Genomic DNA, 1,153,433 nt, shown 5'->3' on the forward strand with positions numbered 1-1,153,433 from the left:
GTATCTCTTCCAGTGATTCCCACAGAATCTGTGGCAGCGGGTCCAGGACCTCTTAGGGTATCATAAGATTCAACCCCAAACATCCTCTTGAGAGGTGGAACCCACAGAACCTTGCAGACAATGTGGATGAATCACATTAGGTCAAGGCAGGTGGCAATCAAGGTGAGACTTCTGCACCCCACTTCTAAACCCTCACTAACTCTTTCCAAAGAAATTTCAAAACTATTAGTTCATCTGAATTAGGTTGTTCAAAAAGGATAATTATTGCAGCCACCTCAAGCTTCATTGTTTACTATTTTGTGTGGGCCATGCCAGAAGGAATGGACTGTTGTCTGAGATTTGATCTCATGAAATTTTTTATGCTCTCCAGCTTGATAAGTTTCCCCTCTGATTCCCTAGCTGCTAAAAGCCACCAGCTTCAACTATCACTCCCTTATTGCCTTAACTATATCATCCCGGATACCAGCAACTTCTTTGGCTTTAATATCTGCATCTGCTTGGATGTTTTCAGAGCGCACTGGAAAAAAAAAGAAATAAGAGGAAGAGGGTGGAGGTGAAAATAATGATGATATTAATGGCTGCTATTCATTATTCCCAGTCATTGAAATGATCAATTTTCTCATCTGCAAAATGATTAAGGCAATAGTATGTACCCTGCATAGGGCTGTTGTAGGGCTAAATGAGGTAGTACATATAAAGCACAAGCACCCCTGACTGATATAGGGTAAGATCCCTAAAGTATTAGATAGCATAACTTTATAGGTACTTTATTAATATTTTATACAAGATTATCAGTATTACACTGTTATTACGTTCTTTTTCTTAGAGCTTTATTAAGGTAAATTTATTGTATAAAACTGCATTAACCTAAACTTTAAAACTTGATGAGTTATAATATGTTTCTTTATACACCATGAAAACATCCTAAAGAAGATAATATTTTCTCATACCCCATTGTAATACATGCCTTGTGTCACCACGGCCCAGCACAAACAGTATCGTTTTATTTTTTTTTTAACTTTTTATCTTATATTGGAGTATAGTTGATTAACAATGTTGTGATAGATTCAGGTGTACAGCAAAGTGATTCAGTTATACATATACATGTATCTATTATTTTTCCAAGTCTTTTCCCATTTAGGTTGTTACATAATATTGAGCAGAGTTCCCTGTGCTATACAGTAGGTCCTTGTTGGTTATTCATTTTAAATATAGCAGTGTGTACATGTCAATCCCAAACTTCCTAACTGTTCCTTCCCCCCACCCTTCCCCCAGTAACCATAAGTTCGTTCTCTAAGTCTGTGAGTCGGTTTCTGTTTTGTAAGTAAGTTCATTTGTATCATTTTTTTTGATTCCACATATAAGCAATATCATATGATATTTGTCTTTGTCTGACTTACTTCACTGGGTATGATAATCTCTAGGTCCATCCATGTTGCTGTAAATGGCATTATTTCATTCTTTTTAATGGCTGAGTAATATTCCATTGCATATATGTGCCACATCTTCTTTATCCATTCATCTGTCAGTGGACATTTAGGTTGCTTCCATGTCTTAGCTATTGTGAACAGTGCTGCAATGAACATTAGGATGCAGGTATCCTTTCAGACCATGTTTTTCTCCAGATATATGCCCAGGAGTGGGATTGCAGGATAATATGGTAGCTCTATTTTTAGTTTTTTAAGGAACCTCCATACTGTTCTCCATAGTGGCTGTATCAATTTACATTCCCACCAACAGTGTAGGAAGGTTCCCTTTTCTCCACACTCTCTCCAGCATTTATTGTTTGTGGATTTTGGATGATGGCCATTTTGACTGGTGTAAGGTGATATCTCATTGTAGTTTTGATTTGTATTTCTCTAATAATTTGTGATGTTGAACATCTTTTCATGGGCCTCTTGACCATCTGTATGTCTTGTTTGGAGAAACGTCTATTTAGGTCTTCTGCCCATTTTTTGATTGGTTTTTTTGTTTTGATGATATTAAGCTGCAAGAGCTGTTTGTAAGTTTTGGTGACTAATCCCTTGTCAGTCACATCATTTGCAAATATTTTCTCTCAATCTGTGGGTTGTTTTTTCATTTTGTTTATGGTTTCCATTGCTGTGCAAAAACTTTTGAGTTTAATTAGGTCCCATTTGTTTATTTTTGTTTTTATTTCCATTACTCTGGGAGACGAATCAAAAAAGATATTGCTGTGATTTATGTCAGAGAGTGTTCTGCCTATGTTTTTCTCTAAGAGTTTTCTAGTGTCTGGTCTCACATTTAGGTCTTTAATCCATTTTGAGCTTATTTTTGTGTATGGTGTTAAAGAATATTCTAATTTCATTCTTTTACATGTAGCTGTCTAGTTTTCCCGGCACCGTTTGTTGAAGAGGCTCTCTTTCCACCATTGTATAGTCTTGCCTCACACTGTCATTATGTTCGGTTTTTTTTAAGTTTTTTTTTTTATTGGAGTATAATTGCTTTACAATGTTGTGTTACTTTCTGCTGTACAATAAAGTGAATCAGCTATATGTATACATATATCCCCCCACCTTGGACCTCCCACCCCCCATCCCACCCATCTAGGTCATCACAGAGCACCAAGCTGAGCTCCCTGAGCTAAACAGCATGTTCCCACTAGCTATCTATTTTACCCATGGTAGTGTATTTACGTCAAACCTAATCTCCCAATTCATCCCACCCTCCCCTTCCCCCTCTGTGTCCACACGTCCGTTCTCTACATCTGCGTCTCTATTCCTGCCTTGCAAATAGGTTCATCTGTACCATTTTTCTAGATTCCACATATATGCATTAATATACAATATTTGTTTTTCTCTTTCTGACTTACTTCACTCTGTATGACAGACTCTAGGTCCATCCACATCTCTACAAATGACCCAATTTCATTCTTTTTTATGGCTGAGTAATATTCCATTGTATATATGTACCACATCTTCTTTATCCATTCGTCTGTCGATGGGCATTTAGGTTGTTTCCATGTCCTGGCTATTGTAAATAGTGCTGCAATGAACATTGGGATACGTGTGACTTTTTGAATTATGGTTTTCTCAGGGTATATGCCCAGTGGTGGGATTGTTGGGTCATATGATAGTTCTATTTTTAGTTTTTTAAGGAACCTCCGGTCAGAATGGCCATCATCAAAAGAATCTACAAACAATAAATGCTGTCATTATGTTCTGATGTGGCTGTTTGGCGCCCTCATTTCTAGGCTGTGCTTGGTAACCCTACAATGGGGCTGAAGGAATTGACCACAGCACAATCCTTGGATATGGAGGATGGGGCAAAAATATGTAGAGGGACTGTTTTGTCCATTTCACAGATAAGGAAGCTGAGGCACTGACTGGTAAGCTAAGGGAACAATGAGACAACAGAGTGTGCTGCCCTGTACTACATGAGGAGCCACTCTTGCTGTGACCATGGTGGTAGAAGACTTGTGTCATCATTGGCCCTGATTCTGAGAGAGACTAGACCCAGCTGATGTTTCCCCTCACTGCATCCCTCCATGGCTGAGCATGCGCTGGAAGGACCGGGAAGCTCTGAACACTCACCCTCTCCTCTGCTGCCCTAAATGCAGCCCCACTTTTTGGAGTCCCTCCTGCTGCTTCCTGGCCAGATTCTTCCTCCTCCTTCTAAACCCTGCTTTTGAGCCAGATTGTCTGCCAAGTTACAGGACTTGGGAACCACTGCTTCTAGGACTGAGTGGGAGGGCCTGAAGGGTGTGAGGAAAGACTCCTGAGAGGGGAGGGCTTGGTTAGCCCCCGAGGCCCCGAGAAATGGACAGCGCCTGATGACAGTGCCTCCAAACTGCAAGCAAGCCCTCAAGGCAAGCAGGGCCCTCAAGATGTCATTTCATCTTCTGAGGTGTTGGGTGCAGTGGTTTAACTATGGAGGGGACAGAAATCAGTGGCCGTGGAAGTGAGATCTGATGATCCCAATGTTAGGGATGACAGCAGAGAGTAAGTGTGAGGGGAGCTCCAGAGTCACCTCCAAATGAGGTTAGGATACTTCCTCCCTAGGACTGTCTATTTATGTCATTTAATAGTAAACCACTTAAAATGAAAGCATCTATGGGAGTATTTTCAGAAAAGGAATGAAAAGGTAGCATAGGAGCTTGTATTCCCCTTCAGACACACACACACACACACACACACACACACACACACACACACTTGCAGATCCTTCCAGACATGTTTACCCAGGCTTTGGATTTAGTAGACCAACCGCTGTAACTAAGAAAATGACCTCGATTCCAAGGACTGAGGAGGAAGGAAGGAAAGCTACTCAGGATGAAGGATGTCACCTATCATTTCTTTCCTCTCTTGGCTCCTCAAACGTCACCATGTTCCTGTTTTGCTTTGGTGTCAAACCAAGTTGTGACAACAGCTGCTCTGACATCCTAGATGCCAGCCCCTGGTGACATGGCTGACCAGGGACACAGCCAGGACTGAGACAAGGGGCTGGAGGAGTCCTTTCCCTTGGGACTGCAGTTAGTTAGCTGGAGGATTTGCTGGGTTGAATCTCAGAGCAGCCTGAGCGGCAGGGTACGTGTGGGTCCATCCAAGGAGAACAGATCAGCAATGGAGCAAGAGAATCAGTCTGCGTCTAAATGGGACCCTTAGAGCCTGAGAGAAAAATGCCTTCTTCTTCTCTGACGAGCACTGCCAGATAGATATGGCTGGGGCTGTGCTGGGGCTCATAACAGGTACAGGGGGGCATAGGCAGGAACATCTGAGCTCTGGTCCGCACCTGGGGAAGTCAAGGCTCCCCAGGTTTGTTTCAGGTAGGTCTGCTGCTTTCAGGAAATTCAAGCCAGACAGGCGTTTATCCAGTCCGCACGCTGTTCTGACGTTCCTCAACGCCCCGTATCAGTAATAATAGCCAAGGAGAAGGAGATAAACTTTTAAAGAAGATAGAGCAGGAGAGGAAATAGAAGTAGAAGGAAAACCAAGAAAACTGTCCGTCATGCCACAGGGTAGAAGAGAGCAGAGGTCTTCCCTGGAGGGAAGGGGGGGACGTTGACTTTTACTGGAAAGCCATTGTGTGCCTGATATTTTCCGTTAGTTATCTACTGATATCTGAGGGGCCCGAGGGCTCAAGGGGGTGGAATTGCAAAGGAAGGGAAAGCCTCTGTGTAGACCCAGAAAGAGGAAAGCTCTAAGACACAAGCAGGAGCCAGTGAGTCATCATGATTAGCTGAAATTAATGAAGATGGGACTAGACATGTAGTTAAGACCTTTGCTATCCAAGCAGAAAAGGAAATAAACTTCCATGACATCATCCTCAACACCCCTACGCTAGGCTGCCTGCAGATAGGCTGTCATTTCCCTCCATCATGTATCCAGGCTGCTCCAATCCCCAGGGAGCACCTGGACCAAGATGTGGGCTCTCTGGGAGCCCTCACGGAAGGCTCTCTTTCTAATCCTCAGCCCAGCCATTAGGCTCTGACAGGCATGAACACAAAGCAAGTTTGAGAAGTGTTTATCCTAGGATCAGGGAGCCACATTCCCCTTGTAGCTCTCACTTCTCCTTTGCCATATCAGAGAGATTGTGCTTTTATAGCCTGGAGGGTATTTATGACACCTCTGTGAGTTGATTAGGCTCAGCTGGTTCTATTTTACCTTTCAAAAGTTACATGGAGCCCTTTGTGTGATTTTTTTTTTTTTTTTTAATCCTTCAACCAGGAGACAAAGTGAACTGGAGAAAAAATGTGATCCTGGAAAAAAATCAAAGGATGTTCTCCAATTTGTGAAATGCCTTTCCTTTTGTGATTCAGTGAGCCCTGGGGGATGTCTCTTTATGGCATCTCACTTCCAAAGAATGAGGAAGGGGCTACAGGAGGAAACAGGGATGAAGGACTTGACTTGTACCCAAGCCCATAAAAAGGCTGAAGGAAAGAATAGCTTCCACCAGAAACATAGACATCTTGCCTCCCCGACCCTGCACTGGAGAGCTTGGAAAGTTCTCTTCAATGTGTCCGCATCAAAGCCTGGCTCGCCAGGTCCCTGATTTATCTAGGGGGATTGGCAGGATTAGTGGCCTGATTTGGGAAAGTTCACCTCTTTAAAGGTGCTATAGACACAGTGGAAGACATTTCAAGGATTATTGAGTCAAGGAATAATGCTAATAATAATAATAATAATAGTGTAGTGGCAATTGCAGTAATAACTGTAAGTAATCATTATTTGTTCTGCACCTGGCAATCTGATAAGCCATCATCTTATGTAACCCTCACAACGATATTACGACATAGGTTAGCATTACGTTTACTGTCTTGGCAGGAAAACTGAAAATCTGAGAAATCAGGTAGCTTGTTTAAGATCATCTTTTTTGTAATTAGCAAAGCCAGAACTGGAAACCAAGCCAGGTAAGTTCTGAACAAGAGGCTTCAAGCACCATACTGTACTGCTGCTGGGTAATTAATACCACCAATAAGTGAGATACGCAAAGCCTGTTGTAAACTGTAAAGCTCTCACCAGGGCAGAATGTTGGTGCTGATGCTGTGAGGTACGTTGATGCCTGCTTGCCAGCTGCATGCTGGACTCCTCTGGCTGTGCCTATGGCTAAACATTCTAGGAAAACATGCTGTGTCCTTTTGGCCTCTGGAACTGTTCCAGGTCCTGCCTCTCACCCTTCACTTTGAACTCACTTTCTCCTCAGCCCCCATCCTGCTGCATCTGAGGCCAGACTCTCTCTTTATCTAGCCTCCTTCTGATGGGTGACCCTGCTTGGCTGGCCTTGAATGGCTTCTGTTTGGCTCCCCCTGAAGGCAGTGTTCTCAGGATGGACACCTCTGCCCCAGGCCTCAGCCCATCTCCTGCCCGAGGCTTCTAGCCTCACCAGCCTCCCCTCACACCGTAACTCCCAAGTGCATCCTCCATGTACCTGATTGCATCATGGTCTCCCTGTCTGCATCTATGCGTGTGGTCCCTTCTCCGCATGAAACACTCTCTCTGGAATATTCTACCTTCTCTTGACTTAATTTCAATTTCTTTTTGGTCTCAGCATCTGAAGCTGTGAGCTGAGTTGCTGGCCCTGCATGAGATCCCACAGTGCCCTGCGTTCACCCATACTGTCCACTTGTCAGATTCCATCATGTCACAGCCTGACAATAAAGGAGCGATTGGAGCCCTCCTTGCAGGCGGGGTCCAGGTCTCAGTGACCCAAGTCTTAGCATAGGCCTGGCACACAGCGGGTACTCACTTGATGATTGTTTAATGAATGAACAAATGGTAAAAAACATGAATTCCGCACTCTGCATCAAGCCCAAGACCCTAGATTCCCTACTTAACTGTATTGTCAATCAGCCGAGAACCACACACCCTCCCTTATCTGGAGTCCTCACCAGAGGACAAGGGGAGGCTCCAAGACAGGGCAGCCTCCTGCTGGCAGGCAGCCTGCTGCAGTCCGTAAAACAAAAACGTCCAAGTGTATGGTCTACAACGAGAGGCTTTTTCTTTAACTTTTAATCTTGAAATAATTATAAAGCTACAGGAAGTTGCAAAGAATGTATAGGAAAGTCCTCTTTGTTCAAAGTCTTCCAGTGAAACTCCTGTTGCCCTTCTTGCTCACTCCAGGTCATCACTGGCCTGCTCCAGCTCTCTCACATACTTACGTAACTGCTCCTTAATGGCCCGAGTCTGACTTAAATCTTCTTCTAATACTGAGACCTGCTTGTAGCTCTGTGCATACTGATGCTCCAGTTTCTCCTTTAGTGCTTCCACTTCGTACTTCAGTCTTTGGTTATCAGCTTGCAAGTCTCTATTTCTTTGTTCAGCCTGTACTGTGCTTCCAACTCTGCTTCTAATTCTCTGCTTCCTTCCTGGAATTCAGCTAGCTCATCCCGAGCTTCCGGGAAGCTTTGTTTATACTTCAAGGAAAGTTCCTTCCAGTAAGCAGTTTCCTCCTTTAAACTTGAAAACTCTGGTATATCTTCACCATCCATGATCAAGAAAGCCTCCAATGTGGCAAAAGCGCATGTCCCCCCTCTGCTCCACCGACGTCTCGCTCCGCTGGCCTGGCCAGGCCCGCGCAGCTGCTCAGCTCCGCCCCGCCTCCGCAGCCTTGAACTCCGCTCCGCGCATCTCCGCGCCCCGCTCCACGCACCTCCGCGCCCTGCTCCTCCCCGACCCTCAGGGGCTGCGTGGGTGTCCGAGGCCGTTCTGTGACGCACGGAGGCGGGGTTCTGTCACTATTTTTTATCTCAACCATTGTAATAAGTGTGTAGTGGTATCGAATTATGGTTTTAATTTGCATTTCCCTAATGCCTAATGATTTTGAACATAATGTCATGTACTTATTTGCCATCTGTATATCCTCTTCAGTGAAGTGTCCATCCATGTCTTCTGCCCATTTTCTAACTGGGTTTTTTTTTAACTGTTGAATTTCGAGATTTCTTTATATGTTCTAGGAACTAGTCTTTTGTCAGATATATTGTTGACAAATATTTTCTCCCAGTCTTTAACTTGTCTTTTCATCCATCGTCATGGGGTCTTTCATTGAACAAATTTTTAAATTTTTGATGATGTACAGTTTATCAATTTTTCCTTTTATGGCTCGTGGTTTTAGTGCCAAGTCTAAAAACTCTTCACCTGGCCCTAGGTCCAGAAGATTTTCTCCTAAGTTTTTTTCCTAAAAATTTAATAGTTTTATCTTCTATATTTAAGTCCACAATTCACTTTGGGTTAATTTACATAAAAGGTATGAGGTTTAGGCTGAGATGCATTTTTTTGCTGATGGATGTACAATGACACCAGCACTAGTTATGGAAAAGGCTATTTTTCTACTACTGAATTGCTTTGGCATCTTTGTTAAAAATCAGTTGGGCTTATTCGTGTGGTTATTTCTGCACTCTCTATTCTGTCCCATTGATCTCTGTGTCTGTTCCTCCACCAGTATCACACTCTCTTGGTTACTGAGCTATTCTTCCATTAAAGTTTTTTTTTTTTTTTTCAAGAATGTTGTTGTTCTTATGGGGCCTGTACCTTTCCATATAAGTTTTAGAATAAAATTCTCTATGCCTACAAAAATACTGTTGGGATTCTGTTGGGAATTACAGTAAACTTAAACCTCAGTGTGGAGTAGGGCTTTTATTTTGCTGCATTTCCCTCCAGGTCCTATTATCCATCCTTCAGAGGTTAGTTGCTGGGGCACAGTGTGAGCAGGAGTAAAACCTGTTCTCCCCCTTGAGGCTGTTCTGCTACTACTTCGTTCTGAGCTGGGAGTGGGCTGGCCACGGTAGCCCTGGATCCCAAAGGCAGCACCAACTCCTGCCTGTAACCTGTTCACAGAATCTCCCTGGCCCAGCTACAGGCCGCCTGTGAGTGACCTGCCTCTGGAGTGGTATTGCCTCATCTCTACCTTATCACTCATAATCCTAGGTGAGGTGGGGTCTAAGCCCATTTCATCCCTTGCTCCTCTTGGCAAGAGTAAAACTTCTGACCCCTAAGTATGGTGTAGAATCAACAAAGGCACCAGCTTTAAATGGGTCACTAGAGCTCAGACAGTGAGTAAATCTGTGGCCACCATGACACAGTGACATTGAAAGGGCCCTTCTCTCCATTTTCTTGTCATGATGTTAGTTTTTCCCATTCCTGTGTGAGCCTGGAGAACAAAATTAGTCAGGTAATACTGGGCTGTGAGATGATAACAAATTAACTCCTAAATGTCCCTGGCTTAACTCAATGAGTATTTCTTTGTTGCTTCCAGAAAGTTGCATGTGAATCTGGTGGCCTCCTTTTCTATGGAGCGAAACCATCTGGAAATGTGATTTTGAAGCTTACCAAGCAGGAAAGAGAGAGCTGGAAAGTGAAGTTGAGACTTTATACTACCTCAGCTCAGAGATGATGCACAGCACTCTTGCTGTGGTTCATTGGCCAGATCTAGTCAAATGGCCCCAAACTAACCTCAAGAGTCAGGGAAATAAAATTGCTGTGAATGCTACACATCAATAACAATGAAGACTGAGATTCCTTTCACCTGGAGGTAAAATTGAGTTTGATTTAAAAGAAATGAAGTCATCTGACAGTTCCCGTGCACACATTTTGGGGGTGATGTTTTACCCACACCATGTGCTATAGACTGAGCTGCTTTAAGCTGATGCATGTGAATGATGCAGCTTGAGTCTGTTTCATGCATGTATCCACACAACATTCCCTTCTCCGCTTTGTCTTCTCTAAAATACTCCAGAGAGGGAACAACAGCCAAACGAAGGATTAGCCCCACATAAAAGTCAGGTTTCAGGTGCTGTCCTCTAGGAGGTGTAAATATCATATTCTAAGACAACTAGGCTGCTGTCTGCTCTACTTCATTACCAAATGCAACTGGTGTCCGTGGACCAGAATCTGAACTGCTGTACATGAAATTCAGTTGCTGGATTATGGCACAATAAATTAATATTTCTTCAAAAGCCTTAACATGTTCATTTAAGGGCATGCCTGTGTCTTTAAAGAGCTGGGTAGAGTCACAGCAATCTCAGGTGACTATTTAGGCAGCGTTGTTGTTTTCATTATCATTGGAGTTGCTTTCACCTAGTTTTCCTGGGGATGATTGTTTGGGCAAATACGGAAAGACTGAGGAGAGAAATGAAACTTGTATACGCGAGGCCTCCCTTGGTTAGAGCTCAGAGGATGACAATCCACCTACACAAATGAAGTGCCCATTGTCTGGGCTGGTGGAGGTGTTGCATTCCAGAAGCAGAGATTGGTGAGCTGGACAAACTCTAAGTTATTTCCAAATACCATTTCCAGTTTCTCTTAAATATCATTTGTTTGGAACATATCTGTTTTTCTTCCTTTCCTTGAACTTGTTTTTCAGTATTAATATCCCTCAGTGTCCAACACAAAGTTTCTAGCTTTGACAATTGCCATTTTGACAGCTGAGGGAGGAGGGAAACAGGGAGCTCTGCTAGGCACTCCTGACTCTCCCTGTCATGACAAACTCTCCGCAGATGGGTTTACTTACAGGTACAGCATCTGAGTGGCCCTAAGTTACATGCCTGAAATAAAAATGTGGTTAGTAATGAAGTGTGACTGAGTTTATCTGAGGGTCAGCTCTGCACCTGACATGAGGGGAGGAGGGGTTTGCCCCCCTCCACTCAAACCTCCAGGGACCTAGGCCAGCAAGGGGCAGTGTCCTAGAACTTAACACGACAAATGTCTCTGCCACAGGCCAGCTCTGAAGTTGTTGGATCTTCAGTGCCTGGCTCTCAAAGCCAAGTAGTCACATCACGAGGAATCAGAGTTTGTGAACTTTTCATCCAGATTTCAGTATGCATCAGCCATTGCCAGTTTACCTATAGTGCTTCTGAAATAGGTGGTGGTGGAGGTGGGGTGTGTGTGTGTGTGTATGTGCGTATGCATGTATATACATACATGTGTATATGTATGTTTATGCATATGCACATATGCATCTTTCATGTGTATGCATAAATGCATGCATGTACACATATGTGTGCACGTGAAATATGTGTATATTCATATGTGAGTATGTATACATATGTATATATACATACAGTGTGTGTGTATTTAACACAAATCAAATGCTTGGTTAGAGTATTTATTTGTTTCCTTTATGTTTCAAGTCCGGAAAGAGCATGTTTCCAATCCTGTGTGCAGAAGGGCTCTGTGGAACTTATGAACATATAAATCTGAGGCAAGTGAGTCTGATTGACGAAGCATATTGGCCTTGTGATCAATTCCTTTTGTGATCAGTTCCTTTTGACCCCCAAGGGCACCACATTCCACCAGTGAAATAGAAACTCCGTGGAGTTCTGTCATGTCCCTGGAGACAATGCCCACATCCCCACTCTGAAGGAGGCCGCCCAGTACAACAGGAACGAGGATGCCTTTTTTGGAGATCTGGAAATCGTTACTAAGCTTACATCGATTCTGTTCTCCTCTACAACTAAAAGATCAGTAGGAAAACCATAGAAGGTAATCTCTGGATGTATTCTCTTTGGAGCTCAAGATCCAGCGAAGCTCCTAGGGTGGGATTTGAATAATCACACCCAACTGTAGGATGAGGCAGCCCTGGAAGTAATTGGGAACTCTGGGACTGTGTGGGGTTGAAGGGGCAGATGAGTCTCACAGCGTTCTTCCAATCTTAGGTTTCCTGAGACAAATAAACTATTTTTCTTTGAATTACCTAGGCATAGTTGGTATTTGCAATTGCAAGGGTCTGAGCCCCATTATTTGTGCAATTTGGCCTGGAAATAGAGACCTCAGCACTTCTAGGGTCAGCTGTATGTGAGCGCTGCGGCTCTGCATACCTCATTTCTTCCTGGCCTTCATAAATTTCACTGCTGTCAGCTCAGGTTTTATTGGTGGGAGCTAACCCAGGCAGTGGCCAGGAAGAGCAGAGTAAGCCAAACTGTCCATTCAAATTTATTTAGCATCTAATACTGAGAAGTAAAGAAACTGAGAGAAAGGGGGAAGGAAGATGAGATGCTCTGGTGGAAACCTGCTAAACATTGAAAGCATTTGGCAGGAGAACCTCAAATAAATCACCAGTGGTCTGAAACTCACAGGGAGACACTTTGGTCCCTGGAAACCTTGGTGGGGGTGAGATGTAAGGTAGAGAAGCAAGTCAGTTCTCAGGGAACGTGGTGAAAGCACAAGTATCCTCAGTGTCCTTAGACAAACCTCCGTTCCCTGCACTGCTCAAGTTAGTAATCCGCAAATCTCTCATCTGCAAACTTGCTCCTGCACTGCAGAGTTAGAGGGGGTCACATAAGGTACCACTGCTGGCTCCCATGGACCGGGGCAGATGCTCCACAACCCTACTGCTGGCCATGCTGCCTCCAGGACCAGCCAGTTCTAGAATCATTCTCCCTGAGTGCAGTGCACCCACTGAATCCAGAGACACATCAGCTGTATGAGTAGGTTAGATGATTTCCACTTCTCCCGAAGCACAGATAACCATACTGCCTTGCACTTAACTACAGGGATAGTAACAGTAATAACACTAACTAATATTTATTGAATTCTGTATGTTCCTCCCTACATAACTGAATATAATTCACTTTATTAAATACTCATTAAAAACTCTGATTTTCTAGAATCTATCCTTGAGGGTCTAAACAGATTGGGAGGTCTTTATCTCCAGTATACAGTAGAGCTGACCCTGTGTTAGAGTTGTTTAATGAAGAAGTGAACACTAGCTAGTTTTCCAACAAAAAACAGCAGGACACCATATTTACTAGCAGTCATATTTAGAAAATAAAAATAAACAAGTGAAATTAATGTTACTATATTTTATTTGGCCCAATGTCTAAAATATTATCATTTCAACACATAATCAATATAGAATTATCAACAGATACTTTACATTCTTTTTTCCATATTTTACACTGCATTTACACTTATCTCAATTTAGACTAGTCACATTTCAAGGGTGAGTAGCCTTTTACGCTTTACAAGGATAATTACACTGGGAGTAGTATTCTAGATGGACAGTTTTATTTTTTCTTTTACTACACAAAAAATGTCATTTCATTGTATTTTGGCTTCTCTGGTTTCTGACAAGAAATCTGCTAGTATATATATTGTTGGTCCTATGGATATAATTTTTTCCTCCCATCTGGTAATTTTAGGATTTCTCTTTTTACCTGGTTATAACAATCTGATTATAAAATCTGTGATTTGATTATCATATGTCTTGATGTGATTTTCCCTGTGTTTCTCGTTAGTTAGGGTTCACTGATTTTATTGGACCACTGGGTTTATAGTTTTCATCAAATCTGTAAAATGTTCTGTCATTTATGTTTTCAAATATTTTTCTGTTCCTCCTTCTAAATCCTTCCCTTATTCAAATTACCCATATTAGACCATTTCATATTGTACCATGGCTCACTTAATCTCTTTTATTAACAGTCTTTATATCCTCTGTGTGCTTACATTTGTATTTTTTATGTTGCTTTGTCTTCAGATCTACTTATCCTTTATTTTGCAGTGTCAAATATGCAACTCTTCCTACCCAGTGAAATTTTCATTTCAAATATTGCATTTTTCATGCTTAGAATTTCCAGTTTGTTCTTTTTTATATCTCCCATATCTCACACCATGATCACATTTTCTTTAAACCCTTGAGCATACTGAGCATATTTATAATACTTGCTTTAATGCCCTTACCTGCTAATTCCATCATCTCTGTTATCATTTCTCAATGATGACATATATTGATTAATTTTTCTTCTAATGATGAGCTTTATTTTTCTGTTTCTACACATGTATAGTAATTTTCAACATGTATAGTAATTTTTAATTGGGTGTCAGACATTGTGAATTTTGTTTTTTAGTTCTCCAGATTTTCTTGTATTTCTTTAATGAGTGTCCACTTTTTTCTGTAAGGCTGTTAAACTACTTATAGAGTAGCTCAACCCCTTCATGTCTTCTTTTTCAAGCTTTTCTAGGTTGGGGCTTGCGGAACTTAGTTTACTCAAGGAATTCTTTAGTCCCATTTCTAGGAGTTGACACTTCTGAGATCTCTATTAAATGACCCATCTATTCAACAAGATCTTTCCACTCCGGGTAGTGAAAAATGGGGAGATTTCCAAGACCTGTGCAAGCTGTAAGGAATTGTTTATCTTACAAGTTCCCTATAGTTATTCCTTTCTGGCAGTTGTTTTTTTGCCTGGACTCATAAAGTTTTGCCATACACACATTTAGATTGGTATTCAGCCAAAGACTCAACACAGCCTTCTAGAGTTCTTTCACTGTGTAACTCCTTATTTTACGGTACTTTGTTCAACAAATTCTAGCTGGCTTAGTCTTCCTGAACTCAAGAGACAACTAACCTCTGTCTGAGTTTTTCCTTCCTATGCTGTTGTCTAGAACTTACTTCCAGCCAGAAGGCCGGGGGGATCATCGGGCTTATCTCCTTTTTTTTTCTCTTTTCTCAGACGTCATAGTCTGGCACTGCCTATTGTCCAGTGTCTCAAAGCAGATGCCTTATATATTTTGCCCAGTTTTCTAGTTTTTTAAAATGGCATAATTAAAGTCACTTCTTCATGGTTGAATGCAGCAGTAGTTCTCTTTAACTCAACCCCCCCTTTTAAACGTCTACCGATATCAGTTAAATTATTATTTTGATATGATGATTAAAATGTTATTATACACATTAAAATAAGTATATTTAGTAAAATAATGTCATAATTATTAAAACTATGAATTGGTATTGAATAACAATTGCTATCATCTTGAGGCTCACTAGGGACATAAATACCGTATTTTAGGAAATTCTATATAAAAATTTTTAAGTTTTTAAAACAAAGTCAGCATTTTATATAATAGCAGGGCCTAAATCAAGGATGAGATGACCCCTGAGTCATTTACTTGAGGGAAAAAACGTTTAAGACCAAGAACCAAGAGAAGTGGAAGATAGGATCTGGCCTTTCGTATTTTCATCAAGGTAAAGATTAAGGTCTTCTGAATCTGTTCCCTATTTTTATTAGATGAGTTAGGCCAGGTACTAGGGCGTAAACCAAGACACAGGGTCTGCTATTCCAGGCTTTTGGGATTAGAGGGTAGACCTGTCCTGTGACAGCAAGTGGTATAAACATAAACAGTATCTAATAGAACAATCCTGGACTTTCTGAGAGTTCCAAGAGGAACTTCTGTATTCCTCATGTGATGTGTTCTGTATTCCTCATGTGATGTGTATGTATTCCTTGGGTTTGCCCTTAGTATTTTGGAAAGACTTTTGAATAAATCAGCCTACCTTAGCTATTTTTAGAGGTTCCAAGGTCTAAGCTTGTTCATAAGTGAAAAGATAACATTGGGCCAGCTTCAGGCATAAGAAAGGATCCCAATGATCAGGTGAGGTTAAGAGCTATGATTGGGACTATGCAATCACTTATCCTTACCCACTTGAGATATTCCTTGTCTAGCAAGACTTGAAGGGGCTGAGTTAAATTATGAAGCAAGACTTTCCTGTTATTAAGCTTGCATTTGTGTTCTTACAGTGACTTGAGTCTCTTGAATACTCAGATATGAGTTTGTAAGAACAGCATCAAAATGGGGGGAGGGTGTTGGGGTGAAATGTAATGATTAAATGAAGGGACAAAACCTATCATCCTAATGAAGAAAGGTTTTAGAGCTAGAAGAAATATGTGAGTTCAACCCCTCATTCATTTCTTTAATCTTCACAACAAAATCCCTCCTAAATATTTCAAGCATAGGGGAGGTGGAGTGATAAACTAGTCACAATGTTGTGTAATTTACTAATATTCCTCCCTGAACCTGTTTACAAATAATGCATAGTTCACTGTGTTCCTTTGAGTTTTAAAGGAGTAAATAAAATAGTGTATGGGTTATAGAAGGTATCCAAAATGTTAATTACCTTTTTTCTTCCTGTCCAATGACAGGAAACTCTCTGCTCTCTGAGGGAATATCCTTTGTTTTTGGATATGGTGTTAGTCTCCTGTTGCTGTCATAACAAATTACTACAAATTGAGGGGCTTAGACAGTATAAATTTATTATTTTATAGTTCTGTAGATCAGAACTATCTTATAGTTCTGTAGGTCAGATCAGATCTCTCTGACCCACTCTTCTGCCTCTCTCTTCCACTTTTAAGGATTCATTTTATTAGATTGGGCCCAACCAGACAATGCCGGATAATCTTCCGATCTCAAGGTCCATAATCTTAATCTTATCTTTGAAGTCCCTTTTTCCGTGTAAGGTAACATACACAGGTTCTAGGGATTAGGTGTGAACATCCTTGGGAGGGGTATTATTCTGCTTACCTGAGATACCTCTCTGAGAGTTTCATCTACTGATATTACTTGGATTTCTTATAATTCATTTTGTTGCAAAGCAATGTTTTAAAAGCAAGGGTAGTATCCAACACCATCTATTTTGCAACCTGTCAGTTCTTCACTACATTATCAATGTCCCTCTTGAAGTAATAAATTTTATTTTCAGAAATGGGCTACATAATGGATGATGATAACTGCTGTTTATTGTGCTTTCTATTATGTGTCATGCATATGACAAGCATCATGAATGTTTATATGTAACACACATAATCTAATTCAATCTTCATGATATCCCCATAATTATCATTTTATGGATGAGGGTGCATCTTAAATATTTAATAAATGATCACTATTATTATGATGATTGCTATTATTACTATTATTCATTATTTCAAATGAAATCTTAGAAAACAAGGGTTTTTTTATAGATTTATTTTATTTATTTATGCATTTATGTTTTGGCTGTGTTGGGTCTTCCGTTGCTGTGCACGGGCTTTCTCTAGTTGCCTAGAACGGGGGCTACTCTTCATTGCGGTGTGACGGCTTCTCATTGCGGTGGCTTCTCTTGTTGCGGAACACAGGCTCTAGGCGCACAGGCTTCAGTAGTTGTGGCACACGGGCTTCAGTAGTTGTGGCTCGCGGGCTCTAGAGCGCAGGCTCAGTAGTTGTGGAGCACGGGCTTAGTTGCTCCGCGGCATGTGGGATCTTCCCGGACCAGGACTCGAACCTGTGTCCCCTGCATTGGCAGGCAGATTCTTAACCACTGCACCACCAGGGAAGCCCCAAAACAAGTTATTTTTAATAACAGTAAATTCTAAGTAGCACCATCAATTCACAGTTTTGTCTTCCTAATTTATAAAACAGTAATGGTCACAGAAGTCCTCAAATCTTCCAGTAAATAGGTAAATTTCTCAAAGTTATACAGGCCTGCACTCTTATTTTACAGACATTAGAGCCTTTAGTCTGTTTCTTTCAGAGTTCTAAATCATTCTGTCTGATGTCCTACTCTTTGGACCTTCACCTTTACTTTGAGATTTCCTGAGTCCATCTCTCAAGCTGCCTCTTTTGCTCCAGTAACCTCACCTGAATACCCCTTAGTTGTACATATCACAGGATTATCTCTCTTTTTATCTAACAGATAATAATCATTAGCTTTTTGCTGCGTGAAAATGACTTGAACCCTCTGCTTAGGTAATGCTTGACTTCCCTTCAAATTTCATACAATAAAACATTCCAGATCTGCCTGCCATTTCATTTTACATCTTAGTGAGAGCTTTTTTTGGCTTGTGGAGACTTTGGCTTACAGCTCAAGAAGTAGAGAAAATTTTTTTTAAGTTTAATTTAAATAATATTTTCCCACCACTTAAGACAGCATTATTCAAAGTAGAGATGTACTGTAGAAAGGAATTTTCTTATTACAATGGGAGAGTAGTTGACATATATCAAAGATATTCCAAATCCACAGACAATTAGAAAATGCTGGAGCCATTGGAGCAAAAATCTCCACATCTTCCACAGGCCCAGTGGTCAAGTGAAGAGTGTCAGGAGGTACAGCCCAGAGCACGTTTACTCATTTCTCTTTTCCCTAAAGCTTTCACCAGATACCTCATCTATTACAAACTGACCTTTTCAGGCCAGAAATCTCAGTCACAGTGTCCTCCTTCAAAGGGGGCTTATGACCCAATAGCTGCCAAACTCAGTTCTTGAGCTGGAAGTGTTCTCATAAGAAAGCCCTCAGGTGGTGGGTAGTGTGGGAAATGACAAATACAGGCAGTCGGATAGTTTTTGAGCTATTTGTGTGGTTCCTAAGGTACTACAAATGTATAAGAATAGTTCAGCTTTAACTTTTATAATAATTCTTTAAAATAGACAAGATATGGTTTGAGCCACCCTAGGAATGACCACAGTGACCCCCAGACTTGGTACCTTAATTACAGCGATATTACCTCTTAGTCTGGACATCTGAGGACCCCACAGGGCATTGGGCAGGGAGAGTCATTTTCACCTCATTATTTCTGAGCCACATTTACAGATGGCTTAAATTGTCGTAACTTTGGGACATTGATAATGTTCAAGATCTGAGTAGACTTGCTGTTTTGTGTACAAGATGGAAGATTAACTTATCCTTGTATAAGGGCAAAATTTTTCAACAGAGTATGTGAAGAATATGTTTTTCCTCCATTAAAAGGAAAAAAAAGAGATCTGCCCCAAGCAACAACTTACAGGAAGTCTGCTGATGAAGGAAGGATACACAAAACTAGAGTGGATGAGACTCTGCTGGCCACCCTATCAGAGGCAGACAAGGTTGCCAACTATAGGAGAAGAGTCTGGGCCCAAGGAAGCCACAATCACACTTACAGCTGCTTAGTGGAAAGTCAGGGAGATGGAGAGAGTCCTGGAGCACCAGGCTGATGAAGCCAAGGCTCTTGCTGTCCTCACATAAGAAAGCTCCCTGGCCCACCCCAAGCTATGTTGGCAGTCTCCTCTTGAAGTTATTTGCCCAGATCCCTATGACGCTTTCTTCCAGTAACCAAATATAAAGATCTAGTCTTGGTTTTTATTGCCTGGAAGATGGCTTTTCTGAGCCTCCCATCATGCAAATATTGTTACTCTTGATGGTGTTCTACAGGCCACTGAGGTTCTATTTTTTTTTTTTATATTCTCTTTTCTTTCTACTCCACACACTTGATAATCTCTATTGACCTATCTTCTAGCTTATTAATTTTTTGTTTTCAGTTCAAATCTGCTTTTAAGCCCCTCTAGTGATTTTTTTTCAGTTATAATATTGTTCAACTCCAGAATTTCTATCTAGTTTTTTAAAATAATTTCTGTATTTTTACTGATATCCTGTATTTGGTGAGATGTTATTGTCATACTTTTCTTTAGTTCTTTAGATATGGTTTCCTTTAATTCTTTGGAAACATTTATAATACCTGATTTTAAATCTTTTTCAACTAAGTCTATGAGGGACATTTTCGATTGGCTGCCTTTTTTATTACTGAGTGTATGATATATTTACCTGTTTCTTTGCATATCTTATAACTTTTTTGTTCTTGAAAACTGGATATTTTAGATATCATGTTCTAACAATTCTGGCACCAGATAGTTCCACCCACCCCCCAACATTTGCTGTTGTGGCTGGTTTGTTGCTGGTTTTTTTTTATTGTTGTTATTATTTTTTCTTGTTGCTGCTTATTTATTTAGTGAATTTCCTGAACCAATTCTGTATTTCCTTCGATGTATAGCCTCTGAATTTTCAAGTATATTTTTCTTTTAAGTTTTTGTTTTTATTTTTAAGTCTGCCTTCTTAGAAATCATACCTGGGTCAGTATAATTTAGTGGTCAGCCAATGATTGGTCAAAAGTTTATTATTCTTTAAATGCCTTCCTTTCTACCCTTTGTCAAGGCTATCTGTGTAAGAAAGCATATCTTAAAACTTCAGGCAGTTTACAAGACAACCTTAGCTTCCACGTCCACTTGAGCAAGGTCTCAAGGTCAACCAGAGATGACTGCCTCTTGCCTTCTCCTTTCCCTGGTCTTTCCTAGTCAGGCACACAGCCTTATGCATATGCATCGTCTTATATATCCTCAGGAATATGTTGGAGCTTTTCAAAGTTCCATGTGGTTGTCTTGTTCTCCAGCATTATCTCTTAAATTCCCAGCCTGGCTCTAGTTTACCCCAAATGAGATCACAGCCTTAGGCAGCTGAGATATTGAAAGCAGTTTACTATTGTTCAATTAGGGGAGTAGGTTCCCTTCATCTCCCTTAGCTAACCTCTGAGTCGAACTGCTTAACCCCACACTCTGAAAATAGAGATTTTCCAAGGAACTGCAAGTTTGGGATAAATCTTAACTGTTCTTTGTGGATGGTCCATTTAGTGGACCTCGAGAGACTGTCAGATCTTTCCATTGTTGGCAAAGCTGCCAGCTTTGGTTCTCATATCACTGAGCAAGGCAGGAAGAGGGGATAAAACGTCACAAGTTAAAGTTAAAATGTCACAGACCCTGCTGCTTTACCCAGGTTCAGTTGTGACCACATTGTCTTACCAAAGTACAGTAGTTTCCAGTTGGTACAGTTGGAAATACAGTTTGGGGCTCCATTTATGGTTTTAGTTAAGTGCCAGAGTTCTGAAATGGTTGATTTTAGTTGTTTTGCTTATATTTTTAGAGGGAGAATGAGTTCACCTAGACCCTCAATTCACCATTCAGGAAGCTGAGACCTCAATCTACTTTTTAAAAGAAAGACATTTTTAGCCCATAATAGGAATTCACTTTTTTAAATTAATTAACTGATTGATATTTATAATAAAAATTTTAATTAAATAAAATTTTAGAAAGTGAAATTCATGCCATAACAAAAGTAAGAAAATAACACTATCAACAAACCTAGATTAAAGGAAAGAGATTTTTCTTTCTTTTTTCAAAATAACACTGTGAACTTCAGGATGATTGGCTTTTTGATTAGCCGCTGAAAGTCAATGATATTTGAATGATATTTAGTTTGGAAGAATAAGACACCCTGGAGAACAGACTTTTTGAATGACAAAGACTCTCTCCTTGACTAAACTTAAGTCAGGTTCCTATGAGTCTTCTTTCTGATTAGGTCTTTACCTTGGGCTCTGTTCTTGGCCCTCTTATTCCAGTTTCAGCAAGAATACTGCTTAATCAGTTTAGTGAAAATCCCTCAGCCTTGATATCATATCACCCTGGCCTGCCTAAAATCCTGTTAAGTCAGTTTGGCAAAGAATTACCTACCTCTTAGTAATTCCATCCATGGACACTGCCCCCACCTTTCTCCTTGGCTATAAATCCCCACTTTTCCTTATTGTATTCATAGTTGAGTCTGATCTCTCTCTCCTACTACAAAACCCCATCATTGTAGCCGCCTTAAATAAAGTCTTTCTTGCCATCTTTAACGATTGCCATGATAAATTTTTTCTTTAACAGGAACAGTCTGAAGAGTTATATACATCAGGCAATAGCTGTACATGACTACTTTATAGCTGTTTCTGCAAGAAAAATTTGTTCCTTCCCCTGGCCACCTCTTATTCTGCCAATGCCTCATAAAATACAGACATGAAACATAAATATCCCCAACCATTAGGCAGTGATTCAGCAGAATATGGAAGATAATTAAACTGCACTTTGCCATCTCTGCCTTGACTCCAACAATTGTTCACATGTAGAGAACCACTTATGCCTAGCACCACAAGCCACTTTCCCTTCCTAAATCCCTCATGGACTACCAATGGCAATGAAAATGTACAGTGCAAAAGACATTTTCAAAACAGATGAACTTCAAATTAGGTATTGGTGTGCCTGTAAGTGGTATGAAAATGAAATTATCCAGAAAGAAATTTGTACCTTTAGAGAACTCCAGAATGTATAATAAATTCTATGCATTGGCAAACTTCAATGCAAGGTTTTTGGAAAGAGTATATTTAGGAACATCAAAACTACTGGGCTGCTTGGCTTAGAATTCTTGAGGACTGCTTTAATGATGACCCAAGCACTCCCCATTCCTGAAGACAATTTAACATACAACTCAACTCTACGTGTGAAAAGCTTTCCCTCTCCTCCTCCAGCCAAACTCTTGTGAAGGAATATGGAAATAGCCCAGCATGTCTCCTTAGGGGCAAAAGGAAAACATTTGTAAATGTTTTTTCCACCACCCAAGTCATCTGAGACTCTCACTGGGGCTGCTTATAAGGAAAAAAACAAGAGAACGATTATTCTGTCCAAGGCTAAGACAGGAACACATCAAAATGGGTGCCTTCTCTCTAATTCACTCCTGGAAATATTAACTTTATGAAATATGCTGTCAGATATTTATTCCACTAATAAAATATAGATGAGGCTGTGTTGTCATAAAGAACTCCACCATCCTCCTTCCTTAATACACATATGCATACATACTCATGTGTGTGCACACACACATACACACAGACAGATTAAACATGACAGATGTATTGGTTAGTTTTCCCCAAAACTGTGATGTGATATGGGGATCAGGAAGATGGTGTGGCTATTTCTTATTGAATATTAAGATATAAAAAGAAGCTGTGGCATGTCCTTGGACAAGAAAATAAAGAATCTTTCTTTATTTGTTAAATATTTAGAGCGTGTCCAGTGTGTAACTGACAATGTGAGGTTACAAAGGTACAGCGCTTCCCTTTCAGGAGCTTGTTACTTTAATTGGGATAGAGAGACATGGAAGGAAAATCTGTTAAACATCCAGCTAATTGGAACTCAAAAGCCAACATCTCAAGGCCATAAGAAAGCTGCAAAACATGAAGAGGTTTGTCAGATGTTCTGTTCCTCCTCTTGCCATAATCAATTCTGAACCTGACGCTAGCATCCTCCTACTGGCCACCTTCCCTGACCACCAGGTAGACTCTCCTTCTTTCCAAGGGTGGCTTTACCAGTAGAGCAAACCTTTTCACCTTCCTGCTCCATCTCTGGGTAAATGAGGACCGATATTTTGAGTTGTCTCTTTGTACTCAGATGAAGCTATGTACCTGGCCAGAGAGGCAAGAATTTTCTATGTATCAGTCTCCTTGCATGAGGATCAAACAATTTAGGGAGTATTGCTCTAGACAATTAAGTCCCAGTTTGGCAGTTCTAAAATGGTGAGAAAGAGATGGGGTTCAACAACAGAGACTTGAATTTCTCTGGGACTTTATTTTTGGTCCATCAAGACCCTGTATAAAAAATTTCCTCTGCCTGCTTTGGATAAAGTCAACTCAAAGTGTATCTACTCCAGAAAGGCTTGACTTACCCTCACAGAGAGAATTAACAGTCCTTCTGTGATCCCGTCACAACCATTATGAGATTACATCATAACATGTTATTACATGCATTGCCTTATATAATTTGTTATCCACTAAATTATAATTCCCTCAAAAGTAGGTATTTGTGTCCTATTAGGATCAGCATAATAATAAAAACAATGATAAGCTTATTTTTATTGAGTTCTTACTATGTATCTTCATGGTGAATTACATGTATTATGGTATAGTATACCTTCTAAGGATGGTTGCAATATTGTCAGCCATCCTATACTCACTTTTGCTGTGTGCTGTAGCCACTATCCCATCTAATTAACCTAATCTAATTAACCTCCTATTCAATCTGAACTGGTCTTGGTGACTCACTTGTAACCAACTTATTGAAGGGGAATGGATGCTGCATCTCTTCTGGGGCTGGCACTGAAGAAGACTTACAACTTCAGTCTTGGTCTCTTTGAATACTCTCTATTGAGACACCTCCTCTTGAAATCTAACTCCCATTCAGTGGGAAGCCCAAGCCACATGGAAATTCCAAATGCAAACACTTTAGTAGACAGTTGCATATGAGCCCCTTACCCCTTTGAGTGATCCAAGAGTAGGTGCCAGTCTTGAGAGCAAAGACACCTTCAGATTTTTCCAGCCTCAGGCATTTGAGTCTCCCTGAGACATTGCACACTGTGCTTTATCTGAATTCCTAACCCACATTTCCAGAAAGCATAATGAATGATATTCATTTCATGTTACTAGGTTTAGAATGGGTTTGTTACAAAGTAATAGATGACCAAACCCTTTACTGTGCTATGAAGGCAGGCACTATTACCATCCCTAATACAGACACAAATAAATTGAGACTCTAAAAGGTTGGTGAAAATAATGATGACCAAAAAACATTGATTGAGCCCTTCTATGTGTCAGGAACTTTCTGTAGATCGCATTTAACCCACATAAAACTCTATGAGGTAAGTGATTTTTTTTAAGATCATACTTTAAATATGAGGGAATTGATGCTGAAAGAGATTAAGTAACTGCCCCAAGGATACACAGTGGGCCATGAGAAGATCAGGATTTGAACCCAAAGAGTCCTTTCCGGAGACTGAGGGCTTTAACCATTATACCAAAAATATATGCACCAATTAATTAGACAAATAAAATAGTTGATGAGTAATACAGCATGAGCAACAGCATATGTCTGACTTCATTAGCAGTATGTGGTATGGTGATTGACACGTAAGAGAAAGGTGTTAATAAATCTGGACCTGGACATTGTAAACAGACAGAGAAACAAGAAGCTGATGACTGAAATTGTGACATTAGATAACAGATCTAATATAAAAATGGTATTCTTGAGGAAGAAAAAAATGAACAACAGAAACAAAATAACAAAAAAGAGCAAAGGGCATGACTGTGAATACAAAAAGAAAGTCAAAAACAGAATCACCATTCTTTTTTAACTGAAAAGTAGAACTATCTCCTAGGCACAATTGAATTGATAAAAAGCAAAATTTTGCATATAAGATTAAATTTAAAAATCTCACTTGTATCCAGGAATTAACATAGGTTACTGTAAAGGAACGATGATAACAACAAAAGCCACAGAATCCTCAGACTGTTTCACTACAACAGCAAATTGCAGAAAACAATAGAGTTAGAAATACTGTACTTTGAGGAGAAAATATTTTAACTGACAATGCAATACATAGCCAAGCTGTTATTCATGTATAAGAATGACCTAAATATATTTTCAAATATATAATGATTCAGAAACATACAACCCATTTGAAGATGAGTCAGGAGTCAAAATAAAGAAATCAAGCCAATGTAAAGCCAGTTAAGCAAAAATTTACCTAAACAGTTTTCCAAAATCAGCTTTATAAAACTGATCAGTAGCAATCATACTTTCAAAAGCACAAATGTAAAAGATACTATTTAATATACAAACAGTAATTTAATGATAATAACTTGGAGTCAAAATACTAGATTGTAATAACAAATAGAGGGAGTGGAACACTGGCGTATCACATAGTAGTAAAGAAAAAAGACCCTACAATCAAATCGAACGTTATGGGTTCAAGTTGCGGTTCCACCATTAAAATTTACGTAACTCCTCTGAGTCTCGGTTCCCCAATTTATAAACGGGTGGATAAAGCCATCACTTGTGGCAAAATATTGGAAGAAGAATTCAATTAGATAATTTACATAAATGTCTTAGAATATAGTAAGTACTAAATTAAGACCAGCTATTGTAGTTGGGTTTTAAATTTCTATTAAAACTCATATTTGAAAAGGATCTTGAGATTTTATTAATGGATACTGCTTGGTTTCCTCCAGATTTGCTCTAACTCCATTGGGAAGTTACATTTGAGAAGCATTTGTGATTCTCAAGTTCTTTAAGCATAAACTACATATTTTTTCCATCTAGATTTCCTCTAAAGCTGCTATGAAAACTTATATTTGAGATGTAGCTGACTTTTTATTCATGGGTACTCTTTGGATGCATTTAGATTTGCTCTAACTCTGTGAAAGTGACATTGAGGAGTAGGTCCGTATATTTTATTTATGGATGTAGCTTGACTACCCTAAGATTTTCTGTAGCTCCCTATGAAAACATATTTAGGAAGTATCTCATGGATACTGCTGTGCTCATCTGGATGTACTCTAACTCTCATTGGAAGTTACATTTGAGAATCACATGTGAGTTTGCCTTACATTAACAGTTTTTTTAAATCTAGATTTTTAACTCTCTGCAAAAAAAAAAAAAAAAAAAAAAAACACATTAGAGAAGTATCTGAGTTTTATTTCTGGGTATAGCTTGACTCTATCTAGATTTGCACAGTCAGAGAAATTGAAATCCAAACCTGGAATTTCTGGTCCTTAGGAAGTTATGTTTGTCAAAGTAGAAAAGTAGAATATATTTTATTTAGTAGTTTATTTGCTTGATATATAACTTCTCAATCTTTAGATTTATGATAGGTGAGGTTCCATTTGTATTCTCGCCCTGGACTCCACAAATATTAGGGTATGGCAAAGAAGCTGGATGAAAGGAAGAGAAGAGAGGTACAGGAAAGTGGAGGGACTCGAATGTCCTTATCTTAGAGAGTCTCGGTTATTAATGGGGGAAACAGGGATGGATTTTTGTATTTAAACCATTTGTACTAATAAAAATAATGGGCACTGGAATGGATCTCACTAATATTAGTAGGCTTGGAGGAGGAAGTTTGAGTAATTGGATATGGTTCAAATGAGCAAAATCCTTATTTATAACAGCAGGAAGTTAATTAATATTGTTAAATTGATTAAATAAAGATATAACAGTATGATGCACATTATTTAGAAAAATAAAAGAAAGTTTTAGAAGATCTAAAAGTAAACACTTAAAAGTTGTCTTTTATGAGTGGTGTCAGGGGCAGAGGGGAGTGAAATAGGGACCTGTTGTTCTTCATTATAACACAGTATATTTGATTTTTTTAAATCATGTGCATGTATCATTACCCAACACTATCCACCAAAATAGTCTTTCAGATTGATTTAAGTATTAAAACTAAAGTATTAAACGCTAGAAGAATATGTTGAATATTGATCTTATCTCAGAATGGGAAAGACTCTCTAAATGTGAAATCAAAAATCACAAGGGAAGAAATAAAGATGGAATTTGACCAATAAACTGGAAATCTACATAATAAAAATGCAAACAATACATCAAGAAACAATGATGACACAAAGTATTATTAACATAGAAAGATTATAAAATTCAATGAAATGCTAGAATCTTAGTAGATAAATGAGTAAAGAACATGAACAATGAAATTCACAAAAAGAAAAAGCACTGTAAACAAAAAAGTAGAAGTGAAAACTGCAACATACCCTTTCTCATATCAAGTTGTCTGAGATTTTAGACAAAAAGTTAAGATCAGGAATTTAAATTAATATGACTTTTTTTACAATGCAAATTGTCATCGTATATTATGAGCTTTAAAAATGTTCACCTCCTAACTCAGTAATACTGTTTTTAGAAATTTTTCATAAGAAAGATCATCATTGAACACATATTTATATGTAAGTGTGTTATTTACTATATAATTTATAATAGTGAAAGAGTATCAACTTAAATGTTAAATAGTAATGGAATAAGTAATGAATTCTATGGTAGACTATTATATGAAATTACAAGATAATTAAATGGCCCTTAAACATCATATTTTCGATAAAAGATGAATTATTTAAAAAGTAAGGCATAAAATAGCATATAGAATATGGTACCAACAAAACACGCAAAGCCAATACATTTTACAAAAGATTATGATTACAGGAGATTTTTATATTCTTTTCATTTTAGTCTACATTTTCCAATACAGGCATATATTGATTTTATGATCAGAACCAAAAAGCACTTAACAAAAATAAGACAGAAACATATTTTGGGGTGAACTATCTACTACTTACCAAACAGTTAACGAAAGCATAAGTATGTTCAAAATTTTACAGTTACATATGTATAATAAACACAAAAGAAGATACTATGAATCTAGTGTAAACTATTTACTTTCCCTAAAATATTAGCAAAGCCCTTAGGTAAGGAGATCCCAGGTAGCATCTGAATTTGGGTCTTTTCCCAAGTCCGCCTCCTATGGTAGATCATTTCTCGTTCAGATTATGATCCACCCTGGTGCATGAGGAATCATAAAAAACTGGTCACTTCTTTGAACCAGAGCTGTAGACCCAGTTAAGAAAACTTCAGATTGCCATTGTGCAAACCTACAATTCTCAAAATAAATACACTACATTCTTCAACCACAAATATATATGGGAAGAAAAGCATCTTTTAATGGAAGAAGAATTCTCCCAGGGACAGAAGTGTATTACTTAAGAATAAAATTTGGTGGACGTATTCGATTATGAAAATGAGTCACCGGTCATTTATTCATTTATTTTCTATGCTGGAGATTGAGCAAGTTCTTGGTTATAAAGGAGCAAACCAAAACGATGCAAGCCCTGCTTTAAAGAAGAGTCTACTTTGAGAGATAAACATTAAGAAACAAACTATAATTGCCTATTTTGGGGAATTGCGTGAAATCCCTGGATGGCTTCATTTGAATATGGTTCAAGGCAGAGAGATCAGACTGATTACTGTTCTCTGGAATAAGCATATCTCTTTGGAGTCAAAGGCAACCAAACTATGGACACAGAGACAGAGGTCTTAGGAGGTCAGGCATGGTACTTAAGGCCACCTGCATGGTGGGAGACAGGGCCCAGGGGGAAGAGACAACCACTTAAAGTTTCTCAGGGATGGAAATGTCTAGGACTTTTAAGAAACAAGGAGGTTTACCCTTCAAGTCTAAGCTGTTTAGTGTACTTTTCTCAGATGTAACCCTTCACACACAGCCTTCAGGTGGCAGCACTTTGGAGAATAAAGGGATCAGAATAACATCCAATGAAGCAAGATCACATGAAAAGAGAACAGAAGCTTGGAACTCAGGGTCATTTGTGAGAGGGAAAGTTGAGCAGCCCTGAATACTCAGCCTAGAGAAGTTGGAAGAGGCACATAAATGGTTGTGTGTGGCCGGGGTTGGGGGTGAATTTGACCAGTCAGTAGGAGACACAAATAGACTGAGGCATCCATGAAATGTAGCATGTTTATACAAAGCTAGAGACACCCGCCCTTTTTACTTTCAGCCAGGGACCTCCTCCATGCCTCCCTTGGCATGGTCTTAGACTACTACTCACTCTTGGCATCTATAAAGTCTGCATTTCAGTTCCTTCCATTATGTCATGGTAATAGGTGGGCTTATGTGGTCACTTTCCAGACTATTTTGGAGTTAGGCTGATCCTTCTGTGTTTCACTTGCTTTCCTTTAGAAGAGATCCTATGGTTTCATTATCTTTTACATGTGTCTACTTGTTTCTAAAATACTGTGAGATACAAGTGAACTTGCATTTTATATTAATTTTTCTCTGTATGCACCTTTCATTAACTCAATATTAACATTTTAATGCTTTTAGTTTCTCATTAAAGGTAATACATTTTGGATCTCAATATTTTTCTCATGTTATAACTCTGTGCTTCTCATTTACTCTGAATTGCTTCCCTCCTTGTTCCTTTGACTTTTTTTCTTCTAATTGTGTGTATTCAACATGAGATGGTGAAGGAGGGGGCTTTCAGACCACTTTCCAACTTTCCAAATATCTTACAGTTTTCTCTTTCTAATTTAGTCTGTTATTCCATAAGGTACGCTATTTTAGTTTACTGACTTTCTACATCCTTATCTTACCAACCAACCTAATACTTTTTCCTCGTTCAAGACAATTGATTTCCCTGTTGCACAATACTCTCCAATACTCATTAATGAATGTTATCAATTCCTCTCAACATTGTCTGTTTAACATTCTTCCCCAGTCACTGCTATGGTTTCTCAGCTTTTACTACATTTTCCTAACCTTTTCATGTACCTTTCTAATTAAAAATTTTTATTTAAAAAAACTCTGGGGTCCACACCCACTTCCAAACAGGATGGAGTAAGAGGAACTAGATTTAGCCTTCACATTAAAACAAATTTTTTAAAAAGACAAATTATGTGAACTAACAATGTTTAGACACTGGACAACAGGCATCCTAGGGGAAAAGCTCTGAGTCTGTAATTGCTCCAGATTGCCAAATGATTTAAAGATGCTAGAGGTTTAAAGCTGCAATGGGGGAAGGAAAAACCCAGGAGGAGCATGGCAGTCTCCATGAGCTTAGGAGACAGAGCCGGGAGCTCCGGCTGACCAAGGCAACTAGAGTTTGCAGGGAAGAGTGCTTCACAGAGAGGGTCCCAGAGATCTGCAGACGGACGCTCAAGTCTCTAGCTAAGTATGATCAGTCCATGTGTATGAAAATGATGAGACCAGAGCTAAAACCATCCAGAGGAACAGGTAGAAAAACCTCCAGTTCTCACACAGGACCCAGAATAATACATGTTCTCACTAGTCAAAGTAGAAAAACCATGTAATGCATGGGGCGTTGGGTAGAATACTCAGAAGTAATGGGGCAAAATTAGCTCTAAAGACCAACCAACTTAACGAAACTTAAAGCAAATCTCTAAAGGATCAAACTGCTTCCACATAACTTAACTGCATTCCAGAACAAAGCTCAAGAATAATTTTAACGCACTTCTTATTTTAAAAGAATTATAGATTCACATGCAGTTGTAAAAAATAAGACAGAGAGTCTGTGTACCCTTTATCCAGTTTCCCCTGCTGGTAACATGTGGCAAAACTATAGCACAAAATGACAACGAGAATATTGACCTTGATAAAATCTACTAATCTTATTCAGATTTCCCCAGTTTTACCCATATTCATTTCTGTGTGTGTATGTATTGAGTTCTGTGCAATTTTGTCATAAGTGTAGGTTTGTGTACCCATGACAGTTTACATATAAAGTAGTTACATCTCCACAAGGATCCCCTTGTGTCCTTTTTCATAAGCACACCAGTCTCCCTTCTGCACTCTCCCTTCCCATCCCTAACTTCTGACAACCACTAATTTGTTCTCCATTTCTATAATTTTGTCATTTCAAAATGTTATATGAGTAGAATCATACAGTATGTAACCATTGGGACTGGAATTTCTATTCAGCATAATTTTCTGGAGATGCATCCAAGTTGTAGCATGTATCCACAGCTTGTGTGCATCTGTGTGTGTGTGTGTGTGTGTGTGCACGCATGTTTGGGTTTTTTCCTTTAACTGACAAGCCATGTTGAGTGGTGTTGGACCACGGCTTTTCCCCTCAATTCATAGCGCTGCTGCTCTGTGTGTATTTTCTGTGTGTGTATTTGCTAATTTTTATTAATTCTAGTTTTTCATTAAATAAATTTGACTTTCTTTTCCGAAATTCAAGTTTTTCCTCACTTTGGGGGGGTACCTTTTTAAAAGTTAGTGTCATTTGATATGCATAATCATTTATGGTAAAGTTTATACATATGTATTCAATATATATTTCTTTTCCCCATTAAACAGTTAGTTCATTATAACTATTTTAAATTTAGCTATTTTGTGAAGACATGAGTTCCAGAAAGGAAAGGTAACATTTGAAGACTTATCTGAAGCTATTTAAAACAGCTGAATGGATAAAGAAGATGTGGCACATATATATGATGGAATATTACTCAGGCATAAAAAGAAACGAAACTTGAGTTATTTGTAGTGAGGTGGATGGACCTAGAGAATGTCATACAGAGTGAAGTAAGTCAGAAAGAGAAAAACAAATACCGTATGCTAACACGTATATATGGAATCTAAAAAAAAAAAAAAAAATGTTCTGATGAACCTAGGGGCAGGACAGGAATAAAGACACAGACGTAGATAATGGACCTGAGGACACGGGGAGGGGGAAGGGTAAGCTGGGACGAAGTGAGAGAGTGGCATGGACATATATACACTACCAAATGTAAAATAGCTAGCTAGTGGGAAGCAGCCGCATAGCACAGGGAGATCAGCTCGGTGCTTCGTGTCCACCTAGAGGGGTGGGATAGGGAGGGTGGGAGGGAGATGCAAGAGGGAGGAGATATGGGGATATATGCATATGTATAGCTGATTCACTTTGTTATAAAGCAGAAACTAAGACACCATTGTAAAGCGATTATACTCCAATAAAGATGATAAAAAAAAAACAACCGCAAAAAACAGCTGTAAGATGGTTTCCCTCTCTTTCTCTCTCTTTTTCTCCAGTTGAGTCATACCTTCAAACCTTTTCTTTGAAAGGTTGGGGAGTACTAATTCTTTTAAATACTAAGAAAAAAATCAGGCTCTTTTTTTTTTTTTTTCAAATATCTTGGACAAATCACATATGTTTAAAATTTGTTCTTGTGTTTATTGGTTTTGCAAAAGAAGGCATCATCTTACACAGTATTCGTAATCAAAAGCAAATCATTTGTTTTTTTTAAAAAAAGGAAGTTTGCAAGAAAAATGCCTTTGGTCTTTCTCATTGTTCTTTCTTGCTGTTGAGTAGTAGTCTATGGTACGGATATACCAATGTGTTTAAGTTCTCACTCACTGAAAGGCATCTGGGTTTCCAGATGTCAGTTTCCAGATTTGAGCTATTATGAACGAAGCTGCTATGAACTTTCCTATAGAGATTTTTTGTGAGAATGTAAATTTTTATTTCCCTGGGAGAAAAACCCAAGAGACAATTTCTGCTGAGTCATATGGTGATTGCATTTAATTTTCTAAGAAATGGACAAACTGTATTCCAAAACCATTTCACATCCCTAGCAGCAATGTTAGAGTGAGGCAGATTCTCCTTATCCTTGCCAGCTTTTGGTATCGTTACCACTTTTATTTTAGCCATTCTATAGGTGATATCTCACTGTGGTTTTAATTGGCATATCCCTTATGGCCAAATATGCTGAACCTCTTTTCATATGCTTGTTTTCTACATAAATATGATTATACAGTGAAATCCATTTTTCTGATCGTATTCATTGATTTTTTTACTGTTTAATTTGAGAATTCTTTATATATTCTAGATAATAATCTGTTGGGTATGTAGTTAGCAAGTATTTTCTCTCATTCTATAGCTTGCCTTTTCATCTTATATGAGTTTTTGCAGAGCAGAAGTTTTTAACTTTGATAAGGTCCTATTTTCAATTTTTTCTTTCAAGGATTGTGCTTCTGATGTCAGGTCTAGTAACGCCCTATCCCAAAATTCCAAAGATTTTCTCCTATATCTAACTCAGTTTCATAGTTTTGCATTTTACATTTAAGCTTATGGTCTGTTTTGAGTTAATTATTGTAAAAGATGTGAGGTTTAGGTCAAAGTTCATTTTCTTTTCCTATGAATATTCAATTATTTCAGCACCCTTTATTGAAAAAGTTATCCTTCCTGCATTGAATTGCTTTTTAATCTTTATCAAAAATCAGTTGGGCATATTTATGTGGGCCTTTTTCTGGGTATCTGTATTTTGTCCTGTTGATCTATGTGTCTATTCCTCTGCCAATGTAATTGTCTTGATTACTGAAGCTACTACACAGGAAGCCTTAATGTCAGGTTGACTAATTTCTCCACTTTATTATTCTTTTAAAAGTGTTTTAACTACCCCACACCTTTGCCTTACCACATAAATTTTAGAATTAGTTTATCAATATCTACAAAATAGCTTGCTGTATTTTGATGGGGAACTTTGATCTATAAATCAATTTGGGAAGGAGTGACATCTTAACAATATTGAATTTTTCAGTCCATGAACCTGGAATAAGTCTCCATTTATTTAGATCTTTTTAAAAAGTTTTTTAGTGTTTTGTAGTTTTCTGTACATAGATTCTGTTCAATTTTTTTTAGATTTATACCTCAGTGCTACAATTTTGTACTATTGTATTGAATTTTTTAAAAATTCAAATTCCAATTGCTTGTTGTTAGTAGAGAGCTTTTATCATAAATGATTGTGGGATTTTGTTAAATGATTTTCCTGAGTTAATTACTATATTCGTATAATTTTTTCCTTAGGCTGCTGATGCGGAGGATTATAGTGAATGAACTTTGAATGTTGAACCAGCTTTGTATACCTAGAATAAATCCCACTTGTTTGTGGTATTTACAGTTTTTATGCACTGTTGTGTTCAGTATGCTCATGTGTTGAAGATTTTTGCATTTATGTTCATGAGAGATATTCCCCTATAGTTTCATATCTTTCAATATCTTAAGTTCTTTTAGGATTATGGTAAGACTCATAGAATTAGTTAGGAAAGGCTCATTCTGATTATATTTTCTGGAAGAAATTGTAGAGAATTGGAAACCGTCAAGTACTGGTGCTTTTGGAGGGGAAGGTTTTTATGATTAATATAATTTATTTAATAGATTCAGGGATATTCAAGTTACCTATTTCCCCTTCAGTGAGTTTTGGTAGTTAGTGTCTTTTTAAGGAATCAGTCCATTTCATCTAAGTTATGAAATTTGTGGGCATAGAATTATTTATAGTGTTCCTTTATTATTCTTTTAATGTCTATGGGATCAGAGGTGATGACCACTTTTCATTTTTAAAACTGCCAATTTGTAACTTCTCTCTTTTTTCTTTGTTAGCCTGCCTAGAGATCTATTGATTTGCTTGATCTTTTGAGAAACAGCATTTGGTTTTGTAATTTTCTTTATTGTTTTCCTGTTTTCAAGTTCACTGATTTCCTATGTAAATTTTATTTTCTTTCTTCTGCTTGCTTTAAACTTAAATTGCTCATCTTTTCCAGTTTCCTAAGATGGAAGATTAGGTTATTGATTTTAGATTTTTCTTCATTTCTATTATATGCTTTTAATACGATAAATTTCCCCTAAGAATTTCTTTAGCTGCATCCCACAAATTTTGATAAGTTGTATTTCATTTTCATTTCATTCAAAATATGTTTCAATTTCTCTTAAGACTTTTTCTTTTACCCATCTGTTATTTAGAAAGATACAGTTTAATTTCCAAATATTGGGGGCTTTTCCAGCTATCTTTCTGTTATTGATTTCTAGTTTAATTCCATTGTGACCTGAGTACATACTTCGTATGATTTCTATTTTTAAAACATTTTAAGGTGTATTTTATGGCCTTCAATGTGGTATGTTTTGGTAAATATTCTATTCAATATGTGAGCTTAAGAAGATTATGCATTCTGCCATTGCTGGATGGATTCTATAAATAAGTAGATCAAGTTGATTTATAGTGCTTTTTAGGTCAACTATATCCTTACTGATTTTCTGCCTACTTGATGTATCACTATTGAAAGGAATGTTGTTAGTCTCCAAATATATAGTGGATTTGTCTACTTCTCCTTCCAGTTCTATCAGTTTTTGCCTCCTAGTTTTACATTCTGTTGATAGATGCATACACATTAAGGACTGTTACATCTTCTTAGACAATTGGCCCCTTCGTTATTATGTAATGTCCCTTGTCTTTCATAATTTGCCTTTTTATGAAGTCTGCTTTATCTGAAATTAATATAGATATTCCATAGTTCCTTTGAGTAGTTTTTCCATGGTATATTTTTCTCTATCCCTTACTTTTAACCTGTCTCTTCATGTTTAAAGTGGGTTTCCTTTACCAGGGGTCCCCAACCCCCGGGCCGCAGACCGGTACCGGTCCGGGTCCGCGACTTGTTAGGAACCGGGCGTCACAGCAGGAGGTGAGCGGCGGCCGAGAGAGCAAAGCTTCATCTGCGGTTCCCCATCGCTCCCATTACAGCCGGCATCATCCCCCCGCCCCCAACATGGAAAAATTGTCTTCTGCGAAACCGGTCCCTGGTGCCAAAAAGGTTGGAGACCACTGCTTTAGACAATAAATATTTGGGTCTTGTTTTTTCATCCACTCTGACATTCTGTTTTTTAATTTCTGCACTTAGAACATTACATTTGATATGATATCAAAATATTTGGATTAATATCAACAAATTGTATAACTGTTTTCTGTTCATAATATTTGGTTCTTAGTTTTTTCCCCAATTTTTTCTGCCTACTCTGGTTTTAGTTGAGCATCTTCAGTGATTCTATTTTATCTCCACTCAGTGTATGAATTATACTTCTATTTTTTTTTATTTTCACAATCACCATGGAGTTTCTGATATTTATTTTTAACTAATTTAAGTTTACCTTCAGATTATACTCTTCTGCTCCCTGTGTAGTGCAAGTAACTTAGAATATTTCCAATTTTGGCATTATGGCATTGCTAGCATTCATTAGTCATTGCTAGGGGCTGGGGGAAAGTGGGCATGAGGAGTGACTGTTAATGGATATGGTGTATTCAAATATTTGTAATTAGATAGTGGTGATGGTTGCACAACCTTGTGAATATACTAAAAACTACTGAATTGTACATTTTAAAAGGTTACCTTTTGTAATATGTAAATTATATTTCAATAAAGCTGTTGTTAAAAAGTCTTACTGTATGATTCCATTTATGTAATATTTTGAAATGGAGAACAAAGTAATGGTTGCAAGATGTTATGGTGGGGAAAGAGCAAAGGAGCATCAAGTGGGTGTGTTTATAAAAAGCCACAAGAAGTGTCCTTGTGATGATGGAACTGTCCAGGGTCTTGACTGTGATACCCAAAATTACACATGTGATATAATTTTATATAACTAAATAGACACACATACACACACAGACAATTGCAAGTAAAGCTGGAGAAATTTGAATAAGCTCAGTGGGTTGTGTCAATGTCAATAACCTGGTTGTTATGTTGTACTATAATTTTGCAAGTGGTTGCCATTGGGGAAACAGTTTAAAGATTACATGAAATCTCTATTATTTCTAACTGCATTTGAATTTACAATTATCTCAAAATAAAATTTTAATTACAAAAGGTATAGAGCAACCAAGATATCCTTCTATAAATAAACTGTGGTATATCCAGAATATGGGATATTACTTAGCACTAGAAAGAATTGAACTACCAAGCCACAAAAAGACATGGAGGAAACTTAAAGGCATATTCCTAAGTGAAAGAAGCCAATATGAAAAGCCTACATAGTGTACAATTCTAGCTATATGACATTCTGGAAAAAGGTAAAACTATGGAGGTAGTGAAAAGATCAGTGGTTCCCAGGGGCTCAGTGGGGAGAGAGAGATAAAATATGTAGAAGACAGAGCATTTTTAGAGCAGTGAAACTATACCGCATGATACTAGAAGGGTGGAAACCTGTCTTTGGACACTTGTCAAAATCCATAGAATGTACAATACCAAGAGTAAACGCTAATGTAAAATACGGACTTTGGTTGATAATGATGTGTCAATGTTGGCTCATCAGTTATAATAAGTGTATCACTCTGGTGCAGGACACTGATGGTAAGGGAGGCTGTTGTCTGTGTGTTGAAGGGAGGGGGGAATCTATGTGACAACTCTCTGTATTCTGTATTTTCTGTTCAATTTTTCTGTGAACCTAAAACTGCTTTAAAAAACAAAGTCTATTAATTTTTTTAAAAAGAGTATAGAGGGCAAAGCTTGCTTTCTTTCTTTTTTAAACGAGAACTATCACAACAGAAGCTAACTTACTCATCCTTAACTCAATTTACTGAATTAACCAATGCTTCTCATTCTCTTTGTAAACACATTGACTGATCTATATTAACGCCATATATATATATGGCAGTGCAGAAAACTTGGGACTAGCAAACTATTCTTCAGCCTAAATACATATTTCTGCACATTCTAAAATTGCTTATATCACTTACATCTGTTATTATGCTATAATTAAATATCATGAAACTTATGTATCAGTATGAAGAGAGAGCTGCTGAATATAATAAAGATAAGCTGGATATTTTGTAAGAACCCCATAACGTAATTCAAAAACTGTCCTCAAATTGAGAATGAAGAAAAGATTGCAAAGTCCTGGAATTTTTTCATTTAAAAAAGTCTATCGAAATTCTGCACTTGGATTGTTTTGCAAAAGTTCTACTTTAAATAACTGCAAATAATTATAGATATGGTTTATGTAACAAAGGTAAGACACAACCTGGCCCCTTCACGTGTTTGAAGTTGAAATAAATGTGTTCTACTAACCAGTTCTAGTCACGCTAACTATGTACTTGATACTCTCTATACAGTCCAGATATATGGAAATTGTGCTGAATGTGGATGCACCACATCCACAGTGGATGGATTTAGAAATCTGTCAAACTTGTATAGAGCCATTGCTGAGAGAATCTAAAAAATGTCATATAAACTTCGGGTAATTTACAATCTATAAATTATAGACCATTTTAGTGTAGGGGCCCCAAGAGAAAAGAGGGCATCAAACAGGCCTTAAAATCATCGTGGGATAGGTCCTATGGAATTTAACCCCACCTCCAGCACACAATTTAAAGAGTTAGCAGACATTTGGTGCTGACAAATATGTCCAGAAGACATTTGGACATTCATGTTTCAGAGCCATGGAAAAATGATCCATTGTTTTTTTTCAATGTGTTTTCCAGGGACTATTGGCACTTCATGTGCAACAGCAGGGTATGTTTTTAATGAGCCTGTAGAAAACAGCACTCATATCCAAACATGGGGCCAATGGTATATTTGTCATGCAACTTGGCCTTGCAGTTGGAGTTGAAAGCTGCTGCTGTCAAAGGAAATGTTTAGATGACTCAGCCAAGAAGGTGGTTTATTGGTTTTGGCAGCAGACAACAGGTGAATATTTCATGGAGGAGAGAGGTTTTATACAGTCTGAGAGAGATTGTTTATACAATCTGCCCAGCCATGGCCATGGTTATTTAGATTGATGAATTGGACAATATTTCATTTCTCATGAGCCTGATGACTTCTGTTGACAGGTTGATTTTGCCACTATTTGCTTAACATGATTGGAGTAAAGTTCTCACTTCGCCAATATACTCTCCAGCTCCCCTGAGGAGCAACATCTAGGGTCTGCGGCATCTGTATTAGACAAGCATCTCTAGTTCTGTGCCAGTTTGGCAGAAGCCTGCAGAAAACTCCTGCTGCACCTTTCTTTTTAATGAGCTGGGAAGGCTAAATGGCTGCAGAAACTCTGGCTATAAAGTGCATTTTGTCACAGGAGCTTGGCTGTGTGTGTGTGAATATATTACAGCCTGGTGAATGCCCACTCTCTAGGGATGCTGGACATACTCTATATGTACAATAAGGAGGCCCTCGTCCACTCTGACCGGAGAGACAGGTGGATCTGCGTGACATGTTTACAATTACAGTATGCAAAACACACTCACCCACACAAACACAAAAACAAATCAATGGATTTGTCTGAGAAGCCACATGGTACATTAAAAAGGTATTTCTATACAACACGGACCATCCGGATTCTGCTATCAGTATTTACTAGTGCTGTGACTTTGAATGTCTCCCCTTCTTAGGGAAACCTGTTTTCAGCCTGATAACATTAAGGGATTTGGAGAGTTGGCCTCTAAGCTATAACTGAGGTCTGACAACTATGATAAATTCTTTAAAATTTGAAGCAAATTTCTCTTATCACAGAAAAACATAAGATCATCATAAGAAAAACAAGTTTTTAGTGGAGAAGGATCTAGTGAAATATCAGAAGACAGGAGGTATTTGTACAGACATAAGGCTGAGGAACAGAGTTTCCCCCTTCTTTACTGGCCATAACCCAAGGGCACATCAGTGAAACTTGCTGAGGCTCAGTGTCTGCATCAGGGAAATTGGAGCCACACACCTGCCTTGCCTTGACATGAGGAGATAACGAAGATTATGAGTGAGGACACGCTCTGATAAAGAGAAAATACTGAACGTGTACTTTTTTTCATATTGTTTTTAAGTTTATTGGCATTCTCAAGAACAATTCTCCTCTTTAGTTTTTAAAATTAACTTTCTTTTTCTTTTCCTTTTATTTTTTTATTTTATTTTTTACCCTTTTGTAATTAATTTTTATTGGAGTAAGGTTGCTTTACAATGTTGTGTTAGCCTCCACTGCACAACAAAATGAATCAGCCATACACATACAGATATCCCTCCCTTTTGGACTTCCCTCCCATTTAGGTTACCACAGCGCACTAGGTGAGTTCCCTGTGCTACACAGCATGTTCCCATCAGTTGTCCATTTTATACATAGTATCAATAATTGAACATGTGTTCTTTGTAGCATCAAAAGAGTTTGTTCAATTCAGCCCATGGCGATTCTGCATACCAGTTTCCATCTTTACTGGGACCATCATGTAGAAAAATAGTCATTCTAATAATAATAACAGTACTTCTAACAGCTCCGTTTATTGTCTTCAAGGTGCTAAGCACCGTGCCAAGCATTTAAATGCATTATCTCATTTAATCCTCACAACTCGGCAAAGACTGTGTCATCAACCACATTTTACATTTGAGGTACTTAAGGTTTAAGGCAGTAAAATACATGTGTAAGGTCCCACAGCTGACTAGGGTGAGAGCCTTAACTCCAGCACAGCTCTTTACAAAGAGATAAAGCTGCTCATAACCTCTGTGTTGAAAAAAATTACTCAAGAGTAAGAAAAGTTCCAGATTCTTGAATCCAACTTCTTGATAGCTTTTAATACCATTTTATAGCACATCCCATTACCTCCACGGCCTCTCTCCCAGATGCCTCTAAGCAATGACCTACCTGGGAAGGGATGTGAACAGGTGGTATGAGGCAGGATAGCATTGACCTACCTTACTCTCTCATTTTTTTTCCACAACAACCTATGACATAAAATGGGTACAATTTCTAATCCTAGTTTTAGAGATGGAAAAGCTCAGGCTCAGAAAGTTTTCTTTTGATATCTCATCGCTCCTTCTTTCCTAAACAGAGTCATCTCCTGCCAATTTCTGTTGGAATAGTTTTATTTTGAAAGTTTGGAATAATACTAAGTCATCTAATGGACCCCTGCTGACTCTTTTGCCCCACTGATCTCACTGTTATCATTTCCATTGACCCTTTCAAGGGAGAAAGTGCATTTTTTTAAGTGAACCAGACTGGTTTAGTCATTTCCACTATTCATTTTCAGATTAGCTTAGTCATTTCTGTTATTCATTTTCCATCCTACAGCTCTATACTTTTTTCTGAACTTTTGCTGTAAATTTCACCCCTGAGGACGGTTTTCTAGTTGGTCAAGATGTGAGGATGTAACTGCTTCTCTTCCTTAGACACTGGTCAGCCCCACTCCCTCTCCCTGCCTGCTGAGGGTCATCTGGCCCCGCTCCTGCTGCCCGAGTGACTCAGCCTAGACATGAATGCCTCCCCACCATGTACTCTGTACCATGAGTGATACCATATATTATGTTCTATATGCAACACTACTGTATACCATACACATGCATATGTAGAAGACTGAATTAACATGAAATGAACAATATTTTCAGTCATAACAATGCTTTATGTATAGGTGTATTCATATATACATGTACGCATGTATTATATCATGGCCATCACAATTTTGTATGTATCCACATAGGTCTTGCTCACAGGTAAGTCTTGAACCACTGATCTGGGTCTTGGCTGAATGCCTGTGACCACCCCGGAACACAAGAGTATGGGAGGCCTGTGAGGTGCTGCTGGGAGGCCGTCTTCTTCTTTCCTCCTTGCCTCCCTGCCTCCCTGCCTCCCTGGAGAGGCTGTCATGAGACTGTTTCTCATCTCCTCCTAAGTTCTGATGAAGTAAGAAGACTTCAGGCTCCCCGCTCAGGATACGGCAGCAGAATATAAAGCCCCCGAGCTACAGTTGGCTCCTCAGCAAAGGGTGTCCTATCACTCAAGCTACAGTCATTTGGCCACTTTTGTTTGGGTGTTACCCTGGGAAAGAGCCACAGGGAGCTGGCACCTTTGGCTACTCTTCCTTCTGCTGTTAGTGTAAATAAAAAACTGTCTTTACCTGAAAATGATTCATTGTCCCTTTACCAGTTGAATCCGTCAGGCCTTACTTAGCCTTTGCCTTATGCTTGACAACGTGTGTGTGTTGTGTGTGCATGGATGTGTGTACATGTGTGGGCATGTGTGTGTGTGCATGTCCATGTGTGCATGTGAGTGTGTGTTTTAAATTAAAAAGAGACAATGTCACACCTCATCCTTCTCCATGCCCAGTCCTTGTTCATAAAACTATTCTTTTCACCTTTTCTGGTTTTAGTTTATCTCTTCATAAATTTTAAAACATGAAAATATTTCCATTCCTTGTTTTTCAACGCTAAGCTACAGTTCACAATGAATGTGATGACTCAGCTCTCTTAACACACGCTTCCTACCTCTGCTCCCATGAGCCTTTTCCAGACTGCACTGTTTATTTATCAAATACTTATGTAGTCCTTACTACTGCCAGGCACTCTCTAAGTGCTTTATAAATACTAATGTATTCCATCTTCATAACAACTTTGAGGTAGACACTATTGCTAATTATATTTTATAGATGAGAAAGGAAAGGTGCAAAGAGTTTAACTCATTTAATCAAGGTAATAAAGCAATTAGTGCCAGAGCTGGGATTTGAACTTGGCTAGATGACACCAGAATTTGGACTTGAAAACACTCATCTATGTTGCCTGTCTTTGTTGGTCTATCAGGTTTTTCATTTAAATGACATATGTGTATTTCTATTGCTTGTTCTGGGTTTCCTTCATGAAAGATGAAAATAGTAGTCTCTCTTTCTCTCTCATTTCTATTTTCTAACTTCTGTCAGTTTTATTTTTATGTTGTCAAGTTTTTAACAGTCTCGGTCTGTTTTGTAAGCATAATAATGTTTTCCATAGTTTGTTTATGGTTGAATTCCAAAGTTTAAAAGTTAAATAATGATATTTACATTGCTATTACTAAAAATATTGTTCATTTCATGGTAAAGTGTCTGCTAGAATTATCTCTCTGTATGGTCTCATGATATGATCCCTGGACAACACATTTTCATAGCAGTGAGATAAAATATACTTGGTTTTCATCAATGGCTTAAAATATGGCACATCTGACTTTGTTTCACATTTGGGCCACAGTTTTCAAGCTTTCTGTTTTTCTTGGAGTTTCTAATTGTCTTCCTTGTTTTTCCTTTGTAAGAAGAATAATATGCCTTTAACATATCTTCAAGTTCATCCAAATCCTCAATTATAATGTCTATGGCATTAAATACTCTATTTTTCCTCCAGAGAGATCCTTTCTGGAGTTTTCTGATTTGCTGCTACAATCTCAAAGGCTGCTCTCTTGGTAAGCTGCAGAGGTGTCCTCCCAAGAATTTTATTTACTACATCTCTGGGTCTCCAGCCTGTTCTCAAGATCCCATTTCTGTCTTTGCTTCTTTGTTTCTGGTTACCTATTTTGTTGGAGTATATCCTCAAGCAACATTAGCCACCAACTGTATCCTCAGTTATCTCTGTAATTGACTATTATTCAGATGTTTTCTCTGTCTCATACGTTTTGTTTCATATTATCTGCCTTTTTATCTTTTTTCCACTACGTCTTGAAATTCACTTTATCTTCCATCATCTTTTTTTTGCATTTAAAAAAAATTTTTATTTTGAGATCTTTGTAGATTCACATACAGTAATAAGAAATAATACAAAGATCCTGTGTATACTTTACCCAGTTTCTCCCAATGATAATATCTTGCATAATTATAGTACAATAACATAATCAGGAAATTGACATTAATAGAATCTATCGACCATGTAAATATTTCACCAGCTTGATATGCACTCATTTGTTTATGTGTGTAAGCACTAGTTCTACTCAGTTTTACTGCATGTGCTGATTTATATGACCACCACCACAGCCAAGACAAAGAACAGTTTCATTACAAGATCCTTGGTTCTATCCTTTATAGCCACAGATACCTTCTTTCCCCTCCCCACTCAGCACCTAACAACCACTAATCTGTTCTCCATCACTATAATTTTCAATATAGCATTTCAAGAAATAATACAGTACTTAAAAACGTTATTTAAAGAGGACTATACAGTATGTAACCTATGATGGCCTTTTGTTTCACTTAAGATCCATCCAAATTGTGTAGATCAAGAGTCTTTTTTTTTATTGCTTTTTATCCCATGGTATGGATGAACCGCAGTTTGCTTAATTATTCATCCATGGAAGGACATTTGGTTACTTCCAATGTGGTCTGTTACTAACAAAGTTTCTAAGAATATTCATGAACAGATTTTTGTATGTTTCCATTTCTTTGGGATAAATGCCTAAAAAGAAATTGCTAGGTCATGCAATAAGTGAATTTTTCACTTTTGTTATAAACATCTGTATTCTTCTCTAGAGTGACTATATCATTTTATATCCCCACCAGCAATGTATGAGTGATCTGGTTTTCCCACATCCTTGCCAGCATTTGGTGTTGGTACTTTTTTATTTTACCCATTCTAATTGGTGTATAGTGATATCTCATTGTGATTTTAATATACATTTCCCTAGTGGCTAATGATTTAAACATCATTTCATGCTTTTATTTGCCATCTGTATATTTTTTTGCAGTAAAATATTTATGTCTTTTGCCCATTTTCTAATTTGATTTTTTTCATTTTTTACTGGTAAGTTTTTGAGTTCTTTATATATTCTAGATACAAGTCTTTGTTGTATATGTGGTTTGACAATACATTCTGCCAATTTTCAACTTGTTTTTTCAACCTCTTAACAGAGTCACAGACCAAGAGATGAGCTCTAGTTTATCAATTTTTCCTTTTATGGATCATGCCTAGTCTAAGAATTCCTCACCTAGCCCTACAATCATTCACCCAAGGAAGGAAGGACATTTGGACAGTTTCCAGTTTGGGGCTACTACTAATAAAGCATTATTAAAACATTGTACATGTAAATATGTGATGCATTTTGAGTTAATTTCTGTATAAGGTATGAGGTTTAGACCAAGGTAAAGTTTATTTCATTTTTTTGCTTATGGATTCCCAATTGTTCTCACACTATTCATTCATTTATTGAAAAGACTTTTCTTCCTTCATTGAATTGACATTTTTTTAATAGATCTTTATTGGAGTATAATTGCTTCACAATACTGTTTTAGTTTCTGTTGTACAACAAAGTGAATCAGCCATATGCATACATATGTCCCCATATCCCCTCCCTCTTGAGCCCACCCCTCTATGTCATCGCAAAGCACCGAGCTGATCTCCCTGTGTTATGCTGTTGCTTCCCACTAGCTATCTATTTTACATTCAGTAGTGTATATATGTCAATGCTACTCTCACTTTGCCCCAGCTTCCCCCTCCCACCCCATGTCCTCAAGTCCATTCTCTATGTCTACATCTTTATTCCTGCCCTGCAAATGGGTTCATCAGTACCATCTTTTTTTTTTAGATTCCATATATATGCATTAGCATATGGTATTTGTTTTTCTCTTTCTGACTTACTTCACTCTCTATGACAGACTCTAGGTCCATCCACCTTACTACAAATAACTCAGTTTCGTTTCTTTTTATGGCTGAGTAATATTCCGTTGTATATACGTGCCACATCTTCTTTATCCATTCATCTGTTGATGAACATTTAGGTTGGTTCCATGTCCTGGCTGTTGTAAATAGTGCTGCAGTGAACATTGTGCTACATGTCTCTTTTTGAATTATGGTTTTCTCAGGGTATATGCCCAGTAGTGGGATTGCTAGGTCATATGGTAGTTCTATTTTTAGTTTTTTAAGGAACCTCCATGCTGTTTTCCATAGTGGTTGTATCAATTTACATTCCCACCAACAGTGCAGGAGGGTTCCCTTTTCACTACACCCTTTCCAGCATTTATTTCTTCCAGATTTTTTGATAATGGCCATTCTGACTGGTGTGAGGTGATGCCTCACTGTAGTTTTGATTTGCATTTCTCTAATAATGAGTGATGTTGAGCATCTTTTCATGTGCCTCTTAGCCATCTGTATGTCTTCTTTGGTGAAATGTCTATTTAGGTCTTCCACCCATTTTTAAACTGGATTGTTTGTTTTTTTGATATTGAGCTCCATGAGCTGTTTGTATATTTTGGAGATTAATCCTTTGTCTGTTGTTTCATTTGCAAATATTTTCCCCATTCTGAGTGTTGTCTTTTTGTCTTGTTTATGGTTTCCTTTGCTGTGCAAAAGCTTTTAAGTTTAATTAAGTCCCATTTGTTTATTTTTGTTTTTATCTCCGTTACTCTAGGGGGTGGGTCAAAAAAGATCTTGCTGTGGTTTATGTCAAAGAGTATTTTTCCTATGTTTTCCTCTAAGAGTTTTATAGTGTCTGGTCTTACATTTAAGTCTTTAATCCATTTTGAGTTTATTTTTGTGTATGGTGTTAGGTAGTGTTCTAATTTCATTCTTTTACATGTAGCTGTCCAGTTTTCCCAGCACCACTTACTGAAGAGGCTATCTTTTCTCCATTGCATGTTCTTGCCTCCTTGGTCGTAAATTAGGTGCCCATATGTGCATGGGTTTATCTCTGGGTATTCTATCCTGTACCATTGATCTATATTTCTGTTTTTGTGCCAGTACTGTACTGTCTTCATTACTGTGGCTTTGTGGTATAGTTTGAAGTTGGGGAGCCTGATTCCTCCAACTCCGTTTTTCTTTCTCAATATTGCTTTGGCCATTCTGGGTCTTCTGTGTTTCCATACGAATTGTAAATTTTTTGTTCTAATTCTGTGAAGAATGCCATTGGTAGTTTGATAGGGATTGCACTGAATCTGTAGATTGCTTTGGGTAGTATAGTCATTTTCACAATATTGATTCTTCCAATCAAAGAACATGGTATATTTCTCCATCTGTTTATGTCATCTTTGATTTCTTTTATTAGTGTTTTATAGTTTTCTGAGTACAAGTCTTTCGCCTCCTTAGGCAGGTTTATTCCTAGGTATTTTATTCTTTTTGTTGCAAAAGTAAATGGGAGTGTTTCCTTAATTTCTCTTTCTGATTTTTCATTGTTGGTGTATAGGAATGCTAGAGATTTCTGTGCATTAATTTTGTATCCTGCAACCTTACCAAATTCATTGATTAGTTCTAGTAGTTTTCTGTGGCATCTTTAGGATTTTCCATGTATAGTATCATGTCATCAGCAAACAGTAACAGTTTTACTTCTTCTTTTCCAATTTGTATTCCTTTTATTTCCTTTTCTTCTCTGATTGCAGTGGCTAGGACTTCCAAAACTATGTTGAATAAGAGTGGGGAGAGTGAACATCCTTGTTTTGTTCCTGATCTTACTGGAAATGCTTTCAGTTTTTCACCGTTGACTGTGATGCTTGCTGTGGGTTTGTCATATGTGGCCTTTATTATATTGAGGTAGGTTCCTTCTATGCCCATTTTCTGGAGAGTTTTTATCATAAGTGGGTGTTGAATTTTGTCAAAAGCTTTTTCTGCATCTATTGAGATGATCATATGGTTTTTATTCTTCAATTTGTTAATATGGTGTATCACACTGATTGATTTGTGTATACTGAAGAATCCTTGCATCCCTGGGATAAATCCCACTTGATCATGGCGTATGATCCTTTTAATGTGCTGTTGGATTCTGTTTGCTAGTATTTTGTTGAGGATTTTTGCATCTATATTCATCAGTGATATTGGCCTGTAGTTTTCGTTTTTCGTGATATCTTTTACTGGTTTGGGTATCAGGGTGATGGTGGCTTTGTAGAATGAATTTGGGAGTGTTTCTCCCTCTGCAATTTTTGGAAGAGTTTAAGAAGGATCAGTGTTAGCTCTTCTCTAAATGTCTGATAGAATTCGCCTGTGAAGCCAGCTGGTCCTGGACGTTTGTTTGTTGGAAGATTTTTAATTACAGTTTCAATTTCATTACTTGTGATAGGTCTGTTTATATTTTCTAATTCTTCCTGGTTCAGTCTTGGAAAATTGTACCTTTCCAAGAATTTGTCCATTTCTTCGTGGTTCTCCATTTTATTGGCATATAGTTGTTTGCAGTAGTCTCTTATAATCCTTTGTATTTCTGCAGTGTCAGTTGTGATTTATCCTTTTTCATTTCTAATTTTATTGATTTACATCCTCTCCCTTTCTTTCTTGATGAGTCTGGCTAAGGGTTTATCAATTTTTTTTATCTTCTCAAAGAACCAGCTTTTAGTTTTATTGATCTTTGGTATTGTTTTCTTCCTTTCTATTTCATTTATTTCTGCTCTGATCTTTATGATTTCTTTCCTTCTACTGATTTTGTGTTCTCTTTGTTCTTCTTTCTCTAGTTGTTTTAACTGTAGGGTTAGATTGTTTATTTGAGATTTTTCTTGTTTCTTGAGGTGACATTGAATTACTATAAACCTCCTTCTTAGAACTGCTTTTGCTGCATCCCATAGGTTTTGGATCATCATGTTTTTGTTTGCATTTGTCTCTAGGTATTTTTTTATTTCCACTCTGATTTCTTCAATGATCTCTTGGTTATTTAGTAACGTATTGTTTAGCCTCCATGTGTTTGTGTTTTTTATAGTTTTTTTCCTGTAATTGATTTCCAACCTCATAGCGTTGTGGTCAGAAAAGATGCTTGATACGATTTCAATTTTCTTAAATTTTCTGAGGCTTGATTTGTGACCCAAGATGTGATCTATCCTGGAGAATGTTCCATGTGCACTTGAGAAGAAAGTGTATTCTGACACTTTTGGGTGGAATGTCCTATAAATATCAATTAAATCTATCTGGTCTATTGTGTCATTTAAAGCTTGTGTTTCCTTATTTATTTTCTGTTTGGATGATCTGTCCATTGGTGTAAGTGGGGTGTTATAGTCCCCTACTATTATTGTGTTACTGTCAATTTCTCCTTTCATGGTTGTTAGCACTTGCCTTATGTATTGAGGTGCTCCTATCTTGGGTGCATAAACATTTATAATTGTTATATATTCTTCCTCGATTGATCCCTTGATCATTATGCAGTGTCCTTCCTTGTCTCTTGTAACTTTCTTTATTTTAAAGTCTATTTTATCTGATATGAGTATTGCTACTCCAGCTTTCTTTTGATTTCCATTTACATGGAATATCTTTTTCCATCCCTTCACTTTCAGTCTGTATGTGTCCCTAGGTCTGAAGTGGGTCTCTTGTAGACAGCATATAGATGGGTCTTGGTTTTGTATCCATTCAACAAGCCTGTGTCTTTTGGTTGGGACATTTAATCCATTTACATTCAAGATTATTATCAATATGTATGTTCCTATTACCATTTTCTTAACTGTTTTGGGTTTGCTTTTGTGGGTCTTTTTCTTCTCTTGTGTTTCCCACCTAGAGAAGTTTCTTTAGCATTTGTTGTAAAGCTGGTTTGGTGGTGCTGAATTCCCTTAGCTTTTGCTCGTCTGAAAAGCTTTTGATTTCTCCGTCGAATCTGAATGAGATCTTTGCTGGTTAGAGTAATCTTTGTTGTAGGTTTTTCTCTTTCATCACTTTAAGTATATCCTGCTACTCCCTTCTGGCCTGCAGAGTTTCTGGTGAAAAATCAGCTGATAATCTTATGGGGATTCCCTTGTATGTTATTTGTTGTTCTTCCCTTGCTGCTTTTAATATTTTTTCTTTGAATTTAATTTTTATTAGTTTGATTAATATGTGTCTTGGTGTGTTTTTCCTAGGGTTGATCGTGTATGGGACTCTCTGTGCTTCCTGGACTTGGGTGACTCTTTCCTTTCCCATGTTAGGGAAGTTTTCGACTATAATCTGTTGAAATATTCTCTCAGACTCTTTCTTTACCTCTTCCTCTTCTGGGACCCCTATAATTCGAATGTTGGTGCATTTAGTGTTGTCCCAGAAGTCTCTGAGATTGTCTTCAATTTTTTTCATTCTTTTTTCTTTATTCGGCTCCTCTGCCTTTATTTCCACCATTTTGTCTTCCAGCTCACTTATCCGTTCTTCTGCCTCAGTTATTCTGTAATTGATTCCTTCTAGTGTATTATTCATTTCAGTTATTGTGCTGTTAATCTGTTTGTTTGTTCTTTAGTTCTTCTAGATCTTTGTTAAACATTTCTTGTAGTTTCTCAATCCGTGCCTCCATTCTATTTCCAAGATTCTGGATCATCCTTACTATCATTGCTCTGAATTCTTTTTCGGTAGATTGCCTATTTCCTCTTCATTTATTTGGTCTTGTAGGTTTTTACCTTGCTCCTTCATCTGTGACATATGTTTTTGCCATCTCATTTTTTAATTTTTTTTTATGAGTGGGATTGTGTTCTTGTCTTACTTGTTGTTTGGCCTGAGGCTTCCAAACACTGGAGTTTTTAGGCTGTTGGGTAGAGCTGGGTCTTGGTGCTGAGATGAGGACTTCCGTGAGACCTCACTCTGATGAATATTCCCTGGGGTCTGAAGTTCTCCGTTAGTCCAGTGGTTTGGACATGGAGCTCCCACTGCAGTATCTTCACCCAACCACCAGCTGGTGAACCAAGATCCCCCAAGCCACGTGGGGTGGCAAAAAAAAAAAAAAAAGACAATAACAAAGTAAAAAATAAAATTAGACTAGGAAACTAACAGTTATGTTAGAAAGACTATAAAAATAAAAATATAGATGAATCAACAACTGGGAGGTACATCAGTACGAAAATAGTAAAAAAGAGTAGGGAAAAGAAAAAAAAGGCAGGGAAAGGCCTTGGCTGTGAAGGGCGGGGCCTAAGCAAGGGCGAGGTTTGGGTGGTGAGTGGAGCCAATGCTTAGGACCCACAGGGCTGGAAAAGGCCCTGGGGGCTGTGGGGGGTGGGGCTTACACTCAAGGAACAGAAGGGGCCCAGGCGTGCCCCCCACCCCTGGTCTCAGAGGGCGGGGCACCTCACCTGGGAGCCCAGCAGGCTTGCTGTGCTCAAGTGGGCAGGGCAAATGCCCTCCTCTCCTCTCCTACTCCTCTGGTCCCGGAGGGACCCTCCCGCCTGCCTTTCCTGATCTCCCGGCTTCTCCCTTATGCCCCCAAGGACCCACATGGCCTGGAGGGGAACGTGAGGGACAGGGGACTGGCCTGGGAGCTTGCAGGCTCCTCGTGCCCGAGTGAGCAGGACAAACGCTCTCCGCCCCCTCTCCCGCTCCTCCCGGAGGGTCCCTCCTGCCTGCCTCTCCTGATCTACTGGGCCTCCTGTCTGGGCTCCGCTTCTCCTCCCCACTCAGTCCCCCCACATCCTACCAGTTAACTTGGGGGTTCCTCCCATCTCCTTGGGTGTCAGGGTTCCCCACCAGTGGCAGGCAGGTGTCTGGTTGTGGGGAGATGCTAACTTGGCATTTTCCCACACTGCCATCTTGACTCCGCCCTCCGAATTGCCTTTTCACATTGGTAAGAAGTCAGATGGGCATATTTGTGTGGGTCTATTTGTGGGCTTTCTATTCTGCTCTATTCTATTCCACTGATCTATTTCAGAGAGTGTGTCCTCAATCATGATCTTCGTTAGTCCCTCATATCAAGGTGAAGCAGGTGTCTTGGTTTCAATTGCACTGATGTAGTCACTGAGGCTCAGAAGGTTCTGGTGATGTGCCCTTGCCATTTAGCCAGTAAAGAAGGGATAGTCTGTTCTCATGCTTATCCCATGCTCATTCTGCAGTCCGCAAATGCCTACTGTCCTCTGCAGTTTCACTAAATCCTCCCTTTAATAATGAGGCAACACCTTCAAGCCCATTTTACAAGCCCAGCATTACCCTGATACCAAAACCAGACAAGGATTCTACAAGGAAAGACAGTTCCAGGTCAATATCCCTGATGTACATAGACGCAAAAATCCTCATCAAAATACTAGCAAACTGAATTCCACAGCACGTTGAAAAGATCATACACAAGTATGATCATATGCAAGTATGGCTCAACATAACACAAATCAATAAATATGATATACCACATTAATGGAATGAAGGATAGAAATCATACAATAATCTTAATAGATTCAGAAAAAAAATGGCAAAATTCAGTATCCTTTCATGATAAAAACTCTCAACAATTTCGGTATAGAAAGAATCAGAAACAAGACAAGGATGCCCAGTGTCATACTATATGATCTCACTTGTATGTGGAATCTAAAGAAGTCAAACCCCGTAGAACCAGAGTACAATGGTGGTTGCCAGGACTGGGGCCAGTGGGGTGATGGTGGCCAGGAAGGGGAGATGTTGGTCAAAGGGTACAAACTTCCAGTTATAAGATGAATAAGTTCTGGAGATCTAATGTACAGCCTGGTGATTATAGTTAATAGGGCTGTGCTGTATACTTAAAATTTGTTAAGAGAACAGATCTTAAGTGTTCCCACCAACACAAAAAAGTAACTATGTGAGGTGATAGATGTGTTAATTAAGTTGAAAATGGTCATTGTTTCACAACGTGTATGTAAATCAAATCATCACACTGTATACCTTTATAAAATCACGTCGTGTAACCTAAGTGCATACAAATGTATTTGTCAATCATACCTCAGTAAAGCTGAGGGAAAAATAATGAACTCATGACATCGAAACTAGAACAGAAGAAACCAACCAGGAGACAAGGATGGGATCGCACAGTTGACTTTGAATGCAAAACCACACGTGATTTCATAAGTTTGCTACATGGAGTTTGAGCGGCAGCAGCCACACATTTCTCAGCCTAATTGCTGGTTACTCATTGTTCCAAAACACAGCCAGATATTTTGACTGCATCGGGATCTCAGCATCCCCATTTTAATGAATCTGATATCCAGGCTGCTGTTGCAAACAGACGCCTGTCAGTAAACGCTTTGGAGGGGCCAAGGCACGGTGTGTTCAGCCCAAGACCTTTCCTCAAGTTCCCGTGGAGAAGCTCTGGAATCTGGGGAACTGTTTCATTGAGCATGGGGTACTATGTGGACAAGCCAGCATGAACCACAGCTATTTTAGCAGTGATCAGTACTGGCTATGCAGACAGCTGGAAGGAAGAGATCCTCTGGCTGTGATTTATTTTCTGCTGTATCTCCCTTGATATATTCTAAAAACAAAACATAAACTATTTTCACTGCAGGGAAGGACAGCAAACACATGAGAGCATTTTCTTTTTCATTGCTCAATTCCAGTGGTAGTTGGTTTAAATCATGTTTTTCCATTGATTAATGTTATTTTCTGTTTGGAAGTATTGGCCTTTGTTCTCTTGATTAAATAGAAAACATGAAATTTGAACAATTCTTAAAGTAGCTTTGAAATTATTTTGTTAATAGACACAGAATCTAAAACCAAGACACTTACTGTCAAGAAATGAAGCCTTGTGTTTTACCTGAACTAGAAATGGAAAAACTACTAGTGGTTTACAGACTGTTTTAATCTAGACATTAGCCAGTGTTCTCTGGCTTTTCTACACTTTTAAGTTTCTTGAAGCAGGACATGTAAAATGAATGCTAGTCACATATTACGCATTCTAATCTTGGAATGTTTGTAAATTTGTGCAAAATGAATGCATTACATATTTATTTTTGCAATCTGAAAAGGGCTAAAATATATGAACTGTTTAATGTTAGTTTAGTTAAGAATGATGTAGGTATTACAATTCAGAAATTCCTGCAAGATTTTCTTGAATTACCTGGCAGTTCCTGATTCACACCATGGGGCCAGATGATCTCAAGCTGGGCAGGGCGGTGAACCCATCCCACTGTCATTAACAGCCAACCATGAAGTGTGGCTCCCTACGACTACCAAACTCTAGACCTGGATTTCACATGCCACTTTGAAATTGCCTTTGCGTCTAATTTTACCATGAGAGATATAGTCCAGATTTTCAGTTCTGAAATAACCTTCCTTGTAGATTTACAAAGAACATTGCCATGAAACTGAACTCTAATGAAATGTCCTCCTTAGGGGCCAGTCTTTCTTTGGGAAATGTCCACTGAAAAGATGCGCTCAGAGGAATTCAGACATCATTCCATCTCTGGATCCTGTCCAACTAGCACACAGGCCCATTTGGCACTGGTCGTACCCCAGCTTTCCCACAGACTCTGGAAGGGCTCCAGGAGCTCATTTAGGCTCTGCCTCTACATATGGATCCAAGCACCAGAAAGGAATCATGGAGGAGACCAGTCTCGGGCACCAGAGTTGCAGAAGAGGCCTGGAGAATACGTAAAGGACACATGTTAGCCGTGGTGGTTTACACAGTAATCTGGGAAGCCAGACCTGAGGCAGGGACCACATTCTGGACCCCAAGGAAGGCAGAGCCAGATATTCAGCAGTGGCTCTCAGGTGCTGGTATTCAAGGACACCCAAGCAGCCAGAGCACCCCACAAACTGAACATGATCGCCAGAGAAAATGAGAAATATAATATGTGCATCTATGTGCACATAACAGAAAAGAGACTTATAGAAAGAGGGTAGGATTTTTCTTCAAGAGCCAGTGAGATGATGGATGGAAGGCTACCTGACACCAGTCCACGGTAATGATCTTTAGCAAGTCTCTTACAACCTCCGTGCCTCAATTTCCCCATCTGTACAAAGAGGGCTCTGGAGGAAGCAGTCCCTTAGGTAACTTCTAGTCCTTTCATTTATTTGGACTTAATAACATTGGGAGAGAGTCACTTTTCCAATGGCCATTTCAATTACAAATCCTCAGCAATTCATAGATCACCATAAGTAGAAATGATATAAGCGGTACAGATGTATATCCAAAATGGATATTCACTTTCCTTTCGAAGAAGGTAAATTATAGCTCTCAAGCCTTTTCTGTCTGTGGGGCATGACCTTCTTTCGCAAAATATTAACAATCACAAAATATAGGTTAAAAGATGAGAACGCAATACAATACAGTTCATAACTGAAAAACATACAGTTACTACCTAATCAATTTAAAAAGTTGAATATCACAGAAAATGAACAAAAGTTTTGAACAGGGAAGTAACTAAAGATGCAAATAGTCAATTAACAAATAAATATTTTATTTTAATAGCTGTCATGTAAATGCTAATTCATAAAATGGTATATCCTTATGTTGTCAGTGAAGTGAATCAGCCAAATACAGGTAGAACTGTAAATTAGTTCTGTTTTCAATTTTCAGAGAGAAATTAGGCAATATAAAGCAAGAACTTTAAATGTAGTAAGTCCTTTGAATCAGAAATTCTGCTCCTCAAAATACATTCTGAAGAAATAATCGGAAGTGTCCATAAAATGTATGTAGTAATGTTCATTGAAGCACTGTTTACAATAATAAAATTAAAAACAGTTTAAATCATTAAGTTTATTTTAACACATCCAAATGCTGTCATTAAAATTTTTGATTTGAAAACACTTAATAATATTGAAAATGCTACAACATAAAATGAAAACAGAAGGATATATAGCATGATTCCAATTCTGTGATTACAGTTGGCCCTCTGTATCCATGGGAGATAGGTTCCAGGACCCCTGAGGATACCAAAATCCACAGATGCTCAAGTCCCTTATGGTATAAAATAGCATAGTACAGTCAGCCCTCCTTATTCACGGGTTTCGGGGTAGGGAGGGTCAACTATATAAAAATAGAGTAATGTGTAGTTTCATTTTGTTTTACTGTACTCTGTTTTCCAAATATGCATTACTTTTATCATCATAAAAATAAATATTATTTTAAAATAAATCAACATGGAAAAATTCTTTGGTAACATCTACTCCATCTTAACAAGCCCTATTCTATGATTGAGCAATTCCACTCCTAGGCATATACAACAATGCCTACATATGTTCACCAAATTTTATATCTTAGACAACATTCATAGCAGCACTATTTATAATACCACAGAGCTGGAAGCTGTCCAAATGGCCATTAGCAATAGAACAAGCTGATAAATAGTGGTATATTCCCACAAGAGAGTACCATAACCAATAAGAATGAATGATGCACAACTACACACAATGATGCAGATGAACCTCACAAATATCATGTGGAATGAAATGAAAGAAACCAGACATAAAAAACATATACTTTATGATTCCATTTATATAAAGTACAAAAAATGGCCAAATTAACTAAGCTGTTGGTTACTCAAGGGAGGTGTTCGGGGAAAGAGAGTGAAATGGTTTCTGGGGTGCTGCCATGTTCAGTATCTCCATCTGAGGGTATGCAGTCCCTGAAAATCCATCCAGACATACATCTCTGTGCCCTTGTCTGTGTATCTATTATACTTCAATAAAAGGTTTAAATATAGATTAATGAAATATTCAACTAATAGGATGGAGGAAGTGGGAAAGATGGGAGGGAGAAGAAAGGAGCAAGATAAGCGCAAACCTGGGTGCCCAAGATAAGAATACCTTTTCCAAGTGAAGGAGAGAGAGGTTAGGGAAAGGACGTGGGAAGGAGGAGGAGGAGCTGACCCAGCGTGGTCCTGCAGTTTGCACAAGAGCCTCGGTGAATGGTCGTGACCTCTCAGCCACACTCCTCCTAAACTCACACCACTTCATTGACACTCGTTTTACCCTAGCCATTCCCTTGATCTGGAGGACTTGTTTTCTTAAATCTGTCCTTGGCTCACTCCATTCAACTTACTCAAAGTGTTCAAGTAGCACCTTCGCCAAAGGGCCACTCGCTGACCACTTTTTTAAAGTAAATAACATCCCTCCAACCACACACTCATCCCCTAGTCCCTACTCCTGTGTTATTTGACTTCATAAGACTTATTGCTATGTGTAATTAAATTGTATACACACACACAGTAAAGGAGATATATAGATAGATGTTGATATATAGGTTTAGGTATAGATACAGATATTTGTTTGTGCCACCAAAATGTAAGCTTTTCAGGGGCAGGCACTTTACCTTATCCCATTTTTCTCTCCCTAATGCCTTAAATAGTTTCCAAAATATCAAACTGCTCAGTAAATACATGTCGAAGGGATATTTTTCCCTTTGGCCACACAATGCGGCCACACTTTCGTAGGTGCCAATGTCATGTAAATGGAAATACCCTTTCCTGGTGACTGCTCTCTGTGCTTTGCTCTCCGTGGGAGCCCAACAGGATTCTGAGCATAGGGTGAGGCCACAGTTGCAGCTTCCCAGGATAATTGGAAACAGACACAGCAACTGCACACACTGAAGTTAAGAAAGTGGTTGTTTGGAGAATGGTGGAGCCCTAAGTGCTTTTGTATTTTTGTTGAGCAATCTGAGCTGCTGGGCACATTTCATGCAAAGGGTCAGCATCATACTTTTCGAGAACTCCACTTGAGAAATAGTAGATGAACAGAGGTCAAGACAATTTGAGTCCATATGGACCTCTCTAGTACAGGGGATTGGTGTAAAATGTGTTCTCATGGGCTGTGTGTAGTCAAGATTCAAAAATTCCCAGAGTGTTTGGTTCACATGTGATTTCCTTATTTCTGTATTGAATTACAATAACTTGAAGGCAGAATCTGAGGTTCTCATTACGGCTAGGGGAGCTCAACTGGCCTGTCGCAGTTCTGGGAGATAAAAATTTACCTATATGTTGACTTGTGACTCAAGTAACTACCTCATTTGACGTTTATCACAATTCATTGAGTTGGACAGGGCAGACTTTCTAAGTGTTCCCTTATGCCGATGTGGGAGCTGAAGTTCAGAAGCGGTGGCTCATTTGCTTAGTGTCATCCCTGTTAGGACAGTTGCCCCATGTGGCCAGATACGCTTATTAGGTCATCACATGTTGAGATCAGAGGACTAGTAGATGGTGCAATTGGACCTCAAATCTTTCCATTTTAAGAAAACAATAAAATCCTTAATATTTAGCATGGTTTTCCTTTTCTTGTCTATTCTTTCCTTCCATTGCATAATCTGGTCCCTAGACTTTGTGTATTTATATTTTGAGAGTTCCTACAGTTCCCTGAGTCTGGATCATTTTAAAACAAGACAAAACAGGACTGAAAAGAGCAGACAGAGAAACTCGCTTTTCAGTAAAATCTCAGCCTTATTCTTAGTAAGTATATCTGGTTGCCATTTATTTTCAGGGCTTTGCCAAATAGCTACATGGCTAATAGCCCTGAGCTAGCTTCCCAAAGCACTTAAAAATTTCACTAGGTGCCATGAACTTGGGGAGTGTTTGACTTCATAATATGCGCCTGGGTTCCTCAACTGTGTCTATAGAGACTCTTTTAACATTTTCATAATCAATTTACTTAAAAGGTCAATTCTTTCCTTTTGTCTTGTTTGACTAACGAATGTTCGAACTGTGCAAACAGGCAGAGTATTCTCTATATGTTCCTGTTAAAAAGGCACCATAGGGGGCTTCCCTGGTGACACAGTGGTTGACAATCTGCCTGCCAATGCAGGGGACACGGGTTCGAGCCCCGGTCTGGGAAGATCCCACATGCCGCGGAGCAACTAGGCCCGTGAGCCACAATTACTGAGCCAGCGCGTCTGGAGCCTGTGCTCCGCAACAAGAGAGGCCGCGATAGTGAGAGGCCCGCGCACCGCGATGAAGAGTGGCCCCCGCTTGCCACAACTAGAGAAAGCCCTCGCACAGAAACGAAGACCCAACACAGCCATAAATAGATAAATAAAATTTAAAAAACAAAAAAACAAAAAACGGCACCATAAACCCCTTTTAGTTCATCCTGTGCCTTGTGTTATTCTTTGACTGCTCCAGGCCTGCCCAGCTCTAGGCTGATCCGATCTGTGGCTGATCCGATCTGTAGCTCATCTGTGGGCCCATCAAGCTCTGAGATTTCAAAAACCCCAGTGAGTTGGTAGGCTCCTTTTTTTTCCCGCGCAGCATGTGCGATCTTAGTTCACTGACCAGGGATTGAACCCGTGCCCCCTGCAGTGGAAGCGTGGAGTCCCAACCACTTGACCGCCAGGGAATTCCCAGTAGGCTCCTTGACATTGGCAGGAAGACACTGAATTTGATCTGCTGTCTTGAGCCCTATATCTGCTGCCTTTAAAAGCCTCTGCTTCTATGTTGTGCAGACCTCACCTAAGGCCTGTTGGCCCAGCTCTTATGCTTTGGTTTCCAGATTAGAGTCAAATTCCCCCAGTGATATTAGAACTCTCTCAAGGTGCCTTTCCAATGCTGGCCTTCTCTATATCCTGGGCTCAGTTCCCTCCACTGTGGGTCAGGTTATGAAAATATAACTGTACCACGAGTCCATGGCCTATGTCCAGAGATTCTGCTGCTGTAGCTTTCACACTCATTATTTAGAGCTCCTGAGACACCAACACCACTCTGGACCATCATGACCTCTTCAAAATTGTGATATGAGCTATTGGATATTTCCCTTATGGGTAGGAGACAGACCCACAGCCAGAAATGTCCTCTTAACTCCAGATATATTTACTCCAGCTTGCTCCTCAAGCCAAGCAGGCCTCGTGGGTGAACCTATATCTGTCATAGCAACTGCACCCTCCCCCATTCTTCTGCTGCCTGTGGAGCTTTATCTATCATAAAGCACCATGCCAAACGCACCTCTTTCAGGATGCTGCTGGATTCTCTGGCTGCTCTGACACTTTATAATCTTTGAGTGGCAACTTTTTTTTTTTTAATTTTAATTTTTGGCTGCGTTGGGTCTTTGTTGCTGTGCGTGGGCTTTCTCTAGTTGCAGGGAGTCGGGGCTACTCTTCGTTGCTGTGCGCAAGCTTCTCATTGCGGTGGCTTCTCTTGTTGCGGAGCACAGGCTCTAGGTGTGCGGGCTTCAGTAGTTGTGCACGTGGGCTCAGTAGTTGTGGCACACAAGCTTAGCTGCTCCACGGGATGTGGGATCTTCCCGGACCAGGCATCGAACCTGTGTCCCCTGCATTGACAGGCCAATTCTTAACCACTGTGCCACCAGGGAAGTCCCTGAGTGGCAACTTTATCCTCCTTATATAGTCACTCATTCATACCATTTGCATAATCATCTTACTTAAGAATAAGGACACTTGTTTATCCAGTGATGCCCTTTGTTTGTCTTATCATGGCTATTTCTAATTAATGCACTGATACTTTGGCCTGACCCATCTTCCAGTGAAAAGCAATTAGAGGACACGGGGTTAGTGTAGAAAAGTCCTCACCCTGATTAAAAGAGGTGGTTTGAAAGTTTCAGGGTGTCTTAGTGCAGCTGCCATAACAAATACTATAGATCATGTGTTTATACAACAGAAATTTATTTCTCAGAGTTCTGGAAGCTAAGAACTCCAAGACCAAAGTACTGACAGATCCGGAATCTGGTGAGAGCCTGCTTCCCGGTTTGCAGGTGGCCATCTTCTCATTGTGTCCTCACATGGTTGGGAGCAGAGAGAGAGATCCCATGTTTCCTCCTCTTTTTATAAGGGCATTAATCTCATTTATGAGGACTACACCCTCAGGATCTAATTGTCTCCCAAAGACCTGACTTCAATACCATCACTTTGGTGATTAGGCTTCAACATATGAATTTCGGGGGTATGGGGGTGAGGACATCCAGTCTATAGCACATGACTTCCAGGCACTTGGATGTACCTCTGGGGTGTCACTATGTCCTGGAAAACCACATGGTGGGAAGACTGCCCATCAAGCCATGTGGTCAGGGTGACTTGGGTAACTGAGTGCAGAAAGCATTTAGCACAGGCCTTACTCTGCATTCTATGCCTCACTGGGTCCTGCGAATACAGAAACATATTCCATGTGGTCTCACAGTTACTATAGGACACATAAATGACTCTCACTGTGATACTGTATGTGCAAAAATAGAGAAACTGGGGATATATTTGAGGCAGAGAGAGAGAAGGAGCATTTAGTCCAGTCTGGAAGTCTGAGAATACTTTCTGGAAGAAGTGACACCAGAAGTGAGTTTTCCCAGGATGATTAAAAGTTAAACAGAAAGAAAAGTGAGAGAGGCACTGTGAAAAGAAACGTTTCCAACTTGTTATGGGTTGAATTGTGTTACCCAAAAAAAGATCTGTTGGAGTCCTAACCTAGTACCTCAGAATGTGAGTGTATTCGGAGATCAGATCTTTACAGAAGTAAAATGAAGTCATTAGGCTGGGCCCTAAGCAGATATGCCTAGTGTTCTTATAATAAGAAGAACTTTGGACACAGAGAGCCATAGGGAGAAAGCCATGTGAACATAAAAATAGCCATCTACTAGTCAAGGAGAGGGTCCTGAAACAGATTCTCCGAAACAGCTCTCAGAAGGAAGCAACCCTGCCCGCAGTTGGATTTCAGAGTTCCAGCCTCTAGAGCTGTGAGACACTATATTTCTGCTGTTTCAGCCACTCAGTTTGTGGTATCCAGCAAACTAATTCACAGTGTGAGCCATTTGGGGTGACCATAAAAAGTCAGGTACCCAATCCTAGATCCCACCAGACTGGCTGGGTCCTGTTTGCCCATCTCATGCCCGTCAGCTTGTTCCCTGGACAGGCTATGCTGCTCTCCAGCCCCACCTTGCTTTGTCTGAGTCTGAAGAATTTGTGGACACCCACTCACCAGAGTCAGCATTCAATCATCCCTAATTGGTAATAATTTCCTTATTACCATCTTTGTCATCTACTCACATAAACAGCAGCAGTACAGTGAAAAGCACTTAGCACCTTGTACACAATATTCTGATGAAGAATGTTCAGCTTTTAAGCTTATGCCCTGAGGCCAGATCCTATTCTTGAGAAAGAGGAGGAATTCAGGTTGTTGGATTTCAGTATCCATGGATTTTGGCCCACTAATCTGATCTTTTATTATCTTTAGAAAGCTGGAAATGAATAAACAAACGCATATCTGTTCCTACTTAGAGCTGGATGGTTGGTGTCTACAAAACAGCCTATCAGCAATCCTTCCTTTACTCTGAGGTACTTAGGCAGCAGTGAGGCATTTCTCCATCATTAAATCAAACTGCCTGATTCTTCCCGCTGGGTCTGCAGGCCACAACAATAGGGGCTTCGAAGGGGAACTGCTCCTTTGCCCTAATTCTATGCTGGATCTGTCTCTACTGTGCACATCCACAATCCATCAACAGGGGACACAGTCTGTTGATGAAAAAGGTAGGCTGAATGGATGCCACTCGTTTAAGTAAGTGCAATAATGGGAGTGTCCATTGTGACCCTGTGTGCTTCAACCAGCATAGCCCATCCTCAAACTGAGATGCCCGTGGTCTTTCGTGACGAGAAGATACCTCTGACGGGTGATGTGCCCTTTGTTTTCCCGGCCGCCTGCACTGACTCACCCAGGCTGGCCCAGTTATTTCATGTTCCTGACCTTAACACTTCTTACCCTTCTTTTTCTGTCCTGGCCCCACTGTTTCATTTGGCTGCTGATGTAGGTCTTTCCAGTTCAGTCCCAAAACCTCAGAAACCTCTGCCTTTTCTGCTCTGCCACCTAGAATGGGACCCCAGCTCAGATGGTAGCACCAGCCCACTTTGGCCATGCCTTTCTCTAGGTAGGGGTTGACGAGCTGGCCATTCCCCCATGTTCCTAGGCACATCCCATTACTAAGGAAATGTGATTCGACCAGTAATTCTCTTTCTTTTTTTTTTTGGCAACAAATTTTATACATCTTTTGAGCAGCTGTTTTTTTAACTTGCTCTTTAAAAATTACTTTTCCAATGAGACAAGTAATATAGGAACACGCTTATGTGATACATCTCCACACCTGAATACAATCCTCCATTGATGATTTATCATGCATATATGTGAATTTTCAGCCATGTTGTCCATTAGGGAATCACTAGTCACATGTAGCTTTTTAAATGTAAATGATTTTAAATTAAATAAAATTTGAAATTCAGCTCCTTATTCATAATTGCCACATTTTACACACTCAAAGCCACATGTGGCTAGAGGCTGCCATATTAGACAGTACAGATTATAAGACATTTCTATCATCAGAAAGTTCTATTGGACAGCACTGATCTATAGAAATGTTCATCTCTGTGCTTATGTGATGTGTGCCTGTTTTTGTTTTGCATAAATTTACCACGTGGCACATATTGTGTTGTAACTTTTTTGTCACTAAATAATGTGTCTTGCAGATCTTTTAATGCCACTGCATGTATATCTCCCATGTCATTTTAGCACCTGCCATTTCTATATTGATGGAGTATAGATTGTTCCATTTTGATTTTATTTTATGTTTGCAATTACAAATGATGTTACAATTAACATCCCTGCACATCCCTGTACCTGCCTGCTCATGAATCCAAGTGATTATTTTCCTAGGAGAGTTAACAAGAATTTCTAAGAAGTAGAATTTCTAAGTCAAAGCGTATGTCCATTTTTAGTTACTACAGTTACTAAAAATTGCCCTTTAAAGCAGCTATATCAATGTGCAGTCCCATTAAACCTGTTACCTTGTTATCACCAATTTTATCGAACTTTGAAAATTTCACCATGCTCATGGTTTTAAATGATATCATTGCTGTTTTAAATGGACACTTCCGGATAAGAAATTGACTATCAGTCAATACAAATTACTGACAATTAGTATTTCCTTTACTGTGAACAGCCACTTCAAATATTTTGATGATTTTTCGATTTGTGTTTGTCTTTTATTGAATAAAGGAGGTCTTCATATATTTAGGATATTGGTCTTATATCTATTACATATGTTATTAATATTTACTTATAATTTTTTTTAATTTTTAAAGTAATGTCTATACTTTTTTAACCTTTTAAAAATGTTTTTGATTTTACAGTTTTAAATGTTGCTGTCATCATATTCGTTAGTCTTTATGAGTTTAGTATGCATTTCTTATTTTAGGTCTTTTCTACTCCTAAATCATAAACATCCTCTCTCCTAGATTATTTTTAGCTTTTAAAATTACTATTGTTGTTTAATTCTGTAACCCATCTGGAACTCATTTTTATGAATGTGAAGTATTCATGAACTAATGTGAAGTAGAGAACTAACCTTTTTTTACATTTATAGCTAAAAGTTCCCACACGACTGTATTAGATAGCCCATTTCTCTCCATTGATTTTAAATATTATTATTATCTTATATCAAGTACCCACATATATGTGAAAATGCCTATACTTTATTCTTTAATATGTCTGTCTATTCTTGCACATTGTTTTACATTCCTTTTCTTTAAATTAAATTAGACAATAAGGAAAATGGTTACTTATTTTCCTTTTTCAAATTGTCTTGGACATACGAATCAGAATTAGAATTTCACATTGCATAAAAAACATCATAATATTCTAATGAGTATTGAGTTGAAATGATAGATTTCTTAAGAAGGCATTGATATATTTATAGTATTGAGTTTTTCTTTCAGTGAAATTGGTTTATCTCTTCATGTATTTAGCTTTATTTATGTGCAATTAAATTTTTATTTATAAAGAATTTTATTCATAAAGATCTGGTATTTCTTGCTAGAGCTATTCCTAACTGTTGTATAGGTTTTGTTGTTATTGGAGATTAATTAAATTTATATGATATGTTTGTTAATTGGTTACTACAGACGTATTGAAATACCACTAATGTATGTTTTTTTCTATTAGATAGTGACCATAAGTGGTCATTAGGACTGATGGCAAGTGTGGTGCCCACAGATTTTACCCATTGGTTCTAAACCATCGTATTCTAACTTGGAGCATGCTACCTTAACGTGGTCATTGTTTTACGGTAAATATTACATTTTGAATGTGCCCCATTCTCACAATGAACTGTGTCCAGATTGATGTCTCACCTGTTTCTAAGGATTATTTCTCTCCTTGCTGTGGAAGTGGTTTCTGCAGCATGTGGCATGTGAAAGGACCCACTTCACTGTAAGGGGGGTTGCTTATCTGAAGTGATGTTGTATGGAATCCCATGTAGGTGGATCTAACACTCTTAAGCCTCAGATAGTGATGATGACCAAGACCCTGAAGGCAGAAAAAACAAACCAATACCCCGGATACATGTCAATCATGGTCAGGATGATGCTTTGCCCCTACCAGGGTAGGGAGGCCTGATGTAATCAACTTGCCACCATGTGACATCAAGGTCTTCTCAATGGAGGTCACTGGTGCCACATTGCGTGTTCAGTGTTAGTCTGTTAGTGGCAGCTTGACATTAGCTAGATCAGCCCTGGTAAGTAGGAGCCCATGCTTTTGAGCAAGCCCATTCTTCCAGAACCTCCATCATTGTTGTCATAGCAACTCTGCTCATGTACCCATTGTGCCAGCACTAGGGTTGCCAAAGATGTAAGCTGTCTCATCTCACCTGGCTGAGTCATTCTCACTACTTGGCTGTTTGTGCTTTTTCTATTGTGAGTGCTCTCAGTGGCCATTCACATGTGATACAAAAGTCTTCACACTTTCCTTTTCCATCGTTCCATCCACATGCATGTTCCTCACACCTTCTCATTTTCTATCTTTCAAGCTTTCTCCATCCAGGCCGTTGACCAACAAGCCAAGAAACTTGAAATGCTCATGAATTTACATTTATCCTTGCCTAGGATGATTTCTCTTTCTGCGCATAACGTGCAACAAGGTATACTGCCCCAAACTCTGCCCATTTTTTTTTTTTTCCCAAACTCTGCCCATTTTGACGTTTTCCCTCGCCATTGTCTTTCAGGACTACTCTGAGTGGGGCTGTAATGCAGCAGCAGTTCATTTTGGGTTTCAACAAACACAGCCAAGCCTGCCCCTCTGTGAACCAGCTTTTCTTCTTTCTCTGTTAGCAAGTCATAAGTGACCACCCCTCCAAGCAGCCATGCGTGTGAGCTGAGAGAGCGGCACAGCACACAAGTCGTAGATGACGTGGAGGTCTGGGCCCTCTGCTCATGCTGCCAACGTGTGCTCTCTGCCTCTACCCACGACCCTACCACCAGGGATGGAGTCCTCATTGCCAGCCACCCCAGTGAAAGATCCAGCTTCCAAATCGCACTGGAGGGTCTCATTCCTACGACCACTCACAGTATCAACAGTATCAGGTCAGATTCCCAGGACACAGACTCTGAGATGAGATCCACATGCAAAATATTCATTGGGAAGGGCTCTCAGGAGATACACCTGCAATAAAGTGAAGAAAGCAGGAATGTGGGAAGGAGAGGCTGAAAGTCAGTGTAGGTGCAACTGAGGGCCTATCCTTCCTTGTGGGCACTCCAGAGCTGAGATGGCCCTTCAGAGCTCTCCCAAAGGTAGGCAAGGCAACCAGGCCTTTGAAACTCCACAGTGGCCAAGCATTAGCCCTGGTCTGCCTCTCTGGGAGGGCAAAGGCTATTCCCAGTGAGAAAATGCAACCTAGGCTCCTGGAACATCAGTGGGAAAACCAACGGGACCCAAGTAAGTTCTGTACATTAGTTAATAATATTATACCAGACAGCCCTCCACATCCGCAGGTTCCACATTAAAAATAATAATGATAATATTATTACTATACCAGAGTTAGTTTCTTAGCTTTGCTAAATGCTCTATGGTTATGTAGGATGTTAACATAGGGGAAACTGGGTAAAGAGTAAAGAAACTATACAATTTTGCAACTCTTCTGTATGTCTAAAATTATTTCAACATAAAAAATGGTGATAAAGATAAGTTGAAAGGAGAAATGAATAAGTGAGAGAAAGGGGTAATGGATTTACATGCACTATTAGAGAAGATATAAAAGGAAATGTCTTCTCCAAGAAACATAAGGAATGACAGGTGCCAAGGTAGTAAATAATGCAGTCATCAAAGATATTAATAAAGTAGTTTTAGTGTTTCAAGTATGCTTGAAGCCAATATTTTATTGGATTGTGAAATGAAAGGAGTTAAAGAAACGTAGATTTTGTTTGGGGGGAACTGTATCTATAAGGGAAGAAGAGAAGTGACGAGTTAAATGAAATATTGTGCATAGTCTTAAATGAGTTACATAATACAGTGTAAGTGTGGGATATGATGAATAAGCTCACTGGTGGATATAAAGGACACAATTTTAACATTTGTCTTTAAAATTCATTTTCAATTCAAATGTTTTTTGGGGGAATTTCCTCATGTGATGTATCTCTTATAATGGAATGGAAATCAAAAGGAAATTGGGATTTCCTCTACATAAATTTGATAAGAACATTCTATACTTAATCTGTGTTTTCTGAAAGTTCTCCGATTAAGCTACTTGGCTTCAAGCATCCTTGAAACACTAAAACTACTTTATTAATATCTTTGATGACTGCATTATTTACTACCTTGGCACCTGTCGTTCCTTATGTTTCTTGGAGAAGACATTTCCTTTTATATCTTCTCTAATAGTGCATGTAAATCCATTACCCCTTTCTCTCATTTATTCATTTCTCCTTTCAACTTATCTTTATCACCATTTTTTACGTTGAAATAATTTTAGACATACAGAAGAGTTGCAAAATTGTATAGTTTCTTTACTCTTTACCCAGTTTCCCCTATGTTAACATCCTACATAACCATAGAGCATTTAGCAAGAGTTACAATAATAGCTAACCTTTATTGAGCACTTGCTATGTGTCAGCACTGTGCTAAATACATTAACTGCATTATTTGAGAGAAATTAAGGAGGTTGCAGAATGAAAGAGACAGGGCAGAATAAATAATAACCTCAGGACCGGCTGACTTTATAAAGAGAACAGGCATCTCTGTAGCCTCTCAAATGAGTGGGAGATTAGAATAAGAACTCCATTAGAAAGCACAAATCACATCTAGTAACAAGAGACCTTCTTAAGACCCATGTCCTCTGGAAGGCTGATTTATTTTCATTTATTAAATGCAGGTTTCCCTTCTGGAGAGGCTGTTCAGGGAGTCTGTACACATGGGATCTGTTTTTCTCTGCACCTATTACACATAATACCTTAGGAAAGCAGCCAAATTTTCTGATATGGGAGGGTATATATAAGACGGTGTGCCTAAATTCCAAGTTAGGTGGTGCATTTGAAATTCACTCTGAGGGGCTCTGGGTGCATTTCTAAAAACCCAGTCAGCCTTCAGAGCAGCAAAAACCAGGGCACAAGGGGAAAACGGTGCACAAGGGTGAGTCTCAGAGTGAATTTTTTCAATATAGCTAATGTATCTCTTGAGCGATACTAGGTAAACCAGTGACTTGGGATATATAAGTCTGGAATTATATTCCCATCTTGTTCTGTTCCTTCAAAATAGAAGAAGCTTCCAACTCTTGGAAAGAGTAGGATAAAGAAGCAATTTTCATACAACCTATATCACATTGCTGCTGTCTAATAGGCTGAGAAAAGTGAGAAGGGGTCCCTCTTCTTTGGAGGCAGGACATTTCAAAAGAACCACTGACCTGCCTTGGATTAAAGGCAAACTGAAAGACAATTACATGCTGTGAGTTTAGGAATCCAAAAAGGAAATACATTAGAAGAAGCGCGATTCCATAGCAAACAGAGGGATAGCTTTTACATAAGTATTGGCAAACAGAGCACATGGGAGACCAGCCTGAACCCAAGGAATCACACCTGGTTCCATCTCACCTGTACTAGATTTCTATGGCTGCCATAAGAAATTGCCACAAACAACACAAATTTGTCATCTTATGGTTCTGTAGGTTCGAAGTCTGACATGGGTCTCACTGGGCTAAAATCAAGGTGTCATCAGGGCTGCATTCTTTCTGGAGGCTCTAAGGGAAGATCTATTTCCTTGCTTGGATCCATTTTCCAGGTTCCAGAGGATGCCCTTGGCTAGTGGCCCTTTCCTCCATCTTCAAAGCTTGTAATGTTTCACTTTTGACCCTTTCCCCCTGACCCTGCTCCTATCATCACATCTTTTTCTCTGACCACAGCCAGGAGGTTCTCCAATTTTAGGATTCCTGTGATGACATCGGGCCCACCTAGGTAATCCAAATCATCTTCCCATCTCAAGATCCTTATCACATCTGTGAAGTCCGTTTTGCCATGAAGATAATATATTTACAGGTTCCAAAAATTAGGACAGGGACACCTTTGAGGGCATTATTCTGCCCACCACATCACCCAATGTGATATATCATAAGAAGTTCATGATGGGAATGAAAAGTGAGATAATTACATCTTAAAACAAATAACTATGTGCCTTGGTTTTATTTACACATGAACTAAAGATGTCCGTTGATTGGTCAGGATTCACGCAATGTATCCCTAAGGCAGTATATTATCTCGATCCATCTGTCTGGGGAGGGATATACTGGGTTTCTCCTGCAAAAGGACCACTCTTGGAAAGTAGGAGGTGTAAGGCTGCAGCAGGAAGATGCACTGGGTCCCGGAAAGCAGGAGTCAGGGAATGGCAGGCCTGGCTCCCTGCAGGGGCTGATAGGCAGGCAAGCTGCGGAGATGCCCAGGGCTGAGACAAAGGGCTCGGAGCCCCCGGGGAGGGGCAAAATGATGGTGAACAGCCCTGTGAGTGAGGAGCCCCTCCCACTCACACTCCTTCTTTCCCAACCTCTGCCCGGTCTAGGTGGCTCCCAGCTCTGATAACCCCAGCTTTTTACCCCATCCTTTCTCCGGAGAGTCATCTTTCCCCAGACTCTCACGCTCTCTCCCTAGACTACTGGGACGAGAGGGAAATTTTGTTACTTTCCTGAGATCTGGGCAAACACGGGCCCAATTGTAGCTTATATTTCTCTCTTGAAAAAAAACAGTCCAGGTCTACTGGCCCCAAAATGCACATTTCAAACATGATTAGAACTCTTTTTTTCCAAAGTAACTCCTTTTACCGTAAATTACAGATAACTTGATATTCCATCCCTAAAGACTTTAGTATGAATCTGTAAACACCTTCTGTAAGCATTTTTCTACTAAGCCAAATCCATATTTCCCACTTAACAGAATTAATAATGACTCATTCATACCAACAAATACCCAGACCAAATTCATATTTCCTTATTGTCCAAAAATATTTTTGGTGGGTTTGTCTCCACTAGGTTTCAATCCACGGCTGCACGTTGTGATGCACCTTGAATAAAAGACCAGAATTTGTGCAGAATCTGGTTCACATAGCACTAGGCTTCCTGGAGCTACTCTTTGGAATTTCTCAGAGACTGGGCTTTAATCCCTTACAACACTAAAGTTCTCAAATTTGGGACCTGAGTCTTTTTCAAAAAACAATACAGCAATGATATGGTCCTAGTGGGTTGAGCACTGACTGACAGTCAATTCTGAACATTTCCATTAACTCCTTTTCAAATCCTCCCACAGCATTGAACGTTGTGAGCAGCCACCCCACTCTCTAGCGGCAAATGTTCCATCTGAAGTTCTTCTACACCTCACCTAAAAACTCAAGTTGTCTTTGCTTATGAGGGAAGTGGGGGCATCTTGAGGAGTCTTGAGTACTTTGGGTAACTTTAGAAGTACCAGCCAGCGTAAGATCCTGGACCAGCTCATGGCACATTAGAGAAGAAGGTAGAAGATGGGGAGGCTGATGGACTTCAGGACAAGTTTGTTCCAGGGTCCAGGGCTCTGAAGGATCGGAAGTAGCAACTTCCTCTGAGGTACTCTGATGTGAGGGTAATTTGACATGCCCATTGCAAACAGAACATGCCCACATTGTTTTTTGTTAAACTCTTTTCTACAAGCTGTTCTCCCCAAAAAAGAGGAATTCTGGGCTAACCTGAGGAGTCACTTTGCAAGAGATAAGCTTTCTGGGTGGGAGCCAAGGCTGCTGAGAACATGCCAAACCTTACTGCTTGGTTGAGCGGTTTCTTAGTTATGGTGGCCAGCTGGCTGCTAAGAGGAAAGCCAGGAACCATTTTGCCCGTCAGATACTACTCAACTGAGCTAGACCACAGAAAGGGTGATCCTGTATTGACATCTTCCACCAAAACTGCCTCCAAAGAATGGATTATGTTCAGAGTCTGCAAACATGTCTGAGGCTGGTGTTTCTGGGCCTTTGGGTAATTCTTTCCATGCCCAGATCTGATTAATCTGACACAGTGGTAAACATGGTGGGAGGTTCGTTACAGGGAGACAAAGAGATCAGATCATGAGGATGGGCAAGTGAGTTCAGCATCAGGGAAGAGCCCAGAACACCCACGGATAGTGTCTTCAGAGCTCCAGGCTCCTCATAGGTGAGAGACACAGGGGAATTATGACAAGAAGGGCCACAAATCACAAGGAGGCACCAGAGTAGGATGCAGGGAGTATATTAGAATAAAGCAGCTGACTGGGAAGGTGAGGCCAGACCCATCTTTCCTGGTTCATCCCTGCTAAATTTCATTAGCGCCTTAGGTATGGTGCACAGAAGGAAGAGGAACCGGAACCACTAGAGGGCGAGGCAGCAGCTTGGAAAGGAAAGATCATGGGCTGGGAATCAGGAGTTGGGGCAATCTGGGTCCCTCCCACCTCTGGCCAAGGGCCTTGGGTGCAGGCCATTGACTCTCCTAAACTCTAACTTTAGAAGAATACGATTTGTCTGCCTACCCCACGGGCATGCTATAAGCATCAATCAGCTCCCCGGGGCTATGATGGCCACACTGCAAATCTAAGTCCTCACAATGGGATGCAGTTCCAAAGAGATTGGGGAACATCCCAGATTTCTTTCTTGGCCTTATTCTAGTCTGTGCCTACACTCCAAGTGTACACATGCAGCCACACATACATACCATTTGTACACAATTTACCTATGTTTCCCTTCAGCATGCACTAAGTTTGACTACCTCAATGGATTTTTGTAAAAGTGAAAAACACAAACATTTTGTCTAGTTGTGTGGTTGCAAAATCAATACGTATAACTGTAGGTGGAAAGATAAGGGAGATGTTTTACAAAGTAAGAGTGTAGTCAGAAGTAAATTCTTTGGGCATGCAAAATGAAAAGAAAAAATAGTGCCAAAAATTTATTCTAATTGAATACTTGTAGCTCATTTCCAACTGGCAAAAGATACTACAAATAAAGAGATGAGAGATAAAGCATGACTCTTCATTGGAATTAGATGTCACCCACAAAATCTGTTTCTTATATACTCACAAGCTATGATTAAGATCGCCCCTTTTCTTGACATTTGGAAATTAATTGTCTACACATATGAAGGCTTGAAATGCTTATCATTTGAATTAGTAAAGTTTTTCCGTTTCAGAAGTCTCCACTGCTGCTTCATGTCAGGCTTTGAACTGAAAGTTTCCTCTGAGTGCCAATTAAGACCAAAGAGACAATATTTTCAATGGCTATATTAACAAAAATTTAAATGAAGTTACCTTAAGATAGTCCTAAACCTTGCCAGTTGTAGTATAAATTGGTATAATCTTTCTGGAAAGTAACCTGAAATATCCATCAAGAGCCTTAAACTCTCTATTTCTTTTTAGTGTATTAATTCTACTTCTAGGAACCTAGAAGCTTGGACAAATACACACGAATAATACTTTACATATCCATGTGATTCAATATTCGCCGGCTTTCATTAAAATTATGAATTAGGTCTATATATATTTTTTAATTAATTAATTTATTTATTTATTTTTGGCTGTGTTGGGTCTTCATTTCTGTGCGAGGGCTTTCTCTAATTGCGGCAAGTGGGGGCCACTCTTCATCGCAGTGCGCGGGCCTCTCACTATCGTGGCCTCTCTTGTTGCAGAGCACAGGCTCCAGACGCGCAGGCTCAGTAGTTGTGGCTCACGGGCCTAGTTGCTCCGCGGCATGTGGGATCTTCCCAGACCAGGGCTCGAACCCGTGTCCCCTGCATTGGCAGGCAGATTCTCAACCACTGCACCACCAGGGAAGCCCTCGGATTAGGTCTATATTTATTCAAAGAGAATGATGCCTGTGATATTTTGATGTGAGAGAAGAACAATTTTTAAAAACCTGCAAATGCTGAACTCCTTATGCTATAGGTATATGTGTGAGTTTGTGTTTGTAAGTACATCTCATTCATATGTATAAGTACAATGGAAGCAAACTGGAAATAAACAAAATCCCACAAATGTGTGTACTAAACTTGTAGATAACTCCACTTATTTGGATGGTTTCAATTATTTGAGATCTCAGAGTATTTATTACATTTATAATCAGAAATAATAAACCTACTTTCATTTTGAATGCACTCATGGTTGAAAATTTAGAAAACAAATAAGAATTACAAAACTAAAAATCACCACCGTAGTCCCCAAATAGAGATATCATCTATGTATATTTTCTATTTTTCATTCCAGATTTAGATGGATTCAAAATAAATGTGAATGTACATTTATTTTGTAGAGAGAGATACACAAATGGGAATATATAATACTTGAATTCGAATCTTTATTTTAATTGATACATAATAGTTCATCAAACTGATGTGACTGCCATTATTTGTGCAAAGATTCTCTTATTGTTAAATGTTTAACTTGTTTGCAAATATTTTGCTACTACGATAACACAGTGATGGAATCTTTGCACGTGGCTCCTTGCACAGTCTCTGGTTAATACTTTTGGATAAAGTAATAGAAAAAAATCGATGAGCTGAAGTGCATGTACATTTAATTTTATGTATCTATATGTATATACATTTGTATATATAAATAATCATATGTAATATATAATCATATATAAATAAATGATTGATGAACTGAAGTGCAGACACACTTAAATTTCATAATCACCAGTTATTTTTCAGAAGTTTATGTCAGTTTATGGCCCCATGTATAACATGCTGAGAATAACAATGATAATTATAGTAAGATCAGTTAATGTGCCAGGGACTCTTCTAAGCATTTTGCATGCTGAATCTTTTATTCTGCCAAGAGCCCTCTGAGGCATTATTAATCCCATTATACAGATGATGAGGCTGAGGCACAGAGAGGGTAAGTGACAGCCAGCAACTAGATTTCAAACCCAGGTGGATATGCTCGTATCAATGCCCTGACCACTCTGCTCTAAGACCTGACACAGTATGGATGTTACCCTTTCTCCTCCTTCCGTCCTCACTGTTATTAACAATCTCTGTCGTCTTTTTGGACTTGACCAGTAAACAATATTCTATTATTTTCATTTATTTTATTATAAAATGTATTTTTATATCCCCATTGGCCACTTATACATGTCCTTTGCACATTATTTTTCTTATTAGGATCAAATAGATCTTATTTTCCTATTAAAGTAGCATCTCTGTAGATTAGAAGTAATAATACACTGTGTTTCTTGTTTGTTGTATTTTTTCTCTTGGTTTGTTCTTTGTCCTTAAACTGCATGTATGGTAGACCGCCTTTTACAGAAATTTCACTTTTTCTGTGCAGTCATATTTATCATTCTTTTCATTTGTGGTTTCTGCTCAGATAATAATCTGTATATATTTTATTCTATACACTTTTGATTCTAATATGTTTTTAGAAACAGTTATTTTAATCTACCTGAAACGTAAGTGTAAGGTGTGAGGTAAGAATCTTATTTTTCCCCAAGTGGCAAAGTAGTAATCCCAACTATCATCTTATAAATAGAAGAAATAAATTTTCTTGTAAAATGAATAATGACAAAAGCCAGAGGGATGTGAGAAGCCAACACTGGGGAGAAATTGTAAGGAAATGGTTTCTTCTTTAAAATCCAAACCCCATGCTCCTAACCGTTCAAGGAAGACACGCTCCAGAATAAGAAGTCTTGCTGATGACACCGATCAGAAATTGCCCCTCTGCATCCTGAAACTTTCTTCTCCTTTGATCCTTCATCCAATTCCCAGTGCAATCCTCAGCCACTCACCCCCCACTGCAGATGGGACATCCCTTTAATTTTTTTGATAGCAGACCCTTTCCTTTGTTGGTTTGTACCGTGGATTTGAGTAGCATTTTTTGCTGAGAATTTTAATTAAAGACCAGAAGAGAAATTGTGGGCAACATAAAATAGCACACTTCTAAGAGGTGAGCCTCTCCTCTGATCTTGCTCATTCCTATGAGAAGGCCTGGTGCCCTGGTAGGTGGCCCTCTGGCCTGGGGAACTAGCCCACATCTGCTCTCATAGCCACAGTTTAACACTTGGCCTAGTCCCTGAGGCTGCTTTCCTGCCCCCCTGCTTTGTCCCTCACTATACATATTCAAAAGACCAGGAGGTGGCTCTTGTGTATGTGGCTCACCTTAGCAGAGCCTGGAGAACCAGCTGGGCTCTGCATGGAGGAGACGCTGCACTTCCCATAGGTGGAAGCCAGCCAGCAGCTGGGGCCCATGGTCACTGCCTGGTCCTCTCCTTGGCGGCATTACATTCCACATTTATTTCCAACTTGAACTTCTCTTCATTTCCCACATTCTTTGCACATTTGTTTCATATAATTTTCCCCTTTTTGACCCATTTCTATTCAAACTTTACAGCTTATTTTGTCTTATTCCATTATCTCTAGCAATTCTGGACTCTTTATCATAGTTTGTGGGTACCCAGGAATACCTCATTAAGTGATCTAGAATGTATAGGCATTTTTAGAACTAAGCCCCGGTGTCCTAGGAAAACAGTTTCTCTTAAAAAAGGAATACGGCAAACACAAACTCTTTTCAGTTAAATATCTTTTTTATACCAGGCATTTTAAATATTATTTCAAGGGAACTCCCTGGCGGTCCAGTGGTTAAGACTCCAAGCTTTCACTGCCAAGGGCCTGGGTTTGATCGCTGGTCGGGGAACTAAGACCCCACAAGCTGCATGATGTGGCCAATAAATAAATAAATAAATATTATTTCATTTAATGATCATACTATTTCTCTAAGGTAGGTATTATTCCCATTTTACACATGATGAATCTGAGTTCAGAGAGGTTAGGTAACTCGTCCAAGATCACTCAGCTTATAATTGGTGGCATAAGGATGCAAACCAGTTATGACTTTCTTTAAAGCCAATGTTCTTCCCACTATGTTGCCTCCTTGAGTCTCAACTATGGGAACTTGTCTAGATTTCATTTATGATGAAGAAGGGAAAGGTCTTGAGAAACATTAGCTGTTGATGAGGTAGCATGAAGTCTCATCCCCTTTTCCTTAATGAGCAGTTTATTCTTTCAGTTTATTGGGCCATTTATGGTTGTTTCATGTCTTCAGAGATTCAGCGAGAGGTTTAAACCACCTCAATTTGAATTTTAAACACAGGACTGTGTTTGAGTCCAATCCACTTAAGGGGGATTGACAAGTAGGGAAGACTGATCCCTGCCCCAGAGATCAGTAGAAGCAGTAGAAGGGCGCCTTCCTCGAGGGGTACAGTTCAGAGTGGATTAACTCGGACATCAGAGGACCAGGCTCCAGTCCAGACCTTGCTATAAGTAACCCCTGTAAATCCCAGGCTCCCTGAGCCTCAATATCCCTCTCTGTAAAATGGAGAGGGCTTGACCATCTAGAGGATGACAAGTAGGTTTTAATTCCCATGCTCAAGGGAAGGAGTCTGTGATAATGACAGAAGTCCCCCTGATTTGGGCACAGAAGACTAGAGTGCAAGCATCTTCCATTTCCTAGATCAGGAAACCACTAAGATCCCTGTAAGTTATGATGTTTGTGGCAACATAAATCTGCCCCTTTGGCCTTGTCTAAATTCAACAGCCTCATAAATGTAAGTCCACCTGGACCATCATGGATCTAGGGCATCATGGGACATGAAAACAGAGAGAGTGCTGAGCTGGTCCTCAGAGGGGAGGTGCAGGAAAGTTAAAGGGAGAAATGCCTTCACACCCCCTTCGCACGGTGGAGCCGGGTTGGAGCAATGGTGCAGTATTTGAAGCTAAGAACACACGTGTCTCAGGAATGTCAATTTTCTTCAGTGGTTTAAAAAAAAAAAAATGTAAAGCCTTGGGCTTTCACATTAAAACAAACAGATCTTACAGAGTAGAATAAAACATATTTACATGATTTTTTAAAAATAGGGCAAGAAACTTCAAGGAAATTTAGTGCTTGCCCAACCTGCTCTGCTCCCAAGGGCCTACATGACCTGCCTCTTTTCTATTAGTTTTCCGTGGAAAACTTGGAAAGCACCAGTAGGAAGAGTACCAGGAAAGTGATGACCAAATATTCAATAGGGAAAGGCAAAACCGATGGAGGCCCCAGGAGCTTGTCTCTACTGGGGAACAGCCCCACTTGGCACTAAGAGCCAAGCTGTGACCTCAGCAAGCTCTAGAGAAAAGCCCAGGCCCCCACTGGGGCCTGTGGGACAGAGCATGAACGCTGTTGAACAGTGTCCCTGAAATGGAGCCATTGTTCTGATGGGAAAGGCAGAACTTTTGTCTCTCTCCTGCATAAACTCATGGCTATTCATTAGCTACAGCCCCCATCTTCCAAATGGCCCTCAGGTCAATATATCCACTTGCCACGTATTTACCGAGTATCTACTATGCACCAAGCATGATGTAAATTCAATAATCCATTTAATATCCTACTAGTATTTCAAACCCATGACTGCCTTGAGCCTGGTCTTCCTTTGTATGCCCATCTTAGTAAATGCCACCATCATCACCCCGTGATCTAAGCCAAAGGCGGGGCATCATTCTCTTTCTCCCTCCTCTAAGTCCTGTCCATTTTAGGACCAACTCAGAACCTAGACAGAAAGAGCACTTGAGTTGTCTCCTCTCTGTGTTTTTGGAGCTAAGACTCAGTCAGTCACAGCATCTGCTTCATTCTGAAAGCACAAACCTCTGATACTTTCCCATGGGCTTGGCAAGCAAGTCATCCTTCTCCCAATTTGCCCCAGTGCCAACAAGGCTGAGTTCCTGGGGGCAGCAGCAGTCGAGTTCTCTAGGTGGAGCAGGTATGGCTGCAGGGGTCACATCAAACCAGTTCTGGGTGTGATTTTGGCAGCTATCCTGCCTAGTGTTTAGCTTCCCTCGTGCTTGATCATTGTCTAAACACTGTTGCGTGGTCTTCCTAGGGGTGCTCTGAATTATCCAGCAGCCTTTCCACAATCCCTTTTCTTGATGTAATCAGCCAGGGTCAGTTTCTGTTGCATGCAAACAAGGATTTTGCCCAAACGAGTATCAGGGTTCTGAGTATCACTTCCTGGTGAAAAGAGGGAGGGGACAGAACCACAGGTGACTCCTGGGATGTGGTCTTAGCAGTAAGGACAAAGACAAACAAGGCACAGGCCAGGACTCTGCAGCCAGACAGGAAAACGTGAAATCTAGACAAATGTTCACAGTGATGCCAGAGGGGAGGAATCTGACCTGAGCTGAGTCCCCAGAAGTCCTGTGGAATTAGAATGAGAAATAAGTGACCATAGCAGTGAATGGGTAGGCAGAAGCACTGGACCAAGGAGATGAGAACAGAGGCAGGGCAGCCCAAAGCATCCTAGATGCTCCTGGGTCAAAACCATGGGATCGGAAACTAGTGGGGCTCCCATCGCATCCTTAGTTCCCTTTGACTTCCTTGGTTCCTCCATGTCTGGATTCACCCTCCTTTGTTCCTGAGATCTCCATGAGTCCCGAGCCTCTGAATTGTCCACACACAGACTCAATCTCTCCCCAACCTGGTATACTGTTAGCCCTGCTTATGTGGTCATTTCAGTAATGTCAGTCTCTCCCACTGGACTCTCCCATTGGACTGCAAGAGGGAAGAAACCATGTCTATGTTGATTCACCACCATATCCCCAGGGCAAGCCAACAGTAGGCTACTTGTTATTATTGTCTAAGAGAGGGAAAGTCAATAGTTACAATAATAATTAATAATAAAATTAATATAATTATGAATAATAATAAAATAATATAATTAGTAATAATTGATGTAGTCTTAATATTCTATCCTCACAAGTCAGTGAGGTAGTCATTATTGCCCCTGTCTCACAGTTGAGAAATCTCACACAGATAAAGTGATGCCATTGGCCCACATATGAACTTGACCCAGGTCTATCCTCACTCATGTTCTACAGTCTCCTGCCAGCCCTTGCCCTCAGATGTAACACAATGAAAGGGGCCCAGGACTTGTATTAGGTACCACTCCTTTCTACCCATTTGACTTTGGTGGCAGTCATTCTCCCTCTTATGTTCTAATGCATGGCCTAGGAAGTTAGGCTGAAACAGGGGGTGAGTCTGGTGGCAGGTGCTGTCCACAGGCGTCTTTTGTTTGGCCAACATATTGTTTTAGTTGAATTTGAATGCCCTTGGGCAAGGAAGAGCTCTAAAATTTTTAAGCTGCTCACCCGATTCTACCCTCCATTTTAAATTGTCAGGACCCAGTTCAAGCCTTAATGTCATGTGCTTGGAGTCTGTAAGCCTTTGAACCTTGAACTCCTGGACCAATGGCCTCTACACCCTAATTACACACTACTCCATTGACATTTTTGTCCCTTTCTGCCCCCCACATTTCTTGATGAATCCAGAGTCTGCCTCACGTCCAACAAGAAGCCAATGTTACAGGACTGCTGTCTTCTCATCTTGTCAGTATATCTAAGGGTTATTTTGAATATTTTTAGGATAAGCACTCAAGATGTGAGACCCTTAGGAAAAACAAAAAAAGACATCTACAAAAATACCTCGTATTTTTCAGAGGGATTCAAACCATATGTTTCTGCTTCTCTTACTGATTCTTTTACAAGTAAACCATTAAAATGCACTCCTCTAAGAGCTGTTTGATGTCCCAAGAGCTCCCAAACATTTTACAAGCTGTTTTTCTTAGAACCAAAGGATACATTCAACCTACCTAAAAGATGTGGAAGGCACCCAAATCTGAAGGATTCTTTCACAGCCTTTGAATTGGATGCAATAAATTGCCTGCCTCTAACTCTCCATGATGGATGAAATTTGTAACTGTCCTTGTGAAACCACTCATTTGGTTTCTGGGAGCATTAGAAAGAATGTCCGTGGAGGGAGCCAAGACCTTAGGAAAATTGTGATGTTTGTAAAGGCGGCTTCTCTGATGCCGGGTGACTTTGTCTCAGCTGGAAGTTGCTGTGGAGCAGCAAACAACTGAAGGCCAATGTTCATAACCGGCTCATCTCCAGGACCTCCCTCTCGTATTTGCTTTCAAAGTTTTGTTTGACAAACAAGTGACGTTTCTTTTTTTGTTCTAACCAACAGATGATAATCATCTCACCGCCCGCAGTGGATCTGAGTCCAGCAGAAAGCAAAGTCCTGTTACATCTTCATCAGCCTGTCCTATCTTGTTGAGACTCAGTTCATAACTTTCCCTTGGCTCGTGAAAAGAACCTTATTATTATCCCATCTCCACTTTCTGGGGCTTTTAACAGACATGTTTCCCTCTCAAGGTATTAATTTTTATTCTGACTAAAAAAATGCAATAGTAACTTAAACATCTCACTTTGTCCAGAAGTTTAGACTTTGAAAATTCCCCATGAATTCTCTTTTTTTCATATATTTTATTGAAGTGTAATTGATACATAACATTTTATTGGTTTCAGGTGCACAACGTAATGATTCGATATTTGTATTTATTGCGAAATGATCACCACAGTAAGTCTAGTTAACATCTGTCACCACACATGGTTACAAATTTTTTCTCTTGTGATAAGAACTTTTAAGACCTACTCTTTTAGTAACTTTCAAATATGCAGCACAGTATTATTAAATGTAGTCCCCGCGCTGGACAAGACATCCCTATGACTTATTTGTTTTATAACAGGAACCCTTGAATTCTCTTACTAAGTCTTACATATTATTCTTACAATAGCTCTGGGACAACCTTCTCAGCATCCCGTCATCCAGAGAAGATAAGTGATGCTCCAGGGGAAAATAAGGGCAAAGAGGAGACTCAGGTTCCTTGGTTAAAAATTACTGCACCTCTACTTTGGGGTCTTTAAGCACAAAATACTTAATGGAGCTCCACAGTGAAATGACCCTATGAATATCTGTGATTGAATCGGTAAATGAATGAGCGAATTTCTAGCACTGAGGAAGCCACGGTGGGGTGAGGGCTACCTGAGAGGTGGGCATCTAACTAGCCTAATTTTAAGGTTAGCCCAAGGGGGGAATTAGCCTTTCCGGTGAGTTGATGAGAACCTATAAGACTGAAGGGATACAAGTAAGGCTGAGCAGGTTCATTCTACTTTAAGAAAATACAAACTAGTCAAATTAAGAGACTTCTGGGACTGGTTAATTGTGTACAGCAAAAAATAGCCTTGGGCACCTGGTTCTTTTCACGGTGGAAGAGCTGTTTAGACAAAAGCCAGCGCTTGGCCATCATTACTGGTTATCCAATACTTTGCAAAAGGCCTCGATGTTTGTAGTGCCAGGGTGATTTAATGTGAAATATAGCTTCGGTCATGCTTTGGTACAGATGACAAAGAACACGGGTGCTCTTTCTGGCTCCAGCCACACTCCCACCCTCCTCCACGTCCAGAGCACAGAAAGAGGGTGACTTAGTGAACTGGGAAGTTCCAGATCCTTGAAGATCCAGGAATGTGTCCTTCTGAGCCCAGTGACAAACATTCACACAGAGCAGCACTGAGACCTTTTATAAAAGTTCCACCAGCTTCAGCTTCAGCTTAATATTCATTCATCCAGTCTAATGTCTCTTGACAAAGAAGGAGAAGCATTGCAGGAGGTGAGGAGTCCTGCTTTCTGTCTGTCATCCATCAAAATCGCCCTCTTCACCTCCAGCTACAGGCTCATACTTTCCTTGAAATTCTTATGCAAAATGTCACTTTAAAAAAAAAAAAAATGGAAAGGACTTGTTGACATCCTTAACCTGGTGATCACTGCCTCAGATTATCAGAAGTTCGATACTGCCCGAGCCACCCCACATCGTGGTCGGCATCTCACGGAAGGGAGTCTCAGAAGCTCTTTCTCTGTCCACGGCCTCAGCCCTGAGTTCCCAGCCTCCTTCATCTGGTACCAGGCTTTCATCCAGTTCTCTTACTCTCATACCATCCAGCCTTATCACAGTTTTCTTGTGAAGGACTCAGTTCTACCTTCTTACCTAACACCCTCCCAATACACACACACACACACACACACACACACACACACACACACACACACACACACACAGGCTTCTCTGGATCCATCCTTTGTGTATGTCCATAAATATCCATAATGTATTATTATGGTGATGCTTGTTGCTCAGAGAAGGCTCTTGCTAGTTCCTCTGGGCATCAGATGCAAACCTTGGCCAAGGCATCTTTCTCCCAGGTGGTACTCCTGCGTGTGGGTCCCCAGGCGATGGCTGGTCCCTAAACATCCCAAGCATTGCGTGTTACTCACAAACACAGGTTTCGGAACCTGAGAAGCTTGTGTCCCAGTCATGCCGGCACTGCATCGTGCCTATGAGAATTGAACAACTTCTCAGTCCTCTGCCCCAACTTTGGTTTAAATCAAAGACAACTTACTTATTCAAAGTGTTGTTGACAAAGATTAAATGAAGTTATCCTTGCCAGGACCTGACATTTTTGTCCTGCCTTTTTCCTTCTGTGCAGTCTCAGCCCCCTGTACCCTCAGTCACTGCGGCACTGCTCAGGGGCAGCCCTTTGTGGTTTCTCTTCTCGCTCTGTGGTCTTGTCCTGAGTGATGCCATCCAGCCCCACAGCATCGCTTCCCACCCACAATCAGGTGATGCACAGATGTGTACCTCCAGTCAGGCCCCTTCTCTGAGCTCTGGATGTGGATATCGCATCATCACCTTGATGTCTCTTCCTAGGTGACCCAGGAACTGTCAAATCAACATTTCCATGAAGGCAGCTGCCCCGACTCCTGCCAGTCAGTGTTCTCTCTCTCCGTGAATGTCAGCACCACCCACCCACCTCTGCGAGGCACAGCCCTCCTCCCATCACCTGCTTTGCCCACTGCCTCTCCACACACAGCCATCACCAACGATTGTCACCTACCTGCAATAGCAATGGGGTTCTTGGTGCTATAAAGTAGCGTCCATCTCCCTACACTTTTATCGATTTATTGATTTGCTTCATCCACTCATTCTTTTGATAAATATTTATCGAGTGCCTACTAGTACACTGTTGATTTTTTGTCACCTTGATTTTTAGTAGTTTTAAACACTTAATTGAAACATAGATTATATTTAGATAGCATCTCCTAGTCTCCAAAGGGCTTTCTCATTTCTCATAACAACACAGTGGAGTAGGAAAACAGAGATCAATAGACCCATTTTTCATATGAGCCAGCAGAATCCAACTTACTCAGGGATACCCCACAAATTCCCATCGGGGATAGGATGGAACCTAGATGGCAGGTCTCACATTCACTGTACTTTCAACTTCACTCTGCTCCCTCCACCAACTCACCAGGTGGCAAAGTTAATTGATTCTCCCTCAGAACCTTGGCCAGTGGTTCTCAAGTTTGGCAGACATCAGAATCACGGAGGTCTTTTAAAGTGCAGAGTGTTGGGCCTGCCTGCAGAATTTCTGACCCAGCAGGTCTAGGGTGAGCCTGAGAATCCACATTTCTAACAAGTTCCCAATGAGCCTGATGCTGCTGGTCTAGGGACCACACCTTGAAAACCACTGATGTGGGCTAATCCTTTCACCTGTGCTCTTACCCCCATTTCTTTTTACCTCCTTGGAGGAGAACCTTGACCCTACTTATGTTTTCTCCCTTGATGCCCCTTTGAGCAGAGACAGCTACCTTCCATATAAGGTATAAGGACCATCATTTGTGTCCTTGACATTGACAAGAAGGTATACAATGGTGCCCACACGGAGGCTGCTTAGTTCTCAAGCTTCTGTCAGCTGACTAAAGAGATTTGTCATGTGGGTGCTTTTCAAACTCCACTGTTAGAATCTCACTACCTCTCAGAATTGTTCAAAATATGGCTGAGGAAAGTAAAGTTTATGGAGAATTTAGAGACTCTTGTCCATCCTTTCCTCCAGATACCCCCAAAGACTAATTCCTGGATTGAGCCAAACCAGCTGAGAGCTCCCACCTGGCCCCATGGTATGTCCTCCTCTGCACAAGGCCTTGAGAGACACTGGTTTAGTGACCTGCGCATTGGGCTGGGCCACCACGCACACCTGGGACCCTACAGGAAACGGCCTCTGAGAGCACACTGTGAGCTGCTGTGAGTGGCAGCCTCATCGCTGGTACCAGGAGGAAAGTCTCTCCCGATTTGTACCCAGCATCATCGTGCTTTCCCTGAACAGATGGCTTGGCTTTGCCTCATGGACACTGCAGCTCTTAGAACTAGTTGTGATTGTCTCTTCTCTTTGGCCACTAGGGGACTTGACACCAGCTCTTTGACCCTCCTTGGAGGTCTCTGGGCCACCCACCTGTCTATTTCCACCTTGTTTCATTATCATACTTATTTGGAATGTGTGGGGGTTTTTTTTATATATATAAATTTATTTTATTTATTTTATTTTTGGCTGCATCGGGTCTTCTGTGTGGGGTTTTGTTATGTTATATGACAGCATTTGACCCTTCCTGAAGCATGACAGGTACTGGAAGACAGGTGGAACTGTGGACAGACAGCTGAATATGCAGAGAGATGAAGGCACTGGAAGGCTCACTGCTGGTCAGTGGCAGACACTCTCCCCCCACCAGGCCAGATGCAGCTCTGCACAGAGACGATGAGAGCAAATGTCTAGACAGCCTAGAGGGCAGACCGTCTGATTTTGTTTCAGAACTTCAAGATGTCCTGTTGGAAGGGGCTTTCAAATGTTACAGACACCAGATATGCCATTTTTTTCTTGCTAAATTAGCTTAAGAAACTAATGAATTCATAAATAAACCCAAAACTGGCTCTGAGCTTTGTGAACTAATATCTTCTGATAGCATTGTAATTGGTACAATCTTTTCCCGGAGAAATTTTCCAAAATATATTAAAGTAAATACAAAGGTTTGTACTGTCCTTAATATCTAACATAAATATGAAAAAAAATACTCATATGTTGTTCATCATAGCAGTGTTTCTCATTACATGATGAAAAGGCTAATAATGACACAGGCGATATGAAATATTAGGGAGTAATCAAGTATTGATCAACAAAACTATAGAGCAACATGAAAAATATAATTTAATATTAAGTAAAATCAAAGACATAAAACTAATTGTTGGACATAAGAACAATTATGATAAGAAATATTCCTGGAAGAAATGATGACAGTGTATATGGTAATGAGATTTAAAATGATAGTTTCATCTTGCCTCTATTTTCCAAAACATTTTATTATGTGGTCATATTATTTCACTTTAGTAAAGTACATTAAATAAAATTTTAAGTGTTACCACTGATAGTAGAAACTCAAGTTGTTCAAGAGCATATACAGGCAGCCCACAGGCCTTGGCTCAGGGCACATGCAGAGATGCCAGAGACGGACAGAAGTAAACAAAAGCACAAACCATGGCTCTTGTATGGGCAGTGGCTGCCAGGCCCACAGGAGGGTCAGGGGAAATGAATGCCCATTGTGCCAGAATCTCCAAGTGTCCGTGGGTCAAATTCCACACACAAGCTGTTGGTCCAAAGCCTTTATTGTCAGACCATAACCTCGTAGAATACTTGGCCCCGCCCACTAGCCTGTGGTCTAGACACTTGCTGGCTGGACTTTTCCACTGAACACAGAAACCAGCCCACAAATGCAGCTGAATCACATATTTGAATGTGGAGCAGAATTTGTCTCATTTCGGGTGGCTTTGATTTTCCGAATCTTGGGAAGATAAATATGACTGAATAAGAAGCATCATCTGTGTGATGGTCACAGAGAGTCGTTAAACAGCCATCCTAGCCTTCAGAACCACGTCCAGGGCGTGGGCAGTGGGCTGGGGCCTCCTCTTTCCCTCTTAGCTCTCCTTCTGCAAGTGATACTTTGAGACCAAGTGATCCTGGGAAGACCATACATTACACGGAACATGGACATCTTTAGGTTCTCAATGACATTCATGGACTCCTCCCTTTGAATATTTTCTCCTACTTCTCACCAGTGGGGTAGCCTCTGATATGTTCTGTTTTAAAGGGAAGCTCTCTGATCCGTGGAAAACTCAAAGTTGTGAATTGGCTCTCCTCGACCATCCTGAGTGGGCTGGATGCTGCAGAATCTCCTGGACCCAGGAAAATCCATTGATGTAAAGCAAATCAGAGAGCCAAGAGCAAATCAAGACGCCACGTCTGATGAGCATCATCGGCTTGGGAGCTCTAGGAAGCCCAAGTCAAAGATGAACTCCTAGCAACAGCTGCATTTTCCAAGAGGAACCCCCTCCGCTGAAATGAGAGAACAGTTGGAAACTCAGTCAGTCAATATGGGCCTGGTACTGACCTGAGAAGGAATGGAGAGAATATATTCACCATGACTTTCTTAGCCACATCCAGGCTCCATGAGCCTATTTCACTCAGTGTTTACTCAGGTCCTTTGCAACCAGAGGTTAATGCTCTGAGTTAGGGATTCTGAAAGCAAAATATCACAAGCTTTTGCCATCTCATTCTCATCCTTCCTATGCTCCTCAGAGCTCCATCCCCAGAAGTCAGGCATCAGCAACCCACATTGCCAGTAAAGCGGTTAATGCTTAAACCAGGTCAAAGGATGGATATTGTCCCTGATTTTAAAGACCTGCAGGATTCGGCCTTACATCCTGCCTGCATGCCCCCAGGTCCCTACATCCCCACCCAAACCATGCAGCTCTTAATGAGAAATCTCTGGGCAGGGGAACTCTATTTGTGTTTTAACTCTCAGTTTTCATGAGGGAAAGTGACTTTCCCCATTGTCCCTAGTGAAGTCACCCAAACCCTCTTGCCTTTTTTCTAAATTCCATCTTTCCAGCATCTTCATCATCCCTGGGACCATTCCCAAGAAGGCCTCTGGCTTCTCTAAATCTCTCCTAAAAGCCTTCCTTTTGTACCAAATGAAAGCAAGCTGACACATTCCTTGGACCCAGAAGTCTCTAGCTTTGCGTGGACTGCAATTTTTCAAGAATAAAAAAAAAAAACATGTCTTTGAGGAATGAGTCAGCGGCATTAAAGTAACTCCCTGTGCAGGGGATTGTCTCCACAGGCTTGATACCTCGGCCCTGCTCTAGACATTTCCCATACTGGGGAAAGGTCTGAAATGTTAATGCCTTGGGACCCTGCCACAGTTTACAAAAAGCACCTTCACCTTCAAAAGCTTCTGTGTTAAGCAGAGGTGATTAAAACCAGGTCCTTGCCAAGGGCGTTCTTTCACAGTTCTGAACAAGTAAGGAAAAGCAGAGATGATTATCTGGCCAGCTCAGCAGAGATTTGCTCCTTTCTGTAAAAAAACACATGCTGACAAAACAACAGCTGTAGATTTACAATTTGTCTGTTTTGATCACCTTTCAGCACAGGAAAACCTGGCTTGTATACTCCATTAGAGGGGCTGCTGTGGGGATTGTCATGGGAGACAAGGCCCGGCCTGGGACCCGGACCAGAGGTCAAGCTCGGTTATCACCTGGAGCATCACCGTTGAGATTCATCTGGAATGTCCCAGCACCCCCGGGGCAGAAAGGCCCTCTATTCTCTGTGTTCCTGAAATCCTGTGATTGACTCTTCGGCAACTTATTGTGAGGTGTGTGGTGATGTGTGTATCTGTCCACCTCATCCAATAGCTCATGAGTTCCTTGTATTTCAGTGGGAGGCCATTAAGCCTTTCCTGACTTGTTAAGGGCTTCTCCCTGGAACACCAGGAAAGCTTCTCTTTCTTTTAAAGAGACATAAAATGGGAAGAATCGGTACCTTCATTTTCATCCAGACAAAGCAGTGCTCATCCAGGCTACTGACAAGACAGTCTAAGGCAGACCTCAAAGATGTTGCGGGTTCATTTCCAGAAAACAACAATAAAGCAAATATCACAATAAAACAAATCACAAGAATTTTTTGGTGCCTCAGTAACATAAAGTTATGTTTATACTATACTGTAGTCTATTAAGTGTGCAATAGGATTATGTCTTTTAAAAAGTGTATGTACCTCAGTTAAAATATACTTTATTGTTAAAACAATCATCTGAGCCCTTAGCAAGTCGTAATCTTCTTGCAATAGTAACATCAACGATCACTGGTCACAGATCACCAAAACAAGTATAATAATAATGAAAAAGTTTGAAATATTGCGAGAATTACCAAAATGTGACAGAGACACGAAGTGAGCAAATGCTATTGGAAAAAATGGTGCCGATAGACTTGTTTGACACAGGTTGTCACAAACCTTCAATTTGTAAAAAACCTTAATATGTGGGAAGCGCAGTAAAGCAAAAAAGCACAGTAAAACGAGGTCTGCCTCTAATTGTAAGACAGATCCAAAGGCACTTCTCTTTATAGGCAGAGTTCAACTAAAAAAGTCCCAGTTCATGGATACGGAAGATGCACGAACGCCAGAGAGGTGAGAGGATGCTCTCGCCCAGCACATTTGGCCATTCGGTAGCACCCACCCTCTTTCCCAGAGAGGCCTTAGGAAAGGATGCTCTCCACCATATTAGAAATCCAAACCACGTAATTTAAAACAATGAGGTGCTACTTGCAATCCATAAAATTAACAAAGTTTTTAAAAATAATAACAATTTTCATAAGGCCAAGTTCTAAGGGATACTCTCTTGTACTACTTTGTGTGCGTGTGATGGGAGGGGGTGAGGTGTATTGATACACATTTTCCAAAAATCAGAATATATTCAAGGATCTTAGTCAGAGGTATAAACAAAGATTTGTGTTTTACCATGTCCACTGAAGCTTTGTTTTAAAACAAGAAATTGAAAACAAACAGCTGTGCAATAAATGTGGTGATGTATTAGTATAAGCTAAGCTCTGCAGAATTAACAAGGAAATGTTGAAATTTCAATGGCTGGACACAACAAAGGTTTATTTCTTACTCGAAGACTGATGTATGTTGAGCATCTCCAGGCAGCTTTCCCCCAAGCAGAGACCCTTGGATCCGGGCTGCTTCCATCTGCCATCTGCCATCTGCCATCCACTGTCACTGAGGAGGGGACAGAAAGCCTGGAGAGCGTACTTTGAATGGCTGCATGGTGTTCCCTCATCCGAACATGCGTTGTTTCACTAAAGCCATTTGTGGCAGAGTCATGTCATGGGTTCTCCACAACACTTCCTCTCCCTGAGCATTTGGGAAATGTGTGTTGCCAGATCTCCTCCGCAGTTTGATTGGACCAACAGGTTGAATTCTGGGCAATGGGATGTGGGCAGAAGTGAGGATGGCACTTTGTGCCTGGGACAGCACTCCAGGTTTATCTGTCTTTGGCCAGTTGTACCTTGAATTTCACGTTTTTAAAATGAGTTTCTTCTTGCTCACCAAACTCTCGGAGTCATTTTTTGCTCCTCTGTTTCACACCCACAGAATCCCTCGGCATAGGCTCTCACGTTTATTTCCAAAATACCTCCAGCATCTGACCACTTGTCATCACCTCGACCCTGGTCCAGACACCACCACCTCTGCCTGGATCTCTGCAGTAGCTTCCCCTGCCCCTGGCCCCCTACACTCTAACTCCACACAGCGACCAGAGTGAACTCGTTAAAACGAAAAGCTGGTTATGTCACTCCTCATTCAAAAGCCTTCAATGGCTCCTCATTAGACGCAGAATGAGAGTCAAAGTCATTACAGTTCCTTTTTTTAATTGAAGTATGGTTTTGTACAATATTATATAAGTTACAGGTGTACAACATACTGATTCACAATTTTTAAAGGTTATATTCTATTTATAGTTATTATAAAATATTGGCTATATTCCCTGTGCTGTACAATATATCCTCCTAGCTCATTAAAGTTTCTGATAAGGTCTTCGTGGCTAGCCTGCCCCTGCCTCTCCACCCCGAGCCCCTGTCCCATTATCTCTTCCTCACTTCCTACCACTCTGCTTCTTGCCCACTTTGCACCACTCACAATGGTCTCCTCCTGACATCCCAGGAGTGCTCCCAGCACGGGGAGGTGATGCTTGCTGCATGCCCTGCCAGGGACACTCTCTGCCCAGCTCGCCATAGGACTTCCTCCTCACTTCCTTCAGTGCTTTGTTTAAATGCCACCTTCACCATGAGGACTTCTCTGAGCCAACTGCTTAAAATTGCACATCTCCCTCCATGTCTCCTTTCCCTGACTTAATTTTCTACATAACACATATCACCACTTGAACATTTTACATTTTCCTCATTTTTTCTTTATACTATGTCTCCCCAAATGAGAATGAAGGCTTCATGAGGAAAGGAGTTTGGTCTGTGTTGTTCACTGCTGTATTTCCAAACCAAAGGGGAGAGAAGGAAGGGGTAAGGGGAAGAAATAAGTACATTTTCCACACAGGGTGCTTAATCACTGAATGAGGACACATAAAATGGTTCAAAGGATAAAGTTCTGGTCATGGACAAAGCACAGTATGAGACAGCTCAGAGGAGGAGAATCAGGCAGAGGGAAAATGGCATTTTTCTTGATGTGAAACTTGCCTTGTTTACATCCCTCCATATTAGCATCCCACTCACAGCTCTGTGACCAGCCACATAGCACCAAAAGGCCAGTGAGTTACTGGGTGTGGAGAAAAGCCCTTGGGCTGGGGGCCAGGAGACCCTGGGTCAGTCATAGCCGTGCTTTGGGTCTGAGATTTTCCTACTGTGAAATTAGAGGGCCGATACTGTAAAACGTTAAGAGTCTAAAATTCTTCAGGAACTGGATTTTATATGTATAAGTGAGATATTTCTATTTGGAAAATGGACTTCACAGAGATTCAGCAGATTCACTGCATTAAAGCACATTCTGATAGCACTCTCTTGTGTATTAGCATACAACAGAAAAAAGATCACCACGTCAGACCAGCAGGGCAGAACTTAAGAACCCTTGGTTGAGTCCGGGATACTTTTCCATATGATTTCTTAGGTAATCTTGGATTGCTGACAACAAATTCTCGAGGGGAACATCGGGGCACAGAAAGAGTAAGCAAGTGTTCAGAGTTAGAAGGGGTACACACCCAGTTAATACTCAACTCTCTGCATCCTGACCTAACTTGAGTGAATATTGGACTTGAGAGGCATAGCATTTGGGGGAGGTCATGCTGCTTCAGAAAAAAACTTAAAAATGCCACAAGTCTTTGCTTTTCTTCACCAACTGTGGCCTAAACACAAGGGTCCTTTAGAAGACAACAAGAATGACAGACAAGTGCCAGGTGGAAACAATTAACCCAATGTCCTATCAGCCCAGGTGGCTCCAGGCCCAGACACTCCATCTCCATCCACCAAACTATTATGATGGATAAAGAAGGCCAGTCCCAAAAAGACAGACATTTGAGATTCTTTGAGATTCTAGGTCATGCCCTCATGTCACCTTTTAAAAAGAACCAGCTTGAGGCCAGAGGGCCTTCTTTGAAATTGTGTTCCCTGTCCAAAGTGGACTCTCCAGGCTCCTGTTGGGCTGTGACCAGTGGATGCATTTAATATGGAACAAAAGCAGATGATGGTGGTGTGAGGTTTTAGTGCTGCCATTGCCTTAAATGATAGGAATTGTCATCATGCCCAGAGAAGACAGCTATATTGAGATATCCCTAGAGTCAACATGGGCCACTTCCTCTGCTTCCGGCCTCCACAACTTAGCTTTCCAATGTCCGTTCAGAGAGGCATAAGAATGTGGGCCTGCTCCAAGGAACTGATTGAGAAGCCACAGCCTCTGTGTTTCTAGATGAAAACTGCCCCAGGATCTCAAAATACTCAGAGGAGCAACAGAACTCTGCACTTACTAGCTGTGGAACCCACAAGATAAGAAGCCACTTTGAGTGCAATGGAGATGCATAATAGAATATCCAAGTTAGAGAGACCAGGGCACCCGGAAGAGAAATAAAATTTTACCTGACTAGATCAACAAACTAAGGAAAGAAAAAAAATCATGACTAAGTACAAAAGTTGTAAACAAAATGGAAGAAATGAATAGCTCAGTATCTATATTTGAAATCAATGTGAATGGGCTGAATCCAAATGTAAAGACATTCAGATAGTATAAAGTTAAAATTGAGCCATAAACCATCTAGAAAAAACCTAAACATTAAAAACAAAATAATTGAGGACTTCCAGTTCTACAATGATGGAGTAAATATATTTATTCCTATTCCTCCTGCTAAAAAGCTGGACATTATAAAACAAACATAAGAAGGCTGAAAAGCAGAGAGAAAAAGGCAGACTGGCTAGGGACTTCAGAACCCAAACCATGATATGGTGGTGAGTTCCTTGGGTTTTCTTTTGGATTCACATATTTTAGACTGGGTGCTAGAGAAGACAGCAAGCTGGAAATGCCAATAGGTACAGAAACAAGGGCCCACCAATCCTATTTTTTTTTATAGCCAAAGGACCAGAATTGGGGTAGCATCACAAGACAGAAAAGTTTTTGACAATTACAATTTTACTCCAGCCAGACACCACAGAAAAAACTGCAGCCCCACCTTCCTCCCCACCAGCACAGACAAACACTTCTGCTCTCATTGGGGTGTAATAAGGCTGCCCCCAAACCCCGCCAGCCTTCCTCAAGATGGTGGCAAAGTAAACTAAGTAGGGAGCCTGGAATTCCATCCTCGCTAAACAATAATGAGCTCCTTCCCACTCCCCAGAGTCAGTGGACACCACGTCAGAGCCTGGACTTTAATGCCCACCCAGCAGTAATGGGGCAGCCTTCCCACTCACGGCTGGGCCGGAGCCAGAGGATGCCTGCAAAAACACAAGATTTGATGAATATCCAGAGTCTTGTAACATAATAGCTGAAGTGTCTAGGATTCAATTACATATACAGTTAAATATATATATACCTGCGTGTGTGTGTGTGTGTGTATATATATATATATATATATATATACATGCTTAAATATATACGAGAAAGTTGGTTCTATAATATTAACTGTGATTATCTTAAATAGTGGGAATTCAGGTGATGCTCACTTCTTCATAGAAAACAGAACAGGATCACTTTCTCGTTGTTCCTGTGTCCTCTGGGCAGTCGTTCCCATGAAGTGATGCCAGCAGTTGTCCCACAGGCCCTTGGGAGGGCAGGGGTTCGCTCTAGGGACAGGTGAACACACTTCTCTGTCAGGGCCACTTGAACAACACTGAACTTGACACTGAGAATTGTCCCTGAGAAATGACGTGTTTTATTTTCCTTCACTGGGGGCCATGCCAGCTGCATTCACGCTGCACTTGCTAAATACCTCGAAGGCAGGCTGGGGCTGCAGCCAAGTCAGGAAAATGGCTGGCTGGGTGCCAGTCTCCCCAGGGATATTCTTGGAACCTCTGGCTGAATCCTCAGAACCTGGTATCCCCTGTGGCCCAGACCAGGCAGGCAAGACTCCCCTCCCAACCGCTGTACCAGAACAGGCCAGGGGTTATGCAGAGGCAGAGAGAAAGAAGCCAGGGATGAGGTGGCTGAGATCCATCCTTTTTAACATTAAAAGAAAATCCAATTGTTTTTCTGCAGGCCCTGAAGAAATGGAAAAAAACCCAGAGGCCTTTACTGACACAATTAATACTTTACTTAAAAGTTGATAATCAAGCCAATGTTTCTACATCAAACCAAGCTCGATGAAATGCAAATAGCCTACAAAGAATCTACTGATTCTTTTGAGAGACCATAGTCAACCTAGTAAGCAGACTGGTTGCACAGCAGAAATGGAACCACCCTGGAAGGGAAATGGGGACTTGGAATGTGCTGGCAGAGGACTGGGGGTCAGTTTCCTGGAGCCATAAACCACCAGGGCAATCAGAATCAGCCAGCCCCTCAGTAATCAGGAACTGGACCATCACATAGGGCAAAAATAAGACAGCACCTTTAAGGGAATATCCACCTAAAAGCCTGCATCCTGTGTTAGTATGGTGGCGATTATTCTTCAAGGGGTGTGTATGAGTGTGTGTGTGTATGCACTATTTGTGTATGCATATAATTTTTGTGACTCATTTTTTTCACTTAATAGATTTTGATCATCCTGCCTTCTGCATAGATATAGATTAACTCATCCTGCTTCAACTGCCAAGTGAATTAGGAGTTCATTGCAGGGCTGAGTCATTGGGTTGGAGTTTCCTGGTTTATGGTGTAGGCCAGAGTCAGCCGAGGTTCCCCGTGCCCCTGTCCACTGGGGCTCAGAGCCTACAGGCTCTGAGCCTCCTCCTCCACACACAGGCTGAGCAAAAGGAAGCTCGGCAGGCCATTAGCAGGGTCCCCAAAGTCTTTCCCTCTGACCCTGCTTTCTGCATGATCCCCAGCACTCCCAGCCCTGATGCTCTAAGTTGAGTGAATTACAGGCTCTCTGCAGAAGCCCATCCCTTCCCCCTCAGATATGAATCCTAAATATCTGGATATCGCTGGCTCCAATGCCATCAGCCTCCTATCCTCCAAAACTTCCTTGATGTCTCAGGACCATTTATGGTATCATTTTCAGTCTTCCAACTGCTTTGTAGACATTTTTCAATTTCTCCATTTCCAAGATAAACACAGGGACCCAACTTACTAATGTGAAACTGGAAAATGTGCATTCTCAAAGCACCATGGGAAGACAGAAGAGCTTGTTCAAGGGCTCAGACCCATGGAAGAGCATGATGTAGCCAGAGAATCTTAAGAATGTGGGTAGTGGAAAGAACAAAGGACAGTGGGAACGTTCATTCAATAAGCATTTACAGAGCGCCAGGTTTCTGCAAAGTGGCAGGGGACGAAGTGAAAGGGACAGCCAGGGGCCAGAAGGTATAGGACTTTGCGAGATCCACGTGACATTTCTTCTGTGGTGTTAGGGTCTTCTGGAGTTACCGTTGTCACATGATGGTCAATGTCCCTAACCAGACCCTGTAGCACCACTGGGAGCAGGTGTCATGCTGGTCCAGCTTCATAGAGCAGGAGGGGCAGCCACAGAGGTGAAGCCCTTGGCCAGAAGAAAGCTCAAATAGTGCGAAGTTCCACTAAAACCCAATTTTTTTAACTTTTTAATTTTTTTAAATTTTTTCTTCCAGTTTTATTGAGGTATGATTGACACACAGCACAGGATGGGTTTAAGGTGTACAGCAGAATGATTTGACTTACATACATCATGAAAAGATCACAATACATTTAGTGAACATCTATCATCTCCTATAGATACAAAAGAAAAGAAAAAGAAAAATATATATTTTCCTTGTGATGAGAACTCTTATGATTTGCTCTCTTAACAGCTCTCATATATAACATACGACAGTATTAATTATATTAATCATGTTGTATATTATATCCCTAGTATTTATTTATCTTATAACTAGAAGTTTGTACCTTTTGACCACCTTTGTCATTATACAAAGATATTACATTATTATTGATTGTAATCCCCACACTGTACCTTTCATCCCTGGGACTCATCAGTAAAACTCAATTTTTAAATAAAGTTATGGGATCAGAAATCCAAACAGTGAGCACTTAAGAGCAAGGATATATAAAACAAGAAAGTGCTGCACTCGGCACTTTTTTGGATGGGTGAGAGTTATGGCCATTGTGCTTTTAGTGCCTGGGAAGGGTTACAAAGAGCCGGGGGAAGGGGATTTTCCCATATGCTCTTTCAAACACACACACACACACATTTTAACACTCTTGATTTTTTAGATGTTCCAAAATTTTAAACAAGTGAGTTACTTGGATGGAGACGTGGAGTGTGCCAGTTTTCACCAGCAACCAAAAGAACCAAAAGTATGAACATGTGAGGCAGCTTCAGGACACAAACCAGGAGTCTGACCCTTGGTGGAAAGAGTGGGTCCCCCTCAGAGCCAGACACTGGGATGACAGGCATGTGAAGAAGGGTTCCCACATAGGAGCCTTGCTTCACTAATTGGACAGAACACCTGGATATGGGATTGTGAATATCCACCCTTCCTGGTGCTCCCAGACAGATCCTTCCATGTACGAGTCCAGTGCCCAGCTGTGGGGAGAGGAAGCTCTGGAAAGTCAGGAGAGCATTCTTGTTTCCCATTTAGGCTGGTCTTTGGGACATGAGGGGTGGGAGTCAGATCTAGAGGGACATGTCCTACTTTACAGTGAGTTTTAGAAGGAGCTTTCTCCAAAAGAGGGTGAGGATGGCCAGGGTTAGAGACCAAGGTCCCTGGAAGGGAAAACAAAAGGTAAATCTGGAGGCAGGTCTTGGTGGTTGCTGTGATAAGTCCCCTTGCTTCATCTTCAGACCATTCCTATTGTCCCTTGCCTTCCCCGGTTGACCACTTGACAAGCTTCCATGTGACTCTGGCCTGGCCTGAGACCTACTGATTCACAGAGATCCCCAACTGGAGAAAATGCACAGGAGTAGGAGACCTAGTCAAAGGGAAGACCAGGTCAGGGATTCGCTTTTATTTTAGTTTAAACCACAGACAAGGAAAATCAGAACTTTCTCTTATTCAGGGTCCCCCATCCACAGGCTCTTCTCTTCCAGTAAAAAAAGCTGAGCTGGGAGATATTTCAGGATTCCACAGTCATGTCTTTCACCAACACACAATTCATTCTTGTCTTGGAAATGATCAAAGGAAACCTGCTTACAAACAACACTGCCATATGACCAGAACCAGGAGAAAGATTGGGGAAGAGGTGTTCTCATGCTCAGGGGCTGCTTCGCCATGCTTGGAGGGCATTTGCAGAAGAATGAACAATAGAAATATGTATTTGTCATTCATTCATCTATTTATTCTTCAATCAATAGCTATTTTCTGAGCATGTTGGGCACTGAGGGCAAGGGGGAAAGACAACAATTAATTCATTTAACAAATATATATTGAGTACCTATTGCACATAATAATTGCGTAAATATTGTGTGTCATCACTTGGACTCCAATCACACAAGGGGACTGTCTATGTTCCAGGGAGTAAAGGTGCACCTGTATTTGTTAGGTTATGTCTATACCCCAACTTTGGTGGACCTCATGCAGGTTTAGCCAACGATCATTCCTCTAAGGTTGATAAGGTTATGATGCTATGGAATAAAAAAGCAACTGCTGTGTTGTAATGGCTAGGACAGATTTGACAAGACAGGAACTTCCTGCTACAGGGAGCAAATGATGTGTCACCTTCAACAAATGGAGAAAATGCTGTAATCTGTTCAATTACCAAAGCACAGCTCCACTTATGATGTAATTTGGAAGTCTAGGTCTACTGAGTCTTATGCTCTTTATGGATTTATGCCTGCCAAAGAGATGATTTTCAACTTGAAATGTGATCAGTGTTTGACTTTGGACCTGGCATTCTAATGTAGCTTATTTAGTCCTCATGGCCATATATTAATGCTAGCTAGATTTAGAAATCTGAGGGACAAATGGAATCATGGGATACTTTTAAATGCAACCCTATTTCTAAACCAGTAACCTCTGATCCTACATATTTTGCTTGGTGCCCAGGTTGGGAGCACGTTTTTACTGCCATGCATGCTCCCAGCTTGTGCGTTAATAATGGGTACAAGTTTGGTATTATACCAGCCCTGTCCTGGCAACCATTTTTGGATGGACTATTTCCAGCGAAAACAATAGCTTACCAAGCAGTTTTAAGGGAAGTGCCCAGTTAGGAACATAAATTCACAATGGTTGATAGATCCTCAGCTTTAAGGAAAAAACTAATCATCAGTTCCAAGCTGCCTGAGAAGAAACCACTCCAGAATAAGAAATCACAACCAGGAAATGATAAGCCATTATCAAAAGCAGTCCTTGAAAAATCAAAGGAAATACGAGACTAAGAAAGCTGCAAAGCAGGAAATGACAAGAACCAAGATATGGCACCTACCCCTGCCCCACAGAGCACACCAAAGAACACTGTATCTCGGTTAACATCTGGAGACCGTGAGACAGATGAAAAATTCAAGATCCTAAAGAAGACCTGAAAGCAACTAAACCTTGAAAGAGCAAGCAGCAACTGAAACATGGCTAGGAAAACAATGACTTGGAGAAAATTTAAAAAGATACCACCCTTCTCCAGGTAGATTTGGAATTGGTTATGTTAAAGATTCAGAGAAGGTAAGTTTTAGCATAAATCAGTGGAAACACAACCTGTGTATTAAACCCTGTAGAGCACTCTGAAGGTCACCTGGCCACCATATACTCATACTTACTGCTCATCTATAATGCACCCATTTATCTAAGATTTGGCATATATGTGAAATTAGTTAATAATGTCCACTAAATTGACTTTTCCTACCTCTCAATACATGTTATAGAAAAGAGACATGTGTCATATTTTAGATTCCACATATAAGTGATATCATACGGTATTTGTCTTTCTCTTTCTGACTTATTTCACTTAGTATGATAATCTCTAGGTCCATCCATGTTGCTGCAAATGGCACTATTTCATTCTTTTTTAGGGATGAGTAATATTCCATTGTATATATATATGGCATATATATATATATATACACACACACACACACACACACACACACACACATTCATCTGTCAATGTACATTTAGGTTTTCTCCATGTCTTGCCTATTGAAAATGGTGCTACTATGAACACTGGGGTGCAAGTATCTTTTCAAATTACAGTTTTGTCTGGATATATGCCCAGGAGTGGGATTGCTGTGCTCATATGGCAATTGTACTTTCAATTTTTTGAGGAACCTCCATATGGTTTTCCATAGTAGCTGCACCATTTTACATTCCCACCAACAGAGTTGGAAGGTTCCCTTTTCTCCATACCCTCTCCAGCATTTGTTATCTGTAGACTTTTTAATCATGGCCATTCTGACCTAGCACAGGGAAATATATTCAATATCCTGTGATAAACCACAATGAAGAAGAATGTATATATATGTATAACTGAATCACTTTGCTGTACAACAGAAATTAACACATTATAAATCAACTATACTTGAATAAAATAAATTTTAAAAAAGAATTATAAAATACAAAAAAAATTAAATTAAATAAACCTTTGAGAAAATGCAAAAGAAGAAAAAAGAAAAGAGACGTGAATTTCTTAGCTAAGCGCAAGAAATTGAAAGTCAAGTATCATTGTTATTCAGTATGATTTACCATCTATGGATAAAGGCGTTTTAAATTTAAATAAATGTAACCCATTAGATTGGTTAAAAGTAGTGCAAAACAAGCAAGGTGAACTAAAGTTTGTTTCTCTAACTTTAGAATGAATATTAGTTTTCTCCTGAACTTGTTGATCAGCATAAACTCAATAGAGTAATTTTGAAGAAAACTGAATTGCTTTATAGTTCACTTCCTTCAAGAATCTTTAAAGTTTTCATTTTTAAACCAAGACTCAGGCTTTGCTCTATCCAGTGAGGAGCCTGAATATATGTGTAGGTGTCATTTCTCCTCACAAAAAGGAATTGAGGCAATCTTTTTGTGGCCTGGAATGGTCAGAGATGGCAGTGGACACAAAATTCTGGTGTGCGGGAACCCCCCCCCCTCATTTATTTGTGCGTATGTACTTTGTGCCTCCCATGAGCTAAGCTTTGTCTAAACATAGTCGAGATATAATAAAAAGTCCCGTGTGGAGACTGTCAGGAAAGACATTAATAATATATGTTAAAGTTTCTAGCAGGTAAAAGAACTTAAAAGAACTAAGAAACAAACACAAAAAAATGAGAACATGGAGAAAAGAATACAATGTGGCAAGAAAGGGACCTCCAGAGAAACTGCTTTGAGAAACCAGAGGGAGGGCTCACCTCAGCTCCTGACGGGGAATGACACCTGCGGAGGAAGCCAAGGAAGTCACGTTTCCTCCAGCTCCAAATTCATGGTGGTCTGGACACCGAGATGCTCTGCAGAAACAGGGCTCCGTGAAGCACCCAGCAGAGGCAGGTGTTGGCTGAAGTTTCTGGGGAGGGTACTGTCTACCCTTAGAGTGGTAGGTCTTCCCTGGTTTTTCTCCATTTTCCGTTTTTATCTTGAATGCAAATTTGAGTTGTTTGCACTGTTGCAGGACACAGGATTCATTTTTTAAACTGTATGTAGCTGTTCCTACCACCCATGCTGTAACTCATTTGGAGAACTATGCTTCTTCCCTGTGTGGGTGACATGATGCTGTCCTCAAACTTTATAACGTGGAAAGCAAGCTGTGATGGGGGGGTGTGTTCCTGCTGTCGTGCTCTTTATTGCTGCATTGATGATGACCAGGGAAACAGGATGCTGATGCCACAGGACACCTTCAGACTGAGGTCACTGGGAAGTAAATGGTTACTTAGAGCAACAGCTGCTTGGAGAGGTGGGAATCTCTCCCGAAGGGAAAAGGCGATTCTCCTGGATGAAATAAAGGCTCTCAAGGCAAAATTTCTTGCCATTGCCCAAGGAGGGATAATAGAAATAAAGGGCTTAATTTCCTTCCTGTATATCTTAGTATAAGCCACCCAAGCCAGCTATGGCCCTGGTTTCCCAGCACAGAACCTCTGATGAGGTGAGCCAGACACCACATGAAAAGCAAAGGGCAGCATCTACTGAAGGGAAACAGACCTTCCCTCCAGACCTAGAGAAAGTGTTAGAATTCCTCCTTGCACTGCTGTAGCCCTATGACCCACATCCTTTCCTTAATTCTTTGGCAGGAGAAACTGCAGGAAAAGCCTTCACTTCCCTCAGCTCCTGGAAAACCATTTGGAGTCTGGTTCCTGTCATCCCTGCAGCAGGGTCCTTTCCCTGGGAGAACCTGATTAAGTAACGTGACCAAGAGATTTATTCTCAGGCTTGAAACCAAAGATAAAGGAAGGGCCTGGGAAAGCAAAGGAGAAATAAGAATCACGTTGAACTTCACAGGTTCCATTTGTGGTTTGGGAGGGGGATGGGGGAGGGAAAAAGAGAAAAGAAAGATGTTTCTGCCTTTGCTTCTGCTCTACTCCAGCTAGGAAAGCATACAGTGGTCCATCCTGCCCGACTCCTCATGTTGCCCAGTTGGTGGAGGTGTGGTGACCCAGGTAGCACATCTGTCATTCATACTGTCTCAGAATCAACATCATACGATCTCAGGCCTCAGGGAATCTGCTCTCTATCCATTCTATAATCAGAAGCTGTCATTTTGGTCACATACAGTTTATTGAGCCCTTTCACATTTGTTCACTCAAATCAGTTAACTGAGAGACAACGTGGGCAAAGCACTGTGGGAGACTCTGGGCTCTAATAGTGAACAAGACAGGAATGGCTGTGTCCTCAGGGAGCTCCTGGCCTAGTGGGGAGACAGGCATGAAAAAAGGTCATAAGTCAATGATAGTGAAGTAATTGTATGTTGTGATAAACGTTGTGAAGAAAACAAATAGAAGCTAAGATGCAATATATGTTAAATATTGTATAAATGCAAATGGGTGCAATTCCTAAATTAAAAGGCAGAAGGGGAAATGGGAGTGAGGGCATTAAGCCCTGGATACAGGGTCATGTTTGGAGGGGATGAAAATGTTTTGGAACTGGCCGTCTGTGCATGGAAGAACTTATATATTGAATAGTTTAGTGTATGTTGGTGGAATGGGCCACCAACAATATTAGTGACCTTCAAACGCCAGGACGTGTAGTTCTTTCCTCTGAGTGGTTCAGTTGTTCCAGAAAAAGACCCTACAATCTCCCATGTTGGAGATGGAAGACTAAGGATGTCTCTAAATCAGTTAGCAACTAACTTAATTTTCCTTTTTCTCACCCAATTTTCTTATTTGCCTGTCTCCAAATACAGAGTCTCTTTGTTCCAGTTTCTTTAGCAAAAGAAATCTCAAGTGTCCTCTTTGGGTGACAGAGGTGGCTATATAAATTGTGGCACCAAGTACAAAATGAAAATGTGAGTCCCCTTGTTCAAAAAGCTGGAAAAAAATGTTGTTAAAAGTTCTTAAATATAAAGCTTTTCCCTTGTTCCATGATCTGAACTGTCCTAAAATCATTTAGAATTATGGGTTCAAGTTTTTATTAGTTGTCATTAATTATTTTAAAAATTAATACTTATTTAGAATTAATAATTAACTATTTCTTTGGCTGACCACTACTCCCTATATTCCAAGTCTTCTTCAATTTAACATGGCAACAGTTTTGAAGATATTGCTCTATTGCTTTCAGAAATCCTCTCTTGCTTTTGAGAAATATAATTCCAATCTGATTCTTTTTCCTTTATAGAGAAATTACAATCTCTATTATTTTGCTTTATTAGACTTTAGGACATTCTTTTTCTGAAACGTCATCACGATGTGTACATGTGGCTTGTTTGTCACATTTGTCCTACCTAACACCCAGTGGTCTGTGTGGATTTGAGGACTTATGTCTTCATTTCTGAAAATTTTGTCTTCTGTTATTTATTCCTCCCTTCAGTTCTGTTTTGTTATTTTTTTCCCCTTGCCAATTGAATTAGGCAGAATTTGGAACAATATGATAAGCCCTCTCTGTCTCACTATGCTCCTTTAATACTTTCCATTTTCTTATCTTTGGGGCTATATTTTGGAAGAATTCTTTGTTGACATCCTCCAGCTTACAAATTCAGTTTTCAGCTACATTAATTCTGCTCTTTAACCCACTTTTTTATTTCTTTGACCTTACTTTCTTTTCTCCAGATGTCTAAGAGTTTTGAATTAATTTATTTAGAAAATACTCTCATTTTTGCATTATTATATCATTTGATAACATTAATTATACTTATTCTAAAGAATTACACTTATTCTAAATTATTCTTGTTTTGATGCTTTAAACTTTGCTTCCTGAAGCAATATCTTTTTCATGTAATTTGTAATTTCACTGTAGTTTCAAAGTAATTTGACATGTCCTTCTGATGATGTTGATTTTCTTCCAGTGTTTGGAGGTTCTTGGTTGTGTGAACATCTTTGCATTTGTTTCCTTGACTGTGGAATAGATGGACATATATAACTTCTGAGTTAGGTTTGCCAGATAGATAGATATAGATATATATAGAGAAAGATATAGATGTAGATATGATATAGATAGATAGATATTGAATGAATGGCATCAGTCTTCCCAGGAAGGCAGTCTATTCTGGTATTTAAATATTCAATATTTCATGTATTTTGGGTAGTGGACTAACAGCAATGCCAATTACTAACTCTCTGACTTTGAGTAAATTATGTGTCTTCTCTGCTACTCAACTTTCTAATCAGAAAAATGGGTACAGCATAAGAATTAGGTGAGGATTTAGTGTAACCTTGCAAATCTGTACACTAGTGCCTGGCATATAGTAAACAGTAACACAAATGTTAACTGCTGTTTTAGTTGGTTCAAATCAGAACCCAGGAGTGGAGAAACTGACACCCAAAGAAATGAGTCACTTATGGTAGAACTGGTAATGTGATGATGGATGAAATATTTTGGTGAACAGGAAATGCCCAGTGCCTTGCTCACTGTCCCCTCATTGAAACCTGCCACTCTACCTATGTCTCTTATCCTGAAATGTCAGGTGGGAGTAGCCCCGAGGAACACCATGCAGCCCCAGGCCCGGCAGGAGGAGAATCTGTAATCATTGGGTGTTGCAGCTTTCTGCTGAGAACGGGAACCCACAGCGTCCCTTGGGGTTTCCATCCTCCAGGCCCATCTGTGTTTTTATTTTGATTTCCACTGGTAGATTTGAGGACAGCTGAGCATCTTCTTTCCTCCCAAGAACTGAGCAAGGCAAACTGTAGCCAAAATCAGCAGCTGTTGGCTTGCTTAATAGGGAAAATATCCCCCAGAGCTACCAAGGATACATGATAGAAGGGGATTGAAGAAGCTTGAGGTTCTTTTCCCAAGACATAAAGCAAATTTTAGTACAAAAAAATCGCAATGCTCACTTCTACATGGGGACCTCTATGTGTTTTTCCAGAGGCACTGTCCAACCATTTGCAGTGGGCTGCACTGGTCCGTAAATACATCCCCAGTTGTTTCTGCTTGTCTGTTCTTTCTGCATGGCCCCAAAGCTCCTTGGAGCTGAATTCCCAGGACATCCTGCTTTCAGGAGAAGCCCCGTACCCAGCCAGGAGTTCATCCCTTTCTAGACTAGCCATCAGTCTTGCCCTCCAGGTCTAAAATCAACCTGTGAGTACAGACTTGGTGCCAATTTGTGGGCATTGGGTTTGCCCAAGTGTGGAGAAGGAGACACAGTGCTGAGAAGATGGGCTGGTGACTTTGGATGTTAATTAATGCTACCCGATAGCAGCCAGCTCCTCAGTTACAGTCTTGGCAAATGAGGAACCAAACCGGGGCAGGGTAAGCCATCCCCCGCCCGCCGGCCTCAGGTTCCAGTCCTGCTCTCTCCCCCGTGTTTAGGGCCCCACCCTAGAGTATTTAATTAAGCCAAATCGCCACCCCCGCCAGCACCACCCCGCTGCCTGGACATCCCCCTCCAGCTGAGCTGCCAAGAGGCAGGCTGACTGCGGGGCGGGAGCAGACTTCCAGCTCTCTGAGCGCTGGAAGGAGCGAATGAGTCCAGCTGGGACCTCTTCTCCTTAAGTGCTTCCAGCCCAGCCAGTCTGGACAGAGCAGATCTGCAAACAGGAGTGAATACGGGTCAGAAGGGAAGGGACAGCCTCTGGAGCTGGGGCCAAGGCTGGAACATTGCCCTTCTAGACCAGCTTTTACCCGAGACTAGCCTGGCAGCAAATCAAGAACGAGATCCTGAATCGGGACTCTGGACGGAGCATCAGAGCTGAGCCACACACCAGATCAGGCCAGCCTGACATATCGCTGCTCTGGCTGGATTCTGCTCGCCAGAGGCCAGCTTGTTCCCAGCCCACTATTGTGGGACTGTCCTTCCTGCTATAACCTCAACCCCATTCCCGGAATTAGGTCTTATGCAGGTCTATCTCCTCTTAGGGAAGGGCTTTCCCTGACGATGGTCCGGGCTTTGCGTGGTGCCAGTGACTACTTCAGGATTGCAACTATCAATCAATACAATCAATATAATATCAATATAAAATTATATTAAGCTATAAGTTTACAAATGTAAGCAAAGAAAAAGTATAGATTAATTGGAAAGAATGAGATCCAACCTCAGGATTCCCTTGGAACTTGATTTTCTTAGTAAGTTTTACATCAGTTTCCCTTTATTTCTGCTTTTCTCTTTCCTATAACAAATAGAATCCGTATATTTCGGGCATGGGAAAGGATTCTTATCCCTGAGTGTCCACGTGAAAAGGCCGTAAGTACTTACAATGCTGTGGTGTGAGTGTCAGCCCCAAAGCCCTGCTCAGTGACACCAAACTAGTTTGCCAGTTTCCTGATGAATCTCTCATTAGTATAGGTGGACAAGGGCCAACTCAAACCCAGTGGCCCAAGCACCCTTTAACTGGATGGGGGCAGGGCAAACGATTCCACTGGACTTAGGTAAACCCTGGAGCTGCTTCCTACGGCACCAGCCGAACTTTTAACCTTCTGAGAAAGACGGCACCTGAGATGTTCATGGGAATGGGCTTCACAGACAGGGAAGAACACCAGGAAAGAGAAAGCCCCGCACAGCATGTCTATAGCCCAGCCCCCGACTCAGAGCTCCAGCGCTTGCCTTTCATCCTCAGGCCAACCCAATGTGGGTCACCCTCACCCTTGTCTTCAGGGCACGAATGGGACTGTCTAGTCGGGATTGGAGCCTTCCCTTCAGATGTTAGGAGTGCAGGAGCGGCTGCAGGTGAAACTCCAGGCCTGGTTCATCAGCTTGAGAATGAAAGCTGAACAAACATCCCCTGCCGGCCATGGCCAGGCCCAGCACCCTCCATGAGCACAGCGTGGTTTTGCTGCCCTCCTTCCGTGCCTCAGAGCCATCGGTGAGGCGCCATAGCCTCTCACTCCTAAACTGCAGAATTACTCATGCTCAGAGGTGAGAGCCCCAGTGTGTACCCACCAAGCTCCTGGAAAAAGGGAGCCAGCCTTGGCTCGGGCACCCAGGGTGACATGGTGACTGCTTTCCCACATGGCTGCCCCTGGGGTTGCTAAAACAGAATGAAATGAAATCTGTCCCCTGCAACTTCTACCTACAGATCAAAGTTCTACCCTATGGTGACTACACAGAACCAGTTTGTTTTCTCTACCACATTGTAGTTCTTTAAACATCTGGAGACAGTCATCGTTTGTCTCTCAAGTCTTCTCTTTTTTTCAGATTAGACAGTGCTCTTGGATTACACAGTTTTTTCACACTTCTCTATACAACATGGTTTCTGATTCCTCAAGATGTTAGGCATCTCCTAATATTTATTTTCAAGGTTCTTCCTGTAATGCAATAGACAGTTAAAATACGAAGTTCCAGACCAAGTAGCCAGCACAGAGGACAGCAGAACTCTCTCTTTCTCTGATCCACACTTCATTTCTCCACTAATGCAGTCCAGACTTGCCTTCTTAGCAACGTGATGTTGGCTCCCAATGAAGCTGTAAGACACCCAAACTCCAAAACATTCACTACCTGCTATTTACCCAGTTAACTTCTGAATGAAAAATATTTTATGTTATCACTGTTAATTTTGTCTCTACAATTAACACAAATTTAACTCCTAGTCATGGGTCTCCTGAAGGCATTGGAAGACCCTCCTAAAGAAAAGTGTCATGGTGGGTCCAGGCATCTTGCCTAAGATGGGAGAATATACAAGAAGGCAAAGCATCAACATGGCCCAGCTCACCAGATAAGGCCTCACTTATTCCTAGTAAAACGGAGCAGAGAAGACCCCAAAGCATTGAAATGTGGAGATGAGGCAACAGGAAGCCAGTCGGCTCCAGAGAGGATGGGAAGGGGTGTGAGGGACTCTGGAGGTAAGGGGCAGCCCCGGATGCCTGGGCACTTGGAAGCCAAATGGGAGCCAGTGGGTCTCTGGCCCTGGAGGAGGGGCCTGGGTGACACAGGCCTCCTTCCCCAGCTCCATCCACAGTAGCTAAGACAAAGTCTTCACTCTAGCTTAGCTACTTCTAGAAGAAAGATTGGTAAGGAGATTGAATGTACACCTCACAAAGGACCCGATTTACTACTCCTAAAAGAAATGTCGAACCTTTTTCATCTTGATAATATCCAGACTCCCAGAGGGACATCCATTCATTTCAATGAAAGACAACAACATCTTCTCTGCTCTGGAACTACAAGCCACAGTCTGCAGGAAGCAACTCCACTTAGGAAAGCGGCACCAAGAAAACACTCCCTGCAAAGACAAAGGACGCATTAAATTGATCCCTTACAAACACATCTCAACTGCAGTGAACTGTCAAAAAGAAAGGCAATGTGTTGGATTTTCTTTCATCACATAAAGGAAGTCCTTAAAGTGGAGCACTGGGATTTTACTAGCCAGTGCATCAGCAGCAAGGAACACAAGGTAACCTTGACCTCCTGCAGGATTCTGCAGATTTCAAAGTATCTGTGCAGATGAGTGGGGTCAGCTGTGACCAAGTGGTTCTATAGTTAAACCATCCATGGATTAGATTGTTGCTAGTCTAAGGTTCATTGTAGGCAACTTCAAAGTGGTAATAACAATTGGGAGGTCTTGCGTACCATACGGCCCATGGTCCCAGGAGATGTGTGGAGGCTCTCGCGTGAGCAGTCTTCATCTCGTGTTGGCCCAAAGGCATGGTATTTGGCAGATATTTTACCCCATTTCTGGTTTGCAGTTGTGGCAATTTGTTGTTTCATTAAAGTTGCTCATTTTCGCTCCTTTCCCTTTTTAGATTTTGTTGTTATTTCAGTAGTATTCAAAGCATCTTGAAACCACAAATTTGTGTCTTGAGATTAATTATTATTTAATTAACAGGAAAATTCACAGTGCACTTTATATTAAACAGACGTATACTAACTAAAAATAAACAGCCTTAATAAAAGGTAGAACTTCCAAAACATTCTGAGAGGAAAAAGAAAAAAAAGAAAAAACAGCCAAAATTTAAGAAATGTTGCAAAATTTGAGAAGAGAGTAAAACAACAATAATAGCTGAGAGAGCATTTACTCCAGGCCAAGTGCTATTCTAAACACTTTATAAATATTAAATCATTTGAATTTTCAGAGTTCCATGAGTTATGAGTTTTAAAGAAGACAAACCTTAGACTTAGAAACAGTAAGTGATTTTCTCATGGTGGCTCTTCTAGTAGCTTTAAGAAATGGAATTTGGGGACTTCCCTGGCGGCACAGTGGTTAAGAATCCGCCTGCCAATGAAGGGGACACGGGTTCGAGCCCTGGTCCAGGAAGATCCCACATGCCATGGAGCGACTAAGCCCGTGTGCCACAACTACTGAGCCTGCGCTCTAGAGCCCACGAGCCACAACTACTGAGCCCACGTGCCACAACTACTGAAGCCCGAGCACCTAGAGCCCGTGCTCTGCAACAAGAGAAGCCACCACAATGAGAAAGCCCGCACGCTGCAACGAAGAGTAGCCCCCGCTCACGGCAACTAGAGAAAGCCTACGCACAGCAATGAAGACCCAACGCAGCCATAAATAAATAAATAAATAAATTTATTTAAAAGAGAGATAGAATTTGAACCCAAGAGCCCATACCCTTAACTACTATACTCTACTGCTTTCCCCTTGATACAGTCTATTAAATACAAGTCATAAAATTAGATTGTATAAATAAGACCAAAGGTATAACTGGTTATAATGACTATTTTTGGGTAGATCTTCTCCCTCAGCTCCGGTCAGTGATAGCCACCCTGTGGCTGAGCTACTAACAGAAAACTCCCCCTATCTGCCCCTTCTGGAGGAAGCATCTGTGCTGAGATCTGAGTTCAAGGAAAACTGAACGCTCCTTCCTAAGGGAAGAAGGGAGGGAATGTACAAGGATGGACAAGGACCCAGGCCTACATCTCCAGGAGACCAGGACCTCAGAGGAAAGAGGAAACTGGCCAAACTTTGACCATTAGGGAGAAGGGAAGAAAAAAGAAAGAGAAAACTTTCCTGTATTGGAATATCCAGTTTTTTTTTTTAATGTGAATTAAAAAAAAAAAAAAGTGGCTCAAATGACCTATCCCCTCCCAAAGGCAGCACAAAGGTAAATATAAAGTTGACTGTCTTATTTTAACTGCTGTGTAGCAAATTTAAAACTTTATAAATCACAGAATGTCAGAGGTAAAAAAATGGTAAAGGCCATCAGCTGCGCCCCTTCATTTGACACCTGAAGCCTGAGTGGGAGAGAAGGCCTGACCCACGAAGGTGAGCAGCAAGCTCAAACAGCACACAGAGCTGCTTGTACAAACACGGCACCCTCTCCTTTCCCGGCAGAGCCATGTCCGCCCGTGCGTGGGCAGGGGCAGAGCCCCCTGAGTCCGTGTGGCCGTCCCCTCCAGGGTCTGTGCATTGCGGGAGCAATAATCCCAGCAGTCCACAAGTCTGACAGGCCATGGCTTTCTGACCAGGGTCCCAGGGGTCCAGGGAAAGCTCCCAGGAAGCGGCACAAGATCAGATGAAGCAAGTGGGAAATCAAAGGGAGCCCCACCCTGATGAGATGGTGTCAGCTCAGACTTGGGGGTCCTCCAGGCATGGGGAGCAGAGGAGCATGATACCATCCCCCATCCGAGCTCAGGCCCTCTCCCTGCTGCTTGGCTCAGGTGCAGCCTCTCTGTCACTGGTCTAATGATCCTTTTACAAAGAGAATAGACCCTTCTAGGTGTGGTTGAATGAATTTCCAATCCCATCACTTACCAGCCTGGACAAGTCACTTCATCCATGTGAACTTCCATTTCTCATCTCAGTCAACAAATGAGATTATTACTAAATGAGCAATTATTTGATAGCAGGTCTTGCTGAAATACTGATTGTACAACACGAAACAATGTTCCTTTGCAACTATAGTACATCTTACATGTATGTAAAATGTATCTCGATTAAATGTGTGTTACTATTCAAAGGTGTGGAAATAACCTACGTTGTTGGCAGTGGGTCTGGGTAGGGAAGACAGATTAGAACAATGAATGGAAATCAGAGCTTAGGTTCCATAATCACACCAACAAAAGCCACTGTCTTCCCGGAAGAAGAGAGGGCTGGCTGCCGTGACCTTGGTGCCTCCAGTGCTATGATTCTGGGTGAGTGTGGGATTCCCGTCTCTAACCCTTGAGCTCCCCCCGCTGCTCCACAGCCTTGCAGACAACACCAAGGGGAGTTCGGGGCTCAGTGAATATCTGTTCTTTCTCTGTTCATTGTCTTCACAGGAAGGTTGGAGCTACTTTTAGCTGTGATGCCTTTTCCTCTATGAGCTGAATGCTAAGAGATGGAGTCCAGCTAGATAAATAAACCAAGTCCCTCGGCAGAGACCCTTGCCGTCTTCCAGGGCCAAGAGAAGCTTCCCATCAATAGACAGCCGTGCTGGGCAGCTGAGGGGCCTCCTCACGTTTCAGGGTTTGGAGGAGGAGAGCCATGGGGAACAAAGGATGCTCAGCCTGTAACTATCCCAGATCATCATTCCTCACTGTGCTAAAACCACATGAGGCCTGGGGATTCTTTTTTGCAGAGGAGAAGCATTTGTTCAGGGCTGGCTGGATCCTGGAAAACAGTGGAGGGGGAGGCAGAGGACCCATACTGAAACCCTAGGAGGTTCTCAGGAGAGGCCACAGGGAGGCCAACACCTGGCTCTGTTCTTAATATGCATACAGAGCCATGGGGACCAGACAGGCCTGTCTCTGAGAAGGGTGATGGCTCAGCAGAGGAGGCAACACAGAGTTTCTCTCAGCTCCAGCCGTCTGCTGCAGGAGAGGAGCTGTGAAGGGAAGGGTCAAGGTGATACTTTGAAATAGAGTGATGGCCAAATGCCTTTGCCAGATGCCTATGTCATTGTCTGCTAAGCCTACGCAGACAGGTGGCAGAACAGCCATTTAATGAGTTGCCACCCAGGTTCTTGCTGTGGTCTGTAAAGTGGACATGCCCTCCATCCAGGGCCAGGCCTGATGCTGCTGAGCCAGGGACCTGCTGGGAAGGAAGAAATCTCCAGGCTGTGTGAGGATCAAGAGAAACCAAAATATCAGTCTCGCTGCCCCCAGATCCCTGAAATATTAGGAGGAAGGAGCAGAGGAAGGAAGGATGTGTGGCAGGAACAATGAGAGTAGCATACAAACCTCTTGCACGTGTGTCACTGCGCTCACATTTCCATCCTGGCTCACTGCGCTTCAGCCGCAGAGCCCGTCTTTCAAAATTTCTGATAAGCCAAACTCCTGCCTTCCCCACATCTTCAAGCCAGACCAGCTCCAAGTTCACACACAGTCTGTGCTTCCCACCCCTGTGGTTATTTCACATCCATCCCTCCCACCAGCTGTTTCATGCATGAAGACAGAGACAGTGATGCAGTCTTCACTAGCACAGCGCCTGGGTCATGGGAGCCCCCAGGAGATACTGGCTGAATGGATTAATCTAAACCAGTGGTCCCCAACCCCCGGGCCACAGACTGGTACGGGTCTGCGGCCTGCTAGGAACCGGGTGGCACAGCTGGAGGTGATTGGCGGGCAAGTGAGCAAAGCTTCATCTGCCGCTCGCCATGACTCCCCATCGCTTGCGTTACTGCCTGAACCATGCCCACTCACCCACGCCCCACGCCCCCCAGCCCCATCCATAGAAAAATTGTCGTCGACAGAACTGGTCCCTGGTACCAAAAATGTTGGGGACCGCTGATCTAAACAATCATCATCTACGACAAGCATAGCATTCCCACTTTAGGACAAATAAACTGAGGCTCTGATTTTTTTTTTCCCTCTAATCCTAATCCTAAGAACTAGGAGTTGGTCCCAGAACTTCTAAATCTCTTTCACATGCTACATTCTCAAAGTTAAGTCATATCTTAAGTTGGGAAGAACTGCCTTCACCATTTTTTTAAATTTTTAAAATTTTTTTAAAGTGAAGTATAGTTGATGTACAATATTATATGTTATAGGTGTACAATATAGTGATTCACAATTTTTATACTCCATTTGTAGTTATAAAACATTGGCTATATTCCCTGTGTTGTATGATATATCCTTATAACTTGTTTTATACATAACAGTTTTTACCTCTTAATCCCCTGTCCCTATATTGCCCTTCCCCACTTTCCTGTCCCCACTGGTAACCACTAGTTTGTTCTCTTTATCTGTGAGTCTGTTTCCTTTTTGTCATATTTACTAGTTTGTTTTATTTTTTAGATTCCACGTGCAAGTGGTATCATACAGTATTTGTCTTTCTCAGGTTGACTTGTTTCACATAGCACAATACTGTCCAGTCCATCCATGTTGTAGCAAATGGCAAAATTTAATATTTTTACGGCTGAGTAGTATTCCATTGTGTGTGTGTGTGTGTGTGTGCATCACATCTTCTTTATCCATTCATCTGTTGATGGACACTTAGATTGCTTCCATATCTTGGCAGTTGTAAAGGAAGGGCTGTTGGTCAATTCACTGAAAATCAATTTGCCAGAAGCCAATTTATAATACACATCAGATGAATATCTTAAACATGGTGAAGCAGGCTGTTGCAGCTGCTTTGCTGATAGAAGGAGAGGCAGGGGCAGAAGCCTTGGTCAAGGCAGTGCCAGTTACAGGGTCAGGACATAGATCCACAAAGGGGGCATGATGGTAAACTGCATTTAAGGGAAAGCCCACCCACTCATATATAAAATGATGTGTGCAAATGCAGAAGGACTAAACCTTGCAACAAAATCCACAATAAATCAGGGAGCAGGTCCTTCTGTAATTTGGAATTTGGTCACTTGATTCTCAAGGAACTAGCCATTGGCAAAATGTATTTCAGTGAACTGTTCTGCTTCTCACAAAAAGGCCCTAAGAGAGATCTATACCCTTGGCTACCAGAGCATTCACTTTGGTCACCTACCCAGGTGTAGGGAATTTAAAGAAAACTGAACTTACTCAACTCTCCACAGTTCCCTTTCCTCACCTCACAGCTCAGCTCCTTTGAACAGAAGGCTGATGTCATTTCCATAGTATGTTCCAATCCTTTTTCCTGTCTCTTTCCATCTTCACTAAAATGTCCTTTCTTTGGGTTTCTTTCTCTCTCATTCTCTTGCTCTCATCCTCACTCTCCTGCTCGTTCTTGCTCTTTCTTCCTATAAACAACGATATAAATTACCACTTAGCGTGAGCTACATAGTGTATTCTTGGTCTTTATGGAGACAGCATGCTCCATAATGGATCACCTTTGTGGAAAAGTGCAATCCCTGTAATTAGGAGCACTTTGATGGAGAACTCAAGCTCTATAACTCAGGAGGATCATAAGCATTTCTGCTCTGGTGAAGTTCAGTTTAATGCAAAAGAAACATGTGTTTCCTGTCCCTTATTCTAAATCGACTGAGCCACTTGTCTAATTTAAACACTCTATAAATTACCTACATCCTCCAAAGATAAGGATGAGGTCGATGTACTTGATATATGCTTTTTCATATGGCTTGAATCCATCACTGTCTTCCACAAGGCCCCTTAGCTTTATCCTGAGTGGACAGAGGCCCCATAACTCTCTGATCTACTCCATTTTCTCTAACACCCCTTAGGATTCTTGTTCAGATAATTTGGCCAAAGAATTATGGTTGACTTTCAGAAGGCATGGATTGAAGGCTAACCTAGTGCTGCATCCCTCACTCTCCTATGTTTTATTAGCACAACCATCAAATTCTCTCCAATTTCTATTCTCACTCTGTCCATTACTATAAGAGACTTGATGAGGGAAATGTCAAGGAAGGTAGATTGGGTATGAGTGCTTGTGGCAAGCAAGTATGCATCATTTTTGGCTAATTTAGCACACTGAATTTGGGGGGGAAAAAAAACTCTTGTTCCAAACATTCAGTTTCTCTGATATCTGAGCATTCAAGAAAAGTTAAAACCTCTCTTTGGACTTTAGCATCTCCAGCTGCAGTTCCCCTTAACTTCTCAAATCTTGTTAGGGAAATTGTAGTCTAACTATCAATTAGACTCCCTTTCATTATAAATCAATAAGCATTTATTTCATTTTAGTTTTTGTTTTCAAAAGCTGATCTTTGTTCTCATGCCCATCCATTACATAACATATTAAAAGGATATACAAACTGAAAGGGAAATAAGAGCTCAGTGAATGCAAGCCCCTTATTTTATAAATAGGCTGAAAACAGGCAAGGGGTGGCAACTGAGATATAAATAGAACTAAAATTATTGAATATTTGTTCCTTTTCTAGGTGTTAGAAAATATAACAAAATTACAAATAAGACAAGCCTATAATCACTGCTACTACGTGGCATTGCACAGAAGTTTCAGCTAATGCAGTAAGGAAGAAAAATAAAAATGTAATTTTGGAAATGAGAGAAAAAATCCTGTCTTCAGGTTCTCAGTTTGTTAAGAGCACTTTTCTCTGAGGTAAAGGAGAAGAAGCACTTCATCCATAGGTCACATTTAATGCTGGACTCATTGGCTTTACCTAGATGGGTGTGTGGGCTCTACCTTTGATGTTTACTCTCCTGGACTTGGACATCTCTTGTCATTGCACATTGGTAACTATTTGCAGACTGAAAGGATTATATACCAAGAATAACAAGAGAAACAACTAAATATTAAAACCATAATAGAATTCAGTGCAGTGGGTGATTAATAATAAGAACATCATACAGAAATCAAGACCTCTTTAATTAAAAAAATAGAAAAATTATTTTTAAAAATTGCACAAGCCCATGAGATTCCTAAATATTACTAGTAAGAAATGCATATGGCACATATAAATAAAACAACCATACATTACTGAAGGCTATAAAAGACTGGATCAATGAAAGACAAATCATCTTTGTTTCTAGGTGAGAATGTTGCACACTGTAAAATCTTAAGTTCAGTCAAATCAATTAGTAGATGCAAAACACTCAAATCAAGATTCCCACAGGATGTTTTATGAAACTCAACAAGCTAAAATTCTTCTAGCATAGAAAACATATAAGTATAAACAATAAAACTTTAAGAATAGTTACGAAGAAAGACTTGCCGTCCGTCCCAGGTTTCCAAATGTATTTTGAAACAATATTGATGGAAGAATTGTTAATTAATTAATGGAGAATAAAAACACTAGAAATGGATACATAAATAGTATATGACAAAAATAGTATATCAAAACAGTGGGGAAAAGGATGCATTATGATAAATAAGTAAACAAAAAAACAAAATTCTATACAACCAACAACCAATTTGAAGAAAAAAATAAAGTGAATTCCCTCTTTGACACTATATGCAAATGTGAATTCTAGCTTCAATAAGAGATAAACATAAAACTGTCAATGGGATAAAAGTGTATATATAGGAGATTATTTTTTATAAATTTTGATGGAAAAATCTTAACAAGGTACATACTCAAGGCGTCATAAAGAAAAATCATAAAAGATTTTGTTACATAAAATTTAAAATTTCTGTATGGCAAAAGGTATCATAAACAAAGATACCATAAACAAAAGGCAAGTGACAGAGTTACAGTCAGGGAGAAGTATTTGCAACACTATTAACAATGTCCGATAATGACTTCCAGAATATATATGGAATTCCTATTAAAAAAAAGAAAAACATAAACATATGAAAGATTCAGTACCTGAGTAAATTTTAATACAAATAATGATGTGGCGGGAGAAGCCTAGAGAAGAATTAGATTACCATTGAGACAAAGAAACATCCACGCATTTGAGGAAAATTGATGTCTTTAGTATTGTGTTCCCATTCAAGGATATGATCAATCTCTCCATTTATTCAGGTCTTACTTTCCCTTTCAGAGTTTTATCATTTCCAGGTCACTCTCCTGATCCTGAGTCTTCTATTGCCCTAATAATAATACATTCTGTTTTATATCACATTAAATAAGGAGTAAATAAGAACTCTAGTAAAGGTTCAAGCAACATTCTCTGAAAATGGTGGAAGGACATAAAAATCATGTACAAGGGATTATTGAAATTGGTCTTTAAAGAGCAAGACGGCTTTTCCATACATGACGTATAAACAAATGTGGAGATAAAGGAGTTGATGATGATTGATGCGTGAAGGAACCAGCTTGGGTCCTGTTACAGAAGATGCAGAGACCTGTACAGCAGAGGATGGGCCAGAGCTAAGAGTGCTTTCAGCATACACAACCTCTCTCCTTCTTTTCAGTTCCCTCCACCCTAAGACCAGAGCCCTTGGGTTTCTCCTTTTTTCACTCCCTCCTGCTACCCGCAGGTTGACAACTCAGAACTCTGGGTCTCTTGACTGGAATAAAAAGCCTTGAACCAAAATGCCCTGTGAAGGAAAGCACATTTCTGCCTTGTCTGTCTTCAGGTCTCATTGGCTTTACCTAGTTGGGTGTGTGGGCTCTACCTTTGATGTTTACTCTCCTGGACTTGCACATCTCTTGTCATTGCACGTTGGTAACTAAATTCTGTTTCTTCCACTTCGCTCTGATATTGCTTTGGACTCCACCAGCTAATTCGCCAGCCTTTCCATTGTTTTCCTGGCTGTCCCATCTAGTGTTGCTTTAAATATCTTGTTCAGGTCTTTCCAGCTGTGTGTACAGATGCTGCCTCTACAGGTGAGTATTAACACTGTTGTCCTCCAGAAACAGATATGGTTGGACCTTCAAGTCCAGGTACATCAATTCTATTTAAACCTATCATTAGCTCGATGAAACTAAACTCCCTCAGAGTCCAGCATTAAATGTGACCTATGGATGAAGTGCTTCTTCTCCTTTACCTCAGAGAAAAGTGCTCTTAACAAACTGAGAACCTGAAGACAGCTAAATATCAGCCCAGCAGTCCATGTCTGCAGACACATAACAGAGTAACTACAATGGCATAACCAGTAGCTAAGCCACCTTTAAATAAAGAGGCTCATCTTGAACGTACCACACCCCTCTGATTCCCAGGAGGTAGGTTGTGACCAGCATATGAAAATGAAAATTGCATTTCCAGGAATTGGGGCAATCCAGGGATCCCTCAGTGGAAGGTGGGACATTTCAGAGAAATGAGTAGGCACCCCACTCAGCTTCTATTTTAACTTCTCATGTACCTGTCTGGAAAACAGAGTTTGGAAAGTTAAAAGCAGCTTTCTTCAACTCTCTAGCAGGTAGGGGTCTGGGTCATTTAGTTTCTGCCAATCAGATGAGTTTTCACAAAAATTTAATTTGGAATAGAATTAAGGAAATTCTGTAAATGGACAAAATACACCAGTTTAAAGACTGAGATTGGCAGAGTACATTTTAAAAAAAACATGAGTCAAATATATATGGTCTATGAGAAATTCACTTCAAATAATATAACAATACAGACAGATTGAAAGTAAAAGAATGGAAAATATTTATCATGCAAATATTAGTTAAAGAAAGCAGGAGCAACTATATTAATAGCAGATAAAGTAGATTTTTCAGAGCAAAACTAATTACCAGAGACAGAAAGAGACATTATTTAATGATAAAAAAGTTGATCTACTAAGAAGACACAGTAATGCTAAGCATGCCAAATAACGGAGTTGCAAAATATGTAAACTAAAATATGACAGAACGGAAAGGAGAAATAGACAAATCAGTAATTATAACTGGAAACTTCAAAACTCATCTCAAAAATGATAAAATAAGACAGAAAATGGGCAAGGACACCATAAACTAATAGGAACTAACTGACATTTATACAACATTGACTCAACAGCAGAATACACATTCTTTTCAAGTGCCCACAGAACATATGCCAAGGTGGATACTATCTTAAGCTTTACAGCTGGACTCAACAATTTAAAAGAATTAAAGTCATAGAGAGTGTATTCTCTGACCGCAATAAAATCAAACTAGCAATCAATGACAGAAGGTTACCAAGGAAATCTCCAAACACTCAGAAACTAAACAGCACACTTCTAAATAATCATATAAGTCAAAGAGCACATCTCAGTGGGGATCAAAAATACACTGAACTAAATGAAAACAAACATATAACATCAAAATTTGTGTGACACAGCTGAAAACAGTGCTGAGAGGGAAACATAGCACTAAATGCATGTGAGGGAGCTTAAAAAGAAAAGAGAAAAACTCTCAGTAGCTTAAGCTCCCTCACCCCCTTAAGAACCTGGAAAAAGAAGAGCAAAATAAATCCAAAGCAAGTTTCTGGAAATAATAAAGATAAGAGTAGAAATCAGTGACATTGAAAACAGAAAATCAATGGGGAAATCAATGAAACAAAGAGCATTGGAAAGATCGATAAAATTGACAAACCTCTAGCTAAGTGGACAAATTAGAGAGAGAAGACACAAATTTCCAATATCAGGAATGTAACAGGGGATATTACTATAGATCCTTCAGAAATTGAGAGGGTGATAAAGGAATACTATGAACAACTCAACACACATAAATTTGGAAACTTAGATTAAATGGACCAATTCCTTGAAAAGGACAAATTATCACAGCTTAGCCAATATAAATAAATAGTTTGACTAGCCCATAACTGTTAAGGAAATTAATTCGTAATTTAAAAATCCCCCAGAAGAAATCGCCAGGCCCACATGGTATCACTGGAGAATTCTGCCAAATGTTTAACTCCATAAGGAGTTGAATTAATCCATTAAGGGCTGAAACCTGGAACAATGAAGACTAATGTTCACATAGAAACTTGCTTACAATGCAACTAGAGATTATCATACTAAGTGAAGTAAGTCAGAAAGGGAAAGACAAATACCATATGATATCACTTACATGTAGAATCTAAAATATCACACAAATGAACCTATCTATGAAACAGAAACAGAATCACAGACATAGAGAACAGACTGGTGATTGCTAAGGGGGAGGGGGTTGGGGGAGGGATGAAGTGAGAGGTTGGGGTTAGCAGATGTAAGTTTTTATATAAAGACTGGATAAACACCAAGGTCCCACTATATAGCACAGAAAACTATATTCAGTATCCTATGATAAACCATAATGGAAAAGAGTATTAAAAAAGAATGTATATTTATGTATAACTTAATCACTTTGCTGTACAGCAGTAATTAACATGACATTGTAGATCAACTATACTTCAATTTAAAACAAACTTGCTCACAAATATTTACAGCACCTTTGTTCATAACAGTTAGAAACTGAAACAACGCAGATGTCCTTCAGCAGGTAAATGGTTAAATAAATTAGGTATATCCATACCATGGAATACTACTCAGTAATAAAAGAAACTATTGATACACACAAAAACCTGGAAGAATCTCCAGAGAATTAAGGGGAGTGAAAAATGCCAATACAAAAGATAACATACTTATGATTCCATATATATAACATTCTTATGATGAAAAAAATTATAGATATAAAGAACAGAATAGTGGTTTCCAGGGGTAAAAGAGGGGTGGGGGCAGGAGGAATTGGCCATGATTATTAAAGGACAACACGAGGCATCCTTGTAGTGATGGAAATGCTGTGTCTTGACTGCAACAATGTCAGTATCCTGGGTGTGATATTGTACTATAGATTTATGGTATGGATGTACACAATTTGTTTATCCACTGGAGAAAACTGAGTAATGTGCACACTGTATATTATTCCTTACAATTTCATGTGAACCTACAATTATCTCAGAATAAAAAGTTTAATTTAAAAAAAGGAAAATTATTACCTGCAGGCAAATGGAAACAGACAAAATGAATTAATGAATAAATGAAAGCTCTGTTAATTCTTTTCACTACAAGTTGTCTTGCACGAACTCCTCAGAGTCTGTCCCAAATAGAGACTTTTAACTCTAACTAAATAATCTGCTCCCTGTCCTAAAGATGGAATCAAGGTGGAGTTATTACCATCCAACTCAATAAACTGCACATTTCATCCAATTCACCTCTTCCTTTGCCAAGGTTCCATCAGTTTGCTTTCTCATAAATTCTACGCCAGTTTAAGGCCTGAAGCAAGGAGGCTTTAGACATACTTATTTCACTATTATCACTAAAATAATCTAATTCAACTCACAAAACTTAATTGGAAACAAGATTGATTGTTTGCAAATATTTGTTGAAAACCTCTACTGTTATATTATTGCCAAAATGAAAATGGGTCTAGAGACTGCCATACAGAGTGAAGTCAGAAAGAGAAAAACAAATATCGTATATTATCGCATATATGTGGAACCTAGAAAAATGGTACAGATGAACCGGTTTGCAGGGCAGAAATAGAGACACAGATGTAGAGAACAAACGTACGGACACCAAGGGGGGAAGTGGCAGGGGGGGGTGGTGGTGGGATGAATTGGGAGATTGGGATTGACATCTATACACTAATATGTATAAAATGGATAACTAATAAGAACCTGCTGTATAAAAAAATAAATAAAATTAAATTTTAAAAAAAAATGAAAATGGGAAGGAACAGTCTCTCAACGGCTCATTTTCCAAACCTAAACTCAATAAGAACCCCTTTTGCTTTCACTTACTTCTAATACCTTGATTCAGGTTTTAGACAAACTGTATGTGTGCCCCGTACACAGCATATAGGAAAATGAGTCCCCTCCCCGACCCCCTGCTAATGACAAGGTTTACTATTGTGAGCCAGGAGTGACCTTCAGAAACAGCTACCCTGTGGGCTAATTATGCTTAGAAAGTGGAATAAAACATTAGCTAGGCTGAGGGTCACTGTTGCTCTTGGCAGACATTCCACACCGTTCCATTCAATGAATCGGTGGCCTCCATTACATCTATTTAGGGTCCATTTTGTAGTCCATATAACCTGTCAGTCTCAGAGAGATGCAAAATCAGAAATCCTACTAGGGCTAGCCAGCTGATGAAACCAATGCTTAAAACCCCAGACTGATACCATACCGTCTATGCTCTGTAGATCTAAAGCCTTCATCCGCAACCAAGTACTTTTCCAGATACTTGAGTTAAAGTTCTTTCCCCAGGAACCATCTTTAATCCATCCAGTGGCCCCCTAATGGCTTACTTCCATCCAGAGGTAGGACAGCTCTCCATTTGGAAATGAAGCCCTCAAACTTTATAATTTCCGTAACAGAAAATTAGACCAGGCTGAGCCCACTGTGTCCTGGGTCAATAAGAACTAGACGTAGCAGGTACTAGAGTGCCGACCCTCCCAGGTGATAGGATGCTGTCCTAAGTCTTAGCATCACATGCTCTCTTTGGTACCCCACCCAGCGGTTGCTTTGCTCCCAATCACCACCGAATATGTCCAGTCTCTGTGACTGGGTTTCTGCTCTGTCTCTAATTTTGTAGTTGAGTTCCCATTTGGCTGTGGCCCAAATTTTTCTAGCTGTCCAGGCCTCATTTTTTTCAAGGGCTGAAACCTGATTCCTTTACCTCCCAGCTACTGACAACTCAAGATGTTATCACTCACCTGACTTTGAGTTTTGCCAGTTCTCAAAGATTCAAGCTCATGTTTCCAGAATGCCATGAAACAGAAAGTCTTGATTTTTCTGCACTCACATAACCAGATCCATCCCGAAAAGGAGAGAGTAATCCTGATTCAGACTCATCTTGGACAATTCTGCACAGCTGGGATAGTCGATTCAATCTAATTCAGTGACAATGTCTTGAGTTCTCACATATGTCTGGCACTTTTCCAGTTGTCGGAATTATAAAGATTAATATGACACAGCTCCTGCCCTCCTGAAGCTTGCTGCTGATTGGGTAAACACACATATAAACCCACATCTTTAATCTCATATGGTAAATAATTTGATATGTTATGAATTTGTGGATCATTGAGAGTAGGGCATGGATCCTCCCAGAGGAAGAGGGGAGAAGGTGTGGACAGAGGAGAAGAGACATAACAGGGGCAAAAAAGGGAGAAAGAGATTCCCCAACATGAAAAAACGCACATCAGGCAAAATTATGTAAGCAGCAGGCTTGCACTAACCCACTTGGGGCACCCCAGGAAGGAGGCCCTCACAGCCTGTGTGGCAGCCTCAGGGAGACTGGGTTCTCAGCCTCAGCAAAGAGCCCCCCACCCAGGCCTGGCATGGAAGCGCAGTACTGTCTGCCTGCAGGGAGGCAGATAAGAGCCCAAGTGGACTTGAACAAGGAATGAATCAAAGTGCACGTGATGAAAAAGAGTCCTCCCAGATGCTCTATTGGAAGTAAGGCCTCCACAAGCCTTCACAGAATTTTGGCGTGGGTGGAATAAACCCCAGAGGTCAGATGATGGATTTTTCTGCCAGCCCTAGCAGAAGTGTGGTTCAAAACTGATTATAATTGATTTTATAAAAATAAAGCACTATGACCATTGAGTGTGTGTGTGTGTGAAAGATAAACACTCTCTACAGTGATGAGCACAGAGTCCAGAAGAAATACAGAGGCGGGCACATGACATAGATGTGGAGTCCAGTGAAATCTTCATGGAGAAGTCAAAGGGTAAACTGAGTCTTGAGAGTGGGTTAGAGGTTATCGGGTAGAGAGGGAACACAAAGGAGATCCAGGTAAGATGAACCATGTGGAGGGTGGGGACTGGAGTAAAAGCTCAGCAGAGGGACACCAGCAGATTTGCCTCTGGGCCCAGGCCTACAGCCCTCTTAGGCTTGGCCTGCTGCTGTTCTCTGGTTTCTGTTTGCAAATAGCCCCCGATATTTTGCACTTGTTTGTGGGGCCCACTCTGGCCCTCTGTCTCCTCTTCAGGAACTACCCCAGAACCACAGCCAAAAGAGCATCTCTTTTACTTTGTCATTAATACAGCATTCATAATCTTTCCTCACAGCTGGGATGATAGAACATTCAAACTGAAGGTGGCTTAGCAATAACTTAGTCCAAAGTTGTCCTTGTGCAGATGGGGAGAGTGAAGGCCAGAGAAGGGAAATGGCCTACCACTTGTCACACATCTAGATAGGGGTGGAGCTGAAATCTGCATCCAGGTCCCTTAATGGCTAATCCTGGTCTACCAGGTTAGCAGCTATTTGCATGACTTGTTCACCTTGTTCTATGTGGATGGGTCCCCAGGTGCCTCTCAGCGTTGTGTGGTATGCTCGCCGCACTACACCACTGAAAGGTCTATGGGCTTACTGTGGCGGCTTCTTTCAGGGATCCATGCCTGCCATGTTGGGAGTTCACGATGGTGTAGAGAAATGGCTGGAAATGGCACCAGAGCTCTCCCACCTCAGGCGATGACAGTGGATGCCCAGTGTCAGGGGAAGAGAACCATGTCTTCTTCAGCAACAGAAATTAGCTGGCCAGAGAGAGGAATCAGAGGTGACCCTGCTGTTTCCCTTCTTATTCTGACACCACTTCTCACACCCACTTTGCCCATCCTCTGCCCTCCAATTCTCTGCTGCCGCCACCTAGGGGCCATGAGATGGGAAAAGCATGTGAAGAATATAAGCCGAGGACAGAAAATGCGGCTCTTGTCACTGAAGAAGCAGCGCAGGCTGAGTGAGGCCCTTTATACCCCCCTCATGGACAAAGCCAGTGGCCATCAAGCCCTGGACACCAGGTCCCATCCCCAGGTGGCATCCATCACAACGGTACAACGGTTGACTGAAAACCCATCTTTAGAAAGGCACTTTTCCTTGAAAGGGAACTTGAGAGGCTCAGATGCTTGGAAAGTAATGAAAACCTTCTTGATGGAGAAGCTGATTAAAAGGAGAAGAGAGACACATGAGCCACGTGGAGGTGTCCAGTCCCGGGGCCCAGGCCAGGCAGAAGCCCTCAGCCAAGGGTGACTGCCGGCTGAGCTGGAGAAGCCAGCTGGAGGACAGCTGGGGGCAGTTCCTTGCATTTGGGCTAGAGGCACTCTGGGAAGCCTTCAAAGGAACAAGTAAGAAGTGGGCTAGGCAGGACATGGCCAACTGGAGAGTTTCAGAAATGGGCCTCTCGGATACTCCCCAACTCAGATCTTTATGCACTGAACTAGTTTCATGCCAGAGTTACCCAAACAGAGATGCTAGGCTATGCTACCATCTCTAGATGGTTACGATTCCCTGTTCCATCTAGTGTGTAGATTCACCTGGAAGGGGGAGTAAAATTTAGGAAGCAGAGTAGGGCTATGGGGGGACGCCTGGTCCTCATGGTGCTGTCACACCCTGTGTCATACCCATGGTCTCTTCAGGGGTGAAAGGGACTTGGAAAGTGAGTGGCATTGAAGCCTGTCCACAAATCCACAAATTCTTTGACACTCCTCTTGCCAAAAAGTGGAGTCTATTCTCCCTCCCCCCTGAATATGGGCCAGTCTTAGTGACTAACTCCTAACAAATTGAATGCACCGGAAGTAACTTGAAAGGCTAAATCAGAAAAGGTGATATATATCTTCCACCTCACTCCTTCTCCCTCTCTCTCTCTCTTTCCCTCTCTCTCTCCCTCCCCCTCTCCCTCTCTCTCTCTGACGCTCTCCCTCTCCCTCTCCCCCTTCTCTAAGGATGCTGGCCACCCTCTTGTTAGGAAGCCAAGCAGCCACGTGGAAAAGCCACAGGTGGGTGTGAGCAAGTGAGCCATCCAACAGCTGGCAGGCGTGGGCTGTGCAGTCGCCCCCGATGGTGCTCAGTGGAGCAGATAGGAGCTGAGCCCCCCGAGTCAGGGCCAAATTGCAGATTCATGAGCAAATGAAATGTTGTTGCTGGAAGCTACTAAGTTTGGGGGTGCTTCATCACACATCAGTAGAGAACCGGACCAGAAGGCTTCTTGTTCCAACGTCTCATTGCTATATTTGGAAACTGAAGCCCTGGGGGGCAATGCTTGGTCAAGGTTGCTCCGAGATGAGATAGAGCTGCCGCTCAGACTCCGGCTTTCCGCCTCCCCCGCCAATGCCGTGTCCTCTGCCCCACATGAGGATTTGTGGTCTGTGTTTGCTGCCTGAGCGGTCCCAGGAGAAGTGAGAGATGGGAGCAGGGAAGCATCTTCATCCCACCAGGTGGCCACACCTGAGCAGCCACACCTGAGCAGCCTGTGCCTTCTCCTACAGATGGAAGACGGTGGGCTGGGCCCAGCTCCCTGCTACCCAGGCTCCTGGGAATGGGACCTCCTTGCAAGACAGCTGGTCCTGTTTGCATAAAGCGCCCTGGGTGCCCACCAGAGGCTGGGGAGGCAAAGGTAGCGCCTTCTACCAGGTGTCGGCACACTGGGAGGCAAGCTCACACAGAGGCGGGGAGCGTGAAGCCGTCCTGCTTCTGTGTATCCACGTATGGTCATTAAGCACACATTCAGCCCCATTACTCCAACTCTGCACCCTGTGTCAGCGCCTTCCCCAGCCAGCCATGGCTCCTCCACAAGTGCTCACCACACGTGAACATGGGGTACGAGGGCCTCAGCCGCCCAGCCTTTTCCCTGGAGCGCGTACAGAGCGAAGGCAGTGGGGGAAGAAGCGCCTACAGGTAGAATCCTCTTCTGCAGCGCAAAGGGCTCCGGGGTCTCCCGTCAGGGGCTGCACTGGGATGAGGCAGCATCACGCTTCCCCAGTCCCTCCCTCAGCTGGGGATCCCAGTTCATAGGGCTGGACGGGCTCACTGGCTCCCCACGGCTCCAGTAAGACCCTGAGGCCAGAGGCACTGGAGGTCAGTGTGGTCTGTGGGCATTAGGCACTCTTCACAGAGAGCAGAGGCTGCCGAGGCTGCCCAGGCTGCAGGGGGTGAGGGTACTGCCTGGCCCTCCGGGGGGCTGGCATTCCGGGTAATAATTAAGTCAAGGTGGGACCTTCCCAAGGAGCTGTCTCCCCACAAGAAAGTGTACAGTCACCAAGTGGTGAGGGGCGGCCTCGTGGGGGTAGGGGCGGGGAGTCCAAGAGCTGGACTTGGCCAGTGCAGGCTCCTTGCTCTAGGCCTCTCCGAGAGCCCATCCCCGGGCCCAGTGGGAGGAGCCGTGGGCGAGCCCAGCCTTCCCTAGGTGCGCCCTGCGGCCTGGGGCTCTGGACTCCCCCGGGAGGCCCCCTAACCCTCTGCTACATGCTCACTGGCTCTAGGAATTTGCTGCTGCTTAGAGCAGGGGATAAAGAGCAAACCCTCTTTCCAGCATTTTGACACTTGCCATGGTTTAGCGCGTCTGGGTGGCCAGCTGGTTGGGCTTACAGGGCTGCCAGGGCGTGGGGCATCCTCCCTCATCCAGCTCAAATGCCCCGTTCTTCATGAAATCATTTTTCTTTTATTCTTCTTTGACACATCACATGAGCTTAAACTTATGTCATCATAATGAAAGGCAGGGAGTTCCAGGCCGAGGGACCTGTACTGACTATTTCCTGCATGGCCCCTGTCATTCACCCAGCATTTTTTCCTAGGTCTCCGGGACTCCCAACAGCCCACAGGGTGTTAGAGATCTGAGACCCTGCTGGCAGATAAAGAAATCCAGGCCAGAAAAGAAGGGAGATTAAGTCCCACACCAAACTGAATGTCTTATCCATTCAAACCGATGACTCCAAAATTATATTTTACCAGAATTGGTATAGCCCACCTGGAGAATTAAAGAATAAAGGTGGTTTTCCCCATGTCTGTCTGCCTCTCCCTCTCTCCACCTCTATCTTCAATTCCAAAAGCTGTAACCAAAAGCACAGCACACCTCTTCAAGGTCTACCTTCCCTCTGATGTGGATCCTACAAAAAAGCCAAGATCACACAGGCAAGAAGCTTTAGTGAAGGAGGAGAGAGTGGATCCTGGTGGTCCCACGTGCTCACCTGCTGGGGGAATAGCTTTCCTGCCTCACTCACAGCATCCTTCCAGAAAAGACAGGAGAGGGAACAGGGCCACTTGCAGCCACCTGCCCTGAATGGGAAGGGGAGACCGGAAACCCTGTAGTCAGGGCCTGGGGGTACAGAACGCAGGAACAAGCTGCCCAGCTCTCCATCCATGGAGCCAAGCTTCTCCCAGGGGGGTCTGAGGGAAGGAAGGAGGAGGGAGAGAGAGAGAGGGAGACGGAACCCCCAGGGCTGCAGCTGCTGCCACAATGGAGCCATTGAAGCTAATAGGAAGCTTCCCCGCCCCTATGGAAGATTGTAGGGGCGGGGAAGAAGAGCACAGAGGGAGGGGGCCGCCAGGAGAGCCCCACATGAGAGGGTCTGACGTCCAAGGAGCTGGAAGGAAGGAACTGCACTCTGGGGGAAGGGGCCTCCTGACCTTTAAGTCTGCCCTCAGTGCCACAAAGGCGGGCAGGCTGGACTGCAAACCGTCGCCTGGGCTCGGGCTCAGGCCTTCATCTCATTATCTGCCCTGCCCCCGGAGGCATCAAATGCCCATTGTTCTCAGATTCCCCACCCTGCTGCCTTTCACATCCTTGGCTGAAACATGTGTTGTAGGCACGGTGACGGTGGAAGAGGGACTGAATGGAGACCTCCACTCCCTGTCCCCCTCCTCTACTGTCCCTCACCTCCGCAGACCCCTTCTTCTTTATTTATTTTTTTAAATATTTTTTGAAACTTTTAAAAAATATTTATTTGGTTGTGTCGGGTCTTAGTTGCGTCAGGCAGGCTCCTTAGTTGTGGCATGTGAACTCTTAGTTGCGGCATGCATGTGGGATCTAGTTCCCGGACCAGGGATCGAACCCAGGCCCCCTGCATTGGGACTGCGGAGTCTTAACCACTGCACCACCAGGGAAGTACCCCCTTCATCTTTAGAGCCCCAGTTCTTCAATGCCCATGGGGGCTGGAGACAGGGTTCCTCTCCTCTCCTCCCTGGAGCAAGCCTGCAGCCCCTAGGAGGTACCTGGTCCACTTCTGAGCGTTGCTGTGAGGCCAGCATGTGGTTCCCTTGAGTTCACACTAGGCTCCGCATCTAATTTGCTGCATGACTCAGGCAAGTCCTCTCGCCCTCGGACCCTGCAGGTCTATCTTCTGTACACTGAGCAGCTTGGAATGGATGATCCCAGGATGAGCATTCACTTCTTTTAGTCGATTACTAGCAGTTGGTTGAACAGAACCTCTGGCAGGAGCAGGTTTGCGTTTTTGATGTCCTAAACATCCCTCAAATCTGTCCACTCCTTCCATCTTCACCCTCACCACCTTATTCCCAGCTGCCCTCCTCCCTGCCTGGACCACCACAATATTCTCCAGGCCTCCTGTCCTGACCTCCTCCAATTCATTTACTTAAAAAAATTAAATTAAAAAAAAAAAGCAAACCTGATTATATCACTCACCGCCCCCCCCACCCCACCCCTGCTAAAATCCCTTTCAAAATTTCCCATTATCTTGGGCTTCCCTGGTGGCACAGTGGTTGAGAATCTGCCTGCCAATGCAGGGGACAGGGGTTCGAGCCCTGGTCTGGGAAGATCCCACATGCTGCGGAGCAACTAGGCCCGTGAGCCATAACTACTGAGCCTGCGCGTCTGGAGCCTGTGCTCCGCAACAAGATAGGCCGCGATAGTGAGAGGCCCGCGCACCGCGATGAAGAGTGGCCCCCACTTGCCGCAACTAGAGAAAGCCCTCGCACAGAAACGAAGACCCAACACAGCAAAAATAAATAAATAAATAAATAAATAAATAAAAAGCCCATTTGTCTGCCTTCCTGTTCTCTTTAAAAAAAAAAAAAAAAAAAAAAATTCCCCATTATTTTTAAGCTAAAGACCCAAATGCTTCCCAGGGCTCAGGGAGCCTTGCACGATATAGTACCACCTCTCAGCCTTCTAATTACCTTCTTCACTTTCCTGCTTCCCTTCAGACAATAAGGTTCCCAAGGTCAGGGGCCATGCCTGGTTTTGTTCTTTAAACTATTTCTGGCTTGTGACTTCATCTCAAGTTGAACCAGTAGTATTAAATGAGTGAGCGAGTGAATGAATAAATGAGTACATGCTCAGAGGAGGCAATTGTCTTTACCTCTGAGAGGTAAAGAGACAGCTCCCCCTGCCCCAGGCAAGCCCTGTTAGTCTGATGCCTGAAGTTCCATCAAAAGCTGGACTAGATCCTTCCCAGGGCCCTTCCAACTCTACAGAGTCTGTGTTTCAAAAGGTTTGATGTATGTTTATAAGACATACACGACCCACCCATGCTGGCAAAGGCTTCCTTTTATTGAGCAGCCGCAATGTGAAAAGCATCTTATGTTTGGGGTGGACCCTGGATGAGTCTGTGCTCCAGCTGAGATGTGTGGGATTCGGCAATGGCCCTGCTCAGTCGGTCATTGCCATGATCTGCACCACCAGGAGCCTCCTGAGAAACACTGGAGCTATCTGTCTTTCAACCTTGAGATAACTACTTTACAAGGGGACACAGGTCCCCCGGGGAAAGAGAGTCAAAGAAGTTGTTCAAGCCAAGAACACAGTCAGCAGCACAGATGCCCTGGAGGGCTCAGCAATGCTTCCATATCTACAGGGTGGGGGTCTGCAAGAGGCCTCCTTCCTTGAGCCCACACCCGCCGTAGGCATCACCAGGCAGCCACAGATCTTTCCTGGCCTCGTGGGAGAGCAGTCCTGTGGCCAAACATCCAGGGCCACTGTCAGATTGGCCAAGGCCATGGGGACTCTGCTGGCACCAGCTCTGGGCTAGGGAGACGGGCTGAGGCTGAAGATTCAAAGTCACAGTCAGAAGAACCCACTCTTGAAGGGAGAGAGAACGGTGGAGTCGGAAGAGGTGAGGACACGTTTCCTGAGCACTGCATCTGTGGAAGGAGGTATCTTTATATATAGGAATCCATCTCCTCCTCTTCCTGACCCACAGAGCAGACAGCATGATTCTCCCCACCTTGAGGATAGGAGGCCCAGAGGGACAGACAGTCTCTGAAGCCAAGCTGTCTCTTTCTGCTGCTTCCTGGCCCTTAGTAAACATCCTCCCAAAGAATAACCTCATGAGCCAGGGGAGCTGGTCTCTTCTGGAAGCTGTGTGGTCTCGGGCAACCATTTCTCCCCTCTGAGATCCATTTCCCATCTCCTCTGTGAGATGGGCAGGGCTTCCCTTCCCCGGGGTTGCTGCAGAGATTAATTGAGCCTCACACAAGGCTTGCACACAGCATGTTACCAAGACACGTCCATTCTCCTCCGCTCCCTTCCCTTCTGGGCACCATTTACCCCTTTACAAACAGGGCCCTTAGACTAGATGCTCTGCTGGACCCTTTGGATTCTGCTGTTCACGTGTCTGTAAGAAAGACCCTGGGTCTGGCCAGGACCGCTTGTGGAAACGGAGCCTGACATGGGTCTTTGTGGACACAGAGGAGTCTTTATTCTGGAGGACTCTTGATTCCTCACTCTGACTAAGCCCATTGGTGCATGGAGGGTGGAGGGTGGGACGGGGAGGGGGAGGGTGATAAAAAGAAAGGTCTTAAGGAATGCTGGGGAAGGAAGAGAAGCCAAATGTCTGGATTGTGTGACCCCAGGCTGCAGCGCTAGAATGATTCTCAAAACATTCTCCTTTATGAGGAAGTTGGAATGTGAGTCACACTCCACGCGCTCCCCCAAGGGTTGCTTTGCTGAGAAAGACTGCAAATTGTTCAGCTAATTAGCCAGCATTCTGAGCTAAACCTCAGCCCAGAGCAGGCCTCCAGCACAGGGCACCCCCAGGACGGATCTGCGGGGGCTACTGCCCCCTGTCGTCAGGAGAGTGAGCTACGTGGGAAGGGGGGTGCCCAGGGTAAGGAAGGGAGGTCCCCAGTGTTTCAACTGCTGCCAGGAGATCATGGATAAAGGAGCAAGTGGCCCAGCATTGTGCAGTTTACAAAGAACCTTCCGTCCACAATGGCTGGATTCTTAAAACAATCCTGTGAATCCAACAGATCAAGGTTGTACTATATTTGCTTTGCGTATAAAGACACTGAGGCTTAAACAGTGCATGCAATTTGCAAGGCTGCAGAGTAGGGGTGGGGAGGAGCCAAGGCAGGCTGGCAGCTACCGGGCGGTGCCATCCCCACTCCACCACATTGCCTGCTGGGGACATTATTATCTGTGCATTAGAGGTTATGGGTAGATTGCGGGGATTCTTCATGAGGCTTTTACAAAGCTATCATCCGTCTAAGGTAGCTTATAAACACATCCCTGGAAAAAATGGGGAGAGCCAGATGAGCTGTGGGGTAGAGATCATTGCACTGAACTCGCACCATTGTCTGCAGGGAGATGGCTGCAGCCCACTTCCCAAAGGGGTTGGCCAGCCATGACAAACACGACTGTGCACTAGAGCCTTTAGGAGAATCAGTCACTACGCTCAGGTCATCCCCCCAATACATTTCAGATTATCTGCATATATTATTGGAACACAAGAAAATAAAATAATCAGTGTTCAGTTTTTTGAACTCCTAAGCTAGGTCTCAAAACTCACATATTAGACAGTAGTGAAAAAGGCAAAACTGTTGATTTATAAGAGCCAAGTCATGGTAAGACAAATTGGGTCTCTAAAGGGGACTCCTCACCCTCTGGGAAGCAGGGATAACTTTCTTCCCATACAACAGATTAGAGAGAAAAAAAGAGGTGGGCCTAGATCTGGGGAGAACAGATGGGCAGCAGCCCTTGGCCTAGAAGGAAGGAGGTTGGGGCCTGGGGGACCAAAAAGAGAGAAAGTCACAAAGTGTCACTATTGAAAGAACCTTCCATCCAGCACCAGGGAGCCACTGACTGGATGGTAACCTTCTGAGTGGCCTGCACATCCCCTGGGTTGAAAAGCTAAATGAGCTGTTGCTTTCACTGCTGACAAGTGAGGTCCACCCAGAGGCAGGGGTCCCCATGCTGCACACAGAAATGATTCCCACCAACCCATGGGGGTTTTGCAGCTCCTCACCCAGACTGTTTCATCTACTGAGCATCTTTTCCAACTTTCACAAGTCCCTTGGGACAGAGGCTGCCATCCCTGACACCCAGAGGAACAGACGTGGGATACAATGGGAAGCCCCCAGCCTCTGAACTTGGTGGGACTGGAGAGCGGTGACCTTCATCCCTGCCACTTTACAATAACATTTTATCCACTCCACGGCAGAGTGGAAGTAGAGATGGTTGGATCCCAGTTTGATCATCTGTAAAACGAAATTCAGGGATCAGACCATGTCATGTTCAGCTTGCGTTGTCCAGTACCTGCTACATGCACACTCCGAGGAGAACTGCCTGCCCACTGCCCTTCTAGGGGTCGGGGGCCTCATTCAGACCACAGGAACTCAAGTCCCAGTCCCAGTACTGGCTAGACTTTAGGCAACAGGAGGCACAGAGGTCTGACTAGCGAGAACTTACCAACCTGAGCTCTCTGAGCTCTCCCGTCCCTGTGGCTGGGATGGAGAGGCGGGGATGGGCTGCCCTGTATTCTTATGGGTCACATCATCTCAGATGCCCTTGGCAACATTCTGAAATAAGGTTATAAATTCAGGCTAAATAGATCTTTCCTCAGAACAGGAGCCCTGAGAATAAAAGATAACAGAGTTTTCTCTTAACTGGGAGAAAACTATCAAGGTGCCTATACATACATGGGCTGGGTTATCCTCAGAAAAGGAAACATTAAAGGAGAACTAGAATTGGGGAGTCCAGGGCAGGTGATGCTGGGGAGCCCTCTCCCACCTCACCCTGGCAGTCCCTGTGTGATGGGACACATGTCACCCCAACCTACTCTTCCCTTCCCTACTGTGGGACCCCTGCCGGGTCAGGACAGGCCGACCAGGGCTGGAGCCTGGGATAGAAGGAAAGAAGAAAGGGAGCAGATGCTCCTCCTGATGGCTGGACTTCCACTCCCGCTTCTGAGCAGGCAGGCCCAGTGCAGAGATGGCAAGATGGCCAGAGGACTGCAGAAAGGGACGTCGGAAAGAAGAGGCTATTGAACACGCTGAGTTCCTCTTCTAATGCCTTGGGGGGCCTATCACCTCCATAAGAAGAGCAGCGCCCTACGTTATAGGGCACTCAGGCTTCTCACGGTGCCCTAGAAAAGTGACACACACCCCGCCAGGCGCTGGGTGGGGAATCACAGAGTGTAGAGTGAGCCGACATGGGCGGCCTGCAAGGATGCCAAGCCTGCTTAATGCTCACACCTGCTCCTTCACTTACCCTCAGCACACCCCTGAGAAACAGGTTTTCAGATAAGGAAGCAAAGGCTTGGAGCCAGGAGCCAGGCCTAACACACGGACAATTCAGGAAGACACATTTAAGCTCATTCAGAGGAAAAGTCGTTCAAGTTAGAAATGAGATTCTGTGATTCCAGGTGCCTGTGTCTCTGACACTCTGTGTGTGTGTTGGGGGTGGGGAGGGGGAAGGGGGGCGTGCGCACACGTGATTACTAAATGCCAGTAAAATCACAAAACACAGAGGCTTCATTTCTAAACTTATTCCCTCAGGGTCAATGTTGCCTCCATTAAAATGATAAAGGACAAATGAATACACAGAAATAACTGGTTTTGTCAGGCAGATATCCAGTGTGTTTGCATTTTTAGCTTCCAGCCTTTGCCAGAGGTGGTGCTTGCCTTTTCCGGAGTGTATAGACACGCGTGCGCACACATACACTCACACTCACACACACGCAGCGCTTAGGGCCCTGTACTGGGCTACGTCTGGCGCTGTCTTAGGCACGTTCTTCCCCACAGAACAGCCCTGCCCTCTCTGCAGGCTGATTGTCTTTTATGATCAATGAATGGTTCGAAGGCCCACAAATTCCGCAGATGGGCCTTTGAAGAGCACTGCCCTTAAGACGATTCTAGAGCATGCGGATGAGAAAGCGCACAGATGCATCTGCGGGGGAGCATGGTGCCCGACTCATTCTCCAGAGCCAGGTTACTGGGGCACCAGCCATCCGACTCACCAGCTGTGTGACCTGAGGTGGGTGTCTTAGCCTCTCTGAACCTCGGTTTCTTCATTTGTCACTGGAGATAATAACAGCACCTGCTTCCTAGAGTTGGTGTGGGGGTTAAATGATCCTAACAGAACAGGGTTCAGAACAGCGTCTTTCCCACGGGAACTCCAGACCTTCCTCCTGCAGGCTCAGACCCCCAGGACCTCCGAGCCAGCGGAGGGTTTAGATCTTCCTTCCCACCAGCAGCCACACTCCAGATGGAGTCTGGAGCCTTTAGTTGTCTGGGCCTTTAGTTTCTGTGTAGTTGTGCCCCTGGGAGCTGGTTCCTTTTTAGTTTTTTGAGTGAAATCTCCCTGTTGGGCCTGTGAACATTGCCTTTGGACCCCTGCCCATCTGGCTCAGCCGTGACTCCACATCTGCCCTGTTCAGGGGTCCATCCCATCCCCACCCTTGTTCAGGGGCTGTTTCTCCAAGACAGATACTCCCAGAATTGCATTGCTACCATGTCCCAAGCTAGGAGTACAAATCCCGTTCAGAGGCTCCTGTGGCCCCATGCCACCCGCCAGATGCAAAAAGAAGTAAGCCAGAGCAACCTCCTGAAACAGTTCAGGAACTAAGCAAACTACACCATTTGAACTCCATGGACAGAGTTTTAGAAACAGTGGCCCATGGAGAAAGGCAAATTCTCATTGGGCCAAAAAGGGGGAAATAATCCTGCCCACTCCACATGCCCCATGCACGTGGCCCATTTGAACGTGTTGAAGACTCACAAGAACTTGATAGGCTGTGGGAGTTGAATGGCCCCGCAGGATGTGCTCTGGGCCTCACCCTGGTGGTCCTGGCCACAGAGCTAGTCAGCTCGGCACGTGTGGTTGTCATTCCCGGTGACAGCCTAAAACTACTGCCTATTTCTGAGCCTATTTCTGTTCTGCTTTTAAAATCCATTAATGGTTTTCAACTTTTTTTTCAATATATAATAACATAAACATTACTAACAATAATAATAATAATAACCAGAAATCATTGAAACCTACATGCCCAGCGCTGTGCTAAGAACTTTACTTATGTCACCTTGTCTGATGTTTGATGACACACATTAAGCAGGTAGTATTGTCACCCCACTTTCCAGAGGAGGAAGCTGAGATCTGGAGAGAGGTACACAGCCAGTTAGTGACAGGGGACACAAGCCCAGTTCCTCCTCCAAAACTGATTTTTCTGGATTGTCGATTGTCAGCAGCATCTCCTTGTCTCTGCTACACTGTCCTCTGCTTCTCAGGGATACACCTGGAGCCACAGAATCACTGTCCCACTGGGTCCAGGTTAGCTTCAGTTGGTAAGCACGGGCACTGGGATCTGGTGCGGAAGTGGAGAAAACTCGTCCTGCAGCTGCTCATGGGTGGTGCTCTCTCTGCCTCCCAGGGCTTCTCCTGAGAATCGTCCTCTGGGTGCTGCAGGTAGGTGACACCCACAGGCAGGCAGCTCTCAGGTTTGCAGGTGTCCTGACAACACCTGCTTTGGGACTGCAGGCCCCAGGGTCCCCTCCCTATCTGTTCCGGAAGCCCCAAGGAAGTCTTCCCAACCTTCACTCCCCCAGTCTCTCCCACGGTTCAAAAAGCCCCCAGTTGCCCATAGTAAATCTCTCTCTACTCAAAATACCTAGAGTGATTTTGCTTCCCTGCAAAACCCTGAGCAAAGGCCCTCAGCAGAAGCTCACAGGGTCCCAGGCACTGCCGGCTGGAGGGGCCGTCCACGGCTCCTCCCTGCACACCCTCTGCAGGAACTGTCTGCTCACCCCAGGCTCCTCCCTGCCCCTCACCCTGCGCGTCCCACCTGCAGGCTTAGAGCTCATGTCTCCAGCAAGTCTTTCCTGACCCCAGGACCCAGGAAGGCCTCCTGGCTCCATGCCCCTTTCACCCTTTGCATCCATCCTCCTGCTTGATGTCAAGCTCTATAAACACAGCGACGGTGTCTGTTTTGCACACCACTGTACCAGCATGGGGTCTATAAATACATTTGCATTAATGAGTAAATAAATAAACGTTGAAGGTCTTTGAGGTCATGATGCCATGGGTATGAGGAAAGAGAACATAATGTCTCTCAAATATGTTGTTTTATTAAGAATGCGTATTGGCACTGGCTCTGAGCTGGGTGAGCTCCAGGGGGTAAAAGGTGAACCCAGCAGGAGCCCAGATCCAGGAGGGGCGAACATGCGTGTCTGGGAGTCTGGTGGTCTCTGTGCAGCTGCATTCTGTTAAGGTTTCTAGTGACTTCTGCTTCCCTTTGTCCCTCTAGGGTCTGCATTTGTGCCTGGAGAAAAGTGACAGGAAGGCGTCCACTCCCAGATGTCAGAAAGGCTGCCTCTGCATTCAGCAGATGGCCTGTTGAAGTTCCAGAACTTTCAACAAGAGGAACTGATTGATATCAGTTCCTTGAACAGTCTACATAAAGAATGAGTTTATGGCACTTAACCATTTTTATATATTTCATCAAGGTCTAGTAAAGCAAACCTTTTTAAAATAAGGGCAGTAACTATCCCACCTTGTCATCACTGTGAGGGTGGAGAGCACGGAGCCAGAGAACCACTAGTCAGCCACGCCCACTTGAAGCTGTAACCAGACTTTAGCTCGTGAAAGCCTGTAAACATGTTTTTAAAACCCATACCATTTTGTATAAGTTACGCTGGAGAGTGAAGGGAAATCCAGCTTTTCCACACCATGTGTCCTCTGTGGTTGGCCTCATGCAGCTGCCTCTCAGCTCAGACCCCGTTGCCCATGGTCTGTAACCTGCTGCCCTCAGTGCAGTGGTTCTGAGGCTTCGTCTCAGCCTACCATCCAAGAAGCAAAGTCATGAGGCAATAAAGCTTAAAGCTAAGAAATCACCAGGAGAGGACAGAAAAGCAGTGAGAGGATAGGAGCCAAGAAAAAGTGAAAGAAGCCACAGGGGAAACAAAGCCACTGCGTATCTCCAAACCATACTGGACCTCTGCTACCCTCTAGTGGACACTGGCCATACCACAACCTCTGCTGAGGGAGCCCAGAAGCTGACAGCCGCCTGAAGCTGGGCTCCACTCAGACACTGCCGCTTTCTAGTTGGTGACCTTGGGAAGTCACTTAAAACCGCCCTGAAGAAGTTTTCTCATCTGTAAAGTGGGGGTAAAATAGGCCTTACCTGTAAGATTGTTAAGAGGTTTAAATGCCCAAGATGGGGTAAAAGGGACCAGATTTATCCTCCAATCTGAAACTTAGTTTTTAAGACAAAGCCCATAGACTGGAAGGATGGTGATCCCTGAGAGTTGGCAAACAGATGATTCCTATCATTGCCCACCTCACTGCCCAGAGAGTTTCCAGGCCACAGCACAGAGAGGGGACCCTGGACAGCTCACAGACTCCATGAGTTGAGAAGACAAAGCTGAGAGTCCAAAGAAACCAAGACAGATACAGAGTTCCTGAGGGAAGAGGGAACTGCATAGAGAGGCAACTCCAAAAAACTGCAAAGTATCCAGCAGAGTACTGATCGGCACAAGTGTACCAGAGCCTGGGAAAGAACCGCCTGACAGGATGAGAGAGAAGAAGATCCAGCATCCACACAGAACCAGAATAGTGTACCTTCCCACCAGCCAGGCTGGAAACCTCACAAACCATGAGGCATTAGGTTCAGGAGTGGGAAACAAGTACCCCTACAGTAAACGCAGCTCCAATTCCCCCTAAGAAAGTTTAAAGGCATGACTTGACAGGATCTAACTGTTTCTAAGTAACTTAACTGTGTCCCAGACAAAGTTCAAAAATGCATACAGGGAAACAAAAATATCTTGCACACAACAAGAAAAAAGTAACAATGTCTGGCATCCAGTAAAAAATGACCACACATGCAAAGAGGCAGGGAAAATGACTCATACTAGGAAGAAAACTCTATCAGTGGATTGAGTGCCAAAACATAACATATCAAAATTGATGGGTTGTGGACAAAGAAATACTTGGAGGGAAATTTATAGCACTAAAATAGGTTAGAAAAGAAGAAAGTCTCAAATCTATGATCTCAGCTTCCACCTTTTAAAAAAAAATAGAAAGGAAGAGCAAATTGAACTCAAAGTAAGCAGATGAAAGGAAAAAATAAAGATCAGGGCATAAATCAGTGGAATAGAAAACAGAAAACAAGAGAAAAATATCAATGAAATTAAAAGCTGTAGGGGTTGTTTTTGGGGTTTTTTGCTGTTGTTGTTTGTTGGGTTTTTTGGGGGTTTTTTTTGGAAAATCATAAAATTGATAAACCTCTAGTCAGATTGATGACCAAAAAAAGAGAAAAGATCCAAATTACTAATATCAGGAATGGGAGTTATGACATAATTGTAGACTCAACAGATGTTAAAAATAAAATAAGAGAATATTGTGAAAATCCTGAGGCCCATATATTCAACAAGTTAGATAAAATGAGCAAATTCCTTGAAAGACATTATCCATGCTCACTCAGGAGTAAAGAGATAACCTGAAAGAGCCTTGTATCTATTTTTTTAACTGAATTTTTACTTCAAAATCTTCTCACAAAGAAAACTCCAGGTCCAGATGGCTTTATTACCAAATATTTGAGGAAAAAAACTAATACCAATTCTATATAAACTCTTCCAGAAAATTGTAAAGGAGGAAATACTTCTCAGCCCATTCTAAGAAGCCAGCATTATCCAGATAACAAACCCAGACACAGACATTACAAGAAAACTACAGACCGATGATATCCCTATGAACATGAAAGAAAAAAAAAAAAATAATTTTTTAAGCCAAACAAAACTTTAGCAACTGAAATCTAGCAACATAAAAATATAATCCATCGTGACCAAGTGAGGTATATTCCAGGAATGCAAGGTTAGTTTATGATTTGAAAAATCAATCAATGTAATTCACCATATTTATAAATTTAATAAAGAAAAACCATATAAGCATCGCAATAGACATAGTAAAAAATTTTCAAAAATCCAACTTCCATTCCTCATAATAACTCTAAGAAAACCAGAAATAGAAGGAATTTCCTCAATCTGGTAGAGGACCTCTATGATAAACCTACCGTTCATATTACAGTTAGTGGTAGAAGGCTAAATGTTTCCCCCTAAGATCAAGATCAAAACAAGGATGTCCATTCTTACAACTTCTACTCAACATTCTTCTGGAGGTTCTAGTAAATCCAACAGGGCAAGGGAAAGAAATAAAAGGCAGAAAAAGGCATCACATTACAATAAATCCAGGATTAACCAGAGAACAGTTACCTAGAACTCCCAGTTGACAGTACTACCTTTCTAGTTTACCTCCACTGTTAGAAGTAACAGCTGAAATAATAATAGCTCCCACTCACTGAATGCCTACCTTGAGCCTGACATAAATTGGTGCTTTCGATATGCTACCTACAAGCTTTATTAACGCCACGAAAGGAAAAAAAACTTAGTAACCGTGTTCCACTGATGAGGAAAATGTGACTCACACATGTTAAGTGACAGTGGGGATTCCAATTCAGATCCATCTGGTTTTAAACTGTTCACAGAAAGCTAGAATTTTTTTCCATGAAGAAGCTTCCAAGGAATGACCCAAATCAAATGGTTTCTGCCAAATCTACCTACAAAAGTTGAAGCTCCTAGTTAATATTTTAAATCTTGGATCGCTATTAAATTTCATGCCTGTACTAACTCCTGCCTAATAAAATAGCTGTCTGGAGTCTTGTACCGACGAAGATTGTGCAGCCAAGTTTGCGCTAAGTGAGAAAGATTGCAGACTGGATTCTAACGTTGTTTGTAGTTGTTGGAATTCTCCAGAGAAATAGAGCCAATAGATGGACAGAGAAAAAGAGAGAAAGAGAGATACGGAGAGGAGGGAAGGAAAAGGGGAAGGGGAGGGGAGAGGAGGGGAAGGGAGAAGAGATTTTTAAGGAATTGGTTCACATGATTGTGGGTGCCGTCAAGTTTGAAATTCACAGGGCAGGCTGGCAGAAAAATTCTGGCAGGAGTTGATACTGCAGTCTTGAGTTCCACGGCAGTCCAGAGGCAGAATTCATTTCTCCCCAGGGGACCTCAGTCTTTTCTCGTAAACCCTTCAACTGATTGGATGAGGCCCACCCACATTATAAAGAGTAGTCTGATTTACCCAAAGTCTACTGATTTAAATCTAAAAAGGACCTGCACAGCAACACCTAGACTAGTTTTTGACCAAACAACTAAGCACCATGGCTCAGCCAAGTTGACACATAAAAGTAACTATCACACAGTCATAGATCAGAAAGACAGTGCTCTGTAGAGCAGTGGGTCTCAAACTTTAGCATGTTTGGGAATCCCCTGGAGGGCTTGTGAAAACACAGACCCAGTAACTCTTCCACCCAAGTTTTACATATCTTGAATCAGTTCGGACAGACATTCAGTCAGTGCTGTTGGAGGGGAAATGAACTGCTCTGTAAGGTAGGAAGTTCCCCATGAACAGGGGGAGATTCAAGCTGGAGGACCCTTGGTGGGAATTTCATAGAGAGGATTCAGGGAGCAGCTAGGACACTTCCTCTCCTCTCACACTGTGAAGTTCTATGAATCCCTGAATTCCAGCCCAAATTCCTGGGATGAAGCTTAAAAGGAAGAAACAAACTTTAAAGAAATAGAAGAAGGTGCCAGAGTTAATATAATTATTATGGATAGCCCTTATAAAAATCACACAAATTGTGCTCATGCATCTTTCATGCAGAAATCCAAAACCAGGTCATTAAAGCAGATTCGGGGTCTCAGTAAGTTAATGAATAAACAAACAAACAAAAGTCTACGCCTTCAGCAAAACTGTTCCAACTTGCATTAATCTGGAACTGAATGTCACATTTAATTCTGCTAAGGTTTGGCAGGGCCCCAGGCAGGGAATTGTTTGCATTCCATCAAGAAAAGCTGCTTTGGGTGCTAAGGAACCAGTAGTCTTAGTGGGGCCTGACTAGGGTGGCTAGAAGGTAGTGTTCCTCTTGGTGGGCTTATGCAGCATGAGTGAGTTAAGGATCACTAGCCTGAATCCCAAAGGTAGCTCCCTAACCTCACTCTCAGCCTGGCCCAGCTCACCCCTCAGCCAGTGTTACTGCTAGAAACACCAACAGCTTGTGCAGCAAAACGAAACTACATGTATTCCCCGTGCAGCTGTGATTCCCGTTGTACCATGCATGACCCAAAGATCAACTCTAAGGCTCAGTTCCTGCTTTCTGAGATTTAGTGGACACAGCCTTAAACTTGGAGCCAGAAGACCTGAGTTTAAGACCGGGCTCTGCCCTTGGAGGACTCTGTGATTTGGACAAGTCAAATCATCCCTCTGAACCTTTGTTTCCTCATGGGTACATAGGGCTGAAATTCCTGTCCCTGTGTGCCCCACAGAAGGTTTTTGCAAGGGGTTATTAAGATGCAACTCCTCACATGTGGTCCAAAGAAAGTTTTGGACCCAACTTGCCTGGGTTTTGCAATATATGTCACAAAGATAAAAATATGGCATAAAGTGTTCATAACCTTTCCTGTATTTCACTTTTATTGGCAGCGTGAATGGGAGCAGGATCCTGAATCGTTTATGTGTTCAGCCAGGGGACCAGCACGGTAGCTGTGGAGGTGGAAAGTGGTTGTGAAAGGAGGGTGGGCCCGAGATTTTAGGAGAGACCAGAAGAGGGACTGTGGTTTGTGAGAGGGGCTGAGGGAGAAACCGTGATGGCAAGGACCGCAATGAAACACTCCTGAAGATTTTGTGAGACCTTATGCTGTGTTTTGTGTTTCCCATATGCTAGCCCTCCAAAAGGCTTCAAGTCTTCTGTTACTCTGAAATGCTTTTGGAGTTGAAACTGCGTTTCTTTTGATTCATCACAGTGCTAAGACTGGACCTTCACAACAAGGCAAGCAGGCCCAGATAATTTTTGGTTATACGTACTTAAAATCAATGCATTTTAGGATGAAGGCTAGGGTCCCTATATACGTGCATGTAGGCATAATAATAATAATAGTAATAATAATTTCTGACATTTCTCATATCTATCATTTCCAAAACATTCTTGTATGTTGGATACAATGCATTCTATGTGTTCTGCAAAGCAGAGACTTTGTTCCCCCCTCAGAGCTGGATGTTGTACACAGAAGTCACTTTTCCTAAGGGGAGTAACTGTAAGAATTCCATGTCCTAGAGAACAGATTGTGGTTGCCAAGGGGGAGGGGGGGTGAAGGAGGGATGGATTGGGAGTTTGGGATTAGCAGATGCAAACTATTATATATAAGATGGATAAACAGCAAGGTCCTACTGTATAGCACAGAGAACTATATTCAGTATCCTTTGATAAACCATATTGGAAAAGAATATGAAAAAGAATATATATATATATATATATAACTGAACCTCTTTACTGTATAGCAGAAATTAACACAACATTGTAAATTGACTATACTTCAATAAAACTTAAAAAAAAAATAGAAGGAATTCCATGTCCAATTAGAGCAAGTAAGGGAAGCTGTGAGATGTTTGATTGATGGGAACATGCTGGCTCCTCCTGCTTATGTGAGACAAGGATGAACTCTAACTTCAGATCTGGCACCGTGGTCCTGTTTTTGCAGTGACATGTTCCCATCTAGACATAAATGTCTGTTTATACATAGACATAGACAAGTACATTTCAGTTAACTAGATCCACCCGGTCTTGCTAGCAGAGAGTGGTTTTGTCTCTTATGAACTCTGCTCTTCCAGCCTCCAGGGATGATGAGTAAATGTCAATTAATAAAAAGGACAGCACTAAGAAAAACGGTGGGCTTCACCTACGTTCCTAGACTGTTAGATGAAAACAAAGGCCGAGATCAGATTAGCCGCATCTTCACAATGAGGTGAATGAATTGGGGAAGAGGAGCGTTTTGGATAACGACAGCTCTTATCCTGCCTTAGAGATAAGGCCTGGGCCCACCGTGGTCCCCAGCCATGTCTGGGGCTCTATAACTGGGATCTAGCCCCCCATCTCTCTCCCAGTTCTGCAGGGAATGAAGTTCCTCTTTTACCTAAAGGTGATTTTCCACTTTCCCATACATGTTTACGTATGATGCATCCAGATCTCAGCTCTAGGCCTGGCTCCATCCACATCAGCCCAATTTGTCTACAGGTGGCCCTTTAGTTTCTCAATGTGCCTTGAGTGAGCACAACATTGGTGCCGGGGTTTGTAAAAGCAATATGGTTACAGGAAGAGGAGAGAAGAAAAGATTTGGGGCGTGAGATGGGGTGAAAAATCAGCAGCGCAGTCTGCAGGGTGTGGACCTTTAAAATGCGGAGGAAAGTCTCGGTCCCTGCTGATGGGCCAGGAAGAAGACCAGAAGCAGTGGAGGACGGGCCAAGGCCTTGGCCTAGGAATGAAACTTAAAATTGCACCTGTGTGAAAGTGGCCTGTCCTCCCGCCCGGCCAGGATGGCGCTTGAAACGCACCCACTGTTTGTGGCCAGTTCTTCTCACTCCCTTAAAGTAAGCAGATATAAAAAACAAGAGCAGGAGAATCAGCCAGGCAGAACTTACTCCACATACTGGGGGGACCCATGGACAAAATGTGAGCGATCATAAAATACAAGCGATGACCTCTGTGTCTGTGGCGATGCTGCCACAGTACGGGCTGGTGGAACACACAGCACCGCAGGGTCAGAGACAACCTCCAGCCCCCAGGCCAGCAGGATCCCTCTGTGCCCCCCACCCCACCAATGTGGGGTCCTAGCTCCACCCACTGCAGTTCATGGTCATCTTCCGAGTGCAAAGGCTTTGCTCAAATTGCCACCCCAGTGAGTGTATGACCATGAGGGTCACTACTCCTGGCTCTAGTCCCCAGAGCTGCAGCTCTCCTTCCTGCGTGGAGCGGAGACCCCAGGAGAAATGTCCCTCACCAGCTGTGGAATTGACGATGCTCTGTGTCACCAAGTCCAGTTTCATTTTTACATTCACACATGTAAAGTTGGGCCTTGGGTAGGATCTTTCCAAAAGGAAGAAAGCATACAATTCTCTGATTAATCAGAGCCATAGTCAAATCAAAGAATTCACCGAAGCCACACTGAGGCCTGAATTATCAATTGTGAGAGACAGGTCTTCTATCCAACCATATCAAACAAAGTAACTGGGTAACGTTCAAATGCTTATTTATTTGTAGGGCTGGGCCAAGACCGAGAAAATATTTAAGTGAAAATTCAGAATCATCTGAACTTGGCATTTCCGATGGATCTAAGGGCTCGCTTATGTTCAATCCACTGACTCCTAATTAGGAAAGGAGCAGAGAATTCCAAAGAACAAGGTCCCTTGTCTTTCAGAATGGTTATAGGACTTCCAGATGGCATATTGAAAGGTATGACAATGGAGGCAAGCCTGGGGGGTGGGATAAAACAGGTGCTTGAAAGCCAAAATGAGATGCCACACAGCACGGTTTGAGTTAATAGCGGCAGCGGAAAACAAAACAACCTCTTGTGACCGCCCTGGGTTGAGAAAACAGCCAGGTCATGGGACCCATTCCTGCAGGCCCTGGAGCAATCAACGGCTGGGCAACGTGCTGAAACCTGGGAGGGAGCAGCCTGGTGACACTGAAAGGCCAGCTTGGGGGAGGTAAGGACGCCCCCACCACTTCCTTGCTGCACACCCACCTGCAGAGAAGGGGTTTCTGAGAAGGAGCCGGGCGCACCTGGGCCAGGGAGGGGACGGCTGCCTCGATGCAGTGCACCGCTGCCCAGCACAAACGCCCCCTTAACCGTGAAGCTGAGCTCTCCACCTCCTGCCTCTGCCTCCCTGAGCCTCAGATCCGGGTCAGCAGCGTTCAGAGGCTGCACACGTAGTGTGGAGGAAAGCACAGTGCTGGCGGGAGCAGACGCCCCTGCGCCCAGCCCCCAGTGGTGCTGCTGTCTAGCTGTGGGTGTTGAGGAAGGCTCTCGAGCTCTCTGGGTCTGCTCGTCCTCACCTGTGAGGAGGTTCGGGGATGCCCACCTTGCAGAGGACCGAGAACAATGTAGGGCTCAACAGACTTAGCTCTTTGCATCCTGTCCTGTCCACGGTTGCTCTCGAATCTCTTGGCTGGTCTCGGGGTCCCTGCCACCCTGTGGGCGCTGAGGACAGGCCTGTGACTCACTCCTCCTGCTCCCCTTGTGCCCAGTGTGGCTCTGGGTGGGTGTCCTTAGAGAATCTCTTCTTATCCACACCCGAGGCCTCAAATCCCCCACCCAGTGCTCCAGAGGCCCCTCCCTGCAGCTCAAAGAATTTCCCCTGGGGCCACCTCCCACCCTCTGCTTCAAACCTCCTGATGCCTGGCCAGGCTTCCTGGGTTCTAGCCACTGCCTCAAATTTCAGAGCTCATCTTTTCTCCACTCTACTCCCTTCTTTCCTTCCTTTCACATTAATCTTTTTGCCTTCTTTGTCTCCTCTCTCTCCCTCCTTCCTATGCTTCCTTCCTCCCTCCCTCTCTCTCCCTGCCTCACTTCTTCCAGTTGATGAATGGTTTGCACGGCCCTCTGAGCTTTGATTTCATTTTACTCCCGAAGACACTGCCCATCACCTCATTCCCTTACTTCCAAATCCTTCACTCAGGGCCCTGGGAAGTCATGTCCTCAGCCAGGCTCTGCTCCCTCCCCCAGACACTATCTGAAAGTTGGCAACTGTAGTGGACATTTGATTTGCAAAAGTAAAGTCAGGGGAGGTGGGTTTGTTCTCTCCAGTGAGACCCTGGACATCTATCTGCCTGCTCCAGGCCTGGCCTACCAGCCCTCCCTTCCAACCCCTGGACAAACTTGCATCCTTCTAATGTATCCTCTTCTGTTTAAGTTACTAGAATAGGTCCTTGTTGCTTCCAACCAAAGAACTCTCGCTGCATGAGTGAAGAGGGCAAGACACCCAGGCAAGAGGGAGCAGGGAATACAGGCCACAGGGGACCCTATCTGAGGCCATTTCAGTCATCGAGGTGAGGAATGATTAGTGCCTAAGCTGAGGCAGGAGCAGTGAGTGTGCTGAGAAGGGGATGGATCAAAGGGCTATTAAGAAGGCAAGGAAAGAATTGGGTGTGGAGGATGAGCCCACCCCCAGGCTCCTGGTCAGGGTGTTAGATGGAAGGTGGGGCTCGTGCAAAGGGAGCATGTGTGAAATGTGAAAGCCTCACCAAATACTTGCTCTGGCCTCCAAGTCCTTGTGGATCCAACTCTTTCTCTCCCCCAGATTGCAGATTTAAAGCCAAGGCCAGGAAAGCCTTGTTAAAAGCAGGTTTGCTCTGATTCCTGGCTCCAGGAACTAGAAGGGCTCATTGCTGGGCCAGGGATGTTCCCTTCCTAGGCTGTCTGCCTGCGGCTGGAAGACTTCTCCGTGTCTGGGGGACTACGCAGTTCCCAGGCCCGCGCGTGGCAAAGGGGCTCTGGGAAGACACAGAACATGTGTCAAAACAGACGGCACATGTTCCTTCAGCCACTGGAAAACAGAGCCATGGACAGACCAAGAGGAAGCTGCCGACGCTGGAGGTGTGTAAAAGGTGGGCTTGAACACGGTCACCCTGGAACAGTCTTGTTCCGTGTGTCCCATCCCCTTTTCAGAGCTTCAGCAAAAACCCGAGAAAATAAAGACGCATGATTCAGGGTGAGCCTGAGCTTCCTCCACAAGAACAACTGGGAAGTGGTCCTTGGGTGATCAGGGACCAGCCTAAAAATGAGCTGACAACGGATTCTGGAATACTGAGGCCGGGAAGACCCAAATCATGTCATCGTCTGGACAATGAGGATAAGTGAGACTCTGAACCAGGGGGAGGGCAGCATTTACAACACTGGGCTGCTGTACAGACAGATCACATGGCAGATGCCCATTCGCTTGACCTCTGACCTTGGAGAGCTCCCTTTGCCTTTCCCAGGTTCAGTCTTCTCTCCTTGGGGTTGTGGATGTGTAAAGCATTGACAGAGTCCTGACACATGGTAAATGCTCAATAGATTGGAGCTTTTATTTTCCTAAGACATCACTCTCTCTTTCTTTCCTTTCTCTCTAAAGGCAAGGCATTGCCCCACAACCTGCATCCCGCACAGCAGCGAAAGTCCAAGGAGATGGCATTCTCCTCCCACCCCTGCCAGTGACCAGCTGGACTTAAGCAAGTGTTTCACCTCTCCAGAACTGAGCTTCTCCTCTCCTAACGAATGGTGAAAAGGGATGATGTACGGGGCCACTTCCTGCAAAAACGCACGGAACTGAAAGTTCTGCATTGCATGGTTCTCCACAGTATGTGCTCACGTAGCTGTGTAGTCTCAAGGCATCAGGAGTTCCCCAGTGTCTTTCATGAACAGGTAATGGGAAGGGTTGTCTTCACAGCTTAGTGTCAGTACCCAGATATCCTCATGATAAAGTCAGCTTCAGAGTCTAAACTGCAATGTACTCCAGGTTCAACAACTCAGTATGAGAGAAGAAGTCTTAGACACTCTGGGAAAACATCACTTCTGAAAAAGATAAAACTAGCAAATAGTCCCAACAACGTTAATGGATATTTTTATTATGTATAAATAATAATGAGAGACAAAAATCTTATCCCTCTTTTCCCATTATTAGCATTTTAAAATGCACAAAACTTAATAAAACTCATAAAATGTCCCTAAATACGACTCCATTGCCATTTAGTCTTGTTCACTGATGACATTTCTATTTCCATTAAAGTATTCTTATAAGACTTCTTCTCCATGTCATCTCTGTCAACTCACAGTTGGCAATTTATGTTGTCTGCTTCCCCTCCTTATCTCTGTGACACATGCTGGAATTCAGTCTTGGTAAGTGTCTGTCCTGAGAAGCTTGATAAATTGTATCTGGCAAATCCCTGGAGATGTCTGCTCACGTCATGATTCTGCTGTTTTAACCCAAGCATCAGCACATTCACATGGCTCAGAGGAGGGCTCTCGTCACTCTTCAGTTCTAACACCCGCAGGTCCCACTGCTTAAAGGGCAACCTAGTACTATGTGCCCAAAGAAAACAGAGGGGCAGTGGGAGGGGGCAGCTAAGAGTCAGCCTGCATGGTTTTTACTGAGGTCACATACATCGTTCCAACACCAGGTCTCTGATTCATTGATACTAACTGAGGGTCCAACAGTTCAATTCAATTCTGACACTAACTACCCAGAGCCGATGCAGATCCCACAGGTTAAGGGCTCAGTCCCACAAGCCTGTCCCCACTTTAGATACCAGTTGCAAACGAAGTCCCCAGACCTGCCCTTCTGCCTGGCTGACTACAAATTCAGGGCTCCCATGACCCCCTCAGGTTTATAATTTGCTAGAAAGAGTCAACTCTACTTACAAGTACAATTTTATGATGTATGATGGATTAAATCATGGCCATTGGTGATTGAAGTCAATCCCCAGACCCTCTACCCTACTCAAAGGTCAGGAGGTGAAGCTGAAAGTTGTAACCTTCTAATCAAGTGGTTGGTTCCCCTGGCAACCAACCCCCATCCTGAAGCTCTGTAGGGGCTGCCAAGAATCAACTCATTAGCATAAATCCTGGTGTGGTCAACTCATTAGCATAAATTCTGGTGTGGTCAACTCATTAGCATAAATTCTGGTGTGGTCGAAAGGGGCTTGTTATGAATAATAAAAAACGCTCAGGAAATTCCTAAGGTTTTAGGAGCTCTGTGTCGGGAACCAGGGACAAAGATCAAAAGTCTATTTTTGATTATACCACACAGCCAGAGCCGGGCTGGAATGCCAGAGGTGCCAGGTATCACCTGGCTGACTGGACAAGGTACCCACTCTCTATGAGCATTGGGTTCCTGGTCTGTAAACAAGATATCCTCAAACCTGAAGGTAGGGTAGGCTGTGAGCATCAGGAGGATAGTGTGAAAATGCCAAACAAGTGTGAGTTAAAACTCTCCATGATGACATTCTATTTCACATCTGGCTAAAATCAGACCCAGCCAGAGTTCTCCACCACAACTGTAAGTGTAGATTGCCACTAAAGAGAATTGTTTGTTAGTTTCTATAAAGGTAAACATACATCTACCCTATGACTCAGCAATTCCACTCATAGGTATTTACCACAAGAAATAAATACCTGTGTCTACAAAAGAGAACTGTACTTGAATGTTCATAGCAACTTTCTTCATAATAGTCAGTTAAAACCTGGAAATAACAGATGAATGGGTAAATGAATTATGGTATAATAAAAACAGATATAAAAACCCAAATGGAAGAATCTTAAATTTTTAAGAAGCCAGACACAAAGGATACATACCTTATGATTCCATTTATATTAAATCTAGAATAGTCAAAACTAATCTTTAACACACAAAAGTAAGAACACAGTGGTTGGGTGGTTGATTGGCGGGGGGTACAGGGAGCTCGCTTGGAGATTGAAAATGTTCTAGCCTTTGTTTTGAGTGGTAGTTACGTAGATATATATGATTATCAAAATTCTCCAAACTGAAAGATTAAAATCTTCCATGGTACTGTATATTGGTTGTGCCTCAATTTTTAAAAACCTTTTAAAGCTCTCTCCTTGAGGATCATGGACCTAGGAACTGAATGGAGATCTGTCTCTCGGTGGGCAGAGGGGGCCCTGGGCTATAAAGGACAAAGCGGGGTCCGTGTCTAATTCTACAACCCAACCCTCAATTCATTGCCAGGGACTTGCTAAGGAAGGGTTCCTATGCAGTCGTGGACATCTAAACTTGCCTACAGAGGCAGTGTCTATGAAATGCATTCCCTGAATCAGGATTCTTGCCTGCCTCCCCCAGTTCTGAGCTCCCACACCAGAAACTCCTGGGACATAAAAAGGAATGTCATTCATCGCTGCATCCCCAGTACCTAGCTGGGGGCAGGCACACCACAGGCGCTCTATAAATTCTTAACTATACTAAATTGCTAAATACCAAGGTCGGCTATGGATGACTCAGAAAAGCCAATCTTTGGCACCAAAGTATCCAGTTTGTCAACATGCATTGACTATATTAACCATATAACTATACAATTTCTACAAATCAACAGTGGTAGGGGTGGGATAGCTTTCTCCTCATGCCACACACCAAAGAGACAACAAATGCAGCCCCTCACTCAGAAGCTGTGTTCTAAGGGAAGCAGAGAGATGGCGCATTGATGTTCTCGTTCTCCTCTCTCTCTCTCTCTCTCTCTCTGTGAGAACTTCTGGCGTGCTGCCATGCTGATCAGAACAATCATATAAGCATTTGGTGAAGTGGTTTATTAGGGGGTAAAAAGCCACATGAGGTCTTTCTCCACTCACCTCACTTCTGCTTTCTGCAACTTTCTTTTGCACTGAAGTGTGGGGAAGAGATAGAAGTAGAGGTTACAACTCCTGCTTCCGACCCATTGATCCCAGGATAAAGTCTCCCACCAACAAGTCCCTTAGGTAGGTCAGAGTTGAGGGTACCTGCACCATTCCCAGCATCACCATGGAAACATCTCCACCTCTGGGAAATAATGAAAATTGCTGGTATAGAGTGAACTAGATTTAAAAAACAAGACAGAGTTAGCGTTGAGAGAGGCGTGATAAAGGGATCATTTTAATTAGGAAGTAAGAGGTCATACCACCCACAGGGGTTATGGGGATGTACGTAGGCACCATTTACAAATCTAATATTGAAGTTGAGCTCAGCAGTTTGGAGTACCTATTAACCGCATTCCCGTGAGATTCACCTACCTGGTGTACATACATTGAATTTTGCTACAAATAAGGGCTCTCGTCCTGCACGGCTGTTGTTAAACATTTACCAGCCAGCATGCTATTGTCCCAGAGCCCTGTGTACCTGCAGGAACTGTTGACCTTTACACTGGAAAGTGGTATGGTTTAGCCCATATCTCTGAACGACCCCCTGGCTGTAGTGTGGCATCTGGAGTGGCAAGTGGAGGGGTGAGAGGCAGGGAGGTCAGCTGGCAGTCGATGGCACACATCAGAGGATAAGCAGGCAGCCCTGGAGTCGGCCACAGACACAGGGATGATAAAGAGGAGGCAGATGAGGGCAACACCAGGAAGTGGGAACAGCAGGGCTTCTGCTGACCTGGGAAGGGCTGAAGGAAAACTAGAAGCAAAGTCTGCTCTGAGGTTCTGAATCTGAGTGATGGGTAGATAGTGATGTCATAGAAGGAGATTAAACTGGGGACCAGGATCGAGAAAAGATGAGTCTCTTTGAGCCGTTTTGAAATCAAAGTAATGGGTCGTACCCCGTGACCCTGAACATAGGGTGTCAGCCAAGCAGAGATTGGAGGAAAGGTGTCCGTGTCCTTCGCTAACAGATCATCTCCCCTGCTCAGCATGTTTTCACCTTGTTTTATGATCTGAGCGTCAGAGCTGGAAGAATGTTTGTGACCCTCAGACCCTCTCACCTCATTGAGCAGATGAGATCATTAGGAGGTAAGCAGACCCCAAACCTGTCACTCCCAGGCCAGCTCCACAACCCTGACACACCCCAAAACCAGGGCTGGGACAGGGGTCTGTTAGCGGCAGCACTTGCCCTGTCAGCAGGGGGCAACTTGATCTGCCATCAGCTTTGACAGGACAGGCCCTTGTGCTGGACACAGGGGTGAAAGTGAGGGTAAAGCGTCAGCCCCAGGGAGCTCCAAGGGTAGGGAGGAAGCACCAAGGGAGAAGAAAGCCACTGCGAGGGGCCCGAAGGTTAGCCTGGAGCCAGCTTTCACCTCCTGCCCAAATGTGCCCAAGCTCTGGCTCTCAGCCACCCTGAGAGGGACAGGGCGAGCTTCCACTCAGGCCCAGGACCGAGATGCAGAAAAATCTGGGTCCAGCGGGAGCAAAGTAAGAGAAGAGGCCACATCTGTCCAGGTACCGAGGTGTGCTGGGTCAGGGTCAAGGCAGGGCGAGGCAGCAGGCTAGGAAGAATCCAGCCACTCAGAAATGGGTGACTCCAAGGGGGAGGCCCTGCAGCCACCAAAAGAGTGCCAGTGCTGAGGGGGCGGCTCTCCTGAGGCCATTTATCCTGGTTTGGAGCATGAAAGGCTTCATATTTATGGGGTCCCCACTCGCCCATCCAGGCCGAATACAGGGTGGCAGAGCCAAAAGGAAGACAGTGTCTGCCCCCTACCAGCTCAAAGAGTATAGTTTGCGTCTTCATTTGTTATAAACGTCTCTTGTGTGCCAGGCACTGTTCCAGGCACTGGAGTACTGGGGTGAGGGACCCCACAAAGTCCCTGCCCTGAGAGGATGCATATGTTAGTGGAGGGGAGACAAACAGTAAGCAGGCATACAAATGAGAATATGTATGTATGTGTTAGGGAGAAACTAAAGGAGAATAACAGACCCTGGACAAATTCCTTGCGCCCTCTTTACTCACCCATAAAATGGGACTGATGTCCCCCCAACAGGACCGTGGTGAAGCACAGGTGGGACGTGATGGAGTCCACCCCAACCCTGGAGGGAGGGTGAGTGAGGCAAATTCAACCACTGGCACTTTTGCCCTTTTTATTGTGGTCAATACACATAAAATTTACCATTTTAAACATTTTTAAGTGGCATTTAGTACATTCACAATGTTATGCAACCATCACCACCATCCAATCCATCCCCAGAACTTTTTCATCATCCCAACAGAAACTATACCCACTAAACAACAACTCCACACTCCTCCTGCCCCCAGCCCCTGGCAACGTCTATTTTACTCTCTGTCTCTATGAATTTGCCTGTTCTAGGACCTCGTAAAAGTGGAATCATACAGAATTTGTCCTTTCGTGTCTAACATTTCACTTAGCTTCACCTACAAGAGGAATCACTGGATCTTACAGTACTTCTGTGTTTAGCTTTCTGAGGGACTGCTGTTTTCCAAAATGACTCCCACCAGCAGAGCACAAGGGTTCCAATTTCTCCACATCCTGGCCACACCTATTATTCTCCTTTTTTTTAGTAATAGCCATTCAAGTGGGTGTGAAGCAGTCTTTTGCTCTCTTTTATATAATCACAATAATTATTGTCAGGATGTTTCCTGCGTATATGTTCATGACATGCCTGCATTGCTCTGTGCACTATTCATTTATAGTACACATTTTTGTCCAGGGTTGTATACACCAGCCTCCGCACTCTGTACCTTATGGGCAATTTAAGGCATTGTCAAAGGTACTCCCAAATGTATAACTGTCTCTATGCTTCTTTCCATGGAAACAGAAGCGTCAGGGGACTGGCAGCCTGTACAGAGAGCTTGGTATTGTGTCACTTTCAGACCTAGGATGTTACAAGCCAGTCCTAGCCCTCTCCTCCCCCGTCACCCTGCCACTCCTGTGCATGCTAAACCCTGTGCCCAGGAGGAAGGCAAGGCCAAGGGCAACTCACCCAGGCTTCACACTCGTATTATGAGCCATTGCTCTTTTTCAAAACAGCTGGAACCAATGTGAGTGGGTAAAGAACACGGGAAATATAGAGCCTTTAAAGAGTCCCTGGCCAGACTCACCTGGTCCCCCAGATCTGATCCTCTGTGATCCTCAAGCTCAAACAATAAATAACACAGGTCCTGGAGCAGGACACACTCACAGGTGTAATTTATATCTCAAAATCCAAGCAAGCTCCAAAGAGCAGCCAAGGTTACAGATATAAATCCCAGCTCATTCACGCGCTGACGTTCCATGGTCTGAAAAAAAAAGCAAGAAGATGCTTGCCTGGGTAAGAGTTACACACAGCGAGGTCTTGAACTCCCAGGGAGGAGCACTTCCCGGCACTTCAGCGAAAGCTAGGCAGAGATTGGGGGAAAGACGTCCGTGTCCTTGGCTACAGGTCGTCTTCCCACTCAGCAAGATTTCACCTCATTTCACAGTCTCAGGGTATCAGAGCCAGGGGGATGTTGATGATCCTTGGACTTCTCACCTCATCATACAGATGAGATCATCGAGGTCCAAGGTTTCCATGCAGTAAGCAGCCCCAAGCCTGTCACCCCCAGGCCAGCCCCTTGACCCCGACACGCCCACCAACATCTATTAAGGGCGGCACCTATCCTTCCTCAAATGGGAGACTTTGAGATCATTGTTGACAAATCGGTTTTGTTTGTTTTTTTTTAACTGACATTTGAGTCCCAGCTGATTCTTTTAGCAAGAACAAAACATTGACATGCCAATGGGTGGGTTCAGACATGAGACCCCCTTCAGTGCAAATATAAAATACATCATTATGTATTATGTATTTCATAATGATGTATTTCATATGGCAGGCTCAAAAGGAGAAAAGCCAAACACTGATCATAAAGCGACTAGAAACTGAAACTCTTCCTGTGAGGCAGGAGAAACTTCCTTGGAAGGAGACAGGGCCAGCTTCCTAGAAGCACACACACACACCCCAAGCTCGTGGGACCGGAGAGATGGAGTGACCCCACTGGGGAGGCCCACAGCCGTCCTGAGTAGCAGCTACACCTCTGCTCCATGAGTCCCCTGTGTTTGGGGATCTCTCCCAGGTCTCATATTGGAGAGCCTTTCTTCTGCTACACGTTTCCTTGCTGGACAAAAATAAGAGCCAGTTTAACAGAGACAAAGGAATATTCACTGAGCACTGCCATGTGCCCAGGCTGGGCCGGGAGCTTCACGCCTTGAAATTAAAAGGTGAGACCCCCCCCAACCCCATAGATGGAGGGTGGAGCTGAACCTCAGACCACACACTGCCAGCAGAAACAGCCCCGTGCCCATTAGACCCCGGCCTCCAACCCTGTCTGAGTTCTAACACCTACAAGGCCCAGGCTGATCTCCTCAGGAACTGGTTTAGGGCACTGAGGCAGCCTGCTGTTTGCTGTTGTTGTTTCCCAGTTGATTCTGATGTGCAGTCAGGATTGAGAGCCACTGTTAGACCAGAGGTTCTCAACATCACCAGCACAATAAAGTTACCTGAGGAGCTTTAAAAAAGGGTACTGAGCCTGAGTCCACCCCCCCCCATCACCCCCATCCCCCCACAGGCGTTCTGCTTGAATTGGCCTGAGGTGCGGCCCGGGCATTAAGATGTGTAAAAGCTCCCCAAGTTGATTCCTCTGTGCAGTCAAGAATAAGACCCAACGTCTTAGGTGACACTTAGGGAAAGAGAGTCTGGATTTCTCAGAAAAGCCCAAGGACCCCATCCTCTGGGTGCTTAACCCCATAGGGCTCTGCCCACCTCATTGTCCAGGGTCAAAATCTCTGGTTTCACCTGCTCCTCAAACACCCTCCCACACAGAGAACCCTGCAGCCGGTGCTGCAGAGCTCGGGTTGGCCTGTGTCCTGCACTGGAACCGCCTCTGAGGCTCTTCTCCTGCATCCTGACTTTCCTCATCCCTGTGTGAACTGTGAGACCAGCTGGCTCCCCAGAAGACCCTGCCAGAGGCCTTTCAGTTCCTTCTGGCAGATTTTCTGGGTTATGTTACCTTTGCAAAGTATTAGCAGCCTGACTTCTGAGGAAATCAAGTTCCCAGTCTTCCGGGGAGGCCCCAGTGACTGGGAAGCACTGGCAGCCTAAGAAACCTAAGCACAACGCAGAGACGGTCCAGCCCAAGAGCACAGCGAGGCAGGGAAGGATGGCTGATCTGGAGCCGGGGGTCTCATCAGAGTCACCCGCAGGGCTTGTTAAACCCCAGATTGCTGGGCCCCACCCCGAGAGTTTCTAATTCAGTCGGGTGGCAGGGTTGGGGTGGTGGGGGGCAGGATTTGCATCTCTAACAGGTGATGCTGTGCTGCTGGTCCGGAGAGCATCCTTTGAGAAACACTGGTCCATGGGCTGCAGCTTTCTACCTTTCTCGCAATTGCAGTTTTCCTCTAAGGATTCTCTGAAAGGCTAAATAAAATGCCCCAACTTCTTGTGCTTTGGTTCCCCTCCCCAATCTTCTGTAGAAGTCAGAGTATGCAGTGGAAGGATGGACAGTGTAGCAGGCAGAGTAATGTTCCCCCACAATGCCCATGTCCTAATCCCTGGGACCTGTGAGTGTTATGTTACATAGAAAAAGGGAAGTAAGGTTGCAGATGGCATTTAGTTGCTAATGATCTGACCTTAAGTTAGGGATACTAGCCAGAGCTATCCAGGTACACCCAGTGCAATAGCAGTGGAGCCATTTTCCCATCTGGGAGAGAAATGAGACAAAAGAAGAAGAGATTCAAAGGTGAGAGGGACTGGACCACATTTGACAGCTTCGAAGATGGAGAAAGGGGGCCAGAAACTAAGGAATGTGAGTGCCTTCTAGAAGCTGGGAACAACCCTCAGCTGACAGCCAGCAAGGAAATGGGGCTGTCAGTCCTACAGCCACAAGGAACTGAGCTCTGCCAACAGCCTGAATGAGCAAGGAAACAGATCTTCCCACAGAGCCCCCAGAAAGGAACCCAGCCCTGACAACACTTTGATTTTAGCACAGTGAGACCTGTATGGGGCTTCTGACCTCCAATACTATGAGGTAATAAATATGTGTCATTTTAAGACACTAAATGTGTGGGAATTTATTACAACAGCAATAGGAAATTTTTACAGAAGGGATGGAAACAATAACTGGAACTAACACTTATCGCATGTGATTTAGTTATGACAATGGCTCCCACTGGGTTCAGTAAGGAGAACCATGTACCTGGGTTCCCCACATGTACTCAATAATTGGGCTCCCATTGCAGCCTCAGAACTTTGTGGTTTTACATCCCTGTGTGCTGCTTCTGTCCAGTGTGTGTGCCCTGGTGCAGTCTTCTCTGCCTCAAAGTTTCCAGAACCCCATTCCAAGGTAGTCTTTTGGACCAGGTAAAACAGGTGGGAATTATACAGGTAGAAACTGTAGGTGGAAGGAACAGAGGGGTGAGGTATCACAGGAAAAGCAAACAGAGGAAAAGTGAGGCTAGCTTTTAAAGTTGAGAACAGATAGGTAAGGAGCTGACAAAGGAAGCGGTCAGAATGTGGGACCTGATCCCAAGTGGAAGAATATGTTGGCATCCCCACTGCCCTAATGCAGCCTCTCCCTGCAAACCTCCAGTGATGGGACCTCGCCATGCTCAAGACAGCTCGGCTCACCATTACGCAGCTCACAGTGTGACAATTGATGGAAACTTCCCAGCAAGGAAAAAGAGATGTGGGTCTAGTGTGGTGAGGCACATGGTGAATGTCATCACTGAGATGAGGAAAGGGCCTGACGCCACCCACGTTCCTTCCCAGCCAGGGACAGAGCCCCCTGTAACCAAGCAAGGAGTTTCCTGTCCCTTGGTCTCTACATGGGCTACAACCATGACTGATGTGGGCCCAGCAAGTCTCACACACGTGCTTCAATAGCTGTGGATGGCATGCGGCTGGCGTCGTCTGGGGCACTTTGTCCTCTCCATCACTGAAACCTCCACATCTGTGGCTTCAAGTGCTTCCTGGAAGCCACTTCTAAGGAGCCTCCCTGGATGGGCTCAGCCCTGTAGTTTCTCTCCCATAGCACTAACTTCATGCAGCTTTTATACAATAGTTTGTAACTACATACAACTTCATTCTCTCTGTACCACCTAGCAGGGGGCCTTCCATATATAGGCATTCTATATATTTTTGTTGGCAGGTGCACAATTCCAGTATATTTTTAGCCTAAAAAATCAATTATTTAGCAGCATGCATGTTATAATCCTGTTGTGGTAATATGTTTTTCCATATATGCACAACTATATAACTTGAAGGATTTTCTCTAATATATTAGCATCTGGAGGGAGGTACTTCCTTAATTTTTATCCTTGTTTCTTTTTTCAAGATACACTTTTATTTTTGTCTAAGTAATAAAAAAGTAACCAAGCTTAATATGTCAAGGAATAATCAGTGTCTTAATAAAGCAACAATAACAAACAACTATTTGTTTCTCTAATTCCTCTCCCCAGTTCCACTCCCCAAAGACAAATGTCAACTCTTCTGGCAAATTCTTCTGATATTCACTTTCATATATTTGGTAATATTCATGTTGCAATTTTTGACTGATCAGCTGTAGGCATGAACTTGTGACATCCTCCTCACTACCTCTCCTCCCATCTTCCTAAAATATAATCATTCTGGATACTTGTTTTCTTCATTTCTGAGAAACTCTCTTGTGCTACATCTTCAGTACTTTTTTTCCCCTTGCTCTGTCTGTCTGGAACTCCTATAGGTCAGTAGATGAACCTCAGCCTTTCCCTTCTATTTCTCTTTCTTTGTCTTTTGTTCTGCTTGATTTTAGCTTCCAACCGTTCTATCATTTTTGTTTTGTTTGCTTTATTTTGTTTGGGTTCTGTTTGTTTTTCTTTTCAAAAGTTTTGTGCTCTGGTTATTTTTTCATTGTGTTCTGTCCTTGTTTTATAGATGTAACATATTCCCATGTATCTCTCAAGATGGTAATAAGAGGGTTTATTAGTTTTAAGTTTTCTATGCTTCCTACATTGCCTGCACCTTCTCTCTGAGCCCTCTTTTTCTGTTTGTTTTAGGCCCTCTCTGTCACGTTGGCACCTTCCTCAAATATCTCATGGCCCTGCGCTGTCTTTATACCTAGGACAAGGTACTGCAACAGTAATTGGACGTGTTCTGTGGAGATTTCAAGGACTTGTGGGTTTCACCAGAAGGTCATTAGAATTTTGGTTCCTCATAAGTTAGGGCCCAGGTCTTCCCTGGGGCTATTCATACTCTCCAGAAAGAGTCCTCCAGCTGCCTGCCTGGGGATATAGGTCTGCCTGCTGCTATTCTAGAGTCGGGGAGGAGAAAAAGTCTGAAGAGCCCACAATTCAGCACAAGTCTGACTTTAATCCTTGTCTCCTGTCCTCTGCTTTGCCTAGCTTTCCAAGGCCTGACACACTGCTACCATTCAGTTCATCTGGAGAATAAGCCTCTGGTCTCCATTGGCTGTGGAAGCAGGAGAAGGGCAGGGCAGAGAGGAGGGATGGGGGTCCCCAGATGATGTGGGTGCATTGGGTCTTCGTTGTTGCGCGCGGGCTTTCTCTGGTTGCGGCGAGAGGGGGCTACTCCTCTTTGCGGTGTGCGGGCTTCTCACTGAGGCAGCTTCTCTTGTTGCAGAGCACGGTCTCTAGGTGCGCAGGCTCAGTAGTTGTGGCTCGTAGGCTCTAGAGCGCAGGCTCAGTAGTTGCGGTGCACGGGCTTAGTTGCTCCGCGGCATGTGGGATCTTTCCGGACCAGAGCTCGAACCCGTGTCCGTTGCATTGGCAGGCGAATTCTTAACCACTGCGCCACCAGGGAAGTCCCTATTTACTGACTTTCAACTATCCACTCATTTTTAGCCCCACGCCTGACCCTTGCTCTTTAGTTCTTGGTGTCCTTGGGTGCTGCGCCCCTCAGGGATTTGCAGGGTGAAACGCACACTGCTGACAGGAAAAACCTACTGCAGGCAAGTAGCTCGAAACTTCCCATGTTCTGAAAACTCAGTGGCCATGCCTCCATCCTTCACTTGAACCCTCCTCTCTGCTCTTACCTTGTGTCCTTGGAGTGAACACTTTTTAAAATTCTCACGCCGCACTTTGATGGGGGTGGGGGGGAGCCAAATGTCTACCACTAAATAGCCACATTCACCTGGAAGCCCCTGTGTTTTCAAAAATAAACTCTTTTTTAGTTATATCAGAAAATATATATTTTTGGTATGTGGATGACCAATTGGGTGATGTTGGGTGACTGAACAGAAACAAATGAATAAAACATGATTTAGTACTTATGGGAAGTTACAAATGACTTTGGTTGACTTACGAACAGAATTCTCATTTTTCCTGACAGAGCCTTGAACATCTTTTTATAATTTAAACCACAAAATCAAAATGTTCAGAGACACAATCATTAAAAGCACTGACACGGAACGGAAATTGTAGCTTCCCCCTCCTAATTTCACTCCAGCACTTCCATTTCAGGGTGGGTGTGGTTTTCTGGGAGCGCACAACCAGGACCCTGATGAAGGAGCCTGTGTTCTTTCTCCTGAGCCTCCCCTGTGGCTCTGATTGATGAGGAAAACCCATTCCTCACAGCAACAGCAGAGGGAGACCCTGTCCGAAGCGACTCTACACCTTTGACTAAAATATTGTTTCCGCTGCACATTGGGGCCCACTCCCGGGAACACTGGGCATTTAACCTCCTAAATGCTACAAACCTGGAGTGGTATTTAGTCTCACTGTGTCCCCTGGGAGGACTGATGTCAGAGACCAATTTTCAGAAATCTGTAATCATCAAGAAGGCCAAGCCCATGGAATGTTTAAAACCTTCCACAGCCGCACCCCATAAATCTGTGTCTTGACAGATGGTCCCAGAAGCCCAAGCTGCACCGGCAGGGCCATCTGACCACGTCTGATGAGGCTTACTCAGCAAAGCAGGTGGTGCCTGTGTCAGACCCCCACCAGGAATAGCAATCCCTCACACTGTCAGTCCTCTCTTTCAAGATGTCTTCATTGAAATGGACTTCAGGCTATAAAGACCTCAGCCTCAGTGACTCAGAAGGATCTGAAGAGTCCAACTGCTTCATTATAAACACAGAAAAACCAACACTCAGGAAGCATGACCTAACCAAGCTCACACTGATCTTAGAGGCAAGTTGGAATTCACCCCCAGGTAACCTGGCCTGAAGACCACTGTACCATCCCTCTGCCAGAACCAGGGTGTCAAAATGACAGCTGCCAAAGCCCTTATCTGAGCTGCAGCGGGGACAGACCCATGCAGCTTGGGTAGCCCCTCTCCACCCCATTTCAGAGCAGATATCTCACCCAACCCTGCACAGGCAACGCCTGGTGGACTCTGGGCAGCTCTATCTCCCTGGGAGCTCAAGACTTGCAAGAAAATCATTAACACAACCCTGCACACAAGCTGTGCACAGATTCTGGGTACCCCCCCTGCACTGTAAGGGAGCAAACACAGATTGCACCAAACTCAGAGAAGGAGGGAGAGATGAGGGGCAAAGATGAGTTTACCTGAAATGTATCAACTGCACACCCTCACACTGTTGGGTATGTGGCTTTGCCTACTTCCTGCTTTTTTGGCTAGATTGATCCTAAAGAACTAAAATATAAATAAAGGATCCCCTTGAACAAGTGTCCTTCATTCATTCAAGCATCTACCATCCCTGAGTCCACAGATCTTGTCAGCTGGTGGGAGAGGGCAGCACTAAGAATTAGGGAATAATTCAAGCACAATGTGACCGGTCCTGGGGGCCTGGGAGGAGAAGTAATTGACTGTGGAGATCAAAAACAATTCAAGGAGGTGCTACTCACCTGGACTTTCAATGATGAGTGTAATGGTGATGAGGAGGAGAGACTATTGCAAAAGAAAACAAGATATTACAGAGAGAACAACATGAGGAAAGGCAGCGTGAGTGTGCCTGGTGGGGCTGAGGCTGAGACCCCAGACAGTCTGGAGAAAGAGAAGAAGCGAGGGGGCAAAGATTGGAGAAATGGCGTGGGGCAGCTTACAGAAGGCCTGGGATCCTGGACTGAGGAGTTCAGAATTTATTCTTTAGGCAGTGGGAAATCTCTGAAGGTATTAAGCAAAGTTGTAAATTTTGAAGATCTGCAATCTCCACCAACAATTCAGGCATAGGATGGAGGCTGGAAGACCAGGCTGTGGCCGTTAGCTGAGCAAGAAATAATGAGGTCTAAGCTCAAAGAGGACTAGGAGCAACAGACAAGAGGAGGCAGATGAGGAGCAATTATAGTGCAGAATTAGAAGAACTGGGGAAAGAGGGAAACTGATTTTGATGTGTTTAGCTTTGGTGACTAGACTAATAATGAGGCTAGTATCCAGGATGTAAAACTCAGGAAAAAGGAAAAGAATGAAGTGGAAATACTAAGTTCAACTTGGGACATAATGAGTTTGATGTATAGTTGACCAAAATACAGGTGGAAATTTAGCTCCACAGCTAAGGAAAGGAGGCTTGGGCCAGAGGGCCTCCCTGGGAATTATTCTCATTCTGGTAACACTCAAGCCAGGCAATTAGAGAGAGTGGAGAGTGGATGAGAGAAAAGAGGGTTCCAAAGCATGTATTAGTTAACTCTTGATGAGTAACAGATTACCCTAAAACTTAGCAACTTGAAACAACAAGCTCAGCTGGGGACGGGGGGGCGGTGTGTGTCTGGCTCAGGATCCTCATAAGGTTATAGCCAAGCTGTCAGCCGGGGCCCGACATCTGAAGGTTCAACTGGGGCAGGGGGTCTGCTTTCAAGCTCACTCACATTGCTGCTGTTGGCAGGAGGTATCATTTCCCCAATATGTGGCTTCTCAGTAGGGCTCCTCAAGACATGGCAACTGGCTTCCCCTGAGATAGAGAAAGTGGCCAAGGTAATGTCTCTTATAACCTAACATCAGGCTGACATACTACCACGTCTTCCATATTCAGTCACACAGACCAACCCTCCCAATGCAGGAGAACACCACACAAAGGTGTGAATACCAGGAGCGGAGATCACTGGAACCATTTGGAGGCTGCCAACCACAGATCACCACCAGGGAAACAGCAAAGAAAGAGGACTCAGTAAAGGACACATAGGAAAAGGAAAGAACGCAAGCCCTAATGCACGTAGGATGATTGCCAAAGGATAACGTCATAGGGGGGTTGTCCAGAAGGAAGGAAGAGTTAACAGTGGCAAATGCTAAAAAAATCCAAGAGGTGGAGTTGAATGAGCACAACAATTAGGCCACTGGGTCTGGTGGTCAGCTGCCAGGCCAGCATAGTTGCAGTGACATGTACCCGGGTAGAAGCCACATTTTAGTAGGTGAACAACTGAACAGAAAACAAAACGGAAGGGAGTGGTAAATTTAGAGCACTTTCAAAAGTCTAGGTGGTGAAGGGAGGAAAGACTGCATGTGGCTTGCAGGGGACAGCAGTGTCTTGCAGGATAGCTTTGCTCTTAGCTGTAGATGAGTACATGGGAAAGGTGGAGGCAAAAGTGGAAGACATGGGTCCAAGGGCTCAGGAGACATACAAGGACAACGATTGAAAGCACAAGTGTGAGGACTAACCCTGGTGCCTCCATCGGAAGGAAAGGACAAGTGAGGGGGAGGATGCAGTTAAGAGGAATGCAAGGGGTTTTGGGGGTACAGGTCTGAGGGTCTATTTTCTTCCGCAGACACTGAAATGAGGGGTGAGGTGACAGGGCATCTGAAGAGGTCAAAGGCTTAGACCAGATCCCGGGATTTGTCTCCAGTGCCAGGCACTTGCTTGAGTTATGCCCGTGAGCTTCCTACTATTTTGCTGAAGCTTCCTCACCCCCAACAGATGAAGATTCGTATACACCCACATTTCGTCTTTTCCTGACTTATGCTCCCCAGAGCCATCCCAAGCATCTGGAATTTTTTTGCTGCTATTAATTGTGCACAATTTTTGGCTATCCCACATAGTGAGGAGTATCTGTGAAGTATCCACTTATAGCAATACACAGAAGCTCTAGACAAGACCCAAGGAGAGCTGCAGCCCACCACTGGAAGCATTCATTCCCATGGACCACCATTGGGAGAACAAGGTGGAGAGCTTCACCAAGCCCACCTCTGCCTCCTGGGATCCAGGAGCAGTGAGGAAATCAACACCAAGCCTCCACCCAAAGCCTTTCTGAATGATCTGCCCAAGGGTACTGGGATGGTGTCCTCTCTTGGGGCAGCTTTGTGACAGAGGCAACTGTAAAACCAGAGGGGGCAATAGAGGGGGCCAAGCTGAGACCACTGGACTCAAAATCTCCTCATTTCTGTTCTGTGTGAGCTTGAGCAAATGCAGTTAACCAAACATGACTCAGTTTCCTCGCCTGTAAAATGCGAATAATAATAAGAATAGGGTTGTGTATATAGCATTTAGCACAGCACCTAGCTATGACAATCGTCACTGACATCATCACTGGTTTTCACAGCCCTGGAGTCAGGGCTTGGATTATTGTAAGTTTCTTGAGTCAACCTACCTTCCTATGGCTGCAACACACAGGGGCTCTGGTTGTTGTAGCATGAAACAAAACAATATAGTAAGTAAAGCTCTGGATGAGCCCTGTCATCTCAATGAACAGCTACTCCTTTTACCCTGGTTCTCTATGATGTTGAGGCCAGGCTGTGCCCCAGTTTGGGGTGTCGTTGGTTCAGTGGGTGGAATCCTGCACGGGGGGGCCACAGTGCAGTCAGTTTGTTCACTTACGTATTAGCTCCCATTTACTGGCATCTGCTCCGGACAGGTACTTTTGACATGGCACTTCTGACCCAGTAAGACAGCTAGTAGACCCATTTTACAGATAAGGAAGTTGAGACTAAAAGAGAGTAAGGAACGTCCCAGGCCACACAGCTGTTAATGGCAGAAGTGAGTTTGGAATCCATCCCCGCCAATCACCACACTGCTTCTCTTCCCTGGCTGGGCATCCAGGGCCCACAGGCAGGTGAGCGAAAGAGGAACCAGGCAACGTAGGAAACCCCAGCTCTCTTCCTTTGAATTCTAGGTGGCATCCCTGGCACATCTCACAGTTCTTGTCTGGATTCTTTAAGGAATCATAATCATCTAGAATCACAGACCTCCGGGTCTGAATCATCCAATCAGTGCTTGAGAACTGCCCATCATGTCACCTCCCCCCACCAAGTATTCTCGTGGGCTCCAAGGAGCTTATTACCTCCTGCAACAGTTCATCCTACCAATGGGGGAATGATGGCTAGAACACTTTCCCCTACTTGGAGCTAAAGGCTTCCCCCCATAACTTCCAGCCACTAGTGCAAGCTTGCACTCCGCAGGATGCAATAACAATTGAAACAATGCTTTCTATGTATGAGATCCAGGTCACACCATTGTCTGGAGCAGTGGGGTCTCTAGCACTTTGCTTCTTAGGCCTCTGTAATCTGAGACTCCCTTTTTGTTATTCAGAGTACTTTTCCACACTCTTTATGCAGGTTCCTCAGCCCTGCACAGTGCTCGGTCCTTCCTTCTGTCCTGTCCCCTTCTCGGCCTTTCACAAGCTGCCTGGGCAGTCCCCCAATTTCCCCAGGAAACGCCCCTTCTCTTTTTCCTCTGGACCCATTTGCGACTGCAAGGTCAGACTTGGATGTCTGGGAGCTTCTCTGCCTTCTCAGCCAGCTTCTATTTTAAGGTCTCTGGCCCCTGGCTCCTGGCAATATTTTCTCTGAATTCTGAGAGGTCTAATCGGGCCCAGCCAGATTTCTCCTTTCCCCGTGGAGCTTCACAGATCACTGAATCGTAGTAAGAGGGGTCATAAACTCTGCCAGAGTCTTCTTTGCAGTTTCTTGAAAAAGGGCCCTCTCTGGGGTTCCTCCACATTTTACCCTTATGACAGGCCCTACACCCCCTCCTCTTCCATCCCTCTTAGGGTGCAACCCCGGTGAAGCAAGGGGACCCTCAGGGATGGAAGAACATTCCTAATGCTCAGCCCCCATAGTTCTCAGTCTCTCCCAACCTAAGCCCAGTGCACAAAAAAAGAGCTTCCCAAGAAAAAGGCCGTGGAGAGAAATGGAACCTACGTCAACCGGCTTACCAGCAAGGAACAGGTGAATTTAGCCAGCTCCGTAAGGACATCCGGTGTCCAGTACTGCTGGTTATGCCCTTCACCTCATCCCCTCAACACCAGATAGCGGGCCACCCCGACACAGGCATATCCAAAGGGAGAGAGTGCAGCCCGTCCTCGGGCTGCGCGTTAAAAGTCAGGGACGCTTTCCCAGCAACGCAGCAGTACCTGCCCCTTCCAGGCTCTTTGACCCGAATTGGGTTACATGCTTATTCCTAAACCAAAGTTGCTAGGAAGGGGAGGCTGTAACCAGGACCAGTGGGCTGAACAGACCCCGCCAACGAAGGCCTGGAAGGACACCATGTCTCCTGAGCACGGAGGGGCCAGGTTTACGGCATAGTCAGCTGCTGTCAGCAAGGAAGAAGCCAGGCGTGCTGTGGGGCACAGGCTGCTGACCCCCGCCCCCAGCGCCTCCACCTGTGCAATTCAGCCTGTGCCACAGAGACTCAGGTACCAGCACTGGGGGAGAGGTGAGTGTCAAGACCTGTCGAAATTGGGACGTTTGGAGTTGATGAACATAGTCTGCTATTAAACTCAGTCAGCCAACCAAAGAAATAAACGCATACGTCAAATCATACATTTTTAAACTTGATCTTAAAGATCACATGAACACAGAAGTTCTTAAACTCATGCAAAGCAGGAAAATTAGTAGTCTTTATGGAACGCTATGAAATCTTGATCAAATTAATCAATCAAATTGATTAATCAAATCAATCAGCAAAGAATATTTATTATATGAGGGCTTACGCATGCTCAGCAAAGAAAAAAGCAAAACGGACTATGCCTGAGTTTTCTATTATTAGAATTTAGTTTGGAATTTTTTTCTCCTACCTTGGTTGTTTTTGATGTCTACCCCATATGGGCAGAGGCATAAAAAGTTCCAGAAAAATGCCTGGGAGGAACACTAAAACTTGATATAATTCAATCCCTTGTGTCAGTTAGTAAAGTAAGAATTAGTAAAAGCCCACCATTGTCCAATTTTAGAGGATAGGCTTCTTGGAGCAGCTCTCAGAACATGCTTTGAGAACCACCAATCCAGCCAAATCCGCTCATTTGTTTTCTGCAAAAGTTACTAAGGCTCACTCATATCTTTGGGTTTCCCCAAGGTCACCTAGTTAATTATTGACATAGCAACTCACCTCCCAAAGATTATAGTAATTTCCCACATCACATGTCAGGGATGCATGTCAGGGATAAAGAAAGGTCCGTGTGTGGCATGGGCCTGAGCTAAGCATGTCTGGTCAGAGTCCAAATCTGCCACAGACTTGGAAGCTTTCTAATCCACCTAAGTACAGCAGAATAGAGGCTTGGAACTCATTTCAAAAGTTGTTTCTGCTGGTGATTTAAAGACACATCCCTCTCTCCCATACACACACGAACACAAACCTGCATGTACACCGTCACCTCCAGACACTGACTCTCAGACCCTGAAGGCTTCAGGTCCAGATGTGACTTTCTCTGCGCCTTTCTGCTACCCAGTAGGGCACGGCCTGGGCTGGCTCCTTGGCTGGCTCTCCCCTCCCAGCCAGAAACAGTTAATTGCCAGCTCCACGCTGCCTCCAGCCCAGCCCTAATCGGCCTGATCTCAGGCAGCCACGCTGGGGCCGCAGCAGCTCCAGACCAGGCCCTGGCTGCGTGGAGCAGTGGGGACATTCTTCCAAGGTAATGATTAAGCTGAGCACCTGGCAAGCTGGGAAAGTGAGCCCTATTCACACCTCGGCCAGGCTGAGGTGACCTGGACTGGTTTGGGAAGGCAGGGTTCCAGGGTGCAAGAGCCCGGAGCTGGTAGCTACAGCCTCCCGCTGCACACAGGCCACCTGGAGCATCTCGGGCCAGAGCTTCTGCTGTCTGCCTTTCTGGGACCCTGCACCATGAAACTGCAGGTGTTCTGGACGGGGCTGGAATACACCTGTCGGCTCCTGGGCATCACCACTGCTGCAGGTAGGACCCCGCCCCCCCAGCTTCGGTCCTCTGGGTACTGGGCACAGCAGACAGGACTGCCCAAGGGGTGGGAACCGGCCAGCGAGGGATGGGAAGAAACACCTGGCCACATATTCGTCACTTTCTTTCCCCAAACCCCAGAAACACTGCTCTTCAAGGCAGCAGCAGGTGCAGTGGGGTGAGCCTGGGGCTGGGATCCAGGGGCCTGGTACAGAATCTCTGCTTGGCAACCCACCATCCCTGTGACCTTGGGAACCCTCAGCATCGTCATCTGTGAAATGAGTTGAAAGGGTCTGCCCCACCTCCTTGGGGGCTGTTGTGAGGTGGAGGTGGGAGCTGAAGGTGAAGGTGTAAAGGACTGGGCAAATGTAAGAATCGGTTGCCTCACTGGACAGTCAATGGTCACTGGAGTGCATCTTGGAGAGATGGTCACTGGAGTGCATCTTGGAGTGCCTTCATGGAGAGAGAATTCCCAGCACACGGGGCAGGCTGAGCTAGAGAGCTGGACACAGAGATCCCAGGCTTCCCTTAGAACACCGTGGGTTTGTGGGGATAAATGGTTCCCCGTGCTGGGCTGCTCTTCCTCACCCAGCCTGATCTGGGGGCTGCTCGACGTGCCGGGAAGACAGGTGGTTACAGTAGTACCTGCATAGCTGTGACCCTGAGCTCTGCCTGCGAACTTCCCCAGCTCGGACCCGGACCCTAGCCCCGTGCCCCCCACGTGGCCAGGATCTGTGCTGGGAAGGTGAGCAGGCAGCATTCGGAGCCTTGGCTCTGGCCCCCACTGTCCCCTGGGGACAAGGAAGAGACACCCACTGCTGATCAAGTCCTTGCCCACCATTACACACAATCTTACGAATGGGTCTTGGAAAATGGGAAATGGCTCCCAGCTCAGACCCAAACAGTGCTGGTTCCTACTCCAGCCCTGTCGCTCACCGATGTGTGACATTGGGCGAGCCACCTGGGCCCTCTGGGATCACGCTTTCTAATCTTTATGATAGAGATAACTGAGCCTGCTAGCCAGGTGTTTTGGAGGGTCTAGAATGCATGAACTGAGCATAGCTAAGTAGAACTGAGGATGTAAACCTTTTGGGAGAAGCCCCAGGACATATTTCAGAGCTCAGTGGGGATCTGTGTCATTCCCTGGGTTCAGGGCCAGCTTCACTGCTATGCTGGCCAGTGGGCTCTTCTAGCAATTAGCCCTGACTTGGCACAGGGAGGCCTGCTGTCGATGGTCTAATCCCACCCCTCCAGTTACAAGAAGGAGCACCTAAGTTCAAATAGGGGCAGTGACCTTGCCCAAGGTCATGTTACAGGTCAGAGGGATAGCCGGCCTGGAACCCTGATGGCTCGATTTTTGAAAAGGCCAGGACTCTGCCCAAAGAGCTCCTTCTTCCCAGGAAGAAGAAAGCAGGGCAGGAAGCCCCACCCAGTGGGCACCAGGAAGGGTCTGGAATTGCTCTGCTGAGGGCCCTGAGTAAGTGAATGAGTAGGGGATCCAGGTCCAGCCTCCATCAGAACCACCTTGTCACCTACATGAGCTCCAAGGCCCCTAAATGCCCATCCTGGGGAAGGGAAGTTAACCCTCAGTAGGGTTTCTGTGTCTGGGGTTTGAGTCCTCATCTACCACTGTTGATCTTGACTACACCCTGCCCTCCTCTACGCCTTGGTTTCTAAATATGTAAAACGCACCCCTTTCATCTGTCAGAAATCACAGTGACACTTCCCCCTGCCACGCTCTGCCCGGAGGGGAGACCTGGCTCCTGTCGGGAAGCTGTTTTAAGAGGTATATAAACTTTTAATGGATTAGCTACAGACAGTTTAAAAGTCCGATTTATCTCAGCCAATGGAAGGGTCTACAGCCACACACACACACACACACACACACACACGCTACACACACAAACTTCTCCTCTGAACTACAGCCCTCATCTCTGTGCAGAGGGCCACTGTTAATGCAGAGGACAGTCCTCTCCCTTGGTTTTGATATAGGATCCAGGCTAAATATAGGCCACTATTTTGCCTTCTAATGGCCAGGCTTTCCAATAATTGTGTTTGGGCTTTCTCGAGTGCTGGGAGCAGGTGGGAAGCTAGAAAGAGGGGCTTTAGTCATCTTGGGAAAATCTCGAGTTTCTTTCAGCATCACTGAACTGCTGGCCTATTTCCAATGTGTAAGATTTGCAAATTCCTTATTCTCTTAAGCCTCTTTTTTGTTGAAATCCTCTGTTAAGAAGTCCAGACCTCATTTATAGGAGCATTGCTGCTAGAGAGGAAATGAGACTTGAGACAGAGGCTGTCACTTTGCAGAAACTCTGGGAGACCTAAGGCAGCCCTGGTCTGCCTGTGGGGAGTGTGGGTTCCCTAGAAACTAGGAAAAGCGTGTGACCCAAGGTCACCCAGAGTGTCACCTGCAGGGACCAGGCAGCTCCTGATCCAGCAGCCCCTCCCTGGTTTCCCTTTCCCTCTGCAGATGGATCTGAGGCTGTCAGCAGCTCTAAAGGCACCAGGACCTGGGGACATGCACCAGGATGGCAAGGCCCAGTGGCTGTGGCCGAAGCACAGCTCACCTCTTCCTCCCCATTCAGCCCCTTTAAATGAAGCTTCATTAGGATGTCCAGTGGTCCCAGGGGTCATTGCTGTCCCACCCCCATGACCAGCCCCACACCATGAGTGGGCACAGACAGAGCATTGCCACCGCCCAAGAAGGGTAAACAGGCCTTGCAGATTGCCCTCAGGCAGAAGTGTTTTGAAAATTAGAAAATGAGGCAATTCTCTCCCTTTGAAGTCATAAGCTTTCCAGGTCATCACAGACCCACTTCTCCTTATTTGACTTACACTTGGCTGGTGTCATTCATTTGTATCCCCTGCCTGGCCATGGAAGGCACTGGGTGTCCCTCTGTTGCTGAGATGTGGCACCAGGAGCCACCCAAAGAAAAGACACAACCGGGGAACTGCACACGGGCTGGGAGCACTCCACACCTGCCAGTAAAGATGCCAGATCCCTACGTGCCCATCCCTCCGGCAGGTTCTCACTGTGTCCACCTGAAGACAGGGTCATGACATCCGAGTCAGAGACTCAGGCCCCAGGGGAGGCTCAACCCTGTGTTTCATTCTCATTAACTGTCAGGAGGGGGGGACCTGGGAAAATGGGTTTCAACTGAGATGGGAGCTCTGAGGCCCAGGGCGCACCTCCTCCATAAAATGAGAAAGGGGCCTGTCCAGCGAGGTTGGTCCCCATCCTGTGCTTGGAAGGCAGGATTGGCTTCCCTTTGCACCTCCGCTGTCCTCCTTATCCCCCAGAGTGAATCCCCATGGACTTCCTCCCCAGTCCTCAGCCCCTGCCCCAAGCCTGCAGAGAGAGAGTGGGAAGAGCTCCCTGTGTCAGGGTAGATGGTACACCTTGAAGGCCCTCCAGATCTGGGTTGGGGTGCGGAGGGAGGTGAGGAGATTCATTTCCCTAGGCCTTGACCCTGGAGAGAAAGCCCTCTCCTCACAGCTGTGTCCTTGCACAAGGACAGGCCTGGGCTTCCCGCAAAGAGGAACTGATGAGGAAATGTCTCTGGGCCCTGTGGGGAGGCCTCTCAACTTTCCTCAGAGCAAAACTCACTCAAGCTTCTCCGTCCTAACCCTCGGGGGCCTTTTTTTCACTCTTCCAGCCTCTGCTCTTGATGTACCAGCTGCTCATGAACATGATTACCTGAGTATCTATCGTGACCCTAGCTCAGTGCTACATGTTTTAAATGTAGCATTTCGTTTCATCCTCATAACTACCCTTTGAAGCACCATCACACTCATCCTCATCCCCATTGCACTTGGGGGGGAACTGAGGGCTGGTTGGTGAAGTATGTGGTTCGAAGTCTCACACTCAGGAAGCAAAGAGGCAAGATTTCCATCGATGACTACCTACTCCTGAGACCCTACTCTTCATCAGCATGCCTTCCGCCTAAATCAGGCCAAAGGACATGTCTTTCTATGTCTTGGCGAAACGATGGGATGCAGAGTGCAAGACACACAGAGGGTACCAAAGAGGCTGGCTGAGGCCACCCTATCAGTCTAGTGCCCCCACCATCGGTCAGTCCTGACCATGCACAGCCTCAGGCAGGTGAGGTCATGGTGAGAGCGGACACAGTTACACTGAAGCAAAGGAAGGATTGACCAGACACTTCCTAAATCTAAAGACACTGATATTCTTTTTATCTGCAGTATTATATGATTTTTTTTATTGAATGAAATTTCTTTAAATTCTAGAGTGCTTTACAACTTTCAAAGGTCTCACACACATGATTTCATATAATCCCATAATAACCCTTTTTTTTTTTCTTTTCCCCGACTCCTATATTGCCCTTCTCCCCTTCCATCTCCCCACTGGTAACCACTAGTTTGTTCTCTAAATCTGTAAAGTCACCGATATTTGATCCAACTGTTCATTCTCTGTCTTTGAATGATTGCCAAGTATGCTTTGACTGGTACCACCATGACCATCTCCAGCCAAACCCACACCTGGACCTCATCTGGGGACAGACAAATCTGCACAAATTTCCAGAAAGAATTATCGCAGTAGGACCTTCCATGTATGGGTCCAGAGGTACATGACTGACAACATGCTGTAAAGCCATTATGTTGCTGCAGCCCTACCAGTGCCTGTGAGGGCCGAGCGCTGAGCTAAATCCCATTTTACAAATGAGGAAACCGAGGCTCAGAATGTTTAGGTAGCTTGGGAGAAGTTACACAGCCAGTAAACAGCAGATCTGGTGCTGGAGCCCCAGTCTGCCCACTCACAGGGCAGTGATGCAGTGGAACATCTGGGGGCTGTCGGCACACAGCTCCCAAGAGAAGGGCACCACTCAGCCAACGAGGACAGGAGCCGAGCTTGAGACAAAGCCATTTTAAGCAAGTCCTGCTTGTCACAAATCAATTACTTTCGATCAACCTGGGATCACTTAAGAGTTTTGCTTTGTTCCAGGTTTTTGACCCATTAACCTCTTCTCTACATAAAGGACAGAGCCACATTCCCGACAGCCCCATTCCTTGCCACATTCCATTCAAATGGAGACTTGGCTTATTAATATAGTCTAGGATAAAAGAAGCATTTAAACCCAGATGTTCTGATTATTTTTTAAAGAGTACAGCAAATGCATAGTTTGACTTTAGCCCTATTCAAAGCCTTCAAAAGAAAAAAAACTAATGCTTCTGAGGCAATCATCTTGGGCCCTCCATGCTAATTTCCACCCTTCTTAAATGTATATCTCAGTGTCCACCTCCTGCCATCTAAGGAAGCTTCATGCACTCCAACACGTCCACAGGTGGATTTATTACCAGGCAAGAACATATTGTTTTCAGATCCTGTAAGTGGATGTTGCCTGTTTTCCAGTCCGATTGTCCCAATGAGCAAATGAAATATCCCCACCTTAGTTCCATCCTCTTACCACTGGAAGATAATATAATTTAGTTCAAGCATTTCTTTCTTTACTTATTTGTGCCTGTGTCCTCCTTCTTAGATTTAGAACAAAAAATCTGGATCTCCACCTAGGATTCATTTATCTGACAAACATTGGCTGAGTCCCCACTTTGTGCAATGTAGACACATAGATTAGGATGGTATGACCTCTAACCTAGAGAAGCGCATGAGCTGACCAGGGAGACAATCTAGTAAATACATATTCCAGTGCCAAACACTGCAGCCTAGTGTTTGAGAGGGTGAATTTGCGTCCTTCTCTACCACTTAGTAGATGTGTGACCTTAGGCATGTCAGCTAATCACTTTAAATGTCAGTTTTCTCATCTATGAAATGGGAATAACAAGTGCATCTATGCTCTGGGAATGTGAGCATTCAGTGAAACAATGACTAAAGCAGCAAACTTCATGGCACATAGATTCTCACTCAGCGCTGGTTAATTTTAGAGGAACGTGCAGGACACAGGGACGGCACAGTGTGAGTAATGAAATCTTCTTGCAGGATGGAAAAAGAAGAAAGATCAGAGGAAAGGAACAAGCTAACATATGACCCTGGAGGCTGGAAGGGGAGGAAGGAGCTAGACTGTGAAAGGTCTTACACTGAGTAACATTTTTCTTCACATTTTGCGCTTGGGTCATTAAGATCATCCCACAGCACATTGGTTATTTCTACATCACGTGTAGTGATGAAACCAGAAGAAAGATGGTAACCTCATTTTATTTTTCATGGGCTGACAGTTCTTTTAAGATTTTTCTTTAGCTCTGTGCAACCATCTGACGAGGCCTGTTATCAAAAAGGAATGTAGTCAGAAACAAATGGCTGATGCTGGGGAGATGGAGCCCTCCTGGGGCTTTCCCCTGAGCCTTCCTAGCTTGCCATAGGCCGGGTAAAGGTCAGATAAAGAAACATGTAGAGACATGGTTGGACCTAGAGACTGTCATACAGAGTGAAGTAAGTCAGAAAGAGAAAAACAAATACCATATATTAATGCATGTATGTGGAATCTGAAAAAATGGGTATAGACGGTCTTATTTACAAAGCAGAAATAGAGACATAGACGTGGAGAACAAACGTATGGATACCAAGGGGGAAAAGGGGAGGGGGTGGGAAGAATTGGAAGATTGGGATTGACATATATACACTCTTGATACTATGTATAAAATAGATTGCTAATGAGAACCTACTGTATAGCACAGGGAACTCTACTCAGTGCTCTGTGGTGACCTAAATAAGAAGGAAATCCAAAAAAGAGGGCATATATGTATACGTATAGCTGATTCACTTTGCTGTGCAGTATACACTAACACAGTATTTTAAAGCAACTATACTCCAATAAAAAAAAAGAAAGAAAGAAACATGGTATGTGCAGAGAGAACATGTGCAGAGAGAACATTTGGAGGCATGGTCATTATTTTCTAGTGCCGGGAAAGCTGCCATGTGGAAGAGTGAGCAGATGCATTCTCTTTAAATGCAAGAAAGAATAAGAATCAAATTCTTCAGCCAAATACTTTGACCTGAAATCAAGACCTAGAAGAAATTTCCCCTGTGGGTCTCTACAAGAAGGATGCTATTCTGCCTGAGGGTCAATGTCCTCAATAGCATCAGCAAAGGTCTGTAGAGTCCCTCCATGTAAACGATGTCATCAGCAAAAGGTGGTGTATTGGCCCAGATGGTTTCATAACCTTGAATTTTATAACCTTGAAGGAAGAAATAATATCTATGCTACACATCCTTTCCAGAAATTTGAAAAGGAGGGAGTACTTCTCAAGTCATTCTATGAACTATCATTATAGCGATACCAAAACTGGAAAAAGGCATCATGAGAAAAGAAAACTATAGACTAATACCCCTCATCAACATAAATGTAAAAATTCTAAAAGTTCTGACAAATCAAATTAAAATATATAAAAAATATAATATACATAACCAAGTACAGTTTATCCCAGAAATGTAAGGTTGCTTTAACGTTCGAAAATCAATTTATGTAATTGACCATATTAACAAACTAAAAAAGAAAAGCTATATTATTATCTAAATAGATACAGTGTTTCCCTGAGAGTGGATGGAAGCGTTGGAAGGTAGGATTACAAGGATACAAGGAAAATTTTGGGGTGATTAATATGTTCACTATCTTGATTGGAGTGATGGTTTCCCTGGTATACACATGTCAATACTTACCAAATTGCAAATTTTAAATATGTGCAGTTTGTTGCATGTCAATTATACCTCAATAAAGCTGTTTTTAATAGTGGATGTGTCAGTTATCTATTGCCAGAATAATGCTGTGTAACAACGGCAAAACCTTAGTGGCATAGAGCAATAAGCTTTTATCATTCACACATCTGGGCGAGTAGGTTAGGCAGCTCTGCTAACGTAGGCTGGGTGTACTCACCTATCTGAAGGTCAGACAGCTGTTGGTTTGTCTAGACTGGCCTTGGCTCGGATGATAAGGTCCCTTGTGCTCCAGCAGGCTGGCCTGGCCATGTGCCCATGATAATGGCAGAGGCACGAGAAAGCAGGTCCAGTTCACAAGCCTGTTTCCCATCTGTGCTTGCCTGGTACCTGATAACATCCTGTTGTCCAAAGCAAGTCACATTGCTGAGCCCAGATTCAAGGGAAGGGGAAACAGACTTCTCTTCAGTGCAAGGGACTGCAAAGTCATATAACAAAGGGTGTGGATACCAAGGGGGTGAAGGCTTGCAGGGGCATCACTGCAATCTACTACAGGCCCTTTGGCCAATCTACAAGGCCAAACAAAATAGTCCTCTTTGATGGTCTACTATAGTCGATAGTAGAGAATCCAGTAGAGAATGAGGACTCTCTCACCTTCAGGAAATTCTCCCTAAGCAGGCTTGTGAGTGGGTTGGAGGGCACTGAGGGCCACCCTATACTCTAAAATCTCTTCTAACTGAATATCTAGAATTTTCTTCTATAAAATCTTGGCCTTTCCTCATAGTATCTCTGAACCCTGGCTCATAGGTGTCACCTGAATGGCTCTCAACACACTGGTAAACTTCCCTGCCAGGCTTAAAATCTGCCACAACTTCTCCTGAGTTAAGAAACCTGCAGCTACTACTTTATTGTCTCATTGGATTCTTAGCAACCAGTTCCAACATCTCTGTGTTCTTAGAAATGGTGCAAACCTAGCCTTCACGTCTACAGTCAGCTGTGACCCGTTTTGAACCATCCCCAGCCATTGTCATCAGATCACTGTGTCCCTACCTGAGATGTCCCTACAGACACTAAGACCAGTAGGAGATATGCCATAGCTGAGGATGAAGAAGAGCAATAAATACGACATGGGGAGTTATGAGGTGCCCTTAGCAGCAGTGAATATGACATTCTCACCCAGCTCCCCAGGCATCCAGGGCCAAGACCACTGCCTGGCATGGAAAGCCAGTTAGTGTGGCCTCTAGTGACCTCTGTGAAGTGTCCTATGTTGCCACCAGGGCACTGCACTGAATGCAAGACAGGTGTCAAAACTCAACCCAGTGACGGAGTCAGAACAGATAAGCTACAGCCAACCATGACATCAGCCCTGAGGCAAAGGTAGCACGAGGCCAGAAGCCTTGGAGATAGCCCCTTAGCCATTAGTACCACAGACAGGCCCCATCCTCAGGAGCACATGGGCCCTTAGCAGGCTGCACAGAGGGGCTTAACACATGAGATGTACAGGTAGCTGGGGCTTTGGGCCACTTACATCAATCAGGCCTGCAGAAGGGACCCGAGACCGGAAAATCAATGAGCAACATCAATACATAGAGAAGAGCTCTTGAGCCACAATAAAAACATGTATTAATGGAAGGAAAGGATAAGAATAAACCCTCGCCTTCCCCTGAGACTACTGATGGGAACAACCTGCCTCTCCTAATAATTCCATTAGCCATCATCTACATTTGCACAACTCTCTATAATTTACTAAGCCTGAGGCTCATAGTCAGTTATGCATGTTTTATCATCCCCATTTTTCTGGAATAGGAAGCAAGCAAGGGAGTTATCGTTTGCTTGAGGAGCCAGGACTCTGCTTTTCTGATCAAGCCGCACGTTCTCTGTCACAGCACTGCATGCCCATAGCTTTCATCGACCCACACTCTGGACCAGAGCCTCAGGATGCCCGGAAAGATGCTCCGGTGTGTGCCTGGCCCAGGCCTGCATCACAGGTCCAGAATCTCTGATCCCTGCTAAGTCTGAACTATAACAAACAGCTCAGGAAGGCAACTCAGAAGAAAGCCCTGGCCTCTGGGAGAAGAAAATACTGTGCTGTGGATGGACTCAGCCCAGACAGGAGGGAAAGAAACTAGAGGCCAGGAAATGAGATGCAGAGGCCAGGCTTGTCCACAGATGCTGGTTCTAACCAGACGCCAGGAAAGATGCCTCCCTGGAGACTGTGAGGGGAAGTGAGATGGAGGGGTGGGCCGGACTGTGCCAGTGTGGGCTTGTAATATGATTCTGTTGGGTTGGGATGAGGGGCAACAGGATCCTAAGGGACAAACAACAGGGAGGGATGGAAGGAGTCTAAGGCCCCCCAGTGGGGGTGTAAAAGTAGCACAGGTGGCTCCGCCCAGCACGCGCACCCCCTGTGGCGCAAAGAACAATGCAGCCCAGGATCAAGGCTCTTCTGGGGCAATTCTTTCTTATGGAGAAGTTGTTATAATGAAGCCCTGATTCTGGGGACATGTATGGCATTTGTCCCCCATCTCCATTCTCAAACTCAGCTCCTCTGTCCCCGTGCCCAGCTCAGGGCAAGGGCCACAGCATCATTTGTTGGGGTGAGTGGCTGATGTAGGTTGGCCCATTTTGCTCAGAGCTAGAGCCCTGTGAAACCACATAAGACGAGATGGAAGCACAGTCTAGGAATAGCTGTCAGGAGACACCACGGAGCCTGGGCAGGCAACTACGGGCAGAAGCTGGGTCGAGGCCACAAGCAGACAGACGGATGAGGGGGACAGGAGGAAGGACTTCACTTTGGCCAGCATTGCCTCAACCTCACATGGTCGGCCTCTGAGAACATGAGCCCCAGAACTGGGAGGATCCAGCGGGGGACCCTTTGGCCCCAGTGTCAAAGGGACTTATGGCCTCCCTTGAGAATCCCCTACGGATCTCCTGGCCTGAGGGGTCATGCTTCTGACTTCACCACCTTGCTCTCCTCCCCCTACCAAAGGGCATATCTCTGTCCCTGGGTTTGCAGAATCCAGCATGTTTACTGTTGGTTGAGAGCTTTTGGAAGAGTGACCCCACTTTTCTTGATGCAAAATGGGCTACCTGGAGGCTGGGAAAGCTGCCCAGGCCAGAGGTAGAGGGAGGAAGGAGCTTGTGTGTATGGGCCACGTGACATCTGTGAGCACAAAGCCCCGTTTTTCAGACCTGTTTTTTTCTCCAGTCCAAGCAACAACTCTAGGAGATACAACGAATTCTCCCCATTCCACAGATGGTAAACCCAGCTCAGATGAGTTAAGTACTTATCCACCGTTACCCACACAGAACTGGGAATTCAACCCAGCTCTCTCTTTTCCCTATTGTTAGTCTCATTTTTTAACTGCAAACTGCCTCTAGAGTGTTCCTGAAATGCCCCTTTGACTATTGACCCTCTGTTTCCATCAAAAGACATCAAAATACCGCTCCATATGCCAAAGGGGTGCAAATCAGGGAAAGGGACTGAGTTCCCAAGACCCCTTCCTGCCATCTGCTGGTCATCGCCAGAAGCCCATGCAAATCTACAAAGATTACAAGGTGAATGAAGGTCCTGCCTCACCCCAGAAGTGAACAATCACAAGCATCAGCCTTGAGCAGAAGACCCTTTCCCCAGGCCCTGGGTGGGAAGACACTTCCCCGGGCTGGACTGGATTCTTGTACAAAAAATCGGTGATTTCACTGAGCACCGGTGATGTGCTTGGCATTAATTAACTTACTGAATCCTCAGAGAGATTGGCTCAGCTATTAACTGGCAAATGGGAGACCGAAATGCAGGACCTGACCTAGGCATCCATGATTGGTTTGTTTGTTTCTTTGTTTTACTTATACTCCCTGTGCCTCAGTTTCCTCTTCTGTACAGTGAGGGTAACAGTACTTTCACATAGGACTGTTGTGATGATTAAATAAGTTAATAAATGCTTAGTGCTGAGAACAGGACAGGAGACACAGTGAAAACTAAATACATGAATATTTGCCTGCATAACACACATACACACACACACACACACACACACACACACACACACAGGTCGACAGTGGAAACCAGGAAATGGCCCATCGCCTGGAGCCAGAAGGCTCAAGTTTGGTCTATCGGTCCTTTGCTTTCTAGATGTGTCCTTGGGAGAACTACACAAGGGCACTGAGCCTCATTTCTGTCCCTATGAAATGGGGAGTATAGAACTCCCTGTGCTGTGGGGCTGCTGTGAGGAACCAGGACACGTGTGACCGTTGTGTATCAGCCACTGAGTGCCTACAGGTAACATTAACACTGCAGAGGGGAGTGAGGTTGTGTGGCATCCCTGACTCCTCACCTGGGACAAGCCAGCAAGTGGCTAGGACCTGGAGAGGACAGAGGCACAGTGTCCTCCACTGCCCTGGCCCGTAACCACAGAGAGCAGTGGAATCCCCATCACTAAGAATACACAGGCACCCCCTTCCTCGATGGAAGAGCTCTGTCCCCTTCTCCCCGAAGTACTTCCACATCCCCCCACAAAGGGAGGGGAGGGGGTGCTGGCGCCTAAGTGAACGGCTCCACCTTGCATTTCAGAAGACAGCATTTCCGCAGTGGACAAAGGGCTCCAGTCACCTGGGCATGGGTGCTTACGCAGCGAATCCGCCAGGGAAAAGAGGAGGCATCAGGCCCAGGGAAGCAGTCCCCGCGTGGCAGAGATGAAGGGCCACACACGGGCAGCCGAGAACAGAAGCTCAGCCCCACCATCTCCGACTCCCTGGGAGGGAGACGAGCTGAAGTCACTGTTCAGCAAATACCAGAGTGGGTCGTCAGAGCCCAGAGAGAGAAGTGTAGGGTGCGTGGGCTGTAATCAGTTAGGGCCAGAAAGAGGTCTGATGGGTGGGTCACCACGGCGGGAGGAACATCTGCATGCTGCCTGTGGAACGTTTCCATCAGCGGGTGGATGGGTCAGGGCTGCGGCTGGTTGAGTGAAGCCGTGAGAGTGAGGGGACAGCCAGGACCCAGCAAGTCCACAAACGTGGGTCCAAGATGGATTTACTCATACAAATGGAAGGTCAGGTATTTGAGCACAGACACCAACTGCCAAGAAGAGACAGGAGGAGAGATGAGGCTGAGCCGCATCTCATGTCCCAGCAAAACCCCAGGGGCTTAATCAGCACTGGGTCCAAAGTGATGAGCCAGGAGTGCATGATGCAGCCACCAAGCCAGCAAGTGAAAACGAGGGCACGGAAACAGCAAGAACAGTGATCTGGGCGAGGGAACAGAGGTGGGGGCAGGTCCCATGGCCAAGCTCTAGGGCCCAGAAACACAGCCCACATGGGCCTACAGGATGGTGAGGGCCCTTGAAGCCACTCCATGTGGAGGACACCTGTGGAGCCCAGGGCTTGGTGGCCTGTCAGTGTGGGCTGTTTCAGGGGCACTGAGGGGGTGGCAGCATGACCAATGTGGACAGAGAAGGACAGGCATCTGCTCTGGGGAGACTGGATTAAAAGGCCTCTGGGGTGCTGCATGAAACCCCTCTGGTTTCCAGAGACCAATCCAGAAGGCTCCTTGCTCTCTTGCACCTTCCCAGCCACAGCTCCCTGTGTCACATGGAGAGGAGCCTACCCTGGTTCCCAGTCCCCAGGAGAGGGCTCACTCCATGCCCAAGGAGCCCGCACAAGGCAGCGCCGTGGCTGGAGCACCTGGGCCCACTCTTCCCTCCTCTTCTTCTCCCCTTAGTGTTGATCGGCGTGGGCACTGAGACCTTCCTCCAGGGACAGTTTAAAAGCCTGGCTTTCTACCTGCTGTGAGTATGTGCGCACGTGCCCTCCCTGCCTGTATGTTCTGTTCCAGCTCACCCCAAGTCCATCTGCTGAGACTCACCCACAGCATCCCCCCATCCCACACGAGCTCCATTCTGTCCCAAAGGTGAAAGGAGTAGAGGGGGCTTCTGGAATATCCCCTTGTTGGGAAGGACTTTCGCCAGATCATCCCATAAATCAACCAATTAGCATCCCATCCATCCATCCACCCACCCATCCATCCATACATCTATCCATCCATCCGTCTCTTCAATCATGTCTTTATTCAGAAAACAATAACCAAGCTCTTCTTTTAGTGATTGGGGAATCAGTTCAAAGGACTATCTATTTGAGCTCCTCTACATGCCAAGCACAGTTAAATGTTTTATTTACCTTATGTCCTTTACCTTTGACAGCATTACAGAAGAAGTGCATATAGTCCGTTTTGCAGATAAAAAAAAAAAAAAAAATTCAGAGGGAGTAAGCAGCTCAGCCCACATCACCAAGCCCATGAACAGCAGGGCCCAGATTCATCCACCTGGGTTCCTTCAGTTTCTCAGCCTCTGTCCTTTCTCCTCTGCCAGCTGCCTCTACAGACACCCCCTAGTGGGAAAAAGATCGCTGTGTGGTGGTATCCCAGAGGGGTGAGGAGAGCCTGGGGTCCCTGCGGGCTCTACAACCCAGCTTCTCAGCAGCTCCATCCTAAGGGAGCCTCGGCCTGCCTGCAGGGTCACCAGGCTGCATCCTCTGCCCCCCACCTCCTCCCCTCCATACCCACCCACATCACGGTGGCCTGGTCTATGTCCTAAGGAGCCCTCCTGCCTCAGGGAGCCTCTTCGGTTTGCTACGTGGATCACACCCACCATCCACAACCCCGTTCCACCCTTCTGGCCCATCTCCACACTGCCACAACTTTACCCACCTAGAAACCTGGTCCCTCTGTCCACCTTCAAGAGCCTCCAGCCCACACTCCTTTGCCATCTTCTGGCCTCCACCTTATTTCTTGTCACTCAACTTACACCCCAGGAGCTTCTGACTTTTTCTCAAACTCACCCACATCACCTCCCCTCTAAGCCGTTGCTCCATCCTGTAGAGCACACGAGTGCCTTCCCAGCCACTCCTGCATTCCCAAAGCCTGTCATTCCTCCCTGCATTTCACCCTGGGAAGCCTCCCCGAGCCTGGAGCCCCTGCTGGCTGGAAGTGGCTTCTCCTTGCTCCGAAGGCCCTCCACATCTTACTGAGCCTGTGCCTGGCCGCGGTGCACTGTCTGTCTGGAATCCAGAAGCAGAGCGGGCCTTCCTCCTCTCCACATGGTTGCCTAGTTCACCCACAAACATCCACTTCGGGTAAGAGGTGGAGGGTATTATCCTACGGAACAGTCCAGATCCATGGCTGGTTAATGCAGACTGTTTTCTACCCAGAACCCTGCCTCTTCCTGACTGCTCCGTCCCTGTCCTGAGGGGACACTGTGCCCGTCTGGTCACTCTGTGGTCCAGTCCTAGAAGATGTTCCTTCCACCCTCAAGACCCCTGCCCCTTACTGTAAACTACTCTGTGTTCTCCACCCGTGCCCTGCTCTCACCCCTTGGGATGGGCACCCATTGCCCACCCGGCCCATCCCTCCTGCCACTCACACCCCACTCACTCCTCAAGGGACACCCAAAGGCCCAAATGTCCCTCCCTCCTCTTTTCACTCCTTCTTCCACTCATCCTCCTCGCATACTCACAATCTCCCCCGCCCCTGCAGATCTCAGGGTCCTGCCACTGTGTTCTCTCCGTCTACTGGAGCATCTCCCCATAAGACTGTCACTTCCTGCTCTGTGTCCCCAGGGCCAAGCAGGGGCCATGGCCACGAGTAGGTACCAGTAGGAGCTGAACTGTCATTGATTTTCTCCGGGCTTTTCTCCACTTCTCTACCCCTGCTGCCTCCTGTCTTCCTCCTTCCAAAGAGGCCCCTCAGCGCCTTCCTCACACTTACCCACAAACGGTGGTTGAAGGGTCCACATGGGCAGCACGGAGCCCTGGGCAGAGGCCTTCGTGTGTAGGATGTTGCTACAAGGGCAGGGGTCTCTGCTTGGATTCACTGCCTCGTCTGAGTGGCCCAGCATCCCTGGCCTCAAGAGGCACAGCCTCTGTAGCACCAGTTGGGAAGTCTGAATGAGCCACTCTATTCCCAAAGCCTCCGTTTCCCCCTCTGCTCCAGGACATAGAAAAAGGCAATGTCACTTGTTTATCAAGGCACATGCTCTGGTGTGCTTGGTAGGCATACAGGCTCTGCAGTCTGAGTGCTGTGTTCGAATCTTGCCCCACTACTGATCAGCTATGTGACCATAAGCAAGGGGCTTGACCTTCCTGTGCCTCAGTTTCCCCAGCTGTAAACTGAGGGTAATCACAGTGATTTAACAAAAATCATTAAATGAATTGGTATTTGTAAAGCCCTTAGAAATGTATGCCATGAATTCATTATGTAAATTCATTATTACCATTTGAAAGCTGAGGAGTAAGAGCCAGGCAGATACTGGGAGGCACAGAGAAAGTGGGAGAAGGTAGAGATTAAGTACTAAATGGTCAGAGGGAGAAAGAGAGAAATAACTAACATTGTCAAACGGACAAGAGAAGAAAGGGGGAGACCTCCAAGAGGCACTAGCCTGTGCAAAGGCCATGTGGCACCTAACAACTTCACGTAGGGCTTTCAAAGGCATGCTAAGAAATTTCATTTCTGTAGGCCAGTGAGACCCTCCAATAAAAAATGTAAGCTCCCCTCCAAAGATTCTGATATATACAGTCTGGGGCTGGCCCAGGAATCTCCAGGAGATTCTGATTGGAGGATCCCCGGACACACTTGAAGCAGAGGAGCCTCTGAAGCAGTCTGGAAGGGGAGGAATATCAGATTCAGAAGGAGCCCTCGGGCAGCTTGGTGGAGATAGATTGGAGGAACAGGAGGCCAGGAGGTGAGGGTCAGGGAGTCAAGGAAGCCAAAAGGGGAAGCTGGTATAAGGATTCAGGGGGCAGTGTCCAACTCAGGCAATACAGGTGAGACCAGAAAGAATGGGAGTGATTCTCAGGCTGTCTAAGGAACACAGTCAGCCCCTGCTGGAGACTGTTTGGATGATGAGAAGGCAAGGGATCAGGAAGGGATCCAGCTTTAAGGCTCAGACAACCAGCAGTCGGTGTCAGCCCTGGCGACACTGGGTAGAAGGATGTGCCTGCCAGTGTCCAAGCAACAGTGTAGGGGTCAAGGTCGTCTCCCCTGCTGGCCTGCAGCTCCCTCATCTATCGCTGGGCCCCGGCCTCCACCCCTACCCACCACCACCGAGGCCCAGCCCAACCCAGCACAGGCCCTGGCGTCCAGGCAGCTTCTGGTTCATGTTGACTGGGTGACAAGATTAGGTCAAGAAACTCCTGGTCAGTTGTTCAGCTATACACAGAGGCCCAGGAGGCCAAGGCGCTGTGAGAAGACAGCCGAGGAAAGTGAAGGGAGGGTCAGAGGGTACCCGCCCTCCCTCACCTGCCTCCGCCACAGGTTTACAGGAGCCGCCGTCTCCGTGAGCGAAGGGGCCTACTTCGTGGCTCAGCTGCTGGCCATCTGCTTCCAGTAAGTAGCCTCCAGAGCGGCCCCACTCCCACCCCCAGTCCCAGACACTCCCAGATGCCTCCACCCGTGAGACCACGACCCGTAGATGTTCTGCTCCCAAAGCAGCCACGGACGGGTTCCCTCCCGACCCTGCCGGGTTCCTTCCCGACCCTGCCGCGAGCCCCAGCCTGGACATGGGCTCAGGCTCGTGGAGCTCAATGGTCCCCTTTTCCCTTCTCCCAACCAGGGAGTGGACTGACACATCCATTCAGGGCTTGACCCCACCCAGAGTCCCCCGACAGAGTCCATCCCCATCCTCTGGAAACAGCCAGTCACTGTACCCCCTGTCTGAGTCATCTACCACGGGGCGAGTACCTCACGGAAAGCCAGCTTTGAGCGGGCAGAGCTGGGTTTGAGAACTGACTCTGCCTCCTGCTGGGACCCAGGGACAAGTTAGGGCCCGCCTCCATGCCCATTTGTGAGTCAGGAATGCAGATTTTGCAGGATCTTAGGAGGCCACATGGTCACAGAGGCCTATACCTCTGCCCAGTCATGCTCCCTTCATGGAAGCTGTCATCAGGGTGGCCAAGGACTGACCCCTGGCCGCAGTTCTCAGAATCTAGACAGTTGGGTCTCTAGGTGGTCAGCAAAAGAGCCAGGCTTCAAATCCAGCTGTCCTGGCATCGTGCAAGGCCACTGGCTGCCTCCCAGTGTTACCAGCCCTGAGGCAGCAGGCCTCCCCCATTTCTGCTGAATGTCACTGCTAAAGGACCCTTGTAACTTCTCAGGGCAGGGGAGGGAGGTGCCCCTGGCCTGAAGGGGCATTTTACCGTCTCTGGAGTCCCTCCACTCGCAGCCAGGGTTTGTTACAAAATAATGACCACCAGGGGGCACCAATGAGCCATGGCCGCAGAATGTGGGGGGAGGGCCATGCTCTGGTCCAACATGTCATCCGCCTGCCCACACCACTCCCCCAAAGCCAGACTGGGCAGGAGGCGGTGTGCAGAGCCCTGCTCCAAGCCAATTCAGAGGATGAAGGAGATGGACCTAAAGGCAAACACTTTCCTCCTTTGCAACCTGGAGACAGCTCCCCTAAGGAAACCTGCTCAGCATCAGGCCTCTGCCAGGCCCACGTGTGGTCCTTGCATGCCAGTTAACAGAGAAGCCCCCTTGGCCCAATGCCATCTCATGCCTAGCCAAGGCTCCTTTGAGTAGGGTGCAGCTGGATTCCAGCCCTCTCACCCATGTGGCCAGGCCCTTTGTGCAGTGCACAACCCTTACAACTGTCCCAGCCAGGTGTCTCCTATACTGCACACTTTCTGCACTGCACTGTGGACTTCCCAGTGTGCCTCTGAGTCTCCTACTCTTCTTCCCACTGCATTGGCAGCATCCTGAGAGCATTTACCTTCCTCCCCCCTGGGCCAAACAGGCATGTCTGAGCTGCATTTCACAAAAAGTGCTGGAGACCCTCTGGAGAGGCTCAGGCAAGGCCCCTAACTGTGGAACCCACAGTGAGGACTTCAGCCCCTGCGGGTGTTCAACCAGAGGCCACCGCAGGGAACATGGCCGTAATAGGACCCAATCCCAGACTCTGATGGCTTTATATATTGCTGGGGCTTTTCTGGGTCGCTGCCTACTCCCTGCCAATCCTGGACTTCCTCCCCCCAGGTGTCAGCCAGGGTCCCTGGCCTACAGAGCAAGGGAGAAGGCCCACTGGCTAGGCTGCTTCCAGAGGTTCCTGGCCTACATGCTGCTCTCTGTGGCCTGCTTCCTCCACCCTGTCCTGGTCTGGCACGTGACCATCCCAGGTAGGAGCTCCAGGAGGTAGTGGAGGCAGGCAGCCTGCACTGCAGGTAGGCTCTGAGCAGAAGGGGCTGCATCCCGCTCTCATGGACCTGCAGTGACGCTGGCTCCAGGGCCCCACTAGCCCCTCTGCCCTTTCTAGCATAGATCATAGGGATGAGGAACTGATCAAGTGGCAGGAAAGTCCCAAGAAGTGCATCTTTCCTATAGGTGTCCAGAGGCTACACCCACAGAAGCGAACTGACCTTTTCTCCAATGCTTGTGTGTGGTCTGAGCTTTCAGAGGGAGCAAGATAGTCACTTCTCCATCCAAACCCTTCTGTGCCTCCTTAGCACCTACCCATTCAAGTCCAAACTCCTCAGCCTGGTTTGAAAGGCACACCAAATGGGATCCCCAAAGACCCTTGCAACTCCATCTTCTTCTCCCACTCCATTCACCCTGCTAGTCAGCCCAGGTTCTGATCTCAGAAGCCAGCACTTGATGCTTCCACCTCCTGGGTTTTGACAATGATTTGTTCTGCTAGGACCCTTCTCCCTCCTCCTTAGCTGTGAAAGCTGTCCCCCTCCTCACAACCCATCTAAAAATGCCAGGAAGCTGACTGCCCTTGGAGATGAGGTGGAAAGGTGGAGCCTCCTCTTCCTTCCTGCTGTTTCTCTTAAAGTGCCTGTCGTAGTCTCTCAGGGACACTCCGTGCAGCCTTCACTGGACTCCTGAGCAGGACTCAGCACTGCCAAGGCCACAGCGAGCCACGGCCTCCCACTCCTTAGAGAGCGTGAGATGCATGGGAGGCCCTGGCCCTGGCAGGCGGGACAGCCACCTTCACCCCTTCCTCTGGACAGGGTGGGGATCCCAGCAGGAGACAGAGGGGCCTCTGGCCTGGGGGCTGCATGAGGGGCCAGGAGGGGAGCCAACACTGTGCCAGCTGCACCCAGAGGGATTTGCAATTTCCTCCATGTTTATAGGGCAGGGGGCAGTAAAGCAGGATCTCCCCACTCCTGGGAATGGAAGGAAGCCCAGTCCAGCAGTTGGGCCCAGTATCCAACATAGAGTCCAGGTCTGTCGTAGGCATTGCAGGTCCAGCCCCAACAAGCCGTCCCTGAGAGGGAGGCTGAGCGTGGCGATGGGAGGACAGGCGGGCAGCACCAGGATCTGCTGTCAGCAAGAAGGGGGCCTGGGGCACAGGGTCTCCTGGCTAACTGTCAGGGTGAGGGCCCCAGCACAGCACTGGCCCCACTGACATCCCCCGGCCAGGCATCAGGCCTGCCACACGGGTCTGATGTGGGTCTGTGAGGACAAGTCAGGCGTGAGGGCTGGAGCACTGGGGGCCTGAGTGTGGCCACACAGGCGTGCCACAGTGGCCCTTTGGGACGGTGGGCGTGGACAGCCTCTGGCTTTTCTCCAGGACATGTCCAGCGTCCTGACCTCCCAGATCTCTTCCAGGCTCTATGCTCATCATCACTGGCCTGGCCTACTTCCTGCTGAGCAAGCGGAAAAAGAGCAAAGCTGCCGCAGAGGTGCTGCCCCCCCCAGAGCAGTACACGGACCCCTCTGGCAGCGCCGTGAGTACCACCGGCTCTGGGGACACCGAGCAAACGTACACCTTCCATGGGGCCCTCAAGGAGGGGCCTGGCTCCCTCTTCATCCACATGAAGAGCGTCCTGAAAGGGACCAGGAAGCCCAACGCCCTCCAGCACCCAGACGCCCTGACGGAGCTGACTCTGGAGCCAGCTGACCCACTGGCCAAGAAGAAGCAGGTGCACTTTGATGACAGTATGGTCAGAATGATCCCAGACCTGGCAGAAGACCTGGACGATGGGGACGGCGAGCCAGAGGAGACCACCTCTGACACCACCCCCATCATCCCTCCCCCCGAGGCCCCACTCTTCCTATCTTCCCTCACGGGCACCAGCCTCTTCTGAGCTGCTTGTTCCAGGCTGGGGGATGCTCAGCAAGGGGTCTGTATAGATAGACAGCCCTGCCTGGAATTTCCTGATGTCCAGGGGCCCTCCAGGGAGCTCGGGGTCTTCACAGGTCTGTTCTTCAACGGGTGACCAGACATCCCCATGGTATCTGGGCCTCTGGGACCATCGAGTGACATGACAGGTCCCGCGGAGACCTTGAGGGTGGCTCAAACGAAGCTCGCACTGCCTCGAACCCTCACTAGTTTCTCTCTCCCAGACATGGAGCGGAGAAATCCTTGTGCTTTCCCCGAAGGAGACCATCATTCCCACTTCACACAAGACTGCGTCAGTCCAGAAGCCCTGGGGCTTCTCTTGCTCCTGACACAGGACCCCGCACTCAGCAAGGACTCACGGCCCATCTCATCTCTGATGTAACATTTCAGCTCTGAAAGGCCAGGGATGCGTTGGCAGCTTACACATCTCAGAGGCAGGTGTAGACTACAGCTATGGGTCCTGAACTCCAACCGAGATGGTTCAGGACAGGGAGCAGGGAGAAAAGGCAAGGCTGCGAGCCCTCAGGATGGGAGCAGCGCCGAGCAGTGGGCCGAATTCTCTGTGCGCTCTGGGGCTGGCGCTGGGCAGCAGGAGTCACAGAGCGACTTGAGACAATGCGGCTCTGTGCTCACTGCAGGGAGAGCCAGGCCAGATGAGAAATATTCATTCCAGAAGCATCGCTGAGGGCTCCCTACATCCTCACTACATGGGCTCTCAAGATTCCAAGTAGATGATGTAGACTGAAAGAGACTGAAATCTGACAGTCCTCAGCCATGAATGCCAACACACAAGACAAGGCGCCTGCTGTATGCAGGGACCACAGAGGCGGTGCCCTGGAGACTCACACAGTACGGAGACATTGCTCTGCCCTGCTTGGTGACTGTTGGGAGAATAGGTGAGAAATGTATATTTGTTGAAAATGGGAGAGAAGGAAGGAAGAGCGGGAAAAGAAGGAAGACAGGAAAGTGGGCAGGCAGCAGGCTAGGTCTCTGCCACAGGGCCACGGAAGTGACAGTTAACCCAGAATGAACAAAGAAAGATGAATCAGATACTCAGTTAAGGATTTGCAATATGTATTTCTACAAAGTGTTCTGTGGTCCATAGGATTGTTACAAGGCAGAGCAGACACATTATTCTTCATAGGCAATCTTAATTAATGAGAAATTATAATGCTTCTTCATTCGTGCGTGTGAGCAAACACCAGGGTTCTGTAGAGCAAAACTTAGAGCACATGCTTTAAGGTCTAGATTAGAAACGTGTGCTCATTCTTGTACACGTTTCAACATTCCTTACAAGTTATTTTGCAAATGTATGGAAATAGCCAACCAGAAGCTAGTATCAGTTTGGTGCCTAAATGCAGCAGGTATCCCAAACAAGCAGACCTCTCCCTGCAATAACCCAGTTCTTCTGTAAAACCAAGTGAGAAAAGACATTCTCACAAGCCTTCAGAGGTGGAAGCAATAGCGTTGTTTCTTTAGCTGCCACCGAGGAAGAAGTTCAGGATCTGAGAGTCACAGCTGGGGGAGAATGAGTAATATGGAACATGGGTCTGGGTTGGCAGGGATGGCCCCTGATTCCAAATGGGCCAGGTGTCCCAGGCTGGCCTGCTGTGCACGGAAGGAGTCCCAAGTGGGGAGGAGCCAGGGTCCCCACCTGTCATGTGGAGAGGAGGATACGATGGGCACAGACACCCTCGTGGCACAGGTCTCTGGGGAACCCGACGGTCCTGCCCCATTCTCAGCCCAAGTCAGCAGAGCTGGATGGGTGAGTAGGCTGCAAGAAGCAAACTGGGAAGCATAATGTCCGAGCTTTCAGACCCCATTTAATAAACATCTCTGTTATAGCATCGTGTGGGATGTGTCTTAGAGGTAAGGTGGGCATTGGGAGTTCTGGGTGATATGCGTGTGATTCTGAGACATCTAGGCTTCCTGGTGGCTGCCATCAGTTAAGGGAGTCTGCTGGGTATGTTGCGTTAGAGGCTGAGGCGATTATGAACTTACCTAGGTTAACAAAGTAAAGCTCTTCCACCCTCTTATTGCTGACCCCACACCCACCCCCGAAAAAAAGGTTTGGGTGAGATCATTCAATAGACCAGAGCCCTCATCTCTGTCAGTGGACCAGGCAAGAAACGTGGCACCTTCCTCAAAAGCAGGCGACTACCACATGTCTCCATTTGATTCTCAGCCCAAGACGCTATAACCACATCCTTAGCTACTGCTATCCCTGCAAATGTGTAATGACACCCATCCTTGCTGAGAAACAGAGACTAGAAGGGCTGACCTTGTTGTAGCCCGCCTTCCTTTTTCAGCAGAAGGCAGAGCAGATGTTGCGTAGACGTACAACAGAGCTATTGGAAGTAGAGCCCTGGGCTGGGGATCGTTAAATCTGCCCTTAACACGTCGATTGACCTGGGCCAAGCCCCATCACTTCTCTGGTTTCAGTTTCCCCTAGTAAGTGGGAGTAACAGCACTTCTCTCAGGATGGGTGCAATGAGTCCTCCAAGAAAGACGGGGAAAGTGCTTTTCAGATTACAAATCACCCAAGTCGGTGTGAGTGCATGTTCCTATTACTGTGGGGACCTCTCAGTGAGGAAGCCCCAAAGTAAGGAAACACAGAAAACATCACCAAGGCTTGTCTCCAGGGCAAGGCCAATGCAGGTCTCAAATCCAGATTCCAGGGTTTGAGCCTGGAAAGGGTGTAGATACCACCCTCCAGCTTAGAGAGCCATAGTGGACCCCCAATCACGAGGAGCCATGCCCTGGGGGGTCACCCAGTGTTCCAATCTCTCTCCCACCAGTCCTAAAGGAATTTTTTAGTTTTTAAAATAACTTGATTGAGATATAATTCAAGTACCATAAAATTCACCAAAGTGTATAATTGAATGTCCTTTATTATGTTTATGATCGACCTCACCACAATCTAAGATCACAACATTTTCATCACCCCTAAGAAAAGCCTGTTACCCATTAGCAATTATTCCCCACCCCAACCCACTCCTATGCTAAGCAACCACTAATCTACTTTCTGTCTTTATAGATTTTCCTATTCTGGACATTTCATGTCAATCGAATCCTGTATTGTAATATGTGGTCTTTTGTGACTTGCTTTATTCACTTAGCATAATGTTCTCAAGGTTCACCCATGTTGTAACATGTATCTTTATTTTATTCCTTTTCATGGCTGTATAATAGTCAATTATATGGTTATACTACTTGTGTTTATCCATTCATCTGTTGATGGACGTTTGGGTTGTTTCCATTTTGTGCCTATTATGAATAATGCTGCTATGAACATTTTCATGTACAAGTTTTTGGGTGGACATATATATTCATTTCCCTGATATATACTTAGGGGTTGAATTGCTTGGTCAAGTGGTAAATCAGTGTTTAACTTCTTGAGAAACTGCCAAACTGTTTTCCAAAGGGGCTGCACCATTTTACCTTACCATCAACAGTGTATGAGGGTACTGATTTCTTCACATCTTCACCAACATTTGTTATTGTCTGACTTTTTTATTATAGTCATTCATTAATTATGGTTTTGATATGCATTTCCCTAATGACTAATGGTTTTGGGCAACCTTTCATGTAATTATTGACCATTTATATATCTTCTTTGAGAAATGTCCATTCAAATGCTTTGCCCTTTTAAAAAAATTGGGTTATTTGCCCTTTTATTTTGAATTGTAAGGGTTTTTAACATATTCTGGATACTAGACTTTTACCAGTTACATTATTTGCAAATATTTTCTCCCATTCTATGGGTTGCCTCTTCACTTTCTTGATAGAGTCCTTTGAAGCCTTTTATTTCTCTTTCTTGCCTGATTTCCCTACCTACCACCACCAGTACAACACTGAATAGAACAAGAGCAGATATCCTTATCTTGTTCCTGATTCTTGGGGAAAGCTTTCTTTCACCATTGAATATGATGTTACCTAGGTTTTTTGTAGATGTCCTCATGAGGTTGAGGAAGTTTCTTTCTATTTCCACATTGTTGAGTGATTTTATCACGAAAGGTTATTGGATTTGTCAAATGCTTGGGGCAAAACTGTAATGTAAAGTGAACGCTGGAGGGAGAGGGAGCCCCCATGTTATTAGCCATCCCTGCCCAGAGTGGAGTGCCTGGAATAATTTCCAAGAGATAGAGCTGAGAGGGAATAAGGGAATGGGTAGTGGTTCAAATGCCATATACCCTCCCTGTTCTCACCAAGATTTAGTAGATTTTCTTGAATGAATTTTTCTCCGTTTGCTATATGCCCTTAGGACAATTTCCAGAGATTTTAAATAATTGATACTTTTAATTTCCTCCAGTTAGATAGTTGGTTTGTAGGGAGAGTGTCCCCCGAGCTCCTTGCACTGCCAATCCAGAAGTCTTGCTCCTAATTTTTTGTGCCATGACCGTGAAGAAATGGGATGCATTGATGAGAACTTTGACCATCAAGTGCACAAGACGTAGGCTGGAGCCCTAGATCTGCTTTTCACCAGCTATGCGGCCAGAGCTCATGTAACCCTTCTGAGCCTCCACTTCTCCATTTGTAAAAAGGAAATAATAAAAGTACCTACCTCCAAGAATTGACTGAGAGTTAAATATTATGATATAAGTGAAGTAAAGCACCTGGTTGCTGGCAGGGACTCAGTAAACATCAGCTCCCTGGCCCTCCTGGTCCTTGAATGCTCCTTTTTTGGAATGCGGTTGCCTACAGCCATTCTGGAATCTTTTGCCAGCTGCTTTCTGCAGGCTGCATGTTATTGTCTCGAAGTCCCACCTACCCTTTCAGCTCAGCCTGGAGCCAAAACCTTGCCAATGGTATATATGTCCTGGGAACAAACTTGAGCCTCTTTTCCTGGTGTTCTACCCCATTCCACACCTCACTGATCTCTCAAAGGAAACATACTATTTGATATAACCAAATGGGAGAACCTCTTGCACCATCCCCTGCCTGCACAAAATTTCAAGCTTTCTCTGCAAACTGGTCAGTCATCCAGCCTGCATCTTCCCCTCAAAACCCTGGGATCAGCTGGAGATTAGAGCTGCTGTCCTGTCGATGGAAAGCCAGCTATTTGGCCACCTGGAGAGGGCAGGAAAGACTACTGCTCTTGGGAGACAAAGAGGGACTGTCCCCATTGGCTGGATAGGGGCTGCCCCCATGAGATCTGCCTGGCTGGTTATTTTATCATTGTCTGGAGAAGAAGGAAAAACTGGTAAGTCAAGACCTTTGCACAGGAGAGAAGTGGAATTCAGAGAAGCCAAGTTTCATTTCAGTGGAACATTATGCTGTGAGTTTCACATTATGATAAGGGTGAAGACACTTTATAAAAAGAAGCTTCCAGGAGGCCAGGAGAATGGTCCCACTGGGCTCTGCTGAGATTTGGGGCCTTGGGTCAGTCCTCATATGTAATGTGAGAGAAAGAGGTCATCTCTAAGGGTCCTGCCAGCTCCAAGCCTCAGGGATGCCCAGCTGGGCACATTAACAGGGAGTACGTGCCCAGACTTCAGAGCAGGTCAAAGGAAAATCCAATATTGAGTCTAAAGATAGGCTGTGTGGTTTTTGTTTTTGTTTTTTCTTAACAGCATGATCATCCGGGAAATTTGTACAACCTCTTAAGACAGAGATCTGGGGCAGCTGGGAGCATTAGAACTGCGGGAGTGCACTGACGTATACTGGGGCAGGTGCAAGAGCCCATCCAACGAAATGTTTACCACCTAATGGATATTGAAAGCCTTTGTGAGTCTCAAATCAAATTCCTCTTTGAAGAGAAGATGACAAGTAAATAGGCAATGCCTGTGATGATTCATTTGTCCCTAAACAGCTGCTTCTGTCTGAGGCTGCGCATGGTACAGAGTGGGGGTGAGGGGGCCAGAAGCCCACTATCGCTTCAGTATCCAGTTTCCAGGAAACTCGGTGAGATGTTTGCAGCTCCCAATCACGGGTTCCTCTTTCCAAAGTGGAACACATCTCTTTTCGATCAGCAGCACCAGTATAAACTTAGAGAATAGGTTGCTAGGGTCAGAGTCCATTTAACTCAACAAATATTCATTAAGCTCTTCCTGGTGGGCCAGGCACTATGCAAGGTGCTGGGCTAAAGGGGTGAGTCGAGCTTACTGTCTGACCCCATAGATGGAAGTGTGGCCGACATGAGGCAGATATAAGCGTTACGATGAAATTGCAGACAATGTGCCACGAGAGATGAATTCAGAGGGAGACCTAGGAAAGTAGATTTGTGTTGAGCTTCAAAAGAAGGACTAGAATATTACCAGGTATGTAATTGTCTATCCTGGGACAAGGGAAGCATGGCAAAGTCCATCAGAATCTGAAGCCAGTCGATACGTTCTCCATACATAACAAAGAAGATTTTTGTGCAGTACAAAAAGCGTAAGGCAGAGAGCCCTATCAACAACAAAGACAATAACAACGTACAGAAGCGAGACCTGAGTGTGTGCGGCGCATTCAGTGCTTTGCAGGTGCATCTCCTCTAATCCTCACAGCCTATGAAGCAGGGTCTTTTACAATTACATGTCGCAAATGGGAAATCATAGCATGGAGAATTTAGTAACTTGCACACTGGCTCACAGCTAAAAAGCCATAGAGCCAGTATTCATTCCAGACTCCGGAGCCGAAATTCTTTATTTTTTAATTTTTTTTCATTTTTATTTTTGGCTGTGTTGGGTCTTCATTGCTGCACTCAGGCTTTCTCTACTTGCGGCGAGCAGGGGGTACTCTTCGATGCAGTGCACGGGCTTCTCATTGCGGTGGCTTCTCTTGTTGAGGAGCACAGGCTCTAGGCACGCGGGCTTCAGTAGTTGCGGCACGCGGGCTCAGTAGTTGTGGCTCATGGGCTCTGGAGCACAGGCTCAGTAGTTGTGACGCACGGGCTTAGCTGCTCCGTGGCATGTGGGATCTTCCCGGACCAGGGAACGGACCTGTGTCCCCTGCATTGGCAGGGGGTTTCTTAACCACTGTGCCACCAGGGAAGTCCCCGGAACCGAAATTCTTAATGCCATCAGGAGAACAAAGTCTTAGATTGGCCACAGACCTCATCAGCCCATAGCCTTGACCACGTCCCTTCCCCTGGGCCTCTCTCCCTTGTGTTTTGAAAGAGAAGGGTGTTGACCAAATGACCCTAAGGTGCTTGACATCTAAATCATCTGAGACTGATTTTTCTCAGGGGTGGATGGAGAGGAGGAAAGGAACAGGGAGGGAGAAAGAAAATTTAGGGAGCTAGCTTAGGTGGGACAAGGCAGAAAACCAGCTCCGCACTGAGGCTGTGACTGTGTTTATTCCCTTTTTCACCCTGTGTTTGCATGCCCAGGAGCAGTTTCTATTCTGAGCATTAAACCCTCCCACCCCAACACAGAGAGAGCCTGAGCAGTGCCTGACTCCTGCCCCCGGCTCCGTCCGTGCCGTGCGGCTCACCCTGCCAGAGGCCTGGCGCCTTTGGGGTTTTCCCTGGTGGCTGATGGGCCTGAGCCAAGCCTGGGAGCTGCGCCAAGCCCCGCCACGCGGCCCGCCTCCACGCCCAGGACAAAACCCCCGGCCGCAGCAGGGTCTCCCCTGCCATGCAGGTGAGAAGTGGCAAAGTAAACATCTCTTTGACACCTCGGGAGACAGCATCAACACCAGGCTACCCTCTGGTTTCCCTCCAGAGGCCCGGGGGTCCTGCGGCTCCTGCGTGCTGTGCTCCAGTCCCTGGGGCTTATAAAAAAGGGCAGCAGAGAGAGACCAGCCAGCACAATCCGCCAAAGTCCTCTTGCTCCCCTGAGCCCAGAGCCCCCTGGCTAAGGCACCCCCCCCAGCTGGTGGGAGGTCTTTCTGGCCTCAGGACCCCACGGCCGCTCTTCATTTCTCCACGGACCTTTTCAGTTCCCATTTCTCTGGCTTGGGCAGCTCCTGTGCTCACAGCCAGGCCACTTTTCTCGAGCCAGGGTGCTCTCCCAGTTACTCAGAGCCCCCACCCCACCTACTTGGTGCTCACCAGAGGCCAGTGCTCTCCTGAACTTCTCTCCGTCTGTTGTCCTCCCCCTCCCCCTTCAGACCTGGCTCACTCATCACAAGGCAGTGACTTTGCCTCCTGGAATGGGCTGGCCTTGTCTGCTGGGGCTTTGCAGTCAGGGCAGGCATTGCCGGACTTCTTCCCAGGGGCACTGTTGATCCCTTGCTTGCTGGTAGAGCCTGGATTTTCACAGCTGATCTATCTTCCTCCCCTCGGCCAGTCAAGAGCTTCACCCTGCCAGCCACAAGGGTCCATCCTCTGCAGGGTACCCCTACCCCACTGCCGGACAGCAAGAAGTGAGAGGGGGATGGCCCAGTACCTTCTGGAAAAGGTTTCCTTGCTATTAAAATGACCCTGACTGGATGACACCCTTCCTCTCCTTCAATTGAAGGTCATGACTGCTGAGAAATATAGGAACCATTTGCAAACATGAGGGGGAACTTAACCAATATGCTGAAGATGAGTGCAGAGATGGAAAGAACTTGGGTCCTTGAAAATGTCTTCGAGACACTGACTTAACCAACCACAGAACTACCCATTTTGGGGGCTTTTTACTGTGTGAGATAATAAAATCCCCTTTGTTTGAGTTTTTTATTCCTCACAGATGAAAGCATCCCATGTTAGAGTGTAACTTACCCACACCCTTTGCCAGGTTTTGCATAGAGAAAATGTCCTATATCAACTCCAACTCTTTCTTTACCCGTGGACCAAATCAGGCCCTCTGCCTGCTTTGGTAAATAAAGTTTTACTGGAACACAGCCATGCCATTCATTTACAGATTTGTCTATGGCTGCTTCTGCTTGAGTAGTACCAAGAGAGACAGCATAGACTACAAATAAGAAAATATTTACTATCTGGCCAAGTCCTAATTTACACTCAGTAGGCCAACAGAGAAGCCAAAGTTCCTCAAAAATGGTCACAGATTATATATAGGTACATGAAAACATGAAATCCCTAGGAAAGGAGGCACTGTCACATCCTAAAGTGTCTCAAATGCCAAACATCAGGCCACAACCTGCCACAGAGTCTGTCCCGAGAAGGACATGAGGGGATACAAGCTGTTGGTCAAACTCACGGGTTGTGATGGTTAATTTTCTGCATCCGCTTGGCTAAGCCATGGTGCCCAACTGTCTGGTCAAACTCAAGCCTAGATGTTGCTGTGAAGGTATTTTTTTTTACATGGGATTAACATTTAAATCAGGAGACTTTGAGTTAAGCAGATTTCCCTCCATAATGTGAGTGGGTCTCATCCAATCTTAAGGCCTTACGGGAGCCTTAAGAGCAAAGACTGAGGTTTCCTGAGGAAGAAACAATTCTGCTTCAAGACTGCAACATAGAAACCCTGACGGAGTTTCCAGCCTGCTGGTCTGCAGCTTTCAGACTCAAGCCTGCTACATCAACTCTCACCTGAATCTCCAGCCAGCTGGCCTTTCCAAAAGATTTTGGACCTGTCAGGCCCCACGTTTACATGAGCCAATTCCTTTAAATCAATCAATCAATCAGTCATCGATCAATCAATCAATCAATAAATCTCTCATCTCTACCTATCGTGATAAGGTATATAATAAATATAATATAATGTAATATAATATAATATAATAATATAACATAATATATATTTCCTATTGGTCTGTTTCTCTTAAGAACCCTATTACACTGGTCATTCTAATTCTGTCCCAGCTGTAAGGCTGACATCTTAATTATTACAATGAGAGAGAGTTTTCAAAGTGAAGATCCAGAAATGATTCCCAATGGACACAAAATTTAAGAATTTTAGTAATTATATGGCGCCATCCTTTCTTAAACACCCAGGACCTTAGTTTATAGTTACACATTTGGGGAAGGAAACTTGGGAATGGACAGCCTCTGTCACACCAGGGGCTAAACAGAGGTGGCTTTGATGGCAGGTTCAGAGGTAAGGTCAACTCAGCTGAAACATCTTTTTAAACCCAGGGTTTACAGGTCAAGTCTGGCCAGCTTGCCCCTTCCCCACTGGGGATGTTTTACATTCCTCAGGAAGCTGCATGCTTAGAAGAAGAGGTAGAGGAGGCCGCTCTTCCCTCCAGGACACAGTAGCAGCCACATTCTCTAGCTGGTGAGTCTCCCCAAAGTGCCTGAGGAAGATCATTTTGAAATTCACAGCCCAGGAGCTGCACAAACGGCCCTTGTTTGTCAGATGCTCTGTGCTCTCTCAAGATTCCTTTCTTTTCCATCTAGAAGGTCTCCACTTCCTTTGGCTGCTTAATATCCTGGCTTGAGGGAAGGTCTTAACACTTCTTAGTTCTCAGCCTTGAGTATCAGTCAGTATCTTGCTATTCATAGAAATTCTGGCTCCTAAGCAACACCAGACTCTGTGTGGAGGGAAAGCCTTACTGAAGACATTCTCCTTTGAGAAGCCTTGTCCTGTAAATCCTCCTGCCCTTGTACTGTTTCATGACCAGCCGCTGTGTCCAGTAAATAGTCTTGCTCTTTGCTAAATGAATCAAAATATTAAAAAAACATAAAGTCGTTTTCTACTATTAAAATCATAGTTACAATGAAAATGCAGTTTGCTCAGGAAATTTTGCATTGCCAGTTATTTTCATCTTATTTTTAAGACGTTATTAACTCATGGCCATTACAATATCCATTCATAATAATCGACTTTCTAGCAACCCCACGTTGTCAGCATCCTCCAGGGGCATAGCCACATAGAAGGTGGAAGAACATATGAAATGCAGGTGAGTGGGGAGGTGACACAGGTCTGGGGGAGGCGCATGAAGGCAGGGAAAATCCAAGGAAGTGGAGAGATGTCCTTTCCCTAGCCTTCTGATTTGTACTGTTGGATGAACCAAAAAAAAAGTATGTATGTCCAGTGTCAGGAAGATAGGGAGGGGGGGTGTGTAGAGAAAGAGCTTTGACTTATCAACAAACCAGATCTGTTTATGTTCTCTGTCTGTAGATGTTCATGCCATCCTTGCCCTCACATATTTTTTTTGAGCAGATCTGGGGCCAATTTACATCCTCTTCTCTGGACCAAGTGGAGAAGGGACTTGAGATAAGCTGTTATTTTTCCCCAGAAGGAAGTTTCAACAGCAGTCTTTAGCTATATCACCTTTTAAAGCAAACTCTCTTCCTCCTAGGAAGGCCAGTGCCTAAGCACTTATTAGTTCTGCAGAATGGGATACAAAAGGTTTTCCAAAGCATAACTTAAAGGACAAACAATATGTTAAGTGTGTGTGTGTGTGTGTGTGTGTGTGTGTGTGTGTGTGCACGCGTGCACACAGGCGCATATGCATGCCCATTTAAGGAGAAGGCACTTATATGGCATATATCATTGAAATTTATGTCCATTTGGAGAATAAATTCTCATTCCCAGCCTACCTCTGGAATGGGTTGCAGAATTCCATATATTAACCTGAAGTTATTATATTTATGCTAACAAATGGAGTTAATGAAAACCATTTCACATAGGAAAGAAAGGTAGATGGTATGCAAATAATTTGAGAAATCATCTGAAAACTGATGGCAAATCCTGCTGCATGTTAAGATCATGCAATGGGATGACCTCACTACTCAAGGATTCCACCAAAACAAATGGTGCAAGAAGCATTCTGTAAGTGGCCTCTTCCTCCTGATGGGTTTAATAAAACAGAGCCCATTAAAGATAAAGAAAAGCTGCTTGGTTTAAATTGGATCTTACAGATCTCAATCAAATACAATCATCCAATTGTTTTCTAAAGAATATACATTCAGAATCTGCAGACTTTTTGAAAAATTGCTTTAAAAACTCACTTGTTCAGAATCTTATGTTGGAGAGAGTAAAGGGGAAAAATCATACAAAGTCATCCATAAAAGACCTTAAGCAATTAACCAGTAATTTTAATTCAAACTCCCCTTTACTGTTTTAAGGGAATGGCCTTGAAAATAATCTTCATTATTAATATTATTTATGTTAAAATACATAAGCCTATTTTTCCTTCAAGACACAGAGAAATCTAAATTGCATCTCAACAACATGTGATTATACTGAGTCATTTTCACGACTTGCCTCTCAAAGCACCAGAGGGAAGAAGGCAATTTCTCAGTCTTCTTGGAACGGTGCCCTAGTGCCAAGAAGCTTCAAGCAAAAGCTGAGCAGAGCACCCTGCCCCAGGGGCAGCCTTACCTGATGTAAGAAGTCACATGTGTTTGATCAGACGCAGGCTCCTTTCCGCTTCCACACTTACAAATCAAATATAAGTTTATTCTCTGTGGCTCTTTCTTAGCTAAAAATGTTGGATCATGAGTGCTCCCATTTGGCTTTTTATGGATCTTACAAGTCAGTCTGGACTGTTCACAAAATAATAACTTTTCTAAAGACTTTCTGATGCAGGAATGCTATAAAAAATGAGACTGCCCAAGATAACAGGATAATGCTCTATTCCCTTAATGGACTCCCAAAGGCTCCCTTTATTGGGGCGATGCCCTGGGGGAAGTAGTCTTGCAGAAAATTCTGTGGCCCCAGCTTCCCTGAGGCCCGATCTTCCCATAGAGGTAGATATTGTTCTACTCTCATTCTCTGGTGGTACAAACATGACCACCAGGGCCACCAGGGGGCAAACCCAGATTCTATGTCCCCTTGGATGGGGTAATGAGCCTCCCTAAGTCTGTTTTCTTACCTGAATCTTGCAGAAAGAAAAAAAAAAATCAGTCCTACGCCAAATGTTGATTAAACACCTTGACATTCCAGGCAGAGTCAATATCTAAGGAAATAGATATAATCTCCTTCCGTCAAGGAGCTCATGATAAAAGAAATGAAATACAGTGTGCCAGAAAATAGTATGCATGGGCCAGGGATGGGCATTTTAGATAGTGGGCCAGGGAAGACCTCAAAGAAAAGCAATTTGTGTGTAAAACCTGAAGGAGATGAAGGAGTGAGTCCATGCAGATGTTTGAGGGGAAAGCTTTCCAGGCTGGGGCAATAGCATGTGCAAAGGTCGTGAGGTGGGAGTGGGCCTGGTATGTGGGAAGAAGAGTGTGGTCAGAACAAAGAGAGGGAGGGGAAGTGGGAGAAGATGAGGTCAGAGAGGCAATAAAAGGGGCAAGATCATCTAGGAGCAAGATCATCTAGGGAAAGTGAAAGTTAGCAAACCATAGCCCATGGGACACATGTGGCCTATCCTGTTTTGTTAATAGTTTTATTGCAACCTCAGCCATGCCTTTTGATTTGCTTGTTATCTGTGGACGCTTTCGAACCACAACAGCAGAGCTAAGTAGGTGCAGCACAGAGCACTTAACCCACAAAGCCTAAAATATTTACTATCTGGCCCTTTACAGAAAAGACTTAACCAACCTCTGGCTTAAACCAATAGTGGTTTATTTTTCTCCATGGCAGGAAATCTAGAGTAGGCAGTGAAGGCATTATGCAGCAACTCCATGATGTTAATAAAGACTCAGACTTCTTTTATCTTTGTGCTCCCCTAGCTTTAGTATGTGGACATGTTGTATCATAACCTCAAAATGGCTGCCAATGCTCCAGACATTACGCATTATCCACATTTGAGACAGAAAGGCAGGGAAAGGGGGTATCTATCTGATCCTTCTATAAGGAAAGCAAAAGTTGTCTTCACTCTCCCCCCAGCACACTTTTCCCTATCTCTTGGCCCAGAATTGGGTCATGTGACCACTTATAGCTTCAAAGGAAGCTGAGAAAGCCATGAAAAAGATTGTCAAGACTGACTTAGACACTAGCTTTCAACCTTTTTTGACTGTGGCCCACAGTGAGAAACACATTTCATATCACAGCCTAATACACATAAATGAAACATAGTGCAAACAAAAGTTTCATAAGACACAACTTACGTTTACTATGTGTGCTATACACTGATATTTTCTATTTTTTTAAAATACTAGTCAAATCACCTACTAACTTAATTTCATGATACACTGTTGGGTTGTAAGTACAGTATGAAAAATACAAGTTGTCATGATCCTTCACCAGGGAGTGGCACATTGCTGCTCCAAACAAGTTGCTCACTCTTGCTCTCTCCCTCTCTGTCTCTCTGTCTCTCTCTCAACTTTTTTTTTTTTAAGTATTGTTGATTCACAATGTTGTGTTAGTTTCTGGTGTACAGCAAAGTGATTCAGTTATATATAAATATATATATTCTTTCTCATATTCTTTTCCATTATGGTTTATCACAGGATATTGAATATAGTTCCCTGTGCTATACAATAGGACCTTGTTGTTTATCCATTCTATATATAATAGTTTACATCTGCTAATCCCAAACTCCTAGTCCATCCCTCCCCTATGCCCCCTCCCTCCCCCTTGGCAGCCACAAGTCTGTTCTCTATGTCTGTGAGTCTGTTTCTGTTTCGTAGATAAGTTCATTTGTGTCATATTTTAGATTCCACATGTCAGTGATATCATATGGTATTTGTCTTTCTCTTTCTGACTTACATCACTTAGTATGATAATCTCTAGGTCCATCCATGTAGCTACAAATGGTATTATTTCATTCTTCTTTAATGGCTGAGTAATATTCCATTGTATATATTTACCACATCTTCTTTATCCATTCATCTGCTGATGGACATTTAGGTTGTTTCCATGTCTTGGCTATTGTAAATAGTGCTGCTATGAACATTGGGTTCATGTATCTTTTCGAATTCAAGTTTTCTCCAAATTACTGGATAACAAGGCAACTATTTTTAGTTTTTTGAGGAACCTCCATACTGTTCTCCATAGTGGCTGCAGCAACTTTCCTTTCTTTTCCTTTCCTTTCCTTCCTTTCTCTCTTTCTTTTTGCCAAAGAAGGGAATGGGTACTGGGTTGGCAACTAACCGTATACACAACACCCACCATAAGTGAGCTGCGGGTCAAATACAGTTCCATTGAATACTGAAGGAAAAGGTGATTCTCCTTCTGAAGGTACTTGACGATGGACACTCGTGGTCCATGTGAAATGCGGGTAGTAACACCCAACTCCCCAGGAATGTTGAGGGAATTGTGTGGGATCCCTGCTGCAAAGCACCTAGCGGAGTGCCTGACACACAGTGGGAGTGCAGGACACATCAGGTTGCTCCCTCAAAGCCAATCATCACTCCAGGCTAGTCCTGGCCCTGATGATAACATCAGCTTGACCCACACGCTCAAGTGCTGGAGGGCACCAGGGAAATTGTATCTTACCTATGGGTGCTATGTTTACTTATCCTATTGGGCATGAATGAATGCTCAGAGGTTGAGGGCTATGTTGAATTTTACTTACTGTTAAAAAAAACAAACAAAAAACTTTTTGAAGCACCCAATTTTTGTCCTCAGCTTTGAGGATCAGACCTTTGGGCTATGCAGGAGTGGAGGTCCCCAACCACTGGGATGCCCTGAGCTGGCAGAGGATGGGCCACTCTTCACGAATTCATGTAAAGGCAGAGCTGAAAGATCCCTACCTGGCCTGGTCCTCTTTAGCTCCCTCATTTTTACAGGTAGGGAAACTGAGGCCAGAGCGATTGCAACATGGCAAGGTCATGCAGGAAGTAGATGGTAGAGACCAATCTCTTTACCCCAAATCCAGCAGCCCTAACAACAACGATTAGCACAGCCTCTCTCAAGTGGGGTCCAGGGGCTCAAAGACTCAAATCCCAGGCTAATTTTTGCCTATGTGGGCACCTGCATTTTTCTAAAAGGTCCATATCTGATTCTAAAATGACCATGTGACTCTAAAAAGATTAGGAACCACAGATTGAACGAAAGTAAAATGATTCATGTTGGGGGAGGGAAGGGGAAGTCCCGAGGTCAGTACTGGGATAGTGACATAAAACAAATTGCAATTGTTTCCATCAACCCCTTCCCCTTCCCTGCCACCCCACACCCCAGAATCACTGAACTGTTCTGGGTTCCCCAAAAGGCCTGTGCTCTTCTGTCCCCTCTGCCTCTGCACAGGCAAATCCTCGTCCAGCAGGAGGTAACCGGCAGAGGAGTTTATCTCCTCTTAATCATCAGAGGATCTGATTTCTTTGTTTTTTTTTACAAATGAGATTTTATTTTATTATTTATTTATTTCCTATTTATTTATTTATTTTTGGCTGCATTGGGTCTTTGTTGCTGTGCGTGGCCTTTCTCTAGTTGCGGCGAGCGGGGGCTACTCCTCGTTGTGGTGTGCGGGCTTCTCATTGCAGTGGCTTCTCTTGTTGCCGCGCACGGGTTCTAGGGTGTGTGGGCTTCATAGCTGTAGCACGCGGGCTCAGTAGTTGTGGCGCACGGGCTCAGTTGCTCCGCCGCATGTGGGATCTTCCCCGACCAGGGATCGAACCCGTGTCCCCTGCATTGGCAGGCAGATTCTTAACCACTGCGCCACCAGGGAAGTCCAGGGTCTGGCTTCTTAAATACAGTGGAGCTCTGAGAGGCCACAGCAAGCAAACAGCCGGACTGCACACAGATGGCCCTTGAGCAAAAACTAACATCGCTCAGGTTCTACTGATAACCTCCTCTTTCGTGACAGGCACACTAGTAATTGCGGGGCCCGCACAGCGACCTTTGTTGGAAACCCAAGGGTGTCCTTTCCCCCAAGGTCCCTGGCCTTGGTCTGCATACCGGACCCTCCCGACCGAGTCGGGGCTGCTTCCTCCGCGAGTCTCCAGGCGCCCTCTGTGTAGTCCGGGGACACCCCGCAAAGCAGACGCCCCAACCCTTCCCCGAGGCCCCTCAGACACCGCCTGGAGCGGACCCTCCCCGCGGTGCCCGGGGCTGGGCGGGCCGCACAAGGTGACGTGATGCCATTGGCCGGCGCGGGGCGAGGGGCGGGGAGGGGCGGGCCTGACGCTCCAAGCCCCGGAGCAGTAGGCGCTGCGGATGCGTCTCCGGTGACTGCGAGGGCAAGGCACGAGCAGCGGCTTCTGGACAGCGCGATGAGTGGACGGTGAGTGATGCACGGGCGAGAGAGTTCGGGGCGTCCACGGAGCGCCGACCTCCGCCCACCGCCCGAGTCCAAGACCTTCCCCAGCCAGGGGCTCCGGAGTCTGGACACTGGTGCCCTTGGCTGCCGCGTGCAAAGTCCCCTCCCTCTGCCAGCCTGGCGTATTGCGGGCCTCGGGCCCACGGCTGAGAGTGAGCACTGCGCCAGGCACCTCCTCCAAGGAGAAGGCACTTTAGAAGCTAAAACCTGAGCCCAGCAGGTGTGTGCGCGGCAGCAGGCTACATCTTTGCCCACCTTGTCTCTCATCTTGGCCAATATCCTAGAAGCATTGATCTTAGAATTGGGGGGAGAGGCTCGAAGTGCCTCTGGCACAATTCTCAGATTTCATGGATGGAAGACCATGAACACCAAGATAATAGCAGAAGCAGGGCCTCACAATTGCTATTTATAGAGGATTTGCCTTGTTCCCAGACCTGTGCTAAGAGCTTTAGCACAATATTTCAGATGAGAAAACTGAGGCTTTAAGTGTTATGGAATTGTCCAGTTTTACCCAGATGAGTCAGTGGTGGAGTCAGGATTTTAACCCAGGGCTTGTTGTGCCAGGGCTCATTCATTTCACCCACTTACTTCAGAGCTCACCCTGCCAGCCACTCTGCTTGCCCCCGTGCTCCTGACTGTGTCCTGCACTTCCCACTCCAGACAGATGCCTTTTTTTTAATTCATCTGGCACAGGCCTGGGGGAGTGAGGGCCTTCTCTCACACCAGGATCAGTGCCAGGCCAGTGCCAGTGTTTTCTTGAAATACTGAAAAGAGAGCTGTGAGTAATCCCACTTCACAGAGGAATTAAATAGGGTCACAACAGGTGAGGGCTGGGATTCTGGAATTTTAGCCCAAGCAGGTTGGACTCTAAAGCCATGTACTTGCACTTGCAGGAAGGATCCTCACTGGCTTCTCTCTAGTTTAACTGCTCACGGCACAATCAAGATTTGTTGCCAGAAGCCATGAGTAAATATTAACTACAACTAAAATGCCGATCTGCCTGCCCCCCCCCCGCCCCGCTCCCCTGAGTAATTCCTGAGTTTCTGCCAGCAGGGTGGGAGGTGCTGGGGGGGCAGCCAGGGGGGGTACTGGGGAGGGAGAGGAGAGGAAGGGGAAGGGAGAGAAGAGAAGATGAATGCCTTAAACCTAGGTCAAAAAATTGCTGGCTAAGAAGTTGTAATGGGGTGTGTTTCAACACTGTCGGTACGTTTTCATTAGTTTTTGTCATTATTCCCTCTGTGTGTAGTGCCTGTGGTTCGAGACTTTACAGGGAAAGTGAGATTGAGGCCACAGATTAAAGTGTCAGTGTGAAAGCCGGGAGGTGGGACCATATTTCCACCATGAGACTCCAGCAAGTGGCCTGGAGGTCGAGAACAGAGTGAAGTCCAGGGTCCCCCCGGGTGAGGGTCAGCTGGACAATGACCCATAACAACAGAACGTGAACAGAACTCAGGCGTGTGTTATAGCTCAGGTCCTGTAAATGCAAAGGCTCAAAGGGGAGACTCTGATTACCAGAAAGCACTCTGGACTTGACCCTGGTTTTGAGAGTGAACTCAGCCAGATGTTGTGGCTCACAGACGCTCCTGCTGAGGACTGTCATCCTCTCTGAGTCCCAGGTTCCCATCTCCAGAGCCTCACTGTCTCTCTGGAGACCCTGACTCCCACTGTGACCTCTACTGGGAACTTCTGTTTATCATGGGTGAACCCCATACAGGCCCATCTTACCTGTTTCCTCATTCACCTTCACAGCAGTTAGTGATTCAGCTAATGAGGAACCTGAGGTTCAGAGAGGGAAAGGGACTTGCCTAAGGTCACACAGCTAAAGAATCTCAGAGCAGAGCTTTAAACCCAGATCCTTGCAAAGGCTGGTGGTTATTCTCTCACAGAGTGCACTGAAGAAAATATTTTCAAATTGTTTTAAAGTAAATCAAAATCAAATAGGAAGTGGCTGCACTTCCCGAAGCTTCTGCAGTTTTGTCACTCTTGTTAAAGGGGAACTTGCAGTTTGCTCAGTCTCCTTTTCTGGCTGTCTGACCTCCTTCCCCAGGATGCACTGCTTAGAGAGATTTGGAACCGCCTTCCTTTGCCTTGCCTGACCTTGGGGGGGTGGAGTTGAGTGTGTCATACAGCCCCATAGCCAAAGAGCTAGGAATAGACCTAAAGACACTCTGGTCCAGCTGCCAGGACAATCCTGGCTAAACTGAAGCCCGAGAGATGTCACAACATGTTGAAGTCACGTGCCAAGCTGATACCCCAGCGAAGCTCATACCCAGACTTCTCTCTAGTATGCCCCTTTGCCTCCTCTCCCTTGATGTGACACATTTCAGCAGAAGTTCTTAACCTGGGACCTGCAGATCCAGGAGCACATGAGCAGGGGCTTACTGATCCTCCTGCAATGGTGTGCAAATTCAGTGTGTGTATGTGTGCACACTCATGCACACATGGGCATTTTTCTGGAGACAGTGTGTTAAGCTTTCAAGAGACTCCAGAGGACTCCATGACCCAGAATATTCTGAGCCGAACCGTGTCTCACAGGAAACCATCTCCAGCAGCTGCATGCAGCACACAGGTCTGGTGCAGTGGGTAGCACGGGCTGGGGGCATGGGAGGACGTGGGGGACGAGGAGGGGCAGCCATTTTGAGCACCCAGTGCAGCCCTGCAGCAGCTGGCACTTGGCACTCGGAGGGCCTGCACCTCTGGCTCCAGGTCATTGGGATATTAACCAGTCGTCATTCTGAGTACCTGTTTGGCCCAAAAAGCATAGCTGAGAGGATTCCTTTTTTCCTAGATCTCTTCTTCCATAGGCAAGAGCTAAGCTCAGTCTGGGGAGGGAGAATCCCGCGGGGCCGGGGAATATGTATGTAAGGGGGAGCCATAGGATTGGAAATGCTTTCTTGCCCCAGGGTGCCAGGCCTCGAAAGCAAGGGCAGAAGCCAGAGACCTGGCTGCAGGGGTCTGGGTGCAGCACCGCCTCTAGGTGGCGACTGTCAGAAAGCTGTGAGGAGGGCCAACCTGCCTGGATGCAGAGGGCCGGGCTCTTCAGAGGAAGAGCAATGGTGTCAGGGAGCCTGGTGCTGGGATAGGCTCAGGGGGAGTGTTGGTGGAAGCCCAGGACCTCGGGGGTGGGGAGGATACAGTCAAGGTGAGCTGGGGTCAGGGGGTAGACCGAGGGGAAGGCGGCGAGTGGAGGTGCTGGGTGGCTCTGCAGCTGCCGTTCCTGCTCTCCCTCGACTCCAACTGGACTGTGCACAACATCCCCCTGGGCTTCCAGCCACCAGGGCTGGGGCAGGGAGGGTGTGGCCACGCCCAGGGGGTGAAGGCAGAGGAGAGAGGAAGGGCAAGGACAGCAGTGTGGAAGGGGATGGAAGCTGCAGCTGCTGCGTCCCTGCCCGCCATCCGCATCCCAACAGCTGGCTTTCTCGGCACAAATACATTGCCAAGGGGTGGCCTGTGTCTGGCCAGACCCCCTCTCAGAGGCAGCTGGTACCAGCAGGCACTACAGCTTCTTCCCTGGCCAACCTCCTGCCATTTGCCGGTTAACAGGTGCTAGCTAGGGAGGGCCCATTTAAAGGTTCATTGTTTTCTGCGCCACCTTCCTGCTGGCCCTGGCTGGCATTTGAAAGTTGCAGCCACGGGCTGCAGAGCAGGAGACTCAGGCTTCACAGGAATGCATGGCAGTGTCACCGGCACCTGCCCTTTCCCTAGGAACCTCCTACCTCCTTCTGGTCTGAGCAGCCTGGGCTGAGAGGCTCCCAGCTGTGCCCCACATGCTCCGTCCTCTTTCTTTGACTCGCCATGTCACGATCTTTACATATTTGATTTTAATCCTGCCTAAAGAAGAACTTCAGAGTCATAATTTTATAAGATGTTAGAACAGAGGTTACCAAGCACTCAGATTTCACAGACATCCTTAGAACATTTTAATTTGGATGCCGATACATTTTCCATTTTGCCAAGTTAGAACAACAACGACCATCTATCACTGCCACTATTTTATGAAAGAGAGGGCATCGTAGGACTAAAAAGTAGGCAGCACATCGTCTTGAAATAAAAGGCTTTCGAATGCAGTGGATTTAGCTTCATGAAAAGGCCACTGCGTTAGCTTTCTTTTTCTGCTTCTGCCGTTAGCCAGTAGGAAGTGGGCTGTAGTGATGGCCTGAGGAGCCGCAGAGCTGCCTTCTCCCATAATAACCAGCTCCATGACCCCAAAAGAGGCAAGATGGGCCGCAGCTTTAAAGGCTTCATTGTCCTTTGTCCCAAACCAAAGGCCAGGGACAATAGTGAGGGCAGGCAGCGGGCCCACTGTCCTCAGCAGCCCCTCCTCACGGCTGGCAGAGCAGCTGCTGAAGTGGAAAGCGAAAACAATCCACTGCCTGTTCGCTGGGACAGGTAACCATGGCTGGCTTGCTGCCCTGGGGCCCCTCCTCCGGGGGACAGGGAGCCCTGGCGCAGCCTGAGTCCTCGGGTTGGGGACAGAGCCTCCTCCAGCCAGGGGAGCAAGTGTGGAGGCCTGAGCTCTGTGCCCTGGGGCCTGGGGGAGGGGAGCAGGCTGGGACAAGGAAGGCCGGACTCTCCAGAGCCACAGGGCTTGGCCTGCCCAGCTGCACCTGTCACTTTGTGCTTTGCAGCCTGCGCCTGGGTGGTGGGTCAGCCCATCCTCTCCCCGACTCCTGCTTCAACCAAAGCAGCCCCACTTTAATCCGTTTGTGTGTTAAGCTTCTCCTAGGGCTTTATTTAAAGATAAGATTGTCCTTTTTTAAAAGGTAGAAAAACACTCCACTGAAGATCATTAAGTCCTGCCCAATGTGTGAGGACAGTGAGTGTTTAAGGGGCAGTTTTAGGAACACGCTCCAAATGGAGAGAAATCTCAGTTGGCTTTCTTCCTGGGGTGTGTGTGCCCGCTGTCCCTCAAAGCTCTCTCATTCAGGTTATCCCTAGGATGCCTCTTAGGTACACATGCAGCTCACTTGAGAACCGGACAAGACACTGGGAGTATCAAAATCAATGAAAACCGCCTCAACCAGTTGGGTAAAGGAGGCACAAATGCAGTGATGGCATTTGGAGAGGAATTCTGAGAGTGACCCCAGAGCTCAGGTCTGGAACACAAGGAGATGGAGGTGTTGCCGAGTTGGGGTGGGGGGATGGGACACGTGAGAACCAGAGACCACGAGACTGGCTTCGGGCCACACACATGATGGATGTCAGAGGACACAGCAGTATGTGGTTCTCTCAAAGAAGAGATTGTTTTTCTATAGAGCAGTTTCCCCCCCTGTAAGGCTCAGACCCCGCCCGGCAATTTGAAAGAGCCCTTGTTCGTTGCCTCCCCCCAGCCTTGCTCACTTATCTCCTTCCCTCACCTGGGATGGTGTACCCCATTCTCTGTCCCTGCCACATAAGCTGTTTACCCTACGAGCCACCTTCTCCTTTCACTTTGCTCTCTGCAATTCAGGACCCTTCTGCACTTTCCTTCTGATTCCCTCTGAGCTGTCTCCCCCAGCTGATGTCACCCAACTCCAGCTGGAGACACTCGGCTCGTTGGTCGTGTCCTTTAAATAAGCAGGCTCTTGAGGGTAAAGCATTCCAGAAGGCCATTGTGGGGAGCATCTCCTGTGTTACTCAGCACAGTATTATCCAGAGCCCTAGGCAAAGCCGCGGATGGGGCGCCCCGCCACGCACCTCACCTTCAACCAGAGCAGCCCCTTTAATCTGATTTGCATAACTGTTGCATTTGAACAAAGAGTTCTACAGTTGAGAAAATTTCTAACTCATTGGAGATCAATATTCTCATTGTACAGATGGGAAAATCAAGGCCCAGAGAGGAAAAAGCATGCAACTGAAGCTACACGGGTCTTTAGCAGCTCCCAGCCCAAAGCACTTTAAGAAACATCTTCTATTAATAACTAATCACTGCTTGATATAGAGAATTCCACTTGTAAGTGTCCCTACTAAATAGAGCAAAATGGGCATATTCCCCACATGCTTTGGGAGAAAGACAGTGTTATAAATGGAGTCATGTCATGCGCCAGCAGTTATACACACACACACACACACACACACATATACATACATATATATATTCATTTTAACTTTATTATTTACTGAATTAGTCAGGATAGCCTAGGTTATGCTGCAGTAACAAATCCCTGAAACACAGCAGAGGTTTATTTCTCTTTCCCAGTCCATATTCGTTGTGGATTGGCAGAGGCGTCCGGTCCGCAGAAGCACTTTGGGTCCCAGGCTGACCATCAGGAAGCTGTACTTACTGGGACATGTGGCTTTCTGGGTCACCATGACAGGGAACAGGAGAGCCGCAGGGTCATGCACTGGCTCAGATGCACTGGCCTGGGAGTGACAACAACACTTCTGTTTGCAGAGCTAGTCACGTGGCCCCATAGCTGCAGGGGGCTGGGGAACGGGAGCTATCACGTGGTCATTCCAGGGGCAGTAATTGTCTCTACCACAGTCACCCAACTTTAAACAGTAAAATGTAGCCCACAAAAATCCAGATTTCTGGCTTCTCGTGAAACACCAGAAGATCTGCCCCTCTGGAAGAGGAATGTGTCCCCAAGTCCCCTGACCAGTGTCCCTCAGCGGAGTCACTTCCCTGGCCCCTGGAGACTTTTGCATGATTTGTTCCAGCTGTGTATGCACAACTCTGGAAAGTTGGCTTTGGGGGACCCCATGAGGCTTTCTGTATTCGTCCAATGATTTAACAGCCATTTGCGGACGTCCTGCAGCGTCCCAGGCTTGCACTCCATGCTGGAAACAAGTGGTGAGGCAGAAAAGCAACATCCCAGGCACACCACCCTCCTCCTCTCCTGGGAGAGTCAAAACAAGAGGCCGGCCCTACAGGGGAGAGCTGGGAGCAGGAGCTAGGCCAGAGAGAAGCTGTTGCTGCTGGAGAAGGGTCTGCTCCGGCGCGGGCTTCCTGGCGAGCTACGGTTAGGCTACAGGACGAGGATGGCGCTGGGTTCTGAGCAGAGAATGGCTGTAAAAGCCCAAAGGGGAGGAAAAGCATAGAACCCATTAGGGGAACCGTGAGCAGCTCAGGAAGGCTGGAGCTCAGAGCAGGCAGTGGGGAGGAGTGGAAGAGAAGCTGGCTACAGAGCAAGGCGAGAGAAAAAACCATCTCGTTATTTCTGGGTAAATCCAGCCCTTCCCATTATGTGCCTGCTTAAAGCAAGACAGTTGTGTCATGGACCCACAGAAACAGTGTTGACTGAGAAACCCAGCCTGCCCGGAGCTGAAGCCAGCTTCTGCATCAGAAGCATTTGAGGAAGGATCCAGAGAGCGAGCCTGGCAGATCACTTTTTCCACAGGGTATCTGAGGTGCTGAGGAACCGAAACCCTATTTTGAAATAGGCCAAGAAGAAGGCAGCTGGAGGTCCCCAGGTCCAGGCCCCCACGGTGCCAATGCCCTGTGCCCTACAGAGGTAGGGTTGGCTGCTGGCCACAGCTGGGGGCCTGCCCTCTCTGCAGGCCACAGTTTGCCTCACTGTAGACTCAGGCAGAGGGGAGGAATTTAGGGGATGATTCTGATGTCACTGGGAAGCCCACCTCTCTCAAACCATTCCCCTTCTCTACGCCAGCCGTGTGTCCCCTGCCTCCAGAATCAAATGCTCATTCAGGGCTGATGTGGCCAGAAGAATGTGGCTGGCACATCTTGTTTGTGGGTGGATCAAGCCAGCAGGGAAGAGTGTGCTGGGCTAGTCAGAGTCAGCGCCCCTCTGCAGCGATGGGCTCTGCTCTGAGGTCACCAATACCACAGCAGTTGGACCTGACCTTGACCACCTCCCGCCCACCCCCAGTAGCACTGGCACACACACAGGTCAGGAAGACGCGATTGAGCCAGGTTTGTGTGAACAGATGTTGGGGTTTTTTGTGAAGGAGCCAAGCAAGCTCCATGGTGTGAAAGACACACTGTGTGCCCTGTCGTTGCCACCTCCCAGGGTAACTAAACCCCTCAGATTCCTAGCTGCAAGTTGGGAGAAGGGGGGTAGAGGCAGGGTCAAAGTTAGAGTATGCATGTGTGTGTGAAGCTGTGGCTCAGTGCCCGACACATAGGGGCCTTGATAAGAGAGTGCTCGGCCAGAATAATGCAGAGACAGAGAGAAGTAAGAATCTGTACGGAGGATGCCAACAGGATAGAGAAAGCTCTAGTGGATTTACCCTCCGTGAAAGAAACCCAGGAGGGCTTGGGAAGCTCCACAAACTTTTCCAGGTTATGAATGAGAAGAGATAGAGACAGTTTCATGGGTGAGTCCATGAACAATCCTATAGGATAGTGGTTACTCCATTGTACAGATGAGAAAATGAAGGGTCTGGGGGTTTAAGTTACTGTCCGATATCAGTATAGAGAAGGGGCTAAGAGACCAGCATCTGGAGTCTAGATGCTTGTGTTCGGTGACTTTGCCATTTACTCACTGGGAATCTTGGGCCAAGTACTTAACTTCTATCCCTGTTTTCTCATCTGTGAAATGGGAATAGGATGGTACTTACCTCATAATGGTGTTGTAAGGAATAAATAAGATAATTCATAGAATATGCTCAACAGTCTCCAGCATGTAGTGAACATGGTACCGATTAGCCCGTCACTAGGAGAGCTAGTCCAGGTGTGCTGACTCCAAAGGCAGTGATGGGGGGACCACCTCAGGCTCCATGGAAACGGAGGAGAAAGGCCAGGGGTGACTTAGAGGTTTGAGGGAGCAGTCAAGGTAGAAACCATCATTCAGGGTGTCCATCAAGAAAAAAAGCATATAATCTGAAATATTGAGGAGATTCATCTGATTCCTAGGGATCATGAAGAGGTTTTGGGAAGGGGGCTGATAGGGCAGTTCTGACCTTGCCCTGCCTGGGCTGACACATGTGAGTGTGGGGTCCCATGAAGTCCTCTAGGTCTGGCCCTGTACCTGGGGGCGGGGGTGGGGTGGGAGTGAGGTAGGGGTCGGGGCGTGGGGACGTGAGAGGGTGGGGAGGTGGGAGGTGAGGCAGAAGCTCCGGCTTCTGCACCAAGGCTCCGGCGCCACACTGGCCATCACTCCTGCCAGCTTAGGTGTCTGTGGGCCCTCCTTTGTCTACCAGCAGGTAACTTCCGAGTCTGCAGACAACAGCAAAAGATGAAGGAAGATTGTCCACCCAGTTCTCACGTGCCCATCAGCGACAGCAAGTCCATTCTGAAGTAAGCCATTGTGAGCAAAGAGGGGTCTCCATGCCTACCTTCCCCCAGTGGCCACTCCCCTGCCATGCGCAGCCTGTGGGTGAAGGAATTCTGGGCGCTTTTTGTAGACACCATGATGTGCCTGCCCCAGGGACAGTGATGAGAGCACTTCTCTTTGAAGCCTTTCTCTTTGGAGATCAAGGATCAAGGCATGAGTTTGACCCCCGCCTCCTTGGGCAGACAAAAGCAGGAAAGTGTGACAGTGCCTGCTGTGAATCTGCAGAGATGGCATTTAATTTATATAAAAACTAGAGCAATACTAACATCTTATTGCATTAAACAGTTCAGGAAAAAAAAAACCCTCAAAACTAGTTTTGAGTTTTTATTGAAAAAGTATATTTTTCTCAGCTTATTTTTATTTATTTTATTTTGTTTATGATGAGACTTCTGGTCTCATCATAAAAAAACTGTTTGGGATACTTTTCCAAGTTCACTGCTGAACTAAAGAAAAGTGTATTTTTTCATTTTATCTTGCTTTTCAAGTCCTGAGTCCAAGTATTTTCTAAATTTGGGCGGCTCCTATCTGCCATCCTGAAGACAAACCAAGCCTCCTTGAAATGGACTAGCTTTTACTGAGGACCTGCCCCCTGGGGTCCTCCTACTAAAGACCCTGAGAAAACAGACAATACTCCCACACCATCATTTTCCTTATTTAGATCTGATAATAAGAACAATGTAACAATATTAAATATTATTTTGAAAAAAGTCATAATAACAACCATACATGATTAATTAAGATATGTTATACATGTACATATCCTAACAATTTTATATTCAGCGTTTGCACACTTATAAGCACAGTGAACATGCAGTATTGAATCCTGCATTGTTAATGCCATTAAGTTGTAAATGGGTTCCCTTGTCAGTTACCATCACCCCACATCACACAGGGCTGCACAACAGAGCACCAGAGCGTGTTTTTCTCATCCAGGCCCTGGGTTGCTCGAGTGTGGGTGAAAGCATTACCTGAGGGGTTCAAGACCATCTCTGTCCAGTAGGGGAGCCACCAGCTGCATGTGGCTGCTGAGCACGGGACCTGTGGCTGGAGAGATGTAGTGAATATAAAAGATGCTCCAGCTAGCGAACATTTCTTACAAAATAAAATAATGAGCCAGAATCTCATTAATAATTTTTACATAGATTTCACGTTGACAGAATATTTTAGATACACTGGATTCAATAAAATGTGTTATTAAAACTAATTTCCCCTATTTTATTTTCCTTGGTAATATAGCTACTAGAAGATTTAAAATGATGTGTGTAGCTTGCATTGCATGTCTATTGAACTGCACTGCCCTGCAGAGCCCAGCTTGGGTACAGGGAACTGTCCTCATTTTCTCTCTGCCACACCTCAGCCAAGGCACAAGCTGTGGCTTTCCCTTTCTTCTGGGGAGACAGCATTTGGACAGAGTAGCCATCCTAGGGCCTTCAGGATCTTACTCTCAGGGTTGTCACCTTCATCCCTTGATCACACATCCAGGAAGTCAGGATGGGGAAGAGGCATCCTGGTGGTACCTTCATAGCAGCCACCCCAGACCCTTGTAAGAAGTAATATGGGGAGAAAAAGCAAGCCTTTAAAATGCCAGTTATCCAAGCCCAAGTGACTTATTCTCAGAAGGTGACTCAGAAGTGAGGCACAGGGAGATTGTCAGGAACTCTTATCTATAATAGTGAAATTGTGCAAACACCCTAGAAGTACAGCAACGTGACCTGGGCCCCTCTGTAAGTTTTGCTTCCTTCACAGCCCCACCCTGGGCTTTCCAGGAGCACTGATCTGCGAAACTCCCTAGAAGACTAAAGGGTGTGTGTCTGATGGCAAAGTCTAGTCTCTCAATGGATTATATGTTGTTGGCAAAACGTGTACATTATGCCCATTTTACAAATGAGGAAACTGAGCCCAGCGAAGCCAAATGCCTTATCCAAGGCCCCACCACATTCCAAGAGCATATATGTGTCTTTACCTTTTTAGGTCGGAGCTCTTAAGCCTGCTGAAAACCTACAACTGCTACCATGAGGGCAGAAGCTTTCAGCTGAGACACAGAGAGGTAAGGCCCATTTCTCTTCTTTTTCATAGGGTCACCATTTATCCTGGCTTGCCAAAAATAGTCCTGCTTTATACCTGTTAATCAAGGGTAGTTCTTAAGACCCTTTCCTTCACTCTGAGTGTCCAGTTTGGATAATAAATTGTAAGGTCACCCATCCCCTGAGTTGGGGACCAGGTTATCTCCTTTGAGATCCCTGCAAGGGGTACTGAGGGTCGGACCATCCCGTGAGAATGCAGAGCCGATGGAAATCCCCTTGTGGGCCTTCTCCTTCCACCTGGGACTTCTATCTTCGTGAAGGCCGGGACATGGGAGTCTGAAATCTTTGAGACCGCACGGTCCAGTCCTTCCCCTGCTCATCCCACGGCACAGATGAGGAACTCAGCACAAGGCCCTGGCTTGCCCAGGTTCACGGGGCAACGCAGGAGTGAAAGCAGAGTCTCTGTGCTTGTCAACCAAGAGGAAAGCCTTGCGATAGAGGAGAGCTCCCCAGAAGATGCTTACAGGGCCAGGAAGGTCCGCTGCACATGAGAGGCAGGGTGGGTGTGGGGAGTGGAGGACATTGGAAATCACAGGTCAGATCAAACCCAGGGCAGCTGTGCAGGGATGTGGGCTTGGTACACCCAGACCCTTCCTGATTTTTCAAAGGAAGCTAGATATCTGGAATTTCATGTGGAGTTCCCAAACCTCGAAGCACTGTGTGGCCTAAACAAAACAAGCCAAATACGAGCACGTGGGCACCAGCTGGACTCCAGGGAGTGGCCAGCAGGGCCCAGGCTCGGGGCCTCTGCTCACCGGGCAGATCAAGTGAAGGCCTGGTCTTGCCACCCACCATCCAGATCTTCCAGATCTTTCACATGGGAACCCTGGTCGGGATATTGGGGCATTTGAAAAGCCGAAATGGGGTGTCTTATCGTGATCGTGATTAGGCTTTATTTTGGGAGGTTTCCACGGTTGAGATCGGGTTGACTCTTGGATTTTCTCTAGCCCATCAGCGTCTGGCAAGGGCCAGTGGCCTCTGAGTTCCCCTTCTGTTGTTGAACATGGGAACGGACAGTTCAAGCCCTGGCAACCCACAGAGACCTCATGCAGGTGGAAGCCACTCTGCTCACTAATCTCGCTTCCATTAGTTCTTCAAACAACCACACATCCCCTTCTGTAATTACTAGAACAGAGGGTGAGCCCCGAGGTTCAGGCAGCTCTGGGCAGCAGGGGGATCACCAGTCAGTGGCAGGGAGGTGACCTCCATCAGCCAGGCCAGGCCAGTGTCACACAGTTCAGGAGCCTGGACGGGAGGGAGGCTGCTGGCTCCTGGCTCAGGCAGTGCTAGGCTGCCTGTGACAACCTGGAATGACACAGACCTCACACTCTGCCTCCCCTTGATCCACCCACCCTGCGTGGGGGCTTGGGACCAGCCCTGACAACTTGCTCCCCACCCCTCAGAATTTCTGCATGCTTCTTTGCTCGCGCTCCTCTGCAGAGCAGCCTCTGACACCTGTCTCAGCAGCTCGCCCTGGCCCAGCTCCTTACTGCTGCCCACAGGGCTCTGATCCTAGCATCCTGCTGTCTCTGCTTTCGCTGTCTCTTACTTGAGTGATAAGCCCCTAGACCTGGGCCAAGTGCCCTCCTAGTCCTGCATGCCCTCAGCTAGGCATGGTGCGGTATCTGTGCATAGGTGTTAGATAACTAGCCAGCAGATGCAGGCCTGGAGCAAGTTGGGATGAGTCCTGAGCCCTAGCGTGCTGGGCAGTTTTGATCTGTGCTGCTAAGTGAGGAGTTGGGCTCACTTCGGTTCTTGTGCTGAAGGCATGGGGTGGGGTCTTCTGACTGGACCCTGTTCCTCAGCTCTGGGCCATTCAGGGATTGCTCTAAGATCATGATGGTTCTCAACATGTGGTCCCCACACCAGCAGCTTCCGCATCACCGGGGAACTGGTTAGAACTGCAAATTCTTATCACCCTTCTTCCCGCAGGCCTGCTGAATCAGAAACTCTTCACCCTCCCAGCTGTGTTTTGACAAGTCCCCCAGGGGATTCTGATGAAGGCCAAGTCTGAGAACAGCTAGTCTAAGAGCTTGACATTGGCACTTGGGATTCCCCAAAACAATCCCCTCTGTAGGAACAGCCGAGTGGAGAGAGGGACTGGGAAGCCCCAAACCTGTTTGTGTGATGGGACAGTCCACATGGAGGAGTATAGGACCCTGCGGTGGGGAAGAGGTGCTCCTGCTGGCCCCAAAGGCAGGAACTTAGCATCCCACGGGCAGGGATTTTCATATTCCTAACCCTAAAGAAGTTGTAAGGGTCTGACCTGATCTCATTGGAGCCGGAAAGTACCTTTCAGGAACCTTCTGCAGCTTTAACAGCCAAGGTGTGCCGGCCTGAGGGAGTGTGTGTCTTTGGGAGGTGACCGCCACCATAGAGACAGGCTACCGGCTTGGGAGTCGGGAGTTCTAATGCTGAAATGCATGACTGGTTCCTGGGGCACCACGTCTCTGGGTGACTCACCCACCACCCAGCATCCGGGGCTCTGCAGTTCCTCAGGTTGCTGACCTGGGACCTTCTGGGCCTCAGAGACTCATAGCTCCTAGAACTTGCTGCGGGCCACCTGAGACTGGGCTCTCCCAGCACTGCAGGGCAGGGCAGACAAGAGGAGCTTTGCCTCTATTGTATTTATTGTAGTACAAGAGCTTTGTGAGGGAGGAGTGACCATTTTCCAAACAAAGAAACTGAGACTCTTAGAGTCTCTGGCCCAAGATGACTCTGAAGGAAGTCAAAGATTCTGGCGTGGCTCCAAGGCCTGAGCAGAGAAGTGTGTAATACAGCGATACCATCGCCAGCATTAAGCTCTGGAGGTCTGTGGAGGTCTTGATTGAGTATGACTCACCAGGCCTCAGGGACTCGGAAAGCGGTTCGTCACCCCTGATCCCCAAGCTCGATCCCCAAGCTAAGCGTGGGGAGCTCAGCATCGGGTATGCCCTCCCAGCGCCGCAAGGGGCTCTGCAAGAGACCCCCCACCCAACTTGTTGTCTCTGGGCCTGCCCCGGAGCAACCTCAGCCTGGCTGCTACAGTTTGGGGCACTTCCTTGCCCATTGTCTCATCTGGGGCCCACAGAACTCGGAGAGATGAAATGTGTCACTGGCAGGGGCCACACCCTGGGGCAGGCATTTCCCTGTGAACTTTCCCCCAGCTTCTACAGAACTAGGAACAAAGGATTCCCGCTCAGGGGGCCAAAGCACTAGCTTCCTTCATTGTAAACCTTGCCTTTGGGATGATTTTGCTTGTTTTACAATGAAGAGTGTGATCAACTGGGAGCAATTGTGCCTTTTGAAGATAGCAAAGCATTTTAACCAGGCTGGTTGGTGCCTCTAGAGAATAATGGACCACCCCAGAAATGCCAGTGGGCAAATATATCACTGCTGACTGTGTGAGCTAGAGGCAGTAAGGCCCTGGTGTCCTGGTGTGTGGTGTGTGGCCGCTGCCAAAGCCAGCCTCCCACCCCGCCCCGCGCTCAGCTCTGAGTAGGCGCAAAGCTCCCCCTGGTGGCCTGAGCGCACACTACACCCAGTGTAGGACCTCAGCCCCTGGCCCGCTGCACGAGTGCAAGAAAGGGAAGGACCTTCCCTCCGCCAGGGGTCCCCTTCCCTCTTATAATGATCCCCCTTCTTCTAAGGCCTGAAGGCAGGAATGACAGGGTTGACAGACCACCGGTTCCTGGTGAGTGCTAGGCCCATGGATGTATTCCCTGGGGGTTCCTGAGTGCTTTCCAGTCTCTCTCTCCAGGCGGGAGGGGCATTTGTGTCCCTTCCCTGTCTCAGTGGTGGGTGGGAGGAGAATGAGACTGCTCCATAGGGCCCCACCACGAGGACTTTCTGTTCGGCTGTTCTGTCCTCAGGAGCTTGGGACTTGCCAGAAGCCCCTTCCCCCAGCCCTTTATTCATCCTTTTTTTTTTTTTTTTTTGGCACCTTCTGAAGGTGCCATTAGCTTCTTTTACGTCGGGGGTATTAGCAGAGGAGCCCAGAGCCCAGGAATCTCCTTGGCCCTATCTGATCTCCCCAAATGCAGCAGTGTGATTTCTGAGCTTGGGGGGATTAGCCAGCGTCATCCTAGTTGCACACCGCTTTGCTATGAGGCTGGCCCAGTAAGCCTGACCCATCCAGTCACCAGCCAGGCACTCGTTCAGCAGGTCAGCCCTCCTCACCACCTCCTTAGGACGTTCTGGCCAAAGCCTGCCCCACACATATTTGCTGGAGAAAGTCAGGGACCCTGAGGTTTGAGTCAACCAGAGACACAGCGGTTGTGACAGTTGGAAAATTTGTATACAGTGCTTGTAACTCCATCTCCAAGTTCATTTGTACCGTTTCCCCAACCACTGTAGGGTATGAAGGACAGGCGTTGCTGTCCCCATTTTACAGATCAGGAAACTAAGTAAACTGCTTGTCTGAAACTTCTTCTTTTAAATTCATGGTTTACATTTTGCCTCCCTACAAAATACACATAGAAGAGGACAGATAAATATTGTAAATGTCCAAAGCAATTTTTAAAATATTTTAAAATCAGAAAGAAAGGGAAAAGGGGGGAAGGGAGGGATGGAGGGAAGGAGGGAGAGAGAGAAAAGGAAGGCAAAGTAGTTTGCTAGTCCACAGGGCAAGGAGGTGGAGGAAACTGAACCTGGCCATGAGCTTGCCCATGGCCCCAGCTCCATCCTCCTCCTCTCCTCTGTCCCTCCCACGCTGACCAGGGCAGCCAGCTCTGACTTGGCCCAAGAGAACAGGGCAATGGGTCTTAAGCCTGTCTCTTTTGAGTTCTCTGATGCCTCACCTGTCTCTCTGAGGAAAGCAATCTGCCCCCTCCCCTATCCCTCACCCTCACCTCCTTGCTTGCCAGATGCCTCTGGGAACTGGGATTTGCCAGGATGTAGGGACCCAGGGCTGTGGGGGACCCATGGACATGTGGAGTGAGGCCCTGGCCCCTGAACTTGCCCAACAGCAGGGCACCTGGACAACACCCTGCACTTTGCCCCACGGATAAGTGGCCCCTGGGTGGAGGCAGGTAAGGGTGGGGATGGGCGGGGACAGGGCCACCTGGTCCAGTCGTTTGGTGCCCTGCAGGCTGCGCTGTTGCAGGTTCTGTCTTGGCCGTCAGCGTGGGGAAAACGCTCTCCACGACACAACAGGACCTGTGAGGTGGAGCCACTGAGGTACCCGCGGGTGGCCCAGTGACAAGTCCCCCGAAACACAGCAGGTGCATTTCCTGAGACCCCCTGTTTGCTCATGGGCCTCTTGCGGGGAGCAGGGGTGTGGGGAGCCAAGAGGCTGACTTGCGAGTGCCCAGGGCCTGGCTCTGAAACCACCGGGGCTTCGGCCTTTGCTTCTCCTCTCCCCCCACCTACTCATTTCCCCACCTGTGAGGCAACCACGTAAACAACAGCTACTCCATGTGTGGGCTTGTAACACGCGCCCCAGGGTGTGTGCGGGTTTTAGCCCATTTACTCATCAGCACAACCTAGGAGGCAGGTCCCATTAAGTACCCCCATTTTACCCGTGAGAAAACCAAGGAAGAGATGTTAAAATAACTTGCCCGAGGTGATCAGCCAGTTAGGAGCAGTGCAAACGGGATGTCTATCGATTGCCACAGCATGTGAGATAGGCTCTTATTCGGAGCAGGGGTCTCACTATGAGTTGCCAAAGCAGGGAGCCTCTGCAGAGAGGCACTTCCCTCCCAGAGACTTGCCAGGGGGGAGGGAGAGGGTGGAGAGGTGACGCAGACCTGTATGTTATTTGCAGAAGTCTTTATTGGGGAGCGGTCAGAGTTCATGGATCACGGGGAGGTGCAAATAGAGAGTTCTAAGGACGCTGCTGGGACGGGGGCTTGTTGGGGAAACTGCATCCTGGCCAGCTTGCCCAGAAGTCTGGGAGCACTGGTGCCAGTCCCTCTGCAGTCTCAGCAGAGAGTGCCCTGGAGCCCTGACATTACTCAGCCTCCCTCTGGGGGCCCCCCGGGCCTTGCCACTGTCCGTCTGTCTGCATGAAGCCCAGGGGTCAGCAGAGGATCCAGTCCTCCTTGGCATGTCCCTCCCACTTGGCCAATTTTCCTGAGACTCCCCAAAGAGCCAGTCCAGGGGGTCCACAGTGCTGGCCCCGGGCAGTGTGGGCTGCTGGCCACTGAAGCGGGTGGTGATGTCCTCTAGGGAACCAGGGGTGCAGCTCTTCTCACGGGAACGGGCTGGCCGGTGGGGTCTCCTGGGTCGGACCCTGGCTGCAGCCTCATCCGGCACTGAGGTGGGCTGCGCCAGCTGACAGATGGACTTCACGTAGTCATCCAGGCTAGGGGAGGCGGGGGGGTCCTCTCCAGGCCCACCGGGCAGCATCTCCTCCAAGGTCTCCCGAATTGTGGGCAGGTGGGCCACAGAAAGCAAAAGCCGGGACCTCATGGCTGCCGGCCACAAGGAAGCAGCAACCTGTTGGTTGACAGAGGACTGGGGTGAGGGACTAGTGTGCCATCCTGACACCCTTCCTGTGTCCCCTCCCCACCTGAGGCTGCCTGGGTGAATCACATGCCTGAGAGCAGTTTAAAGTCTGCAGATCCAAGACCAGGCTCGAACTCCTGGGCTCTTCCTGCTAACATTACTTAAGATCCTATCATTACTGTTGTTCAAGAACCCGTACAAATCAGAGAACCCAGCCTCACGGACTGGAGTCAGGGGAAACCTGGGTTTAAAACCAAACTTAGCAGTTCCTAACACGGAGTCCTTTGGCACAGTCACCTCTCCAAGCTTCCACTTACTCATCCATAAAATGGGGTTAAAAATACACCTCTCAAGGGCGTTGGGAAAAACTTGTGGAATGACACTTCATGGGAAATTCCATTATGAATATAAAGCCCTCCGCAGCTGTTGTTACAGCAGTTAGCTGCATCCTGGTCTCTAACCCGCAGTGAGGCTGTGCGCGTCCCAGGCTGAGAACTGCTTCAAAGATACCCAACGCCTTTTTGTTTTACCGCAAACCAGAGGGCAGTTGCTCTCTCTTACCTGTAGCTGAGGAGGTCTGGGGGTAGCAGGGGAGCTGGATGAGCAAGGAAGTCCACAGAAAGCCCCCAGGAAGCTCAGGGCAGAGGGATCGGGGTCCAGCAGTTGGAGCCCTGTGTCCGGCGTCAGATTGCTGGGAGGAGGGCGACGAGGAAGATGTGCTATGGCCTCTGTACGATGTGCCACTGTCCAGAGTGGAATCCTCCCTGAGCTGTCTGGCGAACCTCAGGGCCTGGCAGCTGCTTTTATACCTTTCCACCAGCAATCAATTACTGTTACACGGGCCAAAAATAGCAGTTCTCAGGAAGGCTCTCAGAGGAAAACAGCTTGGCGGGCGGGGCCTGGCCCAGCTGCCAGCTTGGAGCAAGCGTTTGCGCCTGTAGGACATTCTGGGAATGTTTACTCTGCAGGGCAGGGGTGGGGTGGCCACTGGGAGAGGCAGGGGGCTCCACTGGGCTCCAACAAGCAGCCCTAGGGTCTGCCACCTCCGCCTAGAAGTGTTCCCCACTACACCTTACACTAGTACCCTGCAACCCCAGGACACTCTGGCCCGGTGCTAGCTCTTGTAGAGCCCTGGGCCTGCACTTGTGAGGGACCCTGCCAGACACAGCGATGCAGGGCTCAGCCTGGAGGCGGCTAAGGCCAGGCTCCCTGGGCCTGCTGGGAGTTGGGATGTGCCCACCTTCTTCTGGGACCAGGGGCAGCCTGCAGGGTCCTGGTCTTGCTGCTTCCCAGATGTGGTGCTTTCAAATGATAATTGGTTTATTTCTTTGTTCCCCAGGTATCTAATTAGTACTCCTGTGCATCAGTGACTGTTCTAGGTACAGAGAACGTAAGCAGTGAACAAATCATTGTGTCCTAGAGCTTAGCTGTTAGTGAGGGAAAGAATTAAGTACTCAGTGGATGGGTGCTGTGATGTTGGGTACTGATTACAGCTGCAAAGAAAAGGCCAGCTGCACTGTGGTCGAGGGGTCAGGAGGGTCCTCTCTAAGAGGGGACATTGAGCAGAGAGCTGAACAAATGAGGATCGTGTGTTCCCAGTGGAGGGGCAGCATGTGCAAAGCCACTGTGACAAGAGTCTGCTGGGCAGGGGACAGCCAGGGGCCCATATGACTGGCCCAGGTGGGGAGAAGTCACTGGGTTTGGCATGGACACTGGGTTTCCCTCCGAAGGGGATGGACAGACACTGCAGGATTTGAACAAGGGTGCAAGAGTCTGGCTTCTGCTTTGAAGGATTGACTTTACCGCTGTGTGTGGGCTGAAGGGCAGCTAACAGGGAGACCGAGGAGCATCTGGCCAGTGTTGGGAGGCCACTGCTAGTGTCCAGGGGTGAGTGTGTCAGCACAGGAGGCAGCTGAGGGAGAGGCAGGTGACCCTGGGAAAGCTCTTGTAGAGAGCCAGCACCATACCCTTCTCAGACCTCACGTCATCCACCTAGCCGTGGGCCCACCTGGAAGGTACCTGTCTTGTTCCCACAGGCAGGGGATGGAAAGCAAGTCACTGAGACAGAAGCTCAGGTCGGAAGTCTGATTGTTGGACAGACCCTAGATGCCGAGGCAAGCGGGAGGAGCTGGCAGTCCCAAGTTCATGCATTCTGGCTAGAGTATTTCTCATGGGCCAAGGCATGGGGCCAACCCGTGATCAGGATGCCAGTTAAACATAGCAATTCCCACCTCGATGGCTCTTCCATCTGGATGCTTCTGTAGAGCCTTTGTCTGTTTCTCTGGCTCTCTTTGAATTCATTAGCAATTAGCAAATAAGCCAGTAGGCTGAACTGAGGAGGGAAGTGTTGACTGGGATAGAATTAGGGGGCCCAGGTTGATTTCCCAACTTGTAGAAAGTCCAGGCCCCGGGACCTATGTTCTCGTCCTGTTACTTCCCCACCTACGTGGTGAGGGCTGCCCTGGAGGTCCCTCTTCTCTACTTTGGGCTTCTCTGATTTGATCAGAGAAAGCTGCAGGCTGACAGGGCCTCCCCTCCATTCTGATAGGGCCAGGCTGGGGGGCAGTAGAGCAGTGGTAGGGGGCTCAAATTGGGCGCACCCATGCTGCTTGTGCAGGGACACCAGGCCTGAGTCACATCAGGCCAGCTGGTTCCCAGCATAGCTTAACCCTGACCTCAGAGGCAGCAGCTCTGCCTCAGCCCCTCGCTTCCCCAGAGCAAGTCCCCCTGCCTCCTTCTTCATGGCAAGGTCCCCAGAGCCTTCATACAGCAACTTGGGAGGTCTGGCCTCAGTATGTCCAGCCTTGCTGCCCCTGCCTCAGCGGTGCCCCCAGAGCATCTAAGGGTCTGGGGCTGGGTCTGCTTCATCTCCTCCACCCAGAGTCCATCGTGGGGCTGGTGTCCATGAATAAACATGTCCATGAATGAACACACCGAGATGTGTTCCTGGTGGGGCAGAGGCTCTCTCCAGCGACCTGTCAACATCTGACAGAGGCATCTGAAGCTAAGTCTGAAAACAAAGACTTGAACCCCACTTTGGGTTTTCTTACTATCCCCACGGGACCTTTAGCTCCAGTGGATCAATCTAGTCTTTCCTTTACAGTTACATATCTGTTACATATTACATACATACAGTTACATATCTTTAGTTACATATCTGTGCCTGGGTAGCATCAGTGGTTATCAAAAATAGCTCTGGGTTTTTTTGTTGTTGTTGTTTGTTTTCTTTTTTAGCAAATAGTGCAAGGCCATTCCAGAAAGCTATGTGTATTTTTGATAAACTTGAACAGAGGAGAAATATTTTCTCTGTGTATGGCAGGGTGTTTTAAATTATCACTAACTAACCATGAAATCGACACTGCAGGACACCTCTGTAAGCACAGCCAGGGATATGACATTTTCCAGAAGGTCCCTCTTCTCACAGGGCTTTTGATGTCAGCAAGGAGAAAGAAATGGCATTTGTGGATCTAAAATGGTGCTTGAGATGGCTTTGGGAGAATGACGATTTAAGTTCATTGCCAAAAGACCAGTATCAAAGCAGATTAGGAGCACATAGCTGGGAAGACCTAGACTCTGTGGAAGTGTGAAGCTGAGAAGGTTTCTGGCAGGTGCTGTGAGGGTGCAGACAAAGCAGCCTGGCCAGGCACACATGTGGGAGTGATGAGGCTGGACACAGGGAGCCTGGAGGTGGTAGCGCTTATACAGGAGCCGGAAATAGGTCAGAGGAACAGAATCAAGGACCTGAGGGGAGCAAGTGGGAGCTGGCTGAGGGTGCCTCTGGAGGACTCTGTCGATTAGGACCTCAGGGTTGGTGGCAGGGGAGTGGCCATGCCATCTGCAGACCTTGGGAAATGAAGGCTGGTCGGGGACGCGGGCTGGAAGCTGTTGTAGATATTCCGAGCGTGTGTGCCAGTGGTGGGACGTGGGACTGTCCATATCCCAGGTGGTGAGGAAAGCAAGACTGGCCCTCAGGAAAGAAGGCAGCTTGGAAATCTGGGGGTGGGTTCAGGCCACTAATGGGAACAGTGTGGGGACTGTCCTAGTCCACCTCTGCTCTCGTGGGCATGGGATCCAGTGCCCTCGGCACATGCCCAGGAGGGCCAGCTGACCGTGGGTCCCCTGCCCAGGTGCAGCAGTGGGTGGAGAGGTGCCCTGTGTTGCACTGGTGTCTGCACAGCCGCGCTTCCCTGGAACGTGTTTCCTTGCCGCTCTGTGGACGTGCCTGCCAGACAGCGGCCGCGTTCCTGTGGGACACCTGACTCAGCCGCCCTGTCCCAGACCCTGCACCCGGGCGGTGGAAGGGCACGCCTCAGGCTTCCTCTCGGCCCCGGGCCGCGTGCCTTGGAGCACATAGAAGTTCGTGGGCCTTCCCCCAAAGGAGGACAGGATGCCAGGGAGGAGAGGGCGTGTCTGGGGAGGCCTGAGTGCACGGTGAGTCCCGTGGGCAGGGGCTGAGTCCTGAGCGGGGGTGGGGAGGGTGGGCAGTGACCCCTGAGTGCGGCTGCTCTGGGGGAAGAGGCTGACCCGTGTGGATCCCCACAGGAAGAAGGGGCTCTGATCATCGAGGGGCTCCTCAACATCTCCTGGGGACTGAGGCGGCCCATCCGGCTCCAGATACAGGATGACAGGGAGCGCATGCACCTCTCCTCCGCCTCCTGGGCACCAGGACGCCCGTGAGTACCAGGCTGGGTGGGGCGGGGCCAGGTGGTCTCCGTGACACCTGTTCAACCCGAAAGTATCGTTTGGGGTGTCGGGGGCGGGGGAAGTTGATCTCAGCCTAGCTCCATTCCCATTTGGGGCAGGAGCATGGCAGGATAACCCAACCTCATCCCTGTCACCCCGTGACGGCCTCAGCCCATGACCTCACCTGCCAACCTGCAGCCTCACCCCCAGGTGGCCCTTCTCCATGACAACCAAGTCACCTCCCTCTTGGAGAATGTTCCAGGCTCCCCTCACCTCTGGCTGTGCTTCTCAAACTTTCTTTGTCTGTAAGAGAGAGAGGGCTCTAGGTGGGGGGCTTCCAACGCCCTCTGCAAGCTAAGCATCTCAGCATCTCCTGTTCTATGTTAAAAACGCACACAAGTTTAGCCTCCTACTGCTCTGCTTTTATTTCAATATCAGAATTTATTTTTATAAATTTATCAGAATTTAATATCAGATTTATTTAAATATCAGAAGAATGTTTCGATCAGGATGAAATGGTTTTCTACCTGCCTTATCGTTTTAATGGACGTTTGCCTCTTCCCACCCCACCCCGTAGACAGGCAGTTTGCTGCTGCGTTTTGCTTGCTTCTGCACGTAATAAATCCCTCTAAGAGTCAGAAATTCAAAACATTTTCCCCTTCAGAAATTTAAGTAAAGTTGCTTCTCTGAGAGCCCTTAACACATTGACGCCCCTGGGGCGTCCCCAGGTATCCCTGGTCACTCATAGCAGATTTTGAGCCGCACAGACTTAGAGCTTCGAGTTTGGATGGGCTCCTTAGAAAGGAGGGTAGAAGTGGTCCCACGAGCAGTCTCGGACAAGGGCCCTCAGAGGCCTCTCAGCACTGGGCTGGACGCTCTGTCTGCTCCTCGCAGGCTCCTGCTTACTGTGTGGCTACTTCCCATCACGCCCATTCCTTCTCCAGCCCAGCACCAGCCACCCTGGCTTGGAGACCACCCTGCTCAGAGGCCTGGAGGTTGGCCCCCTCGAGGTTGCTGCTGCCCGACCCCCGCAGGCCTGAGGGCAGCCCAGAGACCCCCCTCGGCATGTGGCCGCAGATGCCAGCTGCCTCAGCCCAGCACCCAGCAGCGCCTGGGCACTGTGTGTGTCCCTGTGTCCAGGCAACGGCGCCCAGCACAGGACACCGGGTCTTCAGGACAGACTCCGTCTCCTTCCAGCAGACACTGGGGCGATCCTTTGCTTTTCTTTTAATCTTTTACGTTGACTTAATATGAAATCCTGGCCTCAGTTCTGCCTGCCCTGATTCTTGCCTGTGTCCTGTCCACAAAGGCAGCCAGCCTCTTCTCTTTGACCTGAGCTACTTTTCTCTGCCTGCAGCCCTCTGAGCACCACGACTGTCTCTTTTCAGAAAGGAGCCACCTCTTCAGGATGGCAGAGTCACTGCCCAGGAACCAAGCGCTCAGGCCGGACCCAGGGAGGAGAGTTCCAGAGACAGCTCAGGTCAGTGGGGCCTCGAGCTGCCCAGGACCCTGTCCTGCTCATCTGGGGTGGGAAGGAAGGGAGGGGTTGGCTCATGACCACCGTCTCTGAATACCAGCTTTGTGGAGTAGCAAAGAATGGCTTGTTTCCCTTCAGGAGCAGCCCCTGCTAAATCCCTCCTCAACCCGGGAGAGGCTTTCTTATCGACTCCTCACCTAGGGAAAAGGAATCAGAGGCTTGCAGAGGTGATGTAGTTTGCCTGAGTCCCTGCAACGTGCACCCTTATAGAAAGGCGAGAACACCAGCAGAGGGTGCGGCTCCCTCCTGGCCTTGCAGGCATCTGGGACCTCTTCCCCACACTCCGGGATCCGTACCTGTGTGTCTGTCCTCTCTGCGCCCTCCCCTTGCACTCAGTGAAGGGCTTGTCCCAGAGGACAGGGCTGGGGCTGTCAAAGTCCTGCTCTGGATCCCTGGAGACGGAGGCCCAGAGGCTTATGGCCATGCGGCATGGTGACACAGGTTATCCTGTCTGGGGGTCACCTTCCCGTCTGCAAAGTGGGCATCACCCAGGCTGGACCCCAGCCTCCGTCACAGGGACAGTGGTCACATCGCCGTCTGCTGCAGCCCAGTGCTACAGGGAGCCACGCTCCACGCTCCAGACCACCACGGGAGCGGTTCCGTCACCACCGCCCTCACCCCAGCCTGACCCCCTCATCCACTTCTCACCACAGAGCCCATGGAGGAGGACGAGGAGACCCCACAGCTTATGCGGACCAAGAGCGATGCAGCCTGTGTGATCCAGAGGCGGCCCAGGTGCCGCGCCCCCGGTGAGGCCCAGAGGATCCGGCGACATCGGTTCTCTATCAACGGGCACTTTTACAACCACAAGGTGATGTCCCAGCCTGGCCTCTCTCCCGGGCCCTGAGGCTGAGGCCACAGGGAACAGCCCCAAGCACGGGTGTAACCACTGGGCCTTCTGTAGGCCGGGCTCCGTGGTGGTCATGCCGGAATTCACCTTCACCATGGCCCTGTGTGCAGATGTGGTCATGCCCCTGTCCTGATGGAGAAACAGGCTCAGGAGGAGAACTATCTTGCCCAAAGTCACATCAAAATATCATTCCACTTCATGGCCCCAAAGCCTGTATTTTTTCCATCACACACTCACTGTCAATTCATTCTCAAAAGTTGCATGGATATTTGGAAAGTGATGCCAAATTCACTTTTAATAAGGCAATTTTCTATGAGGTTTCCACCCAAGCTCAGTTGATATGGGAACGTCATGTCCCCTACTGTCATTTTCACTTGGTAGATTAAGGCAACTAGGTTGAGGTGTGCCCAGGAGCACGTGTGTCTGTGTCCCAGAGAACCCACACTGCTCCTGATTCCCAGCACTTAGCCTTTTGTCCAAGTATGTATTGTACTGACCTCAGGAAAAAGAGCTCCTTCCCCAGATGACCTCATTCCGTAAACAAACCAAACTGTAAAAGGAGAAGTTGATTGTTACTATAAATGGCACTAGTGGCAGGTTGGGTGAGGCCCTAGATGGTGAGTGTCCTGGTAACACAGCCACATCCTGCAGCACTGGGAAATTGGAAGCCAAGGTTTTTAGGTTAAGCAGCTGCCTTCTTGATAGGTGATGACTCATGGGAGGGGGAGGGGAGCCTGGGCAAAGGGAGGTCTCAGGGTCAGATCTGAAGAACAGTCCCCCAGGTGAGGTCTGCTGGGAGCCATTCAAGCCACTCTTGGGGTGCCCTGCACTTCGGGATGAAGCATTCAGCAAGGCAGGCTGAAAGGACCCTGCTTCACCATCAGGACCTCCCTCCACTCCCTGCTAGGTTTGCAGGGACCCCTTTACTAAATCCAGGAAAACCCAGGACTATTTGAGAGTAGTTTCCTGAGAGAGGGAGGGGGAGGCAGGGCTGAAGTTAAACAGAGATTAAGAATGTCTAGATTAGCCAAAGAACCCACCATCTGACTTGGGTATTCTTTAAATCTTGTTCCAAAGAGGTTTTGTCCTTAAAGTGTCAAGTACCGTTTGCTAGTATTTGAATATATATTGATATGCTATTTTAAGGGATTACTCAAAAATTTAGAAAGACTATTTGCATGGGTTTAGGCTCTTTCTAGTTCTACATTCCTAAAAAGGAGCTTTTTGCTCCATGACTCAAGGTACCAAATAGCGGGGTTTATCTTCAGTACATTCACCTCTACTCTAAGGGAGTCATCTCTAAGAGGTGTGTTGGGCACATTAAATCTTACGTTAGTCATTGCAAATGTCACAGGGACACGGAGATGTCTGAGCACTCTATAGCCTTTGAAATGAACAAATGAACAGTGAGGGCTTTCATCACAGCCTTTCATGTCCATTGGAGCCATCCTGCCAAGAAGGGCTTCTTAGCCAGCCAGCCAAACACTCGATACACTACCCATTCAGGCCCCAGTAAGGGCAGATTTTCCCCCAGTCACAGATTTACCTGTGCCGAAATGTAGACCCATTCTTCCAGGCAAATTGAGTACCTTCCAGGACAGGAACTAGTGTCTTAGGCATGTTGGACAGTTGATTCACATCTCCTGGATGAGTAAGGGCCTCCCTCTTTTTCGCCCTGCCCTACATGCATTCAGAATCAGTGTCCCTAGAAATCAGGCAACAAAGTACTTGAGTCACAGGCAACAATTAAAAAAAAAAAAAAAAATTCCTAGAATTAACTTCCTGGGGTTGTTATTTCAGGTTTTATTTCTTAGAACTGTACACTATTGCTTCACTCAATTATTTTCCAAAAGTGTTCTTATTCACAATAATGTTGGCTTGATTTCCAGACTGGGTAAAACTTAGTACTTGTTTTCACTGCTTTGCCCTGGCCTGTTAGATTCAAATGTGTTCTATGAGGGGAAAACCATTGTGGTTAGAGATGGGAAAACAGCCACGGGACCCTCGTTCCTACTTGGAGTTGGTTGGTATCTTCTTGAGAAAAGACTTCAGGCAGAAGAAACATTAACAATTTCTTATTGACATGACCTTTCTTCTCCTAGAAATAGCCTGACTTCTGTACTCCATATTTCTTAGAAACTGAAAACCTAGGCTGGCTTTATGTATCACCCGTAGTCATTCTACATTTCAGCTGTGCAGAAGGCAGGTCCAAGTCTGAGTCTGGCTCTGGTACTCGGTGACCAGCTGCGGACACTGAACAAGTCCCTCACGCACCCCGAGCCCCTACTGGGAAAAGCAGAGCTAGGGCCATACAGGAGGAATGTGTGAATTGGAATTTGGAAAGCAAGGAGGAGCTTACCCACACAGAAGTCGGACACGCAGGGAGGTCCCTGTGGCACAGTGGTGAAGCATGGGGTTTGGGGCAGCTCTGCCCTTTCTAGATGGGTGATGCTGACAAGCCACTTAACCTGTCCAAGCTTCCATGCCTTTCCTAAGAAAAGGGGACTGGTGACAGGTACTTCTAAGGGCTGTTGTGAGAATTAAATCAAAGATTATATATAAAGTGTTTAGCAGGTTTACTACCTAGCTAGTGATCACTGAGGACTTAATAGCCTCAGGCAATGCCCTGGTTGACTTTCATGGATGGTGTCTCATAAACAAAGGCAAGATACCTGTGAGAATGTCACGGGCCCCCATAACTGTACAGAAGCCATGTGGCTAGAGCACAGGGTACTTGGGAGGGAACCATGTATCACATGTGCATAACATGAGAGGAGCCACGGATGGCACTGTCTAGGCTGTGGGACATGCTGTAAGACTACTTCTCAAAGTGTACCCTACAGATAGCATCACGGGGCATTTTCTTCAAATGCAGATTTTGATCCAGGAGTCTGGACTGGGGGGGCCTGAGACTGTATGCTGACACAGCTGGTCCAGAACACACTTTGAGTTGCAGAATTTCTGAAAGGTTTTTCCTCTGGCCAACAGTGTGGGTAATGGATTGGAAGGGCAGAGACTGGAAGGGGAGAGTTGAGAAGCTGATGCAGTATGAACAGAGGGCCTCACCTCAGGCACCGCTGGGAGAATGGAGAGGAGTGGACAGATTTGAGAATGTTCAGCCTTAGGATCAGCAGACACTTGGTGATTTGATCGATAGAGTGAAGGAGAGACTGGTTCCCCCAACCCCTTGTGAGTTACTTCTACGGCCCTGGTTCCTGGAATCCAGAGCGCTGGACCTTATAGCTTTGTAGGCATCTTTCTTAGAGGCCTCTGTAAGATGTGGGTTGTTACAGCTTCCCTGCGCGTGCCCAGATGTGGGCACAGCTTGTGTGTGGACCTTTGCGGATGGATAGACGCAGGTGTTCCCGAAGCCCAGGTTCACCTGCTGCTGCGGCCTGCTCAGCACCATCTGGCCGACAGTATGCCCAGACCCTGCGTGATGTCAGCCCCGTGTCCCCTCTGGACTTGCCCTGAACTGCCTCCCCCTTCCCGTACAGACCTCCGTGTTTACTCCCGCCTATGGGTCCATGACCAACGTGAGAGTCAACAGCACCATGACCACCCTGCAGGTGCTCACCCTGCTGCTGAACAAGTTCCGAGTAAGTCTGCCCACAGACAGCCCTGCCCCAGTTGCTGGTGGTTTGCTGTTTCGTTGGGGGCGGGGGCTGGGGAAAGCCATGGCTCCTGGCTAGAAGGATGACCAAGGTTTCCTCAGCTGAGCTGGCATCTCTGGGAATTTAAGCAGAGAGAGGGGAGGGTCCCTGGGGATTTGTGTGTGTGGCACTGAGGATGTGGTTACCACCAGGGGTCCCTTTCTGTCTCTCCTGTCTGGAAGAGCCGTGATCTGACTTCCTGTTACTACCTGTGCAGGTGGAAAATGGTCCCAGTGAGTTTGCACTCTACATCATTCACGAGTCTGGGGGTAAGTGTCTGCCTTTGCTTCCCGATCATAAAAACAAGAGTCCCTGTCCATTTGGCAAGCTCACCAGCTGTGCTCCTTCTCTGAGGGCTGGGCTGGCTTGTGCAGCGGGCATGGGGCAGGTGCCCTCCTGGCCTTGGGACATGCTTTGCCCCCACCACGAGCACCCCTCCCAGGCCCAAATCCAGGCACATTGTCATCCCTTTCAGAATCCCACCAAAACCACATGGTAAGCCGACCTCTCCAGTAGGTTCAGCAGGGAGTGGGGAGGAATGTGCATCTGGGTCTTCAAGATGGATCAGTGGGGAGTTCTCGCCCACTGAGAACTGCTGTTGCAGAACTTGTACTGCATGGCCCTACGTCCAGTGCTGCACAGCCCAGGTCTGATAACTGAGCAGGCCTGGCCTCCCCAAGTCCACTTCCCCATCCCCCGCTCCTTCAGCCACTGTTCCTCTCTGAGCTGGGCCTTCACCGAAGGACATGATCACACATCATCAGGGCAATGTCCATCACACAACACCTGGCAGTGTTGCCAGGCGCCCTGGACATCTGTCTTCCATTACGTTCCTGTCCTGGAACAAAGAGACGCAGAGATGCCATGAATTTTGACCACCACCTTCCTTTTCAGAGAGGACAAAATTAAAAGACTCTGAGTACCCGCTGATTTCCAGAATCCTGCACGGGCCCTGTGAGAAGATCGCCAGGATATTCCTGATGGAAGCTGACTTGGGCGAGGAAGTCCCCCACGATGTGAGTGAGGGCTGAGGCTCGGGGAGGCCTGCTCCTGAGTTAGGGGCTGGGGGGACAGCATGGTGGACTCCCAAGGGCTCTTAAGGTGACCTTGGGCAGAGCCCTCTTGGGCGATGCTTCCAGGGCCCCCATGGCCATTCTGAAGGACCAGTACAGTATTGGTTTCAGCCCTTCTTCTTCCTGCCAGCCACCACCAGATGTATCAGCTGGCTCAGGGGAGATAAGAAGTTGGGTCTTAGAAAACCATGGCCTGGCCTTTCCCCCTCAGACAGATAGACTCTTTTCCTTCATTGGAGCGTGTTTTGTTGTCATTGCATTAAAGACCCACAACAAGGGCTCCTTAACTAGGGCCTAACTAGGGCTTATGGAAGGGACCCTATGGAGGTCTGTGTCTCAGGACAGCCTGAGTCCTGGCTGGGCAATGGGCACATTTCCAAACTCCCTGCACAGAAAAGGCCTATAGGGTGTGGACCCCAAGGAGAAGGCCCAGTGACCCTGTATCCCTTGAGCCATTCACAGACTAGTGTAGTTTCACTCCATTGTTAAAAACAATGGCATTCCCACCGTCTCCACCCCACCCCCAGAGAACACCCAGTGTGACTCCACTCACTATTGAATGCTCTTCCTAAAATTCAGCTTAATCTTTCCTCCCAGGGATCACAGTTGCCTTTGAGGTAAGAATGGGCTCCATCCTCCCGTCCTGGTACATACAGAGCAGTGTTGGGGGTGGGAGGAAAGCAGGACAGCCTCTTCCTTGGATTTAAGACCTTGCTGAATCGGCCGCTATGGAAGCCACGAGGAAAAGAAAACACACTTTTGGCTTCTAATTTAAAACACATTAAAATGTTCTTGGATTTTCTAGGTCGCTCAGTACATTAAGTTTGAAATGCCGGTGCTGGACAGTTTTGTTGAAAAATTAAAAGAAGAGGAGGAAAGAGAAATAATCAAACTGACCATGAAGTAAGCAGCACTTAAAAGAGCCAGTCGTGGGTACTGAACGTCAGGGCAAGTCTGCAGGGCACAGCACCCAGGCCCGGGGCTGGGAGACCTCTCTCCTCCAGGTGCGCCAGGTGTCCTCACGCAGCTCGGGGACACCTGCTAACCCTGGCTCCCCAGCACCGCCCTCTGGCCCCTTGCTCAACAGTGACACCAAGCTGGGGTGACAGCCTGCCAAAATAGGGGGATGCAGCCCAGACCACTCATCTAGCCTTGGCAATCTCACCAGCACAGGACAGGCACAAGCTGCTGAAAAATGCCCAGGAGAGTCAGGCAGGAGCACGGGTGGGCCCTGGACCAGGGTTGTGTGTTCTGCTGGTGACATTGCTCTGGAGGAGCAACCGAGATGGGGCCTGCTTGTGCACCTTCAGCCTCGTCTGGGCCTTTCACGCTAGCCGGAATTCTAGGCCTGCCCCAAAGCAGCAGTTATTGGAACTGCCTGCACCAGCTGATGTTTGCAGGTGCAGGGGACCAGTTCAATGGAAAGGTGAGCAGGTGTTACCTGCTGGCCCCTGGGGAAGCTACATCAGGGCCCGGCTGTGTGAGGTCAGCCAGGTTGCACATCCCAATGATCTGTCTCTCCCTCTGCAGAGGAAGCTCGGTCTCAGAGTCCCTCTTAGGTAGGGAAGGAGAGAGGCTGCTGTGAGGGCCTGCGGTCAGGGGACTGGTTCCGATTCTGGCATCTGGCTGAATGATTCTTAGAAAGCCTTCTATGTGTGCACTCAGGGCCCATTCAGGCAGTCAGCAGAGACCTCGACCAGAGGAAACAGTCTACATGCAGTCAGCAGTGTCACCGTGGCTAGAAAGGACTTGAGGGTCACCTGGTCAGCCTGTTCAATGTACAGAGAGGAAACAGTGGCCTAAGATAAGGAAGGAGGCAGCACCACGTGACTGCAGAGCCGGGGCTTGAACGCAGGCTTCCTGATCCCTACTTTGCCGCCCTGTATACTCCAGCACACTCCTGTCTGTACTGGAGAATCTTTTTTTTTTTTTTTTAACATCTTTATTGGAGTATAATTGCTTTACAGTGGTGTGTTAGTTTCTGCTTTATAACAAAGTGAATCAGCTATACATATACATATATCCCCATATCCTGTACTGGAGAATCTTTGGAATAGAAAGATCATTCTGCTTTGAAGCTTGACAGGGTCTGCAGCCCTGTTTGACTGCTCCTCGAAGCCAGTGGTCTTGTGGGACGTGGGCCTCGTTTTTCCCTCTCCTGGCAGAGGAGAGATAGTGGCCACTAATCAGCCGGTCAGGAGCCATGGGTCTCCGGGCCCAGCATCTGTGTGCTCCCTTGCTCCCCCCCTCCCTGTCCCCTCCAGTATCAGTGAGTCCTCTTGGCTGTGTCTCCCTCCAGGTTCCAAGCCCTGCGTCTGACGATGCTACAGCGCCTGGAGCAGCTGGTGGAGGCCAAGTAGCCCACCAGCACCTGCCTCTTCCGAAGCCCCCAGCAGCCAGCGCACTCTGAGCACTGGTGGCCGGGCCCTGATTGTCACACAGATTGGTCACACTGGCTGAGGAATCCGGCACCCGCGTTTCCACCTGTCCACCTGCCCAGGTAGCATGAGTCCCATGTCCCTGGCTCTTGGCTCCAAGGTGAGCACTCACGGTACCCAGACCTAAGCCTGAGGAGCCAGGAACTTGCTGGGTGGGGTCTGCGTGTGAGACTGGCCTGGGCCGTGAGCAGCCCTGAAGCTGTGACATGGGCCACTTATGTAGCTGGATAGCATGGCCAGTCCTGTTCACTCCACACCTCTCCTGCTCAGGAGAGCAGAACATGACCTTGTTTCTAGGGCGTGGGCTCCTGCTCTCCCAGTGCCCAGCCCAGAACCACAAGCCCTTATCCTCATCTAACACGTGAACCACTAGACCCCCGGCTGCCCTCGTCTCATGCTGCCACTCAGAAACTCCGCTGGGTAAAGCAAGGGCTGCCAGCGGGTGTGCGATGTGCGATGCTCCCAGCCATCACCTCACCATGGCGTCCCTGGCCCTCAAGCCTCTGATGTCACTCCATGAGCCTCACATAGCCCCGTGCCCCGGCAGCAGAGGTCAGACTGGGAGTAAGACCTCCAGCAGCCCATCTTCTCCCTGCAACACTCACTCTGAGCTTCCTCAGCAAGACCTGAAGGGATTCTTATAAGGAGCTCGCTGCAAGAAACATGTCAATTTGATCACATTGAGGAGGTGACCCGCGTGGCATTGAAAGGATGCTGCCAGGGTGCGTGCGGGTCCAGGAGCTGTCCAGGGACTGCCGGCAGTGGCTTGGGAAGGCCGCGCTCTGCCCCGTTGCTGCTCTCCTCGGACACCTGTGTGCCTCCTGCCCTCTCTGGGTGTGCATTCCTCCCCTCTCAATACTTCCCATCAAAGGGCCACCAAGGGAAAAATGTCTGTTTGAGGAGAAAGGGCTTTGAATTCCCTGGGGCCAGATACAGAACAATTTGGGTTTGTCAGCTGATGGAAAACTTCTGGAATGAACAAGAAGGCATTTGCAAAAATTATGTAACAGTTTACATTGGTCACGTGAGGTGTCTGTCGAAAACAGAGCAAACTGGAGACCACATTCTCCCACTGGGGCCCATGGATAGTGGATTTAAAGGGAAAAACTATAAAGTCTCCCAAATATAGAAATTCAGTATGAGGGAGATTCCCTCGGTGCCTTGTGCAGCGCCCATAAAGAACAGAGCCTGGGAGCAGCCGTGCCAATAGAACCCACTGTTCAGGCTGAACTTCACAACAGGATTGCCCCAACCTGGCGCCATCTGCACAGAGGCAGGCGCAGAGATGCCCAGGGGAGGTCCGCTGTAGTTTCTGCTGTCTCTGCTCGCCTTTGGCAGCACAGTTTCCTGGGTACTCAATAAAGGTGTGCTGTATTGAACTGAAGGAGTTAGGTCCAAGCTTTTTTTTTTTGCTTGTGTGTGTCCACCCTGACCCTCTGCTCTAACCTCTGACACTCCTGTCCCACAGTACGCATGGCCAAGTTTGGCAGAAGAGCCAAAGCTGAGCCACAGCCCACGGCTCATGACACTGACACGACTCCTTCCTTTCCGTGCACATTCTTGGGGCTGGTGTGGGGCCTGAGGACAGAGGCAGCTGCAGGGCACAGAGGAGTCATTGGTGGGGGTCTGTGGACAGCCTGGACAACAATCACAAGGGTCACCCCGAATCGCAGAGTCCCAGCGTCAGGAGGACCTCGGGATCTTGCAGGGCTGGGGGCGGGGCACGGTGACGGGGTCTAGGGGAGGGTAGAGAACGACTCAAACAGGGCTCCTCAGTAAAACAGTGAAATAGCTCCCAGACCGTATTTATAAGATCAGGTCAAGGACAACTGTTGTCCATTGTTCAGCAGTAATTGAGGGACCACCTTGTGCCAGACCTGTGCTCAGCCCTAGAGGGACAAAGACAGAGCCATGCTGTGCCCTGTGTTCAGGGGTCTCAGACAAGACCTGGGAGAAGCAGGCCACACACCCTGGATGGTCAGGGGACCAGCAGGGCAGAGAGATGGTGAAGGTCCCTGGAAGGAGGCCCAAGGCTGAGCCCGACTTGCCTAAGAGAGTGTGTGTGACATTCTAGCCTGAAGAGGCCTGCTAGCCCTGGAGCAGACAGGGCTTGGCACATGGGAAGCCATCAGATGAAGAAACCCTCTGTAAACGTCCCCAGTTTTGCTTTTGGGGTTTTTTGTTTTGTTTTGTTTTGTTTTCTTTCAGTTGTTACAACATTACTTCATTTAAGGCCTGTCTTGATACATGTCACTTGTAAAATAGAATTATCAAAACTAACTTCTGAATAACATAGCTAAGAAATCACTAACAAGTTGTACAAAAAAAGGGAAAATGTACAGACATACCTCAGAGATGTTGCAGGGTTGGTTCCAGGCCACTGCAATAAAGCAAATATCACCATAAAGTGAGTCACACAAATTGGTTTCCCAGTGCATATAAAAGTTACATTTATGCCCTACTATAGTCTATTAAGTGTACAATAGCATTATGTCTAAAAAAACAATGTACGTACCTTAATTTTAAAATACTTTATTGCTAAAAAATGCTAACAATCATCTGAGCCAAGTCGTAATCTTTTTGCAATAGTAACATCAAAGATTATTGATCATAGATCACCATAACAAATATAATAATAATGAAAGGCTTGAAAATTGTGATGTCAACTGAAAAAAAAACACACAACCTAAAATTTGTGAGTTATGTTCTATTTGGGGACCTTACTGAGAACTATATCCCATGAGACAGCCTGTCAGACAGCTCTGAGGAACTGTTCCAACGAGGTAAGGGAGGAACCAAGATATGCAGGAGTTTTTGCTTAAAAAAAAAAAAAAAAAAAAAAGCCAAACATGTAGTTGAACACCGAAAGATGACTACTGATCACAAAAAGCAGAAGTCTCACGTTAATGATTTTAGTGCCTTTTGGTGTATGGGAAGATGCAAGAGTCTGGGTTCATTAAAATTATTCCTTAGATACGCATCTTAACTATCTAGGGCCAGTATCCTGTTTTTCTCCATCCTAAATTGCCCTCAGGGTGCACCCCTTGGAGCGACTGCAGTGGCTGATGTCTTGATAGCACCAACATTTCTTGTTTACTGAAATGGCTGGCTACATTTTTTTTGTCCACAGTGAGAATTAGCAAAATGTGACACAGAGACACAAAGTGAGCAAAGGTTATGGGGAAAATGGCACCAATAGATTTATTCAATGCAGGGTTGCCACAAACCTTCAATTAAAAAAAAAAATGCAATACCTGTGAAGCACTATAAAGCAAAGCACAATAAAACAAGGTATGCCTGTGCACTTCTGCAATCATCTGAGGGGTTACAAAACTTTTTATCAACACTACTTGCTTTTCAGAGGCAATTTGAAAAGCTGCTAATTCAGCTCACCCTGACACCACAATTTCAGACTTTCTCTGTTTGGCTCTGCGGTTTCCTGATGGTTTGTATGGGAGTTCCATATGCCTCTCTCCACAGAGCTTAGATTATTTGTCATATGTTGCTTAACTCACTGGTATCGCAGGTAGTAAATGTATCCAAAGATAAAGTGAAGATTCCTGTGATGAGTGTCCTCTCTTAAAACAGGACGGTCTTCCCAGGTCAGGCCTCCAGAACCAGGGAAAATAATAAACACAGGATAAAATCAACATGACTGCAAAAGAAGATCTGAACTCAGGAAAAACAGGGTGATTTGCCCAGAGCAAATTACCAGAAGGAATCAAAAAACAGCTTGTTTTTCCCATGGTGATAACCATATGCTACCTGCTTAGAATATTTACCAGAAAATGGATTAAAGACCTTCCCACTGTTAAAATAAAGCCGTTCGTTCACCCAGGATACATCTGGCCCCTCAGTCCTAGGGAAACAAAGCACGAGGCTTATCCTGTTGGATCAGGTGATCTGTGGAGAAGCTGGCAATACACAATGTGCCCATGTGGGCAGGATACAGGTGCCCTGCAGCTGCAAAGCAGCAGTGGGATATTTTTGTCAGGTGCCCTGCTGGGCAGCAGCCTCCCTGCCCCTCAGTCCCTCAGCCATGATCGGGCAGGAAAGGCAGTCAGACTCAAGCCTTTCCAAATGTAAAAACAGCAAGTGCACGTGCTGTATTTAGCCCCCAAGATCTGTGATTGTCTGGGAGAAAGCCAGCTGCTGACCTGCCCTTGGACTTCCAGCATTCGGGTGGGGCTCTGCTCCCTCCTGGCTGGACTTTTAACAGAGATGTTTTCTGCAAACTCAGGAATGGGAATTCCCAGAGTTTCCTTTCCCAGAGAACCCAAAGGAAACAGAAAGCAAAGTCTCAGGCTTGGTGGACAGAACCCTTGTTCAGGGGCCCTTCATGGGAGATAGACCGCTCCTTACTGCACTTGGCCCTTGGGCCACACACGTGACCGGCTTCTTTTGCATTGTTGCCAAATGCAGACCCAAGGCAGCAGTGCTCCCTGTTGAGACAGTGCTTTTTGGTGTGCGTCTCTGTCTGTCTGCAAGGGAGTGGGGTGCAAGGGACAAAGCCATAGTAAAAGGAAGCTGTCTTGCCAAGACTGTTCTCAGCCCAGAAGCCTCTTCTTCCTAGAATAAGCCCTTCAAATACAACTGGGCTCAGGGACACACTGGACCCCACTGCGAGCCGTTTCCCAGAGGAGCCCCAGCCATTAAAGGATCTGGCCTCTCTTGACCCAGTTCTCCCAGAAAGATGTGCTATTACGAGAACACAGGCTATCTTTGCTACCCTGACTGTACCTCCCTCCTTTTCCCTCCCCCCTTTCAGCTTTCTGTTTTGTAAATATCAAGTGTGACCAATTTCAATAATTTAATTTGTTTAAAAATAATCTGGAATTCTATTTGAGAGATACTGCTAGGTAGAGGTTAAGAGCATAGGCTCTGGACCCAAACTGTCTGCCACCTGTGGCCTTAGGCAAGTTACTTGCCTCCATTTTCTCATCTGTAATATGAGGATTATAACAATTCCTATCTCTTAAGATTGTGAAAGGTATATTAGCTTTGCTGTAGTAACAAATAACAACAAAAATAGTGGCTACAACAAGAGTGTTTACTTCTCTGGCCTGTTACATGTGACTGCAGGTGGCTCCAAGTGGGCTTACGTGGCTCTGCTCCACATGCCTTTCATCCTGGGCTGAAGGCTGAAGGAGCAGCCCCTACGTGGGACGTATTATTCTTGAGGCAGAGGGGAAGAACAGAGTGGTGGCAGAAACACAGTGACCCAAAGCTTCTTCTGGGATGGGCTATACTTTGTGTCCACACACACGCAGTTAGCCAATGCTACTCACATGTAAAGTCAACATCAGTGGGATGGGCTATCGTTAACTAGAAGACAATGAAAGTCACACAGGATTAGGCAGGGATGTTAAATCCAAGAAGGGTAGAGCAAATGCTCAAGAGCAGACATACCACAGGAATATTGAATGAGGCACTGCCACTGCTTCAAACAGTGCCTAGAACATAATAAGCACTCAGTAAGTGTTGGCTATTATTATACTAACGAATAAACTGAGGGCATAAAACCCTGCCTGTTTTCTCTCCCTCTCTTTTTTCCTTTTACCCTTTATTCTTCCTCCCCTCCCCACCCCATAACCTTTTCTATCTCTTGCCCCTCTCCATCCTTACCTCCTACTCTGTCCACTCTTGGCCACCCATAGCCCTGTATTTCCTGACTTTTGTCTCTCTCCTTTTTAAATTTCATCTTTCTTTACCCAATTCCCTACTTCTCTAACCTACACATCTCTGGGCCTCTGTAGCTGGCCCATTTGTTTTTAGGTACAGGCAAAAGGGATAATCCACCTTTACGTGGGACATGAAGTTAGTTTTAACTAGTAACTCTCTTACTAATAAAATTTTTTGAATAAATTTTTATTATTTTAATGTACATAGAGCAAACAGTTCCATCAGGTCATTTTTGTTCTTGAAACTTTTCCTAAACTATCTTTGACCATTGTCCCCTACCCCTACCCCCTCCGGCCACCAGCATCAACCACTTATAACAACTTAATAATAAAATAACAATGCCTCATATTTCTTATGTGTTAGGCACTGTGCTAAGTGCCTTACATTATCTTATTTAATCTTTACAACAGTCCAGCTATCATCTAGATAACTGAGCTGACATTCCCCGTCCAGGCCTTAGTCAGTTTCACGCTTTGCCATCTGCAGAGCAGAAAGCTCCAGCTTGATATCTGAACCTCTGATCTAGTCTGGCCTGTGCCATCAACTCGCTGTGTACTTCAGGCAAGTTTCCCTCTCAGCCTTATTTTACTGCTCTTTAAGATGGATACGAGGATCCCTGCTTTGCAAGGCTATAAAGATGAATGACCAGAGAATAGATGTAAAAGCACTTTGTAAAGAAGCATCTTATAAATTCATTCATTCAACAAATACTTGCTGAGTGTCTGCTACCTTCTGAGCACTGTTCTTAGCACTACAGAGATAACAAAGAACAAGAGACAGATCATGATAGCTTTGTGTGCCACTGTGAGGCCACGAGCTTTTGCTCTAATAACACAGGAAGCCTTTGGAGGATTTTGAACAAAATGAATGACATGATCTGACTTGGGTTTTAAGAAGATCACTCTGGGGCTGTGAGTAGACGTAGGGAGACCAGTGAGGAAGCCAATGCAATAATCCAGACAGGAGATAACAGCAGCTTGGTGGAGCTTATAGCAGTGGAGGTGTTGATAGTGGCTCAATTCTGGATATATTTTGAAGATCGAGCCAACAGAATTATAGATGGCTTGGATTTGGGTTTGGGGTGAAAAAAGAAACAATGACATCAAGATTTTTGACCTGAGCAATTGGAAAGTTGGAATTGCCAACTGTCGGGATGAAGACTGATGAAGGAACAGGTTAGGTGAATATCAGAAGTTCATCTCGGGGTATGTTAGGTTCGGGATGTCCATCACACATGCAAATGGCACTGAGTTATATAAATTATAAGTTATAACTGGATATAGAAGTCTAGAGTTCAGTAATATTTGCGCCCCAAGGTTGGACTGGAGTTACCGGTTAGGAAGTCTTCAGCACCTACAGATGGTATCTGAAGCCATTAGACTGAAGGAGTTCTGCAGGCAAACGAGGGCCCCAGAGAGAAGAGAGGAGATCGGGTGACCCAGCACAGGTTAGGCTGGCGGAGGAGGAGGTTGGCTGTAAGAAATGAGAACCAGGAGAGATCATTACTAAAGAGAAACAAGGGGGTGTGTTGAAAATCACGAGACTTTGGAGCCAAAAAGACCCATTCCAATTCTTGGCCATCCACTTATACACTGTCTAAACTCGAGCAAACTTCTACTCTAAGCCTTGGTTTCCTTACCTGTAAAATGAGTATGATCGTTCCCATTTTGTAAGGGCTTTTTGGTATAATCAAATAAGGTGACTCATGAAAAATATCAGGAACAGTTTAGGCTCTCCAAAAGTACCTCTATATAATTAATAATTAAACAATATTTGTAGAAAGAATGAAGTCTCGGGGTGGGACAGGCTGGTGTTGCGTTTCAAAAGCCGCGACACACAGGCTGCTGCTCGTCGGCCCTGTGGGTGGCTCCGAGCCATCTCAAAGGGAGAAGACCACAGGTCCTGTGGTCCTGGGGGCCACAGGACGCCTTCCAGGGGTAGGAGAGGAAAACAAAACGACAGGAAGAAACGAAAAGTCGCTTTTTTCCGCTGGGCCCGTGAGCATAGAGGGTCACTCCGCCAGGATCCTAGAGCGACCGCGCGGCGGAGGCGAACGGCTCGGCCTGCACTTCCGGCGGCGCGAAGGGAGCGGGGCGAGCGAGCGAGCGAGGGCGGCGGCGGGCTGGCGCGGTGAGTGGGCCGGGGCCTCAGGAGCGCGAGCTGGCCGCAGTGGGGCGGTGCCGACCGGGCAACGGGTTGCTGGGCGCGGCTTCGGGCCTCAACTCCCGGCTGCCGCGAGGGCTCTGCGCTGGCTGGCGCCGGGGGCGGAGGGAGCGGGGCGGGCCCGGCCTGCGAGGAGTGGTAGCCGGAGGCCTCGGGAGAGCGGAGGCTTTAACGGAAGCCCGGGCGAGTTGAGGCCAGAGGAGGACAGGCCCGGGATCGTGAGCCGCATTCCTCACGCTCTCCATCAGGCGCGTGTCAGGATAAAACAGATTGAACCAAGCGCTTGGGTAGCACAGGGCCGTTCTGAGCGACTTACAGACTCATTTAAACTTCTAACACCATGATAATGTAGTGGCTTTATTGTCATCCCCATTTTATGGACGAGAAAGCAGGCACATTCCAGTGAGGCGTATTCGCATGGCCAACAGCTCCATTCACTCAAGTTTCCCTTAATACCCGCACTTGCTGTGAAATGAGGCTGAGCACCAGTCGGAGCGCTGGACTTGGCGTTGCAAGTTGGGGCTGCAGTCAGTTCTGCCACTAAGAATACATGCTCTGGGGTCAGGCTGCTAGGGGGTGGGAACCTGGCCGAAGTACACCTGCCTTTCCTTAGAAGTGGAAGTAAAATGAAGATAAGCCCATAAACCTGCTCTGAGAATTAAATAAGATAGCACAGTGACTGGCACCCAGGCTGCCTGTTGGTATGATTTCCTCATCTGTAGTGTTCTAGGTGGTTTAGATAGTCTCTGAGTTTCCTACTAGAACTGACTTCTATAGTGTTGAAAAATAAATGTGGGGTTTTTTTCAGTGTATAATTACCATTATAGCTATTTTTGAACACCAACATCATGTACCTGACATACCTCCTTGTAATAGATGTTCTATAAATATTTACTAAAGTTAAGAAATGAGGAGTGCTCTCTCTAATTTTGTGTTGTATGCAGTTTGCTCTTCCTGATACTTAACTTAATTGCAGCAGATATACTTAAATACACGAAGTCTCAGCACTATCAGGCCTGGAGTCTCAATTATACAATAAGATGATGGAAAGGCAAGAACAATGATGTAATTTTTGTTTGCAGTTATTTGCTTTGTAAGTTTGTGTGCAGAGACCCAGGGTAATTATTCCCGTTTTAAAGTCTACTTGCTGACAATAAGATGTGGAAATTAGTTCCAATAATTGTATTACCTTTGCAGTCCAAGGTTTTCCCACATTGTCACCTATTTGGACTTTTTGCTTCTTTGTTTGTGGCCATTATTTTAAGTAACCTTATAAGTAATTAAATGAAGTTAATTTATTTGAAATTTTGAATTTTTGTAGCATTTAGGTATTTTTAAAATTCCATCCTATTTTTACATGTAAACTTACTTTCTTCTCCTCCTCTTCTTGTGTTTTACCTACCACCTTTTATTCTGTTTCATTACACTATCAAGTAAAAGTTCTTTTGAAATTTTTCTTTCTCAAAAAAAAAAATTCCTCGTTTCAAGTTTTCAAAGAATTGTCCTCTTTCTTGGATCATTGGAATCTAGAGGAAATAATTATGAAATATCTCTTCATTGACATTTTCCTCATCCAGTATTTATTGAATAGATTCACAGAAATTTTCCACTCCTTATAGAGTAGTTCTTATATTCAAAACAACTTATGCTACAAAGTTAGAACTCAGTTGCTCTCTAAAGCTGTGAAAGTAGAATGGCTAAACAAACAAGGATAAACAGAAATATTTAACAAAGTAGTATGATTTGTCATTTCTTTCTAATTTGGACACCTTAATGAGTCACCCATGAGTATAAGTTTAACATGGGAGTAAATATTAAAATATAATGATAATCTGTTACCCAAATTTTGATTGTCTTTTGGAGTTCTTTTATTCCCATTAACATGTTACATTGTCTCCACTTTTTAATCTCTTTTGTTATTGTCCAACAAAAATTTAGATTTCATATTATCACTTTTTTTTTTTTTTTTTTGTCCTGTCCCAACAGACAAAAACTCCAAAGGTAAATTTGGTTATATTCATTAAGTTTGGACTCTGGAATTATTAGAATTATTTTGCAAGTATTTTTTGCCAGAATTGTCTTTGTTTTCATATATATTGAATACATTTAAAAAAAATTTTTATTGGAGTATAGTTGCTTTACAATGTTGTTAGTTTCTACCGTACAGCAAATACATATATACATATGTATATATACATATACAGCAAATATATATATATATACATATATCCCCTCTTTTTTGGATTTCCTTCCCATTTAGATCACCACAGAGCACTGAGTAGAGTTCCTTGTGCTATACAGTAGTTTCTCATTAGTTATGTATTTTATACATAGTATCAGTAGTGTATATATGTCAGTCCCGATCTCCCAGTTCATCCCACCCACCCCCCCTTTCCCCCTTGTATTCATGTTTGTTCTCTCTCTATGTCTGTGTCTCTGTTTCTGCTTTGTAAATAAGATCGTCTATACCAATTTTTTCAGATTCCATATATATGCCTTAATATACGATATTTAATTTAAAAATGATGCAGTTTTGATGGGCTGAAGAGGTATTAAAGTTGAATAATTAACAAATCATCTATAATTTGTTTTTTATTTTTTTCTTCTACACATAGAAAATTCTGAGCTGTGTAGCTCTAGGAAGTGAAACATTCATTCAGAAGAAGAGTGTAGACTCTTAAGAATACATTTGGCTCTTCACCATGCGGTTAGGAAAACCTAAGGGAGGTATATCTCGGAGCTCAAGCCAAGGAAAAGTCTATGAGAACCAGCGCAAAACAGGCCGGCAGCGGCAGAGATGGGGAATGACTGTTCGCTTTGAATCAAGCTTGAGTAGACTGAGAAGAAGCTTGGATGAGAAGCCTTATAAATGTGTCGAATGTGAAAAGAGTTTCAGTCAGAGCTCAACACTTTTTCAACACCAGAAGATCCATACTGGAAAGAAATCCCATAAATGTGCTGATTGTGGAAAAAGTTTCTTTCAGAGTTCTAATCTCATTCAGCATCGACGGATCCATACTGGGGAAAAGCCCTACAAATGTGATGAGTGTGGAGAAAGGTTTAAACAGAGCTCAAATCTCATTCAGCACCAGAGGATTCATACTGGAGAAAAACCCTATCAGTGTGATGAATGTGGCCGATGTTTCAGCCAGAGTTCCCACCTCATTCAACATCAGAGAACCCACACAGGGGAGAAACCCTACCAGTGCAGTGAATGTGGCAAATGCTTCAGCCAGAGCTCTCATCTTAGGCAGCACATGAAGGTGCACAAAGAAGAGAAGCCTCGTAAAACCCGGGGCAAAAATATTAGGGCAAAAACTCACTTAGTATCATCTTGGAAAGCTGGTAAAGGAAGGAAGTCAGTGGCTGGTCTCCGCTAAGTAAAGGGCACTGCATCAGCCCTCTTTTAAAAAATAAAAAGCATTTCTTTTAGAACTGGAGATATTTTTTAATAGTGCATTTAAATACTGTATCCTCTCCTAGCATGGAGACATTGGGAGTTTAATGACATTGGGCTGAGAGAAATTACATTGAGTCCAGCCTTCCTTATTTTTTATGTAACCTGGAGTACAAAGAATTGAAAATGTGTTTTGAGAGAATATAAGCTCCTTGATCTCGTTCGAAATTGCTTCTTGAATCATTTTGACAAAACAGTCATGTTTTGATGACACGTGTAGAAGTGTAGTTCCAATGACTACTCAGTTTCAGGAATTTCTGTGGAAGGAATACTTAAAAGGGAGAAGAAATTAATTCCATTAGTTTTGGAGTTCTGTAGTAGATGAGATTTTATGTTTGTAAAGTTTTGTAGTGTATTAGCCATTGGTTTGTAAGTATGACTCAAGATTCAACATATTAAAATGAATTCATGTTCACAAATGTTTAATCCACAAGGTGCATCACTCTATGTTAGCTTTCCTTTGTTTCTTTCCTGCTTCTTATGGATAATTATTAATTAAAGGAGTAGAATTTCCCTGTTTTTCACTAAATTCTTAGTAAGTGATACTCTAGAAGCCAAAGAGAGAACTGAATTAGACCGCAGGTCTCCTATTCCTGCTAATACTATCCTTTGTGATGGTGTTACACCGTGTCACTTGTTTTCCAGAAATTAGAATGGATTTATGTTAGTCCATCCCCATGGCTTTGACTTCTGGCATTCTCTTGTGCTCTGACAAACTGAGCTAGCCTTTTAGATCTATGTGAATAAATAATTAAACCAAAATTATTTTTCCAAAACCATCTCAACTTGCAAATTAAAAATCTACAATTAACTTGCCTCCCCGCCTTCCCCTTTGAGAGCTTTATATAACCCTGATTATCTTAAATGTTTGCCTATAGCAAAGTGAGGTTTTTAAAAAGTCAAGTGTTGGTGCATTGTAGCTCCTTTGAAATCTAAGTTTAACTTTTTCTGAGTTATATGAATTATTTACAAAACTAAACAAACAAATTTCTTATCTTTCATCAGAACAATGCCGAGTACAAAACATTTTGATTAGCCTTCAGCTTAGGTTTTAATTTCTATTGAATGCTAACATTCTTCTGATTTTTTTTTTTTTGTATCTTTCAAATCATAACAGTTTCTGCTGTACTCATAATGACAGTTATCCATAAAAAAATTTTTTTAATGGAGTATTTTGGATACTACTACCTTCTGTTTATTTTTCTCTTGGGAAATTGTTTTGATGTTGTAGGCAACATCTAAAATCACAGCCTTTGGAAGAATCACTTATTTTTCCTGTCTTTGATTGTCTCAAACTTGAACTTTGCCTCCCTCATGGCCTTGTATTTGAGTGCAGAGTCATAGAAGATGGCTTTGTTGACAGAAGTTTCATCCAATAGGATATCCACAAAGTGTTTTGTCAGTACAGGCATGCCTTGGAGTACCACAATAAAGCAAATATCATGATGAAGTGAGTCACTTGAATTTTCTGATTTCCCAGTACATATAGAAGTTATGTTTAACTGTACTGTAGTCCATTAACTGCAATAGCATTATGTCTAAAGAACAATGTAATACCTTAATTAAAAATACTTTATTGCTAAAAAATGCTAACCATCATCTGAGCCTTCAGTGAGTCATAGCAGTAACGTCAAAGATCACTGATCACAGATCATGTAACAAATATAACAATAATGAAAATGTTTGAAATATTGCAAGAATTGCCAAAATATGGCACAGAAAAATGAAGTGAACAAGTGCTGTTGGAAAAATGGCACCAATAGACTCGTTTGATGCAGGGTTGACACAAACCTTCAATTTGTTTTTTAAAAAAAAGCAGTAAAGCAAAGCACAATAAAACAAGGTATGCCTTATGAAGTGATCACAGTTACCTTTTACAAAAGACATTGTTTAGATTTTACTGATCGACTTATTATGTCTTCAGAGGCAGAGAAGCTATTGAATCAAATCTGAAATTGTCAGTGGCAAAAGTATTACTCCCACAAATTTAAAGGTGAGTTCAATTTTATTTTGACTGAGTCAATACTCCTGAGAGAAAGGGATGCCTATAAAGGGCAAGAACCATCTAATAAGTTCCTAAGGGAAATGTAAGTATTTGTATGATTTTTTTTGGCAGGTAGTGGGAGTACATCTTCAAAATAGAAATGCATAGCCACAAACAGTATTTATTCCCCATGTTAGGGAAGTAAAGTGCTGTCATTCTGTTGAGAAAATAAATATTTGTTGAATACTGGCCATGTGTAAAAGACTGGTAGAAAAGGTAATTTTTTTTTTTTAGGGTAATACTAAAAATACAGGTCATGAATATACAGTATGACTGCCATTCAAATTGGGAGAATTTACATCTGGTACAGGGAAGAAGGAAGGGATCTTGAAAGGGATGACATTTACATTAGGTTAGGGAATAGAAACCCAAAAGTCTGTAGAGGCCAGGTAGCTAATGTAAATGAAGTGAGAAGAGCTGAGTGCTGTAAACTGAAGTGCATATGCCCATCTAAAAGGATAACCCTGACTCAGTTTTAGCCAGTTAATGCCATGCAGAGATTCTGGACCAGATATGCCAGGTCTTTTGATTTTTCAAGAGAAACAGATTTTAAAGTTCACAACACTTCTTACCAGTTTGCCACACCTGAACTGTGTTTTGAAGGCTCTGTGTGTGACTGTGTCTGTGTTGGAGGAGAGGGTGGCAGAGGGAGAGAGCCTGGTATGGTGAGAGGCAGAGGTACATGATGGAGCGGAAGCTGCATAGCACAGAAGAATCTGCTCAGAGAACAGCAAGTGGCTGCTTTAGTGACAGTCCAGTTTCATCTAAGAGTTGTGAGAGATAAGGCTGGGATGGGCCTCCAGGAGAGCCTTAAATATCAATCTTAAGAGTGAAATGGTTTAATAAGATGGGATGCATGAAGGTTTTTGGAGCACAGGTTAGAAGCTAATGGATGATCCAATGAGAAATAATAGCCAGCCAGAAGAAAAATCTCCCAGAAGAGACCCACCTGGCTCACTGGACCTACAGGCTTCACTTCCTGCCTTGGGGCACAAGTTACCTTTCATTCCCTGCCCCACACTTAATGACATCAACTCCAAATTGCTCTGTACCTTTGCTTATTCTGCTTTGACTAGTATCTATTCTGAGAGGCCTCCAGAAAGTAGGCTTTGAACCTTCCTTAGATGTTCTTCCTTTAAGTGAATTGTAATGATCCATGTTTCAATCTCTTTCTCATTCTCCCTCTCACCTACTAGACAGTGAACTCCTGGCTTATAGTAGTCATTCAATTGAAAGTTTTAATGAAGAAAGGCCAAGAAGGAAGTACAGAAAGAAGGTTAGAGAAAGAGGTAAGAAGTTAGTTCTGGAAAGTTTCCAGGTTGGCTGTCAGCTTCCATGGCAACCTAGCTAGAGTCCCACCTAGAACTTCACTCTCCCTGTCTGCCATCCCTCTCCCTCTTCTTCAGTCTTCTGTATTCTTTGGAAAGTCCTTGCTCATTGCATAATTCATTCTTCAGCCTTGCACATAGCACACACTTATATTTGTTGAATGAATTAATTAAATAGGTAGTGAAAGGACAAATGTATAAAATACCATCAAACTCTAAGCAATCAGATTCTCATGGTCTGAAGGAACCTGGGAAGGCCACTTACCTCATCCTCCTCTAAATTGGATGATTATTTTGTAATGACCAGATTCTTCTGTTATGCTCTTTGAAGTATAAAATACACATAGAATCTATATGGTTTTAGAAAACTAATGTCATTTTCAACTTTTAAGTCACCCAAAACTGTGTTTTTCCCCTTAAAACCATATCTGGAACATTTTTAGGACTTGGTAGACTTTAAAACAGACTTTTTTATATATATCAGTTTTGTGACCAAGCAATTCCAGATCCTCCAAAAGTCAGTGAAGTTTTTGGGAAGAGATGTGAAGTTGGTAACTTGGAGAGACTCTTTTCTATATGATTTGAAAGGTAGACACTTGGGTCACAGAGACCACTTGGTGTCCCTGAGAGTCAAGAGTACTCTTGTAATAGTCCAAGTTGAAAGAAATGTTTAAAGCAGGGCTATGGAGTAGGGAGTGCAGGGAGGAGAGAAGTAAGAGATACTGTGGTAACAGTGGACAGGCCTGGAGACACATCAGATTTGAGGTGCAAGCAAGAGAGGAAACAAGATGATGGAGGTTTCCAGCCTAGGTGACTAGGAGGTTTGGGGGAGAAGATGATTAATTTGCTTTAGGAAGTGCTGATCTTGAGATGCTTGGAGTATCTGGGTGAAAAATATAATGGGAGATTGAATATCTGTGTCTGAAGTGTAGAAGATATTGAAGAAGGAACTCAATATTTGTGCCACTCTTTGCCAGATGCTTTATATACATTAGATGTATACTAGTCTGCTTGGGCTGCCATAACAAGATATCTGACTTAGTGGCTTAACCAGCAGATGTTTATTTTCTCACAGTTCTGGAGACCAGAAGCCCATGTTCAAGGTTCCAACAGAGATGGTTTCCAGTGAGGAATATCTTCCTACTTTCCAGACATCTGCCTTCTCACTGTGTCCTCACTTGGCCTTTCCTCACTCCATGCACTGGAGCAGAGAGAGAGATTTCATTCTCTAGTGTCTCTTAAAAGGATACCAGTCTAGTCCTATTAGATTAGGACCCCACCCTTATGACCTCATTTAACCTGAATTCCATCCTTAAAGGCCCTATCTACCAATACAGTCACACTGGGGGTTAGGGCTTTCCCATATGACTTTGGGGAGGAAACAATTCAGACCCCAATAGATATTTCCTATTATAAACAGAGAATTCCAGTAATTTACTCAAGGTTAAACAGGAACAAAAGATCCATGTCCTTTTGAATGTCTCTACTTAAAATCTTGTTACCACATCCTAGACCATGTGAGATGAATCCACTTTTATGGCTATCAGAAACAAAAGTAACAACCCCATCCTCTTTGACCTCAGAGAGAGAGGAGACTTGCAGAATAGGGACAATAAGAATGAGTGTTGACTCTACACACAGCCTTCAGCTCTCCTGACTCCCTGGCTGAGTCTACCTTGGTTGCATAGATTCCCATAAGTCTGGATTTATTTGTACCTTAAGAACCAAAGGATCATGAGAAGACAGGGAAACACACAGCAGACGAAGAAGCAAGGTAAAAACCCACCAGACCAAACAAATGAAGAGGAAATAGGCAGTCTACCAGAAAAAGAATTCAGAGTAATGATAGTAAAGATGATCCAAAATCTTGGAAATAGAATGGAGAAAATACAAGAAACATTTAACAGGGACCTAGAGAACTGAAGAGCAAACAAACAATGATGAAAAACATAATAAATGAAATTAAAAATTCTCTATAAGGAATCAATAGCAGAATAACTGAGACAGAAGAACGGATAAGTGACCTGGATAAAATAGTGGAAATAACTACTGCAGAGCAGAATAAAGAAAAAAGAATGAAAAGAATTGAGGACAGTCTCAGAGACCTCTGGAACAACATTAAACGCACCAACATTCAAATTATAGGGGTCCCAGAAGAAGAAGAGAAAAAGAAAGGGACTAGGACTTACCTGGTGACACAGTGGTTAAGAATCCGCCTGCCAACACAGGGAACACGGGTTCGAGCGCTGGTCCAGGAAGATCCCACATGCCGCGGAGCAACTAAGCCCATGCACCACAACTACTGAGCCTGTGCTCTAGAGCCCGCGAGCCACAACTACTGAGCCTGAGTGCCACAACTACTGAAGCCCATGTGCCTAGAGCCCGTGCTCCACAACAAGAGAAGCCACTGCAATGAGAAGCCCGTGTGCAATGAAGAGTAGCCCCCACTCGCCGCAACTAGAGAAAGACCCACTCGCAGCAACTAAAAGCCAATGCAGCCAAAAATAAATAAATAAAATAAATTTTTAAAATTAAAAAATAATAGAAAGGGACTGAGAAAATATTTGAAGAGATTATAGTTGAAAAATTCCCTAATATGGGAAAGGAAATAGCTAATCAAGTCCAGGAAGCGCAGGGAGTCCCATACAGGATAAATCCAAGGAAAAACATGCCAAGACACGTATTAATCAAACTATAAAAAAATTAAATACAAAGGAAAAATATTAAAAGCAGCAAGGGAAAAACAACAAATAATATACAAGGGAATCCCCATAAGGTAAACAGCTGATCTTTCAGCAGAAACTCTGAAAGCCAGAAGGGAGTGACAGGACACATTTAAAGTGATAAATGGGAAAAACCTACAAACAAGATTACTCTACCCAGCAAGGAACTCATTCAGATTCGACAGAGAAATTAAAACCTTTACAGACAAGCAAAAGCTAAGAGAATTCAGCACCACCAAACGAGCTTTACAACAAATGCTAAAGGAACTTCTCTAGGCAGGAAAAACAAGAGAAGGAAAAGACCCACAATAACAAACACAAAACAATTAAGAAAATGGTAATAGAAACATACATATCGATAACTACCTTAAATGTAAATGGATTAAATGCTCCAACCAAAAGACATAGACTGGCTGAATGGATACAAAAACAAGACCCATATATATGCTGTCTACAAGTGAACCAGTTCAGACCTAGGGACACATACAGACTGAAAGTGAGGGGATGGAAAAAGATATTCCATGCAAATGGAAATCAAAAGAAAGCTGGAGTAGCAATTCTCATATAAGACAAAATAGACTTTAAAATAAAGACTATTACAAGAGACAAAGAAGGACACTGCATAATGATCAAGGGATCAATCCAAGAAGAAGATATAACAATTGTAAATATTTATGCACCCCACATAGGAGCACCCCAATACATAAGGCAAATGCTAACAGCCATAAAAGGGGAAATCGACAGTAACACAATCATAGTAGTGGACATTAACACCCCACTTTCACCAATGGACAGATCATCCAAAATGAAAATAAATAAGGAAACACCAGCTTTACATGATACATTAAACAAGATGGACTTAATTGATATTTATAGGACATTCCATCCAAAAACAACAGAATACACTTTCTTCTCAAGTGCTCACAGAATGTTCTCCAGGATAGATCATATCTTGGGTCACAATTCAAGCCTTGGTAAATTTAAGAAAATTGAAATCATATCAGGTATCTTTTCCGACCACAACACTATGAGACTAGATATCAGTTACAGGAAAAAATCTGTAAGAAATACAAACACATGGAGGCTAAACAATACACTACTACTTACTACACTACTACACTACTTAATAACCAAGAGATCACTGAAGAAATCAAAGAGGAAATCAAAAATACCTAGAAACAAATGACAAAACATGATGACCCAAAACCTATGGGTTGCAGCAAAAGCAGTTCTAAGAGGGAAGTTTATAGCAACACAATCCCACCTCAAGAAACAAAAAACATCTCAAATAAACAACCTAATCTCACACCTAAAGCAATCAGAGAAAGAAAAACAAAAAAACCCCAAAGTTAGCAGAAGGAAAGAAATCATAAAGATCAGATCAGAAATAAATGAAAAAGAAATGAAGGAAACAATAGCAAAGATCAATAAAACTAAAAGGTGGTTCTTTGAGAAGATAAACAAAATTGATAAACCATTAGCCAGACTCATCAAGGAACAAAGGGAGATGACTCAATAGAATTAGAAATGAAAAAGGAGAAGTAACAACTGACACTGCAGAAATACAAAGGATCATGAGAGATTACTACAAGCAACTATATGCCAATAAAATGGACAACCTGGAGGAAATGGACAAATTCTTAAAAAAGCACAACCTTCCGAGACTGAACCAGGAAGAAATAGAAAATATAAACAGACCAATCACGAGCACTGAAATTGAGACTGTGATGAAAAATCTTCCAACAAACAAAAGCCCAGGACCAGATGGCTTCACAGGCGAATTCTATCAAACATTTAGAGACGAGCTAACACCTATCCTTCTTAAACTCTTCCAAAATAGAGCAGAGGGAGGAACACTCCCAAACTCATTCTACGAAGCCACCATCACCCTGATACCAAAACCAGCCAAAGATGTCACAAGAAAGAAAATTACAAGCCAATATCACTGAGGAACATAGATGCAAAAATCCTCAACAAAATACTAGCAAACAGAATCCAACAGCACATTAAAAGGATCATACACCATGATCAAGTGGGGTTTATCCCAGGAATGCAAGGATTCTTCAGTATACCCAAATCAATCAATGTGATACACCATATTCACAAATTGAAGGAGAAAAACCATATGATCATCTCAATAGATGCAGAAAAAGCTTTTGACAAAATTCAACACCCATTTATGATAAAAAAAACTCTCCAGAAAGTAGGCGTAGAGGGAACTTACCTCAACATAATAAAGGCCATATATGACAAACCCACAGCCAACAGCATTCTCAATGGTGAAAAACTGAAACCATTTCCTCTAAGATCAGGAACAAGATAAGGTAGCCCACTCTCACCACTATTATTCAACATAGTTTTGGAAGTTTTAGCCACAGCAATCAGAGAAGAAAAAGAAATAAGAGGAATCCAAATCAGAAAAGAAGAAGTAAAGCTGTCACTGTTTGCAGATGACATGATACTATACATAGAGAATCCTAAAGATGCTACCAGAAAACTACTAGAGCTAATCAATGAATCTGGTAAAGTAGCAGGATACAAAATTAATGCACAGAAATCTCTTGCATTCCTATACAATAATGATGAAAAATCTGAAAGTGAAATTAAGAAAACACTCCCATTTACCATTGCAACAAAAAGAATAAAATACCTAGGAATAAACCTACCTAAGGAGACAAAAGACCTGTATGCAGAAAATTATAAGACACTGATGAAAGAAACTAAAGATGATACACATAGATGGAGAGATATACCACGTTCTTGGATTGGAAGAATCAACATTGTGAAAATGACTCTACTACCCAAAGCAATCTACAGATTCAATGCAATCCCTATCAAACTACCCCTGGCATTTTTCACAGAACTAGAACAAAAAATTTCACAATTTGTATGGAAACACAAAAGACCCCGAATAGCCAAAGCAATCTTGAGAACGAAAAATGGAGCTGGAGGAATCAGGCTCCCTGACTTCAGACTATACTACAAAGCTACAGTAATCAAGACAGTATGGTACTGGCACAAAAACAGAAATATAGATCAATGGAACAGGATAGAAAGCCCAGAGATAAGCCCACGCACATATGGTCACCTTATCTTTGATAAAGGAGGCAAGCATATACAGTGGAGAAAAGACAGCCTCTTCAATAAGTGGTGCTGGGAAAATTGGACAGGTACATGTAAAAGTATGAAATTAGAACACTCCCTAACACCATACACAAAAATAAACTCAAAATGGATTAAAGACCTAAGTGTAAGGCCAGACACTATCAAACTCTTAGAGGAAAACATAGGCAGAACACTGTATGACATAAGTCACAGCAAGATCCTTTTTGACCCAGGTCCTAGAGAAATGGAAATAAAAACACAAATAAACAAATGGGACCTAATGAAACTTAAAAGCTTTTGCACAGCAAAGGAAACCATAAACAAGACCAAAAGACAACCCTCAGAATGGGAGAAAATATTTGCAAATGAAGCAACGGACAAAGGATTAATCTCCAAGATTTACAAGCAGCTCATGCAGCTCAATAACAAAAAAACAAACAACCCAATCCAAAAATGGGCAGAAGACCTAAATAGACATTTCTCCAAAGAAGAGATACAGATTGCCAACAGACACATGAAAGAATGCTCAACATCATTAATCATTAGAGAAATGCAAATCAAAACTACAATGAGGTATCACCTCACACCGGTCAGAATGGCCATCATCAAAAAATCTAGAAACAATAAATGCTGGAGAGGGTGTGGAGAAAAGGGAACACTCTTGCACTGTTGGTGGGAATGTAAATTGATACAGCCACTATGGAGAACAGTATGGAGGTTCCTTAAAAAACTAAAAATAGAACTACCATATGACCCAGCAATCCCACTACTGGGCATATACCCTGAGAAAACCATAATTCAGAAAGAGTCATGTACCAAAATATTCATTGCAGCTCTGTTTACAATAGCCAGGACATGGAAGCAACCTAGGTGTCCATCATCGGATGAATGGATAAAGAAGATGTGGCACATATATACAATGGAATATTACTCAGCCATAAAAAGAAATGAAATGGAGGTGTTTGTAATGAGGTGGATGGAGTTAGAGTCTGTCATACAGAGTGAAGTAAGTCAGAAAGAGAAAAACAAATACAGTATGCTAACACATATATATGGAATCTAAGGGGAAAAAAAAAAAAAAAAAAAAAGAGGTCATGAAGAACCTAGTGGCAAGATGGGAATAAAGACACAGACCTACTAGAGAATGGACTTGAGGATATGGGGAGGGGGAGGGGTGAGATGTGACAGGGTGAGAGAGTGTCATGGACATATATACACTACCAAATGTAAAATAGATAACTAGTGGGAAGCAGCCGCATAGCACAGGGAGATCAGCTCGGTGCTTTGAGACCACCTAGAGGGGTGGGATAGGGAGGGTGGGAGGGAGGGAGATGCAAGAGGGAAGAGATATGGCAACATATGTATATGTGTAACTGATTCACTTTGTTGTAAAGCAGAAGCTAGCACACCATTGTAAAGCAATTATACTTCAATAAAGATGTTTTAAAAAAAAAAAAAAAAAAAAAAAAGGAGGCAAGCATATACAGTGGAGAAAAGACAGCCTCTTCAATAAGTGGTGCTGGGAAAACCGGATAGCTACATGTAGAAGAATGAAATTAGAACACTCCCTAACACTATACACAAAAATAAACTCAAAATGGATTAAATACCTAAATGTAAGGCCAGACACTATCAAACTCTTAGAGGAAAACATAGGCAGAACACCCTATGACATAAATCACAGCAAGATCCTTTTTGACCCAGCTCCTAGAGAAATGGAAATAAAAGCAAAAATAAACAAATGGAACCTAATGAAACTTAAAAGCTTTTGCACAGCAAAGGAAACCATAAACAAGACCAAAAGACAACCCTCAGAATGGGAGAAAATATTTGCAAATGAAGCAACTGACAAAGCATTAATCTACAAAATTTACAAGCAGCTCATGCAGCTAAATAACAAAAAAACAAACAACCCAATCCAGAAATGGGCAGAAGACCTAAATAGACATTTCTCCAAAGAAGATATGCAGATTGCCAACAAACACATGAAAGAATGCTCAACATCATTAATCATTAGAGAAATGCAAATCAAAACTACAATGAGATATCATCTCACACCGGTCAGAATGGCCATCATCAAAAAATCTAGAAACAATAAATGCTGGAGAGGGTGTGGAGAAAAGGGAACCCTCTTGCACTGTTGGTGGGAATGTAAATTGATACAGCCACTATGGAGAACAGTATGGAGGTTCCTTAAAAAACTAAAAATAGAACTACCATACGACACAGCAATCCCACTACTGGGCATATACCCTGAGAAACCATAATTCAAAAAGAGTCATGTACCAAAATGTTCATTGCAGCTCTTTTTACAATAGCCAGGACATGGAAGCAACCTAAGTGTCCATCGACAGATGAATGGATAAAGAAGATGTGGCACATATATACAATGGAATATTACTCAGCCATAAAAAGAAACGAAATTGAGTTATTTGTAGTGAGGTGGATGGACCTAGAGTCTGTCATACAGAGTGAAGTAAGTCAGAAAGAGAAAAACAAATACCGTATGCTAACACATATATATGGAATCTAAGAAAAAAAAAATGGTCATGAAGAACCTAGGGGCAAGATGGGAATAAAGACACAGACCTACTAGAGAATGGACTTGAGGATATGGGGAGGGGGAAGGATAAGCTGTGACAAAGTGAGAGAGTGGCATGGACATATATACACTACCAAACGTAAAATAGATAGCTAGTGGGAAGCAGCCGCATAACACAGGGAGATCAGCTCGGTGCTTTGTGTCCACCTAGAGGGGTGGGATAGGGAGGGTGGGAGGGAGGGAGACGCAAGAGGGAAGAGATATGGGAACATATGTATATGTATAACTGATTCACTTTGTTATAAAGCAGAAACTAACACACCATTGTAAAGCAATTATACTCCAATAAAGATGTTAAAAAATAAAAAAATTTAAAAAAGAATCATTGATATCACATGACAAGTGAATTACATGCTCTATTTTATTTCATTCTCACCAGTACGTGAACAGGTAGATCCTATCTTCTTTTTACACAGAGTGAAAATAAAGTTCACAAAGGGTAACTAACTTTCCAAAGATAACCGATTTCTCAGGGATTAGAACTCAGTATTGAGCTAGTATTGAAGTCATGTCCTTCTGATTGAATAACCAGCTAACTGGACTACTTTGCTATCTATGTAGCCACCTTCTTGGATAGTTAAGTATCTTGATCTCGTGCTCCTCTAAAGCCTTTGTGCTCGCTGTGATGTCTTTATTGTAGGTTAAGACCCACAGATGATGCTGCTGTGGAAAGAGATGTTGATGGAAATGAGGGATGAGACAACTGTCCAAGAATTCACCTTGGAGAGGTGTCCTACTGACCAGTACCTGGGAAAGGTCCTCTTCCTGGTGCACGTGCTGGCATACCTGGCATCCATTGCAGGCAATGACCTCATAGTCACCATCACTTGTTTTGACTCCTGGCTCCAGACACCTATGTACTTTTTCCTCAGCATTTTCTCCTTCTTTCAGTGTTGTTTCACAAGTGCTGTTATTCGTAAATTGTTGGTCATCTTTCTTTTAGGCAAACAATTTCTTTTGCTGCCTGTCTCACACAAGCCTTTGTGTTAGTATTTCTGGGAGCAGCAGGTTTCGTCCTCATAGTAGTGATATCTCTGGACCGATACTTGGCCATTTGCAAGCCTCTGCATTACCCGATCTTCACAAACCTGAAGACTTGTTTCCTCCTGTTCACAGCCTGCTGTGCTTTGGGCTTCACTCTCATTTCTGGTTTGGTGGTAAATGTGTCCCACTTATCCTTCTGTGGCCCCCGTGTCATCCCTCACTTCTTCTGTGACCTCGGTCCCCTGGTCCATCTCTCCTGTTCTGACACCAGATCAGTTGAAATGTTGATCTTCGACCTTGCTTTGTTTGTCATTTTGACATCCCTTATTATAACCATCATTGCATACAGCAACATAAAGTAGTCACAATCATGGGACTCCCGTCAGCCAAGGAGCGACAGAAAGCTTTCTCCACCTGTTCCTCTCACCTCATTGTTCTCTCTCTGATGTACGTCAGCTGTGTCTTTATATATGTGAAACCAACGCAAGTGAACAGGCTGGATTCCAGTAAGGAGGCTGGCCCTGTGAACACAGTGGTGACCCTGATGCTGAACCCTGTCATTTACACTCTACGGAACAAGCAGGTCCACCAGGCTCTGAGAAAGATAATGTGCAGAATGAAAATATCAAGATAAAAAAATCAAATGGTCTTGGAGTGGATAGCTTCAGAAAACCATTTGTCTTCATTTCAGACAATGTAGTAGTCCACATAGTTGTAGTGGAAAGTCTGTGGCAGACCTCACTTGATCTCTGTTTGCTCATCCCCAGCAATGAAAGATCTCTGTTTTCTCAAGGCCACTTTTCACCTTGGTGAACATAAATATCTTCTCCCTAAATATTCCACATACTGATGACATTTCATTTTAATTGCGAAATCCCTTACTAAATTTTCATTCTTCCCTCTGATTTAAACCACGTCTTAAAATTTCTGAAATTTAGTAATTTATGCTCTTTATTTTACTGCCATTTGGCCATAAACATTATTCAACAGAATTAGCAACTATTTACCAAAAGGCATTTGTATAATTAAAATGATAGAAGATTGTGGTTATGAAGGAAATGATGGAAACAGTACCAGTGCTCAGGTCTATATGTCCTTCATGCCTACCTCAAAGAAATAATGGTTATAGAACCCTTCATATTGGGATATATATGGTTTGCATCTGATGTGCTCTTAATTGCTGTTTTTGGATAGCTTAGCTACACATGTATGAATCACTTCCATGCTGAAAGAAATAGAACTGTTTTAGCTTTCATACCATCCTCTAAGGAGAGGGAATAACCACACCATCCCACAGCTGACAAATGCTCCCATTTTCTAAATAATTTATTCCAGCTCCAAGCCCTCAGTTGCATAATGCATACTTATGATTCGTTCTTATCCTAAAACTGTTACTATAGAATGTGTGTGTTCACCAGTGAAAAGGAGCACTTATTCCACATTTGTATGATTTCTTCCAAAGACTCAAGACAATGGAATCTAAGTTATTTGCTTATCGATCTAATTTATATTACTAATGAAAATAATTTAAACATTTTTTATGGTAGACTTGTGTTGTCAACTACAAGGTTGTGTTCTGACTGCTAACCTATTTTAAAACCTACAAGGTTATCTTCCGACTGATAACCTATTTTAAAACCAACATTTCCGGTATTTCAATCCTCATCCATTGTGTGCTTTTAGCTCTTACTTCCAGGATAGAAATGTGTCTCTTTCATCTTCAGAGGAAATACCTCTAGAAGAGTAACACCATTTTTCTTTTCTTTTGTTTGCTTTTTAACCCAAACTCTGAGATTAGACAATCACAAGTAAATTTTATGAAGTATGTTCTACACCATGATTGAATCATACTTGGCCTTGAAGGTCACATTACAAAGTTCAGATTTCATCTTATTGACAATGAAGAAGTATTAAACATGCTCTAAAAAAAATCACAGCTGTGTTCTGATTAGTTACATAGTATAATTCATAGCTGTGGATGTTGTATGAAAAAGAAATGGGAAAAACCAAGATCAAAGTAGGAAAGTGGATACAGAGACTGTTGCAGAAATCGGGAGAACGAGAATGATGGCTTAGGGAAGTGGCAGTGAAAGTGGAATACAAAGGGACCAGTAGTAAACTCTGAAACATTTTGCATTGGAAGCCCTAAGTTCCAAGTTTGGTGCTGCCTTCAACTAACTGGTCAACTTCCCAAAATACTTGTCACCTTATGCCACCGCAATGAGAAGCCCGCGCACAGCAATGAAGAGTAGCCCTCGCTCACCGCAACTAGAGAAAGCCTGAGAGCAGCAGCAAAGACCCAACTCAGCCAAAACTAAATAAATAAATAAATAAATAAATTTATTAAAAATACACATCAACCCAAAAGTCTCCTACCACCTCATTGTGAAGATTCTATTTTATCTCCTTGTTGGCTTCGTAGCTATTATTCTTTGATTATCATTTCAGTGATTGCTTTAGGGTTTATACATACATCTTTAACTTATCATTGTCTACAGTCAAGTGATATTTTACCACTTCACATGTAATATAAGAAACTTGTAATAGTATACTTCCATTTCTACCCCTCGGCCTTTATGTTATTGCTAACATACATTTTCCTTGTACATATGTTATAAACCTCACAGTTCATTGTTACAATTTTTGTTGAAAGAGTCAATTATCTCTCAAAGAAATTTAAATAATTTTTAGAATATCTTATATACCTACCCATGTAGTTACTACTTCTGGTGATTTTCATGTCTTTTTCTAGATCCACATTTCCATCTGGTATAATTTCCTTCTCTTAGAAAGACTAACTTAACCAATTATTCTGCAGATTTGCTGGTGACCATCTTTTGTATGACTTCATTTTCAAAAGATAATTTCATAGGTATAGAATTCTAGGTTGGCATATTTTTATTCACAGTCCTTTAAAAGTATTGTGCCATTGTGATCTCATTTACTTATTTCCAAAGAGAAATCTATGTTATCTTCATCTTTGTTCCCTGTATACAACTGTTTTTTCTCATCTGGCTGTTTTTAAGATTTTCTCTTTTACAATGGTTTTGAGCAATTTGATTATTATGTGCCTCAGTGTAGTTTTTTTCATGTCTCTAGTGCTTGGGTTTTGCTGAGATTTTTGGGTCTGTTTTCATGGAATTTGGAAAATTTTGGCAATTATTTCTTTAAAACTTTTTTGTCATCCCTCTTTCACACATACACTTCTCCTTCAGAAATCTGACTATATGCATGCTGGATTGCTTGAAGTTATCCCATACTTCACTGGTGCTGTTTTCAATTTAAATGAATTACTTTTGTGTGTGTTTTATTTTTTAAATTTTCTATAATTATATCTTCAAATTTGCTAATCTGTTGTCCGCAATGTCCAATATGCTATTCATTCCATCCAATAAAGTTTTCATCTGAGACATGTTTTGACTCAAAGAAGGTACACTTTGCTTTTAAAAGCCCCCTTATTGAGGTATGATTGACATACAAAAAGCTGTGCATACGGGACTTCCCTGGTGGCACAGTGGTTAAGAATCTGCCTGCCAATGCAGGGGACATGGGTTGGAGCCCTGGTCCGGGAAGATCCCACTTGCCGCGGAGCAATTAAGCTCATGTGCCACAACTACTGACCCTGCGCTCTAGAGCCTGCAAGTCACAACTACTGAAGCCTGCTCTCCACAACTACTGAAGCCTGCATGCCTAGAGCCCATGCTCCGCAGCAAGAGAAGCCACCACAACGAGAAGCCCGCACACCACAACAAAGAGTAGCCCCCACTCGCCGCAACTAAAGAAAGCCCATGCGCAGCAATGAAGACCCTACGCAGCCAAAAATAAATTTAAAAAAAAAAGCTGTGCATACTTAATGTATACAATTGATGAGACTGGAGATAGGTATGCACTCATGAAACCATCATCACAATCAAGGCCATAAATCTATACATCACCTCCAAAAGTTTCTTCCAACCCCTTTATTTTTGTTTTCTTTTGTGGTTAAGAACATTTAATATAAGATCTGCCCTCTTATCAAAATTTTAACTACACAATACAATACCATAGCAATAGGCCCTATGTTGTACAGTATATCTCCAGAACTTATTCATCTTGCAGTACTGAAATTTGTATATTTTGACACCTCCCCCTTTCTGGCTTCCCTCAGTGCCTCTTAACCATTATTCTACTCTCTGTCCTATGAGTTTGGATATCTTTTTTATTTTTTTATAAATGATACCTCTATGCATATATATATATTTTTTTAAGATTTATTTATTATTTATTTATTTTATTTTATTTATTTTTGGCTGCGTCGGCTCTTAGTTGCAGCACGTGGGATCTTCATTGAGGCATGTGGGATCTTTCGTTATGGCGCGTGGTCTCTTTGTTGCGGTGCGCAGGCTTCTCTCTGGTTGCGGTGTGTGGGTTTTCTCTTCTCTAGTTGTGGTGCGCAGGCTCCAGAGCGCATGGGCTCTGTAGTTTTGCGGCATGAGGACTCTAGTTGAGGCACACGAGCTCAGTAGTTGTGGCGCATGGGCTTAGTTGCCCCGCAGCATGTGGGACCTTAGTTCCCTGACCAGGGATTGAACCCGCGTCCCCTGCATTGCAAGGCAGGTTCTTTACCACTGAACCACCAGGGAAGTCCCCAAGGTTGGGTATTTTAGATTCCTCATAAAAAATGAGATCATGTAGTATTTGTCTTTCTGGGTCTAGCTTGTTTTACTTAGTACAGTGTCCTCTAGGTCCACCCATGTTGTCACATATTTCAGGGTTTCCTTCTTTTTTAAGGTTCAATAATATTCTATTGATGTATATACCACATGTTTTTATCCATTCATCCATCGATGGACACTTAAATTGTTTCTATATCTTGGCTGTTATGAATAATGTTGCAAAGAACCTGGAAGTGTAAATATCTGTTCAATATCTGGATTTCAGTTTCTTGAATACATACCCAGAAGTGGGATTTTTGGATCATATGGTAGTTCTATTTTTAATTTTTTAACAAACTTCCATACTATTTTCCACACTGGCTGCACCAGTTTACATCCCCATCAAAAGTGTACAACGGTTCTCTTTTCTCCACATCTTCACCAACACTTCTTGTCCTTTGATTTTTTGATAATAGATATCCTAACAGGTGTGAGATGATATCTCATTGTGGTTTTGATTTGCATTTCCCTGATGATTAATGATGTTGAACAGGTATGAGTGGCTCAGGTATTCTGTCTCTGTTAATTAAGTGGCAGACAGCATTGCACCAATTCAGTAGTTCTGACAAAAGTTAGTAGAATCTAAATCTTGTGTCCTCTGTTGAGGCTAGTGTAACATTTTCCAAAAACTTTCAAAAAGATTGCTCTTCCAGGCCCATTGGTCAGGTTAGGCAGGAGCTACAGCAGGCTGGCCGCTTATCAACAACGTCCCTTGTTGTCACAACCATGGACAGTACCATGACAAGCTATAATATACTCTGACAGTTAGGAGCTTATGCTGTGAATTCTTGGAGCTTCCTTTCAAATCTTATCTCCACCACCCACTCATTGTGTGACTTGGCCATGTTACCTAGCCTCTTACAGCATTGCTGGAAAACTAGAGACAAATTGTCGCAGTACTTAGTCCCAGACCTGACATACAGAAACTCTCATATTAGCTGGCTGCAGTTGTCATAGTGGCAGAAACGGCATAGCAGCAACCATGAATCTTCCAAATGTGAGACAGGCCATCTCAGGTTGGCTGTAGTTCAGTGGTTCTCATCCAGAAGCAATTTTGTTCCCTCCCCCCTCACCTGCCAAGGAGATTTGGCAACATCTGAAGACATTCTTGGTTGTCTTAAACTGGTGTTGTCTTACTGGCATCTAGTTGGTAGAGGCCAGGGATGCTGCTAAATATCCTACAATGCACAGGACAACCCTCACAACAATGATCCAGCCCAAATGTCAATAGTGTTGAGGTAGACAAACCTGAAGAAACATGAAACCAGTCTAAAACATAACCATACAACTACCATATTGTCTTGGACCAAAGGACAGGAATGTGGCTAAGACTGAAGCTCATGAAGCAGCCTCCACAGAGAGGGAGCAGGATGCACCACAGGGAAATATCTTAGCTCCATCAGCCAGACACTTCACTGTATGGTTGCTGGTGCTGGTAGACCAGTCTGGTTCCTACCACTTGCAGGAGGTCTGCTTGTGTCAGGGAAGCCAAAATGGTAAGGGCTCATGGTTGGGGAATCATTCGAAGGAAGGATGTGCTTTCCTTAACTGATACTTATTATCAAAGACAAAAAGCAGAGAAATAGAAGTGAAAGTTCTATCAGTTCCTCTCTATGGCTCTTCAAAGAATTGATAATGTGAAGTCATAGAAAAGTGCTGCCTGCTGAATGCACGCAAGGTCATGAGTCTGTCTGCAGCAAATCACAAGGACTAATTTTAAAAGATAACATTACGGGAAAGCAAGAGCTGCTTCTCTGTCTCAGCTAAGGGAGGCACATTTGTGCCAGTTCCCACAAAAAAAACCAAAGTCTCAGTTTCCAGGTCAGTTTAAGGAAAAGAATGCATTTGTTCTGGGAAGGCAAACTCCAAGCAAGGCAACACTCAGCAGGGAGGGATGCTCTACCTGGACCAAAAGGGCTACAGAGAGAGGACCAGCTGCTTAGATAGAGTTCAGATGGATAAGATGAACAGAGCCCAAGACAGGGGACTCAACTGAACAGGAAAGAGAAGAAGTGATCTGAAAAAAAATGGACCTGATTGAATTTGAAGAGCAGGAAAAAGAAAAAGAACATTGGGTCTGAAAGAAGATGGGCTTTGGGAGCTGGGAGAGAATCTAGGACTAAGGAAAGGTTTATGATCCATCTCTGTCAGGGAACTCCCTTTTTTGGCCTTTCCTGAGTAGGCATGGTGTCACTCAGGAGCCTGAGGCTTCCTGAGATTAACGGGATCTACTTTAAATCAGTGGCCACCGACTGATTTCTCATTTACCCATCCCAGTTGATTCTCCTCACTAGGTCATTTTTACAGTCAAATCCACAGCTGTCCCAGCGGCCCCTTTCTGTGTGGTCACATGCTATTTAGCCCCCACTTCCCCTTTCCAGTTAACCACTGCAAACATCACTCTGAGCCAGGCAGGGGTGAGGAGCTGTGACATCTCAGCTTCCTTGGCTGCTCCTGTCCTCAGTGATCACTCACCAATAGCAACATCTTAAACCTGCATAGCACTTGATATCATTGTCTTCAGTTCTCTCATTCAGTCTTGGCTGCATCTCTAGGTTGATTTATTGTCCTCATTTTTCTTTTTTTTTTTTGGCTGCGTTGGGTCTTCGTTGCTGGGCGCGGGCTTTCTCTAGTTGCGGTGAGCGGGGGCTACTCTCCGTTGCGGTGCGCAGGCTTCTCATTGCGGTGGCTTCTCTTGTTGCAGAGCATGGGCTCTAGGCGCGCGGGCTTCAGTAGTTGTGGCTCGCGGGCTTCAGTAGTTGTGGCTCGCGGGCTGTACAGCGCAGGCTCAGTAGTTGCGGCACACGGGCTTAGTTGCTCCGCGGCATGTGGGATCTTCCCGGACCAGGGCTTGAACCCGTGTCCCCTGCATTGGCAGGCGGATTCTTATCCACTGTGCCACCAAGGAAGCCCCTATTGTCCTCATTATACTTAGAAAGAAACTAGAGCTCAAATGGATTGAGTGCTCTGAAAGAGCCTGAATATGAACCCATATCTTCTTCCCCCCAGCTCAGGGCTCTTTCCACATTACACACATCTCTGTGCATCCACAGCACCATTATACCACACCCTGTAATGCAGCCCCCTTCATGCCCTTTCTTTTTATATTCACCAGCATGGGTACTAGGGTCTTCTTAATTGGGTTATCAGTTTTCTAAGGATACAAATCAAGTCTCATATTTCTGCTTTGTCAAATGAGTAATGCTCCGTTAAACACTCGATACTTGTCTAAGTATTTTATTTTTTAATCCATTACAAAATATAGAAAATATAAAATTATAAGAAACCAAGATGAATAACACAACATATGTTCTTCATGGCATGTTGAAAACCTATTAGTGATCAGGGACTTCTCTGGTGGTCCAGTGGTTAAGAATCCGCCTTCCAATGCAGGGGATGTGGGTTCCATCCCTGGTCAGGGAACTAAGATCCCACATGCCATGGGGCAACTAAGCTCATGCGCCACAACTAGAGAGAAGCCTGCTCGCCACAACAAAGAGCCTGAGTGACGCAACAAAAGATTCCATGTGCCACAACTAAGACCCGACACAGCTAAAAATAAATAAATTAATAAATACTTTTAAAAAAGAAAGAAAATCTATTAGTGATCATACTGAGTCATTAGCGGTAGTTTTCAAAGCCCTATTCATTGCATAGTCTCTGAGACCATTGAGGACTTCAACATGTTTTTTTGTGTGTCAGAATCCCATTAGAAGAGATCAGATTTGGTTTCTACCAACCTATGTGCCAATGCCACAGTCAGCCTATGGTTCATGAAATTCTTGAATTTCATGCCCCAAATCATTCTGCTTCTGATGAATGACAATGAGAATACTGGATGAAGAGCCATCCAGTTAAAAGGGATGAACAACTCATCCCTTTTAAATCAATATCAAATTGTACTCTCAGCTTCCATCTACAATAGCAAACAATATGTTTTTCTTCAATCCCAAAGATTCAGTTATACACTCACAACTTGCTTCTGTCATTTTTAATCGGTCATAATAAAGAGAATCAATTTTTTAGTCCAGTTAAACATGGAGGATTTGTCCACCCAGTTGTATTCTGAAACAATGGGAAGGTAGCATTGCCTTCTTGCAATGCTGTGTAACTTTTAGAGCTAAATCATCGCAGTTGATTTGAGAACAAAGTAAAGGAAGAGTGAGAAATCGCAGGCATTTTTCTAAATGCATAGTCCAGATTTTTTTTTTTTTTTTTTTGCGAGGGCTTTCTCTAGTTGTGGCAAGTGGGGGCCACTCTTCATCACGGTGCGCGGGCCTCTCACTATCGCGGCCTCTCTTGTTGCGGAGCACAGGCTCCAGAGGCGCAGGCTCAGTAGTTGTGGCTCATGGGCCTAGTCGCTCCGCGGCATGTGGGATCCTCCCAGACCAGGGCTCGAACCCATGTCCCCCGCATCGGCAGGCAGACTCTCAACCACTGCGCCACCAGGGAAGCCCTAGCCCAGTTTTTAAAGTTGAAATTTCTACATTCAAAACAAAGTAGTGATTGCATATGTCATACTCATCAAACTGTATGCATTAAATATGTGCAATTTTTATATATCAATTATACCTCAATAAAGCTGCTAAAACAAAGTGATGATCCTATACATTTCACCTTGAGAGTTACTGAGAAGAAAAGGGAAAAACAGAAACAACAGTTTTCATTAGAATAAGAAACTATTTTTGAAGTCTAATTGGCTCCAGAGGAAACACTTGGGGTAAGATAGTAGGAGTAGAAGATTTCTTTGGGGCCAGTGGTCACCTTTAAGAAATTCTTCAGATCTCCAGGTTGACACTGTCAGAATCAAGTTGAATTGTACCACATCTAGCTGGTGTCTGAGAATTGTTTGGTGGTGTGGGAAACCCTCCCACACATCAGAATTGGTGACCAGAATCCTAAGGCCCAAAAGACAAGAATGAGGTAGCCATATGATGAGTGGGGCAGAGGAGCTTTTAAGAATGAGTGACTGGGGGGCAGAAGAGGAACCAAGATGGCGGAGTAGAAGGACGTGCTCTCACTCCCTCTTGCGAGAACACCAGAATCACAACTAGCTGCTGGGCAATCATCGACAGGAAGACACTGGAACTCATCAAAAAAGATACCCCACATCCAAAGACAAAGGAGAAGCCATAATGAGACGGTAGGGGGGCGCAATCGTAGTAAAATCAAATCCCGTAACTGCTGGGTGGGTGACTCACAGACTGGAGAACACTTATACCACAGAAGTCCACCCACTGGAGTGAAGGTTCTGAGTCCCACGTCAGGCTTCCCAACCTGGGGGTCGAGCAATGGGAGGAGGAATTCCTAGAGAATCAGACTTTGAAGCCCAGTGGGATTTGATTGCAGGACTTCAACAGGACTGGGGGAAACAGAGACTCCACTCTTGGAGGGCACACACAAAGTAGTGTGTGCATCGGGACCCAGGGGAAGGAGCAGTGACCCCAGGGGAGACTGAACCAGACCTACCTGCTAGTGTTGGAGGGTCTCCTGTAGAGGAGTGGGGTGGCTGTGGCTCACCATGGGAACAAGGACACTGGCAGCAGAAGTTCTGGGAAGTACTCCTTGGTGTGAGCCCTCCCAGAGTCTGCCATTAGCCCCACCAAAGAGCCCAGGTAGGCTCCAGTGTTGGGTTGCCTCAGGCCAAACAACCAACAGGGAGGGAACCCAGCCCCACCCATCAGCAGTCAAGCGGTTTAAAGTTTTACTGAGCTCTGCCCACCAGAGCAACAGTCAGCTCTACCCACCACCACTCCCTCCCATCAGGAAACTTGCACAAGCCTCTTAGATAGCCTCATCCACCAGAGGGCAGACAGCAGAAGCAAGAAGTACAATCCTGCATCCTGTGGAACAAAAACCACATTCACAGAAAGATAGACAAGATGAAAAGGCAGAGGGCTATGTACCAGATGAAGGAACAAGATAAAACCCCAGAAAAACAACTAAGTGAAGTGGAGATAGGCAACCTTCCAGAAAAAGAATTCAGAATAATGATAGTGAAGATGATCCAGGACCTCGGAAAAAGAATGGAGGCAAAGATCGAGAAGATGCAAGAAATGCTTAACAAAGACCTAGAAGAATTAAAGAACAAACAAACAGAGATGAACAATACAATAACTGAAATGAAAACTACACTAGAAAGAATCAATAGCAGAATAACTGAGGCAGAATAACGGATAAGTGACCTGGAAGACAGAATGGTGGAATTCACTGCTGCAGAACAGAATAAAGAAAAACGAATGAAAAGGAATGAAGACAGCCTAAGAGACCTCTGGGACAACATTAAATGCAACAACATTCGCATTATAGGGGTCCCAGAAGGAGAAGAGAGAGAGGAAGGACCAGAGAAAATATTTGAAGAGATTATAGTGGAAAACTTCCCTAACATGGGAAAGGAAATAGCCACCCAAGTCCAGGAAGCGCAGTGAGTCCCATACAGGATAAACCCAAGGAGAAACACGCCGAGACACATAGTAATCAAATTGGCAAAAATTAAAGACAAAGAAAAATTATTGAAAGCAGCAAGGGAGAAACGACAAATAACATACAAGGGAACTCCCATAAGGTTAACAGCTGATTTCTCAGCAGAAACTCTACAAGCCAGAAGGGAGTGGCATGATATACTTAAAGTGATGAAAGGGAAGAACCTACAACCAAGATTACTCTACCCGGCAAGGATCTCATTCATACTCAATGGAGAAATCAAAAGCTTTACGGACAAGCAAAAGCTAAGAGAATTCAGCACCACCAAACCAGCTCTACAACAAATGCTAAAGGAACTTCTCTAAGTGGGAAACACAAGAGAAGAAAAGGACCTACAAAAACAAACCCAAAACAATTAAGAAAATGGTCATAGGAACCTACATATCAATAATTACCTTAAACGTGAATGGATTAAATGCAGCAACCAAAAGACACAGGCTTGCTGAATGGATACAAGACCCATATATATGCTATCTAAAAGAGACCCATTTCAGACCTAGGGACACATACAGACTGAAAGTGAGGGGATGGAAAAAGATATTCCATGCAAATGGAAATCAAAAGAACGCTGGAGTAGCTATACTCATATCAGATAAAATAGACTTTAAAATAAAGAATGTTACAAGAGACAAGGAAGGACACTACATAATGATCAAGGGATCAATCTAAGAAGAAGATATAACAATTATAAATATATATGCACCCAACATAGGAGCACCTCAATACATAAGGCAACTGCTAACAGCTATAAAAGAGGAAATCGACAGTAACACAATAATAGTGGGGGACTTTAACACCTCACTTACACCAATGGACAGATCATCCAAAATGAAAATAAATAAGGAAACAGAAGCTTTAAATGACACAATAGACCACATAGATTTAATTGATATTTATAGGACATTCCATCCAAAAACAGCACATTACACTTTCTTCTCAAGTGCGCATGGAACATTCTCCAGGATAGATCACATCTTGGGTCATAAATCAAGCCTCAGTAAATTTAAGAAAATTGAAATCATATCAAGCATCTTTTTTGACCACAACACTATGAGATTAGAAATGAATTACAGGGGAAAAAAGTAAAAAACACAAACACATGGAGACTAAACAATACATTACTAAATAACCAAGAGATCACTGAAGAAATCAAAGAGGAAATCAAAATATACCTAGAGACAAATGACAATGAAAACATGATGATCCAAAACCTATGGGATGCAGCAAAAGCAGTTCTAAGAGGGAAGTTTATAGCTATACAAGCCTACCTCAAGAAACAAGAAAAATCTCCAGTAAACAATCTAATCTTACACCTAAAGGAACTAGAGAAAGAAGAACAAACAAAACCCAAAGTTAGCAGAAGGAAAGAAATCATAAAGATCAGAGTAGAAATAAAGGAAATAGAAACAAAGAAAACAATAGCAAAGATCAATAAAACTAAAACCTGGTTCTTTGAGAAGATAAACAAAATTGATAAACCATTAGCCAGACTCATCAAGAAAAAGAAGGAGAGGACTCAAATCAATAAAATTAGAAATGAAAAAGGAGAAGTTACAACAGACACCGCAGAAATACAAAGCATCCTAAGAGACTACTACAAGCAACTCTATGCCAATAAAATGGACAACCTGGAAGAAATGGACAAATTCTTAGAAAGGTATAACCTTCCAAGACTGAACCAGGAAGAAACAGAAAATATGAAAGACCAATCACAAGTAATGAAATTGAAACTGTGATTAAAAATCTTCCAACAAACAAAAGTCCAGGACCAGATGGCTTCACAGGTGCATTCTATCAAACATTTAGAGAAGAGCTAACACTCATCCTTCTCAAACTCTTCCAAAAAATTGCAGAGGAAGGAGCACTCCCAAACTCATTCTATGAGGCCACCATCACCCTGATACCAAAACCAGACAAAGATACTACAAAAAAAGAAAATTACAGACCAATATCACTGATGAATATAGATGCAAAAATCCTCAACAAAATACTAGCAAACAGAATCCAACAACACATTAAAAGGATCATACACGATGATCAAGTGGGATTTATCCCAGGGATGCAAGGATTCTTCAATATATGCAAATCAATCAGTGATACACCATATTAACAAATTGAAGAATAAAAACCATATGATCATCTCAATAGATGCAGAAAAAGCTTTTGACAAAATTCAATACCCATTTATAATAAAAACTCTCCAGAAAGTGGGCATAGAGGGTACCTACCTCAACATAATAAAGGCCATATATGACAAACCCACAGCAAACATCATTCTCAATGGTGAAAAACTGAAAGCATTTTCTCTAAGATCAGGAACGTGACAAGGATGTCCACTCTAACCACTATTATTCAACATAGTTTTGGAAGTCCTAGCCACGGCAATCAGAGAAGAAAAAGAAATAAAATGGATACAAATTGGAAAGAAGAAGTAAAACTGTCACTGTTTGCAGATGACATGATACTATACATAGAGAATCCTAAAAATGCCACCAGAAAACTACTAGAGCTAATCAATGAATTTGGTAAAGTTGCAGGATACAAAATTAATGCACAGAAATCTCTTGCATTCCTATACACTAATGATGAAAAATCTGAAAGAGAAATTATGGAAACACTCCCATTTACCATTGCAACAAAAAGAATAAAATACCTAGGAATAAACCTACCTAGGGAGACAAAAGACCTGTATGCAGAAAACTATAAGACACTGATGAAAGAAATTAAAGACGATACCAACAGATGGAGAGATATACCATGTTCTTGGATTGGAAGAATCAATATTGTGAAAATGACTATACTACCCAAAGCAATCTACAGATACAATGCAATCCCTATCAAATTACCAATGGCATTTTTTACAGAACTAGAACAAATCATCGTAAAATTTGTATGGAGACACAAAAGACCCCGAATAGCCAAAGCAGTCTTGAGGGAAAAATACGGAGCTGGAGGAATCAGACTCCCTGACTTCAGACTATACTACAAAGCTACAGTAATCAAGACAATATGGTACTGGCACAAAAACAGAAACATAGATTAATGGAACAAGATAGAAAGCCCAGAGATAAACCCACGCACCTATGGTCAACTAATCTATGACAAAGGAGGCAAACATATACAATGGAGAAAAGACAGTCTCTTCAATAAGTGGTGCTGGGAAAACCGGATAGCTACATGTAGAAGAATGAAATTAGAACACTCCCTAACACCATACACAAAAATAAACTCAAAATGGATTCAAGACCTAAATGTAAGCTCGGACATTATAAAACTCTTAGAGGAAAACATAGGAAGAACACTCTTTGACATAAATCACAGCAAGATCTTTTTTGATCCACCTCCTAGAGTAATGGAAATAAAAACAAAAATAAACAAATGGGACCTAATGAAACTTCAAAGCTTTTGCACAGCAAAGGAAACCATAAACAAGACGAAAAGACAACCCTCAGAATGGGAGAAAATATTTGCAAACGAATCAACGGACAAAGGATTAATCTCCAAAATATATAAACAGCTCATTCAGCTCAATATTAAAGAAACAAACACCCCAATCCAAAAATGGGCAGAAGACCTAAATAGACATTTCTCCAAAGAAGACATACAGATGGCCAAGAAGCACATGAAAAGCTGCTCAACATCACTAATTATTAGAGAAATGCAAGTCGAAACTACAATGAGGTATCCCCTCACACCAGTTAGAATGGGCATCATCAGAAAATCTACAAACAACAAATGCTGGAGAGGGTGCGGAGACAAGGGAACCCACTTACACTGTTGGTGGGAATGTAAATTGATACAGCTACTATGGAGGACAGTATGGAGGTTCCTTAAAAAACTAAAAATAGAATTACCATATGATCCAGCAATCCCACTACTGGGCATATACCCACAGAAAATCATAATTCAAAAATACACATGCACCCCAATGTTCATTGCAGCACTATTTACAATAGCCAGGTCATGGAAGCAACCTAAATGCCCATCGACAGACGAATGGATAAAGAAGTTGTTGTGCATATATACAATGGAATATTACTCAGCCATAAAAAGGAACGAAATTGAGTCATTTGTTGAGATGTCGATGGATCTAGAGACTCTCATACAGAGTGAAGTAAGTCAGAAAGAGAAAAACAAATATCGTATATTAATGCATGTATGTGGAACCTAGAAAAATGGTACAGATGAACTGGTTTTCAGGGCAGAAGTTGAGAAACAGATGTAGAGAACAAACGTATGGACACCAAGGGGGGAAAACCACGGTGGGGTGGGGATGGTGATGAATTGGGTGATTGGGATTGACATGTATACCCTGATGTGTATAAAATTGATGACTAATAAGAACCTGCAGTATAAATAAACAAACAAACTAACAAAAAAACCAACTAATACTAAACTTTCTTTGGTTTATTTGTATGGAAATATGTTAATATAAATGTTTCAGACATCACATGAAATTTCTAAAAATCTTATATGTTCTGGTATAATGTTATATGTCATAATTCTAGTTATTACTTTAAAATGTATATCTCAGAAATAACTAAATTTCCTTTTCAATTGCATTATTATGAACTTTCATCAAATCTTTAACCGTGGTCATTTTTAAGTCTTTTGTCATTTACAGACAGTTCTGGGTGTACTCTGATGCTTTTGCAAATATGTTCCTATAAAAGGGTTTCATCTTCAAGGATTTCATGGAAAAGACTCTGACAAGTACACGTTTCTGGTAACTGACTATACTGCTGAACTGAATGAATAAGCATTTTCAGAAGTCTAATGGAAAACTGATGAATTCATAAAAGTGCTAACAAAAGATCAAGATAAAAAAACAATTAATTACATGGGACTGAGTGAACTGATGAGGATGATTATAATTTTTGTGACTTTCTGTTTGAATAAAAAAAAAAACAGTGGAGATTTTGGTGGTAAGCAATTAAGGCCATTTCCAACTGGCAGGTTTATGAGAGCAACAGTCTAAACCATAAACCAACTAGAAGTGTATAACAGAAACCAAGTAAGGAGACAGTTAAGAAGAGGCTTCCTAGGTTAAAACAAAATTCAAAGACAGGTTTCAAAGACTACTCCTGTAAAGGGTCCAAATTTATTTAGATCAGACTGTGGAGCAATTTATGTCCCAGGGTACTGTCAAAAACAAACAGAGCAATTAATCAGTAATTAGCAGAGGTTAATAGTGGAGTGTGATGCCAAAAGAGACAGAAAATTTAACAGGTCAGAGAAAGAGACAGTCAAAGCATAGCTAAAAACCTTGTCATCCCAGCTTCAGAATACATGTGCCCAAGGCTGTGCCCCTGAGGACATCAGAGTCCCCAACATTGCAAGTGAAATAGACTTCACTATACGTTCTAGTCAATTCAACCAAGTCAATAAAAAATAAACAATCAAATGACAACAACATGGGGGGGTGCGGAAATGAGTATCCAGAATTGCATAACAAACAAACAAACAAACATTATCTAAAACATCCAATTCTGAACATGAAGAGAAACAGTAAGGTGTCGCCCAAACAGAAGAAAAAAGGCAAGCAACAGAAACTGCCTTTGAAAGAGTCCAGATGTAAGACATAGTGTTAGGGGAACCACTGATTGAAACCGCCCATCCTGGCCAGGCACCATAGTAACCACTTGCATGAGTTATCTTAAACAGGAGGTCCTGGTAAGGAATGCGGAACTAACAAGCTACCACCAACCAGAAGAATTCGGGAAAGGTCAAAAAGAGAGGGGAGACTCCAGTCCATTTGTCCTAACAACCTCCCAGAATCTTTCTTGCTGGAATCCATCTTGGCTGAGTGATGCACGTGCCACCAGGAAGAACCATGAGTCACAGTGATTGGCCAGAGACAACCCGGAAACTAACCCAATTACCATAAAACCTGAAACTGCAAGCCACGTGGCAGAACAGATGTCCTGGTTTCCCTTACCCTGCTGCTGTCTGCCTGGGCGCCCCTTCCCAATAGTCTCTTGCTTTGTCAGCACGTGTGTATCCTTGAACAATTCATTTCCAAGTGTTAGACAAGAGCCTACTCTTGGGCCCTGGAAGGGGTCCCCCTTCCTGCAATAATAGCATAAAACTGTCAACCAAGATCTTACATCCATTTAACTTGGTATAGGAAGTGCTAGCCAAAGTAATTAGGCAAAGAAAAGATAGAAGGCATCCAAATTAGAAAAGAAGAAGTAAAATTATCTTTCATCACAGATGACATGATCTTATGTGTAGAAAACCCTAAAGATTCTACACCCCCCCCCCAAAAAAACTGTTAGAAAAAAACAAATGAATTCAGCAAAGTTGCAGGATACAAAATCAACACACAAAAATCTGTTGCATGTCTATATAATAATGAACAACCTGAAAAGGAAATTAAGAAAGCAATTCCATTTACAATAGCATCAAAAAGAATAAAATACTTTGAAATAAAATTAACCAAGTAGATAAAAGAATTGTACACAGAAAACTATAAAACATTGTTAAAAATAGTTAGAGACACAAATAAATGAAAGAAACATCTCATGTTAATGAGTGGAAGACTTAACCTTGTTAAGATGTCAATGTTACCCAAAACAATGTACAGATTCAATCCAATTCCGACCAAAATCCCAACAATTTTTTTTTTTCAGAAACAAAAAGTCCATCCTAAAATTCATATGGAATAGCAAGGGACCTTGAATTGCCAAATAATCTCAAAAAAGAAAAACAAAGCTGGAAACATCACAATTCCTGATTTTAAAATTTATTACAAAGTAATCAAAGCAGTGTGGTACTGGAATAAGTTGAACACTTATACCACATACAAAAATTAACTCAAAATGGATCAAAGACACATAGAAAACAAACTTATAGTTACCAAAGTGTCAGGGGTGGGGAGGGATAAATTGGGAGTATGGGATTAACAAATGCACACTGCCATATATAAAATAAACAATAAGGATTTACTGTATAGCACAGGGAACATTCAATATCTTGTAATAAACTATAAAGGCAAAGAATCCAAAAAAAGAATATAGATATATATATATATGTATAATCAAATCACTTTGCTGTATACCTGAAACTAACACAATATTGCAAATCAACTATACTTCAATTTTTTTTAATGAAAAAAATGGATCAAAGACCAAAACTCAAGACCTAAAACTATAAAACTCCTATAAGAAAACAGGGGGAAATCTTCATGACCTTGGATTTGACAAATGATTTATTGAATATAACAACAAAAGCATAGGCAACAAAATTAAAACTAAAGTGGACTTCACCAAAATTCAAAATTTTGTGTATCAAAGAATGCTTTCAACATAGTGAAAAGACAACTCATGAAATGAGGGAATTATTTACAGATCATATATATGATAAGGGATTAATATCCAGATTATATAAAGAACTCCTACAACTTAACAACAAAAAATTTAACAATGTGATTCAAAATTGAGCAAAGGACTTAAATGGAAATTTCTCCCAAGAAGACATACAGATGGCCAATAAGCACATGAAAAGATGTTTAACATCACTAATCGCTAGGAAAATGCAAATTAAAACCACAATGAAATGTAACTTTTCACCTATTAGAAAGACTATTATCAAAACAACATTAAAAAAACAGGGTTGGTGAGGATCTGGAGAAATCAGAACCCTGTGCACTGCTGGTATAAATGTAAAAAGCTGCAGCAACTGTGGAAAACAGTGGTGAGTCCTCAAAAAAAGTTAAACATAGAATTACCACATGATCCAGCAACTCCACTTCTGGGTATATTTCCCAAAAAACTGAAAGCAGGGATTTTAACAGATATTTTACACCAATGTTCATAGTAGCATCATTCACAATAGCAAAAAGTAAAAACAACCCAAATGTTTATCAGTAGTGAATGGATAAACAAAATGTGGTAAAATTGAATATTGTTCAGCCTTAAAAAAAAGGAATGAACTGACTCATGCCACAAAGCGTTAGACATGTTAGACATTATGCTGAGTGAAGTAAGCCAGGCACAAAAGGACAAATATTGTATGATTCACATATATGAGGTATTTAAAGTACCTCAAGTTCATAAAGACAGAACATAAATTGGTGATTGCCAGGGGCTGTGGATAGGGGGGAACAGAGAGTTACTGTTTCATAGGTACAGAGTTTCCATTTAGTAAGTTGAAAAAGTTCTGGAGAGGCATGCAAAACATTATGAATGTACTTAAAGCCACTGACTGTACGCCTAAAAATTACATAAATGGTAGTAAATTTTATGTTATATATGTTTTACCACAGTAAAGAAAAACTTTTGTAAAATATAATTTCTAGAAAAATAAATGAAATTTTAAAAACGATAAATTTATTTTATGTATTTTTACCACAATAATAAAAAGGATTGTATATCCAGCAAAACTACCTTTCAAAGATGAAGATGAAATAAAGACATTCTCAGACAGAATTCATTGGTAGCAGGCTAACCTTAAAAGAAACACTAAAAGAAGTTTTTTAGGATGAAGCAAGTGACATCAGACAATAATTTGAACCCACCCAGAAAAACAAAGAGAACTAGTGAATGTAGTTATATAGGTAATTATAAAATACAGTACAATTCAGTACAAGTGTATATTTTTTCCTTTCTTCTCTTAACTGATTTAAAAGACACATGTATTAAATCAGGAACAAGACAAGGATGCCTGCTTTCACCACTTAGATTCAGCCTTGTGCTAGAGGTTCTGGCCAAGGCAGTTAGGCAAGAAAAAAGAATAAAAGGCATTCAGAAAGGTGAATAAGAAGTAAAATGTCACTAATCTCTCATACATGATCTTGCATAGAAGGAATATGCACACACTCACATGCAAAACCATTAGAATCAGTAAACAAGTTCAGCAAGTTTGCAGAATATGAAATTAATATACATCAATCAAATGTTTTTCTATACACTAGCAATGAACAATCTGAAAATAAAATTTAAAAAACAATTCCAATCACAGTGATACCAAAAAGAATAACATACCCAGGAATAAATTTAACCAACAAGGTAAAAGATCAGCACACTGAAAACTATAGGATAATGATGAAAGAACTCGAAGACACAAAAAAAATGGAAAGATACTCCATGTTCTTGGATTAAAAGAATTAATATTGTGAAGATGTCCATACTTCACAAAATAATGTACAGATTCAATGCAATCCAACGTCTATAGATGCAATGCAATCAATCTATAAAAATTCCAAGAGGATTTTTCACAGAAATCTAAAAAACAATCCTAAAATTCATATGGAACCATGAATAGCCAAAGCAATCTTGAGAAAGAAGAGCAAAGATGGAGGCATCACACTTTTGGATGTCAAATTATATTACAAAGTTATAGTAATCAAAACAGTATGGTACTGGCATAAAAACAGATGCATAGACCAACGGAACAAAAAGAGAGTTCAGAAATAAACCCACATATATATGGTCAACTAACCTATGAAAAGGGTGCAAAGAATACACAATGGGGAAAGAATATTCTCTTCAATAAATTATGTTGGGAAACTGGATAGCAAAAGAATGAAATCAGATCCTTATCTTACACCATATGCAAAATCAACTCAAAATGGATAAAAAACTTAAATGTAAGACCTGAAGCCACAAAACTCCTAGAAGAAAACATAGGGGAAAAGCTCCCTAACATTGGTCTTGGCAATGATTTGTGGATGACACCAAGAGCACAGGCCAACATAGGTAAAAATAAAGTAGGACTACATCAAACTAAAAAGCTTCTGCACAGCAAAGGAAACAATTAACAAAATGAAATGACAACCTACTGGATGGGAGAAAACATTTGCAAACCATATATCTGATAAGGGGTTAACCTCCAAACTATACAAGGAAAAAGGAACTCATACAACTCAACAGCAAAAAAAAAAAAAAATTCAATTTGAAAACAGGCAAAGGTCTGAATAGACATTTTTCCAAAGAAGGTGAGCAAATGGCCAACGGGTACATGAAAAGGTGCTCAACATCACTAATGATCAGAGAAATGCAAATCAAAACCACAGTGAGATACCACCTCACACCTGTTAGGATTATTAACAAAAAGACAAGAGATAACAAGCATTGGTCAGGATGTGGAGTAAAGGGAACTCTTGTACATTGCTGGTATGTAAATTGGTGTAGCAACTATGGAAAACAGTATGGAGGTTCCTCAAAAAATTAAAAATAGAACTACCATATGATCCAGCAATCCCACCTCTGTGCATATATCCAAAGGAAATGAAATCAGGATCTTGAAGAGATATCTGCACTCCGATGTTCATTGAAGCATTGTTCACAATAGCAAGATATGGAAACAACCTAAGTTTTGATGAATGAATGAAGAAAATGTGATATATATGTGATGTATATATGTATACATATGTATGTGTATATATGTATATGTGTGTGTGTGTGTACACACACACACACACACACACACACACACACACACACAGTGGAATACTATTCAGCCATAAAAAAGGAAATCCTGCCAGTTGTGACAACATGGATGAACCTGGAGGACATCACGCTAAGTAAAATAAGCCAGACATAGAAAGCAAATACTGTACAATCTCACTTCTATGTGGAATCTGAAAAAGTTAAACTCAAAGCCAGAGGGTAGAGCAGTGGTTACCAGGGGCAGAGGTAGGGAAAATCAGGACAGGTTGGTCAAAGGGTACAAACTTTCAGTTACAAGATGAATAAGTTCTGGGCATCTAATGTACAGCATGGTGACTATAGTTAATAATACTGTTTTGTATACTTGAAATTTGCTAATAGAGTAGATCTTAAGTGTTCTTGCCAAGCCAAAAAAAAAAAAAAAAAAATGGTAACTATGTGAAGTGATGGATGTGTTAACTTGCTTGATGGTGGTAAGCATGTCACAATGTATTTATACATCAAAACCTGATGTTGCACACCTCAAATATATGCCATTTTTATTTGTCAGTTATACCCTAATAAAGTTGCAGAGATCAAAAAACATATACATATATACAGCTTTCCTTCAAAAAAAAGTACAAAATATTCAGGAATAAATTTAACAAAATAAAGTGCAATGAAAACTACAAAACTATTAAAATAAATTAGAAAAGATTTAGATAAATTGAATTATATCCAGTTCCTTGTTTAGAGGACTAAATATTGTTAAGATAACAATATTCCCCAAGTTGATCTACAACTTCAGTGCAATCCCTATCAAAATCCCAGCTTGCTTTTATTTTTTGCAGAAATTGACAAGTTGAGCCTATAATTTATATGAAAACGCAATAACACAAAATAGCCAAAACATTCTTGAAAAATAAAGGACAAGGGCAGATTCACACTTCCCAATTCAAAACTTACTATAAAGTTACAGTAATCAAGACAGTGTGGCACTGACAAAAGATACACATATTGGTCAATGGAATAAAATAGAAAGTCCAGAAATAAACCCTTACATTTATGGTGAATTCACTTTTTGCCAAGATGCCAAGACAATTCAGTGGAGAACGAATCTTCTTTTTAACAAATGGTTTCAGGACAACTGGATATTCATATGCAAAAGAATGGATTTGGATCCCCATATCACACCATACATAAAAATTAGCAAAATGGATCATAGGTCTAAATGAAGACTCAAATGACAAATTTCTTAGAAGAAAACATAGGAGTAAAATTTTGTGACTTTAGCATAGGCAACAGTCTCTTAGATATGGTACTAAAATCACAAGCAACAAAAGAAAAAAATATATATATATATAGGGCTTGCTCAAAATTAAAAACTTTTGTGCTTCAAATATAACCATAAAAAAGTGAAAAGACAACCCACCAAAGCAACAAAATATCCAGCCCCTTATCAGGAAGTATGAAGACATACAACTCAATAATGAAAAGATAAATAAGCTAATTTTTTTAATGGGTCAAAGATCTGAATATACATTTCTCAAAAGAAGATATATTATCGGCCAATAGCATGAGATAAGATACTCAACATCATTAGCCATTAGAAAAGTGCAAATCAAAACCACAATGAGATACCCCTTCACAAAGAGTATAATGTGTTGGCGAGGATATGGATAAAATGGAATCATATATTGCTGATGAAAATGTAAAATGGTACAGCCACTTTGGAAAACAATATGACATTTCCTCAAAATGCTAAAAACAGAGAGTTACCATATGATCCAGCAATTCCCCTCCTAGTTATCTCCCCAAGAGAACTGAAAATATATGCATACACAAAAGTTTATACATGAATATTCATAACATCATTTTTCATTATAGCCCCAACTCAAACTTCCATCATCTGATGAATGGATAAACACAATGTGGTGTATCCATAAAATTGATTATTATTCAGCAACAAAAAGGAATAAAGTACTGATACTTGCTGCAATATGGATGAATCTGGGGGGGCAAAAATGATACTAAGTGAAAGAAGTCAGTCACAGAATGGCACATATTGTATGATTCCACTCGTATGAAATGTCCAGAATAGGCAAATCTATAAAGCAGAAAATAGGTGTGTTTACCCTGACTGGAAAGATGAGGAGGGCAATGGGAAGTGACTACTAATGGAATGATGAAAATATTCTGAAATTGATTGTGGTGATGGTCTCAGAACTCTCTGAATACTGCTAAACACCACTGACTTGTATGCTTTAAATGAGTGAATTGTATGGCATGCTAATTACATCTCAATAAAGCTGTAAAAAAGAAAGAGGGAAGGAAGGGAGAGAGGGAGGGAGGGAGGGAGGAAGGGAGGAAAGAAAGAATGAAAAGCATGCAATGATGGACTTTAAGGCAGTAGATGATCCCACCTATGTTAAAGAGAAATAATTCTAGCTAGAGAATTGGGGAACAGGTTGGGGGATGGGAGTTAGACTAGAGGTAAAGGGATTAGGTAGGAAGCAGTCACTACAATCCATACAGGAGGTGTTGAAAGCCTGAGCCAGGGCAGAGCAGTGAGGACAAGTTGGAGATATTTTGGAAACTATCCCAAGGTGGCAAAGTTTCTATGAAACAAACATTCCATGTTCTGCATGAGAGTAAATGGCATGAGTATAAATTAACTCAGTGCTTGGGGAAGTAGCTTAATAACATGTTAAAAAGGTCTTAAAATGTTCATATGCTTTGGCCCATTTCTAAGTCCCTATATTAAGAAAAAATTTTTAATGTTTTAAGCACAAAATATGTACTATAGCATTATTTATGAGGGAAAGCAACCTAAATGCCCAATAATAGTGGAATAATTAAGGAAATGGTGGTATATCCATACAACTAAATATTACACAGTCAATGAAATACTTAAAACGTGAAATTACATAGGAAAATATATGTTATAATATTAAGGAAAATGGAAATAAAACAGGAAATTGCACTTACAATGTGCTCTTAATGTAAAAATGTCTAATGTAATTAGTAAATGTTTACTAACTGTTTTTTCTGCATATTGTTATGAGTTTTGTGTATCAAACTTTTCTTTATTTTCTACAAAGATAGTCCATTACTTTCATCAAAAAATATATTGTATTTCCTTTTTTTAGCAAAACAATAGCCCTATTATTCTTAGATTTGAAGGACAATTCCATAGCCATCCTTCACGCCTTCTCCAGGGTTTCCTGGAACATATATTTTGCCTGGCAGGGGTTGGATCCCACTTTTGTGCTATCTTCATCCACCCTATCTCAGCTGTGGCCAGAGTCTTTCATGTCCTACAATTTGATTCCCAGAGAATCCCTCTGGTGTTTGACCTTTGATAAATAAAGCCAGTCCCACTGAAATCTGCCCTCATCTCCCACCTGTAGAAAATGGCAGGTACTCACTCTCTCTCTGTCCAGAGTGGTGGTCCTGCCAGGCAGAGGAGAAAGCGGGACTTGCCACCAGATGGAGCCCAGACTCCCAGATGGGGAGACTGCCTTGAGCCTGCCCTTTTGCCCGTCCCCAAAAGTGAGTGTGCAGAACAGGTGACTTGATGTACCCACCACCTCACGTGGAATGAACTTATTTTTAAATTTAGTTCAACTCATTACTGAATGTGTACCACAGTCAGACCCAGTTCTGAAGCTGGGTACAGAGGACGTGTAGGGGAATACAGAAGACTTCTGAGATCAGGTCACAGCAGTTGGAAAGCTTACCACCCGCAGGAAGCTTCCTTCTAGTGTCCAAAGCCTTTTACTACCATCCCTTCCAAGCCTCGCCCATCATCAGTTAGAAAGCCGATAAAAAATTTTTTAATAAATTAAAATATTAATTAATTAATAAGTAAATGATAGCCAACCAATTACTCTGCCAGGCAGCGGGTTTTCCAAGTACCACCTCTAACTCATGGAACATCCTTGCTGTGGAGTCCACATCTTCTTCCCTAGGACTTCCAGCCATGGGTCCATTCCCAGAAGCCATCTCCAAACAAGTCTACCCCCTTTCCCATCACACGCCCAGCCTCCCTGCCCTCGAGTCCTGCAACCCCTCGCCTCCGAGCGCACCAACCTCCTCCAGACAACCCCTTAGGTGTCCAGATTCGGGTTTTCTTATCCTGGCCTCCCTCTCTCTGGCTGCCCTGCCTCCCACTACACACTGACAATCTCCAGGCCTGAGCGTGGCTGGCACCTGACTCACCTCAGTGCCCACCTGCACCCGGCGCAGAGTGACATTCAGCCAAGCCTGTGGAAGAAGCCAATGCCCACGGAAGTCTCTGCGCTCCACAGTACCAGCTCAGGTGTCACCCCTCCAAAAGCTTTCCTGACTCCCCAGGTGGGCTCCTCTTCCCGCTGTAGACTCCCAGAGCACCCCTGCTCTCAGTAATCACAGCATGGCTAAGTGCCCCAGTCGCACGGCCTCCCTGTAACCCCGGGGACTTGGTGAGAGCAGGGACTGTGTCTGGTTTTCTAGGCGTCCCTGGAGTCCAACCCTAATGCCTCACAAGGGCCTGGCAGTGAGGGAAGCCGAGGCAAGAGGGAAGGGTGAAGAGTGAAAACAATGAATGGGAAACTGAGTCAGAGAATGAATAGAGGGAGGGAGGAGGGGATAGCAGCTGAGGTGGCCCCAGTCCCCTGACTGCCAAAACAGAGGCCAAGTGGAGGGGGTGAGGTGCAGGGACGGGTGCGCTTACCGAGTCCGAGGCGGGTCTGGCGAGGTCAGAGCCCCGGGAGGGCGGGGCCGGGGGCAGGGCGGGCAGGAGGGGGAGGGGGGCGACAGGGGCCCCGGACGCTCAGAGGCCGGAAGCTGCCGCGCGGGGTGGGTGAGGCGCGGAGGCCCGCGGACCGGCGCGCCGAGGCTCCCAGTGCTCGCTGCGCCCGCGCCCCGCGGCGCTCGCTGCGCGCCACCATGCCCTCCTACACCGTCACCGTGGCCACCGGCAGCCAGTGGTTCGCGGGCACCGACGACTACATCTACCTCACCCTCGTGGGCTCCGCGGGCTGCAGCGAGAAGCACCTGCTGGACAAGCCCTTCTACAACGACTTCGAGCGCGGCGCGGTGAGGACGCGCGGCCCTGACGCGCTGGGGTGGCCAGGACAGGGTGCGGACGTCGGGGCGGCCGGGACCCAAGTTCGGGGGCGAGGGGCTCTGAGAAGCCACTTAACTGGGCAAGCGCTGTGACCACCATTACTTGTGCCCCACTTCCTAGGGCTCCACAGATGGCACCTCGGCTGTGGGGAGAACGCGCAGGGCTGGGGGTCCAGAGGCCTGAGTTCCATCCGGGCCTGACCACTAGCTCACTCTGCCCCCTCTCTGGGCCTCAGTTTCCCCAAATGTAAAGTACAAGGGTTGGCTTCAGGCTGGTCTAGGAGTCCGAGCCGGTGGCCCAGAGTGGCACTAGCTTATGTCTCCACACCTGGGCAGCTCCCATTCTCAGGACAGGTCCCCCAGAGGAATGCAGAGGGAAGGAACCAGAGACCCAGGCCAGGAGAAGCCTTTTGCAAACCTGGAGGTCGTCGCTGGCTCCCAGCAGAGTGTACACCAGGGAACACTTCCACCCAGAGTGTGAGGGCTCAGAAGAGGAAGAGAGAGGAGGGCTTCCCCTCTCCCCTCCTCACCAGAGACCCTGGAGCCTGGGAGTTCAGGGAGCAAAGGGAGCCCGTGTTGACTGCACGTCTAGTCTGTGGGGCCAGGCGCTGTGTGAGGATTCATTCAGAAGTGGGCTCCCCATGCTGACCTGGCCGTGAATTCCAGCCTGTAGCTTTCTCTGTGAGCACAGCAGGTGGCGATCCTCGCCAAGTGTTTGGTGTGATGTGCCCAATCCACTGGGCTTATTAAGTGCTCATTACTTAAGTGCTAATGAAGCGACTATTGTGACAGCTCCAACACAGTACAGGTGCCCAGGAAATATCTGTTCCCTTCTGCCACCCCCAGCTTCTGAACTGGACCAAAAAGACTTAGATTTCACAAAGCTGTCTTTTTATCTCTTCATTATTTGGTTGAACCACAAGGAATTGCTCATAGTTGACTATTTTTGACAAATAAAACTGGCAATTTCATATGGTTCAACCAAATACTTCTTGGATAATATTCATGAAGCGTGTTTTAGGTCTGCAGAGCCTAAAGTAAGCAAATAATAGTCCACTCCTTTTCCAGATTCCAAACTCAAAGTGAGCTTGATTCCTACCCAGGAGCCTCAGAACCTCGCTATAAGCCCATCTGACACTTAGCCAAGTTCGTCATATTAAAGTGGCTAGAATACCCTTCTAGAAGAGTTAGGTGTTGAGTATAAGAACTACCTCCTATTGTTTGGTTTCCCCAACCAGGGAACTGGCCCAGAGGATGATGGTGCAGGAGGGCTAATGAGTCATCCATTTGGGATAATGACACCCTCGGCCATTCTGAAGCACCGTCAGAAATAATTATTTCCATTATTTCATGGATTCCCCCAACACTTATGGGAGGAGAACAGGTTACAGACTTCTCTGCCTTTATAAGTGGTCCGCGGTGGGTCCATTCTCCACACACGACACCCATCAGTGTGCAGCATGAGCAGCCGGGTGTGCCTTCTCAGAGGGGAGGTACGGGGGTGTGACCATAAAAGGGTCGTTGGAAGAGGGGTGAAAGCATCCCTCTGTTCATTATTTCCCCACCCTGAGAATTCATTCAAATGACATTATGATTAAACACTTCAGTGAGAGTCCCAGCAGCAAATTTCAGGAGAGATTTGCATGTCACATTTCCATTGTGGTGAGAGGGGGCAGGTCAGGAGGGGCACTGCAGGGGAATCGCTGGCTCCAAAAGGGTCTTTGAAAAAAATCATCTTTTGAGAAAGTTCCTGCTGATGCAAAGTTACTCCACACTTGGTCTTGCACAGCCCAGAGCTACTTTCTCAATCTGCAGCCAATGTCTCTTAAGGACAATCCGTCCCATGTGGGTAAAGGTGGAGAAATCTTAGAGGAAATACTTGCAGAGAAGATAAGGCTAACCCATTTTACCCGAGAAGTGTTACAATCATTATAGCTAATAACAGTTACAGTAACAACAGTAAAGACTTTTTCTGGGCAACCAATTCAGTCATTTCCAGGTCATTGGCAGGTCAATACCGCATTCCCCCATGCAAAATTCAGTCCTATAATGGATGGGACTGATTTTTTTCTCAATAAATTGAGTCACAAAACCCTGGTTATTCTCATCAGAGTTCTGCCAAGTGATTCAGGACAGGACTGGGAATTGGAGTCCTTCGCAGGTGAGATTGTCCTGTCAACCGTCACGCCATCTGCTGGGAAGGCCCAGGCGGTGGACCCACATAGCCCAGAGACTAGCCCAAATTTAGCAAACTGATTTGTTTCTTTGACTCTGTCGATTTAAAGTAATTCAAGTCCCAATGGGATAACTTTCACAGATCCGAAGATTTCTGGGAAATCTTACCTGACCCTTTTTCATTCCCTGGCAGCACTTTTAGGAAAGCGAAAGGCAGTAGGGTGATGCTTAGTATATCATCCTTGAATGTACTCAGTACGTGTGAACAAGTCATACAACTATACTTCTTAAATATTTTCAGTGAATATTCTTACAATATATTCATGAAGAATGTATTCTAGAATACCGCCTTCTCAGAAATGATAATATAGAACTGAAGAGTAAATATTTCCTTCTGACCCTCAATCTCTCTATCCCCCCACCTTCCCTCTCTGTCCCATCTCTTCCCTACATTCTGCCTCTTCTTCCTCCTTCTCTTCCTTCCTCTGCTCCCTATTCCCCACAATTCCCCATGTCCCTCGTTTCTCTCTTCTTTTCTGCTCCAATTTCTCCCTTCTGCTGTCTCCTAGATTCCCCCAGCTCCCCCATTCTTTGCTCTCCCTAACCACTGCCCCTTTTCTCCCTCTCTCTGCCCCAGCCTCTCCCTTGTCCACCCCTTAATCATCTCCCTTGTCTCTGCTCCACAGCCCCCTCCTCTCCCCTCCCACCACCCACCAGCCCCTCACTAGCCCCCTCCAAGACAGGCAGTCCAGGCTGGACCACATCATGACTCTTCTCTGTCCTTGCTCTAGCAGGGATCTGGGGCAGAAACAAATGAAACCTTTCTTTAAATGCTGATATAAATATCAAGCAAAAAACTGGCCAGCTAACAATTTGCTGAAATATTCAAAAGCCTTAAAGTTGTGTATCCAATAGAGGATTGAGAACAACGGGTGAAATCAGCAAACTGGCCCTTCTGAGAAAGGACGCTGGTGAATATCACGTTTCCCAGGCTCCATGTCTCTTTCCAGTGTCTGACCACTGCACCCACCACCTCTGCCCCAAGAACTCCATGCTCCAGCCTCCTCCCCTCACATGCGAATTCCCCGCCTCCTTTCTCTACATTCAAAATGCCCTGCCCATTCCCCTTCTTCTCCACTCAACTCACCTCTGAAATCTTACCAACTCCCAAGAGCTGCCTCAAATGCCATCTTGTAGGAAGCTTTTCCTTGTCCTCCACCCCACCCCACATTGCCCCTTCATACTCCAGGGAGGGCTTGAACCAGGGCTCAAAGCCAGGTCACCTGGCTCCCAGGCCAAGGCTTTTCCCATGATGTGGCCATGGGAAACAGTGAGAGGAACCCAGGTTGGGCCATCACACAGGTGTGGGTTCTAATCGTGGGGCCACCAGTTACTCACTAGCATGGTAGCTGCCTGACCTCTCTGAGCCTCAGTTTCCAACTGTAAAATGAGATAATCATCCACTCGGCCATGCACACGTACTGTATTTATTGAGGGCCTGTTATGCACCGTGTCATCCACTGTTGATACTGTACACTGTGCAGAATGGACATGTGATATTAACGTGTCAAGGCAAATTAGTCAACAGACACAGTATCCACCCAGCATACTGGCCCAGGGAGAGGAGGAAGGAAGGTCGTCACACCCTGTAGCTCTTTGTATCTTCCTAAGACCTGACTTTGCTGTTTGACACACAGGACCCTGAGATCTTCCTGGAGTCCCCTCTCTATCCCCTGTGACTCTCCAGCAGTGGCTCCCTTGGATGCCAGTGTCAATGTCACCAGACTTTGTCCCTGAGACTGCCTGAGTTCGGTGGGACTGAACTCGGGCCCTGGTTCACCTCCTGTAGCACCGGGCCTGAAGCCAGGGCCAGCCAGAGACAAGCCAGACTGGCAGTCCTCTCCCATTGCAAGACCCTGTCAGATGGCCTACTGAGTCCCTATAGGTCTGTCCAGTGATTTCATCTGGGTGAAACTCCAGGGCCCTCTGCCAGGTGCCTGTGGGTCCTTGGGAAAGGGTGACCTGGAGGGCCCATTCTCCTGTGACTGCACCACAGGTGTGCCCAGGGTGACCCTGCTCTCCCTTCTCTCAGAGAAACTACTCCGTCTCTTCCTTATCAATCCCCACCCGCAGCTGGACATCTGGCCCTCCCTCTGAGAATCGCCCTGGAGAGGCTCCCTGGGCCCCATCTCCCTTCCCTCTGTGATCCAAGGCTCCTCCCTCCCATGAGAGTCGTCCACCTCAGATGCTTATGGCGCCTGTTACTTGAGATGGCCATCCTCTCCCCCTTCACCTCAGCCTTCCTGGCATCAACCTCCCAGACACCTGCAGCCTCCTCTAGCCCCTCGGAGCCACAGGAAAGCCACGTCCCCTGGAGCAGCCACCGCGAGCCTGGGCCCAGGCCTCAACACACGCTGACTTCCCTTTGCTCGGCCTGAACTGCCAGCAACAAAAATGCCTCCAGTTCTCACTCGGCCTCAAGGCCCCTTCTCCATCCTCACAGGAACTCCCTTCAGGTTTTGAGCTAAGTTGTTTCTGCTCATGGGCTCAATTTCTTCCTCCCATCTCTACTTCTGGCTACTCAATGTGGCACATGTAGTCAAGCATGGACCTCAGCGCAGGGGCCCGTGCTAGCTCAGAGCCGCTCGCAGGCAGTGTGGGACTTGCTGACCCCCCAGGAGTCAAGGAGGGAGGACCAGGTGGTTCCGATACACACAGCAGCTGGTGGCCTGTGCCTCTGGAGAAAGGAGGCCACTCAGGCATCATGTCATTTAGGTTTCTCAATGGTCCTGCAAGCTAAGCGTGATCTCCCCTTGATAGATGAAGAAACATAGCCTCAGAGAGTGAAACAGTTTGCCCTGGCCCCTGGTCAGTTACTTTGGAGCTGGGATGTGAACTCAAGGCCCCTGAGGCTTTCTGAGCTGCCCTGACACTCAGGCTCACCTCGCCCTCTGCCCCTCACTGCCCTCCCTCCGGTCCTCGGTGGGAATCTCTGTCTTGACCCCGCAGGAGGGCCACGGTCTCTGCAGATCCTCGTGGCAGGTGGGACTTGGAATGGGGTGGGCCCTGCAAACGTCCAGTCTTAAGCCACCAGCCCCCACTCTGCTTCTCCAGGTGGACGTTGGGCCCCTTGTTCCATCAAAACCTTCCTGCCCTGGCCCACTGATGCCTCAGCTCAGGGGCCTCCCTTCTCTCCCCACCCCTGGGAAGCCACCCAACAAGAGCTGTGTCCTTCTTTTCCTCTCCCTCCTCCCAGCTCCTCAGGTCATCCAGCCCCTCACTGGGACTCCTCTCCCAACTCTATCCGGGGCCTGCCGCCTTCTCCCCATGGATCGGCGCCCTCTGGTACAGACAGGCCCCTCTGCCTGAGGTCCCACAGGCCCTGGGGGTCAATGCTCTCTGTGACCTCACCTGTGGCCCCTGGTATCCCATAAGACACACTGTGGGGCAGGAGGGTTCTTTCACCTGCAGGATGGGCATCTGGCAGGACAGATGTGCTGGCACACCTGTTAGAGACCCAGGACACAGGCTGGCTCCTCTGTCCCCAGAAACTGTTTCTAACTGAGGACCCAGGCCCAGACCACAGGGCACTAGGAAGAGACTTCCCTTTCTGACCACAAGCATCTGGCATCTGAGGCAGCCAGGACATGCAAGCTACTCACTGTGCTCAGAGCCAAGGGGTTTGCTGAAAGTGTTCAACTTCCCACTCCCTTTAAGAAGTCCTCCCAGGGGTCTCCTGGCATTTGGAGGGAGAAGGATGGAAATGGGGATGCGTGGGGTCATGTGCGAGATGAACACCCTTCCCCTCCACTTACTTCACCATCACACTGAGAACTCTAAGCCTGCCACCAAGGAAAAAGTTCAAGGATGGGTGAAATCTGGCTTAGAAAGTGCCTCAGAGGGCATTGAGTCTGGGGCTCCCCAAACCTACTGGTCTTTGGAACGCCTGATGCAATGCTTGAGCCCCCATCCTTCCCTCCCATCTGCCATCCAGAGCTGCACATACGCAGATCACGCAGCAGCCATGGAGGGGCTGCCCTGCACTGCCCCTGTGCCAGCCCGTCTCCTGGGGTCAGGAACCTGGCAGCAGCCTGGGGAGCAGTGCTGCACATGGCCTGAGGTAGCAAGGCCAGCCTCAATCTACCACTGTGCCTTGGATATAGTGGAAACTGCTTATCTGATTTTCTTGGCATCACTGTGGCTCAGTGAACTGCAGAGGCCCCAGGACAGCTTGAATCTGTGTGACTTCACTTTTATCTGAGCCTCCCCATTTGCACTCAGTTATTTGCCCCACTGAGAATGAGAGAGATATGGAAAGGCCTGGATTGCAATTCCAGCTCTGCCAATTAGTAGTAGAAGTGGGGCTTACTGAACCTCACTGTCTTCATCTGAGACACAGGTCATAACTCCCCACTCCTCCCAAAGTTGTTGTGGGATCTATAGCAACGTCAGCAAGCCCTTTGCAAGCTGTAAAGGGCTGCCCCTGTGTGCGAGGGCCAGTTTGTCCCATCTAGCCCTGTAAGGTAGCAGGGCCAGCAGCCTTGCTGCCCTTGTGAGTGGGGGCAGCTGCAGAGGCCCTCACTGAGCCTGGCCTGGCACTGGGCTGTGCGCAGACAGCAGAATGTCTCTCTCTGAGCAGCGCCATCCCTTGCTCACTAGACTTCCATCTCCTAAGGGTAGAGCTGGGGAATTGGCCGTCTCTGTCACCCAGGGCGCAGCAGAGCCGTGCCAAGGGCAGGCATTTGGCAGACATCTCAGCTAAATGAATTGAGGGTGATTCAAAGGCTCAGGAGCTCCCAGATGGTCTTACTTGCCTTTTCTCCTTCTCAGGTTGATTCTTACAATGTGATAGTTGATGACGAACTGGGCGACGTCCAGCTGATCAGAATCGAGAAGCGCAAGTACTGGTTCCATGATGACTGGTACCTGAAGTACATCACGCTGAAGACGCCCTGCGGGGATTACATTGAGTTCCCCTGCTACCGCTGGATCTCAGGCGAGAGCGAGATTGTCCTGAGAGATGGACGAGGTGAGCGGCTCAGGCCCCTTCCACTCCCTGGGCTTCCTGGGAATGAAAGAGTTTGCAGGCACTCCTTCCTCGAAGAACTGTATCCATGGGAATAATAACCATGCTCTCCGTGGTTGAGCACCTGCTTCGTGCCTCGATGCACCTGTAGGAGGTGTGACCTTCCTCCAGGTACTAACAAGCCCCAGGTTCAGAGGGGGAAGTGACAGGCCCCAGGCTCCATCCAGCCATGTCCCCTCTCTGCTATAAAGTCCTTCAGGAGAAGATTATGACCCCCTTTTTGCCAGAGGTAACTGGGGTCCCTAATAACACATACCCCTGGGATGTGCCCCTGGATGGGCAGTTCTTCAGCTGAGTTCTCAGCTCTCCTCTCTGTGAGGTCACAGCAGGGCTTGGGCTCCAAGGACCCCATGCAGGCCAGGAAAAGGAAGGGGTTGACCAGGAGTGCCTGAGTGCCAGCTCAGAGGAACCGTGGGCAGGCCTGGTGTTCGACGGTCAGCAGTCATTAAACTTGAAGTCCCACTTTTTGCTGAAAGAGAAAAGAACCCAAAATATGCCCTCTTAAGCAAGACCCTCAAATGTGCAAACCCCAATCTGGCACTTCCTCGGGAGGCCATTCTTGGTAAGAGACACGCAGCTGGCCTGGTTGGAGGAGGAGGAGAGAGGAGCAGATGGCGGGGGTCAGCTAAGACCTCTTTCCCTCTGAATGACGCCCCCCTTGCACACCAGCCTCTTAGCGTGTGTGAGTCAAATCCATGCCTTGGCAAAATCCTGCCGTACCTTAGTCATGACCCTTCAGCTTGCTCACTCTCGAAACCTGAAATGATCTAGTGCATCCACTAGAATAATGAGGGGGGGGACAGCTGCTTCTTCCAGTGCCACCGTTTAACACCTCCGAGCTGACAACACATTTCCTATCACTAGTTCATTTGCTCTTCACAGAACTTTAGCAGGGTAGGTAAGATGAGAATGATTAGTACCCCCTCTATTTTAGCTAAGAAAACCAAGACACAGGAGGAAAAGTTCTTCTCTACCTGGTGTTCTTAAAACTATCAGGCCACATCCCATTGCTTCTAACGTGGAATTTAACTTAAGAAACAAAATTCCAAGATTATTTCTGAACTAAATGATTGGAGCAGGAAGGATTTTTATCCCCTGTCTTCATGGCAGGGAAGAAGATCACAGAAGTCACTCTGTCTTACGGTGGCCAGCATGGGAAAGGTTGCAGACAGGGCACTTCTCTTTTACCAGGATTGTAGAAACACGAGCTCCACATCTCCCTCCTGCCCCCCTCCTACCCACGGTCTCGGTTGTGTAGTCTTTCTTCCCATGGACCCCGAATCTCTTTCCAACAAAAAAGCATATGGCACCTTCCAGTTGCGATATTTAGAAGGTGTAGGCCAGTGTGCAGGGCCATTAGAACTCCTAGTGCTGGTGGGGTGGGGGGAGGGAAAGAATGCGAGAATAATCCAAAAGAGAAGTGTCCTGGAGCCAGAGCTGCCTTGGGAGGAGCTCTGGTCCTCAGTAGAGATGCAGACAGCCTGGGGAGACACTACAGAGAGAGGCTGGGGAAGAAGTGTCCTCTCTTCACTGTCCCGTACCCTCCAGTCTCTGGTCAGGGTCCCCAGTGGCTGAACCGAACGTGAAGCCCATTGATGCGTTGATCAGGGACCTTCAGGGACAGAACAGGTGAAGGGTGGATCTGGAGGGGCACATGGAAGCCACCCAGTATGTTCCACTTATCAGTTGCTGTGTAGCACTCTTAGTGGCTTTAAACAGCCATTTCATTTTGCTCATGATCTTAGGGGTCAGGAATCTGGGAAAGGCTCAGCTGCGTGGTCCCTCTGTGAGCCATGGGGCATCCGCTGAGAGGGGAAGGGCTAGAGGATTCGCTTCTAAGATGGCTCTCCTCTCGCGTGCTTCAGGGCTCCGTGGTCTCTCCCTCTCCACATGGCATCTCATTTTTAAGGCTTCCCCGTAGAGCCTGGGCTTCTCACAGCTTGGTGATCTCAGGGTAGTTGCATTTCTTTTTGTGGTGGCTGGCTTCCGAAAGCAAGAGACAGAAAGTGGAAGCTGCCAGTTTCTTCAAGCCTGGCCCTGGAAACTGGCACAGTGTAACTTGTACCACATTCTATTGGTCCAAGCAGTCACAGAGCCCGCCCAGACTCAAGGGGAACATAGACCTACTCTCAGTGGAAGGAATGTTAAAGAATTTGTGGCCATCTTTGGTCCACCACATGGCACGACAACCAACCCTTTGGGCAACCTGGAAATGAGGGGGCCCAGCCCACAAGCGATTCACTCACTCACCACATAGAAACCTCTGGAATCTAATATTTCACCACTGCACCTGGGGTGACCATAGAAGTCAGAGGGTTGTCTCTGTGGTGACTGACATTTTTGTAAAATACAATAAAAATTAACTACTAGAAAAATGAAATAAAAAACAAACCAAAGCCATTCGAAATACAAGCCCTGTTTTTATTATCAGAAGTATTTTAGCAAGTTACTCTAAGTTTGTAAACCTGTACACTCAACCTCTGTTCTTACCTCATTGCAGACCAGCACCCAACAGTTCTGAGCCTCACAGAGCTCTCTGGCCCATTGCACCTCTGCCTGAGGCAGCTCCAGTCCCAGGCTTGGAACTGGGGCCCAAAGAGGAAGATCAGTGGGTCACTGTGGTCCCAGGGATTCCAAGCATCTATGTGAAAGACTCGTATCAGTCTTTTGGAATCTGTCCCCCTGAACTCTGCTGTAGTCAGTCCAGGCTTTGTCACCTGCCACGTTCCCAGAAGTTTTGTTAGTCAGTGGGGCCAGGAAAAAGGATGCTATATGCCATTTGAAACTTGGTAGGTTGCAATTTTACACGTTCTCTGACTTATTCATACATTAAAGCTAAAGAGATACAACTCCTCAGAGCAAGGTGCCTGAGAAATAGGCAGGTTCTTTAAGGTGGATAAGAGATGATGAATGTACCAATGACAGCTGTTGTTACATTTAATACTCACCTTGCCTTCAGTGGCCTCGAGCCTCCCCACTGATTTACAAAAATGTCAGTCTGTGATGGAATGGAAGTTTTAAAAACCCGGCTCTTCACCACAGAGAACTGGAGAAGCTCTTCACTGCAGAGGCCCCCTTTCCAGGAGATGCTCTGGAATCCTGCCAGTCGGGGTTCTATTGACTGTGTTCGCTGGTTTTACCTTAAATAATAGTGTAAAGGGTAATCTTGATCTGACCTCTCCTGCTCTAAAGGCCCTGAGAAGTGTGACCAACCATGCCCTTAGCCACCTGCCCACTCCTGAAATGAAAGATGAGACACCTTTGAAGTCTGGCTTAGAGGGAGGAAGAGGACACTCAGGTCCATGATAATTATAAGGACAACAGTGATAACCATGGTTCCCATTTACTGGGCATTTACTGGTCCTAAGCACTTATGGAGTGATTTGCTGCAGTCTCTCACTAAATCCCCACCATGGCCCTAGAAATAAGCGTTAATTATCTCCATTTTACATGGGAAGAAGCTAAGGCAACTTGCTCAAGGTCACACAGCTTTAAGTGGCACAGCCTTAGTCCAAACCCAAACCCAAGAACATCTCTTCTGAAGCCCACACTCTAGGACATGACAGGCTGTCTTAGAATAAGCTCCATTCTCATTCCTCTGTGTAGCCACCACAGGAAACTGGACAGTGTCAGCGTCTGTATATTGAATCTTAAGTCACACATTTCTCCAGGAAGCAACCAACTGGACTTAGAAACACAAGAGCCATGAGTCCCTACTATTCTCTCAGGCAACATGGAAACCCGCAGTGGCTGCCATTTCTGCTCTGCATGAGAAATGCAGGAGTGAACTGCTCTGAAGTGGTTTGAAGAGATCCACCAAAGATCACAAAATGCCTTTCCTCTGAAGTGGAAAGGCAGCTCTGCACCAGGGGCCCCAGGATTCTTGGCAAAGGCAGTGTCCTGGGAGCCCCCAGGTGGAAATCCACAGGCAAGCCAGAGATGGGCACACTGTGCCTGCCAGAGAATCATTGCATTGGTCTGCCTTCCTGTAATTCACGATGAGAACCAAGCCTGGCTCATGTATCTGGATGTGATTCTCAGAACCCCGAGGTTCAGAGCCCCCAGGCTTGCTGAGTGAGCAGACAGGAGGAGGAGAAACTGGATTTGTCTTTTATAAAGAGAGTTAGCTAACAGCATGGGATTTGAGTCTTGTGTTGAAAATCCACTAATTAGGTTGTGACCTTTGCTATAAAATGAGGGGGTGTTCTGAGGCTTAAATGAGACAATACACATAAAGCACTTGGCTCAGGAAGGGTGTCTGAGGGAAACCTGAATACTGGATGTTGTTAATGTGCTTCCCTAGGCTCTTCTCACACATGTCCTTTTCTCACAGCGAAGTTGGCCTGTGATGACCAAATTCACATTCTCAAGCAGCACAGACGTAAAGAACTGGAAACACGGCAAAAACAGTATCGGTGAGTTATGACATCAGACCAAATGGCTTGGGGTCATGGTGTCTTCTATCTCGGGGGCATAACCCTGCCCACAGTTTATGGCCCATCATTGCTGGTACGTGATGACCAAGGGAGCAGATCCCTTCAGTGCTCCTCAGTACCCAAGCTCCACCTTACCACCACTCCAGGCAGAGGTGGTGAAAGAGTTATGAAAAACTTGGGATCAACCGTATTGGCATTTAGGAGGAATGGGACAGTAAAGGCTTGAATTCATCTTGATGTTCTCCCACTCCCATTGTAGGAATTACCCTTCTCTTTTTATGTCTTCTTATAATAATTCAGTTATAAATGTGATACATAATCTACAAGAAAATTGACAAATCTTTAGCTAACAGACTAAGAAAAAAGAGAAGACTCAATTTATTAAAATTAGAAATAAGAGAGGGAACATCAATACCAACCTCACAGAAATTAAAATGAATGAAAGGGAATAGTATGAACAATTGTATACCAACCAATTAAATAACTTAGATGAAAAGGACAAATTCCTTAGACAGAAACTGCCAATGCTGACTCAAGAACAAATCAAATGAATAGACTGATCACAAGAAAAGAGAGTGAATACTAATTTTAAATTAATTTTAAAACTTCCTACTAAGTAGTTTTAAAGTAACTTTAAAACTTCCTACAAAGAAAAACCCAGGCCCATATGGCTTCACTGGTGAATTCTAGCAAACATTTAAAAAATTAATACCAACCCTGCATAAACTCTTCCAAAAAATAGAAAAGGAGAGAACTTGTCTCAGCTCATTGTATGAGACCAGTATTATACCAAAACCAGACATCATGAGAAAACTACACATCAATATCTTTTATGAATATAGATACAAATATTTTCAACAAAATACCAGCAAACAAAATCCAGCAGCACATAAAAGACATTACACAATATGAAGAGGTGGAATTTATTCCAAGTATGCAAGGTTGGTTTAACATCCAAAAATCAATTAATGTAATACACCATGTGAATAAAGAACAAAAAAAATACATGGTCAAAAAAAAATACATGATCATCTTAATAGACACACAAGAAAGCATTTGACAAAATTTTTTAAAAACACTCAAAAAATAGAAACTGAAGGGAACTTCCTCAACCTGATAAAGTGCATCTACAAAAAATTCACAGTTAACATCATACTTAACGAGAAAAGACTGCATGCTTTCCTCCTAAGATCCAGGAACAAGATAAGTATGTCAGCTTTGCCACTTCTACTCGACATTGTACTGGAGGTTCTAGCCAGGGCAATTAAGCAAGAAGGAAGAAAAAACATCCGTATTGGAGAACAATAAGTAAAACCATTGCTATTCACAGAGGACATGGCCTTGTATATAGAAAATCCTAAGGAATTCACCAAAAAATCATTGAAACTAAAAACAAGCAATATTGCAGCATACAAGACCAATATACAAAATTCAATTGTTTTCTATTTGCGAGCAATCAATAATTTAAAATGAAAATAAGAAAACAATTCCATTTACAATAACATCAAAAGGAATAAAATATTTATGAATAAATTTAACAAAAGAAGTTTAAGACTTACACAATGAAAACTACAAAATACTGTTGAAATTAATTAAAGAAGAGCTAAATAAGATGAAAGACATCTCATGTTCATGGACCAAAGGACTTATATTGTTTAAATGGCAATACTCCCCAAAGCAATGTACAAATTCAACACAATCGCTATCAAAATCCCTGCTGACTTTTTTGCAGAAATTGACAAGCTGATTCTAAAATTCATATGGAAATGCAAGGAACCCAGAATAGTCAAAACAATCTTGAAAAAAAAGAAAACAAAGTTGGAGATTCACATTTCTCAATATCCCAAGTACTACACCACTGCAATAATCAAGACAATGTAGTATTCGCCTAAGGGTAGACATATAGATCAATGAAATAGAATTGAGAGTCCAGAAATAAACCCTTACACTTATGGTCAGTTAGTTTTCAACAGAGGCAACAAGACCATTCAATGGGGAAAGAAGTCTTTTCCACAAATGGTGTTGGGACAACTGAATAGCCACATGCAAAAGAATGAAGTTGAACCCTTACCTCACACCACATACATAAATTAACTTAAAATGGATCAAACACCTAAATGTAAGAGCTAAAACTATAAAACTTTGAAGAAAACATGGGTAAATCTTCATGACCCTGAATTTGGCAAAGGATTTTTATATATGACCATGAAAGCATAAGCAACAAAAGAAACACAAATAAGTCGATGTCATCAAATTTTAAAACTTCTATGCTTCAAGGACACCACCAAGAAGGTGAAAGAACAACCCACAGAATGGGATAAAATATTTGCAAATCGTGTATCTGATAAGGGACTTGGATCCAGTACATAAAGAACTCTTACAACTTAATGATAAAAGATAAATAATCCAATTTAAAAATGGGCAAGGACCTGAATTGATATTTTTCCAAGGGAGATATACAAATGATCCATAAGCACATGAAAAGATGCTTGACATCATTATTCATCATGGAAATGCAGATCAACACCACAGTGAGATACCACTTCACACTCACGAGGATGGCTAGAATCAAAAAGTCAAATAATAACAACGTGAGGATGTGGAGAAGTCAGAACCCTCATACACTGCTGGTGGGAATGTAAAATGGAACAGCTGCTTTGGAAAACAGTCTGATAGTTCCTCAATCCATTAAACACAGAGTAACCATATGATCCAGAAATTCCATACCTAGGCATATACCCAAGAGAAATGAAAACATATGTTCACACAAATATACCTGTGCATGAATATTTATAGCATCATTATCCATAATAGCCAAAAGGTGAATACAACCCAAATGTTCATGAACTGATGAATGTCAGTGGGATATCTATATAATGGAATATATTTTGGCCATAAAGAGGAATGAATAAACACTTCTCCAGAGGAAATATATAAATGGCCAATAAGCACATGCAAAGATGCTCAAAACCATTAGTCATCAAGAAAATGCAAATTGAAAGCACAATGAGATACCACTTCACACACACTAGGATGGCTGGAATTAAAAAGACAGATAATAACAAGTGCTGTGAAGCATGTGGAAAAACTGGAGCCCTCATATATTGCTGGTGCAATGTAAAATGATGCAGCCACTTTGGAAAACAGTTTAGCACTTCTACCTCTAGGTACTTACACAAAACTAATGAAATCATATTTCTACACACACAAAAAAACTTATACACAAATATTTATAATAACACTATTCATAATACCCCCAAAGTAGAAACAACCTAAATTCTGTTCATTGATGAATGGATAAATAAAATGCTGCATATCCATGCAATGGAATATTATTTGGCATTGAACTATGGATACATGCTAAACTATAGATGAACCTCAAAAACATTATAATAAATGAAAAGGTCATATACAAAAGGCTGCATGTTGTATGATTCTATTTATATGAAATGTCCAGAGGAGGCAAGTCTATGGACACACATTAGTAGATTAGTGGTTGCCTAGAGCTGAAAGTTGGGGGTGGGACATGGGGAATGACCATTAAGGGGTACAAAGTTTCTTTTGGGGTGAACATATTCCAAAATTAGATTATGGTGATGGTTGCTCAACTCTGTAAATATGCTACAAACCTTGTAATTGGATACTTTTAAGGGATGAATTTTATTGTATGTAAATTATATCTCAAGATAACTGTTTTTAAAAATAATACATGAGCAAGAGTGCACATCTGGAAAGTGGTGGTCAGTGGGCTGTATCCAGCCTATAAATGTGTTTAATGGGTCATTGTGGAATTCTGAGTAAACAGGGCTCTTATTCTCTAGGTTTCCCCAGTCCAACACCAGTCTATCATCTATATCAAGGCTTCTTTCATTTCCTACTTTGGCCCCTGGAGACATTTGAGTTTGAGACTCCTTCCAAGGGAAGGAACAGTCAGCATGGTTAACTGGGCAGGGGCGGGGGTGGGGGGGTGCTTTTGGAGAGTGATGACTGTTACACTTTTCACATATTCCTCTATAGTTCAAATTCTTACAAGGAATATGTAACATGTCAGGTTTTTTTTTTTTTTTTTCCTCAATCCAGTAAAGCAAGAGAAGGGGAATAATGTAGAAGCAGAATAATGTAGAAGCAGTAAAAATACCTGTAATCCATCCATTTTCACCTTTATTTCTTTGGGATTATATTGTATATATGACTTGACAGCCTCCTTTTTTTCCCTTAGAAGTATAGCAGAATCATTTCCCCATATTTTAAAAATCTCATCACAAACATTATTCTAGTTTTTATATAATATTTCATTGTATGGATGCACCATACTTTACTTAAACACCAACCTGACTGGACATGTAGGAGGTTTTTAATTTTTTATTCTTATAAACAATGTGAAAATCTTTTCTTTTTGTGTGTATTATTAAGTATTTCCTCAGGATAGATACCCAGAAATGAAATTACTAAGTCAAATAGTAGAAGTTATTAGTATATATAGACAAATTTCTCTTCAAAAATCTTTAACCATTTTTCATGATCAGTGTGTAGATACCTATTTCACTAATACTTGCTGTAGCTGGGTGGTATCTTCTATTTTTTTAACTTTTCTAATTTGTAAAAACATCTCTTTTCTCTTAGCTCCTTATTCTTTCCCCCTTTCATGGACCCACTGCTGTCCAGTGGTTGAGAAATCCCCACTGAGACCACTGATTGCCCCAGTCTCAAAATTATCTTTAGCTCTATCCCCCTTTCCTTCAAAAATTTACATTTCCATGAAACAGAATGGAAGATGAGAAACAGGGCCATACACACATGGATACTTGATATATTACAGAGGCTCCGACAATGAGTAGTGTGGGACTATTAGGAATCCATACAGAACAGAGAGAGAAAAGTGGAGGAAGAGAAAAAGGAGAAGAAATTGGACTCTACATCATATCATTCAGAAAACTCATTTTAGAGTTGAATAGACTTAAATGTTAAAGGCAAAACTATAAAACTTTTAAACTATAGAAGATTCTTCTTCATGACCTCAAGGAAAAAAGATTTTTCAAACAAGACTCAAAATGCACTAACCATAGAGGAAAAGAATAAACTCACCTATCTCAAAGTGAGGAACTTCAGTTCACTGCAAGACACCACAAAGAGAGTGAGGAGAAAGTTCACAGAGTGATGGACAAGAATTATTATTTATCATGTACCAAGGACCCCTACAAATCTACAAGAAGAGCATTGTCAATTCAGTAGAAAAATGGACACTGCAGTCACTGCACAAAATATAAGCAACAAGTATACGAAAAGGTGCTCAACCTCATTTGTAATCAGAGGAATCAAAAGTAAGATCACAGTGAGCTACTGCTACTACTGCTGCGCGCGCACACACACACACACACACACACACACACACACACACGGGCAAAACTGAAACAACTTGACAATACCCAAGTGTTAAAGAATGTATGAAGGGATGGGAAGGCTCATACACTGCTGACAGGGATATAAATTGAAACAACCTCTGTAGAACACAGTTTTGCAATATTTGGTGAAATTGAAGCTACATTATAATCTTTGACTCACAAATTCTACTCCTGGATCTGAATCCAGGTGTGCAGGTGCACCTGGATACATGTACACAGATGGTCACAACAGTATTATTTATGAGAGCCAAAAAAATGGAAACCACCCAATGTCCATCAGCAGTAGAACAAATAAATAAATTGTGATAACTCTACCCTGCAAGGAAGAGCAGTGAACTGTTGGTACCCACAGCAACATGAACAAACCTCACTAACACAGTGCTAAAGAATAGAAACCAGACACATGTCTGGCCAATCCATGAGGTTTGAAATTATATTGCTTAGGGAAAGTTGTGTAGCAGTGGAACAATAAACAATAGCAGGAAATGATTATCACAAAATCAAGGTGATCGGGGAGGTTGAGTGGGCAATGGGTGTTGAGGCTACTAGCAATGTTCTGATTCTTGATCTGGATGTTGCTTATACAGATGTTTTGTGCATTTTTCTGCATATGTGAGTGTGTGTGTGCATATATACACATACATACATATATATTCTTTTCCAAAATAAAATTTTTTAATGAAATTTTTGATTTTTAGTACCAGGTATGGAAGAATAATCTACTAATACAGTGCATAATGTTAAGGGTCTATGAATTTGCAATTTGTTGTAGAATATTTGTGAGTAAGCCTCTCAGCTCAGGCACCATATGATGTGTTTTGAGACTTTTGTACTTGGTGCAGTGCACAAGGCATTATCCAAGAGCTATGCACCGCCCATTCCCATCCTAAAGGGTTGGTGTTCATGTGGCCCTTCCACAGCTTCCCTCCCCACTTCAACCACCCAGGGAAAGCCCCTACAGTGGGCACTCCATGTGCTTCTGGCCTTGTGGAAGGAGGGAGTCCTAGACTGTGGTGAGTTAAACAGTTTCCAGAGAATCAGGCTAGTTTGTGTCCTGTTAAGAGAATGGACAGCAAATCTTATCAGTTCCACACTAATTCAGACTAAGATGTTAATGACTGATAAATCAGTCTTACAGGCCTTTTGTCTTAACCCAGTATTTTCCGAAGTGTGCACTGGAGCAACTGGTCCCAAAACTTTCTCCCCAGAAGAGGGTCCCATGGTAAAAAAAGTTTGGGAGGGGGCTTCCCTGGTGGCGCAGTGGTTGAGAATCTGCCTGCCAATGCAGGGGATGCGGGTTCGAGCCCTGGTCTGGGAAGATCCCACGTGCCGCGGGGTGGCTGGGCCCGTGAGCCACAATTGCTGAGCCTGCGCGTCTGGAGCCTGTGCTCCGCAACAAGAGAGGCCGCGATAGTGAGAGGCCCGCGCACCGCGATGAAGAGTGGCCCCCGCTTGCCGCAACTAGAGAAAGCCCTCGCACAGAAACGAAGACCCAACACAGCCATGAATAGATAAATAAATAATTTTTTAGAAAAAGAACATATATTACTATAAAAAAAAAAGTTTGGGAAACTGTGTATCACATCCCCCTTCTATAGGTTCACGATGCACATAAGCATTGAGGATTCTGAGAAGTTCTGGGGTAATGGACCCTGGTTAATTTTATTTTTAACCCAGTGTGTCCCAAGAGAATTTGACGTATGACTCTTAACATCGTGCAGAACGATTGCTCCGTGCAGCACCCTTTGAGAAACACCCCTTCCCCAGGGAGAGGTGGATTCATTGGTGTGTTGGTTTTACAGAGATGGGGCTTTGGCAGGGTCTAGGGAATGGGGAAGAAGGTTTTCTGGTGAGATAGTCTGCCCCTTTCTTAGATCTAATCATCATTGTTTCTTCCTCCTTCTACTCATCTGTCCTTTTCAGACCTCCTCCTCTGCTTCCTTTCAGGAAACACTGCACTTTGCACCGTCTGCATATTCTCACAGTTCCTCTTTCATATGAACTCACAGGCTTCCAGATTAGAGTTTGGAAGTAAAGTAACAACTAAGAATAATCTCCAGTATGTCAAAAGCTGGCAAGTCACTCAATCAGCCAGGCAGGGACATGGAGAATCCCGCACAGGTCATAACCCAGCATCCATGTTCTCTCACTATGACTGCATATACCTGCATGGTACACACACACACACAAACACACACACACACACAGCAGAATGTGTTTTCATCTACATCATTTAATCTAATCATTCTGTGACTTGCTTTTTTTCCAGTGGTCATTCTGTTTTAAAGAGCAGCCAGTTGACACAGATAGGTGTCGTCCATTCATTTTAGCTTCTGTGTAGTGCACCACCATGTAAGTAAACCACTGTGTTCACCCACTCCCCTGCTGGTGGACGTGTGGGTGGTCCTTAATTTCTGGCTGCTGCAAGCCACACTACAATAAGCTTCCACATATGTCTTGTCTCCTGGTGCTCTCTTGAATGAGTTATTCTAGAGAACATCCCTGGGAGTGGACACCAAAGTTTGCAGACCACGTGTTAAGTTTTCTAAATATTGCCGACTGTTTTCCAAAGGGATTCTGCCAATTTTCACCCTAAGAGCTGTTCCTGAGTTGCTGTTTCCCTACATCACTGACCCACTTTGCACTTTGAGACATTTTCATTCTTGTCAATCTAATGTGTGTGCAATAGTATCTCATTGTTTCCCTTGTCCTTAAGTTGCCACATATTTCTTGCTTTATGCGAAGGTACCATAACTTATTCAACCATTCTCCTATTGATGGACATTCAGCTTGTTTTCCATTTGTATATTGATTTGGTTTTGGTGCCTGATGAACATAGATGCAAAAATCCTCAACAAAATACTAGCAAACAGAATCCAACAGCACATGAAAAGGATCACACACCATCAAGTGGGGTTTATCCCAGGAATGCAAGGATTCTTCAGTATATGCAAATCAATCAGTGTGATAAACCATATTAACAAACTGAAGGAGAAAAACCATATGATCATCTCAATAGATGCAGAAAAAGCTTTTGACAAAATTCAACACCCATTTATGATAAAAACCTCCAGAAAGTAGACATAGAGGGAACTTACCTCAACATAATAAAGGCCGTATATGACAAACCCACAGCCAACATCATTCTCAATGGTGAAAAACTGAAACCATCTCCACTAAGATCAGGAACAAGACAAGGTTGCCCACTCTCACCACTATTATTCAACATAGTTTTGGAAGTTTTAGCCACAGCAATCACAGAAGAAAAAGAAATAAAAGGAATCCAAATAAGAAAAGAAGAAGTAAAACTGTCACTATTTGCAGATGACGTGATACTATACATAGAGAATCCTAAAGATGCTACCAGAAAACTACTAGAGCTAATCAATGAATCTGGTAAAGTAGCAGGATACAAAATTAATGCACAGAAATCTCTTGCATTCCTATACACTAATGATGAAAAATCTGAAAGAGAAATTAAGGAAACACTCCCATTTACCACTGCAACAAAAAGAATAAAATATGTAGGAATAAACCTACCTAGGGAGACAAAAGACCTGTATGCAGAAAACTATAAGACACTGATGAAAGAAATTAAAGATGATACAAACAGATGGAGAGATATACCATGTTCTTGGATTGGATGAATCAACATTGTGAAAATGACTCTACTACCCAAAGCAATCTACATATTCAATGTAATCCCTATCAAACTATCAATGGCATTTTTCACAGAACTAGAACAAAAAATTTCACAATTTGTATGGAAACACAAAAGACCCCAAATAGCTAAAGCAATCTTGAGAAAGAAAAATGGAGCTGGAGGAATCAGGCTCCCTGACTTTAGACTATATTACAAAGCTACAGTAATCAAGACAGTATGGTACTGGCACAGAAACAGAAATATAGATCAATGGAACAGGATAGAAAGCTCAGAGTTAAACCCACGCACATATGGTCACCTTATCTTTGATAAAGGAGGCAAGAATATACAATGGAGAAAAGACAGCCTCTTCAATAAGTGATGCTGGGAAAACTGGGCAGCTACATGTAAAAGAATGAAATTAGAACACTCCCTAACACTATACACAGAAATAAACTCAAAATGGATTAAAGACCTAAATGTAAGGCCAGACACTATAAAACTCGTAGAGGAAAACATAGGCAGAACACTGTATGACATAAATCACAGCAAGATCCTTTTTGACCCACCTCCCAGAGAAATGGAAATAAAAACAAAAATAAACAAATGGGACCTATGAAACTTAAAAGCTTTTGCACAGCAAGGGAAACCATAAACAAGACAAAAAGACAATCTTCAGAATGGGAGAAAATATTTGCAAACGAAACAACTGACAAAGGATTAATCTGCAAAATATACAAGCAGCTCATGCAGCTCAATATCAAAAAAACAAACAACCCAATCCAAAAATGGGCAGAAGACCTAAATAGACATTTCTCCAAAGAAGATATACAGATTGCCAACAAACACATGAAAGAATGCTCAACATATTAATCACTAGAGAAATGCAAATCAAAACTACAATGAGATATCACCTCACACCGGTCAGAATGGGCATCATCAAAAAATCTAGAAACAATAAATGCTGGAGAGGGTGTGGAGAAAAGGGAACACTCTTCCACTGTTGGTGGGAATGTAAATTGATACAGCCACTATGGAGAACAGTATTGAGGTTCCTTAAAAAACTAAAAATAGAACTACCGTACGACCCAGCAATCCCACTACTGGGCATATACCCTGAGAAAACCATAATTCAAAAAGAGTCATGTACCACAATGTTCATTGCAGCTCTATTTACAATAGCCAGGACATGGAAGCAACCTAAGTGTCCATCGACAGATGAATGGATAAAGAAGATGTGGCACATATATACAATGGAATATTACTCAGCCATAAAAAGAAACGAAATTGAGTTATTTGTAGTGAGGTGGATGGACCTAGAGTCTGTCATACAGAGTGAAGTAAGTCAGAAAGAGAAAAACAAATACCGTTTGCTGACACATATATATGGAATCAAAAAAAAAAAAGTGGTCATGAAGAACCTAGGGGCAGGACGGGAATAAAGATGCAGACCTACTAGAGAATGGACTTGAGGACACAGGGAAGGGGAAGGGTAAGCTGGGACAAAGTGAGAGAGCGGCATGGACATATATACACTACCAAATGTAAAATAGATAGCTAGTGGGAAGCAGCCGCATAACACAGGGAGATCAGCTCGGTGCTTTGTGTCCACCTAGAGGGGTGGGATAGGGAGGGTGGGAGGGAGACGCAAGAGGGAGGGGATATGGGGGTATATGTATATGTATAACTGATTCACTTTGTTACAGAGCAGAAACTAACGCACCATTGTAAAACAATTATACTCCAATAAAGATGTTAAAAAAAAAAATGACCAAATTCCCTTCCCAAAACTTTACAGTAATTTTCAATCCCACCAATAGTATGTAAAAATATACTATTACCCATACGTTCACTAATACCTGATAACATCAATCTTTTAAATTTTTAACAATCCAGGAATTCTTAAGTAAGAGTCGTTGCTGTCTTAATCTGCATACCCCTGACCAATGATGACTTTAGCCTCTGCATTGCCTATTTATGTGCTTTATTTTTCTGTGGGTTTATTATTAATCTAAAGCAGCCCTTTATATATTAAGATTGTATCCCTTTGTTATATGTATAGTGTGTATCATTTGTCTTCAGTTGTTTTTGTCACAGGTTTTAGCTTTTTACTTTCTTAATATATATATTCTTTTTCTTTGTAACTTTTGGGTTTCCTGCTTTGCTTAAGAAGGCCCTCTCCACCCCAGTGTTACATAAATTCTCATATTTTTGTCTAATATTTTTATAATTTTATTTTTAACTTTAGGCTTTTAATTCATCGGCTATGTATTTTTATACATGATGTGAAGTGGGGGTCAAATGTCCCTGGTATCATTTATTACATAATGTTTCTTCCTGCTGCTTTGGGATGACACCCACAGCACATGGAGCTGGCGTGGTGACCCCATGCACGGGCTCTGCAGCCGGTGTTGGGCTCAGCTCCCACTTAACTGCCACACTCTGTGTCCTGTGAAAGTTGTGTAATCTCTTTGTGCCTCAGTTCCCCCATCTGTAAAATGGGGGAAATAATAGTACCACTTCTTAGGGTTTTTGGAAAGAATTAAATAGGTTACACCATGAAAACACATAGACTAGTATTTGACACATAAAAAGCACTGGATAAATATTAGCTAGTTTTGTATTATATTCACGTATTTTCTTGGGTCTGTTTTTCTACTCCATGGCCCAGTGCCATCTTTTGGTTATCAGAACTTTCTAATAAATGTGAATAGGCGTTATGTTATCTTACTGTTCTTTTTAAAGTTTTTCATGATGAGAATCGCTTTGAATTACACGTGTGTCCTGTAGTGGCATTTTGATAATGTTGCATCTTTCCACCCATTTAGATCTTGTGTGATGTCCTTCAATAGAATTTCTACTTTTTCTTCATGAAGTTCTTTCACCTTTCTGGTCACTTTATACCAAGGGAAACTATAGCTTTTGCCATTCTAAGTAGGGTGTTTTTCCATTTGCCAATGACTATTGCTGGGATAAAGATAATTACTCATTATTTAATATTTACTTTGTATTGACACCTTACTAAATTATTTTATTGTCTCTATTTTTAAGTGAGTCTTTTTAATTGCCCAGTTATTTGATCATATTATGTAAATGATGATACTTTTGTCTCTTAGTTTACATTATTACATCACTGATAATTTTTTCTTATTGCCAAAACAAAGTAACAGTAGCAAGGATGACCATCCTTTCTGGGTCTTGATTTTTGAGAAAATGCCTTTGATATTTTTATTTGTTCAATATATTTGCTATTGTTTTCTAATAAACACTCTTTACTATATTTAGGAACTTCTTGGTTCATTCTCATGTCATTTTTGTTTGGCTGAACTTGTTCAATTAATATATGAAAGGGTGGGTAATATATGCAGGTAATACAATGTCTGAGTCCATACTTGATATAAGAGGCTTAAATGATTACCTAAAAAAAGTCTGTAAACACCTTACACTATCTCCCCATTTTCAGTATAGCAAATGAGAAACCTAATGATAGTTTGGTTATTTTCCTTTTCCCAGAAGCTTGTGAGTTTGTGGAAGCATCTCTCCTCTCTCTCTTTCCCTTTCTCCCTCCCCGCTCCGTCTCTACATCATTCTCCTCTTTGACATTTTACAATTTAATCAGTATACATCTAGGAATGTCTTTTTTTTTCTTTCTTTTTTTTTCTGCCTAGGATTTACTCAGAAAATTGAGGTCCCTTCAGCTTAAGGAAGTTTTTCTCCTATTTCTTTGGTTTTTACTTCTCCCTGTCTCTCCTCTGGAACTCTCTCTGCACATCAAATCTTCTGTATCTGGTTTTCATGTCTCCTATGTTTTCTTCCATGACTTCCACTTCTTTGTGTATTTGTGTTACATTTCCTTCCATTTGTCACAGAGCAGTGTCTGGCACATAACAGGCACTCAATAATTAGTTATTGAATGAAGAGATTTTGTCTTCCAGGAGACCAGTCAGATCTCACAGTGACTATTACTCATTTTTTCCATTTTTCTATGGAATGTTCAATTCCGAAATCATGTTTTGTGGTTGCAGAAAGTCTTTTTAGATTCTAATTGCATCTCCTTAAGAATTCTCTCTCTCTTTTTAAAATTAAATGTCTTTTCTGCTGCTTCCTTCCTTCCTTCTGCCTGGTTGTTCAATTTGGTTTTCCCAATGGAGTATGACTTTTTTCTTTGTCTATTTATCTGTGGGTATGAAGGCCTTTGGCCCCTGTGCAGATTGGCCTGTCAGTCCTCTCAGGCAACAGTGCCTGCAGTGGAAGGAACATAGGTGTTGGTTTCAGGTGCCAGTAGTAAACTAGCTGGCAAACTGTGCCGTCTCCATGCAGTGAGAGGCCATTGTCTCCTGACCTCCTGAGGTGGGGCACTTTGGAGTCTGGGGGTCAGCAGGAAGGTGGGGTCTTGAGGAAATGTGCTCCAAGTAAACTCTACCCTTAAGAAGACACGAATGCATTTGCTGGCCCATCTCTCCTCATTGGGTTCAGTGCTTCCATACTGAAAAAATCCAGCTCCACTCAGCTCTTCAAATTAATTAGAGCCCTACTTCCCAGTGGCTAGGAGAAGATGGTCAGGAATATTTAAATTGATTTGACCAACAGTAATTAAGTAATCGACAGTTAATACCAGTGGGGCTACCAGATGAGTGCCTCAATTTTACACATGTATTGGAGATACCTTAAATCATTTTCTAAAACAAAGGGGGAAAAAAATCAATAAATTAGTTGATGTTTGTGCATTCATCCACATTTTTACCCTGGTTAATGTTAATCCAGCATTGGTGTTAATACAGACAACAAAGATAGAAGGTTTTTTTAATGTCTAGGAAAAGAGAACGTTGTTAGTAAACCAACAGCAAGAAATGTAGGTTCTATACAACAGAAAACGCTTTTCAAAATGCATTTTGAGTGATCATAAGAGTGATCATATCCAGTTCCTGTTCACCTCTAATGATACTAATGAGAGGCTTACTGGGCTAACAGGATACCTCAAAAAACATTGTGGAAATTTTGTGACAGTAAAAGTACAAGATGATATTAAAGGGCCTTAAGACTTTAAAAAAAAAATTATTAGAGTATAGTTGATTTACAATGTTGTGTTAGTTTCAGGTGTACAGCAAAGTGAATCAGTTATACATATACATATATCCACTCCTTTTTTTTTTAGATTCTTTTCCCAAATAGGCCAGTACAGAGTACTGAGTAGAGTTCCCTGTGCTATACAGCAGGTTCTTATTAGTTATATATTTTGTATATAATAGTGTGTATATGTCGATCCCAATCTCCCAACTTATCCCTCCACCCCATCCCCTGGTAACCATAAGTTTGTTTTCTACATCCGTGACTCTACTTCTGTTTGTAAATAAGTTCATTTGTACCCTTTTTTTAGATTCCACATATAAGTGCTATCATATGATATTTGTCTTTCTGTGTCTGACTTATTTCACTCAGTATGACAATCTCTAGGTCCATCCATGTTGCTGCAAATGGCACTATTTTGTTCTTTTTATGGCTGAGTAATATTCCATTGTATATATGGACCACATCTTCTTTATCCATTCCTCTGTTGTTGGACATTTAGGTTGCTTCCATGTCCTAAGACTTTTTAATGACCTAAACTCTCAGTGTTTTACTTCCCTCTTATAAGAGAGATTAGATTAAAAAGGAATACAAATGGAAAAGCTGAAATCCCAGAATGTAAATTTTGGTTTTTAAACAAATGTAAGATCATTTAAATAAATAAAAGATCATTCTCCCCACCCTAAAAGAAACTAACAGATTTTTGGTTTGGTTTGGTTTGGTTTGTTTTTTCAATAAACAAAAAGAAAAGTAAAATTTAAAAAAACAAACAAAAAACAAACTTAAATGCCCAATGCTACAGGATAAATTTTAAGGACACCAGGCTCTAAAAATTTTGGCGGGATAGAGTGCATGGCCTGTCTTTGAGGGGAGCTGTTTTGATTATAACAATCTCTGAACCTGCTATTGGCATCAGTCTGTGCCTGGAGGTCCTCACCCAACCTCCCTGCTGACTCGTGCCCTCTTTGGGAAGGTATGACGGCTGTCCCCTTTCCCTCAACCACCACACACAATACAGGGGTGTTGACCAAGCTGGTGGGATGTTGGATGTCTAGGTCAAGTGTGATGGGGCAGCCTCAACCACTTCCACCTCCAGTGACCAGCAAGGCAGCTCTGTGCTGGGGAGACATTGCCCTTGAATGTCACCTCAAATAAATGAGGTCTTCTGATGCTCTCTGTACACACTGGTATGCACCTACCATTCACCACCCCTCTGCTGTAAGCCCAGCTTCAGGTTTAGGGAACCTCAGGCTTCCCACTGTGAGACTCAGGGCACAGCAACATGGGGGGCCACCAGACCCTGGGAGGCATCCCAGTACCTCGCCAGGCACACGCTCAGCTAAAACATGGTGAACTTATGGGCACATCCTCAGACCACACAGACAGCCTTCAGCCTGAGGGGCCAGCCCAAAAGCCAGACATTTAACCCAGTTTTCTTCTCCTTCCTTTTCACGCTCAGATGGATGGAGTGGAACCCTGGCTTCCCCTTGAGCATCGATGCCAAAAGCCACAAGGATTTACCCCGAGATATCCAGTTCGATAGTGAGAAGGGAGTAGACTTTGTTCTGAACTACTCCAAAGCGTAAGTGTTCAAGAACTCGAGGATGCTGGGCAGCCCTCCAGCGGCTGGGGCCGGAGATGGGACCCTCACTCCTCCCCTTATGGTGGCCTTGGGCTGGGGGATCAGCTCAGCCGAGCAACTCTTCCCAAATCGTTTGATTATATCTCGGCAATAGCATGGATCCTTAATGCCCAATCAAATCACAGGGAAACCTGTATCTAAACAAATTACAGACTGTAGGACTCCAGACACCAAACAGCTGTTTGCAGCCCAGAGTGGAGGTCTTTACTTGGAGTGCCCCATCCCCATCCACAGCTCATCTCCCCTTGGGCCAGTTCAAGGGTAGACCGTGTCCAGGCTGTCACCCAGCTGGCAGGGCACTGCAGTAATAATGACCAACATGCCTGTGCTGATCACTTACATGCATCCCCGTTCGTCTTTCACTACAACCCCACGAGGCAGGCACAGATCTTATCCCCATTCTGCAGTTGAGGAATATGTGGAATAAGGAAGTACAGTACTTTGCCCAGCAGCCCCTGCTAATAAACAGCAGAGATCCGAGTTCTGTGCTCCTTCTTGGCGGCTGAATTATTACACGGTTTTCAAAGACTCCCTGGGTGCTCATTACCAACATGGAGCCCCAGCCCTACCTCAGGGCTAGTGGAGGGGCGTTTGAATCTGTACTCTCATACTTTAGGGAATTCTCACAATCATGCAAATTTGGAAAACCCTAAATCTGTGGTCATGCAACCTGACCAAGCCTTGGACGGCCCTGAGGAGCTTCAGCACCTCCCGGTGCCCGGCACCCCCTACCGCCAGGGAGAGAGTCTCCCAGGGTGGGCCCTGACCTTGGGTTGGCATAACCAGGAAGCAGACAGGTAGAGAAGCACTAACCCAGTTAGCTTCTGCGGCAGCATTTGCTTAGTTGCATAGCTGCTCCACTCAAGAAGTTGCCTCATTTGGTCGAACTTCTGTAAAGAAAGGGTGGGAGGCCACACCCTCAGGCCTTCCTCTTTGGGGCATTTGAGAAAAACCCTACACACACACACACACACACACACACACACACGCACACACACACACACAGCCTCACAATCAGACTCCGCAGGGAATCCCCTCACATCACAGAGACCGGGATGCATTTGTCTCCCTGAGGCTGCATCTCCATGGGAGGGAGGAAGTAATAAGGGCCTGACACTTAATAAGCCTCTACTAAGTGCCAGGCTGTAGGTGTGGGTGCTTTCTATATAGAATCGTCTGTTTTAACCTTCAAGCAACCCCGGGAAATAGGTACTGTTTTTAACCATCTCCAGGTAAGTAAACTGAGGCTCTGCCAGGTCCAGGTCAAGGAATTTGCCTAAGGTCATTTTGGCAGGAATTGGCAAAACCAGGATTTGAATCCAGGTCTATTGGGGTTCAAAACTGGGGATTTTTTTCCCTGCTACTATTGAGATCAAATGGAGAGTAAAATTAAAGCCAAACCACTAGATTAGTAATGCAGCAGTACCCAACATCTGGCTCCCTGGAAACATCAGGGCAATCACATGTCTCATTTCCTACCCAGGGGTTGGCATTATTGAGTCAAAGGCATGTGGCTTTAGGAGAGCAGAGCCCAGACCAGGATGATACAAGAAGGACAGAAGACCCTTGTAAAAGGGGCAGTTTGGAGAGAAAACGATAATGATAGAGAGGCAGCAAGGTCAGAGGAGATGATACTGCTTTGGGGAGTAGTGCCACCTCTGCTTAGTAATGGTGGGGGAATGGATGGATGGATGGATGGATGGATGGTTGGTGAGTGGAGGGATGGATAGTGGATGGTGGATGGAGGGATGGTGGAGTGAAAGCCAGGCTGTGCCTTTCTTATGTCTGCTCAGTGTTCCTTAGGTCATTGTCATCTTTTATCTCAGGATCCCAGCACAGCAGCTGCCACAGGATAGGTGCTCAGTAAACCCTGTCAAAATGAATTGAGTGTGGCCTTTGTGGCCACCTCACAGGCCCTCACTTCACACACACACACACACATACACACACAATCACACACTTACCTTTTCCTTCTCATGTATCCCCATCATGGCCAACAGCATCCTAGATCAGTGGTTCTCAGTCCTGACTGTGCATTTAATATTAAGACTCCATGCCACCTCACCCCAGCCAGGCTGTTAAGCCAGCATTTGCAGCACAGGCATGAGTATATTTTAAAAACTCCTTGGGGGATTCTAGTGTGCAACCAGGATTGAAACCACTGGCCTTGATGCCTCCCTTGGCCTCATCCTCCATCCAGGTGAATGTGGGATCATGTCCATCCCCTGGGTCTCAGTGTGCATGTCCTCCTTTCCCAGCTCCGCCATGTCTCCCTGGAATGTTCAGGAACATTCTTCTACCTGCTTCCCCAGGCTCCATCCCACACAGAAATTGGAAGGTCATTCTCAAGTGCATGTATAGTTTGTTGGAGGCTCCTTCTACAAAGCAAATATAATTCTTTGACTCCCCTACCTAAAATCCTTCAGTGATTACCCCAACTACAGGGGTCTCTGCCCAGCCTTCTCTCTTGCCCCCAGATGCACAGGACACCCCAGCCATGTGTGTCCAGAACTGGGGGTCTTCGTGTCCTCTTGTCTTTGCCTCGCTGTTTTCTCTGCCTCAAATGCCCTTTTTCCCTTCTTTGCCTGGCCAAGTCCAACTCATCATTTTTCAGGACTGGAGTGAGGTGCCCCTTCTCCCAGAAGCTCCTAGAAGCCCCAGGTCTGAGGGAGGCTTCCTCCCCTGTGCTCCCCAGTACGGGCCACACAGGCCACCATCTCTCCAGCAATACCATAGCCCATCTTTCTCCACATCTTCCATGTTACTTGGCCCCTTGAGCTGCAAACTATTTGGCAGGACCAGAGCAAAGAAATCCTGAGATGGACCCTCAGCCCCACCTGGCACAGCCCAGCTGGGGTGGTCAGCTGAGCACCAGCTCTGTTGGCACAGTGAACCAAGGACCGTGAGGTCCTAAGAAGGAGAGAAGAGACACAGCCTCTGCATTTGAGGAGGATGCAGCCCGAGTCAAGGGGACTGGGCCTCAGGGAAGCAGTTCAGAGGGACCCCACCCCGGGAGATGAGGGATTCATGGGAGAGGGCTCTGGGCCAGTGGAAGGTGAGCCTAAGGAAGCTGGTGAACTTCTCTGAGCCTTGGTGTCTTCATCTAAAAAATGAGACCATAGCTCCCACTCCAGGCTGTTGTGAGAATATTAAGGAAGCACATATGTCAACCCTGCACAGAGAAGGTTCTCCCTAAAGACAGCATTAGTCTTCATTCATTCCTAGTAATGAGGTCAGGCCAGCCAGGACCCACTTCTTCATCATCACCTGCTGAGCACCTGCTCCCTCAGATCGACCCCTGCCCTCAAGGGTTCATAGAGGGATCCTTCCTCTGTTTGGTGTTATCTCATTATGGGGTCCAGGAAGGCTTCACAGCAGAAGGACACCTAGCCTGGCCTTGCAGCTAACCAGACAGTTGGGGGCCTGGAGAAGCAAGACAAGGGTGCTCTGGTAGAGGGAGCATCACGTGTAAAGGTTGGGTGTGGCTGGGTCTACTCACAGGACCAAGTGGGTTGTGAAATTTCATGGTGTCATCAAAGGAGGAGCAGCTTCTTTGTTTAATCACCACTCACCGTTTGCAGCCTGGAGCTTTGATTGCAGGAGGTTGGCGGGACTGGTAAGGGAATGTTCTCTTCAAAGGAAATTGAGAAAGAGAGCTTCCTTCCCAGTAGAGGAGAACAGTGCAGAAATGTGAGTGAGTTCGGGAGAGGTGACCAGACCAGGGTGCTTGGGTCCTCACCACCGGACATTTCTCATCAGATGAGATCAGGTGGGGGCAGCTCCTTGGAGGGGCATCCTTCTCCTTGGGGTCTGGATTTGCAGTGTTGGATGAGACACAGGGAGAGGTGAGGGAAATCAGAGCCACATTGCAGAAGCTTGACCTGGCAGCCTTTGAGAGTCAGATGAACGAGTCCAGCAGTGGGGAAGAACAAAGACAGGGAACGGGAGAGTAGGGAGGACTTCGGGATGTGGTATGGATGCCCCGGGATCCAGTTGAAATTCAGGTCAAAATGGGGAGAGGCCGAGGGGAGAACCCAAGGCACCCTTGACATTGTGCATCTGGCTTATAGGCAGAGTGGGGTGGTCATCAGAAAGGAAAGCTGGACAAGACGTGGTGAGGAGCAAGATGAGTCCAGTCTGGGGGCATGTTGATGTTCAGAGCCCTGTCCGGCCTCCGACGGTGAGGCCAAGGGTAGAGTGGGATGGGTAGGCCCGGGGCTAAGCAGAGAGGCTTCAGGGAGCACTGAGGCCAAGCAAGGTTGGGAGCCCTGCAAGGGACGGGGGAGAGGGGGTCGAGGGCCAGATAGAGGCTTTGTTGGGGGACAGGGAGAAGAGTGTGGTCTGAAGGCAGTAACTCTTCCCACCCCTGCTCCAGCGCCACAGACCAGTCACCCACTGCTTGCATGAGGTCAGACAAAATTACGTGTACAGTAGCTCTTTGAAAGGAGCTGGTGGTATAGAGAAGGAAAGAGCAGATGAAGAGCGGGAAGCTAGAGAGAAAAGATGGGCTTCCTTGCCCATGGTGAGGGCTGGGGCGAGGCCCTCTGAGGCTGGGTGAGAGCAAGAGAGGGAGAGATGATGGCACGGGAGCAGGGACGCTGAGGGAGCTTGTTCTCTTGACTTTGGAAACCGAAGCCAAGAGTTTGGTGGGAAGAAGTCCCCACACCCTCCTACTGCCACCCCAGCTCAGAAACAAGTTGACTCCACATCACCAAAGCACTCAGAAAATAGGATTCTCCCCTTTAACTTCACGAATGCTACCCAAATCCTTGGATCTTCTTGGTAATTTTCAAAGTCATCTCCTCCTTGTTCTAACCGATCCCTGTATGTCTGTCTATCAACCCTATTTACCCATACTGAATTCTGTTATAGAATCAGAGATGTGTCCCATTGGAAAATAAATTTGTTGGGGAAAATGTAGGGGAAAAAAATTCCCACCTAAAAGTTAGACAGACCTGGAAATTTTTACTTATATTTGCTAAAGTAGCAGTTTTTTGTTAAAAATGGATCATAAAATAAAGGTATAAGTTAACACAAATCATAAAGTAATGTTTCCTTTAAAAAGGGTTTGTTTTATAGTTAAATTAATTTGGAAAACATTGCAACCTCTCCAGCAATGGTTCTCAAGTTATAGCTTGCATCAGAATCCCCTGGAGGGCCTGTTAGAATCTGGACATAGAGACCCACCCCTAGAGCTTCTGATTAGGGAAGGCTGAGGTGGGGCCTGAGAATCTGCATTTCTATTGACGTCCTGGGGGTGCTGATGCTGCTGGCCCACCAACCACACTCGGGGTAGCAAGGTTATACTTTGCTTTCCTGGGGGAAAAAACCTATTAATCTACTAAAAGTATAGCAACAAGTATCAACTCATCTCTAATTACCCTTTAAAAGCAAAAGGTCACCTTATTTAGAGCCTGGAGAGCAGCGATTGTTTCAGACTCTAGCTGCGCCATCTTGGGAGAGTTATTTAAGTTTTTTGACCCGTTTCCTTCCTATAAAATGAGGCTGGTGCTGCCTAACTGCTAGAATTGTTATGAGATTTAAACGAACTCATGTAGGCAGTGCCGCTGCGGTGAGGTCTAGCACACTGTAGGCCTAGTATCTAGTATCTCTATTCTGGATGCTTGGGAGGACTTTGTCCTCATTCCTGAGCCCAAGGAAGGAGACTGGCCAGGGAGCTGCCTTCTCAGGCTCTGTCACTGCCTGTTTGCTGGCTCTTCTGGGCTTCTTCCATCCCCACGGGAGCTGGCCCAGAGGAGGCTACCTGCTGCTTGTCCTTTGACAAATGCAAATTGAGCTCCTGGGGGGTGGGGGCCTGAGATGAATCAAAAGTGGTCCCTTGGTCCCAGCTCCAAGAAGCTCACAGTCTAGTGGAGACCAAGCTATGGACAGCTCATCACGATAGTATGTGGTAGATATTCCTTTGGAAAAGAGCACTGGGAAAACTTGAGGCAGGGAGGAAGCTCTGAGGAGGCAGCATCAGAAAAAAGCTTTCTAAGAGAGAAGCCCAACCTGGGTCTTGAAGGATGCATAGGAGTTCACCACGCTGATTGGAGGAGTGGAGGGGATGTCTTTCAGGGCAGTGAGAACTCCATGATCCAGGAGGACCAGAGTGGGGGCCTGTGTAGGGAAGTGGGGCTGAAGCTGCCAATGCAGAGAATTGGGCAAGGATCGCAGCCTTTACTGGGGTGGGGGGGCAGTGCAGGACCATAGGGGTTTGAAGCAGGGATGAAGTCCATGGGGGTCAGCATTTTAGTGTCAAGGAAAAAGGGGTTGGTTGTCAGATGCTTCAGAGAGATCAGGGGAGTTTAGAGCTGACTCTTTAGATACAGCCACTAGGATGTGACACACAGTGCCCTGGGTGAGAGCACTTAAGGAGGGCAGAGAGGAGAGGAAGTAAAGAGGAGCCAGATGCAAAGATTCTTAGGTGAACTGAGTGTGAAGGAAGAAAGGGATGAGTGAATTAAGCAGAAGGACCCCAGGCGGGAGAGGGCAAAGTTCTGTGCTGTAGCCTGGATCATGAACTTGTCCACTGGTCCCTCCAGAACACCAAGGCTTAAGGCTGCAGACGTTAATATTAACAGTAAGTGATAATCATGGTACTAGTCGCTAATATTTGTTGAACTCATTTTACAAACCAATGCTTTCCATATATCATGTCAGCCCTGTGAGGCAGGGACAATTACTGTACCCATTTCATGGATGAGGAAACTGAGGCACAGAAGGTTAGGGATTTGCCCAAGGCCATATGGCTGGGAAGAGATGGAGCTGGGATCTTCGGCCAGGCCCTTAACACTCTGCGCTGACCTGCATCCATCTCAGCTGCCCTCTCTGGCCTTGCATATGGACTCCCAGCCCCACCCAGGATTCTTGTGTCCAGATCCCAGCACAGGAGCTGGTGGCTCCTAGACCCCTTGGTCCAGCCCCCTAGTGGTCTGACAGGGAAACGGCACCCACCCTGTGCGTGGTGGCCCTTCTGCACTGAAGGTCCCTGATCCAACCCAGACCCAGGCCAGCATTTACTGTGGAAAACTGAAACTCAGAGATGAGATCATCAGAGGCCTTCCACCTGGAACCTCCACCTTGGGACAGTTCCGTTTCCGCACCACTTCTGGGTAACTGGCGAGTTTCCTCCAAGTCACCTGCTCCACCTGGAACAAGGCGGGCCCTCCTCAGTAAGCTTTGCCCCGCACCCCAAAGAGCAAAACCATGAACTGGGAAATGGAGAAGCTGTTAGAAGAAGGAAAGGGGCAGGGGAAGCAGAGGAAACAGGAGCTCCCGCCTCTGCCAGTACAGGGCCAACAGCGGGTGCCCAGCCCAGGCCAGCAAGCGGCTCAGTATGCACTCCCGTCTGGCTGTGTCTTTACCCCGTTCTGTTGTTACCTGGCTGTGCCATTACCTGACCATGTTGTTACCTGGCTGTGTGACCTCAAATGAGCTAGGTGCCCTCGCTGGCCACAGGTTCCTCTTTGTGTAATAACAGATTTTCAAAGTCCCTAATATCCGGTTGTCTATAAGTATGTAGCAATATTTTGCCTCTAGATGACTTTCACATATTTTCTTCTTAACTCCACTTCTTCCTGGATCTGTGGCTTCCTCTGAGTACTACCACACCCCACCCTGTGTTCGGTGCCAACCTTCTGTTTTGAGGTCAAAGAGACCCAGCCGGGGAGACCGTGACCCACATGGGACTGACTCACTCCCAGTTCCCCACAAGATGCCCTGGGGTTCAGGACCTCTTTCCCAGGCACTGTCTGGTGCTGGGCCACCCTCAGGGCTGTGAGGATTGTAAAGGCCTGGGAAGGCCCCTCTTCTCCAAGAAATAAGTCCTTTTCCACACTCAGACATCAGAGGTCATTAAAGGTCTGGTCCTCCACCTTAGCAAGGATTTCTGTCCCAGGACACTCAGCTAACAAGGGAGGTGGAGGAGGAGGGCTGGGGTGCTGGGTGAGGAAAGAGGTAGCATGGCTGGTAGAAGCTTAGCTGGGAGCGCTCCCGGAGGCCAGCCTAGCAGTGGTAAGGCCGCAACAAGCATGTGTGTAAAACAAGTGTGTGTGTAAAAGCTCCTCCTTCCCCATGAGGGGCTGGGATAAAAGTAATGATGACACCGGACAGGATGATGCCAGCGTTCTTCTCCAGCTCTGAGGCGCTGAGCACCTACTGTGTGCAGCCCCCACGGCCCAGGCTGTGCTCCAGCACCTTCCAGGCCTCACAGCATCTCAATAACCCGCAAGCAGCTGGTTCCTCCAACTCACAGAGGGCATTCACCTCCTGGACCCTCTCTCGAGCAGTGTGGGCTACCAGGTCCCCAGGCAGCCAGTACTAAGGAGAGAAGCATTTGCTAAATTGAGGCAGGGGAGTCTTCAGGCAGGTGTGTCATTTTCTGCATCAGGTGCCTTTCCCATGCCTGGCAGGGCCAGGAGGAGCCCCAGCATCTCCCGCTTGTCTGCTGAGTCCCCGTCTTTGGTCACTAGGACTTGCTGCCCTCATGCGTGCTCACAGGGGCTCCCCTGCGATGCTGTACAGAGCCCTCTGTCCCCACCAGCCAGCTTCACTCTGGACAAAACACCCAAACCGCAGTCCTTTGGTTCTGCTGAGACAGGGAAGGCGTGAGGAGGCTTCGGGATTCCCAAACCTTCCTGTGACACGCTCAGCCCCCAGCCAGCCCACTGCCCCAGGAGTAAATGCAAGGAGGGTGCTGGGCCCTCACCATTAGGGCTGCTTCCTGGGGGAGGCACCCTTGGGTGGGGGGAGGTGGGCAGCCCACTGGAGGAGCACCGGCAAGGTCCTCCGCCCCAAGCCCCTGACTACCCCTCTCAGTCAATGACAAGGCTGCCTGAGCCCTCCAGTACCTGGAGCCTGGGCCTCACGGAGCAATGCAGACCCGCCCTTGCCCTCCTGGTGCTTAGGCAGCAGTCAGGTTTTCACATAAATGGGTTTGTACTTAATCTGCTATCAGCGCTGCAGAGGTAACATCACAAGGCCCAGCCTGGTGTGGGGAAGGGGTGGCTTCGTGAGATCGAAGGAGGAGTGGGGTTCACTAGACAAGCCCTCCAGATACACTCACCCCATATGCTCAGGAGGAGAAGAAAGAGGGGCACAGGGCATTCCAGAGGGAGGGAACCACGCATGCCAAGGCCTCCAAGTGAGGACATAAAAGAGATGGAGCCAGTGGGGAGGCCTGAACCCTGGAGGACTGGGCAGCGGGCACTGACGGTAGGGAGGAAACAGGGTGACTGCTCATCACTCTCAGCTCTGTGTGAGCCAGAGAGGAAAACTGAGGCAGAGGCTGTCATGATGAGCACTGGCCAGAATACCCACACCTCCATCCTGTGCCTTGCTTGGGTTATGTAGGAAAGCCTGGGAAGCCTCTTCCCGCCTTTTCCACCTTTCCCAGACCCATCCCACACCCACCTACTCCAGGAAGTCCCCAGGGTTGCTCAGGCCACTCAGCTCTCACTCCTTACTGCCTGCAGCCTGCATTTTGAATTTAGCAAGTTTCTGTCCTGGGTTACTTTGCTTCCCTGTGTAATGAATATTGGGAAACTGTGTCCTCCTCAGCACCAGGCAAAGAGCCAAGGTTAGGCAGAAAGTAAATGAGGGTTAAATTCCACTAAACTGCTTATCCCCCCAAATCCAGGAGACTCGGGAGAGCAGCTACATAGGAGATAATGGCGCTCTGTCCCTGGAAGCTTGCATCAATTGGGGGCAGCAAAAAGTTTGATGAATGAATGAATGAAGGCACAGACCAGAGCCCGTGTGAATAGGAAGAGAGCACTGTAGACTGTTGTCGATGGCAGGCGACTGGTCTCTTTCTTAGGGGAAATGCAGAAGGAAGAGCATGGGCACGGGTGCCATTTTCTGTCCTGGTTTCCACAAGGCCAATCAGCTGCCCCCTTGGAGCTGCCCTGGGTTCAAGCCCCCTAGAGGCCCCACGAGACCAAGGTGCGAAGGGGCTTGGCGGGGGGCAGGTGAGGCCAGAGTGTGCAAGGGCGCCGCTGTGTCTCGGTCTGCAGGATGGAGAACCTGTTCATCAACCGCTTCATGCACATGTTCCAGTCTTCCTGGAGCAACTTCGCTGACTTCGAGAAAATCTTCGTCAGGATCAGCAACACTATTTCTGGTGAGTGTGCTTTTGGGGGCTCTCATGGGTGCTGGGGAGCCTTGCCTGGGCGTGGGAAAGGGCTGCTCCACCCACTCCAGCACAAGGCCTCGCTGTCCCCCGGGCCAGCACCGCCTGCACCCACACAGTACGCTCCACTGGGGATCAGCCTCATGGCCAGAGGTTCCTCCTCCTTGGATGTCCAGTGTTGAGCACCCTCAACCTCATTTCACCATCAAAAGTCTGATAAGTATCAACACTTTTTCTTTAAATAAATCAATCATTTATGATGCTTCTGAACAGAGAAAAGGCAGGAGTTCGCTTGTTTTTTAAGCATTTACATGAAAGCAACGGTGGGTTCCTTTGGACTAGGATGTGTTTGGTAGAGCAGTAGCATCCTAACTGCCAGGGATGGCACAGGAAGGACCACACAGCCACAGAAAGATTAGGAGACATTAAGGAAACAAGCAAGGGGGAAAACTGCCTTCACAAACGCCTCCCCAGGATGCCCCCCGCGCCCCTCCTTCTCCCTCATCCCAGGGCCCCTGCTTCCTGGACACAGGGACCTGGGTTCTTTTTTTTTTTTTCTTTTTCTATAGGTACAGTGTGTACAGCAGACCTCTAGAATGTACTCATCTTGCTTAACTGAAACTTCACGCCACGGATTAGTAACTCCCCACAAGCCCTCCCTAGCAGCCACCGCACTGTGCTGCTCTTTGATTCTACTGAGCTTGACTAATACAGGTGCTTCGTATAAGTGGGACCATGCAGCACCTGTCCTTCTGTGACTGGCTTATTTCACTTAGCATCATGTCCTCCAGGTTCACCCATGCTGTCACATATTGTGAATGTCCTTCTTTTTCAAGGCTGAATAGTATTCCATTGTATGTATACACCACATTTTCTTTATTCATCCCTCTGTAGATGAGCATTTAGGTGGTTTCCACATCTTGGCTGTTATGAATTGTGCTGCAATGAACATGGGGATGTAGATATCTTTTCAAGATCCTGATTTCAATCCTTTGGGATAAATACCCAGAAGTGGGATTGCTGGATCATGTGGCAGTTCTATTTTTAACTTTTTGAGGAAACCCCACACTGTTTTCCATAGCAGCTGTGCATCCTGAATTCCCACCAACTGTGCACAAGGGCTCCAACTTCTCCATGGCCTCACCAACACTTGTCTTTTTTTTTTTTTAATAATAGAATCCTGACAGGTGTGAGGTGGTATCTCATTGTGGTTTTGATTTGCATTTCACTGTGACTAGTGATGTTGAGCATTTTTTCCTATACCTGCTGGCCATCTGTATGTCTTCTTCAGAGAAATGTCTGTTCAAAGCCTTTGTCCATTTTTTCATCGGGTTATTGGTGTTTTTGCTGTTGAGTTGTAGGAGTTCCTTATATATTTTGAAGATTAAACTTTTGTCAGATATATGGTTTGCACATATTTGCTCCTATTCTGTAGGTTGTCTTTTCACTCTGTTGATTGTTTCCTTTGCTGTGCAGAAAGCTTTTTAGTTTGATGCAATCCCATTTGTCTATTTTTGTTTTTGTGCTTGAGAAAGGGGTTCCCAGGAACCTTCTGAGCCACTAAGGGCCAGCTCAGGGAGGATAGGGTGGTGCCATGGCCTGACCTAGTGGTCAAGCAGTTGGGCGTGGTGGGCTGTCCAGTGAGTGCCTGGGAGAGGGGACCCGGCAAGGACTCTGGCCCTCCGCTAGCATCAGGAAGACCTCAGCCCGGCTCAGAACTCAGGCTGAGCTGCAATTCTCTCCTCCACAGAGCAGGTTATGAATCACTGGCAAGAAGACTTAATGTTTGGCTACCAGTTCCTGAACGGCTGCAACCCTGTGTTGATCCAGCGCTGCACGAAGCTGCCAGCGAATCTCCCGGTTACCACAGAGATGGTGGAGTGCAGCCTGGAGCGGCAGCTCACCTTGGAGCAGGAGGTTGAGGTAGAACCTGGGTGGCTGGAGACGGTGGCCCCAGGCCAGAGGCTCAGCTCAGATGGCCAGGTCATACTCTGTTGGGCAGAAACCACTTCTTGCCGGCCATTGCTCGCTGGCCCCCAGGCTGCTACCTCCAGGCTCATCTGTCTGGCTGATGGCAAGATCGGCTGCCCTCAGTGAAGTGACCTCTTCCTTTTCCTGAGCATTTATGAAAACTGTCTTGTCCAGCATAGGTGGAGGAATTGAGAGTGATATTTCTCCGTGATGCTCAGGTCTTAGAGCATAATATCAATATTTTCAATGTCAATATCATAATTAAAAGAGCTCCCTCTAACTAAGGGCCTGTTGTGGGCCAGGCATTGTGAGAGATGCTTTACACACAGGACCATCAATTGTTACCCACCTTGCAAAGGTGAAGAAACTGGAGACAAAAGCAAGCCTTGCATCAAAAAAAAAAAAAAGAGAAAACTGATGGAACTTTTGACTTCCTAATTAGAAGTGTTGGTCTTCTGCTTCTGTCCTCACCCTCTCCCCAGCCCTTCTCCTGGCCCTTGTCTGCAGGGTCAGCCCTCTCCAGTTCCAAGACTAATGTAGTCTTGAGACAGAAAGGGGTTCAAACCTCCTCCTCTGGTGGGACTCGGTGTCAGCCGCCTTCCATGCCAGGAGCTTGAGGCTCTGGGAACTGCCCTTAGTCTCCCATCAGTTGGCCCATTCCCACTAGAGCCAGGATGACCAGGCCTCCTGCCACCTGCCCCAGGTGTCTATGCGGCCTTCTGCTGTTTCCAGTCACCCTGTCTTGCTTGCTCAGCTCACCATGGGGCCCCAGAAAGAGAGCGATGGTCAGTGCCATCTGTGGACAGACCTCCCAGCCCTCACACCCTGCCCACCTGACTCTGGAGGGACACCTGCCCAGCTGAAGTCCCCAGGCAGGGCTCCTGCCCCACCTGGTCACGTGGACAGGTGACAACCTGTCCCCACGTAGACAGGCACACACATCAGTGCTCCCCTGTAGATTTAATTGCTGGACGTAGTAACATTGATTCAGTGCTGTTGGTTTCAAACTTCAAATCAGAGAATCACTGAACCTTAAAAGCCAGAGAATCCTAGAACTGGAAGGGAGTGAGCAGCCGTCTGTGCATCCAGCCACCCTGGCAGGGGGACAGCCTCCACTCAGGAGTCCTTGCCACCACAATGGTCGTCTTTCCTTTGAGTTATGGTCTTGATGCTCAGCTGTGGTTTTGGTGGTGAAGCAATAATCCAATAGCCACCATTGACTGGAGTCTTACACACACACCACCCATCTCTTTTTTTTTTTTTTTGGTTGTGTTGGGTCTTCGTTTCTGTGCAAGGGCTTTCTCTAGTTGTGGCAAGCGGGGGCCACTCTTCATCGCGGTGTGCGGGCCTCTATCGTGGCCTCTCTTGTTGCGGAGCACAGGCTCCAGACGCGCAGGCTCAGTAGTTGTGGCTCACGGGCCCAGTTGCTCTGCCGCATGTGGGATCTTCCCAGACCAGGGCTCGAACCCGTGTCCCCTGCATTAGCAGGCAGATTCTCAACCACTGCGCCACCAGGGAAGCCCCCACCTATCTCTTACACATACATCGCTCCATCCCCTACAATATGGTTCTTAATTCCCACAGTCATTTCTGCTACTTCTCTTTGGCAGCATCTTATGATCTACATTAAGTTTGTGGCTTACTAAAACTCCTAAGTTTTTTTTTTTAATCTTTACCTATGCAATTATTTTTTTGCAACATGAATAGAGAAAGTCTACCCCTGTTGTTTTTGAGTCATCGTCACAACTCTTCAAGAGTGTTTTAGTTCTTAGACTTTATATTAGGATTTTGTAGTTTCAAGTCACAAAAATCATAAGAAATGCATTGGTTGAGGCAACAGCAAGAAGCAAAGCGAGGGGACTTCCCTGGTGGCACAGTGGATAAGACAATATGCTCCCAGTGCAGGGGGCCCGGGTTCGATCCCTGGTCAGGGAACTAGATCCCACATGCATGTCGTAACTAAGAGTTCACATGCCGCAACTAAGGAGCCCGCGTGCCGCAACTAAGACCTGGTGCAACCAAATAAGTAAATATTTTTTTAAAAAAGAAGCAGCAAAGCGACTAGCTCAGGCATAGCTGGGTCCAAGGTTCAGATAATCCACTGGCATCATTTCTCCATTTCTCAACTCTCTGCCTCTGTTGGATTTTATTTCTTAGGAATGTGTCCTTCTGTGGAGGTAAAGATGACCACCAACAGCTTCAGACTTACCTTCCACCATTTTAGCAAACATTACCCAATCCCAGAAAGAAAGTCCCTGTTTCCCAACACTTCCAGCAAGTGTCATGGGTCCAGCTTGAGTTGTGAGATAATTCCCTGAACCAATCGCTATGGCCAGGAGAATGGACTATGTTGACCAAAAGGAGAGGACAGGAATACCAGACAAGCAAGACCACCAACATCTTCTGCAGAACCTAGAATATCAGAACTGAGAGATAGGGTTGGCGCTCTCACTTTCCAGAAGGATGAAACTGAGGCCCAGAGAGAGGAGGTGTCCTGGAATAACAGAGAAATGCCCCATAGGCAGACCCAAATCCCAGGCCCCCTGGTTCCCAGGGCCTCCCTTTAGCGTTTCATTCATCAAGTTAAACAACCTGGGTCCGCTCAAGATTTGATTGGCAGCCCTTCCTTCTGCACAGTGGTCACTGATGGCCACATCCGCTCTGAAAGGCCATTTGTCCAGCCCATCACAGAAGCCCAGCCAACCCTGTGACCCACCGGGCCGAATGTCTCCAACTTCTGGCCAAGGTGTCCCAAGGGGCCATCACTTGCTCTCCTGGAAGCAGCCTCTCCCCACTTCCCTCTGCCCTGGCTGGCCGAGGGCACCATCCCCTCCTTCCCCAACCCCGTCCCACTCCTGCCCTGAATGCATCTCGAACAGACTGCTCGGAGCTCATCACTGGTGTCAGACAACTGCCAGGGTCCTCTGCATCCGAAAAAAGGAGGAAGATGATGGCCAGGCTTTGAGCTTCTCTAGTGCCTTGGTCCCCTCAAGCGCTTGCGCAGTGGCCACCGCGCGCCCTCTGTAGGCAGAGTCGTGGACGTACAACTGACTTGAGCACCTGTTGACCAGTCTCCACCGTACTGTAGACCCGACACCCTTCCCCAGCCGGACCGCAACCCCTGCCTCCATTTCTAGCTTAAAACACAGAAGACTTTAGAAAAAGCGCCCCTTGTCCTCCACCCGAACTCTTCCAGCTCTGGCCTGCGAAAGGAGCCCTGCGGCCCTCAGCTTAAGCTCCCTCTAGGGGACTCAAGTGTAGTCTGGGATGGGTGGCTTTCTACCTTCCCCAAATCCCAGGTGCATATTTGTTTTATATTGAAGTATGATATCCACGGAAAAGGGCACGAATCAGGAGTGGCAGCAAGCTCAATGAATTTGCACTTTACCCCGCTGTGCCACCAGCCTCAGACCAGGACACAGAGCACACACAACCCTTGCAGACTCCCCCCTGCCCTTGTAGACCTCCTCACCCTTGAAAACCCACCTCTAAAGACCTCCTCCAGCCCTGACGACCCCCTCCTGACGCGGTGGACGCCTGCTTTTGTAGACCCCACCCCTCAGAGCCTCCCACCTGCGAACCTGCCCCCTTTCCGTCTCTCCTCCCAAGGGTGACCCTGGTCCTGACTCTGACACTGAGTTTACCCAGCTTTGAAATCTCTGTAAGTGGAGTCCTGCAGCATCACTCTTGGCATTTGACTTCTCTCATCTATTTCATCTAAACTCTGTCTTCTTTCTTCTTCTTAAACTGTGTCACTCCGGGTGATCTTTCAACATCCTTCACGAGAGTCAGGCAGACTTCGGGTACAGCAAGTGCAGAAGAGCCACTGCCATTCCTTCACCTTACTGAGCCCACCGCAACCTGTGAAAACTGATGTCAGTCAGCCTTTGAGTTAGAGGACCAAGAACTTTATAAAATTCTGAACTCCAGTGAGTCGCCAGGGCAGCCAGAGCCCCCTTTCCCTCCCTCTGCGCCTGATTGCTGGGTCCATCTCAGGCTGCAACTGATTTGGATGTATTTCCTCTTGCCTCCTACAGCTAGGGAACATCTTCATCGTGGACTTTAAGCTGTTGGATGGCATCGATGTCAACAAAACAGACCCCTGCACTCTGCAGTTTCTGGCTGCGCCCATCTGCTTGCTGTACAAGAATCTGGCCAACAAGATTGTCCCCATTGCCATCCAGGTAGGCTGAGGGGACCTGTTCTCTTCCCGGGCAGCTCTACCCTCAGCAGTCAGGGCTCAGGGAGGATTTCCTGGGTGGCACCACCAAAGCTCTAGGAGGAGAAGGCAGCTCTGCCTTGAGTCTCCTGCTGAAGGCTTTGCCAGGTAGACAGGAAAAACAGGAACTTAGGGCTTCCTGCCAGTCCTGGAGAGGGCTGACCACAATGGGCAGAAAGGGCTCCACTCCCCAAGATACCCTTGAGAACTTCCTGGCTCTGAGGAGGACCTGCCTTGGGATAGCATACTGGGCTCCCCACCCCAGCGTCCTGACCAGCCCCAAATCAAAACGCCAGCAGAGCCCAGGCAAGTGAAGCTGTGAGATGAGCTGGAAGCTGAGGCTGCCAAGGGGGGACCATGGGGTTCAGGAGGTGTGCCAGTCCTGAGGTGCTCCCTTCATGTGCCCCGGGGTTCTTGTCTCCACCAAAGACGATGGAGAAGGAGAGGGGAGCAGTTTGGGGGAGAGGCAGGCAGGGACAGAGCTTCATCTCTCCCCATTCCTGGCTGCGTCTGCTTTCTCAAGGCACCAGGCCACTGCAACACTGTGGGAGCTGGTATGCAGACAGCAGGAAACCACACCCAGGCCAGGATGAGGTGTGGGTCCATGAACGGGGGAGGTTGCACAGGGGGCCCCAAGGGGAAGGCAGACAAGCACTCAGCAAACAGTACTTTGAGTCAGCCGTGAACCGGGCATTGGGTGCCGTGGGCATAATAGCAGCTAGTTTTTCCAGATGTTAACCACCAAGGCTATCGCAAGGGTTTGCCTACACAGTCCACAATCCCTTGCCTTGGATTCTGAAATCTAAAAAATTCTAAAGCTCTTAGATTTATCAAAAATTTGTAGCAAATTCATTGGCAGCAAAGCTTGCTCTGAACCAATAGGAGAGGCTATTTAAGAGGCTTTCTCTCACGTAGTATGAAATGCATATGTTTCACTGCAGAAATACTAACATATTTGAGTGTAAAATATTGTGTTGCCCCAGACCCAGGGACGGCGAGAGAGGTGTCACATAATGAAATGTACACACTGCTAAAATCCTAAAAATTCCGAATTCTGAAACATTTGGCCATCAGGGTTTCAGACCAGGACCTACCTTTTCTTATGTAATTGTCACTACAACCCTCTGAGTAGGCAGGCACTAGTGCTACCGATCATTTTAAGCAGATAAGGAAACCAAGGCACAGGGGTAGTCAGCGGCAGAGCTGAGGTTCAAGCCAGGCCGTCTGGCTCCAAAGTTCATGCCTCACCAGTCTCCCAGTCTCTGGGGCACCTCTCCTCCAAAGGAGTTCCCAGCCTGTTATCTGAAAGAAGCCCTATTCTTCAGAAACTGATGCAAAAGGTAAAGGGACAAGTGATGGAGAAGTAAGCAGAGCTAGGAGCCCTGTTCACCACTGGCAGGCACCTCTGAAGCAGCCTGTCCTCCAGAGACCTTTTATGTCCAGACCATGGACTATTACGCCACCTTTACAACCAATAAATTAGATCTATCCCAGCTGACCTGGAGGGGGTTCCACAATGAGTTAACAGCAGAAAGCAAGATACAGGGTAGAGATTATACGATCTCATCTATGTCAACTGAATGCAAGGAAAGGGCCCACCATAGATGTGACCAGATACTCTTGTGGGCATGGGGAGTCGCAGAAGGACACAGGTCACCAGGTTGGGAACATTGGGATGGAACTGGCTGGGGCACAGGTGAGCAAAAGAAAGAAGCAACAGACTTGATTATAATGCTAATCAATGTATGGAAAATTGCACAAATATGCATATATGCAAAGAGGCTGGATTATGAAATGTTTTCTTTCTTTCTTGTGCTCTTCTGTAATGATTGGAATTTTTTACGGTAAGTATATAATCTTTCCTAATCAGAAACAAAAGACTACATCCTTATCACCACCGCTCCCAAAATTTAAACACAAAACACCAAGCGTTCTGGAGTTCCACAGCATCACTAACAGCCTGGAGGGGAGTGGGGAGGGTGGGAAGAATGGGTGGGAGGGAAGGCCCAAATCGGAGCGACCTGCAAGGCTGGTGTAAGAGTTCCGGATGATAGCAAGTGAGGGTCTGGACTAAGCAGTGAGAGCGGAGAGAAAGGCCAGAGGCACTGCCAAGGAGTAGGCAGAGCACTGGGTCCCTTCCCAGCTCAGCTGTTTACCAGTGTGTGACTTGGGAGAGCTGCTAAACCACTCTGAGCCTCAGTTTCCCCCTATGTAAAATGGGAATGTCAAGGAATACCTGCTTTGCAGGGCCACGGTGAGGGATAAATGAGATAGTACAAGTATAGCCCCTAGCATGCAGCAGGTTTCCTTGGCCACAGAGCACACACCAGAGCGTAGTAGGCATCCTACCTGCTCTGCCAGCAGAGTCAGGTGTGGGTGGGGCCGCGCAGTCAGAGCAAAATAGCGAAGCACTGGGAGGGGCGGGGCAGTGGGTGGGGAAGGGGAGGGGCAGGGCAATAAGAGGGGAGTGACAGGGGGTGGGGCAGGACAGCAGTACGAGGGGCGAGACTGAGTGGGGCAGCAGGGGAGGGGCTGGGGGAGGGGCCAGGGGAGAGGTGGGGCAGTGGGGAGCCTGAGAGCTGGGACTGTTAAAAGGGGCTGGAGTGTTGTTCTGTGAGAACATGGTTTCAGAGTTCGCAGACCTCCTAATTTTCCAAGAAAACCTATTAATCCAGATTTTTATGTGAAATTACTGATATTTAAAGGTTGACAACTAATTGCATTCACAAACAAACAACCAAAAATATCGTGAAGGTCAAACTCTGCTCTCCTTGCACTGCTCTGTCCTGGGTGAGCAGGCCCGGGGCGGGCTGTCTAGAGCCGCTCTGTCCAGCGAGGGAGCCCCTGGCCACCCACGGCGCTAGAGCCCTTGAGATGTGGTTAGCCCCTACCAAGGCGTTCTGGAAGTGCAAAATACACACCTGATTTCGAAGACTTAGAACGAGGAAAAAATAGAATTTTTATTATTTACATGTTGAAATGACATTTTAGAGAGATTGGGTAGAATAAAATTGTATTATTAACATAAAGTTCACCCGTTTGTTTTTATTTTTATTACTGTGGCTGTAACTGAGCAGGACCCTAAGGAGCCTTCCCACGACAGCCCCCCCGCCCCCCCATGTCCTCTGCCTCAAAAAACTGTACATGAGTTTACGAACAATTAACATAGAGATAATGAGAAGGGTCCTGGCGGACGCCTCCCAGCTGTCTCTGCTCTAGGTGAGCACTAGGGGGCGCTGCGGCAGTGCGCGGTGAGGGGCCCCCGGCGGCCGCGTGGGTGCGGGAGCGGCTCGTTCAGCAGCTCCGGGTCTGGCTCTCAGCCTGCGTCCGCCGCGTCCCGGGGAGATCGGAAGCCGAGAGCGCGGGCGCTGCGCTGCTGCTCTGCGGCTCGAGGCTCCGGCTCGAGCTCGTGCTGGAAGGGGCGCAGCTTCTCCTCACAGTGCTTCTTGTGGGCGCACCAGTCCTTCCGCGGGCACTGGGAGCCACAGTAGCGAGCCGGCTGGCAGCGGCCCCTGATGTTGAACTCCCGGAGCTGCTTCTCGGTCATCGCGCAGGGAGGGGAACGGCGCTCGTAGCAGGTGCAGGGAGTCTCCTCCTCTTGCACCACGTCCCCGTTGGTGTTATAGTACCGGGTTACATTCAGGACGGGGAACTGCTCCGCTATGGGGTACGTGGGAAGCTACTGAATTGCAAGCCAATATGAGCTTTGCTCCCTTGCTCGAGGTCTCTGACTTTGGGCCACCCACCCCACGGTACCGGCTGCAGGTTGTCCAGGCGACTGTCCACAGTGACAACATTGAGATGCATCACCTGAAACGGGGAGCGATGCCCCAGCCCCACCTCTCCATCGCTCCCACGGCAGTTCAGGAAGGAGCCTTCCTGACCCTTTTGCTCGGTTTTTGTCAAGGGCATATACAAGTATCTTAACACCATTTCCATCCGCGTCTACTTCCATCCAGGCCTCAAAGGAGTAGCCCTCCACCAGCAAGGATGTTCTGCTCATCTATCTGTGTGTACTTGGTCCTCATCTGACTGCCTCTGCTCCTCTCTCCCAACAAAAACTCCCACCGCTGGTGATGGGAACAAGGTTCCCATTCAGGTTAAGGTCTGTGGCTGGTGCAGCTGCGCAGCTGGCTCCTTTCCAGAGATTGTGCTGAAGGAAAGTGCAGCATTTATTGCAGGGCCCCAAGCAAGGAGTCCAGGCAGCTAGTGGTCAAAGGGCCCCAAACTCCCCAATGGCTTTCAGGGAAAGGTTTTTAAAGACAGGGTGAGAGAGGGGGTTTGTGGGATGTGTGATCAGCTCATGAACATTCTTCTGATTGGTTGGTGGTGAGGTAATCGGGAGTCAGCATCAGCCTTCTGGTTCCAACTGGTCTGGGGTCTGTGTGCTTGTGGGCAGCATACAGTTAATTTCTTCCACCTGCTGGGGGTTTCAGTATCTGCAAAACAGCTCAAAGTGTATGGCTCAGAAAATTATCTATAGCCCTTGAGGAGGAACTAAAGGTCCTTGACTTTGTTTTAATGGCTAAAGTATATTATTTTATCTTGCTTGACTGTTTTCCTTTATTTCTGCATTTTCTCACTTCTCTGATTAAATTTATTCTTTGGAACTCAGGGAAGGCCTAGGAGGCTAAAGTTTTTCTATAGACAAGAGGCAGGCGGAGGACATGGAGGGGATCTGTCCTGGAAAGACCCCCCATAGGGTCCTGCTTGGTTACAGGGCTACCTGAAAATTTTAAATTCCACATGTGGCTTGCATTATATTTCTGTTGGACCTCATCTCTGTTTTTGAGGGAGAGACAGGAAAATTACCTTCCAAAATAGTTAGCATGACCTTGAGGACCCAAATTGGTCTGGCTCCTCCACATCTCAGGCAGCTCTCCTCCTGGGTCACCCTGTTCCCTCCACACTGCTCCCAGCAAGAGTCTAACACCCGGCCCAGCCCCCAGTTCCTATGACGGCTCCTCCACTCTCCTCCTCTGTTCTGGACAATTCACTCTTATCCCACGTGTCCACCCCTCCCAGGCTCTGTGTCCTCCTCAGAAAGAGGGGTCATGACAGCAACTACCTTGCAGGCTCACATGACATCGGGCTGTCAGGTGCCGAGGCTGCACCGGGCGCTAGGGGAGAGCCCCAGGAATGCCAAGGGCTGTTGTCATGGACAAAGCTAGGGACCAGGGGCTTGGGCAGGAAGGGCTGGATAATGCGGATATGTCAGGGCCAGATTACGGAGTTTGGCGACCTTATTTTCTGGCACGAAGAGGTGACTGAGTGTTTTTAAAGACAGGATTGACCTGACGTGATTTACATTTTAGAAAAAAAAATCACCCCTGCCCCAGTGTGGAGTTGAAACGGGAAAGGGAAAGACAAGCCAGCCTCTACTAAGGAGGCACCTGGCCGCAGGGCTGGGCTCAAGGGACAGTGACTTGGGACACTGCATCATGCGGGCCCTAGAGCCCCAGGAACTGGAGTTGCTAATCTAGGGCAAGAAGGGAATTCAGGAGCACCAAGACAGAGCCTGGGGAACAGCAGCATTTAAGGGGAGAGCAGAGGAAAGGAAAGTTGGGAGACCAAAAAGCAGCAGCAGAGAAGCAGGTGGAACCAGGAGGGAGGAGCGGAGATGGGGAACGGGTGGAAGACCACAGCCTTCACACATGACAGTGCTCGCTCCTTGCTGATGCCTTCATGCTCTTTGATTCACTTCTCCTAATAACTGTGAGGTGAGTAAACACTGTGCCCTTGTTACTGATGGTGAAGCCAGAGCTCAGAAAGGCTGAATTGCCCAGGGTCCCACAGGTAGTAAGTGATGCAGCTGGGATGGGAAGCACGAACTCTAGGCCTCTGCTCTCCTCCACGATCCTCTCATGATTCAAAAGTCACTGTTTAAGAAATTTGGATTCTCCTGGAATTTCCTGAGAGGCCAGGCTCTTCTGCAGCTACAGTCTGGAGCGAAATACTGCAGTGCATTCTCTTTCTCCAATGTATCAGCTCAACCAGGTCCCAGGAGATGAGAACCCCATTTTTCTCCCTTCGGATGCAAAGTATGACTGGCTTCTGGCCAAAATCTGGGTGCGTTCCAGTGACTTCCACATCCACCAGACCATCACCCACCTTCTGCGCACACATCTAGTGTCTGAGGTTTTTGGCATCGCAATGTACCGCCAGCTGCCTGCTGTGCACCCCATTTTCAAGGTACAGCAAGCTGCTGCCTTACCTGGTGGGAGAGGGTATCCAGATATGGGGGGTGGGGGACAGAAGGGAGGGAGGAGGGATACTGACATCCCCACAGGACTGTGGCTGGGAGTGGCCATAAGAGACCCCTGGAGAGATGCTGGGGAGGTGGGTAAGTACCCCCAAGGAAGGAAGCAGCTCTGAGCCTGCTGGTTCCTGAGGACACAGGGCGGGGGCTTGACTCCAGCTTGGGCTCGCCTTGGGTGGGGCGGGCAGATTTTGAAGAGGCAAATGAGTTCAGTGTGACCCTGTCTGATCCCAGGTGGCAGCCCCCACTGTCACTGCCCTTCTCTGTTCCCAGATCCTACCGGCACTGACTGCTGGGGTGACTGCAGGCTCAGGTTACCTCTATGTGCCTCCGTTTCCCCATCTGTAGAACAGTTCAGATAGTATGCCTGCCTCCTAGGATTACTGTCAGGGTTAAAACAGTTGACAGATTCGGAGAGCTTCAAACAGTGCCTAGCACACAGTTATGCTCTGTGTAAGTGTTGACTGTTATCATTTTTATCACGACCATTATGCATTAGCGCATTAGAGCGGCACCCATCCCCCAGGCCGCTGGCAGCTGCTCTGCAGTGAAGGTCAGCATGTCAGCTTCACTCCCTCCCTGAGGCCTGTAGCATCGCCCCTCCACGGAGGACCCCCGAGGAGGCACAGACCTGCTCAGGAGCCCCCGACCGGCCTTCTCTGAGGTCTCCTCCTGCCCCTCCACCCAGCTTCTGGTGGCACACGTGCGGTTCACCATCGCCATCAACACCAAGGCCCGGGAGCAGCTCATCTGCGAGTACGGCCTCTTTGACAAGGTGGGTGCCTCCCGCCCGCCTCGGTTCCCGGAAGAGCCTGGCCCGGCAGCACCTACTTCTCAGAGCCTCGGCGGCCTCCACTCCGACTGGAGGTCCAGATTCCTCTCGGGAGACCAGCACCCTAGGCACCGAGGTGGAGGCCTGGGGAGGGTGGGAGGCTGGAGGCGCTCCGAGTGAAGCCTCCCAGGTTCCCTGGCCCGCGTCCACCCCTCCCACCCTGCCACATCCAAGCACTACCCGCTCTTCCTCCTCACCGCGGTCTCCCCGTCACCTCCTCCCTCCCCTCTCCATCCTCCTGCCTCCCAGCACCTGCTCCCCACCTCTTACGCACTGGGGACCTGCATCTCCCCTCCCACTCTGCCGCCCATCATTCTGAGCACAGCTTCCCACACTCTGCCCTTGCAGCCCGTCAGTGCTCCCAGCCTACTCGCCCCGTCAGCAGGGGCTCGGGTCCCCCCCCCGCCCATCACATCCTCTCAGGCAGCACCCCACCCCTGTTTTGACCCCCCAGGAGGCTTACCGAGCCTGGACCCTCCCGGCAGCCCTACCTCAAACTTTCCTCCTTTCTCATCTCCCATTAGTGAGCGGGCCAGACGATCACTAGGGTTGAATCACCATTTGGGTGGAAAATGACAAAACCCATCTCAGACCAGCTGCAGCTGAAAAGGAACTGTATCATCTCACACACCTGGACATATTCGGGTTCGGGAGCCACAGCTCCTAGCTCCGTGTTTTGCTGGGCAACACTGGCCTGTGGCCTCCACCTCAGCACCAGGTGCTGGGCCCAGAGCCCCCAAGCAACCCCTGCCCACCAGCATGCCTCATATGCAGGGACCAGGGACTCGAATAATGTCCCCAGGGTACAAGCCACTGGCTGGAACTCTTCCACTCTTTAAACTGTGTGGGCCTCACTCTCTCAGACGGGGTCCACAGACAGCCTTCCCCCTGTGGGAGAGGGAACAGGACCTCATCACCGTGAGCTCCAAGCTCATGTTCCCACACAGTGACATCATCTTCCATCCAAATAGAAAGTATGGGGGAGCAACTCTATTGGTCCTGCTTGGGTCAAACGCCTACAGTGGACCAGTGTCTGGCCCCCAGCACCCAAGCCCTCCTTTGAAGATTCTGTGCCCTGAGCACTCAGCCACCATGTGTGTGTGCCTGCATCTCAGCAGCCGGTGCGTCTATCCAGCCCTCACCTTGGCACACAAGATGCTCTCAACAGAGTGGTGAGGGTCCTGGGGGCTGGTATCTGCCCCCGTCTTGTGCCCAAAGATCAGGTCCCTGAGAGCAGTGCTCGGGCTCTGGGCAGCCCGTGCTCAGAACGAGGGCAGGCCTGGCCCGAGGGCTGCTCCAGCCCGGGCTCCACCCTGCCAGCTATCCCTGCTGCCCTGCTTGGGATGGGAGCTCGCCCCTCCCTCCTGTAGCTGCCCCCAGTCTCTGCACTTCAGCCCCTCACATCTTGATCGGGCAGAGGCTCCTCCCCATAACCTCTCACTGGGCTGCCCTTGGCATTCTCCGAGTCAGACGTCCCTCCCACCCACCTCATGGGACCTAGGTTAGCCCTCAGCAGGCCTGGTCATCCCCCTGCCCTTTCACGGTTTCTCATGCTGAGCTTTGGGTCTGGAAGGCTGGAGAGGGGGAACCAGCCTCGGCTCACGGCGCTCTCTCCCCTCCTGCTCAAGGCCAACGCCACAGGGGGCGGTGGGCACGTGCAGTTGGTGCAGAAGTCCATGGAGGACCTGACCTACAGCTCCCTGTGCTTCCCTGAGGCCATCAAGGCCCGGGGCATGGACAACACGGAAGACATTCCCTACTACTTCTACCGGGACGACGGGCTCCTGGTGTGGGAGGCCATCAGGGCGTGAGTGCTGTGGCTGTGGGACCTGCTCTGGGCAGCAGGAGCGGAGGTCCTGCAGGAGGAGTGGGCGTGGGCACTGAGGGACCCGGCCAGGGGGCTGGGCAGCTGGCAAAGTGGGCCAGGGCCTGGCTCCATCGTCAGGGCAGGGATGGGGGCACGAGGGTATGCCGGGGCGGGGCGGGGGTGGAGGAGCATGTGACGTGAGTCTGGACATTAAAGAGTGACAGCGTCACCGATGGGGGCTCTGCCCGGGGGCCCAGGGATACAGCTCTGCAGACCCTGGCGGGATCACCCACTCCTAGCTGGGCCTCTCCTCCCGAGCCAGGTTCACAGCCGAGGTGGTGGACATCTACTACGGGAGCGACCAGGTGGTGGAGGAGGACCAGGAGCTGCAGGACTTCGTGAAGGACGTTTACGTGTACGGCATGCGGGGCAAGAAGGCCTCAGGTAGGGACGTCCCCCCGCGCCACCCCCAGCCCTCTCTTCTGCTCTTCCCTGACTTTCTTTGGGCAATGCTGGCCTGTGGCCTCCACCTTAGCACCTGGCACTGGGGCCAGAGCCCCTAGGGGACCCCTATCCACCAGTATGCCTCAGCGGGACATCTCAGGGCCTTTCTGTGTCTCCTGAGAGCCCAGGTCAGAAACAACAGGAACACTGGGCCAAGCGGCTGTCCCCTCCCAGTGAGTCTTGCCCACGCCCGGGCCCTCCAGCACTGGTGTGTGGGAACCCAGGAAGCAGTATGGGTGGAGGCGTGTGTCTGCCAGTCGGGGGTCCCTCCCCAGGGATGGGGTCTCAGCCAGCCCGTGGCTCTGCCTTAGGCTTCCCCAAGTCCATCAAGACCAAGGAGAAGCTGTCCGAGTACCTGACTGTGGTGATCTTCACGGCCTCAGCCCAGCACGCGGCAGTGAACTTCGGCCAGGTGGGCAAGGGCAGGGCGAGCCATCTGGGCGGGAGGTGGCCAAGACCACCTTGACTGCTTCTGAGGGCCCCTGGGCGGACCGCCCCACTTCCTCGTCTTCCAGACAGACGGGGGCAGACGAAGCCCCGGGCAGCCCCGGGGCCAGGAATCTGGTGTTCCTGGTGCGGTTTGGTTCCGTGCTAAGCACTGGGCGCCAGCCCGAGGGAGGGGCCTGCCCTGGCCTTGCTGGAGCGGGAGGAGGGGGCTCGGGAGGAGGTGCAGGAGACGAAGGTGGGCGGAGGCGGCGCCGCAGAGGTGCCCACGCGAGTCGGTGGCCGTCCCCGCAGTACGACTGGTGCTCCTGGATCCCCAATGCCCCCCCCACCATGCGAGCCCCACCGCCAACGGTCAAGGGTGTGGTCACCATCGAGCAGATCGTGGACATGCTGCCCGACCGTGGCCGCTCCTGCTGGCATCTGGGCGCAGTGTGGGCGCTGAGCCAGTTCCAGGACAATGAGGTGAGACCGGAGGCCTTCTCGCCCCTTCCGGGAGTCAGAAGGTTTAACCCACTCCTCAACCCCAGGGTTTTGTGATTTAGGGCTCAGACTGGACCCCTGCTGGCCAGGAATCCTGACTTGCAAGGCTGGAGGGGCCCACGAAGCCCTGAGGCCCAAGCCTGGCTGGAGCTCAGGGTGGGTGGGGCAGGAAAGCAGGGGGACACTGGGACACTCCCCACAAGGGCACCCCCCACCCCCGCCACTGACGAAGCTCTGTCATGTGGGTTTCTCCCCGGCACCCCAGCGGTGGGGCTGAGAGTTTCCTGGGTATCTTCTGAGACATTCCCACGCATGTACAACTTACTGAAGCTAATCCCAAAGCCGGCTCTCGGTAGACACAGCCCCACGGTATCGGCTCATGGCTGCTCAGAATGACGGCCCAGTTGAACCAGCCCCAGACCCGCAGGCATTCGTTGGCATCTGAGTTGCTTTGGGACCTTTGCTAATGTCGTGGTCCCTCGCTAACATCTGCATGTATGGGTCTTGGCACGTGTGTCCATAGAACCAGTACGTTCCTTGTAGAGGAGTTTCTTGGTCAAAGAATGTTAAGACTGAATTGCCCTCCACAAACTAAAATCTAAAACCCCATCAATAGCACGGGATATTTCTCCCACCTTTACCAGCCCTGGGTATGAAACTTTCCAATTTTAACAATCCCATAGTTTGTTTCTAAAAGATATGCCTAGTTTTAATTTGCAGACATCTGTGTGGGTGTGCAAATGGGCATACCACCCCCAACAGAGCCTGGCTGTGGCCGTCCTGGGCTGGAGAGAAGGCCTGTGCTGGCCCCTGTGGCCCTGCTGCCCCGAGTTCAGGCGGGAAGGCGGGAGTGCCGCTTGGGACCAGGCCACATGCCCACCACAGCCAGGACTAACCCCCGCCTCCACGTCCGCCTGCACCTTTACACGTCCTTATAGCCACCCTGCGGCAGGGCACTGACCTGTAAGGTCCCAGCGCAGGAGCATTCTCGGGGCGCTCTCAGCAGGTGGCAGGAGGTGGAGATGGGGGGATGAGCACACGCCTTGCCTCCCGAAGGATGGTCTCTGGGGGTGGGACAAGGCCTGTCAGTTTACATCGCCTCATCGCAGATTAACGTGTCTCTGTCGTGTCTGGGTCCTCAGCTGTTCCTGGGCATGTACCCGGAGGAGCATTTTATCGAGACGCCTGTAAAGGAGGCCATGGCCCGATTCCGTAAGAACCTTGACGCCATTGTCAGCGTGATCGCTGAGCGCAATAAGAACAAGAAGCTGCCGTATTACTACTTGTCCCCAGACCGGATTCCCAACAGCGTGGCCATCTGAGTGGCCGCCTGAGCCCGTCTCACTCTGGGACGGCCAGCTGCTCAAGGCTGGGCTCGGCACCCAGACTCCATCCTGCCCAGGAGGGCAGGCTCCCAGGGCGGCTGCAGGGCGGGCCTTTGGATTCCTGGGAATTTGCCCGCAGGCCCCAGGCTCCTGGCTTCAAACCAAAGGCTCCCCAGGTTAGACCATGACATAGCTAAGCTTCGGTGCATTTTCCTGTTCGTTCCTCAGTCTCTAGTGAATCCCATACTTTGATCAAAGTGTGTAAACATTGCAGGGACCTTTCCTACACAGAGTAGGACTGTGTAGCTTCCTGCCCACCACCCAGCTCAGCGCTTCTGCAGCAGGAAAGCCCCACAGAGCAGCATAACTGATGGATGTTTGCTCTTGTTGGGGACACGGGATGATGATTTTCTGTTCTGTTTATGCTTAGTTCAATTTCTTGCATACAGTAGGTGCCCAAATAAATTCTTGTTGAATGCATTAAGAATTGGTTTTCATAAAAATAAAGGAGTTCATTTAAAACAGGTCTCCTTCTACATGCTACGTTCCAATCACCCCAAAGAGCTCAATCCCCTCCCCCACCCAAAAAAGCCGTAATCATTGTGATCCCATCTAGGCAAAAGCCTCCCCGCAACCCTCAGTCTGGAGAAAAGGTGCTTTTCTCTCTTCTTTGCCCAGAAACTCCTACTCTTCCTTCAGAACACATCCCAGATCTCATCCCCTCTGGGGAGACACCCTAGTTGCCCAGGCAGAGCTCGTCTCTCCCCCAGGGCTTTGTTCAAACCTCTTCTGTCCTCCCATGTGGTCTCGCCCTTGGAACTAGAGCCCTTGGAGGATAGGGAACCCGCCGTATTTATTTCTGTGCCCTAATGGTGGCCTAGGGCTGGCATAAGTCACCACCCTGCTGCTCCCGTATTCTCCTCCTGGCTAGGCACCTAACCTACAGACTCCAGGCATCGTCTTGAGAGCTGGGGGCTGTTTTCTCCTATGGCAGAGGAAGCAACATGACTTTTTTAAAAATGCATTTTCTTTCCTCAGGCCCAAGAAGCAGAGCCAGCCCTGAGCTTGGGGATGACAATCCACTGTCTCCTCCTACACACATACCCAGCCCCAGCCCCCAGCCCTTGGCTTCAGAATTGGGTCACTGGGATCCACAGGGTTTCAGGAAAGTGTATACCTGATGTGCTAGGCCAGCCACCCCGGCCATCTGGTCAGCTCTATTTTAGCCCAGGGGTCATCCTCCCCCCACCAGCCTGACACCCCAAGTAGTGAGGAGCAGTGAGCGTGTCCTTAGGGTCCCTGGGCCCAAAGTACCCTCTTACCTCCATGTGCACTGGTACAGCCTGGGGGAAGGAGCATTGGGTGGACCTTTTTTTTTTTTTTTACTTTATTGAAGTAGAGTTGATTTACAAGTTCTGTGCATGTCTGTTGTACAGCAAAATGATTCCGTTATACATATATATATATATACATATATATATAAATTCTTTTTCATATTCTTTTCCATTATGGTTTATTATAGGATATTGAGTATAGCTCCCTGTGCTATACAGTAGGACCTTGCTGTTTATCCATTCCATATATAATGGTTGGCATCTGCTAATCCCAAACTCGCAATCCATCCCTCCCCTGCCCCCCACCCTTGGCAACCACAAGTCCATTCTCTACGTCTCTGAGTCTGTTTCTGTTTCATAGATAAGTTCGTGTCATTTTTTAGATTCCACATATACGTGATATCATATGGTATTTGTCTTTCTCTTTCTGACTTACTTCGCTTAGTGTGATAATCTCTAAGTCCATCCATGTTGCTGCAAATAGCAAGATTTCATTATTTTTTATGGCTGAGTAATATTGCATTATATATATATATATATGTATGTATGTATGTATATATATACACACATACACACACACACACACATCTATGCTGTGAACATAGGGATGCATGTATGTATCTTTTCACATTAGAGGTTTTTTTTGTTTGTTGTTTTTTTTTTAATTTATTTTTGGCTGCACTGGGTCTTTGTTGCTGCGCGCAGGCTTTCTCTAGTTGCGGCGAGCGGGGGCTATTCTTCGTTGCAGTGCGCGGGCGTCTCATTGCGGTGGCTTCTCTTGTTGCAGAGCACGGGCTCTAGGCACGCGGGCTTCAGCAGTTGTGGCTCGCGGGCTCTAGAGCACAGGCTCAGTAGTTGTGGCGCACGGGCTTAGTTGCGCCGCGGCATGTGGGATCTTCCTGGACCAGGGCTCAAACCTGTGTCCCCTGCATTGGCAGGCGGATTCTTATCCACTGCACCACCAGGGAAGCCCCACATTAGAGTTTTGTCTGGGTATATGCCCAGGAGTGGGATTGCTGGATCATATGGCAACTCTGTTTTTAGTTTTTTGAGGAAATTCCACACTGTTTTCCATAGTGGCTGCACCAATTTACATTCCTGGGTGGACCCTTTAAAAAGGGAAATGTGGGGACTCATCAGCACTGCCTTGACCTCTAAAGCTCCCCTTGAAGGGGCTTGGCGGGGAGTGTCAGCCCCAGTCCACAGATGAGGAAACTGAAGCTCAGCAAAGATCAGGAACCCTTGAGAGGCCGCCAGCTGGAGGGGAGCTGGGCCTTCCAGGCCAAGCCAGTGGTCTGCTGTGATGCCTCTGGGTGATCTCGCACCAGAGTACCTTTCATCTCCAACATTTTAAGAATTTACAAGTGTTTCTGAAGCAGTGAAGCCTTTGCCAGCAGGCCTCTTGGGGGCAGGACTCCAACAGACAGAAGTCGGTCAGGTAGCTGCTAATTCAACCCAGCGGGCAGCCCTGCTCCCAGGAGCTCCACGTCCTCCCTCGCTTCCTCCACCATAAATGGTGGGATGAGCCCAGAAAGCCCAACTCTGTCTGTTGGGCCTGGGCCTCCACAGGGTGGAATCAGATGGGGTGGGGGAATTGGAAATTGGCTGCATTTCTTCCCAGACACCCCAGAAACTGGCTGAGATCTGGAGGGTGGGGTGGGAGGAGAGCCCTGAGTCAGAGAGGTCTCCGTGACTCAGAGCAATGCCCTCCCTGGGCCTCAGTTTCCCCGCTATACATGGGGGTCAGACTGGAGCACCTGTTCTTAGTGTTGGGTGAGGGATGTTCCTGTGGAGGGGAAGCACAGACCACTTTGAAAATCGGATAAAAGCTATGGGCGTCCCCCCAGGAGTGTGACACGGGCACTTATACAATCCTCAGGGAACCACACACCTCCTATGGCTGAGGAAAGAGCCCCGGGACCAGGGTTCCCAGGTGACTGGATTTTATGGGACAGAAAAGTTCTGCAAGAAAACTCTGGAGGGACATTTGTGTTACCAAGTTTTTGTTGGTATGAACCAACCAATCCACAAAAAGCACCCCCGCCAAGTGCTACCAGCTACTCTCATCACTGCTTCATAACAGGGCATTTTAACAACAGAAAAGCAGGAGAATAAGGATAACAGACTACTCTTTCTCGCAACAACCTGCGTTGCCTTTTCCCATCCCCCCTGGTCCCCCTGCAGACTGTGCCACGGCGGTGCCGGGAAGCACAGCCGGGCCAGCTCCCCTCTGCTGAGTGCCTGGCGCTGTGTGCCTCCAGTGAAAGGGTGGAAGCTGGACAAGGGGACCAAAGTGGAGCCCAGCTTGGCTCCCTGGACCTCCAGACACCCACCTAATGCGGAGGGGACGCTGAGATCGTGCCTGCAGAGCCTGGACTCCGCTCCCCTCACTTCAGCTCCGAGGGAGGCAGCCTGGCGAGGCAGGGCCGACGCGGCTCCTCTGACGGCCAAGGGGCTGGGCCTGCCAGCCCAGAGGAACTCTCGGCTCAGGACAGCCGGCTCATCCGTCTCCCTCTTTCCCCCCTGAATTACCCTTCTCAGCTCTTTCCTGACCCGGCAACACAGACGTGCAGCAGGACTCCTGGTCACTGTTGCACTTTTGAGGCTGGGAGAAAAGACAGGCCCTAGAGAGGGTTGTCTACGCCTCTCACACCACGTGGGCTGTGCAGCAACAACTCTAGGGGGCGCTGATCACACGGGCCAAGGGTTGGCAAACTTTTTCTGTAAAGGGGCATGTAAATATTGTAGGCTTTGCAGGCCATACGATCTGCCATTGCAGCAGGAAATAAGCTGAATACAGCGTCAATGAAGGGGCAAGGCTGTACATCTACAAGTGCATTTACGAAACAGGAGGCTGGTCTGCGAGCAGTGGTGGGCCACCCCCCGAGCTAGAGGATTCAAACTGCCCCTAGCGGTGTGCCATCAGTGGCCCCAACCCATCATTTTGTGGCTGGTGTCAAAGGGCAGAGAGGCCTGGGGGTGGCACTGTGTCAAGCCTGCCGGCAACAAGACCTTATTGGGCGTCCCTTCAGCCAAACGCAAATTCATCGGGTCCCCAAAGCTAGAGGCTCCTCACGGGGCAGTCCCCACCTCGCATTCTTACAGAAGGTTCCTCTTTCAGCTCCATGCTCCTCGCCACTCCCTCCAACTGACGCTTGAGCTCAAGTGAGCTCTGGGGGGAGGTCTGGGGCACACGCTGGCCCTGTCCCTCCCGCAAGCCCACACCTGAGCAGATTCAGCTGCTCTGCGGCCACCTCTTCCTCTAGGAGCCTCAACAGCTCCACTCAGTTCTGGGGACCTCTTCTCCCAAGTCAGGCAAGGACACGTGGCAAAGCACCCTCCTGCTTATTAGCTCCCCAGTCTCCCTGCACTCGTGGACGGACTCTCCCAGCTCACCAAGGACAGTATGCTGGGGCGACCTTGGCCTCCCTCCTTTCACCTGGTGTACAAAGGTGAAGCCAGGTGCCCGCCCTCGGCACTCCCAGACCCGGGAGTGGCTTGCAGTCCCGAGACTGGAGGATCGACGGCACTGTCATTACTCAGGGAAGCCCCGCCAGGAGCCAGGAGATGCAGCCAGGCTAAGCTATCGCCAGCAGCCCTGTCGGCCCTGCCCCGTTCCCTCACTCAGCTGGGCTGTGCTTCAGTATATGTTTCAGCAGATAAGGCTAGTTAAGCAATGTACCGTTCCAATGGTCGTGCTGCCATACACACCCTGAACTTGAGTCTGGCTTCTCTCAAGTTGAGAGAACTTGAGTGTGGTGAGTCCAAGTTGTTTGAGCCTGGATGTCTGAGACAAGCACACCTGTGAGAACGACTTCAGCTTTCACTCCCACGCCCACACATCCTCCAGAACCCACTCCTTCCCACTGCCAGTTACTGAGGGATCCCTCCTCCCTTACAGGGACAGACCAAATCTGCACGCGAGTCCGCCTGATTTACTTTCCTGATGTGCAAGCCAGAGGAACCCGGAAAGGGGACCAGACCACTGGAGTGCTTGCCAATGTTCCCAGCCTCCTTGCAGGAAAACATTTTCATGGCAAAACTCCTTTTTAAAGAAAAGCTTTATTGCTGCAATTAGATACTCCCGTGTATAGTACAACCACCCCCCCAATACAGAGAATTATTCAAGCAGTAATACTGAAGAACAGTGAACATACACAAAGGGATACAAAACTAGACATTTAGATAACTCGAAATTCTCTAAGTTAAGAAAAAGTTCAAATGTGAAGTGCCTTTTAGAAACTACACCACACATGCCAGTGTAAATTTGGTCTTTATTAACAATCAACCTCCTACAAACACTGCATCTAAATAGGTGATGAGTTGCACAATTACTTCCAAAACAAAGACAAATGCTTTTACTTCCCTATGTTTCAGTCTTTCCTTGGACTAGAGATGGAAGCTGCATATTTCAAATCAGATCCAAGAGGGAAAGTATCTCAAATGCGTATTTGCATTAGGCCAAATCCACACTGTCGTGAATCTTTACACCCTGCCGTGCCCAGTCCTCCTCCAGCTCTGCAGCCGACCACCAGGCAGCACAGGCAGCTCGAACCCGTGCAGGCCTTAGCTGAGGCTCTTGAACGGGCCCAACTGCCTGGGTCCGTATGTCTGTAGCCAGGTAGGGCACACCCGCAGGTTTTGAAACTGGACCCATAAGATTGAAAAGAGTGGATGGAAGCAAAAAAGGAAGTGACATTAGGGGCCTGTGGTAGGAAGAGGTCTTTCACGATTTTCAGGAAAATCTTAAAATATACCCAAGCACAAAAGCCCTTCAGCTGAACTATAATTTGAGGGGAAACAGAGGCCAAATCAGAGATGGCTGGCTGGCGACACCCCTGAGGCTGCTTCCCTCTCCCCCTTGCCTGGCCTACAAATATCAGCCCCCCTGGCCCTGAGACCTGCAAGCTCATTCCCCGTTTCTATATAGTTCAGCCAAGTGTCATCTTCTCACTAAAGCCAGGTGCAAAATGATGAGGAAATGGGGAATAATTAAGCCCCCTGACACAGACTAAAGGAATGCCTGGCAGATCCACAGCTCCCACTAGGTGGCAGCACAGCCCAACCTTGGCAGGGCTTCGCACTCACCGTTAGTCCCTTGGGGAAGAGATTAGCCCTGGGACTCAGTAGGGGGGCAGAGGTGCTCAACAGAACCTGCGAGGAAAGAGAAAGGCAACCGGGTAGCTGTGTGCCACCCCAGGAGAGAAAAGAAGGACATGGGGCTGACTGTCCACAGGCAGAGACTTTTAGGAGCTTGGCTGGAGGTGACGAGATGGTGTTTAGGCCCTTCCTAAGAAGAAGTGACAGGGCTTCCCGCGAGAGTCTGGTTGGGCATGGGGGCAACACAACAGTCATGGTTATAAAGGCACCTCCACCATAGAGGGTGCCAGGCACACTGGGTGGGCTGCCCTGGGGCTGCGCCACCTAAGCACACTCTCCTCTCTACAGAAAATCTCAGTGCTTTTCAAGTCCAGCATAAGGGGTTCCACCGGGGGGAAAGGGAAAGATTCCCACTTAAAAATCTATCCCAGTCTTCCCTTGACCACTCATCTGCCATTAGAGGGACAAGGGGCCTTGCTCAGGCAGTTCCTAAGGGGCACAGGCAGGGCTGACCTGGGATTCTCCTGAGTGGACAGTCTGTAGCTGCTTGGTGTCCCCAGGCTGAGAAAGGGTGTAAGGTAATTGCACTTTGGGGCACAGTGAGCACAGGCACGGGCTGGATGTGCCCTGGGAGACAGAGAGGGCCGGCTGACCTATTTCCAGGGATGGGCTACAACTGGACAGCAGCTGCCAGCCCAGAGACTCCATGGCAGGGCAAAGCCCTCCTCCAGAGCTTAAAGATCCTTCAGCCTCCTCCTGGCTTTCAAAACAAACCATGGGGCTTCTACTCTGAAATGGAAAGCAATCATCTTCTGTTTGCTTCCTCCTCTTAACAGCTGGATGAAGCAACTAAGGCTCGGAGGATGGCGGGCAGGACCCCCAGGCATCTCACCCCAGATGCTCATCTGCAGAGCTTCCTGGAGAGTAAGTATCCGGGCATACCTAACTTACACCGCAGACCCCCCTGGCCTATTTTCCTGGAGTTGACTCTTATTTGCCTGGCATGATGAAACTGGTCTTTAGAAACAGAATTTTAAGCAGACCTTTTTAAAAGGACAAAGGCCATTTGATGGTAGTAATTTTGGTTTTGTTTTATGAAAAATGGTACAGGAGATAATCCCTGATGACAGAATGGACTGATAGCAGGGCCAGGGGCCCCTAAAGGATCCTCTCTGTTCAGTCCAGTTAAGGCGACAAATGGGCAGGGGAGTGGCTGGGATCAGGGACACGGTGGACCAGGGCAGTTTGCTGCTCACTCCTGGCCCTCACCCCAGAGCCAGCCCATCTGCCTCTCTGCCCTGGGCAGTGACCCACAGAATGTGCCAGGAGCAGGGGCTGGCTGAGTGGCAGGCACCCAGGAGCACCTGCAGTGTGCACGCCCCAGACCAGGGCCATGCAATGCCTACTCCATCAGTGTGAAGCCAGCACAAACTGGAGAGGTTTGTCTTTAAAGGAATAGTTTTTAAATATTCAGTTTTGTTCTAATTACTCACTTCTTTTCATTTAGATCTCATGAACCCTTCTTCCAGGCTGACCAAAAAAAAAGAAACATTCAGGGCAGCCCTATGTCATGAAGACTTGTCATAAAACAGGCTCAAAACCACAGGAATTACGCTCGAATTGCCATTTAGCATCCATTAATTCCCATAAGGTGTTACGAAAAAGCCTCAGACCTGTTTGTCCTGCTTTAGAGTCACAAGTCCCTTTTATGGACACAGAGTAGATGTCACGTTTCTTAGCATATATAAGGCAAAAAGGGTTTTAGATCTATTATAATGTGAAAGAGATAATCAGGGTCATGAAGGGAAGGTTTCTAAATGAGACGTCCTTTTAAATGTCAATCCCATGGGACACACATATTACAAAATACAGATTCTCTTTTTGTAAAGTGCTTTGCTTTGCTTAGTGAATCACTCACCACCACGCACAGAGCACCACGGCCCGTCTGCTCAGGAACTGTCAGTGGCGGCCTCCCCGCGCTCTGCTTGGTGAGGGGGAAGCCTCTCCTCATGGCTAGATGTTCCCAACACTCCACTCCAGAGGGTCCGTGAGGGGACCTGCCAACTGGAAGAGGCGCATCAGGGCCCAGGCGCTACCAGCTCCTGCTCTAACCTCAGGTTTGGCATCTTATTCTCTCATTCTGCTCAAGACTACAGGCCAGAACCCAGCCAGCGCCCCATCATGGTGTTACGGGCTCTTCTCTTCCTGTAGACACGCTGGCGGAAGCAGAACCCAGCCGTGCACAGCTGACGTGAGGGTTTTCCAGGAGAGTCACTAAGGAGGGTTTAGAAAAAGAGAAGCCATTAAAAATAGTCACCTGCCCAGTCTATGCTATTAAAGGACATAAGAAAATGTACACAATTGGCAGTAAACAATTTCCTTCAGCTGTTCGCAGATGTCCAGGAGAACTACACACCCTCCACATCATCAGATGTGAACGATCTCTGCTCCAGTGTCTTCAGGTTCTGTGCAACAAGAAGAGTTTGTGTCGGAATGACAGATTCCACGTCCATCTTTATTTTCAAAGTTGGGCTCTGTTAGTGTAGATTTTTCAAAAATATTCTTTTTGCTTGTTTCTGGACAGTTTTGGACATAGATTACTCTGTTATAAGCCTTGAGTCTCTTCCATAATTGTACATACACTTTGCACTGAACGTACATAAAAAGAAGTCCACCAGTAAAGCCGATGGCCACAACCACCAATTTAGTCCAAAAGGGCCACTCTAGGATTCCTGGAAGGGAAAAAACCCGGTTAGCCTATCAGCCGACCTTATTTAAGATGTGAAGTAAATAAAACACAATTTCTGAACTTCCCATAACCATGGATTCTTAACTCATCGAATCTTGCTTCGCTGGAGGAGGAGTGGAAGAGCATGTCCACTGCCTTTTATCCTGCTCTTCCAGGGGGCATTCGTGGAGATTCTCTCTCTCCATGATTTGATCTCTCCTGACTGGGTTTTCAAAACTACCACCACAGCAAAAGAAACATCCAAAAAGGATGCGTGGTGCCTCATAATTGATGCCTCCTTCCAGAAGCCCAGACATTTGAGGTCTGACTTGAAAATCAACCTGGAATCACATCCCAATCCTAAGACCCACTGTGCCATCCAGGATCTCCTGGGTGCACCTTTCGTTCTGAGCACATACCTGTTGCCTGCCCCTGCTTGATCTCCTCAGCAGTGCGGTCGATGAGCACGTACAAGGACCATACCACACAGGTGATGGCGATGATGTGGAACGTCACGGAGCACATGATCTTCCTGCGCTCGCTGGCTGTCATCTGCAGCTTCTCCCACTGGAAAGACAACACGCAGAGCGTGAGACTCAGGCTCATGGGCGTAAAGCGCTACGATGGGGTGAGAGCTTTGTTGATGGTTAAGACTGGCTTCCCTCCTCCCTCCCCCTTTCCCAAGCTAGATGAATTTCCCCAAACACCCAGAGTTGCTCCCTTTAAACCATGTGGCATCAACCAGGTACCAGGCACTGGTATTCTGTCCACATCCAACTCTCTAGGCAATGAAGAGAAGCTGGGACCAAGATGAGCTATGAACCACCACCAGCAATCCCCTGGCTGCTTATTCTGGCAAAGCAGGCATTCAGTGGCTTTGATACAAGACTTTATGGTTTTGGTCCTGATGAAAACAGCACATTGGCCCAAGACCCAGGTGGCACACTTTAAGTTTCCGTGACTTGCTGACTGGCATGAGTGAGGGGAAGAAGGGGGTTGATGACACCACAACACACTAGCAGATGGGTCACACTGTGTCGTGAAGGTGATGGTGGAGGGCGCTCACTCTTTGGTCCTCTGCTACATTGGCAGCAACACTGTGAAATCGATGCTAAGAGTTCCTGGTACAAGCAGTCTGTCCCATCTCCTCTAGGAGCTCATTAATTTACTCCAAATAGCCAGATTTTCTTTTTCATTTACTGGTTTCCGAATCAGAAGAAAACACATAGAAGTAGAGAAAAAGAACAAGTGTAAACACTGCATATCCTCTGCCAGTCCTACTCACAACCTTTCCAGGCGGTTCTATGCAGGATAAGCTGAAAGTAGAGCCTTCATGGACTATCTATATTGGTCAAAGTGCCATAAGACTCACTTGAGCGATCGGCATAGAGTAGGTACCCAAAAAACAATAAGGCTTTTATGGGACAAAACATTTTTTAAGTAGTTTGTGCCTGCCTTCCCTAACATCCAGATTTCTTTCTGCTATGGTGTGACACAGTATCTTCATCTGGCTTCCCTCCTAAAATGTCCCCCTGATTTTCTAAGACACATTCAGTTCTCCCCTGAAATGCTCACCCTACCTTTGCGGTGGATGCTTTTCTCCAGAGACAATCTGACCTCTCCAGAGTCCTTTCACTTCCCCTCTAAATCCTACTGATCTTTCAAGAACTGCTTCAACACCAAACATTCTATGATGCTACCACCACTCTGCTTCCCCAGAGCTCCGACCCACAATGAATACTTCCTTCTGTGAATATCTGATACGAGCCATCACCATAGAAGTTAGCACTGAATTGGCATGTTGGTGCTGTTACCTGATTATGTAATTCCCCTTGCAATTTATGAGTTTTGAGATAAGAACAAACCTTTTATTCTTCCAAACAAAACCTCTCCATACTCTGGGCACACAGACACATTGAACGGCCAGTGTTTACACAGGTGGGGAGCACCGGATGAGGCTCCTTTCAGAGGAAGCAAGGACACGGGACCTGAAGAGAGCTGTGTGGCATGTAATGCCTGTGGTTCCTTTCTTTTCCCATCTGCCCCCACTTCCCATCTAGCAAACACTTGTCACAGGTATATAGAAATAAATTTACCATGTTATGCTGTTCTTTGTGCTGGGGAGAGATACTAATCTCCACTATATGGACCTAATTAGAGGCAAAGCATGAAGAGTTAATACATACAAAGTTTAATGCTGACTAAGATGTCACAAAACAGTCTGTGGTCAAGGGCCAAATGACTGATACAGACAAGCAGGCAGACTTAGTTTTAAGGAAAAAGAAAACGTCATATGACTGAATGGACAGAAAGAGCTTCTTCCTGAGAGGAGGGGCTTGGAAATCAGTACTAGAAACATGAATGTACACACCAGCCCCCACTTCTTAAAGGAGTGAACACAAGCCAACTGTGGCTCCACCCAGTCCCAGGTGCTGACCCTTCTGGGTGCTCATCTCAGTGAAGCTAAAGTACTTCCGAGGGTGGCCTCGCACATACTTTTCTCAGAGGCTTCAGCTTGGTCTCCATGATGAACTCGTACTTGCACAGCTCACAGCAGCGTGTGTCGGAGCTCTTGATCCACTGCTGCAGGCAGGTTTGGTGCACAAAGTGGAGGCTCCCTGTGCAGTGGCAGGGTGTGATCAGAGGGCTCTCGTCATCCCCTTCACAGTGACAGATCCTGCGGCGGAAGGAAAGCCAGTCATTACAAGGAGGGCCACACAACAGGGAAGACGACGCTTCAGTGGAAGGTCAGTCCCCCCAAGGAAAACGTTCAGAAACAAACATCACAAAATGACTATAAGCACGAAAACATACAAACACAAATGAAAACAATTACTACAAACTAAAAATTTCTAGCTTACCGCACCAACATGGAAAGTCTGGATGGCATTTGGCATCAGAGAGGAAAAAATGATATAAGAAATGACAAAGCAGTCATTTTGGGTAAGACTTAAGAACTTCACTAAAAGATGAATTTAAGGCAACATGGAAACATCTTCCAGAACTTATGTGACGTTAAAATAATTAGAGGTAAAACTTCTGTGTAAAACAAAACCAGCACTCTACCTTTCAAAAATACCAGTGACTTGAAAAGATGATGAACTTTGCTTGCTAGCTATAATCACTGACCTCATCTTCACACACCACAACTACATATTTCTGTCCTCTCTCAGAGAGTAAACAGAGAAACCACAGTGCTTCTCCTGGACCTGAAAAACCATTATAAGATGCTGCAATTTCATTTCTTTTTTCAGGACCACTCATAGCAATAAGTGAGAAATTTAAATCATTCATTATTTCTAAGGGTGCATGCAACAGGACGTAGCTACTAACCTCAAGGAACTTAACAGACTTTTGAGAAACAGAAAGGTCTTTTCCAGCAGCTGGAGAGCAGGTAGGGACTCCTGGTCTGAAAGGAACTGGGCTCTGGCCCAGGCCAGGCTCTCAGCTGTTTGTTTCTGTGAGAGGGGTTTCTGATCCAATTGTTAAAAGAAATGATAAGAGCTGATCCTGAGGAGGGGCCACTGGGGAAAGGTTAGAATGGGGAAGGCCTAAGAGTAGCGGCAAAAGTGAATTCTGAAAGCTTTTGGAGGCCTGACAAGGATGCTGCACCTGGGAAGATAAAAGTGGAGTCAGGACCTGGGCAGAAGTGGCTGCATCCAAGTTAAAAGGAAGGAAGGAAGGAGCTGCTGAAGAGCAGCCCTTCCCCATGCACATCGTGTTGCAGGTGGAGCGATGGGTAAAAATGAGGTCGAGAGGGGAAGCCAATGCTTAACATCTAGACCATCAAGCTGGAAGACTGGAGATACTATTTTCTTTCTTCCACTTTCCTTATGCAAAAGCTACTTATTTTTAGTTGAGAAGAGTCAGCTTGGCCTTTAATATGTGTAGCTTCTTCCTCTTTTATCATTTATGAAACTACCTTGGGACCCATGTCATAAAAATGGGTTTTTCAAATGATACCAATAATCTATTTTGGAGAAAACTATTGATCTGTAATTGTGTACAACTGCCTATTCATTTTCCTGAAACTTCACATATTAAAGCAAGATGAGGCCATGGAGGTGTGGGGAGCAGAGAGGGTCAGAATGGTGGTTCTTGGCAAACCAACCTGCAGGCATCCCCTGATGTGGACACAGGACAGATGGGGGGGCCCTTTTCAGAGAGAGGGGAAGGATCATCCAGGTCACTGTCCTTTTCCACCGAGCAGATGGGCGCCCGCAGGACCCTGCTCTTCGGTTTTGTGGATGTGCTGTCCTCAAAGACGTCATCATCTCCCGTTTCGTCGGAGCAGAAGCCCGCGCTCCCGGCCGGCCCGCTGGAGGACTTCGCGGGGTGCGGGCCGGCAGCGCAGCTCTCCAGCTCGTGGAGCCAGTGCAGGCTGCTGGTGCTCAAGCCGTGTGACAGCGAGGACAGGTACCGGAGCAGCCGCCGGCTTCTGGACACGGCCTTGCCATCTGCCTTCTCGTCCAGAAGCAGGATGTGCATGCCCCCCTTGCCGGCTCCCGCCTCTGAGGCCGCTGAACGATTGGCGGAAAGGGATGAAACGCAAGAATGTTTGCAACTGCCAAGAGGTTTGTGATTCAGTGTTCTTTTTTCTTTCTGGTGGAACCTGTTAATACTGAGACACGGGTCTTGAGGGAGTATCAGTTTCCCTTCAGAGCAAGTTCTCTCCGCAGAGTCAAAACTTTCCAAAGCATCCTGGGCCTTCTCACCCACATCATTCAGGGATTTTGAGAACTTTAGTGTTCTTCTGGCTTTGGTATTCTTAGCAGGCTTCAAGGCCTGGACCCACTCTGAGCCATGGGAATTTCTCTTTGATGCCTGCACTGTGCCTTGACAGACAACTGTCACAGTGAGCCCTTGTGTCAGAGAACTCTGGCAGGGAGGAGCTTTCAAGACAACAGCAGACTGCACGGGACTGTGGTGACAACACTCAGAAAACACTGCACTGGAACTGCACGCAGAGAACAGTGGAATAAAAGCACAGAAAGTAAAAACAATTTTAAAAGAGAATAGACATCAAAGTGAAGAAATGAGACTTGCGCGGTACCTGGTGAGCAAACAGCACGTAAAACCAGGTTGATTGTTTAGAGCAGAGGCATATGGAGAATCAAGAACCTGCAGACATGAACGCTCATTCCTGAGATGCACATGAACCACCGTAGCGTGTGAAGCAGAGCATTACCTGCAGATGTCCTGATTGGAGGGCGTGACAGAAGTGCGAGAGAAGGCGGACACTGGAGCGGATGCCACTGAAGAGCCCCCAGCCTGCAACAACACACCTCCAGTCAGTTTTCAGGAAAAGCCAGGGGACTGCAAACACCACTTCCTTGTGAATGGCAATGGGTGTGCCGTTGCCCATCGCTCAGTGAATAGCACGTATTAGGTCCCTACAAGCCAAGGTAAGAACAAACCAAGCAGCACTCTTTTTTTCTCAGATGAAGGTACAAGTGTAGCCAAGAAATATTTGAGACTCTGGAACAGCACCATCAACCTCCTGTATATTCAGTGGTCATTTATCTTCTAAGCATCTAAACTTAATTAGTTCATACATAAGTCAAGAAACCAAGCACCGTAAGGTACACGCAAATGCAAAAGAAACATGAAGCACCTTCCCTGCCAGCCTTGCTTCTCCCACCCAGCACTCTTTAACCTGGTACCTGGGATCATCCTCGTCAAGGCTGGCAGAATGTGAGAGCCACTCCTCCCTCAACCCCTGGCAGTTGGTCCACGAACCCTCACTACCCTGCCAACGCTCTTTATACAAAGGGGAGACTACCTGAGCACAGGGCCACCAACCCAGAGCTCAACCCCAGGCCCAGGAGGGGGCTGAGCACAGAATGCTCCCGAGTCCTAATCTTGGGATTGTGTATTGAGAAAATTATCAAGAACATGTAAATGTGGAAGAAAGTATAGCAAGAGGTCATGAGATAGAGCAGGGGCTCTGAGGGGTCGTGAACAAGCCAAAATTAGAGAGAAGTCTGGGAGGGTGAGGAAGTACCACGGTGGGAAGAGAAGTGGAGGAGAGAAATAGGATCAGGGAGCACAGCTGGGCTGAGGATGCATGACCATCACTAGAGGGTCCCCCAGCCTCCCACTCCAGCCTCTGTGGGGCCCTTGCCAGGCCTCATCAAGACTGACTCCTGAGATTCCACGGCCCTCACAGCACCCTGTGTGTTCTTCCCCGCTTAGGACAGTTATCCTGAGGGACAACTCAAGGGCCACGGGAAGACAGTACTGTGAGTCTGTCATCAAGAGCAAGCTGACATCTCCTCCCTACCCTCCCCAGGCCCACTCCAGTGGCCCTCAGCCCTGCTTCTTGATTCTGGAGAGCCCATCTGGCCACTATTCCCCGGCTAAGGCCTAGCGCCCACTCTTGCTCAGTGCCAACCCCAGGATGTACTCTCATCCTGGCGCTCCAGCTGTGGGACCACGGACTTGCATCAGCCACCAGGACAGCACTCCCCACCTTGCCTCTCCAGCGAATACATCAGCCTGGGAAGAGCCAGACAGAACTGGCACTCTGACTGAGGTGTCCACTGGACAGCTACTCCTGCTCCCCAGCACGGGGATGATACATCATTTTAAACCCAGCTCAACCTAAAGAAACTTGATCCAAGAAGTTACATGGTATCATGCTACATGTATATGCTAAAATTATGCAGCATTACTCAATGAGCACATCTTCTGAGTCACCAAAGAATCCACATTTACTTTCTAAGTGAATGTGCGTGTGAACGTTGGGTATATTCTCCATAAAAGCATTGCTGGTCAGAGTTCTTAAGACTCTAAAGTTTATTTGGAGCCACGAAAATGACATCCCTCCAATAACCTTGCACTACTTGGTCACGATTCCTTCTAAAACAAATTGTGTGTGTGTGTGGGGGGGCGGCGGTCTCAATATTATGCTGCTACGCTCCCACTGCACGAGCTACCCACCCTCCTCTGCTTTCTCCTGTGCCCTCCTCCAGGGCAGCCATCACGGGCTCCTCTGTCTATTCTCCTGAGATGAGCACACAGGGCCTTTACTGTTACTCGCTGCACAGAGGCAGGCTGAGGAGAGCCACACTAATGTCCCCAGCTCCTACAGTCAGCCTGGTCTCTGATGTTCAGCCCTAGCCCCACTCTGAGATGGGGAGCCTTCTTGAACTTCTTGCTCCCTTCTTTAACTTGTGAGGGTGACCAGCAGCTCTGTTCAGCATCCATAGGCAAGGCCACAAGCTGGTCATGGTGTAGAAAAGTGAGCGTCGTCACCATGCCTCCCCAAGTAGACCTGGGAGGAAGGGAGGACAGGAATGTAGGTTCACATCCTTGTCCCTCACTGCTAAGAGGTCAGCTCTCCTTCCTCTTGGTTGCTGGGTCAAGCTTAGTCGCTCGGACTGAGGTACAGAAGGAAGCGCCCTCCCCACGTGAGGAAGGGAAAAGTACACTGCTCACCAAGAAGACAGGGGCAATACCTAGTTATCTCCCTCCCTGTTACATTCTAAGGACAGGAGCCTCTTGAAACCACACGTACTTTCCTGTATTCTGAAGGGAAGGCAAACCCTGTGAAAGGAAAGTGAGGTCTTATCTGGAGAATGAGGCCCTCCCAGGATCAGTGTCTTTGAAATGAGGCAGGTCTCAGATGGGAAGCTGAAACCAAGACAAAATGGCCTCTCACTCCTGTTCTGAACCTCAAGTAATTCATGTGAAAACGGGAAGTCCGGGGTGACGATCACATTATCACACATCCATGATGGCAAGGCTCAGTGGTAGGAGGGAAGAGCCTCGGAGCAGAACAAAACCTGCATCGAGGAAGCAGCCGGACTATCCACACACTTGACATCTGCAATCCCTTCCCCATGAGTTTCCCGGCTCAGGTGTGTCACGGGGACTCACACAGAGTCGTGTCTGCACTTGCAGCAGACTGGCAGGCCTGCGGGACAGCGGCAGCCCCGAGCCCCTGCTCTGTTTGGGAAACAGGAACAGCCTCGGCATCCTCTATCTGTGCTCCTGCCCTCACTTCATCCTCTCTGGTCCCACAAAGAACATCACGAGACACTTTCAGCAGGTAATATCCAAGCCTCGACAAGCCTCCCAATAACAGAGAAGAAGTCTCCCTTCTTCTTAGATGATGAGGTTACAAGGAAAATTTTTAAATCTACTTACTGTTGTTTTACATACATACAAACCAACAAATGCCTTATCCTGGCTCCTTCTCCTTAAGAGCGAGAAAATGAGCAAGATTCATGGGGCCATCACAGCCCCCGTAGAGGTCCCTTCTGTCACCAGGTAAAGAGGAGCACATGTTGAGAGTTCAGGACCAGTCCTCGCACAGAATGATTATCAAAGCACAGCGACAGCAACTTTAAAGAGCTTAACTTGTTGCTGGTATCAGGCTGAGTAAAATCTATCAACCTACCAAGGAGGATTTAAAAGACTGGCCTGATCAACAATGGTGACGACAAAATGAAGCCAAGAGCTTCAAACACAGTTCCAGGGTCCAACCAGGGAGGTCAAGGTAAGTCAAGGGGCTGGCAGTCCCCTCTCAGAGGCTCGGGCCAACAGCTCCCCAGCTCCTCCTGAGAGCAGGGGGCAGGGTGACATTCGGGAGGCCATGCTGGCTCAAGGGAAAAGGAGACTCTGTGCCCCCCGCACAAAGCCGGAGAACACCCTCTCCCCTCCACGAGGATCAGACCACACAGGACTCCAGTTACTGATAAAAGGTGTAAATGTTCATAACGAGAAAATTCATGTGTTGAGAAAACTTAAGCCCTCTGTTCCTGAAGTTCTTTGTTGGTTCTCAAACAAGAGACTTTCCGGTCATGAAAAAGAATGTAGAGCAATCTCACTACAAAAAAATTTTCGTAAAAATCCCCTCTTTTTAAGATGTTGTAATCAATTATGCCAAAACAAACCTCTGGATTCTGTCTAGGCCTAAATCCCAGTTGCTTTTATTTCTTAGGAATGACAAGTTTGTTTTGCTGTCCTCAAGTCACTTAATGGTTGCCTTTCCTATCAACCCACTGTTTTAAATGATTTTATCAAGACTGCCAAAAACATATAAGGAATAGAAAACTTTCCATATATCCCTGGTAGAAGCTGGCATGCTCCCACCTCTGTTTCCCTTTAAGAGAACTTACTGCCATTGGGAGGCCTGTCATAACAGACTCACCATGCAGAGTTCTCAGTCAGCCCGTGGCAGGAACTTACCAATTTGACACTGGAGGGGACTTCCTCCCTGCAGGACACCAGCTGTACCTTCCGTAACCCTACCCTTCCCCGCTTGCTTTTTGCTTCACTTCCTTCCCTTGCTCCTTCCACTACGTTACTTTCCAACCTCCCTCTCAGCCACTTCCTCCTCCTCCTCTATTGCAAAACCCCACTGGGCCCTTTTTCATTTACCAGCAAAGCTACATTTAAAACATTTTGCTCCCTAACAAAAGTGAATCAGCCCATCTGATCTTCATCAACAGGTATGGGGCCACAAGAAATGGTCTGGTTGGGCTTGTTTGCTTTTAAGCCAGAAGGAACTTGAGGAAGGACTAGAGAAGGAGGGCAAGATGCAAAGAGGGCTCGTGTTTACAACGGACCTCAAATTAGATTTATCAAATCAATGACTTAATCAAAAAATGGGAAAGGAAATACAGATGGCTCTTAAAACATCAGAAGATGCTTGCCTCTCTCACAACAAGAAATACAAATTAAAGCTCCAATGAGAAATACCATCATCATCAACAACAAAAAGAGTTTAAAAAAAATCAAATACCCATGTTGGCACAAGTATGGGGTAACAAGCATGCTTACACATTGCTGGTGGGGAAGCAACCTGGTAAACCTCCCTCCTAACATGGCAATTTCGCTGAGAATTACAAATGCACGTGCACTTTGTCCCAGCAACTCTCCTTTTAGGAATTCATCCTCACACATATGCAGGAAGAGGTTTGTACAAAACTGTTTGTGGGAGCAAACGGGTGGCATAACCTCATTGCCCGTGGGCTCGTATCTGATTGAGTTAATACTGGTACAACGATAGAAAGGAAGGTGGGCAATCATTAAAAGAAGGGAAAGCTCATTATGTGCAGTAAGGGGTATATGGAGGGAGCAGGCAGAGACGAGAGCCACACCACGCACGCTGGCACGTGCAGACTATCTGTCAATGGCTCCCAATAGTGGTTTCTGTGAAACACGGAAGGAGAGCAGGGACCCCGGGCAGGAGGGACACCGACTTTTCATGAAGACCCTTTCAACCTTATACCACTTAACCGTGAACAGGTATTTCCTAAACACAAATTTATTTTTAAAGTAACATGCGACTGAAAGTCTAAGAAGTACAATAAAACTGCACAACCAACTGTAATGATTTTCCAATTCTGGAAAAACTGGTAAAGAAATTGATTTCATGGGTCATGACCTACGTTTTTAACAATGAAATAAAACAGATGTCAAAGTGCATCTGACATGATGATTAAGTCTTTGGGGGAATTTTTTCTTTCAGTTGTGTGTGTCAATGAACTGAGTTTCAATGTAAAAACTATTTCTTACAAAGGATCATGGTCAACATAATTTGAAAGTCATTGCACTACTGCATTTCTACCAAAAAAACATACCAAACAAACAAAAACATCAAAATAAGTAAAAGAAAAAGAAGATGGCTAAATCAAGAAAGCATGTTAGGGACTTCCCTGGTGGTCCAGTGGTTAAGACTTCTCCTCCAATGCAGGGGTTGAGGGTTCGATCCCTGGTCAGGGAGCTAAGATTCCACATGCCTCGCCGCCAAAAAAAAAAACCAGAACATAAAACAGAAGCAATATTGTAACAAATTCAATAAAGACTTTAAAAATAGTCCACATCAAAAAAAAAATCTTTAAAAAAAAATCATGTTACATTGTCAGCACAGAGATTTTGAAAGTGAAGGGCTCTGACAGCTATCAAGAGAGAGGTTTTTCCTCTACAAAGATGGCATTTGCCACCTGTATTAGATTTTTATTACTATGTTAACAAATTACCACAAACTTAGTGACTCAAAACCACAAATGTATCATGCGACAGACAGAGTGATAGGACCCTCTGCTCAGGGTCTCCCTTCTTTGTGGAGGCTCTGGGGAAGAATGCACTTCCACGTTCATTCAGGTTGCTGGCAGAAGGCAGTTCCTAGCAGGTTTAGGACTGAGGACCTGTTTACTTGCTGGTTGTCAGCCAGGGGCTGCCTGCACTCCCCATCCATCCCTCCCCATCTTCAAGCCCACTCTTGCTTCCAATCTCTGCCACCAGCCAGAGAAAGCTCTCTGCCTTTAAGAGCTCATGTGATTCCATTAATACAATGATCTCGTCAGCAATGTCTCATCATAGTGACAGGCTCTGGGCATCAGGGTGGGACATCTTTGGGGGGCCATTTAGAAATTCTGCTTACCAGACCACCTTACCTTTACTTTCTGCTCAGGAGGTTACTAAATGCTACCGCGCTCCTGCCCCCAAACCAAGAGAGAGTGATTGGGTCCTTACTGCTGCTCAGCAGGCCTGACTTCATATAATAAAGCCAAATAGAGTCTCACTTGGTGTTTAGACACTGCAATGTACAGACTGAGACTGCGTTTCAGCAAACCTTCTGCTTAGCGCAGAATTTCCTCTGTGAAAAGAAATGCTTCATTAAGAGAGATTCCGATTTCTAAAAATAAACACCCAGTTGTATTCAACTTCCAAAATGATCTACAATTAAAGGGGAGAGGCCAGTTCTGTGGCTGCTCTGATACACACATGTTGACTCCTGATGAAGGGCTGGGCCAAGAACGAGCTTTCACAATAGCAAGTAATTGAAACTGACTGCTAAAAAGGTCAATATAAAATACGTACAATACAGAATTCATGGAGGAGAGTGTACAATAAAAACCACTGAATTCTAAAATGATTTCCATTATAAAGGACTCTCAGCTTTGTCTAGCGAGTAGCACTAACACTGAATTCTTTTCTTCCGTGCCCTTTTAGAGAGAGTTGGAATTACGTGAATAATAATATGTCCCCAGCATAATGAGGGGCATATGTCATAGCACTGCTACAGGGAAGACAACAGCTGAAGGGACTTTCTCATGGCTCATCTTACAATGCAGGTCTTTAAGCTACTGTTGGGAATCTTGCAAACATAACTTGTTTTCAATAAATTACACTGAAGACAATGATTTCTGAGCAAAGATGGCTTCACATTCCCAGAAACTATAAGTGTAACCATATAAAGGCCCCCAAACCACCAGAAATACCATGGTGAAAGGGCTGGGTTTCTGAGTTATTTAGTACTCAAAAGGACCCTTTACTACTACAGACTTCCTTTAAATATTTAACTTTTTTTAAATAAATTTTTTAAAATAAATTTATTTATTTTATTTATTTATTTTTTGGTTGCGTTGGGTCTTCGTTGCTGCGTGCGGGCTTTCTCTACTTGGGGCGAGCGGGGGCTACTCGTCATTGCGATGTGCAGGCTTCTCATTGCGGTGGCTTCTCTTGTTGAGAAGCACGGGCTCTAGGTGCACAGGCTCAGTAGTTGTGGCGCACAGGCTTAGCTGCTCTGCGGCATGTGGGATCTTCAAGGACCAGGGCTCGAACCCATGTCCTTTGCATTGACAGGCAGATTCTTAACTACTGCGCCACCAGGGAAGTCCCTAAATATTTAACTTTTCAAATATAACTGAAATGCATTTTTATTTCCAATCATTCTTTGAGAAAATTCTGAGGTGGTAGCAAAAGCACTGGTTTTTGACTCCAAAGTCCTCAGTCTGTGTGTGTTCCAGGGTCACTCCACTAAGCACACCACCTCCCAAGAGCACACCACTTGGAGCAGGAATTTAATCATTTAAAAATCAGGTCAATAATCCACAGGGCTGCTATGAGGATCAAATAAAATCAGAGATGCAGAAATGTGACACACACCATTCCTGGAATGTCTCCACTGCGAAGAAGGCTTCCAGGTGGACTCCTACTGCTTGATGGTCTGCAGAGTAAACTTGCAGGTATATTTGTGATGAAATGCCCCCATTCCAACAGAGGCAACCACTGCCCACTCACTGGCATGAGAAAAGTTTCTGCCCAGGCTACTCACCTGGCGGGTGAACCTTTGGCCTGGGAGAATGCGACTGACAAGGAACACGGGAGACGAGAAAGATGACCCCCAACTTAATGTTAAGGCTCTTCCTCTAAATCCAAATGTGTTAGGTGACAAATGAAATCAGTAATCTCTTTAAGCACACGCCCTCCCCGACCCACAATCTAAAAGAATATTCAGAGACCTGCTTGAAACCCCTTTGCTGGCCCCAACGCCCCAAGCCCAGCCTCCCTCTCTGCTCTGCGACTCGGCATTGGTCACCGAGCACTCCACACCCTCTTGCTCCTCCTGGGGATGCTCCCACACCCCACCCAACACAACTGGCCCTTCCTCAGGTTTCTCCTCAAAAAGGGCTTTTCACCCCTATTATTCATTGTCCTTGTACCCTGGTTCATTTCTTTCCTGGCACTTGTCAAGGTTTATAAAAAGATGTTACTGGAACAATATGTTCACCAAGAAGCTGCTACTGTTCAGCCTTGCACAGTGCCTAGCACACAGGAGGTGTTCAATGAACACTTGTTGAATAAATAAAACAAGGACACTCTGGAGTAACTGTGTCTCTTTTAATATGTCTAAAACAGAGGTTCTCAAACTTGTTGGTCTCAGGACCCTTTAACACGCTAAAAAAACGAAGGAGGCCCCCAAAGAGCCTCATTCTTATGTTTATGTGGGTTACATCAACCACATATTAGAAATTTTTAAAACACAAGACCACCAGCACACATTCCATTAGTGTCAGAGAGAAGATGCCATCTTGCATGCCACTCAGACTCTGGAAATTCCACTGTACACCTGTGAGAGAATGAGAGTAATAAAAGCAAATAATGTCTTTGTATTATTATGAAACAGGTTTTAACCTTCTCCCTCTCCCTGCCAGGAGATCCAGAAGCAAACTGAAAACTGCTGGTCTAGAGTTTCAGCCAAAAATTAAACTGTAACCAGTCAGAAGGTTAAAAAAAAAAAAAAAGAAAATATGGTCAGTCAATCTTTATAAAAGGGGAGCCAAATAGCAAGACACTGACCATGGAGCTCCATCAGGACCCAAAGTGAAGCTATGTGGTGTTCATGACACACGTAAAGCAGGCTGTTACCACTTGATGCCATTCAACTCCACCAATTCATTCTCCTTGTTTCTACTGCATGAAAATAAGTATCTTGTCTTTGGGATAGTTGTTTTCTTCAGTATAAATTAAGAAAGGCACATTTGCCTTATACTTAACCCACAGGTCTGAGTAACCTAAGTCTGTCACTGGTTAACTGTATTCAGAAACAGAGAGAAGCAGGCCTTAGTCTTGACAATCACACCAAGGTGTGTGGCCAGCAAGCCACCATCCTAAGGCTGTATTTACATCTGACATGTGACATTCTGCTGTATCTCATTCCTACCTAATGGCAACATTAACTAGAAAATATTCAAGAGCTGTAGGAGAGTCAATGCTCAAATTCATTGAGATTTGCTTGCCAAACAACAGAACAGCAATAATTTTAAGTGCTCATTTAACATGTCCAATCTGACTTCTACCCAGGAATACTTGATTAACCAGAGGCAGGCACATAATGTTCATGGTATCTGAATAAAATTATGCAGAGCTCTAAAATATTCTGCCAGGTACCAGTCTTCAGCAACTGCTGGAGCTTAGTGAACTTGCTTGGCTGCAGGGAGGAGGGCACCCATGCTCCAAGCTTCATGATGGACGTCTAGCTTGCCACTGCCATCACCCTGTGGGAAGCGCTGCCAATCATGAACTTGTTCAAGAAATTGTGTCACCTGGACCAAATCCAATTCCCCGGGTTGAATAAGAATGCTTCCCTCAGGGTAAACTAACGCCATGTCTGTGTGCTGCCCTTTCCCGCACATAAGCCTCCCTTGAGAGGTATCAGCAGAGGCTCAAGAAAGCCCACCCCCCTCAGTGAACCTGGCCTAGGCCAATTCCTTGTATCTTAAAAAATTCCATTTGGACAGAGTGAGTTCAAGCCGCCTCAGGGAACTCTAACCTTCCTCTAAAGGGTTTTAGGTCAAAGCACAGTGGTCCTCACTGGAATGGTCCCAACCAACACAGCCCCAGGGTTTACAGGTACCTTGCAACTGGTTGGCCATGACAGCCATCACTCCCAGTGACCAAGGCTGCAAATACCTGCCTTTCATCTTTACCTAAAGAACTGGATTTCCCAAGAAGGTGACAAACCAGTTTTCTACTACAGTTTAACCCCATTCTGGCCAGCTCCTTTTTACCTTTTATGTCCTGCTTTAAGTATCCCCTCCTCAGCCATACCTTCCCCAAGCAGCCCTTTTAACTTCGGTTCCTCATAATTCTGTACCTTAGCCCCTTTTCTTTCACCTTCATAATAATTCTGTCTGCAGGTATTTTATGGCACTCTGCTTATTCCTCTCTTCTCTGTTTAGTTCAGCATTCAAAGCATAACGTCTTGCACACAGTTAAGTGTTGGACAAAATCTGAACTCACGCAATACTCCTAAACGCTGCACTGGGCCTCCTTGTATACGTTACAGCTGAGGATACTTTATGCCGAGTGATGAGACAGCTTGCAGGTGGTGGGCAGTGGTGGTACAACACCCCTGGACAGGGCGTCACGTCATCTCACTCTAACATGGCAGGCCTTCCAGGAGCAGCCTCCGTGATCACCCAAGTCCCCCGAAGGCTGTGTCAGTATCTCGCTGCATTCCCCCCACCAGCCCGTGCTCCAGGTCACCCTGGGAGTGAAGGCCACCTGTCAGCCAGAGGCTGAACATCTCTCCTACAGCAGAGACCCTACCTCTACCCCTTCCCCTCTCTGCACCACACAGCCTCCCAAATCCCCTTGTCTGTCAGAGCTCTAGTTCACAAAGGGCAGAATCAGGACCAGTGGTGGGTGATAGAATAAGAGTTTAGGCGACACCTCGAAAGAACATTTTGTACTAGTTTTTTAACAGAAGCATAATGCAGACTGCAGGTGACTGACTTATGTGAGCACAAACTAGCCTGAAATCCAGCTAGAGGCTGAGTTGGCAGGAAAAGTCTCTTGACAAGACAGCAGAGATCTCAGGTAGCATAAACCATGTCCATGGTCTGACCTTTCTTTGTATCTTCCATCTCAAGGGTATGAAGCATCTGCTTAAGTATGTTTGCTACACTGAAGATACATATCTTGGCCTAAAAGTAGCCTCAAACAACAGGCTCATTTTATAAATACAAGAAAGAACTGGACTGTCCGCACCGCGGCGAGGGCGAGAGGACCAGTTCCCGGCGGGGTCCAGCGCAGCGCGGACCAGCCGCCCGGCGCGGACGTAAGAGGCCCTAACTGTCTGGAAAACTACAGGAGAATAAAACCTTAAGATGAGAGGGAGGGGCAAGATGGCGGAAGAGTAAGACGCGGAGATCACCTTCCTCCCCACAGATACATGAGAAATACATCTACACGTGGAACTGCTCCTACAGAACACCCACTGAACGCTGGCAGAAGACGTCAGACCTCCCAAAAGGCAAGAAAATCCCCACGTACTTGGCCGTGTGGATGAAAGGCTCTTGGTGCTCCAGCCAGGCATCAGGGCTGTGCCTCTGAGGTGGGAGAGCCAACTTCAGGACACTGGTCCACAAGAGACCTCCCAGCTCCACGTAATACCAAACGGCGAAAATCTCTCAGAGATCTCCATCTCAACATCAAGACCCAGCTTCACTCAACGACCAGCAAGCTACAGTGCTGGACACCCTATGCCAAACAACTAGCAAGACAGGAACACAGCCCCATCCATTAACAGAGAGGCTGCCTAAAATCATAATAAGGCCACAGACACCCCAAAACACACCACCAGACGTGGACGAGCCCACCAGAAAGACAAGATCCAGCCTCATCCACCAGAATACAGGCACTAGTTCCCTCCACCAGGAAACCTACACAACCCACTGAACCAACCTTAGCCACTGGGGACAGATACCAAAAACAACGGGAACTACGAACCTGCAGCCTGTGAAAAGGAGACCCCAAACACAGTAAGATAAGCAAAATGAGAAGACAGAAAAACACACAGCAGATGAAGGAGCAGGGTCAAAACACACCAGACCTAACAAATGAAGAGGAAATAGGTAGTCTACAGGAAAAAGAATTCAGAATAATGATAGTAAGGATGATCCAAAATCTTGGAAATAGAATAGACAAAATGCAAGAAACATTTAACAAGGACGTAGAAGAACTAAAGAGGAACCAAGCAATGATGAAAAGCACAATAAATGAAATTAAAAATACTCTAGATGGGATCAATAGCAGAATAACTGAGGCAGAAGAACGGATAAGTGACCTGGAAGATAAAATGGTGGAAATAACTACTGCAGACCAGAATAAAGAAAAAAGAATGAAAAGAACTGAGGACAGTCTCAGAGACCTCTGGGACAACATTAAACGCACCAACATTCGAATTATAGGGGTCCCAGAAGAAGAAGAGAAAAAGAAAGGGACTGAGAAAATATTTGAAGAGATTATAGTTGAAAACTTCCCTAATATGGGAAAGGAAATAGTTAATCAAGTCCTGGAAGCACAGAGAGTCCCATACAGGATAAATCCAAGGAGAAACACACCAAGACACATATTAATCAAACTATCAAAAATTAAATATAAAGAAAACATATTAAAAGCAGCAAGGGAAAAACAACAAATAACACACAAGGGCATCCCCATAAGGTTAACAGCTGATCTTTCAGCAGAAACTCTGCAAGCCAGAAGGGAGTGGCAGGATATACTTAAAGTGATGAAGGAGAAAAACCTACAACCAAGATTACTCTACCCAGCAAGGATCTCATTCAGATTTGATGGAGAAATTAAAACCTTTACAGACAAGCAAAAGCTGAGAGAGTTCAGCACCACCAAACCAGCTTTACAACAAATGCTAAAGGAACTTCTCTAGGCAAGAAACACAAGAGAAGGAAAACACCTACAATAACAAACCCAAAACATTTAAGAAAATGGGAGTAGGAACATACGTATCGATAATTACCTTAAATGTAAATGGATTAAATGCTCCCACCAAAAGACACAGACTGGCTGAATGGATACAAAAACAAGACCCATATATATGCTGTCTACAAGAGACCCACTTCAGACCTAGGGACACATACAGACTGAAAGTGAGGGGATGGAAAAAGATATTCCATGCAAATGGAAATCAAAAGAAAGCTGGAGTAGCAATTCTCATATCAGACAAAATAGACTTTAAAATAAAGACTATTACAAGAGACAAAGAAGGACACTATATAATGATCAAGGGATCGATCCAGGAGGAAGGTATAACAATTGTAAATATTTATGCACCCAACATAGGAGCACCTCAATACATAAGGCAAATACTAACAGCCATAAAAGGGGAAATCGACAGTAACACAATCATAGTAGGGGACTTTAACACCCCACTTTCACCAATGGACAGATCATCCAAAATGAAAATAAATAAGGAAACACAAGCTTTAAATGATACATTAAACAAGATGGACTTAATTGATATTTATAGGACATTCCACCCAAAAACAACAGAATACACATTTTTCTCAAGTGCTCATGGAACATTCTCCAGGATAGATCATATCTTGGGTCACAAATCAAGCCTTGGTAAATTTTAAAAAATTGAAATCGTATCAAGTATCTTTTCCGACCACAACGCTATGAGACTAGATATCAATTACAGGAAAAGATCTGTAAAAAATACAAACACATGGAGGCTACACAATACACTACTTAATAACGAAGTGATCACTGAAGAAATCAAAGGGGAAATCAAAAAATACCTAGAAACAAATGACAATGGAGACACGACGATCCAAAACCTATGGGATGCAGCAAAAGCAGTTCTAAGAGGGAAGTTTATAGCAATACAAGCCTACATCAAGAAACAGGAAACATCTCGAATAAACAACCTAACCTTGCACCTAAAGCAATTAGAGAAAGAAGAACAAAAAAACCCCAAAGCTAGCAGAAGGAAAGAAATCATAAAGATCAGATCAGAAATAAATGAAAAAGAAATGAAGGAAACAATAGCAAAAATCAATGAAACTAAAAGCTGGTTCTTTGAGAAGATAAACAAAATTGATAAACCATTAGCCAGACTCATCAAGAGAAAAAGGGAGAAGACTCAAATTAATAGAATTAGAAATGAAAAAGGAGAAGTAACCACTGACACTGCAGAAATACAAACGATCATGAGAGATTACTACAAGCAACTCTATGCCAATAAAATGGACAACCTGGAAGAAATGGACAGATTCTTAGAAATGCACAACCTGCCAAGACTGAACCAGGAAGAAATAGAAAATATGAACAGACCAATCACAAGCACTGAAATTGAAACTGTGATTAAAAATCTTCCAACACACAAAAGCCCAGGACCAGATGGCTTCACAGGCGAATTCTATCAAACATTTAGAGAACAGCTAACACCTATCCTTCTCAAACTCTTCCAAAATATTGCAGAGGGAGGAACACTCCCCAACTCATTCTACGAGGCCACCATCACCCTGATACCAAAACCAGACAAAGATGTCACAAAGAAAGAAAACTACAGGCCAATATCACTGATGAACATAGATGCAAAAATCCTCAACAAAATACTAGCAAACAGAATCCAACAGCACATTAAAAGGATTATACACCATGATCAAGTGGGGTTTATCCCAGGAATGCAAGGATTCTTCAATATACGCAAATCAATCAACGTGATACATCATATTAACAAATTGAAGGAGAAAAACCATATGATCATCTCAATAGATGCAGAGAAAGCTTTCGACAAAATTCAACACCCATTTATGATAAAAGCCCTGCAGAAAGTAGGCATAGAGGGAACTTTCCTCAACATAATAAAGGCCGTATATGACAAACCCACAGCCAACATTGTCCTCAATGGTGAAAAACTGAAACCATTTCCTCTAAGATCAGGAACAAGACAAGGTTGCCCACTCTCACCACTATTATTCAACATAGTTTTGGAAGTGTTAGCCACAGCAATCAGAGAAGAAAAAGAAATAAAAGGAATCCAAATCGGAAAAGAAGAAGTAAAGCTGTCACTGTTTGCAGATGACATGATACTATACATAGAGAATCCAAAAGATGCTACCAGAAAACTACTAGAGCTAATCAATGAATTTGGTAAAGTAGCAGGATACAAAATTAATGCACAGAAATCTCTTGCATTCCTGTATACTAATGATGAAAAATCTGAAAGTGAAATTAAGAAAACACTCCCATTTACCATTGCAACAAAAAGAATAAAATATCTAGGAATAAACCTACCTAAGGAGACAAAAGACCTGTATGCAGAAAATTATAGGACACTGATGAAAGAAATTAAAGATGATACAAATAGATGGAGAGATATACCATGTTCTTGGATTGGAAGAATAAACATTGTGAAAATGACTCTGCTACCCAAAGCAATCTACAGATTCAATGCAATCCCTATCAAACTACCCCTGGCATTTTTCACAGAACTAGAACAAAAAATTTCACAATTTGTATGGAAACACAAAAGACCCCGAATAGCCAAAGCAATCTTGAGAACGAAAAATGGAGCTGGACGAATCAGGCTCCCTGACTTCAGACTATATTACAAAGCTACAGTAATCAAGACAGTTTGGTACTGGCACAAAAACAGAAATATAGATCAATGGAACAGGATAGAAAGCCCAGAGATAAGCCCACGCACATATGGTCACCTTATCTTTGATAAAGGAGGCAAGCATATACAGTGGAGAAAAGACAACCTCTTCAATAAGTGGTGCTGGGAAAATTGGACAGGTACATGTAAAAGTATGAAATTAGAACACTCCCTGACACCATACACAAAAATAAACTCAAAATGGATTAAAGACCTAAGTGTAAGGCCAGACACTATCAAACTCTTAGAGGAAAACATAGGCAGAACACTCTATGACATAAATCACAGCAAGATCCTTTTTGACCCAGGTCCTAGAGAAATGGAAATAAAAACACAAATAAACAAATGGGACCTAATGAAACTTAAAAGCTTTTGCACAGCAAAGGAAACCATAAACAAGACCAAAAGACAACCCTCAGAATGGGAGAAAATATTTGCAAATGAAGCAACTGACAAAGGATTAATCTCCAAGATTTACAAGCAGCTCATGCAGCTCAATAACAAAAAAACAAACAACCCAATCCAAAAATGGGCAGAAGACCTAAATAGACATTTCTCCAAAGAAGATATACAGATTGCCAACAGACACATGAAAGAATGCTCAACATCATTAATCATTAGAGAAATGCAAATCAAAACTACAATGAGGTATCATCTCACACCAGTCAGAATGGCCATCATCAAAAAATCTAGCAACAATAAATGCTGGAGAGGGTGTGGAGAAAAGGGAACACTCTTGCACTGTTGGTGGGAATGTAAATTGATACAGCCACTATGGAGAACAGTATGGAGGTTCCTTAAAAAACTAAAAATAGAACTACCATACGACCCAGCAATTCCACTACTGGGCATATACCCTGAGAAAACCATAATTCAGAAAGAGTCATGTACCAAAATATTCATTGCAGCTCTGTTTACAATAGCCAGGACATGGAAGCAACCTAGGTGTCCATCATCGGATGAATGGATAAAGAAGATGTGGCACATATATACAATGGAATATTACTCAGCCATAAAAAGAAATGAAATGGAGGTGTTTGTAATGAGGTGGATGGAGTTAGAGTCTGTCATACAGAGTGAAGTAAGTCAGAAAGAGAAAAAGAAATACAGTATGCTAACACATATATATGGAATCTAAGGAAAAAAAAAAAGGTCATGAAGAACCTAGTGGCAAGATGGGAATAAAGACACAGACCTACTAGAGAATGGACTTGAGGATATGGGGAGGGGGAGGGGTGAGATGTGATAGGGTGAGAGAGTGTCATGGACATATATACACTACCAAATGTAAAATAGATAGCTAGTGGGAAGCAGCCGCATAGCACAGGGAGATCAGCTCGGTGCTTTGTGACCACCTAGAGGGGTGGAATAGGGAGGGTGGGAGGGAGGGAGATGCAAGAGGGAAGAGATATGGGAACATATGTATATGTATAACTGATTCACTTTGTTATAAAGCAGAAGCTAACACACCATTGTAAAGCAATTATACTTCAATAAAGATGTTTAAAAAAAAAAAAAAACAGATGAGATGTTTCAGGAAAAAAAAAAAAAAAAAAAAGAAAGAACTGCATTCTCAAAAACAAGTTACCTTGCACAGCAGTCCTGCCCTCTGTTCTGCAGCCCCATTTAACTGGTTCGTGCCTAACATACTTAAAGAGGCTTACATTTTACAACAAAATTTCATGCTGAGGGGATCATTGGGAAGTGAGTGGTGTGAGCACACAAGACTCCCCACTCCTGAGGTTTTCTTTTGATCCCAGTTAAGTGTGCAGGAACTCCTGCTGTGGAAATGCAAGAGACCCAAATCTTCTTTCTGCTCTGTGGCAGAAAGCTTTGAGGCTTTCACAGTACCCCTGTTTCTAAGAGTGTGAAAGTGTGGAGCTAAAACTTCTTTTTCAGAAAATTCCAACCCTGCCTACAGGAAAGCTCCATGTCAGCGGCCTTGTTTGTTTTGCTCATCATTTTATGCCAGCACCTAGAGCTCAGTGCCTGGCACAGAGAACACACAATAAAAATGTGTGCAAGAAGGAAAAAAGGAAAAAAGCCAGAGTTTTGATTAGATTTCTTAATTTTCACCCCCAGGTGATATTTATCTTAAAGCATATACAGGCATACTTCGGAGATATTGTGAGTTCAGTTCCAGAGCATTGTAATAAAGCAAGTATTGCAATAAAGCCAGTCACACAAATTTTCTGGTTTCCCAGTGCACATAAAAGTTATGTTTACACTATACTGTACTCTATTAACTTTGAAGCAACATTATAACTAAAAGAAAAAAGTACATACCTTAATTTAAAAATACTGTTAAAAAATGCTGATCATCATCTGAGCCTTCAGCAAGTCATAGTAGTACCATCAAAGATCACTGATCACAGATCACCATAACAAATATAATAATACTAATGAAAAAGTTTGAAATATTTAGTGAATTACCCAAACATGACACAGAGACAAGAAGTGAGCAAATGCTGTTGGAAAAATGGCGCCGATAGACTTGCTCAATGCAAGGTTGCCACAAACCTTCAGTTTGTAAAAAGCGTAATATTTGTGGTTAAGAATCCGCCTGCCAATGCAGGGGACACGGGTTCAAGCCCTGGTCCCGGAAGATCCCACATGCCGCGGAGCAGCTGGGCCCGTGAGCCACAATTACTGAGCCTGCGCGTCTGGAGCCTGTGCTCCGCAACAAGAGAGGCCGCGATAGTGAGAGGCCCACGCACTGCGATGAAGAGTGGCCCCCACTTGCCACAACTGGAGAAAGCCCTCGCATAGCAACGAAGACCGAACACAGCCATAAATAAATAAAAATTAAAAAAAAAAAAAAAAAAAAAGCGTAATATTTGAAAAGTGCAATAAAGTGAAATGCAATAAAACGAAGTCTGCCTATGGTTCTGTCTTTGATCAGTAATGACATAATAATAGCTACCATCAAGGACTATCCTGACCCAATCAACCTAAGATCACCAGGGTTCAACCAAGTTTGACAAGAGTCAGTTTACTGACTCACTGCAATGAGGAAGCTGTCCCATGGCTCCTTGCAAACATTATCCCTAAGTCTCACAGCGAGCCTGAAGGTTGTATAATTACCCTAATCTTACTCATCAAGAAATTAAAGTTCAGAGGAGTATCCTTCCCCAAAGTCACAGGGCTAGAAACCCTTGTCCACCTAACCCTCTAACACCCTCACAGAGCAACTCAGAAGGCCCATGCCCCAGGCCTGTGACAAGCCCATCAAACATTCCTCTAGACATTGTAAGCCATGAGTTCACAAACTTTTTTAACTATAGGAGGAAACTTTCCTTCAAACAAAATCTTACTAAAACCATAAACAAACAAGAAACATATATTTGAGGCACAGGATAACATCCTTCAGAACTGCTCTTAGCCATTGGAGCAAGGCAATGAGTGCTACTGTGTGCTTTTAAAATGTTTAATTCAACTTAACCAGACAGGCCATTTAGATCTATGCCTTCTTACTTTTCTCTATGCTTATACGTTGGACAGCTCCTTCAAAAAGTGGCAGGGCAAAACTGGCCATTTTACTCAGACAGTAATGATCTACCACTACACAGTTCTATAGCTCCAGCATTCCTGGCTGAAGGAACAGCAAAAGAAAAGAAAAGAAAAGGAGGTTGGAACAGCAGAGAGTATTTGGTGAAAGGTATTTACATGAGGTGGCTGAAGCTACCCCCCCACTGGTCTGGGGGAAGGTCAGGTCAGCAATGAACCAAGAAGCACTCTGTAAATGGCCGTTAGGCACACTAAGCACTGTGGACTTTTCTTTTCATGCAAAATTCAGTGGCAGAATGACATTAGATCATAAGTATGCCTAAGAACAGATTGATTAATGTCTTAAAGGATTTTCTACATTCTACTTTTAAGTCAAAAGTATACTATAGAGTGATATGAATAAAAAACATTTGGCATACAATGTCACTGTTTATTTTAGAGAAATTAAGAGGCCTGAGACAGCAGGATAGGTTTTGCCACACTATTCAGATCTTCCTGTCAGGATCTGACACAGGCATGGAGAGAAAATCCATCTTTGCAAGGAACCTTCATAGACACACCTGTATGGACAAGGGGTTGGCTAGAGCCCGTGTCTAGGCTGAGAGATGAGCAGTGCATGGGAGCAAGCTCACGGCATGGGAGACACCGTCTGCTGGCTCCGGGGTCACCCCTAGCATCTGATGTGCTCCTGGCAGGCTACTCAAGTGACTACCCCACAGGTGTATCAGGTGCTGCTGGCTGCCGATTCACCCCTCTGCCCTCCTTTTCCTAGCCACATTCCAGCTGGCGGGGGTCTGGTGATCCAGTTCTGGCCAGTGAGATGTAAGCAGAAGTCAGGCAGCTGAGGGACGCTTCTGGGAAAGCTTTTGCCTTCCTGTTGAAAAGGGTCACTCTAAGCTGACAGACCACAGCCAGGGTGCCTGGAGGTCCAGCTCCCACCTTGAGATCAAACATGAGGATGACAATATGCCAAGGAAGGTGGCACAAAGAAAGCGGAAGGAGCCTAGGTCCCCGGCAACACCTGTGAGCACTGCGTCAGCCCTGAACCATCCACCTCCAGACATCTTGTCATCAGAACAACAGAAATCTATAGTTATTTAAGTCAGTAGAGTTGGTTTTTTATTACTATCAGGCAAATGCATTCCTAATTGAGGTGACAGATTCTCTGGTGACTCTCTTGAGATTTCTTTTACCTGAAAGTAAACGATTTCTACTGGAAGAAATGGGGTTTTCTCCTATTAGTCACTCCCCCCAACACACACTCAGAATTGCCTCACTAGAAAAATATAAGTGCTATATACCTCACATGGTCCCAGAGTGGATTGAAATAATGAACTGATAACTTTATGTCTTTAAAAGAGAAGAGTGTAAACACATGCCAGGTATAAGAATATAAAAACCCCAAGCTACAAAAATAACATATTTCAGTGGCACTCTACCTTAGAAATGTTACTTGAATGACTCATGGAATGTCCCAAAGTCTTCTCATGCTGCAAGAAAACCAAACAGGTGTTAAGTATCAAGCTTTGATTAAAATGGGCGAACTAAAAAAAAAAAAAATGGGCGAACTAGTAATTGAACTTAACAATCCTACTAACAAATCATTCCCTCAACTAGAATTTGCTGTGCACAAACTCTTATGCACCAGGCCAGCTATGAGATACTGGAGAATTTGGCAAAGATGAATAAAACAATAGTCCTTGCCCTAAAGGAATTTATTAATAAGGAAAGAACAGGAATTTGGAACTAACTGTAAAAATAAGACAGCAGTAATAAGTATCTTAAGAAGCATTCAAGTGGAGGTTCAGAAGCAAGAAGCTGCGTGTTGTTGTATACCATGTGGTCCACGCAATGAGGAGCTGCTATAAGATGTGGAAGGGTAAAGCAGGACAGATGACCCCACCCAGGCTGTCTGGCTGCAAAGTGTTGGGTACTCTGCAGGGATACTGCACAGCTCACACCTACTCCCTCAAGCCTGTTTGTCCTCCTGGATTAGAGAAATCTGAGAGTCCTGCTAGCCTCCTCCTTCTCACACTCCTCCACCTTCAAATCACAAAGTCTTAAAAACAAATTCTTCCTCCCTAATGTCTCTCAATCTCAAATCCCATCTCCATTTCTACTGTCAATGCCTTCGTTTATGTTCTCTTCATTTCTTCTTGTAATTCTACCTGTTCTTTCTGCTTTTAAATTGACCTCCCTGATACACAACTGTTATAGACTGAATTGTTAACCCCCCACCCCCAATTTATTCCTTGAAGTCCTAACTCCCATTACTCACAATGTGACTACATTTGGAGGTGGGAGTCTTTAACATTGTAACTATGATACAATGAGGCCATTAAGCTGGGCCCTAATCCAATATGAATGGTGTCCTTAGAAGAAGAGGAAATTAGGACACAGATATACACAGACAGAAGATGCAGGGAGAAGATGGCCATCTATCTACACATAAAGGAAAAGGGTCCACAGGAAAAACCAAACCTGCTGACACCTTGTTCTTGGACTTGTAGCCTCTAGAACTGTGAGAAAATAAATTCCTGTTGTTTAAACCACCCAGTCTGTGGTACTTCGTTATGGTAGCCCTAGCAAACGAATACAATAATATTCCACACTATAAACTTCTAAAAAAAGCAAATGTTCCAAATGTAAATCTGATTTTTAAAAATAATAAAGTAACCTTCCCTGAATCCACTCAGCCTTGCTCTAAATCAAATGAGTTAAATAAAAAACTATTACAAATGGAAGAGATGATCTTAACGTGTATTTTTTAAATTATCTATTCTCTTTTCAGTTCACATGCCATGCAATAACCATGGTGAAGATCAGAGAAGGCTGAGATGTAGGTAAAATTCTTTGATCAGAAGGAAGTACAAAGGAGCTGGTGGATCATTTAAAAACTCCTTTGAGGAAGAGCTGATTCCACTCCACCAAGGCTCTCCTTAAAGAAAGCTGGCCACCAAGAAAATTTTGACTTTCTCCTTCCCCTTAATCCACCAAATCACAGACTGCCTTGACTTCTGTACACTTGGCTCCTGAACACTTGATATGACTAAAATGATGATGAAGTGTTTCAAGATCTCCCAAGCAGCCTGCAGTCAGCACGTGTTTTGGCAATGTTGTCTTCTTTGTCTTTATAGCAATGTGTTTGTGTAATTTTGGGAATAATTTTATTAAATTCTCCCTTACTTTATAAATCTGAGCAGGAATAGAAGTTCAAGTCTCTTAAATGTAATACAATACAGACAGTGCTATTAAGTGTTTAATCTCACAGAATGTTTCTTGGTCTTAAGCTCGTCAATTAGATAGTTATAAAGGAAAAGAAAAAATTATATAAAGTGTGCTCAAGGTGTTGGCAATATATCACCAAAATCTACCTCTCTGGGAAATGAGTCCCTCTGTCCACAGAAAAGGTAAATTTACAATCATTCAAGTTTCATTCATGAGTCAAGAACGTACTAGGGACAAACATACGGCACTGCTGTAAATCCGACTTAAAGGCTCATCTGCTGGCGATTTACTACTAAATTTTAATTTAGTCTACTAAATTAAAACAAAGATACCATATGCTTTGGATTATTTGTACAGAAAACCAATTACAACCACTATCAAATTACCTGCTACCTTACAAGAAATGGCCAGTTTAACACCGTCTGGAAATCTACAGAAAAGTTCTGAGCAGCAATAATTCATGTCCTAGACCTTCTGACATTCATTATTCCGTAAAGAATGGTACTGAGGTAGGGAGAAGCCTAGCTGTTAAGCTAGGTAACATTATAAATCCAGACTGAGATCTAAAAGTTGCTCTTTACTTTAGGAACTTGAGAAATAAATTTAATGATGTAAAGCCTTTATTCTGTCTTCCTTGTTAGAACAATTCAATATTTTACATGGTAAAATCAAACAGCCAGCCCCAGAAGATACAGACGTTTTAAAGCCTGAAAGCTGTCAATATTTGGCATTGCTTCTCCACTACTTGGTAGGAAATTAACAATTCAGTTTCAAAAGATCATATTTTTGGGTTTTTTTTTCCTTAAACACTGTTACAATTATTTGGACTTACTGAAAGGAAGCAAATCCCAGGACTCATTCAAGTCAGTTTCTCATTCATTCCATACTTATTTACTATGCAACTGCCATATACAAACAACTGTATCAGTCACAGAATACTGACAAAAATAAATCTAACTCCTAGGCCTGTGCCATTGTTAACATTACCACAGAAGTGCCTTGAAATAGTGTTTCAATGAGGAATGTACATCTAGGGAAAAGGTGACGAATGACATAAAAAAAGCACATACGTAAATTATATCAGGTAGAGTGGGTGACACCATTCTCTCCTACAGTCAGAATGTCAAGTTTCTGAATGAGAAGAAGGAAAGTTTGCCAAACATCAATGTTGAGAACTGGAATGAGGCATAACAAAGAGAAAAAGAGTTCCAATCCAGTTCAAGCTGAAACTAAGCTTCAATGCCTAAGTGATAAAAACCCTGGCAAATTATCTTCACACAGTCTCTAATACGTTCCATCACTGCTCAGTGGGTCCCACCATCCTGCAACCCTGGGAGAGACGAGAGCCTCACTGTACCCTCCTTCCTCAGAGCGGGCATGGAGATGTCACACTGCTATACCACACACCTCCCTGTCTGGCTCTCATCTCCACATCTCTTTATGGACTCTTTTTGTCTACATTAAACAAGAAGCCTCCTCAGAACACAGCTCCACGTCCTCTTCTCACTTGTTGTCTCCCTTAGACCAGTTCTTCTGAAACTTTGTGCACTTGAATTACTTAGGGATCTTGCTAAAATGCAGATTGTTAGGTCTGAGGTAGGCTGAGATTCTGTGTTTCTAATAAGCTCCCAGGTGACTCCCATGCTGCTGGTCCCCAGGCCACACTTTAAGATGCAAGTCTGATTCTAAATCCCAGGCAAGAATAATCCATAAAGGCTATGACTCATTTTTTATAAAGCAAATCATGACTATTGAAAAGGTAAATTTCTGTGTAAAAGATGGCAGTGAGCTCACAATTGAGTTAATACAAATAAGTCAGTCAGGGAACAGACTGATAAATAGACTGGAAAAAACTGAGTCAAGGTGTGAGAAAGGAAAGTTTTGTTAATGTAAGAAGTTACCAAATCACAAAGATAAAGAGAAGCTCTGTTGAAAAATATGGGACATTTCACAATTTAATCAGTCCTGTCAATGATTTTGCAAGTCCATATGTGACTCCAATAAAATGTACCCTGCAGGTAGAGCCAAGATGCAGAGCCTACTGAGACCAAACATGCCCTGTAACAAGCCAAGAATTAACAAGAAGACAATGAGGTGAGGTGTCTAAGCAAGTTTTGGGGACTCTGTATAAAGTAGTCAAACAAAAGAACTTCATGTGGGAGTTTCCCTGAAACTCTGAACATGAGCAGTCATTACACACACACACACACACACCCCCAACTTATGTGTAACAGACATGGGTAACTGTCTACCCAATATCTATCACCACCAACAGAACTCCAACTTTATTCTGAGCAGCAACAGACCCAACCAAAAGTTCTCACTTTCTCACACTATTTTGCAATGAAGGGTAAATATGTAAGAAAGTTCTCTCTAAAGATATTACCCTTGAGGGTTTCTGGGAAAACATTTTCCTCTCCTGAAACTGCTATTCCTTTCTCCAGCATTCCTCCTGCCCTCAGCCACCCTGGAATATATATGCCATGCCAGGAGGTACAGCAGTACCTTTGGTCTCAGGACTCCTTCACAACATAAAAAATTACCGAGGACTCCAAAAACCTTTTGTTTATGTGGGTTATATCTATTGATATTTACCATATTAGAAATTAAAATGGACAATTTAAAAAATATGAATCTCTTAATTCATTTAGAATTAACAATAATAAACCAAATTAAAATAAATAACATTTCTATGAAAAACAACTATTTTTCCAAACAAACAACTAAAGTGAGCAGAGTAGCATGTTTTTACATTTTTATGAATCTTGTTATTGTCTAATTAATAGAAGACAGCTGGATTCTCATATCTGCTTGTGCATTCAATCTCCTCTGATATGCTGTTTTGACTGAAGTAAATGAAGACTATTTGGCTTTATACAGTTACGTAGTTAGAGAAGGAATATGTATTTTAATAACCATGAAACAACTGTGGATATTATTCTCTGTACTACACAAAAACTCAACAGTTACCTGGCATTTAGACTCTGAAATAATATTAATGAACTTTTAATACTCCATTAAAATCAACTGCCCCATCTTTCTTTGAAACAATCTCTTAACCATGCATGACTTTATAACATCACACCTTGGCCATTTAGAGACTATTGGCTCACTGAATTATGCAAATCTCCAAGATTGACACATTTTATTATGCAATATCAAAAAACCCCACACTCATTAATATGACCATCAATTGCATCAGAAGAATCTTTAATTACTGAAAAGCTACTAAGCTCACAGTGGTGGATACAAGTTTTCTGAAATTCTAATTTTTGCTTACAAACCTCAATTTTGGCAACAAAAACTGCTGCTTGCTTTCCTTAAAGTGAAAGACTGGCTCATTCATTCAATTTAGAGAAAATGTTTGCCAAATATCCAAGTCAAAATAACTATAGTTTGACTGTCATTCTTTCAAGTAAAAATTATATTCCATTAAAAAAAAACTAGTTCAGGCAGCAACTCAATCATACAAGTGCTTTGCTCTGCACTTTGGTATGCAGTAGAAATGATTTATACCAGAGATGCAAAGAAGGAATAACACATGACCTCTAATGAGGAGAATAGTCAATTAAAACTGGTACACATGTTAGAATCAGCAGAAAAGGACATCAAAATACTATCATAACTGTTTTCCAAATGTTCAAAAAGTTAAAGAGATTTAAGATATAAAAAACAATCAAATCAAAACTTCCAAAGATAAGCAAACACCGAAAAAGCTATACAAAGACATATAGTCATTAACACCATAGATAAAACAAAAAGGAATTCTTAAAAAGCATTTGATAGCAGGAAAAAGAGAAGAAAGAGGGAGTGGGGTAAGAATACATGATTTCTCTCTGTATCATTTCTTACAACTATTTATGAATGTACAGTTATAATATAAAAGTTTAGCTATATACACATACATGTATATGTATTTATGTGTGTGTGTGTGTGGTGTACAGTTTAAACACCCTAATTAAAAGGCAGAGATTTTCAGACTGAATAAAAAAGCAAGACATAACTACATGCTGCCTACAAGAAAAACACTGTAAATATGTAAATACAAACAGGTTAAAAATAAAGGATGGGACACCAATAACAAGATGACACTAATAACAAGATGATAGAGGTGCTGAGATCTGATGGAGACTTTAAGCAGCCATTATAAATATACTCAAATGAGCAATCACAACACTCTTGAAATAAAATGGACTCAGTAGCAGAGAGATGACAGAATAAAAGAATCAAGAACTTGATAGAAAAAGTATTCAATTTAATCAACAGAGAGGAAAAAAGATTTTTTAAAAAATATGAACAGATCTCAGGGATCTGTGAAGCAAAACAGTCTAACAGTCCTATCACTAGAATCCAAAAAGTAAAGAAGAATGAGTACAGTGCTGAAAAATATTTGTTGAAATACTTGCTAAAATTTTCCCAAGTTTGGAGAAAGACATACACCTACAGATTAAAGAAGCTGAATGAACTCCAAAAAGGATAAACTAAAAGAAATCCATGCCCATGATATCATAATCAAATTGCTCAATTTGGAAAATAAAGTACAAGAAAATCTCAAGTTTAATATTTTATTTTTCTGCAAGAGGGGAATATTAGACAGTCCTAATATTTGCTTTCAACTAGACAACTTTGCCCTGATTTTCCCAGCCTAGCCCTTCAGTAGGATTGGTTCCCACTCCCAGCTCTAGGAGTGGGTACTGACTGGCTTAAAACAATCACTGTTGACAAGAGATTGCCTATCTATCACCACTTAAATTCATTTGGTCAATTCCCACATTAGGGTCTGTTACTTGCAACTCTCCAGGTCCTGGTGCCAAATTCTGTTACAGTTAAGTTGCTATCCATTTATTTGTTTCTAATCAATGGCATAGGCTGGTAACTAATGCCAGTCTTTTGGTCTAGCCACTGTCTGAGCTAGGAGGGAATTTCTGTTTCCTAGCAACATTCTGCCCCTATTCCTTGCCACAGTGAATGGTTGAAGGCCAGGATAACATTAATTCCTTTAGGACAGTCAGAGCCATCTCTTAGAGCTATCCTATTCAAACCACATGATTCTATTTTATTCAAATATCCTGGGTGGGAAAACTGGGATCTACTTGGAAGGGAGAGAACTTTGGCTCTCTACTATATTTGCCTTGATTTGTTTATCTCTGATAAATTATTTTCCATTGGGAATTTGGTTTTATGGTCTCATCATCTTTATAACCTCTGTATTTCTATAAATGGGTTAATGGGTAAGACTATAGATAATCTGATTTGTTAGTTTTTTCTGTTTGTCTATTTGTCTGTTCAGAGCTCAAGTCAATTAAGAACTCATAGCCACAGGAAAGAAAACAGCTCTTTGATACAGACCAATGAATTTTGTAATTTTATGTTTACTCTTGACCCATGGCTGAAATTTTTGAATTGTAGCTATAAGCTTTGTGTCTGCATGCCTATGTGTCTGTAATTCAGAAAGGTCTTTAACTTTCATTGTGTGAAGGTGTAATAATTTTCTACCTAGGGATGGTATTAAATTAGATTATAAATCTTATTAGATTATAAAATCTCTCATATTAAGGGAATCTAGAACCAGAAGTTGACTTATATAGGTAAGTACTTGTATAAACAGAGTATTCCTAAAATTCCTAGAAAGTAGGGAAGGTGGAATTCTAATACTTTCAGTGTGCTAGATTATAAAAACATCCCTACAGAAACTAATTCAGAAATGTCTTAAGAAATCAGATTAACATAATTTAGGCAAATTTTTGGCAAATGAGACTGGCTTAATATTTATAGTTTAATAAACATAGCTATGTCTTTTCTGATTTATCAGTGTTAAGTATAAGCATAGATTTTTATTCTATCTGGGTATTTTTCCTAAACTTATAAGTTTTCTGATTGAAAAAACTATCATTACCTCTACCTAATGTTTAAGATTATGAAAAATGTAAATCTGTGTTTAACCAAATCCAATCATTATTCTGATGAACTTATATTTGGATGCCTAGAATATTTATAAGTGAGAATACTGAAACATTTATTAGTAAGCATAATTTTAAATTTACATACTTTTGCTTCATATTTCTATGTGCTACAAAGAGACTGCATCTTTGAATCTGTTAATCTGTTAAACATGTTCAATTTTTGCCTCTACAAGACTTGTATAAGAATATGTGTAGCTATAAAAAGTTGTATTAATGCTAGATGTTAGCCCTGCTACTCTGCTAAAATGATGGTGTGTGATAGCTCACAATTACCCACCCTCTAGTTTCCTCTGTGTAACAGAAGTTACTTTGGTTAAAAGTTGAAACTAACACATGTGAATGAGACCACTAGAAGCAATGGTGAACAAGAGGTACAACTTTATGTGTTCAGTAATGAGATGGGTTTTTGGTTTATTAAGGGGAAGAAATAGTTTTGTTCTAAAATAAAAGGGCTGGTTATTCCAGAATAAGAAAGACCTGTGAAGAACAAAACAAGAAAGTTGTAGAAGGTTTGAGGAAAGGGAATTTTATTTGCCCTAGCCCAAGCTGGCTCATTCTTGATGGGTTAATTAATGAGATTTCATAAAAGAGCTTGTAATTCCTTTAGTATCAAATATTATGCTGATGCAAAACTAGAATTTTATTTTAACTGTTAAAATTACAAATTTTCTTGATAATTGGTCTTCTCTCAGTAAGAGGTTATTCTTTAACCTCTTTATTCTCAGTAGAGTTATTCTTTACCTTCTCTACAATATCCCTAGGTAACAGACTCTGTGTTTTATCAGATTAATTTTCTGTGCTTTTTATGTTAACTTTATTATGTCCTTGATTTAAGTAGAAAACAAAGGTTCCTCACTTACGAAAGAGTTAAATTCTTTACAATAATGTTACTTTCTATGCTTATTTTTCAAATGTTTATTGTCACTTTAAAATGAGTAGTCACTGGGCTTCCCTGGTGGTGCAGTGGTTAAGAATCCACCTGCCAATGCAGGGGACGTGGGTTCGAGCCCTGGTCCAGGAAGATCCCACATGCCGCGGAGCAACTAAGCCCATGAGCCACAACTACTGAGCCTGTGCTCTAGAGCCCTTGAGCCACACCTATTGAGCCCGCGAGCCACAACTACTGAAGCCTGCATGCCTAGAGCCCGTGCTCAGCAACAAGAGAAGCCACCTTAATGAAAGGCCTGCACACCGCAAGGAAAAGTAGCCCTTGCTCGCCGCAACCAAAAAAAAAAAAAGAAAGCCCACGCGTAGCAACGAAGACCCAACACAGCCAAAAATAAATTTATAAAAAAAAAAAAAGCTAGAGTAAATATTAAAATGAGTAGTCATTGTTTCTCAGGTACCCATGATCCAATTTCTCTTTTAAATGTTCAAATCTCCTGAAAACTTTTGGCTTCTTGTCTTCACAAAATCAAATCCTAAATGTAAAATAAAACGAAATCAAAATTTCATGATATCTTTTGCTCCTAAGCCTGTCTTTGAGATTTCCCAGGGGGGCCCTGAAAAATCACAAAGGTTTATCTTTTCATCCTATAAAAGGAAAGGTACTGAGACTAGGTTTTCTTGATTTGTTACTATTGATGAACTGCATGGGAAGAGTTATGAAATGAGAAGAGATCTGTCCGTACTGCGCTGTCATGATACATTTCTATTTATCAGAGTCCTGATGCTGCTCTGTACTCTGTAGTTGTTATCAGACATGATTTCTGTTATTGTTTTAAAATGTTAACGTGGTCACTACTTTACTTTTAATATTTGAATCTAGCATCTTCTAGGCCAATGGTTTTCAGTTGGGGATTCCCATCACCTACTATGGAGTTTCATTAATATACAGAAAGTTTAGGAAATATTTCAGACTTACTGAATCTCTTTACTTGACAGTCCTGATATATTTGTGTTGTATTCATGGTCATTAATGTCTAAGGATTATTATATCTCAAGATTTTTTTCTCTGTAAAGTTTATGCTCATTCATTTTTTTATAAATCAGATGTACTGTTCATTGCATTCCTTAAATATAGAGTTTATTATGTTTATAATTATTTTGTCTAAAATTTGGAGGGGACTGACTTAATTATCTTGTTTTGCATGCCGAAGAAATAGCCAAATTTCCCTGCCAGTTACATGTTTCTTGACATAAACTCTCTCATAAGACAATTCATTTTTAAAATTATCACTAATAGAGTAAGCACAGCCATTTTAAGTCTTTTGCCATCTACAGATATTTTCTGTTTGTTTATTTTAGTCTGATGTTTCCCTGAAAGCTCTTGCAATCAGCTACAGGCTAGAGGGCTGTGTCAGAGGCCCATGGAAAAGGACTATGCCAGGTACTTTTGGGTACAGGCTTCTGATGGCATCATTTAAACAACTCTGAGACCATACCAGTGAACTAAGTCATGATTTCCAGAACTCTTAGCAAGATTCAGTGCAATAAGAACTAATCTAACAAGGTTAAATGAATTGATGAGGGAATATTGTTAGTTTTGTTTTAAACATTCTTGATACTGTTTGAATGTTCTATTTCCTAAATATATAAGGAAGTCCTTTCTCTTTCCTTTAACTCACAATAATTTAGTAGACTCTGCTTTCATAAACTGAAATGAAACCCCTGTCAATGATATCTTATTCTCCCTGCCTGAGCCCTCCAGAATTCATAACTCTTATTGCATATTCTTATCTTCATAGCAATAGTTACCTGCATAGGTTCAATAAGAATCTGTCCTCTTTCTTACTAGGACATAATTGGAAACTCTGATTTTGCAGCTAAGCTCACATTTAAGGATGGTGCTCATTCAATCAGATATGACCAGGCACATTTAAGGAACTCAGATTGTGTTTTTCAGAGCCCTTCTTGGGAAAACTGGCTTAAAGGTTCCCAGCCTTACAGACAAGTAAGGAAAGCCACTTCCTGGCAGGCCTAGGAAACAAAGTATTTGGGGGACCTCAAGAAATTAGGAAAATTTATAGGTACTATAAGTGAAATTTGATAGCAAGTTCTTGGTTTGGCTTCCTAATGTTAGGACCACAAATAATGAGGCTTTAAAAAATCCACTCTGATATTCCTTAGAAAAACTTCCAGCAAAGCAACTTAAGAAGGCCCATAAGGGAAATTAACACTCTTGTTGTCCCTATATAAATAATCAGGCCAAATCTAATAGGATCTTAATTTTGATCAAGAATAATTTTTCTATGAGATTTTTTATCAAAAGAGGGGAGACTATAGGGGGAAAATGTTGAGTTTCAATGGAAAACTATGAGCTATGTGCAATTCCTTGTACAATGTAGGTACTTAATAAGTAAGTGATGTCCTATTTGAGAGTGACTTTTGACTTCCACCCCCCTCCCATGGAAAAATCAGTTTTGTCTCCATTTGCAGTTCTCAATATTTCCTTTACATAAATTGGTGCTCTTTTGACTTTTCCTTTGAACTGGTTAAACATCTGCTAGTTCTTTCATATCACATGAGTATAATAAATTCCTTAATATTTGTTCATGAGAATCATGATTTTACCTTTTCCTGAAAAAATATTTTTCTGGTTGTAAGCTCATTTTTTTTGTTTTTTCTTGTGGTAAAACACACAGAAAACTTACCATTTCAACCATTTTAAAGTGCACAATTCAGTGACATTAGTATACTTAAAATGTTCAGCAACCATCATCCCTCTCTAGTTCCAGAACATTTTCACTACCCTAAAACAAAACCCCATTCCCCTCTTCCAAGTCCCTAGCAACCACTCATCTGTTTTCTATCTCTGTCTTTCATACAAATGGAGTCAGACAAAATGTGGCCTTTTGTGTCTGGTTTCTTTCACTTAACATGTTTTCAAGGTTTGCTGATGCTGCAGTATGTATTAATACTTCATTCCTTTTCACGGCTAAATAACATTCTATTGTATGGATTTACCACATTTTGCTTATCCCTTTGAGATGGGAAAGAGAGAGATACCTCTCTGTCTCCACACACGTAACGTTTTATTAAGGCAACCCAAGCAGACTAATATAGTTGGTAAAAAGGACTCAGAAAAATTATGCAACAATCTACATCTATCTCAAAAATAAAAGCAAAACCCAGATAGTTTTAAGGAGTAACAAAAATAGAACAAAACATCATTTTATAAAAAAGTTCAAATTTGAAATAAAATTTAGGGCACATTTAGCCATTACAATTTTAACTCAGGAAAAAAAATACATCACAAAAGGGTGAAAAGTCTACAATTTATAAAACTGTATTTCAACAAATAGACTAAGACAATTTATTTAAAGTAATGCAAGATGCACTAATAGTTGTCTTCAGTAAAATAATACAGTCCAAATTTATAATACTGTGATTATCTGTTTCATTTTTCTAAGCTTTAATGTGGCAATAATAAAGTAACAAGCAACTAAAAAATTTGAGATGGTCAAGCGTAAAACCATAACAGCTAACCATTTGTTCTTGGGCCATGCATCTATGTTCTCTGGATTTCAGTTTTGTCCTTTATAAAGTGGGCTTGTGTGGGAGCGGGGAGGAGAGAGAAGTTAACAGAGATGACCCCTTTTGGTTCCACTGAGTTCTCAAATGTGATATTATCTATGGGGAATATGTTGCCCTGCTTAGTTCCACTCAGCTCCAAACATACTGCAGTCTTAAACTTACCCTAGAAGTTATGAATAAATGGGTTTATAGTTTTAAAAGCCTTCTGATATAGAATGATAAATGCTTTTTAAAATGTTACATGTAACATGGCATGATTAGAATGATAATATCCCTAGTAAGGTATTGATGAATACACTCTTTTCCAAATACATTTTCCATTAAGTAATTTTCATTTTTTGAACATGAAATAAAGTTACACCAAAAAATGAAAGGTCTTTGTATTCACTGTTGATTTTTTAAAAACCTTAATTATACAGACAGTAAAATGAATGGATTTTAATTTCTGCCACTTTAAAACTCTTTATATATCCAAGAAATACATAATTCCTTGAAGTTACCTGAAAAATCTTTACCAATACAATTCAGAATACATTTGTTGTAAAAGTTTTCAAATAAACTGTAACACTGTCAATACTATAACCTTTGTAGGAAGACTGTTTTCTTTAGTACAGAACATTCTCATTCAGGGAACACATTTATTAACCACCTACTATGTGCCCAGTACTGTTCTAGGCCCTTGGGAATGATGAGTGAACAAAACAAAGATCCCTTTCTCTTGTGGAGCTTAAGAAAATGATGCAGAAGGAGACTGTTGATTTTCACTGGTTGTCTCAGAGCTCAGAGTGTATGTGTTCAAGGGATGTTTGTTTACTTAAGAGTTTCAAAACTATAAATGGTATTTCATGATGAAATATGTATATCCAATTTGGCCCAGATTCCTTGAGGCTCTTTTCATCTTTACTACTTTTGTCCCTCCAGCTCAAGAGCAACTCATAGCCTCAGCAAAGTTAACAGAGAGAGCATCCATACAAAATAAGACAGACATGCAAATGGCAACATTAGAAAGTCCCTGCCAAATGAAATTACATGTCTGGCTTACTGAGAAAGAAGAGTGCGCGTGCGCGCGTACACACGCACGCGTGCGCGCACACACACAGTAAATAATACCAACAAATAGAACAAAGACCCTTTGTTACTGTTCCATCTGTTATGCATTTTCCATCTTATGAGAAGCTAAAAGATCTTCCCAAAATGAATGCTCCAGCAGAAAGAACCAAGGTGCCTTTCCTCTAGAAAATACAACGGAGCCTGCAGCTGTGCTCATGCAAATTATAAACTAAGTTGTCTTTCTCATGATTTTCCAAAGTCATAATTCCATGATTTTAAATTATATGACCAATATTATGTCAATAAAAAAGACATTTTTTACACCAAGAGTAGGAGATATCATTAAAACATATGCTATAATTTATAGACTTAAATGTTTATTTGGCGCAAGAATACTTTTCACAATTTCAAGGAACGGTTTTGTTAGAAACAAAGTACACCCTTGAAAATGGAAATAAACTGCTAAGCTTCTCTGGCTGGCAACCTCACTAGTGAGGCACCCTTGAGCAACTCCAGTTCTATGCAGATTTGTTCCATAAGGCCTAATGGCATCCCTAAGATCCATGAGAAATCCAGCCACGCTAACAGGGCACTTCTCCTACCTGAAGCTTCATTTTCTGGCAAGAAGCATCAGGGAGTCCTCAGTGCAGCTCTCCCCCAGCAGCATGTTCCTTGGTTCTGCCTGCAATGCACAGCAGCTGCTGCCCTACAGCAGCCAGCAGAAGCACATCGTCGCTGCTGCCGGACTTGTAAGGGCTTGCTAGAGCCCTTAGCATACCACTCCTGTGATCAAACTGGACTAACTACTTCCTCCAGCTGATTTCCTAGGAACTAGGTAGTGAATGAATAATTCATGACAAGTCCATTCCAGCAACCAATTTCTGCTCTATGATCTACTCCCCACAGCAATTTACAATGTAAAGATTCTAAACCATACTTGGTGACATGCAAGGAATGAAAGTTCAGTTTTCTAGTCAACTAAAGTAAACATTAGTGGATTTGTTTGCTCTTCTTTCATGCTAACCTATCACCCAGACTTACTTGAGAGACTTTTTTTTTTAATGTAGAAAATGTCAATGATTAACCATAAATGTCCAACAGAACAAAAAAAATTTTTTTCTCCATAGAACCTGTCCTACAAAGTGGGTTCTGGCTATAGGAAAAGCAGCTTGCCCTGAGATCAGCAGGTCAGTATTTACATTTAGCAAAAGACCAGGTCCTGCAAAGCATAGAAAATCATCATGTGGTGGGGGAAGGGAGCTTTTAGTATCACTGCCAGGAAACAAATTGCTTCAAAGGGGAATTTTCCTGGTATCTCAGGCTATAAATAAATCTTTCATCTCATTGGTATTCTTCTAGGAAGAACATGAACATTCATTTTCGCCATTTGTCAATGCTTACACATTTCCAAATGAGTGCTGTCTAAAGTGGTCAATTCTCTGCAACCAAAAACCTAATTCCAAGAGGAACTTGAACAAAAAACTGAAGGCCCATACTTCTAGCTCAGCTCCGCCTCCAGGAAGCCCAATACCACACCTATCATTTTCACTTGTTTCAATCTTTCTTTTTCTTCTGCACTCACTGAATATCTCAAGATTGTGCTCTGTCAGTAAGTTAATTTTTCAGCCATGACTATTCTGTTCCTAGCTGCTTCTAATTTGTTTATTCTGCAAATTGGTTCTCTATGAGTCTCCTTGGCCCCATGTTTTCCCCTTTCCACCTCATTCTGTTATTTTATTATTATCATCATTTCTGAGCCAATGTTCTATGAAACTCAGGTTCTTAATAGCTCATGCAGGACTCTCTTCTGTTTTGAAGGGAAATTATTATTCCTTCCAGAACAGACTGCATCTTTTTTCTGCAGGCACTGTGCCTTTCTCTCCACCTTGCTGTGAGTGCAGAGGCCTGGCCGTGTCTTCTCATTGGCTCAGGATGTTCTGTGGAGCACTTCTGTCGGTGTTACTGTGTAGTTTAGGGGAACCTTTCCCCTCCCAGCCACATCCTCAGCTGGTGCTGCATTCTAGCAGCTTTGTGCAGGTGTGTTGGGGGGAAGGGAGGTTCAGGAGTGTGATAAAAGGAAAAGGGATCCAGCTCAACAGGGGCTAGGGTTACAAGCAGCCTAACTCTGCTCTCTTCTCCCAGGGATATATTCTTCTCCTCCCTAACATTCTGTAATTCCCTCAATCCTTGTGATATTTCATTTCCATCAGAAAGAGTCAGCCCAGGTTGTTCCTTTGTAACCATTCCATTTCCTTCAAATCCTGCCTATCCAATGAACACCCCTACCTAGCCCATGAAAGAGATAAGGGAGACCTGTCATCCCGGGTTCCCTATGTGCCGCTTCTTCCACTTACTGTTCACCAGAGACTCCCTTTATCAAGGTTGCCTTCTGTCAGGTGTTCTGCTAACTCCCAGTTTACTGATGAAGATAATCAGCTCCAGGGTTTACTGTCATTCTGCCTTTCTTCTCTACTTCTTTCTCAGCCGGGACATACCAAAATAACGATCTCTAGTATGCTTTTCTTTGTCACATGAGAGAAACATTCAGGGAAGGGATTCCAGTCACCTGGAATTCCCAGTGCTCCTACAGCACAGCACTGCCTGTACTCACCCACTCTCCTGCCACACCCATTAAGGATTTTGCAGTATTTGCTCACTATCCTTTTCTCTCATAGAGCCTCTGCATAGTGAGAGGTGAAGAACGACTCTGAGCCAAACCCTCTGAATTCTTGAAAACTTTCATTTCTCTTACTGACCATCAGCTGTGTTCTTTGAATTTGCTGTTGGTATATGTCTGCTAACTTTTATCCATTTGCTGTTCATATCTTCAGGTCTAAAAGGATGGATATTTTGAAATTTGGCTTCACTCTGCCATCTTAAAACAGAAATCACACTACTCACAAGAAAAGAAAGACATCTCATATGGCCGCATAAAAAATAGTTCTAACTCAAAAACCTCATGGCATAACAGACATCAAAAGAGTAGCATTAAAACTAAATGACTAGTGGGAATACTGCTGGTTGCCTCCCCTTCTTCCTCCTCAACAGAGCCCCAATTCTCTTCAGTATCCCTCTCTCCCCAGAGTTACTATGCATCTCAGGATGCTCACCTCACCCTCTTTTCCTGGAGTAGGTTGACTGGCAAGAGCCCACTTCTGGCTCATGAGGTGAGATCTGCTGGAGGCATCTGGGAAATTACCTTCTCACCCTTAGAGAGAGCAACAAGCTTCTCTTCCTCACATGCACAAGGTCATGCACAGCCAGGAATGCTGACAACTATCTACAATCTCAGTGGAAATCTGCCTTGAGATGAAGTAAACCCCATGAATGGTAGAGCAGACAGACAGAAAGAACCCGGGTCTTTGAACAGGCCTCTGATATGCTGGATCAACCACCTCTGAAGCCCATCCTGCCCTTTTACACAGACCTCCTTTTATATGAGCTGGTAAAGCTTTTCATTGTTTAATCCAGGTTGGGTTGGTTGTTCTGTTACTTGCAGCTGAAAGCATCCCAACTGATGGCATTTGGACTATCTAGTTAAAATATTAAATGCTTTTATGTTAGCATGTGTGTTTTTAAAGTTAACATAGAATTTCAGAGCCTGTGCCAACTGCCTACAATGGAGAAAAGACAGTCTCTTCAATAAGTGGTGCTGGGAAAACTGGACAACTACATGTAAAAGAATGAAATTAGAACACTCCCTAACACCATACACAAAAATAAACTCAAAATGGATTAGAGACCTAAATGTAAGACTGGACACTATAAAACTCTTAGAGGAAAACATAGGAAGAACACTCTTTGACATAAATCACAGCAAGATTTTTTTTTGATCCACCTCCTAGAGTAATAGAAATAAAAACAAAAATAAACAAATGGGACCTAATGAAACTTAAAAGCTCTTGCAAAGCAAAGGAAACTACAAACAAGACGAAAAGACAACCCTCAGAATGGGAGAAAATATTTGCAAACGAATCAACAGACAAAGGATTAATCTCCAAAATATATAAACAGCTCATTCAGCTCAATATTAAAAAAACAAACAACCCAATCCAAAAATGGGCAGAAGACCTAAATAGACATTTCTCCAAAGAGGACATACAGATGGCCAAGAAGCACATGAAAAGTTGCTCAACATCACCGATTATTAGAGAAATGCAAATCAAAACTACAATGAGGTATCCCCTCACACCAGTTAGAACGGGCATCATCAGAAAATCTACAAACAACAAATGCTGGAGAGGGTGTGGAGAAAAGGGAACCCTCTTGCACTGTTGGTGGGAATGTAAATTGATACAGCCACTATGGAGAACAGTATGGAGGTTCCTTAAAAAACTAAAAATAGAATTACCATATGACCCAGCAATCCCACTACTGGGCATATACCTAGAGAAAACCATAATTCAAAAAGACACATGCACCCCAATGTTCATTGCTGTGCTATTTACAATAGCCAGGTCATGGAAGCAACCTAAATGCCCATCGACAGACGAATGGATAAAGAAGTTGTGGTACATATATACAATGGAATATTACTCAGCCATAAAAAGGAATGAAATTGGGTCATTTGTAGATACGTGGATGACTCTAGAGATTGTCATACAGAGTGAAGTAAGTCAGAAAGAGAAAAACAAATATCGTATATTAACACATATATGTGGAACCTGGAAAAATGGTACAGGTGAACCGGTTTGCAGGGCAGAAATAGAGACAAAGATGTACCGAACAAACGTATGGATACCAAGGGGGGAAGCAGTGGGAGGTGGGGGTGGTGGTGGGATGAACTGGGAGATTGGGATTGACAATGTATACACTGATGTGTATAAAATGGATGACTAATAAGAACTTGCTGTATTTAAAAAAAAAAAAAAAAGAAACCTTCTGTGACCCAAGATTCTAAAGATATTGCCTATATTTTCTTCAAGCAGTTTGAAAGTTTTGGTTTTTTACATTTGGAGCTTTCTTTAATCTATCTGAAATTTGCTTTTGTGTTTTGTGTGAAGTAGGGATCTTAATTTTCTGTATGGAAAGTGAGTTGTTCCAACCTTATTTATTAACTCATCCATCCTTTCACCCCTGATTTAAATATCACTTCTGTTATAAATATCTTTTAAAGGCAAAAAATAAATGTATCCTGATTACCGTAAGGCTCATGGTTTGGCCTGAGGTGTCTATGGGAATATCGGACTTCAGGAACAAATTAAAAGGAGGGCAAACTGTTTCTCACAATGAACAAGGCACACCAGAGACACCAATTTTCCCTAGAGTATCAGTCAGTTGGCGGCAGAATTATGAATCCTTAGCACTTAACCAGGTTATCAAAACTCCTTCTTATGTATTGTGCACATGTACAATTCTACCCTGTGTTTTAGAGCCTTCTTGTACTCCCTACTCCAAGAATGATAATATGTATGTAGTCATCCCTCGGTATCCATGGGGGGCGGGGGTGGTTCCAGGACCCCCACAGATACCAAAATCCACAGATGCTCAAGTTCCTTATATAAAACGCGTTAGCATATAGTCTACGCACATCTTCCCATATACCTAAAATCATCTCTAGATTACTTATAATACCCAGTACAATGTAAGTGCTATGTAAATAGTTGCAACAAATTCAAGTTCCGCTTTTGGGAACCTTCCGGAATTTTTTTCTCGAATATTTTTGATCCGAAGCTGCTTGAATTAGCAGATGTGGAACCTATGGATATGGAGGACAGAGTGTATATTGTAAAAAGAGAACTTCTGGAAGAAGGGCCTGTAACTGTTATAAGAAACTAAAACTTTACAAGGGAAGATTTTGGAACATAGTGTCATTCACATTTTCCTGTATTTTCCATGTCCTCCATAGTAGGCTAAGGCTTAGATGAACACATTTTAAATATATAAAACAGGCAAGGGTTTTCAACATTTTCCCCATGACAAACCATCAAAGAAGCGCAAGGAATTGTCGGGTAATACATTAATTCTATGTGATAAACTAATTCTTCAATTTTACGATAATCACCACCTTGGGCATCAGTCTACTGTTTCTCATATATTTTAAACTATAACGTAAAATTTTTGGGGCTTCCCTGGTGGCGCAGTGGTTAAGCATCCACCTGCCAATGCAGGGGACAGGGGTTCGAGCCCTGGTCCGGGAAGATCCCACATGCCGCGGAGCAACTAAGCCCGTGCGCCACAGCTACTGAGCCTGTGCTCTAGAGCCTGCGAGCCACAACTACTGAGCCTCCAAGCCACAACTACTGGAGCCCGTGCGCCTAGAGCCTGTGCTCCGCAACAAGAGAAGCCACCGCAATGAAAAGCCCGCGCACCGCAACAAAGAGTAGCCCCCGCTCACCGCAACTAGAGAAAGGCCGCGCACAGCAACGAAGACCCAACACGGCCAAAAATAACAAAATAAATAAATAAATGAATAAATTAAATCTATTAAAAAAAATTTTTTTTTGAGTTATCATTTTGTTTGTTCTTATTGTCTCTCAACTACTGTCATCTATTCCTTGACTCATATCCTCTTTTCAAATACCTCTCTGCCCTGAGTTTAAAATTCCCACTGACAGAACCATCCTTGAAGACCTTAAAACCTACATGTGTACAGGTAAAGGTATTTCTCCGAAGAGTAGCCTCCCTGGCATTTAATACAACAGTGATGGACTCACACATATTCTAAGTGTCTCAGAAAGAATTCTGATTCCTTTTGGGTGTATGAGGTGAAAGCCTTGATTATGGAGGGCCAAGCTTTCTTAAGAATTCTGAAATAGGGCAAGGCAATGGTTGTCAGGTAAGTCCTTCCAATTTTCATTAAAACTCTGCATCAAAGTTGGGACTGTGCCAGAGTACTTTTGATTCTATGATCATAGTGCCACATGAAATGCAGAAAAGAGAGACCCAAGTGAGACAGAAGATAGAGTCTGCACTTGATGACGTGTCTACTTTCCCCACTACTGACATTTCAACCAAGACCTTCAAACTCTTAAGACAGCTGCAATGACATATCCCTAAAGAAGCAGGAGGAAAGTATCAATAACCCTGGCTGCAGCCAACACCCATTCATGGATGGGTGAATTCTCTGCCATTGCTCTGAAGACCCTTGACCTGATAAACTCCTGTTTCCCAGAATCTTGAAACTTGCTCCCTCAAATGTTGCCCAATACTCTGGATGAGATATCCAGTTTGCTCTGACCTTTACTATAAGCTTATCTGGGCATTTCAGGAGGACTGGACTTCCTCAGCTACTAACAGGTTGCCTAAGGGAACACCCTGTGAGAACCTTTCCACATTATCTCATTAATAATGCCAGTCCTGGCCTGGCCTGCTGATCCCAGCTCAGCCGCAAACCATGCCCTCAGACACTGGTATAGTTTTCTACCTAGAGCCCCCTTCTTCCTTATATGCCACATTCAAGAGCATTCTTGAAGCTATCATTATCATATCACTGCTCTAGACGACAATGCTTCTAATTAAAACGACTTAGCGTTCAAACCACTGAACTTGTCAGAGACCTCGGGACTGTGCCAGTTTTATAACAGAAGCATTGAGAATTCCACAGCTGTGGAACACTAACAGATATACTGGCAGGAAGTTTATGCAAGAAAATATTTACCAGATTTTTCCAACTACCATCTTATACTTTTTTGACCTGCAGTTAAAATGAAAATATAAATATTTGCATAAAAATTACAATTATCATTCACGAAAGATTGAGAATATTTTCATTCAAACATGGATCGCACAATCCTATAAGCTACAAGGGAGTTCTGTTGATGAAGAAAATATCATCCCTACCAGTAAGGAATTGATAGTCTATTATGGGATAGAAACAGGTAAACCAACCACTAGGTAAAAACTACATGGTAGAATTTTTTAAGTGCCACATCAGAGATAGAGATGCTAGCTTCTTTTTCTCTTTTTTACATATCCACCCACTACCACCCATCCATGGAGGAAGAGAATGGAGAATGGAAAGGAAGAATGGAGTCCCTATTGGACATATACATTAGAGAGAGAGTTTACAAATACATTATGTGGACCTACTTAAATATAGGAAAAACACAGTTTCACAATAATAACATTTTTAAACATTTAAGCAATCCTTGAACACCTGACACAGTACACTGTATATTTATCTAAATTATAGCAGATTAAGTTCCCTCAATGCTGGAAAAATCAATGCTGAAGTAGTGTTGGTCAGGATAAAAAGTACGAATGAAGATATGTGTGGTTTGGGCAAAGCAAAGTCAGACTTAAGATTCAGAAAAGGACTAGGGTCCAAATTAGGTGTCAAGTAGGATTCAGGCCTGGGCCAATCACCAGGCTTCCAGGGGAACTCAATCATGTGCTTTTGTTATGATCTAAAAACTTATGTAGGCTATGAATTCCATTCTACCACACAAGAGAGGATATGGAGCAAATACCAAGGTGAAATTCCTAAAAAACTACTGTAATTACTACACTGCTAAAAACAAATCAGTCTGGCAGCAAGAATATAATTTCATTTTTTATTAACAGGTGGTAGAAAATATAAAATATTTTATAAGGATTAAGTGTAACTGGAATAAATATTTCATAATATGATTCAATAAAAGAGGTATTACCTGCTTTGTTGAATGACATACATTTTATTGGAAAGAGATCAAAAAATTTTTTTATCCTCATATTTTACCTGGAATATCTTGAAAAACTGTATAGTCCAAGAAAATATTCCAGTCACATTGAAAACTGGCTTCACTAACAAGTTTTGCTTCAGCTGTCCTAATGTGCATTACTCTATGACTAATGACCCATCCTAGCAACTAAGAACTGAGAATAGCTAAAAAAATCAGCTTATTGTTAAATAAGCTACATTTTTTTTAAAATGCCATTTTTGTCACTTGAAGCTTACTTTGCTTTGCTCTCAAAGGTTTCTCCCTTAAAAGCTCTTCACTGCAGAACGGCATTTTGGGGGATGGAAGAGGTGAAGTCACTTTCATCAATCTATATCGATAATGTATCTGAGTTCATAACATGTAATCATAGGCCAACATACCCTACTTCTGAAGCATCAGAAATACAGTTTGTATAAGACAAGAAAAGATAAACTAACCAGGCAGGTATACAGTGATTTGATTATTTATTAAAAGGAGAATTCCCAAAACCAGTAATTCCAATTGTCCCTTTGATGGCCTGAGATTTTTATTTCCTAGGACAATGCTACAGAGTAAAATTAAGGGGTATGTCTTTCTTCTTCCGAGTAGAAGAGGAGATGCAGGTGGAAAACTCAAAGGAGTAGTTTTAGGCTCAAGTATATGTGGAAAGAGAGGATCTGAAAACAAATCCCCTTCAGCCCACCCATGCTTGTGTGCCCTTTGGGAAGTCTGCACACGCCTCCCAGCCTTGGACACACCAGTTTGAACACTCTTCTTTAACATATCACAGAAGAAAGGTCAACAAGAGACAGAGTGAGCCACACATCTGAGAACACCTAAAGTACAGATATTTGACAGCATGAAAACCTAAACAAAGGAAGTAAATCTCCTAAAATACAACACAGAGAAAACCTAATCTAGTCACAGGTTCCATTTTGAATATTCTGCTAATGTGATGGATGAGAAACATCAATGATTCGCAATAACCACAATTTAAAAACAGAACTCTTTATTTCAACAACTGGGCATAAATATCAACCAATGATTGCATAATCCTAAAGTATCATAAAAAGTTTGGAATCAGATTTTAAAATAGCTGAATACCTACGAAGCATCTCATTAAATAATTCATCCACTGGCCTTTTGTCTATCATTGTTTACTGTTTATCATTGTTTACTGCAACCCTGGCTTTATCTCATGTTAGAAAATGGCATATTTTTTTATTTCCCAAAATTTTTATTTTGAAAATTTAAAAATCTACAGAAAATTTGTAAGAACAGTATAATGAATACCTTATATCCTTCAACAAGATGCATCAACTGTTATAAAATTTGCCACATTTGCTTTCTTCCTCTCTTTCTCTGATACACACACACACACATTTTTTTTTCTTTTCCTTGTTATTTTTCTTTTTCTGGCTGAACCATTTGAAAGTAAGTTGCAGACATTATACATGTTACCCCTACATATTTCTGAATGCATGTTCTAAGAACAAGAACATTCTCCTATATAACCACAGTGCCATTTTCACATCTAAGAAATTTAGCCATAATTCTATAATTCTCATTTAATATATAGACAATATTCAGATTTCCCAGTTGTCTCAAAAAAGACAGTTTATAGCTGCCTATTTTTCCTAGCAGGTTCCATCAAGGTTTACATATTATATTTGGTTGTTATGTCTCTTTAGTTTCTTTAAATCTAAAGTAGTCCCTCCACAATTTTTCTGTTTTTCATAATAAATAATTTTTTAAAGTAAGGGGCTGAAAGTTCAAATTTTCCTCAAAAAACTCTCAGTATTACCTTGAACTTAATGGAATAATTCTTTCAAAGGCAGTTTCAAAGTTCACTTGGTAAAAGATTCTAGTCTCTATACCTGTGAGTTAGATTTGGGATGACAACTGCCATCAGTGGGTTGGGTATGGGAGGGCCACTGAGACCCAGAAAAGAGAATGGTGACACTCACTGAGTGACCACAAGAACCGTGCTGGTAAGCAGAGGCTCACAAAGCTAATTTGAAGAGAAATTTGATATTTCTCTTCAAATATCCTTTGCTCTCAGGGAACAGATATTGATGAACCTTAGGGAACAGTATGAATAACCTGAGCGTGTCTTTCACAGTTTGGATGGTGACTCTGCTTATAAATGCTAATTACACAGCTAGTAATACACAAGGATTATACCTTAATCAGCCTAAGCCTAATTCAAAAACCAAAGCCCTGAGGCCAAAGATATTATTAGGACTTTCTTGTAACTGCAACCACTACTATTCATTCACATATAACCTGATGCTGTGAATCCAAAAGTAGCCTCCTGATATTTATTTATTTTTAATTAATTTTTATTGAAGTATAGTTGCTTTACAATGTTGTGTCAGTTTCTACTGTACAGCAAAATGAATCAGCTATACATATACATATATCCCCTCTTTTTTGGATTTCCTTCCCATTTAGGTCACCACAGTGCACTAAGTAGAATTCCCTGTGCAATACAGTATGTTCTCATTAGTTATCTATTTCATACATAGTATCAACAGTGTATGTGTGTCAATCCCTGTCTCCCAATTCCTCTCACCACCACCCCCCCGACCCCACTCCCCCGACCACATCTCCTGATGTTTAAAAAAGACAGGCTTCTGAAATGTGGTATATTGAGTTCATAAGCAAACACAAAAAATGCACAAACACAGCACAAGGACAACTGAATGAAAGGGGTGCTATTTTATCGCCTATGCAAAAGTGACATGGAAGAAAGATATAACATTTTCTGAAATACAGCAAGCACCAAAGGTACCTATCAGCACGGGGTGTCTGTGAGACAGTGACTCGACATGGTGGCTCTGCTTCCACGGTGTCCTATTACACACCCTTACTCCTCCTCAGGCTATTCATTCCAACTGAAAATTTTACCTATTCCTAGGGCATCCTTTACTGTGTATATGTCACCAACTCTAAAATTTCTACCTCCAGCTTCGACAGATTTTCCTATAGATATTCAGACACAACTGAATTCTGGCTATTTCCAGCTGGACCCCCCACAAGTACCTCATACTTGCACATCTGCCACCAAACTCACCATCTTTCCCCTAAACTGCCACCTTGCCTCTGTCAAAGTGAATGATGTCAACCTTTAGTCTAGGCCAGACCTCACCTACCCGACCACCACAATCCCTCAGCCACCAGCACTGTCGTTGTTCCTACCTCCTGCTCATCTCCTTGCGATCTGCTCACTTCTCTCATCCCCAGCACCACCTCCTTAGTTCAGACCATCATCACCCAGCCTATTCCAATAGCTTTCTAACTCCCCTCACCAAACTGCACAGTCACCTAACTAAAACAGCTTCAACTGTGTAACTCCAGCTCTACACCTGCACTGACATCTCAGCGCCCTCAGCACCAACGTGGCCACTCCTGACTCATCTCGCTGCCCCCAGCGGCACATTTCAAGTTCCACCAGCATAGTGAGTTTTTCTCAGTACCTCAAACATGCCATGTGTTCTTCTCTTCCCTAGGAGTTTTGGCCTTGTACCTTTCTCTCTGCCCTGAACACTGTTCACCTCTATCTTCATCTAACTCTTACTTCTTAAGGACTCACCTTTGACATCTCTTCTTCCAGAAAACCTTCCCTGTCACCACAAGACTGAATCAGGGGCACTTCTCTGGACTATGGCACTTAGCACACTGAACTGTGTACTGTCGTCTTCTCCTCCAGCAGTGCCCAGAGCAGGAAGAGACAGGCTGAAGCACGGAGACCAGTATGTCAGCTGCTGCACCAGTAGAAATGGTGAGGTCCTGGACTACAGCTGCGGCGTGGGGACTTACAGAAGCACATGCTTCGGAGAGATTTAGGCAGCGCAGAGGGTGTCTCTGTGTTAACGCCACATTTATGCTCAATGCGTGACATGGCACCCACCGTGTAATGGGTGCTTAATACATACTTGTTTGAAGAATGAATAAATTAATGAAGACACAAGATTTAGACATAGGAAGCAAACAGAAGAACACCTGAAACGGGCTCAGTATAGACTTACTAAGTGCTTCAAGAATGCAGACACAAAGGGAGTGGAGCTGGGTGAGGTTCATTAAGAGGGACATGTGGCTTGAAAGATAGTGGCTGGCTGAGTGGCATGCAAAGAGCAAGTGAGTTAAGAGCATGGATGTGGAGGCTGGTCTGAATACCAATTCCACCACGGGCCAACTGCCAATGAGGGAACCTTGGGCAACTCATCCCGTTTTTCTGTGCCTCACCTATAAAAGGAGAGTGACAATGACAGTACCTACTTCATAGTGCTCATATGAGGATCAAATGAATTAATATTTGTAAAGCCCTGAGAAGAACAGTGCCTTGCACAGAATAAACATGATATAAGTATATGCTATGTTAAATTAAACAAATCCTTAGCGGTAGCTTCACCTATTTAGATGCTGTAAAAATGGCCATATGTGAAGGGAATAATTAATTAGTGGGCAACTGCACACCTCCACTTATTAGAGGATGACGTATCAAGCATATTTACTGCAAACTATGAAGAATTTTCACATCTAGAGTTTTAGGTAATATTTACAACAGAATTGTTTTTATACATAAGCACACAATTCATAGTACACTGGGGAAACTAAGGGAAAGAAACTTGAATTGTATGTTCACAGAGATAAATGAAAAATAAAAAACATAATGCAAACACAGGAAATTATGGAAAAAATGTATGAAATAAAAACATGTAGACATTAAACTCTCTCAATGGCAGGTCTAGACTCGGCTGAGGAGCGCGTTAGTGAATAGAAACAGAACACTGAAGAAATCAACCCAGAGTGCAGTGCACAGACACAGACAGGACGCATGGCAGAAGACACAGTGACCTTTATTCCCAGAAAGAGAATGAAGAGAATGGGGGAGAGGCAATATGTGAGGAAATAATGGGTGGAAAATTTTCAAAAGTGAAGAAAGGCCTGGGTTCTCAGATTCAAAAATTGAAAAAGCACACCTACGTCCCAAGCAAAAATGAGATAAACAAAAGCAATATCTAGTCACATCACAGATCAAAAAAGTTCCCATTACAATACACTGGGGAGGCTGCCATCAGAGCAATCACTGCATTCTGTGACATGGCTCTTTCCTGTCTCCCTGCTGGATTACAGGCTCCTTCAGGGCAGGATTCTTTCCAGTATGTAATATAGTGTTAATACCTGCTTGATGTATAAGTGAGTGAAAGAATAAATGTGTGGAGTATATTTATAGTCGTGTGAAAGAATTTTTAAGGAGGAAACAGAATAACACAGGAAAAATATACAAATTTAAGTGTCCATGGGCAGGGCATTTCTCTTTGGACCTGTTTCTCCATTTGTGTAAAATAAAGGAGTCATCTCCATGATGTCAAATATAAAAGTCACTAACAACTATTATAGGATGCTATGGCTATAATATTATTTTTTGAAACCTCTGCATTTAAAAACCAATTTGGGTGGCTCTCTTATTTTCAACAGGCTTACTGACGGAAAATCTGAAAAATTATCTGCCTCCCAGTTATTTAATTCATAGGACAGCTGTAAGAGAATAGTGGCAACAAACCATAATCACTGAGTCCTGCAGTGGTACCAAGACAAACATATTCATGTGCCATTTTCACTCGATTTATACACAACACACTGAAGCCAACTGCCAGCGCTTCACTCCCATATATCCAAACTAGACTCCTCGTTTGACTTACGTGATATGGACTCTTACCTAGCAAACTCTCCCCAAACCAACATCACAGAGGTCAGCTACAGTCAACATGCACATCCTTCCATTTTCATACCCTAAATAAGTAAACAGCAAATCGTTACCAGTCCAAGACTTATGTGAGAATCGGCTGGGAAAGGTAAGCTGCTAATATATAAAATAGCCAGAACCAAAACTGCTGGCTTTTGACTAAGAATATTTAAAATGGCAGGACCTTAAAGTTGTATATAATTTTATCTACATTTAAGCTTCAAAATCTATGTGTGCACAAGAAAATGTAACAGTTCAAACTGACCAACTTGTATTTCATGTTTGATAATAGCACACTCTTTTTTTATCATTAGAAAAACAACTAATCTTATTTCTTCATTCTCAAAGAAAACAAGCCTTACAAGGTAGAAAACAACGATTTAGAAAAGAATTACTCATATTTGGTTCTTAAACTGCAAGCACACTGTAACTTCCTGTGTGTACTTGAGCAAACTAGAGTAGCTCCCAGCACGTTACAGTGACAGATTTGATAACCGGACAGGGAAAACATACTTGGAAGCAGGTTTGAAAAAACCACTCCAGGGACCAAGAAAAGGTAAAAAGATGACAAAAGAAATCCTTATTTCTAGGTATGAGATTAGTCTCATGGAGCTCTTGCAGGTAAAGCACACAGATGATTCAAGAAGCCATACAAATGATCTCATGGAGGGTGATGCCCAATCAAAGGCAATAATTTGGGACAGGTATATTTTAAAGATGTATATTCATCTCTTCATTTAAGCATACTTCCAGGAAGAAACTAGGCATGGTCTAAAAGAGAGCAACCAGAATGTTGAGAGACTGAACTTTGTAATACATGAAACAATGGATTTTTATGCCACAGAATGTAAGACTGCCAGTTACTAGAAGAAAAAAAGTAGGTCTGTCAATAAGAGAAAGCTACAGAGAGTTAGTTCTTATACTGGATCTCAAATCTCTAGTAACCCCAAAAAGTACAGACTGCCTTTGGAAGTGGTGGGTCAGTACCATGAGAGATGCCCTAAAGGGGCCAAGAACAAGCGAGCCATGATGACCCAGAGAAGTTCAAGCATTAAAATGGGGGTTAGGCTAGATGGCGCTAGAGATTCCGAGACGTTAAAACACAGATTGTTTTCTCCAGGTTCCTTATATTAGGTTTGTATGATTTAAAGGGTAATAATTTATCTAGTAGGGAAAAGAGAATAATTATTAAGAGGTAAAAGTATGGTGATTATGCCTCAAAATACTGTTATCACTTGAACAATTGTGAAGCCATCTTTTAGATGTCAGGTAAAGACAAGTACAGTATTGGCTGCCAACATTCATATCTTTTCATAGCAAATATAAGTGTGTTCAGGTGATCATCATCCTGATGCTACACGGTAAAATCCCTTGTTGACCTCATAAGCAAGATGGTGAGCCCAACAGGGCCAGAAACGGAACTGTTTATAAATACATAAAAGAAAATACCACTTTCATTTCCTATGGAGTGTACTGTTTACATGTAAGCTAATCACTGAATTACCTTTTTGTTTTTTATCCTCTTCGAGAGATACTGTGATGTGGACCAAATCTTTCAGTTTCTATACCAATTTCATTTTAAAGGGGTATAGGGCAGAAAGTTTAAAAATGTATTTCCTGGACAACCTTGCAATTTGGGTTCCAGACATAATTAGGTTGCGCTAATCCAATTAATCCATAATTAGGTTGTACTCACACTCAAAGCCTTGATTTGGAGATGGGACATAGGGAGAAAAGCAGAGGACAGAGCATCCACTTCGCTTGTCGAGATCATGGCACAAATGATGTGGTTCTAGAGCCAGCAGCTTCTTCTTAATTCAGCAAAGTCTGTAGCAGCAGCGGTAGCTTTCAAACCACGGTAAAGACAGTGACTTTTTTTTCACCAGAAGTATCAACAGCAACTTTCTGATTTGTCAGCTCCTGATCTCAACAGAGTAGTCCAGGGGTGCTGGGACTTAGCTGTTCCTGGAAACCCAGTGAAGGCCTACTCCTCTAGCCCTTCAAATACTTTGTAGGCATCTACTTCCCTATATTAAACCCCTCTCCTTAAACTAATTAAAAATCATGCCGTTGCTTACAGTGGACCTGGAGCCCTGTTAATAACAGGGTAAAATGGACACTGTTCTGAGATGGAAAGTAATTTACAAATACTATCAAATGAAATGTGTATTTCTAAACACCTATTTGATGGCCAGATACAAAACTGTCTTTTAGACTTTTAAAAATACATGTTAATAATCTTACATAGTGCACAGAAGCACATTTCCAAATAGGCCTAGGGATAAGAAAAGACATCAAATAATGGTGTAAGGGGACAGAAGAATAAGAAAAACACAGACTTTTTTTTTAATGGTGAAATTATTTGTATGAAAAAGAAAAGAGAACTGGGAAAGAAATTTTTAAAAATCTTAAGATAATCAGATGGAAATATATTCAAGATACTACAACTATGCTAACTTTTTTTAAATTAAAAAAAAATACTACAAAGATACCCATCACTTGGTATCTTAAGTCAGTTTTATTTCAAAATAAATTTTTAGAAGTTCAGTTTGGATCTTATGATCAAAAAGTTGAATAGAGACATGGAAGATATAAGAAAGGATCCAAACTGAAGTTGTAGAGATTAAAACTATACCATGTCTGAGATGAAAAACACACTAAGTGGAGTTAACGACAGATCAGACACTGAAAAACAAAAGATTAATGAACTTAAAAACATAGCAATTAGAATTATCCAAAATAAAACACAGAAAGAAAAATAAATTAAAAACATAATATCAGAAAACTTCAAGCCAGTTAATTTGTGTAATAGAGTCCCCAAATAAGGGAGAGGACAGAAAAAATATCTGAAAAATATTTCAAATTCAATGAAAATTGTAAACCCACGGATCCCACAAAGCTCAACAAACCCCAGACGTAAGAAATGAAGAAAACAAAAAAGAAGAAGCAAAAAAAGAAAGCTGAAGGAAGTCATTACCAGCCAACTCACAATAGAAGAAACATTAAAGAAAGTCCTTCACATGGAAGGAAAATGACAGATGGAAATACAGCTCTACTCAAAGAGATGAAGAACACCAGAAACGGTAGTTACATTATATAAGTGTAAACAGATATTTTTCTTATTATTTTAATCTCCTTAAAAATAAAAGTGTTTAAAAATAACATCATATTTAGGGTTTATAACATATATATAATAAAACATATGACAACAGTAGCATAAAGACTGGGGTGTAGGGGGGAAGGAATGAAAGTAAGGTTCTTATAGTATTTTTGAAGTAGTAAAGTATCACTTGAAGGTAGACTGTGACAACTTAAAGATATATAATATAAACCCTAAAAAAATAAAATAAATAAAATTTTAAAACACTGAAATAAAGTTTCAGCTTATAAACCAACAAAGAAGAAAATTAAATCTTAAAAAACACTCAATGTTTTGAAGAGCAGAAAAGGAATGAAAAGGAAAACAAAGAACAGATAGGATGAACAGAAAACAAACAGGAAGACTTAACCTAACCATATCCATAATCTCATTAGATATAAATGGTCTAAACATCCAGATAAAGAGAGAGATTGTCAGACTGGATAAAAACACTCAACCGTATATGTTGCTTACATGAAAAGCACTTTAACTAAAGACACAAATAGGTTAAAAGTAGAAAGATGGAAAAGGTGATACCATACTAATACTAATCAAAAGAAAGCTGTAGTGCCTGTATTATCACATTATTGACCAGAGATGTATTAATACGTCTTTTGTTACCCAAACCTTATTGACAGGAGACGAATCAATATCACTTACATAACAAATCGCCAGCTGCAGGCGTTAGTTTCTGCAAAAATCCCCCAGTCAATAATGAGTTATTATCAAAGTAGAATTCAGAGCAAAAAATATCATTACCAGGGATAAAGATAATTATTTCTTAATAATAAGGGGGTTAATTTATCAAGAAGACCAAACAATCCTAAATGTTTATGCACCTAATAACAGAGCATCAACTCCATGTAGCAAAATTGGTATAACTCCAAGGAGAAATAGACAAATCCACAATTATAGTCAGCAATTTAATTACCACGCTTTCTAATAACAGAACAACTAGACTGTGAGGGTTTAGCAGACTTGAAAACCATTGTCAATCAACTTGATGTGACTGACATTTATAGAACACTCCATCCAACAACAGTGGAATACACATTCTTCTAAAGTGTACACAGAACATTTACCAAAAGAGACCATATTCTGGACCATGAAACAAGTCTTGGTAAATTTAAAAGGATTTAAGTTATTCAAAATATGTTTTCAGACCAAAATGGAATTAAATTAGAAATAAATAAAAGTAAGATCTCTGGAAAGTCCAGAAATTTTGGAAATTAAATAACACACTTAAAAATAACCCATGGATCTAAGAAGAAATGAAAAGGGAGACTAGAAAGTATTTCGAACTGAATGAAAATGAAACTCAACACAGCAGAATTTGTGGAATGCCATGAAAGCAGAACTTGGGAAATTTATAATCACTAAATCCTGTGATAGAAAATAAGAAAGATAAATAAATAACCTTGACTTCTACCTTAAAAAGCTAGAAAAAGAGGAGCAAATTAAACTCAAAGGAAGCAGAGGAAAGGAAATATCAGAGCAGAAATGAAACAAATAGAAAACAGAATGACAATAGAGAAAATCTATGAAACCAAAAGAATTCTTTGAGAAGATCAATAAAATTGATAAACATCTGGCTAGATCAGGAAAAAAATAGTGAAGACGCAAGTTACCAGTATCAAAACTGAACAAAACTCTCAGCAAACTAGAAACAGAAGGGAACCTCCTCAACATGTTGAAGAGTATCTACAAAACACATAGAGCTAATATCATACTTAGTGTTGAAAGAATGAATGCTTTCCCCCTAAGGTCACAAACACAAGGATGTCTGCTCTCACCACTTCTATTCAGTATAGTACTGGAGGTTTTCACTAGAGCAAGAAAGAGGGAGGGAGGCATCCAAATAGAAAAGGGCAGCATAAAACTATCTTCATTTACAGATGACATGACTGCCTATGCAGAAAATTCAATGGACTCTACAAAAAAGCTACTAGTGACTTTGGCAAAATTGCAAGATACAAGATCAATAAATAAAAATCAATTTTATTTCTCTGTACTAGCAATGAACAAGAGGAAATTAAAATTTAAAAACAATATCATTTACAACAGCATCAAAAATAAAAAGTACTTAGGGATAAATCAGACAAAAGGTGTGTAAAGACCTATACACTAAAATCTATAAAACACTGCTGAGAGAAATTAAATCAGACTTAAAGAGGAGACATACCTTGTTCATGGGTCAAGATTCAATACTGTTAAAATGTCAGTTCTCCCCCAAACTGAACTACAGATTCAACAATCTGAACAAAAATCCCAGTAGACAATTTTTTTTTTTGAAATTGACAATCTGATTCTTAAATTCATGTGGACATGCAAAAAACCTAAAATAGGCAAAACAAGTTTGCCAAAGTCTGATTTTCAAGACTCATTATAAAGCTAGAATGTACATGACAGTGGGGTATTAATGTAAAGATGGGCAATGGAACCCATGTAAAGTAATGTAAAGTCGATCAATGGAACAGAAGACAGACTCCAAAAATAAGCACACACCTATATGAGCAACAGATTTAAGGTAATGCAGTAAAGACAATCTATTAACAAATGTTACTGGCACAACTGGATATTCATATAACAAAAAATGACACTGGATATGTATTTCACACAATCTATAAAAATTAATTCAAAATAGATCATAGATGTTCATGTAAAACCAAGATTGTAAAACTTCTAGAAAAAAAAATAGAAGATATTATTTGCAACCTTGGGTTAGGCCAAGATTTCTTAACAGAATGCCAAAAGTACAATGCATACAAGAAAAAAATGGATAAATTTGACTTCAAAATTAAAAACTTTTCATCTTTAAAAGACACCAGCAGGAGCATGAAAAGACAATCCAAACCTTTGGAGTAAACACTTGTAAAGCATATATCTGATAAAGGACTTGTGTCTAGACTATACAGGGAATGCTCAAAACTCAACAATAATAAAACAAATTGGTGTTTTTTTTTAAATGGACAAAAGATTTGAACAGACGGTCCAACACACAAAAAAGACATATAGACGATAAATAAGCACATGAAAAGATGCTCAATGTCATTACTCATGAGGGAAATGCAAATTAAAACCACAATGAGATACTAGTATAACCTATTAGATGGCTAAAATTAAAAAGACTGCCCATACCAAGGGTTGGTGGAGATATAGAAGAATTGGAATTCTCATACTCCTGGTAGGAATGTAAAACAGTATCACTTTGGAAAACAGTTTGGCAGTTTCTATCTTAAAAAGCTGAACATACATATAGTCCCACTTCTAGGTATTTACCCAAGGGAAAGGAAATGTATGTCCATACAAGGGCTTGTATGAATGTGACATACAAGGCTTGTTGCTGTGTGAACACAGCAACCTTATCTGTAACAGCCAAAAACTGTAAACAATCCAAATGTCCATCAACAGGAGAATGGATAAACAAATTGTGTAGGTCCATACAATGGGTACTACTCAGCAAGAAAAGGAACAAACTATTGATACACACAACATGGATGAATTGCAAAAGAACTAAGCTATGAAAAAAGCTAGACAAAAAAGAGTACTTAATATATGTACATCCATCTTTATAAAACTCTAGAAAATGCAAACCAATCTATAGTGAAAGAAAACAGAGCAATGATTCCTTGAGGAAAGGGTTGGAAAGGGGTGGGAGGGAGGGATTACAAGGGACATGAGGAAACTTTTGGGAGTGATGGATATGTTCACAATCTTGCTTGTGGAGATAGTTCCATGTGTATATATATATATTTCACAACTTATCCAACTGTATACTTTACATATGTATTGTTTACTGTATGTCAATTATTCCTTAATAAAGCTATTTAAAAACAAACCAAAACATAATAAAAAAAAAATCTCGAAAAACGTAAAGAGATGTATCAAACCACAAAACAGGATAACTCCAGATAAGAAATTAATCAAAATGCAATCAGATGGCAACAGATCAATTAAGAACCTTCTTGGACAGAGAAAGAAGCAAAAATCAGCAGTGTTGAGTCAGCAAAATAGGGCAATTTGGAAAAGGTCAATTCCAAAGGACCACAGTACAGAACTAAGGGGAATGAATCTGAGAATACACAATAGCCAAGAGAATATGGAAATTTAACCTCTAGCAGCAATCCTTGAGAGAATCAGAGTTTGGAGTTCATGATTAAAGGTAGAAGAAAAGGTTTCAGAATTGAAAGAAGATTCAAAGGCTCAAAAATCCCCCACAAGAACCAAAGAAAGCCATCAAGAACAGCAAGACTTAACCAAATAACTCCTCACACTATAAGAAGAAAGTATTCTGCAAAAAGCTATAAAAAATATGTTTCTTTTGAAAGAATGCAAACAACTACAACATCAGGTTTCTAAATGCAGACCGGAGTGTAATGGCAATGGAGCAATACTTACAAAACGCGAAGAAAAAAAATATTCAAGAAACGTTTACCCAGTTCATAAGTAACAGCAGAAGAAATCCTTTTATGGATTGCAAAACATTCCTCTCACCTCCACAGTAGTCCCCATATCATTAAAACTGAACTCATTCATTTATTCATCAAGTGTTCTGACTACCGTGTAAAAGTCATTAACTCTTAGAATTGTAGATACGGGCTCGGGCAATGGGTGCTACAGAGAGAATCTCACATCTGATAAACATAGGTAAAACTGTGTCCACGTTAACAGTTACATTATTTGATTCTGTGTAAACTGCGATGTTCCTCTCTTCTCACAAGATTCAGAAGGAATAAAATTGTTATTGATGTAATGGACTGTCTCAGGTTGCCAGCTTTCAGGTTCTGAGAACAGTGGATGATGGGATGGAAGGAAGGGGTGCCTTTGCATAGCTTCTCTTTCCCTCCTCTCCTCCTCTCCCAAGCACAAGAGGATCAGAAATTGTACAAAAGGATTTTGTTTTGAACTCATTGCACCTGGGAAACTGGATAAAGGAAAAAAGGCTTCACTGGACAAAAATTTACCTTCCAAACCCATCCTGATACCACATTTCAGACTCTAGAAACCTACAACAATCATTTTTCAGAGGCTGTGCCAGCTGCTGCCAAAGCTCTTCTGGGGCTCTTCAAGCTCCTGTCTCAGTGGCTCTTCCACTACCTGCCACCTCACCTTGGCACCATGATTCCCAGAACTGTCACACTTGCCATCATGTATTCAAACTATTCCCCATATGAAGGTGGGGCAGGATGGTTCTTCTTCCCAATACCAATCAAAATCCCAATTCCATGAAACAGCTGGTTAATGCTACTTATTTAAACCTTAAAAATGGCATCAAATAGATCATATCATTCAATAAGTATTTACTGAATACCCACCTACAACAAATCTGTAAGAGGGTTTTATACAAAAGAGATCTCTCTTCCTTGCTAAAATGTTGGACATCTTCCTTTATCTATTCCAAACAAATATGTATAGCCTCCTCATATATATACCAAGAAATTCCCGCCATCTGATACCCAAACTCGACACTGCAATGAATAAGGAACTAACAGCCTCAACTTAATACAGGCAAGCACCCTAGACCAAGGAAATGTTCTACTTAGTGGTATTTAAAAATCCATTTGGGCTAAGAAGGATTATAAGAAAAGACTATTAATTTAACTGAACCTTAAATGAAGACTAACAAATGAAAATTGATAGAACATGGGAAAGATATTTAGGGATATTTTCCCGTCCCCAGCATGTTGTAAAAAAACTAAAATACTGAAAATATGACATTCTGAAACCACCTACCCCACCACTACCCCTAGTCGGACAATGCTGGCCACACTTCTAAGAGCTCAGCAAAATGGAAAGGGTGCAGACTGACAACACAAGCAATGAAAAAAAAACCCACAAACTAAGACTACAGAGACCTTTTCAATTCACCTGGCACCTTTTCATTTTCTATAGTCCATGTACTTTAAGAAATACGATAGATTCTTTCTTTATTCTATACGTAATAATGGAAAGAATGGTGTTCCATCAACTATAATGATTCAACTTCACACAAGACATCAGTTCTTGTTATAACAAGGATTCTTTAGAGTCTTGGGCAAAGATTAAGTTTAACTATAAAATAGGAATGCTCTAAGAACTAAGGAGCAAATGTTTGTAAAGCACACTGTAAAGGCAAGAAGACAGCAGGGGTCATCTCTGATTCCTCCCTGTCCCTCCCCACATTCAATCATCAAGCCCACTGGATTAATAATGTAAATCTCTATCCCCACTACGCCTATCCTAGACAAAGTCACCATCAACTTTTCCCTAGGCCAGATATCAGCAAACTACAGCCTACAGGCGAAATCTGACTTGTCTCCTGTTTTTGTAAATAAAGTTTTATTGGAACACAGTCATGTCCATTCATTTATATATTGTCTTTGACCATTTTCATGCTACAATGGCAGAGTTGAAGAGATGTGACTGTCTGACCCACAATGTCTAAAATATTCATTATCTGGCCTTTTACAGAATAAGTTTGTCAAACCTGGCCTAAGTAGGCTATTAAATAATTCTCTGACTGGTCTCCCTGCCACCCATTCAATTCATCCTCCAAATTGCAGGCTGGATGAAAGATTTAAAAACACAAATCTGATCATTCATTCTTTTGCAAAAGTAATCGAAACTCCTTAAGGTAACTTCTATAACTTTTCCAACCTCCTATCTTGCCACTACCCATTCAACCTCTATATTCCAGTTATTCTATTTTAATATCTTCAAATCCACCTTGCTCTAACCTTTGGCCTTTCAGCATGTCCCAGGAACACTCTTTCTCCTAGCTAACTCCAGGTTCGGGGTCTCCATGTAAATGTCATTTTTTCAAGGAAGCCATTCCTGGTCCCTTGGGCTGGGATTAGGTGGTCCTGAACTTCCTTCACCACTGACCTTATTAGATTCTAATGCATATTTAATTGTCAGGCCCAATCAAAAGCCATATGAGAGCAGAGGTAGACTCTGATGTTAACTATGACACCCTTTCAGCAGGCATATGTTTTTGCTCAAATAAATTCATCCTTTGCATCATATTCTGAGAATCCAAAGAACTTTTTCTCAGTGATTTAGCAGAAATATTTAACCAATGAAGATAAATAAGTCATGATATAATCATGGCAGAATAAGTTGATTACAAAATCTGAAAACCTAGAAACCTACAAAAAGACAACTTCTTCTGAGCAAAACTGTTCACACCATGTGCTTTTTAAATTTATTATTAGAGAAAACTTGATCGTAAGAGCTTATTCTAGACTGTATTTAATGAAAAGAACAAAAATAATGAAACTAAGAAGGGTATTCCCCCAGTACCTGCTCTTCCCTCTCCTTTTCTTTGGTTTTACTTCTGTAGACTCTAGCAGAGGTGGCATCCTGGGATGGAATGGCAGAGATCTGATGCAGTGGCATGCTCATCCCAGCCTCCTGTGTGGTCTTCCTCTTTACGGAAGAAAGTCTCCAGTGGTAGAGTCATTTTGGGCCATGGACTTCAAGCTGAGAGAGAGAAAGGAAGACAAGACATAACTGAGCTAAAACACTTTAAAAATGTCCAACAGTGAGATTAGCATTTTATATTTATATTCATATTTAGTTAAATAAGTTACAATGTCTAACATAAATACTTCGTCTTCAAAAATGATAGAAGATGAATGCCTATGGCGAGAACTGTAACATTTTTCTCATGTAATAAGATGGGAGCACCTGAAAGAGGCTGGTGTAACAGGTACACGGGAGCACCTGAAAGAGGCTGGTGTAACAGGTACATGCATAATCAGATATTAATTTTCCAATGGCTACTTAGGTTTTAAACATAGCAGTGTCATCCTTTATTTTAAGAATATTTTTGAAGTTACACATTTTTTTTTGAACAGCATTCATCCTGATATAAGTAGTGATCCTTCCTTAAGATCGCTGCCCTTGAGTCCATATAATGGTAATATTAAAAGTTAAAGAAGTCTGAAATAAGTTTAAGATATCTATGATCCATGCTTAACCTTCTAAAAGTCTAGACTCTCTAAACCAGTTTATTGGCAAACTTTTCCCGTAAAGAGCCAGAAGTAAATATTTTATACATTGTGGGCCATATTTGTTTCAACTACTCAATTTTGCCAATGTAACAAGAAAGTAGGCACAATGAGTTTGTAAATGAATAAGAATGGTTATGTTCCAATAAAACTTTACTTACAAAAATAGGTGGCAGACTAGATTTGGCCCACAGGCCTGGAGTTTCCTAATCCTGCTCTAAGAATATTCCAGGGAAGATGAGGGTCATCACAGACATTCCTGGGACCATAAAAGGCTGCCCTTAGGTAAACTAATAGTGTCCGAATAAGCTATATTCATGATTCCAGGCAGCCCTTACTTTTTTTCTGGTTTTCTCCTACATTCCTCCAAAGTACCTAGTAATTGAATTGTGTGTTCTCTATCTCCCTGCCCCCACTGAGATCTATCAAACTCTGTATACAACCAATTAAATATAAATTACCCAAACTATCCATAATGTTTAACAAGGTAACATTTCACGCTGTTTGAATTTTAACAAAGGATGGAAGCCTTAATCCAAAAGAATGAATCTCTAATTTGGGGATTTTCGTTTATTAAGCATGTATTGGAGGTGGGGCAGTAGACAAGGAGGGTGAACAACAGGGCCTGACAACCCTAAGTACACATCTGTCGAGCAGCCATTTGTTCCACCTCTCCCCTAACTGTGCTCTGGACCAAAGATAGGTGTTTGTGTGGCTGATCCCACCTCTGACAGTGTTACTAACCACACCGAAGAGCAACAGGACTCACAAAACCAACTTCTTCCACAGGACTCTGATCAACAAACAACAGGAAGGAACAAGAAACCGGAAAGGATCAACACACAGGAGAAAATAAGCTAAAAGAATATCCTGTTTTTAAAAAGTCTAGTTTTATAATAGTTGGGTGATCACTCATAAGCAATAAAACAGGAAAACAAGAGTAGGTAATATTAGTATCTAGATATTATATCCAATAATAAATAAAATGTTAATGTCTAGATATTATATATCACCTACTCTATTTCAAGCATTTGATGAGGCTGACGCAAGATGGAACACTGTACCCAAACAAATGGTCTGAATATATGTGTTTACATTACATAAGACAAGAGGCACTCACTTACTGCTGCGTTGTCTTACACTCTCTGGAAGATCACAAGAGTCAGTAGTGAGCCATTTTTCATCACTAATGCATTAAAGTCCTCTGTCAGAGATGACAAACTCCATGTGGCCTCTTAGAATACTTAGTCAAACTAACCATGCCTAGAGCCCCACCACATAGCATGCCAATAGCTGCCTTTGGTGCTTCTGGTATAATCATCATTATTACATCACTGGTACTTGACCATGACAAGCCTGGAGAAGACTATTTATGCCATAGAAACACAAATGTGAGAGGGTTTTAAATTTTATCGCAAAGTTTTGAAGGACCTCCCTCATTACAGCCATGTAAGCTACTCTTCGGATATGCACCCCTATCTCTAGGTACTAGACCTGAAAGTTTGCCTGAAGCAATCCCTCTCCTATGTCAGACATATTTAGGATAAAAATGATAATTTAAAAAACCAAACTACAAAACAAACCATACCACTTTGTATGTGAAGGTTCATATGAAAATCATAAAGCAGGTATTACTCATACTAGTTTCTTCACATAATTTCCAAATATCATTTTCTATCAATTCAAGTCATGTTTAATTAAGAGCAATAGTTAAACCTCTGCACTATGCCTGACAATCAGGCAGGAGGACTTCAATTCCACTAATGCTACTTTGCAAAATACAACACACTTAATATGAACATCCATATCTAGAAGAACTGGACAGACAAAACTGGTTGTTTAAGAGTATGGAAATGAATATAACATGTTCATGGATCAGAAGCCTTACTATTATTAAGATGGCAATTCTCCCAAAATTGATCTACAGATAAAGCAATCCCTATCAAAAACCTTCTGACTTCTTTGCAGAAATTGGAGAAGCTGATCCTAAAATTCATATGGACCCAGAACACCCAAAACAATCTTGAAAAAGAACAAAGTTGGAGAACTCATACTTCCTGATTTAAAAACTTACTACAAAGGAATGGTAAGAAAACTGGGTTCAAGATGGTGGCATCGGAAGATCCTAAACTCACCTCCTCCCACAGACACAACAAATATACAGCTACACAGGGAACAAGTCCTTCTGAAAAGAACCTGAGAACTGCCAGAACACCTGCTCCACAACAAAGGATACAAGGGCCTCATCGAGACGGGTAGGAAAGGCATGCTCTCACCAAAAACCCCACTCCCAATATGGTGACCCACAATCGAGAGAAATCTTAATAAAATCAATCAACAAATCAAGCAATAGACAAACAAACAAATAAATGGAGCTTCTTCCCGAAGAGTAAGGGGTTTATACCCACACCAGGCACCACAACCTTTGGGTCTTGCAACAGAAAGAAGAGCCCCCAAAACGTCTGGCTTTGCAAACCAACAGCGCTTATGTTCAGGAGTAATTCAGGATGGCAGGGAATGAAGACTCTGCTCTTAAATAGCATGTGTAAAGAACCACTTGCCCCAGGACCCAGCGCAAAGAGCAGCAGTTTGTAAAGAGCTTAGACCATCTGTGAGGGAAATTCACTTAGTAATATTACAGCATCTGCTAAAGGGGCAGAAGTCTGCTGGGACTCTCCAGGGATGGAATGCTGACAGATGGCATTTTTACAGGCTCCCTCTACCTTGCTGGCACTGGCAGGCACCATTTTTGCCCTCTCATTCTAACCTGCTAAAAGCAGTGTGTGAACAGCCCTGCTCAAGCCACAGCACCAAGAGACGCAGCTCTTGAGCAGCCACACACTTCCATTCCACTCGCACAACCCCACCAAAGCCAACAGACATTCACAGCCCGCACAGGGGACATCCATTGAGCGCCAGGCCCAGGCTGACAGGAGGACTGTGTTTCTGGACCCCATAGACAGAAACAAGCGGAAAGAGAGTTCAAGAGACAACGAAGAACTAGGGCAAGGTTAAACAATAAGGTTCACTTCCCGCATAGAGCCATCCCTTCAAGACAGGGTAAGATAGCTGCTTCACATGATACACAGAAACACAGAGAGTCAAGCAAAACGAAGAAATGGAGGAACACGTTCTAAATGAAGGAACGAGATAAAACCCCAGAAAAAAAACCTTAATGAAATGGAGATAAGTCATTTACTTGATAAAGAGTTCAAAGTAATGGTCATAAAATGCTCACTGAACTTGGGAGAACAAGGGAGGAAGACAGTGAGAAATTCCACAAAGAGATAGAAAATATAAGAAAGTTCCAAACAGGACTCACAGAGCTGAAGAATACAACAACTGAACTGAAAAACACACTAGTGGGAATCAACAGCAGACTAAGTGATACAGAAGAACAGATGAGTGACCTGGAAGACAGGGTAGTGGAAATCTCCAAACAGAACTGCAAAAAGAAAAAAAGAATTTTTAAAAATGAGGATAGGGCTTCCCTGGTGGCGCAGTGGTTGAGAATCTGCCTGCCAATGCAGGGGACACGGGTTCGAGCCCTGGTCTGGGAAGATCCCACATGCCGCAGAACAGCTGGGCCCGTGAGCCACAATTACTGAGCCTGCGCGTCTGGAGCCTGTGCTCCGCAACAAGAGAGGCCACGATAGTGAGAGGCCCGCGCACCGCGATGAAGAGTGGCCCCCGCTTGCCACAACTAGAGAAAGCCCTCGCACAGAAACAAAGACCCAACACAGCCATAAATTAATTAGTTAATTAATTAATTAATTTTTAAAAAATGAGGATAGTTTAAGGGACCCGTAGGACAACAGCGAATGCTCTAACATCCGCATTATATGGGTCCCAGAGGAAAAGGGACAGAAAACATCTTTGAGGAAATAATGACTAAAAACTTCCCTAACCTGGGGAAGGAAACAGACATTCAGGTCCAAGAAGCAAAGAGTGTCCCAAACAAGATAAACCCAAGAGATCCACACCAAGACAGATTATAATTAAAATGTCGAAAGTTAAAGAGAGAATCTTAAAAGCAGCAAGAGAAAAATAACTAGTTATGTACAAGGGAACCCTCATAAGACTATCAGCTGATTTTTCAGCAGAAACTTTGCTGAAAAGAAATGAAATACGGGTACATGCTACAACATGGATAAAACTTGAAAACAGAAAATGAAAGAAGGACCACATATTGTATGATTTTGTGTGAAATGTCCAGAGTAGGTAAATCTATAGAGACAAAAAGTTGATTAGTGATTGCCAAGGGCTGGGGTGGGGATTGGGGGGAGGGGGGCAGTGATGGCTAAAAGGGTTTCTTTTTAGGGCAATGAATATATTCTAAAATTTATTATGGTGATGGCTACATAACTCTTAAGTATACTAAAAGCCATAGAATTGTACCCTTTAATAAGTGGATGGTAATGGATGTGAATTATATCTCAATAAAGCTGTTTTAAAAATATGAAAATAATTAATATGGATTAAGATAGATAAATTTTTATTTTTCCTTTGTGCTATCCCTAATGTAATTTATCTGATGACATGGAGATGGCCATTGTTAGCCTATCATTCTTCCGGTTTTAAGAAAGGTAACATGAAGTATATAAAATTGGCAATCAGAAACCTAAGTTCAAGTCATGACTCTATGAAATACTAACTACGTGATGCTGGGCAAACTGATGAATTTCAAAGGCTCTGTTTCTTCATCTGTAAAACAGAAAGGTAATAATCTCTACTCAGTTCACAGGGTTATTGTGAAGCCAAATAAGATTATGTCCACGTACACAAATATCAGGGTTCTTAGCATCAGCACATTTTCCAGCCTGCTTTTTCAAGCATCTGCAACGATGCCTCTCACTGCTTCACAAAGGCCAGTTTGTTGGCTTTGTCTTTCCAGTACTATTTTCTGTCCTTCTCTACCTCAGTCTGACACAAGATATATACAACTGGGACCTCAAATCCTTTCTGACGTTTACTTAGGACCTCTAGCAGCATGACTTTGCTAGAGGGGATGCAAGGCTGACAATGCTATCCCTCTAAGGGGAGAGGTAGGAAGGCCCTATCCAGAAGACCATCCCAGTAGCTTAACAATCAAGCTGTTCTATGTGCTTTCCAGATGGTCAAGATAAGCAAAGGATTCTGCCCATCCCAACAATGCTTGGGACAAATACAGACGACAAAGAGGCAGCCAGGAGAAGACACAAGATGCCAGTGGCAGCCCCCCCTGAGAGACGGTCACCCCGGGTCTACATGCCTCCCTGCACACAGGGTACCAGGCTCCAGCAGCGCCCTCCTCCTCCCCATTGTGAGCTGTTGAATCGCAGTATCCTGACTGGCACTCTAAATAAACAACTTTAAGTTAAGCCTGTTTTTATCAGAAGAACATTTCACATAGGAAATGAGAAGCCTATGAACAGCAGCTAGCAGACAGAAAAAGAAAAAAAGCAGTACGAGTGAGGAGACCAGCTGTAATACACAGCACTGAATGACCAAGGCCAGACCTAGAACAGTGAACTTGGAGGGAGAAGAGAGACCATTTGAAAAGGAGGACTGACATAATCTGGGGAGGGATCTAAACCGTCCCCTGGTTTCTAGCTATGCAATCACAAGACCAGAATGCAGAGAGGACTGCGAGATGCAGGAGGGGTTGGCCATGGGCACACTGAGCTTGATATGCCTGTGGGAAACCCAACATAAGTACACAGTGCACACTGGGAGTCACCAGCATACTGTGACACCTGAATACACAGGAAAAGAATCTGGTTTCCAAGAAAAACCTGCAGATCATAAGAGATTACTACAAGCAACTCTATGCTAATAAAATGGACAACCTGGAAGAAATGGACAGATTCTTAGAAATGCACAACCTGCCGAGACTGAACCAGGAAGAAATAGAAAATATGAACAGACCAATCACAAGCACTGAAATTGAAACTGTGATTAAAAATCTTCCAACACACAAAAGCCCAGGACCAGATGGCTTCACAGGCGAATTCTATCAAACATTTAGAGAAGAGCTAACACCTATCCTTCTCAAACTCTTCCAAAATATTGCAGAGGGAGGAACACTCCCCAACTCATTCTACGAGGCCACCATCACCCTGATACCAAAACCAGGCAAAGATGTCACAAAGAAAGAAAACTACAGGCCAATATCACTGATGAACATAGATGCAAAAATCCTCAACAAAGTACTAGCAAACAGAATCCAACAGCACATTAAAAGGATCATACACCATGATCAAGTGGGGTTTATTCCAGGAATGCAAGGATTCTTCAATATACGCAAATCAATCAACGTGATACATCATATTAACAAATTGAAGGAGAAAAACCATATGATCATCTCAATAGATGCAGAGAAAGCTTTCGACAAAATTCAACACCCATTTATGATAAAAGCCCTGCAGAAAGTAGGCATAGAGGGAACTTTCCTCAACATAATAAAGGCCGTATATGACAAACCCACAGCCAACATTGTCCTCAATGGTGAAAAACTGAAACCATTTCCACTAAGATCAGGAACAAGACAAGGTTGCCCACTCTCACCACTATTATTCAACATAGTTTTGGAAGTGTTAGCCACAGCAATCAGAGACGAAAAAGAAATAAAAGGAATCCAAATCGGAAAAGAAGAAGTAAAGCTGTCACTGTTTGCAGATGACATGATACTATACATAGAGAATCCAAAAGATGCTACCAGAAAACTACTAGAGCTAATCAATGAATTTGGTAAAGTAGCAGGATACAAAATTAATGCACAGAAATCTCTTGCATTCCTGTATACTAATGATGAAAAATCTGAAAGTGAAATTAAGAAAACACTCCCGTTTACCATTGCAACAAAAAGAATAAAATACCTAGGAATAAACCTACCTAAGGAGACAAAAGACCTGTATGCAGAAAATTATAGGACACTGATGAAAGAAATTAAAGATGATACAAATAGATGGAGAGATATACCATGTTCTTGGATTGGAAGAATCAACATTGTGAAAATGACTCTGCTACCCAAAGCAATCTACAGATTCAATGCAATCCCTATCAAACTACCACTGGCATTTTTCACAGAACTAGAACAAAAAATTTCACAATTTGTATGGAAACACAAAAGACCCCGAATAGCCAAAGCAATCTTGAGAACGAAAAATGGAGCTGGAGGAATCAGGCTCCCTGACTTCAGACTATATTACAAAGCTACAGTAATCAAGACAGTTTGGTACTGGCACAAAAACAGAAATATAGATCAATGGAACAGGATAGAAAGCCCAGAGATAAGCCCACGCACATATGGTCACCTTGTCTTTGATAAAGGAGGCAAGCATATACAGTGGAGAAAAGACAGCCTCTTCAATAAGTGGTGCTGGGAAAATTGGACAGGTACATGTAAAAGTATGAAATTAGAACACTCCCTAACACCATACACAAAAATAAACTCAAAATGGATTAAAGACCTAAGTGTAAGGCCAGACACTATCAAACTCTTAGAGGAAAACATAGGCAGAACACTGTATGACATAAGTCACAGCAAGATCCTTTTTGACCCAGGTCCTAGAGAAATGGAAATAAAAACACAAATAAACAAATGGGACCTAATGAAACTTAAAAGCTTTTGCACAGCAAAGGAAACCATAAACAAGACCAAAAGACAACCCTCAGAATGGGAGAAAATATTTGCAAATGAAGCAATGGACAAAGGATTAATCTCCAAGATTTACAAGCAGCTCATGCAGCTCAATAACAAAAAAACAAACAACCCAATCCAAAAATGGGCAGAAGACCTAAATAGACATTTCTCCAAAGAAGAGATACAGATTGCCAACAGACACATGAAAGAATGCTCAACATCATTAATCATTAGAGAAATGCAAATCAAAACTACAATGAGGTATCATCTCACACCGGTCAGAATGGCCATCATCAAAAAATCTAGAAACAATAAATGCTGGAGAGGGTGTGGAGAAAAGGGAACACTCTTGCACTGTTGGTGGGAATGTAAATTGATACAGCCACTATGGAGAACAGTATGGAGGTTCCTTAAAAAACTAAAAATAGAACTACCATATGACCCAGCAATCCCACTACTGGGCATATACCCTGAGAAAACCATAATTCAGAAAGAGTCATGTACCAAAATATTCATTGCAGCTCTGTTTACAATAGCCAGGACATGGAAGCAACCTAGGTGTCCATCATCGGATGAATGGATAAAGAAGATGTGGCACATATATACAATGGAATATTACTCAGCCATAAAAAGAAATGAAATGGAGTTGTTTGTAATGAGGTGGATGGAGTTAGAGTCTGTCATACAGAGTGAAGTAAGTCAGAAAGAGAAAAACAAATACAGTATGCTAACACATATATATGGAATCTAAGGGGGAAAAAAAAAAAAAAAAAAAAAGAGGTCATGAAGAACCTAGTGGCAAGATGGGAATAAAGACACAGACCTACTAGAGAATGGACTTGAGGATATGGGGAGGGGGAGGGGTGAGATGTGACAGGGTGAGAGAGTGTCATGGACATATATACACTACCAAATGTAAAATAGATAACTAGTGGGAAGCAGCCGCATAGCACAGGGAGATCAGCTCGGTGCTTTGTGACCACCTAGAGGGGTGGGATAGGGAGGGTGGGAGGGAGGGAGATGCAAGAGGGAAGAGATATGGCAACATATGTATATGTGTAACTGATTCACTTTGTTGTAAAGCAGAAGCTAGCACACCATTGTAAAGCAATTATACTTCAATAAAGATGTTTAAAAAAAAAAAAAAAGAAAAGAAAAACCTGCAGAATCAAGCATTTATGTCATTAGATGCTATAATCAAATGATAAAACCTAACACCAATACAGGATTTTAAAACCTTTTAGGAAAAAGCAAAGGAAAATCCCTATCATATTAAAAAAAAAAAACCTATCTCAACCAAAACTTACCATTATACTCACAGAGCAAAACTCTTAGAGGCATTCTATTTAAATTAGAAAGCAAAATAAGCATATTACTGATGACATTATTTAATACATAGATACTAGGAGATTCATAAAAAATGTTAACAGCAGTTTAATGATGTGGCGATACAAATGACTTTTCATTTCTCTATTTCCTAAACTTTTAGTAACAATACTTTTATAGTTTAAATATATATTTTTAAAGAGTTAAAGTTAAAAGTTCAAGTCATTCCACATAGGTCGGTAACAGTCAGAATTTTATGTTATCAATGAATACATGTACAACCATAAAAGGGCTCATTTTCTGTGAGGAATACATTTCTGAAGACCTCACAGAAATCAAGCTTAATTTTCCTACAGGAATAAAATAGGAGGATGCATTCTCAGGACACTGATGTCTTCAACCACTATAGTGTTTGTTTTATGCTCCTTTTAAATTTTTTTCAGGAATTCCTCTAATATTTTTGCAGAGTGCTTTTCCTTAAAAAACAGCATACTGTATCATGGGAATAGTTTGCCTTTCTTCATGGTGTTTTATTACATCTGACTTTCATTCCAAAGTGACTGATTTTGGAGACTTCATTATTTCATATTTTATGCATAGTAAGCCTTATTAATTATTTCCATGTCACACTACTTCCAGTTTGCATACTTCCCACAAAATGCAACTGCAATGGGATGGCCTTTACACATCCATAGAAATGGAGGCCAAGAACATGCAGTGCTAGGAATATAGCGTTATAACATGGCAGACAAGGGGAAGTTAGTACTTGCCCACGGTCAATAAATCTGAGCATCTGCCCAGCATTAAGAAGACTATCTGTTGTTTACACTGCTTTTTCCAGTGTATGTCTGTCCCTGTTGCTATGGCAAAAACATATCTGTAGCAAGACCATCATCTTTCACAAAACTCAGAAAAGAATAATAAACATGGGCTATTAGCAAATGGTTTTTTCTTTTAATGATGGTTATAAAAGAAACCTCTTGTTCCAAAATAGTGAAAAAGCCTTCTTTCCAGCAGAGGAGAATAGACTGTTCTCTCTTAACAACAGATTTCCTGTGTGAAGGAAGCCCCTGTGGATCTGACCATGAGATCAGGCACTTTTGCTGTTTAAATGATATTTATTGTAAAAGTCCCTCAATTTCCTACCACCAATCATATAAACTTGTCCACTGCCCCCAACCCTTTCAGGAATTAAATAAATTGTATTATGCAGTTCAAAGGAAGAGGCGGCCTCAGCTCTGGGAGTGTACCTGGGCTCTTTGCCATTCTCCTCACCTGACTACTCAGGGGCCTCACTCTTATCAGCCACCCTCCTACCCCATATTTTCACCCCATCCTTTCTAAAGGCTCCTTCACATCAACAAAGGAATAGAATCAGTTTTCCAAGAAAATGCATAGAATAAGTAGTCTATGTCACTAGTTGCTATAAAAAATTATAAAAGTTCACACTGATACAGAATTTCAACGTGCATTATGGTTCTCCCATATTTAAAAACAAAAGTAAATTTTGATTTGCATTTCTCTAATGATTAGTGATGTTGAGCATCCTTTCATGTGTTTGTTGGCAATCTGTATCTCTTCTTTGGAGAAATGTCTCTTTAGGTCTTCTGCCCATTTTTGGATTGGGTTGTTTGTTTTTTTGATATTGAGCTGTGTGAGCTGCTTGTATATTTTGGAGATTAATCCTTTGTCAGTTGCTTCGTTTGCAAATATTTTCTCCCATTCTGAGGGTTGTCTTTTCGTCTTGTTTATGGTTTCCTTTGCTGTGCAAAAGCTTTTAACTTTCATTAGGTCCCATTTGCTTATTTTTGTTTTTATTTCCATTTCTCTAGGAGGTGGGTCAAAAAGGATCTTGCTGTGATTTATGTCATAGAGTGTCCTGCCTATGTTTTCCTCTACGAGTTTTATAGTGTCTGGCCTTACATTTAGGTCTTTAATCCATTTGGAGTTTATTTTTGTGTATGGTGTTAGAGAGTGTTCTAATTTCATTCTTTTACATGTAGCTGTCCAGTTTTCCCAGCACCACTTATTGAAGAGGCTGTCTTTACTGTATATTATTGCCTCCTTTATCAAAGATAAGGTGATCATATGTGCGTGGGTTTATCTCTGGGCCTTCTATCCTGTTCCATTGATCTATATTTCTGTTTTTGTGCCAGTACCATACTGTCTTGATTACAACCCTCAGAATGGGAGAAAATATTTGCAAATGAAGCAACTGACAAAGGATTAATCTCCAAAATATACAAGCAGCTCATGCAGCTCAATATCAAAAAAACAAACAACCCAATCCAAAAATGGGCAGAAGACCTAAACAGACATTTCTCCAAAGAAGAGATACAGATTGCCAACAAACACATGAAAGGATGCTCAACATCACTAATCATTAGAGAAATGCAAATCAAAACGACAATGAGGTATCACCTCACACCAGTCAGAATGGCCACCATCAAAAAATCTACAAACAATAAATGCTGGAGAGGGTGTGGAGAAAAGGGAAGCCTCTTGCACTGTTGGTGGGAATGTAAATTGATACAGCCACTATGGAGAACAGTATGGAGGTTCCTTAAAAAACTAAAAATAGAACTACCATAAGACCCAGCAATCCCACTACTGGGCATATACCCTGAGAAAACCATAATTCAAAAAGAGTCATGTACCACAGTGTTCACTGCAGCTCTATTTACAATAGCCAGGACATGGAACCAACCTAAATGTCCATCGACAGATGAATGGATAAAGAAGAGGTGGCACATGTATACAGTGGAATATTACTCAGCCATAAAAAGAAACGAAATTGAGTTATTTGTAGTGAGGTGGATGGACCTAGACTCTGTCGTACAGACTGAAGTAAGTCAGAAAGAAAAAAACAAATACCATATGCTAACACATATATATGGAATCTAGAAACAAAAAATGGCTCTGAAGAACCTAGGGGCAGGACAGGAATAAAGACGCAGACATAGGGAATGGACTTGAGGACACGGGGAGGGGGATGGGTAAGCTGGGACGAAGTGAGAGAGTAGCACTGACATATATACATTACCAAATGTAAAACAGCTAGTGGAAAGCAGCCGCATAGCACAGGGAGATCAGCTGGGTGCTTTGTGACCACCTAGAGGGGTGGGGTAGGGAGGGTGGGTGCAAGACGCAAGAGGGAGGGGATATGGGCATACATGTATACATATAGCTGATTCACTTTGTTATACAGCAGCAACTAACACAACAATGTAAAGCAATTATACTCCAATAAAGATGTTAAAAAAAAAAAGTAAAAATGCTTTCAATGCTCCTATTCTCTTTCCCTCTATAACCAAACTTTCTAAATTATATCTACAATGCTCTTCACTTTCTTGCTTCCACAACTCAGTTCAATGCAATCCAACCTCTGCTCCCCCATTCCACAAACTGTTCTTGGCCTTTCTCATTTACTGATCAAACTTAGGAGAAGAGCTCCAAATGAAAAAAGCGAAGTAATACATACATACATACACACACACATACATACAAAAAGAAAAAAACCTAGGGGAGATAAAGATAACTTTCTAAAGTTTAAAAAAATCCTTTTAAACAAGTCAATCAACATCCTCTTAGATGTACAGCCAGAAAATAAATTTCCCATGCACCCTTCTAAAGGAAATTCTTGGAAGATGTACTCTATCAAAATAAAGGACTAAATCAAGGAAGAGAAAAACACAGAATACACAAAACAGTCATTATAAGTTAGGAGAGGCACAAAGTGCAAGTTCCAGGATTGTACCTGCACAGCAGGCCTAAAGACTACGGGTACAAAGTGGAGCAGACGTATGGAACACTTCCAGGGGCAGGTCTCCAGAATACAAGAAGTCTCAACAGGGAAGATGGAGTGACAGATAATATCATGGACACCTTAGAAGAATTAAGGATAAGTATAATAACGATCATACAAGTAAAAACATAAAGTAACAACAACAAAACTATAGTAAAAAGAAAATGTAATCATTTGGCTCTAAAATGAACAATATTTCAATATTGATAATGGTGTAAACATTTTAATGATATAAACAACTTCGTGTAAACAACTTCGTGACATAACCAAATCTGGAGGATGAAGAGAAGAGAGATGGGGTATAAAAGAAAGTCAAGAGATAATGTCTAATATTTGTAAGTCAAGAAACAGTATAAGCATATCATCTGAAAACATGGAGGCAACAATCAGAAGATACAACTATGGCATACACATAGCTGCCTCTGTGGAACAGGACAAGGGCTGTAAAGGAGTGGAGCAAAGGACTACTGGTTTTCATTACAGGACTTTGGGTACTACCATCTCCTACCCACAGTTCTAAAATTCAGAAAAATACCAAAACAAAGCAAAACAAAACCCTAGCTTTTCTTTACTTATGTTTAATATTAAGACCTAATCTTATACAAACTCTCTGGGGGCCAAAACCTGACCTGAACTGACAGGAAGCTATTTATAGTCTCTACTTATGCAACTCAGCATAAATATTATGCTTCAATGAAGAAATATTAATGTGTTTTACAGGTATTACCCCAAGAAGAGTACTCACTAATAAATACTATATACATAGACTACCTTTCTAAAATCTGAAAATTTCTGAAGTCTAAAATATTTCTGACCTAAGAATTTTAGATGAGAAAGTTTGGGCCTCCATTTCACTTTTCAAAAAGCTATGTGCATTTATTACTTTTTTCATTTTCAAAATATTTAGAATAAATAAATGGAGAGAAAGTATAAAGAGAAAACAGGCAGGAGACTCATGTGACCTTAAATGGAGCAATACCTATACAACATATTTTCCAAATGTGGCATTATACCTGGGTCACTATTTAGGTGCTGAATAAGGAAATTCCCTCTCTCATCGAAAATTTTAAAGAGAAAGAGAGGAAAAAGAAACAGAAAACTTCATTTGATTCATCATTCAACTCCTGGGATAACCGCATCTATCCTGCTTTTCTAGAGCAAGACAGAGCTCTTCTTCCATACCCTCGAGCTCTTCTACACTCACCTTCAACATTTCTTTACCTTCCACGCACGTTTCATCTCATTGCAATCTGGCTTCAGCATAGTAAGGTTAACAGCACTCTCCATGGCTGTTAAGCCTAAAGGACATTTTCTGGGCCCATGTAATTTGACTTGAAATACTTACTCATTTGCACAACAGTAAATATTAGGATTCCTCAAAGCTCCAGTTTACCCTCCCCCTTTCTCATTCTGTGTTCCCTTTTCCTGAGTTATTTAATCCACATCTTTGGCTTCAATGACCATTTTGCTCGAAATTGGTCATTGGTCATTTTGCGCATTTTACTCGAAAATACTGATAAATCAGACTTGATCAAATTTAAGACTTTTGCGCTTTTAAAAGGCACCATTAAGAAAACTGAAAAGATGGACTGGGAAAAAAAATGTGACAATCATCTATCTGATAAAAGACTTGTATCCATAATATCTAAAGAACTCCTACAACTCAAGAAGACAACCTAATTTAAAGATGGGCAAAAGTTTTTAATAGCCATTTCACCAAAGGAGATAAATGAATAGCTAGTAAGCTCATGAAATGATCTGCAAATTAAAACCACAATGAGATAATACTATATCCCCCCTAGAAGAGCTATAATCAAAGAGACAGTCAATATCACCTATAGGATGTAGAGAAACTGGAGCCCTCATATACTGCCCTTGAGAATGTGAAGTGGTATAGAAACCTTGGAAAACAGTTTGGCAGTTTCTTAGTAAGTCAAGCATAAACTTATCATACAACCCAGCAATTCCACTCCTGGGAACTGACTCAAGACACATAAAGACATATGTCCTCTGTGGACATATTGTATATGAATGTTCACAGCAGCATTATTCATAATAGCCAAAAACTGGAAACGTTCCAAATGTCCATCGACAGATATACAGACAAAATGTGGCATCTCCACACAATGGAATACTATTTAGCAATTAAAAAGAACAAACCAATGATAAATGTTACAACATGGATGAACCTCAAAAACATTATGTAACATGAAAGAAGTCAGACACAAAAGACTACAAACTGTATGATTCTATTTTTATGATGTTTCTTGAAAAGGCAAATTCATAGGGACAGAAAGCAGATCAGTGGGTTGGGGCAGGAATAGGCATCAACTGCAAACATGCACGAGGGAACTTTTGGGGGCAATCAAATGGATGCACAACTCTAAATTTACTAACCTCACTGAGTGTGTACTTACAATGAGTGAATTACACTGTATCTAAATTATTCCTCAAGATGCTCATTTTACACAGCCTAAGAGGCCCTATGTGGTTTGACCCCTATTTATCTGTCCAACCCCATTTTGTACCACCCTCTCCCACTACAGTCTAGCAACAGTGGCCTTCTTTCAGTCTCCTAAGACTTTGCAGCTCCTTCTACCACAGGGCCTTCATGTATGCTGTTCCCTGCCTACAATGCTCTTCCTGCCCCTCATGATCTAATTAACATCTGACCATCCTCAGGAAATCCCACATTTACTGGTCTTTACAGCATCAATGAAGAACCTCTACTTCATTAACAATTATCACAATTGGAATTTTACACTTATTGAATTCTTTAATTAATGACATTCTCCCTTACTGGGCAGTAAGCTCCCTAAAGGCAGAGATCCTATCTCATTTTGCTCACCCTGTATCAGCACTCTCTAACCCAATGCAATCACATAAAATCCATTCAGTAAATACTGACTGAACCAATCTTTCTCAGACAGGAGCCAAAACTAGCTGGGAATTTCACTTGTAACTCAAACTATAACCAATACTGTTCACTGTCTCAAATGCTGATTAAGTAGCATAGTGGAAATTTAGACGACACAAACAAAAATTCGGTATTTTTCATCCCTTTACAATTCATCTCAATTGGGAAGAAACAACTGATCTTTAAATATCTGCAGCAGATTGACCACATCAGACTAAGTCCAAAATTGTAATGGAATTCAAAATGCGATCCAAGTATTTTTAAGAATAATTCTAAAAGGCCACAATTACAAGTTGTTAAGAATTGCTGATAAAAGCTCTTTTAAGACAGAGGAAAACTTAAGCTTCATAAGTTACAGATAAGTAACTTCAATCTTTGAGTCAAAAATCCAATGAAGAAAACAAAAAAATCCAATGAAGAACAGGTAGCAAGTTACTAAGGGCATATCTACAGAGTCAAAGAAGGGCATAAAACATGCTATCACACTTAACGGTATCTCCTCAAAGCCTTTACCCTTCACTCAACCAGGGAAGAAAGCTCTCTCACAAGCAACTCACATCTGGCCACTGTCTTGCCCTCACTAGACCAATAGGTAGCAAGGCACAAACCTTAAAGTATCAAACTTACCCTACTCCCACTCTTTACTGAAATTAAGACCAAAATTAAAGTTCAGAGATCTGAGAATTTTAGGGAAGATGGTAGAGTAATACCACAAGGTCTCCATATGCCACCCACTAAAAAACAGTCTGAGACAAAGCTTTGTTTGACTTGGTCTGTTAACACTATGAGCTTCAAGAACAATGAGCTTATTAAAAAAATATCAAAATGAATTTAAAAATTTAAATGCAACAGAATAAAGCAGTAACTAGCAGAATATATGTGTGCAATTACCAAAAGTGAAGAAAAAAATCATAAAATACACAAACATATCCCAAAGACTAAACAAATTTACTCAGAAACAGAAAAAAGATTTTGTTAGTTTTAAAATCCCCTAGGATACTTCAGAGTATGACTAGAGGTAATAAAGTGTAAGATCAATGTTACATAAAAAATAACAAATAAGCAATGCTGAGGATAACTAGAAAATGAAATCCAAAGTATAAACAGTTTAAAAATGATAAAGCAAGAGAAACAAACTGAGAAGTACAGAAATACTACCTTTGAATAGTAATGCTGGAGGAAAAACACAACAGATGAAAGCACCTGAAAATCATAAGTGTTTTACATGCATTATCTCATTTGATTCTCACAGCAGTACCAGAGGGTAGAGAAATTGTCTTATCTCCAATTCACACATGGCTTAGAGAAGTTAAGCAACTTGCCCAAGGTTTCTTAGCCATATTTCACTAAATATAGTAGCCTGTGGTTACTTACAAGGTGAATCTAAAATATGTAGGTTTTTTATTTTTCATCTCACTGTAGCACAGCTGTTGGAAAGAAAAAGATAAATCCTGGTGTGTTGCTTGCTGGCTTTGTTATGGTAAAGAAGGGTTATTATGATCACCATGGATAGAAACAATAACACGGAATCCACATTTGAAGTATTAAATAGAAACATGCTTTCTGCTGCAATTTTGTCTACATGGAGGGACATTTGACCAAAGTAATGGGTATACATGCTAAAAATTAGACAAAAATAATAATTTTAGATATTTCAAGGCAGTAAGATGTGCCTGAAATAGCTGGGTCCAATTTATAACAAATATTTAACTTTATCATTTCGAGTTGACTTGCAAATTTATATCACAAGCCACAGAAAAATATTGCATTTTAAAATTATAGTCCATATTCTTAAACTATATGTTATAAATTACATATATAATAACATAACCTTAAACTATTATAACTATATAAAACTAAAGCTGTATCTTTAAACTACTCCAGTAGATTATTCAAGGTAATTTTCTAACATGCAACCTCAAAGGCTGGAGCCAAGAAGAGAGACAGAGTGGACGCCAGGTATGTCCAACAATGCTGCCCAGTGGGAGAATGGGCCACTAAGGAAAACTGAGGGAGCCTGGTGCTGGAAGTCCTAAGCCAAATGTAAGTGCTTGGCCGGGAGAGAGGAGAGTGCTGCAGACTGAAGGCCGCTGTGTGCAACTGAGAATCTCAAGGAGCAGAGTAAGAGAGGGGTAGGCCAAGGCTGATGGCGAGTGAGTGAGAAGATAACGTGGGGCAGGCGGGACTCAGCTCCAGACACTGTGCGCCATCTGTGACTTCTCCAGTGACTCAGGGAGACCTCAGCAGAACCACTCCACTATCTGTGTGAATTAGGTGAACCAGGGATGATTACAAGGAAAAGGGCCTATGATGTCTGATTCTTCCAGAAGATTCTGAACCTGAAGAAAGTTAAGGAGGAATACTCACGGGCATTCTTCAGGACAAATACAAGAATACTGAAAACACTAGTAGCTAACAAACAAAAGGAAAAGAGGAGATTTGTTGGGGTTCTTTCAGCATTTCACTTCTGAGAAAGGGAAGTGCAAGTCTGACGGACTTAAGAGATGGAAAATACCTTCAATGAAGTACAGAACTAGTCTACTTCCTCCAGTTCCTCACGTGCCCTTTAATGCTTGTCTTGCAGAGAAAAATGATCTTTACAGATGAGGAAAGGGGGATGGAGGAAAAGTCAAGGCTGCAGCAGCCCAGACCACCCCCCTGGGCATTCACCACACCATAATGGAGTGACCTGCTCACATTTTTGCCTCCTTCACTGGACTGTGGGATCCCTGAGGGTTCAGTAATGAAGCCAGAATTAGAATTACAGGGATAAATTCCTGCCATTAGTCACAGGATGTTTCTGTTTGCCACTGCTGGGTAACAAACTACCCCAAACTTTGCTGCTTAAGCAGCAACAATTTCCTATTTCTCACAATTCCATGAGTTGACTGGGCAGCTCTTCTGCTGCTCTTACCTGACTTACTCGTGCTGCTGCATTGGGCCCAGGTCAGCTGGGGATTGGGCTCAGTGAGGAAGGCTGGGCCTCCCTTTCCACGTGGCCTTCCTCACAGCCTTCTTCACATAATGGAAGCAGCATGCCAAGAGAGCTGGCCCACTACACATGGTGCTTCTGCCTGCATCGTGTCTGCTGATGCCCCACTAGCCAGTTCAAGCCACATGGCAAAGCCCAGTACTGAGGGTGTGGAAACAGACTCTACCATTTGATGGGAGAAACAAGCAGACCCACACTGCAAAGGGGCAGAGGCATGGGGAGGTGGTTCACTGGGGGCTACTGTGTACCAATTTACCACAAATTGTTTTTGCTATTTTTCTCTCTGATAATAATTATTTTTATTGGTAGAATTTTTTATTATAAAGTGTTTTTACACCTATTACATCTAAAAATAAATTATGTTCTTTTTTTAAATAAATTTATTATCTATTTATTTATTTTTGGCTGCGTTGGGTCTTCATTGCTGCGCGTAGGCTTTCTCTAGTTGCGGTGAGCAGGGTCTACTCTTTGTTGCGGTGCGCGGGCTTCTCATTGTGGAGGCTTCTCTTGTTGGAGAGCATGGGCTCTGGGCGGGCGGGCTTCAGTAGTTGTGGCACACAGGCTCAGTAGTTGTGGCTCACGGGCTCTAGAGTGCAGGTTCAGTAGTTGTGGCACACGGGCTTAGTCACTCCATGGCATGTGGGACCTTCCCGGACCAGGGCTCGAACTTGTGTCTCCTGCACTGGCAGGCGGATTCTCAACCACTGCGCCACCAGGGAAGTCCCAATTATGTTCTTTAATTTGAAATGTGGATGGAAAAGTTACTGGGCTATATTTCTACTTCAAAATAATGGATCCAAAAATATTTCAAGGCTTAAAGACTAGAATTACTACTGGCAGCAATTCACATCATTTGAAGATCTCATGTTTCTTCACAAACATATGAAACATATAGATCTTTTGAAGCAAATTCATTAAATTGACAGAAGAAAGAATTCTGACCATATTTTATAACAGAAAAACCTAAGGCAGCTATATTTTATTTGAAATATTTCCTGAAAAAAGAATTCTCATCACATCACACTATATAACGTAGCATACAATGCTGGTGGTACAGACAGCCCTGCACCAGCCAGCTGTCATCCCAGGCTGGAGCAAGCATCTTCTCTACTTAATGCAGTAAAATAGAGAAACCAGAGCAGGGCTTGCCTCACCATCCAAGAAGTATCTGTCCAGCCAGGACAAATCTTCCCGAAGACCCCTGCCCATGCCACGGTCAACTCTACCCTTGTTCATTCTGATCCACCCTCTTGGGATGCTGTTCACACTCTGCACACCAGGGCAAAAACTCCCTGGCCTTCAGAGCACATCTCAAAGCTTATCTCCTCTGCAAGCAAAGAAACACCAAAACAAGCTCCCCCACCCCTACCTTACTACCCACAACACGTACCCAATATTCTTTACAGTTTGACGTTTAATTATACACAAAACGGTCCTTCAGTATATGTGCTGGCTAATTTTATGTGTCAACTTGAACAGGCCACAGTACCCAGATATTTGGTCAAACATTATTCTACAGGTGTCTGTGAAGGTATATTTTTAGATATGATTAACATTTAAATCAGCAGACTTTGTGTAAAGGAGATTACCCTCCATAATGTGGGTAGGCCTCATCTAATCATCTGAAGGCCTTAACAAAACAAACATACAAACAACAAAAAAAACCTTGACCTCCCCTGGAAGAAGAGGGTGTCTGCCAGCAGACCTGTGGTCTCAAACTCCAGATTCAACTCTTCTCTGGGTCCCCAGCCTGCCAGCCTACCCTGCAGGTTTTGGACTTGGCAACCTCTACAATCGCATGAGCCAACTTCTTAAAATCAATCAATAAAAATCTCTATCCATCTATCTGTGTATATACTATTCCTTCTGTTTCTTTGGAGAACACTAACACAAAATACTATCTAGTTATAGATTATTCCCTACAGTGTATAAAGCTTGGCCTACTTAAAAGGCTGAATTCTCTCTGGACCATTACATATTTCTTTAGCATTCCTTATAGTGTTCTGGATTATCATATATTTCTTTAGTATTCCCTACAATGTTCTTTATAGAGCAGGGGTGAAATATTTCTAAAACGTTAACTGGTGTTTTTTTTTTTATAATTAATTAATTTATTTATTAATTTATTTATTTTTGGCTGCACTGGGTCTTCGTTGCTGCGCGCAGGCCTTCTCTGGTTGCGGCGCGTGGGCTTCTCGTTGCAGTGGCTTCTCTTGTTGCAGAGCACGGGCTCTAGGCGCACGGGCTTCAGTAGTTGTGGCACGTGGGCTCAGTAGTTGTGGCTCACGGGCTCTAGAGCACAGGCTCAGTAGTTGTGGCCCACAGGCTTAGCTGCTCCGCAGCATGTGGGGTCTTCCGGGACCAGGGATCGAATCTGTGTCCCCTGCATTGGCAGGCAGATTCTTAACCACTGCGCCACCAGGGAAGCCCTAACTGGTGTTTCTTTATGATTAAACCTTGAATCCTTCCAGTTTCCTAACCTTTCGGCCCCAATTACTGTGATTTGCATGGTAATGCATAACAACCCATAAGTTGAAAGAAAGAAAGCCACATTGGCCCCAGAGCCAAGTCTGCAGAACAAGGCAGAATCAGAAAGTCCAGCTTTGATCCTTGCCCCCTCCGTTCTATGCCTCTCTCTCCCACACTCCATTTAAAATATATAAGCAAGTGTGTGTGCACGAATGCACACATGTACACATTTGCTTCTGTCTCCCAACACCATCTTAGATGAGTGGCAGCACACTGTATATGATTTTCTTTCCTTGCTTTTTACTCTTCCTGTTGCTTCCTGGAGATCATTCACCCCAAGTATATAGAGACATTCTTTATGCCTTTTTGCAGCTATATCATATTCCACTGTGTGAATGTGCTGTAGTTTATTCAACCAGTCCCATATTAACAGACATTTTGGTTGTCTTTAGTCTCTTGTTATTACAAATCGTACTGTATCTAATACCTGGTATGTATGTTGTTGTTTTTTTTTAATTTTGCCACCCTATAGGGGGATTTCAATTTTAAGTAGAATAACTTGCATTCAGGAAGCATTCAGATGCAAAATTACTGCTGCTGATGGATTATTCTGCTAGTAGTGGGGAATTCAGGAGACCAGTATTTTGACCAAGGTTTGGAGTCTTTTCTTTGAGTATGGGTCCACTGATTGGAGTTCTAGATCATTGTTTTTGTATTAGCTATATCCATACAGTAACTTCTGTATTTTCTAGTTTCAATTTCTTTAAAGTAGATTGAGACTTCGGAAACTTTTGAAGCAATCTGAGCACAGAATTATAGTCTTCTAGAGTGTTTTTTCCTGGTCTTTTGTAATTGTTTTACTTATAACCAATTTGTCAAAAATTTTCAAGGAAAATAATATGCCTTTATGAAAAATTTCCAAAGTATTCAATTATTTTTTATGGAAATAGTAACTTCTTATTTTTGTAGCCACATTTTCGCTCATTTGTGATTAGTTTACATAGTGTTAAATTAAATTATACAATTGCAATAACAAGTACAGCTGACATAAACAGGTTTGGGTATGTTAAAAGAAAATTTTCCACAGACAATTTACTGATCTATTAGGCTTTCATTCAATGATTCACAAATTGGGCAGCACCCTGTCTATCAGAAAGGAGCTCCGGTGAACTAAGCGAGAGATTTTTATAAACCAAAGTGAGCAGGAACAAGGAAGCTATACTGGGCATTTGCTAATTGATTAAAGCAGGTTACTTTCTTTATGTGGAGCAAAGGGAAGCCTTGGAGCCAGGTAGGGTAACTTGTGTTGAGCAGGAAATGCTGCTTGGTTGACCTAGGCCTTCCTTTTCTGGGAGAGTCAAGTGCAGAAATTTAGTGAAGTTTTGGTTTCCTGACATGAGGTTTAGCATGAGCGACTCCATCTTGGGCCTAATCTGGTTACTTTAACAGGTATAAACAGATTTTTGATATGCTCATAACTCAGCTGGTGGGAGCAGACATGTACATATTGCTGAGAGTAGCTTACTAAATGTGACCATTCTGTATGTTCTGAGTATTAGCTAATATATTTTAGGAAGGGAATGGATAGCATCAGTCCTCTTCTAAAATTTCCTGTTTCCCTGTAGGGGCCTGGTATTTATAGGTGCTCAGAAAACATTAGATGAGCTATTTCAGTGTCTGCAGGTCATGCTGGCTTTCTTATCCGTATGAAAACAGATGCCTGTCCATTTCTTTGGTTCAGATATGTTATGTGTCTTCTCAAAGAGAAGGGATTTATAATGAGGTAAAAACCTCTGAAAAGCGATAGTTAACTTTAAAAACAAATAACTGTTTCCTGATTTACACTTATATCACTTTTAAACTAGGTCTTGGGTTACTATTTTGATGACTGACTGAAACATGTTTTTCTAACTATAGTTTTTGTCACTGGAAAGTGCTATCTAGAGGGAGAAAACTAAAAAGAATAGGTTTCAGGATCACAGAACAAACAGTAAACCTAAGATTTTTACATTCTACCACCTGTGTGCAAATTAATATAATATTAAAATTGAAATCCCCCTATAGGGTGGCAAAATTTAAAAAAAAATACAGACATACCAGGTATTAAATACAGTACTATCTGTAATAGCAAGAGACTAAAGACAACCAAAATGTCTATTAATATGGGACTGGTTGAATAAACTACAGCACATTCACACAGTGGAATATGATATAGCTGCAAAAAGGCATAAAGAATGTCTCTATATACTTGTGGTGAGTGATCTCCAGGAAACAGCAGGAAGAGTAAAAAGCAAGGAAAGAAAATCATATACAGTGTGCTGCCATTCGTCTAAGATGGTGTTGGGAGGCAGAAACAAATGTGTACATGTGTGCATTCATGTACACATACTTGCTTATATATTTTAAATGGAGTGTGGGAGAGAAAGGCATAGAACGGAGGGGGCAAGGATCAAAGCTAGACTTTCTGATTCTGCCTTGTTCTGCAGACTTGGCTCTGGGACCATCTACGTGTTTTCCATAATTATTAAAAACAACAACAAAATCAAAAAAAATTTTAATCCCTGAAATTCAAAAGCGAATGAAACAAAGCTAAATATTTATTGAATTGCTGGTATAACCAAGCAAAAAGGAATTATTCCAAATAATTTAAAACACAATTTCACAGTACATCCTTAGAAGAAACCATCCTAAGAATAAAAAGAATGGGAGAAAATGTTTTAGAATTCTTAAACGGTTTTCAGTAATCATATTGTTAATATAATACTGATAAATAAGTACCATTACTTATTATCAATAAGTATCAATATTATTATGGACCAAGATTTTCAGCAAATATGAAATCAAATAAGTTCAGTAGAATCCTCTATTTCTAAATTTAAGTTTGAAAAATCAGTATGAAACTCATAAAGTATTTTCTCTTAAAAGAAGCAACAACTGACCTGTGGTATCCAAACTGCGGTCTCTAAATACAACTTCCCATTAAAAGGAACCACAGCTCATTGAAGAAAGGGCTTATTCCAGAGCTACAGCTGGAAATAAACAAGCTGAGCATGGACATCTTGTCACACCAGGAAGCAAGAAGCTATCAAAGGCATTCATATCAAAAAGACCCAGGAGCCAACCTGAAGGTGCTCTCACTGGCCAAAGAAGGGACAACTTGATCATCCATAAAAAAACAACTTGAGGGACTTCCCTGGTGGTGCAGTGGTTGAGAATCTGCCTGCCAATGCAGGGGACACGGGTTTGAGCCCTGGTCCGGGAAGATCCCACATGCCGCGGAGCAACTAAGCCCACACACCACAACTACTGAGCCTGCGCTCTCGAGCCCGTGTGCCACAACTTCTGAAGCCTGCGCGCCTAGAGCCCAAGCTCTGCAACAAGAGAAGCCACGCAATGAAAAAAAATAACCCACGCACCGCAATGACGAGTAGCCCCCGCTCACCGCAATTAGAGAAAGCCCGCGCGCAGCAACTAAGACCCAACAATGAAGACCCAATGCAGCCAAAAATAAATAAATAACTTTATTAAAAAAAATTTTTGATTATTAAAAAATAATCAAATGTGTAAAATTCATGTGTTCCTAATGATATTTTTAAAAATAAAGAAATAAAATCATTTGACCATCTTTGGAGATATTAAGCACCTTCCAAGAGTTATAAACAAAGGAAAAGAATCAGTCATTTAACCTGTTTTCCCTGTATGAACTGTACCTCCAGGCAACCAAATAGTTGATAAAGAGAAACTTCTCTATGGAAGTAAACTAAAAGCTAATAAATGAAGAGGGAATGATGAAACTAGAACAGCAACATCTTGCAAACCCCAATTAAATAATGCAAATTATAAGTGGCCACTAATATCACAAAGAAAAAACAACAATCAGACATTATGTGCTGTTGGAAACCACTGTCCATGAAACATTCTTGCAAAAAAGAAAAAAAGAACTTAAACCTCTAAAACTAACAGTGGGGTAGGAGCATAAACATGTTAAATGACACCACTGGGATGCATTCAGCAAAGTTCACAGTATGGGCAGTTCTACAAGATAAATGACAAGATTTACTCAGCAGACACATTTCAAGAACAAAGAAAATAAATAAGAAGGAGAAGCTATAGATTAAAAGATAATTTTAAGAAAACACATCAACTGAATGTAATGTATGGATGGACTATGATCAGATCCTGATTCAAACAAATCAACTGAAAAAAAAAGTATGAAATAACTTTGGAGTGATAGCAGTTCTGTGGTCAATTCTAAGAAAACAGCCCTTATCTTTCAGTGAAAGTACTGAAATATTTAGATAAAATTATATGATAACTAGAATTTGCTTGAAATATGCAGTGGGAGAAGGAATACAAGGAAACAAAAGAGGCTGTGAGTGGATGCCAGCTGGGGGATGGACAAACAGTAGCTCATCGTATTATTCCTCTACTTTTGTATATAACTGAAATTTTCCATAATTAGGTTTTGGAAATTTGATGAATGTATGTCTATATGCTTTAAGTTACTGATAAAATGTTCATGGTATGCATAACTTTCCCCTTCTACAGTTCTTTCAGCATAAGTGGCAATACTTGTACTCTTTCACCTGTCTCTCCTCTGGGGCACAGGCCCCTTACTTCTCTGAATTATAAACTAAAAGCACAGAGCCTGCTACATAGGAGCTGCTCAATAAATGTTAAATGAATAAATTTCAGTTTGCTGTACATCTCCTCTGCTCTAGTAAACCCTCCAATAACTCTAATCTGTTCATTCAAGTTGTGGTAAAGGATGAGAAAATAGAACCAAGTACAAATAAATAAGGTAAAAAAATCCAAAACCCTGCCCTTAACCTTTTAAATCTATATCCCACAAAAGATGCTCATTCTTTTTTTTATTGTACTAAAAAACATGCAACAAAATTTATCAAATTAGCCATTTTTAGATGTACAGTTCAGTAGTGTTAAATATATTCACATTGTTGGGAAAAGATCTCCAGAGCGTTTTCAATTTGTGAAACTGAAACTCTATACCCATTAAACAAAAAATGCAGTAAATTCACCAAACTTACTGTAGTAATCATTTCACGATGTATGTAGGTCAATCATTTTGCTGTACACCTTAAACTTATACAGTGCTGTATGTCAATCATATCTCAATAAAACTGTAAGAAAAAAATAAGTCAATAGCAAATAAAAGATGCTTATTCTTAACACTTCCTACCCATTGCCTATTTTATCCTATATGTGTCTCTAGCTACCACAACAGTTTTAAAGTATAATTCTTTTCACAATAAACTTTATGGATCACCAGCACAATAACAGCAGATTAAAAAAAAAAAAGTCTTTAAAGGAAATGAGAGAGGTCAGAAGTATGACTATAAACAGAAGATCCATATGAACCTCTGTGCAGAGGACAGGGCTGGAATGTGGCTTCACAGTCACTCTGAATGGGAGTGAGGGGCCAGAAGAGGCAGGCCCACAGCTAAAGGAAGTCAAATGAGGCAGCACCAACTATGGAAGCAGTAGTCCTTTTGTGGCTGCATTCATTAGAGGCTTACCACTCCTCTGGCTGCCCCATAATAATGATGGCAAGACCGCTGGTAAGTACACAGTGCCAATCTAACAGATGCCTTAGATCAGGTAGTTAGGAAAGCACTGTGCCAAGCCTCATTCCACAGACTTTTAGTTAAATATGCCAATTCAGGCCTACAAAATAGTAATGATAATAATAATAATAATAATAATAATAATAATAATAATGACTTAGCTATAAATCTAGTAACAATGACCATAGTATAAGTGTTTAACAAATAAGCGAAAGTATCACTGATACTTTTCTGCCTGTTACTATAGTTTCAATTAACTTTGGTGGTTTTATTTTAGAAAGATGAACCCTGAGTAAATCACTACTTTTTAAAATCACTTACATACAACATTATTCTTCCTAAGCATGACTCCCAGCTGAGCCTTCACTGGGTCCACTCCAGGAAAGAAAGATAAGAGAGATTTTGCACATGACTGGGGTTATGGGCAGGGTCAGTCCTGCTAAAGGCCAGTTTACAAAAAAGTCTGGGAACTCTCAAGAAGGTGGGGGGACAGGGGGCAGGGCACGATTCATTCTAAAGCAACAGCCTGAGTTTAATCCAAAGAAAGCCATAGAGCATGAGAACACAATGTGGCTTGGAGAACATGGTATCTGTCATTCACACTACACTGCATAAAACAAGGGAGTTGTAAATAGAGTTAAAGACACTTCTCAAAAAGACTCTGTAGAACAATAAAAGTTCAAGGATTTGGAAAGACAGGAAGCCAGCTGTTAGTCACAAAACTGAGAGTGGCATGGGTGATAATGACACTGTAGAACTCCTGCAAAAGGCTGAGGAATTGACAACACTGGATAGCTCCAGAAGGACTGAGGAGTGAAGGTAAAGTTAGAAACAGGAGGATAACAGATAAGCCAATCAAGAAATTACTAGAACCCCTTTCCCCTCACAAGACCAGGTGAATAAAATGTGCCTGTAATGAGTACTTAAGTACTGGTACTCTGAAAAGTGGATAATGTTATCCAGGACAAAAGTGCACCCTACTTCCTGGCAGAATTCATATTCAAATGGCTTCATGAGGAAACCATCTTCAATTGAGGTCCTCTGGACTCTCACAGATTAAATCTGAAAAAAAAAAAAAACAAAGCTCACGATCAAAATTTACCATATACCTGAAGAAATATATCTCTAAGAGTGACAATCAGCAGAAATAACCAATAACAGAAACAATATTTGAAGAGATAAGAGCTGAGAATTTTCAAAAATGGACAAAAAATTTGGATCAAGATTCAAGAAACACAATATATACCAACTAGTATAAACAAAAAGAACTGAACACCTATATGCATTGTAGTAAACTGCAAAATAAAGCCAAAGAAAAGATTTCAAAACAGCCAGAGAGAAAAAGGACAGATTACAATTAGATTTGACTAGAGAATTCTCACCAGTAACAACAAAAGCCAGAAGACAGTAGAATATTATCTTCAAAATACAGAGAAAATGTAGCTGTCATCTAGTATTGTATGTCCAGCAAAACTATACTTCAAGAATGAAGATGAAATAAAGAATAAAAAGTAGCATAGAGAGTTCATTGCCAGCATTCTTTCAATAAAGACACTCTGAAAAACTATGTCACAGAAAAGTAAAAAAAAAAAAAAAAAAAAAAAATCTCAAAAAGGAGATCCGAGATGACAGAAGGAATGATATACAAGTATTGGTAAACATGGAAGTAAATAAATGTAAACAAACAATTCTCATGCTAAAAATAATATTAGTTTGCAATTTGTGGGTTTAAACAAGAAAAAAATTGAAATCTGAAAAACCAAAATGTTTAAGTGAGGGAGGAGTGGTCACTAGAGTTAAAATATTTTTAAGCCATTTGTATTTCTTGGAGGGCAATTAAGATATTGATAACTTTCAGTTTTGTTAACTTAAAAGTCTATGGTATATGACCCAGCAATCCCACTACTGGGCATATACCCAGAGAAAACCATAATTCAAAAAGACACATGCACCCCAATATTCACTGCAGCACTATTTACAATAGCCAGGTCATGGAAGCAACCTAAATACCCATCGACAGACAAATGGATAAAGAAGATGTGGTACTTATATACAACGGAATATTACTCAGCCATAAAAAGGAACAAAATTGGATCATTTGTAGAGACGTGGATGGACCTAGAGACTGTCATACAGAGTGAAGAAAGTCAGAAAGAGAAAAACAAATATCGTATATTAATGCATATATGTGGAATCTAGAAAAATGGTACAGATGAACCAGTGTGCAAGGCAGAAATAGAGACAGATATAGAGAACAAACGTATGAACACCAAGGGGGGAAAGCGGGGGGTGGGGGGTGGTGGGATGAATTGGGAGATTGGGATTGACATCTATACACTAATATGTATAAAACAGAAAACTAATAAGAACCTGCTGTATAAAAAAAAAAAAACTCACTAAAATTTTAAAAAAATAAATTAAAAAAAAAAGTCTATGGTAGTATCTCAAGAATAAACCATGAAAAAACTCTCAAATTAATACAGAGGGAAAGCATCATAAGAAAAAAATAACTGCAAAAACCTTATTTTTTTTTAAAGGAGAACAAACAAGAAAAGAGAAAAAAGGGGCACAGAAAAGTACAAACAGAAAATACAAAGAAAATGAACAGGCATCACTGCAAATACATCAATAATCATAATATACATAAATTAATTAAAATTGCCAATTAAAAGACAGATTATAAGATTTTATGAAATATAAACAGCTCCAGTTATATACTGCTTAAGACATACGCAATGAATAATAACACAAAAAGTTGAAAGTGAAAGGATTAAAAATATTAAGTATTAATCAAAAGAAAACAGGAATAGCTCTAATAATAAATAGGCCTATTTCATCTGTTACCCACTGTGAGAGGAAGTTGAGAAAACATGGTCTTAATGAATGGAAATCTCAGTTGAGAAATGAAAATTATGAAACAGAACTAAACAGAAATCCTAGAACTGAAAAGAATGAAAACTTAACGGATGAGCTTAACAGTAGATTGGAGATGATGAAAGAGTTAGAGAACTGGAAAACAGACCAATATAAATTATCCAAGCTGAAAAATAGAGGAAAAAAAAAAGACTGTAGAAGAATGAACACACTCTCACAAACCTGTGAGATAATACCAAGAAGTGTAACATATATATAATTGGAGATATAGATGGGGAAGAGAGTGAAATTGGAGCAAAAAAGTATTTGAAGGTACAATAGCCAAAAACCTCCCAAATCTGATGAAAAACACTGACTTATAAATCCAAGAAACTCAGTGAACCATAAGTAGGATCAATATAAACAGAACTTCACCTGAGCATCGTAAACTGCTGAAAACCAAAAATGAAGAGAAAAATCTTGAAAGCACCTAGAAAGAAATAATAACAATGACAACAATAACAGTAACAACAACATGAATGACCACTTTCTGTCAGAAAAAAGCCAAAAAGCAATGAAATGACATCTATAATGCTGAAAGAATTCCATATGCAGCAAAAATATCCTCCAAAAATTAAGCAAAATAAAGATGTCCAGATAAACAAAAACTAAGGAAATTCATTCCCAGCAAATGACACCCGATAAAAACTAGAATCTACAAAAAGAAATGAAGGGTACCAGAGATGGAAAATATGTGGGTAAAAGAAGAACTATCTTTCATTTTCTCCTCAATTTCTTTAGAAGGTGCTGGCTGTTTAATGCAGGAAGTGTAACACTAGGGTACAATGTAGGGTTATGTAAAATATATGAAAACAATAGCACAATGAACGTGACAGGAATGGAATTATATTGTTGCAAGGTGCTTCTTTTTTAAAAGAATCGGTAAAATATTAACTCTGAGAGTAGGAAAGACTGGAATAAGTTAAGGATGCATGCTGCAATTGCAAATGCAACCACTAAAAAAAAGTTATTAAATGGAACACGAAAAAAGTCAATAGAGTAAGGGAATAAAAGAGAAACAGATAAAGAAAAAAAGAAAGATCTAAACCCAACTACAGCCAGTTCTCAATGTGCACAGTTATGTCCTATAACATTGCCACGAACATGGAATTAGGGAATACAGAACCATTGCTCCTAGGGGAAATACAAGGTTAGGTTCCTGGGAGCCTCTGGTCACAACACTTTAGTCAACCATCAATACATAACGTTGTTTTATGTTTGTTTCTGTTTAAAGACACCTTATTTAGCAAATATATTTTGTCTATCCATTAACATTGAACTCATGACCAACAGCACTTTAACTCCTGCCTGAAGGAGGCTTATCTAATAACATGCCTATTTTCTCTGTAAGGCACATTACAGCCTTCTTTACTTAGGAACACTAGATAGCACCTCAGCACTATGCTTATGGGTAGTTTTAAACAGTGATATAATCCACAAAAAAGTACAAAAGTGTGAAAAACATGGCACTGAATAGATCACAAAAAGGACACATGTTTACAGTATGAGAAATCAAACGAGAAGGCAGAGTTTGACTTTTCAACCTCAGTTGGGAGCCTGCAGACTAGATGACTCAAAAATCTCACTGTTCTGTGCATGTCCATGAATGACCTTAAGAGCACTGTGAGCACTGATATTAGGATCAGAATTAAGTTTTAGTGAGTAGGCAAATTTGCAGATATATAATCCATGAATAATGAGAATCAACTGTGTATCAGTAAGTATTCAATATACTACATATAAAGGGACTAAACATTCCAATTAAAAAGTAGAGATTGTCAGAATGGGGAAAAAGAAAAACAAAAAACACAAAAACCAAGACCCAACCATACCCTACAAGAGATACACTTTGAATATAAAGACACAGGTCTAAAGTAAAGAGAATAGAAAAAGAGAAACACAACTTTCCACAACTGACACAAGCTGAAATTTTAAAAACCTGAATAGCCATATATCTATTAAACAAATTGAACTGGTTAGTATACCCTTCTGGGAAAAGAAAACTCAAAGCTCAGATGGTTTCACTGGTGAATTCTATCAAACAATAAGGAAGAGAACAATTCCCAGCTCATTTTAGATGCTCTGCATAAACCTATAAACAAAATCAAAAAAAAATTACAAAAAACTACAAATCATGACCATAGTTCATGTACTGAGATGAAAACATCCTTGGCGAACTAATGGAAAAATTGGCAACTTAAAAAAGAGTAATATATCATGACCAAGTGGGGTTTATCCCAGGAATATAAAGTTGGATTAACATCTCAAAGTCAGTGTCATGTAACATAATAACAGATGCAACAAAAGCACTTGCCAAAAATCAACATCCATTCTGAGTTTAAAAAATAAAAACCCTCAGCACACTAGAAACAGAGAAATTTCCTCAATCATATAAATCTACAGCAAATAACACACTTAATAGTGAAATCCTGAGGCCTTCCCCACTTGATTGGCAGCAAGACAAGAATGCCCACTCTTACCACTTGTATTCAACAACTGGACAGAAGGTCCTAGCCAGTGTAATATGGCAAGGAAAAGAAACATAAGGCCTAAAAATTGGAAAGGAAGGTATAAAACTGTTTCTTTTCACAGAGTACATAATTACTAACATATAAATTTCTAGGAAATCTAAATTAGTCTAGCCAGATTAATCTAAGTCAATTTAGCAAGGCTGCAGGATGCAAGGTCATTTCACAAAATCCAAATGTATTTCTACATAACAGCAACAAAATGAAAATGAAATTTTAAAAATTTATCTTAATGTCAAAAAGAAGATTAATTATGAATAATCTTAGCAAAAGACATGCATGTCTCATATACTGAAACCTACAAAACACTGCTGAGAGAAATTAAATATCTAACTGCACGGAGACATACACCTTGTTTGTAATTTGGAAAATTCACTACTATAAAGATGTTGATTCTGCCCAAATGAGAATTCCATTCATATTTCTACCAGATGTTTTTGTAGAAATTGGCCATTTGATTCTAAAACATATAGGAAAATGCGAAGGATCTAAAACAGCCAAAACAATTTTCAAAAAGAATAAGTTGAAGGACTTACACTTCAAGACTTATTATAAAGCCACCGTAATCATCAAAGTATGGTCCTGGCCTAAGGACAGACAAATATATCAGAACAGAGAGTCCAGGAATAGACTCACACTTACATGGTCAACCGACTTTCAAAAGAGGCACCAAAGCAATTCAATAGGGAATGGAAATCCTTTTCAACAAACAGTGCTGCAGCAACTAGATATCCATGTAGAAAAAAAGATAAACTTTAACCCCTAATCTAACATCATGAACAAAAAATAATTTGAGATGGATCATAGATCTTTTTTTAAATTTTTTGATGCATTTATTTTGAAGAACAGTCTTCTGACTTCAAAACAGAAAAAGTTCCATGCTCTGAATTTTATTTTTAATATGTTATTTTTCCAAGCCAGTTTCAAAGCAGCAAATTTTCATGAGACAGTAAACTTCAAAAGTTTTAGTTCAGTACACACATCTATTTTTTCCTTCCAGTCTTATTGAGGTATAATTAACATACAGCACTGTGTAAGTTTAAGGTGTACAACATAATGATTTGACTTACATACATCATGAAATGCTGACCACAATAAGTTTAGTGACCATCCACCATCTCACACAGATACAACATTAAAGAAATAGAAAAATATATTTTTCCCGTGTGATGAGACGCTTAGGATTTACTCTTAACAACTTTCATATATAACACAGAGGAGTGTTAATTGTATTTATCATGTTGTACATCACATCCCTAGTACTTATTTATCTTATACATGAGTGTTTGTACCTTTTGACTATCTTCATCCAATTTCCTCCCGCCCCCGCCTCCAATAACAACAAATCTCATCTCTTTTTCTATGAGTTTGCTTGTTTTTGAAGTATATTTGACCTACAATCCTATGTTGGTTCCTGGTACCCAACATAGTGATTCAATATTTCTATACATTTCAAAATGATCACCATGATAAGTGTAGTTGTCATCTGTCACCACACAAAGATATTATATAATTATTGATTATATTCCCCACACTGTATATTTCATACCTGTGAGTCATTTATTTCGCAATTGAAAGTTTGTACCTCTTAATTTTAACCTAAAAGCCAAAACTATAAAACTCCTAGAAATAAACATAGGAGAATATCTTTACACCCTGTGTGTAAGCAAGATGCAAAAGCACATGACAAAATTCAACATAAGGAGGGACACCAGAATGTCTCCCCGTGGTGTTGGATTAACATTGGTACAAAATCACAGTTTTTAATATATATAAGTAAAAAATGCAGATATATCTGTGCATGTGTGTCTACACACACACACAAACATATCCTAGCTCTGTCCACAGAAAGGGAGTAGAAGTAATGACACGCTAGTTGTACCCAACATGCACCCAGATCTTGTTCCCCACTGACAGGAACAAGGCTCCCTGGAGAAAAGCTGATTTGAGGGCTGAGGCACATAAAATGAGCCCAGAGCACCTTGTTGCACCAGAAAGCAAAAAAATGTTCAAAGAATTGTGGAGACATATAAAAAGGAGACAGAAGCCAGCTTGAAAGGGTTCACACTGACTAAGTCTGGGACAATTATCAAAATAATTAGAGTAATGAATCATAGGCCACTAAATAAGAACAGATCTATGAATAATTCAAATAAATAATTAAATAAATAAACGGGGGTGGAGCTCTTCTTTACAGCAGAACACCAACTAATAAATACAGAAGGAAGTATGAAGTTGGAAAATCATCACTGGATGCTAAAACGTGTGGGTGAATATTCGATGAGGAATAGGATATTTATATAGTGTTAATAGTTATTAACTTCAAAGGGAAAATCTGTATCTTGGCAGTAGAGAAATCTGGCAAATAGCAACTTCTCCAAGTGTCCAAAGTTATCACCAATACTGGAACAAACTAACGTCAGGTGGCTCCAAACTGTCTTGCACTGAGAACAATAAAAATCACTTTTGTGTTATTCCGTCTACAATGTATAACCTGACTCTAACCATGAGGAAACTTCAGATAAATGCAAACTGAGGGACATTCTAGGAAAAAAAAACCCAAAAAACTGGTCTACAGTCTTCAAAAATGTCAGTATCAAGAATGACAAAGACAGGTTGAGGAAATATTCCAAATCAAAAGAGACTAAATAAACGTGACAACCAAATTCAGCATGATTCTGGATTCGACACTGGACAGAGAAAACACAAGAGCAATAAAGGACATTATAGGGACAACTGTTGAAAAGGCAATATGAACTGTGAGTTAGATAACAGTACTGTATTAATTATTAAATTTTACTATGCTCATATAACAGAATGCCCCAGGTCTTAGGATATACACAACTTAGACTCAAATGAATCAGAAAAAAATGCATTTATATATGCATAAAGAGAGAGTGATAAAGCTAATGGGTTAAATTTATAACAATTGGTGAATCTTAGTAAAGGATATATGGTAACTCTTTGTACTCTTATGCTCTTTCTCTAAATTTGAAATCATATCAAAATTAAAAGTCACACATAAAGCGAAAGACATAATCGTAAAATTGGAACAGTGTTTTGCCAAACACGACAGAAAAGGTCACTTCCTTCAACATATAAATAAATTTTATAAAGGAATCAGAAGAAAAGCAGTAACACCCCAAAAGATTAATGGGAAAACAACATGTACAGCCAATTCGCAAAAGAGGCTAATGTACTTTTAAAGGAAAAAGAAAAACAGTAACAACAAAAAATCAACTTCATTAATAATTTAAACAGGCAAAGGAAGATAACAATGAGATGTCTTCCACCTGTTAAGTCAGTTATTTTCTTTTTTAAAACACTCAACATTGGCAAGAATGCCCTAAAATGGCCACTCAACACCCTGCTAGTGGGAATGTTAATTAGAAACTTTCAGCAATGCAGTTCAGCAATATAAGCCAAGAGCCTTAAAAATATCCACACCACTTCACCCAGTTCATGACACTGTCCTAAAGAAATCATCTGAACTGTGGATTCAAATGTATGCCCAAAGTTACTCATCAAAGGATATTTACAGTAGCAAAGTTCTTTAAAATAAGCTATATGTTAAGCAACAGGGAAACGGTTAAATAAATTGGGATATAACCATAAAATGCAACATGCAGTCCTTAAGAGTTGCTAAAAATGGAAAATGTCATGCAATAAATGTTAAGAGAATAAAACGTATAAAAACGGGCATTCAGGATGACCTTGATTAGATAAAAAACAATCAGTAAAGCCCAGAAAAAAGTACTAATAATGAAAATTGATTGTCTGAAAACGAATAAAACAAGGACTGTGAACACCTGTTCCAGTCTCGAGTTTATCTATGAGATCTCTCCTTGCCCACCCCTCACCACCTGCCCCCACCCAAGACAGAGCCACCATTCCTTACATGGTGGTATCATTTGCAATTACCTTGTCTCGCTCCCTCAGCACTCTGAGCATTTCTTGAGGTCGTGGCACCATCCCCAGATGCACTCATTAAACATCTGATGCTTCATATTTACAAATTCTTCCACCTCATTTCGTACATGTAAAAAAATTATTGACTCTAGCTATTAAAGTCACCTCAAAAATGAAATCTAAATTGAATAAGGAAGTTCACCAAGATGCAGTTTCTCTTTTCTTTGCTTCTTTCAAATAAAAACATTGAGGAGAAAAGAGCTTTCTTTAGAAACCCCAAACTCCCAAGGCAGGCTTCAGACAACATGAAGACATCACATACCTGATTAGTGTTGTGTGCTAGGACCACCGGTGTCACTGTCAGCTCAGTTTCATGTCAAAGAACATTTGTTTTTAAGTCTAATCATTAGCTGCCACCAAAAAACACACCCATCTGCATGTTGCAGTGCTCAGCCACTACCCAGGGCCACACCTGACTCCAGCTCTGCCCTATTCCCCACTGATTCCACCTTCCACTTGGCAACTTTCCACCTAATTACCTGAGTAGAGCACAGTTAGGAGGAAGAGGCTGTGACCAAGGCTGGCAACATGGAGAAACCAGATGGGAGTAGGATGGCCACAACTGTGGCAGGGGGCTGGCTGAGAGGCATTCGTAAGTCAGTGGTTTTCAACCGGGGTGATTTTGCCCCCCAGGGGACTTTTGGCAATGTCTTAGAGGTATTTCTCGTTGCCAGAACTGTCGGGAGGCTACTGGCATCTAGTGTGAAGAGGCCAAGAAAGCTGCTAAACATTCTAAAATGCACCAGACAGCCCCCACGACAAACTACCCACACCCAAATGTCAGCAGCACTGTGGACCAGGACACAGAGTGCGTAAAGGAGACCTGAGATATTTTAGGAAATGTAAACACACACACACACACACACACACACACACACACACACACACACACAAAACCTCCTCAACCAGATACTAAGGCAGGGTGAGATAGTTGTTCCTTTGGACCAAAATTCTACCGCAGGAGCTGGGAACAAGAACATTATAATTTAATAAAAGTAATAAGAATACCTTTTTCTCCCCAAGGGCTTGCTCTGCCACATATCATATTTTTCTTCAAAGACTGCCTCACAGCAGAAACTGTAAGAAGATAATACTATCAAAATTGCCCAGACTGGTAAACATCTCCAGAGAAGTTGGCAATGCACCCACATAGTTGATGACAAATTTAGCTGCATATCTCAAGGACCTAAGAACCCAAACTCACAGTTCCCAGCTTAGCTTAAAAGAAAAGTGGCAAGCATTCAAATACCGTATGCTAACACATATATATGGAATCTAAAAAAAAAAAAAAAAAAAAAAAAAAATGGTTCTGAAGAACCTAGGGGGAGAACAGGAATAAAGACGCAGACGTAGAGATTGGACTTGAGGACACGGGGAGGGGGAAGGGTAAGCTGGGACAAAGTGAGAGAGTGGCATGGACATATACACTACCAAATGTAAAATAGATAGCTAGTGGGAAGCAGCCGCATAGCACAGGGAGATCAGCTCGGTGCTCTGTGACCACCTAGAGGGGCGGGATAGGGAGGGTGGGAGGGAGACGCCAAGAGGAAGAGATATGGGGATACACGTATATGTATAGCTGATTCACTTTGTTATACAGCAGAAACTAACACAACATTGTAAAGCAATTATACTCCAATAAAGACGTTAAAAAAAATCAAAGATCATTCAAAAAGAAGAAAATAATAGTGCTCCTTTCCCCACATGAATCATCAAAAACTACATAAGACTTAAGAGAAGCAACACTTTCAAAACTGAGAACAAAAAGTACTCAGTCTGCACTTCAACCAAAAAAAAATTGCAAATAAAAAGGAATTTATTATATGAACTGTCATTATTATAATTCAGTTAAAGTTAGTGACCTCTGTGCCACATTATAATATGTTTTTTCTTGATTATTTTAACAACTTTATCATGTCATGATTTCTACCCATGGGAGGCCAGAAAGTTAGAGAAGTCATCCAGCACCATCCTTGGCTGAGATTTAAATAACCTCGACCTGACTCTGATATATCATTTGCCAGTCTGACCTTGACTTTTGTCCTTTCAGTGTTAGGAAGCACCCAGCACTTAAGGTGGCCCATTTCGATGTTGGACAGGAGTACCTGTTAAACATGGGTCCATTAGGCTGAGACAAGAGCGCCACCCTTCCATCCACAGGCATTAGTTTTGCCCTCAATTAGGATTGCATGAAACAAACTTAATTATTCTCAATATATCAGCACCTAAACGTTTCTGTAAAATTATCCTGCCCTCCCCACAGGAATCCTTTTTCTTCTCCTGGTTGTAAAATGTGCTCTCCTCATGAACTGTGTTATAACTAGCTCAATTATGATTCAGTGAGACAAAAAACCAGAATGGAAGAAACAGAAGGAATCTTAAAGATCAACCAGTTCAAACTCAACCCTACTTTTATAAATGAGTAAAATAAGGCAGAAAGGGATGAAGCAAGGCTGCTTGGCAAAAGTCAAGCAGCTATTCAGGAAAGCTGGGAGTGGAACTCAGGTTTCCTAACTCTTAAGTCTAATCTCTTAAGTCTAATATCAAGTTGTATTAGATGCTGTTACTAACAGAATTGAGATTTTTTAAAGTTTTATGATAAAATAGAAAAATATTTTCAGTTTTAGTAAGTTAAAAACAACTCACATCATCACAATCACTTTATGAAGTAGTGTAACTGTGATCATCCACACTTTATGGATGAAGAAACCCAGGCCTAAGGTCATCAGTAAGCACTGAAGCTGGCTCCAGAGCCATATCCTTAACGGCTATACAATCTGGGTAAGCACTAGAACATTCCTAACACTATCACAACTGAATTAACAAACTTAAGACTTTCAGTGATTCTTTAAATTTGTAATGTTTTGATATAATCTAATATAAAGATATCCTTCCTGAGAACATATTTAAATTAATTTTTAACAAATCAAGTTAAATTTAAAGATTTACAGTATGTAGCCTCCTGGCATAAAATAAAAGGTCATTTAAACTTAAAAATTAGGTTACAGTATTAAAGTATCATCTTCTACATCAACTACCCTAAAGAAATTCACCAAGAAGCAAATTAATCTTTCTGGGAGCAACACAGAAGGAACTCATTATGGCTTGGAGCTTTTTGAGAAACCTTAGCCAAGCAAAGCTTCATGCTCTCAATTATTTCCAAAGGCTCTTCCACATAAGATTGTGTGCCATGAACAATACAAGCACTGAGTAAATAACATATTCAATCTGCCTAATTCATACAAATGAAATAAAATATTAAGAAGTAATAAAGGTGTGGACTGAATACTTAGGTTTAGTTCCTCTTCCACCAAGACTCTATTATGATAATAAAAGGATCTTTTAAAAAGAAGAAGCTTTGGGCTTCCCTGGTGGCGCAGTGGTTGAGAATCTGCCTGCCAATGCAGGGGACAAGGGTTCGAGCCCTGGTCTGGGAAGATCCCACATGCCGCGGAGCATCTAGGCCCATGAGCCACAACTACTGAGCCTGTGCGTCTGGAGCCTGTGCTCCGCAACAAGAGAGGCCGCTATAGTGAGAGGCCCGTGCACCGCGATGAAGAGTGGCCCCACTTGCCGCAACTAGAGAAAGCCCTCGCACAGAAACGAAGACCCAACACAGCCATAAATAAATAAATAAAATTTTTAAAAAATAAGCAAAAATTAAAAAAAAAAAAAAGAAGAAGCTTACACTTCTGGGAAGTTAATGTACTTTTCCCTATTTTTCCACTAAGGACAAATAAAAACTCTGAACATTATATGTAAAACAAATACAAGACTCTGAAAGGCAGAAAGAAGGAGGCAGACCAGCTAGGGACCTCAGGATTCAAGGAATGACATGGTGTTCAATTTCCTGGGTTTTCTTTTTGCCTCATATAATCCAAACTTGGAGCTGAAGAACTGGCAAATCCAGAAACACCAAGAAGTATAAACAAACAAACAAAAAAGCCCCAAGAAAAGCCTGCTCTTTCTAATAACCAAAGGAGTAGGAAAGGGTCAGCCTAGAAAGACAAAAAAAAAAAAAAAAAAAAGTAGACAACAATCACCCTACTCCAGCCAAATACCACAGAAAAAAAAACCTGTGGCCACACCCCTACCCATGCCAGCAAAGACCAAGGGTAGACTAGACATCTTCTCTCACCAAGATGTAACAAAGCATCCCAACATCCCCATCAGGACGGTATCAAAGGAGGCTGAGTAGGTAGCTGGGTCTTTCATCCCCACCACTGCTGTGTCTTGGTTAAAAAAAAAAAAAAAGTCTCAGCAAAGAAATAAAGAGGCAAAGGTATAAAGAAGAGCCAAAAGGAAATTTCAGAACTGAAAAATACAATTACCAAAATACAAAAACCAAGAGATGGGCTCAGCGGAATGGTGGGGACAGAAAGAAAACAGTGAACCAGAAGACAGACCAATAGAAACTACCCAATCTGAAGGTCAAAGAGAAAAATAAACTGAAAAAGAAAAATGAACAGAGCCTCAGGCACCTGTGGGTCTATAACTAAAGATTTAACATTCATGTCATCGGAGAGAGCTGAGCTGAAAAAGTACTTGAAATAATGGCTGAAGATGCCCAAATTTGGCAAAAGATATATTTACAGACTCAAGATTCTGAGCAAACCTCAAACAGGATAAACTCAAAGAAATCCTCAGCAAGATATGGAACAGTCAAACTTTTGAAAACTAAAGAAAAACATATATATCTTGAAAGCAGTGAGAGAGAAATAACACCTTACCTACAGGGGAAACATCATTTAAATGGCAGCAAATATTTCATGAAAAATCAGGGAGGCCATAAGGAAAGACACAACACCTTTCAAGGACTGAAAGAAAAGAACTGTCAACTCGGAACCCTATATCCAAAAAAAAAAATCCTTCAAAAAGGAAGGGGAAATCAAGATATTTGAGATAAAAGTAAACTAAGAGACTGTGTCACCAGCAGATGTACCCCCAAAAGATGAAACGGCTACAGGAAGTTCTCTAAACAGAAAAAAGAATCCTTAAAATATTAGCAAACAGAATTCAGCAAATATAAAAAGAATTATAAACCATGACCAAGTGAGGCTTATTCCAAGGATATAAGATTTTTTTTTCAATTTTTGAAAATTAATAAGGCGGAGGGATAAATTGGGAGATTGGGACTGACATATACACACTATAATATATAAAATAAATAACTAATAAGGACCTACTGTATATCACAGGGAACTCTACTCAGTACTCTGTAATGACCTATATGGACAAAGAATCTAAAAAAGAGTAGATATATGTATATGTATAACTGATTCACTTTGCTGTACAGCAGAAAGTAACACAACATTGTAAATCAACTATACTCCAATAAAATTTTTTTTAAAAAAGGAAAGTAATCAATGTAATCTACTATGTTAAGAGGCTAATGAATAAAATCATATGATTCCAATGAACAAAGAAAAAGCATATGACAGAATTCAACACCCATTCATGATTTAAGAAAAAAAACTCTCAGAAAAATAGGAATAAAAAAGAACATCCTTAACTTGAAAAACAGCACCTACAAAAAAAACCCCTACACCTAATATTATACTTAATGATAAGAAAACAATTGCTTTGCCCCTAAGACTGGGAAAAAGGCAACTCTTATATATAACATAGTGCTGGAAGTTCTAGCCAATGCAGTAAGGCAAGAAAAGAAACAAAAGGCATGCAGCTTAGAAAGAAATAAAACTGTACCTATTTTCAGATGACACAGAAAGTCCCAAGGAATCTACAAAAAAAACTCACAGAATAAGTGAATTCAGCAAAGTTGTAGTATACAAGATAAACATACAAAAATTAGTCGTACTTCTAATACTAACAATGAAAACAAGGACACGGAAATTTAAAATACAACACCATTTACAATCATGAAAATATATGGCATACTTAGGTGTAAACGTGACAAAGATCTTTTATGCTGAAAACTATAAAATGCTGATGAAAGAAATTAGAGCATAAACTAATAAATAAATTAAGATGCATACCTGTGTTCATGGACTGGAAGACTCAACAAAGTAAAAATGTCTATTATTCCCTAATTAATACACAAGCTTAACAAGATTCTTGTCAAAATCTTTTAAAGACTTTTGTAGACATAGACAAGATTATTTTTAAATGCATATGGAAAAAGAAAAGCTAAAACACTCCTGAAGGAGAAGAGAATGGGAGGAATCAGTCTGATTTCAAGACTTATTATAGAGCTATGATCAAGACTGCGTGATACTGGCAGAGAGACAGACATATAATTCAATGGAACAGAACAGAGAACCCATGAATAGACCCACACAAATATGCCCAAATGATTTTTAATTAAGCAATTCAGTGAAGGACAGAGAACTTTTTAACAAATGGTGCCAGAGCAATAAGGGGAAAAAAATGAACCTCAAATGAAGTTTCAACACCTTACACAAAAATTAACTCAAAATAGTTCATGAACTTAAATGTATAACCTAAAAGCTTTTAGGGGAGAAAAAGCATTAAAAAAAAAAAAACTTTAGGATTTAGAGTTAGACAGAGTTCTTAAACTTGACACCAAAGGCTTGATTCCCAATTGGAAAAATTTATAAATTGAACTTCATAAATATAAAAAACTTTTGTTCTTCAAAGGGTGAAAAGATCAGCCACAGACTGGGAGAAAATATTTGCAAACCACATATATGACAAAGGACTAGTATCTAAAATATATAAAGAACTCTCAGAAGTCAACAACAACAAAAATCCAATTAGTAAATGGGCAAAAGACATGAAGAGACTTTTGCTGAGAGAATATACAAGTGGCAAATAAACACATGAAAATATGTTCAACCTTACTAGCCATTAGGGAAATGCAAATTAAAATCACAATGAAGTTATCACTACATACCTACTAGAATCACTAAAATTAAAAATGGTGCCAACACCAAAATGTGGGCAAGGATAAGGAGAAATTGAACCATCCTTTCCATATTGGTAGGAATGTAAAATGGTACTCTGGAAAACACTTGGGCAATTTCCTAAAACATACCATGTGAATATCATACGGCCCAGCAACTCCAGGAGTTTTATAACCAGAGAAACGAAGTAATATGGTTACAGGAAAACCTGCACACAAATGTTTGTAATAGCTTTATTCAACTAGATGTCCTTCGGCAGGTGAGTGATTAAACAAATTATGGTACATTCATACCACAGAATACTACTCAGCAATAAAAAAGGAATAAAAAAAGAACTATTTGGACATGAAACAACAATGATGAATCTCCAGAGAATTATGCTGAGTGAGAAAAGCCAATCCAAAAAGATCACATAATGTATAATTCCATTTATATAATATCCTTGAAAAGACAAAATTATAGAAATGGAAGAACAGATTAGTGGTTGCCAGGGGTTAAGAAGGCAGTGGGAGCAGGGAGAAGTGGGGGTAGTTATAAAAGAACAACATGAGGGGGGAACTTCCCTGGTGGCGCAATGGTTAAGAATCTGCCTGCCAATGCAGGGGGGACACGGGTTTGAGCCCTGGCCCAGGAAGATCCCACATGCCGCGGAGCAACTAAGCCCGTGCGCCACAACTACCGAGCCTGTGCTCTGGAGCCCATGAGCCACAACTACTGAGCCTGCGTGCCACAACTACTGAAGCCTGCACGCCTAGAGCCCTTGCTCTGCAACAAGAGAAGCCACTGCAATGAGAAGCCTGTGCACCGCAACGAAGAGTAGCTCCCACTCGCCACAACTAGAGGAAGCCCGCGCGCAGCAACAAAGACCCAACGCAGCCCAAAATTAATTAATTAATTACTTAATTAATTATTTTTAAAAAAGAACGACATGAGGGATCCTTGTGGTGACAGACATATTCTGCATCTTAACTATAAAGATGTCAATATCCTAGTTGTGATATTGTACTAAAATTTTGCAAGCTGTTAACTTTGGGGAAAACTGTATAAAGGTTAAATGGGATCCCTCTACATTATTTCTTACAACTGCATATGAACCTACAGTTATCTCAAAATGAAAAGTTAAATTAAAAAAAAAGGAAAGAAAAAAAGACATAAATCACAAGGCCACAAATGAGGGGAGATGGCACCCAAGCAGACAAAAAAGATTTCAACTGTTTTTTAAAGACAGAAAATATGGGACTACTAATTAATTTAGCAAAGTGGAGAAAGCCACAATAAAAGTATGTGAAATAATAAAGATACAAAATGAGCTAATTTGCCTATAGGATGCCAAAGAACTCAGGTCTCAGGTTTTGAGTAGTAGTAAAATACTGGCTAAAAATAGAGAGAAAATTCTACAAATAAAACAACTGGTTCCTTGGCCACCTCTCCAACAGAAACCGCTACCAGAAGTGGGATGCTATCATAACAAAAACCTGAACAAGTTGCATTTTCCTTAGTCACCACTCTGTAGGCAATGAGGAATTTCATATCAGAGAAGGAAAAGATGATGATCCACCTTATGCAGTAGAAAAATGGTTACAAAACCTGTTGATGGCTGTAACTCAGAAGGCAAATCACACACATGATGACTTTAAAACTGTATGGGGAAAAACTGGAAAATGAAACTTTACAGTGTAGGCTGGTTACTATGGGCTGTTTCTAGCAAAAATCAAAAATTTATTTGGTTATTGGTACTCTGAATTGACTGGAAGCAAATGGATTAAGAGTCTGCTAAGTTTCTGTAGGAAATGTAACAGCAGAAAAACAACAGGCCCAGATTTAGAATGTCTGTTCAAGACTTAAAAACAACCTCTGGGAGTCCAACCTTCTACAAACAGGCAAACTGCATGATACCCAGGACAGCATGCTTCCAGCATCAATTCTGGACATAGGGTGTGGGCAAACAAAATAATGGAAAAAGAAGAACCCTAAGGATGGTCCCTGGAGCCATGGAGAAAAAAGGATGTGTTTCTCCCAGGGAACAAAATCAGAGTCCAATCAAGAAACATCCTTCCCTTCCAGGGAAGAGAACTTTCCTTTATATCTGTCCATAAACATTAAAGAACTGCTACAGAAGAGTAACTACTGTGTGTCTATGCTTCACCTTCCAAATGCTACTGTTTACTAGTCATGTTGTGCCCTTATTATAATATTTTGGGGAGGAGGGTAATAAATAATGTGTTTTCTTAATTCATTTGAACAAGAAAGGCTTATCAGGACCTGATAAGATAGCCAGGCATCACTCAGAGATCCTGTACAGGCATACCTCATTTTACTGCTCTTCATTTTACTGGGACTTCGCAGATATTGCATTTTTTACGAATTAAAGGTTTGTGGCAACCCTGCATCGAGCAAGTCTATCAGCGCCATTTTTCCAACAGCATTTGCTCACTCTGTGTCCTCTGTGTCTCTGTGTCACACTTTGGTAATTCTTAAAATAGTTCAAACTTTTTCACTATTCTTGTATTTTTATGGTGATCTGTGATCAGTGTAATCTCTGATGTTACTATTTTAATTGTTTTAGATGCCATGAACCATGCCCATGTGAGATGGCAAACTTAATCAATAAAAGTTGTGTGTGTTCTGACTGCTCTACAAACCAGCTGTTCCCGTCTCTTGCCCTCTCTTCAAGCCTCCCTATTCCCTGAGACACACAATATTGAAATTAGGCCAGTTAATAATCCTCAAGAGAAAGGATGGTTTAAATGAAACGAAGAGTCCTCTCACTTTAAATCAAAAGCTAGAAATGATTAAGCTTAAGGAGGAAGGCATGTTGAAAGCCAAGACTGGCTGAAAGCTAGGCCTCTTGCACCAAACAGTTAGCCAAGTTATGAACGCAAAGGAGAAGTTCTTGAAGAAAATTTAAAATGCCGCTCCAGTGAACACATGAATGATAAGAAAGTGAAATATCCTTATTGCTGATATGGAGAAAGTTTTAGTGGTCTAGATAGAAGATCAAACCAGTCACAACATTTCCTTAAGCCAAAGCCTAATCCAGAGAAAGGCCCTAACTCTCTTCAATTTGATAAAGGCTGAGAAAGATCAGGAAGCTGTAGAAGAAAAGTCTGAATCTAGCAGAGGCTGGTTCATGAGGTTTAAGGAAAGAAGGTGTCTCCGTAACATCAAAGTGCAAGAGGAAGCAGCAAGTGCTGATGTAGAAGCTGCAGCAAGTTATCCAAAAGATCTAGCTAAAATGATTAATGAGGTTGTTATACTAAACAACAGACTTTCAATGAAGACGAAACTGTGTTATATTGGAAGAAGATGCCATCCAGGACTTCCATAGCTAGAGAGAAGTCAATGCCTGGTTTCAAAACTTCAAAGGACAGGCTCACTCTCTTATTAGGGACTAATGCAGCTGGTGACTTTAAGTTGAAGCCAATGGTCATTTACGAAATTCCTAGGGTCCCTAAGAATTATGCTAAGTCTACTCTGCCTGAACTCTATAAATGGACCAACAAAGCCTGGGTGACAGCACATCTTTTCACAACATGTTACTAAATATTTTAAGCCCACTGTTGAGACCCAATGCCCAGAAAAAAGGATTCCTTTCAAAATATTACTGCTCACTGAAAATGCACTTGGTTACCCAAGAGCACTGAGTGAGATACACAATGAGATTATTGTATGGTTGTTTTCATGACCATTAACACATCCATTCTGCAGCTCATGGATCAAGGAGTAATTTTGACTTTCAAGTCTTATTATTTAAGAAATACATCTCAGAAGGCTATAGCCGCCATAGACAGTGATTCCTCTGATACATCTGGGCAAAACTGAAAACCTTCTGGAAAGGATCTCATCATTCTAGATATCACTAAGAACATTCATGATTCATGGGAAGAGTTCCAAATATCAAAATTAAGTGGAGTTTGGAAGTTGATTCCAACCCTCATGGATGAGTTCTTAAGGGGTTCAAGACTTCAGTGGAAGAAGTAACTGCAGACGTGGTGGAAACAGCAAAAGAACAAGAATTAGAAGTAGAGCCTGAAGATGTGATTGAATTGCTGCAATCTCATGATAAAACTTTAATGGATGAGTTGCTTTTACGGATGAGCAAAGAAAGTGGTTTCTTGAGATGCAATCTACTCCTGATGAAGATGCTGTTGAAGACTGCTGAAATGACAACAAAGGATTTAAAATGTTACATACACTTAGTTGATAAAGCAGTCGCAAGGTTTGAGAGGACTGACTCCAATTTTGAAAGAAGTTCTACTGTGCATGAAATTTATCAAACTGCCCTGCATGCTACAGAGAAATGGCTCATGGAAGGAAGAGTCAATCAATACAGTAAACTTCACTGCTGGCTTATTTTAAGAAATTCCAACAGCCACCCCAACCTTCACCCCACCCTGAACAGTTAGCAGCCATCAACATCAAGGCAAGACCCTCCATCAGGAAAAAGATGAGGACTGACTGAGGGCTCAAATGATGATAAGCACATTTTAACGATCGAGTATTTTTAAATTAAGGTATGTACATTGTCTTTTTTAGACACAGTGCTATTGCACACTTAACAGATTACAGTATAGCATAAACATAACTTTTATGTGCACTGGGAAACCAAAAAAAATTGTGACTTGCTTTATCTCAATATTTGCTTTATTGTGTTGGTCTAGAACTGAACCCACAATATCTCCAAGGTATGCCTGTACTTTAAACTGAAGGCAATGACTGGCTGTACAGGGGGTTAGCATGCCCTACATGTGGGAGGGAGAATGAGACAGTCTGGGGACCAGAATGGCCAACTGAAGCAGAGTCAATGCTACTTATCCACTACACTGGTCCCTGTTCCTGGGCAAATTAGAAGAATACATTTTCCAGCCTCCCTTGCAATTATGTTTGAGGTAACGTGACTGATTCCTGACCAATATAATATGGTGAGAGTAATGTTAGCCACTTCCAGGCCTGGCCTTTAAAACCATTCATTGAGATCCTCCAGCTCTTCCACTGCCATCTTGGAAGCCAGATGGCATAGCTACAGATGGAGGAGTTACATCCAACTTGTGTTAGACTTTGCATGACAAAAATATTTTGTTGTTGCTATTGCGCTGTTGCCATAGCATAGCACAGTCCAGTGCTTTCAAAATTTTTTGTGCATATAAATCATCTTGTTCTGAGGCACACCTGGGATGTGGCCTGAGATTCTACATCTCTAACAAGCACCAAGATGATACCAACGTGAACAGTCTATGGAATACACCTTGAAAAGCAAGACTAATACACAGGAGGAGAACAGATGACTCTCTGGAGAAACCGAACGGCCCAGAGAAAAGGTCTCCCGTAGGAACTGAGCAGCAAGACTAGAGAATTCAGGATCGCATTCACAGTGAATCAAAAACTACATGTAAACAATATTGTCAACTATTTTCAATCCAACAAAGTGTATGCTTTGTAGAACTGAGAAGATGGATTCCCCTGCCCTTTCCTGCATCTTCCCACCTTTCTTTTTTTTTTTATTATTATTATTTATTTATTTATTTATTTTCCTGGCTGTGTTGGGTCTTCGTTTCTGTGTGAGGGCTTCCTCTAGCTGCGGCAAGCGGGGGCCACTCTTCATCGCGGTCCCACCTTTCTTTAAGCCTGTCTTCCTAACCCCACCTTAACCCCCATGACCTGGATTAAATACCACCCCCTCCAGGAAGTTCTGACATTCAATCTGACGACCAGATGGGCACTAATCCTCCTCTCAATTTCCGTAGCACTTGTATCACTTCAAGGCCCTCATCACATTATCCCTGGATTGCATGTGATTTAACTCCTCTATCAGAATAAGCACCTGAAGAAGTACAACACTGATCACATCAGCCTGGCTCAAAGGCGGCACTCAGGTTTTTTGTTGTTATTGACTGTTAAATGAATACATGAATTAGAAAATTCAGGGATTTCAGAGTGAGTTGAGCAAACAAACTAAGTCAGGCCTAATTTTTTTAAAAAATCCTCAGAAATGAAGAATTAAAAATTACACTCCCTGAAAAAAATTTCAACATTGAAAATCTTCAAAATACAGTAAAGACAAAATTGATAAATAGTTAAAACTAAATGTTTATAGTGCATACACTATACACTGGTCATTTCCATACTCACAGGTGGCCAAAGCAAAAGGCCTAAGATCTTCCTGTAGGATTATTTACCATCAGAACAGTCCACTGCTTTAGAAAATGTCTTGAGTCAATCAGATAACTAAAGAATAAGTAGGACTGTAAAGTACCTTTTCTAGAAAAAAAAATAGTATATGCCATTTCTTGACTCAAATTTGGTACTTTTAAGAAATTTTGGCAACTTTTTTTTCTTTCAGTTATTTAAATTGTTTACCACCAAGAGTATAAACCTAAACATTATGTGATTACAGCAAAAAAGGAACTGCTACATGGTCGGGGGAGGGGGGGGGCGGGAGGGACCAAAGTGAAACAGAGCTGTTCTTCAAGAACTAGACACTGCTACTGATAACAAACAAAGGGTCTTGACTGGTTTAACCAACTCACTCCCGTCTATGCATCTGTAATATCTTCCTGGAACTAATTTAAAGAAGACAAAAATGTTGGAGCTAGGGTTGCCAGATTTAGCAAATAAAAATACAGTCGGCCCAGTTAAATTTCGGATAAACAATGACTTTTTAGTAAAGCATGCCCTATGCAATATTTATACTAAAAACTTATTCACTGTTTACTAAAATTCAAATTTAACTGGGTGTCCTGTATTTTATCTGGCAACCCTAAGGGAAGCCAAAATCAATCCAATTTCCTCACTTTGTAGCAGAAACTGTGACCCCAAGAAGGGAAGTGACTTGCCTAAACCTAAACCAAAGATCAAGGAAGTCGGTTTGCTTTCAAAAGAGAAAACATACTCCACTAGGTCACGTTGGGCTCCACTCATGGTCCACTCGACCTCTGATTTTCACACACCTCACAGAAGCACCAAGCAGACAAGCTGTCAAAGGATATGGTTTTCCTCTTTCGATATCAAACTGTGAGTTCTAGTAAACTTACCAACTCTAGTCTTCAAAAACAACAAATGAGGAAACTATGTATTTCTCTTAACTTAAAAAAAAAAAAATCCTCCAGATAATCTTTTTGCCTACACACCATCACCTCAGATTCTGTTTATGTTCACGCACTACATAAAACAGGACCGCCTTTTCTCCCAAACCTAGTTCTCTCAGTGGTATGGGAGCCGGGGAGCGGGGAGGAAGACAGCATAGCAGATAAAGATTCTGATTTTGACAAATTCGGCTTCCAAACAACGTTTTAAGAAAAAAGGTTCCGTTGCACTTTTAAAGCCTGGGGGGGAGAAAAAAGTAACATAAACCATTATGACTTTCTCTAAGTTTTCTATTAAAAACTTCACCCTAGTGAACAAGAATCCAAATAGTGTCAGGTGAAAAACTCAAACAGAAACTCACCAATTAAAAGACAAAATATCTACCTATGCTTTCCCTCTGGCAGCTTCCAATGTATACAGGCCTCTCTCGAGATCACACACGTCGGAAGGGTAAGATCCTCAGAAATCACCTAGTCCATCCTTTCATTTTACAGATGTGGAAACTCAGGCCAAGGGGAGGGCTGACTTGCCCAAGGTCTCACAGCCCGTCGGGGGCAGGACTTCAACTGGGACTCCACGCTGGCAGCCCCGGGCCCTCAGCGCCCGATGGCTCCTGCGGCCCCCGGCTCGGCCCGGCCCAAGGGCAGCCTCGAAAACCGGGGCGGAAGAGCCCACGGCCCGGGGTCGCTGCCGCCTTTCGGCCGGCTAGGCGCCTGGGCCCCGGCCCAGGGCGGTGCGAGGCCCGGGCCTCGACGGCCGCCCCCGACCCGCCCACCTGTCGCGGACCGCACAACGGGCAGCCACACCCCCTGCCGGGGCCGGGGGCTCGGCCGGCCTCGACGGCGGCCAGCAGCGGCGGCTCCGCGCGGCGCGGGGTACGCCAGACCCGAGGCCGCAGGAGTTACCTCAGGTGGGCGCTGAGCTCGCGGCGGGGAAACCCCCGCCCGCCTCGGGCATGCCGGAGACGCGGACGCGGCAGGGCTGCAGCTCGGCCACCCCTAAGCCTGTTTACAACCCTCCGCGGGAGGACGCCGACTGGTCTGTCACGTGACGCACACGTCACGTGCTCGACCGGGGTGGGGCAGAGGCGTTGCCCAGCGACGACGGCGCTCTGGGGGCGGGCGTCGGCGTCGGCGCGGTCTTTCTGCTCTCCCACCGCATGGGCAGCTGTGCAGAGTCGACAGCCGGCGCGCCCTGATCAACCCGGGCGAGGAAGAGGAAAGATCCACCACCGGCTTCGTCCTTTAGTGACCCCTGAGCCTAACCGCATGTATCATTCTTGTTTTGGAAGGGGGAGGGAATTCGGTCCGGCATTATGATGTTGAACTTGAAAAGAAAAACGGAAAATACTTCTTTACCCAAAGCTAGAAAACAAAGGGAGAGCAAAGGAATAAGCAATAATGGTTTGATTTGCCTTAACGAACACTTTTGTTTACTTTTGCTCCCTAATGTGAATGAAGGTCCACAGCCTACCATCCCCCCATCATAGAAAGGCTGTGAAGAGGGCTTATGGGACTTCCAATTTTTATTTTAAATTATATTTTATTATCATTTCCATGACTAGTCTTTGTATATGTAAATACAAACATATCTAAGTAAATATTTGATTTGGCATTAAGCTTTTGTCCACATCAAACTTTCCTGGTTATAGCTCTGTCACTTTGTTTGTAGTGACTACTTCTACCAAGTGTAGTTTTCCTATATCAAACTTTGCAGAAGTAAAGTCTCAGCCACTGACAATTTCTCCCATAATATTCATTATAAGCTGTGTAATAAATAATTTGTATTATTTCTTACTAAATTCATGAGTGAATTGGGAGCAAATACCCGCAAATATGCCAGTTGTTATGTTGTCCTGGTGTGATCTATTGGGTAATCACATTCCACCATACATTTCCGATCACTTTGCTTACTTAGCTATCTATGAGCACATTGACAGGGTCAAAACAGTGGACTCAAAATATCCTCCAGGTCAACAGGGCAAGGTCAAATATCCTCTTCATTTCTATAACACACCTAGAATGCAGCACTACAAAGAGTACAAAATATAGTGATGGATCTTCGGCAATATTCATCTTTTGCTATGGAAAATAGGTTACAAGGCCAGTTGCCACAACCTGGTTGACCTTTTCTGCTGCCTCTGACAACAGATGTTCCACGAAGGCAGGAACAGTATCCTCCATTGGTATTCCTTATCTGGGAAGCAAAGAAAGTTGGCTGATCCATGCATGTGGAATCCTGCCATCCTTCGGTAGGAAGTGGCAAAGAACTTTTGTAGATCCAGAAGGATCTGTGGGTTAGGCTGTACTCTGGAGGCAATGCTAGGGTGAGCCAGGACTCACTGGAATTCTGGGGAGACATATAGAGATAAAAATTGATTGGTCAGTGGATTAAAAGCCACAGTATTGGATGAGCTCACACAAAGCACTAACTTTGATACCTTCTGACCTCAACCCAGAATACAAAATACATTTTCCATACCGACCAAATACATGTATTGATCAATATATAACTTAAAAGTTTCAAGAAGCAAATTTACCTTCCCTTTCTCTTCCACTTTATTCTGTTCAGTTTTATAAAACTTCTGCTCCCAACTCAATTGATTTTTTTAACTGAATACTGGTTCTGTCCTACAGTTTGAAAATCACCGAAAGTCGCTGACTGAGGACATTAATTGCACAATTGATGGGGAATAAAAGAGAGATCCAAAGGCTAGTCATATGGAGATTAGACTTTAGAGATTAGAAGATAAGCAAAGGAAACTTAGGAGCAGCCAGAGATAAGAGGAGAAACAAAACAGAGGAGTCCTAAAGACGAAAGGAAGAAAATGTTTCAAGGAGAAGAAAATGCATGTGTCATTGGTCCTGAGAAGTTGAGTAAAATGAAAATTGACCTTTGGATTTGGCAGTTTACAGATCATTGAGAGCTTGAGAACAGAGCAATTAAGACAAAGTGGTGGGGATACAAGCTTGATTTTTTTAATTTATTTTTTTCAAGCTTGATTTTAGAGATAGTAAATGGTGACAGCAAGTAGATGTATTTCTTTTTGCTGTAAAGAGGAGCAGGGGAATGGGACAACAGCAGGTAAGAGATGTGGGCGTTAAGGTTCTCTGTTTAAATATTTATACGCTAATAGAAATGGTCCAGTGATAAGGAAAGATGGATGCAGAAGAGAGTGACAGTCGTATAAAGAAAATCCTCAGGTAGGCTGGAGGGATCGTCTGTAGATAGGTGAACAAGGGTTGCGAGCAGGCAGATACAGATAGCTTGGTAGACTTGTTTGACGCAGGTGGAATTCCTTTTCCAATTATTCATAGTTTAATAAAATAAGCTGAGAGTGAGGAGGGGGAGAGATGTTGCTGGTGGTTTGGGGGGGGTGAAAATCATCCAGGAGAGTACGACATCCCAGCCCAGTTCCGGCCCCAGCCCGTTGATTCCCCACATGGACGACTGCTATACCTTTCTGTTTCCTGACTTCCATCCTGCCTCCTACAGTCTTTTTTCTACGCGATCACCAGCATGATTTTTCAAAACTTAAATCCCATTATAGAAACCCCCAATATTTTCCCAGTTCAGAATAAAGTCCAAAGTTCTTGCCTGCAAAGTCCTCCATGACATAGCCCTTTATTTCCTATCATCTCCCTCACTTGCTTTGCTCCAGCCACCAGGCTTCTCTGCTATTTCTTCATTATGTCAGGCAAAGAACACTTTCCCCCATTTCTTCACTGCCTTTGTGACCTTACTTAAATGTTAACTTTCTCATAGTGGCTGTATTTGACCACCCTTTTTAAAACAACGCTCATATCTGTCACCCTACTCTGCTTGGTTTTTGTTTTAGCACTTATTACTAGCTGTGGCAGAGACATTTACAGATCATGAAATATCCATTCCCCACCCCCATAACTCTCGCAGTTAGGTAGGGCCACATGCCCAGCTCTGACCAATGGGCTGTGAGCAGAAGGGTGCTTCTACACTTCTGGCAAGAGCATATTGGAGCCACCATGCAACCCTCCAGCTCTCTCTTCCCCTGCTGCAGCAGTCTCAGAGACCACAGGTGGCACTGGCAAACCACACAACAGAAACAGACTGAATCACTGAGTTACCTTATCAGGCAGTTGCCCTGAAAAGTTGCCTGGCTCACTGAATTTTGCAAGGGTGAAGAATAAACTTCGTGTTAAACCACTGAGCTTTGGGGGTTAATGTGTTACCACATTGTAACATAACATCTGTTATAGTGTGAATTATGTCTCTTTAAAATTTATATGTTTAAGTCCTAAGTCCCAGTACCTCGGAATGTGACTGTACTCAAGATAGGCCCTTTAAAAAGGTAGTTAAGGTAAAATAAGGTCATTCAGGTGGGCCCTAATCCATTATGACCAGTGTCCTCATAAGAAGAGATTAGGACACAGATGCCCATAGAGGGAAGATCATGTGAAGACACAGGGAGAAGGCAGCTCTCTGCAAGCCAAGGAGAGAGGCCTCAGAGGAAACCAACCTGCCAACTCCTTGATCTCAGACTTCTAGCTTCTAGAACTGTGAGAAAATAAACTTGTTTAAGCCACCCAGTCTATGGTACTTTGTTATGGCAGCCCTAGTAAACGAATACATCCTAACACCAATACTCCTTCTGGCATATTTATTTTTATTGTTTCCCTTCTCTAGAATATAAGCACATAATGAAAGCAGGGATATTTAGTTCAACACTATGTCCACAGCATTTAGAATAGTGCCTGACACCTAATAGATGCTCAATTAATACTTATCGAATGACTGAATACTGTTATTTAAATGAAATTTTTTCCAAGAAAATCTCTGGGGCTTTACTCATTTTGCTAACTTTCCATAATATTTTTTAGATTCTTCTGAATTAAACTTCCCTTTTCATTTCTAATTTTACTAATTTACTTTTCTTTCTTAAGGTAATGTTGATATAAATTTGGCTGAAATATTGTGGAATAAGTGCAATTTTATTCAATTTCCAGTATTCACTTTCTTTTCTTTTCCTGATTTCCGTTTTCTCTTTTCCTTTGGTTCTCCGAGTTCTTTTCCCAAGTTTTAGATTATAGTTTTTCTCTTTCTTTGTAACATAGACATTTCTACCTTATTTCTGGAATAAAGAATATAGCACTATTTTCTGGTAAGTTACAGCTTTGACTGTGTTGTGCAAATTTTAATAAGTACTATTAAAAAAGTTAAATAAAGTTGAAAGTTGGTGTATAAAATAATACTTTCTAGGATTTTTAAATATGTGTGAAGAATTTTTTAGTTTTCCATTATTGTTAAACACTAATGACAGCATTTTACAACAGAATACTTCTAAGAATGTACTGTTTAAAATGTCTACTTTTTATATTTTACATGGATTTTCTTGCCCCCAAGGGAATCAAATACTTGAGAAAACATATATTCTCTATTTGTCCCATTTTATTGTCTACAAAAATGTTAAATTCATCTTGTTTTTCACTGTTGACTTGTCCTGTTATATCCACAATGGATGTTAAGGCACATACTAGCTAGTCTAGTCCACTTCTTTTTGCACATTTTTTTTAAGTTTTTTTAATAAACTATTTTTTAGAATAGTTTGATTTACATAAAATTTTCAAAAGAGTTCCCATATATCCCACACCCAATTTCCCCTGTTAATACTTTATATTAGTATGGTATATTAAAGTCTATGCTTGATTCAGATTTCCTTTGTTTTTCTTTTCTTTTTTTAAATTTTTGGCCCCAGTGTGTGGCATGTGGGATTTTAGTTCCCCAACCAGGGATCAAATCCGCGCCCCCTGCATCGGAAGGCGAAGTCTTAACCACTAGACTGCCAGGGAAGTCCCAGGGGCTGTGGGTTTTTGACAGGAAGATCACAGAGGTAAAGTGCCATTCTCACTACATCTAATCAAGGGTTCATTCTATCAACATGATGCATCATTGTTGATGTTTGACCTTGATCACCTGGCTGACGTAGTGTTTGTCAGGTTTCTCCATTGTAAAGTCACTCTTTTTTCCCCCTTTCCATACTATACGCATTGGAAGGAAGTCACTAAGCACAGTTCACTGTTACAGAATGGGGAGTTAATACCCACCTCCTTGAGGGAGGACTATCTACAGAATTCTTCTGAATGGGAGATCTGTCTCTTAATCATTTTAACATTTATTGTTTATGTAAGTATAGACTCATGGATACTTGTACTTTGAATTATAATCCAATACTACTTTATTTTATTGCTCAAAGTGTTCCAGGTTTGGCTACTGGGAGCTCTTTCAGTTGACTACTGTGTCCCTTTGACATACCCCATCATTATTGTAGGTTTTTGGTGTGGGCTTTCTTTTTTCAGCACTCCCTTTCTTTCTGGCACTACAAGAAGTCATATATTTCCTGTCCCAGTCCTAGAATCAGCCATTTCTCTAAGGAAGTATGGTATTGTCCTTTATGGTATTAGAAACCAAGATCTGGGTGCTAGGTGTACTCATTGCTACTAGGATGTTATTGCTTCTAGGCCCTCTCAGCTGACACAGCAATGAAAGATATCCATACAATTAAATTTTTTTTTTTTTTTGGCCACACCACAGAGCATGTGGCATCTTAGTTCCCCGACCAGAGATCAAACCCGCGCCCCCTGCAGTGCAAGCACGCAGTCTTAACCACTGGACAGCCAGGGAAGTCCCGAATTAAATATTATTAAGCAATAAGAAGAAATGAGCTAAAAGTAAAAAAGTAAACTAAAATTTGCCTGTATCTTTCTACTTCAGGTATTTCCTCTACAGCAAGGTGTTGGACTTTATTTTTTGATCTTACCTGTAACTTTTTCTTTTTATGACTTAAGCCTATTAGCACTCCCTCCATCCTTTATGAACTTTTCTTCCCTTAATGTCTTTGTTTTAAATGTCTACTTTTAGTATTTCTATTGGTAAACATTGGTTTTTGAAAAATAAGACTGAATATGTTTATGTATTAAGGATGTGATTATAACAAAGAAATACTATATAGACTAAAATCTCGACCTTATTCTTTTTTCTTTTTCTTTGTATATAATAAAATGTTTGATTCTCTTCTTGAGCAGATTGGATATAAGCTTTTGGGCTTATCTAGTGTCCCTGAATTCTTTTCATTAGGATTTTGTCCTTTATATTTTGCTTCTACCCCCAACAAACCTTAAATTCTCATCCCTTTTGGAATCTAATCATTCTTTTGTAACAGAAACTGTAGGTAACTGACCCAGTCTCCATTTCCAGCCTCTTTCTTCCTTGCTTGAAACTGCTATAATGGAAAAGCTAAAACCTTGATCTCCCAGCTGCCCTTAAAATAGTGTTCTGGTCAATTACATATAGGATAAAGTCTCTGATCAGGGCATCCCTTCCTGAATAAAGAGGTAAAGCCCAACTAGGAAAAAAGTCTTTATGAGAATTTTTTTTTTTTCTTTTCTTTTCTCCTAGGTCTCTCCCTCGTCGTTAACCCCTTTTCCTAGCTAATTATCACTTGTTACTCTTTGAGAGGTTTCAACTTAAAGAGTACTGGACTAGATCAGATGCTTCTGTTGCATATTTGCATATGTCCACATTTTTTCCTTTATAATATTTATTAAAATTATAATTAAATAATGACATGGTTAGTTGTTTAAAGTCTGTCTGTATTGCAATGTAAACTCCACCTGTCAAGTTCACCTATATTCCAAACAACTAATTATAATTACTTGCACGTGGGAGGCACTCAATAACTATTTGAATGAAGGAGTTTCCAAAAGAGGATTACCTGACGAAGCACAATCACCAAGCACACGTAAATTAAGCAATACTTCCACTTTTATCCTTGGCCCCTACCCACACTAAGCAGTCACATTCTTCATAGACATGTACAAAATCATCAAGTATTTGAAAAAGATCAGTAACCCAAAAGAAAGAGATTAACACTGCGAAATAATCCAAGAAAATGAATTGAAAAAATTCAACTAAAAACAAAAGTTTCAGTTTCCAGAAATAAAGCTGACTAGGTTATTTGAGCCACTCCTCCGGCTGAAACTGCTGGACAAAAATTTTAAATGTATATATAATTTTTTTTAATTTATTTATTTATTTATGGCTGTGTTGGGTCTTCGTTTCTGTGCGAGGGCTTTCTCCAGTTGCGGCAAGTGGGGGCCACTCTTCATCGCGGTGCGCGGGCCTCTCACCATCGCGGCCTCTCCTGTTGCGGAGCACAGGCTCCAGACGTGCAGGCTCAGTAATTGTGGCTCACGGGCCTAGCCGCTCCGTGGCATGCGGGATCCTCCCAGACCAGGGCTCGAACCCGCGTCCCCTGTATTGGCAGGCAGACTCTCAACCACTGCGCCACCAGGGAAGCCCAAATGTATATATTCTTAAAGAATCAAAGAACTGGCAAGATTCTCGAGAATCACTGGGCTAAAATCTAAGTGAAAGCATGCATCCAAAGAGGTAGGCAGAGCACTGAAATCCTGTCTATACTAAGTGTATATGCCAAACCATGACTCACAGGGCCAGGGAGACAGAAGTCAAGGCTCAATATCATTCAAGGGAGACTGTCTCCCCTCCAAAGCTGGGATTGGACTCCACCCCTCACCCCTAAAGCTGCAAAGAAAGGTAACTTGGAGCTGGTAGGGAGGCTGGCTGAGACGAGCAGGAACATGTGAGAAGTAAACAAAAACCAATCACTGGAATGACTAGAGATAGTAAGTACTGGTAAGGATGTGAAACAGAGGACTCTCAAACTGCTATGAGTAGAGATAAGCTGGTAAAATCCACTTTGGAAAATTCATTGATATCATCTAATAGGTTGAACGAACACTAATCATCCATGATCCAGCAATTCTGCTGTTAGGTGTAGACTCAAAAGAAATGTGTATACATGTGCTCCAGAAGACATGTGCACAAATGTTCACAGCAGCATTGTATATAATACTCAAGGCTAGAAACAACCCAAATGTGCATCAGCGGTAAATGGAAACATAAATTGTGGCACAGTCATATTGAAGAATACTTCGATAAAAATTAAGTACAACTACATGCGACACAAATAAGTCTCATAATCAACACTGAATGAAAAAAGCCAGATAAAGAATACATGCCATACAATTCCACTAGGTAAAGGTTTTTGTTTTTGTAAAGCAAAACTGCAGGGATACATGCTTAGACGGTAAAACCATTAAAAAATGCAAGAAAATGACTATCACAGCATGGAAGGATGGTGGTAGTGATTGGGAAAGGGTAGGAGGCAGGAATGAGTTCTGGGGTACTGGCAATGTTTGTTATTTCTTAACGTGGGCAATAGTTACACAGAGGTTTGCTTCCTTCAGGAAGTAACGATGGAGTTGGCATCTGAATAAAGTGGGTGTTACCAAGGGAAAACAGGCTGGGAAAACTAAAAGTTAGTGTGGGCAAATCCCAGAAAGCATGGATAAACAGTACAATATGAGGCTGGAGAAGTAGATGGGGGCCAGACCACAGGAGCCTTACTAGTAAGAAGGGTTAAGGATTTGGGTCTTTATTCTAAGAACACAAGAAGTCACTGATACATTGCGAGCATCAATGTGCTCAATTTTTTGGTTCTGCAAGCACACTACAGTTAAGAGTAGACAATGGGTTATGAAGGACATAGAACTAATTTAAGAAGCCCAGTTAGGAAGCTATTGCAATAGCTCAAGTGAAAGCTATGGTAACATGGACTAGGGTAACTGCAGAGGAGTGAGTGAACTTGAAATAACTACTGTAACTAAAAATAACTAATCATTTTGGACTAAATATGTGTCTCCTACAAATTCATATGTTGAAGCCCTAACCCCCAGTGTGGCTGTATTTGGAGTAAGGAAGTAATTAAGATTAAATGAGGCCATTAGAGAGAGGCCCTGATCCCATGGTATTAATGTCTTTGTAAGAAGAGACATCAAAGTTCCGTGTGTGCACACTGAGGAAAGACCATGTAAGGACAGAGAGAGATCAGCTCTCTGAAAGCCAGGAAGAGAGATCTTACCAGAAATCCACCCTGCTGGATCCCTTGATCTGGGACTTCTAGCCTCCAGAACTGTGAGAAAATTAATTTCTGTTGTTTAATTTCTGTTCTCACAGTTTTCTCTGTTTAAGCCACCCAGTCTGTGGTATTTTGTGTTATGGCGGCATGAGCAGACTAACGCACTAAAAAATTGGGAAGTACAGTCTTGATGTAATGTGTTATCATGCTAAATTCCTTACCTGTAATAATGGGGTATCAAAAAATAATGTCTATGTTGGCTACTGTTATGACGGTAACTACCAGAAAAACTAAAATAGAAATTATTAAAAGAGATTGGGGGAGGTATACGGTGACAGTTTTACTTTCATTTTTCATCCTTATATAGTTTTTCTAAAACTATGTAATTTACTTTCATCAATCACTTTGAAAGTTTAACATAATTTTCAAAGAAAAATGAGAACATCATACCTTCTTTCCTAAATTTCAGTCATTCGCGTCAACTTTTATGATTTTTGTTGTATGTACCCTTGCTTGGCAACTTTCAATCAGTTTTTTTTAACCTATATCAATTTATTTTATTTTCAACTTAAGTTACTTAGAGTTACATTTTTTTCTGATACAATATATAATTATTAAAAAATGTTCATCCATGTATCACTTAAAATCATCTCATGTTCCAGGAGTGGTATAGGGGTCATAATTTGGAAAACACTGCTACATACAGAACTGAATTATCTATCATGATGGCATAAAACCATATGAAACATATATCAGAAAATTAATTCCTGTCTTCTTTTTTATAATTAAATACCTCCACAAGTTACAACACTGATAAAATTTTAAAACATCTTAGTACTTAAAATTCCCATATTAGAATAATTAAAATTCACTAAACTTGAAAATATTTCATGTAGGTAAAAGTTAAAATTTTTCAGACTTTTAGTGTTGCTAAAACCAAATGCTTACTGTTTAAAAAAATCCAGAAACTAGATTTTATTATATAAAGTTAGTTTAGTTATATAAAACAACATAAATGCCTTCGTTTTTTGTCATGGTAAGCTGTCCAATAAAATTAATTCATTTAACTAATGTTTAACCAGTGCCTATATGCAAGGCATTCTGCTAATTACTAGCAATGCAAGGATAGATCTGAAGTCTCTAAAAATTATGATCACTTCCCCGTAAGAATTTAAGGCATAAAGAAATGCCTCCCAGGGGATATATGTATGTGTATAGCTGATTCCCTTTGTTATACAGCAGAAACTAACACACCATTGTAAAGCAATTACACTCCAATAAAGATGTTTTAAAAAAAGATATATATAATTTCTTGAATTAAACTGGTTTATTTCTCAGTGACTTAGAAATTAGAAAAAAAAGACTCAACTTTGACCAAAATCTTTGGTAAACTTAAAACAAGACATTTCTACATGGTCTTGGTTTATAAAGCATAGTGCACTAAGCATATACCAAACATGTCCTAAGCATCCATATTTATCTATAGAATAAATATGTCTTGGCCCATTTTTCAGCAGCCTATCCATGTAATAGAGTAAAAGCTGAACTGCTCAACACAGATGGAAATATTTTTCATTAGCCTATATAGCCCCCCTTAAAAAGTATGCTATCAACCCCTAATTGCATCACTACTCCACTAATTTCTCACCTTCCCCTTTTGTAAATGTATTTCCTTCTTGCTCTGAAGGAGCATGCCTTCAGAGAGATGAAGGCATCTTTCTCCACTCAACATTTAATCTCTTATAGGAAGCAGAGGAAGGGTAACGGAACTCTTCATTTCATTCAGCCTTGCATGGAGGAAGAGGCCCTGTGGCCCTGTGGAGCACCTAAATTAGCCTTCTGGTACCAGTGCAGATCCCACTTGGGTTGGACTAGAGTTCCAGAGTCTACTTGGGTTGCCTGCCAGCTATTTACCAGGGTTCAGCATCAGATTCAACTAAGCTTCCATAAAGCAAGTGGCCTCCCAAAAGCTGGAATGGTATATTAGCTACATCTGGGGAGCAGGGCCCTTACACCTTAAAAGTGTTCTTTTATACTGACAGTCATTTTTTCCAAGTAGAATAAATTACTGATTTATTTAATTAAACGGTTTTAAAGTATTTATAAAAGAAAAATTATTGTAAATAATCAAAATCATAATGAAATTGAATATTTATTTGAATTTCTCCTGGTAATAGCACTCAACATAAGAAAAACAAACCAAGCTGTGAGATTTTGTTTTCAGTATAGCCATTTTTCAAAAAGTGAAAAGTTGGGTTCTGTATTTAATGGCAACAAGTGGGACATCATCTATTTTAAAACTACCATTCAAAAAGTAGTATTTTAAGAAATATATACTATGATTAACATGATGTGTTTTATAGAATGGATACATATCTGAATGCCAGTCTGAATATAGAAGAAATATATGTGTTAAAACCACACTGGAAAACCAAATGTTCTCTTTTTACAAAAAGCTTGAAATAAAAAGGAACTTGCCAGTAAACTCAATAAACTTTCACGTATGGGATATTTGTTTTAAATCCCCACCCACCCCACCCCCACAAAAAAAATTGTAGATTTGAGTAGAGCCATTACATGAAGGCTCATTTCTGTACAACATGGAAGCTGGTTACATAGTCAATGTTAACTTCCTAAAGTGCATCTTTTGAAGACTTGTCTAGTAAAACTGCAGTATCAAATATAAAATACTTAACACATGACATGCAATAACAAAGCTAAATCATTATAAAGTTTTTAAAACTACTTTTAAAACTTTTGATTCACCAAAGAATAAAGATGTCAAATACAGTAGCATTCTCGTTCTCCAACAGTAGGCATTGTATGCTTTTGTTATTCGGCAAATCTTTTGGAGTCGAACAAAAATAATGCAGTCTAAACAATATTTCTTCTGTCATTGTAATACGATTCCTCGGGCAGAACAGTTAGGTGCAGAGCAAGAGTTAGATTTTTGGAAGTTTTGGTGCATTAACCACAGGATTTGCCTCCTGTAAGTATCTCCTCCCTGCACTCTTGTAATCATAGGTGCAGCTGTGAGTTTCTGCATAGCGATGAGATGCACAGAAGTTGTTTCCACATCTAAAGCACAAAAAAAGTTTATGTGAATAGTCACATTTCTACAAGAACCTCATCTCTTTGGGAGATCAAAGCTTGATTTCAGGTAGTCCAGCAGGAGCCCTTTAGTTCTCTTTAGAATTGCAGGGCTGACATTTCCCTTCTACTCATAAACAAGCACAAGCACCCCAAAAAAAGAACCGGTTAATTGTCTATGAATATGAGACTTTATACTAAAGAATCTCTTCTGGAGTGAAACAGGCTGTTGACCTCTAGGAAGTAGTAAAACTGCAAAAAGCAATAAAGCAATAAATATATCTCACTTCCTCTTATATCTAGTAAACCTGGGAGAACTCTGAATTTCTGAGAAATTCAGTCTCATAAGAAAATTAAATTATGTAAAACCTAACTATGCCATGAAAGGATTTTAAAGTACTTCTAGCAACAAGATAAGCTGTTTCCATTTGAACAGAATACACTCTAAAAAGCAGCAGCTTTGTTTAATGCCTGGCCTCAACCTAAGGGCAGACACCATCCTTGGAGCATATTAGCAATGCTAATGAAAGAAATAATTATGGGTAGGAATTAATTATTTTTATAAACATATTATTCATCTGTTTTGAAAAGTGTACCATATAATCATAATTTATAGTACATTAATGTTAAATTTAGTCCTTTTTTGTTTAATTTAAAATAGAATCGGGAATTCCCTGGTGGTCCAGTGGTTAGGACTCCACGCTTCCACTGCAGGGGGCAAGGGTTCAATCCCTGGTTGGGGAATTAAGATCCTGCATCCTGCATGCCACTCAGAGCGGCCAAATAAATAAATAAAATAAAACAGAATCTTGGAGGAGGGGTTCTTCCAAGCTACAGTCAAAGAGAAACCAAGTATATCTATCATAAGACAAAGAAAGTACACTTCCATTGGTTTGTATATCCTACTTTAAAGGGCAGGGGAGGATCTCATGACTTTGGAAACACATAAGCTATCTACTTGCTCTTTACTTCAGCCAATAAGGAGTTCAGCTGGGTCTGCTATTTGAACATCATCTTAATGATGTTATGAATAGGCAATTTAAAGAACATTTTGTATTGTATCCCCACACTGGGTCACCACAAAGAAAGCATCTCAGCTTTTCAGCTAGCCAACCTGCCTGCATTCGTAGCTAGTAGCCAGTCCAGTTTTCTTTCCACAAAGAAAACAATGCTTTGTTGTTTTCTTCTTTGTTTGAATAGGGGCTTTCACGGGTGGGAGGTGATGAGTACATTCTCCTGTAGGAGAAAGCACACCTTGATTAATACAGACATAAAATTCTAGATGTGAAATACTATTAAAACATTAAACACATTCCTGCCACAGCAAACCTCTAAGCCATAAAAAATTAATTAGTGCTTTTTTCTTATATCTAAAATTATTTACAGAGTTGCAAGTAAAGATGCACTAGAACTGTTATATTTTTTAAGATGTGGTAGATTTCTACTGACTAAGACATATTTTTAGGACTTATATTTTTTACATACCAACACCTTTCTAATTATTTCTGAGGACACTCAGTATATTTAAAGTATACTGAACTTTGGCAGAGAATCAAGAAGAAGATCTGGTTCAAAATCATATTTATGAGGCTTCTGAGGAACAATGTAATACGTATTACAATCACCCTGTTCTTTCACACCAAGAAGGAGCACAAGAATATCATGAAACTGGTCTTTTAGACCTAATTATACCATAGAAACTAAATTCATCAAACCACGAGCAAGTTATTTATTCTTTCAAAACTTCAATTTGTTCATTTTTAAGATAACAGGACATGTATTTTTCTCCCTAAGTTTCTAAGTGTTTAAAGGTCAACTCAGTTCTCACATACAAAAGCATTCTGAAAATTTTAAATGTTATATTTATATAAAATATCATATTATCAATAGTGACTCACAGGGTACACTGCTCGATTTCACAGTGCTACTACCTTTTCAGAAAATATTTACTAAATTCTGGGCTATTGTAACAACTTGATTTTTTACCTTAAAAATAAGAGCACACCTGCTATTATATGAGAAAGAATTAAATCAATTTCTTTAAATACTAAGTGAAATGCTTTTAGAACTGAGCAGAATTCCAACAAACCCCACTCATAAGCAGAGAGACTCAATGTCACTATCCATACTTGTTACACTAACAGTGTAAGTACACAGTGCGTGGTGGCACCCAAAAGCCAAGAAACAAGAGGCAAACAAAGAAAGCAAAAACAAAGGGAAGAAGTGAGAAGAAAAATGGTAGAGTGTCAATAGAGATGATACCTATTTTTACTACTGAAAAAGGTTTGAGAGGTCTGGGCTTAATGTTTATCTGGCAGCTAAAAGTCTCTGAAAATCCTTCAAGGGTTTGAAAAGTTGGAATTACAATTAATTGGCACTATGCCTTTTGCCATGACCCAAACTGGGTGCTGGATATACAAGCCCAGTAAAATTAAGTATGCTTTATTACTAGTCTAAAATACAGTCCCAGATCTTGCCCAAAACTGGAAAAAAAAATTGCCTAAAACTGGAAACTGACTTATGACTCCTAATGGTGGCCAGGCACCAACTCAAGTTAATAAGCACTTTCTTCTTCAAGTGCACTTAGAGTTATCAAGAACATTTCACAAAGGTGACGGGATACTTTCCTCTTCTTAAATAATAAAAATAAGACAAGGATTTGCACAGGACACAGAGGAAAGGCATATACTACCAGATATCCTCTGAAGCTCATCTAATTGCAATTATCTTTGAAATTCATGCTTAGGATATTCTTCCTTAAACAACAGTAGAAAAAAAATCTGTTGACGAAAATTTAGTCCAGTGTAGTCATATTTCCATGTTTTTCTTTGCTTGGGGGTGCTTAATGCAATGTTTCCCAAGCTTTTTTTTTATTCAAGAACTCCTGTGAATGTGCAGAAACAGAGAACATAGTAGTGACCGAAATAAGGTGGCACAGAAACATAACCGCAGTCTTCTCCTATGAGAATGGTTTCCATATATCCTTCTACCAACCAGAGAAAAAAAAAATTATTAGTCATATACTCCATGCTAGGAACTAGCCCTAATATATAGGTTCCCTACTACCAACAGGAAAAATTCAACTTCTATGGATTGACATTCAAGGTCTTACATGTCCAATATGATACCTTTCTAACTTTCCAGAGTCATTTTCTGTCATTTGCCACATCATACCCACCCTGAATGATGTGCCAGACCCATTCACATGTGCAATCTTTTCTTCTAAAATGCTCCAGTAACCTTGTCAACCTAGTAAAACTCTACTCATCCTGTAAGGAGATACCATCAATCATCAACTCCTCTCTGAAGCCTTCTCTCAAATGTGTAATGAACATATGAATAAAGAAAAAGTCAATAAAATAATGCCAACGCGAAGAGTTGCTTTTCAGAACGAGAGTAAAGATATTTGGATTAACTCACTTGTTTGGCATTTCCTAAATATTGGTCTAATTGGTCTAATTAGACCAATATTTAGGAAATATGGTCTAATATTTGATCTAACACAATAATCTATAAAAATTCACCCAACAGAATAAGGCAGCAAATGAAGTATTAAACAGTGTTCAAGATGCAAGTTTGGTAATCATCTGCCTAAAAATGATAACTAAAGCTATGAAGATGGATAAGATTTCCAAGGGAGACCCTACAGTGAAAAGCAAAGAGGACCAGTGGAGGAACTCGATTAAGTCAATTAAACAAAACTTATGCCAAAACTTTCACAGACTCTTCTAGGTAATTCAGAATGATACAGTTTTTAATGAAAGAAAACAGCAGCAAGTTACATAGCTCTAGTTTGGAGAATCATCACTGCAGGTAGCAGCTGATGACTTGACCTAAATGAAATCAATCAAAAGAGTATACACCCGGGGACAAGCAGAGGGACGGGTAAAACAAGTTAAAAAGAAAACTGAGGCTTAAAAAAACCAAAAACAAACAAAACCAAAAATCTACAAAAATGTAATAGCCCAGAATAAAAAAAGAAATAAAAAGGGAGAAAGAATGGAAAAGAAAAAAAAAAAACTATTTCAAGAAGAAGGCCATAACAATCAAGTAAGATAAGGATACAGAAGTATCCACTGGATTTGAAATTGTGGAGATCTTTGGTGACCTCAGCAATGGCAGTTTCAGAGGAGCAGCGAGAAGAGAAGAAAGCACTGTAGGCTGAATTAGAGTTGAGAGAGATGGGACAAGTACAACACAAACTTCCAAGAGGCTGAGCTGTGGGTTAGGACTGGACAGATTTAAATAGGTGTCAAAGAAAAATAATTATAACATTAAAAGTAGATACATTACAATAATCAAAACAGTGTGGTACTGGCATAAAGACAGACATACAGATCAATGGTATACAATAAAGAACCCAGAAATAAACCCTCACATATATAATCAAATGATTTTGACAAGGGCGCCAAGACCATTCGATGGGGAAAAGGACAGCCTTTTTAACAAATGGTGCCTCGAAAACTGGATATCCACATGGAAAAGAATAACGTTGGACCCTTACATTACACCATATATAAACATTAATTCAAATGTATGAAAGACCTAATGTAAGACCTAAAACTATAAAACTCCTAAAATAAAATATACGGGAAAAGCTTCATGTCACTGGATATGGCAACAATTTATATTGAACACAACACCAGACACAGGCAACAAAGGAAAAAATAGATTGAACTTCATGAAAATTAAAAACTATTGTGCATCAAGATATTATCAGCAAAGTAAAAAGGCAACCTACAGAATGGGATAAAATATTTGCGAATCATATATATGGAATTAACATCCAGAATATATAGAGTCACCTAAAACTCAACAACAAAAAACAATCAAATTCAAAAATGGGCAAGCAATTTGAACACACAGTTCTCCAAAGAAGATATGCAAATGGTTAAGCACATTAAGAGATACTCAACTTCACTAATCAACAGGGAAATGCAAATCAAAACCACAATAAGATACTACCTCACACCTGTTAGGATGCCCACTATCAAACAAAACAAAACAGAAAATACCAAGTATTGGTGAGAATGTAGAAAAACTGGAAACCTTGTACACTGCTGGTGGGAATGTGACATGGTACAGCTACTACGGAAAACAGTATGGCAGTTCCTCAAAAAATTAAAAATAGAATTACCATATGAACCAGCAATTCCACTTCTGGATATATACCCAAAAGAACTGCAATCAGAGTCTCAAAGAGATATTTGTATACTCGTGTCTGTAATAACATTATTCACAACAGGTAAAATGTGGAAGCAACACAAGTCTCCATCCATAGATACAGAGGTAAGCAGAATGTTGTATATACATACAATGGAATATTATTCAGCTTTAAAAAGTATGGGAATTTTGACACATGCTACAACATAGATGAACCTTGAGAACACTATGCTAAGTAAGCCAGGCATGAAAAGACAAACACTGAATGATTTCACTTATATGAGGTACTTAGAGTAGTTAAAATTATAGAGACAGAAAATAGAACAGTGGTTGCCAGGGCCTGGGGAGAGGGAGGAATGAGGAGTTAATGTTTAATGGATACAGAGTTTCTGTTTTTCAAGATGAAAAGAGTTCTGGAGATGTATGGTGGTGTTGGTTGGCCAAAAATGTTAATTACTTAATGTCATTCAATTGTACACTTAAAAATGGTTGAGATAGTAAATTTTGTTTTGTAGGTTTTATCACAATAAAAAAATTTAAAAGTGGATATATTAAGACTTTAGAACCTTGGGCCTTATACAGTAGTGGACACAAACCCTAGGTATCTCTTTAAAGATATGAAAGTAACATGGCAACCATAATATATAATGTATTCTTTAGAACTTTGGGGCTACAAAGGTGGTACATCTTTGGTAGAGTTTCCATCTCTAGTCTGGGTATTAAAACACAAAAAATGATGATAGTAATGGCTTCTTAGGAAATAATGGCTGCCCAGTGCACCTTTAAGGTGTTATTGGTAGAAGTGAGTGCTAAGAATATAGTCATTTCTGCTACTATGCCTTGGAAAGGGCTAGTCAAAGAGACTGTCCCTTTCTTTCATCCAGAAAAAAACAGTTCATCAAATGGAGCTCTTACTACTGTCCTTGATATTGGACCATGACTTTTAGAAACACCTTTCTAGGGTATTTCCTCAAAACCCATCCAGCACCCAGCATGGCTCTAGAGTGGCCAGGGACTGGGAGGGTTGTGAACGACATGTTAATTTTTCATGCATCTTATCTTTTCTCATAGACCATATCTTTTCCCAGACAACAGAGACCTCAATTTCAATTTTTGTTTGATTCTTCAAATATGTCCTACAGTCAGTTCTCATAATCATTTTCTTAACTGGAACAAAGTTTAGGGAAAGTTTACTCTGTACATACCACAGAGAATGTTCTCATTTCTCTTTGAAAATTCAAATTCATAGTATGCATAATGCTATGATTATTAGCCTTATATTGTTTTCAAAATTATCTGTTGCTTACCTACTCTTTTCCCTGCTGCTGTATTATTTCCATTCATTCCAATACCACGGGCAGACTACAATTAAAACACAAAACATCTATAGAGGTGAGTTAATGGAAAATAGAAGGAAAGATCACCAAACATGAAATAATTATATTTTATTATAAAAATGCTGCTGAGCTTTCATTTAAAATTATTTAATCTATTTTTAATTAAATTAACTTGGAACCTGATTGTCACATCCATCAATATTGTACTTACTCTTTATCTATAAGAAAGTAAAATTCGATGGCTCAAAAGAAGTTCTTATTGAGGAAAAACATTAATAAAAATATTTAGTATTTAAAAATACATGATAAACTGTTTACACAAAGCTACTTTCAAATTACAGTTCTCAATTTAGGACTAAAACATTATTTAAAATTCAACTGTCAAAAAAATTTTCTACAAACTAGATAAACATTTTAAGAGAAAGTTATGAAAAGAATTCAACCTTAGGCCTCTTTATTTAATGTGTAAACAAAAAACAAACTATATGTTGAATCACTACACGGATAACTAGTAGAACATATTGAAAGGCAAATACTTACCAAAAAAAATTCTGTAGGTTCTAACTGAGGAGAACTTTTCCTAAGGCTTTCTTCCTGAAAATGCTGGAGGTTTGTAAACAGCCCAATTCCAGAGGTTCGAAGCCTGCCTGCCCCACGTGTGCTCTGCAAGCTGTCTCTGCTTGCGCTCCGGGCCAGTGAAGCAAGAAAACCTATGTTATTTACCCAACCAACAGGCTCTTTGGTAGCCTTGTTAGCCATTTCTGTGATATCCCGAGCCTCAACTTTAGAAATAATATCAGATCTTTTCCCAGGTGAATCGACTTTAACAGCTCGAAAGCGAGTAGTCCTAGAGAAAGAAGAATCAGTTATATTTCGAACGTCCAGCGACCGAAGCACATTTTGTGAGGCAGAAGACTGAAGGTTCCCAGACTCAAAACATTTGGACTGTCTCTGTGGTTTCACCAGAGAGTTATGTAGTGACATTGGTGCAGAACAGTGAAGAGGTGATAAGAGTCTATTCTTGTGAGCACTTAATTCACGGTGGTCGAAAACTGCAGCTTCTACTGATTCACCACTCAACACTTTTGCAACATGTTTAAGATGCTGCTCTGTAGCTTTCAACCCTTTATCACCATTAGTGAGTGAGGATTCTGGATTTACCTTCCGTGTGCCTTCTAAGCCACTGCTCTGTTCATCAGCATTTCCTTCGGTAAAGGAAGCAAACGAACCCACTTCAGGTAGAAGCGATTCTTCAGTTACACACTCTTCTGAAGTTGGAAATAAAACAGTGTCATCCTCATTATTAGATGACAAATTTCCTGAAAAGTTTTTTGTCCGCCTAGGTAGGGATGATCCAAGATGGAGAATAGAATCAGCAAGCTCTCTGTCATTTTCAAACTCCATAGGGGGTATCTGAGGTGGTAGTTTGAAGCCACTATTGGAATGAGACTGTGTGTTACTCTCCCAGTTATCGTCTTCCTTAAGAAAATCACTAGCGATAGATGATATGGATCTATCAGCAGGGGGCAGAGCTGCCAAACTTGAAATGGCATTGCTGGCCGAGTCAGGCAGATATGTGTTCCCAGGAGAAGGTAAACAAGACTGCCCAATGTGGGGGAGAACCCTTAACAATCTGTGGCGAGCAGCTGCCGTGGAACTACTGGAAGGTCGAGGAACTACAGGTGGACGAGGTTTTACCTTGACAGCTTTCTTAGGCTAAAAGAAAAGAGTCAATATATAATTCTTTACACGGTCATTTTCTCTGCCCATTAACAAAAATTAATGAAGGAAGAAAAGGTTACTTCTGTAACATACTGGCATTTGGATTACCTCAATCTAAAATGTTTAAAAAGATTAAAATCTTAAGCTTATGATTGAGAAGAATTTTGCTATCTTCCTTCATTGAGTATAATTTTCTGAGAATGTTATAGAAAAATAATTTTATTTTTCATCACTATTAATTATTTGTCAGAGTTTTGCAGAGAAGAAAACTGATTATATTAGGTATGACATTGCTGACCTATTTATATCCCCAACAACTTTTCCTAGTAAGATGAGTAAAGTATTTGGCTAGGTAGCTATTGCAAAAAAGAGTTAACAGACCTAAACTGCTATCCTCGAAAAGATCTGCTTGCAAGGCTGGCCCTTGGCTGGCTTCTAGGAACTTGTATTTCAAGAAGTAGTAGTATTTCCTGCTACCATAACGGATAAGAGTGGCTCATTGGGCCTAAACTGTTTGTGCAAGCAATATGGTTTATGCTGAACATCAACTTTCCTTCTGGGAGTCTGGAATTTTGGTACATGCTAGGCAGAGGGTGCCTTCATGAAAAGCTCCTAATAAAACCCCTGGGCAAAGAATCTTTAATGACCTTCCCTGGTAGACAACATTCCACATGCGCTGACAACTCACTGACAGAGTAATTAGTCATATCTTATGATACTTCACTGGGAAAGCCTGTGCTTGGTTTCCTCTGGACTTCACCCCATGCACCTTTTCCCTTTGCTGATTTTGCTTTGTACGCTCTTTTTGCTATAATAAATCTTACCTATGAATAAAACTATAAGCTAATCCTGTGAGTCCTTCAAGCAAATCATCAAACCTAGGAGTGCTCTAGGAGTCCCCAATATAGTAGATTTTAATAAAAGCATCACAACAATTTATGGTGTATGGTTAAAATTGAAAATTAAAGATATGAAGCCTTAGCGCTTATCTTTAAGATATGAACTGATATGTGCATGACAAAAGGAAGGAATACCTGATGATATACCAAATCTCCCAACCTAGAAATATAAGAAAATCTAGATAATTCAGCAGACAGCAGTTGAGGCAAGAACTAGAGGGGAGCTAAAAATCCAAAGAAAGAAGAAACTTGGAAAGATATGAACCAAACATTTCATGTCTAGCCAAACTGTCCTTTAAGTGTTATGGCTAAAGAAAAAGTTTTAAACATCCAAACACTCAGAAAATACTGTATTTACAAGCTTTTCCTGAGAAATTTATTAGAGATGAGCTTCTTCTAACCAAAAAGCATGGGTAAACTTCAGTAAGAAGACTGATAGTAAGCATGTAATATATTTAATTAAAGACCTAAAACTAAGAGTGGGGACAAGGTTAGAAAAATGATTTGTAAATGTTATACTATCTTAAAAAGCAGAAATAATGCAAATATTAAAAATGGAAGAAGATGAGAGAAAGTAAAATAAGTTCATTGATTATAACTTAATAAGTAGGAGTCAAAAGATATCTTTTAAAAATAAAAGAGAAGACAATTAAGTATGGAAAAGGCAGAATAAGGACATGATAAAAGATATTACTATAAAGTTAAACAATAGAACAAAAAATAAAAGCCTTCTGAAGTACCAAAAAGTACACACTCAACACACTCACATACCCATACACACACAAAACAAACCATAAAGAAACTGTAAATATAACAAAATAATAAGATATTAAGGACCAAATATAGGGACTTCCCTTGTGGCTCAGTGGTTAAGAATCTGCCTGCCAATGCAGGGGACACAGGTTCGAGCCCTGGCCCGGGAAGATCCCACATGCCTCAGAGCAGCTAAGCCCATGAGCCACAACTACTGAGCCTGTGCTCTACAGCCCACATGCCACAACTACTGAGCCCACGTGCCACAACTACTGAAGCCCACCCACCTACAGCCCGTGCTCCACAACAAGAGAAGCCACCGCAATGAGAAGCCTGCGCACCGCAACGAAGGGTAGCACCCACTTGCCGCAACTAGAGAAAGCCCACACGCAGCAACGAAGACCCGACACAGCCATAAGTAAATAAATAAATAAATAAATTTATTTTTTAAAAAAAGACCAAATATAAAAGTCATACCAGTAAATGTGAATGTGATTAAGTGGTATATTTTTTAAAATTTCAAATTGGTTCACAAAGCAAAAAACAACTCTATGCTGTACATAAAAGGTCTTCCCAAAACAAAGTAAATCAAAAGTTAATAAAAAAAGACATGGGAAAGAGTACACAAAGCAAATTAAAACAATAAGATATCAAGGGTTATGGGCCTGATATCAGGCAAGGAAAATTCAAGCTGAAGGTCAGAGATGAAATATTTTATAACATCTAGAATTAGCAGTATAATGAAAATACAACAGTTATTAATATTTATGCACTAAATCACACAGCCGCCTTCTTAAAGCAAAAACTATGGGAGATGAAAAGAAAAATACACAGAAACCCACTAATAATTACAGACTTTCACGTATCACTATTTTCATTCTAAGAGAGAGCAAGCTGACAAAAAAATAAGGAAATAGAGGACGATTTAATAACGTCAAATCTTACAGACAGCTATCAAACTTTTACCCTGATAACAGAGAATGAGCCATTTTCTTAAGTATACACAGGACAGTCATAAAGAGTGATATAATAATAAATAATCAAATTCTATTAAGCAGATATGGAAATAAAATTCTCTGATTTCTATGCAATAAAAAGAGAAATTTTAAAAAATTAAAAAGGCTCTCTCGCCAGGATTTTTTCAAACTCAAACTACTCTTGGATAAAAAGGGAACTATCAACTAAAAATGCAAAATTTCTTTTAAAAATTAATGAAAATACTACAAATTGACATTAAGTTCTCCCTGATGAGCTGATCTGAAAAGAATATGTCATCTACATAATATCCTGCCAAAAATGTTTGACCTGCATCTAATCATGATGAAACAATAAGACAAACTCAAACTGAGGATATTCTACAAAACTGGCCTACACTTCAAAAGTATCTGACATGAATGTCCAAAAAAGGCTAAGAAATAGTTCTGTATAAAAGCAGACCAAGAAAACATTACAACTAAATACAACAATGCATGATTCTTGATTGGATCCCAGATTGAAAACAGAAAGAAAAATCAAAATAAAACAAAATGCTATCAAATACATTATTGAGACATGGAGAAATGTGAATATGGACGAAGTAATGTGTATCAATGATAAATTATGTGTGTGATAACTATATTGTGGTTATGTAGGAGAAGGCTCTGTGCTTAGGAGTTATATACTGAATTAAATATTTAGGGGGAAATGTTACGATATCTGCAACTAACTCCCAAATGGATCAGGTAAAAGAAATAGGGAAAGAAAACAAATGTGGAAAAATGCTAACTGGTGAATCTAGGTAAAATTTTCATGGTTGTTCACGGGTATAACATTTCTGAAGGACTGAACATTTTTCAAAGTAAAAAAAGGTAAAATAAGTGTCAGACAAAATCTAAGAGACTTAATTGCCAGGAGCCCTAAATGAAAAGAAACACTAAAAGATTCAGATGGGAGGAAAATAATCTTTAAATGAAGCAAGTAATTGCAGGCAAGAATAAAGAGCAACAGAAAAGGTAAATATGTGGGTAAATATCAATAATATTAGCAAATATAAAACAAGTTGAGGGGCTCAAAATATATGTAAAATTAAAATGCATGACAACGACACAAAAGGTGTTTGGATGTATAAATGGAGTTAGTGTTCTAAGATTCTGGCATTAAAAGCAAAGTGGTAAAAATCATTTTTATTAGACTATAAGTAGTCAAGAATGTACAAATAATCTCTAGAGTAACCACTTGACAAAGCTAGTAGAATAGTAAATAGCTAACAAAGTAGTAGAGGATAAAAACTGAATAACAAAAAATAGACTAATCTAAAAAAGGACAAAAAAGGAGAGAAAAAAACATAAAACAGGTGGTTAAATAGAAAATAAATAGTAAGATGACAAAAATCCACATGTATCAGTAATTATACTAAATGTAATAGATGAAAATCTTAAGCTTGTCAGTTTAGATTAAAAAATAATAAAACTAACCATGTACTGACTACAAGAGACAATTCTTAAATATAGGAACATAGAGTGAAAGTAACAGAGTGGAAAGATATATAATAGAAACATAAACCAAAATAAAGCTAGCTCACCTACACTAATAACAAAGTAGCTTATACTAATAAGACAAGTGCATTACAAGACATAAAGAAAAACATTTTTATAATGATAATAAATAATAATTTTTATAATAATATAAACTACAAGAAAGATATCACAATTCCTTGGATATCATAAAATCTGTACTAGATCATTTGATCTAGTTTGACAGAGTTTCAAAATACATAAAGCAAAAATAAACATCTTAAAAGGAGAAACACACAAATCCACTACCAGAAAGGGAGATTTTTAACACACTTCTCTCAAAAACTGATGGAAAACAGACACACACAAAAATTAGAAGACCAGAACAACACAAATAACTTAACTAATTGATATATACAGAACACTATATATATGGACAGATTACACAGTCTCTCCAAGTGCGTAAGTGGCATTTATTAATATGCTTAGTCACAAATCAAACCTCAACTAATTTCAAAGGCTTGAAATCATTTAGAGTATGTTCCCTGACCACAGTGATATTAAACTACAAATCAGTAATAAAAAGGTACATAATGGGACTTCCCTGGTGGCACAGTGGTTAAGAATCTGCCTGCCGGGCTTCCCTGGTGGCGCAGTTGTTGAGAATCTGCCTGCCAATGCAGGGGACACGGGTTCGAGCCCTGGTCTGGGAAGATCCCACATGCCGCGGAGCGACTAGGCCCATGAGCCACAATTGCTGAGCCTGCGTGTCTGGAGCCTGTGCTCTGCAACAAGAGAGGCCGCGATAGTAAGAGGCCCGCGCACCGTGATGAAGAGTGGCCCCCGCTTGCCGCAACTAGAGAAAGCCCTTGCACAGAAACGAAGACCCAACACAGCCATAAATAAATAAATAAATAAAATTTTAAAAATAAATAAATAAAGCAAATAATTAAAAAAAAAAAAAGAATCTGCCTGTCAATGCAGGGGACACAGGTTCAAGCCCTGGTCTGGGAAGATCCCACATGCCGCGGAACAACTAAGCCCATGCGCCACAACTACTGAGCCTGTGCTCTAGAGCCCGAGAGCCACAACTACCGAGCCCACGTGCCACAACTACTGAAGCCCACACGTCTAGAGCCCGTGCTCTGCAACAAGAGAAGCCACGGCAATGAGAAGCCCACGTGCCGCAACGAAGAGTAACCCCTGCTCGCCGCAACTAGAGAAAGCCTGCAGGCAGCAATGAAGACCGAACGCAGCCAAAAATAAATAAATAAATAAATAAATAAATTTATATCTTAAAAAAAGGTACATAATATTCCACGTTTGTAAACTAAGAGGTTCGCTTCTAAGTAAGCCATGAGTCACACTGATATAAAGATTTAATGTAATCCCTGTGAAAATCCCAATAGCATTTTTGCAGAAATAGAATAATCCATCCTAAAATTCGTAAGTGATCTCAAGGGACCCCAAATAGTCAAAATAATATTGACACATAAGAACAAAGTTGCAGGTCTCACACTTCCTGATTTCAAAACTTATTACAAAGCTAAAACTTATTGCAAAGCTTATTACAAAGCTGTTGGTGTGGTACTGTCTTTATGTCAGTACCACACTAATCAAAATAGTGTGGTACTGACATAAAGACAAACATATTGACCAATGGACTACAACAGAGAGCCCAGAAATAAACCCTCACATATATGGTCAAATGACTTTCAAGAAGATGCCAAGACCACTCAATGGGGAAAGAACAATTTCTTCAACAAATGGAGTTGGGAAAATTGGGTATCTTCATACAAAAGAACGAAGTTGGACCCTTACCTTGCACCATATACAAAAATTAACTTAAAAATGTATCAAAGACCTAAAACTATAAAATTCTTAGAAGAAAACAGGAGGAAAAGCTTCATGACATTGGATTTGGCAATGGTTTCTTGGATATGACATCAAAAGCATGGGCAACAAAAGAGAAAACAGATAAACTGGACTACATCAAAAGTTAAAGCTTCTAAAAAAAAAAAAAAAAATTTAAAGCTTCTGTGTATCAAAGGATACTACCATCAGAGTAAAAAGGCAACACACAGAATAAAAGAAAATATTTGCAAATCATATATATCATAAAGGGCTAATATCCAGAATATATAAAGAATTCTTAAACCTCAACAACAAAAACAATAACCTGATTCAAAAATGGGCAAAACACTTGAATAGATATTTCTCCAAAGAAGATATACAAATGGCCAACTAGAAAATGAAAAGATGCTCAACATCACTAATTATTAGGAAACTACAGCTACAAACCAACTACAACCAACTACAACTAAATCAAAACTACAACTACGACCTCATGTCCATTAGGATGACTACTATTAAAAAAAAAATGTATTGGTGAGGATATGAATAAATTGGAAGTTATGGAAAACAGTATGGCAGTTCCCCCAAAAATTAAAAATAGAATTACCATATGATCTTAAAATTCTGGGTAAATTTACGAAAGAATTTAAAGTGGGGTCTCAAAGAGATATTGCATACCCTTGTTCATAACAGCATTATTCACAATAGCTAAAAGGTGTAAATGTAAGCAACACATGTCTCCATTGACAGATGCATGGTTAAGTAAAATGTTGTATATACATATTTACTCAACCTTAAAAAGTATTGAAATTGTGACATAAGCTACAACATGGATGAACTTTGAGGACATTGCTAAGTGAAGTAAGTCACAAAAAGACAAATACTGTAGGATTTCACTCATGTGAGGTTCAAGAAAGTCAAATTCATAGAAAACGGAGAGTAGAATTGTGGTTGCCAGGGGCTGGGGGTGTAGAGAAATAGGGAGTTGTTTAATGAGTATAGAGTTTCCATTTGCAAGATGAAGAAGTCTGGAGATTGGTTGCTCAACAGTGTGAATGTACTTAACACTACTGAACTGTATGTACACTTAAAAATTAAGATGGTAAATTTTGTTATATTTATTTTACTATAATTAAAAAATTTTGTAATGTTAATTATAGAATCTAGGTGGTGGATAAACAGGTGTTCACTGTAAAATTCTTTCAACCTTGCTGTATGTTGGAAAAGAAAGGAAAATTAAAGACCAATTTCTCTGATGAACAAAAATCCTAAATAAAATATTAGGAAATTTAATCTAAAGACATAAAAAGGAAAATTCACCACAACCGAGAGTGGTTCATTCTAAGACTGATTTCATATTTAAAAAAAATAAATTCACCACATTATCAGAATAATTTTATTCAGTGTAAAATACTTTTTAATTTCCCTTTGGATTTCTTCTTTGACCCATCAGTTACTTAGAAGTGTGTTATTTCCAAAATATTAGATTTTCCAGATCTCTTTGTTGACTCCTAATTTTATCCATTGTAATAAGAGAGCATTTTTTTTTCACACACACACACACACTGTATTTTATTTTTACAAGAGATAAATAAACTGACACCAAGCATTGTAAATGGATGACCACAACAAAAGCAACAATGATTGCAATTACCAAACACGAAACACACTCATACTATGAAGAGAGCATTTTTTGTATGATTTGAATCTTTTAAAATTTATTGGGACTTGTTTGATAGCATACAATACAGTTTATCTTAGTAAATGCTCTGGGTGCACTTAGTAAATGCTCTGGGTGCAAAAAGAATGTGTATTCTCCTGTTAGGTGGAGCTTTCTTTAAACGTCAATAGGGACAAATAGGTTTACAGTTGATCGAGTTATATTAGAAATCTAATATAACTATGAATTTATCTATTTCTCTTTATAGCTTTTGCTTCATGCATTTTGATGTTCTGTTATTAGGTACATAAACATTTAAGATTGTGGGGAAAGAATTTTATTTTTAATAGAGTTAGGTCAACTGTACTCCATCTGGAAAAAACTTGTCTTCATCCTACTTTACATTATATACGTTTTTTAAAGTTGTGAGGTTTTTTTTTTTTTTTTCAGATGGATTGTAAATCTAAATGAGAAAGGAAAAATCATACAGCTTTTGGATAAAAAACACAGGAGCATGTCTTCAAAACCCTGTGGTAGGAAAAAACTTCATTAAATTTTATAAAAACTAGTAATCATAAAAGGAAAACTGTTAAGTTAAAATACATTAAAATAAAGAATATTTATTCATTAAAAAAATAAGAAAGTGAAATAGCAGCTGTTAGAATATCTATAAATCATGTATCTGTCAAAGAACTTGTATCCATAGTATATAAAAATTCCTTCAAATCAGTAAGCAAAAGGCAGACAACCCAATTTAAAAAATAAGCAAAATATTTGAACAAGCACTTGACAAAAGTCAGTATCTTAAAAAAAAAACGGATGTATTTAAACAGTGTGATTCACATGATATAAAGACTGTTGGTACAAAAGTCAATATCTTAATGGCAAATAAGCATATGAAAAGCTTAACATTATTCTCCATCAGAGAAATGTAAATTAAAACCACTACACATCCGCCAGAATGGATAAAATAAAAAAGACTCACAATGTCAAGTGTTGGTGAGGATGTGACACAAACGGGAACTCTCCTGTTTCTGATGGGAGTGTAAACTGGTTCAGACACTTCACAAAACTGTTTAGCAAAACAACTAAAGCTACACAGATACCTACCCTATGGCTCTACAAGTCTATTCCTAGCTATATGCCCCAAAGAAAAGAGTGCATGGGTCCACCAAAGTCATGTATAAGAATGTTCAAAGCAGCTTTGTTGATGAAAGCCAAAAACTAGAAACAACCTAAATGTCAAAAGAAGAAGGAAGAAACAAAGTACAGGCATACCTCATTTTATTGCACTTTGCAGATAACCGCGTTTTTTACAAATTGAAAGTTTGTTGCAACCCTGTGTTGAGCAAGTCTATATTGATGCCATTTTTCCAACAGCATTTGCTCACTTTGGGTCTCTGGGTCACATTTTGGTAATTCTTGCAATACTTCAGCCTTTTTCATTATTATTATATTTGCTATGGTGATCCGTGATCAGTGATCTTTGATGTTACTACTACAACTCACGGAAGGCTCATATTATGGTTAACATTTTTTAGCAATAAAGTATTTTTAATTAAGGTATGTACATTGTTTTTTAGACATAATGCTATTGCACACTTAACGGACTACAGTATAGTGTAAACATAAATTTTATATGCACTGGGAAACCAAAAAAATTCGTGTGACTCACTTTATTGTGATATTCGCTTTACTGTGGTGGTCTGGAACCGAATCTGCAATATCTCCGAGGTATGCCTGTATAGTCATACAATGGATTAGTACACAGTAGTAAAAGAGAATGAAATGATACATGCAACAACATGGATGAACTGCAAAAGTATTATGCTGAGCAAAAGAAACCAGACCAAAAAAAGGTGTATTATATATAATTTATACAAAGTTCAAGAACAGTAAAAACTAATTCATGGTGACACATGTAAGAATAGTAGTTATTTCTGGGAGTAGGAAAAGGCAGGTATTGATGGGAAAGGTTACAAGGAAATCTGGAGAGAAATTTTAATTTTGAGTTATACCTATTTTAATTTGAGTTATACCTACATGACTGTATAGAAATGTAAAAATTCATCAAGTTCTATTAAAGACTTGTGAATTTTATTTTATGTACATATTACATTTCAATAAAGAAAAAGTTATTAATGGAGTGAAAAGCAAAATATAGAGTGGTGATACATATACATGACAAAAAACTTATATCCAGAATATTAAAGATCTCCAAAAAAATCAATAAGCAAAACACATACAACCCAATTTTAAAAATGGGCCAAAGATCTGAACAGGCATTTTATAAAAAAGGATATCCAAATACCCAATAAATACATGAAAGGTGCTCAACTTCATTGATCAGAGAAATGCAAATTCAAACCATAATGTAGGGCTTCCCTGGTGGCGCAGTGGTTAAGAATCTGCCTGCCAACGCAGGGGACATGGGTTGGAGCCCTGGTCCAGGAAGATCCCACATGCCGCAGAGCAACTAAGCCCGTGTGCCACAACTACTGAGCCTGTGCTCTAGAGCCCATGAGCCACAACTACTGAGCCCACGTACCACAACTACTGAAGCCCGCACGCCTAGAGCCTGAGCTCCACAAGAGAAGCCATGCAACGAGAAGCCCGCACACCTCAACAACGAGTAGCCCCCGCTCGCCGCAACTAGAGAAAGCCCGCGTGCAACAACGAAGACCCAACACAGCCAAAAATAAATAAATTTATTTATTTATTTATTTAAAAAAAACCAAAACATAATGTAATGCCACTACACACCAACCAGAACGACAAAAATAAAAAAGGAACATAACAAATACTGGTAAGAATGCATGAAAATTGCAACTCTCATTCACTATAGGACAGAATTCATTCAATTACTTTGGAAAACTGACAGTATCTAGTAAAGCTTAACATTCCTTATCAACATCCAGGTAGTGGAGATATCCATAATAAGTAAATATTAACAGCATTTTAAAAAGTAACTATTGCAAAATTAAGGTTAGGCTATCTTTTATTATCCTTCTTAGCTCTAGAACTATGAAATTTTTTAAAATCATGAATTATTTTGAGTGCAGTATTATCACATTAAATACATTGCTGGCCTAAAAAAATCAATTCACCACATTTAATATCTCAATAAATAACTGAGGCCAGAAACTTGAAATGAATAATAGTTTATAAATCTTTTTTTTTCCACAATTACCAACAGACTCAATGCTGTGAGCCCTGCAAGGATATACTAGAGAAAGACCTGGCCAAGCTTCACCTTTTTGCTGAGATTCATGTTCTCCATCTTAGCCTTCAGCAGTTTCATCTTATTCATAGTTATTGAATTTTCAATTATCTGTTGCCCAGAAGGAGAAGGCTCAATTTCCTCATCTTCATCAGTATGCAAATTATACACAGAACCACCACTGCAAAGAAAATAATAATTACTAATGAAATGCACCTTATACCTGCCCAATGACTAAAAATATTTTAAATGCAATACAAACTATAGATGTTGCTAATGATAAAACGATAAATCCATCTTGTCAATGTAAATTCAAGGCAAATGTATTTCAAAAATATATTTCTTATGAGAAAAAAAGTAAATGGGGATAAATATCATGATCTAGAATTACTGAAAATCTAGTACAGCTGAGCTTTTCTGAAGTCAGTTTACCATAAGTGAAGATCTTTTATGTTTGGAAATGTAACCAGACAGAATAGCACAGATTTTAAAATGAAAAAGGACACCTTGGTCAAGTCATGACACAAATTATTAAACATATAAAACATTCCAATTACTGATCAATCACAATAACATTTATTCATAACTTAACATATTTATTATCTGGAGCCCCTTCTCTTTGACTACAGAATGCCACAATATAATGCCATAATATAATGGCACTATCACACTATCCTCATATTTATTCTTATATGTCTGTCTTTCCCCCTTATTCCCCCATATGTAAGCAAGTTGAAAGCAGATATTAATATTAGGCTTGGGACTTCTCTGATGGCTCAGTGGTTAAGAATCCGCCTGCCAATGCAGGGGACACAGGTTCGATCCCTGATCTGGGAAGATCCCACATGCTGCGGGGCAGCTAAGCCTGTGCGCCACAACTACTGAGCCTGTGTGCCACAACTACTGAAGCCCGTGCGCCTAGAGCCCGTGCTCCACAAGAGAAGCCACCGCAATGAGAAGCCTGCGCACCGCAGTGAAGAGTAGCCCCTGCTCACCACAACTAGAGAAAGCTCGCAGGCAGCAATGAAGACCTAACGCAGCCAAAAATAAATTTAAAAAAATATATATTAGGCTTTGCTCATCTTCCTAGTCTTAGCACCCGGCACAATGCTTGGCACACATTTAACAAACGTTTGCTGAACTGAACGCAAACATAATTAAAATTTCATTCAGCTTTTTCAGTAATGGGAAAATTAAAATGGTACACAAGGTCAGCATATTTGAAGAATGACTGAAATTTTAAATTGAGCATAAGAAGCATGTGCACTAGTCACCGTGCCCAATTTACTGTATCTATGCTAAAGTAGTATGAGAATTAATAAGACTTCCTGTTCTATATGGTTGTAAGAAATGGAAACAATTTAAGACAACCTTAATAGGGCATATTCCATAACACTTCTGAAGGACATACTACCACCACACAAAGGTAAAGCAGAGAGTGGACAGCCCCATTCCTAAACTTTACATGGTGAAACTGGTGACATTCTGAAATCATGGGTTAATTACATTGCACAGCAGCCACAGGTATCAGGAGGAAGAATGGCGGAAATTGGTCTCCATAGCCAATTCAGTCCCTAGTGTTTGACTCGTGACTATCATTTCGATCTATTATAGATGCCTAGTATAATATGAAAATTGACACAATGGACACAACACTAAATTGACACTGCTACCATTTACTGAATGCCTACTCTGCCAGGCACTTTCCGCATTATTATTTCTAATCCTCACAAAAACTACATAAGATGATATTATATCCCATTTTATGAGGAACCTGCAGTTGAGAGAGGTTAAATGATTTTGTTCAAGACCAGAGAGCTAGTAAATGGTGCACCTAAGATTCAAATCCTCTGTCTGGTTCCAAAGTCTATTCTTGATACTACTTCCTATTGCTTCCCCAGGCACCAAACAATAGACCTTACTGCGTCATACTTATGTGTCCAAATTAAGTAACAGAATTTATAGTATGTGAAGGCTCTCATCTTGAACTTAACTATACCTGAAAAGGAAGGTTGAGGTGAAGATTTTTGCCAGTTCACCCTTGGAGTTGGAAGGAATGACTCAAGTATATTCTATTCTTGGTCACCTTATAATACTTTAACTTCAACTACTTCTCTGTTATGTCCCGTGGCATTTTAAATTTATCCATATTGAATACTAAAAGAGGTTTCTGACTCAACCTTCCTGTCATAAAAAACCGGTCCTTTACTATTTTCCCACAGAGACCTGTGTGTGTGTGTGTGTGTGTGTGTGTGTGTGTGTGTGTGTGTGTGTGTGTGTATTTGTACGTTAAAAAGTACAATCATGATAAATATTTCATGGGCTGCATTTTAGAGGATAAAAAAACATTTTTAAATTCACCTAATTTGGGGACTTCCCTGGTGGCACAGTGGTTAAGACTCTGTGCTCCCAATGCAGGGGGCCCAGGTTCAATCCCTGGTCAGGGAACTAAATCCCACATGCATGCCACAACTAAGAGTTCGCATGCCGCAACTAAGAGTTCGCATGCCGCAACTAAGACTCAGTGCAACCAAATAAATAAATAAATAAACATTAAAAAATATATATATGTTTAAAAAAAATTCACCTAATTTTTTCAAAATACCACATTATTGTGTTTCCTCTCACAAAGCATAGATCAGTTAGAAGCCAATCCCAATTTTTTTCTAAATGGAAAAATGTAACTAGACCAGGATAACACAGTAATTTATAAACTTAATCCAAGAATATCTTTCTTTATTTTTAAACATTCTAAATATTTTCTTTAATGCTATATTTAACTTTTTCTACATCTTTTAACCTAATAATAGGATTAAAGAATAAGAGATGGGCAAATGTAATATTTATTCCAACAAGAATATTATTCACCCTGAAGCCAACTCCTTATGTGACTTTCACAGATAAGTTACCATTTAATTAAGTGTTGCAATGCCTCCTTTTATTTCTTCCCACTTAAAAAAGCAGTAAGGTAGCACAATTAACTAAAAAGATTTGAGACTAAAAATGATGACTGGTACTAGATTTTGTATCAGAATGAATCAAATAATTCTGTTTCTTCTTAGAGCAAGAGTCAGCAAACTATGAACAAGGTCAAATTCAGTCCACCACTTTTTTTTTTCTTAATAAATTTATTTATTTTATTTATTTATTTTTGGCTGCGTAGGGTCTTTGTTGCTGCGCACAGGCTTTCTCTAGTTGCAGCGAGCGGGGGCTACTCTTCATTGTGGTGCGCGGGCTTCTCATTGCGGTGGCTTCTCTTGTTGTGGAGCATGGGCTCTGGGCGTGCATGCTTCAGTAGTTGTGGCTCGCGGACTCAGTAGTTGTGGCTCGCGGGCTCTAGAGCGCAGTCTCAGTAGTTGTGGCACACGGGCTTAGTTGCTCCACAGCATGTGGCACCTACCCGGACCAGGGCTCGAACCCGTGTCCCCTGCATTGGCAGGCGGGTTCTTAACCACTGTACCACCAGGGAAGCCCCCACCACTTATTTCTGATTGGCCCACAAGCTAAGAATGGTTTTTACACTTTTAGATAGTCGAAAAAATCAAAATAATAATATTTCATAATGTGAAAATTATGTGAAATTCACATTTGTGTCCAATAAAGTTTTGCTGGAACACAGCCACACTCACTTGATCACATATTGCATGCACTGCATACTGCTCTTACGCTACAACGGCAGAGTTGAATAGATGCAGAAGAAATTGTATGCTGCTCTCTCATTGCTTTGTACTGTGGTTTAGCACACTATAAATCACAGTGGCACAGTCATAATCAACAACACTTTGACTGCCATGTGTATCACTGTACAATGACATTTTATTACCAGTACATACCCAACATGTCAAAATGAAGAGAAGAGTGGACTTCAAATGCTGCAGTTTTAAGACACAGTAGAGAGTGGATCATTTTGCTATCAACTAAATAGCAAAATATGGTGTTTATTATACAATGACACCATAGCTATGCTAAAGAAAAACAACATATTTGGACATTATCAGACTAAGGACTCATCACAACATTCCCAACTTGCAGGAAAGCAATGGTCAGAAAAAGCAGAAAATTTTAAATGGAATATCTCATCACAGTATAATTTCTTCACAAAAATAAATGAAAATGAGAGTGCAACCAAAAGAAGTTTCCGAGTGGCTTATTTACTAGCCAAACAAGGAAATGTTTACCAATTGTGAATTAATTAAGCCATATTTGATCACAGCAGTTGAAAAAATGTATCCAAAGAAAATAAACTTGTTTAAAGACCACGTCTTTGGCAAGAACAATTTCTAGAAGAGTTGAAAACACTGGAAGCAACATCAATAGTTAATTAAAAAATCAGGCAAATGATTTGGAGTCATTTTCCTTGGCTTTTGATGAGTCAAGATAAGCTAGATACTATTCAGTTGTTTTTGCTTATTCAGGGTATCAAAACCAAATTTGAAGTGACTGAAGAACTAGCCCCCATGTATTGTCTGCATGAAACAACTACATTTAAGAATATTTTCAAAGAAGTTGCTAAAACACTAACAGTACAACTTGAAGTAAAATCTACAAGTGATGGAGCAAAAATATATGTGGAACAGAAAAAAAAAGCTTTTTTGGACAAATTTACAAAGCTAATGAAATGTAAGGTGTTTAAAACCTATGGTTACTCATTGTGTTATTCATCAGCAGGTAATCCTGCAGTAAATATTTCAATCTATCATGTATTACTGAACTAACAGTGTCAATGGTAGACTTCATTTGTCTCATGGACTTAACTATTAGTTCAATGGCTTGGCAGTAGCAGCTTTATTGTGATTTTTTTCAGCTCAGGGCTGACACTGAATTTTTCTGAATGAGAAGAACCACTCCCAACCGCTAATATCCAATGCAGAATGTCTTTGGAAATTAGTTTTTGCTGTGTACTTGATAATGTTCCTTAGTGAATTCCACCTAAAATTACAAGGCAAAACAGTACTTACATGAGAAACTTACACTGCAGTAATGTCATACTGACAACTAGCATTACTTGGAATCACATGTAATATCATGCTTTCAAAAGTTAAAAACAAAGCGAAATCTCCATTCCCACACAAATTTGCAGCAGACATACTTTCCAAACTGAAATTACACTCCCAGCAGCGTTTTCATACCTCACTGCAAGTTAAAGGAAATCTGTGTATTTCAAAATCTATTTAAATGTGCAATTGAGAAGCTCCACCTATGTTCAATTGGAAGTGACTGATCTGCAACATAATGAAATGCTAAAGGCAAACAGCAAGGGAAGACTAACAGAATTCTATAAATGCCTTCCAAGTGATGAATATGTTCAATTAAAATCATATGCTCATGGACTGCTATCATTATCTGGCAAGTACCTATCTGTGTGAAATGAAATTTTCAAAGATAAAGTGCATAAAATCTCATTCCAGATCAATATTAACAAATGAACTTTTACAACTGATTCTGCAAATTTGATAGGCAACACTAGCTTTCAACCCCTTAACTAAACTATTACTCCCACACAAAAGAATTCCATTCTTCTCGTCAGTAGACCTGAATTACACACACACGCGCGCGCACACACACACACACACACACACTATTCTTATATTTTGAATTTTGTCTGTAAAAATTTTGTGAAAATTTGTTTTCTCTTGTTATATAAGTACTTACATGGTATCCTTAGTTTTATCTCTTGGCCTGGAAACCCTAAAATAGTTACTATCTGGCCCTTTACAGAAAAAGTTTGCTGTGCTCTATTGTGGAGTGAGAAAGCCTCTCCTAGAATAGGCAAGACAAGGTATGACCAGAAAAGGTTTTCTGCTCTGCTTCCTCATCCACCCTATCCCTTCTCCAATTCTGGTAAGTGAATAGAGAGGAAAAGAAAAATAAAAAATATCTTAAGAGGAACAATAATAATACAATTTTAACTGAAATACGTAACAACATTTGGATTATGTCTTAAACACAAATAGAAGTTGACTGGGGAAAAACTGGGGTAAAAGGACTAAATGATGTTTTAAGCAAAGGAAAAAAGATGTACAAAAACATGGCATAATTAAAAGACCTGTAAAAATGATGATAACAGGTTTTGAAGGGCCTTCCATGCTAAGCTACGGAGCTTAGATTTTCTCCTTGAGGAAAGGAGAGCCAAAAGAGGATTTCCTAAGGAAGAAAACCAAAACAACAGCTAGCTAGCACATGGAGAGACTGGTATAAAGAAATTCTACTCATGGTCTAAGTGAGAGACCCTGGATTAAAGCTGCAGCCCTCACTGGTCCCTCTTCTCTACTTTTAGCCCATATGTTTAAGGCATGTTAGCAATGTTAACCAGAGCCTGACACGTAGAGTCAACAGTCAACGCCCATTTGTCACATCTGCTCTCTGGCCCCAAAGAATGAGTGTAATCTCTCTTCCACATAACACTCTGAGGTGAGGCAGAATCCTAAAGGAATCCCCAGGATTCCCAATTCCTGGTGCTCACTCCCTGTATACTCTCCTAGCCTTGAGTTTGGGCATGACCTATGATTTGCTTCTATCCAACAGAATATGGCAAAAGTAAAGGGATTTTCAGATGTAATTTAGGCCCCAAATCAGTTGATTTTGAGTTAATCAAAAGAGAACTGAGGGAAGCTTCTACCCAATAGCCAGTAAAAGAACCAGGGCCCTCAGTCATATGACTGTCAGGAAATGAATTACACCAGCAAAGTGAATAAGCTTAAAAGTAGATTCTCTTCCCCAGTCAAGCCTCCAGGTAAGAGTACAACTTTGCCAACACCTTGACTGCAGCTTTGTGGGAACCTGAGCAGAGCACCTGGCTAAACCGTGCCAAGACTCCCAACGCATAGAAACTGATTTCCAGACCACAAGTTACTTTTTGTATGAACGGTATTGCAACTAGGTTTTTATGCTGTGGAATTAAATTTAGTTACCCGTAATACCTTTCCTTCCTTTGTCTGCCTGTCCTACTCCTCTTTTAAGGTCACTTTTTCTCAGAGGTTGTCCCTAACTCCCCGCCTTTCAGGCAAAATGAAGGCCTTCTTATCTGCTTTTCCAGAGATGTTGATGTCTTTTTATAACAACTGCCAAAATTATATTATAGATACTATTTATAGCAGACTGCATGCTCCATGAAGGGAGGGAATATAATCTTTATAACCTAGTGCCTAGTGTAAAGACTGACTATAAAAGTTCAGTAAATTTTTAGTAAATGTGTTAAAGTGAAAGGAGGTAAAGAATCATAGTAAGGCAGAGTGCACAGAAACTTGAAGGTTACCTTGTCCAATAGAACTAAGTGTTCTATTGCCTAGCTAAGTACCTTTAAGTTGTTTCCTTCTGATTTTAGAATATAACAACTCCTCTTCCTCTTTTCTTTTAAGGATTATATGTTTTGTTATTTTTTATTTATTTATTTATTTATTTGTGGGGGGCCTCACTGTGCAGCTTGTGGGATCTTAGTTCCTCGACCAAGGCATTGCCAAGGGACTGAATCCAGGCCCTTGGCAGTGAGAGTGCAGAGTCCTAACCACTGGACCGCCAGGGAATTTCCCCTCCTCCTTTTATACAGTAGGAAAACAAGACTAGAGAAGTAAAGAGATTTATCCATCTTTAAGCAGCAGAGTTAAACTTTGGAAAAAAAGAGCAACTTTAGGCTTAACCCTTTCTATTATGCCACGGTTGTATAATAACACACTATTATAACAAGACTATAATCTAGTAGGCATTTTAGACTTTCATAAAGTGACAGAAATAAATATTTTTTACGAAAAATCCTACTCCATAAAGAAATTTCAGTTTTAGAAATTACATATCAATCATACGAAGGACAATTTCAGAATTATATAATTGAGGTGGAATGGGGGAAAAGGGGAGAATGAATAAAATTTAGTTAGTCTTGTGAATATAATAAGATTATTTTGACAACACAAGGTAAACATAAGGTTTATGGGTGTATCATACAATGTTCTCCTTTTCTAAGCGAGACATGCAAATGAAAACCTATTTACCTTAAAGATTCAGATAATGGTGTTAAAGTGCCATCTCCCCTGTCTACTACACGAAAGAAATTCAATTGATCTCCTTCTCGGTATACCAGAAATGTAACTTGTTTGTTGCAGGAGGTCTTCTCCCAGACCTCATCTCGACTGGAATCCATGTACTCAGCCATCTCCCTAAGTGGATCTTCCATAGGAACTACAAATGGAAAAAATTGATAAACAAGCTTTCAATTTATATCAAGTTTAATGCATCTTGGTACACTGTCAGGATATAAGGTGCTGAATTTGAACAACAATCCTATGCATACAATACATATATATTACATTCTTCAAATAAGTTTCTGGTCTTTTTATAGTTAATACAGCATTTTCTATGTTGTATTAATATGAAAGAAATGAAATGATTATGTTGTTATGTACAAAGACAGGGTTTAACCAAATACATGAGGTTTTTCCTGTGTCACTGGAGAGTATATTTGTTGATTGTATGACATAATGATCTATAACTATTTTCACTTTACACCTTCCACTCCCTATATTTTCCAATATTGGTTCCAACAATCAATAATTAAAAAGCAATGTAAATTCCACTTACTTTAGATTAAAAAAACAAACACACACACAATTGGGGAACATATGTTAGAAATTAGAAGTGAATCCCTTTTTTTCTTTCTGGTTTTATATAAAGGCTGATTCTTCTTAGAATTGTTTCTTGACGTGAAGATAGGCAATTAAAAGTACACAGCAACCCAGAACACAAGGGGGGTCCCTTAGTGTGTTAAAACTGCTATGTGTGTAATGATCAGCATGTTGTTTCTTGAAAGCATCCTCCCAGGACCCCACCTGTCCTGGTATGTATCTATGTGTCTAGTCAGAGCACGTGGCTCTAGTGGCCTGGCGCTCTCGTCAGGGTTGAATGACACTGCGCAGCCATCACTTCAACCCACTCTCATCCACAGCAGCCACAGACAGATTCTGCTCCTGTGGTGGGGACAAGCCTCAAGAGACTACTAGCTCACAGCCTGAATATTCTAAACACCCCTGAACCTCAGATCAGGGAGTCTAAGCAATGGCTGAGGGAAAAAAAGTTCGCTCCCAAAGACGTTTTCATGTCAAGCTGCAGAAACATTTGTTCTTTCTTAAAAGAGGCAACAATTTCTCAAACTCTATAACTTTCATTCAAGTAGCTTATTTATTAACAGAATAACAGTGCTGAACTGTTATCTGAACCTGTCAAAGTTACAGCAATAATAAATATTAAACTCTGAAAGTAATGAGGTAAAAACACTGAAGATGTTCCCATATCCTAAATTCAATTCCACTACTACTAAAACACAAAAACTTCAGAAACATAATAAGATTTACCTTGTTTTACAAAAATAGTTGGATGTTTTGATAGACTCTTTCGTAGGTACAAGATGTGTAAATATTAAAGGACATTTTTAAAACAGGTTCTTGCCATTTTAAGTTTATGCTATATTTTCCACATTACATTAATAAGAAACAAAAACTATGCTACCACCATTACTAAAACCACATGAAAGTCTTGTTTAAACCAAGAGAGTGTGCCTTACTTAGGGAGGCACTGGCATTGAATATGTGTATGCACCTATGTGTATGTATGCACACCCCTTTTCATAATAGAAAAATCATTTAGATTTCATCAGGTGTAAAACATTATGTATATAGTTTAGGATAAAATTTAATTTTAGAAAGGAAAGCTTTTTTTTTTTTTTCTTTTTGGCCACGCCACACAGCTTGCGGGATCTTAGTTCCCTGGCCAGGGATGGAACTTGTGCCTGCTGCAGTCAAAGTGCAGAGTCCTAAACACTGGACCACCAGGGAATTCCCAGGAAAGTATTTTCCATGTTGTTTTGATAATGGTTAATTCAAAAACAATTTTAAAAGCTAAATATTACTGGAGTTCACACAATAAAGATATTTTCTAAACCATAATTTTCAAGTAAGACCAAATACTGGGTTGGCCAAAAAGTTCGTTCGGATTTTTCTGTGAAACGGACTTCTTGGCCAACCCAATAGCTAAAAAATAAGGTTTCTGAAATACATTATGGAGAATTTCTAGATCTGGGTACAGTTTTTCTTTTTCACAAAGTTTTCAGTGGTGTAAGGTAGACAACAGCTACACTTTCATTTTAAAAGTTGATACAATAAAGGCAAAATTATTAAGAACTTAGTCTAAAATATTAAAAAAGACAAGTTCTAGGTACTGATTCTTCAATTTACAAACAAGGCACAGGAAGTTGTAGGGAAAAAAGTATTACAGAGCTTCAACTACCAAAGGGTAATGATGCCTTCCACTTTCATTTTGTTTTAAGTTAAAAAAATACATGTATTTTTAACTCAGAATCTGTGGTACTTATCCTCACAAACATACTTTTTAGTCCTAGTAAGAAAAGTAGTTGCCTGATAAAACATTCTGTTTAAAGACAATACTATACACAAATAACAAACTTTGAAAAATATAATACAATGGAATTCATGTCATTAAATTCGCATCTTATAACAGCTCAGTAAACACATTAGGGTTCTTCTACTACCCTCAGAATGGCTACTATAAACATCATTTAATGTTACGTGGGACAATTTCATAGGTCCAACTAATAGAAAGTCCCTGATATTATGAATCTAGTTAATCAGCTCTAACATTATTATCTTTGTTTTCTTCTAACTTATCCAAAACAGTTCAACAGCCAAAGTAACATATCTCACAAAATCCTCTTGAAATAGCTAGGAAATAGATGGTGATAACCCTATTTTCTAATCAAAATTATGAAGCATGGAGATGAAATCTGACTTGTGGAAGAAATATAAGCCATGAGTGGAATCAGTACTCAACATTCAATTTTCTGGTTAGTGAAGGATCAAACAAATACAAAGGCCTTCCCCCAAACGAGGCCCACAGAGCAGGACTACTCTGAGAAATCTAAGCATGCCTCTACTTTGTGGGGATCCATCTGATATATCTGAATCAGGGACAAACGTGAACACTCCCGGTTCTTCCCATGTTTAGAACTTTCTTGTTAATCCAGTCTCTGCTCACATCATCATCTCCAAGGGCTCTTCCAAAATTGTCCTCCTACTACCCTACTTCCACAGACACTGTCATGCTACCGTAGTCCCTCCATAGCACTTACAGCTGCTTGAAGTAACATCAGTTCTTCACATGTTTATTGTGGGCACTGCGATGAAGCAGGAACTTCTTCTCCCATGAGATACTGCACTGAACATCTAGTAAATGTTCAAAATGTGTTTGCTGAATGTCTCTCTCAGAGACCACCCACATTCTGAAAAAAGGCTTCAACAGGACTATGATAATGTCTATAAAACCCAAATGCATCACAAACCAGGCTAAGAGGTATCTTTGGAATTTCCTACAACAATCATTACTCCAGGAGTTGAAGACTCAGTGGATTAAAAAAGCAACAAGACCAGTAAAATAAACCTAAACACAATGATAACAACGTAATATTTGTACTATGCCATCCCACTGCCCTTCCCTATACTGGTGAGGTTTATATTTAAATCTCTTTGGACTGAATAAGGAATCATGAGATTTTCTGGAATATGAGCTCCTGCCTCTCATTTAGCCTTTAAAAAACAATGCTGAGGGCTTCCCTGGTGGCGCAGTGGTTGAGAATCTGCCTGCCAATGCAGGGGACACGGGTGCGAGCCCTGGTCTGGGAAGATCCCACATGCCGCGGAGCAACTGGGCCCGTGAGCCACAATTACTGAGCCTGCGCTTCTGGAGCCTGTGCTCCGCAACAAGAGAGGCCGCGATAATGAGAGGCCCGCGCACCGCGATGAAGAGTGGCCCCCACTTGCCGCAACTAGAGAAAGCCCTCGCACAGAAACGAAGACCCAACACAGCCATAAATAAATAAATAAATAAATAAATAATAAAAATTTAAACTGTAGTTCATTCATTAAAAAAAAAACAAAAAAACAATGCTGAAGGACCTACTATATAGCACAGGGAACTATACTCAATATTTTGTAATAACCTATAAGGGAAAAGAATCTGAAATAAATATATATATTCATATATATGTATAACTGAATCACTTTGCTGTAAACCTGAAACTAACACAACATTGTAAATCAACTATACTTCAATAAAAATAGAATAAATTTTTAAAAAATAAAATAAAAAAAGAACAATGCTGGGAGAAACAATGAGGTTCTTCTAAGACCTAATAGCAGAAAGAGAACCTGAATAAAACCTGAGGCTATAAAAACATCACCTGGCTTGAAGATTATTATTGTCAAATTGCTTTAATATACATAATTTTAACATATGCCTACCTCTTCTAGTATTTATAGGTCCACCACGCATAGCCAAAACCAGCTTCAAGGTACAACCTTCTGAAATGCTGTGGATAATTAACACAAAAATAAACCACAATCATCAAAATACATTCAGTGTTAAATATACACATAATTAGGTGCTGGTTTATCATAGTGCCTACTCTCTAAAAGATAAAAAAAAAGATATAGCAATGTGCATAAATATAAAATGTTAACTTATTTACTTGCATAAATAATGAAAACATGAAGAAGTTCTCATAAGCCTTAAATATGACATGAATAAAAGTATGAAAAAGACCTCTGTGGTTTAGCCTCTTCATTTCACATGTCAGGCCCTAAGAAGAAAAGAAGCTTGTTCAAGACCCAAAGTGCTAGAAATATCAGATCTATTTAATAAAATAAAACAATAGAAAAATAACAAATCTACAAGATCTCCCAACTCCCAGTGTGCTCCCAGCTATTCCACATGGCCTCTGACCCTTTTTTTTTAAGGCAAGAATGAAGAATTATGTGAGAGAAGGGAGAAAGACAAAAAAAGGTCAGATGGTGTATCTACAATCACTGATGCACACAGTGTCACTTAGTATCGCATTTGGAGGGCCTAAGAAAAATGAAAGACTTGGTGAAGAGCAATACTCTATTACCCAGTACTCTTGTGAAAATGGAAAGAAAAGGAAGGTAGCCAGATGGGAATGAGTCAATATTCAAAGAAAGGAGCAAAGAAGGCAAGATAAGAAGAGGAAGTCTAAAAAGGCAGGGGTAAATAGCTTGGCGTGAATAATGAAAAGGTAAAACAAAGAATCAGAGGACAAAGATCGGGTAGCATGGGTACTGAGCCAATACATCTTAAAGTTCAGGATTTACACTAAAATCTAGGGATAAAAACTATTCAGAAGAAGAAGAGACATGATTCAAGGATTCAGAAGAAAAACACTGGTATATGGAGTCATAATTCTGAGCGCCTATAAGATATCTGATATGCAGTTACACTCACTTGTAATCATTCAAGCAATAATCATCTTCAAGTTCCATGTTATTCCAAATTAAGTGCTGCTGACAGATGGGAATACCTTAGGGGAAGGTTATAAAAAAACTGGTTAAAAATTCAGTAGTATCTTGGAAAGAGTATGATACAAATCAATTTTATCAAAGAAATAATAATAAACACAATTCTAAATTGAATGCTAGATGTTTAAACTGTACAGAATCGTAGGTAAAAGGCGGGGCTAAAAGTAGATATGATCCAATCCACTCACTAGCAAAGAACAGTGTGTTTCAGTAACTCTCTGGCCTTGAAACAAAGTATAAAATTAGGAAGCCCTTTAAAAAGATACCTTGAAATGAGCCCTGAAGAGTTTAAGATCTAACATCTAGAAGACAGTTCTCAATACTGCAAAGTACAGCCTTCATTCAGTTATATTCAGCATTAAAAGTGTATTATGAGTGGAGGGTGAGCAAAATGGGTGAAAGGGGTTAAAAATGTACAAACTCCCAGCTATAAAATAAGCAAGTCATGGGGATATAATGTACAACATGGAGACTATAGTTAATAATATTGTGTTGTATATCTGAAAGTTGCTAAAAGAGTAGATCTGAAAAGTTTTCATCATAAGAAAACAAAATTTTGTAACTATGTATGGTGATGGATGTTAACTATTAACTAGACTTACTGCATTGATCATTTTGCAATACAGTAGTCCCTTGGTATCCGAGGGGTATTGGTTCCAGGTCCCCTGCAAATACCAAAATCCACGGATGCTCAAGTACCTTATACAAAATGACATAGTATTTATTTGCACATAACCTACACTCATCCTCCTGTATACTTTAAATCATCTCTAGATTACTTGTAATACTTAATACAAAGTAAACACTATGTAAATAGTTGCCAGCATGATGCAAATTCAAGTTTTGCTTTTTGGAACTTTCTGGATTTTTTTTCCCCAATAATTTCGATCTACAGTTGGTTAAATCCTCAGATGCAGAATCAGAGGATACATAGGGCCAACTTTATATACAAATATCAAATCATTATGTTGTACCCCAGAACTAATATGTCAATTATATCTAAATTTAAAAATATATGGAACATTTAATTTAGCTTATTTGCCCCTAAGATTTTGTATTCTAAAAGTCTGTTCCCAGAATAACATGTCCACAGGGAATAATGATTGTTTATATGTGAGTTTATTTAGTGATTCAGATAGCATCTTTCATATTCTTCCAAATGGAAAGGTCAATAATCCTCAAACAGGGCACAGAATGTAATTTCCCATAAAACATTAATATATTAGAAAATTCCTCCCACCCTAATGTTTGAATGTGATTATAGTCCATAACTGCATATTGACATACTTTTTTGCAGAGTCTGAACACTAATTAAAGAATAATTCAATCTTTAAAAAAAAGTATATTATGGGCAATTTTCAATGCTGAAAATTATGGTCTACAAGACAGTTTCTTTGCACTTCTGTGACGTTAAAGGAATGTTAAGGCAGATTCCATACTCCAGCATAAACTTTTTTTTTTTTTGCAAACTGCACATTTGAATGCCCAAAGACTACTAGCCAGAGAGTGAGCATTATCTACTCAATAGAACATTTAATGGCTACAGATACTGATGTTGATGAATATCTTTTTCAAATATCTCACATACTGCCTTCTCAAATTACTTTTGCTTGTGATACTATAAAATAAGTTGACTAGAATAATAGCAGTAAGTGCTATATGTGTTAGTGTTTATTATTATAAGCCAGGCACGGTTATAAATGCTTGACCTGTATTACCATAATTTAACTGCAACAACAATAATCTTGTGAAGCAGGCATCACCATTATGCTTATTTCACAGATGATAAAACTGAAGCACTGAGAGATTAAGTGACACCCAGAGAGTATGTATGTGGATTAGAAATGTAAAGCCCCAGCAGGCTAACTCCAGAGACTGCACTCAACCTTTATGCTAATCAGCCTCTAGAAAATCAGACTCCATAAAGCAAAAGTAGCTGTCTAGGTGTATGTTTAAGTAGTGTTGCCTGTTAGTAGACCTGAATGTCTACTAAACGTTCACCAAATGTTCCAAAAGATCATCATGGAATACAGCCCACATGGGCTGAGGAGGTGGATATACATATATCTCCCAAATGGGAACAGTTCACTTTTTTTGCTTCCAGTTATAAAAGAATACCAGTAAGGAAAGGCTTTTAACCTAGAAATTATTTCACATTAAAAGTATTTTAATATTAAAAAATTTTTAATATTGCTCTGGTCATATTTTCAATCAAAATTACAGGATTTCACCAGGATAACTAAATAAAGCAATTTGGGTAGGTTAATACCATTATTTACATTCAACCAACATTGTACACTATTATTGCATTAAAAAAAAAAACTTTAGAACTGGATTAAAGACAACATAACAACACTGCTTAGATTAACTCCTGTAATCACTTTTAATAGACTTAGCTATCAGTTAGCAGGCTAAAGGTTGATAGGCAAAACAGGGTGGCAAGAATCATCCAAGACTGAGCTGTGGTTCTGATGGCCACCTGAGTTGCTGGATGACCTTGAGGAAGTCATCACCTCTGTGAGCCTTAGCATCCTCACTTGCACAATAAAAAAGACTAGGGTTCTTTCTACTATGAATACTTTTGGAATCTCAAATATACAAAGCAAGTCAACTTTCCTTTAAGATAGGGTTGCCAGATTTAGCAAATAGAAATCTGGTAACCCTATTTAAGGGTGGTCCTTTGCCTTTAAACCTCAATGCTAATTTCTTACAACTACATCCAGAAAAATTAATTCCTATTAAACAAACATGTCTTCCCAAAGGACATATTACGTATATATAGATTTTTCTATTCAGTGTTTTTAAAACTTTTTACAAATTCAAATATTTATTATAAAAATAACGACTTATGAAAAAAGACAACACAGAAATATACAAAAGAAAATTAAAATTACATGTAATCCTAAGTCCAGTAAAATCTATTTTCAATATTTGGGGTACATTTTCTTTAAAAACTTATTTTTTTAATAAAATGGGAACATACTTTGAGCTGTTTTATAAACTGTTTTCACTTAATATATTGTATACATCTTTCACATCAATAAATGAAAATATACATTGTATGCAATGACTGAACAGTGCTCCAATATATGTTTCTGTCATAATTTATTTACCCAGTCCCCTACTAAGATATATTTTCAGCTATTTTTTTTACCAACTTTTTACTATTACAAAAAAGGCGTGTTAAGTGATATATGAGTGTACGTGTATTTGCGAATATACGTGTGTGTGTGTGTGTGTGTGTGTGTGTTGTCTGTGTATCTTAGTCTGCCTGGGCTGCCATAACAAAAACACCACAGACTGGGTGGCTTAAACAACAGAAATTTATTTTTTCACAGTTCTGGAGGCTGGGAAGTCCAAGATCAAAGCACCAGTTTCATTTTGAGACCTCTTCTCTTAGCTTATAGGTGGCCAACATTTTCCTGTGTGCTCACATCATTTTTTCTTTATGAGTGTGCTCAGAAAAAAGAAGAATTCCCGGGTGTCTCTTCTTCAAAGGGCACTTACAACCTCATCTAACCCTAATAATGACTCAAACATGTTTCCTGTGTCGTTTGTAGAATTTTCATACAGATACATGTATGTTTGAGACCATGTTCATATCTACATTTAGAAAATAAAACAGAATCAATAGGACTTATGGATAATTAAAGACAATGGTGGGCCATAGTTCCCATCTCCCAATATTTCCTCCAAAACAATACAGAACAATAAGAAGGGAAATGAATCTACACAGAAACTATGCCCTCAGCCCTCATAACTTGAAGATAGAGAATGTCTAAACTTCAAAATAACTGGAAATAAAAAGGGGCAATTGCTCTATCCTAGTGTGGGAAATCTCATGCTCCTCCCCCTGCAGGGCTGATCAAGAAAAACTTTGGAGAAGTTTGGAGAGGGAAGGTAGTTCAGTATACAAGTTCAATATAAAACCGTCACAAGGAAGAAGGCAATTCTAAGTCTCAAAAGTCTACAAAAAGGACTCAGACCAGAATACTGACTACAAGTAATGGACTTTAAAGCCAAGCAATCTGAAGGAACTTCTGCAGGAAGCAAAAAGCAAAAGAGGAAGAGCATCCGTAGTAATTAAGTGTTAAGTGGGAAAAGGAACAAGGGGTAAAAACTTAAGAGTCCTGCAAGACAAAAGATAACCACAAAATTGGAGGAGTCACGACTGCCCCACTCCCCACCATCACCACAAAACAGACATAAAACAGATGTGAAAATATCTGGACATTACTAAACTGGCATAGCACAATTAAACAGAATCTGTAAAACACCCGAACACCACAAAAATCAACAGGAGAAAAAAAATAACAAACCCATAGAGAGTTAATAGTAAAAATTTAAAAACAGAATTCCACACCTATCAACCAAGGCAAATTTTACCCAGAAAAATAACCATGAAGCAAAAGAAAACTATAAGGTCACACCCTAAACAGAGTTAAACATACTCAAGCATTTGAAGTATTCAACAGTCTGAATCAGAAATTCAAAAATTAAGAACAGAAAATGTCCAAAAAGGTGGGGGGGGGATGAAAAAGACTGCTGACTGAACTCAGAAAAGAAATGGAGGAAAAAGACAAAATTACCACAAAAATAAAGAATAAACTGCAAGATACCAAGAGATAATATACTCAACCACATACTCAGTAAAGGACAAGCCAGGAAAACAAGCAAGAGTATGAAAATGACATAAAGAAAGAAGTAAGAAGGGTTAGAGTGAAAGTAGCAGAAATGGAAGACAGGCCAAGAATAATATTAATATTATCAAAGCCCCTAAAAAATAAAATAGTGGAACAGAACTAATACTTAGAAATATAATCCTGGAAAACTTCCAGAAATCGAAGACCTGAATCTATACATTGAAAGGACCCGCTAGGTACCTGGGAAAATTAACCCAGAACTATTGTGCCCAAGACATATCTGAGTAATAAAACTATTTTATTTCAATGACAAAGATAAAATCCCCAACAGTTACCTGAAAAAAAAAATCAAATAACTTATAAGGCAAAATAATTAGACCAGGCTCAACAACAAGAAAACAAATAATCTGATTTTTAAATGTCTTTTGAATAGACATTTCTCCAAAGAAGACATACAGATGGCCAATAAGCATATGAAAAGATGGTCAACATCACTAATCATCAGGGAAATGCAAATCAAAACCACCATAAGATACCACAACCAAGAGGTTGTCCACTATCAAACTCAGAAAATAACAAGTGTTGGTGAGGATGTAGAGCAACTGGAACGCTGTGCCCTATTGGTGGGAATATAAAACTGTGCAGCCACAATGGAAAACAGCATGAAGTCTCCTCAAAACATTAAAAATAGAATTACCATATGATCCAGTAATTCTACTTCTGGGTATTTATTCAAAAGAAATCAGGATCTGGAAGAGATATTTGCATGTTCATGTTCATTACAGCTTTATTCATAATAGCCAAGAAATGGAAGTAACCTAAAATATTTATTGACAGATGAATGGATAAAGAAAATGTGTCATAAACATATAATGGAGTATTATTCAACCTTAAAAAAGAAGGAAATCCTGCCACATGCTACAACATGAATGAACCTTGAAGACACTATGCTAAGTGAAATAAACCAGAAAAGGAGAGAAGGTGGCGATCCTGATTACCAAAGTAGAATTCACAACCCAAAGCATCAAATGTGACAATGAGGGATATTTTTTAATGTTAAAGTTCATAATGAAGATGTAACACTTATGGATATTCTTATGTATCAAATAACACAAGTAACCACCTTTACAAAACAAAAACTATAGAAGATGCAGAGGGACATAAAGAAAAACACAATAATAAGAGACGTTAATATACCTTTTAGTACAAGACAGATCAAGCATGAAAAAACACATAAAGAGATAGGCCAACTGAACAAAATAATCAGTGAGACATGTTTATTGTTCCTAGATGATAATAATACACATACTCAAGAGTCCACGGCACATACACAAAAACTGATCATATATTAGGTCAAAAAGAAAACGATGCTTTCCATAAAATGGAAATATTACAAACAGCACTCTTTGCAATGCAATAACACTAAAGACTACTAAAAAAAACAAAAAAAATAAAGGCAATTAATAAATCAAAATCCTAGTTTTTAAAAAACGTTTGCAAAGTAGACAAACTACAAGCTAAATGTATTAAAAGGAAAAAAAGGGAAGGGAATCACAAATATACAAAAATAAGAAATAGCAAGGGGATAACTTCCTAGGGAACAATAGATTAACAAAATTGATGCCATGAAAGTTAGAAAGCTTGAACAGATCAATTTCCGTAGAAGAACCAGAGAATGCTGTTCAGGAATCCCCCACCACACACACACACACAATAAAAAGCACCAAGCCAAACGGATTTACAGGAATTTATGAAACCTTTGAAGACAAAATAAACCCTATGATCTACATATTTTTCCACAGCACTGAAAAGGAATAAAAACATCCTAATTTCTTAAAATAAATGAAAATATCCTAATTTCTTTTAAGAAGTAAGGATGGGACTTCCCTGGTGGCGCAGTGGTTAAGAATCTGCCTGCCAATGCAGGGGACACGGGTTCGAGCCCTGGTCCGGGAAGATCCCACATGCCGCAGAGCAACTAAGCCCATGCGCCACAACTACTGAGCCTGCGCTCTAGAGCCCGCGTGCCACAACTACTGAAGCCCGCAAACCTAGAGCCCATGCTCCACAACAAGAGAAGCCACCGCAATGAGAAGCCCACGCACCGCAACGAAGAGCAGCCCCCGCTCGCCACAACTAGAGAAATCCTGCGCACAGCAACGAAGACCCAATGCAGCCAAAAACAAGTAAATAAATTTTTAAAAAAAAGGATAGCATCAATTCCTAAACCTAATAAAGATATTACAAAAAATGAAAACTACAGACCAATATCATTCACTCAAACTGATATAAAAATCTAAATACAGGCAAACAGAATCCTCTAGTACACCAAGAAAAGAATTTGCTGTAACCAAGTGGGATGTATTCCAGGATTGTAGATTGGTTCAATACTAAGAAATCTATTATTAGTAGTATTATTATCCAACACATTAACAGTTCTAAGGAAAAAAAAAATCTCCATAGGTGCTAAGAAAATCTTTGACAAAATTCAACATCCATTCATGATATTTAAAAAGTCTCAAGAAAATAGGAATTGAGAGATATTCTCTTAGCATGTTAAAATACTACTAGGCTTAAAGACAGTATCTTATTTTATGAGGAAATACTAGAAACATTATCCAGTAAGATCAGGAACAAGGCAAGATGTCCACCAACTCTGCCACTATTTGACATAGTAAGAGAGGTATTAGTCAATTTAATTAGACAAGAGAAATCAATTAAAGGCCAAAGAATGGTTAAAGAAGTAGTGAAACTATCTCTATTGCAGATGATATGACAAATATACCTGAAAAACCCTGGAGAATTTATGAGAAGACCAAAAGAAAGACAATTTAGTAAAATAGCAGTATATAAAATTAACATACAAATATCCATAGCCTTCAAATAAGCAAGCAATAAACCATTATAGGATACACCAGTAGAGAAAAATTCATTTATAATAACAATAAATATTTAAATATTATTAACTACTGTACTTAGAAATATACCTAACAAGAAACGTGCAAACCTCTACAAAGAAAATTTTAAAACACTCCTAAAAGATGTAAAAGTGGATGAACAAAACCAAAAAACAACTCTGTTTTTGGATAGAATAGAATGATTCAACATTATAAGATGTTTGTTCTACTTATGTTAATTTATAAATTTAATGCCATCACTCTAAAAATACTAATCTTTTTAAAAGAGTGAGACAAGGCAATAAGGTTAAATCAAATATGCAAAAATAGCTAGAAAAACACCAAAAAAGAGAATTGATGAGTACTAACTAGCCCTACCAGACATGAAAAACATACTATTAAAGCCTCTATAATTAAAAGTGTGATACTGACATATAAGAAGTCCAGAAATAGACAGATGATAGAGGTGGGATCTCAAACTACTGAGCCAAAAATGGACTTTAAAAATAAACAGTGCAGGAATAAATGGGTAGTCACTTGGGAAAAGTAAAATTAGATTCATACCTAGTGCCATACATAAGAACAAACTCCAAATGGATTAAAGATCTAAACGTGAAAAAATGACGCTAAGTACTAAAAGAAAACATGGATGAATTCATCTTTAACTCTGGTGCAAAAAATGGCTTATTCTAACTATGACTCAAAATGCAGAGACAATAAAATTGATAAATTTCCTTTTTTAAAAAAATATTTTACATGGGAAAAAAATCTTAATTGCATAAGAAAGAAACCACTATGGACAAAGTCAAAAGACAACCCACAGGTCAGGAGAAAATACGTGTAACATATACCAGAGACAAAAGACTAATATCCCTAACATATAATGACCTCTTAAAAATTGAGACAAAGACCAAAAACCCAATAGAAAAATAAGCAAAGACATGAACAAGCATTCCAAAAGAAAGATGGAAAAATAGCCCTTAAACAAATGAATAAAATGTTCCAATTCACTCATAATAAAATAGCAAATTAAAACAACACATTAGGACTTCCCTGGTGGCACAGTGGTTAAGAATCCGCCTGCCAATGCAGGGGACACGGGTTCAGTCCCTGGTCCGGGACGATCCCACGTGCTGCAGAGCAACTAAGCCCGTGCACCACAACTACTGAGCCTGTGCTCTAAAGTCCGCGAGCCACAACTACTGAGCCACGTGCCACAATTACTGAAGTCCTTGCTCCTAGAGCCCGTGCTCCGCAACAAGAGAAGCCACCGCAATGAGAAGCCCTCACACCGCACGGAAGAGTAGCCCCTGCTCGCCGCAGCTAGAGAAAGCCCATGCACAGCAACGAAGACCCAATGCACCCAAATAAATAAATACATTTAAAAAAACAACATATTACATTGGCAAAAATTTTAAAGTATTACAACACTTTTGTTGGGAGGTCATGGGTGTACATATGTTGCAGTGGGAATACAAACTGGTTCAACCATCTGAAGTGAAATTTGATGGTACCTAACAAAACTACATATGCACTTAAACCTTTTGGCCCAGCAATAACAATTTTAGTACTCTACCTTGAAGATATGCCTACAACATACAAAAATATATATGCACAAGGTTATCCACTGTTGCACCATGTAAATATGCAAAATACTGGAAACAACCTAAGTGCCATATACAAAAAAGTGGTTGAATAAACTATGATATATTTTTTTTCACACAATGGAATACTATAAAAATGAAAAGAAAAAAATATGAAAACTGCATGAGAAAGTTCTCTATGAACTGATTTAGAGTGACATCCAGGATATATTATTAAGTATAAAAAGCAAAATACAAAAGACTATAGTATGCTACTACTCAAGTTAGAAAGAAGAGGATATATGAAAATATACATGTATCTGCCCACTTGTGCAAAATAAAAACAGGGAGGATAAATCAGAAACTAATGAGGGCTTCCCTGGTGGTGCAGTGGTTAAGAATCCACCTGCCAATGCAGGGGACACGGGTTCGAGCCCTGGTCTGGGAAGATCCCACATGCCATGGAGCAAATAAACCCGTGGGCCACAATTACTGAGCCTGAGCTTTAGAGCCAGCAAGCCACAACTACTGAGCCCATGTGCCACAACCACTGAAGCCCGTGTGCCTAGAGCCTGTGCTCTGCAACAAAGAGAAGCCACCACAATGAGAAGCCTGAGCACCGCAACGAAGAGTAGTCCCCACTTGCCGCAACTAGAGAAAGCCCACGCGCAGCAACGAAGACCCAACGCAGCCAAAAATACATAAATAAAAATAAATTTAGTAAAAAAAAAAAAAAAAAGAAACTAATGAGATTGGTTACCCAACAGGGGATGGGTTGGATGGTGTAGAAAGAATGTGGGAAAGGGAACAAGTAGTAGGAATGAAGGGTAGCAACTTCTAAAATTTTTATATAGCTCTGACACTGGGAATCACGTTGATGTTTCACATCAACTCACCCCCACTACCACCAAATAAACAATTAAAATCATTCAGGATGTGGGGAAACTTCAAAACAGAATATAAAGACTAACACATGAATATAATTATATTACAAATGAAGGTGTGGGGAAGAAAAAACTAGGTAACTTTAGAAAACAGTATTTTGCCTATATGATAGGCAAAGAACAAAAAGAAATGCACACAAATATTATACTCTAGTTAGTAAATTTGTTTCTTAGAGATCCATGGGTTAGTGATTCTAAATTAATTTATGTATATAGTTTATGTATATGTATAAGTTTGAGCAAATAAGTAGATGTGCTATGGATAATGTGAACTAAGTTTCTCACTGTGCAAGAAAATGGGAAAATAGGGAAAGGAAAAGGCTAAAATGAGCACTGTGATGATAAATTGGAATTGGAGATATCTGTATGAATTCATGGTTTTTAACATATATCAATTTAGATAGATACAGAAGTGTGGGTATATGAGTGTAAATACACATATTCCCTATCTCTGCCCATTATGAGGCCTAGAAGCAATGATACCCCAATAGCAAGGAGTACACTTAGCACCTGGATCTTGGTTTCTAAATACCACGGCAATAAAAGTAACCTTAGAGAAACAGCTGATGTGAACACTGTGGCAGGGAAAGTACAAGATGAACCTGGAATATCTTGTGGTGCCAGGGAAGGCAAGAATATGCCTAAAAAATGATGGTGGCATTTCAAAAGGAAATATGAACCAATTTGAAGATACTCCTGATAGTCAAATTTGGGACAATCTCAGCAATACAATAACAATAGTAATAGATTATAACCCATAGAATAAATATTCATGAGTCCATTCTGATATAAATAATTCGGAAAAGGGATAATGAGAAATAAATGACAGCACTTCCTTATAGTAAAATGCCAATAAATGCAGACAGAATATAAAAGAAACAGAAAAATCATCATTAGTCAAATACTATGGTAACAACTGTCACTGACAAGCCTATCAACGGGTGCTAAAATTACTGACCAAAATAATAAGAAAAAATAGGATGTTTGCATAGTGTCAAGGTAGCTCCTCACATCACAAGATATTAATTACAAAGATAAAAATAGTAACTTTACAGTGTAGAAATCTGGCTGATACCAACTTAGTCATGCAGTCAAAGTCACCAATTAATTCCATTTGCTAAATCCAATGGCCAATTCTCAATTATTTTCCTACGCAGTCTATCGAGCATCTGATCACTTCCTTCTCCTGGAAAACATTTTATTCACAAGATGACTAACACATTCTCTTGGTTTTGTTATTACCTCTTTGGCCACTACCTCTAAACCTCCTTGGCTGGTCAGTCTCAACTTCCTGGCCTCTTAATTTTGGAGTACCCTTGGATCTCTTCTCTCCAAACCTGCTTCTGCTCCAGAAGTACCCATCACAATTAACAGCAACTCCATTCATCCAAGTTGCTCAGGTCAAATACCAAGGAGTTACCCCCAACACCTCTCTTTCTCTCACACCCTACCATTCAATCTGTCAGCAAGTCTTGCTGGCTCTATGACATCCAAACAGCCAAATAGAAATATTTATCTTTCCAACTACCATTCTATAGTCCAACACAGCACATTTCTCACCTGTGTTTGTGCAACAGCCTCTACCTCTGCTTCCCCTTTCTCTCTCTGACTATCCTCAGCACACCAGCAAGAATGACTCTCTTAAAATATAGTCAAAACTTCTGATCTCCAGGCAAGCATGTAAGGAGCTTGGAAGTCACCACTGAATCCTAACAAGTAAAACCTGAACAAACTAAAAAGTCAACAACTCTTCTTGAATCCATCAAAGAGATGAGGTCACAGGGCAAATCACTACCCACAATATTGGAGAGACAGACAAGTGAATATAGAAAATCACAACAAACCAGAGCAGAAACCTCTACCTGGAACCAGTGGGTAGGAAAACCTAACCTATAATTGACGAACTACAGGAGTCTCAGTATGGACAAATCTGAGAGCTAAAAATTCCAGGGAACCTACTCATAGGGCCTCCCACACACACTTTGTGAATTTTACCTCCAGGAGCTTGACCAGTTCTCACAGTGAATATCAGAGAAAAACCCCCTAGTGCTTCCAGCAGAGGGAGGGGGGAAGTAATGAGTTTGAAATATACCAAAGCATTCTGTTCTTAACAAGGCCTGCCCTCAAGAGAAACTATTTTACCAGCACCTAGTCTGCTGGGGTTTTATCAGAGCCTAACTCACCTGAGGGAAAGGAAATATCTAAGTCCAATCCACTCTAGCCACATGAGGGAAGGGAAATACTCAACTCCAGCTAATTCTAGCATTCCACATGGAGGAAGGGTAATATGCAATACTTAACTTCAGCTCTCTCCAGCCATCCTGTGCTACCTAAGAGTAAGGAAAGGGGAGGGAAAGGATGAGAAGCACTGGTGAAGTTCTCAGACCAGGGACACAGGCTCAATAGAAGACTGAGACCTCACCTAATTTTCAGACTGTAGAAAGCTTCCCCATCCTCCACCTTACTCTACACCTCACCACCACATTACTAAAGGCCTAGTAACAGCAGTTCCTTTTACCAAGTACATCATGTCTGGCTATCAAGAAAGAATAACAAGGCATACTACGAGGCAAAAAACAGTTTGAAGAGACAGAGCAAGCATCAGAACCAGACTCATATAGGGCAGCAAAGTTGGAATTACCAGACCAGGAATGTAAAACAACTCATCTATGATTAGTCGATTAATATGCTAAGGGCTCTAATGGATAAAGGAGACAGCATGCAAAAACAGATGGGCAATGTAAGCAGAGAGATAGAATTCTAAGAAAGAAGTAAAAGGAAATGCTAGAGAGATCAATAATACTGTAACAGAAAGGAAGAATGCCTTTAGTGGGCTCATTAGTAGACTGAACACAGCTAAGAAAAGAATCTCTGAGCTTGAGTATAATAAAGGAATACTATGAACAATCCTATGCCCACAAATTTGATAATCTAGATGAAATGAACCAATTCCTTAAAGACACAATCTGCCAAAACTCACACAAGAAACAGACAATCTGAATAGGGCTTTATCTATTAAAGAAATTGAATCAATAATTTATAACCTTCCAAAACAAAAAGCACTGCGGCCAAATTGTTTCACTGGTGAATTCTACCAAATATTTAAGAAAGAAATTACACCAATTTGCTATAATTGCTTCCTGAAGACAGAAGCAGAGGAATACTTCCTAACTCAGTCTGTGAGGCCAACATTACCCTAATACCAAAACCAGACAAAGACACTACAAGAAAACTACAGACCAATATGTTTCATGAACATAGATGAAAAAATTCTCAATAAAGTATTAGCAAATCAAATCCAACAACATGAATAAAAAGAATTATACACCATGACCAAGTTAGATTTATCCCAAGTATGCAAGGCAATGTAGTCCGTCACGTCATCAGGTTAAAAAAGAAAAATCACATGATCACATCAATAGATGCAAAAAAAGCATTTGACAAAATCCAACAGTCATTCTTCATAAAAGTTCCCAGCAAATTAGGAATAGAGGGGAACTTCCTCAATTTGACCAAAAAAAAAACAAAAACAAAAACCCTACATACTTAATTGTTTGAAATTCAAAGATTTCCTGCTAAGATCAGTAACAAGGCAAGGATGTCTCCCCTCACCACTGCTTTTGAATATTGTACTGGAAGTCCTAGCTAATGCAATAAAACAAGAAAAGGAAAAGTATACAGATTGGGAAGGAAGTTATAAAACTGTCCTTGTTTGCATATGACATGATTGTCTATGTAGAAAAATCCAAAAAGAGTCAACAAAAAAACTCCTGGAACTGATAAGCAATTAGATTATAACAAGGTGGCAGGATACCAGATTAATATACTAAAGACTATCACTTTTTTATATACCAGCAATGATCAAGTGGAATTTGAAATTAAAAACACATTATCATTTATGTTAGCACCAAATATAATTTTAAAACTTAGGTATGAATCTAATAAGTATGTATAAGAGCTATATGAGGAAAACTATAAAATAGTAATGAAAGATATTAAATAATAACCAAAGAAGTAGAGAGAGATTCCACATTCATGGACTGGAAGACTCAATACTGTCAAGATGTCAGTTCTTCCCATCTTGATCTGTAGATACAACACAATCCCATCAAGATCTTAGCATGTTATTTTGTGGCTATCAATAAACTTATTGTAAAGTTTATATGGAAAGGCAAAAGACCCAGAATAGTCAATCCAACACTGAAGAACAGAGTTCGAAGACTGACACTATGCAACTTCAAGACTTACTATAAAGTTACAGCAATCAAGACGGCATGGTAATAATGAAAGAATAAACAAATATAATCAATAGAATAGAGAGCCCAGAAATACACCCACAAAAACATAGTCAAGTGATCTTTGACAAGGGAGTGAAGGCAATATAATGGAGCAAAGATAGTCTTTTCCACAAATAGTGCTGGAACAACTGGACATCCACATGCAAAAAAAATAAAAAATAAAAAAATAATCTAGACACAGACCTTATATCCTTCACAGAAATAAACTCAAAATGAATCAGAGTCCTAAATGTAAAATGCAAAACTATAAAACTCCTAGATGATAACAAGCAGAAAAACCTAGATGACCTTGGGTATGGTGATGACTTTTTAGATACAACACCAAAAGCATGATCCATGAAAGAAATAATCGATAAGCTAGACTTCATTAAAATTAAACACTACTGCTCTGCAAAAGACAATGTCAAGAGAATGAGAAGACAAGCCACAGACTGGGAGAAAACAAACAACAATAAGAAAACAAACAACTTAAAATTTAAAAATGGGTTAAAGACCTGAACAGACACTTTACCCAAGAATATATACAGATAACAAGTAAGCATTTGAAAAGATGTTCAACATCATATGTCATTAGTGAAATGCAAATTAAAATGACAATGAAATACCACTACACACCTATTAGAATGGCCAAAATCCAGAACACTGACATCATCAAATGCTGGCAAGGATGTACAGCAATAGGAACCCTCATTCAACGCTGGTGGGAATGCAAAATGGTACAGTCACCTTCGCAGTTTTGTACAAAACTAAACATACTCTTACCATACAATCCAGCAATCACACTCCTTGGTATTTTCCTAAAAGAGCTGAAAACTTATGCCCACACAAAAACCTGCACATGGATGTTTATAGCATCTTTATTTATAATCGCTGAAACTTGAAGCAACCAAGATGTCCTTCAGTAGATGAATGGGTAATTAAACTGGGGTACATGAAGACAATGGGAGTGTTATAAAGATCTAAGCAGTGTTCAGTGTTATAAAGAAATAAACTATCAAGCCATTAGAAGGCATGGAGGAAACATAAATGCATATTTTTAACGGGAAGAAGCCAATCTGAAAAGGCTACATACTCTATGATTCCAGCTATATGACATTCTGCAAAATACAAAACTATGGAATAGACAGTAAAAAGAATATGGCTTCCAGGGGTTGAGAAGAGGGAGGAATGAATAGGGACAGCACAGAGAACTTTTAGGGCAATGAAATTATCTTCTACAGTACTATAATGGTGACTATATCATTATGTAAACTATGTAATGTAAACTATGGACTTTAGGCGAAAATGGTATGTCAATGTAGGTTCATCAATTATAACAAAAGCATCACTCTAGTGTGAGATGTTGATAGTGGGAGAGGTTGTACAAGGGAGGGTGGAGGGCATGCCGCATACAGGAAATCTCTAGTTTTTCTTCAGTTTTATTGTGAACTGAAAATTGCTCTAACAAAATTCATTAATTTTTAAAATGCTTATCTAAAAGAAAGAAATTGAGAAAACCAATAAACTGAACATTATTTCCATTCCTGGTTTCTTATTAAACTGAATACATATATTTCTACTCAACATTGCCAATTTCCACTTTAATTCTTAAGGTTAACATTATGTGGTAAGTACATGTAGTACATACATACTGTCAAAACAAAGATGTTAAAGTACTTTTGAAAACACTGTAGGAATGTAGTCACTTCAGAAAATGCAGGAGGGAGGGGCAAGATGGCGGAAGAGTAAGACGCGGAGATCACCTTCCTCCCCACAGATACATGAGAAATACATCTACACGTGGAACTGCTCCTACAGAACACCCACTGAACGCTGGCAGAAGACGTCAGACCTCCCAAAAGGCAAGAAAATCCCCACGTACTTGGGTAGGGCAAAAGAAAAAAGAAAAAACAGAGACAAAAGAATAGGGACGGGACCTGCACCAGTGGGAGGGAGCTGTGAAGGAGGAAAGGTTTCCACACACTAGGAAGCCCCTTCGTGGGCAGAGACTGCGGGTAGCAGAGGGGGGAAGCTTCGGAGCCACGGAGGAGAGCGCAGCCACATTGGTGCGGAGGGCAAAGCGGAGATTCCCGCACAGAGGAGCGGTGCCGACCAGCACTCACCAGCCCGAGAGGCTTGTCTGCTCAGCCGCCGGGGCGGGCGGGGCCTGGGAGCTGGGGCTCGGGCTTCGGTGCTAGCCGGGAGGGAGTCCGGGAAAAAGACTGCAGCTGCCAAAGAGGCAAGAGAATTTTTCTTGCCTCTTTCTTTCGCAGCGCGCAAGGAGAGGGGATTCAGAGCGCCGCCTAAACGAGCTCCAGAGACGGGCGCGAGCCGCGGCTATCAGCGCGGATCCCACAGCAACAGGGACGCAGAGGGAAAAACGGAGAGATTCCCGCACAGAGGCTCGGCGCCGAGCAGCACTCACCAGCCCGAGAGGCTTGTCTGCTCACCCGCCGGGGCGGGCGGGGGCTGGGAGCTGAGGCGCGGGCTTCGGTCGGATCCCAGGGAGAGGACTGGGGTTGGCTGCGTGAACACAGCCTGAAGGGTCTAGCGCACCACAACTAGCCGGGAGGGTGCACGAGAAAAAGTCTGCAGCTGCCGAAGAGGCAGGAGACTTTTTCTTGCCTCTTTGTTTCGCGGCGTGCAAGGAGTAGGGGATTCAGAGCGCCACTTAAACGAACTCCAGAGACGGGCGCGAGCCGCGGCTATCAGCGCGGACCCCAGAGACGGGCATGAGACGCTAAGGCTGCTGCTGCCGCCACCAAACAGCCTGTGGGCGAGCACAGGTCATTCTCCACACCGCCCCTCCCGGGAGCCTGTGCAGCCCGCCACGGCCAGGCTCCCGTAATCCGGGGACAACTTCCCCGGGAGAGCGCACGGCGCGCCTCAGGCTGCTGCAACGTCACGCCGGCTTCTGCCGCCGCAGGCTCGCCCCGCCTCCTCCGTACCGCTCCCTCCCCCCGGCCTGACTGAGCCAGAGCCCCCGAAGCAGCTGCTCCTTTAACCCCGTTCTGTCTGGGCGGGGAACAGACGCCCTCAGGGGACCTACATGCAGAGGCGGGTCCAAATCCAAAGCTGAACCCCGGGAGCTGTACGAACAAAGAAGAGAAAGGGAAATCTCTCCCAGCAGCCTCAGAAGCAGCGGATTAAAGCTCCACAAACAACTTGATGTGCCTGCATCTGTTGAATACCTGAATAGACAACGAATCATCCCAAATTTAGGAGATGGACTTTGGGAGCAGGATATATTAACTTTTCCCCTTTTCCTTTTTTTTGTGAGTGTAGATGTGTATGCTTCTGGGTGAGATTTTGTCTGTATAGCTTTGCTCTCACCGTTAGTCCTAGGGTTAGGTCCGTCCGTTTTTTTTTTTTTTTTTTTTTTTTTGGCTTAAAAATTTTTTTTTCCCTAATAAATGTTTTCTTAATAATTTTTTCCTTATTTTCTATTTTTAAAAAAATTTTTAATAAGTTTTTTCATATTTTTTATTTTAAAAAATTAAAAAATTTTTTTTCTTAATAAATTTTTTCTAAATAATTTTTTTCTTATTTTTAGTATAAAAAATTAATAAATCTATTTTTAAAAATTAAAAAAAATTTTTTTTCTTAATAAATTTTTTCTAAATAATTTTTTTCTTATTTTTAGTATAAAAAATTAATAAATCTATTTTTAAAAATTAAAAAAAATTTTTTTTTCTTAATAAATTTACTCTTAATAATTTTTTTTCTTATTTTTTATTATAATTGCTTTATTTTATTTTATTTTATCCTCTTTTTTTCTTTCTTTCCATTTTTTCTCCCTTTTATTCTGAGCCATGTGGATGAAAGGCTCTTGGTGCTCCAGCCAGGCATCAGGGCTGTGCCTCTGAGGTGGGAGAGCCAACTTCAGGACACTGGTCCACAAGAGACCTCCCAGCTCCACGTAATACCAAACGGCGAAAATCTCTCACAGATCTCCATCTCAACATCAAGACCCAGCTTCACTCAACGACCAGCAAGCTACAGTGCTGGACACCCTATGCCAAACAACTAGCAAGAGAGGAACACAGCCCCATCCATTAACAGAGAGGCTGCCTAAAATCATAATAAGGCCACAGACACCCCAAAACACACCACCAGACGTGGACGAACCCACCAGAAAGACAACATCCAGCCTCATCCACCAGAACACAGGCACTAGTTCCCTCCACCAGGAAACCTACAGAACCCACTGAACCAACCTTAGCCACTGGGGACAGATACCAAAAACAACGGGAACTACGAACCTGCAGCCTGTGAAAAGGAGACCCCAAACACAGTAAGATAAGCAAAATGAGAAGACAGAAAAACACACAGCAGATGAAGGAGCAGGGTCAAAACACACCAGACCTAACAAATGAAGAGGAAATAGGTAGTCTACCTGAAAAAGAATTCAGAATAATGATAGTAAGGATGATCCAAAGTCTTGGAAATAGAATAGACAAAATGCAAGAAACATTTAACAAGGACGTAGAAGAACTAAAGAGGAACCAAGAAACGATGACAAGCACAATAAATGAAATTAAAAATACTCTAGATGGGATCAATAGCAGAATAACTGAGGCAGAAGAACGGATAAGTGACCTGGAAGATAAAATGGTGGAAATAACTACTGCAGACCAGAATAAAGAAAAAAGAATGAAAAGAACTGAGGACAGTCTCAGAGACCTCTGGGACAACATTAAACGCACCAACATTCGAATTATAGGGGTCCCAGAAGAAGAAGAGAAAAAGAAAGGGACTGAGAAAATATTTGAAGAGATTATAGTTGAAAACTTCCCTAATATGGGAAAGGAAATAGTTAATCAAGTCCTGGAAGCACAGAGAGTCCCATACAGGATAAATCCAAGGAGAAACACACCAAGACACATATTAATCAAACTATCAAAAATTAAATATAAAGAAAACATATTAAAAGCAGCAAGGGAAAAACAACAGATAACACACAAGGGCATCCCCATAAGGTTAACAGCTGATCTTTCAGCAGAAACGCTGCAAGCCAGAAGGGAGTGGCAGGATATACTTAAAGTGATGAAGGAGAAAAACCTACAACCAAGATTACTCTACCCAGCAAGGATCTCATTCAGATTTGATGGAGAAATTAAAACCTTTACAGACAAGCAAAAGCTGAGAGAGTTCAGCACCACCAAACCAGCTTTACAACAAATGCTAAAGGAACTTCTCTAGGCAAGAAACACAAGAGAAGGAAAACACCTACAATAACAAACCCAAAACATTTAAGAAAATGGGAATAGGAACATACATATCGATAATTACCTTAAATGTAAATGGATTAAATGCTCCCACCAAAAGACACAGACTGGCTGAATGGATACAAAAACAAGACCCATATATATGCTGTCTACAAGAGACCCACTTCAGACCTAGAGACACATACAGACTGAAAGTGAGGGGATGGAAAAAGATACTCCATGCAAATGGAAATCAAAAGAAAGCTGGAGTAGCAATTCTCATATCAGACAAAATAGACTTTAAAATAAAGACAATTACAAGAGACAAAGACGGACACTATATAATGATCAAGGGATCGATCCAAGAGGAAGGTATAACAATTGTAAATATTTATGCACCCAACATAGGAGCACCTCAATACATAAGGCAAATACTAACAGCCATCAAAGGGGAAATCGACAGTAACACAATCATAGTAGGGGACTTTAACACCCCACTTTCACCAATGGACAGATCATCCAAAATGAAAATAAATAAGGAAACACAAGCTTTAAATGATACATTAAACAAGATGGACTTAATTGATATTTATAGGACATTCCACCCAAAAACAACAGAATACACATTTTTCTCAAGTGCTCATGGAACATTCTCCAGGATAGATCATATCTTGGGTCACAAATCAAGCCTTGGTAAATTTAAGAAAATTGAAATCGTATCAAGTATCTTTTCCGACCACAACGCTATGAGACTAGATATCAATTACAGGAAAAGATCTGTAAAAAATACAAACACATGGAGGCTACACAATACACTACTTAATAACGAAGTGATCACTGAAGAAATCAAAGGGGAAATCAAAAAATACCTAGAAACAAATGACAATGGAGACACGACGATCCAAAACCTATGGGATGCAGCAAAAGCAGTTCTAAGAGGGAAGTTTATAGCAATACAAGCCTACATCAAGAAACAGGAAACATCTCGAATAAACAACCTAACCTTGCACCTAAAGCAATTAGAGAAAGAAGAACAAAAAAACCCCAAAGCTAGCAGAAGGAAAGAAATCATAAAGATCAGATCAGAAATAAATGAAAAAGAAATGAAGGAAACAATAGCAAAAATCAATGAAACTAAAAGCTGGTTCTTTGAGAAGATAAACAAAATTGATAAACCATTAGCCAGACTCATCAAGAGAAAAAAGGAGAAGACTCAAATTAATAGAATTAGAAATGAAAAAGGAGAAGTAACCACTGACACTGCAGAAATACAAACGATCATAAGAGATTACTACAAGCAACTCTATGCTAATAAAATGGACAACCTGGAAGAAATGGACAGATTCTTAGAAATGCACAACCTGCCGAGACTGAACCAGGAAGAAATAGAAAATATGAACAGACCAATCACAAGCACTGAAATTGAAACTGTGATTAAAAATCTTCCAACACACAAAAGCCCAGGACCAGATGGCTTCACAGGCGAATTCTATCAAACATTTAGAGAAGAGCTAACACCTATCCTTCTCAAACTCTTCCAAAATATTGCAGAGGGAGGAACACTCCCCAACTCATTCTACGAGGCCACCATCACCCTCATACCAAAACCAGGCAAAGATGTCACAAAGAAAGAAAACTACAGGCCAATATCACTGATGAACATAGATGCAAAAATCCTCAACAAAGTACTAGCAAACAGAATCCAACAGCACATTAAAAGGATCATACACCATGATCAAGTGGGGTTTATTCCAGGAATGCAAGGATTCTTCAATATACGCAAATCAATCAACGTGATACATCATATTAACAAATTGAAGGAGAAAAACCATATGATCATCTCAATAGATGCAGAGAAAGCTTTCGACAAAATTCAACACCCATTTATGATAAAAGTCCTGCAGAAAGTAGGCATAGAGGGAACTTTCCTCAACATAATAAAGGCCGTATATGACAAACCCACAGCCAACATTGTCCTCAATGGTGAAAAACTGAAACCATTTCCACTAAGATCAGGAACAAGACAAGGTTGCCCACTCTCACCACTATTATTCAACATAGTTTTGGAAGTGTTAGCCACAGCAATCAGAGAAGAAAAAGAAATCAAAGGAATCCAAATCGGAAAAGAAGAAGTAAAGCTGTCACTGTTTGCAGATGACATGATACTATACATAGAGAATCCAAAAGATGCTACCAGAAAACTACTAGAGCTAATCAATGAATTTGGTAAAGTAGCAGGATACAAAATTAATGCACAGAAATCTCTTGCATTCCTGTATACTAATGATGAAAAATCTGAAAGTGAAATTAAGAAAACACTCCCGTTTACCATTGCAACAAAAAGAATAAAATACCTAGGAATAAACCTACCTAAGGAGACAAAAGACCTGTATGCAGAAAATTATAGGACACTGATGAAAGAAATTAAAGATGATACAAATAGATGGAGAGATATACCATGTTCTTGGATTGGAAGAATAAACATTGTGAAAATGACTCTGCTACCCAAAGCAATCTACAGATTCAATGCAATCCCTATCAAACTACCACTGGCATTTTTCACAGAACTAGAACAAAAAATTTCACAATTTGTATGGAAACACAAAAGACCCCGAATAGCCAAAGCAATCTTGAGAACGAAAAATGGAGCTGGAGGAATCAGGCTCCCTGACTTCAGACTATATTACAAAGCTACAGTAATCAAGACAGTTTGGTACTGGCACAAAAACAGAAATATAGATCAATGGAACAGGATAGAAAGCCCAGAGATAAGCCCACGCACATATGGTCACCTTATCTTTGATAAAGGAGGCAAGCATATACAGTGGAGAAAAGACAGCCTCTTCAATAAGTGGTGCTGGGAAAATTGGACAGGTACATGTAAAAGTATGAAATTAGAACACTCCCTAACACCATACACAAAAATAAACTCAAAATGGATTAAAGACCTAAGTGTAAGGCCAGACACTATCAAACTCTTAGAGGAAAACATAGGCAGAACACTGTATGACATAAGTCACAGCAAGATCCTTTTTGACCCAGGTCCTAGAGAAATGGAAATAAAAACACAAATAAACAAATGGGACCTAATGAAACTTAAAAGCTTTTGCACAGCAAAGGAAACCATAAACAAGACCAAAAGACAACCCTCAGAATGGGAGAAAATATTTGCAAATGAAGCAACGGACAAAGGATTAATCTCCAAGATTTACAAGCAGCTCATGCAGCTCAATAACAAAAAAACAAACAACCCAATCCAAAAATGGGCAGAAGACCTAAATAGACATTTCTCCAAAGAAGAGATACAGATTGCCAACAGACACATGAAAGAATGCTCAACATCATTAATCATTAGAGAAATGCAAATCAAAACTACAATGAGGTATCATCTCACACCGGTCAGAATGGCCATCATCAAAAAATCTAGAAACAATAAATGCTGGAGAGGGTGTGGAGAAAAGGGAACACTCTTGCACTGTTGGTGGGAATGTAAATTGATACAGCCACTATGGAGAACAGTATGGAGGTTCCTTAAAAAACTAAAAATAGAACTACCATATGACCCAGCAATCCCACTACTGGGCATATACCCTGAGAAAACCATAATTCAGAAAGAGTCATGTACCAAAATATTCATTGCAGCTCTGTTTACAATAGCCAGGACATGGAAGCAACCTAGGTGTCCATCATCGGATGAATGGATAAAGAAGATGTGGCACATATATACAATGGAATATTACTCAGCCATAAAAAGAAATGAAATGGAGGTGTTTGTAATGAGGTGGATGGAGTTAGAGTCTGTCATACAGAGTGAAGTAAGTCAGAAAGAGAAAAACAAATACAGTATGCTAACACATATATATGGAATCTAAGGGAAAAAAAAAAAAAAAAAAAAAGAGGTCATGAAGAACCTAGTGGCAAGATGGGAATAAAGACACAGACCTACTAGAGAATGGACTTGAGGATATGGGGATGGGGAGGGGTGAGATGTGACAGGGTGAGAGAGTGTCATGGACATATATACACTACCAAATGTAAAATAGATAACTAGTGGGAAGCAGCCGCATAGCACAGGGAGATCAGCTCGGTGCTTTGTGACCACCTAGAGGGGTGGGATAGGGAGGGTGGGAGGGAGGGAGATGCAAGAGGGAAGAGATATGGCAACATATGTATATGTGTAACTGATTCACTTTGTTGTAAAGCAGAAGCTAGCACACCATTGTAAAGCAATTATACTTCAATAAAGATGTTTAAAAAAAAAAAAAAAAAAAAAAAAAGAAAATGCAAAAAGTAATGGTAGAAAGAGCTTTATGAGAATGAACTAGAGAAGGAATGGCATATACAAAGAGATTACATATTTTAATGTCTCAAATAGAAAAATAATCTATACTAGTTGACCATATTTCAGTTAGATATAGTTAAGAACTATTAAACATCACTCTGGATTTCCTTCACTCAAATATTTGAATGCCTATTCTATGTCAGACATTAGTCTCTGGGCTAAAAATACACTGGTGAATAAGAAAAAAGACCATGACCTCATGAAGCTTAGATTTTACTTAAAAATAATACTAATAATAAATCCAACCATTCATCCATACATTCACCTATAATATAATGCCAGGTTATTCAATGTAATGAAAACCAATACAGCAGGGTAAAGATAAAGAGTGACTGGCACAGGTAGGAGTGGGAAGTATATTTTTAATAAGAGTGGTTAAGAAAGGCATGAGGAAATGACATGTGAGAATTTTTTTTTTTTTTGGCCATGCCACACAGCTTGTGGGATCTTTAGTTCCCTGACCAGGGATTGAACCCAGGCCCTCTGCAGTAACAGTATACAGTCCTAACCACCAGACCACCAGGGAATTCCCTTTGAGAATTTTAATAAAGTGAGATAATGAACAATAACTGTATCTGGAGGAGGAGAAACCTTCAAGCAGGAAGATGCTGGTCTTATTGAAGAAAGAGTAAAAAGGTGGTGTGCCTCAAGTAGAATTACTAAAATGGAAAGTAATAAAAGACGGTTAAAGATACATGTAGGAAAAACTTTAAATGCAACAGTAGTGCATTTGGATTTTACTTTGATTGTGATGGGAAGCCACTGGAAGGTTTTGAACAGGGGACTGACAAACAGAGACAAAGAGAGAATCTTGAAAGCAGCAAGAGAAGAGTTAGTTATCAAACAAAGGCATGGTCAATAAGATTAACAGCTGATTCCTAATCGGAACCATGGAAGACAGAAGGCAAAAAGATGACATATTCAAAGTGCCAAAAGAAAAAAAAAACCTATCAACCAATAATTCTATATATAATGAAATTATCCTTCAAAAATGGGGAAGAATTAAGACAATTCAGACAAACAAAAATTGAAAGAGTTTGTCACTAGCAGCCTGTCATACAAAAAATGTTAAAAGGAGTTCTTCAGGCTACAATGAAAGAACACTAGAGACTACTTTGAATCCACACAAAGAAATAAAGAACATTGGTAAAAAAAAAACTACATAGGTAAATACAAAAGACAATATTAATGTATTTATAATTTATAGCTATAAACACCTACATTAAAAAAGAAGAAAGATCTCAAATCAATAATTTAAACTTCCACCTTAAGAAACTAAAACAGAACACCAAACTAAACTCAAAGCAAGGAGGAGAAAGAAATAATAAAGTAGAGCTAAACAAAATAAACAATAGAGAAAACTAAGGAAATCAGTCATTTCAAAAAAGTAACAAAATTGACAAAACTTTAGCTAGACTAAGAAAAAGGAGACTCAAATCACAAAAATCAGGAATGAAAGTGGAAACATTGCTACTGACCTTACAAAAATTAAACAAGCTGCATGAAATGGAAAAATTCCTAGAAACTCACAAACTATGAAAACTAAATCAAGAAGAAACAGAATATCTGAATAAACCTAAAAAAGTAGAGATTGAGTCAGTAATCAAAAAACATCCAACAAAAAGAGCTCAGGACCAGACATTAATGCTAAATTCTGCCAGACATTTAATTTAAAGCATTGGTCCCCAACCTTTTTGGCACCAGGGATGGGTTTCACGGAAGACAGTCCTTCCACGGACAGGGGACGGTGGGGGGGATGGTTCAGGTGGTAATGCGAGCAATGGGGAGCAGCAGATGAAGCTTTGTTCGCTCACTCACCTGCTGCTCACCTCTTGCTGTGCGGCCCGGTTCCTAACAGGCCACCGGTATCAGTGTGCAGCCCGGGGGTTGGGGACCCCTGATTTAAAGGATTAACATAATCTTTCACAAACTCTTACAAAAAGTAAAAGAGGACAGAAAACTTACCAACTCCTTCTATCAGGGCAGTATTACTGGGTTATTAACACCAGACAAAGATATTGCAAGAAAATAAAACTACAGACTAATATCCCTTGTGAAGATAGTTGCAAATATCCTCAACAAAATACTAGCAAACAGAATCTAGCTGCACATCAGAAGGATTATGTACCACGAACAAGTGGGATTCATTCCAGGAGTGCACAAAAACCACATGATCATCTCAATAGATACAGAAAGTGCATGTGACAAAATCCAATTCTTTCATGAGGAAACATTGAACAAACAGGAATTGAAGGAAATTTCCTCAAGCTGGTATACAGTGTCTATAAAACAACCATCAGTAACCACCATATTTAACAGTAAAAGGATGAAAGCTGTCCCCCTAAGATCAGAAATAAGACACGGATGTTCACTTTCACCATTTCTATTTAACATTTTACTGACGGTTCTAGTCAGGACAATTAGGCAAGAAACAAAAATAAAAAGTATTGAGATTGGAAAGGAAGAAGTAAAACTATATTCACAGATGACATGATCTAAGAACATGGAAAACCCTATAGAATCCACCAAAAAAACCCAATCTCAAAACCAAAAATCAAAACAATGAGCTGCACAAATTCAGTCCAGGACTGCAAGAAGTGAGGCATGAGGACACTGATACCAAATCTAGACAAAGATATCACAAAAAAGTAAATTACAAGTCAATATCACTGATGAACATAGATACAAAAATCCTCAACAAAATATTAGCAAACTGAATTCAACAATACATTACAAAGATCACACACCATGATCAACAAGTGGGATTTATTCCAGGGATGTAAGGATGGTTCAACACCCACAAATCAATGTGATACACCGCATTAACAAATTTAAGAATAAAAATCATATGATCATCTCAATAGATGCAGAAGAAGCTTTTGACGAAATTCAATATCCATTTATGACAAAAACTCTAAACAAAGTGGATACTGAGGGAACCTACCTCAACATAATAACGACTGTATATGACAAGCTCAGATATAACATCATACTCAATGATGAAAGGATGAATGCATTTCCTCCAAGATCAGGAACAACACAAGAATGCCAAGACTCACCACTTTTACTCAACATAGTTTTGGAAGTCCCAGCCACAGCAATCAGACAAGAAAAAGAAATAAAAAGAATCCAAATTGTAAATGAAGAAGTAAAATTGTCTGTTTACAAATGACATGACACCATACATAGAAAATCCTAAGGACACCACCAAAAAAACTACTAGAACTCATCAATGAATTCGGTAAAGTTGCAGGATACAAAATTAATATATGGAAATCTGTTGTACTTCTATACACTAACAACAAACGATCAGGAAGCGAAATTAAGAATATTACATCTATAATCACATCAAAAAGAATAAAATATCTGGGAATAAATCTAACTAAGGGGGTAAAAGACCAGTATCAGAAAACTATAAGACACTGATTAAAGAAACTGAAGACAACACAAACAAATGGAAAGATACACCAGGCTCATAGATTGGAAGAATATATATACTGTTAAAATGACCAGACTACCCAAGACAATCTACAGATTCATATATGTTACACACGAAAGCTATTAAGAGAGTAAATCCTAAGAGTTCTCTTCACAAGGAAAACAATTTTTCCCTCTTTCTTTAATTTTGCATTTATATGAGATGATTTTCTCTAAACTTACTGTGGTTATCATTTCGTGGTACATATAAGTCAAATCATTATGCTGTATACCTTAAACATACAGTGCTGTATGTCAATTATATCTCAATAAAAATGGGGAGAGAGGAGGGAAAGACAGTAGAAAAGATCAGTGAAAGAGCTGAGTTTTTTTGAAAAGATAAACAAAATATACAAACCTTTAGCCAGATTCACCAAAAAGAAGAGAGAGGACTCAAATAAATAAAATGAAAATGAAAAGGAGACATTGCAAATGAAAAGGCAACCTACAAGATGGGAGAAAATATTTGCAAATCATAAATCTGATAAAGGGTAAATATCAAAAATATATAAAGAACTCATATAACTCAAAATAAAAAAATTTTATTTAAACATGGGTAAAGGATCTGAATAGACATTTTTTCTAAGAGGACATATGAATGCCAACAGGTACATGAAAAGGTGCTTGACAGCACTAATCCTTAGGGAAATGCAAATCAAAACCACAATGAGAATTCACCTCACACCTGTTAGAATGGCTATCATCAAAAAGACAACAAATAACAAGTGTTGGCAAGGATGTGGAAAAATGGGAAATCTTGTACACTGTTGGTGGGAATATAAATTGGTTCAGCCACTACGGAAAACAGTATGAAGGTGCCTCAAAAAATTAAAAATAGAACTATCATATGATCCAGCAATTCCACTTCTGGGTATTCATCAGAAGCGAATGAAACTACTATCTCAAAAGGATATCTGCACCCCCATGTTCACTTTATTTACACTAGCCAACACACGGAAACAACCTAAGTGTCCACTGACAGATGAATGGATAAAGAAACCGTGGTGTGTATATATACAATGGAATGCTGTTCAGCCATAAAAGAAGGAAACGTGCTATTTGTGACAACATGGATGGACCTTGAGGGCATTACGCTAGGTGAAGTAAATCAGAGACAAACAAATATTGTATGATATCATTTATTTGAATTTAAAAAACTCATAGGCACAGAGAACAGACTGGTGTTTGCCAGAGGCAGGGTGTAGGGGTTGTGCAAAATGGGTGAAAGTGGTCAAAAGGTACAAGCTTCCACTTATAAGATAAATAAATCCTAGCAATATTACGTACAGCTTGGTGGGTATAGTTAATACTGCACTGTATGTTTGAAAGTTGCTAAGAGAGTAGATCTTAAAAATTCTCATCTGCAGAAAAAAATTATAACTATGTGTGGTGATGGATATTAACTAAAATTATTGTGGTAATCATCTCGGGATACACATATAATCTTTATGTTGTACACATAAAATTAATAAAATATTGTAGGTCAATTATGTCTCAAAAATAATTTTTAAATGACAGCAAAATCATAAGCAACAAATGAAAAAAAAATCTAAGTTGGATTTCAAGAAAATTTAAAACTTCTGAGCATGAAAGGACCCCATCAAGAAAGTGAAAGGATAACCCACAGAAGCAAATGTGGTATGTCTTTTCATAATCCTGATGAGAGTCTAGCATTTCAAATAAAGAACTATTATAACAATACAATTAAAAAAATACATAATCCACTTAAAAATGGGCAAAGGATTTGGACAGACATTTCTCCAAAAATGATGGCCCATAAGCGCACACATAATGCTCAGTATCTTTAGTCACTAGGGAAGTACGAATCAAAATCATGAGATATCAATTTCCCACCTACTAGGATAGTTATAATAAAAAAAAAAAATTTGGAAAATAACAGGCATTGGTAAAAATGTGATGAGAATGGAACTCTTATACACTGCTGGTGACAATGTAAAATGGTGCACCCACTGTGAAAAAGTTCAGCAGTGCTTCAACTTGTTAAATACACAGTCACCATAGGATCCAGCAATTCCATTCTTCAGTATATACCCAAGTGAACTGAAAACATATGTTCAAACAAAAACTTGTACATAAACATTCATCACAGCATTATTCATAATAGTCAAAAAGTAGAAACCAGCTAAATATCCATTGGCTGATAAATGGTTAAATAAATGTATATGCGTTACAATGGAGTATTATTGAGACCTTAAAGGAATGAAGTACATACTACAACTTGAATGCACCTTGAAAACATTATGCTAAGTGAAAGAAACCACATATTGCGTGATTCTGTTTACATGAAATGTCCTGAATAGGCAAATCCAGAGACAGAAAAATCAGTACATGCCAGGGAAAGGTGGGTAGAAATAAATTTGTAACTACAAGGTTACTTTTTTTGGGGACAGAAATTTTCTGGAATTAGATAGTGGTGATTAATACACAACACTGTGAATATACTAAAAAGCACTGTACTGTATACTTTAAAATGGTGAATTTTATATTATGTAAATTTTATCCCAATTTTTTAAATGTAAAAAAAAGTGAAGTATGATGTTTCAGACATACAAAGGCAGAAAAATTCATCACTAGCAGACCCACACTACAACAAATGTTGAAGTCCTTCAAAAAAAACAAAAACAACAACAATAAAAAAGACAAGTCCTTCAGGAAAAAGAAAAATGATACCAAATGAAAATCTGGATCTATGTAAAGGAATGGAGAGCATAAAAAATGGTAACTATACAAAGAAGTAGTTTTTAATGTTGTTTAAGCATTTTTTAAAGATAATTGACTGTTCAAGCAAAAATAACAATATATTGTGGGGTTCACAACATATGTAAAAGAAAATGCATGACAATAATAGTATAAAGGCCAAGAGGGGAGAAATGAAAAGTACAATATTGTAGGGTTCCTATAAGATATGCAAAGTGGTATATCACTTGAAGATAGAGAATGGTGAGTTAAAGATGTATATTACAGACCACTAAAGCAACAGCTAAAATACCAGGATAAAGAGTTATAATCGATAAGCCAACAAAAGAGAACAAAATGGAATCATACCAAATACTCAATTAATCCAAAACAAATATGGAAAAGAGGAAAAAGTGAACAAAGAACAGATGCAACAAATAGAAGACAAATAATAATATGATGAACTAAAACCTAATCACATCTACAGTCATCCTAAATAAAATGGTCTAAAAACTGCAAGTTAAGAGGCAGACAGAGATTGGATTAACAAAAAAATAAAAATAAAAAGCAAGACTCGATTATATGCTGTCTGCAAGAAATAGGCACCTTAAATATAAAGATATAAATAGATAAAAAGTAAAAGGATGGAAAAACATATCTTATGCTGACCACTAGTCAAAAAAAATCTGGAGTGATGATATTAATATCAGATAAAGTAGATTTCAGGGCAAAAATTATTACCAAGGATAACGAATGTCATTTCATAATGATGAAGAGGTCAGTGAAGTCAAGAGGACATAAAATCCTAAAAATGTATGCACCTAATAACAGAGCTTCAAAGAACATGACATAAAGGCTGACAGAATTGGAAGGAGAAAAAGATAAATCCACAATTATAGTTGGAGATTCCAATACTCCTCTCCCAACAGTTGACAGAATAAGTAAATAATCAAAAAGAACATATAGAACACTATCACAGAAATTGCCCTGACATTTATAGAACATGCCACACATCAATAACAGGATGCACATTCTTCTCAAGTGCATAGGTAACATTTACCAAGACAGACAATGTTCTGGACCATAAAACTAGTTCCTAAATTTTAAAAGAATCAATTTTAAATTGATTTAAATTTAAATTTAAATTAAATTTAGAATTAAATTATAAGCCAATATCAGAAAGATTTCTAGAAATTCCCCAAATTTTTAGAAACTAAACAACATATTTCTAAATAATCCATGGATCAAAAAAGGCATCAAAAGGAAAATTAGAAAATAATTTGAACTTAATGAAAATGAAAATACAACATATCAAAATGTATGGAATACCAATAAGACAGTACTTAGGAGGAAACTTAAAGCACTACCTACCAATATTTCATAAGAAGAAATGGATTGGATCAATAACCTTAGTCTCAAGAAATTAGAAAAAGAGTAAATTAAACCCAAAGTAAGCCAAAACATTGTTAATAAAAATCAAAACAAAAATAAATGAAATGGAAAACAGAAAAATAGGAGAGAAAAATCAATGAAAACAAAATCTGATTCTTTAAGAAATTCATTAAATTAATAAAGACTGATTTTTTAAAATAATAATGCAAATTACCAGTACTAGGAATGAAAGGGGTGACATCATTACAGATTCCACAGATATTGAAAGAATAAAAGAATATTATGAACTTTATGCCAATAAAATTCAACAAACAGATCAACAAAATCCTTAAAAGATACAAGCTACCCAAGCTCACTCAGGAAGAAAAAGATAACCTGAACAGTCCTATATTTATTAAAGAGATAGCTTCACAGTTGAGGATATAACACCAATTGTACTCTCTATCTAAAAATTGCAAAGGAAGGAATAGTCCCAGTTCATTCAATGAGGACACTATTGCCCTGATACCAAAACTAAAGAAGACATTACAAAATAAAATCAGTATTCCTTCATAAACAAAGATACAAATATTCTAACACAGTTTTAACAAACAAAATTCAATAATATATTAAAAAGATAAAACAACAGGAACAAGTAAAGTGAATTCCAGGAATGCTGGTTTAATATTTTAAAAATCAATGTAATTGGGACTTCCCTGGTGGTCCAGCGGTTGAAACTCCGTGCTTCCAACGCAGGGGGTGCGGGTTCGATCCCTGGTCAGGGAACTAGGATCTCACCTGCCGCGTAGCGTGGCAAAAAAAAAGCACCAATGTAACTGAACCTTTACAGGAAAATATAGAAGAAATTTTCTGTGACCTCAGATTGACAAAGATTTCACTGACAAAGATATGACACCCATATCCATTTTTTAAAAATTTGACAAATTGGACTTCAGACAAATTAACATTTTCACTTCAAAAGGTACTGTTAAGAGAATAAAAAGAAAAGCCACAGTCTGGGAGAAAATCTCAGCAAAATGTGTATCTGATTAAAAACCTGTATTCAGAATAAATAATTCTCAAAACAACAAGAAAACAACCAGATTTGTTAAATGGGTAAAAGAACTGAATAGACACTTTAACAAAGAATATATAAGGATGGCAAACAAGTTCATGAAGATGCTCAATATCACTAGTCATTAGGGAAATGCAAATTAAAACCACAATGAGGTATCACTACATACCTATTAGAATGACTAAAAAAGACTGACCATACCAAGTGTTGAGAAGGATACAGAGAAAAAACAATCTTTATGCTTCTCCTCAGCTGCATCCTCTTCCCTCCACCCAGGGGTAATCATCATTCTGAATTTGATATGAATTATCCCTCTGCTTTTTGTTAGTGCTTTACTTCAATGTGGTATTGTTTCTTTGTTCCTTTTTGACCTTTATATAAGTGGATCATAGTATATGTATTCATCTATGTTTTGCTTTTTTTATTCACCATTGTTTTTAATTTATCCATGTCGTGTATGAAGCTACTATTACATTAGTTTTCCCTGTTGTCAACTATTTCATAGAATTTGATTCCACTATATGACACATATATTTACATATACCACAACTTATCCATTCTAGTGTAGTCATTTGAGTTGTTGCTAGATTTTTGAAATTATCAGCAAGACTACTATGAACATCCCTCTACATGACTTGTTAACATGTTTCACTTTGCAATGTATTTTACATAACAACTTTATTAATACAGAAACATCAGCTTTCTTCAGGTTAGTATTTTCCTGGTATATCTTTTTCAATTCTTCTGCTTTCAACATTTTGAGGTCCTTACATTTTAGATTAGGTCTCTTGCAAACAGCATTTCATATGTATTTTTTTTAACCAGTCTGTCAATGGTGGCTTTTCAATTAGAGAGTTTTATCCACTTTACATTTGGGGGATTACTGACATATTTCAATTCATTTTTACTATCTTATTTTGTGCTTTCTAATTGTTCTCCTTTAACTATTTGCCTCCTTTATGTATTAATTCAGACAGATGGGAAAGGGTGAGGCACTTCTGTCATTTGGAATTTACATAATTCTATTTCTAATCTCTAGTGATGAATTTAGAAATTTAAATGATCAAGTCTAAAGCTAATCACATCTTTATCCTCCTCATGAACAATGCTGAGAGCCTTACCACTCCCATTATGAACAACTCCACCTTGATTTACATGTCACTGTTACCAGAATTTTTTCAAACCTTCATATATCATTGTTTTATTAAGTAAATGTTTATTTAGATTAACCCACAAATGTGCCATTCCATCTTGCATCATCAACTTCCTTTATGGATCATTTGCCTTCTAAGATATATACTTCAGAAGTTCCTTTGGCAAGAGTTTGTTGTTAGGAAATTCATGTTTTGTTTTTTTCTGCAAATGTCTTTATTTCATCCTCATCCTTGAAAGTTAAATTCAATTCTAGGTAGAGATTGTTATATCTCTCAGCACTGTGAAGATAATATTCCACTGTCTTCTGGTTTCTATTACTGTTGCTGAAAAGTCTATTATCATGCCCAGATCCTGGTTTTTAACACCATACTCCAAAAAAGGAACCAGAGCTCCTTGGAGAAATGGCTGGCTCTAAGACAAGGCAGGAAATATACAAGATGATCCTAGAGCATCTTGTAGTACCAGAAAGTAGGTGGGAAAACAAAACAAATCAAAAACATGGTGGTTGTGGGGTTTGGGGAACAAAGATTTATCTCTGAGCCAACTTCCCACTGTGCTTAGGTACACTTGAACTTGTAATATTAATAATTCAACTCATCAATTTTTTTCTTCCTGTTTCTTCTACACCACACATGAATTTTTAAAGCGCCCCAGGCTGCTATAAGATTCAAAGACAACTGTACGTATAAATACCAGGTTTACCATAAATATTCTATTTACTCCAACCACCTGCAATTAAATTCGTGATAATAAAATGAAATTTTTTAAATTCCCTTAAGTATGGAAATAAAAGTATACTTCTAAAAAATTCAGAAGTCAAAGAAGACATAAGGAAACGTAATAAAAATTTTTAAAACACTAGGACTTTCAAAACATAGTAACAAGAAAACAAACAACTTAATTTTTTTAAATGGGCAAAGATTGAATAGAAACTTCACCAAAGAAGACATAAATCATAGGCAAATAAAAATACCCTCAAAATCATTAGGGAGATGCAAATTAAAACCACAATGAGATATCACCAATACCTATTAAAATGGCAAAAAAGAAACAAAAACAAAAACAACTCAAACAATACCATGTTCTGATGATACAGAGGAACTAGAACTTTTAGACATTACTCACAGGAATACAAAAGGGTACAGCCACTCTGGAAGAGTTTGGAGTTCTGTATTAAATTTAAAAACACTTACTACACAACTCAGCAATTCCACTCCTAGGTATTGACCCAGGTGAAATGAAAACTAATGCACCCATAAAAAACTGCACATGAAAGTTAAAATGGCTTTATTCAAAATCACCAAAAATTGAAGTGTCCCTCAACTTGGGAATGAATAAGTGTAGTATAGCCATACAATGGAAAACTACTCAACCATAAACAGAATGAACTATTGATATATGGAACAATATGAATAAATCTCAAATGCATGTGTATTACATATAAGCAAAAGGAAGCTCAATAAAGCTGGGGAAAAAAGAAGTAAAGGGATGGAAAAAGATATGCCTTTGATGGGCTCACTCATCAGCAGACTGGGTATGGCAAGGAAAGAATCAGTGAACTGAAAGAAATGTCAACAGGAACTTCTCAAATCAAAACGTAAAGAGAAAAAAGAATTTTAAAAAAAACGGAACATCAAAGAACTATGGAAATTTTTCAAAAGGTGTAACTGGAATACTAGAAGAAAGAGAAAATTGGAACAGAAGAAATAGTTTAAGTAATAATGACCCAGAATTTTCCAAAATTAATGAGATACACCAAAGCACAGATTGGGAAGCTCAGAGAACACCAAATAGGATAAAAATTTTAAAATCTACACCTAGGCATGTTATATCAAACTGCAGAAAAGCAAAGACAAAGAGAAAATCTTCAAAGAAGACAGAGGAAAAACCATATGTATAATAATTACAGGAACCTTCTTATCCAAAATCCTATAAGCAAGAGGAGAGTGGAGTAAAATATTTAAAGTGTTGAAAGAAAAAGACCACCAACCTAGAATTCTGTACCCTATGACATTATCCTTCAAAAGTGAAGGAGAAATAGTTTCTCAGATAAACAAAATTTGAGATAATTTGTTGCTAGTACAACTGCCTTGCAAAGAAATGAAGTTCTTCAGAGAAAAGGAAAATGATATAGATCTACATAAAGAAAGACAGAGGATTAAAGAAGGAACAAAGAATAAGGGCAATGAGTAGAAAATAGAAATAAATATGGTAGTTATTAATTCAACTATATCAGTAATCATTTTAAACATCAATTGCTTCAATAAACCAATTAAAAGACAGAGATTGTCAGAGTGGATCAAAAAACAAGACCCAACTATATGTTGTCTATAAGAAATCCACATAAAGATATATATAGATTAAAAGTAGAGGGATATATATATGTCCATGCCACTCTCTCACTTTGTCCCAGCTTACCCTTCCCCCTCCCCGTGTCCTCAAGTCTATTCTCTAGTAGGTCTGCGCCTTTATTCCCATCCTGTCCCTAGGTTCTTCACGACCTTTTTTTTTTTTTTTTGGATTCCATATATATGTGTTAGCATACAGTATTTGTTTTTCTCTTTCTGACTTACTTCACTCTGTATGACAGACTCTAGGTCCATCCACCTCACTACAAATAACTCAATTTCGTTTCTTTTTATGGCTGAGTAATATTCCATTGTATATATGTGCCACATCGGACATATATATACTACCAAATGTAAAACCGATAGCTAGTGGGAAGCAGCCGCATAGCACAGGGAGATCAGCTCGGTGCTTTGTGACCACCTAGAGGGGTGGGATAGGGAGGGTGGGAGGGAGGGAGACGCAAGAGGGAAGAGATATGGGGATATATGTATATGTATAGCTGATTCACTTTGTTATAAAGCAGAAACTAACACACTAATGTAAAGCAATTATACTGCAATAAAGATGTTAAAAAAATAAAATAAAATAAAATAAAATAAATAAATAGTAATATAGCTGGATATAAAAAAAAAAAGTACAGGGATGGATACAATTTTATTTGTCAATTATACCTCAATAAAGCTGGGGGGAAAAGAAGTAAAGGGATGGAAAAAGATATATTATGCTAACGCTAATCAAAAAAAAAAAGCTAGAGTAGCTATATTAATTGCAGACAGAACAGGCTACAGAGCAAGGAAAAATATCCGAGATAAAGAGGGGCATTACATAGTGATAAAGGGGTCAGTTCTCCAAGATGACATAATCCTTAATATGTATGGACACAATCAGCTATCAAAACTTATCAATTGTATTACAATAAGTAAGACAGTATAATTTTGGCATAGGGGGACACATCAGGTGATTAAGAGTTGTGTGCATATAAAAATGTAATACATGACAGTTATGAAATTACTTTAGTGAGAAAAGACTAGACTAATTCAATAAGTGGTATTTAGATAGCCAATTATTTATAAAGTGAAAAAAATGGATCCCTAGTTGATACTGTATCAGGCAAAGTAAAGTAGGTTATATTGAACTTACCCCAAACCATCCCCAAAACATCAATGGCTTAAGACAAAGATTTATTTTTTGCTCAAGTTACATGTCTACTGCATGTCAGGAGGGCTCTGCTCACTATAGTCGCTCAGGGACTCAGGCTGATGGAGACTTCCATTCATAGCTCACTGGCCAGAACTATTAACATGGTCCCACCTACTCATAAAGTTGGCCAGGGAAACAATCCTATCCCATATACGGAAGAGAAATCTTTATTAGGGAGCGGTAATGCCAATGATTTGATGGCAAGTCCAGGGAATCCACTGCCCACGGCAATAAAAAACCAGCTGACAATAATCCCTTACATTTCTTGGCACATTTTTTCTTTCCAAATCCCTATCCTCTGAGTACCATGTACTCTTCTTTGCAGACCACTACTCTAGGTAATGATAAGCTCCAAAGAATTTTCCTTCTCTGGAAACTCAAGAGAACTAAATTACATCTCCTCCCAAGGGCATAGCTCTTATATCCTTTGGTACATATTGCACTATCTCCACAGACTAACCATTTTCCCCTGATAAAGAGTACAGATGCTCTGCTAAATGCTTTTCATTGAATTCATTTAATACTGAGGACAACTCTGAACTAGGTACTATTATTAGTCCCATTTTAAATTAGCACAACTGAGGTAAAGAGAGGCCAAGTAATTTACTCAGTTGGTAATCTGAAATCAGGCAGTCTGGCTTCAGTTGCTCTTGTCCCTTCAAGGCCCATTTAAAGTCCCCTTGTAGGTACTACAGCCTCATCATTCCTAATCCAGCACATTCTTCAACCCTTTCTCTGCAGTCCCCTCCATCTACCCTCCTATCTCCTACTATGCTCTAGTTCCCAGCTTCCCAAAAGTTGCCCAAAAGGAAAAGCAGTCTGGCAGAGCAACCATTTCCCTGAAAGATTAAACTGAACAGTGTCACCTCTGCCTTCCTATCTTACCTACTCCATATCCTTTTATCTTGGAGAGTCTTACCCACCATGTTATCCTCAAATGTCATCCTGGGTAGAAATAGAAATATCACCTAGAAAAGGATTAAAATTAATTTTACATGAAGGATGCCCTCTTAAAGCCTCCTGAAGAACAGAGTGACTATCCCTGCCCACGGGCTGCAAGAAGTTACAAAAGTTTAGAGAACAGGAGGGAAAGAAGGGGTGAGGGCTAGAAGGATGGGGAATGGGAACAGGAATTAAGATCTATTGACCACTAGTGGTAAGTGCTATGGACTGAACTGTATCCCACCAAAATTTATATCTTGAAGTCCTAACCCTCAAAGTGATGGTATTCGGAGATGGGGCCTTTGGGAGATAATTAGGTTTAGATGAGGTCATGAGGGTGAGGCCCTTATGGTTGGATCCAAGCCCTTATAAGAAGAGATGCCCATGTGAGGACACAGTGAAAACAAACCTGTCTACAAGTCAGGAAGAAAGCCTCACCAGAACCTGATCATGCTGGTACCATGATCTCAGAGTTTCAGCCTCTGGAACTGTGAGAAAATAAATTTCTGTTGTTTAAGCCTCCCAGTCTATGGTATTTTGTTGTGACAGCCCAAGCAGACAAAGACTGTAGAGATTTTACATATTACCTCATTTAATCTCCCAATAAGTATATTCGTTTTATAAATGTCTAAACTAGGTTTCAACTGTCTAATAACTACAAAGTCATTGCTTTTACCCTATGTCTCCTCCTACAGAGGACAAGTAGCCTATATCTTGGCTCTGGTCCAACTCTGTCAGTAAATATTTCCCTTGGATGAGTCCCTAATCTTTCCTAAGCCCAAATCTACTCTTCTGCCATTAAGAGAACTAAACAGGATGCCCTCTAGAGTGCTTCTGCTGCACAGAGATTATTCAAAATGCATGAAAGCAGGAAAAAAATGCAGAGATTACTTAGAACACAAGAGGGTTTTTTTAAAATCTTACCGCTCCTAAAAAGATATCATTACACCATCATATAAATAAAAAAGCAGGAAAAGTCAAAATAAACTATTCTGACTCTGTATCTCACCAAATCATTTGGGGATAGAAAAGCTTCATGTGCCATTAATGGGTGTATTGATGTGGTCATCGGACTGAGCTGGTCACTAACTTCAACAGAACTTAGTTACTAGAGGAATATCAAATATTCAGAAGCTCAGATACTAGGATCCTTGACTTTACAAAGATAAAAAATTCCAATCCTCCTCATCCTTCTAAAATTCTGAACTTAAACTGAGATGGAGGGCATGTTAGTTTCTACCTTTATATTACAAGCAAGTTCCAGCTGGCTCAAAAAGCAAAGATCCATTTAGTGTTATATGGAAAATTTTCTAGTCTTTACTGGATTTTAACAACTATAAATGGCAAATACCACTTATTTCAGAAACCTGCCAAGTACAAAGAAAAAGACTAATTTTAACACAAAGTAATTTATAACACTTTTCACAAATACACCAACCATAAAAGAGACATTATACAATATTCAGTATCCCTGCTATACTGAGGAAACTTCAAATCTATGTAAATGTAAACCAAAAACTCTTCTCAGAAAATCTCCACATTAAAAAAAGAAAAAGTATCCACAAAGCACTCTAAAAAAGTAAACAGGGTCAATAAAAGGGAATTCAATTATCACTGTAAGGTAGTTATTGCAGAATCTTCACATCATAATAACCTGTTGAAAAACTATTTTAAAATATTATTTCACACCATTAACATAATGCCAGGGATTTGCTTTGATTCAAAAGAATCTGGTAGAAAGGGAACAGAGTGGGGGAAATGCAGGAATGGAAAAAAGACAGTTCATGAATTGATAACTGTTGAAGCTGAGTAGGGCATATATAAGGATTCATTCTCCATTTCTTTCTAATTCCATGTATGTTTGACATTTCTCCATAAGAAAAGCTAAAAAGTTATTATACACTCTTGAAGAACAAATTTAATCCTACAAAACAAGAAAGACTAGTACCTTCCAATCTTCGAATTTTTGCTTTCACAGAAATAACAGCTTCAAAGCGTGAAACTCTCAGCTCAAAACATGTTCCAGTCAGTGTTTCAATGAAGAGCTCCATGGTATCATAGAAAGGAAGTCTGTAGTAAAATGGTCCCGCGTTATCTTCATTGAAGAATGGAGGATCTTTTCTGTTATCCATTACTTTGACTTTTCTAATTCCTCTGGAATATGTTGTAGGCAACTGTATTCCAGTTCTAACCAAATCAGCTTTGAACATTGGTAATATATATCGTTGTTCATGTTTTGAGTTTTGTACCTAAAAAACAAGAATAATGTTTTTTTAACAAGCCTATGTGAAAGTCTCATTCCTCCACAAAGATTTTCTCAACTCTGGCCCATATCAGCCTTCCAGAGAGCCCGGAATTCATTTTAGTGCTTACTATGCCTAATCCTGAACTTTACACAATTGTCTTTGAACTCACTCTCCCAATTAGAGCGTAAGATTATTAAGAACAGGTATATTTGCTACACTTTATCTTACTAGAGCTCAGCAGTTACTTACACTACATGCTCAACAAATATGTTTTGTTGTTAATGATATTTGAACCAATGAACTCCACATGTAGGTATATATTTGCAAGACTTTGAATAAGTTATGCACATCCTTTCCTAAAACACATAAGTTACATTTTATAACCCATACAAAGTATAATGTTATAGCCATTGTACATCTGAATCACACTGAATAAAAGGAATAGTAACCATCTTAAAAGTAGGATTCACTAAATAATCAATAAGCATTTGGGTTTCCAGAGGTTATCCACCAGTATAGCACTGAGATGAGGTTAATACTGGTAACAGACATTAGACATAATCTCTACACACAAACATACAATGGCTAATGAATATGAGAGGCAAACACAACCAACAGAAATACTAAAATAAATTACAAGTGTATAATTAGGAGAATAGGAATAATCGAATTGATAAATTGCTATTAATCAGTGAAAACTTTGAAAAGGCGTGGTGGGGGGCTTGAACTTAAACTAAAAGGACAAATGATACATATTCTTTCTGGAGAAGTAGGTAAATCTTTTCAATACCTTTATGGCGATATAATTTATATATCATAAAATTCACCCATTTAAAGCCTAAAATTTACTGGGGTTTAGTATGGTTACAAAATTGTACAACCATCACCATAATCATTTTTAGAACATTTTCATCAACCCTAAAAGGAACCTCTTATTCTTTAGACACACTTCTAAATTCTGTCTCTCTCAGCCCTAGGCAATCACTAATCTACTTTCTGTCTTTATAATTTTGCCTATTCTGGACATTTCACATAAATAGAATAATATAATATGTAAACTTTTGTGACCTGCTTCTTTCACTTAGCATAATGTTTTCAAAGTTCATCCATGTTCTAGGATGTATCAGTATTTCATTCTTTTTTATTTCTGAATAATAGTCCATTATAAGGATGTACCACATGTTAACTTATCCAGCCATCAGTTGATGGGCATTCTGGGTTGTTTCCAATTTTTGCCTATTATGAATAATGCTATGAGAACACTCAATTACAAGTCTGTGATACACATGTTTTCCTTTCTCTTCCATATATATCTAGAAGTGGAACTGATGGGTTGTGTGGTAACCCTGTGTTTAGCAATTTGTGGGACTACCAAACTGTTTTCAAAAGTGGTCTGAACCATTTTACATTCCCACCAACAATGAACAAGGGTTTGGATTTCTTCACATCCTTGCCAATACATTTTATTGTCTTTTGATTAAAGTCATCATAGTGTGTATGAAGTAGTGTCTCACTGTGGTTGTGATTTGCCTTAATGACTAATGATGTTAAGAATCTTTTTACGTGCTTAGTACCCATTTGCACATATTCTTTACAGAAATGTCTATTCAGAAAGTCCATTCAGATCCTGTCCATTGAGTTATTTTTGTCTAACACTTTCCAGATACAAGCTGTTTAACGGATATATGATTCACAAATATTTTCTCCAATTTTGTGGGTTGTCTTTTAACTTTCTTGATAGTTTCCTTTAAAGCACAAAAGTTTTTAATTTTAATGAAGCCCTATCTGACTATTTTTCTTCTGTTGCTTATACTTTGGGTATCATATTTTAAAAGCTTTGCCTAATGCAAGGCAATAACAATTGACCAGTACATATTTTTCTAAGAATTGTATAGTGTAGCCCTTACATTTAGGTCTATAGTCTATTTTGAATTTATTTTTGTGGTTGTTGTACAATAGGTGTACAGCTCTATTCTTTTGCAGACAAATAACCACTTGTCTCAGCACCATTTGTTAGAAAGACTATTCTAAATCCACTGAATTGTCTTAGCACCCTTGTTGAAAACCAGCTGACCACAACCTCAATTCTGTTCCATTGATCTACATGTCTATCCTTATGCCAGTAGCACACTGTCTTTGTAGCTTCGTAGTAAGTTTTGAGATCAGGAAGTGTGAGTCTTCTAACTTGTTCTTCTCTTTCAAGATCGTTGGCTATGCTGGGTCCTTTGAATTCCCATAGGAATTATAGGATCAGCTTGTGTATTTTGCAGAAACACCAGTTGGGATTTTGATAAGGACTGTGTTCGGTCTACAGATTAATTTGGATAGTATTACCATCTTGACAATATTAAGTCTTATAATCCATCAACATGCAATATCTTTCAGTTTATTTATAACTTCTTTAATTGCTTTCAACAATGTTTTATAGTTTTCAGATTATACGTTTTGTATTTTAAAAACGTATTTCTAAGAATTTTGTTCTTTTTGATGTCACTATCAATGAAATTGTTCTTAGTTTCATTGTCAGATTGCTCATTGCTAGTGTATAAAAATACAATTGATTTTAATATACTGGTCTTGTTCACTGCAACCTTGCTGAACTCAGTAGTTCTAGTATTTTTCTAAGTGGATTCCTTAGGATTTTCTCCATACAAGATAATGTCAACTACAAACAGAAATTTTAACTTCTTCCTTTCCAATCTAGATGATCTTTATTTCCTTTTCTTACCTAATTGCCCTGCCTGGAATCTCCAATACAGGTTGAAAAGCAGTGGTGAGAGCAAACATTCTTGTCTTTTTCCTGTTGTAGGGAAAATCATTCAGCCTTTCACCATGAGGTATGATTTTAGCTGTGGGGTTTTCATAGGTAATCTTTATCAGATGGAGAACGTTCCCTTCTATTCCTACTTTGTTTACGTGTCAGTTGTCTTTTTTAAATCACAGTGTTAGATTTTGTCAAATACTTTTCTTTAGTGTCTCAGATGATCGTGTGGTTTTTGTCTCCTATTCTATTAATATGGTGTATTACATTGACTGCTTTTTGATATATTGAACCAACCTTGCATCACTGGGATAAATCCATTTGTATATGGTCTGTAATCATTTATATATGTTACTAGATTTAGTTTGTTAGTATTTTTTGAAGATTTTTGTGTCTATATCCGTAAAAGTTATTGATCTAGTTTTCTTTCTATGTTTTTGTCTGGTTTGATATCAAGGTAATACTGCCCTCATAAAATAAGTTGAGAAGTATTCCCTAAAGGTAGATAGACTCTTGAATGTATTTCAGAATGGGTAAAGCCTCAGAGTGGGGGAAGAATATCTGTAAGACTAGGTGAACAGAATGTGAACACTAGGGCAGTGCAGGAATGAAGAAGAAAAATGGATGATAAATTTTTTACTTTTTTTTGCCAAAGGATATATCACTGAAGTCACTGCAATTTTCATAACAATGTGATTAAGGAGAAGTTATTTTTTAAAACTTGTGGTTTGATTAATAACCTACATCTCCATTCTATAGACATGATTTTCACAGGCATCTAAAATCTGGATACTAGGGACTTTCCTGGTGGTCCAGTGGTTAAGAATCCGCCTTCCAGGAGACTTCCCTGGTGGCGTAGTGGTTAAGAATCCACCTGCCAATGCAGGGGACATGGGTTTGAGCCCTGGTCCGGGAAGATCCCACATGCTGTGGAGCAACTAAGCCCGTGCACCACAACTACTGAGCCTGCGCTCTAGAGCCCATGAGCCACAACTACTGAGCCCACGTGCCACAACTACTGAAGCCCACATGCCTAGAGCCCGTGCTCCACAGCAAGAGAAGCCACCAGAGTGAGAAGCCTGTGCACCGCAAGGAAGGGTAGCCCCCACTCGCCGCAACTAGAGAAAGCCTGCGCACAGCAACAAAGACCCAACGCGGCCAAAAATAAATAAATAAATAAATAAATAAATTTATTAAAAAAAAAAAAAGAATCCGCCTTCCAATGCAGGGGACACCGGTTTAATCCCTGGTCGGGGAACTAAGATCCCACATACCACGGGGCAACTAAGCCCACATGCTCTAGAGCCCGCGTGCCACAACTAGAGAGCCCATGTGCCGCAACTACTGAGCCCACACACTCTGGAGCCCACACGCCACAACTAGAGAGAAGCCTACACGCCACAACAAAGAGCTCATGTGCCACAACCAAGACCTGATGCAGCCACATAAATAAATAAATAAACATTTAAAAAAAAATAAAAATAGGTACTTGCCTGGTGGTCCAGTGGTAAAGAATCTGCCTTACAAAGCAGGGGACGTGGGTTCGATCCCTGGTCAGGGAACTAAGATCCCACATGCCATGGGGCAACTAAGCCGGCACACCACAACTACTGAGCTCACGCACCTCAACTACAGCCCACGTGCCGCAAACTACAGAGCCTACGTACCCTGGAGCCTGCACGCCACAACTGGAGAAGAGAAAACCTGCATGCCACAACTAGAGAGAAGCCCGTGCACCACAACAAAAGATCCCACATGCCTCAACGAAGATCCCAAGTGCCACAACTAAGACCCGATGCAGCCAAAAATAAACAAAATAAATAAATAATAAATAAATCTTTAAAATAAATAAAAATCAAGTAAAATCTGGATACAAGACAGACACCTGAAATCCAATACGTCCAAAACTAATCATCTTTCCTACAAACCTCCTTCTTTTCCTACAGTCTCCATCTTGGTAAAGGGTACCACCATTAACCTAGTCACTTAAGCCAGAAAGCTAGGAATCATTTTAGATTTTTCCTCCAGCCTCAAGGTATCTAGAAGTGACCAATCCTAACAGTACAACTTAACATTTCTATAATCTGTGACCTTCTCCAGCCACACTGATTAGGACTTAGTTCAGGTCTTCATTAGCTCTTAACTGAGCAACTTTGATAGCCTAGCTATAATCCTTGACTCCTGCCCTTCACTCTTCTGATCCATTCTCTAGGATGTCAACAGTTATCTTTTTTAAAAAAAGAAAGTTTAATAAAAACTGGATTAGGGTATCACATCATATAGTTCAGAAATTACTTTACTCTTAATTATCTATAGATAATAGGGGGAAAGGTCACTCAAAGTTCTAAAATTTTTTAATATTTGACTTTAGAATGCACTGTGGTGAAACCATCAATTCGGACTAAATGAGGGAAATGAATCTAAGTTAGCCTAAAGCCTGAATTTTTTTTCCTTTTAAATAAACTATTATTTAGAGCAGTTTTAAGTTCGCCGCAAAATTAGGCAGATGTACAGAGAGTTCCCACACACTCCCTGCCCTAACACATGCACAGCCTCTCCCACCATCAACAACCTACACCAGAGTGGTATATTTGTTACAACAGATGAACCTACATTGACACATCATTATCACTCAAAGGCCATAGTTCACATTAGGGTTCATTCTTGGTGTTGCAAATTCTATTGATTTCCACAAATGTATAGTAATGTACCCATCATTATAGTATCACACAGAATAGTTTATGAGTAAAGCCACTATAAACATCCATGTGCAGGTTTTTGTGTGGACGTATAAGTTTTCAACTTACCGGGGTAAACACCAATGAGTACAACCGCTAGATCTTACAGTAAGAGTATGTTTAGTTTTGTAAGAAACTGCCAAAGTGTCTTCAAAAGTGGTTGTTCTATATTGCATTCCCACCAGCAATGAATAAGAGCTCCTACTGCTCCACATCCTCACCAGCATTTGATGTTGCCAGTGTTCTGGATTTTGGCCATTCTAATAGGCATATAATAGTATCTCACTGTTTTAATTTGCATTTCCCTAATGACATATGATGTGGAGCACAGTTATCTTTTTAAAATGTAGAACTGATCATGTTATTTCTTAGCTCAAGGCCTCACAATGGCTTCCCACTGTCTACAGAATTCAGACTCCTTAGAAAGGCTCCTAAGATCATGCATCTCACCTTCCAGCCCTATTTTATTTATACACATACCTCATCCCATCCTGCAATATATCTGGTACTTCTATCCTCTAATCATTTGTAACTGCGGCTTCAGAAAACATTGGTCTCTATATCGTTGCTCCTGCTTTCCTCTACTCACCGCCATTCCCACACTTGGCTACCTGACAAGCACCTATGATCTTTCAAGACTCAAGTCGAATAGAAACTATTCCACAAAGCCGTTTACAGTTCCTCCCCTTCACACCCTGACCTCCATCATATATGGCACCCATTACAATCAATTTCATTTTTTACATGACTTTCTTATCCTACTAAATTGTAAGCTCCTTAAGGGAAGGACAACTGATTTACCACCCCATCACCTAGCACAGTGTTTTGTACATATTGGTACTCATTAAAGGTTTGTTCAATGAAAGAGTAAATAAATATTCATCCTCTCAACTGATTTTTAGAGCAAACCTGTAATATAGGTAAGGTATTATCCCTGCTTTAGACATGAAGAAGTGTTTGGTTATGCTACAAAAGTTTGTTTGGAGACATGTTGGTTTCCCATAGGAATCATTACTCACTCCAAACTAACTCCACCAATGTTTACGCAACTCATAACGTACAGAGATTTCTGCTACGGTGAATTTTTATAACTCAATATAGTTAATAATATTAATTATATTAATTACATTGAGTTATAAAAATTCACCGTAGCTCAATATATAAAACTAATATATAAAATTCATCAATTAACTAGGGAGTATATTTAATATAATTAAGCATAATGAATATAATTAATTAAATAGGGAACCTGAATTGCATTGTGCAGACTGCTAATGTTCCTGAAGATATGGCACCACAGGAAGAAAAGCTATTGCTGGCAGCACAGCTTCTTTGAGTGCTGTTATACTTTTTATCAAAATAATGAGTAATAAATATAATAACACAAAGTAATATGCTAATAATACTGCTGGTGAATTAGAACAAAAAATTTTACAGTTCGTATGGAAACACAAAAGACTCCGAATAGCCAAAGCAATGTTGAGAAAGGAAAATGAGGTTGGAGGAATCAGGCTCCTTGACTTCAAACTATACTACAAAGCTACAGTAATCAAGACAGTATGGTACTGGCACAAAAACAGAAATATAGATCAATGGTACAGGATAGAATGCCGAGAGATAAACCCACTCACGTATGGTCACCAAATTCACGACAAAGGAGGTAAGAACATACAATGGAGAAAAGACAGCCTCTTTAATAAGTGGTGCTGGGAAAACTGGACAGCTACATGTAAAAGAATGAAATTAGAACACCACCTAACACCATACACAAAAATAAACTCCAAATGGATTAGAGACCTAAATGTAAGACCAGACACTATAAAACTCTTAGAGGAAAACATAGGAAAAATACTCTTTGACATAAACCACAGCAAGATCTTTTTTGACCCACCTCCTAGAGTAAAGGAAATAAAAACAAACAAATGGGACTTAATTAAACTTAAAAGCTTTTGCACAGCAAAGGAAACCATAAACAAGACAAAAAGACAACCCTCAGAATGAGAGAAAATATTTGCAAATGAAACAACAGACAAAGAATTAATCTCCAAAATATACAAACAACTCATGGAGCTCAATATCAAAAAAACAAACAATCCAATTAAAAGATGGGCAGAAGACCTAAATAGACATTTCACCAAGGAAGACATACAGATGGCCAAGAGGCACATGAAAAGATGCTCAATGTCACTAATTATTAGAGAAACACAAATCAAAACTACAATGACCTCATGCTGGTCAGAATGGCCATCATCAAAAAATCTAGAAACAATAAATGCTAGAAAGGGTGTGGTGAAAAGGGAACCCTCCCGCACTGTTGGTGTGTATCCCGCATAGTGGTTGTATACAACCATTATGGAAAACAGTATGGAGCTTCCTTAAAAAACTAAAAATAGAACTACCATATGACCCAGCAATCCCACTACTGGGCATATACCCCGAGAAAACCATAATTCAAAAAGAGACATGTACCACAATGTTCACTGCAGCACTATTTACAATAGCCAGGACATGGAACCAACCTAAATGTCCATCAACAGATGAATGGATAAAGAAGATGTGGCACATATACAACGGAATATTATTCAGCCATAAAAGAAAAGTGAAATTGAGTTATTTGTAGTGAGGTGGATGGACTTAGAGTCTGTCATACAGAGTGAAGTAAATCAGAAAGAGAAAAACAAATACCGTATGCTAACACATATATATGGAATCTAAAAAAAAAAATAAATTGGTACTGATGAACCTAGTTGCAGGGCAGAAATAAAGATGTAGACATAGAGCATGGACTTGAGGACATGGGGTGGGAGGGGGAAGCTGGGGTGAAGTGAGAGTAGCATCAACATATATACACTACCGAATGTAAAATAGCTAGTGGGAAGCAGCAGCATAGCACAGGGATATCAGCTCGGTGCTTTGCAATGACCTAGAGGGGTGGGATAGGGAGGGTGGGAGGGAGGCTCAAGAGGGAGGGGATGTGGGGACATAATGTATGCATATGGCTGATTCACTTTGGTGTACAGCAGAAACTAACAAAGTATTGTGAAGCAATTATACTCCGATAAAGATCTATTAAATAATAATAATAATAATGCTGGTGACAGTGGTAAAAGACCATTACTTTCAAGTAAAAGCCAAATAAATGGCTGTATTGCTCAGGCTGTGTCTCTTATATCCTTAATACATTGACATGCCTGTAGGAATAATGACTGAACCTAACCCCTTTTCCTACCTCACTGAAAATGACTGCTTTTATAATACAATTTTGGGTAATATGTGGATTCTTAAGAACATACTTATCATCCTATATCAAATAAGAATGTACTACAGAATTATCAGTGTCTGTTCCCCCAAAGCCAAGAGCACTCCTATCTACATAGTAAAAGATCTAGCAACAGACGTCAGGGGTCAGGAATGCCGAATTGAATATTACAGAAATAAAGCCATGGGTGACCAGTGCCTATCCAAGGAATTTAGAGACATAAGATATAAAGATCATTTTTTCACCACAGTAGTCTTCCACAGCAATACCCCGAATATAATAAACAAATGGTGGGAGAAGGTAAAATAAAGACAGATTTGGAAGTCCTTCACCTGCAACAAGAATGTACAGAGTAATTATGGGCTAAAAGAAAACTAGCAACCTAGAACAGCACTAATTGTACTGGAACACCACCACAAATTTAGGCCCTCATCAATGGAGTAATTTCCAAAATCCAAAAAGCAGCAAGATTGGTAACCAAATTCAAAACTGAAATATGTGCCTCTAGGAAATAATTATACTTCTCCTCAGCAGTAGAAATCACTGTAACAGAGGGCAAAGCAAGTCTAGGAAATCTAGTTAAGCCAGACTGGAGGACTAGATGATAGCAGAGGGGCAAACGGAAGCTCCAGTAGGCCAAAGACATAGCCAGTACTAAGGGCGGGGTCCATGGACACCTTTTTTTTTTTTTTTTTAAACATATCACTTTACACTTGGATGAACTCACTGATGTGGCAAGTCTGAATCAGCCCTGGGCATTTTTTTTTTTAAATAAATTTATTTATTTTATTTTATTTATTTTTGGCTGTGTTCGGTCTTCGTTGCTGCGTGCGGGTTTTTCTCTAGTTGCGGAAAGCTGGGACTACTCTTCGTTGTGGTGCGCGGGCTTCTCATTGCGGTGGCTTCTCTTGTTGCGGAGCATGGGCTCTAGGCACACAGGCTTCAGTAGTTGTGGCTCACGGGCTCTAGAGTGCAGGCTCAGTAGCTGTGGCGCACAGGCTTAGTTGCCCCACGGCATGTGGGATCTTCCTGGACCAGGGCTTGAACCCGTGTCCCCTGCATTGGCAGGCAGATTCTTAACCACTGCGCCACCAAGGAAGCCCCATGGACACCTTCTGAAAGTTGTGTTAGAGCATGCTTGACTGAGCAGATTATGGAACCCTATGATGTTGGTAAATGAGGAGCAATGGAGACTCAAAAACAGGATGGAAAATGATACAAGGACAGCTAAAAAATAGAAGAGGAAGAGGAAAGAAGAAGGCAGAGAAAAAAGTACGTCCAGAATTTTTACCAATAATTTAAAAACCATGCTTAGCTATTAAGAGTAATGGAGTCAAAAGAATGAAAAGAATTGAGAACAGTCTCAGAGACCTCTGGGACAACATTAAACGCACCAACATTCGAATTATAGGGGTCCCAGAAGAAGAAGAGAAAAAGAAAGGGACTGAGAATATATTTGAAGAGATTATAGTTGAAAACTTCCCTAATATGGGAAAGGAATAGTCAATCAAGTCCAGGAAGCACAGAGAGTCCCATACAGGATAAATCCAAGGAGAAACACACGAAGACACATATTAATCAAACTATCAAAAATTAAAGACAAAGAACAAATATTAAAAGCAGCAAGGGAAAAACAACAAATAATATACAAGGGAATCCCCATAAGGTTAACAGCTGATCTTTCAGCAGAAACTCTGCAAGCCAGAAGGGAGTAGCAGGACATATTTAAAGTGATGAAAGGGAAAAACCTACAACCAAGATTACTCTACCCACCAAGGATCTCATTCAGATCCGACAGAGAAATTAAAACCTTTTCAGACAAGCAAAAGCTAAGAGAATTCAGCACCACCAAACCAGCTTTACAACAAATGCTAAAGGAACTTCTCTAGGAAGGAAACACAAGAGAAGGAAAAGACCCACAATAACAAACCCAAAACAATTAAGAAAATGGTAATAGTAACATCATATCGATAATTACCTTAAATGTAAATGGATTAAATGCTCCAACCAAAAGACATAGACTGGCTGAATGGATACAAAAACAAGACCCGTATATATGCTGTCTACAAGTGACCCACTTCAGACCTAGGGACACATACAGACTGAAAGTGAGGGGATGGAAAAAGATATTCCATGCAAATGGAAATCAAAAGAAAGCTGGAGTAACAATTCTCATATCAGACAAAATAGACTTTAAAATAAAGACTATTACAAGAGACAAAGAAGGACACTGCATAATGATCAAGGGATCAATCCAAGAAGAAGATATAACAATTGTAAATATTTATGCACCCAACATAGGAGCACCTCAATACGTAAGGCAAATGCCAACAGCCATAAAAGGGGAAATCGACAGTAACACAATCATAGTAGGGGACTTTAACACCCCACTTTCACCAGTGGACAGATCAACCAAAATGAAAATAAATAAGGAAACACAAGCTTTAAATGCTACATTATACAAGATAGACTTAATTGATATTTATAGGACATTCCATCCAAAAACAACAGATTACACTTTCTTCTCAAGTGCTCACGGAACATTCTCCAGAAAAGACTCATATCTTGGGTCACAAATCAAGCCTTGGTAAATTTAAGAAAATTGAAATCGTATCAAGTATCTTTTCTGACCACAATGCTATAAGACTAGATATCTACTACAGGAAAAAAAACTGTAAAAAATACAAACACATGGAGGCTAAACAATACACTATTAAATAACCAAGAGATCACTGAAGAACACCACACACAAAAATAAACTCAAAATGGATTAAAGACCTAAATGTAAGACTAGACACTATAAAACTCTTAGAGGAAAACATAGGCAGAACACTCTATGACATAAATCACAGCAAGATCCTTTTTGACCCACCTCCTAGAGTAAAGGAAATAAAAACAAACAAATGGGACTTAATTAAACTTAAAAGCTTTTGCACAGCAAAGGAAAACATAAACAAGACGAAAAGACAACCCTCAGAATAGGAGAAAATATTTGCAAATGAAGCAACAGACAAAGGATTAATCTCCAAAATTTACAAGCAGCTCATGCAGCTCAATATAAAAAAAAAAAAAACCCAATCCAAAAATGGGCAGAAGACCTAAGTAGACATTTCTCCAAAGAAGATATACAGATAGCCAACAAACACATGAAAGGATGCTCAACATCAATAATCATTAGAGAAATGCAAATCAAAACTCCAATGAGGTATTACCTCACACCAGTCAGAATGGCCACCATCAAAAAATCTACAAACAATAAATGCTGGAGAGGGTGTGGAGAAAAGGGAAGCCTCTTGCACTGTTGGTGGGAATGTAAATTGATACAGCCACTATGGAGAACAGTATGGAGGTTCCTTAAAAAACTAAAAATAGAACTCCCATACAACCCAGCAATCCCACTACTGGGCATATACCCTGAGAAAACCATAATTCAAAAAGAGTCATGTACCACAATGTTCATTGCAGCTCTATTTACAATAGCCAGGACATGGAAGCAACCTAAGTGTCCATCAAGAGATGAATGGATAAAGGAGATGTGGCACATATATGCAATGGAATATTACTCAGCCATAAAAAGAAACGATATTGAGTTATCTGCTGTGAGGTGCATGGACCTAGAGACTGTCATACAGAGTAAGTCAGAAAGAAAAACAAATACTGTATGTTAAACATATATATGGAATTAAAAAAAAAAAGTTCTGAAGAACCTAGGGGCAGGACAGGAATAAAGACGCATACGTAGAGAATGGACTTGAGGACACGGAGAGGGGGAAGGGGAAGCTGGGACGAAGTGAGAGAGTGTCATGGACATATATACACTACCAAATGTAAAAGAGATAGCTAGTGGGGAAGCAGCCGCATAGCACAGGGAGATCAGCTCGGTGCTTTGTGACCACCTAGAGGGGTTGGGATAGGGAGGGTGGGAGGGAGACGCAAGAGGGAGGGGATATGGGGATATATGTATAGCTGATTCACTTTGTTATAAAGCAGAAACTAACGCACGATTGTAAAGCAATTATACTCCAATAAAGATGTTAAAAAAAAAAAGATCATGGGAAAAAAAAGAGTAATGGCATCAAAAAACGTTTCTAAATCAATTTCCAAAACATTTCTCTCCTTCCTTCTGAAAAAGTTCTTAAAACACAACCATCAAAGATGAAAGGGAAGTTAAAGACACGTAATGCGATAACAGTGCTGAATAACTAATTTCAGTAACTCGGAATCAGCTTTATCCTCTGTTCTAAAGAACAGCCAATTCCCTGGAATCAGAGCATTTCTTTTAAATTCTTCCTCCGACATAAAGGGAGCCAGCATGTTATGCAGTCCTTAAAAATACCGACTCTTAATGAACCGTTTTTACTAAAGCCTGGAAATATACCTAAGTTTTAAATACAAGCTTCAGAATTATATCCACCACATCATGTACCCTAAACTCTGAAAACAATTTCCTAGCGAGACTGTGAAATCCTTCGGAGCCAACGCCTCCTCCAGCCTTCAGTGTTAGACACTTGAAGAGAACGGAGTCACCTGCGCAGCCCGTGCTCCTCCAGGATAAACTCCGGCTACCCAGACGCACGGGCCAGATCAGAAGGGCAGCGGTCAGGCTCCGCGTCAGAATCCGCGACTCGGAGGGCAGCACCTGTCGGGCGGGGCGGGGCACCCCGCGTCGCGCTCGCGGAGGGACGGAAAGTGGAGGCTGTCTCCTCCGCGAAGGCGGCCCGCCGCGCCGGTATCGGGGCAGCGGCGGCGACGGAGGGGGCGCGGCCAGGAGGCCAGCGACGGCAGCGCGGCCCGGCTCAGCGGCCCGCGGCCCTGGGCGCCCTCCCCATCCGGCCCGCTTGCCCTCACCGGCTCTCGTCCACTCCCTCGCCCGCCGGCAGGCCCGTAAGGAGGTGCGGTCCACTCCCTGCCGCGGCAGGCACCGAAGAGCAACGCTCAGTGGTCGCCGCGCCCCCGCCCCTTTGTGACACCGCGTACCAATCGCTTGCCGGTGCTCGCGTCGCCCTCCAATCAGCGGTGGCGGGGGCGGGACCTGTCCGCCGGACGCCTGCGGTTGCTCGGGAGCTGGGGCTTCTTTTGCGTTCGGTGGTGGTTGGTGGTTAGGAGAGGCCCGGATGTTAATCCTGTATTACTAACAGTGGCCTGCTGACTAGGGCCGAAGCGGGCAGGCTGGAGACCAGTCGCACAGGCTTCTGGGAACGGTGGGGTTGGCCTGTGGCCGAAGGAGAGTATAGACAGCACCCTCCCTGAGACCAACCTAAGGCGCTCTTAGAGGTGCCCGACGTGCTGGGGGGATAGTCCCCGTCGATGGCCTTTCCAGAGCCTGTGCACTTCTAGTGCGGTCCAGGCCGGCCTGCCTTAAACAAATCACTCTTCCTGCGCTTTACTGACCCCTAACGTTTCTGGTCTCACATACCTCATCTGAAACATGGGGACATTGCCATGCCTGGTTGAAAGCAAGGGCGAAAGCAAACAAGCTCTGTAGATCTTATCCATTTATTCCTCATCCAATTTACTGAGAATTGTAGAGTTGAAATTGAGTGGGTACCTTGGGTTGTCAAATCGCAGCGTCGGCTATGCCCAGCCACCCTTTTTTTTTTTCTTCTCCAGCTCTAATTCCCAAGCTGTTGAGCTCAGGCGCACACTATAACAGACAACACAAACCTTCCAGCCTGACATGGGCCCCCACTGCTTCTTTTTATCTTCATTTCCTGTAGGTATTCTAAATCCAAGGCTTACGGATTTTCCAGCCCTCCTCGCCTATTTTACTAGGTGGATTACTCAACTGACAATGAACAGTAATCTCCCTCTCACTGCAGCTTCACTTAACATCTTGTGACTCGGAGGAACCAGTCTAAAATGAACCCCAATGCCTAATCTCCATTGCCTGTCCTTTCTTACTCTCCTCTGAGACCCCACCCACCAAATTATCTCCATAATTCAACAAACCATTGAGTATACACTGAGGTATATGATAAGGGACTGTGCTTTCACTCATCTTCAGGCTCTCTTGCCACTGGTTCCTTCTTAAACTCTAATACTGAGTTGACTGGAGCCCCGTGAGGACAGAGATATGATTATTATCTTTGTATACTAAATTCTTAAATGAGTGCCTGTGATGAAATGAATCTTACTGAAGCAAAACCTTAGTTTCTAAAACCTGCCACCCCTCTCAGTCAGGGAGAACTGAAAGAAGGAGCTTTGGAGTCAGGTGGATGAGCTTAAAGCCTTGGGTTCCAACACTGGAAGCTCTGCTACCTTGGCCAGTTCATTCATTCTCACCATCATCATCTACCATGTTTCAAGTGCTTCAAGTGCCAGATAGTTAACAAGGATCTTTGCATATTCTGTCCCATCACTAATCCTGCAAGGTGGGTACTGAAACCCCTACTTGACAAAGAAGGAAACAGAAGCTAAGAAAGGTAAAACAATTTGCCTATACTCAAACAGCTCTAAGTGGCAGATTTAAATCTAGGTCTCAATAAAAAAATCCAAACTTGTTCCACTAGTCCACTCTGCTTCCAGATTTTAGCCTCATCTGTGAAATGAGGACAACACCTATCTGGTAAGTTAAGGAGACTGACATGAAAAGTGCCTACCATCGGTCCAGTGAGTGTTAAGTTCCCTCCCCCTTTCAACCCTCTCAAAATAGCAATTTGCCTATTTTCTAACTCTATTGTCTCCTGAATTCCCTGGAATCATTCCTAATGATGGGTCAGCAGATTTGATCATTCCAAAAGAAAAACATGTTTAACAAATGCTTACTGAGTCAGATCACACATTGGGCTCAGACTCAGAACAGGAAACTGTACACAAGTAACCGAAGGAACAGAAGGAAGATGCACTAAAGGGATAGGGAAAAGGAATAGGCAGCTAGTATGTACCCTCTTCTGCTGTTGGGTCATTCTCACAGCAGAGCTGGAAAAACAGTTGATGTGTGAGAGCTATACAAAATCTCTGACTATGAGCAATTCCCAATTCAACCTTAAAAGTAACCAAGGAAGAAGTTACTGGCTTCAGAATTGGTGAAGCCAACTGGGTCTACTTACAAGATTGTGCCATGGTTACAGACTGAATACTCATGAGCAAGATGGCACAGCACAGGAAAACAGACTAGAAGGGCGGGGGGTGAGGTGGGGGTTGGTCAGCCATCCACAATGGACAACACAGTTGTAGAACATTCCCATCAGTGCAGAGTTCTATGAAACACTGGTGCTCTAGAAGCTGACATTTCCATCCTCAGCACTTCTTCCTACCATTATCTGGGTTCATTCTGCCTCTTTCAAAAAATAATGCAAAGCTCCAAGGAATGGAAATGGATGCCTTGGAGCAAGGGTCAGCAAATTGTTTCTGTAAAGGGCCACAAAGAAAATATCTTAGACTCTGTAGGCCATCCAGTCTCTGACACAACTACTCAACTCTGGCATTGGAGGTAGGGTGAAAACCGCCATAGACAATACATAAATGAATGGGTATGGTTCTTTCCAATAAAACTTTATTTACAAAAACAGACAGTAGAGGACTACAGTTTGCCAAACCTTGCTTTAGTGGACCTATAGAGGCATCTTCAGAATTCAGTGGAATGAGAGAAAACCTCCTCTCCTATTACAAAGACTCATGAAGTATATAATCTCTCATCCTCTTCCTCTATCAAGTGCCCTGGTTCTGGCTAAGTTAGGGCTCCCATACATGTAGGGAAGACTCCTGGTCATCTGTCTGGCATTTGCTACCTCTGGGAGTCCCTGCCCACCCATGAAAGGCACAAATAGGTTTCTTTTCTAATGACCCTAAACCATGGCCCCACCAAGGCTAATCAAAATATGGTTAAAAAAGCAAAAACAATAACAAAACAGTGAAACATTTATTTCTGTTTGGCAGTATTAAGCATGATTAAAACCAGTACAGAAAAATACTAAGTACACTGGGTAAGAAGTGAGCTAGCTGTTTCAGTATATGCTTTTTATAATTCAGTTAAGACAGTGAGCACAGAAGACAGCATCATTAACTCAAGGATGTAGCTGAAGGATACCCTGTACACTCTACTGGCCTCCAAAGGCGTTCAAGGGATCATCAAATATGTTGGACACCTTCTGTTCAGATCTTGATTCAGGCACTGTCTGTGAAGATCGACTTTTTGGTTTGGTTGTCTTAGCCTGGATACCAGAGGAGAAGATATCATCTTTAAAAAGGAAAAAAAGAAAAAAAAAAAAAAGAGTTGCTGAAAAGGCAAGAAAATGGGTGCTTTTAAGACATATCTACACAAACAACCAAAGACTCAAGTCTGATAACAGTATGGGATACCAAAAAACGCTAAGATAGAGCCAAGCCTCTTAGATTCTGGTCCTGGCTCTGCTACTAAGTTTTTTTATTATTATTATTATTTTTTTTTTTTTTTAATGTGGATGAATTTTTATTTATTTATTTATTTTTGGCTCTGTTGGGTCTTCGTTTCTGTGCGAGGGCTTTCTCTAGTTGCGGCAAGCGGGGGCCACTCTTCATCGCGGTGCACGGGCCTCTCACTATCGCGGCCTCTCGTTGCGGAGCACAGGCTCCAGACGTGCAGGCTCAGTAGTTGTGGTTCACGGGCCTAGTTGCTCCGCGGCATATGGGATCTTCCCAGACCAGGGCTCGAACCCGTGTCCCCTGCATTGGCAGGCAGATTCTCAACCACTGCGCCACCAGGGAAGCCCCTGCTACTAAGTTTTATGATCATATACAAGTCACATTTTCTCTCTGCACATAATTTTCTCAGCTACAAAGCTGTGTGTGTGCACATGCAGGAGAGGAAAAGTGGAAAGATAACTGAATCTCCAATCCAGCCCCTGACTTTACCATCTATGCATTATACTTATTTCTACATTCTTTTCCCACTGGATTTTAAAAGGAAAAGGCACTAAAAATAAGCAAAGGGAAATCCAACACAGGTCACCCTCTTTCAGAATAAATGCATCTGTTTGCAGCACCTAAATGCTAAGCGTGTAAGTCTTTATGACTACATTTGTGTTTAATGTTTCACTGACTCTAATGCTCCATGACTCATTTTACTCAGTAATGATAGTAACCCAGTAATGTTACTGCTAGGATTCTATTCTACTGAGATTTTAGCATGTGTACATAAAGATATGTATGTACAAATGTTAAAGATTATGGCATCATTTGTAACAGAGAAAATGGAGAAACAATCTAGATCACTCTCAATAGGCTAATGGCTAAATATAAAGCAACAGTACACAACTACTAAAAACAAGGAAGTAGATCTCTATGTACTGACATGGGAAAACACTGAAAAAATAAGTATACATTTATATGTATACAAACCTATATTACTGTCACCATGTCTGAAAGGGGACACACCAAACTCTCAATAATAGTTACCTCTAGGGCTAGCTTTTTACTTTTTACATTTTACAAATAGTATTAATCTATTATAACATGTATTACTTTTTTTGTAATAAAGTCTCTTCTGTACCTTGTAGTGGGAAGCAGGTAGAGACAGAGCACACTTGCTTGGGGAGTCGAAAAAGTGTGGCTTTGCAGTACCAGCTTTCTCCCAGTTAACCCCAAGGTCCAGACTGGGAGAGAGGAGGTGGGGGAGTAGGAAGTGTATATGGCCTCAGCCCGAGTCCTATGCACTAACACAGGACATATCAGAAGCCCTACATTTCGGGTTACGGGGCATTTGGCTTGCCCATTAATAAAGTAGACATTATACTATGGAGAGAAAATGAACATGTTTACAAACACAGAAGATCTCTGGTGAGAGGTAAAGTCTGAGTTACAGCCTGCTTTCCTATACAGTCCTGCTCTCCTCCTGCACTGCCCCTCCATTCTCCGAACCACTAACGCTCACTCTCCAGCTAGAACTGCATCACACCCGAGGCAGCCACCTCAGCCTACTTCAGCATGTGGGGTAGTTTCTGATCCTCCTTTCATGACATCAGTGTTCAGATTTGTCATAGATGATTGGCAGGGGGCACACTAAGAAAAAAGCTAAATTATACTTGAAAGTCAAACTCTGGGCTCCTTCAAACTCCTTGATATCCATCATAACAAAACATTGTTTCACCAAAATGACTAGGCCATTTACTTATCCACCCTCAGTCTATCTCAGGAGTATAATGCAAGTCAAAGGAAACCCACTGGGGAACATTTTCCAGGAAAGGGTCAAGACAAAGGTAGCAGGAGAAATATCAAGTCGCTGAACAGTAATGACTCTCTCTGTCATGTATAGAAAACTAAACTTACCCATATCATCGTCAAATATAGACTTAGCTTCCACTTTCTTTTTGGACTTTTCTTTTGGTTTTACAGTTAGGTCAGCAAAGATATCAATGTTATCATCAAACAAGTTGGAGTCAAATGTTCTTTCCTTCTCTCTTGTTTTTTGTGAGGCTTTCATTGCTTCTGTAGCAAATATATCATCCTTGTAAGCCAAAAAACAAGCAAAACAATTTTAAATCAAGTTTTTACTTTACTACATACACTAATTTCAACAAGTTGTAGAAATGCAAACTGCCACAGGGTTCTGGAACAGCCATGCGAGCTGCCCCTCTATCTGGAATGTGCTACTCCAGAGCTCCGCCTGGCATGGTCCTTCTCTTTCTCCTAGTCCCAGCTAAAACTCGAGCCGTACAGAGAGCCCTTCTCTACCAGTCCTACCTGAAGGAGCACCTCCCACCCTAACCCATCGCTCTGCCCCACTGCCCTGGGTTGTTTTCTTTAAGGCCCTTAACATTACCTGAAAACGTTATTTATATGCGGCTCTGTCTATATCCAATTCCCCTCCCTGAGAGCTCTGGGGAGCAGAGCACTGGTCCTAGTTCACCTTGTGCTTCCACTTCCCAGATGCTCAATAAACATCTGCCCGGAGAGTGTCACTGAAGGCCTTACCGCCTGCGTTAAATCATCAGCTCCAGCCAGGGCCTGTTTCCCCAAGAACCAGAGGTTAAACACTCAAGCTGTAGAGATGCTACTTTATCTATGCTGACTGCAGCAATAGCCAGATAAAAACTATAAAAATCAAGACTTGCATCAATGGTTATGGCCAGAAACAAAAGAGAAAACCACTTCTGAATAAGTTTCAGAGTTATTAATAAGAGAACCTAATTATAATTACTAAGCAAGTAGATACAGGGCAGCAACCAAACAGGTTTAATGCAATCTATGGCTCAAATGACCCAATCACGTATTTTCCTTAACAAAGAACCCCGCACAAAAATGTATTGTTATGTCCTATTACCTACCTCAAAAATATCTTGTGCTTTTGAGATAACATCCTGCTGACTGTTGGATTTTGACTCATTCTTCTTGCCTTTCTGGTCTGTAAAGAGATCGTCCTCATCTTCCAGGAGAGGGAAAGGATTTGTTTTCTTTGCTGGTTTTGGTTTAACAGACTGAAAGAGATCATCATCACTGCCTGCCTCACTGAGAGCAGGAAACATGGGGCTTTTTTCTTTACTTCCCCCTGCCGGGTTGGCCAGGCTGTCTGCTGCCTTCACCTTGGCTTTTCTTCTCCCCGTGGACTGAGATGCAATGCCCTTGGAAAAGATATCTCCAGAATCAAACAGGTCATCCTCAAGAGGTTGACCCAGAGATTTCACAAAGGGGTTTCTGTCTGTCCCAAGCACAGGACCACCTGCCCAAGTTGGAATGGCAGCTGCCACGGCCTCCTCAGAGCTGTCTTCTCCACCAGCTGCCCTGGGCTGTGGCTGATGACCATCTGGTGAAATGATGCCATCTGCCAATTGTGCAACAAATCCCCTGGGGATACTCATGTCCTCAGCCTCACTGGACTCCTGGGCAGCCAACCGCCGAGCTGCGCGTGTCTGTGGTCTGCGCTTCCCTCTCACTTTGATCCGGGTCTGCAATGGCAAAAACCACATGCTGACCTGATGGTTTTTTAAAAGGTGCTCAAAACTAACATAGCAAATCATCAGCAACTCAAGATACTGTTAGGCTGTCAGGTTCCCCTCAATCGAGATATTATCTAAGACAGAAGAGGTTATTTCTTAAAGATTTCTAAAGGCGTTTAAGAGCTCCTAGTACTCTAAGACTCATTCTTAATCCTTCAGTGTCCCCCATTTTTGAGTCTTTTGAGGGCAATTTCTGTTCAATTTGATACAAAAGGCTTCATCTGCCACTGGAAGCCACACTGCCCTGTGTCCCACAGTGCTCCCTGGACCCTTCCTTCTCTGCCCTAAGTTTAAATGTGGGTATCTTTCAAAATGAGAAAGAATCAGGGGGATTCTGGCAATTAACTTTACTGGGGGCTAGCCTAAAATCAGGCTCCAGAAACAGGGAGATAAGATGATAAAGACAGAAAGGTAATCTCAGATGCTCTTTTCTTCAAGTCAACAAACACTAAATCCAAATTTTAAATATCTCACGTAAAAAAATGTGGCTTAGGAATCAGAACTTTCAATATAACCTCAAAATATGAGTCACTTATTAGCAATAATGCAGTATTTGTAATATTTTCCAATGTATACCATCAAGTAGTTTTAAGAAGGCACAAGCTACTTTGGGCAAAGTACTTAACTGTACTTTGGGCAAAGTACTTAACTGTACTTTGGGCAAGGTACTTAACCGTACCTTTGCCTATGTTGAGGAAATTTCACGAATTATTTCAGGAACAATTTAAACTTAACAACAACAAAATAAGCTAACAGAAAAAAAAGAAAGGAGGGATGTTTTATTTTTCATAAGTAAAACAGGTTTGGAAACACTTGAAATGAATGTATTTGCAAGGTCATCCTCGGTACTGTTGATTACTCAGATAACAGCTAAGATTTTTTTAGAGAAGGAAGACTGGATAGAAGAGAACCAATTAAAATAAAAGTAAAACCTCAAAGAGTTCATGGTCCATCCAGCACAAGTCCACAGTCCTATGGAACAGTGTGACAGGACCGTAATTGCCACGGGATCTCAGAGAGGGAGCCCAGGACAGGGGCAGGAGGGGAAATGTCACAGAAACTGTGAAGTTTGTGCAGAGCTGTCGATGAGGAAGAGCATTCCTGACAGAGGAAGCGGCACGAGCTGATGGCAGCAGCACGCTGGGGCATGTGTGTTTGGGGAATGGTTCCTGGTGACTGGACTTAGGCTGACAGTGTGGGGTGACTGGTGGGAAAGCTGGAAGCTTCGGTTAGCACAGACTGTAAATGGCTTTAATACCAAACCAAGGAGCTTGAACGTCCTCCTTTGAGCAGTAAGGAGACGGCAGAGGAAGCAAACAGTAAGGACATGATCTGCTCAGTGTTTAGAAGGCCTCCGGGTGGCAGCCAGGAGCTAGTGAGCTAGCTACTGGGCAGAATGTAAATGTAACAAAGGCAGGCAGTGGAAGAGTGGACACAGAACTAGGGAGGTGGAAGGAGAGCGGAGAGGCTCAAGGAAAGATGAGGCGCCTCCTTCAAATGAGGAATCGGGGTCAGCCTATCGTGTGCAACTGATGAACTCGGAAGAAACATACAAACTGTTCTGGTTTTTAAAAAAGCAGGCAAGCAAGCAAAGGTGGTTTCATCACCTTGTTCGCACTGTGTAAGGTGTCTGCCTGAGCTGGAAGGTCAAAACTCACGCCGGCCTCCCCACTCCCGGGAAGAGTGGGCACACTTTCCAGACTGTGGATTCTCCCAGGTTCAGACGAAGGAACACCCAATTCTGGCAAAACAGACTTCATTCCAGAGATCTGGGGAGCCGCTGTAGGCAGCAAGGCTGCTGGGTTAATTGCTAAATTTGCCTAAAGAAGAAAAATGAAACTTACTCTGTATGTTTTTTTAAACACAACAGTCTACTCTTATTACTGTGACACATGACGAAAGACTCGGTGTACGTAATATATAATACGAGAGAAGAAAGAGAAAGGCAGGGAAGTCTCCTAATGTAGTCTTAGAATTAAAACAGAGGGCTATACCCCTGTGCCCACCACAGGACCAAAGAAGAGATGTTACAGACGCAGCACACAGGAAGCAACAACCAGAGGGTGGGGAAGAGATGAGAAAACGCCTGGCAACAGCTGACGAAAGGAAAACCCAAGAAAGTTTACAGATGCCACAAGGCAGGCAATGAAGGTTCCAGATACGTTATAATTACTTGAATTTTCCAGATCCGAGGGGATGGCTCTTTGGTTTTAAATGGAGCGGGACCTGGTGAGTCCTGTGTGAAATTACATTCAGTTAAGAATCCATTGGGGAAATAGAAAAGTGTCTCTTGGATTACACATATGCCTGAAAATAAATCTGTGATGGAACAAAGCTATTGGTTTCTATAATTCTATAATGGGAAAGGCATTCAAATCTCTCCTGGGGCCTCAAAACATTTCACTAACGTTACTTCATTTGTGCTTCCTTATCCGTTGTGTAAGTGGAAGGCTGTAAGACCACACATGGAGGAAAGGGAGACAAAGATCATGAATAAGATTCATAAGAATTATTGTGTATCAGAGCCCCAAAACTGGACCAGCTGGAAACATTACCATGCTGGTTACCTCACACAGCAAATATTACAGAGCACACAGAAATTCACCCAAGCCTAATGCACTAGTTCTAGAAGCAAAAGAAGCTGAGACTTGAGTCGCTGGAGATGTGTGAGTCCTAGTGCCTCATTTTCACAGCTCAGAACACTGAGGCCTCAGTGAGACATCCGGGAACAGCTGTAAGCCAGGACCAGAACTCACTGTCTAGCCCTCCTCTGCCCTCAGGAGGAGCGCCACAGAGAAGACGGCTGAGGATGGAGGCCTAATAGCAATGATCTCAGAAGACATAACACAGAGAGGGAATCAAGAAAGTGGATATAATTCATATTTAATTCTAATGGAACCCTACTCCCAGGTAGCCCAAAGGGAGAAATGGAGTTCTAGTGGGAAGATCTTCATCCTGCCTTAACTCTATCTTGGAATCAAATTTGCAGGTACTCCAAAAGTAATAATGATAAGTATAGATTCATGGAACCAGTGTGGAGTGAGGAGAGGAGAAATGAGCAGGGGTTAAAAAAAAAAGTAAACAAAGGGAGGTAGTCCTAGTTGCTATTTCCTCCTTAATTAAGAGAACTCTGAATGACCCCGGGTCTGCATGATGCAATTAAACTATACTACAATGCAAACAAGAGCTGAAAGTCCTTAAAGAGATCAGTTCTAACCTGAGGTGTTTCCGATTTCCATATGCCTTTTTCTTTGAGACCTGGAGTGGATTCAGGATGTTTCTGGTTCTTGAAAGAGGAAACAGAGTGGTCTTTTTTCACTACCTTCTTCTTTTCTGGGATCTTCAAAAGCAAAGAATACCCAAAGTCTGTCAAGTATCTTAGAAATTTTAAGGAAAAGTCATAATGCAAAAAGAGAAAATAGCTTCTGACTTTTAAAAGTCATTTCACAAATGAGGGTTGAACAAACAAATTTAAAGGCAGCATTTCAGAAATAGAGTTCTAAAGACCAGGCGTCCTCTCAGTGATAAAGAGAAAATAGAGAGTACTTAAAAATCTACTGGGGAAGGGAGGGAAATGACACACATGGCCTAACACTCAGATTTATAGCTTTGCACCTGAAAGGCATGAATATTTTGTCACCATAACATATGTACTGGTCTTTCAATGAACAACTTAAAAATCAAACAGATTTGTAATACGGTAAGGGAGCCTGGGTTAGTTAATGGTTTAACGTTAGGAAACATAAGATGGAGACAACCTGAACACCGTCATGAGCACATTATTTGCTGTTCATTTACTAGTGAGCATTTTCCTTAGTCACATAAGGGGACATTCATTTCCTTTCCCAGAAGCCTTCCCACACACCGCAGTATTGAGAACAAAAGTCTGATACCAAAGGATGCGACTTGGCAGAGCTGAAAAGATCATCATCTTCATCATCCCCAAACAGGCTCCCAACACTTGGCTCTAACAACTAGAATAGAAAAAACTTAAATTCAATATCCAAAACAAAAACAATTTACAAAGAGAGTCAGGTGAGCTACAGAGACAATATTTAACATACTAACAAAGCTATGACATGGAGAACCATTTGGAACTGACCCTGGTTTTCTTGGTGCCGGAGAAAAGGTCAACGTCTGGGTCATTGTCCTTCTGAAGCTTGCGACTAAAAAGGAGCTCTTCATCCTGAAAGACACCTGTGCTCTTGGGGCGGGCATTAGGATCAGGACTCTAGGAAAAAGAGGGAAGTTCATGTATTTTATAGACTCCTAGGGCTTTACCTCAAGGAAATAATATACAGCTACAAAGATGAAACAACAAAGATATTCCTTGTGGCTCTGTTTACAGTGGCTAAAGGTTGGACACAGCCTGAGTGCCCATCAGAAGCGGAATGACACAGTCACATAATGGAATACTTTGGAGATACTAAAAACAGTGGAGAATATATTTACAAAAACAGGTAACATATACATAATCTGGAAAGATCATCTTTCAACCTTTGTGTAGTATCTGAATCTGAACTGTTTATTTAAAAAACAATCCTTAGTTCCATACTGAGAAACATTTTAGGGGTGAAAACACATAAAGTTAAACAAGTTCTCTCCATCTCATGCCCAAAGGGAAGAATGAGACAGCAGCTGACTTAATACCAGAAACTACACAGAGTGGTCAAGCACGTATCCCTAACTTCTATGTACCAGCTTCTTAGGCCAAAGAGCTGGCACAGGTGTGATCAGCCAACCTTCCCCTGTGCCCAACCACCTTCCACCCCACTACCTTCAGATTCCAAACAAGTTCTTTCTGTTTGCTAGGGTATCTGACATTTGAAAGTTACTATCACATTACTTGGTTTGACACTATAATGCCCCAGACTTGACATTCTAAAATTCTTCCCTTTCTTTAGTATCACAACCACAGACAGAAACAAACAAAAAAACTCACTTCTGACAAAATGTGTCACATTAAAAATTAACTAATAATTATTATTGATTACACATAAAAATTAGTGTAACATAGCAACTAAGGTTCAAAGTTTTACAACCGTGAAAATCATATATACAAAATCCAACACAGTAAGAAACTGGAAGAAAATACAGCAAATTATTCATATTCACTGTGTGTAGCTCTCATTTATAAACGGGGCTATCCTACTGGTATAATAAGAAAATTCATAAAACATTTGTTGTAAATATCAACATGGACTATATCCTCAGTTTGATTTACAAAAAATTATTGGCAATCTATGGCCCATCGCCTGTTTTCTCTTTTTGTAATACTTCTATTGAGATAAAATTCACCTATTTAAAGTGTGTAATTCAATGGTTTATAATATACTCACAGAGCTGTGCAAATACCACCACAATCTAAATTTAGAACATTCTCATCATCCCATAAAGAACCTCCAAACCTACTAGCAGTCACTCTCCATTCCTGTCCACCCCTTTCCCCAGACCCAGGCAACCACTGATCTACTTTCTATCTCTATGGATTTGCCTATTCAAGACATTTCAAATAAATGAATTCATACATAATGTGTTTGTCACTAGCTTCTTTCATTCAGCATGTTTTCAAGGTTCATCTATGTTGTACTATGTATCAGTAATTCACTCTTTTTATTGCCAAATAATATTCCATTGTATGGCTAAAACACATTGTGCTTATTCATTCATCAGCTGATAGACATTTGAGTTGTTTCCATCTTTTGGCTATTATAAATAATACCTGTTGGGAACATTACATTCAAGTTTTTGTGTGAACTTATGTTTTAATTTCTCTTGGTTATATACCTAGGAGTGGAATTGCTAGGTCATGTGGTAACTCTTAATTTAAGAATCTGAGGAAGCACCAAGTTGATTTCTGAAGTGGCAGCACCATTTTACATTTCTAACAGCAGTGAATGAGGGCTCCAGTTTCTCTACATCCTCACCGACACTTGGCCATTATCAAAAAAGTCAACAAGTGATGGTAAGAATGTGAAGAAGCTGGAACCCTCCATTCTTCAGCAACTCACATCACAGGACTGACACTGTGAAATGAGATTCTTTTATCCTTCTAAAGATTTGAAACTTTACAGCTTTTTGCTCACCTTTCCTACTTCTTTCTTCAGAGCTTGGAAGCTGTTTTGATCTTCTGTTTTATCCTCTTCCTCATCAAATAAGCTAAGAACAGTTTTGGTTCTAGTTTTAGTTCCTCTGTCCAATGGGGATGATGCAGAAAACAAATCAGAATGCTTGGCTGCTTCCTGAGTAGATACATTCAGAGATCCTTCCTGAAAATGGAAATAGTAAGGAAAAAAAATGAGTAACACCTGGAAACAAAAATTCTATTGTGGGGCCTCCCAAGCTCCTCATTAATTCAGTAACTGTCACACCTGCATGTTTCAGGGCATGACAGCTAATCACACCTACTCCCAGCTAACAAAACACTGAGGCCAATTCTTGATCGGCCACTCCAATGGAGAGTCTAGTACAGATAATTCATAATCAAAGATGATTTTTTCCCATCAGTTTAAAGCCTATATTTATAACTCCTTCCAACCAAGATACATATATATCAGCTATCACCCTGAGCCACATAGGTTGCTCATGAGCTATAAATAACTTCGAAGTCACAGGTATGACACAAATGCCAATCACTGGAAATGGATCATATATTTCCTAGTATTTAACTAACACATAACTCCAAGGGAGAGGCCTAATTGACAGAATTGGACACAACTTGTAGAAGGCTTATACTGTATTATGCAATTAGAAGAATCTCTAAAATAATCATAAAATGCAGCGTTTATTCATTCAACAAGCACCACCTTTCAGGCAAGATACCATTGACTGTAAGAATCACTGTTCCTGTATGAACTGCCAAGAAAAAAAAAAACAACTCCCAATTAAACATGCCATCGATTGTGAGGTGCATCCTAATTTCAAAGTGGTTAAACTATAAAGGAAATATATACTTCTTTAAAGAAAATATGTAATTTTGAAAGTGCCTACTATGTGCGAGGTAATAAGCTAAGCACCACAGATGCAATGGAGAGCAAAACGAACATGGCCCCAATCCTCAAAAAGCTTATCCTCAAGCAAGGGAGACAGCAGTACAACAAGCAGCTAGAGTTCAAGGGGAAAATGGGCTACAGCAACACAGAAAAGGTCCACGTCGACAGGAAGAGAATGTCACACAGTGATTCAGGTATAGGTAAAATGTTTGCATCACTGTAGCCCCAAGAAGCCTCGACAGGAAAAGTATATGCAATATTCTTCACATAGGCCCTAGAAGAGAGAGTAAACCTAGATAGCTGAACACACACAAGTACGAGAGTACGAGAAAAGTTAGAAAAAAAGAAAAAGTAGACAGAGACTGAATGAACTGCTGATTCCCAGATGCAGCCAGCAGCCTTATCCACAGGCCTCCTGCAGGAGAGGACAGCCCGCCCAGGAGAAGAAAGCTAATGCTTTAGAAGAAAGCCAAATTTCACTTCACTCTGTAATTCACAGCCAACATCAACTAAGTGTAAAAGATTGGTAAACTAAAATCTTCTTAAAGCTGTCATTGTAATTTAAGTACAGGTGGGATTAGAAGAGAGCAACGGGAAACAGACTACGGAGAAGAGAGCCGGTCAGAAAGAACAGACGTGCAGAGAGAAAACCGAAAGGAAAAATGAGATGAGACAGAGAAAGGCAAAATGGACACTGACACAATGACCATAATAATGTAAAACGGGAAAAATGCACATCATTGTGTGCGCACATATGCCTAGAAAAGAGACGGAGAGGCAAGAGCAATGTTGAAGGTCTCCCTGAATGGCAGGATCACAGATTTTCTTCTTCATACTTTTCAGTGTTTTCAAAATTTTCAACAAACGAGCCGTTTGTTTTCTGTGGTAGAAAAATGTAAGGGTATGTGTGTGCGTGTGTGGGTTTTACAAGAACACGTGAGAGACAAAAATAGCAGATTATACAAGAAAAAAAAAAGTCCACCTTTCCTGACTCCTCAGCCACGCTAGTTCTCCCAAATTCTGACGACTCCTTGGCGCTCTCAGCCTTCTTAGCCACCGGTTTCACTCCCAACCGTGCCTCCTTCTCTTCTTCATCACTGAACAGCAGAGGTGGTACGTCAGGGACAGTCTCTTTTCTCTATCAGAAGAAGAATAAATGACATCCTCAAAAACAAACAAACAAAACGTGTGCCTGACGAGCATGGCAATGTACAGAACAAGCCAGAAGCACAGTCCTCTTTAAGGCATTAGCTAAAATTTGGGGTCGGGAGAGACAGGACAGGACAGCGAAGGGGGCACAGACAGGGAGAAGCAATACCACCACTACCTCAGACTTGCAGACAGTTTCTGCCACCACAAGGTCTGCACCTGTCTCCCCGCATCTGTTAACTCCTTGTGTGCGCCATGGCTTAGATCCTAACCTCTGCCACCCAATCATTAGTCTCGCCTCTCTGCCTCCCTCCCCTTACCTTTCAGCTGTATGACATCATCCAGAGCTGTCTTGCTAAAATAAAACACCCACCACATTACTTCATCTCCCACCCCAAACCTGCGCTGTGTGCATTAAGCAAATGCTAAACATGACAATCAACTGGCCCCTCTTTATGACCCTCATCCATCTGCACCTCATCAATCCTCACTATTCCTTAAACCTATTGTAAATTTCCACACTTCCATGCTTGATCTGCACTGTTTGGAGAAACAAATCCTCCTCATCTTTCAAGCAAGGCCCAGCTCAGATGTCACCCACGAAGGTTTTCCTGTTCTCTTCTGTAAGTATCAGGTGCTTCGCTGATAAGAATATTTATGTCTATACCCAGCCCTTACTGTATTTCCCTCCTAATTTACATTAATAGCTATCGTACATCTCTTTGTCCACTCATTTGAAAGGATCATGCAGTATATTTCCACAGCCAGTCACGGTGTTTTATATGAAGCAGGTGCTCAGCACAAGTTTGTGAGCACTTTGCCCCATCTCTCATCTGTTCCTTACCTGGGAGGCAGGGATTTCAGAGATTAGGAAACTGAGGTCACATGACTTGCCCAGAGTTATTGGCATCCTTGAGGCAAGTGACTTATCAAAAATGCTTGAAAGAAAAGCAGTAACTCTATCCTACTAACTAGACTAGATGATATGAGGAAGTAAGCTTTGAAGCAGTATCTAAATCGAGTTAGGTAGACAAGTTTGGGAAACTAATAAAGAAGAACATGACTGACTATGATAGAAAAAACTACAAATAAATAAGAAGAATAAGGTAAGCAAATTTTTAGTTATTGTTAGAAAGCGGTCCTTAAAGTGCATCATCATTAGAACTTGAAATAAAAGACTGGAAACCCACAAAAGAGTTTCAGAAGAAATAAAGCGAAACCAAAGTGATCAAAGGAAAAAATTTTTGTGGGATGTGCTGGACTCACTGAAAACTATATGTAATGTCGATGCAAGTGGATCAAGGTAAAAAACGAGACTGATGTACGGTGGACCAAATTCTCCCTTCATATAACTATGGTCCTTAAACCAAGGAAAATGCCAACCAAACTACTGATTTTAAATCTTCCTAAAGATAAGCTGACTCTTCATCTTCATTCTGAAATTAATTTTCTTGATGGGTTTACAGTTGAGTTGCATTTAACTTACTTTAAAATATTCTAGGATCTCTAAACAAAAAATATATTTTATATGTTGCCTAAAGGCGATCAAATTTCACAAATGGTAAAACTCAGGTGTGCAGGCTGTTCTGCTACTTAAGATGCATATCTTTGACCTTTTGTCTTATTTAACAATCATAATTACTACAGTTTCAAAGAAGTTTTACATTTCCAGAACCTTCAAAATTCATTAGATTACTGCTCATTTATCCAGGGTAGAAGTTATAAGTTACAAGAAAAGCCACTCAGATCTTCTGACTCTCTTAACCATGAAGCCACTTCAGGGAGATGCAAGTACAGGTAATTCAAAGAAAAGCTTATGAGCACTCAGAAGCAGCGGCAATGCTGCAAGCTTTTACTACAAGCTGTGCACTTAATGGGACTGTGGTGAGGAAAGAGTCCCTAAATCAGTAACTGGCATGGGCCTGGCCTGGGAATAGGACAAGTTAACACCTTTACTGGGTCTGAAAATATGAAGAATATTTCCAGAAAAAAGAGACAACAACTTCCTCTGGAATATTTCGGGACAGGATGAGTCACCAAGAGTGCATGGCGAGTGAAGGTGGAAAAGCTGAGCCTACTTTGAATGAAATTACAGGTGGCGTGGTAGGTTCAGCTACAGGCTCAGCTTGATAAAGGGATGACAGGACTGGGTGGTCTTTGAGAAGATAACTTGGGCAGCGGCAAGGAGAGATGAAGAGAAGGAGCATTCACAGGCCAGTTAAGAAATTATCTCAATAGTCAAGGCTAAAGATGACAAGGCTGTAGGGACGGGAAGAATCATTCCTAACAAACTAGCAGGAAACAGTGATGACTACCCCATCAAAGGAGAAATATTCACACATGTCCTGGTGTAGTTATTCAGTGGAATACTATATAGTGATCAAAAACAAAAACAAAAACAAGATGGAGTTTATGGAAATGAAAAACATGCTGCAGGATTTAAAAAAAAAAAGATGCATAAAACTGTAAAACATGATCTCATTTAAACGAAAAAAAGACAAGAATGCCTAGAAACAGGCATGAAAAAAGCACTGACAACACACTGTTACCAATGATTACACTAGGGAGGAGTATGGAATGGGGACCTTGTATTCTCTACGCATGTTTTTTCGTTTTTATTTGTTTTTTACCTTGACTACCTTTTTTTGCTTGCTTTCTTTTTTTGGGCGTGGGGGGCCGCACCGTGCAGTTTGCAGGATCTTAGTTCCCCGACCAGGGATTGAACCCGGGGTCATGGCAATGAAATCACCAAGTCCTAACCACTGGACTGCCAAGGAACTCCCTCTACGCATGTTTTAACCCTTTTTTAAGAAGGCATCCACTTATTACTATATAATTTAAAATAAACTTTAAACAAAAAATATTTAGGAGATATGGAAGAAGAGCCAGGTACGGGTCTCTAGAAAAGAGGAAGTTCTAGGCTCATTTACTGCCATTTCCCTCCTTCACTGTACCCCCTAGGGTACAATGGCCCTCGGGATGTGCAGGCATCGGGGACTGCACATGGTCACCCATGACCACAGTGGGAAGGGGAGAGTCTTCCTCATCAGCAAGGGTGGAGGAGCTGCCTTTTTAGATTCTGTGGCTGCTCCCACATGGGGGGAATCTCGAGGGGTACATCCCTCCTTCCCTGTCTTACATGTCTTTCTGTCTCTAACACGTGCCAATTAGAGTGGTCTGAAGTTGGGGTTGAAGGCCCTCAACAGCAGGCTGTGACTTTGCTTGATTCTTGGCCTTTGAGGCTAACCCAGCTCAGGTGCTGGAGACCCCCCAAGGAGGTCTCCATGGGGTCTAGCCTGAGAAGTTCTAAATTTTCCTTTGGGGCTGATGGAAATTGCCAGTTGGCAATAAAATGCTGCTTGGCCTCACTTTGTTCTGTGTGCACACACTTACATATACCCACATAGAGAACGTGTTGGGGAGGGATGAATGACAGGCCAAAGACAGGATTCCAGTATCCCTAGGTTCCCAGGACAAATATTATCATAATTCCACCTTCCTCTCATTTCTTAATACTCCTTTTGATATAAAAAACATGAAGACTTGCTAAATCTTTTAGCTTAGGCGATCATGGTTAGTGATGCCATTTAAATGTAATCGCTGGAAGGCTATTTAGACTAGATAGGCACTGATGGATTTTTTTTTTCTCATCACATACTTTTAATTTTTTTAAAAAACTTTGTCATAAAAAACACATTTACTATCTTAACCATTTATAAGTATAGAGTTCAGTAGTAGTAAGTATATCCACGTTATTGTACAACCAATCTCCAGAATTTTTTCATCTTGCAAAACTGAAACTCTGTACCCATTAAACAACTCTCCATCCCCCAGCACCCCCCTCAGCCCCTGGTGATCACAGTTCTACTGTTTCTATGAATTTGACTACCCTAGGTACCTCGTGTAAGTAGAATCATACAGTATTTGTCTTTTTGTTGCTGGCTTATTTCACTCAGCATTATGTCCTCAGGCTTCATCCATGTCGTAGCCTGTGTCAGAACTTCCTTCCTTTTTACTGATTCACTATTAATATAAACCAGGACCAAAGCGTTAGTACTGGAAACTTGCTCCTGTAAGGAATAACCTGTACATTAACTGGCCTGGTCTAATGTTAGCAGAATTCCATGCCACCGGGGCTAAGCCCGGCAGTTCCTCCAGGAGTGCAACAGCGCTGTCCCCTGCTCTCCCCTGAGACTCAGACACCTACAACTGACACTGAAGGGGCTGCGTGATATGGAATCCTTTTCTCCAGGCTTTGCACGTGTGCTTCATCTGTAAAATACCACTAACCAGAAGATGTCTATCTAAAACCAGGCAAACGAGTTTTTCCATAAGACTCAGTCTCCAAGGTCAGGTTTTAGGACCTGATTGAGGGAGGCATCAGTATTCATGTAACATCACCTCAGGGTTACTTCCTGGGCCTAAGAGGTTAAGAATACCGTTGTCGCAGGAGGAGCAGATGCGGGAGGAGAGCCAAACAGAGAGCTTCCACTGTCACCATCGTCTTCAAACAGGAGAGATGCTCTCTGGGTCTTCTTTTGGCTATACAAACAAATAAAGAGTCAAATTAAAGGCAAATGTGATTTACAAAATACAGTATTCTTTCTAGGCCACACTGACAGGAACCCACCTACCACCAAAACGCCCGAGTCATCCATTGACCTTACACAGTTGCAGCAAGAAAAACCTTTGAAGTAGGTGCAATTTGTGTCTAGCAAGTCATCACCCGCTGTCTGGCATTCTTGTGTAAAAGCGCGGGGCCCTCCTCATCTTGTCCCTTTGTCAGTTACTTTTGGCTCAAGGTAGGTGCACTAGTTGTTGGCTTTGCCAACGCACACAACACGCTTAGCATTCACAAACGTAGCATTCTCTCTCACCATTTCCTATGGCAGAGGAAGAACCAGGGAGCACCAGTGCCTATTTCCAGAGTGGTCAGGAAGGCAGCTGTCAAGAGATCGCAGGGCCAGAACCTGGTTCAGGCTGTGACCTATGGCCTGGTGCCACCTCAGCCACTTAACCATGTCTTTCCAAGCGCCTCTGTGGGCTTCTGTGCCTTCCCTTCAAACCCTAAACCCATCCCATTCTATCCCCTCCACACAAAGTCTCTAAGAAGCTGGGAAAGCTCATCTTCACTGTTCACCACAGCAATATTCACCCATCTCTACTCCATGTTGGGCAACCACAGCTGAAATCGAGCCACAGCTCTCCTCACCACCTTCCTCTCACCTGTCTTCACCTACCTCCTCACCTAGGCTTCCACACCAGCCCCTAGGGGCAGTCAATAAATGTCTGCCAGAATAAATACTGATCAGGACCTTTTAAGGAACAGAATCATAAAAGTAAAGAAACACAGGGAGGCCTAGCACTGGACGTGGGCAGTCCCAAATAGAAAGTGTTCTAATTACGGAAGGGTCATGTTCTAGTTTCTATACTATGTGATAAGGAACCACCCAACTAGCAGCATACTAGAGAATTATCAAAGTAATGAAAACTCCAAATTCAATGTTAGCTAGATAAAAATAATACTAGTCATTTCAGTATCCATCTACTTACACTAAAAATAATTAGCATATATACCCATAAGTATATGTATCATAATCTTTTCTCTAAGTTTAATTATTAACAAAGCACAATATAAGGTTATTCATTAGTTTAACATTGGATGTCTGCCTACATCGTAAAATTGCCTAAGGATCACTGACTAGGGAACACAACTAACCAAATAGTTGAGTATACTTACACTGGACACTTACACTAAAGGACAGTAAAAAATTAGGTCTACACCCTGAAGAAATTATAAAAACAAAGAGCCATACACAGTCAGGTAAAATCTAATATGCCTTTAAGGATATACACTGATAAAAATGTACACAAATTATAACCAAAATATATGACTACTAAGTGATGATCACAAAATATGACAAAAATAACTACATCAGATGCCTAAAAAGCAAAAACCTTATTAAGCTGCTACAGCAGAAGAAAAATCTTATGCATGATTTTCTGAACAATTTCTAAAAATCAAAACCAAAACCAAGCAATCCACAGAAAATAATCTGATGCCAGATTCTGAAGTTCTAAGCTAGAGAAAAGCTAGTTAGCTTTCTGGACATAGTTACAATAGATAATGACAGTGAGTCCTTAACCTTGGATCTCATTTCACACCCTCGGCACCTGCTGGTTAAATGTGGACATCCCGTGGAGAGCTGTCCTCAGAAGAAAAATATGCAGCTCAGTGAACTGGAGTATTTCTCATTATAAATAATGGGGTAATAAGTATTTTGATTTATTAAAAGGGACAGATGTCAAAACACATTAAGATGTCTATAGAGTTTATGCCCTACACCAGGACACTTTTGAGAGCGAAAGGGAACATTATTAATCACCAGGCTGAAATGACAGGCACAAAGCAGGCCTCTCCAGGCAAGCAAGGATGTTTGAGTGCCCTGCTTACAAGGCACTATTTTGCAACTTTGTTAGGGTCACAAAGCTTCTGTTTCTTTTTTTAGAATGGGTTTGAGTTACAATTTACATACCATAAGATTTACCCTTTAAGTAGTGTACAATTCAGTGACTGTTAGTATATTCACAGAGTTGTGCAACTATCACCATAATCTAAGTTCACAATATTTCCATCAACCTAAAGTGAAAGCCCATACCTGTTCACAGTCACTGCCAATTCTCCTTTCCCCTCAGCCCCAGACAAACACTCATCTACTTTCTGTCTCTATGGATTTATCTCTTCCGGACATTACACACAAATAGAATCATACATGTGGTCTTCTGTGACTGGCTTCTCTCAATTACCACAATATTTTCAGGGTTCATCTGTATTGAAGCATGTATCAGTACTTTATTCCTTCTAATTGCTGAATAAGAGTCCATTGTGTGGATATAACACATTTTGTTTATCCGTTCTACAGTGGATGAACTTTTGAGTTCTTTCCGCTTTTTGGCTATTAAGAATAACGCTATGATAAACATTCACGTCCAAGTTTTTGGGTGGACATTTCTCTTACGCATATTCCTAAAAACTGAAATCGAGTCTTGTGGCAACTCCATGTTTAACTTTTCATGGAACTGCTAGGCTGCGTTCCCAAGTGGCTGCACCATTTTACGTTCCCACCAGCAATGTGTGAGGGCTCCAATTCCTCCGCATCCTCTCCTGCACTTGCTGTTGTCTGTAAAAGATTTTTTTGAGAATCTGATGAAAGCTAGCATTGCTGAAAGCTAGATATTGTGTGTAATTGGTACTGGGACCTACACATGAAACATGTTTCCTGATCTCTAGACCTGTGACCATATGTGTGTGGTGGGGGCAAAGGGAGGGGCTGCACACGTAAACAGGTAACTTCTATACAGTGTAGAAAATGCTCAAGTGAAACAGAGCTGGGGGTGGGGGGTTAAAGATGGAGCCATTTTTGCTTTAGTCTCTAACCCTATTTCTTATCTTTCTCAGCTGTTTGGGTTAAGGAAGGCTTCTCAAAAGAGAGGGCTTAAACTGAGTCTTAAAAGAAGCTGGTCAGGGGCTTCCCTGGTGGTGCAGTGGTTAGGAATCCACCTGCCAATGCAGGGGACACGGGTTCGAGCCCTGGTCCAGGAAGATCCCACATGCTGTGGAGCAACTAAGCCCCATGTGCCACAACTACTGAGCCTGCGCTCTAGAGCCTGCGAGCCACAACTACTGAGCCCGTGCGCCACAACCACTGAAGCCCACACGCCTACAGCCCGTGCTCCACCACACGAGAAGCCACTGCAATGAGAAGCCCGCGCACCGCAACAAAGAGTAGCCCCTGCTCGCCGCAGCTAGAGAAAGCCCGGACGCAGCAACAAAGACCCAATGCAGCCAAAAATAATAATAATAATAAATAAATAAAATGCACAACATTTAAAAAAAAAAAAAAAGAAGAAGCTGGCCAGGGAAGAAAGGAAGGAGAGAGTCCCAGGAGAGAGAGAGAGAGCGAGCAACAAAAATAAAGGAATGAAATGTTATTTCCCCTACACTCATGACGGTAAATTACATTTGCGTGCTTACAATGTACCAGCTATTGTGCTAAGCATTTCATATTTGGATTTCATTTAATCCTCTCAATGATCCTATGAGAGAAGCACTATTATCATTTTTGTTTAACAGATGAGAAAACTCAGGCTCAGAGAGGTTAGGTAACTTGTCCAAGGCTATTCAGAGAGCAACTGGCAGGGCCAGAATTTAGTATCAGGTATTGGGATTCCAGAGCTTACATTCTTAACCAGAGGCCCAAGATACACCCAGGGGTGAAGTCATGGAGCCCAAAGTAGAAATGGTGACATTTGACGAGATCATAGTATTCAGAGACAGAAATATGAGACATTTTTGAATCTATCAATTCAGTATTAAAGCTAAACCACACCAATGCATAGGGTTTACATGTCCAATCAATTGGCTCTTTATGTTACTACCATTCAGTTAAATTTCAAAGTAATCATTTAAGGATCTCAAGAGAAAAAGAAAAAAATACATGTATTTTCAAGGGAGTTATTCTGAATTCACAGCTAATGTGCAGCATATTACAATACCAACCACAGCCCACGCTCACTCTACATCAGGGGTCCCCACCCCCGGGCCGCAGACTGGTACCAGTCCTGGGCCTGTTAGGAACCAGGCCGCACAGGAGGAGGTGAGCGGCAGGCGAGCAGGCGAAGCTACGTCTGCTGCTCCCCATCGCTCGCATTACTGCCTGAACCATGCCGCCCCAACCCGGTCCATGGAAAAACTGTCTTCCACAAAACCGGTCCCTGGTGCCAAAAAGGTTGGGGACCACTGCTCTACATAACCTGCCACCCTTTAGTCCAAGCACTAACGTGCAGGAGCACCTAAGACCAGCTAGGGGTTACCAGCAACTGGTGTGATACAGCACAGCTCTGCAGAGAACCATCTTACTAAACAGGATGTTTCTCAATGCTGAGCAGATTTCTATCCAAATGACAAACTTAAGAAACTTGGACAAAACTTTACATTCTTTAGGGTATCCCAGGGAAAAAACAAAAAAGACAACAAACTGTACTTAAACCCCTAACAAACTAAGAAAAATAGTATTTTAAGGTTAAAAAAAAAAAAAAGATAAGTAGAAGAAATTAGGTAAGGATCCATGAAGAAAAACATTTCCCAGTACCAGGGGAGAATAACTTGCAAGTGAAAATCAAAGACATTCTCGTTTATATGATTACCAGGCGATGAATGATCGGCATGTCACCCCCAGCAGCTGACATCTTGCACATCAAATACCTTCACCTATTACCACGGACACTGATGAAATGACTTCTTACAATGATTGTCTCACCTGTCCTTAGCAATAGCAAACAGATCATCCTCATTGTCCTCCTGAAAGAGGCCGGTCTTTTTCACGGCCTTAATCTCCTGGTCTTGGGTGGTCCCAGAGTCCCTAAGTTCTCCTTTAGACTTGTCAGATGCTGAGTTGGTCTGTGAGTCAGTAATAGTCCACTGGTCCTTAAAAGATAAAATATATGTTAAAATCCTCTGGCCATTTAGATTAAGAAACCTGAGGAGTAAAATAAAATTCACATTTGTTAACCTAACTTGTATTTAAACTAAGTGTATCACTTTCGAGGAAAGCTTATGTCCAAGGCTTTTCATTGAACTCAAATCTAGACAGCTGGGTTCTTTGACCTCACAGACCTTATGGTGTTTCCCTCCATCACTACCTGCCACAGTGTTTCTCTCTCTATGGTCCTGTTCTGTGTTAGGACAAGGGAACTTCTCTACTTTAGAGATCAAAATTAGTTATACAGGGGAATGAGAAGATACAGGAATGTTTAAAAATAAAGAAAGTCAAGAACTCTCAACTTTGGAGGAAAATGATATTTGAATTTAAAAATTTAAAAATCCCAAAGCAAGGTGGGAAAAAAAATGTATAAAAAGCTCATGTAATGTAAACAAGACACAATGAAAGCTGCTAGTGACCCTTTTACCAGAAAATTCTGAATCTGGCTTTTAGAAAGCATTTAAGGAAACCCCACCTGGCTATGCTCACCCCTTCAAATCAAGGATCTCCTGAGCACTTGCTAAGTGGTCCTGGAGTCTAGAGCTTTGTAAATCAAAGTGGGTTCCACAAGCAGCAGCTTCTGTTATACAGAATTTCTACCCCACTTTCTGAATCAGAACCTGCATTTGTCACAGTATGTCCAGGTGATTTCTTCACACATTATAGTTTGAGAAGTGCTCCCCTAGAGCAGGGGTGCTCAACAGCGAGCACATGCTAGAATCCCCAAAAGAGCCTTAGAAACCTCCAGTAACAGGCCATACCCCAAATCAATTAATTCAGAACCTCCAGTGGTGGAAGCCGGTATCAGTACTCTCTAAAGTTCTCCAAGTGATCCCACTGGGCAGTCAAAGCCAAGTCACTGTTCTAGAACCCTGGTTATCTTTACTCTGCAAGTACTTTTGCTCCCTGCTTTAGCTAATATTTTTATTTTCCCTGAACCACAGTAATATTACAGAAGAAAAAATTCAACTGATGGTTGGCCATCACTATAGGGAGAACAACCCACTAAGACTGCTAGAAAGAAAAAAAAAGGAAAATCCATTATAAATTCACAGATTTGAGTAGAAAAAGCAAATTATGTTATGTCATTTTAAGTTGCTTTCAATTAAAAAAAAAATGAACACATCTATAATTTATCTGCCTACATCATACCCTCATAACTTACCTACAATGTTAAAATAGAGTATTATAAAATAGGAAGATTTTTAACACTCACAGTTTTTAGTATCATTATATTTAGTCTTTTTCTGTACAGCTAAATCTGAACAGCTGCTAAACTGTATTCTCAATTGGCTCTGCTAATATATATCTGGATAGCAAATGGAAACATCGTTAAGACTCTTATAAAAAAGGAATTAAACGAGCATAGACCACTCCTATCTTGTCTAGCTACCGATTAACGAAACACAGCAATCATTTAACAAAGTAAAGTGCTGGGAAAACTGGACAGCTATATGTAAAAGAATGAAATTAGAACACTCCCTAACACCATACACAAAAATAAACTCCAAATGGATTAAAGACCTAAATGTAAGACTAGACACTATAAAACTCTTAGAGGAAAACATAGGCAGAACACTCTATGACATAAATCACAGCAAGATCCTTTTTGACCCACCTTCTAGAGAAATGGAAATAAAAATAAAAATAAACAAATGGGACCTAATGAAACTTAAAAGCTTTTGCACAGCAAAGGAAACCATAAACAAGATGAAAAGACAACCCTCAGAATGGGAGAAAATATTTGCAAACGAAGCAACTGACAAAGGATTAATCTCCAAAATATACAAGCAGCTCATGCAGCTCAATATTAAAAAAACAAACAACCCAATCCAAAAATGGGCAGAAGACCTAAATAGACATTTCTCCAAAGAAGATATACAGATTGCCAACAAACACATGAAAGGATGCTCAACATCATTAATCACTAGAGAAATGCAAATCAAAACTCCAATGAGGTATCACCTCACACCAGTCAGAATGGCCATCATCAAAAAATCTACAAATAATAAATGCTGGAGAGGGTGTGGAGAAAAGGCAACCCTCTTGCACTGTTGATGGGAATGTATATTGATATAGCCACTATGGAGAACAGTATGGAGGTTCCTTAAAAAAAAAAAAAAATAGAACTACCATATGACCCAGCAATCTCACTACTGGGCATATACCCTGAGAAAACCATAATTCAAAAAGAGTCATGTACCACAATGTTCACTGCAGCTCTATTTACAATAGCCAGGACATGGAAGCAACCTAAGTGTCCATCGACAGATGAATGGATAAAGAAGATGTGGCACATATATACAATGGAATATTACTCAGCCATAAAAAGGAACGAAATTGAGTTATTTGCTGTGAGGTAGATGGACCTAGAGACTGTCATACAGAGTGAAGTAAGTCAGAAAGAGAAAAACAAATACCGTATGCTAACACATATATATGGAATCTAAAAAAAAAAAAAAAAAAAAATATTGGTTCTGAAGAACCTAGGGGCAGGACAGGAATAAAGACGCAGATGTAGAGAATGGACTTGAGGACATGGGGAGGGGGAAGGGTAAGCTGGGATGAAGTGAGAGAGTGGCATGGATATATATACACTACCAAATGTAAAATAGATAGCTAGTGGGAAGCAGCCACATGGCACAGGGAGATCAGCTCGGTGCTTTGTGTCCACCTAGAAGGGTGGGAGGGTAGGAGGGAGACGCAAGAGGGAGGGGATATATGTATACATACAGCTGATTCACTTTGTTGTACAGTAGAAACTAACACACCATCGTAAAGCAATTATACTCCAATAATGATGTTAAAAAAAAAAGTAAAATAAGGCCTAACTCATTTGAATTAGCATATATTATAATTTGAGGGTGATACTTATTTTATTCCTAAGCATTTTGAAAAGATTAATCTTTAAGTTAATATACTACAATAAATATCTTTCTTCAAGAATAGAAAGACAGTCTTGTGAACATAGTCTTTGGTGACCGAATTTCACTAGATCTAAACAGGCAGAAAAAGAAAAGGTTTAGGACAGCTGTAACTCTTAAATCCATCAAACCATCTCCTACTCTTCTCTAGAAAATAACTTTCAACCTACCTCCTCATCACTGCTGAACAATAAGGCAGATGCTTTCTTTTTGGAAAGCTCAGAGGGCTTTGTTTTCTCTTGGCTCTGAGTTAGTAGAGATGATGACTGCTTCTTAGCAGCTGTAGCCCCAAAAAGATTATCCTACAAAAACAAATGGCAGAAGAGTACGACAACTTTGAACACATAAAACAAAAAACTGAAGACATTCTCTCATGTCAAATTAGTAGAGAATAAGTCTCCAGTCAAGTGAAGAATATATATAACACCTTTTGGGGGAAAAAAAATCACACAATGCTAGTAAATGCCACTTCTCACTTATGTATAAATCCTACAACAACGGCCTACAATCTTCTCTAACTATATTCATCCACAGAAGGGAAACAGATACCATAAAATTCAAAGGCGGAACACCTGGGAGGAAGCAGGAAGGGGAGTAATGTGAGGACAAAGTCATAGAAATAGGAGGGAACCTGGCCCCGCCCAGTCCTCCTGTGAGCCGCTATGCTCATTAGGGAGGGTCCAGAGCCTGCAATTGGCCTGAGAGCAGTACAGCCCCCTGCGGCAGCCAGCAGCCTGCATCTTTCTTTCTATGAATTAGAAACCAGACCAATGCATAAAGAGAAAGATACAGGGAGCTTTCTCTACTCTTTCACATTTATGAAAGACACAAACCTGGGACAGAGGGAAGGAATGACTTGTGTTTCTGATTAATTTCAAAGGGACAATACAAACTTAAGAAATAATTTACTAAATAAAATCACTGGCCTAGTAAGAGCTGATTCTTATAGGTTCAACGGCATTCCCAAAGTACCTATTAAGGTACTTTTATGTAGGTAAAGGGAACAAAACCACAGAACTTGGCCCGAGCCCAAGTTAGACAGAAAAACACTCTTAACAACATACTACAGCAGGTGAACAGTCCTGAAGTGTAAAGACTGGATAAAGGGAGTCTTTAAGGAAAGTGTGGGAAGGTAGGAAAGGCCGTGAGACTAATGAACTGGCACTCACTGGGGATATGAATGACAGAGCTAACATTTACTACACACTTACTATGTGCCAGGCACTGTGCCAATGGCTGTGCATTAGCTGTTTTAGCTGTCACAACGACCCTATATACTATTAAGCCAGATGAGATTCAGAAAGGTTAAGTTACTTGCCCAAGGTCCCTGATTTGCATGTGGTGGAGCTAGGATATGAACACAGGGCTCTGATGCCAAAGCGCATGAGCTCAGCCACCGCACAATACTGCATAAGAGCAAAGGTTTGGTTTGTCTTCCCTCTCATTTCTTTCTCCCACTTTGCTCTCATCCAGCGTGGGAAAGAGAAGCAAGGTGAGGACATGGTTGCCTTCTCCCCTCCACTCCCACTTTACCCAAGACGTTCTTGTAGATCATTGGGTTCCACCCCCTAAAAAGTATTTCTTGAAGGAAGATTTAAAAAGTGAAACCTACAAAGCCTTGCATAGAGCTGGGTCAAGAAATCTAAGGCCCTGCCCATTGTGCAGTTAAGAGAACTTAAGAAAGGAGTCACTGAAATAAAAACTGAAATGTTTTTGTTATATAAGCCTCAGAAAGCTTGACTGCTCCCCTATCACCTTGTTCTACTGTATGAGCCTCTGGTTATAAAGCTACATCAGCAACGGTTTTCTACTAATGGAAAACTTGATTATCTTGTGTTGCAGTAACAATGTTTACCTCTTCATCTTCATCATCGAAAAGCAGGACCGAGGTGGGGAGTTTGCTAGGCAGGAGAGATGCATCTTTCGACTTACTCACACTTTGAGAAGAAAACAAATCCTGTTGGATCAAGATTAAAGTTCCTGGTTAATAAAATATACCAGTTTTTAAAGTATCAGATATAAAACAATGAAGTTTATGACATGATAGCTGCTGTGCATCCAGGTCTCTTTGTCGGAGAGGGAAGCTCGCTGCCACAGTCCTCGAGGAACACTCGTCAGTCCATCCTCACTGTGTGCAGGTGAGAAGGAAGAGACCCACATGTAACTCCACGTGGCCTCACTGGAACCCAGAGGTTTTGATACTCTCACCTGGATGATTAGGGCAGGGGAAATTTTTCCAATCAATTTCCTACCACGCTTAAAAAAATAACTTCCTTTTTCTGTCCAGAGAATCAGAGAGATTAAACAGATTTAATAATGGAAATAGAAGCTAGATTAACAAATTACTGGATCTACGACTCTGCTTTATTTAGTTATATCCTCTTTCCTATAATAAGAGTATAATATGATTTCTTTTAAATAAACACAAATTCAATTTTAACTTTAAAATGTTTGGCCTTCTTGAACGGCAGCTAGGAAATGTTGCAAATTAGAAAAAGATCTGGTAGATTCTGAAGAAATTTCCAAAATGTTATCAAATGTCAGCCTATAATGCAAAGAAAGATCTGCGAACTGAGTTGCATGAATCAGAAACACGAAATAGGATAACTATTCCCTCAGGATGAGAAACTTCAATACACAAGAGACAGGCAAATAGGACAAGAACGTAGTTTCTAAGACCTCTCTGGATAATTTTTTTTTTATCATGGAATCAATGTCTCCTCAAATACAGAGCTAATGACTTCATTAACTGAGAAGAGCTCCACTCAGCCCAGTGGTTTTTGCCTAGGCCCCATGGAGTCCCCATGGGTCTGTTTGGGTAGAAGGGGCCACACAGGGGGAGTCCCAGGCTTCCCATGCCTTTCCTGCATTTTAAGCATTGGCAACATTTCACTTAAAGAAAGGGCTGTGTTAAAAAAAAAAGAAAAAAAAAAAGTAGTAGTAAACCAAAACAAAGAACAAAAACAAATTTCAACATCATTGTTTTGGACCCTTGACTAATATCTTCCTTGGTGTTAGGGAAAAAAAAAGGCTTTCCATTACCTTAAACACCTCCCCAAAATGATTCCACAAGGTAAGCTTTAGCTCCACACTTGAGATATAAAGGGAGGAGTAAATAATCAATCCTTTTGGTCCAAAGCTCTTCCTAGACTGCATTGTTTTACTTCTCCTTGCCTAAAAACCTCGACAATATCCAATAAAAACAATCTGTGATGATACACATGGGACAAAGCCTGTGGTAGTGGATTTAAACCTGTCTGTAAATTCATTTACACTCCTACCATCAGGAAGTGGAGTTGGTGTCCCCTGCCCTTGAACTTGGGCAGGCCTCTGTACTGCCTCAACCAACAGAATGTGGCAGAAGTGACAACGCTGACTTCTGAGGCTAGGTTACAAAAAACAGTACAGACATACCTCATTTTATGGTGCTTTGCTTTACTGTGCTTCACAGATATTGCATTTTCCACATATTCAAAGTTTGTGGCAACCCTGTCTCAAGCAAGTCTGTCAACAACATTTTTCCTACAGCATTTGCTCACTTTGTTTCTCTGTCAAATTTTGGTAATTCTTGCAATATTTCAAACCCTCCACCGGCAAAGATTATGACTTGCTGAAGGCTCAGATGATGGTTAGCATTTTTTAGCAATAAAATATTTTTAAATTAAGGTACGTGCATTTTTTTTTAGACATAATGCTATTGCACACTTAATATAGACTACAGTATAGTACAAACGTAACTTTTATATGCACTGGGAAACCAAAAAATTCATGTGACTCACTTTACTGAGATATTCGTTTTATTATGGTGTCTGGAACCAAACCCGCAGTATCTCCCAGGTACACCTGTACAGCCTCTGTGCAGCTCTCTTGGGAATCTCACTTTGAAGCCTTGAGGCAACACCCTAAGAAGTCCAGCTTCCCTGAAGCTGCCATGCTGGGAGACCACACAGAGACAGAGAGGGACCTCCCAAGAGCCGCAGCTGTTCAAGTCTTTCCCACCCAGGCACCAGACACATGAGTGAGATGACTCTCAGCCTGGCCACCTTCAGACTGGAACCACATGAGAGACCCTAAGTGAAAAATGCCTGGCTGAGCCCAGTCAACTTCTACAACCACAAGAGGTAATAAAACTTATTGGTGTTTTAAGCCACAAAGTTTGGGAGTGATTTGTTTCATAGTAATAAATAATCAGAACACCTTTAGAGTCACTGAAATTGCTCACATTTGGTTTTTTCACTTAGTCAACAACTCCCTGACAGCTTACCAAATACCAAAGCACTAGTCTAGGTGTTAAGGACACAAGCAGGAAACACACCATCCTGCCCTCATGGAGCTTACTCTAGCTGGGACATAGACAGTGAACAAGCAGACATGAAGTGTCACATGGCAATACATACTGTGGGGACAATAAAACAGAAGAGGGGCTAAGGAGCACAGTGTGATGTGTGCTGGCGGGCTTGCTATTGTGCAAAGGGCTGTTGCAGGAGACCTCGCAGGGAACTGGAAAAAGTGAGGAAGTGGGCTATCCGATTCTGGGAAGAGCACTCCCAGAGGGGCAAAAGCCAGCCCAAAGATCTCAAAATGCCTCTGCGCATGATGATGAAGAAGCAGGGAGTGTAGGACAAGACCAGAGTGTGAGGCCCCATCATGCTCTACTTATGTGTCAGGAGTTTGGCTTAACTGGACTTTGCTTAATTCCTATCTTCTGCACACTGGCCACCAATGAAATATAAGCCTCAAGGTTTTATTTCCATCAACAGTGATCACTCTGCCTCCAAAGAGTTGTATGCTCATCCTGGCTACAAGTGCAAAATAACCACAAGAGCTTAACCCAGAGTTCGTAATTTCTTGAAATTACATATAAATTTCTGCCATGCTCCCATCTTTCTCTGTGAAGGGGATTGATTACTGCCCATTACACATTCTCAGATAGGTCTCTGATCCCTTAAAAGCCTGGCCTAAAGTTAGCTCTAAAAGGATCAAGGCCTGTGGAAGTCAGAAAAAGCAGTAACGCTTCTGAGAGTTGTCCCTGCTTCACTGGAAAGGTGCTTCTAGGCAGGGCCCTGGAGGACTGAGGCTGTCTGCAAAGCAGTGCCAGCCGACAAACTGTTAACAGTCTATGCCCACTGTTTAGTGAGACTACTGAAAGAGGAAGCAGTGTGTTGATTTCTGTTCTCGTACAAGCACCTCATTACATTATGGATCAATTAATAGCCTAAAATATGAGTATCCTGAATTTTCCTCCCAGGAGATTCACTGGATTCAAACCCAACAGTGAAAAGTATTGTATACATGTTGCTTTCTCAAGACCATGTGTTCTCAAAACATTATTTTCAAAGAAAGAACTAAAGTACTTAATAAGCCTTATACCTCTACTGAGAACACCCTGAATCAGAAATACTTTCCAATGTCATATCCATGAACTATTTCCCAGAACTAAGAAAAAGAATGAATTCCTTACCTCAGAGTCATCCTCATCTGAAAATAAACCTTTGTGAGTTTTTGTTTCTGACAAGGGCTTGAGATTTTTGCTGGAAGGGAGGGTAACCTTTGTTGGGAAAAAAAAAAAAAATTGAGAGTTAACAAGCCAGACACCTGAAAATGAGGGTTCATTCACTCATTCATTCAAAAGATGTCCTGAATCTCTGCTAGGATAAGGTCCCAGGCCATGCAGCAGGGGAATAAAAACATATGGACCTTGGACATATATCAAGTGCATATAAAGAATTAATGCAAAAAGAGAGGTACCATGAAAAAGAATTTAAAAATTGGTATATGTTAGGAATGAAGGAAGAAACAGTCCTTGTAAAGTAAATTTCTCAGGACAGACAGGACCTGGACATGGGAGATGGTACAAGCAAGAACATTCCAGGCAGAGGGAACTGTGAGAAAAGAGAAAAACAAGATAAAGCAGAGGGCACATCTGGGGGATCAGGGTAGGACAGACTGCCTACCTCATACAGTGCACAAGTGGGACATGTACCTAAGCTGGAACCTAAGGTGGGCATCCTAGGAGCCTGCTGGGTTCTGAATGCTGGCACCTAGGTGGTCAGAGGCAGAGAGGGTCAGGGTTTCAAGCTGTGCAGGATAGCAAGGGAAGGGACAGCAGCCAGAAGAGCTTAAAGAGTGATGGAGATGCAGCCTATTGGCCAAATACAGGTCAATTTGAATTACGATGTTAACTGATCATAACATGCCGAATAGCGAATCTATGATCCTATAGTGATACTAAAAAGGCAGGAAAGAAGGAGAGAAAGCTCTTCTGTTCAGAAGAATGCCAGCTAATTAACATAGAAGAAATGGTAGAAGTAGAACCACATTCTTTTGTTTTCCCCGCCACCAAACATGATAATTGGTTCAGGAAAAGATCACCAGTGGATGTTAAGACCACCGAGGAAGGCAAAATGCAACAACTGCTGAATCTAGGTGCTAGTTATTTGGGTGTTTGTTGTATTCTTTCAACTCTCTGTACGTTTGACGTTTGCTATACACTTGAAAGGAACAATACTTCCCTCTGGGTTCCAGTGAATTAACAAGATGCCCCAAATCTACACTCCCATGTTTAGTCTTCCCTCCTGCTCACCTTTTTTTCTGCTCTTGCTTTATTTTCATCTGTCTGACTTACAGTAGCCTCTGGCAAAGCTGCCGCTTTTTCTTTGAACAGATCTCCTTCCTCATCATCAAAGATACTGGCAGTGGATTTGACTTTGTCTTTAGAAAGAGACCACAGCATAAAATTACACGGAGGTCAAAAATCCCACCACGAAATTCACAGATTAAATATTCTTCTCTCCCAAAGAATAAATAGAAAAAGTATGCTATTGCTTGATTAGTTACAAAGAAATATTAAGTGGATAGATTGGAATTTTTCAAAGAACACAACAGCTACTCCAATGAAATGCAGGACAGACAGTTTAACCATCTGGCTTACACCCTTATCCAAGCAGCAGTACCTTATGCTTAGAGTAGTTTGGACTGGCATAAAGGGTAAAAAGAGACCTACAGAAAGAAAGATCATTTAAGAGTCAACCGCTCTAGGAATCTGAGAAGTGACAGTTGGCTCCTGCTTTTAAAAAGTTAAACTGGGACTTCCCTGGTGGTCCAGTGGTAAAGAATCCGCCTTACAATGCAGGGGACGCGGGTTCAATCCCTGGTCAGGGAACTAAGATCCTACGTGCCGCAGGGCAACTAAGCCTGAGCGCCACAACTATTGAGCTCACGCACTTCAACAAGAGAGCCGCAAATCACAGAGCCAACGCGCCCTGGAGCCCATGCGCCACAACTACAGAGCCCACATGCCCTGGAGCCTGCGTGCCACAACTAGAGAAGAGAAAACCTGCACGCCACAACTAGAGAGAAGCCCACACGCCGCAACAAAAGATCCCGCATGCCTCAACGAAGATCCCACGTGCTGCAACTAAGACCCAACCCAGCCAAAAATAAATAATAAATAAATAAATAATAAAAATAAATAATAAATCTTTTTTTAAAATTAAAAAAAAAAGTCAAACTATACAGAGTCATATAAAAGCAAAAATTGAAACCTCCCACATAATCCCACCTGCCCACCCAAACAAGGTCAGCAGGAAGTTTGACATACATGCTTCTAATTTCCACAAAAGATATACTAACATGTTAACTCCAGTTATTCACAAATATAGCTATAAATGATAACACAATTTGAAGAATGTGTCTTATGATTTGCATTTTTCACTCAATGTACCTAGGGTATCTCTTCCCATATCAACACACATAAAACTCATTCTTTCTCACAGCTTCACAAAATTCCACTGAATGGAAGGACCATAATTTACCCTACTGATGAATATTTGGGGGGGATTCCAACCTTTCGCTACCACAAGCATTGCTGCTCTGAATGAGGTGTGTGTCACTGAAATAGGGCACTGACTCACGAATGTCCCAGGAGAACAGCAGCTGTCAAGGAAAGCGGCACCGACTTACTTGTGATTTCAAATCAGTTAATCCCACCAAGTGAGAGCCCTTCCAAGCCATGAGAGGCACTTACTCCCTTTATTCACTGTCATTTCAGTCGGCCTAGATGTGAGCGTAGTATGTGTCCAGTTTGCACTCTTTCTAAAACCAGGCTATTACTTCCCTCGCATTTCTGCTGCTGTCCTCACTTTCACACCTACTGCTGGAAAGGGAGCTAAGTCCAGAGACCCTGCTTCTCGATGCTTCCTGGTCCACGTAGTCCTTCGGAGAAAAAGCCCTTTGTTGCTCAAGTTGCTGGAAGTTGTGTGCACCTCAGTGGTCTACCCTTCTTTTCTAGAAAGACAACCAATAAACCCAATCCTTAGCTACTCCAAGTGCAACCCATGGACAAGCAATCTCTGCCCACCAGAGAGCCTGTCAGAAATGCAGAATCGCAGGCCCCACCCTAAACCCAGTGAATCGGAATCTGCATTTTGACAAGGGTCCTGGGAGAGACATCTGCTCATTAAATAACAACTGATTCAGAGGAATGACTTCATGAACAAGCCGGCTGAAATCTGAGGGGAGAAGAAAGGAGAGTGTCGAAGTGGCCAAGGAGCTAAAAAGCCTGTTACAGCAGGGAAAGTCAAGGTCACCTGGGCTTTCTGGCACAGAGCGGAGAAGCTGGGAACTGAACAGCCAGCACGAACGTTCTGCTCACGCTCATGTATTTTCCTAAGGACTCTGGAAGAAAGTGTGATTAAAACTTTCTCTCTAACTGAAAAGGTCAAAACTAGCATCTTGGGCAGATATTAGAGGGGAACAGATTTCTCTCTAAACAAGAAAGATAATCCTAGTAATTAGTTTCCAAAGCAGGAAAAATTGGTCCATAAAATCCAGACCTCCAAGGCACCATAACTATCTAAGTAGAGATGAGACAACTCTGACAGGAATGCTTGAGGAGGGATTCTGGCACTGCAAAGAGATAAGGAACTAGATGAACTTCATGCCTTTTTAGGTCAACATTTTTTTTTCTTTTCTTTGTCTGCACCACACGGCTTGTAGGATCTCAGTTCCCTGACCAGGGATTGAACCCGGACCACAGCAATGAAAGCCTGGAATCCCAACCACTAGATCACCAGGGAACTCCCCTAGGTCAACATTCTTTATTTGGTTAAATTCCCAGAAACAGAGGATGGAGCAGTACCTGTCTTGGGAGGTTTGTTACGGGATGCTGCAAAAAAGTCATCATCATTGTCGTCATCATCGAAGAGGCCAGCAGGCGCCGGGAGGTACGAGCTTTTCCCTGGAGTGGGCTGCTCGGGCTTCTGGGCCTCCTTCAGTGACGGAGCACAGGTGGCACCAAACACATCAGTGTCCCCTGTGGGTGGAGGGACAGGACAAACCAGCTGTGAACCAGGGTGGGTGCACTTCCTGACTTTACAGGAGGGGGAAAAAAAAACAGTACCACCACCAAGAACTTGTAGTTTCAGTTCATCCACAAAACACATTAACAGGATCCAACAACCTCCATCCTTTACTGATACAGAATGTCCCACAATGCAGAATAAACTGATCACTCAGACAGAAAAAAGTCCAAGGCCACTGATTTCTAAGGGAATATGAGCTAACACAGGTTAAGTGAGCTCTCATTCTTCGATGCCCACTGAAGTTCTTCATACTCTCCTCCCCAGTCAGTCCTTTGAAGATGACCATCTTAAAAATGACAAAACAACAGTTATATAGTTTTTAAAAACAAACTCTAAGTTATGATACCTAAAAATACAGAAACAGCTCCTGCTGGGATTTTCTTTCCAGGTTTGGAGGATGAAGACGCTAAAATGAGAAACAAAGAGATAACATTTCAACAGAGAAAACAACTTTCCTTGTTAAATGCACCTTCCTAAAATATGTGCAATACAATACACAGCTAATAGGAGAATTTTAAAACTAATTTTTCCTAAAAACAAATATCATATATTAACGCACATATGTGGAATCTAGAAAAATGGTACAGATGAACCCGTTTGCAAGGCAGAAATAGACACACAGACATAGAGAACAAATGTATGGACACCAAGGGGGGGAAAGACAGGAGTGGGATGAATTAGGAGATTGGGACTGACGTATATACACTAATATGCATAAAATAGATAACTAATGAGGACCTACTGTATAGCACAGGGAACTCCACTTCACTGTACAGTAGAAACTAACACAACACTGTAAAACAACTATACCCCAATTAAAAAAAAATTTTTTTTAACTAATTTTTCCTAAAAGAGCCATTTTAAAATTCCTTAGTATCGTCTTCTCTACCAATGTCATGACTTTTTTTTTTTGGTATTAAATCAATCTAGGCTGTGACTCCCATGGAAGAGCACTGACTCTGGGCAGGCTATAACACTGGGGTTGGCTGGGGAGGCCAAGGAAGATGTAGAGCACAAATGGGGGAGGCAGGGACAGAGCAAGCAGGGCTCAACAGTTCCAACTCCATCCAGTCCAGTTTGATGAGAATAACCAAGTAAAAAAGAACAGCAATGGGCTTCCCTGGTGGCGCAGTGGTTAAGACGCCGCCTCCCAATGCAGGGGACACGGGTTTGAGCCCTGGTCCGGGAAAATCCCACATGCCGTGGAGCAACTAAGCCCATGTGCCACAACTACTGAGCCTGCAAGCCACCACTACTGAAGCCCACGTGCCTACAGCCTGTGCTCCGCAACAAGAGAAGCCATCGCAATGAGAAGCCTGTGCACCACAACGAAGAGTAGCCCCCGCTAGCCGCAACTAGAGAAAGCCCGCGCGCAGCAACGAAGACCCAACGCAGCCATAAATAAATAAATAAATAAATAAAATCTATATAAAAAAAAAAAAGAACAGCAAAATATCAGAGCTGTCAGTGACAGAAATGAAGACAAAAACAGGAAAGCAAGAAACTAGGCAAGTCACAGATGCCAAAAAGTGGAGTGCAGGAACCTCAAGACCATCAGGTCAGCCAGCATCATAAGTCTAAAATCTGACAACTTGTGGCCTGGGGAGACCAAGTTGCTTAAAATAACTCATTCCCAATTCCCAAGAACTATCACAGACCTAGTGGAATAAAATTTTTAAGTTTTTAAATAGCTTATGGATGCTTTTTAAAAATTCCACAAATTATTCTAATGCACACTGGGCTGAGGAATTACTCATCTCCAACTTATGTGCAGAATTTCAGAAATGTTTCTTTGAACTAAACTTGATTAAATTAAAATATCCTCAACACTGCTAGAGTGTTTTTGCTGGTTGACTGTGAATTCTCTAAGAAAGAGACAAAATTGTGATGTGGGTTTACAGATGGTACTTTTTGTTTTTTCCAAGAAATGAATTAGTGCAAATGAACAGCTTTTAACTAGATCAAGGCGAACACAACAGCTTCCTGCCTAACAGAGAAACAAGGTTTGGGAACAACTTCAGGGGTTCCATCTCCTGACAGGAAGTAACCAGTTCTGGAAATCTGTGCATGAAGAAGCACAGGCAGCATCAATCCACGCTCACCTTCATTAACAGAGGCTCGAGCTCCCCGATCCTGAGGGGCATCCATGAAGAGGTCACTCTGCTTATAATAAAGTATACAACACAGTTCAAAATAGCAGAGGAAAATGGAGCTGCAGTAAAGATTTCTAAAGAAAAGTGTCTTGTAAAATTTAAAGCTACATATTTACTGTCCTGTCAGAAAATCAGTTCCAAAGTGAAGACTATGACAAAATCAGACCCTGAAATAATTTAGGTCTGCCCAGGAATTAAATACAAACATGGAAAAAGACAAGACAAGGTAAGAAACAATCACTTAACCAAGTAAATTTTCCACTATTAACACTCTCACATCCTCTCCCTATTTAACAAAGGGCATCAGGATACAGTATTTCCTCATTTTGTGATTCTTAGTTCAAAATCTCCTAAAATATGAAAGTAGAAGCAACTTCCAACTAAGAAGCCATCCTTTCCTTACTAAAGGAACTAACTGTATTTCTTCCTTGTGGACACGTGACACAGCTATGGAGAGCTTCGCTATTCCCGCTGACTCACCTCCTCATCCTCATCATCAAAAAGTCCCTTCCCTCCGCTGAACAGGCCACCTCTAGAACCAAATGGTGAGAAGTCTTCATCTGTCAGCTTGGGGGGTGCAAATAAGTTATCTTCTTCATCTAGCAAACAGAAACAAATGTTTTGCAGGGAGAATTAAAGATGGGTTTAGAACCCCAGTTCTGGGGATTAACCTTTATAACACCTCCAAAACTGGCATAGAGTTTATCTAACCATATGTAACAAGGACTACTTGAATGCTGGCAGTCTCAGGACCTTCAGACAAAAACTCATTAAACAGTTCACTGAATCCCTTAAAACGCTCTTTGGTTTCCCACTCTCAAGTCTGTAAATGTCTGGGGCAAGGTAAACTCTGCAGGCAATTACTTTCATCTAAATTTCTTCTGAAGCAAGTCTATGCTTCAATTGCCATTCAAGACCTATTCCACCAGAATCTGAGGGACAGAAAGGTAGACTGAAGAGAGAGCTGCAGATTGACACAGTCCCAGGTGGAAACATAATGGACATTACCACTGAATATTAAAGGGTCTGATATAATATTTCTTATTGAAAACAAATGCTAGAGCTCCCTAGTTTCTAAACGTCTACAGAAGTCTAGAAAGACAGCTAATGATCCCTATAAAATCTAGTAATTCAAATCTTTAAAGCATTTTAACTCCACACTCACTTCTCCCCACACCCCAAAAGCATGCTCTCAAATGCTTTCAAAAAGTGTACAGAGACAGACCTCATTTGTCAGCACTTAAAGAGGCACTTCTACAGATCACATAAGCAATATTCCCATTCCCGAGTCAAGAGCCTCCTAAAACAATAGAATTGAGGGGAAAGGCTTACCATCTGAGGGAGTTTTCCTTTCCTTCTTCTCTTTCAATGTCTTCCGAGGTTTTGTTTCCCCTGGGGATAAGGCTTGAAGAATATTTCACAGTTTGAACAATACTCAGTCCACCCTTAGTATTTACCTACTGATTCTTCACACACATCTGCCATCCTCACAACTCCTAAGAGCAAGACATTCAACTTTGTATCTCAGCTCCACCTGAGCACCCCTCTCAGTGCCTTACCCAGAGCAGACACTCAAAAGTGCCTCTTTTTAAGGCAGAAAGCTTCAGCTACCATACCAGGGTCACGTGCATAACAGGACTGCACTTGCTGAAAGACTTCTTCTGACATCTTTCCACTCTGTTAAATCACTAGAATATAGTGTATGGTACATTTTTATCTAGTCAAAATAAAATATAGGAGTAAATATTAAGCCAAGGATTCTTCATCTGGGGCCCATGGTTCTCTGTGGTACCCATTAATCCCATGAAACTGCATATATAGATGCACATATGTGCATTTTTTGGGAGATGGGCTGGGGGTGGGGGTCCACAGTGTTCAGTTATCAAAGAGTCTATAAGCCAAAAAAGATAAGAACTACAATTTAAGCCTCTTGCGCCTTAGTAATTAAACAAGGAAATCTACACTCAGTGAAGCCCAGCAGAGGGTCCTACACTTCCCCACTGCCCCTTTAGCTCATCTCGGTGGCAGTGACATACCTGTTTGCTCCTCTTCCATCCGGCTTGCAGCATCCCCTTTGATCCGAGCTGCCAGCTCATCAGCAAATGATGTAGGTCTACTTTCTTTCTACAGGCAGAGAAGACCAAAAGAATCACCTTTTTGTAACATTTTTTGTAACAAACTAGTACAGTTTACTTTTGGACACCTAACAAAAGTATGTAAACAATGGCAAAGAAATTGAACTGATGGGAAAATAAGGTTTAACTAAATAAATGTAAACACATGCACCCTATACAGATCACCTGAGAAAGAAGACTCAGTGCTCCTTCAAAGGGAGATGTCTTTATTTCCTTATTTTTTTATACTTCACTTTAATACATGGTAGTTTTCTTATCTAGATCTAGATAAGAAAACTACCATGAAGTGCTTGGGTGGGGGGGAGTATTAGGATCTTAAAACTCTGAAACTGAATATATTTTGAATGATCTAACTTGTAAAATCTTAACATTTGGAGAAGAAAGTGGTACTTGTAAGGCAACTTGGGATGCTCAACCATTATTTCCAAAAGTGTACATGAAATTACAAATATGATGCAAAATGAGACGGTTACAAATATAAATGACAATAAAAGGAATGAGTACTAGGTACCATTTCTAAAACCTTGCCAAGCGATAGCAACTATAGTCTTTCTTACAGGTCTGGAATTCTCTTCAATGTCCTCAATATCTTCCTCCTCCTTCTCAGAGTCAGCGAAAATGTCACAACCATCATCCTCCTCTTCTTCATCACTCATTTGTGCAGTGTGCTAAGAGTATAAACCACCAGATTAAAACTATTAGATACAGTCATCAAGCTGAAAAAGAGATACTGCCACTTTAGACTTCTCCTTCAAATTGGGAACAACAAATAATGCACCAAAAGTTATGAAGCAGTAAATGTGCTAGAACAAATAACACACAAGATTTATTTTCAGTGCAATAGCAAAAGACTGAAATAATAAAAATGTGTACCACTAGAGAAATAAATAAGCTAAATAAGTATAGTCTTATCTTAATAAAAATACTAATAGTTAAAAGGAATAAGCTGTAACAATTGGAGAGACATCCAAGGCCAATCAAGTGCCAAAACAGTGAATGATAAACCCAGAATGATATCCTGACCACTCCCTGACACATACACTACACCATTTCTATGAACACAGACATATTTGTGAAAGCAAGGAACAACACTTGGAATATGCACTCCCAGATGATAACACCAGTTACTTCTGGAGACTGTGAGGCGATGAGGATTGGATGACTCAAACTTAGTCTTATGTGTTAAGTTCTAACTTTTTAGAAAGGCAGCCACTGGTATGTAAAAATTGTATAATTAAAAAAAAATTTTTTTGGGCTTCCCTGGTGGTGCAGTGGTTGAGAATCCGCCTGCCAATACAGGGGACACGGGTTCGAGCCCTGGTCTGGGAAGATCCCACATGCCGCAGAGCAACTGGGCCCGTGAGCCACAATTACTGAGCCTGCGCGTCTGGAGCCTGTGCTCCGCAACAAGAGAGGCCGCGATAGTGAGAGGTCCGCGCACCGCGATGAAGAGTGGCCCCCGCTCGCCGCAACTAGAGAAAGCCCTGGCACAGAAACGAAGACCCAACACAGCCAAAAATAAATAAATTAATTAATTAATTAAAATAAAAAAAAAAATTTTTTTTAACATGGAAATCAATAAACTGCGCCAGGCACTATGCTAAAAGCACTTTTTAAACTAATTTAATCCTTAGAACTCTGAGGTTAGCAGTGGCACACACAGCAAATCTATCTTTAACAATACAAACAAATGGTTCCACCAATGCTTTTAATCACCATACTGTATTATTTGAAAAACTGTCCAGGGACTTCCCTGGTGGTCCAGTGGGTAACACTCCACGCTCCCAATGCAGGGGACCCAGGTTCAATCCCTAATCAGGGAACTAGATCCCACATGCATGCTGCAACTAAGAAGCCCGCATGCCGCAACTAAACATGCTGCAACGAAGATCCTGTGTGCTGCAACTAAGACCTGGTGCAACCAAAATTAATTAATTAATTAATTTTTAAAAAACTGTCTGAATTTACAGATCTTAATAGTAAATTCCATAGAAATAAATACACTGTACAGAAGGATTATTAAAATTATAAAGATGAGCCACATTCGTGAATACAACTGAAAAAAATACAAGTAACAACCAAAAAGTGCTAAATCTTTCATTTGATAATTGGAAATTTTTGTGAAAAAATATTTCCAAATTAGGAAAGTGAAATGCAAATTGGGATCATCTCAATATACCACTGTACATATACTATGGTAGCAAAAATCATAATCCCAGGGCTGATGAGATTCTGGGAAAATCATTATACATGATCTGTTAATCTGAATGTCCATTAGACAGTAGTATCAAGTAACTCTACACCACCTAATTCCTAAGGAAAGAGTTCACAGAAGGAAAGGATTTTTATGTATGAAAACACTGAATGCAGCATTATGTCAAAAATTAAAATTTAAAAATAAACTATTTCCCATACACATTTAAAGACTACAACAGTATTACATATGTATGTTAAAAAAAATATAGAAGTTTACAAAGCAAATTACAAAGACTATTTAAAATGTCAAGGAAACACTTGTGACATGTTAATATAAAATAACAGAAAATAAACTATGCATGTTATGAAAAGAATATGTCCTTAGAAGGATATACAAAAATTAAGACAACAGTGCTAAGATAGTAGGATAATAAGATTTCCATTTTTGGAGTGTTCCTTAGCCTTACTGCTATATTGTCTCAAATTTTAAAACAGGAAAGGTGTGTTCATGTGAAAAATTCAGTTTGGGTAATCAGGCCTTGTTTTATAGGCTCCGTTTCTCAATTTCGTTTCTTATTTCTTTGTTGTCTAAGAAAAATGAAGATAAAATATAAAGCAAATGAGAAAAAATATACAAGAGGGTAGTTAGCCTAAAAACATGAAACATTTGAAGGAAACATGAATAGTTGTAAACATGAATAAATCCTTACTTTCCCGTAAGTCATTCAAAAGTAATTTTAGTATAGATTTAGTATAAATGCTATGCTTCAATTAAAATTTAAGTCACTTCAACATATGCATCTTACCCGGTTTTGATCATTGTCACTATGATTGGCAAAATCTTCATCTGACTCCTTTAGGAGGAAAAAAAAAAAGGCTTTTTTGTTAACACAGGCTTTACTTGGAAGCACAGAAATGACCTCGGGTCTAAGTCTCTGGGGTAGCCAACACTGGGTCTCTCTGTACCGACTACTGGTCACCTGACGTATCAAGGTGCAGATAAGGTGGAGAGTTGGCAATGTCGCCAAGGACTATTCCAGTTAACATGTCATTTTTGTGATTCATTTAAACCTCTCTATTTGTTCATACTGATCTGCCCTATCATCTCTAACCTTTGGATTTAAAGTAAGAGTTGCACATTTAATTAACTAAATTATCAAAAGTTGGTTTGCATTATTTTACATTTTGGACTACATTTTCTACTTTCCCTCTAAGTAGGATAACTACTTCATCAGGCCCAAGAAGGGAACATGAGTATTTAATATGAGCAATGAGGTAAAGAGTTGCTTCAATGGCTAAAAGCAAAGGATTTAGCTAAAGACAATCAGTTATACAGCAAGGTTATTTTAGAAAAGTTTATTTCCTACTATTAGGTTTTTTTGTTGGGAGGGCTGGAGGGAGGAGGACAGGAAACGGAGACTGTGGAAACAGAGGAGAAGAGAGGAGCACACATACAAAGCTGTCTCCGTTTATAAATCAACATTCAGGGACTATCCTTCAAAGGGTTTCTGCCCTTTGCAATAACGAGTATTCCATTTAAAGGAACAACCCCAGATACAACAGTGGCCAAGGCCCACAGACCCTGAGACCGTAGAGCAGGGAGTCAGATCATGCTCTGTGGGTATGAAGATGCCAGAGGCAGCAGCAAAGCTAACATGTAAGTGGATGCTTTCAGCATCCTTCTGGTCTAGAAAGTCTTTATAGTAAAAGAAAGTTTTAAATGTGGACTTTTTCCCTGGAATTACTCAAAGATAGAACTTACTCAAAGACTGTATCTCAAGCAGAGATTCCACCAAAATATCTAAGCTGCCGCCCTCAAAATATATTGGCAAGAAGAGAATTTGGTGGGGAGGTGGGAGGGTAATGGTAAAAGAGATTAAAGCAGTTTTCCTTGGTTTTTGTATACAAGACAAAAAGGAACTCCCACCCCAAGGGGAAAAACTTCAGAATATGGCTTCTGTCACTATTAAAAGATTTATGTAAACAAACTGCTAATTCACAAATATGTTATTTATTTAGCCCACTAAACACACCCTAAGTTTCCTGCTCACCATGACCTGGACACACCAGAAAGCCCTTACCTCTTCTTCATTCTCTTCTTCACTGTCCGCAATACTACCACGATCGCTGCCTACTGAACCTTCTGGTGAGAAGAAAGATGAAGGTTATCGCCAATATTCATAAGAAAAGATCCTGAGTTCCTTTTCAAGATCACAAACCACCATACATCAGTATCTAAAGATTTTGATAAAACCATCTATACCCATTAACTGAAATTAAAAGTATCTTCACTATAGTGAGGAATGGAACATTTACATAGCCTCAAAGTATCACCCCACAAGATACTTATTAGTTACAAAAAATATATATTAGTTACAAAGAAAAAAACTGGTTTGCACTCCTGGAAGATGTTGAGGTTGTAAAAAGCAAAAAAAGGCTGAGAAATGGTATCAGACTGAAAGAAGACTAGAGAGATTTGACAACTAAATGCAGTGAGTGGACTGGATTCTGAACCAGAGAAAAAGAGAGACTGTAAAGAACATTATTGGGACAACTGGCAAAATTTGAATATGACTGAGGATTAGCTAGTACTACATCCAGTTAAAATTTCCTCACTTTGATAATTATACTTTTTGTTGCTGTTGTCAGAGAACAGTCAATTGGTGACTTTATTTCATATAAAAGTTACATCGAAAGAAGAGGTTGAAAAGTCAAGTATATTTGATTTGTACATACTTGCCAAGTCTCACAGGATTCAACCACTTTGATAATTTTTCTATTAATAAACAGGATAGACATATAAAAAGCCTCACATCAAAGCCCAATAGACATGTCCAACCAAGATGACATGTGCAACTGAATATGCAGAATATGCAGCTATAAGAGAAAGTTCTTATTCTTAGAAAACACACACAGAAATACAGTTGTCCCTCGAGGGATTGGTTCCAGGACCCCCTTTCCCCAACACACACACACACACACACACACACACACAGATACCAAGATGGCGTAGTCTGCATATAACCTACACACACACCTTCCCACATCCTTCTCCTGTATACAGCCTTAAATCATCTACAGATTACTTATAATACCTCATACAATGTAAATGATACATAAATAGTTGTAAATACAATGTAAATAAATGCTGTGTAAATAGCTGTCTGTGCGTGGCAAATTTAAGTTTTGCTTTTGGGACTTTCTGGAATTTTTTATTCCCAAATATTTTCAATCCAGGTTGGTTGAATACATAGATGCAAAAACCCATGGATACAGACTGCCAACCATACGGAGAAGTAAGAGGGCATGACGTCTGCATGATGTCTCCCAAACAGGTTCAGAAAAATATATTATGTATATATAGAGAGAATGATAAAACAAATGCGGTGAAATGTTCACAAATGGTAAACCTAGGTAAACAGTATGTGGGAGCTCTCTCTACTAGTCTTACAACTTTAATGTAAAGTTTGAAATTATTTTTAAATAAAAAGTTAAGATATAAATGTTAAAAGCAACAAAAATACTTGGTGCAAAAGAGTACCTTCACTAGATAGCTCTCCAAGACCTACATCTTCCTGCTCCATGAATAGCTTTGACCCAATTAAATAAGGTAAAGGACGGTCAATGTATAGATCCTGTAAACAATGAAAGGGAATAAGCCATTAAATATTTAGGTTGAAAATAAAATTAGGTATTCCATTTGACATCTTGTTCCATCTGACTACCGCCCAAAAGTTACATAATGAAAGTGGAGACTAAGAAACACAGCAGGATTTTTTTTTTTTTAAATCACTGATCAAAAAAAAGTTAAATCCTAGGTAAAGATGGCAAAGTAAAGCTGAATCACATAGAATCTCCCTTCTCAAGTGCCTTATTAACAAAAATGGCAAAGGCTTGCAAAAAGTTTACTAGCAGTAACCAAACAAGGAAAGGGGCACAACTTCATAGTAATATGTCCAAAAGGAGGAGGACCAAGGAAAGAAACCGGAAATTCTGGCAACCTTTGATGATGGTAACCTATCTGCCTCCCCTAAAATTCAACTCTGGTGAGCAAAAACCAACCAATCAATCAATCTCAAGATCCAAGTCCTAAATTTAGAGAAGCACACTGAGGAAATAACCCAAATGGTTTTATGACAGGTGGGTAGGGGGACGTGTGTACAAACAGGACACAAGTAAGGCACAAAGGAAGGGAATGGAGGAGGACTCCACACTTCATCAGGGCAGAGAAGCAGGAACACAGAACATAAAGCATGGGCTAGATGAAAAGAAACAGAGTGGCAATTGGGCGAATATTTACAGCCAACATAATTAACTAAAGGGATGTTCCCAATGGACTGATGAGAACCTACCCAGCAGAAAAAAATTACCCAAAGAAGAGAATAATAATATGCCCCAGAGGTTCACACTGCAGAATTTAGAGAAGTGAAATTGGTAAAATAAGACCAGATGATAAAACAACAAAACAAAATGAAGGATACTGTCTACAGAATAGTACATGTTGGAGATCCTTCCACTGCAGGCCATCACACACATCAAAAATTTAGAGTTAAGAAAGCACTCCAAAAGAAGAAGTAAAGGGCTTTTCTGGTGGCACAGTGGCTGAGAATCCGCCTGCCAATGCAGGGGACACAGGTTTGAGCCCTGATCTGGGAAGATCCCACATGCCACAAAGCAACTAAGCCCATGTGCCACAACTACTGAGCCTGTGCTCTAGAGCCCGCGAGCCACAACTACTGAGCCTGCATGCCACAACTACTGAAGCCCACATGCCTAGACCCTGTGCTCCACAACAAGAGAAGCCACCACAATGGGAAGCCCGCACACCGCAACGAAGAGTAGCCCCCGCTCGCCACAATTAGAGAAAGCCCGTGCGCAGCAACAAAGACCCAACACAGCCAAAAATAAATAAATAAAATTAATTAATTAAAAAAAAAGAAAACTGTCACTGTTTGCAGATGACATGATACTATACATAGATAATCCTAAAGATGCCACCAGAAAACTACTAGAGCTATCAATGAATTTGGTAAAGTTGCAGGATACAAAATTAATGCACAGAAATCTCTTGCATTCTATACACTAACAAAGAAAGATCAGAAAGAGAAATTAAGGAAACAATCCCATTCACCATGGCAACAAAAAGAATAAAATACGTAGGAATAAACGTACCTAAGGAGGTAAAAGACCTGAAAAAAAAAAAAATAGAAAAGAAAGCACTCCACCCTGGGGCAACCTCCCATCTTCACAGTGAGGCATGGCCCTTTGGCCTTAATATCTCCTCCCTGTAGAAAAGAACCTGGGTGCAGGGAAGAACAATTCTGATGCTTCACCAATGACAGAAAGCTTGGGAAGGTTAGTGTAAAAGATACAACAGCAACCAATTTAGTGCAAAGAAATGGAAGTGCTAATTGAGCTAATTGTTCACTGGCTTAGGAGGCTTGTTTCCAAAGTCCTCCTGTAACACAGAAAGTGGTGTGTGACTTGGAAGTGGCAAGTGTGGCCCAGGCAACACATTTCCCAGGGTATGCTGCTGACTTCCAAATCCCTATGGTGAAAAAGCAAGCCGGCAAGCATATCACGGTTAAAGGATCAGCCCCAACTTGGCGCTATAAGCTCAAATCGGAAGAGAAATGTGCAGTGAAATGAAGGACTAGAAGAGACTGGTTTTGCAGCATGTTTCAATTCACAAGGCACTTATGTGTCACAAGGACTCTCAAAATCAGTAAGGCAACCCCCTGTGTTTACTACTGAGCCTGAGAGAAAGTAACAGTAAAGCAATAAACATCTGCTAATAGTTTCTTCGTGAACACTCATAGATAGCAGCTTTATTCATATTGGCCAAAATCTGGGAACAATCCACACGTCTTTCAACACTTTGGAGGTTCCCTCTTAGTGCAAGCTGCAGAATGTCAGGTTCCCAACAATCCCTACCTCTCATGAGCCTCCTCATCCTTCAAAACCCAATTCAAATCTCATCTTCACCCTAATTTCCCCAGCTAGAAGTCAGAGCACTTATGATGGTGACTCTTGTAAAGCCTCCTCTCTCGCACCATCTGGTACTGCTGTAATAAGCATCCTGAGAGTAGGAATCATGTCCTGCACCTTTGTACTCCCCCAACTTGGCATGCTAGTACCTAGTAAGTGCTCAGTCGATGCTTGTGTACAGCAACTCTTTCTGATCGATGGAGTCAGTATGAGACTGCTAAGTGACATCCTCACTTCCTAGAAGTGAAGTCCATGTCTTACCAATTCTGTGCTCAAGTAAAGTACCCAAAACACAACAGGTATGACAATAAATATTTCAACTGAATGTCTTTACCTTTGGCTCAAGGATCAATTCCACCCGCTCATTAGCATCATCTTCTTCAGAGTCTGAGTTTCCTGCTTTTATATCTAGTTGCTCAAATGCACTGTCCAACACTTGTAAACCGTAGTTCACAGCCTCCTGAACTTTAGGAATCAGATCTACTTCTTTCTGTTCCCGGGTCTTTTCCTAGGAAAAAATACTGTTCAGTAAGATCTCCAGTATATCGATACCACCCTAATAAAACACTGGGAATGTTTGCTAAAGCCTAGACTCATGCTCCAAAAAAAACCCCAAATTTTAATTAAAAATGTTAAATTCTTAACAATTTAAAATGTTAAACAATTAAAAACGTTAAAAGTCAGATTCTGCTGAATGCCTCAACACAGACTTTGGAGTGGTAAATCCCAAGTTTGTCTATGCGTTGAACACACATCGAACTACGTAAGGTCCTGGAGCTCCGGGTTCATCATCTACAAAAACAAAAGCACAACTATGGTGTGATGGTTCAGCTTTTATAGGCTATGTAAAAGAATCTTAATAATGAATGGCAAATCACAAGACATCCAGGGGCACTTCACCTCCCTGCTACTGGAGGAACGAAGGGCCTAGACTTTTAGCTTTGCCATGGCTGTATCCCACTAACCTTGCTTAATGATCCTTTGGACAATTTTAGGAGTTAAGACTTAGAAGAAAATACCCCAGCCAGAGATGTCATTTTTCAATTACAGTTAAAAAAAAATAACTGGACAATTACGATTATTCTATGAACTTGTTTCAAACCAAGAGAGGGTCAGTTTCATCTCTAATCTATCCTGTACATCACCCTAGAACAATGCCCCCGACCCAGACAAAACTCTGTACACATCACCAACCTGCTGAAAATATTCCACAGGTCTCCACTTCCTATAACAGCAGCTCTCATACACTCAACTGTGTCATCAGTTTTAAGAAATATTGCAAAATATATTTAGTGTCATTTCCCTTCCTCACAAATATTCTAGAAGTTGATACATAATTACAGAAGGAACCAAACCATACAGTGTTGTTTTGACAGCCAAAGGGGAAAACCTGAAGAGTATTTTATACTACCTCAAGTGTGGAAGTCTTTCTAATTTAGCTTTTTTGTTTTGGCTGCATCTTTTCTGCACTCTGGTATGCTTGATTCTGAGTTAAATAGCTAACATTATACTAAGTGTGCGAAAACATGCCTGTGAAATAAATATATAATGGATGTTTTACAAATAATTCACTAAATAGCTATCACCTTAAAATTGAACCCTGACTTGGTATAACCAGCTACTATAGCACTTAAATGGTTAGCAAATCCCTGAGTACTATTAAAAATAAAGATTAAAAAAAAATTTTTTTAAGGCTAGAAATAGGCAGAACTGTAGCTGGTTTCTGATATCCTTTCTTAGTCTAACGTCTTCATATGTTACAAGCAATATGGCTTTCATCTTACTTTCATTTTTAAACTGGTAGGAATAAGAATCAAAGCAGTCATGAAAGGAGAGGGAAGCACAATCTTCAAAGAACTCACAAACTACAGCCCAGCATGGCCTACTTTTTTTATAGCCCTCAAGGTAAGAAAGGTTTTTACATTTTTAACGGAGGAGGGGGAAGGGGAGGAGGAAGAGAAGAAAAAGAAGCGAAGAGACATAGGTCAATGCGGCCAGCAAACAAAATATTTATTATCTGGTCCTTTACAGAAAATCTCTGCATACCTCTGCTCTATCCTTAAGCCAGAATTCAGGAACTTAATCTATACATTTCTTAACACACTAAATTTCACAAACTAAAGAGTTCAATTGTTGGGCTGTCAGGAGCAGCTTTTCCCATTTCCCCCAGTGTCCATCTCCCTGCCCACAATCCCTCCACCAGCCACATCACAAATCTCCACCACTTTTCTTCTCGAAAGGAGCCCAACAGAAGAGTGATTTAACGCAAGTACCTGTTCTGGTTTTTCTGCCTCAGGCTTGAGCACCGGCTCCTCCACTTCTTCATCATATACACGCTAAATACGGAAGCAAATTCAGTTTGGAATGGTCAAAACAGCATTTGGAATCAATCACAATGTAAGAATTCAATACACAATTTTAAAAAGACAAAGATGGGGAAGGAATGATTATTCAACAAATGGCTGAGGCCGCTGGTCAAGGGCAAAAAGCAAAGAACAGTAGTCAACTCTCCCAAAATTAAGTTTAAAAAAAAAGACACAAATGACTAGGAAACATGAGGAAAAAAACTTCAATCTCATTGTTGACCACAGTCACAAAAACAATAAGAAATTGGTGTTCACGCTTTCTTGTTTAATCTAATACTTAATGCTGACAGAGCAATGATACAGGTACTCAAATGTAAGGCTATGAGAATACCAAGTGGTAGAACCTACCTACTAGGTAACAAGAGCTTTAACATTTTGCACGGTGGAAACGGTAAAGGTAAGTTATTTTAATCCTGTTGCTTAAAATGGTTGCTAAATTTTTATTATCCCATTTATAAGAAAATAGATAGGCCAAGCCCACCAATGATTTGCCAGAAGGCCAGGCATGGGACTGACCCATACAGCTGGAGCAGGCAGCCTCTCTTTTCCAAAATAGATCTATCACTCTGGCAACTCATTGTAATTTCCTTTTTTAACTATACATTGTTGTTTAAATTTCCAAAGTAAAACATTCTCATTATAAATAGTGCAATGATGAAAATGTTCTGGAATTAGATATTGGTGATGGTTACAAAACTTTGTGGATACACTAATACCTATTGACTTGTACACTTTTTAAAAGGGTGAACTTTATGGTATGTGAATTATAAGTCAATTAAAAATTAAAAAGTCAATATAAAGATATAAGTGAAAGAGATGTGTTTAAAAATTGTTCCATCCTTACCTCCAACCAAACCCTCAGAATAACCAATTTAAGCTTGGTGTGTGCTCCTCTATGTTTCCCACATAGAAACATACACAAATATATACAGACATATGCACATATTCAGAGTTCTCCCACTCTTCCTGCTTTTAAATAAAAATGCACTTATACTATACACATTCCTCTGCCCCACTTTTTCACTTGATATTCACATAAACCACTTTCTAGGTCAATGCAAATAGATTTGATTCAATCTTTTTTATATCTGCACAATATTCTATGGTATGAACTTGACTATAATTAATTCAATAATTCTCTGTTAGGGAACATTAAGAAGATTTCCAGTTTTTGCTGTTGTAAATAAACTGCTGTAAACATATGCACACATACTAAATTCTTAGGCCCTGGATCTTTTATTTCTATAGGCTTCCCAAAAATAGGATTGCCAAGTCACAGGACAAAACTGTTTTTTAGACCTAATAGCTACCTCCAGATTTCTGGCCACAAATGTGGAGCGACTCACACTGTCCCCACAACACATTCAAGTGCCTACTTCCCAGACTTCTGCCAGCAGTGGGACCATGTTACCCACCTTTTAAAAATATCTGCCAATCTGACTGGACAATGTTATTTTTAAACATTCGTATCTTCTAACCCAAGAATTCTACTTCTTGAAATTTAGTTCCAAGAAAAATAAATACAAACAATAAGATGCTCATGGCATCAGATTTATAGTGCAAAGTCACAAACACCAAATCTGTAATTCTATGCAATTCCAATCAAAGTGCTAATAGAATTTTCTGGGGAATTTAGCAAGATAATACTCAAATTCACAGAGGAAAGAAAAAAGCCAAGGATAACCATGACAATTCTGAATAAAAAGAAGTCACAGGGATTTGCCCTATTAGGACTTAATAGAAAATCTCTGGTATTTAAGATTGTGATACTGACTACGGCAGATAAACATAATAAAAGACAGAGGCAAGAGACAGACCCACAATTACATGTAAACCTGATTTTATATTCACAAAAACACACATTCATACATATAAGTCACTGAGGAAAGGAACTACACAATAGGGCTTCCCTGATGGCGCAGTGGTTAAGAATCCACCTGCCAGTGCAGGGGACACGGGCTCGAGCCCTGGTCCGGGAAGATCCCACATGCCACGGAACAACTAAGCCCGGGTGCAACAACTACTGAGTCTGCGCTCTAGAGCCCACCAGCCACAACTAGTGAAGCCCGCGTGCCTAGAGCCCGTGCTCCGCAACAAGAGAAGCCACCACAATGAAAAGCCCGCGCACCACAAGGAAGAGCAGCCCCCGCTCGCCGCAACTAGAGAAAACCCATGTGCAGCAACGAAGACCCAACGCAGCCAAAAGATAAATTAATTAATTAATTTTTTTAAAAAAAGAACTACACAGTAAAAGTTACTCATATGGAAATGAACCAAATGAGATCCCTATCTCATATTACATATACCTGCACCGACATACATCCACACAGATATACTCTCCAGGTAAGAAGAGTAAAAAGGCAGAGATACAACAGAGCCCACACCCAAAATATTTAGAGTTAAGGAAAAAAATGGGAGTTGGTCCTTTTAAGCAAATATGGCAAAATATTAAAATCTGTTAATGCAAGGTAGTGTATATTGTTAGCATTTGTGGTTATTATCTGTTCTTTTCTAGACACATGAAATATTTTATTTAAAAAAATTGATATCGGGAGATTGTTAAATGATAGGCACATAATGAAATAAAAACAATAAAAATTAAGTTCACAAAATCTTACAGATGTGTTAAAATGTTTATAAAATAATACACTAACATTAAGAAAAATGCAGGCTGCCAATATATAGAAAAGGTTAAAGTTATACACATACATATATACTCTTAGAAAGAAATATGCCAAAATGTTCAGTGGCTGGTTAATTTGGGGTGGTGGAATTATAGCTGATTTCTGTAGTTTTAATTTTTTCACACTTTAATACTTTTTATATATGCCAATCTTTCCTACAGTGAGTGTTCATTACTTTTATAACAAGAAAGGAAAACACTTAAAGCCCAATGTCTGCAAGGAAAATGGACTTGGAATATACATGTCAAAATGTTAAGAGGCTCTCCTTTAGCATCTGAAATTTCAGATGCTTCTTCTTTTTCCATACTTAAAAAAAAAATTGTTCTATAAAGGCCAGAAATTTGGGGAGTAATTTTCAAAGGCAGGAAGAAATAAAGTAAATAAATCTTAAAATGGAGACTTTAAGACAAGGCAGCTACCAAGGTCACGTCAGACTTTAAATAGCAAGACCATTTAACCTAAAAGGTTGAGCTTCATGCTGAGGTCTCAACAGCACTAACACCCTGCTTTTTCTACTGCCTGTCATTAAAAACTACCTCACAAGAGATCAGCAGCCTGTGGAAAGCCAAACATGACATCTAAGAAACCAACCAGCAAATACATAAAACCCATGGGATCTTTCGAGGGTGGCCAGGACCACACATCTCAAGTACTCAGTACACAGCAGGAAATCAATGCTAACTTCCTTCACCCTTACCAGTTTCACCCAACTCACAGCTTCATGGGTTTTTTGATCATTTCAAAATCAGGTAGCCATTCCCAGAACTGTTAAATATCTTTGATATTTCCCCTCAAAGCATCTTTTCCTCATTTGGGGAGATGAGGTAAGAGGTGAAGGTGGGGAATTAGGGAAAACGCTGATGAGGGGCTGAGATTTCTTAACATGTTATAAACAGCCCTGGTCCTTCTCACTTTTGTGATCTCTCATTAATTCATTCAAATATTCACTGAGTCCTTATATATCAGGCTCATGCTGAGCCCAAGGAATACAACATTTAGCAAAAATATGGGGTTTGATTTAGTAGGGGAGTTCAACACATCAAATCATATCAATAAATGTAAAATTACAATCATGGGAAGTGCTACTAAAGAAATCATTAACTAGGTCACTTAATGTTTCAGGACAAAATTCCTATATTAACAGATTAATGAAGCTTCAAGAATTGTACTCCCTCCGGATAACACACTGATGCACTGGTCACTGTTAATCAGCATTTCTCCTCCTTCAGAGTCCCCTCTTGAGCCTTTACTAAAGGCACTAATTTCTCTTGCCCTGGAAAGTCCTGATTGCTCTTCAGTTTCACTAACTGTAATGCAGTTTGCAATCTACTAGCTGCCTCTAGGTCAATTACTAAAACCCAGAAACCTATGACTGTGGGTATCTTTCCAATAAACTACCATGAAACCAAATGGCACCGTCATTTAAGCCAGAATTGTAATACATGAGTACTGGCCTGGGTTTGAAGAAAACACATGCAAAGTCAAATCACTGCCAAATGTATTATCAGCAGGTAGTTTATTTCAGAGTTTTATTAAGCATTAGCCATACTCAACATCATCATGCTCTACCACAAATGGAAAAACACGTAACACGTGGCATTATAGGGAGGTCTGGGAAGCAGTTTGATTTGGCAGTGGCAACAGGCACATCTAAAGGGGAATTTGGCTGCAGAATGGAAGGGGAAGAGGCATAAGGACTAAGGGGATGGAGAGATGGATGGAAAGTAGGGAATCCAAGAAGTGAATAGAAATAAAGAACTATTACCAAAAAATAATCAACAAAAACAAAAAACAAACAAACAAACCACCCACAAAAACTAGATTATGGGAAACTCAGAAGCTAAGAAAACTTGGCCAGAAAAGAAGAGCTAGAGAAAAGAAAAAGACCTGAAGATTATGATTCAGAAAAAGAAGCTTATGATGCCCCTCACCCCACAAGTATCAGTCGGGTACCAATCCAGTACCAATGTGGTTACAGGCACATCAGGTACAAAAGAAGCCTCCCAATTCTATTCCTTGCCCAGTCTAGGGCTGCAACACTGACTGCAGAGAAGAGCTAAGCACCTGATCCAGCAAGAAAGGTACAGAATGAGAGCAACAGGTATATTCAAAAGGACACGGAATTCAGCATGATGAAAAAGTGATGGGGCTGCATACACCAGTAAAGTAGAGATGAGAGTCCTGTAAACTGCCTCTTCCAATGGGAAAGATGCTCAGGACCAATCATGGACATTCTGTGTAGACAACCAGAAAATGACTACAGAGTTGACTAGAATATTTGTTACATTTTAAACCTACTGGTAAAGAGATATTTAAGACCTTTATTAAGATCTTTATTTTACACACAGCTTCCCAAAAAGCCTAGTAGTGGCATTTCAACCTGAACTACTAAAAATGTACAAACATGCTGCATAAGATACCTGCATGACAATATTCAGTCTCTTCTTAACAATCCTAAATCTTGGGCTTTGTATAATCTTGCAATTTTTGAAATCTTTTTTTATTACTTTGCATCTAACAATCTCAGGAGATAGCCTACTTTACTAATTCTCTTTTCACAGATTAATTAACACTGATACTCAGAAAGTTAGCCGCCCTATGAGAAATACAGAACAGCTTAACTAAGCTTCCTCTCCATCCTCTGTTAACAATCTCCCCTACAGTCATTGGGCTCCAGCCACACTTGCTTCCTTTTTATTCTGGAATTACACTATTATGGAAGATTGTGATCTTCTCTAAGGAGGGGCTCTGTCTAATTTATCTACGTATTCCTAGAACCTAGCACCTAGAAATTCGATAAATATATGGACAAAATAGCACTTGGGTTAAAGCTCAATAATCTGTTTAGAGCTTATTCTATGGCATAGGTTCAGCCATCATAACAAAATGTTAGTTGAGAATATTCCAAGTAGACACACACATGCCTTTAATGTAACTTATCAGGACATAATGGATACAATCAATAACCTGATGGTGTCCAGAGGATCAGACCAGGTGTATGGCTTTCCTTACACAGCATGCTCATAACAAAACTTGTTGGAGTGCCATGCAATTCAGCAGTCTACACCAAAACTAAAAATCAATGAAAACACTGGAATATGAGCAAGTTTTATTGTTAGGTTTTTGCAAAGGCTTGAAAAAAAATAAACTTTACTAATAAAAAGGGGGGGGGGCATCAATCACCAAGAACTACTACTTCACCAAAATTTAAGAGAACCTAATAATGGGTCGCTTAGTATCACAGTGACTCTTGCTCCTTCTAACAGTATTATTTTTTTATAAGTCTGATGTAACTAAGTAACTCACGTTCTCAATGAACTGGGTATTAGACAGCATAAGGAAGTCATTGAAGACATTATGTAGTCGACAATCTGTGGCTTTAGTTTCCCGAATTAGTCCATCCACTTGTTTCTTGATTTCATGGGTCCTAGAGATAGTCTGTTGTGAGAATTCCTGTAGAAACTGTAGTAACTATTTAAAAAACAAACATACAGTAGTATCAATATTATATGCACCTATTCTGCGTGTCAAAACAGAAAAGAACCCATTTCCTTTCGCCTGTGTGTGTGTGCGCCCATGTGCTGGAATGTAAAAGGGATGCTGCTTTTGACAGTACCAAGACCAAGTAGCATCAAAAACCATTAAGAAAGCTCATCAAAACAGTGGCAATGAGTCAATGGATACTTGCTATCTCGTTTCTGGAGGAATTTAAAAGTCCTGTTTGGTTGTCATTCTACAGGGATCAGAGACAAAGGGAAAAATATCAAATCACTACTCTTACCCAAAAATCCTATTCAAATGTAACTTTGGAATCACAGTTCTGAGCTTATTGGGCCCCCGGCCTAAAGAGTCCCACTCAAGGATATCCATATACTGGTTTGTCTACCGCTTCACTCAGTCCAGGTCCCAACATGGAAATAGCCTAACTAGTGCCACGTAAGCCTGCGAGGTGGCGGAAGCCCATCCCCATCAGGGTGGAGTTGGGCGCCTGGCTAGAAAACCCAAGCAAGGAAGGGCCGCAGTCCGAGTGGGAGCACTGAGAGGGCTGAGGTCAACCAGCCCGCCTCCGCCCAAGTGCCTGGGGACTACCACCCGGGAGTTTTCGAGGGCGAGAAGGGACGTTATTAAGCCAATGAGAGGCAACAGGATCGACTGGGTGGAGGGGGACTGGGGGCTCCCGTCGTCCCGCTCGCAGGCCGCGCATCATCCCAGAAGGCCCGCCCTCCCCTCCGGTCCCTGGGGCCCGCCTCTCACGCCGGCGTCGGCTGCCAGCGACCAGCTCTGGCTGCTCCTGCGGATCTCCTCCACCGACCAGGGCCGCTCCCACACGGGCTCGGACACCGGCGGTCGCTCTTGGTCGGGGGTGGTCCCGTTCATCTGCAGCGGGAAGGACGAGAAGAGGGGCTGAGCTCTGGGGAGGCGGCGGTCAGGGCCAAACCCTAACCCGAACCTCCGCCCTCACCATCCTGGCTGTGCAGTTCGGTGGGCTCAGGGAGCCGCAGGACCACACCCGCTGAGCCCCGAAAGTCTCCGGAAGCTAGCCGTGCGGCCCTGGCACGTGACCGGCCTCACGTGACCAGAGAGCAGGTGACCTGCTCCTCATGTGACCGGATGCGGGGCGCTGCGGAAGGAGGTCGGGCTGCTCTCTGAGGTACGCGAGTTAGAAGAGCCGTGCAGGCCCACGGGTGGACTTACAGATTATCATACTAAGTGAAGTAAGTCAGAAGGAGAACGGCAAATATCATATGATATCACATATGTTGAATGTAAAGTATGACACAAATGAACTATCTGTGAAACAGACTAACAGATACAGAGAACAGACTTGTGGTTGCCAAGGGGAAGGGAGGGTGGGGGAGGGATGGATTGGGAGTTTGGGGTTAGCAGATGCAAACTATTACATATAGAATGGATAAATAAGGTCCTACTGTATAGTACAGGGAAATATATTCAATATCCTGTGGTAAGTCATAATGGAAAAGAATATGAAAAAAAGTTTATATATGTATAACTGAGTCACTTTGCTACACAGAAGAAATTAAAACAATGTTGTAAATCAACTATACTTAAATAAAATAAATTTTAAAAAAATTATTTCACTAAAAAAAAAAAGAGAGCAAGGGTGCAGACACCAGGGGGCGCTGAAGGGGTGGGTCGGCCGGGTTGCGCTTCAGCTGGAGGGCGCAGGTGGCGGCGCGTGGTTAGTCCCGGAAGCACGCAGGCAGCCAGGTGTGTTTAGAGAGAGGAGCCAAAAGGAGGTGTGGGAGAACAAGCCTAGGGGCTTTAAACATCCGGCGATGTGGGCGGAGGAAGAGCTCGCCGCTGCTCCTCTTCCTTGCTGCGTCTCCTCTGCCTTTCTGGGGGTCCGCCCAGATTTACTGGAGATTGATGTATCTGGCTGTCATCGTACTTTTAACGACATGCTCGGTTTCAGCTCACTGTGTAGGGCCTCCTTAAACATCCTTTACTCCCTCTGCATTGCTCTCAGACTCAAGTCCAAATTTCTCATATGACAGGCAAAAGCCATTTATAATCTGATCCCTGCATGTGAATCCATCCTCAACTTTCCCAGCTTCCCACGAGCGCGCAGTGATCTACCTCTTCCACCTCACACTTCCTTGAAGGCCCCTCTGCAGAGTTCTTCTTCTGCCAGACCAACTTGCTTTTTAAAATGAAGATTCCAATTTCTTTCCATTCCTGTGTGCCCAAGTTATTTAATCCCTGTGAGTTTTCCTCAGTGAAAGGAAGTTGCATGTCTTGCAGGGATGTGGTGTTAAATGTGATAATATTTGTAAAATAGCACGGTGCCTGTCATACTGTGAGCATTGAACATAGATCCTGCCACTTCCCCTATGCCCTTTGTTTATCAAACTCTTGGACTTTGTTTTGTTTTTGCTTCTGTCTCTTTACTGAAGACTTCCCTGGTTATCCCAAGGATAGTTTTAAGTGCCCCCCCCCCTCAGTTATTTTCTACATGCTTGTACAAATATTCATCATAGAGTATCACATTATATTATAGTTTATTTATAATGTCTCCTCTTTAATAACAATACCTAACATTTATGAAGTGCTCAGCATTTACCACTTTATACATATTAATTCATTTAATTCTCACAATGACTCTGTGAGGCGGGTAGTCTTATGCTCATTTTATAGTTGAGGAAACTGAGGCACAGGGAGGATAAGTAACTTACTCAGGGTTAGACAGCCAGTAAAGGAGCAGAGCCAGGAACCCACACCATTAGCCATTATGTTACTCTATAGCTAGTAGTTTCCTGAAGGAACTTCATTTTTAAATTGCAATCTACCAACCTCCTGGCCATTCCCCTACATTCATTTAAAATATTTTTAAATAAAACCACTTAAGAACTTGGTTGGTAAAACTGAGGTGAGCCAGTTACCAAACTTACATCTTATATAACATCATCATGGTCAACTTCAGTGGCCATGTGGATGACCCTGGCCTCAATGTGCCTTAATAACCTTAATCTACATTCCAATTCTCAAAGTCCGTGGATTACCCACACCCTGGACCTTAGCAGCTGAAACTTTCTGACTTTTAAATCTGGACTGCAATAGAGCAGCCGCTTAAACTTCCAAGTCTCTCTCTTATTCCCTGGTCTGTTCTCAACTAACCCAAGCCTCAGTCTCTCAGTGCCCCTCCTCCCCATTTCGCCCTCTTAGCTTCATTTCCTTGCTTGTCCTGCCTGCAGCCCATGATATTAGCCTTCAACTTCGCTTGACAGCCCTTTAATATCCCCACCTTATGTTTCTGACACATGGTCTCTGCTAACTCCTAGCTTTGAATCAGTCCAACTATGCCCTTTCTCCTTTCCTACACCTAGGTTACTCAAGGAAATCACTGCGATTTCATATTCTGCAAACTTAGCTGGCCCCTCAGCACTGACTGGCAGTCCTTTTACTTACACTTGCTCCATGTACTCATCCTTGATTAGATCCCTTCCATAACTTTACCATGTGGTTCAAACTATCCATCCTATTTGCCTCTGCCAGAGAAAACAGACTTCTTCTCACCTCAACTTAAAATGTTTCTATGTCTACACCTTCTGTATCTCATACAGTTCTTTCTTTGCACACAGCAGAATTTGACTGGCAAACTCAAACAAACCAGAATTTGTGGGAAAGGTATTGCAAAGCTCACAGAACTTAAGGAAAGCCAAGCAGACACTGGTCTTGGGAAGAGCATAAAACAGAGGAACCTAGGGCAGTCTCCTCTGAGCCCCTGCCACTAGAAGGACTCAGTTCCAGTCATTTCTCTTCTTGGTTTTCTCCTCTGAATTTCACATTCCTGAGATAAATAGAATCTCATTAGCTTCCCTTGGGTCATATTCCCACTCCCCTAATTGGCTTTTCTACCAAGACCACATAGAATGGACAGAAGTGGTCCCCAAACAAAAAGTTGGGACTGTTACCAAAAGCAGGGAGAAGGGATGCTAGGTAAACAAAAACAGCAGGCTACATGCTGCCTCCGCTCCTTTCTTTCAGTCTCTGGAAAAGTCATCCCTCCTTTTGCCCAAGGCCAGTGACCACTGTGTTCTTGAGTGAGCCTTTCCTGCTTCTCCTGGGATGGTGCTGTTTTGAACTCCCCTTCCTGTGTGTTCAGTCTTGCTCTCTTTACTAGTATTCCTTCAGATGTTTTTGAGTCATGCTTTGTGTTGAATTTGTTCATGTTAAAGAGATCTTGCACTGCGATAACCATGACTGAGAATTCAGATAAATCTACCTGTCATACTGGTCATTCTCTTGCTATACTTCCATGATTAAAACTGTCAACCAGTGAAAATCCTAGAGGAGTTTCCTGCCATGGTATTTGTGAAGTCAACTGTATCAGGGGAGATCCCAGGCCTAGAGCCTTAATCTGAGCTTCTCTGAGCTTAATCTGAGTTTCTGTGCCCAGGTGTCTGCCAGGGATCTTGTTAAAAAGCAGATTCTAAATGAATAGGTCTGAGATGGGGCCTGAGACACTGCATTTCTGACAAGCTCCCAGGTAATGCCCAGGCTCCTGAAATTAAAGAATGTTGGGATAAAGAGCCAGGCTAAGTGGCTAAGTGTTCCCTGGTGAGCAGTGCAGCTCCATGGTGCCAACCTTGACAGCCAGTGTGTCTCTGTGTCATATGGAAAATGACTAAGAAAGAGCTGTCATAGTGGAGAGAGGCCAGGACTTGCTTCTGGAGGCCCCCATGGAGGCAGGGAACTGGGCCCCACAAATTATGTTGTGGATCCTTGGTGGCAGCGGGGTGTATTGGGGCCAAGCTCCTTGGGTGGTAATGGAAGAAAAGTGCTTAGGCTTAGAAACTGAAGTAGCCCTCTCTTGGACTGTTGGCTTTAGGGAGGCTCAGACTCAGCAGGACTCCCCACAGTTTCCTTGCAACATCCTGGTCTAATGGACCACAGGGGAGAAGATGAGGGGTCTGCCCAGACATTGTCCCAGGCACCTAGCCAATCCTAGCTCAGGGAACCAAGCATTAATGATGATTATACACCAGCTACTTCCAGATTCTAATCAATGAAGTAACCAATCAACCACTGCATTAGGAACTTCAAAGGAGAGAAAGAAATAGAAAGATAGAAGGAACCACTGGTACAATACAATTGGCAATACTATAGGAATTCAATATTGTAAATTCCAAATGGGTCCTGCAGATTATAACTTACTACTGGGGTTTCAGAGTATGGAGAAAGTTCTGAGGGCCGTGGGGGTCAGAGAGGAAGAGAGGAAACACACTGGACTTTGCAGTGTGGAATTTGGAGAACCAGAAAGAATTGTTGTTTTTGATGTTGTCCTAAGTATTTTACTTCTACAACAACATCATTATAGAAGAGCTCTAATTAAATATTTCCAGGTTGCCAAATGGAAAGATTCATAAGCAGTTGGTTTGAAATAAGGGAGAAATTTAAAATAGCAAAATGCATAAGCCTGAGACTAATCAGTGACATAAAGAGTTGTTCTGGCTGTGTTTCCAACTTCTCATTGCCAAAGAGGAGAAGGTTCCTCCTTTTCTTGATGTTACACATTAGAGCTCAGAAAGTGGATAGCTCAAGGGAGGTCACAAAAAAGCTTTAATAGTCTAGAAGCTGTAGGGTTCATTGTGTCCCTCAAACCTTACCTGAAGTATAATTTTTCCAGCGTACTTACATAAAAGACGACTTTCCAGCACGCACGCGCGCGCGCGCGCGCACACACACACACACACACACACACACACAGCTTCACTTAGCGGGGTGCTGGTAACCTGCTTATTCAAGAGTGGGTGCTACCATCCTTAGTCCACAGCTGGGTATGGCAGCCCCCTTTCCTTCCTTAAGATTCCAGCATCTGGGGAGTACTGTGGGGTAGAAGGGAGGGAGAAGAGAGGTCATAAATCCTGTTGTGCAAGTGTTGGTAAACCACTTGTGCCTACTCAGCCCGTTCCCTGAATGCCTAGATAGCCTAGGTTAGCAAATCTGCCATTTGTGCAAAGGCAAGCACATCCAGAGGAAAAAAAAAAAACTGTAATCAAACTCATTCAACAAATAATACACAAATATTTCTTTGAAAGTAAAATCAGACTTTACAAAGAAGACTAAAGCCCTTGCATCTACCCCACCCCAAGCTCTCCCCACAAGCCAACACACACCACTCACTCCACTATTCATCTCATCTCATCCACTCAGAGGCGATCTTAGCTCTGAGTCTGATGTTTAAGCCTTCAGAGCTTTTTCTAGGTGTTTATGTACATATGTCTGTCTGTTTATCTATCTACACACACAGTATTTATTTATGTGGTTTTACACATATAAACTAATTCTGTACCTTTCATTCTGTGTATTTTTAAATATTCACAATATGCCTGTCCATATTATCACAAATGAATCAAAATTATTCTTTTTAATGACTGCAAAGTATTCTGCAGTATGAACATGCTATGGCTTATTTAGTTGTTCTCCCACTTCTGGGAGACATTTAGGTTCTTTCCAATATCTCACTGTTACAAGCCATGCTGCTAGAATATCCTTGACTATACTTCCTTGCACCTGTATGCAAATGTTTTGGTTTTAATAGAGATGATAAATTGTTCTCCAGATTGTGCCAATATACACTCCCAATGGTGGGCTATGAGGGTAACTGCTTGCCCAACTTCCTAACTAACACGTGCTATTATCAAAATTAAAAGTATTTGCCAATCTGGTCAGTAAAGATGGCATCTCAATGCCATATATTTGTATTTCCTTGATAACTGGTGAGATTGAACATCTTTTCTTAAGCTTATTGGCAATTTTAATTTTCCTCGAATGGTGTTTTCACATGAATCTCCCATTTTTTATTCACTTAAATCTTTTTTCCTATTATAGTCAATCATTTGTTTGGATTTAACCGTATTACCTTACTTTGTGTTTTCTATTTCCTATGGTCTCTTTGTTTCTTTTTTCTCCCCATTCCTGATTTCTGTTGGGTTGATTGAATTTTCTTTGTTCCATTTCTTTTCCTCTGTTGGTGTGAAATTTATACATTCCATTGCTTTTTTTCTAATGGTTACTCTTAATTTTTTATACCCACACATAAAGTTATACTTGCCTAACAAAATCTAAAGGTAATCAATATGTATATACTCTTCCTAAACAGGACAAGACATCTTCACTTTCTTCTGCTGTTTCCCTTCTCCCCAACTCCCCTGTTCATATCATCCAGAATTCTAATTCTAAATTGTTTTAAACATTTTTTGCAATTAATACTAATTTAGTGTTAAACTATAGGATTGACTGAATTGTGTAAGAATACTTGGCTAAGATTACTTTTTTTCATAGTGCTTTTTCCTCTGGATTCCTTCAATCTTTTTTGTATGTAGGCGTACATCTTAAGTAGTTCTTTCAGTGAGAATCTGTTGGTGCTAAACATTCTTAAATGCTGAATTCTTAAAATATTCCTTCGTTTTGCCTGTGCTTTAAAGTGATACTGTAGCTGAGTGTAGAATTCTAAAATGACAGTTATTTTCCAACAGCTCATTGAAGATATCGCCTCATTGTCTTCTTGGATATAGTGTTGCTAATGAAATTTACAATGAAAATCTGATCCTTATTTCTTTAAAGTTAAACTATCTGCTATGGTAACTTTTAGCATTTTTTTCTTTATTTTGATATTCTGAAATTTCTTAGCTTTCTTCACTTCTGGGGAATGCTTAGCCATTGATTAAATACTACTTCCTCCGTTCTCTCTATATTCTCCCTCTGGAATTCCTAAATGAAAGGTAAAATGTCCTTATCCATTCTTTATGTCTCTAAACTTTCTCATCTTCTTTTTTTCTTTGTTCTATTCTGTAAGACCCCGTAAACTTAATCCCCAGCTTGCTAATTCACACAGTGTGTCTGTTCTGTTATTCAGACTATCTTTTGAGGTTTTCCTTTTCAACAATTTGGGCTTTAATTTTCAAGATTTCTAATTGGTTCTTTTTCATAATTCTTTGGTTTTATTTTGCTTTATGTTGCAGAAGATACTAAATGAATTTGTTTTAATTGATCTATTGATCACGTATAAGATCTTCCATTTGCTCAGTTTGTTATCTATCTTTCATGGCAGTGGCATTCCTCGGACACTAGCACTTCTTGATTGTACACTAATTTTCTGGTTTAGAATTCTCCCACCTGATTCAGGATTCAGCAGAATTCCTATGTGGGTGTAAACTTAGGTTACCTGGGGGCTTGGCTTCTCCCATGGTTTCATATCAATTTCTTTCTTTGGGGGGCCACATTGTTTGTTTCTGTACTCTCAAGCAATCCCCCTTCATGATTTCAAGCCCCGGCATGAAGTCAACAATTTATTTCTTATATCTGTTGTATAGTTTATAAGGATACAGCATGGAGGGGAGTAACTTTCAGACTTTTTATTGCATAATCTTAAATCCCTAAATTACACTTTTTAAAAAATCTCAGCAAAAGTCTTGTTCTTTACTTAGGAGAGTAGAAAATATCAGACACAGACTCAAAGTAGGTTTGTGTGTGTGTGTGCACGCATGCACATGCTATGACATTTGAACTTGTTTTTACCATGTATTGCAATAATGTTTTAGTGTCAGTGCACTAAAGAATTCAATTTAACTTAAATATGTAAGTCAACCTGGAATCTCCTGTTTAGAAAAAAAAGGAGGGTTAATATCTGTAGGAGGACCTTAAAGGAGTAGCTGACAAATAATTCTAAATCTCATGATAATCTGCTTGTTGTTTTGTTTGTTTGTTTGTTTATAAATTTATTTTTTTATTTTTGGCTGCATTGGGTCTTTATTGCTGCATGCGGGCTTTCTCTAGTTGTGGCAAGTGGGGACTACTCTCCATTGCGGTGCGCGGGCTTCTCATTGTGGTGGCTTCTCGTTGCAGAGCACAGGCGCTAGACAAGCGGGCTTCAGTAGTTGTGGCACGTGGGCTCAGTAGTTGCGGCTCGCGGGCTCTAGAGCGCAGGCTCAGTCGTTGTGGTGCACGGGCTTAGTTGCTCTGCAGCTTGTGGGATATTCCTGGGCCAGGGATCGAACCCGTGTCCCCTGCATTGGCAGCCAGATTCTTAACCACTGCGCCACCAGGGAAGCCCAATCTGCTTGTTTTTTGATTTGCATATTGTTGCTCAGTCCAACCTAAAATAAAATTCACAGAGCTGGTTCAGATATCTCCCTCCTTGTCTCTCATTACAATCTGCAACAAGAATGGGGACTTTCTCCGCTGAGGCTTAGGTTTAACACTTAAACCACCAGGCAGGTGCCAGTGGGAAATATCCTCTCTGCCTTGGGTATAAATCTTGAGTCCTCTGGCAAAAGGCCACAGGATGATAATGTGATGCTTCGAAAAGAGATGCACTTCCTTTGTAACTGGGACTGACTCTGCAGTTTTCTTCAAAGAAATTTTTCTTTATTGAATGTAAGAAAAGACTTCAGGGATTTTTCTTTGCTGAATGTAAGAAATAGAGGTCATTTTATGAATGTCTGTGCTTCTAAGGTTTGGAAAGGAGTCTTTTAAAAAAATTGTTTGAGATATAATCGACATATTAGTTTCAGGTGTACAACATAATTATTTGATATTCATGTATATTGCAAAATGGATCGCCACAGTAGGTCAACGTAACACCCATCACCACACATAGTTACAAATTTTTTCCTTGTGATGAGAACTTTTAAGATTACTCTCCTGGCAACCTTCAAATATAAAATAAGTATTATTAATTATAGTCACCATGCTGTAAATTACATCCCCATGACTTACTTATTTTATAACTGGAAGTCTGTACCTTTTGACCTCCTTCACCCATTTCTCACACCCCCCACCCTCCGCCTGTGGTAACCACCAATCTGTTCTCTGTATGTCCGAGTTCATTTTGAGGAGGAGGGTTGTTTGCTTGCTTGGTTTTGTCTTTGATTTTATATTCCACATTTAATTGACATCATATGATATTTGTCTTTCTGGAGAGGAAGCTTTATAACCTATTCTGACCCTATGGAGATAAAAACATCTGTGTTTCTACCTTTTTTTGTTGTCTCTTGCTTCCTTTTATCTCTTTCTTGATTTGTGAATACTATGCCATCTTTATCTTCTTTTTCTTGTCTTCTCCTTTGCCATCCGGGCCCAAATTCTCATCTCTTTGGCCTTTGCTTCTTCTCATTTACTGACCATATGTGAACCAGAAAAATAATTATAAAGATGATTTGTTGTTTTAGCTAATATAAATGTATTATCCCTGTTCTCATTGCCAAGCCAATGAGTAAGAATTTTTACCATTCCTTCGCTGAAAAAAAAAAACCAAAAAACAAAAACACTCTGCCAGAACTAACAGAATTATTATTATTTTTTGGGGGGGATTATAATATACCTACAGAAAAGAGCACCTGTTGTAGCTATACAGCTCAGCTAATTTTCACATAGCTATACAGCTCAGCTAATTTTCACAAATGGAACGAAGCTATATAACCAGTACTTAGATCAAGAAACAGAACATTACAAACACCCCAGGAGCCCCACTTCTGTCCCCATCCAGCTCTACCCAGACTTCTAATAGCATAGATTAATCCTAGCTATTTTTGTGCTTTATGTCAGTGGAATGAAATGTCCTAGTTTCAGTTCCCTTAGGAGCTGACCTTGCAACAAGGACTTTAGAGCAGGTAGTTTATTGGGGAGGTAGAGTGAACACTGGGCAGGGAGTGAGGAAACAGAGAATGGAAGGCAGCAGCCAATAAAGGACGTATTAAGAATCAAGCTGTCCCAGTGAGTGACTGGAGCCTTCTCCCGCAGGGAGCCTTTGGAAGGCACCGCCAAACACACTCCTCAGAATTCTCTCTCTCTGGGGGGGAGGGGGGGAGGGAGCTGGTATATTCATATAGCCAATTATTATTTGTCCCTCTAATGCCTTTTCCTGCCCCAGCATCCCACCTAACAGCTCACATTGCATTCGGTTGTTGTGTCTCTTTAGTCTCCTTTAATCTGGTATGGTTCCTTAGTCTTGTTGTTTTTTTAAAATTTTCCTTTCATGACCTTGATACTTTTGGAAAGTACTGGCCAGTCATTTTGTAGAATGTCCCCATTCTACAAAATTTAGGTTTGTCTGCATTACTCCTCATTTTAAGGTAAAGAAACTGAGGCACAGAGAGGGTAAATAACTTGCTCAAGGTCACACAGCTCACAAATCATAGAGCCAGTACTTGAATCCAGACAATCTGGCTCCAGGGTGCTGGTTCTTTTTTTTTTTTTTTTTTTTTTTTAATTATTTATTTATTTATTTATTTATTTGTGGCTGTGTTGGGTCTTTGTTTCTGTGCGAGGGCTTTCTCTAGTTGCGGCAAGTGGGGGCCACTCTTCATCGCGGTGCGCGGGCCTCTCACTATCACGGCCTCTCTTGTTGCAGAGCACAGGCTCCAGACGTGCAGGCTCAGTAATTGTGGCTCACGGGCCTAGTTGCTCCGTGGCATGTGGGATCTTCCCAGACCAGGACTCGAACCCGTGTCCCCTGCATTGGCAGGCAGATTCTCAACCACTGCGTCACCAGGGAAGCCCCAGGGTGCTGGTTCTTAACAACTAAGCAATGGTGAATTCTTAAGACTATTTAACTGAACTATTTTATGTTACAAAGTGATAATACTGTTCTTATCTGGAAAAAAAAATTATCATTTTTGCATATGTTAGAAAATTAATAAGTATCGATAAAGCAATGAGTATTTAAGAACCGCAACAGTGCACAATTGTGTACTAAGTACTCAGAGTACAGAGTAATCATGAGGTTAGCACTGGACTGCAGTAAACCACCATCTAATAAATGATTGTGTGATCTAAATTCACAATATAGTGTGATTCGTGATGCTACAAAATTTGTTTTAGAAGTAATGCTTAATATATCCTAATAACTCACTATTTTAATAAAAATACAACATGCTTTGTGTAAAAATAAAAACTACATGTAAAAACTTCACTTATGGAGAGAACAAATTTTTTGTGCCTCAGTTTTCTCATCTGAAAAAAGGACAATAATCCCTATTTCACAGGGTTATGTACAATTAACGAGATAATACATGCAGAGCACTTAGAAATGCTTGGCACATAGAAAACACTCAAGAAGAATGTGTGTCCTTAACATAATAAAGGTCATACATGAAAAACCCACAGCTAAAATCATACTCAATGATGAAACACTGAAAGCTTTCCCCCAAGATCAGGAACAAGACAAGGATGTCCACTCTTGCCACTTCTGTTCATCATAGTAATAGAAGTTCTAGACAGAGTAATTAGGCAATAAAAAGAAATAAAAGGCATCCAAAATGGAAAGGAATATGTAAAACTATCTCTGCAGATGACATGATCTTATATATAGTGATGGGGTTCTGGATACACTACCCCAAAATATGGCACTGTGGCATATGGAAGCTGAAGGATTTTGAGAAAACAGCAGAAGCAAAGTCACTCAGACCTTTACCCCCTCGCCCTTCTCCCCTGAAACAGATCATAAAACTCTCAAATTTGCCCTTCCTATACCTGGAGAAAAGAGTATCATGATCTCTGAAGACCAAAGGATGCCAAGAAGAATCCTAACAAAGAGGCCTTGCTAAGTTTCCTCCAGTTTACTACAATTACCTCATATACCTTAAACTATCCTTTTCCTCCATGACTGTCCACACTTGATTAAACCTAGTATAAATATACTCAAGTCTAACTGTTTCTTTGGGTATTTATTTCCTTCTAAAGTCTCCTGTATCACATAAAACTTATACTAAATGAATTTATATATGCTTTTCTCCTGTTAATCTGTTTTTGTTAGTTTAATTCAAACCCAGCAAGGAACCCCAAGAGGGCTGAGGAAAAACTTTTTCCTTCTCTAAAGTAGAAAACCCTAAGGATTGTACAGAATAACTGTTACAGTTATTAAGCAAATTTAGCAAAGTGGCAGGATAGAAAATGAACACACATAAGTCAGTTGCATTTCTATATACTAACAATGAGCAATACAAAAGGAATTAAGAAAACAATGCAGGGGCTTCCCTGGTGGCGCAGTGGTTAAGAATGCGCCTGCCAATGCAGGGGACACAGGTTCGAGCCCCAGGAAAATCCCACATGCCGCAGAGCAACTAAGCCGGTGTGCCACAACTACTGAGCCTGAGCTCTAGAGCCCACAAGCCACAACTACTGAGCCCACGTGCCACAACTACTGAAGCCTGCGCACCTAGAGCCCATGCTCCTCAACAAAAGAAGCCACGACAATGAGAAACCCATGCACCGCAACGAAGAGTAGCCCCCGCTCACTGCAACTAGAGAAAGCCTGTGCACAGCAACGAAGACCCAACACAGCCAAAAATAAATAAATAAATAAATTGTTTTAAAAAAGAAAGAAAACAATGCAATTTACAATAATATCAAATAGAATAAAATACTTCAAAATAAATTTCATTAAAGTCTTGTACATGAAAAAACAAAAGACTTGTACACTAAAAACTACACAAAATTGTTGAAAGAAATTATGGAAGACATAGGTAAATGGAAACGTATTCTATGTACATGGATCGGAAGACTTAATATTGCTAAGATAACAATACTACCCAAAGAAATCTACAGACTCAAAGCAATTCCTATCAAAATTGCAATGACTTTTTGTAGAAATAGAAAAACCCATCCTAAGATTCATATGGAATCTCAAGGGACACCACAAAGGCAAAACAATCTTGAAAAAGAAGAACAAAGTTAGAGGACTCATACCTGTTGATTTCAAAACTTACTACAAATCTACAGTAATCAAAATAGCATGGTATTGGCATAAGGACAGAGGTATAGACCAATAGAATAGAATAGAGAGCCCAGAAATGAACCCTCACATATATGGTCAACTGATTTTTAACAAGGGTGTCAAAACCATTCAATGAGGAAAGAAGAGTCTTTTGGTATTGGGAAAACTGCCATTTGGTATTAGGAAAACTGAATACATGCAAAAGAATGAAGTTGAACCCTTACTTTACACCATATACAAAAAATAACTCAAGGGACTTCCCTGGCAGTCCAGTGGTTAAGACTCCACGCTTCCACTGTCCGGTGCGCGGGTTTGATCCCTGGTCAGGGAACCAGGATTCTACACGGTGTGGCCAAAAAAGAAAAAAACTCAAAATGGACCAAAGACTTAAACGTATGACCATGGCTCCTTCCCTGCCATAGTTCTGTTTCTTTAGAAAAGGCTTCTGAGGGCTTCCCTGGTGGCGCAGTGGTTAGGAATCCCCCTGCCAATGCAAGGGACGGGTTCGAGCCCTGGTCCAGGAAGATCCCACATGCGGCAGAGCAGCTAAGCCCGTGTGCCACAACTACTGAGCCTGTGCTCTAGAGCCTGCAAGTCACAACTACTGAGCCCGTGAGCTTAGAGCTGGTGCTGCACAACAAGAGAAGCCACCACAATGAGAAGCCCGCGCACCGCAATGAAGAGTAGCCCCCGCTCGCCACAACCCGCGTGCAGCAACGAAGACCCAACGCAGCCAAAAATAAATAAATTTAAAAAAAAAAAAGAAAAGACTTCTGTTGGGAGCCCTCTCTCATGGATACAGCTCTCCCCAGATTCTGGTAACAGTTCCCACCCCTTACTCAAGCCTAGGGGTGAGAAAGCCGCCCTGTTATTGGCAGTCTCTGGGAACATCACCTCCTGCAACCCACCTGCACCTTTGTAAACAGTCTCCTTGCTAAATGTTACACCTTGAGAGTGCAGTCCTTTTCGCAGCAGGAGTCTGACTGATACATCAGGGGGAGAAAAAGCGAAGAGGGCATGCTGACATGAGAAAAGGAAACAGCCTCTCTTATGTGCCAGATACTGTTAGTTTTGTATTTTATCTAATGTTGTCTTCACAACAAACTTGTGATGAAGATTCTATCATCTCTATTTTCTGAGAGATTAAATAATTTCTGGATCCCCCAAATAGTGAATAGAGTTGGGATTTAAACCCAGGTCTTCCTAAAAACAAAACCCATATTCTTTCCCCTGTAAGAATTGAAGGTGTTATGCAAGATTCACTTCTATCTGTGCTGCAAAATTGTTATACGTTACATCAATTAGTATCTGCCATGTAAAGTTCCACATGAGAAATTTATTTTATACATTTTAATTAAAAACTTTAAAAATTTTTTGTTATTTAAAAATTTTAGAAATCCAGAAGGGAAAACGTATCTCTGTTAAGAATCTGGAATGCTTCTCTCTTTCTGAGAAGAACTATGTAACTTGCTTTGTTTTTTTACCTCCCTGGAAACCAGGAATCTCCTGCCCAAGTTCTGATTGTATCCCTTTCACTCCCATGAATTCTTCTGTCTTATTTCCTTATTGTAATTTGCCCTTTCTATTTAACTAGCTTAATTGTATGACCCTTGTTTAAGCTTTGTTTAGAATTCCTTTGGGAAAAAGTATGAAACTAATTATATATTTCACTTAGCTTTGCCCAGTTTTTAGTTGAAGACCCTGGCCTAACATCTTAAGGATGGCACTAAGAGGATCAAAATTGGATGTAGACCACTGCCGGGCCTGAGCCAGTAGCAGGATAACCTGCCCTATAGCAGGAAATCAGTAGAGCTGTCTTTCTTTACAAAGAAACTCTTCCCATTGTTAACATGAACTTCAACTACAGTGAACTGATGATTAATTAAGGAAGAACCAATGTGTACATGCCATGATTTAAATCTAAAATATAGACATCCAATACACCTAAAGAATTTCCATCTTCTTTCATTAAATCCTGTATGCCCAAAGTATTACATGGCTAACTTGCCACTCAGATAAGAAATTCCAAGAAGTCCCAAAGCTAATACTGTGATGACAAGATTGGGAAGATGCCAGCAGTTACATGTCACCATCCAGATAGGTTATAGCTACAAGATAATGGAGTTCGTTCATGGGAAATGCAAGTACAAATTCCTCTTTCTAATGAGTCAGTTTCTTTCAGCAATGCCAGTCCATTCCTTGAATTCAAAGCCCTGTGTAAATTTCTAGCACCCAAATTTCTCAGAATCTGCTGTCTTAAAACACCACGTTTTTCTTTCAAGTGGTGTGTGTGTGTGTGTATGTGTGGTCTGTAATTGAAAGTTGACTGACCCTAACAGCAAAAAGTAGAAACTGCTAGCCTGCACAGGAAGAATTCCCCACAGTTACAGATGAATTCAAGGGTGGGCTGAAGGGATGTGGAACAGGCATTGACAGCATCTGCCACAGCAACATTTAAGAAAATGTTGTTGAGCAGGGACCCCCCTCCCAACCCCCGTAAAGGAAGAACTTGCTGCCCAGCTGCAGGGAGTGTGGTCAGTGGAAGGCCTCTAACTGTCTTGGTCTTTCAGGGTGACCTTGGGTCACCCCAGGTTGCTGCCTTCCTGGGGCAGCCTCATCCAGCAACAAGGTGAAGCAGAATCTAAAGCCTGACCATTCTGGTCTGAAGTGGACACTCTGATGGGCACTAGTTGCTCTGGGGTGCCCCCAGGTAGGCTGAGGCTTTGCAGCCTCTGCCCCGTTTGCTTTCTGCCCATTCCCTTCACAGGTGCTGAACTCTAATAAATATCACACACCTGAAACTCCACCTAAGTGGCTGCTTTTGGAGAACTTAACTCTCGACAGAGCCCATCATATACCTCTCCCTATCTTTATACAGAGCACAAGGAAGGCCATCTTTTCCCCAGAAAGACCTTCCTGCCCACAGTCACTTGTCTTCTCCAAGACCAGGCACTTGGCTAAATCACATTGTAAGTTAGCAGGTACCACTGGTCTTTGGTTTATTCCAGTCATAGATTCAGTCATTAGCCCTGATGCTCCTCAGTGGTCATGGGCCAGCCCCTCAATGCATTACCTGCACAACCATTAAGAAGTTATCCCACCTAGAAATACCCCAGAATGTCCTCTCTCCTGGAAACCTGGTGCTCTACAGGGCAGGTATCCCAGGCACCTCTGTAATAATTACACTGTTCTCCAGTTATGGATGGAAACCTAGCTCCAGTTCAAGAATGTACCTGGTATTCGTTGCTGACAGAGATCCCATGGGGCACAAGGCATGGAATATAAACACAGTCATGCTTTTCTGGTCCTGCTGACTCAGGACCAGAGTGAGGTTGACATGACGTATTTGAATGACTGGTACAGATCCTAACACATTGTGGGCACTCCACTAAGGGTAGCTATTATGACCCTGGTAGTTACTGTTACCAGGATACCTTCTTAGCAACCATCATCTTTTAAGGTCTTCAGCAACTAAGAGAATATCAGAATATTGGGTTCACAAAAGCTTGGGAAGTTTCACTGGCCTCATTATGACCACCAGCTTCATGGTGAAGCAGAAGCAGGTCATAGAAATGAACGTTCATGATATAAGAATACCTCCTTCCATATCTTAACATCTTTCTCAGTCTTACTTAGGCCACTTTCAGCATCCTGACTGCACACATCCCATAAATAAGCAGTTTTGGGGACTTCCCTGGTGGCGCAGTGGTTAAGACTCCGCACTCCCAATGTAGGGGGCCTGGGTTCAATCCCTGGTCAGGGAACTAGATCCCACATGCATGCCACAACCAAGAGTTCACATGCCACAACTAAGGAGCCCGTGAACTGCAACTAAGACCCGGTGCAACCAAATAAATATTAAAAAAAAAAAAGCAGTTGGGACTGTTATCAATAGAGACAGAAAAAGGAGCATTTGATGTTTTCTTCTTGGCTCTTCTCTTCATCCTGGGGATACTGGTCATTTCGTGGTTTTCAGAACTTGCCAGTTAGTTTTCTAACAGTTTCCCGAGGCTCCAAGAGTTTAAGACTTCACGTGAGTTTTTTTTTTAAATGCCGCTTAAATCCACATGCCTTTTCCCTGACTTTGAATACAGCTAAAACAAGTTATTCGCATTATATACATCCTGCATAGGCAAGCTGAAGAACCACAGCTGTAATTATTTTTTAATTGAAGTACAGCCGTAATTACTTAAGGAGACTAAACCAAAGAACAGGCAGTATTGCCCCAAGGCACAAGGGGATGGTAGGCAAAGAGAAGAGGATGTTGCCTAAGGTGGGGGTCAGTAAGGAATTTTATGAGAACAAAGGGCCCAGGCTCAACCAAACAGGTGGCTTATAAATGCTCCCCACCCTAAACACTGTGAACCCTTAGAGAATTGGAGAACAAGGACACAGATAAGGCCTGGCAGGAGACAGCAGACTTCTGACACTTAGGAGGCCCAGTGTTGCATGTGTCCATTCCATTTTAGTGTCTACTTTTTAAAACATGTTCACCAGTACCTGATTCCTATTTTTGCTAAGTGTTCCCCATCTGACAAAGCAATAGATATCAAGTGGACCAAATGTATGCTAGTATTCCTTTTATCCCTTCCAAGTTTTTTTTTTAAATAAATTTATTTTATTTATTTATTTATTTATTTATTTGGCTGTGTTGGGTCTTCGTTTCTGTGCGAGGGCTTTCTCTAGTTGCGGCGAGCAGGGGCCACTCTTCATCGCGGTGCGCGGGCCTCTCACTGTCGCGTCCTCTCTTGTTGCGGAGCACAGGCTCCAGATGCGCAGGCTCAGTAGTTGTGGCTCACGGGCCCAGTTGCTCCGTGGCATGTGCGATCTTCCCAGACCAGGGCTCGAACCCGTGTCCCCTGCATTGGCAGGCAGATTCTCAACCACTGTGCCACCAGGGAAGCCCCCAAGTTTTTTTTTAAATTTTGAAAAATATCAAATATATATCATCTAGATTCACTAGTTGTTAATATTTTGCCACAGTTACTTTGTGTCTCTGTCTCTATTTTTCAGAAGCAATTTGATTCAGGTATCATGTCACTTTATCCCCAAATACTTCCATTTAGGGACTTCCCTGGTGGCGCAGTAGTTAAGAATCGCCTGCCAATGCAGTGGACATGGGTTCGATCCCTGGACCAGGAAGATCCCACATGCCGCAGAGCAACTAAGCCCGTGGGCCACAACTACTGAGCCTGCACTCTAGAGCCCATGAGCCACAACATCTGAAGCTCTTGTGCCTAGAGCCCATGCTCTGCAACAAGAGAAGCCACCACAATGAGAAGCCTGCGCGCAGCAACAAAGACCCAACACAGCCAAAATTAATAAATAAATAAATTTAACAAAAAAAACTTCCATTTATATCATCTCCCAAGAACAAGAATATTCTGCTACATAACCATAATTATCACAATCAGGAAATTTAATATTGATACAGTACTGTTACTTAACATTGTCCATATTCAGAATTGCCCAATTGTCCCACTAACATTCTTTATAGTGATTTTTCCCTAATCTTGGATACAGTCAAGGATCACACATCGCATTTATGTGTCTTGATTCCTGATAGTAATTTGCTTGGCTTCCAACTTGAGAACTGAACCATATATATTGCCTGATGACAACTGCATCTCATATTTGCTACAATTCCCCTTTTCCACGTGAGTCTCTGTGATCAGTCCTGACCGTGCATCTTCAAGCCAGACCCGTCACCCTGCTTTGTACTTCACCACATTCCCACTCATAGCCAATCAAACAAAGCCCCAAATTGCCCAGGATCCTCTGTAGCTGTTCCTTGGGACTTTGCTCACTTCATGCCCGGCCTGCACCAGTTCCACAATTGCATCAGCTACCAATCATGAGTTGTATCTCTGAGTTGGGGACCAGTTTTAAGGCCCTTAATCTTAGTGTGATACTTGGTTTCCTTGTTTTGGGCCACTGGCAAAAGACTTTGACTCAGATTCCCTGCTCTGATTTTTCCCTCATTTTGTCATTCCAAATACTAAGTTAAACCATATTAAGTTGAAACTGATATTTTTGTAGGTCAAAGACAAGTATTTCATATGGTTCAACATAAAAAATTACCCTTGAGTGACTCAAACGCCTAGGGACCCAAAAGCTGGCACAAGCCTACTTGGCCAGCACTGCAGCAAGGCTGATTCCCAACTTAGTATACAATCTGTTTCAACTTTGCTTGCCCAAATATCTGATTATTTTATTATACTCTCTTTTTACCTCTGGTAAGTCCCTTCTTGTTCTTTTTTCAGAATTATTTGAGCTACTGTTGCTTGTTTCTTTTCCCAAATGAACATTAGAATCATTTAGTACCAAAAATATCCTGTAGATATTTTAGAAATAGATTTATAGATCAACTTAGGAAGAATTGACATCTTCATGATTTTGAATGTTCCTATACAAGAACAGAACATGCCTTTCCATTTATTCAAGTTGTCTTTTTATTCCTTGGTAGAATTAATTCTTAATAAAAACTTTATTGAGATATAATTCAAATACCACAAAATTTACCATTTTAAACTGTACAATTCACTGGTTTTTAGCATATTCAGTGTTGTCCAACTATCACCACAATCAATTTCAGAAATATTTAGAATTTTGGAACCCTCAAAGACAAACCCCATACCCCTTAGTTATCATTCCTCTGTCCTCCATTCTCCCACCCCCTAGCAACCACTAACCTATTTTCTGTCTCTATGATTTTGCTTATTTTAGATATTTTGTATAAATGGAATCATACAATATATGGTCTTTTGTGACTGGCTTCTTTCAATGAGCATGTTTTGAAGGTTCAGCCTCATTACATGGATCAGTAATCCATTCCGTTTTATTGCCTGACTATATTTTATTGAATGCATATGCCACATCTTCTTTTCCATTCAACAGTTGATGGACATTGGAGTTGTTTCTGCTTTTTGACTATCGAGAATAATGCTGCTATGAACATTTGTGTAGAAGTATTTGTTTGAGTACCTATTTTCAATTCTTTTGGGTATGTACCTAGGAGTGGAATTGCTGAGTCATATAACAATTCTATATTTAACATTTGAGGAACTGCTAAACTATTTTCCAAAGCAGCTACACCATTTTACTTTCAAACTAGCAATGCATGAGGGTTCCAGTTTTTCCACATTCTTATCAACACGTGTTATTGTCTATCTTTTTGATTTAGCCATCCTAGTATCTCATTGTGGTTTTGATTTGCATTTAATGTTGACTATTGACTATTGATGTTGAGCGTATTTTCATGTGCTTATTGGCCAGTTGCATGTCTTCTTTGAAATGTTGGTTTAAGTTATTTGCTCATTTTTAACTGTTATTTGAATTTTTACTGCTCAGTTGTTGGAGTTCTTCATATATCCTGGATACAAGTCCCTTAACAGATAGATAATGCGCAAATATTTTCTCCTATTCTATGGGCTTTTTTTTTTTTTTTTTTGGCCATGCCCTGCAGCATGTGGGATCTTAGTTCCCCAACCAGGGATCGGTCCCACGCAGAGTCTTAACCACTGGACCACTAGGGAAGTCCCACCATGGGCTGTCTTTTCACTTTCTTGATGGTATCATTTGAAACACAAAATTTTTCATTTTGATGAAGTCCAATTTGGCTATTTTTTCTTTTGCCTCTTGTGCTCTTAGTATCGTATCTAAGAGGCTTTGCCGAAACCAAGGCCACAGAAATTTACTCCTATGGTTTCTTCCGAGAGTTTTATAGTTTTACTTCTTACATTTAGACCTGTGATCCATTTTGGGTTAATTTTTGTGTATGGTGTGATGTAGGTTTTTATTTCTTTCCTTTGCATATGACTATCCAGTTGTCCCAATATTACTTATTGAAAAGACTATTATTTCCCTATTGAATTGTCTTGGCACCCTTGTGGAAAATCAACTGACGATAAATCCAAGAGTCCATTTCTGGATTCTCAATTCTTTTCTATTGATCTATACAACAATCCTTATGCCAGTAGCACACTGTCTTGATTACCTTAGCTTTGTAATAAGTTTCAAAATATGTGGTCTTTTGGACTGGCTTTTTTCACTTAGCATAATGTTTTCATAGTTCATCCATGTTTAACGTGTATCAACACTTCATGCTTTTTATTGCTGAATAATATTTCATTGTATGGATATACCACATTTTGTTTATCCATTCATGGACATATGGGCTGTTTCCACCTTTTGGCTCTTGCGAGAAATGCTGCTATAAACATTCAGGTACAAGTATGTATTTGGTACCTGCTTTTAATTCTCTTGGACATGTACCTAGGAGTGGAATTGCTAGGTTAAATGATAACTCTATGTTTAGATTTTTAAGGAAAAACCTAAACATCCTCATCTTTGGCAACACTTGCTGTTATCTGTCTTTTTGATTATTGCTGTCTTGGTGTGAAATGGTGTCTCAGAGACTTTGACTTCCCTAATGAAAATGATGTTGAGCATCTTTTCAAGTGCTTATTGACCATTAAGAAGACACTTTTTAAAACTTTTTATTTTGACATAGTTTCACATTTACAGAAAAGTCATAGAATAGCTCAAAAAAGTCATGATAACCCTTCACACAGATTCACCCCAGCTATTAATATTTCATCCCATTTGTGTCATCATTTCTTCTCTCTGTCTCTTTCTACACACACACACACAAACACACACACACTTTTTTTTAGTAATCTGAGAGTAATTTGCATATCATGCCCCTTTATCCATGAATGCTTATGTGAATTTTATGAGAACAAGGACCTTTTTATTAAATATAACCTCAGTACATTTATCAAAATCAAGAAACTTAACATTGACAAAATAATGTTACCTAATCCACAGTCCATATTTGAAATTTAGCAATTGTCCCAATATTCCAGATTCAAGTCCAGGATCAAAGATTGCATTTTGTTGTCATATTTCTTCAGTTGCCTTTAATCTGAAACAGCTCCTCACCCTTTCTTCATTTTTTCATGGCCTTGGTATTTTTGAAGACTATGGGCCAGTTATTTTGTAGAATAGGTTTGTCTGATGTTTCCTTGTGATTAGCTTACGTTATGCATTTTTGGCAGGAACTCCAAAATGTCCTAGGGCATGGTAGCAGGAAGCTCATTTTTACCCCATCATTGGCAATTAACTTTGGTTACTTGGTTAGAGTGGTATCACTTAGTCTGCACTGAAAGTTACTCTTTTTTCCTTTTGTAATTAATAAGCAATTTTGAGATGGTATAATATTTTGTCTTTCATTAAACTTCCATTCACTGGTTTCAGCATCCTGTGTCTTTTTAAAAAATCAGTTGTGAGGTAGAATTTACATACAATAAAAATTTACCTATTTTAAATGTCTAATTGGATGAGTTTTGACAAATGTGTAGAGTCATGCAGCCACCAGCATAATACAAATTTACAGCATTTCCATTACTCCAAAAAGGCCGAAAGGGAGCCCTTCTTAATTATGTGGGACAACAGACATAAACCTAGACATATCCTATGCTAATCTTAAGGAACTTTGAATTTCTTTCTGAACCAGGCCTGGTCTTCAAGATAATTGTCTTGGTAGGAACACGAAACAGAAGCCAGTGTTGAGGGCCAAAGCAGAACAATGACCCCTTTGTTCAAGGTGGCACCCGCCTCTTCCCTGACTCAATGCGTGGGAGGCCTCCAGGCAACAGGACTTACACAGCTGGAAAACCCATCTGGAAATGTTGCCAAAAGTATTCCTCTGCACACTCAGAGTTCTGCTTGTCCTCAATGCAGGGCTCTTGCAGGCCCAATGGCCTCTCATAGGGCATGGGGCACTTTTAGATATGCACCCTCACCACTCCAGGAGCCCAGGAGACGGAGCAGCTTGTGCTGCACCCCACTGCTGTCACCATGTGCCACACTGTGGGGATGTTTCAAGACCTCACTGGTTCTCCCTGGGCCCCATGAGAAGTGAGCACAGCTCTCCCTTCCCACTCCAGGACCCTCCCACTTATTTGGGGCCTCTGCTGCCTATGCCCTTTCCTCTGCCGCCCACCGTAGGTGGGGTAATGAGTAGGACACAGAAGTCCCATTCAAGGACCCATATTCCATTACTTTTTGGAGTAATGGAAATGCTGTAAATTTGTAGTTGTGCGCCACAACTACTGAACCTGCGCTCTAGAGCCCGTGAGCCACAACTACTGAGCCCACGAGCCACAACTGCTGAGCCCACACACCACAATTACTGAAGCCCACGTGCCTAGAGCCCATGCTCCACAAGAGAAGCCACTGCAATGAGAAGCCCGTGCACTGCAACGAAGAGTAGCCCCCACTTGCTGCAACTAGAGAAAGCCCACGCACAGCAACCAAGACCCAATGAAGCCAAAAATAAATTAATTAAATGAATAAATTTAAAAAAAAAAAGGACCCATATGTAGCCACATCTGTATATTCATATCAGGGATCCATGACTCCCTCTATTGCTCCCCTCTGCAACTCTCTCTTTTCCCCAGGCCTATGGGATCTTCATCTAGTATGGGTGGCTGTTAGGTATTTTCTGTGCCTAGTGTTCAGGCTAAGAATTGAATTTGTTGATGCCCACAAAGCCTTTTTCTCCTAAAGCTGTTGTCTCTGCCATGGGCTATGAAAGTCTATTTTGAAATTAAAAGTTGAATGTTGAGTCACTTCTTTCTGAATTACTGCAGGAAGCATCCCACTCTCAGCCCAGGGATACCAGAAAGTAGAGTGGGGTGGGAAGAAGGGGCAAGCCTCATTGACTAATGTTTGTCAATACCCAGCCCATCATTGTACAGTTGATTTGGGAGACATAATCAAGACTTCATGTTTATCTACCTTAAATATTATCATTATTTATCTACCTTAGTCTCTCCTCCTTTTGACCTCAGAGCAAACCAGATAAGGAAATCTCTTTATTTACTTTTTATTTTTCTTTTCTGGTAGTGTAGCAGGTGGAAAGGGACACAAAGGCAAACAAAGATGACTGGGAAAAGCAATAAGGGATTAGATCCTGTGATGGGATGTGAGTTTGGGCTTGTAGGACAGAGCGCCTGGGCCCAAAGGGAAAGAGAAGAACCTTACTAAGCAGCATGGAAGGTGGTGTGTGTGCTGATCAAACAGTGTGAGGTTAACTGGAGAGAAAAGGAGGCCATGTCCTCAAACTTCATCTCAACCTAGGTATGTTTATTGTACAATAAATACATTTATAAATACATAATAAATCTAATACCATTTTCACTTCTGCCAGAATTTTATGGATAGTTTCTCAGTGTCCATCCCAAACCTCAGGAGTGTTGGCTTAATTCTAGTGATTCTAGTGACTGTGACATCTTCATTTCTGTGTGGTGAGATCTGGGGCATCACTTTAAACAGTATGAGGGAATCAAAACCACAATGATCTATCACCTCACACCTGTCAGAATGGCTATTATCAAAAAATGTACAAATAACAAATGTTGGCCTGGATGTGGAGAAAAGGGAACCCTCCTACACTGTTGGTGGAAATGTAGATTGGTGCAGCCACGGTGGAAAACAGTATGGAGGTTCCCCAAAAAACTAAAAATAAAGCTATCGTATGATCTCACAATTCCACTCCTAGAAATATATCTGAAAAAAAAACCACTAATTTGAAAAAATGCATGCACTCCAGTGTTCATAGCAGCACTATTTACAATAGCCAAGATACAGAAGCAACTCAAATGCCCTTCAACAGATGAATGGATAAAGAAGATGTGGTATATGTATATATATATATATATATATATATATATATACACAATGGAATATTACTCAGCCATAAAAAGAATGAAATTCTGCCTTTTGCAGCAACATGGATGGACCTAGAGAATTCTGTGCTTAGTGAAATAAGTCAAAGACAAATAGTTTATGATATCATTTACAGGTGGAATCTCAAAAATAATACAAATAAATGTATATGCAAACAGAAACAAACAGATATAGAAAACAAACTAGTGGTTACCAAAGGGGTGAGGGAAGTGGGGAGGGACAAATTAGGGGTATGGGATTAAGAGATACAAACTACTATGTATAAGATACATAGGGGGCTTCCCTGGTGGCGCAGTGGTTGAGAGTCTGCCTGCCAATGCAGGGGAATGCAGGGGACACAGGTTCGAGCCCTGGTCTGGGAGGATCCCACATGCCACGGAGCAACTAAGCCCGTGAGCCACAACTACTGAGCCTGTGCGTCTGGAGCCTGTGCTCCTCAACAAGAGAGGCCACGATAGTGAGAGGCCCGCGCACCGCAATGAAGAGTGGCCCCCCCTTGCCGCAACTAGAGAAAGCCCTCACACAGAAACAAAGACCCAACACAGCCAAAAATAAATAAATTAATTAATTAATTAAAAAAAAAATTCCCCCTATAAATGGCAGCTTACTTCTCCTCCAAGTAGCGAAGATTGCTGCCATGTCTTTAAAAAAAAAAAAAAAAGATACATAAACAACAATGATACATTGTAGCCATTACCTTGTAATAACTTTTAATGGTGTATAATCTGTAAAAGTACTGAATCATTATGCTTGTACACCTGAAACTAATATAATATTGTAAATCAATTATACTTCAATAAAAAGAAAATAATAAGAAAAATAAAAGTTTAATGTTAAAAATAAACAGCATGAGCGAAAGGGGTCTCCATGCACTTGAATATATCAGATGAGAGGCAGGATGGGATTTGAGGAGATCTAATTCTGGAAAAATTTAGAACTGGATTTGAGTCCCTAATTGGCTAGGCACCTTTAAAGGTCATTCAACAGACCCATCTGCGGAATGAGTATAATTGGACTACAGAACTAAAACAAAAAGGCAATATAAAGGAAACCATAAAACACTGTATATATTTAACTGTCGTTGCTATTTAAGTTAGCCAATTGCTTCACAAGCTTGAAATTCTCTCCCAAGTCCCCTTTCTACACTCAAAATTCTTCCTTATGTTGCTTAAGACTTGCGAACCTTCCCCTGGATCTCCTTGTATACTCTTGCTTAAACAAAGATGCACATCCTTGATTTTATGTGTGTGTACATTTGCTTTTATATTCTTGTTAAAGGCATTTGGTATTAAAAGTTTCCCAGCTGTTGACATACAAGAGCTTGTATTTGGTGGAACCTGCCAGACACATCCTTAAGAGAGGATCATACTGGGGGACAGGGCTTCAACATATGTTGGGGAGGGTGGCACATTCAGTCTATAATACCTGTCTAAAATTAGTCCCTTCTGTTTTCCAATAGTATAATCCCTGCCCTCACTATGATTTCCCGCTATTTGCAAACAGCTGACCCTGTGTTTCTTCCTTCTACAGGAGTTTACAATGAGCCTTAATACAAATTAAAATGCTTTTGGTCATCTCAAAAGCAAAAGACAGCGGGGAGCTTTAATTATACCTCAACAGTATTATTCCATTCCCACATCTAGGGCCCCTAACACTTATCTAGGCTCTCGTATTCTTCTCCAAAAAGTTCTGCTTATAGGAACTTTGTTGGAAGAGGGAAGATGGCATTTAAATTGCAGGCCCTCTACCTCATTTTTTTTTTTTAAACATCTTTATTGAAGTATAATTGCTTTACAATGGTATGTTAGTTTCTGCTTTATAACAAAGTGAATCAGTTATACATATACATATGTTCCCATATCTCTTCCCTCTTGCATCTCCCTCCCTCCCACCCTCCCTATCCCACCCCTCTAGGTGGTCACAAAGCACCGAGCTGATCTCCCTGTGCTATGCGGCTGCTTCCCACTAGCTATCTATTTTACATTTGGTAGTGTATATATGTCCATGACACTCTCTCACCCTGTCACATCTCACCCCTCCCCATCCCCATATCCTCAAGTCCATTCTCTAGTAGGTCTGTGTCTTTATTCCCGTCTTGCCACTAGGTTCTTCATGACCTTTTTTTTTTTTTTTCCCTTAGATTCCATATATATGTGTTAGCATACTGTATTTCTTTTTCTCTTTCTGACTTACTTCACTCTGTATGGCAGACTCTAACTCCATCCACCTCATTACAAATACCTCCATTTCATTTCTTTTTATGGCTGAGTAATATTCCATTGTATATATGTGCCACATCTTCTTTATCCATTCACCCGATGATGGACACCTAGGTTGCTTCCATGTCCTGGCTATTGTAAACAGAGCTGAAATGAATATTTTGGTACATGACTCTTTCTGAATTATGGTTTTCTCAGGGTATATGCCCAGTAGTGGGATTGCTGGGTCGTATGGTAGTTCTAGTTTTAGTTTTTTAAGGAACCTCCATACTGTTCTCCCTAGTGGCTGTATCAATTTACATTCCCACCAACAGTGCAAGAGTGTTCCCTTTTCTCCACACCGTCTCCAGCATTTATTGTTTCTAGATTTTTTGATGATGGCCATTCTGACCGGTGTGAGATGATACCTCATTGTAGTTTTGATTTGCATTTCTCTAATGATTAATGATGTTGAGCATTCTTTCATGTGTCTGTTGGCAATCTGTATATCTTCTTTGGAGAAATGTCTATTTAGGTCTTCTGCCCATTTTTGGATTGGGTTGTTTGTTTTTTTGTTATTGAGCTGCATGAGCTGCTTGTAAATCTTGGAGATTAATCCTTTGAACCTCATTTTTTAAAATACTGTGTACTGACATTCTTAAAAGTATAAAAATATGCAAAGAAAATAATTTAGTCCCAAATCCCACTTCCCAATAACCCATACTGTTGTTTTTTAAAAGTAATGTGTGGGGGGCTTCCCTGGTGGCACAATGGTTAAGAATCCGCCTGCCAATGCAGGGGACACGGGTTCGAGCCCTTGTCCGGGAAGATCCCACGTGCCGGGGAGCAACTAAGCCCATGCACCACAACTACTGAGCCTGCATGCCACAACTTCTGAAGCCCGCAAGCCTAGAGCCAGCTCTCCACAACAAGAGAAACCACAGCAATGAGAAGCCCCCGCACCGCACCGCAACAAAGCGTAGCCCCCGCTCACCGCAACTAGAGAAAGCCCACACGCAGCAACAAAGACCCAACGCAGCCATAAATAAATAAATTAAATAATTTATTTTTTAAAAAGATAAAATTTTTGAAAAGTAATATATGCATGAGATTAGAAAAATTCAGATGGTACAGAAAGTATAAAATGAAAAGTAAAGCTCCATCCCGCACTGTTCCAACGCTTCACCCCAAAAGTAACTGCTGTTGATATTCATTCATTTAAAAATACTTGTTGGGCACCTACTATGTGCTGAGCACTGTTCTGGGTGCTGGGAAACAGTGGTGAGCAAGATATGTCAAGTCTCTGCCTCATGGTGCTTGCACTTTTGTGGACAAGGGAGGTGATAAACAAGCTAATACATAAAAGAGTATCAGGTAGTGGTAAATGCCATGAATAAAATGCAGCATCGAAGAAAAGAGAGTGTCGAGAGTAGAGGATTATTCTGAGCTATGACCTGCAGTGAAGGAATGAACCTAAGAGTACCTGGGGGAAGATCATTCTAGAAAGGGAGAGCACAAGTACAAAATTCAGATGTGAGGGGTTTCTTGGTTTGAGGAATAGCAAGAAGGCCAAAGTGGCCAGATGAGAGTAATGAGGGGGACAAGTGGTAGGAGCTGAGACTGGAGAGCAAGCTGAGCGCCAGCTCAAACAGAACAAGGTAAGTACTTTGGACAGCACTCTGCGTGTAATGGAGAGCCATTGGAGGGCTGGATCAAAGGAGTGACTGACTGATCATATATGTCTTTTTTTAAAAATTTATTTATATTTTATTTTATTATTTTTTTGGGGGGGGGTGTTGGGTCTTCATTTCTGTGTGAGGGCTTTCTCTAGTTGCGGCAAGCGCGGGCCACTCTTCATCGCGGTGCACGGGCCTCTCACTGTCACGGCCTCTCCTGTTGCGGAGCACAGGCTCCAGACGCGCAGGCTCAGTAGTTGTGGCTCAAGGGCCCATTTGCTCCGCGGCATGTGGGATCTTCCCAGACCAGGGCTCGAACCCGTGTCCGCTGCATGGCAGGCAGACTCTCAACCACTGCGCCACTAGGGAAGCCCTGATCATATATGTCTTAAACGTCCATTCTGGTGCTATGTGCACAATAATCAGCTAACGATGAGAGCGGAAGCACAGAGATCAGTTTTGAGGCTATTACTGTAGCTCAAGTCAAAGATTATGGGGCCTTGGCTTAGGCTGTGAGAAGAGGTTGGATTTGCGATACATTCTGAAAATAGAGTGAGCAGAGATTACCTGTGAATTGGATGTGGAAGGTAAAGAACAAAAGGAGGCTAGAATGGGCTGAAGTACTTTGGCCTGCACAACTGAGTGGCCCCATTTCCTGAAACAGGGGACACTGTGGGGGCGGGGGGGTATCTTGGAGATACTCCCAGAAATGTTCTTATGTGTATATTAGCACATTAAATCCTTATCTTTTAAAAGTATGCAAATAGGATCGAATTATACACAGTGTTACAGTTATCTGTTGCTGTGTAACAAACTACTCCAAAAGTTAGTGGCTTAAAATGACAATTTGTTATTATCGCTCGCAGTTCTGTGGGTTAACTGAGCTCAGCTGAGGGGTTCCCTCTTGAGGGGGTGGTCATTCCTGCAGCTACAATCAGATAGCAGTGGAGGTCAGCCCAGATGATCTGGGCTGGACAAGCAGACTCAGTCCCCTGGGAACTCAACTAAGTTGACAGAAGGGAATGTTGGCATATGATCTCTTCATGAGGCTTGGGCTTCTCATGGGATGGCTAGTGGGTTCTGAGAAAGAGCATCTTAAGAGTGAACATTTTAACAGACCAAGGCAGAAGCTGCACAGTTTCTTATGACCCAGCCTTGGAAGTCCAAGACTGTTCCAGCTGTCATATTCCACTGACTAAGCAAGTTGCTTAACCAGCCCAGATTCAAGGGGAGGGGGAAAAAGACTACTCTTGATGGTGCAGAGACAAGATTACTTTGCAGAAGGACGGATATAGTTATGGCTATAATTTGCCACACACCGTGTTTTGCATCTTGCTTTTCACGCTTAGAAGTATACTTGGAGTTCTTTTTATATCAGTGATAAATAACTACCTCATTTTTTAAAACAGCTGTGTAGTAGTCTTTTGTAACGATTATGAAAGATTATTTAACTAGTTCTCTATAGATGAATATTTAGATTCTCTCTCTTTCTAATAGAAACAGTGCTACAATGATTACTTTAGTTCTTATATTTTGGACATACTTCTGACAATATATCCAAAGGGTAAATGTATGCACTTTTAAGGTTGTATGGTTATTGCCTGTGGTGTCATTTACAAATAATAGTAGTATCAGAAAATATCAGAAATCAAAGCTATTTCAGGCCAATATTTCTGACATGTGCTCCTTGGGCCTCCTGCATCAGAATCAAGTGAGGTGCCTAGCTAAAAATGCAGATTCCTGGGCCCCAGACCTATGAGATTAGACTCTCCAGGGTTGGGTCCTAGGAATATGTATTTTTAGAGATTCTTTAAGTGATTCTTATGCGCTTTAATGTTTTAGAACAATGATTTTGTCCAAACTCCCCATTTTATACGTGGGAAAACTGAAAGTAGATTGATAGCTGCTTGGTACTTTCCTTATATTTCTGTTATATCCCTTAACAAAAAATCTACTCTTCACAAAACTGAGTTACCCAAGAGAGGCCATATATTAAGTATCTCAATAATCCCAGGAAGTAGTGCCATGCTTGGTTTGCGATCAGAGCTTAGTCAATATTTGCTAGATGTCAAAATCAATTGACCGCATATGTAGGGGTTATTTCTGAACTCTCAATTCGATTTCATTGATCTATATGTCTATTCTTATGCTACTACCACACTGTCTTGATTACTGTGGCTTTATCATGACAGACTCTCTCCCTGACCAAACTTTAGTCAGCTACCTCTGAGCCCTCTTCATGACTAGCCTCCAGTCGTGGCCTATGAGAACTTGAGACTCTCAGCACAAACAATTTTGTCCAGTCCCACACCAAGACACTTGAACAAACACTAGCATAGTTTCTGGTAAGTCTGCATGCCTGGAATGGTGACCCTGGTCCCCTTAAGTTCCTCCCTGACAAAGCTCAATGCTGCCAAAAGAATTTACTGTTTGTTCCAGGCACTACCTGATTACAGGCTCCTGACCTGCCTTTTCTTAGAGCATTTACTTTAGAAAACTAAAGTAAATTGTGACTCCTTTCTCTGTCTCTCTGAGATGTATCTTCTGTAACCCAGGAATTTATTTCTCAAGGACCTGGGAGCTATCCCTTTGAAATGTAATCATCAAGAAGAGTGGGGTCTCCATCTCCCAATCTGTGGGAGGGTAGGAGCCTAACTTCCGTGAGCATCAGTTGGTGCAAGAGTTTACCCACAGATGCTCTGGCCTCCCCAGTGGCTGCTGGGCAGATGCTTGTTGCAGCCATAAGTTAACTCTAGAATTAACTCCAATATGTGTGGACTTTGACCAGTAAGCGAGGAAATGGGAGGAAACCAGCAGATATGTTGCTCACCCTCTTCCATGCCTCCTCTACTCAAAACTTCCAAGACAAAAGAAAGACTTTCATACAGATTCTTTTTTTTTCTTTATTTTTTTAATTTTATATTTTTGGCCGCACCACGTGGCTTGTGGGATCTTAGTTCCCCAACCAGGGATTGAACCCAGGCCCTCAGCCATGACAGCACAGAGTCCTAACCACTGGACTGCCAGGGAATTCCCCATACAGAGTCTGACGATGTCCCACAAGACAGAGAAATCAGCTTCATTTGTGGCAAAGCTGTGGCCAGCTCATTACCTCACTCTCTCCTTCCCTGCCTCACTTTAATTTCCCCTCATTCTTGGTTCCCTAGAATTGTATTCCCAGCAAAATGTTAACATGAACGGTTTTTCTCTACTCTCTAAAGAAGCCAGGCAGACAGAGACTTAGATATTATGTAGGAGTGAGGTCACAAACTCGAAACCTCCTAAGTGGGATTTAACCCACCGACATTTTATTTAGCCTGGATGGTATTTTAAAACAACTGCATCTTGGCCATTATTTAACAATCGGGAGACTTCACATAAAACCTGGATTTCCTACTTGTCTGGTATAACTGAGGTCTTAAAACAGTTGGCTGGTGTGTAGTTGTGCTGGCCCTTTGGTCATGGGTTACTAACACTCCCTGGGCCAGTATGAAGCCCACCATCCCTATTGTCTTCCCAAACTGGGCTGGGTGTCAGCAGTCACTTACCATCACACTCGCCCAGTTCCCTCTTACTTGTTACATATATGTCTCTGTCAGAACTGAGATAAAGCAAAACAGACTGGAAGTGATAACACATTTCATGAGAAACAGAGAAGGTAAATTTACTCAAAGTGAAGGCTCTTCTTACCTTGTGTTTAATATCTAAACACCACACCCACTTCACTTGGATACGTTGCCTGATTTGCCCCTGAAGCATTTGAGCTTGCCGCTCCTAGAGAGGGCTCTCCCTCAGTTACCAAAGAGGAATCTCAGACCTGGGGCGGGTGATCAATTTGCCCAAAGTCACATACTGAATTAGCTGTACGCTCCTTTACTCCTTTGCCTCCGTGGCAAATGTCATGTCTGAGAGACACTTATTTTCCTAGTGAACGCCTATAAAGAAGGGTGGTTTGAAAAATAAAAACAAAAACATGTGGGTTGTTAACCCTGGCCTAAATTGTTAGGCTGATTAGCATCTATTGGAATTTCCTGATGCCAAAGGTCACAGGAGGCTCAAACTCATTGTCAAGAGAGGAGGAAGGGAAAGAAGGAGGGCAGTGGACACCCCTGGCACGAAAACCCCATCCAGGTGGCAGCTGCCATCCTGGTGCTCTGGTTCAATGGTGCTTAGTTCTTTTTGCTTGAATCCAGCTGCTGCAGGCCCTTCAGGCAGGTGTATGAGGGATGTAACATCTGTCCATAAAAGGAGCACAGTTATATGTGGAATCTAAAAAAAATGATACAAATGAACTTATTTACAAAACAGAAGTAGACTCACAGACATAGAAAACAAACTTATGGTTACCAAAGGGGAAAGGGGAGAGGGATAAATTAGGAGTTTGGGACTAACATACACACACTACTATGTATAAAATAGGTAAACAACAAGGACCTACTGTATGGCACATGGAACTATACTCAACATCTTATAATAACGTGTAATGGAAAAGAATCTGAAAAAGAAATCAGATTCTTTTTCAGAATCACTTTGCTGTACACCTGAAACTAACACAACATTGTAAATTATATTTCAATTTTAAAAAATGGTTTAAAAAATAATTTTTTAAAAAAAGGAGCACAGGCTTTGAGTCAGCAGGCCTGGGTACAAATCCAGCCTCCTCTCACCACCTGAAAACCCCAGATAGATTTCTCTATCCCTCTAACCTCAATTGTGCCACTAGTAAAATGGGAGTGAGAGTGCCTGTTTTGTAGTGTTGCAGTGAAAACTCAATGAGGGAATGCATGTAAGCCGTTATAAGAGGTCTGATGTATTGGCTCCTGCTCTGCTCCTACCTCTTAGCCCTCAATCTTCAGGTGCTTCTGGAAGACTCTGCTCATAGCGAGACTGTGAGGGTTGCTGGCTGACTTTCTTCTCTGATTCTGGGGGCCACATTTACTTTGCAGGTGCTCTATGATGAGAGAGCATCAGGGCTGGCAATGCTGGTGGGCATCAGTTCAGGTGTCCTGGCGGATCAATGGCCACTGCCCTGAGACCCCTGAGTGCCTCCACTCACCATACTGAGTATCCCGACCCCTCCACACCTCACCAGACACAGAAATAGAAGAGGTAACACCTGGCATAGCAGGGTCCCCCAGACACACTGCTGGCAACTGTACTGGTGGGTCAGTGGTTAGTCATGCTGGTTGCTCAACGTTTTGCTTACCATCCCGAAATAAGGAACAAACTATCTGTCCACAGAGTCTTATTGTCATCGTCTTATCTTCAAAAGAAGGCAAGCATCAGCTTGACAAAGGGTGCAGTCTTTGCACAGCCCCCATCAAGGTCAGGGAGGCAGTGGTTCCTGGGTTCTTCGCACAGTCATTCTAAGCTGTAAACACATGATCATTGAACAAATAGCCTTTAATCCACCTGACAAACGAGTCTTCTGAGCCTCCTTGAGGATGCCTGGGTCTCCCCTTTCTCTGGAACAAAACCTGGTTTTGCTTCTCAGGTTCTCAGTGGTTAATCCCAGGCATGTTTGCTTTAGCTCCATCTCTGTTTCAGTGTTTCATTTGTTTCTGTTGTTTTCACACTCCTCTAGGTAAGCATTCCAATTGCCTTACAGAAAAAAAAAGAAAAAAAAAAAAGATTATTCACCAGCAATTTTCCTGGTCCCCTGGCTTGTCAGCTTCGAGCACATTCTTTCAACACTTACCCAGGGTAGATGTGGCTGATGGCATTTACAGTGAACCTGGATGGCTCAGGAAACCCACACCTGTGACATTCTTGCTGTTCTACTGGTGGCTTCACAGTGTCACTGTAAGTTTTCCTTGGAACTACAGAATCTCTGTCCCACTGCCACCCTTGCCCAGTGTTAGGGGTTCACCCTACAGCATCTCTGATATTGTAAAAGACCCTGTGCTGCATCTTTTGGCATACGGCAGTGAATTCATCTTATTGTATTGAAATAAATGGAAATATTAATTTGGCATAAATTAATACATGGACTATCATTGGCCTCCATCTTTCTGGTTTCTGGAGAGTGAAAACTCTGTCACAAGGTCTGACATAGTCTGAGCCCCTAAATCCAGATACTAGTTCAGCTCTGGACTGAACGCATGAACCCAAAACTTTGCCTACGTTCACTTGAGTTCATTTTTCTAACACTTCTGATAGTATCCTGGCTAATGCAGAAACTGGTCCTGCCGTGGGGTATCAGACTCTAAAGTGAAAAACTGACAGGGGGCTGGGTGGGCCTTCAGGGGAGGATGGCTCTTTGGTGAGGATCACGCTTTCCCTGGCTGGGAACTCAGCAATTCTCACGTGCTGGATACTTTTCCATCTGCCCCTTCAAGCCCGCCTGTCACCAGGGAGGCTGGAGGAAGTCCCTGGGAAGCCGTGTGTCTGTTGGGGGTGTGGAATATAGATGGCAAGTGTGGTACAGAAAAGGGACCTGGAGGGAAAGGAGAAGGAATAGGAGAAGGTGCAGGTCAATGTGTAGGGGTGGGTGCAGCAGTTCTCACCTCTGTTACCTGTGAGATAAGAAGTGAGATTATCTTCTGGGTGTGAAGGAGGCACAGGTGGGTGGGAGGTTTAAGAGAAGTGCAAATAATTTGGAAAGGCTCTGGAGAAGGATTGGAGGGGTGACAGATGGGAGACAAGTAATCAGCTTGAAGACTGGTGAGTGGGGGCCACCCTGATCCTGGGCAGCCCACCCTGCAGCAGCCTCAATGGAAGGCTGTATGACTCTATGGTCACTGAGCAGCCCGTGGGGCAGATCTGGGGCTTGGGCCTTGTAAGGCTGATCCCCAGGTGGGGCTAGGGTGGGCACAGTGGAAAGCGGGGTGCTGAGGACCTCACTCTGGCTGACATCTCATTAGAGTCCACTCTCCTTTGTATCGCAAACTGCAGTCAGATGAGGTCACACCTCTTACCACAGTAGCCCAAATTCCCAGAAAAAGCAACTTAGAAGACACAAGAATGTGGCTGAGACTGAGCGGGAAATGTGCCTTGATCATTCTTATCTGGCTCTATAGGCTCCATGAGAAATTATCTACAGGAACAATGTCTATTATGGAGACTCTATTTCAAAGCCTGGTTTCCCAAGGCCATCTTAAAACAGCCTATCAGGTTTTAGGTGGTGACAGAGGATGGCATATTCTCTCCCATTACCACCTGCTCAATCAAATGTCAGCAGGACTGAGCTTCTGCTGGCAAAGCAATATTTCCCATTTCAAAGGTGGCTCATCCCAAGAGATTAAAAATTAGACCAATAGTTGTCCACCAGGAACTCCTGAACATTCTTTGCTATGATTATAGCAAGAAAAGCCTAGTTTATAGGGTGTTTTATATTTATTCCTTGCCATCTGTCAATTCCCTCAGTCTTCACGATCACCCTGGGAGATAAGCAGGCTGGTCCTATTATTTCTATGCTTCACATAGACCTGAGGTGACCCACTTTCATTCTTCATCTGTCCTTTGCTCTGCTGCGGGAGACTCTAGCCATTTCCCTCTGACATTGAAGTCTGCAGTTCACTAGCTAGTCACTGGACTCCCCCAGCCTCAGTCCTTGTCCGTAAAGTCAGAGCACACAATCCTTGGAGGGTCTCTATAGTTCTGCTCATTACAACAGTTTCTGTTTAACAGATATAATACAGTTTGTTACAATGAAACATTTTAAAGGCTCACTTGTAAAATCGACTGGGATACCCATAAAGAGCCAGCAATGGTTGTTTTTTTTTTTTCTTTTTGCAACACCTCTCTCCCATTCCAGGCAGGAATCTATGTTAATTTAGTTAAAAGGCCAGCCATCTATCAATTTTTTAAAATAAATTTATTTATTTATTTTTGGCTGTGTTGGGTCTTTGTTGCTGCAGGCGGGCTTTCTCTAGTTGCGGCAAGCGGGGCTACTCTTTGTTGCAGTGCGCGGGCTTCTCGTTGTGGTGGCTTCTCTTGTTGCAGAGCACGGGCTCTAGGCACACGGGCCTCAGTAGCTGTGGCTCGCGGGCTCTAGAGCGCAGTCTCAGCAGCTGTGGCGCACGGGCTCAGTTGCTCTGTGGTATGTGAGATCTTCCCGGACCAGGGCTTGAACCCGTGTCCTCTGCATTGGCAGGCTGATTCCTAACCACTGAGCCATCAGGGAAGTCCCCAGCCATTTATCAGTTTGGCAAACATGAATCCCCCTGGGTTAAGTTAAGGAAACCTGTATCTCTGAAAATAAGATAATCCTGGATTGAGACTTAAAATGTTTGCTGTACAGTCAGAAGACATCAAACAGGCACTCAGCCAATATTTATCAAACAAATGCATCAAAACTCTTGCATGTGCCAATACTTTACCCACCTTTTCTCAAAGGCCCATCTGTGAAATTACAGAAAAGAACCAAACTATAGGGAAGTAAGGTTTTTACCTCACAGAAAAAGTGTTTACCCAGCACATATAATGAGATTTCACTATAATGAGGTATCTCATAAAATGTGAAGTTGAGGCTACCTCTGAGAGGAAATTAGCAAGTAAAAGCCTATGTGTACAGAGATCACCCACCTATAGAAGGTAGCTGCTTCCATCTCTTCTCTTCTCCAGAATCACCAGCTACAGACCACATGATGGGATGGGTGCGTTCCCAATAAAGTGTGGCTTCATGCTTGTGGCTCGTGGAACCATCCCCAGCTTAAGGCATATGGGACATTACAGAGAGAGAACTGGGCAGGGCATCACTGACACTTCCCAGAGTAGAGAAGGCGTTGGCCACCAGATTCCCAGGGGAGAAGGATGCAGCAAGCTGCTGTTGCTTGGTGGCACCAGCCATTATTAAAAATTATGACATGTGTCTGTTGGCCACCTGTATGTCTTCTTTGGAAAAATGTCTACTCAGATCCTCTGCCCATTTTTAAATCAGATTGTTTGGTTTTTTGTAATTGAGTTGCTTGAGATCTTTATATATTTTGGACATTAACCCTTATAGGATGTATTGTTTGCAACTATCTTCTCCCATTCAGTAGGTTGCCTATTTGTTTTGTTGATGGTTTCCTTCGCTGTGCAAAAGCTTCCAAAGAAGGCATACAGATGCCAACAGCCACATGAAAAGAGGCTCAACTAATCATCAGGGAAATGCAAATCAAAACCACAATGAGATATCACCTTACATCATAAAGGCAACATATAAGAAGCATTGGTGAGGATCTGGAGAAAAGGAAACCCTTGTGCACTGTTGATGGAAATGTAAATTGGTGCAGTGACTATGGAAAACAGTGTGGAGGTTCCCCCAAAAATTAAAAATAGAACTACCATACAATCCCATAATTCCACTTCTGAGTAATTACCTGAAGAAAATGAAAACATTAACTCAAAAAGATATATACACCTCTCTGTTCATTGCAGAATTATTTACAATAGCCAAGATATGGAAGCAACCTAAGTGTCCATTGATAGATGAATGGATAAAGAAGATGTGGTATATGATGGAATATTACTCAGCCATGAAAAAGAATGAAATATTGCCATTTGCAACAACATGGATGGATCTAGAGGGTGTTACGCTAAGTGAAATAAGTCAGAGAAAGACCAATACCATATTATTTCACTTATATGTGGAACATATGAAAAAGCAAAACAAATGAACAAAGAAAAAGAAAACAGACTCATAGATACAGAGAAAAGACCAGTGGTTACCAGAGGGGAGGGAGGTGGGGGCTTGGATGAAACAGGTGAAAGGGATTAAGAAGTACAAACTTTCAGTTATAAAATAAATAAATCAAAGGGATGTAATATACAACATAAGGAATATGGTCAATAGAACTGTAATAACTGTATGGAGACAGATGGTTACTAGACTTATTGTGGTGATTGTTTTGTAATGTGTTTAAATGTTGAATTACTATGTTGTACACCTGAAACTAACATAATATTGTACATTAACTATACTTCCATAATAAAAAAGATGACATCACCCTTTATCTGGCACTGGGTTGAACACTTTAGACACATTGCTCATTATTTTTTCAGACCAATCCTTTGAGGTGGAGATCATCATACCTACTTAATAAATGAGGAAAATAAGGATCAGAGATGTTAAGAAATTTGCCCCAGGTTTTGGGGGCAGAACTTGGATTAGAACCTACTTCTGTCTTAGCCTCTACACTAAATCTCCTTGCTCTGATTCTGCACTCACCCAGCTCCCCAGGCTGCATTTTCTAAAGGAAGAGACTGTGGCCAACAGATGCAGTGAGATACAGGAGAGAGTGAGGTTGGGAGCCAGCAGATCTGAGTTCCAATCCAGGTACTCCCATTTACAAGCTGTGGGATAGTGAGAGGGCCTTCTGCCCTCATCTGCAGAGTGGGGATACTTAGAGACCTCACAGGGAACCCCTCTGACTGGGCCACTGGAGTGTTGCCACAGGGCAGCCTCCCCACACGTGTAGTTCCTTTTCCCTTTTGCACTGCCCAGTGTGATAAAGGGGCCTCGTTAGGTCAGCATTCGTATATGGGCTTCTTGGGAGTTTGGTACAAGCCTGTGGGTTCACAGATCAGAACATGCAATGGTTTTGTCCAGAGACCCAACTTTCTCTGCAGAGCTTCACAGCCTAGAACACTGCAACCCCAGCAGGACATTACTCCCCATAAAGACCTGTCTGCCAAGCAAGCCAGCTTCCCCGACAGTGTCTTCACATTGTCCTTTTTAACTACAGCAATATTAAATATGCTGGCACAACACTCCTTGCCTTGAAAGTCCATTTCAAAGGAGAGTAATGAAATATTTTCTCTCTGGATAGTTGGAGCCTGGGATGACATGGCAAATGCCCCCAGAGGCCAGTAGTGACTTGGGTGGGGGAAGAGGCTGGCACACACTCCTGGTGCAAGGTGGAGAGCAGGCGTGCCCTTTGCCAAGTGTTTATGACGGCAAGGTGGGCAGGCAGAACACAGAGCAGAAGCCTTGCACACTGTTGGGGACAAACTAATCTGTATGTGGTTATTCTGTGACAGGCTGTGAGCTCTGTTGAGACCCAAGGATCGGTCCAAACAATGAACAAAGTCTCTAATGAGTAAAAGGCTTATCAGTAAACAGCCTTGTAATAAAAACTCTCACCCCCTATTTGCATAGCACTTTACAGTTTCTACAACCCCTTCCACATACATGGTTTCATTTAAATCTCATAGCAGGCCTGGTGGCTGTTATCACTGTTCTCAGTTTATACAACAGCAGCAGCACAGCTGTGGCTCCATTTATAGAGGACATGCTGGGTGTCAGGAATTGTGCAAGCACTTTTTTGTTCTTCAATCCCTCAACACGTATTGTTGAGCCCCTACTCTGTGCCGGGCACTTTTCTGAGTGTTGGGAATAAAGCCATGAACAAAAGAGTTAAAGTGCCAGCCGTAAAGGAGCTGATATTCTAGCTGGGGGAGGCAGACAATGACAAACAGGTAACTATGTCTTAGGTGGGGCAATGATCAGTGCCTCGCAGAGAAATAAAGCAGGGAATGTGGGGAGGAGGGGAGTGTGAGGACAGGCCTATGGGTGAGATGGTCTGTAGTCGCTCAGGGAAGGACCTCCTAAGAAGGTGACATTTGGGCAAAGATCTGGAGGTGTCTGGGGGTTAGCAAGGAGGGTGAGGCCAGCAGGATGGAGCCTGGGAGTGGCCTGTAGGGAAGACGAGGCCAGAGGGGCGAGGGGCAAGGGTCATGGAGGAGCTGACAGGCCCTGAAGGACTCCAGCCTGGACTCGGAGCAGGAAGAGAAGCCGCTGGAGGAGAGACCTGATCTGACTTTACTTTTAGTACTTTTACCTCATTTAATTTTCAGAACAGCTCGACAGAGTAGGTGCTATTATAATCCCCATTTTCGATGAAGAGTTAATCACAGAGAGGTAAAGTTACTTGCCCAAGATCACATAGTAAACATTTTGGAATCCGGATTACAGGCCTGGTCTGTCTGCCTGCAGAGCCCGTGATCCTAGGCTTCCCTAAGCGATACATTCAAGCACTATGAAACTTGTGCCACTCCTTTCAAGTTTGTTGCCCAGGATCACACACCCAGGCAGCTGTGGAGTCATTGGCCTAGTTGAAAATTTTTTTCCCTTGGACCAATCTGTTATATTTGTTTGTATTTTATCATTTCCACCTTTACGGGGAAAGATATGGATCAAATTTGTAAAATATTTTTAAAGTGGTATGAATCCTCGACTTTTCCTACTATACCAGACACACACACACACATACACACACACACACACAAATAAATAGAAAATGTATTGAGGACCTTTATAAAAGCCATCTAGTGGAGATTGTCAATTATGAAGAGGTTAGGCAATGTCCAGTGTTACTTTGGGCAAGTGACAAAGCCAGTGTGAGATGTCACGTGTGTCAGGGTGCCTCCACTTACCCCACCCAGCTTCGAAAGTAACATGGGTAGAAAAGGCCCAGAAAGCCAAGTGGAATGGTGTTAAATGGGAACTGGACACACCAAAAAGTGCATTTAAAAACTGATAAAATCAGAATAAAGTTATAGTTTAGTTTTAGTATTGTACCATTGTACCAATGTCAATTTCTTGTGGGTTTGAAAATGTTCCATGGTTATTTAAGATGTTATCATTGGCAGAAGCTGCCTGATGATACACAGAAACTCTCTGTACTACTTCTGCAACTTCTTCTGAGCCTTAAATTATTTAAAAATAAAAAAGGTTTTTTTTTTGTTTTTTGCTTTTAATGGGAATGGGGCTCAGAGACATATTTGTAGCAGCATGGTTAGTAAAAGCAAAACTTGGAAGCAACTTAAATAACCATCTCATCAATAGGAGACTGGGTATCCTACAGCCAGACTGTAGGATATTAGGCAGGTATTAAAAAGAATAGAGCACTTTGCTTTTTGAAAAAGCAAAATGCAGGACAGTGTGTGCAATATTCTATGAATGGTGTTCCAAAATGCATGCGTACACACACGTGTATGTATAGACCATCTCTAGGAAGATGGATATTTAAGGAATTGGTAATAGCCAGGAGTTCTAGCTAGAGGAACTGAGAGACTGGGAGACAAGTGAAAGAGTGTTTTTTAAAAAAAAATGTTTTTATCAGATACAGGTGTTACCTATTTAAAAGGAAAATGTTCTGAAATGTGGTACACCCCCAAAAGAGTCCTCATGACCTTTCTAGCTATTAATCATACATAACTAAAGGCAGAAACTGTATAGTAAATACTTGATAGATCTAAGTAAAAGTTTGAAATCTCTATATGTCGAAATATCACTTTAAAGGTAAAAATAGAAATGAGGAAAATTTCTCATTCCTTAGTTCAATCTCCAGAGGCAGTGTTCTGACTATGAAAAAGTGAGGAAAATATTTGTAACATTTGTGACAGTTGAAGATTAATATCTTTAATATATTAGGAGCCTATTTACTCATTCAGAAGAAAAATATAAATACCATCAAAACAGAAAAATAGGTAAAATTACAAGTGAATGGGCTACCCACAAAAGCAGAAATACAGCAAATAAATATACCAAAAACGTTCAATCTTGCCGATTATCAAAGAAAATTAAAACTAAGTAACATTTCCCACCTTTCAGATTAGCAAATAATAAAATAATAATACCTCCAACCCAGAATTTCTACCTTTATAAATATGTCCTAAGGAAAGTAACATAAGTGTGGGGAAATTTTCATCTAAAGGATAAAATTCCTAGTTTGGTGTTCCTAATTTTTAAAAGTCAGAAACAACCTGAGTGTTCAACAAGAGGAGGTTGATTAAGTAAATGAGAGCCCAGCCATTCCATGAAATAAAATGTAGACATTAAAATAGTGATCAGACCTATATTTATTGATATGCAAAGATGGTCATAGCATTGCTAAATGAGAAAAGCAGATTATATAACAACGTTCTATAGCCTATGTATAGTATTATGTACAATGTTCTATCGTGGAAAAAAGTGCTTATGATTTTTCCTTTCCTAAACGAAAATATACCTAGAAAGCTCTTAAAGGAAAGCCTCCAAAATGTTGACAGTAGCTCTGTTTGGACAGGACAACCACAGAATTTTTTCTAAAAACTTCACAGAGGGAATTCCCTGGCAGTCCAGTGGTTAGGACTCCGCGCTCTCATTGCCAAGGGTCCGGGTTTGATCCCTGGTTGGGGAACTGAGATCCCACATGCCTCATGGCGTGGCCAAAAAAAAAAATTTTTTTTTTCACAGAATTTCTTTTGCTTATCTCCATGTTCTCTTTTTTTCTACCACTGTGCGTGTGTGTGTGTGTGTGTGTGTGTGTGTGTGTGTGTGTGTGTGTAAAAGTCTGAAATAAATAAATAAAGGCCCGTTCAGTCTATAAAGATGAAAGCTGAAATAGGATCAAACAGTGAAAATCGGTCAGGCAGGTTTGGGCAGAGCAGGCTGCAGTGCCATCTAAGGAGTGCTCATTTTAGTGTTCCTTCCTCCCCCTCCTTGTGGGCAGCCCCCTCCCCCATGAGAAGCCACAGCTCGGCTCCTCTGGGCACCTATAGGGACTGCCTTCCTCCCAGCACCTAGTGAACAGCAGACGAGCACCTCTAGTTATGGCGTTGACTGACAATGTCAGGGTCTTTTTCCAGCTCTGGAATACCTGGAATCACCAGGTGTGATTCTTTTTTTTTTTAATTTTTATTTTATATTGGAGTATAGTTGATTAACAATGTTGTGATAGTTTCAGGTGTACAGCAAAGTGATTCAGTTATACATATACATGTATCTACTCTTTTTCAAATTCTTTTCCCATTTAGGTTGTTACATAATATTGAGAAGAGTTCCCTGTGCTATAGAGTAGGTCCTTGTTGGTTATCCGTTTTAAATATAGCAGTGTGTACATGTCAATCCCAAATTCCCTAACTATCCCTTCCCTCCGTCCTTCCCCCCTGGTAACCATAAGTTTGTTCTCTAAGTCTATGAGTCTGTTTCTGTTTTGTAAGTTCACGATATCATACAATATATCTCTTTCTCTGTCTGACTTACTTCACTCAGTATGACAATCTCTAGGTCTGTCCATGTTGCTGCAAATGGCATTATTTCACTCTTTTTAATGGCTGAGTAATATTCTATTGTATATATGTGCCACATCTTCTTTACCAGGTGTGATTCTATCCTGCATGGCTGCTCAGTGCCAGGCACTGGGTCAGTCATTGGGAGGAACATGGACAGGAATAAGTTATGGTCACTAACTTGGTCACAAAGTTCTTAGTTGCAAACAACAAACCTGCTCTAGTCTGTGGGAGCAGGACAGGAATTTATTAAAGATGTCAGGCAGCTCACAGGCTTTGTGGAAGGCCAGAGACATAGGCTCGGTTGCCATGAGGCCAGATAGACTCCCCAAACCTCACTGCTCCAGCAAGACCTCACTGCCTCTGGTCACAGTCACTGCCGCTCATGCCACTGACACTGCACACTGGACTCTGGACACCCTCGCCCTAGGAGCAGCATCCACTCCCGCCATCATTCCCGGGGGACTCTGTGTGATGGCAGTTTCCAGGCATCCTCTGTAAGGAGGTCCTGCTCCATGTGTCTGATTGTGGAACTGAGATCACACACCTGTGACAAGGATGCTAGGACAGCAAGTCCTAGATGCTACTTTGGTGTAATGGGACTCACATCGTGTGAAATTCTTCAAACTCTGTGTTTCAAAAGAAACCGAGGGGCCACGAACCATGACGAATGTGCTCCTGACTTCCAGGAACTCAGAGGCGGCAGCGGGCAGTTTAAACATATGAGGTGAAAGCAGAAGTGTACAGGAGCCTATGGCATCGCTGGTGAGAGGGGAGGCAACCCCTTAAGGGAGCAGGAGAGCTACCCCCAAAGACTTATTTTAGGGGAGGTAGAGGATGGCACTGGAAAGGATCACCATGGCCAGCTCTGAAGAGCTTTGAGAGCCAACTGGTTAAGAGGCCTGAGCGTCTGTGTGTAGAGGCAAACACAGGGTGAAATTTTAGGCACTGTGGCAAGCTGTAGGGGGAACATTTGGGGATAAGATGGTGTTATGGATTGAACTGTGTTACTCTCAAATTCATATGTTGAAATCCTAAGCCCCAGTACCTCAGAAAGTGACTGTATTAGAGGTAGGGCCTTTAAAGAGGTAATTAAAGTAAAATGAGGTCATTATTAGGCTGGGCTCTAATCCACTGTGACTGGTGTCCTCATAAGAAGAGGAGATTAGGACATAGATATGCTTAGAGGGAAGACCACGTGAAGACACAGGGAGAAGACAGCCATCTACAAGCCAAAGAGAGAGGCTTCAGAAGAAACCAATCCTGCCAATGCCTTGATCTCAGACTTCTAGCCTCCAGAATTGTGAGAAAATAAATTTCTGTTGTTTAAGCAACCCAGTATAAAGTATTTTGTTATGGCAGCCTGAGCAAACTAATAAAATGATAAGTCTCTCAAATGTACCAGGAGGTTCTGTTTGTTGCCACTCCCCAAAGGCCATCCTGGGCATGCAGGGCTTTTTGGAAGATCATGGTTGAAGAAAGAGAAGGAAAGCTTGCTTGATGTAGCCGGGAGCAGACTTAAGATTCAAGAGGAGTTTTAGAAAGTCCAGGCTGTCCAGGGAAACCTGGCTGCAGGGTGCTGTGTCCTCAAGCCATGGAGAGTGGCTTGGGGCATTTCTGTTCTCTCAAAATAGACCCTCAGGGCACCTGTTGGGCTGACCACTGAACTATTCTTATGCCCCTTCTTGAAGCCCAGCTTCACCACTGAACTATTCTTATGCCCCTTCTTGAAGCCCAGCTGGCTGTGTGATTGGCATCCTTGAGCCTCCTTTTCTTTGTGTGTGAAATCAAACAAGATAACATGCCCTGTGCCTAATCACCCACTCAGCGCAAGGGGAAGGCTCAGGAAAAGGGAGTTCTCTTCCTCTGCTCTTTCACATCAAGGGCAAATGCATACCAGGGGTGGGAACAGCAAGGGTAAACATATAATTGGGGTGGAGACCTGATTTAGTAATAACTCATAAATCATCTGAAACTGTAGTTTCTTGTTGATAGTCAACCCTCTGTAAACACTGAATGTGTCCTTGGTGTGTTATCTTTTCTAATGATGCCAAACATGTGGTTGCCGTCTCCGATATAAGTTCAGCATGACTTTCCCTGGATGCAATACCTGCAAGGACTCCTGCTCATCACAGTGGAGGTAACTGGTTTCATATATAAAGGCCAGAAAAGAAAAAAAGGGGGGGGGATATATATATTCTTTATTTTAATATGCTGTGATGTGTGTTTCTACTGGATACTATTCAGGGGAAATGTGACCTGGTCATGAATCTTCTACAGATTACTTGCAATACAATGTGTAGTAGAATGAGCGTCTGGGAGCTTGGGAACATCTTCATGAACTTAGCACTATTTCTGTTCTCTAAAGTCAAAGCTGTTATTTCTTCCAGTAATCTTGGGGTCAATTGGGTTTCATATATGTCTCTAATTCTTGAGCTTTGAGTGAGTGATTTGTGAAATTAAATATAATTTCAGCACTACAGCACTGCATCATTCTACAGATGAGGAAACTGAGCCTGGGGAAGGCAAGAAGCTGCTGCAAGGGTCTCACCAGGAGCCTCTGGGGGAGGAGAGTTGTGAACCCAGGAGTCCCTCTCTCTAGGCCAGTGGTTTCCAAACTTGCCTGTACAGTGGAATCACCTGGGAGTCTGTGAATAATACTGATACCTTACTCCCATCCCAGACACTCTGATTTAATTGGCCTGCAGTGAGGCCTGAGAATCAGGGTTTTTCAAAGCTGCCCAGGTGATTTTCATGTTCAGCAAAGTTTGGCAACCAATACTCTAGGCACTTTTCATTGTATCATGTTGTATTAAGAAAAAATTTTGCATCAAAATCTATAAAAACTCATCTAGGCTTCCTCTCTGTCTTTAATTCAAACTTGATCTTTTTCGAAGTATCCTTTCCTAGAGTGAGTAAAATGGAATGAACTGGGCTGCTCTCGGTGTGCAAAGGAAGAGGAAGGAAGTGGCCAACCAGCAGGAGTAGAAAGTGAGGTTGGAGAGGATCCTCCCTTGGGCCACGCCTCAGAGACGGGTCTTGAGACAGAGCTGGAAGTAGTAGAAAAACAGTGGGATCCTCCCGGTTCCACTCAGACCCCTTCCTCCAGCCTCAGAGAGAACTTTGTAAGCTACAGCCTCGGCAGTGCCCCTGCCCAGCCTAAGACCCCCTTGAAGACACCTGACTCTTGATCCTACAGGGCAAGTCTCTTCAAGGAGCAGCGACTTACCTAAAAGGACACAATTTCTAGGGGCACCACCACCCTGCTTCATCTCAAGGCCAGGCACAAAGCAACACCATCTAGAAAACATAACATTTGCTGGCCTTATAGCTGCACTGTCTCCTGTGCCTGCACGTACCAGGGGATTATGTTTACTGAAGACAGGAAAGGAAGCAGAAAAAGGAGGGAGGGAAGGTGGAAGAATAGAATATGGGAACAGGAAGGAAGTTTAGAGCTTCTCTGGTCAGGGGTGGTCCTCAGACCAGGAGCAGTGGTATCGCCTGGGAGCTTGCTAGAATGAGGACTCAAACTCCACTGAAGCAGAATCTGCCTTTTATTTAATAAGATCTCCCAGAGTCTCATATGCACATTGAAGCAGCACTGGTTTTGATAATTTTTCTTGTGCTTCTCACCTGGGGGCCTTGGTAAAGATTCAAAGGCCATGACCCCATCCTTCTTCAATGAGCCTGAGACTGGGGCTTCCTTATTAGCAACCCAGGTGATTCTGATGCCCACCCAAGTGGGGGAACCTCTCTTTTTACAGGGGAGGGAACTGAGGGAGAGAGGGAGAGAGAAAGGGCGGGGGGAGGAAAAGCATGCCAGTGGCAGGCTATTTTTGAGATAGTGTCAATTGGTTAATCTCAAAACTGAATAATTGGTTCTCCCCTGTCACCATGTTTGGACTCCATCCCCCAGTCATTCAGCTGGGGGCCTCTGCTCAGAGCTGTGGGAGATCTGGGAATTCTGCACTCCTCACTCACCCGGGACTGCAGCCCTGGCTCATGCCTACTGATACCTCTGTTCTGTGACTCGGTGAAACAAGACCTTCAAGATTCCCATGATCACCACCATCTCCCAGGAGCTCCCTTTTTGGATGAAGAGAGCAGAAATTTTGCCAAGAAGCCTGGCCTTTTTCTTTCTTTCTTTCTTTCTTTTTGAGAAAAAAATTCAGGTTTCCACAATGACCTTAAGCTGAAGATTATGCAAAAGAATAAAACAGAGAGAGCAGGTGCACCCTCAAGTCCTGGTGTGAGCTAAATGCATGGAGGGTTTCTTGTAAGAATTGATTTATTTCTCTGTTTATAAATCAATGCATTTTATTGTAGACAATTTAGAAGATAAGAGAAAAAGTCCAAAGAAAAAAAGTTGTCATAATCCTTCAGCTCCAAAATGACTTGTTAAAATGTGGTACAGAACCTTCAGTATCTCTATGTATCTTTTTACATTATAGGAATCACACCAAGCAAACTGTTTTGTAACCTGTTACTTCACTTAATGATACATAGTGATCACTTGCTCATGTCATTTAATTTTCTCTTACTTCCTCAGTTGACCAGTTTCTTTTCTGAATCATCACGTTCTCAACCAGCCCTGTTCCTGAGCATTTTGATTATTTCCATTTTCCCACAGCAGTGAGCATCCTTGAGGAGACGGTGATCTCCTTCTCTGTGCCATTCTTCTTAGGATCAAGTCTTAGAAGTGAAAAGACTTAGAAGTGATGAAGGCAAATACTGTAAAGAGTTTTAAGATTTTTGGATATACACTCCATAAAAATTGTTCCAATACAAACCATCCTTGTGCAATTTTTAAAATTTATTTTATTTTTATTTTTGGGGCTGCCTTGGGTCTTCGTTGCTGCACTTGGGCTTTCTCTAGTTGTGACGAGCGGGGGCTACTCTTTGTTGCGGTGCGCCGGCTTCTCATTGCGGTGGCTTCTCTTGCTGTGGAGCACGGGCTCTAGGTGCACAGGCTTCAGTAGTTGCAGCACGCAGGCTCAGTAGTTGTGGCACATGGGCTTAGTTGCTTCTCGGCATATGGGATCTTCCTGGAGCAGAGATCAAACCCCTGTCCCCTGCATTTGGCAGACGGATTCTTAACCACTGCGCCACCAGGGAAGTCCCCATTCTTGTGCATTTTACTTCCCATATATGCCTCTATTTCCCTCTGGGTATTAGAAATTGAATAATTATTCTTGCCATCCCATTATGATTCTATTTTATCTACATGGTTACATTTCCTGTGTTATCTGTCAGTTGAACTTTCTCATGTATTTATTCGTCATTTCTATTAGGGTCTGTGCATGTGTGTGTGAAATGCCACTTTATTTCCTTTGTCATTTTTCAACTAAGGATGCTTCTCTTTTTCCTGTTGATATATAGAAACTCTTCATACATTGATGTTGTTCTCCAAATTTGGTAATTGCTTTTTAATTTTGTTTATGACTTACAACTTTTACATATTCAAATTTATTTCTTTTCTTTTCCTTTTATGCTTAGAATAAGATATTTGCCTATATTTCTGTGATTAGTTTATGATCCTATTGTAAAAATGTAACCTTTGAATCCTTTTAGAATGTATTTTGTGGGAACTAAAGTAGAAAATTAACTTCGTTTCTTCCTCAAATAGTTCACCGCTTGTTCTAATACCATTTATTGAATAATCATCTCTACAGATTTCAAAGACTAAGTTTATTTTATAGTAAATTTATATATATATTTATTTATAAATAAATATATATTTTTTTCTGGGTTTTCTATTTTGTTCCCTTTATTTTTCTTTCTATTCTTATATCAGTAACACACTACTTCAAGTAGCATCAGCTCATAATTAATTTTAGACATCTTACAGAATAAGTACTCTCACCACATCTTTTTTTTTCTTTTAGGTTCAATATTTTTTAAAAATCACAGTATCATATTACTTTTCTTTGTAACCATTTTCCAAATTGTCTTCATATTGCCATTAATTAATCATTGCTTGGAACACGTTTTTATGAATTCCATGACTTCCTCCCAAAAGTTTATCCTGCTATTTGCTTTTCTCACCACAAAATTGTGTATGTGTTTTGCAGGGGTGGCGGGGGGTGTCAAAATCTGGGTCTAGGAGAGTGTGTGTGTAGCACATGTCTCATCATGCATATTACATGCATCGCTCCATCCTCCCCACAGGACTATTTTTTTAAATTAAAGTATAGTTGATGTACAATATTATATGTTACAGGTGTACAGTATAGTGGTTCACAATTTTAAAGGTTATACTCCATTTATAGTTATTATAAAATATTGGCTACATTCCTCGTGTTGTATAATATAACCTTGTAGCTTATTTTATACCTAATAGTTTGTACCTCTTACTCCCCTACCCCTGTATTGCCCCTCCCCCATTCCCTCTCCCCATTGGTAACTGCTAGTTTGTTCTCTAGATCTCCCACAGGACTCTTTTTATCTCCACTTTACAGAGCAGGTAACTGAGGCTTAGAATGGTTAGATATTCACATGGCTAGTTGTGGGCTGAGCTGGAATTCAAAGCCAGGTGGTACCTGCCCGGCAACCACTGTGCTGTAACATCGCATCCCATTTGAAGGAAACAGATGCAAATGACCAGATGAGACCCGCTTATCACACCGTCCCAAAGACTGTCTCACAACATCTTCCTTTTTAAAAGGTTCTTGGAAATCCCCACCATAAAGTAAGTTTGTATGTTTTGCTTGCTCATCTCAAAATGATGACAAGAGCAGCTTGATACTCTCCTTTGTCCTACAGATCCAGTATCAGCATAGATGAGCTGATATGTTCATCAGCCATCAACGATGCCTTTATCATCTGGAAAATGAAGTTCTTACCGTTGTGGTCTAAGAACTCTAACTAACCCAATTAGCTCCAGCAAGTCTCCAATTGCGTTTTCTTTGTCTCCGTACCTTTGTCAATGTTCTTTATCTTCCTGAAACTCTTCTTACTCCCTCATTTCTGTCCTTTAAATTATACATGCTCTGCAAACAGCTAAAAATCTCTTATCCACAAGGGTTTCCTGAACCTCCTCTGTAATAAAATAGAACACTAACATTATTGCTCTATGACTTTTCACTCACATTTTGCTTTTCCCCCAGTTTGTTTTAGTAACTTGTATAGATCTTGTTCCTCTGCTAGATTATCTGAAGGTAGAAGCTCTACCTTCAGACCACTTGTCAGAGCCTAGCAGGGACCTCCATACAGGACACGCAGTCAGTGATTACAACTGAATTCATTCGTTCTTCTTCCCTGACCCTTCTTTACATTGCAGAATGCTCTTCTGGGTAGCCTCGTGGTTTTAGCCACCTTCGTGACTTTATGCAACGCCCAGTGCTATATCATATCTAATCAGAACTCTACACCTAATAGTAAGTCCTGGCTTTTCAATGTTATTTGACTGCATCCTGGTAGATATAACCTGTTGGCAGATGAATGCCCTTAAATCTACATGAGATAGAAGGTTAGGGCAGATACATAAATGGAGTAAAATGAGGGACTTCAACTTGCCATTTGAATAAGATAGTGGTTCTCAACCTTAGCTATATGAGAATTGCCTGGAGAGCTTTTGAAGCTTACTAATGCTCAGATGGTTTCCATTCAAGACCAGGTAAATCAGAATCACTGGGATAGGAGCTACACATTTAGAAGCTTCTTGATTGACTCCTATATGCAGTTAGGGTTAAGAGTCATTGATTATTCTAGTACTTCTCAAACTCTAAATGTGCATGCAAACCCTCTGGGAGTCTTATTAAAGTACAGATTCTGATTCTGTGGGTGTGGAGTGGACTGAGAGTCTTCATGTCTCGCGGCCTCAGGTGGTGCTGATGTCGCTCGTCCCTCAAGCACGTGTGGACCGCCATGGATCTAGAGCAGTGGTTCTCATTCTTGGTTGAACATTTGAACCTGTTGGGGGAGCTTTCTAAAAAATATGGCAGCCTGGACCCCATGCCCAGAGATTCTGATTTCATGGTTCTGGGTTGGGACCCAGGCATAGATTTTTTTTTTTTTTTTTTTAATGCCCAAGATGTTTCACATGTGCATTGGGGGTTGAAGAGCAAAGCAAAGGGAAGAGGAGAAAGGAGGCATTTATCCAGACATAATATAGCAGAAAAAAATTCACCCTAAGTACCCCTAGGCTCATAATAGCTATCTGATTAAAGAGAGAGGGGCTTATATTTTCTTGAAATGTCTGTTCTGAAACAAACTCTGGGTAGATTTAATCTTGCTGTAAGAAAACATGATCAGTGGCACGAGTTGGATAGTACTGGAATTTAGCCATGAGTGAACACCTGAGCACATTTCTTATATGCCTTTAAAATCATTGAGATTCTCCCTCTCTGGGTGGTGTGCAGAGGGCACGGGCTGGCCCCAGTGTCCTACAAGCCTTGTTCTGGTTGCATGACTTTGGGACCGTGCTGATGATACCACATGTATTATTTTAGAATGCAAGGATCTCAATGGAGTCATACACCCGCTGAACTCAAAGTGGAAGACTGAGAACTGTGAGGAGTGTACTTGTGACCAAGGTGGAATTTACTGTTGCAACACGTTAAGTCTCAAGCCAACAGGGCTGAGAGGCGGAGGCAGCTGCTGTGCTATCTGAGGAACAGCTACTACCTCTTTCAAAATCACATCCCGAAGAGGGTTTAGTTTTCAGTCCTATTTCTTTTCCTTTCTTTTTTTTTAACTGTGGTAAAATATACATAACATAAAATTTAGAATTTTATCCATTTTTTTGGTTTTTGTTTGTTTGTTTGTTTGGGTTTTTTGTCTTCACCGTGTGGCATGTGGGATCTTAGTTTCCTGATCAAGGACTGAACCTGTGCCCCCTGCATTGAGAGTGCAGGGTCTTAACCACTGGCCCGCCAGGGAAGTCCCTAACCCTTTTAAAAGTTATGTTCAGTGGCATTAAGTACATTCACAATTTTGTGCAACCATCTCCACCATCCATCTCCAGAAATTTTTCATCTTCCCAACTGAAACTCCATATCCATTAAACAATAACACCCCATGTCCTCCTCCCCCCAGCTCCTGGCAACCACCATCTACTCTCTGTTTCTATGAATTCGACAACCCTAAGTGGAATTGTACAGTATTTGTCCTTTTATGACTGGTATTGGGAAGGAAGAAAACTTTCCTCCACCGTTCTAGGTTCTTTTGGTTAAGAATTCAATTGACATGAGACAGATTAACAGGAAAAAAATCAAATTTAATTTCATATATACGGGAAACCCACATACACGAGAGGTTTAGAGACAGAAACCTAAAGGCAGGTAAAATGAGGTATATATGCCATCCTGAGCTAAGGAATGGATTAGGGGCTTGGGGCTTCCAAGGACAGGAGAGTCATTTACAGGATGATAAGAATAAGAGTATATGTTTGGTAATTAGATGTTTACCATGACAGATAAACGGGGTCACTTAAATAAAATTTATCTCTGGTAATAACTCTTCTCTGGGAAGAATCCTCAATTTAATACTACCTAGGTAGTTAGTGGGGCAGTAATTTCTCTTGAACCTGCAAGGTGTCTATTGCCTTTAGCTCAGAATAATCCTCATGCAAAAGTGGCACATTTGGGGGAGGCTTGTCCTGAACCCCTACACTGGCTTATATCAATGTAACGTCCTCTAGAATCACCCATGTTGTAGCATGTCTTAGAATTTCCTTCCTTTTTAAGGCTGAATAATGTTCACTGTATATACAGTGAACATTATTGAGCCTTAAAAAGTAAAAAATAAATTATATTAAATATATTAAATTATATATATTATATATCGCATTTTGTTTATCCATGCATCTGTTAATGGGTTGCTTCTACCTCAGTCTTATTTCTTTTAAGTTGTTTTTGAATCTTGATAAATAACCTTTATTATTAAATATCTAAATCCATATGGGTTGCTGAAGACAGGATAGTGTACCCAGTAGTCTGAAGCTATTCTAGAAGTGAGCTGGTTTTCACTTCAGTCTTGCTTGGCCCGTGGCAATTTGCAGCAACAGGAGTGGCTCTGAACACAGGCAGAGGGAATGGATGTGAGGAGTAAAGGATGATCTGTAGTGAACCTTGAACTCTAAACCCGAAGTTGCTTCACCGCTCAAGTTTAACTCAAGTCAGCCCAAAGGTTACGCAGATGTTTTCTGCTGGGTTACTGTGGACTCCAAAGTTCTGGTACTTGGGCCAATAAAACAGAGTGTCTGCAGCATGGCCCTGTTTCCTCAGTAGTTACATCCAAATCAGCCACTCCACCTCCACTCCCCCGCCCCTCCCATCCATCTGATGTCTTCACATCAGCCTTGGCCCTATAGTGTTTTGCAAGAACAGGAGTGGCTTTGATGATAGAAGCATTGGCATAAAGTAGTGTTTCCCAAACTTGCCTGATCACAGACTCCTCTGAGAGGCTTGATGAAATACAGATTCCTGGGGCCCACCCCCAAACCTACCGAATCAGAATTTATAGGAGGCCATGCAATTTGAATTTTAACAAGTGCCTCAGAGAGTCTTACGATACCACCAGGAAGTAGAAGAGCAAGCACTTGACTTAGAACATCTGAATGCTACTGAAGTTTAAGTATCTGGAAAGTTCTGAATACATTTGTTGAGCATGCCCCATGCTAAGTGCTAAATGGAACAAGAGGAATATCAGATCTGGAGGCTGCATGTCTGGCTGCCTGAAGCAGGGGTGCAGGTATTGCCTTGGCTGGGTCACTGCGTATTACAGCTGAACCTTGATTTTGTGCTCCTGAAATTTGATGTTGTCTTTGTATCGTGTGTCAATGTGACTCTGGAGTGCGATTGTATCAGCAAGGTTAAGGCCTAGTGAACTCTTCCTCTCTGACATCAGAGTGCACCTCCAGAGTGGCCAAAGCATCCTTGTCAACTGGATTTGACACGCTCCCACCCCACTCAGTGATGCATCATCACAGCCACGTCAATATGACCCTCTTCTAGGGGTCCCGTGGACCTAGTGTGGAAAACAGTGAAGTGGGAAGAGGCTTGATGCTGGAGCCAAAGTAACTGAGTCTGAATCTCCATTCCTTTGTATACCAGCTGTGTGCCCTGTATAAGTTTCTTAATCTCTCTGAGCCTCAGTTTCCTCACTGTAAAATAGGGATCATCAGGTGGATATGAGAATTAAATGAGGGGGTTCCTGGCGGTCCAGTGGTTAGGGCTCGGCGCTGTCGCTGCTGAGTGTCTGGGTTCAATCTCCGGTTGGGGAACTAAGATCCCGCAAGCCACGAAGTGCCGCCAAAAAAATAAATTAATTAATTAAATGAAATTCTGCATATGAATTCATTCACTTAAAACAGATTTAATTCCTTCTCTATGCCAGTTATGTGTCCCTCAAGCCTGGGACAGTAACTGACTCCGATCAGGGCCCTCAGAGCCCCTTCCCTCTTTCCTGCCACGTTGCCTATCCCACCTAGCACAGCGCTCCACGTGGAGGAAAGGGGCATATTTTCTCTCCTGCTCAGAGCCGCCAACTCCTTTCCCCTATAATTATCTCGCCACCTATGAAGTTTCTCTCATGAACTTTTTTTTTGTGATAGCAAAATACACGTTTAGATTAAATTTTCTCTGGGAGAATTTTTTAACCCATTGCACTCTCTAAGGCAGTGGTCCCCAACCTTTTTAGCACCAGGGACCAGTTTCGTGGAAGACGATTTTTCCACGGCATTGGGGGGGGGGAATGGTTCAGGCGGTGATGTGAGTGATGGGGAGCCGCAGATGAAGCTTCGCTCGCTCACCCACCACTCACCTCCTTCTGTGTGGCCCAGTTCCTAACAGGCCGCGGACCAGTACTGGTCCTTGTCCCCGGGGTCGGGGACCCCTGCCCTAGGGGCCGTTGTCCAGATCTGAAGCTGCCTAGTGGCAGTTGAGGCTGAGGTTGGTGGCCCAGGCTGCTCTGGCCTCCCCACTACCCAAGCCACCTACCCCAGGTGCCTTGGGAAAAGCTTCTTCCAGTCTTCCTTTTGGTTTCCAGATTACCCTTCGGGAAGAGGATTGAAATGTCCTCTTTTGTTAAAGTAAGTCAAGGGTCACCTTGTGGAAGGAAACATTGTCACAAAGGGCCCTGGGGATGGCTGTTCTGTGTACACTTTGGGGATGGGCAATTTAAATCTGGGGTTTACAGTTGGGTTTCAAGAGGGCAATGAACCCTAAAATTGTTGGCACCCTTGAATGTGTGGGTGGATTTTCCCCGGGGAGATTGTTTCCAGTTTTCATCAGCTTTTCCCAGGGCTCCATGGTCCCTGCCTGGAGTGACTCGTTGTTTCTGTTGGCTGAGCCAGCTCCTGGCCTAACAAGCCTCTATGCCAGGCTTGGGACAACCATTCCCTTCCCACATTCAAGCAACAGTACTGCTGGCTACTTCTTGAGCAGGGATGACAAGAAGAGCCAGGCTGAAGCAAGCTGCCTGGCCTCAGAGGAGTCCAGACCTGCCTCTGGGCCTGTTGGAAGTTGCTGTGGTCCTGTGTGCGCGGGATGGAATTTAGCAACAATGTCAGGGATGGTCTGTGTTCATAGTCTAGGTCCTATATATATATATATGGGTGCAGATTCCTGAAGGTGGCATTTCGGGGTTCCCAGACAAGGGGTGACCTTAAATAGGTGAGGGGCACCCCAGACACCTGGAGTGCGGGCTGCTTCCAGCACAAAGCTGGCCCTGGGGAGGCTGGACATCCTATTCCTTCTAACAGGCCTTGTTCTTGTCTCAATGACAGTGCTGCTGTACCTGTGGATTATGACACAAACAAGTGCCAGATAATCTTCAACAAGGAGACCTGCACCTACTCAGTGGTGGAACAGGAGGACCCAGGAAAGACTTGTGCTGTCAGTGGATGGGTGTTATAATATGCTTCTCATGGGCCCAGAACTCCCAGCCTGCAGGGGGCGCCCAGGTTCTCCCAGGCCAGGCGTCATTCTCCTATGGCCTCTGATAGTCTATGATTGTATAACCCCACCTATCAGTCAAAAATGTTTTGAGCAAACACTTGAATATGTGTATACTTTTAGTTTATAAATTATGTATACATTGATAGTACACACATTATAAAGCATGTAAACATTTAAAGGAGATAAAAATAAATATGAATAAAAGTTATTTTCCCTCCACTCCCATAGATCATTGTGCATCCCTTACTCAGGGGAGCACTGTTGCTTCTCTTGCTTCTGATAGATGTGTGCTCTGCTGCCCCAGTGTCCCACTATCTGGTGAAAAATTCAAAATATAAATGTGTCTTCAAGATGAAATCAGATCCTCTATTTTCTTTGAGGTTTTCATGTTTATCCTTCCTTCCTGTTCTTCAGAGAGTATCTGCTGTGTCCCTCATATAAATCTGTGTTTGCCTGAGGTTAGAGCAGGTTAGAGCAGGATAGCTTGGAAGAAGTGCCTCTAAGCCCACTTGCAGCCCAGTGGGGTGTTAAGAGGCCAGGAGTCCTGCCTTGTAGATGGGGAATGGCTTGGATGCAGGGCTACAGTATCAGTACTCAAAACTTAGGGACTTAAAACAGTGACAGTGCTGATCATCTCTTGCTGTTTCTGTGTTACAGAACATTTGTTCAGTCAACAGGTCCTTACTGAGTGCCTGGCAGTGCTCTGGGCCTGGGGATACAGTAGTGAACCAGAGAGATCAGGTCCCTGCTCTCTTGGGGCGTAGAGTTGGGTGTGTGTGTACGTGACAGATCACAAACAAGCAAAGAGCCTTCTGTTGAACAATCCATGGGCAATCAGTAAAGAGCTTTATTTCCCCTCTGCCCCCTAACCCCACCTGTGCAAACATACTATGTGGACTAGTTGAGCAATCTAGGCAGGTCCTAGATTTGGGTCACCCTAAGATAATAAAAAAGTGCCTTGGTCACTTTTAGTTACAAAAAAAGTCTCAATCCAGAATCTGCCTCTGAATTGAAGAGGGAATGAGGGACAGTATGATGCCATCTTGGCTTCGTCTGCCTGTGGCAGTGTTTAAGATGATTTACTTCCTCATGAGGCTTTTGTGGGCCTTTCTGATATTCCCTACAGCTCCTCTTTCTCCACAGCTCCGCTCCTAATCACAGGCCATGAGAGCCCTTTTAGCTTCTGCATCTGAACCTATGTTTCCTGTTGCTGTCTGCGGAGATAGCCTTGCCCCTTGTTATTCTTGGGTGAGATGCATAAAACCCAATTACAATCATTTCCTTTGCAATTCCTACTCAGATGGGAAATCTGGGGAGCAGTTAGCAGCTAGTATTGGGGACCTCTGTCAGAACTAAGAAAGATTCTTATTTTAACATCTGGTAATAAACAAACAAACAAATAAAATTCCAATGTGGATAATTAACGCCAAAATGTGAGGGGAGGTACAGAGTGGTGGAATGTGGAGTGCAGAAAACTGTGTGGTGTGTGATATGGTGCAAACAAGAAAATGCTTTGAAGTCAGATGGTGTAATTTGGAACCTGGGCTCTGACATTTATTTATTTACTGAATTTAAAAAAATTGTGGCAAGGTATACAAAACATAAAATTTATCATTTTAACCATTTTTGTGTACAATTGAGCGGCATTTAGTATACTCCCATTGCTGTGCGACCATCACCACCACCCATATCCAGAACTTCCCATCATCCCAAACAGAAACTCTGTACTCATTAAACAATAACTTGCCTTCCCCAAGTCTGCGGCAACCACCATTCTATTTTCTGTCTCTATAAATATGGCTCTTGTAGGTACCTCATATATATGGAATCATATTTTGTCCTTTTGTGTGTTCTGACTTTTATTTTTGCATCTGTACGTTAAGCCTAAATAATATCTGCCTTGTGAGGACATCGGGTGTGAGAGAATCACTTAGGATAGTCCTCGTTACAGAGCTTGCCTTCGACAAATGTTTCTTTCATTTAACCTTATTTATTCCTAAACGGCGAAAGGACCCTGATCTGCGGCCCAGGAAAACTTGTGCGCCGGCGCTCTCGCCCTCTGGAGGTTAAGCAAGGACCTTGGGCCGACTCGACTTGAGATCTCGCGAGACTGTCAAACGTATGGTATGAGGCGTGGGAGGAAGGTTGTGTTCTCGCGAGAAGTCTGCCTTTAGGCCCTTGGCTTGTGTCGGGCAGTGCCTCTGTCAGCGAAGGTCTCCTCAGAACGCCCGGAGTTGCACTCGGAGGTGGTAAGAAGCGGAGGGGCCAGCGGGGCGGGCGTTCCTCCTCCGTCTCTCAACGCCGCGGGTTGGTCTGGGGCGCCATGGCCGCGTACCGGACCGGCATGGGCTTGTCTGGGCCTGCCTTTAGAGGCCGGCCTCTCCCTCGACCCGCTTGCCTCGAGGGCGGCCTCCTCATGCCTGCCCGCCGCCCTGGGCCTGCCTTCCTCTCTCTGGCCCTCGACTCTCGGTCTGAGGGCCACCTCTTTCTCCCTGCCCGGCCTGTTCTCCCTTCTTCGTCCTTAGACACTCTGGCCTGGGGACCACCAACGGCTGCCTGCCCGCCCGTCTCCCGGCCCCGGCTGTGACAGCTCCCAAGTTTTTGCTCCCTCTCGCCGGGGTCACTTGAAGCAAGGAGGGGCCTGTTTTCCCGAACGGGCCCAGAGTTTATACATTCCTAGCCTGTTGGGTGGAAACGCGAAGAAGATAACGTTTTTTTCGGCCCTCTACTTGCCAACACTGCGTCACTTACCGTAAAGTGCTTGTAGTTCTCCCAACAGTCCCGAGAGGTAGTTCTGTTATCTCCTTTTTACAGATGAGAAAAGCGAGGCTTGCTAGTTCATTGACTCATTCCACCAACAGTTATTTAATTCAGTGCCTATATGTTCAGGGTGTTGAGGATATAGCAATGAAAGAAAATGGGCACAGCCCTTATTTTCATGGAACTAAATTCTTGTGGCAGGACCAATAATGACCATATAAATAGTCTTAAGTGTAACATGATGTAACAGGGGTAATGCGATCAAGAATGGCAGAAGGCGGAGTGCTAGTGTCTATTTGACCCCAAAGGCAGAGCTTTTTTCACCATACCATTTTGTGTTGTTTTCTAATCAGGGTAAGGTTCATCATAGCATAACTGTTTGAACCGCCTACTTGGTAATATGGAAATATGGTTGTAGGGACTATTGAGTTACTTCCTGGGTGAGAACGGGGCAGGTAATCATAGCTGGCTCATTTTTGCACAGGAGTACTAATGTGACATTTCTGAACTTTAAAGAACCTCAGAGCCTTTGAGGAAGACCCACCCAAATGCTGCAATGGAGGTGGGGGGTGTGGTGCATGTACCTTTGAGGCAAGTCACTTGGTTTGCTCTTTGACGGTTTGCTAGCTTGCAGATTCGTTAAGTAAGTGAGATGGTATATGTAAAGTCTAGAACGGTAACATTTCTTACATTTTAATATTCCTTCCTCCTTTTCTATTGTCCTTGGGTCCCCAGGGAAAACCTAATGGTCTAAAGTTTTATGATACTGTATTTTGTGTTTAAATAAACTTCTACAATTATATTATTACTTTTGGGCAAAGAGGTATTTCAAAAGTGGAGAAGCCTGGTGAGCTATGCAGGGAAAGGAAGATGTGATTCTCAAAGAGGGAGGAGGTATCTTATTTTAGAATTACATAGGTTTCCCCACCCCACCCACATTTTATTAAGATTCACTCGGTTTAGCTGTGCCAGAATCTCAGGAGCCTGTGTAGGGGCTTCATAAAACTGCATAGGCGATTCTGATACATATGCCTCCCCCACTAGCTTCCTGGCTAGTGTTTTATGATCATTTCCCTCCTAGAGTAAGGGTTGGCATACTGGAAGGCATTCAGAGCAGTCGTTGCTGCTGATGGATTTCTAAATCGCAGTCTATTTCAAAGTTTTCTTATTTTCTTAGCTTTCGGTGACTCAATGGCACAAATTTTCCTCTAGATGGCAAGTTTACCATTGTGTCCTTGGGGACTATCACAGTATGTGTCAGCTTAGGCACTCAATAAATATTTGTTGAATGAATAAAAAGAGATAGTAAATCTTGACACCTAAATGATCCCTTCAACATACATTGTGTGGTTGGAGACCTTAGACTCATCTGGCATTAAATCTTGGTTCTTTTGCTTGGAATCCTGTGACTGTAGGTAATATATCTAACTTGTCAAGCCTTAGTTTCTCTGTTTTTAAAATTGTGTTGATACATCACTAATCATTAGAGAAATGCAAATCCAAACCACAATGAAGTATTACCTTCCACCAGTCAGAATGGCCATCATCAAGAAATCTACAAACAATAAGTGCTGGAGAGGGCGTGGAGAAAAGGGAACCCTCTTTCACTATTGGTGGGAATGTGAATTGATACAGCCACTATGGAGAACAGTATGGAGGTTCCTTAAAAAACTAAAAATAGAACTACCATATGACCCAGCAATCCCACTACTGGACATATACCGTGAGAAAACCATAGTTCAAAAAGAGACATGTACCACAATGTTCATTGCAGCACTGTTTACAATAGCCAGGACATGGAAGCAATCTAGGTGTCCATTGACAGATGAATGGATGAAGAAGATGTGGCACATATATACAATGGAATATTACTCAGCCATAAAAAGAAACGATATTGAGTTACTTGTAGTGAGGTGGATGGACCTAGAGTCTGTCATACAGAGTGAAGTAAGTCAGAAAGAGAAAAACAAATACCTTATGCTAACACATACATATGGAATCTAAAAAAAAAAAAAAAAGTTCTGATGAACCTAGGGGCAGGACAGGAATAGAGATGCAGATGTAGGGTATGGACTTGAGGATATGGGGAGGGGGAAGGGTAAGCTGGGACGAAGTGAGAGAGTAGCATTGACATATATACACTACCAAATGTAAAAATAGATAGCTAGTGGGAAGCAGCTGCATAGCACAGGGAGATCAGCTCGGTGCTTTGTGACCACCTAGAGGGGTGGGATAGGGAGGGTGGGAGGGAGGTGCAAGAGGGAGGGGATATGGGGATATATGTATATGTATAGCTGATTCACTTTGTTATAAAGCAGAAACTAACGCACCATTGTAAAGCAATTATACTCCAATAAAGATGTTAAAATAAATAAATAAATTGTGTTGATAGTGCGTACGTACCTTAAAGTTTTGGGAGGACTAAATGAGATAATGTGTAAAAATAAAAGTCTTGGCACATAGATATATTAAATACTTAAGCCATTCTTTTTCTTTTTTTTTTATAAATTTATTTATTTATTTTTGGCTACGTTGGGTCTTTTGTTGCTGCGCGTAGGCTTTCTCTAGTTGCGGCGAGCTGGGGCTACTCTTTTGTTGCTGTGCCCATACTTCTCATTGCGGTGGCTTCTCTTGTTGTGGAGCACAGGCTCTAGGTGCGTGGGCTTCAGTAGTTGTGGTGCAGGGGCTCAGTAGTTGTGGCTCACGGGCTCTAGAGTGCAGGCTCAGTAGTTGTGGCGCACGGGCTTAGTTGCTCCGCGGCACGTGGGATCTTCCCGGACCAGGGCTCGAACCCATGTCCCCTGCATTGGCAGGTGGATTCTTAACCACTGCGCCACCAGGGAAGTCCCTGAATCCATTCTTCCAACAAATATTTATTGAACATCTACTGTATAACAGTGAACAAAAAGACAAAGTCCCTGCCTGTGTGGAACGTATCTTCTAGTGTGTTTTCTGAAGTGGGATCAGAAAATAAATGGTTTCTATGTGTCAGATACTGATAAATACTATGGAGATAATTTTAAAATAAAATATATTAAGGGGGAGTGTGTGGAAGGAAGACTTATTTTACATAGGGTAGTGAGGAAGATGACACTAAGGAAGAGGAGTGGGCATGATATCTGGAGGATAAATGCAAGGGCCCTGAGGCATGCTGGAGGAGCAGCTCCAGCCTCAGAGAATGAAGACCTGTCACAATGCAGGATACACAGTGGAATGTGGTGCTGGATCAGAGAGCACCTTCTGAGTGTTACTGAAATCAGTGAATTCAGTGTCTCTGTATACTTACTAGTTAGGTTGCAAGTCTAAAGTGATTACGATAAGGGACCAACCAATATGTATATACTGGATTATGTTCACTTTCATGAAGGAACTATAGATTTCCATGGCAGTTTTATTATTCTTCCTGCTGCTTTTTGGCCCTCTTAAAATTTTGCTCTGGGTTTTCACTTTGGCTTTGTTTCCAATATAGGTATGTCTAAATACATTGTTGCGACATACAAGATGTAAACAATGCAGGTGGCCTAGGCTGATAAGGAGGCCAAGTTGATGACTTTTGCTCTGGTGAATTGTTTTTTTTTTTTTTTTTTTAAGTTCAATGGATAACAGCATGGTAGAGTTGAAGGAAGAAGCCTCTACTCATTTTTTTTTAAATTAATTAATTAATTAATTTTTATTTTTGGCTGTGTTGGGTCTTCGTTTCTGTGCGAGGGCTTACTCTAGTTGTGGCAAGCGGGGGCCACTCTTCATCGCGGTGCGCGGGCCTCTCACTATCGCGGCCTCTCTTGTTGCGGAGCACAGGCTCCAGACGCGCAGGCTCAGTAGTTGTGGCTCACGGGCCTAGTCGCTCCGCGGCATGTGGGATCTTCCCAGACCGGGGCTCGAACCTGTGTCCCCTGCATTGGCAGGCAGATTCTCAACCACTGCGCCACCAGGGAAGCCCTGGTGAATTGTTTTAATAGTGTTTCCATCTATGCTTGTCAGTTAGAGGAGCTGCCATATAGTCCTTCTCAGCTTGTCTTCTTTGCTTGTTAAATCATAACATTACAGTCATAATTTGTAAACTTCCCACGTAGCCTACCATACCTCAAATCCTGGCAAGTCATCCTTACTCTTTGAATTAAATAGATTCACTGGCAAGTGAACAAAAAGTTATCTTGAGGGTGCTTTTTTTTTACTACTGACATGAATGCTCATTCTAACTCTCTTAGCCATTCTTATCCCAAGTCATCATCCCTGATTTTGCTTGGCTCAATTATGCAGTGGAATCAAGATGTTCTTTTTGAGGCAAGGAGTATGTTTGGTTGCTAAATATTCCTCTTATCTGGCATTGCCTTGAGTCCTTTAGAAATGTAACAATTTGGTTCAGTGAAGGAGTGAGTAACTGGCAACATAGGTTAAAAGGTTTTTGCTTGTCAGTTGCTCATAGACAAGAAGTTAGGTCTTTTAATACTTGGACAATTACAGATTTCATAAGAACATGATCTCAGGTATATTTTGAGTTTTATTTTGGCATATTTTCTAGTCCCCCAGGCTTTAGAGGAGGGAAAATATTTTATAACTTGCTTACTTCTGTGGGGAAAACCGCAAGGTGTTTACCATATAAAATCAGGGATAAAATGATATTATTACTGTGACAATAGATAAATAACATGTTTTCCTAACCTTGGCTGTATTATGGCGGGAAGTTTCAAGTTGAAGATAGGGCACAGCCCTACTTCTGAAAGCTTACCAAACTTATGTGATGTCAGCTGGAATTTCTGTGGTACTGCAAAATCAGAGGGAAAAAATGCAGAGTTGACTGTAAATACAGTTAATGTTTCCCCTTTAACTCACAAATCAGCTGGTGCTTGTGAATCTGTATAGCTGGGCTTTGATGGGCTTGGCGTCAGGAAAGACATTATATCAGTGCCTATCCTGGAATTATAGTTTCAGTAGCAATATCCTTGCTAGTTTTGTCTTGTTTGAAAGAGAACAAAAAGTAATAGTTATGGTAGAAACATTTCCACTTCTGAAAAACCCTCCTGAATTAATGCAGGCCTTAGTGAGACATCAAGTTGATTACTTATGTTTGAAGCAGAACTCTACCATAGTTATTGTGGCTGGTCTGAAATTGAGCATTCATTTATCATTTATTCATCCATCCATTTATCAAACATGTATTAAGCCTCTGTTGAGTTGAGGGCTACAGTGCTGCACAACTCCAGGGACACCATTCTCTTTATGTCAATTCAATAGAGCACATAGAATGTAAAGGGGGGTTGGTAATGCCATGATACTGATAGCAGGCAGTCTGTTCAGCACTAGGGTGTACAAAGCCAAATAATATGTGGTCCCTTCTCTTGGGGACCTCTCAGGCCAAGGAGGCAGACATGTAACAGTAAGGATAACATGTGTTGTAGGTGTCATGCTGGAAACTTATACAGATTACAGTGAGCCCAGAGGAGGCAGCAGTTAACTCTCTAGGTCAAAACTATTGAGGAATGGGATGCTTGGTCAGGAAAGGCTTAATAGTGTTGGTGACTTAAGCATAGTCAGAAAAGCAGACAGATAGGGAGAAGGGGAGGAACTGGCTTTGCTGGCAGAGAGAGCTGGGAGAGCCAAGCTGTACAAGGCAAACCAGCCTGGTCTATGCATGGAACTGCTGTCTGGAAGATCACGGTGTGGGCGCTGCTCTGGGGAGACAGCAGGAGAGTCAGGCTGAAGCCAGAAGACAGAGAACTTTATTTATTAAAGAAATTTGGACTTTATCCTGTAGGCAGGGGGGAACCATTGGAGAGTTATAGTTTATGCTCTCTTTAGATGAGATGATCTACTAATCTACCGGGAAATAGATGGTTCTCTTGTTGTGAGACAGCGTAGAAATCTTGAAACAGAAGAGAGGTAAAATGCCTTATGACTTTTTCCCCTTTAGAACTTAAACATTTCATAAATATGCCAGGGCAAATGACAAAGCTTAAGGGAGTAAAGAGGTGCCTGCAAAGTCTGAATGCAGAATTCTTGTAGATTTTTATGATTTTTTCTCTCCCCAGTCTTTTTATATTTATATACTCTTTAGTAAATCACATCATTATAGTAACAACTAAAGCTGTCATAAACAGAATAACACCGACTCTCAGTAACTGTGTAAGTAAGTTCAAGTGAAGAAGAGCTGCAGCATTTAGTGTGCTGAGGCATTGGCCAGGATCCTTTAAAGAGGGCATAGAGACCACTGGTTATGTAGGTGATGGTCAACAAAGTTCCTACTGTATTTACATTGTAACTATTTTGTAGTGGCATATAAAAGAGAGGTGAAAGTTCTTGACATTAGTCATATTTTTACAGACTGAGAATTCCTTTTTTCTAGCCATTGACTTAAAGTATAAATACAAAGGGCTATCAAATTTTAACTTTCATCATTCAGAGGTATGTATCTTCTTTGTATCTTCACAAAATATGTTCTCCAATGAAGAAATTTTGAATTCAGAGATAAGTTGTTTTCTCATTATTTTTGGTAGTGAATGTCTGAAGTGGGATCCCAGAAACTGTGCAACACAGATAAAGCAGGCACTTCCATAAACTCTGTTCATCTGAAATCTGAGGGATGCTTAATTGAGGGTGATAGTCTTCAGTGTCCACTGGCCTTTGCTTTTTGTCAAGTGGTTTTGCTTTACTCTTACTGTTTATGAAAATAGCTTCATATGCGTAGATGAGAGTAAGTATTTTACATTAAAAAAATTGAAGGGAATGACAAGGCTGTATAGAATTCTGTCTCTGGCCTGATTGGATGTGCAGACTTTGAGGATTATTTTCGGAGAAAAGGGCATCAAAGTAGAGTACCATGAGCGTGATAATCATCAGACAGGAAGTACTTACTATGTGCCAGGTACTGTCTTAAACATTTTTTTGTATATTAATTCATATAATTCTCATTGAGTTGGGCCCATTATTATTGTCCTCATTTTACAGATGGGGAAACTGAGGCACAGATTGGTTAAGTGACTTGCCTAAGGTTACACCGCATCTACGTGGCAGAGCCAGGTTTCGTATGGAAACGGTCTAGCTCCAGAGTTCATCCTCTTAACTACTCTGTATTACTGTCTCTCCTGGTGGAGCTTTCATTTCACTATTGTATTCCCAGCACCTAGAATAGAGCTTGGCATCTGGTTGGTGCTCAGTCAACTTGTTGAATGAGAAGCATCCATGAGTGTTAAATGCAGCACTGGACTGAGGCCGTGTGGGAGTGTGTTTGAGAGAGAGACAGAGGGACGCTGCGGTATAGGTAGAGGTATGTCACAGAAGTGAGATGTAAGAGCCTGAAACAAAAGCCGGGGCTTGAACCTCAGGCTGACAGTGGTAATCTCAGAGGTAGTTAGGAGCTACTGGACAGGAACATTCCAATAATAACTCCGGAAGCCTTCTGACTGGCCCACGTTTGTTATTTCTTTGTAGTGATTAGCAGCAAAATCCTTAAAGACGTCTTGACGATTTGGGGCGCGGATCGGGGTGGACACAGGCTAAGCGCTGGAGCAGGTGGGCCGAGGAGAGGCTGGAGAGGCGCCCCTGGCGTCCCTCGGGGCTCTGCGAGCTGGCTTCGCCCTGAACTGTCGGGCGGGGATGGTGGCGTCCAGCCGGGAGGCCAGGCGGCTGGGAGCCACGCCGGAGCCTTGCGGGAGGCTGCGGGGGGTCCTCGGGCACCTGGAGGGTCTCGCGAGCCGCCCGAGTGGGCGGAGCCTCCGGCCCCACCCCGGCGCCGACGTGCGCGCTCCCGCCCGCCCGTGGGGCGCTGCAGGCGCGCGGGCGGGGTGCGGCCTGAGGGTTCAGGGAACCTTTGTCACCCTGCTCGCGGATAAAGCAGCGTTCTGCTTGCCGGGCAGGTCGCACGGCGGGGACCTGGCCTGCAAGGAGGTACGTCTGGCAGCCCAAGGCCGCAGCGGGAGCTCTCTGGGTGGGCTCCCCTTGCCGGGCTGGGAACGGGCCCTGCGGCTGGGGCTGTGCGCATGCGTACTGAGCGGTGCTTGTGCCCGCTCTTAAGCGGAGAGTGGACGCGCGGCTGCGGCTTCCAGGGAGCACGGGACCCAGGCTACTTAGGGCGATTGTGCTCCTAGAAAGTGTTGGGGAACCTGGAAAGTCGCATGAGTCACTGTTGCTTTTGAACTAGAAACGCTTTACTTGGCATTAGATGGTAATGACCAATATTGTGGTCAGTTTTCAGTTACTGCTTCGGAAAGTTGAAGTGCTGGAATTGATTGCTCATAGTTACATGTATAAAGGTAGATCTGAGCGCAGTAAGGTGTGAAGTGTTAAACGATCTTAAAATGTGCTATCGTGAATTTATTACCTTACTTTGTTTGTTTCTTCAGGAATTAACCTTTATTTACATAGTTTTAAAAAAAATTACGAAGAATCAGATCTTGAATTTCAGAAACTATTAAAGAATTAAAGGGTTAGGATAAGATACGTATAGATAACTTTTGAGTTAATGAATTGTGATATAAAAAAACCTTTTATTTTTTAAAACTGACAGTAAGAAGAAAGAACATGTTAAGAAATGTCTCAAGGTAAAATTGCATGCGGACTATTATTATAATTTTTTTCCTGAAAATTTGTACAGATGTTCTGCTATATATTGTCTTATCAAAGATAACCAAATGGGCAGTTAGTGTTTCGAATTTAGTAATTCATAGAACAGTAAGTACCTTATGGGTCTGTTTTTTAAGGGCTTGGTTTTTTCGCAATGATTTAGATGCTAGGAAAATAAGTGAAAAGTGGACACCTTTTTTGGAGAGGAGGGCCATTTGGGAAGGGGGGACAAGCAGTGAGACCTGGAAGGTGCAGTTAGAAATGATATAAGCCTTCATTCAGACAGAGGAAGGGAATGTGGAATGGCTGTGATAAGATGTGAGATCGGAACCCAGGGCTCTTGCTCCTGTCCTTCATCTTGGAAGTGTTTTGATTATTCTGAGTCTATCATGATGTGCTGTTTATTTTTGTTAACATTATCTAAGGAAGACGGTTCTGAAAAATTGTTATAATTTATTGAGGACTATGAGAATGGACTGAGATTCTTAATGGAAGGTGTTCCGTTAGTAACACATTGGAATGTTAATTTTAATCTTTAGTGTTGGCAAATAAAAAGAATTTATGGGTGATAATACACTAAAGGAAGAACAAGCTGGTCAGAAGGAGAGAATCCAGGACTAGACCCTAGGAACCCTAGTTCTAAACCCAAATCTGCGTGTAATGGCTGTGGATGGGTCATTTAAACTCTCTGGGGCTTTGTGGCTTCATCTGTATAATGAGAGTAGTCTACTAAAGAGATGGCTAAGGTTTTTCCAACTTTAAATTGTGGTTTGTGTCGGTCACAAGAGGGTTATGGCTCTTTGGAAATTTTATGGTTAAACCATATGATAAGGACTTAGCTTCATTTGTGGTTTAGTTGCTCAATTCTGGTTCCATGATCTTTGGATTTCATAACTAGATTTGTGCAAAGCATTGTGCAAGTATGGCATATATAGTTTGTGGAACTCTTCTTTGAGGAAAGCTCCAGGTTTTCCTGGAGCCTTATTTATTTGTTTGAGGGATGTGTGTGTTTCCCCCTCGATCTCTCTCCTCCTGCAAAACCTAGAACAGGAACCCTAGAGGCAGGGAAGTTTTAGAAAGCACTTAAACTTTTAACTTGTCTCAAAAAAAAAATACACATTTAAGGCAATCCTCTGTTGAAGGTGGTAGGGCAGTAGTTTGGATTATAAAGGTGAAGAGAAAAAGACATTTTTAGTAGTCTTTCATTGATCTGAATTTTAGAATTAGAGCTGATTTGGTCCAGTCTTTCTACAGGTTAGAAAACAGGAAAAAGTGTGTGTATATTTGGTATATATTAGAGAGTTTAGACTACTGAGTTTTTGCCATAAAAACAACTTGCCTTTTGCTGTGTTTTATAGTAAGAGAGTATATGGGGAGCTATATTTATTAAACAAGTACCACATCCTCACCCCTAAGTCTATGAGGTAAGTGTTGCTATCCTCACTTATTTAATTAGGACATTAGGTTCAAAAGGGGCAAATGGTCCAAGGTCATAGCATTGATTAATGGCTAAATGATTCTAAGTCAGGGCCTCCTCACTTCAAAGCCTTTTCTAGCTTCAGTGCTGCTTTCTATATAGTCCATAGGTGGAGATTCTTAAGGTCCCCATAACTCAGCTAACCAAAAACAACCAAAGCGTTAAAAAGTGCAGTGTGCAGGGCCTGGGTTAAGTGCCTAAAGGCAGATATTGTCTCACTTTAACTTCATTGCAGCACTTTGTAGCTACTGTCATTGTCCACATTTTTCTAGAGGAAACTGAGGTCCAGAGAAGTTAAGTAACTCGCTCATGGGTCTGAAGGTTGCAGATGGAGCTGGAATTCTGGTTTTTCAGGCCTCAGAGTAATCTCTTAAACATCATGCTTGCTACATTGGCTCTCCAAGCTGAAAGGAATGGTGAATTTTTTATTATTTTATTTTTATTTATTTATTTATTTATTTATTTATTTATTTATTTATTTTGAAATTGACCATATGAGCTAGATAACCCATACAGATCTCTTTGGATGTGACATTTCATAAAGCTAGCTCAGGCTTCACCTTATTGTGGTTTGAATTCACCCATGTGGTGGAGTTCTTGATTTCAGCTCTGAGGGCTCTCTCCTCACTGCAGTACAAGAAGGCAAACCTTTGCACAGCTTCTTTCTTGGGATTTAAGCTTTGGAAGCTGACTGCCCCTTGACTGCTCCACAGGGAGGAGGAGGGTCAGCGCCAAGGGCAGCAAAGGGACAGACATCCCTGGGGCTGGCTGTAAAGGAATGAAACAGGTTTTCTTAATGGCTTTAAAGACCCCTACTCTAACAAGGTGACTGTTTTGAAGGATAACACTCATTTTAATTTGAAAACAAGGGATAAATATGTGGGGAAAATCAGTTTTGTAACTTTTAAATCTCATCCTACCTTCTATCCATAGCTGATAAGGGGAAAATCCAAGTTGTGTACTTCTGGCATATTCTGTTCTTGTTAGGCAGTTGTATAGTATTTGTGATGGACTTGAGAAGACTTCTCTAAGTCAGCACTGTATGCATTTGAATTTGTCTCCCACGTGATCTAGAGTTCTGGGGTTTTTGACATTGTGAAGCAACATTTTGACTTAATGCTATTGTTTAAATTTTACACTGTGCCAGGCATTGTGGCATTGCACACACGTGGTGAGGACCTAAGAATGGGAAATTTGGCACAGGTGAAAGTTGGTTAATACATTTGAAAGACAGCTAAACATGCTTTGCATATAAGTAACTTAAGTGAAAAGTGAAACAACTTGTGGTAATGAGGTGACATTCCACTCTCTGAATATGAGCCAGCATTTCACTCGTTAATGCAGGTATTGTTCAACTTCCTACAGTGTGCACTAAGTGCACACTAATGGCGTGCTTAAAACAGGGCAGCTTATAGTGTGAAAAAGAAGGTAGCAAAGTAGCTGCAGCTGGTGTTTCAAAGGTTGGAAAAAAATCTCCAAGGGGATTCCTGTCAAATCCAGTTAATGAAGCCCTTCCATTTTAGAGATCATTATGGGGAAACAGACTGTGGCAACAAAATAGCAGGGGGAAGTTAGAAAATTTCCTGAATCTTTCAGGAACTCTAGTTCCTGAATGTGAATTTTCTGCTGAGATGGTCAAAAGAAAGCCTACTGGGCTTCTTCCTCCCGCTGCCTTATTTCTGAGGGTGGGGAATCATAGTGTTCGGCCCATTTCAGCTTCTAGCTAGCCACCTGGCCCTAAACCTTGGCTTAAAGATGCAGTGTAGGCCAGAGTTCCCTGTGTCTCAGATGAGCAGTCAGCCATTTGCACTGTGTAGACTGCTGTTCAGCCGAAAGCTGGCTTGCTTCTCTGAGAAGGTCGTTTCCTTCAGGACTGTTAGGAAGTTCTTTTATATGTTGCCTCAGATGTCTCCTATTAATCCTCCTCTACTCCTTTGGGTCATTCTGAACAGGTCTAATTCTATTTGACAGGTCTCCAAGTATTCCAGAATAGTAATCTTGTCATCCCAGAGACTTCTCTTATCTAGACTAAGCAGCCTCCCTTCCTGGAGAAATTTTTCATGGTTTTGAGGCCCCTTTCTTTTTTTTTCTAAATGCCTCTTTCTGAAGTTTGTTATTCAGAAAGAAATTTCAAAATTAGTCTAATAAACATGGAACAGATTAGTGGCGAACGCTATACTTTTGGTAAATGTAGTCAAATAGCATGTAAGTAATTTTCCCCTGAGATCCAGCACACTGCTAACTCATATAGAGCTTGCTTTCAATTAAAAATCTCCATCCTTTTACATTTATTCTCTTCCACTTTGCCCTCCCCCGTTCAAGTAAAAAAAAAAAATCTACATTTTTGTTTTATAAGATTTAACAGCTATGTAGAGATTGTTTGGAATCTATTTTTGTCACAGCCCTGTGTTATCTCCAACTTTAATGTCTGCCTTCTGTGTTTTCATACAGGCAATTAGGGAAAACAGTTGAGTAATTGGGGAAAACGGGCATACCTCTAAATACTTAACAGACTGGTTTCAATTCATTATCCTTTGAGTACTTTGTAAAAAATAATTTTATGATTCAGTTTAGTTGGCCTGTTTTGCCCATGTTCACTTTGTCCACAGAGATCATATACAACCTTGTCGCAAGTCTTACTATTGTCCAAATATATCGTGTCTAAAGGATTACGTTGACTGGCCAGTTTAGTAAAACTACCCAAGAAGGAAATAATTTTGGTGTCACAGGGCTTAGTGAATCCATGCTGGGCTACTGTGATCACTGCTTTCTTTTTGTAAGTATTTAGAAACCATCTCTGATTCTAGATCTATCCAGGATAGACATCAGACTGTTCTTCCAGCAGTTTTTGTCAAGCTTTGCTTCATTGCTTTTCTGACAGTCTTCTGTCCCAGTCTCATATCATTATATCTTGGGTTATGTGGTATTTTTCCACTTCTGTTTCTTCTCTCCTATGCTTATTAGAAAACTCTCTGTGGTTTCCCACACCAGTTTCTCTAAGTACCTCCCTTATAGCAGAATCCCATGAAATTATTTTGTCAGATTTACATTCCTGAGAGCTTCCTAGCTATGAAGGCATCCCTGAGTTCTTCCTAAATAAAAAAAGGGGGGGGAATAAAAAATTTAATCCTCCCAATAAATTTAGGTTAATGCCAGAGCTAAACAATGTTCTAAACTCTGTGTATTAGGTTATTGGTTTGCAGCTTCTTTCCATAGTAATCATGGGTCCTTCTAGACCTTTTAGTCTTCAGCTCTAAACCTGTAAAACGAGAACACATGCCCCCTGTGACTTCAGGTATGTAAATAGAAACTTACAATCTAGTGTCCTTTTAACTTTTTGGAGGCTATATGCCCTATCAATTCAGGCAATTTAGTGTATTTTTTCAGAAATATCTGTTCCCATGTAAAGTGTAACTAAAGTAGATGCATAGGATTTTTGGGCAGGAACCACAGTAGTGGTGGGCGGGGAAGAGGAGGTAATATTTATTAATACTATGTACCAAGTCCTATGTCGGAAGTAATCTAAGTAGTTAGTAACTGGGAGCTGGTTGGAATAATCATTTGGGGGATGATTGCAGGGTGGTTTTTGGTTGTAATTATGGTGCAATTTGGATTGTTCTTCTTTTTTTTTTCTTTTAAAGGAACAGGGAGCAGAATGAGTACCTCACAGGACCAGAGTGGCTGCTCCAGTAATAAAGAACCCCATTTGAGGTGTTGTGATGCACGGAGGGACTTGGAGCTTGCTATTGGTGGAGTTCTCCGGGCTGAACAGCAAATTAAAGATAACTTGCGAGAGGTGTGACGTGTGCTTTTCTCTTCCCTTGTCTGAACTCTTATTACAGGGCTGGTTAGAGCATGGCGAAGGGATTGGCTTGTCCAAACCCAAAAGTTTTACCCCATGCCTTGCATTGTCTGCCTGAAATGTTGGTGCCTTTGATTCCAAATGGAAAATAAAGCAGATGTTAGAAGAATCTGGAAACTCCTGCACCACCTTAGAGAATTCAGTCCAGCGTGCATTTTTGATTGCTTCTCTATGTGGTCCCTGTGCCAAGCACTGCCATCCACTAAAAAGTAACAAAGTGAATGAGCTCAGCTCATTGAACTGGTCAGTTGTGTTCTTAATGCATAAACGATGGCACTTCAGCATGTCCCCTACCATCTGTTAATTTGGTATTGGCATGGTTTTGGTGGTGGCATGGTTCTATAAATGACTTAATTGTTAGAGCTAGCCAGAACGAAATCTGTTCCTTTTATTGGCCTAATAGCGTTCTGCTGGTGAGTGGGTAGACCAAGTGTTACATGACTTTGAAATACCACTTTACTATCCAGAAAAAGGTGTTTTAAAATATCGTTTCTTATATGGATTCTCCTGGATAATTTATAGCTGTTATGATTTTCTTCCTTAGAATTTTTATATTTATCTCTCTTTTGAATCACTCTTTATGCTTCCAGAAACATTTAGTTTATAATTTTACATAAACTGTCTATCTACCCTAATGGTCTTCTGGCTGTTGACATGTAATGGCACATCTCTTTACTAAATTGGCCTACTGTAAATGTGTTGCTCATTTGTAGGGTGAGAAAAGAGGTAAGGGCTGGTTATTAAGTTAATATTCTTGTCTTCTTCCACTGATGAATTTGTAAAACTATAGGTTTTCAAATTATGTGGAAAACTTAGGGGCATCAGTATTGCATGACACATCCTTGTATTTTCTCTTGACTCCTTTAGGACACCCAAAATAAACCTGATCCTCTTAGAAGAAGGAGTATTGAAGGAGGATTTTGGAGCTTAGATATGCATTTATGGCTGGGATTCTTTTTTTTTTTTAATATTTATTTATTTATGTATGTATGTATGTATGTATGTATGTATGTATGTATGGCTGTGTTGGGTCTTAGTTCCTGTGTGAGGGCTTTCTCCAGTTGTGGCAAGTGGGGGCCACTCTTCATCACAGTGCGCCGGCCTCTCACTATCGCGGCCTCTCTTGTTGTGGAGCACAGGCTCCAGACGCGCAGGCTCAGTAATTGTGGCTCACGGGCCCAGCTGCTCCGCGGCATGTGGGATCCTCCCAGACTAGGGCTCGAACCCGTGTCCCCTGCATTGGCAGGCGGACTCCCAACCACTGCGCCACCAGGGAAGCCCCATGGCTGGGATTCTTAAACTGGGTCCATGGGGCTTTGGTGGTTCCATGGATGGGATTCGGGACTCAACGCTGAAATTATAGGCAAAATTTTGAATGTATGCATTTTTCTGGGGAGACACTCCATAAATGTCATTGGATAATCAAAAGGATTTGTGACCGCCAGAAGTTTAGGGACCTCACCATTCTGTGGGAAACACCATTCTTTGAGCTTATAGCACTAGTGAAGCTAACATATATATGTTTTCTAGGTGAAAGCCCAGATTCACAGCTGCATAAGTCGTCACCTGGAATGCCTTCGAAGCCGCGAGGTGTGGCTGTATGAACAGGTAGATCTCATCTATCAGCTTAAAGAGGAGACGCTTCAGCAGCAGGCCCAACAGCTCTACTGGGTAAGATGACTGCAAGGCCATGACTGGTTTGAATATGGTTTCTGGTTTCCAGAGACTGTTTTTCCTGTAATGCAGCATTAATATAGATCAGATAAAAATTTAATCTCAAGTGCTGTTTGCTCTTCGTTAACTTGGATACACTTGGTGCTTTTAGTATCATTGTGGCTAGATGGTTTCATTTTTCTTACAGTTGCTGGGCCAGTTCAATTGTCTTATTCATCAGCTGGAGTGCACCCAGAACAAAGATCTAGCCAATCAAGTCTCCGTGTGCCTGGAGAGGTAAAGACCCTTTTTGCTTGTTTTGACTTTGGCTCTTTGACTATGGTGTATTAAAAAAGAGTCACTTTGTAACTCATTGCATGATTTGGATTTAACTTGACGTCTCTGTTCCTTGGATAAGATCATCCTGCTTTATATATTTAACATCATACTTGGTGGTACATGGTTAAGTCATCTATCTTTGGTTGAGTTTCTTCGAAAAGTACAATCATTTCAAATAACTCACAATTTGGTTTTTATTTTGGATGAATTTGAAATAGATGTTTCTTTAAAATAGCCAGGTTTTATTTTTTTTCTCCAGACTGGGCAGTTTGACCCTCAAACCTGAAGATTCGACTGTCCTACTCTTTGAAGCCGATATAACTGCCCTGCGCCAGGCAATCACCACGTTTGGGTCTCTTAAGACCATTGTGAGTAGTGTTCATCTCAGAAGGTTCATAGTGAGCTTCTCAGGTCTGTGGCCTCACAGGTGGTCTTAAAAATAACACATTTTCACTGTGAATAGTGGCTTTCTTGAGAATTTGATAAGCTTCAGAAATTTCATTTTCTGATTAAATTTATAGAGCATTAGGCTGGTAGTGCTTGGAATGTGGTATTGACTCATTGATCATCTCTAGAATTCATCTTGTATCTCTTTAAATACCTTTGACTTCTTTCTTATGAAATTTATGGCTTGAATGGTCTTTAATATAGAGTCAAATATGGTCTCATTTGGGTCTTGTTAAAAGTAGTAATACTACCAATTCTGGTGAAGGATTCTTACATGAAGATAGTTATGTAGTACAATAGATAGGGAACTCTCAGATTTTATAACTACTTCATAGGTCAGTGAATTTAGTGTAAAGAATATTTATTCTAGTGAAATGTAACACTTTGCTTAATACTTTTGAAATTTAGGGATTATAGTTTCACTTTTTTGGTATGAAAGCATAACATTAGTAAACATGATTAATTTGCTTTTATAGCAAATTCCTGAGCACCTGATGGCTCATGCTAGTTCATCAAACATTGGGCCCTTCCTGGAGAAAAGAGGCTATATCGCATTGCCAGAGCAGGTAAAATGTCATTTTGTTTCTTGTAACTGAGTTATTACTTGGCTTATATTTCTTTTGGGTTTTGATTATATCACTTTTTTTTTTTTTGGCTACCATTTATTTGTAAAAAGGCACCAGTGGTAATAAATTAGTTTATGCAATTAAATGCTTCCCTTGAGACTGAATGTCAGAAATTTAGAGGTTTTAGAGGTGTTGAGTAAGAAAGTAATTGTTACCAGTTAGTTCATAAGAATTATCAATAGCTCTCTGATTGGGTTGGTTCTCTTTTAGGGATCCTTCTCTTTATCATCCATAGAGGTGATTTACTTCTAAAGGCAATGTGAATATAGGATTCTAGAAGTTTTGAGTTGAGAAGAACCCTGGAGATCACCTATACTCCTTGTTTTGTAATTGTGAAAATGGAGGCTTAGGGAAGTCATTTGACTTGTGCAGGGTCAGCACCAAGCCAAGATTAGAGAACTTGGGTCTCCTTTTCTGGCAAACTTTCTACTGTATTTGACATTGCCTTGTTAAGCAGCAAAGTATTATGTGATTAGCAGAAGTCAGCATCCAGCACCACATCTGTCCCTCTCAGCGAATGGCTCCTTGGAAGCAAACCGGCCAGCAGTCGCCAGGCTCCTTACATACCCAGTACCAATCTGCAGGACTGGCTCACCCAAAAGCAGACCTTGGAGAATAGTCAGGTGTGTTGCTGCCTTTATTGTTTCTGAGATAGATGAAGTAATAGATGGGGCTAGTTATTAACTGATAGTGTACGTCTTTGGTTTTTAGTTCTAGTCTGGGAAACATATATCTTTTAATAACTTTTTATTACAATAGTGACACGTCTACACTGTAGATAAAAAGCTTAGGAAAAAACTGTATAAAGAAATACAAGCCCATAATCCCACTTGCAGAAACAACCACTGTAACATTTTTGTTTATGCATACATATACTTTAAAAAAAAAATCATTCTGTAACTTTTGTTTTGGCTAGCAGATTTTTTTACTAATAGAGCATGAATATATTTCTCTGTCATTTAATTTCTTCCATAAAATCCTTCACAGTATATAATATTTCATTGATTGGCTCTAAACTTCAGTTTTTCTGAATATAAATACATTTCCTCTGCATGTCCAGGAGCTGATTATTTGCGTACATTCTTGATTAGTTCTTTAGGAATAAATTCTTAGAAATGGCATTCCTAGATTATAGTTCTGCAGACCCTTTAAGACTTTTGATACAGATTGCCAATTTGGCTTTCCAGGAAGTTGATACCAGTTTGTATTCCCACCAGCAGAGTATTGAAGGGACCTGCTTCCCTGAAACTTCTCTAATAGTGGTAGTCGTTTACAAGTTTATTTCTCTGAATTTGACACAAAGTAACAGTAAAAACTTTTGTTTTGAGTTTCTTAGATTACTAAGGAGGTTGAGTATTTTTCATGGTTATTAGCCTTCTTTGATGACTTGTCTCATCATATCCATGGCTCATTTTTGTCTTCTTTATTCATAAAGTCACATTATATAGAAGTACTAGTCTCTTTTCTATAAACTGCTACAAATGCTTTCTCCTAGTTTGCCTTGTTTATTTTAAAACTGCAGAAAATTAAGTTTTAATGTAACCATATATTTTAATATCTTAATAGAGAAATCCCATACCTTTTGGCTATGTATATACTTAAATTTAGAAACATTGGGCAGTGTGGTAAATATAAGTAGAAGTCTTATCATTGAATCCCAAAGCAGTCATAATATTCTGGCAAACTAATATTGTGTACTTCTTATGTAGACTTCTACCAGAGCCTGCAATTTCTTCAGTAATGTCTGGGGCAACCAAAAGGGCTTGGAAAATTGGCTCCACAAGAGTCAGCAACAAGAAGTTTCTGAAAAACCAAGTTACCAAAAGTGTAACAGCTATTCTACTACCAGTTCTTTCTCCATTGAAATTGAAAAGGTTGGAGATCTAGAGCTTCTTGATCAAGATGAGATGGAGCTTTCCGATTGGCTGGTGACTCCCCAGGAATCCCATAAGCTTGAGAAGGCTGGGAATGGCAGCTGTGAAACCAGTGAGAAGTTTAAGCTCTTGTTCCAGGTGTTCCAGGAGTCCTATAGTGTGAATGATTGGCTCGTCAAGCCTGATTCCTGTACGAATTGTCAGGGTAACCAGCCCAAAGGTGTGGAGATTGAGAACCTGGGCAATCTGAAGTGCCTGAATGACCACTTGGAGGCCAAGAAACCCTTGTCCACTCCCAGCGTGATTACTGAGGATTGGCTTGTCCAGAATCATCAAGACCCATATAAAGTAGAGGAGGTCTGCAAAGCCAATGAGCCCTGTACAAGCTTTGCAGAGTGCGTGTGTGATGAAAATTGTGAGAAGGAAGCTCTGTGTAAATGGCTTCTGAAGAAAGAAGGAAAGGATAAAAATGGTATGCCTGTGGAACCAAAACCTGAACCTGAGAAACATAAAGATTCCCTGAATATGTGGCTCTGTCCATCCAGAAGAGAGGCAACAGAACAAGCTAAGGCACCGAAGGCAATGGCTTCTTCTAGAATTGCTGATTCCTTCCAAGTCATAAGGAACAGTCCCTTGTCAGAGTGGCTCATTACCCCCTCATGCAAAGAAGGATGTCCCAAGGAAGTGCCTCTTAGGGAGGACAGAGCTGGCATACCAAAGCTTACAAGCCACTTGGCCACTTCCTGGTGTCCCTTTAACACAGCTGACTGGGTCTTGCCAGGAAAGAAGACAGGAAATCTTAGCCAGTTATCCTCAGGAGAAGACAAATGGCTACTTCGAAAGGCCAAGGTGAGCACAACACATTAAAATAGCACCTTTTGAAGTATATTTAATACATTTTTACTTTCTTAATCCCAAACCTTGCAAATGGGCCAGATCCTTAAATATCTTAACTGTTAAATATGGCTTAAATATTAATTTTGGTGCCATGTTAGCAACAGAATGGAGGATTTATGATTATTCAGACTGAAATTTCTGTGCATTTTCTAGGCCCCAAATCCCCATCTGGCCTATTTTATTGCTACTTATGGAAAAGATTAGGGGTAGAGAAAATAGTTGTCCCCTTTGCTCATTGTTATTAGAATGCCCAACATTTACATCATTCTTTATAGACACTACACTATTTGAAGATGAATTGTTGGTCTCACGCTTCCCAGTTGTCATGTAGCAATCCACCTTTTGTCTTCTTGCAGGAAGTATTACTTAATTCGCCCCTACAGGAGGAACGCAGCTTTCCCCCAGACCGTTATGGCCTCCCAGCAGTTTGTGATCTCTTTGCCTGTATGCAGCTTAAAGTTGATAAAGAAAAATGGTTGTATCGAACTCCTCTACAGGTGGGTACATGCCACTAGTGCAAATATTAGTTTTAGCTGCTCAAAGATATTTTGCCTTATATATGAATTCATACTTTGCCCACTGAACTGTATTCCTATTGATGGTTTCTATATTAGGTGAGGTGGGAAAAAGAGAGATCATAAAAATTTCATGTATTTCACTTGAACTTGCTCCATGAAATAACTAGGACATACTTGAAAGTGACCTTTCAAGATGATGTAGCTGTTGGGAGAATTTTTGGAGCCTGTGTGGATTCTAGTAGCTTATTGAGAAATGAGAGCTTCAGGGTGGGAAGAAACTCGCTTTTTATCCTGCAGTGAAATGACTTTTTATCTATGGGCTTTTCTTTACAGATGTGAAGGAATGGAGTACTAGAGTCAAGCAAATTTTCTGCAGATTAGCACAAATCCATGAGCTGAGTGACTGCGGCTTGCCAAATCATTGCGTTTCTGGGTCTGATGTAGTTCCTTTTCTGCCTAATTTTGAACTAGTGAAGAGAAATAATCAAATTATGAGTTACTGTGTAAAAGAAAAAGGCTGTTTGTTGATGTTGAGGTGATTCAGTTCCTTCTTACAGAAGTATTAATTCACCCCTACCCTAGAAACACAGCATCGTAGTGGGTGGGTCTTTTTCATAAGCCTCCACGGCTCCTTAGTTTGGGTTGTTATTAGAAGTACATTAAAGCACTGTAGTTTTTAAAATGAAATAGTTTTATAATCAAGGTGTGTTGATGTATTCTAAAACTAGTAAACTTACCTAACCTTTTGATTGCCCTTCTTTGGATGCTTCCCTTGTGGGTTTTCTTCCATTAACGGTGAATTCTTCTGTTTAATTAATGTACAATATTATTTCACACAAATAATTAACCTTGCCAATATAGTGGTTTTTTCTTACCAAAACATGTATTAACAATCTTGGCAATTTTTGACATTAATTACAAAACATTTTAGCTTACATGCCAGATTCTACATTATTTTTCTTTTTTTGAAACAAACTCAACTACTTCAAGTTTTATCTTTATTCCGTTCTCTAAACGTTATTATTGAAGTATCTAGACAGCTCTTTCAGAAGGGCTCCATATTGCTTGAAGACTATATTCAGGGTAATCCTAGCCTCTTTCAAAATATTCTGAAGAACTACAGGCAGAAGAGCCCCCAGTGCTGACTAATCAAAAAGCAGAAGGCAAGACATGTTGGAAATGTAGTACTTGAACTATTCACTATCCTAAATGTTACTGGTGCATCCTGTGTAAATGGAAGCTGAACTGGACACCTGGTGCTTTTAACTAGGCATAAATTAAATGTCCTCTCACTGCAAGCATAGCATACCTATACCTTATAATGCAGTGACATTTTAGTGAATAGGCCGTTTTGAACACTGTGCCTTGGGGTGTTTATTGAAGCTTTATGAAAAGTATTGATGTTTCCTTAGCATCCTTAAAGTTATGTCCGTGCTTTAAAAAGTTTCTCTGTAGGAGAGAAATGGTATTTATACCATGTTTTAAAATTCTTTAAGATGAGACATCTTAGCTGCTTTCCAGGCTTTTACACTATTAAGCCACTCAACTTGCCTATATGTTATTGGAAATACTTTTAAAGTTTATGATGTGGTCATCTAGAAAGCCCTTTTGGGGAAACTTCACATTCCCAGTGTCATTGCCATACAACTTCATTAGAATTCTTGAACCACAGCTGAAACGAGCCTATTATTTTTTTAGTTCCCCGATACCATTTAGAACTTTAAAAACTAAAGGTGGTGGGTAAAAACTTAACGAGCCTTTCCATTATCTTAGGTTGCAGGAAACTTGGTAGTTTTTGAGGTTTAACACATTGTGTATCCCTAAATTAACAATCACTGTGCTAATGAGTGTAAAACATTTCTTTTGCATTGATGGATTTTGGGCCTCCCTCCATTAAAAGCATAACAGCCATATAGTTGTCCTGTGATTTGTAAAACACCTTGTCACAAAATTATATGAATGTGATATCCTTTGGTTAGGAGTACAGCTGAGAAACACTTGAACATTAAAAGTGTTTTTATATTCACTTAAATATCAATGTATGTTATGATTCTTGAATTAGCAAAGAATAGGTTATTACTAACTTCCATTTTGTCTTTCTTGCACACTCTTCGTATCCACTTTTAATTTTTAATCTGCTGTTGCAGGTAAGATATTAAACTGCTTTTTGCTTTTTTTTTTTTTTTTTTAAACTAGGACTTAAGCTGAAGTTCAGTGCTTTTCTGCCAAATTCCTTCTAACTAGATGTATTCAGAACTTTACTACTTTACTTTCTCTGATCAATCACAATAGCCACCAGTTGTTTAGTATTCATTATGTATATGTATAACCTGCAGTGCAATCTTATTTAACTTCATTTCAAAGATGAGAAGACAAACTCAAATTAAATAACTCGTCCTTATTTTCTTTAGCTTGCTTTCCCAAGGCTTCCTAAAAACTTACAGCTCGTGTCTACGTCATCTTTTTCGAATTATCCCCAGTAAGATGAGTTAACGCGTACAGAATCACGATTGTTGCACAGATTGTTCTAGCACAGTACACTAATGGTATAATGGTTAATCTGAAATATCTTGAGGTTGTGTAGTGTCAACTCTATTGGAGAAAAATTTTAACCTAGTTGCTAATGCTGCCAGTAGCCCTTCATTTCAACACAAACATGAAAACATGTTTTAGCCTAGTGGGGCAGAAACAAATGCCAAGAGTAATTTTGGAGACACCCACTATGTTTTATGTTGGAGTTATGACTTTGGTTCCGTTTTTACCCTTTATTGGGAATACAGGACAGTATTACAGTCTTGGATTATTAAATGAACAAATGTGGTGATACAGCACTGACAAGCATGACCTGAATTCTGGGAGTAAGTGGTTTTCCAGTTCGGGGGGTAGGAGAAAAAACAGGTGCAAGATCTTCTTTAAAGGAGAAGAGAACCACATTACTCAGCCACCAAAGGATTTTGGCTTCAACTCATTAATGGCTGGAAGGAGTGCCAGTCCTGGTCAACCATCCATGATCTTCATCACAGCAAACTGCAATCTCCTTTTTCAAACTAGTTGCAGGTAAAAGAGTAAATGACTCCAGACTGACTTATAAATTGATCTGGATGACTACTAAAGTGTCCTCCGTTCACCAGCTAGTAATCTTCAGAGAGACTGTTGGAGCAAGGAGCCTCTCATGTGCTCCCAGTTATTATATATCGCGTAGAGGCTCGTAAGGGTTAGTCCTGCCAGGCCGCCTCGTGCCACCCCTCGAAGACCACCTGCAGAGGAAAAACAAGAAAATAACAGCCTTGTATTGCATACTGTCCTAGCATCACAGGGTTAACTAAGAGTTTCCTAAAGCTGAGACACACTGTTCATGTTTATGCAGATTCCATCCCAAACAGGAGAATAAGCTGTAAAAGTAATAAAAGAAACTAAGACTGAAGTTCAGGAGAGAGAGATTCCCTAAATCACTTGTTTAATACATAAACTATATTTTCATATTCACAACGTTTTTTTCACTTTTAATTTCACAATTTGTATCTAAGATCATCAGCATAATTTCTTGACTTTTCTCAATCTGACTTGATCCTAGAACACTTCTGGACAAGAGCTTATGCTTATCATTGAAGTCACAGCCAGATCAGTAATTCCCTGCTAGTCATATAATTTAGAACTTGGGACTTCCCTGGTGGCACAGTGGTTAAGACTCCAAGCTCCCAATGCAGGGGGCCCAGGTTCGATCCCTGGTCAAGGAACTAGATCCCACATGCATACTGCAACTAAGAAGCCAGTGAGCCGTAACTACGGAGCAGCCCGCCGGCTGTAACTAAGGAGCCTGCCTGCTGCAACGAAGACCCGGCTCAACCAAATAAATGAAGAAGAACTTAACCGGCACTGTCAACTGATTTAAGGCTGTATGTAAACACAGTGACACCCTCTTTGAAAACAGTATTAACAGCCTTTGGACTCTGCACAGGTCCTCTAAATATTAACTTTGAAGACTCAAGACAGAATGGTGGGTGATAAGATGGCTATAATCAAGCTTTGAGTTAGATGCTGACGAAGCACCAACTCCCCTGTTGCCTATCCCTACCCTGATGTGTCAGAAAATCTCAACTAATGAGCAATGAGGCACTTAACATCATACTAGTTGAAAAACATTCAAGGATTAGACTTTGAACTGTTTCTGCTTAACAACAAAAGAACAATTTTTCATGTGGAAAAAGATTAGGATAGATATTTCATTTGAAATGCAGAAACAAATGTTTCAGTCAGTTATCTGAAAATAGTCCCCAAGTCTAATAAGAGGAATGGGGGTACCCAAAGAAGCTTTTAAGAAATATTTGATGTTCTCTTACAGTTTCACAAATAAGTAGGGATCACAGACTTCAGGTGTAGCCTATATTGTACCTATGGAGTATTTGTTCCAAGTCACACGTTAGGAAGGCAAAGGTCCAGTCGTTATACCTTATTATAGGCCCTTTAGCTACGAGCCAGTAAATTCCATGAAATTCATGACACTGCTGAGTTAGAATGCTTCAGACCAACCCTTTCTGCAATGAATGTCTTGCCAGATGGCTTCAGATGATAAATTAAAGGGCCACTTCTAGGAGGCTCTCTAGCCTGAAGACTTAAGATAGCTGACCTGCTTAAGCTTCAACTATGAAGTGCCCTAATTATCTCTCTTAAACAGACCCAAACAGAAACTGCAGGCGTCATCTGTAAACAGCTGTCAAATATGTGGGAAGGAGGATCAGAAACATAAAAAAATTAATCAAAGTAAATGGGAGATATCTCCTAGAAGTCTACATCATCTCTTTATATCTTGCCACACAGACTAGGCATGACAGTTGAATTTGCAACTGTATTCAGTGTGGTTGAAAAATTAGAAAAATGATATAGGGGAGGTAATTGAAAGCACAATAATTTCGCAGACACCATTTCCTGGGACCATACATTCAACTTCAGACTAACTCCCCTGGACCTTTAGTCGATTACAGGTCCACAGGACACTGAGGTCTGCCCACTGGTTTGGAATTGGCTGCAAACTGTTACTTTCAGTTGGCCTTTTGCTTTGAGTGTCCTAGGAACATGGTTTCTACTTGGCCATTTTAGAAGGATCTTCACACTACTCATCTATCAGATAGCAAGCCTCCCTGGATATAGGTACTAGGGGTAATAATGAAATTGGGAACTATAAGGATTTAAGATTTTGGGGACATCAGTGGCACACTGTATCCCTTAAGAAAAATTTATCCCCTAGAAAGCCTTCTACTTTCTGACCAAAATGAAACAAACTTAGTTCAAATCAATTGTTACCTCTCTGAAGGCTAGAAAAAAGTTGTTTCTAGCAAGAAGACACCAAACATGCGTAAGTGCTTGATTTACTAATAATCACAGTAACCCCGACTCAAGGGTAGCCTTTTATTACATGTTTTAGTTTTAATTCTTTCCATTAATTTCAGGGTTTTCCAGCTGGTTGATCTGTTAAAAGTTTGACAGCCTTGGCTTTAGGCTTTCTGTAATAAAACAACTTTTGCCCAACTAAACACAGGAAGTGGATTAGCAAATAAACTTGCTTTGAACACAGAGTAACCAAATGAGGCCAATGGTTAATCTCTATAAAGCAGAACAAACATGAGACTTGTGTGTCACAGTTTTATCTTCCATCTTTTGGATACTTATACAACTCTTCCAGAAAGGGCAAATATCACCTCTTCTAAACCTGGGAAAATGAGGCCCAGAATATTTAAACGCCTGGTTTATGGGGTATAGAGCTGATCACTGGCAGAACTAACACACTGAACTAATCATTATTTTAGCACAAGGGTCAGCACATTTTTCTTGAAACGGCCAGAAAGTAAATATTTTAGGCTTTGAGAGTGCAAAGGCTATGTAGGTACTTATATAACCATTAAAAATGTTAACTATTTTAAAATGTAAAATACATTCAGTGAAGAGACAGGTATCTGGCCAGCAGGAGTCTGTGGCCCTTGCTTTAGAGGAACAGCCTTACATACACAGAGATGGCTACAAATTCCATTCAACAAATGTTTGTACTACTTAAATTTTTTTGTTAAAACTATTCTTTAAAACTGTGATAAAATACACATAACATAAAATTTACCATTATTAAGTGTACAGCTCAGTAGCATTAAGTACATTGGCGTTGGGCTACCATCATCCATCTCCAGAGAACTTTTTTCATCTTACAAAACCGAAACTCTGTACCCATTAAACAACAATTCCCTCCTCCCCTTCCCAATCTAATGCCTAATTTAATTTTTATTACGTTGATACATCTTTGCTCACTTTAATTTTTATTTTTATCAAAGTAGTCCATATAGATAATTTTAGAAGTCAAGATAGTACCAAAAGATTTTAGTGATGCACAACAGTCTGGGGTACTCATCATTCTTACCCTAATTCCCAGTTCCCAAAAGCAACTACTTTAATTCTTTGCTTTTTACCTGCATGTTTCTAAAGAACATCTTTATCTTGCTATTTCTTGATATTTCAATCCTAGATATTGTCTATTGATTTCCTACTAGGAAAACTGTGTCAAGTCTCGTAAGAACTGTACAAAATGTGCTTATGGCAGAAAGGTTTATATGTTATCTCATTTATAACTCTCTGAAGGGAATAGAGTCACCCTTGTTTTATAGACAAAGAAACTCAAATTCAAACAAGTTACTCTCCTATTTACACATTTAGGGATCCAGTGCTAGTCAAACTCAGTCTGACTCCAAAGCCCACTGTTTTTTTCAGCATACCAAATTGCCTCCAGCATAGAGAAAGGAGATTATCAGGGAAATTTCTTGAAAGGGGTACTAACAATTGAGCTGGGCCTTAAGGATGGACTGGATTTCAAATTTATCTGTTTGATCATAGGACATGCATGAGAAAGCTGTGGGAGAAAAGGCTGGAAAGATAGGTTAAGATTAGAACATGGAAGGCTAGGGTGAGAAGTTTGAATTAAGATAGAAAGGAAGTGTGTCATCATCACAGGCTCCTGGGTAGGGAGTATTAGAATTAGAACCATCCTTGAGGAAGATTAAGCTAGAAATAGTTAAGTAGGTAAGAGACTGGAGGTAGAAGTCTAATGTCAAAATGGTCAACGGAAAATACTGTTAGAGAAGTTCAGGGCTTGTGATAAGGGCCTCAACTCAGGTGATGGGTGTGGTAAACTTCACAACTGATGGAATGAGGGGACAGACAAAGAAAGGCAGAAATCAAAGGTGATTAGGCCTGCTTACTGCTTCTTGTTTTTTCTTTCTTGGTTTTGTAACAGAGTGGAAGCAGTAGGTGGGACTTTGAACCGCACTTCTGGGCTTTCCTGGGCTTCCCGTACCACTGCCCCATCCAGTCCTTCCTTGCAATGCCAGCGCTTCCATGCAGGACCAAACTCACTAAACTATCCCAGCTGTTTTTGAGCCCCCACATTACAGTGTCCTTTTAGGACTAGTCTTTCGGTGGCTGTTTTTCTGCAGGTGGTAGGGAGTGTCCCAGACCCCTTTGAGAACCTTATGGAAGTTTTAGAGGATTTAGAAACCCTGACTTAACATCTCCTGGTGTAAACTCTGTACTCAGGAGAAGGGTGAAAGTTTAACTCTCTGGAAGTTACAATAAACAATTTAAGACTTGTAAGTAAATGGAAATGCTCTAGTACTTAGATGGTAAGAATTAAAGTCCAGGTAAACCAAGTCTTTATACTGGCCTATGAAGTTCTATCATCTATATGATTTGGTCCCTCCCACTTTTATCACTCCAGATTCTACTACTCTCCCATTGCCTTTTAACTCCCACTTCAGGGCCTTTGTTCTTGCTGTTACCTAAATTGCTTCCTCCAGACATCCACCTCACGCTCCCTCATCTGTCTATCCTTGGTCAGATATCACCTTTTCCTTGAAGGGTGTCTTAAAACACCTTGGTACATACAGTTTTGCATGTATGCCTTCGTGTGCTGTGGGATAAATTGCTGAAAATTAGATGACTTGAGCAAAGGATCTACATATTTAAAATATTAATAACTAATGCCAAATTGCTCTTCAAAGTACTTGCTTACCTTTGCCAATAAGCATCATCTACCATCACTTTTTAAAAGCCAGGTTGTGAAAAATATTACCTTAATGTTTTATTTTGCTTTTCCCTGGTTGCTTGTGAGCAAACTTCAATTGTTTAGTGGTCGTTTGTCTTTCCTCCTGAAGGGCTTTGTCATATCCTTACTCCACTTTTTACTGGGTTGTTGGTTTAAGTGATCTGTTGAAATGTTTTATATATTATGGCAGTTAGCTCTTTGGAAGAATGTTGATGCCAGTAATAGAAATAAAGAAGTCATCAAGAGGCTGTTTGTGGCATATGAAGTTTAATTTTGAAGGCCTGGCATTCACTGAGAAGTAGAACCTTTTAACAATAACCCTGATAATTGCTTAATTTGAAAAACTGTATTTGTTTATCTTCTTACTTTTACTTAGCTTGCTTTTATAAGGTGACTTTCTCATGGAAGGCACAGGATTAACAGGTAAGGAATTTTCTGCGAGGGGGAAAGGGGCACCCATATTTTTTGGTTTCTGAGGCCTTGTTTCCTGAAGGTAAGTGATCAGGTCTCTTCAACATTCTTAAACTTACGCACGATAGCAAAACTACAGCTGTTCTCATTCTGGTAAAATACTGGTCATTAGATTTTCACACGGCATAGGAAACCTAATAATGATATTTCACACCTTCCGAAAAATATTTACAGAGTTCATTAAATAAAGCATTAGATCTGAAGTAAAAGCACACCATCAGAATTATTCCTTTAGCCTCTTTTTGGTCTGACAACTACCCACCTTCTCATGTATTTTCCCTCATGGTTTTTCTTTCTACAAAAGTAGCTTCCATACCTAAATTGAATCATATTGCTTTCATTCTAAACTCCTTCCTTTAAAAAAAAAGAAAAAAATTCCTATTTTAGAAGAGTAAATTGGGGATTGCAAAGATTTTAGGTCAACAGGAATTAACCATTCTCTAAATGTAAACTTCTTTCCTTAATGGTTTATGCTGATTCTAGACTAAAGAGTGCCTAAACTCTTTTCCAAATCCTTGAATCTAGAAGTTTTACAAATATTCCTGCCACACAAAACTCATAATTCTGTGCTCTGTCTTAAGTAGAGTGTAAACCAGAAATCAGTAAGACACTGATTTGCCTTTGTTAGAGTAATTTTGATGCGTTGAGTTAAACTGTTCAGCCAGGAACTAGGAACCAATGTTGCAATTCTGGGTCAGCAGATTATTTACCTCTTCTATGTTCCCCAATTGCAGTGGAAACTGAAATCTACTTGTCACCTGACATAGAATTAATGAATATTCTTTTTTCCCCTTTCTCTTCTGAGCCAAGAGCCTACTCTTCCATAATTGATGTTGGAGGTGTCCCAGGTGGTGTTATAAATGCTATCCCTACAAGGAAGTTCTGGACACAGAAAGCTAGGCTCTCCTTTTCTGGATAATACCAAGTATTCAGCCTTTCCCTTTTTATCTTTAAAATATGTGTAATATGTCTTAAATGAGATGGTAATTCAGTACATTTTCATACTCAGGGCTGCCCTCAACACACGAAATGCCGTAATGGCTTACCTTGAGCAAGAAAACGGGGATTGGTGGGAACTGAGCTGCAGCTTCAGTGCCCATCCACTGGGGTAGCTGCTCCCCAACCTCAGCTCCAGCCATCTGCCACCACACATAACGTGAGCTTAGTGTCTTCCATTTGTTCAAAAGAAGCTAAAATTTCCAGACTTTTGTGTGAAATCTCCTGTTTTTTAAGTTTTAATTTGATTTTTAATAAACATAGTTTGGGCCAACTAAACTCTTGATGGCTGAGTGCCACCCTTGTGGTGCCAATTAGGGTTTTCAATTCCTTTGTCTGATCCCAAAGATTTTCAATGTGGAAGTATTTTTAGGTTTTTAACAAGGTTCTTCTATGCCAAGGTAACACTTTCATGGACATAAAAGGTATTTACTGTCTTACTCTACCTGGGAGCTCTGCTGATGTGCGTAAGCACACGCACGTGTTGCGGAAAGTATTGTGAGCTCTTAAGAAGAAAATTCCCAATGTGATCCATTTTCAAAATTTAAAAAGCCTCTTACTCTCAGTTGTATCAGGAAATTTTGGATTTTATAATTCTGTTGAGACTTCTCTCATTTCTTTCCAGTAAAAATGAGGCCAAAATGCTACTTGATATTTGTGATAGAGGAATTACATGAAGACGAAATTACTCAGTTAATCAAGTGTCTAAAAGCATAATAAAGCAATCAAACAAATAAAAGTACTTTTCAGAGGCTTGAGTATAGAACATATGTAGTTTAGGCAATTTAAAACAGAAATGTGAGAAAAATCTGGGGCTGTCACTAATTATATGATCTTTTAAGAAAGATCATCTTAATACCGTGCTCATCTATAAAATTGGGGTGTGATGATTATCACTTCACAAAGTTTTAAATGAAACAAGTTATATTAACTGATTATTGCTGAGCGTGTAATCATAACTCAGTGAATATTAATTTCTTTTCCATCTTAGAGGAGAATTTGATATTTGATCTTCATCCAGTTAATTTTGACTCAACTCTCAGGGTTTTGATTTTTTTTTTTTCCAAAACTGAATGGTATTTAGTCCACCCACGTTCATAACAGCATTATGCACAGTAGCCAAAGTGGAAGAAACACAAGTGTCCATTGACACATGAATGAATAAACAAAATGTGGGACATACGTACAATGGAGTATTATTCAGCCTTAAAAAGGAAGGAAATTCTAACACATGCTACAACATGGATGAACCTTGAGGACATTATGCTAAATGAAATAAGCCAGTCACAAAAAGAAAACTACTACATGATACCACTTAACGTGAGGTACCTAAAGCAGTCAAATTCAGAGAGAGAGAAAGTAGAATGGTGGTTGCCAGAGGTTGTAGAAGGGGGAAATGCAGAGTTGTTGTTTAATGGGTATAGGGTTTCAGTTTTGCAAGATGAAGAGAAGTTCTGGAGATTAGCTGCACAACAATGTAAACACAGTTAACATTACTGAACTGTACACTTAAACGGTTCGGATGGTCAATTTTATGTATGTGTATTTTACAAAAAATAAAAACCAAAATCCCAAACCACGAGATGGCAGAGAACATTATACTACAAAAAAAAAAAAGTATAATGTTTCCTTTTAAACTACAGTATGGATAAAAAGCATACTTCAACTGTATTAAGAGACAGCTTCACCATTTAATAGTACCTACCTGTACATTTATACAACATGCCCGTCATGGTTCCAGCTGCTACTGTGTTGAGGTCATCTTCTGCACCTCGTGTTTTTTCAATGATGACACCAAATGCACTATAGAGCAAAGCTATAGGGGAAATGGAACTGATCAGTAATAAAAAAGTAAACTGAAAGTCAGTGTGGCAATTATATTTAGATAAATGTATTCTACAGACATTATAAGTATTCACAGACATATAAACAATGATCACTGGGAACACTGTTTGTAATAAAAAAGGCCTAGCAACAAATAAAATGACCTTCAAGAGGGGACTGATCCAGAAAAAGACTTTCTACATAATGGAATACTATGTACTCACTTAAAACGCAGGAGGAGCTCTATTCACTAATATGTAAAGCAGGCACATGTGTGTATGACTCTGGATATGCAAAGAAAATGTTTGGAGAGATTCAGAAGAAATTTATTAGCTATTTATGTAAAGTACTACTGGGGAGTCCCAGGAAGAATATCTTTAATTTTCACTTCCATTTTATTCATAACAGCTGTACTTTGGGTTTAGAAACAAAAACAAAACACATGTATTTCTATCCTAAGAAAAATATGACTTCCAGAAATGTGAGATCTGGTTCCTGCACATGTAAAAACCCTAACACTAGCACTATTTAGTTTTAAAAAGATCTTCCCCCAAACTACCATTCTCTTATGCCTGTAAAGACTGATTAGCCATGAATGCATTAACCCTTCTCCTTACCCTTTCTCAAAATTATAGCCACATTTGACCCCTCAAAATTATACCAAACTCAGCCTTACAACTCCTCTGCTGTGATGTTTTTATACTTCTATAAGGGCTCTTCTTCCCGTTTCAATTTATTTAACTGAAACTAAACCTGAGCAGAACATTGTGACCGGTCACATTACAAGGGAAACATACAGGGTGACTGGCCACCCCAGTCTGCCCAGAATTGAGAGTTTCCTGGAACATAAACTTGAAGTGCTACAACTGAGAAAGTCCTGGGGAGACCAGCACGACTGATTACTCTGGGCACACAGGTACAAAGGAGGGTGACTGTGCTTGGTGGAAGGGCACTGGGGTCATGGGCAGCATATGGAAGCAGCCATTTACTAGGATCCCAAATGCAAATCTGACTTTACAGTGTGAAAACGTACTGCTTCCAAAGCCCATGACAAGGCTAGGATCTCACTCTGTTACACAGAGGCTTTTCCTATTTTTTCAACAAGATGCCTACATTTTCTCTTACTTAATCTGCCACAAGTAAAAGATTTTCAGACTTTCAAATAAAGTAAACTTTGGATTAGGGCATAAGTGCCATAAGTAGGCTTATTATAAGTCATGAGTAATCAAAAGAGTCAATCATTCATAAACATTACAGCATGAAAGCATTTGATCCTAAGTACTACTAAATTATCCCTTCCTTAGAACTGCAAATGTTTTCAATGTCTACAAAGGCCCTATTACAATTCTGGCAATTAAGTCTGGGAAATCTAATTAGGTAAACAGAATGACGAATGGTCTATTAGGAAAACATATCAGGACGGCTGGATTAATCTATCATATCTTACTACAGGAACTTGAACCTCTCCTAACAAACAAAACCATTTGCCTTGAACCTAAATTATTTTAATTTCATTTAGTTAAAACATGATTTTATTTGGTGTCTTGCTGAGACAGGAGAGTATGCAGTGCTTAAAGCATTTAGAAATGAATGTATTTCACAATGGTATTAGCAGCTGGGATTCTTTTGTTACAGTTTATGGTCTTCTCCTAAGTAGTATCTATACTACTCACCAGAGTGGATTTAAACATAATTTTTAACATCCCAGGACCAGGATTTTAGTTGATCAAACTGTTCATAATACATGTACATTCTTTCTTTGCAGTAATAATAATTTATTAAAAAGTGAGATATCTACTTACCCAGAGAACCTAGAGTATTAGCCCAAAGTGCCCCTTGCCTGGTCACCATATTCAAGATCCTACCAGAGCAGAAAGAGAAAGAATCTGTATTTAGAACCAGTATTCCTTTAGTATTTAGAAAAACCATAATAATAGCAATTTTAAATGTATAAACACAATACACAAAATTTTCTTAATTTTAAAACTTAACACCTCCTCAGAATTCAATTAGGATAGCTTTTACTTTATATAAATATAAATGAAGGTTAGATTAAAAACTCCAACATTTTTGGGCAACAAGTAAAGAAAATTCTAATTATTAAATGTGTAAAACTATTAAATATATAAAAGGTTTGAATGATATCCTGGAATGTATTTTATAAAGAAGTTTACAGAAACTGATCTATGTTAAAAAAAAAATGACATAACAGACAAACTAGCTTATAATTAAGTTTCTTATGTGTGTGGGGGGTAGTATGTATACTTAGAATGTTAAGTAGAATCAAAGTGTGGAATATCGTGGAATACAAAGCAAAATTAAGGACAAATACTCAAAGGAAAAAGGCATCTAACTAGAATACATGAACAAAGTGCACTCTGTGTCTGCTCCCAGACTAGAACTAAGCAGCCAAAGTGAATGCTTAGCACACTCTCAAGGAAGCACAGCGCTGCCCTCATCCAGTGCCAGACGTCACCAGAACAGTGACGGAGGCCACTGGAGGAAGAAGACAGAACACTGCTCTCCCAGCAGTGTAACACTGTCTCAGGAATGGTTCTGTCCTGACAGCTGACTACTGCTGGAGGTTATAGAATTACAACAACAAACAGGAAAAGAACTCATTTAATTAAAGCACTCATTTAAATTAATGCTCAGTAATAACAAAAATCTGTATTACTTTTAAAGGATTATTTAAAAAATTAGTAATGATTACAAATATTATGTTACACATTTAATTAATCTAATCATGGTACATATTTAATAATATATTAAGTTTAGCACTTAATTGTTTTTCATTACTGTATTGCTGGTGGCACTGCAAATTGCCAAAGTCCTTTGGAATGTGATCAGGCAACATATGTCCACTTAAATGGGCCCTTACTTACTTCCCACTTTAACCATCTCTCAATAGATTAAAGGCAGAATGTAAGGAAACTTACCCAAGATCCCAAAACAGTAAGCAATGAAACTGGGCTTTGAAACTACATAGATTTGTCTGGCCTGAAACCCAATTACCTTTCCATTTTTAAAATGCTGTCTCTCTATTTCAAAGATCAGAATGATTATACTAAAAAATGGTATGTAAGATTTTAAAAATCTGACTTCAGAAATGCAAACCAATTTGACTCTCCCCAAAAATTAGTAACTATGATGGTTTTAAGAAACAAAGGTTATCTTTTCTAAGAGACCTTCCACTTTCAAATTGGTGTTCAGTAATATGATGCTGGGGATTTGTTTCAAAATAATATGGAAGGGAAGAAGGAGGTGGGACACAACTGGTCCTGGTGCTGGTTGATGGTTGTTGAGCTTGGGTTATAGTTCATAGATGTTCACTGTACTACTTTGTCTGCTTTTGTATAGATTCAAAATTATCCATAATACAAAAAGTAAAAAAAAAAATTGGAGTAAAGAACGAATATTAAGAATATAAATACAAAAATATTCCAGGATCTGAGCTTGTAAAGCAAGGGCAGTGATCCATGCAGTAGTAGGAATATGAAAAACTTGACAGGCCTTCAGGTTTCCCAAGGTCCAATTCTAACACACTGCTGCCATCTGCTGGCTAAGAAACATATAAGGAAAATGGAGCTTAAAGTGTCCTAAAATAAAAACCACGAGCCACTGAAGAACACATACTGTGTGATTCTACTCATATGAAGCATAAAAACATGCAAAACTAAACAATATATTATTTAGGGAACAGCAACAGGAACTGGTCATGTTTATTCCTTAAGCAGGGTGAAGATACATGTTATATACACTTTCTGACCTTAATTGCACTTTCCCTTCTTTGCAAACTTCAGTTTCCTAAGAGGAGACTGTCTTACTCCTTTTGGAACCACCTCTAAGTTCTAGGGATTTCATTTAAATTTTCTGCACCTTTGCACTTAAGAAAAGGAGAGTGAAGTCAATGAGAAGCTTAAGTCAAATGTCGGCAGATTTAGCAATTACTCTTATGTGCTTCTTATTTCTTCACTTATGATGTCCTATGGTTTTGCACACCCCTGAACAATCCAAATAATGTACTAGTAATTCAACAATTTGAAAAGTATGTTATATAGGCCTGCAAAATGGAACAGGTGTAGCTGAGAAGTTAGGTTAGGATAGCACCAGCTGACTGAGGGACACTGACTCAAAAATCACTCCTTCTAAAAGCTTAGACCCAGGACTTAATCCCTAAATTCCTTTTATTTTGAATAAGGGAAAAACAAAACAAAACACCAGAAAAAAAAAAAACTGACCAAAAAGTATACCAATACTCTAAACAACTGTAATCTCAAGGTTGTGCTCATCAAGCCAACAAAGTAGAGATTAATATTCAAACATCACTACATCATTACATGAGACTTACTGTACATTTCTTGGTTTGGACCAGGCCATGTTCTGGGTTTCCTTCAGTCCTAGCCGTAGACCATTCATTGCCCCAAATGCAGCCCCTGGCAAATCATAGTAACAATTCATTCAAATAATCAGCTTTATATTAAAGAACAACTATACTTCTGATTCTTTTTCATTTTTATTTAATAATAAGAAAACTGTAAATAATGATTTTCAAAAAAACCCTGAAGGTGATATTTTAATTGCCTTTGCTTTTAAGCACCTCTGGCCACCTGGATTGAGGATACTTAAAAAAACATATATAAATACCAACCTGTCATACAACATCCTCCAATGGTAAAGAAGGCCAGTTCAAATCTGCCCCGGGTTTTATTAGCTCCAGTTGGTAAAATAAACTCATCTGTATCCTACAGGGATAATAATGAAAACCAAGTTGAGCTCCCCTTAAGACATAGTACTTGCAAAGTGTTTAATTTTTCAAAGGAGTTTTTTACAGAATGTAAATCCGTAAATTAACTAAAACTCAACTATACTTAGTCAAACAAAAGTAAAACTTTCTGCAACAAAAGGAACATGTAAATCAAAATGAAATGAAATATACAACATATATAGTTATGCTCATTAGTTCTTAGGAGAGATTCTTGCCCAGAACTTTGCATCTCAATGTAAGTTTGATAGATTATAGGAAATTTGCCTTCATGATAAATTTGAAAGTTTAGGAAGGCCATCTCTAGAGAAAGGTAAACTGAAAGCTATGAGAGATAACAGAATACCAGTCTGGAAGGAGAAAAGAACTTTCACTCTGTAGCTACTATTTATCCAGCACCATTTTACTATATGTAAGACCAATTATCATAAAAAATGAGCAGAAACTATAAAAGTACAACAGTTTGGATCACTTACGCAAGGGCAAAAATCACCTCAACAATTCTTAACTAGTTGTTTGCAGGGCATATATTCCTTTGATAATCTTAGAAAGCTTACAGATCCACCTTCTAGTAAATGCATACACAAAATCTGGTATGAACCCCCTGAAGGTCAGCCAAGAATCCTAGGTTGAGAAGTGCTACTGTAAGAGCACAATAGGATTGATTTCGCAATACAATCCACTTTTTTATGTTGAACAAACACATTTTTGCCAAGCTTTCCATACAAAAATGGTTAAAATGAGCCCCTGAAGGATAGCACACACCCTTAGCAAAAAACACTAACAAGTAAACATCCCTTTGGCAAATACTGACCTTTGGTAAATGCATTCCTGATTAGGAAAACTGTACCTCTGCACTGATTTTTGATTTCTGGCTTGTGCACACGTTCTTACCAAAAACTGTACAATAAACAAGCCCACGTACTCTCATCACACAGAAATGGTCTGTTGGGCAATGATAAGCAAACTCTGAAAAATTCTGTGTCTAAATATATTTATTATACATAGATCTGTAAATTCTGGGTGCTTCCTGACTTTTCAATTAATGACTTAGTTTTAAATTGTGCTTCCTGTTTGAGGTTTTTAGGAATGGTATATTTAATATGATGAGGTAAGTAATTATCCTTCAATCCAGAAATGGATCACTAACTACACATAGGAAATAAAAAAAAAAGATGATCATGATTAACATTAGTAAGTATTGATACAAGTGCATGTCATCACCGACTCATTCTTCAGCTAGTGAGTCAATCTTGCATTCCTGAGATATCCAACAACTACTCTTTGAAGCTTGATGTTGTAAACTGAGCTTTAAAAAAACTCTACTATTTGCAACTTTATCTATGTTGAATCAGCAACTTCTCCAAACTGAAAAAATAAAACCCACAAAACCAACCAACCAAAAACCAAGGCTAATATAAACCTTAAAATGTATAACCCCCTAATTTCAAATGTTTGTATTCATCAGACCACTCTTATTTTCATAGGCTTTCGAATAATAATAATCTGATCTAATTAAATAAACTCAGGTGGTATTTATTTCCCCAAATGTACAGATTTGGTTCAAGATTTCAGTAAAAAGATTCCCACTTTACACTTTCATTTACACTTAACTTAGTATTAATGACCTCATAACTTTGTAACTACTCACTCCAATATTTTTTATTGGGGTGCTTTTAAAATTAATTACTTGTTGCTTTTATTTATGTATTTATTTTTAATTTTATTTATTTATTGGCTGCGTTGGGTCTTCGTTGCTGCGCACAGGCTTTCTCTAGTTATGGTAAGCGGGGGCTACTCTTCGTTGCAGTGCGCGGGCTTCTCACTGCGGTGGCTTGTTGCGGAGCATGGGCTCTAGGCGCATGGGCTTCAGTAGTTGTGGCTCGCAGGCACTGGAGTGCAGGCTCGGCAGCAGTGGCGCACGGGCTTAGATGCTCCGCGGCAGGCGGGATCTTCCTGGACCAGGGCTTGAACCCATATCCCCTGCATTGGCAGGCGGATTCTCAACCACTGCACCACCAGGGAAGCCCTACTTGTTGCTTTTAAATATAAATCTTTAATTTGTGCTCTGATCACTGCTCCTTCTGATCACAGAAGTGCGTACAAAGAAGCAGGCAGCCATTGTTGTTGTACCCTCTCCACCCCCACTTATTCCAGGGGCTTTAAAGAAGAGCTGGGAGCTGGTCTCCTTGCTGCTTCCCCATTCGTGAACTAGACATTAAAGACTAAAACATTCAAAAGCAATTGCATAAAAAGGAAAAATTAGAAAGTGACAACACACACCCAGGAAAAAGTGTAGGCTCAGAAAAGAACTGAGAAGAGCTTAAGTTTACATTTCAGGCTGGTCCTTGGCACATAGGCAGACTGTAATAACAATAATAATAATAATAATAATAAAAACCAATAACCAAATAAAAGCAAACCTTGGGGAAGGGGGGAGAATCTGATTTCCAGAGTTAACCACATTATTAGAGTCAAACGTCCAGTTTTCAATAACAAAAAATCACAAGGCATACAAAGAAATAGGAAAGCATGGCCCATTCAAAGGGAAAAAATAAATCAACAGAAATGTCCCTAAAAAAGACCTGATAATAGGTGTACTAGGCAAAGGCTTTAAAACAAGTGTCATAAAGATGCTCAAAGAACTAAAGGAGATGTGGAGAAAGTCAAAACAATGTATGAACAAAATGGAAACAAAGAAATAGAAGACCTAGAAAGAAACCAAAAAGAAATTCTGAAGCTGAAAGAACAATAGCTGGAAAATTCACTAAAGGGATTCAAAGGCAGATTCGAATGGGCAGAAGAAAGAATCACCGAACTTGAATACAGAATAGAAATTATTGAGTCTTAGGAAAAGGAGGAAAAATGATTGAACAGAAGTGAACAGAGCCTAAGGGATCTGTGGGATACCACAAAGCAACCTAACATACAGACCATGAGTTATAGAAGGAGAGAAAGAGAATGTTTGAAGAAATAATGGCTGAAAACTTCCCAAATTTGATAAAAGAGATGCATATGAACATTCAGAAGCTCAATAAACACCAAGTAAGATACATTCAAAGAGACCCATACTGAGACATGTTAAAATCAAACTTTCGAAAGCTAAAGACAAAGAGAGAATCTTGAAAGCAGCAAGAGAGAAGCAACTTATCACATACAAGGATCCTCAATAAGATTAAGAGCCGATTTCTCAAGAGAAACTTTAGAGGCCGCTAGACAGTGTGCTGATATATTTAAAGTGCTAAAAGAAAAAACTGTCCACCAAGAACCCCATATTCAGCAAAACTGCCCTTCAAAAGTGAAGGAGATATTAAGAAATTCCCAGATAAACAAAAGCTGAGAGAGTTCATGACCACTAGACCCGCCCTGCAAGATATGATCAAGGGACTCCTACCAAGTAAAATGAAAGGACACTAGACAGTAACTCAAAGCCTTATGAAGGGATAAAGATATTAATAAAGGCAAATACATGGACAATTATAAAAGTATTACTGTAACTTATGCTTTTGACTCCACCTTTGTTTTCTACATAATTTTAAAGTTTAAAGCATTTAAAAGAATTATTAGATTATGTTTTTGACCACATGATGTATAAAGATATAATTTTGTGACATCAACAATTGAGAGGGGCAGGGACAGCTGGTAAAGGAGCAGCATTTTTGTATGTTACTTAAGTTAAACTGGTATAAATTCAAATTAGTGTTATAACTTTAGAAAACAGCTATAGAATACATTTTTAAAAAAGGTTATGAGAACGGAATTTAAACAATTCCCTACAAAAAAATCCAATAAACACAAAAGAAGATATTAATGCAGGAAGGGAGGGACAAAAAGCTAAAAGGCTTATAGAAAATGAATAGCAAAATGCCAGAAATCTCTCCTTATCAGTAAACACTTTAAATATAAATGGATTCAACTCTCTAGGCCAAAAGACAGAGATTAGCACAATGGACTAAAAAACATGATTCATTTATATGTTGTCTACATCGGATTCACTTTAGAGCCAAAGACACAAAAAGATTGAAACTGAAAGTATGGAAAAAGATATTCCACACAAATAATAACCAAAAAAGAGCAGGGTGGCTATACTAATATCAGAAAATATAGACTTTACAGCAAAAAAGGTTACAAGAGACAAAGAAGGACATTATATCAATAAAAGTATCAACATAGCAAGAAAATATAACAATTATAAACATTTACTTACCTAGTAACAGACCATCAAAATATATTAGGCAAAAGTGATGGAATTAAAGGGAAGAATAGAAAGTTCTACAGTAACAGTTGCTGATTTCAAAATTCCACTCTCAATAATGAATAGTAACTGTTATAACCAGACAGAAAATAAGGAAATAGAGGAGTTAACACATTAAGTCAACTAGATCTAACAGACATATGCAAAACACTCTACCCAACAATGTACACATTTTTCTCAAGTGCACATAAGTCATTTTCTAGGGTAGACCATATGGTAGACCACAAGTTAAGTCTCAATAGATTTTAAAAGACACCATACGAAGCACCTTTTCCAACCACAATGGGATGAGTTAGAAATCAATAACAGAAGTAAAACTGAAAAATTCACAAATTTGTGGAAAGTAAAAAAAACACCTCCTTAAACAATCAATGGATCAAGGAAGAAATCACAAGGGAAATTACAAAATACTTAAGAGATGAGCAAAAAAGAAACACAACATACCAAAACTTGTGAAACTCAGTGAAAGTGGTGCTAAGGGGGACATTTATAGTTATAAATGCCCACATTAAAAAATAAAAAAGATCTCAAATCAAAAATCTAACTTTACAACTTAAGGAACTAGAAAAAGAAGACACTAAACCCAAAGCTAGCAGAAGGAAGGACACATTAAAGATTAGAGCAGGGATAAATGAAATAAATTACTAGAATCAGAAATGAAAGTGAGGACATCACTACTGATTCTACAGAATTAAAAAGGATTATAAGAAAATGTTATTAACAACTGTATGCCAACAAACTGGATGCCCTTGATGAAATGTACAAATTCCTAGAAACACAAAACTCACCAAGAAACAGAAAATCCGAAGAGACCCATACTAGTAAGGAGACGGAATCACTTATAAAAAAACTCACAACAAATAAAAAGCCAAAAAGCCCAAAAGCCCTGGATCTGATGGCTTCACTGGTAAATTTTACCAAACATTTAAAGAACTAACACCAATCTGGGGGTTCCCTGGTGGCCTAGTGCTTAGGATTCTGGGCATTCACTGCCGTGGCCCGGTTCAATCCCTAGTCAGGGAACTGAGATCCCAAAAGCTGTGTGGCGGCGCAGCCAAAAAAAAAAAAGGACTAACACCAATTCTTCTCAAACTTTTCCAAAAAACTGAAGTGCAGGGAATACTTGGAACACTTCATAACTCTTTGTATGAGGCCAGCATTATCATACCAAAGCCAGACAAAGACACTACAAGAAAAGAAAACTACAGACCAATACCCCTTATGATCACTGATGCAAAATCTTCAACAAAATTCTAGGAAACCAAATCCCACAGCATATTAAAAGGGTCATACATCATGACCAAGTGGGATTTATTCCTGGGATGCAGGATGTTCCAACAAATGAAAACTGATCAATGTAATAGACCATATTAACAGAATGAAGGGAAAAAACCCCACATGATCACCTCAATTGATGCAGAAATAGTATTTGACAAAATCCAACATACTTTGATTGATAAAAACACTCAACAAACTAGGAACAGAAGGAAACTACCTCAACATAATAAAAGCCATATATGAAAAACCCACAGCAAATACAATACCCAAAGATGAAAGACTGAAGGATGCCCGTTTTTTTTGCCACTTCTATTCAACACAGTATTAGACGTTCTAGTTGGAACAATTAGGCAAGAAGAAATAAAAGGCATCCAAACTAGAAAGAAGTATTTCTTTTTTCACAGATAATCTTATATGTAGAAAATCCTAAAGACTGCACCAAAAAAATCCTGTTACAACTAATAAGTGAATTCAGCAGAGTAGCAGGATACAAAGTCAACGCAAAAAACCAGATGCACGTCTACAAACTAACAACGAACAATCTGAAAAGGAAATGATGAAAACAATTCCACTTACAATAGAATCAAAAAGAATAAAATACTTAGGAATTAATTTAACCAAGGAGGTAACAGTCTTGTACAAGAAAACTACAAAACTTGCTGGAAGTAACTTAAAAAGACATAAAGAAATGAAAACATACCCATATTCATGGATCAGAGACTTAATACTGTTATGATGTCAGTATTACCCCAAACAATCTATAGATTCAATACAATTCCTATCAAAATAGGAACTGACATTTTTTGCATAAATAGAAGAACCCATCTCAAAATTCATATGGAATTTCAACAAACCCCAAATAGCCAAAACAATCTTGAAAAAGAAGAACAATTCTGGAGGACTCACACTTGCTAATTTCAAAACTTACCAAAGCTACAATAATCAAAACAGTGTGGTACTGGCATGTAGACCAATGAAATGGAAGAGAGAGCCCAGAAATAAACCCTTGTACATATGGTCAAACGATTTCTGGCAAGAATGCCAAGACCATTCCAAGGGGAAAAGACAGTCTTTTCAGCAAACAGTGCTGTGAAAACTGGATATACACATGAAAAAGAGTGAAGTTGGACCTTTACCTAACACCATATACAAAAATTAACTCAAAATGGATCAAAGACCTAAATGTAAGACGTAAAACTATAAAACTCTTAGAAGAAAACACAGGGGAAAAGCTTTGTGACAATGGATTTGGCAATGATTTCTTGGATATGACACCAAAGGCAAAGGCAACAAAAGAAAAAATACAAATATGGGCCTTCATGAAAATTTAAAACTTTTGTGCACCAAAAGACAACATCAACAGAGTAAAAAGGCAACCCACAGAATGGGAGAAAATAATTGCAAATCATGTATCTGATAAGGGGTTAATAATTAGAATCTATAGAGAACTCCTAAAATTCAACAACAAAAAACCAAATGAACTGATTCAAAACTGGACAAAGGACTTGAATGGACATTTTTCCAAAGAAAACACACAAACGGCCAAGAAGCACATGAAAAGTTGCTCAACATGGCTGATCATTAGGGAAATGCGAATCAATACTATAATGAGTTGCCACTTCACACTCATTAGAATAGCTATTACCAAAAAAACCCAGATAATAACAAGTGTTGGTGAGAATGTGAAGAAACTGGAACCCTTGTGCACTGTTGGTGGGAATGTAAAATAGTACAGCTGCCGTGGAAAACAGTATGGCAGTTCCTCAAAAAGTTAAAAATACAATTACCATATGATCCAGCAATTCTACTTTTGGATATATAATCAAAAGAATTGAAATGAGAGTCTGGAAGAGATATTTATAAACCAAAGTTCATAGCAGCACTATTCCTGATAGCTAAAACATGGAAGCAATCCAAGTGTCCATTGGACAGATGAATGGATAAGCAAAATGGAATATTATTCAATGGAATATTATCCAGCTTTAAAAAGGAAGGAGATTCTGACACACACTACAATACAGATGAGCCTTGAGAACACTATGCTAAATGAACTAAACCAGTCACAGAAAAATAAATACTGTATGATTCCACTTATTTGAGGTACTTAAGAGTATTCAAAAATAAGACAGAAGGCAGAAGGGTTGCCAAGAGCTGGGGGGAGGGTGGAAAAAGGAGTTACTGCTTAGTGAGTATAGAGTTTCAGTTTTACAAGATGAAAAGCATGGAGCTGGTAGGTGGTGACGCTACAATATTAGGAATGCATTAAATACCACTGAACTGTACAGTTAGAGATAGTATATTTTCTTAGTGTATTTTATCACAACTTTAAAAAATGGAAAAAAACAACCAAACCCCAAAATCCTTTAATCAACTAGTATCAGGAAGAGATGCAAGCCAAATCCCCAGAGTTTGTGAGGGAAAAAAGGGTGAATGAAGACCAGAGACTTGGTGCCTCCAGATGCACATATCACAGATCAAGTCAACATCGGTACTTGGGGTTATTTTTTTAAATAGTAAGATAAAGGACCAAATTAGTAAAATCATAAAAGGACTAGTCTTAATCTTACCTGCACGAGATACCGTGGATCCACATTTAAATAAGGAGACAGAGGGTTCATACCAGTTACTAGAGAGAAAACAAAGCATTATATTGCAATAAAATTTTAAAAAGTTATTTCATTTAGCATTAATTTTGCTCGTTTTGTGTGTTTTGCAATTTTGATGCACAGGCTCAATGAATGTGAATTTTTCTCTCACTTTCTTAGTCTTATCCTTCCTGTCTGGCAGTTTAGGGGTTGCCTCTTCCTGGTGCCCTCAATCTTGCACTGTTGTCTCAGGATCTCATATCAACAAGATACTGGCAGTGACGTGGATCAAATAATCAAAGTAGCAGGAAGCATAGCCCAGGTCAATAATAAAGCTAATTTCTTTCTACTTTACTACAAAAATGCTTGACAACTATGCAGATTGCAAAATAAAATTGACCAGAGACCAATCAATTTTATGAGAAAAACATCGTTTGGGTTATGTGTTGTGTATAAATATTCTAAGGCAATTCCTTCAGATCTTAGTGTTGACAGATTTGATTTACAGGGTAGAGAATTCTTAGGTCATCACCAGAAGGAAGGGGTCAGGGCAGAAGAAATGGGCACTCTCAGAGGGCCAGACTTGAATTCTACTACCTTTGAAGATAGAAAAATCTATCAAGGAAAATCAACTTTCTCACATTTTAAATTTAATCTTTGGATCCTTCTGTATCTCAGCTGATTGTTCACAAACCTATCCATTACCCAGGACTCTGGTCTTTCCATCAATTCAAAGTTCTATTAGTTCTGTATCCAATATCTATCCTGAATTGTGTTACTTACCATCTTTATTGCTACCACCCTAGGCCAACCACTAAATCTCACGTAGACTGTAGTAACTATCTCCTACCTAACCGGACTCCTTACTTGCTCTAGTCCCTCCAATTCACTTTCTAAATGGCAATTAAAGTGATTTTTTTTTAAGAAAAGGAAATCAGCCTTAATGGCTTCCATTTACACCTGTAACCAAATCCAAACTACTTACAAAAGGCTTACACAACACTACATTAGCTGCCATTCCTTGCCCCTCTAATCTCATTATCTCCCACCAAACCAACTCGGGAGTAACTCTGTAGATACAATGGCCTAACAGCTGATCCTCAAACACTTGCCTCCCCCCAGGCATTTGTACTGTACTCAGGTCACAGCTCAAAGGTCAACACCCCTGAGTTGCTTTCCCTGGACCATTCTTAAATGGCTTTGGCTCCCATCACCATCTCAAGATCCTTTTATTGCCTTTACACACTTATCACTAACTGAAATATTTTTTACTTATGTTACTTGGCTCACTTCAACAGGATGTAAGCTCTGTGAAAACAGCACTCATCTTTTAAAATTTAACTGCTGTAGTCCTGCACCCAGAAAAGTCCATCTCAAGTACTCAGTGAATGGTGTTCACCCCTTGATCTCTTAATTTACCTTCAAATCTTAATTAACGTAACAATGCTTCTTCACATTAAGGCAGTGCCCTTTGTGCTCCAAAACTCAAAGGTCCTGAGACTAATATACAAACTACATACAGTCATATCCCAGAACTTATTACATACAAACTATGTTCTAGATTTAGTTCTTTTAAAACTAAATTTATTTATCTATTATTTATTTTTGGCCGCACTGGGTCTTCGTTGCTGCGTGCAGGCTTTCTCTAGTTGCGGCGAGCGGGGGCTACTCTTTGTTGCGATACGCGGGCTTCTCATCGCGGTGGCTTCTCTTGTTGCGGAGCACGGGCTCGCAGGCTTCAGTAGTTGTGGCTAACGGGCTCTAGAGCGCAGGCTCAGTAGTTGTGGCGCTGGGGCTTCGTTGCTCCACGCCGTTCCCAGACCAGGGCTCGAACCCGTGTCCCCTGCACTGGCAGACGGATTCTCAACCACTGCGCGACCAGGGAAGTCCTAGATGCAGTTCTGACACAGGTGACACTAGTAACTTTAAAGAGCGTTTTTGTTTCTGAGCATAAGAGACCTAAAGAAATAGTACAAAGATTCTCAAGAGAAATCAGTTTTATGAAGCGCTTATCCTTCACCAACTTCCCACTATCTTTAACTCCAAGTTCTATTCATCCAGTTGAATACCACAGTTAGAAAGTTCCAAAGATCTGGAATACATATTCACACTACTTAGGAGAGGGCACAGGCAGGGTATTCGTGCTTCGGCACCCTAGATCTTGAATATTTCCTTTCCTAAAATTCTTACCGGCTTCTTTCTTCATGTCTATAAAAGTTCTCTTCCAAGTTCCTCCAGTTGTCTCGAGACGTATTTCTTTCTCTCCTGTATACATTAGTATTGAGTGTTTTACCCTGACGGCTACTTCGTGGTTTAGAATGTAACTTTGTGCTAAAAAGTTATGTATGGGCTCGATACGAGGAATGCATTTACTTGCAAAACTGGGCGCTCTTCTGCACTTAGGGCCAAGCACACAGCCCAACACACAAGGAATTTGTGGGAGGAACGATAAGACACGAAGCTTGAATATAAAAGGAAGAAAACATGCAACATCTCCTGGGTCCAGGTCAACCACAGAGAGCTTCTCGGAATCCATGGCTCCAAACACTCGTTCAATGTTGAAAGAGCGGCCGCGCAGACACACTAACCCCACCACTGCTACTGAAGCTTGTGACCGCCAGCAAAAAAAAAGGAGAACAGGGCACGTCGCATGTGTAGCGTGGCCGCAAGAACCAGTCAGAAATGTTCGCAAGCTAGGCCCGATACTTACGCGGGACTCCGGCCAAATCCGCGTGCGAGTAGCCTGCTCCACCGGCTCCGAAAAAGCCGGCCAACCCCCCTGTGGTTTTGTTGCCGCTTCCGCCGCCGCCGCCCTCCATGGTGACGCAGCAAACTGCCCGTCTGCTTCTCCCCGCCGCTTCAGGCCGAGATCGCGTGCTCGCCCGTTTCTCCTCTGTAATAGTGGGGAGACCCGCGTAACAACCACCTCCTTCACACGCTGACCTTCCGGGCGCCGGCGCCCACTAAACCTCACACTTCCGCTTTGCGACAGCGTACGTCCCGGAAGCCGGAAGCGCCTGACGGCAGCTTTCCGGTGGTGGGAAAGTGAAGGAAGGCAGAATCAAAGCGGCGCATCTTAAGGAAGGTGGGGTTCCTGTGGAAGAGGGAAGGCAGGCGACTGGATAGGGTCTGGCTCGGGAGGCCGGCAGAGCAGCAGCTGCAGAAGCAGGCAGCGGCAGAGAGGGCATGGTGTCGGGAGGCGCCGAGAAGGAGGCGCAGTCCGTCCCTCCCAGGGTTAGTGAATGAGGCTCTCCGCCCGGGCTAGCCCGGGGACTGTGCGCTGCGGGTCCCAGCATGAGTGCGGGCCCCGGCTGTGAGCCCTGCACCAAGCGACCCCGCTGGGGCGCCGCTGCAACTTCTCCGCCGGCCGCCTCGGACGCCCGGAGCTTCCCCGGCAGGCGGAGGCGCGTCCTCGATCCCAAGGACGCTCCGGTGCAGTTCAGGGTCCCGCCGTCCTCGTCAGGCTGCGTCCCGGGGCGGGCGGGACAGCACAGAGGCAGCACCACCTCGCTTGGTACGTGGGGAAATAAAGCTCTTTGTCCTTCGCCTCGGCCCAAACCTCTTCTTGGTCTCTGAGGAGCCAGGGACTCCAGCACCGCTCCCCCCTCCCCTTTTCTGGTCTTGTGTGCACCACTCTGAACTCTGAGGTCCCCTTGCTGAGCCACCAAGGCTACTACTGGGAGAATGGGGCCGGATTTTTCCCGTGGCGATTGGTGGTGTGAGAAACCCTGATGAGCAGTCACTCACAGGGAGGGAAGTGGTAGGATACTCCACTTGTTTGCTTTCTTCGGGTTTGAGTGAGAAATTGCCTTAGTCGTTAAGGAGGTTTAATTATGTGACGCTTCAGCCTCTAGATGGAAAGAAAGCTGCAAAGAAAATCACAGCTTATCTCAATTTACATTCTAAGTCCCTGGGTGCAGAGCTATTATTCTTAGCTTGCATTATGCTTGTTTCTGGTGTACAGTGTTGAACAAAAGTAACTTTGTTTCTGTCTTCATACCCTAAAATCTATCAGGAGAGACAGACAATTAGGGAAGTTAACATAATAAAGGGTAATGGATGTTCCAATTCATGAAGGAACAGAGCGTTATGGTAGAAGTCAAGTGTACCTAATCCAGTTTGTGGGCTCAAAGGTAATCTCCCAGCCAGAAGATAAGAGCCTTATTCCGAGAACTGAAGAGTGATGAGTTAGCTAGATGAAGAGAAGTTAATGAAGTGATCCCAAAGTGCAGCTGATTCATATTGTCAGCAGGGGAGAGTAGTGAGAGATGAGGTTGCAGAGAGGTAGGCAAAGATCAGATCATACTGGGCAATGCTAAGGGTTTTGAACTTTATTTCTAAGGGCAATGTGAAACTATTAAAGGATTTCAGTAGGGGAGTGACTTGACTGGATATATATTTTTTAAATATATGTATATTTATTTAAAAATATATGTTTTAAAGGTCCTTGTGGCTGGTGTGTGGAAAATGAAGAATGGATTGAAAGGGAGCAGAAGTGCAGGCCCAAGATAGTTAAGGAGTTAGTCTAGATGGGAGATAATGATAGTTAATAGTTGGTTGCAGGCAGTAGGTAGGAAAGGGAAAAAGTGGATGGATTTAGGAGGGAATGGGTTATGTGGGTTTGTACCTCATAAGAAATATATCTGTGCTGGAAATACAGGTTTGGGAGTTAATTGTCACATACACCATAATTGATACGATGGTAGTAGATTAGATAGTATAAAGCATGTAGTGAAAATAAAGGCGACCTAGGACAGACACCACTATGTAAGAGTAGACTGAAGAGAAGCAGCCAGAGAAGTAGGAGGAAAGCCTGCTTTTGTTGTGTCATGCAAGGACGGGGGCATTTCAAAAAGTATGTGTTGGTCAGCAGTATAAGAGAATGGGCACAGGTTTAGGAAGTCCTCTGATGAATGGTGTACACTTAGTTCTCTCAGGACTTAGAGGCAATGAGGAGCAGACCTGCACTTAGTATTGAAGGATGAGCAGGATTTGCTGTATAAACCAGGGAAAGAAAAAATTATATAGGCAGAGGGAACGGCATGTACAAAAGGTGGCTTGACAGGAGACCAGAATGACAAGACTCAGCTGAGGCTGGGAAGGGGAGCGAGAGCTTATTTATGGACAAACTCAAGTGCCATTTCAAGGAGTTTGGACTTGATCTGTGGTTAATGGGGAGCCACTAAAAAGCTTGTAAGAAAAGGGATATCATTTGGTTAATATTTTAGAAAAGATGGCTTAGGCAGTGATCTTTGGACCTTTCTGACTGCAACCCACAGTATAAATTTCACCTTGTACACAGAGTAAGCAATATATATATATATATATATATATATATATATATATACATGTCCTGGTAAATAGGTCATATTTATAACAAATGTTTCATGAAATAATACTTTACTATGTATGCTGCACTATCATGTTGTCTGTATTATTTCATTAAAAAATGTTGGTCATTTGTAGTTTGTGAAATGCTGGGTTAGAGAAAGTCAAGACTGTAGACAAGGAGACCAGTTGCAGGAAACAAATGCAGTTGCCCAGTGAGTGATGTAACTGTTCTTTTAATATTGGTGCTATTTTGAAGATGGGGAGGAAGGGATGGGTTTAAGATTTAGGATGTAGATTTCAGAGAACTTGTTGAAGGAGAGTGGAGGGGAGGGGAACTAAGGGTGACCTCCAAGTACTGTATCTGACTTCTGTAACAGGCTAATTTGTGGTCCTATTAACTTTATTTGCATGTAAAGGAGAAGGAGTGAGTTGGGGGGGGGGGGGTCTGTCAGTCCTCACTAATTGGATCTTCTGATTTTCAGAAGAGGGAGTGAATTAATACTTGGGCTGTACTTGTGCATGTGTGTAAATGTTTTCTGTATACCTGGCACAGGACACCAATTAACAAAATGTTCAAAATCTAAATTTATATCAAAATCTATTGTTTGAGATTTTGGAATTCTTTTAGGAACTTGGTATTTAAAATGTTTATATATAGTTATCCTAGGAGAAGTGAGATAGGGAAATGGATATTTATTCAGTATCTTTAAATTTTGTGTTATTTATCTTCCTGGGCATATTTCTTATACTGATTGAAATCTGCAAATCTGCATATAGGCAGAACTCAGCATGCTATTCACCCTCTGATGGGGAATGGTTTATCCAGTTGTGTTGCTGTAGGAGCTCCCCTTTTCTGCCTGTTATAACTACCTAGATTTTCTCTCCTCGCTCCAGGGATGATCCGAGTGTAGGTCAGTGGTGGGTGGGTGGGAGACTGGAGCTGCCTTGTCCCCCATCCCCCTTATCATTCTTTCAGCTTCGGTGCTGTCAAAAGCACCTTCAAACCTCTTTCCTCACCTCAAAACTCTCCCACTGTCCATCGCTCTTAGGTCTCACCACACCCTTCCTTCCCATGCCTTATCTTGCTGCTGCTGGAGGAAAGAGGCTTTTTGTGAAGGTGAGGGTGTTCCTTTAAATGCAGGTGAATTTTACTGCATTTTGTGCCTTTTGCCGGTATCTCTAGCACCTAATTGAATGATTTGCTCATTGAAATTTGCTGGTTACTGAGTGAGGTTACTTATGAGATTATGTAAATGGTGTGAAGTCAGAGTAAAGTTGGAGAACGACTGATCTCAGTGAAAAAAGAGATTGGGTGGAAATGTTGGTAGAGAATACATTTGTTGAGTTTCTGCTTTGTGAGACTGGGCACAATATTTTCTCTCATTGATCCACATAAGCCTTGGAAATAGGTATTGTTAACCCCATTTTGCAGGTGAAGAAATAAAGGCTTAAAGAAATGAAGTACATACTAGTAAGTGACTGAGCAAAGAGCTCAGCCCAGGATTTTGTTTGACTCCAGATCTCGTATCTATTGATATTTCATCACCTTCTATTGCCTCCCTTTTTGTTTGCTGTGATTACTTCTAGTTAAAAGAAATTCCCCAGAACCCAGGACACATCATTTTATGCTTACTTCAGGAATAAGAGGGGTACAACTGATACAGTCCTGTGATGTGTTGTGAAAGAAACCTTTTGAAGCCAGAAGTAGTGGTATTGGAAAGAGAAGTAGGCTGTCCTTTCTCTGGGGCCATCAGAAGGACTGAGGACCATTTTATTAGCAGGAAATGTCAGTTCCTCACTTCTTGCTTCTCCTCCTTCACCCTGTTCTCAGGCTTCAGGAATTATAATAGGAAGCCTGAAGCTAGAGAGAGAACACATTCTCAGCGTCAGAGCTGCAGGAGGGAGACCTCTCCTTCAACTACACTGGAACACTCTTCCTAGTTTTTTAGGAAATGATGTTGCATGCACTTTTTAGGTTCTATAGACTTGTCATCATAGTGCCATGCCTCATGTGTGTTATAGGAACCTAGCCATTGCATACCATTGAATCTTTACATTTATGGAAAAAGGTATTTTAAATTCTACACTGACCCAAAAAATGAATTTTTTGGCTCATTGCTGATTTGTACTTTGAGGATTTTCTATACTTGCTGTGTTTGATATAAGGAAATTAAATAGAGAAGATGGAACTGTAGAAAAAGTCTCAGAACCAAGTGGATCATCCTCTTACTCCCTTGTGACCGAAACTAATTTTTTCTCTGAAGCCTGATTTGCTGTAGAAGTAGTAACTTAATAAAGTCACGAAAGTAGTGGTGTTTAACAAGAAATATCAAATGTATATATAATTTTTTGTGAAAGAAATGATTTTTAAAATGCTAATAAAAGATTTTGTGGAAAGTATAAATTATATGGCACTCAAATGCAGTGGTAAATAAATTGTTGATTTTCATATATTTGGGATGGCATCTCATGTTATGGTGTTTGAGGGGACATAGGTAAATAAGAAGAGTTTATGACCTAAGGTACCTAGATTCTTACATTGCAATTTAGACAGTAGTTGAGAATGTTCAAGATTTTCTTATACTAAAATGTTATATACATGTAATCCATATGCAGTACGTTAAATTTTGAAAGCATGCTTAAATTTCTAATGTTTATATAAATTGTGGCTTGAATTTATTTATGTTACATGTCCCTCACTGAACCATCAATTCTACTTTTGCTACTGTCTGCTGGTCATTTCTGTCTAGTTATCTTTTTGGCATGTCAAATTTAGTGTGTTCAGTATTGACCCAATCATATTTTCCCCCTAAATCCAGTTCTTTTATATTCTACATTTCTATTTAATGTTGTCATCATCTTTCAAGTCTCAAGCATTAAAGCTTAGTGTCATCTTTAACTTCTCCTATCATTGTGAAGTCTGTAATGACTCTCACTTCTCAACTTTTTATTCTCTGTCCTTACAAGGACTATTTTTAGATCTTGACCAGTAGTTCTTCAACCTTGCTGATCATCAAAATCATTTTTTGAAAAAAAAAAATACAGATTCCAGCTTCCCTTATACCTCCATCATCACATATAGATTTTGATTCAGAAGGTCTAGGTGTGGCCCTTGGATCCATTTGTTGTCAGCCTCCTGATGATTCAGATGGTTTGGGAACCACTGACCTAGACCAATACCTTCCTCACTGGCTTCTACTGACAGGCTGTTCCTTCTTGCCCCTTCACATCTGCTCTCCAGGCTATGTATCCTGCCTGACTTGGAGCCTCCTAGATTTGAACTCTGGCATTATAACTCTGAGTGTGACTTTTGACACTTTTTTGTACCTCTCTTTGTGGGTTATTCGGGGATCTCTATGATATGGTCCTAGCTGACTTTTCAACCATGTTTTCTGTTGCTTTCTTTATATTTTTCTGCCATTGGTTCCGTTGCTTCTGATTTTCCCTTTATGTGATGACATGTTTATTCTTCAAGACACAATTCAAGCACTACTTATCAGATGATCCCATTTACTTCAGTTCCCTAAAGTAGTCTTTTCCTCAGAAATATCTTAATTTCTTATCAGGATCTTTTTTATTTATTTTATTTTTTAAATTTATTATTATTATTATTTTGGCCGTGCTGCACAGCTTGCAGGGTCTCAGTTCCCTGACCAGGGATTAAACCTGGGCCATGGCAGTGAAAACACCAAATCCTAATCACTAGACCACCAGGGAACTCCCTCAGCATCTCTTTTGATACTAATGATAATTAAGAACTAATATTTACTGAACATATATCAGATAGTGCCCTAAGCACTTTGCAATGGTTATTATTTAATTTAAACCTCACAATAACCCCAGGAGAGATACTATTAATTTGCATGTTTACTAATAAGGAATCAGAGACACAGAGAAATGGCTCTTCACAAAGTCATACAGGAATCCAGTAGGGGAGCCAGGATTTGGATCTAGGTAATCTGATTTCAGAGCATGTATTCTCATCCATTAGGCCATACCAATTCTTTTAGGGTCTGGTCACTTTCTCTCCTATGCCAAATGTATTATCTCCCATTGCCTGAGTGGGGAAGGAGTGATTAATCGTTGTTTAATCCACAGAACCTGTCATAATGCCTTACATGCATATATGCTGCTATAGGTATTTTCTCTTTGAAGGTATGCATGCACATACATTAATTTTTTTTTTTTTTTTTTTTACAGTTTTCAAACAGAAGACTATTACCAGTTGGATGGACACGAAAGGACTCAAGACAGCTGAATCAGAAAGGTAAAGAGCCATGCCTATATAGAGAAATGAATAACATGATATATGGATGTTTTATTGTGCTTCATGCTGTTTTCTCTTCTTTTTGCTTTCCCGTTTTTCTTTATCTACATTTCAGTTAATAAATAATAATTTTTTAGAGTCTCCTATGTGCCAGGGGCGGTCTAATATACTTGAGATACAGAGATGAAAGAGGAATAGTCTCTGTCTTTAAGATACTTATAGTGTAGTGATGCTGACAGACACCAAAACAGATGATGATTACATGGTGTGATCAATGCAACAGTAAAGGTTTAAACAAGGTACAGTGGTGGTTAACATATAAAACAGACAATCAGCTTTACCTTTACAGGAAAGACTGCACAGGAGGTGAGTGAAGTTTAACATTGCACTGTGGCAGGTGTTTGCCAGGCACACAGTTGGGGAAAGGGCATTATAGGCATATGTGCAAAGACATGGACCCATGAAAGAGCATGCTGTATGCTCAGGTAATCACAAGTAGTTTAATTAATGCTGTGACATTGTAGGAGTGTGTTCAGGTAAGTGATTTTTTTGCGTCATAACTTCTTTCTGTTGTATCATAAGTTCTGTTGTATCATTCTTTCTATTCTTTTGTAGTTTGCATAGTAAAGAAAACAACAACACAAGAGAAGAATCCATGATGAGTTCTGTACAGAAAGATAACTTTTATCAACATAACATGGAAAAATTAGAAAATGTTTCTCAGCTAGGTTTTGATAAATCACCAGTTGAAAAAAGTACACAATATTTGAACCAGCATCAGACTGCAGCTATCTGTAAGTGGCAAAAGGAAGGGAAACATTCAGAGCGGCTTTTGGAAAGTGAACCTCCAATAGTAACTCTGGTACCAGAGCAGTTCAGTAATGCTAACATTGATCAGTCACCCCAAAATGATGATCACAGTGACACAAATAGTGAGGAGAGTAGAGATAATCAACAATTTTTGACACCTATAAAGCTTGCAAATGCAAAACAGACAACAGAAGATGAACAGGGTGTAGAAGCCAGAAGCCACCAGAAGTGCAGCAAAGCTTGCCATCCCGCCGAAGACTGTGCAGCGTGTCAGCAGGAAGAGACAGACGTGGTGCCAGAGAGCCCCTTGTCAGATATCGGCTCTGAGGATGTTGGTACTGGACTGAAAAATGCCAACAAATTGAGTAGACAAGAAAGTAGCCTAGGAAATTCTCCTGCATTTGAGAAAGAAAGTGAACCCGAGTCACCAATGGATGTAGATAATTCCAAAAATAGTTGTCAGGACTCAGAAGCAGATGAAGAGACAAGTCCAGGTTTTGATGAACAGGAAGATAGTTCCACCCAAACAGCAAATAAACCTTCAAGGTTCCAAGTAAGAGAAGCTGACACTGAATTGAGGAAACGGTCCTCTGCTAAGGGAGGTGAGATTCGATTACATTTCCAATTTGAAGGAGAGAGTCGCGCTGGAATGAATGATTTAAATGTCAAACTACCTGGAAGTACTTCTAGCCTGAATGTAGAGTGCAGAAATTCTAAGCAACATGGGAAAAAGGATTCTAAAATCACGGATCATTTCATGAGAATGCCGAAAGCAGAGGACAAAAGGTAATTTTTGCCATCAAGAGTATCTTCAGTAGTGTAACATGTTTTATAATTTTGTAAGGGGGGGTTTAACAAAGTTATGGTTTACACTGAAGCAAAGAAATAGTTGTCTTTCTTGTTAACTATTTATGCTAAACTTAAACCTAGGTTCAAAATGTTAAATTCTAAAAATCCCAGAAACAGCAAACAGGAAGTAAATAAATAATCAGACTTTAGTTTCATGAACTTCCTTCGGAGATTTATGGGAATTAATAGAACATAAATATGATAGTAACTGCTGTATTCTTAGGCCATTGTATATGCACCTTCTCTAATGCTTTAACAGGCACGCAGGTGTTATTGTACTCACTTCACAAATGAGAAAATTGAGATTTGGGTTAGAGAATTCACTGAAATTATGTAACTTGTGGGTGGTAAAGCTGGGATTTAAATCCCAGTCTGATTACAAAAAAAATGTAAATGTAAAAATTTTATTTATGCAGTTATCCCATATGATATCGTAAAGCCTACGCCGTAATTTTTGTGATCTTTTATGGCAAGCATGCCATAGTAAGTTCACTTCATTGAAAATTAGTGTCTAGAGTCCTGAGAAGTAGCTGATACTGTGAATCATGACTCATTTGGCAGTGTACATATTTTTACATGGTCCCTTTTTTCAGAAGGTGGTTTACGTGTGTTTGGAAATTCCTTCCACAGACTATTGAAAATAAGCTCTTGGGTTTTACTGTAAACCTTATAAGGTTTTTTTGTTGTTTTGTTTTGTTTTTTTCTAAATACCAAGGAGAGAGAGCAAGTTTGGCACATTTTAAACAATAACGTTCTGGGTAAGTTTTTTCACTTGTGTATCTAAGTAAATTTAAACGGTAAGTGGTTTGTGACTGAATACATTTGTTTTGATCTTAGAAAAGAACAATGTGAAATCAAACATCAGAGAACAGAAAGGAAGATCCCTAAATACATTCCACCTCACCTTTCTCCAGATAAGAAATGGCTTGGAACTCCTATTGAGGAGATGAGAAGAATGCCAAGGTGTGGGATCCGGCTGCCTCCGTTGAGACCATCTGCCAATCACACAGTGACTATTCGGGTAGGTGTTACCTCTTACCTATAAAGAGAGAAGATGCTAAGTCTTAATTTATTCTGATACTTATAAATGTGAAAAACAGACCAAAGCATAGAAAGTGCTTCTCTTTTCTGCATATATAAAGTACTGAGAATTCTACAGGATGGAGAAATATAATGATAGCTTACTTAACACGGTACTTAATAAATCCATAAGATGAATCATTGTTAGCTGGTGAGGAAATTGAATTTTTCTATATTTTTAAGAAAATTTATTGGATTTAAAAAAAAATTCAATTGACAATATTTATTGAGTACCCACTACATGTTAGGTACTAAAATTCAAAGTTGTATGTGGTTCAGTATCCTCAAATCATTCTTCAGTTTTACCCTCTTTTCTGAGCTTTAGATTCTTCTAGACATCTCCATCACTGTCCCACAGGTATCTCAAACTCAACATTTTTAAAACAAACCTTATTTTAAAAAATTGTGGTTATACGTATACCATCTTAACCATTTTTAAGTGTACATTTCAGTGGCATTCAGTCCATTCACAATGTTGTGCAACCATTACCACTATTCATTTCCAGAAATTTTTCATCTTCCCACACAGAAACTCTACCTACTAAACAATAACTTCCCATTCCTAACTAACCCCTGGTAACCTCTTTCACACTGTCCATGGGTTCTTTTTTTTAAAAAACAACAACAACAACAACTTTATTGAGGTATATAAAATTAACACATTTTAAGTACTCAATTCAGTGATATTTAGTTAATTTTTTAAAAATTTTTATTTATTTATTTTTGGCTGCGTTGGGTCTTTGTTGCTTCGCATGGGCTTTCTCTAGTTGCAGCGAGTGGGAACTACTCTTTGTTGCGGTGCTCAGGCTTCTCATTGTGGTGGCTTCTCTTGTTGTGGAACACGGGCTCTAGGTGCGCAGGCTCTAGTAGTTGTGGCACAGGGGCTCAGTAGTTGTGGCTCACGGGCTCTAGAGCACAGGCTCAGTAGTTTTGGCGCATGGGTTTAGTTGCTCCGTGGCATGTGGGATCTTCCCAGACCAGGGCTCGAACCCCTGTCCCTCCTGCATTGACAGGTGGATTCTTAACCACTGTGCCACCAGGGAAGCCCATATTTAGTTAATTTACTGACTTAGGCAACCATCACCATAATCCAATTTTAGAAGATTTCTACTACTCATAGAATAGTTTTAAATATTCATGTCTTGGGAATTCTCTGGTGGTCCAGTGGTTAGGATGGTTAGGACTCAGCGCTTTCACTGCTGTGGGCCTGGGTTTGATCCCTGGTCAGGGAACTAAGATCCTACAAGCCGTGTGGCATGGCCAAAACAAAAAATAAAAAAAACCCATAGAGGATTAAATATTCATCTCATTTATTAGTCAGACTCTGTATGAGATTTCACAGGGGCTACTTAAAAAAAATCCCTTTTCTTGTACAACTTAGTCTACATGTGATTAAATATTTTGAAGTGTAGAATTTATTAACATAGGTAGCAGCAACATTGAGCAGGGTGGTGGGGTTTGACTGAGCTCCTAAAGATGAGCAGAAATTTCTGAGGTGGAGTTAATTTAGTAAGGCAAGGGAATTCCAGACAGATACATAACCTGTATAGGAAAAGGCTGTGTAGTTAAAAACTATTTGTTTTAGAAATGAAAAACAATTGATTTGCTAGAACTGAGAATTTGGATGGGAAATGGTGGAAGAGAAGACTTGAAAGGTGGATTGGGTCCATATTGTAGAGGGCTTCAGGTGCCAGGAACTGGACTTGAGTCTATAAGAATTGGAACTCATTAAAATGTCTGTGTAGACAGTAGTTGTACTGTATGTATAGCAAGATTGATCAGACAGGTATAGGTAAGGAAAACTGAAGTGAGGATACATTGGAAACAGGGGAAGGTAATGTAAGAGCTCAGATAAGAGATGAAAAGTAAAGAAACAATAATTATCAAATTGTGCTGCATGGAAGTGGTTCAGGGGTTCTTTTGAAATTGACTCACGTTTCTTTTCTAAATTATATTTTTAGCTATGGAAAACCTGTAGTAAAAGAACTAACAAATGCACTCAAATTTTAAAATGCTTAATACCATATTTTAACCAGCAGATTTTACCAAGAGAACTCATTTTTATGCAGCTCATAGAATCAAGGTTGTCTTGCCACTGCTGTTTGACTGAAGAATTTCCTTAAGCATCAAAATAACAGTTAAAAAAGGTTACCATTTGCAACTATTTTGGTGTGTGAATAGGATTTTCTTAATACTGGATAAGAGATATAAATAGTAGGTTGATATAAGCTTTAGCTGTCATCTCTAACTCCTGATTTCAGATTTTATAGTCCTTAAAGTAGCCTCATTGCTATTGATGTTAGAGTATGTAAAGTTACTGTAAAAATTATATTTATTTAAATAGCTTATGTTTAAATATAATGATTTTGTATCAGATTTCTTAGGGAAAAAAAGAGTTCTGCTATTTAAAAAAGTTTGGAAATAACTGAGACAGGGTAATAACCGTGGGAATAAAAAAGAATAAACGGTTGCATTGTTTTGAGGTAATATTGATAGGACATGGTGAATTCTTAAGTATGGGTGATAAGGGAAAAGGAGGCATTGCTAATGTGTGTAAAATTAAGGAAAGACTTGGATGATTGACAAGATGTTAATGGTGAAGATTTGGAGAAAAGGTTGATCGGGGGAAGTAAGTGATATTTTGACTTTTCCTGCTTCCTCTTTCCCACTACCCACAAAGAAAACCTGAAGCATCTTTTACCATCATTACTTAATCTCTGTAACTACTGTTTATTTATTGTTAGATATCCAATGAATTTATAAAAGTTTTATTTTATTACAAAAGTAATATAGGTGGGAATAAAGACACAGACCTACTAGAGAATGGACTTGAGGATATGGGGAGGGGGAGGGGTGAGATGTGACAGGGTGAGAGAGTGGCATGGACATATATACACTACCAAATGTAAAATAGATAACTAGTGGGAAGCAGCCGCATAGCACAGGGAGATCAGCTCGGTGCTTTGTGACCACCTAGAGGGGTGGGATAGGGAGGGTGGGAGGGAGGGAGATGCAAGAGGGAAGAGATATGGCAACATATGTATATGTGTAACTGATTCACTTTGTTGTAAAGCAGAAGCTAGCACACCATTGTAAAGCAATTATACTTCAATAAAGATGTTTTAAAAAAAAAAAAAAAAGTAATATAGGCTCAATGGAAAAAAAGAAAAAAGCAACTGTTATGTGAAAGTGAATACCTCAGAAAACCCAAGTGTCTCTCAGTCTTATTCCCAGAGTTTAACAATTCGGTGTATTTTCTTCTAGATTCTTTTTCCTGAATATGGTAATATGATATATGTATAATTAATAGTTATTAGATAGACAGTCCTTAGTTACATTTCTAAGATGCCAGATATTAATAGTTACAGAAGTTGAAGTAATAAAGTAAAGCTGATATTTAGCGTTAGACATGTAAGGCAATCTGAAATTGCATGGACATAATAGTCAGTGCTTGATTATCTGTAAATGCACGCATGCACACACATTCACACACCAACATGTACACACATAAGGCAAACACATGTAGGTGCATGCACTACACACATGCACACACACATTTAGACAGACAGACATCCAAAGCATATTCTTATATATATGTTCCCCTGTGTGTGAACCTCTACTGGTACCTGTTTTTGTCACCTCAGATTACATGGAACATCTTTACAGAATCACTTTTGGGATCCTCATATGGAGGTGAAAATACTTTTGGCATGATTGATGACTCAGCCACTTTTGACCATTCTTTATTCTTTCCTCCTTGGAATATTCTCATCCTTTGGATTCCTTGACACCATATAATCGTGATTTTCTTCCTACCTCCTTAAGCCACTTCTTATGTTCCTTTTAGCTTTTTTTCTATATGTGGCCCTTAAATGTCATTGGAGTTCCCCAAAGCTTTTTCATAGGTCCTCTTATCTTCTCCTTCTCTCTCGGGGTAGTCTTATACACACTCATGGTTTTAATGGTTATCTATATAAATGGCCTATAAATTTATTTATCTTGGGTTGCAGACTTTTTTTTTTTTTTAATGAAATTACACTTATATTGGGTCTTTATTTATTTATTTATTTATTTTTGGCTGTGTTGGGTCTTCGTTTCTGTGCGAGGGCTTTCTCTAGTTGCGGCAAGCGGGGGCCGCTCTTCATCACGGTGCGTGGGCCTCTCACGATCGCGGCCTCTCTTGCTGCGGCACAAGCTCCAGATGCGCAGGCTCAGTAGTTGTGGCTCACCGGCCCAGTTGCTCCACGGCATGTGGAATCTTCCCAGACCAGGGCTCGAACGCGTGTCCCCTGCATTAGCAGGCAGATTCTCAACCACTGCGCCACCAGGGAAGCCCGGGTTGCAGACTTTTAATGAAGCTGCCTATTTGACAGCAGCTTTCCCTTTTCAAGGCTATTCCCTTTTCTTGTTTCTTCCGCCTTTTCCTATTTCTTTTTATCCTTTGGAGTTGAGCTCAATTGCTACTTCCTCGAAGCCTTCCCTAAGCTTACCAGATAAGTTAAAATTGTCTAGAAAGGTTCTTATGACACTATGAACCTCTCATTTATAGCATCTTACAGTTGAAATTTTATATTTATTTATGTGATTATTTGATGATCTACAGTGAAATTCTGATTTATGGTATAGCATGGATGAACCTTGAAAACATTATGCTAAGTGGGAGGCCAGGCACAAAAGGTCACATTTTGTATGATTCCATTTATATGAAATGTCCAGATTAGGCAAAATGTAAAGCTATTTTGTTTTAAAGTATCTTTTTCCTCAAACATTTACTTAATGCTTATTATAAGTAGCATGTGTATATATATGCATACATATACACACATACGTACATATACATACGTGTGTATATTTACATATACAGTTGACCCTTGAACAACTCGAGGGTTAGGGGTGCCAACCCTCTGGGCAGTCCAAAATCCAAGTATAACTTTACAGTTGGCCCTCCATATCCGAGTTTCCACATCCACAGATTCAATCAACTGCTGATTGTGTGGTACTGTAGTACGTATTCATTGAAAAAGATCGTTGTATAAGTGGACCCATGCAGTTCAAACCCGTGTTGTTCAAGGGTCAACTGTATGTATGTAAACACTTATACGTATTAGAAACACACATGTCAGGCTCTGTTGTAAATATTCAAAATACAAAGTTCATATAATTACTATTCTCAAGAAGTTTAGAGTCTAGTGGGGGAAGGGAAAAAAGTGTGCTCTAGTATGATAATGATCTAATAAAACGAGAGAATACACTTACTGCCTATTAGAAAGTTTTTAAAGACTTCTTAGAGGAAATGAAGATTGAGCTGAGTCTTGAAGATCAGAATAGATGTTTACCCAGATAGTGTTTGCAGTAAGAGAGGATGTTAAAAACTGGAATCATTTAGAATCAAAGTATAGGCAGAGGGGAGCCATTATAGGATTAGAAGCTTGGGGATACTTTAGAAACATACTGTTATTCCCAAGTGGGGATAAGGGTTTTATGGGGGATGAATGTGTCTGGGAGTAGTTGGAGTTAGGGAGAGGGATAGAAAGCTGTTGCCAGAAATTCAGGCAATGAATAATGAGGACCGGGGGTGGTGGTTGGGGGCTGGATGGGATGAAGATAGAATGCCCAGGACATGGTGACTTGGAAACTGATTAACTGGAAGTAAGGAGGGGGAACAACTGAAAAAGACATGAGATTTCTTGCCTAGGAGCTGGTCTGTATTTTATAACATTTGCTTTGGCTGCTTTCTTTGGATTATTTTGTACAAGAGATATGCCTAGTTTTTATGCACTTACAGTTTTCTTGTATTTCAGGTAGATCTTTTGCGAGCAGGAGAAGTTCCTAAACCTTTCCCAACACATTTTAAAGATTTGTGGGACAACAAGCATGTTAAGATGCCTTGTTCAGAACAAAACTTGTACCCGGTGGAAGATGAGGTAAGAACAAAACTGAACAGAACTGATGTTCTTTTAGTCTCTGAAAGGTATTTTAATACTTGCTGTTTGACTTCTGATTCTACCATGTAAAAGAACTTGGAATAGTTTCCTCATGTTTTTCTTTTTCTTAAAGAATGGTGAGCGAACTGCAGGGAGCCGGTGGGAGCTCATTCAGACTGCACTTCTCAACAAATTCAGTCGACCCCAAAACCTGAAGGTGTGTTCTTTTGCTATTCTTGTCTCTTACAGGTAGTTCTTAGAGATGGGCCCTGGTGTCCTCCCTCAGAGACATTTTTTGATCTTTAATAGACTCAGGTAACAGCATTATTTATATGCTAAGTGCTTGCTTCCTGAGGAACTCTCTTTAGAGACATTCTTGGTTTACACTCCATCACTAGGAAATGAGTAGAAGAATTGAGAGTTGTAAATGACTTGCCTGGAGCCACACAGAATAATTTGGAGAACCAGGAATAAGACCTCTGTTTCTTGATTCCCCATCCAGTTTCCTTTGGTCCTGGCTTCTCTTTTATTTTTGTTTTGGAATTATCATTCTTCTGAAATGTCTTTAAAAGTAAATCAGGGAAGAATTATGACTTCAGCATTGTTTGCCCGAAGGGAAGCTGAGTTTCCTAATGATTAAAGTATACATTAAGCATTCTACTTTTTATTGCTCTTAATATAGCTTCTAGCAGTTTCATAATTTATTAATCTTATATTTTGGCAATAATTCAATTTTTGATTTAAAAAATATTTCGTTTAAGACTGCAAGGGCAACCATTAGATTGTTGTTTTTAATATTTAAAATATGAGTGAGTATATGTTTATTTTTGGCACTATAGCCTTATATAAACTTTTAAAGTTTTTATAACTATAAACAGATTTTTTTATACTTCTGTGAAAATGGGTTTCATTTTCTTTGAGAGACTTAATTTGTTGTGTACAGTTTCTCAGGTTTAATACTGTTGTTTTCATTTATTAATTGTTAACGAGTCCAAGCTCACTCTGCTCGCCTTATGACAGGCAAATAAATCAGGAGATGAGGTGCTGAGGCAAGGAATATGACTTTATTTGGAATTATTTGGAAAGCTGGCAGACCAAGAAGATGGCAGACTAATGTCTCCAAAAAAACCATCTTATTGGGGGTTTGGATGTCAGTTTCTTCTATAGAACAGAGAGGGGGAGGAGATGAGGAAGTAAAGTAAAAAGGCCATAAGTTTTGCAAATATCCCCTGGAATGGCCAGCCTCGGGGAGGAGATGTGTTAATTTCTTCTTTCTTGCAGATATTCACAGGTGGACAGGGTCAGGATGCTTCCCTGAACAAAGGCACTTTGGTTTAACATTCAGACAGAGGGGCACGGTTCCCTGAGCCAGCCATTATGTATAGGCAGTATCCTTTTAGTGAACCAAAGCAGCTGGAAAGCAAAGGTTAAAGTAAAAGAAACAGATCCAACATGTAGTCAGATTTGGCTCTTCCCTGTTACATACTTACAAGTTATTCTTAAACTTTCTATACCTTTCCTGTAGCTCCTTTTTTTTTCCTTAGCTCTTTTTTTCCTTAACATGAAAAACAGTGATAAGTTGTACCATAATATATTTTGAAAATTTTATTTCTTAGGGACAGTGTTTCTCAATCTTGTAATTCTTTTAAATGGGAGAAATTCTCAGGGTCTGCCAGACTTTACTTATTGTTAATATGTTAATTACGTATGTACAAACGTAAAGCTAAATATAAACTCTTTACACTTATAGTATCCAGCTATATCAATTTGATTTTTTCCATTTTAAGCATTATGACCCATGATTTGAGTTGTGTTCATTATCACAGTCAAAACAATTTGTAATCAGCATTTCCTTTTTGCACAGATCTTTAAACACTGACCTGAGCCTTAAAATAGTATGCTGAGAAACTTAAAAAAAAATACTGTATAAAGAAAACATTCTTTGTTTTGTATTTACTACTTTTTTTTTTTTTTTTAACTAATCACAAACAGTTGGTGGATGTTGGTAGAGGCAAAGATGGGATCCGTATGCAGAACATCAGCTTGCGAATAAGTATGATGGTGACCACTTTGGTCCAGGTTTTTATGACTTCGGCATTCCTATACTGCAGTGCATCTTAGGATCGCTCTCTCTCTCCACCATTTTTATGTATTTGAAGTACCAGCTTTCATTTCTACAGTGTGTTGTTTTTTGACCTTTGTATTCATTCCAAAACCACAATTATATACTCACAAACACAAGCAGGCCAATCAAGAATACTATCCAGACTCCATTTGAAAAACACTGACTTAGGGCCTTCATGGCCTTACAAACAGGATTATTTAAGAATTTACATATTTTTTCTTTAAACACAAATGCAGAATAGTCATAGTGTTCTAAATTACATTGCTGCTTGCCTCTGTTAGCAATTCCTTAGTGTGCCATGATTACCTTAGGAAGGGGTAATTGCTTTAGTCTGAATTTCCCTTTCTTGTTTATTTTACGGTAGATTCAACAGAACAGTAATCCACCGAGATTTTCTTTTGTTTATGGTAATTGTTTCCTTTGCTGAAAGAACACTACGAGAGGGAGGGGGAAACATTAAATCCCTCTTATTGAATATAATAATATTTTTGCTGTTTTTATGCCATTTGATGTTGAATTAAGAGGGATTAGAGATGTTAAAAATGTAAAAAAGGAACAGTGTCCTCAAAAGTTGATCTACACTGTAATATTTCTATGAATAATGTGTCTGGTAATTTGCAAAGAATGAACTTCTTTCTGCTTTAACTCATTGTGCTTATTATGAATTATGAACTGAAAAAAAGTCACTCAGCTAAGAATACTGTATAGAGTAGCATCCAGCTTTTCTGGTGATAGGAGATCTCATGGTGGACTACTTCTGAGACTTGAAGACTGAAGTAAAAGTAAATATTAGTTAGGAGTCAATGCTAAATACACAACTCCATTAAAGATTAGAGTGTAAATGCTATTTAGAATGTTTTTCCTTACCAACTTTGAGGAATAATTTGCATATAAGAAAGTACATCCTTTTAAAGAATGTAATTTGATGAGGTTTGACATTTGCATATACACTTGAAGCCCCCACTACAGTAAAGATACAGAACATTCCTGTCACCCTGCAAAGATTCTTCTTACTCATTTGCGGTCAGTTTCCTCTTTCTGTACTGGCCCCAGGCAACTATTGATCTGCTTCTTCTTTTTCTTTTTTTTTTACACTATAGATCGGTTTACATTTTATATGAATGGAATCATGTATTATGTATGCTGGTGTGTCTGGCTTCTTGCACTTAGGTGAAGATCTTTGAGTTTCATCCGTGTCGTTGAATGTATCAGTAGCTTTTTCCAGTATATGCATTGTTTGTCCATTCACCCGTTGATGGACATTGCTATTTTTTGTTTATAAATTTATTTATTTTTGGCTGCGTTGGGTCTTCGTTGCTGTGCGCGGGCTTTCTCTAGTTGCGGCAAGTGGGGGCTATTCTTTTTTGTGGTGCGCGGGCTTCTCATTGCGGTGGCTTCTCTTGTTGCAGAGCACAGGCTCTAGGCGTGCGGGCTTCAGTAGTTGTGGCATGTGGGCTCAGTAGTTGTGGCTCGCAGGCTCTAAAGCGCAGGCTCAGTAGTTGTGGTGCGTGGGCTTAGCTGCTCTGCGGCATGTGGGATCTTCCCAGACAAGGGCTTGAACCCGTGTCCCCTGCATTGGCAGGCGGATTCTTAACCACTGCGCCACCAGGGAAGCCCCGGAACTTGGGTATCTTCTTATTCCAAGTAGATAAAAGACATTTTGTTGGCTCATTATTTAACCTAGCTGCTTGGTGATAATTTATGTGGCATGAAGTATTTTTCAGGAGGCTCTTTGGCAGAGTGTTAATTTTTAAAAACTTCATCAATTCTGAGGAAATTTGGAAGGTTTATAGTAATAATCTAACACAGTGTCTTTCAGACTTAATATGCCTTCAGTAAAAAAATTTGGGGGTGTGTATTACAGTTATAAATGGTTTTTTATAAATTCTATGTATTTATTACTTTAGTAATTTAATATATATTATAAAAGATAATCAAAATAGAAATTTTAAAGGATGAGATAAAATATAATTGTAAATAATAATTCTTTTTGCATAACTAATGGATTGTCGTATGCCTACCCCACTCTGGTAACCAGGAAGTACTGCCTGTTCAGACAGTTGAAAATTACACCAGTAGATGGCGCACTAGTCTAACTTTTTACAAAAATACGTAATTCACATGGACTAATGGGGAAAGATAACCATTTCTATGTAGCTTATAAAAATAGCTAATAGTAAAGGAAAAAAGACCATTTTTGGCTTTAAGCTAATGTTTCTCAGTCTTTTTTTCATTATTGCTCTCTTCCCCAGGGAGACTTTTTAGATATTTTTTCCTAATTTATTCTCCTAATGAAATCTTAATGCTAATGTGCAGTGTATCTGTACATGTAGTGTGACCCTGTTGAAGACCAAAAGTCACTGTAATATTTACTTTTTTTATCCCTAAGATCCAATTTTTGTCCACTTGGATTACCGCCTCTGTTTAGAGAGCATGTTTTAGAGTAATTATGTTTTTCCCCCTGTTACTTGAGCTTTCTAATCTCATTTTTCTTAAGTGAATAATAAATTAGTATGCACTCTTTTTGTTCATAGTTACTGATGTGGAGTAGCTAATGGTAGGAGAAGCTTGCCCAACATTAAGAAATATACTGGAAATAGTTCATAAAGGAGACAGGCTGTTCATAAATAATTCACTTTACTATATCATGACATTTTGTTTATGCTTTTTCCATAGGATGCTATTCTGAAATATAATGTGGCATATTCTAAGAAATGGGACTTTACAGCTTTGGTTGATTTCTGGGATAAGGTAGAAGTATGCTTATTTCTTAAACTATGAAACTAATATGACAACTCTAATGGAAAAGTTTGAGAAAAATATGCATAATTCTGTCACACTAACACCATAATCATCTTTTATTTTTGTGAGAAATATTTCCTGTTATTTTATATGCAGCTAATTTTGAATTTTGCTTTAGTCTCTCATGATATGCATTTTCTGTTGTATTGTTGTACCATTTTCAGTATTATCAAATGGCTGCATAGTATTTCATGTCTAGATTTTGAGAATTTAATGATTCCCATATTCTCAGACATCTAGGTTGCATAAGTTTTACTCCGTTCTCAGTTACACTGTAGTAACATCTTTATATATGTATGTGAATAAATACATGTATATGTTTTCCCAAATTTAATATTGTTTCTTTAGGTGATTCCCAGAAGTTAGATGGCTAGGTCAAAAGGCACAAAACTTTTATGGCCCTGGATTTATGCTGTAAAATCATTTTTCCTCAGGGGACTGTAGCAGTTTAGTATGCTATCAGCAATGGGTAAGAATACCACTTTGATAGTACTGTTAGAAGAATAGGTATCATCCATTTTGAAAAACTGGCAGTATACCTTTTAAAAAAAAAACATTTTATTTTGATATAATGATAGATTCACAAGAAATTGTAAAGAAATGTATGGGGAAGGTCCCATGCACACTTCATCCTATCTTCCCCAATGTTGATTGCTTAAATAAGTATAATACAATATCAAAACTAGAAAACTGACACAAGACCTTATTTAGATTTTACCAGTTATACCTGTACTCATTTGTGTGTGTAGTTATGTAACTGTAGCTTCATGTAACCACCACCACAGTCAAGATACAGAACTGTTCCATCACCACAGTGCTCACTGGTGCTGCCCATTATAGCCACACCAACTCCTTCCTAACTTCTGGCAACCACTAATCTGTTCTCCATGTGCATAATTTTGTTATTTCATAAAGGTTATAGTTTGTAACCTTTTCAAATTGCCTTTTGGTTCCTTTTTATTGCTGAGTAGTGTTCTGTGATATCGATGTATCATAATTTAACTGTAAATGCATTTCAGGACCTTTGAGTTGTTTCCAGTTTTTAGCTGTTAAAACTAAAGCTGCTGTGAACTTTCGTATACAGTTTTTTGCATAAACATAAGTTTTTATTTCTCTGGGATAAATCCCCAAGAGTACGATTGTTGAATTGTTTGATAAATGTATTTTTTGTTTTGGAAGAAACTGCCAGTATACTTTTGCTAGGTACATAAGCCTTCCCAAAGAATGATACTTTCATATACAATCTGTTTAAAAGTTTTTTTATAATTTGATTTTTCTGCCCACAGTTTAGTTATCCATGTTATATATGCTTCATTTACTAATAATAGAAACTGAAAGTAATTTTTGAAATGGAAACATTTTGAATTGAAATATTTTCAATATTACACAACTTTAACTTACCTAATAGAGAATAATTATTGAACTTTAAACATGTCCTGTGTTTTTTTTAATTGTGGCCTTTCCCTCTCTGGTCTTTTTTTCAGATAAATAACTGTGAGATAAATAAGATAATAATTATTATTCCTATCGTAAATGAGTAGTTATGATTTAGAAATGAACTTTCTTGCCCAAAGTGACATAGTTTGTCCCTGGTAGGACAGTGTAACCCAATCAGTGTTCTTTCCACTATTGCCTGCGATCACAGTCTGATGTCCCTCTGCACACACCCTCCCCTCCTACTTGCTGCTCATTTTCTCTGTAATTAGAGACTGATATGCCCCCTTCCTCCACTTTTCTGTATTGAAGTTCTATCTCCCGAGACTAACATTTTCCTGTCTACTCCCTCCAAAATGAGACGTCACCTTTCTTTGAATTTCCATGACAAATTTTAAAATTTATCTTGTGGCACTCCCTCTCTTTGCTTTGCTTTGCTTTGCTTTATTCTAGATGAAATGTTGACATCCTCTGGTATGTCAAAAGTTTCTTGGGGCAGAGACTGTATCTTTCTTAGCTTTGTGTTTCGTGTAGCATCTATACAATGCCTTATTTATCGTGTGTGCTCTGTAAGTAGTTATGGACTGGATTTCAACAGGAGATCGGGCAGTCATATTGGTTTTCATGGTTACCAAGGTCATGAGAATATTATCTAGAAGTAACGGTTTGAGTTAATAAAAACTGATGTTTCTGATTCCTTCTCTCACTCCCTGCCCACGCACACAACACATCTAAGTTAGACTCTTCCTTCTCTGAGCATTTTTAACTAGTGATGTTCCAGTGTTCTTGTTACTTCATTTCCTGTGACGTTACTGAAGATCAGTCTGTCCTCTAGGATTGCTGGTGGTAATCCAGAAGAAAGTGGTTGTTTAATTACATGGTCAGGAATCAAACATTAAGATTATCGTGAACCCTTATTTGAGTTACAAATAAGGAAGAACCTGAAAATGTGAAAATGAAATCGACAGTGTTATGAATAACACCACCACTCCCTTTTTTCCAGTAGTGTTTTGATTATTTCACAAAGTATCCGTGAGGCAGCATGATATAAGCAGTGGCTCTCAGATTTATTGTGTATCTGAATCCTGGAGGGCTTATTAAAAAGGTAGCTGCCCACCATCCTCTCCAAGTTTTCTGATTCAGTGGGTCTGGGATGAGACCTGAGAGTTTGCATTTCTAATAGTTTCCTAGGTGGTGCTGCTATTGGTTCAGAGACCATGCTTTGAGAACTACTGGTGGAAAAAAGCACATAGAATTAGAAATGAGTATTATGGTTCTTAGTCTCAACGCTGTGTAACCTTGGGTAAGCCACATGACCTCAGCGTTAGTTTCCTCATTTGTGAAATTGACAAAATAACCACTTTATCCACCTTGATGACATGTTTTAAAGATCTAGCTAACTAATGTATCTGAAATCACTTTTAAAATTCTGGAATGATAATCACATATGTTGTTACTTTCTTACCTCTGTCAACAGTTTGTTTTGCCTCTTTTCAAAAGAAGTTTTTTCTGTCATTAACATATCTGAATTGCGATATGTTATGTTGGAAAAATATAAGAAGTAAAACAATAAAAATTACTTGTGCTTTTGCTACCCCCAAGCAATCACCTGAAACAACAGTCTGTTTCAGAGCTTTGTATTCTCTTCTGGTTAATTTGTCTATTACTGCAGTAGTGCCACAATGTCTTAATTGCTGTAGCTTCATAATAATTCTTGATATCTGGTAAAACGAGCCTCTCCTCATCAGTCTTCTTTCTCACAAGTGTATGGGCTATTCTTTATTCTTTCATGTAAATTTTAGAATCAGCCTGTTGGTGTCCATAAAAATCCTGTTGGACTCTTGAGTAGAATTGCATTAAATATGCAGATAAATTGGAAAAGATTTTACATCTACATAATACTATATATTCCTCTCCATAAGGATAGTATGGGTCTTCATTTATTTAGGGTTTTCTTAGATCAGATAGGACCTTGTATTCCAATATTTCTTTTGCTTGCTGTCGTGGAAGCCCTCATCATCTATTTCTCCGTAGTATAACATGAGCTATGCCCCATAATTATACATTCCTATATATTGTCTTAATTCAGTGTCTGCTCAATTGCTCAATTACTCTTAGGTTCCCTGGCATTTACCCCATTTGTGTTTGATTGCTGGCAGAGCCAAGGCGCACCCACTATCTTGGCCCTTGCCATATGCTTTAGGGAAAGATGTGAGATTTGAGCATAAAAGCACTTTGTCCCTTGCCTGATGGGAGCCGTTGGGAAGTTCTTTAGCTTTTCTGAGCCTCAGTTTTCTTCCCATAAAATGGGATTAACAATAGCTACCTTGGAGTATGATGTTCTGATAATTAGTGGCTTCTTGTGGTTCTTTCTTTCAAGACTCCAAACAGGAGGGAATAGGAGCAACCCAGACAGACCTTGTTCCATCTGTCCATCAGCAGTCGCCGTAGGGCAAGAGCTGGAGGGAAGGTGTGTTAGTCAGGGAAACAGCACCAATGGGAGAGAGATATATTTATCTATCTATATCTATCTATCAACTATATATATATGTGGGGGAGAGAGAGAGGAAGATTTTAAGGAGGAATTGGTTCACACAATTATGGGGCTGGCAAGTCTGAAATCTGCAGGGTGGGCTGGCAGGCTGGAGACCCAGGGATGAGCTGAGGTTGCAGATGATGTCCAAAGGCAGCCCGCTGGCAGAATTCGCTCTTGCTGAGGTAGGTCAGCCTTTCGTTCTGTCCAGGCCTTCAGCTGATTGGATGAGGCCCATCCACCTTATGGAGGGCACTCTGCCTTACTCAGAGTCCATTGATTTAAATGTAAATCTCATCCATTGATTTAAATGTAGAACATCCTCACAGGAACATCCAGGAGAATGTCTGATCAAATATCTGGCCACTGTGGCCCAGCCAGGTTGAAACAAAATGAACCATCACACAGGGGCTTTGGAAATCTCTTTCTTGTAGCACTTCTCCCTCTTCTTCTGTAATTACATTGTTTGAACATACGTAAACATCAGGAAGATTTGCAATGTGCCTCCACGTCCATTCCACAGAGATAGGATTCTAGAGTGGTTAGGAGCACAGATAGGGGTCCACATGGCCTGGGTTTGGATCCTGGGTGGGTAACCTGAGGTATCCTCTCAGTGCATCAGTTTCCCCATTGGGAAATGGGGGTAAATAGTGCATTTCCCTCAGAGTTGTAGTGAGGGTTAAATGATGTAATGTATGCAAAGCATAGATCAGTGCCTGATACCTGGCTATTTTTTATCACTCACCTTCTAGAGTTAATACATTTAAACATCATGATATGATATGTTTCTGCCAAATATTTTAATGAAAAATAATATATATAGTTAAAACCTCCTTTGTTTCTCTCTGCAAGTTCTTTTCCCTTTCTTCTTCATTGAAGGCAGCATTGTCCTAAGTGTGGCATCTGATTTGGCAGTTATTTTTTTTTTTCTACATTTTAAGTACATATCCACTAACAAGAGATAGCAGTGTTTTCTGTGTTTCAAATGATGGATTATGGTATCATAGTGTACATAATATTCTGTAACTTGCTTTATTTTTACTCAGCAGTATGTCGTTGGGATCTAATGATTCTGAATATATACAGAATTGTCTCATTTTAATGCTGATTAGATTCCTTGTATGAATAGCTTACCTTCCTGTGCCCCTACTGCTGGATGTTGGGGAGTTTCTAATGTTTTGCTGTCACAAGCAGTGCTGTGATGGACACAGCCTATGGCTCTCTTTGTGCCCTTGTGATAGGCTGCAGGGTAGGGTAGGCATGTTGGAGGTTCCCTGGGTATCGACAAAGAACTCTCCAAGATAGTTAGTTGTACTTTATTTTTCACACCCTGGCCAATGCTTGGTTGATATTGTCAGGCTTTAAAGTCTTTGCCTGTCAGATGGCTTTTTTTTTTTTTTTAATTAAAAAAAAAATTTTTTTTTAACATCTTTATTGGAGTAAAATTGCTTTACAATGGTGTGTTAGTTTCTGCTTTATAACAAAGTGAATCAGCTATACATATACATATATCCCCATATCTCCTCCCTCTTGGCGTCTCCCTCCTGCCCTCCCTATCCCACCCCTCTAGGTGGTCACAAAGTACCGAGCTGATCTCCCTGTGCTATGCAGCTGCTTCCCACTAGCTATCTATTTTACATTTGGTAGTATATATTGCCACTCTCTCACTTCGTCCCAGTTTACCCTTCCCCCTCCCCGTGTCCTCAAGTCCATTCTCTCCGTCTGGTGGTGTCTTGTGAAGCACAAAAGTTTTTAATTTTGATGAAGTCTAAATTAATTTTTTCTATTTTTGGTGTCATATCTAAGAAGCTAATCCAAGGTTGCAAACATTTACTCCTGTGTTTTCTTCTAAGAATTTTATGGTTTTAGCTCTACTTTTAGGTTCATGACTTAATTTGAATTGATTTTTGTATATGGTGTGAATTAGGGGTCAAGTTTTATTTTTTTGCTTGTGAATAGCCATTTTGTGTTAATTTTCACATACGATGTGAGATAGAGGTCTGATTTCATAATTTTTCATGTGGATGGATATCTGGTTGTCCCAGCACCATTTGTGGAAAAGACTTGTATCCCTAATGAATTGTCTTGGCATCCTGCAAAAACCAATTGACCATACATATGAGGGTTTATTTCTGGCCTCTCAATTCTATTCCACTGCTCTATATGTCTGTCTTTATGCCACTTCCACACAATCTTGACTACTGTAGCTTTGTAGTAAGTTTTAAATTGGGAAGTATGAGTCCTCCAGCTTTGTTCTTTTTCTAATTTGTTTTGGCAGTTTTGGATCTTTTGTGCTTTCATGTGAATTTTAGGGTCAGCTTATTAATTTCTGAAAAAAGTTAGCTGTGAAAGGTAATTTCTATAATCATATTAATAGAATCCATACTAATTCTGCATCTTGAGGCAGGAACAGTCACTTTCAGGGTTACCTTATTGAGCTTTTGAACCATATGATGTTTAAAGGTAGGCATAAAGTAATGGAAGCCTTATGGCTATATCAGAATATCTTTGTATCTAGATGTCTTTCACTCTTAAAGAGATGTAATTTTTGATGCAATGAAAAGTTGACCAAACTGATAAAATCTTTGTCACTTAAGTTATAGTATATAGATGGTCTATTTGCGTTCTGTAATTTTTGTGCCTTAAACTAGTTACAGTTGTTAATTTTGGTAGGTACATTTGACACCTTGTGATGGCAGTAAAACATGCCATTGGTTAAAATACCCCTGTCACCTTGCTATGAGGTAAAGTAGTCGTTTTTTCCTCTCTTCTTAATCACTCTACACAGACAGGACCTTGTTTCCCTTTTATCTGGTGACCTTGCCCAGAAGCATTCCTGTAAGAGTAATATATAGCAAGTTTTGGTGTGTTTAGTGTAGATCATAAATACGAGGTGATTACCAAGGTGCTGATGATAGTTTTACAGTTCTCTAGAGAGAGGAATCATTGCATTTTTGACCTTCTGATTTTTATTTACTTTGTAAACATACGGGAGCGTTGGGGGAGTCCTCACAATTGTACCAAATATTCATTTCTTATTGTTTTCTTCAAGTGTTTGTCTCTCTCTCTCTATTTTTTATAGTTATATCTAGATATAAAAGTATATTTAAAATATTTTATGATGTATTATAAAGCTGTGTTTCATAGCTTTATCATTTTTAGTCTTAATGGTTGCATAATATTCCATCAAATGATATGTCATTTGCTTAGCCATTCCAGTGTTAGAGATTTAAGGAAGTCTCTTTGTGTAAAGCATGTCTAGAGATTTAAGGGTGTTCTTCCCTATGACTGTCTGTTGTTTGTACATTGTCAATGTACTTAACAGTAGACCTTGGATGTTTAATACAGTTGTGTGTTTTTCTGTCCTTCAAATCTCCAAAGGTATTAATATAGAACTTTACCATGTCACAGCCCACAGGGATAACATTGCCCAGGATTACAGGGGTTATTGAGAAGTAAGTATTAGATACATATGTGGTGGGATTGGAGGAGTAAAAAGAGATCTTTAGTGCAAGGGAAGCAGTTGTTTGGCTAGGTTTTAAATTATAAATGAATTCTATTTGCTTTGCATTGTCTGTGTCCACATTTTGGAGTAAGAATGCTTCTTTAAAAAGGGCTCTTAAATGTTGCTTATTAACAGTATTTGGGAATTCTTTACTTAAATGTCACACCCAGCTCTGAGTAACTTGTTTTGCTAGGAAAAAAATGAAGTTTAAATTTAACAGCATATCAATTTTAATATTTTACAGTTAAGTTGATTTGGGGGCTGTTAACATTTATCTCCTTAAAACCTTGCTTTGGCTGGTTCTGTGAGTAATAGGTTTTGTAACCCATACTACTTTAGAACAGGAGGTGTTAATATCAACAGTCATTTAGTGTGATTCCATGTTACAGTTATTACCTAAATGCTACTATTTAGAGCAAGAAGTAAGAGACCCAGAATCCTGGTAATCCTTTGAGCATCCTTATTTAGGATAAAAGCAAGGAGTATTGCCTAAGCTTTTTAAAAATTTTTTTCAGAGACCAGCAAAGATCACAGAAATCAACCTGTTATTTTGTAATTTATAGTTAAATATTTAGGTGCTACTGAGTTGAAATGGCCGTTATTAATGTTTTTTGCATCTTGAATGCTAATATTAGTTTTCCTCCCTGCCAGCTGTTGGAAGTGCTAGGAACAAATAATCTGTGTTTTATGGCCCTCCTGGGTGGTGTTCCACAAAATTAAATTCAAACACTTCTATAATTCGTATTCTAACTGAATCGATATACTTATTGCTGACATTTTTCACAGGAAAGTTTAACAAAATGTCCTAAATATTAAGAAAGTTTCTCTATTAATACATTTTAGACGTATTTTAAATACTTCCCTCTTACAACAACTGTGGCACTATTTCTTTTCATTCTCAGTGAATTAACTTGTGAAATTTACATAGCACGTCATGGCCATAGTGATGGAAGAGGGGTGTGGGGATGGCGTACATTAAGAGTGGTTACTTCTGTTTCTGTGATCCTGGCTTCTATTTCTGGACTTGGATGCTAGTTAAAAAAATGGATGTTTGCCTTATAATTGTTCATTAGGCCATCCATGTATATTTTGTGTACTTTTTGAACATATATTTCACAATAAATGTAATTGTCAATTCAAAATAAAGAACTTTAAATTCTAAAATTGGTTTGTATAGTGAACTTTTTCAGTAAATGGAATAGTTGTTGAAAGGAAACCTAAGGTTTTTGGTGACTATTTCATCTTCCTTTCCATGTTTAGTTTTATGTCTGGAATAGAAAAGATAGGAATGAATAAGTCTCTTATTTCCTCACTTACGTTAGTTAGTTTATCCATAAAGGCTGCCATAAATAACAAAATCAGGTTTTTTTTTTTTTTTTTTAATTAATTAATTAATTAATTAATTAAATTTTGGCTGTGTTGAGTCTTCGTTTCTGTGCGAGGGCTTTCTCTAGTTGCAGCAAGCGGGGGCCACTCTTCATCGCGGTGCGCGGGCCTCTCACTATCGCGGCCTCTCTTGTTGCGGAGCACAGGCTCCAGACGCGCAGGCTCAGTAGTTGTGGCTCACGGGCCTAGTTGCTCCGCGGCATGTGGGATCTTCCCAGACCAGGAATTTTAAAAATTTAAAAATGGAAAAATTTAAACTTTAAAGGTTTTGTTGTTGTGGTTAGGCTAGAAATAAATTCCTCTTTGGAAGCCACTATTTTTTTAAAAATAAATACAGCATGAAGTTTATACCTCAAGTCATACGTACACAGTAAATTCTTGATGGCAAAATTGTGCATCTCTTGCCTTCGCTGTAGTATTAAAATATTGAGTGTGTATTGTCCTGTCTGCTCGTGTCCTATGACTTGTCAGAGAAAGTTTGTGTAAAGCCTCTTTCCTGTAAATGAGGGTGTGTAAATCTATCAATAATGAACTTGCATTCTTGCTTACGTACTACTTAATTTTAAAAGGTAAATAGGTGTCATATTGGGTTTTGAAGGATGCACACTAAGTGGAGCAAACTATTATGCCTAAGTCATCTTTTCCTTCAGAGTTCTTTTTGTGTAGTTTTACATTTAAAAAACACGTATATCAGAATTCTTTGTCCCCAAAATTGAGACGTGTGCTGTTACAGCCATGTTTAACTAAAATGACATTTTTGAACTCATGTGACCATGAGAAACCTTAAAAATTATCATTATTGACAGAACAATAGAAACTCAGGGAAAACAAATATAAGCTTGTATTAAAATGGATTACCAAGAAAGTTATCTCACGTATATAAAGTAATGGCTAGAAGGAAATATTTTGACTCATATCTTTATTATGGGATAAAAAGTTAAAATATAATATATTGAAATTATTAGGCAAAAATCATAGTGTAAGTCACCTGTCATTAAATAGCATAAAACACAATAGTTGTATGTTTATGCATCACTTGGGCATCATAGTGCATTCATACGTAAGTGGTGTCTTTCAGACTTCCTGGCCTTCTGGTGCGTGCCATACTATTATGGGCAGCTTATCTAATAATAACTATATCGAATGTACTTAGTACTTTTTTGTATGTTAAAATATTTTTTAAAATTTATTTATTTTGTTTATTTTATTTTTGGCTGCACTGGGTCTTCGTTGCTGTACCCGGGGTTTTCTCTAGTTGAGGCGAGCGGGGGCTACTCTTTGCAGCGGTGCACTGGCTTCTCACTGCGGTGGCTTCTCTTGTTGCGGAGCACAGGCTCTAGGTGCGCGCAGGCTCTAGGTGCTCTTAACCACAGTGGTTAAGAATCCACCTGCCAATGCAGGGGACACGGGTTTGGTCCCTGGTCCAGGAAGATCCCACATGCCGCGGAGCAACTAAGCCCATGCGCCACAACTACTGAGCCTGCGCTCTAGAGCCGGCAAGCCACAACTACTGAGCCACGTGCCACAGCTACTGAAGTCCTCGCGCACCACAGAAGGAGAAGCCCGCACACCACAACGAAGAGTAGCCCCTGCTCACAGCAACTAGAGAAAGCCCACGAGCAGCAACGAAGACCCAACGCAGCCAAAAAATATATATATACACATATATATAAGAAAAAAATTTTAGAACAAAAATATTAGAGGATTTTTTTCTTTTTTCTCTCTCCATTCCCTCACCCCTACCCCCATCCCCCCCCCCCCCCCGCCACCACAATCTCTATAAACGTTTCATGGAACATTAGTGTTTTTTAGACTAGTTTTGGAAAAGCTGAGGTAAGGCAACATGTTGTTAACCACTGTTTCAAATCAGAACAAATGTCATTAACCAATAACCAGTAAAAATTGTGGGCTTTCACAATAGGCTTTTTTTTTTTTTTAATAGTGCAGAAGTAAGTTTCTGAATGTATATAAACACATTACTCCTTAGCTTCCAGTTCCAAGTGGAATTCTTCATAATGAATCTATTTCTGGACCTTTCTTCAAAACTTAAAAGATTTAAAGTATCCTTGTTATTTTTGTCATAAAGAGCCTGTAGCAAATTCCTAATCAAATGAAAGCAGCCTTGAATGTTTCACAAGACTACAGCTAATGTCTTTATTCCTCTAGATTTTGAACCTCTGATTTGGAGTTCAGTGGAAATTTAACCTTTTTGGACTTCTTCCCTTAGTGACTCACAGTCTCTAGAATCAATAAGGTCTGCATTGCTTTTACAGCTTGACTTGATTTAATTCATGAGAACTGTAGGAGCCAAAAGAAAGCTAATCAGAGTCAGCAAAATATTAAATTTTAGATTTGTATGAAATATGTGGACTTCCTCCTTGGTTTGGTTAATGTATCCTTTGGGTTGGAGCATATGTTGAGGGTCTCATTCATGATTTATTTTAAATAGTGCACCTCTCATAGAATTAATTGCTCCAATTGGAACTAGGCACCTTGCTTTATAAATTTGCTGAGGTATAATGGATAATTAGTTTTAGTTGAGCCCTCCCTGCCCTAGATCATTGATGAAATTAGAGTTATCATGTGTTTGTGAAACACTGTGTTGTATTTATGTGTGTGGAGGACAAGGAGGATGGAAATTATAGACATCCCAAAGTGAAAATTTAGTAGAATTCCTCCTGTATTCTAATAATGAAATTAATCTAGTACATTAATGTCCTGTAACTCCAACCCTACCTACTCCGTTCAAATAGCTATGGAAGCCATTACTTTTAAATGTTGCTGTGTCATTGATTTCATTATCTAGAAATCTACTCTGTTGGAGGGGTGATAATAATTTCATGTTCTAATCTCTCCTGTGATTTATGTCTCTATCAACTAGCTCTGAGCTGTTTTCTTTTTTTTAATGCAATTTGACACCATGCCTTGATTTATAATTCCTGTTAGATTACTTCTCAGATTATTTACTCATCTTATGCTCCTAGTCATTAAAAATAAATTCTGTATTCCTTTCGGTTAAGCTCCTCGTAACACTTTTATCCACATGTAAGATCTCATATTTAACACTAGAAGGATTTTCGTAATATATATTACCTGAAGATAAAAATAGTAAGAGGAAATAAAAACAATATAAATCTGTTTTTCAAATTTATATACTGTTTCCATGTGTAGCCTGTTCAAACAGTGCAGTAAACTCGGTAGTAAAGACTAAATAGGTCCATTGAATTAGGTCCATTGTCGTGATGCAGGGAGTGGTACAACATTAGTGCCTTGGTAGCCGCGTGGTGGCTGCATCTCCAGAGGACTGAGCCAGTAGCTCTTTCCACATTTTACTTTTGGATCTAATTGTGAAAAATACTTATCCATGATTTATTGCTATGGTAATGACAAGTAATGATTAACTGCACGGGGCAGTCAGATTCTAAGCTGTCTGAGCAATTATTCTTTATAGTGTTAAAGAATTTTTTAGTAAGCTGAGTGGCATAGTACCTCGTTGCCTCAGTTCTCTTTGATTACATGAAAAGCACTACAAAAAGACATTTTCTGCAAGAAGAACCATTTCCAGCGTAGTGAAATATGGAATATTTTCAAATGGACTCCCCAGCTATGCTATTGGTCTAATCCGCCTTAGCCCTGGGAAGCCCAGCTCAGATATAAAGAAGGTGTCTTAATCCATTCAGGCTGTTTTAACAGAATAGACTGGGTGGTTGATTTATTTCTCACTGTTCTGGGCGCTGGCAAGTTCAAGATCAAGGTGTTGGCAGATTCAGTGTCTGGTGAGGACCTGCTTCCTGATTCATAGATGGCTGTCTTCTTGCTGGGTCCTCACAAGGTAGAAGGAGCAAGAAAGCTCTCTGAGGTCTGTTTTATAAGGGCACTAAATCCCATTTAAGATGGCCTCACCTTCATGACCTAATCACCCCAAGGCCCCACCTCCAAATACTACCACATTGGAGGAATAGGTTTCAGCATACGAATTTTGGGGGGACAGAACATTCTATCTATAGAACCAGAGCATCTTCTTCCATTGGGAGTGGAATTTAAAAGTACTTACTGTCACAGCACATTGGGTTGAGCAGCCGTATAAATAGCCTCTTTCCCCATGGTTGACTTTTGGCTCTCTTTTTAACCCTTTCCTTTTTCCTGGCCTACTGCTTAAGCTGCAGACCGTTTTATCTTCACGTCACATGCAAACCCTTATCCATTCCAGGCTTAACCCTGTCTCCTCCTGGACTTACCCCTTCTACAAAGTTCACCTTGTAGATAATCTCCTCAGTGTTTGATGTGACATCCTACTTGGTTATCTGTGGTAGAGACAGTGGTGGTGCTTATTATTGAGAGCTTTACTATGTACTAAGTACGGTGTAAGCAGTATATTTTATCTCATTTGATTCTCACAAATACCCCATTATATAGTCACTGTATTTTACAAATGAACAACTAAAAATTCAAGGCTTAGAGAGTGTAAGTAATTTGTTCAAGTGATGAAGCCAGGATTTCAACCCAGGTGCCACTCACTCCAGAGTCTTAGCTCTTAATGACTATAATCTGTTGTGGTAGTTCTCATCCGTGAGTTATTCTGCTTCCCAGGGGACCTTTGGCAAGGTCTGGAGACATTTTTGATTCTCACAGCTGGGGGGAGGTGCTACTGGCTTCTGGTGGGTAGAGGGCATGGATGCCAGTAAACATCCTACAGCGAACAGGATGACACTCCCGGTAACAAAGAACTTTGCAACCCAAAAGGTCAGTAGTGCCTAGATCAGGAAACCCTGCTCTTCTGCAGTGGTTCTCGAGGTTTGGTCCCTGAACCAGCAGCATCACCTGGGAACTTGTTAGAAATGTAAATTCTCCTGCCCTACCTTGAACCTTGCAAATTAGAAACTCTGGGGGTGAGGCCCAGCCATCCTTGCTTTAACTATCCCCTAGCTAATTCTGATAGATGTGAAAGTTTGAGAACTGCTCTACTGTACCATCTTCTTAAACCTCTCCTTGAAGAGTGCCTGTTCCTCAACTTTTTACCTTGGCTAAAGGAGCTTTTCCTATTGGCAGTTTTTCCTTCTCTAGTGGAACTTGCTGGAATGAAGAGGAGGAGTTGTTTTTCTCCTCAGCCCCCACTGCTGATTCCTGTCCATTGTTGAATTGTTTGGCCATGACCTAGATCTGTGAAAACCCAGGCTGATTCCTGTAGAGCTGGGCTGAGGTGGGTCTCTTCTTATCTGTGCCCTGTGGTGCATGCCATCAGAGCTAGCCTTTGACTTAGCACCTAGAGAGGAACTGAGTCAGTCAAACATACTGCCCAAACATTAGGTCAGCTGGAAATGGTTCAGTGAAGGGATAGAATTGTCCTAGAAACCAATTAACTAAATCTAGGGAGGCCTGAAAAGGTCAAAGATTTGAATTATAAGTAGAAAGAAGAGGAGCCTGGGAAAAATACTCTTAAAAAAAGGTGGCTTTAGTGGCCTATGGCCTTAGATCTGGCATCATTAAAAGCACTGACTTAGGGAGGGTACCTACCAACATCCAACAGCCTTTGTTCGGTTGGTAATCATGTTGATGACCTATGAACTAGTCTGACTCAAACCTATATGTGAGACTCTCTACTGTATTAACCTATGATCACAAATTGGATCTGGTTATGCCCTGGGCCAGTTCCTTCTCTAACATCATTAGTTCTGCACTTCTTTCCTACCATAGCCTCCTAGTTTTCTACTCACTTATTCCTATAGCACTTTCTGTTTTTAAGGCTACTGCTTCCATCCCTTTTCTTCTGGGCCGCTGTTTTCCAGGTTGTGTTGTTCTAATACTTTTAAATAAAGGGTTGAATGGTCAAGTTAGTTTGCTACACGTTATGTCCTCCTACTGGGAATAGTTCTGAGGAGTCTTATAGTGAAGAAATCTGCTTAGTTTTGGTTAACTAAACATTTTCCCCAAACTTGTTTATAAACAAAGCCCCCTTCTGTGTAACGGCTTATGATTTCCCTTGTAGCTAATGTCCCATGGAACACACCTTGCAAAACAGTTGTGATCTATTGGTTCTTTCCTGCCTTCCTATCTTTTCCTGCCCGGCCTGGTACCTGCACATTTGACCCTTGAACAACATGGGTTTGAACTGCGTGGGTCCACTGATACGTGTATTTTTTTCAATAGTAAGTACTACAGTGCTGCTCGATCCACAGTTGGTTGAATCTGAAGGAATTAGCGGTGGGGGCTGAGGAGAAAAAGAGCTCCTCCTCTTCATTCTAACAGGTTCTACTTGAGAAGGAAGAACTGCCAAGAGGAAAAACTCCTTCAGGCAAGGTAAAAAGTTGAGGGACAGGTACTATTCCAGAACCATGGATATGAGGGAACCGTGGATACACAGGGCCAAGTATAAATTATATGCAGGTTTTCGGCTGTGCGGAGGGTCGGTGCCTCTAACTCCTGTGTTGTTCAAGGGTCAACTGTAGTCTACTTTTTAAATCTAGTTACTCCTTGGCACTTAACATAGTGCCAAGAGCTTTAAATACCACTTAATGCTGGGCACACTCAAATCTTTATCTTAAGCTCCTTCTCTCTGTCAGCTTCTTATATTAAGACATAATAATTTTACTTCCTAAACACTTCTTGAGGCTCACCTCTATTTCTGTTATACTTGTCTAATCCATGCTGTCATCGTGACTCAGATGGTATATTGTAGCAGTCATCCAGCCGACCCCCATGTTCAGTGGCGCTCCCTTCAAATCCGTCCTTCATGCTGCTCACCCACAGTGAGCTGTCTGAAGCATATATCTTCAAACCCTATGTGGCATCTCATCTATTTTCAGTTCTATTGGATGATGTTTATGGTATTCCCTGGCCTTGCCTCTACCCATTTCTCCAGCATCACTTCTTGATACTGAGCTTCTCCACACCTGATATTCTAATGACTCTGAATTCCTTATGGTTCTCTGGCATGCTGTTGGCTTGCTCTTAATCCATCCTTCCAGACTTAGCTCAGTCTTTATCTCCTCTGGGAACTCTTTTCTGTCCCCCCAGCCTCTACGAAAGACTCCACTCTGCTCACAGTAGTACCTGTGCCTGCCTCCATGCACTTGCCACATAATGCATGATCTTTCTATAAAATGTCTGCATCCTTCATGAGGCTGAACCTCTCCAGGGCATCTTAATGTTTTCTAGCTTATGGCTGGTGCTCAGTAAGTGTTTCTTGAACTAACTTCAGTATACTTAAGGAGAGTAGATCAGCACACAGAAATGTGGGTCTTAAGCCACAGTCTCGTACTGAAAGATTTAGGAATTATTTGTGTAAAGTGATAGTTGACCACTTGAGATTGGCAGTTGGTAGAGAGAAAAGATGAGGCATGTACACATAACCCTTATGTCTGTTTATATGGAATTTTTACCCTAAAAAGTAGTAAGTTTCTGGAGGACAGAGACCTTGCTTTGCATTGTTTACCTTTGTGTTTGTTCCTCACAGTGCTCAATATGACGTCCTGGGCAAAGTGGGCACTCAATATGTGCTTGAACTAAATGTCAACATACTACTAACAATATGCCTAACTGGAGTTAAGTATAAAGCAGAGGCTGGATCAATTGGGCTGTTCTCTTTCTTGGATTTCTGAGCTCAGCTAATTCACAGGTTCAGGGGCTCGTTTACCTTTTTATTCTCTCTATGTGAGAAAAGAATGAATGCCTCAGATGATAGGTTGAACCTGAGCTCGTAATCCGTTTTATTTGATGTAGCTAAATGGTGTACCAGTCGTCACATGTCTTCAGTTTTTATAGGCTATAAAGCCAGAAATTATCTCAAAAGGGATATTTTACCATTTTCAAACTCATCTGTGTTTTCAAATGAATTGCAGTTACCAAAAAGTAATCCAATGCAATGGAATAAAATTAGGTGCATTTAAGAATCCCCAAACAAAATGGTGCAGGTCTAATCATATGTATTTGCACCATCCAGCTGTACATGTGTCGGGGAACCTTTGGCTCTTCCTTGGATTGCTCTGGTGACTATTTCTATTTCATTGGAGTGGAGTAAAGAGTAGGACTAGATTTGTGTTGTCCAAACAATAAGCCAATAGTGATATGTGGCTATTTACATGGAAATTAATTAAAATGAAATAAAATTTGAAATGCAGTTGCTCAGTCACACAGGCCACATTTCACATGCTCAGTCAACACATGTGGCTGGTGGCTACCGTCTTGGACAGTGTAGAAAGTTCTGTTCTGCCCTGGACGAGGTCATCTCTAAGGTTTCTTCTGCATCAGACATCTTGCTAGTCCTGCTACCTAGGAGCTGCTACTGGTCAGATCTCCTCACAGGGAACTTCAGAGATTTCCCAACATTCTTTGATCACATTTTGAATTTTTTCTAGATTGGATGTTACCTGTAATAATTGAGTTGCTGAGTAGAACTTGGTCAATTTCTTAAAAAGATATTTTCATTGTAATGGTATTTGTGGGTTTTTTTTCCCCCTCCCAGAAGTCTACCACCAGGGGGTGCCCTCAAACCTTTTGGGAAATATGTTTGTTTCAGCCTTATTAATAAGAGTGAAGTTTGGACTATAATATTGACTATTCATACTGGATAATTTAAGAATTAAATTAAGAATTAAGCATTATAATATGTATGTATGCACACTACTTGATTTGTATGGCAAATTACTTTCCTAGTGGTGTGAGTGCGAGAAGCTGTCATTGAACTATCTTAAAAATTAGGTAAAAGTAAAAATAAGTAATTTTAAAGTATTTCTTATAGTTCAAAAATATTTTTATTAAATTTAAAACTGTTAACTATAGTAAAAGAATGAAGTTATTGTTCACTTATATTTCTTAGACAAATTAAGTCCATTTTGCTTCCAGGACTAGAAAACTTCCATTAACCATTAGCTATTTCTCTGAAATCTTGTCATTGCTGAGTTTGATTGCTTGTCTATAAAAGATGGATAATAGTGTGACTATATGGTATTGAAAATATCTGTTGGCTTGTGTGTAATAAATAGCATTGTGGTTTGGTGCTGTTTGCTAGAGTGATTGATGGTTATGGCCATGTAGTCATACAGTAATAGGAGTGAGAGATGAGAAAGACCTATCAGAGCATCTTGTGCTAGTCTGAGAGCATTCCCTAAAGAATAATCATTTACCATAACGGTATTGAGAAGTAAATTCTTCTAGGAGACAGAAGATAATGAGGGTGTGTTATTATGTTTTATCCTTCTAAGGCAAAAATAATTTGTGCATTTTATTATTAGCATGAAAAAAAATAATGATTACTGTTTAGAGAAGAGCTTCCTTCATGTGTCATAAACCTACACAATTTTGTTCTTCATGTTTAATCTAATGAAATTTGTATAGGAAATAGTGTGACTGGTTTTGATTAGAGGCATATTTTGTTTCAAGAACTGGATGATGGTATTCTTCCTAAAGTGATTGTGTTCCCAAATTAGTTGTTACTTATTTGGGTTTTGGAGTATATGATGGTGAAATTTCCACACCCATCTACAAAAGTCTGTGAATTTTAAGCCACTAATGGCTTGTTTCCTGCAGTGAGAAACTAGTTCATAGTTCTGTCCTGAGAAACAGAACAAGGATTGGGAGAGTGGAAGTGGAGTTGAGGTGACCTGCCGAAGGGCTCTTTCTCACTTCATCCTTACTTCATCTTCCCTTTACTGGCTAATAAGAGTTTGGCTATGGGATTGGAAGTTAAGAATCTCTTTGATTCTAGAGACACTGCTTTGGGAAAGATCCCGATGTTCTCCTTACTTGCTGCAAGTAATAATAAATCCTTCATTCCCCTGGCAGTGGGGGGGAGAATAAAAGGAGATTCTAATGCTTGGCACTCTTTTACTCCTGCTGGCACCCATTGATGGCGAGAAAAAGGAAGTGTATAGCAACCTGATTTATCCCATATTAAACAACTGTTAATTTAATGACAAATACAGATTATTTCTAGTGTAAGTTACAGGGCAAATACTTCAAAGGATCTTTTGTATTATCCTTAAAAAAATCATTTCAAATGCTTATAATGAGTTGTGATTTTTATCAGTGCTTCTCAGGTTTGAGTCATAGCATTTTGAAAATTACTTAGGAAGCTCTTAATAGCTGTTTGATGAGAAAACCAAACCAAGGGACAATAGAGAGACAGGGTGGCTTCTCAGCACATCACCTTGCCCTCGCCACCGCATTTATTTTGTACCTCTTTTGTTGCCATAATATAAAATTTTTGGAAGTCTTATTTAAGTCCAGAAATTAGCTCACTAATTTGTGAAATGTGCCTTCTTAAATATGAAAATATTAGACTGGCTATTTCCTGAAAACCAGTTGGACTTTATTAAAATTTGGAGAACATTTTTATTGAAGCCATAATTGTCATGGGTGATACACATGAGAGATCACCCTGTGGTTGGCTTGTCAGACTCGCATGAGCTTTCAGAAATTAAGGGGAATGAGTGAGTTTGTTTTCTTGTAAGCTGTCACATTCTTCTCTTCAAAGTGTCAGCCTGAATCGTGCACAAGTAAATGTTAGAAACATTCACCTTCTCCAGTTGATTTTTTTATCCTTACATAACTTAATGCTATAATTATTTTTTTCCTCTAATGTTTAATTTTTGTAGTCTAAAAACATGTCTGAAGAAGAGGTGGATCTGAAAGATCTTAATAATTCTGACTTATGTTCTTTCTTTTTAATCTTTGTAATATGAACCTGTCTTTCGAACTTGGGAAGCTCTGGAGGTAGTTCCAGTAAGTTTTTTAGGTGTATTATAGAAAACTCAGTTCATATGCAGTTTAATTTACTAAAAAAAAAAAAAAATCAAAAACCTCTCCAGGGAGATTCTGATAGGCAGTAGAGAGAAGGAAGAGGGAGAGCTTGGTAAAATTACCTAGGTGTGGTAGAAAGTGTCAGTTAATTTAACAAATGTTTTTATTGAGAACATTACATATGAGTATGTTCTAGCATAGTGAATCAATGTCAGTCTTGTATGAAAGGAACTTCTAGTAAACACTAGAATGCATGTCCATAAATAACTATAACATAAAGCAGGAAGTCTTAAGTGCCTTGTGAAAAAACAGACAATTAAATTATAAGAGGAAGAGTTACCTTCTAGCTGGTGAGTCCATTTGGATAGACTTTGAAGCAGTGTATTGTTTGAGTAAGACATTAAAAGGTTAGGTAAGTTTTAGAGTAGGAAAGATATTCCAGGCATAGCACAGATTGTATTTGTGGAAGCACAGGTAGGTGCTAGAGAAGAGTAAATTGCTGAAAAGTCTAGTATGTAAAATGCACAGAAGGTAGTTTGAGAGACAGAGAGAGCCGTAAATAAGACTAGATAAACATCTAGGGCCAGATAGCTTCATTATTAATTGAAGGATTTGTACTGTACTGAAAAGGCAAGGAAAAGCCATTGAAAGCTTTCAAGTGGAACAGGGACACACCAGGGTGTACTTGGGCTAAAACTGAAGGTGGGCTAGCGTCAGGGCAACAATTAGATTATTGTAGTAATCTTGGTGAGACTGGATGAGGGGCTGAGTCAGGGTGGTTTAGTAGTGATTAAGAGGAGGTAATGAATATGTGATGCCCTGCTGGATCAATCGGTAGGACTGGCAGTTAATTGATATGGGGGGTGTTGAAAGAAAGAGGAGGCTCCTGAAAGGTCATAAATTACTGGCCCAGTAGATAATAATACTTTGCATTTATATATGGGGCTTTAGAATTCATAAAACGCTGTTATAGCTGAGCCTTCATAACTCTGTAAGGTAAACAGAGTTCGAATTATCCTTATTATTCCATTCCAGTTTCTTGGCCAAGTGCTCCATTCTCTAAAATACCCTTCCTTGTGAACCTGGGAAGACAAGTCCTGGCATCTAGTCCCGATGTATGCCATTAAGTTTGAATGTGGAAAATTGGCTTTACCTTCTTTGAGCTTCAGTTTCTCTAGATGTCCTTCTGCTTTCTGTTTTGCAGGGATGCTTGCAGGATAAAATGTAATTTTCATCAACTCTATTCAGCAAATAATAATGAGTACTAAATATTATGCTTGGTACTAGAATACAAGATGTATAAAATACAATCCTTGCTTTTGCAGTGTCACAGATTAGAGAAGGAGAGGAGAAGAACATGTAAATAAATAATTATAATAAACCATAATAAATGCTGTACTACAGGTATGTGCATGTGACTACAGAGTCACATGAGGAAGAAGGAATTAGGAAAGTCAAGGGAGGCTTCACGAGGAGATGTGAACTTAGTCTTGACACATAATTAGTGGTTTAACTGTAGTAAAAGGTTAAATAAGGCAGAGGGTACAATATGTATCATCACCATAATAGTAGCCACTATTTGTTGAAAGCTTCTGAAAGCCAAGGAATTCCAAGGATTGCCCATAGGCACCAGAAGCTTGGGAGAGGCAAGGAAGGATTCTTTCTGAGAGCCTTCAGAGGGAACATGACCCTGTTAGCACCTTGATTTCAGAATTCTAGCCTCCAGAACTGTGAGAGAATCTTTGTTTTTCTAAGCCACCCAGTTTGTGATAGTTACAGCAGCCCAAGGAAACTAATATAGTGTGGTCCTGGCATAAGAATCAAATTGCTCACTGGAAAACCCATAAAACCCAGAAATAGACCCATACTTATACAATCATTTGATTTTCAACAAAGGTGCCAAAGCAATTGATGCGGGAAAGAAACATCTTTCAACAAACGGTGCTGGGAAAACTGGGTTTCTTTATGGGGAAAAAAAAAAACTTCAACTCTTTGTATACAGCATACATAGAAAATAACTAAGTGCAAAAGCTAAAACCATAAAGATTCTAGAAGAAAGCATCTTTGTGACTTAAGGATAGACAAAGATTTCTTAGGACACGGAAAGCATTAAGCATAAAAGAAAAAAATTAATAAATACTTATCAAAAGACATTAAGAAAATGAATAGACAAGCTAAAGACAGGGAGAAAATATTTGCAAAGCATATATATTTATCTGACAAAGGACTTATGTTTAGAATATGTAAAGAACTCAATTTAAAAATAAGAAGACAAACCACCCCGTTAAAAAAAATTAAACAAAAGAGTTTAAAAGACAGGTCACAAAGAAAGATATACAAATGACCAATTAGCACATTAAAAAATGCTCAGTGTCATTTGTCATTAGGGAAATGCCAGTTAAAACTAGAATGAGGTATTAGTGCACAGGCACTAGAAGGGCTAAAACTAAAATGAATAGGTGTAGCTAGAGATGTGGAGCAACTGGAACTCCAATACTTCGTTGTTGGGTTTGTAAAATGGTACTACCACGTTGGAAAAAGGTCTCGCAGTTCTTTAGAAAACTAAACATATACCTGCTCTATGACCTATGCATTTCATTTCCTTTCTAAACCTACCCAAGATAATATATATATGTGTACACAAAAAATCCTGTGTTTATAGAAGAATGTTTATAGCAGCTTTACTTATAATAGCCAAATCCTGGAAATAGTACAGTTGTCTATCAACAAGAGAATGAATAAACAAATTGTGGTATAATTATACAATAGAATAAAATAATAGAAGGGAACAAAATCACTGATACACACAACATAGATGCATCTCAAAAGCACAGTGCTGAGGGGAAAAAAAAAGCCTTACACAATACAGTACATATCACATGTTTCCAATATATGAAGTTTTACCAGAGACAAAACTAATCTATGGTAGAAGAAAATTTAGAACAGTGGTAGTCTCTCAGATGTGGGAAAGTTGCCTGGGAAGGAGCATGAGGGAACCTTCTAGGGTGATAGTATAATAATATCCTATATCTTGATAGGGATTTAGTTTATGCAGGTGTATGCATTTGTAAAATGTCATTGAATGGTACACTTAGGGTTAGTTCATTTCATTGAATGTAAATTTTACCTCAAAATGAAAAAACCTGTAAACAAATGTTAAATTATATTTACATGGAGGCTGAAGTGGTCAGGGTGAAATGTACTCATGCCCCCAACTTACTTCAAAATGCATTAAAAAAATGGATTGATGGATGGATAGATATGCGACAAAAATAAATAGAGTAAAATGTTAACTGTAGAAACTGAGTTTATGGGTGTTCAGTGTATAGTTATTTTAGCTTTGCTGTATTTTTGAAATTTTTCATAATGCTGGGAAAATTAATTGCCATTGATGGGGAGAAAAAGGAAGTGTATAGCAACCTGGTATAGCAATATAATAATAACCGTTATTATATTGGTATAATAATATCAATATAATATCATATATCAATAAGGAATGGTTAAAATTGTATATCCATACTGTGGAAAATACCGTGTAGCATTTATCATTCTATTACGTGGAAAGACTTCTAAGGCTTTCTCTTAAGGCAAAAAACAAGTTGCAAAAAAATATAGTATACCATTTAGTTTAAAATTTAATGCAACAGAAAGCTAAATTTCTGTATGCACATATGTAGAAATGCTTAGAAGTAGTTTGGGAAGGAGATAAGCATCTGTTTATGTCTGAGAAGTAGTTTGGAATTGGGGATTTGTGGTTAAGAAGAGCTTTGACTTCATCTGAATGGTTTGACATTTTTAAGGCAAGAATGTATTCACGTATTACTTCAAAATTAATAGAAAAGAAGGGTTAAGGCTCATCACAGAGGAGTTTGTATACATGGGGATAAAAAGTTCAACATCATTAGTAATTAAATAAACAAATTAAAATAATAGTGGTGTCAATTTAGTCTATCAAATTGCGAATAAAACAAGAATATGAGAATTCACAGTATTAGTAAGGTATGGTGTTGAGTACTTTCTTATACAGCACCAGACTATAAATTGATAGAACCTTTCTGGAAGGTGATTAGACAGCATATATTAAAAACCTTTAAAAAAAAAAAAAAAAGCCTATGCTTTTTGATATAGCATTTTCACTTACAGAGATATTCAAATAGTTGCAGAAAGATGTATGTACAAGGATATTCATTGCAATGGTAATTTTAAGAGTGGAAAATTGGCAACAACCTGTAAATCTATCATAACAGAATTAGGTAGGGAAATAAGGTATGGTGTGTCCAAATTGTTAATAATACTCAGCTATTGAAAATGGTGATATAGGATTATATTTATTTACATGGGAAAATGTCCACTATGTAAATGAAAACAAAATACAGACTGGAAGGATATATGCCAAAATGTTAGCAGTATATATATTGATAGTGGGTTTGTGGGTGGTATTTATTTTCTTTTTGTTTATGTTAATTTGCTACAGTGAAAATACATGACTTTTAAAAAAAACATTTTGTTTCTAGTGATGTTTATGAAGACTATACAGCAAAGTGGAAAATTCTTTTGTCTAATGAAAAAATTATACAGAATTGTTAGAGTAACGTGATTTTAAGTGATTTTTTTCTGTGTGAGAAGGAAAACAAATACCTAAGTGTAACAAACACTTAAATGGTTATATTAACTTTAGGATCATAGGACTATGAGGTTTTTCACCTCTGTTTAGATTTTGGGATGATATATGTTTTATATTAAAAAATTGTTTCATAAAATTTAATGTTCTAGACCTTTTGAAATTTTTTATTAAAGAAGAGTATTAGTAACTTTTAAAATTTTTACTAGGATCTACCTAGGTTTACATCAGTAGGTAACATGGAGTGACTTGAAGTGTTTATTATATTTGTTGACTTGTGACTGATTAAAAAGCTGTTTCCTATGAACTCTTTGAAGAAGTAGATCTATGGAAATTTTCTCCTTCATTAAAATATCACTAGTTTTCTGATTTTACCAGCTACAGATTTCACTTCCTCATTCAAAGTTCAGTAGTACTATTTATTTAGTACTGTCTGTGTGCCAGGCACTGTACTTAGTCATGCATGAATATGCCTTTAGTATTAGAGCACAGTTCACAGATTTAGTTTTAGTTGATCAACCATTCTAAGAAAGAAGAAATAAGTAAAAATCTCTTTTCTATATGTACGCTTCTAGATATTTAAATCATTCATCATGTTTTGACATTTGACAAATTAAGTTGCTCTATTTTAGTAGTTTGTTAATGCTTCCATCTGCTAATGAGGAAAGATAGCTTCTCCACGACCACTATGATGAAATTGCAGTAATTACTATCCTTCAAGGTGAAGGCTGATATATTGAGGGGATCACAGAAAGAGCATAGGACTTTCTGCTTTGAGATTCATGAGGTCAGTGATCATGTCTGGTATTGTTTACAGTTCTGTCGTCAGTCCTGGCGCAGTGTCTGGCATATAATAGATACTTAAATTATTTACTGATTAGTTGAATGGATGAACAACTCTATAGTCTAAAGAGAGGAAATGGGTAAAATAGCATTATAATTTTGAAAATCTTTGTATCAGTTCTGAGTGAAACATGTACATAATCAACTTTGGGGATGAGAATAAAAGGATGGTATGTACACACATGCACACACACACAAACACTTGCCATATATAATTATGCAGACTCTCCAATAGAGGGCAGGGAGAATTTAATGAAGCTTTCCTTTTAATCATCATGTAAATGCTTAATTTCCTTATAATCATCATCATCGTTATAAATAATATAATATATGATATATTATAAACAAATATTTATTATTTAAGGCTCTTCTTCCCTTGAAGTTAAGCAATGATTTACATTTTTAAAACTTTTTAATACTAATGTCTTGGTTTGCATTGTATAGATTAATAAATTGTGCAGATTAATAAATAGTAAATAATTTGTAAAAGGTAAGATTTGCTTAAAGATGCTAATAATATATGAGAGGGCATGAGATTATACTAGTTTTTTAAATTATGCATTCCATCTCAAATGGTAGTTGGGTTGGTTATGTTCTCAAATGACATTTTTTATCTTCTCTTTTGTGTTTTCAAAGCAACATTAGACATAGGTCTGAAGCGTTGACAGAAGTCCAGTGCAATAATGCTTCATCAGATAAATAAGTGATATTTTAAAGCTTGTGACGGTCAGCAAAGCATGGCAGCAGCTACTCATATGTCAATTTTAAAAGACAAGGACAGGTACCCAAAGGAGAAGAAGCTGTCAGCCTATTTAGACACTTAAGGTTAAATGTCTTTAGGTTAAAAATGTTTGGATAGACACTTCTCCTTATCCCTCCTAAATACAGCTGAAAACCCAGGACACTATAAAAGAATAAGAATACTCTGAAAGGTAGAGAAAAGACTGACCAGCTAGGGTCTGTGGGGCTGTTGGAAAAATATGGCACCAGGGTGGTATCAGCAGAGGCCTGGTGGGGAGCCTGAACTTTCACCCTCTGCACCCGCCCCCCCTGCCCCCCAACCCAGAGGTATCAAGATGCCTTTCCCCCTCCCTGCCCTGGGAGTCAACAAGGGCAGTAGAATTTTCACTCCTGACTGGTAGTAATGAGGCGGCTCTCCCTTCCTGTGTCACAGAAGACCTGCTAAAACAAGATTTAAATAAGATCCAAAGTCTCATAACATAAAATCCAGGTTTCAATAAAAAATCGCTCCACCAAGAACCAGGAAAATCTCAACTGAAATGTGAAGGCAATCAACAGATACCAACCCTGAGATAACACAGATGTTAGAATTATCTAACAAGGGCTTTAAAGCAGCCATCATAAAAGGGCTTCAATAAGCAATTACAGCTCCTTGAAACAAATGAAAAATAGACAGTCCCAGCAAAGAAATAGAAGCTATAAAGAAGAACCAAATGGAAATTTTAGAAATGAAAAATGCAATACCTGATTTTTTTTTTTAATGCAATGAATGGGCTCAATGGAGAGTGGGGGTGACAGAGGAAAGAATTGGAAAACTTGAAAAAGAACAAAGGAATTAGTCTGAACAACAGAAAGAAAATAGACTTTTATGTCATTTTTTTCTGAGGTGACTCAAAAAAGTTAGAATGGTTTAATAATTTTGGTCTAAAAGTGACTATATATTTCCTTTCAGATTTTCTCATAATGTAGAAAACAATAATCGCATAATGGTCTAGTATATATAATTTTGGGGTTTATATTGGCTTGAAAATCTGAATTCCTAAATTTCCTATACTGGTTGTACTGGTCAAACAAGCAAACATTACATCCAAGAAACATTAAAATTTATATTAAAAAAAAGTGTAGGGACCTATGGAACTATTAAAAAATATCTAACAGTCATGCCTTTTTAGTACTGGAGGGAGAGGAGAAAAGGGGCAGGGATGAAAAAATATTCAACAAAAAATAACGGCTGAAAACTAGAAATAATAGCTGAAAATTTCCCCAATTTGACAGAAGACATCAAGAAGCTGAGCAAACCTCTTACAGGATAAACCCAAAGAGATCCATGCCAAGACATATCATAGTCAAACTTCCTCAAACTAAAGGCAAAGAAAAAATTTTTGAAAGCATCCGGAAAGAAATAACACATTGCCTAGGGGAAAAACAGTTTGAATGTTGTTGGATTTCTCATCAGAAAATATGGAGGCTAGAAAGAAGTGACATAATATTTTTGAAGGAGTAAGAGAAAAGAACTGTCAACAGAGAAGTGTATGTCCATTGAAAATATCCTTCAGGACTGTAGGAGAAGCGGTGACATTCTCAGATGAAGGAAAGGAAGAGAATTTGTCATTAATAGACCTATCCTAAAAGAATGTCTAAAGGAATTTCTTGAAACAGAAAGGAAATGATAAAATGGAATCTTGGAACACCAGGAGAGAAGAAAGAACAGTAGAAAGAGTAAAAATATAGTAGACTTTTCTTCTTGAGTATTCTAAATAGCGTTTGACATTTTCTGTTTCACTATTTTCAAACATTATAACACTATCAAATGTGGTTCTCAATGTATGTGGAGAAATATTAAAGAAAATTATAATGGGGGTGGGTAAAGAGCCTTAAAGAAAGGTAAAGTTTCTATACTGCAACATGTGAAATGTTGATGCCAGGAAACAGTGATAAGTTACATATAATGAATGCCTAGAGCAGCCAATTAAAAAAAAATCTGTTCAAAGAGATGTGTTCAAATATACTTTAGATAAATAAAAATGGAATTCTAAAATATGTTCAAGTAACCCATAGGAATGAAGGAAAAGAAAACAGGTAAAAGAAAGAGAAAATAGAAAATGAATATGTTCTAACTTATCAATGATTAAATGTAAATGTCAAAGTTCACCAATTAAAAGACAGCGATTTACAGAGTGGATTAAAAAAACCTGACACATTATATGCTGCTTGCAAGAAATTATTTCAGACATAACGGTATAGGCAGGTTGAAAGTAAAAGGCAGCTTTGTTTGTAATAGCCAAAAACTTGAAACAACCAAAATGCCCCTCAGTAGGTAAATGGTTAAACAAACTGTGGTACATTCATACTATGGAATACTACTCAGCAGTAGGAATTAACTGTTGATACATGCATGAACTTGAATAGATCTGAAGGATGTTACGCTGGGTGAAAAAAAGTCTGTCTTAAAAGGACACATACCATATGATTCCATTTGTATAACACAACAGAATTACAGAGATGGAAAACAGATTGGTGCTTTCTAGGGCTTAGGGATGGTTGGAAGGAGGGTATAACTATAAATTAGTAGCACAAAGGAGACTTTTGTTATAGTGGAACACTTCTGCATCTTGATTTTGGTTACACAAATGTACACGTGATAAAATAACATAGAACAATACACATATACTGTACCAATATTAATTTCCTGGTTTTGATGTTGTGTTATAGTTAATCTGAAATGTAACCTTTAAGGGAAACTTGGTGAGGGGTAAACCGGACCTCTGTATATTATTTTTGCAGTTTTCGGTGAATCTATAATTATTTCAAAATAAAATGTTTTAAAAAACAAAAAGATAAATTATGAATAAGAAGAATTTGAATATCTTAAATAAATACATTAATATGTTTTATGCATTTTCAGGCACAGGAAAGCAAGTATCTTTAATATATACAATAAAATTCTAAAATAGCAGAATGCCTTCTATGTATGATTTTTTTAAATTTAGTTTTTCTTTTTATTAGCATTAAAGAGGCTTATAATGAAGAGGCTTTGAACCTTTTAGCCTTTATTTATTTATTTTTTTAGTGTGTTAACTTCCCATTATAGCAGATTAGGATTTAGCTATTGTTTACTTAACCCTATCACCACTAACAGTCTTATTTATGTTTCCCCACTTTTCCACTATAGATATCATATTCATTTCAATTAGATCAGTATTCTGGTTTTTCAGTAGGATGGTAAAAACACTGTTCATATCTGAGATCTGATTCCTTTTCTACTCTTGTACAACTTTTTGTTTTCCCCAGAATTAATAATTGTCTTGTGTTCTTCACTTGCTTGTTTTTTATATACCTATGATTAATTGGATCCCACACTCTCTGAATTGCAAATATCTTTCTGTTCATTCTGAATATCAATTTTCCCATTTTCCTAATTTAAAGAGGGAGGTGGGCATAGGTTTGGATTTTAGAGCTTTGGTATAAAGAAAATTCTTAGTGTTAGAACTTTCTTGTAAAACCAGAGTGAATGTAAATTATCTTTGCTACTTTTTCTATTTATACACATACTGTGTCCAGCTGTAGATAGACAAATGAATATTCCTTTATTTCAGCTTAGCTCCTGATAGCAAAGGGAATCTATAGATATTTGTAAAGAGTCTGTATCCTCATCAATCCCAAACATTGGTCACATAGAGAAGTGGGGAGAGCTGTGGAATATAGGCCAGAATACTTGGGTTCTAGTTCTGATTTAGTTGCTAATTGACATTTTCAGTCTAGGATAATCAGGTAACCTCCTTGGCTTCAGTTTTCTTTTCTCTTTAATAATGACAGGATCAGACTGGATTATAACTGAGACCTCATCTATCTAGTTCAGATGTGATTTCAGATAGATACACGATTTACTTTAATCCTGACTGTATATATAGAATCTCTAGATTAAGAGTGTTTTCATTTTCAGTATTTTAAAAGAAATACTCTGATGTTTAGAGAGAAATTGGATTAAATGGCCTAAAGTAATTTCTAAAGCATTGAAGAGATGGGAAATTACAAAAGACAAAAATAGGCCATGAATGTCGTCTTTCTTGTACTTCAAATTATGATATGGGAATCATGGTTTTAACTTTCTAAAGGTGCCTAGAAAAGGAAATTGTAAGTCACCTGGAACTTCATTGTTTACTACCCAGTAGGTTAGATTTGACAAATATAATATGCTCTGAAACGATCAGGGTGGCTTTTATGGTGATTTCTTTAAATTACCTACTGTAGAAGCTTGAGGGTTTCTGAGAGAGTTCTTGGAGGTCTAAGTGTTTTTAGTTGATGTAACCGAGGTCAGAAGGTACTGTTTTTCATATGCAAGCATTTATTTAGTTGTGAATGTGATATGATAGATATTTCATGTTTGGGATACTCGATTCATTTTCAGAGGGCATTTAGGTGAATTGCATACATTTGGAAATGAATTTGTAAGTTCCTTACTGCACCTGTTGGTGTACTTGTGCATGTGTTCAATGATGCTGATAATATGCCTTCTTATGGGATCCTATATAAGCAGATATGTAATTTAATTTTAATAACAAATATTTGTTCATTGGTTATTATTCACTAATAACATTTTATTGGTTTTCAGGTACTAGAAGAAGCAGAAGCTCAACACTTATATCAGTCCATTTTGCCTGATATGGTGAAAATTGCACTCTGTCTGCCAAATATTTGCACCCAGGTTGGTGGAAATAACTTCTTCCTCAGTAGCTTTCTTGAGACTCACAGTTGAATTTCGTTTAAACTCTAATTGTCAAGGTCAAACAGAGAGATGGGAAGCAGTTTTTGCCAGAGTATGCTGATTTTGCTATACTAAGGAAAAGGTTAGAGGCTACAGAGAACACTGCGAGTGGACATTAAAAATGCAGCATTCAGTTTCTGAGCTTCAGTTTACAGTGTTGATGTTTGCTTACTCATACTACTTTTTCTCTTTTTTTAAAACAATCTCTGACTTTCAAAAAAGGATAGTCATTATTTCAAAGCATACTAATGGATTTAGAACATTTTATCTTCAAAATGGCTTAATACCTACTCCTTCCTCCCCTCTCCCCCAAAGTAGTGAGTTCATGATACATTCTTAACTTTTCATAACTTTTAAAAATAAAAGAAAGAATCTGGTATTATTTTGTTTTGTGTGGGAGTGTATTATTTATTTATTTATTTATTTATTTATTTATTTTTAAAATTTTATTTATATATTTATTTTTGGCTGTGTTGGGTCTTTGTTGCTGCACGCGAGCTTTCTCCAGTTGCCGCGAGCGGGGGCCACTCTTCATTGCGGTGTGCGGGCCTCTCACTGCGGTGGCCTCCCCCGTTGAGGAGCACGGGCTCTAGGCGTGCGGGCTTTAGTAGTTGCGGCACGCGGGCTCTAGAGCGCAGGCTCAGCAGTTGTGGTGCACGGGCTTTGTTGCTCTGTGGCATGTGGGATCCTCCAGGACCAGGGCTCGAACCCGTGTCCCCTGCATTGGCAGGCAGACTCTCAACCACTGTGCCACCAGGGAAGTCCTTAATTATTTATTGCTACATAACAAACTACCTCAAAATTTAGTGGTTTAAAACAGGAAACATTTATTATCTCAGTTTCTGTTGGGAATTTGGGAGCAGCTTAGCTGACTGGTTCTGGCTCGGGATCTCTCTTGTGGCTGCAGTCAGGGTGTTGGCCAGGGCTGCAGTCATCTGAAGGTTTGACTGAAGCTGGAGAGCCACTTCTCAGTTGGCTCACTCACATGGCTGCTGGCAGAAGGCCTCAGTTCCTTGCTGTGGGGCTCTCTGTAGGCTGATTGGGTATCCTCATGACATGGTTGCTAACTTCCCCAGAAAAAGCCACCCAAAGGAGAGAGACAGGAAGAGGCAGTGCCTTTTTGACCTCATTTCTGAACACACACACTATCGCTTTCACTGTTCTTTCTCTGCATTAGAATTTAGTCCCTAAATCTAGCTCATACTCAAGGAAAGGATAATTAGACTCTGCCTCTCAAGGGGGTAGAGTATCAAAGAATTTGTAGATGTAATTATAAGAGGTTGTTGGTTTGTTCTTCATAATTTTTTTCCTGTGTTTCTTGCAACAGCAGCTTGAATTCGCCTCTGTCATTTATTTCTGGGGCAAGCCCCCTGGCTGCATGGATGCTAGCCAGGTTTCTGCTAACACTGTTGATCCACAGGGGCCCTAGGGACATTTTGGGCGGAGCAATTTCTGAATGTGTAGGATGGTCCCACACATTGCAGTCTATCATTGGAACAGCACAAAAAACACAAGCATAGTCATTGGGGCAACCAAAAGCCATGTCCAAATGCTTGAGTCCAGATGTTGAGAACCACTGAATGTTTTTGCGTGTGCCATATTTGTTAGCATTATACTGTGATATTTCCAATTTTAGGTAACTGTAATTTCACCTCATTAATTCATTGTGTCTGAAATAAGTTTTTCTATTGGACAGAGAAAACATATTTTAAAACTCAACTTCTTGTTGTTTATGTTGGAAGTTATTTGCTTGCTTATGTTTCATGTTCATTCTTTTCTCTTTTTCTCCTTGCTTTTTTCCTTATGTAGTAAAATTTCTCACTACCTCTTAGGTTCTGCCCCTTGTGAAGCCTTTCCTACCTCTCCCAGCCAAAGTTTATCACTCCTGTAGCACTCGAATTATACTTATTAGCACATTATTTTGTAATTTATGTTTTTATATGTCTCCTCCCCTAGATTATATTCTCCCTGAAGGGAGATCATCTTTGTGTCCCCAGGTCTAACATAGTGCTTAATTAAGTGCTTTTTTAATGCACTGTAGTTCATAATTAACCAAATATAGCCTTTAGATAGGAATCACTTTCTCCTCTTCTCTTCCCTTCATGCTTTAGAGAGAAGGTTTCCCTATTGTACTTAATGAGATATGTATTCAAAAGCACCCAAGTTTATAATCTATAACAAGTCAGTGGGTGGAACCAAAATCAGATTCATGGCTCCCATCTCTTTTTCCTGGCTTAAAACAGCTTTGTCCTTCCATTAGTGTACTAATGGTAAAACATTTTAATTTTGTCCTCTGCCCTCGACTAAAAGGTAAATCTCTGCTGTGAAAGTTAACATTTCAATTTGTTATCGAAATATATCTTTGGCAAGTTAAATTGCGTATGTTGTTATTTAATGATTTATCATATTAATGTTCTCTAGGCCAAATATAAAAGGTAAATTTTAGATTTATAAAAATGAAATTAAAGGAAACAAATTTTGGACATGAACTTTTTGAAAGATCTTCATTCATGTTTTTTTAAATTAATTCATTTTTTATACAGCAGGTCCTTATTAGTTATCTATTTTATACATATTAGTGTATATATGTCAATCCCAATCTCCCAATTCATCCCACCCCCCCACTCCTTTCCCCCCAGGTGTCCATACGTTTGTTCGCTACATCTGTGTCTCTATTTCTGCCTTGCAAATTGGTTCATCTGTGCCATTTTTCTAGATTCCACATATATGCGTTAATATATGATATTTGTTTTCCTATTTCTGACTTCACTCTGTATGACAGTCTCTAGGTCCATCCACATCTCTACAGATGACCCAATTTCGTTCCTTTTTATGGCTAATATTCCACTGTATATATTTACCACATCTTCTTTATCCATTCGTCTGTCGATGGGCATTTAGGTTGCTTCCATGACCTGGCTATTGTAAATAGTGCTGCAATGAACATTCGGGTGCATGTGTCTTTTTTAATTATGGTTTTCTCAGGGTATATGCCCAGTAGTGGGATTGCTGGGCCATATGGTAATTCTATTTTTAGTTTTTTAAGGAACCTCCATATTGTTCTCCATAGTGGCTGGATCAGTTTACATTCCCACCAGCAGTGCAAGAGGGTTCCCTTTTCTCCACACCCTCTCCAGCATTTGCTGTCTGTAGATTTTCTGAAGATGCCCATTCTAACTGGTGTGAGGTGATACCTCATTGTAGTTTGGATTTGCATTTTTCTAATAATTAGTGATGTTGAGCAGCTTTTCATGTGCCTCTTGGCCATCTGTATGTCTTCTTTGGAGAAATGTCTATTTAGGTCTTCTGCCCATTTTTGGATTGGGTTGTTTGTTTCTTTAATATTGAGCTGCATGAGCTGTTTATATATTTTGGAGATTAATCCTTTGTCCATTGATTCGTTTGCAAATATTTTCTCCCATTCTGAGGGTTGTCTTTTCGTCTTGTTTGTGGTTTCCTTTGCTGTGCAAAAGTTTTGAAGTTTCATTAGGTCCCATTTGTTTATTTTTGTTTTTATTTCCATTACTCTAGGAGGTGGATCAAAAAAGATCTTGCTGTGATTTATGTCAAAGAGTGTTCTTCCAATGTTTTCCTCTAAGAGTTTTATAGTGTCCGGTCTTACATTTAGGTCTCGAATCCATTTTGAGTTTATTTTTGTGTATGGTGTTAGGGAGTGTTCTAATTTCATTCTTTTCCATGTAGCTGTCCAGTTTTCCCAGCACCACTTATTGAAGAGACTCTCTTTTCTCCATTGTATATCCTTGCCTCCTTTGTCATAGATTAGTTGACCATAGGTGTGTGGGTTTAACTCTGGGCTTTCTGTCCTGTTCCATTGATCTATATTTCTGTTTTTGTGCCAGTACTATATTGTCTTGATGACTGTAGCTTTGTAGTGTAGTCTGAAGTCAGGGAGTCTGATTCTTCCAGCTCCGTATTTTTCCCTCAAGATTGCTTTGGCTATTAGGGGTCTTTTGTGTCTTCATACAAATTTTAAGATTTTTTTGTTCAAGTTCTGTAAAAATTGCCATTGGTAATTTGATAGGGATTGCATTGAATCTGTAGATTGCTTTCGGTATGGTCATTTTCACAATATTGATTCTTCCAATCTAAGAACATGGTATATCTCTCCATCTGTTTGTGTCATCTTTGATTTCTTTCATCAGTGTCTTATAGTTTTCTGAGTACAGGTCTTTTACCTCCTTAGGTAGGTTTATTCCTAGGTATTTTATTCTTTTTGTTGCAAGGGTGAATGGGATTGTTTCCATAATTTCTCTTTCTGATGAGAGGTCTTCATTCATGTTAACCAGTGTCTTATTTTACCTAGCTGAGTGCTCGATGATAAGATTTACATCCTCTAGGTTTCCCCAAGTATTAGCTTTCAGGCATTTCTCCTCACCAGGAGAACAAATAACTTATTATATTTTAAAGTATACTTATTTAGTTATTTGGGAAACAAGAAATATTTGTGTTTAAAGTCCATTAAGCCCAAAATCATTTTTGTGGATAACCTGGTAAATGGTAGTTAAAAACTCATTTCTTACTAAAACTAAGGAACAGTGTGCTTTAAGCCATTGATACTTTGTCACCTTTTCTAAACTCATGGCTGGGCTGTAAATAAATGTATAGGAAGGAAAATGAAGATCAATATGAGCTCTCTATTGCTTCATTCTTAGAACTGGTGTTTGCTAAGGCCTAAAAGGAGAAAATTTTGGATACCCTAGTGAAAATAAATTCTTGATATTTCCTGTTTGTTTACTTTTGTATTTTCCCAAGACAAATAGTTGAACTGCAAGTTTAGCATTTTCTTTTTCTAGCAAACTCTTATTCTAGCAGTGATGTATGTTTTCTGTTACTTAGAGAAAAGCTAATTGTTATAGTTGATTTGTCTTGCCTGCCTTTCCTCAGTTTCGTTTTGAGTGTTGATTCCTGAGATATGATCAGGACAGTTCTCTATGCATACTGTTTTGAATTAAAGTAGATATCAAGGATTCTTAGTTCTGGGTCTTATTAAAGGGAATAGGAAAAGCATCTCTAAATACTATGTTGGAGCATTTTGAAATTTAACAACTGATATGTAAATTGGCAGTTGGTCTTTGGCTTTCCCAGCATGTCTTTAAAAAACATACAGTTTAAACATTTAAAATAGAATACAGCTCACTGAACACAGTACTCAGGTCCTGTGGAATATACTAAAAATAAAAGGTTAGTCAATTTGGGTTTGGTATAACTTGAAGACATTTCAGACGTAAAAAACTTGAGGGAGAAATGTCCTGCATCTTCCTTTACTTGAAATGATTATGTAGGAAATGCCTATATTCTTACAGGTTATACATAAATAAGTCTGTGTACACGTGTTCTATTAATTGCCTTAATAAAATTAGATTTGGGTCGTATAAATTGTCAATGAGAAGTGTGATTCAAAATTAGAAGGAAAAGACTTATTTATTGAATTATTTTCCTTAGATCATTTTCTTTAAGACTGAAATAGAGAAATTGCTCTGTCCAATAATCTTTAATATAAGTGAGAACAAAATTTAGCATATGCAGTAGTAGCTAAACTCAACATTACATTTTTCTGTTCCATCCTTTGTTTTAATTTTTCATTACATGTGTAATGTGTTTTTATTTCTTACTTGCTAAAGGAATCTCGTTTTTCACTAATACAAGTAATGTTTTGTGTTCTCTTCACTATCATTATTATTGATTAGAAATCTGCACTTTGTCAAACAAGTACATTTTCCCAATCATCCTTGATGAACTGCTCTTGACTTCAACAGTATTGCTGATTTAAGGATTCAAGAGTGGCCTGAAATTATTCCTACCTTAATTTAGCAAATGCAATTTGGTGCCTCTGCTTTTGAAATTGCTAAACTAATTATTGCTCTTCTTGTCTGTATTTGTGTTTCCTCTATCAGCCAATACCGCTCCTGAAACAGAAGATGAATCATTCCATCACAATGTCACAGGAACAGATTGCTAGTCTTTTAGCTAATGCTTTCTTCTGCACGTTTCCACGGCGCAATGCTAAGATGAAATCGGAGTATTCTAGTTATCCAGATATTAACTTCAATCGGTATGTTTTCAGCGAACACCTTTTTAACATTAAAATAGAGAAGGTTGGCATTGAGTGATTTGCCAAACATTTTATGTACAATTATCTAATTTAATCTTTACAATACAGTGAGTTAAGTGATATTTTTCCTATTTTGCAGGCAAGGTAATTAAAGTTCATGGTTAACAAAACTTGCTTTGGGTCCAGGAGCCAGTAAGTCACAGAGCTAAAGTTTAGTCTCAGGTCTGTCTTACTCCAAGGCACATGTTCTTTCCACCCTGTCAGGTTGTCCTCCTCCTCTATGTGCCCTGAATTCCTTATGCCTGTTTGGTGTGATTATTTAGTCACAGAACATTTGTTGTACATTATATTCTTTGTATGCTGAAATAATGTTAAAGCTGGAGTACGAGTACTCCTTTCTGTAAAGTGTGAGTTTAGAGTCATGAGACTGACTGTCTTATGAGACTTGAAAATACAGTTCTTAACACAAAAAGCAAAAGTGAAAGTTGACTTTGACTTTTTATAGACATGATTAATTTATTAATCTAATATTTTTTAAAAGGAAGACAAAATAATTTTTAAATTACTTGATTAAAGTAATGTATTGTGAAGGTTGATAAAGTTTTAGATTCTAGCCATTTCCCCACATTATTACTTTCTCCATCATTTACACAAACAAAAACATTGTAAAATCTTCTTGGCAAATGAATATCGTTTTTTTCCTCCCTCCAGCCCCCCCTTCACCCCCCATCTCTGTTTTTCACCTGAGAATTATCTTTATGGGATCTGTGAGTAAAATGTGAGTTTTTTCCTCCTAATGTCAGGAGCGGGCCTTCAGAAAATTGTTCCAGTATATGCTCCTCTTTCCCAGTAGACTGTGTGTAATGTCCTCCTCCATTACCTCCCTCTAATCCCCATCTCCTGCCTCTGAGGGGTGGGGCAGTGTGGACAGGGTACAGAGAAGGAGATGTAGTGATGGAGCAAAGTCACATGACTTTGCTCAAAGTTGACAAAGTTCTGTTTACCGTTCTGTTTTTGTGTTCAAAGTTGATTGGTGTGGTAATGCCACTTATTTTAGTTTACCTTTTTAATGTTGTCTCGTTAAAAACTTTATTTCTAATGAATTTTAGATGTGTAAAAAAGTTGCAGACATAGTACTGAGAGTTCCTGAATACAACTCTCCTAACTTCCCCTTATGTTAATATTACTATGTAACCATACTTTGTAACCATAGTAAAGTTATCAAAACCAGGAAATCAACATTGGTATAATACTGTTAACTGAACTACAGACCTTATTTGAATTCCAACAGTTTTTGTACTGTATTTTTCTGTTCCAGAATCCTCCCAGTATCCCACACTGTGTTTACAGTAGTCCCCCCCTTTTTTAAAGACCATTTATTTAATTTTTTTTTTTAATTTTTATATTTATTTATTTATTTGGTTGTGTGGGTGTTAGTTGCAGCAGGCGGGCTCCTTAGTTGCGGCTCCAGGGCTCCTTAGTTGCAGCATGTGGTCTCCTTAGTTGTGGCGTGTGGGCTCCTTAGTTGTGGCATGCAGACTCTTAGTTGCGGCATGCATGTGGGATCTAGTTCCCTGACCAGGGATTGAACCTGGGCCCACTGCATTGGGAGCGCGGAGTCTTATCCACTGCACCACCAGGGAAGTCCCTACAGTAGTCCCTTCTTATCTGTGGCTCGCTTTCCATTGTTTCAGTTACCTACAGTCAACCACAGTCTGAAAATATTAAATGGAGAATTCCAAACAATTCATAAGTTTTAAATTGCACACCATTCTCAGTAGCATGATGGACTCTTGTACCGTCCCACTCCTTCCCATCCAGGACATGAATCATCCCTTTGTCCAGCGTATCCCACCTGTTAGTCACTTAGTAGCCTGTCTTGGTTATCAGATCAGCTGTTGAGGCATCACAGTGCTTGTGTTCAAGTAACCCTTATTTTACTTAATAATGGACCCCAAGCACATGAGTAGTGATGATGGCAGTTGGGATATGACAAAGAAAAGCTGTAAAGTGCTTCTATCCATGGAATTAAGAAGAAGGAAAAAGAAATTTGTGGTAGTTTTGCTGTTACACCTCAAACTGCACAAGTTATGGCCAATGTGTGTGATAAGTGCTTAGTTAAGATGGAAAAGGCATTAAATATGTACAATAGGATATTTTGAAAGCTAGAGACCACATTCACATAACTTTTATTACAGTATATTATTATAATTGTTCTACTTTATTATTAGTTATTGTTGTTGTTAATGTCTTACTGTGCCTAACTTATAAATTAAACTTTATCATTAGGTATATATCTATAGAGAAAAACATAGTATACATACTATAAACATAGTATATAGGGTTCCATATTGTCCAAGGTTTCAGGCAGCCACCGGGGAGTCTTGGATTTCCTACAGGTAAGGGGGGACTACTGTAGTTTTCTAAGTCTCCTCTACCCTGTTATTTAGTTTTTCCTTTTCTTTCATGACTTTGACACTTTTGAAGACTACTCATCAGTTATTTTGTAGTATGTTCTTCAGTCTGGGTTTGACTGACATTATTTTCACAAGTGGAGTGAGGTCACTGAATTTTTGACAGAAATAGCAGAGAACTGATGTTGTGTCCTTTTCTGTGCATCATATCAGTGGGCTCTTTTTTTAAAAAAATAAAAAAATAAATAATTTTGTTTATTTATTTACTTATTTTTGGCTGTGTTGGGTCTTTGTTGCTGTGCGCGGGCTTTTCTCTGGTTGGGGCGAGCGGGGGCTACTCTTCATTGCGGTGCGTGGGCTTCTCGTTGCGGTGGCTTCTCTTGTTGCAGAGCATGGGCTCTAGGCACACGGGCTTCAGTAGTTGTGGCACGTGGGCTCAGTAGTTGTGGCTCATGGGCTCTAGAGCGCAGGCTCAGTAGTTGTGGCGCACGGGCTTAGTTGTTCCGCGGCATGTGGCATCTTCCTGGACCAGGGTTCGAACCCGTGTCTGCTGCGTTGGCAGGTGGATTCTTAACCCCTGCGCCACCAGGGAAGCCTCTTTTTGAATGAATCAGATTAATAGTTTTTTACATCATAGGTAGTCAGAAATTAGAATTATCCCTAGAAATAATCCTTGATCTGTAAGAATTATTTCCAGTCCAGAATGACCATGAGGGATTTAAGCTTGCAGTATCCCGGTAGCATTTTTACCAAATAAGAGTTTAAGTAGGTCTGTTGAAGATTTGAAACCAGGCATGCTCTTGTCTTCCTGGCTGATGGATGTTCTTTTGGTCACCAGAACACTGAAAATTAATTAAGGCAGGTGAAACCTGTGGTAGTTTCCACAGTTGTTTTAGGGAATCCTCAGCAGTCAGGATGTCTGCACTTGTCTCTCAGTGAGATGAGTGTGTTTTCATAAGCTGAAAACAGCCAACAGCCACAACTATTCGCGATCATTGATGCTGTCTATTGGCAGCTCACTTTGATTCTATCTCTGGAAGTTTCTAGTTGGGAAGCTTCTATACTAATAGGTTCAGTGAGAGTAAATGACCTGTAGCAGAAGTGGGACTTGAACACTGTCTTCTGTTCAAACTCATTGCTGTTTCGTTATGTCTCACTTCTTCTCAAGAGCAAAATGTTCTGCGTGCACTCCAGAAATGAAAAACAACCAATAGTTCCCATTTTTCGTGTGGCTTATGAAATATCAACTACCTAATTTGATGAGCCATTTGGTAAGCAGATTATGGAGCATTTTGTTGTTGTCATGTTTTCTTTTTTGCATAATTGCTGTTTATAGTTTCTGCCAGTTAGGAGTTGTGTGTGTGTGTGAGTGTATTTAGTCTCAAAAGGCTAGCCAGTTGATTGAATAAGAAAAATGGTAAGAGTTTGTGGTGGCAGGCTGACGTCAATAAATTGAATAAGTCTTCCCTTTTTTATTTATCGTTGTGTTCTTCCAGCCCTGCTTAGTTATGTTAAATACCCCTGACCTTTTCCCCTGCTTGCCTTTCAGGGCCTAAACATTCTTATAAAGGCTTCCAATGTGATTAGCATCGATGCTTCTGAGATTGCTTAGAAACTGATGGTCAGAGATTAATTGTGGGTTGCAGCAGTGGTCAGCCCAGGAGACTTTTACATCTGTCTCTTCCATGGATTGAAAATGCTGTCAGGGCCATATGGCACAGTGCTTCACAGAAAAGCCAAGAATGACTTTCTGGCTGGGTTCCGGATTATCATTTGCTTCCACTTTAAAGTGGAGGTTATAGTGCTTTAGGTTTGATTTACTGTATACTAATAGGATTAATCCTTAACTTGAAATCACATGGGAGTGTGTGTGTGTCTAGAATCCAATTCTAGTAATGTTATCAGTATTCCATTCAGGGAAAGATTTTATTAAACTATGTTTCTCTTTATATGTATGGAAAGAAAAACACCAGTTAATAAGTAGCTGACCCTTGATTGACTTATTCCCTTGAAAATAAAAGTTTTGTTTAGAACAAGAGTGAGGTTGCCTAACTGGCTTTTTCTGTTTATTTTCTTTAATAATCTGTAATTATCATTCGGTTAAATGCTAATATGTCTTCCCTACGTGTGGAGGGGTTATTATGGCCTAGTTTATGTGCATGTTTACATGCACGCCTGCTGACTCAAAATATGCCTTCAAATATACATACCCAGGGATCCAGGGACTTCCCTGGCGGTCCAGTGGTTAAGACTCCATGCTTCTACTGCAGGGGGTGCGTGTTCGATCCATGGTCTTGAAACAGATCCCACATGCCGTGCAGCATGGCCAAAAAAAAAAAAAAAAAATACCCAGGACTTGAAAATCTAAATTAACAACAACAACAAAAAATGGTGTTGAGGAGTTAAAAAAAATTGGATGGTGCTTGATTATTATGAGAAGGTCTATTCTCTCTGAGTCTCTGTCTTTTTCTGTTTGTCTCTCTGAGTGTCTTTCTCTGCGAGTTTCTGTCTCTCATACCCTCCTTCTGTCTTCAACCTAACTTCTGTCTCTTTCTCTTCTGTCTTGCCAGCCCCATCTTTCTGTCTCTTCCTTTCTCGGGCTCTGTCCTCAGTCCCTTTGTCTATCTCCCTCCCGCCACCCCCCCCACCTCCCACCGCCACCCCAAGCTGTCCTTCAGATAGTACATCGCTCTTGTGGCTTTCTCTCATGCAGATTGCCTGTGTTTTTATGTTATTTTCACTTGCTTCCATACCAGAATAACTCATTTTATTTAGGTGGCTATTCGTGGTACTTTAAAATTTTACAAAGTGAAATCTGAGAATTGATGCAAAGGTTTTAAACCTGCTTCATCTTGCCTAATTTTCTACCTCCCTGTTGCGTCCCAGACCCCACCCCACACACACTTCTCCATCAGGAAGATGGAAAGCATATATGGTTGCATAGTGATTTGAAATTAGACTTGGAACAATGAAGAAAGAGAATGCATTGAGATTCTGCTTGATTTGTACCTATAAGATTTGGACCTGTAAAATAAACACTAATGCTCATTTGTAGTGGGTGATAATAACAGCCATATCATCTTTCCAGGAAAGTCCATATTGCTAAGGTAATAAATATGTAGTCCCAAGAGTCTCCTAAGGTTAATAATTTGCCATCATGGTTATTAAATATGTTAACTTTTACGTGATTTTATAAATAAATGATCACATGCTGAAGCTAGGGATGCTTTTTACGTTTGGGGGAATTATTTCTTGAGGGCAATAGCCATTTTCACTCACTATGCAACAGTTCTACGGAAGAGGAACTTTTTCCCCTTAATTGAGTTGTATAGTAAGTACATCAGTTCATCTCTAAAAAAAGGTGATAGCTGCCTTTATATTTATCCTGATTCCCTCTACTAAGTAGTAAACCTAGAAAGGGATTTTGCAATGGATCCCAAGGTATTCATTCGGTAAATCATATTTATTTGATACAGGATGTTTAATTAAACTGCCAAGTGGCTTCTTCATTTTGACTGTCATTTTGATTTAAACAAGCTCTATTCTGGCTGACATTTTGCAGAAGAAACCGAACTGAAACCTGTGTTCTCAAAGATTCTTTCTTTCAGCAGGCAGCTGGATTTTAAGAGTATTTGTTATAAACATTTTAGAAAATACAGTCTTTTAGATGAGAAAAAATTTTCACACAGGCACTCAAACTACTTCTAAACATTAATTAGATTTCAGATTTTGTTAAAATGCTTTCTGACATTTAGCATTCTTTTCAGGAAATAAGTATTCATGTAAATTGTTTTCTCAGAAATTGACCCTGAATAAAGAATTTCAGATCATTGGAAACAGGATCATTTGAAATCTACATTTCCTTCCCTTTTCCTAATTCATTTCATTTGCTCAATAGGATTTTCTCATAGAATTAACTTTTCCCTCTCTGCATAGTTACATAAGCTTGTTTTTCTAATCATGAAAAATTTTACCCATTTCGGCACTTATTAAAGTGGACTTTTACTTGAAGGGTTTCTGGTTTTAGAGCAAGAGTATATGACTAGAAGCAGATGACTAATACTTCATCGTTTATAGCCACAGAATTTCTTTGCAATTTTTAAATGCCTTTGTAAAGCTAGATCTTGTGCCTGAAAGCATGCTTTTGTGTTAGAAATCTTTTGGTGAACTACTTACTCAGGTCATATGCTTTCAAAGCCTTGCTTTTCTTTCCTCAGGATAAATTGCATTATGTGTTACCAATAACAATGCCATGTCATTTCAAAGAAAACTAAAGTAGTGCAAGCCCAGGTTGCTGGAAACTGGATGACATAGGGTAGGCATTGTTTTGGTTACCATACAAAGGGTATATGTGTTTAATCACCAAGGATTGGTCAGTCCGCCAGTATCTTGTCATACCTGCTTGTTGTCCTAGCCGCACCCCACCCCCAAACAGTCATGCGGATTTTTTTTCAGATACCATTTTCGTTCAATCATTCAACTACCTGGTAATATTATGAATTATATATAGTATTTGCCATGATCAAGCATTAACTCACTGGCCTAATTGACTTTGGGGGACCAGATGGTGCCCCACAGAAAGATAGACTGGAGGAACGTTGTTGTTAGAGAGTGCCATCTGACATGAACAACTTTGAAGAAGCCTGGTTCTAGTTGGTCTCAGTCCTCTCCAGATGCTGTTTGAATCCAAACAGTTTCCCAGTTTTCTGTCGTTACAGAATTGCCTTCTGGAAGAATTGCTTCTTTTATTACTTGGTAGCAGTATAGATTTAGTTTTTTGTGAATCATTAAGGCATTTAGAATCATCCTTACCCTCTTTTATTTTCGATCTCTTTCAGGTTGTTTGAAGGACGTTCATCAAGGAAACCAGAGAAGCTTAAAACACTCTTCTGCTACTTTAGAAGAGTCACAGAGAAAAGTACATTCCTTTCATTCTTACTGTAATTTTTGTCACTGAGGGGGACAGTTCAGACAGGTCAAAAACATTTTGTGTTTAAAGTACACTTTCCTGCCCAAACCACGTTAAAACAATAATAATTCAATATCTAGATTTTATGCATTTGTTGTGTGTATACGTAAAAGTGTGCTATGAATGTGTGTGGGTTTTATATACTCTGAAATTAGACTAGCGTAACATACGCTAATGGATGTTCATGAATAAAAATAGTAAATTAATACTTTCAAAAGAAAGTATATTGACTGGGAGATACATTTTAGGTATTCTTTATTTAAAGAAACAATTGACTATTACAATTAGTTTATTTGCAGAGGTTAACCAGTTCATTGCCTTCCTACCCATCCCTCTCTTTTGTGCCTCCTTTATGCCCTTTGTAGAGTTCTTATAAAACAGTGTTTGTACTTAGAGTTTACATTGTCTTTCTTCCTCTGTTGGACCTCAGCCATCTTCTTTTCCCAGGGGCTAATCATAGCACCTGAGGCAGTAGTGGTAAATGTCTAGCCAATGCTGGTAGTGACCAGCTAATAATAGATGGGTGTTGCCACCCTTATCCTAGGAGCTGGGTGATCACAGACCCACAGACAAGTTTCTTAACATCTCTAAGCCTCAGTTTCTTCATCTGTAAAATAAAAGAATAATGATAACTTACCTCATAGGGTAGTTGTAAGTATTAAATCAGAAGTTACATGCTTAATAAATGTTAGCTATTATCATGGGTAGCCTTTCCTGCAAATCAATTATAAAGGAAACCAGAACATCTCAAAAGTTTGCTTTTGCTAAGTAGAACAGGTCAAGTGAAATGAGTTCTTTTCAGTTCTGGTTGTCGAAGTTGTGGGATTGTCTTAAAATACATCACTGAATTATTTTAAGGTCATTTTTCTCATATCCTTCCCTTAGTAAGTAATCTCACATCCTAGTGTACTTGGCATTCTTTTCCTTTTGAATGTATTGCTATTGGACATTGTTCAAATTTGGGGGAAAGAAATCAATGATTAGGATTTTGATAATTTAAGGGGAAAATTCATAGGCTTCTTTTGATAGAGGTTTATTTCTCTTTTTTTCTTGTTTTGTTTTTTTTGTTTGTTTTTGTTTATTTGGCTGCGTCGGGTCTTAATTGTGGCACGTGGATCTTTGTTGCGGCATGCAGGGAGTTATTTCTTAGCTTATCATTTTTAGTTTTGTGCTCTGTACTGAATGAAATAGTAAGAAAAGTGAAGGCTCACTGGGGCTTATGAGACATGAAACCTAATTAGAATTTGTACTAATTTGTTAGAAAGATGAGTATGTTTTTTGCTATTCTAAATCTAAATAGAATGAATTCCATTACTGTTTCTAAGTAATTCAGGGTTTACTTTTGTGTCCCTGAAGTCAAATCCTGCATGTCTGCTCTAAAAACCAACTTGCCTTTCCAAATTTTAGGATTTTAAATACTTTGAGAGAAAAAACTGAAATTTTGTTTTTTCAACTAGAAATTTATAAATCGTCATACATATTTTTTAAAAAAATATTTATTTATTTATCTGGCTGCTCTGGGTCTTTAGTTGCAGCACGTGGCATCTTTGGTTATGGCATGCAGGATCTTTGGTTGTGGCATGCGGGATCTTTAGTTGTGGCATGCAGGATCTTTAGCTGCAGCATGCGGGATCTAGTTCCCTGACCAGCGTTGAACACGGCCCCTGCATTGGGAGCACAGAGTCTTAACCACTGGACCACCAGGGAAGTCCCTAAATCATCATAACTATTGGGAATTAGGCTGAAAAACTAAATTGTAATTAGACATTTTATTTTCTTTTTCACTGTACATGGTAATTTACATTTTTAGGATGTAAAGCTACAGGCTTAAGGAGGAAATACTAAATAGAATAAAAGAGGTTTGCAATTTAATAATTACTTTCTATAGAAAGTTCTAGAGTCTACTGAATAGAAACTATAGAAACCTATTTAAAGTACCATATTTCATCAACTCTAGGACATGATATATGATAAGAAGTTTCATTATGTTAGGTACCACTACAAAGGAAAAAACTCTCAGGATGGGGAGTTGTAGGAGATATCTCTTACAAAGCTGGTATACCAGAGGTCTGTACCCTTAGTCTAAGAATAAGTGAGAAATTAACTTGGCCATGCAGAAAGGGGACAACAAAGAAACTGCAAGTGTCAACCTAGGTAGAGAGGGCGCCCAAAAAATCTTCCCTGAGAATTTGAACCACGAGCTGCAAGTCTGAGGTCTGAAGTCGTATTACCAGTGTGATCCACAGAAGCCTGCAATGGAAGATTTAATTCAGACTGATTTCAGGTTGGTGGTGGCCCCAGATGATGGTAGAAGCAGATGCACATCTTCTCTGGAAAAATTCAGCTTTAATGCAGACCAGTAGCAATGGCTAGATACCTTTGACTATGTGAGATATGTCCTAGTTTCTGGAACTTAATACATGAAAAATATGCTTTTTAGAATTGATAAAATATAATTTCATCAGGACCACCTTTTCAAGGATGTCAGTATATATTTTATATTTATAGTGAGGCTCTTGAGACTGAAAGATTTTAGAGAGCTTTCTGAATTATTTTCAATATAATTTTAGATAAAACTATCTTATAAATGGAATATTTAAAAAGTGATGGCTTGGGACTTCCCTGGTGGTCCAGTGGTTAAGACTGTGCACTTCCATTGCAGGGGGTGTGGGTTCAATCCCTAGTCAGGGAACTAAGATCCCACATGCTGTACGGTGTGGTGAAAAAATTTAAAAAAAAAAAGATTTAAAAAAAAAATTGGGTGATCTTAAAAAAAAAAGTGATGACTCATATGCAGTGTATATTGTGATTTTTATTAAAGGAAATATTTGATTAACCAAAATAACCTATTCTGGCGTGAAAGGTGCCTTTTTATGGAAGAAAGGTAGTAGGCATGTTCTCAAGGGTTTTTTTTTGTTATTAATTATATCTAAAGAGCCATGTTCTTCTGTCTTTTCTCTTGCTTTGCCAGAAATTTTCATTTTTTAATTTCTCTTGGTCTCTCCTAGTATATATGAGAGACATTTAATGTTCTTACTTTTCTGCTAAATTATTGAATGATGACACAGACATTAGTTTCCTATTAATAGAATTGCTTCTCTGGTGTTTGAATTATTTGACTTGTGAATTTTAACTATGCTATCCATTTGTCTTAAAGAAAGTTAGACATCTAAAGAATATTTTGTAACTCATTTTAACAAAATTCTGTTTTCTACTATAACTACTCCATATGATTTTTGAATTGTTGCTGCTTGTGACTGAGAGCAGAGAAATGTGGAATCATCCGAAGGAATGAAATGATTGCCAAGCTTTCACTGGGACTCTACCACCATTATCACTAATAGTTCCTGACATATCTCTCTCTGCTTAAGAGCATTTTTTTTTAAAAACAGAAGAAAACAGAAATGGCCTGGCCTTTTTAGTTTGTTCTTTGATTTGAATCAAACAAATTACTTTTGGCCAGCTGATTTATTTTTTGCTTTTGCCACTATTAAAAAAAAAAAAAAGTAAATCTAACAAAAAAGGATCTTATCCTTTAAAATTTACTGCATTTTGATCCTCTCATATCTGTTGCTACTGGAAAACCATGTCATCATTCTTCTCTAACCTCTTAGAATACAGTAATTCCTCCTTCTGGCAAAGGTGCCTTTAAATAGAGCACTTGCATATCGTCTAAGCCCTGGGTTTAGCTGTGTCAACCTCAAAGGACATGCCAACAATTTTCTTTTTTAATCTTAGACATATTATTTTATTATAAAACACATAAATGTGTATACATTTACCAGTCTTTAGGTGTAGGGTTAAGGCTTTTTTTTTTTTGAGGAGTTTACAAATTAAAATTTAGTTTGTCTTTGTCGTATAAGCTATATCCATTATGCATCTTTTTTTCCCCCAAGGATTTTTTAAAAATATATTCAGTTTGGAAAACTTAACCGAAAAGTACCAGCACGCAAATCCTACTGTCGTGCTGTTTTCTGTATAGTTTTGTGTCTTAGGGAGGGCTTATTTACTATTTTGTAGAAAGAATCCCTATTGTAAGGATAAGATTATTTTAAATCAATCTTCTGTTGTATTCCAGCACCAGGCTTTGTTTTTCCTGATTAGCTTTACAGGCAGTGTTAGACCCATTCTTTTACTGAATATATATAGTCTTTTCAAACTCAGTACTTATTTTGGGTGTGTTTCTCTTTTATTGCTTTTGTAGAACCTACTGGGTTGGTGACATTTACAAGACAGAGTCTTGAAGATTTTCCAGAGTGGGAAAGGTAATAATAATGTAAATAATCCAGGAATCTTAGAATTAGAAGGACTCTTTCAGCATGAGATGATTGTATTTTACAGCCCCTGAAAAGATGGTTTCCCAACCTCCTAATTGCCCTAGTACCAGGGAGTTTCTTCTTAAAATGATCAGTTGATAGCTCTCATTGTTAGAAAGGTCATGCCTTTTGAATCAAAGTCTGCAACCCTTTCACTTCTACTCTTTTGCCTTAGTTTTGTCTTCTGAAACAAAGTCCTATTTAGAATTTAGGAGTTTTCTGTGTGAAGACACTAACACTAAACACCAATATTTAATGTTCCTCCTTACCCTTGGTTTTATGGTTAATGTTTGTATTTTATCTCTTTTCTTTCTGGAGGACAAGATTAGGAACTTTTTTTTTTTACTAAACTAAAATGTAAATCGTAATTACTTAGTATTTGTCTGAGTGACAAGAGTTTTGAAGTTTGGCTGTCAGCATGTACTATTGGCAATTTTGTGGAAGTTGCTAATTTACTAGGGTTTTTTCTTATTTACCTGCAAATACTGAGGAGAATAATAAGCAATCTGAGTTTATTCAGATATGTAAGTTCCTTAGTGCCTTGAAATAGTCAACACATTTTCTAACCTGGAACAAATCCCCAAAGCACTTAGAGAAGAATGTATCTACTTTTTCAGTGCATGTGAGGACATGATTAAACATGCTAAATGCATATTTTGGATGTGCATTCATGTTAATCAGTGCCTCTTCATTTTCTAATAATTTTTATCGTAGTTTGTAATTGTTTTGTTTAGAATTAGTGATGAAAGGGACTCACTCTTAAAGGAATTAACTTGAGAAAGCACATATGCTTAGATGGCTTTCCTGTGTTTTCATCCATCAAAGATGTTTATTTGTGAGGTGAAAGAAAAACAGACTTACTTTAGGAGGCTGACTGCATGGCTGAGATGATTATTAGCAGAGGGAAGTGGATAAAAGATTAAGCAACCAAAAGAAAGACAAAAACAAGAACAAAATTGAGTCAGAAAGGAAGAGAAACATGTACAGCATTTCGGAATCATGGCATATTAGAAATTAAGGGACCCCAGGAAGTCATCTGGTCCAGCTGCCTACTAAAAGTAATCAGCTCTGTAATACCTATAACAGATGGAGACTAGGCAGCCCTGGTGATGGGAGATTCACGGTTTGGCCGCAGTCTATCCCATTGTTGGCTGCTTGTGTTATTGTCTAATAGTTTCATTTACTAAAAAAGTCTGTCTTCCAAAAATCTCCCCACCCCGCCAAATCCCATTCCTCGTTCTTCCTTCTGGAGCTACAATAAATAAAACTAATTTTCTTTAACATTTGACCCTCCTTCATGTATTTTAATGCTTTCTTGATCCACCCCCACCTCTAACAATACACACAGGTACATACTAAACTACTCATTTCTTCTGTTTCACATATAATATGGATTGTAAACCCTTTAACTCTGCTGTTGATGTACCCTAGGCCATTGGTCCCTCTTAAAATATGGTGCCTAGAACTAAAGTAACAATCTGCTATGTTATCTGCCCAGACTAGAGTACAGAAGGTTGCTTTTCTTAGCTCTTCTATTAGTCTCTAATAGGAACACAGATGTTTTTGTTCATGTTGCTTTTGTGTAGATTTTATAGATCATTCAGAGGGATTGTTTTTAATTCAGCTCAGGATCTCTACTCTGCATCTGGCGTTCATTTGGCACTAATGTGAAAGGACACCTATTTGTACACCATCTGGGAGAGAAGGGATAGGTCAAAATGCAGAGATTGGTGAGGCTGCTGTGTCAGTAAGATAATTTTACTCTTTAAATAAAATCAAGATATTCCCCTTAACCTAGATAGGCAGAATTTAACTTGAAACTTTTCATACTTTTTTTTTTTTTATTTCATTGATCTCTTTTGTTTTAGCTGCTTCTTAAGTGAGTTGCAGAATGCAATTAAAATCCATCTCCCAGATTCCACAGAACCAGAAACATGTGTTCACTTAAAGAGAGAGGATGAAGAAGAGATGAGGATTGTTGGTATTCCCAAGAGTAAGGGACTAAATGGGTGCCCGGAAGTTAGAGGCTTTTCTGAGTTTCAAGATTCTGGCATTGTAGTTAACCCTGTGACTATCAATAAATACCTTAGCCAGGCTTAGTTAATCACAGAGAACCAGAATAATCTGTTTTTGATTCCTGGGGCAATGGTATGAAGAATTTGCTGGGCCCAGAAGGGGAAACCTATTAGGAAGTTGGAGGATGCTTATTTTAAAAAAATAGTTTCTAGCAATTTCATAATTTTGAGAAGTGTACTATAAGCTGACAACTACAGTCACAGAGAATAGTTGACAGCAGATGAGATTTCTGGATCATGCTTCTTTATCTTTTCAATAGTATCCTCACAGGTAGTCTCCCTTGGAATAAAATAGCTAGGAAAGTAGGACCCTGCAAAAAAGGGAAGTTAAAAATAATCAAACTTACGGTACTAACTTTCTCCAGGAGATTTGGAAAGTAATTTTTCTAAAAGCATAGCTTACTAGTTAAGAGCTTGAACCATTACCTTAGGCTTTCTGGGTTCAAATCTTTGTTGCTTCATTTACTAGTCTTGGACAGGTTACTTAAATGCTTTTTGTGCTTTATTTTCCCATCTGTAAAAGGAGATAGTAATAGGGATGTTGTGAAGATTAAATAAGTTAATACAAATGAAGCTTTTAGAACAGAATCTGTACTGAATTATTTTACCTTCTGAGTAAGGTCAGTCTGTTGGACTGGAGCTTTACCAGAAATGTATTTGGACTCATTGATACCAGGATAAAAGCAAATCCCAATAAATAAATAGTGCTTCCCAGCTAAATTTTTTTTTAAATGTAATTGTTTTAAAAAATATATAATTCCCCTCCCTCCAAAAATTCATGCCACTCTGTATAAGTTAGGGGTTTACTATCTATTACATTCTATTATAATTTATTTATTTTTGTTCAGTAAGTAATCAGGAGTAAAAAATCTAAGGAAAAATGTCATCATCAACTGCTATTAATAAAAAGGAATTGTTTTTTAAATATGATTTAAGCAGGTAAACACTGTAGGGCAGGAAAAAGTTTTTCCTCAATCCTCTTAGGGTCCCTGGCTGGGTATTAAAATTAAACTGAGAAAGATTAACAAGAGAAAAGCATACAAATTTATTTTATATAAGTTTTGCATGATACAGGAGCCTTTATGTGGAAATGAAGACCCAAAGAAACAGATCTATGTACTTTTATGCTAGGTTTGATGAAGAATAGACAGTCATGGAGGAATATGATATGTAAAAGAGTATGAGGTGATTGAAGTAAACTGGGGGAAACAGCAAGTTCTGGTTGTTGGAATTCTTCTTGGCGTCTCTGTCTGCAGAGATAATAATGCTCCTTTCCTCCAGGTATAGGTAGGGTCCCTCATGTGAAGGTTTTATGGCTTGTTGCAGGTAAGAAAGGTGAGAGGGGGAGGAGGTCAGAGTGACCTTTCTGCTTCTGCCATTTTCTCAAACTTCTTCAGCTTAAAATATTCAGTATGCCAAGATGCCAAATTTGGGGGTAGTTTATCTGAGCCCCATAAACACCTCAGTGACCATGGTTTATGAAAAGGAAAGAAAATAATTGTGACTTACAGGTACTAGACTTATCTATCAATTTTATTAATATAAAAATACCATAGATCAGGATTTCTGTAGCATGTATTTTCATCAAGACACCCCCCACACATATACGGTTTCCAAACTAGTGAAAATAGAACCCCTCTGAGAATCATATATACTTTTTTGTCAAATTTTCTTATATTTTTCCTTAGGTTGCCAACTCTAGCATAATAATAAAATTTCATAGATCTTAATTTTTTAAAATATTTTGAGAAGTTTTTCAACTTTTAAAGAGGAGAAACTTAAACTGGTGCAGCCACTATGGAAAACAGTATGGAGGTTTCTCAAAAAACTGAAAATAGAACTACCATGTGACCCAGTAATTCCACTCCTGGGCATATATCTGAAAAATAATTCGAAAAGATACATGCACCCCAATGTTCTTAGAAGCATTATTTATAGTTGCCAAGATATGGAAGCAACCTAAGTGTCCATCAACAGATGAATGGATAAAGAAGATGTGGTATATATGTACAGTGGAATACTACTCGGCCATAAAAAAGAACAAAATTTTGCCATTTACATCAACATGGATGGACTGGGAGGGCATTATTCTAAGTGAAAGAAGTCAGAGAAAGACAAATACTGTATGATATCACTTACATGTGGAATCTAAAAAGTACAACAAACTACTGGGTATAACAAGAAGGATACTCACAGATACAGGGAACAAATGAGTGGTTACCGGTGGTGGTGGGTGTGGAGCAGTAGGAGGTACACACTGTTGGGTGTTAGATAGGCTCAAGGATGTATTGTACAACATGGGGAATGTAGCCCATATTTTGTAATAACTGTAAATGGAAAGTAACCTTTAAAAATTGTATAAAAAATAAAAAATATTTTTAAAAAAAGAGGAGAAACTGATATTTTGTAAGGGCAAAACAATTTTCAAAACAGTATGTTATCCCATTTTAATTTAAATATGTATATTTATTTATTTGAATAAGAAAAATTTGGGGAGACTATCCCAAGAATGTTAAGAGTAAATAAGCATCTATTTCTGACTTTTGAGATTTGGAATAGTTTCAATTTTTCTTTTATAGTTAATCTGTATTTTCAGACTTTTCTGTAGTGAAATACTTACCATTAAAAAAATAAATAAGGAAATATCTTTTTAAATTGTAGATGTGAAAAACTCCTGACTCGATTGCATGTCACTTACGAAGGTACCATAGAAGGAAATGGTCAAGGCATGCTACAGGTAGGAGAATTACAGCAGTGGGGGCGTGGGGGGAAGGGACGACTGTCCCTTGTCAAGCTTCCGACAGCAAAGGAAATATGAAAAGCTGCTTATTTATCTTCTAAGCTGATTTAATGCAATGAAGTATAATAGCAGAATGGAGAAAAACACCAAACAGATCACCTTGACAGCCTTGGTAATACTGTTATCTGCCGATGTACGTTCTCTGTTTCTTACGTGTGCCTCTTTAAAAAGCCTTTGACAGAAAATCCAAGATCTGGACAACATCAGGCCTCTTGGTTCAGATATAGCTTGTAGATTGACAGTGGAGGAAGTTCCCAGGGTATGGTCTTGACAAGCTGTCACCAGGCAGTTTTGTTCTCTTTCTTTAAAGGCTCTTGCTCTGCCCTAAAAAATGACCAGCTTGAGATGTTTTTCTGCCACCAACTTTGTTTAGGTCTAGGAGGCAGACATCTAAAACGGATTGATAAGAAAGTCCTCTCTCCCATGTGTAATAGTTTTAGGCACATGAGCCAAATATACTTGCCATCTCTTCCCTGTTTTAGAGCAAGTAATTTTTTCCATCTGTCAATCTTTGTTATTAATCTGTGTTCCTGCCATTATGTAAAAAAAAATATTTTGGAAAAAGGAGTTAACAAGTAAAACACTGTATCTAGCTTTAACTTGTTCTTAACACCTAACCTGAACACGTGCTTTCCTTTTGCTTTATAGTGATCTTTTTAAAAAATCACTAATCAGAGGTAAAATGTTAGTGTTTTGTGTTCTTATCTTATTTAGAAGAGCATTGTAATCCTTATTTTCTTTGAAAGAAGCTTGTACACCATCTTGTTTATACTGAGACTAGCTGATTTTTTTCTTAGATCATTATTAAATGCTTATATAGGATCAGAGGTTAAATAAAGCAGTTGCCTGATAATGGACTATTTGTGTGAATAACTTAATTTTTATTATAAAATGACTAGACTGATTTGCATTTGACTAGTTATTATATACGTATGTATGCTGTAAGTGCCTACATTTGTTTTAGAGTGGCCTTTTATTTAGACATATTTGTATTTAAAATTTTCAAAGAGGCAAACCATGTTTTGTTTTAAATGACCTCCCAGTGATTAAAATTATAGACAAAAATAATTAGGATAACTGAATTAATATTTGTTCTGTACTTAAATTTTTTAAATATTTATATTTAATAAGTCCTTTTTCTTCTATTTAAAACAATAATTTTGAAATAAGACTAAAATTTGTTTCGAATGACTATCACTTTTTCCCCCACATTTCCATCTTGACAAGGTTCTTTCCTACATTAACATCTTGGATTAACTGAGGGAAGCTTAATACACATGAAATAAACAAAGCTACTGGTGGTTAGCACCACAGGAATGCTGACCTTTCATTACAGTACAATTCAGCAAGGAGTTATTCAACAACATTCAAGGTTGAGATTCTCCCCACTTCCCTGGAATGTACTATAGATGAAATGTGAAACCTCAGTAGATTAAAAGAATACCATAAAGGCTTCTATTTATTTTTCTCCCTACCCATGCCATGTATCCCCAGGAGATCAGGGAATATTGTATTGCAGTGCTCCAAATCTCCTTGTGTAGCGTATAAATTACATTATGCTGAATGGCAACAACAACAAAACCTCTCTAAGGAGTGTTATCATTTCTCTCTTTTCATCAAGTTATAATTCAGAACTGAGTAAGCTGAACAAGTAGCTTTAAAGTAAAGTGAGTTAGAAAATGGCTAAAAATAAGGAAGCACTCATATGCTTGTTTTCATGTACTGGAACAGGTTTCTCACCTGCAATAGAGCCTTTTATTAAGAACTTTTTTAAGTAGTAGAAACTGATTTTCTAAAAGACCCCTGCTTTCAGAGGAATATTGAGTTTAGTGTATTTGTTTCTCTGCATACCTTTTAAGTAATAAATATTGGCCTTTTATTCAAAGAATGAACAGTAGCATGCACATTGAATGTATTTCATTTATCATTTCCAAGTAGTACATAGATTGGATAGAGCTTATCTTTTAAATTTAGTTATGTATCTTGTTCCAGTAACAATTAAGCTTAGCTGATCTCAGGCCTTCTTTGTTTCTCATTTGTATTCCGAATACCATGATACTTAGCCAGTCTCTCAGTTTTCAAGAGCTGTCCACTTTATTTCCTTGCTGGGTCTCACTTCTTGCCCCACTGACCTATTTGAGGCCCTAGTAGTGCTTGTCTAAACTATTCAGTATTTACCTAGCCAGCCTTTCTGCTTTTACTTTTCCAGTTCATTCTTTAAGCTCTAGTCTGAATTATCTTCCTAAAACACAGATACATTTATTACTTTTCTTCTTACAATCTTTCCCAGAATCCTCAGAATTAAGTAAAAATTTATTGGACCCCAGACCAGCTCATTACCAACTTTAACTCTCCACATACTGTACACTGCAGACAGGCATGAGGAATCTGCTTACCACTCTCCTCATACAGCTCTTTACATTGGTTTTTCCTGTGTCCTTTTGCAGCTGTTCCCTTAGCCTGATTGTCAGCAAAATCTCAATTGAATGCCACATCCTTTTGTAACGCTCCCGTATCCTCCTCATGAGCCAGTTTTAGTTAATTGTATTATTTGAAAAGTATCAAATACATCCTAATAGGTTCTTTAATAATCATCTTATCATTCTACTTATGTGCCTCACTCCCATCTAGACTAAATGCTATGAAACCAGGAACCACATCTTATTCATCTTTGTATTCCATGGTTCACAGCATAATATTTCATCAATACTTGTTTAATTGAACAATTTAAGCTATAAATCACCCAATGTATAAAGACTTCATATGTAGTAGGTGACTATTTCTAATCAGTGGACTAGTTTAACCAAAATTATTTTTCTATATAAGCTGAAGTTCTAGTGTTGATTTATTATGCCAGAATATAAACCCAAATGATTCACTTTGGTAACTCATTTCAAGAACTTGTCCAGTCATAATTTTCAGTATTTTCTAAGTTCTTCTGTAGTGAAAGAAGACTACTTTATCTTCTATTAATTTCTCTCTTTTCACATATAATATTTTTACATGTCTAAAGATTCATATTCTTGTTTTACTCTTTTGTAAAACAGGCTTCACATTACCATTTCTTATAATTGCTTTAGAGATCACAAACAAGTTTACGAAATCTCATACTTGACAATAGTCTGAAAGTATATGTGAAATAATAGGAAACATATATATTAGTCTCTACAACCTGTTCTTGGCACAGAGCTCCTAAAACCCTTGTAATCTCCTGAGTGGTAAGAGCACTAGGAGCATCTTTTGTTCTAGTATTTGGTCCTTGACCCCAATTCCTGACTCAGAGCTCCTAAACCCCTTGGAATTTCCTGAGTGATAGGCATGTCTTTTGTTCTAATGATGCAGCTCTTGGTGGGCTCCTGGGTAGCTTCAGGATGCGGATGATCACCAGAAAGACTAAGCCATGATTAGAAGTTTGGAACTTTCTGCCCCACCTCCCATCCTCTGGGAAAGGGGGAGAGGGACTGGAGACTCAGTTAATGATCGGTCATGAGAATGTGATGAAGCTTCCATAAAAATTTCAGAAGTACAGGATTTGGAGAGCTTTGGGGTTGGTGAACATGCGGAGGTGCTGGGAGATGACTTGCTTGGAAAGGGCGTGGAAGCTCTGTGCCCCTTCCCACATACCTTGCCCTGTGTGTCTCTACATCTGGCTGTTCATCTGTATCCTTTATTATATCCTTTTTAATAAATCAGTAAATGTAAGTAAGTGTTACCCTGAATTCTGTGAGCTGGTCTAGCAAATCATCAAGCCCCGGGTGGGGTCATGGGAACCCCAATTTATAGCTGGTCAACTAGAAGTACAGGTGACAACCTGGGACTTGAGATTGTCATCTGAACTGGGGCAGTCTTGTAGGACTGAATCCTTAGCCTGTGGGATCTTTCACTAACTCAAGGTAGACAGTGTCAGAACTGAACCTGGATTGTAGGACACCTAGCCGGTGTTGCAGAATTGCTTGATGTGTGGAAAATCCACACATCTGGTGTCAGAAGTGTCGAGAGTGTGGTAGTAGTGTGAGAGTAAAGAAGAGACACAGGATTGTGTTTTTCCTAAATAGTATAGAAGCCTCTCTTACGTTACTTACTAAATTCTGGTGGGGGGCGGGGGGAGTTGTGTATGACTGTATGTGTACACAAGTTGTGTGTATGTGTGTATGTGTGTAATCTAACTCCCCAAATAGAAAAATCTAAGACAAAGTCAGAAACTATTTCTTACATATTGCCCCATAGAGCCTAGCATACCGTTGGACACATTGGAGTGCATAGTAAGTTTAAGACAAACAAATAATTCTGGCAAGTTGAGTTTGCTTTCTCTTGAGGATTGTGTAACTCACCTTTATCAATAGGAGCTTGGGGATGCCATCATAGTACTCCATAGAAAACGTACATATAGTTTTAAACTAAATTGGAAATATTAATTTATTGAATCTTTGTTGTTAAACTAGATTTTTTTGTCTTCATTTTTCTTCCCCTTAGGTGTATTTTTTTTAAAAAGTTTGCAATGTTTTTGCAGTTTGGGGTTTGCAGTTGAATTTAGAAGGAAGAAATTTTCATCCCTGTATTCTTTCACAAAAGAAAAAAGTTACCAAAAAGGTTAAATCCTGAACTTTTCAAACCTTTAAGGACAGGTGTTTAATTTCCATATTATATAAGAAAGGTACAGGCTATATAGTTTGGAGATACCATGGGTTCGTTTCCAGACCATTGCAAAAAAGCGAGTCACATGAATTTTTTTGGTTTCCCAGTGCATATAAAAGTTACGTTTATACTATACTGTAGTCTTTTAAGTGTCCAATAGCATTATGTCTAAGAAAATGTACATGCCTTAATTAAAAAGTACTTTATTGCTAAAAAAAATGCCAGCCATCATCTGAGCCTTCAGGTCGTGATTTTTTTTGCTGGTGGAGGGTTTGAAATATCGCAAGAATTACCAAAATATGACACAGAGACACAAAGTGAGAAAATGCTATTGGAAAAATGGCACCAATAACCTTGCTAGATGCAGGGTTGTCATTAACATTCAATTTGTAAAAAGTGCAATATCTGTGAAGTGCAATAAAGCGAAGTGCAATAAAATGAGGTATGCCTGTATAATTATATTAAAGTCATATGAAGTACATAAATGGAAATTGAGTAGAGAGTGGTGGAGAAGTGATCTTGAAACCTTTCCAGATAAAAACCTCCCTTGATTTGTGGCCCTTGGAGGACAGGTAAGGTTTATAAACAAGAGTCCATATAATTACATTGAGGCTTTTGCCTAAAACTCTGTTTTCCATGTTCCTTCTAACATTTTGGAATCCAAAGAAATATCCAGAGATGTTAACTGCAGTGAGGTGGAAAGAGTGCAGTCAACCACAATCTGTTCTCCCTGGGAAGATTACTAATTTGGGGATTGATTTATGTGGTAAAGGAAAGGAAGATCAGAGCTTAGAGGGAGTATACTTCTTTATCATATATGTAGGTATTTTAAATTGTCATTTAACATGCCACATTTTCCCAAATAGGTGGATTTTGCAAACCGTTTTGTTGGAGGTGGTGTAACCAGTGCAGGACTTGTGCAAGAAGAAATCCGCTTTTTAATCAACCCTGAGTTGATTGTTTCACGGCTCTTCACTGAGGTGCTGGATCACAATGAATGTCTTATCATCACAGGTTAGTTGTGAGAAGTCTGGACAATGGGGTAGTGTTCCCCATCTGTGACGATCTATCATGAAGACTAGAGGCCACTCAGATGGTAGCTTTTCTCTACCGTGGGCATTAGTCCCAATATTTTAATTCATTAATTTATTCTTGTTCTTATTAAATTGTTACAGTTTCATTTTCATAACCTTGAGTAAGACATTTTGTCCCCACTTTTTCTTTCTTGGTATCTTTATCTGAGGAACAAGGGTAAAAATGATTAAACTACTCTCCAGTTTGAAATTTTATGATATGGTGTCCTTAAAAAGAAGATAGTGATATGTCTTTGAGCATGTATCTTATTATTATTCTTCCATTATATTTCCAAAGTGATTTGTTGTACTTCAGTATGAACACACTTTGTAAGTATAAAAAACAGTTACAGTGTTTGGAGAGAGTCAGTACAACAGTGAGCTTTATAGAAGGGAAATAAATCAGTAGCCTTATGTTTATTCTAATTTCTAACCCTAAGAGAAAAAGTGTGATTATCTTAGTGCCTCTCTTTGATTTAAGTTATTATGGGAGGAGGAGAGAAGGAAACATAGTCAAATTTATACTTTAGGCCTATTAATCAAGATTAATCATTTTTTTTCCTTAAGTTTCTTTAGATTGCAGTATCACTATGTCACAGTATTTTCTCGTGTGTAAGCTACCAGAAAAATTGATGATTAACTCATAACTCTTAAGAAACTCTTAATCAGCCACTATAGGGAAGTTAAGCCTTTTATTCAGGTACCTAAAAGAACATTCCCATATAAAAGCCGTAATCAGCCATCAATTGCTGATGTTTTTTTCTTTCTGCAAAGGAGGATTTCTTATTTCCTCTTAGAATCTATTGCCACTTTGAGATTCGTATAGGAGACTAACAGGCTAAGTGTAGGAGAATTTGGTTGATTGTTATTTTCAAAGATTACAATGGGATGAAAACCATCCTCTGTTAGTTTTATCAAATGTATAACTCAACTAATTTATGTCCAAAGAGGTACATGACAGAACTAAGACTCTGAGACCACACATCTCAGATACATTTGTAGGCAACCTTCAGGAGAGCATCTAAATTTTGTCCCTTATGTTTTGCTTTCAGGATTCCCTCTTTGTCTGTCAACTGTTTATGATGTATATAGGTGTGGATCTCTTTAACTTTATCCTGTTTGGGTTCATTGAATGTCTTGAATGTTTAGATACATTTGGTAAATTTTTGGCCATTATTTCTTCAAGTATTCTTTCTGTCCCTTTCTCTTCTCTCCTTCTGAGACTCCTGTTATGCGTGTGTTGGTACATTTGGTGATGTCCCATTGGTCTCTGAAGCTCTGTTCATTTTTCTTCATTCTTTTTGTTTCTCAGATTGGATAATTTCTACTGACCTATCTTCTAGTTCACTGATTCTTCTGTCTGCTCTAATCTGCTTTTTAATCCCCTCAGTGAAATTTTTATTCCAGTCATTATGCTTTTCAACTATAGAATTTCTATTTGATTCTTTTTAAAAATAATTTTTATCTCTATTGAGACTCTCTATTTGTGAGGCATTGTTCTCATATTTTCATTTAGTTCTTTAGACATAATTTCCTTTAGTTTTTTTTAATGGAGTAAAACAGCTGACTTAAAGTTTCTGTTTAGTAAGTCCAACATCTGGGCTCCTCAGGGTGGGTCAGTTACTAATGAATACTTTTTTTCCCTGAGTATGGACCCTACTTTCTCGTTTCTTTGCATGTCTCAATTTTTTTGTTGAAAACTGGACATTTTAAATGGGCCAACTCTTGAAATCAGATTTTCTCCTTTTCCCAGAGTTTGTTTTTGTTGCTGTTTGTTTAGTGACTTTCCTAATCTAGTTCTGTGAAGACTGTATTCTTTTTCATGTGTAGCCACTAAAGTCTCTGCTTGGTTAGATTAGTAGTTACCTAATGATTGGACAGAGATTTTCTTAAATGCCTAGAGCCAGTAAGTCAGTCTTTGCCAAAGGGCTCTGTGTATATGTTGGGGCTTACCTTCAACACTCCACCAGGCAGTTGACACTTCCTTCCTGCTTGCACAGAGCCTCAAGATCAGAGTGAGGGGAGAGGTTAGGACCTTCTCAGGTCTTTCTTGAGCCTGTGTACAGCCATGGGCATGTGTGTAGATGTCTAGATTCCCGAGGATACTTAGAACTTTTCAAAGTCCCATAAGTACTTCTCATTCCTTAGCTTTTCCTCTGAAGCTTTTTGGTTAGCCTATTTACCCCAACTGTAATCTAATGCCTCAGGCAGCTACACTGTTGAACAGTTGACTATAATTGTTTTCAACAAACACCCCTGGGTATTAGGCTTTTCACCCTGGACGAAGTCTAAGTCTGGTCAAATAAAGACAGCCTTGTGAGTGAGGTCTTCCAGGGAACCACCAGACAGGTCAGATGATTACAGTTCTTTGAGAATGGGGCTTTGAAGGAGCTTCAACCCTTCTCTGCCCCCTCTGCTGGCAACCAGGCTGCTTTGATTACAGGCTGTTGGTTTTTAAGGCTACTACGGAACTTGGGAAAGTGGAATAGGAATAGGGCAAGTTAAAACACCATACAACTCATTGTGTTTACCAATATTCAGCCAATTTTTCTTTAATAAACACTCCTCAGACTGCTGCAAGCCTTTGGTTAATTCCCACAGTTCAGAAAAAGATGATTCTTACAAGTTTTGCCAGTGTTCTCATTATTTTTATGGAAGAAAGAGTTCTCCGAGATTTTTACTCCATTGTTTTTGTTGATGTGTCCGTATCTTTGATAAGTGCTTGTGGATAAAAGGGCTTTCAACGAGTTATTCCACATCTTTTAGATAATCCTATATTATTTCTTATAATATCCTTTTGATTCTGCTGTTTTGGTGAGATAGGCAAAAAATAAAAATTGTTGTTTGAGTTTATGTAGGAAGTTTAGAACTTCAGCAAAGGAATTTCTTCTTTGATAGAACTGCAGCTATTTGAAGTTAATAACCTGAAGTATTTCATCCAGAATTCTGAGGTTGTGATCCAAACTGTAGTGAAATAGAAAGATAAAACCCTTTTATTCTCAGCATTGTCTCAACTCACATATTGGTTGTCTATCTGCATTTGTTGTTTATTATGTATGCAGATAAGAAGGGTGTAGTTAGAAGTTGTTAGGGTAGAAAAGAGTGTAAGGAATTATAGAACAAAAAAATTAAACTGTCATAAATCCATTGTTGGGCAAATGAATACTTTGAATATTGATCTCAGACTGTTTTAGAGAGCACTGAAGTTCTGGAATGTGACCGTCTCCAGCATTTGGGTGTATCAAATAATACTTTAAAAGATTTTTAATTTTTAGCAGTTAAGCTAGATTTGAATTGAAGACTGAGAACAAAATATCCCATCAGTTTTTTAGGATGAATTTACATTCTTGAAATAAAAAAGTTGGTAGAATGCAGGGCATTTTAACGCAAAGCTAATTTGTTTCATTTGCTTCACTTCTGTTGTACTAGGGAAGTAAGTCCCTTGTCATCTCCCATTAATGTTTCTGTAAATAAAGGATGTAATTTCCTTGGGAATAGTAAAAGGAAAACATTAGACTTTTTTTCTTTTTTAAGGATAGTTTGTCCCCAATCTAAAAAAGCATCATCACTCTGGAGTTATATCTGGTCTCTAACTTACCTGCAGCCATTGTAAAATAGATGGAAAATTGCAGATCCATGACTCACCTTCACACCTGTAATTACCTCAGGCTAAGGACACCCGGGGTGACTTTTAACTCAGCATTTTTTCCCCATATCCACTTAACTCTATTATAGTGCCTCCTAATTAATATCTGTGATGTGATGTTCCCTTAATGGAAATGGCCATTTCATCATCTATTTGATGTTGGATTTCTGCCATCTCCCTTCTTAGGAGACTCTTAAGTATGCACTGCAGTCTATCTGCCTGATCAATTCCATTCCTTCAATGATTCAACCAGGCTCAGTGAGCTAATGGCTGTGACTGTGCTGCCTGAATCTGTAGAAGAGTTTGAGAAATTGGAAATAAATTAAATTTATCATCATTGTGGGGCATCTGGTTGGTATCAGACTTTTAAATGAATATGAAACAGGTCATGTAAACAGGCAAATACTTTTATCCAAACAGTGTTATCCCTCTACTTGCTGTGATCCTCCCTGGAGCAGTCATGAGTTAAAACCTTTCAGTAAGTATAGATTGAGGAAAAGAATTAAAACTCCAATCTTCCCCTTTTTTCCCCTCTCTCGTGTTCCTTCACAACATCCAGTAAAAGCTTCAATACTAAAAGGTGTTACTGTGGTGCTGGGAGATTATTTTGTTGTTTCTGTTTGGTGAGAACATAAAGCAGATGCCTAGACATGAAACTTACTGAGCAGAATGTTGACACATTTAATATAAAACCTGCCCTCTAGTGAATCAAATCGTCCCAAACACCACAGGTCCTTATATCTTTTGTGAGTGTCAGCAGAACTGATAGAAAAGACAAAAGCAGACACCACTGCTTATAGTACTGGTACTTTTCACAGAGTTAACAACACTAGAGGTGCCCATCCCTACAAAAACAGCCCTGGTGCTTACTAAATGACATCAGCTCATTGGGAAAGATCCCAATAAAGTTGGAATTTGGCTTTTCTTAATTTTTATTAATCATGGGAATGAAAGGCAAGAGTGGTTTTTTTCTGCTGCATAATCACCACTGTTTTAATGATATTAATAAAAGTGGGGTAGATGGTTTTTGTATAAAGCTTCTAAGGGCGTAACGCATTAGTAAGTAGAATTTCTTTAATCTCCAAATATTTTTTGCTGTGTTCATGATAAACTTTCATTACTAGTAAAAGAAAATAAGAATTTTTCTTACTACTATAAAGTCTAAGAACTCATAAAGTTGTGATGAGCTCTTGAAAAGATGTAAATGGGTTCCTTAAAAGTTTTTAACTTAGGTGAAGGTTTGTCTTTGAGTATGAAGTCTTAAGGCTATATCCCTAGAGAGAGCTATCACAAAGGTCATTGTCTTCTGTCTCTTCTTTGCTGTTATCACTGTTCACCTTTGCATTTTCAGAGAAGTTTATCAGTAAATTTAAATTTAAAGCAAGCTAAGGGCATTTGTTTTTCAGAACAAACAACATAATTTTGAAAGATGTTTACTTAGAAAACTCAGGATTTAATTTGTTTAGAGCAAAAGCATCTGTATGTGCATTTTTGATTTCCCAAACCTGAAGGAAATAAACCTAACCTTGTTTCTCTTAGGAGAGAAGACAAAAACCATCCTAATTTGAAATAGAAGTTGATCATTGATATTTTATATTTTTCAACCACTTTTCAAAAGACAGAAGAGGTGTTTATTTGCATAATTAAGAGATCAGAGTAGACATTATTATTGTTATTATTAATAATAATAATAATAAACAGGGAAAATGAGGCGTGTCCACTGCAGGGCAAAAAGCAAAAGAACAGGACTATTCCCGGCTGTCTTTATTCCCAGTCAGGCCAGTAGACCACGTGTCTTTTAAACCCCACATAAATAGAGTCATATATCTTTGGCTTCTCTACTCCCTTACAAAGTTAAGTCTGATGACACCAATACCAACCTGTGTATGGTATTGAAGGATTTTAAACTCGTCTTATTTGGTTTTCCAAGCTATTCTATGAAGTAAACAATATAAGAATATTGACAAGCCTAATTTTTAGATGTTGAGATGAAGTCCAATGAGATTTGGTTACTTAAGGATTCACTTTGGGTTCCTCGTGACTCTTAATATCAGTGTGGTGCTCTTTTTGCCATGCCACACTGTCTTTGTAAATGAATTTTTTAATATGTCAATTATATAATACTTAGTCCAGATTAAGTATTTCTGGACTCATTATTTTAACCTCAGTGTTCTTCCTGTTTTGCTCCTTAATTACGTTTATGCAGCAAGTACTTACTCAACTGCTTCTATATTTTTGCATTACAAGATGCTAATGTAGGCACACATGTTAATAATATATAATCCCTGCCCTTGAGAAGCTGTCAGTCTAGTGAAGGAGTCAGATTATTGAGGTATAATTGACATACAACAAACCGTATATATTTATAAAGTGTGCAATTAGGTAAGTTTTGACATATGGCTATGCACATGAAGCCATCTTTTTGCCTATGTTTTAATTGGGTTGTTTGTTTTTTTATTCTTGAGTTTGGAAGTGCTTTATATATTTTAGGTAAGTCTTTTATCAGACATATGAAGTATGTCTTTTCATTATCTTAACAATGACCTTTGAAAAACAGAAGTTTCTAATTTTGAAGTCCAGTTTATTAATTTGGGTTTTTGTTTTTTTGGTTTTTTTGGTTCTTTCTGGTTTGATTACTGTAGCTTTATAATAATTCTTGAAATCAGGCAGTGTGAGTCCTCTAACTTTGTTCTTCTTCAGAGTTGTTTGTTGAATTTTAGAATGAGTTTGTCAATATCTACAAAAAAGCTTGATGAATTTTAATTAAGATTGTTTTGAATCTATAGATCAATTTGGGAAGATGACTTTTAAAAAAAATTTTATTGAAGTATAGTTGATTTACAATGTTATATTAATTTCTTCTGTACAGCAAAGTGACTCAATTATACACACACACACACACATATTTTCATATTCTTTTCCATTATGGTTTGTCAGAGGATATTGGATATAGTTCCCTGTGCTATACAATAGGACCTTGTTGTTTATCCATCCTACATATAATAGTTTGCCTCTGCTAATCCCAAACTCCCATTCTTTCCCTCTCCTACCCCTTCTCCTTGACAACCACAGTCTGTTCTCCATAGAGTCTGTTTCTGTTTTGTAGATATGTTCATTTGTGTCATATTTTAGATTCCACATATACGTGATATCATATGGTATTTGTCTTTCTCTGACTTACTTCGCATAGTATGATAATCTCTAGGTCCACCCATGTTGCTGTAAATGGCATTATATCATTCTTTTTGATGGCTGAGTAATAGTCCCTTATATATATATGGACTATATATAAATACCACATCTTCTTTATCCATTCATCTGTCAATGGACATTTTGGTTGTTTCCATGTCTTGGCTATTGTAAATAGCGCTGCTATGAACATAGGGGTGTATATATCATTTTGAATTATAGTTTTGTCTGGGTATATGCCCAGGAGTGGGATTGCTAGATCATATGGCAACTCTATTTTTAGTTTTTTGAGGAACCTCCATACTGTTCTCCATAGTGGCTGCACCAATTTACATTCCCACCAACAGTGTTAGAGGGTTCCCTTTTTTCCACACCCTCTCCAGCATTTGTTATTTGTAGACTTTTTAATGATGGCCATTCTGACCATTGTGAGGTGGTACCTCATTGTAGTTTTGATTTGCATTTCTCTTATAATTAGCAATGTTGAGCATCTTTTCGTGTGCCTATTGGCCATCTGCATGTGGGAAAACTTGACTTCTTAACAATATTTAGTCTTTGACACATGAATGAGATATCTTTATGTTTATTTAGGTCTTATTTAATTTCTCTCAGTCATATTACATAGTTTTTATTGTATACTTCTTTTACATTTTCTCAGACTTATCTCTAAGTATTTCATATTTTTTGTTATTGTAAATGTAGTTTTAAAATTTCAGTTTTTGACTGCTCGTTGATACTGTGTAGAAATATAATTGATTTGCAGATTGCAATGTAATATGTTAATTGCTCTGCTGATGCTGTATGCAGAGTACTGCGGAGCACAAAGAAGGAACAACCAACTCTACTTACAGTGTCAAGGAAGCCTGACATAAGAAAACATGAATTTTGTAGTTATTTTCTTGATTTGTAGCAGACTCTCTTACCCAAAATACTAGGTGAATTTATAGTAATTAAACTGTAAATTATTTAAAATATTGAAAAATTATTTTTAAGAAACAGCGTGCTCAGTAATAGACTAGAAACTCTAGTACTGAGTTTAAATCTTTTAAGTTTTTATTGTGGAATATTTTAATCATTTATAAAAATAGAATAGTATTTTTCATAGCTTTATTTAATATTTACTTATATTGTATATCTACGTTTATATTTGTGTATGTATGAAAATTTTCAGATCTACAGAAAAGTTGCAAGAATAATACAAGGAATTTCCATATAATTTTCACCCAGATTCACCAGTTTACATTTCTGTCCCATCTGCTATATCCTTCTTTCTCTATTTTCTTTTCCTGAACTAGGAGTATATTAGAGACATTCTGCCCTTTTACCCCAAATATTTTATTGTATATTTCCTAAGAACTAGGACATTTTCTTACATTAGCACAGCATAGTTAATCAAAATTAGGAAATTGAACATTGATAAAATACTATTAGCTAATCCCTAGTCAATATTCTATCAATTATCCTAATTATATCTTTTGTAGCTTTCCCCCCACCCAGTCTACAGTCCAATCCAGGATCAGACCTTGAATAGACTTGTCATGTATCCTTTAAACTGGGGCAGTTTCTCAACCTTGTGTTTGTTCACCTTGATATTTTTAAAACATTGAAGCCAGTTACTTGGTAGAATATCTCTTTTGGGGGGTTTGCCCAGTGTTTCTTCATAACTAGATTCAGTTTATTCAGTTTGGTAGGAATCCCACTGAAGTGTATCTTTTGAAGAGAAAAGTAGTACTGTAAAATTCGCATATAACTTATATGCGTATATAACTTCAGTCAGCCCTTTGAATACACATTTCCTTCATATATGGGGACCACCTCTGTGGATTCAACCAACTGCAGATTGTCTAGTACTGTAGTATTTACTATTGAAAGAAATCTACAGTGTAAGGGAACCCGTGCAGTTCAAACCCATTTGTTTGAGAGTCAACTATACTAAAAATATCATTAATCTTAGTTCTCAATGTTGTCTTGTTTCTTTTTTTTTTTTTTTTAATATGTGAAAAGTATAATCTTGCTCAAGGTTTTCAGTTTTTAATTTTACTGTTTTGTTGATTCTTATCAGGTCAAGTAATTATTGAGTTGACCATAGGAGTTGGAATGAGCTTATTTACTTAGTTAAATAGAACACTTTTTTTTTTAAATTTATTTGTTTATTTATTTATTTTTGGCTGTGTTGGGTCTTCGTTTCTGTGTGAGGGCTTTCTCTAGTTGTGGCAAGCGGGGCCAGTCTTCATCGCTGTGCGTGGGCCTCTCACTATTGCGGACTCTCTTGTTGCGGAGCACAGGCTCCAGATGCGCAGGCTCAGTAGTTGTGGCTCACGGGCCTAGTTGCTCCGTGGCATGTGGGATCTTCCCAGACCAGGGCTCGAACCCGTGTTCCCTGCATTAGCAGGCAGATTCTCAATCACTGCGCCACCAGGGAAGCCCCAAATAGAACACTTTTGACACCATCCCTTTTGATATGTTCAGGTCCAATGAATTAGAAATCTATGTTATGTGCCAAGCTTGGTACATCTTCTCATCAGATGAATGTTAATTATGCTTTTTTCCCTCCCTGTCTTCTCAGGCATAATATCCTAGTTTTACAAAGTCCTTTGAAGTACCTTGCCTGTTGATAGGCAAATCCTAAATTTAATTTTATTGACACTTTTCTTAGGGAATGTTTTTATGTAAAATTTATTTTTTCAACAACACAAATAAAAAACCATCTGATCACTGACATTGAAGACAGTGGACTTTTATAAAACACAATCTTTATGTACTACTTATAAAAGAAAAAAATGAGTATGACAGACATTTTGTTTTCTTTGTTGATTGGGACATTCATTCACTGTATGATAATTGCGGTGGCATTTGGAGGCATCATTTTTCTCTTTATGGGAAGTAATAACAAGTCATTAAGACCAGCAGGGGTTTTTTATTTGTTTGTTTCTTAACAGAGACCCTTTAGAAGGTGCAGTTCTTAAGAAATTTTTTTCTGGGGGCAGTGGTGGTGGGATGAATTGGAAGATTGGGATTGACATACATACACTAATATGTATAAAATAGATAACTAATAAGAACCTGCTGTAGAAAAAAAATAAAATTCAAAAAGAAAAAAGAAATTTTTTTCTGAAAAATAATAGTGGCAGATTATTTGTTTCAGGTACTGAACAGTACAGTGAATACACAGGCTATGCCGAAACATACCGTTGGGCCCGGAGCCATGAAGATAGGAGTGAAAGGTGAGTTCATATCTGATGTTAGCATCTCATGGCCAGAAGCTAAGGAATGTGGGTTTGACCCTGGTGCAGTCTGTCTCCCATCTATTCTTATTTCAGAAATATAATTTTATTCTTAAATTCAATAGTACAGTTTCATTAGTAGTTAAAACAGTATCACCATCTCCATATACCAAAGGGAACAACAGAGAAAAGCCAAATGTCTAAACCAAGAAGAAGAAAGGCACAGCTCAGCTGCTAATTGTAAGCAGCCAGTGGAGGTTAACTTCCAAGGTCAAACTAATTAGAGCTTAAAGCCTTTAAACAGCTTATTCAGTTACCCTTACCTTTTTTGTGAGATTAGGTTAAGTGGGGGAAACCTATGCTGGGACAATTTGCCTAATGCCACAAACAGTTGATAGCAGAACCTATGTTGAATATTGCTGCTGCAGTCTCCTAGTTCTCACTGAAATATATTTTTACACTTTGACATTTTTGCTTCCCCACTAAGTTGGTTTACCAGAGGTAAATTTTTACAGAAAATGTGTGTGGCCTATGTATGTGTGTTTCAATGCAAAAGAATGTGGCAGAAAGAATCAGCTATTGCCCGTGTAGCCATACAACCTTATCTTTGTAATATCTCAAGTCTAGTCCCTAGTCTCTTTCCCTTTGTTTTGGTTAAAATATGTGGTTGCAACAATTATCTTTGTGAATGTTTAATTCCTGATAATTATTTACAGACTAACATGAAGGTTTCTGTGGGTATTCTTCAGTGTGAAAAGTTGACTGCCATATCAGTATATGCATGTTTATAAAGAGATGAAATATTTGGAATTTCACATTTCCAGACTCACCATCTCAGCCAGTTTTTCCTGTCTCCATGGGCAAATTGTTATCGTCTGCTTTGATTTCTTTGCCTTTTTAAAAATAGTTTTGCCCAGTCAGCAACTGAGCACAGTAGGTAGAATTTTGTACTGAATTATTACACATTTTTTAACAGAACTTGACTTCTTGGGATTCATTCTTGGACAATAAATGGTGATGTTACAAACTCAATGACTTAGAGCAGTTCTTTCAGAACAAAGGAGGAATGAGCTCTTGTTGAGATACAAACGCCATGTCTTTAGTATTGGAGGAAAACAAAGAACTGAATTCCTTTCGTTTGCCCCCGAAATCTTTTAACCTCGAAGACTCATTGTTAATGATGTGTCTGTTTATATTACGTACTATTTTTTCATTTTACTGTTTAATGCCTGGCAGTCCACAATATGTATGCCTTGGAATTTAAAAATAAAATGGTGTTTTTCTACCCTCCTGATTTGCTGAGATATATACCCACTGGTTTGTTTGTAATGTATTAACCCTGCCAAAGTCTCAGAAACCTGACCCTTGTGAGGGTTTTATTTTGTGAGTACCTTTCCCCATTCCTCATTTCCCCCCATCTGTCCTGCCCCAGGGACGACTGGCAGCGGCGCGGCACTGAAATCGTTGCCATCGATGCCCTTCACTTCAGACGCTACCTCGACCAGTTTGTGCCTGAGAAAATCAGACGCGAGCTTAACAAGGCCAGTAACCTTATTTCTTAGTTCATCTGGCAGCTGTCATCTATTTACTGCCATTTTATTAATGCTGAAATTAATGCTTTCTGGTAATTCTTGCAGTGTCAGTACGTCTGCCCACAGCTCTCCTGATTTAATGGGTCTGTCAGCTTGTACAGGATGTACTTTCCATTTCGTAATTGTTTGATTACTGATGCCAGATAGACTGTTGCTTGATATTAAGCCCCACACATGCATTTATCTCATCAAGTACATTTAGTTGCTTTGGAACATTATCATTGTAAAACCATATAGAAATGAATGAACCCTGAAAGTTTTTATCAAACCTGCCCAGTGACATTTTTCTCTACAAGGTGTGCTTATCAGGATTAAAACAGATAAACCATGAAAGTCGAGTCACTATTGTTCTAGTATAGGTAAGAGTGACATGTAAATTATTTATTTGGTGATTTGACATATTTATGATGGAATCTGTAGTTTTCTGTGCTTAGTTTTGTCTCCTATAGTCATTTTCTTTTTTTTTTCATTGTGTTACAGAAATAGAAAAATGAGCCAGACCTATTGTTAGTTTAAAGTTTTACTACTGTTAATCATAGTAAATAAACTGTCATACAATAGTGTTCTAAGTCTATTCTCTAGATAGATAGGGCCTTACCAAAACAGTTGATGTCTTCTTTAGTTCCTCAAATTACTCTCACAGCCAAGCAGACTGACCCAGTTCTGAAAACCATTGTTTAACTTCCATGAGTAGGATTTGGTCATGAAATTCATTATTAAGATAATGAGGTTGTGGTTTTGCATGACTACCCATGTGCCAATCCCTACACAGACTTCTGGAAATGACAGCAGACTAGGTGTATCATTGCAGGCGGACTGGGACTGCCCTTGGATTGGCATGTGTGGCGTTCAGTATATCATCTTCACATCTTTTCCCTGGGTCTTACCACAGGAATGGCCTCTCTGTGGTGCTCTGCTTATCCCAGCTCAGCCGCCTTGCCTCTCATATTGTTAGTAAAATAACCAAATAATCCAGAAAGACTTTAGTACACTTAAAAGTTAGTAGATATTTCAAATATAATTACATCTATTATCATATTCTAATGTACTCAAGAATCTAATTTACTGTTAAATATGTTTTTTTAATATATAATTTATTAGGTTATTTTAATGTTTGAAGTTCTCAAAGGAATCTCATAAAAGTTTGAAGAGTAAATGCACTATTTTCCAAAGTTCAACTTACACACAGATTCTATTTTTCTTTTAAGTAATTCCTCATAAAAGCTATCCAAAAAGACTATTCTTTGATATATCAACAGATATAATTTCTCTTTTACCTGATATTACTGAGGAATATCTTTTATTATATTAGGTACCTTTTAATTGTGAGCTTGCTTTCACTGTTCTAAACTCTTGCCTTAAAGCAGTTGTCTCCAAGCACATGATGTTTTTATTACATAGCATATCAAGTAGAATAAGAAGATTTATATTTAGCTTTTCATCAGATGTGTATGTGAATTTGTCACATGGTCATTACTACTAGAAGACATATAAGCAGTAGGTATGGGTCCCCCCCACCCCCGCCTGCCCACAATTCATATGTTGAAGCCCTTACCCCAGTAGGTCAGAATGTATAGAGATATGATTAAGTTAAAATGATGCCAGGGAGCGCCCTAATCCAATCTAACTAGTATCCTAATAGAAGAGGAGATTAGGGCATACAAAAAAAAATCAGGGGTGCATGCCCACAGAATAAAGATCCTGTGAGGGCACAGCATGAAGGTGACCATCTGCAAGCCAAGGAGAGAGGTCTCAAATGAAATCAAACATGCTGACACCTTGATCTTGAACTTCTAGTCTCCAAAACTGTGAGAAAATTAATGTCTATTATTTAAGTCACTCAGTCCATGGTATTTTGTTATGGCAGAGAAATACATGAAAAGTTTGGAGAGAAGCATATGAAAAGGAAATGCATTTAACCATTATTGTACATTAACACACATTTAAAGGCTCCCTTTTTTTTAAACATTTTTAAAAATTTATTTATTTATTTACTTATAGCTGCGTTGGGTCTTTGTTGCTGCACGTGGGCTGTCTCTAGTTGCAGCAAGCAGGGGCTACTCTTCGTTGCGGTGCGTGGGCTTCTTGTTGCGGTGGCTTCTCTTGTTGCAGAGCATGGGCTCTAGGCGCATGGGCTTCAGTAGTTGTGGCACATGGGCTCAGTAGTTGTGGCTTGCAGGCTCTAGAGCTCAGGCTCAGTAGTTGTGGCGCACGAGCTTAGTTGCTCCGCAGCATGTGGGATCTTCCCAGACCAGGGCTCGAACCCGTGTCCCCTGCATTGGCAGGCAGATTCTTAACCACTGCGCCACTAGGGAAGTCTTAAAGGTTCCCCTTTTTTTCATGATAACATTTATATTCCCACAAATACTTTCCTGGAGGAGCTAGATCATTCACTTTTAGAAATTATCTATAAATATGATCTTTTTAAAAGATAACCCTGGACATAAATAAATCTTCTCTTTTTAAATTGCCCATGGCTAACTGATCTTCTCTACATTTACTTGGATAGCACTAACCTTCAGTTTCCCATCCTCAAAGACACCAGAAATTTTAAAGATGTGAAGCCTTGGTATGTGTGAATAGGTTAAGTTAGTTGTAAGTATTACCAACGCTGAAAAACATTTATTTGTACAATATAGAGTCCTTATGAGACATACTTTATAGAAAAAGACTGAGTCTTTAAATAACCTGGCAATAGAAGTTTTATTTCATTCAAGTCAGATTTTTTTTGTTGTTATCACCACATTTGGAAGGGGATTGTTATTAAATCAGAGCTTGATTAACACAACTGATCAATACTTGGCTGCTGATATTTCTAAGAAGCTCAACATTTGATCATTTATAATCTTTTCTTGAAGTCTGTGTTACTTTTCAGGAATATTAGTTCAAAATGTATCATTTTGAATGAGCTTTCCCTTAAGTTTCTCAATGTATAGAATCAGGATAACCATAGAGAAACCTAGTCTAATCTTTGATTTCACACATGAGAAATCTAAGGTCTACATGGTGTTTTCATTTTATATTGCATCTTTTTAAAAAATTTTTATTTATACTTATTTTTTAAAATTTATCTTTGGCTGCGTTGGGTCTTTGTTGCTGCGCGCGGGCTTTTCTGTAGTTGCGGCGAGCGGGGGCTACTCTTTGTTGCGGTGTGCGGGCTTCAGTAGTTGTGGCTCATGGGCTCTAGAGCACAGGCTCAGTAGTTGTGGTGCGTGGGCTTAGTTGCTCCGCGGCATGTGGGATCTTCCCGGACCAGGGTTCGAACCCGTGTCCCCCTGCATTAGCAGGCGGATTCTTAACCACTGTACCACCAGGGAAGTCCCTATATTGCATCTTAGAAAGGCAAAATCAATTTACTAATGTTACAATTATTTTAAAGATAAAAAATCATCTATAATTTTACCTTTCAAATAATTGTTTTCATTTTTGTAGGTCTTTCCACATGAATACTAATTTTCATATAAATGTGTGCAGAAGTTACCTATAATATTGTATTTATCTATTTAATTTATCCATAAATTGTAAGTATTTTTCATACTTTCTAATGATCTTCATGATAATGTTTTTTTAAATAAATTTGATCTTTTTTAATCTATCTATCTATCTATTTTTGGCTGCACCACATGGCATGAGGGATCTTAGTTCCCTGACCAGGGATTGAACCAGTGCCCCTTGCAGGGGAAGCACAGAGTCTTAACCATTGGACTGACAGGGAAATCCCCATAATAATATGTGTAATGGCCATAAAATTGGTTGGATTGATATACTAGGACTTAGCTACTGTTTTTGAACTAATAGGTGGTCCCAAGTTTTTCTCTATTATATATAATGTAGTAAACATCTTTGTACAGTTGTTATTTAATCAAATAAAAGAAATTTACAAAAGAAGAAATTTATAAAATTATTGTTACTGAATCTAAGTATAATTTTAAGACTCTTAATTAATATTATTTTATTCTCTTGCAAAAGATTCTTAAGGAACTTTTTATGTTACGTTTGTTTTTAAGAAATCACAGTATTCTAAAACATCAGAAAATCATTATCAATACCAACTATGTATTAGTTTAAGTTAGACGAGTATGGTAGATTGATTTCATATAAACAACTCTTTTTTAAAAAATTTATTTATTTTTGGCTGCATTGGGTCTTTGTTGCTGCGTGCAGGCTTTCTCTAGTTGCAGAGAGCAGGGGCTACTCTTCGTTGCAGTGCGTGGGCTTCTCATTGTGGTGGCTTCTCTTGTTGTAGAGCACGGGCTCTAGGCACACGGGCTTCAGTTATTGTGGCACGTGGGCCCAGTAGTTGTGGCTCGCGCACTCTAGAGCACAGGCTCAGTAGTTGTTGTGCACAGGCTTAGTTGCTCCACGGCATGTGGGATCTTCCTGGACCGGGGCTCGAACCCGTGTCCCCTGCATTGGCAGGCGGATTCTTAACCACTGCGCCACCAGGGAAGTCATGAACAACTCTTTAGGACAAAAATTGTTAAATTATTAAGTTAGCAAACAGTATAATGTATTTACATTATATAATGTCCTCCCTCCCTCCGCCCCCCCCATCCCACCCAACTAGGCCATCATAGAGAAATGGTTGGTTCAAACAGAATAAAAGAATTTTGTAACAGTAGCCAAGATATGGAAGCAACCCAAGTGCCCTGCCCATCAACAGACAAATGGATAATGTATACAATGAAATATTTCTCAGCCATATAAAAGAATGAAATTCTGCCTTTTACAGCAAAGTGGATGGACCTAGAGAATATTATGCTTGGTGAAATAAGTTAGACAGAGAAAGACAAATACTATATATCACTTACATGTGGAATCTAAAAAATAATACAAACAAATGTATATACAAAACAGGAACAGACTCACAGATATAGAAAACAAACTAGTGGTTACCAAAGGGGAGAGGGAAGGCGGGGAGGGGCATATTAGGGTTATGGGATTAAGAGATACAAACTACTATGTATAAGATAGATAAGCATCAAGGATATATTGTATAGCACAGGGAGTTACAGCCATTATCTTGTAATAACTTTTAATTGAGTATATTCTGTAAAAATACTGAATCACTCTGCTGTACACCTGAAACTAATATAATATTGTAAATCAATTATACTTCAATAAAAAAAGAATTTTGTATTTAATCATCACAGTTATTCTTTATACCTAATTACTGTGTAAGTATTTTATATCATTTAATTTATCTGATTACCTTTTTAAAGTTTTATTTTACTTAATCAAAACACCAAATGCAGGTTAATTTCAGTTTTATAGGTTTTTTTTTGTTATGGTCATTTTTCAAGATAGATTTTTTTTTTAAAGTAAAATTGGTTAGATTTTGCTTCTAATAATCTAAATATTTCAAATTCTCTGTTGTTAGGCTTTCGTTTTACTAAGCTATTTTTGCTCATTAAAGAAAAGTTAGCCCAGATATGTAGAGATAGCAGTGTGAAAGAAACTAAAACCATTCTGATGGTATAAAACAGAGATGACACAAACTGGGAGGCTAAGAAATATTCCTCTTCATCTAGGCATATTTGGAGAATTTGACAGGAACGCAAGTGGCAAAGTTATGTCTATTCTGACAGAAAGTTTGTTCACCCCCTTGTTGGCATAGAGGCAGAGACTGTATCTTTCAAGAACCTACTCAAAAAAATTGATCTCTTTGATAGTTTTGACCTGAAAGAGATTTTCAGATGCTCCATGCATCTGATTATACAGGTAATTTGTGAGTTCTAGTGTAAGCTCTGTACCACAGTGTTGAGTAATCGTCTGGTACCAACTTATAATTAATATCTGTCAGGATTTACAGCCTAGGAGGGGGTGGAAGGAATAGCCTTGTTAATCCACCCAGACAGGTATAAAATACATTTTTATACTCTTGTAGCAGCTTCAGAGAGCAATTTACAGTATTTCTGTGTGTGGGTTTCATAGAAGCATCTTTCTTTATCCTTGGTTTTTCTCTGGGAACATTTGTCACACATCATTCTTTCTATTTTATTTACTATTATACATTAGCTATATTTTAGGCTTTGTTTGGTACTTGAGAAAGCCCAGGGGAGATTTGCTTTGCTATTATTTTAAACCTCTTAATATAGTCTGATAGTTTAAGAAAACTAAGAACCCTTTGGAGGCAGAAAGACCAACTTGTCTGACAGCAAAGAAATAGAAATCAGAAACTCTGGGACCTTAAACTGCAGTCTTCTCATATACAAAATGAGCTGTTCATTTAATTAAAACTTAGACAGCATCCTCAGGATATATTGTACTTTTCTCAGGTTACTGGCAAATTTTAAAATATTCTAGCTTAAAACAGAGCTGTGAAACTAGAGAATCTTGGAGCTGGAAGGGATATTAAAGGTTATCTTGTAACCAGGTATAGGAATCCTTTTTATATATAGTTACTTGCTCATTTTATATATAGTTGTTTAAGCATTTCAGTGGCAGGAAGCACATTTAAAAGCTAATCACAGTTATTAATCTAAGTCCCAATAATTCAGAGAGAGTGGTGAGGAAGCATAATAGTAGTAACTCTTTACCTTAATGAAAAAAATGGTAATCAAAAGTTTTCAAATAAAACAGTGTCTTAAATGCCTTTCTGTCCTTTAGTCCCTTGTGGTTTGTGATTGGGATTTCATTAGTTCTTAAAATATTTCTGATATTTTCCTTCATATTTGTTTGAATTGGAAAAAGAAACTGAGACCTGTAATGGTTTAAGGGCTTTGATTTGCCCAGCATCAAAGCAAATAAATAATAGAACTGATCATTTCTTACTCTCTTCCTTGTGTAATCCCAGGATTTTCTCTTTTTCCCCTCTACTTTGGCCCCTAGGAAAAAAAGAGGAGAGAGAGATAACATAAGCTTGATAATGGATACTGATCCTAGTACATCAGTCAGAAATACTGTTAGTGTCTAGTCATTCACGTGCTTTGATATTTCTTTCATCCTGCAGGCTTACTGTGGATTTCTTCGTCCTGGAGTTTCTTCAGAGAATCTTTCTGCAGTGGCCACAGGAAACTGGGGCTGTGGTGCCTTTGGTGGCGATGCTAGATTAAAAGGTAAGTGAATCAGTTGTTATAAGAAGGATAATAGTATTTTGACTAAGGAGAAGAGTTAGTCCTTCAAACCGGATTTCTAACCACAAACCACAAAGATCTAAAAGAAGAGAAAAAGAATATTTGACACCATCCTTTTTTTTCTTATTGTATATGAAGGAATCCGTATTTTTATTTACTATTTACCTGCAGAGGTCACTTACCTCTTTGATCTATAAGACACAGTATTTAGTTGAATAAAGAGAGGGAAGAGGCAAAAAGTACTATGAAGTTTCAAACCAAAGCACCCATTCAAGCACGTTCCTTTACAGAAGTGATTTTTTATGGACAGAGCTATTTGATGACTGACTCGTTCATTCACCAAACTTACGGCATTCTGCCACTCTCTAGGCACTGTGGTAGGCTCTGAGAATACAAAGGTGAATAAGATGTAGTCCCTGCTTTGGAATTCACAGTCTAGCATATGAGAGAGAGGCATAGACAAATGCAGCACATAGTAATGAGTGCTTTAATAGAGGTACACAATGTGTGGGGAGACATAGCTTGGGAGAGCTGCATGAATGGCACAGATAAGGAGGCATTTGGGTACTCAAGAAGGATAAACATTTCTTGCCCTTTATTGTTTATAGTAGAAAAATCACAAACCTATCAACAAAGCTATTGCTCATTTACCATATTATGACGTTTGCTTTCCTCTCAGGAGTGTCAGTTATAGAGAATAGTATTATATTACTACTTAGGATGGTTACTATTCTTTGTCAGCCCAGCTGGTGACATGAGCTGGGTGTGCTACAGTACAGTCTTGACACTAACTCCCTGGAGTTAGTACAGACCCTCAGGTTAAGGGCACCCATCCTCCACAAGACTGCCCCTACTGCAGACTCTAGCTGCAAGTCTCGGGGGGTGGGGTGTCCCCCCGCCCACCTGCACCTCTTATCAGCTGGCTGCCAGTCTTGGGAGTTTTCCACAACCAACCCCTCTAAGGTTTGATAATTCATTAGAATGACTCACAGAACCCAGGAAGGTGCTATTATAATTTTATTACAAAGGATACTCACAGGGTTTATGTATTTCAGCCTGTTGAGTTGTTGTCACATGGAGTTATGTTTTATGTGTTTACACTTCTGTGGCATGCTTAGAAAAACCTTCTCTATTCCTTTATTCTAAAGGCTGTCACCCATATTTTCTTCATATTCAAAAACAAAAACCGCATGTTGTCAGTTTTGGTGTTTTGAATGTCTATAGAAGAAGGAATTTCTGGGTTTTATTTTACGAAATTCTTTATCATCCTGAATTTGTTTGAGGAAACCTGTTTTTCACTCTGGGCTTATTGATCTTATGACAGACACTTTTTTCTGTTTTTCTCTTAAGTAAAATAAATGAGTAGATTCATATCATCAATCCAGAAACCAGGTCTGCCATAAGCCTTGGTCATTTGTGATGGACAATTTGGGAAGCTTTATAAATGTGTTCATTTTGTTTCTTTTCTTCATGGCATAAAAGCCTTTCTCTCAGACTGCGGCTTTGCTTGCTCTGGTGACTATTAAGGGTAGTATTCCAAGATTCTCATTGTGTAATTTTCTCAATTACCGAGATTATTTTTCTGTTGTGAGCATATATTGTTTTGTTGTTTTTTTCCAGCTTTACTGAAATATAATTGACATACAGAACTATATAATTTTAAGGTGTACAACAATGATTTGACTTACATATATCATGAAATGAATATCAAGTAGGTTTAGTGAACATCTATCATCTCATATAGATACAACATTAAAGAAGTAGAAAAAAACTGTTTTCCTTGTGATGAGAATTCTCAGGCTTTACTCCCTTAGCAACTTTCATTTATAATGTACAGCAGTGTTAATTATCTTTATCATGTTGTACATTACATTCCTAGTACTTATTTATCCTATAACTGGAGGTTTATACCTTTTGACTACCTTCATCTAATTCCCTTTCCCCCAACCTCCTGCCTCTGGTAGCCAGAAATCTGATCATATTTTCCTATGAGTTTGTTTGTTTTTGAAGTATAATTGACCTGCTTACACTACATTAGCTCCTGGTATACAACATAGTGATTCTATATTTCTGTATATTTCAAAATGATCTCCATGATAAGTCTAGTTGTCTTCTGTCACCATGCAAAGATCTTATGTAATTACTGACTGTATTCCCTACACTGTACATTTCATACCCATGACTCATTTATTTTACAACTGGAAGTTTATACCTCTTCCCCCTCACCTATTTCTCTCCTCCTCCCTACCCCCTCCCTTCTGGCTGCCACCTGTTTGTTCTCTGTATCTGTTACTCCGTTTCATTTTGGTTATGTTTGTTCATTTATTTCGTTTTGTTTTTAGATTGCACCCATAAGTGAAATCATACAGTATTTGTCTTTCTATTCCACTTAGCATAATACCCTCTAGGTCCACCCATGTTGTTGCAAATGGCAAGATTTCATTCTTTTTTATGGCCAAGTAGTATTTCATTGTATATATACACCACATCTTTATCCATTTATCTATTGATGGGCACTTAGATTGCTTCCATATCTTGCTATTGTAAATAATGCTGCAATGAACATAGGGGTACATATATCTTTTCTAATTAGTGTTTTCATTTTCTTCAGATAAATACCCAGAAGTGGAATTGCTGGATTGTATGGTAGTTCTAGTTTTAATTTTTTGAGGAACCTTCATACTATATTCCATATATATTCTCATCAGCAGTACACGAAGGTTCCCTTTTCTCCACATCCTCACCAACACTTATTTGTTGTCTTTTGATAATAGCCATTCTGAAAGGTGTGAGGTGCAATTTCATTGTGGTTTTTGACTTGCATTTCCCTGATGATTAGTGATGTTGAGCATATTTTCATGTGCCTCTTGGCCATCTGTATGTCTTCTTTGGAAAAATGTCTGTCTAGGTCCTCTGGCTAGTTTTTAATCTGGTTGTTTGTTTTTTTGGCGTTGAGATGTATGAGTTCTTTGTATATTTTGGATATTAACCCCTTTCTGGATATATCATTTGCAAATATCTTGTCCCATTCAGTAGGTGGCCCTTTTCGTTTTGTTGGTTTCCTTCACTGTGCAAAAGCTTTTTTGTTTGCTGCAGTCCCATTTGTTGATTTTTGCTTCTGTTTTCATTGTCTCAGGAGACATATCCAAAAAATATTGCTAAGACTTATGTCAAAGAGCATACTGCCTATGTTTTTTTCTAGAAGTTTCGTGGTTTTAGGTGTTACTTTTAATCCATTTTGAATTTATTTTTGTATATGGCATGTGAAAGTGGTCCAGTTTAATTCTTTTGCATGTAGCTGTCCAGTTTTCCCAACATCATTTATTGAAGAGGCTGTCTTTTCCCCATTGTGTATTCTTGCCTCCTTTGTTATAGATTAATTGCCCATATAAATATGGGTTCATTTCTGGGCTCTCTATTCAGTTCCATTGATCTGTGTGTGTGTGTTTTTGTTCCAGTACCATGCTGTATTGACTACTGTAGCTTTGTAGTAGATTTGAAATCAGGGAGTGTGATTTGTCCAGCTTTGTTATTCTTTGTCAAAAATTGCTTTGGCTATTCAGGGTCTTCTGTGTTTCCATACAAATTTTAGAATTATTTTATTTCTGTGAAAAATGCCATTGATATTTTGATAGAGATTGCATCAAATCTGTTACTGTTTTTGTAATTTTTAAAAATCTTATTAAAAATGTTCTCAACAACATGGATGACCTTGAAAGAATGATGCTAAGTGAGATAGACAGATACCATATGATCTCACTTATATGTGGAACCTTAAAAAAAAAAAGAGCTCATAGATACACAGAACAGATCAGTGGTTACCAGAGGTATAGGATGGAGAGTGCGCAAAATGGGTGAAAGTGGTCAAAAGGTACAGACTTCCAGTTATAAAATGAATAAATCGTGGGGATGTAATGTACAGCATGGTGACTATAGTTAATAATACTGTATTGTATATTTGAAAGTTGCTAAGAGAGTAAATCTTGCAAGTTCTCATCACAAAAAAATATGTAGCTATGTGTGGTGGTGGATGTTAACTAGATTTATTGTGGTGATCATTTTGCAATATATACAAATATCTAATCATTATGTTGTACACCTGAAATGAATATAATGCTATATGTCAATTATATTCCGATTGTGTAAAAAAAAAAAAGAGTCAGCCGTCGGAACTATATAAACCCCTCTTTTATAAGCCCACTTTCTCATTAGCCACATAGCAGACATGAGCAAGGGAGCATTTAAATCCTAGATTAATTTCCAAGAGAAGAGAGCATTAAGAAAGAGATGTTCGCTGATGAACCAACATTAGGGAGGCAGAGCGGGTGCACAGAGAAGAATCAGAAGCTATGGTCCAGTTCAAAGTATTGATAGATTAAATAAAGTTGGTAAACAAAAACCCTTTGAGAGCAGATAAAGACAGGGCCAATATTAACTTCTCTGAACTGGCCATCTTTATCTGTCCCTAGGTCTTAGTAATGTTTCATGAAGACTCATCTGAACCATCAGATGCTATCCCTACCCTATAAGAAAGAAGGGAGGAAGGATAGTTAAAACAAGCAAACAAAAAACTTCATGGAGGGAGAACATGGGCATGTATAAACCCTTAAACTTACATTTCTTTTATTAGAAATAAGGCTAAATATTTTTTTAACATGCTTGTTGCCTAACTGTGCATGAGTTTTTCAATTTGTAACAATTTAATTTTGAACGGCTTTCATTGTACATTATGCTAACAACTAGTAAGAGAATATTTTTCATATATTCATTCATTCAACAGACATTGATTAACAGCTTTCTGCCCCAGGCAGCCAATGGCCCTGTGAGCCAGAGGGTAGGAAAGAAGGGACATACGGAAGAGGGGCTTGATGCCTGTCCTCCAGCAGCAGCCAGTTACCTCCTGCAGGCTTGTGGAACCAAAGGGGCTCTCTCTGTCCTCCTGCCTGGCCCCTCATCTTTCTGAGGACCCTCTGGAGGCCTGTGGAAAAGAGCTTTTGAGTGAATGTGAATTCTCCTTTCTGGGGCTCATAGCTATTCCAAAGTGACACTACCGCCACCTCCAGTTCACACTTGGCTTTCAAATTTTTACTCTCACCCATTTCTATGGTAGCTGCCTCTTTCTCCTGTGTTCTTTCAAGATAATAGTTCATGTGTTTTGTCTCTTCTTGGTAGAGCTTGTTGTACTTTGGTTGCCCTGAAAACTCAGCTCTCTGGTAGACTCAGGAAGTTATAATTCTGTAGATTATTTGGCCTTTTCTCATTGTTAGAGTAGAAGCACTGTTTTTTGCTTTTTCTGTTTGTTTTTTGCAGCATTATTTATCCCATCTCAGTAGAGACTGTTGAGTGGGCTCCTGCTCCCTAAGTGTACCACCAGGCACCCATGAGATTTTTAGGAGATAACTTGAAACCATTTCTAAATGGTTTTTAAAGCAAATTATGTTTGTTTCATCTCTTATTTCTAATTTTATTGCATTGTAATCAAAGAATATAGATAATATTATCTCTACTTTTTAGAGTTTTTTGAGCTTTTACTTGTGGCCTAACATAATTAATTGTTGTATATATTATGTTGGCACTTGAAAAGGTGTCTCTGAAGGGTATAGAATTTATACTTTGTCTGTTAGATTCTATACCTATTAGATCAGACCCTGTATTTTTCTAGTTTTGTCTGCCTGCTTTCTGAAGGAATCAAGTGGCGCTCTAAAGTTCTTTCTATTGTGTTTTTGTCAGTTTCTCATTGCACATCCTCAGTGTTTGTTTTTTGTACCTCTCCATACTGTGTTATCTGACTTGTGAAAGATTATGCCATTGCTAATTTACCATAATTTGAAGTTATCTTGATGCAGTCCTGTGCATTTTCTTTTCTATCCCCATTCCCTACCTTCACTACCTAAAAGTGACTTGCAAATAAAATAAGCTTAATGAATTTCTATTTGACAAATAGAAATTTCAGCTCCACCACTTTCTGGCTCTGTGACCTTAGACGGGTTAATTAATCTTTTGGTGCCTTTATTTCCTGATTTTCAAAATGGAAATAATACTAACATTTATTCAGTTTTTGTAAGGATTAAGTGAGTTAATCCTTGTGAATCTTGAGTTTGTCCTTTAAAAAAAGCTGCTAGAACGTTCAGCATGCTGCAGTATAGAGCTCAGTGTTAGCAGTTGTTACTAACGTTACATGCTAATGGCCTCAGACCATACCTGTGGTATGAAGTATCCATGGTTTTACTCATTTTTTGTTTGGTTCATTTGTTATAAGAGGACACTGTGAATTGTTTTTTGACATTATTCATATTTATTTGAAGAATTTTCACAGCTTAACATTGATGCCAAGAAGAAAATTAAAACCAAGCTCCCTGCAGGTTAATATAAGTGATTATTTTGGCACCTAGTTGTGCTTGAAGTTAGAATTTGATGGTTTTATATCATACTTGGAGCCAGTCCATACATCCTATTAGATTTGTGATTTATTCTCATCTAACTTGTGATACAGGAGAGTTCACCTAAATTGTGAGACATAATTGTCTAGATTTGCAAAGATCTTGGGGATGGAGTGAGGTCTGAAGACAGTTCTGTTTAAAATGATCTTTTGTTAGTGATTACTGATGTATTTAAGGTCAAGATTAATTTAAATTTCTGAAAATTTCCTTTGTGTATTTATAGTCTAATATCCAATGCAAGGAGAAAAATTATAACAGATTATGGAATTATACTCTGAAAGAGTCTTCAGGGATCATCTGATTCAACTTCTTCATTGCACAGATGGGGAAAATGCACAGATGCAGGCAAGAGAGTTAAGTGACTTGGCCAAAGCCATAGAGCTTAGATAGCTAGCAGAAGGGCAAGGCCTGAGCTCAGGTCTTCAGTCTCCAGTTCCAGCTTTTATTACCATGTGTACCCAAACAGAAATGGATGTGAAATCAAGAATGTAATGTGAACTGGTTCTCTTATTAGGATCCAGCCTCTTTTTGGTAGATCTGTCAAGCTTAGCTCCAGGAGCCTATCCACAGGGACAAAATGGCCTGTGAAGCATTTAAAACATAAACTCTATAGGGAGATACATTTTAAACGTTTTTATTAATATTTTATTTCATAAATGGCAAATGACCAGTGATCTAGTATTTCTGTATGTAAGGAGGAAGTAGGACTAAAAGGACTTTTCTTTGGGTCTCTCTCTCCTCTCTGTCTCTTAAATAGGAAATACTTAAAGCCAAATTTCATTCAAACCAAAAGATAAAAAAATGATACCTCTTGGTAGAAGAAGATGACGATTCATTGGTTTCCCTTTTTATATGTAGTTTAGGTTAATTAGGAACCTTTTTAAATTGAGTGCACTGAAGCTTTAATGTATGTATAAGTTGGTTGAGCGGTTTTAATTAAAACGTATCTCTATTTTGAGATAATTACTTTCAACACTTCAAGATTAATGAGGCCTAGTCATGGTACCTCACATGTTGGGGATACTCAGTAAATATTAGTTTGGAAATTAGGAAATACTTTGGTATTTTAGAATCTCACATGTATTCTAATGTCGTAGATTGTTTCCCAAATTTGGGGATACTCAGCTATATCAAATTTACTAGTTCATCTTAAAAATATTTTTCCTTCCTACATAACTTTTAAAACTTTTTATTTGAAAATAATTTCAAACTTACAAAAAGTTACAAAAAGTTAAACAACTCTGTGTATGTTTATGTACATATATGCTTGTGTATTATATACAATTTTTTTCTGAACGATTTGAGCTTAAGTTACATACATTATACCCCCTTTCCTAAATACTTCAGTGTGTTTTCCCTATTCTCTTATATAAACACATTACAGTTATAAATTCATAAATGTACATTGATATAATATTTTTATCTTCTCATCTATGTTGCAGTTTTATAAGGTGCCCTAATCAAACCCGCTGTAGCCATTTTGCCCTCCAATACAGGGTCCAGGGTCAGGTATTGCATTTAGTTAATGTTTTTGAGCCTCCTTTTGAATCTGGAGTATTTCCACAGCCTTTCTTTGTCTTTCTTTTATGACATTGACATGTTTGAAGAATACAACATTCCTTGAGTTTATCTGCTGTTTCCTCATAATTAGGGTTATATCTTGATCAGAGCAGTACGTAGGTGATAGTGTCTGGAGGCACTTAGTAGTCATCTGACCCCATTAGTGATGTTAATTTTGATCACCCAGTCAAGGTGTTACCTGATTTTTCCACTGTTGCAGAGTTTTTTTGCTCTCTTGTAGTTAATAAGTAGTCTGTAGGAAGACACTTTGAGACAAAATTTCCCTTAGGTTTAGCATCCTTTATTGATCTTTGCCTGATCCAGTCTTTACCGTGATGGTTGCAAAAAGAGGATTATCTCATTCTAGCACTCCCTCCCGACTTAACCAGTTAGTCTTTGGCTTTCTCCTGTGAGTAAAAGCCCTTCTTTCTCTCTATTTATTATATATTATCATTGTGAACTCAGGAATTTATATTTTTTCAGTGATTTGTAATTTATTACTGTACATAATATTTTGGTGCTTAGCTTGTCCAGATTTGGCTTAGTAGGAGCTCCTTCAAACTGGCTCCTATATCCTTGTGACAAGCAATCCATCAGTCTTCCCGTTTTTGAGCACTTCTTCACTTTCTGGTATAATAAAACATTCTGGGTTCATCTTGTACCTGTCCTGTCCTAACCATGGAATCAGGTATTCCCAGAGGAATACAGCTCCGTTTAGGTGGAATGGTATTAGAGACCAAGATCTGGGCACTAGATGTGCTCATTGCTACTAAGATGTCTTCTTTTTGGCCCTTTCAGTGGACAAAACTAAGAAATGCACATACACACACGCACACACACACTCTCTCTCTCTCTCTCACTCACACACACACACACACACAAATGTACATATTTTAGAAGTCATGAGTACATACCAGTGCCTTCCATTTCAATCTGTCAATCACCACAGAGTTCTTTTTTGTCTTTTCCCATTCCGTGTTTGTTTGTTCCCTCTTCCATACTGAGAACTACAGCTCCCAGCAACATCAACAAATTAACTCATTTGTTCAATCCTGAAATATATTTTAAAGTAGTTTCAGAATTGCTTCACCTGTACTACTATGGTAAGCAAATCTAGTAAAAAGAGTCCGGGAATTGTTTGCAATTCTTTCCTCCTTGCCCAAGACTGAAGGCATATTAGTCAAATATTGTGTTCATAAGTTACTTGGATTAGTTCTTACTTTCATCCTTTCCTTTTTCCTTTCCCTGTAGTGCTATTCTTTTGAAATAAAATTAGGCTCATTTGTTTTAGTTTGCTTTCAGTTATAGGTTCCTCCCCATTCCCATTCTTATTGTTTTAATTTTGTTTTGAATATGTAGAATATTAACATGCTCTCAAAAATCAAAACTATATTTATCCTCCATAGTGTTTTAGTTTGATTCCCACCTCCCCTTTTATGAAGGAAAAGATATGTTACTAGCAAAAGGGCATTTATTGTACCTTTGTTCATTTTTGTTATTCAAAGTAAATTTTGTCGGGCTTCCCTGGCGCAGTGGTTAAGAATCTGCCTGCCAATGCAGGGGACACGGGTTGGAGCCTGGGTCCAGAAAGATCCCACATGCCGTGGAGCAACTAAGCCCATGCGCCACAACTACTGAGCCCGCACGCCTAGAGCCCGTGCTCCACAAGAGAAGCCACCTCAGTGAGAAGCCTGCACATCGCAACAAAGAGTAGCGCCCGCTCTCTGCAACTAGAGAAAAGCCCACACGTAGCGACGAAGACCCAATGCAGCCAAAAATACATAAAATAAATAAATTTATTTTTAAAAAAAATTAAAAAAATAAATTTTGTCTATTGAGATTAAGATTATAAAGGAATTTAACTTTTGGAAATATACTCCAGGCTGAGTGATTTGTAACTGACTTGTGGGGACAGTGGTTCTCAATGATTTTCCTATTCCAGTACACCAGAGTTACTGTCCAGTGTTTCCAGTAACATTCACTCCATGCTGTAGTGATTGGGTGGAGGTGGGAGTGCAGGAGGGATACGGGTGTCTTCTCTAACCCATTTTTGAGAATGCTTGCTTGCTGTAGGGTTAATGAGAACAGTAGAACCTCCCAAGTATATTGGTCACGGAAAATCACAGAGACTCCTTTGACAGAAAAGAAACAATGACTGTGTATAAGATAAAATAATTAAATCAAGCAAGCAAACACAAAAATTTTAGTTCCAGATTAATGTAAGTGAAAAAAAAAAAAATACCACTTCAGTGCCTTAACTGTGCTGCCTCAGATGCACCTTCCTTTGTTTTCCCACAAAGGTGCTTACTTACGTGGGAATTCTGTGGCTTGATGATATTCTCAGCAGCATGTCTGGAAAGTCACACAACTAGATGATTTATATTCATCCTGTATTTGCCATTGCTAATAACGTGTATATTAGGTTTATAAATCTTTAATCCAGGATAAAGCTATGACACAGCAGCTATAATTTACCTGGTTGAAAGAACAGAAGGTATCTTGATGTGAAGTGTCATAATATAGTTGTGTTTCTTCTCTTTGCTACAGCCTTAATACAGATACTGGCAGCTGCTGTAGCTGAGCGAGATGTGGTTTATTTCACCTTTGGGGACTCAGAATTGATGAGAGACATTTACAGCATGCACACGTTCCTTACTGAAAGGAAACTGACTGTTGGTAAGTAGGGGATAGTCTTGACACTTGGTATCTAGATGGATTGTACACCATCCAGGAGGAGCACTTGCTAAATCTGGATAGATCATAGTGGATAAGAAAAAATGGAAGTGTGACTTTGATGGGGGGACAAGGAGAATCTTTTTTTCTGGCAAACTTTCATCCTCAATCTTGAATGAGTATGTCAGCTTATTAATTTAGGCCGAGAAGTTGGAGTTAGTGTCCATTTTATACTTTTGTGTGTATAGAAAACTGAAAGAGGGAAGGTATTGGCGGGTAAGTTAAAACCTAAGCGGCCTCACTCTGAGTCATGTTTATCAGACATGCCAGCATCCTCCATCTACTATTTCAGCTGGACCTGAAAGGCCTTGCTATCATGGGAGCTAAATGTAAAATTAGAGTTCCCACGAACTCCCAAAACCATGCATGGATGATGTACCATGTATAGCCTGCTGTAATTATGAGCTAATAAGTAGTTTCTTTAAGGTATTCTAAAAAATTTTAACTTTATATCAGGAAAGCCTTCCAGGCTTTTTTTTAAAATAAAGCCTTCGTGCTCTATTTTCAAAAGCCAAATGTGAGCATATATTATTTAGATTAAGATAAAACTGAAGTGTTCTGTAGTAGTTTTATCCATCTACATACCTTAATGTGCAAATTGGTCTGGCTTTCTACTCTTCAGGAGAAGTATATAAGCTGTTGCTACGATATTACAATGAAGAATGTAGAAACTGTTCCACCCCTGGACCAGACATCAAGCTTTATCCATTCATATACCATGCTGTTGAGTCTTGTGCGGAGACCACCAACCAGCCAGGACAAAGGACTGGGGCCTGAGGATCCAAGTGACTAGAACCTCCTTCCACCTCTCATGAGAAACATCCTTTCTGAATTGTCAGGTGTAACATATGAACTGACTTAATATAAATGTGTATATAATCCACATTTGTAGGCAAGGATGCAGTCCCTTCCACAAACATAGACATATTTTGTTTCCATTTTTTTCTATTTCAGTCTTCATTCTTTGATTTTTCTTTCTTTTGCCCATCAGATTTCTTGTGAAATTTCATGAAAGTTTGTGCTCAGCCTGTCAGGTCTCTTTTTTGATGCCTGTATATTATACAAATTGCCTCTGCAGCTAGCAGATGCCAGGGAAGAAGGTGAAATCCTAGAATCTGTTTAACTAACTGGGTCTGCTAAAGATCTCCCTGTGAGCCTTTCACCCCCTACTCTTGTTATGATTGCATTGTTGGAGTTTTTGATTTTTGAAAATTAAGAGTTGGGGTTTTTTTTCATACATGTTACATAATGCAGATCCCCTAGGTTAAAAGTTTTGTATTTAAGGCAGAATAATTTCCAGAAAGTTATTTAGCGACATCACCTTTGTCTGTAATGGTTTGTCTGTCCTTTTTCCCCGATCAATTTTTATTGATACTGTTTTTGGAAACTGACCGAAATGGAAGGAAATGTAGAATAAAAGAAAGAGAGTTTCCCAAATGGTGTTTAAAAAACAAACAGATTCAAGAGACTTGAAGGATCTTTTGTTTCTTGGGTTGTTTTTTTTTTTTTTCTTTCTTTTTGAATTAGGATTATTGTTTGTTTCTTGGTGCTTGAGGCATATTCATATAACCAAAGTTAAGAAACTGGGAACTTCATGGTGATCTGTACATAGTGAAGTTTCTCTGGTACTCAAAGGTTATATAGTTAATAAATTTTCATTAACAAATCATTTGTCAAACTCCCATATCATCTATATTTCATATATATAAAAAAACATATGTTCTTTAAGTGTGTCTACCTGCAAGCACATAAAATCTAAATAAAACTGGAACTGTGGAAATGATTAGGTTTAGGCTTTATTAGGGGCTCTGTTTAAAATCCTGTATTTACAATTGTGTCCATTTAAAATGGGCAACAAACAAATAATAATGTCTCTCAAGTTAAAGCCAATGTCAATTCTGTGTTAACTGAGAGTAGAGTTTAATCACAAAAGCACTTATTTATATTTCTAAAGTAATTCTAAACCATACTGTTGAAGTTCTAGTTTACAGTCAACTGTCAGGGAAAGCTATTGGTGGTCAAATCCTATTAATAAGGAGTTTAAGTAGATGGTCCAAACACCTGGTATCAATATTGGCAGGGAAAAAATGGGGCCTTGGCCAGCATCTGTAACTCTTTTTGTTTATATAGAGATTGAGAGGTTAGTGGAATTTGGCACCTGAAGGCAGCCACTTGTCACTGACGAAGTTTTTTAAGATTCTTCATCATCTCTGAGTCCAAGGTGTCTGGCTTTATTTCTACTGGTACTAAAGTCTTCTCTTTCCTTTCCAACCCATTCCATGCTTTGGTTAAGCATTCATGGTATATTTCATTTCTCTTTATCTCTCTCTATATTCTTTCCCTCTTATCTAGCCCTAAGACTAAGTAAACAGTTCTTTAAAATGTTGCATGAACAGTTTAGGAGGTTCATGTGGTAGAGAAATCATTGAGTCCAGGTAAGAAGACCACCCCCAGCCTAATATTACAGAATATAGAATCTAAGACTCAGCTCTTAGTACTGAACAGGTTGGTGACCAGGCCATCTTCCTGACTGCCTTTCTTCTATTGAGGGGTTTTCAAGAATAAAAACCTGCCTACTTCTTTGCCCCAGTACGTTCGTGAATTGGGACGGTTTAATCATGTGGAATGCATAGAGAGAACTAATGTCCGTTTTTTGAGGTGGGGAGGGTGGTGGAGAGAACATGAGTACTTTGTTCCTAAAGGCCCTCTGTAAAAAGAGGGACAAAATCAGACATCAAACTAACATTTGTATCTATTTTAAGACATTTAACAGCACCTTTTTGTTCTCTTTCATTTACAGTTTCTTTTATTACATGTTGTTTACCCTTCCCTTCTTTAATCTACTGAGGCATGAAAGGATATATTCAGTTTAGAATTCTTAGGTTTTTAATATAACTCACTTGCTTTTCACTTTCTGTCTAGCTCACTCAAATGTACAATAACAGTTTAAGGAAACAATGTGGAGTAATGGAAAGGGCATGAGATTTAAAATCAGACCAGCTGGGTTCAAATGCTAACTGTATCCCCAGCTAACATTTTAACCTTCTTTGGATAAACTGAATTGCTGAGCCTTACTTAACTCATTTAGAAAATGGGTTATTAGCACCTACCAAGAAATACTGTATATAAAGCAACGAACATAGGGTCTGGCACTTAGTTGGTCCTTAATAAATGCCAACTATTTTAGTTGACCAGAAACATGTATGGGGCACCTACTGTACATTAGGGACTGTGCTCATTGCTTTATATATTTTAGCCCGTTTTACCCATCTGGGCTAACAGATGCCCAGACGTTAGGGAATACCATCTCAACTTCCAGGAGTTCATTATGAAAGGAGACTTACTTTGTAATCTGATAGAGCAAAGGTTCTGACACTCTTGTTCTCTACCAAGTTCGTAGTACAGCTTATTATTCTTCATCATGAATAACTAGTTATCACTGGGGTATATTAAATGGTCTCTGAGAGACTTGCCTCTTTTCTTCCTGGTTGAAGTGACACTAAAGGCAAGCAGATAGGTATTTGAAAGCGAGATTGAAAAGAAGATCTAACCAAGCTACAGGATTACTATGTCAGGTACTTAACCAATAATATATTGCTTTGGAAACCAAGCGTTAAGTTGCCCCACTCCAAGAATATGACGGAACAAAGAATTCACTGCATTATATTCTTTAACACTTCAACAGGAAGAGAAGCAATTGCATAGATTCTCACCTGTTTTCTTCTGTCTTCTCCAATCCATGTGGCTGCATATTCATGGCTTTTTTCTGATGTAAGGAAGAAGTGCATCCTAGGATGTCTGCTTTAACGACAAACAAAGGTTAAGAAGGTGTGTCCTTCCTCCTCTCAACCCTGTGGATCTGCCCCAGTCCTTTTTCTGGAGGGAAGGGAAAGACCAGCCATTCCTGGAACTTGAGCTCAGAATATTTAATCCTGTCCTTTGGGGGCTGGAAGTGGGTCCTAATGTGATACTTATTAGAACAAACTGCCAGCATCACTGACCCACTGCTGTTCTCTGTGCTCATTGGAGTCCCCTTAGTCCCTCCTCACCGGATTCACACGGATCTACTGAGCCTTTAGAGTGGAAGGTTTCCCAAAGAAGACGACCAAAACTGACCAAAACTGTTCATCTGATAACTGGTTTTATTTTTCCTGACTGTTTATTTTAAATGTAGGGCTAACAGGTCATGATGATTTTGAACCTGGGGATAAGGAGAGACCTGTGCTAATGTTTACATGATTTTTCTAGGAAGAGAATAAAGAAATTTTGATCCCCTTGGTACCACCTAATATACATACTCTCATTTATTGTTTATTTATTTTTGGCTGCATTGGATCTTCATTGCTGCGCACGGGCTTTCTCTAGTTGCAGAGAGTGGGGGCTACTCTTCGTTGCAATGTGCGGGTTTCTCACTGCAGTGGCTTCTCGTTGCAGAGCACGGGCTCTAGGTGCACGGGCTTCAGTAGTTGTGGCTTGTGGGCTCTAGAGCGCAGGCTCAGTAGTCTTGGTGCACGGGCCTAGTTGCTCCATGGAATGTGGGATCTTCCTGGACCAGGGCTCGAACCTGTGTCCCCTGCATTGGCAGGTGGATTCCCAACCATTGCACCACCAGGGAAGCCCCATGCTCTCATTTTAAAAATGTATTGTGTGTCTTAGGTATTTGGTTAAAGTTTTTGCATATAGATTTGTTATTCCACATTAGGTGTTAGGCCTGTAGAAATGGTCATGGGCATAAGGAACTTTCCAAAGGTAAAGAGAATTCAGGCTGCATTAGTTTTTCTTCCTTGCCAGGTTCCTGACGTCATGTTTCCTGTTCATTTCCTTTTCCTAGTTTCCATCTTCCCTCAAGAGAGCTCAAATAAGAAGATGTCTCGAAGGTTCTGAGGACCACCGTCCTTCCATTCATTCACATATTCACAGACACTTACAAGTGCCTTCTCTGGGCAGCCACTGAACTGTCTACTCAGGGATGCAAAGATAAATGACTTGTCCTCTGCACTCAGATCTAAACTGAGGCACAGAGAGAGGGTGATACAAAAAACCCCACAAATATCATTTTCTTTTCACTACTCTGTTGCAATTCAACCTAGAAAAATGAATTGAATTTTTATGCTAAAAATTTAGAAATTCGAATAGGCCCCTGGACCATGTCAGTTCACCAGAGTGTTTAATGCCCTTACACAACTTTCTCTGTTGGAGAGTTGTATAAACAAATGGCCTAACTTATAACGTTAAGATGGGCTACCTAAATGCCCTTTCTTGACTTAATATAGGAGCTGGCATGTGGCTTCTTGCCATCTTGATTCCTATCATCTCAAGTGCCTGCCATCTCTGGTTCTTGGATTCTGAGAAAGTGGCACTGGAGGCTAAAAAGTAGATTTCCTAATAGAAATGTTACTTTTCCCTATGGTGAGTCCACACAGGGTAGGTAGAAGGTCAGGTTTATTTTAGCTGGAATTATATTGCCTCAGTTTGAATACTATACATTTAATAGATGAAAAATGAAAATTAGCTTTTACTTGATAGCAAGGAAAAAAATTTTACTTGGCATCAAAATATTTCAAAATATGGGAACCTTGGGGATGAAATAATAAAAGGGTCCTTGGTGGTGAAAAGATGGGAGACCATGACAGAGTGTTGCATTTTCTATTAAGATTTGTAACAATATAAAGTTGGACATAAAAAATTTCAATATTTGGGAAGAAATATACCCACTGTAGAATTGATAATACTCTCAAAAATATACCCTGATCTGCTCTTTTTTTTTTTTTTTTAACATCTTTATTGAAGTATAATTGCTTTACAATGGTGTGCTAGCTTCTGCTTTACAACAAAGTGAATCAGTTACACATATACATATGTTGCCATATCTCTTCCCTCTTGCATCTCCCTCCCTCCCACCCTCCCTATCCCACCCCTCTAGGTGGTCACAAAGCACCGAGCTGATCTCCCTGTGCTATGCGGCTGCTTCCCACTAGTTATCTATTTTACATTTGGTAGTGTATATATGTCCATGACACTCTCTCACCCTGTCACATCTCACCCCTCCCCCTCCCCATATCCTCAAGTCCATTCTCTAGTAGGTCTGTGTCTTTATTCCCATCTTGCCACTAGGTTCTTCATGACCTCTTTTTTCTTCCCCTTAGATTCCATATATATGTGTTAGCATACTGTATTTCTTTTTCTCTTTCTGACTTACTTCACTCTGTATGACAGACTCTAACTCCATCCACCTCATTACAAACACCTCCATTTCATTTCTTTTTATGGCTGAGTAATATTCCATTGTATATATGTGCCACATCTTCTTTATCCATTCATCCGATGATGGACACCTAGGTTGCTTCCATGTCCTGGCTATTGTAAACAGAGCTGCAATGAATATTTTGGTACATGACTCTTTCTGAATTATGGTTTTCTCAGGGTATATGCCCAGTAGTGGGATTGCTGGGTCATATGGTAGTTCTATTTTTAGTTTTTTAAGCAACCTCCATACTGTTCTCCATAGTGGCTGTATCAATTTACATTCCCACCAACAGTGCAAGAGTGTTCCCTTTTCTCCACACCCTCTCCAGCATTTATTGTTTCTAGATTTTTTGATGATGGCCATTCTGACCGGTGTGAGATGATACCTCATTGTAGTTTTGATTTGCATTTCTCTAATGATTAATGATGTTGAGCATTCTTTCATGTGTCTGTTGGCAATCTGTATCTCTTCTTTGGAGAAATGTCTATTTAGGTCTTCTGCCCATTTTTGGATTGGGTTGTTTGTTTTTTTGTTATTGAGCTGCATGAGCTGCTTGTAAATCTTGGAGATTAATCCTTTGTCCGTTGCTTCATTTGCAAATATTTTCTCCCATTCTGAGGGTTGTCTTTTGGTCTTGTTTATGGTTTCCTTTGCTGTGCAAAAGCTTTTAAGTTTCATTAGGTCCCATTTGTTTATTTGTGTTTTTATTTCCATTTCTCTAGGACCTGGGTCAAAAAGGATCTTGCTGTGACTTATGTCATACAGTGTTCTGCCTATGTTTTCCTCTAAGAGTTTGATAGTGTCTGGCCTTACACTTAGGTCTTTAATCCATTTTGAGTTTATTTTTGTGTATGGTGTTAGGGAGTGTTCTAATTTCATACTTTTACATGTACCTGTCCAATTTTCCCAGCACCACTTATTAAAGAGGCTGTCTTTTCTCCACTGTATATGCTTGCCTCCTTTATCAAAGATAAGGTGACCATATGTGCGTGGGCTTATCTCTGGGCTTTCTATCCTGTTCCATTGATCTATATTTCTGTTTTTGTGCCAGTACCAAACTGTCTTGATTACTGTAGCTTTGTAATATAGTCTGAAGTCAGGGAGCCTGATTCCTCCAGCTCCATTTTTCGTTCTCAAGATTGCTTTGGCTATTCGGGGTCTTTTGTGTTTCCATACAAATTGTGAAATTTTTTGTTCTAGTTCTGTGAAAAATGCCAGTGGTAGTTTCATAGGGATTGCATTGAATCTGTAGATTGCTTTGGGTAGCAGAGTCATTTTCACAATGTTTATTCTTCCAATCCAAGAACATGGTATATCTCTCCATCTGTTTGTATCATCTTTAATTTCTTTCATCAGTGTCCTATAATTTTCTGCATACAGGTCTTTTGTCTCCTTAGGTAGGTTTATTCCTAGGTATTTTATTCTTTTTGTTGCAATGGTAAACGGGAGTGTTTTCTTAATTTCACTTTCAGATTTTTCATCATTAGTATACAGGAATGCAAGAGATTTCTGTGCATTAATTTTGTATCCTGCTACTTTACCAAATTCATTGATTAGCTCTAGTAGTTTTCTGGTAGCATCTTTTGGATTCTCTATGTATAGTATCATGTCATCTGCAAACAGTGACAGCTTTACTTCTTCTTTTCCGATTTGGATTCCTTTGATTTCTTTTTCGTCTCTGATTGCTGTGGCTAGCACTTCCAAAACTATGTTGAATAATAGTGGTGAGAGTGGGCAACCTTGTCTTGTTCCTGATCTTAGTGGAAATGGTTTCAGTTTTTCACCATTGAGGACAATGTTGTCTGTGGGTTTGTCATATACGGCCTTTATTATGTTGAGGAAAGTTCCCTCTATGCCTACTTTCTGCAGGACTTTTATCATAAATGGGTGTTGAATTTTGTCGAAAGCTTTCTCTGCATCTATTGAGATGATCATATGGTTTTTCTCCTTCAATTTGTTAATATGATGTATCACGTTGATTGATTTGCGTATATTGAAGAATCCTTGCATTCCTGGAATAAACCCCACTTGATCATGGTGTATGATCCTTTTAATGTGCTGTTGGATTCTGTTTGCTAGTATTTTGTTGAGGATTTTTGCATCTATGTTCATCAGTGATATTGGCCTGTAGTTTTCTTTCTTTGTGACATCTTTGCCTGGTTTTGGTATCAGGGTGATGGTGGCCTCGTAGAATGAGTTGGGGAGTGTTCCTCCCTCTGCAATATTTTGGAAGAGTTTGAGAAGGATAGGTGTTAGCTCTTCTCTAAATGTTTGATACAATTCGCCTGTGAAGCCATCTGGTCCTGGGCTTTTGTGTGTTGGAAGATTTTTAATCACAGTTTCAATTTCAGTGCTTGTGATTGGTCTGTTCATATTTTCTATTTCTTCCTGGTTCAGTCTTGGCAGGTTGTGCATTTCTAAGAATCTGTCCATTTCTTCCAGGTTGTCCATTTTATTAGCATAGAGTTGCTTGTAGTAATCTCTTATGATCGTTTGTATTTCTGCAGTGTCAGTGGTTACTTCTCCTTTTTCATTTCTAATTCTATTCATTTGAGTCTTCTCCTTTTTGCTCTTGATGAGTCTGGCTAATGGTTTATCAATTTTGTTTATCTTCTCAAAGAACCAGCTTTTAGTTTCATTGATTTTTGCTATTGTTTCCTTCATTTCTTTTTCATTTATTTCTGATCTGATCTTTATGATTTCTTTCCTTCTGCTAGCTTTGGGGTTTTTTTGTTCTTCTTTCTCTAATTGCTTTAGGTGCAAGGTTAGGTTGTTTATTCGAGATGTTTCCTGTTTCTTGATGTAGGCTTGTATTGCTATAAACTTCCCTCTTAGAACTGCTTTTGCTGCATCCCATAGGTTTTGGATCGTCGTGTCTCCATTGTCATTTGTTTCTAGGTATTTTTTGATTTCCCCTTTGATTTCTTCAGTGATCACTTCGTTATTAAGTAGTGTATTGTGTAGCCTCCATGTGTTTGTATTTTTTACAGATCTTTTCCTGTAATTGATATCTAGTCTCATAGCGTTGTGGTCGGAAAAGATACTTGATACGATTTCAATTTTTTTAAATTTACCAAGGCTTGATTTGTGACCCAAGATATGATCTATCCTGGAGAATGTTCCATGAGCACTTGAGAAAAATGTGAATTCTGTTGTTTTTGGGTGGAATGTCCTATAAATATCAATTAAGTCCATCTTGTTTAATGTATCATTTAAAGCTTGTGTTTCCTTATTTATTTTCATTTTGGATGATCTGTCCATTGGTGAAAGTGGGGTGTTAAAGTCCCCTACTATGATTGTGTTACTGTCGATTTCCCCTTTTATGGCTGTTAGTATTTGCCTTATGTATTGAGGTGCTCCTATGTTGGGTGCATAAATATTTACAATTGTTATACCTTCCTCTTGGATCGATCCCTTGATCATTATATAGTGTCCGTCTTTGTCTCTTGTAATTGTCTTTATTTTAAAGTCTATTTTGTCTGATATGAGAATTGCTACTCCAGCTTTCTTTTGATTTCCATTTGCATGGAGTATCTTTTTCCATCCCCTCACTTTCAGTCTGTATGTGTCTCTAGGTCTGAAGTGGGTCTCTTGTAGACAGCATATATATGGGTCTTGTTTTTGTATCCATTCAGCCAGTCTGTGTCTTTTGGTGGGAGCATTTAATCCATTTACATTTAAGGTAATTATCGATATGTATGTTCCTATTCCCATTTTCTTAAATGTTTTGGGTTTGTTATTGTAGGTGTTTTCCTTCTCTTGTGTTTCTTGCCTAGAGAAGTTCCTTTAGCATTTGTTGTAAAGCTGGTTTGGTGGTGCTGAACTCTCTCAGCTTTTGCTTGTCTGTAAAGGTTTTAATTTCTCCATCAAATCTGAATGAGATCCTTGCTGGGTAGAGTAATCTTGGTTGTAGGTTTTTCTCCTTCATCACTTTAAGTATATCCTGCCACTCCCTTCTGGCTTGCAGCGTTTCTGCTGAAAGATCAGCTGTTAACCTTATGGGGATGCCCTTGTGTGTTATCTGTTGTTTTTCCCTTGCTGCTTTTAATATGTTTTCTTTATATTTAATTTTTGATAGTTTGATTAATATGTGTCTTGGTGTGTTTCTCCTTGGATTTATCCTGTATGGGACTCTCTGTGCTTCCAGGACTTGATTAACTATTTCCTTTCCCATATTAGGGAAGTTTTCAACTATAATCTCTTCAAATATTTTCTCAGTCCCTTTCTTTTTCTCTTCTTCTTCTGGGACCCCTATAATTCGAATGTTGGTGCGTTTAATGTTGTCCCAGAGGTCTCTGAGACTGTCCTCAGTTCTTTTCATTCTTTTTTCTTTATTCTGGTCTGCAGTAGTTATTTCCACCATTTTATCTTCCAGGTCACTTATCCGTTCTTCTGCCTCAGTTATTCTGCTATTGATCCCATCTAGAGTATTTTTAATTTCATTTATTGTGCTTGTCATCGTTTCTTGATTCCTCTTTAGTTCTTCTACGTCCTTGTTAAATGTTTCTTGCATTTTGTCTATTCTATTTCCAAGACTTTGGATCATCCTTACTATCATTATTCTGAATTCTTTTTCAGGTAGACTACCTATTTCCTCTTCATTTGTTAGGTCTGGTGTGTTTTGACCCTGCTCCTTCATCTGCTGTGTGTTTTTCTGTCTTCTCATTTTGCTTATCTTACTGTGTTTGGGGTCTCCTTTTCACAGGCTGCAGGTTCGTAGTTCCCGTTGTTTTTGGTATCTGTCCCCAGTGGCTAAGGTTGGTTCAGTGGGTTGTGTAGGTTTCCTGGTGGAGGGAACTAGTGCCTGTGTTCTGGTGGATGAGGCTGGATGTTGTCTTTCTGGTGGGTTCGTCCACGTCTGGTGGTGTGTTTTGGGGTGTCTGTGGCCTTATTATGATTTTAGGCAGCCTCTCTGTTAATGGATGGGGCTGTGTTCCTCTCTTGCTAGTTGTTTGGCATAGGGTGTCCAGCACTGTAGCTTGCTGGTCGTTGAGTGAAGCTGGGTCTTGATGTTGAGATGGAGATCTGTGAGAGATTTTCGCCGTTTGGTATTACGTGGAGCTGGGAGGTCTCTTGTGGACCAGTGTCCTGAAGTTGGCTCTCCCACCTCAGAGGGACAGCCCTGATGCCTGGCTGGAGCACCAAGAGCCTTTCATCCACACGGCTCAGAATAAAAGGGAGAAAAAATGGAAAGAAAGAAAAAAAGAGGATAAAATAAAATAAAATAAAGCAATTATAATAAAAAATAAGAAAAAAAAGAAAAAAAATTATTAAGAGTAAATTTATTAAGAAAAAAAATTTTTTTTAATTTTTAAAAATAGATTTATTAATTTTTTATACTAAAAATAAGAAAAAAATTATTTAGAAAAAATTTATTAAGAAAAAAATCTTTTAATTTTTTAAAATAAAAAATATGAAAAAACTTATTAAAAATTTTTTTAAAAATAGAAAATAAGGAAAAAATTATTAAGAAAACATTTATTAGGGAAAAAAAAATTTTTAAGCCAAAAAAAAAAAAAACGGACGGACCTAACCCTAGGACTAACGGTGAGAGCAAAGCTATACAGACAAAATCTCACCCAGAAGCATACACATCTACACTCACAAAAAAAAGGAAAAGGGGAAAAGTTAATATATCCTGCTCCCAAAGTCCATCTCCTAAATTTGGGATGATTCGTTGTCTATTCAGGTATTCAACAGATGCAGGCACATCAAGTTGTTTGTGGAGCTTTAATCCGCTGCTTCTGAGGCTGCTGGGAGAGATTTCCCTTTCTCTTCTTTGTTCGTACAGCTCCCGGGGTTCAGCTTTGGATTTGGACCCGCCTCTGCATGTAGGTCCCCTGAGGGCGTCTGTTCCCCGCCCAGACAGAACGGGGTTAAAGGAGCAGCTGATTCGGGGGCTCTGGCTCAGTCAGGCCGGGGGGAGGGAGCGGTACGGAGGAGGCGGGGCGAGCCTGCGGCGGCAGAAGCCGGCGTGACGTTGCAGCAGCCTGAGGCGCGCCGTGCGCTCTCCCGGGGAAGTTGTCCCCGGATTACGGGAGCCTGGCCGTGGCGGGCTGCACAGGCTCCCGGGAGGGGCGGTGTGGAGAATGACCTGTGCTCGCCCACAGGCTGTTTGGTGGCGGCAGCAGCAGCCTTAGCGTCTCATGCCCGTCTCTGGGGTCCGCGCTGATAGCCGCGGCTCGCGCCCGTCTCTGGAGTTCGTTTAAGTGGCGCTCTGAATCCCCTCTCCTTGCACGCCGCGAAACAAAGAGGCAAGAAAAAGTCTCCTGCCTCTTCGGCAGCTGCAGACTTTTTCTCGTGCACCCTCCCGGCTAGTTGTGGTGCGCTAGACCCTTCAGGCTGTGTTCACGCAGCCAACCCCAGTCCTCTCCCTGGGATCCGACCGAAGCCCGCGCCTCAGCTCCCAGCCCCCGCCCGCCCCGGCGGGTGAGCAGACAAGCCTCTCGGGCTGGTGAGTGCTGCTCGGCGCCGAGCCTCTGTGCGGGAATCTCTCCGTTTTTCCCTCTGCGTCCCTGTTGCTGTGGGATCCGCGCTGATAGCCGCGGCTCGCGCCCGTCTCTGGAGCTCGTTTAGGCGGCGCTCTGAATCCCCTCTCCTTGCGCGCCGCGAAACAAAGAGGCAAGAAAAATTCTCTTGCCTCTTTGGCAGCTGCAGTCTTTTTCCCGGACTCCCTCCCGGCTAGCACCGAAGCCCGAGCCCCAGCTCCCAGGCCCCGCCCGCCCCGGCGGCTGAGCAGACAAGCCTCTCGGGCTGGTGAGTGCTGGTCGGCACCGCTCCTCTGTGCGGGAATCTCCGCTTTGCCCTCCGCACCAATGTGGGTGCGCTCTCCTCCGTGGCTCCGAAGCTTCCCCCCTCTGCTACCCGCAGTCTCTGCCCACGAAGGGGCTTCCTAGTGTGTGGAAACCTTTCCTCCTTCACAGCTCCCTCCCACTGGTGCAGGTCCCGTCCCTATTCTTTTGTCTCTGTTATTTCTTTTTTCTTTTGCCCTACCCAAGTACGTGGGGATTTTCTTGCCTTTTGGGAGGTCTGACGTCTTCTGCCAGCGTTCAGTGGGTGTTCTGTAGGAGCAGTTCCACGTGTAGATGTATTTCTCATGTATCTGTGGGGAGGAAGGTGATCTCCGCGTCTTACTCTTCCGCCATCTTGCCCCTCCCTCCCTGATCTGCTCTTGAACATGTATGAAGCATCGTCATCAGAATCTTGACCTTTGCAGTATTTTAGAGTATTCATTTATTCCACAGATATCATACTTCATTAATTCTAAACCATTTTTTTCACATTGTAGCATCTGAAATCCAAATACTTCTAAAACTTGGTGGTATATCATAATTTAATTTGCAGTATTTTTTAAGGGTACATAAATGTATTTTATAATCTGTGGAATCTTATATTTGAGGAAACATGGTAATTAGAATGCCAACCATATACCAGTCAGTTTTAAGCTTTGGAGCTGTAATTGTGACCAAGATAGACTGGGTCCTTGCTATCAAGTTTACACTGTAGTGGAGAACACAGACAAGAGCTTGTAACATGACTTAGACTGGGTAGTCAGGAAATGGTTTTCTTTTTAAGGGGAATTTCCAACATATACAAAAATAAAGTAGGGTAATAAACCTCCATATATGTATTATCACCCATCTTCAACAATGATCAATTCATAGCTAATCTCGTTTGCTCCATATTCCTACCTATTACCCACCCCAATTTTTTGAAGTTCACCCCAGACATAATATATGTCTTTAAAGACTATACCACAATATCATCACACTAAAATAAAAAAGAAAGGACTTCTTATTCCAAAAGATGGAGTAGACAAACATTTCCCTATTCTTCCTGCTAAGTACAGCTAAAAACCATGAACATGATATATAAAACAAATATAAAATTCTGAAAGGGGGAAGAGAGAAGGCACACTGGGTAGGGGAATCCTGGGAACCAAGGAACAATACAGTGGTAAGTTCCCTGGATTTTGTTATTGGTCGTATATCCTATAGTGATTACTGGAAAAGGCAGCCACCTGGAAATTCTGAGTGCAGATAAAGAAAGGCCCAAGAAAAGCCTACTCTCTTTAGCCAATGGACCAGGAAAGGGGCAGCCTACAAGACAGAAACTTTTATGTAATAAACCCTCTATTCAAGCCAAACACACAAAAACAACAACAACAAAACTAAGACCCTACCAGCAAAGATAATGTATAGAGCCTAGGCTTTCACCCTTTCCAGGTTATAACAAAATGCTCCAGTAGGTCAGGTGGTACAGGGGTCTCTCCCAATGCAGTTGGAGTGGAGAACACATGCAAACACTGGACTTCTATCTCCATCTGGGCTAACATGGCTCCTCTCCCGTTTCCTGTTAGGTGCCCTGCCCCTTCCACTAGGAAGTGTCAGAGGAAGCCTGACTGACAGAACTTTTTCCCACTTCTCAGCAGAACTGAGGCCATTCATGCACTTCCATCTACCATTCTGCATTGTCAATGGAGAATACATGAAGAGCATCAGGGTGCTCCCCTTCCTAGCCAGAATTATGTCAGCATAGCCTACAGTGGAGCCTGAACTCCACTTTCTACCCAGCAGTGACAAGGAGCCTTCCCCTCTGTGTGTCAACTGAGGCAGAGAGGAGAACCTGAACATCCATCTCCATCTGGGCGTAATGGGGCAGTGTCTTGTTCCCCCGCTGGAGCAGTACCTGAGGCCAGCTAAAACAGGTATCAGAGGAGGCCTGCTAAAACACAAGATTTAGCGAGATCCAGATTCTCATAATATCCAAAATGTTCAATGAAAAATCACTCTCAATGAAAAATCACTTATCCTACCAAGAACCAGGAAGATCTCAACTTGAGTGACAAAAGGCAACCAACAAACAGCAATCTGGCGATGACACAAATGTTAGAATTACCTGACGAGGATTTTAAAGCAGCCATCATAGAAATGCTTCAACAAACAATTATGAACACTTGAAATAAATGAAAAAGTCTCAGCAAGGAAGTAGAAAGTCTCAACAAAGAGGTAGGAGATATAAGAAAAACCAATTTTAAAACTAAAAAAACTAAATAATACAATAACTGAACTAAAAAAATACAATAACTGAAATTTTTAAAAAACCCTCCAAGAATGAGCTCAACAACAGAATAAAGAGGGTAGAGGAAAGAATCAGTGAACTTGAAAATGGAACCATAGAAATTAGCCAATTTGAACAATGATAAAAATAGACTGATTCAAATAATAAAAAATAGGGCCTCAGGAAAATCTGAGACTATAACATATGATATAACATTCATATCATTGGAATTCCAGAAGAGAGGAGAAAGATGGTGTGGGATGAAGAAGTGTTCAAAGAAATAGTTTCTAAAAAAATTTCCCAAATTTATCAAAAGACATAAAAACCTATAGATTCAAAAAGCTGAGTGAACTCCAAACGGGATAAACTAAAAAAAATCCACACCAAAAGCACATCATAGTCAGACTTCTGGAACCAAAAAAGAAAAATTATTGAAAGCTGTCAGAAATGACATCTTACCTGCCAGGGCAGAGGCCAGGAGACATCACGGTGGTGGGTCTGTATGGTGGCAGCTCTGTGGGGCTGTCCGGCTCTTACACTCGGCCGCCACCGGCTCCTACAGGGTCTTCTGCAAGGGGCTGACCCAAACACTGCTCGTCTTCGACCTGGCCTGGTGGTTGCGCATCAACTTCCCCTACATCTTCATCATAGCTTCCATGACGCTCAAAGTCCACATGCAGGTTCATATTGAGATCCATTGAAGGCCTTCCTCGGACTGACAGATGTGTCCTTAGGCTCAGGGCATCAGAGAACACATAGCATGAGGGACTCTCAGCATCCGCCTCGCAGAAGAGAAGGGAGCAGGTGATGACTCAGACAAAATATTGTATAGACTTAACGCAGAAGGAGAGCCCTTGCCCATCAGATACAACTTCCAGGACAAATAAGCTTGCAGTTGATGTAAATGGTAATTCACAAAATGAGGAGTTAACTTTGGAAATGAAAATGATCTGAGTGAGGTCAGCTTCTTGCTTCACAATGGCAACAAAGCACTTCCATGTTTGCAAGAATCAATAAGAAGAAATTCAGCTTCAGCAGCTGCTCAGAGGAAGACTGGATCTGTTCTTTGCTCCTGCAAAAGAGTGTTTTGCTGAGGTGTCCTGTGGCACTGACTGGGAGGAGGGCCCACAGCCACTGATAGCCACAGAGGACAGAGCCACAAAGGAGAGCCTGGGGAGTCAGGACTACCATCCTCTCAAAAATGGTCAGAAATGGGGATTTGTGAGGATGAACCACCAAGTACTTTTCTGGAGAGGCTAGACTCTGAGTTGGAACTGTCTTGCCTGCATTCCATCCTGTTTACACTGCTGCAGCACATCCCCAAATATTCTTGAATGATGAGACAAAATGTGTTTTCCCTGGCCATTCAAAGCTCATGTTTTCAGAGCAAACAGTAGAATACAAGAAAATGCTTTCATGTGAAAAAAGTACCCCAAATGATCTGCAGATAACACTGGCATTACTGGCTCTACAAGCTTTTGAATTAGCAAATCTGTTATGCCATAATTAAGGTACAAGCAGAACAATAAAAATAGTGAGATTAATTTTAAAAGTTGTCCTAAATGATTTCTTTTGCATTAAGTCTGGATGCAAACCATGCAGCCATGAAGCTCCGGCTTTGGTTTGTATGACCAGATAGACTTAAATAAGTGGAATTCAAATTCATGGAAAGCTGGTTGATATGGAAGGAACTTTTTGACTTTCAAATTGTGCTTGAAAGACATTCAGGATTGGGAAACCATTTCAAGGAGAATATTGATATATCCTACATAAATATCAGATTAGACCCTAAAGATTTAACATGAAGCTTTTACTATGCCTTCAACACCCATTCTAAAGGGCTACAGTCCCAGATACTGTCTCTCCAGACTGTCTCTGACCATCTAATGGAAGTAGATGTTTGTAAAATCAACCCCTCTGTACTTGCTCTGAGCCAGGCTGAGTTGATGGTAAGCTGTTACCATTTCTGCATTTTGTAGAATAATTTTGGTCAACAAAATTTGATTTCTCTTCTCACATGCCTTTCCTTCCACTTCAAATGCAATAAATGGAGGCCCTACAGTGAAAGTTGCAACATTAACCTTACCTTTAGATAAACCTTTCTCTAATTAGGAACCCTAGCAGTGTTATTTGAAATAAAAATGAGCTTGAGGCTATCTGTCGTTGCTCAGTTATAGAGAGGCAAATCAAGTATTTCCCTTATAGAAGGTCTCCAGTTTATAGGAGTCAAGGTATCTCTTACACTTAGATTTTTCTGGGTTAACTCCTTTTGTTGTGTGTTGATAACTTTGATAAAAGGCACTTAAGAGTGTAAGTTTTTAAGGAGTCCCAAAGTAAGACTTAACCAATTTCAGAATTATTTGACTGCATATATTAGTTTATATTGTGTGCTAAATTACTATGCCGTGTGCTATTTTAGTGTTTTGGGAAAATGAAAAATAAAGCCCATTCTTTGGCATAATAAATGTCTCATTTTATGTGTGTAAGAGAAAATTACAATTGGTTTCTCATCAGGAACAATGAAGGCCAGAAGGAAGTGGCACAACACTTTTCAAATTCTGAAAGAAAAGAACCGCCAATGCAGAATTCTATATCTAGTAAAAATATGCCTCAGGGATGAAGGGGGAAAATCAAGACATTCTCAGATGAAGGAAAACCAAGAGAACTTGTTTCCAGCATACCTGCCCTAAAAGAATGACTAAAGGAAGTTCTTGAAACAGAAAGGAAATGATAAAAGAAGGAATCTTGAAACATCAGGAAGAACAGAAAGAGTAAAAAAATATGGATAAATACAGTACACTGTATTTTTCTTGAGTTTTCTAAATTATGTTTGTTGAAGCAAAAATTATAGCTGTCTATTGTGGTTTTCAATGTATATAGAGGAAATAAGACAATTATAAATGGGAAGGTCAACGGCATAAAGAGAGGTAGGTTTTTTATACTTTGCTCAAACTGGTAAAATGTTGACGCCAGTAGACAGTGACAAGTTATGTATTTATAAGGTAATACCTAGAGCAACCACTCTGAAAGCTATAGAAAGAGGTACGCTCAAAAATGCGATAGATACGTCAAAATGGAATTTTTTAAAAATGTTCAATTAACCCACAGATAGGCAGGAAAAGAAAACAGAAAAATGTTAAACATAGAGAACAACCAGAAAATAAAAAATAATGGCAGACTTAAATATGCATACATCATAATTACATTAAATAACAAGACACTAAATATTAAAGACAGAGACTGGCAGTGCATTAAAAATATGACCCAATTATATGAACTATATGCTGTCTGTAAGAAACTCACTTCAAATATAATGATAAAGCGAGGTTGAAAGTGAAAGGATGGAATAAAAGATATACTTTGAAACATTAATCAAAAGCAGGAGTGGCTATATTGGTATCAAATAATGTAGACTTTAGAGCAAGAAATTTAGGGATAGAGAAGAATGTTTCATAGTGATAAAAGGGTCAATCCACTAAGAAGACAGCAATCTTAAATTTTTATGTACAAAGTAATAAGGATGCAAAATATGTGAAGCAAAAACTGACAGAAAAGAAGGGAAACAGACAAATATAAAATTATAGTTAATGACTTCAACATCCCTCTCTCAACAATTGATAGAACAATTTGATAGAAAATCAGCAAAGGGAATTCCCTGGTGGTCCAATTGTTAGCACTCTGCACATTGACTGCTGAGGCCATGGGTTCAATCCCTGGTCGGTGAACTAAGATCCCACAAGCCATGTGGTGCGGCCAAAAACAAACAAACAAAAAAGCAAGGATATAGAACTCAACATCATCCCATCAATCAATCAATGTGATCTAAACACTTAAAAAACACTCCACTCAACAATGACGGAATGCACAATCTTTTCAAGTACCTGGGGAATATATGCCAAGATAGACCATTCCTAAGCTATAAAACAAACCTCAACAAATTGAAAAGAATTGAAATAATATAAAATGTGTCCTCTGGCCACAATGGAATCAATTAGAAATCAATAACAGAAAGCTAAAAGGAAAATTTCCAAACACTTAGAAACTAAACAACACACTTCTAAATAATTCATGGGTTAAGTCTCAAGGGAAATTTTAAGATATATGTTGAATAGAATGAAAATGAAAATATATACACACTACTGTATATAAAACAGATAACCAACAAGGACCTACTGTATAGCACAGGGAACTATACTCAATATTTTGTAATAACCAATAAGGGAAAATAATCTGAAAAAGAAAAAAAAATATATATATATATCTGAACCACTGCTGTACACCTGAAACCAGCTATATTTCAATTAAAAAGAGGAAAGATCGCAAATCCATCTAGGCTACTACAAGAAACGAGGGGGAAAAAAGCAAAATAAACTTAAGCAGAATGCAAAAATAAAGAGCTGAAATGAATGGGATAGAAAAATAGTTAATTGAGAAACACAAATGAAACAAAAAGCTTTGAAATGTTCAATCAAATTGACAATCCTCTCACAAGACTGAAAGGGAAAAATAGAGAAGACTCAAGTTACTAACATCAAGAATAAAATAAGGGATATTACTACAGACCCTGCAGACATTAAAAATATAATAATGGAATACCACAAACAACTCTACACATATATCTGACAGCTTTGATTATATGGAGCAATTCCTCAAAAAGTACAAACTACTACAACTCATCAAATATAAAATGTATAATTTGAATAACCATATAACTATTATGGAAATTGAGTTTGTAATTTTGTAACTCTCACAAAGCAATCTTCACACCTACATGGTTTCATTGGAGAATTCTACCAGCTGTTTAAAGAAGAATTAACATGTCTATACAAACTCTTCCTGAAATAGAAGAGGAGGGAAAACTTCCCAATTTGTTTTATTACCCTGATACCAAAGCCAAAGACAGTAAAAACACAAACAGAACTGCAGACCAATATCTCTCATGATTAGAGAGAGAAAAATTCTTAATGAAGTGTTAGCAAATAAAATTCAGCAATATAGTAAAAAATTATACACCATGACCAAGTGGGATTTATCCCAGGTATGCAGGGCTGGTTCAATTAATGTAATCATAGCAATAGGCTAAGGAAGTCATATGATCATATCAAAAGATGCAGAAAAAGCATTTGACAAAATCCAAGACATATTCAAGATAAACACTCAGCAAACTAAGAATACAGGGGAACTTCCTCAACATGACAGACACACACAAAATCTACAGAAGTCTACAGTTAACACTGTGCTCAATGTTTAGAAACTAGATGATTTCTTCCTAAGGTCAGGAACAAGGCAAGGATCTCTCACTACGTCTATCCCACATCATACTGGAAGTTCTAGCTAATGCAATATAACAGTAAAAGGTATACAGGTAGGTTGAGAAGGAAGAAATAAAACTGATTTTGTTCCCAGTTACATGATTATTGTTGTAGAAAATTCCAAAGATGAACAAAAAACTCCTGAACTAATAAGCCATTGTATTAAGGTTTCAGGATACAAGGTTAATACACAAAAATCAATTGCTTTGGGACGTCCCTGGTGGCACAGTGGTTAAGAATCCGCCTGCCAGTGCAGGGGGCATGGGTTCAAGCCTTGGTCTGGGAAGATCCCACATGCCATGGAGCAACTAAGCTCTTGCGCCACAACTACTGAGCCTGCGCTCTAGAGCCCACAAGCCACAACTACTGAGCCTGTGTGCCACAACTACTGAAGCCTGCGTGCCTAGAGCCCGTGCTCTGCAACAAGAGAAGCCACCGCAATGAGAAGCCCATGCACCGCAATGAAGAGTAGCCCCTGCTCACTGCAATTAGAGAAAGCCCGCGTGCAGCAACGAATACCCAACGCAACCAAAAATAAAATAAATAAATTTATTTTTAAAAAAATCAATTCCTTTGCTATATACCAGCAATAAACAATTGGAATGTGAAATTTAAAATATAATGACATTTACATTAACACCCCAAAAATAAAATAATTAGGTATGTCACAAAATATGTACAGGATCTGAGGAAAACTACAAAACTGATTAAACAAATCAAAGATGATCTAAATGAATGGAGACATAATCCATGTTCATGAATAGGAAGACTCAATATTGTTAGGATGGCACAATATGCATTGATCCATAGATTTCAATGCAATCTCAGTCAAAATCCCAGCAAGTTATTTTTGGATATAGACAAACTGATTCTAAAGTTTATATGGAAAGGCAAAAGACCCAGAATGGCCAACATAATACAAAACAAGAAAAGCACTACCAGTAGGCTTACATTACCTGACTTCAAGCCTTACTATAAAGTACAGTAATCAAGACAGTGTGGTATTGCCAAAAGTACAGACTAACAGATCAATGGAACAGAAAAACGAGTCCAGAGATAGAACCACATAAATACAGCCAATTGATCTTTGGCAAAAGAGCAAAGGCCATTCAATGGAGAAAGGATAGCCTTTTCAACAGATGTTCAAACTGGACATCCACATGCAAAAAAATTAATCCAGACCTTACACCTTTCACAAAAATTAACGAAAAATAGGTCATAGGCTAAATGTAAAACACAAAACTCAAAAATTTCTTGAAGCTAACACAAGCCAAAATCTAGGCGACTTGGGCTTGGTGATGAGTTTTTAGATACAACACCAAAAGCATCATCCATGAAGGAAAAAATAGATAGGTTAAAATGAATAACTTCTCCTCTGCAAAAGACACTATAAATGAAATGAAAAGGCAAGCTACAGACTGGGAGAAAATATTTGTGAAACACACACTTGATAAAAGACTTGTACATTCCAAAATGTATGAAGAACTCTTAAAAACTGAAAAATAACAATCCAATTAAAAAATAGACAAGAGAACTGCTACACATGTATTAGAATGGTTAAAATCCACAGCACTAACAATATCAAATGCTGGCGAGGGTATGGAAATAAAGGAACTCTCAGTCATTGCTAGTAGGAATGCAAAATAGTACAGCCACTTTGGAAGACAGTTTGGTAGTTTCTTACAAAAGTAAACTTAGTCTTACCATATGATCCAGCAATCACATTCCTATATATTTACCCAAATGAGATGAAAACTTATGTCCACAGAAAATTTTGCACATGAATGTATATAGTGGCTTCATTTATGATTGTCAAAACTGGAAGCAATCAAGAGGTCCTCTAGTCGGTGAATAGACTGTGGAACATCCATACATTGGAATATTATTCAGTGATAAAAACAAATGAAATATCAAACCACAAAAAGACATGGGAGAACCTCAAATTCACATTGCTAAGTGAAAGGGGCCAGTCTGAAAAGGCTACATACTGTATGATTCTAACTATATGACTTTTGGAAAAGGTAAAACTATAGAGATAGTAAAAAGAGCAGTGGTTGCCAGGAGTTTGAAGTGGGGAACAGAGATGGGGGAAGGAGTGAAAAGTTGGAGCATGGAATTTTTAGGGTGATCAGACTATATGATAATATAATGTTAGATACATGACATTATGCACTTGTGAAAACCCATAGAACTGTACAACACAAGCAGTGAACACCAAAGTGAACTAGGGACTTTAATAATAAGTAGCAATATTGGGACTTCCCTGGTGGCGCAGTGGTTAAGAATCCGCCTGCCAATGCAGGGGACATGGGTTCGAGCCCTGGTCCGGGAAGATCCCACATGCTGCAGAGCAACTAAGCCCATGTGCCACAACTACTGAGCCCGAGTGCCACAACTACCAAAGCCTGCATGCCTAGAGCCCATGCTCCGCAACAAGAGAAGCCACTGCAAGGAGAAACCCACGCACCACAGCGAAGAGTAGACCCCGCTTGCCTCAACTAGAGAAAGCCCGCACGCAGCAACGAAGACCCAATGCAGCCAAAAATTAATTAATTAATTAATTAAAAAATAATAATAAGTAGCAATATTGACTTACCAGTTACAAATGTACCACACTAATACAAGAAGTTAAGAATAGGGGAAACTCTGGGGAAGAGGGAGTGTTTAGGAACTACACATACTATCTTGTGAACTTTTTGTAAACCCAAAATTTCTCTAAAAAATAAACTCTCTTTTAAAAGAGGGGGAGGGGGGGAGGAAAAGAGAGAGGGAGAATAGTATGAGTTGATTGTGGGGCCAGACTTCGCATGGCTTTGAGCTGCATTGAAGATTTCACTGTCTAAAAACAATGGGGTGCCACTGATAGGACTCAGGTACCCAGTGTCAAGGTTTAGGGTTGAACATCTGCTATTTCCAGGCCTCTTGTTGATGATGGAGGTCTTGAGACTTTTTCACTAGTCTACTGAAATGTAATTCTCTGTACCTTGATGTGTCTATGAACATACCAACTCCCCCTTCCTTTTATTAAATAGTTAAGCCTAAATTCAACAAACATTTGCTCCATATACTGGAATTTTAAGAGTTTACCAGTCCTTGAGGATATGAAGGGGCCCAGAGAATTCTACTTCTAGCAATAAGGTACAGTAAATGATTAAAAAAAAAAACCCAGGGCTTCCCTGGTGGCACAGTGGTTAAGAATCCGCCTGCCACTGTAGGGGACATGGGTTCGAGCCCTGGTCCAGGAAGATCCCACATGCCGTGGAGCAACTAAGCCCGTGTGCCACAACTACTGAGCCTGCACTCTAGAGCCTGCGAGCCACAACTACTGAAGCCCGCACACCTAGAGCCGGTGCTCCGCAACAAGGGAAGCCACCGCAATGAGAAGCCCGCGCATCACAACGAAGAGTAGCCCCTGCTCACTGCAACTAGAGAAAGCCCGCATGCAGCAGCAAAGACCCAACGTAGCCTTAAATAAATAAATTTTAAAAACCCAACTATATTCTAGATATAACATACCTTTATGGATTTTTTTGTTCTTGAAAAGTCGCACCTCCCTTCAGCCTCCCCCCAAGTGAATTAAAACTAAATCTAGGAATAGTAAATGGTAAGCAAATGGGAAAGAAAGGGTTGTCCTGAGGGTGGATGCCCAAAATTGCACTATAATTTGTGTTACTATACTTTGGGCCAATAAAGAAGGGGGAATGACTAGGCAGATTAGAAGAAGAATCAACTGAAACCAAAAGAAATGGAAAATAAAATTGGTTAAATGACGGATTAGACACAGTTGAAGAGAAGGTTTGAGATTGGCAGCTATATCTGATTACTCAAAGTGAGATACAGAGAGGCAAGTCAATGGATAAAAATTAAATGAGATGGTTCATTTGACGGCCTTCACAGATCTGTCTTTTGATTCAACAGTATTTGGATGGAAGATAACCCAGGACTATTCTCCTTCTAGGCTCTGACCACACTTCAATGTTCTGTCCAACCTCAGCCTCCAAAGTACCTCTGAACCAGCCCATGTCTCAGGCCTCCAAGACCAGCTAACACTGTATTTTGTGGCCAGTGCCTTGTCTCCAACAAGAGCTCCCAGATACTTCAGAATTATTCAAATAAGGCCAAGGCCACTCACTATCCACTATCTGGCCAAGCTGCCTTTGTGAACCTCTAACACCTGACTCTCTCTGGGCTTCTTTCTTTCTTCCTTCCTTTCTTTCTCTTCCTTTCTTTCTTTCCTTCTTTCTTTCTTTCTTATTTATGCCATGTTGGGTCTTCATTGCTGCACGCGGGCTTTCTCTAGTTGCGGCGAGTGGGGGCTACTCTTCGTTGCGGTGTGCGGGCTTCTCATTGCGGTGCCTTCTCTTGTTGCAGAGCACAGGCTCTAGGCGTGCGGGCTCAGTAGTTGCAGCACACGGGCTCTAGGGCATGCGGGCTCAGTAGTTGTGGCATGCAGGCGCTAGAGTGCAGGCTCAGTAGTTGTGGTGCATGGGCTTAGTTGCTCCGCAGCAAGTGGGATCTTCCCAGACCAGGGATCAAACCTGTGTCCCCTGCATTGGCAGGCGGATTCTTAACCACTGCACCACAAGGGAAGTCCCTGAGCTACTATTTTAATTGCAACAATGTGGCCCTCTAAAGGGTGTGTGCCACTTCTGGAAGTTGGCAAGGCAGAAACACAAAGGCACCAAATGCCTCCTTGCAAAACTAGTTTAGTGACGGTGCCTTCTTTGAGGATAAACAGAAGCCACCTCAAGATGAGTCAGGCTACACCTTGGATGCCTTAGAGGAAAAGAACTGAAGCTGGCCCTAATAGATCTGCATCCTCTGGGCTCTGACAGCACAGCTCCTCATGTCTGTGACTTCTGAAAGCACCACTTCCTAAAGCAGGAAGTGAAACGCATCAAGAAGGTGTGCTTCCACCTGACCAACCTCTACAGGTCAGGCTCGGGTAGTACCTCTTTGAAAGACTCACACTCAAGCATGATTAGAGGCCTCCTGAATTCAGTGGCCCTTGAGGGGCACTCTTACATTCCCCTGGCTTCAGGGACTTCACCTGAACTTCTGCTCCCATCCCAAGGGCAGTTGTTTATATACTCCTCCAGACACTTTTCCAAGCTGTGAACAAGGTGGAAACAGTACAGTTTTTTCTTTTTAACATGGAAAAAGTTTAAATTTAAAATAACTAAAGAGAGTGGCATGGACTTATATATACTACCAAATGTAAAATAGATAGCTAGTGAGAAGCAGCCACATAGCACAGGGAGATCAGCTCGGTGCTTTGTGACCACCTAGAGGGGTGGTATAGGGAGGGTGGGAGGGAGATGCAAGAGGGAGGAGATATGGGGATATATGTGTATGTATAGCTGATTCACTTTTTTATAAAGCAGAAACTAACACACCATTGCAAAGCAATTATACTCCAATAAAGATGTTAAATAAATAAATAAATAAATAAATAAAAAATAACTAAGAGAAATGGAGGATAGACTCAGATTTAAATGGGTCTGATCGGAGTCCCAGAAAAGAATAGGGACAGTGGGGCAAAGGCAATACTTGAAGATCATTTTCTAGGACTAATGAAATACATTCCTAAAAACATCAGAATGAAACTGCAGAACTAAAGCAGAGACTAAAAGCAGATCTTAAAAGCAGGAAAATAGGAAAGAGTGATACTCTGTTAAAAAAAAAATTAATGAAATAAGAATGTTATTATAACATAAATATAATTATATTACTATAATCAAAAATTTTTGTATATTGTGTCTTGACTTTTATTCATTGGAAATTAATAAAAATAATATATTAGTGAATAAAATTTATGAAATAACATCTTTACATGCTGGAAGAATAGTTGTTAACCCACTTGACCACATTTCAAGAATGAAAATAAAGACATTTTTAGGTAAAACAAAAATTAAGTGTTTACCATATCAAGCTTTTACTAAAGCAAACTCTAAAAGGATATACTTTAGGAAGAGTGATGAAGAAATAAAATAGTAATGTATATGTAAATATAATTTTAAAAACAAGAAAAACATTAATGCCTAATTCATGAAGTTAAAAATAAGCACTAAAGTAAAATAATGGGTAACAATAGCATGGAATTTTGGAGGCAAGTGATCAGAAATAATGTTTTCACATTCTTGTATTTTTCAAGTGGAGGTATAAGTCATTGTTAAATATAAATGTTTAATATGGATGTTAAAAATTTCACGAGTAAGCATTCAAAACATAAAAATATGAATGGAAATATATATATGTATGTGTATGTATATATATTCTAATATATATATTCTAATGATTAGTGGTCCTAAATAACCAATGGGTCAAAGAAGAAATCAAACAGGAAATCAGAAAATACTTTGCAATGAATAAAAATGAAGACACAATATACCAAATCTTATGAGATGCAGCTAAAGCAGTGCTTAGAGACAAATTTGTATCTGTAAATGCCTACACTAAGGAAAACGAAAGATCTCGAATCAATAACTTAACCTTCCACCCTAAGACACTGGAAAAAGCAGAACAAATTAAACCTACAAATAGAAGAAAGGAAACAATAAAGATTAGAGCAGGAAAAAATGAAACAGCGAACAGAAAACAATAGATAATTAATGAAACAAAAATCTGGCTCTTTGAAAAGATCAACATAATTGATATACCTTTAGGTAGTTTGACAAAGAAGAAAAGAGAAGAATCAAATTACTAGAATCAGAATTGAAAGAGGGACATTAGTACTAATCTTACGGATGTAAAAATAATTATAAAGGAATACCATGAACAATTATTTGCCAACAAATTAACTAACTTAGGTGAAATGGACAAATTCTTAGGAAGATCCAAGCTACTGAAACTGACTCAAAAAGAAATAGACAATCTGAATAGACCTATAGCAAGTAGAAATATTGAATAGATAATTTTTCAAAACTAACCACAAAGATAAGCCTAGGCTGATATGGCTTCACTGCTAAATTCTACCAGATATTCCAAGAATTAATACCAACCAATTCTTCACAAAGTTTTCCAAACATAGAAGAGGCAGTAAAACTTCCCAAATCTTTCTGAAACAAGTATTATTCCAATAATAAGAGTAGACAAAGACAGTCCAAGAAAACTTCACACCAATATCTCTTATGAATATGGAAGCAAAATCCTCTAGAACACACTAGCAAACTAAATTCAGCAAACATATAAAATAAATTATACACCTTGACAAAGTGGGATTTATCCCAGGAATGCAAGGTTTCGTTAACAACTGAAAATCAATTAATGTAATGCATCATATCAATGGAATAAAAACAAAAATCACCTTATAATCTCAATAGATGTAGAAAAAGCATTTGACAAAATTGAACATCCTTTCATGATTGAAAGTACTCAACAAACTAGAAATACAAGGGAATTTCTTCAACCTAATAAAAGACATCTACAAAAAACCCTCAGGTAACATCATACTTGATGAAAGACTGTGTCGTTTCCCGTAAGATCAGGAATGAGACAGGGATTTATGATTTCACCACTTCTATTCAACATTGTACAGGAGGTTCTATCCTGGGCAATTAAACAGGAAAAGTAAGGAATAGACATTTAGTTTGGAAAGGAAGAAATGAAAGTATTTCTATTCACAGATGGTATGATCCTGTACACAGAAAATTCTAAGGAACCCACTGACAACTTTTTAGAACTAAGAAATGAGTTCAGCAAGGTTGCAGGATACAAGATCATGTACAAAAATTAACTGTATTTCTATACACTTGCAATGGTCTATTTGAAAATGAAATTATGAAAGGAATTTCTTTTATAATAGCATCAAAAAGAATAAGGTACTTAGGAATAAATTTAACAAAAGAAGTGCAAAATTTATACTCTGAAAAATACAATGCATTGTTGAAAGCAGTTAAAGAAGATCTAAATAAATGGAAAAGCTTCCCACTTTCAAGGATCAAAAGACAATATTGTTAAGATAGCAGTATTCCCCAAACTGATCTCCAGATTCAGCGCAATCCCTAAGAGAACTCCAGCTGACTTCTTTATACAAATGATGAGGTGATTCTAAAATTCACATGGAATTGCAAAGGAACCAGAAGAGCCAAAATAATCCTGAAAATAGAGAATAAAGTAAAAGGACTCACATTTCCCAGTTTCAAAACTAGTACCAGGATAGATATATAGATCAATGTAACAGATTGTGAGTCTAGAAATAAACTCATACATCTGTGGTCAACTGATTTTCTGTAAGGTTGCCAACACCATTCAGTGGGGATGGAATAATCTTTTCAACAATGGTAATAGGACAACTGGATAGCCACATGCAAAAGAATGAAATTAGAACTTTACCTCATACCATGTATACATATAAGTTAACTGAAAATGGATCAAAGACCTAAATGTAAGAGCAAAAACTATAAAACTCCAAGAAGAAAACGGAGATGTAAATCCTGATGACCTTGCAGTTCCTCAAAAAATTAAACATTGATTTACCATTTGATCCAGCAATTCTACTTTGGGTATATACACAAAAGACTTGAAACCTGGGACTCAAACAGGTATTTGTACAACAATGTTCACAGCAGCGTTATTCAAAACAGCCAAAAGGAAGAAACAACACAAGTATCTATCAACAGATGAACTGATCAACAAAATGTGATATGCATACAGTGGAATATTATTCAGCTTTAAGAAGTAAGGAAATTCTAATATATGCTACAACATAGATAAGCCTTGAAGACATTATACTAAGTGAAATAAGCCAGATAAAAAAGGACACATATTGTATAATTCTACTTATCTGAGGTACCTAGAGTAGTCAAATGCATAGAGACAAAAAGTAGAACAGGGTTTACCAGGGATGGGGGGAGTGGAGTATAGGGAGTTACTGTTTACTGGGGACAGAGTTTCTGTTTGGTTTGATGAAAAAGTTCTGGAGATGGGTAATGGTGATGGTTGTACAACAATGTGAATGTACTTAATGCCACTGAAAAGTCCACTTAAAATGGTTAAAATGCAAAATTTTATGTTATGTATAATTTACCACAATAAAAAATAAAATTAAAAAATTCTTCATGACCTTGGATTTGGTAAGAGATTCTTAGCTATGGCAATAAAAGTAAAAATGGTAAAAGAAAAAATAGGGAAGTTGGACTCTATAAAAATTTAAAAGGTTTGTGTTTCAAAAGAAACAAGAGAGTGAAAAGATAACCCACAAAACGGGAGAACACTTTTGCATATATCTAATAAGGGATTTGTATTTAGAATACATAAATAACTCTTACAATAATAAAAAGAAAAATAATCCAGTTTCTTTTTAACATCTTTATTAGAGTATAATTGCTTTACAATGGTGTGTTAGTTTCTGCTTTATAACAAAGTGAATCAGTTATACATATACATATGTTCCCATACCTCTTCCCTCTTGTGTCTCCCTCCCTCTCCACTGTATATTCTTGTCTCCTTTATCAAACATAAGGTGACCATATGTGCGTGGGTTTATCTCTGGGCTTTCTATCCTGTTCCATTGATCTATATTTCTGTTTTTGTGCCAGTACCATACTGTCTTGATTACTGTAGCTTTGTAGTATAGTCTGAAGTCAGGGAGCCTGATTCTTCCAGCTCCGTTTTTCTTTCTCAAGATTGCTTTGGCTATTCGGGGTCTTTTGTGTTTCCATACAAATTGTGAATTTTTTTGTTCTAGTTCTGTGAAAAATGCCATTGGTAGTTTGGTAGGGATTGCATTGAATCTGTAGATTGCTTTGGGTAGTAGAGTCATTTTCACAATGTTGATTCTTCCAATCCAAGAACATGGTATATCTCTCCATCTATTTGGATCATCTTTAATTTCTTTCATCAGTGTCTTATAATTTTCTGCATACAGGTCTTTTGTCTCCTTAGGTAGGTTTATTCCTAGATATTTTATTTTTTTTGTTGCAATGGTAAATGGGAGTGTTTTCTTAATTTCACTTTCAGATTTTTCATCATTAGTGTATAGGAATGCAAGAGATTTCTGTGCATTAATTTTGTATCCTGCTACTTTACCATATTCATTGATTAGCTCTAGGAGCTTTCTGGTAGCACCTTTAGGATTCTCTATGTATAGTATCATGTCATCTGCAAACAGTGACAGCTTTACTTCTTCTTTTCCGATTTGGATTCCTTTTATTTCTTTTTCTTCTCTGATTGCTGTGGCTAACACTTCCAAAACTATGTTGAATAATAGTGGTGAGAGTGGGCAACCTTGTCTTGTTCCTGATCTTAGTGGAAATGGTTTCAGTTTTTCACCATTGAGGACGATGTTGGCTGTGGGTTTGTCATATATGGCCTTTATTATGTTGAGGAAAGTTCCCTCTATGCCTACATTCTGGAGGGTTTTTATCATAAATGGGTGTTGAATTTTGTTGAAGGCTTTCTCTGCATCTATTGAGATGATCATATGGTTTTTCTCCTTCAATTTGTTAATATGGTGTATCACGTTGATTGATTTGCGTATATTGAAGAATCCCTGCATTCCTGGGATAAACCACACTTGATCATAGTGTATGATCCTTTTAATGTGCTGCTGGATTCTGTTTGCTAGTATTTTGTTGAGGATTTTTGCATCTATGTTCATCAGTGATATTGGTCTGTAGTTTTCTTTCTTTGTGACACCTTTGTCTGGTTTTGGTATCACAGTGATGGTGGCCTCGTAGAATGAGTTTGGGAGTGTTCCTCCCTCTGCAATATTTTGGAAGAGTTTGAGAAGGATAGGTGTTAGCTCTTCTCTAAATGTTTGATAGAATTCGCCTGTGAAGCCATCTGGTCCTGGGCTTTTGTTTGTTGGAAGATTTTTTTTTTTTTTTTTTTTTTTTATTTATTTATTTATTTATATATTTGGCTGTGTTGGGTCTTAGTTTCTGCGCGAGGGCTTTCTCCAGTTGTGGCAAGCGGGGGCCACTCTTCATCGCGGTGCGCAGGCCTCTCACTATCGCGGCCTCTCTTGTTGCGGAGCACAGGCTCCAGACGCGCAGGCTCAGTAGTTGTGGCTCACGGGCCCAGTTGCTCCGTGGCATGTGGGATCTTCCCAGACCAGGGCTCGAACCCGTGTCCCCTGCATTGGCAGGCAGATTCTCAACCACTGCGCCACCAGGGAAGCCCCCTGTTGGAAGATTTTTAATCACAGTTTCAGTTTCAGCGCTTGTGATTGGTCTGTTCATATTTTCTATTTCTTCCTGGTTTGTCTCGGAAGGTTGTGCATTTCTAAGAACTTGGCCATTTCTTCCAGGTTGTCCATTTTATTGGCATATAGTTGCTTGTAGTAATCTCTCATGATCCTTCGTATTTCTGCAGTGTCAGTTGTTACTTCTCCTTTTTCATTTCTAATTCTATTGATTTGAGTCTTCTCCCTTATTTTCTTGATAAGTCTGGCTAATGGTTAATCAATTTTCTTTATCTTCTCAAAGAACCAGCTTTTAGTTTTATTGATCTTTGCTATCATTTCTTCATTTCTTTTTCATTTATTTCTGATCTGATCTTTATGATTTCTTTCCTTCTGCTAACTTTGGGGGTTTTTTGTTCTTCTTTCTCTAATTGCTTTAGGTGTAAGGTTAGGTTGTTTGAGATGTTTCTTGTTTCTTAAGGTAGGCTTGTATAGCTGTAAACTTCCCTCTTAGAACTGCTTTTGCTGCATCCCATAGGTTTTGGGTCTTCGTGTTTTCATTGTCATTTGTTTCTAGGTATTTTTTGATTTCCTCTTTGATTAAGTAGTGTGTTGTTTAGCCTCCATGTGTTTGTATTTCTCACAGATTTTTTCCTGTAATTGATGTCTAGTCTCATAGCATTGTGGTCGGAAAAGATACTTGATACAATTTCAATTTTCTTAAATTTACCAAGGCTTGATTTGTGAACCCAAGATATGATCTATCCTGGAGAATGTTCCATGAGCACTTAAGAGGAATGTGTATTCTGTTGTTTTTGGATGGAATGTCCTACAAATATCAATTAAGTCCATCTTGTTTAATGTATCATTTAAAGCTTGTGTTTCCTTATTTATTTTCATTTTGGATGATCTGTCCATTGGTGAAAGTGGGGTGTTAAAGTCCCCTACTATGATTGTGTTACTGTCGATTTCCCCTTTTATGGCTGTTAGCATTTGCCTTATGTATTGAGGGGCTCCTATGTTGGGTGCATAAATATTTACAATTGTTATATCTTCTTGGATTGATCTCTTGATCATTATGTAGTGTCCTTCTTTGTCTTTTGTAATAGTCTTTGTTTTAAAGTCTATTTTGTCTGATATGAGAATTGCTACTCCAGCTTTCTTTTGATTTCCATTTGCATGGAATATCTTTTTCCATCCCCTCACTTTCAGTCTGTATGTGTCCCTAGGTCTGAAGTGGGTCTCTTGTAGACAGCATATATATGGGTCTTGTTTTTGTAACCATTCAGCCAGTCTACGTCTTTTGGTTGGAGCATTTAATCCATTTACATTTATGGTAATTATCGATATGTATGTTCCTATTACCATTTTCTTAATTGTTTTGGGTTTATTATTGTAGGTCTTTTCCTTCTCTTGTGTTTCCTGCCTAGAGAAGTTCCTTTAGCATTTGTTGTAAAGCTGGTTTGGTGGTGCTGAATTCTCTTAGCTTTTGATTGTCTGTAAAGCTTTTAATTTCTCCATCAAATCTGAATGAGATCCTTGCTGGGTAGAGTAATCTTGGTTGTAGGTTTTTCTCCTTCATCACTTTAAATACGTCCTGCCACTCCCTTCTGGCTTGCACAGTTTCTGCTGAAAGATCAGCTGTTAACCTTATGGGGATTCCCTTATGTGTTATTTGTCGTTTTTCCCTTGCTGCTTTTAATATTTTTTCTTTTTATTTAATTTTTGATAGTTTGATTAATATGTGTCTTGGCATGTTTCTCCTTGGATTTATCCTGTATGGGACTCTCTGTGCTTCCTGGAATTGATTAACTATTTCCTTTCCCATATTAGGGAAGTTTTCAACTATAATCTCTTCCAGTATTTTCTCAGTCCCTTTCTTTTTCTCTTCTTCTTCTGGGACCCCTATAATTTGAATGTTGGTGCGTTTAATGTTGTCCCAGAGTTCTCTGAGACTGTCCTCAATTCTTTTCATTCTTTTTTCTTTATTCTGCTCTGCAGTAGTTATTTCCACTATTTTACCTTCCAGGTCACTTATCCATTCTTCTGCCTCAGTTATTCTGCTATTGATTCCTTCTAGAGAATTTTAAATTTCATTTATTGTGTTGTTCATCATTGTTTGCTCTTTAGTTCTTCGAGGTCCTTGTTAAACGTTTCTTGTATTTTCTCCATTCTATTTCCAAGATTTTGGATCATCTTTACTATCATTATTCTGAATTCTTTTTCAGGTAGACTGCCTATTCCTCTTCATTTGTTAGGTCTGGTGGGTTTTTGGCTTGCTCCTTCATCTGCTGTGTGTTTCTCTGTCTTCTCATTTTGCTTAACTTACTGTGTTTGGGGTCTCCTTTTCGCAGGCTGCAGGTTCGTAGTTTCCATTGTTTTTGGTGTCTGTCCCCAGTGGCTAAGGTTGGTTCAGTGGGTTGTGTAGGCTTCCTGGTGGAGGGGACTAGTGCCTGTGTTCTGGTGGATGAGGCTGGATCTTGTCTTTCTGGTGGGCAGGTCCACGTCTAGTGGTGTGTTTTGGGGTGTCTGTGGCCTTATTATGGTTTTAGGCAGCCTCTGTGCTAATGGACGGGGTTGTGTTCCTGTCTTGCTAGTTGTTTGGCATAGGGTGTCCTGCACTGTAGCTTGCTGGTTGTTGAGTGGAGCTGGGTCTTGGCATTGAGATGGAGATCTCTGGGAGATTTTCACCGTTTGATATTACGTGGAGCTGGGAGGTCTCTTGTGGACCAGTGTCCTGAACTTGGCTCTCCCACCTCAGTGGCACAGCCCTGACGCCTGGCTGGAGCACCAAGAGCCTCTCCTCCACATGGCTCAGAATAAAAGGGAGAAAAAAAAGAAAGAAAGAAAGAAGAAGATAAAATAAAATAAAGTAAAATAAAATAAAATAGTTATTAAAATAAAAAATAATTGTTAAGAAAAAAACAATTTTTTTAAGTAAAAAAAAAAAAAACAAAAAAACAAAAAAAAAACGGACAGACGGAACCCTAGGACAAATGGTAAAAGCAAAGCTGTACAGACAGAATCACACAAAGAAGCATACACATACACACTCACAGAAAGAGAATAAGGAAAAAATATATATATATCATTGCGCCCAAAGTCCACCTCCTCAATTTGGATGATTCGTTGTTTATTCAGGTATTCCACAGATGCAGGTACATCAAGTTGATTGTGGAGATTTAATCTGCTGCTCCTGAGGCTGCTGGGAGAAATTTCCCTTTCTCTTCTTTGTTCGCACAGCTCCCGGGGTTCAGCTTTGGATTTGGACCCGCCTCTGCGTGTAGGTCGCCTGAGGGCGTCTGTTCTTCGCTCAGACAGGATGGGGTTAAAGGAGCAGCTGATTCGGGGGCTCTGACTCACTCAGGCCAGGGGGAGGGAGGGGTACGGATGCGGGGCGAGCCTGCGGCGGCAGAGGCCGGCATGACATTTCACCAGCCTGAGGCGCACCATGTGTTCTCCTGGGGAAGTTGTCCCTGGATCACGGGACCCTGGCGGTGGCGGGCTGCACAGGCTCCCGGGAGGGGAGGTTTGGATAGTGACCTGTGCTTGCTCACAGGCTTCTTGGTGGCTGCAGTAGCAGCCTTAGCATCTCATGCCTGTCTCTGGGGTCCGTGCTGATAGCCGCGGCTCGCACCCATCTCTGGAGCTCCTTTAAGCGGCACTCTGAATCCCCTCTCCTCGGCACCAGGAAACAAAGAGGCAAGATAAAGTCTCTTGCCTCTTCGGCAGGTTCAGACTTTTTCCCGGACTCCCTCCCGGCTAGCTGTGGCGCACTAGTCCCCTTCAGGCTGTGTTCACGCAGCCAACCCCAGTCCTCTCCCTGGGATCCGACCGAAGCCCGAGTCTCAGCTCCCAGCCCCCGCCCGCTCTGGCGGGTGAGCAGACAAGCCTCTTGGGCTGGTGAGTGCTGGTCGGCACCGATCCTCTGTGTGGGAATCTCTCCGCTTTGCCCTCCGCACCCCTGTTGCTGCGCTCTCCTCCGTGGCTCCGAAGCGTACCCCTTCCCCCACCCACTGTCTCCGCCCGCGAAGGGGCTTCCTAGTGTGTGGAAATGTTTCCTCCTTCACAGCTCCCTCCCACTGGTGCAAGTCCCATCCCTATTCTTTTGTCTCTGATTTTTCTTTTTTTTTTTTTTGCCCTACCCAGGTACGTGGGGAGTTTCTTGCCTTTTGGGAGGTCTGAGGTCTTCTGCCAGCGTTCAGCAGGTGTTCTGTAGGAGTTGTTCCACATGCAGATGTATTTCTGATGTATTTGTGGAGAGGAAGGTGATCTCTGCGTCTTACTCTTCCGCCATCTTGAAGCTCCTCCCCCAGTCCAGTTTTTAAAATGGGCAAATGATCTGAATAGACATTTCTCCAAAGAAGAGACACAAGTGGCAAACAAGCACATGAAACAATGCTCAACATCATTAGTCATAAAAAAAATGCAAATCAAAATCACAATGAGATACCACTTTGTGCCCAGTAGGATGACTAGAATTGAGAAGTCAGATAATAATTGTTGGCGAGGTTGTGGAGAAATTGGAACTCTGATACACTGCCAGTGGGAGTGTAAAAGTAGCCCAACACTTAGGAAAACAGTCTGGTATTTCCTCAAACAATTAAACAGAAGATTACCATATAACCCAGGATTCCACTCTAGGAAATAGAACATGAGAAGTAAAAACACATGTCCACACAGAAATTTCTACATGAATGTTTATAGCAGCATTATTCACAATAGTCAAAAGGTAGAAACAATCCAATGTCCATCAGTGGATGAATGGATTAACAAAATATGGTATATTCATACAATGAAATATTATGTGGCCATTAAAAGGAATGGAGTACTGATATATGGTACAGTATAGATGACCCTTGGAAACACTATGCTAAGAGAAAGAAACAAGTCACAAAAGATTACACTCTGTTTCATTCATGAGAAAGTCCAGAATAGGGATATCTATGGAGACAGAAAGTAGATTAGTTGTTGCTTAGGGCTGGAGACAAGGAATGGAGGGATAAGTGTGATAGCTAAAGGATATTATGTTTCTTCTTAAGGTGATGAAAATGTTCTAAAATTGTCTGTGGTAATGGTTGTACTTGTCTGTGAATATACTAACAACCACTGAATTGAACAATTTAAATGGGTGAATTATATGGTATGTGAATTACATTTCAATGAAGCTGTTAAATAATTTAAAATTCTGAAAAACAGTTTCATAGATCAGAGTAATATAACCAAAAGGAAGGGACATTAAAGTTTATGGGACTCAAGTGGCAGCTTTGAAAGGCATTGCTTCTAGGAGAGAAGGATTATTTTTTAGGGGGAAAAAAAAAAAAAAAAAAGCAACACCCTTCCATGACAAAAACTCTCAGCAAGCTAGGAATAGAGGAAACTTCTTCAGAGTGATCAAGGGCATCTCCAAATAACTTACAAATAATATCATATTAATGATGAAATATTTAATATTTCCCCCTAAGATCAGAAACAAGGCAAAGTTGTTCACTCACACCACTTCTATTGGAACTGGAAGACCTAGCCATTCTAACAAGGCAAGAAAATGAAATGAAAGATATAAAGATCAGAAAGGAAAAAGTAAATTTGTTTCCATTTTCAAATGGCATGATTATTTACACAGAAAATCCTAAGGAATCTTAAAAAAAACTAACAAAATTAATGAGTGAATTTTGCAGTCATAGTATGTAAGATTAATATTTTAAAAACTCAATTGTGTTTTATGCACAAGCAGCTAATAATTAGCAATGAAATTTTAAAAACTGCGCTTACAACAACAGTAACAGAAACACAAACTACTTTGGAATAAATTAACTAAAGACCTGTACACTAAAACCCATAAATCCTTGCTGAGAGAAATTAAAGGAGATCTAAGTAAGATGACAGATATACCATGCTCATGAGTTGGAGGGTTCAATATTGTTGATATCCATTCTCCTCAAATTGATTCATAGATTCAACATAATCCTAATGAAAATCCCACTAGCCATACTGCAGAAATTAACCAGCTGATTCTAAAATGTATGTGGAGGTGCAAAGAACCTATAATATACAAAGTAAAGGTGAAGAAAGATACACTTGAAGGAATTAACTACTCAATCTCAAGAGTTACTAGAACATTACAGAAATCAAGACAGTTTGATACTATAGTATATAGTATAGTATATATAAGTATAAAGAAATAGATCAATGGATCAGAATAGAGAGCCAGAAATAGACCCCTAACTTATATTGTCATTTGATTTTCAACAAAGTTGCCTGAAAAATCCAATAGGGAAAGGAAAGGTTTTCAACAAATATTGTTGGAATAACTGGATGCCCATAGGAAAAAAAAAAAGAACATCAACCCCTATCTCCAGTATACATAAAATTTAACTTGAGATGGATTGTAGATCTAAACATTAAAGTTACAATCATAAAGCTTTTAAAGGAAAACTTAGAATATCTTCATGACTTGAATGTAGGCAAAAATCTCCTAGGCGGGTCAAGGAAACATTAAGCATCAGAGATAAAACAGATTAATTAGACTATCACAGTTAAGTTTATGCTCTTCAAAGATACATATATAAATTTAATAGGTAAGCCACAGACTAGGAATAAACGTTTGCAAACCTATATCTGACAAAGGAATGGTACCAAAATGTATGAATTCCTACAACTCAATAGTATAAAGAGAAATAACTCAAGGAAATTGGGCAGAAGTTTTGAACTTCACAAAAGAAGACTTACAAATGGCTAAAATTTAAAAAGATGACAAAATTAAATCTTGGCAATGTTGCAGACCAATAGAATCCTTTAACATTATTGATAGGAGTGTAAAATTGTACAACTACTTTGGATAAAGGTCAGCCAGTTTCCTGTAAAGCTCGATACCCTATGTCTCATCAATTCCACACCTCACTTTACCTAACAGAAAAGGAACACATGTATGCAAAAATACATGCACAAGAATGTTCATAGCAGCTTTTTTCCTAATAGCCTCAAATTGGAAACAATACAAAAGCCCATGAAGAGAATAAATAAGCAATCTTTGCTATATTCACACAATAGACTACTACTCAGAAATAAAAAGGAATGAATTACTGGCAAAATAAAAACAGCAATGGATGAATCTCAAAAACATGCTGAGTGACATAAGCCTACCCAAAAACATATATACTGTATGGTTTCATTAATATGAAATTCTAGAATAGGCAAAACTAATCCATGGTGGAAAAATCAGAATGATGTTGTCTCTGTCAGTATGGGGTAGAGGATTTACTGGGAAGTGGAATAAGGAAACTGTCTAGGGTGCTGATGGTGTTCTATATCTTGATAGTGGTTTGGGTTACACAGATGTATGTAATTATTAAAACTTAGCAAATATATACTAAATATTTGTGCATTTCTTTGTATGTATATTTTACATTAGCAATTGTAAAAAAAATATTGTGTTCTATTTAATGATATTCATGATAAAGCATTTAAGGGGAAATGCAGTAATGTGGACAATTTACCTTGAAATGCATCAAAAATAAAATGGATTAATGGATGGATAGAGGAATAGTTTCACCAATATAATAAGTGAAAACTGTAAAATGTTATCTGTAGAATCTGATAAGTATATGTGTGTTGGCTGGAAAATTACTTAAACTTTTCTGTATATTTGAACATCTTCACAAAAAAATGCTAGAAAAAAAGAGGAGGAATCACTTTTGAATCCTGGATGGTAAAAGGAAAAAATATATATACAAGAGAGGGAAACGTAGCACCTTAGAAGAGAAAAAAGACAAAGAGTCAAAGGATGCATAAAATTCCCCCTCACACGTATATCCTTCCCCCAAGCCGTCTATTAAGGAAAATGCACTTAGCTACATTGCCAGAAGAGAGAGAGGGGATTCTTAAAGTGCGAATTTTGTAACTCACCAAATGTACCAATATTGTTTATGGAATGCATGCATACATAGTTTTAATCTATAAAAAGCTAAAATGAGAAGAAAACAGAAAAGAGGACTCAGAACATTTCAGCTGATGAAAACCTCCTTAAAACCATAAAACAGAAGAAAACTGTAACACAATGGTCCAATCTGTATTAGCCTAAAACAAGTGCATAAAGATTTGAAAAACACCTTGGATCAAAAATTCAAAACTTAAAAGAAATGGGCAAAGAAATAAGAAATAAAACATGAGTTGATTGAAGAATGGAAAGGAAGCAAAATATAAAGTCATATCAGAAATAAAGACTAAATTTCAAAATGCCCAAAGGGGAATACAATCAAATAAAAATTTTATAAGGACGATCAAAGAAAAGCAGGAAAATAACAAAGAAAAATTTTAAATGAGATTAAGAAAATACTATAAAAGGATCAAAGAGACTCACTCCCTCTTGCGAGAACACCAGAATCACAACAAATCAAAACACTGGAACTCACCAAAAAAGATACCCCACATCGAAAGACAAAGGAGAAGCCACAATGAGATGGTAGGAGGGGCGCAATCAGAGTAAAATCAAATCCCATAACTGCTGGGTGGGTGACTCACAGACTGGCGAACACTTATACAACAGAAGTCCACTCACTGGAGTGAAGGTTCTGAGCCCCACGTCAGGCTTCCCAACCTGGGGGTCCGGCAACAGGAGGAGGAATTCATAGAGAATCAGACTTTGAAGCTTAGTGGGAATTGATTGCAGGACTTCGACAGGACTGGGGGAAACAGAGGCCCCGCTCTTGGAGGGCGCACACAAAATAGTGTGCGCATCGGGACCCAGGGGAAGGAGCAGTGACCCCGGGGGAGACTGAACCAGACCTACCTGCTAGTGTTGGAAGGTCTCTTGCAGAGGCGGGGGGTTGGCTCTGTTTCACCGTGGGGACAAGGACATTGGCAGCAGAAGTTCTGGGAAGTACTCCTTGGTGTGAGCCTTCCCACAGTCTGTCATTAGCCCAACCAAAGAGCCCAGGTAGGCTCCAGTGTTGGGTTGCCTCAGGCAAAACAACCAACAGGGAGGGAACCCAGCCCCACCCATCAACAGTCAAGTGGATTAAAGTTTTACTGAGCTCTGACCACCACAGCAACAGCTCTACCCACCACCAGAGCCTCCCATCAAGCCTCTTAGATAGCCTCAACCACCAGAGGGCAGACAGCAGAAGCAAGAAAAACTACAATCCTGCAGCCTGTGGAACAAAAACCACATTCACAGAAAGATAGACAAGATGAAAAGGCAGAGGGCTATATACCAGATGAAGGAACAAGACAAAACCCCAGAAAAACAACTAAATGAAGTGGAGATAGGCAACCTTCCTGAAAAAGAATTCAGAATAATGATAGTGAAGATGATCCAGGACCTCAGAATAAGAATGGAGGCAAAGATCGAGAAGATGCAAGAAATGTTTAACAAAGACCTAGAAGAATTAAAGAGCAAACAAACAGAGATGAACAATACAATAACTGAAATGAAAACTACACTAGAAGGAATCAATAGTAGAATAACTGAGGCAGAAGAACGGATAAGTGACCTGGAAGACAGAATGGTGGAATTCACTGCTGCGGAACAGACTAAAGAAAAAAGAATGAAAAGAAATGAAGATAGCCTAAGAGACCTCTGGGACAACATTAAACGCAACAACATTCGCATTATAGGGGTCCCAGAAGGAGAAGAGAGAGAGGAAGGACCAGAGAAAATATTTGAAGAGATTAGAGTCGAAAACTTCCCTAACATGGGAAAGGAAATAGCCACCCAAGTCCAGGAAGCGCAGAGAGTCCCATATAGGATAAACCCAAGGAGAAACACGCCGAGACACATAGTAATCAAAGTGGCAAAAATTAAAGACAAAGAAAAATTACTGAAAGCAGCAAGGGAAAAACGACAAATAACATACAAGGGAACTCCCATAAGGTTAACAGCTGATTTCTCAGCAGAAACTCTACAAGCCAGAAGGGAGTGGCATGATATACTTAAAGTGATGAAAGGGAAGAACCTACAACCAAGATTACTCTACTCGGCAAGGATCTCATTTAGATTTGATGGAGAAATCAAAAGCTTTACAGAGAAGCAAAAGCTAAGAGAATTCAGCACCACCAAACCAGCTCTACAACAAATGCTAAAGGAACTTCTCTAAGTGGGAAACACAAGAGAAGAAAAGGACCTACAAAAACAAACCCAAAACAATTAAGAAAATGGTCATAGGAACATACATATCAATAATTACCTTAAACGTGAATGGATTAAATGCTCCAACCAAAAGACACAGGCTTGCTGAATGGATACAAAAACAAGACCCATATATATGCTGTCTACAAGAGACCCACTTCAGACCTAGGACACATACAGACTGAAAGTGAGGGGATGGAAAAAGATATTCCATGCAAATGGAAATCAAAAGAAAGCTGGAGTAGCAATACTCATATCAGATAAAATAGACTTTAAAATAAAGAATGTTACAAGAGACAAGGAAGGACACTATATAATGATCAAGGGATCAATCCAAGAAGAAGATATAACAATTATAAATATATATGCACCCAACATAGGAGCACCTCAATACATAAGGCAACTGCTAACAGCTATAAAAGAGGAAATTGACAGTAACACAATAATAGTGGGGGACTTTAACACCTCACTTACACAAATGGACAGATCATCCAAAATGAAAATAAATATGGAAACAGAAGCTTTAAATGACACAGTAGACCAGATAGATTTAATTGATATTTATAGGACATTCCATCCAAAAACAGCAGATTACACGTTCTTCTCAAGTGCGCACGGAACATTCTCCAGGATAGATCACATCTTGGGTCACAAATCAAGCCTCAGTAAATTTAAGAAAATTGAAATCATATCAAGCATCTTTTCTGACCACAACCCTATGAGATTAGAAATGAATTACAGGGAAAAAAATGTAAAAAACACATACACATGGAGGCTAAACAATACATTACTAAATAACCAAGAGATCACTGAAGAAATCAAAGAGGAAATAAAAAAATACCTAGAGACAAATGACAATGAAAACACAACGACCCAAAACCTATGGGATGCAGCAAAAGCAGTTCTAAGAGGGAAGTTTATAGCTATACAAGCCTACCTAAAGAAACAAGAAAAATCTCAAGTAAACAATCTAATCTTACACCTAAAGAAACTAGAGAAAGAAGAAAAAACAAAACCCAAAGTTAGCAGAAGGAAAGAAATCATAAAGATCAGAGCGGAAATAAATGAAATAGAAACAAAGAAAACAATAGCAAAGATCAATAAAACTAAAAGCTGGTTCTCTGAGAAGATAAACAAAATGGATAAGCCATTAGCCAGACTCATCAAGAAAAAGAGGGAGAGGACTGAAATAAATAAAATCAGAAATGACAAAGGAGAAGTTACAACAGACACCGCAGAAATACAAAGCATCCTAAGAGACTACTACAAGCAACTCTATGCCAATAAAATGGACAACCTGGAAGAAATGGACAAATTCTTAGAAAGGTATAACCTTCCAAGACTGAACCAGGAAGAAACAGAAAATATGAACAGACCAATCACAAGTAATGAAATTGAAACTGTGATTAAAAATCTTCCAACAAACAAAAGTCCAGGACCAGATGGCTTCACAGGTGAAGTCTATCAAACATTTAGAGAAGAGCTAACACCTATCCTTCTCAAACTCTTCCAAAAAATTGCAGAGGAAGGAACACTCCCAAACTCATTCTATGAGGCCACCATCACCCTGATACCAAAACCAGACAAAGACACTACAAAAAAAGAAAATTACAGACCAATATCACTGATGAATATAGATGCAAAAATCCTCAACAAAATACTAGCAAACAGAATCCAACAACACATTAAAAGGATCATACACCATGACCAAGTGGGATTTCTCCCAGGGATGCAAGGAGTCTTCAATATATGCAAATCAATCAATGTGATACACCATATTAACAAATTGAAGACTAAAAACCATATGATCATCTCAATAGATGCAGAAAAAGCTTTTGACAAAATTCAACACCCATTTATGATAAAAACTCTCCAGAAAGTGGGCATAGAGGGAACCTACCTCAACATAATAAAGGCCATATATGACAAACCCACAGCAAACATCATTCTCAATGGTGAAAAACTGAAAGCATTTCCTCTAAGATCAGGAACGAGACAAGGATGTCCACTCTCACCACTATTATTCAACATAGTTCTGGAAGTCCTAGCCACGGCAACCAGAGAAGAAAAAGAAATAAAAGGAATACAAATTGGAAAAGAAGAAGTAAACTGTCACTGTTTGCAGATGACATGATACTATACATAGAGAATCTCCTAAAACTGCCACCAGGAAACTGCTAGAGCTAATTAATGAATTTGGTAAAGTTGCAGGATACAAAATTAATGCACAGAAATCTCTTGCATTCCTATACACTAATGATGAAAAATCTGAAAGAGAAATTAAGGAAACACTCCCATTTGCCACTGCAACAAAAAGAATAAAATACCTAGGAATAAACCTACCTAGGGAGACAAAAGACCTGTATGCAGAAAACTATAAGACACTGATGAAAGAAATTAAAGACGATACCAACAGATGGAGAGATATACCATGTTCTTGGATTGGAAGAATCAATATTGTGAAAATGACTATACTACCCAAAGCAATCTACAGATTCAATGCAATCCCTATCAAATTACCAATGGCATTTTTTACGGAACTAGAACAAATCATCTTAAAATTTGTATGGAGACACAAAAGACCCCGAATAGCCAAAGCAGTCTTGAGGGAAAAAAACGGAGCTGGAGGAATCAGAGTCCCTGACTTCAGACTATACTACAAAGCTACAGTAATCAAGACAATATGGTACTGGCACAAAAACAGAAACATAGATCAATGGAACAGGACAGAAAGCCCAGAGTTAAACCCACACACCTATGGTCAACTAATCTATGACAAAGGAGGCAAAGATATACAATGGAGAAAAGACAGTCTCTTCAATAAGTGGTGCTGGGAAAACTGGACAGCTATGTGTAAAAGAATGAAATTAGAATACTCCCTAACACCATACACAAAAATAAACTCAAAATGGATTAGAGACCTAAATGTAAGACCGGACACTATAAAACTCTTAGAGGAAAACATAGGAAGAATGCTCTTTGACATCAATCACAGCAAGATCTTTTTTGATCCACCTCCTAGAGTAATGGAAATAAAAACAAAAATAAACAAATGGGACCTAATGAAACTTCAAAGCTTTTGCACAGCAAAGGAAACCATAAACAAGACGAAAAGACAACCCTCAGAATGGGAGAAAATATTTGCAAACGAATCGACGGACAAAGGATTAATCTCCAAAATATATAAACAGCTCATTCAGCTCAATATTAAAGAAACAAACACCCCAATCCAAAAATAGGCAGAAGACCTAAATAGACATTTCTCCAAAGAAGACATACAGACGGCCATGAAGCACATGAAAAGATGCTCAACATCACTAATTATTAGAGAAATGCAAATCAAAACTACAATGAGGTATCACCTCACACCAGTTAGAATGGGCATCATCAGAAAATCTACAAACAACAAATGCTGGAGAGGGTGTGGAGAAAAGGGAACCCTCTTGCACTGTTGGTGGGAATGTAAATTGATACAGCCACTATGGAGAACAATATGGAGATTCCTTAAAAAACTAAAAATAGAATTACCATATGACCCAGCAATCCCACTACTGGGCATATACCCAGAGAAGACCGTAATTCAAAAAGACACATGCACCCGAATGTTCATTGCAGCACTATTTACAATAGCCAGGTCATGGAAGCAACCTAAATGCCCATCAACAGACAAATGGATAAAGAAGTTGTGGTACATATATACAATGGAATATTACTCAGCCATAAAAAGGAATGAAATTGAGTCATTTGTTGAGACGTGGATGGATCTAGAGACTGTCATACAGAGTGAAGTAAGTCAGAAAGAGAAAAACAAATATCGTATATTAACGCATGTATGTGGAACCTAGAAAAATGGTACAGATGAGCCGGTTTGCAGGGCAGAAGTTGAGACACAGATGTAGAGAACAGACATATGGACACCAAGGGGGGAAAACTGCGGTGGGGTGGGGATGGTGGTGTGCTGAATTGGGCGATTGGGATTGACATGTATACACTGATGTGTATAAAATTGATGACTAATAAGAACCTGCAGTATAAAACAAACAAACAAAACAACTAATACTAAACTTTCATTGGGTTATTTGTATGGAAATATGTTAATATAAATGTTTCAGACATTACATGAAATTTCTAAAAATCTTATATGTTCTGGTATAATGTTATGTCATAATCCTAGTTATTACTTTAAAATGTATATCTCAGAAATAACTAAATTTCCTTGTCAATTGCATTATTATGAACTTTCATCAAATCTTTAACTGTGGTCATTTTTAAGTCTTTTGTCACTTACAGACAGTTCTGGGTGTACTGTGATGCTTTTGCAAATACGTTCCTATAAAAGGGTTTCATCTTCAAGGAATTCATGGAAAAGACTCTGACAAGTACAGGTTTCTGGTAACTGACTGTACTGCTGAACTGAATGAATAAGCATTTTCAGAGCTCTAATGAAAAACTGATGAACTCATAAAAGTGCTAACAAAAGATCAAGATGAAAAAAAAAATTAATTACATGGGACTGAGTGAACTGATGAGGATGATCATAATTTTTGTGACTTTCTGTTTGAATTTAAAAAAAAATCCCACAAGGACTCAGAGGCAAAGAATATACAAATCAATTTTCACTGCAAAGTAAAGGAGCTGTTACAGTGGAGGATTACTGGACTGAATGTCAATATTATGACATAGCATGAGTGTGTTTCGTGTTTGGTGATTGCAATCATTGTTGCTTTTGTTGTGGTCATCCATTTACAATGCTTGGTGTCAGTCTATTTATCTCTTGTAAAAATAAAATACAGTGTGTGTGTGTGAAAAAAAATAAAAAAATAAAAAAAAAAGGATCAGAGAGAAAATGGTTTAAACAGGAGACAGGCAAAGAAGAGCCAACATACATGTACTAGGAATCCCTGAAGAAGAAAAACAAAACAAAGGAACAGAACAAATATTTAAAAGTATAATCCAAGAAAACTTTCCAGAGATAAATTAAGGCTTGAATTTACATATTGAAAAGGCCCACTGGTTACCATGTAAAATTGCCTTAGAATGATCAACTCCAAGACACTTTCACTGTGTGCACCCCTAAATACTTAATGTTAGGTTTGCTTGTTTTTGAAATAGATAGGTATAGATACAGATATTCACACATTATGTGTACTTTGGTGTCTGGTTTCTTTCATTCAACATCATGGTTGTGAGAACAGACCCAGAAATAGAACACACAGTGTTAAGAATATTTTTTTAAAAAGTGAGAAAGTGACTCCCATAGAAGTGAGGATAGCTGGCATTTGTATGTTGGGAGCCCTCTGGGCAGCTGGAAATATTCAATGTATGACCCGAGGAGTAGTAGCATGGATGCTTGCTGAACATTTATGTTTTAAATGCTCATCTGTGTTTAAGAGTTGGGGAAAGAGTAAGGAGAAAAGAAAAAGTAAGGAAGGGAAGAAAAGAAAGCAGGAAAGGAGGAAAAAAGGGAGAAAAGGAGAAAGGAAAGACAATTTTTGAAAAAACAGCTTCTTCAGATATAATTTACATACAAAAAAACTCTCCTGTTTTAAGTGTACACTTCAATGATTTTTTTAGTATATTTACAGAGGTGTGCAACCATCACCACAATTTAATTTTAAATATTTCCATCACCCCAAAGGAAACATCATGACCATGTACTCACAACTCTCACTTCCAGCACCCTGTCTCTAGATCAGTGACTTCTCTGGACAATTCATATCAATGGAATCATATACTGAGTTGGCCAAAAAGTTCGTTTGGGTTTTCCTAAGAGCTTATGAAAAACCCAAATGAACTTCTTGGCCAAACAAATATGTGGCCTTTGTGTCTGGCTTCCTTAACTGTGCATAATATTTCTGAGGTTCATCCATGGTATAGCATGCATAGTACTTATTTCCCTCTCATGGCTGAATAATATTCCACTGTAAGGATATACCATATTTTGTTTATCTGTTCAACAGTTGGTGGACACTTGGGTTGTTTCCACTATTTTGGCTATTGTAAATAATGCTGCAATGAACACTCACCTTCAAGTCTTTGTATAAACATATATTTTTATTTCTCTTGGAGAATTTTTCTAGGAAAGAAATTCCAAGCTAGTACGGCAACTCTATGTTTAACATTTTGAGGAAATGCCAAACTGTTTTCCAAAGTGGCTGACCATTTAAAAATCCCACCAGCAGTGTATGAGGATTTCAATTTCTCCACATCTTCACCACTTGTTATTGACTTTTTAAATTTAAGTATAGTTGATTTACAATGTTGTATTAGTGTCAGGTGTACAGCAGTGTGATTCAGTTATACATATATATACATATCTATTCTTTTTCAGATTCTTTTCCCTTATAGGTTATTACAAAAGAATAAATATAGTTCCCTGTGCAACAGTAGGTCCTTGTTGGTTATCTATCTTATATATAGCAGTACACTGTTGATCCCAAACTCCTAATTTATCCCACCCTTTCCCCTTTGGTAACCATAAGTTTGCATTCTATGTCTGTGGGTCTATTTCTGTTTTGTACATAAGTTCACTTGGATCCACTTTTTGGATACAAGTGTAATCCACTTTTTGGATTCCACATAAGTGATATCATATGGATATGTTTCCTTCTCTGTCTGGCTTACTTCACTCAGTATGATAATCTCTAGGTCCATTCATGTTGCTGCAAATGGCATTACTTCATTCTTTTTTATGGCTGGGTAATATTCCATTGTGTATATATACCACATCTTCTTTATCCATCCATTTGTTGATGGACATTTAGGTTGCTTCCATGTCTTGGCTATTGTAAATAGTGCTGCAATGAACATTGGGATGCATGTATCTTTTCGAATTAGTTTTCTCTGGATATATGCTCAGGAGTAGATCACTGGATCATATGGTAACTCTATTTTTAGTTTTTTAAGGAACATCCATACTGTTGCTCCATAGTGGCTGCACCAATTTATATTCCCACCAACAGTGTACAAGCGTTCCTTTTTCTCCACATCGTCTTCAGCATTTGTTACTTGTAGACTTTTTAATGATGTTGATGCTGACCAGTGTGAGGTGATACCTCATTGTGGTTTTGATTTGCATTTCTCTAATAATTAGTGATGTTGAGCATCTTTTCATATGCCTTTTGACCATCTGTATGTCTTCTTTGGAGAAATGACTATTTAGATCTTCTGCCCATTTTTTGATTGGGTTGTTTGTTTTTTTGATATTGAGCTGTATGAGCTGTTTGTATAGTTTGGAAATTAATCTTTTGTCAGTCACATCATTTGCAAATATTTTCTCCCATTCTGTAGGTTATCTTTTTGTTTTGATTATGGTTTCCTTTGCTGTGCAAAAGCTTTTAAGTTTAATTAGATTCTTGTTTACTTTTGGTTTTATTTCCATTACTCTAGGAGACAGATCCAAAAAGGTATTGTTGCAAATTGTATCAAATAGCGTTCTGCCTATGTTTTCCTCTAGGAGTTTTATCATATCCGTTCTTACATTTAGGTCTTTAATCCATTTTGAGTTTATTTTTATATATGGTCTTAGAGAATGTTCTAACTTCATTTTTTTACATGTAGCTGCCCAGTTTCCCCAGCGCCAGTTACTGAAGAGAATGTCTTTTCTCCATTGTATATTCTTGTCACCTTTGTTGTAAATTAACTGACCATAGGTGTGTGGGATTATTTCTGGACCTTCTATCCTGTTCATTGATCTATATTTGTTTTTATGCCAGTACCATACTGTTTTGATGAGTGTAGCTTTGTAGTACAGTCTGAAGTCAGGGAGCCTGATTCCTCCAGCTCTATTTTTCTTTCTTGAGATTGCTTTGGCTACTCAAGGTCTTTTGCGTTTCCATACAAATTTAAGATTTTTTTGCTCTAGTTCTGTGAAAAATGCCATTGGTAATTTGATAGGGATAACATTGTATCTGTAGATTGCCTTGAGTAGAACAGTCATTTTAACATTGACTACTGTTGATTCTAACAGTCCATGAACACAGTATATCTTTCCATCTGTTTGTGTCGTCTTCAATTTCTTTCATCAGTGTCTTGTAGTTTTCAAAGTACAGGTCTTTTGCCTCCTTAGGTAGGTTTATTCCTAGGTATTCTATTCTTCTGGATGCAATGGTAAATGGGATTATTCCCTTAATTTCTCTTTCAGATCTTTAATGTATAGAAATGCAACAGATTTCTGTGTATTAATTTTGTATACTGCATCTTTACTGAATTCATTGATGAGACCTAGTAGTTCTGTTGACATCTTTACGATTTTCTACGTATAGCATCATGTCATCTGCAAACAGTGACAGTTTTACTTCTTTTCCAATTTGAATTCCTTTTATTTCTTTTTCTTCTCTGATCGCTGTGCCTAGGACTTCCAAAACTATATTGAATAAAAGTGGCGATAGTGGACATCCTTGTTTTGTTCCTGATCTTAGAGCAAATGCTTTTTGTCCACACAGAAACTAGTAGGAAGGTCAAAAGGTAAAAGTAATAAAATCATCTATATCCACAATAAGCAGTTAAGGGATACACAAAACAATTAGATGTAATATATGATATCTAATCCAGTAATCATGAGAGGAGAGTACAAATGCAGGATATTTGAAATGCATTTGAAATTAAGAGATCAACAACTTAAGACAATCACATATATGTATAGTCTGCTATATCAAACCTCATGGCAATCACAAACCAAAAATCTGCAATAGATATACACACAAAAAAGAAAAAGGAATCCAAATACAACATTAATGATAGTCATCAAATCAGAAGACAGAAGAACAAAGAGGAAAGGAAAATAAAGACTTTCAAAAACAAATCCAAAACAATTAACAAAATGGCAATAAGAACATACATACTGATAATCACCTTAAATATAAATGGATTAAATGCTCCATCCAAAAGACCTAGACTGGCTGAATCGATACAAAAACAAGATACATATATATGCTGTCTACAAAAGACCCACTTCAGATCTAGAGACTGAAAGTGTGGGGATGGAAAAAGGTACTCCATGCAAATGGAAATCAAAAGAAAGCTGGAGTAGCAATACACATATCAGACAAAATAGACTTTAAAACAAAGACTGTTACAAGAGGCAAAGAAGGACAACACATGATGATCAAGGGGTCAATCCAAGAAGAAGACATGATCATTGTAAATATATATGCACCCAACATAGAAGCACGTCAGTATATAAGGCACATGTTAACAAACATAAGGAGAAATTAAAAGTAACACAATAATAGTGGGGGACTTTAACACCCCACTTACATCAATGGACAGATCATCCAGACAGAAAACCAATAAGGAAACACAGACCTTAAATGACACACTAGACCAGATGGATGGACTTCATTGATATTTAGAGAGCATTCCATCCGAAAGCAGCCGAATACACATTCTTTTCAAGTGTGCATGGAATATTCTCCAGGATAGATCACATACTGGGCCACACAGTAAGCCTCAGTAAATTTAAGAAACTGAAATCATATCAAGCATCTTTTCTGACCACAATGCTATGAGATTAGAAATCAACTACAAGAAAACAACTGCAAAAAACAAACACATGGAGGCTAAATAATATGCTACTAAATAACCAATGGATCACTGAAGAAACCAAAGAGGAAATCAAAAAACACCAAGAGACAAATGAAAATGAAAACACAATGATACAAAACCTAAATAACCAATGGATCACTGAAGAAATCAAAGAGGAAATCAAAAACACCAAGAGACAAATGAAAATGAAAACACAATGATCCAAAACCTAAATAACCAATGGATCACTGAAGAAATCAAAAAACACCAAGAGACAAATGAAAATGAAAACACAATGATCCAAAACCTATGGGATGCAGCAAAAGCAGTTCTAAGAGGGAAGTTGACAGTGATACAAGCTTTCCTCAGGAAAGAAGAAAAATCTCAAATAAACAAGCTAACCATAGCCCTAAAGTAACAAGAGAAAGAAAAACAAACAAAACCCAAAGTTAGTAGAAGGAAAGAAATCATAGAGATCAGAGTAGAAATAAACGAAACAGAGACTAAGAAAACATCAATGAAACTAAAAGCTAGTTCTTTGAAAAAAACAAAATTGATAAATCTTTAGGCAGAGTCATCAAGGAAAAAAAAGGGAGAGAGCCCAAATCAATAAAATTAGAGATGAAAAAGAAGTTACAACGGACACCACAGAAATACAAAGGACCATAAGAGACTACTACAACCAACTATATGCCAATAAAATGGACAACCTGGAAGAAATGGACAAATTCTTAGAAAGGTACAATCTCCCAAAACTGAACCAGGAAGAAATAGAAAATATGAACAGACCAACTACAAGTACTGAAATTGAACTTGTGATTAAAAAACTCCCAACAAACAAAAGTCCAGGACCAGATGGCTTCACAGGCAAATTCTATCAAACATTTAGAGAAGAGTCAACACCTATCCTTCTGAAACTATTCCAAAAAATTGCAGAGGAAGGAACACTTCCAAACTCATTCTATGAGGTCACCATCACCCTGGTACCAAAACCAGACAAAGATACCACTCACACACACAAAAAATTACAGGCCAGTATCACTGATAAACATAGATGCAAAAATCTTCAACAAAATACTAGCAAACTGAATCCAAAAATACATTAAAAGAATCATACACCATGATCAAGTGGGGTTTATCCCAGGGATGCAAGGATTTTTCAATATCCTTAAATCAATCAGTGTGATACATCACATTAACAAACTGGAGAATAAAAACCATATAATCATCTCAATACATGCAGAAAAAGCTTTTGATAAAACTCAACATCCATTTATGACAAAAACTCTCCAGAAAGTGGGCATACAGGGAACATACCTCAACATAATAAAGGCCATATGTGACAAACCCACAGCTAACAACATAATCAATGGTGAAAAGCTGACTTTGTTTTTTTATAATAGCTATTCTAGTGTGTGTGAAGTGGTATATCACTGTGATTTTGATTTGTAATTCTCTAATGACTAATGATGTTGAACATCTTTTTATGTGCTTACTGGTCATTTCTGTATCTTCTTTTGAGAAATGTCTGTTCAAATCTTTTGATCATTTAAAAATTTTTAAAAATCTTATCACTGAGTTGTAAAAGTGTTAAAAATATTCCAAAAATAAGACTCTCACTGGATAAATTCCACACATATAAATATTTTCTCCCACTCTATAGGTTGTCTTCTCCATTTCTATATGGTGTTGTTTAACTGCAAAATTTTAAATTTTGATTAAATTTATCACTTTTTCTTTTATCATTTGTGCTTTTGATGTTGCATGTAAGAAATAACTGCTTAACCCAAGATCACAAAGATTTACTCCTATGATTTCTTCTAAGAGTTTTATAGTTATAACGCTTACATTTAGGTCTGTGATTCATTTTGAGTTAATTTTTGCATATGGAGTGAGTTAGGGAATCCAAATTCTTTTTTTTCATGTTGACATCCAGTTGTTCCAGCACCAACTGTTGAAAACGAAGAAAGAGTTTCAAGCAGATCAAAAACCTTTGGGATAATTGTAGGTTATTCTGCAATTGTAGGTCATCCTACAGTTATCCCAAACCTCAAAGACTCATTTAAAATTAGTTACATGATAATTTTATTTTCCATCCAAAATATATGTGGTTTATAGTTGTCAACTCTACATTTCTTGATTCATATGAAAGAATCTGTGTGACAAAATCAGACAGAAGCATGAGATGCAACATAGAAATCCAACACTGTAAAGGGAAGCAAAGAGAGGTCATCGGAAATGAAACGGATGCAATGCTTGGGACATCTTGGTAACCTAAGGAAAAGATCAATGTAATTCTGAAAAGTCATAAACAACAACAACAAAAATCTATTCATGTAAGGCTACTACAAAGTTTGTCTTAGAACAAACTTTAGATTGTTACTGTTGATAATATTTCCTTTTCTCCCCTTAGTTTAAGGTATTACATTCTAGGTATGTGGAAAGAAAAAAGAGAGAGAAAACAACCCCCCTCTCAGATATGTCCCACTTAAAGATGACAAACTAAGGAATGGGTTAAGGGGTAAACTGGGATGGTTTGGGGAAAAACAAAAACCTTTGGTGGCTGCCATACTTAAAGAGAGACAGTAGAATTGCTGCATAGGTCTTTCAAGGCTTTCTTCATAGTTTGGCTCTGGCTTGCATCTTCTGATTTAACAATCTGTACTCCAGTTGCAAATGTTTCTTCAAATTCAAATTAATCCACTTACTCTTCTCTAAATACGTCTTCCCCTATACCTTTGTTTGGGCCCAATAAATACAACCTCTTTTTTCCTTTCAACATTTATCTCCCTTTTAAACTCAAGTGACATGTTTGGCTTTGCAAAGCCTTGCCTAACCTTTCTGTACCTGATCCCATAACTCCTTTCTGAGTCTTTACAGTAAATATCATCTGAATACTATTTAGGCTGGTAAAACCTTTATCTCTCTAATTTTTTCCTATTGTCACTAACATTAAACAAACCAAAAAACCTCTCTTTTACTTAATTCTTCACTTGTTTGATTTATCTCCCTGCTGGAGAGAGACCTCTTTAGAGCAGGACCTGTGTCCCTCATTGTTTCTCTTCCAGGATTTAGATCCACAGCATCTTTAACAAATAAGTGATAGATAGATGCTCATTGATCTACTATTACCAGTGTCTCAAGGAACCAAATGGATCCATAGATTTGCCTTTATGTGAAATACTCATTCATCTGTAAAATGGAGACATGAAAACTGTGTTCTGGAAAAACTACAAACTAAACATCTAAACAGATCATCTTAAGTGCATTTAAAAGCTGGATGTGGGGACTCCCCTGGTGGCGTAGTGGTTAAGAATCCGCCTGCTAATTCAGGGGACATGGGTTCGATTCCTGGTCTGGGAAGATCCCACATGCCGTGGAGCAACTAAGCCCATGTGCCACAACTACTGAGCCTGCGCTCCAAAGCCCGCGAGCCACAACTACTGAGCCCACGTGCCACAACTACAGAAGCCCGTGTGCCTAGATCCCGGGCTCTGCAACAAGAGAAGCCACTGCAATGAGAAGCCCGAGCACTGCAACAAAGAAGCACCCTCTTGCCACAACTAGAGAAAAGCCCACACGCAGCAACAAAGACCCAATGCAGCCAAAAAAAAAAAAAAAGCTGGATGTGTAAAACCTATGCTGAGGCTCTTGTACAGTGAAGCTTTTTAAAGGAAAACAATCATTATTATATATACTTATATAATTTATAAATTTTATATAATTTAACAATCACCGTTCAATAATCTCTTATCTATGTGGATTTTGTGTCTTCTGCTGTTCTGGTCAATCTTCCGAAGGCTAGACAAACTTGCAGGCTATTAGACACTTCTGAGTGACAGTGCGGTCTACTCCAGGAAGTGGGGGGCAGTGGGCTGTGGTCAACAGTAAGTCTGACGTAGACTTGAATCCAAGCTCTGCACATCCTGGCTGTGGGATCCTAACAACCACCTTCATTGAGCCCCAGGTTCCTCCTTTGAAACTGGGGCCAAGGACAGCTATCTTGTAGGGCTACGGAACAAATAAGAGCAGAGCACTGTAAAGCATTCATCATGGTGCCAGCATCTAGTGGGTGCTGGTATAGAAGCCTCCACTTTTTTTTCCCCACTTCTGCACACTGCAGCATGATTTTCTCCTCCCTGCTAATGCTCTGCTTTTTACTTCTCACACACTTTACCCTCCAGTTAATAGTCCCAATGGCCCAAGGACTTTTGATACAATAAGGCACCTTTAGGTGCCAGGACAAGTTTATCTGTAAAAGTGAGAGCTGCCTGAATTATCCATACTAGATCTGATGCACTGTCTTATTTCACACACACAGGACCACTTAAGAAATCAATAATCATTATAATAGTAGAGTAGGACAAATGTTTTCTGCCACTTTTAAAAGCCCTGTGGGTTTCTCTGGCTCACCATTGAACGGATCCAGCCAGCTGGAAAACAAAGGAAGGCCTAGGACTGCAGGACGACGGTAATCACACCCAGAGCCAGGATCCTGGGCAACGATTCAACATCCTGCTGGTCTGGCACACTGATCAACAGTCGTTATCAGAACACCAGACCGTTGATCCTGAGTTAGAACTGAGTTTTAGTTAAAGTGTGGCAGGTATTCTCTATCTGCCTTGGCTTTTCATGACGTTGTTTAAAAGATTAAACAGTTGCTACTTTGCCTCTAAGAAAAATTAATTTTCAGAAAAAAAAAAAAGTGCCCTCAGATTGAAATTTTCTTTTGTTTCCTTTCAAATTCATGGAAACTCCCACCCTCGGAGCGCAAACCTGGCGATCACTAGTCATCCCCGAAAACATATTTCCACTGTGAACAAGGTCATCAGTAACTCTAATGTGCATTGAACACCCTGCCACTGATTAAATATCAGCATGGTGCCTGGAGAATATTCCCCCTCCTTCCTTGATTTCCATGCTTAGGAAACAAAGAAATGTAAGTTCCTTAATATGGCAGATAAATATTGTCGAAATCAGATTCCAGCCTATGTTTCCAGTTCAGCCTCCCCTCTCAGTCAGCTACTTTTTCATCCTACCCCTTCCTCTACTAGGAATTTCCTTCCCCCTCTTTTCAAACCAGTAAGCTCCTACTCATCTTTGAAGATCTGGCACAAATGTCACTTCCTCTGGGAACCCTTCCCTGACCTTCTAAGCCAGTCAGTCCTACTCCTCCTAACCCCATGCTACCCACAGCCCCTCACCACATAGAGCAGTGCTTCTAAAACTTTTGGGTTCCTATTAAAATGTAGATACTGATTCTGGAGCCAAGGACTATGCATTTCTAACCAACACTCAGATGCCGCTGCTGCGGGTCCATGGCAACACTCCAAGTGGTAAGAATGTAGCATTCACAGCACAGGGTTTGGTTCTTACTTGTGTGTATCTCTGTCTCCTCCTTCTGCTTTAGCAGGACAGTGACTGACTGTTTCATCTCTGAGTGTCCAGCAGTGACTGCAAAGCCAACTGTGAAACTCTGAATATTTGCTGAATGAGGATTCCTCCCTATCACCCTCACTGACATCAGCTTCCCCTCCTCCATCTACACAACCACTTCACAGATTTTTATGCTACTGTCTCTTCTTTTTCTTTTTGGCACGTCTTTCATTGTTGGTGTTCTCTTTATTTTTAAGACAGACACAGGCTGTTGGTTGCTTTTTAACTCAAGGAACAAAACAGATACTTAGAGAAAAAACACATGCACACACACCCACCCTCACCTGGTCTGGCTGGCTTTATTAAGGTGACGAGGCTGGCAGCTTCTTTCACTGAGATCCTTCAAGATTCCAGTGCCTTGTTTATGCACTCGATTCTCACTCCACATGCTTCATGTCTTGTGTCATTGCTTAGTGAGTGTGGCTCAGATCCAATGGAAGTGGGACTTGGATTTCATCCTCGTCAGATTCCAGTTAACTAAAGCGCATCCTTGTTTTAGATGTTGTACACTGAGGATGATGGAAGAAGTATAAAATTTGTGAAGGATGAGTGGCCCTCATCCATCCCATCCCAGGACAGTATTGGGTTGCCTTGGCATGATAAGTAGTCAAGAGTTAAAAAGAGGTGTCATTTTCCACCCCAAGTCGTGCACTCCCAATCCATTCTCTTTTTTGTTTTTCTCTCTGGCTTGCTTTTTTTTTTTTTTTTTTTTTTTTACATCCACCCGCTTCATACTCTGCTGTTTACAATGGGTACACAAGCAAAACTAAATTATATCATAAAGTGATACAACAACATATACAGGGAGATAACCTGCAGTGAACATTTGAGGTGATGCAGTTTTGTACCACTTTCAAATATTAAGCAGCCATAGGATGTCCCACCCAGAAGAAAGCTTGCAGAGATCATCTGTTCTAAACCTATTTTCAGATAGGGAAACTGAGTCTGAGAAAATAGGCAGAGAGCATCCAAGCTAGGAGCAGAAACCAGGACTCCCACTAGCTCCTCTCTTGCATCTGGAAGCCCTTGCTCCTGAACCTGATAGTAAGGGCCAGCCCCCTGCAAAACACTTCTGGTGTACAGGGGACTCTGGGGCCCCTTTTGACCTCTGTGAGCTAATTTTTCTTCTTTAGGATACAGGTGCCTCACTATTTACTGTAGATTTCCATTGTTCTTCTTCCTCTTGACTCATCTTATGGCAGCTCTAACTCCAGCATTAACTTCTCTCTTCTCAGGCCCTGGGCCCAGCACTTTCCACCAGACGTGGCTTATCACACTGGGCCATAATTTCCTGTTTGCTTATGTGCCTCCACTGTACAGACTGTGAGCCTCTTGAGGGCAGGGGATCATGTCCTGTTCACTGTCCTTAGCACACTATCTGACACACAGTAGAGTCTCAGTGAAGTGAGAATCTACTCGTCAGGAAAAAGAAAACAAGAGTACATTCAGGTGGCATTTACATTTTGCATGAGGGTCTCTGACAATCACTGACTAATATCTGGCTGCAGGCTTGGCCCGGTCCTTTGGAGAAGGATGCTGGAAGGGGCTCTTCCATGATGACTCACATATCTTGTAAATTGGTGTTTGTGTTCAGACACAGCTAAGCTACAACATTCTCAGAAATAGCAAAGAAGACCATAATTCATCAAAGCAAAAGCCATCATACATCTACTACCCATTCACTGCAGAAGTGATCGGATCTTAATGACTAAAGATAGCATCTTGTAAGACCACTGCACAACTTTATCCCACTCCCTAGGCATAGAAAATACTTCACATTGGGTTGTTTCTTCCCACAGTTTATATTCTAGAGATTGTGACTTAACCAAGCTGACTCAGCGACAGTTCTGGGGCTTAGACTGAAGTCCTCAGTCACCTCCTTTATCATAGCTTTTCTCCTATGATAAAGCAATAGGGCACTGTGGTAAAGGACTGGGCTTCCAGAAGTTTGGAGGTAATGAGTGCAGTATATCCTTAACTACCAAGGAATTAAAAGCACGGTTCCTCAGCCTCTCCAGAGATTTGTTTCTTCAGCCGTGCCCTCAACAGGGGGACTGTCCACCTCCAACTGCAGCCTGGCCCCTCTCTCTGAGTTGGGGTCTGGTACATGATATCACCTTGAAAGGATGAGAAGCTGACGAGAAGAAACAGAGCCAGCCGTAAATGCTTAACAATAATAAAACTTTTAAAAAATGTATATTGAAAATATGATTCAAACCTTCCTAAGGAGACATGGCTTGCCTATGAATCACACTCAGGCAAAGCCCTCACATTTTATATTTCTGTGAAATTCCAGAAAAGTCATAGTAGAGAACACTCCCCAGCAGCACTTGGGAGAAAAATAATTGCCTCTTGGAAAGACGAAAAAGAAAGACATTCCCAGAGATTGGAATTCTTGAACATACAGTCATGATAGAGTTTTTATTTAATCTATTTAATAATCAAAAGTTAAGCCACAGCTTTCTGAACAAGATGGTGGAGTAGAATGACCTTGAGCTCACCTCCTCTCATGAGCACACCAAAATTACAACTAGCTGCTGAACGACCATTGATAAAAAAGACTGGAGTCTAACAAAAAAAGAAAGTCTACATCCAAAGACATAAAGAAGATCCCACAATGAGATGGTAGGAGGTGTGTGCTCGTGATATAATCAAATCCCATACCCCCCCAGGAGGTGACCCACAAACTGGAAAATAATAATATCGCAGAAGTTCTCCCACAGGAGTCAGAGTTCTGAGCCCCACGTCAGGCTCCACAGCCTGAGGGTCTAGCATTGGCAGGAGGAGCCCCCAGAGCATTTGGCTTTGAAAGCCAGCAGGGCTTGATTGCAGGCACTCCACAGAACTGTGGGAGGCAGAGACTCCACTCTTGGAGGGTGAACATGAGGTCTCATGTGCACTGGGACCCAGGGAAAGAGCGGTGACTTCACGGGAGCCTGGGCCAGACCTACCTGCTGGTCTTGGAGGGTCTCTGTGGGAGGCGAGGGGCTGCTGTGACTCACTCTGGGGACAAGGACCTGGTGGCAGAGGTATCAGGGAGTATTCATCAGTGTGAGCTCTCCTAGAGGCCGACATTTTGGCACCAAGACCTGGTCCCACCCAACAGACTGTGGCTCCAGTGCTGGGACCAAACAATCAACAGGGCGGGAACACAGCCCCACCCACCAGCAGACAGGCTGCCTAAGGACTTCCTGAGCCCACAGCAACCTCTAGACACAGCAGTTGACACAGCCCTGCCCCACCAGATGGCCAAGACCCAGCTAAAACCAACAGTGGGCAGGCACTGGGCCCTCCCACCAGGAAGGCTGCACGAGCCTCTAGACCAGGCTCACCCACCAGGGGGCAGACAACAGAAGCAAGAAAACTACAATTCTGCAGCCTGCAGACCTGAATATGCAAACACAGGTCAGACATTCCCCTGGCATCAGCTGGTCACTCGCCCTTGTGTGATGAGAGGGGAGTGTACTGCTGGGACACAGAGGACATCCTCTACAGAGGGCCACTTCTCCAAAGTCGAGAAACATAACTAACCTGCTGCATACATAAAAATACAAACAGTGGGACTTCCCTGGCAGTCCAGTGGTTAAGACTTCACCTTCCAATGCAGGGGGTGCAGGTTCCATCCATGGTTGGGGAGCTAAGATCTCACATGCTTCACAGCCAAAAAAACCCCATAAAACAGAAGTAATACTATAACAATTCAATAAAGACTTTAAAAATGGTCCACAACAAAAACAACAAAAAATCTTTAAAAAAAAATACAAACAGAAATTTAGACAAGATGAGATGGCAGAGGAATATGTTCCAGACAAAGAAACAAGATAAAACCCCAGTATAATAACTAGGTAGAGTGGAGATAGGCAAATCTACCCGAGAAAGAGTTCAGAGCAATGATCGTAGATGATCCAAGAACTCAGGAAAAGAATGGATGTAAAGAGTGAGAAGTTACAAAAAGTTTTTAACAAATAGTTAGAAAATATAAAGAACAACCAGAGTTAAAGAATATAGTAAGTGAAATGAAAAATACACTAGAAGGAATCAATAGCAGAATAAATAAGGCAGAAGAACGAGTAAGTGAGCTGGAAGACAGAGTGGTAGAAATCACTGCCAAGGAACAGAATACAGAAAAAAGAACGAAAAGAAATGAGGACATTTTAAGAGACCTCTCGGACAACATCAATCACAAATGACATCCGCATTATAGGGGTCCCAGGAGGAAGAGAGAGAGAGAGGGTCTGAGAAAATAGTTTAAGAGATAATAGCTGAAAAATTCCCTAACCTGGGAAAGGAAACAGTCACCCAAGTCTGGAAAGTGCAGAGAGTCCCATACAGGATTAACCCAAGGAGGAACACACCGAGACACATAGTAATCAAGTTGACAAAATTAAAAATAAAGAGAAAATATTAAAAGCAACAAGGGAAAAGCAACAAATAACATACAAGGGAGTCCCTATAAGGCTATCAGCTGATTTTTTTTAGCAGAAACTCTGTAGGCCAGAAGGGAGTGGCATGATATGTTTAAAGTGATGAGGGAAAAACCTACAACCAAGAATCTTCTATCCAGCAAGGCTCTTGTTCAAATTTGACAGAGAAATTAGAAGTTTTACAGGCAAGAAAAAGCTAAAAGAATTCAGCACCACCATACCAGCTTTACAACAAATGGTGAAGGAACTTCTCTAGGCAGAATAGAAAAGGCCACAGCTAGAAACAAGAAAATTACAAAATGGGAAAGCTCACTGGTAAAGGCAAACATACAGTAAAGGTAGGAAATCACATCCACACATAAATATGATATCAAAACCGGTAATTGTGAAAGGAAGCGAGTACAAATGCAGGATACTTAAAATGCATTTGAAATTAGGAGATCAGCAAGTTAAAACAATCATGTTTACGTATAGACTGCTATATCAAAACCTCATGGTAACCACAAGCCAAAAATCTACAATAGATATATACACAAAAAAGAAAAAGGAATCCAAGCACAACACTAAAGATAGTCATCAAATCACAAGAGAACAAAAGAGGAAAGAAAAAAGACCTATAAAAAAAAAAAACCCAAAACAATCAACAAAATGGCATACATATCTATAATTACCTTAAATGTAAACGGATTAAATGCTCCAACCAAATGACATAGATGGGCTGAATGGATACAAAAACAGACCCGTATATATGCTGTCTACAAGACACATACACAGACTTAAAGTGAGGGGATGGAAAAAGGTACTCCATGCAAATGGAAATCAAAAGAAAGCTGGAGTAGCAATACTCATATCAGGCAAAATAGACTTTAAACAAAGACTGTTACAAAAGACAAAGAAGGACACCACATAACTATCAAGGGATCAATCCAAGAAGAAGACGTAACAATTGTAAATATATATGCACCCAACACAGAAGCTCGTCAATATATAAGGCAAATGTTAACAGCCATAAAAGGAGAAATTGACAGTAACACAAAATAGTGGAGGACTTTAACACCCCAGTTACATCAATGGACAGATCAACCAGACTGCAAATCTATAAGGAAACACAGGCCTTAAATGACACACTAGACCAGATGGACTTCATTGATATTTACAGAGCATTCCATCTAAGAGCAGCATATACACTTTCTTTTCAAGTGTACATGGAACATTCTCCAGGATAGCTCACATGATGCAGGGCCACAAAGCAAGCCTCAGTAAATTTAAGAAAACTGATATCATATCAAGCATCCTTTCCAACCACAATCCTATGAGATCAGAAGTCAACCACAAGAAAAAAAATGCAAAAATCACAAACACATGGAGACTAAACAATATGCTACTAAACAACCAATGGATCACTGAAGAAATTAAAGAGGAAATTAAAAAATATACCTAGAGACAAATGAAAATGAAAACACGATGATCCAAAACCTAAGGGACATGGCAAAGGCAGTTCTAAGAGGGAAGTTGATAGCGATACAAGCTTACCTCAAGAAACAAGAAAAATCTCATATAAACAACCTAACCTTACACCAAAAGCAACTAAAGAAAGAAGAACGAATAAAACGCAAAGTAAGTAGAAAGAAATCAAAAAGATCAGAATAGAAATAAAGACTAAGAAAACAATAGAAAAGATCAATGAAACTAAAAGTTGGTACTTTGAAAAGATAAGCAAAACTGATAAACCTTTAGGCAGACTCATCAAGAAAAAGAAAGGTAGGACTTCCCTGGTGGCACAGTGGATAAGAACCTGCCTGCCAGTGCAGGGGACACGGGTTTCATACTTGGTCCGGGAAGATCCCACATGCTGTGGAGCAACTAAGCCCATGTGCCACAACTACTGAGATTGCGCTCTAGAGCCCAACTCTAGAACTACTGAAGCCCATGTGCCTAGAGCCCATGCTCCGCAACAAGAGAAGCCACCACAATGAAAAGCCTGTGCACTGCAATGAAGAGTAGCTCCCACTTGCCGCAACTAGAGAAAGCCTGTGTGCAGCTTTTAATTTAATTTTTTAAAAAAGCCCAAATCAATAAAATTAGAGATGAAAAAGTTACAATGGACACCAAAGAAATACAAAGGACCATAAGAGACTACTACAACCAACTATATGCCAATAAAATGGACAATCTAGAAGAAATGGACAAATTCTTAGAAAGGTACAATCTCCCAAAACTGAACTAGGAAGAAATAGAAAATATGAACTGATCAATTACAGGTACTGAAATTGAATCTGTCATTAAAAAACTCCCAACAAACAAAAGTCCAGGACCAGATGCCTTCACAGGCAAATTCTATCAAATGTTTAGAGAAGAGTCAACACCTATCCTTCTGAAACTATTCCAAAAAATTGCAGAGGAAGGAACACTTCCAAACTCACTCTATGATGCCACCATCACCCTGATACAAAAACCAGGCAAAGGTACCACAGAAAAGGAAAATTACAGGCCAATATCACTGATAAACATAGAAGCAAAAATCTTCAACAAAATACTAGCAAACCGAATCCAACAGTACGTTAGAAGGATCATACACCATGATCAAGTGGGATTTATCCCAGGGATACAAGGATTTTTCAATATACACCGATCAATCAGCGTGATACACCACATTAACAAATTGAAGAATAAAAACCATATGCTCATCTCAATAGATGCAGAAAAAGCTTTTGAAAAAATCCAACCTCCATTTATGATAAAAACTCTCCAGAAAGTCAGCACAGAGGGAACATACCTCAACATAATAAAGGCCACATATGACAAACCCACAGCTAACATCATTCTCAACTGTGAAAAGCTGAAAGCATTTCCTCTAAGATCAGGAACAAGACAAGGATGTCCACTCTCGCCACTTTTATTCAACGTAGTTTTGGAAGTTCTAGCCATACCAATCAGAGAAGAAAAAGAAACAAGAGGAATCCAAATTGGAAAAGAAGAAGTAAAACTGTCACTGTTTGCAGACGACACGATACTATAGAAAATACATAGAAAATCCTAAAGACGCTACCGGAAAACTACTAGTCCTCATCAATGAATTCAGTAAAGGTACAGGATACAAAATTAATACACAGAAATCTGTTGCATTTCTATACATTAACAACAAAAGATCAGAAAGAGAAATTAAGGAAACAATCCCACTTACCTTCGCTTCAAAAAGAATAAAATACCTAAGAATAAACCTACGTAAGGAGACAAAAGACCTGTACTCTGAAAACTATGAGACACTGATGAAAAAAATAAAAAATGACACAGATGGAAAGATACACCATGTTCTTGGATTAGAAGAATTAATTTTGTCAAAATGACTATACTACCCAAGGCAATCCACAGACTCGGTGTAATCCCTATCAAATTATCAAAGCATTTTTCACAGAACTAGAACACAAAATATTATAATTTATATGGAAACACAAAAGACCCCGAATAGCCAAAGCAATCTTGAGAAAGAGAAACGGAGCTGGAGGAATCAGGCTCCCTGACTTCAGACTATACTACAAACAACTACAGTCATAAAAACACCCTGGTACTGGCACAAAAACAGACATATAGATCAATGGAACAGGATAGAAAGCCCAGAAATAAACCCATGCACCTATGGTCAATTAATCTGTGACAAAGGAGGCAAGAATATACAGTGGAGAAAAGACAGTGTCTTCAATAAGTGGTGCTGGGAAAATGGGACAGCTACACATAAAAGAATGAAATTAGAACATTCTCTAACACCATACAAAAAAATATACCCAAAATGGATTAAAGACCTAAATGTAAGACCAAATACTATAAAACTCCTAGAGGAAAACATAGGCAGAATACTCTGACATAAATTGCAGCAATATCTTTTTGGATCTGTCCCCTAGAGTAATGGAAATAAAAACAAAAATAAATGAGACCTAATTAAACTTAAAAGCTTTTGCAGAGCAAAGGAAACCATAAACAAAATGGAAAAAGAAAACCTACAGAATGGGAGAAAATATTTGTGAATGATGAGACCGACAAGGGATTAATCTCCAAAATATACAAACAGCTCTTACAGCTCAATATCAAAAAAAAAAAAACCCAATCAAAAAATGGACAGAAGATCTTAATAGACATTTCTCCAGAGAAGACATACAGATGGCCAAAAGGCACATGAAAAGATGCTCCACATCACAAATTATTAGAGAAATGCAAATCAAAATCACAATGAGGTATCACCTCACACCGGTCTGAAAGGCCATCATAAAAAAGTCTACAACTAATAAATGTTGGAGAGGGTGTATAGAAAAAGGAACCCTCCTACACTGTTGGTGGGAATGTAAATTGGTGCAGCCACTATGGAGAACAGTGGAGGTCCCTTAAAAATCTAAAAATAGAGCTACCACATGATCCCGCAATCCCACTCCTGGGCATATACCCAGAGAAAACCATAATTCGAAAAGATACTTGCACCCCAACGTTCACTGCGGCACTATTTACAATAGCCAAGACATGGAAGCAACCTAAATGTCCATCAACAGATGAATGTATAAAGAATACCTCTTTATCCAATATTCCATCGTATATATGAATGAAATAATGCCATCTGCAGCAACATGGATGGACCTAGAGATTATCATACTAAGTGAAGTAAGCTAGACAGGGAAAGACAAATATCATATGAAATCGCTTATATGTGGAATCTAAAAAAATATATACAAATGAACTTACAGACAAAACAGAAATAGACCCACAGACATAGAAAACACACTTATGGTTACCAAAGGAGAATGGGGGAAGGGGGCGGGGAGGGATATATTAGGAGTTTGGGATTAACAGATACACACTACTATATATAAAATAGGTAACCAACAAGGACATCCTGTATAGCACAGGGAAGTATACTCAACATTTTGTAATAATCTATAAGGGAAAAGAATTTGAAAAAAAAAGATATATGTATATGTACATATAACTCAATCACTTTGCTGTACACCCAAAACTAGCACAACATTGTATATCAACTATACTTCAAGTAAAAAAAAAAAGTTAAGCCACAAAGTTGGTCCCCTTTAAACATCCTTTTTATTGACAGTCTTACCCAGGGTCTAATCTTTCTGAAGGAAAAAAGCTGAAGGATTCTAGATGTTACAGAGAGCAGCACTTCTCAAATTGAATGTGCATATCACCTGGGGATTCTTTAAATACAGATTCTGATTCAGTAGATCTGGGTAGGGGCTGCTAATAAGCTCCCAGGTGATGCCAATGCTTCTGGTTTGTAGACCCCACCCTGAAGAGCAAGGACACAGGCAATGATGGAGCCCAATTCCTGGAAGATGTTGAACACTTGTGCTCCTGGGTCTCTGAGCTCAAAACATAAGGCCTGTTCCTAAGGTTTCCGTAAAGGTCAGCAGAGCCCCTCTTTCTAGCTGTGATTCACAGTGTGAATAATGACAAATACCTCCTTCCCTCTCCTGGGTCAACCACTGAGAGTATGCTGCAAACTTTTTTTTGGTGGAGTTTAAATAATGAGACAATGTCTCTATCCAACCATGTCTCAATAGCTCAGTTCTTCCTTATGAGATCAACTTGAACACAACCTAGAATGGCACTGATCATTCCCTAGGGTCACCATCTCTAAACCACACACTTCATATAATACAGGACACCATCCCAATCTTATTTACTAACCTCAGCCCATACTTCATCCTTGCTTCCACTGGAAGTTATTTATACTGCTGTAGTTTCTAAGTCACTGTGCTTCAAGTTGCCCAAATCTTTTCCAGGAAAAAAAACAAGGATTAATGAGCATTTGGAAGCCAGGTTTCTTAACTTCTGTTATAATGCAAAACACAAGTAAACCAAGTGGCACTGCATTCATAATCTGTAGATTTACTGGAGTTTAGGGGTCTGGGATTAGGCTGAACCTGGCAGGCCAGGATTGGGGTGACCTGTTCAACACTGCGGATATTTAAGGTGACCTGGGAAAGTTTGTTACATAATGGGAAATGCCTTAGAGATATGCTTTTTTTTTTTTTTTAACCCGTCAACAGAACAGATTTTTGAAAAGCAAAACAACGAAGTGTTATATACAACAGAATGAACCACAAAGATATATAACGTTGTGGATGAGACTAAGTGAAAAAATAAGTCCCAAAAGGTCTCATTCTGCATGATAGCCTTTTCATAAAACTAAAATACCCTTCAAAAATTAAAATAAAAACATAAGGATTACATATAAATGCAGGAAAAAACTATAAAAAGAAAAACAAGGGAATAATGAAACATGGTTGAGCATAATAATTTTGGGAGTTACAGAAACAGGGAGATAGGGTGAAGGAGGCAGAGACTATATGGTTAGAAATAAGTTTTTGTCCAGGTCTTAGCTTTTAGTTTGCTTTTCACAATGTTAAAAATAACTAAATTGGGACTTCTGTTGTGGTCCAGTGGTTAAGACTCCGTGCTTCCACTACAGGGGGCACAGGTTCAATCCCTGGTTGGGGAACTAAGATCCTGCATGATGTGTGGTATGGCCAAAAAGTAAAATAAAAATAACTAAATTAAATATCCAAACAAAGAGTTTGCCAAAATGAGACTGTGTTATGAACCAAGGACTGTGATTAATCCAGTTCTGTACACCTGTGGTCCAAATAAAGAAAACAGATAACCATTTATGATCCACATTAGGGAAAACACACACACACACACACACACACACACACACACACACTAAACCTAAGTTCTTTAGGAGCATATTGGTTTTTTTTGCTTTTTTTCTTTCCAAGAAGAAGCCTAAATACTTCAGCATTTGGGAAGAACCCCTTAGTTAAGGATCTCACACATTTCACCCGAAATTAGCTAAGAGTGCTGTATCTCCTTTTGCTATTATAAGCAGCTTATGAATAGCAAATAATGTGTCCTTTTGAAGATGAATTTTCAGCTAAAAACAAGATTAAATGGCTAGGTAGCATTGGAAACAATTAGTTGATCATACTGTACATTGAAGATTCATTCAGATCAATTGCATAGAGTAGATCAGTGTCTATCTGACATCTGGAAGCAGAACTTGGGTGATGTTGTCATGGCCAAATTGTCATCATTCTTTTTTTCTAATCACTTTTGCATTGTATAAGGAGAGTCTCTTCTGTGTGTTCAGTAGCACAATTCCTGTTGGTTACTAGAGGTTTAAGGAAGTGAGAACATTTTAATATTCAGATCCTACATAGAATGAGATGTTACCATTTAAAAGCCTTAAGAAATCTGTAGATGGGGATTAAGGAAGCAACAAAACAAAGATTCCTTAGAGATATTCTTAAGTGAGAACACACTCTGCAAGTTGTGAAGACAATCTAACCACAACTGTGTTAGAAGTTTGAAAACTATATAAGGAAGAAAGATAGAAAGGAAAACTCTAAATGAGAAACTCAACTAAGTGGTTAAGTTTGAGTGAAAGGATATGAATATTCTTCCTCTTATAATTTTTTGTGCTTTCAAACTTTTCTATAATGAGTATTTATTGACATCGCAATTAAAAAAAAAAATCTCGACTCTAAAAAGCAACTCAGGTAAGAGTGCCTGCCTTCTAATTTGTTAACCACTTCAGTGTTATTTCTTTCCGTTTTATCCTTTTGGTTTCTCTGTTTTGCCTTCTCTGCATATTCAGGGCTAAGGGCTCTATGAACCTGCTGAGAGTGACCTATACATTCTGAAACCACCATGAAGGCAGGGACTGCTTGGGTCTCTCCCCCCACTAGCTCATAGTAGTTCTCCAAGGGTAATGAGAAAACACAATTCTCCTGGCCTCAAAGAATATTATGGCCCAGAGGGGCATGAGGCAGGGCTTCCTAAGAGGTAGTAACCATCTCTCAGAGAGGCATGAGGGGACTTGGGGACACCTCCAGGGGCCTGGAATGCACACCTGACTCTTCCTCCATCACGACCCACTGCCCGCAGCCCAGCTGATCCCACTCCCATAATACTCTGCCACGGGTTGCTCTTCTCGAGGCCCCACTGGTACAATTGCAGTTCACAGAGGCCTTACTGGTTCTCTCCTTGATTGGGGGGCTTTCTTCTTGCCTCTGCCTTGTTTCCTACCAGTCCTCCACCACCTTCCAGAATGATTTTTTTCTAAAAAAAATCTGACCATGTCCCCTACTTGAACCCTGAAGAGGCTCCACAGAGCTCTGAGCTAGAACCTTAGAGGCTGTTCCCTCGGGCCCGTCTGAGGTCTCCCTTCTGACTCCTGCCCTGTAGCACTAGATGCCCCACCGCGGAGCACCACCCCCCAACCGTCTCCCCAGACCTGCCCGACTCTTACTTGCCCTCCAAGCCTTTGCCCACAACACTCCCCTTCAGTCCAACATTCTTTCCTTCTTGTCCAGGAAGCCCTCCCTGATACATCCGTCCTCCACCCGAGTCCCCAAGAGGGCGAGCTTGACGGTCAGGCTGTTTTTTTCTCTGCCTGGGAGGGACCCCCATACCCAAGTGCTCACCTGGTGTGTGGGATTTCAAGCTGCCTGTTTCCATCTTACAGGAAACTGTGGCCCCTCTTGAGAGAGTCGCGGCTTTCCCTCGGCGCTGGCCGTGTCTCCCCACATCAGGGGCCTGGACTGGATTTCCCGGGATACTCCTTGATTAAGTTCATCTGGAGTGGGCGCACGCCCGCCCCCCAGGCGCCCATTTCAGCAAAGGATTGGCGCCTTCCTGCCCCCACCTCCAAAGAGCTCGGCGCCCTACAGTTCAGAACAAGCGTGGCGCGGGGGCCGGCTCTGGCGGGAGAGACGTGAGGCTGCTTAGCCGAGCGTCTTGCAGCAAGGCTGTGCCCGGGCTCAGAGCCTCCTTAGACGGTAGTTCTCGACCGGGCGCGCTTGGTGGGGGCGGAGTGAGGAGGGGGAAGAGGCGGACACGGAAATGCGGAAAGGGTCTTTTTTAGCCCAGACGTTGGGTCCTCCCTGAGGCACACTGCGGGGCGTCACCGCCAGGGGGAGCCCGAGGCCGGCCCCACGCAGCGCCCCAGCAGTCGTGCGGGCCTCTGTCTCAGGTCCGCGCTGCTGGGTCCTCGTGCAGCTGTGTCCTGGGATCGCGTCTCTCCACACGCGTGGGGAAGGGATACCTGGCCCCAAGCTTCCTTTGAAGCCTCCCCTCCCTTCTCTACCTTCTCCAGAACCCGCGCTCCAGAAAGCGACCCTGCATCCCTTAAACAGCCAGGCAAGGTCGCCGCCCCAGCGCTTTTCCCCTTGCTGCTTCTTCGTGCTCACCAAGTCCACGGTCTGTAAAACTGTTACTCATGGTTCAGGGCCCCAGCCCAAAGGCCCTCTTACCTCCCCACCCCATCCTACGAGGGACTCCCCAAGCTCCCGCTTCCACCGACTGATATCGGCTGGCCCACCGAAGGCCAGCACGCAAGCGGCGTCCCTGAGGTCACCCGGAAAGACAGTGGTTTGCCCGCCAGAGGCCTACCAGGCGGAGTCTACACCCAGTATGGTAGGTGCGGTGGTGATGATGAGTGGGTGGGCTGGGAGCCCAGCTGTCGGCACAGGCTCCCCACGCCCTCTGGACCCCCCCAGGAGGGGACTGTCGCAGGACCTTGCCGAAAAGGACCCTGAGGAGCAGAAGCTCATCAGACCCGGAGAGCTGGGACAGAGGGACCTGAGGTGCAGACGCTGCCTGTGAGGTGACCGGACAGGTATGCCTGAGCCAGGCACAGCGGCAGGTGTCAGAGCCTGGAGGGACGGCAATGCCTGGAACGGATGTTTCCGTCCTTCCAATAACCAGGCTGTGAGCTCCCGGGGGGCTTGCTCTGGGAGGAGGGAGGCTTCCGATGCTGCTGGGAGGAGGCTGCATGGGTTTGGGGACTGAACTTGCATCTGCATCCATTTGCTCCAAACAAAAGCCCAAATCACCCCAGTCTCTGTGCCTGCTCCACCTGGCCTGGGTCAGAGTGTAAAGGGCCAGCTGGAGGAGGAACTGGTGGTAATGCAGAGGCTTGGCAGCAGCGGGTCCATCTTCCCAGGATGAAAACTCTGGCCTGTCCTCTGGAAGTCGGCAGCCAAGTCCCAATGCTGGGAGCAAGTAAGGTCTGTGGGAGGCAGCTGTGACTGTGGGTAGCTTGTCGAAGTGCTTCTGGTGGAGCTGACCCCTCCAGGCCTATGATCAGACTACTGACACATCACTGGCTTATCAGAGGAGGCCTGTTCTCCACTTTAGGGAACCCACAGACAATTTTTAAAAAGCCATAGGTCTTGGAACCATTTGTTTTTCTTAAGGTGGTAAAAGTTCCCCTTTTGGTTTCTTTTGGGGGTGATGAAATGTTCTAAAATTGATTGTGGTGATGGTTTGCACAACTCTGGGGATTTACTAAAAACCATTGAACGGTACATTTTAAATGGGTGAATTGTATGGAATGGGAATTATATCTCAATAAAGCACAGCCCAGGGATAGAGCCACACAAACATGCCTGACTGAGTTTGGACAAAGGTATAGAATCAATTCAATGAAGGGAGGATAGCCTTTTCAACAAATACTGCAGGAGCAATTGGGCATCTGTAGGCAAAAAAAAAAAAAAAAAAATGAAGCTCAACCTAAGTTTTACCCCTTAAACAAAAATTAAGTCAAAATGGATGATGGGCTTAAATATAAAATGTAAAACCCAAAAACTCTGAAAAAAATATAGAGGAGAAAATCTTCAGGATCTAGGGCTAGGCAAAAAGTTCTTAGACTGAAAACCAAAGCACAAGCTGTAAAATGAAAAATTAATAAATTGGACTTCATCAGAATTGAAAACTTTAGTTCAATGTAAGACCCTGTTTTGAGGATGAAGAGAAATTACAGACTGGGAGAAAATATTTGCATACCACATATGCTCAAGGACTAGTATCTAGAATATATAAAGGACTCTCAAAACTCAACAGTTAAAAAAAAAAAGCAATCCAATTAGAAAGGGGCTTTAAGACGAACATTTCACTGAAGAAGATACACAGATGGTAAACAAGCACATGAAAAGATAGATGTTCATTAGCTGTCAGAGAGATGCAAAGTAAAACCATAATGAGATATCACTAGAAACCTATCAGAAAGACTAAAATTTCCACAAAAAAAAAAGTGACAACACCAAATGTGGCTGTAAAAGGGTAACATAAGGGATTCTCCTGGTGATAGAAATGATCTATATATTGGCTGTATTGATAGAAGATGTCGATACCCTGGTTATGATATTGGTTTGCAAGATGTTACCACTGGGGGAAACTGGGTGGAGTACACAGTATATCTCTGTGTTATTTCTTACAACTGCAAATGAGTATAGAATTATCTCAAAATAAGTTTAATTTAAAGTGTTCCTTTTCCATATCACTGATTTTAATAAGTTTGCTATAAAACAACCATGTACAAAAAAAAAAAACCATGTACATAGATTGTTAAGGTTAATATGAATATATCTTGAGAATGAATGATCCTACACTGATTCTGAGCTATTGGAACCTGAATTAATGAAGCTTTCATCTATAGATCACCACCCACCAAGTGCCAAAAGGAGAGAGTTTGGAGAAGGTGGGAAGTTGAACTTCCCTCGGGTAGAGGCTTGTCTGGAGAAGTCCTTGGGAGCTGGGGCCTCCTGGGTTGTGCCCTCTCTAGGAGAGGGTGTGAAGCATGTGAGAGGGCAGCCTGGGGCATGGAAAGAGCCAGGGTGAAGAGACAGGAAGCCAGGCTGTAGCCCAATAGGGTAGGGGGGGGTCCCTGGAGGAAGAGAACCAGGCACGGCTTTCTTGACATAAGAGTAGCTGTTTTAGGCCCAAGCCATTTTGTGATCTAAGCCTGGCCCCAAGCTTGCCCTTGCAAAAGAATATAGGCCTCGGTATTTAATGATTTTAAAGGAACAAAGAATGTAAGAATAAGCAACTATTACCAGACCAGGGAAATGACTTAACCATATTGGAGACAATAAATCAGTTGTAAAGGTTCCCAGTTCTGTTTCAAAGGTAAAGATTAGCCTGAAGCACATCCTTGAGCTATTTTGCAGGATCCAAGGATCCAAACCCCCTCAAGCACTCAACCACCAGACTAACTAGACCCTAAGGAATGACGATGCTGACTTTTGCTGACCCTCATGATGTCAATCAACTAGAGCCCAGACTCTGTTAAACTTTGCCTCAATTCTATGCTGAATTCTCCTCTGCTCAATCCCCTTCATGAATATGTATGCCCCCCTAGCTTAAATCTTCCCCAATTTTGCTGTTCAGGGAGACATAGCTTTGGCAAATATCCCTGGTGTTCTCCTTACTCATTACAAGTAATAAAATCCTTCCTTCCCCTGCTCTTTGGATTGGCTGTGTCTTTTGGCTCCACATCCACCAAGAGGCAAACCCAGTTTTTGGGTAACAAGACTTCTTCATCTGGCTGTGTTCTGTGACCCTGTGCAAATATCAGCACCTCAATCAGTGTTCAGCTTTTAGTTCCACTGAATGAGTGTTGGGACTGGAGCTGGAAGTCTCAGAGTTCTACACTGATATTTCTTTATTGATACACAGAGTGTTACTCTGCCTCCATCTACATCTATATGTGACCTCTGCAAGTGGCAGTTTCCTCATCTCTCAGTTGTTGTAAAGAATATATGGGATGGGGCTTCCCTGGTGGCACAGTGGTTAAGAATCCACCTGCCAATGCAGGGGACACGGGTTTGAGCCCTGGTCCAGGAAGATCCCACATGCCGCGGAGCAACTAAGCCCGTGAGCCACAGATACTGAGCCCACGTGCCACAACTACTGAAGCCCGTGCGCCTAGAGCCTGTGCTCTGCAACAAGAGAAGCCACTGCAATGAGAAGCCCACGCACCACAACGAAGAGTAGCCCCCGCTCGCCGCAACTAGAGAAAGCCCGTGCACAGCAACAAAGACCCAACGCAGGCAAAAATAAATAAATTAAATAAATTTAAAAAATAAGAATATCTGGGATGACACCTGTTAAGTGCTTAGCACATAACCTGGCACTGTGGTGGGAGCAATAATCATGGTGGGAACAAAGCGAGCAGTGTGAAGTCTGGTCAGAGGCCACAGACAGAGAATGGCTTGTGTTGGAAAAAAAACCATGCTAGAGGAAACACCCAAGAAAATATATCATTATATACTTGCAGTCATTAAAACCAGGTTTATAAATATTTTAAAATGTGGGAAATGCTTAAGTTGTCCTGTTAAGTAAATAACATGTTATCTCAACTGTGTTTGTAAAAGATGTATTTTTAAAAGTGAAGATAAAATCTACCCCAAAGCTAACAGTATTTGCCTCTGAGTGATGATCTGTCCTTTCGGAATCTCTCTTCAAAATAATAATATAATGAGATGGGAGAGGAAAGAACAAAAGAAATGTACTTGTCAACTGTAAGCAGACTTTAACGAGAAGCTGTATGAGAGGGTAAAATGGGGCCATCCCTACCCCACCTGGGGACAGAAGGAGCCCTGACCCAGGAGAAGCTGGAATTGAGGGAAAACCCTGGAGTCCTGAGTGGTTCTCAAATTAAGGAATGGAGCCTCCAACAAGAGCACTGTATTCATTTCTAAGGCCACCGTAACAAAGTACCACAGTCAAGGGGGCTTAAACAACAGAAATTAATTTTCTCACAGTTCTGGAGGCCAGAAGTCTAAGATCAAGGTGTCATCAGGGTTGGTTTTTTCTGAGGCCTCTCTCCTTGGCTTGCAGATGGCCACCTTCTCCCTCTGTTTTCACATGGTCTTACCTCTGTGTGTAAAGATGTCTGTGTCCAAATTTCTTTTCTTATAAGTACTTATAATGCCCACCCTAACTACCTCATTTTAACTTAATAACCTCATTTTAACTTAATTAAGATCTTTAAAGATCTTATCTCCAAATATGATTATTATGATTCTGAGTACTGGGCGTTAGAACTTCAGCATATGAATTTGGTGGTGGGAGACACAATTCAGCCCATGACAAGTGTTAATTACCATATGGCTAAAACATCTATAAACAAAGTTAAAAGACAAGTGACAGACTGGGGGAAATAAATATTTTCAGTATTTATGACATACCAAAGTATTCTTATCCAGAATATATAGAGTTTAGATGAATCAGTAAGAAAGATGAAAACAACCCAATAGAAAAATGCGCAAAGAAAATGATTAGGCAATTCACAGAAGAGGAATACAAAATAAACATAAAAAGGTTCTCAACTGCACTTACCAGTTTTATACAAACTAAGACAGTTTTTTTTCCATCTATCATAGTGGCACAAATTAAAAAGACTGATAATAACAAGTCTTGGCAAGGATGTAAGAAAGTGGGAACTCTCAAATGTTAATGGGGACACATATTGGAATGGTCTTACTGAAGACAGTAGCTATTAAAAATTAAAACATCCATATCCCTTAACCCAGTGTTACACTTCTTCTAGGAATCAGTATTGCCAAAATAGTTGCACACGTGCTAAAGGATATACGTGGAAGGACTTTTTTTTTTTGCTGTAAATGTCTGTTCAATGCAAAAGAAGTTAAATATAATCATTACACACCCCTACAATGAATACAATATACCCATTAAGAAATAGGAGGTGATCCTACATGTACTGAAATTAAAATAAAGATCTTCAAGACAATTGAAAAAAGGAAGCAAGTTGCAGAACTACAGTCTAATGGATGCATTTTATGTTTTTATCAATGTGTATTTGTACAAGTAGACTTAGATAAATACACAGTTTCGTAAAGATGTTCACCCAGCTGTGGCCAGTAATTTCTGGAGTGGGAGAAAGGTGAGGCTGAGCCAGGTGGAAGGGAGATTTTCACATTTTGCTCTGTATCCTTCTGTATTATTTAAATTCTAAAGTCTATACAACCAGAATAAATACAAACTTGCATGCATGTTCTGTCAGAGAGAGAGAAGAAAAGGAAGGTTTCTGCTTCTGAAGATCTTTGCAGAGCCCATAGCCATGCCTCGGGGCTTCTCAGTCTTCTGAGAATGGCAGACATCCTCATGGGAGTCTTAATTGCCCCAAATGTTTGCTTTAATCAATGTAATTAGCAGAGCATCAATTAGGCTAAAAGGCTCCTACAGCAGCTGCTTCCCCTCACTGCCCCGCCCAGCCCCTTCAGCGACTCAGCTTCCCTCCATGGTGTGAGTCTCTCTCCATGGCTCTGTGTTTCCTCTCGTGACTCTGAAGACCACTGTGGGCAAATGGGAGGTTCTGAAGCCTATTGATTTGCTAGGGATTTGTTCCTGCCTGCTGTTCCATGTCATATTCTTCATCTTTCTTAAGTGGCTCATTGGTGGCTCCAACTTGTATACTTTTTCTGTTGTTCTCCCCAACCTGCATCTCCTGTTTTGCAGCTCACTGAGAGGTTCCACTGTCCCCCCAGTCACTAAAGCCAGAAATCTGTGAGTTATCGTTGCGCCCACCACTCATGCCTGGTCAACCATTAAACCCTATGGAGCTGACTCCTAAATGTCTCTTAAATCTGTCCCTCTCTCTCTACCTCTACTGCCAGTCAGTGCATTATTGCCTCTCACCTGGATATATTTTTGCTCTCACCTTTTACTACTCCATCTTCCTTCCAGTTGCCACAGAAATCTTTCTAAAAAGCAAATCTGACCACGTCCCTCACAGCTTAAAATCTTGCTGATATCCAATACCCTACTGAATAGAGTCCAAACCCCTTGACATGGTAGACAAAGCCCAGTGTCACCTGGCCTAGGCCACCAGTTCCCTGTGTGCATCCAGGCAGTTACCATTCCCCTGGCCCTTCATACAACTCCGCTTTTGCATATGGTGCTTTCCTGCTGGAGGTCTTCTGTGCACGTGTGTTGATTTTTTCTTTCCCAGCATCCACTCCTATTTCTTGTGCTACCTGCATCCCATGAACCATCTGCCTTTCTTCTCAATCCATGTGTGTTTCATATGGGTGGCTCCAGGTCCCCTCTTCCCCCCTTCAGTCCAAGCCAGATCATTTAGCATCTCTCTTCTTGGAATTTGCATCTTGAACATCATAAGAGCCTTGAAGAGTCAGTCCATTTCTGGCTCAGCCCTGCTCCCTGAGACTAATTTTCCAGTTTTTCTGTGATTCTGAGTTGTCCTTTAGACAACTTTCCCATCAATTCCTTTTTCTTAAGCCAGCCAGATAATTTTCTGGTGCTTTTAATCAAAGAACTCCCAATGAACCCAGCCCTTCTGCATCAGAGAAACTCTTACTTATCCTTCAGGGTCCAAGTTAAGTGTCCACTTACTCCTTCATTTATTCATTCAACAAATATTTACTGAAAACATGCTATGAGTTGGGCACTATGCTAAGTGCTGGGGATACAATAGAAAACAGATATGGTCCTTGGCCATATGGACTTAAAAATATCTCTAAATAAACAATTCTTTTGGAGGGGGGGCTTTAGGTGCAGGATAAAGTTAATTATATTAGTCCATTCTGGCACCCTATCAGTACTGGTATGGACAATCATTTAATTACCCCATATCTGCATCCCTCAATCCCCTCCCCCAGGCAACCATATTAATGTGTTTGATATGTATTTGAATGTGTTCAATATGTACTTGAATGTGTTCTTGTGAAATGTATGTTGTAGTTTTATGGGCCGGTGCTTTTAATTAACACCAAGAGTATTACGTTACATATTTCTTTTAGTTTTCTGATTTTCTTCATGAAGCATGGTAGCATGCACGAAATATTTGAAGTGAGATAATGAGCCTTAGAAGCAAACGTTAGGATTTTACCCTTTGCTTTGAGTGAAGTAATTTGAGGGTTTTGAGCAGAGGGGCAACACGATTTGAATTGGTGTTCTACAAGGAAAACTCTAGTGTGTTGAGATTAAAATTCAGGGGTGCAAGTGTGGAAGCAAGAAGGCCGGTTAGGGGCTGTTGCAGTAATCCATGGGAAAGTAGATGGTGGTTTGAACCTCGGATGTATATGTTCCTCTTCCAGGAACTCTTGTATATAAACAAGAGAAAAATGCAAGACAAGTACAGCAGGAAGCCCCCCAAACTAACAAACAACATGAGATACAAATCATTGATAAGCAGAGAAATGTGGATTAAAACAATGATATGACATTGCATCTGTTATTCTGGCAAAAATTATATGACCAGACACTGCCAAGAGTTGGCTGGGATATGAAGATTTAAAAATTCTCTTGCACTGTTTATGGGAATGCAGAATCAAGAAGCAATGTAACACTGCTTAGTCAAGTTAAGTATACACAAACCCATGACCCAGCAATTCAGCACTCTGTTATATATTCCGGACAAGTTTCCACATAGGTTCTTAAGGGAATGTATAGGAAGGTGTTCATTGCAGCAACAAGGAGGTAAAGGCAGCCTAGGTCTCCATAGTTTGGACAATGAATGGGTAAAATGTGTATCAGGTTTTGTGATAAGCACTTAATATGCATTATCTCATCTTTTCTTCAAAATAGCCCTAAGACTGGGACTTTTAATAGTATCTGTAAATACTGTTTACCGTCTGTAAAACGTAAACTATCCTTCCGTACACAGAAACGGCCGCTTTTTTCTGGTTCACTCTCCTTAGTGTTTGGACGAGGACCCCGGGGTTCAGGGGCTCAGCAGCGTGCCAGGTTTCCCAGACAGACGGGGTCATCTCGCCTTGCGGTCTGCAGGATATTCGCTCTTCCAGGCCCGGGAGCCCTCCTCCCTGGGCCTTCAGCACCGCGGACAGCGCCAACGGGGCAGGGCGGGGCGGGGCGTCCTCAGAGACGTCACGGCGCGCGGAGTCTCCCCGGCGCGCGCTCGCTGGCTGCCGGCGCCGCCACGTCACGTGACCCAAGTAATTGGTACAGCTAGTCGCGCACCGACTGCTCGCCTCCCCTGACCTGCAGCCTCTGGACCTCGCTGCCGCGCCGACTCCCCCCCACTGGCCCGGTGAGCGCGGCGGCCCCTCCCTTCCGGGTCCCTGCGCCTCCTCCTCTCCCGCTGTGTCGCGGGAGGCCCTTCTGCTCCAGTCTCCTGGGTCCCGGGGCGCCGCAGCCCGCAGCCCTAAGCCGGGCCCGGGAGGTGGGAGGGGGAGTGAGCGTGACCTTGGCTCCGCCTTTGTTTGGCCGAGGCGTCCCCAAGGACCCCCAGCCCTTCGCGCGCATCCGACCCTGCGAGTGCAGTTCTTGTGAAGTGTTTTGCGTAAGGGAGCGAAGCTTTTAACGGTGGGGTTTCAGGCATCAGCGTGGGTTCTCCAGCCCAAAGACTACAGACTGTCTACGCCTTTCGTGGCCTGGGGAGGGGCCTGCTGCTCTTCGCCTTCTCAAGGAGCCCTGGCTGCGGAGAGCAGCGCTGGGGATGGGGATGGTCTAGCGTTATGTGCTTGGTGGGACAGGCAGGCAGCTTCGAAGTCTCAGGACCTCGTAGTGGGGGCAGGGGGCAGGGCCTTTATAGACGGTTTTAACCGCGGTTTCCGCTCATAGATGGGGAGACTGAGGCCCTGAGGGAGGCAAGACTGACCTGAGGTGGCAGCCAGCCTGGGAAGTGCTTCTCCTTCCCTCAGGGAAATGTAGGGGGATGGGGTGACCCTGAGGTCCCAGCAGGGTGCCATGATGCCCCTCCACCATGGGCCCTAACCCATCCCTGCGTCCCCTGCCCATATATCCTGTAGCATATTGGAACAGGCCCCTTTTACCTTTGTGCTTTTCCCACCTCTGGCCTTTAGCTCAGGCCCTCCATCTCTGCCAAGGAAATAAGCACACCCCCTCCCTACCCTGCTTCCTACCTCGGAGTCTGCTTCCGTGGCCGCCTCTTGGGTTCAGTAAACTAGAGGTGGGGTTTATTCCTGAGAAAAGCCCACCCAGTTCCCAGAACGTGGGGCCGTTGTAGGCCTGCAGGAGCACGGGTCCAGGCTCTGCTGCTGCCCAGCTTCAAGGTCTTGGGATCTCTACAGTGGGCGCATTGCAGAGCAGCCCAGATAGGGCCTTGCGTGTGGGAGGCTTAGTGGCCAGGGATGTCTGTCGTTGTTATGCTTCTGAGGGTGGCGGTGGAGATGGTACTGACTTTATCCCCAGAGAGGAGACCACCAAGAGCTGCCCAGAGCAACCTGCCTGTTAGTCCACTGGGGGCTGGGCTGGTCAGGGGGTGTGCCCGGTGCTGGACCCTAACTCTTCCTTTTCACCTGTGTGGGCAGGACCTGGCAGGGCAGGCTTGGGCTTTGGCTCCAGATACTGAGGTTGACTCTGTCCCCAGCCCTCCAGGGCTCCTGAGTCCTCAGGCCCTGCTGGGATTGGGGCAGGGGTGGCTGGCTGGCTGTCCTTCTGTCAGGCCGGGTGAAGGCCACAGCAGTGTCCAGCGGCTGCCCAGATTATTCAGTGTTTGTGAAACACAGTGTTCCTGCACCGGGCCAGGCTGGACACAGCCAGGCTTGTCACCACCCCCCGAGCCATCCCATTCCCCTGCGGGGGTGGGTGCCAGCAGAGAGAGCAGCTCTGGCTGCAGCCGTTGGAAGGAGCATTGGCATTAAGAGAAATCTGTGTTTACATCATGACTCTGCAGTGAGGAGGGCACAGGCTCCGGAACCACAGAGCCCTACCACTCACCAGCTTAGCCTCTCTGTGCCTCAGTTTCCCTATTTGTAAAATGGGGCTAATCCAAGTGCCCACCTCTTGAGGTTGTTGAGAGGGTTAGATGAGCACAGTGCCTGCCCCTGAATCAGTGCTGACTAATTGTGCTCTTATTTTTATTCCCTCAATGGATGATCTTGGTGTCTGGTTTTCTTTGCCTTAGGATGGGGATGTTAGAGTCTCCCCATTGGGTTGTTTAGATTCTTCTGACATTCCAGGCCAGTAGCTCCTGGGCCCTATGGCCATCTGGGCCGGGGCAGCAACCCTGTATTTGCCCAGGTCTCAGGGACCATCAGAGGGAGAGCAGGGGTTGGGACCCCGGCCCTCTGACCCCAGAACTCAGGCCTTGAGTCCCCACCCAGCACCTGGAGAGGTGCCACTCCAGGAAGAGCCAGCCCCTAGCAGCCCTCAGTAGGGCCTGGTGTCACTGGCTGGCGGGACATGCAGCTGAGCACGTGGAAAGGAAGCTTGGGGCACTTGAGGCTCAGGTTCCAGCTGAACCCACCTCCTTCCTCCCTGCAGTGCAGTATATTTTTGCTTTTTAATTTTCCTCTGTTCAGACTTGCTGCTGGTTGCCCTGAGGAGCCCACTGTCCCTCGCTCAAGGAGACCGCCTCCCTGCTCTTTGCCTCATGTAAGTCTGGAGGGAAAGAGGGAGCAGGTGGGCTAGGAGGGCTGTGCCTTGCCCTGCCTTGGGGCCTGACCCCTTGTAGAATAGATGGTCCAGCCAGCTGGTTCTGGTGACTTGTTTGAGCTGGGGCGGGGCGTGTGCCCTGTGAGCTGGGCACATCTGGCCCCAGGAGCATTGACTCAGGGCCAGGCCCAGGCCCAGGCAGAAAGGCACACTTTCTGGGACTGAGTTATGCAGGGGGAAGCAGGCCTTCCTGCCTGCATGGCCCCTGGTGGGGTGGCCCTGGTGCTGCACCCTACTCACAGGCTGGGATTCTCTGGGCAGAAGGGCGTTAGCAAGTATTCAGGGGGAGCTGTGTGTGTCCAGGTAATGCTGGGGAAGAGGAGGGGGCTCTGCTTACAGTTGTGTTGGGGGGTGATGTAGAGGAACAGAGGCTCTAAGAGGAGGCTCTTATCCGAGAACCTCTGTCTTCTGCGGGGAGGAGGAAGCCCCTCCCCCCCACCTCCCCATATGTACACACAGACTCCTGAAAGCCCGCTGTTCGGGCATTTTCCCTGGGAAAGAGCAGGTGAGATTGCGGGGGTGAGATGAGCTCCAGGTTCTTTTTCCTCTCCATCCTGAGTGGGCTTCCAGCCTGTATGTACCCCCAGAGCTGTTAGCTGTCCTGAGTGTAAGCTCTGGGCAGGGTATGGGAGCCAAAGAGGGCAGCTGCAGCTGGGAGCTTGGCTGGGCAAGGCGCCTGCCTCTGGTGTGCCCTCCACTGTCCCCCAGTGCCCTTCCCTTCTCTGAGCCTCAGTCGTCCCCGATGTGAAGTGGGGCCATTGAGGCCCGTGTCGTTGGCCTTCTGGCCTGGGAGGACATGCTGGGCCTCTACTGCAGTCAGGGGAAGTCACTGGTCCCTTTTGGTCACAATGACTAGAGACCCAGCAGTGCCATGGGCCTCGAGATAGTGCAGCTCAGCCAGGCCCCTTCCGGCCTTTTCCTGACCGGGCATGGAGCACCCAGTCCCTGGAGGACTACGCTGCCTGAGTTCCGGGGTGTTCAGGTGGCCTGGCTGACTGTCCCTCTCACCTCTGTCTCGTCACTGCCTAGCCCAGGGCCACCTGCCCAGTAGGCCCAGCAAATGCCATATGAGTGGATGAATGGCTGCCAGAGCCTCCTTCCATCCCAGTCCTGTGGTTTATGTCTCTCCCTCGTTGCCTGTGTCCAGAATGAGTCAGCTGAGGCTGCTGCCATCCTGGCTTGGGACACAGGCCTCGAGGCTCCTGGCCGCACATGGCGTCCAAAGGTTCACCTGGTACAGCAGGTCGTCTGGGCCACCAGCCACCTTCCCAAGCAGCAAAGTTGGAGGCGGCTCCAGTTACATGGAGGAGATGTACTTCGCCTGGTTGGAAAACCCCCAGAGTGTCCACAAGGTTGGCACCCCAACCCTGCCCTCTGTGTAGGAGAGAAGGTCCTGGGGCTGGGCCGTGGAGAGGGGAGTGGGGAGAAGCAACTTGCCTGCTATGTGACCCCGGGCAGGTTTCTTTGTCTCTCAGGTCTTCCATCATCTTTGTGAAAGAGCTTGGTCCTCATATTGGGTGAGGAGAGTCCATTGCTGTCCTGTTGCTGGACCAGCCAGTGGGTGGTGGTCTGGCTTGAGAAGCCTTGATAATGCCCTGCTCAGTCACACCTGGTCTGAGACCTGTCCCTGCCCCCTTTGTCATGCAGTGCCGTCTCCAGATGGCCTCTTGTTATATAGTTAGGAGCATAAGTGTTCACATATATAGTAAGCTGATAAAATAAGTACCCACTGATGGTAAAAAAAAAAAAAAAAAGTCAAAATCAGATGCCAGGGCAAAAGTGAAAAGCATAGCTGCTCTCTCTCCTTCACTCACATGCCTCAGAGGAAAGTAATACATTCACATGATCCAAAAACAAAAAGTATTAAGTTCTACAGTGAAAAGCCTTCCTCCCATTCCATCCCGTATCTGCTCAGCTCCTACCTGTCTGTTCCCCAGTCTATTCTTAATTTCTTCTGTATCCATTCAGATAAACTTATTGCAAACATAACTCTGGATTCTCCCCCTTTACACAAAAAGTAACATGTAACATCCACTGTTTTGCCCCAGGCTTTTTTCACTCAGCATACATCTCCAAGATTTTCCATGTCAGTACCTCAAGAGCCTCATTTTTCTTTTTCCCAGCTGTATAGTATTCCACTATTTGGATGGATGGTCCACATCCATCCCCAGGGACAGGCATCTGACTCATTTCCAGTCTCTGGCTGTCATGACTGGTGCTGTACTGCATCATCTTGTACATTAATCATCTTGCACGTGTGCAGCTAACTGTGGGATAAATTCCCCAAAGTGGAATTGTTGGGTTAGAGGGCATCTGTGTACATAATTTTGATGGGTGTTGCCAAATTGCTTTCCACAGGGCTTGTACCACCTTATTCTCCCACCAGTACTGTATGAGGCGGCGTAGAGGAAAGCACTTTTGTATGTGTTCTGCTAGAACATGGAGGTGCTGGTGCATGTGCCCATCTGCTTTTTGTTTCTGCACGAATAGTAGCAAAGCATGCTACTTCTGCTGTGTTCACTTTACAACATATCTTGGCAATATTCCACATCCACAATAATAAATGCATCTTTTTAAAAAGACTACATAATTTTCCAGAATCTAAATTTACCATCATTTTTTTAACCAGTTTCCTATTGATCACTGCTTAGATTGTTTTTACGTTGTCATTTTTATAAACTGTCCTGCAGGGAACATCCTTGTACATGTAGGCACACCTGTCCAAGTACATGTATAGAATAAATTGCTGGCAGTGGAATTGCTGGTTCAAAAGATACATGCATTGGAAATGTTGAGGGCCTGCCTGCCCTTACCCTCCACAGGGCTGCCTCCAACCCACAGTGTGTGAGGGCATGTTTCGCCTATGGATAGAAGCCCATTTCATACCTAAAGCCCCTTGATCACAGCTTATAACCTCCCCCACCCACTACCAAGCTGGGTCCTGGAGAGATCCAGAATTTGGGTGGGGGCCCTGGGCTGATTGAGAAGGGTATTCTCGGCAGGGTCCTGGGAGGGCCCTGAGAGCTATGGTGATGAAGGAAGACTGATGTCCCCTAGGGCCCCAGCCTGGGCCACCCCCCACTACTCCCAGGCCCTAACCTGGCTGTTTTCTTGCTTCTGCCCCTGCCCAGTCCTGGGACAGCTTCTTCCGGAAAGCCAGTGAGGAAGCCTCTTATGGCCCGGCTCAGCCCCGGCCCCTTTCTGTTGTCCCTGAGAGCAGACCGGCAGTGTTGAGCCGGACCAAAACGAGTAAGCTGGTGGAGGACCACCTGGCTGTGCAGTCCCTGATCCGGGCCTACCAGGTGAGCGGCTGGGAGGGTACAGGCTCCTGGGGTGTGGCCAGGTGCTGACGGCAAGAAGACTGGCTCAGCTCCAGCGTCACTTCAGAGAGATCTTCTCCGAGTCCTCTCTTGGTGGCTCTGGCCCCTCCTCCTGCTCTTTGTCACGTTACCATTCACATCACTTACCACCCCCTGTATTTTTTGTGTAAAGTGGTTTGTTTGTGGTCTTTCTCATGGAGTGTTATCTGTCGCCCACACCACTCGGCCCCAGAACCTGGAGAAGTACTTAGTGAGTGATCAGTTTCAGTGAGTGTTGAATGAAAGGTGAGTAGATTGCCCCTTGTTAATGTCTGTTTTCCCTTCTTGGCTGAGCATTCCAAGAGGACAGGGACTGATGTCCAGCAGGTGCTTAATTAGTGTTTGTGGAATGAATGAATAGTTCATTAAGCAGCTCTCCCCCATCAGCTGCTCTGTCCTAGAGACTTAGGCTCCCCTCTGCTGGGTTCCCAGGCTGGGCCCTTGCTATGTCAGAGAGTCCTGATGATGTTTCCTATTCTTGGTCTAGACCGAACAGGACTAATTGGAGGGCTGTTCTGGGTGTTCACTCCATAAAAATGTAATCATTTGGGATCTGTCTGGGAATCAGTGGCAGGAGGTATTTCATAAGAAAAACTTGTCTTGAAGACATGCAGAAGGTAGGGTAGGGGCATCCTGGGGTCCTTGGCAGAGACTCCGTGGGAGGGTGCAGCAAGCCGCTGCAGGAACTCAGGGGAGAGGGAGGCCTTAGCAAATGGAAACGGCGCCTTGCCTCTGAATGACGCACTCTGTGTGGGATGGCAGCTGCCCGCCCAGCTGTGCTGGGGCCGAAGAGGAAAGGTGCACAGGACTGGACTCCCTCACTGGCCTCAGGACCCATGGATCGTGGGCCACCTGCGAGTAAACAGCAGTGATTGTAATTATGTTTTTCTTGGCTGGCTGAAAGAGGCAGAAAGTGATCTGACCGTTGACTTTGAAAAAGGACAAGGAACATAAAACTCTGTATGAAATACAGGGTAGCATTCAGAGTACGGCCTGAGGGCCTTGTCTTCTAAGTACAGTCCCAGCTCTGCAGCAGCTCTTTGTTCTCTCACTGGCCAAGACCATAGCACTAGGGTCCTTCCAGCAGGATGGTCTCTGGATTCAGGAATGTTACTCCGTACTTGCATGATAAAAATCTGCCTGCTAGTGAGCATCTACTGGGTGGGCTGTAGCCCCTCACAGGTCACTCGGGGGCTGAGCTCTGGTTTGACTCATCTGCACACAGTACTGAAAAAAACCCCAGGCTGCTTCTTATGCATGTTTTCAAGCATATAATAGATAGAAGAATTATATATTGAACCCCCATCAGTACAGGGCCAGTCTTTTTTTTTTTTTTTAAATTATTAGCACCTTTAATTATTATTTATTTATTTATTTGGCTGTGTTGGGTCTTCGTTTCTGTACGAGGGCTTCCTCTAGCTGCGGCAAGCGGGGGCCACTCTTCATCGCGGTGCGTGGGCCTCTCACTATCGTGGCCTCTCTTGTTGCGGAGCACAGGCTCCAGACGCGCAGGCTCAGTAGTTGTGGCTCACGGGCCTAGTTGCTCCGCGGCATGTGGGATCCTCCCAGACCAGGGCTCGAACCCGTGTCCCCTGCATTAGCAGGCAGACTCTCAACCACTGCGCCACCAGGGAAGCCCCAGGGCCAGTCTTGATTCATCTTACGCACCTCCGGCTCCACCCATAGGCCACTGATTATTTTGAAGCAAATCCCAGACTTCATATCATTTCATTCATTGAACGTTTCAGCATGTATTTCCAGAGGTAAAGCCTCCTTTAAAAATATTCAAATATACCATGATAGTATTATCACACCTAAAAATAGTAATAATCCTTAATGTCATCAAATACCCAGTTGGTATTCATGTTTGCCTGTTTGTCCTAGGATTTCTTTTTACTGCTTATTTGAATCAGGATCCAAATAAAGCCACAGGTTGTGATATGTTGACATGGCTTTTCAGTCTCTTGTACTCTACTCTGCGGGTTCCTCTCGATTTCTTTTTGTGTTTCTTGCTCTGTGTGTGTGTGTGTGTGTGTGTGTGTGTGTGTGTGTGTGTATAAGAAACCAGGTTGTTTGTCCTATAGCATTTTCTCGAGTCTGGATTTTACTGATTGCATCCTTATGGTGTCACTTCATCTGTCCCTTTGTCCCATGTAATTTCTGTAAGTTGGTAGTTAGATCTAGATGCTTGATCCAACATAGATTTGATTTTTTTCTGTTGTTGCAAGATCAGCTTCCTGGTGGTGATGGGCACTTCATCAGTTAGCAGCTAAGGATAATTATTTCCTGGACACATTAAGTCATTGGGAGTGGTAAAAGTGGTGATATTCTAATTCTTTCTTTCTTTGTTTATTACCTGAAATACTTCTATCGTGAGAACCTTCCCTTTGTCAGCTCTGTTTATCCTGAGGTACAAATTGTATAGGGAGGGCAGGGTCAGTGCTTGATTTTTCCTTTTGTTGATGGATTTTCAAAATTATGACATGGTTTCCTAGCATCCTCCAAAGACGGCCAATAAAGGTTTTTCTTCTTTTTCATATTGTGATATGAATGCATGAATTTAAACATATTTAATGAGTTTCAGTCTGCTATAGATATTATCCTTTTTGTTGCTCAAAATGTGTCCTTATTCCCAGCCCCAGTAGTGTTTGAACACCCCTTTGCTATCTGGTAGGACAAGATGCTTTGAGCTCATCTCGCACATTTCTGTCCAGCCAGTTCTTCAGGGAGTGAGGGAGTATTTACTGCTATTGGTTTGGTCATGACTTCTGGGTTCTTTTGATGGTTAGAGCCAGGAAATATGTATTTTTTTAAAGATACCATACTTTATGGGTTTATACTGATGCTTCTATATACATCAAATGTAGGACTTAGTGTTTGTCCTTGACCTCATCAGTCTTATGTCACCATCTCCTTTTAAAGATACCAAAAATAGAGATTCTCAAAGACAGCAATACAATGACTTACTTGATTTTCCCACAATCCACACATGACAGTCTGAGAATACAATTCTAGTACTACCACTGCTGATTGGTACTATAAATGAATTTATGATCTTTTTGTTCCTGCAGTTCTGTTTGTCTTTGGGGAATATTCTGTTAGTCAGTTGGAATAGTTCCTCTCTATGTAGTTATGCCACCAAATGGATGCATTAATTCATTTGTTTTGTCTTTCAGTTTTTAAAACTTAATTTTGTTTTATAGTGATATAAAATATTTATAAGATTCCAAAGGCAAATCGTCAATGCAAGATATATTCTTAAAAGTCTAGCTTCTAGCCCTGCTGCTCTGCCCTATTTTGTCCTTTCCCCGTAGGTAATAATTTTCCTTATTTTATAGTTTTCTTATTTTACTGTATATTCTTCTAATGCATATATTTATTTGTAGACATGCAAATATATACAAATATATGCAAATGCATGTGTTTACTTTTCTCTTCCCTTTCTTAGATAATGGGTAGTTTACCACACACACTTTTCTGTAATTTGCTTTTTTGCTTAATAATATTTTGTGGAGACGACCTCATAGTAGCAGTTAGGAATTTTCCTCATTCCTTTTAGCAGCTCTGTAGTATCCCCTGTGTGGATTTCCCATATCCATTTGCCAGTCTCCTGTTGATGGACATTTGGGAAGTTTTTAGAATTTTGCAGTTACTAATAGTACCGTAGTAACTACTTTTGTGTATGCTTCTTTCCTGTTTTTGAAAGCTGCATGTTGTACTTTTAAACAGAGTTGAGCTCCTGCCACCTTAGTGGCTATGGTGGGGCCTCCTAGGCAACTATTCAGTGGCTGGGTGCTGGAGATATGTGGAAACTTGAAATTCTGAAGGGGGACTTGAGGGGCCAGGGCCCAGAATCTCAGTCTTGGTGAGGGTCTGTCCAGCTGCGTTACAGCTCCGCCCCGACCTTTTCCCCTTCTCCAGATCCGTGGCCACCATGTGGCCCAACTGGACCCCCTGGGCATTCTGGATGCAGACCTGGACTCCTTTGTGCCCTCAGACTTAATCACCACCATTGATAAATTGGGTGAGTCGGTACCCTTTCCTGTTGCCCTGGCGACGCCAGAGCCAGCTGGTGCCTGTGCCCAGTGAGGGGCTCTGAGCCTACAGTGCCTCTGGGTCTTGGGTTTCAGCAAGCAGCCTGGGAGGCTTTCTTCTGACCCTTGCCCAGCTATGCATGGTGTCCCTGCAAGGGAGGTCTCCCCATCTTCCCTAGCTGGTGTGCCATGCTCAGCAAGCTTGAGACATCTGTCCAGGCCCACCCTTATGGCGGCAGGCTAGGCTCTGACTCATGCCCTGTGCCCTGCAGACAGAGGGCCTTTGAGCTTTAGGCTGGACATGGCAGGAGGGTCCTGGGGGCACTGTTGGGAGGTCTGGGGATACAGCTGGGCCCCACCTGGGCCTGACCTCCCTCTCTCCTCTCTGCTGCCCGGGCTGTGCCGTGTGTGCCTCCTAGCCTTCTACGACCTGCGGGAGGCTGACCTGGATAAGGAGTTCCAGCTGCCCACAACTACCTTTATTGGAGGCTCTGAAAACACCCTTTCTCTGCGGGAGATCATTCGGCGCCTGGAGGTGAGCACAGGCAGGTGTGTGGACACAGCTGATGAAGCTCTGTGGTGTGCGATAGAGGGAGGGAGGGCGCTGCCTTTTCTGTTCCAGATCCCAAGGCGGTCGGTCTTCTTCTTGGTTCCTCGTGGAGTGCTCCCCTTTCCCCCAGAACACATACTGCCAGCACATCGGTCTGGAGTTCATGTTCATCAATGATGTGGAGCAGTGTCAGTGGATCCGGCAGAAGTTCGAGACCCCTGGCGTGATGCAGTTCTCCAGCGAGGAGAAGCGGACCCTGCTGGCCCGGCTGGTGCGCTCTATGAGGTCAGGCTCCCAGCACCACCCCGGGCAGCCTGAGTGGCTGGGGGGCCTGCTCCAGGGCTGTATGAAACGTCCCAGGCCCTCGCTAAGAAACTAGGAGGGTGCCTGGTAAAGGAAGGCAGGGCTGGATGGTGCTCCAGGAGAACATGACACCAAACGAGGGTGGAAGTGGCAGAAAGATGTCCCTGTGTGGAGTGAGTGTAGCAGCGCCTTCCTGCAGGTGGGGCACTGCCTGGCTCTGCCCCTTAACTTCTCTGAAGCTGGGTCTGCCCAGGGCTGCGGGGGCCTGGAGGAGCCCCTGGCCCAGCTGCTAGGAGTAAAGTGGCTCCCTGAGCAGTGACGTGTGGGCTGGAATTTGAGTTGAGCCGTGAGGCATCTTTGGGGCATGATGAGAGAGCCCCAGGGCACGTGTGTGCTGGAGGGCAGTGGGCTGGGAGCAGGGGAATGGCTAGTTGGAGCAGTGTGACTGGAAGGGGAAGAGAGGGTGGTAACTGGGAATGGATGGAGCCAGAGGTCTGTTTAAGTTGGGAGGACCCTCAGCCTCCCCCTGACCTATGCTCCTTGCTGGTAGGAGCATCATGGTGTCTGTGCCAGGTCCTGGACTGTGCAGAGGGAGGTGACTTGGCAGCTTCCTGTGTCCTGGCATCCTGCTCCGAGCCCTCATGAACAGCCCCCAGGAGCCCAGCCTCTCCATCCTTCCCCATCTCTCCCCAAGCAGGTTTGAAGACTTCCTGGCCCGGAAGTGGTCCTCGGAGAAGCGGTTTGGCCTGGAGGGCTGTGAGGTCATGATTCCTGCCCTCAAGACCATCATCGACAAATCCAGCGAGATGGGGATAGAGAATGTCATCCTGGGGATGCCACACAGGTGGGCCCTTCTCTTCCCTGCCTCAGCCTTGTGCATTCTCCTCCAGGCCCAGCAAGCTGAGGTGGATAGGAGGCTTTGAAAATCAGAGCAGGGGTGTTGGTGGGACCTGGGGATAGAGGCAAAGTGGTCTAGAAAGTTATCAGAGGCCCTGGGCCCTGGGCCATCACAGAAAGCACGTGGCCAAAGCCACATGGAACCAGGTTCTCGTAAACTCAGTTTCTCTCTCACCATGTTGCTGTTGTCCCCAGGAGTATTGAGGTTACAGAAGAGGGGTATATCATGCTACTTGAGGTTCCTGTGGACAAGGAGATGCGGAGGGGCACATCCCAGGGAAGTGAGGGCAGAGCCTGGGCAGGTGGCCTCAGGTTCGCATCTCCTGGTGGGAGGTCTCTGGAGGTGAGCCGAGGGTCTCTTTCCCCGGCTGCGAGCTGGCCACACATTTCCCTGTGACTTTGATAAAGACTTGGAAGGCTGGTCTGGCCACTGGGCAGTTACCTCTGAGGTGGAGCCTGTGGGCTAATGAGGAGTACAGCCAAGGTGGCCAGGGGTCCTGCTGAATGGGCTGGAAGAGGACGTGCTGAGCAGTCTGGGGGGCAAAGCCCCTGCATTTCCTGTACCTGTTTCCAGCTGCTTCCAGGTGGGCCAGCCCCGGACTGCATCAGCACCAGGGGCATCAGGATGCAGTGGGAGGAGGGTCCCCACCCTGTGGGCTGGCCTCCCGGGAGCCCGAACTTTGCCACACAGGCTCCACGCTCTGGGGGTCCCAGAAATGCCTGGTGTCTGGTCAGAGGGTCGTGCAGAGCTGGCCCCGTGGTCTGAGGAGGCATGGGCACATGTGGCTTCAGTAGAACCGTGGGAGAGGATGGTGCTGGGCCGTCAGGCAGCTCTGGGACTGGGTGGTGGTACTGAGCAGGCTCCTGGCCTGAGGAGGGCTCCGGAGCCAAGGGCTGCCCTCGGCCAGGCCTCCGTATTTGGGGAGGGGCCTTTGAGGCTGGAGGCTTTGCCCAGAGGGGCTGAGGATTGTTCGTACGGCTCCTGTGGTCCCACAGCCCTGCCGCCGCAGAGCAGGAGAGGGGCCCGCTGGAAGAGCGCTGCCCTTCTGTCACTGGGCCGTGCGGGGCTGGAGGTCAGGGTGTGAGCAGGCCTGGGGCTGGCGTCCGCTGGTAGTCTATGGGGAGCGGGTTCGGAGTCATGTCCTGTGCCCCCATCAGGCTGGTGCCCACCCCTGAATAGATTGCCCTTGATGGGAAGCTCAGGCTGGACTGGAGAATCCCTGGGCCTGGCTGCTTTCCTCCCCCCACCCCTCAGTCCTCACTCAGCTCCTCTGGACAAGTCCTCTGGTGACTCCTGATCTTAGGGGCAGTCCAGTCCCCTCTTCCCTATCTTTATCACTTCCACATCACTGGGCTGGCGTGGGGAGCCATGTGTGAGCAGCTGTGATTCGTTAGCAGCTTGGGGTCAAGGTGCTGGGTTGGGCTCAGCTTTTGGTTGGGGAGAGGGGTGAGTAGACACCCTGCCATGAGGCTGGGTGGCTCCCTGCCCGCGAGGGCCTCCTGAGTCTGAGTTGTAGGGGGGGATGCCTGCCTGCCCAGGGGGGCCGTCCAGCTGGACCTGCTCACATGCCTTGTAGATTGAGGCGGGATGAGAGGGCGGGGCCTTCCAGCCCCCATGCTAATTCTGATAGGTCCCAGGTGGGCAGGGAGCATGGTAAGAGCCCTGCCCCCTCTGGCTCCAGGGGCAGGCTGAATGTGCTGGCCAACGTCATCCGCAAGGACCTGGAGCAGATCTTCTGCCAGTTTGACCCCAAGCTGGAGGCGGCGGATGAGGTGGGTGCCAGGCCCAGGCCCCAGAGCCTCTGGAGAGCTGGGTATTTGGGAGGTGGACTGGAGAGGGCCTGGGCCAGGAGCTTGCAGGCTCAGACAGACCTTGAGGTGGACGGACATGCAGAAGAGTGGGAGAGAGGCTGGGGGTGTCTGTGTGAGGCCCCTAAGGTGTTTTGGAGCCAAGTGCTATGATCTCCAACAGCTGGGAGAGCCCTCGGGTAATCTGGGCTAACCTCCCTCTTTCCAGCTAGGGGGACTGAGGCCCAGAGAGGTGTGCAGGGAAGTGCCTGAAGTTATTCAGTTCAGCTCATGTGGCCATGCCTCTGTGCCCAGGGTCCTGTCTACCTGCCCTGAAGGGCTGCCTCACTCACTTGTTTGACCAGCACAGCGTTGGGAGGTCAGGACGGTTTCCTGTGCCCACCGATGAGCAGAGAGAACATTCTTCTGCCCTCACCCCCTTCCTGGCACGTATACGTGTCATGTATGCCTCACACCCCACGCCTCTGCCTATGCTGGGCCCTCAGCCAGATGGCCTTCCTCTGTTCTGCTCTCTGCCTCTTTCCCAGCCCTGCCCGTCTCCCCTTCTAGTGACTTTACTGGTCCTCCAGGCAGCAATCCTGTCTCTCCCTCCTCTGTGCCTCCTTTCCCGGCAGATCCGTCTCTACTCTGGCCTTCTCCATCGCGCACACGCGCGTGTGTGTGTGTGTGTGTGTGTCTGTTTTCCCTTCCAGGCTGGTAGCAGGGTGATGGCAGGGACCTCATTCCCGAAGCCCCAGCACTCAGCACAGGTGCATGGTTTGTTAAAATGAACCACATTAAATGACTGCTCCAAAATCATCCAGTACATTAGGCCAGAGCAGGACTAGAAGCCACATCTGCTGGCTCCCAATCCAGAATCTTCCTGCCATCATGTTCATTTTGCCCAAGCACCTTCATCTCTCTGAGCCTCAGTTTGCTCTTCTGTAAAATGGGGATAAAAGTTCCTGCCCCCAGAGTGGTTGTGAGGAATCAGAGACAACATGTGAGTAAACTGTAAAACCTGGCCAAAGGACACTTTAAACAAACTTACTTTTTTTTAAATAGAAAAAGAAATGTGAGCATCGTTTGAAGAAAAGATTACACAATGAGAGTGTTTCCCTTCTGAGACCCCTTTCCTGCTCTCCATAGGCTCTGCTGTGGTCAGTTTTTGTGTTAAAGTGTGTACTTCCAGAAATGTTCCATGCAGTGCAAACACACGTATGTGTCCAGTACAGCTTTATTTGTAAAAAGCCAGGGGAGCAGCTCGTGATGCCGCTGGCCACCTTGCTGTTTTCACTTAACGAGCTGTCACTGTTTCAGAGCTGCACACAGAGCTCCCCGAGCTTCGAGTGCCCCTCTGGTTTCTGCTGTCTCCCGTTGATGAGCGTTAGGTGGTGGAATGAGTGTCTTTGCACACATGTGTGCGTGCAGTTTTAGATGGTGTCCGAGAAATGCGGTGGCTGGAGCTGAGGAGGTAGGACTGAATTGCCCTCCAAAGAGCTTGCAGACAGCAGCGAGCCCACACGCTGTGTGCGAGGGTCCCAGGCCCCCGGCTTCCCTTACTCTGTCCAACCTTTCCATCTTTACCAATGTGATAGGTCCAAAAGTCACTGCATTTGAACATATTTCTCTGTTTCGAATTTGAGCGTCTTTTCACATGTTTAAGTCATGGGTGCCTTTTTCTGTAAATTCCTTTTCCTGGCTTTTGCTCATTTTTCTATGGGTTTTTTGGGCTTTATCCCACCAATTTGTAAAAGTGCCTTATGTATTGAAGGAGTTAGCCCTTTGCCTGCATTTGTCTGATAAATATTTTCCCAGCTTGATTTTTTTCCCCTAATACTGTGCATGGATCTTCTTCCCCCATGGCAAATATATTAGATTTCAGCTGTCTTATCCTTTACGGCTTCTGAGGTTTGTACATTGTTTAGAAAGACTTTCCCTACTCCAAGATCGTAAAGTATGTCATGTTTTCCCCTGATACTATGGCTTTGTCTGTTGTGTGTACATTTTTGGTTACTTTGGTGTAAGGAGTTAGGTACAGGTCCTGTTCCAGTGTGTGCCCAGAGGCCTAGCCCGTGGTCTCAATGCCAATTAAGAGCCGCCCTTCATTTCTGTGCCTTCACTGTTGCTGGCTGGCCCCTTCCTACGGGTGCCTTACCCTTTCCCCACTCTGCCATCATTATTGCGGAGAGGATGGTTGTTGATAATGTGGAGGGGCTCCGATAAGGGAGCCAAGGCCCAGGGAACCTACCTACCTTTCTTAGGCCAGCCTGGAGGGCAAGAAGGGCATTGTGCTGGGTTTGGGGGAGGGATGCAGGTGTGAGTCAGGGACAAAACAGCCTTCCCAGGGAGCAGAATCCAGGGAATGTCCCAGCGCCACTATAAGCTTGCATGTCTGGGATGGGGTGGGGGGGAGGTTCATCACGGGCCACCTCAACCTTCAGGGCTCCGGAGATGTCAAATATCACCTCGGCATGTACCATGAGAGGATCAACCGAGTCACAAACAGGAACATCACTCTGTCGCTCGTGGCCAACCCCTCCCACCTGGAAGCTGTGGACCCCGTGGTGCAGGGGAAGACGAAGGCAGAGCAGTTCTACCGCGGGGATGCTGAGGGCAAGAAGGTGAGCTTGCCTGGGCCCTGAGGTCCTGGGTTCTGAGGGGTGAGCTCCGAGGAGTAGGCTCTGAATCTCTGAAGCCCAGGAGCAGGGCTGGGCTGCACGGGCTGGGGCGTGGGGGCCCCTCCTGGCTTATATCCTGCCCTGCAGGTCATGTCCATCCTGGTCCATGGGGACGCCGCCTTCGCTGGCCAGGGTGTGGTCTATGAGACCTTCCACCTGAGTGACCTGCCCTCTTACACCACCAACGGTACTGTGCACGTCGTCGTCAACAACCAGGTGAGGGCCTGGGCTGTGTGCTGGGCCCTGTCAGTGTCATCCATCCCTGAATCCAGGCAGCACTTTGAGGGGAGGAGTGAGGCGGTTCTGGGTTTAACCCCCCTGCTCTGCTACTTACCAGAGTGTGACTTCAGGCAAGATGCCTGATCTCTCAGCCTCGGTTTCCTGGTCTGTGGAACTGGGAGGTGTATACATCTGTCTGTCTCTGTGTCTCTCTGTCCTTCCCTCTGCAGCCCCCTCCCCCCATATTATATATGTGAGAAAGCAGTAAGGACAGAGGAAGATGGGTATAACCAGCACCTAGCACCGAGGCTGGACATGTAACTAGATGCTGCCTTGAGCTCCATGTGACCCAGGCAGTCTTAGAACACAACTCTCACAGCCTTTGCTTTTAAAAAAGGTAGCTGTGGTTAATAACAGCTCTTCTTCTGAGCCTGTAAAGCCCTGGGTTAACTACCTTATTCGCATATTAAGTCATTTAACCTTCACAGTATAACCCTGTGAGGTAGGAATTTAATGAGCTCTTTTAATCGATGAGGAAACAGGCTTTAGGAATTAAGTACCTGGCCCAAGGTTGTACAGTTAGTAACTGGTGAGACTGGGTTTTACCCCAACTTGCGCTCCCCACTCCCACTGTATAAAAATGATTGCAGGAGAAAGAGCAGGCACAATTCCCCTGGTGTTACTGCCGTCCCCGTGGGACCCGCAGCTATGTCTGATTTCGAGGTCATCCACTGTTACCCCGTCATGTCCCCTGCACCTCCTGAGCACACCCGATGGACCTCGAGGCAAAGGCGCCCCTCCCCTGGCCCCCTGGCTTTCTGGTCTCCCAGGCGGTGGCTGCTGTCTAGCTCTCAGTGCCTCCTGCTTCTGCAGATTGGCTTCACCACGGACCCCAGGATGGCCCGCTCCTCACCATACCCCACCGACGTGGCCCGTGTGGTCAACGCGCCCATCTTCCATGTGAATGCAGACGACCCAGAGGCCGTGATATATGTGTGCAGTGTGGCGGCCGAGTGGAGGAACACCTTCAATAAAGATGTTGTGGTGGACCTGGTGGGTCTGGGGGACTGAGGTGGAGGTGCTCGGACTGTCCCTGCTGTGGCACGTGCGCCGGGTCTGCAACATCTTTGGTAGTCGGGGCTGAGCGGCAGGTTTAGAACTGCTGAGCACCATCTCTGCGGAGGCCTGGGGGTGGGGCGTTTGGTGATGGGTCGTAGTGGGGGCTGGTGAGGCCTCACAGGATGTGGCCTGCCAGGTGTGCCCCAGCTGTGCAGTGACTGCGCCAGCCACACCGCCTGGGCGCGGGGACCCACCCTCTGTCCCTGCAGGTCTGTTACCGCCGGCGTGGCCACAACGAGATGGACGAGCCCATGTTCACGCAGCCGCTCATGTACAAGCAGATCCACAGGCAGGTGCCTGTGCTGAAGAAGTATGCAGACAAGCTCATCGCCGAGGGCGCAGTGACCCTGCAGGAATTCGAGGTGGGCCCCGTCAGCGCCTGGGATCAGCCTTGCTGGAGCTGAGACCCTGAGGCGGTTGCTGATGTCACCAGCCCAGTGCTGGGCACTGGTGATTTATAGAAGTAGCCAGTATGGTCCTTGTCCCCAGTAGCCCCCAGATATCAAGGGGGCAGAGAACCAAAGACATGTACAGCCTGTGGGATGCAGTGAACGCTGCAATGCATGGAAGCCCATCCTCCGGCCAGAGTCCAGGAAGGCTTCCTGTAGGAGGTAGCCCTGAGCCGGGTTTGTCCCTGTAGTTATCTGTGGATGTGCTTGTCCTCCTGCCTTCAGGGAGCTCTCAGGGCAAGGACTATGAGTATTTCCTGTGTTCCCCCAAGTCCCTTGCTGAGTGGAATCACCTGAACTCTTTCCAGGATCCCCCTGCACTCTGGGACTTTTGTCTCTGGCCTTAAGGTCCCTCTGGGCCAGTGGGCAGACAGTTCCTCTAAAACGTGGTGAGAGGGACCAGGGTTTATGAGTCTGGGTTGACTCAGCCTCTGGCTGCCCAGAGCATCGCTGCCTCAATCCAGGCCTTCACCCTGATTTCAGGAAGAAATCGCCAAATATGACCGGATCTGTGAGGAGGCGTTTGGCAGGTCCAAGGATAAAAAGATCCTGCATATAAAGCACTGGCTGGACTCCCCCTGGCCTGGTGAGTGAGCAGCGTGTGGCTGAGAGTGATTTGCCTGGGCCCTGGGCTCTGGCACTGGGACCAGGACTGGAGCAATCCTGAATGAGGGCAGTTGCTGCCCAGCCCAGAGGCTGTGGGCTTTGTCCCTGAGACCCCTGAGGCTGTGTGGGACTGATTCCTGCAGGTGGGGTAGGCGGGAGTAGAGGGAGATGGCGTAGCCCTCAGGACACACGTGATGAGCTGCTTCTGGAAAAGGGCTGTGAGTCAGGGAGGGTGGACGGCAAAGTGGAGTGGGCCCTGGGGGAGGGGTGCTCCGCGGGCCTCTCTGGGGCGGAGCTAGATGGCTGTGACCCTGGGTCCAGGGAGGGGCCTCGCAGGCGCCGGAGGGGAGGATGTTGGGTGGGTGCTGTCAGGTGTCCCGGTTCCCCAGGATGGGCTCAGGGTTTGAGTGCCATTGGGGTTAAGGGAGAGGTGGGCCCCTGAGTCCTGGGGAGACAGCCTGGCTGGGGGAGCTGAGGCCCCACTGCCACACACAAGTCACAGAGCCTCTGCCCTCTCAGGCTTCTTCACTGTGGACGGGGAGCCCAAGAGCATGACATGCCCAGCCACGGGTATTCCAGAGGACATGCTGACCCACATTGGTGAAGTGGCCAGCTCTGTGCCCCTGGAGGACTTTAAGATCCACACAGGTGAGGTTGCTGTGCAGGCTCCAGCATGGGCCACTGTCCCAGACGTCATGCCCCAAGGGAGATGGCATCAGGAGTCAGGGAGGCCTGGCCCTCATCTTGACTTGGTCTTGGGTGGATCAGCGGAGCCCTCAGTGCCTCCTTTGTGCCCCACGAGGTGCCTGTGTTAACAGCTCCTCTCAGGGTGAGCAGATGTGGGTACCACGCTCCCAGCTGGGTGCTGGTGACCAGGCTTCTGTGGGACACCTTGTGTTTTCCCAGTGCCTTTGCCGGGGGCATCCCTGCATCAGGCAGAAGGAGAGCAGGGAAAGAAGGGCTTCCCATGGAGGGGGCGGTTGGGCCTAGAATGTTGGGCGGCAAGAGTGCTGGGCTGGGTGGATGACAGAGGGCGACCCTGGGCTAGTAGGTGGTCACTGGCTGCGCCTCTTGGCCACGATGGTGGCCATCGCGGCCTCTGCTCAGGCAGCCTGGAGGGCCCCCGCGATGGTAGTGGGGCCCCTGTGCACCCTCTGAGCAGCCTGTGGACGTTCCAAGAGGATTCCTCCACATGCCCGTGGAGGCCCAGGTGTCTTGGGGCACCGGCTCTGTGCAGTCACACGGGGTCTGTGTGGGTGTAGGGCTGATGGGAGCCCAGACTGGGCTGGGTGTCTGGGCTCAGATCCAAGCACCTTCATAGCTATGTGATCGTGAGTAAATGACTTCCTTCTTCTGAGCCTGTCTTCTCATCTAGGGGTGGGGGAAGTTGGTACCTTTCCCGTGGGCTTGTGAGAAATGTCCCTGAATCAACGAATGTGGCATATGCATGTGGCGGATGCTCGCCTAATGGTGCCTGCTCCTTCCTTCAGGGAGGGAGGCTGGTGGGGATGCGGGCTCAGGCTGGCCCGGTGTGTTGGCTGGAGTGGTGATGCTGGAGGAGGGGCCTCCTGGGTCCTGCCGGGGCCCTGCTCGGCGGGAGGGGTGTACACTGAGTATATACACACCCGGCCCAGGTCCCAGGGACTATGGCTGTCCCAGATAGGGTGGCCAAACCCCTGTGGCCCTCAGGCTGGCCCTCCCCTCCCGCAGGCCTCTCTCGCATCCTGCGGGGCCGTGCGGACATGACCAGGAAGAGGACAGTGGACTGGGCGCTGGCAGAGTACATGGCCTTTGGCTCCCTGCTCAAGGAAGGCATCCATGTGCGGCTCAGTGGGCAGGACGTGGAGAGGGGCACATTCAGGTGAGGGTCGGGGGGGCTCTGGGCCCTAGGCCCTATGGGCATTAGCCTTGTGCCTGGGGGGAGCTGAGAGCTCAGCTGTGCTGGGGATCTCTCACAGTCGGCCCAGGGCCTCTGGAGTGGAGTGGCCCTTCCTTCTCTTCCTAGACCTTGTCTGGGAAGCCAAGGAGGTGTTCTCAGGTAACTCCATCAGCACGCTAGCCCCCACCCTTGGGCCAAGCTGTCTGAGGGCTGCTAGGCCTCCTCTCTATCCCCACGGGGCCAGCGTGCAGAGCTGACTGCTTGGCCCAAGCTGTTGGTTGATGTCAAGCCTTGTGGTTATCTATGGTCCTCAAGATCCTTTGTTTCTCTTCTGTGAACTACTGTCAAGCCAGCTTCCCGCCACCATCTTGCTTGTTCGCAGTTGGGTTTTGAGTCCAGATGAGGGACTTTACACTTGCCGGTTGTCCTCATTACATTTCCTCTGTTTGGGACCCCAGATGTTTGGGATCTCAACTCCGTCTCTGCCATGTTAGTGAGTCCTGGAGGTGTGACTTCCAGTATTTGACAGGCCATCTGTCCCACGTCCCACTCCCTCATCACTGCTGGCCCTGCTCCAACCACGGTACAGAGGACCACTCCACTGCACCCTGAGTTGCATGTCAGTCCTTACAATGCTTGGGGTTTGGCCAGGGGGGCCCCCCTTATGCACAGGAATTCCTGCCTCCTGTAAACCTGGACAGGGCAGGTGAAGGTGGTAAAGGGGCTGGCAGGATGGGCAGGGAGATGGTGCCCCTGGGGTGTGGCCTCCTAGGGTCTCAGGCTCCACCCAGCATCTGGGAGGTCAGCAAGGCAGGTCTCATTGGATCCCTCCTTAGGTGAGAAGCTGAGACTCTCATGCCTGTGCTCCAAGACCCCCAGGGCATGTGTGAGGGCACCAGTGGGAGGGGAGGCTGCCCGGAGGAGGGACCAGATTGCTCTGGCTTTCCACGGCCTTCTTGGTGTCGCCATCCTGTGGGACTTTGCCTGGTGTCCTGCTCAGTCCGCCCGCCTCCCATCCCTTCCTGGTCTGTGTCTCTGCAGTCACCGGCACCACGTTCTCCATGATCAGGAAGTTGACCGGAGGACGTGCGTCCCCATGAACCACCTCTGGCCTGACCAGGCCCCCTACACTGTGTGCAACAGCTCCCTCTCGGAGTACGGAGTTCTGGGTGGGTCAGAACTCTGCCTGCAGGTCGGGCAGGCCCTGAGATACTTGGGGACCAGAGAGGGTCTTGCACCTCAGAGTGTCTGTTTTTGTTGTTTTGACCGTGGTCTGGGGCTGGGAGGGGCCGAAGAGGCTCAGAGGCCCCTGGCTGGACCTGAGTCCTCGGACAGCCCTGACGGACAGTGGTTGGGCTGTCCCCATCTGAGGCCACATCAGAGATGAGGTCCTGTCCCATCTGGCCCCTCAGAGAGCCCAGATGGGGGCGGGGCACTCTGGCCTGGGTGGGAGCTCTGGATACCAGAGCCTGTCCCCGGGCAACAGTGGGCCCAGACAGAAAACCCCATCGAGTCCCCTGACTGCTGCTGCCACTGACCGGCCCTGAGCCTGGCCTGGCCACCTCCACGTTCCTGACCTCTGTCTTGCCCTCTGTGCCACCACACCCAGCAGCCCCGTCTCGAGGCCCCTCCCTAGACTCTGGGCTCCCCAGACTGCCCCCTGCACTCTCCCTCGGCTTGACCTTTAGCTGGCCTGCTTCCTCCCTCCCTGCTTCCTCCCAGAAGCGGGAACCCCCTGAGACTGGCCACCGCTTCTGGGGAGCTGACTCTGGGGCTGTTCCTGCCCGTTCCCCTCAGCAGCCCCGCCATATTTGGGGGGCCCCTTGGCAGGTGGGCCCTGCTGCCTCCCCAGGGTGTCTTTGGAGTGGACTCCTGGCCTACATAAGGCTGAAGCTGGCTGTACGTGAGGTCAGGGCTGAGAGTGGCATCTCTGGGTGTGTTGTTGGCTGCCAGGAAGGGAGATCCTGGCCTTTGGGCGCCAAGGAGTCCCCGGGCGCTTCTGGCCTGCTGGGAGGGATGGGCGGGGCAGGCGGCGCGTGGGAGGAAGGGCTGGGTCTGGCCGCAGCCACCACCACTTGGGGACCGCGTGTGGCAGGCTCTGCCTCGGTGTCTCCCGTTTAGGCTTCGAGCTGGGCTACGCCATGGCCAGCCCCAACGCCCTGGTCCTCTGGGAGGCGCAGTTTGGTGACTTCCACAACACGGCCCAGTGCATCATCGACCAGTTCATCAGCACGGGCCAGGCCAAGTGGGTTCGGCACAATGGCGTCGTGCTGCTGCTGCCCCACGGCATGGAGGGCATGGTGAGGGCCATGGGGGTGGGCCCTGGCCGGCCTGGGAGAGGGCGGCTAGACCCTTGGCCACTTGCAGAGTTGGGGGGGTATGTGTCTCCCAGTCCCCCGGAACCACATGGGTCTGCAGGGTGGGGCTTGCGTGGGTCTGTGTCACCGCTGCTGAAGTTGGTGACACTACTGTTCTAGCAGTAGACGGAACGGACATGCCTGAGTGCCTGCTTTGTGCCGGGCTCTGTTTAAAACCTTCTCTGCGTGTTAACTCCTCCAGTCCTTACAACAACTTAAGGAGGTGGGACCTGTTCCCACTTTCCAGATGAGGAAACTGGGACACAGAGAGGTGGAGTAGCTTGCCTAAGGTCACACAGCTAGTAGCTGGAATTTGAACCTGTGTTGTCGGGGGAACCACATGTGGGGGAGAAGGAGGATGTGCAGGCCCTCGGGGAGAGGAGGAGCAGAGCATCAGGAGGTGCCACCCTGGTGGGTGTGTAGCCTGACCAGGTGGAGCGTGGGCAGGGCTGTGCTGGCTGCAGTGGATGGCCACAAGGACCCGCTCAGCTTGGACTGGTCATGCGGTCAGGGATTGATCAGTACTGCTCAGAGTCAGGTCTCCCTGTGCCGTGCACTTTACACGCCACATATAATCCTGTGGCATCCTCACAGCTGGACCAGGCAGTCAGTTCTATTCCCATTTCACGTGCGAGGAGAGAAGGCCTGTGACTGCCCACGGTCTTCCAGCTGTAAGGGTGGCTGGCATCTCACTGGGTGGAGCTTGAGTCAGGCTGGTTGCGGAGGGTTGGGCTGGCCTGGCTGGTGCCTGTGGCCATGGGTCCTTGGGGCATCCCCACTACGGGAGGAGCAGGTCACCCCGTCCCACGGAGAGCCAGCTTGGAGGGCAGTGCGGGGGTTCTTGCTGCTCTTATGGAGCAGAGCAGCCACGTGGGCAAGGGTAGGCGTAGCAGTCAGACCTGGGTTTGAATCTGTCCCTTTCTGGCTGAGTGACCTTGAGGTCGTTTCTTAATCTCTTTGTCCCTGGCCTTCTTCATCTCCATCACAGGGCTGCTTTCACAAGATGAGAGAAGAACCTGTGTGGGGTCCGTAGAGCTGTGTCTGGCACACCACGGGCACATAGTAAACAGTCACTGCTGTAGGTCAGAACGTGCTAGAGAAGAGCATCTTGGCCTTTTTGCTTTTTCCTTCTGCCCTACATGTTCACACATGGTGGCTCTGGCCGGACCCTCATCTGAGGGTACCTCCCTACTCTTGTCCCACATTCCTGGCGCTTTCCTGTGGTTGAGACTCCAGAGTGAGGGCATCTCCTCCAAGAAGCCCTTTAGACTCTCCCCCAAGCCCAGGGTCCCCGTCCTGTGTGACAGATCCCCAATCCCCCCCAAACTCCGGCCAGCCTGGGCCATCTGGCATTTGCTTCCAGGGCCCGGAGCACTCCTCAGCCAGGCCCGAGAGGTTCCTGCAGATGAGCAATGACGACTCGGACGCCTACCCCGTGAGTGTTGCCCGCCCTCCCCCAGGACAGGACTGCATGCTGCTGTGCCCAGCAAGGCCAGGGTGTGGATGCCACAGGCAGGCCACCTCCCAGCCGCGCCCTGCCCCTCCAGGCGTTCACCCAGGACTTCGAGGTGAGGCAGCTCTACGACTGCAACTGGATAGTGGTCAACTGCTCCACGCCGGCCAGCTACTTCCACGTGCTGCGCCGCCAGATCCTGCTGCCCTTCCGCAAGCCGGTGAGCCACCCGCCCTGGTCGTCACCGTGACCGTACAGGGGCCAAGTGCAGGGCACCCTGGCCAAGCAGGGGCGGCTGGCAGCCGGGCACGTGTTTCCCTTCCAGCTGATCATCTTCACACCCAAATCTCTGCTGAGGCACCCAGAGGCCAAGTCCAGCTTTGACCAAATGGTATCTGGTATGTGCCTGGGCGTGTTGGGGAGGCGGCTGATGGGGGGCCTGGTGGCCCATGTGTGGCCTCTGCTCCCGGGACTCTTCCGTTCTTGCCTCTGTCTGTGGCTCTGTTGGCCCTGCAGCAGCTTCTGGCACGATCCCCGCCAGCAGCTGGGTTGGGAGGTTGGTGCAGCGGCCAGATGGCTGAACCCACTTGTGTCACTTAACGCGGAGCACCAGGGCCAGAGGAGTGCACTGGGGCCCTGCAGCCTCCCAGCAGGGCCGGCCTGGCTGCACCGGAAGAGCTTAGAGGCAGGAGGCCTGGTAGAGGTCTGCTAGTTCATGGGACACTGAGTATCAGTCACTCATCCGTTGTTTTCTCTCATGAGCCAGACAGACATTTCTGGCCCTGGTGAGCCAGCGCCCCCTCCAAGAGCTCTCAGCCTCATTTAGCTGGGAGTCAGAGGTCAGATAAAGCACCCGAAGGACCAGGTTTTGGAATTGAGACGTGACCCAGTGGAGTATCAGGGAGGAGCAGGTGTGGGGCCCTGAGGCTTGGCAGAGCAGAGCTGTCTGGGAAGACGGTCCTGGGTTGTAGGCAGAGGGGCAGGGGCTGGCCAGGAGGACCTCAGTGGCGTGGACAGGTGCTTGTTCTTCACGTGTGTGTGTGGGCATCCCCTCAGATGTGGCAGGTGGCTGAGCCAACAGGGCAGAGCTCTGGCATTGGGCTGGACTGCCTGGGCTGAGTGCCTAGTACTGGTGGGCCCTGGCAGCCAGTGACCGTCTCTGCCTCAGTGTCCTCATCTGGGTTGCAGGGACTCTACAGTACCTTCCTCAGAGGTTTTTGTAGTACTTTTAGTTTGGCGCCTGGCACATGGCATGAGCTCAGGAAGGAAAAATGGATGGGACTTGGGGATGGAGGCTGGGCTCTGGGGCTGAGAGAGGGAGGACTGTGCAAGGTTCGCCTTCCAGCTTGGTGACTGGGTGGATTGAGTGTGCCTGGGAGGTAGGCATGGCTGGATGGGGAGCAGGTTTGGGACAGTGACGCTGTCAGACGGGGATGTGGCATCACCTCTGTCCCCTTCAGGGGCTCTCCCCATCATCCCCAACCGCTCCCCTACCCCGGCCCATCACCTTGTTGTTGATGCTCCCAAGGCTCTGCCCTTGGCTCCAGCCGCTGTCTCCACCCCTGTCCATATGGCGTCTCAGAGTGTCCTCTGTCCCCTGCTCCATTGTTTGTCTCAAGAGGTTCCTATTGCAGCCACAGATCTAAATCTGGGGCTTGTCTTAGTGGCCAGGGAGAGCCTGGAGGTGCCAGGGATGTGGACCTGATTCCCAAGCTGCTCTGGCCCCTCTGGGAGCAGACGCCCCTGCCATGCCCTGTTGGTCCCCAGGGACCAGCTTCCAGCGGGTGATTCCTGAGGACGGGGCTGCGGCGCAGGCTCCCGGGCAGGTGCGGCGGCTCATCTTCTGCACGGGAAAGGTGTACTATGACCTGGTGAAGGAGCGGAGCAGCCAGGGCCTGGACCAGCACGTGGCCATCACACGCCTGGAGCAGGTGCGCCCGAGCCCCTCAACTGCTCAGAGTGACGAGCAAGGTCATATCGCCAGCCCCCTGGCTCTGGGCAGCGTGCCAGGGCTGGGGCCAGTGAGGGAAGCGGTGGCTGCTCTCCTGGGGGCCTGGCCGTGCGCATGCCCCCCTCCCCCTAGCTATTCCCTTCTTTCTCCCTGTCTGTCCCAGATCTCTCCATTCCCCTTTGACCTGATCAAGCGAGAGGCAGAGAAGTACCCAGGCGCAGAGCTAGTGTGGTGCCAGGAGGAGCACAAGAACATGGGCTACTACGACTACATCAGCCCGCGCTTCATGACCATCCTGGGCCGAGCGCGGCCCATATGGTACAAGGCTGGGTGCAAGGGGTTGCCCGCCATTTACCCCGCACGTCTGCCAGGCCTGAGGCTCTGGGGGCTTGAGGCCCCATCCTGGCTCTGCCCACCCCATTTGCTGTGTGACCCAGCACTGGCCACTGCCCTTCTCTGGGCTGCATTGGAAACTGAGGAGTTGGGCCCCATAGTCCCTGCTGGCTCTGTGACTGTCAGTGACAGATCAGCTTCCCCATCAGGGATCCTCTCTAATACGGCCTTATGGAGGGGAAACCTTTGTGTTTGTTCTGCAGCCAGAACTGAACTAGAGAACCTCCTGCGTGTCTCAAATCTCCTACCTTTGATTTTAGGCCAGTGACTTGGCCCCTTGGAACCTCAGGCTCTTGGTTTCTGCAGCTGGATTAGGCCCGGTGCAGTCCTGGGGTAGCAGCAGGGCCAGGCTCAGCCCTCCCCTTAGCTTGACTCTCCTCCCCCAGGTATGTTGGCCGAGACCCAGCAGCTGCACCAGCCACAGGAAACAGGAACACTCACCTGGTGTCTCTGAAGAAGTTTCTGGATACTGCCTTCAATCTCCAGGCCTTTGAGGGCAAGACATTTTAGAGCCTGCCTGGGTCTTGCTGTGGGGTTGTTGAGGACACCGGGGACGTTAGGGGCTGGCTGGCTCTTCTGCCCAGGAGAGGGACTGTCAGGGGCCCCAAGATAAAACATACCCATGCAGTGACTGAGGCCAAAGAGTAGGTACCGCTGGCTTCGATATTATGCCACCTTGGGCCTTTGTGTTTATTTCAGAATCTCTTAGGGCTGAGAAAGCCAGAGGGGTCTGATAGACGGGCTGTAGCTGTAGAGTGTTTCCCCAGCCTCCCGGGTCTCTCTGGAGTGTTTGTGTGGCTTCTCCGTCTGTGTTGTTCATGTCTCTGCAGACAGCCAGCCACCCAGGAGCCCGTGTCTCTGGTCTCTTTCTCCCAGCCTGGTAGATTTGACTGCTGCTCACCTTGTCCTTGTTCGTCCGTGGATTCAAGAACTGTTCTCTTTTGTGCTCTTAGAAATAGAGATTTTAGCAATTACAACCAGGTGAAGCAAAACCATGCCAGGTGATTTATACGTGCTCTGTTTTATGGGGTGTGTCATAATAAAATATGTCAGCTTCTGTGTGAAATACAGCCAAGGCTCACATGTACCAAAGTAGAAAAGCAAATAACAGAGAAATTAGAAAATGCTTAAGGGAGACTTCCTGTTGTCACTTCATGTTGTAAAGTTGGGGGAAAAGGCAGATGGTTTAGAGATGGTAAGGGATGGGGAGAAAGAAAAACAAAACATGTAGGGGATAAATATCTGCCTCCTGTGGCCAGATTTTCCTTTGAGCACCAGGCGATGTTTGCAGATCTGTCGGCATTGCCAGTCTTTAGCCTTTCGTTGGTTTTGCTTCCCTGCAAAGATGCTGGGGAAGCAGCAGCACAGGAGGGATGTTTTGCTTTCTGCAAATCATTTATTCCCCGCTCCCCCTCTCAGAGCACTTCCTCTGTGCTAGACGCTGGGACCCAGGGTGAAATAAACGTGTGTCTTGGAGCCCAGCACGGGAGATGGGTAAACAGTTTACAGTTGGCCCTCCATATCCCTCCTGTGGGGGGTTCCACATCCACAGATGCAAAAATACTTGGGGAAAAAAATTCCAGAAAGTTCCAAAAAGCAAACTATGTTACATGGCATTTACATTGTATTTACAACTATTTCCTGGCATTTATACTGTATTCGGTATTGTAAGTAATCTAGAGATGAGTTAAAAGTACATGGGAGGATGTGTGTAGGTTACATGCAAATGCTATACCATTTAGACGAGGGACTTGAGCATCCGTGGAGTTTGGTATCTTCGGGGAGGTCCTGGAACCAATCCCCCATGGATACTGAGGGACTGCTGTCATTCACTGAATCGTGGGTTATGTTGGAGGTAAGTGCAGAGGGCTGTGGAAGTCAGGGAAGTCTCCCTGGAGATGATGGTGTTTGAAGAAAGAGTCCTACAGGACGGCTGGGAGAGATGAGCCTCTTATAGAGCAGACCCGGAAATACTGATCATGGGGTTAGGGTGGGGCACCCTAAAGAAAAACATCAACCTGAAGTTGGAGGATAGGGTGTTAAAATTCCATCTGCTCAAGCACAGCTTATTGGGGTACACGCTGAATCACACTGCAGGAGCGTTCTAAGTGACATAAGGTAAAAGTAATTATAGCTGCCACTTATAGGATGTGTGTCCTGGGCCCTCTGCTGGGTGTTTTGCATATATTACTAAATATTCTTTAACCTTCACCATGGCTTTGCGTGCTGGGAATATGCCCACTTTATAGATGAGGAAATCAGAGTTCCCATGAATTTGCAAATAATTTCATGTGAACCTTGAAGTTGAGGGTCACTCGCCAAGTCGACTTGGCCTCTGTGAGGCTACACTGTTTCCCTTGGGAAATAACCTCTTCCCATAGCATGTATTCCTGGCCCTGTGGAAATCTAGCGGTCTGGGGTCTCTCCCTGCAGATGGGCTGTGGCAGTGAGTGGGGGTGCATCCCGTGAGGTGCCTGGGCTCGTAAGGAGCCCTCATGCTCTGGAGTTGGATGGTTGGTGCGTCCTGCCCTACTACGCACTGCGCCTTCCTCACGCTCTGTGTAGGGAGGCTGCAGACAGGCTGGTGGGGACCAATTGCTGGGGTCGCCAAACTGAAGAAGACCAAACACATGAAACGAGGGCTCCAAACTCTACAAAGATAATAACTAACACTGGGAAGTAAAATGGAGCTCATGGAACAAAGGCTTTATATGAACTGTTATAACTTCAGAGGGCAAGGAAGATCTTGCTTCTATGAAACAGTAACAGACTATTAAAAAAAAAAAAATCAGATGTTTAGAAAATACCAAATATTGCCAAAACAAAGACCTCAATAGATGGGCTGAATGCGTTCTTTCATTGTAAGCCACAGAAAGGACCCCTGGAATTTGTACGTAGGAAGCCTGGGAGACAGCTCATGGGGTGGAGGGATGTGACCTGAATAGATCTGGGGATCTGGGCAATAGAAACTAATGGAGAGCCTGGTCCATGCTGTTCTGAAGATGAATTCTTAGATTTCTAATCGTGTTCAATCATTTTGTCACTATCCTTAAGAGTTAAATTCTAGGAAAGAATGTCTGATTGGCATTTCTTGGGCCATCCATATCTTTCTTGGAGTATTTTGATTGACAGCCTATCCAAGACTCTGTGCAATGAATGGAAGAGGAACTTGAAAATAAACTTCGGGTGTGGATTCCAGGAGGTGAGAATATGGATGTTGGGCAGAACAAACTATAGATGCCCACTCTACTTACTCTGCCACGAAGTAGGTGTGACAACAATAACAGCTGATATTTATCAAGTACTTACTATGTGCCAGTCGCTGTTCTTGGTCTCTTCCACCTAATTACACCTCTAAATTCTCACTGCGCCACATGAGACATGTATTACTTTCGTGCTACCCGTTAAGATGTTGAGGCTCAGAGAGGTTGAGTAATTTTCCTAAGGTCGCATAGTTGGGATTCACATCCAGTTGGTCGGGGTCTAGCGTCCTTATCCTGAGCCATTGAGCCGCAGTTACCTCTGGACTCAGGTGCTTCTTCATAAGGTTGATTGAGAATTAAGTGAGGCAGTATGGACAGAGCACCAGACACAGTGGTCAGTCCATGATGGTTGTTCAGTGTCTAACCACGTTGGTCAGTGTGGGTCCAGTTGAGGCTCGTTGGGTTTTCTCCATATGTGGGGAGTGAGAGGAGGCGATGTGAGCTGTTTTTCCTTTGAATAACTAAGGAAACTTTCATGATAAGATGGAATTCTCAAAAATTGGAGGTCAGAGTTGAATTGTGTTACAAATTATCTGTCTCCCATTCTGTTTGTCACCTCTCTTTCCAGCTGAAGTGCAAAGTGAAAATAACTCGGCAGTCATTTCCTTCTCAGAACTGCTGGACCCAAAAGAAAGGTCAAAGAAAACAGATGCTGCTGCTTTACTGCAGAGGATCTTAAAAACCAAACTTCATCTTTTTCCTGATGGGAAAAGTAATATATGTCCTTTGAGTAATAAAGAGACATTCCAGATAATAATAAAGCATAATAATCCCTAACATTTATTGATGGCTTCACAGTGTGCCAGGATCTGGGCTCTGCTCCTTATGTTCTTTCATTTTTATCCTCATAATAGTCACATGAGGAAGATGTTATTACCACCCCCATTTTATAGAGGAGAAAACTGAGAATTGTGAGGTTGAGTAATTTCTCAGCCACACAGATCCCAAGAGGGGGATTAGCATTTACACCCCGGCTCTGAATCTCCACCCTGAACTGTGCACATTGTGTTGGCGACAAAGAAGACAGTCATCTTGTTTTTTTCCTGTGTCCCCATTCCATAAGTTGACACACATACTTCACTTTGGCCAACCTTCAAAGCATTTTCTCAAACATACATGTGCCCAGGGTTGTCGTGTTCAGTAAAGGGATTGGGGGTGGGGGCATTTTTTGCTGGGATCTTACAGCCTGTAGAAATATGTGCTTGGACCACCAAGGGCACCATCCGGGCTGCGTCTCTGCACGCCAGGGCGGGCATCACTCATGCTGCGAGCAAATCAAGCTGCCTGGAAAACAACAATCACCATGACAAACTGAACAAGTTGGGAGATGGAGTGATTTTCCCAAACATATCACTGTTACGATCGTTTTTCTCAGGAAAGACTGCACAACATATACTCCTGTTTCTTTGCCACAAGCCCTAACATGTTCTGACACCTTCTCCACATCTGATGAAGTGAGTCCCGGTGTTCCCGACCACCTGTGCTGCCTCTCTCCCTTCCCCACCAGCACACAGCTCGGCCACGCTGTTTTCTGAGCTTCATCTGGGTCACGAAGGCAGACTGGGCTTGAGTCCTGACTGCCCAGCAGCCTTGTGGCCAGGGGCAAGTCGCTTCACTCTCTGAAACTGTTTTTAAGGCTCCAGATAGCAGGCTTGGTAGCCGGGCAGTCTGCTGAGAACTCATTAACATACATGAAGAACGAGGCATAGATTCCTAGCTCAGAACAGCTGACCCAGGGAAGCCCTGCAGCCTGCAGCCCATCTTTTGTCTGGAATTGAGACAAGGAAGAGGAGTTTGCTGCCTGAGGAGAAAACAGGAAAGTGTTTGCTTCTGCCAGGAGGGTGAGGTGTGGGGTGATGGCGAGGGCCGTGAGGAAGACTGAAATCCCTTCCTGGGAGTATGTGATAGAAGCCCTCTCCCCTCTCCCGAGGGAAGCTTCCATAAATCCAACTTTGTGCGTGGCTGCCTCTAGGCAGGTGGGTTTATTTGGGGGCACCCTAAGAGGAAGATGAGGTGAGTGCCAACAGTCAGCTCCTGCAGGGGTGAGGGTGGTGATTCAGGTCCCAGACTGGAGCGGGAATTCGCGGAGCTTCAGCGAGCTGCCTCAGGTCCCAAGGGCCCTCCAGCTGCTCTGAGCCGTGGCTGTGGTGAGCACCCCTGTTGTGTTTGGTGGCTGATCTAGTGAAAAACGTTTTGGTTCCAGGTGACAGGAAACCTAACTCACACTGGCCTAAGAAAAGCCAATCACACTCGCCTGGGTGGTGTCGTGCTCTGATTAGCTGGACACGAGTTTTCAGCTGCAGCAGAGCAGAGTTTGGCTTCCCAGTGGAACCAAGAGTAGGGGAGAGGTGGAGCCCTAACGACAGGGCTGTTCCTGGAAGAAGGTGGAAGGGAAGCCGCAGAAGTGAACAGCCACTGCCCACCACAGTGGCCAAAGGAGAAAGCCAAGTCTTTTGTGCTCCATGGACCCAGAGGTTTTCCAGCTACCAAGAACCCAGGGAGACAGTTTTCTCTAGCAGGTCAACTGATCCCCAGAGGGAGATGCTAAGAAATTGTCAGCAACAGTTTGTACTAAGCATGTTTCTCCAAGGCATTTAAGCAATTTCCAACATGCTTTGTTAAGCGAGAATGCCACACTGCCCCTTCAGTAAGGGTTGATCGCTGGTATCTGAGCCTCCTGTTGTCGACCAACGTGTCGTTGAGAGCTCACTGGGTGACGCTTGCTGTGCGCCAGGCTCTGGGGCAAGAGGCACAGAGAATTGAAAGAGGACATGGCTGCTGCTTTGAGGAGCTCTGTGACCCTCTTAGGAGACAGACACACACGGATACAAGGTGCCAGGCATTTGTTCAGAGCCAGTGGAGGATGAGGGCTGCAGGAGGCTAGAGAAGGGAGCCCACCAGGCTGTTGGGAGAGACAGGGATGAGGAAAGATGAGGAGCCATTTGAGTCGGGCAGCATTTACCAGGTGAAGTAGGGCATGACAGGAGTGCAAAGGCTTATAGACCGGGAGGGCCTGGTCTGGTCACTTAGGACTGTGGAGCGGACAGTGGGCAAGTGGAGAGGTGAGTGAGGCCTATATCATAAAGGACTCTGATGCCTGGCTGAAGAGTTTAGGCTTTATCCTGAAGCCATGTAGGGATGTTCAGTCCGGGTTCAATCTGTGAGCCACAGAGCTGACTCTGGCTGAGACAGATTCAAAAGAAAATGTGAGAGGGGAAGCCAGGGAGCTCAAAGAATTGCCAGGAAGTCTGGGAACGCAGGCTGGACTAAAAACAGGGACAAGGGGACTTCCCTGGTGGCGCAGTGGTAAGAATCCACCTGCCAATGCAGGGGACACGGGTTCGAGCCCTTGTCCAGGAAGATCCCACATGCCGCGGAGCAACTAAGCCAGTGTGCCACAACTACTGAGCCTGCACTCTAGAGCCCGTGAGCCACAACTGCGGAGCCCGCGTTCCACAACTACTGAAGCCCACGCACCTAGAGCCTGTGCTCCACAACAAGAGAAGCCACCGCAATGAGAAGCACGCGCACCACAACGAAGAGTAACCCCGGCTCACCGCAGCTACAGAAAGCCTGCACGCAGCAACAAAGACCCAACACAGCCATAAATAAATAAATAAATACTTTAAAAAAAAAAACAAAAAAAGAATCCACAGAAGGTGTCTGCAGGTCAAACACGGCCAAACTCTGATACATTCTCAGGGACATGTGCCTCCCTCTCCATCCCCCTTTTCCCTCCTCAAGAATCAGCACTTACTTTGCCAAGTAAGAACACTTGCATTGTTTTTTATCCAAAGTAAAAAAGCTAATCATGTAAGTGTGTGTTTTTATTAAACAGATATATATAGAAAGGCAAATAATTTTTATATGCCTAACCCAAAGGCTGCCTGGCTCTTCTTAGCTCATGAGTACAAGTGAAAGATTAGCAACAGAAGTCCAAGTCTGTGCAGTAGTGTCCTCCCGTGTGGCTGAGGACAAGTCCACACTCTCTTTGTCTGGACAGGAGGGTGGGGGGGAACCCCATTGTCTCCCACCTTCTCCGGGCCTCCCCTCCAGGTGGCTTTCCTCCATATTGCCTGGAGTCACCTCCAGCAAGTTCTGGGCCCACTGCCTTCCAAAGCCTCTGCTGCTGCTGTGCCCATCTTGGGGGCCTGCTTCCTTCCCCCTTGCTCTTCTCTCCAGCCCAAGAGTAGACACAGACCGGGAAGGGTAGATCCCTCCCTTAAGTCCCCACATCACAGGTCAGAAGTCCAGAGCTTGCTGGAGGCTCTGGGATAGTTGGTCGCACTCATGGGGTACCAGCCACAGGAAACTTTCTGGCCTAACCTCCAACCTACCTCCACGCTGCGGAGACCGGCTTCTCTCATGCTCCAGGACAATGTCAAAGCCCTCTTAGGTTCCTTGGAATCCAGGCCCAAGAACACGAGGCCCAGAGGGAAGGAGCATCCCAGCTCACCTGTCTGGGGATAGCCTTCCTGCCCTGCCCAGGATGACGTAGGGAGGGCAACTCCATTCCATTCACAGGGGAATCCCGCCCTTCCTACAGGGATGTGTTTTTGCTGTAACTCCACCGTAAGACCACTCTTCTCAGAGTGCTGAGGGCTTACATGGATGGGAATTGCTGAAGCATGTGATAAAATGCAGATCCCTGGGTTCCATTGCTGACTCAGAGCTTGGGAATGGAGCCTGGAAACTGCTGACAAGAGATCACAATATCAGTGCATCCCTGGAGTCAGAAGTCTTTGGTCTTAAATATTATATATTGAGGGTGTCAGTAATGCAGGCTAGCCTGAGCTTCCCCCAACCTGTTACTCTTGCATGAAGAGGGGCTTGACACCTACCATTCTTCTTGGTCCCAGCTCTTGACCTCTTCTAAACAGCTGCTCAAACAGGAACACACACTTTCAAAAAGCTCTGTAACCATGCAGGCAAGTGTAGTCCAACACCTCACTTAGAGAAGGAACATTTGCCATCAGGAGACATGATTTGGGGGGTGCAGTTCTGCCTACAACTGGGCCCCCTCATACCTGATCACAGGGAACAATAAGGATTTTTAGGGGCCCAGCTTCTCAAATGTCTTCATTTCAGAGATCAGTAAACAGAGTGTTTGCTTTTCATTTGCATAACCAAATGGTTTCACTAGAACAGAGTAGTGGACACACACCACCATCGTAGACAGGAGGGCTATGGGCCTCATGGGAAGGGTGACCTTGTGATTTACAGGGACAATTACATCCAGACCAAAGGAGTAAACTGAAGGGGTCCCAGGTGAACAGGAACAGATGGTCATCCTGCTAATGGGCCGGGCACAGTGGTTTTCGTTTTGTGGTTGGCACTGTGTTTTTCCAAAAAATTGAGCCAACACTTTAAAACCAAGAATTTCAAATAAAAATCCAGATTTCTGGCTCTTCTGCAAAAACTGAGGAGATTGGTACCTCCAGGCCCTCCTCCTCCTGCCCAGCAGCAGCATTGCTGGAGCTGAGCGGTAGCTCCCGTGACGCGTGGGCGCCTGCTCCGCAAGGCCATCATAGCTCACTCTCCGTGGTGTCCCCCGGGGGCCAGGTCCAGGGGCGGTCACTGTGCTCTTTGTCCTGCTGTTTCCTTTTACCAGCTTAGTGCCACTCAGCCTGCTCCGTCCCAACTCTGTGGCCTCACAGAGGGTGACCTCTGGCCCCCATGGAGGAGAACTCGGGTCTCCACCCCAGTCTCAGAGCATCAGCTCACAGCCAGGACTGGAGCCCCTGATCACACTACTGTACAAGTAACCACAAATAGACACTTTCCCATGAACTGTTCAAGCAGCTTGGGAAGAAAATTTCTCTGTGCCTTATGCCAGCGACCTGGGGTAGCGTTTTCTCGTTTTTCACCTGGATCTGGCCAACTGCGTGTTTCTTCTGGAAACTTGGCACTCACAGGGTGTACACACGTTGTCCCTTGAGTTGTTCCCCCCATGGTGCCCACAAAGCGCACGAGCTGGGGGTGAATGTTTGACGCAGAGGGATTTGAGTGTCAAATCCCGGTGTATTTGCTTCTGAGGGTGTTCAGAGTCCTTTGGGGTCCTCCCCATCCTTTCACTGCTCAAATGTCCCAGGAGCTTACCTTGGAAACTGATTTTTGACACAGTTCTCTTACATATGGCCTTGTCACAAGTTTTGTTTGTCAAGGTTTTGAAGGGTGAACTCACCAAGAGAGCAAGTACAGCCAGCAAGGCCCCAGGCAGCAAGCCCAAGGTGGCCCCTAAAAATCTCCATTCTTTAAAAAATTTTTCAACTAGATGAAAAAAGCTTAGAGATTCCAGATTTCATCAAAAAACTAAGATACAGCTATGCTTCTCATTTTATTCTGAAAAGACACTTTCTTTACACGTTCCAATAGGGAAGAAATTGATTTGACGTCTTACAAAACTTAGATGTGATTTAATTAAGTGGCACTTTAAAAGCATTAAAAGGCATCCAAATGCCTAGTTTGTTGAAGCATGGAGTGCTTTTGCCTTCAGTTGGGAGCAAGCCATGTTTCCTGTGTCTCTGCAGGGAGATATCATTTTAAGAAGACGTAAGACAGAGGGAGGCAGAGGAGAAGGATGAGGGCACGTTTCTGCAGACCAAAAAATGATTACATTTCCAAAGACAAAGCTCTTCTTAATGAATGACAGAGAAGAGCTAGGTTATATAGACAGACGACCTCTATGCCGAATTCTTGATTTTATTTTAAATGTTTATTTGAAAAGTACCCCCCTCCCAGACACACACACACACACACACACACACACACTCACACTCATATGCAAAGTAAAAATCAATTCCACCATTGAGAACATTTACAAAAAGGAAGAAATGATAGTCCTGCAGGCCTCCTCCCTCCACTCACCCCACCCACATCTCCAAGCCTACCGCCCAGAGGTAACCTTGGGGCTTTTTCCAGTAGTGCTGATTCATATATCATTTCATTCTGATCTAACTTGGAACACAGCGCCCTGGGCACAGGATCTCCCAGAAGCTTTCTGCACTTGGTTTTTTCTTAGAACCGTGTGCAACCTCCCCTTACCAGCCCTTCTGCTCTGGCCGTGGGGGAAAGGAGAGCAGGTTGGGTGTATGGGGGCGCTGCTCTGAGACAAAATATAGGCCAGGGTGGAGGGTGTGTCAGAGGAGGGCAAGGTGGCTGCAGGGTAGACCCCTTGTACCAGTTAACTTTGGGGTCCTGGAGCCTGAGGAGCTGAAGTTACCACACCAAATGCAGATGGGAAAGCCTGCAATTTTATATCCCAGCAGAAAAGCTTTTGGCAGTGAAAGTAGGAAGCACCATTCAAGCAGGAAGAAATTTCCCTGGTTCAAGATAGAATGCTTAGACAGTCAGCAAATGTTTTGGTCACATGGGAAGAGGTTCAACATAAAATGTTAAGTTTAAAAAAAAGATACGTAATTGGATACATACGGCATGATCCCAAATTGGTGAAATCCATTTCTATGTATGTCTAGCTCTTAATGAACATTCAGATATAAATGGAAGAAACCCCAACTGAAATAAACCAAAATGTTATCAAATTTATACTTTATCTTTACCTGTAGTTTTTCATTTTACTGTAATGAAAATGTACTTCTTTTGTAGTGAAATGTTTATATGAAAACAAATAATAACTTAAACTGATCTTTGAGAAAAAGGGACTAAATCCAGGGTTACTAAAGACGTGTGAAAACCGGCACCAGACACCGGGAAGAAGACTTGTTTTTAGCCTCAGGTTCTCAGCAAAGATGATTAAATATTTCCAGCATCCTAAGTGATTCGTAATCTCTGAATGAAATCTGATAAAGTGAAACTTGGGCTGAAAATGAAAATTCTATCCCCTATTTCATCACGTGCGAGAAAGAACTTGGCCAAGTGGTTTCATGGAGTACCAGATGCCTTTGCAGTTCTGGGGCGCAGGGGGGTTTGAGGTTCCCTGGAGCAATGGGAAGGATGGCTCCCCAGGTGCAGTGAGGCTGCAGGGAGCAGGGTGGCCCCGCATCCCTGCGGGCTGTGCACCCAGAGCCAGCCGCTGCCTGTCACAGGCCCTGAAAGCCCTTCTCTTTCAACACGGCGCCCGGAGTCTTCTGTGAAGGAATCCAGCTTTCTTCTGTGATGCCTTCTTACCATGACCTCACGGTTAACATCATTAGATCAATATCTGCATTTCTCCCTTCTCCTTTACTCTACAGCTAAGAATGCATGCTACAGTTTGGTGCAAAGATCCTGAAAATAAAATGAACGTCATTTTGACACGGCTGAGGTTGACACTGACCACAGCTAAAACCCTTCTTTAACTCCGCTGGCTGTGTTTTCCTCCAAGTGGGACAGGGAGCCACTTTCCCCTTCTGTCCCGGCCTCTTTCGGGCCCTCTTCAGACCAGCCTGTCGGATTGGCTAATGCAAAAGAAGGCAGATCATTTTCTTGTTTTAAAGGAAAATAAATGAAGATTTTTCATTAGGTAATTATATATTACAATGTTAAATATTATTCTATTGAGAGCAAGAAGTAAACCTGTAGGAATAGGCAGGTTTCCAAATACTGACATTAACTTCTGGTTCAGATTTTCAAAGCCCACTATTCTCCCTCCCACCATCCCCCTCCTGCCTTATCCTTAATTCTACCTCTTCCTAGCTCTTCACTGCTATAGAGTGAAATCTCTGATGCTTCTGGCAACTTTGCGTTATTAGCAAGGGATGGCGCTTTGTTATTAGATTACATTTTATTATTTCCTTCAGCTCAACGTGTACCTGATATTGGAGGGCTCTCCCTATGGGTTGAGATTGAGAGATGCTGCAAATGGTGTGGTTTTATTACTTTTGCGGGCCCCGTTTCCTTGCAGCCAGGTGAGAAACCTGGCTGTGCAGGCTGAAGGACAGGGGGTGTTGCCTTGCCTGAGCCCAGCATCCACGGCCTGGAATGGCCGCTTTTGCTTGTACTGCAGAACGGCGGGAGGCACCTGCTCTTCTGCTGACTTCAGATGCCTGTTCCAATGAAGAGATCAGTAGGCATTTAGTACAGCTCTCCTGGCCTCTTTGCATAGTGGGTCTAGTTTACCATCGCCTCCTAGGGAAATAGATATAATTTTCTTTTAGCCAGCTTTATATACAATGTCATGTCATATAAGACAAACATACGGCTTCCACTAGGAGAGCATTTCCAAAGGTCCCAGCCTTTATAGAGTATTAGTGGATTGGGAAAGCTTTTACTTTGAGCAGAGTGAGGCATGCATGATGCCAGCCTGCTGATCCAGAAGCTCTCTGAGGCAAAGAAATCCATAGAACGTAGCTGATGATGCCATACACTGCCGGCATATCAACTCTGATTGTCTTAGCTAGCCTAGATAGAATAATCAAACAGAACAAAAACCATTTTCAAGATAAATAATAATAAAACACACATTATTAAAATGAAAAACAACAAAACAACCTATTCTCCCTAAATTTGCACAGTCCCATTTGACATCTAGAGCTAAAACTTCATTTTCTTTCCATCCCTCTTCTGTTTCCAGCGTTCTGGGAAGAAGCCCAGAGCATCAGGTACTTTACTGTGTATGGTTTAGGATGTGCTCATTCATGTGCCACAGAGCATGGGGCTTTGAGTAAGAATTTAAAACTCAGAAGGAAACCCAATTTGAATATGGGCAGGACACATCGACCACTTCAACTAGAAATGGAAGTGCCCCAGAGAAGGCAAAATGCTGATGGGAAGGGCTTACCAAACTCCAAGTCTTTGATGTTGCAGTGGAAGACAGCTTCTCCATTCACCATGAGTTCCACCACATTCCAGTCTTCTGTCTTCTCTAGGATGGTCTGGTGTCCATCTTTAGCCAACACAGCTGGAAAAGATGGGGAAGGATGTGGGTGCCAATGGGAACAGATGAACCTGATATGCAGGTGTCTTCATGGATGGCAGCGACTGGTCTGCTCTCCAGTTGTTCATGGCTGTAACTCAACATCCCTGGTGGGTGCCCACCTGGTACTGGCCCCAATGTGCCCTCCCCTTTGCTGGGAAGCACAGCCAGAGACCTGAAAAATTTTGGTTTTTGTTGTGATTTGCCCCAGAGCCATATGATCAGTGAAAATATGAGCTTTCTCTAGGAAGAGTTTTTGAGCCTTTCTTATAGAGGTGATGCTCAATGTTGGAGGGGATATACGGAATTAGGTAAAGTCTTACCCTGATGATGGAAATACAAATTGTTCACCTTTCTGGAGGGCAATTTGGAAGTACATACCAAAAGCCTCAAATGCCTCACAAAAATTAGAATTAAAAAATGATTCTAATCTCTGGCCCAGGAAATTGCACTTATAAGAAAGCTCCCTAAGGAAAAAATCAGAAATACAGACTTTTGTAACAAGATATTCGTTTCTGTACTACTATAATAGCAAAATACTGTGAATAACTTACATGCCCAATAATAAGAAGACGGTCAAGTAAATGGTGGCAAATGCATATGATGAGATTTTATTTGGACATTTCAAAAATGTTTATAAATTTTTAATAGCAAGAAAAATATTCGTAATATAAGCAAAAAATCAGGGTACATGTATAATATATATTAAAATATGTATTCAGGGACTTCCCTGGTGGTCCAGTGGTTAAGAATCCACCTGCCAATGCAGGGGACACGGGTTTGATCCCTGGTCTGGGAAGATCCCACATGCAGCGGAGCAACTAGGCCCATGCGCCACAACTATCAAAGCCAGTGCGCTCTAGAGCCCACGTGCCACAACTACTAGAGCCCGTGCTCCGCCACAAGAGAAGCCACCGCAGTGAGAAGCACGTGCACCTCAATGAAGAGCAGCCCCTGCTCACTGCAGCTAGAGAAAGCCTGCACACAGCAATGAAGATCCAGCGCAGCCTAAATAAATAAATAAATAAGTAAGTAAGTAAGTAAATAAATAAATAAAAATATGTATTCAGTGCAATTAATGTGTATATATTAGGAAAAAAGAAAATATCCAGTGATTATCTCTCTGTGGTGAGATTATGAGAAACTTAAAAAAAATTCTTTTAGCATATTCTAGATTTTCTATAAAAATCAGGAAAAAAAATTTTTTTAAAGCTAATGGACTAAATTTTTATTCTCCCCTTTGGAATCCGCATTTTGGTTATTACTTACATTCAACAGCTCCTTTTCTAGAGATCAGCTATGGGAAAATTGTAAGATTTATTTTCTATTGTGGAAATGCAAGGGTATATGGGTTTAGGAGAAATGATGTGCATGGAACAGCCTGGAGCTCTGTTTTCTCCAACACATTTCTCCCCATGTTTCCTGATATGTTCACCCTATAACCTCAGTGTTAGAGTTGGTTCACTAAATCACCACCTTTGGCAGTCTTCATTCGTTGGAGAGAATTGTGGTTAGAATGGAAAGAGAAATCAGATGGTGGGCATGTTTTTTAAAGTCTTAGCATTTCAATCAGTCCTATGTGGAGAAAAGCAAACAGCTATGTCAGTTAATTGCATTTAATTACAGAGACAATTGCTGTTTCAAAATGTTGCCATGTCCACTTCTTCATCTTTCAATCAGTTCAAGAACATCCAGCCCCAACTGTGAACATTTTAATTGCGTGATTTTAATTTCACTTCTGGAAAGGAACTTCAAAAAGCAACTCAGCGAGGATCTCCGTTAACAAGATAGTGCTCCTTGGGCACCCAGTGGTGGCCCTAATTGTCCTTGTGACTGACTGCTAACACCTCTCTCTACAGAACACCGGCATCTTTTTCTCTGGCATATTTATGTTATTGTATCCTGTTTAAGTGTCTTGTTCTTAAACATCTTTAGAGGAAGGCACTCAGTTTGGACCAGTGACTTGTTTAAATGAAGCAGTCCACCCAGTTTGGAATGGCCAGTGAATCGTCCAGGGAGGCATAAAGGCAGTTTGTGGGCAGAGATTTCTGAGGATCAGATACTCCCCCAGCAGCGCCCCCTCTGGAGAGGGGAGTTATAGCCAGAAAGGGAAAAGCTGCAAGCTGGTAGGTAGGAGGCAATTTGGCCTCCATGACCTTGGCTTTGCATTGTCTGAAGACGCTCCTGGGACATGTACTTCAATTTGACTGGGAGAAATCAGGAACAAAACAGCTTCTCCATGCTCACTTTACACCCCACCTCTGGGGGCAAGGTGCTACCTCTATTCTGATAACACACAATACCAGCTCTCTAAATCCTGGGGGTTCTGCAGAGAAGGGGTGCAGGTTCCACCTGGGGCCGGTCCCTGTGACCACAGTGTAAGGGAGGAGGGGCTCTGTAGAAGGAGACCCGGGAAGGTGTGTACCCCACAGCCTGCTATGACCCTTTCCCTGCAGAGCACATCTCACCAAGCCTCGTGTAACATCTGTGTTTGGGGTTTGTTTTATGAGAACAGCAGCACTCTTTCGTGGCAAGGTTTGCCTAAGAAATAGGGTTTAATCCACCGAATAACCCACCCTATGGAGGTGGCGGCAGTGCCAAAAATGGGAATATGCCTCAACATCTGAGCAAATGAAGCCCTACAGGAAGAAATCCTCCTCAACAGAGCATGTCAGTCCTCACTTTGCCTTACAAAGCCCCGTGTCTCCTTCACTGACCACAGTACATCCTCCCCCTCCCCCCCCCACCCCGGGCCTGGTGTTAATACAGCTTGTTGAATAAACAAGTTCCTAATGGCACTGGGCACCTCCAACGACTCTTTTGGACCCCGAGTGACGTAAATCTGAGTCTTATTAAGTGATAAGCTACCTCCGAGTCTACTTCATCTACTCATCCTCAGGATGCCTGTCCCCTTCTCACCACTCCAGGATGTGTTGAGCCCAGCTGTAGGGCGGCCAGTGCAGGCCTAAGGGATCAAACTTGGAGAAGCACCAGAATTCCTGCAGCTCATCCAAATGCCACCTCTCTACATGGAGGACCCATTTTTTTCCCTATGAGCTGCTATGGGTTGTCTATTCAAAGAAAGGTCAGATAAATATACTCCATGCAACAAAGTCTTTGCAAAGGCAGTGGCTAACTCCAGCATAAATCAACCAGAATCTGTAAGGCCACCCGCAGAAAACCTGACTCTTTGAAGTGGCATCTCATTCTTCAAGGGGGATCTGAGTGAGCTGGAGGGATATGGAAAAGTCTCCCTCTTCTCAGTACTGGTGGAATTGTGCGCCACCTGCAAATGATTTACATGTTCCTAGTAAGGAAGTCAAGGCAAACAGACAGGCATCTCCCCCTCCTCTGCTCAGCACAGATGCAAAGCTAATGACTATTAACCTGTGTAGCTAATGCATAGCTAGGGACAGGAGGATGGCACACAGAGCAACTTAGCTAAATAAGGATGGATTCTATTCTTATGAGTCTTTTCCTTTTTAGCAGGTCATTTGGCAGACTTAAGTACAGCAGGCAAGGCAGAACCATGGCGAGGGAAATTAACACTTCTTGTTAAGCATTAGTTAGTTTAATTTCATCAGTATTGAGGCCATAGTCAGGACATTTTTGCTAAGCTATTATAATTCATGGGTAATAAAGAAAGAAATAAACTTTTCAGATTGCTTAAGGCATGGTAAGTTCAGGAGAGATCAGGCATATTTCCAAAGCCAGCAGGGTTTCGGGAAATGATAAAGGGCTATGATTTTTAAAGAAATGCACAGAACTCAGAGGCAGATTTTACAAATGAGAGCCTGCAAATGCACCACTCTGTGCTTGGTGTGATGTTAGTTGGGTCTAAAGTGATGGGGGGAGTGTTGAACAGAGAGAGGGGAGCAGATGCTCCCTGCTTTGCTTCTGTTAACACCCCGGCATTTGTCACCAGCCCTCAGTAAATGTTGGCTGCCAGTATTATATGAACTACCATTCAGGGATATACAAAGCTAACTTTAAAAATCAACCACCTGCTGATACCTTGCAATACTCAAGTCTCCTTCAACCATAAAAATTCTCCCCTTGATCCTCTTAAAATACGCCTTCCCCTCCCCTACTGTGGGAAGAGCTGCCTGGGCTCTCTATTTCCTCATCTCTACCACTCCTTTACCTCCTGCAGTTGGAGCCTCTGCCCACCTTCTCCTGAACTTGCATCCTCAGAGGCGAAGACCCATTAGCACATTCAATGGCTCACCCAGTTTTCCCCCACCCTTCCAGCAGATTCATGCTCTGACCTATCTCCTTTCGTGCTTCTTAAAACACTTGTGCTGGTAAAAACATATTTTAAACTCTAAAATTTTATCAGATTATAAATGTAATGCAGACTGATGAGTTCTTAAAAACCTTAAAAATTACAGAAAAGTAAAGGACACAGATTTAAAAATCGCCTATAATTCTTCCCCTCCCCCTCCTTTTGTCTTTTTCAGTGGAAGTGAGCTCATAGTGTACATAAAATTCAGGAATATGCTTTATTCCTTTATCACAATGGTTGTGGCAATCCAGCCCCATCAGTGCACACAGATCTGCCGTGTTGCATTCCATGTGACAGATGTACTGCAATATATCCAGTCTTTCCTTTTTCTGGTTGTTTCCAATTTTTCAAGATGACCAAGGAATGCAGAAAATCTTCATGGGCATGTTTCCATGTACATGTGCGAGTTTTTATATATTTATGAAACTGAGAAATGGAGTAGCTGGATTCTACAGTATACAGTTAAATTTTAAGACACTGCCAGGTTGCCCCCCAAAGTTACTGTGCCAACTTTCCCTCCCATCACAGGTCTTTGGGAACACTCTTTCTATGTCCTTCATCAACCATGGATTTATCTTTTTCTAGAGATAACTCCTGCTAACAGTTTGGTGCCTATTAGCTATTTTCTTCTTGAAATCCTCATCTCACTTGCCTTCTGTAACTCCAGGTTCTCTCCTACCATTGCAGCCCTCAGAGGGACCACTGCCCATGTCCTGTGGTCTGCCTGGTTCTGACTTCCCTTGCTTCTTCCACAGTCTCACCTTCTGTGGTTCCAGCATTCGCTCCATGCAGGTTCATTTTAACTAGTATTTTTCAGTCCTTCAGATATGCCAGGCACAGTTCCAGACTCTGGGACACAGCAGAGAACAGAACAAACAAGAATCCCTGAGCCCCTGAAGCATTCATCCCGGTAGGAGAGAAGGATACCAAGAGAAATAGGTGAAATATATGTTGCATTGGGTACTAATGAGTGCTAGGAAGAAATGAAAGAGGAGGGAAGGGAGATAAGGAAGAGAGAGGCTAAGGAAAGTGTCGACATTGTCAATGGAGATGCTCAAGGAAGACCTGTCTGTGAAGGTGACTTTTGAGAAAGACCTGAAGGCTGAGAGAGTAAAGAGAAAAGACCAGGGATTTCCCTGGTGGCGCAGTGGTTAAGAATCTGCCTGCCAATGCAGGGGACACGGGTTCGAGCCCTGGTCCGAGAGGGTAAGTAGCAACAGGGGGAAATGAGGTCAGGGAAGTCATCAGGAGCCTGGCAGGCCACTGAAGTAGCAACCAGAATGTTCTCGGAGGCAAGGGCCATGCTCTGACTCAGGTTTAATGGCATCACCTGGCTTTGAGAACATACTGCAGGGGACAAGGTGGTCGCAGGGAGCTCAGTGAGGAGGCCAGGGCGGTGATCCAGGCAAGAGGTGACTGACGGTGGCTTGGACAAAGAGGCCGAGGGTGGTGGCAGGGAGGTTAAGGCGTGGTTGAATTCTGTCGGGATACTTTGAAGATAGAGCCAACAGAATGTGCTGCTAGACTAGATGGGGAGTGTGAGGGAAAGAGAAGAGAGAAAGATGCCTGCAAGGTTTTTGGCTTGAGTAAGTGAAAGAATGGCGCTGCTATGAACCGAGATGGAAAAAATGCAGGAGGCACTGGTGAGTATTAGGAGGCTGGTTTAGATATTTTGGACATATTGGTCCGAGATGCCTATTAAGCATCCCAATGACAGTGAGAGGTCCTGACTGCAGATGTATGATTTGCAAATCTTTTCTCCCATTCTATAGATTGTCGTTTCACTTTCTTAGTAGTGTCCTTCGATGCACAAAAGTTTTTAACTGTAATTTCAATTGTTCTGTTTTTTGTTTTGTTGCCTATGCTTTTGGTGTTCAAGACATACTTGCCAAATCTAAGGTCATTCAGATTTGCCCCTATGTTTCCTTCTAAGAGTTTTTTAGTTTCTAAATTTAGAACTCTGATCAATTTTGAGTTAATTTTTATATATGGTATAAGGGTCTAACTTCATTCAAAAGATATTCATGTAGATATCCACGTTCCCCAGTACAAATTGTTAAAGAGAATGTTCTTTATGCATTGAATAGTCCTGACTCTCACGACAAAAGTCAATTGACTATAAAGGTGATGGTTTACTTCTAGACTCTCGATTCTATTCCATTGGTCTATATACTTATCCTTACGACAGTACCACACTATTTTGATTACTGTAACTTTGAGTAAGTTATTAAATCAGTAAGTGTGATACCTCCAACTTTGTTCTTTCTCAAGATTGTTTGGGCTAGTCTCAGTCCCTTGAAATTACCTATGAATTTTAGGATGAGTTTTTCCATTTCTGCAAAAACACCACCATTGAGATTTTGATAGGAATTGCATTGAATCTGTATACTGCTTTGGGAAGTATTGTCATCTTAACAGTATTGTCTTTCAATCCATGCACATGGTATATTTTTCCATTTACTTAGGTTTTCTTTGATTTCTTTTAGCAATTTTTGTAGTTTTCAGTGTATAAGATTTGCACCTCCTTGGTTAGATCTGTTCATATGTGTTGTGTTCTTTTAGATGCTATTGTAAATGGAATTGTTAATTTCCTTTTGAGATGGTTCATTGCTAGTTACAGAATTACAATTGATTTTTGTGTGTTGATATTTTTAAATTAATTAATTACTTTTTGGCTGCATTGGGTCTTCGTTGCTGCACGTGGGCTTTAGTTGCGGCGAGCAGGGGCTATTCTTTGTTGTGGTGGCTTCTCTTGTTGTGGAGCACGGGCTCTAGGCACGCAGGCTCAGTAGTAGTCGTGCACGGGCTTAGTTGCTCTGTGGCATGTGGGATCTTCCCGGACCAGGGCTCGAACCTGTGTCCCCTGCATTGGCAGGCAGATTCTTAACCACTGTGCCACCAGGGAAGTCCTGTGTGTTGATTCTATATAGTTAAACTGTGCTGATTTTTTTTATTAGTTCAAACAGGGTTTTTGTGAACTCTAGGGTTTTCTAGCCAGACACTGACTGGATCCGGAGCACAGCCCCCTGAACCTCGCCTCCCATCTCCATCCTCTTAGGGAGTACTGTTACTTTTACTTTAACCCACCACCCCTTTAAGGCTGTCCTGGTCCAAGCTACTATCATCTCTCCCCTGGACCACCACAACAGTCCCTTGTCTCCCTGCTTCCATTCTTGGCCCCCTCTAATCTGTTCTACTCACAGCAGCCACAGTTTCATTCCTCTGCCTAATACTACACAGCCCTGCAGGATCTGGCCCCTGTCCACCTCTCTAGCCTCATCTTCCCATCAGTTCAACAAATACATAGGTCATTTGTTCATGCTTCCAGCCTTTGCAGATATTAGTCCCCCTATCCGGAATGCTCTTTCTTTCTTTACCTGGTTAGCTTCTCCTCATTCTTTAAAGCTCAACTCAGATGTAATTCAGGCAAGTAAACCTTTCCAGATCTCTGCCCTCTCCCCTCCAATTATGGCCAGTGGCAGGTCCCACTATGATTACGCTCCTGTGTCAGAGCCTTGGCACAGCTGTCAGTTAGCAGTCAACAATGACACAGTCACTTCAAGGACACGTATCATGTTCACCAGTGTGTCCCCAGTACCTGGAAGAGTGTCCAACACATATTACTTGCTCAGTGAGGGTTTGTTGCGTGAATGGATAATCAAGGGACAGACTGCCATTTTTCAGCCACGTACCTTGGAAAAGTCACTTAATATTCCTGCTTCTCAGTTTGCCAATGTGTAAAGCAGGGTACGTAATATTTTCTATCCAGGTAATTTGCATTTACTACCCAGCACCCAGTGGGCTCACAGTGTATGTTTCTTCCCGCTCCAATATTGAGGCAGCAGAAGCCAGAGGAAGATGCTAAAACATCCTGCAGCTGTGGGGCTTAGGGCCGACTTTCCAGAGGAAGTAGCACTCGGTCTAGGTCTGAGGAATGAAGGAAGTCTAGGCAGAGGGCACAGCCTGCACAGATGCTCAGAGGCTGGGGTGCACCTGGGCGCACTCAGCTGGGTGGCCCTTTGGCGCTCAGCTGCCTACCTAGCAGGCCCTCCAGGCGGTAGGTGCGGTGCTCCACTGACAGGCCGACTGAGCTGTACGGCCCCTAGGGCATGATGACCGACGCGTTCCTGGGCATGGCCGGGCCTCCTGCCGGGGCAATACGGGGCAATACACACTGCTAGGCAACTGCTTTTCAGGCTCTTGGGAATGGGCGCGGTCGTGCGTGGGTGGGAGGGGCCACGGAGGGTGGACGTGGAGCTCGAAGATCCCCTGCACCCCACTTCCTCTGCCAAGTGCCTGGCGTAGGGACTGGGGGTGAGGAGTCTCCCTTCTTGAATGCCTGCACCAACTACTGTGTGCCCGCTGCTGGTGTGCAAAAAGGCCACTTGCTCTCGTAACTGGCGCAGCCCGGTAAACACGGAATTTCAACTTGGTATGGCAAGTGTTAATGATAAATAACAACAATAGACAGCGTTTACAGCTAGTTACAGAAAGTATGTGTCAGGCGACAAGCTAAGCACCTTCCATGTTATCTCGTTTAATCATTTTACCGTTTCTATGAAATAGGTTGTAATTTGTATTTACAAAACTGAGTGTCAGAGGTGCCAAGTAACCTTCCCAGGCAAGTCAGGCATGTGGCATGGATTGGTAACCTTTGTAAGGTATGCATAGATGTCTTTTTATTTGTCTTGCCTGGGGTTTGTTGGGACTCTTAAAACGTTGAATTTAAATCCTTCACCTGTTTTCGGAAAATTTTGAGCCATTATCTCTTCACATATTGCTTCTGTCCCATTTTCTCACTTTTCAGGGTCTCCAGTTAAATGTATGTTAGACTTTCTCAATGTATTCTCACTGTATTCCTGTTGTATTCTTCGCACAGTCTCTTCTCTCCTGTGTTTTTCTCTCTTTCTTTCTTCCATGCTTCTTTTGGGATTGTATGTATGTGTGTATTCATGGATTGATTGATTGATTGATTCATTCATTCATTTTTACCTGTAATCCATTTTACTAATTTTTCTGCAGTTGTGTCTTAAATACTATCAAAGCCATTAATCTGGTTATTTCAGTTATTTATTTTTCAATTCAAGAATTTTAGTTTGGTCCCTTTTCAAATTTGCTGTGCCACTTTTTATAGAGTTCAGTTTCTTGCCAAGTTTTTCAGTTTGGTTTTATCTTCTTGATCATAGTAAAAATACTTGTTTTATAGTCTGTGTTTGGGAATTCCACTCTCTGGAGACCCCATGTGTCTGTTTCTGTTGTTATTTCTGCTAGTTTCTGTCATTTTGTCTTGTCTCCTAGAGTGCTTGGTTTACTTTAATTGTGTACTGGACATTGTACTAGAAAAATTATTTGTAGAAATAATTTGAGGCCAAGAAAGATGTTATTTTCCTCTATAGATGACTTTATTTTTCACTTCTTGCCAGGTCCTGGTGGCACCAGCAACCCAGAATCATCTTAATACAATTTCAGGGCTTGAGATTTTCTGAGCCATCCAGATGGCCTGAAACTGGGCTGCAGTCCATGTGGAGGTTGGTTTATTTATACTTTTTCCTCATTTCTGTGGTGCAGTCTTTTTGGATCCTAGCCCAATGAGGATTGTACCAAGGTTCCCCCCCCCCCTTGGTGGTGTTAGACTCCAATTTTTGTAAGCCTAACTCTGCAAACTCCAAATTGCATCTCATCTTCTAGGTTGCCTATTCAATATCACTAGATAGTTCCAGAGAAAAAGTATCTCCAGTGGTATGCTTACTCTCATCCTCTTCCTGATCTTAATCCAGTTAGCTCTTTTCTGATTTTCAAGAAGATTTAAAAAAACATATGTGACAGATTTTTTAAGATGTCTTATGTAGGAAGCATAGTCTGAATTAAACTCTACCGTTATCAGAAACAGAAGTTCACCCATTGAGAATTTCGCCGGAGTTGCATTGAATCTAGAAATTGATTTGGGGAAAACTGAATCTTTCTGACGCCTTCCTATTTATTATATTGAAATACCTCTCCTTTATTTAGATCTTCTTCAATGTCTTTAAGTATAGTTTATTATTATCTGTGCATGGCTCTGCATGTCTTTTGTTAAATTTATTGCAAGTTTCTACTGTAAGTCGTGTATTTCGCATTGTGATTTTATTGCTGTATAATATGAAGTTGACTTTTATATATTGATTTTATATAAGCTACCTTGACCGTTTCTTATGATTTCTATTAACTGTAGATTCTTTTGAGTTTTCTATGTAGACAATCACATTGTCTACAAACAATGATAATTTTATTTACTTGAGTAAGCCTTTCTTTTTTCCTTCTTATTGGACAGGCTAGAACCTCTAGTGAAATGATGAATAGAAGTGATAATACTGCCTATCGTCTCCTTACCCTGATTTTATTTTAGTTTTATTTTTTAAATATTTATTTATTTATTTTTGGCTGCGTCGGGTCTTAGCTGCGGCACGCGGGCTTTTCTCTAGTTGTGGCGCACGGGCTCTAGAGTGCATGGGCTTAGTTGCCCCGCGCATGTGGGATCTTAGTTCCCTGACCAGGGATTGAACCCGGGTCCCCTGCATTGGAAGGCGGATTCTTAACCACTGGACCGCCAGGGAAGTCCCGTTACCCTGATTTTAAAGGATAGAAAACATTTCCAATATTACCCTATTTAGGATGATGTATATTGTATGTTTTTGTAGATCTTTGTCAAGCTAAGTTCTTTTCTAATTCCATTTTACTATGAGTTTTTAAAAATTATGAATGGCTGTTGAATTTTTTGAATGTATTTTAGTGATTTTAATGATTAGAATGATCCTATTATTTTTATTCTTTAGGCTGTTGATGAGTAAATGACATTTAGATATCTTCTAATATTAAAATACTTTGCATTCTTAGATAAACCTGAATTGATCATGGGTGTATTATTTCTTTTATATTCTGTTAGAATTTGTTTGCTATTATTTCATTTAGGATTTTTGGATATATATGCATGAGTTAAATGGGCCTGTAGTTTTTCTTTATCATATGTCCTAGTCTGGTTTGGATATTAAAGTTTCACTGGCTTCAGAGAATAAATAAGGGAGTATAGAAGAAGAGGGAATATCCCTTTATTTATTTTGTATACAACTGAAATGAGCACTTCTTAGAATGTTTGGTAGAACATGTCTATAAAATTTAATGTTCTTGACACCCCCCTTTTTTCCCCTGAGTGGGAAGACTTTAAATTATCACTTTGGTTTAAGATTTATAAGACTATCCAGAAATTTTATTTCTTCTTACATCAGTTTTAGTCAATTATATTTTTCTAAGAATTTTTCTGCTTTTAATCTGTTTTTAAATTTATTGCCGTAAAGTGGTTGATGTGTTTCTGTTATCCTTTTATCATCTACTTTATTGTAGTTATGTCAGCTTTTTATTCATAATATTATTTATTTCTGACCTTCTCTTTTTATTTTATTGGTTTTACCAGAGACTTGTCTATTTTGTTAGTCTTTTCAAAGAATCAACTTTTCCTTTATTTAGCTTCTCTATTGTTTTTTGCTTTCTCTTTCGCTGAGAGCTGTTTTTATCTTTATTACTTTCTTTGAGTTTACTGTTCCTTCTGCTTTCTTTGAGTCTATTGTTTGGTCCTTTTTTCTTACTTTTAAAGTTACACTTAGCTCATCAATCTTGAGTCTTTCCTCTTTTCTGATGTAAGTATAAATTTTCCTCAAAGCATCACTTTTGCTGTATCCTGGAGGTTTTTTTTTTTTTTTTAAACTTGACAAGTGGTAGTTTCTTTTTTTAAATTTTTTTTTAAAATTTATTTATTTATTTATGGCTGTGTTGGGTCTTCGTTTCTGTGCGAGGGCTTTCTCTAGTTGCGGCAAGTGGGGGCCACTCTTCATTGCGGTGCGCGGGCCTCTCATTATCGCAGCCTCTCTTGTTGCGGAGCACAGGCTCCAGACGCGCAGGCTCAGTAGTTGTGGCACACGGGCTTAGTTGCTCCGCGGCATGTGGGATCTTCCCAGACCAGGGCTCGAACCCGTGTCTCCTGCATTGGCAGGCAGATTCTCAACCACTGCGCCACCAGGGAAGCCCCTATCCCGGAAGTTTTGATATGAAGTATCTTTATTATCATCCTGCTCTAAGTATTTTAAAATTTCCATTATTATCTCTTTTTTGACCATGAGTTTTAGAATGGTGTGTTTTCTGGATTTTGTAATATTCTTAGCCATTTTCTCTTTGAATAGTGCTTTCCCCCCACTGTATCTAATCTCTCCTTTGTGAACTTCTATATGTATCTCTCCTGTATTTTTATTTTTTTATAATGTTAAACACATCTGTTTCGTGGCTTCTCTTTGAGTCATCTCTTTTCTCCAACCTTTGTGATATTATTCACCTGTTTCTTTTATCTGCTGCTTTCCCTCCTGTGAGCCATTTCTTGTGCTGTTTGTACTTTTTGACTGTGAGCTCATCTTTAATGGAGTGTTTTCCCCCTGGGGGTTTGGTGTGTCCAGGGTTGTGGAGAGTGGTTTTGTACTTGATTCTGCTGAGGCCCTTCGGATCTTACTAACCCAGGCAATTTAAATACATTATTGGCTTGGAATTCCTGCTTTACAGATAAGGTGTATACATTCAGATTCTACATCCACATGTGGCATAAGCTTATAATTAAATTTCTCATGGATGTCTTTTTTCCACCATCTGCAGCCCTGAGTGAATGGCATGGTTCCTTAATGCTCCCCTGGGCTGATGGGAAGAGTGTTTCTAGTCCTTTTTAGAAAAGTGTTGGGACACCCCTCCGAGGTTCTGGTTTTGTGAGGGGTGTTTAGCTGTATCTCCCACCTTGGCTGGGCTGAGGTTATGTCCTGTCAACTTGCAGGGGTGGAAAAGCCCACTGTCAACCACTGGAGTCTGTGTCTTTAGCTTTAGCTCCCACTCACTGCTCTGTTTTGAACAGCCTTTTTTCTGGAATGTGGGGATTTATTTTCTTTCTTTTGAAGTTGACTATATGTTTAAAATTTCCTTCCTCTTTGTGTGTATGTTTTTATAGGTAGAAGGGGCCCTTCTGTATCAGCTCAGCCTGCCATTTTGCAGCTCCTTAAATATAAGAAATAGAGACCAAGGACAGAATCCTGGGGTCCAACGATATAAAAGGAACAGAAATAGGAAGTGAAATCCCACAAGGAGATGGAAGAAGCAGTAAGAAAAGAACAAGGAGAGAGCTGGTCCTTAGGAAACGAGGGAGAACAGGGCTTTGAGAAAGGTGAGGCCAGCTTTTCCCCCAGATGCCATACTGTTCATCCTGCAGACTCAAGAGGCCTCTTTGGAAAGAAAACTCAGAGAAACATAAAAGCAGGGAGACTGCCTGAATTTATAAAGGGAAACCAAGGTACTGGTTCTCTCTCTACCCCCAAGAAGAACTGCTTAGGAGTAATTTGGAAACTCGTGGTTGCTCTTGTGAACCTAGGAAGGACTCCTCCTTACATTTTTACCTGAATGTACCATGGCTACCTCTCAGGACCTTCAGAGACAACAAGGAGGGGGTGGCATTATTTTGCATGTTGGGGGTTGGCTTGCCTGTTGGTACTCTTCTCTGTCACCTATATCTTGTTATTTTGGGGCCACATGTGATATATGTGATCAATAAGAGCAAACCCATATTACTTTCCTCCCGTTCCTTCCTATCCCCTCCATTGCTCCTGGAATATTCTTAGCCATTGTCTTTTTGGATAATGCTTTTCTGCATCCCAGTCACACAAATTCATACACTTTAAGGTTCCATTTGGGCTTCTATTTGAAGGAATCTCAGTTCTGGTTCTGTTGATCCTTGGGGCTGTGGAGGGGATGTTGCAGCTGGGAATATACCTGTGCAGGGTGCAGGGCCATGCAGGGTGCAGGAACCTGTGTGCACATGTACCTGTGAGCCTGCAGTAAGGATGTTAAGTTTTTACATCACTTCTAAGTTTTCGAACAGTGACCATCTTCTGTCATCTTGCTACAACCCTGGAAATGGGTAGTGCTGATATCAACATCCCCATTTTACAGGTGAGGGAACTGAGGGCTAGAGAGGTGAAAGTGACATCCTCAAAGTCACTCTGTCTCTAACAGCAAGCTAGAGATAGAGCTGGGGCTCCAGTTTAGGCATCCCACCTCTGAGCCTGATGCTTTTCCCTCCACTTCATTCTGCTTATGCATGTTCGTGCAGGCTTAAGTGGAAACATCCATCTCTACACCCAGGTTTCTGCCAACCTGATCACAAACATCCCGTGAAGCCTCTCTGCCTCTCACCCCCACCCCGTGGTGGCATGCCACACACTAGGAGAGACTAAGTTCCTTCCTCCCTTTTCTCTCCCAACCCCTGTCTTTTAGACATCTGCCACTGCTGCTGTCAGACCTCAGAGGCGAATGAATTGTTGACCCAGCTCACAGAATTTACTACAGAATTTTTATAGCATTTCTGGGTAGAAACAATAGCCAACACCATCTTTCTTGGCATTACTTTTTATTGAATACAGACTTACAGTCTTTAAATAACTTGAATATAGTGCTTTCAATATACAGTTCTTTAGTCATACATATATTTCTTTAGAGCACAAAACTGTAACCTAAAATTGAAAGGCTATAAATACACATGTACATATCGCCATAAATCTAGAACTATTTTATAAAAATAGAACTCAAATATCAACTTTATATATTTTGGAAACTTAGCAGTATTGTAAGGTGGCCACATACATTTTTATTATGCATCACTGTCCCCCAAATGTCTGTCTCCAAGTTTCATTTTCCATCCCTTTGGGGACACTTGGAACAGTCTCCTTTACCAGGGTCCCCGCAGAGATGCCCATGGCCATGGCTCAGCATTGCCTTTACATAAAGGCTCAGTGCACCCACCTGTTCTTGGAGGGGGAAGACCAGCTTCCAGCCCCTTCCTCAGAGGGAGGAGGTGTTCCCTCCAGCCAAACGTCTGCCATCCACACATGGTTGATACCTGAATATACAGTCAGGTTCCTTTCCCTACGCTCAGAGAATGGCAGATATGAGTTCGGTTCTGTCAAATCAGTGTAGAAAGTTTGAAACAAACATCACCTGAACAATGCCTGCTGGGGTAACATCATCCTGACAGCAGGCACCGGTGCCCACCTGCTTGTGGAAAGCCCTTTACACACGTGATATACAATCCTGACAACCTCAAAGGCCAGGACACTCTTGTCCCCATCTGATGATGGAGGCAATTGAGCCTTTGGGCTTTTAAGTTTCTTGGCCAAGGTCAGTGGGGCTGCCTGATCCCCAAACCAGAGTTCTCTGCCTGCCCAGAAATCCATGGAGAGAAACCAGAAGAGAACTCGAATCTTCACTGTGGTCATTTGATGAGAACAGATAAGTGGCTTTGGGTCAACTTAACAGCAGGTGGACAGCAGTTCCCCAAACATTCCCAGAACTCTTGGGCTGCACCTTTCCAGGGGGAGCAGGAAGGTGGACGTGTGAGGGAAGGAGCATGGACCTATAGACCAATAATTTTGAAGGGCAGTGCCAGAATCTCTCAGATCATCCAATAGAAATCCTCAATCTAAAACCAGGGGTTGAAGGAATTCACTACATTGGGCTGTTTGTGTTACAAAGAGCCCAGTAAAGGTTAAAAGGCCCATCCCATCTCAGCCCTGCCCCACTTCCATACAGGGCAAAGTGCAGAGAGTTGGCGCAGTGGTCTGTAGAAGGGACATGTGCAGGGTCCCTGGGCCAGTGCGGAGGGCTCAGAGTGATACAGAGCAGGATGGGCAGGGGCAGGGAGGCTTTTCCAGAAAACCCCGCAGGGAGGATGGCAGGACTCAGCGTGATGGGAGCCCAGTTCTGCACCTCCTCTGGACAGAGGCAGGCTGCCTCAGCTATTTGCAGTTTTGATTTTTCTGGTTGCTTTCCCATAAAAATATGCCCCAGCAGAAAGTGCCTCTCACATCTCCTCCATGATCACAGCCTCCCCAGACAATCTCACCTCGGCTCTGTGGACTGTCTGCCCCTCTGTCAGGGCTGGCTGTTCATGTGGCCATTCCCTCCTCCCAACCCCGCTCTCTGCCAGCTGTGCCCTCAGCCCCCAGGCCAGTGGAGAGCCCTGCTCTGGGCTCCTCCACACGAGTTTTAGGCAGAATCCCTAGATAATATCCTCCACATAAAGGAGCCCAGCTGTCCAAGGGTGTCCTGCTTAGGCCGCTGAGATCATATTCTGAAATTAACTTCACAGTGGTTTTCTTAAAAGCCTCTCTTAAGAATGAACAAAACAAAACAAATAAACAACAGCAGCAGAAAAGCCCCGAAGCATCCCTCTCTCCTCTAAAAGACAGATCACCTATCAGGGCATGTTTCTTGTGAAGGCGGGTGGGAACGCAACCAGAAAAAATGCAAGTGGCAGGACCCCTGGGGAAGTGGTCCCCGCCACGTCCCCGGGGGAAGCAGAGAGCAGCTGCTACTCCAGGGCAATGGTAGACCATTTTTTTTCCCTTTTAGACTAGCCGGACCAGATTTTCTGAACTCATTGGAAGGCTGCTTCCGGGAGGCAAAAGGAGAAATGTGTCTGCAGGCCCAGATCATTATATTTTAAATTAACTTGTGCTCTGTGTGTGTGTGTGTGTGTGTGTGTGTGTGTGTGTGTGTGTGTGTGTATGTCGGGGGCTGGGTTAGTGCTTACAGGACTGTGTGTCTCGGGGCAGGTCACTCTGAATGCCGTGATCAGACTGCTTTGAATCTGAAAACAAAGCCCCCTACTCCTCTCAAAAAGACACAAGGTAATGGCCTGGAGTTAGCCTCTTCCTTTGGGGTTCATTTGGGTACACTGCACATAATAAGGTAACTCTTTCGTTGGGCGAAAACATCACCTGGACACGCTAGGTCCTGCTGGGAAGCAAACCAATATTAAGCTTCCATGGCCATGGAGGGAAGGCAGTGGTGCCTTCCCCATCTCGCCCAGGCCACCTCCGGGCCAGGCTGGTTTTATTTCCCAGTGCACAGGCCTGAGGGCACCTTGATCAATAATGACGATCCCCATGCATCATGAGGGACGCTTTCCTCCTAACACTCCAGCTTTGTGTGATGCCTCAGTGTGGTCTGTGTGTTGGGTCCAGAGTTACAGGGGAGCTACAGAGAGCTGGGGTAAGGGCTGGGACAGGGGTTCGGCAGGGTCTGGCAGCTGCAGAATGCCAGGTTTGAGGAGGTGAAACCTAGTGTCAGCAGTCAAGATTGGTGCCCCTGGCTGGGCCTTGTTACTTTTTCCTTTTTCACCAGTGGCTTGCCCGTGGCACATGGTGGCCGACTGCAGAGGCCTCTCATTTCAATGAGGCTTTCTTCCACAGCTTTTGCAAACTTGGTTGAAGAGGTCTCTTTGCAGCCATGGAAGCTGGAGATGCAGAAAAGGATGCTCTCTGGCTGGGAGTTGTAGCAGGCGCCATAGCCATTGGGTACCACAGGACCATAGCAGCAAAACATCTCCATGGTGGTGGGCACCTGGAGGAGAGGACAGGTCAGAAGCTGCTTGTTCTAAAAGTCTGCTACAAAGCATGGCGTTCCAACAACCCAGGGGCCTCGATGGGATATTTGCTTCTTTTTGACTATTTTCCACCTGGGTGTTTGACTGAATTAACCACATCAACTGATTGCTTCACCATGGATGGCCACAGCCAGAGTCGTCAAAACAAACCCATCTAACTGCATGAAATCAGAAGAAGAAGGGCCATAAGGCCCTCCCTGGTGTGAAATCTGCTCTACTTGTGAAGTCAGAAGCTCTCAGTGTGACCCGGTGCTGGGTCTCAGCCGAGTCTCTCCTTCACCTGGGGGCTGTTTGAATCACCGAGGCAATCAGAGCAATTTACTAAATGGTACCCTGGTGGCACCCAACAGTTAGATGGCTTCCCAGAGGGAGTAATTTATGAACTGGAGGAAATCTGGCTCGTCTTCTCTGTCGATTTTTCCCACATCCTTAATTACTGTCAGTATTGCCTGGCTGGTCTGATTTTCTCCCCACAGCCTGGCCACGCACAATTACCCAGCACTGGGCGTTTCAAAGATTGCCATCAACTGGAGTTTTAGTTGTGTACCTGATATGTTTTGAATTCAGAGGGCAGAGATTTTTGTAACTTGGATCACAAACCAACAAAGTGTTTCTGAAGGCATTCAAGCCATAAATGTTCATTCCAGTTGGAAAAAAGAGTCACCACACCCTGAATTAATTTGATTAACTGGCTTTAGAGGGAAAATAGAGCACATTCTCGAGCAGGTGCAGGGTGGGGTGTGCTTTAAACCCACAGGCTCTGTGTGCTCGGGCCTTCAGAAATGACACTGGCCATTTTAATGGGGCAGAACAAACCATTAGTCTTGCTAATAGAGTCACCTCATTGTCAGATAAATTTGCCGTGTAACAGCCGAAGGCCATAAAGCCGTTCCGAAGCACTTTTTGCCCATGGATGGTTTCCTGAAGAATTTATGTTGTTGTGTTCTGCCCTCGTTTATTCACGTCTGCAAGCTCACTGCCATAATGCCAAAATGAAATTACTGAGTGGGCTTTTATCCTCAAACACAACTTTATCAGCCCTTTTTATTGCCCACGTCCAGCTTTTCGCAGATGAGGTGGAGTTTTAGTAAATTGACATTCGCGGGGGGCGGGGGTGGGGGGAATAGGTAATTTCTCCCCTAAATGGCTGCCTTTCTCTAATGGATTGCATTCTGTTTTTGTGTCAGTGGTCCTCCAACAGAACAAGCCTGTAGCACTGGTTAGGAGATGCTGGGCCGGCAGTGGCCCCTTAGAATAATGGCTGTGACCTGTTTGGAGGACCCTGTCCGTGCCAGGCGCTGGGCTGGGCTTTCCACTGATATTGTCGCATCTGCTTGAGCCAGGACTTTGCTGTGGGCCTGTCGGGCTTCAGAGCCTCTGGTCACCATGGTGGAACACCACGTCTCAGGCAACATTGGAAGGAGTAAGCCTAATGGTTAGGGCACCGGAATGGGTGTTCTCCCATCCTGCCCACCTCTGCTAAGGCGGCATTCATGATTATGCCCATTTAGAAGGTGGGGAGACCTGCACTCTGAGCATTCAGGTCCTTCTGCTGAAGGCCACCCAGCTCACTGGAAGCAGAGCCAGGGCTTGCCTGACTCTAAGCAGTGGGCTGTAGACACCGAGCTCTTTAGAGAGCCCACTGCTTCCACTAAGTGGCTTCTTGGGTGACGGCTGTGCTAGGGCTGTACCTGGCTGGTGGAGAGGACAAACCGGTTGCTCATCAGGTATGTTTCATCCGTGAACATCTCGGGCAGTTCCTTGCACACTTCCCGAGCCAGCTCCCGCAGCCCCAGCAGGTGGTTGTCAATGGCCATCCCTGTTATGGCCTGGGTAGTTGGGGACAAAGAACAGGACATGAGACATGGGCTCCCCCTCCTCCCCTCCTCTCTAGTCCGCAATGCTAATGGGGTCTCTAACTGCTCTCGCCTACCCAGTACTTGCTGCAGACCACGTGTGTGGGTGACCACCCAGGACCGACCACTGTACTACACGGCCTCTGCTCCTTGGGCCCTTGTGCATTTCTACATACACAGGATGAGCCAGAGCAGGTTGGGTTCTAACACAAGGATGCCTGAGTTAAAAGTCAGTGAGTCTGAGTCCTCCCAACAGCATGGTCCCTGCTGGCGTTCACTGTGTGTAACTACTCCGTGCTCTAAGTGGAAAGAGTGGGGCCGGCTGGGCCATCCCCAGTACCTTCTCAGGTAGGGCAGGAATCTGGGCAGGAGCATGGGTGCTGGGCCCCATCCAAGCATGGGGAGGGGTGCCCCGGGCTGTCACTGACTCTCACCACAACCAGTACTTCACACTCCAGCAGAAGCCCAAGGAATGAGGGGTAGAGAGCACTGAGGTCTGTTCCTGAGTCTTGGCTGCTGTTTCGTAGGCTCAGAATCAATTCAACTAAACTGGATTCGTAATCTAAGAATAATTTTGAGACAGGAACTAGACAGCTTAGCAGAGGCTCAGCTCACATTTTCAAGGGTTTTTGGATGAAGAAAGGGTTTTTCTTTTTGTCACAGGTATTTGAACTCTTATCAAAGGATAAGAGAGGGACTTTCCTGGCGGTCCAGTGGTTAAGACTTTGCCTTCTAATGCAGGGGGTGCGGGTTCAATCCCTGCTCGGGGAGCTAAGATCCCACATGCCTCGCGGCCAAAAAACCAAAACATAAAACAGAAGCAATAGTGTAACTAATTCAATAAAGACTAAAAATGGTCCATATCAAAAAAATCTTTAAAAAAAAGGGGGGGGGGTGTAAGAGAATAGCAGTGGAAGCAGTGGTAAGAGAATTTCTATGTAGGAGGAGCCCAGGGGTGGTGGTGGTGTGGCTGGAAGTGAGACAGTGAGGCCAGGGCACTCATTCTTCATATTCCCCACTGGAGGCTGCATGTGTAGCATGCACATGGGTTTTGCTTGGATTACATGCTTATTTGGGGCAATTTGGGGGGCTGATGGAGACATGGGGGCCACATCTGGCCTCTCATATTAACCTCTGGATCAACATCAGGGTAATTGTGAGTAACTCTTGGGGGTTTCACGGTTACGTAAGATGGCCACTTAGCTGTTAACGCCCCACATAGGAGGAAACCTCCCATCACAATGAACTTTGTTCAGGTTTACAAGTCACGTTTTGGAATTTGACAGCTGTTTTCTTTCAGTTGAGAATGAATGCATAAAGATGACTCAGAGGCCCCAGTCTCTCCAAATGCACCTAATTATGGGCTGAAAAGACATGTTATACAACCACCGCTCACTTTAGACGTGCCCCGTTAGGACAGAGGGGAAGAACTGTGAGACAGACCAGCTATGAAGTAGATGCACTTTTAATTTCTCTGGTTGCCTCTGTTTAGTGACTGATTTGTGTAGACCTATCAAAGCAGCTACTCTGTGCAGCAGCCAATCCACCCCTGTTTTCACCATCTCTGAAGTCACTGTAGCAACTGGGGTTGATTTAACAGGTTGTTTGGATCAGAGCCATGAGTAGTAATGAGTAAAATGACTCGGCATTCAGTCTTTCGTTCATTCAAGGGATCTTAATTGAGTACCTACTATGTGCCTGAGCAGCTGCTAGAGAACAAAGCAGTCACAGACGGCCTCACGGAGGCTTAGGTGTGATGGGAGACAGATGTTAACCAACCATACAAATAAGCTTGTGATCATAAACCGAGTAAATGCTAGGAAGGAAAAGCATAAGGTGCTGTGAGAGTATGTGATAGCGAGTCTGGATCACATTTGCTCCTTTCCCTGGAATTTCCTTTCTCCACTACCACTACCAAATATACTTGCCAGATATCTGGAGGTTTCCTGGCTTCCTCCCTCTGTCCCTTACCCTGCACGGCCAACCAGGTACCAGATTTACCCACAACGCATCTTTATAGCTCTCCTCTTCCCATCCCTTGTCTCTTTTACTTAGTCGTTTTCACCAACTTAAAATAGTTAAAACAACAGAAGCCTATGGCAATGCTTTGGAGGATATTTTTCTAAATTTTTCATAAAAATTTAAATCATTATCAAAGTTGTATATTTATAGTTAAAAAAAAAAAACCCCAAGTAAGCCAAAGGCTTATGTCGCTTTGCCAGCACTGAGTCCCACTCCACAGAAGCAATCACTTGGAACCCTTTTAGCGACTGACTTTCTTAGTTCTAAACAACATGCTGAGACTGCCGTTACTGCATTTTTCAGTTTTCTTATTATAGAAGATGAAACTTTGGCTCTTTTATATCCCCACTCCCCAAATACACTTCTACTCTCCTATGCTCCCAAATAGAGTTACATTTGAACTCCTTGTTGCTTGATCAATATTCAGTGTTTACATGGTTATAATTATGCAGGTATTCACAGTTGAGTCCTGTAGTGTATTAGGATTAGATTTCCTTTCTTATTCAGTTTTTTGTTTTCCCTAGAAATGACAATTTGTAAATAATTAAATTATGATTTTCCCACTTGCTTACCTTTCTATGTATCTGTAACTAATTGATTCCTAAACCCTTAGCTGGAAGTGTAAAACTTCCCTTAATACATTAAAATGTATCAGATAATTTATCAATTTAATATCTCCTTTCACTTCTTGCTTCTCTGTGGACTGACTGTTCTCTGGGTCTGCTGAACAGCTGTCAACTTGGGATCTCCCTTTACTCTCATCCTCTTTCTCTACCTCTTTCTTGTGTTGAATCTTCTGATGTTTGAGCTTATGACTTCCCTTTTTGTGCTTTATTCTCTTACATTAGTGGTCTATATCCTCCAATAGTTTTACAAGAAAGAGAGCTTAATAAGTAAAAATTTTAAGACCTTATCTGTATAAAATGTCTTTATTCTAGCTTCAAATTTGATAGTTTAGCTGGGTATAGAATATGCATTAAAGATCATTTTCCCTCAGAATTTGAAGGCATTGTTTCACTATCTTCCACCTTCCAGTGATGTTAAGCCCAATTACGTTTTTATTCCTGATCTTTGTATTTGATTTTTTTCCTCTCAGACTTTTTTTTTTCATACCAAGGAAATTGTACAACACTAAGGTCAAAGGAGGAACTGAGGGGCTAACTGCTTCTCATACAGATCATCAGCGAATCCTCTTCTTTTCAGCTCCACATGCACTCCTACTTTTGGTGGAGCCTCCAACACCTGAGCCATTCTGAGGTTCTGCAGTGCACTTCACTGGGCTCCTGGGTCTCCCTCACTGTTTGCTTGGGTTTCAGCTTTCTTTGGTCTGCTAAGTCAGATGCCATCTGTTCTACTTTCCAGCTCTGAAACTTTGTTGTCATCTCCTTTCCCATTCTCTTTGCTCTAGTGTATTTATGGCTTAAAAAACCCCCTTTGCTGATGTTTTTGAGGGTTTTAGAGGGAGTGACAGTAAACCCTTGTGTTCAGTTCACCATGTTTGATCAGAAGTTTGTGTCTTCCTCTTCAACACCGCCTGCCCCTGCTCTACGTCAGTCCTTTTACAAGCTCTCCCTAAACATTATATAGGTCCCTAATTCTGTCTCTTGGCAGACCAGCCCACGCTCCAACCAGTCCTTCTACCTGGTCACCAGGGTAAGCTTTGTGACAGGGAAATCCAGCATCATGAGCTTTCCTGCTTTTCTGTCCTTTGCAAGCTGCACACATGGAACTACTTGCTTTTCCTCCAATATGTCTTATTCTCTCAAGACTCTTTGCCTTTGCACATGCTGTTCCCTTCTGGGGCCATCCTTCCCTTCTATACCCACCTGACAAGCACTTCTTCATGCTTCAAGTCTCATATTAAGCACCACTTCATCTGAAAAGTCTTCCTGGCTTTCCCAAGCAGAAGAAGGAGCTTGCTCCTCCATGTTCTCTGCTACTTCCTGAAGCATGTAAGGCCTCTTCTCCCAACTACACGGTACCCTCCCCAAGCACAGGGCTTCATTTTTTATTCCCTAGTACCCAGGGCCTTGCCTGGCATAAAGCGGGAAAACAAAGGATACCCACTGAACACATGACAGCGAGCTTGATTTTCCCCAAACAGAACAAACACTTAACTATTCCGATGAATCAGGGACCTAGCAACTGAATTACAGAAAAGCCTACATTTGCTAGTTCTAAAACCCAGATATGTGTTGTGCTTGCTTTCAAGTATATAGAGTGAAATCAGTCAACTCCTTTTCATAGATTATATGATCCTTCAAAGACTGCATCAGAATGATTTGCAATTAATACATTGATCACCAGCCCAAGTAGTAGCTTATTCTCTATTTGTATGCAAATGATGGCTTTGCAGTGTTAGAAAATATATTATTTCCCTAAACTAGGGAAACATTTCCCTTACAATTTCGATTTCACCGTTAACTTTCAGCAAATATTTTTTTTTATTCACAGGCAGTATAAATAAATACATGGAGAATAAGAAGACAAAACCAGTCCTGAGTGGGAATAAATACTGCCTCACCTGAGATTGTGCCAAGTGTGCAAACCACCACACATCTGACTCTCTTGTATAAATTGTAAAGTGCTATACATGTTGGTGCTATTATTATTGTTGTTGTTATTGTTTCAAAGGCCATTCATTGTATTCTTGTAAAATCCATGTAAAAACCAGGAGTGGTGTGTTACCCAGGTTCTAAAAATAAGAAAGAGGAGGCCCTGAGAGGTGAGGTGCCCTCACCAAGTCGCTGCACAGGTGGTGGCCCGGCTGTCACCCAGAGCCCATGCCGAGGCCCCAGCTCTGGGCACAGCCCACAGTCCTGAGCTGAGACGAGGTCACTCACCATGACTGTGTACTCGGTCTGGGCTCGGATGGCATCCTTCAGGAGCAGTAGCTTCTCTGAATCCTGTAAATGGACCAGAGACACAGCGCATGGGGCTTTAAGAGGCTGGTCAGCGGCAGACAAGCTAAAGGAGCTGGTTGTCTCGGGGCCGAGAGGACAGGCGGTCCACAGCTGCCTCACTGGTCCCCCTGAGACTCCTCGGGCCAGCAGAACTTACCGGCACGGTGGCCGTGTGGTCAGTGATGGTTTTCACAAAACGCAGCACCTCCAGAGTGGCTGATCGAATGTTGTCCACCCGTCCCTCGTGGAACCGACGGATGGACGCGCTCTCGTAGGTGGGCACGAGTCTCCTGTGGAGCCTGCACGGGATGAAGGAGGAATGGCAGACGGTGCTGCCTTCTCAGGGAGTCATAAACGCTGAAATAGCCTTGGCTGCCCTTACTTTTCCAATCCTGCCTTCGCTCTGCACAGTATTTCATTTTAACGCTAACAGAATTCTGGAGGAGATTCCCCAAAGATGAATGTTGGGGAGCCTGGGATACGAAATGCTGAGCACACTTTCCTGCGTGGGTGATATTGTGTGGATATAAAATAAGGAAGACGTGACTGGTAGTTTTTTTAAAATCCCAGTCTGGTGGGAAACCTAGAGTTTTCTGCGAGATCCAATGAGTATTTGATTAATAGCACAGCATGGACTAATTCATCATTCGCACTCTTGAGGGAATCTTGTTTTATTTAAAAACAATTCAAGCATGACCTATGGATCGAGGTAGGGAGGGGGCCTTAGTGGTCGTGGGTGTCAGCTGCTGCAGAGGCTCATCGTCCAGGGGCAGCAGGGCTTCCAAACAGACCCATGGGCACAAGGGCTGTGCCTCTCCTCCCTCGCGTCTGTGACCAGAAGAGCAGTGGCCGCTGTCCCCACCAGCCAGAGCAAGTCTCTTCCCCTTGCACACCAGGCTGGCACACGCCCTTCTCACCAGTCAGGAAAGTTGTTGGTGTTGGGGTCAGGGAGGGGAAAGACACAGAACTCAGAGAGGGGCAGTGACACCCCGAAGTCACACAGCAAGTTGGGGCCCTGTATCTTGGCCTCCTCGGGGCATGTCTCTCCCACCCTGGGTGAGCTCCAGGAGGAGGGAAGGCCGAGTCTGATTTGGCACAGTGCTTGGCACCGTATGGCTTGCCAAGCAAATGGCATTTTCTGTACACTTATGTCTCATTTCCCCAAGACTCTGGCAGGGAGCTCATTTCCTGTATCTCTCTAGCCCCTGGGGGCAAATGCCATGCCGAGCACAAAAGTAGACGCCATCACTGGCTGGTCGCTGATCAACCCCAATTTAGGTAGCTTCCAGGTTTCTGCTGAATCTAGGAGCAGATTAAAAAATATCTTTTTTGTTACAGCTGAAACTCTGAAGAATGCATTCCATGGGCAGCAGGTCGTATTTTGCCTATTCAATGAGCCCAGGAGCCTCTGGCCACATCTATTCCTGGCCATGTCCAGTGACAGCAAAGATCCCTGGAGGGTGGAGTTGGGAGGCTCTATGCAGTGTCCACCAGCCCCTCTGGGCTTTGGATCTGAAGCTCTGAAGTGCTTGCCAGGGGGGTACCGGTGCAGCAGTGTCCCCAGTTATGGCACCAGCAGGACACTGACCTCGTGGCCCATTTTAGCCACATGCCATCTGAGTATCAGAACGGCACTGATTGCAGTTCCAGAGGCCAGGTCCTGCCGGCGAGGTCTCCATGTCCTGGCAATGAGCACATACTCATGTGGGGTGACGTCAGCCTGACAGATGACAGACTGGCTGCACTCCCTTCCCCGTGAGTCACAGCCCCCTACATGGGACACTGGGCTCTGGGATGCCGCCTGCTCATTAGTGACACCTCCTTGCCCTGGCTTTCTCCAAGGTCGCTTTATGCCTCCCCTGGTTGCAAACCGAAAGCAGGTTCTGGTGGGGGCATAGTGCTATTTACTGCCCGTGCCAGTTTCTGAGCTGTTGCTTCTGGAACGCTGAAACCAACAGGGGCCAGCCCTGTCTTGAGGAAGATCTATTTTGCATTTTACTTTTCGCCTCCTATAAAAGACCAGTTAGGCTCCCAACACTGCCTTCAACCCTTACCTCCCTACGCTGCATCCCTTCCCCAACACACAGCTACCATTATAGAGATTTTTCTATAATTTTTCACACACCTCACTGTGCCACCCTGGGCTAAAACTCCTGCAGTGTCTTCTCATGTCTGTGACAGTCCCTGATGCCTACTCTGTCCCAGGCGTGCAAGATACCCAGAACATCATGCCTGGGGGAGACAGTCTAGAAAACAAAGTCAGCAAATCAATGAACAAAGGAGTCCACATGAATAACGACTGCCATGAAGGAAAAAGAGCACAATATGCTGTGACAGAGAACTGGGTGGCAAGGGGCCCCGAGGTGGCCTCTGAGGGCTGACACCTGGGCTGAGACCTGAGCGGTGGGAAGGAGCTGGTATGTGAAGAGCAGTGGTGACAGGTGGGTGGGCAGAGGCAGAGCCAGAGCAAAGATCTGGAGGCAGAAGAGAGCTTGGGGGCAGGGCCCCAGGGAAGGCTGGTTCACAGGGAGCCTTTCAGGGAGCTGGACTTTGTTCTAAGCGTGAAGGGAAACATGGTAGGTGATAAAGACTGATTTGCATAATTCAAAGTTCATGCTTCATGAAGACAGGATTATAGGGGACAAGAGTGGAAGCAGAGATCCCCCCAGGGCATGCTGCAGTTGACCAAGCACTAGATGATGGGGGCTTGGGAGGGGCCGATGGCAGTGGAGGTGAAGGGAAGAGGATGGAGGGTAGACATTTGGAGGAGAATTGACATGGGGATGAGGGGAATGAGAGACAGAGACAAATCAAGCCCCAAATCTTTGACTTGACCCCCTTGCCGGGGCGGGCAGGGTGGGGATGCTAGTTCCGTTTCCTTATCAAGGCCAGGAAAAGTGGAGAGGAACAGGTCACAATTATACAGAGACCCAGGTGGGCTGGGTGAGATCAGGAGGAGAAGCAGCCTCCCTACCTGACGTCCTCATCACCTGCCTGGCCCTTGTGAGTTCTGCGTTCCTTCCCTGTGAGCTCTGTGCCCCTGGGCCATCGCTCGCCAGCTTCTTGACTGCAATATCCTTCTTTTCATTTCTGAGGTTGGACTCACACTTTGAAACCCAGTTAGGTGACACCTCCTTCCATGCAGCTTGCCCTGATCATACCGCCATCCTCTAGGCCCACAGAAAGTCATCTCTCCCTCCAAGATGCTTCTAGGCTCTAGAGTAGCTTGTCAGTCAGCCCACCTTGGCAGGCTGTGCTTACCTATAGAAGGCCAGCTGGAGGGCCACCTGAATAAAGGCATCGGGGCTGCACTTCTGCTGCTTAATGAATGTTTTCCCATAGTCGTCAAATTTATAAACGATGAAGTCGAGATTCTTTACTATTCTGTGGAAGAAAAAGAAAAGATGCATTCATCGCATGCAAAATAGAATGCACTCACCACAGGGTCTAACGAAGTTTCTCCATCCTGGTCTACGTCCCAGCACGCTAGATATCCAGTGCACTGTTAGAGACAGGCCTTGACGTTTGGAAGTGGCAGAAGGCATGCCAAGCAGGGTGACTCTGAGCTAAAGCTGAGGCTTGGCTGGGCAGTGGCCCTGCTCTGGGGGTAGGGGAGGTGGGCCTGGCTGCAGGGAAGGACACGGAAGCACGAGGGACATTTGCATGGGCAGGGAGAACACTGCCTACAAACAAAGTCCTAAAAATTCATTGCCCACAGAAGAAGGCCTGAAAGAGGCCATGCGTCTGATCTGTTTGAGAAGGTGTGTCCAGCATCCCTATGGACTCTTTTGGCATCCCGGCCATCCTGCCGGACCTGCAAATCCCCTATGTCCAGGGAAAAGCCCGTTTCTCTGATGGCTGCAAGCAGCATCTCCTCGCTGAGACTCGTCCCTGTTGTGTTATGGAAGAAAGGCCTGGAGCCTGGCCGCTGGTCACGGTCACCACAGCAAGAGCTGCTCATCTGGGCTTTGCTGGTGACTGAAAACCCATTTTACCCAGAAAGTGCTGCTGAGCCTCCCCGGACATGCGTAGGTCTTTGCTGCTCATGAATCGTTGTCAGAGCAGCAGGAAGAGTCCCTGAGTCCACACTGAGACCTTTCAGCGCTGGTCTCCCCCCACGCCCACCCTCACATATTGACCAGTCTCCTCCTTCACAATGAGTCTGGGGTCCGGGATGACTGCTGCCTGAAGCGACGTCCAGCAAGGTCCTCACCACCCGTCCACCAGCCGCGGGTGTGTGTGTGCGCGCGAGCAGAGCCCTGGGTGGGCAGCCCTGATCCCCCTCCCACACTCCCTCAGGATTTGCTGTTCCCTGCCTGCCTTGCCTTGAATTATTCCTCCAGCCATGTGAGCTCAGCTCTCGGTGGGCCATGCCAGGCTCTGGGGACCCATCAGGACTCGGAGAGGGCCCAGTGCTCACGGGAACTCACTGCTCAGTCAGGCCTGTTGACCCACCGTCCCCCAACAGGCTGAGCTTACCGTCACCACAGACACCTGGGAACCTCTTGTCCAAGCCCTGGCCATCAGACCCTACCTGCCTTCCATGGCGGCTCAAGACCCCCCTCAGCTCCTCCTGCTTCCCCACTCACAGGCCTCTCTTGGCTTTTCTGGTCCTCCAGAAAGGGAAGCTGGGGGTCTCGGGACCGCGTGATGCCTGCTTGAATCCCTGAAAGTAAACGGACTCCTTCATCCGCCCAGGGCTCACCAGCCCACCAGTTCACTCTCCTAGCTGCCTGTGTGTCCCGAGAACAGCCCCCTAGGGTTGAGACACGAGCACCGCTTTACAGATGAACACCTGAGGCCTCTCCTCCTCCCCGTGGAAAGCCATTCAACCTCCCCAGCAGCTCGCTGTTGACTCATCCTCCCCAGACCGCGGCCTCTGGGCCCGGCCACGTTCTGTCCTGCTCACCTGTGCTATTCCCACAGTCTCCTCACTGGCTCCCCAAAACCCCATGCACAAAATCCTCCAGGGGGGGCTTCCCTGGTGGCGCAGTGGTTGAGAGTCTGCCTGCCAATGCAGGGGACACGGGTTCGAGCTCTGGTCTGGGAAGATCCCACATGCCGCGGAGCAACTGGGCCCGTGCGCCACAACTACTGAGCATGCGCGTCTGGAGCCTGTGCTCCGCAACAAGAGAGGCCGCGAGAGTGAGAGGCCCGCGCACCGCAATGAAGAGTGGCCCCCGCTTGCCGCAACTACAGAAAGCCCTCGCACAGAAACGAAGACCCAACACAGCCAAAAAAAAAAAAAAAAAAAAAAAAATCCTCCAGGGGCTCCTCACTGCTGCAGGACAGCTTCCAGTCCCCATAGCATAAGGACATGAAGCTCTTCATAATGTGACCCTGACTTCCCTTTATCGCCCCAACTCTGGCCATTCTCTCACTTGCTGGCCTCCAAACCAGCCTGATCTCTTATGAACCTATCTCTCCCCCAGCTGCTGGTACCACGATCTCCTAGTCATCCTTCAAGGCCCAGCTCTGTAAAGCCCTCCCTCAGCATCCTGGCAGAACCCAGCTCCTGTGTCCTCTGTGTGTTCAGGTTCAAATGCCTCTCTCTGGTTTTGGCGCTTATTGCATCTGATATTTTTGTGTTGGGGGGTCTACTTCCTCCACTAAAGTATGGAGGGCAGGCCCCGTGGCACATTGATCTCTGTGTCCCCAGAGCCCTGCCAGAGGCCTGGTACACACCAGAGCTCTACACGTGTTTGATGAAAGAATGAATCAATGTACTCATGCTCACTTATTGAATGAGGGAATGAACAACCAAAGTCCAGATCTAGTTGTCAGCCCGTGGCTCCCAGCACACCTTGCCACTGTCAGCAAGGGCTCACATCCATCCCTGGCCCTCCTGCCTAGGTCCCGTTAGGGCCAGCATGGCCCTTGGGAAAAAAGGCCCCTTGTCAAGTTGCAGTGTAAATTCAAGCAAATTGAAATAGCTTGGATTCAAATGACCTATTCAAACCAGTTGTTTATGACTCCCCTGAAAGCAGAGGATGATTTCCCCGCCTTGACTCTGCTCAGTCAGGTGAAACCTGCAGAAAAAAATAGCTCCATGTTTGCATTTTATGGAAATGATGGATACTTCAGCAAGGTTATTTCCCCAAGAGTTATAACTCCCCTTTCGTTTGACTACATTTCCATGAGGGGGTGGGCGGAGGAAGGTGAGAGGAGGCAGAGGGGCTGGGGTCTTTGGAAGCTTCCAGGGTGCCTTGGCAGCTGGTGGGGCGGGGGCGTTGTAGGATGACCCCCGGAGCATCACCCACAAAGACCTGGGATTCTCCTTACTGTTGAAGTTTTTCTGCCGAGGTGGCTAAGAGGCCTTGAATTTCCGGGGAACATTTCCACCTCAGTCTCCTGGGTGCTGGGAGCTCGCTGACCGAGTCGGCTCGGACCATCTTCCTGCTGGTCTTCACCCTGCAGGACAAAGGGGTGACCTCCTGTGGCCCTCAAGCTGGGGGACTGCGGGCAGCTTGTTTCTTTGTGCTGCAGTCATCTTAGCTGGTAGAGTTTGATTTGCCCCCCAAACCATGAAAGAGCTGAACAGACTGAAGCTCAGAGAGGCCACCTAAATTAGTGAGTGGCAGGGCTAGGATTCCATCCGGTTCCGCCTGACTCCAAAGCCCAGTATTTCTTTCCACGTTTTCCATTTGACCACGCTACGCCACTAACTCTTAAAAAACACTCGGGGAAAAATGGAACAAGCAAATTGTGTTGTTCTGTTTACGAGGGCAGGTTTGGGTTTTCAGTGATCCTGAAGAGTTCCTAAATCATGGAAGAACTTATAGATTCAGGGAGAAGATCCTAGAAGGAGAGAATGAACAAAATTGTGAATGGAGGAAGGAACCTGGTATGTTTAAGGGACACAGAAGTACTCAGTCTGTCCAGGATGGGAGTTGGAGAGAGAGACCCAGGCCAAGGGAAAGGAAAGAGGTGCCGCTGAGAGACCTCCCCTCTGTGCTGGGTCAACAGCAGGCTTAGCCCTGACTCTGGACAAGCAAGACATCGACCTGGACTTCCCTGGACCAAAGCAGATGTTCCTTTAAAGCTGAGAATTCTTGGCCAAGCCTTTTGCCCTAACTGCCCCTAACCTGCTGCTTAGTCGTCTGCCCCTTCTGTCCATGACCGATAAAGCATATGATGCCTTGTTCAGGTTGGTTTTCAAATTCATCTTTTGCTAAGACACTTTCCAGACTAGCGTGGCCCCCCAGCGGCCGCCCACATTTAGCTTGGCGGCTGCTTGGCAGTCTGGCTTTGCCTCCTCTGGCTGCCCGGGAGGGGCTCTGCTCCCAGACTCACGTGTGCTTGAGCAGATGCTCTGTGCACTGCACCAGGACGATGCCGTCGAATGGGGAGTGTTCGCACACCACGCCACAGGTGCCGTCTCGTCCCACCACAAACTGCAACAGGAAAGAGAAATGAGTGGACCTCTGGGACAGTCAATATTTCAAACCAGCCCCTTGGCCCCAGGTCAGGAACCCCGCATTCTCCCTCTGCCCCCACCTCTCGGGGGAAACTCTCCTCTAGGGACACCAAAGCACATCATTTCCTGAAAAGAACGCTGCATGCAATTGCCATGGCCTGAGAGTATGGGATCCTCAAGACAGCTCTAAACTGTGTGACCTCCTTCCCAGAAATGCCCCAGGCAGTGAAGGTGGAGCCCAAAGCTCCCCGGCTCAAGTAGCCCAGCGATTCCTAAGAGCTCACTCCGAGGCTGTGCACACCCTCCTCAGGTCCTGGGCAAGCTCCTTCGGCTCCTGTTAGCCCTGTTTCCCCTTCACGGTGCACATCAGGGCCACCATCCTGGTCTGCTTTGTGTGATTATGTGTCTGATGGACCCTGTGTGTTTGGCCACCACTGATATTATTCCCAGGATCGCCCCATAGTAGGTGCTTAATAATTTTGTTAAATGAGTAATGAAAGATATCCATTTTGGATGGTGTGCAGATTCCTAGGGAGAAATAAAATATCCCTTGATGGGAGTGAAAGAAAGGTGTACGAAGGATGCCCCATTAACTGCTGCCTGGGCTTCAAGTCAGGGACCCTGATTCCAGTTCTGCGGTTGCCGCCTGCCAGCTGGGAGAGCTTTGACAAGACACTTCAACTCTCTGGCTTCAGTTTGCTCTCATTTAAAATGGATCCAATAAGGCCCAGTTCACCGGATCGATGTGAGGATTAGACAGAAGGCATATGAAAGGCCCACGGGAACTGTGAAGATTACTTATGATTTTTATGACTATACAAAGGCTGGATTTAGTTGACTTGGAAAAGGGACATACTCAGTATGTACAAAAGGACTAGGAGAAAATAGTGAGAAGAATGAAATCTGATTCTTAAAGCATAACCCGAATAAAGTGGGGCTGCCTTGAGGTCCACCTCAGCACAGCATCACACTCAAGAGGTACTAGCCTGTCATCCATAAGCAAACAAACCAACAAGCAAACAAATAAACAAGCTACTGAAATCTTTATGAGACCTTCCAGGGAACTGTGGCACAGCACGCCTCTGAGCTGTCTCACTGTCTCCTCCAGTCTCATAGCTGCCCGAATCTTTTCTCCCATTCTTCAAGCAAACACACTTCCCACAGAGTTTCTCTCAAGAGTCATCCCTTGCAGGCTCTTTTCTCTCTCCCTTTGTGTCCCCTGCCTTTCTGTCCTGAGACTCGCTCTTGAACTTTTCAGTTCACGTTCATGGAGCCTGTCTGGCTTTTCCAGCTCCCCTGATAATCTGTCCTGCCTGCAAAAAGAGCCCAGAAGTGGGCACGATCATCCACGTGAGGCAGGAGGGGAAGGCTGTGCCCACTCACACATTAGTGCTTTTGTGTCCCTGTCGCTAAAAGAAAGGGAGGAAAATGTTACCTTTTAAAAACCACTACCAAGGCTTACTATGTTTCAGGTCCTGTACATCCATTGTATCATTTCAATCCCACAGCTGCTCCATGAAAGATTACAAGCCATTAGCACCACTGGTGGAGGCTAAATAGCCAGCGCAGCAGGGAGAGAACTCAGCAGAAATAGAATCAATATGCAAACCAATAAAAAGGATAACCTGCAGAATGTAGGGGACAGAGAGGGAGAAAAACGAGAGGCGGCCTAGAAATGCTTACCAGTGTGAGTGATGCTAAATCAAAACGTAAAGATGGTTGCGTGCTACTTAATATGGTCACTGTGAAAGTGCGGGGGCTTTACAAATAAGATTAGATTCAGGATCGGCGTGCTGGGGTAAAAGAATGGGGGACGGGAATGAATGGTCCAATCTTCATCCTCATCTGTGTGAGTATTTTTCTCCAGGCCAAAGTGAATGTCTTGTTTCTGGGCTGATGTCATGTGAATGAAAAATATATGAACAGGGACTTCCCTGGTGGCGCAGTGGTTAAGAATCTGCCTGCCGATGTAGGGGACACAGGTTCGAGCCCTGGTCCGGGAAGATCCCACATGCCGCGGAGCAACTAAGCCCATGCGCCACAACTACGGAGCCTGCGCTCTAGAGCCCACGAGCCACAACTACTGATCCCACGTGCCACAACTAGTGAAGCCCGTGCGCCTAGAACCCGTGCTCCGCAACAAGTGACGCCACCGCAATGAGAAGCTCGCGCACCGCAACGAAGAGTAGCCCCTGCTCGCTGAAACTAGAGAAAAGCCCACACACAGCAACAAAGACCCAACACAGCCAAAAATAAAAATAAATTTAAAAAGTATATATATGAATGGTTTTGTTTCATTTTATGACTTTTCTTCTGTGGAGATGCTGGGCTACCCTACTCCTCAGGGATGAAGGGAGGTGTATTGAAATGGCCAGGCCAGGGTGACGGAAATTCAGAAAAGCTGACATCTTCAGGCATCAGACATGATTCTTTTTTTTTTTAAATTGGAGTATAGTTGCTTTACAATATTGTGTTAGTTCCTGCTGTACAGAGAAGTGAATCAGCTACATGTATACCTATAGCCCCTCTTTTTTGGATTTCCTTCCCGTTTAGGTCACCACAGAGCACTGAGTAGAGTTTCCTGTGCTGTACAGTAGGTTCTCATTAGCTATCTGTTTTTTACATAGTAGTGTATATATGTCAATCCCAATCTCCCAATTCATCCCACCCTCCCTTTCCCTCCCTTGGTGTCCATATGTTTGTTCTCTACGTCTGTGTCTCTATTTCTGCTTTGCAGATAGGTCCATCTGTACCATTTTTCTAGATTCCACATATATGCATTAATACACGATATTTGTTTTTTTCTTTCTGACTTACTTCACTTTGTACGACAGTCTCTAGGTCTATCCATGTCTCTACAAATGACCCAATTTCGTTTCTTTTTATGGCTGAGTAATATTCCATTGTATATATCAGCGGTCCCCAACCTTTTTGGGACCGGTTTCGTGGAAGACAATTTTTCCATGGACTGGGGGGAGAGGGGGATGGTTCAGGCGGTAATGGGAGCGATGGGGAGCAGCAGATGAAGCTTTGCTTGCTCCCCCGCCGCTCGCCTCCTGCTGTGCAGCCCGATTCTTTTTTTTTTTTTTTTAATTTATTTATTTGTTTATTTTTGGCGGTGTTCGGTCTTCGTTTCTGCGCGAGGGCTTTCTCTAGTTGTGGCAAGTGGGGGCCACTCTTCATCGCGGTGCGTGGGCCTCTCACTATCGCGGCCTCTCTTGTTGCGGAGCACAGGCTCCAGACGCGCAGGCTCAGTAGTTGTGGCTCACGGGCCCAGTTGCTCCGTGGCATGTGGGACCTTCCCAGACCAGGGCTTGAACCCGTGTCCCCTGCATTGGCAGGCAGATTCTCAACCACTGCGCCACCAGGGAAGCCCAGCCCGATTCTTAACAGGCCACAGCCTAACACCGGTCCATGGCCCGACACCCTAGTATATATGTATCACATCTTCTTTATCCATTCATCTGTTGATGGGCATTTAGGTTGCTTCCATGACCTGGCTATTGTAAATAGTGCTGCAATGAACATTAGGGTGCATGTGTCTTTTTGAATTGTGGTTTTCTCAGGGTATATGCCCAGTAGTGGGATTGCTAGATCATAAGGTAGCTCTATTTTTAGTTTTTTAAGGAACCTCCATACTGTTCTTCATAGTGACTGTATCAATTTGAATTCCCACCAACAGTGCAAGAGGGTTCCCTTTTCTCCACACCCTCTCCAGCATTTATTGTTTGTAGATTTTTTGTTGATGGCCATTCTGACTGGTGTGAGGTGATACCTTGTTGTAGTATTGATTTGCATTTCTCTAATAATTGGTGGTGTTGAGCATCTTTTCATGTGCCTTCTTGCTGAATGTGTTGAGGATTTGTTTGATGGGAGCCCCTGGTATGCCCCCACCTTACAGTGTGTGATGGGAGATGGGGAATGAGCCCCAGGTCTGACCCAGAGGCCCCCTAGGCTGGGCTGCAGGAAGGTTAGGGGGTTGGAGTTGGGTTTGGCCACTTGCTCCTGAGAAGAGTTCTGGCCAGTCCAGGGCCTGACACCAATGGCACATCTCCTCCGCTCCCTCGGCTCCAGATGCAGCCTCCTGGGCAGCAGAGGCCAGCAAGAGAGGCTGCTGGATGTAAGCATGAGGCAGCTCCGGCCACTGGCCCTGCCAGGGGGAGGCTTACCTGCAGGGACTTGTCGTACCAGCGGTTGGCCCCATTCTTGCTGCAGCCTCCGCCGTGGAGGAGCTGGAGTGCCCTGTTGGTGTCGCTGAGCTCCATGCCTCCCGGGGCATCCAAGCACACCAGGCAGATGCAGCGCTCGATCATATCCAGAGAGTCCCTGTTGGTGGAGTCTGCAGGGCAGGCAAGCACGGCCTTACTTAGCACCTGCCCTGCCCCGGGCCTGGGGTCCCCTCTGCAGAGCCCCACATGCCACAGGCGGACACACGTATGGACACCCAGATCTTGAGCCAGGCCTGAGTCCCCCACCACCCAGGGGGTGGGCCGGGAAGTCAGCCTGACTGTCCTGAGCTTCTGTGCTAACCCCAGGGACCAGCTCACCCTCAGGGTCCCTGCAAGAGTCCTGCCCTTCAGCCAGTTCTGCCCCCAGATGTGTGGTCACTGGTCCTGCCTGCCAGGATGAAAAGGGGTGGTGTGGGACCTTCCCCGTAAATGTTAGACCCTCGGGCCAACCTGTGCCAGAGAAGGAGCTCCAATTCCCCCATCCAACGGCACCCTCCACTCACACCTGCGGGCCACATCTGGCACATAAGCAAGTTCATTTGTCCTGAACTATGATTTTCAAACATCAGTTGCCAAAAAATTTTAATTAGTCAATTTCACATGAAAATCGGAAGTAAGGGAGTGAGGGTGTTGCTCTCCCAGGCCCCTCCCACCACCATCACCCCAGCTGTTGTTTCCACGCAGAGGGTAAGTGGAAGGGCCAGGTTGCCCCTTAACCTATATCCAGATGAGATCATTGGGGCAGTTTCAGGCACGTAGAACTCATCTAAAAGTCACTGAGTTGTGCAGGAGACACGTCACCAAGGGAGCCTGACTTCTCCATGGAGGACACTGGGTATGGAGTTCCTCCCGGAATAGAGCTGGGCCGGCCAGATGGGCTGCCCCAGGCAGCTTCCTCCAATAAGCACAGGAAGATTCACAAAGCCTGCCCAGTGGGACCTGACTGTGTGCTGCTGTGTATCCCTTCTCCCAATCAGGAGTCTTTACTGTGGTGACAGTATTCTTTCTCCACCATCCCACACAGGGTGTGTGGGCATCAGGACCCGATGGCGAGGGCTGCACATCACCCAGACCTCCTGACCTCTGAGCTGGATGAGGTGCAGGGTTACACCCTTCCCCCAGCCCCAGTGTGTTCTATGCATGAGAAGATGGAGTGCCTGTTATTTGGAAGCAAAGGGGCATTATGTGGCATATTCCAATATCCATACCCCCTTTAGTCATCGAACACCTGGTTTTTAACTTGGCACAGGGACGAGCAGAACTACAGCTACATTTCCTGGCTTCTCTTACAGCTGGGGGAAATCATGTGTTCAATTCTGCCAACAAAATCTAGAAACACTATATGACAGCTTCCAAGAAACCTCCTTAAATACAACTAGCACATGCTCTTTGCCCTTCTTTCCACCATCCTCCATCCTGCTGCCTGGAACACAGGTGTGATGGCCAGAGCTCTAGCCTCCGTTTTGGGCCAGGAGGCTGTGGGCCACAACCTCGGGGTGAGATGGAAGAATCCTAGCCACCTATCAGCTCTGGAGGGCTCAGTTCTGGTATACGTGAGAGAGAGAGGGAGAGAGAGAGAAATCTCTATTTTTTTTAAGCCATTATTATTTTGGGTTTTCAGTCACATGTGGCCAAATCTAATACTAACTTATACAGTCTGGTTACGCTGGATTCACATCTTCACACTGCAGGAATTAGCTGGAGCTGAGAAGCTGCACCCTTGGTTTGCCCCAGTCCTCTCTCATTTATTTAACCCTCTTGTCCCTGCAGGTATTTAAGTACAAGATCCCTGTCCAGAATGCTATTCTCTGTGTCAGAGAGAAACACCCTGGGGGCTGAAGATCCCTCCAAGAAGGTAGTCGAGCCCCCTCCCAGCTCCCTCCTGTCTCAGCATTGACGCAGACCCTTGGGCAGCCCTGGTCCTGGGTGCTGGCCCTGCTCTTTCCTGCAGTCAGCTCTGTGCCCCTCGATTCTGAGCCTGGACACGCAGCCCTCTGCTTCTGCAGCCACAAGCTCCTCTCCCCTCTCGCCCCTCCCACTAGAACCCCAGGGACTGCTGAATCAGAACTTCTCTTTTCAGAGCCCTCACCCCCACCCCAGCCCCCAGCTCTGGAGGCTTCTTTCCTTCCAGAGCCTGAAGCCAAGAAATAAACCCACTGTGTGTCATAATCATCTGGAATCTGCCTTCCTGAAGTCCAAGGGATGTGTGGGAGCAGGTACGGCTTCCACACCCTCAGGCTCAGGTCTCCCTGCGCTGTTCACCAGCCAGGTCCTGCCCATGGGTTGAGCTAGGCACAGCAGCACCTTCCCCAGTCAGTGGGAGGCTGATTACACAGCTGACGCTGCCAGTGAGGACCACAGCCGGACTCTGCCCATCCTTTCCTCTGTCCAGTTAGGGGCCTGGAACGGCCATCGAGAAAGTCCTGTCTGATCCTCCCTCCTCTTGGCCTCACACCAGGCTCTCTGGGCTGTTTCCCTTCCTGGCATAGGCAGCCTCGAGTGAGGCAATCCCTGAGACCCTCCCCTGGGTCTCCTCAACACCTACTGGGCACACAGATGCTAAGGCCACCTGTGCAGTCCCCACCGTGCCAGGGTGATTTCTCCAGGTTCATGAGAGGGGTCCACAGACGTCCTCGAGTGACAGGAGTCTGCAGTCCCCACTATCCCCTTCCTCTCTCCTCTTGCAAATCCTGGGGGAAGGAGATGTCTCTGAGAGGAGACCTTCTACTCTGGGAACGAGGCTAACCAGCAAGCCAGCCCATCCTCGGCCCTTCCTTCCCCACTTCCTGTCTAGAATATGGACTTGGGGAGCACTGGGAGCTCAGGATCCCTCTTGACTCCTATGGGTCCAGGATGACTCATCACCTTCCACGTGGCCTCTTGGACTTTCCTGCCTCATCTGGTCCACTTCAGGGTTTTGGGCCATGTCCTGGGGACTGAACGGCAAATGAGACACCATTGTGGTGGGGGTGGGCTGGGGGGTGGAGAACTCCCCTCCCCCCTTCCTTAAGTGTGATACAGTCACCACATCACACTCTTCGACCTGAAACAACTTCTACGGCCCACAGGGAAGGATCCAAACTTCTCAACATGGCTCCTGGGCTCCACTGCTCGCATCTGCTGCCCCTCCGGGTTGCCTTCCCTGAATCCCTGCATGGACCTCACAGGAGCCTCCTGTCACTCCAGGTCCCCTGCGCACATTCATCCCCTCACCATCACGCAGGTTGCCCCCTGGATGGGGGCCCTTCTCCTTCTCTCCCTATCAAAGCTCTACTTGTCAAATCCTCCCAAGCTCCCTAACCCTCTCATGGTACCGACCCTGCGCCCGGCATGGGTGGGAGCAGCCCAGAGAGCTCCTGCCCTCCAGGATGCCTCACACCGGGAACAAGCCGGCTCGGCTGCCTGCTCAGGGCAGATGAGGACCCTCTGCTCTCTCCACCAGGCCGGCCTCACACGGAACCTGAGCCCAGTGCTGGACCAGCCACCTCAATAACCGCCACCTCTTACCGCACTGTGCATGATCCTACAGTGCGTGACCCTGTCGCGCCCCAAACCCCTGTCACCGACAGTCCAGCTCCAGGAGCCCTGATCTGGCCCCCTCTTCCCATGCCTTTGAGCTCACAGAGAGCAGGGCCTGGGTCCCCAGCCCAGGTGGGCACAGGAAAGTGTCCATGGCTGGCAATGGACTTGAGTGTGCATGGATAGGTGAGGCTGAGATCTGTGGGCACAGCTCAGAGAGGGAGCTCAGAGGAGCTCAGCCAGCCCCTTGAAAGTCAGGAAACTACTACCTTTGGGGCATGGAGCTTCATGGGATGGAAGGGACAGGGGAGAGATGGAGACAGGAAAGGGATTCCTCACTCTCTGCAAAGCTTCCCACCCTGCCCCTCTCTGCTCCTGTAGGAGTCCCTGCCAATGGCCATGGTGCCTGGCCCTGCACTGTGTGCTATTCTGGGGGTCCTTTGGGATCAGGGTGGCTGGGGACTTCAAAGCACGGGAGGCCTTGGCTAGGCTTGGGTCTGATTCAAATAGGCGGAGAGGAAAGGGGATAACAGTGCTGGAAAAGGCTCTGAGGCTAGGCAGTAGACACCCAGGCTTGTGGGTGGAGCTTGTCAGTGATGCCTAGCCGCTTGGGGAGGGCCTGGGCCTGGGGACCATGGGCAGCCCCGATGTTACACACGTTGGCCCATGTCTCAGTGAGCTCTGAGAGCCCAGGCTTGGTATTTGCCTATGAAACAGCCCCAAGGCCAGTGTGGAGTGGGCAAGCTGCAGCTCCCCAGGAAGCCCACGGCAGGCCTGTCCATCTCGGAGGCTGGGGAGCAGGTCTGATGCAGCCTCTGTGCAGAAGAGTGGGAGTTTGGCACACTCCTTCCCAGCTGGGTGACTTGAGGCTGGCAGCAAAAAGGACAGCTCCCTGGGCATCAGTGCCGCAGCCACCTCCAGGCAGGAGAGAGGGGCCCCTGAGGAGGGGCTGAACTATCACCACTGCGTGCAGGTTGAGCAGGGCCCCGAGCGCAGCACCAGCCAACAGGAACTGGGTCCTAGCTCATTAGACAGAGTGAAATGGGAGCAGGACAGCAGAGCTGGGATGCCAGGTCGCCTTGCAAATGAACTCCCTGCATACAAGCAGCTGATCGGTCAAATGCTGACAAGTTTATCGTGTAAGGCAGAAAATGAACTACACCCAAACTCATCCACTATGACTCTGGCCCAAACGTAATGGAAACATGGGCCAGTGGGCTGGAGGCACACGGCAGGAGCCATTTGTCTTGTGACATCCTCATCGAGCACATGGAGGCTCGCTTAATGTGGTAAATCAATCTTCCTCAAGGAGCCCCTGCTTAATAGGTAGAAGTCGGAGTTGAGTAATAGGAGGAGCTGCCACCCATGCCTGGGGAGTTGACAGCTTCGGCGATGCAGAAATTCCAGAGGCCATGAGGCCTTGGAGGGCCCTGGAGCTTCTGTTAGAGGTTGAAAGCATCCAGACTGTGACTAAGGTGAGCAGAGATAAAATGAACACAGCACCTCTGCCTCTAGAGGGCTGCAGACCCCTCAGGTGCTGCTCCCCAACACACCCACCTGTGCACACGCACACACACAGACAGACACACAGCCCTCTGGGATCTAGTCCCTGGGAATAGATAGTCTGGGAGATGGAGACACTGGGCTCCTTCTCAGACACTTAGAGCTTCTAAATATTTGTCAATCACATCTGAGCATCTTTCCTCCCCAGATAAAGGAATCGTAGCTCCTTTTGGGAGGGAAGTCTGCCATCACACCTCTCAAATTCTTCTCTACTCTATGGCTTATGGGGTGATCTTTATACTCCCAGCCCCTAGAGGCTATGAGGAGGCTGACAAAAGTATGTCCAAGCTATATTCTATCTACAAGAAACTCACATCAAATATAATGATATAGGTTGGGTGAAAGGAAATGGAAAAGGACATATCCAGCAAATATTAATGAAAAGAAAGCAGGAGTGGCTATATTAATATCAGATTAAGTAAACTTCGGAGCAAAGAAAATTACAAGAGATGTTGAGGGATATTACATAAAAAAAAGGGTCAATCTACCAAGAAGACATAGCAATCCTAAATGTGTATCTACCAAACATACCTCAAAATATGTGAAGCAAAAACTAACAGAACTGAAGGAAAAATTGACAAATCCACAAGTGTATTGGAGACTTCAACACCCCTCTCTTGATACTTGACAGAACAGCTACAGAAAGTCAGCAAGGATATAAAAGAACTTAACAACACCATCAATCAACAGGATCTATTGATAGAACACTTCACCCAACAACAGCAGAGTGCACATTCTCTTCAAGTGCCCATGGAATATATATGCCACAGTAGACCATATCCTAGGCCATAAAACACTCTCAACTAATTGAAAAGAACTGAAATCATACAAAATGTGTTCTCTGACCACTGGAATCAAGATGTTTAAAAACAGCAGAAAAATAAACGTTCCAAACATTTGGAAACTAAACAACACTCTTCCAAATAATCCATGGGTCAAAGAGGAAATCTTAAAGGAAATTTTAAAAAAAAATAGAAATAAATGAAAATAAAAATACACCATATCAAAATTTGTGAGACACAGCTAAAGCTTTGTTGAGAGGGAAATGTATAGCACAAATGCTGACATCAGAAAAGAGGAAAAGTCTCAAATGAATAATATAAGCTCTCACCTCAAAAACTTAGGGAAAAAAAGCAAAATAAACCCAAAACAAGGAGGAGGAAAGAAATAACAAAGAGCAGAAATCAATGATATTGAAAACAGCGAAAAAAAAGAAAGAAAATCAATGAAAAGAAAGCTGTTTCTTTTCAAAAATCAATCAAATCTCTAGCAAGACTAACGAAGAAAAACAAAAGAGATGAAAGACACAATATCAGGGATTAAACAGGCACATCACTATGGATCTTGCAGATATCAAAAAGATAACTTTTCAGAAATGCTATGAACAACTCTACAGACATAAATTTGACAACTTAGATGAAATGGACCAATCCCTTAAAAAGTATAAACTACCACAATGCACCAAATATGAAACAAATAATTTGGAGATCCTGTAATTATTAAGGAAATTGAATATGTAAGTTTAAACTTTCCCCTCCCCACCAAAATCTCCAAGCCCAGATGGTTCTAGAGAATTCTACCAAACAGTTAGGGAAGAATTAACTCCAATCTACACAATTTCTTCCAGATAATATAAGAGGTGGGAACACTTCTCAATGTTACCCTGACACCAAAACCAGATAAAACAGTACACCACCACCGCCACCACCCCCAAACACACGAAAAAAACAACCAACTACAAGACAAATAACCCTCATGAATATAGAGACAAAGATAGTTAACGATATATCAGCAAATAGAATTAAGCAACATATAAAAAGAATTATACACTGTGACTAAGTGGGGCTTATTCCAGGGATGCAAACGTGGTTCAATATTTGAAAATCAATTGATGTAATCCACTGTATTAACAGACTACAGAAAAATCACATAATTATATCGATTGATGAAGTGTAAGTGACAAAATTCAACATCTTGTCATGATAAAATCTCAGAAAACTAGGAATAGAAGGGAATTTCCTCAACTTCATAAACAGCATCTACAAAAAAAGCCTATAGCTAACACCATACTTAAGGGTGAAAAGACTGCATGCTTTGCCCCTAAGATGAGGAACAAGAAAGAATACCCATTCTTACCACTGCTATTCAACATAGTACTGGAAGTTCTGGCCAGCACAAAAAGTCAAGAAAAGGGAATAAAAAAGAAACATACAAGAAAGAAAAAACAACTGCCTATTTTCATATGACATGATTTATCTATGTAGAAAATTATAAGGAATCTACAAAAAAAAACCCATGTAGAACTAATAAGTGAGTTAGAAGTTCACAAGCTACAAGATAAACATACAAAAATCAATTGTATTTCTGCATACCAGTGACAAGGCAGGAACACCAAAATTAAAAATACAATGTGATTTAAATCATGCAAAACAAATGAAGTACTCCAGTGTAAATCTAACAAAACCATACAGGACTTGTATACTGAAACTACAAAACACTAACGCAAAAAATCAAAGATCTAAATAAATGGAGAGACATACCGTGTTCACGCATTGGAACACTCAACAGGGTGAAGATGCCAATTCTCCCCAAATTGATATACAAGCTTAACACAGCTCCCATCAAAATCCCAGCACGACTTTTTGTAGATATAGACAAGATTATTCTAAAATCTATGTGAAAAGGCAAAGGAACTAGAATAGCTAAAACAATTTTAAAAAACAATGAAGTTGGAGGAGTCAGTGTATCCAATTTAAAGACTTATCACATAGTTACATAGCCAAGAATGTGTGGTATTGGCAGAGAGATGAACACATAGATCGATGGAAGCGAACAGAAAACCCCAAAATAGACTAACACAAATATGTCCAATTGATTTTGACCAAGGTGCAAAAGTAATTCAGTGGAGGAAGAATGGCCTTTTCAACAAATATTATTGGAGTAATTGGACACTCATAGGCACCCCTCCTCAAAAAAGCTTGGATAAAAATCTCGTATATTAACGCATATGTGTGGAATCTAGAAAAATGGTACAGATGAACTGGTTTGCAAGGCAGAAATAGAGGCACAGATGTAGCGAACAAACGTGTGGACACCAAGGGGGGAAAGCGGGGTGGGGGGGATAAACTGGGAGATTGGGATTGACATATATACACTAATATGTATAAAATAGATAACTAATAAGAACCTGCTGTACAGCACAGGGATCTCTACTTCGCTGTATAGGAGAAACTAACACAGCATTGTAAAACAACTATACCCAAATAAAAAAATATTTTTTTAATCTCGTATCTTATAAAAAAATTAATACAAAATGGATTGTCAACTTAAATGTACAATATTATAAAACTTTTAGAAAAAAATAGGGGAAATTCATCTTTGGGATCTCGGGCTAGGCAAAGAATTCTTAGAGTTGATGCCAGATGTATGATCCATAAAAGGAAAAATTGATAAATTGGATTTCATCAAAACTAAAAACATTTCCTTAGTGAAACACCCTGTTAAGAAGATGAAAAGATAAGCTACATATTGGGAGAAAATATAAAGACACATATCCAATAAAAGGTTAGTAAAGAATATATAAACAATTCTCAGAACTCACAGTAAAAAGAAAACCCCAAAACCCAAAACCCGAACCCCAAACAATCCAATTAGAAAATGAGCAGAAGACATGAAATGATATTTCCCAAAAGATGAGCTACAGAGGGAAATTAGCCATGAAAAGATATTCAACATCATTAGTCATTAGAGAAATGTAAATTACAACTATAGTAAGATCACTACACACCTATCAGAAGGGTAAAAAAAAAAAAAAATAGTGACAATCCCAAATGCTGGTAAGGATGCAGAGAAACTGGATCACTTATACGTTGCTGATGGGAATGTAATATGGTACAGTCACTCTGAAAAACATTTTAGCAGTTTCTTGAAAAATTAAGCATGCAAATATCATATGACCTAGCAATTTCATTCCTGAACATTTTTTTCTGAAATGAAAACTTATGATCACACAAAAACCTATACATATATGTTCATAGTAGCTTTATTTGTAATAGCCAAAAAGTAGAAACAACTCAGATGTCCTTCAATGGTTACATCACTCATTGTGATATATCTATACTGTGAAATGCAGTATGAACTATTCACACATGCAATAACTTGGATGAATCTCCAGAGAATTATACTGAGTGAAAAAGCCAATCTCAGAAGGTTACATACTGCATGACTCCATTTATATGACATTCTTGAAACAACATCATAGAAATGAAGGATAGATTAGTGGTTGCTAGGGGTTAAGGAGGGATGGGGCTGGAAGGGAGGTGGATGTGGCTATAAAGGGAACAGAAGGATCCTTGTGGGGATGGAAATGTTCTGTATCTTGACTGTATCAATGTCAATGTCCTGGTTGTGATATTGTAAGATTTGCAAGATGTTACCATTCGGGGGAAAAATGGTACAGGTGAGTTTATTTCTTACAAGTGCATGTGCAATTATCTCCAAATAAGTTTAATTTAATTTTTTAAAAAAAGTCAGGAGCCAAGAATTTCTTTCCTCTGGGTTCTAGCCACCTTTCCCACAAAGGCAGATTTAAAGAGCTATCATACTTCCAGAATATAGAGGAGGGGTGGTGAGTGGAGAAGGTCAGGAGATACAAAAAACCCCAAAACCTCTTAGCTGCCTTGTAACCAAATATCATAGTGCTGCTCATGAAATGGACGGTGAGGGCCAGAGAGATGGCACCCAGCGAGAAATGAAAGAGGACAGGTGTCTGGAATGTGTGCACACAGAGCATGTGGTATGTGGGGAGCCTGGGGGAGGCAAAAGAGCACCCCAGAGTCAATAAGGGTTAGGGCTCCACACAAGGTCTATAGGCCATTCAGTCTGAGGCCATGGGCCACTGTCACTGACTGAAAGGGCAGTGCCCATCAACAGGTGTCCATTTTCAGTTCACCGGATTTTTCCAGAGAGGTTGTGGGCTTGGGCAAAACATCCCCAGAGTGTTTTCCCCAATCTAATAAGAGTCATCCCTTAGCGATCACCCTCTGTGTGCCGGGCACCAGGCCACCAGCTTTGCATCCCCTTGGTCCTATCCACGGGTGGGGCTGCTATTTCCACATCCTGGCCTAGGAAGCCAGGCTCCAGGGTACAGCAGTGAGGCACAGGTCAAGCCCAGGCCTGTTGCCTTGGACCACATGCCTCTCCCTGCCTGGATGCTCTCATCCATAAAAGCCTTCATGCTTCCACTGTGGGAGGGAGGGGTTGGCCCCAAGAAACAGCATTCAGCCTCAAGAGACCAGGAGGTATTTCTGGGCCAGTTAAATCAGACATGCTGTTATTGCTAATGTGCAATTGTTTTTCAAATCAGCAGACTTGCCTATCTCTGGATGACAATATTTAAAGAGCAAAATGTCCCATCCCGAGGGGTTCTTGTAAACCATGACCAAGGAGGCCTTCTGCAGACACAGCTACCTTCTGTCAGTTCCCTCCTTGAAAGCAGTGGCTCAGCTCTAATTGGTTGCTGGGGATAAATATTTACGGGACTGTGTAAACGGAGGCATATGCCTCCGAAGTCTGCTCGCAGGTTCTCCACGGCAGCACCCATGCAAGCCAGCGGGCTGCGGTGGGTGAGTGGGGTGGAGGTGTCTCCGAGCTGGCTATCCTTTTCCTACAAATTGACAAGCGCTGTAGTCTTCCAGACTCAGGGCGGGATGTCTAATTAAATTTCCAGACCAGGATAACGGTGTTGGCTCCTCCTGGGTTCGGGAAGGCCATAGCTTCGCGTTGGGCGGGGAGGGAGGTCCTGAGAGGATGTGCACGGCCCTCCTGAGGCCTGAATCCCACCCCTGCCCACCAGGCCCCACAGATCTCAGGCTGGGGAGACAGATGTTCCCTATTCAGTCCTGGCTCCACTGCCCACCACCTGTAAGGGTGGGGACTCCCTCAAACTGTGGGAGACACAGCCTCCTCTGCTCTGTGGGGATGAAATTCTCACCTCACAGGCTATTATGAAGACTGATGGCAACAAGGGACAGAAAGCGCCCAGGACAGGGCCCAGCACCAAGGGGAACCTCCATGCACAGTAGCCACTGATATCTGAATAAGTGGGTCCCAACCTGGGCTACACCTGAGGGTGCTTTAAGAATACAAATCCCTTGGCCTCGCTCCAGTCCCACTGGCAAATCACCAGCACCCAGGAATCTGGGTTTTTTGGGTTTTTTTTAGGAGCTCTCTAGATGATCCTGATATTGTCAGCTAGACCCAGTCCTACCGACCTCAACCCACGTGGGTTTACCTCTAGTCCCACTTGACACAGGAAGCCCTCCTGGGCTATGACATGCAGAGGGGTGAGGCCTCCAAACTCCCGCAGGACTCCTGATGGAGACCCTCCTTTGGTTTTCTCTCGTCCACTCTTGCCCTAACGATTCTGCTTATTCTGGTCTCCCCAGCAAGATGGCAGGCCTCAGGGGCAGTAATGGTCCCAGCAGGTCTTGTAGCCCTTGGCCTCCCCGGAGGGCACTCCATGTGGGCTGTGCCCCACTGGCAGTTACTGGACCTCCATGAGCTCCACCCTCTTGATGTCATGGCAGAGGGTCAGGGGCTGGGCAGCCTGTGGGTTCACCGAGGTAGCCATCCTGGTTGGGGGATCAAGGGACCATCTCTGGAAAGAGAGTGGATTGATGAAATCAACTGCCCCTCTGGGTCTCAGCTGACCCTGTGAGAATTCAGGGGTGGATTTTGTCTGAGTTCAGGCTCCTTGGTCCAGGCCTCCATCAGGACAAGCGGAGCTCAGCATGGCTAAAGCCTCCTGCTGGACAGTGCCAGCCTGGGCCCAGTGCCCATGGACTGGGGCTCTGCCTGGGTCCCAGGAAGGGAGGCGGAGCCCTTGGGACTTCAGCTGAGATACCCCGGAAAGCTCAACCCATTTCACAGAATTAACTGTGGTTTTACTGTGAGCCAGAAAGACCCCCAAGCCTCACAACCACAGCCAGCAGCTGCTCCTGGAACCAGGAGAGAGGCTTCCCCGAGGTTAGGGCTTTGGGAGCAACATTTGCAACAATGACCACCATCCCTGGGTCTTTCCCTGGCACTCTCATCCCCTGCTGTTCCAGTGTCCCCTGCGTGGACACAGCCCTCCCCCCTCCCCCTCTCCTCCTTCCTGGACTCTTCGCGGTGACTGACTGGCTATTCCCTTGTGTTGTTAACCTCTCCTGAAAGTGTCCTTTTCACCTTCTGCCTCAACTGGAGGGTGGCCCCCCTGAGGGCCCACTTCCCTGAACCCCCTCCTAAGAGACTGCTGTGTCCCCTCACACTCACCAGGGGGCCAGATTGGTAGGGGGCTTCCCCTTCTCTGTTCCTGCTCCTAAATGACTCCTCCTCCTCCCTTTCCCTTTGGAGTTGCAGCTGTTAGGCTTTCATCCCTCCCATCACATCCTCCTCCTTGCTGCTGGGCTCCACTGACTTCTTCACAGTGCCCGGCCATGATGACCTGGGCTCCTGGCTCACCTTCTTCCTCCCCATCACCACTCTGGCCATCCTTCCGGTAGCTTGGACGTCCCCGTGTGTGTGACCTGGCTGGCATACTCCTCTCTCAGCCCCTCGACCTCTCACTTTTGACAGTCTAACCTCTGTACCCACTCCCACCATCACATCTGGGGATGTACCTCTATCAGGAACCAACCCCCTCTGAAGCCTAGTTCAAGCGTGCTGCACCCTGACCACACTCTTGACTCCTGCTTCGCACTCTCTTACCTCCCACTGCAACACGTCTCACCTCACTGACACCCCCAAAACCCTTGGGCCCCACTGCTTATTTCAACTCTCTATCACCCACCCCTGTCTTTCACTTCCCTCCTGTGATGGGCTGAACTATGTCCCCCCAAAATTCCCAAGTTGAAGTCCTAACCCCCTGTACCTCAGAATGGGACCATATTTGGAGATGGGGATCTTTACAGAGGTAATTAAATTAAAATGAGGTCACTGGGGTGGGGCCCTAATCCAACATGACTGGTGTCCTTATAAGAAGAGGAGATGAGAACACAGACATCCACACACACAGAGGGAAGACGATGTGAAGACACAGGGAGAAGACGGCCATCCATGAGCCAAGGAGAGAGGCCTCAGAAGAAACCAACTCTGTTGACACCTTGATCTTGGACTTCTAGCCTCCAGAAGTGGGGGAAGATAAATGGCTGTTGTCTAAGCCCCCCAGTTGTCGTACATTGTTATGGCAGCCTGAGCAGACTAACAAATCTCCTTACTCAGTTCAGATTCCAACATTATAGTCATTCCCCTGCCACACCTGCCCCCGACTCCCACCGTTATGCTCACCAACCTTGGCTGAACCCAGCAACCCACCTTCTCCTTGCCTGAACCTCAGGACCTGAACGCTATGGGTGGGGGGGAAATGCAAAGCAATGCTAATTAATTTCTTCTGAAATGTATGACCCCAAGCCCTCAAATATGAGCTCGACACAGTCCATGAATCTTAGTAAGTTTCCTGAGTAGGCTGTCTTTCCCACTTTGCAAGAGGCTATTTCATGTATTCTCTTCTGCCTCCAGCGTCCCACCCTCGCCTCTCTCGGTGCATAGCCGTGGCTCTGCGGATCTGAGGCCAGAAGCCTCTAGTCAGGAACCTCCTCTTATTCCTGCCACCACAGCCACATCCCCGTGGACCTCGGGCCCAGATTCTGTTTTCCCTGTACCAAAGGCCTCTGATTCTCTGGGTTCCATTTCCTTTTGCTTTTGCAAGAATTCCACCCCTCCGTTTGTCTCCTCTCTCCCCATTAACAATTTCACTTCCTGGATTACTTCCATGCACTTGCCTCTCCTACTAAAAACACTGCCCTTGAGCCCCATCCTCTTCCCACCACTCCCATTTTTCTGCTCCTTCTAGTACCAAAGTGTCTGAAAAGAACCGTCCACCCTTCGAGATTCTACTCAGTGACCGTCTCATCAACAATTCCCTCCTGCTATTGGATGGCTTCCATCAGCATACAACCATTCACCCTTCCTAGTACTCTAGTCTGACTTTGGTGAAGGTCACCGATGACTTAGGGTTGCTAAGCCCAGGGTCTCCTCTCTGTCCTGTTCTTCCGCGAGCTCTCAGCAGCATCCCACGTGGTCAGCGGCTCTCTCCTTCCCTCTTGGATTTTCGTGACTCATCTCCTGGTTTCCTCTTGACTTCACAGGCTGCTCTTTTGCAATCCCCTTTGCATCTTTCTCTACCTGACCTCCAAGGCCCCATTCTTCCGTTTCCAGATGATCTCATCCAAGTCCGTGACTTTAAATATCACTTCTGTGCTGATGGCTCTCAAATTTATATCTCTGTACCGACCTCTCCCTTGAGCACCAGACACATAGATCTAACTTGACTCAAGGCGTCTCAGCCCTAACATACTTGGAAAGGACTTCTCCACTCTGTTGCCACTTCCCTCACCTGGCTCTCATCTCAGTGAATGGTACCACCATCTACTCAGTTGCTCACATCAAAAACCTAGGACTCTTGCTCATTCCTCTTTTCCTTATTGTCACTTCTAGTTTGAAACTTATCTAGACCCCATCTATGTCTTTCCATCTTCACTCTCCACTCTAGCCCAAGCTGCCTTAATCTTTCATTTTTACACCAAAATTGTATCCTAAGTGGTTTCCCTGTTTTCCTTCCGTGGGAAGGGGCGCTCCAGAGAGGAGAGTTCTGTGAAAGATTGGCTTCCCGCTGTGCAGATGACACAGTCAGTGCTAACTGGATTAATTAGATTTCCAAAGGGAAGGCATGTATGCGCCCCCTCCTTTCTGCGGTGCTTCCTTTAGAAACAGCACTTCCATTCAGAAAGCCAGATCAAGTGCCATTAACAAATTAATTCTGATTAGCGCACCCAAGCACTCAGACCCCAAGGCAGTCCCGGTCAGTTCTGCAGAGAGATGGCTTGGGCCTGGCCTGCTAATAAAGTGGGAACCGTACTGGCAGCAGAGGCGATTCTTTTGATGCCTGTCTCTTTCCCTGGAGGGGAGAAGAGTGGGATTTGATTACACCATGGTCTGCTGAGGGAATCAACTCACTTTCAAATCATAAGTTATTAATTCCCCCACTTGGCAGTGAGGTCGGTGAGAACAGGTTCAACTCTTACGCCTCCCTGTGACCCATGCAGCCTCCGATTTAAGACCAAGCACTTGAAGGTACCCAAGAATCGAATGAAAGAAAAATTCATTGGTAAGTGGGAAATAAGTCTGGGGCCCAGTATCCTTAGTAGTCCTTCGTTCTTTTATTTAACAAATATAATTGGGGACCAACTGTGTTTGGGGCAGCAGATTCAGAAGTTAAACCAGGTAAGGGCCCTGTTCTCCTGCACCTTATAGACTTGGGGGGTGGGGCAGGACAGAGAATCAGCATGAATCAAACAAATGAAAAGCTGACTTCAGAGGGTGAGAAATGCAATCAAGATGAGAAAACAGGGCAAGGGGACAGCGTGTGCTGGGGAGAGCTAGGGGATGCTCAAGGAGGGTCTAGGGTGGGGCACCTGAGCTGAGTTTGGGATGGTGCAAGGAGCCAGCCAGCCCTGGGGGAAGAACTTTCTAGGGAGAGGGAAGTGCCTGTGGCCATACATCCAAGCCCCACCACCTTCTCATTCTCTCAGTACATTTAGCATGGCCACCTTTGCCGGCCAGACTGCTCTCCTCATGGTACTGCAGTTGGTCTGCTTGCCTGGACACTGTCCCTCCCTCCTGCCCCTCTCACTCACGTCACAGGGCTTTGCTCAATTCCCACCTCTTCCTACAAAGCCTTTCAAAAGCCTCCCAATTAGAAGGGCTCCCTCCCCTCTCCGAAGTCCTGGAGCATTTATTTGGCACCTGCTGGCTCTACTGCCTTACATGGGTAGACACTGCATTACTATGTACTTAAATCTGCTCCCTCATCTGCCGTCCCTTCCCCAATTCCTATCCAAGGGGCTGCTCAGGGCCAGGGGTTCATCCTCTCTGTCCCTTACACTCCCTAGGCCTATCCCAGGTCCTCAGCTTACAAACACTCAGGGGGTCTGAATGGTCACCTGGCTGCATCAAAACCTGAGGGGCAGACAGAGGCTCACAGAAGTGTCACCCTTCATCTGGGAATCTCCAATGTAGGCAAGAAAGGAAAGCTCTCCATCCAGTTTCTGAGAATAGGGCTCCCTTTGGGTTTGAAAAGTAGTTTCCAGAAGGATGATTTGAAAATTTTAAGGCTTTTCTTGGATTTCTTATGGGAACGCTCAGAAACTTTCATAAGAGCAGCAGCCTGAAGGATAAGGTCAGCTTGAAGATGAAGAGTTCCGGGACCATGAAATCACAGGAAGGAGGCAGCCAACCACCCTCCCAGAGGTGGGCTCCATCCCAAGTCCCCACCTGACAGCTCTCCCAGTGACTCAGACTCTTGAAATGAGTACCATCCCTGCCCACCAGTAAAACACAACTGCTTCATTGCAGCCGGCCTTCATCCAGCTCATAACCTTCCCTCCCTCAATATTCCTGGACATCCTCAGATTCCAGGGCTAGTCAGCCTCACCCAGAAAGCTAGCACATTGTCAGATGAATTACAAGGGTACAAAAGGTGCCTTCAGTTTCAAGGCACCTCGGCTGACAGTAGGACATGCCATCGGTCCTGGTTTGGAGGGAGGCCTAAGCTCCCCATGCTATGGCAAATGGGGATGAGGCATGGCGCCCGACCCTGGAGGGAGGGGAGCCGATGGGCGTGAGGATGAGATGAGCGTGGAGACGCGCTGGGCCCTGCTGCTAACCTTTCACGAGGACCGTCCTGGCCTCAGCCCACTCGCTCCTCCCGTCTGACGTCAGCAGGCCGATTGGAGGTAAGCGTTCATCCTCGTTGGAAGCCATTCTGACTATCTTTCTCAACTGAGTGAACAGATCCCCCTCACTGAGACGGCGGAAATTAATCACAACATCCAAGACAAAGAACTGTGGGGGAAACAGGTCAAAGACGTCACTCAGGGCGGCCAGCCCAAGGCGTCAGGCCCTCCCTGAGCCTCCACACGGGAGCAGGGCGGGGATGCTCGGACGCATGGTTCCCAAGGTATGTGATGGTTCTGAAGAGTCATAATGTAGGGACCAGCCCAACACTGCTGACTGTGCTGGCCTCCAAACTGCCCCAAATCAAAGAAGGTCAGATTAAACTTACTAAAGAAAGCTTGTTTCTGTAGTTCCTAGATTACATAAAACCATTATGTTTGTGGGGAATTGAGTAGAAATGGATACAACTGCTGTTGGAGGGCTGTGTCAATCAAAACTGAAAATGTGCACGCCCTATGATTCAGCAGTTGCTCTTATAAATACATACTCTAGCCTAAGGCTTAGAGAAATGTATACTCTTGTGCCCGGAAAGACATATAAAGGAATGTGCATATCAGCCTGTTTGCAATAGCAAAGGCGTACAGAGAGCCCAAATGTTCTCCAGTAGGGGAATGGTTAAGTAAATTGTGGTGTACTCGTCCAGTGCATGTCTATCCAGCAGTTAAAAGGAATGAACAGCTACAGGGATAGATCTCAAACACACTGGTGAGTGGAGAAAAAAAGCAAGTCAGCAAATAATATGCAGAGGAATATTAAAATGGAAAAACAACACACAAAATGCTCTACGTGTATGTGTACACATATACATGTGTACCTGCGTGTGCACTGTGTGTAAGGCTTGTGAGCTGTCGTTCAGCAGTTTTGAAGCTAGAGCCTCGGGCATTGTAAAGGGTTTTATTCCCAGCCCCAGGTCAAGAACGCTTGTCAGCTGGTTGACGTGAGTGCCTGGTCCCACACGCTGAACACCATACAGGTGGCCTGGCTCAGGGTGGGAGCCTGAGAGCGCTTCTGGAAGGGATGGACCCTAGGGTACATGGGGACTGGGAAATTCTGGGTCTGACTTTTGAACGAAGATGGAGAAAGGTCCTCGTTTTGTGGCCGGCCAGGCGTCTGGTGGGCTTCGAACCTGGGAACGGCCATCCTCTGATGGCAGACTTAGGGCTCCCGGCTTAGACTGAAAATGTCAGATGAGCCCAAGAAGAAAACACTGTAGAACAAATACCAGGGGAGTCCCCAGGGTGGGTGTCAAACTTGGGTTTTGACAGAAAACAAAACAGCTTTTAGTCAGATGGACTATTTATGTGGAGCCTCAATATATAGAATATACTGTCTGGTGTCAGAAGTCCTCACGCTCGGCCTGTCCCCTGGGCCCCCACGGACTCTTTTTTGTTCCCTGGAACCCAGTCTGAGGACCTTGTGGGCTTGTGACACTGGCAGACCTAGGAGGACTTCTCACCCTTGGACAAGCCACTTAACCTAAGTCTCGTTTCCTCATCTGTCAAATGGAGATTCCAAGGCCCCCTCGGCAGGGTCATCGTAGGATCAGATGGGATGAACGGAAGCGCCAAGCCCACGGTCTCGACATGGAGGTCCGGAGGGTCAGTCTGTAAGCTGTCCGTCTGTCTGTATGTGGTCTCCAGGAAGGCCACGGCCTGGGTGACTGCATGTGGAAGGGCTAAGGACAGGCTGGGTCTCATCAACGACTCTCAGTCCATCCAGGCGGTTCTTTGAACCTGACCTGGCTGGTCAGGACTGAAATGGGAACCCACTGAAGGCATTCTCAATTGATGACTCTCCTCGTTCTTAAAATCCAACCAGCGGAGAGAAATGGGACTGACCAGGAATCAAGAGACCCCACTTTGGGGCCACCCTGCCCCAGCTCACCGCGTGACTCCGGGAGGGGGTTGAACACCCTTGGAGAAGCAGGAATGCATGAGCACATGTGCGCCCCTCCCCAAGCCTGAGAGGCTGCAGCAGCCAGGGGCCGCCTACCTGGTTGCAGCAGGCCACGATGACGTGCTCAGGCTCCGGCATGACGCTGCTCTTCTGGGCCACCAGCGTGTCCTGGGTGTGGCCGGGGAGCCGGTAGGAGGAGAAGAGCCTGTAGTATTGCTTCATACAGAGCGGCTGCCCTGACAGCTGGCCCTTGGCACAGTCAGTGGGGATGGAGTGGCTGGAGGGAAGGGAGGGAAGGGAGGCAGGGAATCAGAGTTGATTCTACTCTAACCTGATTAGGCAAAGTGGAGCAGAAACACCAGAACTGCACGATGATGGCTGTCAAAGAGCTCGATTTGCCACTTTCTAAAGTAGTGGAGCGCCCCGTGGAGCCCCTCGGGGTGTCCTGCGGCCTCCGCTAGTCTCCCTCACCCCGGCCTCATGCACTACATGTGCGCAGGCGCAGCTCTGGCCTTTTCAGCCCTCTGGGCCTTTGCTTCTGCTGCTCTGCTGGGCACGCCTTCACCCTCACTCCTGCTCTCAACTAATGTATTTAGAAAACTCGCTCTACTCTTTTTAGAGGCTACTCCTTCATCACCTCTTCTAGAAACCTCCTCTGAGTTCAGGGTGGAAAGTTCTCTTTCTCCTGTGGTCTCAGCGTGTCTCATGTACTTTCTTCCTTCCTTTTTTCTCCTCCTCCACTTCCTCCTCCTCCTCCTTCTCTCTCACTTTCTCTCTTTCCCTGTCTTTCCTCCTTCTGTCTCCTCCTCCTCTCCCCACCTTCCGCCTTCCCCTCCTCTTCCTCCTCCTCCTTTTTCTTCTCTCTCTTTCTGTCTCTTTCTCCCCTCCCTCCTTCCCTTCCTTCCTTCCTTCTTTCCTTTCTTCCTTCCCTCCTTCCTCCTTCCTTCCTTCCATCCTTTCAGCCAACAAATGTGACTGAGCTCTCTCCGGGGCCAGGCACCGGGATCTGGGCATATAGCTGCAAACAAGACCTGAGTTTCCTGCTCTAATGGGGTGCAGGTCTGGGGTATGTAGTGGGGCAAAGACAGCAAGCAGGTAGTGAGACAGGGTGATGAGACAGTGACTGGTGGGGCAGAAGGAGTGACCAGGGACCTCAGGGAGGCCAGGGAGCCTCACTGTGGACCAGACCTGTGAGCTGAGCCCTGAGGGTAAGAAGCAGGCAGGAGGTGTGCTGGGTGGGGTGTCCCACGGCCCTCCTGCTCCAAGTGTGGGTGTCGGACTGAACTGTAATGACCAGCTCATGACAGGGTGAGTGTGGGACTCCAGAAGGGCTTTCAGAAACTTGTAACAGGTTGACAGAGGACGTTTGTGTGTGTTGAATCTAACGATAAAACAAATGGTGTCGTATTTTGTACCTTTGGGCCATTTTTCTGCTAATTCATTTCTGCGGTGTTTTACAAACCCTTTACTGAATTAAAAGAATATATTGGTCCTTCACCATAGATCATCTGAGGAACACTCGTCCAAGGTGAAAGGAAGCCAGTGCATCAAAACTGAGTAAAGAGACGGCCAGAGAGATGGGGAGACTTGTGAGTCTCCTTGGCAGTGGAAAGGTGGTACCGTTTCATTCTTGGGGCAGTGAAAGCCCCAGAAGGCGAGAGCTTTCAGGGTCAGGATTTGATCTGTTTTGCTTTTATAATGGCCCTGGTTCTGTGTGGAGAATGGGTGGAAGTGGGTCAAAGGAAGAACCAGGAAGGAGGCTGTGGGCTGCTGGGAAGGTGATGGGCCTGGGGAGGGTGGTGGGAGGAGGGGAAGGGAGGCATGGGAATGGGTTCTGGAGGGAGAGTGATGCACCTGCACTTGGACTAGAGAAGCAGGCGAGGGAGAAAGACACCTCAGGTGACTTCTAGGGTCCTGGATTCACCACCGGGGGTGTGTGGTGCTTTTACTGAGACGACAGGACAAGGTGAGGGTCCAGCTGGGGTGTGGGGCGGGACCCCAAAGGCCCACTGGGGATGACTCAGCTTGCAATGACCGGGAGGCGCCCTGGTGGGGACCTCAGGGGGTCGGATAATGGAGTATGGGGCTCATGGGGACCGACACAGCTGTATTTTGTGCTGTTGATGTGTCTGTCTTGCCAAACGGTCTGAGAACATTTTGAAGACAGGGATGGGGCCTTATTTCCCTTCGCCTTCCCAACATCAATTTGCAAAGTGAGCAAATGAATAAATGAGTAAATGAAGCGTCTGAAACAGGCGCTTGGGCAATGGCATAAATTTCCAGCTTGTGACGTTTACGGTGATCAGATGTGGGAACCTTCACGTGGATATGTATGTGTGTGTGAGTGTGCCCACATGCATGCACACAAGCGCGCGCACACACACGTGGGGGTCTGGGGTCTAGGCTGTCAGCGATGGAAGGGTACAAGGTCGTGGGTGGTGCCCTTCCTCCTCTGCTGTCCAGCTGGACAAGGTAAGGGATGAAGCTCTCTGAAATCAGAGAGTCGGAGTGTCAGCAGCACTGAGTTCTGGGGGATGGCAGAGCTCTCCCAGCCAGGAAGACAGACACCAAAAAAACACCACGAGTAACAGTAGCCGGAAGGTCTGGTGACCCAGCGAGGGCATGGTACGGTGAGGAGTGAGCAGACAGAAGTCCAGCAGTGTTTGGTTCAGAAACGCATGGAGAGCCTGCTGTGTGCCTAACTTAGGGCTGAAAGCTTTGAAGGCGTCATCTCATAGGACAGTCGCAGAAGCCCCAAGAGGCGGCTACTATTATTATTTCCATTTGACAGACAGGGGTCTATAGCTAGGAGTGATTACTCACTCAAGATCGACATGTCCTGTGTTGTGCGTGTCAGAATTCAGACTCAGGTCTGCTGACCCCAGGGCCCAAGCCCTGAGCTTCTCTGCACTTTGGGTCTGGGAGCCTGCCCCCTCCTCTCCAGAGGAAACAGCCCTACCCTGGAGGGGCTGCAGGTCTAAGCCTCCCCCGCAAGTCTGGGTAAGACTGGGTTGGATCAAGTTAACAAGTAAGTGAAGTTTGTCCCTGTGCCTTCCTCACTCTGCCACCTCCTGGCTGTGTGACCATGGACAAGGCCCTTAACCTCTCTGAGCCTCAGCTTCCTCGTCTGTGCAATGGACACTGCTTTGGACCCTTCTTTCTTTCTAGCATCTGATGCCCTTATATTACCTGCCTCTGGGGACTCTGAGACCCTCTCACGGGGTCCCCCACGCCCTCTCACTCTCTCTGCTGCTCCTGGGCACCTGGTGCTTGGCTGGAAAAGGGACTTTCCTCCTAAAATCAGTGATGATCCACTGTGCTTATGCAGCTCTCTCCATCTGTCAGGACACCTTTGGGTCCACTGAGTCAGCTCACCCATTTCTCAAGCTTGATGGGGTTGAGGAAACAGGCTCAGAGTGGGGAGCCCATTCCTTTCAAGTAGTGAGTAACAAGACTGAACTCACCATCACCGCGCTCCAACAACTTTTCCTTCCCCACCTTTTGATATGCTCTCTATATTCCTGACACACTGAATCATGGCATGTGTGTATATAAGACGTATGCAGGGAGGGGGGCATTTTAAAGAGATCAAGGAGGGATTGTGCTTACCCCAGGCAAAGTAACCATTAATGGCTGGGCCAGCTGGGTTAAAGGTCATTCTGATGCTCAGGAAGTTCAGGGGGGTTGTTTGCTCTGTGATGGGAGCCCAGAACACAGAGCTGGAAAAAGGCAAGTTCCCTGCCCTCTGGGAGCTCCTTGGCTAGTGTGGTAGGGAGACAGATGGGTCAACAGACTGTGCCAGAACAGGGTACTACCCTTCTCAGGCTGGGCTCTGTCCTACCTGTCCAGCAGGGTCTTGTAGCTGAGCACACCGGAGATGAGGTTGGCTGCAAACCTGCAGAGAGAGATGAGGCCTTAGTTTCTCCTCTCCAGGGCCCAGGCTCCCTCCCTCCCTCCATCCTTCAAATCCCTTCCTCCCTCCCTCCCTTCTTCCTTCATTCCTTCTTACTTCTTCTCTCTCCCCCTCCCTCTCCCCCTCCCTCCCACCTCCTCTCTGTCTCTCCCAAACTCATGGACCACCTACCAGATGTCTGGCCTTGATGGTACACTAATCAGGTGGGGTTCCTGCTGCCCTGCCCCTACCCCCATGCTGTCAGTCCTTCACAAACCTTGGATTAAAAATGTTCCTGAGGAGAGAACGGGGGCGGGGGGGGGGGGGGGAGGAGAGGAAACTGGAAGGTGAATGAAGAGGAGGAGGAGGAGGAGGGAGAGGAAGCCAGGAGAGGCCACAGAGCAGGCAAGAGGGGGTTGGACAGTCAGGGATGGGGTTCTTCCAGGTGAAGGCCTGTGCTGGGGCTGGACTGGGCCAAAACCCCGGGGTTCTGGGAAATCCAATCTCCTGGGAAAAGTCAGTCATTTGGTCCCCTTAATGCTAAGGAAAAGGAAAGTGGGTGCTGGCGTGGGGAAAAAAGGCACCAGACAACCTTACCACGGGACCCTGTCATCTTAACAGCCCATGGATGATAAGCCTGGCTTAATTGCATCAGGAGGGAAACGCCCCCTTCGATGCAATTTTGAGAACTGTTTCCAGAAGTTGTTCATCCATCCACACACTTCCTTCTGCCCAGGGAAGGCCTGGCTGCAGGGGAAGGGGGAAGACTGCCCCCGGCCAGCAGGTTGGTCGGGCTGGTCTTGGTGAAGAAGGAGGGGGCGGGGGTCTTCCAGCATAGTTGAGCCCTGCTCAGAGGCCGAGGTGGGCCCTGCCTCTTGTTTTTTTTTTTCCCTCCCTCTGAACTGTCCCCATGCTGTGCCACATTTGGGTCTTGAGGCCAGAGACCTGGGTTTGGCTCTGAGAGACTCCGGCAGGGAGACCCTTCCTCCCGACCCGACCCTTGTGTAAACGGCCCCTCCCTTGTCATCAGTGGGCCCAGAGGCCGTTCCAGGGGCTCAGTGAGCTCTGAAATTGCAGCAGATGGCAGAGACTCTGGCGGTGGCTGGCGGGAAGAAACCATTTCCACTCCCTCAGAGCCTCTGTCCAGAGCTGGGGGCTGCAGGGCGGCAGAGGCCCTCTGAGATAGCCTGGGGCCGTGGGTCCCAGTAAGAAGCCCCAGCCTCAAGCGCTGGCAGGATCAGAGGCTACAGGCTTCCTCCCAGGGCCTCAACCAGGCCCAGACTGCCATGGGGACACCTGGGGGCCCGTGACCTCCCCACCCCACCCCAAATAGATACATTCTGAGGAAGACCCTGTGTTTGTTACCCACGTGCCGCTTGCCTAACCTCCTTCTGACACCATGGCCTGGATGCCACTGTCTCAGGGCCATTCGACCTCAGAAAGCTCAGCCGAGGCACGAGTTTCAACCTCTCTTTCCTGGTGCTGGTGCCAGGCACCCTCCTCCAGGCAGACCCCCAAGCTGTGAGCCCAAGAGCACGGTGGCCTCACCTTAGCTGGTCATTGGTATCTTGGAAGTGCTGCCGGGCAAAGATCACAGCTGGGCTGGAGTTGACAGGCAGGGCCAGTCGGTTATTGAGATACATGTCATTCAGCCAGTACTCAGACACCTGCCAGGGAGGGTGGGGAAGGGTGCCATTACCCCCAATGGCCACACACATCTCGCCTGTGGAGCGCCCCAGTCCCATCCTGGCAGCCCCAAGGGAAAATGGGGACCCTTCACTAGATCATGTACTTTTTTCATTCATTCATTCATTCCACAAACATACGCTGAGCCCCGCTTATGGGCTAGGGCCTGTGTGCTCCCCGTCTACCACGCCCGTCCTTCAGCTTTGTCCCATACTATCTCCTTTCTTCCATCCCAGTGTTCATCCTGGTTGTTTACTGCTTCATCCATGTCCCCTGCCCATTCTTATGAGTGTCTCATTCCTGCCTTTCACCCCTCTCTGCTTCCCTGACCTCACGCTATCCTCTGCTGCTCCCATCCCTGTTACTCATCTGCCCCCCCATTTCTGTCCCCCATCTGCCCCCATCTCTGTCCCTGTCTGTCCCCCATCCTTATCCCCATCTGTCCTCCATCTCTGTACCCTGTCTCTCCCCATCATCCCATCTCTATCCCATCTGTCCCCTCTCTGTCCCCATCCCTATCTCCCATCCCAATCTTGTCTGTCCTTCACCCTGGCTCCTTACTATCCCTCTGTTGTCTCCCCCATGCCTGTCCCTCCATCTGCCCCATCTTTGTCACCTCCCTGCCCCTCATCCAAATCCCTCTGTCTCCATGACTGCTTTCTGCCCCCTGCCCCACGGGTTCCTTGTTTGCCCCCGCCCAGCAGCTCTTACCCAGTTGGCTGTCTTCTCCTGCCGTTCCAGGAGCTTCTGCTGCAGGGTCTCACCGAGGCCACCAGGAGCCCCAAACCGCTGCACGATGGCCTGGCTCCTCCTGAACTGCTCCTCAGGCACCAGGTGCTGCATGCACCGCAGGTAGGTGGCCAGGGTCTGCTGCAGCGGGGGCACGGGGAGTTTGGGCAGCCCCTGGAAGAGAAGGTTCACAGGCTTTGGTTCCTCTTCTCATGTGTGGCCCATGCCCGTCCCCAAATTGATCCCCTGTGTCTATTTCCATCTGCCCCATCTTTGTTCCTTATCCTGGGACTCACCTGTTGCCAGGGCTCAGCTCAGCAGAATTGTGAACTTAGGAAGCTCCTGTTAGCTTTCTCCCACACCCCAGCCTGGCCTCTAGGAGGGGACAAAGTGCAGAGGAAAAGACCTTGATGCTGACACCAGACTGACATGGGTTCATGCCCCGACCCTGCTGCTGACCATCTGTGTGATCTTGAACAAATCACCCCTACCTCTGTGCCTCAGTTTCCTACCCTGTAAAACAGAAGTAATAACCTCTATCTCTCATAAGATCAAAGAGATCACGAATATGAAAGTGCTTATAAACCATGAAGAATGAGTGTAAGATAAAATGGTCCTGTTATTGATATTGACTGCTGGCCACTCTTAATTTAGGACTTGTTCCCAGCTGGGACTCCACAATCCAATTGATCTCCAGACCCAAAGGGTGTGACTCTAATGGAGACATTTGGACAGTTGAAAGGTGGTGTGAGGTATAGTTCACTGCTTGCCCTAATGACCAGAATTCTGCATGATATTTCCTGGGAAGGTGACTCATGCACTGGGCTCCTTATTAAATCCTTCCCAGTTATGAAACACAGGGAGGGGCATTTAGCTCCATGTGGGTATGGGGCGGAGGTAGCGGAGAATGCTTTGGAAGTTTTTCCACTCTTAATCTCTCCAAGCCTCAGCTTCCTCATTCATAGGACATAAATAACAATTCCTATGTGAGACGGGCACACAGAGAATTAAATAAGAGAAACAACTGGCCCCAAATAGGCACATCATAAAATGTTATGATGTTACTATCCTTATCCCTCCAGATGGATTCCTAAGAGAAAACTCATAATACCTGGGGGCCCCCAAAGTGTCTCAAGAATCTAAGTAGAACTCCCCACCCATGTCCTCCTGATCTGGGCTTCTCAGTTTACGAGCTCTGTCACCCTGGGATCTTGTGTGCGTTCAACAGTGTTATGGCTTAGCCTGGGAAGGAATTTTTGTCCCATTTTCAGATGAGGAAACTGAGGACCAGAGGGTGAAAAGACTAGTCCAAAGTCATCCAGCCATTCGATGGCAGAGCCAGGACCTGAAATCAGTGCCCGCTCCCCACCACCGACAGCCTTTCTGCTCCTTCCTCCTTGGTCGTTCTCTCCCTTGCTCCTTTTTCCATCCATCCTTTTCCTTCTTCCTCACTCAGCTGGTCACAATCGGAAACCAGGACTTTTCATACTACTGCTTAAACTCTACAAAGCTGGCAGATGGTGGGCTGCCTTCTTTTCAGGGGTTTCTCCTCTGTGGGGTGGTGGGGTCAGTGAATTTCCACCCCGGCCAGGCTGTGGAGTGAAGGGGGTCCATTGAATGCTTACCTGTGCTCTGCTCCTGCTGCTGCAGGGACTGAAGCGAGCCCCCATCCCCACTCCCGGGAGCTCTGGGCAGGTGGACCCCCAGTCCACCTGAGTGAGTGAGCCGGAGCGCATGCGCTGATGAGGGAAGGGGCTCTGGCTGTCTGAGCCTGTCTCTAGAGTTCACTGCCCTAGGGGGAGGGAGGAGGGTGTCAGTGCCAACTATGGGCTGCTCCTGCCCTGGGGAACCCTTGAGGATGGGTCCGGGCAGCATTCCAGGTTGCTCAGCCCACTCCCAGAGAGCCAGGTCCAGTCTCCCCACCAAGCTGCTCTAGTTCCCTCTTCCTTCTCTTGGGGTCTTGGGGGTCTGTGTGGTGGGTGAGTGGGGAAACATCTACAGAAAGCGCAGTCCAGCTGGTGGCTTGGCCAAGAGTGCCAGCAGATCTGGCTGGAGCCCCTGCTAGAAACAGGCTACCCTGCTTCGGAGCTCTGACAGTGACTCAGCCTGGGTCATGGGGAATCAGTGATGCGTAAGGAGGAGTGAAGCAGGAAGTCTCTGCTCAGATGTCTCAGCCCCTTGGGGCTCTTCCCAGACTCTCGTGGGCTTCTGGCCTTGCCTGGGTACAGAGGCAGGGACTTGTACAAATGAGGGTCTTTGGGCCCTGGGGTCTTAGATCAATAAACATTTCTGGGCAATTTACGTGAGCCAGGGCTCGCATTTCTGGGCTGGACTCAGGTACAATGGAGATACAGAGCCTGCTCTCAAGGCAGCCACAGTCCAAAGGGAGGGACGTGCCATGGACCAGAGGCAACAACAGAGGTGTTTGTCAGGTTGTTTTTCTGGACAATGTGGTGAGCAACTTCACGAGGAGAAGCCAGAAAATCCTGATCAGGTTTTCAAATGAAGCCCTGGGGTTAGGGTTGGGGTAAAGAGGTGTCAAGAAGACAGGAACCGCCATGTGCAACAGCCTGAAGATCAGATGTGTCGCTCTATCACTCTGGAAGGTGGGTTGAGTATGGTGGGGAGGGAGGATGCCTGCCCAGGGAAGTGTGGCATTGTCTCAGACCAGTGGGGAAGACGGCGCCTAAGGCTCCAGGGCTGACAGCAGCTGGCGCTGGGATGTGACAAGGCTTAGAGTAGGGAATTCAGCCTCATCCTAAGGCAGTTCCACTGGGCTCACAGCCACTGGAGGTGGAACTTGGAGAGAGGGGAGGCCCTGAGAGAAAAGAGAGTGCCTGGCTCAGGTCAAGGGCTCTCCCTGGCCTTGGAGGTTAGGAAGTGTGGCTGTCAGCATTCCCTCAGTATTCCCTGACGCCACTCCCACCCCTCCAGGCCTCCCAGGGCTCCTCAGCAAACTTGGGGCAGGGCTGCAGCCTGGGTCTCCTGCCCAGGAGAGCACAGGGCTAGGGGCCAGGCAAGAGTTGGGGGTCAGTCCCACTCAGGACTGTTCTGGAAGCAAGAGTTTGTGAATGGGGAGAGAGGGATCCAAACGTCACTTACAGGCTCCTCGTCACTGCTGGGACTTTTTGCTGCCGTCTTAGGGGGCGTTTTTTCGAGGATGGGCATCTTGGTGACTCCTGATTGGGGAAGCAGAGGTGTGGACCTGGGGACCAAGAAGCAGAGAGGCATCAATACAACAGCCACCTAGACCGGACCCTTCACTTCCCACAGCCTGGTACCCTGCCCCTGCCCTGTGAGGAGGCCAGAGCTGGGCAGCAGTGTTCACAGCCCTCCCTGTGGGCCTGGTCCCAAACTCCTGACCTCCAGACCAGTCCACACACTGACCACAGTGTCCTCTCTGACTCCAAATAGGAGAGGGTAGGGCCTGAAATGAGTCTCCAGTTGGCACCTGCTCCACAAAACTGCTGTCATCCAGCCTCAACTGGCCACCCCAGAGCAGCGTGGGAGAGAGCAGGGCTGGGCTTGCTCATTCCAGATCCATGAGGGGTCACTGGCAGAGCACTTGCGTTGTTCCTGCCTGGGACCCGATAGAGATGTGCTTTGCAGATTAAAATCTCTCTTTCCCACTAGACTGTGAGCTTCTCCAGGGCAAGACTACATCTGCCGCGTTCAGTGCTTCACCCCTGGGCCGTAGCCCTGTGCCTGGCATGGAGTAAAATCAGTGTTGGGTAGCTGAGTACAAGGAATGCATGTGCACATGAATGACTACAAGGTCCTCTAAGGCTCTGGGCTCCAGGAGACACTCTAGGCTTATCGGAGACTGGCCCGTGGCCAAGGCAGGGAGGACCCTGCTGGATGGGCTGTGACTTAGGCAATCTCTGGTCGGCTGGCTCCCAGTGTAGGTGGCATGAGAATGCTGAGGGAGATGGTACAGGGAAGTTAGGCAGCCCAGGCCCCTAGGGGCCCCCTGAATAGGCCTGTAAGGAGGTGGATTAATTCTGAAGGTACAGTAGAAGTGAGCCAGGCCAAGAGGGGCAAAAGCCAGTTTTTAAGGCTAGTGGGGCCCAACCTCTACCCTCAGGGCCCAACCTCTATCCCTAAGCATAATCCTGCATAAGCATAAGCACCCACCCATGGTTTCCACTCATCCATCCCCTATTCTCTCCCAAGAGCCTAAAGCTAAGACTTAGCCCATTCTACCCCCAGGCAGACACAGTGGGAGAGGGGGGTTGGGTGCAAGGCACAGTTGACCCTAAGACACAGCATCCAGAAAGATAGATAATCCCGGCCCAGGGGTGGAGGAGCCTGGGGTTGCCTGGTAGCACTGGGCAGAGAATGTAGAGTCCTTGCGGGCACTGTGCCACAGCACTCGGGACTAGGTCGTCCCCAGACAGGTGAGCGCCCTGTAGCATAGGGGCTGCCGCTACCCACTGCAAAGCAGAAGCAACGGCATCCAGATGAGAGTCGATCCCAGCGCCACGGGAGTTTTGAGGGGGCGAGTAGGGCAAGGGCAAGGTGGTAAGGGCCCTATAGACAATGCAGCCAATGCCTCCTCTTGCTCTGGCCCCCAGCCAGACCATAGCAGGAAGATACTAGTCAAGCCTCAGAGACCCCATGTCTTGCAGAGGCACAGGAGATTGAAGTAGGATGGTTTCATGGGTGCCAAATGGGAGGGCCTTGTTCCTGCCGGCCAGCTGCTCTTCCTCACTGGCCCTTGGGCTGGCGCCTAAAGGGTGTATTTGTGTCGGTATCTTTCTACGTCAGTTTGGTGCCCTCCACTCCACACTCCCACCAGCCTGGCTTCTGAAACCTGCCTGGAGGGGTCTCTCTTTTGCCCTGGAAGCCGAAGCCCGGCTCAGCCCGGGCACCACAGGCTGCCCGCGTGCTCCAGGGGCTCCCTGCCACCCGGCTTATATTTGCCACTTGCGCCCATGCCTGCACCCCATCTCCCGCCTCCGCGAGAGAGTTGGAGAGAGGCAGGTGCATGCCAGCACTTCAGGGGGTTGGAGTGAGACCTGCAGACCCTCCAACTGGGCACGGAAAGTGCAGACCTTGGCACTTAGCAGACGGGGGTTCAGAAGTGTGGACACACACGTGAAGCCGCGAAGCTGACAGTCAAGCCTGTCCAAGCCCTTTCCCCCAACTTCGCACCATCCAGCTCCCCGTCCCCCTGCCCCCACCCTGGGTGGAGAAACACCAGAGCCACAGAATCCCGCACTCTCCTGGCCGTCCCCCGACGGCCGCTGCCCTTCGGGACTCGGAGGACTCCGCGGGCTCTGGGGCCTCCCGGCCCCGGCGCGGTCCCTGGACGGAGCCTCCCTCCGCTCCCGGCTCCCCGCGCTGTGCTCCGCCAGACCAGCCCTACTCACCTGCTCTCCTCGTCTCTGCTGCCTCGGCCGCCGCTGCACCGCACCCAGCAGAACTAGGGGCTAGAATGTGAGCCGGAAGGGATTCGGGGGCGCGTCAGCAGTGCGGGGGTGGGGGCCACCGCCTCAGTCGGTGGCAGAGCCTCCGACGTCGCCGGGTCCCCAGGCCTCGCGACTGGCTGCGAGCGAGCCGGCCGCGCCAGTCGCCTCCCCTCTTTCCTCCTGTTCCTCCTCCCTCCCCTTTCTCCCTTTTCCTCCCTCCCCACAGCCCCACCCCTACCTCTCACCCACTCCATCCTTTGTCCCCCCCACCCCTGCCCCGCCCCACCACTCCGCCGCCTTCCGGGATCCTATCTCCCGGCCCCCATCCCTTGCTCTGACGGCTTCCCGGACGATCTCTCGAAAAGGCAGCGGAATCCAGGCCCGAGATGGGGGGTGCAAAACGGGGCCCCGCCCGTGCCCATCGCCCTCAGCTCAGCCTTCCCCAGTCCCTGCGCTCCCCTAACCCCTTTATCCTAGCCGTGGCTGCCTCTGCAGAACCCTGGGGAGGGTTGGGTCTGGATAAATCTGTGCCCTCCCCACTGTCTAGGGCAGGCTCAAACCTTATTACAACTCCTTTTACAATATAATAATAATAATAATAAATAAAAACAACCTGTTTGTCGATCACTGCAGATCCTTTTCTATTCCCACTCATCCCGGCTGGCACTACGGGGAATATGCAGGATACAGACCTGGGGATGCTTAGAGACACACAGCCAGAGGCAGACATTCCTCCCAGACAATGCATTCCCCCCCACCCCATATAGATCCTTACACACGAACACACACAGACAGACTCACAAAGAGAGACCCTGCTCAGACAGACACACACACAGCCGGACACACAGAGTCAGAACAGATGTGCACACACCAGCAGTACAGACCCCCACAGACGTTGTCTAATACACAGGCGTACCCCAACACGGCGACCTCTCCATGCCGGAATCCGAGGACTCTGCAGCCCTCAGGAGGCCGCAAGTTGCAGGACTGGGAGTGGTGCACACACGCTGGTCTGGGATTCTGGGGACCCCCACTCAAGGTGGGGAGACTTTTCTGACAGCCCTGGGCACTTGCTTGCACTCAGGACCAGGTAGGGTGGGGTTGGTATCAGCTCTCACACTATCATTCTCTCCAGCCCTGACTCAAGCCCGCATAGCTGGGACACAGCGGACACATCGACAACTGTTCCTCCACTCCTCGTAGGATAGAGTCCAGCGGTCTAACGAACACACACACATCACACACATGCGTCTAGAGAAATCAAGCCCTTAAAGATGCCGCCGGTTTTTTTTCAGCTGCCCATAACGGTTCCACCCCTATTCCCTTTCGGAGACTGGACGGGACAGGTTGCCAGGCTCGAAGGGAAGGGAAGCTTGGGCGCCTAAGAGCTCTGTCTTAGACTCAGGGTGTGTCCTCAAGGGGCGGGACCAGCGCACCCGGAGGGAGCGGGTCCTCAGGCTCCCCCGGGCGGCGCCCTGGGGCGCTGCGCTAGGCCTGGGTGAGGGAGGGGCTGTCGCGGGCTGAGGCCGGCCTAGGCACCAGGGTGTTCGTGGGTGAGAGCCTTGATGAGTTTGCTTCTTTCGTATCTCCTTCTCCAGGTAGCAAAAGAGCAACAGGCTTCCTGCATGCCCGCTGGACTGAGACCTGGATTTGGGTTAGACCCAGCTCACCCTCCCATTCTGCCCTGGCCCCTTGCCCGGCCGCCCACCCCATCAGTAAAGAGACTCGGTCTCGTACAGATATAGTTTATTGATTCGGCCCGGAGGCACCGCGGCGCAGCGGGCCAAGTTGGCACTGGGAGGAACGGAAGGAACGACAAACAGAGGCACGGCTCTACATCGGGGAGCCCCGAGGTGGCGACCCGCGCGCCTCTTCGTCTTTGCCAGGAGCACATCAGTTCACGTGCCTCGGTGCTCCACGCCCCATTGGAGGAAAGGGAGGAGGACACAGAAAGGGTCATAGAGAGGGGACTCGGGCAGGGGAAATCAAGACAGAGGAGGGGCTGGGGTACTCGCTGGAGAAGGCGGGACCTGAGCCTGAGCTGGCCAGTGTGCTCACAGAGCAGCCACCTTGACCCGGGGGTGGGAGTGGGGTGGGGAGTGGGTGGGTGGCCTGGAGGAGAAGCGGGGCTGCTAGCTGCGGGTGTAGTAGTCGTAGTCGTCCTCGCATGCGTCAGAGGGGCCTGACGGGCTGCGAGGCGCGCCTTCCCGATCGGACAGAGGGCGCTCCCGCAGGCGCACAGCATCGTATAGACCCTGCGGTGGCTCATCCAGCAGCACATCGCGCTCGGAGCGGGAGCGCTTCAGGCGGCCCACGTTGCGCAGCAGCAGCAGGACGGGCGCATACAGCAGGTTGGCCAGGCCCATAACAAGGCTAAGCTGCTCAAAGCCAAGCGAGTGCACGATGTGGCCCGCCACTATGGGCCCGAGCGCATAGGCCACGCAATAGGATATATCGGCAATGGCGTAGACGCTGCCATAGACCGAGACGTGGCGCACGTCCACAAGAAAGGCGAGCGTGGGCAGCAGCGCCGTGTCCACCAGCGCAATGCCGAAGCAGAGGCCGCAGAGCGAGACCACTAGTGGTGCGAAGGAGCGGCAGGCGGGCACCAAGCACGAGCTGGCGCCTATCACTGCCAGCCCGAAGGCGCCGTACAGCCACTGCAGGTGGGGGTAGCGCGCTGCCAGTCGCACTGTGAGGTACACGCCTAGCACGTGCGGCACGAAGGCCGGCAGCCAGGCTATGCCTGCGTCCCACTCGGACGCCGCCATCGTGTGCTCCATCCACGTGGCGATGGTGGGCTCGAGAAAGGCGAGGGGGATGTTGCAGGTGGTGAGCGCGCCTGCCACCACGGCGATGTAGGGGTCCAGCATGAGGCGGTGGATAGGCGTGCCCACTGGCAGGTTGGCCCGCGCCCGCGCCGCGGCGGAGAAGGGCTTGACCACGACCAGCAGCAACAGGGCGTCGAGCAGCGAAACCATGGCGAGCACCAGAAAGGGCGCGGTCTTGCCCACGAACTTGTGGAGGAACCCCCCGAAGGGCGGCGCCACTAGGCTTCCGAAGCTGATGAAAGCCAGCGCCAAGCCCAGGGCACGACTGCGCTCCGGCTCCTCAGGATACTTGTCGGCGATCATGGCAATGCCAGACGTGTCCGCGAAGGCCGAGCCGAGACCCTGTAGGCTGCGCGCGGCGAAGAGCGTCGCGTAGTCCTCCGCGAAGGCAAACATCACTGTAGAGGCGAACAGTACGCCCAGGCCCATAAGCAGCGGCAAGTCATAGCTCATGCGGTCGATGAAGGTCCCGCTCAGGGGGTTCACCAGCAGCTGCAGGATGGCCTTGGAGGCAAACAGCACCCCGATCTTCACGTCCTCGTTGTCGGTGGGGTATTGGGGCTGCGCGGTAGACCTGGCCGGCATCGCGGGCGTCGAGGACTCCGAGGTGTTGACCGTGTCGGCACTGGCATTGGCCGGAGTGGGCGGCGGCAGGGTGGTCACACACACTTTGGAAGTCAGGGTGGGCTTCTCGCTGGCCGAGTGCACGTAGTAGGGCACGATGGGCACGATGACCATGTACAGCATGTTGTCCAGGAACAGCGCCACGCACACGATGACCAGCACCAGGCGCCGCTGCCGCCGGGGATCTTGCAGAGCCGCGCCCACCGCCTCCGACAGCTTGCTGGCTGCCGCCGGGGCCTGACCCGCCGGCGCCTCGGGTTCCATCACCCGCACCCCGCCGCTCTTCCGAGGACGCTTCGGCCTGGGCCGGGCGCGCGCGCCCTGCAGTGCAGAGACCAGGGCGCGGAACTTCGGGGGACCCTGCTCGCCGGGAAAGGCAAGGACCCTGTCCGGCGAGGCGCCGCCGCTGTCCGGAACAGAGCTCGGGACCCGCCGCCGCTGGGCTCAGGGGCGGTCAGGAAAGGCGGCCGTGCCAAGGCGCCGGGGCCGGAGACTGAGCGCTCTGAGGCTCGGGCGCGCCGGGAGCCACCCCCGCAGCGCTGAGAGGCCGCCGGAGCAGGCCGAGGGGCATGCTGCTGCCGCCAGCCCGCCGGCTCGCTCGCCCCGCCGCTCTCCCCTCCCCTCGCCTCGGCTCTTGCCTCCTCCGCCGCCGCCTACTCTTTTTTTCTTTTACACTCGGGGCTGTGACGCGGCGAGTCTCGGCCCCCGAGTGGTGCCCGGGCCACTTGCGTCGCTCATGCTAATGCGACGTCGGCGGGGCGGGGGCTGGGGGCGGGGCGCTGCCGGGAGGGGGTCCTCTCCCCAGATGCGCCAAGGCTGGAAGCCCCAGAAAGGGGTCTCGGTGCGAAAGAGTCCTGGCCAAGCCCCTGAGGATGGGTGCACCGCGCGACAAGCGGGTTCTCCGCCCCCGCAGTTCTAGGACTCGTGGGGTCCGCGCCCGCTCTTCTCCCCGCGGAAGGGGGCACACAGCGGCCGCTTTCCCCCGGCCCCGCGGGAGAGGGGGGCGCTAGGGGCTCCAGATCTCCGCCTTAGCCTGGATCTCAGCGCGCAGCGGGTAAGGAGTCCCCGAGGTGAGCCGCGGCTACGTCCATCTGTTCTCGCAGCTGGAATGTGGAGCAGTGACTGGAGGGGCGCCGACGACAGATCCCTCAACCCTTTCTCTGGCCCCGCCCCCTGGCCCCTTCCACGCCGGGGAGGGGAGGCGCAGACTGCTGGACTGGGTTCCGACCGACCGGCCCTTCGGGAGAATGTCACAGCAGAGAACTCCTGACTGTGAGCATCTGGGGATTGAGGGGAGAAGTCGCTTCGTCCCCACCCAGGGCCCCCAATATCAGCTCTGCCCCGCCCACCCTACCGCTTTCCCCACGTCCTTCTCCTAACCAGTGCGCCCCCTTTCCGTTTTAACTGTCCGGGTCCGGCAGCTCCGCCTCTTCTCCCTTCCCGCCTCCTCACGCTCTCCCCGTTCTAACTCCTCCCAGGCAGTCTTCGCACTACACCAAGCCCTTCCTCCGCTCCGAGAGGTCCCGCCCCCTTCCCAACCCCACCCCCACCTCCAATCTCCAGAGCTGCCGCCAAGTCCCGGGTGGGCTCAGGGAGTGATGTGGCAGGGGTCTACGCCTGGATCTGTAAGAGACCCCGCGTGGGTGCCGAAACCATTTTCTGGGCGGGATCCAGCAGCTTTGCTCTCAGCAGAGGCTCAAGGGGGGCTCACCTTAAGAGGGCCACACCCGCTGAGACGCCCCGTTCTCAGAAGACAAGGTGAGCCGCCCTGGCTTTGCGCTGGGCCTAATGTGTCCCCAGCGTTGACCATGGATGGCACATCGAGTCCATATTCTGGTCTGCGGACTGGCCGGAGAGAGGCTCTGAGGCAGTGGAGGCTGGGAGATTCGTGCTGTTGAGATTACAGTTTGTCTCTTTCTTCCAGAGTCAGAGAGGATTCTTCCCATCCTTCTGGCCTCAAAAGCAAACTACCATTAGATACGGCTTCTTCCCTTACGGTGCTCCCCACTCCGAAGGAGGCATCCTGATACAGTGGAAAGAACTTGGGCTTTAGAGGCAGAGGACTGAGATGGCTCCTGGCTCTGCCACCTACTAGTTAGGGCGCCTGGGAGGAAGGGGGGGAATCACTTCGCCTCTCTATCCCTCAGTTTCTTTATCTGTAAAATGTATAATAGTACCCACTTGCTTAGGGTGCCTGGCACACAGTAAGAGCAATGTAAGTGGCTGCTGTGGTTATTTTTATCATCTGTAAGATGTGTTGTTTTATCTTCATTTTACAGTTGTGGGTCTTGTAAAGAGCAGATAAAAGTTTCAGGGGTACCCTGGCTTCCTGGCTAGCCCCTCTGGTTAAGCAGGCATTATGATTCCAGGCTCTGTCTTGGCTGGTGAGAGTCCCAGAAGGCATTGGAAAGTTGGCTTCTGTCCCTGAGATAGCTGTCGGATGAGGTGATGGAGACCAGCACGCCAGGGTGAGAGGCAGCAGCCTTGCCACCCATTGCCCAATCTCTCCACCCACCCAGACACCTCAGGGAAGGAGAAGAAACTCTTTCACTTAAGGAGTTGCCAACACCTGCTCTGAAGTGGCCAAACTGTCCTCTGTCTGAGGGAGGGAAAAAGTTCCAGTATGGGGACAGGCCTGGCTCTGGATGACCTTGGGCAAGTCACAGCCTCTCTCTGGGCTCCAGCCTTGGTCTCTGTTAAGTAAGGGGTTAGGGGACTCCTAACTCACTGCAGCCGTCAGCAGGAAATGGGTGCTATAGAAGGGCTCTGTTGGGTGAGAAAATTATTTTAAATTTTATTTGAAGGCCGTTAGTCAGTACACACCCTCTCCAGCTCATTGCAGTCTTTCTCCAGCTGGCTTCACAAATTTACATCACCTGCCTCGCTCTCTGGTCTTTTGAGTTTGAGACCTCTGGTCCCTTCTGACTCTCCCATTATGAGGCTTTTAAAGGGACAGTCTTCCAACCTACTGAGCAATTATTATTTATGCATATGTTGTTTGCCTTATCTGATTTGAAAAAGGGGGGTTGGAATATAAGGCAGAAGTTTTCTGTCTCGTGGCTAAAGAACAGTGGAATCTTAGAGAAGAGAAACTTTCCCAGGGCCTTCAAGATGCAGATCCCTTCTTCCAGCTCTCTGGCCCACAGAATTCATGGCTGTTCCTGAGCATGAAGGCAAGTTATCTCTGGGCTCATGCCTAATTCTCCAGACCTCTGTTCCCCTATGGTAGGAAACAGGTTCATTTATTAAGCACATCTCTGTGCCAGAGGTGTTGTGTGTGCTGCTTTATTTAATTCTCACTCAATCCTGGTTCAGTGTAGGTGCTATTTCCCCTGTCTTATTGATGAGGAAGTTGGGCATGGAGAAGCTGGGTCACTTGCCTGAGATTCCAGCAGTAGAGCCTAAATTTAAACCCAGGCCATGGGGACCAGTCTTGTTGTCCTCATGCTGCTTCCCTATTCCTTGTGCCTCATCATGCCCCTGCTGTTCTTCGTGCAAGGTGACCACACCTTCCCTGGCAGTGCCAAGGAGAGGGGCAGATGAAGATCCATGGAAGGAAAAGAGGCCAGGATGGACTGATGCCTCCCTCCAAAGCAGCAGCCCTCCACACAAAACTCCCCCAGGACATCCCCCCCAAACACACACACACACACACACACACACACACACACACACACACACACACACACACACACACCAGACTTCACCCAGGCAGGCAGGCAGGCAGGCAGGCAAGAAGGAAGGAAGGAAGGAAGGAAGATGGTCCAGGACCAGCTCCTTAAGGAAGCTCCAGGGACACTAAATTCTTTCACCCTCCAACTTCCAGCTTAGAAAGCAACCTCCTACCCGTGCATCAGCAGCCCCAAGGACTAGGGTGGAGGAGTTGGCAGCAGGCCAGGACGCCTTGCCTCAGCAAAAAGCTGAGCCTTGGCAGGAGGGGAACAACCTCTATTCTGGCCCTGGCCTGCGGGGAGCTGTCCAGGGTGCTGGTACCGGCTTTGCAACTTGCCAACCAGCCTCCCTCAAGGGCCCCGACCCTCCATCTTCCTGCACCTGTGGCTTCCTCTTCACCAGAACTCTTGGTAAATTCCTTCCCAGAGACTCCTCTATTTGAGCATAACTTGCAGGCAAAAGGGAACTTCCCATCCAATTCTGTTGGAGAAAATGAAAGCAATTTTTTCTCTCTTTTCTCAACCAGATGTAGTAACTATTACTAGAGAGTACATATCTAGTAAGTGGAATGAGTAAAGCAAGGAACTTATTTATAAGACACATAGATGTGTTTATAAAGTGCCAGGCACTGTTCTAAGCATTTTTAAAACATTAATTCATTTAATCTTTTATCAACCTTCATACTACATTTTTGCAGGTAAGGACACCAAGGTATAGTAATTCATCCACAGTCAGAGAACTCACAAGTGGTGGAGACAGACTTCATATGCAGGCTAGCTCCAGCATCCAGCTCTCAGCCACCATGCTGTCCTGCTCCAGGATGAATGAAGATTATGAGATGACTTACTTGAAAGTATCTAACTCAATGCCTGACACTTAGTGGGAGCTTAATTATTATTGCTTTGTATGGATAGAGACAGGTTGATGATTTCTGGCTGACAATCTTCCTTCTCATTTTATCCATTGCCTACAGTTGTGACCTCAGTCTGTTAGGAAAAAAATTTTTTTTTCTACACCAGACTAGTGCCATAGTGGAGCTTGCTGGGGACTCGGGGAGTCCTGGTATGTTGCAGCTTGGGGAGGGGGTGGAAGGATAGCCATCTTGCACCTGTGCCTGGGTGAGGTCTGGTGTGTGTGTGTGTGTGTGTGTGTGTGTGTGTGTGTGTGTGTGTGTATTTAGGGGGGTCCTGGAGGAGTTGTGTATGGAGGGGTGCTGCTCTGGAGGGAGGCATCAGTCCATCATGGCCTCTTTTCTGAGAAGGTCATGGACCGGGTCAATTCCAGGGCCTTGCCATTTGTTGCTTCACTGAGACATCTGGTCCCAGAGATGGGAAATGGCCATGTTTCTGTGGAGAAGCAGGTTGATGTTGGTGGTGGCAGTGTGTGGGCAGGGCACCTGCTCTTGATTTATTATTTCTTTGTCTCCCAGAAAGCACTTGAGTGCCGGCTTCGTTCCAATGAGGCTCATGAGCCTCTCTGGATTCCAATACTGGGGGGGGGGAGGGGCGGTGCAGTTTACCCTGCCCTCGTCACCCCCTCCCTTGTGTGCTTCCTCCGGGGGGACCTCAGGGCCTCAGCATCACTTAATTAATTTAGGTTTCCCCAGCCACATATTTTCAGATTCAAAGGAACAGAGCGGCCCTGTCAGCCTTTCCCGGAAGCCTGTGAGTCTGGTGGCTGGAAGCCAGAAGGACTACGTGCCTGCCTGCCTGCCCTTGGCCAGCCTGTCCTTAGGGGCCAGACTTGCCTTATGCACAGCATAGCTGGGCTCCAATGGGAAAAGAAGGGGACTGCAGCTCCTGCACTGTGTGTGGGACTTGTAGCTCCTCTGTATAGCTCCCAGAGAAGGGGCTGCCTCTACCCGCTTTCCTGTAAATCACTGAGTGGAAGCAGAGCCTCAAAATCCCCTTTGTCTCTGCTCCCTCCACTGACTTCCCACCCCAATCGAATGAGTTTCTCAGGTTCATCTCCCTCCTCCATCAAGACCACCCCTGCCCCTGGCACAGACTGCACATCTTCCTTTGCACTCGGGCAGTCAATTACCTTCCAACTTGTCCCTTGCCTCCTGACCTGGCCAACCCACTCCTGCACAGATGCCAAACTTCTTTTCTCTGTAAAGTTTCAGGCACGTTCTCAGGGACCAACATACCTTGCAGGGACCCCTGACGCCTGGGACTAGGGTCCGTCTTCTTCTCCCAGCCTCGTGGCTTTCCACAACCTGCCCCCCACCTCCCGTTCTCCCTGTCTTCCCTAATGGCCACAGGAACTCCCACCTCTGCACTTTTTTAAAAAAATTAATTTTATTTTTTATACAGCAGGTTCTTATTAGTTATCTATTTTATACATATTAGTGTATGTATGTCAATCCCAATCTCCCAATTCATCCCACCACCACCACCCCCCACCCCGCTTCCCCCCTTGGTGTCCATACGTTTGTTCTCTACATCTGTGTCTCTATTTCTGCCTTGCAAACTGGTTCATCTGTACCATTTTTCTAGATTCCACATATATGTGATAATATACAATATTTGTTTTTCTCTTTCTGACTTACTGCACTCTGTATGACAGTCTCTAGGTCCATCCACGTCTCTACAAATGACCCAATTTCATTCCTTTTTAAGGCTAATATTCCATTGTATATATGTACCACATCTTCTTTATCCATTCGTCTGTTGACGAGCATTTAGGTTGCTTCCATGACCTGGCTATTGTAAATAGTGCTGCAATGAACATTAGGGTGCATGTGTCTTTTTGAATTGTGGTTTTCTCTGGGTATATGCCCAGTAGTGGGATTGCTGGGTCCCACTTTGAACGGGAAGTTCTCTTGGCCCATGCCCAGCTTTGCCTCTCCTTGGTTGCCATACTTTCCTGATTCCTGAAATAATGTGAATAACCTCCCTTTCCTCCCAGCATGAATCCCCTTGCATTATCTACTCCTCATCAGGAATTAATCCCACATGGTGGTGGACCCGTTCCCCCACACCAGCCTGAGAGCTCCTTGAAGGCAGGATCTGCATCTGGGTGTCTAATAACAAGATTTTGCTTGTTATGCATTCTGCAGAGCACTGGCCATAAAACTGCATAGGAACTGATGTGTCAGTGGTTTTTAAATCCATCTCTACATTTATTAAAATGAAAATTAATCACATAAGTAGTACAGAAATAGAAATTGCTCACAGAGATTGCTCATAGAAATTAGGGCATTATAAATGGTTCTTTCTGGGGGCTTCCCTGGTGGCGCAGTGGTTGAGAGTCTGCCTGCTAATGCAGGGAACACGGGTTCGAGCCCTGGTCTGGGAGGATCCCACATGCCGCGGAGCAACTAGGCCCGTGAGCCACAACTACTGAGCCTGCGCGTCTGGAACCTGTGCTCCGCAACAAGAGAGGCCACGATAGTGAGAGGCCCGCGCACCGCGATGAAGAGTGGCCCCCGCTTGCTGCAACTAGAGGAAGCCCTCGCACAGAAACGAAGACCCAACATAGCAATCAATCAATCAATCAATCAATAAATCTTTAAAAAAAAAAAAAGTCATTAAAAAAATAAATGTTTCTTTCTGGCCCCCAACCCTGGTCCCTTCTGTTACCTCTCAGACTACCACTGTTACTGTTTTTAACATGTATTTTCCAAGCCCTTTCTAAACCCTCTCCATACATATCTATGAACCCATATAAAATGTAACATAAGCAGTCTCTGTGTTTAAATAAGTATATTTTTACATAAATGTTGTTATATATGTATCATTCTGCAGTTCTCTCCTTTTCCACTCAACAATGTATCCACTTTAGTCTATACAGGAACAGCATGATTTTCTTAGCTGTTGCACATTATTTTTTGTTATGAGCATACCCCAGTGTTTACAGCTATTTCCTTAGGTGGACATTTGGGTTATGTTTAATTTTTAGGTGTGACAATGTTGCAATGAATCTCCTTGTGCTTGTATGGAGGTGCTTCCCCCAGAGATACACCAACAACTTGGTAGATCCCAGCAATCTGTGTGCTTTTTAAATTTGAAAAGAAATTTCTAAATTGCCCTCCAAAGTGGCTGCATAAGTGTATACCCTCACAAAGCAGAGGACACAGTCCTAAATACCCTTGCTAACACTTGCTCTTTTCTTTTTCCCTTTTGTCAATCTGATGGGAGATAAATGGTATTCATTATTGTTTTAATTACATTATTGTTTTAATTGGCTGACTACCTTTTCATATGTGTATTAGCCATTTGCATTTTCTTTTTTGTAAATTGCTGTTACTTTCTTTCCCCCTTTTTCTATTAGATTCTTTGTCTTTTTTCTTCCTGAGTTGTAGTAATTCTCATTAAATAGAATATCATCATTTAATAGAATAACATCATTAAATAAAATATCTTTGCCCTGGACATGTCCATTGTGGCTAAAACTGGTGTTCCTTCTTCACTACTAGAATTTATCAGTTATACTTATTGGGCAAGATAAATTAGAGTGGATGTGGTGAAGTTGCCACACCAATTAAAACCCTTCAGAGCCTCTTCATCATCAATGGGAAAGAGTCCAAATTCTTTAGCTTGACATAAAAGGTCCTCTATAATTCATCTACCTCTATGGTCTCAATATGATGCCTGGGTTTGATTCCTATTCCATCACCTGTCTAACCTTAAGCAATTTCTTAAATTCTCTGGATCTAGTTTCCATCATTTAAAAAACTGTACAGAGTTGTCTCTCCTCTGCAAGTTTCTAACTCTCTGACGTTGTGAAAAATTACTTAACCTCTCCAAACCTTACTTACACATTTGTAAAATGGGTGCATTGACAATGCCTCACAGGGTTCGGTATTGTTGGAATGAGATTCCTTGTGAAGTAAGTTGATGCTGTTGTTAATTATACCTCTCCCTAGCCACCTAGGTGACTTCTACTCATCTTTTACGATAAAATCAAGCCTCTTTGTCCCACCTTCCAAATAAAACTGATTTCTCTTTCCCTTGGGTCAGTTCCATGTGTCTATCACTGTACTTGTCATACTGTATCATGAGGATGTGTTCATGTGTCTGTTTCCTCTACCAGGGTGTGTGTCCTTGCAGGAAGGGTCTGAGGTGGCTGGGTTGCGCTCAGCACTTGGTACACAACACACCCAATAGATGACTGTGCAATGGAAGAACAGAACTGTTTATCACTTTTGAAAAGGGTAGACTTTCTCATTGTGCCAAAATTCTGTTGAGCCTGGAATGGATAGAGGGACACTTAGAGAAAAGCTTAAGTGTTCCTGAAAAATACCCCAGATATACCCTGGGGATAGCCAGGAAACAGGTTTGCTTTAAGGCACATTGACAATGCAGCCTCACTGAAAATCTTCCCTGGTTGACCAGTCCAGTAGGCAAAAGATAGTTAAGGGAAACTCTTTATTTTACATTCGGAGTTGGTTCTGTTGGGAAAACCAAGAAGATCGATGAAGGCTGCCAGCCAGCTCTCCTAGTTTTGGAGGCTTGTCTTGAACCAAAAAGTGAGCACTGATCAGTCAGAGTCACTTCCATTGTCAGACCCGAAAAGTGTAGGTTTGAGGCAGGGAAATCTTGGGAGCCAGCAGGAGGGAGGGCAGAGGATTACCCCGGAAGTATGTTCCTTGCAGATGCGTGCTGCACAGGGCTGCATCCCCAGCACCCAGCACACTCTCTGCACACAGAAGGGCTCAGTGAAAAATCCAAGGGAGATGCTTGCTTTGGAGCGAATTGTTCTGAATGCGTATGTAGTGACCATCTTCACTGAGGACCAGGGAAACCCTCTGTGCTTGGGTAATGTCACACGTTCAAGATCATCTGTCTTGAAGCCTTTGAAAACCGATTCCCTCTCAGGGGGGCCCAGGTGTGGGTGATGAAGATGCAAGGAGGAGCCCTCACCGGGTGAGAGGGCCGGCCCTGCAGGGCCTGCATACTACGTAGCCCCCCCCCCCCAACCCCAAGGCTCCAGTTCATTGGGGAGGGATGGATCTGAGTTGTGAACATGGGTCTGAAGAGGGCAGCGGTGCTGCAAACTCAGCCCCGTTTCCCTGACTTGTGTGTAAGTGGCTAGAAGTTGGTCCTTTCTCAGACTGCCTGCCAGCACCTTCTCTAGGCATGTCTGTGATGTAAGAGAGGTCAGCAAGGAGTCCTAGTGTGACCCCTGGCCCTGTGCCAGACACAGTGGAAGGTTTTTACCATTATTAGCTTTCAATATCATAACACCCCTGTGAGCTAAGTGTTCTTCTGGGCTGGCCCCATTTTATAAATTGGCAATGCAGGGGCTTGAGTAATGTGCCATGGTCACAGGGCTGTCTGACTCATGCCTATGGGTTTATCCATTTGGCCATGTGACTTCTGTGCGCTTGGGGGCTGTGGAATTCCTCTGTGACCTCCAAAGCCCTGCTCTTTCCCCCTGACCTGTGTGCAGGGTCATAGTTGCCATCCTCCCCTGGATGTTGGGGACCTCACAGACCCAGATACAGAGGCTGTACCTGACTCCTCCTCCTCCAGACATTCTGACCTCTGTCCTTATTATCTCATGCTAGGACTATTGCAGTAGCCTCGTGGCAGATCCCGGGCCTTCAGTATTGCCACTAGCTCCTGACTCCCCAAGCTGCTCTCACAGTCAACTTTTTACAACATAAATCTTCCCCATAGTAGGCACTCAATAGATATTTGTTAAATCGGTCATCCTGTTTTAAATTCCCATTGCCTAGGGTCAAATTCAAAAGGTAACCTTGGCTTTCAAGGCCCTCGGTGTGTGACTCCAGCTCCTCCCCGTGCTGCTTCTCTTGGCACTGCTTGCCACACATGCACAGCTGCCTGTCCAGGACACCAGGGTCCTGCCATGCCGTGTTGCACTGTCATCCATGTTTTCTTTCCCAGCAGAATAAGTTACTCACCACTGGGAGCTTCCTGGCCCACGTGCACACACCTCAAACCTACCACTTGCAGGACGGCTTCCAGGCTTGGATTGCATGTCTTCCCCCCACCTTGACTTGTATTTAATCCATCTAACATCTCCAAAGCCCACAATGGTGCCTCACAGGCAGAAAAACATCTGGGGATGGTTTGTGCCACAGGTACATACAGATGTGTGTATCGATACCTCCGAAGTGAGACATGCTCTTGTTTCCACTATATTTATGTTAAATGCTGGTCATAACCCACTAACCTGGATTTATAACCAGAAAATGGATGGTGACTTGCAGCTTGTAAAGCTTGGCGCTGGCTCACTTCTTCCTGACAACAGCCTTATCATGTTGATACTATGATTCTCTCCCATGTATATTTGATGACTCTGAGATACAGAGAGATGAAATAACTCACTCGCGGTCACACAGCCAGGGAGAAACAGAGCCAGGGTTTGAACCCAGGTAGGTGGCCCCAGAGCCCATGCTCCCAACGCCCACAAATGTGGCTTTGATGATTGATCGGGGCTCGAGGTTCTGGTAGGACAAGAGGCCACAGTGAGCCTGCTGCAGAGGTGCCTCCCAGCTCCCTACACACCCTTCGGAAGTGGCCAGAAGGAAAAAAAGAGCTGGAGTGCTCCCCTCCCCTCCGAGGTCGAACTATGGCTCTACCTCCAGGGGTGAGGGGGCAGTTAGCTTGTGCTGAAGTGCGGGTATCGGGATCTGGGACCAGGGAGAGCAGGGTGTGAGGGAGGGCTGGTGGACATGTGAACAGGGCTGCGAAGCATACAGCCAACTGCAGGACAGCGACGCCCCCGGTCCTGCCCGTGACTGTGCACCGACAACAGCCAATGCTTCTCATGCACGAGCCGTGACCCTCTCAGATCTGTCACCACTGTGTCCCCAGCACCTGGCACCGTGGTTGTGGAGCAAACAAATAAAAAGTGGCTTTTTTTTGGAGGCATTTGCGGGGAGGAAAGTGAGCGGAGCTCTGACCCTTTCTTGTTGAGGCACAAAGATATTAAAGTACAACTGAAGAACTTCGGGGGCCTGCGCTGTGGACATGTGACAAGATGGGGCCCTGAGATGAAGAAAGTCTAGGTTACTAAGCTGGGGATTCCAACCCCCAAACTTCTGGTGATGTCGTGGGAGGTTCTGGAGAAAAACCTTATATCTTGATGAAAAGAACTGGCCCCCTGGGGCACAGGAAGGTGGCCCAGAACACCTCTGACTGACACTAACCCTGGCCATCCTGACCACCTGAGTCAAGTTCCATAGTGAGTCCTGACTCAGGATAGCAGAGCTATCCCCTGCATAGCCCTGGAGCTCCAGATGGTGACACAGACAGGGACACAGAGACTTCATAGCCAGAGACATGAATGCAGGTGTGTGGAGACCTCTCCCCATGTGGGTGTGGAGACCGGACCCCCGACTGTGGGGAAGATCGTCTGACTCAGTTGAAAGCGTGATCAGCTTTGTATCAAGAAACTAACCAGAGCACTGTTTTCCCAGGTAATTAAGATGCTATTAATTAAACTCCATTTAAAGCTAGTTTCAAAACGAATTCTTGATGACACGTGTGTGCAGCCCTCATAAGGAATGTGCCTGTCTCCTCTGGGCTGTGAGGCCTCAGCCGGGGGCTGGACCATTGGCAGGCTCCATGACTGTCCAGGCTGGTACAGGATGGACTGTTCGTGGGTTTGTAAATGAATAAGTGACAGGTGGACGGGCACCATTTCTTCCCGTGATCTTCTCAGATGCCATCTGGTAGCAGACAGCATGACCTGGAACGTTCGTCTCGTCTGACCCCAGATATTGAGCAAATTCCAGCCTCCCTTGTGGAGTGTTTAGTCTGCACAGTTGATGGGCTCAGAAAGCCCCTGTCCTTCCTCTAGTGACGGGAAGGAGGGGGTGGGGTAGGCACACCCTGACCCATGCGGTGCGGCGGGAGGAGACCAACGTCACACTCTGAGGCAGGGGTTCCAGGTGGGAAGCCAGGTCAGGGGGCCGTGGGTAGGGGTGGGGTGTGCTGGCGTGCAGAGCCCTGGGACTGGGGGGGCAGTGTGCCAGGGCCCCAGGGAGCCAACTGGCTTTTCATGGCTAATTGAAGGGAGCAATATAAAGAACCCCATGTTTGGGATTTTTCTCAAGGATACAGTCCCAGATGTGGAATGACTGGTCCAAACGGTAGGACCATTTTTATGTCTTAACTCATGCAGCCAAACGGCTTTCTAAAAGCATGATGTGGCCTCCATTCCCACTGTGAGGGTGCCTCTTTTCACCCTGACAACACCCAGGTTTATTACCTTAAAAAACTAACAAGCTAACCTGGGAACTATGTCATCTTGTTTAATTACTGTCCTTTGATGATTAGATGTCGGCCTCCTGCCCTCCCGGCGGCCTCCAGGCACTCTGGTCTAGACCCCACCCTCGCCAAAGCTGGCAGGTCCTCTGTGTGCCTGCTCTACCCACCTCAGGTCCTTTGCACCTGCTCTCCCCTCCGCCTGGCAAGTAATCCATCTGCAGGTCTCATTCCCTCCTCCTTCTCCCATCCGCACTTATTAATGAAGCCTTCCCAGACCACCTTGCTTAAAATCGCACCCCAGTACTTCTTATCCCTCCCTAGCTGCTTTGTTTTTTCCAATGTACCTGTCCCCATATGCACAGTTTATAGATTATGTTTACTGTCTGTCTCCCTTCCTTGGAATGGATGCCCAGGAGGGCACACAGAAAGGGAAACAAGACCAGGGTGCAGAGTTGAATGTTAGCTAGAAAGAGAGAAGCCAGCCACACTTTCCCCTACCAGCGCCTAACCGCCCCCCCTGCCCCCGCCTGGGGCCCAGCCCTGGCTGCTCAGCTGGAGTGAGGGGAGGAGCTGAGGATGGGGAAGCATGGGGGTGCGTCCTGGTGTCTGACCCCTCTGCTGCTCTTTGGGGAGGGCTGGGAGTAGAGGGAGAATCTTTCCACTGCCCCCCAGCAGGGTGTTAACGCATGGGAGACCTCCCGGCCATTCTCTGCCTCAGCTGCAGTTCGGGTGACAATGCACAGCCTGTAGCAAGGGCTGAGTACATGGTCCCTCTGATAGGGAGCCCTGAAGTGTCCTGGGAGGTGAGGGTGGGGGCAATGGAGGTGGCAAGCACTGGCACTCCAAGGCCCTTGAGTGGCTGTTGAATTAATCCAGAGGGAGGGTGGGAAAGAGGTGGTGTCCCTGGAGAAAAGCCAGGCTTCAGGAAAGCTCAGAGGTGGAGGGCGTGTTTGAGGAAAGTGTAACTTGGAGGAGTCGTCCGTAGAGCCAGGTGGTGAAGGAAGGGCTATGGTGAGCTGATGACGTGTGACTTTGAGAAGAGAAGCAGGAGGGGAGCGGGTTAATGGCATCCACCCGCTGCTGGGACTCTTAATGTGCCAAGACACAGCCCAAGTTTCTTGAGCCGTGAGCTTAGCCCAGGGAAACTGCCCTCTGTCCCCATAGTCACTGGTGGTCCAGACTTCCCTTCAGCTTATCCAGGGACAAGTCTTCATTGAGATTGTCCCCAGGGCCTCTCGGCCTGGGAGATCTGTGTCCTTCTGTCTTAGAGCCTGTGGCTCTCACTCCTTGATTCCTGAGCACCTCCTGCCCTGCTCAAGACCGCTGGGGCTGGAAGCCTGCATCAGCAGAGAGCTGGCCGCCGGCCCTTAGAAGGGAGCTGGTCAGGACCAGGCCCGAGCAGAACTGAAAGCTGCCAGGGTGAAGCCTGGGTGGGCTCTGTATTGGTGAAAATCAGAGATCGCACCTCATGGGTGGAGACTACCACCCACAGCAGCCAGCCCCAGGAGATGTGCATCCCAGCTTCACTCACTGGGCAAGGCTGTGTCCTCCAGCAGCCAGATCAGAGTGGAGGAGCCCAGCGGGTCTATGAATGGCTCATTCAGGAGGCCTGGAAACCCCAGGAGACACAGGAGCTGCTGAGAAGTCTCCATGCCTCCCAGGGTTCTGAGTAACGCAGGCCTCAGGTCCTGTGGAACTGGACAAGCAGGTTCTGCCCTTGACTGATGGAGAGACAAGTGACACAGTGAATCCTTTGGGAGGCCTTCCCTTTTAATCGGTTCTTCAGCAAGAGAAGTGGAGTGCGGCAATCAACTGGGGGTGGGGGGGAGGGGAGAAAGCTGCCGAGCAGAGTTGCTTTGGCCTTGCTCTGAATCTGGAAGGCCTGGCTGAAGGCTTGAGGTGAGATGAAGGATGGGCTCTGGGGGCATCTTGGTGGACGGGAGGGCCATACCTCGTCTGTCCTGGGAAGCGGGGCTCACCCCATGAGGACAGCCTCAGAATTGGCAATGCCTAGAGGAGGTATCGAGGCTGGGGAGAGGGCAAAGTGCCCAGGGGCCCTGAGGAAGGACGTGAGACCTGGGGAAGGGAAGTGGGGGGAGGGCGGGGGAGGAGGGTGTCACCAGCATGCAGCCGCAATCCTCATGGCTGCATCACCGAGTACTTGCCATGTGCTCTACACAGAGCAACTTTCCACGCGGCTCCACATTTAATCCCCCAGCCGCCCTGTGAGCTGGCTACCAAAGATCTGCAAATCCTTTTCTGAAACCCTGAGGCCTTAGGGTTTTTGGAATTGAAAATCTTTCCTCTTTTAGCAAAAGAAGATAATGCATATACCGTATCTTTTCTAACTTTCCAGCAGGGTCTGGGGGAGCACCTTATAATCCAATGTATCAGTATTTTCTGCAGAGATGTGTATGAATATTCACATGTTGCAGCATCAATAGAGACCATAAGAAACAGAAAAAGGCTCATGTCAGTTCAGACAGGTTTTGCCACCCAAAGAGTTAGGTAAAGACAGATTTTGCAGCCACATGAGTTCTAAACCATCTTTTGGCATTTAGTGCTTTTTAGAGTTTGAAATGGCAGATTAGGGATTATGGGTCTGTATTTGTCCCCAAACTGAGGTTCTGATAAATGTAGTGGTGGCAGAACTAAGAAGTGGCAGAGCTGGGGCTCAAGGGCAGGCTCTCTGGTTCCAATAACAGGCTCTGAACTTGCGCAGCGCTGGAGGGGCACCTACTATTGTTATTACACCACGTCAGGGACGTCGGGGATGTGGTGCTGAGAAACCAGCTCTCTAAAATTGCAGATGGCCACACACTTGGCTGTTTGGAATCATGAGCAAGAATGGGACATCCTAGTCATCACAGGAGGACCCAAGCCAGGGGGTTGCTGTGGCTCAGAGAACCAGTCTGCATCTCCAACCCAGGTGCAGAGCCCCAGGTGAGGGTTATCAGACACATCATCCCATATGATCTTATCTTTGTAGTTTCTAAGGAAACAGGACCCCAGGTCCACCTCTTGGAGAAGACTCCTTTACACACAGCCTTGCTCTGTCTTAGCTGTGTCAAACACTGCTTCATCTAGATGTGTTCCTATGCTCCGCCCTTCCCCCAAGCTCTCCAGTAGCCCTGCCACTCCTCTGATTGGACATCCACAGTTCCCTACCCACGGTGGGCAGTCTCCCTATTTGCAGCAAGTTAACTAACAATTTTGTTGGGCTATGGTGGTGCATCCCTAGCAGTCTTTATCACATGGGCTTTTTTTGTTTTAAGCTTTTTATGTGGACCATTTTTAAAGTCTTTATTGAATTTGTTACAATATTACTTCTGTTTTATGTTTTGGTTTTTTTGGCCTGGAGGCATGTGAGGTCTTAGCTCCCTGACCAGGGTTCGAACCTGCACACCCTGCATTGGAAGGCGAAGTCTTAACCACTGGACCTCCAGGGAAGTCCCCACATGGGCTTTGTTATCACTGATTAACAGTGAGGTCTCAAAGCCCTTTCCCACATGCAGTTTCACTCAACCCCCACTAAAGACTGGCAGGGTAGATGTTATTACCTGCCCCATTTAACAGATGGAGAAGAGGCTCGTGTTGGTTACCGTAGGGTGCAAGATCTCATGATGCCAAGATGCAAAGCCAGGTCTGCTGACTAGGGACCAGGCCCTCCCCCCGTGAAGGCCTCCGAGGGTGATGGTTTCAGCTTGTCACAGCTGTGAGTGCCCCGGGGCATGAAGCCCCTATGCTGTAGCCCTCAGGTGTGAAGGCCATAGCCTGGGCTTCATGTATACATCTGTATTTCCAATTTCTCTCAAAAAACTAGAAAGTCTGATGACTCGGGGCCCTCTTTTCCGCGGGCAGCAGCCCGCTGAGCCAAGTAGCAGCGTTCCCGTACAGACAGGCCATGCGGTCCCCAGCCTCTCACAGGCCCCATCTGGCTACTGTACAAACTTCTGTTAGCCTCCGGCATCCTGTAAGCATCTGAGCTTGTCGTCTTTGCTCCTAACAAATGTCTCTGACAAAATGGGCATCGATCTTTGTTTACATACCTCCCGGCACAGGAAGCTCATTACTTCCTGTGGGAAAGGAAGAGTATCACCATGTGCAGAGAGCCTAGTAAGTATTACATACCGTACTAGACACTGCTTGATAGTACAGTGAACCTGTGAGGAATGCAATTTTAGCTCCATTTCACAGATTAGAAATTGAGGCTCGGCAAGACTTGGTGATCTGTGCAGACCCTGCAGAAAGCGGGGGTGCCGAGCCTGGAACGGGTCTGTCTTCTTCCGAAGTCCCTGCTCTTTCAGCTGCTGCGCCCAGACCTTGTTCCAAGGCTCTGTGGGCAATATCATCTCCATCTCATCACCTCCCTCCACTCATTGCTCGTGCAATACCCTCATGGGGTGTAACTGTGAGTGCTGCCCAGACTTTCATAGGAGAAACCAGGGCTGACCTGGTGAAAGAAGAGGGCCAGGTCTGGGTGTTCCCTCTAATTTACCGACTGGGAAACTATGGAAAGAGGGAGTTCCAGGAGGTACAACATCTGAACTCCAGCACCCGGGCCGGGGGTGGGGGGGAGGGTGGGACCCAGGAATGCAGATCCTGCTTCCTGGGGTTGATCACAGGGTTCTTTTCCAAGAGGAGAACCAAGACAAACGGGGAAGATGCTACCTGCAGGTAATCAGTGTGAGAAGCATTGAGGCAGGAGACGGAGGTTAAGCTGGGCAGCCGCAGTGCCCAGGCCAGGAGGACAAGGGGATGAGAGTGGCCAGCCTGGGAGCTATTCTTGTAGACACAGGGCTGTGACCCACCCATCCCTGTGCCAGAGCTGGAGACAAGGTTTAAAGCGACAGGCTTCCAAGTCTGACATAGAGTCAGCCACATTTTATTTCTTTCAAAAATAAGCCGTTTATTGGCTAGGCAGAAGCTGTTTGGTGAAATAAAGAAACGTAATCAATTCCTACAGTAGTGCCTGCTAATTTCAGAGAAAACTGACCGGGGCTTGGCTCAGGGTGTCCTGAGCAGGTACAAGAATCATCTGGAAGGCTTGGTAAAATGCAGAGTCCTGGACCCCATCACCAGCAATTTCTGATTCAGTGGGTTTGGGATTTGTATTTCTAACAAGATCTCAGCAGGGCTTTGCTCTGGCCTGAAATTATCTTATATGTTTGCTAAACAGGTTGCTGGTCGAGAGACTGCACTGGCCTGGATGATTCCATTACTGGTCTTTGCTGCCACTGTCTGGTCACTCTTGAGAATGACATGTTCTCCCTCTGACGGCATCAACATTCAGCTTTGGGCAACAAAAGGTTTCAACAGAAGATGGGAACGTTCTGACCTCTATCACCTTCTCTGGGGCAACATTGTGTGTCTACTGTGACAGGTATAAAACATTTCCTTAGTCCTATTTGTGGTATAAAGAGACAAATTCCCCCCCCCAATTTATTTATTAAGGCATATATCAAAAGATTAAGCAGGCAGGATTTTAAAAAATGACTTATGCGTGTCTTTATTATATATAATTGACTCAAACTGGTCCATAAACAAAACAAGCAGGATTTTTTAAAGAAAGAGGCTTTCATTATATGTGGAATCTTAAAAACATGATACAAATGAACTTATATACAAAACAGAAATAGACCCACAGACATAGAAAACGAACTTATGGTTACCAAAGGGGAAAGCAGGGGGTAAATTAGGAGTTATATATATATATGTGTGTGTGTGTCTGTGTGTGTGTACATTTTGCTGTACATCTGAAATTAACACAACATTGTAAATGTTTTGCTGTACAAATGTACAGCAATCATTTTGCTGTACATCTGAAATTAACACAACATTGTAAGTCAACTATACTTCAATTAAAAAAAGAAAGAGGCTTTCAAACACCTGCTTGAGACAGAAGATAGATGTCCTCCTCTCTCAGAGCAGATTCCTAGACCACTTTTCTTTTGGAAGACACATAGAGGTCTTGGTGTGCTTGCTGAGGGACAAGGAGACAGTTCCTCTGTCCCCAGGAGAGGGATAATAACTTCCCAACTATGTTCAGCAGTACCGGCCACATCCAAGGCATTTCCCTGGGATCTCTCATAGCAAGAAGGATCGTTCTTTCATTCGGGCTTGGGGAAATGCTGACATCCAATACCAAACTATTTAGTGATTGAAATTTGACCTTGGTTTGCCTAACTTCTAATTCCCCCAAGCTCTTTGATTTCTGGCAGTGGGCACATCATTTTCTGCAGGCATTTCAGATTGAGGATAAAGGGCAGCATCCTGGGCTACATTAAACAAAGTAAAACAGGTTTGGGTTTGGGGGGTTTTGTTATTATTACTGTAATAATAGTTTCGTATTTTACTGCAGAACTTCTTGGAATTTTCATGAGCTTATCCAATGTCTTCCAAACTTTTACCACTCAGCCTTTTTACTCCTCCTGAGGATCATTTTAAGGGATTAAAGTTGAAGAAGTGCTGGTGTGTTTAAAAAATGGCTTGGGATCAAAGCAGCCAGCAAGCCAACCATCTCAGTGAGGATTTTCTCTGGGACACTTCTGTACTCCGAGGTTTCTGGAAGGCGACCTGACCTTTTCCTCTTTGACCCATGACCATGCATAGATCATTCCCTGCCCAGGCTTCAGGTCCCTGGGAAAAGTGTGACCCTGTGGGAGGTCAGAGGTTGGGCCTCAATGGACAAATTACTTGATGGATGTATTAGTCAGGGTTCTTCAGAAAGACAGAATCAGTAGGATGTGTATATATACAGAGAGGGAAAGAGAGATTAATTTTAAGGAATTGGCTCATGTGATTGTGGTGGCGTGGCTTAGAGTCTCCTGCCCCTGCCTTCTGCCTTGAGAAGGTCAACTGGCAGGTCCAAAATCTACAGGGCAGGCTGGCAGACTGGAGACCAAGTGGAGAGTTGATGTTGCAGCTTGAGTCCAAAGACTGGAGGCAGAATTCCTTCTTCCCTGGGGGACCTTGATCTTTTTCTCTGAAGACCTTCAATCTGCTGATGAGACCCACCCACGGAATGGAGGGTAATCCTCTTTACTCAAAAGTCTACTGATCTGGATGCTAAGCTCATCTGAAAAATACCTTCAAAGCAACATCTAGACAGTGGTTTGACCACACATCTGGGCACCATAGCGTAGCCAAGTTGACACATAAAACTAACCATCACAAGGGGCCGTGGGGAAGTGAGTCTCCCAAATGTGGCGGTCAGATTGGGGCAAGGAAACAGGGCTTTTTTGTCTTTGCCTGAAAGTATCTTTTACCTTCACTAACACACTGTGAGCCAGGCACTGAGCCACGTGCTTGTATCAACACAAGTGTGATACACTGTCTCGTCACACAGTCCCGCCATTTAGTGGGATCGACAAGATGGATGGTACTGTTCATGCACCATCTTCCCTCCGTCCGTTCTTGCCATGGTTCGCCATGGGCAGAGTGAACCTCTCTGCCCCGCTGGAGTGGGGTTTGGCCGTGTGACTTGCTTTGGCCGGTGGAACTGTGATCAGAGGCTCTGGTGTACTTGTGTGATGCGATTTAGAATCTTGTGCTTCTGCCCTATGCCTCGAGAAAGTCGTGCCCCAGTCGTGCTGGTCCCAGCCTGGAGCCACCCTCCGCCAATCCCAGCTGAGTTGCTCACCGTGCAGAGAGAGAAATAAATGCTTTTTGCTGTAAGCTACTGAGCTGGGGTTGTTTGTATGCAGAAGGGCTGTGATGGGAGGTGACAGTGCAAACCCTACTCTCCACTGGTCCTTGGAGATATGACAGGAAGCACTGTCATTACTGACTGAGAGCCTGTCCCTCTAGGACTACCCCTGCTGCTTCTCCCAGGTCTCACCCAGGAGGCAGGCATAGCTTGCTTCTTCTCATAGATCCCACAGACTCATCTGGATTCTGACACGTACTTCAGGATCAGCCTGGGGACAACCTGCATGACCAGTCTCTTTGAGACCCACCCAAATTTACACTCTCATTGTCCCTCCAACCCTCCACCCCCAAATCCCCTCTCCTGATAGCCTAGGGAATGGTTTTCCAATTGGTGGGAGACAGGTGGCAGAGCAAGGTGGGTGGTATCCCTATTCTCATTCATCATGTTTTTCTCCCAAATCCATGGTCTATGCCACCGAAGGGCCTTCTTAGCTTTGAAATTCAAAGCCAGGAGAGGGTCCCTTTTTATAATCTGTTTGTGGCCGTCCCTCCTTCTGTGAGGCTACAGCACACAGTGAGAAAGGGCTGGGCAAGGGGAGGCAGGAATAGTCAGGGAAGAATGTAATCCTCCTTACGGCCTCACAACACCTGACTTCCTAGGCCCCAGGGGCTCCCACCTACACCACCTGGTGGTGCTCAAACTCACGGCTGTTGCCATGAGCTCCCTCGAACTGGTGCTATCCCACTATAACCCCTGCTCCCACTCTCTGACCAGGAACTCCAATTATTTGGGCTCACCTTTTCCCTTCTTGTTTCATCTGCTTTTCGGTCACTTAGACCGGTACCCCTCCCTTTTCTTCCAGTTGCTCCCTTAGTTTGAAGCCCTTCCTATGGTGGCTGAGGTGGGTCAGATAGGCCGAACTACAAGGGTGCTGGAAAGTGTGAGGGAGCACACAGATAATCTGTGAACATTCAATATTTATGCCATTAGGATAAATGGTAGGGGCTGAGTGAGAGTGTAGGCAGGGATTTTAATTAGGAGGCTACTGCAAAAGTTCAGAGAAGATATGGTGACTTGTACCAGGGTAGTAGTGGTGGAGACAGAGAGGAGATTAGATTCAATATATGTTTTGAAAGTAGAGAGTACTTGTTGTTGGAGTGGAATTAAAGATGATTCCTTGGGTTTTAGCCCAAGACATTGGAAGAAGTGTCGTTGCATTTATTGAGATGGGGAAGCCTGAGGGAGGGACTAGTTGTGTACGTGAGTAGGAGGAAATCAAGATATTTGTTTTGAACTTTTAAATTTGAAATGCAGATGGGATAGTATTGTGGTGCTGTTGAGTAGAAAGTGAATATACATGTTTGGGGCTCAGGGGACAGGTCAGCCTGGAGGAAAAAATCAGGGAGTCATCAGCATTTAGATGGTGTTTAAAGAGACAGGATTAGATGAGATCATATTGAAAATGAAAGTAGACTGAAAAGAGAAGATTGCCAAGATGGGACTCTTGTGCACTCCAACATTTAGAAGTCAAAAGAGGATAGGAGACAGCAAAAATGCAACCAAAATTTGTCTAGAATTTGTCAATTTCACCTAAGTTGTGAATTTATTGGCATAAAGTTGTTCATAATATTCTCTTATTGTCCTTTTAATATGTGTAGAATTTTTAGTGGTATCGCCTCTCTAATTTCTGACATTGGCAATTTGTGTCTTTATTTTTTTTCTGATAAGTTTGGCTAGAAGATTATCAAGTTTGTTGGTCTTCTCAGGGAACCAGATTTTGATTTCATTGATTTTCTTTTTTTTTTTTTCAGTCATATTGATTTCTTCATTGATCTTATTTCCTTTTTTCTGCTTTGGCTTTAATATGATCTTCTTTTTCTAGTTTCTTAAGGTGGAAACTGAGGTCATTGATTTGAGACCTTTGTTCTTTTCTAATGTTTAGTGCTATAATGTTCCCCCCTCAGTACTGCTTTAGTGGCATCCCACAAATCTGGATATGTATATATATTTAAATAATGATTCCTTCATTTTTATTTTATTTTATTATTTTATTTTATTTTTAAAATTTATTTAATTAATTAAATTATTTTTGGCTGCATTGGGTCTTCATTGTTGCACGTGGGCTTTCTCTAGCTGCGCCGAGCGGGGGCTACTCTTGGTTGCAGTGCACGGGCTTCTCATTGCGGTGGCTTCTCTTGTTGCGGAACGCGGGCTCTAGGCACGTGGACTTCAGTAGTTGTGGTGTGTGGGCCCAGTAGTTGTGGCTCTCGGGCTCAGTAGTTGTGGCTCACGGGCTCTAGAGTGCAGGCTCAGGAGTTGTGGCGCAGAGGTTTAGTTGCTCCACAGCATGTTGGATCTTCCCGGACCAGGGCTCGAACCCATGTCCCCTGCATTGGCAGGCGGATTCTTAACCACTGTGCCACCAGGGAAGCCCTATATTGTGTTTCAATTTTTATTCAAGTCAAGATAATTTGACTTCTTTTTGGATTTGTTCTTTGACCCATGGATCATTTAGAAGTATATTATTTAATTTCCAAATATTTGGGTATTTTCCAGATATCTTTCTGTTATTGACTCCTAATTTAATTCCATTGTGTCACAGAACATACTTTGTATGACTGGAATATTTTTTAATTTATTGAGACTTATTTTATAGCCTGGAGTATCTTGGTAAATGTTCTATGTGCACTTGGGAAGAATGAGTACTTTTCTGTGGAGCATTCTATAGATGTCAAACAGGTCAAGTTGGTTGAGAATGTTCATATCTGCTATATCTTTGCTGATTTTCTGTGCTCTTGTTTTATCAATTATCGAGAGAGGAGTATTGAAATTTCTGCGTATCATGGATTTGTCTATTTTTCATTACAGTTATATCAGTTTTACTTCATGTATTATTAAGTTCTCTTATTGAGGGTCACAAATGTTTATGACTGTTATGTCCTCTTGATAGATTGACCCCTTTATCTTTATGAAATGACCTTTTTCATCCCTGATACTATTTTTTGCTCTGAAATCTTCTTTGTCTGATGTTGATATAGCCACTGCAGCTTTCTTTTGACTAGTGTTAGCATGGCATATTTTTTTTTCCACCCTGATGTTTAATCTATTTCTGTCTTTATATGTAAGGTGTATTTCTTTTAGGCAGCATGTAGTTTTGGTATTGCTTTTTTAATCCAGTCTGACAATTCCTGCCTTTTATTGGATGTTTAAATCATGTACATTTAATATGATTTTTTGATATGGTTAAGTTCAAGTCTATCATCCTATTTGTTTTCTATGTATCCCGTCTGTTCTTTGTTCCCTTTTAACTCTTTTCATGCCTTCTTTGGATTGAATGTTTTCTAATATTCAATTTTATCCCCTCTGTTGGCCTATTAGCTCTTTGTTTTGTTATTTTAGTAGTTGCTCTAGGGTTTAAGGTATATATGTTTAACTTATCACAGTCTACCTTCAAGTGATATTAAACCTTTTCACATACAGAAGTGGTTTTCAACTGGGGGCAATTTTGTCCTTCAGAAGACAGTTGGCATGATCTAGAGACTAGGGGCCTCTAATCGATAAAGGACAGGGAGGCTGCTAAAAATCCTACAATGCACAGAATAGTCCCTGACAATGAAAAATTATCCAGTCCAAAATGTTAATAGTGGTTGAGAAACACTGATATATGGTATGAGAACCTTATAATAGTATACTTTCTCTCCTAGCCTTTATGCGATTGTTGCCAAACATTTTATCTTTACACATGTTATAAATATTATAACATATTATCATCATTTTTGTTTAAACTGTTATCTTTTAAATTAACTTAAATAATAAAAAATCTTATACACTTACCCATAGAGTTACCATTTCTGGTAGTCTTTGTTTCTTTGGATAGATCCAGATTTCTAAATAGTATTATTTTACTTCTCTACGAAGGATTTCCTTTAACATTTCTTGTATTGCTGGTCTGCTCATGATAAATTGTTTCAGCTTTCATATGTCAGAAAAAGTATTTATTTCACCTTTGTTTTTGAAAGATGTTTTTGTTGGGTATAGAAATCTAGACAGATTTTTTTCTATCTGTACTTTAAAGATGTGGCTCCACTGTGTTCCGTGTTGCACTGTTTCCAAAGAGAAATCTACAGTCATCCTTATCTTTGTTTCTCTGTATATAACATGCCCTTTTCCTCTGGCTGCTTTTTAGATCTTCTCTTTATCACTGGTTTTGAGCAATTTGATAATGATATGCTTTGGTGTACTTTTCTTCATGTTTCTTGTGCTTTGGGTTTACTAAGTTTCATAGATCTGTGGGTTCATAGCTTCCATCAAGTTGGGAAAAATTTTAGCCATTATTTCTCAAATATTCTCTCCTGCTCCTTCAGGGACTCCAATCACACATATATTAGGCTGCTTAAAGTTGTTCTGCACCTTACTGATGCTCTTTTCTTTTTAAAATTTATTTTTCTCTCTGTGTTTCATTTTGTATAATTTTTATTACAATGTTTACAAATTCATTAATCTTTTACACAATGTCTATTCCTCCATTAATCCCATCCAGGGTAGATTTCACTTCATATGTGGTAGTTTTCACCTCAGGAATTTAACTTGGGTCTTTTAAAAAATAACTGTCTTATCCTCATTGTAGATCATGTTTTCCTGCCTCTTTGAATGCCTGGTAAACTTTGATTGGATGTCAGACATTGTGAGTTTACCTTGTTAGATGCTGAATATTTTTTATTATTATAAATCTTCTTGAGTTTTGTTCTGGGATGAAGTTAATTTACTAGGAGACAGTTTGATCCTTTAAGTTTTGATTTATGATTTGTATGGTGAGTTTGGAGCAGTGCCCAGTCTCGGGTTAATTATTTTGCATTATTGAGACAAGATTTTCCTGAGTATTTCTATTGTGAATTATGAGGTATTCCAGTCTGCCTGGTAGGAGCAGGCACTATTCCAATCACTGTGGGAGCACTGGGCATTGTTCCCCCTAATAGTCTTGGATGGCTCCTTCCCCAGACCTGGGTAATCTCCTTACACAAACGTGCTGGTCAGTACTCTGTTAAATACTCAAGAGGGACTCGCTGTAAGTCTCTGTAGTTCTCTCTCCTCTCTGGTACTCTGTCCTTAGAACTCTAGCTGTCTGGTTGCCCCAGACTCTCAGCTCCATGTTCTCAAATCAGAGAGTCTTCTGGTTCTGTTTGGGTTCTCTGTGTACTGTGTACTGAGCAATTGTAGGGCTCATCCCATTTTTTTTTTTTTCTTTTCTATTTCTCAGGAATCCCTGTATTTCCTTGCCTGGTATCCAATGTGTTGAAATTCATTATTTCATATATTTTGACTGCATTTTTGATTGTTCCATGTGGGAGGGTATTTATGGTCCTTATTATTCCCTCTCAAAATCTGGTTTTGTTTTATTCTGAATTTCTCATTATTTCTGACTTCTTAGCATCAAGCGCAGAACCTGGAATAGAGCAGGTGATCAATGAATGCTTACTGGATGGGCAGGTGGGTGGATGAATGGCGTATTGTATATAGGCTCGTGAATAATTGGATGACTAAAGGCAGAACATGGTCCAACTGAGCTGCCAGGATCAGCTATCATCAAAAAGAACATAAATAACAAATGTTGGTAAGGATGGGAGAAAATGGAACCCTTGTACATAGTTGGTGCAGCCACTGTGGAAAACAGACAGCATGGAGGTTTCTCAAAAAACTAAAAATAGAATTACCATATAACCCAGCAATTCCACTCCTGGGTGTACATAAAAAAAACAAAATCACTAATTTGAAAAGACACATGCACCCGCAATGTTCAAAGCAGCATTATTTACAATTGCCAAGATATGGAAGCAACTTAAGTGTCTATCAACAGGTAAAGAAGCTGTTGTATATATATACAGTGGAATACTGCTCAGCCATTAAAAAAATTGAAAATTTACCATTTGCAGCAACATGGATGGACTTGGAGGGCATTATGCTAAATGAAATAAGTGAGACAGAGAAAGACAAATACTGTATGATATCACTTATATGTAGACTCTAAAACATAGAACAAACTAGTAATATAACAAAAAAGAAGCAGACTCACAGATATAGAGAACAAACTAGTGGTTACCAGTAGGGAGAGGGAAGAGGGGAGGGGCAAGATAGGGGTAAAGGGTAAGGGATTAAGAAGTACAAATTATTAGGTAAAAAATAAGCTACAAGGATATATTGTACAACACGGGGAGTATAGCCAATATTTTATAATAACTATAAATGATGTATATAACCTTTAAAAATTGTGAATCACTATGTCATGCACCTGTAATATATAATATTTTACATCAACTATACTTAATAAAATTGAAAAAAAAAACACAGCAGACTACTCCCTGCTTCTTGAAGTAGTCGCCTCTCTTGGCTTTCATGATGTTCTCTCTTTCCCAATTTTGCTCCCACCTCATTTTCTCAGTCTCCTTCACTGGTTTCTCATGCTTGACTTCTAAAGGTTGGGGTCTCCAGAGCTTGGTCCATCTTTCCTACTTACACATTGCCTTGAGGTGCTCTCATCTGATCTCACGACTTCACATTCCATCCAGGTACTACTCCGGACCTCTCTCCTCAACTCGAGGCTCATATAACCAACTGCATGCTTGGAATTTCCACTCACATGTCTAAGAGGTCTCTCAAACGTACCCCAGCCAAAACATTCCTCCTGCTTCCTCCCCACCTGCATATACTGTATCTGCTTCTCTCCCAGATGTCCCCATCTCAGCAAGTGGCACCACCAGCCAACTAGTGGCTCCAGCAAAAATTCTTAGACTCATCCTGAATTTCCTCAACTCTCATATCAAATCCATTGGCAAGATCTATCGGGTTTCTTCCAAGGCATATTCCAAATCTGTCCCAGCTCTACTCCACTATTTCCATCCTAATCTTTCTTGGACCATAATAGTCACCCGCTTCTATTCCACCCCCCCCCCACCACTCCACTACCACCATCTACTCATCACATGCAGGCAGACAGTAAAGTTCTGAAAACTGAAATTTTGTATCCTTCTCTTGTGGAAAATCCAGTGGTTTTCTGTTACAATTAGAATAAAAATCAAACAGAGAGGACCCTGTAGCTCCCAAGACCCTATATGATCCAGCCACGTCTTGGACTCACATCACCCCTGCTCCCCTTCACTCTCTCCATTCACTGTCCTTCTGCTCCTTGAATATGTGGAATTCACTCTGACCTCAGCCACCTTTCTTCTCTCCTTTCACCTTGCTCTAGATCTTCCCACAGCTGGCTTCCACTGGATCATCAGGCCTCATCTCAAAGATCATCTCCTCAGAGTGGTCCTCCCTGACCGCACTATCCAAGTCCCTTCCCATCTGTCCAGCCACAGTCCCTCTGTCACATGGATTTCCTGCATGGCATTTACCACTGGCTGATGTTACTGCATTTATTTATTTGGTTACTCATTTATTGCTTGTCTTTCTTTTTCCACTAAAGTGTCAGCTCCAGGACAGCAGAGATTATATCTTTGCTATTTGCTGCTGTACCCTCAGTGCCTAGAACAGTGCAGGCACATAGCAGGCACAGTAAATAATCATTGAGTGAGTGATAGATGAGGAAACCGAGGCTCCAAGACATTAACTCACTTGCCAGGATGCACATCAGTGACTGAGCCAGGACACCAGGCCAGGCAGGTTGCCACATTGCTCCAAAGCTTGTGCCCTCTTGTGCACTCAATGGCTATCATGAGCAAGAGTCCCAGAAACCTTTCCTCTAGTTGCATGCATAGACAGGGAGCGTGCCCATGGCTCAAGAAAGAGGGCCAGGTCTGATGCCCTTGCTGAGGACTTCCGGGATCTGCTCAGGGGAGGAGGGGGGTTGTGTGCCCAGGATGCCGGATGCTGCAGCTGAGCCTTGTGAAATAAGCCAGGTAGCAGGGCTGGTGGTGCATGCAATGGGCTAGGGTGGGTCGGGTGCCAGCACCAGTGTGCCGTGCTGCTGTCTCTGCAGGGAGGATGCTGCTCCCACAGAACCTGGCTGTGGGCATGTGGAGGGGCCTGGCTATTCGTTCAGGAGGCTCTAAGCACAGAAGAACTCTCTAGGGCCCTTTGGGGGCATGCTGTCCACCATCTAAATGGAATCGGTCAACAGAAGGAAGGTGGGGTTCAACTTTTCGGGTGTTTAAAGAAATCTCTCAAAGCTGGGGCGTATCTGGGGAGTGGCAGGGTCTGGCTTGCCAGGTGACCATGATTTCCTGAGGAAGAGGTTTGGCATTTTGACAGCTAAGGGTAACAAGGGTGGGGACATCTGAGACACTGATGTCCCCACTTTCTAAAAGGGACTGTGACTTATGAGGACAGCCGGTCCTCAGCCTGTCCTTGATTGAGTCTGAGGATAATCAGGGCTGGGAAGAGAGGGACATGAAGAGGTTTTCAGGCTCGAAGAAAGTAAAGGCTGTGTGTGAGCAGGTGTTGATGCATAGCAGAAAGAGGGGCTAATTCTAGGTGAGGGCTGGCCCGCAGGAGCTGGTGACAAATGGGGGCTGAGAATTGGCAGCACGGGTGGACACAAGCCCACTCCAAACTCTGTTCACCAGGCCTGGAAACTTCTGGAGGTTCTGCCCCATGGACGTCCTGACCTGGCCATTCTCTGTGCCCCCCATTTCCCAATCTCTCAGAAGCTTTTGCTGCACCTCAGGAAATCCTGGTGGATTGTTTGTTTGGATGGAAACACAGCCTCCCTGGGAGCTTCATTTGACAAGAAGGATGGGGGTTCCTGAGGGAAGAAGGTGCACGAGCCCCCAAACCTTCATTTTTCTCCACCCCAGCATCCCACCCCAAGTCTCTACAGAACCAGTCCCATGGTAGGTCAATAAACCCCACTGCAGCCATTTTTCTATCACTTTCTCTCTGCTAGGCCCAAGGTGCTGAAGAGCCGCTCACACTGTGCACTTGGGCAGCCCCGTTTCACTTCTCGTGAGAATGCACAGATCTGATAGGACACAACCTTGTAGTTTTCAAGTTTTATGCTGTCAAAGATGACTCATTAGGTCGACGCTAGCTTTACTGATTAATCTTACTTATGCACATGTCTTATTTCTCCCTGAAGGCTTACTGGGAGCATTTATTTCTGCTACACTAGGAACAAAATCGCAGGCAGGTCTCCGGAGCATTGCATAATGCAGACTCCATCTCTTTGGCCCTCCACATTAATTTCCTTCAAATGACACCAGGGGGCCAATATGTTGCGCACACACACCTTTGCTTTGATGAAATTTTTCTTTCATTTCTAATCATTTGTGTAAAAAGCTCTGGTTTGGGTTTGTTTAGACCTTTTGGGCAGGGAATTGATCTCCTCCAAACCTTTTTTCAAATTGCTTCCACTTTGGAATCTTGCTGAGCCTGACATTTTCTCTCCTGGACCAAAGGCCTCAACTGTTATCAGTCAGAAAACAACACACACCACACTGGCTACGATTCCTAACCCTCATCCCCAATATGGATTTTAAAATTTTTAAATTAAAGCTGTGATCCCAAGCCATTAATTGTTTGAGAGGGTTTTGCATACTTTTCTTGAATATTGTTTTGTTAAATTAGGATTTTTCCTGGGACCTTTGCTGATTTTTGTACGTTTGTTCCTCAGTCCCTACCTGTATCACTTCTGTATTGACTCAGGCTAGAACAGCCAACTACAAATAAAGTACCACATTTCTTTTTTAAAAAAATTTATTTTATTGAAGTATAATTGATTTACAGTGTTGTGTTAATTTCTGCTGTACAGCAAAGTGATTCAGTTATACATATATATACACATTCTTTTTCATATTCTTTTCCATTACGGTTTATCACAGGATATTGAATATATTTCCCTGTGCTATACAGTAGGACCTTGTTGTTTATCCATTCTATATATAATAGTTTGCATATGCTAACCCCAAACTCTCAATCCATCCCTTCCTCACCGCCCCTTCCCCTTGGCAACCGCAAGTCTGTTCTCTATGTCTGTGAGTTTGTTTGTTTTGTAGATAAGCTCATTTGTGTCATATTTTAGATTCCACATATAAGTGATATCATATGATATCTGTCATTCTCTTTCTGACTTACTTTGCTTAGGTGATAATCTCTAGGTCCATCCATGTTGCTGCCAAGGGCATGATTTCATTATTTTTTATGGCTGAGTAGTATTCCATTGTATAGATGTACCACATCTTCTTTATCCATACATTTGTCGATGGACATTTAGGTTGTTTCCATGTCTTGGCTACTGTGCATAGCGCTGCTATAAACATAGGGGTGCCTGAGATACATTTTTTGAGTGGGAAATAAAGTGTAACTTTATGGAAAATATTCCCACTGGACTCCACAATAGTTACTCTGGTGTGCAAAATAGGCCAAGCTGACAGAGGGAGATAACAGGAGGTGGAGGTAAATGTAAGGAAAGGAAATGTTGGCTAAACCTGGGGGTGGGGTGGGTGCATGTGGATGAGGACGGAGGAGGAGAGGAGGTCCCCTGAGGGGGAGGAGTCAGAAGTGCCTCCCCTGGTCTGGAAGTCCTGGAGGCCTCTTCTCACCATGTGTCAGGTCCCACGGAGCTGGGGAGACAGTCCTGTTCCCAGCCTACTCCTGGGGATTCCAGTTCTGTGGTCTGAAGGGGGCCTGGGAATCTCTGTTTAATAAGCACCTGATGCTGATGTAGGTGTGCCTCGGACCATACTTGGAGAAGCACTGTTCCAAGCTAAGAAGAGGGTGCTAGACCCAGGAAGGCAGAAGGAAACTCCCCAGCAGACCATTCCAGGACCTCACGAGCCAGCCTCCCACCCATTTCATAAACACAAACAGAATCACGTCTGAGGCACCCATTTCTGTAATAAATATTTCTTAACACTCCCTGCACACATGCACACAGTTTTTTGAAATCAGTATAATGCCCTAGCTGACTAAAATAAAAGGGAAGCAATTCATAATAAAGTAATATTCATTTCAACATGTAAATGCTTGGGCAGGCCTCCACTCAGGGACAAAATGAATCATAAGATGCCTGTATCTGTATGTAGAATCACCTTGAAAGTGACAAGCTACAGTGCAGGCTGATGCAGGTCTTATACCAGAGAGGTGGACACTGGGAGGAGGGCTGCATTGGGGATGTGACTTTTAAAATGCTTCTCTCACTTGCATGGTCGTTGTGTATCTGGAGAATGCCTTAGTAAAACTGTGCACAAAGGATTTTATGATTAAATGGCGTTCAGGCCTAAGCCCAAACAATCATGGGCAGGTTTTTACCTACATGAACTTCTGGGAAAGCATTTGAAAGGCGAGTGGGATATAGAACACTTCTCCCTTTTGTATCCTCCACATTGAGAAAGTCAGAATTCCAGAATCCTGCCCAGTAACTGCCTACAGTATGGCCCTATCATTGTGTCCACTGCTCCCTTCCATGAGGACCAGGACATTAAAGCACGCCAAGGCTACACAGAGAATGGACTTCCTGTGTGCTACTCTTTTTTTTCTTTTTGGAAGGGCCAGAAAACTGGAACAGTTCTTGTGGAATTAGTTAATAAGATACACCAAAATGGGGATTCCACCTACTTCCAAATTGCACCCCGGTGGAGGAGCTCTCTGTGGCCTTGTTTCTGCTGGCCCTTCACTTCTGCTAAAACACATCACTTGTTGTGTGACATTTTCATTATTTACTGCTCTGAGGCTCACAGAGCAAAGTGGCCAGGCTGGTCTCCACTCACTTGTTCATTAGTTTTAATTAAACCTTCTAATTTTATTTATGCTGCCACAAACTGATTAACAATTTGCCAGCAAAGAGCAAGAAGTCTTAAAAAGCATCTTGAGGAATCTGTGAGTCTCTAAGCACAGCCCTCGCAGAAATGAGGTGGGTTGTGGGTAGATGCTCATGCCAGGCTGGAGGAGGCAAGGTTTTAAAGCTTCACCACTTGGTACAACCTTGGAACTGCTGATGGCTCTGAGATCTGCGGTCCCCAAGGGGCTGATGCTTTGAGAGGCAGCGGCTGGACCTCTTTATCTGAAGTGCTTGACAGTCCTTGTAGCTCTGGGAGAGGGGACAGGGCTAGGGGTGGCATTCTGTGTCTGTGGAGGGAGAGGGTAAGGTGGTGGGGCAGCAGAGGTCCCAGTTCCCCATCAGTGGGGGAAATGGACGCTGACCCAGCCAATTGCAAAATAGTGCTGGACTCAGAGAGCAAAGAGGACTTCCTGCAGCCTGAAGGTGGTGGTGGGAAAGCTTTATGAAAGGACTGGAATTTGAGGTAAACAATGGGGGACTTACACAGTATCACCGTATTGACAATCCAGAGAGAAGAAGGACATGAACAAAGACTCAGATATTTATTCCTCCACTTTCCAAGGGTCAGACGCATTGCTAGCTCCAAATATGAGGGAGAGAAAAATGAATGAGGATGTTAACAGGCTGAACTGGGAGGTTAATCTCGCAATGTGCGTGTATGATTTTCCCCCCTCTAAAACCACTACTATCAACATCGCTGTTTTAGGTCCTTCTTCTGTTTCTTAACATGGGGAGGAAAGAAAACTGGGTCTCTTGCCAGACAATATTACCCAGGTCACATCTGATAAGTTTAGCCAATATTTTTTTGAGAAATGTTTATTCAAGTACTTTGCTTATTTTAATTGGTTTTTTCTTCTTTTTGTTGTTGAGTCAGAAGAGTTCTTTATCCATTCTGGATACTAGACACTTATCAGATACATGACTTGCAAATATTTCCTCCCATTCTGTGGGTTGTCTTTTCCCTTTCTAGAGAGTGTCCTTTGATGCACAAAAGTTTCTAATTTTGATAAAGTACAATTGATCTATTTTTTTCTTTTATGGCTGTGCTTTTGGTGTCATATCTAAGAATCCATTGCCAAATCCAAGGTTATGAAGATTTACCTCTAAGTATTCTTCTAAGAGCTTTAGTTTTAGCACTTACATTTAGGTCTATGATCCATTTTGAGTTGATTTTTTGTATGTGGTAAGAAGTAGATTCCAACTTTATTCTTTTACATGTGAATATCCAGTTTCCCAGCACCATTTGTTGAAGAGACTATTTTTTTTCCCCATTGAATGATCTTGGCACTAGTGTAGAAAATCAATTGACCACTGGGATTCCCTGGTGGTCCAGTGGTTAAGAATCTGCCTTCCAATGCATGGGATGCAGGTTCGACCTCGGTTGGGGAACTAAGATCCCACATGCCGCGGGGCAACTAAGCCCGCGTGCCACAACTACTGAGCCACAACTACTGAGCCCACGTGCCACAACTGGAGAGTCTGCATGTCTCAATGAAAGATCCCGTGTGCCACAACTAAGACCCAATGCAGCCAAAGATAAATAAATAAATAAATATTTAAAAAAAAAAAAGAAAATCAATTGACCATAGATATGTGGGTTTATTTCTGGACTCTCAATTTTATTTCGTTCATCTATGACTATCCTTATGCAAAAATATTTTTAAAATATAAATTTATCATGTAACTTCCTTACTTTAAACCATCTGATGGATTCGATTTGCACTTGGAATAAAATCTAAATTCCATACCTAGTTTACAGAGCTCTAGGTAACTGGCCCCTGCCTACCTTGGCTTTAGCCACAGTGGCCCAATTTCTAGTGTTTAAATTTGCCAAGTTTGCATTGCCTTGCTGTTGGGCTGCACCCTGCAGACCTACAAGGCTTGTACTTGCCCAGCTTCAAGACAAAAGAAAGAGCCCGGAATCAGCAACAGGGACATCAATGGTTTAATGGATAGGGGGAGTGTACAGGTCTGAAGCAAGGTCCTGGAGCAACATCCCACTGCATAGGACGTGGCGGCAGTCTTCGCTCCGGGAAGGGGAGATTGGCAGTTACAGGGGGAACTGACATCAGGTTGGCTCATTGGTTACCGGGGAAACTAGCATGCCCCTCACTGCCCCTTTGATAAGAACTATCACCAGCTTGGGCCTGGGGCAAGTATGTAGGAAGGTCAGTCAGTGAGTAGGGTATAGGTGAAGCAGGCACTGGTCAAGCAGGGGATGTAGAGAGACCAAGAGAAGAGCCATCCTGAGTAGCCTGACCATATACTTGTCCTCTCTGCACTACTATTTCTCGTCAAGAATCCTCTTCTGCCTAATCCCCACATTGTGATCTTCTTCCTATCATTCAGACTGCAGCTGAAATGTCTCCTATTCAGATACTACTTCACACTCACTAGAGGGGCACCCCAGTCAGTTTCTAAGATGTTACCCTATTTTACTTTCCTTAATAACATCTGTTACTTCACATTTTTGTTTAACGCGTTTGTGGTTTCTCTCCCTCTGATACAAGTCCCACGAGAGCAGGGACTCTGCCTTGTTCCCCTCTGTGTCCCCCACATTCAGTGGAGCACCTGACTCCTAGTGAAACAGAGCAGGACCCTATGGTCCTTCCCCTCCCCTGTCCTGTGCCTGCCTTTTGCCTGCAGAAAAACTTTAGCCAAAGACTACGCTTAATCAGAGAAGTGAGAAAATGCAGAAGCAAGGAAAAGCAGTCAACCGGGACAAGACAGTGATAGTTTAGTCAGTAAGCAAAGTCAAGGACCTTCAGTTCCTTCTCAAGGGCTACAGATAATATTGTGAGCCGTATCCTGTGAGCTGTCCTGTAGATGCTGAAACCCCACCAGGTGGAAGAAGTTAACTACATGAGGACCAGACTGTAGCCATGACATAAGCTGCCACAATTCTGAGAACTGGCCTCAAAGAAACGGGAACAAACTGACCCTGGAACTGAAGATTAACTGAACTTAAAACAATCAAAATGATGCTGATCAGACCACCGCATGACCAATTACAAGGTGACTGTCAGAGCTGACTGCGCTGTTTCTGCATGTAGCCCCCTTCCTCTGTCTATAAAAGCTCTTGGCCACTGATTGTCATTGGAGAGGGGGGAGTCGGCCTTTGGCCAGGAGTCCGCCCTTGGCATGCCCCACCCTCCGGCCCCAGGTTGCCGGCATCCAAAATAAAGCAAACTTTCCTTTCCACCAACCTTGGCTGTTTAATAGCTTTTGAGTAGGGGGCAGCCACACCTCCACTATTGGTTACAATAGTAGCCACTCAATCAAAGGCATCTGTTGAAATTACTCAAACCCACTGGTTGATGCTCTGCTTCCTCTAATGGCCATCGGTGTAATAGCATTCTCTGAGAGTTGGCTGCTCAAAGGGAGCTGCACTGACAATGAACAAACAAGTGAAATTGCCCCACAGCGTACGGCACACTAAGATCATGTGAATCTACTTTCTTTCTACGAATTTAAACTGCAATTAGATATCTTGTAAACACGTCCATGTCCTCAGGTTATTCTTACAATTGTTAAATTCTTCTTTATATTCATACTCTCAATCAGTTTCCATTGATATGAATAGATCGATGATAACTTTTCTTCTCGTGTTCAGAATCATCACAAGTCCCTTAGAAGTCTCCTTAATGTATAACTGCAGAGATTAGTTATAATGCTGGTTACTAACAATAAAATTACACTGAAATAGTGGAACCTGCTAAAATCAGGGCACACTGAGATTAACTGGTACCTTCTAAAGTTTGTGTAGGAGATTTGCTTATACATATTTGCTCTCTTCTTTCTATACCAGCTTTGGAGAGCAAGGAGTTTGCTGAAGATTACCAAAATGCCCCTAAAAGATTAGGAAAAAAGCAAGCAACGCCCAAAATTAATCAGGGAGGGATTTGTGAAAAATCAGGGCAACAACAATGTTGGACAGAATATATGAAACTATGAGATTAAGAGAGATAGAGGCACAGAATGCTGTTACAGAGGTGTGCCCAAAAAGTAAGGAGACCGTTCCTCATTCCTACCTTATACTCTCCCACTGTACACACCCGTGTACATGCACACATATATACATATAGCTACGTTTTTCAATGGAATCATATGGTTTTATATGGCCATTGCTCTTAAAATTATTTGCTCATTTATTCAACATATATTTAACATTAATTTTTCCAGTGGTTGCCAAGATAGTTCTAAACAATATGCTTTTACCTTTACTTTTTGATTTATTAAATCTGCACAGTTTTCAATGCACTTCCAATATACATTTCCCCCTCATGTTTACGGGGAATGGAGAACCAAACTGATGCATTGTCGTTACCCAGAAGTTTTTAAAAGTGAGAGTCGACATAGTCCTTCTGCTTTGTAAGGGTAGGGGGAGAGCTTCTTACACTGAACACTAAATAGAACGTCAAGGTACGAGGACAATTCTGGTCATATTTAAATGAGTTAATATTTGTAAAGCACTTAGGACAAAACCTGGCCCACAGTCAGGGCTATATAAGTGCTTGTTAAGTAAAATGCATTAAAATCGAAAACAGTAAGTGCTATACTAGGGATTTTTGAAATACTGGTTTTGGGGTGTAGAGGAGATGCAAGGGCCTAATTCTGCTGAGAGGGTCAAGGAAAGCTTCAGAAGAAGAAAGTTTAGGCTGAGTTTGGAATAGGTGAGAGAATTCCAGGTGAGAGACCCATGTGCAAAGTCACGTGGGCCTGAGAATAAGAAGTGGAGGTATGCTAGGGAAAGATTAACTGCTCCCCTCCCACCAAAAGCCCTGGCTCATAGAGTTTATCCATTTCTGCAGTGTAAATACTCCTACACGACCAATTTCAAGTTACCAATGCAAAGTCACTGAAAGCAGAGTGGGCTATGGACTGAATTGTGTCTCCCGTGACCACCCTCACATGTTGAAGTCCTAACCCCTCACTGTGAAGGTATGTGGAGATAGGGCCTTTGGGACGTATTGATACTTAAGGTTAAATGAGGCCTTAAGAGTGGGGTGGGTCCTAACCTGATGGGCCTGATGCCCTTATAAGAAAAGGAAGAGATACCAGAACTCTCTCTCCACTAAGAAGGTGGCTGTCTGCAAACCAGGAAGAGTCCTCATCAGGACTGAATCAGCTGGCACCTTAATCTTGGACTTCCCAGCTTCCAGAACTGTGAGAAAATAAGTATGTTGTTTAAGCCATTCATGTTTTGTTATGGCAGCCCAAGAAGTCTAAAACAATTGAGAATAGATGCACACAATAGGCTTGCTAGCCAGTAGGAGCCAACAGCAGCACACTACAAATAGAATAGTATGTAGTTCCTTAAATTTTGAGCATACCCCGGGAGAGGAGGACAGAAATGATGCAGAAAAATCTGATTGGGCAGCATAATAAAATGGCTTGGATAACATGTTAAATAGCTTGGGTTTTATCATACAAGAGTGGGTCTGAGGCAGAGGAGAACATGATCAGAGCAGCGTCTTAAATCCTTCTGGCAAATGCATGCAAATGCATGGCTAGGGAACAAGACTGGAGTGAGAAGACTGGTTCCAACAGAGGGGATGGAGAAGGTTGGGTAGGTGTGTAAGCTACTGAGGCAGAACCAATGGGGACTGAGTGAGTAGGGAGGAAAGGAGAGGTCTTGGCTGATATCTAGATGTCTCAGTTTATAAATGAGCATTACAAATAAGTTACTGAAAATACCACTATTATATTCTATGTCCATTTAGGCTGCTAACAAAACATCGACTGGGTGGCTTATAAACAACAGAAATTTCTCACTGTTCTGGAGGTTGGGAAGTTCGAGATTAAGATGCCAGCAGGTTTGGTGTCTGGTGAGAGCCCACTTCCAGGACCACCATTTTGTCGTTGTGTCCTCACACGGTGGAAGGGCTAAGGGAATCTCTCTTTTATAGTGTATTAGTTTCATTTGTAAGGGCATGGGGGAAAAGAAGGGTCCTGAATATTCAGGTGGGCACAGGAATCTTCAAATGCTGCTGCTAACACGACCTTATTACTACTTTCAGTCTAGAGAGGTCAGAGGAAAGTTGGCTTAGGGAAAGTATATATAGATCCTTTAGTTAAATACAAATTCATGTGAAAAGCTTTCCTGAATTAATAGTGACTCTAAATCATTATGCATTTTCTAAATTAAAGGGATATGAAAAGGATAATTACAATTGTGTGGGGTTTGATGCATATCTTGTTTGATGTTCCAGATCCACTCCCCATCTCTCTCAACCCTGCCCTGTGCTCTAAGATACTGATCTATATAGATGGGCATCAACAGGCTCCCTTGCCCTCTGGCTTCAGTGGTTTTGTCCAATGGGATGCACCAGCAGATGAAATAATGGAGGATAGTGAGGTCCGGGTATTTATCTCCTTAGTTCCCTCCTGCTGAGTGACCACAGGTTTATGCATTTCTCTGGTCAAGTGGTCTTCTCCACTCAGCTACTCTCTTCTGAACCTGTATCCTCCCATTACCCCTTCAGGCCCAGGGATGGCGTATTAGTTTGGTAGGGCTGCCATACAAAGTACTACAGACTAGGTGGCTTAAACTACAGAAGTTAATTTTCTCACAGTTCTGGAGGCCAGAAGTCTGAGACCAAGGTGTCTGCAGGGTTTTCTTCTGAGTCCTCTCTTCTTGGCCTGTAGATGGCTATCTTCTCCCTGTGTCTTCACATGGTCTTTCCTCTGTGTCTGTGTCCTAACCTCCTCTTCTTATAAGGATACCAGTTATATTGGATTAGGGCCCACCCTAATGACCTCATCTTAAATTAATTAAAGGTTTTTAGGGTCTTTAAAGACCAGATCTCCAAATACACATTCTGAGGTACTGGGGGTTAGAATTTCAAATGAATTTGGGGGGATGCAATCTAGCCCATAACAGATGGGAACAGAGGCTCCTGGCCTCTTGCTAGCCCCAGGGTTACTCTGCCATCCTCAGTTGTTTTCCTAAACCCTGCCCACACCTCTGTAAACATTGTTATTAATTCTTCTCAACTACTTAGTCTGAGTGTACCAGCTGCTTCCTGTCCAAATTCTGAATGATACATAGGGGCTCACCAAAATAATACACATTAGAAAGCAGACCTCATTCTCAGAATGGCTGGTAACCACTATATATCTGGGAGAAATTGCTCTCACATTCAAGCATTAAAACTAATATCTTATCAATATTTTATTCAAGAGATGACTAGAATTCTTTATTCCTTTTTAAAAAAACAAGTTATATTTTGATGTGGGATGGCTCTAGGCATACGTAGATTGGCACTGCTAACAGGAGAGATACAGTGGTATTACTGAGCGTTATCAAGTACACTTCCCACCCCCTTTTCCTACCTTCCAACTTCAGGCTTCAAAATAAGTAAGGCACTTCTCTACCTAGGCCCCAAAGATCCTTCCCACAGTCACTGCCACTCCCAGAGGGCTTTCTGGTTCTGGCCCCTGGAAAATCCACCCTCTCCCAGAGCAGGAATCCCTGGGCTAAGAAGCTGCTGTATGGTACAGCTGCCACCCATCGTGGGCTACTCCTTCCTCAGGTGTAGCTCAATTTCCTCCCTTTGTTCTGAACCCGTGTGTGAACATTTCGTTTCTGCAAATGTTCCCAGCTAAATTCTCACCTGGCTCAAAATTCTCCTTACCTCTTTGATCTGAGGACAAATATTAAATGACTGGCTCACTAATGCAATCAAGGCATTGACGTAGGCCCACTATGCACACACACCCACCCCTGCTTGGGGGGTGGGGTGTGCGTGTGTGTGTGTGTGTGTGTGTGTGTAGAGCGAAGGGGGGAACAGAGATAAATAAGCCCTATTACGTGCTAACAGCCGTGCCGTTTGAGCAAGAGAGGTCACTACGCCTACTGCGCGCGGCTACTGAAATGTGCAGTGCTCAAGCCAGCTCCCTTCCCCAAGCTCAATTTCTTTTTGGAGTTCATGGTTAATTGTAAGCACTTACATTCGCACGGCACACTAGTATACGTACCTCTCTCTCTTTTTCTGGAAACATGTCTTTTAATTCTTATAACCGCCTTACTACAGAGGCATTTTTCACCACGAGTGAAGCGCTGGTCACAAGCCACAGGTCAGCAGCCTAGGCCACTTTCGCACCCGGTTCACAGGTAGAAAGGCGAGACTGCATGCTCCGCTCAAACCACGTGGTCTCGCCCGCAGTTCAAAATAAACCCTAGAGCCGGCGCATGCGCCGTAGGTCCCACGCGCGCAAGCCCGTCAGGTCATTGTTGGGGGCGGTGCTTACGGCGGGCAGAGGGCGCACGCGCCGCGGCCGGTCCCAGTCCCGGTTGCAAGGCTGTTGGCGAAGGCGTCTGCGTCTACGTTTCCGTACGGCTGGCCGCGCGGCCCTGGGGTGAGTGTTCTGGCGGCTGGGTTGAACGTCGGGCGGGAGATGTCTGGGGCCCGCTCGGGCTGTCCAGGCGGCTGCGGCCCCGCCTGGACCCCTGGCAGCCGGGAACGAGCCCATCCGCGCGGGCGGCCGGAAGCCGGCCCTCGGGCCGGGCGCTAGCCTAACGCGCCAGCCCACCTGCGGCCGGAAGTGACGCTGCGGGGCGCTCACCTGGGGGGGCCGGGGGGGTGTCCCAGCTTCTGGTTCCGCCGCGGGCAGGCGGGCCGGCATGTAAGCATCAACTTTTCGGCTTTGTGTTCGGCCCCCGCGCGCAGGGGCAGCCCGGCCCTGTTTGATCTCGATTAAAACACTGGAGTTGTTATTTGAAAGAGAGAATCGGGGTAAGTACAAGTCAGGCACTTTAGGCATTGATACAGTAAAGTGGGAGTATGTGAAGGAGGATTGAGCAGTCCGCATATAAGTTCCGTAACAGAAAGATTTCCCACGTAGCATCCATCTTCAGTGCTGTCTCCCTGTTCCAGGCTTCTGTCACTTGTCACCCTTACGTGTCCCAACATGTCCATGTTGCAGTGTTTCCTCCAATCCATTATCCGTACAGTAGTCCAACTGGTCTTTTACAGACATAAATTGGGTCATGCCATCGTCACCCTGTTTAAAACTCTTCGAAGTCACTCCATTACACTTGGAGAAAAATCCAAGTTCATGTTTCCTCAGGCCCTTTGTGTTTCCTCAGGGCCCTTGCCTGCCCCTTAGTCTTCACTTATGCCCATTCCCCTCCCCAGCTCTGCATGCATTCAACCAAACCTTCCAACCAGAATCCAGCTCATCCCACAGAAGCCCCAGTGCTTAAAGAAAGACAATGAAGATATTGTTTTCTCAGATGATTACGCCTTGCAGAGTGTTAGAAGATGTTTTGTAGAATTTACACAATAAATGGAGTCATTATCAGCTCCCTTAACTCTGTTATTCATGTAAAATAAAATAAAGATTTCTCACAATGCTCCAGCCTTCTTCCATTTTTCCAACCGCACCAGCTCTTTCCAGCCTTGGCAATTACACATGCTGTTTCTTTGCAAAATGTTCACTTTTGGCCTGTTAACTCCTATTCATCCTTCAGATGCTGGTTCAGATATCACTTTATCAGAGAGACCTCCCTGACCTCACACCTACCTCTGCAATGTCAATCAGGCTCCTCTGTTATTTTGTCATGAAGAATCCTGTACTTTCTTCTTATGGCAGTTACCACAGTTACATTTGTGTGTGTGTATAATTTATGTATAAATACATACTTATACGTAAATATGTATATGTATATATAAAATTCTTAAAATGTGTGTCATCCGCAAGAGCCTCTAAGCTCTATGGGGACGGAAACTAGTTAACCTAGTACATTGCCTGGTGTAATTGACTTTCAATAAATATTTTAAAAAAATATATTTATTTATTTGGCTGCACCAGCATGCGGGCTCTTAGTTGCAGCATGCAGGATCTAGTTCCCTGACCAGGGATCGAACCCCGGCCCCCTGCATTGGGAGCGTGGAGTCTTAACCACTGGACCACCAGGGAAGTCCCTCAATAAATATTTATTGAATGTCATATAATTTATTTCACTTTGGAAACTCTTTACCTTCTGAGGAGAACTTCCTTGTTTTCATCTCTTATTCCCAGGAGACTTGCCCTTTGGTCCATTCTCCAAGTGGCTTCTTGACTGACTCCTTATTTCTTTTTTCCCTTTTTCCTTTTCCCTTCCCTTCCCTTCCCTTTCTCCCTCCTTCCCTCCCTCTTCCAGTCCCTTCTGGCTTGTTTTTTTAAAAATCTACCCAGCTTGGAACCCAAGGTCAATTACTCAGCATCTTTACCCCATCCTCTGATTACTTTATTATTCCAGTGATTTCCCTGCCATGGCCTATCCTTAAGGGGATAAGGCCTCTGTTTCCTTCTCTACTCACTTCTTATCCCACTACAGTCTGGCTTTGTCCCCTTTGCTCCACTAAGGTTTCTTTTACTAAGGTAACTAGTGACCTGCTTTCCAAATCCACTGGACCCTTTCTGGTTTCCTTTGGAACTTGCCCTGTTATCTTCCATTTTTAACCATTCCCTCTTACTCTTTTTCTGTTACTAGAAGTTTTCTCCAAACATTATTATTTTAACCTTTTCTTTGTATTACAGTTTTATTACTTAATATTTTGATGGATTTAATGTCTTTTTTTTAACCTGAAAAGGGAATCTTTGTATACATACAAATAAGAACAATGAAAACAGAATTGTTAAATTCCAGCTAGTATGAAGACTCTGAGCCAGAATCCTGCTCTCTCTGTTGAAAATGATAGAGTTCCAATCTTAATCCTTTCTCCTGAAAATAATCAGAACGGCCCCAAATGGAGGAACTTTCTTACTCGGCTGTTCTCTTTTAACCTTTTCAGTGTTAGCCTCTTCTTACCCTCTACAAGGATCTTTGGTACCTGTCACAGCCTTGGGATCCCTGGGGCTGTTTACTCTGCCAGTGCATCCACATCTTGTCCAGATTTTCTCTAGCGCCTAGATTTGCATTTCTGCCTGCGTGCCAGCTGGACACGTTACTGCCAGCTCTCCCTGCTTCCCATCTGCTGCTTTTCTGATTCATATTTTTGTGACTGAATTCACGAGTGACTCAGTTGTCCAGACCATACTTGTTATTTTAGATTCCTCTCTGAACCTTACTTCCTTTCAGCGTGTATGAACACCTCCTGTATATCAGATCCTGGGTCACATGTTCAAATCTCAGTTTGTATGTGTTTTTTGAACTCCAGACCCAGTGCACTGTCCTTTCCCCTGTGCCCACCTGGCCTCTTTTTTTCTCAGAAAGAGAAAAACAGATATCGTATATTAACGCATATATGTGGAACCTAGAAAAATGGTACAGATGAACCGGTTTGCAGGGCAGAAATTAAGACACAGATGTAGAGAACAAACGTATGGACACCAAGGGGGGAAAATGGCGGGGGTGGTGGTGGTGTGATGAATTGGGAGATTGGGATTGACATATATACACTAATATGTATAAAATGGATAACTAATAAGAACCTGCTGTATAAAAAATAAATAAAATAAAATTCAAAAATTCAAAAAAAAAAAAGAATTTACAGAAAAAAATCATATATGCCCTTGGTCACAGGGAAACAGAAGGAAAAAAGGGAAATAGATTCTATATCTTTACTGTTAGAAAAATATCTCAGTGTATATTCCAAAGTGACTTGCTCCAAATACTGTAGGTAATGTTAATTTTGAAGACTACGTTAATCAGAGATTTTCATTTGACTTAAAGAATTTATTAAGTTGCTAAGATAACTTTTAAAAATTAATTATTTTTTTGGCTGCGTTGGGTCTTGCTGCGTGCGGGCTTTCTCTAGTTACGGCGAGCGGGGGCTACTCTTCGTTGCGGTGCGCAGGTTTCTCATTGCTGTGGCTTCTCTTGTTGTGGAGCATGGGCTCTAGGCGCGTGGGCTTCAGTAGTTGTGGCGTGCGGGCTCACTAGTTGTGGCTCGCCGACTCTAGAGTGCAGGCTCAGTAGTTGTGGCGCATGGGCTTAGTTGCTCGGCGGCATGTGGGATCTTCCCGGACCAGGGCTTGAACCCATGTCCCCAGCATTGGCAGGTGGATTCTTAACCACTGTCACCAGGGAAGTCCCCCACCTGGGCTCCTGCCTGTGCCTCTTTTACAGACCTGCCCCTCTGTGTTGTTACTGGCATGCTTCTCCTCCACTAGAGAGTGAGCTGCTCAGGGCAGGATGACACTTAAGTTCCTGGCATCTTTGTATCCTAGTGCTTGGCCACTGGGATCATTTTATTTAATGAGGAATGAGTGGGGCTTGTTGGGGAATTTGTCGTCATTTCATAGAAATAAAGTTTCAGTGCTTAAAGAAACCTTAGTTTATTCACAGTTAAATAAAAAGAAAAGCTGTCACTTTTTTTTTTAACGTATATAAAAGTATTTATTCAATGAAGTTATACAGGCAATATAGCGAACACATTTTCATTCAAGGAGTTCTTGATATCTTGGAGTAAAATGTGAGAGTTCCCCTTTATTCCTACCTGTTCCTTCTGCTTCCCCCTCCCAATTGTCGCAGGTTTAGTTTGTATCTCCAGATCATTTTGAATGTATTCCATACACACAGATGTGGATACACATTGTTTTCCAATATAAATGTCTTCATACGATGTGACTTTGTTCGTCTTACTTGGCTTTTATATCACTACCATTGAAAATACTTAATGCCTTTTAAAAACTATTTAAAAACATGCTACAATAAATATCCTTATGTATATGTGAGTATTTCTCTGGAATAAGTGCCTAGTAATGTGAATTTTAAATCTTGATAGATATTGCTAAATTGCCTTCCAAAAGAATTTTACTAACTTATGTTCCCACCAGCATTATGTGAAAGTGGATTTTTCTTGCCTATCCTGGATTATCAGTCATCATGTTTTTGCCAGCCTGATGGTGAGAAATTATATCATGCATTGAAATGGAGTTATTTTTGAGAATATTTTAATTAATCTTCCTCAGATTCTGATTTGAGTGGTGCTATTTATTACCTCTTGTTCAGAGTTTCTGTTTTTTGGAGTTCAGCCTAAAAGTTTTTAGTGTTAGATTTGTAGAGAATCTCTCTCAAGTCACTAAATCTATACTTTACAGTTGATCTTGCCACTATAATGTAGGTCACTTGTGCCATAATGCAGTGAAGAGGCTAACTTGGAAAGCAGCAGTGAAATGACTTCAGTTGATTTGGAGAAGACTCTGTGGGCATCATTCAGGATTCTGGTTGCCAGCTTTCTTAGCTGGCTACCCCAGTGTCGTTTGTTGGTGATACTGCATTTTTTCTTCTTTTTTCTGCTTTTTTTTTTTTGGGTTAATTTTTCTCAATTATCAGAACTCAAGAAGATCCATAGCTTGTGCCCTTTTAAGAAAAATACTTGGGAACTTAAATTTATGTATAATTGGAGGATTATTTCTTGATTTTTTGAGAAATTGGTCTGCTTTAATTATAAGATATTTAAGAAACTATATAAATATCAATTCTATATAACTGAAGGGCTTACTGAAAAATTGTTTTCCTTTTAGATAGTCTGTAGAGGATGCCAAATGAGAGAATCCCCCACTCAAGTCAAACTCAGGAGCAAGACTGTTCACAGAGTCAGGATATCAGTGAGAGTGCAGAGGGGACAATCAAGCAGGAAAACGATGGCTACGTGGAGCTGGGGGAGAGCCTCCCCTCTTGTTTCCCTGCTAATGGACCCTCCACTTCCGCCAAGGGGTATCCCTCGGAACTTCCGAGGAGAGGGCCAGCCCTGCTGCACATCAACAGACATCAGATCCAGGCGGTGGAGCCCAGTGCACAGGCCCTGGAGCTGCAGGGTTTGGGTGTGGACGTCTATGACCAGGACGTGCTGGAGCAAGGAGTGCTTCAGCAGGTGGACAGCGCCATCCACGAGGCCAGTTGTGTGGCCCAGCTTGCCGACGTGGAGAAGGAGTATCGGTCAGTGCTGGATGACCTCACGTGAGTGGACCACCTTCTCTCTGATTATAGAGTTTGTATTTACATATGACGGAGAAATTCAGACAATAGCTGTGATAGTCCAGAAATTTAGGAGATTTATAGAACCTTTAATTGGAGGATGGGGTCAGTAAGGGTGGTCCTTGACCTTGTGTCTAAACCCCAGCCCTTTCGCTCAGAAGCGTTGTACACAGTAGTTAGGGGCTCAGTTCAGTTCACAGCAGATTGTTTACGCATGATGTCCTGGAGAGAAGCACTGTTCTAAGTGCCCCAGATTTTGCAAGCTTGTGCACAGAATGGTTCTCAGGGGAAGTGTTCCTAAAGTTCTGATATGTCCTACTCCAGATACAAGGAACATATCCGCACCCCCCCCCCCCCAAAACTGGAAATTTCTTTCCAGTTTCCTGTCCCTAAACTTAGGGCCTGTCTTTTGGTATCTTTTCAGATTTGCATTTCTAGAAACAGTGAGAAACAACTCCCTGCTTTTCCTTTCTTCTGTTGTACTTTTGACTCTTTAAAGAAAGGTGAAGTCCCATGGAGACTTCACTTGTGCTTTAGAGGAGAAACAGACCTGGGCCGTGTTGAGCACAGCACACTGGTGGGGGAGGGGGTGCCCTGGACCTGGGTTGGAAGACGGGGCGGAGGATTGAGTTGAGCTCGCTCTCCGTTGCCAGTCTGCCCTCCCTTGGCCAGTGTTCTCGGCTGTGTCAGGGAAACAGGAAGGGGAAGGGGAGGACTGGGTGGAGGGATGGTGTGGTCTCAGGTGGGAGCGGCTGGGGGAGGGGGAGGGAGGCACGTAGAGCTTTTGGCTGGGGGGGGGGGCGCTGTGGTACAGGCAGCTGTTGGCACTTAAAGGGCATGTTTTCTGCTAACAGTTTTCTGGTGTGTTTTTTGGGCCTCTTGAGCAGCAGGTGTTCTCCAATAGTTGTAGTCTGACCTTCAGGTGTGAGGACCTCGATGCCATGTAATGAACACACCTTTTACATTTGACCTGGGAAATGTGTCCACTGCTTGTAGAGGTGACAGAGCAGGGTGCTGCAGAGTCACCTAACACTAGGGGCCGCCTAACACTAGACAGATGGTGACACGTACTGAGACTGCCAGTAACTTGCATTGATAACATCTTTTCTCCTGAAATCCACAAAGGGTACAAACAGCAAATTACACAAGTGTCAAGATTGAATTTGTGTTTTGAAAGTTGGGAGTTACAATTCTATGATGTCTGTTTTAGGAGGAATGTATTATAAATTGATTTTTTTTCTTTGCACTACAAAGTGTAAAATGACAGCAAATAAGTCTTCTAGTCATGCAAAAGAAAAATATTGTCACAGTTGCCTGACCTATATAAGAAGATGTTTAAATATTTTTAGTACTTTTCTAAGCTTTGGGAGACTTCCATAATGGCCTTTAAACACCCATGTATGAGTTGTTGGTAATGGGGTAGGCTGTGCGTATTTGGGGCAGGGAGTATATGGGAAATCTTTACCTTCCTCTCAGTTTTGCCGTGAACCTAAAACTGCTCTAAAAAATTAACTCTCAAAAAAAAAGTGTATGCATTTTTTCATATAAAGGGACTACTTATTGCCTATTGTTTTTGCACAGTCTCTTGAATAGAGTAGACCCTTAAAATGCTTGTAGAATGAATGAATCTGCTTGCAAATGGGAATGAACTGATTAAAATTGGCCAGATTAAAGAAAAACATGAGCAGTCATCTTAGACTTCTAATAACCCTTCAAGTTCTATTAGTGGCCAAAAAGAATATGTATTCTGGTTTAGTTTCTTTTGTCTTTTAGTTAATAAGAAGTAAAAGGGACATGTTTTTAGCATTTCTCTCTTCATGTTATGCTATAAAAGATGTTACCAGAGTGGAAAATGGACATTTTATCTTCTTTTTCAGGTCATGTACGACATCCCTAAGGCAAATCAATAAAATTATTGAACAACTTAGGCCTCAAGCTGCCACCAACAAAGACATCAACAGGAAACTAGATTCTGTAAAACGACAGAAGTACAACAAGGTGACTCCAAATAACACACCAAGTCTTGCATTTTTGCAAAAGTCATTATTTAGGCTTGTTTAATATTTAGGAAATAGCTGTTCTGAAAAGTACTGGTAAGATGTGAAGCAAATTTATAACAGGAACTTTTGAGTTCCTTTTATACGTTTAATTTTTTGGCTGTTTCCCTTTAACATCCTCTGCTTAAAGAGTGTTTCTAAAAATACACATATGTACGCATACATACGTAACTGAGAAAAAGTTCCTCTTGGCTTTGCGTGCCTCCTCACTCGGGTACTTTCATAGTCTCCCTGCGGCACCACTTTCTGTCCCCAGCTGAGGTTCTTGTTTGGCATGCTGGCCTCTCATGCAGTCTCCTTGTCTTCTTGTGTGGACTTGCTCTTTTTCCTGCTCAGTTCCTGCTTGCACTGATTGTCTGCAGACGTTTCCCATCGACCCAGCCCTCGCCCCTCACACACTCGTGATCACTGTTCTGAGAGGCTGGCCTTCGGTGTTCAGTCATCACCCAGCCACACTGACCGGGTCTGCACTTAGGGTTGGAGGACTTAAGGGTAGGGAATGTCTGTTACTTATGACATTGTTTTTATGAGGTTTGAAACATTTTTCAGAATTTATGTACACTTCATGACAATATACTGCAGGAGGTAGAAGTGACTAGTTTTGATCATTTTATTGCTGCCATCCGAAGTGACTAGCAGATGGCCTTGTGCTTGCAGTTGATTCAGTGCACTGAGTAGAGTCCTCACAGCTCTTATTCAGGCTCTACTTGTGGGGTGTGGCTAACCTTGGTTCCTCCTTTTGCTCTCCACTCAGCAGTTCTTGATCTTCCCCACACTGTCTCTCTCACTTAACTCTACAGCAGCAGCCCAAAGGTCAGAGCTCACAGTGGCTTGAGGCACCCGAGGTCTCCCCAAAGCAGAGAGGAGACCGCCTGGCTTCTCGTGGAGCATGTGAATAGTGGGCTTCTGGTGGGCTGGGGTTTCGAAGAGCAGAGAGGACCAGTCTTAGGCCCCTTTAGGTACTGGTCTAACTTGGTTATACATTCCTATCTTTCTTCAGCAGCTTTTTGCTGTTTAGAGAGAGACTATTCAGAGAGAGAGGCTGTTTTGCATGAGAGTTTGCTGAGAAAAAAACTGTGAGATACAGTAAAAGGAATTACAAGTCATTACAACATGGTGTTATAATCAGGATGTCCCCTTGCCCCACACTCATGTCTGGCGTTCAAGCATTCTTGACCTTGGGAAGAAGAACCACCTACCACAGGCCTAGTTAATTAGGGAGTCCCTAGGAATGGCCGCATATCCAAGCTCTGGTGATGTAGAGGGAGACAAGACAAAGAGGGGCCCGGAGAGGACAGAATAAAAGGGTATATCAAAATAGATTTTCCCTTTACAATTTTGTGATCGGGTAAGATACTATAAAGGACAGTCATAAATATGGTAGATTATCAAAGGCGACTGACTTTTTCGACTGTTTGAACATTTGTGTTTGTTTCTTATCCCTACAGCCTATTGACCTCATAGCCCATTGGCTGCTAAGGTCAGAAACAGAGAAATTCAGTGATTTACCCAGTGTGTAATGGGGAAACCATGTAGAGCAGTTCCACCTCCCAAGTCAGTGGAGAGTCAGTGCACGTGAACTTAGCTGCTCAGGCAAGTAGAGAGCTGTGCCGCCCAGTCAGGAGAGTGGGTGGGGTCAGGGATGCTGCCCGATGGACGTGCTTTGAGGGCTCCTTCCTGCTAGAAAAGTGGCAGTTATTCAAATAAGGTTTTCTGTAGTAATAGTAATATATGGTAGTTCTGTTTTATTTTTATTTTGCTCTTGATTAAAGTTTTTAAAATTTTGTAATGCTGTCTTTTGTATTTAACATTTAGTCATTTCATTGCTGTTTTTTGTATTCAATATCTACCAATTAAGGAACAACAGCTGAAGAAGATCACAGCAAAACAAAAACGTCTCCAGGCTATCCTTGGGGGAGCAGAGGTGAAAGTTGAACTAGATCATGCCAGTCTGGAGGAGGAGGATGCAGGTGAGGATACTGGGGACAGTGTCTCTGTTCTTGAATTGATGCCTGATGCCGCTCGTCAGTGGAGGGTGTCTCTTCAGTTCTGGCCTGGGTGTTGGGAAAAATACATTTGTTTACTTAGTGACAAAAGAGATACAGGAAAATTTTATTTTCCACACCTGTAGAACCAAATCTATTTTAAGTCTTATGGGGTTTCAGAGAAAGAAAGTAAATTTTTAACTCAGTCTAATGGAGGCTCCTGGTGCGCATTTAGTATTACGTCTAATAAATTAGAAATCTTAACATTCTTGTATAATTGATTTCATAGACACCTAACATCTTGATTGAATTACGTTTTGTTGACCAAGCATCATCCATCAACATTCATAGAATTGCTTTTAAATATCTTTTGGGGACATATTTGGCAGGCTTTCCAAGCATCAATTCTGTTGTTCAAGAAAGGGCATCTTAATTCAGGTTATTTAATCCATGGCCATGATTTTATTTATATCACTGACCTGGATGGGCATCTTTTGGAAAACGTTTCGGGAAGATGCATAAGCTCTGAAACGAAATATCTTTGTAGTCAGTGTGTGTGCATGTGTGTTTAGAAATTGTTGGTAGCTGTTCGGTTATTTACTAGTTGAAATATAGATTTAAACCCTTCAGGCAAATATTTTCTACTAATTCCAGAAGTCTATTCAGTAAGACAAGAGAATTGTGAGAATTAATTGAGGCATTGGAAAAAAATAAATATTAGATGTGCTATTAACGTCTCGCAGAATCCATTGGGCCTATGAGGAGTGCTTTCTGCTGCTGAAATGCCATATTTCTCATTGGTAAAAAAAACTATTGTCCTGGTCTGGCTGACTGGAACTTGCTGCTGTCTTTTGCTACCTATTCTTTGTTTGGTAAAACTTGGCCCAGGATTAATTGTTACTTCCCCCATCCAAAAACTCCACTTGGCCTGTCTGTAGCAGCTGATACTTCCCTGCCTTCCAGGATCCATGTCTCTCTTCTGGTTTTCCTTTTAGCCTTCTGACCATTTCTGTTTAGTTTTTTTTGACCAGCTTTTCTAGGCCTATCTTAAATGTTGATTATTCTCAGAATTTCTTGCTGAGCCCTCTTCTTTGTCTTTTTTATAAATTTATTTATTTATTTATTTACTTTTGGCTGCGTCGAGTCTTCGTTGTGGTACGTGGGCTTCTCATTGTGGTGGCTTCTCTTGTTGCGGAGCACGGGCTCTAGGGCGCGCGGGCTTCAGTAATCGTGGAGCACGGGCTTAGTTGCTCCGCAGCATGTGGGATCTTCCTGGACCAGGGATTGAACCCGTGTCCCTTGCATTAGCAGGCAGATTCTTAACCACTGCGCCACCAGGGAAGCCCTGAGCCGCTGCCTTCTCATACTACCTCTCCCCAGATAATCTCATCCATTCCCTATGGCTTTTGTGGCCACCTAGGTTCTAGTATCTTATAAATCTGTAGACCTATGGCCTCGCCCTTTTTCTGAACTCCTGGTTCCTATTATCCCTCTCCAGTGGGGCTCCAGCTAACACTTCAGACTCCTGGTCTCTCTTATAACCCTTCCTCCTCCATCCCTTCTGGGATACCTTCCTTCTCCCTGGTGCTCTATGCGCTGTTTGGCGGGGCAGGAGAACAGAGCGTCTAGGCTTTGTATACCCCAGCTCTGTATTGCCCAGGTATAGACCTTGGCTACACTCTTTAACCTTTCCAAGTCTGCTTTGAGATGGGCATAAACATAGTAGACCTTCATTTCTTTGCTGACATGCTTCCCTGAGGTTTCCTTTCCCCTAGTCTCCACATAGTGATCCGTTTCCTAATTGTTGTGAGGATTATCTGATTAAAGAATCCTTTCCTGGAATTAGGTGGGATAAACTTTGCAACAGTTGGCTTTGCTCCTCTGATCTGGGATGAGATGAGGTGCTTGCTATCACCTTTCCTGTTGAGCATGGTACTGGATAGTGTAGTAATGTAAGAAGAGAAATAAAACCATCATTATTTACAGCATATGTGATTGGTCATATCAAAAATCCGAAAGAATCAATGGGCAGTCTATTGGAATTACTATGTGAATTTAGCAGTGTCATTGGATACAAGGTCAATATATAAAAATCAATCATATTTCTACATACGAGCAAAAGCAAAAAATAAAATTTAATAAAGATGGCAATTATCAAAATCAAATACCTGGAAATAACTCTTAGTAAAAAAGGTAGTTTTCTTCAGTGCTCTCTACGTTAAAAACTACAAAATGTCATTGAAAAATTAAAGAAGGCAAATAAATGGGGAGATACACCATGGTCATAGATTGGAAGATACAGTATTGTAATGATGTCAGTTCTATCCACTTATAGTTTCAGTGTAACCCCAATATAAATTTCAGGGAGTTTTTTGAGGGAGAGGGTGTAGAGTAGGAAGAGTAGGCTGAGGGTGGGTGGCACTAACAAACTGATTCTAAAATTTATATAAACTCGCATTGGGTCAAGAATGGCCAAGGCAATCTTGAAGAAGAACAAAATATCCAGACCTATTATTAACCTATAATAATTAAGACACTGTAGTGGCATAAGGATAGACAAATACACCAATGGGACAGAGTAGAGGGTCCAGCAAACAGACCCACCCATATGTGGTTACTTGATTTATGACAGATGTGGCAATACAGTGCTGTGGAGAAGAATCGTCTTTTCACTAAGTGTGCTGGGTTAATCCACATGAAGATAAAGTGAATATTGGCCCATTATACAGTACAAAAATAAATTCCAAATGGATTGTAGATTTCAATGTTAAGGATAAAACAAAGCTTTTAGAATATAACATAGGAAAACATTTTCATGATCTTGGGGCAAAGATTTAACAAGGCACAAAAATGCTCACTGTAAAGGAAAAGATTTGATAAATGAACTATGTTACAGCTAAAGTCTTATGTTCGCTGAAAGATAGCATTTAAGAGAGTGAAAAGGCAAGCTGCGGAATGGGAAAAGATGTTTGCAATATCTGTATCAATCCAGGGACTTGAGTCCAGAACGTATGAAGAACTCCTAGAAATCTTTTTTTTTTTTTCTTTTAAAGACAGACCACATATGAGAAAAATGGGCAAAAGATTTGAACATTTTCTTCACAATAGGCTACCCAAAAGATCAACAGATCTTACGTAAAGATTCCCTAGTTCACTAGTCACTAGGGAAATACAAATTACGGCCACAACGTGGTACTACTACATGCCTACCAGCATAGCTAAAGTGGAATGGCAAGAATGTGGACCAGTTGAAACTCTCAAACACTGTTGGTGGAACTTAAAATTGATAGGACCACTTTGGAAATCTGTTTGGTGGTGCCTGCTAAAGCTTAATATACCCAAAGAATTATATACATACATTACCAAAGAATGTGTACTGGAATACCCATAGCAACATTATTCCTAGTAGCCCAAACCTGGAAACTACCCAAATGTCCAGTAATACTAGAATGGAAAAATTGTAGTAGAGTTATATAATAGAATACTAACAGCAATGAGAATCAACAGACTGCAATTATATTCAGTAGTAAGTGTGACTCACACAAGCATAATGTTGAACAAAAGAAACCAGATACAAGTACAGACATTCCCATTTCCATTAAGTTGAAAGCCAGGTACAACTTGTCTACAGTGTTAATAGGTCAGTCAGTATCTTGTGGGGTAGAAGCTGAGAGGCACCATGAAGGGCATATCTGGGGGTCCTAGTAATTTATGCTTCCTGATCTGGATGCTGGTGTTATATGGGTTTGTTTTTTTTCTGAAAATTCACTGAGCTGTACACTTAGGATTTGTGCACTTTCTGATGTATGTTTTTCTTCAGTGCACATTTAATGAAAAACTGCACTGTGCTATTATGGCCTACAAGAAATACAGATTTTAGAATATGGATTCCTTCCTGTTAAGCCTTTGCTTCTTTTGGTATTTTGGCTATGGGTAAAGTAATTTTGCTAGAGATTAATTTCAACTAATGAAAGAGGGATGATTTCTGGGTGGCTTTCTATTATTATGGCATAACTTCCAACTTTAGTTCATCCCTTCAGTCAGTTAACTTCACACATCTAACACAGTGCTGTTTAGTGGACCTTTTTGCAGTAGTGGAAATGCTGTCTGTGTTGTCCATTATGGTAGCCTTTAGCCACATGTGGCTATTGAGCGCTTGAAATGTGGCCAGTACCACTGAGAGAATGAATTTTCAATGTAAATTTAAGTAGCCATATGGTGACTCTCCTATTGGGCAGTGCAGAGGCAGCATTTATGTTTTACCTATTTAGGTACATGCTGATTCTTTAGATGTCTATTTTCAGTTCTGCTGTCTCTTGTATTTAAGTCCATCTGAATGCTGGTATTAGCAGTGACGTGGAAACTTGGGAGATTGCTTCCTCAAGGGCAGTTGATAAGGAAACATGGTAAAATTTCTCCCTCTGTATGTTACATACGACTGGGTCTGTCTTTGGATGCACAGAAAGTATATTGATAATGCAGTGTTTTGGGAAAAGTTATTGAGAAGTTACCTTTTTGAATAGGAGTATACTAAATGCGGCATGAATGCTATATGTATAGTAAATTTCACTCTGTTCTTCATACACACTGTACTTTAGTACGTCATCTACTTTAGTACGTCAGTGATTTTTTTTTTTTTTTTAATTTATGTATTGAGTAGTGCACATATCCATTGTTCTCCTGGAAAGTTTTGTGCTAGTGCCCAACGTGTTGTCATCCCTCTTTCAGAAGCAGGGCCGTCCTGCCTCGGCAGCATGCTCATGCCTGCTCAGGAGACTGCGTGGGAAGAGCTCGTCCGCACTGGTCAGATGACACCTTTTGGTACCCAGATCCCTCAGAAGCAGGAGAAAAAGCCCAGAAAACTAATGCTCAACGAAGCATCAGATTTTGAAAAGTATTTGGCAGATCAAGCAAAACTGTCCTTTGAAAGAAAGAAGCAAGCTTGTAATAAAAGAGCAACTAAAAAAGCCCCGGCCTCGGTCACTTCTGAGCTGAGCTCAACACTCAGTGAAAACAAACCAGACAAGAGAGGCAAAGTTCTCTCGAAAACAGATAAGCGCTTGAAAAAACACATCAAGAAACTCCAGAAGAGGGCTCTTCAGATCCAGGGGCAGGTGGGATTGCTAAAGGGAAAGAAACCCTTGGCGTGTGATGTGAGGCCAAAGGCAGAGGGAGACTCTGAGGGTGAAGAGTCTGAGTACCTGCCCACGGAGGAGGAGCTGGAGGAGGCGGCAGGGGCTGACCTGTCCGGGGAAGGCACCGACTGTGATCGGAGACTGGTGCTCAGTCGCCAGAAACGGCAGAAGAAAGTCACAGTGCAGGAGACTGATGATGACTTTTTTCCAAGTTCTGGGGAAGAAGCTGAAGCCGCAGGAGGAGGAGCAGGAGGTCGGAAAGTAGTGAGATGCCGAGATGATGGAGATGAAGGTTATTATAAGCAGCGGTTAAGGTCAGTCTCCAGGGATTGTACTGCTTGCTTTATCGTAGGTGGTAGGTTTATTAATGAGTTCTAGTCTAGCGTAATACATTAGACCTCCATTCATCCAAAGATTGGACTTCCTGCAACCTTAGCCTGCTAGAACCATCAGAGCCCCTGAGTCCTCGATGGAGCTGACCCAAGATGCTTCTACTTCGGGGTCTTCATTGAGATTTGAGGGCAAGTCTAAGAAGAAAAGCTTAGGGGGAGGGCTGGGGCGAGAGGCATGCCTAGGACTAAAGCAGGAGCTGTGTGGCTTCACATGGAGAGTGGGTGCCCTGCCACAAGGGGCAGGAGCAGGAGGAGGTTGGCTTGTGTAGTGTATGTTGGGTGAAAGTAATTTTAGGAGACTTTCCTTCAAAAAAGAGCTGAAATTTAAGTTTTAGTGTATGAAAGAATAAGCTTGCTTTCCTAAATTCCTCCTTCCATGTCTTGAAAAAGTAGTTCTCTACAGAATTTCAACAATACCGTGCCAGAAATGGGCTTCCTATGCCCAGCATACCCTTCCTGTGCCCTTTCTTTTTTTATGCTAGAGACTAACTTTGGCTTCTTATTTCCGTGAATTTTTCAGTATCTGATGTAAGTAAGTGAAAGGAAGGTGAACACGTTTGTTTGTGGAGTCCGCACTGCATGTTGCCACACGTTTTCTGAGTCAAGAAAACCAGTGTGTATGCTGCAGTCTCCACCGTGTCCCACGGAGCATGACGTGCGACTCAGGTCTCACGCCTTAGCTTATTAAGAGTGCCGCGAGACTCAAAGGGATGTGGGAATCTGCTTAACAGATTACTTTTTTAATACCTGCTCCCAGGGTGCCTTTTTTCCCCAGTCCTCAACAGTTTTTTCTTGTTTCTCAGTGTAGGGAGACCTAGTTTATTATAATTCTTGTAGCTTTCCACGGGCCTTTGCGAATGAAGATTGACCTGATATTCTTTTCTTCTGTTATTTAGAGCTGCTGATGCCCTACATCCAGACTGCCACATACATCCTTTTAGAAGCAGATGAGCATAGTTCTTTTCACCAGTGATTTGAGTACCTGCAACCTAAGTCCAGGTCTTTAAGAGAGCTGTTACACTCTCACTGTGGTAGTACCTTTTGCAGCAAGACAGAGTTGAGGAGTGGCTTAATGTTTGTCATTTCTCATTGTAACTTGCACATTCGATATCTGTAAAGTTGTCTGAACAGTGAGTGGCATCAGTCTTTTTCTTAACTATTGTAGAGAATTAATATAAGTATTAATCTCAACATATTGATTACAAGTGGAGTGAATATTCTTCCCATTAAATTGAGTCAATATTAAATATACTTTAAGTATACCAGTATTTTGATCAAGAGCAATTATTTTATTGAATTTTAAATACGGGTTTAGTTTAAATTCACGGCAATAAGTTTTTCTTAATAATGTTAAGATTGTAAAACTGTTATTTCCAAAGCCATATTAGAAGCCAGTTTTTTGCTCAAGTTATAGTAAAATCTCAAATGAATTTCAGAAATATCAATAATTCTAATTGCCACCAAAATACTATAGCTCTTAAAATTTTATAGCTACAGTTATTAAGGTAGATAATTGTTAAACTGCAGATATCCACATTTAAATGTTTATACTGCATCTCCTTTGGTACCCTTTGGATTGGGGGATGTTAAAAGAAAATAAAATGCTCAGGATTGAGAAGCATATTAAGAATATTTTAAAACTGCCAGTCACTCTATACTTTGTTATTTCTTGTTGTTGATCTTTGTAGACAGAATGAATTGTAATGGTATCCCCTTGAGTGAAGAAAAAGACTTTAGGACTTCTTACCTTAGCAGTGGTTTGTTGATGGATAAGAAGACTAAAGCCCCGTATAGTTTACAACATAGAAAATGAGTTTCTCCTAATGGTTAGAATTTAGGAATATGTACCCAAGGTAGGTACCTTTTGGACTGAAATATGTGTTGGTTATAGCCCTGTTAATTATAATGCTGTTTTGAACCCTTAGAAGTGAAAGTGGGTGACTCCTAGACATCTCACCCCCTTTATTCTCTCAACTTGGAGAGTCTTAGGTCTTTCATTAGCTTTAGATTAGTCCTAACTAGGTGTCTTTAGTTTTAGCTGACGCTCGTGGGAATTTCCTGTCAGGCCTTTTCTACAGCTTAACCTTTTCTGGATCTGGATAGTAGATGATCCTGCTTTCTCTGACTTAGCCCAAGACCTCAGATCAGTCTTGGGAGTTTTAACCATCTTATAAACTGCCTGTGTATTTTGCCTTTCCAACATTTTTATCCTGCTTTCTTCTCTGTTCTGTTGCATTTGGAGGCTGTCTCCTCAATGGTGTTCCCTGATTTTCATACCTTTGATAATGTACCGTGATGGATGGGCCACTTCTTAGAAGCAAATATTCTGTCGTTTCTTATTCATGTCAATGCTAACAGATCTTACAAAGCATCCATTATTTTTTATTTTAATTTTGGGGTACTCACGTTTCCATTAGGGTATGGCTCTCAGTTGTTAGGTCTTCCTTAAAATCTATTGCTGCTTTAGAAAGCTAGGGTCTGGGAGCTCCAGGTGCCAAACACTTAACAGAAATAACACACATTCAGTGTTGGGTGATATGTGTCCCTGGTGAGCCCAGAGTGGCCTAGAAGACCAAACATTTCATATGTGCACCTTTCCCCGGCAGGTGATCAGAGATCTGCAATCCTGGTTCCCTCAGTGTAGTTGGTTCATTTTCCAGTTGAGCTGTGAGGTCAGCTCCATTGCTTCATCTTTGCTCTCACTGCATGAATGCACATCTCCATTCTAGGACGGCATCTAGGGGTTCCTGTGAGGAATCTGCAGTCTTTTAGGGGACGTGGGCACAGATGGGACCTAACCAGTGTGCAGGGCATAATGAAATTGGACTGAGGTATTTGGGGAAGATTTTGTGAAGGAGGTTCATCCCAGCACTGGTCCTGGTCTGTTGGGTCATTCAGATATGTTGATATGGACCTGAGGATGCAGGTTAAAAACTTGCCACATTTACCCCCGAACTTCAGGTGCATCACTGAACAGGAAAATACTTGCATTGCTTTGGGGGCACGTTGTTTCCTCAAGGGTCTCGTTTGGATTGCTTTGGGTATTGGCGTGGTGGCCGTGGTCTGCAGAGAAGTCCAGTTGCTAAGCTGCCACTTCAGGACAGGGAAGGCACAAGCCCTTGCCTTTGCCCGCCAGCTCCCACCTTTGGCAGTGGTAATCTGTTCGGGGGAGACTGAGGCCTGTTGGGCTTCCCTGGGAAAGAGTGCCGCAATCCGTTGGTGATGTCTACCTTGGCACGGGGACAACAGGGGGAAGCAAGCAACATGCCAACTGTTTGCCAACAGTGAGATATAACAAACAAAAAATGTCACCAACTCTTGCCTCTTTCCCCAGCAGTGGACGTACTGCTTGGGTCAGACTTGGAGTGTAGGTCCGTTGACACCCCGAGTGAGAGGATGCACTTCCAAATAAGGTCTGTCTCCTGCTGGCACCACTAGGGAGAACATTTATAATTTGACTTAAACCTATACTCTGAATCTCTCCTTTCTATTTCCATTTGCCAGCCATTGTTTAAGTTGCTAACCTAACAGCTGTAGTTCCTTGGCAACAAGCACAGACTAAGGCAAAGATTCCCAGCCCGTGGGCCGATACTGCAGAATCACTGGGAGCTCCACCACTGGAGGTGCTGATTCAAGAAGTGTACGTGGGACTACCAGGTGGTAATTTAAAAAGGCTTTCCCAGGTGATTCTGATGCACTGGCAAGTTTGGGAACTACTTTGATATATATAAGTGGACTTTATATATTCTTTTCCTTTCTGAGGCTGTGACTTTTGGCAGATTGAGTTTGTATGTCATTTTCTCTAAACTTCTCTTTTATGTACCCTGCACAATTGTGTTTACCTAGGAGAGGGCCTGGGGAGGAGCTTTGGGGTCAGTTTATTCAGCTCAGTGCTGTATATAGTAGTGTATCGGGTTCTTATCAGGGTGTGTGCTTGAGAATCACGTGGGGAGCACCTTTAGGGCTCAGCCTGGAGCTGCAGGAGCTGGGCACTGCACTTGGGCTTTGAACTCCCACAGATTCTGAGGTGAGGTTGGTAGCATTCCTCATCATCAGAGGCCCTTACGATGTTCCCATTTAGGAAACCTTTGAGGAGGTTGGAAAGAATTGTCGGTAAGGATGTTGGGGTTTGAGGATGTAATGCTCAGCTCTAGCCCGGTTAGCTTGGTATTGCTGCTGGGGTAAATCACTGCCCCGCCCCGTCCTCAGTCAGGGGAACAGTAGAATTTAGAAACAGACTCTTCAGTAGGTGGTGCCTGAGTCTCCTCGGATTACCTGGTACTTTGGGCCAACCTGCTGAGATCACAGCCTGAAATGGATTTGAATTGGTACTTCCAGATAGTTTGAAGGCTTCCCATACCCTGCCCCTGACCTTTCACTTTTGATAATTCCTTGTTTTTTTATAGTGAAATTGTGGTAATATTAAGATAGAAAAAACTACCTACACCTCTATTTTTGATTTTTCTATATTTCATTCCAGCCTTTGATCCTATGCATATATATCTTTCAGTTGTTCTAATTATAGTAGGCTGCACAAACACTTTAGCTTGGCCCTTTCAGGGTGATCAGTTTGCCCATGATCTCACTGGTTAAGAGCTGGGATTTGAAGCCGGGACCGGGTTGTGTAAACGGCGGTTTCCTTTCATTTGTGGAGTGGGGTGGAATGGGCAGTACCTATGTGTGGCCACATGGTGGTGCCAAGAATCAGGACATAGCTGCCCCTACCTCCCTGGGCTGGAGACCAAACCCCAGACCCAAGTCAGCTGGGTGAAGATTTGGGGAGATTGCTAGGGACTTTAGAAAACTTGACAGGTCTGGTGTGGATGGGCATAGCATTTGCCTCATGGTGTGGTGTAACCCGCGTCTGTAGTCATGACACCGGTTGATGTAACTGGCTTCTAATACAGTTTTGTCGTTAGAGGTTTTTCTTTTCTTTTGCCCCATTTTGAACTTTATTTACTGTGAATAACTTTGAGTTAAAAAAGGTCAGATGGCTCCATTCATTGTGTAAATCTTACAGAGTATCTTCTAAGCCTCCGTAAGGCTTAATCATCTGGGAAAATGGTATCTTCATCACCCTCTCCCTTGAGCACTGTGGCTTCTGTGGCCAGGGGCGAGTTGGTTCCTGGTTTGGAGGGTTTAGCTGTATACATGCATAGTTCTAGGAGGGGAAGGCTGTCGGTATTTTCAGATGCCGAGATGAGTAAAGCTGAGGAGGATAAATGTTGAAAAAAGCCTCTTGGATTTGAAATTTGGAGGCCTGAGCAAGGGTGGTATCCGTGGGGGAGGGAGGAGGTTGTTATGAGGACTAAGATAGCTGACATTAGTGAACGCTTACCACTTGGCAGTGCTTCACTTTACGTGGATCTGTTGGCTTAGTCCTCACAGCGCCCTAGGAGGTAGGAACCTGAGCCGAGAAAGCTGAAGTCATTAGCCCAGGATAGCAGCAAGTGGAGAAGCCGGTGGTTTGGGTCAGGAGGGAGTGGTCTGTCAGTGTGGACTGGTGCGCTGGGCTCAGAAAGCATGGCCTCAGTGATCACTTTCTCCCGTTGCTTGATGAGGACCAAGCCCACACTTTTGCAGGCCCCATTCCTTTGCTTGAAACGGCGCTAAAGGCCATGCCTCCTAGAACCACAGTCTCAGCTGCTCTGTCTCCATTTTATTGTCTTCACCGAGCCTCTTCCTCTTCCTTTTGCCTAGAGCCAATCCCTTTGCACTGCGATTGTCCCATGTTTATCCTTCAGTTGCATCTTTCTTTGTGCTGCACACGGATTCAGGTCACACTTAGGCAAAGGCCAAATTATTGATACAGTGTAGAGCTTGATTTGCTTGTACCTTTAAAAAAAAAAAAAACGCAGATCATTTGATCTCTAAAAATCTGAATTTGGTAAAAATTTAATCTAGATTTGATCCAGAAACTAAGTATAATTATTTGAAGATTGTTCTTGTCATCAGTTTCTGGGAGTTGATTTCTTTCTCAAGAAATAAACTTGTGTTCTTTTCTTCTTCTAGGACTCTATATTTTAAAGAGAGAAGAAAAAGTTAACTCCCTTAAGGACTTTTCTTAGAGAGCATCCTGGCTTCTTTTAAATGACGAAGCTAAGACACAAATGAAGACTAATTCTGCTCCGTGCTCTGCACACACCTCTCATCCTCAGCTCCAGTGCATGATTGTCTACATCAGTCTTTATTTACTCTGTGAGATCTGGACTCCTAACTGAGAGTATTTCATCTGCTCAGATGTGCCAATTAAGTCCACCAGATAGACCATAAAAAGGCAGATAAGAAAAGTAAAACACTGAGTATCTCAATTTAGCAAATTAGACTAATCTGTAAGGAATTCTTATCTGTCTGAAATAGAAAACCTATTGCACTACAGAAATGCAAACTATATTAAATACCCAGCTAGGTGCCTTGAGTATATTTTTAAAAAATCAAATTGTACTCACTGTGCTTCTGTTGTAGAATATTTTCATGGATATTGCAATAAGTGGAGGATGATCCTGAGATTGACATTTCACCCTATATTAGAAATGATTTAACTGTATGATGTGTGACTTTTCCCTCACAATCACTACAGATCTTGGTGGCTCTTGCAATGTAAAAATGAAAACAGAGCAATAAGGTCAGTTGTAAATTTCAAGCAGCAAAATACGTGACTTCCTTGAAATTTTGGAGAGGGCATGTTCATTTTATTAATATATAATCTTGGGCTACTAATATTTGATAATTCCCATTAATAGGTATATTTTGCCTTTTTTGTAGGTTGGTGTAGGCATTTGAGTATAGGCGATACCTCCTTTTATTGCCTTTCGTTTTATCGTGCTTACAGATAACTGCGCTTTCTACAAATCGAAGGTGTGTGACACCCTGCCTTAAGCAAGTCTATCATTGCCATTTTTCCAATAGCGTTTGCTCACTTCATATCTCTGTGTCACATTTGTAATTCTCACAGTATTTCAGACTTTTTCATTATTATATTTGTTATGGTGATCTGTGATCAGTGATCTTTGACGTTACTGCTGTGACTCACTGAAGGCTCAGATGATGGTTAGCGTTTTTTTGGCTAACCATCTTTTAATTAAGGTCTGTACATTGTTCTTTTAGACATAATGCTGTCGCACACTTAATAGACTACAGTATAGTGTAAACACAACTTTTATATGTACTGAGAAACCACAAAATTCATGTGACTAGCTTTATTGCAATATTTGCTTTGTTGCGGTGGTCTGGAACCGAACCTGTGATATCTCCAAGGTATGCCTGTATATCGGTTTGTCTGGTATTAAGTGTATCTTACGTGTTTGTTCAGCCCAGATTACCTGTAGTCAAAAGAATTACTAAGCTGATTTTACTGTTACTTGGAAAAGTTGGCAGGTGTCCAGTGAAGAGTGAGTTTTGACCCACTCTGCATAGTAGCGAGGTGGGGAAGGAATCATGTTATCGTACAAAAACGAAGGCCGTCTTTCCTCTCCTCAAACTTTTAGCACTGACGTTTTTTGAGACAAATTTGAATTGAAGTTTTAGAATTTGATTTGCTCTTGAACAGTTGTTTTCATTGTATAGCATTTAAAGAGGTGATTATTGACCTTTTGGCTGGTGCTATGAGACAAGGGGTGAATTTCGGAAGTTTGAAAATACTTTATGAGAGGCAAGATTATCCAACAGTTAGGAGCACAGACTCTGGGTTAGAATCTTCACATTGGTGATCTTGAGCAGGCTGCTTTACCTGTCCCTGTCTACCTTTCTTTAATTGTGAAAAAGGGATTAAGAATAGTATCTGTCTCATAGGGTTGTAAGGATTAACTTATTTAATACATATAAATACTTAAAACAGTGCCCAGCACACGGTGAGCATCGGTAGCTATTAGTTGTTATTATTACTTAGAGTTTGTTTTCTGCCTCTAAATTTAAAAAATGTATACATAATATGTATGTATATATAATTTCAAAACACAGCTTGTCCAGAGCTAGCCAGTGTTACTTAAGGAGGTACTATATGGCATAGGGGGTAGAAATCACAGGCCATGGCGTCAGAATGCCACAGCCTCCCCTAATAACTATGAGGTCTTGTATATCTCCCCATTTGTATATGGGGATCTTAGCAGTACCTTCTTCAAGGGTGATATGAGGATTACAAAAGGTAATACACCTAAGATATTTGGCAAATGTCAGACACTCAACAAATATTAGCTACTCTTGTTATTTGCATGCCCACTAGGTAAAACATTTACTACAAAGATTCCATCAAGCCAGTAAGAGGGTCTGTGAGAATCATGAGGAAGAGCTTATATAAATATTGATATGTATGAAGACGTGACGTTCTTCCAAGGTAAAAAGCACTTTAACAATTGTATGTAATATGCATAGGCAACTCATTAGCTGTTATAAACTTAGTTTTGTTTGATGCTAGGCTTTTCTTACCTCTCATACATTTTTTATTAGTATGATTAAGGTCCACTTAGTGATAAAATATCTGTATGACTATAAGTACGTTATCAGTAATTGTTTGGGGAGAAATAAAAAATTATTTCTCCTTTGAACATACTAGGGGTCACTAGACATCTGCCCAGGGGGCATTCTTCCAACCTCACAGCCTGCTTATTGGTTCTGAGTGTGGATAGGTCAAGATTACACTTTGGTTCCTCACAGTTTTCTCTGTTCTGAGGTCAGTGTTCCAGATGCTTCTCTTGTGCCTTATAAGGCTTAGTTTCCACATTCCTTGCTGTACTAGGTGTGTAGGGCATTGTGTCTAGAGTGACCATGATAATCTTGATCTTGGCTGATAGTACAGGTGCAGTAGCATGATGGCCTTCTAGACTTGGGGGCTGCACTTAACTCCTGCCTGCCCAAGATTGCGATTCCAAGTGTCTTGACATTTGTTACTATTTATTCACATTTAACCTACAATTAACTAAAATTTCTCAGTTTTACTTTTTTGTGTGATCTCCTGCCGATAATTATAGTATCTAACATGTATGTAGTATTAAAAAATAGTTTCCAAAGGGTATAGTATACATAGTATCTCATTTAGTCCTATAAGGACCTATTATTTGGCTCACTGTGTGGTCGAGGAGACAAATGCAGTGGTGTTAAATGATGTTTCTAAAGTTCAGACCTCCCCTTACTAGTTATGGACCTGCATCTGGTTTTCCCTTCTCAGTGGGTATCTGAAATCTGTGTTTTTTGCTGGGTTCTGCTCTAATGGCTGCCCCTGGAGTCTGAGGGACTATAGGAGTTAGAAAACCTCCCAGTGAATAACACATTCACCTCGTTTTATTTGGTTGCAGCTGTGACTGTTATATGTATGGATTAAAGAAAAAGATGAAAGTGGGAACACTAGAAACATTATTTCCTTTCTAGTAATGTAAATATAGGGCTAGTTAAACTTCTTTTTTCCTCTGCTAGAAGATGAAGTCTTTCATAAAAAATTGAACCTTTGCTCAGCCTTTCCCACCTGGTCCTAGGGAGGCTTGGACCCAAACTCAGGACTCCTGATTTCTTCCAGTCAGCTGGTGTGCAAAAACCAGTCTTGTTGCAAAGTGAATCCCCTGGGAAACCCCCAAAAACAGACATCAGGGCTTGAAAATAACTTACAAAATTTTTGTCATTCAACGTAATGAGCTTACCCTCCTCTCCTTTTTTTTCCTCCTTATAAAATTCTAAATTAAACACCTGGCTTTGCAGTCACCCTTTGCCAGGCCTCATTCTTCGCAGTGGGCCCAGCCACGTTTAGGCAGTGACTACAGCTCGGAGAAGTACTTTCAAGTCATGTATGTAGAAGGGGTAGGAAATGCAGCAGGAGGCAGGCCATAAAGGAGGTAGAAAGGGACGTTTCTTGAACCCATTTCTGAGGGACCCACTTTGACCGTTTTCAAGCCATGCTTCTCTACCGCTGGTGTCTTCCTCATCCCTAGCCCAATTCAGAACCTCGTTCATTCATTCCCTCGGCATTTATTGAGCGTCTTGTGAGGTGGGCATTATACTAGTCTCTAAAGATACGAAAATGACTGAGACAGTCTCTGACCTCAAGTGGCTCCCAGCCTAATGGGGGAGACAGATACGGATTTCAAAAGATGCTAACACTCTGGTAGATGCTAGCATTCTAGTGGAGACGTCAGGTGTGCCCAGGTACCGTGGTGTTGGGAAGGCACCTACCTGGAGGATGGGACGCCTAACTGGCCGGTCAGGGACGACTTCTTCCAGAGGTGCTACTCGGGCGGAGCTCTGAAGGGTCCACAGGTGTGTGGGGGAGGGAGGTTGGGGGCAGTACGGGGCATGCACGTGCGCAGAGAGGAGGCTCTGAAGTTCAGCACAGGGGCAGCTAGCTGTGTTTTTCTGCCCCGGCATTTTGAACATCCTTGAAATGCTGGAAATTCCCTTTCGAAAATAAATTAACTTCTCAGGTGTATTCTAAGGGTTCCATCAACAAGGCGTGCCAGTAGGTTACAACTGAAGGACGTATGTTTCTGGTGCAGTTCAGCTGACTGTGCAGCGTTGCTAGCAATCTGGCCCTGGGTCCGAGTTGCTTCTGACAGATCATTATTGCGGTATCAGCCCCAGGTCCCACAGCCTGGGCTGATTTCTCATTCCTGCGTGAGTGTGGCGAAGCCAAGGAGCATTTGCCCTGCCTGCATCTGATTGGAATTGTAAGTTTATGTTTATTACTGGGTTCTCTTCTGAGTAGCTGCCAGTGGAGTCGGCAGCGGGCTGACTACGGCAGTCGTGTGGGGAGTTGGAAACCCTGCCAGAGAACACCAGGCCCGCTTGGTTTTATGTGGCTGCAGCTGTGACTCTTACATGTGTGGCTCTTCTAAAACGAGAGGAAAGAAAACATGAAAAAGTTATTTCTTTTCCAAAAATGTAAATATTGGACTACTTACCCTCCCCCCCACTTTTAAAATCTGTTATCTAGCTTATTTGTCGAAACAACAGAATTTAGACATTTCGAGGCCATTTCAGATTTTTAAGATTTCAGATCACTGGGGTCCAGATCTTAATTTTGACCTGCCCCCAACCAGTTTTAGGTCATTCTGTAGCTATCTTTTTGTTACTGTTGTATTAAACGTGGCCATACTTCATGACAATTTACTGTTTACAAATCTGTTATAGAACTTTTAAATTGAGATATTCCAGCAGGTACCTTCTGATGACTAGGTGTCTTTACTCATGGTGATCATGCTATTCACAGTCATTTACTGAGCATCCATTTGACAGACTGTCATAGTTTTTGTGCAAATATACACGTTCAGGAGTTCTGTCAAGCATTTGTGGTGCGTTGCGTTATCACATGCAGATTGTATTGGACTATACATTGCCTCTGTTTCTTCCTCTGTAAGTGAACATTATAGTTCACTCAGGGTTGTGTGAGGATTTCATTAAGTAGATATGATTATATATAATAACATATTAATTCATTAAGCACCTATTATATTCTAGGCTCGTGCTAAGTGCTTTATATGTGGCACCTCATTTAATTCTCCCCTAAATCCAGTGAAGTAGATGCCGCTGTTCCCCCATCTCAGAGTTGAGGAAACTTAGATGCTAAAGAGGTTAAGTTGCTTGCTGAGGGCTGAAGTGCTAATACATGGCAGTAGAATTTGATTCTAGGCTGTCTGAGTCTGAGGGTTTGGGCCCGTGCTCATTGCATATGTCAGACCCGCTTTATTCATCCCCCTTTACACCTGCTGGCTGGACAGGTCACTTGGCCTGCTAGGCTGTAGGACCAGCGAGTTAAGCACACTAAAGAGGGCAATTTTAGACCCTGGTAGCATCTGGGATGGGAAAGGCATCTGTTTCTCTCAGAGTTGAGGTGAATCTGGCCCTCCTCCACCCCCCTAGTGTGCCACGTGGTACTTCTTGTCAACCAGCACTTGGTGCTGCCCTGCTTCAGCGTGCGCGGGTTAGACGGTCAGGTCTCTTGGCTGTAAACCACATGAGGAATTACTGCTTTATATACCAGGAGAATCTCTTAGCCTGAGCCACACATGCATGTGGTTTTATAACCCTGGTACTCTCTGTCTTTAATATGTGTATATGATTCTACTGGGGCGATTTGTCTTTACAATGATACAAATACTTGTAGGCAATAATGATTTTTCCCCACCACCTTTAGTCATCTGTTAGCCAAACTGAATAAACATTTGTCTCTTTTCATCTTTCTTTACAAAGCGGAAGGCACTGGAGTGCAGTCATTTCTGTAGTGGCTTATGTGGTTTCCTAGGTGCTGTGTGTTCTGTGGCGACATGATGCCTGTATGTTTTAGAAGGGAGGGAGGAGGAGGAAGCTGAAAATCTGTTGAAACAGAGTGATGCGGTGGGAAATTTAACAGCCACAAAGACTTAACTGGCTAAGTCTAAGGCAATAGCTATCATTTATCAATGAAGGGTAATGTGTGGTACTCTTGTATGTAAGATATTTCACGACCTCGTTGTGTCAAACTTGTTAAGCCAGGATCTTCTGTTTTTCTTTTTCTTCCTGTAAAATTATTTTTGAGTAGTTGCGCAATGAAGTATTCTTAAGTGGCTGTGATAGGTTTTGTGATTTTTCCACAAAATTTGTATTATCCACAAATTCATTAAAAACAGTTATCTTTTAATATGCAGGTGTTTGGTTCTGAGCTCTGATAGTAAGAATTTGGATACTGAGGACTGCCTCATTATCTGAAATTGCCTGCTTGCTAAATTTCAGATAGTGAGAAGCAGGAATTCAGATATATACATTAGGAAAATGTTTATACATCATTTTGGTTTCTAAGTTCCGATGGTAAGGGTTACCTTTATACCAGGGTTTCTCAACTTTGACACTCTTGACGTTTGAGACCACGTAACATTTTGTTGTGGAGGACTGTCTTGGACGTTGTAGGATGTTTAGCAGCATCCTGGCCTCTACCTGCTAGATGCTAGTAGTGCTTCTCCCCTCCCCCCAGCAGTTGTAACAACCAGTTATGTCTCCAGACATTGTCAAGTTACCCTGGGGTGGGGGTGAGGGGGTTGCCCTCGGAGGATGGCCAGATTGCCCCCTGTTGAGAACCACTATGGTATACCACTGCACTTACCTAAATTTGTAGATAATATGAAACTCAGAAGAGTAGCAGACACTATTATAGCCACTTAGAGGTACTTCATTTCATCAATTGCATGGTGATTTTAAGGAAGAAAAATACAAATAAAAGGGAGAAAGAGATCACCTTTAGAAGTTAAGCACAAAAAGGCCATTAAATTTTTCCCATAAAAAGACTGTCACATATTAAATCTTATGGTTATGTGATAGCTGTTTCCTTAGACTTGGCCATATACTGTCTCTTTCATTGGCTGTTCTCTGGAAGTCACCAGCACTGCTTATTTATAGGTTCTCTTAGTGCCCTGCGAAGCAGTTTCAAATCACCAACCAATTCTTCCTTACTGATCCTCAGCTAGCCCTTCCTTTCCTTACTCTGAAGAGCTGAAATTTTCAACAAGACCAGAATTTATCAGAGGACGTGCTTTAAAGGTCCTCCAGCATCTAGTGCACGGGGCTGGGTTTGGCCTCTGTGCTGATTTGGTAGTTGGTGCTGGAAAACATACCATTCCTCCAACTGGGCAGCGTGTGCAGTATTATCCTTCCATGTTCTCCTTTACCTTCCATCACACTTTCTCTATTACTCCTGCATAATCAGTGGCAGAGAAATGCCTTCTTATTGTGTTGCTGTTCTCATTCCCTTCCTGTGAGCTTTTTACTTGGAAGGCATTTATCTGTGTTATTGTTTTATTTCATTTCCACCATTTTGTGAAATTCAAAGTGTCAGTTGCATGCATACTGAAAAAAGCCATCCTTTTATTATGGAAGTGACTAGAATATGAGGCTGTTGAGTTTTTTTTTCCCACTTGTGACCCCAGTGTCCATTATAGTTATACAGGTGCAAAATTAGTCTGGCTAAATGGCTGCACCTTCCCAACAGCCTTGCTGTATTGCTAATACTTTCAGATCTTTAGACGTTTCTTTTGTTATGCATACATGCTGTCACCCTTCTGAAATATAAATGTTCATCTTATTTCGTATCTGAAAAGCAGCATATAACTAAATTTATAACTTAGGTTTTATTTAGTGGACACATTTTTTTCTCAGTGGTATAATTATCAGTACTTTATATTGTTGATGCCTCCCCCTAATTAAGTAATCAATATGTGAATCTCATATATAGTAATTTTGACCAAAAATTTGCTTTATGTTCAAGATGTTGTGCTGTTTTATGCTATGACCATCATATCTTTAGCACAGAAATAGTAATTATAAATAAAATTTATTTTTTCTTACGTTGTCATTTTGGAGCTATGACGTTTAGTATCTATAAATTTAGTTATATCGAAATTTTCACTGACTCTTTTCTAGAATTAAGTTCATATATCTTAGGAACTAGCAGAGAAATTTTCCCTTTAGGGTATGCCAGGAGAGGAGCAAGTAGTTTTGATAATGAAATGAGACCTTACAGGAATATTTCTAGAGCAGCTATAATAATTCAAATGAGAATTGAATTGAGGAGGAAGGAAAAGAGAATCAGTTGGGTTTTTTTTTTTCCTTTGAATATCAGTGTTTTGGGTAATGATGGCAGCAGAAAGCTAAAAGACTGTTCTATTTTGTCTGTTTTTTCCTGTGTATTACTTAGAACTATCTATTTTAACCTGGTTTGGAACCAAAATAATGGAAATATGATTTTTGTTTTCACGGTAGGAGATGGAATAAACTGAGACTGCAGGACAAAGAGAAGAGTTTGAGGCTTGAAGATGATTCTGAGGAAAGTGATGCCGAATTTGACGAAGGTTTTAAAGTGCCGGGTTTTCTGTTCAAAAAGCTTTTTAAGTATGTGCCATGTGTTCCTTCCTTTACATCTGTCATCAAGCCATTGTGTACAAATTAATATTTTAGGAACTACATAGTACTTACCTGTGGGCCCTTAAGGTACTTGCAACTATTTATTGCAAACACAGATACTGTCAAATGAAATTTTAGCCACATGCTGTTCGTTAAAATTAGATGGTAATAAATTGACTAAAGTGCGCATTGGGTATGTTTATAAACTGATGAATCTATGTGGACCTGTCTCAGCAGCCTAAAAGCTACACATTTAAAAGCTATCTACATCGAGTTCTTTTTTTGTTGCTGTTCTTAGCAATTTTAAGGGGCCAAACCTCTAACTTCTAAATCAGATTAGTTAAGAAGAGTTGCTTATTAAAATCAATATTGGGGAGGTTTTTACTTCTATATTGAAGTAAAAAACTGTGTAGAGATTATTTTTCTGAGTGTCCTATACTGTACCTAAGGGTATAATACTTTTGAGCTGACCAAATGTGTATCTAAATATTTCCTGTAGATGTTATTCTGATATCAAAAGAGAAGATATAGGCAAGCACCTTCGGGTTGAGTTGCTATTTGAAACTGACTGTGTTTCATATGTGAAGTGGCCCAGGGTTGCAGATAACCGGATGCCCTGTGATAGATGCGTGCCTATAGCCTATAAGGTCCAGGCGAGTCTCCGTGATGAATGTAAATACTGAGTCACGTTTTCAATCTCAGTCCTCCTGGGGTTTACTAAACAAGGTGCTTTAGGAAGGCTTCCTCGATGCATATAGGAAGTTAAAGCATTAAATAGCTTCTTTCTGTCTCTTGTATCATCACTTGGTAGTTGGGTGCAGGATGTAAACTTCTTTCTTTGGGATGGTTATGTTTAATCTCCTTCATAGATTCAGCTGTCAGCCATGCCCTAAACTTGTGCAAGATGTCTCCTTAAAAAGAGCATGCTTTTTATATTTCCTCTCGAAGAGCTTTTATTATAGTTTTAATTTTTCTCCTGGGTTGGAGGGGACAAAGGGAGTGGTTATTTTATCCCACTAAACATAATAGGACGGCTGAATCCTAAATATGAGAACTATCTTGGTTGGGTTACCATACTGGACAGAAGAACTGTAAAGAAGTTCAAACCTGAATCTCTAGTAATTTTTGTAGATGTTTTATAGCCTGGGGAGGTGGCTACTGTGTTTATTGCTTCTCCCAAATGAAAATTTAACTATGGAAAGGTAAATAAAGATAATATTTATTGGCAACTCTTTTCATCTTCTCTAAAGTGATTGCTTATTAAGAAACACGCCAAATAGTATCAGTGTTATATTAGCAAAAGGAATACCCAGATGATAGATTAAATTGGTTTAACAAAGACAGGATACTTCTACATGAGTATTAAGTGATTTGGCAAATATCCTCAAGAATCAAGTTGAATGTGCATTTTTGTATAAATGTGGTATTTTCTAGCAAAGGAATTTCACAGTTAATAGAACCAAACTTGGCTTACTAGGAGTATATAGGATTTAGTGTATTGACTATTAACCCTATTGTAGTTAACGTAAATGCACGTTTTTAAAAAAAAATTTGTCTTAATTGCACATTCCTGGAAAGTATTTTTTTGTTTTCATTTTTCATCTCTCAAAAACAGGATTTTAAATACTTCATAAATGTTATGAAACTTCTGTTTCTTTTATTCTGCTACATGAAATAAAAGTAATAGGATTGGTAGAGTCTCCATTTTTCTTTTATGATTAGGTTTTAGCCAGGCCAATTTAATTTTAAGCTGTAGATCTATTTTTACTGTACTTACCGCACTCTGTGGAATTAAATTAACAGGGTATATTTGTACGCAAGGGAGTCAGCAGGTACAGTTATCTATTTAACTGTTTGCTGTTTTCTGCAAGATCATGGTTAACTTTTAAAATTCTGTTTTGAAAGTTTGCCCGGAAAATGTATTTGACTGTGTGATTTAGCAATCAGATGACAAAATTCAATCTTTCAACTTTACTTTTAGCCACACTAGTAAATGCAATCTTGGGTTAATGTGACAGTGCCAAGATATACCAATTATCTGTGGTTATTTTGTGATGCTTCATCTCATGGGGGAAGCAGAGTACAGTAATTTCTTTACTCTTATACAGTAGTTTGTAAAAATCTTTTAACTTTTCCTAAAGAGTAATTTTTATGTCTTCAAAGGTTCTGAAAACTGAATTCCGTAGCCTGCTTTCATTTAAAGTATGTAATTGTTTTACAGTGTTTATTATTAGGAAATTAAAGCAACAAAACCTGAGTCAGTTAGTGACACTGCTGGAACCAGAACCCAGACCCCCTAACTCCTCATCCAGTGATACATGCCTACCAATCAGTGTGCTTGTGCAGCCTGAGGGCCTTCATGGAAAGAGAGAGCCGCTCTTCACCATCTTTATACAACGTCCCCAGCTGTGGTTGGGGATTTCCATGTAGTGATGTGACTTACAGGGCTGCCTGGTAGATATTTTTCCTGAAGTCATTTCTTTAGTGTTGTTCATCATCTTATACGCACAATCATACACTGTTTGAACGCCCTTGGAAATTACATCTGTAGATGAGGAAACATCTAGCACAGTGTCTCTGCCTCTCGTGGGTCACCTAGAATCCAGATGTCCTAACTCCCTCTGGGATACCATGCTGGTCACCAATTTTTATCCTTTCATGATTTCTTGATTGTCCCTCTCTTGATTCCTTAAGTTGATTGGCCCCAAACAGAGAGAGGGGTTGGACCCGTGTTGGGTGGAGGCAGTGTTGTATAGTGGGAAAACACTGCAATGGCCACTGGGAGATTTCGGCCCCTACTCTGCCCGGAGGAGCTGGTCCTATAATTGTTCTGTACCTCAGTAAAAGGAGGCTGATTGACTGGAATTTAGTGATTCTGAACGTACATCAGTTTTTTGGGGAGCTTTTTGGACTACGTCTTTTTCCATAGCTGAGATTAGTCCAATGTAAGTAGTTCACGACCAACTTTTATTTTTAGATCAGGATTTTTCATTCTCAACACAACTGACATTTTGGGATGAATAATTCTTTGTTGTAGGGACTATTCTGTGCATTGTAGGATGTTTAGCAGCATCTCTGGCCTCTACCCACTAGATTACATTTGCACTTTCCCAGTTGTAACAACCAAAAATGTCTCTAGGTATTGTCCAGTGTCCCCTAGGGAGCAAAATACCCTCTTTACGCCCCATTTACCCCCATCCCTGGTTGAGAACTGCTGGTCAAGATTATCTCCAAAGTGGAATCGCTTTGGAATCAGAGGTTCTGGATTTCAGTTCTGACTTGCTCATTTTTTTCCTAGCAGTGTGACCTTTAGCAAGTTACTTAACCTCTCTGTGCCTTCATTTCCTAACTATAAAATGGGCTGATCCTCTTTGTGTGGGCTGGTTGTGAGGTTGTATCCAAACCTTACCTGGCCAGGTGCCTCCCCAGCAGTAGGCCCCTTAAATGGTTGGTAGCCTTTATTTTCTGATTATATACCACGTGTTAAATAGAATTTGTCCTTCATCCCAAATTAAATGATCTTTTATCCATAGTAGACTTCACTGTGTTTGGATTTTAAATCCTCTCGTCCAGGCTACATATTGAGTGTGTATATTATAATTAGCAAACTTAAGCAGCAAAATTCTCATTCAAAGTTTTCCTTATATGATAGAGAATAATGGCAACAGCTAGAGTCAAACTTTTGGAATTGATTTGCAGAATACTGGGGGAAAGTTAATTATGACATACTTACTAAGAGAAGAGTAAATAAAACTAGTTTAACAGGGACTGAAATCCACAATGAGATTTTAGGTAGACATATCACATACCAAAGAGTAAAAAACATTTGGGCAGTAAAACAACAACAAAACCACCTTCTTTTAAGGTGGGCAGCTCACTAGCCTTGGTATTTTCTTTCAAAAAAAAAAAAAATTCTTCAGCTTTCATTGTCTTTTAAGTGTTTTTTGCTTTAGATTTTTTTTACTTGGCATATAATCTTCATACCGTTCCATAGTGTTAAATCTTTCACTCTCAAAAATGCTTTTTGCATTATTCCTTTTTTAACTTCATTTTTAGATTATTGAATTAGACATACCATTGATGGAGAAGGGCAAATACCAACTCTTTTTTTGTTTTTAGAGGGGAATATATTATTGCTCTTTGACCTGTACTCCTTATTTAAGATTTTAATAGCTCAGACCTTTTTGTATCTATGATAAAGTTCCTGAATCAAGTTCTACTTTAAAATATTAAAAGACCTTTTGTATTGTTGAGTCTTTAAACTGTTTTTTTTTTTTTGCATCTGCTAGTAATATGACAGAATCATATGTTATGTACTAATTTTGTGAGCAGCCCTATTATTCAGACTTGTTTATGGCCTTAAAATTTAATTTAATTTTTCCTATAGAAAGAAAATATTACCAAGTGAGTTTTCAACAGTGTATACTGTAAATTGTAGTGTTCTCTGTCCTTTTTGAAGCTGTTCAGATGGAAAAAGTAAATGTTAATGCACCTTTTCATAGAAAAATTATTGGAACTTTGTATAACTAAAAATATTTGCAGTTTTTTCCAGAAGGATATTGAATAAAAGATAATAAGTTTATGCTTGTTTACCAAGCTATTTCTAATGTTGAAAAAGAAATGAAATAGTCCCTAATTACCCTATCTATCAGTTTAATTAGAAATGTGTTAATGTTCTGTAAAGAAAAATTTGTGATTTTTATGCCTAGGTAATCAAAAATGTATGACCTTATAAATATAATACTCATGTAAAACACACATCCGGCATGTTTCTCTGACTGGTACTAGAACCTCGCTAAATGATTAATTCATGAGTACTTTCTGTTATGATCTGTATTATCCACCATTTGCCATTTTCTTTTTCTTGTTGGTGTTTGTTGTTGTAGGTACCAGCAGACAGGTGTTAGGTGGCTGTGGGAATTGCACTGCCAGCAGGCAGGAGGAATTCTGGGAGACGAAATGGGATTGGGCAAGACCATCCAGATAATTGCCTTCTTGGCAGGTCTGAGCTACAGCAAGATCAGGACTCGTGGTTCAAATTACAGGCAAGTGCTCCTCTGCAGACTGTCAGTCTGTGGAGCTCAATTAATATTTCATCAGATGTATTGCTGTGGAGGAGGGTCTTGTGAATTATTGATGACATTTCAATTACAATATTCCTTTAATTCTTTTAGTGGGGGACATCAAAGGAAAATTTTTACGAGACAGTGGAGCTGTAGGGCAGGAGAAATTAAACATGTAACACTTTTAATGAATTCCAGGCATTGATGCTTCATTTTGCAGATGAGCCCCACTAGATATTTTGGGTCAATACAGTGTCTAAGGTTAGCTTCTACAAATGGATTGTTTACAAACTCAATTATGTTAATATCAGTAGTTTACACAATATGGAATTTTAAATTAGACATAATACCTTTAGTTCCACTTATTAAATTTTACATTAAAATATTTGTTCTGGCAGGAGACCGGGTGAGCATTACAGTAAGTACAAAGTATTCATGGGGAAAGTTGAAGCTTTGGAGAATTTCCTTTATAATCATTACGCATGATAGCTTTTGTAGATAGTGCTTTTTTTTTCTAATGAAGCTATGTATTTGTCTGCTCACTATGCTTTCTACTTCCTCTCCTAGTCTTTAATAATTTTATATAAATTCTAAAGCCAAAGCCTAAGTGACTGTAAAATGATACAAAAATATTTTTAGGTTGTAATCTTTATTCTCTTTAGGAATTTAAATAAACTATTAAACCTTTAATATTCTGAAAGAATAAGCATTTAAACTGCGTTTGTTCTGTGTGGTAGGACTGAAATAGTTTATCTTGAAATCCAGTGAGCTTTTCCGTATTTAAGCTGTAAATGGACTTTTTATGTCAATCAGTATTGGTAAAAATAATGCTAGGTAAATTATGTGGGATCTTTAATCTTGAGCCCAGGTGATCCAAGATCTCTTTGGATTCCAACAGGCTGACCTAATGAGTACCAGCAAGATACTTACCAGGTGCTTGTGTCCTGGAAACCTCAGACACTCACAAGATGTGATTTGGCGATCCCTTTAAAAGAGTGTCAGTGTGCCTGAAGGCAGCAACAGCAGAGAGTTACTGCCCCACATGCTGGTTCATCGTCAGAGAAATGTTTACAAGAGAGCCAGATACGAACCATAAACTATTGAGTAAAGAACTTTTTTTAAAATCTTCAAAGTCTATTGCTTTGCTTTTATTCCTTACTCTTTTCATTAATTTAGCAGATCAACACTTACCAGGAGCAGTACTTGAAGTTTTAGAATATTTTAGAAATACTTATATAGCTGTAGGAAGGGAAACATGTATTTGGAGATTTTTAAATACTAAGTGTTCCGTTGTTATTACACGGAAGTTGTGTTGAAGCAGAGTTTTTTCTTCAGATATTGGAATTCTATTACATTTCATGTGAAAACATTCCATCCCAGTGGAAAAGTCAGAGTTGAAAATAGGCATTTAGTGTTTTCTTATCTATGTATGTCGTTAGTTCACCATTTAAAAAATGCTTTCTCTGTTCTAAATAAGCTCTTTGGTCGGCTTGGCTCTGCACCTCTTGTTTTTTTTTGTTTTGTTTTGTTTTTGTTTTTGTTAACTAGAATGCCCTAAGCTGCCCTGGATAGTTTCTAAGACTGTCTTCCTTTCCTTAAATGATTTCTGGGATTTTCTTATCTCCCATCTCTTTTCTTCCCTTCCTATTACCATGAAACTTGTGTGGAGTCTAATATGCTGGGCCTAGGAAACCTAAAGTCATCCCTGCAGTGTAGTTTTGGTCAAAAAATTAAAACGTGCTCTCTCGAGTGATGACAATCCTACTAGGAGTGAAGTGAGGGCTAATAATGAGCAGCAGCTGTAATCAATTAACTATCAATGCGCATCTCCTCTTTTCCATAATGAAATAGTGTGGCATGTTGGATTATAGCCCAGATCGTCTTTATTAAAATAGTATTGGTAGAAGTGGCTTCCCAGAATGCAGTTATATATCAGCCAAACAACTGAGCTCTTTATGAATAGAGGTGTATGGAGGAGCTTGGTCCCTTCCACATGCACGTGCCAGAGCAAATTGTATGACATTTTTCTCACAATTTTGTAATACGTCCTCCTCTGAAACTAGATGAACTCGGAGTCCTCCTCTGTGTTTATGTCCGAAAGAAAAATAGCCAGATGAATAGTCAAACGAAGTTCTGCATGAACCGGCATTGCTTCGTGGGCTATGTACATTTCCTCTGAACTCTTGCAAACTGTAGATTTTGGGGGCCTAATTTGAGATGGTCTTAGTGTTGTAATTTTAAGGTCAACGATCCCTGAAACCATGGCAGTCTCTGGGATACCAGGAAGGAATTTGCTGGTAAAAGAAGTTTTTAATTTTTGTTTCTTTAATGTGTTTTATATGTGTGTTTTTAAAAAAGAGGGAAAAGCATATTTACATTTACATGTGGTTAGTAAACATCTATACTAGTTGTTGTGTTCCCAGTTCATATTGTATACACTACCTTCTTTTCACTTTGCCATTCATATTATAATGATAGGCCCCCTGAATTTTGTGATGGAGAGGAAATAAATTATTTACCTTTCAAACTTCAGTTAATACTCTGAAGTCTTGGATATCATTTAGGAAATTCCTAGTTACAAATAAATGGCCTGAAAAAGTTAATAAACTTTCAAAGGTAAATGTTTTTACTTTGTAATTCCTGGTAAGTTCAAGGCTATGAATGGCAGATTTCCATCCTGCAGGTTGAAATATTTGACCATGGAGCCATTGGCTTGTTGTAAACTCATTAGGTAATCAGTGATAATCAGAGATGAAAAGAATTGTAGCCAGTTTGGTAATTGATGCTAATCACTGTAGTACATTTAGCCTTTTCTTACACTCATCTCACGGGATTGAGGGTTGGGGAAGGGTGGTGCAGTTGAAGTGACTTTTAATGGGTTTGATTGCCCCTTCTGTGGTTCAGGGACGATCTAGGTCTGCTCCTAGATTCCCACTCTGTGTGAAAACCTCTGTAATCTTCTAATAGACAGAGTGGCAGAAATTAAAGGGCATAATAATGCCAGATGGATGTTCAGCCAAAATAAAATATTGGCCTTAAATGACATTGTAGCAGTTGGCAGAGAGCGTGTTATAAAAAGAGCAAAAATACTTTATAACCTACAAAAGCATATGTACGTATTTATGTTTATTTGAAAGTGAATTTGTTTTTAAATATTTTAGATAGGTTTTGATTGGTTGTTTTCTAATCCCTGCTAAGTGCATATTGATGATAACTCTCTTTAATTCCCCTTGGAGGATATAAAGAAGTTGGTGCGTTTAATCCTTTTAGAAAGGAATATTGTCAAGGAAGGGGCCAGGGCAGAGTCATGCTCTCCCCAGGGAGTTTGAGGGGGCTCTTGCATGGGCCCTGCCCTTGGGGAGGGGCAGAGCATGGTTTGGGAATTCTTCAGGAAGTGTCAGCACCTGGCTTCTTGCAATCTGAGCCCATGCTGTGGAGCAGAGGGGGCAGGGGCAGTGACTGTAGCTGGAGGTTGGGAGGATTTAGAGTAGGTGGAGGCATTTTGTTACATTGGAGTATTATAAGGGTAAGCCTCATTTAGGCTGTGGCTTGTTTTTCTACTAGAACTACAAGGTATTTTTCAGTTGTGCAGATTATTTTTAATATTTCAAGTACTGTGTGATTTACTCTAGTTTACAAAAAATTTTAAGTTCAGGAATCATTTATTGAACTGTAACAAGAAAATAAAAATCACCCAGGATCCCCTAACTCAGAAATAATCTCTTTTAACGTTTCAATACAATTTCTTCCAACCTTTAAAAAAAGTTTTCATTTAATAAAGCCAGTATTTATTCATTACCTCCTGTGGTCTAGACATTGAGATCATTTGAAGAAGAGGCTGTCCCTGTACCCTGAAGGACCTTAGGAAGGATCTAGCAAACAATTACAATAAGGGTGATATGCGTTATGACAGGGTTAATGTGGGGTCCTAACTAGTGTGGACGCACCAAGGAAGGGTCCTTGACCTACCTGGAGAGAAAGGGACGGGAAGGGAAGAAGCTGCGGGCTGATGGACAGGTGGCTAGGAGAAGAGGGCAAGAAGGGACAAGGTGAAGGCTAAGAGGTCAGAGGAGTATGCACTTTGTAGGAACTGAAGACGGTGCTGGTGGGGGAGTGCTGAACCACCGGGCCAGTGTCGGGGTAGGGGCCCTGAGAGAGGAGAGGCTGAAGAGGTGGGCCGAGGTCAGATCCTCCTGGTCTCATATGCCAGGGTGAGGTGTTTGGACTGTTTCGAGAGCAGGGGACAAACATGAAAAGGCTCTTGAGCAAAGGGATGAGGTGTTCAGAGTTTGCTTTCTTGAAATGATCGTCCTAGAAAGTGCAGTAACCCAGGTAAGAGATGATAGTGGCCAGAAGTGGAGTGTTAACAGTGTAGATGGAGAGACAGGGTAACTTTGAGAGGGATTTAGGAGGTAGATGTGACATGAACTCAGTACAGGTTGGATACAGTGGAGAACAGGAGAGGGGCAGAGGCCCGGATTTCCAATTGGGGTACCTGGAGAATGGGTGACAGTTCTTTCCTTTGGATTAGGAAGCATGGTAGGAGGGCCAGGTGGGGAGAGGATGACGTGTGGTGCCGTGGGGACATCTGAGTGGAGAGATCAGCCGGCAGTTGGACATCCAGGCATGGTACTTTGGAGTTCAGGAAGGAGATTGGGGCTGGAGACCTAGATGTGCATCATCAGTGCAGAGACAGTAATTGAAACTGGGAGTTAATGAGATAGCATGGGGAAGTGTGTGCAGTGGATCTAGCTCCCGATATTCAGTATCCTCGTTGGGCAGAAAAAGGTAGGGGGTGGAGAATGACAGTTTAAAAGGTGCCAGTGACTCTGCTCCAGGATGAGTGAGAGGTAGGCCATGTGGGGCTCCAGTGTCCTCTGTCAGTCTTGGCTCCCAGTTGCCTCTGGTGGCATGAGCTGAGTGTGAGTCTAGTGTTGAAGAGATTCCCATAGTTAGTTTGACTTTTGCTTAGTTTTCATTTCATTGATATCCATCTCCTTAGCAGGACTGAGGATGAAGCAGCTCCAGTAGTAGGAGCATTGATGTAGCGGGGGTATGGGCTCAGACAAGAAAAGGGACACCTGTTCCGTGGTAACAGGAGGGAAGGAAGGCAGGATGGTACTGATTCAGTCAGGTGCCTATGGTGTACAGTGGATCAGGATATTTTGACTTCAGGTAAAAAAATCCTGGCCTCAAATTGGGTTAAATGTTCACATACCTACAGAGGGGGTAGGTTGTAGACACAGCATGATCAGAAGCAGCCCAATGATGTCATCAGGGGCCTGGGTTCTCCTGATGCCAATTCTTCTTGTGGTCATAAGATCTCCTTGCACTGTATTTCCTTGTTCACATGCAGCAGGAGAGACCAAGACAGGAAACTCTCCCCGACCTAGAGTGTAAGTCCTTCCTTAACCGTGAGCAAGCCAGTCTTCCCACGCCCCTCAGTGGACTGGTGATTGTTGCCAGGGGAACACTGTGTGCTGACAGGCTGCAGACAAACTATGATTCCGGCTTGTCTCCTCTTCGCCCTAGCCAGACAGTGGTCAGAGTCCCATCGAGTACATGCCTGGGAAGGAAGAGGGGATACCTGCACAAAACTGTGGTTCTGTTCGGAAGGAGAGAGGGGAGGTGTGGATGTTGAGAGAGGGGGCCATGACCAGTTTGCTGGCTCCCTATGTGTAAGTGAATTGGGGTGATTCCATAAGTAATTTGGTTTTTTAAAAGACTTACGGGCATCTTCCAGATTTTAAATATTCTTCAAAGACGATTTTAATGGTTATATTATATTCCATCTTATTTACCAAACCCTAATAATATTTACTGTATTCTGTTCTAAGCACTTTATAGATGTTGATTTCATCTTCATATAAATGGTATGATCACTACTGTTATTATTCTTATTTTAAGATGAAAAGCTGAGGTTCCGTTAGTGTGTGCAGAGCTGGGATTCAGACCCAGGCAGTGCTCCTAACCACCAGCCTGTGCTGTAGTAAAGATGGTTTATTCAGCCCTTCTCTTATTTACAGACGTTCAGTCAGCGCCCACTTTTTCCACAGTATAAATAATGCTACAGTATGTATCGCAGTACACAAATGTTTGTCTTGGGATTGCTTGGTCAACATGCGACTCTTGTTAAAGCTCTTGCCACGTAGTGCTCAGCTGCTTTACACAAGGACTGAGCAGCTTGCCTTCCGTTGGCCTGGGCTTTCCGGGAGAAACGGTCACTGGGATGCTCACCCACTTGTTTTTTATCACGTGGAGAAGAGAGCAGCACCATGTAGTGGAAGAGCAGGCTGCAGCAGTCAGAAGACCGACTTGAGGCATTGCTCCATCTCCTGGTAACCGTGGGGCCTCGGGCACACCAGCCTTCAGCGGCCCTGAACACTGCAGGATTTCTGTCCTGCTTGCTTCCCGAGGCTGTGAGATTGGTTGAAATCCTGTGGGTGAAAACTCTTGGTAGACTATAAAGCTTCACACCAATTGAAGAAACTCTTATGTTCACTTAGGTTAAGATATACTGTATAATGCCTTCACTAATCTGGAAGAAGAGAGAAAAGTATTTTTGTTAGGTAATTTTTGTTTTATTTTTTACTTCACTATAGACATTATCTTTTGATGTTTAGTAGCTGGTGTTTCCTCTTAATACCTGCACTCACTAACTGATGAATGGGGTTGTAGGGATTTCACTTGGTGGGTTTTATCCTCAATAGCTTTTTCTTTAAAGAAAATATCAGTAAATTTCCAAAGCTAGGATTTTCTTTTTTGAGCTGTTAAGTTTTTGTTTGTTCTTTTTTGTTTTTTGGCAGTTGATCATCCATATGCTGTCCTTCATGGTTGTCTTTTCTTCTTGGACATTTTGGGTGCAGGTTCGAGGGGTTGGGTCCGACTATAATTGTCTGTCCGACGACAGTGATGCATCAGTGGGTGAAGGAATTTCACACGTGGTGGCCTCCATTCAGAGTGGCAGTTCTGCACGAAACTGGGTCCTTTACCCACAAAAAGGTAACATTACAATACTTCAGAATCTTTTTGCTTATTTTAAAGCCCTCTATTTTACATAATTGTTTTTGCTTTGATCCATTTATTTATTAAGTGTATGTTCCTGTGTTTCTTTCTTGCATTTAAACGTACTGTTATTGATTTAATTTAGAGCCCTGTATTTTTAAAACAATTAATGAATGCAGGCTTTATCATTCTAACAGTCCATGGTGGTGACATGTTCTTGTCCAGTGAAACACAAGCCTGATACCCTGAGTGGGACCAGAAATCAGGGGGCTTATGCAGCAGTTAACTGGCTGGATTTGGGGCATTAGTGGCTTTAAACGGTTTTAGGAAAGTAGGTACAAAATGTAATAAATTAACTCTTAATTGATAAATGAATTTGTTAACATGCTTTTAAAATGTGTTTTAAATGAGCAAAAGAACAGCCTGCCATTTTGTAATTTGTACTGTTGCCTTTTAGTTTAGTTGTTTTTTGTTCTCTGAATCGTTGATTACCATTTAAGTCTAATCACTGTTCTTTGAAAGTTGCATTTTCTTACTTACTTGTAGTTTTACCCACATTATCAAAAAGGAGGTTTATCATCTGTTCTCCTCTGGGTAGCATAGATAGGTTGTATTATGCTTTTTTAATTCTCATGTCTGTCTACCATCTAGACTGTAAGCTCTGCAGGGTGGAGACTATGTCTTCATCATTTTTGTATCCCAAGGGCCCTATAGACAATAGATAATAATTACACATTTTCACTGTGGGTTTGCAGGTTTTACTCTGTAGACAAGAAGTGGCAGTTTGTTATGAGTTCTTTCTGTCCTGAGTTTCACAGGTCTTGAGTGAGGTCTCTGTGCCCCCATGAAAGCAGTGCCAGCTGAGAGAGCTGTTGAATGTTTGCCTCGCTCAGTTAAATACGTGTGAGCCACTAAACTTCAGTGTCTATAATTCTGCCAGTACCCCGTTTACTCCAAATTCCCATTTTGTTCATGGTCATGAGTAAGCAGAACTTTTGATAAAATTGAATCAGGAGTATCTATAATTTGGTGGCTCAGCTTTGGTGAGATGGAATCTTGCTTTTACTAGCTATTGTTAAAAACAGCATACTTTGCCCTGAATTTTAAATGATAAATAGAAAACAAATGAGTTGAAATAATTAATGAAGTGGGATAAATGCCGCAATCAAAACAAAAAAAAGTGATTTTATTTTTCAGCAGCATGAAAATAACAGCTTAGATTGTTTTTCTAGTCAAACTAAATTGTAACTATCCTGTCATCATTCTTGTAAAACATTTAAAAAAAAATTTATTTATTATTTGTTTATTATTTCTTTTTGGCTGTGTTGGGTCTTCGTCTCTGCGCGAGGGCTTTCCCCAGTTGCGGCAAGCGGGGGCCACTCTTCATCGCGATGCATGGGCCTCTCACTATGGCGGCCTCTCTTGTTGCGGAGCGCAGCCTCCAGACGCGCAGGCTCAGTAGTTGTGGCTCACGGGCCCAGTCGCTCCGCGGCATGTGGGATCCTCCCAGACCAGGGCTCGAACCTGTGTCCCCTGCATTGGCAGGCAGACTCCCAACCACTGCGCCACCAGGGAAGACCTTGTAAAACATTTTTGATTCCTTTTTTCACTTCCATTGTCTATTGACATTTCTTAATATTTTGTATTGCAAAGTCTTGTACTAGGATTCATTAGTTGATGAATGTCTTCAAAAGGCAAATTTTTCACATGTTCCTCCTTATCCTTTTATTTTCTTTTGTGCTTTTTCTTTTACACCTTTACCATATCATGGCTCACTTGAGTTTCTTCTGTTATTATAGCCTGAAGAACAACCTTCATGTAAATGAAATACATTGACTCATGAATGAAAATAGAATTGACATTGGTCAGTGTCTCTGTTGGTGAGATTTGCTTCCTTAACTTGCTTAGAGGGCAAACAGTTATTTCACTTTTGTTTACAGTGATTTGCACCTTCTGGGGTGTCTGGTTATGCACAGACACATGCATATATATATGATTGTTCATAATTTTTTTAGTACTTAATGGTTTACCAAGAGCTTTAACTTGAAGTTTCTTAACTTTTGAGGAAAAGCAGTAGACTTGTGTTTTTACTCTGACTCTTAACTCTTTGGACAGTTCCTTTTTCACTATAAAGTATCTCAGATCTCTAAAGATGTGAGCTGTTATGCAAAAGATCGAAAAGATGTTCTTTCGCATCTTTCAAACCATACTCTCCACTTAGAGACACAATCAGTTTATTATTAATGTTAATATCAGTTTATTATTTGTGATGACGACATATTGAAAACGTGTTAGTTCCTCTGCACAGGCCTTGTTATAACACTTGCAAGATCAGAACTCTGGCTTCTGGATTAAAAGACTGAGTGGCATTTGATCGCTTTGCTGTTTCCTTTTGTATTTGTGTGTACAGATCTTTGTTACCACTCCATGCACACCTGTTGGCTTATAGGTGTGTGTTAGATTGCAGTAGAGTTTACATTTCTTAATCACATTTCAAATATCCTGTCAGTGCTGGTCTGTCCTTTAAGCCAGCATGTAATGTCTAACTTCCTTTCCATCCTTATAGGCTGAAATTTCTTTTTTCCATGGGGGAACTTTCTGTGCCCACCAGCTGTCCTGTCTAAATGTATTGATAGTAGCAGCACTCTGGTATAGGGTTATTCAGTGCTGGAGAAAATAGGGAAGAGAAGAGAATTTCTCTTTGGAAAACTTAAAAAAGTAATAATGCCAGAATTATTCTGCTTATCATTCAAATAGATTATTTTTATTTTTCTAATGATTTGTTGTAGCTGGTAAGATGTAAAACTTTGAAATTTTGGAAGTTTTTCATTCAGAGAAGAGCTATCAAATGATCAAACAATTTCTAAATGGAGATCATCTATCATTTTCCTTCCCTAAATTGCCTTTTAGCTTCCCACCTCTCTCACCAGGTGATCCTATATTATCTTTGTTAATATTCTCTTTGGTTGACAGCATAATTTTGAATTATCAAATGCACACCCAGCAACCTTGCAAAAAAATATGTGGCTAATATTTTCAACCAAATGATCAAATCAGATAAAGACATTTTCAGGCTCTGAATCTCCTTTAATGGTCAGTCGAAATCTCATTTATTAGGAATCTAAGATTATCCTTTTCTCATGTTTTATGATCCTTTTTTTCTAATGGAGAGAAACTTGATATGTAAGTTGATTAATATTTATTTGTTGAATAACTATAAACATAACATTGCAGGATTAGGATTCCAAATCCTATTAGGATTCCAAAAAATGGATATGATGTTTTTAACTGATCTTGAAAAGCTCATCATTTTGTTGGGGAAAGAAAATATACGAAAAGATAATAAAAGAAGGCAGTTTTGTAATTCTTATCCCATAACTCACAGCAGGGGGTGGCAACTTTAGCACTGTGTTGTAAAGTTTATTTAATTATTAAGGACCCTTTTTTCAATTTGTTGGAAGATGTGTATTGAGAAATTTCTTGCTTATGTTCTGAAACAGTTGTCGCTTTATAGCTCTCCCACCTTTCCCTGCCTTGTAGGATATAGTAATTCTGTGGAATAGTTTTGATAATTCAAAGAGATTATCATTTTGATCCATTCATGGTATTTAGAGGCATAGGATTAGGAAATGTGACAATGGCATAAAGGCATAGATTTTATAATTACCAAACCAGGGTTGGAATCTTGGATCTGCCATCTTATAGCTTTGTGACCTGGCGCAAGTCACTTAGCTTTTCTGAGCCTAGTTTGATCTCCTGAAAATGGGTTGTTTTTGGTAATTTTTTGAGGATTTGTTGGGTTAATATGTGTGCACAATAAACTTAGTATGGTCCCCAGCACACAGTGTTTACTCAGGTAATTCCTACAATTAGAAACGAAGAATATGGTAGACATCTTCATCTCAGTACTTGAGAAAAGATGCTCTGACATTTCTGATTGATTCAATATAAATATATTGGAGATAGAAGGTTCACACCTGCTTTATCAAAAATATTCATATTCATTCACGTCTAGACCTTTCTCCTTCGTGTCTAGATTCATTGGCCCCAAAATGATACAGTGAAATACAATGTTAAAATTCTTTTTGGGAAATGCAAGGTGTGACTAAAGAACAGACCACAGGAAAACATGGCCATCTGATGCAACTACCATCACATGTTCTTTAAAAAGGCCCGTTTTCTGAAACACTAGCGTAAAAAGACTTGGCTTTTTAAAAAGCTGGAAGGGAGACAAGTAAAAACATAACAAATAAAAGTAGAAAAGGGCCACATGGTCCCTCAAGCATCCTAAATATTTTAGACCCACTCCAGGTACACAAATTACAACACAATGTGATGTAGTTCCCATTAACTTTCGAGATGGTGTATACACCTGATACAAGAAATGATAGATGCTATGCTTGGTCTTTGAGGGATATTGTAAAATTATGTTGCTGGAGCCCTTTTTTCTTCATTGTCAGCACAAATCCTTGTTTATTAAAGATTTAGCTTGAAGGAAATTTTAATTAATTACAGGTGCAGTAAATCCTGCCTGGGAAGCTGCCGTGCTGTGTTTACCGTGAATGGCCTTCATGTGCCTGTGCTCCACTCTGCTCTGCCTGCTGCCTGACAGTGTGATTTATGGCTGTTGTTTTCTACCAGTCCACTGTTTGCCCTCTAGGAGGGATTGGTCTCCTGAGCCTCCATAATAACAGCAGCACTTTCACAGACATCTTTTAATGACAACAGCACTGCATTCAGTAAGGCAGGCTAATTGCAGATGTACCCTATTAATTGCAAAAACTAGGAGAGGTTACATATTTTACAAGCTTTTAATTTGAAACCGCCCGAGATGATTTGTCTTAAGTGTTTGGATAGAGACGTCCATAATATTCAACAATTCACCATTATTGAAACTCCGGTCTAGGCAGTTATAGAATTCTGAGATTGAATCAGGTAAAAACAAATAGTCTTAGATGTGTTTTTACCCAGTGGCTGTTAAGTGGAGGTTATGTTTTCAACGTGGACATGAAAAAAATTTCTTACTGTTTTTATAAAAGCATCTTTGATTCTTATCATCATACATCTTTTTGAATATGGTAGAAATTTTGTATTTCTATAGTTAACGTTACAGAATTTTCCAAATAAACTTCAATTCTTAGACATGTCAAAGAAGCTAGACATCACTCTGGTGGTATGTATTTGAGAGGCATGGCATCTCGCTTGTTTAACTGTGGTAAAGTGATGTCCAAAATCCAGGGTGGCGTTCCTTGGAGGGTGGTGGAATGGCTGTGGTGAGTCACTGCATCTAGCAGTTAGGAGTTCCAGGGTCATGAGCAAGTAGATCCACATGGGCAGGGTTTGGCTGTGATCCAGCAGACATTTTATAAATGTGAGTGGTAATTTCACTTCTGCTGTATTTCAGGCCCCAAACAGTTGTCGTTGTTTTACTCCCATTTCTCTCTGGGCACATAGCTCTGTGCCTGGAGTAGCACAGGGCACGGGGCATTCCTGTGTGTCAGTTTGCTGTCGTTGCACGCCCTACCTGCTTCATGACTTCTGGCAGCCACTGCTGTCCCAGGAGGAGGAAGAGATGGGGATAGAGTTGGGATAGCTGCCTGCCCAGAATCTCAGTGGAAAATTCAGATGTGGAGGAGCTATTGAAATCAGCTCTGGCTTCTAAAAGTCTCAGGACTGGTGGGATGTGTTCGAGGTGGAGCAGTGCATCTCTGGACAGCCTGCTTTTCCTCACTGGACACTGGACACTAGCCACTGTGGCAGAGCCGGTGGCAGTGGAATAGCAGTGTAGTCAGGGAGAAGTGGGTAAGGTGAGGCATGGGAGAGTCTATACGTGTGTTTGTAAGGCTGTGAGCCTTGAGGTATTTAGTGCTGCATTCATCATAAGGTTAAAAAAAAAAAAAAGTCAGGAAATGGTTAAATCGGGTGTGGCCCTCGATATAGTATTGCGTAGGTACGGAAGATCATGAATAGGAAGATGGCAAAACAGTAGTCATATTAATAATACAGCTGTCACCTGTTGAACCTTTACTAGTACCAGGTGTTGTAGCTCTTAACTCTGAAGTTTTGAGTATATTATGACATGAGAAAAGTTTCTCTTTTCCTCTTTCAAAATTTTCTTGGCCATTGTTACACCCTTTTATATTCTATTGAATTAAAAAATATTTTAACCCTTGTTTATTAAGATAATATTTTTTAAGATGTTGAATTTTATAAAATTTGTATGACTATGGTTACATGAATTATTGTATTTGTTTTCCTAATATTTAGCTATTCTTCTATTTCTGTGATGCCTTGTTAGCTTCGTATAGTGCTAGATTTTATTTATAAAGTAAGGAATCTCTAGTTGGGGAGTACACACACTGTGTGAGTATGTTGCTTCTGTCAGTTTTGAAAACAGGGTTTTGCTAGCCTTCTATCTTTTTCTGCATTTTGGAACCGTTTAAATAACAGGATTGATTCCTACTTCACTCGTAAAGCCCTTTGGGTCTAGTAGACTTCTGGTGGGAAAACCATAACATCCTTTTCAAGTCCTTCAGTATTGGTCTGATTGGTTTGTCTCATTTTTCTTGGGTCCATTTTGGTAATGTTCAGATTCTCTGTCAAAGTTCAGATTCTTTGGCATTGGATTGCACGTGGCCTTGGCTAACATTTTGTGTTCTCGGCCTCTGCGGTGACTCCTTTAATGTTTTTCATGCTGCCCATCTGAGTCTGTTCTTCGGGCTGACTTTCCAGAGGTCTGTCTGTTTTTTGGTCTTTTCAAAGAGTTACTTAGTTTTTTTCTTTATCAATTCTACCAGGTTTTGTCCTTAAGCTTCACTGATTTTTGTTTTTATCTTACTGTCTCACTGTCTTTATTTAGCCAATTGTATTGGCTGCTTGGTTTGATTTCAGCCTCAGTAGGGTGTGGGGAATGAGTATCTTTGTGTGGGTTAAGACTCTGCTGAGAGCTATTAAAAGGAGCTCACTGATGGAGAGACTCAGATCCTTTGGATCCTAACTATAAACTTTTAGTTGCCTTTAGTCTTCCTCTGTCTCTTCTGACTGTCGAACTCTGAGAAGCTGTGGCCGTGTCCCCTGCCGGCTGTGGATGTGCCACTTTGCCAGCACCGCTCTAAGGGCTGTGCCTTGGGTTCTGGTGCAGTGCTCTGGGCAGGCAGGTAAACGCCTGGCTCTTCTCTCTAGTGTGTTGTCTCCTAAAAATACAAAAGAAGCACTCCTTTTCCTGTTCACTTCTTATTGTCTGATGTTTGTATTTCTGATCCTGCCCTGTTTCTGTTTGCATTTCCTTGGGATATCTTTAATAGTTCCCATACTCTTAACTCTCAGCACCAGTCTAGTTTGGGTCGCATCTCTTAAACACAAGGCCAGGTTTTGGCTGTACTTTACTAGTGGAAAGGGTCACTGCTGACAGCCCACTGTCACGTGGAGACCCTGACATAAATGTTAGGTCTGAAACCAGCTATCTTATTTTCTGTTTATTGTATTTTCTGCTTTTTATATTTTCTTAATTCTTTTTCTATTTCCTATTAGAAAATTTTCTATTCCTATATCTGTTTTTTTCCTGATAGTTCTACAGTCTATCACTTTTCTGGTATTTATGCTGAAGTAGCAACTATTAATCAATAAATGGGCTTAAATTTTTAATGAATGTATTTCAGTCTGTTTTTCTGTCATGATAAAGAATTGAACAGTATTCATCACCTGTGCCCCATTCTACCATTGATAAGGTGGGATTTTTAGTACACTCTTAATTTCCTCTGTTCTCACTCTAGGTTTTGTTAAACTGGAATTATAATCATGCAAAAATACATCCCTTTTTATATTTTAGATAATTTCATAACAGTTTCATTAGTACTTAAAACAATGTTTTAATATTAATTATTGTTTTAATAATTTAAGAATGGTAGGTATATTACATGTAATCTTCCCTTAAAAATATTTTCTTTTATAGTAAAGTAAGAGGCAGTGTTGCCTAATATTTAGTTAATATTAGCTTTGGAGTTGGCTGCTTTTCTATGCTCAAATCCTACCACCACTTTACCAGCTATGTGACCTGAGAATATTATTTACTATCTCTAAGCCACAGTTTTCCCCTCTGTAAACTGGGGGTAAGGACCTCTGTCCTCTCTCAGAGTTGCTGTGAGTACTCAGTCTGTGATGAGCATGGGGCGGGGAGCTCTGCTGCCTGCTCTTGTGCAGAGTGCGGGGTCCTGAGCACCTTTCTTCTCCCACCAGGGAAAGGAGCTGCATTCTTTTAGTGACCGCACCCCTGCACCGGCTGGAGGTAGCATGCTGTTCTTAGGCCATCTCTTGCTGGTTTATTTTCTGTCCTTGCCGAGCTAAAGGTGGAATTTGTTATTTTTTTCTGTCAAGCATGACTGCTAATTTGGATCAATGCAGAATTCCAGGGTCTTTGCTTTCCCCTTAGAATTATGGAAAGATTTGCCCTTCGTTTTCTGACATATTTAGTGTTGCAGAAAAGATATCCAACGCAGGTAGTCTTTTTCCTTTGCAGGGAATCTTTTTACAGTCTGTTTTGTTCTGGCTAGAAGCTACAGCATTTTCTTGTTTTCCCTTGTTTTTGGGATTCAGACATCTTAACAGGTTTGTACGCAGGTGTATGGCTGTTTCGGTGTTTTGTTCTATACACTCTAGTCTCTCCTCAGAAGTTTTTTCTATTATTTTTAAAATCACTTCTTTTATATCCTTTGTACTCTGTCCTTCTTGAATTCATGTTATACATCATTAGAGCTCCTGGGTTTGTCTTTCTTGTCTCCTTGGCTTTTCTCTCATTTTCTTTCGTTTTATAAAAAAAACGTTTTCCATCTACCGTGTTGTTTTCAGTTTAACAAGGATTGACACAAAGGATGTTTTGGAAAAATAAAAATTGGGTAAGTGTTTACATGTTATACGTTTTTCTGGTCTTCTTATGAGCCCTCCTCCCCCACAGTAGTGGACATACTAGTCAGTGTTTACGACTTACAGATTAATGAAACATAAACTTCACTGCTGATAATGTATAATTCTGTTGTATGTATTATGTTTGTGTACATATTTATAAAGTGCCTTAGATTGCATCATGATTGAAAGGTTGATTTTTTTTAAAATTTTTAAACATTTTATTATATTTATTTTTCCCTCCAGTTTTATTGAGATATAATTGACATACAGCACTGTAGAAGTTTGAGGTGTACAGCATAATTATTTGAGATACATACACATGAAATAATTATCACAGTAAGCTTAGCGAACATTCATCCTCTCATATAGATACAAAATTAAAGGAATAGAAAAAAATTTCCTTGTGATGAAAACTCTAGAGTTTACTCTCTTAACTTTCATACCTAACATACAGGAGTGTTAATTATATTTATCACGTGTACATTACATCCCTAGTACTTAGCTTATAACTGGAAGTTTGTACCTTTTGATTGCCTTCATCCAATTCCTCCTCCCCCCCATCTTCCACCTCTGGTAACCGCAACTATGATCTCTTTTTCTATGAGTTTGTTTTTGAAGTATAATTGACCTATAACACTATGTTAATTCCTGTTACACAACATAGTAATTCAATATTTCTATAGGTTTCAAAATGATCTTCATGATAAGTCTAATTATTATATGTTACCATACAAAGATATTGTATAGTTATTGACTACATTCCCCCGCACTGTACATTTCACCCTTGACTCATTTATTTTGCAACTGGAAGTTTGTACCGCTTAATCTCCCTCACCTATTTCTTCCCTGCCCATCCCCTGTTTGTTCCTGGTATCTATGGCTACTTCTTTCTTTTCTTTTCTTTTTTTAACATCTTTATTGGAGTATAATTGCTTTACAATGGTGTGTTAGTTTCTGCTGTATAACAGAGTGAATCAGCTATACATACATATATCCCCATATCTCATCCCTCTTGCGTCTCCCTCCCACCTTCCCTATCCCACCCCTCTAGGTGGTCACAAAGCACCGAGCAGATCTCCCTGTGCTATGTGGCTGCTTCCCACTAGCTCTCTATTTTACATTTGGTAGTGTATATATGTCCATGCCACTCTCTCACTTTGTCCCAGCTTACCCTTCCCACTCCCCGTGTCCTCAAGTCCATTCTCTACATCTGCGTGTTTATTCCTGTCCTGCCCCGAGGTTCTTCAGAACCATTTTTTTTTAGATTCCATATATATGTGTTAGCATATGGTATTTGTTTTTCTCTTTCTGACTGACTTCACTCTGTATGACAGACTCTTGGTCCATCCACCTCACTACAAATAACTCAATTTTGTTTCTTTTTATGGCTGAGTAATATTCCATTGTATATATGTGCCACAGCTTCTTTATCCATTCATCTGTCGATGAACACTTAGGTCGCTTCCATGTCCTGGCTATCGTAAACAGAGCTGCAATGAACATTGTGGTACATGACTCTTTTTGAATTATGGTTTTCTCAGGGTATATGCCCAGTAGTGGGATTGCTGGGTCGTATGGTAGTTCTATTTTTAGTTTTTTAAGGAACCTCCATACTGTTCTCCATAGTGGTTGTATCAATTTACATTCCCACCAACAGTGCAGGAGGGTTCCCTTTTCTCCACATGAAAGGTTGATTTTATTTATTTATTTTTTTGGCCATGCCACGTGGCATGTGGGATTTTAGTTTCCCGACCAGGGATTATACCCGTGCTCCTTGCATTGGAAGCAGGGAGTCTTAACCACTGGACCTCCAGGGAAGTCCTTAAAAGGTTGATTTTAAGAGTCATGCTCATTTAACTTCTTATTTAAAACTGGCTTTACCATTTTGTCATCATTTTAGGAGAAACTAATTCAAGATATTGCTCATTGTCATGGAATTTTGATCACTTCTTACTCCTACGTTCGACTGATGCAAGATGATATTAGCAGGCATGACTGGCACTATGTGATCTTGGACGAAGGACACAAAATTCGGAATCCAAATGCTGCCATCACTCTTGCTTGCAAACAGGTGTGACCTCTTATAACAAGGAGGGTTTCCAGGTGGATAATATTTAATTGAGAATAAACTCTGCTTTTAGTAACAGACTTATTGAATCTTTCCTTGTGCTTTTGCATAAGGAATTTGAAATACACATTTTGCCTTAATGCAGAACACTTTTCATTCTTGCACTTCATCATGTTTTCTAAAATTCTAATTGTTCATATTACTTAATGTCTCTTGTAGGGATCAGTTGTTAGAATGTAACCAAATCCAACTCTAGTCCATAGTCTTCAGCTTGAACAGTAAGAAAAATTCTCCCCTATATATATATTTTTTAATCTATGTGTAATTGAAGAATTAAAGTTGCATAAAATGTCTACGTTTTAGAGGAGACCAAAATAATATGTAGTTGTGTTAAATAATAAGATTGCATGGGAGTGTTTTGGGGTAGGGTTGGTGATCATCTGCTAAAGGTGAATTTAACAGAAAAGTCCTTGCTTTCCCCAAACAGTTCCGCACCCCTCATCGCATCATCCTGTCTGGCTCACCGATGCAGAATAACCTCCGTGAACTGTGGTCACTCTTTGATTTCATCTTCCCGGGAAAGTTGGGCACGTTGCCTGTGTTTATGGAGCAGTTCTCAGTCCCCATCACCATGGGGGGGTATTCAAATGCCTCCCCAGTACAGGTAATGTATCAGGCAGGTGACACTTCTGGTATTTTAATATTTAAAACGTTCCTACTAAATACTATACTTTGTAGCCAAGTCATTCAGAATGTAAGGGAAATGACCAAGCTTATAAATTGGTATCTGATAAAAACCACAAAATTATTTTTGCTTGATAACGCATAATTTTCCAGATGAGTTTTTAAAAAATCATGTAAAATATTCAAGAGCAGTCAGAAATTATGGGATAAGAGTGAGTCACTTCTGGACAGCATATAATAGTGCAAATTGGGTAGTGCATCTTATAAAGTGCTTTACAAGCTTAGAAAAGGGGACACCAGGGAAGACTTAACAAGACCTATACCCTTTAACCTGATCCTGGGAAAACAGGCTGGGAAAAGTGGGACATTCTAGGTTAGAGCAACAGTATGAACACAGCCACTCTGTGTGACCACGAGCAGTGAAGAGACACGCTTGACTGGACTGGAGATGCTTTTGGGGGAGTTGCAGGAAAGCTGTGGATGCCGGCAGTGGGGGCCTTGAAGGGAGGCAGGAGCGCTTAGGCAGGGAAGAGCCATTGAAGGTGTTTGAGCAGGAGGCTGGGAGCAGGCTGTCCTTGGAGGGTTACTCAGGCTGCAGGTAGTTGTGGGAGGGAGGTTGGCATTGAGGGACCTGCAGGAATCGTTGGGGGTGAGGGTGATGAGAGCCTGGACCTAGATGTGGGTGGTGGTCCTGAGAAAGCAGGTCCAGAGCAAGAGTCCCAAGTGGCGTTTTCTAGGCAGAACAAACAAGATGTGGAGGTTGATAAGATAAAGGAAATTGGTGGGGGGGTGGTGAGCTTGCTGCAGCAGACCCTTGAGGTTTCAGGCCTGGTGACTGGTAGAGTGCGGTTGTCACAGACAGGAACGTTAGGAGGTGAGGCCAACTGGAGGGCGGTTTATGGCATTTGGGGGCAGGCTCCAGCCTCCATGAGAGGCTGGGTCTCTGCACAGCTCTCAGGTAGGGGCTTGTACCTGCCAGGTTATGACTGAGCCAGAAATAAAATACATAACTAGAAAAAGAATTTTAGACCTTTAAGATTAGAGGACTGTCAGAAACCATTTTAATACCTTTAAAATTTTGAGATTAAATGATTTTTGATTTTTAATTAACTTTTACGAGAGCTCTCTTCCTCCACTGAATCCCCGTTATCCTTCATGTATCCTGTTCTTTTTTTTTTTTTAACTCTTTATTTTGGAATAATTTCAAACTTAACAGAAAGTTGCAAGAATTGTAAAAAGAACTCCTAGATTCCCTAATTGTTAGCATTTTGCTAACATTTTGCCATATTTGCTTTATCTTTCCTTCCCTCCCTCCTCCTTCCCTACCTGTCTCTGTCTCTCTCTCTGTCGCTCTGTCTCTCTCTCTCTCCCCCTCTTTCCCTCTCTCTCTCTCTCTCTCTCTATACACACACACACACACACAAATTTATACTTTTTTTTTTCTGAATCATCTGAGTACGTTGTAGACACGATGCCCCTTTTCTCCAGATCCTTTAGTGTATATTTCCTAAGAACAGGGATGTTGTCTTACATAACCATAGTATAAACATCAAAATCAGGAGGAAATGTAACATTGATGTAATTCTGTTATCTAATCTATTTGTCATTCACATTGTGCCAGTTGTTCCAGTAATTTCCATGTCTCTTTAGTCTCCTTTAATCTGAAGCTGTTCCTCTGATCTTTCTTTTGGCTTTATGACTTGACATTTTTGAAGACTACAGGCCTATTATTTCATAGAATGTGCCTCACCTTGGGTTTGTTTTCCATTGTTTGTGATTGGAGTCAGGTTATGCCTTTTGGGCAGGAGTATCACAGAAGTGACCTGTCTTTCTCAGTGCTTTACTCGTATCTGGAGGCACATGCTGTTGCTCTGTCCCTTCATCGGTGGTGGTCTGATTACTGGGCAAGGTGTTGTGTGTCAGATTTCTAAGCTCTTTGAAGCTACCACTTCTCCTTTATAATTAATAAGTCATCTATGGGGGGATACTTTGAGGCGGTGCAAATATGGTCTGTTTCTTCCTTGAAGTCCTTGTTTCAGAAGTTTGTGCACTTATCTTTTTTCCCTTTTTAGACTGTAAAGTCCTTGGGAGCAGAGGTACTGCTTTTATTCGCTCCTTTTTGTTTTAAGTCCATAGTTGCCATGAAATAGTGAATCCCAAGAAGATAGTCTGTCAGCAGATATTTTGTGTGTCAGGCTGGGGCTAAAATGATGGGGAATGGCTGACAATCAGAGCCTTCCCTTGAATAGCATTCCTGGTCCAGTGGAGAGTGTGCAGGGGGGAAAGTGGTAAATAAACAGATGATCATAGTATAGGGTAATGAAGACTGTGCTCAGGGGAGATAGCCAATAGCAGAGCTTGTGGGAGTCAAGGCAGGCTTCCTGGGTGAGGGATGATTAGGACCTAAAAGGCTGAGGAGGGTGAGGGGGAAGAACATTAACTACCCAAAACATGGAGTGCCTCTTGGATTTGTACATTAAGCCTGTGCAGGGGATTTTAGAACTGAAAAGAACCCGAGGAGTCATCTAGTTGAGCCTCCTCATTTCATGCTCAAGGTTATTGAGACTGAGCGTTTTGGTGACTTGCCTGAGGTCACTGGGCTCTGGAAGAGGCAGAACTGGGGAGGAGTTATCACTCTGCCTCCTCAGGAATAGGAAGGAAGCGTGAGCGGGCTCAGCAAGGTGTCCACTTTCCATAGCAGTGGGGAGGTGGAGTGACGGAGGAGCACAGTTGGATCCCCACTATGCGTTTTTACTCACAGAGAGGCAGACACAAGAAGCAGAAGGGAATTCAATATAGAATTGGCTCGAAAGTTGGACTGGAGAACGTGGCGTGACGTCAAAGCTAAAATAGGGTTTCTTGGTCTTCCCTGCTGTCACATCCCCACCCCAGTTTAGAGCTTAAGATCTTCTTCTGGGGAGAGTGGGGTGTGAGAAACAGACCCGTCCCCAGCCACTCTGAGCTCCAACCCTTGCAAGTTCAGCACAAGTGGGCTGGGGGCGGGCGGACTTTCCAGAAGGGTAGACGGGCAGGAGAGAGCGAGCTGCCAGGCCACTCGCCAGCCCAGCCCTGGGTTTCCAGCGCCATCAGCATCTCACTCATTCTTCGAGAGGAGAGAAATGGAGATAGACGCGAGCATGTGGGCAGAGTTTCCTTCACATGCTGTATATATTTTTAGGAAGATTTTAAATAATGTACTTGCTTCCTTGGTAGGACTGCAGTGTCTTGCTAAATTTTGAAATTTATCTCAGCATTACAAGCCATAAAATGTACCTGATTATCATCTTCAGGTAATTTTTATCAATGTCTTAATGATACATTTACAGGGTTACCTGTAACCAAAAGTCGTTGATGAATGGAGTTTCTTTGTTACTGTTTGCTGGTCCAAGTAAAACTGTTTTTATGTTTAGACATACAAGGTATACACACATACATGACATACATGTATACAGACGAGTGAGGTGTTCTTAGGGTCTTTTAAGGTGTTTTCTTTTTTACCATGTTAATTTTTTAACGTGAATTTTTCTGTGTTTATTCAGGCTCTTTTTATTATTCATTTTGCTGAACAACTTTCTTAAATTTAAGCTTTGGTTGGAAATTTTCTTGTTCCATTAAATAGTATTTACTAGGTTGTTAAGCCTATTTAGATTTTTTTCAAAGTATCAATAATTTATTGAATTCTTTGTTTGCCTTTAAGTGAATTGCAGAGAGAGTGGTTTCCTGCACTGTGGGTCTTTGTTTTTCTCTGGACAGTTAATACCCATCTCATGTGGCTGTGCTCCATTACAGAGCCATATGCTCCATTTTAGGCTGGAGTGACCTTTCATTTCTGGGATCATAGGGCTTTTCTTGAACTTACCCTCTGAGTCTCCTGTGGGCAGTAATCTCTGCTTATTATCTGCTGTTCCCCTTGCTGCAGCGTTTCCCTGAGTTAGTGTTTGATCTTCAGTCCTGCGGAGTAGCAGTTCCTTTGTGGCTATTGGAGAGTACAAGATTATAAAGTGAGATTTGTTTGAAAGCAGTTTTTTTCCCTAGAGGGGGTCAAGCACTGAATAAATCTCCACTTTAGGGTTTAACTATATAATAATAATTAAATAGAGGTGGAACAGGGCACAAAATTACCAGTTGTTCTTTCGTACATTTTGGTTAATGAGAAGTTTCATTTTGTTTTTTTTTTTACTGATGATATTATTATGAAAGCTACAGCGTCCTGGAGTATATGGAACTTAAATTTTTACAAACCATTTTTCTACTGTTTCCAACAATTTTGTACAACCATTGGTCATTCTTTTAAAAAAATTTTTTTAAGCATTGGAATCAATTGAGAGGTAAAGAACAAATGCATTCCTTAGATATACAGTAATTGTTTCCCCTCTTCTCTTATTAAAGGTTAAAACTGCGTATAAGTGTGCATGTGTTCTACGAGATACCATAAATCCATACCTACTGCGGAGAATGAAGTCGGATGTCAAAATGAGCCTTTCTTTGCCAGATAAAAACGAACAGGTCTGTAAATACAGGAATTATCAAAACATTCCTAAAGCACAGGTGTACCTGTCATTCACCCTGCTTTTCACACATAGAATAGGTGAGGCTAACAGGTGTGGTCTCTGGTGCTGTGGGGCAGGGTAGTCTACAGCTGTATATACCTGCCTACGATAGGTGAGCCTGCTGGGCTCAGGAGTGACTGGAGGGCGGGGAAGTGGAGGTGGTCATTGTGCACATCCTTTCAGGGAGTTTTCCCCCTCAGTTTTTTTTTTTTTTTTTTTTTTTTAATTTATTTATTTTTGGCTGCGTTGGGTCTTTGTTGCTGTGTGCGGGCTTTCTCTAGCTGCGGCGAGCGGGGGCTACTTTTGGTTGTGGTGCGAGGGCTTCTCATCACGGTGGCTTCTCTTGTTGCGGAGCACGGGCTCTAGGCGCGCGGACTTCAGTAGTTGTGGCTCGCGGGCTCTAGAGCGCAGGCTCAGTAGTTGTGGCTCACGGTCTTAGTTGCTCCGCGGCATGTGGGATCTTCCCGGGCCAGGGCTCGAACCCGTGTCCCCTGCATTGGCAGGCGGATTCTTAACCACTGCGCCACCAGGGAAGCATCCCCCTCAGCTTTTGGAGCATCTAAGGTGTGGAGCACTGATCTGAGGAAGATGAGTGGGTTTTCAGATCTGGTGCAAAGATGAAAGGGTTGTCCTGGGTCCCATGTAGGGACCTACTGGTCTGAGAATAAAGGAAAACAACCAGGTGTGGCAGATGAAGAAGTAGATACATTTTACAGAGTGAACATTAGGAAATCAGGCCTGATAGCTTCAGTTTCTATTTCTGTTTTTTTGTTTTTGATGTTTTTAAGTAGAGGTTGAGACACAGGTGGTGGGTGGGTGGCTTGGGGAGAGTGAGGAGTGTTGTCACGGCCATCTGGGTGTGAGCAGGTGCTGAGCGGGGGGGTCCTCTCTAGGGCGCCGCCCTGGTGGGGCTGTCTCCAGCGGCACTCAGCACTTACCAGAAAGGAGTGGAGAGGCAGGCAGTTGAGTTCTTCTTCTTTTGGAAGTTTGCAGGGCAGATGCAGTGGGTGGCAGAGGGGTAGCTGAAGGAAAATACCGTGGGTTTGAGACTAGCCGAGGAGCATAGGCCGTGAAATGGTGGCGGTGGTCTTGGAGAAAGAGAGGAGGGTTGAGAGGCAGAACGTCGGTGGGTGAGGGGAACGTGGGGGCATGGATTAGTAGGTGCCGTTGGGCTGGCAGGGTAAGGGGTTGTCAGAAGTGAGTCTGGTAAACTTGGGGATGGCTTAGAACTCCAGGAAAGGGAGGGGGTGTGCCAGGCAAGGTTAAGGCCCCTGGTCAGGTTCGCTGAAGTGAAGTGTGGGTTGAGGGGCTTGCGAGCTGAGATGGTCTGAGCACTTGGAGGCTGGGATGGAGGAAGCGCTGTGCACCTGGTCCTGAACTTCCCCATGAGCAGGAAGCCAGGCTTCAGGGACTCCCGGGATAGTGGGGTGGGGACCAAATGGCATGGGGACCAAAAAGTGGATGGAAGACAGAAAAGGAGGGGGCTGTTGAGAGGAGGGAGCTCTTCTTTGCTCAGCTCTGAGATGTGGCTTTTTTTTGTTTTGTTTTTAATAAGACTTACACTGTGAAAATTACATACATTGTGCTCTTTTGATGAGTAAATTTTGTTAATATTTTAGTTATTTTATTTTGTTAAGTTTTTTTTTCAGCTCTGTTTTTATTCTCCCCCTAGGTCTTATTTTGCCGTCTTACAGATGAGCAACATAAAGTCTACCAAAATTTCATTGATTCCAAAGAAGTTTACAGAATTCTCAATGGAGAGATGCAGGTCAGCCAAATAATAGAAGCTGGAGAAAGAATTGTGGACCAAGGAAAGTGGGGGAGGAAAGGAAACTAGTACTAGTCAAGGATTCACTATTATTACCCTCTTGAAAATATCTGGGTGTGAACCTTCACTTCATTTGAAGCCCTTCCAGAAGTAAGAGAACACAGTTTTAGCATGCTCCCTTTTTATCTGTACTGCAGCACTGTTACACTTGAACCCAGCACTGCGTGGTCTAGTGGAAGAATGCACTAGACAACAGGGTCTGTAATGGTGGGTCCTACAGGGATTGCTGTTCCTATGTAGCATGTCGGGAGCAGCCCCGGACTGCTGGGGTGCACAGAGGAAGAATTATTGTAATACATTTTTGTATAAGTAATAACATTTTAGTTATTGGCCATATTCAGCAATATATGTGGGTAAACGTCTCTTCATTAAGCACATGTAGTAAGTTTATCATCAGCTTTAGTCAAAAGCTTCATGTAAACTCTTCAACTTATTTGTGCTTCAGTATCTTGAAGTGTGAATTGTATTTTTATTTGACACGTAAGACTTCCTTAGTCCTTGATCCATCCTCGTTGGAGGTACAGCTGTGAGTAGCATGGGATGCTCGGAAATACACTTTCCTGCCTCCTGCATGGAGCCAGATAGAGATGAGTGTGGGTGACAAGGCTGCCTGTGTTCCGTAGTATCTACATGTTTTTTCCTCCAGATTAAGGCATTTTTGTTCTTTTACCCAGCTCTTACTATTTATTTCATCTGTCATTGGCATCTCTAGGAGGTTTTTAAATCATTCACATTTATTCATCTCTCCTGTATCTCCCCTTAACTTATCTTCACGTGTCTCCAAGTTGTGAAGCCTTAGGTGGTCTAGATCAGCACTGTCCAGTAGATAGAGAATGCACGCCACATGTGTGATTTTAAACTTTCTAGTACTCACATTAAAAAAGATTAAAAAGCAAAACAGGTGAAATCAACTTTGATAATATATTTTATTTAGCCTGATGTATCTAAAATATTTTAATATGTAATCAGAATTTTTAAACTACTGAGATATTTTACTCTTTTTTGTACTAAGTCTTCAAAATTGGATATTTTACATTGGTAAACACATCTCAATTTGGACTAGCCACACTTCACATGCTCAGTGGCCACACATGGCTTGTGACTGCTGTATTGGACAGCAGAGATCTCCAGGAAGAAAGACAAGTTACAGATGACTCTGGGGAGTGGTGATGGGGTTCCTGCTTTGTTCAGATCGTTTACTGTTTATTTGTTTAACTGTTTACTAGTTAAAACTACCATACTCTTTGATTTTTGGCTTAATTTATGATTTATCTTTTTCCACTTGAGCTTTTATACTGGTGAGTGTGACTTGAGTCAGGGGTGAAACCTGTGAAAGATTCCCTCTTGTTGGGGCGGGCGGGTGGGCTGTCTCACTTGGGGTCTCCAAGCCCTTCTGCTGCGTGAAAAGTCCTGCACGTCATTCCCATCCGTGGATTTTCCACGTGGGTATGTTTTCTGATAAACTAGTGTAAAGGTAAAGGGAATTTCAACCTCTGACTCACATGTTAAAATATAGAACTTCTAGTGAGGTACTTAGGAGTATAATGTTTAAATGCATTTGTTTGTAAAATAGATAGCTAGTGGGAAGCAGTCGCATAGCACAGGGAGATCAGCTCGGTGCTTTGTGGCCAGCTAGAGGGGTGGGATAGGGAGGGTGGGAGGGAGGGAGACGCAAGAGGGAAGAGATATGGGGATATATGTATATGTATAACTGATTAACTTTGTTATAAAGCAGAAACTAACACACCACTGTAAAGCAATTATACTCCAATAAAAATGTTAAAAAAAATAATAAAATAAATGCATTTGTTAAGTTACATGATAGAGTTCCCTAAGTTTTAGATGGGCATGATGTTTCTTATTTATATTTAAAAGGTGAGTCAGTTTTTTATATACTGTGAGCTGCATACTTTTTTTTCTAGAGGGAAAATAAATCATCAGCAGTTGAATGTGACCCTGGTAGATATGTTTGGTCCAAAAGGATTTTTTTTGTTTTTAGCGAACTTGCCCTATCAGGAAAAGAAGATGTGTAAAGGTTGATTTCTTCCAGCTCCTAATACGCTGTGATTAGGGAGGAAACTAAGAAGCTGGTGAAGAATTACTTTTTAATCTGTGTTACATATCAAACAGCCTCCTTCCTTTCCTTCCGGAGTGAATAGTATTTTACGTGGGGTAATCTGAGTGCATGTAATTCTTTTGTACCATAGATTTTCTCTGGACTTGTAGCCCTAAGAAAAATCTGCAACCACCCTGATCTCTTTTCTGGAGGCCCCAAGAATCTTAAAGGTATTCCAGATGATGAACTAGGGGAAGATCAGTTTGGACACTGGAAACGTTCTGGGAAAATGATAGTTGTTGAGTCCTTGTTGAAAATATGGCACAAGCAGGGCCAACGAGTATTGCTGTTTTCTCAGTCCAGACAGGTGAGTATACAAACCTCATACAAGAAACAAGTTGGTTCTTTATGACTCACAACCATTATTCAAAAAATGAGATATTGTCTAAAATACTGATTCCAAAGGCAAATCCACCCATTGACACTGAAGTGGCAGCCTGCAAAGCTCTTTGGGAGATGGGATCTTTCTCTAGAGTTGGTGCCCAGAAGTTGGCTTTTTACAAAAGGCTTATTACCACGTGATTCTGGGGTGCAGGTGAGTTTGGGTCTGAACTCAAATAAATGCCGTGCTGATTACAAAACTTGTAAGAAGTAACAGTTTGGAAATACCAAAAATATTCTTGCAGTAGTTACATTTATCTTCCTCGAATCAGGAAACCGCTTTTAATATAAGCCTTTTGGGGAGGATGTGACTCTTTACACAAATGTGGAGTACTCACTGGAGGTGTATATTTGATTTTTAAACTCTTAACATCCTCCACCCCTTCTCCCAAACAGATGTTGGACATATTTGAAGTATTCCTTAGGGTCCAAAAGTATTCCTATCTCAAGATGGATGGTACCACTGCTATAGCTTCAAGACAACCACTGATTACAAGATACAATGAGGTAACAAGTGAACAGAACGATGTAGTTACATGGTGTTACTTTATGCAGAGGGGAAAGAAGGAGAGGTCTGCACCCACAGTGCCTACATCTGGGATTGGGCAGTGGGTGCTTTTAACTCAGTGCATTTCTGGATTATTGGGATGTGTGTGTGTTTAAACAGAGAATGTGTATTCCTTCTTGAAAACCCAGGTTTAAATATTGCTAATATAATTGATGTTAAAAGTAGAAGCTGTGAGATGGGATCTTGACTGACCAAAGGTTTGTGGGGTGTAACCCATTGCTTGTGTTGGGAACAGGCTTCCGTGTGGAGAATGTGTAAAGGCAGAGGTGAAGAGCTGGAACTGGTCTTCCATGTGCATACTGAGTGTTGTGTGTCTTACCTCTAGGACACATCCATATTTGTGTTTCTTCTGACCACTCGGGTGGGTGGCCTAGGAGTCAACCTGACAGGGGCAAACCGAGTCATCATCTATGACCCTGACTGGAACCCAAGCACAGACGTGCAGGTCCGTTTATTTTGTTTAAAGGAGCGTGTTGGTGACATACTATCTGATGACTTGCACTCGGGAGCGTCCTTCGGTGCCACGTTACCCTCAGCATATAGCTCACATCTTGGTTGTAGCTTGTCTTCAGCTTGGAGTAAGGGTCTTCACAGTTTTCCCGTAGCAGGCACACTAGACATGGGTAAAAAGAGAACGTGGGAGGGGACAGACACACATTGTTTTCCAGGTAGAGTTGGCTAGGTCTGTTTTGTCACCTGCCTGTTTATCTTCCTTAATAGGCCTTGGGTGTACTTAGCCTCATTAGCCAAAATTCTAATTTCGGGAGTGGAAGTAAGCAACCGGCTATTAGTCAGTGCTTATCGCCGAGAAGGGCCCTTGTTGAGCTGTATCTCTCTGCCGCAGGCCCGGGAGCGAGCGTGGCGGATAGGCCAGAAGAAACAGGTGACCGTGTACAGGCTTCTGACCGCAGGCACCATCGAAGAGAAGATTTACCACCGGTCAGTACACGTGGCTGTGCTCCTTGACCGGAGGCTGCTCTCCTGGTTGCGGGTGTGCAGGAGGGAGAGGAACGCTGCCAGGGTTTGGAGCAGGGAATTTTTAAAAAATAGTACTTTAAGAAGTCTTGGGACTTCCCTGGTGGCGCAGTGGTTAAGAATCTGCCTGCCAATGCAGGGAACATGGGTTCGAGCCCTGGTCTGGGAAGATCCCACATGCTGCAGAGCAACTAAGCCCGCGAGCCACAACTACTGAGCCCGCACTCCGCAACAAGAGAAGCCCCCGCTCGCGGCAACTAGAGAAAGCCTGCGCGCAGCAACGAAGACCCAACACAGCAAATAAATAAATAAATTAATTAAAAAAAAAAAAAGAAGTCTTTCCATCTTAGAGCAATAGTTGCTGTAACTGAGCGATATGTGTTTTGGTTTTTTTATCTTGTTTTGTTTTTATATTTTTCCTTTCTCATTAAAATAAGCTTAGATGTCTTATTGTGTGTTTTTTAAAAGTGTCTTTGAACCTGATTGTTTTTCTACCTTATTAATAAACAGTTACTGTATGTTTAGAATTCTGAGGTACAGCTAAACATTGTTTCATACCAGCTTAATTTCTATCTTTTTAGACAAATCTTCAAGCAGTTTTTGACAAATAGAGTGCTAAAAGATCCAAAGCAAAGGCGATTTTTCAAATCCAATGATCTTTATGAGCTGTTTACTCTGACTAGTCCTGATACATCCCAGAGCACTGAAACAAGTGCTATTTTTGCAGGTATTTCATAAAATAATTTAACTTAAAGTAACGAAATACGTAAGAATTATGCAGTATAACACTAGCATATTTTTCCCTTTCACAGGAACTGGTTCAGATGTTCAGACACCCAAACGCCATTTAAAAAGAAAACTTCAACTGGCTTTTGGAACAGACCAGAACATTCCAGTAGGTAAAAAGTTCCCTGGTTCTAACACATCTGCAAATGTTGCCACGTCATCTGAAGAGAAATCTACAGCTATAGGACCTGAAGTGAATGCAGTAACTTCTAATCTAGGTGATCCTTTGAAAGATGCCCCTCAAACATCTTGTAGTCTAACTAACAGTGAGAGGCTTGGAGAAGAGACAGATGCAGTGTCCAGACTGCAGGATTCCTCAGTGATTCATGGAAACAGGGAAGGTTCAGATTCTCCAAGAATCAGCAAAATGTACAGGATGTCTGGTGAGGAAAGCATCGATGAAAAGGAGGGTCTTTCTGATAAAAGAGAAAGCTGCCGGGTTCAAACAGAACCTCTTTGGGAGAATGAGCAAACAGAAAATAATTTTTATAAGCACAAGTCGAAAACGAAACATCATGTGGCAGAAGAAAAGACCCTGGAGAAACATCTGAGGCCGAAGCAAAAGCTTAAGAGCTCTAAGCACCGCAGAGACGCCAAGTTTGAGGGAACTCGAATTCCACACCTGGTGAAGAAGAAGCAGTACCGGAGGCAAGACAATGAAAATGAGAGCGAGCCCAAGGAACGCAGCCATGACGACTACGTCCTGGAAAAGCTTTTCAGAAAATCAGGTACTCCTTTTGCTGACCTTGCCACAGGTGTGCTAGGAATAGAAATGAGGGGGCCACTTCTAGCGGAAGCAGCCTTTCCTGATGGTGCAGAGTGTGTGCTCAACTGGAAGTATTTTTCCTTCTAAAACTCAGATTTGAAATGTATTGACATTTTTGAAAATCATTTTCACCTCTCTTTCCTAGGAGAATTTGAACCTTGGGAGAACAATAGGACTCGACTTCTAACCACATACAGGAGGGGTACAATGCTTAAAATAGATTTGTACTACCTGAACATTCATAGATGATTTCTCTGCGTGCTATATTTATCTGATTTAACAACCACAGGAGAGTAAAGTGACAGATCATGGGGGAGAGAGACAGGGGCATGGCCAGAGGCAGGCACTCTGGAAGTAGGAAAGCTGGTAGCTAATATCAAGGGAGAAAAATTAGGAAAGCAGACTCAACAATTGCTCAGGACCCTGGAGGGACCGGCCAGCCTGTACAAATTAGTCATCCCTGGGACTGTCTTACTCAGGTCTCACCAGTCATTGTGTTCCCAAGGTGACAGCCTTGAGTTTCCAAAGATTGCTGAATGGGTTTCTGTTCAGGAAAGCAGGCTTACATGTGGCATCTCAGAAGGAAACCATCTGGGCTGATGCTTTCTTGTAAGGTAGTTCATTGGTAACTTGCTCTATTTTTTTCTACAGTTCCTGGTCTATTTTCCTAAGAAAAATTATCTATCTTGTCTAGTTTTCCAGTTTATTTGCATGGAGGCATAGAAAATACTCTTGTAATAATTTTTTTTTAATTGGCTTCTGTTTCAAGATAATTTCCCCCTTGTCATTTCTAATTTTGTATATTTTCCCCCCCTTTTCCTCTGTCAGGTTAAGCTAGTAGATTGTCTATTTTGTGATTTTTTTTTTCCCCAATAAACCAAGTTTTTGATTTATTAATTAGATCCATGGTTGTTCTCTACCTCATTAATTTATGCTTTTATCGTCAGTATTTTCTTCCTGTTGCTTTTGTTTTTGTTGTTGTTTTGATGAGTTTTTTTGGTCCTAATTTTTATAAAACTGTTTGACTTGGAATTCAGTTCATTTATTTTTGTTCTTTCATTTTTATTGATAGAAATATTTAGGGCTATGCATTTTCCACTGATGACTGCATTGGATTCTTCTGATATGTAGTGTTTCCATCATCATGACTTTTTAGAAATTCTGTAGTTTTATTTTATATTTGTATATTTTCCCCCTTCAATAGAGAATATATTAGTAGAAGATTTTAAAGTTTTCCAGATAACAGGGAAGAGTTTATGTTGAAGTTTGGTTATTAAAGCATTAAGCTTTGATTATACAAAGCAGTGACAGTTGATAGTCCCTCCCTCATCGGGTAGAGATGCAGGTGAAGAGCAGCAGCATTTGTAAAAGTTCCTGGGTCCTGGTGGTCACGGGTGAATAGCAGCTAAAAACGTTCATGACGTTTCCTCTACCCACAACACACTAGCCTATACAGAAGAAAACGTGTGATTGTGTACAAGCTGAAATAACATGTTCACTGTTTCCTTTGCTCTTGCCAGTGGGTGTGCACAGCATCATGAAGCATGATGCTATCATGGACGGAGCCAGTCCAGACTACGTGCTGGTGGAGGCGGAGGCCAACCGTGTGGCCCAGGATGCCCTCAAAGCACTGAGACTCTCTCGGCAGCGGTGTCTGGGAGCAGCATCTGGTGTTCCCACCTGGACCGGCCACAGAGGGGTGGCTGGTGCACCAGCAGGAAGAAGGTAAGAGGTTGCCGCCCTGCCATGCTTGTGAGGAGGCCAAACCTGCTGGGCTGGAAATAAAGTCAGGGCAGGTGGGGATACCTCCTCCTGTTTATTTGCAGCAGTGGAAAATCTCTCAGGGAGGGATTGGGTCAGCCAGATGTATGTGACTTGGGGAAAGACTTTTATCATCTTACCTTCTTTTTTGCTTTCATTCCCTCCTTTCCAAAGCTGATTTTTCAGGGAAAGGAGAAATCTGTTTTGCTTAAGAGGTGATGTCATAAAAAATAGTAAGAGGTACAGAATAACGATTAAACTTTAATAAGATGATTAGCTAGGTTTCAGCAATCAGTAATTACTATGGTATTCAGTGTGCTCTTTTAGAATAGTTTCCCTACCTAGAATTCAAGGGGTAGTAAGTTGAGCAAGGATATTGAGTGGTTTTTACTTGAGATGCAGTAATAATTTCTACTACTTTACTAGGAGAGTAAAGTACAGGAATCTCAGGGGATAGAGCAGAAGCATCATGGCTGATGGAGCAGAAGCGTCATGGCTGTGAAAGAATAACCGTGCAGAAGAAAACTGCTCCAAGAGGAGTTTAGTTGTTGGAAGGGCATTCTCATCTGTAAGTCACAAAGTTACATTTTATCAACTATGACTCTCTTCCGTATTTAGGAGCAGATTTGGTCAGAAAAGGAACTCCAGCTTCTCTGTGCAGCATCCCTCTTCAGCGTCTCCAAAGGAGAAATGCCAGGTAATCTGATAGCCTATCAACTTTTCATTTGTGAGATCTACTTAATTGAATTGCCATGAAAATTTCACTCGATTCCGCATGTGAAGAGCATCACTGGCATGATGACATCTGATACTTGTATTGTATGCACTTTCATGCATTTATGAAGTACTTTTGTGTGAATTTAAAAGGGCCAGCTAACTTCCTAGAAAAGACAAAGTCTTTAACCCAAGATCCATAGTAGAATCTCTGTTTTGTCTTCCAAAAGTTCATATAAGGATGGGTGATGTGTGAGTTGCTGCCCATACCGCCTGCCCCATCCGGAGGTGAAGTACTAGCTCCAAGGACCACTGCCCAGGATGCCCTCAGATTGTGCCAGGGCACAATGCTCTGGCAGCTAGTAAATTACAAACAACATTCAATAAAGGCCCTCTAGACCTTTAGTCTGTCCTACAACCCCGAAGGCCTTGAGTGCTTCACTGAGAGTAAATAGTAGACCATACTCTTATCATTTAATACTTTGTTTTTTTCTGCTTAAGGGTCATGTTACTTATAAAATTTGAAAACTCCCAGGTTCAGATTCCTGTTTTAGATTAATATGAACACATTTAGGAATAGAGAACCTTTTTTTTTTGACTTCCTGTGTTATGTTCTTTTAGCAGTAGGAATGTGAAGAAAAACTAGATTTATGTAGCTGTTCTAAGGAAACTCACATGAGGTGTAAAGTAGTAAAAAGATTTAAAAGTGAAGGAAGTACATCTCTGATATTGTTCCTTATCCCACGGTGCTCAGATCAGGGAAGATTTGGGAGGAAGAACAGGAAATGTCCACAGTGCTCGTACCTCCTGGAGACAGTTTCCCTAGAAGCCTTCTTTGGAAGCCCAGCCCCACCCTCTCTGCCTTCCCTCCACTCTCGTCCCTCAGGATGGTGACGAAGCAAGTAGTGTAGTTTTGGGTTTTTTAGGAAATGTTTTCTAAGAGTGGGTGCATTTAGACACTTGACTCTCCTCCTTTCCCTTTGCATTAGACGGTGTATCATCCATTCTCCATCAACCTCAGTGCCCTGGGCACGTGTGTTATCTTATGGCCCCTCAGATCCTTTGGAGAAATAAGTAGTGGGAGTATAAACTGGAGATTAAATATATCGATGCACTGGTCTTCTTTCTCCAGGACAGCACTATGAAAAAGGATGGAAAAGATAATGTTTCGGAGCATTTTAGTGGAAAAGTTGAAGATGCAGAGCCTTCATCCGGAGCCCTCACTTCGTCCTCACTGTTGGCTAAAATGAGAGCTAGAAACCACCTAATTTTGCCAGAGCGCTTAGAAAGTGAAAGTGGGTGCCTTCCAGAGGCTTCTGCTCCTCCGCCTTCCAGCATGGAACACGATGACCTTCTGGTAGAAATGAGAAACTTCATTGCCTTTCAGGCCCAAGTTGATGGCCAGGCCAGCACTCGGGAGATACTGCAGGAGTTTGAATCCAAGTTATCAGCATCACAGTCTTGTGTCTTTCGAGAACTATTGAGAAATCTGTGCACTTTTCATAGAACTTCAGGTGGTGAAGGAATTTGGAAACTCAAGCCAGAATACTGCTGATCAATATTACCTTCTGAACTTTAAATTGACTTTTTCTAGTGGAAATTTCTGATTATTAATCTTATGATTAATAATCGTATGTTTTGTCGATGGAAGTTGGCTGCATTTGATGTTTACTTTGAATGATAACTACCTCATAATTAAAACTTTAAGGAGGAAGAAATTCTTCTCCGAAACTTAAACGTTTTAAAAATACCTGTATTTCTTTTTTTTTTTTTTTTTTCCAAAATTAATTATGAAATCAGGGACCTGTTAATCCTTGGAACACATTTGTTCTTTTACCCAGAAGATGCTGTCAGGGAATACATTACTACTCATTTAGAAGTTTATAGACCAGAACTCTCAAGAATTCTTTTTATTGGTGCTAAAAACATGTCTTATATTCAGTTAGACCTGTTCAGTAAATCAGTTCATCAGTATCTGATAACAGAATTGTTTTTGGTACCTAGCTTTTAAATGTTTAAATCGATATTTGCCACTCAAAAAAGAGATCGGACTTGTTACCTTTTGAGTCCTATTAGTTGCCTTTAAACGATCTTCTGTTAAGGTACTGTTAAATTGACAGGTATTTTTATTAGTAAAGCATGGAATAGCTTGATAATAAATGATGAGACATGTATTTGCAGAAACTTGTAGCTTTCTCAGTTTACAGTGGCTTTATTTTAAGCAAAGGGCACCTTTCCCCCCCGCATAGTGAATAGTGGTTTTAGGAAAATATATGTTAGCTTAAAAAAAAAAAAAACTCAAGCAGAACCAAAAGTAGTTACAAATAAAACCACCAACGCACACATACACGCACACGGACATCGCTCCAGACCACACCCGGATATACCATCATCACCACATAGCACCATTCCAGCCCTCTCTCTGCTTACATCCTGGGAGGGAACTTTGAACATTTTTTACCTTATTCATTGTCTGTCTTTCTAAGGATGCTGGTAACTTTATATCAGACATCATTGTTCTCCTTCTTCTGTCCAGTCATTTTCATCTCTCTTTTCCCTTTCCGTTCACTGTGACTCTCCTGTTTTAGAGGTTTGGTTTTCAGCTGCATCTGTTTCTGGCTGTTGTTTATGTGTTTAGAGTTTTGTGATGATGTTGTTTTGATCCTTAGTTTGTTTTCTTAGCCATGTTTTTCTTTCCTTGTCATTGTTTTATCATCACAGCTCTGAAGTCCTGTTTTCTGAAGTTCACTGGATTCCTTAAATGTCTTCTAGAGCTGTCGCGGTGCAATTTGTTTGTTCCTTAGAGTTGTTTCCTCTGGCCTGCTGTTTTCACTCTTTCTGATTTTTCTGTATGGTGCTCTCCTTCCTCCCATGCTGTTTCTTTACATCTTGCTCATGCTAAAATCAGGCAGCTGGGTCCAGATCTCCTGTATGCTCTTCCCTGCCACCCAGAGAGAAGGGGTGTGGGTTTGGAGGTGGGGGAGAGCCTCTGCTGGGCAGCATGCAGCTTTTGGTTGGTGGACTTGGGTTTTACTTTTCTGAGATTTTGTTAAATAGCTTGGGCCATGAATCCTTCCCCTTAGATTAGGAGATGTCATTGTCAGAGTCATAATTCCCACCAGAATTTTCTGCTTCTTTTTTTGGATTCGGGCTTTTTTATTTTATTCTGTTTTTAAAGTGGTTCGGTATTAGAGGAAGAAGATTCTATTATTTGCTTCATTCTGCCATCATTATCTAGAAATAATAGAAGAGACTTTTAAACAGGTCAGTACATCCTAAACTTGACTACTTGGCTCAGAAGGGAGTCAAAATTCATGACTTTTGTTTCTGGGAGGTTCTTTTTTTATTTTTTTTTTTGTAATCATTAGCCGATAAGAAAATTGCATCCCTTTTGTTCTCGGATTCAAGTACCGATGCAGTTCACGAGTGTGAAGTGCTTTGGCATCCTAGCTCTATTGTGTGAAATCTAAACTCTACCGAGCTAGGGAAGTTGTAGCCTTCTCATCAAGTAGAAAATGCCAGCAAAAGTTACGATGCAGTCACAGCAAGGTGGCCTTCACTCCAAGCCTTGTCTCAGCTCTGCCACCAGCTGAGACCTTGGGTAGTCACTGCCTTGCCTGTGTCTCTATGGATATCTGTAAACATTGTCATCGTGCCTCTGGGTGGAGAGGCTTAGAGGAAGATGCTCTAAATCATGCTTTTAACAACATAGAGTAACTTATTCATTTAGATAAAATCTAACTTTTGGAACTTTAAAAGGTTTGTACAATATAGATAGATTTAATGTATTTAAAATGTTATATTGGTATTAAGCTACAATAAAGGATTTTAAAATTTTGTGAAATTTAAAAAATTCCTTAGTTAATACATGAATATACTATCATTCTTTAAAAATTTTCAAGCAATACTCTGCCTCCCCACCCCCTCTTGTTCGTGTTCCAGAGATAAGTACTGTATTTGGTGTGTATTCTTCCAGGCTATTTTCCATGCCTTTACAGATGCATGCAGCAGAGACTGCTGCTGTAATGTCTGTTTTCCCCTTCTCCTTTACTGATAAGATTCCTGCTTTTTACCTGGACACGTGGCTGCTCAGGTCACGACTCTACTTGCCAGCCTCCCTTATGGTTAATTGTGGCCACGTGACCAGGCAATGGGCTACAAAGAGAACATCCAGACTGGGCCCTTAAATAAGGAATTGGGTGTCCACTCCATTCAACATTCCCCTTTGTGCTGGCTGAGATGCCTGTGGGAGCTTAAGCAGTGACATGAGGTGGGGAGAAGTCGTGTGCTGAGGATGGAGACGTTGGCCTGCCGGTCCTGAACTGCTTCCCTTTCACCCGTTAAGAGCAAAATAAATTCCTGACTTGTTTAAACCACTGTCTTTTGGAGTCTTTTTGTTACAGCAGCTGGTTTTGTTTTATATATGATTTACAAAAATGGGATTATCTTTATTATTTTGCAACTATTAACTTTTCATTTAACGTTATATACAACACATCCTTTCGTTTCTGTAAGTATAGCTCAACCTTCATGGAATTGCTGGAATTAAAATTAGGTGGATTCTTAATTTTAACGGTTGTAGTGAAAGTGCTTCCTTCAATTCATACTCCATAAAAGGACCATTTCTCCACACCCTTGCCAACAGTAGGCTGTATCAATCTCGGGAGTTTGTTGTTTGTTTTCCTAAACAATATTGTGGTTGAAAATACCTTGTTTTAACTTGAATTTCCCTGAGTACTTATAAAACTAAACGTTTCCATGTTTTTTGGCCATTTGTAGATCCTCCATTACAAATTGCTTGTTCATGTTATGTTGGCCTACTTTTACTATAGATCATTTTCTCTCTTAGGGGTTACCCCCTTTCCCAAACAAAAATGAAAAGGCAATTGTTCCTACTATTATTGAATAGTCCAATCTTTTCTCCATCCATTTGAAATGCCTAGTTTATCATATGCTAAATTGTCTGTTTCTGGACAGTGGATCTAGATTCTATTCTACTGACCACACACTTCCCTGTCCGACTTTGTACATTGTTTTGCTATCTATAGGCATGTTTCCCTTTTTCCCCCTTCTTCATTGTCTTATTCTTGTGCATTTTCTGTTTCAGGTGAATCTTAGAATCGGTTTATTAAGTTCCACTAAAATTGTGTTGCTCTTTTGATTGGGATTGTATTAGTTTATACATTAACTTGAGGATAATAGACTTCTTTTAATTAATGTAGTTTTTCCCATTAGCATCATGATAGGCCTCATTTTATTAGAGTATGTTATATTCTTGGATAAAATTTTAATAACTTTCTTCATGAAGGTCTTGCACGTTTCATATTAGGTTTATTCCTAGCTATTTTATAGATTTTTAGTTTTGTGAGGGATCTTTTTACTTTTGCATGAAAATATGGAGAATTAGAACATAGAACTTTTCTATGATATTGTTTATCATACAGAGTTTTTAAATATAGTCAAATTCAGTCTTTTCATGTTTCATTTTGTTTCCTTATTTAAGAACCCCTTTCCTAACCTAAAGTCATGATTACATTCTCATAAATTCTCTTGTAAACCATGTGGATAGTTGCTTTTTCTAGCACCTTTTAAAAAAATAGTTCATCCTTTCTCTCCTGACTTGTAAGCCTTCCTCTATCACTATATCTAATTTCCATGTAATTATGGGAATGTTTCTGGGCTCTGTACTCTGTTAAATTGGTCCACTTACTTAACTTTGCCAATAACCTACTGTTTTAATAATTGTAGCTTTATAATTGGCAATCATATATGGTAGAATGATTCCCCTCATCTTCCAAAAAATTTCTTAGTTCCTGGACCTTTGTTTGGGGTCAGCTTGTCACATTTGGATTTTGTTGTTGTTTTTGAAATTGTAATGACTGTACAGATTACTTAGGGAGGGTTGTTTACTGAGTTTCTCATCTATGAATAGGGCATATCACTCTGTTTATAATACATATTATAAAGGCATGATTCCATTATGTCTTTCACTATTATAAGGTCATGCACATCTTACATTAACTCCTAATTATCCTACAGCTTTTGTAGCTATAGTAAGTAACATTTTTAAAATCACATTTTCTAGTTTATAAGAGTATTGTTGGATTTTACATATTGGTCTTGTATTTAGCAACCTTGCTTGAACTCTTATTAATTCCAGTAGGTCTGTAAATTGTCCTGTGTGTTACAGTCATGTCAGCTGCAAATAATGACAATTGTATTTCTTCCATTGCAATACTTACACCATGTATTTCCAATATGATAATGAATATAATTGACAACGGTTGACATCCTTGCCTTATTCCTGACTTCTAAAGTTTTACCATTAAATATGCAGTTGCTGTTGCTTTCTGGCAGATGATCTCTATCAGGTTAAGGAAATGCTCTTTCTGGGCTTCCCTGGTGGCACAGTGGTTAAGAATCCGCCTGCCAATGTAGGGGACACAGGTTCGAGCCCTGGTCCGGGAAGATCCCACATGCCGCGGAGCAACTAAGCCCATGCGCCACAACTACTGAGCATGTGCTCTAGAGTCCGCGAGCCATGACTACTGAGCCCACGTGCCACAACTAGTGAAGTCCGTGCGCTTAGAGCCCCTGCTCCTCAACAAGAGAAGCCACCGCAATGAGAAGCCAGCGCACCGCAACGAAGAGTAGCCCCTGCTCGCTGCAACTAGAGAAAGCCCACACGCAGCAACGAAGACCCAATGCAGCCAAAAGTAAATAAATAAAAGTAAATAAATTTAAAAAAAAAGGAAATGCTCTTTCCAATCCTGAATCCAGTGCTGAATTTTATTAAATGCTTTTTCTGCACTATTGATTTAATTGTGTAGTTTTTCTCCTTTAAATCTCTCTCAGTGTTGTAAAGTACACAGTAATTTTCCAAAATTAAAACATCTTTTAGACTTCTACTTCCAGAATGGCAGTGTGAAGGACCCTGCAGAAGTGCAATCCAGAAAACGACTATAACTGGACAAAATTCCAGAAGACAAACACCGCCTCCCTCCCCCAGAAAATTTAATATTTCTGGAAATAATCCTAAGGGTATATTGTAAATGAAGAGACAGTCAAGAAAATCTACTAAACCTTGGTAAGAACAGCAAAAGTCTGTGACTCTTGAGCCACGACCTATTCCTTCCCTGCATCCTCCTCATCTCAGTGTGATGACAGAGTCTGTGATCCAGGTAGGTTTAGCCAAGAAAATGTGGCTCCTTCCTGCAATTCCCAATCCAGGGATACAGTATCTCACTGGGAGGGGCATGCTGGCAGCATTTCTCATCCCCTCCAGCTCCAAGTTGCAGAGGCTAAATTCATGGAGTTAAAAAGCATAATAACAAGTTAAAAATTCACTAGACTTGAACTGGCTGAAGAAAGATTCAGGCAATTTGCAGATAGTTGGATAGAGATTATACTATCCAAAGAACAGAGAAAAAAGAATGAAGAAAAATGTACAAAGCCAAAGGGAAACGTGATACACCATTAAGTGCACCAATATATGCATAATGGGAGTACTGGAAGGAGAGAGAGAAAAGAGAAGAAAAAATATTTTAAGAAATAATGCCTGAAAATATCCCAGATTTATTTTTTAAAGAATCCATGAAGCTCAGTGAACTAAATGCAAAGGCTCTCACTGACACATCAGTAAAATTGCCGAAATCAAAGACAAAATCTTGAAAGTGGCAGGTGAAAAATGATGCATCATTTGCTAGGGAACTTCAATATGATTAACAGTTAACTTCTCAGAAAACAATAGAGGCCAGAAGGCAGGGATGACACTCAAAGTCCTCAAAGAAAAAAACTATCAACCTAGAATCATTTTACCAGCAAAGTTATCATTAAAAAATGAAGGCGAGGGGACTTCCCTGGTGGCACAGTGGTTAAGAATCCGCCTGCCAATGCAGGGGACACGGGTTCGAGCCCTGGTCCAGGACGATCCCACATGCCACGGAGCAACTAAGCCTGTGCGCCACAACTACTGAGCCTGCGCTCTAGAGCCCGCAAGCCACAACTACTGAAGCCCGCATGCCTAGAGCCCGTGCTCCGCAACTAGAGAAGCCACCGCAACAAAAAGAAGCCCGCGCACCGCAACGAAGAGTAGCCCCCACTCGCCGCAACTAGAGAAAGCCACGCGCAGCAACAAAGACCCAATGAAGCCAAAAATAAATAATGAAATAAATTTATTTAAAAAAAAAAAAAAAATGAAGGCGAAATAAAAACTTGCCCAGATAAACAAAAACAAAATTTGTTGCTACCTAATAAATACTAAAGGGGAAGGGGAGTGAGGAGTGAGGCCAGGCTCCCCGGTTTTGGGACACTGAACACCCCCCGAGACCTATCACTTCTCTTCCACTGACCCAGCCACCCTCTGCCTTATCCTTCTCATTACCCAACCCCACCCAAGGGAGAGAAGAAAGGGCAGTGACTACTGCCCCACCCCCCCTTCCCAATCTTCTGCAGCACCTGTAGTCCAGTCCACTTTTTCTTCAACATCTACTCAGAAGGCAAACCCCAGAAGTTCTGAGTGCCGCTCTCTAAACTCCGTCATCCACACGGGACTCCTGCCCATGACAAGGCCCACCATGACCCCAGGGCGAGCTGGGCCTGCTAGGGGAGCAGATGAGCCACAAGGAGAGTGTCTGGGAAGGGGTAACCGGCTCAGGCCCGTCTAGATGCATTTCCCCTGAGCTCTCAGTTTGCCCACAGCCAGTGGGAGCAGAGGCAGCAGGACCTAGGTGTCTGGTCTCAAGCCTGGCTCAGGTAATGCTCTGGCTCTCAAGTTAATCGGGGAGAGCATGGGGAGAGGGATGCCATGGAGGGCAGCTCCTCAGGCCTTCTTCTGAAGGAGACAGGGCGGGCATCCTCAGCAGGGGGCATCAAGGTGGCACAGTGTGCATTGAGGGCAGGTGCTGTGTGTTTCTGGGGTGAATTTATCAAGTCCCCCAATGCACCTTCCTTCCCTTATTCCCCCTTCCTCCTCCTCCCCCTCTCTCAATCATTTGGTCATGTTTATTATGTGTCAACAGTATGCACCATTAATCTGTTCTCTAAGGGTAAATAAAGAAGGTAGGGACTTCCCTGTGGTCCAGTGGTTAGGACTCCGTGCTTCCAAGGGTTCGATCCCTGGTCAGGGAACTAAAATCCCGCATGCCACGAGGCGTGGCCAAAATAATAATAATAATAATAAAGAAGGTAATGGCTGTATTCTCAAAGGGACCCAATCCTGGGGGAGACAGGCTCTCAGTGAACTATCAAGAGGCAGGATGAACCCATGCCCTGGTAGGGGTCTCAAGAGACAGGGATTCCGGGAGTTCCCTGGTGGCCTAGTGGTTAGGATTCTGGGCTTTCACTGCTGTGGCCTGGGTTCAATCCCTGGTCAGGGAACTGAAATCCCACAAGCTGTCTGCATGGCTACAAAAAAAAAAAAAAAAAAAAAAAAAATAGGAGAGAAAAGAGAAGCAGGGGTTCCAAGGAAGGCTGGTATCGAAGGCGGCATTGCACTCATTCATACCACAGTCCTCTGTTGGGCACACTGTAGGCCAGGCAGCATCCCCAGAAAAGTACCTGCTGTCTAGGCTGCCCTGACAGATGCATGGACCTTGTTAGGCAGAGAAGGGAAGATGTTCCAGGAGGGGAAACATGAATGTCCAGTTCGTGCTGGGACATCGGTGGTGGGTGGTTAGAGGTCATCCTAGAAGGCCTGGGATAACAGGATGGAGCTGGATTTTATTTCATAGGGTAATAAGGACACAGAACACATGCTCACTGGAGGAAATCTGGAAATTACATAAAGTATAAAGAAGAATTAATAAAATATCCATAATCATATGACTCACGGGCAATGATAATTAACTTCTAGATATATTTCCTTCCAGTCTTTTTTTCTTCTGAATACTTTTAATAACAGATTATATTTCATATATTTTTTCATTTGGTGTCTTCATTTAATCACTTTCCCATGTTAAGAATTCTTTTGGAAAAAAAAAAAGAATTCTTTTGGTCACATAATATTGTCAGATGCAGATATATCATAATTTATTTAATTTATTAAATAAAGTGCTGCTGTCACTTCACGTGCGTTGTCTCAGATGAACCTCCTCCAACACCACCCCACCAACCTGAAGCCCAGGCTGCTCTGGCTCCAATTCCCAGGTGTCAAGGTTAGGCTCCGGTGTCCCTGGACACCACACACAGGTGCTGGGCTGAAAGGCGGCAGTCAGCCACATTCTCTTTTCACTCTTTTGATGATGCCCAAGGCAGAGGATCTGGGTCAGCACACGGATAAATACCCTTAATTTAAAAATATTTCTGTTTTGAAATAATTACAGCATTACAGAAAAGTTATGAGAATGTCAGAGAACTCCCTTGACCTAGATTCACCAACTGTTTACATTTTTGCCCCATTTGCTTGCACGCGCATGCACACACACATACACACACACACGCACACACTTTTTCCTGAACATTTGAGTGTAAGTTGTATACATGCCCCTTTACCCCTAAATATTTCAGTGTGCTTTTCCTAAGAACAAGGACAATCTCTTAGATACCCACAATACAGTTATCAAAGGCAAGAAATTTAACTTTGATCCAATACTATGATCTGATATGAAGGCCATGTTCAGATTTTATCAGCTGCCCCACTCTGTCCTCTGCAGCTCCTGCCACCCGCCTGTCCAAGACCACACACTGCCTTTGGTCATCCATTATTTTAGTCTCCTTTAAGTGGGGTAGTCCCACCTTTCTTTGGCCTTCATGACCTTCACAATTCGGACATTGCAGAATGTCTCTCAGTTTGGGCCTGTGAGGTGTTTGCTTACAATGAGGGTTTGGTGAAGCATCTTTAGCAGAGGTGGTGTCTTGTCCCCTCAGGGCATGGCCTTGGCAGGCTTGATGAGCTTCCGTCCCCATATTGGTCATGCTGACCTTGACCACCTGGGGAAGGTGAGTTCCCCCCCGGGCTCCTCCCCTCTATGTTACTCTTTACCCCCCTCTTTAAACTCATTAAGTATTTTGTGGGGAGCTGCTTTTGAGATTATATGGCTATCTTGTTCCTCATCAAATTTTTGCCCACTGTTTTTAATCTTCATTGATGGGATTTGCCTGGATCCATGATTACTATGATGGTTGCCAGAGGATTTTCTAACTTCATCATTCCTTCTATATTTATTATTGGCATTCATTGGAAGGAAGAGTTGTCCCTGCTTATTTATTTAGAGCAGAATGGACTTATGGAATTTTATTTTGTTCAGTAGATTATAATCCATTAGTATCATCATTTAGTTTGATGCTCAGACATTCCCAGTCTTGGCCCGGAGCTGCATTAAGTGAGCTCTTGTAGCCTTTTGACGTGTTCCCATAGTTTTTGGCTACTTCCTTCCCTCCTGGCACAGCAAGATAGTTCAGGCTCACAGTGTACTGTCTCTTCTTGAGTTGGAATCAGCCATTCCTCTGAGTCGTGTTCCCCCCCACCTCTCTCTCTTTCTTTTTATTCTGAAACAATTTCAAACATACATAGCATTTGCGAGCCTGACTCCTGTTTTAGTGGGGAATGGTACTGAAAAACCAAACACTGTATATGCTCATTGCTATTGGAGTATCATTTGTATTCCATATTTATTTTCAGTCTATCCTCAGGAACACAAAGATACTGGGTTTATAATAGTGCTTTAAAGTGTTTATTTAAAATAAATTTTGGGTTACCAAAGTGATGTGATTTATAGAAAAATATGAAGTCAATATTATGCACTGAATTTGTTGTATCACATTGTGAAGGTGGGAAATAAATGAATGAACTCAGGAAAACCCCAGACCACATTGTACTGGACTTGGTTTTGAACACCAAGGGGCACTTTGGTGTCCCCCCAAAACACTGAATGCTGGGAATGCCCAGCTCGTGGGGAAGTTGGCTTGGGTTAAGAAAAATAGCTCATTCATATCAAGTCAAAGGAATTTAATGTTCTCAGCAAGCCTATGAGATTTATACCATACTTGTTGCCATTGTACAGATAGGGAAGCTGAGGCACAAAAGGCCATCTGGTGGGGCAGGGCTCTTTGGTGCTGCAGTAACTCAAGTCTGTGATGGTGACCAGGGATGCTGATCTCTACTTTCTTAATCTGGGGTGTGGGTTGTGGCACTGAATGAAATTTAAGGTCTCTTTCATTGCTAATATTCAAAGATAAAATGTTTATTGGGATTGTCTTTCCATTAAAAACATGCACTGGCTTGGGTCTTCTTAGGCAGAAAACCATGACCTGCTCATCCGGTTTGTCTTAAGGAGAACTGGTGCATATTAAAGAAATTTACTTATCTCAACACATCTTATTTCTAAGTCTCAGATTCTTTATATGTAAAACGGGGATAAATAGAGTGCCTACTTCATGAAACTACTGTGAAGATTGGTTTCAGATAATGCAAAAATCAAGTGCCTGGCACATAGAAAGTTCCCATTAAATGCTAACCATTGGGGGAAAAAAACCATTCAGCTAATAAGACCCAGAGTTTGGACCTAGGTGGTGCGGTCGCAGGGCCATCTTGTTTGATTCCTACCTGTTGGGACCCTGCTGTCTCCGGGTGTCTGTCTGGATCCAGAAGAAGGCCTTGGCCAGGAGCTTTCTGGTCCTGACCACAAAGAACGTGGGTACGCCGCAGAAGGACAGCTATGGCAAGATCGACGGAAAGCGGACAGGAAAGAGAACGGGAACGCCTTGCTTGTCATCAACACCAACAGCAGGGGCAAGGAGCCTCCGGGGGAGTAGCCGGCCCTGCCCAATGGTGAGAACAGCTTCACGCTCAGCCTGAGTGGGTGAGGGCTTGGTTCACAGTGCGCTGGGTGTCACGGGCCCCTCTGACGGGCAGGGGAGGCATCAGAGAGGAAAGCAGTCCCAGCCCTTTGCACACTGAGAATATAGTCAAAGTCCCAGATGAGCAGGACCAAAGCATGGGTGTGCTGGCCACTGGCCCAGAGGGAGTAGAAGCTGCATTCAGAGTCCTTCCCCAGCCCTCCCTGGATTCGGCCGCTCCCCTCTCTCCCAATCACTTTTCCCCGCAGGGTCCTGCCTGCCCAGCCAGCACGAAGCTGCTCAGGCTCCACTCGTGACATGACTCCTGAGCCCACGGACCCGGGTTCCCGTCCTGGCTGTTTTTTCCATCAGTCCATCGTGATGGAGTTGGCGCGGACTGACACTGCCTCGTCCTGCCCCAGCTCAGTCCCTCCACGGCTCTGTGTTTTCACCCTCCTCTCATACCTTCTGTGGGGCTGTGTCCTGTGGGGCTGGGGCCTGCAGAGTGGCTTGGCAATCAGAGACCCTGGCCCATGGGTCCCCCAGCTCCCAACCATCAGTATCCCCATCGCAGACAGAAGCTTATCATTTTGCAGTAAAAACCCAACTGCAGAGGCATGAGTCTATGGGAACACTGGCTGTCTGCAGAGCAAAATGGGAACAGATTCTTTAGATCTGCAGAGCCTTCTGCTGCTTTACGGTGGAGGTGCCCTGACAGCAGGATGCCTCTGGGCATGTCTGGGCCCCTCTAGCCTGGCAACAGTTTGTTGATTGAATAGATGAAAGCACCCCCAATACTCATTTTCTGCAAATAATCCTCTGGCTGTAGTGGGGGACCAGACAAGGCCCCTCGTGCCCCTGTTCCCCTCCAGGTTTTTGTGTGCCAAGGACCAGGGTCAGGCTGAGCCAGGAAATCCCATGCAAGGGGGCAGCTGTGCCTTGTTCCCAGCGCCCCGACTCTCTGGACGGTCGGGGGCAGCTTGTGGGTGATGGGCTGTGGCTCTGCAGAGCTGAGTGTTGCCTGAGGCCTCGGCTGTTTCCAAGGTCCCCCCACCTTCTCTGCAGCTGACACTGCCTCCCCAAATTCCTCCATCAAACACTCCTTTGAGGGACGGCAGATGCTGAAAGCAGCGCTCACTCTTCCTGCTCCTAGACTGGCCCCTAGTTTAGAAAGCTTTCTGTGAACACAACAAGGAAGACAAGCCGTCGTGCAGGGAGCCTTCAGGCTCATCTGTGTGGTTTTCTGGATAGTTCCTTTCCCCTGAATTCTCTCATGGGTGTTCCAGGGCTGTCTTTTCCTTCTCTAGTCCCCTCCTAAGCAGAAACAAAGATTCGATGGATCCAGGATCCTAAATGTAAGACTAGAATAGAGGAAGTTCTGGAAAAACAGGGATGTGGGTGTGCAGGATGGAGGGGAAGTGATGGGGCTGATGTAGGCAAGATTGGGGTCCTCCTGGGGGCTGGAGAGGAGGGGTTTCCCTTTCTGGGTAACCAGACAACCAGCGCCCGACTGAGGAATGAGGGCTCTGCCTCCTCCTGACTCATCACGAGGGCAGTGGGCGGACAACCCCGCCTCATCGAGGCGAAAGCCCAGAGGGGGTGGGATTGTCCTGGGTAGACACACAGCCACTGCCACACGATAAACTAAGAAAAACATTTGCAACACAGATGACAAACAGAAGAGTGAACTCTTTTTGCATTTAAAGCTCTTACAAATCATTGATCCTCCAGTAGGAATCATGAACCCTCCAACAAGAAAATAAACAAGCCCCCACCCCCAAAACCCCAAAGAAATACAGTACAGTAGAAGCAATATATGTACAGTAAACTGTTTAACCCCATAAAAATGAAAAAAAAAAAAAAAGCAAGATGCCTTTTTTGTATGTGGCTTATCAGACTGTCAGAAATGATTTTAAAAGTTGCCTGCTGGGCTTCCCTGGTGGCGCAGTGGTTAAGAATCCGCCTGCCAATGCAGGGGACACGGGTTCGAGCCCTGGTCTGTGACGATCCCACATGCCGCGGAGCAACTAAGCCCGTGCGCCACAACTACTGAGCCTGCGCTCTAGAGTCTGCGAGCCACAACTACTGAGCCCACGTGCCTAGAGCCCGTGCTCCGCAACAAGAGAAGCCACCACAATGAGAAGCCCGCGCACCACAACGAAGAGTAGAGTAGCCAGAAGCAGGGAGGGATGAGTGAGTGATGGGTTTCTGGGCACAGAGAGGCAGCCGGCTGACAGCAGATGAGAGCAGGTAAGACTCTCACTCACCAGCAGCTCCGCACTGGTGCCTGCCCTAAATGATCTCCTTTCATGCACCCTCACCATAGTTTCGTTATGGCTCATTAAACAACGATAATTAAAACAAAATATATTAGATTTGTTTATCTTGGACTTCATAAGGGAATGAGGTTTGCAATGGTGGTGGTGCAGATCTAGGACTTCAAGACTTACAATCAGCAGAGTAATTAAGGGGAAGTCGTCTTTGTCGTGCAAAGACACACTTCTCAGGGGTAATGAACTCTCCCTGGTGGTGGGAGTCCTGGCTGGGGTCAGGGAGGGGACCAGGGGCTGCCAGAAACTGGTCCAGCTAGGGGAGGAGCTGGAGTTTGTTGGGTCAGCAGAATGCTGTGTTCCAGCTGCTGTTCTAGACACTGGGTTGCTCCACTGAGCTTGCACGGTAGCAGGGAGGTGGACCAATAAAACACGCGAGAAGGTGTTGACAGCTAAAAAGGAAATTAAAGCAGGAGAAGAGCAGAGAGTTGGGGGGTGTGGGAAGAGTGGGGCTGTGGTAGCCCTGGGAGTCTTCTCTTGAAGAGATGACTTGGAGGTGGGAATAGATGATGTGAGGGCCAGAGGCTTGAAGGTGTCGACTTAAAAAAAATGCACAGCGTGAGAGTTGCCAGTTAAGTTTTATCTGCGGCAAAATGAGGACTGCAGCCCAGAGACAGCATCCCAGATAGCTCTTAGAAACTGCTCCAAAGAGGCAGGGGGGGAAGGTCAGCATATATGTGATTTTGGTGAAGGGGGAATACATGTAATCAAGCACATATTTTTTGTGAAATTTTCTGCTAGTCTCGTGAAGGTTACTGCTAGTCCCGAGGAGCAGTTGTCACCATGAAGGATTTTAGTGCTTTTCTAGATATGAGGAGATACAAGAATTGGGCTCATAAAAGTGGCTCCTGAAAATATCTAACTATCTGAAGACCTGTTCTGCCAGTTTTTCCCAGAGCACAGAGTACCTCATTTCTGCTCTCCACCTGAGCTCCTTTCAGGGGGTGTTGAAAGTCAGCAGCTGCAGCAGCGCATGATTTAATCCTTGTAGAGGTAGATGGCAAGTGTCAGTGGAAAATGCCAATCTGTAGTTGACAAAGGCTTCCCAGGCAGAGAGAAGAGCCAGGAGGAGGGTGGTAAGACGGCTGGCCAGGCTGGGGTGGGGACTGGGTACAGGAGGGGCTTCTCTGATCGTCCCAGGTGAGATGCCCCATTAGGACACCCCCAGCGACCTCTTGCTCTTCACCCCCTGGCATGGAGGTAGACCACCAGTTTGTATAATAAAGACCCTCTCTCCAGGCTGTGGACCCAGATGGAGCCAGAGGCAGAGGCAGCTGCGAAGTCCTGTTCTTGAGCTGGAGCTACGTGTGAGGCCCGGGGTGCACCCCCAGCTTCATCTGCAGTGCCCACTTGAAGGAGAAGATGTGTCCAGCCCCTGCAGTGGGAATCAGCTCCATCCATCCACCTGTCCATCCTGAAACCAGAAGACATTCGCATATTCTGAGCCCTCACTCTGTGCCAGGGCCTCGGTGGGAGCAGGCAACATACAGATAAATCAGCCGGGGCTCCAGCTGTGGACGTGAAGCTGTCTGTACAGGATTTTGAGCTGAAGAGGAAGGAGCTACTGTCTTT

At 42.3% G+C, this 1,153,433-nt stretch overlaps 17 protein-coding genes, 1 long non-coding RNA gene, 1 other non-coding gene and 3 pseudogenes across 54 annotated transcripts; 10 read left to right on the plus strand and 12 right to left on the minus strand.

The window, feature by feature from the left end:
• The first annotated feature begins 96,153 nt into the window (after positions 1-96,153).
• Positions 96,154-97,186, plus strand: LOC133091134 (eukaryotic translation initiation factor 2A-like; annotated as a pseudogene).
• Positions 97,187-149,002: 51,816 nt separating this feature from the next.
• LOC133095139 (uncharacterized) lies at positions 149,003-165,541 on the minus strand. Of its 2 annotated transcripts, none has more exons than XR_009701555.1 (4): positions 165,421-165,541; positions 152,058-152,234; positions 150,951-151,027; positions 149,003-149,110 (listed from the first exon to the last, which is right to left on the minus strand). It is a non-coding gene; the product is annotated as an uncharacterized LOC133095139 (long non-coding RNA). The 2 variants fall into 2 exon arrangements; XR_009701554.1 differs by lacking the exon at positions 165,421-165,541 and adding an exon at positions 164,005-164,125.
• A 119-nt stretch (positions 165,542-165,660) lies between these two features.
• On the plus strand, positions 165,661-188,552 carry TMEM72 (transmembrane protein 72). 4 transcript variants are annotated; one of them, XM_061177455.1, is made up of 5 exons: positions 165,661-165,975; positions 179,316-179,382; positions 182,901-182,972; positions 184,620-184,759; positions 186,195-188,552. In XM_061177455.1, exons 1-5 carry the CDS (start codon positions 165,906-165,908, stop codon positions 186,671-186,673), a joined length of 828 nt encoding a protein of 275 aa, XP_061033438.1. In that variant the 5' UTR covers positions 165,661-165,905; the 3' UTR covers positions 186,674-188,552. The 4 variants fall into 4 exon arrangements, with proteins under 4 accessions (XP_061033438.1, XP_061033501.1, XP_061033568.1 ...); XM_061177518.1 differs by lacking the exons at positions 165,661-165,975; positions 184,620-184,759 and adding exons at positions 177,826-177,878; positions 178,170-178,428 and having other exon boundaries at positions 179,316-179,386; XM_061177585.1 differs by lacking the exons at positions 165,661-165,975; positions 184,620-184,759 and adding exons at positions 177,826-177,878; positions 178,170-178,428.
• Positions 188,553-203,482: 14,930 nt separating this feature from the next.
• On the plus strand, positions 203,483-236,959 carry RASSF4 (Ras association domain family member 4). 5 transcript variants are annotated; one of them, XM_061177856.1, is made up of 11 exons: positions 203,483-203,580; positions 212,698-212,794; positions 214,803-214,878; positions 225,884-226,014; positions 227,413-227,504; positions 228,215-228,372; positions 231,909-232,010; positions 232,282-232,333; positions 232,959-233,080; positions 233,943-234,040; positions 235,437-236,959. In XM_061177856.1, exons 2-11 carry the CDS (start codon positions 212,733-212,735, stop codon positions 235,495-235,497), a joined length of 954 nt encoding a protein of 317 aa, XP_061033839.1. In that variant the 5' UTR covers positions 203,483-203,580; positions 212,698-212,732; the 3' UTR covers positions 235,498-236,959. The 5 variants fall into 5 exon arrangements, with proteins under 5 accessions (XP_061033839.1, XP_061033749.1, XP_061033918.1 ...); XM_061177766.1 differs by having other exon boundaries at positions 212,701-212,794; XM_061177935.1 differs by lacking the exon at positions 233,943-234,040 and having other exon boundaries at positions 212,701-212,794.
• DEPP1 (DEPP autophagy regulator 1) lies at positions 220,649-222,125 on the minus strand. Its single transcript, XM_061178166.1, has 2 exons — positions 221,903-222,125; positions 220,649-221,332 (listed from the first exon to the last, which is right to left on the minus strand). Exon 2 carries the CDS (start codon positions 221,303-221,305, stop codon positions 220,679-220,681), a length of 627 nt encoding a protein of 208 aa, XP_061034149.1. The 5' UTR covers positions 221,306-221,332; positions 221,903-222,125; the 3' UTR covers positions 220,649-220,678.
• On the minus strand, positions 226,267-250,519 carry LOC133091139 (homeobox protein engrailed-1-like; annotated as a pseudogene).
• An 8,817-nt stretch (positions 250,520-259,336) lies between these two features.
• LOC133095143 (olfactory receptor 6C75-like) lies at positions 259,337-260,297 on the plus strand. The gene is given in 3 exon segments (XM_061196076.1): positions 259,337-259,628; positions 259,631-260,019; positions 260,022-260,297. Coding segments are annotated over 3 exon segments (957 nt in total).
• Positions 260,298-286,139: 25,842 nt separating this feature from the next.
• On the plus strand, positions 286,140-342,198 carry ALOX5 (arachidonate 5-lipoxygenase). Of its 2 annotated transcripts, XM_061196089.1 has the most exons (14): positions 286,140-286,289; positions 293,325-293,523; positions 297,914-297,995; positions 313,588-313,710; positions 323,787-323,893; positions 325,653-325,825; positions 329,911-330,057; positions 336,081-336,284; positions 337,040-337,126; positions 338,812-338,990; positions 339,313-339,434; positions 339,806-339,906; positions 340,233-340,403; positions 341,564-342,198. In XM_061196089.1, exons 1-14 carry the CDS (start codon positions 286,140-286,142, stop codon positions 341,741-341,743), a joined length of 2,025 nt encoding a protein of 674 aa, XP_061052072.1. In that variant the 3' UTR covers positions 341,744-342,198. The 2 variants fall into 2 exon arrangements, with proteins under 2 accessions (XP_061052072.1, XP_061052080.1); XM_061196097.1 differs by lacking the exon at positions 340,233-340,403.
• LOC133082352 (zinc finger MYND domain-containing protein 19-like) lies at positions 333,409-334,120 on the minus strand (annotated as a pseudogene).
• A 5,136-nt stretch (positions 342,199-347,334) lies between the features above and the next one.
• On the minus strand, positions 347,335-466,466 carry MARCHF8 (membrane associated ring-CH-type finger 8). 7 transcript variants are annotated; one of them, XM_061178449.1, is made up of 9 exons: positions 465,802-466,295; positions 414,636-414,815; positions 376,565-376,615; positions 356,097-356,179; positions 355,020-355,865; positions 353,405-353,585; positions 351,328-351,475; positions 350,597-350,912; positions 347,335-350,454 (listed from the first exon to the last, which is right to left on the minus strand). In XM_061178449.1, exons 2-8 carry the CDS (start codon positions 414,735-414,737, stop codon positions 350,608-350,610), a joined length of 1,716 nt encoding a protein of 571 aa, XP_061034432.1. In that variant the 5' UTR covers positions 414,738-414,815; positions 465,802-466,295; the 3' UTR covers positions 347,335-350,454; positions 350,597-350,607. The 7 variants fall into 7 exon arrangements, with proteins under 7 accessions (XP_061034432.1, XP_061034282.1, XP_061034359.1 ...); XM_061178299.1 differs by lacking the exon at positions 465,802-466,295 and adding an exon at positions 466,346-466,466 and having other exon boundaries at positions 347,335-350,912; XM_061178376.1 differs by having other exon boundaries at positions 347,335-350,912; positions 465,825-466,295.
• An 11,767-nt stretch (positions 466,467-478,233) lies between these two features.
• ZFAND4 (zinc finger AN1-type containing 4) lies at positions 478,234-565,048 on the minus strand. The gene is given in 10 exon segments (XM_061196113.1): positions 478,234-478,491; positions 479,622-479,739; positions 484,974-485,028; positions 485,544-486,719; positions 497,637-497,786; positions 505,537-505,775; positions 509,903-509,970; positions 510,900-510,975; positions 551,081-551,381; positions 564,985-565,048. Coding segments are annotated over 9 exon segments (2,280 nt in total). The 5' UTR covers positions 551,343-551,381; positions 564,985-565,048; the 3' UTR covers positions 478,234-478,355.
• Positions 565,049-567,633: 2,585 nt separating this feature from the next.
• On the minus strand, positions 567,634-624,089 carry LOC133082245 (WASH complex subunit 2-like). Of its 7 annotated transcripts, none has more exons than XM_061178942.1 (31): positions 624,002-624,089; positions 623,794-623,916; positions 622,846-623,010; positions 616,763-616,825; positions 614,824-614,997; positions 612,043-612,136; positions 610,583-610,644; positions 609,308-609,355; positions 606,863-606,973; positions 606,207-606,294; positions 605,503-605,562; positions 604,651-604,769; positions 604,120-604,180; positions 602,364-602,423; positions 601,795-601,968; positions 599,239-599,366; positions 598,117-598,203; positions 594,511-594,612; positions 592,826-592,957; positions 589,510-589,676; positions 584,629-584,731; positions 580,023-580,178; positions 578,135-578,317; positions 576,151-576,279; positions 575,942-576,022; positions 575,266-575,388; positions 574,222-574,284; positions 573,656-573,868; positions 571,380-571,997; positions 570,382-570,559; positions 567,634-568,315 (listed from the first exon to the last, which is right to left on the minus strand). In XM_061178942.1, exons 1-31 carry the CDS (start codon positions 624,002-624,004, stop codon positions 568,176-568,178), a joined length of 4,008 nt encoding a protein of 1,335 aa, XP_061034925.1. In that variant the 5' UTR covers positions 624,005-624,089; the 3' UTR covers positions 567,634-568,175. The 7 variants fall into 7 exon arrangements, with proteins under 7 accessions (XP_061034925.1, XP_061034850.1, XP_061034783.1 ...); XM_061178867.1 differs by having other exon boundaries at positions 604,120-604,177; positions 605,503-605,574; XM_061178800.1 differs by having other exon boundaries at positions 605,503-605,574.
• Positions 624,090-624,130: 41 nt separating this feature from the next.
• Positions 624,131-680,580, plus strand: MSMB (microseminoprotein beta; the record flags this gene model as incomplete). Its single annotated transcript, XM_061190103.1, has 4 exons — positions 624,131-624,190; positions 674,665-674,761; positions 675,836-675,941; positions 680,113-680,580. Coding segments are annotated over 4 exons (393 nt in total), but the record flags the coding sequence as incomplete, so codon positions are not given.
• NCOA4 (nuclear receptor coactivator 4) lies at positions 624,183-705,207 on the plus strand. Of its 7 annotated transcripts, none has more exons than XM_061179567.1 (10): positions 624,183-624,254; positions 696,722-696,876; positions 698,473-698,613; positions 698,804-698,892; positions 699,194-699,302; positions 699,858-699,947; positions 700,484-700,630; positions 701,717-702,730; positions 703,135-703,275; positions 703,630-705,207. In XM_061179567.1, exons 2-10 carry the CDS (start codon positions 696,736-696,738, stop codon positions 703,633-703,635), a joined length of 1,878 nt encoding a protein of 625 aa, XP_061035550.1. In that variant the 5' UTR covers positions 624,183-624,254; positions 696,722-696,735; the 3' UTR covers positions 703,636-705,207. The 7 variants fall into 7 exon arrangements, with proteins under 7 accessions (XP_061035550.1, XP_061035474.1, XP_061035541.1 ...); XM_061179491.1 differs by lacking the exon at positions 624,183-624,254 and adding an exon at positions 682,433-682,533; XM_061179558.1 differs by lacking the exon at positions 624,183-624,254 and adding an exon at positions 690,808-690,928.
• An 814-nt stretch (positions 705,208-706,021) lies between these two features.
• Positions 706,022-730,518, minus strand: LOC133083100 (mitochondrial import inner membrane translocase subunit Tim23). The gene is made up of 7 exons (XM_061179706.1): positions 730,261-730,518; positions 727,533-727,591; positions 719,319-719,412; positions 719,019-719,103; positions 716,470-716,528; positions 714,549-714,659; positions 706,022-706,553 (listed from the first exon to the last, which is right to left on the minus strand). The coding sequence occupies exons 1-7, from the start codon at positions 730,367-730,369 to the stop codon at positions 706,438-706,440; spliced, it is 633 nt and encodes a 210-aa protein (XP_061035689.1). The 5' UTR covers positions 730,370-730,518; the 3' UTR covers positions 706,022-706,437.
• Positions 717,047-717,250, minus strand: LOC133079150 (small nucleolar RNA SNORA74). Its single transcript, XR_009698065.1, has one exon. It is a non-coding gene; the product is annotated as a small nucleolar RNA SNORA74 (small nucleolar RNA).
• A 69-nt stretch (positions 730,519-730,587) lies between the features above and the next one.
• PARG (poly(ADP-ribose) glycohydrolase) lies at positions 730,588-840,851 on the plus strand. 6 transcript variants are annotated; one of them, XM_061196151.1, is made up of 18 exons: positions 730,588-730,635; positions 737,082-737,148; positions 737,764-738,744; positions 739,645-739,828; positions 745,689-745,811; positions 745,945-746,028; positions 750,613-750,693; positions 781,151-781,243; positions 787,219-787,376; positions 794,629-794,708; positions 798,964-799,024; positions 803,812-803,887; positions 809,452-809,599; positions 819,639-819,717; positions 821,150-821,258; positions 828,262-828,367; positions 838,933-839,061; positions 839,741-840,850. In XM_061196151.1, the coding sequence occupies exons 2-18, from the start codon at positions 737,111-737,113 to the stop codon at positions 839,893-839,895; spliced, it is 2,685 nt and encodes an 894-aa protein (XP_061052134.1). In that variant the 5' UTR covers positions 730,588-730,635; positions 737,082-737,110; the 3' UTR covers positions 839,896-840,850. The 6 variants fall into 6 exon arrangements, with proteins under 6 accessions (XP_061052134.1, XP_061052108.1, XP_061052116.1 ...); XM_061196125.1 differs by having other exon boundaries at positions 730,596-731,064; positions 839,741-840,851; XM_061196133.1 differs by having other exon boundaries at positions 730,596-731,064; positions 750,613-750,687; positions 839,741-840,851.
• Positions 840,852-921,768: 80,917 nt separating this feature from the next.
• On the plus strand, positions 921,769-945,168 carry OGDHL (oxoglutarate dehydrogenase L). Of its 3 annotated transcripts, XM_061196183.1 has the most exons (22): positions 921,769-921,972; positions 923,752-923,922; positions 927,901-928,003; positions 928,433-928,548; positions 928,694-928,848; positions 929,564-929,710; positions 931,446-931,536; positions 933,996-934,175; positions 934,320-934,448; positions 935,325-935,504; positions 935,780-935,932; positions 936,503-936,605; positions 937,145-937,273; positions 938,336-938,486; positions 939,546-939,673; positions 940,626-940,804; positions 942,225-942,296; positions 942,409-942,534; positions 942,640-942,712; positions 944,082-944,245; positions 944,429-944,583; positions 945,045-945,168. In XM_061196183.1, the coding sequence occupies exons 1-22, from the start codon at positions 921,769-921,771 to the stop codon at positions 945,166-945,168; spliced, it is 3,033 nt and encodes a 1,010-aa protein (XP_061052166.1). The 3 variants fall into 3 exon arrangements, with proteins under 3 accessions (XP_061052166.1, XP_061052176.1, XP_061052186.1); XM_061196193.1 differs by lacking the exon at positions 935,325-935,504; XM_061196203.1 differs by lacking the exon at positions 923,752-923,922.
• An 11,754-nt stretch (positions 945,169-956,922) lies between these two features.
• C1H10orf53 (chromosome 1 C10orf53 homolog) lies at positions 956,923-966,194 on the minus strand. Its single transcript, XM_061196216.1, is given in 3 exon segments — positions 956,923-956,987; positions 957,640-957,759; positions 966,098-966,194. Coding segments are annotated over 3 exon segments (282 nt in total).
• Positions 966,195-975,247: 9,053 nt separating this feature from the next.
• Positions 975,248-1,031,123, minus strand: CHAT (choline O-acetyltransferase). Its single transcript, XM_061190114.1, has 15 exons — positions 1,031,114-1,031,123; positions 1,022,210-1,022,312; positions 1,019,090-1,019,281; positions 1,018,241-1,018,359; positions 1,016,642-1,016,695; positions 1,012,897-1,013,077; positions 1,010,835-1,011,012; positions 993,928-994,097; positions 989,635-989,735; positions 988,624-988,752; positions 985,603-985,725; positions 982,499-982,640; positions 982,282-982,344; positions 977,252-977,389; positions 975,248-975,517 (listed from the first exon to the last, which is right to left on the minus strand). Exons 2-15 carry the CDS (start codon positions 1,022,273-1,022,275, stop codon positions 975,248-975,250), a joined length of 1,926 nt encoding a protein of 641 aa, XP_061046097.1. The 5' UTR covers positions 1,022,276-1,022,312; positions 1,031,114-1,031,123.
• Positions 1,026,651-1,028,237, minus strand: SLC18A3 (solute carrier family 18 member A3). The gene has a single exon (XM_061196229.1). It carries the CDS (start codon positions 1,028,235-1,028,237, stop codon positions 1,026,651-1,026,653), a length of 1,587 nt encoding a protein of 528 aa, XP_061052212.1.
• A 37,407-nt stretch (positions 1,031,124-1,068,530) lies between the features above and the next one.
• On the plus strand, positions 1,068,531-1,138,558 carry ERCC6 (ERCC excision repair 6, chromatin remodeling factor). Of its 2 annotated transcripts, none has more exons than XM_061196243.1 (21): positions 1,068,531-1,068,618; positions 1,073,716-1,074,151; positions 1,076,047-1,076,167; positions 1,078,085-1,078,196; positions 1,082,940-1,083,660; positions 1,098,448-1,098,576; positions 1,103,475-1,103,633; positions 1,110,518-1,110,653; positions 1,121,458-1,121,628; positions 1,122,113-1,122,289; positions 1,126,699-1,126,815; positions 1,128,532-1,128,627; positions 1,130,895-1,131,110; positions 1,131,581-1,131,691; positions 1,132,078-1,132,197; positions 1,132,597-1,132,691; positions 1,133,309-1,133,454; positions 1,133,540-1,134,241; positions 1,135,800-1,136,004; positions 1,136,659-1,136,737; positions 1,137,887-1,138,558. In XM_061196243.1, exons 2-21 carry the CDS (start codon positions 1,073,730-1,073,732, stop codon positions 1,138,307-1,138,309), a joined length of 4,458 nt encoding a protein of 1,485 aa, XP_061052226.1. In that variant the 5' UTR covers positions 1,068,531-1,068,618; positions 1,073,716-1,073,729; the 3' UTR covers positions 1,138,310-1,138,558. The 2 variants fall into 2 exon arrangements, with proteins under 2 accessions (XP_061052226.1, XP_061052236.1); XM_061196253.1 differs by having other exon boundaries at positions 1,073,720-1,074,151.
• Positions 1,138,559-1,153,433: the final 14,875 nt, after the last annotated feature.

The sequence above is a fragment of the Eubalaena glacialis genome, chromosome 1 (genome assembly GCF_028564815.1).
Source record: "Eubalaena glacialis isolate mEubGla1 chromosome 1, mEubGla1.1.hap2.+ XY, whole genome shotgun sequence".
Taxonomy (NCBI): Eukaryota; Metazoa; Chordata; class Mammalia; order Artiodactyla; family Balaenidae; genus Eubalaena; species Eubalaena glacialis.

Bases quoted from the DNA above. Each gene is read 5' to 3' on its own strand.
- TMEM72 (XM_061177455.1), top strand. From the start codon at position 165,906: ATGAAACTGCAGGTGTTCTGGACGGGGCTGGAATACACCTGTCGGCTC. The intron at 165,976-179,315 runs GTAGGACCCCGC...TTCTCCCCTTAG, and splicing joins GGGCATCACCACTGCTGCAG to TGTTGATCGGCGTGGGCACT. The intron at 179,383-182,900 runs GTGAGTATGTGC...CCTCCGCCACAG, and splicing joins AGCCTGGCTTTCTACCTGCT to GTTTACAGGAGCCGCCGTCT.
- RASSF4 (XM_061177856.1), top strand. From the start codon at position 212,733: ATGAAGGAAGATTGTCCACCCAGTTCTCACGTGCCCATCAGCGACAGC. The intron at 226,015-227,412 runs GTGAGTACCAGG...GTCTCTTTTCAG, and splicing joins TCCTGGGCACCAGGACGCCC to AAAGGAGCCACCTCTTCAGG. The intron at 227,505-228,214 runs GTCAGTGGGGCC...TTCTCACCACAG, and splicing joins GAGTTCCAGAGACAGCTCAG to AGCCCATGGAGGAGGACGAG.
- DEPP1 (XM_061178166.1), bottom strand. From the start codon at position 221,305: ATGAGGTCCCGGCTTTTGCTTTCTGTGGCCCACCTGCCCACAATTCGG.
- ALOX5 (XM_061196089.1), top strand. From the start codon at position 286,140: ATGCCCTCCTACACCGTCACCGTGGCCACCGGCAGCCAGTGGTTCGCG. The intron at 293,524-297,913 runs GTGAGCGGCTCA...CTTTTCTCACAG, and splicing joins TGTCCTGAGAGATGGACGAG to CGAAGTTGGCCTGTGATGAC. The intron at 339,435-339,805 runs GTAGGGACGTCC...GCTCTGCCTTAG, and splicing joins GCGGGGCAAGAAGGCCTCAG to GCTTCCCCAAGTCCATCAAG.
- MARCHF8 (XM_061178299.1), bottom strand. From the start codon at position 414,737: ATGAGCATGCCACTGCATCAGATCTCTGCCATTCCATCCCAGGATGCC. The intron at 376,616-414,635 runs GTACTGGGGGAA...GTTTTCTTGCAG, and splicing joins AAAAGGAGAGGGAAGAGCAG to CATGAGAAGACTTTGGGACA. The intron at 350,913-351,327 runs GTATGTGCTCAG...TTTCCCTTCCAG, and splicing joins CAAGCAGGGGCAGGCAACAG to GAATCCTAGAGTGGCCCTTT.
- LOC133082245 (XM_061178800.1), bottom strand. The intron at 610,645-612,042 runs GTACTCTTTTGC...TCTTCTCACCAG, and splicing joins TGGAGAGCTATCTAGTGAAG to AAGGTTCAGTAGGCAGCGAT. The intron at 575,389-575,941 runs GTATCAGACTTT...TTGCTTTTGAAG, and splicing joins CTGCCAAGTCGCATCCTTTG to ATCCCAGAAAAGAAGAAGGT.
- NCOA4 (XM_061179319.1), top strand. The intron at 698,614-698,803 runs GTAAGATGACTG...TTTTTCTTACAG, and splicing joins AGGCCCAACAGCTCTACTGG to TTGCTGGGCCAGTTCAATTG. The intron at 698,893-699,193 runs GTAAAGACCCTT...TTTTTTCTCCAG, and splicing joins GTCTCCGTGTGCCTGGAGAG to ACTGGGCAGTTTGACCCTCA.
- LOC133083100 (XM_061179706.1), bottom strand. From the start codon at position 730,369: ATGGAGGGCGGCGGCGGCGGAAGCGGCAACAAAACCACAGGGGGGTTG. The intron at 719,104-719,318 runs GTTGGTATTTAT...ATGATTTGCCAG, and splicing joins TGGAGGATGTTGTATGACAG to GGGCTGCATTTGGGGCAATG. The intron at 706,554-714,548 runs GTAGGTACTATT...TTTCCTCTGCAG, and splicing joins CATGTTGTATAAATGTACAG to GTGGTCTTCGAGGGGTGGCA.
- PARG (XM_061196125.1), top strand. From the start codon at position 730,845: ATGAGTGCGGGCCCCGGCTGTGAGCCCTGCACCAAGCGACCCCGCTGG. The intron at 739,829-745,688 runs GTAGGTGTTACC...CTTGTATTTCAG, and splicing joins ATCACACAGTGACTATTCGG to GTAGATCTTTTGCGAGCAGG. The intron at 803,888-809,451 runs GTAGGAGAATTA...TTTCCCAAATAG, and splicing joins ATGGTCAAGGCATGCTACAG to GTGGATTTTGCAAACCGTTT.
- OGDHL (XM_061196183.1), top strand. From the start codon at position 921,769: ATGAGTCAGCTGAGGCTGCTGCCATCCTGGCTTGGGACACAGGCCTCG. The intron at 937,274-938,335 runs GTGAGGTTGCTG...CCCCTCCCGCAG, and splicing joins GGACTTTAAGATCCACACAG to GCCTCTCTCGCATCCTGCGG. The intron at 939,674-940,625 runs GTGGGTCAGAAC...TCTCCCGTTTAG, and splicing joins CTCGGAGTACGGAGTTCTGG to GCTTCGAGCTGGGCTACGCC.
- CHAT (XM_061190114.1), bottom strand. From the start codon at position 1,022,275: ATGCCCATCCTCGAAAAAACGCCCCCTAAGACGGCAGCAAAAAGTCCC. The intron at 1,018,360-1,019,089 runs GTAAGAGCTGCT...CCTCCCTGGCAG, and splicing joins AGGAGAAGACAGCCAACTGG to GTGTCTGAGTACTGGCTGAA. The intron at 988,753-989,634 runs GTGAGTCTGGGA...TTTGTCCTGCAG, and splicing joins GAGCATCTGCTCAAGCACAC to GGTGAAGACCAGCAGGAAGA.
- SLC18A3 (XM_061196229.1), bottom strand. From the start codon at position 1,028,237: ATGGAACCCGAGGCGCCGGCGGGTCAGGCCCCGGCGGCAGCCAGCAAG.
- ERCC6 (XM_061196243.1), top strand. From the start codon at position 1,073,730: ATGCCAAATGAGAGAATCCCCCACTCAAGTCAAACTCAGGAGCAAGAC. The intron at 1,132,198-1,132,596 runs GTCCGTTTATTT...TCTCTGCCGCAG, and splicing joins ACCCAAGCACAGACGTGCAG to GCCCGGGAGCGAGCGTGGCG. The intron at 1,133,455-1,133,539 runs GTATTTCATAAA...TCCCTTTCACAG, and splicing joins AACAAGTGCTATTTTTGCAG to GAACTGGTTCAGATGTTCAG.